This window comes from Tyto alba, unplaced genomic scaffold (assembly GCF_018691265.1).
Source record: "Tyto alba isolate M040663 unplaced genomic scaffold, T.alba_DEE_v4.0 Super-Scaffold_1000006, whole genome shotgun sequence".
Taxonomy (NCBI): Eukaryota; Metazoa; Chordata; class Aves; order Strigiformes; family Tytonidae; genus Tyto; species Tyto alba.
Genome location: NW_024881272.1, coordinates 3,810,137 through 4,939,316, shown reverse-complemented (window position 1 = coordinate 4,939,316; position 1,129,180 = coordinate 3,810,137). Strand labels below are relative to the sequence as shown.

Here is a 1,129,180-nt window from a genome sequence, read left to right as displayed (position 1 = left end):
CTTTTTCCCTCTGTTTGTTTTGTTTGAAACAGACCAGCGAGTTCAACGCTTCCTCAGGTTGTAGGAGGTGAGACACCAGATCAGGGGAAAAGAGAGATCCTGTGAGCTTGATGGTGCCAGCCTCAATTCTCTGGGAAATAAGGATTTTAAAATTACCCTTATAACCAAGAAAAGTTAAACCAGGATGAAATCTGGCGAGGATTCATCCCTCCATCACTGTGACAGGCACAGGGTGAATCTGCACAGTTCTGCACAGCAGCAGCGCAGCTGGGACACCCAGTAACCTCTCCTGGCTCCTTCCCACCCCAAAACATGCTCTGCATTCTGGTTGCCGAAGGACGGGGAGCTGAGGACAGGCGGACTACTCCTTCTAGAGCAGACATCTGCATAAACTGCCATAATAACACCATAAAGCAGGAGGAAAACCGATTTTTCCCTCCTACATACTCTCTACCGCTGCTCGTTCCCACTGCTGCTGATAATATAACGAGGTACATATTTCCCAAGCTTATCATTTAGTGGCCACAATCCAATAAACTCTTCAAAGTTTTCCCCTCCTACTCTCCCTGCAGCCCCCTTCTTGCCGTCGGCCTCCCAGAGACTTTGTCCCTCACACAAGCCTTAGGGGCTTTACCTGCTGCAGCTGCTGGGAGCTCACACGAGCCACTGCAGGGGGAAAGGGGCGACGAAGCCGCTTGGAGAAAGGGAGGAGGAGCTGGCGTGTTGCGAGGGAAGGATGTGGCTGCTGAGCTACTGCCAAAAGGGGAATAGTGGAGTTTTAAAAAGCTGCCACACGATCTTGGGACGACAATTAGGCAGGAGCGGCACAAGACACCAGGCAACCGGTTCCCATCAAGTGAGGACTGGTTGTATCTGCAAGTATGATCAAGCTATCCTAACAGCAAGGTCTGGAACGACTGGATAGTGAGGTTTCTGAAATTCACACAGTAGTAGGAAATGAAATCCATTCCCCTGCCTTTATTTGTGGGGTTTGGTGCAATATAAACAATAATAAAGAGCAGGGATGACTAAAATAGGAAGACGGGTTTTGCAGGCATGACAGTAGCAAAAATAGACATATTTTATAAATAAAGACGTCCTGGAAATCAGAGACTCCTGAGTTTTATGCTCAGCAGCTCAGCTGTTCTGTCTGGGGGTCTTCTCCACCAGTAGCGCCTGGGGGATTTGGGCAGGCATAAATGAGGAGTAATATAAGCACATACATGAAATTCCCTTCGTGTAAAACAGCCCCATTAGTTGATCTACTTGTGGCTGTCAGGTTAAACCATGGGCTCTAGTTAAATTAGGGCTGGACGTTTACTCAGAATAGGTTAAATCAAAGTGTTTGAAAAGAGCTGCGTATGTATTTCCATTAAGCCAAGAAATTGAACTACATCAGTCTGACTTGAGAAAATAAAGCTTTTGAGCTGACCTTCTTCCAGGAGAATGAATTTGTGTCTTCAGGAGCGAGCAAGTCTCACTTCAGTGACCTTATCTCAAAAAAAGGCGATAATAAAATGGTAAGAGACACGGAGGAGCGTGGTGAGGACAGTGGAAGTGACAGGACAGATACCATATGAGGAGGAAAGACTAGAAAAATGAAGAGACTCCCGTTTGAAAGAGCAAAGCCTTGAGGCGAGTGAAGACACAGAAGTCTGAAATGGTCAGGGAGGTCTGGTATGGACCTGGAATTATTTTCCCTGTTTCTCACAAGACGAGAGTGAAGGAGCATGGAGAGAAATGTTCAGGATCTGGGTCTAAAGCAGACAAAAGGAAGTACTTTTTCACACAACACATAATTACATTGTGGAACTTATTGCCACAGGATGTCATGGAGGCCAAAAGTATAAATGAATTAAAAAAAAAAAAGGATTAGACAAATTCATGCAACCTCCAGCTCAGGAAGTCCCTCAGCTGCTGATTACCGGGAGCCGGGAGGGTATGCCGGAGGAAGGATCACTTTATACTCTCCCTCTTCCGATATCCCTTCCTAAGCATCTGCAGCTGGCCACGGCCAGGCCCTGGTTATTGCCCAAGGTGAACGTTTATTCTGAGCCAGCCTGGCAATGCTTATATCCTCCTGGTAACTCCCTATGGATGGAGCCTTGGGGACCAGAGGCGTCTGCTGGGCAGATACGGCACTGACCCCTAATTTTGTTACCTCCCGCCTGACGTGGTCCCGGCGAAATCCATCGTGGCCACTCTTTGCTGGTTTAGGCTGGTGTAATTGAGGCCAGACTGAGCCCTGAAACCTTCAGAGAGACTCTCCCGCTTTCCCTGCCCCTGGGATTAAGCGCCGAAATCTCCGTGCTAAAACCCTCTTTGAACAGGGATGGCAGATAATGCGCAAACTGATTAAAAAAAACCCCAGCGCTGGGGAAAGTTAAATATTAAAGAGCCAAGGCCCAGTTTTAGCTGCTGCTGCCGTCCCTCCTTCATCTCATGCCAACTGCCTCCAGGATACATATGCTGACACTGAATTTCTACCTCACAAAAGCGGCCGCAGCATGGGCTTTAAACTTAGGCCATTAATGCCGGGATAGGAAGCAGAAAAATAGAACAAAGGCAGAGAGAGGCTCCTCCGGCTCCCGCCCGCTCCGCCTGTGCCTGATCCATCCCTGCAGCATCGCACGGTGGCTACCCCGGCACCCCCTTCCCCTGCTCCTCCGATGTTTCCTTTGACTTCCCAACATTAGTAGGTCTGAAATATTTTGCTGCCTGCTTAGCCCGGTTGTAACTAAACTATAATTTTCACTAGCGGAGGAGAGGGATTTCGGAGAAACATCTGGTCTCTTTTCATCAGGATAACAGCTCTGTCTCTATTTATACACACGCTGGGATCGCTGTAGCTCTCAGCTGTTCTTCACTCGACAGCCCCTTTCAAGCTGCCGTGTCCCACTCCGTCGGAGCAGGCGGCGGGTCGAGGCCAGCCCGCTGCGGCCCGAAACAGAAACCCGTCCTAAAAATGGGGACTTGTGAGAACTTGTCCTCTCAACACTTGGCGCTCGCTGTCTGCCGGGCTGGTGACAACGTGCCTCGATGGACGGGGTTGCTCCTCTCCTTCCATCCTGGTGGAGAGTAAATGGGGGAAACCCATCTGACCGGGAGAATAATAGCAATTTGCTCAGTAATCCTGGAGATTTCGCTGGTCGGAGATCAGGCCTGCAATGAGCCTACCTCATCGGTCTGAATAAACTGACCTCGATGGTCTGAATTTTCCACATTGTGGATTTCAGAGGAAAAATCAGACCATCAAGAAGAGACCGGCTGGCCCTGGCTTTTCTTTACAAGGTGTTAACAAATAAACTGTGACCCTGCAGAGACACAGGAGGGTCAGAGACTGCGCTTGGGAAGGCGGCATGTCCTGCTTAATTCACCACGGTGAGAAAAATCCACTCTGTTGCCTTCACTCCATCGCTCACACGACATCACATCTCATTCAGCGTGTTTTAAAAAAACCCTCAAGTCAAATGGCCGAGCACCTGGAAAATAACCAGACTGCACGTTCAGCAGCTCAAGTTGCTGTGTAAAAGGAACACTCATCTCCTCAATGATGATGGTGTGTTGGTCGGTATTAATTGTCTCAGGAAAGTCTACTTTTCCCTCAAACAGGCTGTTCCTCTGCTCCCATGCCGATCTGCTTCTAGCCCTGCATGCCCCCAAAATGTAGCTATTTTGGCATCACTCCCTCTCCTCATTTCAGCAGGTCTGCACTGTTTATTAATTATTTTCTGATACACGGCTACTAAAGGAGGAGCCACTCAGAGGCACAGATTTTTGTAACCCAGATGAGACCAACATTTTCAGATGTGTCTATTGATTGTGCTGAGGTTGCAAACTCCCCTGGAGCAGGATTGAATTTCACCCTGCGTTTGTACCTTCTGATAGCATCCTGCCCCTTCAATATACTACTTCAAAATACTATTCTCAGCAGTGACCTGAGATTGGGTAGATCAATATTTGTTTACTCAGCTTGGGTCTAATTTTCATATGCGCATGGTAATCCAAGTCCACCTGAATGCAACTGAAAGGGTCACTCCTGCTTCTTGCACGAGCTGGGCAGAAATGTGCACCCTTCTCGAAACACCACCGTATAGGAGCAACTCTTGAGGAAGGAAATATGACTCAGTCTTGGGAGAACATGGTCCAAATATAAACCATGGTGATTCCGTGGACACTTTGGGGTGGAGGGGTGACCGTTAGAACCCTTGTGAGCTCTTCATTTCCAGGTCTGGTCTGGTTGGGAAATGTTTGTTGTTTTCTTTTTTAATTTCCCTTACAAAGTCAGTCCCTTTGCAGCACATTGAGTACCTTTGCAAAATGTGTCAGAAGTACACCAAACTGGCCAATTTCTGCTGAATTGCTGGGAAACAGTCTCTCACTGAGCCAAACTGTGCAAAGGAGACTAAGGGAGCAGCCTGAGAGAACAGCACCTTATCCTGCCAACGAGATGCTCTTACAGTGAAATCTGTCTTCACCCCATCCCCTTTATGAAAAGCAAATGTGAAGGTATGCGCAGCACTGATCTTTTTTTCCCCTCCCATGGGGTTTGGGGAGGAGGGGAATGAAGAAAGGTCTGTGCAGGGCCTTTGTTAAAGAAGGTGGATGTTCCTCTCTGTCTGCTGGAGATGCTTGAGTCCTCTGCTCAGGCAATGGGTCCCCTCACTTTGCAGGTCAGGAATATCCAGATGCAAAAAGATCCTTCAGCTTGTCAAAAGCAGCCAGCTGGCTTTAAAGCCCAAATGATTCACTCTTTTTTTTTTTTTTTTTTTTTCCCTTAATTTCTTTTTAATAGTGTCTGCCTGTCTGCCGCTGCCCCTACTTTTAAAAAAAAATAACCAGCCTCCAGCAACCGTCAGCACAGATCTGTAAAACCCTCCAACTGACTCCAACAAGCAAAGGCAAGACTGTGACAAACTTGCTGGCTTTCTCTTCATGGATTGGATATTAAAAATATAGCCTTTGAACTGGTCCTTTTTTTTTCGTGACAAAGCTGGTCCCCAGGACATTGGGGGGGTGACGACAGCAGATGCTGCGATGAGTCAGTGCAGAGGAGGCGGTGGGATGGACACGGGGTCAGTGAAAGGGTACAGGTACTGCACTGTGCTCAGCCAAAAATGTTTGGGTTTTATCTTTGGGCAAGCAATGAGGTCAACAAGGAAGGAATGATTTATTTGTCTCTATTTTTCTTGTCAGACTCCAGGTTAGATGACTTGGCTTGAACTTTGAGAAAAGAATAATCACTAGATTTATCTACATCTTTAGGAACATGGGCTCCTTTTTCTGGGCTGCCTCTATTATTAATTTATCCCGTTTCTGTCTGCTGTATTTTTGTTCTGTGTTGCCCAAACAAATGGGTTCCCTTCCTTTGCTATTGTGAGCGGAGACAGATGCAAATAAATAGGCACTTGTGCTCTGTTGTGTCGTTACCTAGAGAGGCTGTTGTTTGCAAACAAAGGCTGTACCAGGACACAAATAACCTCCTTTGGTGTAGCCTGGAGATGCACTTCATTAAAAATACTGCTGTGGGGTCCCTCATGCTGCCCTTCAGTGTTTGTCATCGGAGCCGAGGGCGGCGGCAGTGGCAGCATCCACCAAAGCAGAACTGATCAAAAGCTTTTGTAAGATGCTGACATTTCAGAAGAAAGGAGGAGCAAAACATATAAGCTCTCCTCCTCTCCCCTCCCAATTCTCTAAGCTATTGTTCTCTTAGATGTTTGAATAAATAAAGGCAAAAACACTCCTCTGGAGTGCAAGGCAGCCATTTCATAATGGCTCACGTACACACCAAAGCAAGATCCACCTTTGTCCCGTGAGCGGGCCCAGACAGCTGATATACATTACCCTGCACCCCAAACAGTGGCTGCTCGTGGTTTTACAGGGGCCAGGTGCCAGTTTAGGGAATTTCCTCACGGACCACCTGGAAGCAGTGACTGTAGCTGCCAGCTCTCAAAGCCAAGTCCAGCCCTGCCTCCCACCGCGAAAGCACCTGCAAAGATGCTGGGATGGAGATGCATCCCTGCCTGTCACCCGTGACCCTCCTGGGAGCAGAGCCTGCCCCTGGGTTGATGGCTGTGGTGGGTCCTGGTCCAGGACTAGGCATCACGGTGACAAGAATAAAGATACCAGTGTAGCTGCTGCTGTAGATTCAGTCCCTCTTAAAAATGCAGAGAGATCATTAAAGCTACATGCCCATGCTTGACCTGGTTCAAGCTGCATTTAAAATAAAATGTAGGAATCCCAGTCATACAAAAGAAAACTGAGTCTGAGAGCAAGAACAGCCCTGTGGTGGAAAATGGTTGCGTGGTGCTGGTCACAGCAGCCCTTCAGCCCAAAGAGCACAACCAGGATTTAGGGTTGCAAGGAGGAGATTCGGGACATTAGAGTGGTACAGAGGCAGACTGTAAACCATAAAAACATCTCGGGCACTTCAGAAAAAATGCCCAAAGAGAAATGCCTCCACTGAATACAAGGTTATAACCACACGACAACAACAGCCTCAATCAGAGTAAAGATGTCACTTTGTGTTTCTGAGCAGCGTTTTCTCCTGAGGAGAAGGTCTAGGCTTCCCTGGTTACCATGTGAGCCTCAGGCCTCAATCCCTCTGCCTTTGTTTTGCCTGCCACAGTCTCTGCGTGGACTTTGGTGCTCTCTTCCACCGAGTGTTAGTACCTGGGTGTTTATTTTAAGAGATGGGCAGCAACATCCCTCCAGGAGTCATCCCTGCTGCTCATGCTGTGCCTGCATGGCATTTGGGGCATCAGATGTTCTACCTCAGTCAATTAGAAGTGTCCCAGGATAAAAATACTGCAATTTCCTTTCTGATTTTCCAGGAAGAAAGCATGCGTTTGGAGTGCAAATGACATCTGTGCCATCAGCACAAGAGGGCAGAGACTCCTGAAGGTGTTGAGCAGACAGGAGCAACGCTCAGCAGCTGCACCACAGGATCGTACCATTTTTACAGTCCCTATTCTGCCTTTAATTACAAGCTTAAGTGGTGGCTAATAAAGATGATCCAAAACAAATAAATTGAGCTGCTGCTCTAATTAAATGGCTTTTGCTGCATGCAAGGAGCCAGACCCATTTGTGTCACAGTTCAGCAGAAGCCAGAAGGGTTCCACGAGGGATTCATCTGAATGGCATCTGAACCGCTTCAAGGAGGAAAGCGCAGCGCTGACCGGCTTGTTTCCTACACTGCTAGCCAAGAAACACCAGTTCCTTCCCCAGATAGTCACCTTGGGCAGGGGCACAGTTGTTCACATACATTTCATTTGATTGCATCTGCCTTTACGGCAAGTACATTAACATGAGACCTTCCGTTGCTTATGGGAGGGAAGCTTGAAGCTGTTGGGAAGCAGCCATGGTTTTTCTAGCCAGATAATAATACAGCAATAATAATACAACAATAAACACTTCATGGCTGTGCCTCTGTTTTTTTTTTTTTTTTTTTTTTTAACCAGCCCAGTACAGCAGAGACAAGAAGCGATTACTGCTGGGTGTATGCCGATTTGACAGATGAAATGAGCTGACAAGACTCCCCGTGGCAAATTACAGCAAACGGCTCTTCAAGTCATCCACTTCATCTCACAGGTAGGAGCTGATGCCTGGGAAGGGCAGATGCGAAGGACAGCATATACGGAGAGAGCCCATCCTATGACTGCCCTGCAGATATACAGCTTTAATTTCAGGAGCCTGAACTCCCAAACTGCAGCTAACATTCCTGCAAGCCTCCTCTCTCCAGATGTGCGATGCCCAGTCATCTCTACAGGTACAGTCCAAAATGTTTAGGGCTCCCTGTGCACGAGTGCAAATTTTTGCCTGAGAAATACTGAGCGTCTGGGAGATACATAGGATATTTTTCCTCCCTCCTCTGTATTTTCTATGGAAGAGTGTCATCTCAGCGCTGTTTCTTCTGTGACCACAGCTGATGTATGAAAATCCACTTGTCCTGGAGAAGAGCCAGACTGCAATCCAGGTTGTGCACTGACATCTTGTAACAACATGCCCCAGCAAATCTGAAAACGGCACCAGCATTCAGCTTGAGCCTGATCCCTTCTCCTTCCTATCACCATAATCCACCAGAGCTAGCAGTCACGACCCTGGTAAGAAAGGCACTCTCTCCTTAGGATATTAAGATACCATTTGTTGGAGCTAATTCTAGAAGGAAAAAAAGGCATGGCATAGAAAATCCATTCAGATGCAGGGCACTCCAAGCTGTGCAGCATCAGCTGGACCTCTGATCGGGACACAGCACCCTGCACAGATCCCGCCTGCCTGTTCTATCACCAACACTTAGGTCTTTAGAGCTCTTGCAGGATTTTCTTAGAAGAAAATGCCTCTGTTCTTCATCCCAAGTGCCAAACGTGTGGCCACATGTAAACGTGCTGCTTCACTTGAAGATAAAGACAAGGGCGCGGAGGTGGTATGATCGCCGGTGCCAGGCAGGAGCTGCCTCTGATACAATTAGCCAGCAAAGTTCACCCCATGCCGAGGGATGTGCAGGGCATGACACGGGCTGGACAGCCACCTTGTACTTGCAGAACAGCCCTGTGCCTTCACAGGGTGACTGCTGTGTGGCCTGGTAACTGCTGGACGTACCATGGTCTTCCTCCCAGGGTCACTGCAGTAACAAATAGCCACACTGATTTCTCTAAACCCAAATTTATTGTCTCATACGCACTCCCCCACATGAATTCCCGTCCGCCTTCCAGACGGAGAGTTATTATAAGAAGTTTCAGCCCAAGCAGCACATTATTTTCTCTGAAAATACTTTTCTCCGAAAATCATGCGCAAACGGCAGCGCAGATTCAGAGCGGGAGATCCCCCGAGGGAAAAGGATGAGCTTGTGGTTAAACCATGGGATGGAGAGTCAGCAGATCAGGGTTTCTCATCCCCTGGCTCTGTGAGCTTTGACTCACCCCGTGGCCCCTGCGTGTTCAGTTTGCCCGTCTGGAAAAGCGACGTGATGACACGCTGTGACGGCAGCGCGCAGCCACTTATAGCTGCTGGGAACCACCCTGTGCTCCCGCAGAGGAGCGCCTTCTCCCACCGCAGGAATCGAGCCTTCACGACACACAATGCTCCTCTGCAAAGTTTTCCACTGGTACGGTTCACCGGAGCTGCAAAGAGCAACTTTGATATTTAAATATTTACCCAGCATTATAAATGTTTACCCAGTATTGAAAGCGTTAGCCAGCGCTCAGTGCCCAGTCCCCTGGGGATGCAGAGCCACGTGCACAGCCAGTGCCCCGGGGAACCTCGCTGCCTCCCCAGCCACCCCGAGGTGGGATGGGGTATGGGGTGGGGAGGGCCTGGAAGGCCCCGAGGCACCCTTTCTTTTTCCCCATCCATTCCTCTCTCCCCTGCAGCACCTGCTAGCTCCCCCAGGCCTGCCTGCAGCTCAGCCCCAGGGCAGGGCTTCCTTCGCTTCCCCCCCCAGGCCCAGCACTGAAGATCTTTGCTCCTGCACCACCCTGCTGGAGCATCCCCTAGATCCTCCTTGGCTTTATGAAACGCTGCCCTGGCGAGAAGATGGTAGAGTCTTACCTCCTGCAGGCTCTTGTGTTTCAGGGGGGGGGTATCCCGGGACAAGCCTCCTGGAGAGGAGGTGCTCAGGGCTACCAAACCACACTGTGCACCCAGCTGGCAAAGCCCCTGGTCAGGCGAGATGTCCCACCCCCTCCTCTGCACCCCCACCAGCTACAGTGATCGCTGCAAAAGCTTGTGGCTTTTGATGGATCCCCAAGAAGAATCTAATGCCCCTAAATTGTGGATGTACATCAAGCCACGTTCCTCAGGGGATCTCGTACCTGCCCTGCCTCGCCTGCTCTCATCTCCAAGGTCTTTTGTTCCTCCGCTCCCCTCTTGCAGCTCCAATCATCTCCTGCTTCAGCACCCTCTTCTCTTTGGGTGTCTCCTGCTGTCCTTGTCTGCTCTGCAAACGCTGCTGCCGGTGCAGGGACCACCAGCTTCGCACACAGGAGAAAGCCCTGCTCTGGGAATTTGACAGCACCTCCAGCCCCCTCTCCGCTTGCTTTGCCCTGAAACTCTCCACAACACGAGGCGCTGCCTCTTTTTGCAGCATTTGGGCAACACCTTACAAAAGCTCAAGCTCTGCTTTCAAACCCTCCCCTTAAATGCTAAATTAGCAAGAACAGTAGAGTCACCTCTCCTCACCGATACATTTCCAGGCTCTTTAAAGAGAAGAGGGTCTTTGCCTCCCTTTTACAGGTGTGGCCACTGAACTGAAACAAGCAACTTGTTCAAGATCTCCAGGCAGAGAAGCAGCAGCAGAGCCAGAAGGTCTCCTAAGTCCCATCCCAGTTAAACCGGCTAAGAACAGGACATAGAAACAGACAAAGGTTATGCACAGGTTGCAAAAGGTACAGAAGACAGAAGGAAAAAGGAAGGTTAAATTCAAGATGCCAGGCAGCGTGATATTCAGATGTTATCGCCCCCCCACACACATGCCACTTCCAGTATTTGCCAGCCCATCCCAGTGTGCACCCCCACCATGGTGCTGCAGTGTTCAGTACGTGTTTGCCATGTCCTTGGGAAGAGGAGAGCTCTGCAAAAGTGAGGTTTTCCTCCAGTTATTTGCACTGGAGAAAGGGGGATGACCGGCTTAAAATCCACAGGGCCTCGTGTACCTACACCAAGATCAAATCCACAGAAGTCTCCTGTAATGATCAGCATAGACTGAAAGAATAAACATCCCGATTAGAAGCGTAGCACAAAACTGTCCCAGCGTGATAGCTGCTCCTTCATCTATGTTGTCCATTTTCCACCAGGTCCCATGGGACAACGTCCCGAGGGAGAATCCACACAGTCACAGCAGAACCAGTTGCTGTCCCCAGTTTCATCTGCTTGAGACTGTGACCCCATGACTTAAAGAGCCTTTTGAGAGACAGGGCAGAACAGTGTGGCAATTGCAGAGGTCAGGATTTAGTTATTCGGACCTTGCTGCAGACTCAGGGCACTGTCTCTTCTGCCGCTGTGGGACAGGAGAGAGTTAATGTTTGCCCTCTTCTCTCTTGCAGGTCCCAGTGGGTGTCCATTACTGCGGGTTAAATTTTTCTGGTATCTTCGCTTGCCGGGGATTTTATCAGAAAAACCATGCTTTTCCCTTCACTCCTGGTGAGCTGGTGAGTGACCTGTGCAGAAAGTGTAGAGTGAATAAAATGGACTAAAGCATTAAGTTCTCATTGGGTTAAGAGCTGGGAAGTGAAGGCCACTGCAGGTAAAGCAGAGGCTCACTTAAGGCACCTTTTAGAGCCAACAAATCCACCACGTTTTAACATCCTCTCTGAAAATACCCAGTATAAAATATTTTGTATTTTCAAGGAAGCCTGCAAAGAGCACTCATGGTAGTTTGGGGAGAGCTACAGTAAATATTAAGCTTGCCTGAAAGTTAAGAAAGCCAAAGCAGAGAGAGGTTTTGGGTCAGGGCTGGGTTCTGCCCTAAGCCTGGAGTTCCTCTGTGCTGCAGCAATTCACATAAGCACCTGAGACAGCCCGGCATCGCGGGTAGGGCTGCCAGCCTGCCCCTGGGCAGACATGCCACCTTCAGCCTGGCAGGGACACAGGGACTGCTCCCCTGCTGAAGCCACATCCTCACCCCTTGCAAAAAGCCCCTCTGACCCTCAAGCCCTGCATTTTCCAACGCACAGGCGATGCTTACGCGGTCCTCCTTCTTGCACTAAGCCCATCAGGCTGAGCCATCTCCTTTGGCTTTCCAGTCTGGGAGCATTTTTTCTTGTGCCTCAATCACAATTCTGAAGTCCAAAGGTGTGAAAACACCTCCTTTCCTCTGGGAAAAAAAAAAAAAAAAAAAAACAACCAAAAACAAACCTATCTAGTGAAGGAAGCAGTTGCTGTCTTCTGGGCTGATGCTGCCATCTTCTGCCCACCTGGAGCTTTGCTGCTGAAAACTTCCCCAGCCCTTGGCCCACCGACCTGCCCAGGTCCAGGGTAAAGGAGATAAGAAAAATGTCGCTGTGAGTAGAGATGCAGATGTATGTGGCGGAGGCTGGCCTCTCCAAGCCTCTGCATCGTGGCTGTGGATGCGAGCGAAGGGTGCTGAGCTCTGCCGGATGGAGAAGGCACAGGCTCTACGTGAGGAATCGCGTTCAAAAGATGAGGGGGGTAAATGCATGCAGTTAATGCAATTGCTAAGTGGGCTGTTACTAGACACAGCTTGAGCTGTTCACAGTTTTTTCCAGAAAACTCAGGAAAATCTAGTATTTAATTCAGAGGGAGCAGCAGGACCGCATGATTTCTCTCCTGATGCCCATCCAGTAATTTTTTTTTTTTTTTTTTTTCAGGATGGATACAGAGTAATAGGTGTGACAGGTACTAAAGATATGGCAGCAGAGCGTGTCATTGATCAGAAGGTAAGGTTACAGAGCGTTTTTCTTCCAAAATTGCAAAAGACTTGTCTCTCCGTTCAGGGCTTTATTTCTTCCAGAACCGTTGCCTCACAACACTCCGGTTGCTTTTTCCCTTTCCCTGGCACCACTGGCAGAGTGGAAGGCTTGGGGGGAGTTTTTCCAAGCAATGGGCTGTTAAAAGATGTAAAAACTGTTAAAACAAACTCTTCTGCATCCCAGCCCCCCACAATGCTTCACCCTGGGTTCAGTTCTGCAGAACCTCAGCCCCATCCCTCCTTGGGATAATTTGTGTTGGAGGGTTTTGTAGGCAGATGCCGTGGCAGACCCCTGAAGGTATTTGCACGAGGACACAGTGACATTGCCAACACTTGTGGCACAGCCTTGCTGGTTCTTAACCACAGGGCACGGCTCCAGCCGGGGTCTGTGGCAGCAGCAGCAGCTCAGAGGGCAGCACATGAAGCAGAACCCTAAACCCGGGCATTTCAGCTGTCAAAAATGTTGCGGCATCTTGTCTCTGCTGCACACAACTGTGTAAGGTGGGGCAGATCATTTCAGGTTTGTGCCTTGATTTTCCCTTCCCTCTAAGCAGGGGGAAAGTGTGGAGATCCCATGGAGGTAAGGATTGCACAGCATCCAGGCGGGATGTAGCCAGGGAGAGATGTGGTCAGCAGCCCCAACCTGTTCAATTTGAACAGCATTAAATCGTCAGGGCCCGCAGGAAAGGCAACTCTTCTAAACTAAACCCACACAGATACAGCATGAGCTTTAAATTGGTTCAACATGAGCTTTCTACAAAGAACGGGATGTTCTGGGTGAACCTGCTCAGCACTGAGACACTTTATAAACCCCAGGCCACGTGTAGTGGTGAATTAATTCCTCATCCCCCTCGCCGGGAAGTGTCCTGAGTGGGCAACGTTGCAGAGCTGTCCACGCGCATCTCAGGCAGCAGGTCTGGTTGGGAGGAGGCAGGGCCTTACCGCTCCACCGTGGCCAGGGAGCTGTGGCGTGGATGGATTTTCACTGGATTTTCAGTAGCAGCTGAAATTGAGTTCTCCACTCCTCTGAAATACAGAAATGTCACGAGAAGCTGGAGAGATTAAGCAGCTTCCTGATGTTCATACAGAGAGGCAACAGCAGAGGTGGGGACAGCCTGCAGAAATCGCGTCTGCACCTTGATTCGCGCGATCCTCCTCCCCCCGGCCCCGCAGCGGAGGCAATTACACGGTCTGTCTGAACGGTACGGGAGTGACATTTTCTCTACAGCCTGGAGTTAATGTACTTCTGCTTGTAAAGTCAGCCGGCAAACGCAGATCCTTGCTTAGCAGATCATTTCATTTTGCAACATCAAAGCGTTGCGCAGGGGCAGAGCCAGTGCCTTGGGTTCGGCTGAGCCCGGGGAGGGGACAGGCCTCCCTTCCAGAGGTACCCCTCGAACGGCTGTGGTACCCAGCACATCCCTGATGGCAGGGGGGATTCCTGTGGCCTGGAAACATATTGTTCCTTCCTTTCTGAAAGCTTTGACTTTTTTTTTTTTTTTTTCTGCTGGGCTATATATATATATACACACACACACACACATTTTAAACATACACAGAGAAAGAGTTTGGTCACTGGCTCCAACTTTCCATTTGCTATAAATAAAAAAAAAAGAAACATTCCTTCCGCCTGCAGTGCGCTCTGCTTCTCTGAGCAGAGCAGCTTTTGCACTGGGTGGTGGGTTTTCCTTTGGTCCTAGGTGACAGCAATGCCTGGAAGTGACCCCAGATATGAGCTGGCTCTGAAGAGCAGCACAAGCCATGGCAAGAACTACAGCTGGAGCAGGCAGAGGAGGTGGAGCAGCTCACAAACAGCAGAGGGATCAGTGTGACTGTCGAGGCCATCAGCAGGGACATCCTCAAGGCAGCTCTGCAAAGATGCTCCGAAATAAAAGCCCTGCCTTGCTCTGCCTGATGACAAACCTGTGCAAGCACGGGTGATGCTGTTGATCTGTTTGAAGGCTTTGCTGCCCTTTGGGGGAAGGTTAAGCAAACCCCTTGGGCTCTGTTTGCAGAGATGCAGCCGAGGGGGAGGCTGTTTTAGGGTCCGGATGCAGTCAGCCACCTCCCACGGGCAATGCCTGTGCCTAAGCCCCCTGTGTTACTTTTTTGTTTTCTTTAGGTTTTTAAGTATATTCTCTGAAAACCATCACTAAAATGCAACAGCCTAGCCCAGAACTTTTCATACCTGAAAGCTCAGCATCCACAGCTCTTCAGCTTTCCTCAGCATGCAAGTACTGCCTCAAGACAAGGTGCAAGACTTCCACTAGATCCATCTTCTTTCCTCCTTCTCCTTGTAGGCTGGCATAGGAGGGCAGGATTGTGGAAATGAATATGGATTTTGGCAGAGGAAAATTTACCTCGATTCCTACTAATCTGCTGCTTCCAAAAAATGTTTCTGCCATGGGAGCATACCAAGCCCATACCAGGAAGATGATTTCCCCATTTTCTCCTCTACTACATCCTCCATTCCCTAATATTGCCAGGAAAGAAATATCCATCCCCATGTTGGAACACTCTTTGAACTGGAAGTGGTAAGCGTGGAGCAGTTTCCTCAGAATTATTTTAGCAAAGCTCTTTTTTTCTGTAGGTAGAAACAGTCTTTTGTGTGCAGTTAGTCCCCTGGCACAGAAGCCTACTGAGTCCTGCTTGTCTAAAACAAAAATATTAAATCAAGAAATCCCATTTTCCCCTCACCTTTTTTAGTCTTCTTTCATTGGATTTGAGCCAGAGAGCTGTTAACTCCTGGTTGGGTACTGCAGGGCCAGAATTGCTATGTGCTCAATGGCAAAGTCATATAAAAACCGCTTGCTCCCATACCAAAGAGTTTGTGTTCTTAAAGAATAATGTGCTGGGATAATATTCTGAAGAAGTGGATTAGTGGATCCTGATGTGCATTCATTTGCATCCCCCTCCCTCCCCAGCACCTCTGAAGGTGTTCAAAACCCTTCTTTCCTCATCTGATGGTACTTTAATCCTTAAGTAATGGCTCAACTCCTCAGAATTATTTGCATAGCTGCCATCCAGCACATTCAAGGATGTAAGACAGAGGAATACCCAGGAGCTGGTCTGATCCTGAGTTATTTCAAACCCAGCAGTGGATGCCAGGGATGGAAAGCCCAGGCTCGGATGCAGATTTCTCCCATGCATCCTCATTCCACCCCTTCCTTCCCTGCAAAGCCCTGCCCTGCAGATACCCAGGGCTCTGTGTTTGCAGGCAAACAAAGCCTTCGACCCTGTGCTCCAGTGTAATCCACAGGAAAGGCCATCACCTCCCTGAAGTAAATGAGCTGTTTCTCCAGGACTCAGCCTCCTGCTCTTTCCCTGCTCCGAAGAGGAGACTCTCCAATCTCCTACTGGAAAAGCAGATGAGCCAAATGAGTCAGCGACACAACTTGGTTCTAGTTGCTTAAGAAGTTGCTGCATGTCAGCAGGTGGCTGTTGATGGCTGTGTGCTTTTAGCCTGGCCCCTTTCTGGGCTTAACCACCAGCTGGAAAGGCTCCTGGCAAGGCTCAGAGCTCTGCAGCCCAAGCCAGAGGGGGGGAAACTTTCACAGCCACCACCCAGTCGTGTGTCTGATGCTTTGCTTCATGCTTTCACACAGCCCAGGGTTTCCCACAAAACTGTGAGGGATTTCTTCCTCTATGGCTAATCAGAGGATCCCTCAGCATCAAACATACCTTGTAAGTGTCCTGTATCACCGCAGCTACAGGAACAGTAATTTTGACCAGGTTGCCTGACCTCCCAAAATCTTGAATAAGTTCACACAGCACTCAAAATCCAACCCCGCAACATTTCTCTGTGGCAGAGAGTCACATAGATAGTCCAGGTGTAAGCTGACTTCTTGCACAACTTGTCCAACCTCATCAGCAGGCTATTGACAACAGCCTAATGGCACGTGTTAGCTGTGGACATTGGCTATAGGCGCTCACTTCCAGCTTCTGTACAAAGAGCAACTGAGGCTAACTGGGGTCCCACTGACCCCCATTTGGGAACTGCTGCTGTAGGACATGCGGGCAGTGCCCCACCAGGCATCCCGCTTGACAGAAAGGGCTGATCTGAAATGAAAACCAAAATGAGAAAGGCATGGCTGGATGGATAAAGGTTTGTGTGTGTGTTCTGAACCAGGAATGAAGTCACTGGCCAATCCTGCCTCCAGCAGTGACCAGCAAGGAAGGGAGATGGCTCTACTGCCTTCTCTCCACCTTGCTCGCTCGTGTCCCTAGGCATTTCTGCCTGGGGAGGAGGAGTGTGCTCTTGATCCTGCTTCAATCCAGCTTGGTCCCAGGAGGGGCAATTACAGATACCGTTACCTCCGTAAGCATCACTGCAAACAAAAGGATCCTGAAACTCTGGTAACAAGCTGGCTATGCTATTTGAAGCTTAACAAGAAACTTGAACTACAATGAACTGCGAAGACACAATAGTCAAACCATTTCACATGACAATACTTAGGTTTGTCTGTGCTGTGCCCTGCTGATCCAGCATTGCTTAGAACCTGGCTACACAAGCCACTTTGGCCTTGCCTCTGATTACAAAGTGCTTCCTCTGCTGCAATAGCCCTCCCGGCTTTCTTGGCATGCCTTTATTACAGTAGCAATGCCAGTCCTGCTTTGCAGTGCCTTAGACCCTGGAGGAAGTTATTTAACTCTCATCCATCCTCTAAAAGCTTTGCGAATTCATCACGTTATGCACAGCTTCTCATTGCAGAAGAAAAGAAGTAGTTTTTTAGCTTATTTCACTGGTAATAGTAGAAAATGGCCTATTGCAGCAAAGAATTTGTCCAAATAAGCTATGAGCCATAGCTGTCTTGTAGATAACATCCAGCTCATTTTAGTGTCTTGGAAGCACTCGACGAGTATCCACAATTGAAGCATCATTGTACTTAGGTAAATGTGCTGCTTAAAGATAACAGTCAGCATAGACCACTGAACAATGGTTTAATTTTATATATACGAGCTGCCCCCTAAGTTATAGGCAACACCTAAATTTGATAGTCTGATGATAGAAAAGTAGTTAGTGTGATGGTGAAAGAGCAGGACCCTTACCCTGTCGCACCCACTTGAGCTTCCATCCCTGTTTAAGGGCTTTAATACATTACACCTAGATTACTGCACTTATTCATCTTCAATTGTCATCCTTCCATCTGCTTTGTTGAAATCATATTTTTGGTGCCTTCGGGTCATGCTATAGGGGGTTCTACGTTTTAGTAATATACTACGCACACAGAAAACTTAAATAAGCAGATTTTAAGCCTACCTAACGCTATTTTCTTAATATATTATTACAATTACAACCAGTCCTTCACTAGTGAGTGCTACTTACCTGTCACATTGTCTCCTGATCTTCCTTCACTTAAGTAGAAGAGTTTTTAGGCCTTCAGAAACCCCCATACCTTACAACTTTATCTCTCTAAGAACAAGGAAGCCTTTTAAAGGCTTCTACTTCCTACTAATGTTTATTTTGGATGAAACAATAAGCATCTTGATGCTTTTAAAGCTCTGATTTACTTTTCATGTCGTAGTCTCTATTTCTTGCTCTAATACATAACTTCAAGTATGATTTCACTCTAGCTCCATCATCACCTTCAGCAGCCAGCCCTACATCAGACCCTTCCCCTACTCTACCTTCCAATATAAGGTCTTGGGCCTCTGAGTGCCTTAATAAGCCTCAGTGACCCTGATAGGTCTCACCTGAGCATCCCCACCCATGGGCCTGGGGCCCTATATAAGCTCAGCCTGGGAACTTTATCTTCTTTTGGAGTTATAGAGTAGAGATGCTAATCTTGAGCTCAGTCTAGCTAGCTGGGTTTTAGAGTCTATTACTCTAATCATAGCTAAGTATATTTGACTTGGGTACTTGCTCTGGATCTAATTCTGACTTGTTAGCTGGACTTCAGACCCACCTCATCCCTCCAGAAGTACTTAGGTCTCTCTATGCTTTCCTCTCTAGGTTCTCCAGCTCCTAGAAAAGGTAAAAACCTCCTTTACTACTTGTTTTTATATTCTAGTCTTAACACTTGTTTATATGCTGTTCTTTCTGAAGATCTTCTACTATCCAGGTGGGTCCTGCACGACAGTTTTTCTGGACCACCACTGCTTGGTTGTCCCAGTGTCTTCCCTTTGCCCCAGGAGCTGTGGTAGTGTTGGGCTTTCCCTTGCCTTGGCTCCTTGAGGCCTCCTGCCCCTCTGCACCCGTGTCTGGGTGGTGCGAGGCACCCTTGGGACTTATTTCCTATGTGACCTCCTGCAGCCTTGTCCTGGCACTCTATACCGAAGCTCCCAGGTGCTGCCAGAAGGTTGTGCATCCCACCCAGACTTCATTCAGCTGAGCTTATGGGTGTCAGTAAGCTGCTCAGGTGCAATGGTGGGTACCTGCTACTGCTTGCTGAGTAATTTATTATTGCTTTCTCCTGAATAGTTGCTTGTCAGCCTCATGCTGGGGTAGCTGAGCAACATGGGGAAGGACCATGCTGTTGGCCACGGTCTGTCACATCCTGCCAGGTAAAGTGAGGGGGAGAAAATTGTGGCTACCCACAGGGTGTTGCCTTTATCAGGAGCTGTGAAGGATTTCTTCAGCTCTTCAAAATGTCTGGAGTTTTAGTACTTACAATCAGCAAAAATTGGAGTGGAATATCAACGGAGTGCAGCTTTCAAAAACTAATTTTCTTTTTCCTTTCAAGCTGACAATAGGATTTTAAGAAAAACTTTGAATAATGGATACACTCTTGAATAATGGATGCTTCACAGCCGAAGTCCCTTGACTTTTCTGTCTGTGCCTGAATGAGGAGCCTTTTAATTGCACAACACGTGGAGAGGAGGTACAAAATGCTTTGTGTTTTGTGCTGCTGATTAACTGATGCATATGCTCTCATTAAGCATTCCGAGATGGGTAAGTGTATCCCAGCCCAAAGCTGTATGTTATGCACGTTGGGTTTTTATCAGCTAAGAATCTGGCACTAGATGTTTTGCATTTTTCCTTGTCTTTGTTGCGGCTGCTTGTAATTTTTCCTTTTTTTTTTTTTTTTTTCCTGGGTTTGGTCTTCCCTGCTTCTAGGGAGACTTCTTCCCCGTGAAGAGCTTGCACCTTACGCTCTGGGCTCATGCAATGTGGTGTGAGGTCACCTTGTGAAGAGGCATCCTTTATGGAATAAACTTTTAAACAGTTTTCCAAAATAGCAGTGCTTATTGCAAGGGTTTTGCTGAGATGATCATACATGGTGCAAGAGCTGCCCTGCTGCTGTGCCATGGAGCAATGGTGAATCTGCAATGCATGAAGCGATTTGAGACCCTTGCAAATGAGCTGTGTGGGATGCAGGGAGGGGAATTAGCAGAAACAGCAGTGGTATGGATCTTCCCTGTTCTTATTCTAGCTTGCTGCTGTCTGTCCCTGGAGCTGGCTCTTCTCCAAGTTAATTCAGCTGTCATGAAAGTTTAGCTCTGCTGCAGAAGGGAGAAGACAAGTCACTGTGCCCCTGAAAAATGTAAAGGGTGGGTTTGGGGTCAATGTTTTCTTGTGCTCTTTGTCCTCAGTCTCCCGAGTTCTTGGAGCAGTGCCCAGCATTTTGAGTGAACCCAGATGGGCTCAGCTGAGCAAAACCCTGCTCTGTTACCACTTCTTTAACTTTTGTCTGCACAAAAAAAAAAAAAAAGAAAACTTAAACCAAGCAGTTATGATCCCATCAGCCCCCCAGTTTTCTTTCCAAGCACCAGTCCAGCCCAGGGACCAAACTTCAATGAATAAATGCTGCTGGAGCCTGGCTCTGTCCTGTTCCCAGCCCTCTACATCCTGGCCTCGGGGGACTGGAGGCTCAGCCTCTATAGAGAAATCCTGGGAGTTTGGACTATTCTAACTCCTAACACTAGACCACAGAAGACCTATGGAGGCAGCTTGTTGGGGTGGCAGAGAGTCCTTTGGGCTCCCTGGTATTAGGATTTTGTCTTTCACATAGAGGTTTTTGGTGATCCTGCCCCCACACACTATGGGAGGCTGCTGACCCAGTTTCTGGCTGTAAGCAGGGATCGTTCTCTCTCAATTTTGTAGCTTTTTGCCTCAGAAGACAACTGCAATTTAGTTTTATTTCCCCAAATTTGACACGACTCGAGACTGTGATTTACTGGCCTTGAAGGATATAGTATATGTAACTGTGAAAGGTATAAGTGGCTTTTCATGGTAGAGGAGTCATAAATTGAGACAAAAAAAATGAGGGAAACATTACTGTCCAACTTTACAAGGTAGCACTAAGAACAGGATACAGCGAAGCCATCTGTAACTGTCAAGGGTCTTTATTGTCACTGATTGTGTGCAATAAAGCTCCTGATCAAGACCTGTGGTCTCAAATACGAAGGCAACCAATGTTCAAGTGTCTGAAAAGACACAAGATGGCAATCTTTTCAAAAGGACACCCTGGAATATCTCGGGGCTAAAGATTTCCAAGCTATCAGCCTTCCTTGCTCTGGCAGTTGCTGTAGACCCTGGGAAAGGCTCTGTGTCCAACTTGCTCCCTCTGTGGCCACCAGTAAAAGAGCCTGAAGGTGTGTGGGGGTGACATGGAAATCCCTGAGGGTGTCAGCAGAAGCAGGGCTGGCTGCGTGTCCCCATCCAGACAAGAGCTCTGCATCCCTCCCCTGCCCCTTCACGGCACACACGCTGTGAGGTGCAGCGGCTGTAGCTGCTGGTGTTTCTTCTGGGGCTTGTTTTGACATCTGCATCTTCCTCTCTGCCTTCTGTCCCCTTCATAGCTTTCAACAGACACAGATCCAGAGAGACATTTCATATAGCAAGGAGATTTTAGACGAGGAAAAATAACCTCCTCTTGTTTTGTGGTTTTTCTTTGTTTTGTTTTGTTTTGCTTAATGCCTTAAGAATAGCTTCAGAATTCATTTCACCTAAATTAATTTTCCCCAGTTGAGCAGGGGGATGGTGTGGGGCGGGTGGAAGAACTACCTCTGCTTGGTTTTCAGCATTTGCCCAGCAAATATTTCCAGGCCTCTTGGTTTTATATGATAATTTTCAGCTTAAAGGTTGTAACGCGTTGCAATGTGGCAAGGTAACAGGAGTGGTGTGATAGTTTCCAGGCTGCTCATCCTCATTTTATCTGCAAATGGTTGAATTTGCAATGTGTAATGATCTCTGTAAGGCAGTTAACAGGGAGATAAACATCAATTTTATGGCTGGGAAAACATAAGGGATGTTGCACAGAAAAATGAATACTGAAAGCTCTCTGACCACCTCAACACGGTTGGGTTTAGCTCTTCCATCTCTGTTGACACTTGTGCATCCCAGTCCCTTCCCCTGGTGGGTTGAGCCAGGTGAGGTGCTGTGGCAGAGCCTCCTGTGGTGGGATGCAGGAGCAGCACAGCCTTTCCTTTGGGGCAGGGGATGAAAGTAGCAAGGGCTTGGTATTCACAGCCAAGAGTTAAAAGGTTTTGCTAAAGTGGGAATCAAATAAGACAAATATTTTGAAGGTTTTTGGGGGGCTTGCTTTGTAATAGGAGCTCATGCAGGAGGTTGCAGTTACCTTTTTTTTTTTGCAGCCAGACCAGGGATGTGTATAGCACTCTGTACAGACATGCTTTGATTTTTTTCACCAATAGCTTTTTACATTTCTTTTCTTCATTGTATATAATGCAGGGTGTGAAATGCTTTTTCTTAATTTGCTGTATGCCTCTGGAATGCACTTAATATTCTTGCCTAAGTCTCAAAAAATTAATAAGCATATCTGGAAGCTGCTAAATGTGCCTGTGTATGTGCGGGGTGGTGGCAGGAGGGATGGCTTAGTCCCTCAAAGCTGGAAACAACCTAATGTGGGAAGAAAGGTGGAAAACCATCGGTGAAAACTTAAGCATGCAAATGGGCTACAGGAAAATGAAATGGTGCTGTGCTGACAGGATCAAATCCACAGGATGGTGCTAATGCAGGGGCTGCAGGGGGGAGCAGACATCATTTCAGCTGCTTTAGGAGCCATCACCTTCCTCTCGCTGGGGTGGTCCTGGCCTGGGAAGGCCCCAAATGCCACCCCCAGCTGGAGCAAGGGTTCTTCCCCCTCCTCCTCTCTAAGCCTGGCAGGAGTGATCAAGCTAATTAGTTAATTAGCTGCCATTGAGACTGATTGAGGATGAGGGCTCTCCCTGTGCAGGTGCTGTCTGGGAACCTGAGCTCCCGGGGTTCCTGGGTGGTTTTAGTTTTCTTGGTCTGTGTGTGACATGTAATACGCTGTCAAATGTCTCAAATGCTGGCAGCGTGTTCAGGGCTGATGTTTTTGCTCTAAAGAATATTTCAGATGAGCTTTCATGTTTTATGTAGCTCATTTACTACTTGCATTTCTGCCATGCAGATGTGATGAGAGACGATCTGGTTTAAATTTTTCTCTTGACTGTAGCCAGCCCTTTCAAACTCCTCTGCGCTGTGACATGATGCTTAAGACATCGCCACAAAAACAAGTGTGTGTGTATTCCTCACGTTCCTAGGGGACTAAAGCTCAGAGGTGAACAAAGCTTCCTATTGATGCCATTTAAAAAAAAAAAAAAAAAATCTAATTGCAGAACCAATTAGAAACAACATAAATCACCTAAAAATAGCTTCAGGTACTAAAGCCATGTGGATTTCTCCTCTTAGGTTACAAAGATTTCTGGTGAGGCTTGGCTAATTATCCTCACCCATTGCATTTGGTGTGGGGCGACTGGCCTGAGCATCTGGGGCTGGCTGCGAGTGGAGCCCCAAGGTGCTGTGCAAACACCCAGAGGGAATGAAGAAAAATGTTTTCCACCTAATCTTGTTACTGTGACAACAGCAGTGAAACCTTTTAAAGCGGAAAAATACAATTTTTTAAAGAGATTTTGCTGTCCCTTCAGCTCTCTGACAAATGCTATCTGTAGCATGTGCTGCCTGCCTTGCAATAGTGCTGTAAGCTTGATGGCAGTCCGATGGCACAGAGCTTGGATTTCCAAGAAAGCTATGAATACTTTTATAATAGAAATTTCTTGGCTAGAAGCAATGTAGTTAAAGGGTCACCCTTTTCTTTCCTGCTTTCTAGCCCATCTGGGCTAGTTGCTTTTATATCTGTTTTTATTTCCTTCACTTCCGACTTCCAAGCTCCTTCCCCTAGCACTCTCTTCCAACACACTTTTCTGCTTTTTCTTTTAAATTGGTGTTCCCCAGATGTCCACTTTAAGCCACTTTTGCTTGAAGCTTGATGTTGCTGGTAGTTTATTGCATCTCCTTCCCTAGTGTGGACTGGTACAGCATTTCCACTCATCTCAAACACAAGCATCACGAGTTGCATCTGCTTTTATGCGAGTCAAGCTCCCAAGTCTTCCTCGTGACCCAAATCCTGCAGGTTTGGCTGGCAACAGCGGTCTGAGAAGCTGGGGCTGCTCTCAGCCTCTTTGTGTGGTGCTGGATGAACCCTTGCAGGTTCCCAGTATAGAGTTATGTGGTTGCTAGAAAACAGGTTGGAAACATCTAGCAGTCACCTCTTGACTAGAAACCTAAAATTATTAGCCAGCAGCCAAATGGAAAGATGAGGAAAAGACTGAGGTACTTAATGCCTTCTTTGCCTCAGTCTTTAATAGTAAGAGCAGTTGTTCTCTGGGTACTCAGCCCCCTGAGCTGGAAGGCAGGGACAGGGAGCAGAATGAAGACCCCATAATTGAAGGGGAAATGGTTAGCAACCTGCTATGCCACTTAGACATACACAAGTCTATGGGGCTGCATGGGATCCCCCCAAGGGTACTAGGGGAGCTGATGGAAGTGCCCACCAAGCCACTTTCTATCATTTATCAGCAGTCCTGGCTAACTGGGGAGGTCCCAGCTGGCTAGAGGTTAGCAAATGTGACGCCCTTCTACAAGAAGGGTCAGAAGGAGGACCCAGGGAACTACAAGCCTGTCGGCCTGCCCTCGGTGCCAGGGAAGGTTATGGAGCAGATCATCTTCAGTGCCATTGTGTAGCACGTATGGGACAACCAGGTGCTTGAGTTTATGAAAGGCAGGTCCTACTTGACTAACCTGATCTCCTTCTATGACAAGGTGACCCACTTGGTGGATGAAGGAGAGGCTGTGGGGGTTGTCTACTTAGACTTTACTAAAGGCTTTGACAGAGTTTCCCACAGCATTCTCCTGGAGAAACCAGCTGCTCATGGCTTGGATGGGCATATTTTTTGCCGGGTAAAAAACTGGCTGGATGGCTGGGCCGGAAGAGCTGTGGTGAATGGAGTTAAATCCAGCTGGCAGCCAGTCACAAGTGTTCCCCAGGGCTCAGTACTGGGGCCAGTTGTTTCTTATCTTTATCAGTGATCTGGATGAGGGGATCAAGCGCACCCTCAGTAAGGTCACAGATGACACCAAATTGGGTGGGACTATTGATGTGCTTGAGGGTAGGAAGGATCTACAGAGGGGTCTGGGCAGGCTGGATGGGTGGGCCGAGGCCAGTTGTATGAGGTTCAACAAGACAAAGTGCTGGGTCCTGCAGTTGGGTCGCAACAACCCCCTGCAAGGCTCCAGACTTGGGGCAGAGTGGCTGGAAAGCTGCCTGGTGGAAAAGCATCTGGGGGCATTGGTTGACAGCTGGCTGAATATGAGCCAGCAGTGTGGCCAAGAAGGTCAAGGGCATCCTGGATTGTGTCAGAAATAGGGTGGCCAGCAGCACTAGGGCAGGGATCGTCCCCCTGTGCTCAGCACTGGTGAGGCTGCACCTCGAATACTGTGTCCAGTTTTGGGCCCCTCATTACACGAAAGACATTGAGGTGCTGGAGCGTGTCCAGAGAAGAGCGACGAAGCTGGCGAAGGGTCTGGAGCACGAGTCTTAGGAGGAGCAGCTGAGAGAACTGGGGTTGTTTAGCCTGGAGGAAAGGAGGCTGAGGGGGAACCTTATCGCTCTCTACAACCACCTGAAAGGAGGTTGTAGCAAGGTTGGGGTCAGTCACTTCTCCCAAGTAACAAGTGAAAGGACAAGAGGAAACAGCCTTAAGTTGTGCTAGGGGAGGTTTAGGTTGGATATTAGGAAAAATTTCTTCACCCAAAAGGTTGTCAAACACTGGAACAGGCTGCCCAGGGAAGTGGTGGAGTCACCACCCTTGGAGGTATTTAGAAGACACGTAGATGTGGCTCTTAGGGACAGGGTTTAGTGGTGGGCTTGGCAACGTGAGGTTAGCGGTTGGACTCTAGGATCTTAAAGATCTTTTTCCAACCTAAATGCTTCTGTGATTGGAGCCTTAGATGAGGCAGCGCTGAGGTGGACCCCAGCTCCATCCTGCCCAAATTCTGCCCCAGTCAGCGACCAGTGGGACAGATGATGTTTGAGCTGTGACTGGGTCTGGACTAAACCAACAGCTCAGCCAGCAAGTTTTATTTATTATTATTTAGGAAGTGCGAGGATGTATAGAGGAAGGTATGTATCTCATGGCGTTAAAAGAAAAAAAACAAAACAAAAAAAAAAACAACAAAACCCCAAACACCACAGGAGAAATACCTGGCTTTTTTTGATCTCGGAAGGCTGCACGCTCCATCTCTTGGGTGAGAAGAAGCAGGGGAGGTGGGGAAGGTGACCCTGGGGGATGAAAAGAGCAGCGCAAGCCCTCGCCGGGAGCCGAGGGAGTCGGCAGCGCGGGGCGGAGGAGCGGGGGCTGCCCTTTGCCCCCCGCGGCGGCTGGTGGCCCATGTGGCAGTGGACTTTGTCAGCGGCGCCCGGGGAGCGGCCGGAGGGCCCCGGCGGGCTCCGAGCAGGTGTGTGTGGCTGCCACGGAGGGTGGGGGGGAACCCCTGGCCGAAAATTAGGGGGGGGGGGCCCTTGGTGGGGATGGGTGCCTGGATTCTTGTGCCCCGGGGGGCTGTTTAAGGGCAAGGGTTTAACCCCGGTTTCACCCAGAAGGGGCACGAACTGAGCCGCCTCTGTCCAGACCTGAGTGCGTCCCCACTGCCAGCCCTGAAATGACCCCAAAATGCTTTAAACTTTGAGTGTGAGCGGGGCGACGAGGGGTTCGGGCAGCGGCTGGTTATCTGTCTGTCTCGGGGAGGTTTGTGAGCCTTTGTGGTGGAGGCAGTTTGGGTACTGATGCTGCAAGGGCCGGGGGGGGGGGAGGTTTAAGGGTGACATCCCACCTCCCCAGCAGCTGGAGCTTCACCTACATGTTGCCCTGAGTTCTCCTTAGGGTTTTGTCTTCGGTGTGGGACTTTATATTTAAATCTGGTGTCTGCCTGAACTGCTGTATTCCTGCTGGAGCTGAAAGGCAGGAGGAAATCCCTGTTTCCACCCCATAGCTCACATGAGCAAAGCTCCGTTTCTCCCTGCCTCTGTCCCTACTTGTTTTTTTTTGGAATTACTCTCCTTGTCCTGCTCATAGCTTTGCCAATATTCCTTCCCCTACCACATATGAAATTAGGTTTCACTGCCTTGTCACAAAGGTAAAGCTGATTTCCCACCTGCTAGGGGAGGCTGTGAGCGGTGGTGCTTTGCCAGAGTTGCAGGAGGATGCTACCTCTTGCTCTGGGAAGAGCCTGGATGCCTGTTGCTTTCACAAATGGACCATTTCATGCCAGTGTTTTAAGCTTAAGCAGATGTGGAGATGGCTTTCCCTTGCCTCTGGGCATTTTGGAAAGGATGCTGGGTTTCCAGCAGGCTCCCCAAGACAGAGTAGATGGCAACAGCCTTCATGGGGTGGGGGGGGGCCTGTGAGGGGGGTGAAAAGCTGCTGATCAAACGCGCTGTGACTTATTGCTTGCAGGCTACTAAAGCTGCTTGGGACTTAACCTCCCCTCCCACCCCCGAACTGGAGAAGATCTCGCTGGCAAGCTTGTGATGGACCCCTGGGCCCCGGCTCGGCTGCCCCAGCCCCGGGAAGGGCAGGCAGCCCGGGGGCCATGGGGAGAGGCTTACCGTGCCCCCCTGCCGCAGCCCAGGCGGCAGCTCCTCCGCGCGGGGCCCCCGCCTCGGCCCGGCTCCTGGGACGGGGGTCACCTCCCCGGCCACCCCCGGGATGAAGGCCACCAGCCCCGGAGGGATGCTGCCCGCAGCCCGGCTTCCCGGGCGGAGAACTATGAAAGCAGCCGCCCCAACAAGCCGTACGCCAGGTGAGAGCCACCCGACTTTGCGGTGCTTGCGCTGAGCTGCCTCCCTGTGAACACCCCTTAAAATAAGACTTGACCATTTCACTGCTCTCCCGGGCTTGCAACGCGGGTCCTGCCCTCATAACTGCGGAGGGGAAGCTGTGAGCAGCCTCGAGGAGGCAGTGCGTGATTAGGTGATGTCCTGCTATTAAAGCAGCCGGTGACTTCTATATTTAAGGCTGTGTAGCAATTGCAGGCTCCCATTTCTTCCTCCAGCTGCGACTTCTGCGGTTTTACAGGCTTTGTCTCAGTCCCGAGGTGCATTTTTTCCGGAGGGTTTGATTAAACGCAGTTCTTTTTTGCTAAGTGCAAGGTGAACCATAAAAATACAAATGGTAATACAGGAGCAAAGGGGAGCTTGCAAGCTCACCTGCTGCAACAGCGGAGGGTGGAGGGATAAAATGTGGGCTAGAGGATGCTCTCGGTGTCAAGAGCGAGATTTGAGCGCTCCAGCAAATTCGGGTTGATTTGCCTGAGTTATTGCCCTCTGTGAGTGACGGTGTGGACACGCAGGGTTTTGTGCCGAGGTGGTACGATGCCCGCAGTGGGAAGGGGGGGGTGTTGCGTGGGGCTGACCAAACTGCCATGTAAATTGTGAAGGGTTAAGGTACACGCGTGCCGGGTGGGTGGCTTGGGCTGGGGTTGGGCTCTGGCGCGGGGGGATACCTGCTGAGCTGTGTGGTGGACACGGCAGCTTTTGGGAAGGTGCTTTTGAGGGACCTTTCCTAAAATGTGGGTGAAATTTGATCCCCGTGAGAAGTCCACGCCATCGAGCTGAAACTGGGCACCACCTGAAACTGCAGCGCACAGCTTCCTCGTAGATGGGGATGGGAAAGTATCCAAACCTCCTGCTGCTTCTTTCAGGCACAATGCTGGACCAGTTGCTGTCCCTGCTGCTGAGCAGGGGACCTGAATTTATTTCCATCACCCTTTTGCCTTCAAAGGTCCCACCTGGGGCATGAGTCTAACCCTAGATGTGGTGCAGAACCTGCAGCGGTGCCTTTTCTTTCTCAGATTAAGGATGTTGTGTTGTGTTTCAGGCAAGGATATGAAGACCCCCACAGGCACTATCCATCAGCCAGCTACGGGGATGACTACACCTACCAAAGCCACCGGTGGCAGCCAGTGGCCTGGCAGGACGACAGAGGTACGGGCTTATCCTTTGGGTGTGGGGATGGAGGGAACTAGCTTGCAGGAGAAGCTTGCACATCTCCGGGCTGTTGGTGCTGTTTTCCCCGTGCCCTCAGTTTGGGCAAATCTGAGCAGGAACTAAGTGTACCCAAGAGAATGTCTGATCTTGAGCTCCATGGCTATAAATCCTGTGTCATACCCAGTTCCAGGCAGAACATGCTGCTGATGGTGCTGTGTGATCAGGGTGGCCGAGGCCCTGTTTTTGCTGTTTCTGGAGTCCCTGGCCTGGAGAAAAGGGGAGGGAGGAAAGAAAAGGGCATCAGCACTGTGTTGGCAAACGTGCACAGGGCTTTATCATCCCTCCAATGTGTCGGGCTAATTTGGAAGCAAATGGGGTGTGCATGGCAAATTGCCTGACTCATTGCTTTTCTTTTGCAACTTCATTATGGCTTGTTGCTCTGGAGGGGCAATGCTAAATCTTGATTCTCTCTCTAGACCTGAGACAGGGAGAGCCTTATGGCAAGGGTACCAATTACCGGGACCAGCACTACTACAGGGGTTACCACCCCAACCTGGCCATCACTACCCCAGGACAGGACAGGTAAGGGGTGGGGAGCCTGGGCATCACTTGGTACAACCACCTGCTGCAAAATTAGCAGGTTTGTGGCTAGTCCCAAAAGTCTCTGACCTTCAGGACGTCTCCTTTTGCTCCCTTCTGCAGGACACAGACCTACGACTCCTATGAGGAGAGACACATCTCAGCTGCCCGGACTGAATGGGCAGGGGGAGAAACCCCTGGCAGAGATTTGGGGGAGTCCAGTGGCCAGCCCCGAGAGGTAACCTCGAGATAGGCAAGAGTGGAGGACAAAAGGCTCGGGGCTTTCCCAGAGGTTTTGGGAGCAATCCATGTGTCCTTCCTCCAGCTGCAAAGGAGGCTGAGGAGAAAATGGCTGCTTTGCTAGGTTGTATTTGGTGTTTAGGAGACTCTGGGGATTATTATAGTGGGTTGTTAGTGTTTATGAGCTCTCCATCTGCTGTGCTGCTGTTCTCCCAGGCATGGGGCTCTACACTGCTCCTGCACGGGGCCAAGAGCAGGACAGAAATCCAGGCTAGGTGGGATGCTTGCCTGTATCCTCCCTAGCTATCCAAAAGCTGTGTGTCATTTTCAGCTCTGTCCACCACAATCTGCTCCACCGCACTAGTCCCGATCACTGGCTTCTGCCAAGAGCAAATGAAAAGATCAAATCAAAGCTGCTGGTGGTGGTTTTGCTCCCGGGTAATGTTTTGTTTTCTGGGTTCCCAAGCCCCCTTTGCTGGCTGTTTTGAGGAGTCCATGTTAGGGGTAGGAAGGCTGTTGGTCTAGACAGGGGGCTGATTTATTTTAAAAGCAAGTGAGTATGACCAGGGTATGTGCCATGACGAACTTAAGATGCTGAAGAGTGTGAGCTTCTTAAGAATCATCTGCGCTGTGTTTCTCCCCCTGGGCCCTTTGACGGAGCAACAGAGCCCGTCCCACTGCCCTGGGAGCAGAAAATCAGCGGTGTCCTTAGTTTCTCAGCCGGGTTTGTGTTGTGTCCTTCCCTCGGGCCAGCCCAGCCTGCTCCTGCAGTACCGTGAGTCGGGGCTCAGCTCCAGCGGCTACGAGCTCAGCCAGTACATCCGTGACGGTGCTGACCACCACGACCCTACGCTTTCGGGGACCTGGAGCCTGGCACAAGCAGGTGAGGTGTGATGGGGTCCTGGCCCCCCTCTGACGAGGGAGGGGCTGAGCAAGGAAAATAAATGGCTGGAGTTAGGAGATTTGCTGTCTTGCAGCTTGTCCTTTCCTGGAGGAGGTTGTGCAGGCACAAGGAATGACCTGGGGGGGGCTGTGGGGTGGGTGTGTGGTCCAGTGACTCTGCCCTAGTAGGTGCACGAGCTGCCATGCATGCCTTCTGCTTTAGGGGACAGTCCCTGCGTGGGGGGTGGGGATCAGTGGGGGGCTACTTAAATTGGGGGGGCCAGGATGAGACCTGGTCGTGTCCTCCATAGCGGAGGTGGCGTGGGGTCAGGGGACTCACGGTGGCCTGTGTGTCATTGCAGGGGGGCCCTTGGTGTCCACCCCAGCCCCAGTGGGACCCCTCAAATTCTCGCTGCCGCATGTGGCAGTGTGCTTTGGAGCGGGAGGGCAGCTGGTGCTGGTGTGTCCCCGCCACCCTGCCGAGGGGCAGCTAGCCCACGTCGAGCTACACAGCCTGGAGGTATGCCACCGCCCTCGGTCCCCTTGCTGGACTGGCTCCTTTTGCCCTGAGGGATGCAAACACCGTTTGTCCCCCCCTGTCTCCTTAGCAGCTTTCCCGTCCCCTGCTGCCCTCTTTTCTCCAGCCCACACAGACTCTTGAGTCTGCATCGTGCCAGCCTGCGCCTGGGCATTGCTTTCAGGCCCCGCACCCTGCTCCTTCAGCTCTGCAACCCTTGCCATCCGTGACCTGTTCACAGCGATCCCTTCTGATGGGGACAGATGTGCCCCACACCTCTCCGAAGGATAATTCCGCTCGCCTTTCTGAGGTGCTCCAATACAGAGGCTGCATCCATCCCTCGAATCTACCACAGCGTTTCAGTCTCCTATTTTGCCTCCCAAAGAGGCAGATGCCATCTCAACAGGCATTTCTTTCCTGGACCCCTTAGCACTGGGGTCCATGTGATGGTTTATGGTCCATGCTCTTGGGGTTACCTTAAGATAGCACAGAGAATGGGTTCACCAGCACCACTGAACCCTTGGCCAAGGCATTGACTTTCAGCTAGCCCAGCTGTGGCTGGCCTGATTGCTGGAGTCCAGCTGCTGAATTTGCTCTTGTTTTTTAGGTAATCCTTCATGACACTAAAGAGCTGGAGGAGCTACGAGCCTTCCCGGGGCCCCTGGCCAGGTATGCCACACCAGCAGGTCCAGGAGCTGTGTCCTCCTGGCTGTGCTGGCCTGGGAACACCTCTCCTTTGGGAGGAGACATGAGCTCAAGACAGACTTTAAGGGTCCCTGTGGTTTTGAGATCTGCAAAGGCCAAGTCTAGGCTCAGAGTGGGAGCCCAGGCCCTCTGCTGCGGTGTAGGTTGGCTTGGATTGTGGAAGGTGGTTTCTCTGAATGCTCATAGGGTGTGGGTTTAGTGTGGTTTGTATGTCTGACCTTATTTTGTACTCGTATCCCAGAAAACTGATTTTTAGGAGACCCCTTCAGATGTCTAAAGCCCTGGGTCAACCTGTGGTTTAGCCTTTCCTAAGGCTTTTGTCCCTGAGACCGTTGGGCCCACGGCAGTGTCGGACTCGGCACGCACCTTCATCCAGCGTGAGCCTGGGGATGAACGGTGGAATATTGCATCAGGTTGTCTCTGTATCGTTCTGGTTACACCAGCATGTCTTCTGGTCACTTGCAACCAAAGCGGGGAGAGACAAGGAGTGTGCAGGAGGAGAAAAACCACTTACTGAGCAAGAGAGCTGTGTGTGCCTAGAAGCTGGGTAGAAGACCAGGAGGTTGCCACTTGTGCTAAAGGGGATGTTGGGAATACCCATATGATATGTTGGTGTGATTGAGTCAGGATCTGCTGATTTATTTATTTATTTATTTATTTATTTATTTATTTTATTGTAAGACAGCAGTTCTGCCAGGTTTGCACATAGCTTAAAGGCTTCTGCTTCTCTTTCAGACCCAAAGGGTTTATGTGGTCATAAGCATGTCTTTCTCCCTTCACTGTCAAAGTTAATCAAAGATACTGCCTGTGTTGTGCCTGTTCCTACAGCCGTGGATATCCATGGCTGTAACAGCAGTGCAGCTAAGCAAAACTGAGGTTCTTTGCAAGTGGATGGATGAAAATGTTATCAGGAGGGCAGAGAAAGGGTTTGAGATGCCCTCTGCATGCCTGAAACACAGAAAAGTGCAGAGAGGCATAATAATGGTCAAATTTAAACATTTTTTGCTCTTGGTGTTGCGAGGGTGGTATGTGGTTGTTGACACTGCAGATCTTCTCTGTCTCTCACTTTGAATCTTCAGCATCCCCATCAGTGTACCTGGGGATGCTTCAAATCTGAATGATTGATGACCTAGATTGCTTTGCCTTGTGTTTTTTTGGTGTTTTTTTTTTTTTTGGTGACTTCCTCTGTTGCTGTAGGGAAGATCTGCACAAGGTAGATGTGATGACATTTTGCCAGCAGAAGATAGCCACGAGCTGTGATCTCTCAACACAGAGAGGCAGAGATTCAGCTCTTCTCTGGAAACTCCTGGTCCTCCTCTGCCAGCAGAATGGGGTAGGTGACCCATGGGAAGGGGCTGACCCTTTTGATCTTAGAAGTGAGACAACTTACATGTCCCTTATGTACCTCTTGATCTAGTTGCTATTTTTAGAGGGTTGCACCTTAAAAGCATCCCGCTCCCACAGTACCATCAGTCGGTTTGGTACTGCCTGAATATTTGGAGCAAACCCTTCTCCTGGATTGCTTTTCATCCTTGTGAACTACCAACAACCCAGTGCTTATAGTGGCTGTGAAAGGGACTGTTGCCACCTTCACCAGGGAGCCAGCATTTATGCTTAAAAGGGGATTATTCCCTTAACCCAGTGAAATCCACCCGATCTAATCCGTGGCTGCTTGCTGGAAGCAGATAAGATCTTCAGAACTAGTGCTGTGAAGGTCTTGCTAGTTGCGTTGAACCCTTTGCCCTCCAAAACTGTGTGCTGGTGGCCAAGGGTGGTCTTGGAAGGGAGATGTGCTGGGACAAGGGCAGGGGCGTAAAGGTGTTGGACTGGAAATGCCCTCAGCCTTCGCTCGTGGGGCAACCTCCCCTGGCCTTGCTCTTCACCTTCCCTTTCGCAGTCCATGGTGGGCTCAGACACGGCTGAGCTGCTGCTGAAAGACTGCAGGCGCCAGGAGAAGTACAAGAGGCAAAACCCTGCGGCAAACGTGATCGGCCTGACAGACGATGAGTGGATGTCGCGTCAGCCGGGGACGCTGGACCTCATCACGGGGGAGGTCCCTCCTGTTGTGGAGACGCAGGCACAGATAGTGGAGAAGTTCACCAAACTCCTCTACTACGGCAGGAAGAAAGTAAGTGGTGAGTGGGATCCAGGACACAGGGCTGATTTCTGTGGTGGTGGCATCAACCCTGCAAGCCGTTTGTACAACAGGGCTTACGGCAGCAATTTCCCACTGCTGGGATCTGGGATGGGGCCCTGAGTTGAAGTCTGAGATGCAGAGGCTTTTCCAGCACCGTGGTTTTATTTGCAGCTACGTGATCTCAAGGGATACCAAAGGCACAGGCAGAGAGAAGGGGGATGGATGCAGAGAAGCTGGGGTCCCACAGCAGTGGCATTGAGAGCCAACAGAGGCAACACAGACCTGGCACTCCAGGAAAGACAGTATTCCTGTGAAGGTCCCAGTTCTTGTCCTTGTGCAAGTTAGAAAGATAAAGGGGCCTTTGTGAACGTGGAAGTTGGTTTTGGAGGTTATTAGTTAAAGCCAGAGTAGTTGTCAGAGCTCATCTCTGAGCTGAGTGAGTGGAGGGCCCTGTGCCAGCAGAGGAGGGCAAGGAAGAACAGAATTAGTGCAAACCCTTTTTCTTTTCCACCGTGGCTGCAGGAGGCTCTGGTCTGGGCCATGAGAAACCAGCTGTGGGGCCATGCCCTCTTCCTCTCCAGCAAGATGGACCCTCGGACCTACAGCTGGGTGCTCACCGGGTAAGTTGGAGAAGGTAAAGCAAGGTACGATGCTCTGACTGGCTCTGCCAAGCCTGTGATCCCTCTGGGTGCCCTCAGCCCCAATGCACTGAAAAAAGAGCATCGATTTCAGCTGGACCCTTTCGGAGAGGGCAGAGGGGGAATCCATCCAGATAGACCTGAGTTCTTCGGGCTTCCTGAGAGACGGGAGAAACCAAGGGAGGGCTGGAAAGCAGAAGGAAAGCCATTTCCTGGGGATGTGGGGTGGATTTATTCCGAGTCACAGGCTTTGCTCATGCTGCCCTAGCAAAGGCAGCCTTTGGGGTAGAGGGAGCTGAGCCATCCTCACCACGATCCAGCCTGGTCTGAGCTGTTCATCCCACTTGTATGAAGGTTTTCTGGTGGGATTAACGTACTTAGTCTGGATTGAGTTGATCCCTTCAGGGATAGTTGAGCAGAAATGTTCTGTCTTGTGCAAGTGAAATCCTTTTAAGGAGGTTTTATCCCGCGTTGTCCTGGAGACTTGCCTGCTCTGGAGGTAATGCAGATCATCAGCCTGTGGTGGGCTGATGATCTTTTCTGGCTTCTCGTGGAAGCCCCTCAGGATTTCCTGGGGTGTTTGGAGGCGAACGAGGGTTTGGGGGTCCCGGCACGGCAGCCCCATCTCTGCTGTCTCCTCACAGGTTCACCAGCACGCTGGCCACCAATGACCCCCTGCAGACCCTCTTCCAGCTCATGTCGGGAAGGATCCCTCAGGCAGCGCTGGTCCGTGAGCAAGAGGCTGGCCCCGGCGTGTGTACCCCTGTGCTGTCACCTGCCTGTGACACCCACCCCGTGGTGACCATCTCTGCTCACCTTCGCTCTCCTCCTGTCTCCCTCCAGTGCTGCGGGGATGCCGCGTGGGGCGACTGGAGGCCCCACTTGGCCGTGATGTTGTCCAACAAGGTTGGAGACACGGAGCTGAACCATCGAGCCATCGTCACCATGGGAGACACTTTGGGTGAGCAGAGGCCGTTGCGAGCAGTTACGCTCCCGCCGCCTTGTAAAAGAGGGCGGACACCTGCAACGTCACCGTGCACGTCCACACTGGCGTGGATGGAGGCGCCGAGGTGGGGGGTGCATGCCCGTACCCCTGGAGCTGCGGTGCCTGTACGGGGTCAGGGATGAGGTATTGATGGATCCTGCTGTGCCCTTGGTGCTGGTGGATGAGTCGGGCTCAGGCGCATCCATTAGCTGCTCTCTTGGAGACACCTGGACCCGGAGAGCACGTACACAACTGCTGGGACTGAGACTTGCTCCCGACGGTGGGGGCTCTTGGGGCTTTCATGCCAATAAAGGCTGCAGAGTTGAAGCTGGACCCAGGCTCCCCTGGTCCTACCACTAAACTGAAACAGTCTCCTAGGTACAGAAAGCAGGAATCAGAAAATGAACAAAAAATAGAGAAGGGGAGGGATGGGGGCCTGCATGGACAAGGGAGAAAAGTGGAGCGGTTGGGTTTGGGTTTTCATGTGGGCTTGGGGGGCCTCCAATGCAATGCTGTGACCACACGGTGACCTCTCAGGACTAAATAATTGTCTTTTTTCCTCCTGTCCAGCTGGCAAGGGAGCAGTCGAAGCAGCTCATTTCTGCTACCTGATGGCAGATATTCCCTTCAGTTACTTTGGGGCGAAGGCAGACCGCATGGCTCTGCTGGGCAGCAGCCACCGGTGAGCGAGCTCAGGAGGCGGTGCTCTTGCCACAGCAACGTGTCCCACCTCCTCCCCATCCCCAGGATCTCACTTTTATGCAACAGCAATCCCCGTTTGTGGGTTTTTACTGCTCTTAAAGTGAGCTTTGCTCCAGGCCTCTCCGGCTCCGGGCTGGCACAGCGGTGGAGCTGTGAATCGGCGTGCGGGGGCTGTCTGGGGAGAGAGCTCCACTCCTGCTTGCTGACCCTGCCCCTCTCCTCTGCAGTCAGGGGTTTGCCCAGTTTGCCAGGACGGAGGCTGTCCAGCGGATGGAAGTCTTTGAGTACTGCCAGCAGCTACGACAGCGCGAATCCTTCCCGCTCCCCTTCCAGGTAGCGGAGGTGCAGAAGCACATCTGGTGCAGCAGCTCAGACCTGCCCCTAAACATGCATCCATCCCCCTTGAAGCCAGGGATTCAGGCTGCTCGCCAAGCCTTGTCCCCTCGCCGGGCTTTGGGAGCGACGGGAAGGCTGTCCCAGCTGAGGGGCTCCTCCAGGGCCAGGGCTTTGGGCAGATTTTTGGGGCGCGGTGTGTATGGTGAGTGCTTGCTCAGGTCTGGTTGCCTTTCCGCTCTCTGGGTTTCGGATAGGCTTTTCACACTGACAATCAGGCACTGCACTGATCGGGTGGATAAATGAAGGTGGTGGGCTGGCGTGCTCCCCCCACGGCCCGCCTGCCGGCGCTGGGATGGTCAGGCATTGCAACAGTGATGTGTTTTGGGGAGCGAGGCTGGCTGGCCCCATGGGGATGGGCAGGGGTGCCCCCGAGCTGCAGGTGACCTCTGGGTGATGAGACCCACGATCCAGGGTACTCTGAGTCGTGCTGGAATGATGCTTGTGTGTCCCCTCTGCCGTGGCACATCTCCTTGCTCACCTATGTCTGCTCTGCTTCCCTCTCCTCAGGCGTACAAGCTCCTTTATGCCTCTCGCTTGGCCGACTACGGGCTCCCAGCCCAAGCCCTGCAATACTGCGAGCAGATCGCCACCGCGCTCCTGGGCCAGGAGTTGGCCAGCCACCCTGTCCTGGCCCAGCAAGTGATGAGAGTGAGTCTTGTTACCCCCCTCCTGCCTCCTTGGCAGGGCATGATATCCATGCGGTGGGAAGCATCCTCAGGGTTTCCCCGTGGCTGGGGGTGCTTGGCAGCTCTGAGCAGCCCCCCCCCAGGGCTTGCTGCTTGATGTGTGAAGAGCATGGCAAAGCCAACACCTCTACAGGGTCTCATTCTCATGGATTTAGGGTAGGAAACAAAGGAACTGTGTTGACTGCCCAATGGGAGCAGAGTTATTTGGAAGCAAAGGATGTTTCTTTTTATTCTGGAGATGCTTTTTGAACATCTAAATGGCACTGACTTAAGCAGCACATCATCCCCTGATTTCGTTTACCTGCCAGGGGGTCTTCTGGGGGGACAGTGAGTAGGAGCGTGTCCCAGCTTGCAACACTGGGACACGCTCCACCACTTCATGAGCAGGGTGCTTGGGCAGGGAGGGGTGAAGCAAAGCGTCCGAGGTCCCCTGGACAGGTTGGGCTCTCCGGGAGAGTGGGTCTGCCCACTCCACACACATCACCGGGGCAGTGCTGAGCCTGCTCAAAGCCTTCCTCTGTTGGGAGCTGGGTAAAAGCCACGGTGCTGTGAGATGAGAGGCAATAAGGATGCCCGTCTGAAGCAGGTGTTGCAGAAAAAGCCCAAAATTTGGCTCACGCGATGCCCCCCACCCCGTCGTTGAAACCTATTTACTAACAGCCTCTCAGATCTGCTGTTCTGCTGGGGATAATGTTTCTCCTGGGGGAACACACTTTCATCTGAAAAACTAGTGCATTGGTAGACACTCTTGTCTTTGATGTTTTAGACTGTGTTACAAATTATGATACACATTAGTGTTTGATTAAGACTTCCCCTCTTTTGAAGCTGGGGACGATATACAACCAGGTGCTGGTTCATTAATATTGAATCAAAGTGCACATTAGCTTTTGGATTAAACATTCCCCCCGTTTAGGAGTAATCATGCTTATAATTTCCTCTTTCCTGCAATTGATTTAGGATGAACACATGTGTGTTTGCAAAAAGATGGGACTGTGGATCTGTAGGTAGTGTAAGCTCCCGGCTGGGTGCTGGGTTGTTCCACTCTCCATGGCCAGTCCCTGCCTTAAGGCTCTGGCTGCGTGGGTCATGTCTTGCTGTAACTGAACAGAGTTGGGAAGTGTGTTTTGTGCTGGTTTGGACTTTGTCTTTAAAAACTTCGGGAATAGGGAGAAATAGCCAGTGGGGACTGGTGCGGAAGGGATAGCTGAGATGTGTGGCTGAGCTGCAAAGTCACCTCTGAATGACTTTTGGTGGCCCTTGATGCAGCAGCCTCATGGCAAAGCGTAGAAGATAAATGAGTGTGAAGGAGAGGGGAGGGAATCTGATAAATACCCAAGTGGTGAGTTGATTCCAGCAAGAGGAAAATTTAGTAGAGGCTCAGGTGAAGAGCAGTGCTTTGAGTGTCATCTCCCCTCATCCAGCTGTCTTAAGTGGACTGTTTCCTAAGCAATTTCTCCAGACTGGGATTTATCTCTGCAGGGAGCCTTCCATCTCACCCTGGCCTGGTGGGATGGGTCACCCCAGAGGGCCTCTTGCACCACTGATGGTGGCTGGAGCCTGATGTTGTTGAGATGGCTGCAGCGGGGGTGGCACAAACCCCTTTCTTGCAGAAGAAATTAAATGTGCAGTAGCAATACTGCGGAGAGGGACCTGGGGGAGATAGTGGAGCATGGAAAAAATACTGAGCAGCAATATAACAGGATGCTCTTGCAAAAAAAAAAAAAAAAAAAAAGGAAAAAATAAATCCAATGTTATAATGTTATTTTGGGCTGTGAGAGCAAGAACAGCACGTGTGAGACAAGGAGGTGATAATCCCCCCCACCGCTCAGGTGTCGGGGGTCTTGGCTAGGGCACCGTGCCCTGTGCGGGATGCTGCTCTCAGACAGGGCCAAACTGGAGCAAGAGCAGAAGAGAAGAGCAGGGGTGATGAGAGATTGAGGAGAAATGACCTCTGAAGAAGGCCTTGGAGTTCTTTTTTTTTTTTTTTTTCCAGGCAAGATATGCTGGGGGAGGAAGGGGTACGGGGGATGTGATAACAGCCCTCTGGCACGCAGGAGGCTGCTTTTCAGGGGATGGTGCCTGACTGTCCCCGCAGCTTCTGTGGGAGCAGGAATTGAGAGGTTTGATTTGCAGCAGGGAAGATTTCACTTAGATTTTAAGAAAAAATGCTTTACCTCTAAGGACATTAAGCATCAGGACAGGCCTGGGAGGCTGTGAAATCTTCTCCTTGGAGATTTCTAAGAGCAAATCGGACAAACAGGGGCTGCACGGGCTGGTGTGGGCACACAGGATTTTCTCGAGCTTTGGCAGATGGCTCGGACAACCTCAGGAGGTCCCTCCCAGCTCTGCATTTCTGTTGTTTTCTGCGTGGCTATTAGTGATGGCAATGCTTGTTGCAAAGCCAGGTGAGGAGATGGCTAGGTGTGAGCCCTTAGGTCAAACCCTACCAGCTCCCATCCATCCTTGTCGGGGGTAGGTGAGGGGTTGGTGCACAGTGCTGGGAGCTGGGCTCTTTCCAGGGCTCCTGGTTGGGGTGTCCTGCAAAACTGCTGGTGCTCCGGGCTGGCTGTCAAGTGGGATTAAAGGCTCCCATTTCCCTCAGAGGAGAAAAGGATGCTAATAGTTACCTGCCTCTCCGATGCGAAGAGCATCTTTGACAATCGGCACTTTGACACCTCTGGGGGTGGCTGAGATGGCCCCGCTGGGAGGTTCTCTGCGGGGCACGGGGTGGGCCAGCACCTCTCTGTGGCAATGCAGGAGAGAGAATAAGTCTCGCAGGAGAGGCTGGTGTTACTTTTCCCCCTTTATTACGAAGAAGTGCAGCTCTGGTGCTATTTTCCCCTGGGCCTCGGTGCCCGGCCACGTGCAATTGCCAGGAGGGCCGGTCTCTTCCCCGAGGAGCTGAGGTGTGACGAGCCCTGTTGCCCTCCTGGCCCCGCAGCTAGCCGAGCGGCTGAAGTTCTCCGACCCTCTGCTCCTGGAGATGCCGGAGCAGGACCAGACTCTGGAGCCCGACTGGCTGGTACAGCTCCGAGCCTGCTGCCGGGAGTGGGAGGTAAGGAGGAGCGGGGATGTCTGTGCTGTGGTTTGCAGGAGCATCCTCTTCCTCTGCCCTGAGGGGATGGGTGTGGAGGTTCCACGGCCTTTGCTACCCGGGTGCCTTTCTCCCCTTGGCTTGTGAGCTCAGAGATGTGATCTCTGCCGTGGCATCTGCAGCTTCAGCAGGAGCAGGGGGGTTGCAGCACCCGAGGGTGTGAGCAGTGAGGGCTGCAGAGCCTTGCCCGGGGCAAAACACTCCTTGTCTTACCCCAGGGAAGGCTGTTGGGCCAGTGGGTGAATGATGATCTCGCAGTGAGGATGTTGCAGAGGATACTGGTGGGGCATCACCTTGCAGACGTGTGCTCTCAGGCCCCTTAACAGCGGTCTGGTCCTTGGATTAATGCTTTTCGTTCAGGTTTCATGGCTGCTTTTGGTTTTGTGCCCTTTCCTGTCTCCAGTTTCCCCTCCTGCTTGCTCTCAGCAGGGCAGCGGTGCTGCAGCCCCCTTCGCTTGCTGGGACAGAGCCATGAACGTGCTGGTTGGGGTCTCACCTGTAACCTGGGCTCCCACAGCCCAGGTTGGGTTGTGGTCACCGGACTCACCAGCACCATACTTTCCCTTGCACTGACTTTGTGGTTTTGTTGGTCTTTGCCCTGTGCCATCCCTTTTTTTCTCCATCTGTTTTACCACGTTTTCCCTCTGACTTGCTTACAGGTGGAAGATGACCTCCCTCCAGAGGTGGCACCCGCTCAGCCAGGGCTCTCCTGGGCTGATGCATCGAAGGCAGGTAAAGAAAATGAAGCAGCAGGTTGTGGTCACCGCAGTGGGCTTCTCCACACACGGAGCTGTGCTGCCGTGGGCCGGGAGGCAGCTCCTTGCTCCTCAGAGCATGTCTCAGCAGCTGCTCCTTGATCCTTACATCATCCCCCCCCGCCCAGAGCTCAAAATCTTGCTTCTGCCTGGGTGCATCCCTCTGGCATGGGGCTGCCAGGGATGGGCTGCAAACCGAGGGGTTGGTGCTCGTGCCCTCCCTACGAGGACTGAGTAATTTGGCCTAATTACCGCCGCTTCGGAAGTCCCTGTGGGCTCTGGGGGAGGAGAAGGGGGGGCCGGAGGCAGGATGAGGCACGTGCCTCTTGGCTGAGCCTTGGGGGACATGGCCCTGTTCCCAGGCAGTCCTCCAAGGACGCAAATTGGAGCTGAACTAAAGGGATTTCACACTTGCGGAGCAAAAGATTCAGGCAGGAGCTCATCCCTCTGCGTGCCGCGCTGCAGCCAGCATTTCCCCTTCCCCACCACCTCGCTCCTCCCCTTGCTTTGCCTCTTGGTGACCCCAAGAGTCCCCTCCAGTGTCAGTCAACGCAGAGGGTTAAGAGACATCAAGATGAGGGACACGAGCCTCCCCCGGGGGGCTGTCAAAGGAAGGGCTGGAGAGCCATCCTTTCCTGGCCAGGCAGCGTGTCCATCGGGATGTCCTACTGAGAAGAAGTCAGGGGCTGGTGACCCTTCAGCGTTGCTTCACGGCCACCTCCATCAGCAGGGTGCCCAGACACGGCCTGCTGCTCCGATCTAGCTTTCTGCTGGGAATGCCAGCACTGATGGGTGGAGAATAAAGGCTGATGCAGACAGGATAAAATGCCAAATTCCTCTTCAAAGAGCTCTCCCAGCCAGTGAAAAGGATCATCAATCCTGATTGCCTTCTGCTGCTATCAGGGCTGAGGCTATGATGGTCCTTCCCTGGAAACAAGTTGCAGGTATGACGGGATGGCTTCTCCCAGCAGCCAGCTCTGCTCCAATGTGGTCTCCACAGCTTGCTTTCCCCATGCTTGGCCCTTTTGTTCATTGAGAAGGCCGTCCAGAGTCACCACCTGAGGGACCTGCATGCAGAGAAAGCTGACTTGGTGCTGAATTCATCTACCTTGGAAAGACAAAGCTGGAATCAAGGTGCCAAGCTGGGATCCGTGTGGTCACAGCAACCTTCCTCTCCATCCTTACAGCCTGGGCTGTCCTCCCTGAATTTTTCTAGCTGAGTTTGCCCCGGCAGCGTGGAGTCGAGCATCCATCCTTCTCCCTGTGGATCTCAAGCGTCTCCAGGCTGTGTGGGAGCAGGAGCAGCTCGTGGTTGTGAAGGCAAACCCGAGCGGGCTGGAGGTGATGCTGGCAGGCAAAGCAAAGGGTTTTGTAGCACTGCATCCCAGAGGTGCCAAAGTCAGTCCCCAGACTGAGACCTACAGGGTCTGGATCCCATCTGGCCATGTCTCACGGCGATGGGAGAGAAATTTCCCAGTGCCCAACATGTTTCTGGCAGGAGGTTGAAGAGCTGGAAGGAGCAGGACATGCACTTGGGACCAAAGGCAGCGTGCTGCCTGCACTGTGTCTAACATCAGACAGAGCATCGTGTGTGTGTTAAATAAAACAAGCCCCACTTGCTCAACCTGCTTTTCAAATGAAAAAAAAAAAAAAACAAAACAACAACAAAAAAAAAACCCCAACCCTGAATAAATCTGCCTAAAGCAAGGAACTCATCTGTGGGCACTCCTGTGGAGCAGGAATGAAGGCTGCAGCTTCGTGGTGCTAGGGGTGTGCAGCAGGAGTGGAAGAAAAGGCTGGAGGCCCCGGGCTCCTTTGAACTGCCGGCGTGTGCTGCTCGTGCTCGGTCTCTTTGCTTCCATAACATTCCTCTCCTGAATTTGTTTGCAACCTCAGGCACGTTCCCAGGAGGTTTCTCCCCCGGTCTTTCACAGCCTCCCTTCCTCGAAGCCTCTGAGAGGTCCCCGTTGCCGCACGGTGCCCTGCCTCCTCCCTCACCCACGCGTGGTCCCCGGGGTCCCTCCTCACCCCCCAGCTCCTGCTGATGTATACTGGAAAAGGCAAAAATTCTGCCTAACAGCCTGATGAAATTATAAGCAGTGGAGTAAACTCCTGATGTGTGTGTTTTTGGTTTGGTGTTTTTTTTTTTTTTTTGGTGGTGTGTTTTGTTTGTTTGTTGTTTTTTTGGTTTGTTTGTTTTCTTTTTTTATTTTGCAGATGGAGAGCCTGGCTATGAGCTTCCCCAGAGCAAAGGCTACCGGTATGACCAGGGCTACCACCCTGTGGCACCCCAGGGACCCAGCTCCCACGAGGAAATGTCTCTCCATCCCCCAGTACCTGCTCAGGTTGCAGCGTCGCCCTTGCTCGGCGTTGAGCAGGACCTGCAGCCCCCCACATTCAACCCAGGAGTGGACACCCCTCCGGGAGGGGATTGTGCTGAGCCCCCTCCACAGGCTGTGCCACGGGCGGGTAAGTGCTCCAGCCTTGTTTCTCTGCAAAAATGCCTGTCCACAGTTCATAGCAGTGGGGTGGGGTTGTCCCTTTTGGGGGGGGGGGGGGAAGTGAGATCCCCCTACGGCTTTTGTGTCACTTCAAATGCTGCTCCCTGCCAGCGCTGCCTTCACCCAGTGCCTTGTTTCCTTCCAAGCTTGCCCCGGTGCCATGCACGCAAACTCGCTGCCCTGGGCAGGCAGGGCTTCGCTTTTTGGAAGACCTTGCCCCAAACAGCAAGGGAGGACAGCTGTGGGTTGGTGGCAGTGCTGTCCCTTCCCTGCCAGATGGGAAAACCGGCAGTGAAAGGCAGGCTTTTAAGATGCACCAGTGCAGTTCTTGTGTCCCTGGTGCTGACAGGGACCGAAATGGCCTTTTGCATCTCTTGGGGGGGGGTGGATATCTTAGCCACGCGGCCTTGCTTGATAGAAGCACTGACAATATCTCTGATAGACACGGCAGGAGCTCCTTGGGCCAAGCCCTGACTGTGTCCTTTCCTCCGCTCCACAGGAGAAGCTGGGGAGCCCCGGGGCACCCCACTGTCCCCTGAGGGGGTGCAGCCACCCCTCCCAGCAGAGCAGGTAAGTCAGAAGGCTCAGGGAGATCATCCCATTGGGGGTCCCAGAGGGAGTTGGGACTTGCTGGCTCATCTTTCCACTCACTTAACTTGCACAGAACCACCCCCCCCCTCCTCCATCACAGTGCCAGCTGTCCCCTCGGGGACCTGACAGCGTAGTCCTCTCCAGGCTCCTACTTCTGGGACCATGGGCTGCCCGCTGCACCCTGCTGTGGGTGCCATCCCCGGGGCTGCTATCTGTTAAGCCTGGCATGGAGGAGTCTGGGGACGTTCTGATCATCTTTGGTGGGGGGGTCCTCTGGGAATACCAAGTGACAGCTCTGCTCTCCAACGCCAGGAGGAGTTAACGGCGAGGCCGCGGACCATCTCGGAGAGCTCCACCGTCTCCTTGGAAGACGACAGCCGGCCTTCCTCGGAGAGCGCAGGCGAAGACACTGCTGAAGAGCCGGCGCGGGCAGAGGCGGTGAAGCCGGGTGAGGATAAGGTGAGCATCCCAGAGCCGATGTGAAGCCCCATGCTCCGAGCTTGCCTGTCCCTGACGCCCGCAGTGCCTGCCCTGACCTGGTCACTGCCGCTCCCGGCCAGTGTTGGGGACATCTGGGTGGCCGTGGCACCCTCCCCTTCTCACCCATTTCCACTGACTGTGGCAACTTCCATTTCCCAGACTGGATTCAGGTGGTTTGGCTGGTTTCGGTCGAAGCCCACTAAGGAAACATCTCCTAAAGCTGTGTCTGAGACAGCCCCAGACTCCCCCAGGCCGGGACCACAGGTAGGGGATGAAAGGCTGTCCTGTCCCCCGGTGACACCCAGGGTTATATCTCCCCCTTCACCCATCATTCATGGCCATAGTTGCTCTGTGTGGGGACAGAGTGGGACTGGGAGCCCTTTTGACCTGGAAGTGAATCCTTGATTAATAATAATTGTAAAATTTATAAAGCTTCTTTGATCCTGGAGGTCCGCCGAGCACTTGGCAAACTCCATGGGGATCTCTTGCCTTCTGCCGGAGCGGAAAGCAGCAGCAGCTGTGAGCGGCACTGCTCAGGAAGATTTTAGGAGCCAAAGGGAATGAAAAACCTCTTTAATCGGAAGCCCAGCAGAGAGGGGAGCAGTCCTGTGTGGTTACCCCAGTCCTGGCCGAGTCCTTGGGGTGTCACATCCCTATCTGCAGCTGGATGATGGGCTTGGGGGCAGATGTTAGAGCGAGATCTTCCTCTGGAAGCTTCCTTCTGGTTGAGAATGACCTACAGTCCCAGAGCAGGAAATTTTGGGATATTCTTCCAAAACCAGCAGGAGATGAGGAACAGAGGGGTCGGTGGAGCCTGGTGGCCCTTTACACTGTACACAGGCTTGGTGTCCAGCCTCATTCTGAGCGCTCGGGGTGATTTAGCTTTGCACCAGGGGCTGCTTGCCCTGACCCTGCAGCTCCCCCTTAGCTTGGGTCCCTGCGGCTCTTGGGGTCCCTGTCCAGCAGGTCGGGTGCAGAGCAGTACCCCAAAGGTGTGGTGCGGTACCTGGTGCAGAGCTCTTCTCGCCACGCAAGGATCTTCTGCTCTAAACGGGTGGCTGTGGTTTCAGGAATGGATGTTGCCATCCCCACCCAGCGCCCCTCTCACGGCTGGGACAAGCCCTTCGGCTCAGCATCCCTCAAGAAACTCTGGTAAATGCCACGCGGGTGCCCTCCCTGTCAGCCCTTTAGAAGCTGCTCCTCTTAATTTTCAAGAATTTTTTTTTTTTGTTTTCTTCCTTTGGTTGCATGCCTCAGGAGGAATGCAAAGCGAAAATACCTTTCGTGTTACGCCAGTGTCCTTTGAGGTGAAGAGCTCGTGGGATGCGGATGGGGGGGAGGCAGCAGGAGAGCAGGTGAGCAAAGGAGGGAGGTGTATGTGTGTGTGTGATTGAGGGGGGGGGGGGGGTCCAGGACACATCTCTAAGTTTATCTCCCTTCACCCCTCCCAGACTGGCTCCCCTGAATATCCCCCACCAGTGGGCACAGTCCCTCTCTTCAACCCTGTCCAGATGTCTCAGGTGAGAGCATCGCTCTGGGGGGTGTTGCTGGGTCGGGTTGGGGGTGGCTCCTGGGTTTGGGGGTGATGCTGGAATGCAGACAATCTGCTAAAGGGGGGGATACCAGCCCTGGGTTTGGTGTTTTTAAGGGAATGATTTGGGAGGACAGTGATGGGGGAGGTGGGGGATATGCTCGTGGCTGCATCCTGAGGACGGCAGGGTCGCGTTTTTGGGGGGTACCACCCTCCTTTATACCATCTCTTTCCGCTTCCCAGCTCGCCGCTGCCTCTCGACCCAACCAACCCAGGCTGCTTTCCCGGCGGCGGTACCCTAACCCGCTGTGAGCAGATAATCGCCGTCTGTGGTGTCAGAATTCACCATTTCGGTTAAAAAGCATTCTGCAAATGGTGTTTGTTTAATTTCTTTGGTGGGTGGGGAAAGGAAAAAAAAAAAAAAAAAAAAAAAAGGGTGTCCGGGGGAGAGTAGTCTGAATTGGGTTGTAGGGCGATGCCCCACCTCACCCATTGGACTCAGCGATCGCCGGCCGTGAGTCTGTCTCAAAGCGCCGCGGGGGCCACGAGCATCCACCGGGGCCCCGTGGGTTCCGGGTGGGGGGGGCGGCGCACGGTGGCCCCGCCCCCGCTCCGCCCCTTCCCGCCGCCGGGAACCAGCGCGGCTTCTCCTGCCCAGTGCCCGGCCCGAGAGCCGCGGCGCCCCCCCCTTGCTGGTGGCTCACCCGCCCCTCGCGGGCGGGGCCCTGCTGGAGCCGCGGGCGGCCCTTCCCTCAGACCTTCCCCGAGGCGGGGCGTGGGTGACGCGCACCCCGTGGGTGGCCTCGGCGGTGAGCTTCCCCCGGACGCTCAGAGTTCCCCCCGCTGCGGTATATATAGGCTCGTCCTTCCGGACCCTTTCGGTCAGGGTGAGCGCGGCCCAGCGTGCACTGCGCCGCATGCTAATTAGGAACCGCCCCCCCCGCCGGGGAAGGTAAAGCGCGGGCCGCTTCCCGCCCGCCGCTGGCAGGGCTGAGGGCTCACGCGTGACGGGCTGTGAGGTCGGGCTGCCCTGGTGACGCAGGTGGGGCCTGAAACCTTGCTGTGGGGCCGGGGCCCGCTCGTGATAGGCTGTGGGGGCCAAACCTGGGGTTGGGGCCCGATTCTGATGGCCTGTGGGGCTGAAACCTGCCTGTGGGGCTGGGGCCCGCTCATGACAAACTGTGGGGTTGAAGCCTGGGGCTGGGGCCCGCTTCTGATGGTCTGTGGGGCTGGTGTCCCATTGTGACAAGCCGTAGGGTTGGGACCCGCTCGTCACGGACTGTGGGGCCAAGACCTGCTCGTGACGGGTCCAGCCCACCCGGGGAGGTGCTGCGAGGGCTGGGGGCAGTGGGGGTGAGCTTGGGGGTTTAGTTTAAAACACCTCCGGCTGCTCAGGTGGAAGTCACGGGCTGAGCCTGGGCTGCCACGCTGGGGTGAGCCCGGCTCACGGCAGCACGTGATTCTGGGTGGATTTTTCTGGGAGTGGGGCTCCCAGTCCTGGGGTGTTTCTGTCTCGGCGTGGGGAGAGGGATGCTGGGGCTGCGGCCCTGCTGGGTGTCCTCGCAGCTCTGTGTGATCTAGCCCAAAACCGTGTGCCCCAAAACTTTCCTGTTCCTCAGTTGCAGGGCGTTGTGGGCAGCGGTGCTCGCGGGGCAGCGTGTTACCTTCTTGCCTTTGAAAGGGCTTTTTGCTGTCCTCCGGTCTTCTGAGTTGGTTTAAAGGGGCTGAGCAGTACAAAAAGCTCTCACCTTGGGCCTTAAAGCTCCTGCTTTTCTGAGGTTGAACATCCTGTTCCTCAGGCAAGCTCTTTTTTGGAGGAAAACGATAAACACAGGGGGCTTCTTCCTTGTATAAGCGTTCAGATCTGGCAAATATTTTTAGAAATAAATCTTGTGGTTTGGGGATCACTCCTCTGATACTTACTTTCTGATTCTACTCTTGATTCCTCCTGAGGTTTTAAGCAGTTGGGTAGCAAATTTTTTCTGAAGTAGCGTGCTGCAAATCCCTCTGGGAGAGGCTTTGCAGTCGTGCATGTGGGGGCACAGGAGTTTCCTTGCTTCCATGTGGCCTGTTGCACTTTCTAGTCTCGGTACCACGCGCATGTGGAAATAACGAGTCATAAAAGAGTGAAGAGGCACGTCTGGTGCGTGTCTGATACACACGAGTTGGGTGTCAGGCTTCAGTGAAGGAGCTAAAAAAAGGAGAGGCTGTGGGTGATGTTGGTGGCTTCTCGCAGCAGGGAGGGCATCTCGTTTTCAGTGAGATGTGATCTTCCATTAGCTTTTTTTTTTTTTTTTTTTTTTTCCTGTAGAAATGCAGAGGTAGGGCAGCTGTCTGCTTGGACTAGGAGGAGCTCATTTTTTTTCATGTGCTGCTTTGGGTGTTTCAGAGTTGATGAGAGTATCCTGGGAAAACTAGGTGCCTGCAAAGTTTTGCTTTCTTGTGGCCTACCAGTGATCTCGAGGTAAACTGCAACTAAGACTCTTTTTTCCTTTCCCATGGTCTCCGGAGAGCACTGGAAATGCATTAACCTGATGCTAATTGTTAGTCTGATTGATGGCAGCAATTAGGGTCTGTAATCTGAGATCAAGTCTCTGCTTTGTGGAGTGTAACTGCTGCCTGGGGGAAGCTCTCTGCTAAATACCCTGAGCTGGGACTCTTCGAGGAAGCCCTGAGATGCTCCTAAAGGCCACCAGCTTGTAGATGGAGGTGCTCGTGTTCCCACTGAGCTGGGCTAACTGTGCCCGAAGCACCGTGATTTACTTCCGAATTACACACCTGGAGGTGCTGGTGAGATGCTGCTCCCAGGCAGGGTTGCCGAGAGGAGGCACTGCTGTGCCCGGCTTTGCAGCTCGGGCATCTGCTGCCCAGATGCTTTCAGTGTCCTGAGGGTCCCGCTGGGCATGGCAAGGCCAGGCTCATTCAAAACTGTTATTTATTAAAAGAAGTGCTGGGTGATGACCTTGTCTCTGTCCCTTCAGCTCCTGGTGACATCTGTGATGCAGTTGGCCTTAAGAGGTCACTCATTTCCCCTCACTTAATGATCTGCTGTAGAAAGCAAGCTTTCATTGCTTGCTCAGAGTGTCAATGGGACATGAATATTAATGAAACCTCGGTGGTCTTGTGGCGGTAACTGTCACAGCCACGGAGGGCTCATTTGGAGCTGCCGGGCACTGCAGGGAAGTCGGTGATGGAGCGATAATAAAGTGTTCGTGAACTCTGCTCCGAGGTGCTGCTCGGGACTTTGAACTTGCAGGTTCCTGGCACAGCAGTGTGAGACTGGCTCGGTGCTTTCGAAAGCAGGCTCTTGCACAGCAGCGGGAGCATTAGCAGGGGAGGGACTCACGGGGATATTTTGGGTGCTGCAAGTAGGAGAGAGTTTGTTGGTTGCAATTTAAGGTGGTGAATGGTCTGGTTAACGGAACCTGATGTTCTCTGAGGCCCCGAGCTGGGAACAGGGCAAGGGAGATACAACGCAATATCTATTAAAATGGCCTCTTTGGGCTGCTGGTACTGGGTGGGTATCACCGTAAGGATGGGACGGTGGCTGCTCTGTAGGTACAAGGGAAGAGCATAATCTTGTCTGCGGGAAGCGGGCTTTTGCTGCATTAATCCAGGCAAATCCCTTCCAGCTTCTGCAACCCTGTGTAGAAAAGTTGGGGTAACAACTGAGGTCTTGTAAATAAAACAGTTGTCTTTGGAAAACCGAGGCTTTTACTAATCTGGAGTATATTACACAGGCCTTTTAACAGGGCACGTTCAGGATATGCTCTTGAATGGCAGCAAAATTTCTCACCAAAAGATTACATTGGAGAAAGAATGCCAGGTTTAGGTCTTTTGCTCTGAACCCCTGTGTGTCTCCTGAAATGAGAGCCCAGGGTCGAGCTATGTGGGGTAGATGGTTGGTGACTCTTGTTTTCTTAACTGTGGAGAAGAATCTGCTTCACTCCTGGGGTAAAGCAGACCTGACTCACCCTGCTTTCGCTTACAGCAGTATCTTCTTCGCCTCCATCTCAGGGTGTTCCCTGGCCATAGTGATTGCTGGGGCCCTTCTGCAGAGATTTCTGCTGGATTAGGGCTTTAGGATTTTGGCAGTATCTGGTTATAGTAATGGGCATCCTCCTTCAAAACTTCTGTATACCAGTCCCTGTAGGAATTGCCCCATTGCCGACCAGGCTTTTGCACCATGCTATATTGTTGTGTAGCCTCTTGTTACACAGAAGGACTGTTCCAATTTCTCTGACCAAAAGGAGTGTTAACTTTCCTGCAGATCCTGCCAGGTATGGCACAGCTGAGCTCATTTAAGTTTTTAAAAAAGCTGTAGGTGTTGTCTGTGTTTGTCTCCAAGCTATGGCCATTGCAGGCTGTCAGGTCTTAGCAGTGTAGAAAGCCTGCCCGCCTTCTGTGAAGTTTCTCGCTTCCTTCACTTAACACCCAAGGATAAAATGCAAAGGTGGGAGTCAACAGCTGTGTGCTAATTGTTATCACAATGTCCGGCAGCCTCCTTCAAACTGGCTTCCTTTTACGGTAAGTGAGGTACCAGCAGATCAGAAGGCTGATCCTTCCCTCCTGCTCCCCAGAAACTTGCGGAAGAGCTTGGCTGGTGTGGGAGCATCATGTGCCTGGGGAGCCGGCAATCAGTCCTGTGACCTGGTTAGTATGACCTGGGAGGGTTGTGGCAGAAGTAAGAGGAAAAGGGACATTTGCTGTGGTAGGAAGACTAACGGGCTGCCTTTAGGATGGATGCAGGATGGTTTCAGACCTCATATTTGCTCGGACACACTGGAGATCCTTAGCCCTGTAATGATGGTACGAAAGACTGACCTACAGAATCCTCTCTGAGCCTGTACCCATCCACCAGTGTTTCTGCAGTATAATCCACGTGAGTAAGAAGCAGGAGGGGCTGCTATACCTGCAAGCCCTGAGGGACCTATGCCACTGCTCTTGGAGATTTAAACTTCTGAATATTACCTCAAGGATGTGGATTATATTCATGGAGGCAAAAAAAGCAAAAAAAAAAAAAACTGTTATAAGCCTTTGGCAGCATAGGGTAAAAGCGTCACCTTTCTTGACATGTTTGTCTTGAGTGGAGATTGTATCTAGTGGTAGGATAAAGAGAAGTTGCATACTGTCTAGTGTTAATTACAAAGGGAAAAAACACATGAAAATCGAGTGAAATTGAATCCCACTGCATTTGATATTCCCAGAGTTGAAGGCCTCGGTGCATCTAATTAGTTTAAAAACCCTGATGGAGAGAGCTCAGCTTCAAACAGGAAATTGATATGACATTGAGACCTAGGAGAGGATTAGCTGCCTGCCTGTGAACTGGTCCAAAGGAGTTGAACATGTAAATGTTCCCATAGAGCAGCTCCCTGGGAGAAGGCATTGCTGGTTAATTAAGGCCCCCGGGACTGCACAGTTGCAGTGAAGGGAGGGATCAGGTCTGTGTGCGTGGAAAGTCCTGCCACTGTTTTATCTCCACAGTGGAAATGCTGCATGGGTTATATACACGGGCCCGAAGCTTTGGGCGTGTGTGCTGTCCTTGAAAGCTGGTAAAAGCCATTCCTTGGTATATTCCTCAGTGCGCTTTGCTGGCGCTGGGTTAGGACTGGACTAAGCAGGGTATGGTGTTCTGGGACTAATGTGTTGGCCCATCCTGGCAGAGGTGTTTAGGGAGGATGTATGGCTGAGCGGTGAATTTGGGTTTTGCCCACAGGCGACGTAGGGACTAGCTTTTGTGCCAAAGAACTTGGTTCTATTTTGAGACTCTGCAGAGGAGCTGAGGGCTTAGAGCTCTGCGGATTTCACATTTGGGTGAGAAATCCCATATGGTTGCAGTGACCCAGTGTCTTTGCTCTAATGGTATGAAAACTGCAACACTAAGGCAGTGGCCTCACTGTATATAGAAAGATGCAACTATTATTCTTTTTTTTTTTTTTACGGTGCTTGAGCTGATAGGAGATATTTGCCAGGGAATGAAGGCCATCAGATACACTGTGCCTGCCAATTTGTACCTGGGAGCCTATCTGCTTTGGGCCCTGCTGGGTTTAGCCTTCCAATGAAGTGTTTTGTGACAGCCATACGTGGGGAAAGGATATTTCCCATTTTCTCTTGCAAACACCAGCCGTGCTGTGTGCAGTCTTAAGGCGAGGTGCTAATGATGAAGAATCCACAACTCGGCAGCGCACCGGGGTTTTCAGCAGTACTTTGCTCCTTTTGAAAATGGAATGTATTTGTGGGCTGGCTGTGATCTCTGTGGCAGGTGGAGTTTGCAGACCATACCGACGTCGTTGTGCTTCTTGTGTACTCGGAGGACAGTTTCTAGCTGGAACATTGCAGTCCCCGAGGAAGGATTGCTGGAAGGAGGGCTGGCGGGGCCCTTGGCTTCCAGTGGGGTGATGGATGGAGGCTGTGGAAGCCTGTGAGGACCTGGCTGTCAGCATGCTGCCTCTGCTTTGGACAGAAAGCCCTCCCCAAGCAGCCAGGAGGTGACAATCTCTGCATCCCTCCAGCATGGGCTTCCTCAGGGGAAGATCTTGTCTCTTGTTGAAGCAGTGGGCTGTGGCAGGCTGTGCGGTCGTGTAGGGGGAGGGATGCTTCTCACCCATCTTCTGCCTGTGCATCTCTCAAGCTTTGCTTATAATAAACAAACCTTCAGGTTCTCCATTGGAAGTGAGGAGCCCCAGAGGAGAACCCTGGTCCCAGCACAGTGCATTGCTCACGCTGACGTTGCTGCTGGAGGTGATGTTGGCCAGAGCAGGGACCTGTGCTTTATCTAACTCGATGGTGTTGCATCTTCCATCTGAAGGTAGCCTAGATAGGGTTTCACCAGCTTGGCGAAGGTGGGAGGGAGGAGGACTTGTGACACACCTGTGAAATCACCCAAGAAGGTGATTAGGAGGGAATTGTTTGTTGTTTCTGGCAGGACAAGAAGCCAGGGTTCCCCACTGAAAATAACAGGCTGCATGTTTAAACCAAACATGCTCTGTGTTGGTGGGGGAAGTAATTCAGCCCTGGAAACTTGTTGTCCTGGGATGTTGTGGAAGCCAAAAAATACGAACCTTCAACAAGGAATTTGGTGATTTCATGGCAGATAACTCTTGACTATGGGCCCAAACACAGCCCTGGAGCTATTTACGGCTTGGGAGTTTGTGAGCACCGGGCTGTTCCGAGCTGGAGAAATGTCCTGGGAAAACACCTCCACGTTCTACCTTCTGTTCTGCTCTTTCCATTAGCATCAAGCTCGGTTGCTGTTGGAGACAGGAGGCTGAATGAGAGGGACTGATGGGTCCTGTTGTGAGTGGACAAAGGTGGACCCTACCACGCGCTGTCTGAAGGGAGGCTCCTTTTTGTGATCAAAATTGCCATTTCGGGTCTAACGCTGGTGATGGGTGTTCCTCAGTACAGGCAGATACTTGAGTGACTCCTCCAGTGCCCACGCCTGCCTGTGTAGAAGTTGAGTCTGTGTTTAGGGGGTTGCTTGGTGACAGTTCTTCTGGGCAGGTTTAGGAAATTAAACAGTAAGTAGGACTAATAAAAACATATCAAAATATGTAAACATATGCATCACATCTCTTTGATAATGAAAGAGCAGTTAATAAGTATTTGCAATCAACGTTCCTACCTGGAAGCTTTCTCTGAAAGCATTTCTGAGGCTGCTCAAACAACTCATTTATTTCCATCATTTTAACAACTTGTTTTCTCAAGGCAATTGAAATGACTTGCTTAAAGAGCTGTCTCCCCTCCTCTCCACCTACGACACGCTCCATTTTACTAAGCCTCTGCTCGGTGTCTGGCTCCTGGCTGTGTCCTGAGAGGCTGGGTTGGATCCTGGATCTAGTGCTGGCTGGATTCCTTCTCTGCTGGAGGTGTTGGCAGGGCAGGTGGACAGCCTAAGGTGACAGTAACTGGCTCATAATCGCTCACGTGGAGATCCCTACCCCAAAGCCAGCACAGATGGGGAGTCAGGAGCTGCCTTGATGCACGGCCTGGGTGTACGTGTGTCCCTTGGAAACACTTGTGCCCGTTGGAGGAGCTCTTGGTTTGGCAGCTTGGGGAGCAGGGCACTTCTTTTGCTATCTTACTGAAGCAACACTGAGCTGTGGGACACTGTTTCTCTTAGTCACCCAATCGCTAATGCCTTGTGCCTGTTTTTTTCAGTGCCTTGGTGAGCTGTTGTATACATCCTGGTGGTTCTCTGGTGTGGAGGGAGATGCAGGTCCCGAACTGCCGCTGCCGGGACATACAGGCACCACGTAGGTATGGATGACTTCTTCCTTTGGGCTGTCGGAGCAATATTTCTTCCTCTTCGTAGACAGCAGTATGTGTGTAGGTGGCTGGTTCCCAGAGCACTGCTGTACTGCCTTGAAGACTGTGTGATTAGTTGGGGGTGGTGCAGGAGCAGCGTACATCTCCCCAGTACCAGTCCAGAGAAGGCACAGCATTGTCTTGGTCCTAGTACACATGAGTTGGGCCTGTGCTGCTTTCTGGAAGAGCTCTGGAGCTACAATGTGTACTTTTAAAATGTTGCTGTCGCACCTCTGGGCCTGGGCACATCCCTGGACAGGGCTTGAAAGATCAGCCCAAAAAGTGGGGAGGATCTTTGCCCATTAGCAATGTCATCTTACTCTTGGCTAAGGGAAGATAGCAGATGAGCAAAAGCTTCAGCTTTCAGGGCTCTTCCCCAGGTACTTCTTGCAAGGATTTCAGTGCTCAGGCTGTGCTACTGCTTTGCCTTTCCCTGAGGCCTGGGGAGCTGGGAGCCCCGTGGCTTGTGATGTTCCCCCGTTCCCTGGGGTTATTCCCCGTCCCCTTCTCTGAGGATGTGTTTGGGCTCTGCTTTGTGGGATAACTAATAGGGCTGTCAGACCCCTCGTCCCAACAACCCGAGAAGACAAATACTCCAACATGTGCAGCCACCTTTGCGGGTCCTGAGGCCCCGGCAGGAACCAGCACCGTGACAGATGGGCTGACGAGCGGGGCTGACACAACTGGGTCGGCGTGAATGTCAAAGGGGCGGAAGCCACGTCTCCATCTCCCCTCCGTTTGGCACCCCAGCGCCTGCGGGCCAGACAGCGGCCACTTATCACCACCTCCTCCAGCGACTGCTGTAAGCTGGCAGCACGAGAGTCTCGTCTAGAAGACACTAGTCATGGTCCTAATGCTGCTCTGTGGAGCTGCCATCTGTCCTCTCCTCAGATGCTGCTGCCATGGCAGCCTGGGAACATAACCCAGCGCTGATGCTCTGTCAGATAAGCATCTGGTTAGACTGTGCTCTATGCCTCTACCTTCCCAGCACACCGTGGTGCTGCCTCCCCTCCAAAAGGTGAGCTTCATGTACCTGTACATATATATATATACATACACACTAATTTTTTTAGAGAGCTCTTTGTGCTTTGTGGCTTGACGCCTCTTCCCTTGCTTGGCCTCCTGCAGCCTCTCTCACCTGGAGCCAGCTTGTGTGCTGTGGGAAGGATTAGTTGTTTGGAGAGGACTGTGCAAATCATCGCATGAGCTTCTCCTTTGTGGGTGGCTGAGGAAAATTTGGCAAGGGGGCTGTGAGTGAGTCCTGTGAGCGTCCTGGAGCGGTGAGCGGAGAGCCCTGAGCCAGTCTCACTGTGCAAAATCCATTAGCCACAAGCAGTGCTGCTTCTGGGCTCATCATTCAGTACCTGTTACAGGCTGAATTAGTCCCTAATTTCTGTCCCTTACAGTTAAAATGACTCAGATGTTTCTTTTTGAGACGGTGTATTGCCTCTGACTAACTACCCTACAGTCATGGCTCTACTGACTATTAAATTGTTCTCAGACATGCAGTGATCGTCTTGTCTCTGGACCAGAGCAGGCTGGTGCTGTCCCGTGCGTCTTGCTGTGGGTCTAGAAGAGGTGCTTTGCTTTGCTGTAGGAAAGAAAATGCTGAGACACATCTGAGGACTCAATGGCTGCAGGTTTAATAAGATCAATACCACCTCTGCAAAAGATTACATGGTATACTAGGCAGCAAATAGACCACTTCTGCTGGATTTGGAAACCATTTATAGAGTCTGTTAGAGATGGTGAGGTAGAAGGGACATATCCGGAGTGAATTGCACAGACGTGGTAGTTGAGACTCCCACATTAAGGGTTTTGCAGTCTATTAAATAATGAAATTAAAAGCGAAATAAATGAGAAGGTTTTGTCCGAGAAGCTTTACCTGCAGCCACATCATCATCTGACATGGCAGAGCTGGGCTGTGGCACCCTTCTGGCTGCTTCTGCTGCCTGTGGAAGGGCTGAACCTCCTGAGGCCAAGGTGGTGGCTTGACTCTGCCTGAAGGGTGAAACTTCACCCTTGCAGAAAGAACAGAGGAGAAAATTACTGCCTAGATGATGAAGGTTTGCTGCCATACCCATTGGCCACTGCTGCCTCCCTGAAGCCTTGAAAGGTGACAGGAGGGGTTGTCTATCCAGCCCCCTGGCATGACAGAAGAGCCAGTCAGGGGGTGAGACCTGGGCAGGCTTTGATGATCCTTGTTGCTCCCACCCAGTGGGTTTTGGGTCTTGCACCCCACGGCTGGCAGGTCAAAAGGTGCCGTGGAGCACCCCCTTTCCCCTGATCTATGCCTCATCCCATGATCAGCGCTCTGCGGCCGGTGTTAATGCTACTGCCGTGCGTGCTCCGTGGTGGGTAGGCTTGAGTTGAGGAGCAGCTTTTAGGAACAGCCTCTCTGGGCCCAGGTTGCTCCGTTGACCTTGTTTGAGCTGCCCTTGTGCTGCCACCGCCTCTTGCGCGGTGACCTCGGAATAATTAACTCTAATAACACATGAGCAATAGCCTGCCTGGTCACCCCGCCCGCTCCCAGGGAGCGAGGTAGGGTGCTTGGCTCCTGTTATTTCTCCGGTGCTCTGTCCACTCTCGTTTGAAATGCCTTGCAGGATGAATTACAGTGCTCTAAGGGAATCTGCAAAATAGGATCACAGGCCAATTGAATCCATCTGCACAGTGCAGGAGGACGATATATTACCCTACAGATGGATTCCGCCCCCCTTTCTTTTTTTTTATTTTAAAAGATTCTTGGACCTAATAAGAACAACAGATACTTAGGGAACAAGCTCTATGGTATAACGAGGAGCTGGATCGGGCCCTGCTGACTGAAGGCGGGTGATGCGGAAGGGAAGTCAATGCTGAGGATGTACATGGGAGGAACTGGGCAGCAATGGATAAGGAAGCAAGGCAGGGATTTATGGCCATGGCACTGCTCAGCCTGGTCGCTCCAAAAGCAGAATAATGTTACGTGAGTCTCTGGGAATGTTCTACAGGGTAAAGTGTGCTAGGAGAGGTGGGAGCTGAAAATGTTTACCAGCCGTGGGAGGCTTTAGGGTCAAATAACAACCTGCCCAAGTCAGTAGGAGCCATGCAGATGCACGTGGAGGCCTCGGGTACCCTGGGTAGTCTCGGGCAGCTCTGCGTGCTGACACAGGGGCAGCTGAATGCAGCCCCTGGGGGCTGAATTAGCAATTCCTGCCTGGCTGGCCTGGCTGTGCTCCCCGGGGAGTTGCAGCTGAGGTCGCTCACCTCCACTCTTGGCCCTGGTGTGGGTGGACTGCCAAGGAAGGAGTTTAACCCCCTTGTACTTTGGGTGGATTGATCTTGGCCTGGTGTTAGCTACCAAGCCTCCGTTCTCCTCCAGCTGGGATGCTCCAGCCGTGGCCCAAGGGGGAAGGGAAATGAGTTAAACCCATCTTCAGACACGTTTGTATTGATTCTGTCACTTCCTTGCTGCTTGCTGACAGGTGATGGATGGCTCATAATGCAACCAGCACAGTACATTACGTTTCCCATCCAGGGACTCCTAAATCATTTCAGATTTTCAAATTCCCTAATCAATATTTTATCAGTAGCAGAAGAAAGCGGAACAGACCCATTTCTCAAGAGGTAGAAGAGTGAGTGTGTGCAGATGCGTGCCTGCACATATATAGGCATGTGAGTTTGTACATTTATAATGGCAACTAAAGCACTGTTAGTACAACAATTATAATACCTGCAACCATAAAAATAAATACAGAAGTAGGACCAGGACTGTTGCTTACATTTAAGTGACTTCAGGATGAGGCAAATTAGAAATCTGGGTTTCTGATTTGAACATGGATTAATGTTTAGTGGGGTTTGAACTGCCAGTCGCTCCATCCTTAGGCAGGGTGCATGGGGGGGTCAATGCAGATGGAAGCATGCCTAGTTTTTAGGGTAGGAAATCAGATTTGCAGCCTCCTATAATGCAGTGAGGCTCAGATCTGTCACCCGCTGCTGAAGCAGTAAGGGGGAAATGTCCCTAGTGAGCCTGTCCAGATTTGGGTTATGCAGCCCAGGCGGTTACTTGCGTGAAGGTGTAACTGGTCCAACGGAGCATGGTGCTGCTTTCTTGGGAGCGGGGTGCAGTGGGCAGGGAGGGCACAACCTGTCACTGCCGTGGTGAGCCGGCTCCCGGCGGGTGCTGGGACACTGGAGGACTTGTGGGAGTGTGCTTGTGATTGTGTGTGCTTCAGCTGGTCCTGAGCAAGCAGTGTGTGCCTTTTTACTCCCCTGCTGGCATTTGCTGTTGCTGTAGGATGTGGTCTGGGACGAGGTGTGGCGAGACCTGGTGTGGTGGGGCTGAATGAGGCGAAGGAAAGCAGTACTGGTGATTTTTGGAGGAGGTGCAGGAGGGCTCTGTGGTGGTAGGCTGCTGTAAGAAGTGGCTAGTGCCAGACAGAGGCCCTGGATTCAGTGACCGCGTATGTCCTCCTGTCCTGGTTTGGGCTGGAATAGAGTTAATGTTTCTTCTTGGTAGCTGGAATAGTGCTGTGTTTTGGATTCAGTATGGGGTTTGGTAGGAGAAGAATGCTGTTAGCACACAGATACTTTCAACTGTTGCTTGAGATTTCAAGGATTCTTCCAACTCCCCATCTCCTGCCCGTGGGCAGGTTCCCAAGGAAGCTGGGAGGGAGCACGGTCAGAGCACCAGACCCAAACTGGCCAGTGAAATATTCCATATCATGGAACATCATGCTCACTGTATAGAGGAGAGGTGGCTGGAAAGGGGCTCTTTCCTGCTTCCAGGATTGCTATTGCAGGATACTGGTATTTCAGGATCGCTAGCTGGGAACGGGCTGGGTATCGGTCAGCGGGTGGTGAGCAATTGCATTGTGCATTGCCTGTTTATACTTTTTATTATTGTCAGTGTTTTACTTTATTACCATTTTTAATCTGTTTTTATCTCAACCTGCGCCGTCTCCCTTTGCCTCTCCGATTCCCTCCCCCATTCCCAGGTTGGGGAGGGTGGGTGAGCAGCTGCGTGGGGTTTGGCTGCCGACCAGCTTCAAACCATGGCACCTCCACACTGGGCTACCTTCTCCAGTAACTCCCAGTTCCCGCCTGGCATCTGGCTTTCTGCCAGGCTTTGGGATGGAGGAGCTCAGGGCAGAATGGAGTTTGTTCCCCCTGCCATAGGAAGGGAGGCTGTGAGAAGCGGAGGTGGCACAGAGCTTCGTTCCTTCCCCTGCAAAATGATCCTGGTGAGACATCCAGGCAAGGGGAGCAGGAACATACCTGTCTGCCTCAAAAATGGCTGCTTTCCCCAATCATCCCTGCGCTAATGGTCCTGCATGTATACTCTGACCTCTTCTACTCAACAACCTCTCTCCATTTCCTATTCTCAAATTGTTTCGTTGAGGTTTTTTTTTATTTATTCCCAGGCTGGATGTTTTCCAAGTGAAAGATTTATTTTTAAGATGTTTCCTCCTCCCGAAGAGAGCCTCCGAACAGCACAGATGTGAGGCTAAACATAACCCTCCGTGTTACTGTCACCTCTCCTCAGCGTTTGCCTGGGTGATCCGGTGTTGTTTGTGCTTCTGAGTGTTGTTTCACAGCTCCGTTGTAGCTTGCTGCTGGAGTTTGCAACGCGGCGTAGCTTGCATTAGAGGGCAGGGTCACTGGTCTTGGGAGCGTGCGGCTGAAGCTCAAGGGTGGCATTTGCAAAACCTGTGCTGACTTTCTGTCCCTGTCCCAGGCTGCCTGGGGAGCTTTATCCCTTTCGACAAGTATGGTGGCATAGGCTGTGTAATAGGAGAGTCAGACTCTGCTGGTAGAGGTAATTTAAGTGAAAAGCTGTTATTTATAGAAAAAAAACTTCCTCTCTTTCTGTCCAAGTCTCTGCACAGCCTCCCTTAGGGGGAGAAACACATGCTTTCCCTAATGCAATAGCTGCCCCACCACCAGCGGGGAGGTATTATATAAGGCTACATTTTTGTATCAATATTTTTCTGTATATTCAGAGCTTTCTATGGACTTGGTCTCAGAGACTGGATCCCAGCTGTGCGCTGCTGGGTGCCCCTATGTAGGTGAAGTATGCTGCTATACCCTTTTCTCTCCCCGTCATCACGTGCTTTGTCCAATTTGGCAGCGATGGGGAAGGCCTTTGGTTTGTGCTGTCTGGACTGCTCCCTTCCCCAGAGGCACTATGTATAGTGGGAACCAGCCCTTGGATCCCTAGTTGATCATTGCAAAAAGATGCATGGACATAACAGATTTCCCTCTTCTGAAAGCCTGGGCCTGATCTGCTAGAGCAGGAATCCTTCTGAAGGGCTCCTGCATACTTCATGCCCATCTGTATACCGGTGGCAGGCTTTTCCTTTTTCCTTGGTTGAAGAAGGAAGACTTAATTGAGACAGGGACAAGTTACTCTTTCTGTAGTTTAATGGTCTTGTGGCTGTTTGGAGTTGGGTCTGAAAGGCCTGGGGTGAAGTGGAGCTCCTTCAGCCACGCTGCGCCGGGCAGTGTGTGCCTGCGGATTCCTGGAACAGAGCAGGAGAGAGGAAGGAAGCTACTGAGGTGCCTCCCAGAGGGGCAAGGTATTTGTAACGTAGCTGTCATCAGCCACTCTTCAAGGCAAACTTGGTCATTCAGGCTACCTGCTGCCTTTTCTCTTTAATGTGCAATAGCATGAATTGCCTTCCCCGCCTCCCCCCCCCCCCCCCCCCCCCCCCCCCCCCCCGGTTTGGTGTTAACCTCTGCTCGTTCTGATGCTTTTTGAGGACATGTCATGTGTTTCACTGAGCATGACAAGAGTCAGACTCGGACCCAGACCTTGGTTCTTCACAGTTGCCACCTTTGCCACACGTGTGAGTCCCTGTCAATAGCTGATCTAGACAACTGCTGCACTCAGCTGATAAACTCAGTCCTTCAGCAGAAGAGGTGAAGCCCATTGTTTGGGCACAGACGGCCTTAAATACTGTCTCCCCAGATGCGAGATGTTCTGAAAAACTGTGCACCTGAGAGGAAAATGTGCCCTTAGCGTCAGGAATTGTGTGTTGCAGTTCTTATCTTTACGGTTGCTGTGCCTGGGAATGAGGGGAGAAGCTGGGAAACTCTCTGCAAGCAGTACTGTGAGTTACAGCTCAAACAGGAGGGGAGGGAAAGGGGTTTAGTGGCTCCCCAAACGGCAGTGATTAACCCTCATTTGACCTTAGAATAAGGAACGTGTTCAACCCTGAAGCTCTGGGACACAGCTCTACCCTATATAGTGCATGCTTTCAAACATACTTGGGGATCTCAGATTAGGAGCGGGTTTTATGTCTCAGGATAAAACCCTGTTTCAGCCTGGCTCCCCATCTCCCTCGGCTGTCAGGGCCAGGGTATCTTGCCCCTTGCGCAGTGGGACAGAGCTGCTTGTGGTGACACAGCTGCTGTAAGGACAGAGGCATCTGTTTTTCTGAGCTAGCCCTGTTCTTTGCTGCACTTGAGCAAAGAAGACATGGGCTTAAAGATACCCAGGCAGTTCATGACAGAGCTGGCATTTGCCAGCCTGACCAAAATATCTTGTAAGGAAGTGAGTGTTGGGTAGCTTAGAAATGCAGCACAATGGTTCTCTGTGGCTTTCAAATCAGCTGTGGTGTCATGCAGGGAAAATGTCCAGCTGGTTTTAATAGCCAGTTTATGGGAAGTCCCTTTGTTCATTTAGTCTTTGTTTAAAGTAATCTGGGGAGGTGAACTTCTCCTGCTTCATCTGGGTCTATGCTGAGTGTTGATAAGCGAAGATCTGGTTTTCCCTGCCAGCCACTTTTGCCGAGCCAGAAATAACCTGCCGGAGTAAGCTCACCATAGTGGTGTTTCTTATTCAAAAGTTAATAAGCTTTGAAATTGGATTTTAATCAACTGATCTTTGATCCGAGGCACTAGGGCTCAATTAGGAGGATCCGGTAAACCAAGTTTTATTTTTCTTCTTTGCTGATTTTTTTTTTTTTTTTTTTTTTTTTTTTTTGCTTCAATCTAGCAAAGAAAGGGCTGGGAAATGTTTTAGCATTTGAGGACTTGTATGTTTTAGGGTTTATGTTGCCCCTGTTCTTTTGATCTGATCCATTCCATGGATGAACGGAAAAACTGATCTCCGGTGGACATCTGCTCTTCCAAGGCTGAAGCCTGTAAGTGTTTTTTAACAGCTCCTTTTGGGGAAGGTGCTGGAGCTCTTTGAATCCAAACCTTTGTTAGAAATCAGATGAGGTGGGACAAGGGATAGAAGATCTGCTGTGGCCCTGAAAATATTACTCCTATTCCCAGCCTCAAAATAGGGTGCCATGAATCCTGCATCTGACAGAATCATGAAATAGCTGAGGTTGGAGGGACCTCTGGAGATAGTCTAGTCCAACCTGCCTGCTGAAAGCAGGGTCAGCTGAAGCAGGCTGCCCAGGGCCACATCCAGTCAGCGTTTGAATACCTCCAAGTATGGACATGTCTTTGGGCAACTTGTTACGATGTCACATTGCCCTTACAGTACAAAAAAGGTCTTGTGTTCAAAAGGAATTTCTTGTATTTCAATTTATGCCTGTTACCACTGAGAAGAACCTGGCTCTGTTGTCTTTACTCCCTCCTGTGAGGTATTTATGCACATGGATAAGATCCCTCTGAGCCTTGTCTTCTCGGGACTAATCAGTCCGAGCTCTCTCAGCCTCTTCTTGTGTGTTGGATGCTCCAAGCCCTTCATCATCTTTGTGGCAACCATCGTCTATCGCCCTTTCCTCCCCATTTGGTACCATCTGAAAACTTGTTGAGAGTATGCTGTGTTGTGTCATGTACGTCACTGATGGAGGTCATAAGGGCCCTTTCCTCCTCTCTTCCTCTGGGGATTTTGCCAGGCAGCAAAGGAAACTATAGCTGGACTTCAGGGTGTTATAGTTACACTTCCACTCAAGGGGTAGATTCAGTTCAGACCTCTCCAACTTGTTATTCAGCCTCCCCATAAATCTGAGCAAACACTCCTGTCTTGGTTTACCCTCCAAAGACTTTTTGCTTGATCAGGTGGAGTAGAGGCTGTTTTTTGGGGTTTTTTGGTTTGTTTGTTTGTTTGTTTTTGTTTTTTTGTTTTGTTTTTTTGTTTTTTTTAAAGCTATATTTAGATTCTGGTGCACAGTCACCCATTTCCTACAGACACACTGGCCTAGCAAGCTCCCTAGGGACCAAACACACTGCCTCCCTGTGCTTGTGTAAAGATGGGCTTGCCAGAGATGGTTTGGGTTTGATAGTGTGCTGGGCAAGCCAGTCTGGCTCTCTCTGAGCGGAGTCCCTGCTCCCTAGTACTTCTGCTAGCTGTTACAGAGGATGTTGTATTTCCCTTGCCCTGGGCTATGAACAACCAGCTAGACATTTATCATCTTTCCTCTGAGGAAGAACAAGGGAAGGAGTGTAATGGTCCTTCCAAACACGCTTTACAACGTAAAATATTTCTATCCAATATAAAACTGCCCTAATAGCCAGCTTTTACTATTTCCAATACTTTTCAGGGGAGTTAAGCCCTGCAATGGTACTTGCCAGGAATATGAACTGTGATATGTTAGCTTTAGGGGACCGTCCAGCCTTTGCTAGGTTGACAGGTAGCTCGAAGGGAGGCTGGTCTACTGGACAGGACTTAGTTGGCCCTATGGAAAACAGTGTGCTTAGGGTGAGTCAGCTTCCCCTGGATGCTTCTAGCCAGCCGCGTGCTAAATTAAAAGTGACGTTAATCTAGCAAACCCCAGGCCAACACAGTTAGCAGAGCTGATCGTACCAAGTCATGGAGAGGAATGAAGTTACCCTGGTTACTGTCCTCTAAGGGCTCTAGATCTCACAAATCTGGGGGTTACTAATGCCCAGATCTCCCTAAACTGCAGGTGGATTTCAGCTGGGCTGATCCTCTGGGGAGCCCAGAGCAGGTTTGATGCCCTACAGCGTGGCAGGCAGAGTCCCAGAAACCTTTCCCAGGGTCCACTCAAAATAGAGAGCTCTTGCCTTACATAGCCCCTGTGGTGAAAAGGAGATGCCTTTGCATGAGGCAGCCTGCAGAGCCTTTCTCAGGTTTCCTCCTCATTTGCTTTTCCCTTCTTATTTGCTGTTTCTATCTAGGTTCTATGCTGCTTAAGTTCAGAGAGAGACCCCCTGACAAACATCAGTCCTTTCTTGTATTACCAAACGCCAAAGGGGTCTTGCTCTTGTGGCATTTGGTGGCTAATTATTTTGGGAAGCTTTTTGAAGAGAAGTGGCCCAATCCCCTAACAGAGCAGCAAGAAGTCAGTGTGGCTGAACGGTGTGGCAGGACTCAACTTGTCCTCCAGGCTCTGTGAAATGTGTGAACGAGCTGCCAACAGCTGTGGTGGTGGGTGCCAAGGCCAGATCCCCGCTGCTGCCCCATTTGGGGGCTGTGAATATCACTTTAGCCCACTTAGGGCTTCCCGTCGTGATGCTTTAGGGCCTGGTTTCTGATGGGACTCTGCAACTCCTGTCTTGTGCCCAGCTCTCCTGCCTGCTTGACCCCACCGGTGGTGGCTGAGCGTGGAGTCAGGACAGTTCTTCATGTGCTGTGACAATCGTCTGCTTGGGTGTAGAGAACGGACGTAACTCAGAATAACTAGGAGAGAGGACCTCTCCCTATCCCTTCTTCCTGATCCTCTTTTCCACATTCTCAGGGTCTTTCCTCCTCGTTACTGCCAGCCACTGGAAGGACTAGAATCACCAGAGATGCCCCTCGCTGGATATGTGCGTGTAGAAGAGGCACTGGCTTTAGGAGAAGCTGTGGAGTTCACCTGCCCTACCTGGCTAAGCTGCTCTCAGTTTATAATCCATGTACAGCAGTGATGTAAACCAGAGAGGTGGTATTTCATGTCTGCCCTTATGGCAAGTGGGGTGATGCAGGAGCTTGCTGACACAAACATGTTTTCTTCTGGAAAGAGACTCAAGTTGGAGCTGGCTAGTGAGCACGACCCCCTTTTGCTACAGCTTTCAGGGGGCTGAAATTTTTTAGATGGTGTTTGGATGGAAAGGCTTCACATACAGTGAACTGTGGAGGTTTTTGTGTGGTTTTTGTTTGGTTGGTTTGTTGGGGGGGGGGGGAGGGGAGGGCACTTGAGCAGAGGAGGAAGACTAAAGGAGTTGTGTTGTGCAGATAGAGGCAAGCAACTGACTATCATGAAAGTTAGAGGTCACTGAGGTCTGAGATATGAGCTCGGAATACAGGACACCTAATTTTGAGTCCTTGTTCTGCTTGATTCGGAGCACAATTCAGCTTTTTCTTCCTGCTCACAGCCTAGGGAACCTCAGATTTTGATCTGTGCTGTCAGTCCCGTAGTCTTCCTCACCTCACTTTATGGATACGTCTCCCTGAAAAAGGTTGGCAATATTGAAATAGCGCTTTTAACTGTTTTTTTCGTGGTTGTGTTGTATTGTGACAGGTTTGGATATGATTTTGGGAACTAGTAGGAGGATGCTATAGAAATGTTATATGCAGTGATCATGCAAGCTGGGGCAGGAGGGAGGAAGTAAGATGGAAAGCTATTGTAAAACCATTGCTCTGTGGGGAGAGGAGAGTGTTTGCCTGGGACTGTTCCGAAGGACGGGTGCTCAGTGTGCTGACAGAAGTCAGTCTGTCCTTGGCTGCGGTTTTGGAGTGGGTCCCAGGGGTCCAACTCTGATGAACCGCTTGAAAGGTTTGATTATGCTTAGAAGTTTAGACTGGGGACCCACCAGAGATGGGTGTCCTTTTTCTTCTTATTCTTTACATTTCCTTTTAATGGGGGCAGAATTTGTTGCCTGTATCATTAAGGAGAAGGACCAGACTCTGGATATACTTATTTATGGAGGGAAGTCCCCAACTCTTCCCTGGAGGGCTGGGGCTGGCCTGGGCATGCAGCTACTTTGAGGGGGTGATGTGGTCCAGCCAGAAATGGCCTTGTGTTGGCACAGTCCTGCTGCTCTTGCTGACACGACTCTTGCAGGGCACCACGTATATCTCTCTATCGGTCAGGAACCAGATGAGCTATTGAGTTTACTTGTCCACCTTTCTCCCTATTCCAGCACAGAATGTCACCACCAGCCCAGCCCAGGGCATGTGGCTCATCCTTAGTGAAGGACACAGTCTCCTCAGAAGGAAACCATGCTCAGGTGACAATCCCCAGGGACTGTTTTGCAAAGACGTGCCAGAGCTGTGGGGGCCACAGACTCCCTTAAATTCCAGCAGTGAGCTCCTTGGTGCCAAATCCCATTTGTATCACTGTGAAAAACGGTAAAATCATTGTTAGGTGTTCACTAAAATACTCTAAATTTTGCAGAACATGAGGCATGAGTCAGGCATTGAAACCAGCATCCGAAGGAGGGAGGGAGTGGGGAGAGGCGGCAGGAGTGCTTATGAAATATTTTGTTTCTTTGGCAAGAGGACAAGAAATAATTGGGCCCTAAATCAAGGAAATGGGAGAAAAGGAACAGCAAATCAAGGGAAATGGTGGAAAATTAGGTCTTAGAGTAGAGAAATGTGTACACATGATCACCTGGTGGTTCTGGCAGAGAGATATGCCTATAGATCTTCTCTTTCAACCTTTTCCCTCCTGCTTTAAGGGGAATAGTGTCAGATTTGCTGACCCTTGTCCATGTTTTCTAGAGTCTGATGGATTTGGCTTCAAACTGCCCGGTGCTGAGCACCCTCTGAACGGCCTGAACCCCCTTCAGAGCTAGGAGGGGAGCTCCTAGAAGCTGGACTCCTTGGGGCAGTCTGGAGACTGTTACCCCCAAGAGAGGATCCATCGTGCAGGACCCAGCCTGTGTCTGGGAATGGGGTTGGGTGGACGGGGTGAGCTACAGAGGACTCTCCTCTAGGGCTGTAGTGTGTGTATGTGAATATTTTGGGCTTTACATCAGCAGGAACGGCTGGTGTGGTCTGCAAATTGGTGCAGGTCTCGATTTCTAGAAGTTGAGGTGGACCTTAAGCAGCTGGGGAGAAGGTATCTGGCCCTTACTGCAGCCAGTCAAAGCTTCCCCTGTCTGGCTGTGAGTGCAGCTGCATCCCGAACAGGACCCACTAATACAGTATGAGGGATGTTTCCCTTCCCGACCTTCCTGAGACCTAAAAGAGAAAGGTAACTTGTAATGTCCTGCGTGGAGACCCAGGCACCTCCCTTCTATTTACCTCTGGGCACAGGACCTTCCACCAGGCTCTTCCAGCTGCAAACCTGTAATTCTGCTATTAAAAAAAAATAAAAAAAATAAAAAATTCCCCTTTATGCCTCCCTTAAGGTCCCTGGCTTATTTTTCTTATGAAAATAATGAAATACAAAAATAAAGCTTTCCCTGTTTGCTTTTTCCCAGCCCTCCCTCCCACTGCACAGTGCTCATTAACTCCCCTAACGCTCAAGTCAGACACGGCCTCTGGTTAAAAACAGCAACCGCCCTCATGCCTCGCCTGTTTCCCAGGAGCTGGCAGCCAGACAATAACACCGATGGGATCATCTTCATCAGAAGATGGCAGCCCCTCTGTGAAATTTAAGTAACTTGAATTTGGAGTCGAGGGGGGGTGGGCAGAATTAAAAAAAAAAAAAAAAAAAAAATGCTGGAAGAAGAAGCAGAAAGAGGAAAACTGCTGTTTGGGAGAGGCTGCTGGAGCAGTGGCCCCTCTGCCTGTCCCTGCTGGGGGATGCTTTGGGCAGGTAGGAGTTTCTGCTCCTGGGATCGCAGGTGATGTGAGTTTGAGTTATGTTGCTGCATTTCCCTGCCCCCTTCCTGCCCCCCTCCCCCGTCCCCCAGGTTTGTAAAATCAGCATAGCCTTTTTGAACTGCTCTGGGTGAAAGTACCCTGTGAGAGCGGGGTGTTAAATTATTCTGTTGGAAACAAAAGCCTCAGCTGAGCTTTCTTTTAAAATGGCCACGTGGTTGCATGGGGTTTGAAGAGCTCTGTTAAACAGCTAAAAACATTGTCTCCTTGCTTGATATTTAAGCGTAATGGGGCTTTCCAGAAATGTCTAACTCAAACACTGCTCCCGCCAAGCCTTTAACCTGATTTTGTGTGGCTGTTGGCCCATCCAGGTGGGAATCTGGTGTCAGCCCATCTCCGGCTGCCCGAGCCCAGCGTGGGAGGACTGAAGGAGTTAGGGTGACATTGCTCATCCCTAATTCCGTCTCAAAATGTCTGCGTGCCCAGAGCCAGGCTTCCCCAGGGCACCCTGCGGGGTGTCTCTGTGGGGGAGGAAAGCTCTCACCCACTGCTTTGGTGTGGGGAGGACTCGCATCCTCTTCGGGCACTTGGGGTGAGGGTCCTGAGCTGCCTGGAAGAAGGTTCTTCACCTCTGGCTGTCAGGGGAGCTCGGTCTGGTTTTACACAGCCCTGGGGCTCAGAGTGCTTAATGCTGCTTGTGGATCCCCTTTCAAGGTCTGTACTTTGGTCTTTTTATTTTTTTTTTTTTTTTTTTTTTTTTTTTTTTTTTTTTTAGCTATCATAGCTCCTAAGGCTGCAATGGAGCTAACATTTGTGCCAGCAGGAGCTGAGGATATTGGTAACTGTCTGGGGCCATTATGCAGAAGTTCAAGTCCTGGCCAGCATGCTGCGTTGTAACGATCCCTGGCTGAAGGCACGTCCAGGAGATGTCAGGCAAAACTTAGTCTTTATTGTTTTCTGCCTTTTTAAATGGGGAAGCTGCTGGAAGCTGCTGTTGTGTGGGATGTGTGTCCAGGCACAACAGCGTAGCTTTTTCTGCCTGCTTTTCCATCACCTCAGTCTCTGCTTGTTTGTTTGCTGTTGTGCCTGTATCATTTTTTTTTTTTTTTTTTTTCCCTCCCCCCACCCCTACTCCATTACTACCATAAAAAGTTATTTAGCCTGTGAGTGTGCGGGAGCCTATTGTGCATGGAGAGCCGCAGCACAAAGGATTCCAGAGACAATCTTGTTTCCTCTCGCCAGCGCGAGCCACCCAGCCAGATGATTCAGAACCACAACATCTGTGAGTCTTAAAAGGAGTTCTGCTCTGTTTGACTGCAGTTTAAAGCACCGGGAATGGGGGAGGGAGAAGCTGTTCAGGAGCCTGGTGGGTTTTATCAGACCACTCAAGGTCCTGTGTCACAGCTGCAGCCTAGCCTGCGGAGATATGTTAGTGGATGCCTGTGGATGAGCTGGGGCTTCAGTTTGCAGATGGGCAGACTTTCCCCACGGGAAGTCCTGGTTTGTGGGTCATGGAGATGCCTCACCAGGTAGGCTGCAACTTTAGCATGGGAGCAGCTGCCCTGGTGTTGTGCCGGCACTCGTTAGTCCTGATGTTCAGCAGGGCTCAGAAATCTGGATGCAGACCTCTGTAACGAAGCGGTTCTACGTTCCCACAGTGGCATCTCTGAATGGCACCATGCCGTAGGGACAGACCCGCTTTCTTGGCAGTATCTTCAGGTTTTCCAGTGCTCCCGTTGCCCAGAGAAGTGTGTGTAGGTCCTCTTGAGATGGCCTCTGCAGGGACCCCGGGGGCCGTGTTGCCAGCCCAGGCACGTGGTGGCTGTCAAGGGGGCTGAAGCACACGAGGTGAGTTCAGGAGACTCTTGGGTCTCCCAGTGCTGCTCCAGGTAAACCTGTCTGAATGCTGTCTTGGTGCTTGGTGTTCCCCAGCCTCCGTAGTGGGGATGGGAGAAGCTCTGAGCTTGGGTTCAGCAGATCAGTTTCGTCAGTGGTGGGTCCCAGAGGTTTGCTCTCCGGCTCAGTACAGCTCTGGTCAAACAGGGACATAATGAGGTGTTTCTGACCAGGGAAACCTCATTCTGATCTCATATCTGGATCTGCACAGAGGGTAGGTTTGGTTAACCCCACCCCACAAGCCATTCCCTCCAGTTTTGTGAGACAAAGCTTTTCTAAGCCCGGGGATCAACTTCCCCGCTGAGCCGTGCTCCGTGATATGTCAGGATTTGGGTGACCTCTTCCATCTTTCCTTGGGTGCTGTTGGAGTTCAGCACTGCACCAAGTGGGAGAAGAGGAGGCGTTCAAGCAAATGGCAGGGACAAGCAGCTTTAAAAAAATCCTGTGTTTGCAGAGTGCTGTTTCTTTTAACCTTTAAAGTCTCTGCTTTGCTTCCTTTCAAAGCCTCCTGCTTTGATTTCCCATTCACAGTTGTCGTTCTGGCAGCCCCTGGAAGAAAAGAGACATGCACTAGGGTTAAAGAACAGCTGCGGGAACATAATTAATGCTTTGCAACATTTCTGAAGGCCTTTAGCACCTTGCCGTGACCCAGGCTGTAACATCTGTGTGTTGGCAGCAGCCAAGCTGTAAAACTTCCCTCCTCCAAGTCCTGCACAAAGCAACTGTCGCCTGCCTGAGGCATGCAATCAGGGCAAAAACTTAACAAATCAATACAAAAGGCAGGCTGCAACGCAGATGGCAGGTCCTTGGGTGCTAGGATTGGCAATGGTAAGGGGCTTCCAGCTGCTGATCCTTGTAGGTGTCCAAGGAGGGAGGTGAAAACCCACTGCTTTTGCCAGGGATTTGATAGGAGAAATAGGACATATCCAAATCTGAGTGCAACGCCAGTCCCTTTGCTTGCTCATGTTCTTACCCACTGAATGGGTCTGGGCAGAAGCCAGTGCCCAAACCCTGCCCAGAGCTGTTGGGCTGATGGTCTGCGCAGCTGTCACATACCCCAAGGGATGCTGAATGTGTTCCCATTTGGATCGTGTTTTATGAAGTTCTATCTTTTGCAGCACTTTTCCCTTGATGTGGCTAAAAGGCACCTTCAGGACTTGCCACCCTCATTTTTATGTGAGCTGTGACTCGGTACAAAGAAGATGCGTAGGTGACTCCAATTCCCGAGAGCTCCAGCTAACGTTTTCCTTTCGGTCCCAGAATGCAAGTCACAGCTGGAGCTACCTTGGTGACCAAAGAGAAGATGAATGAAAACACTTTGTATTTGAAGATTAACTCTTTTCTTCTTCTGTATCTCCATTTTCCTCCCTGTTTCACTGCAGACAAACCCGCTGAGTTTCCAACCTTCAAAGCCCATCGTATCCAGCTGGACAGGAGTGAGCTTGCCAAGGGAAAGTGTTCATCCTTTGCTCTTTTTGGTTTTCTGAGAGGCCCATGACTGTAAAGGATGCCAGGCAGCCCTGACCTTCACCTGACTGGAGTCCCCAGCTGCTACTGTGTTATTATAGCATCTCTGCCTGATAGGAATTCAGCTTGGTTCCTCATACCTGGAAATTTTATATGACAAATGGGTCTCATTTCTGATTCTGGTCTCTCTTTGATGGACTAGACTGTCTGCTACGTGGGAGAGGTTTGTAGATCTGAAAGGCTGGAAGGAAGCATTACATTTCTCTCCTTTGCTTCCTATTAACAGTGTGCCGGAGACACTAATCCAGCATTTGAATTTCAGCCAGGTAGCTGGAAGGGACTGTATCTCGGCACCCTCCTCTAATGGACTATCCAGCATTGATTCTCTTCACACCTTCCCGTACTTCTCTCGCCTTTGGGCAGGAGGGAGGTGTTGCTGGAGAGAGGAACTTTCTTTAAAGAAATCTCTTGCTTCACAAGTCACATGAGGATGTTTTGCTGCATCTCTGAAATTTCTTCCCTTCAGAAGGAAATGTGGTTGAATTTGCAACTGGCTCCCTCCTGCTAATAAAAATGATGGGGTTACTTCAGGGACAGCATCTGGGGAGTTGGGACTGAGTAACAGTGTATTATAACATCTCAGGCATCTTTCTTTATGCAGCTTAAACAATGCATGAGCCACGATGTCCCTGTAGGCTTGATGAGCCCTACAAGCTGTATGGCTGTCTAGGGCACCTCTGAGATGTATCTCTGGTTTTGCAGACTGTGTTTGATTCTGTGTCTAATGCTACATGCTTCTGTGCTGCTTTCCTTGGTGAAGAGGAACATGGATTACTGCCTTGCTGTGACGCAGCTTGGCTATGCTTAGATTTCAGGTGCTGAATTACTTTTCCTTTGGTTGGTATTTGCAGGGAGGCATTGTTTTTTTTTTTTCTCATGGTAGTGCCTTAGGGTACTAATTCATGACCAGCTCCTCTTGCTGGGTGCTGTGTAGTTGCTTCTTCCTCACCGACAATCAGGTTTTTTTTTAGGGGACTGGAGGAAGCAATAGAGTATTATTTTAGTTTGGGAATTGCAGCTGAAATAGTGCCTTGCTCTGGTCACTTCAGTATCAGGCGTGTCAAAGCTACGCTGGTTGGAAAATGGTAAGCAAGTTGCTGCAGGCTGCATGAAGGTGAAAAGAAGAGAGCATGATCATGGGCGAGCGAAAGCTGAGATGACTCTGAGGATCTGGTATCAACAGTCAGGGGCACGGGGGGACCCTTTAGGCCCTGCAGCCATGCCAGAGCTGCAGTGGGTGAGAACAGGACCCAGGTGCATCACCACCACTTGCTTTGTCACCAGGGATCCCCGTAGCAGTTCATCCAGAAGCAATCTCTTCGCGCGCAGAGAAGGAAGCTGGTCACCCTGCTGGCTCTTGGCAGGAGTCCCCTGGGGCGGGTGGAAGCTGGAGGAGAGTGGGTTTGCTGCGGCAGCAGGCCGAGGACCAGAGCAGCTCTCGGCAAATACCTCTGCCTGGTGACCACAAACGCAGTGAGGAGCTGGGGATACGTGCCTGGAGCTGGCTGTGCTGCCCGGGCTGGCTGTCAACTGTGCCACAGGGCTGCTGCACCGTTTAATTCTCTCTGCAAATCTTGCTGGACACAGGGAAGCCTTCAGATCGCAGTGGAGGGCCCAGACTCCAATCCACTGGAGCAAACGCTGAAGTGTGGGCACAGAACAGACCCCGTACCCTGCTGTGAGGGGCTGCTGTGAGGACTGACCGGGCCTGCATCAGCTTTTTTCCAGGCGTGTGTTTTGTCTGGGACTGGGATTGTAGAGAGCCATTCTCTTTCCTTGTGTGTGAGCAAAGCTCTTCTCACAGATGCGTGGCTCTTTCTGCACGAGCTGTTCTCCATGACAAGTAAGGACAAGGCACGGTGACCGGGGCAGAAGTGCCAGCTCTGAAGGAAGGATGCTAGTCTAGGAGGTGTGGTGTGTGAGCTACCTGGGGGTCCCGGCACAGCCTGCTGCCTCCTTGGGCCCCCTGGCCCAGGAGGGAGCAACACCCAGCAAAAGCAACCTGCAGTACATAAACCATTGCAGTGGGACACAGCACGTGGCCTGGGAGCGGGAGAGCTCCCCAAGCAGCCGGGCTGGGTCTGCAGTGTCCAAGCGAAGAAGGGACTTGAATGAGGAAAGAAATGAGATGCAGGAGGAAAAAAGGCAGTGGATTAATAAGTTATACAAATTGGATGGCCATGGCTCCTGTTCTTGGTCTTATCCCCCTCCACTCCAAGACAATGATTTTTTTAAAAGAAAATAAATGCCAAGATTGTATGTGGAAAATACACAAAATCCCAAGTGTTTTGTTAAGAAGCTGCTCTGTTCTCCCAAGAATATTCTTTCTCTCTGTGCAAATGCATACAGTCTGGTCAAATCCCCTTAAAGTTATTTTGTGGTGAAGGCCCTTGAATGTTGGTGTTTGAAGGAGAACCTCTTTTGTGTTTGCACCAGAATTTCTGCTTGTATGGGGGGGAAAAAAGTATGTTTCCATCCAATTCTCCTGAAGCAAGGAAGCATTATATTCCTCTCCTTTGCCTCCTATTAACAGGGTTTCTAGAGGCACTGAGCTCCTGCGGTTCCCGGTGATGCAAGTAGGGCAAAGCAACTCTGGATCAGGTGCAAGAGCCCTCCGAAGAGCCCAGCCCTCTGTTTGCTTCCTTGCTATTCCAGTGCATCCTGTGAGACCCGAGGTGTGAGACCCGGCGCGGTTGCTGTGTGCTGGCTTGCCGTGGGTCCTCCTGTCTGCTTTATAGCCCTGTGCAGTTGGATACTGAAAGCAGCGAGTTGCTGATCAGGCCAGATGATGGGGACCTGACCTGAGCGCTGGTGGTGGTCATCTCCCTTTGATTACTGGGCATAAATCTCCCAGGGCTTGCAGGCGGAGATAAATACATCAGTGAGACCCTGGCTGTGGAGTCAGAGCGAGTGTCTGAGGCAGTGCTTGCGTGTTTGTTCACAGTCCTGTTGATGTGGCAGGGTGCAAAGGACTAGTTAATCAAACTGGAGAAATTAAGTGCCACCCGGCTGTTTTTCAGTTGTCACCTGGTGATCGGACGGAGCAGCTGCTCTGACAGCCCCAAGCGCTCAGGCAGTAGTATTTGACAGTGAATTAAACAGCAGGAACATGTTCTCTGCACCTTTGGTCTTACAAATTGGGACTGAGTCCTCACAACCACCATTTACCTGAGTGTGGGAGGAGGAAAAACCAGGGTTGTAAAATAAAATGAAACAGACCAGTCAAGTAATTTAATTCTTGAATCTTGTCTCCCTTGGGCTAATCTCCTCCAAGCCATTCTTTGCTCAGGTCAACTGCTTTTAATTAGCAAGCTTCATTGATCAGGGCAGGAGTGGGAGCTGGTGGGTTGCTGTCCAGGTCTTTTTAATTTAGAGTCTTTTCTTTCTTGCTGGAGGGATAGTATTACCCAGAGAGGAACCTGGCGAGAAGACCCTGGAATTGTTTGAAGGAAACTGACCTGCGATCACCTTTATTGCATCTCTTCTGGCAGTGTCACGGCTTGGCTAATTTTCAAGTGGAGAAAGAAGGGAGGGGGAAAAAAAGAGAATTAGCCTGAAAGTAGGTTGTAACAGTGGGAATTACTATGTGGCTACAGTTGCAGGCAGGGGTGTGCGTGTCTTTTGTCCTTCCTGGGGAAAGGCAAAAACCCCCAAGGATCGCTGCAGACAGCACCAGTCTCCCCAGCTTTGGAGGATGCTCTTCTCCAGTCTGCCTTCTCAAATAGGGCTGCCCAGCAACATGAGGAGTACCTTTGTGAGAAGGAGAGCGACCGGTACCTGCTCCCTGCCCTGGGCAGGGATTCCCTGCAGTCTAAGGTAGAGATTCCTGCCGCGGCTTTTCAGCCTCTTACAGTTGTTCTCTGGGGTGTTAATACTAGGGATGGGGCTCACCAGTAACTGTGCCTTTGGGTAGGGGTGGTGGTGGTGCTGACTGGTTTCTTTAGCTGGTGTTTCCTCAGTGTACTGAGGCTATAAAATGTATCCCTAGACTCTTCCACTCTCCTGGAGGAGGACACTTTACTCCTCTTCCCTGCAAATGGAAAACAGCTATACACCAGTTACCAGTCCTTCTTTACGCCATTACTAGAAGCAGTTGGACCCCTCTGCATTAAGTGTAGGTGCACACACTTAAAGGATGTGGATGCACTGGCCTCTCTGGTCTCTGCCAGGTCCCCTCGTGGTATGGTTGTCCTGCCTTTCAGGTGAATTCTAGCACCGTTGGCTGATTGCGTGATGACTGTAGATGCAAATCTATGAGCCGTCACTGGGTGATAGTGCGTTCTGCCTCCGGGCCTCTCGCAATTCATAGTTAAGGAAAATACATCTGATTAGTTAGCACAAACTTGCTATTTTATGTATTTGATCAACTAAGCCATGAAAATTCTGAAATGTAGTTAAATCAAACAGAAAGGAAGTGGCTTTGTATCAAACTATTGAATTAATATAATTATCTTATTGATTAAATCATCAAATAAACCTAGTGCTCCGTTATCTGCTCTACTTAGTCATTTGGGAAGGCAGCTGCCTTGTTCAGCTCAGCCCCTGAAGCACCAGTCTCAGTGCCAAAGGCTGCCTTTATATTCCGGTCAGACAGCTGATCCTGCGGAGGTGATCTCTGGCTGAATCTCCCGTGGAGAGCAAGGCTCTGATGTCCATTATAGCTGTCAGCCAAAATTATATGTATTTGGGCAAGAGGTGATCTCTTGCATACCCGCTCCATCGTGAATCACTGAGCCTGAGCTGGCATTACACAGCCTGTTATGTTTCAAATTATGGGAGGAAAATGCTGGTGAGTCATGGCTTTCCAGGGTTAAACATGCCACGGGAATATGGGCATCTGTCTTGAGGGCCAAGGGCTACATCAGAGGCTGCTTCAGAAGCTGGGGAGGTGCTCTTGAAATCTCCAAGATGTTGGGATGCTCTTTCTGGGTGATGGGCTTCCTATTCTTGCATCTTGAGGACAAAGAGTGTGTGTGGAAAGGTATTAATATCAGTATTATTAGGTATTAGTGATAGTAAATAACTAACATGGGCTGGCCCAGGGAAACACACACCCACCTACCCACCTAGAAGACTGATGATGTTCTGCAAGTAATTTGAACCCGTGGTTTTAGTTGCTTGGCTGTTTAATGCATCAGACTGGTTTGCTGGCTGGAACTTGCTTTCTTAGACCTGTCAGTTGTGAGATGCTGCCAATGGTCGTGCTTCTTGGTGGCAGGCCAGAAGAGGGAGAGGAAACAGCTATGTAAAAACGAAGGTACATAAGGTAGAGTCTAGCAGTTGCAATGCTAAGCTGTAAAATGTGGGCTTGACTTTAAATCAGGGTCAGCTTCCCACTGGAGTAATCCAGATCTTTAACCAGGCAGCCAGCCAAGAGCTGGGTGTGATTAGTCAGAGCCGTTATGATGTGTGAGTCCACCTCTGTTGACCCTGCAGGACTCCCAGCTTGAAAACATTAAGAACTTGCCAAAATTTGGTGCTAAAATTGTCATTGAGCCCCTCAAAAGTTTTCTCCTCTGTAGGCAGGTGGAAGAAGCAGTTCCTGTCTTTGCACACAGATGCTTAATTTGGTTTTAGGCTTTGGAACAATGCTGATCTTGCATAGGAATTGGGCTAGAGGTTGGGGCTTTTGAGAATGGCCCTGTTTCGGGCTCAGTTTCCTAAAGCAAACCTCAGCCCCTCTCGTGGGTCCTGCAGCCACCTCCCTGCTGGCTCGTTGTTGATAAGCAGTGCGGTTTCATCCTTATCATTCCAGCCGACAGCAGCGAAGATGACTCATCCCCAGCGCTGTTATTGGAGTGTGAGTTTAGCCTCCAATTGTGCTGTGAAAAGAGAATAAGCAGGACGGGTTCGTGAAGAGGGCTGTATTGTTCCTTCCAGTCTGGGGTTGCTGTCTGGTGGCTCAGACACTGACGACGTTGCTGGTCTCTCAGAAATCTCATTCCTAAAGTACCTCAGTGGGGGAGAAACAGTGAAAACCGAGAGGCATGATCCAGGTTTAGCTTTGTGCTCTGCTCAAACTTCTCCATGGTTCCTTCTTCAGGAAACGGTCACTCCGCAGGTGAGGCGTGAAATATGTCCAATGAACAAATTGAAAGAGACTGTCTCAGCAGGGGAGGGATTCGAATAACCTTGTGCTTCTGTCAGTTTTGGGGGGCAGTTTTCCAGCCTTCCTTGGATGCAGATTTCCCAGGGGTGTTGCTTTTGGTCCTGCATGTGATTTTTTGCTTTTGGCAAGCTGCCCTTGGCACTGTGTGTTGCTTGAGATGAAAAGCCAGAGTGAAACATGTTCTTAACACTTAAAAAAGCAGCTGCATCGTCAGATTCACCTTGAAATGCTGGCAAACAGCTTTGTGGGGGCCAGCACCCATGTTACCCTGCATTGTCAGGGCTGCTGTGCTGGCTGCAGTCCACAGAGGTGAGGAAGACTACAGCCTCCCTGGTGAAGACATCAGCAGGAGATAAGAGTTAATTGAGGACACAGAGGAGGCGGAACTGTTTGCTTCCAGCCTCAATTTCTGGAAGTCTGGTTCAGCGTTTGAGATTTGTACCCTGTGCTGACGTCCCCTCTGTGACATGCCAGTCATACCTGGGCTGTCCCCGAGCAACATGCTCCAGGTTCTCTCCTGGAGGGCTGTCATGGTCACCCATAGGTCTCATCTGGTGGGCCCTTCCTGTTGGGATTTGACTTTGTTGTTGTGACATGCTGGACGTGTCCCTGGGTCCTTCACCACTTCAAGTGGAGTGCCTAATCTCTAGGCACATGTGGGTGGGAATGGTTGAAGAAACATCTGGTTGAAAATGCAAGCAGGTCAGGCGCTGTCAGAGCATCCTTGGCCTGTGTAACTGGCATTAAGGTCAAAATTTCTGGCTCTGTACCAGCAAAGCAATGATGGGTTGTTTATTCCAAGCATCTGCAGGGTGAGGGAGACCTTTCTGCTGGAAAAGGTCTCTCCGTAGTGGGTGTATTTCACTGCTGGTGCCCGGTACGGTCCATTTGATCAGGCTGGTGCCAGCTCTCTGATTTATAACCCTGATGGTGCTATGGTACCCATGCTGCAGTGTCACGGGACCTCGCTGTATAGACCACCTCCCCTTCTCTGATGCCTTGCTTGCTTTGCACCGACAAGTTTTAAGAGCCATCCTGTAGATCTGCATAATGCCTACTCTTCCTCCTCCTCCTCCTTGCTTGCAGTATGTCTGAACAGCGTGTGTCTGACAGGTTGGTCTGCCCCAGGAAGACCTCCTGTCCATTCCCTGTTGGACAATAACAATCCTTCCCTCTTAGCTTGTATCAACCAGTCAGGGTATGCAACACGGGAAGGCTCTGGCCACTGGGCCGTGCTGGTGCTGGGGAGTTGCTGGGCTGTGTATTGTTTGGAGACAGGAGGGTGCCCCAGGGTGCTCGATGCCTCGACTTTCTCTGCACACCCAAATGAGGTATCTCAGGAGGACGCAACAGGACTTTGCTCCCCTTCCTCATCTGTATTCTCTCACCCGAAAGCAGACCCTCCAGCCCAGCCTTCGGCCTGCTTGCGCTATCGCACGTGGCAGCGGCTCTGAACCGTGTCACCCCTGCAGCATCTCCCCCCTCCTTCCCTTCCTAGCCCTCCTCGGGCTGCCCATGTGCCCGTACAGGGCCGTGGCCGTTCGCCCTGCGGAGGATGCTGAGCCTAGACTGCTCTTTTTTTGGCAGAACAACAATCTGTGCTTAGGTCAGCCGTAATTTAATCGAGTGGTACAAAGGATTTAGTGCACCTTGCAGATGGAAATTGCCTTGGGCTGGACAAAAGAAATATGCATGCCTTTCCCTTTCTCTTCTCCTGCGACAGCTTAGTCTGTGGTTGGTTTGTTTTTTTTTTTTTTTTCCTTCCTCTCCCTACTCCGTGACATACAACTCGGAGGTAGTTTGCATCTCAGTGTGTCTCAAAACGTTACGAGGCTTCTTCCCTAGCAATGATGAATTCAGTGTATAAAGCCCAGAACCGTGATTTCCCTCAGGGTCCCTTGTAACAATAATTTCTGTAAATAAAGGCTGGAATCAGGATCTCTGTTGTAATAGGATTTTGTTTGTGCAAGGTCTGGTAGCCGCGTCCCCCTGACGCTGCCCTGTAATAGGATTGTGGGCTGTGTCACGGCCTTGCGAGCGGGCTGGGGGGGCCGGGCCGGCACAGGACAGCCTTACAGGGAGGGAGAGGGGTAGGACTTGCATTTGGGATGCGTCGGGAAGTTTTGCAGGCCGTGAGCACAGGGCCGAGAGGCATTTCTGGTGTCTCTCAAATTGCCGGATCCTGCCAGGCTGGTGAAATGTCTGGTGATATTCGCGGTGGGTCGCAGGGCTCTCTGCAGACACCATGGCTGAGGCAGAGCCCCCCTTCCCTGTAAGATGCCAAAGCCTGCAAGCCTTGGAGGAGAGGGAAGAGCTTGGGAGGACGGGATCTGAACCAGCTACAGCGTGCTCTTGCTGCTGCTGCTGTAAGTGCATCGATCTGCACAGAGAAATGCTGCAACCTCTTCATTCTGGACTCGCAGAGCTTAGGGTGCTGTGCGCTGGCTACCACGGTGACCCGCACCCCGAAGCAGCTGCCATCCCGTGAAGCTCGCGCCTATAAAACATGCACCGTTGCTGGGAGAGCCATTTGGCAGCCCCCTTGAATGAAGGGCGCAAGAAAACGGTGCGCTTAATTACAGCTGCTTGGGGGAGAAGGGGCTGAGGAGGCATGTGTGATCGCAAACCTTTGGGGCTGTTATTTTTTCTCGCCTGTTCTAGCAGAAAGAAGCGCATGAGGGACGCATGTGTGTGTTCACACATTCACGCTGCTACCCCTGCTGGGTGCAATAATTCTTCCTCTGCTGGTGAACGGATGCTGACGGAAACTTTTCTTCATCAGGAGGACGGGTGGTTGTGCAGTGGAAGCAGTGGGGATTTTTGATTCCGGGCTGCTGCAGAGCATCATCGCCGGTAGGATCCTGAGCGGCTGTGGGTGAATGCAGCATGTTTTGGACATACACACTTCAAACACATTGGTAAATTAAGATTTCTAGTCTTGCACTGGCTGTGTCTCATACCCAAAGGCTCGCATCCTGAATTGATCCTGTACCCAGATCAGGCGGGCTCAGTACCACCTAGTGATGTGAAGAGAAGCCCAACCGTTTCGTTTCTACACTACGGAGGTGAGAGGCTTTTCCCCAGGCAATCGCGATGGCAAAGGGCTGGTGCTGAGTTCAGTGTCGGCAGCAGCAGCAGTGAGTTGTGTTGTTCTCAAAAATAACCAGGTGCCAAAACCGTTTGTCACTGCCGCTTTGTGAAAGGTGTGCTGGCACTTCACATCCCTCCCTGGTGTCACGGGGAAGGCTCAAGTTAGCTCTGAAAAAGCCTGCACACCATTCATGGTGTAATTAGCACCACAAGTCTTGCTAATTGCTGAGGGCTTTTTCTCTTCCCCCTCCTTTTCTCCAGCACAAAATTTCTCTAGTTATCTTGGGTTATCATCATGGTAGGCAGCGTGCTAAGCCTGGATGCTCCTTCTGAGGGCTGGTGTCAGGAATAATTACTGCCATAGTAAGCTGATCAGCCCTTCATTATTAGCCGCTGTTGTTGTTACCTGACATTGATTAGTAATTTGTAGCTGCCAGTGCTTTCCTCTGCCCTCAAAGCCAAGTGTTTGCTGGTACTGCGGGGCTGTTCTGCCAAGGACAAATGAACATGTCCCCCCTTTGCCACCCCCACCCTGGCGCTTTCCTATCTGCGCTTTGTTTTTTTAAATACACAGTTTGTGGCTAGGAGAGCAGCACCAGCCCTGTCTGAGTGGTGACTTTGCAGCTGAAAATTATGGAGGGTCCTAGCTGGCCGCGGTGAGGGACAATCTTGTGGTGAGTGACCCACTGGTGGGACAATGTTTGTAATTTCAGGTTGAGTGCCTCGTAGTGATGCCCTCACCCCTCCCCGTCATCCCTGGGTCCTGGCAGCTAGAGAGGGCAGAAGAGATGCCACCATAAATATTAACTGGCTCCGGAGAGGTCGGTGATGTTGGTAGGTGGCTGCTGATGTGTGTTCATGTCTGGGCTGGTGAGCAGTGGCAAAGGTGGGGTTTGGAGGGGAGGAAGGAGAAAACACAGCTGTAGACCCTGTCCTGTTACGAGATGTTCAGGGTCGTTTTAAAGCAACTTTAGTAACCCGAAACTGCAAATGCTGTCAGGAGGGCAGCTTCCTGGCCACGAGCAGGGATAGCTGGAGGTCCTTGCTCTGCAGAGCCGCTCCGTTTCACGGTGCTGACTCCCTCTGCGTTCTCCCTGCGGCTGGGTCTGTCACTTCTGTGTTTCAGCTGTTCCTCCCTGGCTCCGTGAGCCACGTGCCATCCCTTGTTTGTCTGATCTGCAGGTCTGCAGACCAGCTGCGCCTGTCAAAGCGGGGTCAGAGAGCAGAAGGCAGGCTTGCAAGCCTGTACCAGGGCAGGGAGGGAAATTTGGGAAGAGGGATGGTCGGGAGGCAAGTGCCTTCCACGTGACCTGTATCCTGGCTGTGCCTCTTGTGCCGGCGTGTTGCTGGCTTTCACGTTGTCTCAGGATCCCAGCAGCGAATCGTTCCAGAGGTTTGGGTTGTCCAACACGATCCCTTTGGCGTCCCAGGAGACGGTCGTCTGTTAGAAACATCCCCCGCGTGCAAACAGTAATCTACCCTGGGCAAGCCTGGCATCGCTGGCCGGGTGAGGGGGATTAGCTCTCCTCCGTGGAGGAGGGATGGAGGAGGGCACGTGCTGGCACAGTGCAGACCAGTCTCCCCACTCATCCCCATAGGCTGCGGCTGCCGCTGCTGGGAGGCAGCATGTGCAATTACGCCAACGTATGTAAATGCCCGTCTGACACAGCAGGTATAAATCGTGTCTGGGCAGCCAGAGGCGGCAGGGAACGCGCCTCCTGTAACCCCGGCTCTGACTAGCATCCTTGTGATGCTAAGGGGGTGGCAAGGGGCAAAGCTTGATGTCAGTTTTTGGCGCTCCGAGAGGACGTTATTCAAAGAGACGGTGACCTCTCCTGGTGCGCAGAGCACTGCCGGGGACCTCCAGCCCCGTGTCTGCGGCAAATCAAATGATGTGCTGCGGGAGAGGAGGGTTGGGACTCAGACATCCATCATCAACCTGCTGACCGCAGAGGAGAGGAAGAAAAAGCTGCCAGGAAGCTTCCCCTCCATCGGTCCTCAGAGGCGCCAGTAGCTTTAATCCCAGGGTGTCTTCTTACTCATCCATTAGTGGCTACTAACCGCGGCTCCCTCTGCAAGCACCTTAATGGCTGCCTGGCCTCGGCCAGCCCTAATTAAGACTGAAGAGTGGTTTCTTTTCAAAACCTCTGTTCAAATGTGTTTTTCTAGTCTCTCGCCTTCCCAGATGAGATTTCTGGGGCTCACGGTGGGTGTTTTTGTTTGTTTTTGTGTGTGTGTGTTTTTTTTGTTTTGTTTTTTTTTTTTTTCTCTTTAGTAGTTCTAGTGATTCACCAGTTCCAAAAGGTAAGAGGACGGCGGGACACCTGATCAGACTTTCTTTCTGATCAACACATTCAGGGGATTTTATTATCTTTTCTCTTCCTCTTTAGACAGCTCAAGCTCTGAGGTAGCTCAGGTAGAAAGCTGCAAACCGCAGAAATTAATCTTTGCTGACAAAAGCTTCCCAACTAAGCACTGGTCTGGATTTGAGGACGTGCCTGAAGTTGCAGGCAGTGGGTGAGAAGGGCGCTCCCAGGTGAGCTTGAAAAGCTGGAGATAGCACAGACATGTGTCCCACTGCTGTGGCTGTGGATCACAGCAGGGTGTGTACTCGCCGTGGGGGAGAATTAGGGGTGTCCAGGACACTTTTTGTGTGGGACACTTACTGTGACTGCGTAGTGGCCATGCCTTTGCTATTGCTGGGAGCTTTGGAGCCTGAGACCAGAAGCTACAGTGCCAGCCTGCAGAGATCTGCATCTTGCTTCCAGGCTGCTCTGTAGGGCTGAAGAAACTTCAGTTTGGAGGCTACGTGCTCCAGCTCCTGTTCTTCACTTGGTGCGAGCCGGTCTATGACCGCTGATTTCAGTGGGCCAGCCTCAGTTTACCCCAAATGAGAACGTTGCCTTTGACCTCAACTGAATTCCTCTACACATCCTCTCCCCTGTGGTCTATCCAAGCACCCGCGTTCCTTGCCTTGCTGAGCCCCAGCTTCATGCCCAGTTTGACCCTACTACCAGGGCCACCATCTCAACCGTGCTCTCCCTCTTCCTCGTGCTTGTTTCAGCTCCCCTCAGGGCTCGAGATGGCTCAAGATGGAGTGTTTTCTCTGTGCTTGCACTCCCACAGCCTGCGTGACCACCTGCAGACCTTCCTTAGCCCCCTCCAGACTCCTCTGCTGTCCCTCAGGTTTCCTGGGGCTGGGACTTGGATTTGCTGTCCCTCAGGATTTGTCCTTCAGGATTCCCAGGGCCTTTGGTGTAGGTGTGATCTCTGCGGCACTGAACATGCCAGTGGAGGACACTGTGGACAACCCTCAGGGGATACTTGTTTGCTGCCTGAACCATAGTCCTCTCTGGAGGACCTGCCTCTCTCTGCTGACCAGGAGGTGCTGGTTGATACGCCACTACCTGGCGTGACGTGCTTTCTGGTCTTGCATGATGGAAACAGAGCAGTGGGTGGGGGGCTGCTAACTCAGAGAGGAGCGTGGGCCAGAAAGGCTTCTGGAGAATGTCTCTGCTGTGGAGCAGGGGCCTGGTCCAAAGTGGGGGCTGCTGGGGTCAGAGCCCACCTTTACAGAGGACTTTGCTGGGTGGTTGGCACTTCCTTGGGTGCAGAAAAGGCTCGAGATCTATGGCTGAGCCAGGTGCTTTCACACCTGTCCCCATTTCACAGACTCTCCAGTAAGGCTCCACTGGTGTTGCCCCACAGGACAGCTGGGTCATCTCAGGATGGTCTGCCTGTGGATGTAGGGAAGATTCTCCAGTGGGTTGCTGAGGGCGAGTCAAGCCTTCCGACACACCAAAGCAGGAGGAACAGTTGCCCAAGCTCTGGCCAAGTTCTCTCAAGGAGAAAAGAAAGACCCAAGTTTTGCAACATCCCTTAAAGCTCTCTATCCAACGTTGATTAAAATTTCTTGGCATCTGGCCCATACTGCACTGTTAAACCTCAGGTCCCCTCACCTTCCTTCTTCAGTACAGGGGCATGTGGAGGGTGGACGTTCCTCCCAAGTTTTCCCAAGCCCTTCCACAAACAAGAGAAGGGGCCTCTAGATGGCAATGTTTCTGTTCAGGAGGCCAGCAACTGCTGTTCAGGCGAGCTGTACCTTTCCCTTTCGTGCTGAGCTTTGGAGAAGCTCTGAGATTTACACTGGGCTGAAGTGGACAGCTTAACACCCCACTGCCTCTTACCGCTTCCTCGTTGCAAGTGACTTGGATTTTGTGACCTCAGGGGACCAGGGGTTTTAGCAGGCTGGACAGTAGTTTTCTGGCTGTCCTTCCCTCCATGTGATGACATTGGCTCAGGCTCCATTGCTCAGACAACTGCCCGTCAGTTGGGGAGGTGTCGGGGGTTTTGGAGGTGACGGGAGTCCGTTGCTGTTACTGAGAGCTGCTGGTAAAGGGCTCGGTGTTAATAATGCTCAGCTCATTTCCCATGTGGGCTTGAGGATGCAGACGGAGGGCTCTGCTCCCTCTGATGCAGTCAGTGTTGTATGGAGGACGTGTGTGTGGAAATAGGGCCCTGCTGTTTGGCTAGAGAAGGAAAATGTGGCTGGAGAGAGGGTTGTAGTTGCTCCTGCATGCTTAGAGCCATTACTTGCTGTCTTGTCCCTCCCACTGGCTCTGCTCGGTGCCTGAGTGATGGGTATGCTGGGCTAAGTACACTCTGCTTTTCCCAGGGCTCCTGATGTGACTCTGGATGGAGACCACATTTCAGAGGCTGCGCCTGTGTTTATCATCTCTCCTGGATGCCAACGCAACAGGTACTTTCTTTATCCATCACTGTCGAGAGACAGGATGGAGGGAGGCTCGGGGGCCTACCAGAAGGCTCAAGTCCCTCACAGACAGTGTTAGTTCAAGCAAAATCTTTTTTTGTCTCACACTGCAGGACCCTCCAGAAGCAGTCTGGGTGGTGGGCTGCTCGAGGAGCCAGCTGCCACGTGGCTTTGGCCTCTCCCCAAAGTCCTCGCAGCTCCCAGGGGCGCTGAGCTCACGTGGTTTCTCCTGACTGTGTTTTATCATGGGCTCAATCCGCTTGTGGTCAAGAGGAGGAGAGGAAAGCTCACAGAGCCGAGGATGTCTTCCTGCCTCTGGGCACTGTGAAATGCAGCACATGTAGACTGAGGTCCTGTAACTCTTACCGTCCTCCTAGGAGCTGGCAAGAAAATACAGCTCCTTGCCAGGGTCCCCAGAAGAGCCGAGCAGGGTGGAAAGCCAGCACCATGATCAGCAAAGATCTGAGCAAGAAATCCGGTGACCCGTTTGTACGTGCGTGGGCTCCTTGGAGTTTTAGGAATCCAAGTAAACCAATCTTGGGAGGACTGGGTCTGTTTTACAGACCAGAAATAGAGGCTAGACCCAGATCTTGCTTGAACTTGTCTGGCGTGGTGATAACAGCTGGGGTCTGGGGCTGCTACCTCTTCAGTTTTTGGTGTTGGTTTGAGGAGCTAACTCCTGCTGCTTCCTCCGAGGAAAGCTTTGGGGGGTGTGTGGTGAGAGTGGAAGTAGCAAGCCCTGGTCCTGAAGCTCTCCCCTTGCTCTCCCTCCCTTCCCTCTCTCCTCTGCCAGCCCTGGCCCCTCACCCAGGGCTGCTCATGCTCTGCTTGGCCAGAGCTGCGGAGGAGCCCGGAGCCGATCCCGAGCAGTAGAACAACGCTGGTGTCACACAGTGTGGAGGAGGTGTGGGGTGTCAGGGGCTGCAGGAGATGCCGGTTGATTCCCAGCTCTGCCACAGCAGAGGAGAAATCCTTCCTGTCGCCCCGTGCATCGCTTCCCTCTGCGTAAAACAGACTGATCCTCTTCTTGCCTCGTTGAACTGACGCCAGAGGGGAGAGGCTGGCTCCTCCTTGACGTTTTTCGCCCCGCTGTCTCTTTGGAGCTGGCGTGCTCATGCCTGGGCTCTCCAACCCACCAAGAGACCTTGAACCCTGGCTCGACAGGAGCGTGGCAGCAGGGCTGGGGCTGGCTGCCTCCCAGCCTCTCCGTGCGCTCAAGGCCGCGTGGGAGCTCGCTCTGGTCTCTCGCCTGTGCAGCAGCTTTCTCTGCCAGTCCTGCACCTGCAGCCCCGGGAAGACGGCTCTAGTCACACTGCAGCGGGCATGGACAATTGATTATAAGCGGTCGTAGATTACCCGGAGCAATGCTATTAAATTTAATACAGTTCTCCGCTGGCTCTTGGGGTACAGCCTTGGGTTGTGTAGCTGACATCTTGTTGCAGAGCATTTTGGGGGCATCGCTAGGGGCGTGAGGCAAAGAGATTCGGCTGCAAAGCGGGAGAAGAAGATGAGTTTCTGTTGAGATTTATTTCCTGCCCAATAATTGCCCAGAAAAGCTGTGTAAACCTTCTCTGTTTGTGGAACAAATACTGCAAGAGTTACTGCTCTGACCTTTTTTTTCTCTTTCACTGGACAATTGTCTGTGCCCTTGCTATTCAGAAGCCTTGATATGCTGCTGGCAGATTTATACCACGTTGAAACCCACCTCTTATTGCCTCAGAGTTGATTGGAAGAAAGGAAATTTGCTCCCTGAAAAATAAACCCACTGCCACACGCCCTGCATGCCAAGCTAGGGTTGAAGTTTAAAAGAACAGTTTGGAGCACTGACCTCTTTTCCATGTCACCTCCTTGTCTTCTGTCAGTGTGTCATCTGTGAAAGGTGGGTGCCCAGCTCCGGACGGGATCACCACTGGATTTAGGTAGGAACGAGATATCTTACGATCAACCTGCGCTGTGATGGAGCGAGGCCACTGCTCGCTGTGGGCTTGATGCCTCTGGAGGGAAGGGCTGTTCAGTGTGCAAGTCCTGCCCTGGCTTAACAAAAGCTCGTGGCAAATCCCCATGTGAACACTCTCGCGTTGATTTGGCGGCTGCTAAATTTGGGAATAAATCCACCTTCCTTGGCAGCAGCGGTAAATCAGATGAGGCATGTCCAGCGAGGGTTTGGAGGCCGTTGCAAAATGCAGTTAGCTTGTGTGTGGTTTGGAGCTTGGTCGTGCTGAAGAGGAGCCTGGCGCTCAAGCTCTTTGGAACAAAGCTCTGAGTTGAAATCCTGTCCTGGGTGGGATCCCAGCAGTTTGTTAGAGCTTTTTGGGGTCTTCATCGCTCTGTGAGCCTCCGATAGTGGTGCTGAGTGGCTCTCTTCCCTCGGTATCAACACAGAGCTGATAAGCCAATGGGGGTTATACAGTAGCCAGACAGGCTGGAGAGGCTGTGGGAGGAAGGCTACTTAGAGTCATTGACCCTCCCCTTGGACGCTGCACAAGAGCAGATGCTGCTTGCAAACCCAGCTTCAGCTCCTCATACGTTCTGGGCGGCGGTGCGGTCGCTACGTTTTCCGCACGCCATCGCTGCTGGGACCGTTTGGAGCCTGCGCCCACCTCCACCCCGGCGGCTCGCTGCCGGAGAACAGCCCTGTCCAAGCAGAGATGGTTCTGCCTGTAAGTTTTATTCTTGGTAACGGAGGATCTGCGGCAGTTGGTAAATGTCAGCCCTCATTAAGAAGCGTATCTCGTGGGTGTGTTTCTCCTCGCGTACAAACCTGTTGGAGGCTGCTGGTATTTCACCAAGCGTTTGAGTGGAGAATCAGGCCCGTATGTGTGTGTATATGTATGTGTGTATGCGTGCGCTTCCTCCTGCAGGTGACAGGAGAGCGGAGGGTGTGGGTTTTAATCCGTGTGTGTGGGGGCAGCTCTGCTCATGCTGTTTGTCAGCTGGAATCCCAGCACAGGGCTCTGCGGCATCAGCCGTGTCTTCCTTTTTGCCTTCTGTCACATTTGGAGGGAGGGAAGATGTAGCTGAGTCTTGCAATAGTAGGTCAAAACATACTGCAGCACTAAAGATCAGAGCAAAAGCTTTCTTGTACAAGCACATGGGTTTATTCATCCTGTTATTTTCTTTATCAAATGCTTACTTGCCTTTACAGAGCAGCTTTCAGCCCCAGGGAAAGCAAGCATCTCTTGGAAGGGAAGCTGGGCTAGTGACTGGAGTGGGTCACAGTTATGGAAGATGGGCGATCTGGACTTTTATTCCTGGCTCTGCTCTGGCCCCTTGTCCTTCAGCTCTCTGCAAAGACCTTAAGAAATGAAGAACAGGGACTGTCGCTGCATGTGTATGCAGCATATGGCATGGTGGCACCCCCAGAGCATCCTGGGCACAGCAAGAAATGCTAGTGATGACAACTGTGCTACGAACAAGGGTTGTTACGCTACTGAAGTGCAGCTGTTTCGGGGTGGGGAGCAGTCTGGTTAGGGTACAACCTGGTTAGGGTGCTGGAGTGAGCTCTTTTATCCAGACAAAGCTCTGCCTGGGATTCTTCAACGTCCAGACATGCAGACAGCTTATTTTTAAGGTCTCGTTTGAAAGATGTCAGCTCCCCCTCCCTACTCTTCCCCAGGCAGCGAGAGCAGAAAACTAAATTTATCTGCATTGGGACAGAGAGAGCTGGAGTAAACCAGCCAGGAGCTGCTCCAGATCTGCTGGGTAGAACAACTGGCACAGACCTGTCTTCCGTCTGAGTCTGAGATGCTGGGGTGGCAGTGACAACTACACAGTGTTCTCCATTCCAGCCCCTGGGTTTCAGGATTTACTGGAAAGTTGTCCTTGTTGGGGTAGTGTCCTATCTGACTCGGTTCCTGGGTTGATTTATTTTTTTTTTTTTACATGTGAGGCAAAGCGGTCCCTCTGCTTTCTGGGAGAAAGGTGAGAAACTACACTCCTTGCCTTCCTTCCCAAGACCTTGTGAGGATGCCAGTGTGGAAACTGTGCTGGAGAAGATGTTGAAGCACAGCCTGCAAAGAGCCCTTGTTCCTCAGGGACTCTTGAATATCCTGTAGTAGTGCATAAGAATGGCAAATGTTTTCAGTTTGAGCGTAGCTGCTCACAGCTACCTTGTTGGGGTCGTTATTGACTGACTGACACAGATTGGTGGAATGGAACACAGGGCAGATGTTTGAATGGGTGTGTGCTACGCTGGCTGCTGTGTGCCTGAATTAAAGAGGAGGCTCTTCCATGGGAGTCCCTTCCTGGGGCTGTCTTGGGGATGCACTGCGTCCGGGGCTTGGGCAGGTGGAGATGGAGTGGGATCTGTTTTCCTTTTTTGCTGCCTTCTGAAACTAGAGCATCCGTCTCTGTCAGGCTGCTGCTAATGAGTTAGTTAAACAGCATCTCCTTACTGGAAACTCTTTTCAGTCCAATTAAGATTTTGCAACATGTCAGTTGTGACAATAAAAGTGAATTAAGTCTCATTTCTTCTTTTTTACGATGTTTATTAGAAGATGGGAGCGTTCATTTAGAGGAGCTAATCATGGTTATTTATTTGCCAGTGGTACCAAGAAGCCCCTGCTCAGGCTAGGGACCCGTTGTGCCAGATGCTGTGTGCACTTGTGGAAGGAATGGGAGCCGGCCCTGGAAAATGGATTGACCATGCAGGAAGAGCCCAGGCGAGGCAGGCAGACTCCCGTGGCTGTTCAGCCCCAGCTGCAGGACTTGCTGCTGCTTGGAGACACTGTGAGAGCTGCTGAAGCCAGTGCAGATCCATCTCCACCGTTCTGCTCAGCAAAGATTGCTCTGAGCAGCGGCAGAATCTCTCCTCTGACCACTTGGCCTTCTTGTTGCAATACCCCTGTCTTCATCAGCTGGTCCCAGAATTGCTGGGGAGCATGTGTTGGGGAGACAGGTGGGCAGGCATGTTGCGTGGCTGTGTAAAGCTCTTTTCCTGAGGAAGCCAGGGTGTAAGTGAAAACTAAAAGCTTTAACTCCAGAGTATGGCTTGATGGGAAGAGTAAATTGTGGCAAGAGTATCTGGCAGTCTTGTGGGTCCCTTTTGTTTCAGATGGCCTCTATTTCTCACCCCCAGGCCTTTGTAAGCAAAGAGGAGAATGCGTAATTAATCTCCCCTCTCAAGCTGTTTTGATTCAATGGCTTGGACAAGACTTAAAGCAAGCTTTTCCAGGGGCTTGGACTGCTAGTCAAGATGCTTTCCAGCACATCTAACAGGGCAGGAGACTTATTATTTTGTTGCCGTGAGGAACCCAAGCAGGAGGATGCAATAGTAAAGGCTTGTAGGAGGGTTCAGTGCACCAGCTTGTTTTCAAGCACAGTTTGGTTTGTGCTTCTCAAAACCAGTTTACTCCATCCTTAACCGATAAGCTTAAAGGACCCAGCAGCCAGGAGCAGGAGTCCAAGGACAGGGAGGCACAGGGGCTGAGAAGCAGGCCGGGAAGGAGAAAGCCATGAGCCAAATTGCTGATCTTCCCCTCCTGTCTGCCCTGCACAGACCCAAGACCAAAGTCAACCCTCCCAATGCCTCTCCCTGTGAGGGAGAGCCCACGCCATCGCTGGAGGAAGGGGTAAGGGTCTGGCCCCCCTTGGCCTGAGGTTTGGCGGGGTTGTTGTGGGGAGGAGTGTGCCACAAGCAGGCTTTACTGAAGGCAAAGGGGAAGCGTTGAGGCCAGTTGTCCTGTTGGGTCACTGCGGTGCCATGCAGGGATCGGTCGTGACTGAGCTGTTGGCTGTCGGGCTCTGAACCTAGCCTGTGTTTTGGACTTCCAGATGTCTGACTTTCAGCCTGTCCTCCTTGCCTGGCTCCTGGGCTCCTTCGTCGGGACTTTTTGCTTTGTGCTGTTGATTCTCCAGAGCGTCATCCGGACTCCAGATCCATCTTTGGCTCTAGCCTCGTGTAAACTGGGGTTTGGGTTGCCTGTGAAGGCCATCGTGTGGGGGACAGAAGCAGGGGGCTTTGAAGATCATACTGGAGGTGGGGATGGAGAATGCAGCAGGGGGATGGAGAATGCAGCAGGACTTGCTGACTGGCTCCCCGACTCCCTTGGCAGGATTGCCAAACTGGGGTGAGCTGATAACAGCCAGTCCACATGCAGGACCAAGACCTCCAGGCTGGGCTCCTGCTTACTGCCATGTGAGTACAACACACCAGGGCTCTTCTCTGTCCACCAGCCCACCGTGCCACCTTGCAGAGGGCTGAATCTCTGTCTGTCTTCTTCTTTCAGTCCCGCAGCTGTTGATGTTTGAAGTTAAGAAAACATTTAAATGATTAAGAAAAAAAACCCCAGCCTTGGCTTATCAAGGGAGCTTCTAATGAGCAGAAGGGGAGGGGGAACAGACACAGGAAGGGCAGCAGAGACTAACAGCCTGGCAGAGCACTTGTCATCCTGACAACACAATAAGTTTCAAACTGGGCTCACTCTTGACGTTTGCCTGAAGGTATATTTAACTAGTGCAGGAGACGCTGGAGCAGAAGTGTGCACCTTTGAGCCCCAGAAAGCCTCAGCGGGGGTTATCTGGGTTTTAGAAGTGGGGAGTTGGTCTCCAAATGGAAAACGTGCCTCCTTCCCTCCCTCTCTGTCTGTGTGTAGCCAGACTGAAAGGCAGTGCTCGCAGCTTGGTGAGAGAGGATGCTAATGAAGCATGAACCGGCTGCGCTCAGTGGCGGCTCCCGTGCTATCTGCCACCAGCCTGCCTGCCTGCCCACTTCTTCCTTTCGTTCTTTCTGTATTTGCATGTTGTGTTTGACAAATGGAAATGTGGGCTTCTCTTTGAAGCAGGGGGGATGGCAAGCAAGCAGATAAGATGGGAGCTCAAATTCTCCTTTCCCCAAGGCTGGGCTAAATTGTCGGGGGATGCACAAGCCACCTGTGGGGGATTTGCAGTCTTTAGGACCTTGGAGCTGATTGGAGACCCTGGGTTTTGTAGGTTCAGTGGGGTGCAAAGATGGGGTCTTTGGGTGGCTCCTAACTGCCCAGAAATCCTTACTGGTTTTTATTTTTCAGTCCCTGATCACAGGCCCTGACCTGGGGTGCTCTGTGCTCCAGGGCTGTTGCTGATCTGTACGGGGTCCTGAGTCCCCAACCCTTCTCACCCCAGAGGTTCCTAAACTCACCTCCCTCAAACTCCCTCCAGCTCTTCCAGATGGAGGAAGACCTGCTCCATCTCTCCTTGTCCAGGTACTTTTCTCCCTGGCAGCCCCTGGCACTTACCTCCCTTTCTTCTCCCAACTTTCAGTGCTTCAGCCAGGCCCTTGCTCACTTTCTGTCCTCATACCCCTGTGCTGTGGGATTTCAGAAGCTGAGATACAAACTGTGTTTCCAGAAATCCTAAAATGGTGCCAACAGACCACAGGCTTGTGTTGCATCCACTTTATTTGCACACAGGAGTGGAAGGCACCCTCTCCCCAAACTCTCCTGCTACCAAAATAGTCCACGACAGCAGGATGCTTTATGTTTGGTTCTGTGGCTGAGCTGAAGGCTGATGCATTGACATAGGGTGCTGCTGAAAATGGACATGTTTGTTTTTTTCATAGTGAGTGACTTGACATTTCTGAGAAGCAGACTCCCAAATAGGAGGCAGAACAAGCTGGGCACGTGAGATGGGGGTTGTGTGATGAGCCAGAGCATCTGCTGCCTTGGAGGGGTCTGAACTGTCCTCCTGTTGCTTTCATCATGTCCTCGGGCATCTCATGGGGATTTGATGTCACCTGCATGCAAAGAAACATCTGGAAGGGTACAAATGTGAATCTGTGTTTGTACTGGCCCTGCAGAACTAAGCCAGCCACCTTCCAACGTCAGTTATAGCAGGAGGAGATTGAAATACAGTGTTAGAAACCAGAGTGGGGCCCTGTCCAGGAGTCTTGCCTGGAAATGGGTGTCTGTGGCAGGGTGGGGAATAGGCTAAAATCAGGGATGTTAGTCCACGCTTGTCTCTTGCAGCAGTGTGGTTTTATCTTCCTTTCCAGGTTGGCTTTAAGATATGGGAAAGCGTTGACTTTCTTCCCACAGGAGAGATTTGCTGAGGTCCTAAGTCGGTACAAATCAATCAAGCTCTAACTCACAAAGCACCCTATGGGGACACAACTTCGATAGGAACCTTCCCTCTGAAGTTTGATATAATTTCCTTTTCTTCCAGCCACATATTTGCTTCTCTCCATCAGGAAAATGAAAGCTGTGACAAAGCCTGGTGTACCCCAGGAGCTGGTTCCCACCTCCCTTGTCCCAGCCTTTGTTCCCTCCGTCAGAAAACCATGAGTCATCACCTCTTGGCTCCACCAGCCCTGTTATTTTTTTTCTCCTCCTCATCCCCTCCATCCCAGTTGGGGTGAAGAAGCGAGAAAGCAAATAGGAATAAATACCTCCAGCCATAAAAGTGAAATAAATCAATACTACTTCTCTGAAGCTAGAGATGCTTAATAGGCAAGGATCACTGCCAGATTGTAAAAAATGTGTTTAGTGTGCGGCTGGGGCAAGTTTAACCCTTGGACATAAACAGCTGAGCAGCTTCTCTCACCTCTGAATTAAATAACTTTAACTGCAGAGGGCTGTGATTAATAGAGGTGCTGCTGGTTGGGGTGCACCAGGTATTTTGTGCCTGTGGGTCATCTGGGCAGTTGCCTGGGAGGGAGAAGTCATTGCCAGGTCCCTTCTGCAGGCACAGTGATGGTTTTTTCATGGAGGGACGGCTCTGTTTGCAGGTAAGGGAGCTCCTGGGTGCTGGACTGGGCTGGTGAGACCTCAGCTGCCCATCCCAGGGATTAAGGACCTTTCCAGCTCTCCACCCTGCCTTTCTGTGCTGGGAATGCAGAGGACCAAAGCTGGGGTGAGGCAACCCTGTCTAAACAGAGTCGGTATCAGCCATGCTGGGGAATAGCTGGGGGAAATTTGTGCCCCAGGTGTCTGGGGCTTTCTCAGCATGCAGTTGAGAGTGCCCGAGTGTCACTGTGCTGAGGGAACGGGAAGAACTGCCCTGGAAAGATAATTTGTTTCACGGGGTGTATGTGAAATTTTTTCTGTTTTCTTTGCAGGGTCAGTCTCCTTCAAACCCTGGAGAGAGTTTGGTTATCCTGCCCAGCTCTCCAGCATGTGTTTCCTCTCTGCCTGGACAGCGGAGATGGAAGACAGAGTAAATCTTGTGCTTCAAAGCTGTGGTGAGAAAGGGCTGGGACTCCAGCCCCAATCTCTAGGATTTAATTTTTGTTTGTTTGTTTGTTTTGCTTCCAGGAGAGTCTATCCTGGGACCTTCATAACTTTCTGGTCAGTGTTTTCTCCAAAGAGTATGAGGCACCAGATGCAGCCAAGGTTGGAGTAACGGGGATTGTAGGAAGCCCCAGTGGGATGTTCCTGGGGGGCGGGGGGAAGCGTTAGCACTGCCGTCAGCTGGTTTGGTGAGGCCACATCAGGGATAGTGGGGATGCTCTGGACACTCCTTCTGAAGACCAAAGAAGTCAAATGGGAGCAGGGATAAAGGAGCCCACGGAGAAATTCAGAGGCGTGAAGATCCCATCACACTTCAAATTTGGCTTCCCAAAATCAAGGCTGAGAGGTGATGCGCTGCGTGTATATCAGAACAGAAATAGTTGGTAGGGAGAAGAACTATTTAGAGCAAGCAGGTGCTGGCACAAGGACAGCTAGTTATGGGCTGGCCATGATCTTGGGAGCCTGGTGACAAGCAGAAGGCTCCTGCATGTTAGATCAGAAAGGTGCTGGTCTCTTAGAGCGGTCATGGAGTAGGGAAGCACTGGGACTGGTTTAAAGTGAAACTGAGCAGGAGTGATTATTTGATGTAACTCGGCACTGCTCAGAGGCTGGATGCAGGGATGTGTGGTTTCTTGCTAGTCTTATTTATGATGGTCTGTGTGCCTTTTGTTGGGGCTAAGAGCTCAAAGATAGCCAAGATATTTCAGAAGAGGATTAGGGATAGTTTCCCACAAAGCCTTCCTGCACCTCTATAAGCTATTTGTTCTCCTGGCACACAGACTCAGTTGTGTGCTGTCTGGCACACAAATGTTTTCCTGAACTACGGCAGAAGCCTTTTGCTGAGGAGAGCCATGTGATGAGTGTTAACTTTGTATTTAGGAGCTGGGGGTATCTGGCAGAGCTCTTAGGAAGCCAGCTGGTTTCTCTGCAAAAGCAAGGCAGGCTGTACTGGGAAAGGTGATCCTGGAAACACTTGTATTTGTTTTGATTTTTCCTTATGCGTAGAGGAAATTACATCTCTTGCTAACATACCTGTGTCAAGCAGAGCTTATGGGAGTTGCTAAAGTAGCAATGGAAAAGGCTGTTCTGAACAGATTTTGCTCTCTTCCCATGGAGAGAGTATTGACCTTGATCAGGACAGGACGAACAGGTTAAGGTCTTGGTTGTCATAAAATGGGCAGGATTTATCCCATCTCTTGTGCCAGGCGTTCTTTACGGGCAGGAGGGAAGAGCCTGGGTCTTAGGCTAAAAAAAAAAGAGCTCTTACTGACTCTTCGTACCTTGCCTCTTACCTTGCTCTGCTGTCTGTCAGGCAGCTCCGACTCCTCTCTGCCAGAAGCCAGGCTTTCCAGCTTGGAGCTGAAAGTCCTTGTAGTTAGAGCAGTTAGAGTCCCTGGTAGTTCTCCAGCCCTAAATCAACTTCTTGGTCTCAGTCTCTCAATCCCCTCAGACAGGTTCTAAGGGTGGACAATGTTGCCTGACCGAAGTCTGTAAGAGCCTACTGTCTCTAAGACCTCCGTTTTTCGGATGAGGGGTTGTCCTGTGGACATCAAACATCTGTGCAGTTTTGCGGGCGTCATTCCTTCCTTGCGCCCTCCTCCACGTCCAAATGTGGGAGAAAACACTCTTGGTGGTGCCTGGGGGAGCTGTCTGTGAAAGTCAGGCCACGGAAGAGCTGGTGAATTGCTTTTCTGCCCAAGGCAATGAAAGAGCTCCCGGTAGGGTAATCAATCTCCCTGAGAGCTCCCCCAGCTGAAGGCGATCGCCTTGACTTTATGGAGTGTGTTAGTTTGTCCCCTGTAATGGCCACGAGTCCCCCTCCCAGCCAGCAGCACGCAGCAGCTCACCTGTGGGATGGAGAGCTTATGTGTGTGTGTGTGTGTGTGTTTAAAGGTAGTAAAATGCTTTGTGGAAGAAAGCTCCGGCCATTACACGTGCCAACAGGAATGCTCCCAGCGCTTCAGCTTCCTTGGCATAAAATCACAGCGGCGGGTAAATCCTGGAGAAACAAAGTGAACCCAATTGAATTAGCCCAGGACCGTGTGCAGGAGGTGGGGAATGTTTTCGTGGTGTTTCATCCTCTCTTGCGGGTACCAAATGATTGCGGGAAGTTTTTCAGCTTGCCACGGTTCAAACCAGCAAGGGGTCCCTGTTGATTAGTCCTAATGAGGGAGAGAGGCCAGCTCTTTGCTGGTCTAGCAGTACTCTTGTGTATGGCGAGAAAAGGCACTGACTTTTTTTTTTTTTTTTTTTTTTACTGGGGGGAGTGCCCTTTAGCTTCCTCCCCAGACTTTCTGATGCTGTGTCTGAAGGCGTGTAGAGCGTGGGGGAAGGATGCTCAGCTGGCGTAGGGCTGGGTAGGCTCTGGCTTGACAGCTCCCCCGGGGGCAGGAGCCATCACCAGGACTGGGATTTCTCCAGGGGCTGGGAAGTAGCTGCCAGGCAGGATCTGGGATGGGGGAAGGGCAAGACTTAGTTTCTTTCAGCATCTGAGGGTGGATTAAGTGGAGCGTTCCTTGTTAGCTAATTGAAACAGTCAAAATGTCAAATGAGGCATTTCAATAATAGTGATGTAAGGAGCTTTACGTTTTTATTTCTTTCTCTCTCTCTTTTGTATTGCGCCTTCAAGACATGGGGACCGAAGTCCCTGCCTCGACAGAAACCCTCTTAAAGAGGGGCTTCAGGGGGGGATGGGGCAACGACAGAAGCCGTTTTAATCCCCTCCAATTCCAACATTATTGTGTTTCAGCAAATATTTTGCAAAAGGATTTTCAGGCTGAACTTCAAACAGGCAAATGCCTCACTCCAGTGACTCGGGGAGCTTTGCAAATTTAGAAAAGAAAATGAAGATTGTTTTAGCTGACATTTAAACCTCTTCTATTCTCTTTTCCCAGCCTGTCAGGAAGCTTCATACACTTCAGGTCAGACGTCCTTTCCCTGAAGAAGAGGAGGATATTTATAGCCAGGTAGGACTGTAACAGGGAAATCTCCAGGCTGCAGTACCTGTCAGATGAGGTTACTTACGGCCCCAATAGTAACAGCCAACCTGGAACTCAGTACAGGGAAGCAAAAAGGTGATGCTCCAGCCCTGAGCCACACAGGGGGATCTAGCCCAGGTAATTTGGCCTAATTCCTTGAGGGTGAAGGTCAGTTTGGCTGGAGCATGGTACTTTCTGGGCAAATGTTTCCCCTGTGGCTTGCTGTGCTTTGTTGCCTTTCTGCATCTTGGGGAGTGCTGATACAGAGAGATCTTGAAGTGTGGTCTGGATCCTTCCTGTCCCTGGGGGAGGTAGGGAAGGGGTTAACTGGACATGCCAAACCCAAAATAAAATAGTTTATCACACAGAGGGGCTGTGGCTTGCTTGCCCTGGGTGGTTAGGAGCCACTGAGGAGCATCTGGCTGCAGGTCTTGGTTCCTCCTTGCTCCCTCTTAGGCAGGGCTGAAGCCAGGCCAGCAACACAGCAATGAGCAGCTGTCTGGGCTGTGGTTGGAGCAGTTTACTCCCGGGGATTAGAGTGATTGGGATTTCTTAAGGTAAAGGCAGCTTGTAAAGAAAAAGCAGTTGGTCTGGGGACAGCAGAGCTCCGCCACAACCTGCTCTTACCCACGACTTGTTCTACACAAGGAGTTTTTGTTTGCACATCACTTCTGATCCGCCACCGGTCTGGAAGGAGGGGAAGGGGGTGGGCAGCTCTGCTGCAGCCTGTGGGGGGCTCACCGTGGCGGGTTGGGGTTGTCTTGCGTGGCTGGTGGGCCTGTGCAGGAGGTTTTGGCATAAGCATTTCTGCAGCCCGAGCCCTGGGGCTTGCTCTGAGGCCCCAGATAGGACACTGAGGACGTTCTGATGGAGCACAAGGTGGCTGGAAGCTGAATGAAGGTTGGTGTTAGGCTAATGTAGTCCCGGGACTGTTATTTCTGCGTGGTGTTGGCTCGTTGGACTGTAGTGTGGAAATCTCTGATGAGCTTAAACTGGACCTGGGAGCATCTCCCATAGCGTAGGTCCATGCCTTCTCATTTTGGCTGGCATGGGCTGATCTCTTTCTCTGTTTTCCCATGTCTCCCGAGATTTTAAAGGAAAGAAATCCAAGTGCAGTGCCTGGAGAGGGAGCTGTGATGTGGTCTGGCCGAGAGTCCTGCTTTAGCTGTAAGGGATCTCCGTGGAATGGGGGTACCACGCAGTGTGGGGTGCTGCAGGCACACCTCTCTTGTAAGAAAACCTCCTGGGGTGAAGGCATAACAAAACCCCTCTCACAGACCACGTCTCATGGAGGTGAGACTCAGAGAGATCTTCCCTGGCGATCACAGGTGACTCTTGGCTGCTGTTGCTCCCCTGGGCTGTGTAGAAGTGGGAGAGCCCAGGGCGCTGTGCAGGATGATGTTCTGGGGGACACCAGGCTTGCTCTGGCCGCGCCGCTGGCTCTGCTCCCGTGTCCCTCCCAATACCAGCCCCAGCAGTGCAGGCCTAGACCCGAGCTGCCCAGGTTTTCACGATCCCCAGAAAGGAAAACAACAAATCTTGTACGCGGCGAGCTCTCCATCATGGTTTTCCTGCCATCTGCCCACCCTGGTGGATGTTAACAAGCTAGTAGATCTAAACCTGCTGTGCCTTGATAGAAAGATTTATTTTTAGGACCTTGATATTTAAAATGATCTGTTATAATTTCATGCTTAAATAACATTAAATAATGTTCCCTGTTTGCACAGTGTAATTGGAAGAGGCGAATAAACCAAACAAACCAGCTATGACTGAGCTTCCTTAGTATTTTCAAACTGAAACAAACAGTAAAAACAAGGGCTTGGCCAATTTAACACTTTGGGGGTATTTTCTAGTTTGCATTCCACTTTTTCATTTTCACAGGCCAAGAAACACAAGAGCTTTAAAGAGCCGGTGGCTTCTTGCCAAAGAATACTCAGCTGGTCTTAGATTGAAAAGAAAGGAAAAAAAAAAAAAAAAAAGAACAAGAAAAAAAACTTAAAAGTGAACTTATTGTTCGTTTTTTAGGAACTGGCAGGGCTAATGACTCTGGAAGTGCCATGGGATTTTATGCGAGTGCAGAAAAGACTTGGAAAATATTCAGCGAGTTCATTTAGGCTCCTTTCATGCTTCTCAAATCCTGAGGTGGCTTTATTGCTGCTTTATGTCAATTTGACACTGCTTGATTTCACTGTTGCTCTCGATTTTACTGTGATGGCATCGCTGTGCTCGATGCAGAGCGGGTCCCGCACTGGTCACATCTGTAAGGTCCCAGGTAATCTGCGTGGGCTTTCAGGTGGTTGAATTAAAGCTTCCAGATTCAGATGTGACCCTGTTTGGGGATAGGAAGTTCAGGCCAAGCTGATGTTATCTATGTGCAGAGCCACGGGAGTATCGTTTAAGTGAAGAGATTTTGTGATTAGTCATGAATGTGTTGTGTTCCCTTCTGGAAAACTGCCATCGGAGAGGGAATAGAGCCCAGGCTTTTTGGAGCTGCTGCACGTCAGCTCATCAGTGCGTCTTTAGCTGGGAGAATCCCTCCTGTTGGAAGGGTGAGAGTAACTTTTCCCTCCGTGTCCCCGTGCTTAGGTGGCCCGTGGGGCAATATTCCTGCAGGTTCAGGCTGTGACAGCAATGGTGCCGAGACCCCCCCCCGGCAGCCCTGCGTCCTGCTCTCGGTTCTTCCCTTCCCCTCCAGGGCCCTGTCCTCCCTCCCTCCCGCCTGTCCTGGGGGGAGCTGGCTTCCCCCCCAGTGCCTCCCCTCCTTCCAGGGAGGCAAAGTCCTCCTCCGTCTTCCCCTCCCTCTGCTCCCCCCACCCGTCCGCTCCGCACAAGCCTCGGCTCTGTTTGTGCCCACATTAGCATTTCTGCTGACTGCAAGGATTGGTTTAATTTCATGGGTGTCATTTCCTTCAAGAAATCTCTCTCTGAGCAGCAGCCCGACGAATGCTTGATAAAACATACTTTCCTACGGTAATGATTTTATGGACCCATAAGTCATGAATTTATTATGATCTCAGCCCCTGCTGCTGATTGCTGTAAAATGCAAAGTAATTAACAGCAAGCGGTAGCAGCTATTCCCACCTGGTAGCGTGTTCTTGGGTACGCTGATGGGTTTGATTAAAGTAATGGCTAAAGTGTACAGCCCGGCTGTAAAATATTAGCATGATTAATGCAGTATCCTAAATAAGAAACAAAACTAATGGGCATGGTTTAAGGAATTAAATATATATATATATATTCCTCTCCCTCCCTCTAGCTATTGTTCTGGCTCATTTATGCTTTCTTTTCTATTAAATAATGTATGGGCTTGAGGGCCAGGGGGCAGGCTAGAGATGCATATTGCAGTTTCATAACATCTTAAGTGCTTGTGTTAATTTTTCACTCCTCCCTTCTCTTTCTCCTCAACCTGCCATCTCCTGTCGGATAGGGGGAGAAAGATAACCAAGTTTCCTGAACTTGGCCTGAAGTCAGATGTGATTTGATTTGGATTGCAGACAGCCCGGGGAAGTGACTCGGAGACAACTTGGAGAGGTGGACTCGGTTTCTGGCCTCCCAGAAGAGAAACCCTGACGCTGTGTTCGCGTTCCCATGGCTGGGGGTGATCTCCGGTCTGTCTCAGCAGCCCAGAGCCTCTAAGTTTTTTCACACATGAAGAATAACCACGCCTGTCCAGAAGCTGCAGGGCTTCTGCTGAGAAAAGAATGCATTTTCTTTTCTTTTTCTGAACAGCTTAAAAAAAGCAGTGGCTGGATTTGAGTGAAAAATTAGCGAAAATAAGACTCGAGATAAAGTAACCTATGTCAGATTTCTCCCCGCTTTCCCTCCCAGAACCATGATAAATTTAATTTCTGGCATTTTTCAGTGGGAAAGATCAGAAATTGCTTGGGTTCAGAGATGAGAAAAAAAATATAAAATAGAGATTTTTTTTTTTTTTTTTTTCCTGTCAAACACCTAGAAAAATTTATTTGGAAATGGAGAAAATACCTGATTGCAAAAAAAAAAAAAAGACTTTTTTTGGCCTACACGTTTTGATCAGCTCTTCTTTTCCGATTTCTAAAGATGTGTACACCAATGTCATCTAATTCCCTGTGATGTGCCTCTAACTTTTCAGGTGTATTGATCTGCTCTAGTTTATGAAGCTACTGACTATTGAAAAGAAGAGTTTATAAATAACTACAGAGAAACAGGCTTCCATATTACAGGAGTTCCAGCTGTGCTGTTTTTGTTTATCACACAACACACTTTTTTGGAACTTTTCTTAACCAGGAGATTGCAAAAGGATGCTCAGTGTGCCGATGTCACCGGGAACTGTTGTGTTGTATTGTACTCTGTGTGTTTTCCCTCTTGGGAGGGAGAGGTTTCTGGGCTTCTTTTTGTAGACAAGATATAAACTCGGTAGTGGTTCTGCTAGTAAATACAAGTAGCCCTAAGCTCCAGAATATGTCTTGTTGGTCCCTCCAGTAATTTGACAAAGTATCCTTCCAGCAACCTTCTGAAATGACAACATGAACAAGCTTGTTGATCCTTTGGTATCTGCAATAGTCATGGCAAGGGGATGCTGCTGGGCTCCGTCGATAACTCTGCATGGCAGCCAGCTCTCTGCCAACATCGGCGTGGGTTTTAGATGTCTTGCCCCTGCTCAGTGGGGGTCAAACCAGGAATTAGACGTGTTACTGGGAGGGCGAGAATTAAGTTCTCTCTCTAAAATTGCCACCGTTGGAGTTGTGACTGCCTTCTCTTGGGAAAGATATAGGAAACCTCAAAAAGATTCAGACCGTGACCAAAGGTATAGGGGAGCTCCCATGCAAGGAGAGATTAAGCAGGTTGAGATGTGTCGGCTGAGTAAAGCGGCGTCTGGGAGAGGGGTATGATCAAGCCACGTACAGTCTGGAGTGGGGTAGAAGAGGTTGCACAGATGATAGTTTGCAGCACCTTGTGATTCAAGTTCTGAGGGTTACCCGGTGAACTCATTAAGCAGAAGGTTTAAAGAAAATGAAGGGAAGTCCATTTTTCTGAAGTGCATAATTACATCTCTATTTCATCACCACGTGCTGCTGTGGAGTCCAAAAGAGGTAGAATAAATGTGAAGCGGGACTAGATCGTCATGGAAGGCAGATCCCCGGGGATGCCGAACATAACCGGAGGGTTTGCAGCAAGCAGAGGGCCATAGATATCCCATCACTCATTTGCTTCCTCCCTCCTCCCCTTGGCAAGACCGTGTCCGTGTTCTTACACCTGCTGTGTCCTCTTGTCTGGAAACAGGGGCTCAGGGGCTGAGCGCTTGGAGGATGTAGCTGCTGTGGTTCGACTGACAGCACTCTCTTTCCTCAGGGATGGGTCTTCCCAGAGTCTTCTCCCCCGCTGTGAGACCTTGTGTACTGGATGAGGAAGCACAGGGCAGGTGATGAAGGAAGGGCGATGATGCTGGGCTATGTCGTGGTTCTCACCAGAAGCATCTGGGCTCGGAGAGGTGGAGGACACCCCAAGCCCACGAGGCTGAGACCTGGCGGCGGACTCGAGAGGTAAGAGCCAAACGTGTGAATCTCATCCCAGCTCGTGACAGTGCCACAGCAAGCACTGGCGTGTGGGGATGGCGTGTGATGGCTGGGCAGGGGAAGGCAGAGCCTTTTCCTCTCTCGTTTAGGTACTGTTTGAGTCGGCTGCCGCAGTCAGGCAGCGTGGCTGCGGGGTCAGATTTGGAAGGCTTTCTCAGCAGTGCACCTATGTTAATGATGTTTGAGGAGTAGTTTCTGTGGGAGACCTGGGAGCCAGGCAGCTCTGCAAATCAGCCCATTAGTATTTTTAAAAGAAAACCTCCATCCTGTAGGAACTGCTTCGGCCTCTGGAGACGTGCCAGAACTGTATCCCAGACTGCACCGCATCTGCTTCGCCTATTAGATCTTTCCCTCTCTCCTTTTATCCACCCCTTTTCCTTCCCTCCTGGCTAAAGCTTTCTATTGCTATTCTATCCAGAACACTCTTCAGCTATTGCCTTCTGTGCTTCTCTTTCCTGGAAGTTTGCACAAGGATAGGTTGGCTTTTCCTTTTATTTTTTTGTTTTGTTTTTTTTTGTTTTGTTTTGTTTTGGTTTTTTTTGCTCCTTTTGGAGCTAATCACCCTGGTGAAATTGAGCTGTAATGCAGTTGGCAGTGGTCAGATTGAGCTGAATGTGTGTGCTCCAGCACATACCCAGATTCTTGCATCAATAAAAATGAACAGAGACAGCCGCAAAGCGAAAGAGATATCGCATGGCCTTGTTTAAAACACACTCCCGCAAAAGCGTGAGCAACCTGAACAAAAGCTGCCCGTCTCCTCTTTTGAGATGGGTGAAAGAAGAAGTTATTGGGCTTGATGTGCACAGCGAGAGGGGGAGACCGCGTTTCCCCACCTCCTCCCCCTGCCATCCGCAGCCGTGCGGCAGGTAGAGGAGATTGCGTTTCGTGGGGAGGATTTATAGCTATCGTGAGTCAGTCAGAGTGTCAGGGTAAATCAAGCCTGACGTTTTTAACATCTTCCCCACACAAAGGGGGGGGCCAAGGGGAACGGAGGAAGCAATTGTAATTTTATGTCTATATCCTGCTCAACTAATCAAGGTAAGCAAGAGGCATGCCAGCCGGAGGAGATTTCCCTCTTGTTAGCTTGATTGTTTCTTTGCTTTGGCTTTTCTCTTCCTTTCCTGGACTGCCATAGCAGTCTCCTCTGTGGGGAAAGAAAGAGCCAGCTGATCAGTGCTAGAGGCTTGTGGACAAATGGTTCTTGCTCTTCCGAACTGTCTCTTGTAGTATGTCTCTAATCAGGTAATTGAAAACTCATTGGAAAACCACATTCTAGCAGAGGTTTGACTACCTTTGGCCCTGTCTTCTCACTCCTATTCGGAGCCCAAACCTACTGCTAGCCCTGAGATGGCACTGCTGAGGTGTACCATATTCTCTCATGGTCCCCTCCTACCCCTCTCAGGAGCACCTCGCTCAGGTTGGACAGGCCTACAGGTGAGCTATGGAGTGAAGGAATATCTGCATCGTGAGGGGAAGTTAATTCGAGGAGATTTCCAGCAGCAGCATGGCTTAGGAGTTGTGCTTGGTATGCCTCTTGTCTTGCCTCAGGCACGTGCTGCTGCAAAGCCTCCCTGTGCCTTTCACCTTGCTGCCAGCGCAGGCTGCCTCCTCTTCTCCCAGGGGGGCTAATTCCCTCTGGTGAGGAAGGAGAGGCAGGGAGGCAAAATAAATACATAAATAGGTGCCCGTTCCTCACCCTTCCTACCCCACAGTCCGGAGTATTGGTGTAAGATATTGAGAGCATCTTGGTTTGAATGCTGGGATTAGCAGGGTGCTCTACCTTTTGCTGCAAGTGAAGATCCAGTAGGCTGGGATACCTCGTGGCAGTGGAAAGGCTTGTGCCCCAGGGGAAGGACCCTGGCAGCTTCAGTGCTGTCTTCCAGCCCGTGGCACGGGGTGTCAGGAAGGGGAATGGGGCAGAGCACCCACGGTCCTGAGCTGGAGCTGTTGAGCAGCGTTCAAAGCTGCACTCTGGGCCCGTGTGCCGCCAACGCAGGGCAGCGTCATTAAAATTCCTTGTGTGCACAGAAGTGGGCTAAGTCATCAGCAGAGGGCAGGGAGCCTCTGAGATCCGTGGGCTCGTGCTGATTTACACCAACTGGAGAACTGGGCCAAATCTGTCTCATTCAGTGAATGATCATTCAATTTTTCTCTCTGCTATCAAGCCCTTAAACAAAAGCCAATTGAAATCAATGGGAGACTTTAATCATTTTCAGGGTTATAGGCCTAAAAAATTGGATGCTCGGGGAAAAAGCAGGCAGGGGAAGAAAAAGGGAAGAAGGAATAAACGCTGCTGTAACGTTCTGGCTTACAACGTAAACAGATGTGGGTGAGAAATGCTTTAGTTACGATTCTCCAGCAGCCACAATTCAGTAAAGCTGGACATGGAAATGTATACTTTGAAGGAGCATCCGTCATTATATAAACTGCTCTGTGGGTGCAAAGGGAGCCCATCCCTCTGTGAATCCTTTCTCTGCGTGTCCTATTTCTTTCTATATGTGATTAAGTTCTCTGCTCTTCCATTGCAGTTAAGGTTCTTTATTAGCGGTAAGCACATGCTCTGCGGGATGGCTGTTACGCACAGAAATGCAGGAAGAAGCGCTGCCTTCTGCTCCCAGAAACCAGCAGGATTTTTTTGCAATAGCTGGAAGAGGGGGGAGTTTAATATCTCATCCAGCCTCTGGCTGTATTTTGATAAAATCCTTTGTCCAATGACTGCAAAGTATTTTGCAAGTACGGCAGGGTAAATCCCCTTCAGACAGGTATTATCTGGCCTATTTTTACAGCTGAGCATTTGCAGCCTTCAGAGCCATCTAGGTGATGTCTTCACCTTGTGATCTTCTCGGCTGAATGAATATGTCAGGATCAGCCCTTTCAAATCCAGCCCCAGTTCGAACACAGCCCTCCAGTACGTCTGGGTAGTTAGATCTTTCCTACCTCAGCCTCCCCATCCGTATAACAGGTATGACAATCATCCTTTCCCCGGGGTAAACATTTCATTATGCGATGCTGCTGAAATACCTCGGAGGGGAGAAGACCTACAGATAAGTCTGCATTCTCATTTTGGCTATATTTGTGTGCGTGTTTTCTGCTTTAACTGCCGTTCTCTTGCTTTGCCTGCTCATTAGTTCTGCCTGAGTGCAGGACCTCTCCAAAAAACGCAGCATTGGCAGTGGGCATGAATTCTTAACGACTCCTGTCTCTAATGACAGAATCCGGGGCCAGGCAGTCAGTTTGCTTGCCGAGGGAAGGAGAGGCAGGCTAGACTGTAGCTCGCTGCTGCTTTCTCTCGTGGTGGGGTGAGTTTGCAAAATCACTGGAATATCTGCAAAATATGCTCAGGTGTTGGCCTGCTTCTCCTCCTGCAAGGAGAATTGCTTGGGTTGACAGATGGAAAGAGATGCCTCTCAGTCTGTGGAAGGTGTGGAATTAGTTTTTAAAGCTCACTCTGGCCTCTCTCTGCTGTTCTACCCAAGAGATCAACAACAGATTTTGGCTTTTGAGCCAAAGCTGGAAATCCTGAGCCTGACTTGCCCCCTGCCCTGTTGTCCTGTCCAATTTAATCCAGAGGGAAAATATTAAACTGGCAAAAAAACCCCAAACAAAACAACACAACGATCTATTTAAAGAAAAAAATGCTGAGGGTTCCATTGTACCAAGCAGGAGAAGGACTTCTCTTAATGAGAAACTTAAAGCTTATTTTCAGTAATGTTTTTGTCGTCTTTCGTTTCTATTCTGTAGTTGTATTCAAGGATTCCTAGACTTTTTGCAAAGGCAGTTTTTAACATAAGTTAGCTTTTCCTTTCATAGACTCTTCATATTTAGTTTAAAAAAGAAGTCTTGAGGAGTTAGAATATGTGGGGAGGGAAGGGCAGGTGAATCCTGCCTGCATGCCATTCTTTCTGTTTCATTTAATGGCAGGAGTAAGAAGAAAGAGAGAATTCAAAATCTTGACAGTTCTTTGACTTTTGACTCTTAAAAACCAAACTAGAGAAAATAGAGAAAATTTTAAGTGGTGGTGGTGGTGAAATCCTGATTTTTTATTTTGGTGGATTCCTGCTGAAATGTCATTTGGTGGAATTGTCTTGTTTCTGAGGAAATCTCAGTATGCACTGAGAAAATTTCAAGTTGAATCTGGGCTGTCCACTCACTTTTAGAGCTCTGGCTATTTCTTTCTGCTCGTCTTTGCTTCTCCTTTCCACCTCCATCCTTGCTGATGCCCTTTTTCCACTCCTAATCCCGTTCCAGTAAAACTGCCACCACCAAGACAGTTAAAATGGCCGTGAGGCATTTCCCTCCTGCATGGACTAGTTGGGGTTGAGATCCCCAGAGCTGTTGTCTCGGGCTGAGTTGTCTCCATTTCACGCATTGTTGCTGGAAAGTTTTCATTGTTCGGCTCAGGGTACCTCCCCCCACTTCTGATAGAAGATTCTGAAAGGCAGATTCTGGCACTGGGGTGTTCCATGTGGCCCATGGAGGTCGGTCAGGTAGGCTGCATCTCTACCCGCGGTGACTGGAGAGTCATTCTGGTTTTGCAATAGGTTGAAATTCAGCTTCCTTGCTAGCTTTCTGTTCACTGTAGCTCAGATCAGTTAAATAAGTAGATAAATAAAAGTGTTGGAAGCCATTTGGGGAATCTTTGGAACCACAGGCTGATCTTTGATTTGGAGAAAAGGGAAGAGAAAGCCGGGTGGTATGTCTTGGCCAGGCGTGTACACTTTGGGCTTTGCTTTCTGTCTCAGTCCCTTCTGTGTCCATGGGCCCCAGGGAAATGAACTGGTGTTCAGCCTAGTTCTGGTAAATAGGTGCATGGTGGTCTTGGCAGAGCAGTCTGACAATCAGAAGGTCTCTGGAGTCTGTAGCTTTCTTCAGAGCTCTGGGGGAGCTTCTTCTACGTGAAGCGTGTGACACAGCCTCGGAGATGTGGCCTGCCCATCCCTGGACCCGGAACAGTCTGCAGAAACGTGGAGCTACCACCTTCTGTGGCGCCCTGGTGCTCTAGACGGTGGCTGAGGAAGGTGATGCCCAGCAGGGCTCTTTTGCTGTGTTTCACCGTGACTTTCCTTCTGCTTCGTGGGGCTGAGCCGCAGATGAAAGCACCGGGCTGTGCCTGTTCCTGGAGCCAGAGACTGGATTCGGCAGCGTGCCACCCAAACATCCGAGGTACGGCTGTAGCTCCCAGCGGGGCTTCCAGAGCTGCCTTGGCCCATAAACCCCATGGCTTCTTTAAGCACAGGCTGAAGTTCCCTTAGACCAGCTCCGCTCTGTGTCTGGTTAGTGTCAGCAGCAAAGAGGACAGCCTCCTGGGAGGAGAACAGGAAGACAGAAGGATTAGACCAGGCATTCAGCCACCCCTGGCTGAAATGTTCGAGATCGTACTGGAAGCGGCTGGGGTCTGGCGAGGGTGCAGCACATCCCTGACATGAGCCACAGGCCCAACTCTGGGGTGAAATATCCAATATCCGTTTGTAACGAGGGCTTTGGGGCGCTCTGCTCCGCGTCTTGCCAGCAGGCAGTTCCCTTCTGGTCCGTGTACTTCCAGCTCTGCGGGGAGGCATGTAGATTCCACATTCCACTTGTTCTCGAGGGCGGCTTTTGAAATCCTGTCGTAATTATTCACGAGCCGTGATTGGAGCCCACGCTCAGAAACACTATTTGCATCCAGGGAGGATCTGATTATAATTGTCGCAGGGAAGTTTGTTTGAGACAGATTCTGTGTCAGTTTGAAATTTCTTGATGATGCTTCTCGGGCAGGAGAACTGTGCAGGCACAAGGTCCAGAGAAGGGTTGTGGAAGGGACTGGGGGTGTCAGGCTTGGGTGTGGAAATTGCCTTTTTTTTTTTTTTTTTTTTTTTTTTTTCTTCAGAGAAGATAAATGTGGTAGGACTGCTTAGCTGGAGAAAGAGCAGAGCAGTAGAAACTAGAATTATCTGACTGATCTTCAGGGTACCACTCTCGTCTTCACCCTAAAGACTTGAGAAAGATGCATGTTTTGTTCAGGACGGTTGATTTAAATCACCCATTTTAATCATGATTTAAATCAACAAGCAAGAAATCTTGATTTAAAAAACACATTTTAATCTTGTATTTTAAAGTTCATTTCCTAATGAAACGTAGTTTCTCATTGGTTGGCATAATTTGGTACTATTTTTGGCACAGCAAAGGGGGACGTGACACCCATACATATTTATTGGGCTGTATAGCTTAACATATATCTGTTCTGATTTGGAACTTCTACATCTTTTTACTACATTGGAGAAATGAGAAACATGTAATTTCTGATTTATTAGACACAGCTTCTTTTTTTACACTTGTCTCAAGCTATATGAGGACAAAAATTAAAATGCAATTAAAAATGCATGAAAGTTTGTTGTTGGTATCACAGAGCAGAGGGCTGGAATGAGCCTCTGCAGATAATCTACTCCGTATGTTGGCACTGAGGCAAGATCAATTATACCTTTCCCCTCTGCACAGGTGTTTGCTTAACCTTTCCATAGATGTCTCCAGTGAAGAATTCTGCAACTTCCCTGATACCTGTTCTAGTGAGAAAGTTTGGGTTTGTTTTGTTTGGTTGGGTTTTTTTTGTTTTTTTTTTTTTAATGTCTAAACTTAAGCTTTCTTTGCTCCAAGTTAAATTATTTCTTCTTCCCCTGCCACTGTGAACACAGAGAACAATCAAATGCTGTCTCAATAACCTGCTAGCTACTGGAAGATTGTTAAGACTCTGTGCCTTAGTCTTCTCTTTTTTTTTTTCCCCTAGGCTGAATGAACCCAGTTCATTTAACCTTTCCTTGCCAGTTCTTCCTCCTAAAGCTGTGACTGTTTTATTTCTCCTCCTCCAGACTGCCTCCTCCTTTTCCATCTCGTTCTGCATCTGCAGTGAAATGACTTTGTGGATGCTTCAAAAGGAGAAATTGCTTGCCGCAACGTGTAGGCAAACTGCGGAACTCATCGCTACAGGATATTGTGGATGCTAAAGATTAAATGGGTTTGGAAAGCATTTAAACAAAGTCATGAAAGATGTTGCTGGAAGGCCTTGTGATACTGGGATAAGCGAGATGCAGAGGGAGGAGGGGTAAAATACTACTGCTCAGTCCCGTGGTTTTGTTGCTGGTTTTGGGGCGCCGCTAGCCCTGTGGGGGTCATTCTGCCACCGGTGCACTGCCCTGCGTCCGTGCCGTGCTGTTGCATTGTAACAGGAGCCCATCACATTGCTCTGTTTCAGAGAAGAGCCAAGATGTGCCCATGTCTTCCTCCCTGGAGCTCCTCTTTTACAGCCTTTCCAGCTTCTGCTGTGAAAGCGGGGGCCGTCTCCGACTCTAGCACATTGGGAGTCAGGGCTGCAGAAAAGTTGGGTGGCAGCAGGAGGTGTACGAGTTTGCTGGGATTTGCATGTTAACCAGAGGCTGTTGGAGTAACGTTCTTCTCTCTCCTGTGGCAAGTATGAATGCGGGGTGGTGATGGTAACTTTGCCGGAGTGCGACGGTGGTTGATGCTATCCCAGCCAGGGCTGGGCTAGCGCTGTAAACAGCCGTCGGGAAGCAAAATCTCTCTCTTCCCCAGAATAGACTGGATTCAACAGCTCTCCTTTTATCTACTCGGAAAGTGCTGAAGTGTTTCCAGCTGCTCTTCAAAAGCAATTCTGCACTGCCCAGAGGGGACTGTAATTCACGTGGGGAGCCAGGAGAAAATGATGTTACTCATCTCGGCGGAAGTGTGTAAACCACTTAACTTCTGGCTTCAGCTCTTGAGTAAGGTTTAAACGTAAGCGTGGGAATGTGGTTACAAGGACTCTGTGGGTCACCAGCAGGGTAAAGGTACACTGGGAAGCCATCACTTTTGGAAAGGCAAAGTTTGAGAAGATCACTGCTTAGTCCTGTAGCATCTTTAAGGGTGTTTAGAAAGGTAATTGCAGTCCTTGGCTTTCCTGTTTGCTGAGACCTCATGATGCTCTGTGGTTTTCATGAGAATGCCCTGTTACTGAAGGTCTTTTGAGAACACTCCTTCTTTGTTGCCATCCATTCTTGGGCTTCCAAATCCCCTTTTCCTTTTCAATTCACCTTGTGGAGGGGGGCACTCTCTAGAAGGACCCTGCCTGGGTTTAACTCTGCTGAGGTCACTGGGGTGCAGCATGGATAGGGTAGGTCCACCGTTCCTTGCATGAGAATGAGGCCCCTTCAGTGTCTGTGGGGCAATCTGGGATGTGGCTGCTGGTGGGATGAGGATGGGCAAAGCAAAAAGCTGCTCAGCAGCTTCCAAATGATGCTCCCAGGTGGACGATGGGTCCAGAACTGGCTCGTCACAGGTGTCGCATCTCTCGCACCTCTTGAAAAATCTTTGCACTAATTGATGCCTTTGTTTCAAGAAATAATAAAGCTGGGCAGCTTGCAAGCCACGGGCTTGTGCTCACCTTCTCCCTGGTGTTCATGCGCTTGGCCGTGGCTTTGCTTTCGCTGAAGGAGTGTGGATTTGCTTTTAACTCTTACTGCTTTGTGAAAGTAGAGACCGTGCAGAGAAAGAATAGGTTTGTATTTTGCAGGTAGGCAGGGGTAGGCACCAAAACCCACCGCTCCTCTTTAATCTTGGGTGCTGAAGGTGATTTTTATATACACCTTTATCTGTTGGCAGCTTAATTAACTAATGGTCTGAGAAAGCTCTTACAGAACAGTTGATTTTATCCACTTCAGTACTGTTATCTCTGTCCTATTGGCACCCAGGTGGCTGTGCAGCCAGTTTTTTGGGTGGTGAAAACTGGTCATGGCTTCCTTTCCCAACCCTGGTTTTCATCCGTAGGTTTTTGGATTAGAGATTTAGCTTTAGAGAGAAAATAAAATCCTCTCTGTCTGTAGCTGTGTGGGGAACACGTGGCTGCAGCTGTAACAGCCTTAGTGTATGAATGGCACAGGGCAAGGAAAACATGCTCAGCATTGTTTCATGGCTGCCTTGCCTCACTCTCTCTGCTCCACACCTGACCCGAGGACACACGTGAGAACAATACAAGATGTTCAGCCTCTTGTCATGCTGTGTCTTTTCTTTGCCTCTGGCCTGAACCTAGGTCTTTCGGTTGCTAGTTCTTGCAATTTTACTGGTAGCCCTCCTGGTGATACATGTCATGTTGAACTCCCGTGTCATGGGAGCATGTGACAGAGAGAATCACAGCCCTTATTTTAATAAAACTTAATTCTCCTGCCTCCGTAAAAATATCTGTGTAAGAAGACACAGCTGAGCCCTCAGGTCTAGATATAAGAAGGTAGAGGGAAGATCTTCCCCTGAGGGGGGTGTGTGTATTTAAGTGTTTTTGTGGTGTGGGGATGTGGACTCCGGGGGTCGTTGGATTCACTGAGGCCGCTGCACTGGGGATTGCTGGGGTGAACTGGGGTTTGAAGGGAATTGAAGCTGGCTGTGAAAAAAACCCAAATGACCCGAGTCATCCTCCAACTTCCTACCAGGTTGGATTTTGCATCTTCTTTGCCAAGGGTAGGAGAAAATCATAACGACAAGTAGGGCCAGAGCAAATGGCTTTAAAACTTGATACAGGTCCTCCCCCTCTCCCATCCCTCCAGCTTTCCCAGACGCCTGGTTGCCCCCCTTCCACCCACCCAGCACAGAGTGCACCATTAACCCATCAGCTCATTGCCTGGCCAGTTAAGCACATCCACCTCTGGTGCTGCTGTCTGTCCCCACGGCCTTCCTACAGCCTCCGTGACCCTATAGGCATCGTGGCAGTCTCCTGTCTGGAGCTGGGGGCGGTTGGGTCAGCCCCTCCTGCACATGGTGCTCTGCAGCAGAGGGATTTACTTCTCTTTTTATTAAAAAGTGATAAAATACACCAGCACATGTGGTAGCATCTCCATACAGCATACAGAGTTGAGGGTCCCTCAGGCCTGGGAAGTGAGCTGAACCCTCCCCTCTGCCCCCACAGACCCTGGGACAATCAAAGTTTACTGTGTCCCATGTTTTACACTGGCTTAGGACCTTAGTGGGCCCTTCCAGGCTTCTGGTGGTTAGGGAGATTATGTTGCTTGCTTTGAAACCCAGAAAGAGTCGTTCAGCCAGTTTGGCTTCTTCCATAGCTAAGTGAGCAAGCCCCAGAAATGTAACGGGCTGCTCTCATGGGCAATAGCTCACGTTTCTTATTTATAGAGAAATGGTGCTTTGAAAAGACCCCATTTTTTAGCCTCTCCAGCTGTTCCCTAGCTAGGGCTGATCTGTGCTGTTAATAAGGGAATTGCAGACATCTTTTCACAGTAAAGGCAAAAAATAAAACCCCTTTGCTTTCCTTCCCATCTTGTCAGGAGCACCCTGCTGTTCCCCTCCACTTTCTTCCCATCTCACAAAGGGAGTGGTTTCTCTCTCAGTTGTGCTCCTCACTACAGGACTGGTTGCTGAGCATGTCTCTTCAGCCATACTGTGTCCCTTCAGCTGGCTTTCAATAGCAAGCAGAAGGAAAAGTGCAATGGTTTGGGAGAAAAGGGGGAATTTGGAAGATCTGGGGTTAAGTCTCTGTTGTGCTTTGGATTTACTGTGTAGCCTTGGAAAAGTCACTTCTGTGCATCTGTTCTCTACCTGTAAGCGTAGCCTCTGTCTGCATCAATGCGGTCTGTGGTCCACTTCTTTAGTATTAAATGGCAGTCATGTGTTGCTTTTAACCATATTCCATCCATGGGGAAAAATATGCGGGTGTTGAAACAAGGGTCACTTTGAAGCTGAACCTCAGATGTTTGTGTTTCTCGGGTGCTTTCAGTAATATGACCCATGCTTTACGTTACAGGCTGGAAATACTGCAAAAGGCTATTTTGAGCCCTGCTAGCTTTAATTGAGATCCAGGCTCCTACCAGTCCTTGCAAAATGAGCCTGACACCCTGCACTGTGTTATTCTAGTGAAAATGTGTTTCTTAAGCTTTTTGGCTGTGCTTTGGATAGACGTTTGCGGTCTGAGGTGTGCATAATCTCTGTCATGGAAAGAACGGGTGCTCTGGCTCTGCAGGACTTGTCGGATATGTGTCAGAATTCTGCTTTCATTTTCTGCTCTGGAAAATCACTGGCCGTGAGAGGATCTCTGATGAGAAAATGCTTGGTTAAAAACTTGGAGGGACAATCCATTGTGAACCCATGGGAGATTCCTTTTCCCAAGTCTCCTCCTGTCTGCAGGGGCTATTTGGAGATTCATTTATTCTGCTCAAAGTCTGCAGGTTTATAAGCACGGGCTCTTCTTCACCCGAGTTGAAAGGAACAACTTCTATTTGATTTCCTTTGGGACTTGGCTGTCTATTCCTCAGTTCAGGACTGTAGCAGTGGGGAGAAGAGGGAAGAGGGGAAAGCTAAGAGAGCACCAAGAGCGTCTTGGTTTGTGCTGGACTAGGAAAACCTGCATCGTGGCGAGGATGGGTAGCAAATCTTGTGATTGCACACCCAGTAAAACTTGTGCTGCTGCAGTGGTGGTTTTCTGCCAGAAGGATTATCCCTGTTAGAGCTCTTGTTGCAGCATCCCTGGTGTAGGTGGGTGGATGAGGAAGGGACCGAGGACGTGATTTGGCTCTTAGTCTTAGGCTGAACTACTTGGCTTTGGAAGGTGGAGGCGAGGGGCAGCTTTACCTAGGCTGGTGCAACTCAGAAGAACACTCTGGCATTTCTGAGTCCTCCGACTGTCACCAGCATGCTGAAGATGCTTTTGGACTCATGGCTGAGAGATGCTATCGCAAGGAAACCCACAGTGTGAGAGTTTGCAGAACTGAGGCTGGAAGAAAACAGGTTGGCTGACTTGTCTCTCCAGTTTGTTTTTTTTTTTTTTTTTCCTGTGCCATACTCAGAAAGATTCAGATGCTCCTGGGGCCTGTTTAGATGTGAGGCTTCTCAGTCACTCTGTAGCTGGTGGGATCACATTCACCCTGCAGAATGGATTGAAAGGCTTTTCACTGGAGCTCCTCGCCTTCCTGCACGGGGATTGAAGGTTTGTGCTCCTTGAGTTGTGAGGCAGAATGACTGCAGGTGCTGTGAGAGAGCAGGAAATCATCTCTGTAAAGCTGTCCAGAAAGCCTTGAATTCAGGTACAAGCCTCACGTTTATAGGAACATAAAAGGAACCATGGAAACTAAATATGGGTCAGAGCACCCGCAAGTAGAAAAGTCGGAGGGATTGCAGAGTTACCCTGATTTCTCTGCCTTCGGATTTGCTCTGCTGGTTTCAAATCTGCCTGGAATCCTTGGCTCTGAAGCAGTCTTTGGGATCCTGATGAGGAAGGAGTTTTCTGGGGAAGGTGGCAGCAGACAGAAGACCTCATCTAAATGCCTGTTCCACAAGGGTTGTGCATGAGATGCTGTTGGCTCTGGTGTCCCTGCTGAGCCCCAAGGGACGTCAGGTACCTGGAGAGGAATGAAGAGTTTTACATGCATTATTGACCTGGACCTTAATCTTTGCTTTCCTCTGCTCCCTTGTCTAGAGGATTACCCCGTGCAGCTCTGCATGCCCGCCTGGGCCCTTAGCAAGGATTCAGCTGCTCTGCAGTCCCCACCTTCATCACGGGGAAACTTCTTCACCTAGCTGCTGTCAGCATGGTTTTGGCGACCCTGGGTGTCCCATCAGCTGTTATAGGCCATTAAAGGATTTGTTTCTCTGTGTATGAAAAGGCTTAATTCAATTCTCATTCTCTCCTGGCATTCCTCAGAGTTGAGTGCGTCCCCTCGGCATGAATCCTCCAATGCCGCTAATTGACTTGAAAGTAGCTCGTGTCTCCTTGGAAATGTCACCCAGCCCTTTTCAAGTGCAATTCCAGGCAATCAGGATCAATATGTTTCTTTAGCTAAGGGTATTAGCACATGACTGACAGCCCTGCAGCATTAGCTTATTCATATGGACTTCCAGATGCTCATTTTTCTTCCCTGTCTCAGCTCCGGTCCCAGTAAGGGGCGGACGGAGCTTGGAGTGGAGCCATCCCCTGAGCTGCAGTCATTCACAGAGCACTGGTGGGTATGGTGCCAGCTCTCCCACGCCTGCCCCAAATCTATAGGGTTCTCTCATCCCCCGTCTCCCAGGCATAATCAAACTGCATCGCCCAATCCACTTGTTCATCACATCATGGCCTCGAGGTGTTTCAGAAAGGCAGGGACTGGGTTTTTCTGCCTGTGTTAATCAGTGCGGTGCATCGTTTGATGTAAGAAAAGGTGTCAGCATTTTTTTGGCGGTACCTTTGCACAGGGAATACTGTCAGTGTAATTATCTCTCCGCAGATCCCTATCCGCTTGTGCTCCCGGGGAGGCTGCAGTCCACAGCAGAGGACTCCCCTTGCTTTCCTCATCGTGTGGTGATGCTGGGGTGGTGCTGGTGCCCAAAACATTTGGGTTTATCGTTACATCTTTCAGCAAGGATATATTCTCCTGCTTCCTTGCCTCAGAAATGTTTGTGAATTCGTCTTCCCTGCAGCCCTGTGAGGAAGGGGAGTGCTGCACTCTCCGCTTAGAGGTAGGGGGGTGAAAGTGCTGGGAAATGTATTTAGAGGAGCTTACAAAAGCACATGAGGCAGTGCTTCTGGGAGTGACTTCAATTTGGGCCCAGGTGCTCTCTGCTTTTCTTACCTCCCTCTCTAATAAGTCTGCCATGGCTGATGCACCCACACCGCTCCTGGAGAGACCTCACATCCCTTCTGCTCCCCAACTGTGCCTCTTTTCTTGGGAAGCAGAGAGGGGCCTCATCCCCCAGTTTGGGCAATGCTGACTCAGGGGACTTAGGAGCAACAATTCAGAAGCCGATTAAAGAATATTACAGTTTTTCAAAGGAAGAAACTGAGATGCTGAGGGAGCAGGAGTCGTGTCCTAAGCGAGATAATGTTTCTCAGACGCAATTCTTCTGGGTGCCTGCCACCCTGCCTTGCAGCTAGCAGTGCTCCCAGCTCTCGAGAAGAGCTGCTCCCTGGCATCGGTACACGTTAGAGCCGCAAGGAAAAAACCTGAAGTTAGCTCCCAAGTGGCAAAAGTTAACATACAGAGGAACGAGGTGTGCTGCACTGTGGTACTGGGAAACCTTTGAGGGCTACTCTGCCACGCTGTGAATTTGAGCGGGTCCCTTGCAGGGCTGGTGAAGGCACGTCATCTCCCGCCTCCTGGGATTTGTAACTGCTACTGAGGCAGAGGTGGGGAATCTGTGTCAGGGAGTTGCTGAGAGCGTGTTCCCAAAAGGCACATCAAGAGATAAACAAGAAAGCCTGGGTGTTTTAATCCGTGAGGCTGCTTGGATACCTGCAAGTCCTTGACTGAATTTTGTGTCCTCTGATATTAGCCAGGAAGGAGTTAACGTGCGTGCCCTGTGAGACAGCCAGAACAAGTGCATCCGAAACTCCGGCAATCAGAGGCAAGCAACAATTATTAACGCCTCGGCATTTAATGTGGCAGATCGCTTACGCCCCCAGTTATATTGTGTGTTCAATTCCAGAGCACTCGGAGTTGTCAGTCAGCAGGTCCATAGATCATGGTGACCTTAGCATCGTGTCAAGGGGCTTCGCTCCATCAGGGATAATGAACATCCCCCACCGGTTTCTTCCCATCATTCAACTGAGATCCAGAAGTTTATCATGCAAATGACAAACAATGTTAATTTTCTGCAAATAATTCCTCCAGATGTCCACGGGATTCCAGCACTCCTTGCCCAGAACAGTAAAATATGTTTGTCTTCCTCGCTATAATTCATCACCAGGCCCACAAATCTCCCCAAACTCTCTATAAACAAAGCAGGAGGTAGAGCACAGAGGATAATAGTTCACTGCAGATGAGTCTCGCGGCCTCACGGTGATGCACACAGGGAAGGGAGAGGTGGAAGAGGTCAGGAAGTTTCCTCTCAGGTGAGCTGACTTTGACTGCACTTAGTCTTGCAAATACAGTGTGTGTGATGGTCTGAGCCAAGCCTCACACAAACACAAGTCAACATGGAAGGAGAAACTCGAGAGGACTATTTCTGGGTTTAAAATTTAGGTCTGGCATGTAGGAATAGCTTGATCTGGAGTGAAACCTGCTGCAAACCTTGTCTACGTCACTAGGGGACTCTCCATCGGCCGGTTAGGATTTATCATGGATCTGTATCAAGCTGTATTTTCCAATGAGTACCAAGGCAAATAGGCAGAGTTTGGTTTCTCCAAGCATCTCTCAGCTCCCTGAGCTCCAGATCCAGCCAAAAATATATGAAAAGCTCAAATCCAGGGAGGTTTGAGCCATGGACCGCAAGAAGAAGTTTTGGCTTGGACAAATTTGAAGAGACGATGCAGGAATTAGCTCCAGCCAATGTATCTGGAATAGGGCAAGACCATGATGAGGCAGCCAACAAAATGGTTGTTTTTTTCACTCGCGCAAGAGGTCAGCAGGCAGCCAGGACAAAAATCCAAGGAGAATGGTGCAAATCCTGGGCTCCTGCCCCAGTTGCAAGGAAAGTAAACTTTGGGAGAGTTTGGGGGCACCCAGGTTTGCATCAGGCTTCGAGAGCTTCTGTAGTTGTGATTTATTTGGTTGGGTGTATAAAAGTATATGTTACATTTGCTTGGTTATGTATAAATATATGTATTGTTTTATTTGGTTGGACGTGGACAAAAGTATGGACATCTCAAAACTCCTTCTCCTCTGGCTGCTGAGAGCACCCAATCACGTTGGCACCCATGAAGTGCTAGAATCAGCCTGGGGGCTCAGTTCTGGGTTGTAGCATGGGAACAGCCTGACCTGGAGACAGGTCCTTCGCAGCGCAGGCGAACGATGGGAGCCACCAGCTAAGAGCAAGGCTCACACGTGCCGGAGGAGGGAGCACCACAGAGTCCACGGGAGGTCCTGTGAGGGCACGAGGCCCCTCTTGCCGTGGCACAGCTGAGCAGCGTGTGCTGGGTGAGTCACTTAACAGAATATGGCTTTGAAGGCTCGTGGAGCAGCCTCTTGACTTCAGCAGGGCGTTGCTTTGACAGCTGGGCATTGCTGCTCTGCTCTTCTCCGTCTGTTTGCCCCAACACTAGCAGGCTCAGCTTTGCTGTGGCTTTTTCCTCTCCATCCTCCCACTCCTGCCAGCCCTCAGAGCACCCACCCGCTCCCTCCCCTGCTAGCCTTTTCACACTGGAAGGGTTTTTAAAGGTCCCGCTAAGCAGCTGCTGCTGTGTGGCTTTTTGGTGTTTTTTTTTGGTGTTTTTTATGATGAGCTGGAAATTAATTTCTTTCTCACTGCTGTTGGACTATCTATTCTCTGCGTCACTGTGCTGAATGAGCTCATAACTCTCTTGACTGCCTCGTGGCTGAGTTATGGGATCTTCTGTAGCGTAGCCCAAAGGGTTTAATTTAACTGTGGATGTTTTGAAGAAAGCAGTGGAGGTCTGGCAACTGTCTAGTGCCTTTGCTGTCTGTAGACTTGGAAAGTTTTTCTTAGTGTTTGACTAAAAGCTTCCTTGTCTTAAATTGATCCTAGGATTTCTTGTTCTTTCCATAGGTGGGGAAAGGTGTTGTTTTTTTTTTTGTTTTTTTGTTTTTTGTTTTTTTTTATTTTTTTTTATTTTTCCCCTTTCCTTTTTGCTTGTCTGAAGACTGCAACTGTGTCTCGATCCTCTCTAGACTGAGCATCACAAATGCTTTCCACCTCTCCTTGCCAACTAACTCCTACAGATTTCCAGTCACTGGAGTCTGTCTCCTTTGGACCGTCTCCAATTGTTCATATCGTCTTGGAGATCATCATCCCAAACTGGACAACGTGTTCCAGCTGAGATCTTAACGGTGCAGAAGGCAGGTGAGGATAATTTGGACCGCTTATTGCATGACAACTTTTTTGCGCGTTGCCCTTGGCGTGATCTTGAACCCATCTTGGGGCAAGTGGGGTGAAGTGTTTCAGTTACTCTCTAGGCTACCTGTTGTTGTCTCCTTGTCGCTACACACAGACACTAATAAGACCATCTGTTGTAGGAACCTGCATCTCGAATCAGGGATGCTTGGGTGAGCTAATATGAAAGGACAAAAGATGAGGTCTGCTTGCAGGAACTGAAGCTTGTTAACCCCCCTGCAGGTGCTCCTCCATATAGGCTCCTTCATGAGACTACAGGGTGGTTTAATATGCCTATTAATATGCAACCTGTGTCGAGTCCCACCTTAGGTGACTTGCCATAGCTTTCCCGAGTGTCTGCTTGCAGCCGGATCGATGCCATGTGGGTTGCTTGTCTGGCAAGTTTAGAGGCTGGAGGAGCCACCAGTGACTTGGATTTAAACCCCCCGCAGGGTTTGGGGTCAGTGCCTGGGCATGACACCAGGAGCTTTGCTGCCTGTTTGGTGTTCCTCCCGTGTGGGAGGAAATTGGTGGGGCTGTGTCCACTGGAGCACTCTTCTGCTTACAGAGCTGTGGAGGAGCTGTGGGGAAAGAAACAAAGTCCTTGCTTCTTCCTCATCCTCAGCCTTTTCATATTTTCCCCTTACAACCGTCAACTGACTCTTTTTTTTATTTTTTAAATGTCCAGCCTGGTTTTGGTCCCCTTCATGAGTAATAACATCTTAATGACACTGTCCCATGGCTTTGTCCCTAGGCAGGACAGCATCTAATCCTGTAGTAGTTCGTCAGTTGAACGGGTCACTGGTTTTACTGGACTTGCATGAAGGACATGATATGGATCCAAGTGCAGTTCAGGAGCTGGGATATGTCTTGGGCTCTCGCAAAAGGGTGATTATATTTTCTCCAGCTTGACTTCGGGGTGTGGAGAGCACAACTGAGACATCTAGTTGAGAAGCAGGATGGCAGTAACTGTTATGAGCAGGAGAGGATTTGATCCCCGCCTGCCTCTTTGTAAACTAACCCAGCCAGAGTTAGAGGGTAGAGGGCAGGTCCAGCCAACAACTGGAAAAGGTGAGTAGGAGACCTCAACCTCCTGTGGGAAGGGAGGGACTGAGATCCTTAACTTGTTCTCCTCCTCCTGTTCGGGACTGGGCCTCAACTAGAGCGTGGTTCTGACAAACCCTGAAGACCTTACAACATTCTAGCAGTAAGGATGGAGTTGCAGATTTATTGTGATGCACTGCTGTAACTTCCCAGGGGATGCTTGTGTAAGCATGTCCTGCCTTTGATTTAACCTCTGTCTCTGTGGAAATGACCAAAGAGAACTTGCGAAACTCCTAGTGTTTCTCAGGAGTTTACCCCTGAATGTGAAATTAAATCAGTGTAACTGCCTTTACCAGCATGTTTTAGGCAGTCATCTATTTCTGGCTTCACTTGGATGCTGTTTGCAGTCCAAATACTGACAAATTCTGTGGGACAGCCCCCGTCACCTCAAACTTGTCTCCTGGACTCAGGCAATTAGATGAGGCTCTATTTCATCTAAGTGCTTTTTTTTTTTAATCTTTCTGATCAGTGGAGGGAAGCTGGCAGATATCACCTTTAAAGGTAAGGAAAATGGAGCCAACATTTTCTATTCCAGAAATCTCATTATTTTCCAACTAATATGCTGATTTTGGATGCTGGGGTTTGGCAGTGACACAAGGGTCATTGCTGAACAAAGCAGAAGCAGGTCCATCCTGGAGAAGCCTTCATGGATAAAATACACATTTTTCTATGGCTGAAAAATGTGAATTCTCTGGGTCATGTCAAGGAGTGATGCACTGTGGGTAATTTCCCTTTTCCCTGACTTGATGGTAGCTTTCGCAAGAGGAAAAAGTGTGTTTTAAGAAGTTATTTGATACTGATCTGTCCGGAGTGCTTTTCCCAGGATGGATTTGGGGAGGGATTATCTCAGATTTTCATTTAGTTCTGAAATCCTGGGTATTGGTTTTATAAACTAAAACCCCTTCGCAGCAGGTTGCTTGTTCTGTCTTGTTGTTTTAGCTTGATGCATAGGAAGGAATTTAAATTTTTTGAACGGATGGGGCCTGTGCCTCGCCAGGGTAAATCGGCATCGTTCAAATATTTAAAGGCAGATGCATCAATACTGGCAGCTGAGGATCTGGTTTACTTTGATTAAAATCTGATCAAGATTACTCAGCCTTACCAAGGGACTTGGATTACCAGTCTATAAAAAGAAGAGGAGGAGAGGACCGGACATTAAATACAAAGATAATCCAATGAAGGACGTGAAGCTAAACTCATTGCAAATTTAACAATAATGAAAACATCTTCCCTAAGCAGGTGAAGGGCAGCAGGACTTGCAGGTGAACACTGGGCTTGGAGCTAGGTCTGAGGTAGAAATATTGCTCTTGGGTTTCTCATGGCCTCGTCTTTTAAAGGCAGATTTTTTTCAATGAAGGGCTTTGCTCATGAGAAAATCCCCCATGGAGTGGTGCAGGAGGAGATGTGGGTGACAAATCCTTTGGAAAATCCTTGCCTCTGTTTCCTTAGGAGACCTGGGCTAGTGCCAAATCTCACTAGCAAAGAGGTGATTGAAGCTGAGGAACAGAAAATCAACTCTCTCACAGATTGCAAAATGTGAAATGTGTGTTTGTCTTTAGGGTTTCTTACGGTGGTTGAACTTCACCTCTCCCCTTCTATTGCAGTATTTTGTTTCCCCTAGCTTTTCATTCCTTTTTAAATGTAAAACTTATTTAAGGAATATTACTATGCCATGTGATTAGGCTTGATGGGCAGTGACTGATAAGGGACGCTGCACCAAGCCCTTTGCTTGCTGGGCCGTCAGCAGCAGTGGCCTTTTTCATGAGCCTGTCAAACTGCTCAGCACGTGTCTAGCTTTCCCAAGACTTCTCATGCATATGGCCCCTAAACTCAGTAAAATCTGGTCTTCCCTGTGCTCCTGTGAAATAGCGGTGTAGCTACAAGTAGGGCAGGCATCCTTGGGTCCTGAGCTAGCTGGCTTTTGGAGCCCCCCAAACTCTATTGGGGGGCAGAAGATTTATCTGTCTTCTTTATGGAGCACACCAGCTCGGTGAGCTTGCTTGGGTGGGTGACACATCCCTTGCTGATCTCAGCTGAAGACATGTGGAAGGGGATCTTCTATGGGGGTTTCAGGACTTGTGACTAGAGTGTCCTTTTGTATCCAAGACAGGCAACGGTGAACAAGATGCGTGGTGAGCTAGTGGGTCTGGGAGTCTGTCTGGCGTGACTGGAAGATGCTTTGGCTACGTCAGAGGACTCTGGGAGCCTGGAGAGTGGGGCTGAATGGCCTTAAAAATAGTGGTCACTTAAACTGACACATCTAAGATTGCCAGAGGAACGGCGAGGGGGTCATTGTGGGACCTCCTGGGCAATTACACACATGGATGGTCAACAATATCGCCTGAATGCCCCAGTAGCAATGCCAGTCTGTCTAGTTTTCTTTAATCGGAATTGGGGTCAGATGAGGATAAGGTTGTGTTTTAACAAGTATTTCTTAGCAATGCTTTCCCCCCTGCTCCCCCCAATATTGTTAATTTTCATTGCAGTAACACGTGCATCGTTCAGCTTCTGTTGCTCCATGTGTCGTGCTCTGTTACTCCATCTCGCTCGGAGCCACAGAGCAGAGGAAATGCTGCCAAGGCTTTTTCTGGGAATTTGCTCTGGTCCTGCTACTTCCCTGGGAGTGCTTAACTGATGCGTTTTGTTTGCAGGGGGGAATAAAATGCTCAAATGTCAGCTTCTGAATGGACTATTAGAGGCCAAGGCAAAGACCAACTGCTCCTTCGTCTCTGTGCGTGGGTGCCCGCATGCACATAACCACGGTGAGTTTTGGGCAATGACCTTTTGAGAGAGAAAAGTTGCTAAGCAGTAAATGTGACCTTTGTGCCCTATTTTAAAAGATGTGAGACTTTGCTTAAGGCAGCTGTAGGATAAAGGTGCTTCCCCTCTACCCAGTCCCTTCCCAGGTACAAAACCAGGGGCTACAAGTGGCTGTGTTACCCTATGGAAGGGCACCCGTTTCTCTGTCTGGGATGCAATTATATTTTCACTTGGGCTGGGTGTGAAATGGTGTTTAAAAACATTGTTAATTGAAATGCATTGCTGAACACATTTTTAAAGCTTTCTCATTGGAGACATGATTATACTTACCCAGACTAAACGGCTGCAGGGAAGGTGGAGATGCAGTGCTCTCTGCGGCTGGCTGGGCCACTTATTTGTTAGCGAGGGGTTGAATTTCTGATCACTCAGAAGGGAGCTCAGCTGCCCCTCGGCTATTTGCAGATCTGAAGATCAGTGGTACTGTGGTTATGAACCAGGGTTCTGAGCATTGCACTGAGCGGAGTTGGGACCAAAAGCTACCTCAGTCTCGAAGTATGTATGAAAACAAGCGGCTGAGGGTTCCCAAGTGTCAGGTTTGCACAGGGCATTCGCAGGCAAGTCCCAGGAAAATAATAAGGTGGATGCTTGGGAAGGGATTCTTGCTGCTTGCCTCAGTTTCTTTCAGGCCATGGGAGGGAGCAGGGCAATTAAAAATTTCAAGCCTCTGTTTGAACCATCTGAAGCAAATTAGGAATGAGAGATGAATGTTGTGCAAAAACAGGGAGTTGTGCAGGAGCTGGTGATACTCTGTATCTTATACTTTCAGATTTATAATTCCTTCTTGATCTGGAGTCTTCTATCAAATATCTTCATATACAAAGCCTGAGGAATACTTGATGGGAAAATCCCTTTTCTCATGGGACGTGCCTGCGAGCCTTCTCTACCGAGTAAGAGCAACTGCAAGGCTCTTGGCCACCAGAGCGGGCCAGAATTACACAGGCACGGGACTGGTGAGCCGTGGTCACTAGTTTCTGTAGCTCCATGACCCGCATCTATGCCTGCAGCACCCTGGATTGCAGAGCCTGTGTGCTCGCTCAGGGTGTTTAACCTCGGCCCTGGGTGCTGTAGGTATCTTCACGCTGTGCTCTGAGCTCCTGGGCTATGCTTGACCCTCTGTCCTACCTGGGTTTCCTCTTTCTGAGGTCTCTGCGTTGGACAGACCAGCTGCCCGCACCCAGTTGTAACACCCTTCCTTCTTGCCTTTCATTTGTGTCCCTGAGAAAAATGTGGTTTTGGCTCCTTTTTGCCCACCCCTAATAACTTTCCAGCCTGGTGGCTAATTGCAGCTGTTCATGCCAGAGATCTTAAAGATAACAAGTTCCTACCAGCTTGCTATAAATAGGTGGCCAAGGAGAAGACTTTATCTTCTCCCCTCTCTGCCAAGGGAATTCAGTTGTTATCAGTCCAAGAGCATCTGTGTGTGAGAAAATGAGGAAGAGAGAGATGTTATGAACACCCAGGGGGAAAACTGCGCTTGGAGCCGGTATCCTACTGCATCCTGGAGAATCCCCCCGTGATATGTAGCTTCGTGGAAAATGGAAGTATTGCTGGCCCTGCTACGGGCTGGGCACTGTGTGGGGCTTGCTGTTGCTTGCTTTCACCGCAGCCTTTCGTCAGAGGCTGGAAGCAGCGATGTGTGTGGAGTTGCTGGCCTGACTCGGAGCAGAGAACTCAGGAACAGGCGCCTGGCACTGGAGCAGAGGGTTGCAGCTTGCTTCCTGCGGGGGCGAGGCTGTTTTAGCCTCTGGCTAGCTGACAGGGCAGCTTTCCCCTCCAGCAGCACTTATTTTCCCTGGGCAATAGCCACTGTTTCTAGGATGGTCCTCTGACTCATCACCCAGCTCCTTTCCTGCCTTCTTTGCCTCCTGCAGAAAGCTGTTTAATCAAGGGCCTATCAAAATCCATCTGTCTACGCTGGTGTCAAAAACTTCGCTTCAGGGACATTTTAAATAATTTTCTTTCCACACTCTGTAATGGATTTCATTGCCGAGGGGCTGGAGAGCAGGGCAGCAAAGGTATTTTAATTACATCTGCTTGTGGCATCTGGCAGGCTTGCCCTGTCAGTTGCTCTGGCACAGCACCATTTAGAGCCTGCTTTTGCCAGCACAGGAATGTTAGCTGGGGCGTTACTGATCGCAGAAGAAAATACTGATGTTTCACTCCTGACATCTTGGGGGCTGCGTCTTCTTTCTCTACCTTGCTTCTGTGGCACCAGCTTCTTCCACAGTAGAGGATTCCAGCCCTTCCATATCATGTCACTTAAAACCAATAAAAACCACAGTCACCTGTCCTACTGTGTGGGCATCATATCTGTGTGGGCAGAGCAGAGGTAGGTTGCTTGCTCTTAAGAAAACCTGCCTTACTGCAGGGGAAACGTCCCTTTGAACCCTTTTTCCAGCTCGCATCTTGGTTTCACAGCCTGTCAACACAGAAAGGGCTTCCCTTTTTCTCGGTCAAGCAGGGGAAGATTGAAACGCTGTCTCCAGCAGGGCTATTGGAGGGAAGGAGGAGGGAAGGAGGTGAGGAAAGCTGCTGGTCTCGCTGTGCTGAAACATCCTGCTCAGACCCATGGGGCTGGATCAGCGAGTGGAGTAAGTCCTGGGACAGGCAGGAGTGCTGCAGGTGTGATAAAGCACATTTTCAGAAGAGCTTGCTCACTAAACAAGAGGAACTCCAGCCGGGTGTGTGTTGAAATACCAGTAGCTGTTGGGTCTTTGCATGGCTTGCTTTGGGTATCTTTTCACGAGCACTCAGGGCTAGTGGTATCTGCAGTGCTGCTCGGATGTTTTCTGGAGCATTCAGCAGGTTGCAGCTCCCAGTGCCCATACTTTGATTTGCCTTTTCAAAGGGTTTAGCGTGCAAAAGGCAGAAACTGTTTGAATCTGACCTGGGGTTTGGAGGAAGGAGAGTCTGAGGAGGAGGAGGGCAGAGTTAAGGTCATTTTTTTTGTATGACTGCTAATACGTATTTCCATTCTTGCCAAAGCTTTTGGTTCTGATTTAATAGGAAACTTAATCCTCAATATCCACACTTTTTCAATGTTGGAATGCGTTTGTGTTCCTAACAACACTCATCTGTCATTTCCTCCTCTTAATAGATATAACCTCAGCTGCAGATTAGAGAAGTGTTTTGTTTGTGATTCCTAGGTGCTCTACACTTCATGCATTGTCTTCCTACAGATGCAGGGCAAGCTCTGCTCCTCCCTTCTGGCCTGGGTTGCAATGATGGATTAAGTAGGTAAGTAATAGAGTGGTAATGAGATAACCACTGACATCAAGCATTAACGTGGGAATAAATGAAGTTACCAGCCAGAACTAATGGCCTGAACTATCACTGGGTTGTAATTAATGAATGTGGTGGCTGAGATTTACAAGGATATTTTAGGATGCTGCTTGCATGCAGCTTTGGGTTTTATGGCTTGGTTGGAGAGAAATCAATTAATGCCAGGAACTTAATGAATGGGCAGAAGCCGTTCTCTGTCAGTTTGTAATTCCCCTTTTGTGGAAGAGGCTAGACTGGCACATGTGGAATATCTGCCTTTACTTCAGGGTCTGGAAGAAGGTAGGATTGCGGTGGCCTCTGACTCTGGGTCGTTCTCTTTAGTGCCTAGTAGAGATGTTGCAAGGTATCTTGGAGGTCCTGTTTCTTCTGTTTTAGTCGGGCAGAGTAGCAGGAGTCTTGGTGGAATCAGTACATTTGAAGTGAACCCACGCAGCAGGCTGACAAGTTTGCTTGTTTGTAGAAGAGAGGTTGCTGGTGACGGGGAATCTCCAACCGGCATGTCTGAACTGAGCAATGACAAGCTGCCCTGTTTTGCCCCCTGAAGGCAGGACATCTAGCTCCTTCTTCAGGTCTTCTCCTCCCTGCAGCTGTGGCTCTGGCTCCTGCGTGTCACCCCCTCCCCTCGCCCTGGCTGTCCCGTGTGATCCGGTGACTACCTGCACCTACTGCGTGAGCCTCCCGGAGCAGGACTTGAGGTGTCCAAGCTGCATACATGCGGCGTGCCCATGCACAAGGGGCCTTGTCTGGAGAGCTCTCTCTCCCTGCTGTCATAGTTTACTAGGCCTGTGACCCTGCTAAACACTTCTCAGGTGTGTGAGTAACACTTTTGAGGTGGTTGCTAGGCTCTTGCAGAAAACACAGCAGAGCAGTCAAAATTCTTCATGTTAATTGGTAGGAATACTCCAGCCATCTCACTGCTGCCTCCCTTGTCTTTCCATGGCAACACTCTCTCTACAGCAGCCCAGGTGCTTGTGGTTGGATATAGTGGGATTTTTTGAGCCCTCTGTCTTCCAAATTGCCCCTTGGAGCATGGAGGGAACATCTGTACTTTTAAAGTATGGGTATCTTGTGCTACATCAAATAGCTTCCCTTGGTGTAACCATATTCCTTTTCTACACTGCCAGAGACAGAATACTTTGGAAATATGCCTGAATTGAACCCTTGCATTTCTTTGGTGGAAAGAGCTGCTGCCCTGTTTTTTTTAACAGGGAGAGCAAAGCACTGAAAGAGTCCTGAGAGTTTCTCTTCCCTCCCACAGCCTGAGCCATCGCACCTTTCTGTGAGCTGGAGAAAGGAGAGGGACCAGAGCTCATAGCACCCGGTGAGCAAAGGGAAGGACAATCTTTTTCTCTCCTGCAGAGCCCAGCCTGGATGGAGCTGTGATGTCTCCTTCAGGAAGCCAGGGTGGCTGGAAGGAGCCAGAGATGCAAAGGAGGAGAGTGGACTGGAGAGAGAAAGCTCAGGCCTGGCATCATCCTCGCCTCTGCTGCCTGCTGTGAATAAAGGCACGTGGGACACAGGCAGCACAAATAGGGGCATTGCAGAGCAGAGGGCTGCTGCAGAGGACAAGGCATCCTCTCTTCCTCTTTCCTACCTCTCTGAAACTTTCTCCACACGTATTCTAGCACTGTTATCTCTTTTGGGACCTGTTTTACAGTCATTTTTAATGATTCCAGGGGAAAATGAGACTCAGATGGCTAGTGACAAACCCAGCCCAAAGCTGCCCAGACTTGGAGAGGTTGCCACTTTGCCCGGAATCATTACGTTTCCTTGGTGCAGGCTCAGTAGTTCCCTTCCATGCTGAACAGGAAGAAGAAATTTCCACCTGCTAGACCAAGCAGGTGCAAGCCAAGTCCCAAACTGAACAAAGAACAGACAGCGTATTCAGGGATATGTAAATCCTCTTTCCCCAGCCTTGAGAAGTTTATTGCCCTCAACAAAGTACACAGTGTGGCTGTCATTCCTGAGGAGCCCAGGCAGGCTGTTATGTGACAAGGGAAAATTACCCAGCCTGTTCTCCAGAAAGCAAGTGAGCAAGAATTTGACCGGTTCAGGACAAAGTTAATGTAGGGAAAGCCATTAAAATTAATGCTGGTAAACAAGGATAAAAACCAGCAGGGTTGTAACAAAATTTGGACCAGATTGGGTTTCCCAGCTGTCATGCTGCATGCTGTCTTAAAGGCAGCAGGCGGAGGGAGGGGGTGAGCTGAGTTCAGAAGGCTCTTGTTGGAGGGGGCTGTGAGGTTGGGGGCAGCTGGGTTCCAGTGGCACCAGCTTTGTGGTCCAGCACTTTATAATCCACTCAGACCCACTGTTTTTTTCTCCTGGGAAGCAGTGATGCTGTTTTGTCTGGTGGTCGTTACATCTTGTATCTATTCATGTAATGGTTATCTGCTCTCCTCCAGAGGCTGCCCTCAGAATTCAAGCCCTGCTCTGGGAATGTGCCCACAAGTGCTCGCTGGCTGCGGGTGTTTTGTGTGAGCGTGTTGGGGCAGTGACTTGCTCCAAGAGGCTGATCCTGAGTTCAGCTGGGAAAAGTGCAAAGGGGCACAGCGATTCACCTCTCTGTTTTGTCTGCTCCAGTGTGAATGGGAGCGTGCTCTGGCTGGGCAGAGTGAGGATTACTGGGGACATGGGTCTGCTGTACTGGGAGGAAGGCTCAGGTTTGATGTGGTGGTGGGTACAGGCTAAATGGGGCCAGAGCATCCCAGGGAAACCACCCTGGATCAGGAGCTGTGCATTACTGCACTCTTCTAGGTAAACTTCTTTTTCCAGCCCCACAGCATACTAACATAAGCCAGCCAACTTCTCCAAAACTCCTGGCATCAGATATTCAACTGACTTGATGCTCTGGAATAGGTCAAACCAAGCCAAACTTTCTAGCCCCAGAATTGAAACAATGGCCCGTGTTTTCAAGTGACCTCTGATTTGATGGTAGTGGTGAGAAAGGGAGAGGTACAAAAGCAGTTAGCCGCTTTCTTGCAGTGCCTGAGAGACCTGGATAGTATGCTTGAAAAGAAAGAAGGTAACAGGTTCAGCTCTGAGCATAGATGAACAACACAGATGCCAACAGCCATAGAAAACTCCCCAGTCCACCAGTCAGTGCAAATAGCAGCAGAAAGGTCCTTTGGTTCCTCAAGAGGCATCATACACCTTGTGTCTCCCTAGTGAGGCCGTGTTTGCTCAGATTTCAGTGATTTTGATGGCCCTGTCCTGGACGGTCAGGTTTTGCAGGACGGGTTGGGTTCTGGTGGAATCTCCGTGGAGCAGCTGGCAGGGTGAAGCGAAGCTGCTGAGGGAAAGTGCTGCCATGTCTCCAGCTGAGTGCGGGGAGGTAGAGCTGGATGTCTGAAGTCATCCTCACCAAAGAGACGAAGGAAAGTCTGGGCAGGTGAAGTCTGATGCTGGAATGGAAAGCGGTGTGGTGAGAGGCCCAACACACGAGTCTTCTTTTGGAGCCCTCATCCCTGGGGGCATCCACAGGCTGCTTCTGTGGGGAGACATCAGCTCCTTTTCTCCAGTCAAAGCGCTGGCAGGTTGCTGTCTCGGGGTACTGTAGGTGAGGTGGGCAGAGGTGAAGAGCTTTCTTTTGTTTTTCACGAGACATCACCGACGAATCAGGGTGACAGAATTATTTTTGTGGAAGTGACTGTGTGAAGTATTTTTTCATTTTGATTATTTGAAACCAAAACTGTCCATGAGTTTTAAAATTCATGTCCCTTCCGGGTTGCTTTGTTTTATTTTCTTTCTTATTCTTTCTTCCTTATTCCTCAGAGAAAACCATCCAAACCTACACAGTGTGTTATTTCTTGAGGAAGTGCAGTCGTTTTCCAGTCAAACCCAGACTGGAAATGCTTCTGATGATTCATTTGTATGAGAAATTTTAAAAAGCTTGGAAGGAACAGAAACCGGCCTGGTTCAAGGAGAGCTTTCTTGTGTTTCAAGACCCACTTGTGTGCAGGAGTTGTTTCAAAAGCTTTTTATTGGAAAAATAATTTTTTTTTTAGGCTTTGTTTGGGAGTCTTGGGCTCCAGCCATTCTTCTGCTGCAGTTTCCTGTATGGTACCAAGATCTGGAGCCATCCTGGTCCCAGCTTCCCATGCCTGCTTCATTGCAGAGCTGTTCCACCTCTCACCAAGTCCTAAATCTTGAGCCCTTTGCTCTCTAGGGGCATCACTTCTGCAGGGTGGGATGGACGTGATGCCATCTTTGCCGTGACTATACTTTGTACCCAAAGTCTTTCCCAAGAACGAGGATCATATGGGTGCAGAGCTGTGTCTTGAGTGCAGCAGGGACCTCCTGCTATTGCACAGTGAAGGCTTCAGGTCCTACCTGCATCATTATAGTCTGCTCTGCTCAAGCTCCTCACCGCCAAGGACCACCAAGCTTCAGAGCCAGGCACCAGAAAAGCAGATTCAGTGGTAGTAACCACCACAAATCTCCCCCAGAGAATACCTCTCTTTGGCCTTCAGTTTCCCCACCTCTAAAGCAAGCATGTTTCGACGGTGTGCTCTTTGGGCCACGGCTTTCGGTTCCCTCGTACAACAAGGAGCTGTGGAAAACCACCAGGTGATGGCTGAAATCAGATGAGCTGATTTGTCGCGTCCCAAGAATCATCTTGGATTTTGGGGGGCTGTTCTTATCACCTCTGTGGGATGTCAAGCTGGCTTGATTGGAGGCAAGGTGCATCATGGAAATGGGACAGCGCTGGAGAGGCTTGGGCAATGGGGATGCTTCATGGGGGACAGGAGTGGTGGCAAGTGCCTGTATGTCTGGAAATATGGCGTGAAGTGGGCTGGATAGAGGAGACCACCAACTCCTGTTGCTGGCTGCTCTGCGAGCTGCCAGCTCTGCTGTCTAGCACTGGCCAGATCCACAGTGTAACTGCTCATCTCCAGTCCCTGCCTTCTCTGTGCCCCACATGCTGCTTTTCCTATAAATAGCCCGGTGAGAAGCGGAGCACAGAGCCACCGCAGATGGCCCCCAGTTCCACGTGCAGTCGCGTGTGAGATCCCAGATAAGGGCTGTCAATTCCTTGCCTCGAGCCACCCATGAAACCTCATTAAAAATGGTGTCCTCTTCCTTAACCCCCATCACCCCCTCCCTTCCCACTTCAACTTGCCTGCGTTCAAGCACCCTTATTAAACATGCACTTCTAAGCAAGGAGCGCTGACTTCCCCTTAATTGAGGCATAATAATTAGAGCATTAACACATTAGGAGGGTGAGACAGCATGTTTAGCTTTTGTGATTAATTATCTGAGGATTGTAATAAGTTGTTAAGACATTAATTACTCTGACATGTTTATTGCTCTTTATTGCAGAACAGACACTTGGTAGCAGCAAGTGCTGGTGTGTCTGGAAATCCAGCGACAAATGGGCTGGAGGGAGGGGACCACCTACTCATCCACAAAACAGAGCTGCTGGTGGTGGGGACAGGGTGGGTGACATCCTCCTGGGTGACCAAATAGATTTATTTCTCTTCCATCTCCAGGAGGCCAGAGATGGATAAAAATGGTATCTGAGTCCTTTAGGACATTCTAGGACCTGGAAGGTCTTTTCTGATCTTTTAATTTGGATTTTTCTCCTCTTTCAAATTAAGTGTTTCCTTCTTGATGGTTTGAGCTCCCCCTCATTTGGATCCTTTTGCTTCCTGGTTTGGTCAGTGGGGCTCTGTCTCTGCCTGGATCTTACCAGGAAGGTTGTCTGTATTAAAGAGAGGCTAAAGTTCAGAGTGTCAGTGGCGGTCAAGGAATGAACCAGGACTCCAGTACCCTCTCTCACCCCTCAGTTGGATAAATTTTCCTCTGGAGAATTGGGAAGTAGGTTAGGGAGGGGTGTTGCTCCAGCGGCAGGAGAGGTTTGGACTGCCATAGCCTGCTCTTCACACAACAAGCTGCTCTGTGGCCCCTAGCCAACTTCACACTGGTTGGTCAGGTCGGGTCTAATGGCAAGGAGGACGAGTAGGTCTTGTATGCTCCTGAAGCTCTGTCAAAAAGAAAAGGCAGCCAAAGCAGCAGGAAGACATGGTGGGCTAGTTCCCAGCCTTCTGTTCTTCCCATGAAATATTCCCGGTGCCGGACCCTCCCCACCCTAACCCCGCTCTGCAGTTGTCTGGGCTGGGGAGAACACGAGCGACATGGTGGCAGTGTCCCCACCAACACGGATAAAGAAACTTGGGAATATGATGAAAGACAAGAAGGTGGGGAAGCTGTGGGCGTGGTGTGTTGATACAGATTTCCTTTGGGACCCCCGGACCTGACGTTTCTGGTTTCTAGGCTGTTGCTGTGTCCTTGTGTTACTGCAACACACGCTTGTGTCTTGGGAGAGCAACTGATGGATGCAAGGGCTGGGAAGAGGGTCTTCCTCTGTTGCCTCTTGTTAGAGTTAAAACACGTGATGATCCTGACCAGTCTTTGTCCCCCCAGGGCTGACCCAGTGGTCTCTTTCCCTGTGGCTTCCACCACCCGAGCCAGTGTCGCTGTCACTCAGTTGTCCTGGTGGCTGGGGAGGACAAATCCCTTCCCTGTGTACAGGCTGGGATCCGTCTTGTGTCAGCTGCACGCAATCTGCTGCCTTCAGCCCCTTGGAGCCCCTGCCTGCCTCTTGCTAGCCCAGCCCGGATTTGGCATTCCCCGTCAGGTACCTGCTTTCTGCATTCCGAGTGTGGAAAGTGTTAGCTCGACATTTCCCACTCAGCTCCTAGGGACAAAGCAGGTCATGACTTACGCGTTTTATCATTAAAAAGATAATTTCTTCTAGATGTGTGCAATAAGACAATGGCACTGACCTGTGATCCTGACATTGCACAGCATTAATGATTTCCCTTTGCAGGTAATAAGCAGCAAATGTACACATTTTGGGGAGATCTGAATTCTTTTTTTCCTTTTAAGACTGCTGCCTTCCTAGGCCAGACTTAATTAGCAGACCTCATTATTTCCTCAAATGTAACTTGACTTCCATTGAATGAGAATTGTTCAGTGGATGGGGAGCAGCAGAGCGGTGCTGCAATATTCATATTGTTTTAATTGCAACATTAACATTTCATGCCGCTCCTGGCATACTTTCAGGTGCAGCCCTTTAGCTCAATGCAACGCTGTGAAAGGTTGGATCAGAACAATTAGGACAGAGTGACTGGATTTCTGGATTTTCCTCTTTTTTTTTTTTTTTTTGAAGTGAACGCAAGCCTGGATTCAATACCCAGCACTCCTCTTGTTGGGCAGAACAGGGAGTAAAGCACCCCTGAAGTGTAAATCCTTTTTTTTTTTTTTGAATAAAGGATATGTCGTAGTGCATGGTTAAATTCTCTTTTTGCAGAGCTGAAGCCACACAGGTACAAGTGATATGTGATCCACCAAGCTGATGAAACCTCCTGGGACTTGACCTTTACCAGGTGGTGAATCAGAGAACTCCCAAAATGTGTCCGGCCAGCTGGGTCAGCATCACATACAAGCTGGCAGGAAAAAGGCTATTTCCCACTTTTCAATTACTTCCAGGGCTCTGGAACTCCTGTGGCTGGAAACGACGCTGCGAACAAATAACGACTGGGTCAGTGCAGATCCTAAGTGAGCCCAGGGATTACCCTGCTCTGTCCCCAAATTGCATGTAGGGTTTGGCTTTTTAGCAGCAGGGGCAGAGAATACTGAAATGCTGGACTCAGCCTTAGCCAGCTCCGCTCACCTTCGCTGCCTTGTCATGTACTCATACGCTTGCCGCTAAGCTTTCCCGTACCAGCGAGCGGGGACAAGTGATGGGAGTTCCCAGCAAGAGCAACTGCAGGTTCGACCCTGGAACAGCCTAATGACGGTCTCCTAATTGGGTCACTGAAGGGAGGTGAGCAAGGAAGGCCAGCCAACAGCTCTAGTAAATGGCTTCTTGGTGTTGCTCTCCGGCTGTATCGCACCGCGCGCCGGGCAAACTGTTTAATTGACTTTAAAGGAGAACCAAGAGGCTGTCGTGCCCCCTTCGGCCTTCAGGAGGAAGAGGAAGGGTCGCTGGGGCTCCCTCTGCCCCGCCGAGGGAAGGCTGCTCTTTGCACCCACGCTGCTGCCTGCCAGCCCCGTGCTGGCACCAGCTTGCTGATCTGTACTGGGACTGGTGAGTGGGTCCGGTCTGCAGGAAGGACCTGTGTGTAGAGGAGCAGGCTCTCGCTCCCAGTAACAAGTACCACTAATCAGTCAACTTGCTAATGGGTAGCTTGATGTGTGAGACAGACGGCTGTGAGCTCCCCGGGTTGCTGCTCGGACCCTGGGGCTGCCTTCCCGGCCTTTGCTGGCAGCAGCCCGTGGATGAAACCCCTTGCTGGAAGGTGAAATCCCTGTCCGTGTGGCAGAGAAGCTCTGGGAGGGTTGCAGAGGTGAGGGAAACAGCTCATCAGCGTTTCTCCTTGGAGCTGGGCGTGTCTTTTCCATTTCAGGGAGCATCTGAACTCATCCATACGGCTGGGATGGCAATTTCAGCTGGAAATGCAACAAGACCTTGGTTTGGTCACTGGAAGAATGGTAAAGGAAGAGCACACAGCCCATTTCCAGAGGCTTTCCAAAGGCTAACGTGCCATTTTACCTGGCTCTCCTATCAGCCAGGCAGGCTTGAAACCTTCTCCCCTTAGTACTGTATGCAGTGGGATCCACGAAGTCTCATCTGCTGTGGGTATTTAGCTTGGGTTTGGATTCTCTGGTGTGTAGTAAGATGCTCATGCTGAATGGAGCATCTCCCCTTACCGGGATATTTATAGCATCTCTCTTCCGCCCACGCAGATTGTCTGATGTGTAATAAGGGATGATACACTACAGTTTGGAAGGTGCTAATAATGTCTCTCCTCTGTTTGACAGTCTGTTCCCATGAAATTTATAGACTCCGACTGTCTCAGAGACCTCTGTCTCTCTGTTAGATCAGGTTGAAATCTGTTTGCAGTGTCAGAAGTTGCTGGGGAGTGGGCAGAGGACAGAGCGATGCAGCAGGATTGCATATGCTTTGCACTTCTTAGGAAATCAGGCTGAAAATGTGCCCAGCTCTGTTCCCTGCAGATCTGGGGTGGGGGACAGCTGCGGCTCAGATCACGAAATTGCGAGTTTGGGAAAACAGGCTGGTTGTGTGGGAGGAAGGCGATGAGCTCAGAGGCTGCCCGGGAGAACTGCTCTGCCCCCAGCTATCTTGTGCGGGGTGCCGTGCCGTGCCGTGCTGTGCTGTGCCGTGGGCTCTTCAGGCACGTTCGAGCTGCCCAGGGCGACAAGCGCAAGTGCAGAGCACGGCCTCTTGTGGAAAACAGCCCTTGAGGATGGTAAACGAGCAAGCCCGGAGCTCCTGGCTGGTGTGAAGAATTGCCTGGCTAAAGGATAATAAATGCCACAGCAGGAGACAGAGCATTTCTCTGAGGCCATTCATCCCCTTTATCACCCCGCTAACAAGCCCCAGAGCGACTTTAGAGAGACTTCTCTGGAGCAGCACCATCCCTCAGCCATGCTGGTGGCTGGGTGCTGGGGGTCAGGAATACATCGTGTGGCAGGAGAGCTCAGCGGGAAGCCACAGAGCACCCACCTCCCCCCCCCTCCCCCCCCAAAAAATAACAGCCCCGAGTTTGGGTGTCAGCAGTAGGGACTGTGCAGTGGCTCTGGCTTTGCTGGCACGGAGACCGTGCCCTCCTTTGGGCCACACGTGGTGCCACCTGAGAGATCTGGATGCAAAAGCCAAGCATCCATCTTTTTTTAAGTACTTCTGGGCAGCAAGGGCCCTGCAGCACCTTTGGGAGGATTGCTTTATCCTAACTCCCAGCTTGTCTAAGGTTTAAGATTTATAAGATTTGTACAAGACCCAACAGGAGTTTGGGGCCGCCGGCACAGAGGTAAGTTGGTTCTGCTTCACTTGCAGCACAGCTGAGTCTGTGCGTGAGTCTTGTGCGAGGAGGAGAGGGCAGGACTGATGTGTTCCTCGTAAGAGCTAATAAAAGCTAATTCATCCCTTTGCTCCAAGACAGTAGGAGGCATTAGTGGCTGGCTGAGTGCCTCCTCCACTGCGGCAGCGTGCTGGGTGCCTCCGCCTTCCCCCTGCCTGGGAGCAAAGCATGTCCTCCCGTGGAGGGGAAGGCAGCTCTGTCAGCAAGAGCTGCGCGGTCTGCGACTGCGTCAACAGGCAGCCCGCCGTGCTGTCTGTCGCTGGCACCCCTCCTGGGAACTCAAAAAAACAGGCAGATAACCCAGTCAGAGGTGGGTCTTGGAAAGAGGGTGGATATCCCCCGGGCAATTTCCCATGCTGGGCTTCAGCTCCCAGCAAGCGCCTCCGCCCCAGGGCTTGGGCCACAGCTGGTGGGAGCAGAGAGAAGCACCAGTCCTGATTTGATTGAGCTACGGGATGACCCAAAAAGGGCTACGGCCGCCTGTGCCCCAGTAGGTGACCAAATAGGCTGGAATACCTTCAGCAAGGACCTCGAGTGCTCACCTGTGCACAGGGCGTGCAGGTACGTGGCATGCCACCCTGCGTGCTCACCTACCCAAGTGTCTGGGGCACTGCGCACAGTGGGTGAGCGTTAGGTAGAGCTAATTGCCAGTAATTGGAACTCTTCTCTTCTTCCTTCTGTCTGTTTTCTTAATTTCTCCTTTTCCTTCTCCTCCAGGTTTAGCTGTTGGAGGATACGTCTTGTGTAGTCCACGGTAAGCACCCCACAGCCAGTGCTAGTGGCAGGCAGGGTTGGGGAGGCAGCAAGGAGAAAGGAAAGCAAATAAGGAGACATTGTGTTGTGCTTGGGTGTCCTCAACAATGCTGGTGGTTTTGTAGGGGCAAAAAAGGAGGAGAAAACCTGCAAAGCCTTAGAGGTGGAGGGTGCAGAGAGCACCATGATGGGCAGCTGGGTTGTTCCAGTGAGGGCAGAGCAGGAGAGCAACAGTTGGCGGGGATGGGCTGGAGCATGTTTGCAGAGCTGTGGTTCTGGAGCAGAGGAGAAAGATTGGTGTGTCACGGAGCCAGGCGTCTCCTTGTGTGCGAGCGGCACACCAGCCAGAGGATTGTAATCCTAATTTTTTTCTCTCCATTCTTTATCGGTAGGTCTCCAAGCATTTTAAAAGGAAACTAACACAGCGTCTCTCCCAGGCCCCTGCGCTGACCAGACTGATGCTGGCGAGCAATTTGGAGGCCAGTCATGTCCCACAGGGTGGCTGCAGGACACGTTGCCTCGTGTGGCCGCCGTGATCAGCTGGACTGCTTCTGGGGAGGGGGGCACGCTGGCACGCGAGATGGCCCTTCAAAGTGGCGCTGAAGTTAGGGGGGTGCTCTCTGATCCCGGTCCGTGAGGCCCCCGTTCCTGCCCTGACCTCCCCGTGCGTTACGGGAGGAGTTTGCTTTCAATCTGGAAACATCTGGCGCTTTCTCTTCTTTTGCCAGCACCATTAAATGTCGCCTTGGAGGGAAACACAATACATCACCTTCCTCGTGGGCTGCCATTCAGCCAAGAGTAACAGAGATTAGCCTTCAATCACACGGGAGCTGGAGCTGAAGGAAACCTTCCCGAGGACACGTTGGAGAAACATTTTCATTAGCAGAGGAGAACTTGACAGAGACGAAGGGCCCCTTCACCTCGACTGCCGGACCTCTCCCCTGCCTGGCGTTAACAGGACAGGGAGATGCTAACGGAGGAGCTGGTGCCAGCTGCAACACTTTAAGTGCTGTTTGCATCCAGATGTGAGAAACAGCTGTGACACAGTGAGGCAGTGCTTTTATAGCCTGGTGGGGGTGGCTTTGGTTTTTTTCCTGCCTATCGATGAACACTCCCTGCTGGAAGCAAACTGGCTCTTTCTGTGCCATCAGTTGAACGGAGGAAATGGGTGCTAGGTTTTGAGCTGCGTACCTAAATGTGTACCCTAGCATGGGCCAGAAAAAGATGTCCTTGGGTGATAAGGACCAATAGGTCCAGGAGGTATTGTGCAAATTTAACAGGACTGCCTTTGTGGTAGTGGAGGCTTTCTCTGCTCTATGGAAAGCTGTTCCACAGCCCACTGTTGCAGGTATCTGCTCTTAGTCTGCATCCCCCCAGGGCAGTCAGGATGCCCAGGATTCGCTTCTGCTGTTGAACTCTCCCTTGTGTGGCAGAAACACACCCTGGGCCCCAGCTGGGTGCCTGGCACAGACCTGTCTGTCCTGGTTACTGGGAATTAGCCAGCAGGATCCCTGCGACCGGCGTCTGCCGTCCTCCCCCTCGCCTCCCTGGGGCTGGCGGGCTCCTGACAACCGCAGGTTCCCTCTCTTTCACTCACAGCTGAAGGATGCCTTGCCTGGTCCTGTCTTGCAGGTTGGAAGAAAATCGTTCTAATTTGTGTGGCACATTCCTTTCAGGGGGGAGGGAGGGAAGAAAAATAAAAAAAAACAACAGAAACTCTGGCCATTCTGGGTATTTTTAGCTCTTTGCAAAGGACCGTTAACATATCTCTCTCTTTTTTTTTCTTTTTTTTTTTGTTTGTTTGTTTTTTTTTTTTTTTTTAACTCCCTGAAGATCATTCTCCCTTTGGGGCTGCCTGCAATACTGCATTAACATCACATCTCTGTGGTGAAGGTAAGCTGGTGCTCAGCTCTCCCCAGGAGCTGTCATCTCTCCTTGCTCTCTGGGTGCCCACCACACACACAACCCTCTGAGAAGAGTCTCCCTGGCTGGGAGGGCGACAGGCTCAGAGATGTTCATGTCTTCTGGCATGGGTTTTATCAGGAATATGATTTGAGCTTCCTGAGAGGGAGGTGATGTAACCTGGCAGCTAGAGCATTGGTTTGGGACACAAAATCAGGTGGCTACTGGTTTTGGAGCATTCTCACATTAAGGTACCTCTCACTTCCCCCTCCTTCCTTTCAGAAGTGAGAGCAACCAAAATTAGAGGAAAACCTGGCTCCTGAGTATTTTTCCTCCCCGATCTCTTCACCTGGCTTATTTTCCTTTTTCTCCTACAATCTCAGCTGGCTGAGTTGCAGTGCCAGCCTATTGAAAGGAAAGGCACGTGCTGGCTTACGGAGGAAGAGAGACCTGAGACAGGATAAATCTGGAGGCAATGAGATTGGGGGAAGGCAAGTCAGCTGCTCTGACACTTTTATTATGGAGCCAGGCTGCTTGGGAATGAATCTTTCTTGAAGCATATGTTGCTGGATGACATTTCTACCAGGTCTCGGCAGTAACCTCCAGCAAGCCTCAGTGCCCAGCCCTGTGCTCGCCTGCTCCCAGGGCAAGGGGAGCAAATTTCAGCTGGAAATACCACAGGCAGCAGGGCTCAACGGTGCTCGATGCACCTCTGATGAGTCTGAAAGCACCTGGACTTTAGCACCAGGAATTCTTCAGGCTTTGGTGACTTTAGCTTACAGATGCACATATTGTTTTACAAGGGAGGTGTTGGCTTCTGCATGTGTTACTCATTTCAGATACAGCAGAGATCAAAACGAAATTCTCCTTGGAGTTGCCCAGAAGGACGGATAACTGCAAGGAAGGATTCCTCCATGGCTCTGGAAAAGGAAGGTCTACTTTCTTGGTAACCTGGTGATGAGGTACTGGCTCTGCTTCATGCAGAGGCTGGAAGCCAGGGGAGATTTGGGGTTACAAAGAGGGCTGGGCAGAATTTTCTACCCTCTCTGCTCCTTTCCTGTATCACTGTCAATTTAGATTTCACATTTAAAGGTGATGTTATGGCTGGCGGTGCCAAAACCAGAATGCCAGTGGCAGAGGTGAAATCTTTCCCTCTGCGAGGGTGCGTCTTCCTTTCTCTTTCCCTTGGCTTGCATCAAGAACGGCTGGCTCCCAGTGCCAAGTGGGGCATGCATACGTGCTGCCCACGGGTCAGTGTATACTGTGCTGAGCATCACTTTTCCTTGCTTTTTGCTAAGCAGCTCTTGTGTCACTGGTGCCTCTTTGCTGCGTGGTGACCGGGGACAGAGGGTGAGCCCTTGTCACTCTCTGAGACACATGGGGAGCTGCCGTGTTTGCCATCATGGGGAGCATTGTGAGGAGTGGTCCTTTGCTGTTCTGGCAAGAGATCTGCCAGGGATGTCCCTTCAGAGCCCTGGGGACCATCCGTGTTCTTCGGGGGCCAGGCCCCAGCTAAGTCAGGGTCTGAGGGGCAGGAAAACGTGTTAGTGGTTAACGTTCTCTGCAGGCTGTCTCTCACCTCCTCTAAAAGGGAGTTAATCTGGTAGAAAAGTGCCTGTGCCCACACTGCTCCAGCAGCCCCTCTGCCAGCCTCCTGTCCTCGAGGGCCAGTTCAGCAAAGCCTTAGTGCTGCTCTGGGTCCAGCTTTCATTTTCCAGCTGCTTACAGAAGAGAGAATGAAAGTAGCTGCTGCTGCCAGGCCATGCTAGAAAACAGAGGCAGGGGATGGGCCTCTTTGTGCACTTAAAGATCCAAGAGTTTAATCTGATTCTGGTTCTCTATTAGCCCTGATCCTGTCTTGCGTCTTTTCCAGCTGGTGCCTGAGCCTGTCTTTGTTTTGTGGGGTTTTTTTTCTTTTTCCCCTTTTCCCTCACCTTATGAAAAATGGCTTTGCCATCTGTGTCTGTCAGGAGTCCGCCGAGCTGGGTGTACGGCTCAGTGAATATACAAATGTGCGGTTGGATCGTGGCCCCCTCTGACAGGCCAGAGATGAATACCAAACGTGCAGGAAGACGAGCGCGTTCCCTTCCTCTGCTGCTGCTGCCTCTGATGGTTGTTTTTCTTATCCCAAGGAGGTGTGAGAATCGCCTTTGGGAGCAGTGCTTCCTTCTGCTCTGGTTCTGCCTTGCCAAGGTTCAGTTCTCTGCCATCCACCATCAGACGAGTCCTCTCCTCGCTCCCACATCTCAGCTGCTGATGGGAATGCTGGGGAAGGGGTAACTGTTTTACCCTGCTTTTTCCTACCATCCTTTTCCTTTTCCCTTTTGCATCTCACCTCCCAGGTCCATTATAAGCCAATTGCCAGGCTGGGGCTTGAGGACACTTGTCTTCGCTTGGTGGTCCAGGTACTTTTTGAGAGAGGTAAGGATGAGTTAGAGGGGAGGGGATTGTCTGACCTTACCCGAGTGGCTTAAAATGTAGTTTGCAATGGAGGTTTTCAGCAGTGTTGTGCAGGACTCCACGGACAAAGTGCTGAAGGCACTTAAGCGCTCCTACACATCTCAGCCTCACTGCATCCCCTTTCCCTGCCGTAGGTGACCAGAGCTAAGGGGGCTCTGGAAGGAGGAACACACCGGCTATGAGGTGCTCAGATGCCGTAACTCTGCAGCATCACCCAGGTACCCAAAGGGAGATGACAACTTGCCTTGACACCCGTGGATCTGCTCACCTCCTCCTGCCTCTCGGTTTCCTGCACTCTGGTGCACGAGCTGCTTCCCTGGCCTCAACGTACGAAGAAGCTTTCGGCCAGGTGGGCTCCGAGGAGCAGGCAGGCGGAAAATGAAATGAGTCTCTCCACGCTCTTGCCACAGCTATCTGGTCAAGGAGGGTAAGTTTCTGGGAGGGCAGACCCCTGCTTTGGCAGGAAGAGAGAGTAGGCAGCTTGAGATGAGCTGTTTTTTTGTTTTTTTTTTTTTGACAAGCAGATGGATGTTCAGCGGGGGCCCAAGAAAACCCTCTCGCTTCAGGCTAGCTGCGAGCCCTCCGAACTAAAGCGTTGTGCTGACGCGAGAAAAAGCATCGCTCCGTGGATGCTCAGCCTAAATTACCTCTTCCAGGCGCCTGATTCAGGACGCAGCGACCCTCCCCTCCTGCCACTAACTCCCGGGAGCAGCCAGCTGCGTGCTCACAACCGGGCAAGGATGCGGCAGGAGCCGCTGAGCGGCGAGGAGGGAGGAAGGCGAGCGAGATTCCTCTGGCGTCTCCGCACCGCGGGGCTCTTGGCGAGGCAGCGCTCGTCTGCTCTGAAAGCTCTTAGTGCTCCCGCAGGTGGGAGCCAATTTGTCTGCTTTCCTGCCCAGGTGCCATCTGTTTGTAGGATTGCCTGTGTGGTGGATGAGCACGGCGGGGATGGCGAAGGGAAGGGGGCTGCCGGGGTGGGAGAGACGAGCCTAAAACTTTCCCCGGGTAACTTCAGCGCTTCTGGCTGCCGTTGCTCCCTCTCCCCTGCATCGCAGCAGGGAAATCACAGCCTGTCATTTGCTGTTCCTAGAGCGTGATCGGGAGCTGAGGCACCACTAATAGCAAGCTATCATTTTAATGCTAATTTCTTACTGTTAGCTCAGGCCGGGGGAGGCTCAGCCTGGGTGGAGGGAAGCCACTAGCAGATGGAGAAGGGGGGGATGTGTGGGGACTGTTCTGCACCCCGAGAAGGAACTTCCAGACAGCAGATGATTAACCACCACTGGGAAAACGGGTAGCAGTCACTGGGGTCAGTCTCTGGTGGACGTGGGAGGAAGCGAGAGGGACGCTTTGTTCCAAGTCATCTTCCTGTAGGGATTTCTCAAGTGCTTCAGGCTTTGGCTTGAATTTGGTGTTTCCTGCTTGTTGCCAGCCCTCAGTGCATTGTGACCCAGGGGATGCTCAGAGAGCTGGCAGGACTGCAGCTGGTGGCATGGTTATCCTTTTAACAAAGGAGCCGAGCAGAGTTGGGTTTAGCTACTGTCTTTTTGTGAGGAGCTTCCCAGTTCAGGAGTCTGGACATCCGTGTTGGGCGGTGGGCTTCAAAGCAGGGAAATTTTGAAGCCATTCTTGAGATACCCAAGAGTGAAATAAAGAAACTTGCCCTTTCGCCATGGGAACAAGCTCAGCTGCCCCAAGCTGGAGAGCTGTCAGGAGAAACCAGGGGCTGAGTTTGGAGTAGTGAAGGGAACTGAACCATTTCCCTGCCCTTTCGAGAGGTGGGAGTTCCCACATCCAACCTCTTGGTCAGTCTCCTCTAGCCATGCTTACCAAGTGGAAGAGCCTGTGCTGCACCCCGGGCTGGTGTAGTTGCCTGGGGAGTTTGAAGAGAGGTGACTGGTTGCAGTAGGAGCGTAGGACCTGTTTGGGATTATGTTGGTGGCTCCTCTACTTTTTCTAGATCTGCTCGGAAACCTTGGGACTAAAGGGACATGAGCTCAGATGCTGTGCCTGGCTGGGAAGAAACTGGTTGCCTACTACTGAGGGAAAGCATTGTTTTAAGACAAAAGCCCAGTAGTCTCCTCATCTGTGGTGTGACACATCTCCTGAAGACTCACCAGCCTGTGCTGATCTAGACCATTGGCTTCATCATTTCATATGGATTTTTGAAAACCCCTTAAAGACCGTTTTAAAACTCTTTTGGCATCTAGCAGAGAGGCAATGGAAGGACAAAAGCAGCCATGATAAAGGGAAGGAAAACCAGGTTAAATGACAAAGGGATGGGAAGCCAGGAGGGGACCATCCTGCCAGGACGACACTAGCACAAGGCTACATTAGCAGAGCAGCATTGCTCGCTGTGGTTATCAACTGTCAGATCCATCCCGGGGTGGAGCGTGACTCACTATTTTTTTAGGGAGCTATTTCCATCTGAAAAAATGGCTCCTGTATTTTCTAAGAGCCTCTTCCCCACCGTGGGCGAGGAGAGAAAGACAAAAGTGAAGGGCTACTTTTTCCTAGCTTGAGGAGAATCAAACTTTCCCTCAGGTAGCTGAGTGAGGAAATCAGCGCCTTACGTATTCCCAGGAATAATACAGTCAAGAAGTTGAGGGGAAAAAAATAAAATAAAATAAAATAGCGTTGCTTTTTCCCAGTTCAGCACTCTGAATAATGAGCCTGCAAGCCGGAGGGAGAGCTCCCGGGAGAGGCGCCTGTGTACGGGAGATGGACACAACAAGTGTCTCGGACGGGCCGATATCTGAAGCGATCTCTCTCTAATTTTCTACATCAGTGAGAACCCGGCACGGCGCCATCAATCACAGTCAACCTCCCCTCGGAAAGCCACCTCCTGCCTCGCCGCACTGCCGCGTCCCCCCCCTCCGCCTCTGCCCCCGGCCGGGGACCGCGGGCGGCCCGGCCAGCAGCGCCCACGGGCACGTTCTCTCCCAGGGGGTTTCTTCTTCCTCGCCTTTGAGCCTGCTTGTGTTTCTGCCTTCCTCCACCTCCCCCAGCACCTGTTCCTTTATTTCCAGACTGCGGCCCCCCCCTTCCTGGAGTCAGAAAATCCCAAATATTCCTTTTATCCCCAGTGAGGAGAAGGTGTGGGGCTGCCTGTCGTGGGATAAAACCCCCGCACGCTGCCTGGAGGAGGGATGGGGGTGGTTTTGGTGCCTCCAGTGCTCATGTGGGGAGGGGGAGCTTGGACTGTACAGCGACCCTGAGGCTGCTCCTGCAGCAGCGGCACGTTCCGGGGATTGCTGGTGCCTGGGCTGGCTCCTTCACCCCAGCTCTGAGCACGGAGCACCTAAGGGAGGCATCTTTCATGCAATGCAGCAGCTCTTGGTCTCTCGGTTCCTCCTTTTGTGAAGTCCTCTGCTCCTGCCTGGCCGTGTGTCCGCCAGACCCAGGGGCACCCCTTTGGCAGGAGCACTGCTGGCGGGTGCCCTCCCGAGCAGGTCTAGGCCAGACACCCTCCTAAGCTGGCCAGAAGGCTGGTGGGACAGGGATCTGTGCTTGTGGCTGTTTCTTCTACTGGAGCGTGGGCACAGCTGATGGGTTTGATGGCTCTTGCTTCTTTCTCTCTCTCATGTGCTAGATTGTGTGCTCTCGTTCAATTGTGGTGGCTCTTGGGCCCACCAAGACCTGGCTAGCTGATGCCAGCTGTCGTGACACAAAAGTGGTTCACAGTCCCCTTTCTGGCTCTGTGGGCTCAGGCACCAGCTAGAACCAAAGACTCTGCTTTCTTGAGCACAGCCCTGGACAGAAGCATCTTCTGAATAAATCCATGTCATTGCCACCTGCCCCTCAGCCTCTTACGCTGGCTTCTGAGAGCTGCCAAGGATCCTTGACCTCTTTTTCAGGCATGGTTTCCTGCGTGTATCAGCCCTGCTCCGGTGTTGTGGAGCTGTTGCTGGCTTCTGTAATAGCTGCTTTGTTTACTTCCCAAATGCCTGCCCTTTCTGTAATGAGCTATAACTCATCCCGGTTTATACAGTGCTCGGAGATACCTGGAGCAAGGAAGGTATGCCATTAAACTACCTTCTAGGCTGCTCTCTGGACCCGGGGTGGCTGATCTCCTGGAGATGTAAAACAGGGAGGACAAGGGGAACTAGATTGAAATGGGGAATAATCACCTAGCAGGGTAAAAGGGGCTGACTGGGTTGGAAACTGGTGGGAGCTGACAGGCAGGTGCAGATAAATGGCTACGGCAGGCAGGCAGGGCGGAGGGATGAAAGATGGTTTTTTAAAGCATCTGCTTTCCTCTCTTCCTCTGCTTTATAACCTGTTTTTATAGAGACTGCATGAGGAACACATTTTTTTATTAGCAGCTTGGGAGTGGAGAGTAATAAAGATTAATTTTTTAAATAATTCCTTGCATTATCTTTTAATTTCCTGTGGCAGGGTTTGACTTTTAAATCCGCACACGGAGTTAACCTCTGAAGTGCTCACCAGTTTGGAAACGGCAGCCAAAGGAGCTGCAGGACTCGGTGAAGGTGGGAGAGGCCCCGAAGCAGAGTCTGGAGCCCCAACCTCTCCTGGGCTGGCCCCAGTCTGTCCCCTGGCCGAAAGGATCTGTTTGGGTCTGCAGCGCCGGGCCGTATGGCCGTCCCAGGAAAGCTCGGGGACGTCTTACCCGCACTGCAGCTCATGGTGTCCGTTTTGCTTCCTTCCGTTGAGGGCAATGATGAAGCTCCCCTGAGGAGGAAGGAGGGAAACCCGATGGCCCTGATGTGAGTGATGCATCCTTGCTGGCCCCCACCCAGGCCAGCATGTCCTGCTGGGACCTGGGATGACCAGCTGGGTCCCTTGGTGGTCTTGCCGGGAAGGGAGGATCGCAGGACTTGGCGGGGAGACAGTAGTAAGACAGTAAGGGAGTGAAGTGAGAGAGGGAAGTGACAACGCTGGGGATCTGATCGAAACAGGCTTTCCCAGCCCCCTGCATCCACACTCTCCATGAGCACAGAAGACCTGATGCTTTGCTGGGCTTTAACCTGCTTGGGAGACTGGCTTACACTGGAGCTGGGCTACCTTCACTGGCTTGGGTGAGCTCTCCCGTGCCCCGTAAGCGTGCCCAGAGCCAGGGTGGCACTGAAGCTGGGCAGATGAGATGCCCAGTGTGCAGCGACCCCAGCCCCAGCTTACTTTGACCACTGACCTTCTTTTCACAGCTTGTTTTTTATCATATGGCCGTGCTGGCCGCTCGGGTTTGCTCTGAATTTCTGGTCTCTCTGTAGAGCAAGTGGTGGAGGCAGAGAGCAGCTGTTATGGAGAAGCAGCCAGTGTGGACAGAAGCATTTTGGCTCACACGGGCGTGAAGGCAGCTGTAGCTCAAGTGCCTGGTGTGGGCTTTGGGAAGGCAGAGGGGAAGCTGAATGAAGTGGAGGGAGCACAGCGGGAGTGTTGACCGTGTCCTGAAAAGGCATTATACTGGATTACATTGCTGCTGCGTTGGAACCAGGACCGGGATGAGGGTTTTTGGAGATGGCTGAGGATGGGGAAGAGCCAAATTGTTCATGGGGAGCACTCTGACCCAGACAGCTCCTGGCTCCCCCTGACAGATGCCATCTGGAGCAGGCGTTGTGCAGGCCTGGGTGTCTGTGTGCTTTGGCAGCTCTCTGACGGCCAGCTCGGCTGGCCCGGCGCAGGAGGACTCTGCTCTCCCTCCTCAGGGTGCTTCTCTGCCTGGCTGGAAGATCAGCTCTGCCTCGCGGCTCCAGGCTCGAGCCGGCCTCGCTGCTGCTCCCACATCTCCCCAAGCTGCTGGGAGGAGGAGGAGGAGAACACCTCGGCCCATCCCCGGGCGCGAAGGTTGGTTGCCCCGTGCCTGGTCATCTGTGTTTGTTGGCGTTTTTCTGGGCAAAGCTGTCCCTGAGGAGGTCTGGGTCTGCGGGCACAGTGCAGGGGGATGCGGGTTGGTCTGCTTCCCGAGGCTGTGCGACTGCCTGGCACCAGGCACCCCGCTCGCAGCAATAAATGTGGTTTGGGTTCTGGGTTTGTACTTTGGCAGCAGGCTGAGGTCTCATCCTGCTGGCCAGGCTTCATCGGACTGGATCCTCTGGTATCCAAGGGAGTGACAAAAAGCTTTGCTGCACGTGGCTCGTGCATGTTTTGGGTGGGAAAATGCATTCCTCAGCCCTCTCTTTGGATTCTCCATTTATTCAAGGCTCGGACAAAAAAAGAGGGACCCTGCCTTCTGCCAGCAGAGGAAGACAGAAGTGCCTAATGGATGCTCCTGATCTCAGGAGGGAAACTGAGGCACGAAGGGGTGGCTTGATGGCTGTACCACGAGCGCCTCAGTCACACACACCATCCATCCCTTCATGTGTACGGCTGCCAACCCCGGTGCCCTGACGTGCTACGAATAACAGCAGCTTTGCGTTGTGTTTTTCAGCCAAAAGAAACATCATTTGCTAAAGTTAACGGGTGTCAGGAAAACCGGGGGGGCAGTTCCCAATTGTCAATATCTGTCCACAAGCAAAAACCTCTCCTGTTGTGGTGGGTTGTTCTTTTTTTTTTTTTTTTTCCCTTCTGAAGCCACAGAAAAGAAAAATGGAAATAAAAAGCAGCAGGGAGAGAGCTGTTAAAAAGCTTAAAGCTGTCACAAGGCATTGGTTAGTTTATGTGCAGTGAAGTATACAAACAAGTTTTCAGCTTGTTGGTTAGAGCCAAGGAGCAGGGATTTTTTTTGTGTGATAAATATGTTTTATAGGTCTTTTATGGGATTTTTTAAAATGGCTGTCCCAATAAATTATTTACCAGGGTAATAAAAGATCAAGGAAATTGTTCCAACCGTATCACTGAGCATCTAAATCCCAAACTTTTACTGGGGCGGAAGGACCCTCTGAATTCCTGTGGCCTTATAAAAGATGGTCTCGGTGTGCTGTTTGTCTACGGCGTTCTTCTGGAGGGCAGGTCCCCAGCCAGCCCCGGCACTCCGCGCATCTCCAGGAGGTCCCAGAGGCTTGACACAGGTTTTCAGCCCCTCGACATCTCCTCTTGGAGATGGATAGCATTTCCCTCCACCGCTGGCTCTTATGGCTGCAAATCTCTTGATAGTCTCTGACTCTTTATTTAAGTTTCCAAAAGGTCTCGGGAGCATAGCGGTCCTTTCTGGTGTGAAATGGGAGGTAGAAATCACTTGGAAAGCGGCAAGGAGTTTGGAGAGCAGCTTTAGCCCCTGCAGTACAGGCTGGAAAGACTGCCACGTAGTCCTGCAGGTAACGGGGACCTCCCACCCCAGATGTCTGGCTGGTCGCATTTCTCCTTGCTTGGTATCAACCCCCGTGCAAGGGAAGGGCCAGGTCCTGCTCACCGCTTGCCTGGCCTCCATGGCAAACAAGCCCAGAATAGCCTTTGCGGAGGTGAACTAAAAATTTATGGCGTTCCAGCCACAGAGTCTATAAATACATCTTTCGGGGCATTGGACCAGGCTTTGAGAAGTTCAGTCACTCTCCCTCCCTGCTCCTCCCAAGGGGACGGAGGAAGGAGAGGGCTGGGCCCCCTACCAGTGGTCCCCACCTCAGGACAGGGCAAATACCTTGGCTGCATCCCAGACTTTCTACTGTAAGTGGGATTAGATTTAACCCCTGGTAGGGTTTAAAAGACATCCAGCTGTTAACGCGGTGGCTTTTGTAAGGACCCTGGTTGAGAACGATGAATCCCTGTATGGTAAGCTGGTCATAAATAAATTTAGACGGGATTTTAGAAGCAATTTCTGAGGCTTGAAAGAGATCGTTCTGGAGTGGCCTTCAAAAGGGATGGTGGGTGGGAAGGGACAGCCGCTGTTTCAAGATAGCTCTCAATATGCATGGGAAGGATTATTCATTCAGAGCCTTTCCAGAGGGGAGAGTCCTTGGGTATCTGATGTGTTGAAATGAGGCTGGATTGATCTTTGTTCGTGCTGTCTTTAGCTTATATTAATCCCACGCCTCAGGGTGTCTGCTGTCCTCTGCGGGGCCCTGGGAGGATTCCTCATCTCCATTGAAGCCTAATTTGGCTCCTGGCTTTGGTGGTGGTCCTGTCTCTCTCTGAGGCGGTAGAGAGTGGCTGTAGCTGGAAACACATCTGGGGACAGGGAACAATTTTCTCTGGTCAGCCAACAGGGTGCACAGGGCTTTATTTGGCTTCCTTCTGGTGCCTGGAGGCTTCCTCAGGTCTTACAATTTCCTGAAATAATTCCTCTGCTGTTGTAAGACCCTTGGAAGTTCACAGAGCTGCTAATCTTCCTCATTTGCTTCCCGTGCCACGTTAAAGTGGTGGTTTGGGGACTTTCCTTGGGCTGGTCCTGCAGCCTGGGGCACGGCCATGTCTCCAGACCCTTTGGTCTAACAAGCACTGGGATGGAGATCCTGGGCAGCTTGTGGATGTCCTTGAGCTGCCCTTCTGGGCTGTATAAGCTGGGAGAGGAGAGAGGGCAGGCAGTAAGAAGAAGAGAGCTTGCTCCCCTAATCTGGGAGCTGGGCCGGTAGGAGCAGCCCCATAGCATCCATTCCGTTGGCTGGTGGCTGCCAAAAGTTTGGGCGGTGTTGGCTGCACCCCAGAGGATGTCAGGGCTGGTGCCCACTTCTGCGGTGTGTCCCCAACGAGTGGGCTAAGCCGGGCGGAGGGCTCAAAGCCCACGAATCATTAAGGCTCTAGCCTGGGAAAGGTTTAAACTAGAGCCGTGTGTTTTAACGGGTGATGTTTGCTGGGAGGCTTTGCTGTCAAGACTCTGTGGTTTGGCTTGTAGGCTGGCAGCTGGGGACTAGGTTTCATTGCAGGGAGCAGAGGCTGGTGCAGTGTCTGATATTTGGCTTTAAAGAAAAAAGGACACATCTCCCCACATCCCTCTTATTAATTGTAAAGACGTCCTGCCAGTTTGGGAATGGATGGTGTAAATTTACACGAGGATTGAGCCAGCACGGGGCAGGCGTAAGAAGCGCAGATGATGTGTGTAGGCCAGGCTTAGCATCTCCTCCTGCTCGCTCCAGACTATGCAGCACGACTCCGCTGACTTCGGTGGCATTTCCTCCTGGCTCACCTCCTTGCGATGGGAATTGGACTGCACGTAATTGAAAAGGATGGGGTGTCTGCCAGCAGACTGCGAGCCACGTTCTCCTTGGCAGCTTGAGCTTGTTGGTGGAGGACAGGGAAGGCAGGCTGGGGCAGACACCTTGCGTCGGGGGGAGGTGAGCCTTCAGCATCGCGGGGATCCCAAATCCGTCGCCATCCGAAGCTCTCTGGATGCGGCTCCCCGTTGCGCGGGGGTTGCCCGTGCCCGGAGGGGGACTGCTGTTGCACGTGCTGTAATTTGCTCTCACTCGTGTTCTCCCCCTCGCTGGCACCAGGACAGACATGTGAATAACTTGCTCCTCCGAGCAGCTTTCTGAAGCAAGGACTTGATCTTGAAAAGCGTCTTCTGATCTGGCCGGCTGTTGCTGACCCTGGGCTCCGCACCACCCTGCCTCCCTGCCCGAGCATCAGTCAGGAGAAGCTGAGGGAGGCAAAAGGCTCTGGGGGGCTCGCGGGGTCCCGAGCGCTAACGAGAGCTCGGTGTACACGCACGGTACAGCGGGCCTTGGTGTAAGGCCAGTGATCAAGGTTTGAGGGCGTTGTGAATCCGGCACCCACAAAGATGCGGGGGAACAAAGCGGGGCAGGATCTGCATTTCAAAGAGCGTTGTTTCTGTAACGGTGCGGGGAGCAGGCGTGCCTGCTGCCTGCTGCCAAGGCGGAGAGACGAAGCTGTTTGAACTACGGTCTCTGGGAGCCCATAACCACCGGCTTCCACATTCAGGGCACGGTTAAAAGAAAGCTTTGTAACCCCGCACTAATTGCACGGTGCTGAGCCTAGGAGGTGATAACCTGCTGGGCACGGCTCTGCCTAACACGGGCTGCATCAGATGATGAAGACTTGAAACCAGGCTTTGCTTTCAAGTGTACATGGCCCCTCACATGGCTACTAATGACAGAAATGTCCCTGCTGCTGAATCGAGGGTGGCCATGCCAGCTCTAGGACATCCTTCCTAGGGAGAGCCAAGTCCTACCTCAAAAAGCCTGCGGTCCAGGCAGGAGAGGCAGCCATGGGAGTAAGAGGTGAAAAAAAATCCAGTGGTGATGAAGTTGCTTGGGTTTTGTCTTCTAGTTATATCAGGGATTGAGTCAGGAATGACTGGTCACAGCCAGAGCTTCAGCGTGGCCACGGTCACTGGACAAAGTGGCCTCTTCCACTGCATATGGCTTCTTAAAAAAAAAAAAAAGAAAAAAAAAAAAAATTGGTGGTGTTTTTGGCTGTGATTTTTTTTTTACCCCCTGGTATTTTCTGGAAGGAGAAATTCTAGAGGGTGGTGTGTGGTTTCAGGTAGCATGGCATAATTTGCCTTTCTCTTGTGTTGGCCAAGTTGATGGGAGATGGAGCATCTTCTCCCCAGCGCTGCTGGCTGCCCTCGTGCTCCTGGGGCAACTGTTTTACTGGGGGAAAAAGGAGCATCAGCAAATCCCAACTTCTGAGTGACTCCAGCCTGCCCTGCCTGGCATGTGGTTGTGACAGGCTTGGTTTGTGGATGTCCCTGGGTGATGGACGAGCAGACTTCTGCATTCCTTGGCAGCCCTGCTGACATCCAGACCCTCCGAGCTGAGACTGGGAGCAGGATCCCGATGCCTGGTTTGTGTTGCAACCTTGCGTGCTCCAAAGGGGCTGGAAGGAAGGGGCAGTTACAGGGGGAGATGCTTCCTCTAGGAAGCAAAATAAAATAGAGCAAGGTGGTGGCTGGACATAGCAAATAGTACAGCTTAATGTCCCTCCCCATCACCAAATTGAGTGGGAAGCAAGGATGGTTTTTATGGAGAAAACTCTTCTGTGTTTGTCCAGGTCAGTCACCTGTCCGGGTCACTGGTGTGCAGTTATTTACATCCCAGAGGGCATCATCAGAGAAAAAAAACAAAAAACCAAAAAAACCCAAACAAAACAAAACAAAAAAAACAAAATAAAACAAAACAAAACAAAAACAAACACAAAAGAAAAAAAAACAAACACAAAAGAAAAAAAAAAAACAAACAAAAACAAACAAACAAAAAAAAAAAAAAAAAGAAGAAAAATCCCATCTGTGCCACTCAAAACACCTCAGTTCACTTGGGCTGTGGTCCAGAAAAGCACTTAAGTGTGCACCAACGCCTGCCCGGGCGGCAGCGTGTGGCATCCCTGCCTGGAGCAGGTCAGCGGGGGCTTTGCAGTCGATGTCGAGAGTCAGGGAGGACCTTGCTCTTGACCCCTGTCTGTGCAGCATCCTAATGAGATGCTCTGCAAGGTAGCACGTCTGGGCAATTCCCGATTTGATCACGGCTGAGCCTGGGCTGGGAAGTTATTATACTTTTATTTTCGTTCCTTAACTAGGTGACTCTGCCTGAGAGAAATTGTAAACGTTCCTGGAAACGAGGAATTATTCCTTCCTACTGGGGTGACTGGAGGCCTGTAGGATGTCAGCCTGAGGCAGGACATCCTTTCTCAGGCAAACAGGTACTTTGGGGCCACCAGGAGGTAAAAACAGAGTCTTTTGGTCCCAGGCCTGGCTTTAGGCCAGTCTCACTTTCAAGGCTGCATCTATGTAGTCTTGCTTCTGGACCCGTGGAGACCTCAGGCCCCCTCGCCAACACGGGTGTGGCTGTGGAGCCCGCACGTGGCTCTCCTGGCAGCGGCAGAGCCCTCTCTGGGTGTTCCTCGCCGTGAAACACCCGTGTCAGCACGAGGGTGGGAGTGGGACGGGCTTCTCCTCTGGCGTGGCGGACTCCTACAGCGAGCAGAAGGACGGTGAGCAGCCCCACGGCTGAGACCAGAGCTGGACCCGACGTGGTCACCACCACCGTGGCCAGGCTGTCCCGGTCTGCTGCGACGGGGCACGTGGCTGAGGACCTCTCTGGCCACCGCCACCCGCGTGGGGACAAGGCAGATGCCACCTCGCGCCGGCTGCCATCGGCGCGCGGTTGTGCGTTCGCTGTTTTACAAACCTTGGCTGGGTCATTAGCGGAGGAAGGAAATAAAAAAGCAAGGGCTCCAAATGGATCCCAAAGGGATTCCCTGAAGCAATTAGCTTTATGCTTGAAAACATATTTCCAATCTTTACTGCCTGCTCTCTGTATTTGAAATAATTTTCTACCCAATAAACCTTAGTAGCCCCCAAACATAATTTTAACCATGCATTAATTAACGAAAAGGCGACTCGATGGTTCAAAAGCTGAGCAAAGCCCAATGCATATATTAGGCAGCGAGGCAGTATTTCCGAGCTGCTCACCAGGGCAGCGTGTGGATGCAAATGCTTTATATAGGGCATTACCTAAGGCCCGGCTGGCCGGAGCGGAGAGCAGTCTGGGCTCTCGGTTGCTGACGGGCACCTTCTGCATCCGATAACCGTGCTGGGATTTGAGATGCACCTCTTCCTCTTGCAGAGCTCTTGTCACTTTTTTAATCCTTCATAAAGAATAATTTTGGCTATCTGTTAGGCTTGCGAAGGTCTCTAAACCTGAAAAAAACCCACCGAACATTCCTGGTGCCTTGTGGCAGGGCGTTTCAGGGGTTAGGCCTGTGCAGTATATCCCTTGAGCTGTCGTGCAATCGCCCGCCTTCCCTTCGCTTTGATTTATATTCCTGCGGGGGTATTAACCCACGGGGCTAACTGAAAATCCCTGGTGACTCCTTACCTGCAGCTCCCCTGGCAGTAATTCACGCTGGAGGGAAGCACAAGCCTTGAGGTGCCGGGTTGCTTTTGGGGCTGCAAGCCATTTGGTCAGAGCCTGCGAAGGCTCCTGGGCTGGGGAAGGCACCGGGTGCGGGGAATATGGACTCACAACGCCGTGCGGAGCTGATGAGCTTGGAGCCAGGCTCCCATCAAGCCCAGTTAAGCCAGTCCCAGGTCCCTCTGGGACCCGCTCCCGTCCTGCTTCTGCGGAGCGCGGGCGAGGAGGTTGGATCTGCTCCCTGTGGGGCTTTACCCAGGCAGGTCTGGAGCCCACTGCGGACTGGTGAAGAAGGGTGCACTGGTGTGATGCCTTCCTTCAGGTCTCAGCTGGCCACCTGGGAAGCGGCCAGCTAGTAGCTGGCGGTGACCAGGACGGTGGGGACCCTGCTGGTTGCCACCATCGTAGAGGCCAACCGGACTCTGTCTGCGAGGTAAGCTTGCAATCTTCTCCTACTTTGCAAAAGGTGGGGGGTAGCATTGCAGGCTGCTGCCGCTATCTGGGTTTTCAGCCATTGCGGGCTCATCCCGCTTTATCTGTTGCATGTGAAATATCCCATGTAAAGCCATGCAAAGCTGCAAAGCTACCGTAATCCTTCCTAAAGCCACCCTGCCCTTCCATGCGATTATTATATTAGATGATATGCTTATTAAACTCGCCCAACAGAAGTTTTACTTCCAGCTGGTGGTGATAGTCTTGAAATGCCATTAAGGTAATAATTATATCACGTTGTCCTCGATCCAGATTTTGGGTGGTAATTCTTCACACCCGTTGCCAGATATTTAAGTGGTAGTAGATGCAACGCAAGGGTTGTGGCGCAGTGGGTGGTGTGATCTGAGCCTGGGTAACGTGCTAGGCGTGGGTAGACCTGGGCTGGCTCCTCAGGGAAGCTTTGTCACCGTTCTTTGCCATTATGCTAGTCCCAGTCAGAGCACTGATCCCAGGCCACCCCAGAGCCCCTCCAACTTCTCTGCTGGGCTGGGCTGGAAAAAGGGCATAGAGCTGTGTGGAGGTGGGACCTGGGACACCCCCCTGGCACCTGCTTTCTGGTGGAGGATCCTCCTGGCCACGTGGGAATCAGTGCCTCTGTCGGGGGTTGGATGATGGGCTGGAGGTTCCCTGTCCTGCCCTCGCACATCTGGGTTGTCCCCAAGCCTGGGAAGCGGAGGTGGTGCCGTTGTAACACCTTCCTAAAGTGCCTTGAGTTCTGCTGGCAAACTGAGCGATGGAAGCCTCATGCTCAGAGGAGGAGAAGGCGAAGGGAAGTTTTTGAAATGGGGCTGCTGTGGCTCATTCTTCATATCCATGGTGTTGTTGGATGTGGGTCCCTCTGGTTTGCCCGGTCTCTGAAAAGCAGCTGGTTGGGCAAATCCCTGAGCTGGAGGTGAGGGACAGAGCCATGGACGTCACTGTGCTCCTGGATCCTCCACTCAAATGGAAGGCTGGATTAGCTTCAGTTATTTCTATGAAGCTTGTATGTTTTGTGGAACTCGCTCCTAGCAATTCCCCTTAAATCTTGCGAGGGGGGTGGGGGGGGTGGGGGGGTGTTGGGGGGAGAAGTTGCAATTTAAAATTTAGAAAAATTGCAATAGGTGGTTATTTTATGAGTCAGGTGAACTCTATTTATCCTCCAGTCAGATGTAAGCCCACTGCCTATCACTCATCCCACCCTACTCTGCCACAGCCCTACTGAGGTGATCTGTTTATCTGGAAGCCCCGAGAGCCTAGAGCGTATTGCTTCCTGGGTTATAATCGGATTTAGCAGAGATAAAAGCTTCCCCTCACTTTGTTGGTATCGAGTAAGAGCAGAGCACAACCTGACATCCTGGTCCAACGGGATTTTTAGGGCTGAAAACTCCGAAGACTTCTCGAGGTATCTCCCTGGACTGCAATGGCCTTTTATTTCTGGTGAAGAAATCGGTTCAGATTTTGCATGAAATGGGATTGCTCTGAGTGACTTTGGTTGCCAGCCAGAGCAGGAGGCATCCTCCTTCTGCTTTGGCCTCAGTGAGGTGCCGGGGAGTCTGCTAAGCTGCAGGGTAGCTTGGAGAGGGATCCCACCTCTCCTGAACACGTGTGGAGGGGAGGAAGCTGAGTGGTAGCACTTGGTGCTACGCAAAGAAGGTTGGGACTCCTGAATGTGAAGCAGGAGCCCCGGGAGGACATGGCAACCCAGCCTGGCTGTACCCCTCCTTTCAAAAATGGGTTTTCAGTCTTTTCCCAGAAGCCACAATGAGCTTGTTCAGAGCAGCACTCCACCATGGGTGGGTCTTGCTCTTGTGCTGTCTTGGAGCTGATGTCAAGAGTGTGGACGTGATCCCAAACACTATGAAGTCAGTGAGGATTGTTGTCTCCTTGCTGGGAACTGGATCAGGAAATGAGACACTGGTCAGGAGGTTTATTGCCCTCCTGGAGAGGTGTCGTGGTTTAGGCCGATGGGCTCAATTTCCCAAACAGAAGGGGAGCTGACGTGGAGCTGGGGGAGCTTCGAGAAGCTTCTCACAGGGGGCCGCCCCGATAGCCCCCTCCCCTGCCACCAAAAAACCCCACCACTCACTCAGCCCAGGACAAGAGGCTAAACCAGGAGTGACAACAAACCAGGAGACTTCCCTATGGCTGTGGGATGGGGTAGCACTTAATTCGGGAGGTCAGTGTGAGATGCTCCATGCCCATCAGCTAGATTGAGTCTCTCTAGACTGTAGCAGAAGAAAATGAGCTAGCAGTGAAGTCCTGGATGCAGCCGGCTGGATGGCCACCGAGATCACTTAGAGGGCAGTCAGGCCACCTTCCAGGTCCTCAAACCTCTCTAGCACTGGTGGCTGTGCAGCAGGGATGGATCTCTAGCCCCATCGTCCAGGCCAGGTGGAAATGGTGGCACGCGTCTCTCGGAACCTCTCTGGGTGGGCCCCAGCTCAGCTGAAAGAATTAGGGTTTTGGGCTTCATGCCTTTGCTACCGTGTCCTGCTGCCTCCGAGGCTGAACCACTGGCTGAAGGTGATTATGTACGCTGGCTGACACAGAGATAAACAGGTGGACATGCCATGGCCCCCAGCTCCAGTGTTGGGCATCCCACCCTCTTCCACCTTCAGCTTCCCACCTCTCTGAACCTCCAGAGAGCAAGCTGCTGGCAGACATCTACCATCGGTGGGGGGTGATCAGCTGGGTTAGCATGACACTGATGTCAGTTTAAATCCTTCTTTTGCTCTCTCCGCTAGCAGCCCTGTATTTTCAGGAAGAAAGAGAATGGGAAACAACTTTTTTAATGAAGTAGGGCATTTAAATTCTCTTTATATTTAGTCCTATCTGGAGCTCTTTACCCAAATGAAGCAGAAAACATTTACAGCTGTATTTTCCATCACACCAACCAAGGAATATATTCATTTGCACTAACATGGCACTCAATGAAGTGGAAAATAAGCTCCCAAAATTGCTCTCGCTGTGAAACGGTCTCAATGACTGGGAAAAGCCCGTTTGGATTCCACTGACCAGTCACTTTGGTTATGATAAAAATTAATTTGGTCCAACACCTGAGCTGCGGCAGAGTAAGACGCTTGGCCCCAAGATAGCTCTGCTGGGGGGCCGGGCTTGGGGTTTCCTCCTCCACCGCAGCTCCCACCGCTCCTGCTCTTGGCTTTGCTTGCCCGGGGGGACGTGGCTGAGAGCCCAGCGGGTCGGGGGGGGGTTGGTCACGGGGGGGCTCACGGATGCACGGCAGCGGATGCCCCGCGCCTCCCGCTCCGCATCTCCTGCCCGGCCGGAGGAGGGGAGGGTGCTGGTGCCGTGGCAGGGCCGGCCCGCGGTCGGTGGCCACCACGCAGAGGCTGGACCTGCAGGATTCCCCCCGTGAGCGAGCAGAGGAGATGTAAATGGGATCCTCCTTCCCGCTCCAGCAACCCGGGGAGGACGTGAGCAGAGCGTTAAGCAGGTACCGACCGAACACCAGCGGAGGGTTCTGCTAATTGCTTGCGATGTCTAGTCCAACTCCATCGGCACGAGCAACAATTGCTACTGGAAACGCAATTAATAATTAAGCACCCGGTGCTGGCAGGTGTCAGCAGGAATCCGCAGGGCCCGGCATCCCCCGCGTCGACACCCCCCTCTGCCTTGCACCGGAGCAGGCAGCGCCGGGCAGGATGCAGCCCTTGGCCGCCTGGATCGATGCTCGGTGAGATGCGGATTCACGCCTGGAGGAAGTAACTTGCTGGTGGGATTTCCACAGCACGGCCGCCGGCTGCCTGCTGCTGTGGGCAGTGGGACGGGAGCGGGGCCTGCGTGTAGCCCCCCCCCCCCCCATGAGCGTTGCAGCGGTGCTTCTCGGCTCAGCCGACCCCCCGCCAAGGATGTTCCGCGGGCCTTTTCCATTCTCGCCGTCCAGATGGAGTGATTGGGGGGGGAAATGGCTTAGCAGTGCTTCCCCTCGCTGCCAAAGCCCGGGGTGGCTGGGCTGCAGGCGGCTGAGCGACGGTGCCCTGTCCGTCCCAGCAAAGGAGGGGCTTCACTCTGTCCCCAGGCATACAGCGGAGCCATCCCAGCCCTGGCTGGCAGAAAGCAGCACCCCGATGCATGGAAACGTGGAAACGTCTTGCTGCGATGTCCTCCTGGCTTCCCGCAGCCTTGGGACCCCCCCTGCGTTCCCACTCGCAGACTCGGCCAGCATCCCTTTCGCTTGCAGCTTGGGCTGCTGCCCATGACAACTTACAGCCTTCTTCAAGCTGGCTTTTATTTTTAATTACATTTTGCCTCTGAAGATGGGCTGCATTGCTGGTTTGTTTTTTTTTTTTTTTTTGCCCCTGCTCTTTTTTTTCCCTTCTCCCTTTTAAACACCAACAGAGTTTAGTCTCCTTGAGAAATAGCTTCAGCTTTTAGGAAGGTGCAAAGCCTTTTCCCTGGGTAGCAAAGTGCTGATTTCCTACCACAGGGCTGAGTGATGGTGATTCCCTTATTAAACTGCACTTAGAGGCAGTGACTGTCAGGCAGGGATGGAGAGCTTCTCCGATAAGTTGGAGCTATTCATTATTAAATTATCTTCATTCACTTGAACATCTCATTTTCATTGAATTAGATGAAAAGTGCTCAAAGGCAGCTGCTGCGGCTGCTTGGAGGCTGCCAGGAGCCACATGCAAATGTCACTGCTGGCCTTTCCTCCCGCACCGGCCGCGTCTGGCCCTTTCCATAGGATGGACGGTCCTCGCAGCTGGTGTAAATCTCCTGGAGGTAGCTGGGGAGTTGCACCAGCTGATGGTCTGACCTTGGGCAGCTGGGCTGGCCAGCTCTGAAACCTGAAGCGAGCTGGGATCGGCTCCACTGGGGAATAAGGCGGTGTGGCCCCGGGGCTGATCTCTGCCAGTTTGGGGGTGGTGACCGAGGTGTGTCCCCAGTAACCGGGGGGGGGGGCTGGTGTGACCGCTGAGGGGGCCTGCCCCAGTGTTTCAAAGGCTGGATGCCCTGCTGGGAGGCTGCAGCTGGGCTTGGCTGAGATTTAAGCTTGGCTTAAAGGAGCCTGCAAGGCCTGTGAGCTCGCCCATGGTGCCTGGGGTGTTTTGCTGCTGGTGCAGGCAAGGAGCAGGCAGGCTGTAAAGGCATGGCTCGCACTTAAACACGAAGCCAGGTCTTGAGATGCTCTTGAGAAACACCAGCGATGGCACCGGCTCCCTGCAGATGGATTTACCCCTGTTCCCACTGCCCCCTCCCTGCCCTGTGTCCCCCCTCCCCGGGGGCTGCGTCAGGCCCAGATTTAGCCCTCAATCGCCGAGGAGCTGTTTTGAGTCCGGGTGGTTGTTTTTGTGGGAGGATGCCATCTGGCTGCCTGGTGTCTCTGCTTTCACCTTGGCACGAGTCGCTGGCTCAGCACCGAGCCAGGGGGCTGCTGGCTGGGCTTGCCAGCCCGCAGCTCTTCAGGGGGGTTTTGTGGAGCCTGGGCTGGTATAAAGCTGCCCTCTAGGAAATGGGAAGCTTTTGTCTCGAGGCAAAAAGACCTTGGACATGGCACACCGTGCCCAGGCACCACTGATCTCTGTCCCAGTCGTATGTAAAGCTGTGTCTTTCCCTAGGAGAGCTCAGAAGTAGGACACCCGGCTGCTGCTCAATCCCAAACGTTTCAGGAGCAGGAGGCATCCCTCTCACCTATACAGTTTACAGCCTCACCAGTCGGTGAAAATCCCTTTGCTTTGCTGCCCCGGGCACCATGAAGTCCTTTGCACTGCCTCCTCACAGCTACCATCTTGTTCCCAGCGAGGAACCGCCGGCCCCTCGGACCAGCTCCTTCAACAACTGTTGCTTTTCCTCACCAGTAAATCTCACCCGAAGAAGAAGCCGCTTTGATCAATGCGCTTGGAATTCAGCCTTCAGCCTTGATCAAGGCAGGGGGAGGGATGAGAGCGAGTACTCACAGGCTCTTTGGGGACGGTCTAGAAAACGAAGCTCATTCTCCAAGAAAAACCTGCTTCAAAGTAAGAGGCGGTGCTGTCAGAATAAGAGTGAACCGGGTGGGCAGAGGAGGAGGAGGAGGATGATGAAGGCTGCCGGGTTGCCAGGTTCCCAGCTGGGCTGGGCCCAGGTGTGGCTCCAGCGGGGATGGTGATGGTGGCATTGCTGTGGGGCTGGAGCTGGGTGAGGGCAGAAAACCATAGCTGGGGAGGTACGGTGGGGAGGGGGAACCTAGGCCTCCCCCCTGCACCGAATCCTGCTGCAAACCTGACTTTCTCTGCGTGTGAGCTTTTTGGCTCTCCCACCTTCCCCACCTCTGGGGTTGAGAAGGTTTTCTGAGCTGAGGAGGGGCTGTATTTGCTTCCTTGGGTCAGTGGTTTCCTCCCAGTCTTTAACTGGTGGGGCTGGTGCTGCGGGTCAGGTGTTAGGGACCTGAGGATGGCTCTGGGATGGGAGCGGAGCAGGGAACAGCATCCCCACCTTGCCAACCGTTGCCTGGCTGTTTCAGCCACAAGCTCTTTGTGGTGGATGGAGGGATGCACAGACACCGCTCTAGGTTTGCTCAGAGCGGAGCTTCTCGTTATGGGTAATTAACGGCCAGGAAACCTCACAGGAATACTGTGCCGGCGGGCCCTTCCTCTGCGGGTTGCGTTACCCAGGAGGGGAGCAAAGGACTGAGCCGAGATGCAGAACCTGGAGCTCCCCATGAGCAGGTGAAAACTCTGGGCAGCTATCACCCCCCAGCACCGACCTTCCCTGCTCGGGCAGTCCTCCTCTTCCTCAACTCCTGCTCCCTCTTCTCCCGCCGCTGCCGCCTTCCTCAGGTGCGCACACACACGCACTCTCGCCTTTCGTTTCGGCTACAGATGGCAGTCAGAAACCCAGCCAGCCAGATGTGTTTTTCATAGCTCCCAAGCCAGGCATAACTAAACATTTACATTTATTACCAATTAGACAGGAAACAGACTGTAGTTTTATGTAGTGTATGTGTCTGGATATATTTCGGTTTGCGACCTTACTTACGCTCCCCCCAGCAACTCAATCTCTCTTGGTTAGGAGCAAACCCCTGGAAAGCATCATCGGCACCGGATCCCACCCAGCATCCCACCTCCCTGCGATTAGAAGGTGACGTGGGCGCAGCAGCAGCCGCTGACACTCACTGGGCACCGGCCACTTTGCGAGTGGCTGCAGGAAGCTTTTGCTCTGGGAGGATGCTGAGCATCCCTGGGGACACCCGAGGGTCACGTCCCCCGGGGCAGGGACTGCCGTGGTGCCCAGCCTCCGGCAGGAGCTGTGCCCATTAACCCCGGGTACAGATTCCTACACCCCATGGCTGTCAGTTGACAGCTCGCGAGTGCCCGAAGCCCGTGGGTCCCGACACAACATCACAGCAGCTTTTTAGCAATGTTTGAGCCAACAGCGAAACGCGGATAAACCTATAACCAGACTTGGGGCCTCGCTGAGAGCAGGGGAAGGGGTGGAATAAAAAGCACATGGTGGTGGGGATGTCCCAAGCTGTTACCAGCATGGTCACTAAGGGAGTGATGCCCTAACGAAGACCGGATCCTGCCTAGCTGTCGTGGTTTAGGCCTGATTGACAGCCAACCACAATGCAGCAGCTCTCTCTCCCTTCCCCTCCGGCAATGAGAAGGGACAGAGAGCCAGGCTTGGGGTTCAAGATAGGACTGGGATGGGGGAAAATCCCCCTTTTATGATCACGAGCAAAAGGCAGACTCGTTAGGGGAAGAAAAAAAAAGAACATACATTTATTACAGACACTAACAACACATAACAGAGTAGGACAGTGAGAAGCATTGCCACATCTAGAGAACACCTTCCCCCCACCCCTCCCTTCTTCCCAGGCTCAGCTCTGCTCCCGATATCTCTACCTCCTCCCCCAGTGGCGCAGGGGCAGGGAATGGGGGGTGCAGTCAGGGCTGCCACTTTCTTCATCTTCGGTGAGGGGAGTGTCCAAAACTTGTTCCCTCCTGCTCCATCGTGGTCCCCCTCTCACAGCAGACAGTCCTCCACAAACTCTCTCCGACCTGAATCCCTCCCATGGGCCACAGCGTTCCCCACACTGCTCCGTCATGGGTCACCAACTTTCTCCGACTGGATTCCCTCCCACGGCTGCAGCCCTTCCCGAGCTGCTCCGGCGTGGGACTCCCCCGCATGCTGCAATCCTCCCAGCGCTGAATTACAGCAGCGGGGCTGCCTTTTCCCATGAGACCCCGGCCTTCTTCAGGCACAGAGCCTTGATCAGCCGAGCAGGAACAACAGGCTGTAAATCAATGTCTGCTCCACCGTAGATCTCCATGGGTGGCAGGGGGGGGCCGCCCTGCCGTCTCCCCACAGGATACAGGGGGGTCTCTGCTCCGGCACACCTCCCCCCTCCTTTCTTCCTCCGTTCCTCCACTGACCTTGGTGTTCACGCAGCTGCAGCAACTCCTCCTCACAAGCCCCACTGCACGTCACCACGTCCCTTCTTAAATACGTTATCGCAGAGGTGCAGCTGATTGGCTCAATTTCCCAAACAGAAGTGGAGCTGACGTGGAGCTGGGGGAGCTTCAAGAAGCTTCTCACAGGGGGCCGCCCTGATAGCCCCCTCCCCTGCCACCAAAAAACCCCACCACTCACTCAACCCAGGACACTAGCAATGGTCCGACCCCAAGGTGGTCACCACAGTACAGTGCCGTTGCACGGCCGCTTGCTCATCTCTGCAAGGCCGGTGGCTTAACCAGAGCTGGTCTGAGCCGCAGAAGCTCAGGGCAGGCTTTGCGTGTGACCAGCTAGCCTTGGACAGACTGACGGACTCCCAGTCGTATGCGGGTGGGGACTTACTGGTCCTGTAAGTTTGGGATTTGCCGTACTAGGTCACGATCTGCCTCCGGGCAATGGGTAAACTGGAAAGAAAAATAAAAAAAAAACCTCAGGCTCCTTCTTCAGGCCACCATCCCCTCGGCAAGAGAGGAAGGGAGAAATGTGCGGCGAGGCCGGGGCACGCTGGATGAGGCTGTTCTTTCAACGAGGTTGTCCCACATCCACCCTGATACTGGGAACGTGCCCGCCCATGGCCACCCCCGCAGCAGCCCAGCTGGGATGCAGGATGCCGCAGCCACCGACCCCTCACTCCGCCTGCCCGTGCCTCCCCCTTCCTCCCAGCGGGTACCGCAGCCACCGATTCAAGCTGCAACATCCCCATTCCATCCTCGCTTCCCCCCCCCCTTTTTCCCCCGAGGGTGACCTGAATCCTCTGGCAATCGTGTCGGAAGCTCACCTCTGGCTGCGCCGCGTGGATCCCCGTGCCCATCTCCGCCGTTGCTCAGGCAACAACCTCGGGGTTAGATGTGGGCTTTTATTTCCCTCCTCTCTCCAGGATGCTGCTGGGGAAGTAGCCCAGACACAGAGGGAAAGCCATGGGTGATGCCATACAGTGGTTGTGTGCATCCCTCCAGGGATGCCGGGGGGATTTGTTCCATCATGGTCGGGGGGGGGGGGGGGGGGGGCTTTAAAAATGTCATATTTTATTAGAAGCCTATTAAACTGTTCAAACAGGTGATGAAGAGAGGGGTGATGTGTGGCGTGCCAACTGATGCAAATCGAAGCAAGGGGTGGGTGGATTTCCCACCTGAGCAGGGAGAGCCGTGGCCTGGCCTGGCCGGAGAGCCAAGGCCGGCTCTGCGAGGCCAAGATAAGGAATAAATGAAAGCTGAGAGGCTGAAGCAGGCAGGTATGAAGGGCTACAGTGTTCTGGCAGAGCTATTGAAGAGCGGAAGGGACCAGACCTGGCGTGGAAGTAGTCCAACATGACCTCAGGCCAGAGAGGACCTGTTGCTTGTGCCCAACTCATGGGGGGCAGCACCCTGTCTTCATTTGGATGAGAAGCACCAGGCACGGACAGGACCGAGGGTGCCAAAAGTCTTGGCCACCAGCCTTTGGTCCCTTCTAGAAAAGAGCTGACGTGGGGAACCTTTATCCAACAAGGGCTGGAGAGGAGAAAGGTGGGAGGTGCAGCATCTACACATCATCCTGCAAATCCGCAAACACAAGTGGTGGTTTAGCTGGAGAGTCAGGTTTAAGATTAAAAAATAATAATAATTCTTTTTTTTTTTTTTTCTTCTCCTGTCTCCTTTAACTTTTCTGGAGTGTGACGGGGTGGGAGCTCTTGGCAGCTGGGATGTTAAATGTTTTTCCACATGGTCTCTTGATTATTAATGGATTTTAGTACTTGACAAAGTAGAAATTAGGAGATAAAAGCTATTAGAAACTAATTTGGGTAATCACTGATTCTGTTCCCCCAGGAGCCCTTCTGAGAGTGCTGCTCCCAACACCACTGTCGAGGCTCAGGAGAGAAGGAAATCTCTTTTTAACTGAGTTTCATGGGCTTCGGGGGAGCTCCCTGATTTATGGCCGTTGAGGAGATGGCTTGGATGGAGCAGGCACAATCTGAACATCGCTCATCTCCCAGCTGCCTCCTGGGATTTATAATATTTCTCATCCCTGGACACTATTTGACATGGTTTTATTTTTTTTTACTGTTATGTCAGTGAAACAACCATAGAAACTAGTTTGGGAAAACTACGTGGGAGATAAATCCTTGGTGACTCTCCCAGCAATGAAATGAGCTACAGGTGGAGAAATAGGTCCCTGAGATCCTTTTCTCCTCCAATTCCCATCTCCCTGAGCAGATTGATAATGCCAGGGGCAAGGAAAGGGTAAGGAACCGGCCTGGGGAATTGTATTAAAGGAAAAGCTGGAAGGTGGCGACTGATGTGGTAACCGCGGCTGATTTTGAAGCAGATTGGCTGGGAGGGTTTGCGTATCCTCATACAGAGCTGGGGCTGCCTGTAGGCTGGGAGAGCACTTTTAAAAATAATTTGACTGATCTCTCTCCTTCTTTCTTTCTATCCAGTCAGGCTCTGCTCCCAGCACGTGTAGTAGGAGCAAAAGATCTGTCTCGCAGCTTTGTCTGGAATTTTTTTTTTTTTTTTTTTTTCACAGAACTTTGCCCTCCAGGGAGATCCCTCCAAAATTCACCAGCCGTCTCAACCCCCAGTCGAGGAGCAGAGCCAAAATGTCCCCTGGGAGTGCTGTCCTGGGGGCAGCAGGGCTGGGGGGGCTCAGGGTCCAGCCCGATGAGGTAAGTCCTCCAGCCGGGCTCCTGGCCATGAATCAGCAATGCCCCTGGCCCAGGCACTGCTGATTTACACCAGCTGCGGTGTTACCCTGGAGCAGGGCACCCGTATTTAATGGATGGGGTGCCGCTGCCGGCAGCAGCGGCTCCCAGCCCTGAGCTTGAGGACGAGAAAGCAATTTGCCATCGGCGTCCCCTGCGAGTTTCTCTGCTTGTAGAGCGGGATGCTGTGAAGATTTGTTATTTGATGGTGTCTAAAGAGGTCTCCAGGTTCTCCCTGAGAGCTGGGAGCAGCTGGGGGGCACTCAAGGAGGTCAAGGGCTGGTGAGGTTATGCTTTTCCATCTCTGCTTAAGGAGGACTCATTGGTGAGGGAGGAAGGGAACTGAGGAACTGGGACCGGAGCCTCCCGAGGTCCCCACCAGCTTAAGTCATCCCAGGTCCTCACTAAGCGCCTGGGGGGAGGCAGAGGAGGGTGGCTGGGACCTCTCCCGCGTGCCTGGGCTGGCAGCAACCTCCTCCTGCCCCTTCCCTGCTTGCTCCTTGCAGCCTCCCCTGCCTTCTTCAGAGGCTGAGGAGGGAGGAAGAAGCCAAGGTCATCATCATTTCGAGAGCCTGTTAATTGTCTCCGCATGCTCCCTAAGAAGTGGCCATTTACCACAGGCCCTGTAAATCCTCTCTGGAGAGGGAACACCAGGGAGCGTGGCGTGGGAGGATGAGAGCCCTCAATGGCTTTGAAAGAAACAGCAGAGAGATGGAGCAGAGAGGAAAAACCCAGCCTACCGTCGGCGAACGGAGGAAAATAGACCGAAACAGAGAGAAACTGAAAATGTGCTGAAGCAGCTGATGACAACCCAAACAGCAGGAGAAAGCTCCTGCCTGCCAATTAACGAGGCTCTGGCGCTAATTTGCCACCTTGACTGCACTTCTGAGCTTGTCAGGAGAAGGGGGGGAAGAAAAAGAAAAAGGCTAGAAAAGAGACAGTGAGGTTTAGGCTTGCCTCTTCGCTACACAGATGTTGCTGGGCTTTGGAGAGGCAGGGGGAAGCAAGGGGGGAAGGAGTGGCAAACCCCCCACCCTCTCCAAGCCTGGAGTGGGAAGAGGATGCTGACAAGTCTCCGTGGCAGAGCAGCTCCAGGCCACGGCACTACCCAACCTGGGGATCTTGATTTCCCAGGGATGGCATCCCACGGTCTGCTTGATTAGTCGGGAGAGCAAAGGGCGATCCCCCGCGTGCCCAGGAGCGTCCCTGGTACCCGTGGCGAAACCGGGTTGTAAGAAAAAAGCTGGTGCAGCCCCATACTGGGGTGGAGAGATCTGCAGGCACCTTTCCATCACCTGCCTCCCCCAGAAATGCTGTCAGACAGCAAAACAGCTCCGCTGGCAGCTGCCTGGAGGTTCTGTGCAGCTAAAGAAGCCGGAGGAGCCCTGAGCGAAACACTCGGCGTGAAGCCTCCCACCAAGAAAAATGTCTGATTTCTACTTCTTGCCCATCCTGCAGCCCGAACCAAGAGGGCAGAGACCATGGATTTCAAGTGAAATCTGCACCTGTGTGCTGTTTGCATGTAAAGAAAAAGAGTATCTGCCAGAAAAGTGTGTTACCTGGAGCCTCTCCAGCCCTCCATCCTTCCCCTGGTGATGTTTTACCTGCTGTGCATCCCATGCTCTTCTCCTGGGCTGACGCTGCATCGGCTGGGAGCTATGAGGGGGGAAACTGAGGCAGGCTGGAGCAGGGATGCAGATTTAGCCCCACGGCCTCTCTCCATCCCGGATCTTCACGGCAAAACTGTCCTTGCTATTTCAGCACAGCCTGATGCGGCGATGCTCTTGGCAGTGAGGCCAAAGGCACAACGCCGTGGCACACAGGGCTGGAGGCTCAGCTGGTGCTGCGGGAAAGGAGTGAAAACACAGGAGGGGAAAAAGAGTGTAGGTTAGGTAGCTGGAGCTGTGAGCTATTTGGTTCCAGATGTAGCTGATCACAGCCCATCACCAGCTGTCTTGGGGCCGGGAGATGGGACCAACCCCTACCTGGGAGCTGTGAGCAGGGATGCTGGGGAAGAGCACTGGGGATAATCCTGTCCTGCTGCTGGAGCTGGGGGTGAAACAGCCTGACCTTTCCCTGGCCTCCTTTTCCCCGGCAGAGCTGCTAAATAAATGTGTCCAGAGGGAACCGGAGTGTCCGCAATCAAGTGGGTGAGGAGCTCGGCTCATTATTAAAAAAGGCAGCTTCCTGGCTTTCATGCTGCAGGGAATATTGTATAAATGCAGGGCCTTGCAAACCAGACCCCAGGTAAGGATAACCCCAAACGCACCAGTTTTTTTTAAAAAAAAAAAAACTAGTGGGTTTGGCACTGGCTTTTTGCATCCAGAGGCCAGATCCTGCCGGCGCTGCGCAGCAGTGACTCTCCGGCCAGCCCCGCTGGTGCCGGCGTCGTTCTTTGGAGGGGAAAGCGCTGCAAGGTAATCAAATGCTGACCTCCAGTTATTAACCTCTTCTTCTTAATCACCTCCACTGAGCGTCTTAATTGCTGAACAGGGATGGGAGGACCTGGCTGCTTCCACCCGAGATTAACATGCAGCCTGGCAGTCCCCTCCCCAGCGGGGACACGCTGCTGCTGCTGCTCTTCCTTCAACTCACCCGCTTACCCCAAAAAAAGGTGGAAGTGGTTCTCTCCCACAATTTAGCAGCAAAATTCAGGGATCCCCCCCATCTTTTCCTCCACTCAGTTAAAGAGGTGGTGCAGCCCCACAGCGTGGGGGGCCGGTGGCCAGGGATGTGCTCGTTGCTCTTCAGCCGCTGGCCCCTGCGGTGCCCGATGGGGCGTTCAGCCGAAAAGGCGCCGTGCGGGGCAGGGCAAGCCACGCGTGGCCTCGTTCCTGCTGGGAATCAGAGATTTGGGCCAAGACCCGGTGCTTTTGGGCAATACGTGATGGTATCTTGCTGGTGGGCTGCGGGGAGGGGAGGCTCCGGCGCCGCTCTGCCTGCCAGCCTGGGGGGCAACTGCCAAGGATGCGAAGAGTTGATGGTGCATCCCTCCAGCTGCCTGTCTGCCCCTTTTTGCCTTTTTTTTTTTTTTTTTTTTTTTTTTTTGCATTAAATTGAAAGTAAATAGTGGGGGACTCTCAGGGCATCACCTGCCTGCCTCTGGAGCCAGCACTGAGGCAGAGAAGCCTGGAGGTCAGTCCCCCCGCCGGGTAGAAGCTTCTCCACCATGTTTTGGCCAGCAGGTCCTCGAGATGCTGCCAGTCATCCCGACGGCTCTCGCATTCACATTCAGGTGGCTTTAGGATGTGTGGCTGGTTAAGGGTGCCAAAAAGCGTGGTAGGGAATGCTCTTTCCAGAAGAGACAGAGGATGGAGCCGAGGAACGTTAGCCCGACCCATGGCCCGCGTGATGGTGGGGAGAAGAAGCAATGTGACATACCCAGAAAGATGTGTAGTGGAAGTCAAAATGGTCTTTCTAGCCGGGAAGCCTCCGGGCAGCCCTGCCTGCTCAGGAGCAGGCAGCACTGCTGGCCGTCCCGCCTGTACCCTCCTCATCCCCAGGCAGATGTCTGCCAGCTTCCCCCAGGGAGCTGAGATGATGGCTTTGACTCCTCGTTTCCTTCTGGTGTGTTTAATTGCCTGATTTTTTTTTTTTTTTTTTTTTTTTCCCTCTAGGACTGGGAGACAGGGGAGGAGATGTGGGCAAAGGAAGACAGATGTATGGAGAAGAGAAGTCCAGGTGACAGATTGAGGGATGCTACAACCACAATAGCTGCCCTGATGGATTGATAGATTAGACAGGGAATATAAATAGTAAGCATGGTTTATCTACCCCCGTTTTATTTGCCTCTCGCCTATCTCTTTATCTCTCCTGGTGTTATTTTCCTCCCACTTATCTCTTTATCTGTCCAACCCAAGGATGGGTTGGGGGGGGGAGGGGATAGGGGGGTGACAGAAGCAGGATGGATGATTTTGGGTTACCACCGCTTTTGCAGCATCCAAGCAGGCAATTTTTGCCAGCCAGGGAAGATCAGGAAGCAGGCTCAGATCTCCACACTGATACATGTTTGGGGTTTTGTTTTGTTTTGTTTTGTTCTGTTTTTTTTTTCTCCTTTTCCGTGCGCCCTGCCCACCCCCTCTGCTCACACCCCTCGCTTGGGGGATGCTGCGGGTCGGGAGGTTGCCTCCTTTCTCTCTCTCTCTAGCCTGTCCTCAGCCAGGAAATCAGGGCAGCCGCCAAAGCGGTGAGCTCGGCTCGTCTGGATACCCAGCCTTTCCACCCAGCAGCCGGGCAGCGCCGCTGCTTGATATTCCGGTCAGGCCCCGAGCGCGGCAGCAGCGGGGAAGGAGGGAGGGGAGCCGGGCTCCACCGAGCTGCCGGCTGCCATCTCGCCTGTCCCCACCACCCTGCTCTTCACCCCGGCTCCCCGGGCCGAGCGGAGCAGGAACTGGAGGTGCCGCCGGCTCCCCGAGCAGCGAGATGCTGGCCTCCGGGAAACCTCCTGCCCCTTGATGCCTGCGCTGGGTGTAGCAGAGGGAGGTGTCCAGGGTGGGTTGTGCCTGGTTTGGGGCCCTTTCTAAGAGGGTAGTGAACGAGAAGGCTTTGAGGAGGTCAATGAAGGCAGCAGAAGTATGGACCAACCTACGTATACGGGGGCCAAGCACTAGAGCTGGGACATGGAGGTGACTGGCATGCCTGCCTGTACAGTTTGAACTGGTCGGAAAGTCTGGCTGGGGGTCAGATATCCCCCGTCCCTTCCCACGCCGGAGCTAAGGGTCATCCAGTGAAGCTCCCTGACAGGCCCAAAGAGGTGGCGTGTGTCGCAGCGGGCAGGCGAGCCGCAGCACTGCTCACCCTGAGGTCTGCTGGATGCTTACGTGGGACCAGGAGGAGATTGGGCGCGAGACGTGGCTGGTGCCACGTGGGTCCTTCCCACCAGCTTGGGGAGCTCCAGACACCCCGGTGGGAGCAAGGGCGAGAGCCCAGGGACGGCGGGCAGGAGCTGCTGGGTGCGGGCAGGATCCTTCCCTGGCTCCAGGCACAGCTGATAGACTTAATGGGCCACCTCGGAGCCCCGTCCCTCCGAGTTAATGAAGACATGGACAGGGGACAGATGGCCAGCCCATGTGGTGGCATCTCCCCTCCTTGGGAGGCTTGGCTAAAATCCAGAGAGCAGGATGGTGCGGAGACACGGGGGGGGAACACGGCAGCTGGACACGCACGGGAGCCTCCTCGCCATCCCCTCGTGCCGCACAGCAAGGGAAAAGCCAGGGCCAGAGATGACAGTAACTATTTTTTTTTTTTTTCTTTTTTTAATCTCAGTTGGTTTTGGTTGCTCTTATGCTCAAAAAAGGCATTTTTTAAAAAATATATTAAACAGATACATTTTACTAAGATGTCTCTTGGCTGGAGCCACCAACAAGAAATGACACTCCCCGAATAAATAAGCTTAAAAAAACCCTTCCCAAACAAAACAAATAAATAAATACATAAATAAAACCTTTTTTTTTTTCTTTCTTTCTTTCTTTTGTTTTAGGTTTCTTTTCTTTTTTTTTTTTTTTTTTTCCTGTAAGGAATTGCAGCCCAGAGGGTCTCCGCCAGTGTCTGTGATGGCAGTGTCCCCAAGGTGGGTGCCAGATCCTTCCCACGCGAGGTGTGACGATGCCTCGGTACTGCAGCAGGCGCGAGATGCTCGTGGAGAGGCCCCAGGGGAGATGATCTGGGTTCGGAGGAGGGGGCGGGGGGGGGGGGGGGGCCGCTATGGTGTGGTTCCCCCTCCCCACACCTTGTGTGAGGGCATGGCTGAAGGAAGGATCACGGGGGAATGCAAAAGCGAAGGTGCCGGTAGAAACCTCTCTTAAAAAGACTACAAAAGTTGGGATGCCGAGGAGGCTGCCGCTGGAGGATCCTCAAGGCGGGTTGGGCAGCTGCTCCGGCGGGACCAGCAGCTGCCTCTGGCCAGGCCACGTCCCCCCCGGCCACGGGTGCACCCCCCCCCCAGCCACCGACGGGGCGGCCGTGCCGGCATCGTCCCCGCGCTCGGAGCCCGTCTGCGCTGCGTGAGCCACCCCTGCTCCCACTGGTGTCCTCCGTCCGCTCGAGCGCTGCATCTCTTTGGCCAGTCTCTGGGTGTACCATGGAAGCACGCGGTTGGCACTAAGGTAAGGCCTTGATTTAATTTTTTAGGGTGGTTATTTATGCCCCCTCCCCACCCCCCCCCCCCCCCCCCCCCACCTCCAACCCTGGGGAGTCTTTTCTCCCAGCCCCCTCGCTCCGAGATCTGGGCGGCCCCGGCTGTTAGCTGCACAGCTTGCCCGTCTCCTGCTCCACCGCGTTGGGCAGCTTGGCGTTGAAGGCCCTCAAGGACGACTGGATCCTCACCACCTCGTTGTTGGCCAACTTGAGCCTGTGGCGGAGCAAGCACGTGAAGAGGTCGAGGCGGGTCTTGCCAGGGGGTGACAACCTGTTCACCCGGTCCCTGATCTCCAACAGCTGGAGCATGGCCGAGTCCTGGGAGCCCTGGGTGTAGGGGTAGTCCAGCTGAAGGATCAGGTCGCGAATAGCATCGGGTTCAAAGGGCAGGCTGTAGCCGAAGACTTGCAAGCTGTTGATTTTCATATACCCCAGGTTCTTGGAGGGATCTGCCATCTCCAAGGGTTCGTAGTAGATGGTCTCGTTGGAGCTGTCGTCCAGAGACTTGATGCGGCTCCGCAAGTAGACATGGACCGTTTCAAAGAAGGTCTTCCACTTGTTGCCCAAGGTGAGCGTCCAGTTTTGGCACTGGGCAGAGGCATCTACGTTAGTCCTTTCCCAGTCCGGGAAGCTGCCCTCGTTGACGGGCATGAACCAGCTCTCCGAGTGGCTTCCCCCAAAGGGGTTGACGTAGATGGCCATGACAGGCTCCAGCGTGCTGTTCTTGGTGAGGCAGATCTGCAAGGAGAGGGCCAACATCACGTGAACCAGCCCGGGCTTGTACTTGTTGCTCTTCAGGGTCAAGAGCATGCGTTTCCTCCAGGAGGGGTCAAACCAGCTCCCCAGGCGCATGTCGTTGCTGATGAAGATGGAGTGCACCTCGATGCGGCTGTCCCGTTTCTGCAGGAGGTACTTGAGCTCCAGGTCCTGCAGGTCGGTCTCCAGCCCCAGGTAGTGCTCCAGCGAGTCGGCCACCTCGGGGCGGCAGAAGCCCTGGGCCAGCACGTAGCCGTGGTTGCAGGTCCCGCAGCGGGTGCTGTTGTCCTCGGCACAGCTGGCGCAGGCTGACCCCTCGCCCAAGGCACACGGTACGGAGCCCTGGCAGGAGGGCTGGTCGGGGGGACACGTGCAGCTGTGGCTTTCTTCCAGGAAGGTCCCTGGCACAGAGGTCTCGCCGCAGTACAGGAGCGACTGTGCCCGGCTCCACCAGTAAGGGAGGGACCTGGTGGAGAAGGGACACAGGATGAGAGGTGCTTACAGGGCGTCTTTTGAGACGGGACCGAGGAGCTTCCCACCTTGTGTTCACTTGTGTCCCCACCCCCTCCGTGAACCCAGCCCCCCCTTTGCCACCCCCAGGCTGGGACCCAGCTTCTCAGGGCCACATCCCTGGGCGGCACGGCTGCCTGCTCACCCCTGGGCACCCCCCTCCAGCAAGGCGGGAGCTCCTCCAAGTTCCAGGCACGGGGAGGTGGGCCGTGGGGCTGAGCCCCTCTTGAGGCTCTGAGCAGCGTGGGACGGGGACGCCGTGGCACCCTACCTCTCCTTCGGCAGTTTGAAGCGAGGTTGCTGGTGGCAACGTTTGCTGAGGTTGAAGAGCCGCCGGATGAGTCGGTGGGTTTTCCTGGACAGCAGCTTCAGGCTGGTGCCCAACTGCTGGTAGCGATGCTGGACATCCAGGTCCATGGCCCAGAAGTGGGAGATGGCTGTCCTGTTCAGGAAACGGTCCCCGGGGAGCCTCTTCACCAGCGCCTGAAACTCCTCTGCGCGGGGAGAGGGGCGGCATCAGCAGACCCAGGAGAGCAAGCGGTGAAGGTAGGGCTGGAGGCAACCCCCCTCCACCCAGGCTCTCGGGTCTTCACGGCGAGATGACCACCTTAATCCCGCCCCGGAGCCCCACCGCGGGAGGGGTTGCAAGGGAAGGAGATGCTCGGTGGGGTCTCCCCAACCTCACCTGACTCCTCGAACTGGCCGTGGTGGCTCTCCCAGGCTCGCCGGAGCTGGGCCAGGCTGTTCTCCAGCGCTTGGACGTCGGCCTCGGGGCAGTTGCAGCGGGGGAAGGCGGGCTGGCACTGGCAGCGGCAGTCGCTCCGGCGGCACACCAGCTCCCCGGCCGAGCCGCAGGCGATGTAGCTGAGGGCGGCCGCCACGAACCTCTCCCGCAGGTAGGAAGGGAGAACCATCTGCAGCCCTGCGAGCGGGAGGCAGCCCCGAGAGCATCAGGGCGCGCGCAGGGCCCCTCCAAAACATCGCCCAGCTGAGGAGGGAGCAAGCCTTGCCCCTCCCCGGGCTCCCACCCTCGCGTGGTTTTCCTATCAATTTGCCATGGAGCCGCTTGTCTGGGCTCCGCATCGATCTTGGCTCCTCTTGGCAGACAAGCAACAACCTCATCCTGCCCAGCTTTGATTATTTTCATCCCCCTTCTTCCTCCCCGGCTCTTAAATTAAAAGCAGCATCTCCGAGCCACCATCCCCCCTGCGCACCCGCAAGCATCCCACGGTGGCACTTGTCCGTCCCCACGTCCCCACCAGCTCGGTCCTACCTTGGAGCTGCACTTTGTTCTCGGGGCTCTGCACCAGGACGGAGCTCACGGAGTCCAGGTTGTCGTAGTTGCTGCAGCCGAGTGGCCCCGTCCGTGTTTCGGTCACCTAAGAGGGGAGGGGGGGGGGACAGGGGATGGACCCAGGGGTGCTCAGGGACACGGGAGGGGACTCAGGGTGCGCGCCACCCCACCAGAAGTGCTGCAAATAACCCCTGGCCAGGCTGGCCGTGTGCCCCACTCCCTTTAACCAGGGGATGCTTGGAGAGGAGAACTAATTGCCTGCTAATTGGCTTCTTGACAGGCGGCAGCCCTGCCTGCAGCCTGCTGAAAAATGTGCCTTCCTTAGCGAGCGCGCCCGCCCAATTTCCCATAAATAAGGCAGATGTCCTAACTTTGCCTGCTCTCCCCTCCCCTGGGGGGGGGGACGGTGCTGCTGTAGGGTCTTGGCCACCTTTGAGGGGCTGCTGTCCCCCCTGCGCTGCCCTCTCCTACCTTGATGGCAGCCGTGGCTATCTGGATGTGGTGGAGCCGGCGCAGCGTGCTCTCCCGGTCGATGAAGTAGGAGGCTGCCAGCTGGTGCAGGGTCTCCAGCGAGACCCCCGAGCTGTTCCCAGCCCCCCCGGCGGGTTCTGCCCTCCGGCTCAGCTTGCGCTTGTCCACAAAAATAGTCAGGGACTCCTCTCCTGGAGGGGAACACATCAATGCTTTTGGGGGGCTGCTGGGCTCTCCCCATTCCCCTTCTTGGCCATATTTCTCCTGCCGTGCTTATTTTCCCACCCTCCCTCTTGCACACCACCTTGTGTGAGTGGGGGGGCGAGCACCCACCAACACTCACCTCCCAGCGTGGCGGCGAGCAAGAAGTGGGTCCCATATTTTTTGATGAGGCTGTCGGTGATCTGCTGGGGGCTGGGTCGGCGTCCCAGCAGACGGATGTTGCGGATGAACTCGGGGGCCAGGGGAAGCGGCAGGCTGAAGAAGTCTTTCCTCTCCAAGGCCAAATTATTCACCTTCCAACGAGCAAACTCTCTGCCGGGGGAGAGCGGCGGCGGGGAGAGGGTTCAAAGCCCGTTTGACCGTGCCACATGCATGCTGTCCCCAATTTCCACCTCGGGGCAGGGGATCCGTAGGTGGAAAAACTCCCGTGGGGACCATCCTGAGCTCCCCATCGCCATGGCAGAGGGGAAGGACCTGCTGTGTGCTCACCAGCTACACATCCAGCCAGGACAGAAGCATCATCCCTCCCTAAGCCATCGATGGGGATAACGAGCTACAAGCAGTGGAGACGCCTGATATTGATTAATCAGGCACCTCCAGCGGACATTAATCACAGCCCAGGGCAGGGCCAGAGCTTTTTCCAGCCCATCAGGCTGGACGGGCCTCATCCATCGCCCCATCCCCCTGCCTGCGGATCCCGGTGAAGATCTGACATCTGGGGGTTTTGTGGTTTTTAAGTATCGGCAGCGTTTTGTCGGAATCTGGAGGCGTTTGGGATGTGGTGGGGTGGGTGGTGAGTCCCCTCGTAGCCTGCGAACGTGCCCCACCAGCTCTCCCCCAGCATCACTTGGCACTGGGGGGGGGGGGGAGCTGCCAGCCTGCTGCTGCCTCGACCAACCAGCGGCCCATTTCAGCCTAATCTTTGGCATTTTGCTCTAATTAAAACCAGGTGGCAGCTTTCAGACACTTTAATTAGGGCTGGTTGGGAAAGGAGGGAAAGGGAAGAGGAGGGGGGGGTGGAAGGGTGCAAAGCAGGCGAGGGGCTCAATGGGTACCGGGCGGCCTCCCATTGTGATTTTTGGGCCCAGAAAGTGCGTTGTTTGGGCCAGGAGTGGAGCTGGGGGTGAGGGAGGGGAGGATGCTGCCTCTCCCCTCGCACTCACGCTCCCTGGGTGCAGGAGCACGCAGGGCCAGGAGCCCCTGTATCATTTCCACCCCCCTCATCCCCTCCCTTCAATTCCACCCCACGGGCAAAGCGAGCCCCCGTGCCAGCTGTTGCCCCTCCGGCTGCTCCTTCCCGTCCCACCACCGTCATCAGCAGCATCCCTGGAGGGTGCGGGTCCCTCGGCATGGCAGCGTCTAGGAAAGGGGTGAAGGGAGAAGGGGGGCTCTCTGGGGGTGCCGGGCTGTTTAACGAGGCTGCCATCCCGGCACCGATGTCAGCTCCCCCCCCCCGGGGAGGCAGCGGTCTGGCTTTGCTCTGCTGCTGGGAACCCCTGGGGGCTTGGCACCAGTGAGGACAGGAAAGGAAAAGGGGCTCGTTAGCAGGAGGTGACAGCCCCAATTAGCACCAGGAGGCGGTGGAGTGGATTTCCCACGGTGGCTGTCGTGGGGTGGTCCTTTGCTTGGACCCCACTGCTGCTGAACCTGGTTCTCTACTGGCAAGAAACTCCCCGCCAGCATTGGCCCCCAGGCGTGTAGCATCCCACTGCTGCAGTCTATGGGGTGACAGTACTAGGGGGTCGGTCAGGGTGGCCTTTTGTGAGCCCCAGCAGCAGCCCAGCCCCAGATGGCTGGCAGTCCAGGCAGGCTCAGTAATTTAGCACAGAGAATTCTCAGTAATTCAGCAAAAGGACGAAGGAGTGTCCCTCGCCCTGTAAGGGCTGATCCCATCTCATCCTGCGCTCCAAATCCCTCCTGGCTCAGGGCAAATCCTGCCTGGAGCCCATCCCGGCCGTGCCGTGAGCATCCAGAGGGGCTGCTCTTATACCCCCTGGGAAAGCAGCATCTCGCATCCACCCACCCGCCGTCTCTCCCGACGGGCAGCCTCCTCCCACGCGTGGGGGTCCGCTTGTGTGGATTAAAGCGGGGTGCACCTCCACACCGCTGCCCCCCCCCCCCCCCCCCCAAAGCCCACAGCTCCCTCCCGGGGCACCCGTGGCCTCTCACCTGTAGATCCTGTACCTGGTGGTAAAACCCTGCCGGTAGCGTTCCATGAAGTCCACGTACTCCTGGGCTCGGTAAAAGGGTCCCCGGTCGGTGAGGAGCCAGTCGAGGGGTGCCCGGCCGGAGGAAGAGGAGGAGGAGGAGGAAGAAGGGGTCGCGAGGGCGGCATGCTGCTGGGGCACCGTGCCACCCGCCCCGCCGGCCACCCCCCAGGGGCAGCACGAGCTCAGGGCCAGGAGGGCCAGTGGCCACGGGAGCATCAGTGGGGGCCCGTCAGCGCGCGGGAGGTCCTGCCGCCCCATCCTGCTGCCGCCCGACCGGCTTCTTCATTCTCTCGCCCCGCGGCGATCCTCCGGGACAGCCCTGCCCTGCAACGGCACCGTGGGAAGAGGGGGAGCCCGTGTGAGGTGCCACATATAAACCGGGTGCGACCCCAAGCTAAAGGCAAGTGGGGTGCTGGGATGCTGCTGAAGGGAAAGCGGTGCTCCGGGGAGAGCCACGCTCCGGTTGTGCCGCAGGAGGTAAGAGTTTCTGGGGTCAAGGGGTGCTGGCTGCTGCTGAAGTCAAATGAAAGCCTGGCTAGTGCCCGTTTGAGAAATTTCTGGCTTTTTCTTTTTGTTTTTCTCTGCCGTGCATCAGCCCGACGAGCCAAGCTTGCTGCTGTGGGGTGCCCGTGTGGCGGGGGCAGCGGGCTGTCTCTGCGCCCTGCCCTTTGGGGATGCCCATCATGAGCATGTGCAGCTTGTTGGTTTTTGGTTTGGTTTTTTTTTTTTTTGCGGGGGCAGGGGGAGGCCTAAAAAAAAATAAATGTAGGGAACTGGAAAAAATTAGTTTCTCTATGGACTGAGCTGTGTGTGGTTAATGTTAGACTTTCCTTTGCATCCCACCAGTGGCTGAGATGATGGATGGATGCATGGATCCACCCCAAGGCTGGCAGTGGTGTTTTGAATGCAACTGGTGTTTATGTCAAGCCAAGACCTTTCTGCTCTCATAGCCCAGCATGGCAGCACCTGTGGGATTAAAGCTGGAGCTTTGCTGGGGGGCAGCGGCCCCGGGGCCGGGGCCTGAATTTGCCAGCGAAGGGGAGCTACAAGGTCCAGCAGAGCCGAGAGGAGGTGAGGTGTCCTGCCGGACAGCAGGAGCTGTTTGCCTAAAAATAGGGACCCCATCACTGCCGTGCTTCCAGGGGAGGTGATTTTTATTCTGGGAAGGTGGCCAGTGGCAGCCCGGAGCCCAAACGCTCACCCCTGATGAGCACACACCAGCCCCGTGTTCTCCCAAACAGGGCTTTGCTGATGAATCATCGTGCTTTAACATGTATTATTATTTTTTCAATTTTTTTTTTTTTTTTTTCCCTCTTTTCTATTTTTAAACCCTTAAGGGTGCACTTTGATTACGCTTTCTCAGCTTCTCGCTCAGCCCTCGAGGCTGGGGCCCTGTTAATTTTAAACAAAAGCTGAAATTTTCGCATCACCAGATTGGGAGTGCCGGGGCAGCGGGGCGGGCAGGGGCGGACAGGAGCAGCAGGCAGGGTTTTTTCTGTCTCCCCCACCCCACACACACTATCTTTCTGCGTCTCACCCTGGTTTCTCCCAGCCTTGCAGGCAGCCACATAACACCTCATTCGTTGCCTCCAGCTCCTGGCGCGTGGAGTCCCCCATGGCCACAATGTGCCCAAATCCTGCCCCAAACAAACAGATCGGGGTGGGCAGAGGGATGGGAAATGTCAGGCTGGTGTCCTCACTCCGCACCTCGAGTGTTGGAGGGGGGTGTCTTCCCCCCCCCTCCCCTCCCACCCCGAATTGTGGCAGGACCCGATGCCGGCTGCTCCCGGAGCTGCTCATGCGCTGCCACGTGTGGGTGATGGCTGAGCAGCTGAGGCACCTCGGCTGCTCTGAAAATCCTCCCTGCCTGTAACCAAAGCTGGGCCAGGGGAAAGCAGGCAGCCTGGATGCAGCGGCTGCCCGAAGCAGGCAGGCGCTTTGCTCTCCTCCCCAGGAATATCTGGGGATGCAATTAAAATTGAGGTGGCCTGAAGACCGACGGAGCACGCAAGGCTCAGGATTGAACCCTCCCAGCTCACCCCCCCCCCGCTGCTCTGCGGCCGTGGGTCCTGCTGCTGGGGTGACCCGGGTAGCCGGGACAAGCTGTGGTGCCCGGGAGGGGTCCCTCTCCCCTACAGCAAGGAGGGAAGCAGCGTTTTGGCACCTGGCCGAGAAGAAAGATCCTTGAACAGCATCTTTCTAAACCCTGCTCATGGAAACACGCTGCTTGTAGCGTTAAATATGGCTGTGCCAGCAAAACACCTTGCTTAAATAACCAGTGTGCTAGGTAGCCTGCCTGTTGCACCCCAAACAGGCTCGGCACGGCCGATCTCCTTGTCCCTTGTCACCGTCTGTGGCTTTTAGGTGGTTCCTGACCACCTCCAGCTGAGGTGGGGCTGGCCCGGGGGGGGGGGGGGGGGGCAGGGGCTGCTCGCCCCCCTCCCTGCACCCCGGTCTGTACAGTCAAGGGGATGCTTTTTCCACGGGCGCTGTGGGAGACTGGCCTCCTCCCCTGCCACTTCACACCACCACGGACTGGTACAGCTGGTCTCGCACCAGTCACCCCGCTGCCCTCCCCGAGCCTTTCCTGGTGTAAATCAGGAGGCTGTGGAAACATCCTTCCTTTGATTCAAAGCAAGGAGGGGACTTTTTTTTTTTTTTTTTTTTTTTTTTGGAGGAGGGGAGCACCAAGCAGAGCACTGTCTCTTCCAGCAAACCATCCCGGGTGCTAACAGCTTCCCACCAGCACTGACTGGTCCCTTGCTGCCACCACCACGGGGGACACCCCCACGTGCCTTCCCCAAGAGGGGCTCCCCATGCTGTCCTTCCCTTCCAAACGCCCTCCCCCACCTCCCCTCCCAGCACCGCAGCTCAAGGCAGCAAACTTCTTCTGAAAGACCACCATGGGGACAGATATTAGGGACGAAGCTACCCTGGGCCACCTCTTCCCTTGGGCTGGAGCCCCCAGACCAGCGAGAAATCATTTCCACCCGCTCTGCTGCTTTCCCTGGGGAAGCTTATTCTGAGATTCGCGGCTGAACGCGAGACATTTCTTTGAGGCCACCTCATATTTTACTACCGAGCAGTGAAAACAGTCAGAATCGAGTATTTCCAAGGGCTTAGCTGGTGCAAATCCAAAAGGTCCCCTCCCGCTGTGCGGAGTCCCTTAAAGCAGCAGTTGCCAACCTTGCTAAACGAGCTCTTATTTACACCTGCCTCTTCTTGACGCCCTGAGCAGCGGCACCTCCGAGGCGGGCCCGTGCTTGGGGACGGCGCTGACGCACGCCAGCGTCCTTGCCAACAGCGACTTGAAGCCCCAAGCCCGGCAGGAACGGGCAAGCCACGGCGGGCAGGAGAGCCGGCGCGGAGTTCGGCGGCAAGCTTGTCCCCGAGGAGCAGCTTCCCAGCGCCGCCGGCAGCTCGGCTGATTTATTTGCTCCTCTCGAGCAGGGGTGGTAGAAAAATAAGTACGTGCAGAAGTTGCTATAGTTCTGTACAGTCCTCAGTTCATATCGATGGCGGGGGGGGGGGGGGGGGGGGGGGGAAGTTCTGATTTTGCAGGGTTGGGGGCAATGCTTATCGGGGTGCACCTCTCTGCTCACACCAGCATCCTCCTGGATGCCGAGGAGAGCAAAGCTCTTTGGAAACAAGGAACCCCCTTGACTCTACTACTAGAGCTGAAAATAACTTTCTAATCACTTTTCCTTGATCCAAAAGGATGAAGATTTGATGAGAAGCATCTGACTACTCTTTTTCCTTTTTTTCTTTTTTTGATTTAGAATTTAGTATCACAAAAGTTGGAAAACTTCCAGCTTGGTTTTTTTTTTTCCCCCCAGTTCTCTTTCTATAAAAACCTTAAGGCAAAAGGAAGAAGAGCGCCAATGCAAATTTCTTGGCAAACTTTCCTAGGACCACAACCTCCTTCCTGATCTTGTTGCAGCCCTCCTTGTCCCCGTCGCCTGCAGCAGAACGCCCCGGTGTCCCTCCGGTGATGGCCGCTGCATGGCCCAGACTGTCACTCGTCGCGAGCTGCATCTTAAAAACAGCCTGTTGCGATTTCTAGAGGTGCCCCTCCCACCCTTGAGATGGCAACGGGGGATTGCTTCTGCGGTGGGTGTCTGCATCCAAAATGGCTCGAGGGAGGCCGAGGCGGGGTGGTGCAAGGTGTGGACGGGGATGCTCGAGTGCTGGGTGAGCAGCAAAAGCCTTTCTGTACTGCCCTTGGAGCCGACGGCGACAGCAGCCACATCCTGCTGAGTTATGCCACGGTCCTGCTTGCTTCCATGCCGACGGCGTCTCCCGAGCCATGCATTCCACCACTAATCAGGCTGAGTTCGATAATTAAGACGTTAGCTAATTGTCAGGGACATTAACATTGATTTCTGCCCTTTCGTGCTGCAGGAGCGGATCTAGAGACACATAAACTGCGAAGCGTGCGGTGGGGGAGAGGCTGCGGTGGCGTTTGCCGGGTGCCGTGGGGGGAGCACGGGACTCGGGACGAGCACTCGGGCACTACCCCCTGTAAATGCTGAGCCGAAACCTGGCCCAAAAGCAGCACCCCACCTCTGTGCCAGGCAGCAGGGGCTGCTCCCCAGGGCACGGCAGGAGCGGAGGTGCACCCGTGCGGGAGCAGGGAGCGATGGGGACGGGTCTCGAGCTGCCTGTTAGTGGGAATGAACGTCAAACTTAGCGACTGAGTCACCTTCTCATTAAATGCGGGAAAGCTTTATCAAATTAAGGCCACTTAAAAGAATCTGGGCAGAGGCTAAGTGCAGTTTAGTCTCTGAAGTGGCTTGCCTCAGCGCAGCCCTGCCTATATGCATTCACGTGGGCACCCAGGGCACCTTTTGCTCTGCCGCCTGCACCCCCAAGGGACAGACAAAGGGCTCAATCCCGCAGGATGCTCAGCCCCTTGGCTCCAAAGCCACCAACCTCTCGTGGGGCTTGGTGGGCCCCAGCTCCCTCGCAGCCAGCCCTGCCCGCGCCGCTGCCCCCCCCCCCCCCCGCCTCCCGTCGCGGTTTGCAACGAGCGGCGGCCGCCCGGGCTCGCAGCCGCACGCTGCCGAGGAAGCGCCAGGGCCTCCATTGATCCGTCGGGGTAATTAAGAGGCTGAGCCAGGCCCGGCCGGAGCGACAGCAGCACGGTAATGGCTGGCAAAGCGGGCACGGCGGGGTGCTGTCAGCCGCCTGGCACCCGGCCTGCGGAGCCGCGGCTCCAGGCGGTGAGCGCGGGGACAGCCACCCCGGAGCCCACCATCCCTGCCCCAGCAGCCGCCTTGAAGATGACGGTGGTGGCTGTGAACCCCTTTTTGCTAGGCTCCCGCAGAGACCCCCAACCCCCCCCCCCCCCCCCCAAAAAAGCCGTTCAGTCACTATGGCTAGGTGACTTTAATTCACCGCCTCCACCCCCCCCAGCTCGTGAGACTGGTTTAAAAGAGCCACAAGACTTGATGAATCGGGTTCCTTTTATCAGCTTTCCTGCACATCCTGAAAAGCGAGACGCTTGGAGACGAGAGCTAAAGAAAACAGCAGAAAATCCCAGGACTCGGGGAGCTGAGGATTTGCATAAGCCGTCAAATGAGATGAAGCCCGAGCTGCCAGCAGGGGAGACAGCAGTTGCGTGCAGCGTGTCGCACCAGCGCCATGTGTTCTGCCCTCTGGCTTTGCCCACCCGAGGCTTTCACACCCACGGGCAGAAAGCCTCTTAAAAGAGCAATGTGCAAAATACAACTCCCCCCCTCCACACCCAGCGCAGCAGCGTTGGCTTCCCCTGTTCTTGTGCTGAGCTCTCACCCGAAGCATCCCTGCGGACACATCTCCGGGGCCAGGGAAGATCATCCCTGGACACGAGATTGGGGATGGAGCATCTCGAAGCCCCTTCCCCCGAGAGGATGGCTCCTTCCCGGGACGGAGCATCCTGCAGCCCCCCTCCCCAGAAAGGATGGCTCCCCCCGCCTCCAGTGGACCCCAAAGTCGAGTACCAGCCTCAATGCCGGAGCTGGAGGCAGTGCAAGGTGAGGACCTCTCCCTCCCCTCCCTCCACACAGGTGATGGGCGTCACGGGTGGGCAGTGATGCGTGGTGGTAGCAGCACAGGGTAAATAAGGTGGTGGGTGGCTGGTGCTGGGGAGAGCGAGGGAGGAGATACGGGGTGTCAGAGGGGGGGCCACCCCCCTCTCCCCAGCACCCCGCTGCTCCCCCACGCCTCAGAACTGTCACTGAATCCCCACCAAAACCAGCTCCGCTTGGGGAAAAAAAAAAAAAAAAAAGTGCAGAGGGGGCCCCCTTGCAACATCCCCGGGGCTGGTACCGACCCTCCCGGCTGCTGCTGGAGAGGGGACACTGACATCTGCCGGCAGGTCCCACCCGGCCCCACGGCACCCAGGATCACCCTGCCCGGCCCCGGGACCACCGTGGGGGGCGACTCCGGGACCCGTGAGCCCTGCCCCACGGCAGCCACCCCACCGCACCCCCCCTCCGGCTCCCTCCCCGAGAAGGGGCAGATCAGGGTGGACATCCCTGCGCTGAGAGCTGATGCTCGGTGCTTTAAAAAGCCAGAGTTTTGTTTCCTACTTTTAAAAAAAAATAGTGAAGGGAATTGAGGGTCGCCGCCGGGGACAACACACACACACACGCACGTCATTCCCCCCCCTCACCCCTCCCCGAGTTACCGGGGGCTGCTGTCACCGGCCCCGCGCTGATAACCCCACGCAGCGTTGGAGGTGAGCAAACATCATCCCGCAGGTCACCCACTCCTCCCCACGGCCCGCTGCTCCCACGGGAGAGCTGGTGGCAGCCGGGATTTTAAGGGGGCACCTCCCGCAGCCGCCCCCCACCCCCCCCCCCCACCCCCGGGGCACCCTGCACAAGGAGCAGCAGCAGCAGTTTTCCTGCCTCCCGGGCATCTCGCTTTCCCCACCGGCACCCGGTGTCACCGGGCCGGTCGCGGCCTCCCGGTCCCCGCACCGGAGCGGCTCCCACCCGGGAAGGGCTCGTTGTTTTTCTCTCCCCTCCATCCTCAGCGGGGGATGCCGAGAAGCCAAACCGGAGCCGGGCAGCAACTTGGCCAAGGTCACCGAGCGAGGCGGCGGCCGAGTCGCCTCCACGGCGGCACCGGGGATCCGCCACCGCTCCTTCCCCATCCCACCCACCGGCGGGGTCCCCACGCTCCCCGCCCCCGCTTCAAACCTTTCCCTCCCACTCCCGACCCCCGCAAGACTTACCCCAGGCTGCCGCTCAGCGCCGGCGGGGCACCGGCCGCTTCTCCGGCCCGTCCCGTCCCGCTCCGCTCCGCCTCAGCGGCCCCGGGCCCGGGCCCGCCGCCGCCTGCCCCCCGCCCCTCCCCGCCCCATGGCCGGGCGGGCAGGCGGCCCCCGGGGGCCCTGCCACCATCCCGCGATCGCGACCGCCGATCGCGACCGGGCTCCCGCCACCGGCCCCGCACCGGGTCCCGCCGCGCCGCGCTCCGCCGCCGCCCGATAATATATGCAGGGGCGGCAGCCAATGAAAGGCGCCGCCGGCCTCCCCGCGCCTTCCCATTGGCGGTGCCGATTCGGGGCGGGGCGGAAGGGAGGGGAAAGGGGGGGGGGGTGGGACACGCGTGAACCGGCGCGGAGGGTCGCGGCCCGTGGGCGCTCCGCCCGTTCCGCCGCCCGCACGGCTTCCGAGCCCCGCCGGCCATTCCCTTCCCTCCTTCCCGCGTGTCCCCGCAGAAAACCCCGCGTGGGTGCCCCCACGGCGGCTCTGTGTGTGTGCGTGGGTGGGTGGGTGGGTGGGGGTGTGTGTGCTGACTTGAGGCCCCCGGGACACGCGGGGGTGCGGCGGCACCGGCTTTAAAGGGATCCAGGTTGTGCCAAATTACACCATCAACACCAGTGAGGCTCAAGGTGTGTCACGAGTGGGGCGTTACCCGAGATTTACCATTTTCTGCTGTTTTCTTTTAAAACGTTTTATTTATCTGTATGTCTTATTCACGCCTCCTACCAAGCCCCGTTTTGCTCCTCTGGGTGCAGCGTAAGGCCCCTCTTGGGGACACACCCCGTTTCCAAACGGGGGCTGAGGGGACCTTCGTGGGGACACCTGCAGAAGAATGCAGCTGCACTTTTTTTTTTTTTTTTTTCAGGAAAAAAAAAAAAAAAGTCCTTTTAGTGAATTTGTGTCCCCTGGTGAAAGAAGAGCAGCGAAGGGGCCCAGCAGTATCCCTCCAAAGGGGTTTCCCTGTGACCCCCAAAAGGAGGGCTGTGCCCCATCCTCAAAACACCACTGCTTTTTTTTTTTTTGATTTTTTTTTTTACTGCTTCTGCCAGCAGCTGCAGCCAACCAGTGTTGCTGAAACACCTTCCCAACTAGCTGACTTCTGAAAACCCCCTCACTGTTACATATTTAGCGCTCAGCTCTGATTGTTAATGAGACTGCAAATGAAAACGGGTAATTTCTGGTGAGAGTGGCTTTTTCTCCCCAAAATGGAGTGGGTAACTGGGAGGTTATTATAAATCAGAAACAGGTCTGGGGGAAAGCACCCACTGTGGCTCTGCCACAGCGTTGCCTCCTTGTGATGCCCACGCTAGGGCATGTTAAGATCCCTGGTTGGCAGCAGTGGAGGAGGAATTTGGGGAAATCCCTGCAGGTGCTGTAAGGTGAGGAGGAAAGATTTGCAAAAAGGAAAAAAAAAAAATGCAAGGTTTTTAAAAATGAATGGGTATCTGCTGTGTGTGGTTTTCTTCGGAGGTGCCAGGCGAGGTGGATCCGTGGTCCCACACACAAGGAGCTGGCGTGGAGCTGGTGGGGTGGGATCTCTGCTTCCAGGTCCCCTCTCTGCTCCATGGGGAAAACCAAACCGGCGTGGGTGCGTGTCCCTGCTGGGGTGGGGCCTGGGCCTTTCGCCCCGTGCTGGGCGAGGAGAACATTTACCGTCAGGACATTTTGGCTGCAGGAAGCTTTGGCAGCCGGGCAAGTCATCAGTGCTGCTCTGAGCTCACTTAAAGACAAGGAGAATACAAAAGCATCCGCTGCAAAATGAACCAGCAGGTTTGGGACTGGCCCTTACGCTCCCAATTTTTTTTTTTTTTTTTTTTTTTTTTTTTTTTCCCCCCAAAACACAGAGGCTTGCGGGCTTTGGAGGTCTGTGGCTTCTCCTGGGGCTTTGGGGGTCCATGATTTCTGCTGGGGTTTTGGCAATCTGGGACTTCAGAGGTCTGGGGCTTTTCCTGGGACTTTGCAGTCCGTGAGTTCTCCTGGGATTTTGGAGGTCTGGGGCTTCTCCTGGGACTTTGCGGTCCGTGAGTTCTCCTGGGATTTTGGAGGTCTGGGAATTCTCCTGGGACTTTGCGGTCCGCGAGTTCTCCTGGGATTTTGGAGGCCTGGGACTTGGGAGGCCCGTAATTTCTTCTGGGGCTTTGGAGGACCATGGCTTCTGCTGAGATTCTGGAGGTCTGTGACTTCTGGGATTTTGGAGGTCCATGACTTCTCCTGCGGGCTTTGGAGTCCCTGACTTTTCCTGGGATTTTGGAGGTCTGTGATTTCTCCCGGAGGAGCACCTCTAGATTATTCTCAGTGCAGAAAGAGGCAAAAGCCGGGCCGGGCAGCACCAGCACCCCTCCCGCCACCGCATCGCTCCGCAGCCCTCCCGGTTTGCCAGGGATGCGGGTAAAAACGGGGCGGGGGACGGGGACGGGAGAGCCGAGCCTCCCGGTGCCGAGCCGAGCCGGGAGAGCCGAGCCTCCCGGTGCCGAGCCGAGCCGAGCCGGGAGAGCCGAGCCTCCCGGTGCCGAGCCGAGCCGGGAGAGCCGAGCCTCCCGGTGCCGTGCGGGGCCCCGCCGCACGGGGAGGTGCCGGGCCCCGCGTCCCCGCCCCTCGCCGCCGCCGCCCCCCCGCCCGGCCGGCGCTGGGAGAGCGGAGCGGGGGCTCCAAGATGGCTTTGGCCGGGCTGTGCGCCCTGCTCGCCGGTTGCTGCCTGGCAGCGGGCAGCGGCCCCGCCGAGGCGGCGGCGGAGGCGGCGGCCAAGGAGCTGGAGTGCAAGCTGAAGAGCATCACGGTGTCGGCGCTGCCTTTCCTGCGGGAGAACGACCTCAGCATCATGCACGGCCCCTCGGCCGCCGAGCCCAAGCTGCTTTTCTCCGTCCGCAACGATTTCCCCGGCGAGATGGTGGTGGTGGATGACCTGGAGAATACGGAGCTGCCTTATTTCGTGCTGGGTGAGCCTCCGGGCGGGCCTGCGGGCAGCACCGGGACGCGGCGGGTCCCTTCCCCTCCCGGCGGCGGGGACCCGAGCATCCCCGGCGGCGGGGACCCGAGCATCCCCGGCGGCGGGGCTCCTCCCTGCGGCACCGGCCTGCGGGAACCCTGCGGCTTCTCGGCCCCGGTTTACCCCTCTGCAGCATTTACGGCCCGGCCGTGGCATCGGTCACCCCGCCGCAGCATCTCGGCTCCCCCGGGGCCGGTTCATCCTGCTGCAGCATCGCCGCACCGGTTGCAGCACCGGGCTGGCCGCCGTGGAGATGCTGCAGGCCTGGGGGGAGCTCGGCATGTCCCTGGGTTGTCATCCGCGGGGTTTGTCTCCAGCTCGGTGCACGGCTCATGCTGGCAGGAGGCCCACAGTCTGCTTCCAGCGTGCCCGGCTGGAGGTGAGGGTTTCTGCTTTGTCTGCCCCCAAGCAGAGTCACCTTTCCTGCAGCCGGGTGGAAAAATATCTTCGGGGCCCAGCACTTCCCACCCCACCTGTGTGTGCTGTCTCTAGTGCCCCTGCCCCCAGGTTTTTGGCTTTGGCCTGCTCACGCGGTCCAGGTGGTTCCCACCCGCTCTAGCCAGGCCTCTGCGCTTCACCCACTGCGTGTGAGGCTCAACTGCCCAGATTTGGTGGGCTGCTTCAGCTTTCCTCTCCTCCAAAAGCCAGTGATTTGCTCCTTTGTTCATGCTGGGATCAGAGCAAGGCCTCTGCCGCTTGTGTGCAGGGACCTGCTTCCCTCCACATCACCTGGAACAAGTTGCGGAGATTTTTAATTTTTAGTGATATTTGTGCAGAATACCAGTTTCTGACCACTGCCTGCACGTAACCCCCCCGCCCCAAGCAAGGATGCTCACACCTCCCGCAAGCCTCACCCATCCATCGCTGCTCCCACAGCACCTTGGGTGCCCTGTGAAGTTTTTAAAACACCACCCTTGTCTGGATGTTGGCCCAAAAATGAAGCACAGGCACATTACTTTGTGTGGCACTGCCCCTCCGTGCCACTCTTGTGTGCGGGCAGAGCGGTGACCCCAACCTGGGTTTTCTCTCCAGCCCTCCGTCACCTCTGTGGCATCCAGACCCCTCTGTTTGCAAATAAAAAACAAAACAAAAAAAAACCAAAAAACACCCCAGTCCTGGGTGCTGCGTGGGCACGGGGCAACGCTTGCTGCTGCGTGGGCATCCCCCTTCTCCTGTGAGAAAGGCAGAGGCAGGCGGGGGAGGGTGTTGATGGTGGGGAGGAGGGGAGGGCATGTGGGGACACCCAGGGACGGTTTGCTTGAGGCTGGGGGGGGCCGTGTGGGGTGGGGAAAATGGGCTGTGCTGCCCCCCCCGGTCCAAGCCCTGTGCTGCGGGATGCTGCGGCGGAGGCCGGAGAACGTTGCTGTGGCAACGGGGCGGCAGCTCGGCGGATGCAGGGGGGACGCGCAGGCATGGCCGCCAGCCCCGCGCCACCTTGACGCCCCGAAGGTGACACGGGCGCTTGTCCCCTGCCCCTCTTTTGGACCCGCTCCCGGGGAGCCGGACCCCGATGGGCCCCCGGGGCCTGGGATGCTGCCCGGGGACACTGCTCACCCGAGAGCTGCACCAGCCCCCCGCCACGCAGGGGGTTGTGGGGACACAGAGGTGACCCCAGCACAAGTGTCCCTGCCCAGGGTGGTGGGGCTGGGCTGGCAGGACGGGGCACACCGCTGGCCCCCTGTCTGCCAGGGTTTTGGCTTGGTGACTCCTGCGAAATGCCATGTTAGATCTCCCTCCCTCCCGGGAGAGAAGGGCTTGCTTGAAAGTGGCATGGCCACTTTGCCATGTGTGGGTATTTATTATTATTATTATTATTATTATTATTATTATTATTATTATTATTATTATTATTATGGTGCTGCTTTGACATGTATGGGTGGTGGTGATATTATTATTATTATTATTATTATTATTACTATTATTACTGCTATTATTACTATTATTACTATTATTACTATTATTATTACTGTTAGCCTGAGCACTGCTTTTGCATGCCAGAAGCCCAAAAGTTTCATAGAGGTCTTGCAAGACCCCGACTTGATAACTCAGAGGCCGCATCCTCTGGAGCCAGAGAGCCCCCAGCCCAGGAAACCCGTGGGGCACAGAGTGTCACTGCTGGTGCGGCTCACTCGGCGGGGACGCGGCCACGGCGGGTCGATGCGTGGAACTGGTGTCGTCTGTATTTCCACGAGCCCTTGTGCGTGGGCTGGAGGGTGCGTTTGAACATCCTTCTGGGATCCTGGCTTCATGCAATGCTGGTTTCATCGTCCCTGGAAAACCCCAGACCCATTAATTGCGCCCACCTTGTTGCGTTTTGAACGGACAATAACGTGTTGGAGCAGCGGATAATCCCCCCACACCCACCTCTGTGCCACTGAGACAGGTCTGGTTTGAGGTATCGCTACTGGGGAGGGAGCTGGGTGACTGCTCCTTCTCTTCTTGATGGTTTTCAGATCCGAGGAGGATCCAGGGAAGAGGTTCCGGAGGGGTTGTTCCGTGCCTCAGTTTCCCCACAAAGGTGGAAGGAGCGTGCGGGGAAGGCGGCTGCGGCAGGGGGAAGGGGTGGGGTGAGCAGTCAGCAAAGGAACAGGAATGGAGACCCCAGGGGTATCCGGGTGTCATCCCCTTCTGTGGCTGGCTGTGCCCCTCAAAACCCCTGGGCACCCCACCGATGGGCACCTGGGTCAAGGTTTCTCCCCCAGCTGGAGACACACCGGGGTCTTTGGAACGCCACGTACGTTGTGTGCTAAAAATGGGGTGCCAGGGGTGTGTGTTGAACTGGGCACTCCAAAATTAGCTATCACTCCCCAACCCTGACAAAATGCTCCGGGAACATAATCAACTTAACGATGAGTGCGGGGGTTGTGGGACCCCACACCCCCCCACACACCCCCCCAAGACAAGGTCTGCTGGGGTTCGCCTGCGCCAGCGGGGATGATGGGGACCCGGGGGCCGTCTGCCCGACCTCGGGGTCTGCGGGGGGACGGTGGGACAGTCATGTGTGGGGACTGGCATCCAGCCCCTTCACGTGTTTGCTCCTCCACACTGTGGGTAGCGGTGAGCTGTGGGGGGCTCAGCCAGGAGCCCCGGGGGACGCGCTGGCTTTGGCTCACCTTGATCCCCTTGCCCTGCGACTTCAGCTTTGTGTTTATCTTTAACTGAGAAGGGTGAGGCGTTGCTTGCTGCTTGCTCTGCGCACACCATTTTTGGGTCTCATCCCCCCTCGTGGCCATCCCAGTGCCGGAGTTGGATGTGTCGAGTGGCGTCGGTGCTCAGCCCTCCCAAACCCGGGGACCCTCTGGCTGCTCCCACCTTCCTCTGAAAGCAGAGGGTTAGTTTTGGGGGATTATTACCGCTGGCTTGTGGTGAGGGGAGATGCTTGGGCAGGGCTTTCAGCTGCTTCGCAGCTCCTTTTGCTAACGAATGGAGCATGTTTTAATTGCGTGCTGGCCGCCTTCCTGTGCCTGTGCTGCCTCACTGCCCGCGTTTGCTCAGGAGCAGCTCAGAGCACACTTTCCCCACGTGCATCGCCTTTTGTGCTCATACCCATAAAAACCCACTTTTTTTTTTTTTTTTTTTTTTTTAATGCATGTCCTCAAAGGGCCTCCAACACCATCCCCCCATTTTGCTGCAGGGTTTTTTCCCACCTCCTGAATTTTTGGGAAGCGGCGAGGGTGTGGAAGCAGGGATGGGGCTGCTCGCTGGTGCGCGCCAGGCTGCCTGCGTTTAAAATCACCCAGTTTCATCCTGCTTTAAATCAAGGAAACGTCCATTGGAAATGGTCACCTTTCATCTCGTTTTGTGTTTGTGGCGTTAGTTGTATTTTTTCCTGAAGGGAGGCTGAGTCTCGCTGGTCAGTGGCCATTAAGAAATGCTAATTAGCAGCTCAATATTCCCTGTCCGCTAACCTTCACACCCCCTTCTTCTTCTCTGCTTGGCTCGGCAACATCCAGCTACATTTGATATGTCATTAACCGGATTCACACTCCTGCGGGCTGCTAATTTTTTTTGGGCCCCATCCTTCACAGGTTATAAACCGGTGAGCGGGGTATTTATTAGCATCCTGGCTTCCCACGGCCCCTGGGTTTGGCTGAGATTTGCGATGCAATTAAAAAACACGTGAAAGACGGCGCCTTTGACTCCTTCACCCAAGTAATGCACTAGAACTTTGAAAAGCGAGGTCTTGAAATGTGGTTTTGTGCATAAAATGGACTTGGGGAATGAGGCAGTGGAGCTGATGGGTCAAACCCACGCTTTCTGGGCGCTGGGTAATTCAAGATCTTGAAATACCGGATGGTTTCTCATGTCCTGTTTTTTGTTTTTTTTTTTTTTTACTCTGAGTGTGGAAGAGCCAAAGGAGTTTTTTATGCCTCGCCAGACTCCAGCCCAACAGCCATGCCTGGAAAGGGGGACAGTGCAGCCCCTCGCCCCTCCACTTCCCCTAGTTCCTATCACCTTCATAGGAGCCTTGGCAGCAGGGGATGGGAGAAGGTTCTTAACTTCAATTACTTTAATAGATTATCATAAACTTGGGTCTTAATACAAGCTGTCATGATTTCAAATTATCTTACTTTTAAATTAAATAGATTCCTTTTTAAATACAAAATCAATTCTAATTTTTTAAAGGGGTGAGATTTTTCAAAGGCGCCGATGAGTTGGGCATATTTAACTGCTCTTGAATATCTCCCCAAAATATCTAATAATTTTTTTTGGTTGTTGTTGTTAAATCTCAGCTAAGCTCTCAGCTCTGCTGGCGGATGCTCTGGCCGTGACTCCCCTGGGTTAAGAACGGGATAGCACGGGGGGTTTGTGGGGATGCGAGACTGACCGCCGCGGGGATGCGGGCTGCTGCTAATCGGGGTGAGGGGCCTGCCCGCCCCGGCTCTCCTTCCAGGCTGCGTGGGGAGGCGGCGAGATGTGACACCCGTCGGCTCTCATCCACGTCCCGCGTGTCTCTCCGCCACTGCAGACTGTGGGAGGTGGTTCCCCCCACAACCTACCCTCGTCCCCGGCTCCTAAACGGCCCAGGAGGAGGGAAGCAGGAGCCAAGAGGCTGCAGGGTTGTGATATCCCTATTTTATTTTTTTTTTTTTTTTTCCCGCATCAAATGGGAAGAGCATCCCGTTGGGTTTTGGTTGGAGGTTGCTTGGCCCTGCTTCTCTCGCCCAGGTCTGGGAGCTGGCAATGGCTCCCAAAGCTGGTGGCTCACAGCACAGCTCTTTGGTCCCATTGGTGGGAAAGGGAGTCTTGGGGTGTTGCAGTGCTGGTTGCCAGCAAAACTTCATTTCCAAGGGAGGCAAGGGCACCCCAGCATCACCACCGGAGCCCCCCTTCCCCGTCACGCGTCCCCATACTGCGAGGCCAGGGCATGGCAGCGGGCTGCAGCAGGGCTGGTCCCACCGTGGGACCCACAGCATCGCCCCGGTGCGAACCTTGCACCTGGAAATAGGTGTAATGGCAAAATAATGGAGCAAATATTAAGAAATTCTTAAGTACCTAGAGAATAACTGAGTTAAATTATACCAGAGGAGCTCAATTGCTTTGCTTAGATTGATTGAATTACTAAATGAGCCTGACTAATGGAATGGAGTGGATATATCGGACTTTTACTCAAGATCCTGAAATAATTTCTCTAATAAGATTGTGAGCCATTAATTGAACTTGGCTTTGATCCTGGACACTGTCGCAGGCACTGAAACCCGGTGGTATGATCTATGCTCCCGTGTGCCTAGCCGAGGGGGGCGGCTGCCGGCACCTCCCCGCCGGGCGCTTGGAGGGCGGCCAGGGGGGCTCGCTGGGGGGGGTCCCAAAACACCCACACCATGACCTGTGATGGGGAAGGGACCCCAAAACAATCCCATCCCATCCAGCCCTCCTGCCCACTGGCAAAGCCCGCCCTGGAAGCCGAGTGTGCTTAATTCCCTTCTGCTGCCAACAGCCAACCGCTTGGCCGGGGCCCTAACCCCGCTTCTCATCCCTGCGGGGTGAATTTGAGATGGATGCTTTGGGGTTTACACCTCCTGCAAATCCAGGGGTGCCACCTTCTTCCAGTGCCCTCCTGGAGTGGTTGGTGCTGGTGGTGGGACGTTGCCCGTAGCATCCAGAGCGCTGCCGGCTGCCCAGGCTGCCACGTGAGATGTTTCCCTCCCCATCGCTCGCCTCTTCCTTTTTTCTTCATCAAATCCAGCCCATCGCTGAGACCTCGGTGCTGCTGCACCTCCTTCCCCCCTTGGATGCTTTGGTGCTTGCTTTTCACACTGGAGGTGTCCTCTTGGGTACCTCTGGCAGAAGCCAGAGTGCCCCAAAGGATGCCACCGGGGCCCGGGAGCTTGAAAGAACTTCCAGAAAAGCAGGGAGGGACCTGCCGAGGGGACCCATCCTGCCCTGGAGCCTCCCTGGAGCACCTGCTGGGACAGGACAGGCTCCTCTCATAGGATTTGGAAGCAAACCGCTGGTGGGACCCCATTCCTGCCCTCCCTCTTGGCCGTGCAGTGTGAACCTGACCTCTCCACATCCTTTTCCAGCTGAAGGATGGGGCAGGAGTGGGGTGAGGTGACCCGCTCGGAGCCACCAAAGCACCAAGCTCACCCCCCCCCCCGTGGGTGCACCTTCCTCCTGGAGATGGAGCCCAGCTCCAGCCCCGGCCACGAGCAGGGGCTTAAAACCCGACAGCCGGGGTGGAAAATGCTGCAGGGAACCGGGCAGCAGCCCTGGGAGGAATACAGGGTCCCCCCATGGCCAAACCGGGGGGTGACCGAGGCTCAGCCCCCGTGCTGTGCCCATCGTCAACCCGCTCTCTTACTGGGAGCGGAGGTTTCGGTGGCACGGTGGATGTAGAGGGCCTCTTGTATATTTTTTTCTTAACCAAGGGGATAAAAAAAAAAAAAAAAAAAAAAGAAATAGGGATTTCGTCTCTGGGAACCCGTTGCCATGGCAACTGTGCATCCAGCTGGCTCCAGCGGCAGCGGGGCTGGGAGGGGATCTCGCTGACCCAGAAAGTGACGGAGGGGAGGGGGCTCTGGGGCCGCTTGGTGCGTTGGGCGGGGGGTACCAGGGTCTGGCAGTGCCTGGCAGGACGGGCAGGGGACCGGGGGGGCTGCGGGGGGGCCTGGCCCCCTGGTTTGGCTGGACGTGCAAAGCGATGCTCCGGCCTCCTTTTAAGCACTCCCAGACTTAATTTCTCAGCCCCCATCCTGGCAGAGACGCTCAGGCTCACTCCTGTTTCCACCCTGAGACCTGTCCCAGTGTGCAGGTGCTCCTCAGAGACCCCCAAAGCTTTGCAAACATGTTTTGCCCACCGGAATTGGCTCTGGTCCCAGCGGTGGAGGGGACCCTCGGGCAGCCACACGCCTCCCTGACACTGCTATCTCACCTCTGCCCCTCTCTCCCTGTGTCGACAACATTTGCTCCGGGGCTGTATCCCATTTCTTACCATTTTATTTTATTTTATTTTATTTTATTTTATTTTATTTTATTTTATTTTATTTTATTTTATTTTATTTTATTTTATTTCATTTCATTTCATTTCATTTTATTTTATTTTATTTATTTTATTTTATTTTATTTTATTTTTAAATTTTATTTTTATTATTTTATTTTATTTTGTCTTATTTTATTGTCTTATTTTATTTATTTTATTTTAAAATTTTTATTATTTTTAGTATTTTTATTTCTTTTTTTATTTTTATTATTTTTATTATTCCTATTTTTATTTTTATTTTTTTTTAATGGTTGCTTAGCCAGCTAAACGGAGGCTCTGAAATCACCTCTCTTGGAGTCTCTCTGCAGAGCGGTCTTTCAAATGAAGGCACTTTTGCCTGGCAGGATCAAGGCAGCATCTGGATGGTGACGGCTCTGTCATTTAAGACTGGTCATCCTTTTACTTGCAAATTTCCAGGCTCTGTCTTCTCTGCAGCCAGCCTGGCTGCGCCCGGCGGCTCACCCCAAGCAGCAGCGCTCTGGAAGCTGCGGGATTTGTCCAGATAAGGGAAGATTTTTGATTGCCAGGTTCTGGCTGCCCAGCTACAGCTTAAGTGCCTGGAGGAGAGCATCCTCCCCTCCCACGTGCCGCGTTGGCATTTCTGATCCTGATTTGCTGCCCGGCAGCGGGGCGATGCTGGGGATGGATGCTCACCCCACGGCGCTGGGCCCTTTGTGGTCTGGTTTGGGATGTGGTCCAAGCTGACCCTACTCTTTGCTGTGTTGAGAGGCCTCGTTTGCTGGTGATGGGCTCAGGGAAAGGTCTGAGCCCACCCCTCCGCTGTGTCTTGTCTGCAGAGCCTGAGATCTGCTGGGGAACAGTCAGGGGGAATTTTCTTTCAGCATTTTTAATTAAAGCATCTTGAGGGACTCTGTAGCTGGCGGTGGCACGTTGGGCACAGAAGTTTGGGGTCCACAGCCCCGATACAAGAGGAGGCACGGTCTCTTTCCTGGCTGGCTCTGAGGCATTTCAGTAATTAGGATGACTAACGAGTGTAGCAGAGCAAGCGGCTACGGGGGATGCAGAGAGCTGGCTTTGCTCCCGCGGGGAGCTGATCCAGCTGAAAACTAAACTGGTAGAGGAAGGAAGTTGGAGAAGGTGGCAGGAGATATTAAGGAGACCTTGCCCATGCCCTTGCTTGGACACATCACTTCTGCTGGGCCAGGCGAGGGCTGTGCTGCCTCGGGAGTGCTCCCCAAATCGGGTCTGCAGTCCAAATGAAACCATCTCCTGGCTGCCAGAGCCCCTTGGGATGGAGGTCCGCCCGATGGGCAGGGGAAACTGGGTACAGGCAGGACTTTGACCTTGTTTTTTGGGGCAGCACCTCCCGTTCCTCTCTCCTGCATCCCTAGCCTCCTCCCCTGCCGAAAAGCCCGGCCGCGATGTCACCGTCACAACACAGTGGCTGCCTGGGAAAGTAGATATTAGCAACCCCAAAATATCCTGGGGACAGGCTCTTGTGTGATGGGAGACAGTTACCATGGAAACCTCCTTCAAATAAAAAAAAAAAAAAAAAAAAAGAAAAGAAAAAAACCCAAAATTTAAAGCAGCCCTTGTAGCTCAGAGGAACTGCAGACCTTATTATGGGTTTTGGCACCCCCTCTTTTTCTTTTATTTGTTCCAGCTAAAAGCTCCAGGAGACAAGGCAATTAAATTGAACATCCCAAGGGGAGCAAGAGAAGGAGGGCATGGTGCTGGGAACCAGCTGCCTGGGCGGTGGGCTCCCAGTACTTCCCAGTGTCACTGCACCACAACCACCAAATGCCCTCCTGTAATGGGGTTTCTCCACCATGGAGGAAGAAGCAGGGTGGGTTTTTATTAGAAGGAGTGCCTTAAGGCTTAAAAATCCCCTTTCCTAGCTCCTTAGGTGGAGGGTATTGGGGTGTGGGTTGGTGCGAGCAAAGGGTTCGGGGCGCTGCAGGAGATGACTACAGGGTACAGCTCCGGCGTGGGGGTGGGCAGCTCGGCGCAGGTCGGGGTGATTTGTCTTTATGTGTGTGGCATCAGGAGGTAGTGCCCTTTCTCCTGCCAAGAAGGGCAGCGGCGTGGCGGGGGGGTCCTGCGGGGATCGGTCGAGCTGGCCGGCTTCGGTGGGCAAGGGGAGATGCCTGGGAGAGGAGACATCGCGCTCCCGAATTTTCTTGGCAGGATCAACTTTGCAGCCGTGGCTGCGGGGTCCCGGAGGGGGTTAAGTCCGGCTCAGCACAGACTTTAAATTGCTGCTGTGCTCTCAGCCCATCCTCTCCCTTAATGAAGTCCCCAGTGTCTGCAGCTGCTGGGAAATCTGGAGCTGTCAGGTTTGGACTGGAGAGCCCGCCATGCCCCCCACCGCCCTGGGCTGGCCCCGAGCTCCTCTGGGCGCTGTTTTCCCGGTGGTGGTCACGCTGGTGCAGAGCTGTTTTCCCCTCCCAGAGCTGCATCTCTCCCACCTTTCCTCTGTTGCTCAGCCAGAAGTAGCTGGGCTCTGGCTTTCGCCACTTCAGGAGAGCTCTGGAGAGGAGCGGCGATGGGGCTCGAGAGCTGTCACACTGCCGTGGAGCTGCTGGCTGAAGGGACAAACCAGGGAGTTTGTCTTTGCAAACATGACACACGTGGCTTGGGAATTTGGGGGGAGATTAGAAAAGTCTCTGCTGACCCATGAGGTGGAAGCTGCAGGGGTTTCATCCCAGCTCACGCCAAAGCTCCGTTTTAACCAGACTGGGATGCACGTCTGAGCATCTGCAAGCAAGACGGTGCCTGATACATCCTTGCAGGGAAAAATCAAACTAATTTTATCAGCTTTTCAGCAGGAGCTGCTCTCTTTTCCTGGGTGTGTGATGCTCCTGCTGTGCTCAGACCTGGTGGGCAGGAGAAATAGCACAGCCCCCTTGGTGGGTGGTGAAAACACCTGTGAGCCGGGGAGGGGAGCACATCGCACGCTCCGAGCCCACTTAGTCAACCCTGGACCTGGGCTGCTGCCTTCCACAGCTTTCTCTTATCACGTTTTCCCCCTTTCTTGCTTGTCAAGTTAGGCACATTGCTGGTTAAGAGCTGGAGGACCCAGCCTCAAGATCGCCAACCCAAGCATCCCCCGGCCAACACAAACTGGGGTGAAGGGGTGTCCCACAGGCACCGGGGCTGGGGGCTGAACGAGGGATGCAGAAGGTCCTGGTATGGACATGGTGCACGTTGCCCCGCGGGATGGTGATGGCGTGGTCAGTCCAGGCTGCATCCAACCTCCTTGTAATTAAAGCTTGGTGCTGGGGAAAAAGGGCTTTTTGCGTGCTGTGGGCTGAAAGGTGGAACGAGTGTGAAACACCGTCACGCCAGCAGCAGGAAAACATCGGGGTGATCAAAGGAGGACAGGGAAGGAAGGGCCACGAGGTGCAAGGAGAGGTGTGATGGCAGGAGGTAGAAAATGACCGGAGGGACCACTCAAAATCCAAGGGGTGTTAGGAGCTGTGGTGGAGGGTACCGGCAGAGCCACGCGCCGTGGGTGTGAGCCACCCCATAGCTGGTGGCTTCTTGAAGCCACCGTGGACGGAGCCCAGTGAAGTGCCCTTGAGAGCAAATCACCACAGGAACTCATGGCTGTGTCTGCACTGAGTGGCAGCATCCGTGTCCTGGGAATAGCACTGCAGGGGCCACGGCTGTGTATTCTGTGGGTTTCTGGCCAAGAGAGGGAGGAGGTGGCCAGTTGGGTCACTGAGCCTCGGCCTCAGCAACAGCCAGAGCCCCCGGGGCTAAAGCAAAGATGTGGCTGTAAATGCAGGAGTTTGCAGTTACCTGGTGCTCAGAGTCCAGCGGGGCTCTTCGAGATAGCGAAAATGCAGCTCACTCCTCGCCTTGATTTAATTTTGTTTGCTTACAGAAATGTTTCTTATTTGCTAAAATGGGGTGCTGCTTCCTTTTGGAGCAGAAGGAGCAAGAGGCAGCAGCTTCTTGCTCAGAAACCCCCCCAGCCACGGTCACGGGGGTGCGGACCTGGCTGGGGGGACCCTCAGCACTTCGCTGGGCTGGAGCATCCCAACTCCATCCCCTATTTTCTGGCCATCTCAGATTTCAGCACTGGACTAAGAAAATCAGTAGATTTTTCTCCTTTTTTTTTTTTTTTTTTTTTTTTTCCAGGTGAATGAGAGCAAACTTTCTGCCCATGGTTATGACATTGGAGTTTCCTTTTCCCTACCAATGGTGCGAGCTCTGCCTGAAAAGACAGGCAGGGAAATACAGGCAGGGCCATGCTGCCGTGTGATCGCATTAAAGCTGATGGGTGCTGAAACCGAAGAGCAGCGTTACATAATTTGGACTGCAATGCAGAAGCGCTTGCTTAATTTTTAATTAGCCAATTGCCACACATATGTAGCGCTCGGCCGGGGAAGCTGGGTCGGCCCATGGGCACGTGCGAGGGGGTTTGGCTGGCAAAGATGATGGGAAAGCCTTCCCTCCTGTTCCTGTCCCTCCCGGCACAGTGGGAAAAAATGTGTCCCCGTGGCACAGACACGGGTGGGCAGGAGAGGGGCAGAGCTGTGGTGGTGGGGGAGGATGCTCTGCAGCCGCCCTGGGCACCGAGGGGATCCCACTGAGCAGTGGGAGAAGGCAGGCAGCTCCGCAAAGTTCTTTGAGGTTTCTCTGGGGTGTAGTGTTAGATAAATGGAAGACACCGTGGTTACTTTGCCTCTAGATTTCCCATAGCTGCTGGTAAAAGAGCCCCAAGTGCATCCTGGGGTGGGTTTGTTTGGATTCAGGAGAAACGGTGAAGGAGCTGTTGCAGACCTCGGCTGTGCAGCACCGCTTCTTCCTCTCCGTATTTCTCCCTCTCTTTCAAATCCCCGCTCTGCACTTTCTGTCCTTCCTGCAAAGGCAGCTGCCTCGGAGCAGCTTAGGCTTCAAAGTTCCCAAAATAGCAAAAGTTAAAATAAATTGTAAAAAAAAATATATTGCTACAAGATCAAGTCAGTGCCCTACTTGCACCCAGGCTTGGAGCTTCAAAGTGGCTACAAAGAGCCCCCCACAACATCCGCGGTTGGGCATCTCAGCGCTCGGGGTCCCATCTTCATCCTCCTGACATCACGGGAGATTTTGCAGTAGCCAGGATGGGGCTGCAGGTAGTTGCATCCGTTTGAAAGTGGCAGGGGGGTGTGTGGGGGGTGTGGGTTGGTTCTGCTGCTTTTGCTGCCCATGGGGGGCAATCCTGAGAAGGTCTCTCGTGGAGGAGAGGGTCATGGTGGCTGCGGCGATGGACAGGTCCGTGCGGGTGAGATGGGTGTCCCCAGGGCTGTGTCCTGCGCCCACCAGCCCCGTCCCCTGGCCAGGCAGGTGGGCAAACAGCTCCTTGCAGGGAGGCTCCGTGCTCAACGCGGTGCTTTGTGCCTCTGCCGGCTCCGCTGATTTATATAGATCATCAATATGACAATTATATACACCTGCAGATTTAATTACCTCCATTTTCGTCAGGCGGCGACAGATTTATGCCTCTATTCAGTTCCTGTAAATCTGAAACAAGCTTGACTAGACCCAAAAGTCCTCCCATTGATCACTACGCACTGGCTGGTCTCTGGCCCTCTTGACAAGCTCTTCTTTCATGAGTGATAAATTCAAGATGCACAGTTAACTTTTTCCCCTTCTACATCTTTCTTTCTTCCTTTTTTTTTTTTTTTTTTTCTTTTTTTCCTTCCTTCTCCTCATTATCTTTCAAAGCCTCTCCGTAAACTTAAAAATGGAGCTTGAAACTGCGTAAGAACTTCTAAGCACCGAAGAGTTTATGATATTAGGCTACAGTCTGCAGTAGCCAATGCCTGCCTTCTCCATCCCGGTATGGGGCCACTGGTGAGGATTTGTCCTGCCCCTGAGACCAGCATCTCTCCTTCCAGGGCAGGCAGGAGGAAGAGGAGGACCACCTCTTGGAAAAACACTTGGCCCCGCTGTTGGCAGGAGAGCGGACAGGGTTATTTCAGTCCTGTTTCACCCCCTGGGGGGGTGGGGGGGCACCTCATCCCTCCCATGTCCCAAAAGACTGGCAGGTCCTGGTTCTCCCCCTAGGAGACAAGGAATGAGCAGCCATGCTCGTTTCCTGTGCCGAGAACGGGAACGCCGAAATAACATCTAATTTTCCCGACCTCTTGGCCTCAGCACAATGAGCACTTAAACAAATTAGTCTGCAGAAGTGAGCTGAAGTTTACCCTTGAAGTGAAGTCCATGTCATCTCTGTAATGCATCCCCCCCCCCCCCCCCCCCCCCTCTCCTGTCCCACCACCGCCGCTGCCTGACCTCTCCTGTACGATATGCTCCGATGTCTTGCTAAGTGCCTGGCAGATGGGCTGCAGTGGCCGGCCATTACCTTCCCTGCCAGCCCACGATGGATATAAATAGCCCTTTGCCTCCCTGTGAAAATTGCTGGCGGGCTCGGAAAGCTGAAGGTAATCTTGGCAGGTGTTTTGGGTCTGTAGGGTTTGATGGCATGGAAGGGCTGGGGTTTGGAGAGGGGGAGTTGCCGGCTGGGACTTGAGAGACTATCTCAACAGGAGGAAGCTGCCTTGAGGTCTCCTTCCCCCAGCGAGGCAGTGCCTGGAGGAGCAGAGGGTCTCAGCTGCTGCTGAAGGGACATATGGATGCGGGATGCATCCTTCAAGGGTGGCTTGGGCAGCACCTAGCTGGCTTTGCGGCCACCCTCCAGCCCCAAGACACTAGGCAGTGCCAGGGGCAGCAGGTCTGTGGTTCCTTGGCATCTCCAGACAATGCAAGCAGCTGATAATTGGGGAAAAAAATGTTAAAAAATGCAGCATATGTAGTTGCTTCAGGGTTTTCTGGAGCTCAGATTTGCCTCCGGGCTCTCTGGCTCGATAGCTGTTGGTGGCTCTGTCTTCCTTGAATTCAGTTCCTTTCTCAGTGCTTTCATACTTTACGGTGGATGAAACAGAGCCTTTTGTTAGTTTTTACATGCCTCATTCTTGCAAAGTGAGAAATAGCGAATAATCATTGCCTTTCCCACTGCTCCACCGGCTTCATGATTTTATAGGCTTTTATAATGTCTCTGCTCAGTTGTTTGTTTTCCTTGCTGAGGAGTCCTAACGCAGTTGGTTTCTCCTGTCCACAAAGCCGTTTGCAACATCTCACTTTCCTTGCACCCCTCCTCCGAACCTTCCAAACTTTGCCTCCTCTGTTACGAGATGGCTGACCTGAATACCACTTGCAGGTTTCGAGGCTGGCTTGCTTTCACCAAAGTTGAATTTCACCTGCCCACTTCCTTGCCCACTTTCCTCCAGCACTTCGCAGCTTTAGCTTTGAGGAGTCTAAATTTAGCATTGGTGACCAACTTTGTCATTCGCCTCCTCTTCCAGAGTGTTTCTGAACAGCCGAGGTCCTGACAGTGATCTCTGCGGGGCTTCTTGGTAACCTCCTTTCATCATGAAAACTAACCTCTTATTCCTCCCACGCCTGGTGGGCTTCAAGAGGACTTTCCCTCTTCTGCCAACCTCGTTTTGGTGCCTTGGGAACCTTTGAGGGTGTATTTTGACAAGAATTTGAAATGAGTCCATCAAACTGGATCACCCTTATCTACTCTCTTACAGTGTTGAATCACCCATATTTACCCACACACCGACCGGTTCTTCTAACAAAATGTCCAGAGAAGAAGTGGAATTTGCTGGTCTGTAATTTCCATGATGCACAATAGCTTTTTTAAGGGATTGAGGTCTCCTCTGCCAAGTTTTACTTCTCTGGTTGCTCACCTTTTCTGAGCAATAGCTGTTGTGGTGGTGGAGTTCAGTAGATGTCCTCCTCCGTGGCTTGTAGGTGAGCACCATCTGGGCTAAGGGGTTCGTGCTCTCCATCTCTCTAATTTGCTGGGAGGCAATTTAACCAGGACAGTAGTTTTCCGTGGCTAACTGGGAGCTTCTCCATCATTTGGGCTCTTTCCGTGGAGACCTGGGTTTTCCTCTGGAAGAGGTGATGTGATGGCATTGCAGAATGGGTTATCAACTACAGATGTGATCCTTCCTGGGTTTTATATATCAACCCTGCATCTTGTAGTTGTTGTCACTCATTTTCTTTATTTTGCTTTTGCTCACTGTTGTGGTGTGGGGCTGTGGGGTTTTATTACATGATCGTGTTTCCCGAGTGTTGGTCCACAAGGTGGATTTGTCTCTCTTCCCACATCTCTGTGGTTCACGGTTACATCAGACAGGACCAAACTAACAAAACAGGAGTGAAAATCAAACACCAACGAATGTCACATTCTGCTCGTTGTTTTTCCCGGCTTTTGGTCAAAATCGACAAACGCAGTGGAAAAATAACCTCGGAGGGGGTGGCTCACAGGTGCGGTTGGGCACGTCCTTGGGTCCGCAGGGAAGAGTGGGGCAATGGGGCACATCATGTTGTGAGGTCAGCAGCTGCAGAGCAAACCCAGTCAACTCAGACCCATTAATGATGAATCGGTGTCCTTCGCTCTGGAAACGGCTGTGCGGCACAATGTCACTCCCAGAGTGATGGAGGGTTTTGTTGTTAAAGAAAGGGACGAATTAGGGCCGTGGCATATTCAGGACAAAAAAATTCCCAGTTCAAGGCTAAAGCGTGGCTACAGCTTTGAAATGTAAGTCCCTGATGACCTTCCTAAAAGCAAAGGCACCCTACGTTTCAAGGAGAAACCTGGTTAGCTGTCGGCCTTGCTATGACAGCTAATGGCTTCACGTGGACTGGCCCCATGTGCAGATGTTGTGGTGGGGTGATCTCTCTGACCTAGCCAGAGAGTGGCTCCAGATACAGTGGGTGGCTTTTCCTTGAGCCTTTAGGTTCTCCCATGGGCTGTGGGTCTTTTGGAAATTTTAACAGAGGTGCCCTGTCCCGTGAAGCAGGTTCCTAATAGATAAAGTGAGGTTTGTGTTTCCTGGTACTGAAAAGCTGGATTGTCTTGAAATGTAGAATGACCTACAGAATGAGCTGCTTTTCCTACATGAGACTGAAGACAGGAGAAAAAATGCAGATGAAATATGGATAGTCAGTGATGGATGTGATTTTTTCAAACGGGACCATAAAAACGTGATTATCCCATGAAAGATGTGCTGCTAAAAGCTTGGAAATAAAAACGAGTTAAATATCAGGATATGCTTTTTGACATCTGAATTGATAGGAATCAAGGCCTGAGGTCCCAGCAGAGAGTGCGAGTGGCTCGTGGTGGGAAGGTCTCCTGAGTTACTTCAGACATTGGAGACCCTTGGAAGAGTGCAAGGTCAGGGCTTGCTTTAACCCGGTTAGAGCTCTTTAAAGGATGTGTGAGGTTTAGACACGGAGCAAAAGCCTTAGTTAATGGGGAACAAATAAAAACACAGTCAGGTTCTGGATGGAAAATAAGCCAGGTTTAAATGTTAATGAGGAAATATAAGTCCAAGTCAAAATCTGCGCTCTGCTGAATGAAATGCATCCGCAGAGACTGGCGTTATGGCAGAGTTCATTTGACTAATCGGAGGCGTCTATTAATGCAAAACGCTTCCAAATGGAAAGGAAAATTGTTTTGCCATTTTTATTTTCCCATCAAGATGCTGGTGCGTGTTTTTAAGGAGAGTTGCTCTTCTTTGTGTGCCACAGTGCCGGGTCTCGACAGGGGGACGAGGACGCGGGAATGGGTCCACGTAGACATTGGGCTTGGGGGCCATGGTTTTGACGCTGCAGAATTGGGATGTGACGGAGGTGTTGCCTCCCTAAAAACCTGGGAGATTCAGAGGTGTTGCCTCCAGAAGGACTGGGCTAGCTTTGGGTGGGACAGCTGTCCCTAGGGAAATGAGGTTTTTTGGGATTATCAGTAATGAAGCAGGTATAAATCCACCCAATTCCAGCAACTTCATCTAGACTTTTGTCCTCTCCTCATTTTGCTTCTCTACAACCTTTCCTTCCCCCTTCCATTCCCTCGCAGATGGTCTGGGAGGGGAGCAGCCACGGCCGTTATGTTGAAAGCATCAGCCAGGGTCTTTGGCGGCTGCTGCTCCTGTAGATGCAAAGGACCCAGGCCACATTTGATACCAGGTGAACGCAGCACAGCCTAATTAGTGGTCTCCTACTGTTATTAACACCTGACTTAGGCAGGCTATTTTTTAACAGAGGTGCAAGAAGTTAATACTAGTGCTAATGGCTTTGTATGCAAGTCCTTAATGAAAGCCATGCAGGGACCAGGCCTATCATCAATATCTTTCAAACTTTGAACTTGAAATTATCCTCTCCTGCCTTTTTTTTTTTTTTTTTTTTTTTTTTTGGCTTTCTGTCCACTTTCCCACCTCCTCTGGGGTCTCCTGGCTCCGCGGTACAAGGTGGCTTGCAGGGTTGGCACCTGCCAGGCGCATGGCAAGGCTGAGCCCCTACGGCATCCAGATAAATGGCCCCAGTTGGCTACATGGGTCACTGTAGCATCTCCCACCACGTGTTGAGATGTCTGCTTGGAGAGCAAGACAAAGATACCAGTGGAATGCATTGGACTGGGAGAGGAGAGCAAGGGGATGCTGCGTTAGGGAAGAAGCATGGTCTTGGTCTTCATCTTGGTCTTTGTCTTGTCTTGGTCTTGCTTGAACCAAATTCCAGGAGAACTTCACAGGTGCAGGAAAGCATTTATATGTGTAATTTTTTAAAGTAGAAATGGAATGGGATAGGTTCAGCTGGCACATTGCTGAGACCCTCAAGGAGAGGAGGAGGAGGTCCAAGGTTGAAACTCACTCATCCAGGTGCTGCCTCGAGAGCCTTTGACCAGGGCAGGAGCAGAGATGGTGGAGCAGCCTTTTTCTGCGGTGTGATGGGGAGGTCAGAGCCTGCTGGTTTGGGGCAACAGCAGTTGATTTCTGGTGTGTTTTCCACTGTTTCTAGCATTTCTGACTTGTGTGTGATGCAGCCGCAGGGTTGTGTCATGATGTCTGGTGGGAGAGGATAATGCTCAGGCTCTGTGGTTGGATTGTGCTCTTTTCAAACAAGAATCCATTTTTTATTGAAATAGAATTTTCTTTTAAAAAATAAGCCTGTTTAAATAAATTTGGAATTATGACAACCTATTTCAAGGCTTAAATTTACTATAATCTATTAATCATTTAAATAACTTCCATCAAGGAGTCCTCCTCAAATATTAATGAGCTCAAGGGTGCTGCTTTTTCAATGATATGTCAGATCAGGAGGAAAACATCTTTAACTCTAGCTTTCTAAATGTCACAATGTCATCTACTTAGTATCTATTATTTTCACTCTTTACAATGGAGCAAATGCTGGTATTTACATTTTTCCAAATGTCAGTATGTTGAGTTCCTGTTGTGCATAAAAGCTCTTGCCTTAATTACTCCTAATTTCACGTTAGCAGGCAGGTGCGGGGAGAATATTTTCTTCCATTTGAGCTCGTTCATTTGAAGTTGAGAAGCTGTGGGGAGCTGGGGAAGCAGGAAAGCCTGTTTTCCCTTCTCAGCCCATGAATAAAGACCAGGTGGGAGAGGAGGAGATCTGCTTCTTCAAACCCTCCTGGCTCCCAGGACTGGCTTTTCAAAGAGGATCTGTGTGTCTAAACACACAGCTCAGTGGTTAGAGGGAATTTCAAAAGTGCTTCTGGCTTCCTTGATGCTTTAACTCCTCTCGGTTTTGCTTCCCGGTGGCATCGAGGAGAGCTCAGCATCTCTCTGCTTGGGACACTCAAAGCGCACTGATTACCACCAGAAATACGGCCCGTGCTGAGCAGAAACTATCTGCCAATTCACTCGCTGTGGCTAATGTTTCTTTTGATTAATCAAATCAGTTTGGGAGGATGAACCTAGTTCCTGATGCAGATTTCCCCCCCCCTCTCCCCGGTAGCTAGCTCACTTAAGGCAGCCTAATGAAATTAATTAACAGTGAATTTAAAATGTTGTTTTTTGGCACTGTAATTGAATTCCAGTTTTCATTTGAAGGCAGCATGAAACAAGCAAAATAAAGATGACAATTTGCAAAGCGAGCCGGGCTCTTTCCCACTGCTGTCAAAACGCACGGCTACAAATGGGATGGAGTGGATGGGTCTGGCCAGACCGGTCCCGTGGGGCACAGACAGGAGGGGAAGTTGCATCTCACTGGGAAGCTCATCCCATTTTTAACGGTCCTTCCAACAAGCTCAGCTGAAGGTTGTATTTTCAGGAAAAGTAAGGCAGGCTCGAGCTGATGGCTGAGATCAAGGTGGTCTGAGGTGGTGACTGAGGTGATCTCTCCTGAAATGGAGATGTTGGCTCATCTCTCCTAGGGATGTGCCAGTGTCACCCTCCCTTTTGCTAAGACCCAGCCATAAGATGTCTCTGAAATTTTGGAGTCAGCCAGGTGAATTTCTTTTAATTCAGCATTTAGTATCCTGCAGACTGTGTCATGTCCCTGTCCTCAGCTGCTCCTCCTGCTCGGGTGTCCTCTGCTGCTGTCACTCCTCAGCCCAGCTCTGTCCATCTGTCCCACTGCCCCCAAACCCTGAGGTTAAAGGTGCTTAGGGGAAAGTCAGGGTGTTTGGGCAGAAGGTGCAGGTACGTCTGCAGATCTCAGGGCTGAGTCCTGTGTGTGGAGCTGTAAAAAGTGGTTGAAGACTGAAAACCTCCAGATGCACCTCAGTCAGAGCCAGAGCTGCAGGTGTGATCACAGCCACGGGCATCTTTCTCCATTCAGAAAGGATGGGAAATATTTTCTGTCTGCAATAATTTGCGACATGGTCCCAATGATCCCATTAGTGCTGCTGAGAAGTTGTCCTATATCCTCTGCTCACCATGGCTAGAGCTGTGTTTAACATGAAGCACGTAGGTGAAACCCATCCAAATTAGGGCTGGAAGAATGCTGTCGGGCTCCCCGGCTCGGGGCCTGGGATGCTGTCAGTAAGTGCTCTGTCCCTGCACCACATCCAGATTTCTGGAGAGGCCCACATGTGGATTTTACCCAGAAGTTTGACTTTATTCCACTTTAATCTTTCAGGTCAGGTAGGGACAGCCATGGTGCTGGAGGGAGGTGACAGGAGGAAACTTGCTGTGTGTGTGTCCCTTGGTCCTTCCACCCATTTTTGGGGAGGAGGCAAAAGTCCCCCCCATCATTCCTCTCCTCCACGTTTCCTGCGTGACCGGTTTTGCTTTTGCAGAGATCTCGGGCAACACGGACGACATCCCACTGGTGCGCTGGCGGCAGCAGTGGCTGGAGAACGGCACGTTGCTCTTCCACATCCACCACCAAGATGGGGCCCCCAACCTGCCCGGCTTCGACCCCACAGACGAGCCCCAGACCGAGTCGGCAGAGGAGGAGCTGAGAATCCTCCACATCTCCGTCATGGTACGTGATGGGAAATAAACCCCCTTTCTGGTGTCCAGAAGCTTGTAGAAAATTCAGGGGCTTTTGAAAAGCTGTGTTTCCCCAGCTGGCTCCGGCTGTCCTAGGGTGGGCAGCTGAGCCCACCTTCTGGGGCTGGTTAAGATGCCCCGGGCACCTCTCCAAATGATGCTGCATGCAGGGTGCTTTAACATCGCGCTGCTTTCAACCCCTCTGTCCTGGTGTGAGCTGGAATAGAGTTAATGTTTCTTTTTGGTAGTTAGAATAGTGCTGTGTTTTGGGTTCAGTATGGGGTTTGGTAGGAGAAGAATGGTGATGGCACACTGATGTTTTCAATTGTCGTTGAGATTTCAAGGACTCTCCAACTCCCCACATCCTGCCCGTGGGCAGGTGCACAGGAGGCAGGGAGGGAGCACGGCCAGAGCACCGGGCCCAAACTGGCCAGTGAAATATTCCATATCATGGAACATCATGCTCACTGTATAGAGGAGAGGTGGCTGGAAAGGGGCTCTTTCCTGCTTCCAGGATTGCTATTGCAGGATACTGGTATTTCAGGATCGCTAGCTGGGAACGGGCTGGGTATCGGTCAGCGGGTGGTGAGCAATTGCATTGTGCATTGCCTGTTTATACTTTCTATTATTGTCAGTGTTTTACTTTATTACCATTTTTAAACTGTTTTTATCTCAACCTGCGCCGTTTCCCTTTGCCTCTCCGATTCCCTCCCCCATTCCCAGGTTGGGGAGGGTGGGCGAGCGGCCGCGTGGGGTTTGGCTGCCGACCAGCTTCAAACCACAACACACTCCCTTAGTTTGCATCGCTTTGCAAATATGTTTGCAGGGGTGCCTTTATCCCCAGCGGGGTGCTGGGCTTTGAAGGTCTCAACCTCCCTTAACCCAGGGTTCATTCCCATTGACTTTGTCCGGAGCCCTTTGCTCGGTGGATGGGTCCCGGTGCCACTGGGCACTGTCACCGCCGCTTTTTTCAGCGCGGCAGCCCTATGGCTGCTGTTCTGCAGCGTGCAATAAGCAAGAGCATCCCATGCGTGGAGGCTGCACCTCTCTCCTCCTCCCCCCAGGCACGCAGGGACAAGGTTTTGATGGCAGAGAAAGGAGGGCGAGACAGAGATCTGTGTGTTGGATGTGAACCTGTGGTTTGTTGGTCGGGGTTTGTTTTTTTTTTTTTTTTTTTGTTACGCTGGAAAAAATTTGAAGAATCCAACAATTTTTGTGCCACTGGAAGATAATTAGCCGGAGACAATGTGTTGCCGAGGCTGCAAACAGGCTGTTTAATGGTGCCTACTGTAATGAGAGTGACAATAGCTCTTCCAGATTGCAGCCCCAGGCCAGGTTTCTCCTCCATCATTTGTGCTTGATTAGTCTCGAGGAAAAAAATAATCACTGGCAAAGCTGCCCCCAAAACCATTTTGCACCATTATCTTCTTTTTATTGTCCGTTCCCAGCTGCTCCTGAGAGAGCGCATCACCTCGGGAGAGGCTAGCCCTGCTCTGCCACGGTGGTCTTGGTCTTCTTGGGTATTGCTGAATTCCAAGATCAAGACAGGAGTGCTTGAAAGAAGGCTAATCATCAACCTGATGTCTGCAATTCATTGCTCTCGTGGCAAAATGTGTATATTCAGATTGAATCCTGCCTCTCCCCCTTCCTCCCCATCACTCTCAGCTCTGCTCCAGTGGCACCCTTACACCCTGACAGAAAGAGGTTGGCTTTTGTGCCAGGAGACGGGATCACGTGGAGTTTTCAAGGCTGATTTTCTTTCTTTCCCGTGTGGTTGCCAAGAGAAGAAGTGTGAGCGAGGGGCTGTATCCATCGTGGCAGCAGCCGGCACGTGGCCTGTGCGAGAAGCCTTCCCGCGCCCCTCCAGCTCAGGGCTCCTCTCGCAGCCGTGGTACGAGTGCCGGGTTTGGGGGAGGATGAAGGCAGAACGGGGAGGTCCGTGGAGAAGAACCGGGGGGTCTGAGGTGGAGCCCTGCCCCCCCTCCAACAAGCGGTGGGTGGAGGGGACTCCGTCACTGGTTTCCATCCTCCCTTCGGAGCCTCTTGGAATCTCAAGCGGCCGCAGGCTGCCTTTCCTCAGGGATAGCCTGAGGTCTCAGACTGTCAGGGCAGAAGAAATTCGGTTTCAATTAAATACTTGGTCTTTTTTGAGAACCCACAGCTGCAGTCCTAAACAAATGGGCATCCGCCTGACTTCAGCTCCGGTTTGGTCTCCCTTCTTTACCAGCACAGGCGTATGGCAGAGCTCCCTGGTGTTTGGGGGATTCAGGGTACACGCCGAGGGCAGCAAAGGGATGCCAGGAATGCACCGGTGTTACTCCCACCTCCTTGTCCCCCTGCCTGCAGATGGGCCCTTCCCCAGGGTGATGGAGAGCCATTACATGGCCCATCTCCGGTGGGGTGGAGATAGCCTCCACTTATTTATGGATCAGAAGAACTCAAAGGAATTTGAACCTGATAGAGAACTGACTTTACCACTAAAATCTCAGTACGAGCATGGCCAGGCATGAATCCAGTGCCAGTTTTCAGCCCCAGTGAGAGATTTCCCGTCCTCCCAGCTGCAGGCTCCTGGCCAAAGAGACGCCGTGTGCCAGCCAGGCCCCCCTCCTCTCCTGGACTGCTTGTCTCCTTAATCACTGGAGTTTCTTTGTTTTTCTTCCTTTTTTTTTAAAGATAGTTTGGTAGGAATCTAGGGGGGTGCACTGCAGCAGCTCCATTATCCTGGGAATGAAAGAGGGTTAAACTGTAATAGCCATTAGAGCTTCTTTTCCAGCTGCCTCTCCTGCTTCTCATTCAATAATTCCTTTAATGTTTTATCTTAATGGAGCAGATTATTACTATTATTTTATTTTATCAAGATCACCTATTACATAGAAAAGAGGAGGAGGACTGGAGCCATGGAAAGACATGGATCTCGTAGCTGGCTGTGTGTTTTAAAAATAATATTATTATTACTATTATTATTATTATTGGTAGACTGGGCATAAAGGGCCAGCTTGGGCTTTCATCTCGCCGCCTCTATCTCTGCGCAGTGACGATGTCTCCGCAGGATGGTGACCCTGGGGACAGTGGTGAGGTGGCAGGGCTGGGTGCAGTTTTGGGGTCCATCCCTGCAAGGCAGGAGCTTGTTCAGTCTTTTCCCCCCAGGCCTTCCCCAAACAACGCTTCGGTCATCAGGCTGTCTCGAGCCTTGATCTCCTTTAATCCGTGCTGCAATTTTTGCGGGATGCCCTGGGAAAATCTCCCAAGATTGAGAGTGACAGCACTGAAACCGGCTGGAAACGGCTCAGAAAAAGTTGCCCATAGGAGCATTTGCCTGGAATAAATCTGATCTCTGCTTTCAAAGATGTGTTGAGGGAGAGTGAAACAAAACACTCTCTGCTTTAAATGCTGCTTTTTCATGCCTCGGTGGTGACTTCAAAGCTGGTCTAACTTGAGGCAGGCTTCATCTGGGTGCGCTTGGCCAACGCTGGGTGCTCCCTGGTGTGACCAGGCTCCTCTCACCGTTGCCTTTGCTTTGGCCACCCCGGAGCATCCCCGGGGTGTTTGCATCCCCAGGGGGATGGCTGGTGCTGGCCCCCCCGGCTGAGCCCTGCTCGTGTTTGTGCCCGCAGGGCGGGATGATCGCCCTGCTGCTCTCCATCCTCTGCCTGGTGATGATCCTCTACACCCGCCGGCGGTGGTGCAAGCGGCGCCGGGTGCCGCAGCCCCAGAAAAGCGCCAGCGCCGAGGCGGCCAACGAGATCCACTACATCCCCTCAGTGCTGATCGGGGGCCACGGGCGGGAGAGCCTGCGCAACGCCCGCGTGCAGGGCCACAACTCCAGCGGGACGCTCAGCATCCGTGAGACCCCCATCCTGGACGGCTACGAGTACGACATCACCGACCTGCGGCACCACCTCCAGCGCGAGTGCATGAACGGCGGGGAGGACTTCGCCAGCCAGGTCACCCGCACCCTGGACTCGTTGCAGGGCTGCAATGAGAAGGCCAGCATGGACCTCACACCAGGTGGGGACGGGACAGTGGGGCATGGGCTGAGCTGGGTCCTTTCCAACTTATCTTCTCTCCATCGCTCCATACCTGTGTTTTCCTGTGAGCATTTTCCCTGGGTTTTCATTGCCTGTGAGATGTTGCTGGCGCTCTGAAGGTGCTTCCATTCCTGGGAGACCTTGCAGCCAGTTGAAGGCACTCCCTGCTTAGTGGGACGTGACTGGGACAATGCAGGATGGAGCTTTGAGGGGAAGGGATGTGGTTCTTATGGCCTGATGGAGAACCAGAATGGTGTCCCCTCCAAGCTACCCCATGGTGGCCCCCAAAATTCCCTTCTATATCCCAGGATTTCCGGTGTCTTCTCCAGCTGAGGTTTTTTGTAGCAAAATTACACTTGCCATCAGTACAATTCAGAGTTAACGCTGTCTTCTGATCACCAGCAGAGATTCTTTGAGGCTTGTAACACACTTGCTCGTTGGCCGTATTACCAACTGTGCCATCCAGCTGGAGCCTTCTCAACTGAGACATGGTTTGGAAAGACCTTGGTGTGGTTTCTAAAGCTCTCCAGGGGTTTTCTTTATAGACCTGGGTATGCAGAATTACCCTGAGAGTCTGAATGTTAAATCTCAGCTGTTGGCTAGCTTGGTGGAGGTGCTGGTCCCCTTCAGGCTTTGAGGAACTCATGGGGTGCATTGGGGGCAGCTCCACCCATTGGCCACGGGACCCCAGTCTTCTCATGCAGATGCTGGAGATGGATCTAAGGAAAATCTCTTTCTCACCTCCCTCCTTTTTTAAAATCTTTATCCCTGAAAGATTTTACCTTCAATTCTTCCTGCTCAGGGAGTGACAATGCCAAGCTGTCCCTGATGAACAAGTACAAGGACAACATCATCGCCACCAGCCCTGTGGACTCAAACCATCAGCAGGCCACGCTGCTGTCCCACACCTCCAGCAGCCAGCGCAAGCGCATCAACAACAAGGCGCGAGGTAAGGGGGGTCCCCAGGGTGGATGGGGTGCTCTGGGCTTCCACCCACCCACGATCCAGCAACTCATCCTCTCCTGGGGTGGAGAAATAGGGCTGGTGTTGGGCAAGAGCATGGAAAGGAGGGTTTGGGTGGAAGGAAGCGGAAAAAGTGATGTCTACAAATATGCAGATGATGTTGGGTTGGTTGGTTGCAAAGATGCAGAGGATGTTGGCTGCAGTAAATATGTTGTGATATCGGCACGGCCACAAGGAAAAGTTGCAAGGTAATGGGAGCTGTGGCAGGGGGCACGGCTGTGCGTGGTGGGGAGAAGATACTGTCCCTGCTGTGCCCAGAAGACAGAGATCCTGGTCTTCAAGGCAAGGCTTGCCCCGACGGGGTGAGGTAGGACACAGTGGCTTGGGGTGGCATGGTGCCAGCCTCGCCGTGACCACGCTCGGTGTCCCCTGCAGCTGGCTCAGCATTTCTCAACCCCGAGGGGGACTCGGGGACGGAGGCAGACACCGATCCCCAGCTGACCTTCTACACGGACCCCTCACGGAGCCGGAGACGCAGCCGAGGTGGGTGCAGCTGCGGAGGCGGGCGGCGAGCCGTGGCCCCTCTTGCCTTGTTTGTCATCGCCTCTCTGTGTTTGGAGACTTTCCATGTGCAAAAGATGGAAACCCAGGAGCAATCTGGGCTGCCGTGGGCAGGTGCTGGTCCCTGCTCCCACAAGGGGCTGTTGCTGCTCTCCGGCGGAGTTTCTCAGTAGAGGATGAAATATATTCTGATTTTTTGCTGAAGGCTTCTGCCAGGCTCTGGTGTGTATTAATGAGTAACACACTTCAAAGGCTGGCCCATGAGCTCCCGTGCTGCTGCAGGTTTTCTCCAGCACCATGCACGTACGAGCTGTATGTGCAGCAGAGGATGGGGACAGGCTTGGTCCCCAGGCAGAAACCTCGCCCCACTGCCCTGCACCACCCCTTTGGGAGGTTTTCTTCTCCAAGGAGGAGAGTCTGTATCTGTTTTCCCTCGCTCCAGCCTTGTGTGCTGGATGGTGCCTTGTTTTTCTGGGAGTGGTGGGACTGGGAGCCATCTCCTTCACCCCCAGCACCCATGCTGCGTGCTGGGAGGCTGGTTCAGGCTTTGCCTCCACAGGGGATAGCTCAGCCCTCAGCCAGCTTTTTCTGCTCAGATTTTTCAGCTGAGAGATTAAAAGTCAAAGACCTGCATGCCCTGAGCAGTTAGGGCTCTCTGGTGCTTTTTCAAAGGCATCCAGGAGGCTGTTATGGCAAAATTAACTTAAGAGAAGTTCTGAGAAGGAAGGGGAAAAAAAAAAAATATTGCATTTAATTTTCTTCTCAATCTCTCTGCTCTGCTTTAAAGTCCTGCTGCTGCAAAGGTCTTGGCATGTTGCAGTGCAGGGGTGCGGGAGAGCCTGAGTTACGGGGGCTTGGGGAGACCCCAGCTGCAGCAGATGGGAGGGTGGGTCCCATGGCAAAAGCTGCTTCATGCTCTTGAAAATCCAAAGTGGCTCTGCTTGATTGGATTGATGCTGGATTTCCAGGGGGCTGGGCAGGGTCTCTGCACCCCAAGATCCCCTGGATGCACCCCAAGATCTTCCTAGTTCCCCCAGGTCTCAGGTTTGAGTGCGCTTTCATGTTTTGCAGTGGGGTCCCCCCGGAGCCCTGTGAACAAGACCACACTGACCCTCATCAGTGTGACGAGCTGCGTCATCAGCCTGGTGTGCTCGTCCCACATGAGCTGCCCCCTTGTCGTCAAGATCACCCTCCACGTTCCTGAGCACCTCATCGCTGACGGTGAGCACCCCATGGTCTTACCCACCCTCTCCTGCCCCATTCTGTAAGGGAGGGGAGGAGGGAATGATGGAGAGGAAGGGTGCAGGATGGGTGCAGGATGGAGGAGACAGGCTTGGGATGGAGAGTACCGGTGTGGGATACAGGAGATGGGTGCAGGATATGGGATGGAGGTGGTCATCGTGGGACGGAGGGGACAGGCACAGGATGGAGGGGACTGTCATGGGATGGAGGAGACAGACATGGGATTGGGGGGACTGTCATAGAGCAGAGGGGGTGGGCACAGGACAGAGGGATTCATGGTGGAACAGAGGGGGTTGTTGCAGGACTAAGGGCACCGTCACAGGATGGAGGGGATGCACAGGGGACCATCACCAGATAGACGGGACCATCACCAGGTGGAGGGGACCCTCATGGGTTGGAGGGGACAGCAGTGGGTCACCGCTGCTGACTCCCCTCTCGGCGGCAGGGAGCCGGTTCATCCTGCTGGAGGGGAGCCAGCTGGATGCCAGCGACTGGCTGAACCCGGCGCAGGTTGTCCTCTTCTCCCAGCAAAACTCCAGTGGGCCCTGGGCCCTGGACCTCTGCGCCCGGCGCCTCCTCGACCCCTGCGAGCACCAGTGTGACCCCGAGACTGGTAGGTGGTCAGGTGGTTGGGGTGGGTTTGGGAGCTCACCTCTGCCTGCTCAACCCAGCTTTGGTGGGAAGATGTTTTCTCGCTTTGCTCCATGTGTGAGAAGAGAGCTGCTGTGTGCAGGCTGGGTTTGGCAGGGAAGAACCTGGAAAACCTTGTCTTCCCATGTCCCTCATGTCCCCCCCTCTCTCCATAGGTGAGTGTCTCTGCTACGAAGGTTATATGAAGGATCCTGTGCATAAGCATCTCTGCATCCGGAATGAGTGGGGAACGAACCAGGGGTGAGTGTGCCTGCTGCTGCGTGCCCAGGCTTGGACCATCCTTGCACGAGCTGCTGGGCTTCAGCAGCAGTAGGGCTGTGGCAAATCTTCTTGGGTGAAAGAGAGTCATCTTGGTGAATTGTAAGGTCAGTGCACGGCTGGGCTCTGCAGCAGGTCTGTGGAAGGCGAGGATTTCTATTCTTCGAAATAATCAGGGATGATGTAGAAAAGGCCATTGCTAGGTTTCAGAGTAAACACAGCCTGGAGAAGATCGAGGCTGCTCCTCTTCCCCTTGTGGGCAACCTCCTTGGCATCCTGTGCTTTGTGAGGCTTTTGGTTTGGGTGTCCGAGGCGTCAGAGGAGGGTTGAGGTTGGGCTGTGGCCCCTGGTGGAGGGGGGAGGCTGCGGGATGGGGACACCCCATTGAAATTCGGGAAAATTAGATGCTTCAATGCCCGTGGCCTGCGGGAACAGAGCAGTCGCCCTCTGCGCCCCAGCTTTACAACCCTGGAAGTGCAAAGCTAAATTTTTCTGATCTTTTGGCAGCAATTGCGTGCGGGATTTCAAACATTCCCACCTCCCTGTGACCCTCGGGGGATGCTCCATCTGGTCATTAACACTTCTGGGTCTCTGACATGCAGATGGGGACTTCCAGGGGTGGCTGGAGGTAGTGTGCAGAAAGCCAAGACCCCCTCAAAAGCAGAGGCCCTACATACGCTGGCACCTCCAACCCCCTTTTTCCTCCCCTCCTTGTGCCGCAGCTGGATCTGCGGCAGCCCCGCGCGTGGCAGGACGCCCTCTCTGAAGTCATTAGTCTTCACAGCAGGAAGACAAATTCATCAAAGGCCGGGCTTGGCGGTGCCCCTGCTGTGCTGCCGCGGGAGGCTGCCCGCTCCGGCCAGCCCTGGCTGCATCCCTTTGAACTGGGGCCCGGGGAGAGCACTGCCACTCTGCCTCCAGCCCCCTCTCTGTGTATTTGTTTCATTTAAAAAATGATTTAGCGATTAAATCCAGTGCCGTGGGACATAAGGGCAGCCGCTGTTGTGGGTGCCCTGAGCCAGGCTGGGGACAGGGCGATGCTCATGAGACTGGTGGCCCTGTGATGGGGGGATGTGCTGAGTGGTGTGGTCCGGGTCCCCAAACCGCTGCGAGGTACCTCAGCTGGGGTGGGAAAACACAGGCAGAAATACAGCTCCCTGCCCTGGTCATCCCCAGGGGACAAATGTCCAACAGGGTTGTCCCCAGTTCCTCTGTGCCCATCTAATAACAGGCACCGAGTGATAGAGACCAAAGAATGTGAGGAGGTATTCCCCCTGCCAGGGGCTTGCCCATTTTGGGACGTGTTGGGTTTAGGAGTGTCCCACAGTGGGTTGGAAAGAGCCCACGGCCATGCATGGCTTTGGTGTCAGCCTGTGCCTCGGTCAGAGCTACCAGCAGTGTGCTGGATCCACCACCTTGCAAAAAGCAAGAAGGCAAATGACTTTGTTCACTGAGGCAGGTAGTAAAAATGACTTTGTTCATTGAGGCAGCTAGTAAAAATGGTTAAGCACAGGTGGAGAAGCATTTGTTTCCTTCCCCTCTGCTTTTCCTTTGCTTCTGGGCATGGGACTGCATTTTCACACTTTTCCTCCCATGCACATTGCTCTTCTCTAGCTTCTTCCAGATCTAGCTGCTCTATCTTCTAAAGGGAAAGTGGAGAAAAAGCTGCTTTCAGGTGAATTGGGAAAAAATATAGATGGTAACAAGCTGGAGAGAAACCAGGGTCAGGAAGGACAAATCCATTCCTGCAGCCCTCTGGACCTGCTCGCAGCTCTGGATCCAGGTTTTGTCTCATCAATGACAACCCGAAAGGTGCTCAGGACACACTCTGTTCCTCCGGGGGGATTTTGGGCCCCGTTTCAGACCCAGGCCCATCCCGATGCCCCCATGGGAGCCTTCTCCATTTTCATGCTTGAGCCTTTGCCTTTCCGCCTGCAACAGTGTTCACACCTGGCCAGGATACATGTTGTCTTGGGTTTCTTCCCACATACCAGAGTTGGCTATGATAAATCATACGCAGCATTTCCAACATACTTTCCTGTTTGAGGCAGAGAAGCCTAGTAGATCTCTTATTCCCCAAGGTGCAACACAGCCCTAGACCATGGTTTGGGGCCATCAAAGTCCTTCTGCCCTTCTTTGAGCTCTCGAGGAGGCTCTGATGCTGCAGTGTTGGGGCTTTTTCAGCACCACCCTTTGAAAACTCCTCTCTCGAGTTGTTTGAAACGAGGGTCACTTTGTGTTTCTACTTTGAACTTGTCAGATTTTTGTTTCAGAAAATGGTAGCAGCTGAAACCACACTTAACCACATTTAACCACCCCTGGCTGTGACTTCCTCTATTTATAGGGGCTCTTGAAAACGTGTCCACACTAAGCGTCGTGATGTTAGCTTGGTGTTTAATGAGGATATTTTTTTCTGTGCTGTGATCTGTTCCTGATGTCCGGATGCTGCTTGGTGCAGCTCTGCCTGCAAGGGCTTGTGATGATGGAGGTCTCTTCTAGCTGTCCAAGGTGTCCCCTGTGAACCCTTGGCCTCCATAGGGTCATGTCTGTGACGAACTCTCTTTGGTCCAGCAGAACCATCTTGCCAGAGCCCATTTAACTGAATAACTTGTAACTTTAACCTGGTATTTAGGTTTTATGGGGTGGAGGTTGAGCTGCCAGACCACTCTGCCTTTTGTTGCGCTCATCAACTCACTCCCAGCTCTAGCCTGACAAGGTTGCCCACAGGCTCACCTCAAAGAGATGTCTTCAAATCTTCCGCTCTCTCCCCCCATCCCAAGGTGAGATCAACTGTGCCTGAATTGTTTCTGACCACTGTTTGTCTAATATGCTCCTAACCCCTCCAATATTAGAATGATGTGCTACAGCCATGGGTAGCACAAGCCAGGCAGCAAGTCAGTCCCTGGAGAAGCCACGTCAGCTCTTAGCAAAGGGGAATTCAGCAAAGCAGGTCCTGGGGGCTCTGCCAAATCCCTTGGCACGCTTGGGAGCGACGTGGCCTGGCTACGACCTCTTCTGTTTTCCTAGGGTGGCAGTTTTATCTGAAAACTCATTTCAACCCTTTGATTTAGATAGGTTTGCCACTGGTTTGTTTTTATTTACAGTGATTACAGGTTGACTCGGTGTCTGTCACTCAGCAGCATCTAATTTTGCTCAGGAAGGTGAGCTCATCTTTGAACTTTATTGGCGACGGCAGCGAGGCTTTGTGTGTTGTGTGTATTTTGGGTACCATGCTGAGATCCATGTCTCTGCTGTACATCTTTTACCCAATGCATCCTGTCCCTAAATCTTCATCAGCTTTTAAAAAAAATAAGATCTTTTTGATCATGGGTAGCAGATACATTTGATCAGCTGCTTTTTTTTGTGCTGCTCTTCAGCTGTTTTAAACAAATCTGGCTGGTGCTGTTTGTACGTTAACAGTCTGTCTTCCTACTTTGATATGGGTTGTTAATTAGCTGCTCTTCGGCTCTTACTCTAACATTTCCTGGGCAGGATGCAGTTTCCAGCAATCCAACCAACCCTGCCTCATCTTTGCTCATCAAACAAAATTCCTGCGGTTACTTAGTGGTATGATGCGACCAAAAGTCAAAGCAGCTCATTCTGCCTTTAGTTAATAAACTCTTACCTGCCTGCATTTGTACTTCTTCATCTCAGCCCTCAGATCCATCATGCAATGGCCCATGGCTTTCCCATCCCTGTGTGCTATTCTTGAGTGGGTGCCCTTTCTGGACATCCCGATGAGATTTAAGACAGTCTGCATTTAAGGGGTCTTTATCAACGTGCCCTTTCAACTTGTAATGGGCTTCTCCCCGGCATGGGGACATTTTAGGCCAATTTAAGGCAATTTGGTGAATGTGTCTGGCTGGGCGCTCTCATCTTCTTCTAGCAGTTGGCAAGCAGGGGCCACCCCAGCCCCCTTCCCTTGCAGAGCAAGTTACCCCTTTCTCCACCCCGCAGCCCTGCAGCCGTTTTTTGCCAGCACAGGACCCAAATTAATGCAACAGCTCGTGCCCAGTGCACCCACCTCCCCTTCGCATGGTGCCTTTTCTCTTCTGCACCCAGATATCCCCCTCCCTGGAAGTACTCCTGTTCCTCCTATCCCATCCCCACCCACCAACCATTCCCCACCATGTTGTAGTGACAAGGGCAGCACTTTTTCTGCTGGAAGTATTTTTTTTTTCTCTTTTTCTCTTTTTTTTCCCCACCCCTTTTTCTTTTTTTTTTTTTTTTTTTTTTCCCCCTCTGCCTCTCTCCATCCCCTGCTGTGTGCCTTGGCTTTACGAGCTTGAAGGACGGCCAGATAAAAAGCTCCTCTTTCTTTCAGATCCTTTCACCAAACCACCATCCGCCTCCTCCTCCCGCCCCATTCTCCTCGCAGATTTACAGGCAGCCCAGGGAGAAAGTGCCAGCATTAGCATTTTTAATAAAGAGCTGCTTGGAAGGGATGGCAGGGGGTGGGGAGGTGGGAAGGGAAGAAGCACCAGAAGCTGAAGCCTGAGCAAAGCCATTGCAAAGCCAAGTGAAGTCGGAGGAGTCGGGATGGGCACTGCTGGTGGGAGAAGTCAGCAGCTCGGTGCTGATGTCACATCTACTGTCTGCCTGCCCCTCATCAAGATGGTGTTGGGTCTTCATGGGTCCCCGCTTTGGTCATCGTGGGGAGTGGGTCCTGGGGCTGCAGGAGGGGTACAGGTGCCACGGGGATGCTCCTGGTCCGTTCACCCCGGGCTTGAAATCCTGAGCTGTCAGTGAAGGGACGTGGTGAGTGCCTTTGTCCGCACTGCTGGCTCCCAGCACACACTTGTAGCTGGTGCTTTGATGCCATGATGAAGTTCGGCACGGCCATCCTCGTGCCGCTGGCTGGGTGGAAACCCCTGGGAGCACAGGGGGTCGGGGAAGTCACCTATTTCAGTGCGTAACAGCTGACCACCACTTCCTCCAAGTGGCATTTCAGCCATGCAGATGTGCAGCAACTTCTCAGCGCCTTCTGCAAAGAGCCTCTCCTGCAGCCCCTCCAACCTCCCTGCCAGCTCCCCTCAAACCAGCTGCTCCGGGTTAGCACATCGTGGTCGCATCCCACAGGCACTGGGCTTTGATTCCTCATCCCACCCATCTTGTCTAGAAGAGCTTTGCAGGGAGCGAGGACCAGCAGGAGCACAGTTCTCAACACTGGAAGTCAGTCTGGCCTCGTCCCCTTGGGGCTGCAATTCCAGCGTGGCCGGGGTCCTGTTGAGGTGGATCAGAGCATCACCAGTAGCACCAGGTCTGGAGGGCTTAGCAGATATTTCTGGAGCATCCACTCAAGCCCAGATCTGGAGCAAAGCTTAGCTGATGGTTCAGCTGGAAAAAGCAGAGGCCTGAAGATTGTCCTGGGGATGCATGGGCAGCTCTTTGGCTGCGGGAGCTTGTTGAGTGAGTGTGGGGAGTTTGCTGGATCTCAGCTGCCCTGGTGATCCCCTGTTTTGTTGTTTCACATGCCTAACTGGGTGCCAAGGCTTGCAGGGAGCCGAAAGCTGTCATTTCTGGCCCATTTAATCCAATCCGATCAGGCGCAGAGCTGCTTCTCATCAGTCTCGCTTTCTTTTGTCAGCTCTGAAGACCATGCGACCAAAATACCTGCCAAGAGCAACAAAAACCAGAGCAGAGAGGTGCCTCCAGTTATCACAGAAAGCAGGGGAGGAGACAGCCATGCGAGCACACGCTTGTGTGCATGGGAGAGGAAGGAGGGGGTGAAACAGCGGCAGAGGCACGGGGGGCAAAAGGCAGAGACAGGAGGTGGGGTGTGCCTGGGGGAGGAGATCTCGCCCTGTCCTCTGCAGCAGAACACACGAGTCAGCAAGGGTGTGTGGGTGGGAATGTTGCCGCTGAGCTCCTGGAGAGCTTCCTTGGAGATGAGGAGGGACGGTGCGTCTCTTGTTGAGCTGGAGGTTTTGTATGGAGATGGACTCAGGGCTTACCCACAGAAGGTACCACATCCTTGCAGACTCAGTGGTGTGTGGCAGGTTGTCCCCTGCCATGTAGGCACGTAGGTAAAGACTCAACATTCTTTCTAATGGGCCTTTTTTGACCCCGAGTATTGGCAAAGTGGGCCAGGCTGGGGAGATGCCACACCGTCCCTTCCTGGAGCACGGAAACCTCTTCAAATCCATCATCACACGAGTTTTAGCCACAGCTGGAAATTGCACCCTGCGGGGGGACACAACATGGCCTGGGTGCTGATTTCCACCTCCCAGGCAGGTCGAAGCTGCCCGGCTGCATGCCCTGGACGCGTTGGCATCCATGGGCTACCAGATGTGCCGCCTGGCAGAGGTCCGGTAGCCACTGCCTCGGCGCTGAGCTCCACGGCAAGCCCAGAGCGGCTCTTTATCACCGCTTGTCCACCCGAGTCGATGGGGAACAATACCTTGCCTCTGCTTTTATTCCCTGCCTGGCGTGCTCCTGAGAAGTAAGAATAAAACCCATCTGCCAGAGCGCTGGAAGGCGGAGGCGCGAAGCATTCAAGGCGTCAGGGAGATGCAGGGAGCACATCGCTTTCCAGCTGAAGCTGACCTCATTCGGGGCAATCCGATCTGCGGGCTGAATGTAATCCCCTGCTCCCAGCCAACCGGACAGGAAAATGGCATTGTATCCCAGCAAGGAAATGAGACAGCGCACTGTAATCCTGCAATCAGGATTTTTATTTATTTTTTTTGTCCTTGCTGAAATAACTTCAGATTAGAAATTAAAGTGCTTGTGCAGGAGAGCTGTAATTGCCTCTGGAGAAAATCCCCGGGCTTGTCGGCAGCACCTGATACTCTCACCCTGAATTTTAACAGCAGCGATGTGACGAGATGGAAAATCTCTTTCTTTCCCCGGCTCTTGCAAAGGGGATTTTGAGCTTTGAGGTTTGGGAGCGGGGTTCATGTGGTCTGATTCAAACCCCACGGCGGTCGGGTCTCTGACTGCCCTTGCTCTGCCTTGTCAGCCTTGCTCTGCGAGTGATGCTCTGCCAGAAGGGCTGTGCTGCTGGGGATGCGTGTCGCAAGGTGTCGTGGCCGTGGGTGTCCCACCAAAGGGCACTGGTCACCGAATCACGGTTACACATCACCCTGCGCTATCTAGGGCAGCAGGGGTGGAGGCGATGGGGCCATCAGCTCTCCAACATCCTGCTTGCCTCCAAGCTTCCAGCTTGCCTTCCAGAGCCCTTTGCAAAGTCTCACAGGGTCTGAGTCTGCCTCAGCTCCCCCCCTGAAACAGTGAATCCCAAGGGGAATAAGGCAGGTGGTGAAGCTGCGGCCCCGGACCTGATGTGCTCCCTCGCAAAAGCCACGCAGAGAGAGGGTTCAGCTGCATTTTGGTTTGCTTTTTGCAATTTGATGGCTGTGACACAAATCCCTAAAACAGGAGCTGGGCAGGTGGTACGTGAGCGTGCAGCAGCGTGAGGCTCACGGACGGCGGGGGGGACTGAGTGCACTGTACCCCAAAATAGAGGATGTGATACACCATGGACCTATTGTCAGGTTGAGGCTGGGGTGAGGATCTGATGTTGTGGGAACTCCAAAATTTGGACCTTGGATATGGGGCTATTTTATCACCTTGTCTTGGCTTGGTTTGAGCTGTCTCATCCCAGGGCCCCTTTGCACGAGAACTGGGGGCTAAGGAGGGGAAGCATTTTGGGCTGCAAGTGGCAGCAGGGACACGATGCTGGTGTTATGCTCCTGGGTTTCTCTTCCAGGCCTTGGCCGTACACCATCTTCCAGCGTGGCTTTGACTTGGTGCTAGGGGAACAACCATCCGACAAGATTTTTCGGTAAGCGGTAAAGGCAACCTGCTCAGCACGTTTTGGGGCTCAAAAATATGACTTGGGGTCATTTGGGCGGGCTGGTAGCCCAGCTGGCAGGGCTGAGCACGGCTGTCCTGTGCCACCTCCTGCGGATGTGCGAGCTGTCATGTGGGATGCTGGATGCCCAGCATCTTCATTTGTGATGAGAGTGAGGTTTAGGCTCCGAAGGAGGATTTCTACTGAAAAGGAAAGTTCCTTTTTTATTTTATCATTATTTTTATTTACCTAAGTTACATGTGCCTTTTGAGGGTCATTTGGGTACATCTGGAGGAGCCACCCCATTTTACTCTGCCCCATCTGCCTTTGCTCAGGCTAGCATCCCTGCAGGGCATGGGGGAGGTTCAAGGGCTTGGCTGTGGGTAGAAGCAGCCCTCCAGGCTCGGCATTTCCCTCTATTCCAGCCTTTGCTGCTTTCCCTGGCAGGTTCACCTACACCCTGGGGGAAGGCATGTGGCTGCCGCTGAGCAAGAGCTTCGTCATCCCACCAGCCGAGCTGGCCATCAACCCCTCGGCCAAGTGCAAGACCGACATGACAGTGATGGAGGACGCAGTGGAGGTCAGGTAGGTGTGCTGGTGGGGCGAAGGCATTTAGGAGGCATTTCAGCAAATAAACTGGTGGTGCGTCCCTGAAACGAGAGGACCAACCCGAAGTGCATGGGGCTTGATGAGAGCTGGGACCCCTGCCCCACGTTTTGCAGGTGGAGATTAGTATGGCCGTTAACCTGCCCCTCTCGAGTGCCTGCAAAGCTGAGCCTTCGGAGGTAGCTGTCATCATCTCAGCAGCTCCTGCACCCCTCTAAAAGCATGGCTGCCATTCAGTTTGCTGTCAGCCCAAGGGAAACCTGAGCTCCAGAAAAACCCACGCGGCAACCGCGGTCGTGCACGCATTTACAACGTCTCATCAGAGTAGTGACACACTTCCTCCTCCTCTTCCTCCTCCTCGCAGGGAAGAGCTGATGACCTCCTCCTCCTTCGACAGCCTGGAGGTCCTCCTTGACTCCTTCGGCCCCGTCCGCGACTGCACCCGGGACAACGGGGGTTGCAGCAAGAACTTCCGCTGCATCTCGGACCGCAAGCTGGACTCGACGGGCTGCGTGGTGTGTGGCCCCATGGGGACCTGCAAATCCTCTTTGGTCTGAGCGAGGAGGGGGAAGGCAGAGGGGGAAGGGCTGCACCCTTCCTCCCTTCCCGTCGCCTCGGGATGGATGTTTTGGGGTTGGTTTTGCAGTGGGAAGAGCTGTTTCGGGGCTGGCATCTCCTCCGTCCCTGCTCTTGCTGCACGCACACATGAGGGAGTGAGAACTCCTCTGCTTGCTGGTTCTCCGGGAGGTCCCATGTCACTCACGCATGTCCCCTGTCACTGCCACAGCTGCTTTGCTGTGCAGGGAAAGCGTGTGCCCAAAACAGAGGGGTGCGTGGGGCTGGGACGTTGCCACCAGAGCTAGACATCGAGGTGGGGAGGCTGTGAGCATGGGGCAGCCGGTGGGTTTGGAAAGGGCAGCATTGCTTTGGCAGTCACCGGAGCTGCGTGCCTCCCAGCATCCCCTTGAGCTGGGTTTGGGCCAGCACATTAATTCGTTGGGGGCAGCTTGGGGGGCTCCTACCCACCCCAGGGGCTGCACTTTCCGGGGGCAGAGGAGGCAGGAGGAATATCTGCCGCCGCCTGTCCCGCAGCCCCCAGGCATCGCTCAGGCTGCACTTTCCAATGGAGGGCAGCGCTAGATCCCTCTCCTCCATCTCACCCCCGGAGCCAGATTTCTTCCCTGGGGGCTTCACCTCTCACTTTCCCCCCACACCAGTGCCCGTCGGGACTGAGCCCCATGAAGGATGGCACGGGCTGCTATGACCGTCACGTTGGTGTGGACTGCTCGGATGGCTTCAACGGGGGCTGTGAGCAGCTGTGCCTGCAGCAGATGGTCCCCCTGCCCGAGGACCCCTTGCTCTACAACATCCTCATGTTCTGTGGGTGAGTGCCCCGTCACCGTCCCGGCCACAGGGACACCCCCGAGGTGCTGCTCTACCTTGCTGCTGCCACCCTGAGCTCATAGGGTTGGGTGGCTTGCGAGGGAGGTCTCCTCCACCCCTGGTGTTCCTGCTGGGCCTGGTGGCCCCTGTCCCCACTGGTGGGGGCTGCAGTTGATGGTGGACCCCGTGCTGGCTTCCCAGGTGCATTGAGGACTACAAGCTGGGCACGGATGGGCGGTCATGCCAGCTGATCTCAGAATCGTGCCCCGAGGCGGGGGACTGCGGCGAACCCCGTGAGCTGCCCATGAACCAGACGCTCTTCGGGGAGATCTTCTACGGTTATAACAACCACTCCAAGGAGGTGGCCGCGGGGCAGGTGCTCAAAGGGACATTCAGGTGAGTTGATGTGAGGGGGTGACCCCAGCAGGGCCAGACCTTGCTGTCCTCTCTAAGAATAAGGTGTTTGAAGCAGCCTGGGGCTGGACCTTAGCAGACTGCCTGGTCCATCGATGTCCAGCCAAGCTTTGAAGGAGATGGAGGGTCTGGTGGGGAGGGCACATCTGAAGCTTCCCATCGAGGGTAGACATTGTTGTAACCCATGTCCTAAGGAAAGGTTTGGTGCTGAGTGGCTTTTTGGGATGGATCACCGGCTGGTGGGGATGATCCCAGGCAGTTCCCCTGTCCTCCAGCCCTGCCCTCCTCTCTGCAATTAAATTCCAGGCAGAACAACTTTGCCCGAGGCCTGGAGCAGCAGCTGCCGGATGGGCTGGTGGTGGCCACGGTGCCCCTGGAGAACCAGTGCCAAGAGGAGCTCTCCGACCCTGCTCCCGATCCAGAGTTCCTCACTGGTGAGTGTGTCCGGCCGGACCAATACCTTTCCCAACGGGGCAGCTGCCATCATGCCCAGCTTTGGTACCTACCCCTCCCAGGGGATATATCTGCCCTGGCATATGTCTAGTCTGGCTTTAGCATTATGCACTCACCTGCAGCAGCAGCAGCAGCAGCAGCAGCAGTAAGAGAAACGCATTAAATATGAAGCAGAGGGAGAGGCTGAAAATTTATTGTGTGGTGTAAAAGCTCAAGCATCCATTGGATATTTGGATTATTTGCAAAAAGGTTTGGTTTTTTTTTTGTTTTTTTTTTTTTATTTTATTTTTATTCAAGGCAAAAAAGGTTTCCAAGCACCTTTCATTTGATTTCCAAATCAGAAACCCTTTGCTGCCATAATGAAGCATTCAAAACCTGCCCCAATGAAACCAAAATATTTTGGTTTGTCCAGCCAGAGCCTTGTGGGCCATAAGTGACAGGTCTATTCCTAGACAGCCTTCAAGGATTTACCTTTCTTCCACCCAGTTGCTAGTACCACTAAATAGCCTTTGTTTCCTCGGTGCTTGTTGCTGTTGACTGATATGGCCGAGGACACCGGGTAGTTGCTAAATATCGCTAAATATACTTACTACTACGTGGATAATGAGGTGTTTTGGGAGATGTTTGCAGGGTGGCCTCATACAGGACCTTGTGTAAACAATCTGTTTGGAAGAGCTGCCATGAGGGTTCTGGGGAGCACCCATGGGCTGCACCCAGGGCCCGATGGGTGCTGGTTGCCCCAGCGGGGTGCGTGGCAATGCAGGGGGGTGTGCAAGCAGATGCAGGTAGGGAGGAGGGTGCTGGCAGGTCCCAGGAGGGCTGAGGTTCCCTTGGGGAGCCACATCAGCGGGTCACCCCTGCAGCCACTGGGGACGCCTGGGGGTGCTGGAGGACACCTGCCTCCCAAGGGGGCTCTGCCTGTCCTCTCCGCTGCATTGACTTGGTTACGCGGATGTAACGACGGTGGCACCACCATGGCCTCAGCATCACGGTGGGGTCGGTGGGGCTGGGACTCTGCTGGCAATTATGCCAGGGAGACTGTAGCCAGTAAATTATCCTGTTCATTTTCCGCTGCTCTGCTGGCTCTCTGTGGCTGATTAAGGAAAAAAAAAAAAAAAAAGGAAAAAAAACCCCAAAACCACCAACAACAACAAAAAACACACAAAAAAAAACCCAAAACAAAACAAAAAAAAAACACAAAAAAAAAGGGAAAAGAAGTAAAATCTCTGCTTGTCAGTAAGCAGATCTGGATATTGCTGTGAATACACGAGAGGCAGGCAGAGCTGCTGAGTAAGGAAGGGCTGGTTTTGCATAAACACTTTGAAAGGAAGAGCGAGGCTTTGAAGCTGTTGGTAGCAGCAAGCATCGAAGGGAGAGGCACTGGAAGGCAAAGGATCTTATCCTCCTTATCCTCTGCCTCCATTTCTTGTTACAGAGAGGAGGATGCCCGTTGTTATCCTCCTGAACTCCTGCTGCGTGGCTGTTTGGCAGCAGAGCTTGCCGCTCCGCTGCCGAGCGGAGGCGTGCCGTGCTGGCTGTCGGGCAGCGGGGCTGCGAGGGAGCGGGAGGCTGCGTCCCGGCATCCTGCCGCAGCCAACCGAGGGATGCTCCGCTCGCCCAAATCAGAGCCATGAGCACCCTTCAATTCCCTTTTGGGGGCTTTCTCCAAGGCTCGGTGGCCTCTCTGTCCCTCTGTTCATGGAAGCTGAGCCGTCATGCTCCTTGGCTTGTGCCTCGGGCAGGATGAAGTGGCTGCCCAGCCCTCGTCTCCACGAATTTCTGCCTTCCATAATGTGCAGTTCAGTGGCTGGAGAATGGGATGCCTTCGCCTGGAGGATGAGAAACGCCACAACCTGCTCAGCCCCAGCATTGCCATAATGTCCCGAGGGAACATGAGCATTGACGGGCGTGCAATTTCCCCCTTATGCATGTATCTTGCTCTGCTCAGTCCTGGCCAAAGGGGACCTGGGGCCTCTTGGTTGGGCACGCACGGCGTGACGGTGACCGTTCCCAGGCCTGCAAACAGCTCATTAAAAAGCGCAGCTCTCATTAGTGAAATAATTAGCACACCTGGGTATGTCTTGCAAGCAGGCGCTGGGAAGGAAACAGGAGGGGATGCAGGAGGCTCATTATCTTCCGACGCAGAGTCCCGGATGGCAGGATGAAACGAGCCCATGTGTTTTCCTTCAAAGCCATGATTTTAATTGCTGGGGAGCAGCTGACCCTTGGCTCTGAATGCCTTGCTGACTCCCTGGGTGGTCATGGTGTGCGCACAGTCCTTTTCCCCCAGCTTCTTCCTGCCCCGCTGGCTGCATTGCCCCAGGGGCTGCAGCCATCCCCACGGCAAGGCATCCCTGGGCAGTGATGCTGAGCCCCCCTGTCCTTTCTCTGGCAGGGATGGTGAACTTCAGCGAGGTGTCTGGGTACCCCCTCTTGCAGCACTGGAAGGTCCAGTCCGTCATGTACCACGTCCGGCTCAACCAGCTGACCATCTCCCAGTGTAAGCGTGCGGGGCTGGGGGGGACGGAGGGAAAAAGGGGTGGTGAGAGGACCCAGAGCCTTCTTCTGGCAGGTGATGGGCTCAGAGCTTGGTTGCCCACTGTAAGTGTGTAGGGAGGTGACGAGGGCTTGGGGGTCCTCTGGAGCCTGAGCACCTCCTCCCATCTCATCCCCAGCTTTCAGCAATGCGCTCCACTCTCTGGATGGGGCCACCTCCCGTGGAGATTTCGTGGCACTGCTGGACCATTTTGGCAACCACTACATCCAGGAGGCAGTGTACGGCTTTGAGGAGTCCTGCTCCATCTGGTATCCCAACAGACAGGTTCAGCGGCAGCTCTGGTTGGAGTACGAGGACATCAGCAAAGGTAGGAGCCCTGCTCATCCCCAGAAAGGGTCCCCACAGCCACCCCATGGGAACAGGAATCTGTTTTTTTTTTTTTTTTGGTATAGCAGGGAAAGTGCCCAGCCTGTGTCAGGGCTGCATCCCATCTCACCCTCTTATTTACACCCCACTCTCTCACCCTTCTAAGCCAGCTGAAGGAGTCCTATGGATGGCAGCAGGCGTTAGTCCAGGCTAGAAAGGAAGATAAATACCCACATCCCCAGGGAGATGAAAGACGAATGCACTAATCCCACCAAGCCATCCTGCCTGATTCTGGACTTAACTGTTATTTGTCTTTAATCCTGCTCCTTCCTTCCTTTTGTCTCTGCCATATCTGCTCTCTTCCACTCACAACCCGCGGCCAGACTTTTCTCCCTCTAATGTGTTTTCTTCTGCCGGGCTGTCAACGCTGTGTTTTAATATCTGAAAACCAGTTATGAACTGGGAGGTTCACTATGGTGCAGAGGGCATCCAGCACTGCTGCATCCCCTCTGGTGCCCTCGCTGCAGAGAGTTGCGACAGATCCCTGGTGGAAGGGGTTTTGCAGGGAGGCGATGGCAGGTTTGGACGCGAGCTTTCCAAAAGCAGGGGCAGCCTAATGCCTGCCTGCTGCTGGCTGTCACCGGGACCACGGCCTCTCTTGTGCCTGGCCTTTGCAAAGCTGCCCGCAGGCATTTTGCTGACCGTGCTGGGGATGTTGGATTGCACCGCCCAGGCTTGGGCAGCGAGCAAGAGCCAGCTCCCAAGCTCGGAGGTGGGAGATGCCGAGCAGAGCTCCTGTTTTTTAGGTGACCTTGGTTTGCTGCCCTCTGCCCAGAAGCTCCCGGGCACAGGCAGCGTGAGCTTGGAGCTCACCGCCGCAGCGTTTCCGTCGTGAAGCTTCATAATTCTCAGTATTGGCACCAGCTCTACTGTGCTGCTCTTGCTGTGCCTCGGCCGTGAAGACATTTGTTTTCTCTCCAGGGCTCTTGTGTGGGAAAGGCTTCTCTGTGAGCCTGAGTCTGGATCCTGCGGGCTCAGACCTCCTGGAGCCTGGACTTCTTCCCGAGCCCACCTGCAAGAGTACAGACCAGTTGCTGTTTTGCTGTGGGCTGTCTCCAGATGTAGCATCTTTTGATTGCAAGTACTTTTTTTTTTTTTTTTTTTTTTTTTTTTCTGCTGCAATTTCCTCCTCTTTGATTTTTCTGCTTGGAGGCTTTTCAGGTCTGGCAGTCTCTTTCCACCCACAATATCACATTTCGGTTTCGCTCTGGCACCTGCCACTTTCCCTCCTTTGCGTTTTGTTTGCAAACGTCAGGAGCTGGATATCGATTGAGAAATTGCAAGAGACAAATCATTCCCTGGCTCCTCTGCTTCTCCTCAGCGCCTGCTAAGCTGCAATTCACAGCCAGCCCAAAGCGATCCATTTCCAGCTCGCTGGGGGAGCGGAGCAATGCTCTTGTATCCCGGGTCTTATTTAACAGCCTTGTTTTCTTTGCAGGAGTCTCGAGGATAGGCTAGCACTGGCCCATTTCTCAGCAAACCCTTGCAATAGCAAGATCTTCCCATTGAGCCGTGGACGTGCTCTCCGGCGGCTCCATGCAGCAGCCAGCCCCTACTAAACCACCGGCAGCGATGCCCTGAGCCTGCCCCAGGGGTGAGGCTTTGCCTGAGCATCTCTTGGCTGCCTCTGACCTCACCAGCCTGCCCTGACCATCATCAATTGTCCTTTTTGGGCCCCTCTCTTGGTGCAGAGCCAGGGACGTCCTTTAGTAGGACTTTTGGGTGAAAAACACCGTTCCCCTGCGTGGCAAGGCTCGCAGCGGCAGGGTGATGCTAGCCAGGGCACAGCAGCGACGGGCAGATTCTACCTTCTTGACTGCTGTGCCAAGACTTTTTTCCTTGTGTCAAAATATTTCCCGCTGTGGGAGCGCTGGAGCAAAGCTCACCAAGTGCAGAGTCTGGCTCAACACCCTGTGTGGTGGGGACACGGCGCACCCAGCACCAGGCACCTGTGCACACAGCTGGGAGAAATGTAGCCCATGGCAATGCTTTCCTGCTGAAAACCTTTTTTCCGAGCCTGTTGGGTTGCAGGGTTGCCTGAGGTTTGGTTGGGTACGACCTGCAATTATTCTCCCATGTGCACGTGGCAGAAGGAGCCTTCAGCCTCTTCACAGTCGTGTGGGGGGGGTCTGCAGTCTTGACGAACGTATCTGCCTCCATCTCATAATTTTCTTTTGCTTCGTGGCGGTGCTTTGTAAGCTAAGCCCTTAGGGAGAGACCCTACTTCCTTGCCCAGCTGCAACTTTGCCCACTTCCATCATGCCCCATGATAGCGTGAAGAGACAAGAGGAGCCAGACTTGAGCCAACTCCCAAAATGGAACTGCTCCCCACCTCCCTTCCTCTGTGTGGGGATGGAGTGCAGAAAGGGGTGGAGAGGCTGGAGAGGGCCTTGGTGGATTTGCAGCCATCTCGGGAGCTTTCTGGGCATCACAAGGCATTGGCAAGTCTTCCCTGCTCATTCTGAGCTCTTCGGTGCTGCTGGCTAAAGACCTTTGTGTGGGGGGTTGGTGGAGCACCAAGTCAGCATTGTTGCTGTGCACTCTGGTCTGACACTCCTCCTCTCTGGTCTCCAACATGCTCTGTCACATCAGCTTTGATGAGGGCCCTTGGGAACCGAGGGAGTCAAGCATAGAAATCAGCTGTTGGGCCAGGAGGGTTTTTGCAGTGGAGTGGCTTGGCAGGGGGCTTTGGTGGAACATGGGTGTGGGATGAAGGTGCCCAGGCAGGTCGGGTCCTTCATGAGTTTCCAGCCACATGACGGAGGCTCCCTCTCGTGGGGACCTGCTGCAAGGGTGGGCTGTCCCTGTGCCAGGCGAAGGGATGGGGCTGGGGAAACTGAGGCATGGGGAGACAAAAGGACCTGCGATGGTAGAGACCAGGGTAGGCTTTTCATTTCTGATTCCTCCTCCGGAGACCAGCGAGGATTTCATCCCTACAGAGCAAAGGGGGAGCTCTTAAGGATACAGAGGGGTCCCTGGACAGCACTGCCTCTCTCCTGGGTGGAAGGCAGGGCTCTACCCATCTTGCATCCCCCTTAATGATGGTTTGGAGCCCACCCTGGTGCCCCTCTTTTCCCCCTTCCCCAGGCAACTCCCCCTCAGACGAGTCAGAGGAGCGCGAGCGGGACCCCAAGGTGCTCACCTTCCCCGAGTACATCGCCAGCCTCTCCGAGTCAGGCACCAAGCGCATGGCCGCCGGCGTGCGGATGGAATGCCAGAGCCGTGGCCGCTGCCCCTCCTCCTGCCCACTCTGCCACATCGCCTCCAGTCCCGAAGTGCCGGCTGAGCCCATCCTGCTGGAGGTCACCAAAGCGGCCCCCATCTACGAGCTGGTCACCAACAACCAGACCCAGCGGGTGAGGAGCCGCTGTCTGGGAGTGGTGGGGTGGGCATGGAGGGGTGGCAGGACAGAATCGGGGTGGTCTTTGCAGGCAGCTTGTCCTAGTAGCATCATGTCAAGCCGCGGCAGCCCTTGCTTGTTGGCCAGCCCTGCTCTCCAGGGTGGGTGGACCATGCTGAACCCACTAAGGGATGGATGAGCGCCGACTCGAGTGGTGGCAGGATGGAAGCTCACCTGCCCAGTTCTCAACCCCTTTTCCCCTCTGTCAGCTCTTGCAGGAGGCCACCATGAGCTCACTGTGGTGCTCGGGTAGCGGGGACGTCATCGAGGACTGGTGCCGCTGCGACTCGAGTGCCTTCGGGGCTGATGGGCTGCCCACCTGCGCACCTCTCCCGCACCCCATGTAAGTCTCCGTGTGTGCCCAGCCTGTCCTCTTGATGTGATGGGTCTAGGAGGAGGTGGCGATGGCCAGTGGTGTGGTGGCAGGAGGTGGTGGGACTGGGATGGTTTTATGGGACAGATTTGTAAGTGGGTGGGGGACCTGGAAATCAGGCAGATAGTGCAGAGATACAGTATCTTTTCTAAATTCAGCTGAGGACGGGGGAGCTGGTTTTGCATCCATCCTGGTAGAGCAACCCCAGGGTAGGAGCCCTTTGGACCAGCATGCCCAGAGCCAGGAGGGGTAGGAAAAGGGGATTCACTTCTCTCCTGAGGTTGCTCTCTCCCATGGGTTAATGGCTTTGAAGCCCTTTTGCCTTGAGAGAGTAATGCAAAAACAGTCCCTTCATACTACCTTACAGAAACCAACTAACTTCTGGTGCATTTGCATGTGGCCTGCGCAGCAGAGCGAGTGACACTGTCAAATGCACTCGTGCTGCCTTTTGCACCAGCCACGGGGACTGGCTGGAGAGGTTGTCCTCAGCATCCCTCCCATACCGTGAGCCTCAGCGTGGTGGGTTTGATGCCTTTTTAAGGCACAGAGGAGCAGCAAGGCGGTGATAGACATGGGTGAGGGTGAGCGTGGGTGGGTGGTGGGGACGGCTGGCAGACCTCGCCCTCCTGAGATGCTGACCGGTCGGCATTTCCCTCCAGCCTGCGGCTCTCCACCATTCACGAGCCCAGCAGCACGCTGGTGGTGCTGGAGTGGGGGCACTCGGAGCCCCCCATCGGAGTGCAGATCGTCGACTACCTCCTCCGTCAAGAGAAAGTCACCGACAGAATGGACCACTCCAAGGTGGAGACAGGTGAGTGGGGATTCCACTGGTTCTCAGTGTGGGATGGAGATGTTAGAGGGGAGCCTCTGACTCTCTCTTTGCAAGGGGATGCTGGAACATATCCAGTAACCCGTGGTAGAGAAAGCAGCCCCTCTCCTGCCCACCATGCCACAGAAGTGGCAGCTCCACGCTATGGTGTTGAGCCTTGCTGGAAAAGCGATGAGTCCATCTCTGCACCAAACCCCTGCATGAGCCTCGGTCCCCCTCGGCACCAGGCAGCATGGTAGAGGGCGCAGACCTCGGCGGTTCTCCACATGCCTGGGGACGCCTGTGTCATCACCCGCAGTGCATCCTCCCCTCTCTCCCTAGAGACGGTGCTGAGCTTCGTGGATGATATCATCTCCGGCGCCAAGTCACCCTGTGCCATGCCGGCCCAAGTGCCCGACAGGCTCTCGTCCACCATCTCCCTCATCGTTCGCTGCCTGGAGCCCGACACAACCTATATGTGAGTTGCCTCCCCCAAACCGTGCCTGTGGGATCGTTGTTGCCCCGACCATGGTGCTCCTGCCTGATGTTGCCTGTGTTTGCATGAGGTCTCGGGAGTCCAGAGCTTCACCTTTTTCCTTCTCGGCCAGGTTCACACTCTGGGGAGTCGATAACACAGGAAGACGCTCCAGGTCCAGTGATGTGACAGTCAAGACCCCCTGCCCTGTGGTGGACGATGTGAAAGCTCAAGGTGAGATGGAGGACATTGCTGGACTGTGGTGCTTGGTACCAGAAGGAGTTCCCCCCTCCCAGCATGTCCCCATACACATCTCATGTCTTGGCTGCAACATCTCCTTCACCCATGGTCGCTCAGGTGCTGCCACATGGTGTTGAGGGTTGGTGTGGAGGGTGGCAGCAGGCACACATCCTTGCTGCAAAAAAAGTCAGAGGCACTCTGTGCTGATGGAGGAGTGGGAGGATGAGTGGAGGCACAGGCATTCAGGACATGCCAAAATAGCCAAGAAGACCTGCTTGTCCTGCCCAGAAAGCAACTGGTAGTGTAGGTGGTGGCTGTGCTCAAGAAATCCCAACTGTGTACTTTCTCGTAAATAAATAGTATTTCACTAACAGTACGTGATGATACCACATGCCTCTCCTCCTAATTGGACCAAATTACAGGAATCTAACCCAGAATGAGTCCAGGGAATGCCATCTACACTGTTGCTTCTCCACTGGGACCTTGTCTTGATATGATGTAAATCATAATTTGGGGAAACAAATCTTGTCTCTGGTCTTGCTTTACCGAGAGCTGAGCTTTAGCCTGGTCAGCTTTCTTCATGTCTTTCCTTGCACCCCACCGAATACCTTCTGTCCTTCTGCCCAGAAATAGCAGACAAGATCTACAACCTCTTCAACGGCTACACCAGTGGCAAGGAGCAACAAACAGCCTACAACACTCTGCTCGACCTGGGTTCCCCCAGCCTGCACCGAGTCCTCTACCACTACAACCAGCACTATGAGAGCTTTGGGGAGTTCACCTGGCGCTGTGAAGATGAGCTGGGTCCCAGGTAGGCTTGGGAGATGGGTTGGCTAGGCAGGCAGGCCTGCCCGCCATCAGGCTTATCCCTCGTTTGTCACCGGGAAGGTGGCTCTCTGGCAAATCTCATTATTTTGTTTGATGATAGAGCTTAGAGGCTCACAGAGGAGTTCCCGTTTTGCTGGATGCTGTGCATATATTTGGGGGTCCAACCATCTCTCTTGAAGGACTAGAAACATAGGACAAGGTGGAAGGCGGTAGACCATTGTCAACCCACCATCCTTGTCCATCCCACCAGCCCTGTACTGTCTCTGAAGTTTTGCCTAGTCTGTTCATGCTGTGCAGCGTGGGAAGGGGATGGGATTCTCTTTTTTTTCCCCTCATTAGCTGCTTCCACAGGCAAAAGGTCAGAAGGTCTTGGAAAAATAATGCACCTTTAAGGAACGGACATTGTTGCGGGTGAGAAGGAGGGGGAGTGTGGTCGAACATGTTCCTAGGGAAGGGAACCAGGCACTGACGGAGGGAAGAAGGTGTAAGGAGGTGGTTGTACCTTCAAGCCTGCTGGAGAAGGTGACACAGAAGAGCTTGGCTATGGAAGCTGCTGGATGACGTGTTCGTGCAAACACACATACATGTGCTGGGCCATGCAAAGGTCAGATTTGGCTTTCCTCCTTTTCCCGGGCTTTATCTTGAGTTGAATGCACCTCCGTGTGTTGAACTCACTGTCACTTGTGGTCCAAAGCAGGCAGTGGATTGACCTTGGGTCTGAATTGCATGTGTTCTCTCCCTTTTGATCCATGACTGTGGTCAAGTGGGGTGATTTCAGGGACACGAGTGTTTTTTGGTGCCCAGGTGGTGCTGAGCTGCCATGGCAGGGTCTGGAGGTGGTTGCCCTGAGCTCCTCCTGGCTGAAACAGTCCCTTCATGCCTGAATGAGCACCGTGTCCTCTCCTCAGGCTCCTCCAGGTCTCTGCAGCCCCTCTAGCTGCCTGGGGATGGGGTTCCCCATGCCCCGGGCTTGAGGAGGCAGCCAGATGTTCCCTTCTCCCCATGTCCACAACATCTGCTTTTGTCTGCGTGACTTCCCAGTAACGTGGATGTTTCCAGTCAGTTTAGCAAGCTGGGCTGGGAGACTGTGTGGGCTGCAGTGGTGTTTCACAGCATCTGGGCTCCAAAGAACTGGAGCCTTGACCCCGTCCGGAAATCGGGATTACTTCAAATGTACGTCAGCAACAGCTCCCACCTATGAAATGCATGACCTCCACCTTCCCCTCTGTTCCACATCTCCTTTTGCTGGTCTCACCAGCCCTGCTGCTCCAGGTAATCACTTGTGGATTTCTAGCAGAGGATTGGAGATCCTCTGCATACCTTCTGTGTCCTCCAAAATTCTGCTAGGTGGTCAGAAAGACTCACCAAATAACTGGCCGTTGTCTTGCACTTAGTGTCTTAGGCATGTCTCCTAGTTCAGTTTCAGTGGGAAACTCCTAAGAGATCCTTCACGCCCTAGGGAATAGCTGGGGTCTCTCCTCTTTCCTCTCTCCCCTTTTCCCAGTTATGTTCTGAGAAATGTGAGTTCTTTGAGGCACTGCCTCAAAGCTTAGTAGCGACATCCCAGTTCATGGAGTCTTGTTAAGGCTGAGGCTCCCACCGGCTCCTCTGCCCAGGGTTGCTTCATTCCCATGACACCGAGTGGGATCAGGATGCTTGGACTTATGTCTCACCTTCATCTTAAGCCCAGCTGTGGTGATGCCGCTCTGTCTCCATTTCCAGATGTGAAATCCAGCCCCGGTTTGTACAGACCATCTGACATCTGTTGTGATGATTTGCATGCAGAGTACATAAAATTTCTTACGTGACAGACCGGAGTCGTCACACAGCCACTGCCATCACCGAGGCTGAGCATTGCTGTTGCTGCTCGCTGCCTCAGTGAGGAGACCAAGGACTAGCCAGAACATGGGGTGGAAGCTGCCTCCTCGAGCCCCACGCAGCAGAGGTGAATTAGCATGGAACAGCCAGAAATGCCACTGAATTGCCCAAATGTTACCATTTGCTGCCTGTATCTATGAGCCAGAGGGTTAATTCCACCCTCTGGAAATGCTAGAGCGCTTAGGATGGGATGACGCAAGTTGCTGATGAAGTGTTTGCAGCTTGTGCTACTTGGAAAGAGACATTTAGGGCAGATGCAGCGGGTTCTGGTGATGACAAATCTTGGAAAGCAGACCTCCTGTTTGATCGTCTGCGAGGGCGAAGCATCCAGACTGGTGGTGACAGGACAAATCACTTGCAGATGACATTATTTAGCCAGCAGACAGAGTGTTTGTTTGACTGTTGCTGATGCTCCTTTGAAGTCCTGGATGTGGACCCATGCGACTGACTCTGCCGTGTCCCTCCTCCTCCACGCGGCCATGCCACCTTCCAGCTCCGCTCACGTGGGGTGCGCTCGCATCCCTTCGTCTTGGGGACACTGGCTGCTGGGCTGAAGGAAACAAGGGGGTGTGGAGTTACGAAAGCGAGTCGCTCCCTCCCAGTCCGAGAAGGACTGCAGAGAGCCCTGGGCTCTGCATAAGGAGAAGAAATGGAGGGGAAGGCAAGTCATTTTCTAGCAAGTAATAAGTCAGTATAGGATTTGGTGCGAGGCCTGGTGAAGTCTGGTGGTGGTTTTGAGCCAAAATCTGTGGGATCATATTCAACATTCCTGCTAGGGTACCTGTGATGCTGGAGGAAGGCAGGCAGTCACAGCACCTTGCCTACATGTCTAGATGTGGGGACCAAGACAAGGGAGAGGTCAGCTACCTTCTCACAGCTGGAAGACCTGGCCAGCTTGGGTGGCTATCTCCAGAGTCAGCACCATGCTAAGCGCCTTCACCTCTCTGCTGTGCTCTGGATGTGAGCCCTGGGGCTGCAGGTATCACTTGGCTGCAGAGCTGGACAACCTCTCGGTGGGTCCAGACTGGCCCCTGGGAGCTGCATCCACCTCCGTGATGGACCTCTCGAGGGTTTCCTCTGCAGGAAAGCCAAGGGTGGCTCTGCCTGGGCCTGGGGTAAATTAATTCCTCTCCAAGCAGCTCTCCTATGGCGCACTTGACCTGGAGGAAGGTGTGGAGCGGCTGTGGATGTTCCTCTGTGGTTGGTACACATACCCTTGAGCTGTCAAACTAGCCACAACACAGCCACGTGCTCCACACAAAACCTCTGCTTATCCAAGTAAGAATGTGACAAAGGGTTGTTTTTTTTTTTTTTCCCTAGCATCACAATTAGTGTCTCTGCTGCCTGTTCTCTGCTGAACAGATGCTGAGTTAAAGCTACCAAGGGGATGTATCTTTTCTTCCCTGTCTATACTAACCCACCAACTGCCCTTGAGGCTGGGTAGGGAACTTATCCCAGATCCTGAGACACTTAAACTTTTGTCTGGGTTTCCAGGCACATGTGATACTCACCTTCAAGATGTTTCATTTGAATCCGTTACCTTCACATTTGCCGGATTCCCTGGAGATCACCCAGAGTGCCAGACAAATCTAAAATGAACATAATGTGTTTTATCCGAGCAAACTGTTTTCTTGATAAAAGCATTAGGAGCACAATTTTAAGAGGAAAAATGTGAAAAGAAGAGAACACGCTTTAGGTCATGTTTGGCCAGGATCCTCTGTGCTCTTCCAATATCTCACCTAATACGAAGGGTTGGTAATTTAGCGCTCTCTCGCTACCAGAACAAGCCCCCACCAAATCAGTGTTGCCCTGGGGGGTGCTGCATGTCTGTCTTCTGCTGAAGATGGATTCTTCCTGCACCTCCTCTCCCTCTGTCACCCAATCTTCTCTCCTGGTTTCCTTGGCTGGGCTGTGGCACTTTACAAAGCACCACTGCTGTGACCTGCCTTTCCTTGTTTTGCTCTCTGCAACTGGAAGATGGAAAATGTACCTGCGAAGAACTGGGGAGCTCCGTTATGTCCCCAGCTCTCTGAGCTTTTTGGATCAGACCTGGGTTGCATGCCTCAGTATATTAATTCCTTCTAGTTTGCACACTGTCCTGTGGGACACGTTTCCTAAACTGTTACTAAATATTACAGGTCATGTACCAAGAGTGTCATTCATTGTACTTATATCTTGTGATATTACATCTTATGAGGATCATAATTTTTATCTCACCTTCAGCCATCCATACAGACCCCCACAGGCCAGACATGATATTTTGAGTGGGTTTTTTTCCCTAAATCTCCTTCATGCTCAGTGGTGTCCTGGCATGCTGGCTCCCAATACTGTGCATTTCTTCTCTATCACGTCCCCCTCAGCCACATGACAGCAAGGATGCTCCTGGCATGCCCACCTTTTCCCTGACATTCCTGCCCTGTCACTGGACGTGTCCTATACCAAGCCATGAATGACCACCACAGTTCCCAAACATACAACACATGCAATTCATGGAGAGCACACACATGGTGACACTGCCCTGGGCTGGTCACATGTGTCATGCCTGACACCTTTTAGCATTTCTTCCTGCTGCCTGCAGTGCTTTTGGCTCCCACTTTCCCATCCTGCTATATTTGGAGTCCAGTAGCTGCAGCAGTGACTAGTGCTGCCATTTGAGTTGTCGATGAGGTCCATCTCAAGGGGTGTTGGGGGTTTCACAGCTACACTCATGACTGTCCCCTCACTAAACCCTCAGCAAACCTAGCCTTGTTGTGGCGATGATGTGGGGTGGAAGAAGATGAGGACAGGGCAGGGAAGAGTAAGGTGAGTCCCAAGACCAGTGCAGCAGGTCCAGCACCACCGTGGTGGCATGGGCATCTCTGACCCAGGCAGGGGCAGGTCTTGCATGCATTTAGGCTTGTAGTGCTGCCACGGGGCTGGCATGTCCCCCAGCCCTGCCGCCCCTCTTCATCCTGGCAGCATCAGGCTCTGCTCAGCTGCTCTCCACACCGTCCAACTCTTGCCTTATCTCTTCTCCCTCCAGGATCTCCCGTGGTGTCCTTAACCATCTTTGCTTTTCTCTCCTCATACGCCCATCCTGCCATCCCCCCTGTGGTGTCTCCATCCCCTCCCGCCGCTCCCTCGCTGTCCGTGTCCCCCCTCCCGGCACCTCCCCATGCCCGCCCTCACTGCAGGAAGGCTGGCCTCATCCTCTCGCAGCTGGGGGACCTCAGCAGCTGGTGCAATGGCCTCCTGCAAGAGCCCAAGATCAGCCTCCAGCGCTCATCCCTCAAATACCTCGCCTGCCGCTACAGTGAGATCAAGCCCTATGGGCTCGACTGGTCGGACCTCAGCCGGGACCTCAAGAAGACGTGCGAAGAGCAGACACTGAGTGTCCTTTACAATGACTATGGTGACAAAGACTACTGAGGGTTGAGGGTGCCCGCTCTCACATTGGCCCTCCCACGGGCGTTTGTGAGGGTTTTATACACGGACCCATGGAGGGGGGGAGGGTGTCGCTGATGTTTCTGGAGGCAAAAATTTGGACCGGGGAGTGAAACCAGCTGCTCTGTGCAGGACTGACTCAGTATTAGTTTATTCTTTGACTTGGCCAAAAGCCTTTCTAGCTAGAAGTCTTGTGGGACCCAGTTTTCTTGGTTTTGTTTTATTCATTTTGCCAAGAGGTTCCTCAGCATCAGTGGAGAGGGCAGGTTGGGAGGTCACAGCCCTCTCCTCCTGCCCCATCCCTGCCCTGGCTGTGGGGACCGTCCCCAAGGGTGGGGGACACCAGTCACGAGAGAAACACTGTGACACAGCCGGGACGGGAGAGCAGGTGATGCAGGGTTGGGAAAATGGAGGCAGGGCATGCAGGTCAGGCCGAGATGCTAATGGTTATGGCTGAGCAAATGAGCAAAACAGCCACTGGATGGCCAAGAGGGTTGGGATTTTTTTATTTTATTTTATTTTTTTGTAATTCTAAAGCATAAGATCTGGATGAGACCTGGCCAAGCAGTGGTGCTGTTGCAGGGCAGAGCTGGCGTGGTGTCAGCAGCTGGGGTGAGGAGAGAGGGGCACTGGTGAGCCCATCTTCTCAGGTTCTTCTGTCACGGCCAAAGCCTGCATCTGCTCCAAGATGCAGAGTCCTCCAGAGCAAAGGTAGCTTGGCCTCAGGGCCAGTGGTCAGCTGGACATCATGAGCTTTCTTCTTGTGGGACCACATTCTTAGGAAGTCAACTTAAAAATCCCTTCTGTTATTCTTAATTTGTTTTTTTACCCACCATAATAAAGACTTTGAAGCAATGTCAAACCACCACTCAGGAGACCCCCAGCCAAGAGAGCAGCACCCAGACGGCACAGAGGAGGCTGCCTTCTGCACCAGCCACCCTGTAGCCCTGGCCCAGCCTGGGCTCCACATGGCAAGGGGAACGGGGTGTAGCGTACCCCAACGCGGCAGTGCAGGATGGTCCTGGAGGTCCTGGTCCCAGAGGGGGCTCGGTGACACGGCGTGGTGGGCAGGCTTCTGGAGGTGTTACTTGCCTGTGTTCAGGCTCACATCTGCAGCTCTCACCGGTGGTTTCTTTTTTTAAACCAGAAAACTGGGGTTGTCCTGGGACACTGGGCTTGGTTCAGAGCAAACTGTTCTCCAATACCCTGTTACCACTGACAGTGTTGGAGGCAGCAAACAGCTTCCTTTTAGCTTCAGCTTCCAGCCTGGTTTGCAGAGGAGGCATCTCTGGACTTGCCAGTTGTGCACCTTTGATCTGGACAAGCCAGGAGCCCTACAGTGGGATTTTTATGATACGTCTTCAGAGAGAAATTTCCTTTTCATTTTTTCAGCCTTGGCAGGAGCAATCTTCGGCCTGTCTCTTACAATTTTCTGCCTCATTCCTCCTTCTACCTGCCAAGGACACAGCTCGAATATTTGTGTGGTGCTGAGTGGGAAGCGGCTGTGGTCTGCAGCCAGTCACAGCCGACAGCGCTGCAATACAGTATTTGCTCTACAGCAGTTCAGTATTTTCCCACCAGATGACACAGTGCTTTGCTCTTCCCTTCTCGCAGGCAGAGCTCTCCTTTAGGGGCAGCTTCTCTGGTCTGGAGAGCTGCTGGGAGCAGCCACCATCAGTCAGTGTTACCTGGGCATCCCCGTGCCATTTCCGTGATGAATGTGTCTAGCAGGGGTCATCAGGCAAATGTCTTCTCATTGGAATAAGGAAGTCTACTGGATCCTTTTGGCTTTTTCTCATATGTTTTTCCTTATATTTTGATGTGCCTGATGCTGCCAAGGGCTTGGGGGTCAGAGCAAGACCATCCCCTTCTCCATGTGGAGGTATACGTGGGCAGGTAATCCGTACCGAGCCGTTGCTCCTTTTTGTTTCAGTCACCGGCAGTCTTGGCCAAGACACTTTGGTTTATCCTCTTGCTTTTCCCAGAGGATGCTGAGAAAACTTTTAACTTCCAGCCAGGCAGCCATCCAGGGATGGGCAAAGGGCACCTCTGCTCAAAGCCTCGGAGGGATGCTTGAACAAAGACTGCTCTGGCCCAGATGCAAGTTGGTTGCTCGCCAAGTAATACCGCTTACGTGGCCTTTATATGAAACGCAGACTGTTTTCCTTTGGGTAGCAGACTCCTCTCTTTTATTACTTACTAGGTGCAGCAGCAGGGATGGGAGCGGTTCAGTCTGCCAGCCACTCGCTACAATGCTGCCAGGAAAACCCTGGACATCCCATGCGTTCACACCTGCCTAGGTTACTTTTTCATCCAGCCCTGAGATTTGTGCGGAGGCTCTGCAAAAATTTCTGTTCTGCTTCTGCACTCCTATGTCAAAGCCCTTGCGTGGTCAACCAAAACCCCACAACATCATCAGCCAGCTGGGCCGGACTCTGCTCCTGCTCAGCCCCAGCTTCCCTGTGGGCTGGGGGATGGACCACCCTGGAGGGAGAGGGGAAAGCCACCCATCCAAGGTCCTTTGGCAGCGCCCTTTCACAGTTGGACAGGAGTTGGCATCCCCATCCCATGACGGACCACGAATTCTGCTGCTGGGGCTGTACTCCGCTTGGTTGACTGCCGCGGCGTTGCCATTTTCACAATGGCCCTGGCTTTGTGGAAGCTTCCTTCTTGGTTTCTTTGCTCTGGTTTTGCAACTCAGAATTTTGCCCAAACTTGGATTTTCTTGCCAAGATCCCTCAATGAACACCTGAGCCCCTCTCAAATACCAGCAGCCTGCCGTGGGGGCCCAGATTGGAGCGGGGGGGGGGGGTTGCACCATGGCTGCAGACCTGGCCTTGGTGAGATGTGTTGTATGGGGCTTGCTCACCCGTAACAGTTGTGGGCGAGCCCTGAGATGTGCCCTTCCCTGCAGAGCTGACACCATCCCCATCTGCTGCAGGGTCCTACTGTTGGGTCTGCACAGTATTTTCTCTCTTGGACTCCTGGTTCTTCCCATGCTTCCAACCACATGAAAGGTGAAGAAGACACTGTTTTATGTCCACTTCTGCAACCTCCCTCGCCCCCATGCCCTCTCTTCGTGTTTTATTTCTGAATTAATGAGCGGTCATTCACCTGAGATGAACCTCTGGGTAGTTATCTTTTCTTTGCTGCACCCCTACCCCTGTAATAGCGTTACTACCTTTTACTTGTCGTGGAGTTATTTAACATATAAAGATGGTTTGGTCCTTTTCTTTACAAAGATGGCGGCAATTCATGTTCCTTGATGTTCTATTAAAACTCTAATGTGACGTTTTACTACTGTAGATTGAAAGTAGGGTGCTTTAGGGTGAGATAGCCATGTGGCAAGAAACACAAAACCCTTCCGGATTACTTAAAAAAAAAAAAAAAAAACAAAAAACCAACAAAAACAACAAAACGTTTTAAATGACAGCAACAACAACAACAAATAATCATTGTAACACTATGTAAAACTCCAGATGATAATTTAACTGACTATTAAAAGGAGCTGTTAGTAATCCGTGGCTCTGGCAAAGCGAAGTGTTTGTTTATAGTTTTGGTCCAGTTGATGTCATCTTTTGGTAGCGGATGAAACACTCCCAGCCTTTGAACTCTGGTGCGTCTTCACACACGTTTAACATTAGTCTGTCTGCCCACTGGGTTAGCCAAGTCCCAAACCACGCGGTACACGCAGCCGGAGACGTGTCCTGTGCCTCACCTTGCCTACCTGCTCTGTCAGGCACAGGAAGGTGCGGATGCCTGCGGGCACCTTTGGATTTGGAGGGAAAGACAGCATTTACACATCCTCGGCAAGGGGCTCTCAGTTCTTGCTTTGAAAACCTCCACAGATGCCGGGAATTTGGAAGCAGGGTCCAAAAAAGCTCATTTTATCCTGTTTTTTTTGCTATAAAAACTGGATGGGATGGTGCTGTCTGGTGGCCAACCCTTGAGAACTTCCTGGTCCATCTGGCAGACTTTTTCCAGAGGACTAGCAGTGTCACGAATATTAATGTCCTACAAACGGTGCAAAAATCAGTGCCTGAACAGAGGTGAGAGCTGCAAAGGATGCCTTAAAAGTCACTTACAGTTCAATGTTGTGTCTAATGCTCAGACCATCAACCCTGGCAGGGGCTCGCCCTTTGGCCAAGCCCGGTGTGTTTTGCCACCCACCCTGCCAGATGGGTGGGAGACCTGGGGAGAGGTTGGGGTTACTGCAGGCAGGCAGTCAGGATGCCTGGGAGGACACGGGAGAGGGGGGAATCAGCGGCTGTAGCACATGAAGCCATAGGAAACCAGACTTCATTAAGTCTCATGGAACAACTTGATTTTTATTTTTTTTTTCTCTTCCCACTACTAAATTGCAGGAAAATAAGCTAAAAATACACCCGGTACTTTCCTTCTGCTATTTTCCATGCAGTTAAGTGCTGTGGCTGCCACCAGCTCATTGCACAATAACCTGTGGCTGTGGAACGAGACGTGAGGAAGAGGAGGAGGAGGAAGAGGAGGAGAAAGAGGAGGAGATGGGCCATGTGATAGCAGGGTGCACAGTCACAAGCCTGGCCTGTTGTGTAAGAAAGGCTCGGCACAGCCGGCTCATCACACCTTCACCAGAGAAAAAACCTCAGCGGTGATCTGGCTTGCAACCTATGGGGTTTGGAGAAAGCCACCCCCAAAAAGGTGAAGTGGACCGTAAGGGATGCATCACCAGCACAACAGCAGCTTTTTAGGAAGGTTTTGGTGATGTGTGTGTGTGTGTGTGATGGAAGGGTTGCTGTTGGCCAACGGTCCCTCTTCACCCTCGGAAAGCAGGTACTGGCAGGGATCGCTGCATTTCAGCACATGCATGAATGACAGGGCAGCGCTGGAGCCCACACACAAGGCACCATGTCCCCATGGCCCTGGTGGCTGCCCCATTTCTTAATGGCTGGCTGTGTGGACTCCTCCATCGTAACAGCTGACAAAGCTTTTCAAATCTAGTTTGTGTTGCTGAAAGAGCCACCACCCTGCTCAACTGTGTGTCTTCATTGTCTTGGGGACGCAGGGGTTGGCATCTCTTGCCTTGAGGCTGGGTGTCTGGCAGAAAGGAGGGGATGGGATGGGAAAACAGCTCTTCAATTGGCTACTGCCACGGACAGCTGCTTTTTATCTTTTAAATGCAAGACATACAACTGGGGTCCTAGTTGCCTGGGGCTGTGGAGTCCCTTAATATGTTGTCTGTTGTGAGAGCAAATCTGGCCTTGGTGGAAGTGCATGATTTAGGAGCTTTGCCCCAGAGAAGACATCTGATGCCACCAGGAGATGATGTCCCTTCTCTGGGAAGAGATGAGAGAGTCCGTGGAAAGACCAGAAGCGGAAAGGCTGGTGCAGAGCAAAGGGAGGCAGGTGGCCATCAGAGATGGCTGGAAGAAGAGTGAGTGGGGTTTAAAGACAGGACAAGGGAAATCAAAGATAACGAAGAGGGAGATGTTAAGGGCATGTTAGAGGTTTTACTTCCATTTTCTCAGCCCATTGCTCCTCTCTAGGGCCCTTAATGCACTCATGTCAGCCCCACAGGAGGAAATTTGGGATTTCATTGCTTTCCATAGCCTTGGTGTTGTCCCTCGGGATCCAGCATCTCCCCCCCCAGTGTCCAATCCACTGCAGGAACTTTTGTTTTTCAGCTCTGTCCAATCTTTCCTTTTGCTCACCTTCTCTGTGACCCACCTTCTCCACCAGTTGTAAGGGAGGTGAGTGGCAAAGGAAAGAGGAATAGGTCCCAGGACATCTTTGGCCTTTTCAAACCCTGTCCTGAGCTGCAAAACAGCAAAGGGGCTCCTTGATGGACCATCTTGCCCCCGTCTGATGGGAGGAGAGGTTTGAAATGTCCCCAAAACTGGCCCACCAGAAACGCACCCCAGATTTTCTTAGCTGTCATTCATGTTTGTTTGCTCTTGGAAACCAGCGCGGCTTTTTTTTTTCAGGGCCATTTTATTTGCTCAGTTGAAACTGTCTTAAAAAAGGAAAAGAAAAAAACCCATAACATGGACACCAAAACACCCAAACAGTGGAAAAGGTAACAGTGGGAAGAAGAAAAACCCTGTAATCCCCCTTCACTAAAGTCTTTTAAAAGTATTATTTCCTCCCAATAAACCACCCTGTGGGACCAAGGAAGCAACCACAGGGCAGACTGGTCCCATTGCACATGTAGCCATCAACTGTGGCCACCACAGGCCACTGTGGCTTAGTGACTCCATACCCAGCACCACAGGAGACCAAGCTGGCTAGGCCGGCCACTGGAAATCAGGAATTACAACAAGGAAAGCCTCTTTAAGGTGAGATGCTGACCCCCAGCCTCCTGTTGTCCCTCCTCGTGCCACTGGCAGGATAGCTTTCCAGCGTGGGGAATGGTGGGACTTTCAAACCTGGCCCAGATGCCTCTGGTCCAGAGGGGATGCTCCGATATGGCCAGGCACACACAGGGCTGTGGCTGCAGCAGGCTCCACGGGATGGGTTGCTTTATCAAATGCTGCAAATCCCCTTTTCCAGACCACCAGAAACACTGATTTGGCTGAGTGGGCAGAGCAGGGAATCTGTGGGCATCTTCAAAGCAAAATCCTAACCCACAGGGGCCCTGTGGATGTCCCCTGCCTTGGTGACACAGGATGTTTGTGGGATTTGGGGAGATGGTTCAGCTGGTGTTTTGGCATCACCTTGCCCTGGTCCTCGTCACACTTTGTACCGGTGGTGCACTGAAGGGAACGGCGATGGGCGCCTTGGGCTCACCACCATCAATGAGGAGGCTGGAGCTGGCTGCAGGGGGACCATGGCAGGGCCACCCACCTTGTGCAGGGCCTTTTGGTGTTTCCCAGTCTGTATGTACAAAGCTTATCTGGTCACTTAAAAAACAAAACAAAACAACTTTTGCAAGCTCTTTAAGCAACATTTTTGATTGTCTTTGGTCTTACCAGGGTGCCACATGGCATGTCTCTGGCTCCAGTGTGAGACACCCTCTGCTCCTTGTCCCCAGGGTGGTGGTGTGTGAACACACACACGCAAGGAAACTCACACATGTTTTCCCTCTCTTTAAGGTAGGTTAATTACAAAAATTGATTGGTAAGGGACCAGTTTGTGGAACAACCAGCAGAAGACCATCTGCAAAAGTGTTCTTGCAGCTGGTGACATAGCAAAAGCTGCCTGGGTGGCAGCCTTGAATGGGAAGAGCATAGGATGTGTGTGTCCCCCAACCCAAAACCCAAAGGAGCTCTCCCACTGGGCTGGGACATTGCTGGGAGAGTCCGTAGTTTGGGGCAGAGGAGGGCATGTGGGAATGAGGGTGCTGGGAGCAGCCAAACCACCTCCCTCACCTAACCCGGCCCCAATTCGGATAAAGCAAGGAGGCAAACACGGTGGAGGATGAGAAGATTATTTATTTTTCATAGATTTTTATAAAAAATAATTATCAAATACAAAAAAAATAAAAATAGCAGCAGCCTCCGTTGTGAATAAAACCCTAAAGGGGACAAAAACCGCTCAGTGTCGCTATAGAAGAACAATATTTCGGCACGTAGAAGCTATCCGTTCATGAGAAGCACAAACGTCTATCAGCCAAGTCAGCGCCTCCAGCCCCTGCCCCGGTTCCCTGTCCACGGGGCACGGTCCCTTCCTTACACCCACTGGTGAGCAGGGACAAGCCATTGCTGTGACCAGGATTTTCATGCCAAAACCATAAAAGGTTTGGCATCTACACACATAGGCATCCAGGTAATGTTGACACCAGGCAGGGAAAGATTTGGCATGGCAAGATGCTGGGATTTGAAATGCTCCCTCTGAGCGTCACCCTCAGCCCACGTCCCCACCATGCCCACAGGCTGGGGGTTGCCGTGCCCCCTGCTCCCGCTGTGCCAGGACCCCTGGATCTCCCCTACCCTGCGCTGGTGGAGCAGGATGGGCTGCCCAAGCTGCACCTCCTGGGGATATTGGGGTTAAAAGACTCTCACAGGGCTTTTTTAATTTGAATTTCCTTGGGTAGTTTGAGGCGGGGGGGTTGATTGAAAAGTGGATCTCTGTCAAAAAATTGCATCTCTCTGCCAAACTGACCGTGCGTTTGGGTGAAAACCCTGGGGTGTTGTCACTTGTACATGATGGGAACAGAAATGTCAGTGTGTCCCTGCTGCAAGAGGAGGTGGGGCCCATCGTTCCCTCCGTATCCCTGCCTAGGCCAGGGCAGGCAGGAGGTGACCTGCTATGGGGGACACTTGGGATCAGGAAACGGCTTGGAGAAGGACAACGCATCTCCTGTCTGGATGCTGGAGGGATGTCCAGGCACCTCTACCCCTAATCCTGTCCTCCAGTAAAACAAAACTTGCCTGACAAAAAAGGGTGGGGGGGAGCTAGTGGAAGCCAAAGGATGCCTTGAAAATCCCCGGTCTCTCCACACCGTGTCACCCTCTCTCCATCGCTCCTGCACCGGACAAGCCCTGGCTTGGAGCCTGGTTCCACAGCACAGGCTGTGCGGGGAGGACACAGCCAGACAGCCGTGGGTCTCCTGGTCCCATCCTGCAGCTGCACCCAGGGACACCGGGGTCTGTGCTCCTATTCCGTGGTCCCTGCTCTGCTCTCTTCTTTCTATTCTTTTTCTCTGCCTCTTTGCCACACAAAACCATCAGCGATAACCCCAGCTGGAGCCTCCTTCCCTACCCGCTGCCTCTGCGGGGCTGGGTCCAGGCTGCCAGGTTGAGCTTCTGGGAATCAGCTATGGGGGGGGCAAAGTTTCTAGCTGGGCTTCTTTGGGGCTAGAAGTGAATCTGAAGATTTTCACTTAGTGCCTACAGGAGCAAGAGGCTGTTGAAAGTCAGTGACTCTATGTCCATCATGATGGGCTCAGCCACAGAGACAGCAATAAGGAAAAGATGATGCTCAAAGTCTCCTGACAGATTGTTTAGGCCCTGTCTTTCCTTACATTACAGGGTCTGGTCTCCTCTGAGAACTGCTGACAACACTCGTGTTTGGAAAGGAGACATGGGGAAAGAAAAGAAGGACCACCTCATCATCCTGCATTCATACAGTTACTCTGGGTTGGCCGCTACATCCCCCATCTAGTTGGGTGTGCGGTGGCCAGGGGGATCGAGGCAGAGAGGGACCATTGCATGTCTTTGCTCCTACTGACCACGCAGCGATCCCCAGGGACACGTAACCCTTCCCAGAGCGCTCTGAAATAAGCGGTGATGGGTGTCTGTGGTGCCCTTCGGGGCAGCAGCGCTCGCCGAACCGGCCGTGCTTGCCGGGGGGGACGCAAGGCCACAGCAGCGTTTCTTCTCAGCTTCAAAACCCTGACCCAGGACCCTAAGCAGAGCAAGGCAAAGCACCGGCAAATCCCAAGGGCAAAACCTGGTGTCTGCAAGATGCCGAGAGCACCGTGAGGTCGCAGTCTCCACGCCACCTGCCTGGGGACCTCTCTCCTGGTGTGGCCTGGGTGTTTGGCTTCTCTCTCTGTCCCGCTTCCAGCTCCCTCTCAGCAAGGAAGGGGAAATCCCCCTCTCCTCCCACCCCGACCTGTGCTTTTCCCAATGGTTTGTACTTCACAGCAGCATGGGTGTGTGACAAAGGATATCCTTTCTCAGCTTCATCAAGAGCAAAGAAAATATAATATATATTTTTATATATATTATATATATGTATATATATATATATATAATTAAGTTTAAATATTTGTAGAGAGATCACAACTACCTCGACCTTGCTAAAAGAAGCCTGTACAGCAGAGAGGGGTGAATAGTGACACAGTCCAGAGCAAAGACAGCCACCCAGACGCCGGACCAGGACAAACGTCCGTGGCAGCGCCCAGGCTCTCGGCGTGGAGCCCAGCCCAGCCCACGGCTGAGGCGGCGCCGGACCCCTTGGCCGAGCCCCTCGAGCGCGCGCGCCGGGCCCCCGTGTCCCGGTGGGGTTCGGGAGGGAGCGGCGATGGGGAGGGCACCGCCACGCATGGCAGCCCGCTGGCTGCTCGGTGGCCTCCCCCCATCCCCTCCGTGGGCAGTGGCCACCCCCCTGCCCGGCTCTCCCTTACGCCTCCTGCACCCCGCCGTTCCCCAGCGGCCCCCGGTGCTCCTCCGGCGCTCGTCTGACCGAGAGAAGCCCTTCGAGGTGCCGCTACTGGTTCTCCTCGGCCGCCGGGTCGCGGCACGTGCATTCGTCCTCGTCACAGTCAGCAGCAAATGGGATCACCTAGGGGGGACCGGAGGGAGGTGTAAGCCTCTGCTTTGAGATCCCCAGCTCCTGTGTCCCTGCAAGCCCTCTCCACCCCGGTACGGACAGACAGATAGGCACTTCGGGCTGTGCCCTGGTGTTGCTGGCCTTGTGGAGACTGCCTGGCTCCACGCTTACTGAGAAATGGGCTCTGATACAAGCTGTCGCCAGCTGAGTTTTATTCTTAGCTTTTTCCTTTTTGTTAACTCGTGTTTCAAGTTTTGCAACCAAGGGTCAGCTTGAGTCCTGTGCCCCAAGTGTCAAACCCTGGGGAGAATTCTCCCCTGGTAAGTATGAGACATTTAGACTAGAGCTAGCAGTGGTGAGGCACCTCTAGATTTCAGCTTTACTCTGGCCCCTGTTAGTAAGCCCTCCTTGTCCGTGTCTGAGCCCACAGACCTGTCCTTCAAGCTACTCCTGGCTCTTCCAGGCTCAGCAAAACATGAAGGTAGCATAGCCTTGTTCTCTGCAACTCTCGAAGGAACTCAACCAAGCTTCCAGCTGCCAAAGTTGGCCTCCACACTACCCAATATAGGAGCCAGGGTAGATGCATACAGTTCTTGGGCATTATGGATTAAGAAAACCCATATAGGCTGGAGGCTGTGTGAGCGGAACGACCTCCAGTGGGGCAGCCAGTGAGTCCATCTACGGACACCCACAAGTCGTGCTGCTTTGAGACATCCCATGCAGGTAGAGAGACTCACTGTACATTGCTTTCTCTACAACAACTGTATGCGACCGAAGCCAGCTTATATCACCTCAACTGGTGGCAGCAGAGCAAGGTGGGAGGGCACCAGCAAAGCATCTGGCTCCTGGCTGACAGTTGCCCAGTCCTGGGCCATGGGAGCTGAGAAAACAGTTTCCTCCAAAGCTTTTATACACACCAGGCTCAGACCCAGGAGTTTTTCTTACTGTGGAAGCACATTTGATTTTTTACAGCCTGGGCCAGTGAGAAGCTGGAGTGTTTCTTTGCTGTTTAAGCCCCACATTCCTGCAGCTGCCTTAACAAAGACATGCTGGAGGACTGGGTTGCAGGAGATCTGGGACCTGTGGCAGATACGAGCTGGGGCTGGGTCTCCTGGGAGCCATGGGACTGAATCCCCCCACCTTCCACTGCGAACCCATCCTTTATTTTGGCCAGAGATCCAGATGTCTCAGACCTCCTGAGAGCCATGCCTTGCTCCAAGATGTCATGATATCGCTGTGGAGGTTTCACTCATCGCTTGGGTGTAAAGCCTTTTCTCTCCTATCTCAACTGGATCTTCCCAGGATTTTATTTTTCCTTTTCTCTGTGTGTGTTTGCGTGATGAAAGGAAAAATGATTCAAGCTCCACAACAAAGATGAGAAGATCCAAATACACATATTTTTGCAGTGAGAAATTATCTCATGCCCTATGATTTGTTTTGCTGTTGGATATGCTTAGGAAGGATGGGCTGTGAGTGCTGGATAGCAAGTTAGGTGGGAGGGGAGGTTGTGATGGGAGACAAAGAATGGTCTGTGCAACCCCAACGCCAAGTTGCTCCTTCCACACTATTCCTCCCTCCTTCACTTCCCAGGAGAACTGGGAGGGAAAGACAGCCCATAGCGGATGCCAATGGATCAGACCAAAAAATCCCCTGAGATTTCTCAATTATATGACAAGGTGACTTCTGACTCACCATGGCTAGCACTACATTCTATGGAAGCCATTTCTTTGGGACTCATTTCCCAAAACGAGAGGGAATCCCGTGAACCTCAGTGGGAGCTGGGCTGAGCTTTCAGTCCCACTGGCCTGAGTCCAAACCCTGCTGTTAATCAGTGGGATGATGTCTATCAGCTTCAGCTGGCTTTGGTTTAAAATCATGGGTTTGTTCTCCGTTCGTGGGAGAATTGCATTGCAGGCTCGGTTCCACAGCCAGCAAAGCCAAAAAGCATGGCTAGCCATCACGGCTTAATCCTAAATCCTGGCCAGTGCCGCAGAAGATGCTCACTTACCTTCCTAGAGGACAGTGTGGAGGAGCAGCAGTCGCCCCCGTCATACTGGCAGTAGGCCCGGTTGTTGATGGTGTCGCACCAGCCGTCTGCTTGGAAGGGCTAGGCAGAGAAACGAGCCTTTGATGAAAAGGTTATTCAAAACCATAAGGTTTCCCCCCAAAGCAGAGATCCCAGGTCCTCAGCAAGGCCCCTGTGCACCCCTGATAAGGGCCAAGGCTCAGTTCCACCATACACAGCGCCCTCTTCAAAGCCAAAGAGCACTGGAAGACTGGGATCCTGGCTGGTGTGTATGGAGGTGTGGGTGCCCAGAGGCCAAGGATCGGGGAATTGTGTCAGGAAATGAGAAAGCAAATCCACATCGCTAGAGAGGACCCCAACCTGATTGCCACAAGCCCCCGTTCCCATATCACTCAGCGCTTCCCCACGGAGTCCATTGCCACCCAACTAGGAGTCAGTTCATCACCCCATCTGCTCATCCACCTCTCGCACCACTCTCACGTCTCTCCACTGTAATCTAGCCCTCTGCACGTTCACAGGCGGGGCAGGGCTCTGTAAGAAGCTGACCCAACTCTTCTCTCCAGCATCCCTCCTCCCACAGGGCTTGGCTCTGAAGTCGAGCTTGGTGTCCTGGCTTGCGCAGCTGCGTGCAGAGAGGTTGTTACGAGGATCGACAGAGCATCTTGCTAGAGAATCAATCTCAGGAAGGCAGGTGCTTCATCTCCCCTGGACTACGAGAAAGGCTCGGCAAGGTCAGGAGTGTCCCAGAAGTACCTGCACTCAAGCCAAGCCAAGCATTGGCAAGGACTTTGCCTTTTCCAAAGGCTCTGACCCTGAGCAACATGTCCCCAAATTCCTCTAGACTCTCCAGTGGAGGCTCTAGCCCTGTCCACAGCACATGGCTCCACCAAACCTTGCCAGGTTGGACTACAGTGCTGCTTATCTGGTGGCCAGCTAGGATAAAAAGAAGGGATTGCCATTAAGCACTAGCTCCCTGCAGACAAAATCCAACTCTGGATTGAGCAGAGAGGGCACCATACTACTGGTAACCAGAAATATTGGCAACGTGGCCATCTTCCTCCTCATTTCTGTTCTTTGTGGCCCAAATCTCACCCTCGGCAAGGAAATTGTATGCTTGAGTGGTGGGGGATTTTTCATTGCCAAAACAATGGTGGCTTCTTTTTGCGTGGCACAGCCCAGTGCCCTTTGCTGCTCTCCTGTGAGTCGCTGTTGGGTCTGCCTGGAGTACTGGGGATTTGCAGAGCCCAGCTTGCCTTGGTGAAGCTCAGATACATGCTCTATCACTAACAAACCTTCCTTACTTTCAGCTCAAACACGGAAACAGAAAGCTGTTGCAGAATAGCTTTACTGTCCAGAAATGTTAAATGGCACAAGAAGCCATTCAGCAATCCATTTTATTGTTGTTTAGCTACATGAGTCATCTGATCAAAGAAAAACAAGCAACTGGGGCTGAGAAGCAGCCAGCTAGGGCTGAGAAACAATGCAGGGTGACTGGTGCAACCAAACAATGTGCATGTGAAGTGCTTGCAATGAACTGTCAGGAACTATCTGCAGCTGAGGTTTATTGATCACAGATACACATCAGCATTGCCAAGCAACAACCAAATGTGCTAACAGAGTGGAGAGGCCATTCATTAGCTGAGTGATTAGTAATGAAATGCTTCTCCCGCTCCAGGCTCTGTGATGGTAGCTACTGGCCCAGCATCCGTGGCCAACCTCCAGGAGGACTGCTGTCATCAGAAAGGGCTCTCGGTGGAAACCTGGCCACCCCTTTGCTCATGGAAGCAGCTGACCCGTTTCACTGGATCGGGTGGCCCCAAACAACAACTGGGTGTCAGAAAATACCTGCACCCGGCCTTTGATGGACACTGGCCCATAATATTCCTAAACTGAATGACAGCCATCTGTAACATGTCACCGCACCACGCTAGCTCTGCTTCCACTGAGCCGAAGCCAACATGTGGGACTGCTGATAATGCCAATAATTCACATGAAGAAGCCATGCCAAAACCAGAGAACCGATGTGGCTTTTTGTCATCATGATTCACAGGAACAGAAATTACCTCAACACAAGCTAATGTCACTTTAGGAAGTAGCAGTGGGGATTATGGCAAACCACCGTGTCTGTCTGTGCTATCAGTGCCACAGTCCCCGGGCCAAATCCAGGCAGCCTCAGAGAGATTGCATTTTCCTGGAAGACCTCATCAGAGAATAAGAAAAGCGCACCTTCCTACTGCTGGGAAATTAAGGCACAGCGGGGTTAGGATTGCTCACTCAAAAACAAGAAGGGTTTTGGTTCCCATCATTGCTGTTGCAAACCATGTCCGGAGGAGACCGGGGTGCAATTTCACCAATGCAACAGGATTAACACTCCTCTTCCATCAAAAAACATCAGTGAGTCTTAAATGGCAGTCATCAGAGAAGGTCTCAGAGCCACGAAGCAGCTTGGAGCCCCGGGAGGGCCAGGGCAGGGATGCTGGGGCTGGCCGGTGCGGGGATGCAGGCAGGGGACCGGCCAGGGCCACTGGCAGGGAAGAGCTCTTCTGGGTGTGATTTGCTTTTGCAGCCTTCCATGCGGTGGAGTTTTTCCTTGAGCTTTGCTCCATATGTCATGACTCACTGGCAAAACAACACCCGCCGCCTCAGTAGTTTCCATACAATTACAGGGAGGTTTGCCCATCCCGGCTGCACAGGTCTGAAACGATTTCCAGATCTTGTGTGCAAGGTGGGGGGAGGACAGAGGCAGGGGCAGGATGGGGAGTGAGAGGCTCTTAGTTTCTCTCTACACCTATTAGGGCTAATTGCCCCCTCCTCTCAACCCGCCGTACCCCACCCTAAACAAATAGAGGCTCCTATGGCAACACTTGTTGGGGAAACTTAACAACTCATGCTCCAAATTACATTGGAAAAACATATGACGGGAAAATAAAAAATGACTAATTGGACTCAAGGATCAAGGGAGCCAGGCGCAGGGTTCGGGGACTGCTGGCCCTGCTCCTCGCCCAGTGCCTGGAGAAGACAGTGACTCCCGTTGCTTCGCCTTGTCAAGAATCTCCAGCTAGTTTCAACTCTGCAAGCAGAAAGAGCAAAGTAAGGTGCTCCTGGGTCACCCTTGAGGGCACAGGCACCCATCAGTCTCATTTTGGTCTTGCAAGAGTGGACACAGGCAATGCAATGTGCTAAGAGCAGGTGATGTGAGAGGGGAAAACCCATACAGACCGTGTTCAGCCTGTGCTTGAGCCGTGTGACTCTACAGAAAGCAATGCCAGAGGTGGGAGAAAGGAGGTTTGCCCATGTTGGTGACCTGCAGAAACACCAACAATGTTTGAAGATGCTGGCAGGAAAAAAAAAAAAAAAATGTCAATGCCCAACCGTGCCATGCAAAGGCAACGGATGTGATCCAAGGAGACAGCCAGCTGGGTTTCAGTTGCCGGAATACGCATCCTCCAGCGAGTGGGGGAAAAGGGCTGGTTGAAACAGCTCATATAAACTGGGAAAAAATGAATAAGGTAATTGCTGCAACCGCTCCATGCCACGTTAAGTGATAGGGAGCTGCTCGGCTAGGCGGCGTGCCGCCGAGGCAGCCAGGGAACCAGGCTGCGTCAGCAAATCTCCCCGCTTGCACCATCCATCTTCCTTGTTTATTCAGACAGGAGCTTCAGTGGGGCATGTGTTAGCACGTGGAGGTGAAGCATCTGGCACCGCCGGACCCAAGCCCTCTGCTGACGGCATAAAAATAGTAACTGTGAATCAAGTGCTTGGCAATTTAAATAGGCTAAAAAAACACACGGTCTCAAAGCTGGGAATAGGCACAAATGAAAAGAGAAAAAAATAAAGAAAAAAAAAAAAAAAGAAGAGAAGAATAAGTATTGCAGGCAAAGGAGGGATGTAAGAAAGGACTGGCTAGATCCCTCTGTATCCCAAGCAGCAGCATCTCAGAGGGCTTGGCGGTGCGGTTTCTCTCGAGGTTGCTGGGAGATGCCGTGCAGGGAGCAGTGTCTGCGCAGTGTTTTTCCACCGTCCCTGCAGAGTCCCCGGGGCCAGGGCCAAGCTGGCTGGCTTCCTCCCCGGGGCTGGCGTCCTGCCTGGCGGGGAGCCCCCGGTGCCATCAAGGGAGGCGGGCAGGGTCCAGATGCTTTTCTTCAAATCCACCTTATTTGTAGGTTGATTCACTGTGAAAGAGCGTGAAAGGGTGTGACAGAGTGAAGGAAAGATGGAGCATGAACACTAAATCACAGATGCCATCGGTATCGTACATATTTTGGTGCTGCATCATGGGCGCTTGATGAACATTATTTCCGAGGAATGCAGGTTTTGCTCTGGTTGAGCAGACCTGAAGGCCCAATACCTTGCTTTTGGCAATGACCTGTTCCAGATGCTTTGGAGGAAGGTGGAAAAAAAGAAAAAAACATTCAGCGTGCACCTGGCCAGTTGTGTAACCGAAGAGCTGAAAGGCTCTTCTGCACTGCTGCTGGGATGGAAAGCGCTTGCAATTTCAATCTGTCCATAGCTAGAGAAAGCCCAGATCCCAGTTTCAGAGGATCAAGTCCAGGCTTAATAAGCAAAAAGTTTCCGCCCAGACTTCAAGAGGCTGTGCAAGTCCTGGGCTTTGTGACCGTGCTGTTCCCATACAAGGAGGGTGAGTAGTTTGCTTTTACGCTGTTTCTAAGTCAGCATGGACTTTGCTGTCCTTGCATTCTTCCCTTTGGGCATCAGTATTTTGGGCGTTGACCTTGGACCCTCTGTATGCTGAGATGGCCGCGCGTGACTCTGCAGCTGAGGAGGTGCAGGTGTCTTCATCCTTCTCAGCTGTAGCTTTCAAAGCAGCCTCAGAGGAACAGGGGAACCATCGTTTTGGCAGAGGAGACAGACCTCGAAAAGCTGCTGTGCTGTCAGACCCACGCCCGGTACATCAGCTTCACCGCTGTTAACTCTGCTTTTGTAATGGATGAGTCATTAGTGATGAAAAGAGCGGTTGGAGGAGACAGGAGGGAGATGGCCGGGCAGGGACAGGGCTGGGAGATAAACCTCTGCCAGGGAAACGTCTCCCTTCACTGTGCACATGGTCTCCCAAAAGCCACCGCCTGGCAAGGTCTTCAAGAGCAAGCCCCCCAAAGCAACAGCACGTGCTCAGCACCAGAAGCAAGGAAGCAGCAGTAGCCAGGGCCAGGCTCTCACCTAGCACAGCTGGAAGCCCCCGCCCATTTCACAGCAAAGGGATGGGTGTTGGGTTTGCACGGCAAGGTTTTGGTAGCAGGGGGGGCTACAGGGGGGGCTTTTGTGAAAAGCTGCTAGAAGCTTCCTCCGTGTCCGACAGAGCCAATGCCGAGCCCATCAGTGACGGTGGCAGCGCCTCTGGGATAACGTACTTAAAAAGGGGGAAAAAACCTGCACAACAGCAGCAGCAGCTGGAGAGAGGAATGAGAATATGTGAGAGAAACAATCCTGGAGACACTAAGGTCGGGGAAGTGGGAGGGGGAGGAGATGCTCCAGGCGCTGGAGCAGAGATTCCCCTGCAGCCCGTGGTGGAGACCATGGAGTGGCAGGCTGTGCCCTGCACCCAGGGAGGCCCACAGGGGAGCAGATCTCCACCTGCAGCCCATGGGGGACCCCACGCTGGAGCAGGGGGATGCCCGAAGGAGGCTGTGACCTCCTGGGAAGCCTGTGCTTGGAGCAGGATCCTGGCAGGACCTGTGGTCCCATGGGGGACTGCACGCTGGAGCAGTCTGTTCCTGAAGGACTGCACCCCGTGGGAGGGACACACGCTGGAGCAGTTTGTGAAGAACCCTGGCCTGTGGGAAGGATTCATGCTGGAGAAGTTCATGGAGAACTGTCTCCTGTGGGAGGGATGCCATGCTGGAGCAAGGGAAGAGAGTGAGTAGTCCTCCCCTTGGGGAGGAAGGAGAGCAGAAACAAGGGGTGACGAACTGACTGCAACCCTCATCCCCTGTCCCCCTGGCAGGGGAGGAGGTAGAGAAATCAGGAATAAAGTTAAGCCCGGGAAGAAGTGAGGGATAGGGAGAAAGTGTTTTAAGATTTGATTATATTTCTCATTATCCCACTCTGATTTGAGTGGTAATAAATTAAATTAATTTTTTCCCCCAAGTTGAATCCATTTTGTCCTTGATGGCAACTGATGAGTGAAGTCCCCATCCCTATCTTAACCCGCGAGCTTTTCACTATATTTTCTCTCCCCTGGCCAGCTGAGAAGGGGGAGTGACAGAGAAGCTTTGGCGGGCACCCAGTGTCCAGCCAGGGTCAACCCACCACAGGACGTCAGCCCAAACCAGCGTTTACAGAGCCACGGGATGTGTACGTTGAGCTGCCCCTGGGCTGCAGCATCAGCTGCCTAAGACACGGCAAGAGAAGCAGCATCCCAGTTGAAAGCTGCTGCATGTGGCAGGGATGCACGGGAGAAGGAAAGCACGAGGAGCCTGCAGCAGCCCTTGACCAGGGATAGGCAGAGGGCAGCTTCTCCCTGCCAGATGCCCTTCCTTCTTTTCCACCTCAACCACTAGCCAAGATATTTCAGAAAGTTCTGGGAGGAGTTGAAAGGTACCCAAAGCCTTGTTAAAAGGCTGGTTCACTTAAAGCCCCTATGCAACCCCCACCCCAGCTTAGGTCCCTGGAAATTTCCCCTCCCATCCCTGTCCACATCCCTCCAATATTACTCCAAACCACCGATTCCCTGTGGGAAACTCAGGCCAGTGTCAGTCCCTTCAGCCACAGACGTGGCAGGAGCTAGTTAAAGCGATGCTGTAGCACAGTGTCCCCAGGACACATCCCTTTCCTTGCACACACACACACTCACGCTGGTGAGGCAGAGAGCCCGGCCATTCTTGGCTCTCCCTGCTTGCCCAGGGAAGTTGACTGGGAATGCAGACTGTGGGAGGAAATGACAATGTTCATTGTTTGGATTAAATATTTTTCTTGGCCCTCTCTCTGTTGCAGTGTGTCTTTTATTTTATCCTTTTTTTTTTCCTCCCCCCCTCGACACCCCAAGCACATTCACTTTCCCTCTCTCCTTCCTGAGGCTCTCCGGCACGCAAGGAGGAAATCAGCTCTGAAAAACACAGAGAGGGACAGAGAGGGAACAGGGCTGACTTCTGCTCAAAAAGCTTTTTGGGATGCCTTACTGCCTTGGGCCACTCTGAGCAGCAAGCTCACTCTACCTGGCCCATTGCAGCGAAGCAGGCAGGGTGAGCACTTGCTCAGGGGAAGAGAGCTTTAGAAATTTGGCTAGAGACACCTGGTACCAAGTGACCTGAAGAAGAGAAAAGAGAAACAAATTCCTACAGAGCCAGCACTTCATCCACCACTTTTGTCTCCCTCAGTTTCTGTCCCCTGAGCTGTCCCTCTGCTCCTTTTGAACCATGGCAGCTGTCCCTTGGAGCCACATGCTCACAGGATGGCTTGCTTGGAGACATTGTGGACCTGCCCTGTCACCTCAGATGCAGCCAGAAAGCAAAACGGAGAAATGCCAATTGTTTCTGAGCTTGCTGGTGTCCCTGAACCACTCACTCATCAGCTCAGCGTGCAGACCGCTTTCATCACATCTCAGGTCTTCAGGAACATCTGCTCAGCTCTAACATCCTTCTCGCCAGGCCTCATTGAGAAAACAGAGACCTGTTGCTTGGGAAAATACTCCATATACTCGAAAGAACGCTTCAGGGAAGAGGTGACAGACTGGGAGACAGCATCCTGCTGTCTGGTTTCAGCCTATGTGCCATCACTTGTCCCGCCATGCCCAGGGCAAGCAACAGCCCAGCTCCCAGCAGTCTTGGTATGCAGCATTAGGTGTTCTTCAGGACCAAGGGGGCCCCTTGGACATGGGTTTCCTGCAAACAACTGGGGCCCATTTGAATCAGTCTGGATGGAGTTTGGACAAAGTCAGTGTCTGAGGCGGGGAGGTTAGATTGTTGCTTGGTCTCCAGCCTGAGTGTTGCTGTAGATGTCCGTACTGGGAGAGCAGGTCCTTGCCTTCATGGTGTCTGAAAGTACTTCAGTGTCCCAGGCCAGGATTTGGCTTAGACACACTTCTGCTGCTGGAATGGGGGTACATTACTTTATTCCTGTCCTGCTCTGGGCCTTGCTCCTCAGAGACCCCGCACGTCTCAGCAGACAGTGATCTGGAAAGGCCTTTGCATTGTCCACAGGAACAAAAGTGAAGAAAAGGATGGAAATCTGGTGTAGATGAACACATCAGAGCAGGTCTTTGCTTCCATAAAAGCATCCGTGTCCATGATCTATTCATGGTGGTGTCCTTAACCTTGTCCTTCCTACACTTTTCAGTGCTAACAGGAGAAAAATAACAGAAGCAGGAAAGAACAAGGGCAGGGGAGCAGCGGAAGATGTCATGTATCAATAGTGCTCCTGGCAAGCCTGGTGGCTCCCGCAGATGGGTCTCCAGCACTCATCATTCCCAGGGCTGATGCTGCACACGAGAGAAGCCAGGACTTCCCTTGCCACCAGCACCAGCCTGCAATCCTGCCCTCAGCGGCTCGCCTGCCGCCATGGATTGGATCTCCTGCCAAGCCATTTGTGCAAAATATGTTGCAGGATAGAACGGGTTATGGAAAACAAGCCCTGAAAACCACAAGGGCCTCCTGACCCACTTGTATCTGGTTTCTGCCAAGTTCTTGTTACAGATCTTAAACAGAAAGAAAAACAATGTACAAGGGATGAAGGAGCTGAAGGGGAATGAATATTCGTGTTGGAAGAGCGGTTGGCTGGGCTACACTTGGGGATGTTTGTTTATTATCAGAAGCGACTCATTGATTTTTATTTTAGGGGGGTGCTTTCAGTGGCTTTCCACTCCTCCCTCCCTCTGTGTCACCAGCTGCACGACCGTGACTGCTGGGAGAGGGGGAAGCGGGACGCGGACAGGGATGGAGGGATGGCACCTGGGCTGAATTGGGCAAAGAAGCAGCCATGGGTCAGGGCATCCCGAGGGCAGGCCGGGCTGCACAGCGTGGCTCAGGGACCGGGGGGGGGCTGGGGCTGCTTCCATCTCTTTAGGGCTCCACCACCACTGGTGGATGTTGTGGTTCTACCTGTGCCAAAAGGCCCCCATCTTTCAAAAGGCTCCTGTCCCTGCAGGCAGGAGAGCTGCGCCTGTCCCGTCCTTGCACCATGCTGCTGTGTGATCATTTTATTTCCCTCTCCTTTGTCTGTTAAGAAAATGAGGTTTCTATAATCACACTCTACACGTGCGCAAGGGGACAGAGACCTCACAGTTTAGGAAAAGTATGCTTCAGCTGAGATTTTTGGAAGAGGAGTAGATTTCTTTGGGTTCATCCTCTGGAAGGCTATGTCCCATGCTAAGCAGCCCGCGCCGCTCATGCCAAGAGCAGCATGAAAATGTACCCAGCAGGTACACAGAGAGCTCCCCGTCTTGCCTTCCACCTCCCCAGCGTGAAGGGCTTTGCTCTCACCAGTCAGGGGCCAGGTCTGATCCAGAAGTGACCACTACCTGCACTCCATGCTCCTCGTACTCCCCCACCATCTGCACTTGTTGCGTTAAGCACGGTGAAAAGTATAGCTCGCTCTACTTGGTCCTTTTGGTATCTATTTGTGGCCCTGATGTCCACCAATTTTTTTAATCCCTTTTTGAACTTAAAGCTACCACTCAGCTCTGCAGCCTCACGTGGCAGCCAGTTTCAGAGTCCAGTGCTCACTGTGTCCGAAGCACTTTCCTTTGCCTGTTTCAAACAAACCCCTTGACAGCCTTAGTGAGTGCTCCCCGGTTTTGCATCCATTTTACCCAGCACCTCTGTGACTTGGCAAACATTCAGCCGTCTTCTGCTCTCCAAACTGAACAGTCTCAGCTGATTTAGGGTCTTCTTGAAGGGCAGCTGTGGCAACCCCTTAATCATTTTGATTGCTTTTTCCAGCTCCGCTACATCCTCTTGAGATGTGGAGGCCAACAGGTACTATCCAAAACCAGAATGTACCAGAATCTAGGGTAACTCATCGAGTCCTGTTTGGTGACCTGGAACACATGGGCTTTGGTGACTTTGGCTTTGGTGAGACTTGTGAAGGAGCAGCAGTCACATGGTCTGCCTCTTGCCTGCTTACAAGAGCAGCAGTCACATCCAGTAGGATCTTCTCTGCATTTTCAAAGCCAGACAGCAGACAGAGAATGAGTGCAGGCTGGGTAAAGGTGTCTTGAAATTCTCCCACGGGGACAAGAGATGAGAGAGTGATGATGTGAGCATCACGAGAGGGTGACTAAATTCTGACCGCCCTGCGATACCTAGTTGCTCTACAGAATCTGCTTGGAGAAGCTGGGGTGCCTGTAGTCCTCATTGCCTTAAGCTCCAGGAAAGCAGAGAGGATCTCTTTGCTGGAGCAGAGCATCCTACCAGCATCATATTTCTGCCTGGTTTCCTGTGCTGAGCTTTGCCATGGTACAAAATCAGAGCCCCCCGAGGTCTGGGAGGAGGGACAACCAAGGGTCCCATGCCTCTGGCCCCCAGTTGAAGTGCTTTGCCCGGGGAGTGAGTTGCATCTTGTCCCCTGTCACATTGAAGCACAGCAGGACCCTGATTTTAGATAAAGCTTCCCACTGTCCCTATTGCATACACCCTTTAATGGGTTAATTTTGGCTGACAAATGCTGGACACAAGCCACAGACGTGCGGAGCGAGGGTTTTGTGCGTGCTGGTGGGAAGAGCCAAGGATTCATCGGGGTCCTTCACTACCTGTTGGATCGAAAGTTTAGAGAACACAAACACACTTCAATCCCTATCTCATCATTTCCATTGTAATAGCTCAGGAAAACCACAAAACAGGGAACGGATGAGTGTTTTACGATCATGATAACATGACCAGCAGCACGCACAAGGGCAGCAAGACCTTGTCCTCATGCAGGAAAGACCTGAGAAATTTCCCAGCAGCTCACAACAGCTTTCTGGTGTGGCTCATCTTCACCCAGGGTGTGAAGTGGAGACCTCAAGGCAAAGTGTCTGCACGTTCCCCCAGCACACAGGCAGGGCTGCTCACAGAAAGCAAGGCAAAGCCAACCCCAACCAGGGAAGGCACCGAGTTGCATCAGGAAGGAATTGCTACCCTACTAGGGCAGCCTACAGCTGTAGTAGCTTTTGTCCAGCTCCTACCATACCAGTATGAAGCTCTGCCCAGAGCATGCTGCATTAAATCCCTTGTAATTAACCCTTTGCCACCTGCAAGCAATGATGAAATAGAGCTGGAGGTGGAGATGAGGACAGCACGTTGCACAACATACTGGCTGCCCAAACAAGCCTGCCCACGGTCACTCTGATCACTGCAAGAGCAGCATGCCTTCCTCTGCGTGCATTTGAGCAGGACAGTGGTGGTTACTCCATCCTGTGAGTAACACTGGGTAAACATCATGATGATGAAATAAGTGAACTCTTTCATCTAAACCACAGCCACAACACTGAACCACAGGAGCCCCTGTGGTGGGACATCGTGGGGTGCAGAGCTAGTGAGTTGCACAATAGCAGCCACACGCATGCCTCGACTATTTTGGACCATGGCAGGAATAGTTCAAAGAAACAACCTGGATCACTGTACGTGCTTTCCCCTCTTCTGAAGTCAACAGCCTCATTTGCTCTTGGGCACAGGAGGAGCACAGCTGAGGGGCGGTCACGTTGGGGTGGCTTGGGAGAACCTGCCCCAGATGCTGCAGACACCTCCCTTGCAGGAACCGAGCACACCACCAGCACCTCGACTGCCTCCTCCCAAACCATGGCGAGGAGGAGGGGTTTCTCTCCCCCTCCACTTCCCTTTCGACCCAGCCCCAAGCCCCCCTTCCTCCACCCCCCGGTACTAACATCAGGGGATGAGGTGTTCTGCTGGCCCTCGAGAGGCGAAGCACACTCAGTGCTAACTTGTATTCCTGACAGGCTCCTGGAAGGGTTTGCATCCCTCCCTCCCTTGTCCACTGAGCTACGTGCCTCCCTGCTCTGGGGATGGGGAACTTGGCAAGGTGCAGCGAGAGACCGTGAGGCGGATGAATGTCCGCATTAATGGAAAGAGAAGGGAGGTGGGGAGAGGAGCGAGAGGGATGAGCAGGCAAGCTGATCCGCCGCCAGTGTACAATAAAGGTGAGCGAGACTCCATCTAATGCCATTGCATGGTGACCTGAACTTTCCAACTCAAGGCAAAGCTCCAGCTGGGACTGGGGAGGTTGAGACTTGGCTACTGCTGCCGTGTCCCAGCCTGGAGTAACTCCACCCGGGAGAGATGGTACAAGAAGTCAGGTGGCCTGGATTTCTCTTACCATAGGGTTGTTCCCCTTACTGAGGCATCTAGATGAGAAAGCTTCTTCATCCAACATGTGCTTGGCAGTCAATGGGGGGAGGCAACGGCATCTCCAAGGGGTGACTCGGACCTGAGGTGACTTCAGCAGCTCACTGGAACAGCATTTCACTGCCCAGTGGAGAGCAGAGACTGGGCTCCTAAAGGAGGTGTCTCCAGTGAGGGATTACTGTGAAATGAGGAGGAACCCGCGACTAAGATGTCCCATGAACATGACAAGTCAAGTTGACCCATGTCAGACCCAGCAGGGACTATGTTCTGCAGGGGCAGAACATTTCTTGTGCAGGTAAATGAAGGGGAGAAAATGAAAAGAAGGTGTAGTGGGCGACACCATGCAGCAAGGACAGATTACAGATTATATTCCATTTTTACCTGACTCTCGCTGTCTGATGTCCCCAGATCCCACAAGAAATTGGGTCCCAAGTGAAATGGCCTCCAAGAGCTGCAGTGCTTTTTGTCACAAGGACAGAGGCAGGAGATGAATAGGGATGAGGATGTAAACCAGCACTGATGTGGTGGAAACAACATTCAGTGCATTTTCTGTGGTCAGAGGGACTGGTATCACCTCCCTTCTTCCCAGTGTTGAGCAGCAGCTCCCAGAGCAATATATTGAATGAGACACTTTTGGTAAGAATTATTCTTTATGGCAAGACAATGACTACTATAAAACACAAGTGAAAAAAGTTACCTACAAAGACTTGGTTTATCAGCCTAACCTTAACAACCTGCAGCATCGTAGAAGAAAACTCAGTGAAAAGAATAATCAAAGACATACAGTGACAAGTGAGGAGGAGGAGAAGAAGGAGGAGGTGGCTGTGAGCTGTATCAAAAAGGAGATGATCAGGGTGAAAGAAATAATCTGAGGATGAATCTTCATTAGTATTACAGTGAGTGACTGTGACCTTAAAAATAGGTCTGTGCTAATAAAACTGCTAACAAGGAAGAGGGCACTGTTCCACAGAGGAGGATCAGGATATCTGACAAATAGTTAGATGACCTGAAGGACTAGAGAGAAACAGGATGACATTCACTTGTATAAAATCAAAGGGCAAACTCTTGTACTGATGGTAAAACATCTGCTGTTAGCTTGGAACTCATCAGTTGGAAACAAAGGAGCTAGAGAAAGATCTGGGTGTACTTGCTGACCTCAGGCTATTTCTGAGCTGCCAGACTGATGCAACTGCAGAAACAACAGACACAGTCCTGGGTCCTATCAAAAGAGACATTTCCAGCACAAAGCAGCTTTGTGCAGGGCTTTGGTGAGACCTCAGCTGGAAGAGTATGTACTGCTTGGTCATTCCTGATGAAAGATTAATTGAAAGCAGAAAAGGCATTAAAAAGCCTGCAAGGGTGATGAAGAGCATAGACTCTCTATCCTCTGGTAGAACACTGAAAGATTTTGGCTTGCTTAGCCTCCTAGAGAGCTGAGACTGCTCTCTAGGATCACTTTCTAAGAGTAAAAGAGGATGACAAGCATCCAGGAACAGAAAGAAACCGTGTTAGCCATGAGCATGTTTGAGTGGCGAAAGAGAAAACAGTGACTGTTACTGTGAGATGCTGGGCCTTCAGGCAGTCGATTCCCCTCTTTCTCTCTCTCTCTCACACACACACACGCTGGCATTTTTCATCGTTCCCTACAGGATCTCTTGCTGAAGACCCAGACCCGATGCGAGGTGTAGGAACCATAGAGGAGGAAAGGCTAGGGTCCGTCTGGTGTACCAGAGACTAACGGAGCATCCTCACACCTGTGGTGGGTTTCTCTCACCTGAGCTCTACAAAAAGGGACTAAGGACCACCCCACACCCCCTCTGTTTCTTTTTTGGGAGGATCAGCTCCCAGAGAGCACAAGGAGCAGTTCTCTCTTGCTAGCAGGAGAACCATACAGAGGATTACCACAACCACTCTTCCACATAAGCCCATCCAAACACATTTCCCTAGAGCTAAGCTAAAAGATGTGGTTTAGAAAGACCCAGAGCTCCCAAAACACTGGAAAATCCTTCACTAGGCTCTGGTGCTCAACCATCAAACACCTTTCTAGCACACAACACCTCATTCCCCTATGCTTGCAGCCCATGCCTCGCGGTAGAGACGCACAACACAGCCATCAAGTTTGGGAAATAACTGCTGCACCTTCTGTTGCCCATAACATTTCCTTCCTGGGGATGCGCCCCTGGCAACATTGCCCTTTCTCCCGCAGTTCAGTCAACAAAAAGCTGAGCTAGGCAGAATCAGTGAGCAAAAGCGATCATTTGCATTGAAATGAGCACATAAAAACAATAATCAGCACAACCCAAGGCTATTTTTGGTATGCAAACTTCATTTACATTTTCCTTTTTGGTAAAAATCCCAAATTTTCAGCATACAACATTCCAAAATACCCCCTCCTTTTTCCTTTTATCCTCAATCATAATAACAACTAGTCCTTGACAAAGACTGCCTACTTTTAATTTCCTTTGCGAACTGACTCCGGGCTGCCTGTGATTTTCTCCTGCCTGGTCATTATTCAAAGTGAAATGAGCGGCTAACCAATTTCTGCAAGGAATTCTTTGTCTGCAGATTCTTCAGGAGTGGTTTGTTTTGCATGTACGAGGCTGGAAATCCTAGTTGTTTTGGTTGGATGCGTGAGTCACGCAGGGCTTTTCTAGATCCGCGTTACTCTAGAATTACGGTTCTGGTTAAGGAAATATTCAGGCTTGGAGTCAACACAGGCTTTTTGGGGATACCCCTTGCCAGTGAAATCCTTTTGCTAGAACATTCTGCCCGGGCTGGCTAAGAAGCAGCAAGAAAGGAAGGAAATGGGTTATTCTGCAGCTCTCGTTCCCCAGCATCGCCCTGGCTGTGGGGGACCATACCCAAGGACGCTTGCTCTGGCCTCTCTGCTCAGCCAGCAAGCCCTGGCCCTGCTCAGAGCAAACATGAAGTTAAAACCATCTGGCTTTGTGCTGGAGTGAGTCTTCATTGCCAGGAGATCTCCTACAAGGAGCAGGCAACTCGTGCTGGGGGGCAGTGGGGGGGTCTTACCTCGCACGACTGGATGCAGTGGATGACGGAGGGGTCTGGATACCACCGCAGCCTGCCCGTGCACACAATATGCTGAGGAGGGAAGGAGAAAAGAGCTGTTAGGTGAGGTGGCAGAGGGATGGCACCAGCCACCGATGACTTTCTGGAGGTAGAGGGTCTGCCACAACCCTGCATTGCCCGTCGCGGTGGTGCAGAACGGCGGTGGCATTCCCAGGACCCTCCCTGCACCTCTGCACAGCGGGGAAACCCTTTGGAGCCCATCAAACCCAGGGCAGCCACACCTGGTTCACCCACAAAACCGATGCACAGTGTTCGAGGCAGAGGCTTGATAGACATGTGTGCATGGATATGTAGGTGTATATAGACACGCAACTGCAAGAGGACAGAGGGAGATAGCAGGGACCACCAGAGAAGTGGGTTTGGCTGGCAGTGCCACCTCACGGTGGCTGCCTTGGCCACAAGCTGGGATGAAGCCACCCGGGGCCACAGCAGGCTGAGTCTGCCATCACCTCTCTTCATGGTGCTAGATTCACCAGCTTCTCGCTCGTACGGGATGGGGGGCTCTGCCCATCATCACTCGGTGCCTGCATCAATTTGTTCACTGAGCCTTGCTCAGGCTCCGAGAACCGGGGCCCAGGAGGACTCACCTCCCCAGACCTGGCCTGAAGCAGATACTCCAGACTCATGTTCACTCGCAGGGCTCAGGTTATCACTGGTATTTACGAGGCACGAACTTAGCCGTTGCAGCCAACTGGACACAAGAGCAAGACGCGAAGGGCTCAGTTTCATCGTGCTGGAAAGAGTCATCCCGCTCATTCAGCAGGGGTTTGTGGGGAGCACTCATGATTATACAGGGGGAAGAAAAGCCCCACCGCACATGCAATTTCCTCCTTGTAAAGCTCAGGCAGACTTTGAAACCTGAGGCCCCAATAAAACGATGGCTGGCCTGTGAAAGTGTCCTAGGATGCCCTTCACAGCGCAGGAGCCGCACAGAGGGACACATATGTTTTCTCCTAGCCTCCCATCTGAAATGTGCGGCAGCAGGCAGACCGGCTCCAGCATTCCCGGGTGGCAGGGCAGCTGGGGATGAGGCAGGTCTGCCCACGCAGGCCTGCTGCAGGTCCTTCTGCTGCACGTTTGGTCGAGACCGTGATGGGCCTGGGGCAGGATGAGGTCCTGGTCATCCTCAGCCAGTGCAGGGAAGGCAGACCCGGAGGGAGCTGGGGATGCTTGCTGAGCTAGCCCATTCCTGCTCAGCCCGGAGCATGTTTGCATCCTAACCCCACTGGGGTGTATCACATGTGGTTGTTGTGCAACTTAAATGGCATTTTAGCATACTCTAGTATACACATACTCCAGGGCTGGGAAATAAGAGCAGAGGGACAAACCTGATCGGCTGCAGGATGCAGTGAATCAGAGCTGAAAGCAAAACAGGACCGTGCCATCCCCGAGTGGCCACTGCATCTCCTTGTGTGGTTTTCCCCATCCTCTCCATCACCTTGGGAGCACAGCAGCTCCTAGGAATGGCAAGCTGCTGGAGGCTTGGAGGAGCAAAGCGGGAAGCAGCGGCAGAAGCCAGGGCAGAGAGGAAAACAAGACAGTCCAGGGAGAGAGCTCCTGGCAAGGGGGAGCACCGCTTCTTAAAATAACGCCTCCCCTCCCTCCTCCTCCTCTCTGCAAAAAGCCTCCCTTGCACGAAAGCCCGCAGCGGCGGTGAAAGGGAAGCCGAACAACCACCACCTCGACGGGCCAAGCCATCTGATCCCTCAAAGGCGAGGACTCCTTCCAAGGCTCGTGCTTAACCATCCCACACGCCCCGGGCGTCCTCACCCCCCGGCAGCGATCCGTCGCGGGTCTGATTCAAGGCGACGTACAGTAGTATCCACAAGCACGATGCTGGGCCTCCTGTGGGTTCCCAGGAGGAGGGGAAAGCTTTTGGATGGGAGTGCTGGCTCCTGGGAAGATTGTTTGCTTTTCTTTGTTCCACCTCCTTCCTTATGCATCTCGGTTTTATTTTAAGAAATATTACCCCAGCGGAGCTGCTTTTTGGGAAAGTCGTGCCGTGAGGATCCAAAGTATTTGAGCTATTTGAGCTGTTTTGCCTACAAAATGAGTAAGAGATGGGGAGGGAAAGGCTACCCTGTTCCAGCACCAGAAGCAACCGGCTAGCCAGCGGGTCCTGGCAGCCAGAGACACCTTTCAGCTGACAGTGCCCTGCTTTCTCCCTGGCAGGGAGATGCCTGCCCGGGGTTGTGTCTCTGCTGCCAGGTAATCGGGGACCCAGCCTCACGCCGTGCCAGCGGCGGTTTTTGCTCTCCCAGCACACTGGCTGACAATAACAGGAGCTTAGGAGATTTAGGCATGCGGTGCGTCCTGAAAAATCAGCGGGATTCCTGCATTTAACTTCATTCGTTGTGGTATCCTGCGAGTCCTTGAAAGCTGGCTTGGGAGCTGATAACTTCTGCTGAATTCTGGTACGGGAGAGCAGGAGGCTGTGCAGTAGGGTCAGCAGAGGAGGGAAGAGGAGAAAGAAGGGGTGAGAGGGAAGAGGACCTCAGCACTGGAACCTGGTTATGGGGAGCAGCAGGCACCTCCAGAGCACGCAGCCTGGGCAGCAACTCGGAGAGGACCAGCCACCTCCAAGCTCACTTATGCTGCTTGTCTTTCCAAGCCTTACCCTTCTTCACCCGAAAGGCAAGGAGATTTTGGTTAAAAAACGCCAGATAGAGAGGAGGGGGGGCTCCCCTCTACACTGCCAGCAAACCTCCTGCTAGAAGAATCCACCTCCCCATTTACCTGGACTCTGGTGGGCTGCAGGCGGTGATCCATAGTCTCAGCAGTTACGTTTTCGGGCAGTATGACGGGGTCGCTGGGAGGTATGATGCAGGAGGGTATGCACACAGCACCTGCGGGAGGAGAGAGAGCCTGGAGGACCTCATCAGGAACCAGGCCATGATGTCTTACAGGAGGGCACCAGACCCAAATGTGTGGGGCTCCTCACCGAGGATAGAGGCAGACATAGAGGAGACCCTTTTTCTCCCAACCTAGGATGACATTTCCTTCCTCAAATCATGAATTATGAAAGAGCCTACAGGAGTTGTGGCCAGTTTGCTTCTCCCAGATGAGAGGAAAATTAAACACGCCCGAAGAGATAAATTCAAGCCCTGCTGGCAGCATGTGGGATCCAGCATGAAAATAAGTCTGGCCTGGATGCTCTAGGATGTTTGTTGACATGTTAGGAAGCATCTTTCATAGCTTTTCTACCACACTGAATTCCCACTGCCTTCCTATGACCCAGGAAGAAAAAAAAGCTGCGAAAACTACCTTGGAAAAACAGGTGGATGCCAGCCCTAACCCCAGACTCACATCAGGTCTGTCAAAAGCTTAACCTTAGCAGGCCCTGCCCTTAGTCTCAGCTCAGACAGTTTTGATCAGACCCAGGTGATTAGTGTGTTTGCTTCAGAGTGATACAGGCTTTGCTCAAACATCCTGTCCAGTGGGATGCTAGACGAGATGCAACAACTGTGACTGAGCATTGCAGCTTGTCCTGAAAGCACAAAGCAACCCAGTTCTGGAGAAAGAAGTGGATGATGTGGTCCCTCGTCTGGTGAAAGTGCCCTGTTACACATGATTGTCACTGCAGCTTTTATCTAGGATCTGCCACATTAACCCTGCAAACTTCAACAGTGTTAACAAGCAGAGAGACCTCAGCAGGCATGGATGGCAAGAGATTAGGAAAATTACTGCGAAGGGCTGGGTTTGCCTTAGAGACAAGTCCCTGCTCCTTCTGACAAGAGAGATGCTTACACTGGAGCCAGCTTTAGATTTGAATCTTGCCTATGAGTACAACGAGGGCACGCACAAGGATAAAACCACCCGCGGCTCTGTGTTTGGAACGAGGATGAAAGAGAAAACAGGATTTTTTTTCATAGGTTTAGTAGGGATTGGTACAAGAAGAGTCATCATGGCCTTCAGCTCTCTGGGAAGGCTGAGTCAACATAAGGTTTGGTTTCCTGTTTAACTTCCATATGCTCTCACCTATGCCGTGTCCCTGCTCGCACTTGTACTCCACAAAATTTAGCTCCGGGGGCGGTGGGCAGGTGCCCCGTAAGCTCTCGCACAGTTTGAACTCCTCCGTCCATAAGCCCTCCTTGGTGCAGACGATGGGAACCTGCAAAGCAGAGGGAGAGCAGCCGGCGTTACTACCAGCATCGGCAGAGCTCACCCTGCCTGCCCACAGCCCCAGGGGGAGCAAAATGCAGGGACCCCCCCCCCGCCAGTGAAGTCCGGAGGGAAGTCCTGGGGCCGGCTGGGTTGCAGCCATCTGGTCCAGCCTACGAGTGCTTCACAGTGCTGACCAGAAACCAGATTGTTTTCCAGCTGCTGCTGGACCCCACCAGAGGGAACTGACTTTGCTTTGTTTAACAAGACCCTTCCAGCAGGTTGGATGTGAAACCTGGGTGGAAGAGCCTGGCAGGCAGCAGCCTCCATCCCCACACAAGCCCCTTGGTTAGCAAGCCTGCTGCAGCAAGGTTGCCCATCATCCCAGGCGAATGCATTCGCAACAGCTCCCCAAACCCACTGGAAACCCTCTACTTTTTCTTTCTGACCCTTTTCACTCCAGGCAAGCAGGTTTGCTCAGGCCGGTTGTTTTTTGGAAGGGTCACCAGGGAGCAGCAGGGCATCCCCAGGCAGCAGTGCACCCTGTACCATGACTGGTATACAGCAAGAAAGGCTTTGGGTTTGTAGGGCAACTGCTGTTTGGTGGTACGAGGGCATTCGGCGTTAGGGATGGCCAAGCAGCCGCAGGACCCCTCTGCGCAACAGGGAGCAGCAAGCCCTGCTGGTTTTGGGTGCTCTAAGGCACAAGGCTTGGCTGATTTCTGCCTCCCACCCCAGTCACTCACCTGGTGTCCCTGCGACTCGCAGCTGAGGACACACTGGCTGTCCAGCTTGAAGCCCTGGGTGCAGTTGTACATGCCTTCGAAGACGGGCGGAGGTGGATCGCACACCACGGGGACGCAGCGCCCCGCTTCCCACTGCCCGTTCTCCAGGCACTGGACCTTCAGGAACTTCCTAGGGAAACACAGACACCAGGCTGGGCCACAGCACCCCAAACAAACCCCACCTTGGCTGTACCAAGCATCCCACAGAGGCAGGAGCAGCCTAGAGACATCTCTCCCGGAGCACAACCAAGCCCCCTGTGTGGGGCTTTCCCAGACCTCACCCCTCACCATGGGCAGATCCTCCTGAAGGGATAGCCCACACCCAACCACAACTTTTTTTTCCCCTCATGGGGAGGAAATCACACTGATTTAGGAGCACTGGATGTTTTCCCCTTGCATTCACCACCCCGTTGCTCCCTACCTCTCAGGGTGCCCCTAAACCATTCCCCTCTGCCCTGCAGCCCCTGGGCTGCTTTGTCCCACCGCCAGTAGCTACATACTTCACTGGATGGAGTGAACCTCCACCAGTAAATCCTACTGGCCTGCGCCCAGCTACTCCTGAGGCTCCTTTTTGTACTCCAGCCAGATCTGTCAATCCCGCTTTCTCCACAGCAGACCAATACCATCCTGTGCTGCTAAAACAGCCCAGGCGCAACCCACTTGCCAAAAAAATGAAAGGAAGAAAAAATCCAGGAGTGGAGCCCACCCGCTTTTCAGTCTCCTGCCTTTGGCAGCGATAGAGGGGCTGCATCTTTTACAGAGAAGCATCAAACCCCCATGAGACATCGGGCTGGCTGGGGACTGCTCTCCCAAAAGAGGACATGTCAGTCACCACAACTCCCGGCTTTGACAGCGCTGATGGACTTTATCCGAGGCAGTGCTGATTGCTCTGTCTTTAACGAGACTTCCCCCGCTCTGTTCCTGTCCTCCTTTACTAGACAGCCTGCTCCAGCTGCTTGCCCCTGCCCTCTCCCACCGCCAGTGCCAGCAGGCAGGGCTCCAGGTGCAGTGTTATGGGGTTTATAGCATGCTGCAGGTACGCGGAGAGGGGTTTAACTGGGTTAGAGAAACTCCCAGGAGGAGGCACTAAATTGCCCCTTGCCCTGAGCAGTAGCAGACATCGTGTGGGACTACCCCCCAACACACAACGCAGGGTCACACAGCCCAGAGCAGTGAGGGGACCTCATCTGCACCACACCATCAGACCGGGGGCAGGAGCTGATCTCCATCACATTTCTGCTGGGAACTCCTGGATGGGAAATTTGAGGGTTTTTCGAAACATTCGCATCTTTTCAAATATTTGCAGCTCTTAGAGTTTCCCCTTCTCTCTTCAGAAATCAGGGATCTGTTTTTCCTAAGGACTGTATAAGTGGGACGCTGGGTCGCTGCTGCAATGAATTCATCAGGTAAGGTGGAGGCAGGGAGGGGAGGGGAGGGGGTGGGACATGGCAGGTCCTCCAGCACAGAGCTCCACACAAACCTTCCCACCCAACCACACTGGGAGCGTGGGGGGCTGCGGTGTCAGCACCTGAGCAGCAAGTGGTGCTGCAAAGTCACGCCGAGAGCAGTAGCCTTGAATTGACTGAAGGAAACTGCAGCTACATAATATTTTGGAAGGGTGGTGAGGAGGAGCAACTCTGGATCCCACTGTGGACATCTGTGGTTTCAGCCCACCCCTAATCTAACTTTCTTGGCTGTACACCCTTTCCACTGGGATGATGGTCACTGCCTTTCAAAGATGTCCCCATCAGCCCTTGCCTCCTTCCATGTCTGTTTGAACCATTTGCTTTGCCCACCTTTAAAGTCAAGGCAAGTAGCATGCCGAGAGGTACTGATCCCGTGTTGGATGTCCAGGGCCTCAAGCATCACTTTCCCCCTTCTTGAATTGCCTGGCACACAGGGTGTGATCCAGCTGTACAACTTGCAAGGGGTAAATAGCTGGGGATTAAGCTGATGGCATTACAGCAATAGGAGCAAACTGGTGGTGCAAAGCTTCACTGCAACAGCGATGCCTCAGGCACTGAGCAAACTCTTTTACAAACCAGGAGCATCCCGGCCACATGCTACTTCTCACTCCCCCACAGGCCACCGGGATATAACTGATGAAGCCACAGCACATCCCCCTTGCTCCTCCGAATAGCAGCAGAGACCCTTTGCCTGGGAAGACCTGGGGAGAGGGGACAAGCGTGGGAAGGACACGCCATGGGAACTGCAGTTTTCACAGGCGCACTGTGGTTCAGAGCCCCATCATCTTCACCCAGGGCTCCTTGCCTTGACGTGGTGCAGGAGTGATCCCAGCAGGGTCCGGCACCATGCACAGCCTCTCCCACCTCTCCCCAGACCTGCACCCTGCCTAGATTTGGGGGGAGAAGCCTCCTGGCTCCAGAGGTTCACCCCAGTGCCAGCATCTGTGCTGGGCAACTTCAAACAGGGCTAGCCTGGGCTGACCCTGGGGTAGAAGGTGTCATGTGAACCACTGCTGCACATATGAATGAAGTGAGCGGTTTATATCAAGGCATAGATAAGGGAAGGGAGAGGCTTGTTTAAAAAAAAAAAAATAAAAAAAAATAATATATATATATATATATATATATATATATATATATATATGAAAACACAACTTCATAGCAGCTTGAAATTTCCAGACCCCTCGACTTCTTCTGATCTGGGTTAGCAGCATTTCTCGAGGATTAACAAGGAGGCCAGGAAAATCAGAGTCAAAGCTTCCCCCTCCAACCGGGCAAGCGGAGGCCTAATGGGTAGAGGAGGCAGGGGAGACGTCTGAGGCCAGCGAGGGCTGCGTCTGACGGGAAGGCACGAGCACTCACCCAGCTCCGGGAGCTGAGCACGCAGGAGCCTGGCTGGGATCCAGCCATGTGCTGGGGCGGCCAGCTTGGGGGGAAACGGGCCCACCGTAGAGGAATGGTGATAAATGAGCCTAAAGCCTCATCTGCTATGACAGGAGGCTTCAAAAAAAAAAAAAAAAAAAAAGAGGGGAAGGAGGGAGATTTGTCAATAAACTGGAAGAAAACAACACCAGCTTGTAGGGACTCCGCTGCTGTGCTGCAAACAGCCTGGGCAACCTGGGCTGTAAATCTTCATCAGAGACCTTAGAGGGGGAAGCGACACAGGAGTCCGGTTGACAGTCTGTGTTTTCTTTACCTGGGTGTTCGGCTCCCTCTGCCCCACGGGTGTTTGCCTTTTATCTGGAAGGGGCCAGATGTGGGCAGGAGCAGCGAGCACCCCACGCCTTTGCACCCACCACAAAAGTACCGCGGCCTGGCGCCGTGCTGCCCTCCGATGCTCCTGGGTTAGGCTGTCCAGATTTGCCCGCTGTGATATTTCTGATGCATTTCCAGCCCCTCAGTTTACTAACTCCTTCCAGTCCATTTTCTCCTCCACGTTCTCCCACCTCCTCTCCCCCTTTCGTGGTCTCTGAGGTCTTTGAACAGGGAGAGGATGTGGAGGGGCTGACACCTCCACAGAAGCTCAATCAGAGGTCTGCCTTGTGTTCCCTTGATCTTTGGTCAAAACGCAGGCTGAGACTTTCAAGGCTGCCTGAAAAGACCTGGGTGCCTCGTCCTTCTTTGCTCCATACCCTCAAGCTAGCAGAAGGGGCTCAAGCCCTCACAAAGGTGGCTTTGAGATCCTCAAATCTCTTCTCTCCAAGGAATCATCCTGCATAGTGCGAGTGAAACAACCCCTCTGCAGGGTCTGACCTTTTTGGTCCCCAAACTGAGAGCATCCTCTCAGCATTAGAGTGCTCCTCTGGGGGATGTCCTAAATATTGCTATTAAAGAGCTGCTTCAGATGGCACTTCACGGTGGAAAAAACATCAAGGACCACTGCAGAGGTGTTGTCCATATTCCCCAAAGTATCTGACCTCTGAGTTTCAGGCCAGCTCTTTTCTATGCTGCAACTCCAAACGATGCCAAATGTTGCTTCCTAACAGTTGATTTCTCTGTGTGATCCAGGTGGGTGGGTTGGTGCTGCCACTGGACAGATGCTGCCCAAAACCAGAGAGCTCCCAATCACAAAGCACAAATGCATACCTTAAGTTCCCCTTGTTACCGTTATTGTGGGGTTAGATGTGAAATAGCTTGGCAGCTGGAAACCAGGCTGTTACGTGGACTCTCCAGGCTGAAAACAGATTTCCTTCAGGAAGAGTCAAAAAAGCTTTACCATTCATGTCTGCATCATCAGTCAGATGATCCTGCCAGCCGAAAGGTGGCAAATCTCTGGCAAGATCTTGACTACACATTCAAGATTTCCTCAAGGATCCCTTGTTGACAAGCAGTGATTTCTGAAGGGCCTTTTCTCACCCAGGTTAATAGATAAAAGCATCTTCTCAGAGACAATGGATTTCTTCATCCCCTTTTTCTCTTTCATTTATGCTATGAGAAATTAATTTAAACTGAGATTGCAAGATTCTAAGCATCCTTACTGCCCTTGCAGTAAAATTCAACAAACAAAACAGAAGTGATGGAATCGCATGAACATCTGTGTCCAAGAGCATCTCAGCTTGGACAGAGACAGCCATGGCTCAGGCCTGCATAAGGTGGGCACCGTGGCCCTGCTGCATGAGGAGCAAGCCCCAGGGCTTGGTTCCCCAGTCCAGCTGTAGCAGCCGTGGTGTTTTACGAGGTACATGACAGAGAAAGGCACTGCAGAAGGCTGGTCACAAAAGCAGCTAGTCAGGAGGTGATGCTGAGCCCTGACGGGGTTGAGATCCCGCTCACTCATATTACAGATAAACTGTCCTAGACCCATCCCTGAAGGAAGGTGCCTACAAGCAGCCCTTGAAGGAAATGACCAAGCTTCTTGTAACAGTGCTGTGAGAAGTTGTGTGTGCCTTTGGCATAGTAGCAGAGTGGGCTGATCCCTTGGGATGAAATGGACACCCAAAGATGCCTCTGCACCTTCCCCGGGAAACAGTCAGAGCCCCATGGCTGTTGGCGAGGCCAGCTGGGGATCACACTCCCTCCACTGTTCCCCTCTAAAAGGGCACAATCGCTAGAGTTAGGGGAATAATTCAAAGGGAGCCTGACACTATTTCCAAGGTTGAGCTAGCTAGCTGCCATGAGAAGTCTTCAGTGCCAGCCGTGGATCATGCCTGACTTTGTTCAATATATAGTACACATCGAGAGCCTTGCTTTCTTACGCCATCAACACCTGTATGGCACTAAATCCTTTAGCAAGGTTGGTGCTTGCTGGGTTGATGGATGACAGGGAGATGACAGATCAAGAACTCAGTTTCCTGAACCCAGAAAGACTTCAGAAGACCCCAAAACCTGATGTCCAAATCCTCAGCTGAGACCCTGCTTGCACACCAGGAACCCACACCCCACCAGTGCCGGCCCCTTCCAGAGCTCTCCATCACCCTCAACAACTCGCTTTCTCCAAAGCTGGCCAGAAGAAAGCAAACAAGCTCTCACTCTGATAGCTCCCATCCTCTGCCAGCCGGGACTGAAACACCACAAGGATTTCCAGCAATCCAGCAACTGACTGGCCTGCTTACTGGCCGGTAAGCTGCGACTCACTACAGGTGCCATGGGGTTCGTACTCATGCTGAGTGTATACACAGAGCTCCAGATGAGGTGGCACACCAACATTTACACTTCCAAGGAAAGGCTTTTGCTTTGAATCAGGCTGCTCACATAGCGGTTAATCTGCATGATAAGAAAGCAATGAGTTTTCTTTCTGTTAATGCTTTTTTGCTTACCATGACAGGATCGTACTCTACCAAAGATGTTAGACAAATTAGTAGTAATCATAACAGCAAATGTGAAAATGCTATGTCAACATGCATTGCTATGAAAATGTAAACCACTTTGCATGATTTTCCTTGCCTTGCCTCACAGGCTGTTCAGACCCATATGGAAGTTATGCACACATCAGAGGAGCCTCAGGAACTCCCAGAGGGCATCCTTTTTACCAGCAGTTGCTGCAGCACGGCTGAGATGGCCTAACTTTGCAAGCTGAGTTGATCTGATTGCATGTCCAGTGCCTGAAATGCCACAGGCACGCAAGCTGCTCTGCAGTTTGCAAAGCAGCCCATGTGATCATAGCCATAATCATAATTTGCTCAGCTCCCCTTGGCCCAAGAAATGCTCCTAACACTGCGAAAAGCTGTTTACAGAAACCACTTCCTTCATTACGAGGCAAGAAATTTGGCAACTGCTTGCCAGTGCACAACAACCCTACCCCAGAGCAAAGTAGAGATGAAGTCTGCATCCAATTAAAACTGGAAGGGGGCATTAAACAATTAGCACATAATTACCTGATTTGGGCTAGTGTCAAGACTCTAGGGAGGACCCAGCCAGTGCCAGGGAATCTTTAGTGACCATACCCAACAGGGACTTCAGCTGGAGGCATCACAGACAAAATGCTGCTTTACCCCCCAGCATCACGATATTGGCTGAGCGCAGGGCTAGTGAATCACCAGGAATTTTTCCCCGAAGCATCGGGAAAAATCTTCTCCAATTGAAATACCAATGCTTGAGATTAAATTTAGCCAAGACGTGCAGGGGGGTAAAATGTTAACCCTGACAAAAGACAGTCATTCATTCTTACAATCCCCAGTGCCTTGGATCTACGTTTTATCGCTTTTAGGAAAGACAGCAGCTCCAGGAATCTTCCAGCATCTTGTTACATCTAATTACCTGAGAATCTGCAAACACTTATGTACATGCTTAATTTTCACCAAGTGATGAGTGCGTTGAGGTCCAGGGGAAAATTCGCATGCTTTAGGTTAAGGCACTTAACATACACTTGTGTGCAACAGCAGTTTACATCTTGCTCCAACCTGCTTCCACGTAAACCAGGGGAATGCCTCAAATATTTCAAGAAACCCGCACGACCCGAGCAAGCTGCTCTGCTTTGTACCTATCAAATCAGCTCTTCAAGACTGCCAACGTATCATCAGCTCTCCTCCTTGCTCACGCTGGGAGAAGAGGAAGGGAACGGTGATAAGAGACCTGCCAGAGACTTACTTTTTAGGCTTGCCCACTGCGTTCTCGGCCACATGGTATCCAGGCTTGCACTTGTAGCGACAGACAGAGCCCACGTCGTGGTTCCCTTGCAGGCACCGCAGGACCAGGAGCTTGGCGTTGGCCATGGCGGGGGGAGCGTCGCACTCCAGCTTGCAGTAGGCTTCGGGCAGCGACCAGAGGCCGTCCTCCAGGCAGGTCAGCCACTGGTTTGATCCTGAGCCCCGAAAGAGAAGCAGTGTGTTAGGGTTACAGCTGAGCCCGGGATGGAGTCCTGCTGAGGGAAGCTCAGAGCAACCAGCAGAAGTCCTCTTGTTAGAGTGGATACTGATGACAAAGGAGGCGACACATACAAAGACCATGGATTCCACTGCATGACTCCTCGGTCAGGATGGGGCAGAAATTCAAATTCCTTGAATGCAGACAGAGGCAGGAAAGGGACAACTTCTAGGGGATGGAGAAAGGATCTTGGTTCTGTAAATCTCCCCCAAAACTTCCCCTTGAAACCCGCCCCCCCCCCCCCCCTCTGGTGATGCCTCAGGATAGTCCTTCAGTAGGCTGGAGGCTTTTGTTTATGACACCTATCTGTCATATCCATTTCAGTCCATCTTCATTCTCCCCAGGTGCTTTTTGCAGCTTGTCATTACCTACCCTTACAAGATGTCATACCCTGTGCTACATGTGCAGCACAAGATGGGAAGTGCCAGGAGGACAGACATGGGAACCTTAACTGGTGTGACTGGGAATTCAAACCACCCATTACTAGAGGTTTGGGCTGAGTGTTACAGCCCAGCTCTTTGCTGTCCCTCTAGAAAAAAAGGGTTTTGGGTTCACTCAGTTAGTGGGTGGCCAAAACTGCACAGCTCTGTGTGCCTGTGGTAAGTGTCCAGGACTGCATCACCCACATGGTGTGGATGTAGGGTGGTTCACTGGGAACTGCTGAGCAAGAAAAAAAAAAAGCTGGACTGGAGCGAATGGGACTTTTCCTACTGAGAAGCCTGGATCAGCAGGTTCCCGGTGCAGCCAGACTTCTCCACACTCCCTTCGAGCATCGCTTTCTTTTTATAGGATCACTGCTCTGGCTACAACAGCTCTTGGACCAGGGGCAAGACCATGCCTCCGCTCAGCGCTTGCGTTCCTGACGGGCCGGCGCTGCCGAGGGTTGTCCCCCGCCTCTGAGCGCCACGCAGCCGTGTCATCCTGTCCCGGCCTATTCTTAGCATTTATTAGCCTTGAGAGCCTGCCCGTAAGGATGCGAGCCTTCGGGGAGAACAAGCGTCAAGCACGTCCCTGTCTCAACAGCTCCAGCCGTTGTCAGCTGGACCTCGAAGAGTTTACCCGCGCGGCTCGGCAGCCTCGGCCAAGCACCGCCAGCCGTCGTGTCAGCCCCTGGAAGTCACCCAGGGCACTCCACCGAGGGGACGCCTTCCCGCCGAGGGGAGCCCGTGGCAAACCTCCCGTTGACTTCAGCGGGAGCAAGAGGCGGCTGGGAGTGAGAGATCAGACTAAAGCCCTGCCCTCAACTGACCCGCCCAAGGCAACGGGCACCAGCTTGTGCAGAATTTGGGCTGTCAAGTCGGCGTTTGTGTGCTGCCCTTTGATCAGCTCACGCTGGGGATCTGCTGGCATCCCCCTGTCATGAAATGAGACCTTAATTCGCTGCATTTTTTGCTCCTTAGATTTAACTTAAAAAAAAAAAAAAAAAAAAAAGTAAATGATTTTCATACGTTTCAGCTATAAATGTCTCCATAAAATAGGGCACCCATTAAAATGATTTGTTGTATGTGATTGTTCAGAGCAAAGGCGCTGGTGGAAACTCACATAAAGTCCCAATGCTTGAAGCTGTCAAGGCAATTACCCCCGAAATCCCATCCAGCTCAGCCTTGCATAGACAGGAACAGTAGCTCTCTTTCTCCGACTTGGCTTAAAAACATTCCTGCGGCTATTGATGGAGTCGGCAGAATGAAAGCCAGGCCGTGGCGTGTCTGGGGGACTGCTGTGTGTCTGGGTGGTGAACATCTCCCAGGCTGCTCTGCAGCTGTGGGCATCAGTCTCTATGGCTTTATACAGCCCCAGGCCTCCTGAACCACAGGCTTTCCCACAGCCACCGGGCACCGAGCCATTTTTGGCTGTCTGAAGTCCTCTCTGTCCGCACTGGCTGCCTGCACACTTCTTGCCTCCCTCATCCCCATGATACTGGAGGCTGCCAGACCTCACCAGCTATCAGGAGAAGACCTCCCTCCACCCTGAGATGGACAGATAAGGGCTGTCAGGCAGGGGATGGGAGTCAGAAGGAATTATCCCCACACTATGGTGTCTCCGCTTAAGGGGGATGGATGCCCATCATTTCGGGAAGCCTCTCAAGAGCCAACCCGGTTGTCAGAAGCCAGAATAACTGGGAAATTCAAAGTAGCAATGCTCTGTTTGAACAGCTTGGGACAGGCATGGAAAGGTGGCACCGAAAAGGGTAGTTAAATCTCTCAGCAGTCCAGGTTGTACCTTGAAGCTTGGCTGGGTGGAGGCAGGAGAAGGAGCATTTCTGCAGGTAGGTGGTCCCCTTGGGGCAGGAGAACTCGGCGTAGTACACGTGGGACTGGTCAGGGACACCGCAGTCAACAGGGTCACAAGTCACAGTTCTGTCCCACCATCCCGAACTGCACGTCAGCACCACCTCCTGCTGCAAAGAAAGCAAGGCTCCATCAGACCCCTGCCACTGAGCTTTAATCCCCTGGTTTGCCACCACAGGACAAAGGGATAACCCAGGTTTCAGAGAGCTTTCCCCCATTTTTCCTCCCCCAATGTGCCTTTTCTCCCCACTCTGGACACTGAGTCATGAAGCTCTTACCTGTTCACAGGGTGACTTCTGAAGTATGTTGAAGTATGAAAACAGCAAATGGCCCTTGGGGTAACACACAAGTCACCTGCACAAGAGACCTTCTAACACTCGGTCTGTAATTCCGTGCCTCTAGAAAATGCCAGCTGCACGCATGCTGCCTGAGCAGCGCCAGAGCACGTCAAGGGGAAAAGGAAAATCCCTTCAAGATACACTACAACTTCTTGAGCTACAAGTTATTCCCAGCTCTGTGCACTGCAATTTTCTCCCCTAAGAGCTCAAGTCTTATTTCGGCTGTTGACAGGCAGCTCTGCTGTTGATTGTTTTTCCCTAAATGCACAGATTCTCTCTTGCCTCAGCCCTAGAGACCCCACCAAAATCAGAGGTTCATATAACCTCATTTACAAATCCTAATTACCTGGCCCCTCTTCCACAGCTGGGGACTTCATGAGAACCCCACAGTGGTCCCACCACTAAACTTGATCAACATGTGCCACGGGCTGCGTCAAAACAGTGGTGGATGACTGTGTGCCACGAGCAACCTGGCCTAGAGAAAGGTCTCCCTAGCCATGGCAGGGGGCTTGGGCTAGATGATCTTTTCAAGGTCCCTTCCAACCCCAGCTGTTCATTGATTTCTACTCCTAGACCACTAACCCCAGCCCAGCAGTCCTCAGGCAGGGGCTGCAGACCAAAGAGGTGTCTTTTAACTGTTCCTGATGTCCCTGCACTGGCTGAGTACAACCACACTGCTTGTACAGTCAAGTGTGTGACCTGTCCTCCCAGTCAACACATTTTGTTTGAACGTGGATGTGGTGGCTCTGAAGGACATCACTAAATTTGAGTCTGGTACTCTTGGGTGTGCAGCAGGATCATGGTGTAGCCAAACCAGGCGGAGAGGATACTCCAGGAGAACTGCATGCATTTTCCTCAAAAGCCTCAAGATGAGTAGGGTCACACAGCCAAACCAGTAACATCACTGGAGGGCTCAGGGCAGGGCACTTGCAAGCTGCCATCTGCTGTGACAGCCACACGGTGAAGCTCTGTCCAGAAGTTTCCCATCTTGCTGCCAAACTCAGGAAAACTGTCACCCGAGGCAGATTTATTTTGTGCGGTTTCATTTCAGAAAACGGGAACATTTTGTTTTCCCTGGGCATGCCTTGGCCCACAGAGCCGTGCGGCCGTGTAATTAATAACCTCCCTGGTATCAAGGGGCCAAGCAGTGCATCCCAGTCGCTCCACTGCACTTCCCAGTGCCCACATCTTCTTCGGTGAACACCGGTGGCTGCAGCATGGGAAACCTGCCTGCCAGGCACCATGAGTGTTTGCAATTCTCAGAGGAGAGGAAGGGTCCTCCCTGTCGCCGTGGCCTGACTCACCTCCATCTGTCTCCACTCCGTGAGAGTTCACGCTCTCCCTCAGGCTGACGTGGGGACCAGCGCAGCCCCAGAGGCTCCTGTTCCCCCTCCAGGAACAATCTAAGAACAGGACACGCTGTGCCCACGGCCCTGACAAGGTGACTGCCCGGACCCGAGGCAGCTCGGCTCCCAGGGACACGGTGATCCCAGGTCTCCTCCATCAACAGCTGAGAGCCATGCTGGCTTGTGACTTTTACGAGGCATCCCCCAGCACTCTGGAAAGTGGGATGAACTCGTTCATGGTGACCTCTGCGCTGCCCCGCTGGCATGGGCAGTGTTATTGCAATACAACACAAAGGAAGAAAAGCTCTCCGTGCTGTCGGCTGCCTCCAAATATAGTCGCTCTGCAATGACTTCATTTTTTCCTGAGCCACTAACTTCAGCTTTAAGAGAGAAAACATCCCAGGGATGTTTAACCCTCCCAGCAATGCCCATCTGAGGAACAGAAATGTCTACCTGTCCCTCTGCAGGAGTGCACCACCCTGGTGTGGGACATCCCCTGCAGTGGTTTTTAGCCTGACAGAGCTGTGTCTGCAGGCAGCACTGGGCTAGGAGAGCTAGGAGGACTGCAGCGAGGGAGGGAGAGGGGTGTCCAGAGCAGGACCACCGGCACCAGAGCCTCCACTGGGCTGAGGTTTGTTGGAAAAACATCGAGGAGGTTAGGGCTGGAGGAACAAGGTGTCCTGGGGTCACTCCAACCACCTCGGGGTGGTTAAACTTAACTGTCCCTCTGTCCAATGAGCCATGAGGTTACCCCCACCCTGAGGTCCACTCACCTGTGTGGAGCCCAGGATCTTCCCATTGCTGGAGCAGGGGACGAAGCCCTTTTCACAGGTGACGGTGCACACCATGTGCCTCGGGCCATCAGAGGAACAGTTGAGGGTGTCAGCGTGAGCAAGCGCCGGCCGCATGCAGCTCCCCGACCCCGCACAGGCACCATGGACACAGCTATGGAGGAGAAGAGGGAAGGGATCAACCAGCGGGTCCCAGGACTACTTCATCAAGGAGGGGCTCTCTCCGAGTGGCACCTGTGTGGGATGCTCAGCGGGTCACAGATGTGCACCTATCCATCAGCCCCAGCTTCTTCCAAGCTTGAAATCTCCTGACAATGATGCCAAGAGGGTATTTTTTTTTTTTTTTTCCCAGCTCTGCCTTGGCTAGACCTCAGCCTAACCCCAGCCCACACCTTCCCACAGCCCATCGTGTCCTTCCAAGCTGATAAAAGGATGTATGGCCCAACGATGCACCTTCCAAAATTCTGGCTGTCTGGTGGGGCTGCTCCAGCTTCTCTGCCCCAGGGTGTGCAGGTTGCACTGCACAGAGCTGGCACACAGCCTGGCACCAAAGGGGCTGGTGATCCTCGGTGTAGGTGGACCAAGAGAAGGGAAGGGACAGGGAGAGGGCAGGCAGATGGCATATCCAGCAAGGCCACAACCTTCCCATTATCAAAAGGGGAAAGTTGGCTTCAGATGGTCCTATCAAGCAGCACTCCTGAATGCCCAAGGAGTAAAGCCATAAACAGCAGTCATTGTAGTACCTTTCTGAGGGGGATGCAGCTTCTCCCGCAGCAAGGTGGTCTCTACCACGTGACAATTTCTCATCTCCAACATGCTCAAATCATACTGGACACCAGAGAACTTGTGGCAAGAGGCCTCCCAAAACTGTGCTCTGCAGTGCCACAGGAAGCACTCCGTTAGACTCGGGCATGATTTCAGCCACTGACGTGTGTCCTCCCATAAATACTCTGCTCACACGTGTGTCTCAGACACTACTGTTTGGGGATAGACAGAGGACAGGAAGGGATCTGCACTTTCCAAAGGCAATAAAGCCCAGACAGTAGCACTGGGTGTTTCTCCTTCCTGGTAACTTGAATCCACACCTCAATTTCAGTCAGACTTAGTGCAGAATAAGACAAGATTTGTTGCAACAGATGGTCAGGAAGAAAAGATCTTTTTAAAGCCTTTGCTGATAGAAGGGCAATGGGTATGTCAAACCCTGTATTAGACATCAGAGAACTCACAAAGGATTCTCCAACTGCAAGGAACGGCTTAGCTGGAGAATAAACCTCTGCAGATATTAGGTAACCATCCATGAGATGTTCTTCAAACTGTGCACAGTCCTCCCCTAGACCAGGCAGCAGAATTTCCTGAGCTTCATGTTCACACAGCTACACCTCAGCTTGTGGTGGAAGGGAGAAGCTGGACATGCCACAGCTGTCCCTCCACCCCACTGCTGTCCCCTTCCCACTCTGCTTTGATGGTCTTCAGCACCTCTGCTCTTCCCACAGACCCACACACCATTTCAAGTCTGTGCACGTTGATGCCAGGGTCTTTGGAATCAAGACCATCTCAATACATACCTGTCCAGCTCTGCAGACTCAGCTGTGGCCACCAAGGTGGATGCAGATAAGAGGAGGAATTACCCTCCCCCATGCACCACCTCAAGTTACAAGAGGTCCCAGGAAAGCTAGCACTGTGTCACCCATCCCTTGGAAATAAACAGCCCCCTCCTTATGGCAGCAGCTTCCCACCAAGGACCAGTCGTTAGGACTGATTAATTAAGCATCACAAATAATCCCATGGTGAGTAAGAGGAGTACTGGCCAGATGGCTACAGTCTCCATGAGTGAAATGCAGCCAATAGATTAATTACCTGGGATGGAAAGAGGCCAAGACATGGGGCTGACACAACAGGTCCCCCAGGAAAATGCCCTGGTTATCTGGGGGTCAAGTCTTCTCCTTTACCAAATGGTATAGGTGCAAAAACTGACATCAGCCCTTCTGAAGCAGGGGCAGAGGTGCTGCTGCTTCGGTGATAAATGGGGAGAGGAGGGGAGGGAGCTGCACCCGAATGCCTCCCCTCTGCTCCCTGGTTTGCACAGGGCTGCCGACAGTTTTTATGCACTGCATTTTGCCCAGCCTTTGCCTCTTGCCTTCACTCAACCTCTCCAGTCAAGGATGCATGGTTAGAAATCCCACAAACAACACCAAAAGAAAAAAATAAAATAAATAATAAAGAAAAATAAATCGGTGCCGACAGGGTCATTAAGGGAAGGCGATGTGCTGTTGACTCCGGACAAGTCCACCGAGCCAAAGACATGGTGGAAACCTGCAAGCCACAGCCCTGAAAGAGCCGGTGGGCACTGGAGGGGACCACAAAGGAGAATAAGAAGAAAGGGGCTGTTTTTTCAATGCAGACCTGTTTATGAAGTGAGAAATGGTTTCAGGGCAGCTGCTGCAAATTCTTTCACTAGCTTATATTTCCATTTGCTTCCTTTTTAAAGAATTTGTTTTATGAGCACAGCGTTTGTCAGGTCATTAGCTTCTGAGGGCATCTGGTACCAATTGTAGCCCTCTCCTCTCCCCTCCCCTCCCGCAGTCACCTTCTCCGGGCGGTTGCTTTGCTCCCTGCTTGTGCCCCCGGCGCACGCACGCACACTCCCATCCCCGACTCCACCTCCCCATGACGGAGCCACTGTCCCGAACCTCCTCGTCTGCATGCCTCTGCACACGCGTGTGCGGAAGGGGCTGAGCTTCTCCCCTTCCCAGCCTTGCTCTTGCATCCCATCCCCTTCCTTGACAGCCACGGGCACACGGAGAGAGGCGGCTGGTGCACAGCATCCCTCCTGTCATGGTTCTTGGTGCCACCACAAAGCCATTACCCCTAGGTGCCTTCCAGGCACATGGGGATCATCCAGCCAAATCACAGACCAAGCGTTGGGAAGCGGGTCTGGGAGATGAGCGGTGGGTACATCTCATGGTGGGTACATCTTGGTGTAGGCTTGGTGTAGCCTACACCAAGCAGCTGTAGGCTACAGGGCAGCTGGATGGCCCCACCAGGACCCCAAGACACCTAACTCCATCTGCTGATGAGGTTGACGTTGAGCTACGGAGCATACGCTCATCACAGCACTGGTTTCGGAGGGGGCAGGGGGTGGTGGCACCCTCCGGCCACATCCAGCCAGGCCCAGTGCTTGGTTGGAGCAGCTCTGCTGGTGCTGGCGGAGCGACAGCGTGGTGTCTGGGGGCAGCCTCGGCACTCGGGACAATGCTGTTAATTAAATAAGAAGTAACAAAGCACTGATCCTTTTCAGCACTACTGGTCACATTTTGGTTTTCCAGTAGTTTAGAAATGTAACCAGCAATGCTGGTATAAAGTGGATCTAGAGATCAGCAAGTTTCTTACTTTATTCTTATATATTTAAAAATGTTATATAGATTAGTTATAGAGATGGGATTGATAATTATAGGATATAATAGCAAAATACTTCTTTTCATATACACCATGCACACAAACTTTATGTGCATATAGATATATTTGAGAAATAATTAGCTTTCTCTTTGCCCCAAAAGATGACTAACTTATCGCTGTTTTCTCTGTGACTAGCAGCCTGCTCGTCCCACAAATATCCAGCAAGTTTTATTTTGAAAACGATACGAGACCTATAGACTCAAATTCTGAGAAGCTGTTCTCATTCTACACGTAGCTTTGAAGACTGGTGCCGCTAGTCCAGACCTGAAGAGGGAGTCACATCACTTAAAGCTGTCTGATTTTTTTCAAATATACTAGTAAGCCTAAAATATGTATCATCTCCACCTACAAACTTTGTCTTGGTCACTTCCTTTATCATCATTATTATCACCGTAATTATCACTGTGATATTCTGGGGCAGTACACCCTCGAGCCCGATGGTGTACAAGTACAGGACAAAAAAAAAAAAAAAAAAAAAAAAAAAGAGAGAGAAGCAAGCTATGTGGCCTGGCCCCATCACAATCCACATGCCTTACCAGGGTTCGCGTAAAGTGAGGGAATAAATCACTGCTCCCAGCCGCTGGAACACCCTAACGAAGGCTGGACGAGGAAATTGTGCAGTTAGCCCAGTTCTGATCTCAGCATGAAGGAGCTCTTTCTCCTTTTGATGATAAATGAAATTCCTGTATCGCAGCTGCAAACTCCTGACTTTTGCCCATTTCTGATTCAGGCCATATAAGATGTGGGACGAGCCAATATTTTTTTTTTTCTGTATGAAACATCCAAAAAAATTTCTATTTTTATCCATGCATCTTTTGAAGCTCAAACTAATGATTTGTCAACTACATTTTTACAAAATACCAAGGTTTTTCTCCTAACTTATTCCACATCAGCACCAGCCTGCATGATTTTCTGGGCTCACCAAGTCCCCTAACTCGTACATCAAAGAAAGTTTCAGATCTGGAAATTTGTGAAATTCAGCCTAGTAATGGCCCTAACTGCTCTGGAATGATAAGAGCTTTGCTCTGAAATGGGATCAATTCCATAAACTAGAGTAAAACTTTTCCTTTGGGATTCTTCATCTTTCTAAAATAAAAGCAGGAAGTAACTGCCAGCAGTGGAGCACATTGAGCCAGTGATGGCAACGCTGGTAGGAAGATATTGTTTTGTTGTGACAAAACAAATTCTGAAAAGCTGAAATTTTGCATTTTACAGAAATTATTTCATGGAACCCAGAAAATACTGATGGATTTACCCAAGTCAAGCTAAGCCAAGCCAAATATGGTGCAGCTGCCTAAAGTATAATAAATCATCCGTAAATTGGTGTAGTATCTACCCAAGCTTTCAACCCAAAGATTGATCCTAAAACAGCCCTTATCATCAAGGTCCAACTTTAACAGGAGAAAATTATTATAAGTTTATCTCATGGTGAAAATTTTGGGGGAGAGAGGGTTATAAGAGATGTTGATGGAAAGGTAAAGGCTTCAGCCAAATCTCCTGAAGTTAAAAGTAGTCACTGCATGTACTCTGGTGGAGTCTGGATTGTAGCACTGAACATCAATGAGATAAAGGGTGTTTACCCCAATGTGGTCTAGCAAAAGAGAATAGCTAGGAAATGAGAAAAGGTGTTTTGGAAACACTTGGGAATTTCTCCCTTCGGGCGTGTTTCTTGTGAAGGGGAAAGGTCTCACTTTTCCAGTAAATCTGATGGCAACCATCCTTGTGGGAGCAGGCTACGTGTACAGACCCAACGGTGGTGATGCTTCTTGATTACTATCTTCATTGAGGTTGCCATCTCAAGAAAAGATGTTTGCTTCTGTACATGAGTCCCAAAGAAACTTGGCAAAAATATAACAGCTCTGTGAGTAATCCGCTGCCACCTACCTCACAGATAGAGAAAAGGCACAAGCAAGATGGCAAATGACTTGTTGGCCTCTCCATAGCCATAGTGCCAAAGGAAGAAAAAAAAAAATCAAGAACAGGTCAATCTTAATATATTTCCAGACAGTTCCTTTCCATGGTTTTTTTTTGCTTTTTTGTTGTTGTTGTTGTTGTTTGCTACACCAAAGTAAATTTATAGAAGCACAGAAAATGAGTCTGAATGGGTTGTCAAGTTTGGTCTAGTCAGCTTCCCAGCCTGAGGCAGGACAGACCAAACCTTCCATCTCTCCTGGGAGGAGTTGGCCTGACTCCTTCTGGAGGGCAGATGGCCCACCTGCCCATGAGGCCAGGACACAGGCAGGATTTATCTGAAAATGCACCCTTGAGGAACACCGGCAGATATCTCAAACACCACACTTATCCATATCCAATCCCCAAAGCAACACACTGCACCTCATTTCTGTCACCTCCTATCTTGTCCAGAGAAATTCACTTCTGATCAACATCCACCACCAAGACATAGAAATAGCAAAGGCATTTCAAAAGGGAGCTGCAAGCAGAAACCATAGCTGGACTGCAAGACTTGTAAGGTTTAAGGAGGAAAAAAATATTTATCATGACAGAGAAGAGATAGTGAGAGGATCTGATCACTCTGCACAGACATACATACACAGAAAAGTAATCAGTAGCAGGAGGCATTTAGACATTTCTGACAAGGATGGAGCAAAAGCAACAACTTCCACCTTGAAATCAGAAGCAACTTCTCAGCAGAGAGGGCTACTGGATATAAGAATAGCTCATCAGGGGAGATGGTTGACTCATCACCTCCTACGGCCTATAACATAAGGGAGCCTCCTGAAGGACACGTTCTTCACAGAAGGTGGATTAAATGCTAATGCCTGTACATAACATTAGGGAAGGCAGGGCAGAACAGGGGCAGGAGGGCTGCAGCGGCACACCAAGGGCTCTGCAAGCAAACCTTGGCATCTCCCAGCACTTGCTTCCTTCTTCACTGGCCACGGAGAAGACAAAAGTCTTTGTGTGCTTCACGCAGTGTCCACACAGGTAAGAGAATAAGGAATCAAGATCAAGCTTCAGGGTTTCACAAGGACACTGGCTGGGAGGACAGAGTGGGGACAGAGGTACACCTTGACCTGAGAATGTCTCAGCCCATCGGGGGTGACCTTGAGATCCATCCACTTGGCGCATGGTCCCTGACCACGGGGCAGCCCAGGCCAGGGGAAGGAAATGAAACACCAGCATCTCTACCCAGGGCCCTCACAAATTTTCACACCAGCACAGATGCAGTTCATAAATTGACAGTGCATAAGTTTGGCACCTGGAAGGAAGAAAACAAACCAAATAAAACCTGCTTCAGAAATGGCCCTCTTTGCTGAACAAAGTTTAGCAATTGAAAATGTATAAACAGCTCCCTCCTCCATCTGATTTTCTCTCCCTGACATCCACTTTCCACATAAAAGGAATCCAAACCAGACGCCCCTTGATGCAGTAAACCCACTTTTGGGGGAACAGAGGAGGGCGCTCACACAGGAAATAAAAGCATAATGCAGATTGCATTTCGTAGCACCTTCCCTGTTAACTTGCCAAGGCATTTCCCAGCATATGCTAACATAAAATAAAAACACACTAAAAATAAAACCAAGCTAAAAATAAACATAACAGAGGAAATCAACAATGTTCCCCTGCTTCAGTATATAGCCTGTACACCAAGGGAAACAGGAGGGACTGTGGCTCAGTTTTAAAATACAAAGAAAAGGATGAAAGCTGGAGAGTTTGAGTTTCCTGGGTGGAAACTTGCTAAAAATCTGATTTCTGCTTGACCTCATAAGCTTGTGATTGGGTACAGAAAGCAAAGAGCCCCGAGCTGCTGACAGAGACAGTAGAGAGGGACTCTTAGTGCTGGTAGCAAAGTGAGAGGGAGAGACACCACACTGTTTTGGGCTGCAAGTGTTCTTCCAATCTTCAGTGCCTCAAGAGGGTCCGAAAACAGAAAGCAACTCTTTTTTCAAAACAAGGATGTACTTTGATAGCACCAAACCCCTGCTGCATCCTGACCTGGAGATGGATGCATTTCATCAGCAAAAACATGATCCCTTTGTTTTCCCCAGCCTGCAAAGCACTTTGAGATCCTTCAATATGAACAATGATACAGAACACCAAGCTGTCATGTATTTATTATTTTGGCAATGAGCAATTCTAGACTGAAGTTGGGAAATCTTTTTTTTTTTGTTGCTTTTGTTACTATCCCTTCCTTGGGTTATTTTAGGAAAGCGCTCACGTGCACGTACAGTGTATATAAGGCTGGGTGTGTGCAAATGGTCAATTCAATTCTTTACGGGAATAACACAACTTCTGTGATCTTTTACAGTCAAATGCCTCTAAACTTCTTAAGATTTTATATTCCTGTTTTTTTATAGGGAATTTTTTCCCCAGACTCCACCTGCCTTATATGAAATGGATTATTAGCCATAAAAATAAAAATACTGCTGTACTTTAGATTTTGAAATGAAATAGATTTTAAAAATATAATAAGGGGGGGATACTTGGATGTTTCCTGTCTTAGCAGCAGATCCTTTATTATTAATGAGGCTACTGGAGGCTGTAAGCCTAACCTCCTCTAAATATTCAAGCCTTTTATCCAGAAAAGAGACACTATAAAATAGCATTTCCTACTCTGAAAACTCTGGGGATCTGATTTCTTCCCAGTGTTTGCTAAGGGCATGTGTGTAACCTGCAATTCAGCATACAGCAGCTAAGCCAAGGCCACGGGGAGCCCGCAGGACAGTGGCAAGAGGAGGAGGAGGAGGAGAAGACATGAGGATCCTTCTGGGTCCCACTGTTCCCACGCAAAGGGGACAGCACACAGCTCTGGGAACTGGCTTGTGCTTCAGCTACAGTGAGACTCTTAAAGAGGAAAATAGATGTTTTTCTCTTATTTGTCCCTATATGAGCTTCTCCCCATCCATAGGCGATGGTCAGCTGCGTCCAATCTACTGCTCCTTGCAGTCACTTCTGAGGGGAAGGAGGAAGCTCCCAAGCAATGAGAACGCAAAATTATTTTAAAGGATGAGAAAATGTAATTGAAAAACCACATCAGTTGGCTGGGGTCTTAGAAGCATGTGTGTATATAGCTGTAATGGCTATCAGGAGGAAACAGACTGCATTTCAGGTGGACATTGATCCTTTAATGTAAGGCTGAGAATAATATTTATATGCTGACTCACTGAGATTTATGTCTCTGTGTAAATCACACATGTACTTGAAAAAAAAAATAAAGTAAAAAGCAACTGCAGAATATTCACGGCTTCTGGAACTCTACATAAATCAATTGTGCCATGATCACACAATCTTTTAAACAAACACACACACCCTTATTATCGAGGATGTTTGTCCAGTCAGGGCCATCAACAGAAGTAGAGTGACAGCAGCAGCGATGTGATGACCCTAGCCAAAGACCTTCACTCTTAACGGCCCCACAAATCCAGCAAAGCTTGCACCCAAAAATCAGTATTCCCAGTGGTATGGCTTGAGTAACTGGCTGAACCAGAGCCCTGGATTGGCACGCTTGGGACTTCAGGGAGCCTGGGATCCAAAAGCAAAGCCAGACTCGGCAGGTCTGGATGTTGTCAGTCCCACTACCCCCACCCAGGACAGAGCTGAGCACCATCCTTTCCTTTGGCACGCTCTTTCTGCCTTGTTTATTTTGTCTATTTTTGACAACAGTCCCTTCCCCATCCTTTTGCCAGCAGGACCTACTTGGAGAGCAGGGCCCGTGCTGCAAATGCTGCCGCTCGTTTGCTGCTTTATGAAGACAGGCAGATGCCTGCAAGCGCCGGACATCAATAAATTAAAGCGCCGTTGATACTATTATTGTTATTGCCGCATTACGATGAGGGCAGTGTGGGATTTGGCGAGGAGACTGGGATAGATGGGAGGCCAGCACGGAGAGGAGGAGGAGAGATTCATCCCGACCTCCTGCAGTGTGGGGAAGACTGGAATGGATGGACACGGAGTTTGTAAAGCACAGCATCAGCAGCACCCCTCGGTAATGACTCCTCAGCAGAGGGAGCTTGGTTTTCCCACCAGGGAACAGCCCTTTAATGCAGTTTTGTGCAGAAGCGTGGGCCACAGACAAAATCTATTTTCCTGCCTTCCCCCCTCACAGCGAGATAAGCAAATCAAGACTCATTCCACCGTTTTTTCCAATAACACCTCAAAAGCCACGCGAATAGCGATGGGACACTCGGTGAGTAGACGCAAACTCCAGAACCAAAGCACAAATCCCCAGAGGAGGTCGGTATTCTGGGTGCCGGTCAGGAAGTGCCCTGAGGGGACCATACCTGTAGCGCTGGTGGCCGTGTCCCTCCTGGTGTTGCAGGAGGCAGGTGGCGGGGCCAGAGGAACCAGGCTGAGCTGGGGTCCGCAACGCCACGGCCGCGATGCCCACGAGCGGGGAGGAGAAGTTGAGCAGCACCGAAGCAGCCCGGTGGGATGGAAACTCCTGGCTGTGGGTCACGTTGATGACGAGGGGGTTGTGCTGGCATGACAGCTCGTACATCCCTGCGAGATAGGGCAAAGAAAGAAGCCACTAGCTCAGCTCCAGGAGTATTTTTTCTGCTTTCAATTTCCTTCTTATTCTCCCCCCCCCCATCCCAACAGCCCAACTTGGGAAGTAAAAGATGTTGTGAGGGGGGACAAAGGACAGCAGCGCCCAATCCAGTGGGAGAACACAGCAGTGGTGAGGGCTCTTGGTGTCCCTGCTGCGACAGCACAGACTGGTGCCACAGCCCATAGGTTGCTTACCCAAAGAGCGGTTCAGCCCATCGACGTCGCTCAGCTGGACAGTGACCCTCGGCTTGCGCTGGTTGCTTGGGATGGTGCCGTCGGAGGCCAAGAAGACCAGGAGGGAGGTGGGCACTGCAGGTCTCTCAAAACACACCTGGGCAGGATGGCACGAGACCCCAAGAGCATACATACCAAGTACAGACTTTCTGATCCCATATATGCAAGAGGGAGAGAAAGAGGGAGCGTGGTGAGAGTGTAGGAGCAGGGTTAGAGGGTCAGAGACTGCAGATGTGCAGGGCAGAAAACAGGTGGAAAGAGAGCAAGGAGGGAGGGAAGGGTGCAGGAACACAGTTCTTTCCCTCCCTAATTCCCTTTATCCCTTTCACTAGCCTTCCCCACATGTATCGGTCCCGCCTTGCCATAAATTTATGGTGTCCTCCCAGCTTCCACATTTGCTGCTCTTAAAATTGAGCAACACCTGATCAAGATGTGGATAACCTGTTTTCTGCCCTCCCTTCACCAGGCTCCGACTCCCACTTCACACAGCGCCCATCCGGGCAAGCAAGGCACCCAGACATCACAGATACCAGCCCTTCCACCAAAACATTTCTATCGAGAAAAAAACCTCCAAAGAACAGCCACAGTACCCAGAGTGACTACAAACTGTCTGTCAGCCAGCACACGGAAAGATTTGTGGGAAGAAGTCCTGCCTGCTAGGAGAGCCGACAGCTCCCCACTTGTCTACAGCCCCGAAGGCTACAGGAGGCAGTCGGGAAACTTGTGGCATCAATCATAGCAGGGCAGATGTTCTTTGGAAGTAAGAAGATAGAAATGTTTTTCTCCCCCACCCTGTTGACCCCCACCTAATGCCGAGATGTGTTTTGATCAAGATCCACCCTATGGAGTGTTTTTGTTGAACGCTGGCGTGGAGGGAGCCCAGAAAATTCAAGGCGAAGGTGTATTTTGGAGGAGGACAAGTTCCAACTGGCCGGGCACAGCCCAAAGGAGCAGACTGCAGGAGCGGAGGGGACAACCACCCGATCTGTGATGGCAGCCCAGCCTCGGGGTGGTTTGTGCCACGCCAGGCATTGCGTGCATGGGAGCAGGAGGAAAACTTGGGCTTCAGCCCAGGGCTCCCACCCTGCAGGGAGGTGCTTGGCCGCAAACACCCCACAAGCAAGTCCTGCCGCTGCCTACAGGCTCCTTTAGCCAGGGTTTGCCCTCCTGCAGCGCTGGCCTGGCTGCAAGGAGTGGACCAGGAGGCTCAAACATAGTTATTTGGTCCATCCCCACTGTCTCCCTCGGTGAGAAAAGTAGGGGGAGAAAGGAAAAGAAACAGGAAAGCAAGAAAGGAGGAAAGTGAGAAGACAGACAAAGAAGAGCCAGCAGTGCTCACCACCTGCGCCAAGGAGCCCCAGGACAGAGCTGCAGCTGGGAAGCCCCAAGGAGCTGGCTGATTTTAACCCAGTTACCTGTTGCCCACTCCCCTCCAAGCATGGTTCCTCAGGGGAGGAGAAATGGCTGAAGCCAGTTGAGGCTTTTCCTGGACTATGCAGCTCAAGGTGGAGAGTTTAGTCTTTCCCTTCTTACAGTGCATCTACTTGGAGGTGAAGGACACTGGTCTCAAGTTAGACCAACAGCAGCTGACTTGACTAACATCCCAATTTTTTTTCTTTTTAATACATATTATGTGCTTGGCCACAGCAGGGTATCTTCTTAATTTTTCTCCCTCCCTCCTCCGTTTTTCTATTTAATTTCCTGCATGTTACACATCCTGACTTGTGAGCAAGTGATTTCAATTTCTCTCCTCATCAGATGTGTTAAAAACTGAGAACAAAGCATGGCTGGATATCTGCAAGTCATAATGATTCCCATCTGCAGACGGACCCAAGGTGCATGGTAGATGCTTCATTAGGTGACACAGACACACAGAACTCTTGCCCCCAGCCCACTTAACAGCATGACCCAGGCTTTCCCTTGCTCATTGGTGCCACCTCTTGAGAAATGCTGTAGAAAGTGATTCCTACCACCTGATGAGCTTTGTGGTGTGGCTCTAACCTGGGTGACACAGGTGCAGCAGCCTTAAAACAGCCATGAGAGTTGGTGGCCATGAAAAACCATGCACACGTGGGTACGCATGTGCATGAACAGCACCATTCCTCTCCAGGCAGGCGGGTGTGCTAGGCAAATTGTCAACAAGAAGCTGTCTTTCCTAACTCAATATGTTACCAATCAGGCAAACTCTATTAAAAAAAGGGAAAAAAGAAAAAAAGAAAAAGGGCATATTTATTACTAGTCCATAAATAATTTTACAGGCGGAAAATAATAGCACTCCTAGAGAGAGCACAGAGAACCAGTAATGAAAGTCTTTAATATAAACATCCATAGAGGAAGAGAACTGACCACAAGCTCCAATAAAACTGGAGCACTCTTTAACCCCTGGTGAGAAGTGCAAAGCAAGCTTTCATCTAGGTAGGGCAGAGGGGGAGATTGCTGCCTTCTCACTAGCAAGGGAAGAAAGGAGGTACACTTGTCATGGCTAGAGACTGAAGCTAGAAAGTAGGTTGTGAGCACACAGACAAGGAAGAAAGGAAAAAAAAAAAAAAAAAACCAAACAAAACACACTCTAGTTAAAGTTCTTTGGAGAGACAGAGGACCTCAGAGGCAACAGCCATGTTTATTGACTCAAGTTTAAAGATTCATTAAGTCATCTGAGCATCTTGGGAAGAAGTCCTCTCTAGACAACCTCGAGCAAAGCAGGGCAAGGTGCCCCTCAAACTGCAGAGGAAGAAGCATGCCAGAGCCCAGCTTTCCAGTAACACCAGGCAACAGCCACAAAACCTCTAAACCGTGTCTGTGGTCAGAAAATCAACGCTGTAAAAATCACACTGGTCTAACCCTCAGCTCTCTGTCCTGCTCCTCTGCCTGCCGGGACAGAGAGGTTTGACCCTTCAGGTACCCTCTCAAAAGCAGCCCCCGGTCGAGCCTCCCTTGGGCTGCAGGACCAGCATCTTGGGCACAAAAGTGCCTCCTTTGGTCTGGAGTCAGCAGGGCGCAGGAGGACCTGCGTGCCACAGCCGATTGCTGTGGGGTCAGGGTGCTCAGCAGCAACCTGGAGCACTCAGGACCCCTCACAGGGTGGCAGAGTACATCCAGCTACCCTCTGTTCGCTCTTCACAGCCACGAGGAACAAAGGCAACCGGGGACTTTAAACACAGCTTGTGCCCACCCTTTGCGGATGTAACGGCACAGCATGACTGCAGGGAATAGTCAGGAGCAAGTTGTTTCTCAGCCTCAACACATTTCTGTGGGCTTCTGGTTTTGGGCACAGCCCTTCTCCTGGCAATCTGCCCCAGGATGGGTTTGCTCTTCACAGCGGGAATGGGGCAACTACATAACCAACCACAGGCATTTGGGGTTTACAAAGAGTTCAGTAGAATATGAAGTCTTATCTGAGCAGTTTTTAAGACTGCTGTAGCTCTTACAGGACAGAGAAGGATGGGTCTTTGTCACCAAAGTGCTCAGGCAAAGACAGGCCAATCCTGTGCCTGACCACACACCCTCACTTACCTTGAGCCAAACTTCTCCATCACCCAAGGGCATCCTCTCCTCATCTGGATCCTGAGCGTTGTCTTGGCTGGGAGTGCAGGGGAACCAAGCAGCCAGGGAAAGATCCTTTGGCACATTGTGAAGGTGGGATTTACATACCTGAAAGGAGAGATTTATTTCAACCCAGAAAGAAGCAAGGAGGGTGAAAGAAAGAAACAGCACCTACAAAAACCTCAAGGAAGATTCAACAAATGTTGAGAAGGATCCCAAGTTGGTTCCTAGCATGAAGACAATTAGGATGTGAGTTCCTAAGCAGGAGCAACATCTCACCACCCACACATGTGCACAGGAGGGCTTTGCCATTTTGAGGTGATGTAGATATGCTGCCTAAGCACCCCACAGTGTCCGTGGGGCTGAGTAAGAAATGAGCTAAGCTGTGAGATGCTAGGTAAGATCACAGCCTCCTGATTTTTGGCTGGGCTGATGAGATCCTAAGGTGTGATTCATTTGCCTGAATACCGGTCTTCTGTGCCATTCAATGCCCTATGGTATCCCAGACATCCCCATAAGCCTGGAAGACAAAACCTGGAAGATGTGTGTCATTCTAGAGAAGCAGACACCTGAGCCCAAGGCATCTCATTAGACATGTACATCTCTGCAATTTAATCATGCTGTAGGTTTCAAGAAGATTATTCCTTATATCAGGTCAATAGAAACGCATATATAAAGGGCTGAATATAACCTCTCTACATATTTCTTGCCCTCCTTCAGCTTGCTGGGAGAGAACATACACATACCACGTTAACACCAATCAGGCGAAATCCCATCCTAGACCTCCAGGCCCTGCTCCAAAGCCCATGTGAAAGATGGGAATTCTACCATTGATTTTTCTTTGGCTTCAGATCAGAGAGTTGGAGAGCAGCACAGATGCTGATGTATGGCATGATTTTATCCTTTCAGGCCCTGACCTTATATGGTATTAGACTTATGGGATTTTTTTTTTTTTTTTAAAACAAAAAACTAACAGTGGGACTACTCACATGCCTGAAGTTGTGCATTTAGCTGATGGGATGGGGGTGGTCACTGTTTAGCAAACTGCATGGTCAGGGGAGGTGCTCCCTGTCTTGATGAAACACCCCTCCATGTACTGTAGTTCCTGGGCTTAGGGACTACTGAAAGAGGGATGTGAGAAATGCCCCGGTGTTCTACTGGCTCCCTGCATAGGAATATAGTAATCAACGGACACTTCCAAAACTGCTCTGAAAATTTTGTTTTTGCCTCAGTATGCTCTTGGCAGCAGTGACTTCCCCAGATTTACTGCATGGGCTTTGCTAGAAAAGCCTTTTTTTTGGCCATGCCTTCACTCACCTTCACAACAGGCTCTCCAGTGACCAAGGAAGCAGGGCAGGACTTCTCCTCCTGGTGGGAGGCGTAGGCTTTCACTGCCCACAGGTCCACGTATCCATCGGGCGTGTAGGGACCGCAGTCCAGGACACTGCTTGTCTTCTCAAACAGCTCACACACACCGTCCCCATCGTGCACATAGCACAGGCTTGGTTCCCCTGCAAGACCAGTAATGACCCATTTACAAACCAGGCTCCAGGCACATAGATCTCCTGCTGCCCCAGGAGGCGTGCTGGCCATTTAGCCCTGGGATTTCCCACCACAAAGGCCTGGGAAGCTTTATGGATCACTCCAGCTGCAGATCCACATTTTGTTGGATGAGGTGCATCACCCCCTGCTCTGAGCAACAGTGTGAATGATGTACAGTTTTAACTCCTTCCTCAAAAGGATGTCTCAATCCATTTGGACTCACCAACACAGTTGAAGCCTTTTTCCTTTCTACACTTCCTGGAACAGCCATCTCCATCCAGCAAGTCCCCATCATCACATTCCTCCTCCAGGCTCCTAAGAGGACAACAGCCAGACGTGTTAACACCACTCTTGACTCAACAGTCACGATTGGGCAGAAGCCCAGGTGTGAGGACCCCCATATCTTGGTTCCATTTCCACAGAAGCAGGGAGAAGAGGAAAAGCCACATGTGGAGTAAGGTAAAGGAGAGAAAACACCATAAAGAGGTTGAAAACACAGCATATGGGAGAAGGCATGACTTTACTGTGAGTTTCTTACAAGACCTGAGGCAAGAACTATAGAAGAAAATTAAGCTATATACAATGGAAGAAGTAGAGAACCAAGCATTAAGATGACTTGCTGCTGGAGAAAGCAAGTGTTGGAGAGGGCGGGAAGTTGTGAGATGGGGCTTGTGTTTCAGTGGGAGCTAGAGAAGGAGGAGAAGGGAGAGAGAGAAGGCTAGCTCAAGAGAGGACAAGAATCAGCCCCTAGATGACATACATGACATCTCATGAGGGAAAAAAAAGCCCATGTTGTTTCCTTGAAAAGGTTCTGCCCCCATACTGCAGAAAATTGAATGGGTAAAGCTGGCAAAAATGCCTCAATTTGTACTTCTTCCTTTGTGCACAGAGTTACATATCCCAAAACACGAAGAGCAAAAAAACTTCAGACGTACATCTTGTGAAGCTCACCCATTTCCACCCTCATCTAACACGAAAGATCCACTGTGTCCCATCTTCCCACCTTTGACTCACTGTTCCACACATGGTACAAAGATAAAAAAAACTTCCACAGATAAAGCTTCCTTCATGGCATTCCCCACAACAGCTCAGGAACAGGAAAGCCTGCCAGAAATCTCAGCTTCTATCTGCCCATTTCTGCTCCTCTCACTTTTCTACCAACTTTGGAAACGGAGCCTGATGTGGTCATTTTCTCTCTCTGAATCAAGTCTTCAACTAGTATGAATTCATGTTAAGACCATACTAGGTTACACTACTTCAGCAGCTAGCTCTGATGTATGTGTCTCTGCCTTGCTGAGTCTTGTTTGATACCACAATCCCTCCTGCACTTGCTTCAATTGTTCATTTTCCTTGCACTTAAGAAAATTGTTTTTCAAGGGAGAGTGATTCTGAGTGACCTGGAAGTTGAAGTCTGAAAAAGCTAAAATATGGAAATTTGGCATAATTGTCCCCAGATGGAGCAGGTGAACCACTGGAGTCTCTCGATGTAGAGGTGGTGCACCCCTCATCATTTGTGGTCTCTAAGCAGAGACCAGACAGCTCTCTAAAGACACCACACCATGTGGGACTGAGCTTGATGTGGAACCTATTCCTGCAGGGCCACCACCAGCCCTGCTTCTCAAGACGACCATCTCTATGTACATGGCATTTTACAAAACACAAGGTCTATAGTCCAGTCTGCTGGAGGGATTCAGTTCAGCATCTTCAGCCATGTACCCATGGGTGAAGGACCAACCCAGTGCTTCCCTTTGGGGTAGAATGACCTGACAGCTTAAAGAACCTCAGCTGACAGCTTGACTTACGTGGTCACCTTCCCGTCCCCACAGTAGGGTGCTCCATGGACATGGACAAGCGGTGGAGAGGCTTCTCCTGAGGTTGTCCCAGAGATTGCCTGCACCTGGTAGTGGTACACCTGCCCAGGCGTGACTTCCCTGCAGGAACAGAGAGGACTTGAAGAAAAAGCAGGAGAGAACAGCCCATACATCTGCAACAGATTTGTTCACCATAGCTACAGAAATCACATGTGTATGCCCACACAGGATCACAGTTTGACATATGTCTTCAAACTCTAAACTGCCAGAGGCAGAGGCTGTGGGAAGAGGTTCTCTGCCAGGTCGTTCAGAGGGGCCTGCTGCTTATTTCCCTAGGGTCTGAGCTGGGGAGAAGTGGCATTAACTCGAACAATCATTTTACTAGTTGTGTTGATGGGGAAAATGTTTCTGGGTTTAATAAGCTCCTTCTAGTTAGCCTGGGCTCACGGGCAAGGGTTGTGCTACAACGGTGGGTCTGCAGCAAGGTTCCTCAACGCCGAATAGGGAATCCGCTCGTGGCATTGAAAGTGGTAATTCCCAGGGCAGGGCAGGCAACAGAAGAAAAACCATCCAGGGATTCAAATACAGGACCTGAGATGATCATCAAAACTGTCCCAGCCACCCACTTAACCTGCAACAGAGCAGCCTCGTCACTCACGTGTCAACGAACTGGCGGTGCGGCTGTACCGGGGCGGCGGGGGATCCGTTTGCAAACGGGGGGTCACGGAGGACTCGGTACTGGATCAGCTTGCAGGCAGAGCAGAGTGGGCTGTGGGGCATGGAGGTCAGCAGGGCCGTGTCTATCTCCATCCTCTCGTCAAAGGTGTAGATTTTGACTCCAGATACCTTTTTAGGGATGTTGAGCTTTACGGTAAAGGGGACGTCACAGAAGGTGTCCAGGGGGCCCAGATGGATGGACTCCCCCTGCTCTGTCAAGATTTCAATGTTAGACAGTGCCTTGGGAGAGCCCGTGGAGAGGTACGTGGTCCAGAGGGTGAGGGAGTCAGGGTAGACAGGGTGCAGGAAGCGCAGCTCCAGGATGCAGCCGTCTGGCTGGGGGCACGGCACCGTCATGTTCATGTGGTACAGGTGGAGCTCCGGACTCCAGGCCTGCAGGCTGGGCTCACAGGGCTGATCCACGTCCGGGGGCCCTGGGCAGGAGGGAGGAGGAGGAGGCTGATGAGAACCAGGGCACAGCTGACCTCACAGGGGAGCCCAGAGGGGCAATCCTCCCTGCAGTACCCCATCGGTGCTTATACACCTCTGTGTTATAGCTGCACACCCGTGCAGTTCTGTACCCACTACAGGCACGTGCCAGAGCTGGTGGCATCTGCCTTAACATCCTAGAAAGGAACAAGCACCACTAGCCTCCCAGCCCCTGGCTTGGCAGATCTGGTGTCTCACAGCCCTCTAAAACAGGGACAGTGGTCATAGTGCCGAGCTCTAGAGATGGCCTGGACACATCTGGGGAACGCGAATCTTGCTCTGTAGCCTCACAGGCACAGAAGGCTTGACAAGGGCACCTCAATACTGAGTTCCTGTAGCTCCATGGGTTTGGACATAGGCTAAGCAGAGCAGAGACCAACACTTTCCATGTGTTGAAATAGCTCAAAGGCAGGAAGGGACCAGGTCCAAAGGAAGCAGCTCTGGAAGGCTGTTCTTCCACCAGGATGGTGCCCAGGCTGACCTCAGATCCACAACCTGCCTTCCCTGGGGGTGGATTCACACCCAGCAAGAGAAACATAGCGTTGGGCTTTCAGTCTCAGAAAGCATCGCTGGAATTCATCATCCTGAAGTAGAAGTATCCTTGTCTTCATCAACCACTGCAAGCACTTCTTAAAGCCCAGCACCAACTCAAAGCCTGCACCCATATAATATTACTCTTCTAAAAACTGTAAAACTTGTCTCTCACCACAGCAAACATGTACTTGTGCTATCTGCAAGTCATACACAGGAAAAAAAATCCTGAAGCAGTTTTAACATGCCAGTTAATCAGACAGGCAGGGGAAACAGGAACTACTGACAATAAACAAGCTAAGCTTTGATTTGTTTGGTGTCACTGAATAAACACAAATTTTATTATTTCTTTAAATCTATTTCCATCCCCCCCCCCCCCAACTTACAGTGCTAGAAAGAGATACTTAAATTAAGGAGGTTTCAGACAGAAAAATCTCAGCTACATCCTGACACTCCTATTCCCAAAGCATGATCTACATCCTAAAGGTGTAATAAGGTCCAAACTGCACTTTCTCTGCAACCACTCCATTACCTTTTCAGTGGATCTCAGTGGCTCAAACGTGCAGATGCACAGAATTAACAGATCCTCTGGCCTCACAGGGTTCAACAGCAGCATGTGCACCAGGTAGAGCTCGGGGTCATTTCACCTGGTCTCCTGCCTCCTCTGCTTTGCCCTTGGAGGAGCTGAGGCAGCATGAAAAGCCCAAGGGCTCCTATGGCAGCCGCATGACCCAGAAAGTCACCACCATGCCCACAAGGTTAGTCTCTCAAACAACATCTGGGTCTCAGCACAAGAGGAGTTGTAATACCCTACTGTTCCCTTTGCCAGGGAGGAATTCCATCCAACCCAGATTGCCCGGGACTTGGTACAGACTCAGAGGGACCAAGCAAAGATCAACTCTTGCTCCCTTTGGACAAGGCTGCATCAAATGTCCCTGAGGTTTTGGATGAGGTCCCAAGATTTATGGTGTTAAGACTTTTATTTCAAATAAATGTCTCTTCCTTTGACAAGTATCTCATTAACACCTGTCTGGGCTTTGGGGTTAATAGCAGGGTCTTGGCTTGTCCAAAGCCAGCTGGCAGTTACCAGGTATCTCCCTGGGCACCTGGAAGTCCTTCCTGCACTAAAGTACCTCCCCAAAGAGGAGACAACTCACACTAAAAGAAAAAAAAAATAAAAGCTTCTTTTTCTTTTCCCAACAAGATTTCATCTCTGTATGGGGGATTCACAGGCAGGGAAAGAGAGGAAACATTTACCTTCTGCTTCTTCTGGGGTCCAGTAGCCAGAGGAATCGCAGACCCGAGGGGAAGAGGCCTCGTGCACGTACTGACGGAAGGTCCCGTCCTCTGCACAGTCGTCACAGAGCGTGTCCTGCTCCCTGCAGACAGGAGACAAAGGCATTGGCATGTCTAGTCATGACCAGTTAATTTTCCATCCATATTTGTCCAGGCAGGATCAGATGAGAAGTTGGAAAAGCCGAGCTAAGCTCTTGGGAAGTCCCTGGGCATATCCTCCTGCTTGGAACAAGCTTTGTCAAAGACGGGAGAATAAGATTGACTGTGGGACAAGCCAGATTTAATCCCTCCTCTTCTACAGGCTGAGCAGTCTTGGATGAGCCATTGAATCTCCTGTTTGCTACCCACGAAAGCAGAGCTAACAGACTTCATGCTTCCTAGGGTAATGCCTCTGCAGTTGGGTGGGTACACTTTGGTTTATCTCTGCTAAACCCCAGAGTCAGGTTTTGGCTTTCATCACTAAAGTAATACAAAATGGTCACAATAATGTCAGTTAAAGGGCGTCCCATTGTGCTTTCCAGGAAAGAAAAAAGCACTGTTTTGTGATAAGGGACAGTCTCAGCCCCTTTCCTTGACCAGTTTATTTCAGCGGATGCAGAACCACCACCCTGGACCAGCTCCTGAGCCAGTTGTGAGCAAGAACTGGGGATAGATCTGAAGACCCAGCACCTGCCTTCTAGACCTATGTTTTCCTGTTCCCAAAGCACTCCATTCCCCATTAAAGTAATTTGTTTGGATGACTTGAGGCCACCCAGCGCTCAGAGGCTCTCATGTCTGGGGGGCAAAAAGCACATGCTCTTCTAAATCCCTGGGGAAAAGGCCCATCATAGAGAGCACAAGGTCTTTGAGAAAGAAGGAAACCCCAACCCAAGAGTGTCCCAGCCGGCCTCAGACAGCCTTTTCCTTTTAATTGCAAGACACAGCTTTGTGAAGCAGCTTTAAAACAAGTTGAAAAGCTTCTTAACATGTGCTTATGGTCCCATAATAAAAGCATAGACTTAAAATGTGGTGGAAACCCAAATGCTTTAGTAAGAGGGGCTTCTGAATAGATATTGTTGGTGTATCCAGCTTTTGGTAACTCCCCGGTATCGGGGAGAAGGAAGACAGCCACCCGGCGCTTGGGGCCATGCACTGCTCACCAGCCAAACAACTCTGGTTTCTCGGCATCGTTTCTCTGGCTTGAAAAGTTTCCTGACTTACCCCCAGTTAGTTACACCATGAGTCTGTGACAGCGCTGGGAACGAAACCCAGCTCTTGCGGTTCAAGCTCCCTGCCTTAACCACAAGGCTGCATTTCCTCCTAGTAAATAGCTACTTTATACAATAAGTGCTAAATGAAACTCATTTTTCATTCCGTGATTGTACTCTGGGGTTTAAGAATTGGCTTTGCCTCCTGATGCTCTTTGGCTTCCCCTCCCAGCACCCCAAGAGCTGAAAGCTTGAAGGAGAGCCCATGTGCCAGAGGGACCATTGCAGCAGCCCGGCTCTTGTGTCTGAGGGCTCTGCTGGAGACAAGCAAGGGGGAAGGGGATGGGGGAGTCTGGGCCATAGAGGACACCTTGTCCCTTCTAGCAGGCTCCTGCCCAAGACCATCACGACAGCAGACCCCTTACCTCTCGTGGATGACACCGCTGATGGGAGGCAGCCAGTAGATGCTGAGGGAGTCCTGTGTCTGCCCCGTGACCATGGGAGGGATCGGGATGGGCACGGGCTTCTTGCTCTGGCCCCAGCGCTGGTACACCAGGTCCAGGTAGCAATGCATCCGGGCCACTTGGTTGGGGGTGAAGGTGTTGGTGCAGTCGTCATCTGGGGGAAGAGAGGCGGCAGGGATCAACCAGCGGGGCACGACAATGTGCACCCTTCCTGACCTCCAAAACCCTGTTTTGGGGACCTCTGGGAAGACCTGGAGGACCCCGGCGTGTGGTTGCTCTCCTGCCAGGACCGTCTGGTGTCGTGTGTCCCCAAAGCCACAAGATGGCACTGCCTCAGCAGCTCCACGTCCCTGCACTTGCCACCAGCGCTCCAGACTGCCGTGGACTCCAGCGCCAGCTCGCAACCAGTTCTGACCACCTGGGCAGTGCCACCACCCTCGTGGGGCTCTCAGGGGATGATGAAATTGCTCTACAGGCTTTGGTCCTCTTGGGCTGCCACAGCCCTCCGCAGCACGCCTTTAGAAACCAAGCCAAAAAGGGTGCAACTCAAAGGTCCAAAATTGTAATAGTAGTAATGATAATGGTAATAATAAGTAGTAGCAATAATAAAGTGGTTGCAGGACTGGAGAACAAAAGGCACACCACCATGCAGACAAGAATGGCCTTGGTGCATCTGCAGTGATCCACAGACTGGCAGTGAGGGAGGGATGGAAAGAGCCTGCAGCAAGAAAGGGTCTGAGATGCTGCGAGCACAGGCTGCAGCCTGCTGCATCCCTGCCCACCATGAGGGACCACATCAGTTGGGGAACGAGAGAAGGCACCACCGAGGAAGGTGGAAGGGAGAGAAACCCAAGTTTCTAGGGAAGATGACCCTTTACAACTCCTAACAACTATTGCTCATTACCTGTGTAGCTCATGTAGTTGTTGAAGGGCGTTCCCATGAAATGCGTCTGGCCGCAGGTGTCGTTGGTAGGGTCTGGATCCCGACAGAGTTTACTCTTTGGGGTGGGGGCAGTGTCAGCACAGAGGTCTCCCGTCTCCATAGACGGAGTTGTCTCCCTGCAGGGATCGTCACAAGATTCCCGCTCACTCACTCCCTTAAAGACGTGGTACAGCCCCAAGACATGTCCCACTTCATGGATCATGGTGTTCGTGTGGCCGTGCATACCATAATAAGCAGGATTGAGGACAACTCCCCCTAGAATTGCAAGTACAGAGAACATCATCCAGAGAAAGAGACATCAGGCAGCTGCTGTGACTCAACAGTGCTGTGTAAAACTCCTCTCATTGTGCTTCCAGGTCACAGACAAGGTGAAGATGGATATATTGACTCTCTTGTAGGATGGGAAGAAGGACCCTTTGCCCTCTTAGGGTGAAATGGGGTGACTGGTTTTTCCTTCCCCTTCTGATCACACCACTCACCCTAACATCTTCAACCATTTCAGCTACCATTTCCCTCTGCACGTTTTTGCATGTTTATAATACAGCATCTGCTTTGGTTCACACTGACAATTCCAAATGAGCTTTGGTGACAGGGCACCAAGCTGAAACACGCTGTGAGTTTACATGGATAATCCTTTGAACCAGAGGATAGAAGACCTTCCCTAGCCTAGACAGGGGGCTAAAGTATGCCTGCTCCCAAGGTAGGAGGAAACAACAAGGTGCCTAGCGAAGTCTTGACACACTTGGCTGTGTCAGATAGAAGCCATCTTCAGCACAAGTCCATATGAAGATTCAAATGCACTGCCGTTGGCCCCTACTGAGAAAACGTCAACAGTCTATTGCTTCAACCTCCAAACCAGAACCTAAGAAGCAAACCAAAACTCTCATGAGTTGCTGTTGCAATCCACTAACCTTCTACGACAAACCTGTCCCAAAATCACTGCATATTTTAGAGGGGGATTTTCCAAAACACAGCTTCTGAAGATCCCTTCCTCCTCTTCAGAGGGGTTTATGTGTGGTCAAGGCGAGAACCCACCATCCATCACAGTCCTACTCCTCTTCACTGGGGCACCCCAGCCAGTTGACTTAAGGGTGCACAAAGGAGCACTTCATCTCCAAGCCAGTTCGGTGCAGGTTCAACTATCAAAGATGCTGGAACGTGGGTACAGACTAAGTCCCTCCCAACTTCAGAAAATGTCCAGAGCTGCCACCCTGTACTGACCGCAACAGCATGGAGATGGGTAGGACCCATGCTGATCCTGTCCTGAGCTGCCCCTTGGCTGCAGAACAAGGTGCTTTTCCTCTCCTGCCCACCTGCCAGCCATGGGAAGAGCAAGGACCAATGATGCTGAGGAAAACCAGGTGGAGCAGAGCCTTTCCTTCACTCACGGCCAGCAACTCCTGACCTGGGATGCACACCCTGTACCAGCAACTCTGTACCACATCTGCTTGGAAACTGCCCACAAAGGATTTTCAAGAACAACACTTACCTCTCCTTCCCTAGCCTCCTTTATTTTGCCCAAATTAAAATCCTTTTGGAAACTCTACATTTTTCTCCCTTCTTTGAGGCTTTCATTGGCCATTTCTTCCCCTTTCCTCTTCTTGTTTCCTTGTTCCATCCACTTTTCCATGCTGCCTTACGGTGGAGAAGCAAGGACTGGGGAATATCAGCAAGACAAGGGGACGACCCCACCATGCACCCAGGCTGACTCTAGGCAATACCTCCATGGTGCGGGAGGCTGTTTTTACCAAACTACTTTTAACCCAGACAGCTTGGATGACAGTGCTGTGAATAGTTGGCTCCGACACATCTTGCTCCCTCCTTTGCAGGGCCCTGAAGGATTTACTGTGCTAGTTACCTCACAGCAGCTTCTGCTACTGCATCTCTGCTGCTGATTGCTGCCCCTGCCAGCAAAGTTAAAATTGGCAGAGGGCCACAGTGTGATCCTGACTCCAGCCACATCATAGACAGCTTGAAATCTGCTCCTGGATCAGGTCCGTGTGCTACTGGACTACCTCATGTCCTCAAGTACAGGGCATTCCTTCCAAGAGAGGGCTTTCTTCAGATCACAGTGTCCCTGGCAGGACACCAGCAGGTCTGCAACTCCTCTGGTGGAGCCACGCTGGGTGAACACTGGGTTGAGGCTGGAAAGGGGCTTTCAGAGATGCCCTGAGCAATTTTCTTGAGCCCAACAGGGTTGCAAGCGTGTAAAGAAATAAGGGTGGCCTCTTCTATGGAGCATCCTGCCTGTGTGGCTCATGGAAGGGCTGACACACACCAGTGGCCTGTCAAGTAGCACTGTTTCTTAGCTAAAAATTAATGTTTGTTGTTCTTCCTCCCCACAGTGTGGATCTTCTGCCCAGGGCAGCTTGGCTTGAGGTAAAGGATGGGTCACAAAGTAGCTGCATTCCCTTTCTCCCCAGCTGTAAAATATGAGAGCAGAGGACCTTGCAACCCATCAGTCAGCTCTTGACCCTTCACTTGACTGGAGATGGGCCACAAAAAGGTAGAGGTTGAAGAATCCTTGTGGGACCTTCATGTTGTGTCCTGTCAATCATTAAGTTTATGGAAGACCTTCCCCTCTCAATTACTAGACTGGTAAATGCTATAGATAGAAAAGGGCATCCCGTTGATTGAGAACCCAGTGGGCACATTAAAAAAAAAAAAAAAAAAAAAAAAGCTGCTTCTCATTTTAATCAAAACAGAGCATGAGAGAAGAGAGAAGAGAAAGAAAAGGCATCTCTGCAGCCAAACCCCAGCCTGAACAAGGCAGGGGGCTGCCTGCCCAAAGGTCAAAGGAGGAATGAGCATGCAGAAAGAAAATAATGTTCATAAACAAATAAATGAGATGTGAAAGCCCTGCATGCATCCTGTGGCACTAACCACAAGGAACAGGGCTGAGCACCAGGGGCACGGGAGGCCCTGCGACCAAACAGCCCTCCTTCCAGCAGAAACCCAGCACTCTTCCCATGCGGGGACATAAATGGAATTCCAGTACAGGGAGGGAGAAAACTGTCACAGGGGAGGGATGCCAAGGCTGGGATACCCTGTCCCTCCCCCTCCTCTCTGCTGGCTTCCCCTATCCCATTCCTCCCACACACTCCACAAGGACGATCATATTTTTAGTACTTTTTTTTTCTTTTTTCTTTTTTTTTTTTTTTTTACAGCCAATTAGATGGCAGGATTAGAAACAGCATGAGAACTCTGCCTTCCTTCCAGAACATCCCTGTCCCCCCCATTCCCCATCCCCACAGCTCCCTGATGAGCTGGGAGAGCTCCCAGCTTTGGACCAGGAAGTTGTAGTTCCCCTCTGCAGGGTCCTGGCTGTGAAGGCAAGATGTGGAAGTGTTCATAACATCCCAACAAGACCAGCCTCCCCTCTCCCTCCTCTACGGACCACACTTCTCACCTCTGCCTCCTCCTGACCTAGGAGATGTGTTTAATCAGGCTTTAAGTGAACTTTCCCTCTCATACCTGAGAACCAGCTCAAGGAGGCCCCCAAGGTCAGCATTTACACAACCAACCCAAAACTTCAATGTCATGTTGCTGTGACATCAAGGGGGTTCATCACTCCAAGGCAGGTGAACCAGAGTCTTCTTTGGACTTGCTTACCCAACTGAGACCAGGCAGTTGGAAATCTTCAGGTTCTGGCCTCACAACATCCTTTCCTTCCAGACCAGACCTACCAGCTGCAGAGCTGGTAAAGTCTCCCAGGTCAAGCTTCAACTCCGCTCAAGCAACAGGGAGGTGCCCGTTCCATCAGCACCGTGAATGATTGCACTGGCGTGGACCTCACTTCATCTTCGCTCACACATCCCTTGGAGCCAGCCCCCAAGAAGCCAACCTGTTCCTGAGTCAGGGCTGTTGCAGAGAACGCATGCTCAAGCAAGCCCAGGATCTTTAAGGAGCAAACCACAAATCTGAACCTGTATCACGCGGCCAGTCTTCCCCAAACACTGAGTCACAGCAATTAATGGAACAAACGCATGACGGTTAGTCAGACAGGAAGATGGCCATTGCTTAAGGTACCTTTGATGGAACGGCTGGCCCTCCTTCAGGATCCACTGACTTCAGCCAGATATATGAGCTGGCCTCAGCTTATATAACTGCAGAAAGTATTTATAACATCAAATATTCACAATTCCCTTGCCTTTCTACCATGTTTATGCAAATACAGTTCACATGCAACTACACATGAAGTTTAAAGCGTCTGCATTATTACATTGCTAAGGTTTTTGAGGCAAGGCTTTCCACTGCGGAAAGCTAAGTTTTTTATAGAACAGAAGTCCAGCTCCTTGTGTTTTGTAGTTTAAAAGATTTACTTCTAAGTTCTCAGAAAATTCATTCCAGACTCCAAGCAAGAACTCTGAATTTGAGAGGAACTCACTGTGATTATGGTGAAAAGACTGAGACAGACTGCATGGTTAGAGGGAGCGGTACAGACAGACCTGAGATCTTCTGCCTTGCTGCTAGCTGACTGCAAGTTGTCTCTGTCTAGGAGCTCTACAAGCAGCTGAAATACTGCCTATAGAAGCATCACAGACCAGTTCACCCTCTCCAAGTCAGTAATTACCTCTTATGCTTCAATGAATGCAGTTGCTGTTGGTTGCTATTACTACTAGTCTAAAATGGTAAAACATCCTTAACCTTCAGAAAGGTTGCCTGAAATTCAAATTTTCTCAGGAAAATAATCTGGAGGAGAGCAGTAGATCTGTAAATCATCAGCATAGGAATGGACACTTAATTTCTGGTAGCCAGAAGCAAGCATAGGAGAAGAGAAAGGGATGGAAATCAAGGTTGACTGAAGACTTCCAGAAAGCAGACACCAGCAGGAAGGCGAGGAGGACCCTCTTGAAAGACACACTCAAAAGTCATGAAAGAAGGTTTCTAAGGAGTTGAAAGTCCAGATGGTAGATTAAAAAACATCTAGAGAAGAACCGATGAAGACCAGTTTGGAAACAGTATGTTCAGTGAACTTTGGGATGAGAGGAAGTGTTAAAATAGAAGGAAAGGCAGTTGAGAAGGGAAGAAGAGAAAGAGTCTCATAGTATTTCTCCTGAAAACATCCAAGTCTAGTTCAGAGAGACAAACAGAAAAATCTGACCAAGAATCTCTGGAGCCAAGAGGCAAGTTAGCTTCTTGGAGAAGTTAAGTCAAATTCAAGGAACCAGTTTGATTCAGGAAGAGCATCTGTATGTGTGTAAGAAAAAATCAGCATGCTCCATGGGAGCAGACAGTGGCACGAGGGGAGCAGGGCCTATGTGCTGACCTTAAAATATTAAGGTCAGGAGAGACAGGAGATTAGCATGTTTCAGCACAAGGGAAGGAGTCTGTCTTCTTGGAGATAGACCCTTTTCTTGTGTAAAGACCTGCCTCCACCCCGGTCCCTGTTAGTCCTTAAAGCTCAGGAATTTTTCTTAAACTACTATTCACTCCTCCCAAGGTTTTCATTGCTCTTTCCTCACATCTTTCCTTACTTTACCTTCACATCTACTCAAATTCTCCAGTAGCCTCTTGTGAGGTGTTGTCAAAAGCATGACCTGCTCAGTCCTAAGTTTATTCTGTGCTGGACAATCATATACATTGTGCGCGGTACAAAACACTTGATGATGTGGTAGAGCCTACTGTTTACCAGAGAGCAGAGTCCGTCACCCGCCCTCCCAAGCTCATTAAATCTAAAACCAAGGACAGTCTTGAACCAAAGTCTTCAGTCTGTGCCAGAACCTCAAAGAAGTTCAAATCCAGCTTCATACTTCACAGCTCTGGCAACAGAGCCAAGACAACACCCCTTTTCCCCTGAACCTCCGCGGTAAAACCGGATCCAACATTTCCAGATGGTGCCACCTCTTGTGTCCCTGGCTGGACACAAACTCTGAGACCGGAGCTAAATGCAAGCTTTTGATGACAGCAGTCACCCCGATTACCCCTCCGTACAGCTCCTTGTGAGCCATTGGGAGGGGTCTGAAGAGAACATGTGTGGCTGAAGCACTTGCTGTAGTAAGATGATTGTCAAGCTGAGCCTTGGAAGTGATTTCTGGAAGCTGAAGGAATAAATTTCATGGAGATTTGCCTTCCTCAACAACCAACTGTAGCAATACACTATTGAAAAAACAGTCCTGCAACTCATTGAGGGAGGGAAACTGGCAAAAAAGAACTTTAAAACAGGTCTTTAACAGCAGCGTAAAACTTTTAAGGGTTGAACATCACGCACTTGTAAAAGCAGAAGGTCTAGGTCTGCTGTGCAGGTGTCAGAAGTAATTATTTCCAGTTACTTATTGAGAAACACTTTAGATGTTTTGACTGCAAAGTGTTAAGGGCTTTGCCAGAAAACTCTGACATTGAAGAGGTGGAGGGAGAGGCAGGAAAAAGAGAGACAGCAGAAATAGGAGAAAACACACAATACATTTACATTTAGTGAAGCAGTTTCTGTTTTGACTGTTTTGTAGCCTGCCAGGGCTGATGACCTTAAGGGTCTGCCTTGAATTCACTGAAGCCAAGGAGAACCTTGCCTCCAGCGGGTAGTAAGCCAAGTTATAAAAACATGGTTTAATTTGATAGTCATCCTCGCATTTGCAGCTGGATTCGGAAGTGGCCAGTGCTCGTTGCCTGGTCAGCTCTGGAGTCGCTCAAATCTGGAGTCTCGGCTCTGAAATCACCAACACTCCTGGCTTATCTGTTTGTCATTATGCGCTGCTAAGTGAAGTTCCAGAATCCTGGAAAATAGACCTAGAAGGTCCTAGAGAAGCCAAAGGCTAGTCTAAAGCCCTCTCTAGAGCCTGCTCTGATGGTGAACCTGCAGCTTTCCCCAAGCTCTCTGTCCCACTGTCTCACTGCCTTCACCATTAAAAGTTTCTCATAACAACCTGGAAGTCCCTTGTCAGGGCGTAACCCCCCCCAAACTACCCCACCCCCCCTCATATCCACACAGACACAGGGAAGAGGCAGCTCCTTCCCTTACAGCAGCAGCTATTGGTACACCCAAAGCCTGTTATGACCGTCTCATTAAACATCCTCAATGTTGAGCCAAGTCATGGCTGCCTCTTTTTGCCAAGTCAACCAAGAGAGAGGAAAACCAACAACCCTGACACCTCATGAGTGGGGTAGATTACTTACCCAGGTGACTAAGGGCCTCTTTATCCCATGGCCAAGTGGCAGCACCAGCCAACTCTTCCCTCACCGAACTGGCGAAATAAACGTTGAGGAAGTGGGTGCTGTTCAGCTGAAGTGCCTCCTTCAGCTCCTTCACGCTCATGTATGCCCTGCAAGGACAAGGGAGAGGAGATAGTCAGCATAGACTTCAATGGAGCAAAGAAGAAAAGCAGGAGCCACCCGTAGATATCCTGGAAAGTGTGCAGCAGACCTGGAGACCCCATCCTCAACTCTCAGAAACCAACAGTGTTTGGTAAAGCATGGCAAAATTCAGCAAGTTTCAACAGGATGTCCCACGACGCAACTAATTCTACTCTAAGTTGCAAGTTCTGCTAGTGAGAGGTTTGGGTGGGAGGCAGTCATGTAAATCTAAAGTTTTGCAACTTACAGTAGCTTTGTTAATGGGTTCTACTCTTAGAGAAGGATTTCAAACAATGAGGACTGAAGAGATCCCAGAGAATAGGATAAAAGGAGACAAAATGAGAGGAGAAACAAAGAGAAGAAAGGAAATGCAGAGGTCAGTTCTGCTAGGGAAAAGAGAAGGGGTTTGACATCAGAAAACTGGAATTTGAGGGGAGGAGGAAAATGTAAGTTTTCCTCCATGTGTGAGGACAGAGAAAGGGATCCATAACTCCAGCTGGTTCCAACAAGGGTTTTCAGGGGTCATCCCTTATACAGGTTAGGGCAGGAGTGGACAACAAACCTTATTTTTGGAAGCAGAAAGCGTTAGCCAGCTGGGGCCAAGAAGTCTTTTCTCCAGCTTCTCTAGTCTGCCTGGAGAAGTTCATGACCATGGGTCTCCACTCTACCCTTTCCCTCAGGACAACCAGTATGTCAGAGGTGGCAGTGCATGGTAAGAACAAGGGGTCCCTGCAGAGCACAGGCACGTAACACATCAAGAAACATGTTACCTCACCCCCAACCCTGTATATTGTATAATGAAGAGAATGAGCAAAAGGTATCTTAAAATTTGTTCTAAGAAATCTCTCTTCCATCTCTGCTCAAAATGGACCATGGAGAAGAGCACTGGCTGTGTCCCACCAGCACTGAGCCAACAGCAGAGCCCTCCTCATGTGAATCCATCTCTCTGCACATGATCTGAATCCTCTCTGAGAGGGGGTCTGGGATGTCTGCAGGAGCCAGGGCAGGCAAGCACAGGAACTCCCAAAATAAGCTTAATATGGAGGGAGAGACATCTCTGGCGACAGATACATCAAAGGGCATGTTTAGTGGGAAAAGCCTCCTGACAACACTGCTCACTGTCCCTCCTCCCATCTCCAGAGCAGGGAATAAAGAGTTCCAAGAGCAGAAAAAGTACTGGAACGGGGATATCAAAGACATCTATTTCTGAAGGTCACAGGAAGGTAATGGGCTGGGAGAGGTGGGTAGGCAATTGGCATCAAAGCAGAGCTGTTACACCCATGAACATGTCTGGGTGTCCACAAAATGATCCTTACGATGTGGCATGTCTCTCAGAACTTGGAGAAAAAAAACTCGGCAGTCTGGAAATTTAGGTTTCACTCTCCCCTCTGTGTGGTTGCATCTGCACAGGTCAGAGGTCTGTATTACATTCACCCATAAACCAGCAGTCCAAGCGTTGATCTTTAGGGAGTTCATGTCCTCGGCTGTGTAAAATGATCAGGATCTAACTTAATAATAACAATAATAATTCCAATAATAATAGCAGTGGGATTGTAGAGCCTTGGGCTGTGCTGCAAATGCCAGATACTCTTTTAAATCAAGTACTACCATTTCCACCATTAGTGCCATCAACCTCATGGGCTGAGACAACATTGGGACAGGTAGCCCCAGAAGACATTGTCTCTAAGATTTGTCTCTAAGTCTTCAAAATCTGAGGACCCTGACCTGTGGTTTGTGAAGCCATTAATTTAAGAGATTCTAAACAGAGGAAAAAAAACTCATGGAAAGGCTTCAAATACATCACCATGGAATGATGATGGAAACGCACCATTGTGGAAATATGTCATAAGAATGACTAAACCTGCAGCATAAGGCCAACAGCAACATTAAGGTGGTGGAAAGCATTTCACTTATTCCCATGCTTCCAGGAGCAATTGGCATCTTTGAGCTGCGCGGAGAGCTTATGAAGGGAAAGCGGTCATTTCTTTACACTGGACTAACCATGAAGGCACACCAGCTACGTTTGAACAAGCAGCTTCTGTAAAAGTGGTGTCCATTAGTGCATTCCCCACCACGTTGAATTATGGAAGGAAGGACAAAAAGCCGAGCATGGCCTAATAGGAAAAAAGCATGTTCTCATCCAAAACGTGAAGTGAGAAGGGAAACCAACAAGAGACGTGCAAATACACTGTTTGAGATGGAGAGATCTCTAGTCAAGTTATTATACCAACAGACTTGTTTAGATAGAGAGAGGTTGATACAGCAAATGGAAGAGAAGGAGGAAAAAGTGAAGAAACAGAGGTACAGGATTCTAGAAGTGGACTGGAGCAGGATGGCATATTGAGCAGAGCTCAGTAAACCCAAGGGTGGCCACTTCCCCGGATCTGAAATAGCAGAGACTTTCAGAAGACACTGCTGATTTGGGAGGTGCCAGATAATCCAGATCTGCTGACTACCTCTCCCCTTCCAGTCAGCCCCAATAGGCCATCCTGGGCTGGAGGAATCTCACCCACCTTCCCAGTGACAAAGCAGTGCCAAAGCTTCAGTCACTTTAGAAAGGCCTGGCTGGACTATATGGCAGCATTAAATGGTGAGATGAGATGACCAGCTTGTCTTCACCAGGCCCCGAGATCTCCCACCACAAAGCAGCATTCCCAGAACACTTTCCCCAGCCACATCATCTTGCGGAGAGAAAACTCTCCGAACCGGAAATGGCAAATTAGGAGAACATGATCTCTTCTCTGTGATGTCTCGCCTGAGCATCCCAGACACGCGCCACGCTGACGCCATCCCTTCAACCCAACCAAGACGGGAGCAGGCCGAGAGGAATAGATAGGGAGAAGAATAAATAAACCTGAAGGACATATTTGTGGCATGACTCGGAAGGAAGAGAAGCAAAAATTTCATAGAAATAGAGCATAAGGGAGGGGGAAGGGGGAGAGAAAGTCTCCTTCATGCACCAGAGCTGCTCGGGGGACAGACTTAAAAATAACTTTGATTCCTGACCTATGATATCTTGGAAAAATAGCCCCAAACCCTTACAGGCTGTTCAAATTCCGAGAGCTGACGTCAGCCCTATGCAGAGGGATATTCCCGCCGTCCCTCTTCTGGAGACATGATGTTTTTCTGGCTGTCGCCTGCCATTCCCTTGACACTAGCAACATTTTTTGTCAACCCTTAATTATAAATAACTGTAATTTCCTCCATTGAGAGATTTGGAGCTGTGTCGGGGTAGGGGGAGCCATTCCAGCACTGAGAGATGTTAAGATGGATGGAGAAAGAAAGGGAAGAACCCCAATTTCACCCACTGCAGCATGGAAAGCACAAATATCCTCCTGATAGAGTCCCCAAAGACATGATCAAGACCAAGACAACTCTAGAATGGGCAACTTCGGTTCCCCTCAATCCACATTTTCCACTGGCATCCTTAGCTTAGACGAGGAGCATGCAACTGGCGTCTTCGCCTGTCAGTTACTGCCAAGGTCATGCTCTCCCTTTTCTTCAGCGCTTCTGTGATATTCCCAGGGGGAAGGCAGAGCAGCCTTTGGTCTCCACAAACAGCCCTCTCCTCTGCTTCCCAAATAGCTTCTCAGTGCCTAAAAGACTGGACTATTCCAAACCAGATGTATTTACAGCAGGGTGGGCACTGCAAGCCAACACACAAGCACAAGGAAGGCCAAGACATATGAAGGCACAGCTATCAGCTAAGCAGCAAAAGCACCCAAACAACCCCAAAGAATAAGGCAGAGAATAGAAGAGAGACAGAAGGGCCATAAGATTTTCCAGATTCAAAGCAAATTTTTTTTCCAAGAGCATCCAAAACTCATCGGTGAGCAGTTAGCTGCATGGTAATACCATCTTGAACTGGGGAGTATTTTCAACCTTGGGAGAGTGGAGCTTGAAAGAAGAGTATAGGCAACAGTAGAGAGAGATTAGGGTTGGAAGGGCCATGGATTGCCATTATTAGAAATGAGCATGGGCACAAACACCATCTGAAATTATGGTATTTGAGGGAATAAGTTCAGATATGAGGGCATCCCTCATGACGATGCTGACGTATTACTACCGACTTAAAATTCTGTTGAATGACACTAGCTGACAGTATGACTCTAAGCTAGGCTTAGGTACCACACCGCATGCTGTTTTACTTGTGGGACTCGTGGCTGGCAGAAAGCAAGACGGGGAAGAAGCCTGGACCTTGTATTGCTCTACAGCAGCTCAACGGAGCCCCACTGACACTTGTGTGGTCCTGGTGCTGGGTCAGGAGCACATGGTTCCATGTCAGGCTTGGTGATGTGCTGTCATTGTGTGGCATTTCAGGCTATCAAAAAAAGGAAAGGAAGATGAAGCGCAACAGCTTCAGTGACTGTGTCACCACAGAATCGTGGAATTGGAGACCCATAACTGCAGATGGAGAAGACCTCCACAGGTCATCTAGCCTGACTCCCTTGTTCAAAACAGGTCTAATTAAATCAGGTTGCTCAAGGCCATGTCCACTGGAGACGTGAACAGCTCTGATGACAGAAGTTTCACAATTTTTCTTGGCAGCCTATTCCAGTATTTAACCACCCTCATGGTAAAAAAAAATTCCTAATGTCTAATCCAAGTTTCTCATGTTTCAACTTGTGCCCATTGCTTCCTGTCCTATCATCACACATCTCTTCTCAAAGTCCTGCTCCATCTTCTCTGTGTCACCCCATCACATTGGAAAGCTGTCAAATGACTACAGTTTTGCATGGAAAGCTATTACTGCACTAGACCTCACCACACTAAGGTCTAAAGACTCAAACCTTCTTTTCTGATCAGTTGAAAAAAAAAAAAAAAAAAAAAAATGACAATTCACTCATGATCCCAGGCCCCCCTGGAAAACCCTCATAACCCTGTCTCATGCTTCTCCTCAGGCCATTCTGTCCTAGCCCATGGGGCAGACAGCATCTTTGTACTTGTAGGTGTAAGTCAAGCTCTGGGTTGGCCTGGTCAAAGGCAAAGACTCTGGGGAGATAGAGGTGTTGCTGCTTTTCCAGGCAGCCACTTCTGACAGCAACAACAGGACCACTGCTGTGCACAGGTGGGAGAGAGGAAAGGATCTGCTCATCTGTGGGGCAGTAGAATGGACAATCATGCTGTAACACAAGCCTGATGTGGTTTATGGTGGGAGAAGAGGAGCAAGAGTGGCACTATCGAGTGACAGCCATATCATAACAGGAAGCCTTGGGGCCACAAAAGTGGCTATTACCACTGAAAGGCAAAAGAGGGCACTTCCGAATGAAAAGCAAGGCCAGCACATACCCCATACAGTACATGAAATCAAACTGAATTCTCTGGGTACTGCAAAGGATGCAGTGTGTAATGCCACAGGAATTCCTCTGCAATTCAAAAATAGGAGTCTTTTCCCTGTAGACGTTTCAGAGGGGATGTGGGAGTGGGGTTGGGTGGAAGTTGTCCAAGTGCCCTCCATGGACAGCTGGAAAATACTTGAGAACCAGCCAGGTCCCGCTAACCATACAGCCTAATGAAGTCACAGGGGATTCCTGGCTCTGCTTTCATGTCCTTCACCCACCACAAGGAAATTCCTCTTCCTACTCCCCCCAAGCAGAGAGGCTCCCTTTTCCCCAAACCCCTGCTTGATAAACGAGGAATCCCTCAGACTTCCCAGGAACCAGCACCAGCCTGCCATTAACATTTTTAGTGTGCCGACAACACATTCCCTCCAGGCTGCAAAGGGTTAACGCAAGGTTGCTGTGTGTTGCTTCTGAGGCACCAGCCAAAAGCCCAAGAGCCACAACTCAGTCCATGAAGACAGGTGCTGAGACAAGTGGCATGGACGTTTTCAGAGGGCAGACTCTCTAAACTCTCCATCTCATCAGCGAAGAAAGATGCTCCTCCAGAGGGTGAGCCACAGCGAGCATCTTCCGATTCACCCCACCAAAGGATGCTTCTCCATGGTGACTCTTTAAGAGGTCCCTGCTTGCATATATGAATCCTCCTTGCTAGAATTTGTGAACCCTCATCCCTGTTCCCAGCACACATACTCCCAGCTGATGTTCAGCCTTGCCTCTCTTCTGCCCTACCCCGACGTAAGCAGGACATGGTACCATCTTGGCACAGCACACAAGCCAAGATGGGTCACCCGGTCTGCCTCCAGACTAGATGGTTGTTCTCATAACTGCAGCTGCCTCACACTCTGGGTTTACCTGCCCCAAAATTTCTGGCATTAATGCAGCTGTGGGGATGCTGTATTTTTAGGCAGAAGCTTAAGTCTTTCTGTACTTGTTAAGACTACTTGCATCCCCATGACCATAGTCTAAGAGCTCCGACACCAGTTCAGCACTATGCTGGTATGCCACAAACATCATTTCCAGCATCATGACAACTTGACAAGGCAGCAACATCCAAATGACTCATCTGGACAGGCTTTGGTAACACAGCCACATACAAAACATACACAAGAAGCGAAGGCAAGGCTGAGGAACGGCCAGACATTCCCCTGAAATCACAGGAGGCATAGCACTGCTGGAATAGTACCCCCTCTGTAGTCCACAGGAGTCTCATCAGCTTCACTGTGTGTTGGACTCCAGCCAAAGACTGTTTGGGTACACAAGGGATGAGGGCATCACACACCTCTTGGACATAGCTGGAGAAACCCACCTCTGAGGCACTGACAGCATGAGAACAGCAGCATGAGTGGATGAGTACCAGGATATCAAAGAAGGTAACAATGCAAAACAGTCCTACATGAGAGCCTGTGGGATCAGGGACTTCCCTTATGCAAGAGAAATCCCTGTTGGGTTCAGAGGTAACCCTCAGTCTCCATGTGGGAGGTAGATTTGGCTTTGGGATTGAAGCAGTAGCAGCTGCTGCAGGGTCAGAGAATTGCACTTGCAAAGCTGTGCTCAAAAAGACAAGTTGCGGTTCAAGTGTGTGACCTTTCCATATAGATTTACTGGGGAAAGGAACCAAGAAGGCTGCAGATCACTAGCACACAGCAGGCAAGTTCCTAGTTACATCAGGCAGTAGTACACAACTTCTTGAGGTCAGATTTGGGCAAGAAAGACCATAACATTAGTGTTAGACCAGAAAGCCTTGAAGGGCATTTTGCCCTGAGATAGGTTGAAGAATAAGTGCTGCTAACAATGGCACAGCCTAGCTATTCCTGGAAGTGTTTGCTAAAAAAGTTATTCACTAAATCATCACTGCGCCAGCCAAAGGCAATGCTAATTTAGATCTGGTTTTGGTAAGCAGTGTAGAAATTATGGAAGAGCTGATGAGAGAAAGAAAACTTGGCCTGAACTAGTAATGAGCTGATTCAAACTAACTGAAATGGCGGAGTGAACACATGTCTCAAAGTAGGAATTGAAAACCAGGACTGACCAGCAGACACCACTGCATTTGAGATGCTGGGGAGCAGGGGGTGAAATGGGAATTCCCTGAAATCAAGATGACTTCAGTGAAAACAAAGAATAAAAGACCCATTTAGAAATAAAAAGAGCAAAAGAAGGAAGGAGCAGATCTACTGAGGAGGGAAGGTGGAGCTGAAGTTCAGCGTAATTGAGATGCATCACTGGACAAAACTAATGTATGGTGTCCAACTTTATTCAGGATTGTGAGGCAGAGTTCAAGTTCGCTTCTACTGGGGTACAACAAGATTAAAGGCGTGGTGCTGGAGCAGAGCTCAAGATAAAGATTAAAAAATATGTGGCAGCAGTTGGATGGGGGCTGAAGTGCCATTTGGACTGGGTGGGAGGGAAGATGAACTGCTGGGGAGGGGGCAGCAAGTCCCAGCTCTGAAAAGGGCTGGATGTACAGATACAGAACAAAGGGCAGAAAGCAGGAGGGAAGAGTGCAGAAATAAAAATGGTCATAGATGAACGAAACTCAGTGGATGCAATACATTTGCAGCAGGAGCCTGGGGAAACACCACCCCAAATCCAGGACTGACTGCAGGGCATATGACTGGAGAACAGCTAATATGATACATTCAGTGATGTCTACAGGAGGGAACAAAGATCATAAGACAAGCTGATCTGGTTGTCCTCTCTGACTGACCTTAAATCCGTCTGCAAATTTCAGCAGGCTTTCAGGTATAAAGGTACCCACGTTACTACTTTCACTCTCCTACCACATTTTTCAAAAAAGATAATGGAAATGCTTGAACACAGGGACTGCTGTAGATATGATCACCTGAAGGTCAGTGGAGGACATGCAATGCCTTCTCTGTGCAAACTCGGAATACACCGCCAAGATTGCCAAATTTTTGACCAGCTGCCTGCACTGACAGATCTCAGACCCTGACCTTGTGGACGCAGGCAAGAGTACGCTGCACTTGCTGCCCTTTCTCTTGGGAAGCAACAACTGGGCATCAAGGACTCGTCTTTGCCTCTGGCAACATGCCAGGGCACCTGACTTCAGGAAACCCACATTAATTCCTCCCCACCAGTCTGCTCAGAGACTGTTTGCTTTTCTGCCACACGCTGGCTTCCTCTCTGCATCTTGTCACAGCTCCATTGACAGCTTACGTGCAGGGACCAGTTTTAAGGCCCCCTGCACGTGGCACGCTGCTACTCATGTTTTAGGGGTTGAACCAAGGATGGTCCCCCCACATTTGTGTTGAATACATGAGAATAAGCCTCAGGGGAGGTTCACCCCCAGCTGTGCTCTTGCAACATGGTGGGCACCCTCAGGACACCCATACTGGTGGGTGCACACACCCTAGCAGATCTTCTGACCTCCCCCCTTCCAACCCTGTCTTCAGATAGAGCCTCCTCTTGTGGCTTCTTGCTGGAGGCTTTGCCAAATTTGAGGCTTCTCTTGGAGCATGATAAAACATCTGGATCAACCCCCAGCCCTTGGGATTTCTGACCAGCACTGCAGGAGTGGGCAATTCCCTCCCCTGCTCCTCTAAAGGGACAGGGATGTTCAGTGGCTCTTTGTTCAGCCAGCCTAATCACGTGTGCATCAGATGTTTGGATCACTGAAAAACACAGGTTTCATGATGTTTGCACCCTCAGGATGAGGTTGGATTACTGCCTCGCTCAGCTACTAGCTGCCATGCATCTGATGGGCATCACAGCCTGTCTGAGGGCCTCTTGGGACGGCTCTGCTGGGAATCCCAGCACAACTCCGTGGGCCTGTGTAGGTTTCCTGGCTATAACTGAGGCACCACCAGCCCTTAGGACACCTTAGGAGGAGGTAAGGTTTTCGACAACCGCTCATTTGGACCCAGGCACCAGCATTTTGTCCAAGTTGCATTTCAGTTTCTAAAAAAATTCCGACGGTTGTGGCTACCTGATAGAACCATAGTCTCTCCTGAGTTCATGGAGAAGTCAGTCCTGCACTGCAGGAAGCACCAAGACCAACCATCAGTGATCCCAAAAGCTCAAATGGTCCTTGTGCCTGACACAGAAGCCATTACATTACGATTCCATGAAAATGCCCCACAACACTTGCTCTAGGGATGTCTACACTCTCCCCAGGGACAGGGACTCGCATGTTCCCCTTCACTTGCCTCAAATTATATTTTCTTAAGAAGCAAGTGGACCAGTTCACCACATTGCCTCCTCCTTTCCCATCACAAATACCATCCAACATCACCACGTTGCTGGAGGGGAAGGGGCATCTTTTCACAGTGGCCTCATGGAGGAGGCATCTAGAACCAGCCCCATAGCACAGACATCATCCCCCAGCAAGAAAGGGCTCGGAGAGGTGACATGGAAGCAGGAAGAGTAGTGCTGAGTCAGGATCAGGCACACACAGCGGAGAAATTCAGGGCTGCGGGAGGGAGCAGAGGGCTGCGGTGAAGCTGATCGAAGGAGGCGTGAAGGGAGAGAAACAAGGGAAGCGTGGCCTCCAGCTCAGCAGGGACTGCCCGACCTCTCCTCCAAGGGGGCACGGCAGCTTTCGGCTGACGCCGGCAGCCAGCCTGCGTCCCGAGAGTTGTTGCTGTCTGGCAGAGACGGCAAGCGGCAAAGCCCTAATCGGAAAGGACAGCTGGATCGCAAACCTCCCTCCCGCGCTTCTCTGCCAAGCCAAGACGTGGGAGCCAGGGCTGGGACCCTTTTCTCCTGCGCTGCTGTTTCCCCATCCTTGGTGCGTCCCCTGAAAACTGGAGGCTGCCCTCAGCGGGGAGAACAGCCACACCGACGGGTCCCAGCCCTTTGGGTCACCTCCTGAGGTGGACCTGCCAGAGCTGTAACCCTCCATCACTGGTCCTCAGCAGGGACACGCGTGGCCTCTCTGCTCTGCAGCATGGTTTAGGACTGGCACGTCTCCCATGCACAGGCAGAGCCACCAGCAATGCTGTGGTGGGGACACCTACTCTTTCCACCCCCTCTCCCCCACGTTGTCAAGCCCCTGGTCGCCAGCCTTCCATCTCTGGAGCTACTTCTCCACCCAGAGGCAACCTGCAGGAATCTCCCGCAGTCTCACCCCACCCACACCCCCCACAGCCTGCTTTAGGGTCCACCACAACACCAGCAGCCCCAAAGAGCTTCCTTCCCAGGACAGAGGCAAAGACCTCATCTTTGCAAGGTCATCTTCCTGTCAGCTTTCCTCACACAACCTCGGAGGTGTGAAATCCCTGTATAATTCATGCATGGAAAACCCTGTGCAACCAAGAACAGACCCACAAATTCAGCATTTCTTACAGTGCTTCAGCCCTAAAGCATCGTTTGGTTCTGCCAAATGACCAAAGCCTGTACACACTTGAAAGTTAATACAAAACAAGCCAAACGTTTCCCAAAAAGCCCCTGCAAGAGGCTGTCTTTGAGCTTGTGTTACCACTACTGATTCACCCCATGAGCCTTTCTTTTTACCTCCTCAGGGAGGACAAATCCATGCAAGTCCCATAAACTTCCTGGCTTGTGTGACAATTCTTGTGTTGCTTAAGCATAATGGACCATCAACTTTCCCCTGGGATAAATTTGTCCTGACAATCTGTGTTTTAGTGCTCTACATCTTGGGGGAGTTGATAGCATTTGGGGTTTATTTTAATGGGAGTCGGTAGCCATGATCAATTGTAAAAGCTCTATTTCCACGGAAATGGGTATTTAATAGATTTTTGAAAATGGTGGTTATTGACCCAATGGGTCTTAATGGCTTAAAAACTATCTGATTGTAGTATGTACGAGTAAATGCATATGATTTTCAAATGCATACTGGAATAGGTAGTAAAAACCCTTTTAAATCAAGGGACCTGGCCCAATAGGGAGTTGCCATTTGCCTCTTTGGCCTTTCTATTTCCGTCAGAGTGAATCACGGCCATCTCTTCTTCAGAGAGGCTTACCGTTTCCTCACGGGTGAGATCATCTTAGAACATGCGACCCATCTGAGACTCATCAAGGTATGGGGATGTCTTTCATTAGACCAGGCAGTGACAGAATCAGGCTTTCAGAGCAGATGGGCTCCCAGATGCTCTTGTGGGGGGAGCAGTGGACACATGGACCATCTCTCAACCTCCGTGGACCGTGCCCCCTCGGTGCTCCCAGGGAAAGCACCTTGGGAGCTGAAAAGCCACGTGAGCCTCAGACTCCTGGGTTTAAACTCAACCTACAGGCTCCCAGTTGATGATCCTACAGTGAAATCCCCGGGGAGAAATCTTGGTTTATCTAGGATTAACACATACCAAAAACATCAATAGGAGTGAACTCCAAAGGAATGTACTAATTACTAGGAAGTAATCCTGGAAGCAACAAACAGACTAAACCCTGATATTTGTTTCATGGTGTCTGCAAGTACTGACTGAAGCCCCCACCTCCCCTCTGCCCCCAGGCATGTATTTAGAGTCATCACCCCCACCAGCTCCCCGAGGTCTACAAAGGCTTAGCATGGGTTGCAGCTACTCCCCACCTTTGCCCATCACAGGGACAGCTCCTCTCTCCTGACTGCCTTTCCCCTGAGCCTTCAGGAACACAGATGCCCAAGATTTTTATCTGTTTGAAGCCAATCCACGAGTTCAGCCGTTGCAAAGAGGAGATCCCAAGCCTTATGTGTGCAGGACAGCAAGGCTGAGTACGCGTCACCTCTGTAGAATAAGCCAGACAAAAATCAAGGACCTGAAAACTCCCAAATTTCAAAGGGACATCTGTCCTCCTGCTCCCTCTTACGATCCCTTTCAAAAAAACAACAAAGCAGAAATTGGAGAGTTCAGAGCCACAGCCTGTTGCTTCTCCTTTCCATCAGTGGAATAAGGAAAGGAGACAAATATTGCAGGTCACCACCGACTTTGATCCCAGTAAGGTGTCTCCCACTCCCATCCCCGAGTAGGTGCCTAACACAGCATCCCATCTGCTTGCAGCAACACTCACCTCCAGCCCCTGAACCCCAGGAGCACGCAAGGAAGAAGCAATGCTGCTGGCCCAGCGCAGACTCTGGGTGCAAACCCCAAGGCTTCTGCGTGCCTGGGTGATAGGACCCTGCCGAGTTGGGCTTTCCACCCGCGTCCAACACTGACCCCTTGCTCTTGGTGGGCACAAAGGAGGCTCAGACCATCACCATGGCCTCTGAAAACACACTGCCATACCCCCAAAGCATGGATCTAATAGTGTACCTAGCAAGTCAGGAAGTTACCATGCATCTACAGGGGCTGTCAGCATGAGACAGCATCCCTGAAAACAGGGAAACGGCAGTGGCTGGGGGGAGTTAATTGGAAGAATTAAAAAAAAAAGGTAAAGATCCAGTTTTGAACCACTTAGGGGAACAAAAGGAGCCCTGTCAGGGAGAAAAGCAGCAAAGCAGCAGCTTGGGGAGGGAGGAGAGCCCGGCATTGCTGGGCTCCAAAGGCCGGGACAGGCAGCACCCCAGCTCCAGCGCACACCCAGACGTTTCGGAGAGGCTCGCTGCTACCCATGGCGCGGGGGGAGCGCTCGCCTGCGCTCGGCCGTGCTGAGGCTGGCTGGCCAGGCGCTGGCGTTGCACACAACATGTGTGAGAAGGCGAGCGAGAGGAGCTGGGGGGAAACGGAGAAACACGCTCGCAGGCCCTTGCGGGTTTCGCAAGGCAGAACTCAACAGTGGCAAGTTATTCTAGAGCAGGCTCCAAGCTAAACAAAGCCAGGTAGGGTTTATTTTCTGCCTGGATTGTTTGTTCCAAAGCAAAATAAAAAACTTCCCAGGCCAGGAACAAGCCTTAGAGCACTTTCTGCCTGTGGAAGTCGGAACAATTAAACACTGTCCCACCTAACTCACAAGAGAGCAGCAAACCCATTTTCTCTTGGTTTTTGCCAGCGGCAAAAATACAAAGCAACATGGCAGGTTTAGGGAGTTCTTAAGGTCATCGCAAACGAGTCAGTGTCCCCAGAAGCCTGAATTTCATTGCCAATTTTTATAGTTCAGTTTGCCATCTGCTGAGGGAAGGCAGAAGGGATAACACGGGTGAGTGCAATGTTCCTGGTCTCCCCCAGCACTTCATGGGCTTCTTGTGGCTGAGCGGAGTCTCAGGGCCAGGAGGCTCAGCAAAGCACTCCAGACAAAAGGGAACTGCACAAATGAGAGCTTTTTTTTTTTTTCTTTTTGCCTTGCATTTAGCCAAGACCGAGCAGCTTCATCTCCTTTAAGTGCCTCTCCCCCATCCAGGGACTAAGAGGCAGGAGGCCAGAGCCCCAGCATCAATGGCAGCACCTCATTGCTGCATGACTGGGGGGCAAGATGTCTAAAACTGCCATGCCTCAGTTTCCCCAGCTGAAGAGCTGGGATCACCCTTGCGTACAGCACAGGCAGGTATTTGCAAATATCTTATAAGACACGATTTTTGCTAGGCAAGGTATTCGGAGAAGCTTTGAGAAGTTAGGCACCCCACATCCCACTGCTCTTCAGCGGAAAGAGGGCGTCCAGCTTCTCATCACTCACCTCCTGCTTTCCCACCCATCTCCCAACAGCATCCTCCTTTGCAGGACAGATCTCAGAGAGCTGCTGGGGAAGAGGGAGGGCTGTGGCTTGGATAAGCATGGTAAAGGTGGCACATGTGCCACGCTACTGCCTAAAGCTTGTCTCCAGCCAAAGAGCTTGGACTGATGCAGATCACTACCAGCACCAGGTCTCAGGAGATGGAGGTATGTGGAGCTTTGTGCTAGGACCAGTTGAGGCTGGAGAGAAACATGGACTAAATCATAGCAGGAGGCAGCTCAGTCCCCTCCTGAAAGAAGGCATAGCGGGTGCAGAGGGGCCAGACCACAAACTGGTTTCTGCATGGATGGAGGAGGCAGAGCCCAAGGCTTGGGGTTATCTCCAAAAACCTCTCTGGTAAGCACCAGGTGATAACTAAAAGTCAGTCTCTCTTCTTCATCCAGCCTCCCTGACTAGTAGGGAAGCAGAAAAGGAAACACAGATGCAGCAAGGCTGGGGAAGGATTTTTTTTTTTTTTTTTTTCCCAATGATGCTCAAACCAGCCCACAGCAGGCTGCAATGCACATGCCCATCCATCAGTGGGACATTATGGCCCTGCAGCAGAAGTCAGTGAAAGGGTGGCAAAAGACCAGAGTACCACCCTTCCAGCCTCTGGTCTGCCTCTTCTGTTCAGACTGAAAGCTCCGGGGCACTGGCAGAAGAAGGACCCTTTAACAGGGCTGACAGCAGCAGATAAATTTGCTGAGCAGGGATGATGCTCCCAGGGACATTAAGCTAACAGCTCCTAGTTCCTCTGCAAGGGGAACCACACAGCCCTGTGGTCAATAAACGGCCCCTCAGGCACTCTTCACCATGATGGTAACATCCAGTCTTGCTAAAAGATCCCAAACTGTGCTATATTCACCCTAAACTTCTCACTGAAGGGCAAAAACTTGTAGCCTTCATATTGGTCAGGAAAGAGATCAAGACAGAAAAAGAAGAAAAGAAATCTATTCAAGCCAAACATTCCCCACTGCTTTTTAGATACATTTATATATATATATATATATATTTATTTTTTTCAAAAAGGGAAAAAAACCCCAAGTCCCAAGTCTCCAACTTATTTTTAGGTCCAGGCTATTGGGTGTCCCAGCCAGAGCACGGCGCACACAAGCCAGCATTCTAAAAATGCCTTCCTCGCAGATATAAAAAGGACGCGAGATAATTTATTGGGGAAGTTTTGTAATGTAATGATCATATGTTAACCACAAAAAAAAAAAAAAAAAAAAAAAAAAAAAAACACGGAGCTGCCTCTAGTCCCCAGCACAGCCCTTGGCAGGCGACAGTCACAAGAGCTCAGCATCCTCGCCCTCCCCAAAGCCCCCTCCTTGCGCCACCTTGGTGGGTTTGGGCTCCACCAGACCCGTTCCCTCTCGCCCCATCACCCTGGGCAAAGGGGCAATCCGATTTCCTAAATCACAGCGGCGGCTGGGCCAAGGAAAACTAAAAGCAGTGTGTTCCCTTAACGACTCCAATGGCCGCGGCTCAGCCTGCCAACCCAAACGCGAATTAAATCATCCCAGAGACCCTGTCAATGCCGAGCTGAGCCCCCCCTCCTCGCCGCCCTGCCGTTTCGGTTCCTGGGGTCTCGCTAGCCTGGCCAGGGTCTCTGTTGGCATCCTCCTCCTGTGGGCAAGGGTACGGTCATATGAGGAGGAGCCTTGGGGAGGGCTGAACATCAGGACAAAGAGTGACCCCCCTCCAGCCATCGGACACACGCTGTTCCTTCACAATTGCCATCCTGATACAATCAGCCCCCCTCAAATGAGCCCCGGAGACAGTGGTGTTCGCTAGAACAATAGCTCGCATCTGCGACAGCTGTTTTCCCCAAAAGCACCCAGGCTGCCTACAGCCACTGGGCAGGGGTCCTCTCCCCTCGCTCACACGCGGATCGTGTTCTCCCTCTCCCACGGAGTCACAGTCACCCCTGGGGGGACCTGGCAGGTTCCTGGAGGAACACGCAGCCTGGCAGCTGGCGGGAAGGCTTGCGGGAGCGAGCGAGGCTGTCCTCCAGCAGAAGCTTATTGCAAATTAACCCCCGAGCCTTCTACCTTGGGAAGGAGTACACTACTGCAGATTATATTCTCTATTTTTAAACAGCCCAAAACACATGGAAGAAGACTTGGGCACATCAGCAGCATGCTGCAGCTTGCTACACAGAGCAAGCTGTTTTGACTAGCGCCGAAGCCAGGGGCCCTTGGACCTGGACATCTCTACACCCTCGTGGTCCTCTTCCAGCCCCCTCCTCTGCTCCCCGGAGTAACGCAACAGAGCTCTGGTTCCATTATGAACCACCATGATATGGTGCCCTCTGCTCTTGACCGGTGTCCCCAAGACCTTGCACGGTCCCTTGAACAGCTGCATCTTGGTGCTATCTCCCCCCTCAGAAAGAAGTCATTCCCACAGTCCCACTGGTCTGACGCCACGGTGAAGTGGCCAAGTCAGACCCTGGTCTTGCCACACGTGCTTTTAGAGAATACTCCTCCATGCTGGAGCCCCCCCATCACCACCTTCTCTGCAACTCCTGACAGTCTCCTTATGGACCTCTCATCGTTCGAGGTTACAGCCCATAGCTACCCTTTCCTTTTGTCTATCAGCCCATGCAGGAGAGGTTATAATCTCCCTCTCTCACATCTCTGTGAGAGCAAAAACCCTAAAGAGGCCTTTGGGGTGCCCAACTCCTAGCATCATTTAGGATAAGGTTTTGGAGATACAAAAGGCACAAGAACAGACAAGTGCATCGCACTTGAAGCAGCCTTCACAGCAAACAAGAGACCAGAAAGAACAACTAGAAAGACTGAACAAACTAAACATATCTTGCCAGGACAGCAAAGGCAGCAGGTAGAGGCCAAGGCAGGCAGGTCCCCAGTGGCATAAATGTAAACACACTTCAGGGCCCACTAAGTCACACCAGCCGATCCCACGGCACATGAATTATCTCACCACGCCGAGTCCTTCCTCTTAGGAGCAAAATCCCACTGCTGGGCTCACCTTTGACACAACACACCAGGCACTTACTAAGGGGTAGTGACACACCAAATACTCTCCAATGTGCTTTGAGAAGGTCAAAGTCAAATTTGGGGTCTCCACCCCCAAACTCATGCTCTGGGCAAGCTGAGTCACCCAGAGACACGTTCACAGGGATATAGCCTCCAAGTACCATCATGAGCAGTTTGGTAGATATTCTACACTCCTGATATAATAGGCTCTACCAAGAACAATCCCTTCTATCTTTGCCAAGTTTTGAAATCAGTAATGAACGGGAAAACTCAGAGAGAGTGAGTTTTCCTACAAGGAAAGAATATATTTTTTTTGATGAGCTCAAATACAACCACCTTCATGAAACTTTAAAGCATCCACCAGGAAACCACTAGGCTGCAGCAAAAAGTCCTGCTTATTACTGCACCTCCCCAGTCCCAGCAGGTCTACTAGGGAGGAGAAGCAACAAGCTCAGAAGTCAGTGAACCCACCATTGCTACCTTTGGTGTCCCCAAAGCACCCATCTCCTCACCAACACACAAGCCCCGAGACCGGAGTCCAGCCCTTGAGGCTTGGTCTTTTGGGAACATCAGGCCAATAGGACTCCAAGAAGCATCAGAGGAAGCTAAAATGAAGCCAGAGCTCAGGTCCTCAGCAGGGGTACCTCCTAACCATGCTTTCCTCAGGAGAGCATCACAAGAAAAGAAAATAGTCTCTTCCACTCCACAGGCAGGGGGTTCAATAGTTTGCAGATAACACACCCTCTCCACCCATCCTTTAAGTGACAGACCACCACAAACAACAAATGAAGGTATCTGCAGACACCTACTATCTCCAACTGAATTTATACTCTAGAATAGGTGTGGTAACCTCAAGTTGTTCCCAAGACTTATAATTTTGAAGTAACATTGCGCATACTTGCCCTCTTTTGCTGTGAGAAAGATCTGCTGAGGTTTCCTGTAACAAGGGAAGATAGAGGGGAAGTGAGCTGCTAATTTGAATGTTGGTTTACCATCTGGTTGGGATGAAGGCCTGGGCAGGTCAGCTGTTGCCCCAAGATGCCATCCTTGCCTCACCTAGTCTTAATTTTACACCTTTTACGCTATCAGTCCAACCACATTCAGCTGAATATCTCCTCATGATGGGCTGCTCAAGTTCCAGAGAATAGCTCGGAGTGATTCATTCACCCTCGAGGGTTGTCCAGGAGAGAAATTCAGTAGGGTTAATCTGGATCAGCTTTTGAAGACACAATTTAAACAGCAGGAAGCTCCCAAGCAGCCTTAACCCAATTAAGCATCCTTCCCTTAGGACGGGAGGCCAGCTAAGCTTGCATTAAGGCCCATCAAGTGTCCTGTTAATCAGGTACATTTTAATATCACAGCTGTGGCCATCCCAGTGGAGGCCACCAAGAGGCTGGAGGTGCCTCATCATTTTTCGCCTCCTTTTGTCACTTTGGTTATTTCTGCCTTTACTTTGGGTGGCGAGGTGAAAGGCCCAGCAGCTCTGCCCTTATCCACTTTGCTCTCCAGACTGCCCTCCAGTTTTTCTTTTCACATTAACTGTGTCACACACCAGACTCTCATTGACTAACTGCCCGAGGGAGACCCTCACTGAGTGTTAATTGCTGTTAATGAACTGTTGCTGCTTTCCTTCCAAGAACACCAATTACAACAGCACTCAGGCACTGCAAGAAGATGCGTGTCTGCAGCAAATCAAGGCAAATTTTACTCCAGACCCTGGCATTGCACTGCCAGCAGCTCCTGGACAACACTTTAAACCAGGACGAGACTGGGTGAAAGATGACAGCAGGCAACTCTCCTGCCATGCCCTGTCCATATGAAGAACCATATGTGGGTCAGGGTGGATGAGAAGTCCCTGGCTTGGTGTCCTGTCGCTCCTGTTGCCGTGCCTTGCAGGGATGTCCACCCTCAGCTCTTGCCCTGAGCTCTCGCTCAAGTCTCCCTCCAGCCACACGCACGCAGTCCCACCAGTGGGTTTTCCACGCGGGTGGTGGCCCAGCTGGCTCAGAGCACAGCGGGACTTGTCTTGTCCCACGCACAGCTAGAGGAGGTGCAGGAAGGACTCGGCTGGATGGCCCGGCATCGTGTCGGCATCATCCCCTGCCCCAGAGCTGGGGGCAGCTCCTGCCTCACCTGCAGCTCGGTCCACCCCCATCCGAGCTTTATAACCCTTCTTTCCAAACCTCGTTTCCCTCCCCTGCTAAGCAGGGGCGAGGGTATATGTTAGCACCCAGCGTGGCTCTAGAAGTATACTGAGAAGTCCACCAGCCAAGAAGCACTAGAGCTACTACTTTTCCTAATATTTCTCCCCCTGATTTGCCTTTCTCAAAGCTGCAGCCCCAGGAAAGATTTTAAATGAGGGATGTACTAAGGTGGTAAAAGCTTTTGCATGAGTGCTTAAGATCGTGCAAGTTAAGACGAGGTATCAAGACCCTTCACTGAAATGAACTGAATCTGCCTACAATGCTAGCACGAAATCGTCCAGTGTCTCACTCTGACTTTCTCATTTGGGTTATTTTTGGCCGTTCTGAGAAACGTTCACATCCAAACCACTCTTTGTGAGAGCTTTGAAATGAAGTACAGCAGACCTGATTTACTCCATAAAAAAAAAAAAAAAAAAAATCCCAATATTTTTGTCTTGCCACCTTGGTCTGCAGTGAGATTTAGCGAGCACCACCTGCAGCGGGGTTTCCCTCTCCCCCCCACTCTCCCAAAGCCACAGCTCCCTCCTGGGCTCTGGCATGTGGTTCTCTAGCAGGTACGAAAAAGCACAGACGTCTCGGCAGGGCAGCAGCCAGCCCTCCTCCCGTTACAGCCCGAAAGCTGCTGTTCACATCGAAACACCTGGCTCCTATTGTGCTGCCTTTCCACAGTTTGTTAAATTTTATTTCGCGTTATTTCTCCCGTTTTGGCTTCCACCCTAAAAATCCTTCTGTAAGTTCCCCAGCTGCCCCGCTCCTCATAAATGTTCATTTAAATATAATACCTTAGGAGCAAACTCAGAGGTACTTGCTCAGCAGAAGCTCTGCCTGAACAAAACCCCTTGGGCTAAGGTCGCCCGCTGGTCTATCTTGGGAATCACCCACCAACTTTGGGGGAAAAACACCGACCTGGCCAAGCCCTTGAGCAAGCTCAAGTTCACCTGGGTTTTTTCCCAACCCCACGCTACCGACTTCCCAGAGGTTTTCCCACAAACTTAAATATTCTTCCCCAGGAGCCAGGGTACCCTCAGCAGGGATGAGCCCAGGGAGCGTGAGTGTCCACCAGCATCTCTGAAGAAGCCGGCCAAAGGCAGCAAAGCAGAGCTCAGCAGCAGCAGGATTCAACTCATGTCCCCACATTTCCCAAATGCCGGGCACACTGGATTTAATTTTTCAGAGCTTAGCCTACAAACAATCAATCTTGTCTTCTGCGCAGGCCAATGAGGTCTGCAGAAAGAAAATTGCAAAAGATTTGTTATTTCCCTAGTGTTCCCATTTTCCCATTCCTTTCCCACAGAAGCAAGGTTTTTGTTTTGTTTTGTTTTGTTTTGTTTTGTTTTTTGCTTTCCCAACTTTCAGGGGAAAATCCTGACAAATGGAAGCCCTGATTCATACCAGCAAAAATTTGGCCTTTTTTAATTTAAGGTGGAGCTCTTCTTGTCTGAGGATGAAAACATTTCTCTAACTGCACACAGAAGGCAAGAACCAAGCCTTTTGCCCTGCTGAAGCAAAGGCTGAGTGGTGTTGGATGCTCGTGGCCACCGCCAGCAGAGTTGTTGTGCAGGCAGGAGAGACTCTCATCTCCCCCACGCTCGGAAAAAAGCTCGGTCTGTGCTCACTCACAGGGATGGGAAACCAGGGGACAGGCAGGCAGAGGGTGGCGATGGTCACCCAAGAGACTTCCAGGGGTGGAGAAACATCTTCTGGGGGGATGCTCGGGCAGAGGTGGGGGGTGTGGCCCTGTGGCCAGAGGGTTGCACTGGCAGAAAGGCTCCCCACCTCCTCCTGTGTTGTCTCAGATGAGTGCAGGACATGTGAGAAAGGCTGAGGAAGGGCGGAGGGGAAGTGCTTTCCCTCTCCCATCACCACCACCTTCTTCCCTCCACCCTCCATGTCCCACCTGGGAAGCAGCAGGGAGAAGCTGGCTTGGGAAAAAGGGATTTATGGCCACAGCCTACCTGCTCCCACAGCTTAGGGTAAAAAAAAAAAAAAAAAAAAAAGGTGAATGAGAAAGAAAACAATCAAATGAGCAACGTGTCCCTAAACCCCTTCCTTGCACTTTTTCTCCCCAGATGCTGCCATCTGCTCTGCACCACTCCTGCTCCAGTGGGGCACCTCTGCCCGTCGCCGGGAGCCGGCAGCGGGGAATGAGCAATTTTCTCTGCCACCGAGACAGAAACGGCTTTAAAAAAAGAAAAAAGGAAAAGCCGTGACTTTTTTTTCCCTTCCCCATCCCTAGCCAGAAAGCACATTTGGCAGAGCCCCGAGCGCTGGAAGCCGTCAGCGGGGCTGCCGGCACTTCAGAGGCTCCGGGGAGGAGGGCAGGTGTGTGCGAGCCACTGACCGCACTGAGGACACTGTCCCCACCACCCCGGGGTCCCCCCTCACGCAGGAGGGGTCCCCCCCACTCCTTATCACCCCACCTGCTGCCTCCGAAGCGCTCCGGGGAGCACGAGGGTCCCCCAGTGCTGGGCGTTGATGCTCCACGGAGCAGTGTGGGGTTTGCAGGGCGTTTTGCGCCCGCGACGTGTGGTAAAGGCACACGACCTCCTCCAGCACCGAGCAGCCACCCCGTGCTTTTGCCTGAAGACAGGGATTTGCTCCCCAACCACAATTTGGCTTTGAGGTGCAGGCTCGGCTCGGCCCCTGCCTGTGCTCAGCCAAGGGTATCTCCCCATGGGCATCACTCCCCAGGGCGAGATTCGGGGAGGCTCATGCACAGCAACCCACACCTTACCAAATCCTGCCACTCACACCTAGCAGCGGCACCTCCTTCTCCCCATTCCAGCACTCGGGCAAAGGCATTTTGAATACAAATTAAGAAATCTGGCTTTTCGACACATTTGGGGAAGGTGGGGCAGCAATCCCCCACCTCTGCATCCCACTCCGGGGGGCCAGGAAGCAGCAGCCTATGCACGGGGAGGCTCTGCCCACCCCAGGGATGCCCACGGTCCCGCTGGCATGTCACCGGGGACCGGCAGCTCTGCACTGGGAATCCCCCCCTGTCCCGGGAGGGAGTTCCCCCATCACCCCCTGCTCATTTTGAGGGGGAAAACCACTTAACAGCAGGGCGTTGCAGAGGGGTAGGATTCAGTGCCATCCTGCACCGCGGGATTTACTTGCCCTCGACGGCACAGCACACCCGTCCCACGGGAAAACATTCCTCCAACTTCCCACGCTGGAAGGTGGCGGGGTCAGAGGCAACATCCAGGCGCAGAGCGGGTATCGGGGAGAGGGGGCACCCCATCCCATCGCCATGCCACCCCCTCCAACCCCCCCCCCCCCCCCCCCGTAAGCCCCGCACCTACCGCTGGGGCGAGTCGGGGTCAAAGCAAGTCCTGGCCACGTCGGTGGCCCGCGGGTCGCAGCAGTCGCCGTCGTCGAAGTCGTCCAACATGTTGTTGCATTCCATGTGGCAGATGCCATCGCGGCGCTTCCAGGAGAAGCAGCGGCCGGGCCGGCGGCAGTCCCCGCCGTCGTAGCCGGTCAGGGGGTGCTCGCACTCGGGGTCGCAGCGCTCGTTGCCCACCTTGCTGGGCTCGCAGCCCAGGAGGACGGCGCGGCGGCGCAGGGAGGAGTTGCGCACCTCCAGCAAGCTGAGCTGCCAGGAGATGTTGTAAGGCCGGAAAGCTTCGCTCAGCGCCCAGTGCTGCCGCCAAACCTGCTCCCGGCTGACCGTCGGCCGCCCGCCGTCGTCCTCGGCCAGGTTCACCACCCGGTACCGCACCACCTTCCCGCTCCGCAGCGGCCAGTGCCGGTTGTAGTGGGAGACCAGCTCCACGTTATCGCAGGCAGTCTGCCCGCAGGCGGGGGGGCCCAGCGGCCGCAGGACGGGGGACGGCGGTGACGGCAGCACCCGCTGCTGGGGGAAGTCACCCTCCCGAAAAGGCGCCCAGAGTTTCTCCAGGGTGACGAAGCCAGCGGCCAGAGCCAGCCCCGCCGCCCCGCCGGCTGCCCCCTCTAAGAAGGGACGCTGGAGGTGGGGTTGGGCCAGGGCCCCCTGCCACAGGGCCAGCCCGGCCAGGTGTCCCCGGAAAGCGTGCGCGGACCCCCAGGCGTCCCCCCCCAGCAGCAGCGTGCGGCAGGAGGCCATGAAGGCGCTGTGCAGGGGTCCCCCCTGCCCGCCGGCGCGGCCCACCCGCGCCCCGTCCACGTAGAGGGCCATCCACCGCCCGTCGTAAGTGGCGGCCAGGTGGGTCCACGCCTCGGGGCGGTAGCGGTGGTAGGAGGTCACCTCGGTGGCGGCGGCCGCCCGGTCCGTGCGGAGGGAGAAGAAGAAGCGGGCGTCTTTCTTGCCGCCCAGCTGCAGGGCGCGGATGCCCAGCGCCCAGCCCTTATCGCTGGCCGTGTGCGAGCAGTTGTCGAAGACGCCTGCAGAAGGGGAAGGGGATGGGGATGGAGAGAGAGGAGAGCTGGTGAGGACCGGAGAGCATCGCCGCTCCTTCCCGGAGCACGAGCCGGGTCCCCGGCGGCGGGACAGCCCTTGGGCAAGGCTGCGGGGAATTCTAAATGAAGGTGGCCAGGGGCTGGGCGCTGAGTGATGGGGACACCCCAGCCCCCATCCAAAATCATTTGGGTGAGCGGGTGGAGTAGCCAGAAGGGATGGCAGAGCCGGAGAGGTGGAATGAAGCGGGGAGGAAGAGCATGGACGGGAGGAGAGGCCGAAGAGCGAGGTGTTTCTGAGCTGCCCTCCGTAGGAGCGCTCCGGCGGGGTGGGATTAGAGGCTAAGCTTTTTATCTGCGGGCCAAAGCTTTTAAGAATTAGAGCACAGCAACCCAAAGCAAAACAGCCTCCTCCAGGGACTGCTTCCCCAGCAGCTTCCAGGCAGATTTACAGCTCTCCTTTACGCTCCAGTTTTCCTCCCAGTCATGCATCCAGCGCAGGCGGGCAAGGGTCGGAGAGGGATGCACTCCTCAGCCCCCAAGGTCTCCCGAGCATAAATCCATCCCCGGGAGTATCTCTGCGCTCAGCTTCTCCCTGAGCACCCGAGCATGTTGCAAACCTGTATTTTAGGCTGGGCAAGACCTGGAGCTTTGCTGACTTTCCCCAAAACTCAGGCTGCTGAGTGCCTGCGGTGGAGAACCAGAGGCTTCCAGGCACCGAATGCCCTTGGGAAGCAATGCCCGTAAGGCACTTAAACACTGGCAAGGGCGAACGGACCTGCTGCTTGAAATAAATGCTCCTGGGCTCCTAAATTACCACAGCCAGGATGTTCACGCAGGTCATCAGCTGGAGCGAGCGAGCTCACAGGCACGCTTTGAGCCCCACCAGTGGCACCTTCTGGGAGCTCCCCGCTCTCCCGTTCGCCGCCCCAGCAAATCGCTTCCAGATGCAACAGTGCCCCGATGCTGCTGAAACCTGCTGCCATGCCCGGAGGCCCTTTATTTTTTTTTTTTTTTTTAATTCCTGCTGCGGTATTTCTTATGCTCCAGCCTGCTTTTCCCTGCTGTGAGGGTTCTCCTTGCCCTTCACCCTGACACTCCCATTGCATGCGCTGCCTGCCCATCTCTGTGGCGTCAGGGCATCACAGGGCAAACCAAGGCACTCCCACGCTGTCCCGCTGCCTCGCCTGTCCCTGAGGATGCTCAGCATGACAATCTGGGGAAACCGTTCCTGCCACTGGGATTGCAAAGAGGCCAGCAGAGAGAGGCAGAGGTGTAGAGGAGCAGGAGGTGCAGGAGGAGCAGGATTTCATCCAGGGGATGTGACGGCAGCCAGGTTACCATGACCCCACCTCCCCGCTGCCAGCCCTCATAAATGTGGCCGACAAAGGTCATGTCAAGCCCCGTTGCACCCCAGGAAGCAGCACCCCTCCCTCCATCCATCTCTTTCACCGATGGGCGAGACGGGTGGTGGCCTCTTGGCCATCCCACGGTCGTCACCACCCCAGGCACGGATCCCTGTCACCGCTCACCACAAAGGCAGCCACGCACGAAGCCTCTGTGGGCGGATGGGGCTTTGGCCAACTCTTGTTTTCTGGTGGATTATGAAAGGGAAGCCGAAAGCGCCGAGGAAGCTGAGACGGGGAGAAGCCAAAAAGCAGGAGGCAGGCAAAGGAGACTTGAAGGCGTGAGGAGGCAAAGCCGGAGAGTACTTTTGGGCTGGGTGCTGGCTGAAAAGTGCTTAGACCTGCACGCTCGAAATCCGTCTTCTTTTATTTGGTCGTCAATGGGGTTGAGGAAACATGGCTTGATACCTCCTCTCTTAGGAAAAGGGCTGCATTTCACCTTGAAATGATTCAGAGTGCCCCACATTTGATTAAACACTAAGGAAAAACTGGAGCAAACAGTGTCAGGGGCGGAAGAGCCTTCTGGGATGAGTGTGAGCTAGCATCCTCACCAACCCATGCGGGAGCCAAGCCAAGCCGGGAAGTGCCCAACAAGTTCAAAAGCGGCCAAAAGAACCTTAAGTGTGCCTAGAACTCTCTGGAGCTTTAGGTCTGGAGACTTCATGAAAAGGAAGTGGAAAAACCACTACAGCAGCATCTGGTGCTCCCCGGGCACAGCCAGGGATGGCACCTCCAGTGCAGCGGCAGCCACGGAGAGTGCAGGCAGAGCAGCACATCCCACGGCCCGGAGCCGCTGCAGAACGGTGAAGCAGAGTGGTCCGGCACCAGGTCCTGACATCTCCCAAGGGCCTCGGCAAGAAATCACCAGGGGACCAGTTCTAAGACCCTGGAATTTGCCGAGGAACTTGGTATTTTGTCCTGGGGTCAACCCACCAGGAAGGGAAAGAGCTGTTTGCGGAGGAGGTGCGAGGTGATCTCCTCGGCACCTAGAAGTGCAACTCTGCCTCTGATCCGTCAGGTGGGAAAGGGGAGCTCTATCCTGGTTTGTGATGTTCATCAGCGCTTAGAGTGATAAGTTTGGGCTTTAAAACAAGAGTTGTTGGCAACAGTGCAAAAAAATGAAGAGATGAGTGTCTGCCGGGAAAGGTGTCTGGTGGAGAAAAGCCCTCCGAAGAGATGAAGTGTGCCACTTTGTAAGGACCACACTCAAAGCAGCATCTTCTCCTGCTGGGGCTAGGAGATTTGCTGCACAGGGAATAGTTCAGCCATGCTTTGAGACTCAGATACCAGAGGGAAAATTAGCTGCTAAAGCTCTGGAGGGTCTGACACAGGCCAGGAGCCCCTAGTTGTGCCGTGAGAGTCGCTGCCCTGGGATGGTGGTCACCCCTCGGGGCGTGCGGTGGTGAGCAGCTCGGGGACCGACGAGGACACCTGGGCTTAGACCCAGCAGAAGTTTGGGGCTGACTCTGGTGAGGGATCTTCTGACCCCACAAAGCCATCTTTGATCTGAGTAAAAACAAACCTCAGCCTGGCACAAAGGGAAATGCCCTTGGGGTTTACCAGAAGCGGAGCAAGCGTGGATGAAGGGGAGGCAAAAAAGGCAGAAAAAGAAATGGAATCGCACAAAAGGACTCTCATCTGCTGCCCAAAATGAGGAGGATGTGGAAGAGAGACCACTGTCCTTCCCTGGTGGTGGCTGTAGAAGGGTACTGGGGTTAAATCCCCACATGCGAAAGGGGCTAAGAGGCATGAACAGCCCCACGCAGGGTGGTCCTAAGGCAAAATGTGACATCCACAGGAGCAAAGCCCCAACTCCTGAGCCTTCAATCCAGGCAGCAGTCACACCAGCCGACGGGACAGCTAGCTTTGCCAGACAGAGCTGCTCAGCCTGGCCTGATTTCCCAGGCAGTGACGCCAGGAGATGCTCAGCTCTGCCCTGCTTTTCCTCCTGCCTTCCCTCGCACACGGACACCTGGAGCATCTCCAGTTCCTCCAAAGCCTTGGACCACCTCACGGCTCGGTCCCCCCACTACCGACACAGCAGGAGCAGCAGGTCAGAGGCAGGTTCAGCACCGACTGAAGGGCCGGCAGCTGCCTGCATCACCGGCTCACAGGAAACACCAGAGGTGCTGGCCTGACCCTCTTCTCCACCCGCACCCAGGCTGTCCCGGCTGCAGGGAGATGGTGGGAAGCAGACAGGGTGACTCAGACAGCCGGAGGTGCCTGGGGCTGACTCAAACCCTGGAGCACAGAGGCCGGGGGATATGACCCGAGTGAGTGCCAGCGCTCACGGGCGGCGCTTTCAGCTCTAAAAACCGTCCCGCCCTCCGCAAGGAAATTAAGAAAGAAAGAAAGAAAGAAAGAAAAAGAATAATAATAAAAAAAATAATAATAATAATAATAAAAAAACTTGCTGGCTAGCTGCAAAAAGTAAAACCCAACACCTGCAGACCAGACCTCCAGATGCAAACAGCTGTGGTGCCGATGCGATGGCTGGGAAGCGTGCTCCGCGCATCCCGAGCCGCTGCCTGCCGGGGGGAGGCAGCAAGGACCCTGGTGGGGAGGCGGGCAGCGAGGTGAACGCTAGGTAGTTTCCTTGTACACGGCTGCTTTTCCCCTCTGCCACCCAGCCTCTAGCGTGTCCCTTCTACCTCTCGTAGGCTGTCGCCCCGACGAGCCGCGGAGATGAGTTAATGAAAGGGGCCAAGCAGCGAGCAAAGCAGCGGCAGGTTCGGTGGCGCGGTCGCAAGTGGAGGGAGCATCAGGAGAGAGAGAGGGTTTCCCCAATTAGCTAACTTGGCTGGGGCAGCACGGAAAGGCGGCAGCCCCCGCTGTGGGGACCCCAGGTATCCCCTGGGAGCGGTCCATGTTGGCGCTGCCACCCCTTCCCAGCCCCGCCCGGCATCCCTGCGCTGCCCCGCCGTGCTGGTACCCTGCCACGAACGCCCACGCTGGCACGGCGTGGAGCCGCGCTGCAGGAGGTGACACCGTGTGTGCCAGTCTTCTGTGTCACCTCAGGCTCTCCATCACCTGCCTGGTTCTTTGATTGGAGGGGGGGGGGGGGGGGGAAGGTGAAGGGGTAATTCCCGGCAGAAAAAGCACCGGGGGGGTGGTGGTGGGGGGGGCACCCGATGGCATTCTGCAGAGCCCTCGGGGTAGGACCGGGGCCGTGCGTGCGGCGCGGCTGCCACCGTGCGGTGGCCAGGCCCGGGGACCGGCGGTAGCCCGGCCAGGGCGAGCGGGGAGCGCGGGCAGGACCCCCGGCAAACCCCCGGCGAGCCCACGGCCCCGGGGGAAAGAGGGATTGCGGAGGGGGAAGCCGGGTGGAGCGTGTCCCCCCAAAGGGACCCTCCAGCTCCCGGCGGGAGGAGAGGGAGAAACAACCTTGGAGGTGGGGGGGGCGGGCTGGAAGGACGGGGCGGGGGGGGGGGGGGTAAGAGAGGGGAGGGGATGTTTTAGGGTTTGGTCTCAAGGGAAGGCGGAGTATTGCACGCCTAGGGTGCAGACGGCGCGGGTGGGGGACGCGGGGTGTCACCTGCCACAGCAGAGACGGCAGGCGAGCCCCCCTCGGAGGTTTTGGGGAGCGGGGGGGGGGGGGGGGGGGCGGGGGGGGGGGGGGGTGGTCGGGTCCTCATCCTTCCCCTGCGTGCCCGTCGGCGGGATGGGATTTACCTGCGATGATGGCCGGGTTGCTCTGTCCGCCCTCCGCCTTCACCCACACCTCCAGGGTGAATTCCTCCCGCGGGATGTGGGGCAGCGCCTCCGGCCGCGCCGCCAGCTGCTCCCGGCCGCCGGAGAAGTACAGGGCGGGCAGCCGCCGGGCCCGGGGGGGGCTCGGCACCTGCGGCTCCCGGCCCCGCAGATTTTCCCTCCGACCCGGGCTGTCCGCCTCTCCCCACGGCTCCTCTCCGCCTCCCCCGGCTCCCCTCGGTCTCCGACCCCGCGGTCTGCCGGGGTCCGGCGGGGCTGCAGCTCCGAGCACCCCGTGGGCGCCGGGGTTTTGCGGGTACAGCCCGTAAGGGTGCTGAGGGGGGGTGGCACGGCGGTTCGGGGCCTCCATCCCGCAACTGGAGACAGCCGGGGGGTCGGGGGGCCGGGGGGGTCCGCGGGCCAGGCTGAGGGCTGCCAGCAGCAGCGCGGCAAGGGGAGCCCCGCAGCGCAGCATCCTCCTTGGGGGGGGTGGGGGCGTGGGGGATAAGGGGGGGGTGGTCGGGAGGAGAGGAGGGGACACGGCCCCGGGGGAGGGGGGCGCTCAGGGGGGCGGCGGGCGGCAGCGCCGGGGCATCCTCCCCCGGCCCCCGGCCGCAACCGCTGCCCCCAACTTTTCCCCGGCACCGCTCTCCTCCCCTCTGCTCCTGCGGGGAGGAGGAGGAGGAGAAGGAGGAGGAAGAGGAGGAGGAGGAGGAGAAGGAAGGCGAGGGAACCGCGGCGGGGACCCCCCACCTTCTGCCTGCAGCCGGGGCTCCCGGGGCACGGGCGGCCCCTGCGCGGTTCTGCGCCTGGTGGGAGCCCGGCTCTGCCTGCGGGAGCGGGGGATGCGTTAGACGCCCTTATCTAGAAAGCCCCGAGGCGCTCCGCTCCCCCCCCACCCCCACCCCCCCCTCCCTCAAGGAGGGGTGTGGAGGGGGGGGCTGCCTTATTTAAAGATGATTATGTCCAATCTAATAAACCCCGAGCGAAGCATCGCCCTCCCTTCCCTCCGCCCTCCCGGGCGCTGCCCAGGATGCTGGCGGGGAGGGGATGCGGAGGGGACCCAACGCCCGGAGGGTCCCCTCCGTGTCCCCCCCCCCGCCCCCGGGACTCCGGGGCAGCACCGGCAGCACCTGCCCTGTCCTTGCCGTTATCTGCAGTCGCAGCCTGGGCTGCTCTTGGCTTGGCCCAGCAGTTTTCCCCGCAGCCCCGCTCGCTGCCTCTCTCATTCCTCCGCTTGGCAGTCCGGCACTTGGTTTCTTTTCTTTTCCTTTTTTTTTTTTTTTTTTTTTAATTGTTGTTTGTTTATTTTTTTTTTTCTTTCTTTCTAAGTTGAAGCATGCTGGTGTTTCCTCCTGTTGTAGCTCAGGGTGCGATACCTGCCTGTCCACCTCACCTCTGTCCTCCATCTCCATCACCTAGGGGGGAGGAAAGGAAAGCAAAAGGAGGGGTCACCCCCCCCCCCCCAACCCTCCCCTGGTGAGTGGAGAGGTGATCTTCTGCTCAATGTGTACGGAGAGACTGAAGGTCCCCCCTCAGCCAGAGATTTTGTTGCTCTTTCTCTCTCTCTTTTTATTTTTTTTTTTTTTCCCTTCCTCAAACAACATTCCCATCTGTTTGACACGTGCAGAAAGGTGGGCTGGAGGCGCCTGATCTGAGCGAAAGGGAAAGAGCCACATCCAAATGCCAAAAAAACCCCCCATAGCTGCACCAAGGGAGAGGGCAGCGGTGGGAGATAGAGCTCCCCCACCACCCTGCCAGCGGGTACAGCCCCGGTGCTGCGAGCAGAGAGCTGTTCAAAGCATTTGGGTGAGAAAACAAGCCCCCAAAGTTTTCTCTTGGTTTCCAAGACGCCATCTCACCAGCACGCGGCGCGGGAGACTAGGAAACTTCAGCAAGGAGATTCGACAAGAAGAGATTTTTATTTTTTTTTCATTATTATTATTTTTTATATTTTTTATATTTTTTTTTTTCACTCCCAAAGACTATCTGTGGCGGTCAGTCTGAAGCAGAGTTGCCAGCGAAAGCTGGGAGGCCCCTTCCAGGGTACAGGCTTTCAAACCAGCGAGGCAGGAGGGAATGGATTTAAGAACAAACAGCAGGAGCTGGCCGCGTGGGGTTGGGTTTTTTTGCCTTCTCAAGGTGGGAGGGTGATGCAAGGAGGTGTGGGGGACACACACACTGGTGCTTCAGTGGGGGGGGAGATAGGGAAAAAAAGCGCTGGAAAAACTTGAGGGTTAGGAGGGGTGAGCACAGTGGAAGGAGGAAGGTAGGTGTAAGCACGTGGAGAGGTAAGGGCACGGTGAGGCTGGGCGGGAGGCGCGTGGAGGGGAAGGGAGAACACACAGAGGGCGAACAAGGCCAGGCAGAGCGGGGCTGGCTCGTGCAAAGGAGCTCGAGCAGCTCCCGAGGACCTTCGGGACGTGAGCCACATCCAAGCACCCCGCGAGGAGCCGTCGCTCACGGGGAGGTGGTGAGCGGGGGTCTGCAGCTCCCCCGCCTGCACCCAACGCCCCGGTGCCCGGCCGCCGGCGGTGGGGGTGTGGAGATAACCCAGCGCGGCGCTTGGCGCTGGCGAAGTGGCCCAGCAAGAGTGTTGTCCTGGGGCCAACGCCAGCAAGCGTTGCTTATAGTGCGTATTCATTCAGGAATGAACCGAGCTCCTGATAGCCCTGTCTACCAGGGCCTGATAAGAGAGGATCCCGCGGGACGGCTTATTTTGAATGGGGGTGACCTTATTAAGCGGTTATTAATCATCTTGCCACGCAACACCCTGCCCTACCCGGTCATCAGAGTGGCTACTCCAAAGTAGCAAGGCCACAAGTCCCTCGGCAGCGTGTGCTCCCATCTGAGAGGTTTGGCAGCGCTGCTTCCTCGGGGACAGCCCAGCTCGGATGAATCCAGCATCAGAGCAATAAAACCCTCCAAAAATGCACCCAAACGAGGCCTTTATATATAGGCTCTGGCCTGGACTAAGCAGCTCGCTTGACAAAATGACACCCACAAACAAACAGCTCTGCTGGCTGTTGGGCTGCTACGCAGCAGGAGCTGCAAAGGAGGAGTGAAAGCTCACCGAAGAGCCCCCTTTTTGGCGGGGAGGTGGGTGGGAGCAGAAGAAGGCTCCCCGCCACATCAAGCCCCCGGTTCCACCTGCCCTGTCTGTCTGGATTTAAGGCATCACCGGAGCAGGCAGCCGAGGGCATGACTCGTTACCCCACGCTGGCTCCAGGCAGCTCCCCATCCCCACGCAGGCAGGTTCCCCTGGCCACCACCACTGTCAAGGTGGGGCCCAGAGGAGGCTGGTGAGGATGAGGAGGGCAGGACCATGGGGGCCCGTCACCAGGCTGGGTCAGAGATGCCAGGATGCTGCTCCCATCCCAGTACCACTGCGGGCTACAGAGTCAACCCCTGTCATTTGGGTAGTTTTGCTTTGTTTTCCCCCCAAAAGGGGCGATTTGCTTGACCAACGTGATGATTTCACTGCATGTAAAGCGAAGACTGGCCCCGGGGATAAGGCAAGGGACTCGAAGACGGCCGAGTGGCGGCAATGCACCCTCAGCGTGTTTTCTGTCTCTCAGGGAGGCAAGGCAGGCATCTGTTAGAGGTCCCAGATCAGACCCAGGCTGCCTTGGCCGAGGGATGCAACAGCCTTTCATTTTCCAGGGATCCCTGCATGCAGCATCTGGATGGAGATGTTCATCCCAGGCAGGGTCCAGCTGCCATTCAAATCTGCCGATGCTCAGGAGTAAGAGAAAGGATGCTGGATGGAGAGGCAGGAGAAGGACAAAGTGATGACAAAGGGTAGTATTGGCTGGATATTCCTCGTCCCTTCCCCACACGTTGTGTCCTTCCTGGCACTCCCCTGCTCTTTGGACCCTCTGGGCTGCAGATCTTTGCAGACAGGGTTATTTGGGGCAGGGACTGAACCAGGCAGGCTGCTGGCGATGGGCAGGGGCTGGGGGCCCACATCGAACCCCCAGCCAGGAGCCTCTGGAAGGAGGCTGGGAGAAGGGGGGAGCCTTATCAAAGTGAGATGCTGAGCTGGGGCTGTGGGGTGACCCCAACACAGGAGTGGGGTACCCAACGCAGGATCAGTCCATGCCAGGGAAAGGTGAAGAGCAGCATTTTAGCCGGAGCAGGGGCCGAGCTTGTCTTTCCCCCACACCTGTCAAAAGCCATCAACAAAAGCCTTCCTCTCCTTACGCTCCTCCTCGGGAAACCACCAGCGATCTCGACATGGGAATAAAGGCTCTGGGAGAATCCAGCTTTTTTGTTCCTGGCCAGGCAGCTAAATCCCATGAGCCCGAGACAGCAAGCTTCAGCAATCAAAGCCACGAGCGACAGCTGACCCCGCTCAGGGCACAGCCCCAGCCCTCCCTCCTCTCCCTCCCGAGTTCCCCTGCTTTTCCCAAGCAGATTAGGAGCCTGTTCAAACATGCAGGACCCCCGGAGGTGAGGGATGCTGGCCTCCCGCGCCAGAGGTTTGCTTGGGAACTCGCTGAGTTTCCTGCTTCTGGTGGGTCTGGAGATAAGGTGGCCCTGGTGTGAGGCCACCGCCGGTGCCAGCGCCGGCAGGAGTCCACGGTCGTACACCAAAAGCCCAGCAGCGAAACCTCCAGAGCCCCATCTCTTGTGTGTTTGTGCCTCGCAGTTGGGCACATCTTGTAAGGGGTGAGAGACAAGCAGGGGGCCAGCCCACAGGTTCTCTCACCTGGATTCTCCAAGGTCTATAGGAAGGCTGGGCTCCTCTCACCCCATGACACCAAGTAGGGTTTCCCCGTGCTGTTCAGTCCCATGACTTTGGTGACAACACTTTCTCCAAGCCCTTCTGCTGAATCTGGCTATTCCCACCTCAAGAATTCAACGAGCCACGTGCACAACCTCAACTCCTTTAGCAACAGAGCCAAGGAATGAACTTTAAATAACAGCGAAGAACATCCAGCCAAGGATATGTCTGCTCCATCATCCTCACACCTCACCTCTGCCTCCTCACCTTTGCTCTGAGCCGTGCAGCCTGCAGACAGCGGTGGCAATCCCACAGCAGCAGGGCTGGTAAGAGCCCGTGGAGGAAGCCAACTAGCCAGGCACTCATCCGGGCATCAACCAAGGCGTTTTGAAGCTGGTTTTGTGTATCACCATCAGGTGCAGCTATTTTGGAGCAGCCTTGGATGTCACACCGGAGCCCTGAGCTGCAGCCTCCAGTAAAAACCATTTACTTCCAGTTGGGTGGTAATGCAGGTGCTCAGCAGCGCGCTCACATCTCTACGTAGGGAAGATGTTCCCTACACAATAATCTCCAAGGGTCTTTCTGCAACCCAGAGTTTTGAACCTCACCAAGAACTTGCAGGTGCTAAATTAATACCATCTAGAGAACAGAGCATGACCTTTGCCAGATGGGGTGTCTCAGATATTGAAAATTATTCCATCTGCTCACAAAAGGCAGGGACTTATCTGCTTTTATGTAGTGTAGCTCTTCCGGCAGGCACAGAGGAAAAGCATACATGAAAAAGCAGGGTGAGAAAGGGGATCAGCCTCTCACTTCCATTCTGCCACTGTCATTGGGGCGTTTCAGCCCCATTAAATCAGGATTGTTCAAGTGCATCTCCATATCCCGGCTGGGTGGGAAGTGTCTGTCAAAGAGAGGAGATGAGAGAGGCACAATGCTGCACGGGTGCTGTGCCAGGAGCAGAGGCAGGATCCCGGAGGAGGCCGTGAGCTCCGCGGGCACCCACGGGAGGAGCATATTGGTACAAACACAGCAGGAACCAGCTCAGTCTTCCAAAATCCCACCCCAGGAGAGCCAAGGTCTGCTGGCAGGAGCTCCAGGAGACCACCACGCTCATGGCAGCTCTGGCATTAAATCCAGGTGGAATTTTCATCATCCCCATGCCCACACCAACACCTTGTTAGACCCCCTTGGATGTGCTGCTCACACGATAGCATCTCTTCCCTAGCTGAGCACGACTTTCCTTGCAGGTGTGTCAGAGCAATTACCTGTACAAAGATGCCTCGCCACCTCCAGATAGCCTTTGCGCTGCCTCTTGCATTTATATACACTTTCCATGTGTCGCCCAGGCAGAAAAGCCATTTGCTAGAGCCCGACAATAAGACACAGAGTGAACATTTAATCTGGCACAGGTATCTGAAGGATGAGGAGACGTGGGGAAAGGGCTTGTGCCACCCTGGCGCGGCGACTTTACAGATGCAAAGCTCAGCAGCTCCTCAAACTCCTGTTTTAACATCTCTCCATCTGACCCGAGCCAGGGAACAGCTGCTGCAAGAAGAAATGGAGCAGGAACAAACGAGCAAATTGGCTGGGGTGGAGGCAAAGGGGCTGTATTTGTTAACTTTGCTGCCTCTGTCCTCAAGGTAAAGCAGGATTTTTGGCACTCATCAGCATTGCGAATTAGAGATGCCTCCTGACTGCTGGTCCAAATCACACCATCATTGTGACATCCTGCTCCAGGGCCAGCAGGGAGAGCCTGCTTCATAATTTGGCAGCGAGCAATAAAAAGAAGCGTGAAAGAGTCAGACTCAGCTCTTAAAAGCTGGCTAGCAGGGCTTTAAGTATTTGGGGTTTGGACAAGTTCGTCACAACAAGGAAATACCTCTGCCCTCCCCGCTCATTTTTAGAAGAGACAAATAAAAATAGACTTGCCAGGAGAGCCACAGGCAGGGGAGCCAGGGGGTGGAAGCCACGTGCCCGCTGCCGAGGCAGCTCGCAGCCTCCAGCTCGCATCTTGAGCCGCGGACCCGCAGCACCCGGTTTGGTCGTGTCCCACCTCGGGGCGGGTCGGAGACCTGGTGAAAAGGTGGGAGGAAGGCTGAGCACGTGCACGCACACACACACACACACACACAGACACAGACACACGCTCTTCTCAGGCAAGAGGAAAAAGTGTTTATCCCAGGCTTGGGGAAAGTCACTGGACCGAGAGATGAACTCTGGCACCACCCGTTATGCAGAAGGTTTCCAGTTGCTTCTGAGTTTGGTTGCTGGACGCTGCCCGCGGGACTCTGTAACCAGTTGGGGTTTGCAGCTGCGTTGTTGGAGGTGAGGGCAGCTCCGGGTGTGCATCCCCAGGCGCACAAACACTCACACCACCAGCATCCTGGTACCCGAGAGTCTACACAACTAGTGGGAGCTGGAGGTACCGAGAGCGTTGGTTCCCCCAGCCTTTGCAACCAGAGTGGGTACCTCCATCTTATGGAGGACTGGCACTGGGATGTATCCTGACACGCTGTGCTTTCTGTGCCACTTAGCTGAAGCTCACATAAGCCCTTGAATCTTTGGCTTCATGCCCCTGAGGCCTTAGCTTCCAGTGTCTCTTTAACAACGGTGCCAGTGGTCATGGCACACCTCTCTGGCCCATCTCATAGCACAGAGATGTCTTCTGAGGCTATTTGGCACCCTTGCTCCTGAAATGTTTGTGGCATTTTCCACCTGATCCCAATGCCGGTGCCACCTCGAGACCATCTCAATCCAGAGCGTTCACGCTCACCGTGGCTGTTGAGCAGAGGAGGGCACGGCATGGGCCTGAAAGCCTGGGTCAGGACAAGGTCCTTGCTGTCAAGGACCACCCCTTCCAAATCAGTGCCTTCCTGGGTGTTAAAACCCACTGCACCTTTGGAGCCTGCTCTTGTAGTCTTGATCTTGACTAAGGCAGACCTAATGCGCTCTTCTAAGCCTCACCCCTAGGTCAGGTTTTCCCCTCAACCATTTCTGTGGCTTCTGTTGGAGCTGTGGATGCACGAGCGATCCCCGGTGTGCCGGGAGTTATTCAGAGCCATCTCTGAGCTCACTCCCACACTGCCATCGGAGCTGGCCAGCCGCACTTCCAGCTTCTGCCAGCCTCGCTGTGCTGGCAAGAAGCACAGGAGAAGAGTGGGAGTCGCGGTCCTGGGTGAGCCAGCAAAATCAGTAAGACCACGCTGGGTGGGTACAGACCCACCAGGCAAGGCTGTTCCAGTTAAGCGTGGAGATGGGAGGGTGTTTGCTGGCATGCCCTTCCCGTGCAAGCGTCCAGCTCCTGAACCTGCTGCTCGAGAGACCCTTGCACCTCAGTGTGCCCACCCAGCCCAGACCCCCACACTTCATCTCCTTCCTTCCTGCAGCCCACACCACTGCGCCCAACACCACAGAGCCACCAGTATAGATTGAGCTGTGCCCATCAGGGGCCATTTGGCAGCATCGTAGTCCCATGCCAATTTGACGGATTAAAATAAAAAGGCCCTTTTGCTGGTACAGAAGGTCTCCTGGGTCAGCTGCCTCGTTCCTGGGGAAGGTGGTTAAACCGTGCTGGGGAAAATGTGCGTTTCCACTTGCTGCTGCCCAGGGGCTGAGACAAGGTCCTGCCTAGATGGGTTTTTTTGGCTAACCCTCTACCCTTGCAGCACCGATTTCTCCTGCCAGGCTGCCAAAGCAACCTGGAGGCTGAGATGTGTCCCCACCCCACCGTGAGGCCACCGTGAGCCCCGTGGGAGCTGGGGAAACGCCGCAGTGAGGGAAATCCTGGGGTGCCTACGTCCGAGGCAGGCAGTGGTCCAGGCACATGGCAAGTACCCAAGCGTGCCAGCGCGGCGGGGACCCCGGCACCCACCCGATCCCCGGCGAAGGTGCTGCGGTTCTTGGTCTCCCCCCAGTGACCAGACCACATATAACAAAGCGGTAGGTCTGGCTCATGCCCGGGAGGTTTCCAGCCCCACGAGCAGAGCTCCTGGCTCCCAGAACAGGAATATTACAACTAGGTAATTATACTGGTAATTATTTCCCCGAATCCTTCCAACGAGAGAAGCCCTTTCGTTGGTGCAGTGGCTTGCTTTTGCATTTTTGGAAGCAAGACCCTATTTCCCCCCATATACACCAGCACTTGAAATGTATATATTCATTCATTAAGGAGCACCAACACCGCTGCGACAAATGACCTGTCAACAAATTTACAGCAGGAAGTAAGTCACTGCCTCCAAGCCTGTGCTCTTAATGTAATTAAAGTCCTCTGTTCGGAATTCGTTGCTAATTAATATTCATGCTCTGTTCCCCATCTGCCATTCCCGCGTTGCTGGTTCCTTCTGAGATTGATCAGAGGGTTATTAAGGCAACGAGCAGACAGAGAAGGGGGGGGAGGGTGACTGGTGGGAAGGGGTTGGATCAACTTTTGGTAAGGGAGCAGAATTGCATCCAGGACCCTGACTGCTCTGGGAGGGGATGGAACATCATCCTGGCTTGCTCCATCACTGGGGGGAAATTAAAGGGCTGGTAGGAGTGATGGATCAAGAGATAGGCAGCAGTGGTTGGCTCCCAAAGTCTCTCGGGGCTTGCTTCAGCCCTCAGAAGAAAGTGAGAAGCATCTCTGGAGCTGGGCTGCCAAGGACAAGCTGGCAGCTGGTGGTGTGAGCGAAACCTAATTGAGATAGAGCCTAATTGAGTTAGAGCCTAATAAGTGCCAGCTCTTGTGGCTCGCCATGGGGGACCAGCCATGGCAGCCCAGCACTGTGACCTGGACCCACCAGGGAAGTTATTGGGGGTGGAAACTCAGCAAGAGTTTTTGATGAAGCCATACTCACCTGGGCATATGTGGGGAGGCCACGGATGTATAGGGTGCTCATGAGCAGCAAGAACCTGCTCCAGCCCAGTACAGGGCACAAGAGGACATCAGTGGGGACACCTTGACCAGCTGCTTTGGGTGGGCACAGCACTTGCAGTGACAACACACCAGGTAGTCCCGTTAAAGCAGGTCGTGGGCTGCCCCTTGTTCCGGGTGGGCACTGAGAGCTTGCCCTGAGTGGGCACTGAGAGTGGAGGTCTTGTTCTCCGACCCACAGCTGCTGTGGCATTTCCACGCACCCTTAGCATGGATCTCAACAGGATCAGACGCCCGTGGGAACAGCCACAACTCCTGTGCCAAAAACGTTCTCAGCAGAAACCAGGCACACACTGTCTACCACTTTGGGTGAGAAAGATGTCCCCATGTCACAGGCTGAGAGCCTGGTGGGTGCCATCCTGCTAAGCACAGACTGCCGTGAGTAAATACAGTGCTCTGCAGCATGAGGAGGCCAGGCTGGAGATGTGTCCCCAATGGTGACCCTGTAACACCTCACCGCCCCATCTCCAGATGCTGGTGATGCCAGGGCTGAGCACCCTCTGAAATTAAGGGCACTGCACGCACTCCAAAGCTTCTTGAAGACCCTTTGCGCTCCCGGGATGCAACCCAGGATAACTGGTGGGCTGTGGTCAGTGCAGACATGTAGGCAGCTGGAAGGCAGGTCTTGCAGCCAGCCTCCCTTGGCAGGAGGACGTGGCCCCTCTCCCTTTCCGAGACACCTCCTTTTCCCTAGGAAAGGTGGCTTGGGGACATGGCACCTGAGGACAGAGGTTCCCAAGGGACCAGAGGTACTGGGGCTCTCAGACAAGCCCCAAGTGCAGAGTGACCCTGGCTCTGTCGCAGGAGCACTGAGTGGGGTTCCCTCAATTAACGAAGCCCATTTCAAACGGCTTTTAGATCCTTAAACACAATCATAGGGATCAAATTGGATGCACCCCGCTTTGAAAGCCCAGTCCCGCTGGCATCTCCTGTTTATATATGAACAATCAAAGTGATTTATTCATCTGCCTACAGCACGGTTGCTCTTTAACCGTCCATCCATTATCCTTATCTCTCTGTCCTAGTTAGGAGGCGAGCAATCCATCTTAGCCGACCTAATGTATGCCAAACGACTCCGCAAGCCGCCGCGCTCCGAGCGGGCTCTGCCGGGGCAGACGACACGGGCCTGGTTTTCAGCAGCGTTAACGCAATTGCATTGACGTCAACTGGAGCTGCCCGCCGTCACCCTCCTAGAAAATTAAAGCCTAGGATGGGCAGACCCGAGGCAGGCACTGAAGGGATCTGCGGCTGTAACCGGGACCGGATCTGCCGCCGGGCTCACCGGGCAACGCGCGGACCCTGCGCCATCAGCGTGCAGAGAGCCCGTTCAACTCAGCGAACTTCTTGTTTCTACTGATTAAATTGCGAAAGGGGGCAGGCAGTGTGGTCATGGGGCAGCACCTTCTCATTCATGATGAAGAGACCACGCCTGGGACGTTGCAGAGGGGCAGGACCTTCTGCAACCAGACCTCAGGGCGGGTCGCAGGCGAGAGCGGGCTGCAGCCCTCCTGTCTCCTAGGGCAGAGACATTCTCCGCCTTGTAGAAAAGGAGTAAGTGAAGCCCCTGGCAGGGTTCAAAGCCAGCTTGGACCTGGCTTTGAGCAACCTGGTCTAGTGGAAGCTGTCCCTGCCCATGGCAGGGGCATTGGAACTAGATGATCTTTAGGGTCCCTTCCAACCCAAACCAGTCTATGATTCTACAGTCTATGACCGTGAGAAATCAGTTCGGAAAATCTGTTGCCACCTTTCTTCTCATCTTTCATCAGGGACAAGAGGTTGTGACAGGTTGAAGGTGCCTGCAAGCCCCTTGTCGGCAACACGCAGGTGTCCAGCAAGGAGAAACGGGGTCCCTGCTCCCTGTCCCACTGTCTGTCCCCTTCCTGGGCTCTACAGGAGCTGTCCAATCCCGCAGCCATGGATGGGAGAGTGCTGAGGCTCAGTCCTGCAGGCACCATGGCTCAGGGAGGACGGCACTGGAGCTGCCCAGCGTGTGGACCACCACTTGCACCTCTCGGTCAGCAGGTTGGGTGATCACTGCTGAGATGTTAACTAAGAAAAACAAGTCTACAAGGTTAAACAAGCTGCAAAGGGCGTTGAGCCCCTCTAAGGAAACCAGGAGGGGTTTGCAGCTGAAGAAGGTTGAGAGTATGGTCCCAATAAGATAGACCTCCTTTGCCAAATTTCACCTCCTCACGTGAAGCACAGGGTGTGACAGCTTCCCAAAGGAGGTTCAGGAAGGGTGTTTGGCCACAAGAAAACCATATGGCTCTCTCCTGGCTTTTCTCTTGGAAAAAGCTGACCCAGTTTGGCTGAAATTTTCCAGAGAAGTCCAGGTTGAGGCAAATCCCTGGGAGACAATTTCTGCCTAAATGTCCACATTTTGGTGTTGTTCTAAGCAATGGGAAACACAGTCCTATAATAGGAATTATTGGGTAACCTCAGTAATAAGCAGTGTTACCTACCCTGTCTGCAGTAAAATAATTAATTCTCTTTAATTTGCCCTTTTTGCCTTTGAAGAGGATTTCCAGACTGGGGGGGGGGGGGGGGGGGGGGGGGGGGCAGGGGCGGGGAAGAGAGAGAGAACTAAAAAATTGAATTAGCCAACCCCCTCTGGACCCAAACCACTCCAGATCTGTGCAATGGCATCTGGCCGAGCAAGGAGAGGTGTTAAGTGCTGTGGTTATGAGACTTCTAAGCTCATCTAATAAACAAGAAGATTCTTGCCGCTGCCATCTCTGAGTGGGACCTTAGATGGTTGGGTAATATCAGAAGAAGCTCCTGGGTTGTGGAGCAAAAGCAGAGGGTGGTGGGAGTAGGGCACCAGCACTTGCAAAAACCACAGCCCTGGAGAGGGAAACCCAGCTATTTTCCTGGTATCTGAGGCCATTTTCATTTGTGCAGAGTGGGCAAACAATGCTCTTGCATCAGGATTTTCTGTAGCATTGGTGAATGGGGTTTACAGCCTGTCTGAAAGCAGGAGTTACCAAATTTTTGTGAAAGAGCCTGTTTTTGAAAGATTCCCAGCCTGAGAAACTCATGGTTTCGATTATCCAGAGAAGCTCCAGGTAAGCATCTGAAATTTGGGGAACCAAGCAGACACAGATCCTCAGGGCCAGTGCACACAACTGGGTACATGGACACATGGTTTGTATCCCCAGTTCTGCGGTCAACCAGGTAGGTTGAAGTGAGGTGAAATGACATTTAACAAATATAGTTTGCTGTAATGTTGAATGACTCTGTCCACAAGCCAGGGTGACTTCATAGCTGGTGTGAGTGCAGGGACAATCACCACGTGCTTGGTGAGAAGTCCACAAGCCAAAAAAGTGCTTCTGTGCAGTGAAACTATTTTCACCAAGCTTAAGTCAAGCAATTAAATATTCATAGGACACTAAAGCAGTGGGCTCACTGGCTGCCTTCTTATGGGAATTCAATAATACTGGAGACAGCCTTAATTCAATATTCAAAGAGCCTCTTTCTCTTTCCCTCTCTCTCCATCTCCCCGCTGTCTCTTTGGGTTCAGAGATCTTTTCAGAAACCTCACTTTTATGCAATGGATGCATTAGTGGAGAGAGAATGGTGGAGAGGAGAGAAGAAACGGGGGGAGAAGGAGTGGGAGCACAAGGATGGGGACCACGCGTAGGACAGTTGGGGATTTCTGGTCCCCATGCTGCCAGGTGATGCTTGGCTGGATGAGCTGAACCAGCTCTTCCTAAAGGCACGTCTGCATGGCTTTTCTGGGGCTGCACCCACACTTGTGCTCAGACATGGCTGGTTAGGAGTCAGCTCTGATCCAAGAGCTGTGTAGCTACGGGCATGTGGTCCTGTGCTCCCATCGATAGACCTACTGAGAAACAGCCTGCCTGGCTTGGCCGTGGTGTGAAGCTAGCAGGACTGAGGCCATTTTTAGCTCAGCTTCCATCCTGTGAAAAAAAAAAAAACAGTGGAGATGGAGCCTTTGTCCACCAGCATGGACTGGAAATTGGGAGAGTTGGGCTGAGATGCTCATGAGGGGTAAGGCCCTGTGCCTCCAGTGACATAGGTGCTGTTCACGTGGACATTCATCCTCACCTGGGGTGAGGACAGAGATGCTGGCAGGGCTCTAATGAGCCATTTCAGTGCTCCCAGCTTGCCCTGATTTTGCTACAACTCTTGATCCCTGTCCTGGATGACCAATACCAACATCTTCCTCCCCGTTTCAGAGAGAGCAAGGACCAAGCTGTGAACCTCTTCTTCCCAGAGGTCATGGCTTTGGGTGGAATTGTGCTGACCTAATCCCCAAAAGCCAATACTGACACACAGCTACCCCATGCCAGGAGATGGGCACTGCTTGGTGCTGCAGCCGGGTGGGAGGGAGCTGTAGCTCTGCTGGTAGGACATTTCTGTCCATCGTGGCGAGGGCCGATACTCAAGGATGTGACCAAAGCTCCTCCAGCCATTGAGGGGCCACGGGACTGCTTGCTGCCCCTCCAAATAAAAGAATGGGGGGGGGGGCACCAAAAGATACAAGCAGCAGGAGGTGGATTTCCACACTATCCATGGACGCTGAAGTTTCACATGGTTCAGACAAATTCAGGAAAGAAAGTCCCCGGCAGCAACCTACTCTTCACCTGTAGCTTTGGATGGCAATGCTCTGTACACATTGCAGTGAAGGGGAGATTTAGAAGAGCAACAGCTTTCGAAGCACTTAGCAGGGTTTTTTCCCCCCTCGTAGGATCCTTTCCCGGAGAGTATTTAAAATCAAATTATTTACTCCACAATGCACTGGTTATTTGGTTTCTTCTGGCATCTCCCTGTCACGAATGCCCTCAAGCAGATCAGTTTCAACCTTCAGAAAACCTCTCTATTAGCATTTGATCTTGTCAAGCTCTTTTTATAGCCACTCTTAAAGCTAAGTGGAAGCCGTTCGATGGCTATCTGCCGCACTGGGGCGTGCGGGCAGAATCCAGCTAGCAGAGGCAGAGCACAGTCCCCACGCAGGAGGCTCCAAGGCATGAACGATGGTACAGACGATGTACAAAAACTGGGAGAGATGCACAAAAATTGGGTCTATGTTCACATGCTGGGGTGAGGATGGGGAGCTCCATATTGCTCTGAGCTGCTCCCCATCTCCAAGGTTAGGTAGAAACCCTTTGGGGAAAAGCAAGATGCTCCATCCCGTTGCAGGGACGGTGTCTGGATGCCTCCCTTTCCTGCACTTTCCGTGGCAAAAAAAAAGATATTTCTTTCTTTCTTCTTTATTCTAGTATCTCCAGGCCTGGTGCTGATCATGTACATGCTGTGAAGATACTCTTTGTCCTTGCTGATCCTTTATGGATTCTGTTTCCAGCTGTACTTGGAATGATTTTATTTTTTTAAGACTTCCTGGCAAATCACCAGTCCCACAGATGACTGTTTTGGAGCAGATTTCCCTGTGCACTTGGAGCTGGTGCAGGTCTCCTGCTGGGGTCTCAGGAAGTTCTCCTTGTCCCTTGCCTCTCTGCTGTGCTCTAGGTGCATCCCAGCCATGTCACCCCATAACACCCACTTCCTACCCCATCTACCAACAGCTTGGGGCTTCCCTCTCCCCTTTGTGTCTTCAATCCAGGTGGAACAGTTGGACCATGACTTCCAAGGGGCTCAGGGACCTCCTGCTTCTGGAGTACCTGGAACTGCCTGGAGTCACCTGGTCCATGAAACGAGCAGAGGTACGGTGCACCCAAAGGAAGTTCCCAAAAGTCACTGCTGATTCATTGTCAAACAGGAATTTGACGGTGTCGGGCTCAAACTTTCCCTCGTCTGATGTAATATCTCAGACACAACATGGCAAACCACAACCTTACCATAGATACAACTATAGTGCCATAGCATTAATGTATGCCCAGGCTGGAAAGGGGAAGTAGGTATTTTATCCCACACCAACATGTCACTTGAGGTGCGTATTTAGCTGTTGGAAAACTAATTGTTTTGTGATGAACAGAGGTGATGAAGCTTGGTTTTCTCCAGATTTGAATCCTATACTTTGACTCCCACTTTTAGAGCTCAAAGCTAGGCTCTTTCTATATTTGTGGTGTTGACTTTCATGACAACACTTGGTGAACACAGTTGATGGATGTCACAGACTATGTTGGGAGCTGAAAGCAGAGCAATGCACTGATGTTTCAGGTGGGAAAGCAAGTTATAAGGCAGGTCTATACAAAGTTACACAGGAGGCGTGTGACAGAGCAGGGACGGGATACAAGGTCTACAGTAATGCCCCGCATACACCTCGTCTTGACCCCTTTTTTCTCAAGGACAGCTTGAAAAGTCTGACAGTCACCCTTCGCCCAGAGCACCTATTGCACCATGGCTCTTGGGCCACTGGTGGGTGAAGGACCAGCTCTGTCCCCATACAACAACACGTGCTGAGGTCTCCCCATGATCCCAGCTGCTCCCAGCTTCGCCATTGATGAACCCCTGCTAGGTGAAGCTACCCGCAGACCCATAAGCCTCCCAAGACGACCTCTGCAAGGAATAACGTCACTGATGGATGTTGCCTGTCTGCATGAATTGTCTGCCAGTAGGTCACGAATTACTCAGATGTGTCTGTTATCTGAATTATTCCCTGATTCACACAGCGGCTTACGCAGGAGCTCCTTGATTAGATTCCTCAATATCGAACGCCCTGGCTCATTGGTCTGACCTTCTCATCCACGTAAGACTCCAGGCCATAAACCATTCTTATCCAAAATCTTGACCTTATGTTTAATTTTATCTCCGTTGACGTTAATGGAGGTGACTTAGGCTTGAACACTCACTGGAAGTTAAGCTTTCCTGTACCAGGGCCTCCATGCATTTCACTGTGCTGACTGATGACCCGAATTCAAGGATGCCTTTTCCCTGGCTTCAACAGGCTTCAGCTTGGCCCACACATAATTCCTGGAATCAGTTCTCCACTGCCGACGATGATGAATCAATCATTTGCCTTCTGAACGTGTTCCACAGAATTCCCTCAGCCTTCAACGCGCTGGCAGGCATTCCCACCAGAAAATTAGTTGGCTCAACAGTTCTTGGGATAGCAAGCACCCTGAGCACGGTTCCTGCCTGGAAACAAATGGATTTAAATGTTCAAAGTGAACTTTTGTGGGATGGCCTTTTTCAGCAGTTCCCCAGCCTCGGTGAGAACCAGAGTCAACAAAAATGGGTTCGTGGGCAAAGAGTGGTTGAGGAGAAGGAAGTGTGCATGAGGGTTGGTGTATTGACATCAGTCAGCCTGGTAGAGTCTAGAGAAGGTTTTTACAGGTTCAGCAGACCCCTAGGCACCTGGCCTCACCTGGGCAGTTCCATGGAAAATTCCTGTAACTCAGGCTGAATTCACCTCACATCGGAGGTTGGTTGGTTTGCTTAGTTATCCAGAAAAAATCATCCAGGCTCCCTCTCTGAAGAGATGAGCAAGAATTCAGCCCAGAGGCTGATTTATCCCAGGTATTTGAAGCAACTGGCTTAGATGGGATGAATCATTCTCAGGCAGTTGCTCAGTCAGTTCTTTGGTCATTGAGGGATCTTGGACACCAGCTTTTTCTGCAATAACTAGCTTTTGAATGGCTGAAGCTAGCTAAAGTGAACCCTACCCCTCAGTGCCCACCTGCATCTTTGCAAGTCTCCCCCACTGTCCAAATACCCCAGTCTCCAGAGTCCACTTCCACGGGTTATCCTCCACTGTTGCTGTGTGAGGAAGGACAAAGGACCTTCAGCCAGCAGTGGGAGAGGAACTGGTGGGGCAAATCTCATTTGTCTTTTCCCCCATAATTGTTTCAGCAATAAGGTTGGATCCTCCTGCTAGCAACGGGGACTCCCCACAACATCTCCAAGTGCTTCACTACTTTTTCCTGGCAGAAAATAGTTTCCTCAGTTCTTCCTAAGTCTTTTACTGCAGTTTAAACCAATTGCTCTTTGCCTTTTTCTCAAGGGACAGTTTATTCCTTCTTTGGCAGTTTTGGGTGTATTTGAAGCCTGTTTCTGTACCTTCTCCTCAGTCTTCTCTGCTCTTGGTGAAACTGCTCCAGTTCCCCGGTCTTCCCATGCTGGCTAGCTTTTCCATACTCACACAGTAAGTTTTCAGCATTTCTGAGGCAGCTGAAACATTACGTTTCTTCCAACTCCACAAAATGATTGTCAGCATCCAAAACAGGAGCCCAAATTTAGATGAAGTGGTTGAGAGCAGCCCTGCAGAGGACTTGGGGATACTGGTGGATAACAAATTGGACATGAGCTGGCAACGTGTGCTGGCAACCCAGAAAGCCAATTGTGTCCTGAGTGCATCATCAGCAGGTCCAGGGATGTGATGCTCCCCCTTTACTCCCCTCTCCTAAGACCCCATCTGGAGTAGTGTGTACAGCTCTGGGGTCCCCAGTACAAGACAGACATGGACCTGTTAGAGGGCTCACCAAAACAACCCAAGGGCTGGAATACTTCTCCTCTGAAGAAAGGCTGAGAGAGTTGGGGTTATTCAGCCTGGAAAACATGATGCTCCATGGAAACGTTATTCAGGCCTTTCAATATCTAAAGGGGGCTTATAAGAAAGATCAAGACTTTTTACCAGGGTCTGTAGTGATAGGACAAGGGGCAACAGCTTTAAACTAAAGGAGGGTAAGTCTAGGATAGATACAAGGAAGAAATTTCTTACAAAGAGAGTGGAGAGACAGTGGAGCAGTTTTCCCAGAGATGCTGCGGTTGCCCCCTCCCTGGAAGGGTTCAAGGCCAGGTTGGACGGGTCTTTGGGCAACCTGGTCTGGTGGAAGGTGTCCCCACCGATGGCAGGGGGGTTGGACTAGATGATCTTTAAAGGTCCCTTCCCACCCAAACCATTTTATGATCCTCAGACCACAATTACATACTTTAATTTAGAGGGGAAAACCCTGCTTTCCTAAAGATGCCCATCTCCAGAGCCTGGCATTGAAGCTCAGTGGGGCAGGGGATCCCCAGCACCTCTGGTAATCACATCACCCCAGCCTCAGTGCCAAAACAGGGCTGGGGGAAGCTGAAATCTCAACACTGGGCCAGGTGTGTGTGTTTATGTATAATGCATAATGTAGAGCATGTTTGCAAAGAGGAATGAGTCATTTTTGCCTATCAGTTTAATTGTTGAACACTGCCTCTCTCTGCAAACTATTCAGGAATAGATGACAACTTTCTCTAATTTAGTCATTAGTCCTAATTATTCACTCCATCTCTCCTATTAATAACATGCACTCAGCAGACTGACAGTAAACAGCTCCATGCAATTATATTGCTCAGTGAAGTTTGAAACACGAGCTGTGCCAGGTATTTCAGATGGGGCACAGATTGCATGGCACATCTCTGTACCTACCGCGTGGCTATGAAATCCTAGAACCGCATTTCTGGTGTGAATGCCCCTGTTTGCAAAATGAACACGTGCCAAAAAGCTGCTGGTTCCCAGACTCAAAGGCATTTGTTTGAATATCTGTGAAGAGTGAATACAAAGAAGGACCAAAGCAAATATCTTAAATAGCTCAATAAATCACCAGTCTCAGCTTCACAGGAGACAACTTTCTTTAGGGTCACGGTGCATCCACATATAAAGTGACATTGGGAGAATTTGCCACCTGAAACCAAGAGTGATTTATTGCAAGGTTACATGAGGAGAACCCAATATTTAATTAGCATGATGTTAATTAGCTACATCACATTGCTTTCTTCCTTCCACACCATAATCTAAGCAGATTCAGGCTCCTGACCAGCGTATGCAGCCCTCGGCCATTCTTTCCCTCTGTTACCTGGGCAAGGATTCTGGACATCACCAAACCATCAGCAAGTTACTTATGGCTTAACAGTTTTAAGGCCATTTGCAGTTGTAGTCCTAAATTTCACCCTTAGCAGGGAATAGAGACAGGAATCTCCTTTATACATACAGAGAACTAAATTTAAAGCCCCATATCAGGCAAAAATCAACAGCTCGCAAGCATACCCTCATCCCCTGGAAGGGGTGGCTGAAGCATTAACTCCAGACAAAAATCCCTGTTGCAGAAAACTTATCGACTTCTGGTGGGGAGAGCTCCTGTCTCGGTTTTAAATTCACTTCAGATACAGACTTTATTCAATTATCGGCCATCTAGAGAATGAAATGTGGCTTCGATCCAAAGATCAACTGGGCAGGGGAGATGACAACCAGGTTAACCCTTTGGTTACCCTTCAGCTAGACAGAGGATGGGCAGCGGGATGGCACCAAGCAGTCCTACATACATGCATCATGCATCTCCAAGGTTAAAGCTATTGGCTCTGTCCCCTGTGTGCAGAAAGGGCTTTTACACTGGCTATGCCTAGGAGGGCAGGTGGAAAAAAAAAAAAAAAAAAAAAAATCAGTTTGATGTGGTACCCAATGGGAGGATGCTCTGTTCACAAGCCCCCTTTTATAAGGGGACCCCATGTAGTACAAAGGGCTCTCTGTCCTCAGGGGAGACCCACGGCTGTAAAAACAAAGAGAGACACCGGGAAAGCGTCTGGTTCATTATTCCCCTCTGAAAAGCTCTCCAGCGTCGGGCTTTTTAAAGGAAGACTCTGGGCAACGACGGGAGTGTGGATTAAAACTGAGATCCATTGGAAGAGGCAAAGGGGGGAGCTGGCAAGATGTAAATCCTCGCCAAATGCCTTGGGAAGCATGGAGGGTCTTGGGCTGGCAGCAGGGACCACATGCCAGCACACGGGGCTCCTGGGAGAGGTCAGAGCTGCAGTAGTATAAAGCAGTTCTCTTTGCTCCTCCAGGATGCACCTGGAGCACTTGAGGGGCACCAGTCCCATCGAGGTCACCTTAATGACACTGGTTTTACTGGGGCTGTGCAGCCACACTCAGTGGTGGCTCTGGAGAGCAGTAAGATGCTGGGTGGAAAGCAAGCACCAGCCAGCACAGCTTTTCCATGTGCTGCTCAAAGTCTATTCTCAGCCAGAAAACGATTTCTGCTGGAGGAGGAGAATGTGAGGAAGGTTATATTGTATTTGGGATGCTAAAGCACAAACCTGCTGCTTTCTGGGAATCTCTTCTGTATTAAACTGATCCAACTTGGATGTCTCAGCATCATCCTTGCCACTCGCTGCAGGCTGGGTGTTCCTGCAAAGCATGATTTGCTCTCGGGGGAAACGGAGAGCAGAGCCCTTCCTGGCAGCAGGCAGAGATGGGAAGCTGGATCTGTCCCCTGAGTGAGGGACGGTAAATGGCCTCACTTTCCTTTGTCATTACCTGGCAGCAGCAGCCCTGGCAGAGATGGGTCTAGGGAGCAGCAGGCGGCAGTAACCGGGTATGGAGCATCTTCGCCTGAGCTGAGCTTGCCCTCTGATGGTAAACGCTGGTAGTGACAAGAAGCAGGTCTCTCCCAAACCCATCCTCTCCCCGGGGGCCTGGGGGGTTTCCCCATGCCCAGCTGATTCCCCCTGATGCTAATAAAGCATTTCTGAGTGCTGCTTCCATGAAGACACTCCCAGCTCCTGGGCTGAAGTGAGGGCAGCTCCTCCAGGCCATGACAGTCCCAGTTGTGCCTCAAGCAGGGCTGGGGGGACTGGGGCTGGCAGAGGGCAAGCAAGGCAGGGCAGGGATGCTGCAGCAGCTCACAGGGGGCAACAAGGCCACAGACTGCTTTTTTAAACCGTAGTTTAGAAAAGGAACAAGGGAACATGAAGGAAAACAAGCAGCTTCTGCCAGCCATCCCCAATCCAGCAGACTTTTTTTTTTTTTTGGAAGGGGGTGGGGGGGATGTCCTTGCAGCACTAATCCCTGTGACCTTCCAGCCAGCCAGCTTAGCAAAGAGAAATCAGGCAGGGGAAGCAGCCAGGGCACAGCCCACATCTGCAGTTGCTAATGTCAGGGAGCAGAAGGCTGTCCCATGCAAGGGGATGAGCCAGAAAACCAAGGGTGACCCCCCCACAGCAGGACACTCACCTGCAAAGGTGCTGGTAATGGGGTGTCAGGGTTTGAGCTCTGAGGGCAACTGAGCACCACATAGAAACTCACCCCCCTTTCCCTCCCAGCGCTGGGAAGGAGAAAATAAACACTAGCTCCAGATTTGAGATAAGGACAGGGAGAGAAGACTCACCCATTACAGTCACAGGCAAAAGACTTGTTAGGGGAATAAAAAAGAACATAAATTTAATACAGACACTAACAACAGCAACACTTAGAGTAGGACAGTGAAAAGCATTGCCACATCTGGAAAACACCTTCCCCCACCCCTCCCTTCTTCCCAGGCTCAGCTCTGCTCCCAATATCTCTACCTCCTCCCCCAGCAGCACAGGGGCAGGGAATGGGGGGTGAAGCCAGTGCTGCTGCTTCTTCCATCTTCGGTGGGGGGAACCTTCTGGAACTTCTTCCCCCTGCTCCAGCATGGTCCCTCTCTCCCAGGAGACAGTCCTCCACAAACTTTCTCCAACTCAAGTCTCTCTCACAGGCTGCAGCTCTTCCTGAGCAGCTCCAGTGTGGGACACCCCCACATGCTGCAATCCTCCCAGTGCCTAACTACAACAGTGGGGACTGCTTCTTGTCACAGGATCCCAGCCTCCTTTAGGTACAGTCACCTTAAATATCAGTGCAGGGCCCTCCACAGACTATATATCAGCATCTGCTCTACCATAGACCTCCATGGGTAGTGGGAGGCACCCTGTCACCTCACCACAGGATACAGGGGGGGCTCTGCTCCAGCACACCTCCCCCCCTTGCCTCCTCTGTTCTTCCACTGACCTTGGTGTTCACACAGATGCCACAACTTCTCCTCCCACATCCCTTCTTAAGTACATTATCGCAGAGGCACAGCTAATTGGCTCAGCCTTGGTGCACAGGTGGGTCTGATTTGGAGCCAGGGGAGCTTTGAGAAGCTTCTTCCAGGTCTCACCACTGTAGCCTCTTCCCCTGCTACCAAAAACCTCACCACTTACTCAAGGGTTCACCAACACTCGCAAGATACAGTAACAGAGTCAGGTCTAAGGTGCACCTGGGAGCAGCAAAAGATGAGACAGGACTAAAAACAAGCTACCTACTGCAGAGGCCCCAGGTAAAAGACAGGACTAAAGACAGGCACCATTACAGTACATCCCAAACAAGGGAAGAAGCCCAGGCCTGACCTTAAATTCAGTGCCTGGGGCAATGGCTAGTGGATAGAGGTCCCAGGTGAGGCTACTCAAGGCAGTCAGGGCTTTTTTGTGCCCCCAGGGTTCTGGTAGCCAGCACGATGCTGCATGCAGGGGCAGAACTTAACACACACCACATCCCATACCCTTCTGCCTACCCTCCTTTTCTTGCCTCTCCCCTATTTCTCTGCTGAAAGTCAGTCCCTGGGGGCTACCTCTGCAGTGACAGAGCTGTTGGCTCCTTGCTCTTCATGGGAATCTGCTTCCAAAGCAGGCACTAAGCAAGGACTCTGTTCCCCTTTGTGCTAATTTGGGGGAGACATAGAGGATTTGACACCTGCTAAGCTTTCTCCCCTGTTTCAGACTGAAGGAGAAGAAAAGCAGCCATACGAGCATGGAGGTTGCACAGCCAGGAGAGAATAATACACACCACATGTCTGGGGACTCCAGGGTTGGACCTGGAGAAGAGGCAATGTAGAAGGGGTAGTAAAAATGAAAGGGACACCCAGCTGGGTTAGGGTGTCAGGAGTGCAGGTCCGTGGGTGAGGGCCCAGAGTGGTGAGGATTTCGGTGCTGAGTTTTGTGCGTAGTCCCTGGCATTCAGCCTGGGCATCACCCTGCATTTCCCTGGCCATGTGTGCAGGGAGGGATAAGAGGCAGGCACAACTCTCTGCCTTTCTTAATCACGACAAATCTGCATTGTATCTGGCCTGTGAGCAACAAGACAGCATCCCCGTGGGTCACCCTGGGCTGCAGGAGAGCAGAGCCCCCTCCAGCCAGGCAAAGCAGCGAGCGGAGGGCAGGAGCAGTGTGTCCCCATCAGCTCAAACACGGGTAGCCGGGTATGGATCTTGGGGCTGGTTCAGACAGCAACTTTTATTTGTCGACTCCAAAGGCCTTACGGTAATTTTTCTCACTGGATAACCAGCAGAGACATTGTTTTCCTTTCTACTTGAAGGAGGAGATGCACCAGACATTTCCTTGTGCCCAACACAGGTTTGATTTGGGCAATGAAGAATGGCACACGGGCTAGATGGAAAAGCTCACCAGTGCGGGCACAGTTCACATCTGGCAGAGGCAACAGGGAAACGTGAAATTTCCCAGGCTGGAAACCATCAGAAGGTCAGTGGATCACACACCGGAATGCCCTTGTTGGTAGCTGCCTTCTGTAGAAGGGTAAATTTTTCAAAACCCATTAGTCTGCACCAGGAGAATCAACCCCAATGCGTGAAAGTGGACTGAAAAATACTCAGGCTGGTCAATGCTAATACAGTCATCCAACAGGCTTAAAAATACTGAGATTTGAAATAGATTTCTCTGTATGTGTTTCACTTCCGGCTTTTTTAATCCTTACAGCTCACTTGTTTGAGACTGATCCTATAACCACACAGGCCAGGCACACACTGCCTGAAAAACGCTGCAGAGCAATGGGGGTTCAGGCTAACACCAGATCTCGGCACCCAGGGCTGCGAGAAAACATCAACTCTTGCCAGCCACGCAGTAAATCGTAACGGGTGACAACGCTAAAGACCGAAGACTTTTGCCATCCATAACATAATGGAGAGAGTTCGCAGGAGATAGCATCATGCCCTAAAAACCAATTGCAAGCCACAAAATAGATCTGTTCAAGGTGTTTTTTTCGTTTGTTTGTTGTTTTGTTTTGTTTGTTTTTTTTTTTTTTTTACCCCTGGAAAGGGAATTACATAATTTTGAGCAGTGAATCAGGTATTTCTGCTTGTGTAGGTCAGAAATGAAGTCAGGCTCCTCTGTAGCTTTGCTTCAGTGCACACACATTGAAATTGCAATTGCACGTGCGCTTCTTTTCAGGTCTCTGTAGTGCCTGGAAACTTTGGAGACAATATTTCAGTATTACAGAAGAATCGCCAAATTGTTTTAACCTCATTTTAGTTCAGTCAAGTCAAATGCCTTTTCAGAAGACCTGAGTGATGCAGTTTGCAGTGTAAAGATAACACTTCTCTCAGAAAAAAAAAGTTCTTTTTTTTTTTCTTTTGCTTTAAAGGGTCTGAGCTTTTTAAACACTGCAGTAAATGTTAATATTTTGTTTTGCTGATTCTTCATTTCTGAAAATGCTTAAACCATTTTTGTTCAAAATCTCTACACCAACATGGAGCTAGCCTGAGGCTGATGCAGAAAATTCCATCTGCGAGTGGCAAAGGTGTTGTTATAAAGCAATGAAAACATCCTTTTTTTAAATAACTCTGTATAATATTAACTCTAATAGGTGTCACTAAGCATCCTCCCTCCTAGCACTACTTGCTTCTGCACTATTGAACTAGAAAATAAATTAAAAAAACAACCAACCAACCCGGTCTCCCACAGCTCCTGCTGCACCCATATCCCAAGCAGCTTGAGTTAACCTAAATTATATATTTTAATAACCAAATATTCTTTCACAGTCAAGTTTCAGGTGATGACCAGACATGCCCCTGAGTTGCCATAAGAGCAATTTGTTCCTATCCCTCTGCCTCACTAAGTGCATCGTGGCCCTTGCTTGGGGGCTCTCCCCTGCGCAGGCACCGAGCGGGCGCTGCCGCGCTGCAGAGGAAAGGTCTGCTGCGGGCAGGGAGCACCGGCTGTGCTCTCCAGACCCCTACATCTCTCTGTCTGACTGTGGGAACTGAAATTCAGAGAGATGTGTCCAGGTTTCTCCCTGTAAACAGAGGAGGGAGTGTACCTGATGGGTAGGGACTGGGTCTCCTGGGTAGCTTTACTTCAGGTTAGCTTTAGAAGTTGCTGACAGCCTAATTTTCAGATTTATGGAGCATTAACAGTTCCCATTGACTCTGTAACCAGGTGATGAATCTGTCTACGCTTCATTTTTCTCAGCTATAAAATGGGAGAAATGGCATTTCTGTCACTGGGTAGCTGGGAGGTTAATGCAATGATTATTAATAAAGCTCTCTCATGACCTCTGGAGCAGCAATTCCCAAGCCAGGGTGGCAGTTCCTGGCAGGGGTTGCTGCGCTCCTGAACAGACTAACAGACCCAGTGGAAATTAGGTGGCAGCAACGGGCTCAGAAGCGGAAGCAAAAGTAACTTTCTCAATGAGTCACCAGCAGCCAGGAGCAAAACCCCAGGAGGTGACTGTGACTTCCCCCCCCCCCCCCCCCCCCCCCCCCCCCCCCCCCCCGAGACATGTGGCCCACCTGTCGCCCTCTGTGGAACAGGTCTCTGTCTCCCTGCATGGTGACCCTTGCAGAGTATTCTAAATTATTTCTGCCGCTGCACTACCACTGGGCATCACAGCTGCAACTGCCTGTAGTCAGAAAAGTCACAAGCTCAGGGCTTATAATAAGTAGGATTTGTGTACCCAGAAGAGCTTATATTGCTACTAAGGTTCACTCATCTATAGACAGCACTTGTCTGCTCCTTCCTTTAATGTCAGGGTTAGTGCTTCATCCCTCCACGCACAGGATCAGGGCTGGTACTTCATGACACGGTGAGAGTGGCTTTGGAAAAGGGAGAGCAGAGTCCTACAGCCAGTCTTCCAAAATGTGTCTGTCAGAAGTACCAGTTTTATTGTATAAATTAATCTCTAAGGGCTATAGATGGAGACATCTTATCCCAGAGTAACTGATTTGTTTTCAGCCTAAATTTCAGGCCAGTCAGGAACAGGTCGTGTTTACTGGCTGGGTAGGAGGTGCTTACCTTGCTGTGCTCCACATGCCTCTGAAGGCAAACAGTCATAATATCTCCTTTAAAAGGAGATACAAAGGTAATACCCAGATTAATCAAGGAAACACAAGCAATCCTTTGGGGGCAGTTTTGAACCTGAACAGGACCTTAGGAAGAGTGTGCTACACGAGGGTGCAGGTGTCCCCACACCAGAACTCTCCCCTCCGTCCCGAACCCCTCACAAGTTGTGCTTCAGCTCAGGATCCCAGCCCCGAGGCGGTGCAAGCACCTGGCACACTGCTGCCTGGAGGGGACAGAGAAAAACCTCTTACAGCCGATCTAGATCTACCGTGTTTCACTCTTGTACCCTTGCCACTGAGTCTAATAACAGTACTGTTGGTTCTCAGACAGTAGCAAATTAATTCTTAGTGCTCATTTCATGCTAACTGGAAGATAACTGATGCACTACTGCTCCAGCTGTGGTGAACTTTTAAAACCAGGGGGCTTTATCCATGTTCTTTATCCCAGTACAATACACAGGTATCTCTGGGAAGTAGCACCTGATCTTCCCTTAGGCTGCATCCATTGGTCTTGGAACTGGTAATGCAAGGTAACCCCAGGAAAGAAACATCTCCAGAAGCCAGAGGCAGCTCAGTATTCATCAGGGCAGTGAAGAGGAGGTCTTCACTTCACGGGCCTCCAAGAGCTTGTAATGATATCCTAAAATTTGGGTGTTAGGGAATCGGTCCTTTGGTGCTGAAGGTGTTGGGTGCCACACTCACTGCCAGGCCTGTGGGTTGTGGTGTTCCTGTGAAGACCAGTTACATATAGGCATAAGAGGGCATATATCTGATCTTTAACAGCTTTTGCCTGTGTCATTTTTCCTCCCTGGAGCACAGACAGTAATGGGATCAAAGGACAGCAAGACTTTTCAAGGACCCATCAGTATTTCTGTAGGCACGAACCATGTAGACGTGCTATTGCCAGTAATACTGCTTACTACTGCTTCATTCTTCCCTTGGAAACCTAAAAGCCCATTGCAGACAGTTATCCATAAAGTCCCTCTGGAAGACAAGGAAATTAGGTTTTTCTTTCTTAGAGCAATAGGAAATATGATGCACACAGACACCAACAGTCGAGCTCAAAGAAAGGTATTTAGGCTCTTTTCTTTTGCTCTCACTGAAAACAGAGGGAATTGCTGTGTTCCAATGTCTTTATTGAGTTAATCCTGAGACCTGCCACTCAGAAGGCTATTTATAGAAAGTGGGAGAACAGAAGGACTTAAAAACAAAACAAAACAAAACAAAACAACCAACCAACCAAACAAACAAAACATGACAAGACAAAACACCAAAAAGCACCCCCAAAACTGTAAGAAGGAAAGTTTGTAATAACAGCAACAAAGAGTTAAATCGCAGGAGTGACTATAATGTCAGATGTCAGCTTGCAAAGGTGAGACGACTGACCTGGATCTCAAAGAAGCTGCCTTTGAATTTCCTGGCTTGCACCCATCCACGTTTCCACGCCAACCTTCCTCAGAGTGTTTGGGTTCTGTTGACTGTCTTGGGGCTTTATTCCAACATTAGGGGTAAACGCACAGAGGCAAATACCCAACAGTATTCAAGCTGAGAGGGGAGGTCAGGAGGAGCACTCCACAGCTCTCCACCTGCAGCAGCACCTCCAGAGTAAATCAAGAGCTGTGCTTCGCGGGGCTCCCTTTGGGACATTGGTGATCCTGGGTCCCTGCCACCCTGCTGCGTGACAGAGGTCTCCCGACCCACACTGCCTACCTGAAGCCACATTTTTTTTCTTCCTCTCAGACCAGTTTTACCAGCTTATACTGGTTTTACAGCCCACTGAAGGCTTACTCTGCTGCCTGTACTGGGAGGAGTGCTGCAGACCTGATCTCTTTTGGGCGTTTTCCCATACCTGGGTTTAGGATTACCATCCTCAGGGAATGCCCCAGTGTTTCACCAGCTGCCTCTTTAACCCTAGACAGGTAAAGCTGACTGCAGACAATAGTTACTCAGCGCAAAGCAGGCAATGCGTTTCTATAGGTTGTCGGAAGAGAAATGAGAGGGAAGGACAGGTATCTATCTCTCTGCAGTACTTCTGGCCAAGCTGAGGAGCTGACAAGTACGGTGTTTCACAAACTCTTCGGTTTAGCTTGCAAAAGCCTGGCTCTGGGGGCAGCACCTCCCTGAACACCCAAACCATCTTTGAGGCATCTTTCATTAACACTTTATTCATTAGCTTGTGCGGAAGGCGGTCTGCCCTTGCTTCTGTCAACCCGTAGGCTACTGCAGGGAAACAGAAACACCCCGCGGGCCTCCTGAGTGGGATTCCCAGCGGCCCAGGGCAGCGAAGAGCTGGCTGAAGCCCGGCAGAAGCCGTTCCCTCAGCAGCGGGCGCCTTTTTGTGGGGCTGGATGGCGTTTGGCGCATCCAAGGCGAGAGCAGCCCGTGAGGCGCAGAGGTCCCTGGCGGGACCCCGCCGCGGCGCTGAGGGGCCGGGCCGGCCTCTGAGGGACCGCCTGGCAGCCTTCCCCCTCAGCCACGGACGCTCGGCGGCAGCGGGGAACGCCTCCTCGCTCCCCGGAGCGGGGCTCGCCCCACACGGCCGTGGCCGTGGCCGTGGGGGCAGCGCGGAGGAGGAGGCCGGGCCCGCCCGCAGCGTCCCCGCCCCGCGGGGAGCCCGGCCCCGCCCCGCGCATGCGCGGCGGGCTGTCCGCCTGTCAATAAAGCTTGAACAAGCGCCGGGCCGGGGACGCGCGGGCGGGCGTGTTTTGGGTTTCTATTTTCCCCCCCCCCATTTTTTTTTTTGTTTTTGTTGTTGTTGTTTGTGGTTGTTGCGCTCCGAGTGAACTTTATTGTTCCCGCGCGCGCGCGGGGATGCGCTGAGGCCGATCCGCCGTCGGCGCCCCCCCCCCTTCCCCCGGCCCCCCCTCCTCCCGCCCCCCCCCCCCCCCCCCCCGCTCCGGCCCGGCCTCGGCATGTCGGGCAGCCGCCCGCCGCCGCCGCACCCCGCCGCGCCGCCCGCCGCCGCCACCCCGGCCTCCTCCTCCTCCTCTTCTTCCTCCTCCTCCTCGTCGGCGGCCATGGCGCCGGGCTCGTCCTCCTCGGGCGGCGCGGCGGCGCGGCCTGTGCTGGTGGCGGCGGCCGTGTCGGGCTCGGGCGCGGGGCTGGCCCGGCTGGCGGCGGCGGCGCGGCCCGGCGGCGGCGGCTCCTCGGCGGGAGGCGGCGGCGGCAGCGCGGGCGGCGGCGGCGGCAGGAAGAGGCCGCTGCTCACGCCGCTCTGCAACGGGCTCATCAACTCCTACGAGGACAAGAGCAACGACTTCGTTTGGTGAGCGCGATATATCGCGATAACGGCCTTCCCCCCCCCCCCCCCCCCCGCTACTCCTGCGGAGGGAAGCCGGCGCGCCGCCATGCCGGAGGGAAGCCCGGAGGCTGGGAAATACCGGCGGGAGGAGGGAGCAGCCGCCGGCGGCTCCTCAGGGACTCTCTGAGGGGAAAGAGGCGTCGGTGCGCCCAGCTGCCCTCGAGCGATTATGGCCCTGGGTCTTCCCCCCGCCGCTCTTTGTGTCTGTCCGTTTGCTTTTTGGCCCTGCGTAGCAGCGTTGCTTTCACCCTCTCTGTTTTCAGGCAAAATCAGGTTGTTCCCAGCAGGTTCCTCCTTGGGTGCGCTCCGGAGCAGCCCAACTTATCGGAAAGGACCTGCCACCCGAGGTGTTTCCTCATAACGTGGTTGACATCGCAAGCGTCCGGTTCTCCTGGGCGCTGTGGCCTGGGCAGGGGCCGGTGGGGGTGAGGTGGCCCCTTCGGAGCCCTCTCACTACTCCACTCCAACCTCTGGGAGAGGAGCCAGTGGAGGATTTTGTGCTCCTGCGGATGGGGATCCAAGGAGCCTTGTGGCGGTTCATCCAGCAAAGCTGTCGTGGGTTTGCTTCCCTTCCTGGGAAAAGGTTGGCTGGTCTGAAACAGCCATACGGTTTGTGTCGGCTTGGCACCTAAAACCAGATGAGTGGGAAATTTTGGCGATGATGGGATAAAGATTTTTCTTGAAGCTGTTCAGATTCTGTCCTTCTAATGTTCGGCCAAAGCTGCAGCTTGTAGCTGGAAATAACCTTCCAGCAGAAGTGGTAGACCAAGGCCTGTGTGGTTTAGGAACTGTTGGTAATTTGCAGTTTTAAAGAGAGCCCATTGCTAATGGGTTTCAAACCTCCTGACATAAGGAGTAGGTTTGATTTTTATTGCTGGTTGGATGTACTAAAATGTGAGAACAGAAAGTAGGGGTAAGTGTTCGCATCTGAGAAAGGCAAACAATGAAGAGATACTGGAAAGAAGCTTGAGTTGTAGGAAAGCCATGTATTGGAAAGAAACTTCAGAAAAAAAAAAAAAGAGGAAGGGAAATGGGCCACAGCTTCCAAGATGACTCTGTCTGACAGCTCTGACTTCAGCTCTGACTTACAGGTGACAGCTGGATGTTTGGTGTCTCCATGGGACAGGCATTGTCTCAAAAACCTGTAGACTTCATTTTACAGCTTTGTAAGCTGTCTAGCAGAGTAGATAAGAAATATCTGTGTTGCTGAAGTGAGAACCTGAAGCTGCAAAGGAGCTGGTGACAGAAAAAAACAGTAAGTACTTGTTTCACTTGTAAATAAGTACTAATCAAAAATTACTGCTTATTACTGTAAGTAGTGGTTTGTTCAGTAGCAGGATTGGGAAGAGAGCAGCTGTAATCAGCTGATGTCCCACTCTGGCTGAAGGTTCTAGGCCGTGTTAGGTGGATTTAAGGGTACTAGGTGTGGGAGATGGCTGCACTGCTGTTGCTCACTGGTTTTGTGGTCTTGGGGGACAATGTGATTGTGAAGGCTGGTGCCCCTCTCTGTTCCTTCTACAGTTATACTCTGGCAATAGTGGTCTGCAACCATTGCTCCCTGTCCCTTTCTAGTTAGCTGTCGTTTCCCATTTCATTGTCTGTTGTAGAAATTAGGGTGTTTGAAGGGAAATTACACCCATAACAAGTTGGTAGGCCAGTTAAAGCGTTCTAAAACTGTTTGAAAAGCTGAGTTTTTTGATTCTTTTTTTTCTGCAGGTAAGTACTGTAAGTGCTTCAAGAACAGGTAATTAGCTGTTTTCTCCTCATGGAGGAGTGCTGCTGGCTGAACAGGTGAGAGGAAAAATAAAAGCAACTGAGTAGTAATCAGGGCAAAATGTCTTGACTCCCTTTTCTTGGTATTTGCAAGAGCCACATTGGGCATATGGAAGTGCAGGTCAGAAGCTTTGAGACAGTGATTATAGTTAACTTACTTGGGTTCTTCACTGCTGTGTATTTCTGTGGGCTTGTTCTTGCTTATTAACACTAGCTTCAAATTGTAGTATTGCCTTTTTTTTTTTTTTGAGTCAACGATACAGTTACGCAGTACAGAAATAATCTTAACTGGGCAACTCTGGGGTTTTGAGCCAGGTCCAAGATGACAGGTGTGTGTGTGTGCAGGTTTAAATAATTGATTTAAACAAGCTTTGGATATCTTGGTGTGAGAATCAGTTTTCCACATGCTGTTTTTTTTCTGTAAGGACACTTTCAAGATGCTGCTGGCTGCAGGGAACATTTGATAACTTTTCTGAACATGGGCTGTGAGTTGCTGTTGGCTACAGCTGTAAACTCAGTGGTAGATTCTGCCTGTACCAGACTGAAGGTGGGAAAGAGTAAAGAAGCTTGGGTGAGTTTTGAACATCAAGGTGCAAGTGGAAATCCCATAAACAGTGTTAATATGTGCAACCTCCCTGCCTGTCTCCTGAAAGTGCTGTCTCAGCAGTGTGAGGTCTAGGCTTTAACATAAATGTTGGTATACCTTGCTAGTCTGGGTTGTGAAATGTTTACCAAGCGTACAGTCAGGAGTTTGCAAGTGTGTACCCTTTGTGGTGTGTATCAGTTTCTGCCTGGAAATGTGTAACTCTAGTCAGGAAAGCAAATAGGTCTGACTTATTGGACAACTTTATTATGAAAGAGGAAACTTTGTTTCTCTTCATGCAGGATGTGAAATTTCAAGGTGGTTTGGGCTGTTCCTGCAACTAGGCCTCTTTCCACTTGCCTGGGGAGCATCTGAAAGGCAGTCTTTTAATCAGAGGAATTTCTCCTGTCCAGCAATGTAATTGCTTATAGTTTTCCCAGGCCTTACGTTAGCCCTCCCGATTAGCGGTTGACTAAACCTCTTTAAAATGAGTTACTATCTTCTTTCTTCCCTGGATGGAGGGGATCTTACTGTAGGCTGTCTCTTCAGCAGCTGCTTTGTATCAGTGCTTTTTTCTGAGCTCTGGCATAAATAAAAATATGGAAGAGGGGATGTTGCATACTGACTTGGAGAAGTACACCCAGCGAACTCAAGTGTGGGAAGGGCTGTGACACGTGTGAAGGTGGATTTGCAGGTTCAGGGGGTTTTTAAAAGCAGTTCTTTCCTTGGGTGGTTATCTGTTAATGTCAGGCCCGGGCTGAGTGTAGTTGTTCACTTGTTTGTGATCTGGCAAACCCCTTTGGTAATGAAAACTGCAAACTGACTGTGGAGGTGACAAACTAAAAACACAGTGAGCTGTCTGTGTACCAAGTACAATGATAGTTTTATAATCTATTGCTATATTGGAACTTCATACTGAGTAGATAGTAATGGCAGTGATCTTTAACCTGGCCACCTTCCACGTGAAGGACAGAGCCTGCAGCAAGTCCTGCTCTCGGCTTTGACCAAAGTTGAGTGGAACAGGAGGGAGAAACTGTAATGGGTCTTGCTTGCTGCAGAGCAGAAGGAAATCTGAAATGTGTTTAAATTTTATAGTGACCACTTCAGCCAGGTATTTGAGTAGCAGCAGGGTGGCAGTAGCACTCTTGAGAGGTGCCTTGAAAACAGCTGGCAAAATGTAGAGGCATGAACTTGGTTAAAATGATTTTTAAAATGTTTGAGGTCTACCACACAGTGCAAGAACGGTAAGCCTTTGCAATGCTGGATAAAAAACTGTTTAGTAAATAAGACATCATTATCTGGTAAGTATCAGTGACATTTTTGCCTTGCTGAAATAATTTGCATCCTTTTTACCTGTCTCTGCTGCTTAAGACACATAGAGAATAAGCTCTATCTCATGCAGAGAAGACTTGATTTCACCACACTTGTGCTTCTCAGTTTTGGTGTATGCTACAAGCTGGAGGGTGTCTCAAGTCCCCATCACTCCACTACTTTCTTAACCTTCCCTCTGTCTTAGATTAACTTAAAACAACTGGTGCATAGCAACTTTCATGTGTTGCAGACAGCTCGGCTTCGGTGAGTATTAAAAGACATCAATCTTGTTTCCACTTGTAAATCAGTGAGCATTTCAGGGGAAACAGTTCTTAATGGAAACTTCAGGCTCTGTTAACGATGACCCTGGCACTGAACGGCTATATTTGCTGGTTCTGGTTGCTTTTTCTCAACTATTTTGGCTCTGTCACTTTTCCAATCAAACTGGTAGTATGAGGAATCTGTTTGGGAACAGTGGTCTTGGGTGTCTGTCATGTTAGGAGGTAAACTTTCTATTTTAGTTCTAATTTGTGATGTCCCATTGCAGACAGAGGAGCATTAAAGCCTTGTTGATTGCTGCACTTTTTGGAGGCAGGACATTAGGAGTGTGCTGGAACAAACACATCTGGCCCTGTGGGGAATAGCAGTTTTTAGCAGGATAAAATGAGCAGGACTATGTTATATGGCATGACTAGAAGAAGACAAAGAAGTTAAGCTGTTCATCACCAGTGGGGAGAAACCAGCCCCAGACACTTATATAACAATAAGTCTTTGACTTTCTTTTTTTTAAAGGGCAGCTAATAGAATACAAAGATGCCTAAGTTTCCTTTTATTAATCCACCCTTGTTGACTAAATTTGGTTGTAATTTATTCTGACTGAACAGTGCCTTGAAACTAAATAACTTCTAACTTGGAAACAGTGACTAGCACTCCAGAAGTTGGTGCTACTCAAGACAAATGATGTGCAGAAAAGGGTCTGTCAGGGTGGAAGAGGGACAGGTACAGGTTCATTATTTTTGAAGCTTCTTTTGAGGTGACTCAGTCGAGTGAGAGCAGCATTCTAGTTTGATTCGTTTGCCTTTACATTGTGTTTATACAGACAAGTTGGTGGAATATTTAAGGCAACCTGCTTTCTGTTAGGTTGGACAAACCTTCCAAGGCATCCATGTTTTCTAGTTTGGTGATTCAGATGGGGATTGCATTGGCAGAGGCTGCAACTTCCCCTCTATGGGTTTAAAAAAAAAATAAGTATTTAAGAGGTTGTTTTTTTTTTTTTTTGTCCTTCCTGATTTTTAAATGCCTAATGGTGTAACAAATGTTAGTATCCTCTAAAATGGATGACAGAAAGGGGGAATTACTTCTGTGGAGTGCTAACAAGGGGAGAAATTGAGGTGTTTCCCTCCCCTGCTTAGCCAAGCTTTGCTTATTTCAGTCTGATCTGGGTTTTTGATCTTTGATTCAAAAAGATTCATGCTTTTGAAAAGTTGTTAACAGTTTATTAACAGCTCATTCTGTGGGAACTGCCTTGTTGGCAGGAGGTGGGAGGAGGCTGTTTCTGAAGAAAACAAATGCTGGTAGAAACCTCTCTGAACTGGGATTGGTGTGGACTTGTGGGAGTGAGCAGAGAGCATTTGGATCTCTGTAAGGCCTTGAAAGCAAAGGGGAAGCTAGTGACACAGCTGATAGGCGTGTTACGGGCAGAATTGTGACATTGCTGTCCACAGTGTCTCACTGGATAGCTGGCCAAGACCTGAAGATGAGTGTGTATGTGACAACATAACTTACCAGCTATCAGGGATAGCAGCCGTAGGAGTCACTGCAAGTAAGATGCAGCTCTCCTGATTTCATTTGTGTTTCATTTTCTCTTCAAACGTGTCACAGCCACTTCATGATGAGACTGATTTCTTCCACTACCCATCTCACTGAATTCCTGTCTCTTGTCTTGCTCAGGTTCCTGTGGAGCGCTGCTTGCTTGCACATCCTTCTCTTCAGCTCCCTGCTTGGTTCTTGGTGATCCCTCCTGGAGAGCTGGCCGTGCTTTGTCACTAACTAGTGCTGGAGAAAACTGAAGCCCTTGTTTCCATTTGAATTCCTCTGTCTTCCTTAGGAACAGTCCCATATTCTACCTTTCTTGTCTTCTCTGACTTCGTAACACTGGGCTTGACTGTTGGTTCCCTCGTTTGGTTGTGCTGAACCTTCAGCTGCAGCCCTGCTGCTGCCTGGCAGTGCTCTGCAGGCACACCCCCTCGTTGGCACCTTCTCCTCCTGTGTATTAGTTCTTGTTCTCATGACATCATTACTATTTCTGTTCTGCTCTGCCTCTTTGCATATTTTTTTAAAAATTATAGATAGCTATTGGCTGAAAAAAAAAAAAAGGAAGGATAAACTAATTTTGGTGTCACTTATAAATACCTTATGTCTGTTCATGTGAAAACCAGGTTTCTTACAATTTGTTTGAGACCCAGTACAGATAGTGAGGAGGTTCTGCAGCCTTTCTTGTTGAAGATACTCTGGCTTTGTTTGGGTGGTTTGCAACTGTGGAAAGCTTCAAGAGTGAACACGTACCTGTTTCTAACTGTAGCAAACACCAGTATCACTGTGAGCTGGAAGAACTGTTGACTGCCGTTCTGATCTTTATACTGCCTGGTTGCTCTTGCACTTGTGTGTTCTCTTTCATTTTACAAATAGAAAAGGCTACCTAAGCGTGATTAGGTGGCTGCTTTGAATTAATAATACTTTCCATCCCTTTTTAACATAAAAAGACATATTTTGATTTTTTTTTTTGCTTTGTTTTGTTTTCAGCCCCATCTGTTTTGATATGATTGAAGAAGCCTACATGACAAAATGTGGACACAGCTTCTGGTAAGACTTTTTTTTGTATTGCACAACGTCCATCTCTTACAGCCTTTGTGGACTGACATTGCTGTGAATCCTTTTGCTTCTGAGTTTTTGTTACTTTTCTGTCTTCTGTCCCTGCACTGAAGAAAGAGGTTGAAATAAAATTTTAATATGACTGGTACCCATCTTTTAAACACTAAGATGACTTTTTTAAAACAAAAAAATGTGACACTTTTTCCCTCTGTAAAGAAATAAAATGGTCATAAACTGCTGGTAGCATCCAGTATCTGGAGTCAGATCAGTGTTGTCAACTTATCTCTATTGGTCCTGCCTCTGTAGAGGTCCTGGAAGTGAGTGCTGGTATTGGGATGCTCTCCTTGCCTTTGTGCAACACCATGTACAGTTTGAAGTGGCTTGCACATCGTCTATTGCAATTCTTTTAAACTTTTTAAGACAATATATGCTTCAGGTTTGTTTCTGTTGTATCGAATTGGCCCAAGGTTCGCTTATTTTTCAGTGTGTTATCTCTGTCACAAGGAGCAAATGTTTCATGGAGAAGTAAAGGAACCCTCCCGGGGCAAGGTGTGGAAGCTTCTGCTCTGAACTAGGGATTGGAATACATGTTGAACCATGATGTTTTAATGTCCTGTGTACGTTATACTCTTACGGTGTCTGTTAGCTAGAAATAAATCACCTACCTTTTACAAGAAGTAATATTTTAGCAGCATAAAGCACTTCCTCAAGCAGCAGATTAGTTAACTTCCAGCAATGTTTTGACCTGCAACAGCTAAGGTAACAGCTAGGTTTGCACTCTATGGTAGCACCTTTTCTCTGAGAGCTGTAACTTTTGAAAGTCTTAGATGAGAAGAATTCTGGTATATTTAGAAAGAACAGAGCAATGTTGTCACACGTGTCTACCAGCAGTTTGACATTAAGCTGGGTTCTTAGTGAGATGCTTAAACCTGATGCTGAAGTGCATCTTGTAGTTCACTCTGTCCCTCAGATAGCTAACAGCTCAACAGAGCATGCCTCTGAAGTCACTTCTGGAGAGAACAACAGCCAGGGGGTGGGGAGAAATGTGAGGAGTTGAAGGTGTTTCCTCAATGCTCAATTACTCAAAATGCATAATAGCTTTTAATGTCACATGCTAAGTATTTGGTTAATCTGGAAGAGTTGCTTCTGAATAATGCAGTCTGTTAGCTCTGCCTGTGGAAGGGGGTCATGAATTTGAGATGGAAGCATGGCTGAAGTATCCACGTTGTCACAGTCCTCAGGGAAATAAGAGTGAAGTACTTAAATACTTCTTGTAATCCTTGCCAAGAAACTTTGCTGGTTTTCTGCTGTAGCATGCTCTGAGTTAATGCTGGAACATCTTGACTTCACTGTAGCATCTTGGCGACGCAGCTGTTAGCTGGCAACACAGAGTACGCATTATCTAAGGCTGATACTATTTACCTTGTGCTTATGTTTTGTTCCCTCATGTTTGCTCACTTGTTTTGTTTCTCATTTTTTATGTTTTTAAACAGCTATAAATGTATTCACCAGAGCTTGGAGGACAATAACAGATGTCCCAAATGCAACTATGTTGTGGACAACATAGATCATCTTTATCCCAACTTCTTAGGTAAGCTCTAGGCTTGCTTGCATGAGAAACATCATAGTTGTTAAGGAAGGCAGGCACTTGTAAAGTCATCCTATGGATAACCAGCTTTTGAATATTGAAAATAAAATCCAAACATCAGCCCTTTGGTCAACTGTGTTTTTTATATAAAAACAAGGCATTAATAATAGAAATCATTAATATTCCATGGCCTCCAGCAGTTCTGTATGCTGAGTTATAATAGTGAGACTGACTTGTTGCTGTTTGCACACTAAGAAAAGCAAAATGAAGATGTTTTTTTGATGGCTAAAGATTTGAATCTCTTTGTTTACTTTTGTTTTCTTGTATTGTTGTCTGTCTAATAATCAAGAACATGCCCTGTTTACAAAGCATGGACACTGAAGCAGGGGGGAGGCTGGATTACATTTTGGCTGCTGCAGTGAGATCCATGTGATGTGTGTATCTGTGTAAACCACATACAGAAAAAATATTCATACACACACATATATGCAATCCTAACTGATTGCTTCTTAAACTGAGGATAGAAAAGTTTCTAACTGGAAATAGAGTTTAAAACTTTGTCATGGGGAGAAAAGATCAAAGGAAACCCATTGCAGTGTGAAATGTCAAAATTAAATCAAATCTTGATTTCGTGTGCTGGGATACCTGTTTAATAGTAAATAGATAAAAGCCACAGTAGCCAAGGAATACTTCAGAAATGGGCATCCTGATTTAGACCAAGTATGTTGTGCTTGTGCCAAAGGTGGTGCTGAGGCAGGTCCCAAAGTATTATGTTAGGCCAAAGAACACTGCTTCATACACCTACATTCAGGGATTTGAGGTCTGTGAGTGGGAAAAGCTTATGTATGTGTGTGCAAAGGGCTGGGGTTATCTTCTGTCTTTGTACCATTAACTAAATTGGTGTGAAATAAGACTGTAGCAAAAATACATCTTTAAAAATGCACATAGTGATTAAAGGAAAAAGTTCTATTCAGCTGTGCTTGGTTTTAGCCTGTAGTATATCCATTAATGTTTCATCTGCTTCATTCTTCTGTGATGTACTCTGCCTTGGTGCTGAAAAACTTTGTCAAAGAACCGTGGGGGCTTAGAAGAACATAACTGAAGCAATTTGGGGAATATGTAGGCATTGTATTTGTTGATGATTTCTTGTTTTAATAGTCTTTATATACGTTACATAATCAAGGAATAAATTGGTGAGGAAAAGAAGTAGAGACATCTACAGTTTTAATTACTCAAACTTACTGTGGAATTAATAATTAAAAATATTGATGTGGAATATTTCACACTTGTTTAGTGAACTTTATAACCATCTCTTCTCTGACATCTTATGTTTTTTAGTCAATGAACTTATTCTTAAACAGAAGCAAAGATCTGAGGAGAAAAGACTCAAACTGGACCATTCAGTGAGTAGCACCGTATGTTCCAACTTTTTTACTTCTATATTTATTTAATGGTTCTGTACAGCAATTGTGTCATTACATGGCTTAATTTAGAAGGAATTATACTGTTGAGCTTCTGCTTTAACTAGCTTTATGAGGGAATAATACCAATATCAGTGTCAGTAGGATCCCTTCAACCTTGATAACTCTCGTTCTTCCTGCCAGCAGTATACGTGTAGAGACAAGCTGTGTTAACATAGCTGAGTGCCATAGGATGTATTGAATATAACCTGAATATAACCTACTTGTTTAAAGCTAGTAATTTTCATTCAGCTTTGGAAATTACACCTACAATGAGAGTAATGGATGATAAGTGCCACGGGCTTGTCTGATCATGTGTGAGAAGCTGTATTCTGCAGGGAGTTTGGTGGAAGGCACAAAAGCAGCCACAAGAGGGAGAAGGATGTGTTTGGAGTACTGGTGTTCTGGCTCTGATCTCAGATAAAACTGCCTAGATGTCTTCTAGGCTTGCTTCATGTTACAGAATCAGAGCATGATCTCTGTTCTCAGTTCATGAAAAGCCCTGTACAGCAGCAGTGGATGCTCTCTCACATTAAGATAAAAAAGAATATATGACATTAAGCAGGAAACTTGCATATTTGTCTTCCTGTGTCTGGCTTGCTTCCTTGGCTTCTGTAATTCATAAATAAGGTTACAAAGTAATATTAAAAATCATGAAGCCCCTGTTCTTGTCAGTTAAATCCTTTATTGAAGTGTTGTTAGTTTAAGGGCTGTGTTGCAAAACCCAATGCTTTCAGCAGTTGTACACTTTAGAAAAGAGGATTCATTGGTCTATTCACAATAAGTTTTTATAGTCGATACAAAATACATGTATACCATATTCAGTATAAAATATGCATAGACCATATCTAGTTTAAAATGCACAGAAATGACCTGAAGGTATGTACAGGAACTTTTTGGAAATTGGTTCTATTATTTCTCATAATGCCCCTTTAGAAACTGCGTCCGTAGCTACATCTATGCTAGATAACTATTAGTAAGTGGAAATCTACTGTGACTTCATGCTGGAAACAGTGTTGTGTCTACTTTTTGACAACAAATAAAAAATACCAACATCTCTAAAAAGAGGAACCTTGCTATTTTACTCCTTAATGTGCCTGTTCTCCTTTTGTATAACTTTTTGGTATTAAGAGAAGTCATTCAAGAGTTGTTACAGCAAATGCACCACTTCTTGGTCATGGATCTGTCTCACTAAGAAGTCATGTTCAGGCATCTTTGAAGGTTTCTGAGTAGTTTAGCAGTAGTACGTTTAACTAGTACATTAGTATGTTAAAATTTGCCTCAAATCTTGCTGACTTGCTAAAAAAATATATTTTTTTTCCAGTTGTTCCAGATCAAAATTGAGTTTTTGCCTGTGTGGTTTCCACAGGTTCTGTTGAGAGTTGTGTAAAAAGTTGTGTGTTCTATATGGATGTTGCACATTTTAGTTTTCTTAATCTGGTCAATACAAATAAGCTACAACCTCTGAGAAAATGTCTGATTTAGACTGGATAGATGGCATTTCCAGTTCTTGCAAATTTTAAATATCTCAATCTAGTGTCATAGCTTTTATAGGGCAGGGGTTTTTTTAATTCAGCTTTGTTTCTTAGAAGGCCTAAAGACCTTTCAACTGTTCCTGTTGGTTCCTGAGGCTTTCTGATGTAAGGCTATATTAGCATTAGCCTATCATTCAGGTTTTCCTGTGATAAAAGATACTTTTTTTTTTTTTTCCACTTTTTACTGACAAAGAGAAAAGCAAACAGCCTGTAGGGAAGAATGGGCTGTATGGGAGTATGCTGGCTCTCTGTGGAGTCCTTCTCGGCTCTAACAGGTGGAATGAGAAGATCACCCTGATGGGCTCCATCTTCCCTGCTCTCACACTTCTCATGAAAATACTCTTGAGTAGTGTGGGAGGTGAGAATAGGAAAAATAAGCTGATACTACCTTCTTCCATTTTAATTTAGCTCGAAGGCTTTACCTATTACTTGGTTTAAAAAATTAAAAGGTATTGCCACTTAACAGTATTTCAGATAGATGTAATCCAACTAAGCTTGGATAAACATATTTTTTTTCTTTCTCCCCATAGAAACATGTTCTCAGAAACTAGGGCACAAATCAGATAAAATTGTGGCTGTGAAATAATCTCTTCTCAGCAGCAGCAGCTATGCTCTCATAAAACTCAAATAGCTTCCAAATAAGCTAAGCAGTTACACAGTAGGATAGAAGAGCTATATCCTGTATGTGTGGGAGAATTGGGAATTCTGATTCCTGAAAATTTGTTTTGAAATTTTTACAGAGGGAAATATTGCAGTGTTGCTTTTAATATCTGTTGCTGGATATATGCCTGGATGGCTTGTGTTCACTGTCTCTCCAACATCTCGTGTTCTCTTTCTAGAATGGCCATAGGTGGCAGATAATTCAAGATTTGTTGGGGACTGATCAAGACAATCTTGACTTGGCCAATGTCAACCTGATGCTGGAGCTGCTGGTGCAAAAGAAGAAGCAGTTGGAAGCAGTAAGAAGTTTCTCTTGTCTTATTTAAATGAACACTGTTGTCTAGTTAGCAGTTTTTTCTTTTCATGCTTTTATCTTCTTGAAGTAAGATTCTATTGCTGAATTAATTGCTCAGAATTGTATCTTGCATTTTGGTGTTGAAATGTTGGCCATCTCACTGACATTTGTAGCAAACTGACATTTCAACTGTGATGCTATTAACATGCTTCTAGTGTGGCTGCTGGCAGAGTTGTATAAACAAGTAAGGAAAATGGGAAAGGATAAGAGAAAGTGGCTAGCAGAACAGAGAAAAGCACAAGACGTTTGCTCAATGACTGTTGCATGAGTAAATACCAGATCTTTCTTGGTAATAAGCATGAAAAAATCCAAAATAGAGGTTAAGGAATAAACTCAATGTACATGTGAAAAACATGACGCCTTTTAGTTTCTACCGAAACTGATAGAACCTGAATGACTGTCACCCCTGAAGACTTTTTAGCATTTAATGCTTGAATGAAAAGTTCAGACGTCTTACGAGGTTGGTTTGAAGATTTATACAATATGAAGCAAGCTGTTCCTATGAGTAACTGAAATGTAGTTGATTTAGGATATTTCTTATGTATTTGGCCATTCCATGATGTTGATCTCAAGTGACCATTTTCCAGCTATGAGAGCCAGACCTTTTAAACTGGATTATACCATTTGGTCTAGTGAACTTTGGGTAGGAGGGTGGATTTCCATGGTGCTTTAAAACAGGTAAGGAAAAGCTGTATTGGGAATGGCTTATTTTATCCACTCCTGCAGAATCAATATTTACACAACTCATGGTTCTGATGGAAGGAGAGTAACCCAAAAATACGTTTACTGACTACTAGCAAAACTGTGATGTTACCTTATTGCATGGGGATTTGTACATAACTTATTGTGGTTCAGTGAAGATAAGGTCGGAGTATGGTTTTTAACTTTAGACTAAAACCTCTTTTTTTCTCGAGCCTTTTTGTGGTGTTTGTGACAAATCTGAAACAAAGAAGGCACAGAACTGAGTATATGGGTGCTTCTGAGCAGGAGTATCTTTTAAGGATACTAAGCCTTAAAAAAAAAAAAAAAAAAAAAAAAAAAAAAAAACCTAAAACCACACCTGACACTTAAAGAACAATTTAAAAGCTTTTTTCCTTTCTACTTTTACTTGCTTCATTTTCATTATCATCACAGGGGTGAGGAGGAAGAAAATCTCAGAATAGTAGTCTTCCATCCTAATCTCTTTACTTCTCCTGTCTCATCTGCCTTTAATGGATTCTGCATGCTCCTATGTCTTGATCCTTTTGAGTGTATGTTCACAGTCCTTTAATAATAAATACTTCAGTTGGTTTTGAAAATAAGTCTCAGAGTGCTTGGACAGGATTAGGGCTCTATTAATGCTGGAATAGACATTTCCTTTTTCTTTCTTCTTGTGCTTCTCTTAACTTGCCCTGTCAAGATTTTGGCCAATTTAGGTGAAAATATTAAATGACCTGTTATAGAAAGGTTTGGAAAGGGATGTTTTAGTTACATCAGTGACTTTATTGTTGTCTTCTACTGTGGAGAAATCATCATCAGTAATCTCCTTTGCATAAACACAAACGTTAATTTTGTGGGGAGGTGTTTCTTATGTAAATACTTCATGCTTTAGTATGTTAATCACAAAGTAGACACTAATGATCTTCTAGGGTAGAAGATGAGTCTGTGAGGATCCTATATTCCAAAACCAATTTCAGATGCAGTAGCCAAAAAAACTCAAAAGCATTTCAGCTTATTAGTAAGTCTTTAGTAATGCACAAACAAGAGCTGTTACAATGATTTCTGCCTTCATGTAAAAACTTGTTGTGAGCCAAACAAAACCTTAAAATGTGTGAGGCAAAGAAAAACTACCATTCTTGAAACTGCCTTAATAAGCTATTTTCTCTTCCTCACCTCTAAATGAAAGCTGTTTCTGTGCTAAGTGTGGATTTCTGTGTATAAAATGAATGTTTGTTTCTCTTAATGTATATGGAAGAGTTACACTTCCTTATTTACTGTTTCACAGGAGTCCCATGCTGCCCAATTGCAGATCCTTATGGAATTTCTCAAAGTTGCCAGGAGAAACAAACGAGAGGTAACTTGCTTTGTGTTTCAGTGGGTGAGGTGTTGCCTGCTGCTTTCTACCAGTTAATTTCTATTTAAGTGATGTGTTAGCCTGGCATTATCTCTGCAAAGAAAAAGGCAAGGCGTGTTTGGGGAAATCTCAGGCAGAGGACATGTGGGTTTTAAGAAAAATTAATCTCTTTACATGTAACAGCTTCAATTTTTAATCACTTGCCTTTTTGTCTCTCACTGGAGAGGGATGTGGGAAGACAGAGATTCCTTACTGTGAATTTACATCAAATTCTTAAAGAAGATTTTTTTCTGTGACGGGAAAACTGAAAGATGGGGATAGAATGAAATTGTTGCTCTCAATTTTTTTTTTTTTTAGTGTATCAAATGACATGACTAATGCTGTGTCATAAAAGAATGAATATTCTGTTCTCTTCCCTTATTTTTCTCAGAATAAGTGTCTTGAGGAATTTGAGAGAGTTCCATAATCACATACACAGTCTTTCATGGTTTGGGTTTTACCATTTATAATGTTGTGCAATGCATAAACCTTAATACCAGCAATATCCCAGAAACCTAGAAAAATGATTGTGAAAACAGGAGGACAGGCTTGCTTTGGAGGTCATGGTTTCTGATAAAAGATGTGAAGAACGCAAGACCCAACAGTGTGACCGTAAGGTCAATCTTGAACCATGTAAAGGCAATGAGTGTAAGAAGCCCTGTCTAGAATGTGTTGAGGGTCTGGTTGTGGACTCATCCCCAAGCATGTTGTTTAGAGTCTGTCCACCATCAGATATCCATGGCCTTCTCACCCGAACCGACAAGGGTAATGGAAAGGAACCAAATTAGAAAACTGAGTCCAAGATAAAGTTGCATTTGTAGAATATAAGGCCTACTAGGCTAGGCATTGTATCTCATCAGAAGTGATGAAAATACTGTTAGTTAGGATACCTGAATGCCAAAAGAAAATGTGAGAGTCAAGATCTGCTCTAGTGTACTGAATGTATTAGTGAAGACAAAATGGCATGTTTCCACTTCTGATTCAGTTTGGTATGAAGCATACTATGTGTTTGATCCTTCAGGGTTAGAAAAACTGGAGGAGTATGTATTTCTGTTGTTTTTTCCTTAAATAGTAAAGACACAAGCATTGTTTAAAACCATTGAAGTATCTTTAGCTTCCTTTTTTTAAATGCTGGTAGAATTTATTTTATGGTGTCATAGTCTACAAAAACCTCTCAAATCTTCAGAATATCTACTTTCATGTTCTTGTATTCATAATATTTAGTATTATGCAGAGAATTTCAGAAGCTTGACCCATCTTCACTGCCGAACTAATGCAGGCTCTGGCCATTGTCCATCAGCATTTGTTAAACACCTTCTGTCAGGATTTGGTGCAGCTTGAGGGACCATTAAGATATTGGAGAAGTTTTCTGGTAATGCTGCCTTTGTCTAGGAGGTGAGTTGAGAAGTAGGTGCTTCGGGAGGTTCATGTACAGCTTATCTAGGGTGCTCTTTCTTGAGTAATCCTGTAGTGATTCAAGTGCAAGGCTGTTTGGGGCAGTACTGTAAAGTCAGTGGTGACTTGCTCCTCCCCTAGTTGAAACTGAGTTAGAAGAACTCTGACAGAAGGAGGAGCTGTTGATACTTTAGTTTGCATGTGCTGAGTGGGAGGGATGAAGAGAAGGGAAATTGCATGGCTTCTGTTTTTTAACATACTGTAGCACAGTGTTCCACTGCCGACTGTTATCAGCACCTGGGAAACCTTTCCCTACTCATCTGTATCTGCCCTTGGCTATAGTGATAATATACAAGGATAGCATCTCTTTTAAGGCTAAAGAAACTTAATTTTGGCTGCAGATCCTCTGAATATGGCCTTGGGAACATCCTGAAGCCTCCTGGGACACATAGCTTGTTTCATATCCTCTCTGTTCCTGCTTATGTGTTTCCCTCTGCCAAGACTTCCTCTGATGTTACTTCTTATTTCCTCTTTATATTCCAATGTGAAATGCAGACTGTTGCATCTCAAAAGGCTTTGGTGCAGGCCTGTCAGTTCTGTCCCTGCCATAGCAGTTAGTGTCTGGCCTTGCCATTTATTTTGAGGGAAATGAGGACTCGTTAGGCTTGATGCTAGTAGTCTTTCTTTTGACTTGATAAAGGTAAGAACCAGTGGATAGAAGCATGGAAAATACAGACCAGTCAGTAGGATAGTTTTAAAAAGATATGGAAATCTGTCCTCAGCGATCAAGCTATACCCATAGAGTAAATTAAGGCAGTTGATGCTTCCTTTCAAGTATGTGTCAGGGTCCTTCCGGTAGCTGGTGGACCTTGACAAGTATTCCTTTCTGGAGGGAGTTTTCTGTGTGGATAGTAGAGGAGCTACTGTTTGGGAAAGGGCATGGATTATGCTGGTGGTGAAGATACATCCAGATTGCAGAAAGCTCAGGATGCTAGTTTGGAAGCTGAGAAGGGGGGTTTAAGTGGCCTTAATAATGCAATAAAGCAGATGAAGGTTATCAGAGTTTCAAAGTTTACTGTAGTTTCTTTTGATGCTGTAATAGGTGACTTTAAGAAACAAGAATGGAACTCAAGGAACACGTGTAGACCCTGGAACGCTTCTACAGCATACTGCACATAGCTCTGAGTCATATGAGCAGGCTTTACTATGGGGAGGAACACTAGCTTTTTTTCTTTCCGAATTCAAACCTGGTGTCATGGTTTGAGCTCAGAGGGCAACTGATCACCATGATGCTGTTCCGTCACCCCTTCCCCTTAAGGCATGGGAAGAAGAAAATAAAGTAAAAAGCTTGGGAATTGAGATAAGGACAGGGATGGGTGACGCACCCGTTATGGTTACCACATCTTAAAAACATCTCCCCCCCACCCCTCCCTTTTTCCCATGCTCAGCTCTGCTCCTGATGTCTCTAACACCTCCTCCCAGTGGCGCAGGGGAAAGGGAATGGGGGTTACAGTCAGTCTCCTGCTTCTTCCTCAGAGGTGTGGAGGGGAACTCCTCGCAAGTCTTCCCCTGGTCCATGTGGCTCCCCTCTCATGGGAGACAGTCCTCCATGAACTTGCTCCAGTGTGGGTCACCCCCACATGTTGCAGTCTTCCCGGAGGTGAACTACAACAGTGGGGGGCTGCTTTTCTCCTCAAGAGTCTCAGCCTCCTTTGTGTGCAGCTGCCTGCTCCAGTGTGAGCTCCTCCACGGGCTTCAGGTCGGCCTCTGCTCCACTGGTGACTTCTGTGGGTGGTGGGGGGGTGGCCCTGCTGTCTCATCACAGAGTACAGGGGGTCTCTGCACTGGCACACCTCCCCTGCTTCCTCCTCCTTCCTTCCACTGACCTCGGTGTTCACATAGGTGTCTTCCTTGTAACTCTTCCTCACAGGTTCCCCATCTTAATTACGTTATCACAGAGGCACAGTCACTGTCACTAATTGGCTGGCTTTGGTACAGGTGTGGGTCTGACTTGGAGCTGGAGGAGCTTTGAGAACCTTCTCACAGGGGGCCACTGCAGTAGCCCTCTTGCTGCTACCAAAAACCCTGTCACGGAAACCCAGCAGGCCTGGTTCTGGTAAAGATGATTGCAGAGTAATTGCACTTTCATTCAGTTAAGCCATAGCTGTAACATGAAGTTCTTAATAAATAAAAAAAGTTCTTTTGCATATGACTGAGTGCTTCTTTCAAATTTTTTTGGCTTAAGTGTTTAAAGGAATCTAATAATTGCCTGGTAACTTTGTTTCCTAATATGCCTCTTCGAATATTTTGTATTGCATGATTTTATTAACAAGGTTTGTTTATTACATACTGCAAGTTCTTACATAGAGACTAGGTACTTAGTTAATATAGATACTGCTTTAGAGTTTAGTGTAGTTGTATAGTATTTCATAACGTGTTCAGAGCATATAGTTAACCACCTGTAACCCTCCTTGCTTACTTTACTCAAGCTATGTGGGCTTTCTTCTCTTGCCTTTGTGAAAGGGTGACTTCTGAGCTTATTGGAGGGGGTTCATAACTAGAAGAAAACTATATAGACATAAGAATTCAGAATATTGATGCAGTGAGGTATTTTGACAAATGCCTCTTTCTTGCACTTTCATAATTTCTCTAGAAGATAAATGTGAGGTTCAGCATATGCAGAAGTTTCTATTAGAAATCCTGTTTTGAAGTGTTCATAACTTTCAAAAACATTGATCTTTCAGGCTGAAATTTACTGCATGTTTTTTGCACAAAGGTATTTGCAAGTCCTTTTTCTTTTAAGCTTATATATTTTGTTTTCTTTTTGACGTATGGCAGTGTAGCAAAAAAGCAAATCCTTGGCAGTAGTAACAGGGAAAAAAAAACCTTTTCTTTGAAAAAATTGAAAACAAATGGCTAAAGCTTGAAAATACTTTTTAAGCAAAGTAATGGATAGTTTTGGAGGGGAGAAATGTATTGATCATCCACAATAGTTGGTTGTCTGTAAGGCAATCTTAGCATGGCTGTGTGCCTTTCCATATGTGTGCACAGTTAATTGAATGCTCTCTCTTTTTTTTTTGATCCAGCAGTCTCTTCCACTGAAATCAAGGATCCAAGGAGTCTGGAAGGTCAAGTTTAATGAAACACTTTTTTTTTTTTTAAATTCCCATTTTCAAGGGAAACAAAACGCAACAACCTGTGACTTTTTAAAATTCATATTTTCATGCCAGAGTTTTAATGCTGTTAGCTATGTTGCATACTTTTGCAAGTTTAGCTGTGTTTACTTTTACATGATCACTTTCTTTCATCTTAATCACTTTGAGAGAGCTGATAATATCAGTTAGTACAAAAAATTCTCCCCAGTTTTATACTCATCGCGTCAAAAACAGGCCTTACTGATTGTCTTGTCAGGATTTGAATGTTAACCAAAGTTAGACACCACCATATATGTTACATATATAATTTGTCCTAAAACATTATCAGCTTAGCCACCTGATGGAGAGCATTTGCTATTTCTGTGAAGTAACACCATTGCTTACTGAAGGAGAATACTGAGCTTGAAGGATTAGTATCACAAATCAAGTTCAACATACAGGTGATGTTCCCTAGATGCATTCATGTTTCTCTTGGTAGCTGTCACTTAATTTTTATGTTCCATGGGCTTTTTCTTTCTAATAATGTCACATTAAGTCTCATGTCTAACAAACAGGACCTCTTTCGTGTCTGCTAATGCACTGGGGCTCTTTTTAGCTGGTAAACATCCTGGGACAGATGTAATCCTGAAATGTCTCAGGTTTGTGGCACTGAGTGCCTGCTCAGCATTTCAGAATCATCACCGTTCTTTTTCAGCCTCAAATGCATGTATCTATCCAGCTGTCTTCACTTACTTCTTATTGTGAACATGTTAAATACTAAAAATAAGAGGAGTTAGTAGTTATTGTGGGATAATTGCAGGGAATTATAAGCATGAATTCTCCAGGGGTGTCATTACCTTGTGTTAATCACTTCATCTGTCAAGTCTTATTGTTCTGCACATACACACATGGATGAACTAATGAGTAAGCAAGAGGAGGTGACAGAACTAGAAATCAGTCATGCTCTTATGTTGTCATATAGTCTTGATTACATTCCAGGACTCCTGAGGTGAATTTATAGCTGTAGTAGTCTCTTTCCTATCCACTGCACTTAAATAACTGGTATTTTAAATCTATTTGCATTTCTGAGCTACTCAATGAGAGACGTGAGCTCTGACTGCAGTGATAATAAGCCAAAGATACAGCTAGTGTATGAGCAGCAAGCTAGAGATTATCGTATAAATATCAGTGTATAATAGCTGACTTTCCTTGCTGCAGTGGAGAGGTCTTCCCAAGGGAAAAAGAGGGGCTAACCTCGTACTAGGAGCTAAGTAGCATGTACAGTGGTTTATTAAACTCTAAGGCAATTAATCTAAATGTTTAGACAGCTTTGTACCCTGTCCCAGGTATCTTTCTCTTGTGATGTTTTTCTATCAGACCTTTTCTATTATAAGCCTTCAAAGCATTACTCCTGCAACCAAACTGAAGGATTGAAATGAGGGGGGGGGAAAATTCAGGACCTGAAACGTTTTTGATCAGCTAGGCATCTCCTTCCTCCTACCCTTAGGAATTCTGTGTGTTAACTCAACCAGGATGTTCTCAAACCTTTCCGTTAGTTCTTCCCCAGTTAAGAGGAAGCATCTACCAGTTGGAGGAAGTATTGATCAGAGAAGAAATATTCCCTACAAATAAATGGATTATAGATGGACTGCCCCTGTGTCTAAAAGGCTTGGATGCCTTGTTTCACTGATGAAAGTAACTTGCAGAGGCTCAGGTGTTCTTGTCTTCATACAGAAAGAAATCTTGCACCTTTTTCCACTTGTGCAAAGGTGATGTAACAGTGAAGTGTTATGTCAAAGTAAGTGAGAATTGCAATTAATTTAAAAGACTAAAATATCTCTAAACTCTGAAGATGACTTTCTTGCCATAGTTGCCCTGTTTGTTATAATAGGCTCTGTATCTGAAGCAATAGTGGAAGGTAAAACCAGAGGCAGACAGGACTTCCAACTGGTTTCCAGAGAGAAATTGATCTTACTCGCTGTAAAGTTGTTGAGGAATTGAGTTCTACAGGAAGAAATTAATTCCTCTGGGTACCTTTAGGAGATGTTCACCTCCTCATGCTTAAGTTTCCACTCTGTTAGAAGAGTAGTTGATGGAAGAACAAGAAGTAGGAAGAGGTCACGTTGGATGGATGAAGTTGTGGAATAGAACGAAGGGATTATCTACAGAGGCTACCCGATTTATCCTCCTCAGCTAGACAGATGATACTTTATACCCTGTCCTGGTTGGTGCAATAGATGTGCATGTCTGGGAAAAAAGATGCTCCTTCTGGTAGTAGTCTCATTTGTTTGTCTTGATGTATGGTGTATATTGTGATGAATGAATGAGGGGTTTGGATCGGAGCCTTGAAGGTGTGTGATTGAACATAACATGACTTGTGAGCTTTCAGAAGTGTGAATCCAGATGCTGTTTAAGCTGTCAGTGGAATAGCGTTGGCGATTTTGCAGTATTTCTGTAGGAAATAACTTCTGGTGTTCTTAGTTTCTGCTTTTTCTAGAACTGGAAAGACAGTTGGTCAGGGGTGTAAGACTCCTTCCCTCATGCATCTTTCTAGGCTGTCTCTGTGGCACTGGGAGGCTCTGCTGAGCTTTTAGTTTCTTGAAAACATTTAGAACTGGCACCAGGAGACCCGGTCAAGACTGCTTGTTGTCTGTGCTGTACAAACACAAAGGATGAAGTCACTGCCTCCTGAGCGGCCTTCAGTCCAGGAAAAACAGGAAGGCTGAGGATGAAACCTCAGTGCTGTGCCCAGCTAGGCTTGTTAGTAGATAGCCAACTGAGACCATGACCTGGTGTTTAGCATTGTGTAAGTTCAAATTAGTATTTCTGCCCAAGAGTCTTATGTGGAAATTCAGTACTCTGAGCTCTAACCAGAGGATTTTTCCTTCATCCACATAGTCTGGGGCTGAGAGTTGTCTTTGAAGAACTCTTTGTATGTGTGTCTAAGCTTCAGATTCAAACTGGAGCCTATGGGGGGGGGGGACTGCCTTGTGGATGTGAAAGGGGTTTGGATCTGAAAGGTTACCTAAAAAGAACAATACGAGAGCCTGCATTTCATACTCTGGTAGCTTCTTGACTTGAACGTCTGAAATCCCTTTTCCGGAGATTATAAGAAACACAGGCTATTTTGAGTCATTGTTTTTCTTTTGTATGTATGTGTTTGTGTGTAACGTGGGACCACAATGTTATACACCTACTTATTGTAGTTCATTCAGTGAAGTTGAAATGATGAGGTTTAGCTACTGAATTGAAGTCTTCTTGTCCACAGGGACCTTTTCAGTTCTGGGAAAGTGTCTGTGTCGGAGAAGAGAGTTTATAGTATATGCTTCTGTTTTAAATACATTTGAGTGTTCGTTCTAAGTGTTTTTGCTTACTGAATCTGAAGTTTGACAGACATGATTCTGCCCATCATTGGGACAGGACTTGTATTGCTTTCTGTGCCCAACATAGTGAAAATCAGATTAAGGGCCCATAAATCTGGATATACTGCAAGCACTATAATTCATTTAGCTTTCCTTAAATGTCCCTCAATGGCTGGCAATAATAAATCAGTAGTCTTATTTTTCAAAGTTTAATTGGAATGAGTGTGAACTGATTTAAGGTCTTTGATAGATTAAAGCTTAACCATGAAACACTTGAGCCAACCTACCAAAAAAAAAAGTCTCAATGTAGGCATTATTAGCTCATTTGATCCTGACAGTATTAGAATACTCTTCCTAAAATAAGAGTGAAACATGCTTACCTAGTTCTTAGACTTGATACTGTTGGGTAAGTTTATGGTGTGTTCAAATTGCTTGCCTTAATGTAACTAGAAGGAAGAATTAGTAAATTAAGCCCCAAATTGTGTACTTTTAGCTCTGTGCAATAGTTAATAGAAGCTGGCCAAGATTTCTTCTCTTGTTCCCATAAAAAGGTCTCCTGGTTATGTGATGATAACAACCGTCAATTATTTTTCAGTTGTCCAGTTTGGCTGTAAGCCAGTACACTGTAGAATAGCTAATTTCCTCACTGTAATTTTGGAACTTCTAAGTGCTTTTGTAACTTCTTTTAAAATGGGATTTATGGAAGTGGGGGACTAATGGTATTTGCCTGCTAGAGCTGAGTACAGGCAGGACCCATGCTGTGCAAGTGTCACTTAACTTTACCGCTAATCTTAGAGCTATAGCACCACCTGCTATTCTTGCTGTAGGTTTCGCAAGTGAAAATAGAATTATCTGTTACAGTGTAGTGGTTTGTAAATTATCTGTGGCAGTCTAGTTTTAAATCATTAAACTTGTGCTGTCTGTGACTCAAATGAAATATAAACTGAAACCTTCAGAGTGGAGAGATTAGGATATAAATACAATGTCATCTCATTCCAAGGAAGAAGCCATGTTAGAAATAGGTATGGACCCATCAGTCCTTTCTTCTCCTGTCTTCAGGGACAGAAGCTTTTTTTTTTTTAATGTTGAAAACATACATTTAAAATGGTGGATTATCTAATGCAGAGCACGTAGATAGTTGGAATGCTGATCAATAGTGGAGGTTTAAGTGGTGAGTGGTTTTGTTTAAGCAAAACTTTCTTCCACTTAAAGGATCAAGCTTAGACACTTGAGTAGCTCGCCAAATGTTCTTGGGAATATGTCATACTAAGAGTAATATGTCTTGCAATACTAGTAACTTTGGATTTTGGCAATTTGATATTCCCTTGTAAATTCAAAATGACAAAAATTTCTCTGGCCTTTAGAGAATGTGTTGTGCTTGATAAGCTTTCAGTAGACTTGCCAACTTGGTAACGGCTTCTGGTCACAGACCACAGTGCTTCTTGTCTGTAGATTTCTACTGAGTTGAGGAGAGTCTGGTGGACTTCCAGTTCTCAATTATACTTGTGTATCTTAGTGAATCTTAGACTTGTATTGGAGCTGAGTTTTGTCTGTTTAGGTCCAGACTTGGAGCTCTCACCTAGAGAAGTGTGTGTGTTTAAGTCTTCCAAGGCTGGATATAGGCTCTGTAGCTGTTTGGATGGGACATGAATGCTGAATGAAGGTAGAAATGAGAGCAGGCAAATAGATGATGCTCTTGATTAGAGGGGGGAAAAATTGTCAAGTTTGTGGCTTATACTTGCTAGAGACAAGTAAAGCCAGGTTGCTGACTAACTGAAAAATAATTGAAAAACCTGAAAAATACTGCGTGCGACACAAAGAAGGGAAAGGGGATGTTGCCTGGTGAGGGTGGAAGTAGCCTTCTGATCCTTTCAGGCATAACCCTCAAACTGGCTAGAGTTTGTGGAGTAATCCAAGGTAAGTATCACACCTTTGAAAGAAATGCCATGCAGCACTTGGTTGGTGCCAGGAGCAAATCTCTCCATAGTCATAATAGGTGGGTTTTTTGCCAATCCAAAAATTTTATCAGTCAGTTTAAATTGGCAAATGGCATATTAACTGCTAGCAAGAGAAATACTCTTAATACCTTTAAGCAAAACATTTTGTATTTTGTTGAAGGGTGAAATGATCACTGTCTTTCATGTTGTTTTTTTTTACCTATGTTCAGCATTTGTAAACCAGTTATAAATATCTTGCATTAAAGATGCTAGAGGAGCCTAACGGTATTACTGTGAATGATGTGGTCTTCTCTGTGATTGACATCAAAGTACCTCATGCTCTTGTTTTGTACAGTTTCACAATAACAGCTGTCTAGAGTGTAGTTTGTGTTCACACTTATGTTAATCTATGCGTATGAACTTCCTGCATAGTGACTTTTGAGTCATGTAGCATGCCAGTTAAGATAGTTCAGGTTTCTCTCCAAAAAGATTGTAATTTATCTTGTTGGTATGCAGTGCAAATTGATTTAGACTTCTCCCATTCTCTTATCCACAGCAATTGGAGCAGATCCAGAAGGAGCTAAGTGTTCTGGAAGAAGATATTAAACGAGTAGAGGTGAGGTGCCCAGACATTGTTCTGACTCTGGCAATTTTTCATTTTCATCAAGCTGTCTGCCTTGCTGTGGGGCTGCTGTGTTAAATTTATGGCATTTGAGTCAGTAATGGGAAAATGAACAGATGATGCTCTTTCTTTAATTTGTTCATTTAGCTGAATTGTGCAAGCTGCAGGTTGGTAAGAGGGGACTTTGCTGAAACCTAGCTCTTGTATCACTGTACCTTGCAATTTCTTTGTGTTGGTAGTAAGTATTTTAAAATAATTGCTAGAAATCAACAGCCAGTATATTGATCGTAACTTATGATTTTTCTATGTTGCAGTGTTCTAGCTATTTGCACAGGCTGTTTAAATCTTAGCAGCATGCCACTCTTAAAAGGGAGAAGTATTGGGGGGGCGGGTGGGGGGTGCATGAGAGCTGTAATGCAGAGACTGGGTAGGAACAGAACCAGCTCCTGCTGCATGTCAAAACAGAAACAGTCTGCTACCTCCTGATATAATTCTTTTAATTCCTTAATGATGGCAGTCTCTTGGGATTCTTGCTAAGAATTATTCTCCAAGTATTTGTAAACCCATCAGCTCAATCCTTCTGTCCTTACTGAGTCCTTCAGTTCCAACTTGGTCTTTTCCTCTAATCATTCTAGGGTTTTGATCTTGAAGTAGGGAACTGATGTTTCAGAAATGTATCAGACTGCCACCTCTCAAAATAGCATTCCCTTAAAGCTTCTTGAGAATCAGTTTGCAGGTCTGCTTCTCTCTGCTCAGCTTGAGCAGTCAGCACAAGCTCCCAACCACTGCCCAGAAGTCTTTTAGATTTCTTCACTTCCAATGTATATTTTGATAATTCATCAGCATGCATATAAATAGAACTGACAACTGCAGAAACTTCCCTTCAGCTGATAACTACACAAATTGTGACTTGGTAGATAACAGCATTTTTCAGACCTATTTCCCTAAATGTTTCTCAGCTCTTGGGAAATAAATATACCTTAGTGTGTTTCCCTGAGACTGGTAAAATAGGTCTTCAGATCTGGAAGAAGCTATTCCCAAAGCTGCGGGATCCCTCAGAGTATCTAGCTACCTGCTTTTCTGCTCTTTAATCAGGCACTTCAGTGGACTGCAGCTGGGGTACGTAACTGGTGTGCGATAGTGACCTTGGTTCTGACCTCTAAAGCCTGGGATCTCTGTCACAAATATCATACTTTCTACCTAACAACTAATGGGCACCTAGTGGGAATTTGAAAAGCACCAGTAATGTCCTGGAACACTTTACCCCCCTAACTAATGAGCTGCAGCATCCTGCATAGCTTCCCTTTTTCAAACAGATGAAAAGTACAGTGTCATACTGGGTACACAGCAGTGATTAGTCTGGCAGGGACAAAGCCAAGTTTATGTGCAAAGTTCATCTTCCGTGCACTTGCCCCACAGAAGACTGATAGATCCTCTTAAGTCTGGGGCACAATGCCACCTTTGCCCTGTTGTCTTGTGGTTGTTCTTGCCATGACCCATATCCAGCATTACTTTCCAGCTGTGAAGGCTGTTAGATAAGTTTGCATGTATCTCAGGAATGCAGTTACAACTTGCTTGTTCTGCCATGTTTAGGAGAGGTGCTGGGTTAGAGGCAATTGGGTGGTAACCAAATCCATCGATTTTTGTTGTATAAACTCCAGAACTGCCTCTTTGGGGGCAAAAAGCCCTGCAGTTGCAGGATTTCTGAAACACAGCTGGAAGGATAACTGGAAAAAAAAAAAAAAATCAAAGAAAATCAATGTTTCTTCAGGTAGTATAGTAAAGGCTTCTAGGTGAAAGTTGAATAAACATAGATACAGTTGGTTATCTGCTTTGAAAAACAAAAGATTACCATTGTACATTGGATGGTGCCTACTGTTCATGCTTTTGTCAGCTTTGCTGTAACGTGGCTTTCTGTTCCAGGAAATGAGCGGCTTGTACTCCCCAGTCAGTGAGGACAGTACGGTGCCGCAGTTTGAGGCTCCCTCACCTTCACACAGGTATGGAGCTTGCAACTCAGAACTTGGATTTCAGGCTGTACATATTGCACTGGACTTGCTAGTCCTCTCCACGCCATGCCCAACATACAAGGAAAACCAGTTTGAGTGCTCTACGATGTTTTCCTGTTCCGTTTTTGATTGGTATAAACTTCATGTGAACAAAGCGGTGAAGAAGAGTCTGCAGCTGGATGAAAAGTCTACTCTAAACCAGATGCCGTGGAAAGCTGGTGGTTTTAAATGTAGTGTGGATTAGTTAACTCAAGTCCTAAGCCTTTGCTCTGGTGTGAAATATTACTGTTAAATACATGCTACCTCTTAGGAACATTATGCAGTTCTGCTTGGCATATAAAAGGTCTTAATTTTGTGTGATGTTGGTGTCTTCTGGCTTCCCTATTCAGCATGAGTGGCTAAAGGTATGGGCTCACAGGATCAAAATTTAAAATATACAGCCCATTGATTCTGTTTATCTGCTGTCTATTCTGATTTAACAAAACGCCTTTCTAATAACATATTTTCAATGTGGATTTTTGTCTGCAATACTGCAGTCTGGTTTCTTGATGAATAAAATTGCAGGTGCTTCTTGTGGCCAAGTTGCATGTGCCAGGGTTTGAAGTGCTCTGCTTTATAGATTTGTGTTTTGGTTGTAAGAAAGCTCTGATTTCACAAGGCCGGGTTATGTTATTAAAGGATTGTCTCTCCTGCCTCTTAATAGTAGAGTTCTTTAAACTGTTGACTTCTGTTATAAAATTATACTGCTACCTTTTCTGCAATTAGCAGCTCCAAACCTAGTAGGCCAGAAGTAAGAAACAAAAAAGTTACCAGATTTCTTCCCCTACAGAGATTTAGATACAATGCTCTGATAATGGAACCTATCAATATTGGCTGGGATTTCTTACCAAGATGCTATTTCTGGGTATCACGACCAGAATCTCTCATACTTCTATGAAGCTCTGGCTGGTCCTGAGGGAAAAGACAGGAATATGGCCAGGATGGATGGGAACAGTGTTTGTTATTCCACTTTTCACTTCTTGTTTAGTTTTTTGGGTGCAGGTGCATTTTTTGAAGTGGGTTATTGTTGTTTTGCCAAGAAGCAGTTCTGTGAAGCTGATTAGATTCTTGTCAGGTTCTACTGGTTTTCTGGTTATTGGCTATTAAATAGATTGCTTGTTGCTTGCTTCGTAATACTGCTGCTTGGGGAGAACTTAAGCCCTGCTTGGGCTGCATCTGTTACATGTTGAACACCTTCAGGCCTAGAAACCTTTTTTTTACAGAGGATTGTACTTATAAGTAGAAATGAATCTCTTACTCAAGCCAAGCTAGCAAACAAGCTCCCAAAGAACTTTCTTCTGTTGAAAGCTGGACTAACATTTTAAGCCCAAGTGTTTTGGTGAAAGAGTTGGGGGGGAGGGAGGGAAATCTGCTCTGAGACTTACATTGGTTTTAATCTACTGAAAATTTTATTCCTTTCTGCCTGTTTATTTCCCATCTTATAGTCAATCATTCTCAGTTCTTGCTTTTGAACATATAAAATAGTGTCAAAAATATTTTAGTGACTTTGAATTGCCGTGCTTCACCGGGGGTCTGCTGGGAGATGGTGGTGGGTTAGACCATGGTAGGTGCAGAGACCATGGGCTCTTTTTCTTGCCCATCTTATGCTTGTCTGGTTCCATCTTGGCTGTGTCTTGAGCTTTTGTGGTTTTCCTCTGGTACAACATGACAGGTGTGATATAATAGGATGTTTAGGGGTTTCCTAGGGTATGTGGGGTTGCCTTTTTCTCTCATGTTGAAGCTTCCTTTTCTGTTTCTCAATTACATTCCTGCATTAAGAGGTAGTGTTGAGTGGCCAAGAGGAAATAGTGCTTGAAGAAAGTGTCTGACCAGGTGTTGGTTGTTGCCAGGCTCTTGTAACTTCTGTCCCCACCCTATCCTGACAGTTCAGTGTAATTAAAGTAATTGAATTGGTTTGAATTACCAGAACTCAGATTCCAGAAATGTCTACCACTTGAAATTCATTTTCTTTTCAATAATGTTAAATGTAAGTTTTGGGAAGTATCTCAAAAACTGTAACTTTGATTCTTCCTTGGAAAGAACTACAGAACAACTGATAGGAGCTTTAAAATATGCTGATTTTTTTTTTCCAGCTCTGTTAACTGAAATACTTAATCTCCAAAGTGCATTTTAGAGATGCTGTGAACCACTAAGAATGAAATACAAATATAGTTTGAGATGGTTTCACTTCCATGCTAAAATGTTATTAAACTTGCAGAGACTTTTTAACTTATCAGTGAATTTAAAATGGTATATTTAAATTGGAAAATAACTTGTTAACATGCTTAACACCCTGCTAATGAAATATAATAGTATAAAATTTTACTAATGTGTCTTAGAAATAGTACAAGGTTATCAGAGACCCGTGCTGAGATGAAGAAAATCTCTTTAGCCTTTGAATTTAAAGTTCAAGAAGATAGAGTTCTTTGGAATTTGGTTTTATCTGGTCTCTGGTGACTCGCCCTTATTCATCTGCTTCTTCTAAATCACAGGCTTGCTTCATTAATTCTCTGTTTCTTTGAATTGTTTGTATTTCCCCCCCACACACACACACACTCTTAACATCTTCAACATGTGAAATTACTGTGTCTCCCCCCCTCTTTCTTCATAAGTTCTTTAGCAAAAAACCAAGTGTGGCTATCGTGTTCAATACATCCTCAGCTTCAGGAAACACGTGTTTTCTCTTATGCTTGTACAGGGTATGATGAAACATTAAATTGGGTAATAGCACAGTTCTTGTTTACAGCGTTGCAGATTGCTGGGCTTGTATACTAATAGAGAACAAGAGGGGAGGAATAAGGGAAAAGAACAAATAGTTCTGTGTAGGGTTTTTCTGAACAGGCACGAGTGCTATTTTTGCTACCAGTAAATGGTGCAAACAGGAGGTACAAATAAGCAACTTCTCTGTGACTGCATATTCAGGATTAATAGCAATAACAAAACTATTGCTCTAATAGGAGTTTCTGGGGGAAGATTCTGATCTAAAAATTAGTTGCCTGGTAACTGATTCAGTTATTGAAATCCTGATCTTCTTCCCCTCCATTTGTTCTAATTACCCCCTCCCACCCCCGTAAGGGTATAACAAATGGGATTTATAGTCTGCAGGTTGCTGCATTTTTGTTGTTGTTCCAGGCTTTTAAATATGTTGTGTTAGTGTAGCTGAATTTCCTAACTGAACCTTTTGTTACAGCTTTTTAAAAAGAATTCAGAGGGAACTTTAGTAATTTTCTGATTATTTGCATCCTGTATTAAAAAAGGGAAAACATTCAAGCATATGCCAGTTAACTCAGCTACAGGCACCGCACAGAAATTACTTTGAATCTGTATTCTGGTTAGGGAGATGACGTCTGCACTCTTGAAGGCTTTACATCACCAGACAACCTGCAGCAAAACGAGACCAGACGCTCTAAGTCTGTGTGTTTTGTTGTTAATTGCCACTGTACCTGTCTCAGAGTACTTTCTCATCTTTTTCCAGCCGAGCGTCTTATGCTGTTCCTGGCAGGATCTGCTGTACGTGTTTCATTATTTCATGTGGCCACATTCTAATTTAAAGTTCATTGTCCCCGACCATGCCTGGTACAGCGCTGCTGTTTTCTGCCTTGCAATAGCCTGCAGCAAATAATGATTTTTATCCCTCAGATTTTCTTGTTTTGCAGCTTTTGTCTTGCCTGTTAACAGAAGCCAAATCAATCTCATCTTACAAGTTAACCACTAATGAGACTTTAAAATCATCTCTCATCTTCTGTTTCTACTTCTTTCTACCTCCAGGGGAGCTTTAAAACACTCAGAGAAATATTGTAAGTGCTAGCACCGCTGTTTTCATCCTGCTAGACTTACAGGTGTGTGTCATGGCCAGGACAAGGTGCCTTGACTGACATTTTGGCCAAACCACTTGTTTTATGACCAAGAATGTCAAGTCTCTGATCAGTTCTGGCAGCTGTTATATAAACGTCGATAGGTACAATCATCTTCCACAAAGCCAGGACCTATAGTGCAGTGTTCTGGCAGCTTTTTAGAGGAACTTTCAGCTTTGCCAAGCAATGCTTAAATCTAAGGTTACCTCGGAAGTAGGACTGAGAATAACAAACCCAGGTAGTTTCTTTTCTGTCCAAGCCAAACGACATAGAAGTGAGTTATAAAGATTTTTAGAAACAAATTGTGGTGATGTTTGTGTTCTTCATAACTAATAAAATGGTGTTCTTGTGTACTAATCTTTACTTGTCCTAAAAGTATTTTAAATTTGAGTGGTAATGGTGCTTTAATCTGGCTCTGGTGTGTCTTATTGTGAGAGCTAAATATTTTGCCCATATGTGCAAGAATACCGTTTTATGCTTATATCAGTAGATCCTTTTGCAGTTTTGAAAGTTAAGTCTCTTGAGTTTGCATATATATGCTATGTTTTGAAAACAGTGATTTAAGGTATCTTGTGTCATAGATACTTTGTAGTGATGTATGGTGTAGCATTCTCTAATAATAGTAATCCTGGCTGTCATTATTTTTTTATTGTTTATTTCTGTATTTCATTACTTGTGTCTGTTTTGTGTGTCTTCAGAGATGTTTGGAATTCTGGAATACTGGTGTCTGTCTTAAGCCGATTTCTCTAGCTTTTCTCTTCACAGTGATGTTTCAAATGCCATGGCATTAAACTCCCCTTTTTTTTTTTTTTGAAGGAACTGAAAACGAATGATAGCATGTTATTTTCAGAATGTCTTATCCTGCATATTTCATACAAGAGATATGATTTTACATTCTAATCAGAAATTATTAGATTGTACTACACATAATTGTGTGTGACAGCATTCTGCTCTATGAGATCCTTGTATTAAAAAAAAAAAAAAAATCCATCCCAAACCCCCAAACAAAAAATAACCTTGTGTTTGCTGTCAGTAAAATGAATTTCAAAGGCAAGGATGTTGCAGGATGTAAAGGGGGGGATAGCAAACAGATGAAAAATTATAAAGGATGGTTGCACGGTGATTTAAGCAGACTGTTTCTTTTGGTTTTGCAGTAGTATTATTGACTCCACGGAGTATAGCCAGCCTCCAGGCTTCAGTGGCAGTTCTCAGGTAAGGTAATACATGTGTCTGTGCACAGGGGGGATGGGAGAGTGAATGTGGAGGTTGGGCAGGGATTAGGCACAACTCTGCCCATCTCCAGGATACCGGTCAGCTCAGGTCTCGCAAATGCTTTAAACTGGTTATCTGGAGAAACTGGAGCCAACACTACAGCTGGAGGAATGACTGTGAATGTCCATGCTGACGCCATCAGAGAAATCTGGTGTAATATATTTAGATATCTGACTTTATTCCCAAAGCTGACTCTTTCAGGGAAGAGGGGATATTTTTTCCTCTTCATCTCTTCTCCCAAGTAGGCAGCATTTGGGAAAGAAGGTGAATCCCTGCCCTTTGCATTGTCTTAAATAACTTTGGATCAAGCTTGACTTCCAAAACAAGAAAGATTCGTTCTCCAAACATACAGCCATTTTCTAGTTTGTCCTTGTTTAGGTCCTTACAAAACTATATTATAAATTCACATAGAGGGTGAAAAGTTTCATATACAGTGATGCCATTTGGCAGGCAGTCTCCAAACCGCGTGATCCGCAGGGCCTCCCGAGTGCCAAACAGCACTGCCATAGTCCTGCAGCTCGGAGTGGTTCAGCTGGGCTGGGAAGAGGACACTGATATCCAGCTCACAGTTTCAAAAATGTCAAGCAGTTTTGATTTAGACCGAGGGACTTCTGGTTACATGCCAGCTTATGCCTTTGGTGCTCTCTGGTGGTGGTACGGGCTGTCTGTGGCACATGGCAGTATCAAATTGGGAAATTAACAGGTAAAAGTGCTGTTGGATCCTGTTTGATGGAGTAGCTGATGTAAAAAAATGTGAATTTTGAGCTGATGCACATATATGTGTGCATGCAGGGTTTTGGATTTGCAGCTGTACAACTAATTGGTAATTAGAAAATTCCATCTATTAGTCTGTGGGAAAAACCTTGTTCCTGCTGTTGTGGTCCTGGGAAGTTTTTGCTTGAACAACAGACTGTAGCTCTACCTCCCTTCAAAGGGCAAGTGAAATGTGGGTGCAGATTTTATGTTCAGGACTCTGATATGGTACAGTGTGTTTGTTCTCTACTGGCACTACTTGTCTCAGTACTTTCCTTCCTTTTCAAAGACAAAATTACTAGCATAGTTATACTGCTAGTAAGTGCACTAAACAACCTAGAGTTTTTAGTCATTCTGTGTGACAGCCATGTGTGAAAAGAATCTTTTTTGTCCTCAAATGTAATTTTTTGTCTGCAAGAGTACAAGATCTGTACTTTAGTACAAATTTTCAAATTAAACTTTAATATATGCTTGTATGGAAAGTCGAAAGAGAACTCTTGAAGTTAAACACTTCACTCCAAGGTGGTCTAATTTCAGCAAGACTTTACTGTAAAAATGGTTTCAAGAAAATAAACTCAATTGTCCTTTTTTTCTAATTGTCAGTCATGGCAAAAATCATATATTGGCCACTGCTGGTGGTAAGAAGCTATGCTAGGATGGAGATCATAGCCTGCTTTCACAATATAATTACTTTGTGCATTGCTCACGAACATGTTAGGGAAGACTTTATATACCACAAAGCTACAGGACAGTTTTCTTCCTGATGCTGAGCTTCAGAATTAAATAGTGGACAAGTCACATAGGCCCTGGGGAATTCTGCAGGTAGGATTTAGTGGCAGTACTTCTCTTTTCTGCTAGAAATAAGGAGCTTGTATGTAACTGTGAAGCTTTTCCAGTTATTAGCAGACTCTTTAGAGCACTTGTTGCAATTCAGACAGTAAAATCACTATTGATAACAGAGCAATCTGAACTCATGTCCTCAACTAGGACAACCATAGTAGTTTTAGTAGTTGAATAAAAATCACTTGGGTATGTTTTCTCTCTTTTCCCATTTTTTTTTTTACCCCTCCTGTTTCCCAGCACTGCTTAACAAGTAGCCAAGGAGCAGGCTTCATAGAAACTGAATAAATGTTTTGATAAAACATAAGCAGTTTTAAATGCTTCGCTGGGGAGGACCTGATGAAGACAGGTTAATGCAGACTGATTCCTAGCACAGCTGGGTCACCATGTGCCAGTCTGAGACCTGCTCTGGGGGGGATCTTCCTCTGGAGACCCAGAAGGTAATTGCACAGCAGGCAAATACTTACCATGATTATGATTCCATCTTGATGTGGACTGGGCTCATCTGGCAGATCAAACACAGGCTTGGGTTTTATCGCTCATTGTGTTGCAGGTGTCTTGTCTTGAGACTGAAGTGATTTCTCTGTGAGACTTGAAGTCACCTTGAGCCCTAATCACTCACCATGTGCTGAGAGAGGCTGAAGCCCTTCCAGGCTGGTGCACAACATTAATAGGAAGATGCTTTAAAGGTGTTCTGTTAAGCATTTCTTAAAGCTGTAAAATTTTAGAAAATTGTAGTTAAAAGGTGTTGCTGTAGAAGTACTTTCCAGTGTTCCAGTTCTGTGTTGAGTTTGGAGTTGCTTTCAAGATGAAACAAGCTGCGTAGCCCAGAGGTGCTGTCAACGTGCAAGTGTGAGTCCTGACGTCGGTGTATAGCCAGGGCCCTCGCGTGGGAAGCGGCGTCTGCAGGTTTCCTTGCTTGGGGTTTGCTTTTTTCCCTAAAATGTTAGACTACTGTTCATACAGGTATAAGCAGAATTTGAGTGGGCTGTAAACTTAGTTTGTTCTTGTTGGCTTGCTTGATGGCTGTAATGAGGGCAGCCCGTTCTCCTGTGTGGATTGAGGGGGAGTTGTACGCAGAGTGGGTTTTGTTAGTGGCATTATGGGCCTTGTACATGGTCAGGGATGTTGTTTATTAGGGAGCTTGCTGGTTCTCAAATCTTTCAAAATTTCCCCATTAGCTTTGAGTATGTGATACGTGAGTTCTTCAATACACACTATAGCAAGGTGCTCTTCAAGCTTCTTGTGTAGTAGAGGAATTTGTTTCTTTTTCTTACTAGTGATTAAAACAAGAAATACTGTATTTTCTGTTTTGCATCAGGAGAAGAGATTACTTAGTACTTTCAATCTTTCGCTTCTACTTCTCACTATTACTGGTTGGGTACGTTGGGAAGGAGCTTTAATGATGAGTTTCATGGACTTCTTTTCAATTAACCTTTAAACTTCATGGTGTCTTCTGTTTCTATCCTTATTGTGTCAACTTTACGGAGAGTTACTGAGTTGCTTCAAAAGAAATAATTCAGTAACTAACTCTTTAAAATAAACACCTCCTTCTCTTTTTAACAAGCTGTCTGCCAGGGATCTAGGAAGTATTCGTTGTACAGTCTGTTTGATTTGTGAAGCTGGAAGCCTGGTATCTTTGGCCTCTACCACCTATCTGTATAAATGCAAGACGTGACTCCCCAAGGGTTGGTGCCGTCTGTCCTGCTTGTGAGGCCAGTATCAATAAATTTGCAAAGGTTCAGGAAACAAGAACTTTCTAAAAGCAGCTTTTCTTGTTTGTCAAGTTAAAGGGTGCAACGTAGGACCCTAAGAATAACTGTTGACAGTGTCAAGATCTTAATTTATTGTCATTTTACACTTCTAACCCTTCACATATAACGTATAAATTGTTTATAATGTGGTAAAATCTACTGAAATGAAACCCAGGCCTGGCTTTACCCTTCTGAAGTGTTCTTTCTTTTCCACTCAGACCAAAAAGCAGCCGTGGTATAACAGCACACTAGCCTCGCGACGCAAGCGGCTCACAGCTCATTTTGAGGACCTGGAGCAGTGCTATTTTTCCACCAGGATGACACGTGTCTCAGGTGAGCTCCTTTTGTGTGATGTTCAGCTTCTGACATCAGTTACATCGTACAATGCCCAGTCCTCAGAAAAGACTTGCCTTTGAGAGAGCAGCATTCACTTCTTCCTTGCATGGGAATGTTGCCATACATGTTTGTGTTACTCAGATCATCCCACTTTGATTTTCTTGACCAATCTCTGAGGTTGCTAAATTTGGACAATCTAATCCTGTCGCTTTGGGGGCACATATGTATTGCTTTGTAATCCTGTACTGTGAAGGGCATAACCCACAATAAACAATTTCACTGATGCTTGTTCAGAAGATGCAAATGTTTGAAAGCAGTGGTTGGGTTGTCTTTCTACTAGATGTGGTGTAAAGACAGTAGTAGAATACATTGCTATTGAGATACTACAAAGGTATAAACATAAATTGATAAATTCTCCTGTATTTTAGCGTGCAATAGGACACTTGGAGGTTATCCTTTATGTTGTGTAGATTGAGTCTTGGTTATCAAATGACTTGGAGCATAGAAGCTGTGTGCAGCAGTGTTGTTGTCCCATGGGGCACACCTTAGATTTAAGGATTGTTTTGTAGCATTAGAAGCTGTTTTCACAATTGCCAAGATTGCCTCATTCATAATTGAGTAACAGTGTGACAGCGGCTAGAGTAATTGTTACCTAGTGGATGGATGGTTCTTAATTACGTGAGGAGATTCTCTTAAGAAACAAATGGGTCAAATATGTCTTGAGGGTGAGGAGGGTTGCTTGCAGTCCCTCTGGGGAAGAAACCAGCTTTGGGGAAAAAAGTTTCAGGCGATGGGCTGTGGCAGGCAAGAGATTTGCAGCACCGAACTGTGAGCTGCAGCTCATAGGAAGTGTGACAGACTGCAGCAAGGAGCAGGGAGCAGCCAGCCCTCAGGGGATGGGAGAGACCTTTTAGGGACAAGAGGGAACCAGGTAGAAGTTGCTGTGGCAAAATATCTTTACTTGTAGTCTTGGAAGGCAAGGACCAACCTCCCAGGTTCCCACAGAGATCAGCAAGAGAGCTGGAGTAGAAACCCCCGTGTTGTTTTTCTCTATCAATTCAGGGGTTTTTATTCACTTTAAATCAATAAAAATGAGGCTTGACTATTTTTTTTAATTTAAAAACAATAAACTGGCTTTAAGTTTAAAGGCTGCAACATGTTTTAAAGGAGCTCACTCTTCGATATGTCTACAGCTGCCAACTTCAGAGCAGTGACCGACTCTGTTCTCATCATGCACAGCAAAATAATTTTAACAAGGAATGCAGCACGTTGAGAGGGTGCTTCAGTAGCTGTAAGATCGGAGAAGCCGGTTGTATGTGACCAAGTCAGTTTGCTGTGAAGCACGAGCAAGTGCTTGGCAGAATACAGTATACTCTTCACAGACCACACCGAGATGTTTTCATGCGGTGCTATCTTGGTGATGCATAACTGTGTTTATGTTAAAATAATACTTATTAGCCAAGGATAACAAATAGGGCTCTTCCCAGCATCCCCTTCTAGAATACATTTTTCTTTATAATTGGAACTATAAATATGAATGTGGTGAAACTGTTTTTGTATTCGTACGTGTCAGCCACACCAGGAGCGGAGGATGTGCAGGTTTTTTCCTAAATGAAGGATAACCTGTTGTACTTGATTAAGTTTTCTTCTCTTAAGTCATTCTTGCTTTTTGACACATTTTAGATAGGGTTTAATGTGGATTTAAAGCTTTTTTCAAGAAGTGCCTATGACTGTTCTAGTAGGCAGTAGAGACATAATATAACTGTAATTATGAAATGGCCTTGCACTTTGACAGGGAAAATGTCTTGAGAAATAACATTCAGTTTTCCAGGCACAGATACAGAATAAATTACAGCAGGACTGTGTGCTTGATCTCTAAATGAGGGAAACAGAAGAGTAGCAGCTATTTGTTCCTATCATGGTGTAGGAGGAGGAAATAGTCTTTGACAAACACGTCTGATGTTTATGTGCTGCTTCTTGAGCTGTTTCCTGTAGTGGTCAGGTGCTGATGACTTTAATTTGGAGCAGTGCTTTGTTCATTTTGCCCCTTTTGATCCATCTGACATGGGTAATGTGTATGCTAGTACCCTTAAACATGCTAATTACTAGCCTTCACTGTTCCTTTATATGATCAAACAGTAAATAGCATAAGGGACACTTCAAAATGCCTTACAAGTGTAGAGCAAGATAATAATTTCTGATGGCAAGGAATTACCAGGGTGCAGAAAGTGATTATTCTCTCTGTGTTTTCCCACAAGAAATCACAGCTGTATTTTACTTTTATAGATCAATCTCTTCCTTCTTTTCACCCCCTTATTTCTAAAGCTTTCTAATAAGTGGAGCTTTGTCGTTTCCTTATGCTGCTGATAAAAACAAACAGATAAGGATAATTTAACTAGTGAGTGGAATTTGATCTCAGCCATGTGAGTCAGTCATGTGTATGGTTTCTCTGCTGCAGCAGTGGATGCTGTGGTTTAACAGGAGACAAGGTGTGCAGTACCTGTGAACCGAGGTGCTCTGTGTTACCGCAGCAATAGCTGTAGTTCCCTTACATTGCGTTGGCGCAAAAAGACAAAGCAAAGGTGGGAGCATCAGAGGAGGAAAGGGAGAATTGCTGCAAATTCAGGGGATTATTACAAAGCTTGAAGGCTCTACCTAACGTTTGCCTGTGAATGCGTGGTTGTATTAGGAGCCCTCGCTTGCCCACGTGGCATCACCATAAGTTGGGAATTTTTCCTTAATTAGGAAATACTAAATTTTAAAATGTTTGAAATAAAATTCTGATCCTACCAAGGAAAGTTGAGACTTCTGGGGAATCGGGGAATGACTTTCAACTACCTACATTGCAGTTTAGTTTTAACTTCTGTAGTAAACTGTTCCATTTCCCAGAGAATATTTATCATTATTCAAGCTGGCTCAATCTCACCTTGTCTGCTGAAGGTCATAATTTTCACCAAACAGGGAGTCCTCTGGTTTCATGCTTGTCTTCTCCAGCCATGAAACAATTCTCCCTTAGCTCTGTTGCTTTTGGAGTAACAAGACAAATATTTTTTACTGAAAGTATTTTGAATGTAATTGATACCAAACGTAGGCATATTGTAACAGAAGTATGGGGAAAGGAATATACTTTCACCTCCTTAGAAAACTAGGCGTATTCTTCACAGTGCATTTTGATATGCTTAAAGGTTTTCTGTTAATAATCTATATGACCCATGGGCTCTGAGTTTGAATAAAATAAATGAGTTTACCAGGAAAGCTGTACTTATGATCTCTAGGTGGATTCTCAGCACAGTGGGTTCACCTAGTGCTGCAGTGGAAAGACTTAATTTGTGCTCTGAAAAATTATACTGCCTTCAGGGAATGGTAGAGGTGAGAGAAAATCTGGGTTTGACCAAGAGTCCTCCCCACATAACAAGCAGAGGTAGTGTCACGTGAAGATACACATCTTGATTTTCTTTGTTTGCTGTTGAGTTTGTTTATCACCTTACTCTGTTTCTGTCCTCCCCAATGCTGGTGCCTCTCCCTAGATGACAGCAGAACCACGAGCCAGCTGGATGAGTTTCAGGAGTGTCTATCCAAGTTCACGCGCTACAATTCTGTCCGACCCCTGGCAACGCTGTCCTACGCTAGTGACCTCTACAATGGCTCCAGCATAGTATCCAGGTAAGACACACTGCAGCTCTGACAGTGCATCTCGTGCTGATGCAGCCTGCTGAGGCTGAGTTAATAACCCGTAGTAAACAAGTTATGGTCTGTACATACTTAACACTTTGCAGTCGCTTCCGCAAAATCGTTCTGCGAATGTGTGATGATCACTGAGCTGCGAAGGCATTCAGGTACCACAGTAGTACCTTTTATTCCCGTTGGTGTTGGCTGAGACCGAATGCAGAACCTTTGAGGTGCCAGTGAGTGTCTGCAGCTGTAGTGATAAAGCATAAAGCCTGTCGTAGGCTCGGTCCTCTTCATGCTAGTATAGTTGCGTTGTCAGTGATGCAGTTCTGGCATTTTAAGAAACATCCCTCTGGCATGGTGTTATATAGTTTTAAGAATCTGCGGTGGCTTTAAATATTTTTGGTAGATCCAGTTGTTAGGCAAATATTAAGAAGCCTGGTTGTTTTTAACTGCGAGTGCTTGAGCTCTTGAGAGTTGGAAGCTCTGGTTACAGTGCTAAACCCTGGTGAGGGGGTGGCTGTGGTAAAGCTAACTCAGCAGCTCCATTCTTGCCAACAATTCTGTATCCCCTGCTGTGTGGGGTGGTCATGCTTTGGGCACTGCTGCTGAAGCCCATCTGAGCCCCCTGTGGATCAGTTTGGACACTTAACTAGCGAAATGCTACTGGCTGTCTTTCAACAGAATTAGTTTCTTCTAGTTAAGCTTCATGAACCAGGTCTCTCAGGATCAGGCTTTAAGAGAGCACATGGGATAGGGAGAGGCTGGGACCTCCCAAAAAGGCCTAACCTTAAACTGGTTTCGGCAGCTGTGGAAACATACCCTGGGGGATTTAATTAGTGTATTAGCTTGTTTAGAGCTGGTTGTGGTGGAAAAAATGATGCAATATGTTAACTGGGAAATCTTTCCTGCATGGCGTGCATGCAGGACCCATTAGCTTCTTCCAGGCATGTTTCACAAATTTAAATGTGTTTGTTCACGGCAACCTTTTGAGGGAGAGTAGTACCACCAAAGTTTTATACGTGAGGGGAGCAGGAGATCCAAAGTGGCCATACCTGAGGTCTTAAAAGAAACATTACAATGACATGATGAATTGAACTTGGGTTTTCTGAGTCCTGATCTAATGCCTTACAAAGGGGCTGTGTGGACAGTGACAGGACAGCTTGAATGTTTATTGAAGGACCCCAAAAAATTTGCACCATGTAAAGAAACGGAAGCATGTGAATATACACAGTTCTTTAAAAGCAGCATTGATTCCTTAACTACTGCAATATGTAGCAGGTATGTATAATGTCCGGCTTAGCCACAGAGGTCAGTACACAGTAATCACTGATCTGACGTGTATTTAACCTGTACTGATTGGGTTCACACTAGCTGCAATGAAATGCAGATGGGAATCTCACTGCAACATAGACATACTTCCTCAGCTTCTGACTTCACCACGGATTGGATTTTGCTCCTTTGCCCTTTCTTTTCCTTGACATTCTGCAAGAGCAGCATTTTTGCGGTATTTGGTTAGAAAATGCTGGAAGGGCAGTAAATCTCGCTCCTGTTTTGAAGGCATTATAATTCTTGGGTGAAATATATGTTTGAAAAATGTGTGTTACTGTTTTTAAAATGAAGGTACTGTGGGGCTTCCCTCCAAGCCAGCACTAGAATCGGTAGTTAAATGCATTTAACTGAAAAATAACTTCGCTTCCAGCTCAATGTTCTTCCCTGCTGATGCTTTTTATTTATCAAAGCATTTAAGAAATTTTTAGGAGTTTTAAAATGTGGGCTGAGTAAGACTGTTCGCATCTGAGCGTGTCCTTAGGTGCTTTGGTAAAGCAGGGCTGCTGAATGTGCTGCTGCTGTAACTCCTGTTAGCCTCTGGCTATCCAAACAGTTCCTTTCAAGTTAGAATTTATTAATCAAGAATTTACATGTTGTGTGTGTTGGCCAACGCACTTCTGTTCACCATTGCTCTTCATCCAAATTAATAGACTCAAGTTCAGAGAGAGTCTGTGAAGCTAAATGAGGTGTGTGTCTTGGTGATGGCAGCTTAAGATAATAGCAGAACAGCTTTTAGGTATCCACGGATGGGCCAAATTATTTACTGGGGCACTTTAAAAGCTTTTAATTTTAATTTAAAAAAAATGCTGTGAAAAGTTTTTTATTTATTTGGTCCACTGCACTTATTTCTAAATGTATTTCTGGGCATGCAGTAGGAAACGCTGATGAAATAACAAAAAGTCTGGCTGCTTAGATAGTGCTATTGAGACAAATGCATTTAAATACAAAGCAAATATAAGGCTAATAAGAAATCCTCACAAATTTTTTAGAAAGTGTTTTAAAGTGATATTTTAAGGACACTTCAGAATAAAAGTTGAATTGACCAGAAGTTAAACTTTCTTGTGCTTAATTTCGTTTGTCTTTTTTTAAAATGAACTGCTGTTACAGATGGACAGAATACAAAAACGTTTGGTTTTCATTGCTTTAACCCTATATGAAGTTCACACGCTGGACTCCAAAAGTTCTGTTGGCTTAAATAAAGAGTTTAAGATGCATTAGCTTTATGTTTGTGAAAGAAGATGATGGACATATGTTCCTTATCTGCAAAACCTTGATGTTTATTTAGAAGGGAAATGGGGTTTAGGGTAACAGGATTAAAACTGTGATTAAAGACTGTATATAAACAGCAGCAACAGTATACTCCTGAGCGCCTTGCCACAAGCATATTTATGAATGTCTGGACTTCTTGAGGACTAATAAAAGACCATAAACAATACTATGTCGTTGTGTTACTATAAAAATTCTGATGAAATATTTAAGAAAGCTGCAGCTGCCTTTCGTGGCGAGGGGCCAAGCCAAGGCTCTGCTCTGCGGTTCTGGTACCCAAGCTGTGCATCTTCCCTCACGGGCTTATTTAGAAAGATGCATGCAGCGTGAGCTTAAGCCCAGGGAGAGAGAGCTTCCTTGCTTAGAAACATGCTTGCAAGCAAAATTTACAACCCTCAGTCCTCTTATTTGCTTCAAGAAAAACAGATCAACAGATAAAGATGCTCAGTGAAAACACATTCAAGGCTTTGCAATTCCTAGTCACTCAGTTTTGTCTTAACACTCGGGAGACTTTCAGCATGCTTGCAACGTGAATGTACATGTACCTCAGTATGCTAAATTTTTTTTTTTATACACAGCTCTCAAGTACAAAGTATTTACCCAGTTTTCACAAGTATATTAAGTTTTGTTAGAACTGGGCCAAGGAATAAATTTTCCATTTATTATGCCCCCAGACAGTGCAGTCGTCAGAGCTTAACTTTTCTTCTCTCTGCTTGCTGTGGCAGTAAATAGTAAAGGCTTTCTTCTAAAGTTGAGTCTGTAAACTGCAGCGTTAGCATTACAATGATTTATGTAGAAAATTGCTTTAGCACTGTCAGAGGCCTTCAGAGAATAATGTGGCAGTCTTTCATATTTAAAAAAAAAAAAAGACCAGAAAAATCCAAGAAACGGAATACAGCAAGATGTCTGTCTGAAACCTGGTTGTCAGAAAGCTTGATTCTTCCTGCCTGGTGCTTCCCAGGTCTGGTGGAAACGTAAGTACATCTCTCCAAGAGGCCCTGAGGTTTAGGGGCAAATGGTGCAGGTTTTTGTTGTTTGCACAGACTTTGGATTCTTCTAGGTTAGCTTATTATTTCTCTGGAAGGTCTTAAATCCTTTGGATGTCATTTAAGATAGCCAAGACTAACTATATTTATATAAATGTCTAACGATTTACAGAGAGGGAGAGAACTTGTTTTTTTGGCTGCTGAAATCTTATTCAACTCATCTGTTGACACAGTATTCAAAAACTGGAGCTCACCTTTGGGGTCCCTTATTACTTTTTCTTCTTCCTTTTTATCATTGCTTATTATTCCACTGCCTCTATGTAACGAACAAGACATGAAGAGGTTTCTCTTAGCATTCAAGCAGTACAATTAAGTTGGTTTCGAGATTGTATTTTTGTTTGTGTTCACCCTTTCCATAACATGACCTGAAATCCTTTCTTCAAAGGTGAGCTTAAAAGAAAAAACATCCATTACAAGTGTGTTTTCTATTCATTGAACCACTCTATTTTTTTGCTCCCCTTTTTACTCTGGACTACAATTACATGTCCATACAAATTCTCATATCTGGACTTCAAGAAGGTATCTTTTCTGTGTCTACCGTATTAAACCCCTGTTTTCCTTTTTTTTTTTTTTTTTCCCCTTTGTTAATGCACTGGGCAGACTAGGATTAGATGAACCATTTTATTAAGTTTGTGACTAGCAGCACTTCTGTCTTGGTGGTAGAGATAAATAAAATAAATGTAAGTGGGTTTATCCTTCACAGAATTATGTTTCAGAGTACAGTAGATGCTGCTCCTTGAAAAGATGAGAAATGAGGAGGGCTGAATTTTTCTTACAGTCTGTTAAATCGATCATTTTTAAAATGGACTCCTATTTACAAGTGGCAGCTCAAAACTGTGGATGGATCTGTCTTATGTGGACTGTTCCCACAGCTGGAAGGAAGAGAGAAATGCTTGGATAAAGGGACTTAAACTGCAGACTGGCCAAGGAAACTTGAAGTATAATACCCTGAACCTACCTGAAGTTGTGTTTCTCCTGTGGTTCTCTTACCTTACTTCATCTGAGGGTTTGGCCCATAGACCAGAGGTTGGTCTGGGGCTGAAATGGGATTTTGTTTAATTGGAGCTGAGTAAAGTACAGAGCTTTTCCCTTACTTTCTCTTCTTTTTCTCTGGACTGCAGAACTGATACGTTCCTAGTACATAATTGTGGTCTGGATCCCTTGAGCAGAAGCTAAACGTGGCTCGTACCCAGCGGAAGGGTTATACAGCTGGCAGTTCAGAGCCCTGAATTCAGAGTTCAGAGGCACCCTCAACTCTGTAACATAGCCCTCCGAGTCCCCGGGATGGGCTGCTAGTACCAAAAGGGACTCTGAAACCAGAAAAGAGCACATCTGCTCCTATCTCCAACCTGGAAAGTAAACGTTCTGGTGAACTGCAATGACACTGCAGAGAGAGAAGTCTGTTCTTCCATCAACAAACTTTCACTTTTAGGGGTAAAACTTACATAACTTGAAATTGTGAAGTTAATGAATAGAAGTTTTATGGCTACTAGTGGGACCTCATTTTTTTTCCTAGTAATTTCAGACTGTTTGGTAGTAGGAAGATTTTTTTCCCATTAAGCTCTCTTAGTACTTCAAACCTGTTGCCATCTGCAGATAATTAGATGAGTTTTTTTAGTTTGATTTAAACTTTGTGAATTTTTATAAATAGCCTGTGAAAAGTATTGAACACTCTGCTGAATTTGGGAATCGGCTTTTAAACCAAATGTGTTAAACAATGATTGTGCTTCGTTTTTTTTTTCTTTTTTTTTTTTTTCTTTTTTTTTTCTTTTTTTTTTTTCTTTTTTTGTATCTTGACAAAACTTTGTGCGGCTTAGGTAAGCAGTTTCCATTTCTTCACAAACGTTGTGTAGTGGTCACTGGCTGTGGTGTGGGGCAGTCCATTATTGGAGCAGGCTTCCCAAAGAGGTTGTGCAAGCTCCATCCTCGGAGATAGTCAAGAACTGACTGAAGAAAGCCCTGAGCAACCTGGTCTGACCAAAGAACTGCCCCTGCTCTGAGCAGGATTTCGGGGTAGAGGCCTCCAGGTCTTGGAGACGGTACTTTTGTGACAAAGGTACATGATCAGCTCGTTTAGAAACTTGAGGGTCTGTCCCTGACTTTCCGTCAAGAGTCTTCCTCTGGCCTTAGGTTTTAAGAAGCAAAGTCTTTATGTGGCTTTGTCATGTATAGTGGAAAGTGAAATTCACTTCCTATGAACTCTGTGATCACCCACTTAAAAATGAGGGTTCATTTAAACAGGATTGTATTTGTTAGAATACAACTGGGCTCTTTTGAAGAGAAGCTTTGTAAAAGTGCAAGAACTTAAAATGGATGCTGTAGTGTCAGGAATGTTCTCTGAGAGATTCATATTTAGGGTAGGAGGATGGTACAACATGGAAGTTGCATTGTACCATTGCATCCACCCCTTCCTGATTGATCAGGACAAAAATCTTTTCTGTGAGGCTGCAGGTAGTTGCCCTTCTGTTCCTCCTGATGTTCATATAATGGCTATCATCAGGCAGTACTGCTGTGTCTTGGCCTCAGGAGCTGTACTTGAAACCACAGCTTTCATCACTTGCGCAGCATCTTACATGCAGAACTTCCATGCCAACCCTGTTGGTAAAAGGCAAAGACAGATTTCCCTTGATTCCCCCCAAGGTGTATGACTCTTTCAATTTTGAGTGTTGGTAGAGTGAATTTTTGTATCTGCTTGAAGAAAAAAGGCTGTTATTAATAGAACATGAATTTCTGTAGCTTATTACAGTGTTCTTTTAATTCGCTAGCCATATTTGTGAGAAATGCCTGAATTTGCTAGGAGGTCGTTATCTGAAAAGCATTACTGTGCCTTTAGATTCTTTTGGCTTGTTCCTTCCTTGCTAACTGGAGGAGTTAGTTAAATGGTAAGTAGCTGAAAAAAAAAAATACATTGAGGTGGTATGCTAAGGCATGCAAATATGCATGGTGTGGGTTTAAACAGTTCTGAGAAAAAAACTTACAAGCAGCTCAGCCTGGAGAAGAGACTTGATTTAATGATTATTAATATTGTCTGTATTAATAAATACAGACTGTAAGACAGATGTTTGGGATTTATATGCTGCATAGGCATTTTGTAGAATAGGTTATGAAGTGACACATCTTCTTACAGGATGATATACAAGTGTCTGTATACATTTGTGCAAATGAAGGTGGAAGTCAGATCAAGTTTCTCTATATGAGACTGGATGAAATTAAGGGCATTCACAGTACCTTTATTTTTCCTAGTTTAAGGAAAACATACAAAATACTGACCAAAAAAAAAGATTCAAAACACCGTCAAAGCAGTCACCTGAAATGGATTTGGCAGTTGGATGAAAAATGTTTCAGATGGTATTTTAACCTTGTTCCAGCCTCACCGGGCAGCAGGACTGTCAGAGTTAATTGTCCCAGCCTATTCTTTGGCTCCTTGATGGCTCATGTGCGGCGTAGGGACTCGATACTTAGGAAGGCTGGTGCCCTGACTCTCGGTGCCTGCTGGATTGAGCTGAGGTGTCTAAAGAGGTTACTGTCTCCAGCTGTCCCTCCTGATGCTCTGCTGCGGGGTGTCTGGCAGAGGAGCTGGTGGTGGTGCTGGGCGAATTCAGAGGCTTGGGTTAATGATACGGCCGGCTGGGTGCTGGGGCGCTGGGCTGGGCGGTGGTTTGTTCTGAGAAATGGGACCACTGGCAACATGGTCAGCTGTAGGCAGAAATGTCTTCAGCTGCTGCAGATAAATCATGGAGGAATCCTGGAATCATGAATTGGAGCCTGTGGAGAGACTGCGTTGCTTACAGTCCCGGTATTGGTGGAGGTTTCCTGTGCTGAGCTCTTTCAGATACGTTTCATCCCCTACCTCTTCAGCTCTGTCGGCAGCTGCCGTGCTCAATTTTGAAGGAACAAAATCTTTCTTGGTGTAGTAATAGATGCGGAGGCTTGAAAACAAGCTTGCAAGCTTTTGAATGGCCTTATTTAGAAGGTATTTCAGTGTCTATCACAACTGATTGAGTTCCCACTTAATGGCATAATCCTGATAAGACACTATTGCTGTGCCGATAACCTTGCAAGTCGTTGTGGAGCAGGGTTTCCTACCTCAAACCTGCTCCTTAAACAGCTTGGGCTGAGGCTGCCGCCTTCCTTTCTGCAAGTGTCTACCAAGCTTGAATGCAGAAAGAAGGCAGCTGAGTATGTTTGGAGACTTAAAACCTCTTCCAGCTTAGGATTCTGTAGCACTGAGGCTGTGCTCCTGTTACTGTCAGAGCTGTTCGCAACCTACTGTGTATCAGCCCAGCTGGGAGAAATGACAGATCCTGGTTTTCAAATATAGATAGGTTACCCAAAATATTACAGCAGGCAGACTGATAATTTGGCTTGAATTTTAAATCGTGCCGTAAGAAACATTCTGCATTTAACTGTTGGCATTTTTAGTTAACATTTCCCTACTCTAGCTTATTTAAAATGGTGTTTGTGGAAAAACTGAATCTAATCCTCATTAACTTGCATGGTAGTTGTTTGCAACGGCTTTGGCTCATTGTACTTTTGTGTATCTGGCATATAAACCCTGGGATTGTCGTCATCTTCTCTTCAGCATGCAGAAGAGCATCGCCTAGCAGTAAAGTGGCTTTTTATCAATACACTTTATGTTTGGTTGCTTGCAAAACTCAGTAGTTCCCTATAGGTTTTCTCATCATTAGTGCTAATTAAGCCAGGTTCTCCTGAATACATGTATGAAAAAAATGTTGTGCAGTAAACCAGGATGTCTCTAGCTATAAAATCTTATAGACAAGGCTGGAAGTCTGCCGTGGCTTCCTGGGAGATTCAAGGTTGTATTTAGAGGAGATTGGGTTCAGGGTCACTTCCCCTTGCCTTCCCCCCCCCCCCCCCCCCAAGTAGAGGAGATCCTGGTTCTGAAAGTTGAGCTATTTATTGCAGGAAGCATAATTAATCTCTCGTAGCATAGTATATTCTCTCATTGGGTTTAAAAAAGGAATGACTGTTTTATCTAGTGATGACAAAGCATGAAAGTAGCTCTGTTTGGTTTTGATTTCAGAGCTGTGAGATGGAACTAAGCCCGCCAAACCTCCTCGATTCAGATTTAATATTCTCTTTTAAACAAGCTCTTTATGGAATGAGAGTATTGCTAAGTGGTCTCTGTTAGAACTGATGGCATTTCATTACATTTAAAAGGATTTTTCGAAGCATGAAGTGGGCCTGGAACTAGGTCCACTGACATTACTTTGTCAACGTGGTACCTTTTTAAGCCTTTCTTCAAACGGAGCAAAATAAAACTCCAGGCTACTGTGGCTGCCATAAAGCAGCTGAAAGTGTGACTGCAGCATGGCTGGTGCAATAATGTCTTCCCAGGAGAGCCTGGAGCTGAGGGCGGCCCTTCTGTGCATTGCAGACTTCTGTGAACTCTTATAACACCCTTCCCTGTCTGTTTGCCAGCTGTGGGAGGGGGGGAAAAAAGATAATTAACACACAGAGCTGACTTTTTAGGGTTGTCTTTTTCTGCTTTAAATAGAGGCTTGCTTAGGGGAAGTGTATTCCCATCGGATGTCTGAAGCCTGCAGGAGGTGTGATGGGCAGGAGAGGGTATCCAGGGTACATTCAACAGTTGCTGGTGCTGCTGAACCTGGGGCTAGAATATCCCAGACAACTCCAAGGAATGGGATTAAACTGAAATAGCTTGGGGTCCTCTGTCCTGTGATTTTCATTAGACTTCAATTAGACCTGAATCTGATTCATTGAGAGGCCATACTTACAGTAGCCAAGACAACTTTACCTTATTGGAGGACAAATCTGGCAATTTTCTGGTAATCTGGGGTCACATCTAACCCAAATTAATGTGCTGCTTAGGGTTGAAGGTGTTTACTTTCTAACAGGAAGCATTTAGATGAAGTCTTGTTTATACACAATTAATTTATCTATCCATATAGCAGTCTTGAGAATCAAAGGGTTTTTCTTTAAGTGGTCCTACCTCAGCAGAGATTGCAGTAACCTGTTGGGGATTGGTATGCTTGCTCAGTTTATATTTTGGAAAGTATTTAGCAGCACAGGGATTTGAATCAGGGAACATATTCAGCCCGCTGTGGTCTATCCCTGTCCCTGTGGCACAGGTTAAGCACTTCAGAATAGCAGCAGTGACCTTATTTAGGTGGTGCTTTGGAGTAAGGAGCAACTAATGCAACTGTTTTGGTTTTTTGTTTTTTTGTTTTTTTTTTTTTTTTGTTGTTTTGTGTTTTTTTTGTTTTTGTTTTTTTTTGTTTTTTTTTAATAAAAAATAAAAAAAAACACAAAAACAAAACAAAAAGAAAAACCACAAAAAACCTAACATTTTAATTTCAGCTGCTCACAGCTTTGGCAAAACAGTATTTTGATACTAAAACTTCCATTGCTTTGTCTCAGCCTTTGTTTTTATATGTGACAAAATACAGACTTTAAGCTGACGGAGCACAAAATCTGGGCACTGTAATAGCAGCCTCCTATGCCTGAATATGGCTTTGTTTTTAAAAACTGCAAATTAGTATGCTAGTGCATGCTTAGTGACACTAATTACATTGCCTTAAAATATCAGTCTGCTGTAAAAACAGTCTCTCAGGTATGTGATATTAATACCAATTTCTGTATTGGTCTCAGGTGCTGAACAGTCTGCAGTTGTGGTCATGGTGTTAGATTGTAACCTAAATTTCTAATCTTTGACTTCCATGCCTCAGAATGGGCACTGGAAATAAGCAGCCAGGCTATAAGATGGTGGGACTTGGGACTGTTGGAAGTGACAGGATATCCCTCAGAGGCCAGGGAGTGGAAGCATGAAGTGAGGAAGACTTCAAGGAAATTTAAGTGAAAAGCAAAAGCTGCTGTTCTCTCGCCTTCCTCCCAACAATTAATTTCCCCCCCAAAACTGAAAACAATATATTCGTGTTGCAATTGAGTACAGGGACCTGGCAAGATAGGGGCTGGGGTTAGAGATACAGAATAGAAACAGCACCATATTAGGTAGAAGTAAAATTGAAAGGTTTTGGTATATTCAGGGAGGAATATATAAATATACAGTCCCATGAGAGGGACTGAGTCATCTACTTTGTGGAAATGGCAACTCCTACGGTCACAGATCTCGTTACCAAGTCACAGCTGAGGCATTTATGATTATCGTAGCAATTGTACAGTGTGAGTGTGGAAAGGGGAGAGGAGCAGTTGGCTGCAGACCTTTAATTGTAACTAGTGATGCAGTTAAAGGCAAATGCAGTTAGATGCAACCTCCCCCGCTCTCATGATTTGAAGTAGATCTAGCACGTACACATTTCTCACAGAAACTTGCTGGGCTAGGTGCCCCTCCAGTCTGACCCCCTGGGTGTTTCAAACTGCAATTTCAAGTACAGCGTGAGCTGCCCTCTGGCTCGGTTTGGAAGGCACCTAGCCCCACGCTGTCCTTGAAGAAGACCACAGAGCATACCAACCTGGTCATTGCCTGTAGAGTTGTCTTCTTGTGGCCTTCCAACATCCACAATCGTTACGTCAGGGATACTAAAGGGTACATCCATATTTATTTCTGTTAATATCTGGTATGGACCAGTTGTTCATGTTGTCATATTCACTCTGCCACCATCACGTCTTGCAGGAGCAAGCAACTGGAATGTGTGTGTGAGTGTGTCTGAGCCTTTAAAGAGTGACTGGGGGGGGGGGGGGAACCCTCATCTGTCCCAAATCAATCTTCTGGTGAGTGCCTTCTAGTTCATAGTGACTTGTCGAACACCAGTCTTGCTGTTGCCTTATGGTAACCCTTATGGTAAAGCAGCTGCTCCATTCCTTTAATCGATTTAGTTGCCCATCTGTATGCGTTCTCTCATTCCAGTGTATCCCCCTGGGGTGTGGAGAACAACCGCAGACACCATCAGGATGCGAACACAGCAAGGCTTACACAGTGACAGAACTGGCAAATACTCATGCTTTACTCTTTCCCCCCTGGTCTACACTCAACACCATGCCAAGCTTCCAGGCATGTTTCAGAAGCAATTTATTTTGTAATTCCATTTGTTAGCTATGAGTGCTCTCCAAGGTTGTAGGTTTTAGCATTAAATAAAGCAATTGATTTATAATCTCACAGATTGAAAAATAAAGATAAGCTGCAGAGCAACCAGAACCCCTGAGAATGTGTTTACTTTCTAGCAGCTCTTATTGGTATTTCCATAGGGCGCTGGTCATTAACTTCTTAGGAAAAGGAAAACAGTGACGTGGGAGATGGAGATGTCTCTCTTTTCCCTAGAACAAAACAATCAGTTCCTTTCAATTAGATTTTTATAAGTAAATTCTGTTGCACAATTGTGTATCTCTTTCAAATATCCAAGAGCTTTTGTGTCCCCAAAAGATTCCTTATGAAAATTCAGCTAGTCTTTGTTGGTCAGAGGTGGGGAGTTTAACAGGAGGTTTTAAAAAAAAAAAAAGTAATTGCAAATTGTTTGTAACGTGCACATCTTTGAGGAGCAAGGACCACTGCTAGTCCAAAAGGGGATTTCACTGGCTGTTCAAACAATCTAAAATATGGCTTACCTCCAGTACTTGCTTTAAAAAAAAAAAAAAATGAAAATGTCTGAAGTGGTCTCCTACCTCTAGAGGAGGTTGCTTTATGCTGGAAGGGAGGTACGATTGTAGCACACACAGACAGTTGGTGCTCCATCTGCCCTCTGGGATGGTGAAAACATTCATTGTCAGTCCCATGTTAAGGCTCCTTAAAATAGTGCTACCAAAACACATTGCTCTTGTTTTAGCAGGATGTTAATAGCCGTTGCATGTGAGTTTTATGCCTTTTGCTTTGGCTGCTGGTAGCTCTGTGCCTCTCACCACGTGTGAAGTGGATGCTGTTGTCTAGCTGGTTTGTCTCAACTCGATGGCCTTTTTGACAAAAAGGATAAAGTATTTCTCTTTACTCTGTTGCATGTTATCATTGTGCTAATGGCTAATTCACTTTGACTGTAGAAATCCCTGCAAACCAGAATGTTGTTCTTCAGAGTTGGCCCTGTTCTGTCTTTTGACAAAATAAAACTAAGTTCTGTTGTGAGTTTTCAGACAGATAAGCCTGTGTATAAGCGAGCGCTTACATTGACACAAAGACTTCAAGCAGTGAGTGACAGGAATACCATCAAGCTAGTTAAATGCAAATAAGCCTTGCTTAATATTAAATGTATTCAGAAGACTTGTAGGAAAAAGCATGAAAAAAACTGTTGCTATGCAAGTGTGCTGTTTGTCTTAATCCCAATTAGTCCAGGAGAAAGTAGAGCTTTACAAATATTGGTAATAGTTTTATATGGTAAATAATCCACTTGATTAGCTACTTAGATCGTTCATATTTTTCTTTGTAAATCATTTACTGAAAGCTGACTGTCAGAAAGTAAGAACACTTGTTGTACCAGGACTGTGCGCAGGTGATGGAAGCCAAGGTGCAAATATGTGCAAAGCTTTGTGTGTTGGGTTTGCCTGCCTCTCTCACAGCCAGTGAACATCTGTACAGGTGGTGGTTTAGTTCTGCATCTGTTTTCTCCCTGCAGTGTCTTTGTTGCTGTTTGAAGGTCATGGGTCTGATAATCAATTTCATTTGTTGATGCTTTTTATTAATTTTTTAAATGATGTGTTAACTTTTATAGACGTATTGAAATACTCATTTGTTATGTCTACAGCATGTCTCTATTAATAAAAAATGGAATTAATGCTAGAGAAGCAAACCCACCCCAGGTGAGAAAGGTTCTATTCTGTTCTAATAACTTGGCTTTTTACCAGACATTGTAATACTTTTTTTTTTCCTTCAGCAGAAGGCTAAGGGTATAAATTGAAGCCAAGTAGATGAATCGCTGCCATCGGTTTAGTTGCGCTTTACCTGAATCCACAGGGCAGTGAACAGGAGCAGAGACAGTCATTTAATTAAGATTGTGGTACAGGTAAATCCATTGTATTGTTATAGAGGCTTTTGATTATAAAAGTCTTCCATAGAATAGGGTGAGCTGACAAGACAGGCCTGAACGGTGCTTTCATCCAGTTTGTATAAAAAATTATTAGACTAGGGTAGATTTGGGGGCGGGGGGAGCAGTCTGGCAGCTTGGATGACTTCTTTCCCTCTTCTGATTTATTTAAATAGGTGTACACTTCCTTGCTTTATTCCCTAGCCATAAGCATGTTCCTTTTCTTTGCCTTTTGGAGGCTTGCAGTTTTGCAGGCTGGACCCAGCTACCTCTTTTCTCCTCTAGCAAGCAAGTGATCGTGAGTGGGACCATCTCCTGCCACTGATTCGGAGAAGTTTTAGGTGCCTGAGTTAAAAGGCCAAGTTGGAAGCTGTTTCATTGAATCATTTTATACCATCAGACTGCATATCAACAATCCTTTCTCTCCATAGTTTAAAAATAACTTGATGATATCTCCTTTACAAGGACTTGAAAACTCTGCTGGCATTTAAATTTATTTTCCCTTGAAAGCACTGCAGTGCCTTTGACTTCTCAGCTACGTTGAGGGGTGGAAAATACTAGCTCTTACAGCTATAGTGGCAGCCTAGAGATCTCTCTATTCTTTTAGTTGTTTTAATGCTTTCTAATTGTAGAAAGGTATCTTAATACCCCTGCTTTCAGGATTTTTTCAAGCTATATGAATGTGAAATCAGTGTAAACTCAGTTTTCTCTGCTGCCATTCAGAACTTGCTGCCTGGTTCACAAACCTTCTGTCTTCTTGGGGGAAAAAGAAAAAAAAAAAAAAAAAATAGGGACAGCAGAGATTGAAACACATTACTGAGAGGAAGAACCCCAGAAGAGACCTCTCAAAGTAGTAGATTGATTACTTAGTCAAAAGACTTGAGAGCTGGTTAGTGATCATAGAAACCCGCAGACTGAAGGCAGATGCCACCCCCAAGCCCTTTCTGGGAGGGAGCAGCAAACTGATGCCTTGCTGAGGCTGGTGCTCCTGAAAGGAGGTGGGTGTATGTGCACATCCACCCTGCCCTGCCTGCGGGGACAGGAGCTGCAGGAGCTCCTAGGAAGCAGGTTTACTTCCCTCACGACTAGATGTCTAATAGATTTCTCTCGAGCCCTTCCGAGCTGCAAAGGTAGCAATGACATTAGCTGTTTATAACCTGCTGCCTGCCTTTCTCTCGGATGTATTTCATGTACAACCTCAGGCTTTTCTCATTTGCAGTTTAACTTTGTTATAAGGTGACTGCTTTTACTTCCAACTTCATTGATATCTATTACAAACTTGCCCTGCAGTTCAAGAAAGAAGGTGCCTCGGTTTCCACAAGCAACCCTAAGTGGAAGTCATAGAGTGCATGGTTTTTACAGTGCTAGTGATATATGTTTTGATCCTCTGTTCTTACTCAGGTAATTTAGGAGGAGTTTTTTTCACAAATAGTTTGCTCTGCATTAACACTTAAGAGTTGACCGATCTGCTGTATATGGGAGCTAAGGGATGCAGCAATGCAACTGAGGTAAATCGATGGACAGACATCCTGCAGCACATAGTTCTTAGAGTGTACAGCTGAATGTTAAGCACATTTCCAGGGTGAGCTGTCAGCTTTGGCGTTTGGGTACTGCATAATGTAGATGGTGAGTTGAACAGGAAAACCTCTGGAGCGTCTGAACAAAGATCCTGGCTGTGTGAGGGAGATTGTGCTACCACAGAAAGTCCACTTCAGTTAATGGAGATGTGGGTGTGTTTAGAGGGGATTAGAAAATGGTGCCTGAGAGCAAGAACTCCATGCTGTTGGTGTGTGTGCCAGATCTGACCAAGGTGCTCTGAACTTTTTGCTAACTGAAAATTGTGATTCTCAGTTCTGCCACACCACCATTTAGGTGGTAAAATGACCTTCTGGTAAGTACATTTGTTGCGTTACACAGTTTTCAACCTGTGCTTTTGTTCCTCAGTATCGAGTTCGACCGAGACTGTGACTACTTTGCCATCGCTGGGGTGACAAAGAAGATTAAAGTCTATGAGTATGGTACAGTCATTCAGGATGCGGTGGATATTCACTACCCTGAGAATGAAATGACCTGTAATTCCAAAATCAGGTAGGCATTGACTTTGCATTTGAACTCAGAGGGCCTTTTCAATTTGTTTACGTGCAGTAACTGTTTTGCTTTCCTTATCCATTGTGGGAATGGGAGGGGAAAGGCAAGCAGGAGCTGATGGAGAGCTTGCTTTGAACTCTGGGTGAGATCAGGTGCCACAAGCACTTTTACTTGTGTATGCTGGGCTCATCCAAGGTAAGAGCAGACTCACACGTCTGGAGGAGAAATGGATATAGGGTAGTGAACTGCTTTTGTTTTCTTGAAAATGCTGTTGGATACCTACTCAGTTAAAAGGAGAGTAAAAGCAGAGCGGTGGCTATGCTCCAGGTAGAGTCTTAGCTTGTCAAGGTAACTTCTCTGCCCAGTTCTTCATAATAGCCACTGATTCCTTCATGCTCTCTTCTCTTCATCAACCAAATCCTTTCAATTCTGCTGGGAGGCTGGTAGTCTGCAGTCAGTGTGCCTCATTTGCACCTTCTGCCTGTGAATTTGTCTGCCTGAAGTACTCTTCTGCTGGGCCTTGTAATATCAAGCTCTTGGGAAAAGACCTTGCTTGATTTCTGCTTCTGTGCTGCTGTCATTACTGTCATCTCTTTAGATTGCTTAAACCAGAGAAAAATAGACCACCATGTCAGAACTTCAATTGAAAGAATCCAGCTAACATAACTTACAAATCCTAATTCAAAAATTCTGTTAAAGCTCAGAGGTAAATAATACAGGCAATCAAACCAATTCAGTATTATAATACAAGTCACCAGCATCTGTGTTGAACTCATTTGTTTTTATTTGGTACTCTACATTTTAAAAACAGTAAAGCACCCACAAAAGTTTAAGTAATAAATTTATATAACCGTCCAGCTTTCATGAAAACACAATGTTGTGTAACAAGATTAATAATGTTTGCAAGCCTTCTTTATAGCGTAAAACTCACACTTAGTTTTGTAGTTGACACATTTCTTAAGATAGATCAGTCACTCCTGGATCACTCATGCTGATTATTCTCAGGAATTGTGTAACACTGTTTTATGAAGGAAAAGATGTAAATGCAACTGAGGCTGGGAGTGACTTTCAAGATGAGTAAAAACAGTTTGAGAGGGATTTTTTTCTTGATAAGCCACACTGGTTATGGAGCTTGTGTTTTGCTGGATTTGTGAAATGTTCAGCATTTTTGCCTGAGTGATAGCAGAGTTCATACTGTTCAGCTTCATTATTCTGGAGACAAGAGCAGAATAATAGGAGAACCATCTAGCAGTCAGTTAATACCTTTTGCCTTAATAAGAAGGGGAAAAGCAATGTGTGTTTGGAATTTCTCAGTCCGAGACAATTTCCAGACTTGCTACTTCAAATTTGACAGGAATCTACCCCGATGATCCTGCCAGGCATTAGGAAGTTGTTTGTTCTTCCTTCTCCAGCAGCCGCTGGTGAGAAGAGCCGCATTAATGCCTTCAGTGATGTTATTCTTGTCAGCTTTGTGCTCTAGACAAGACACTGCTTGCCTTCAAGATTTCTTATCTTTCTCAAATTTCATGCATAAATACATTATATATATATATATATGACAATGCTAAATGAATTGTCATCTGACACTCTGTGCCTCAGCAAAGGTGGACAGGGTCCTCTTCTTTCATTTTCTTGCCCTACTTTCTCTTATTCCTCCGAAGAAATGCATATATATATTATTTTTTTCCCCCCCGTGGCACCTCCAGGTTATATCAGCCTTCCTTCAGCATGTGGGTGCTTTTGGTTTTGACAAATAAAGTTAGGCTGTCAGTCGAATGCATCCTTGCTATATCCATTAGCTGTGCTGCCAGTCACTGGTGCTGGGGCTCGCTGGCGAAGCACTGAGCAGCATAATAACTTGGTATTCTGAAGTGGCATAGCTTGAGGGAGAAGTTATATACGAAAGCTGTAATTTCATTACAGAATATTGCAGGATGCTGAAAATGTGCCTGTATTATAATAAAATCCAAACAAGTGGAGCCTTCTTTTGGTAAAAAGCCTTGGCTTAAAGCTGTTGATCTTAATTTGGGTGGAGCAGCAGCTTCTTTCAGAGGTTTACTCTCCCTGCTAGTGTGCTTTCTGATGCTGAAGATGGATGCATTTCTGCTGTGACACGCGGGTGGTACCTCTTTTACCAGCACGGATGCAGGGGTCTGTGGGCAGATGGGATTTGGTGACGTTCCTTCTGCTGAAGCTGGCGCGCGACACTGGCACGGCTTATAACATCCCTTCAGTCCTCACGTGTCACCAGAGCTGTCTGTCCGCAGGCACTTTGTCTTTCCAAAGACACGTCAGGGGGAGCTCACCCTAAAATTGATCCCGGTTAACCTCGTTCGGAGGGATGATGCCGGAACATAAAAACGATGCCGGAGCATAAATTGTTGGCGGTTAGGTCGGTGACTCAGCTTTTGGAGGCGCAGCAGCTCTGATGGGCTTTTATAAAAGCAGGCAGGTGACAGGGTTTGTGAGGACTTGTGTCTGGCCAAGAGCAAGTCTGCTGGCCTGGAGCAGCTGCGGGAAGGGAAGCCCTTGCCTGGGATGGGGCTGGCCCCAGCCCAGCCCTGCTCTGCCTTGTGCCAGCTGGGCGCCTGCTGAAAGGTTGAGCTTCATGCCAGCAGTAATTGATTGTAGGCTTTTCTGGAGCAGAGCCGTGGTACCAGCTGTAGCTGAGTCTTTCTTCCTCTTTTTACACCCACCTGCTTCTTAAATACATTCTTTTTTCATCATCTGCGGAGCTTTCTCATCCCTGTTTTTAAGAGCGGGGAGGAAGTTGGTGTGTTGGGTTTCTGGTAAATGTGCATCGCGTCCCCCGGGAACGACAGTGGCATAAGCTTCCAGGAAAAACACAAGATGACACATAAATCCTCATAAAAATCCCATTTACAGATTCATAGCTTCGGTACAAGAAACAAATCCTGGCATTGTGTAGTAGCTATAAACAGCACCCTGTGAGCTAATTATGACTTGCTGTGTCCCTAGCTATGGCAGACAATAATCCGCGGCTCCCCCCGCGCAGGAGGAGATGGGAAAGGACGAGAAGAGAATGAACGGCTAGCAGCGAGCCACAGCTCTTCTCTGATTTATTCAAGAGGCAGATTTTTTTGTTTTGCCACAGGTTGCAGGGTGAGAAAAATAAGGAGATCTAGCGTTCAGGTAAAAGAAATTGGCTTTAGGCCTCGTTAATCTACAATAGGTGATGTGCAAGTGTGGTTAGGTAAACACGCTTTTGAAATCAATGTTTAGTATTCTGCATGCTCACCACTGTGTGTTTGCAGCATCTGTACTTCAGTGATAGATGTTACCACAAACCTCCAAAATCAGCTGCATCTGTTTAGTCAACCGCAGTAAAAGCTAAGCATCAGTAGGCTTTTTTTTTTTTTAGGGGGCTGCTGGTATTTTATTGTTTTCATTTTTCGGTGTCAGTAAATCAAATGTGTGATTGCTTGATCCTAATAGTAGTTCATGGGCATATTGCTGTCAGTTTTTGAAACGGCAGTCAGTTTTCACTATTAAGTTTAAATTAAGCAAGAACTTGCAGTATGGTGTTTTTCTTTGTAGAGTCTTTGCTATTTGGAGAGGTATGAGCTCTCTTCATGCTGAAAAACCTCACAGGTGGTTCTGTTGGATGCCCATATTTCCAGTGCAGAAAATGTTTGACACTAAGCAGGTTATAAGGAAATATACCTTCAACTTGCATTAATTCCAGTTTTCAGAGTAACTGTTCCACTTTGCAATAAGATGAAGTTTTTCTTTGGAAGTATTTGTCTCTTAACCCTACTAAAGGTTTTCTTTGGATTGATTTAAAAAAAAAAAAAAACAACAACTTTTTTCTAACATTCAGAATGGTAATGTAATTCTGTATGTCGCTGAAGTACTTGGTTAGCATTGTTATTCACGTGGATGTTCCTTGCAGTAAAAGATCACTCCTTTAAAAACGTTTCAGTCCTAAAACTACTGGGCATTGGTTGACTCATGGTAATAGACTGGATCTGAAGCATTTGGCACTCAGAAGCAGGTCAGACCACAGCAGTTTGTGCCTTATTAAAGGCTTTAACTCCGTTTAACTCACCGCCAGAGGGGTGGTTGACACCTGGTAACTTGATCCTGGATTTGAGACATTTCAGCCATAAAAATACTGGCTCATGAAAGAAACATCAGTGTGACTGACAACGCTAACCGAGCTGGCCCACTTGTATCTCTGAATAAAATGAAAGATGCACATAAATCTTTACGGGGTCAGGATTTCTGTGTGTCCAGATTGGATGCTGAGGTTAAGGAGAATGTCTCAGAGGTTGATGATTAGCTTTCAACTACAGTTTCTCCTGGCTAATCTCCTAGGAAGGAAAGCTATCACAACTTATGGCAAGATAAACCTCTGGGGTATAGCTGTCGCCTTGTTTCTGGATTTAAAGAATAAAGTAAAACCTGAAAAAGTAAAGCTACTAGTATTTAAAATAAAAGATGGCCTCACAAAACTCCTTTTAATTCAGCGCTGAATTATACATTATCTCAGCTTTAGGTACCTAATTTTTGTATCATACCTCAAAGCCTCCACATCTCAATTTCTCCCTAGTTGTGGCTGCAGGCCATCTAAAGGTTGTCTACAAAAGGTTATATTTATGAACTTCTGGGGTTTCGATGCTTAACCTGTTTGAGGACTGTGTAAGCTGCATTTTTGCTGCTGCACCTTTGCCCTTTCCCCTTCTCCAGCTTGCTCCCCCATGTGTTTTTTGAGTCTGTTACTCAGTTTGTCACCCATGATAACATCTCAAGGGAACCCAAAAAAGTAGATGTCTTTGAAGTTTCAACAAAATTGCCTGTGTTGGGCATGGAAGAAAGATCAGTGCTTCCCTTGAGGGGAGCATGGCAGTAGCTTCTCAACCCTTTGTAGGTCCCAGGGAAGCCCCATGGAAGAGAAACATCATATCCCAGCTCCGAGACAGCCTTCTTTCAGGCCTGTATCATCACAGGCACCAGAGAATACGATCAAAGGACAGTCAGCCCTTGGTAAAAAGCATCCTTTACCTGGAGAGCGAGCTCCCCTCCACCTGATCCAACCCTGAATTGTGTTCTACAAGGTTATTTTTGAGAATTTAAGTTCTATAGAAGCTCAGGTATTGCAGTGTTGGGGAGAAAGCTCTAGTTCCAAACTTTGTGAAGAGGGTTGGGTTGTGATAAGGGGAGAATTAAGGCAGAGAGCTGGAACAGAGTTGGTTTTGTCTTATTATGATCCTTTAATCATATTCCTTAAAAATGAAAGATTTATGGTATGTGTGACTTAAAAGGTGTTAATTGAACCACTTAGTGGCTGCAAATCCCTAAACATTTTTCACCTGTCAGTTCCTGGTTTCCCCTCTCAGTCTATCTACAAATGCTTTCTGAGTGAGTGTTAACCCCTCATTAACACCGTCAGACTTCAGTGGGACAAAATGCTTAGCTTGATCTTTGCTGTGCCAGACCTAATGGACATGCTTTCGGGCACTGAAACCCTTCATTTTTCTCCATCTATATTGATTGATCTGATAAAATATAACTTCTCCCTGCAAACCTGACACTTATATCCTTAGATCTATCACATCTCAAATAGAACTGTTAAATTCCGTCCTTTATATTTTTCTACCTACTCAGTAATTCCTAATTTTCATCGTCTGGGGTGATTTCTTTTTTTTACAAGATATAGTTATGTGATTATCCTCTTCATAGTTCAGCTTGCAATTCCTAGCTCTCTTTTGCCAGCCAGATGTGGATCTTGTGCTCCCCTAGACCGTTCATCCTCTAACCAGCCAAGGTGACACCAGCATGTCTGCCTTTCTCTAGGACCCTCTCCACCTGCTGATGCTGCCTGACATACTCTCAAAGCTATCCAGATCAAAGACTGCCTTCTCCAAGATTTGGCCCTGGCCTGTATTCTTCCTGCTTTTGTGTGATGGCTAAACTTACAAATTTTTTTTTTTTTTTCAAGCTCCTTGAAGCCCTGACTTGAGCAAAGATAAGATGGCAGGGGGGACAGGTTTGAACCAATAGAAGTCTATTCCAGTGTCTACCCCCCTGCCATTAGCTGGAGACTGCTCCCAGCCCAGAGCCTCACTGTATTATAGCTTTAGGGCTCTGAGCCACTTTTGCTTCCGTCAATGACTGACTGCTCCGCCTGGAAACAAGACTCCAGACGTCAGACATAGTTATCTCTGGACTGCTGCAACCTTCACCTCCAAGTCCTGGTGGGCAGTGCCTGCCAGCTTCATTTGGTCCTCAGGGAGCCACTTAAGCCTCTCTGAATGCGGCTTCTAGTAAATCATAGACTGTCAAGACCTGCTTTTCTGTGTGGGTACCTAATGGTAACAGAGCTGGTGTAATGATAGCTGCTTGATGATACATTGTGGACAGTCTTTGTACCTTCAAGGGCTGAGGACACTTAACATTCTCTAATTAATGATGTATCATGGAAGAGGGGAAACCAGGGATAGCATTCCCTGAGCTGTATCACCTCAACCATCCTCCTAGCAGCTGATTGTTAAAGACAAGGATTTACATAGGGTAAATAAAACTTTTTAAGTTTCTAAATGCAAGGTTTTCAAATCAAGGGATGCTGTTGTAAGAAGGAAACGTGCAAGTGCGAAAACAGATTGCAGGTAGACAGGTTAAAAGCAGTGTCATCAAATGTCCCTCTGTACTGGCCGTTCTAAAGAAAGCCCCCAGTGATCCATGGGGGGAGGGTATGTCCTGAAGGTTTTCTCCAAGCATCATGCAGGGGTGCAAGAGGCTTGCAGAAAGCTGCTGTGGTTGGACAACTGTCCTATTTCTGTAAGTTAGATTATCTTGTGCAAACAGAGGAAGTCAGAGCTGGAAGTCTTTTGGATCACTCGGTGAAGTTTTCTGCTGATGCAAGCACCAATAGGATGTTACTCCTTCCTCCTGTTTCTTCAAATTTTTGTTGAAAACCAGTTGAGTTTCTTGCCTTTTGTTGTTTGGCTGTTGCAGAACCTCAGATAAGCTTGTGGATTCCATGCAGCCAAGTAGTGGTGAACTATGATGGTATGCGTAGTCCCTCTGTAGTTATAAAACCCACACCCCAGTAAGTTAAGTTAGTCAAGAGCAGAACACCCGTGCTGCTTGATGCTATTTAACTAACTGAAAAATAAGTGTTTACATTTAACTACCTTAAAAAAGGAAGAGTGGTTTTCCCCTTCTGTGTATAAATTCCTAAGGAAAACATGGTGCAAGTGTATAGTGGAACCAAGGATTTGCCAAGGTATAATACTTCTAAGTCAATATTTATGTACCTATGTCATATTTCAATGTGTAGCTACACTGATCAGAGCAGTACTAAAAAGTTACAGAATCATGGCCTTCTACTTTATATTGTTGGTTAAAACTTGTCCCCAGGGCTACCATAATCTAGTTAACTGTGTCAGAGCTGTTTGACCTGCATGAGTTGGATCTGTCAGTTTAGCTTCTGCTGCATGCATCACAGTTGATACCAACTGGCATGCTTTTCTGCCAGATGGTGCAAAAATTGGTGAACAAGTATTACAAATTTTCTTACCTCTGTCACGTTTTTCAGGAGTCGGAGTGGAGGCATAGTGCCAGAATGCTACGGATGTGACTTGGCAGCGTCGCTGCTCTTGTTTTGTCTGCTGATGGTTAAAGTTTGTTGGTGGAATTGTCATTCAGTTTTGCAGGGCCACTCAATTCAGTTTAAAATTCAAACCCATGCGATCTATTTTGCAGTTCTGGATCAAAAACATCTCCTAAACTGCTGTTTCCTTTTGGATAGGAAGAGGAGGTCTTTCCGCATTTACAGAAAGCTGAAAGTAGTTTCCCCAAAGTCAAACTTTCATTTGCACATAGGTACATGTATAGAACATTACATATGTGCTGGAGAAGTTGATTTACCACCCATGCAGCTATATGTTTTACAGATATATAGCTTTTGTTAGGTTAGTTATCTTTATGGTAATAATAACAGTAGTAGCTATTGGCAAGAGGCTAAGAAGTCAAACCCTGAGCTCTTCATGAGAGTTTGTGTGGAAGTCAAATAGCAAAACAATTGCAGTGGTAGAGGTGAACGCGTTTTGAAAAAAAAAAAAAAAAAAAAAAAAAACAAACCAAACAAACAAAAAACGAAAACAAACCACAAACTCTAGCACTTCATTTTGAGGGGGGCAATGTCAATTAAGCCAATAGAGCTTTTCTTTTAGTTTTTGGAGGAAAGTTTGTTTTATTTCTGGTGGGTTTTGGTTTTGTCCTTTCCTGAGTATTTCAGTGGCGTGGCTTGATTGAATGCTGTGTCCTTTGCAAAGACACTAATTGCCTGATGAATTGCAAGAGTGATTTTTGTTGTGTTGGGTTAAGTTATGATTTAACCTAAGACTGATTGGGGCTGTTTTTCTTTTTAAGCTGTATCAGCTGGAGTAGTTACCACAAGAACCTGCTAGCCAGCAGTGACTATGAGGGCACCGTCATCCTTTGGGACGGATTCACGGGACAAAGATCCAAGGTCTACCAGGTAACATGCGATCAGTGAGCAACACTTTCCCACACCGGGGGAGCACACTTGGGGGAGCAGTGGTCGGTCTGAGGTTCTGCTTTCTAGTCCAGCAGCAGGCTTTTCCATTCCTCAGGGTGAAACGGATGCTCCTCCTGTTTGGTGAATGTCTCATCCACACAGCTTTATTGAGCTGCAGTCTTCCGAGGGAGGCAGCTATATCTTCTTGTCACAGTCATGAGGCATTTGACGTTTTCTTGTTGCTGCTTCCGGGCAGGGAATCTACACAGGGAGAAATGAGTTTCTGGAAGTTATTTCACCTTTCTTTAGAAACCTCTCTCTCTCCATACCTGTTCCACTTCAGTTTTTGTCAAAAGTCTTTTGGGAAATCCTGCAGTGATCACTGCTGCGGGCGCTCGTAAAGCAGGAGAGTGAAATGCAGATTTAAGTGGCGAGGCTGGGAGAACAGAAGGGTGGGCAGAACCCTTCCCGATGCAGTCCTGCGCTCAGCAGAGCAGCGTACACGTGCTCAACAGCGAGACCTGTTTCAGGAGAATTTTCTGGTATTTTGTCTTATCATGGTATTCGAACACTGCGTTTCTATATAATGGATTCAGGGAGGCTTGTGATTCAGAACGAGGAGGTTGGAAGAGTGGTGGCTCTGTCTGGGGAGAGGCTGGAAGTGCTGCAGGGTGTTGTGTAGGTACCATAGTGCCCCGAAACTGGTGAGTGATAATGAACTGCAGACTGGCCTTCAGTTCCCTCTTCTTGACAGTTCAGCCTAAGTTTTGGTTCCTATTTAAGCCTTTGTTTACTTTTTCATTGTGTTTTGTCCACTTTATAATGCTTTAAACTTATACTTTGCATATCTCAATTAAAAAGAAATTATACTGGACAAAATAAATCTTGTCTGTTTTCCTCTCAGATATATTTTGCATCTTGTTATGAGGCTGAATAATGAACCTAGAGAGGACCAGCTGTTGCTTGTGTTAAAACGAACTCATTTTGCTTCCTGTCAGACTACCTGAATTTTTTATTTGGATTTGCAGAGAGGCATGCATACTGACATCTGCTTTGCATGTATTAGAAATCCTTTAGTGACTTTGTCCTGGCGAGCTTTTCATGTCGTCGTCTTGCAAGCCTGTGTGAAGTCTTTAAACTTCAGGGTTTTAACTGAATTTCGGGTTTCAACGCAGTGTTGTGCTTCCATGTGGGATGTGCCAGCCTAGCAAATACAGCTCTTCTGTATTTTGGAGAAGAGTGTGCAGTCTTGTAAGAATATTTGTTTCAGTGGTAGGACAGGATTAGACACCAGAAGTTTTGTTTAATAACTCAATGGGAAGGTGGGATTTTCCTCCTGAAATTTCAGAGAGGAGGTGTTTGAAATGGCTTTGAACGGGCATCTTATTGGTATTGGGAGATACAACTGTGATCTACTAGAATAAGAAGCAGCACACAGTAGAACCACAGTCAGTCAAACTGTGCTGCAAAAAAACAAGTCTTTAAAGTATATTTCCTGAAGTCGTCATTTTTTTCTTTCAAGTAAAGGAAAAAAAAAAAAAAAAGAAAATCAGTTTTAGTTTTTAAAATTGCCATTCTACTGTGTTCTGCTTTTATGGCATGTCTAGCATACTACAAGCATTGGTCTAATTGGGAGAAAGGGTATTTTTTGATAAACTGCTAAACACAGTAAGTTTCTGTGTCCAGGACTCTTCTGACAATTCATACAAAACAGCATGTATTTTTTTCTTTTACTATTTTATCAGATTACAGCTCACTACCTCACATTATTTTTCTTGTTTTTCTAAACAGGAGCATGAGAAAAGGTGCTGGAGTGTTGACTTTAACCTGATGGATCCAAAGCTATTGGCCTCAGGCTCTGATGATGCCAAAGGTATTATTCTTTCTCAGTCCCTGTGCAGAAAGTTTACACTTTGCGTACTCCCTTTCAGGAACAAAAATGTGATATTTCAAATAGCTGATTCCTCAGCTACCTTCAGGATTGTAGTTGGCATGATAATGTGTGAAGATATTACTGAACTGTTTGGATCTTAGAAGAGGCTTTGTTTGGATTAAGATTTCTTGATACGATGCTCACATTTTTCAGGTGGTATGCTCTCTAGCTAGTGTTTTCCAGGACACTAAACCAAGTAAAATGGGTTTTAAACATTAGTTAAGCTTATTGAGTTAAAGGCTTGGTTGGGGCCTTTCAGAAGAACAGCATGTATTTATATTTCAGAAATAAGGTTGCTGGGGAAAAAGCAGAAGTTAAAAATGCCTGCTGCAGTTTTACCTGTAGCTCTGAATGTTAAAGACTGTGAACACCGGGAAGCCTCCCGCTTTCACGGTGTGCAGTGTGCTGCTTGGAGCTCAGCGGCCAGATGGTGGACTGAATGGGAGCACTGGGAGCAGCACTCAGTTTTGCACACTCCGGGGTCCATTTCACCAAGGGCTTTTGGAGAGCCCTTAAGATAAGCCCTTTCCCAACATACTGGTGGAAGAATGTGTCTCTTCTAAGAGGAAATAGGAAAGTTCTAAAGTAAAGGTTAGCACTGAGCAGCATGTAGTATTCTTCATTTCTAATGAACAAGATTTTATCTGTAATATATTTACAGTGTCAAAGTAGAGTTATTAAGCAGCAAAAGCTGTAGAGTTCCTTTCATATTCAGTGGGGATCACATCTCCCAGATGGGCTGATACAGCTTTGGACAAAGCTCTTCATGATTTGCTTTGAAATGATAAATTAATATTTCATAAAAATTAAACCTTTCAAACTCTAAAATGTTTTTAAATTCTGTTTCAAAAGAAAGCTGTATTAGTGTTCCTCAATTTCATTTGGCAGTCTTAATGTAGCTGGTAATTCCATTTACAAAATGCAACTTCAGTGATTGTATTTGAGGTGTTTTAAATGTTTTTGATACACTTCCCCCCCCCCCTTTTTTTTTTTGGAGGAAGTCAAAAGTATTTTCTGTGTGCTTAAATGCAGCAGGAGTGAACATTCACCTTGTAAATTATCAACCTCTTCATCACATTCCTCCCCACTCATGCTATGCATTTGAAAAAGCTTATCTGCCAGGTAGACATGCATTTATTAGCATGTTAACAAGTTGTCCAGTTTTGCAAAGCCAGCTGCAAGCAGAGCTCCTGTCTCTAGTTTAACAGTTCACTTCTTCACTAATAGTCTCTAAAAGTGTAGTGTTTACTTAGAAATTATTGTAATAACATTTGCAGATTTACATAGCTTGCATTTCAATTCACAAAGATCTTTTGGAAGCGTATTGAGATTTAGGTGAATAAAACCGGGCTGGAACACTTTATCCTTCTACCCTGATTTGCCTGATATGCATATGTAACAAGCCCACTAGAGCCAAATGGAGTCCTGTGTGGAAGTGTTAGAAATAAGCACAGATTTTAGAAGTGTTTAAGGTACAGAGCAATAATAGCAAACGTCCAAATTAATGTTATATAGCGTCCACCTTCTATTTCAGTGATCACATAGAAAGGTTTAAATGTGAGGAAAAGGTAACACCTATGACAAGTGTTTTAACTCAAACCTGCCTAACTTAAATTTTTGTCCTTCTGCTTATGTTCATGAGTGCTCGGTTGAGTTCTGGTCAGCTTTGGGTGTGTAGTAACATGTGTTTGGCCAGGTACAGAACCTGGGCCAAAAGCCAAGATCTGTGTACCCTTCCTGTCCTCTTTTACTACTCTGCTTGTGTGAGGACACACTAGGCTTTCTAACAAGAAATCTCAATGATGATAGATATTGGTGTAACCAGAGCAATTGGAGCTAATCTCGCCTCGCTTCCCTAGAAAGCACAAGTATAACATTTTCCTCTCAAATGATCAGGACAAGCTAGCAAAAAAGTGACAGCTTTGCCAGTTCTTCCTGCTTGCCTGTGTACCTGCCTGTCTCTCCTCCGTCTTTTCATGTTGGAAGCTAATTTTTAAAGCACTTGGTTATGCTCTGCGGGCATGTATTTGTGAAGGAGCTTTTAGATGAAAAATCCTATCATCAGTGCTTCACAGCTGTCTGTGCGAGGGCTCAGGCCCAGCAAAGGAGATGCTGAAGAATGGAGTGCTTTTAGGGGTAAAATGATTCTGATACAGTTAGAAACAACATCCTTGGGTCTCAGGTCCTGCGTTGTCCCCATCATAAGATGAAGATAATACAAGAATGCTCATTTGTAGAAGATCTTTCTACTTTAATGGCAGATAATGAAAGCTTAAAAGCATTATTGTATTTGAGGTAACTACTGTGTGCATAAAAAACCTCGCTTTTATCTATAGTTGCCATGCCCTTCCCTTTTAAAGGGGCAAAGGTAGTTGCGTATGTCTATAGGGACCTAAAGATAGACAGCAATGAGTAAAATTAGTGTTTACTTGTGCTACAAACAGCTTGGGGAAACGGCACAGTCTTAATTTCAGTTCTTTTATGGACATAAAAATAGCAGGAGCTATGATTCTCATATAAGTAAGAAAGGGTGAATTTCTACTTTTTGAGCAGAAAAGATTAATTTTTTGAAGGCAGAATGATGCTATCAAAGTGCAAGGATAGGGCTGGAGCTAGCGCACTTAGCTAATGATGTACAACTGCTTCTCAGACCAACATCCCTGTCTGTTCTGGATTGGGAAGGTAGTTTAATGGCTGTGGCAAAATGAGCAGATGAGAAAACAGAATATTTTGTGATGCCATGTGGGTAGGATTTAAGTCTCCACCGTGGTAGAGATCTGATGTGGAGTAATGAAGCATTTGTTCTGGGGTTGTTTTTGAAGCTCAAGGTGATACAAGCAGTACTGACAAATTCAGCCGAAGAAAGAGTCCTGGTTTTATGTCCTTTCTGTAAGCTGTAGTGCCTTGACTGTTTCCTGGCTCAAAATGGAGAGGTGGAACAGAACAGGAGCACCCGAGGGCTCTGAGTTTTAGTGAGAGGTTACTTTTCATGGTCTTATGCCAAGGAGGAATGCAAGCATCTCTTTCATTACATATAAGGAAAGTAATTTCCATGCTGCCTTGGTGAGACCATGGGTACGAATCATACAGCTATTTTTTGGTAGTGTCCCTGAATTCAGTGGGATAAAGCAGAATTGCAGGGTTGGCTTCATAAAAAAGAAGCATGGTCTTTTAGAGGGGGAGCTACCCTGAGAACTGCAGATCAATTTGCTCCCAGGCTTTGAGGACTTCCAGAGGATTGTTTGGGGTTTTATTTTCAGTGATACTTAGTTCCTTTAGCTTCTGCTGACTTTAACTGGAGGTATAGGTGTTTATTTCGCTTAAAATACCAGTTTGAACTTTCAGTTTGCTCATTTTCCTGGCTAAAAGAAGTTCGATAATTTCCTGGAGATTTGTGGGGTTGTTGGATTCAACTGGGAATATCTTGAAAGGTCAAGAAGATGTTGGTAGTTAAAATACCAACCAAAATATCTGTCTGGCTGTGTTTTATGCAAGGAAGAATACCCTGCGGTCATTGCCTGCTAACAGTCATCAGTTTCCATCATTCTCCTGACCTGCACAAGACAGTGGATCAAAAATTTTGCCTAGTGGGACAATTCAGCAGCTTCCTTCTTCCCTAGGGATTCCTCAGATCTGTGCAAACGAATTTTCTGGTACCAGTGTCTTACTCCTAGTTTACAACTTTTTTTGGAGTTACAGCAGCCAACTAGATCCATCACATGACTAGATAAGAGTTTCAAAAATGACAGGCTGGATGAAATATTCTTACTATCAGTGTACCAACTGTGTACGTCAACAGCTTCAGATATTGCAGTACAGGCTTCTGCCTCCTTTATTCAGTGTTTAGACATGGAACTGATATATAGAAAATTCATTTATAAACTTGCATATTTGGTGTAAAGTTCCAACCAAATAAAAAGTATCGTGAAAAGACCTGAACATTTTAAACTGAAAAAGCTGTTCTGGTGGCATCTTCTTACGTGTTTGGTGAGGGGTAGACGTTTGGCCACATAGAGATGTCTCTCAACAGCTGCAAAATTAGAAAACATACGCTTTGAGAAGGTATGATTTAGAAATAGTCGATCTCAGATGGTTGCTTGTCTCATCAACACAATTCTAGGTGTTAGCAAGACATCTGTACGTTGGATAATTACTGCCTCGACCTCAGCAAAATTGCTGAAAGCTACAGCAAATAAACCTTACTCTCATGAATTATGCTTTATTAACCTGTCAGTTCTTTTAAAAAAATAATGGGCAGTTCCAGGTAAAACTTGACATGTTTCATTATGTGTTGTTATATGTCACATATATCCTTTCTTTATGGCACTGACTAAGATATAATTGGAGCCCAGTGTATCCCACAGCAGTTAGATCACAGAAATTGCAGACTCTAATCTCTGTCTGTCAGCTGTAAAGAATATTATGATGGCTTTCAACACACAGGTTGACTCCTCACCAGATTAAATGGCTCAGCTTATGACCTGAAAACTTGAATGAAAAAAGGATCCAAGTTGAAACTGAGCCCTCAATTACCTTTTGCTACAAAACCGAGACCAGATGGCCATTTGTTTATTAGAGGTGGTGTCAAGGAGAGACTTGGCCGCTTTGGATGCAACTTTAAATATTGATACCTGGTTGGAAGACAAGCCTGTGTGGTGTTAGTACTAGATTTGGGCAGAACATTGCTCTGAACTGTGAGATCACGTAACCTTCCCACACGCCTCAAGTTGAAGCAGTGTTGTCTGCCAAGTGTCCTCCTGTAATCATGGTATGATTTGCTTCCTATACCATCTCATCCATGAACTTGATGTCCTCCACTGCCACTGTTGCTTGAACAAACACCAGGAGATGTATAGTCTATGAAAGCAAAATGCTAATATTTGATTGTTTTGCAAAATTGTCTTTCCTGGCTCCATTCATCTCCCTGCCCCCAAGCACACAATGGAGGACGTATGTTACCGAGTCTCACCCTCTAGAAGAGAGCATCTTAAGCCATGCATGCAAAGCTGTTGGTTTCATTTAGAAATGTAGCTAGATGTTCAGGATGACTACTACAGCTCTGGTAAACGAGAACGGATTTATTTCTGAAAGCCAGCAACAGGGTGGGTGCTGTTTTCATTGAATGTTACATAATGCTTATACGCAAATACAGTATGCATCAGTGATTGTATTTCTGGTGTGTGTGTGTGCTGCCTTACAATGGTTCCAGGCAGCTGTCAGATACCCACACAGTGCTGTATCTAAAATGATTCCTTGGTGTGCACCGAGCACTCATGTATTTCCCTCATTCCTGAAGCAGTTCTCCGAGGTATGGTCAGAAATAGCTCGCTCTTGTTTTTCATTGCTTGCCATACTATTAAAAAGTAGGTGCACTAGAACACCAGTGTTTCTCCTTTTCCTTGACCATCTGAAACATCCTTGGGTAATCCATGTGGAAGCTTTGCTTCTCCTTCAAAGCTCCTGGGAAAGACTGACCAAGAGGTGATACAGAGTGACCCTCAGAAGGTGGGGGGACACACCATAAGTCTGCTTTCCTCATGTACTGACCACAGCGGGTAACAAGATTCCTAGTCTTTTGCCATTTTTGCTCACTTCCCCTCCAAAGTGAGCTTTCTGTGAAAAGACAGGGGAAGACCTATTGGCCACAGATCTGAAGAAGCCCAGGCAGCTTGTGGGAGCTGTTTCAGGGATTAAGCCTTCACGTAGCTCCCGTGTGTTCAAACAGTGGCTTCAGCTTGCCCTGCTTCCTGCCTCGGCATGCTGATCGTGGTACTCAAGTGTAGTGCAACCCACTCTCCAAGCAAAGGGGGGAAGGGAGAAACACATAAATGTTATTTTCTGCCTTGTAGGCATCAGTGGGGGTTGATGCCAATGTGCTGCCCCTTCACCTGGACTGAGAGCAAAGTGTTTCATCTGTAGTTTTTAATAGTAAGGTCGGCTATGTAGGGAGCGCCTGGCACTCTTCATCTTTAAGGTTAACTGCTACTTGAGGTGTTTGTGGAGGATGGGGAAGGCTTTATTTTGAAAAGCCGCTGGTGTTTTCTGTTGGTCATCCTGTGAAGCACTGAAGTGAGTGCTTCAGGAAGAGCTCGTTCTGTACTACAAAGTTTAATCAATGTTCATACGGTAGTCTCGGAGAACAGTGGAGTTCCTTGTATCAAGGAAATATATCATCATAGGAAGCCAGCACATTTCTCCGCTGTCTGTGCCAGTTTCTCAAGAATAAAACAAGTTGTTCTCACTCACTGTGCTAAAGCATACAATTAAGTATATTTATTCTGTGCAAAGCAATTCTGCTGTGGAGTGTGGAGATCTTGCATCCCAGCTAAGGGACAAGGAACAAAAAGGATACAAGCCTTCCTGCTCTTGGTTATATGTATCTGCACTCTAGTAGCCTTAAACGCTGAGATTCTAGCATATGGTTAGTCACCTGCTCTGATCTCAGCCATGTGGGATGTGGACTTTCAGCATCTCCTGTGTGTATGGAGGTGGGCAGAATATTTACAGTGCACACTTGAGAATGTTCTCAAGCTTACCAGCCATCAGCAGCAATTGACCCCTTATAATCGCTAACATCTTGGCGTGAGGCTTTTCAGAATCTTATTTATGAAATAACTAGATTTTATGCCTTTCAGACGAGGTTGATTTTTTTTGTTTGTTTTTGTTTACTCATTTCTCTTTTTTCTGTTTCTCTAGTGAAGCTGTGGTCTACCAACTTGGACAATTCAGTAGCAAGCATCGAGGCCAAGGCCAATGTGTGTTGTGTCAAATTCAGCCCCTCTTCTAGGTATCACCTAGCTTTTGGCTGTGCAGGTAGGTAAAAGAGGTTTTGGTCAAAGAGATACTGTTTCTTCTTTCCTTTGTTTCTTATTCCCCTCAAAGATGTGAGGTTGGCTGCTGTGCCCAGGACTGAGGTGTCTTTGCAGTTAAAATGCCTCTGAGTAAAACTTTTCAAGTGTGCAGTCACCCAGAAGACATCACGATACCCGAGTGTCAACTTCATCCTGCAGCCTGACTTTTTAATTTGGGTGCCTCTACCAGAGGTAAAAGCTCAGGAAAACAAGTCGCCTGGTGTGTTTATTGAGATCACTAAGGCAACCAGGCAAAGCTCAGCTTTGAGAGTCTCATAGCAAAGTTAACGTGTTAGGGTGGTTGTTCTTTCTGATTTATAGCACGGCTCTATAAATACTACAAAGCCATACTGGGAATTTTAACTGGTTTTACCTGAGTTGTGCTGTAAAACAGTGGCTGTGCATGTTTCCCATAGCTGCAACTACAATCCCCGTGGCAGGGCTCGTGTTTTCCTAGGTTGGGCAAAGATCACTGTTAATGTTTTTTTCTGAAGCAGTCAGTGGGGAAGACACGATGAGCCTTTTATTCACTTAGATTAAATAGTTCTTGGTGATAATACAAAGAGTTGAGAGCGGAGTGGGTATCGCTTTGGGAGGAAACTGTATCGTGCTATGCATGCAGCAACTGAAACTCATAGGTACCTATAAATGTTTAACCAACTCTTCATTTTCTTTCTCCTCGGGGAGTTTTAATACACTTGTAACTAAATGTTCTGACGACTTTTGCTATCTCTGGACTTCAGGAGATACGTTGCTCATTCTTGCAACCACTGGTTTGCCATTTCGTTTAGGTGTTCCCATTTCCAGGCTGGTTCTACTTCGATTGTGACTCTTAGGAGGGAAAAAATAAATTTGCATTTTGATACACTGCAAAAAATGGATTCAAGTTGCAGTGTAAAATATTGACTTGCTTGACAAGCATCTCGCTGAACTTTAGTGAATTACATGCAAGAATAGAATTGAATTACAATACCTACCAGCAGCATTTGAATGAAAGGGGCTATCTGTGAGAGGCTCTAGGGAAGGATGACAACACCAGCTCCAAATGGATCAGCCACTGATTAAAATACATATGTAAAAGCACCATGAAATGGAATTCTTCCTGATAAATCAGTAACTGGGATTCCTTTCTACCTGAAAGGCAGAGAGGGGATAAGGTGCAGATAAATCTGTGAAGGCTTTCAGAGCTGTAGGGCATGTGGGATGGAAGTGGATAGGAATGTCTATCCCCACACTCACGTCTAACAAACCACAACGGGCTCCTCGTCCGTGGTGTTTTTGGAAAGAAGCATTAGTCAGCACTAAGAGTAATGTGGAGGTTTTATATAACTACATGCGCGTTTTTATGATTTATAGAATGCTGAGGGGTAAAATGGTATTTGTACTGGGGAAGAAGGCGTAGGAGGAAGAGAAGATAAAATTTTAAAAGTGTTTACATCTGCTTGATGCTTGGTAATTGAGTCTCTAAATAAAAATTAAAATGGATATTCAACTATGATTGCTGAAACAATTACAGGGAGTAATTGAACTGATGGGAATGACTTCCCACAAAGGAATTCTAATTGATCTTTCAGCCATAAATACATGTGAAAAAATGGCATATAAAATTAAAAGAAATACTGGGAGTCCTGAAATACGTTATTTCTGAACTCCTAAAAAAAGAAACCAGAGCAAATAGATTGGTTAGTGTCCACTTTCATAGTCCATATAGTAAAACAGTCCTATTTAATGTTTTATGATGGAGACAAAGGTATTTCTTCTCCATCGGTTTCAGCTAGTCTTGTTCAATAATTTCATTTAGTCTATGGTAAAAGCACTCTAACTTTTAAATAGTATAATTTGTCACGTGGGCTATAAATTTAATAAAAGAAGAGTCAAAGCTGATTTTCTTGAGTAGTAGTATTATAAAAAGAAAAAAAAAAGAGGTGGATTGGGCACACTGACTTGGCCATTCCTGTTTGTCCTTAGTAGGAATAAAGAGCAATGCAAAACACTGAACATTAATTCAGTGACCGGTGTAGTGGGCCAATTTAGAAAGCTGTCCCAGCCCTGCCTTGGCTCATTCGCATGCTAAGAGGATTTTCAGTTTTGAAAATTGTTTCAATTACTTATTCAGTGATTTAATCAATGGTAAAAGAGCCAAGACTTCCTAATATTGCGTGCCCAACAGTTTTGTACAGTATTTAGGCAGAAGTGCTGCTCCTGTGTATACATTCTTGTTTTATTTGTTGATTTGATGGAACTTAATGCTGTATATGTGTCTGTTTATGTGTGTACATATATTTATAGTTTAAAACTTGATGAGATAAGCAGTTGATGAAATGGTTGAGAGTAATTATTGGTACTTAATATTTGAGATATAAAAGGAGGAAGTAAATTGATTTATTTTACCATTATTACTAAACATATATGTTTCAATTCACCCCTTCTCTGTATGCAGAATAGCTTGCAAGCTAGCGTGACTTGCTTTAGCAATGTGATTTTGACTGCAGGTCTAAATTTCTTCAGTGTTGAGATTTTGAAATTATGATTATTTTTTCAATTTCAATTTTCTGGTTTTATTTTCTCTTATATGACCATCCATACAGCTGTGAAACACCTTTTCATAAGGTCTTGTTCTTTCCCACCTTGCTCAAGGAAACATTTTCCTCTGTCCTTGACAAAAGCATCTTGCCCACTCACATCCGTCTATTGAGAATGTCTCTTAGAAGTGGGTTTTCCTAATCAGATGCTCCAACTAGATCGGCGTCTCCAAATGTCTGTGCCGGTTCCTCCTTTGCATTCTCCACAGAAATAGGATGGCTATCTTAAGGTCCTTTCTAACCTGCCTCCAGTTTACATATGCCTTCTCATTTGTTAGTAATATCTTGACTGTTGGCTCACCTCTGCCCACGGTGCTATATTGTGCACAGGTAAGATACTCCAAGGTACCTCTGTATTTTCTCTCACTTTCTCCAATTTTAGAATAGTTCCCTTTTACAGAAAAATAGGAAGGAAGATAAAAGTCCCGTAGAGGTCTACCAACACGTGGCATGAATTACGTGAGCTGATGAGGCAGCATACTGAAATGGTCTTACTGCCTTTTGTTCCCGATGTGGCTCTACCTGCTGGGGACCTCTGGTCCTCAAACCAGGGGCTTTTTTTTGGGGTGGGGGGTGGGGGTGTGTGTCACTTCTGTATGTCCAGTGCTGAGTGAGATGGCAGCCTGGCCCTCATCTGGCTCCCTCAGCTGTACTGCAGGGTAGATAGCCACAGTCACATACCCACAGCTTCAGGGCTCTGTAGGGAACCCTGAACCCGAGATCTCCATTTAAAAGAGCATCTCCCCCTGCTCCCAGTTTTACATGCTGTATTGCCAAATCAGAGGAGTGAGCTGAAGGACTGTGGCGATGGCTTTTGAAGCAAGGTCAGGCTGTGAACCCTGTGGAAGGGTGAGGGAAATGGGGGTTATTGCTCCAGCAGCTTTGGCTGTGTTTTCCTCCCTGCTGAGACTTATGTCGACTCTGCTAGACTGCTTGCTGCTGTTTGTACCGTGTTGCTGCTCCTCTGTGGAGAACATCCCTTTCCTCCTTGTGCCGAGCTCCTCTGCAAGTCCCTGCCCATCATTTGGCAGCAGGAGAAGAACGTGACACAACTGCCCTGACTGATGCCTCCTGAAAAGCACATGATGTGAGTTGGAATTGGGATTTTTGTGGATTTCTTGGTCAAACCCTCTGCGCTTCAATATACCCGCTGGTAAACATGAGCAGTGATAATGGAAGGAATTGCTTTGATTTAGATGTAACCATGGTCAAATGTGGTGTTAAGACTGTGTATCTCCATATGGAGCACTCTCCTTTAGTAGACAGTACTGGGTTGACTTCAGATGCCATAGAAAACCATGCTTTAGTTGCCACTATAGAAACAAATCCCAGGCTTATCATCTAATATGGATGATGTATATGTTTCTTTTCTGGGCTTTTCACTCTGAAAGCTTTTAGATGACCAAAAGATCATTTTGGTAGCTTAAAACAGAACAGATGAACAATAAACTGGAAATAGAGCCTATACACGAGAGGAATGAGTATTTGGTTTGGGAAATAATTCTCTTAAAATCAGACAGGCACTTCAGGTGAGAGGGAAGCCAGTGAGTCTGGCTGCAGCCTGATAAAATCTGTTGTAGTGGAGAGGCACATAAAGAAGAAAAGATCCCTTTTGTCTGTTACTTTAATAAAATATTCTATTTGCATGCTTACTGAGTTGAAACATTGGGCAGTATAAACTGTAATCACTGTCGAATACAAAATCAGGTACTTTTGTGGTCTTTTCCTCTTTTTAAAAATAGATAGGGTTTTATCCTGAAATTAGCTATATAAATCATGACTGAAGTTATTATTGTTCTGCCTCAGCAATAGCACTGATGCCCTCAACCCATATATTTTCTAGCAGTACCGTTTCCCTGCTTGGGAAAAAAAAAAAAAAGGTTGAAGATGCATGCAGTTTGCAGCTCGAATGTCCAAGTTGTGCAGTCTGGGTGAGATCAGACTGTCTGCTAACTCTAGTGAGCTAAGCGTAGCTATTGATAGTAGCAATGCTTTATTCCCAGCATGCTGTAATACTGTCAGCAGCTACCACTGACCTTTTATTTCCCATATATTATGCAGAGATCGTGTCATCAAAACCTCAGATTCCTGAGTTCTTACATTAGATGCATCGTCTTCTCGCATGCTGTATTTTTTCAGTGTAGGACCCACAATTCTAGCAAGTTGGCTTGGGGGATAAGAGGGATTCCTCAGAGATGCAGAACAGAGACTACCTGCTCCCCAGGAGCTTCACAAAATATAAGTGGAAGCAGCGAACAAATACAGATGGATAGAGGAGAGCAACAGAACCAGCTGCAACGTGGTCAGAGCTTAAGGTTTTGCTGGGTTAGTTTTAACCTTGATCAGGTCTCTAAACCTCTTCACTGTGTGTTGTAACAAACTCCTGACAGTGTGGGTTCAGATGAAGTGCCCAGGGCAGGGAAAACATGGGGCAGTGCTAATTTATGATGGATTTACTACTTACAGCCTCAGAGTTTGAGGCTACCTGCACTGGGGGTGCAGTACTCCCATCTAAACGTTCCCAATTTTGCTCTTCTGTCTTTTTCGCCATACTGGCAATCGCGTGGCCAAAACTGAATTGCCTTTTTTCTGGATCAGCTCATGCCCTGATCATAGAGCACCAGTGCCAAACCCAGAGAGGCTTTTGGCAGACTGAATTGAGATCGGCATTAGCCAACAAGGGGCAAATCCTGAGTGAGCGTGAGGTCTTCCCCTAGTGCTGAGGTCTCTCCCTTTTCTTGCTCGCTCTTATCTATCCTCCTTATTCCCTTCCCCACTTGTACAGCGGCAAGAACACATCCGAAGATTTTTGGGATGTGTTCATCACATTCAGAGATGGTTTTGCCCTTCCCCAGCAGGCTTTGCATGCTATTTAAAGGTCTTTCCTGCACACCATCTTGAGCATTACAGAATGGCGTCGTATTCTAGCTTTGAATGCTGTTGCCTTTCATCGTTGAACAGCTACAAAACTAAAGACACTGCCCCACAGCATCCAGCGTGCTGAAGGACTCCTGTTGCTATGTCAACAGCTTTGTTTTCATTTGCAACTATTTACCCACCCCTTAAGGGTCTCTGCATTGCCCTGATGCACTTACAGTTAGTTCAAGGTCACATGTGGCTCCTTTATCACCTTTGTTCAATTTTGCTAATATACCTGGTATCCAAGCGGGACCACTTTGGAGACCATCCTTGTCCAGTGAAATATTGATTTTTCTGCTGCAGTAACTGGAGCCATGATTTTTCTTTTCCAAAGATCTCTCTGTAGAGCTAGCCTTTCACGCTGCCTTGGAATCTGGGTGACTTTCCTGACTTGTCACTCAGCTCAGAAGAATGATGTGATATTAATGACCAAGAAGGCAGTGTGCCTTTTTGGAAGAGAATTAATGTTTTCCAGCTGAAAGCAAGGTCTTACCTTAGTAGATTCTCATGGGTAAGTACTCTACTCTGTTGCAGGCTTGCAGTGACTCAGAAAAAATCTATTTGTGCGAATATGACATGTTTAGAGTGGAGTTAGGCAGCTTCTTTGGGCTTAAGCTACAAGATTACCTTTATCATTTGAATTGAGCGCAGTGTTCAAAGTCAGCAGACAAAGGTTAGGCATTTTTTTCAAGCCTGTGGAAAAACTTCACAGCAGCACTCACAATTCAGCCTTTAGGAAACTGATTTGGCATGGAGCAGTCCAGGACTCACCCATTACTTGTATTGGACTTTACCTTCAGGGTGTCGTTTCTTTTTGCGCCTATTCAGTAATCTTCCTCTAGTCCGTGATCTCTGAGGCTGTTGGCAGGGGAAGTAGGGGACAAGGTCCATGTTTTGGAAGTGCACACTTGTCCTTTTATAATTTAAACTCATTTCAGAATTCATTGCAAAGGTTTCATTGGGTGTAACCTTTGAAAGCATTCACAGCACTTGAGTCAATTGAGGGTTATTTGAAGGAATCTGTATTTTTGGCCAGTGTGGTTGTGATCATATTTCTGTCCCAACAGTACTTAGTGTGGGGGAAGCACTGAGCTTATTGGGATTGTTAAGGTTAGAACACCATCTTGAAGGTTTGACTGAAATGTTATCCCTCTTCATGGATGCTGGGATGTAAGTGAAAACGAAATACTGAACCACACCATCTGCTATCCTGGTGAAGACAATCTGTCTGGCACTGGTAGGTAGATCACATTCTGCTTCTGCTCAGGACTGACAGTCAGGAGAACGGCAGCTATGCCGTGTTATTTAAACCTACAATTTTTGCAGTTAAGCTGACTTGCCTGTATCTGCACATCAGAGGCACTACCAGATCAGCCAGGCACTGCACGGTGTCATCCTGCCTCCCTGCAGCTGCTTCCTAGGAAATCGTGGAGAGACATGAAATCACTCAGATGCGTGCAGGAGGCATTGCATGTGCAAATTTCACATAAGCTTTAGGGTTTGAAGGCTTGTAACTTCTTTTCATTGCACAGAAAAAGTAGTATCTGACTTGTGTTGGATAAAGAGTTTGCCATGAATAGTGAGTAACAATATAGAGACCTATTGGGAGTTTCCTAGCTTTATCCCAGAGGTCGTCACACTTCAGTAACAAGTAAACGAATAAAATGAACTTGAAAAGATCCATTTGATTCTCTGGAGAAAAGGATAAATCTGTCATTAGCAGAAATGAGCATGGTAATTGTTTGCTTAAATATTCTTTTCCTGAACATTTTGTCTTAGTACTGGTGTAGAAGTCATTTAGTCAATGATACAAAATTCAAATTAAAATTGAAATGAGCCTTGAAATTCAGGAACAGATAGGCAACTGCAAGATTCATGTTTTCCTCAGAATGCCAAATTGCTCTTGCTACTAGCTGTTGCGGTATTCCTTAGTTTAATCCTTTCCAACCTCGGCAGTTTCTGAAGCTGCAGTTTTTCTGGTGGCTCATTTAAAGGAATTGCTCACTGGAATGGCATCCTCTGTAATGGCTTCCTGTGTTATCTTCTGTTCAGACTGCTGCGTAGATTAACTGTTCTAGCCTTTTATTTAGGTACTGTGCACATTTAGACTTTTATAACATACACTACTCTTTCCATACAAGCTGGTGAAGATTGTCACATTGCATAGGAAAATCTGCAACCTGCAAATGTAGTGGGGGCTCTCATCTCAAAGGCATCTTTTCGCAGCATCTAAGCATTGCATGAGTTTTTAAGAGAAACGGTTTTGAACGTTTGGACTAGGTTCCTCTAAATTGGCCCTCTTAGCCCTTCCAATCTCAAGAAGATGACAAAAAGGAAGACTGTGGATGTGTGTAGAAATCTAGTCGTGCTTCACATGACTTATTTCATTGCCTAGCTAGCGTGTTCACTGCTTCTTCCCCACATTGGATACCTGCGCATCATCGTGTGTCTTCCTGTGCTTATTTCCTTGTCTGCATAATCCACCATGCCGTTGGTATTTTGGTTTAAGCATTCTTACCTGAAGCTTGAATATTAGCAATTGTGACACTATAATATTTAATACCCGTCATCTCTTCCAGCGGAGTCTGCTTTGAGGGCAGTTTAGGTAATGAATCAGATCACCCTCTCCAGAACCTAGTAAAAGAAGGCTTATATCTCCTCTGGCAAAATGTAATTCTGGACTGAAATCGGGTTTGACTGATAATTTGGCAAACTCAGGTCCTCAGCTGCATATTGTAATGCATATGGTAGCAGCCTGCACTTTCCCTAGAGCCAGTCTGACTGCTCTAAAGCCCGTTTGGTTCTTTGTGTGATGTTTGCTGATATGACAAAAACCTTAAAGTTGTTGCTTCATAAATGCACTCCTAAAATCTTAGGAAGGATGTTCCTTTTCATATCTACCTTTCTTAATGTCTCCAGCCCTTATCTACGTGATCTTGACCTCTTGAAGCGTGTGGTCAATGGGAGTCTGACTGTGCTGCCCTTTCCCTCCATCACAGCTCCATGACATGCACAATATTAAGTCAGTCAAGAACCAGAGCTGACGTGGGTTTGCAGAAAGAACAAATACCATGTGCACTAAGTATCTTGAATGGAGAGAGATCTAATCAGCAAATGAGGTAGTACTTTAGGCTTTGATAGATGTATCCAACACTCACTGTACAAATAAGACTCCTGGTGCTTATGTGAGAAGTTTCTGATCTTCAGAGATGTAGTCCATTTAGACAGCATGGGTTGAAGCACCTTCTACTACAAAATAACTGTTCTTCACGTGTTCTAGGTGTTGTAAAACTTACTTTGGACATAAGCCTACATACACTAGTGTATGTAGAGCCATACGTGTTACGTATTCAAAGAGAAAAGTTGGATTAAGAGTCTGAACAGCACACAATTCTTTTTTCTCTTTCAGACATAAAGAATTAATTCTTCCAAAAGCTGCAGGTTGTTACTGCTATTGTCTTCATTGGTTTTGTAGCATTAGTAAATCTTCCTTATGTGTACTGAATATTGTGTTTCTCCAACAGTCTGATAGAAGGCAATCTTTGAATTGCACAAAAACCATCTAGCCCTTATTCCTGTGAGAAATCTCTGTAGCTCTTTAAAACCATAAAGGTCAAAGTTTCAAAGGAGTTCTAGAGAAATCTGTTTTGCTTCCCCCTCCCATCAGAGCCCTTTTCTCAACTGATTAAGATCTCTTATGTTTTATGTCTCCTCCTTCTCTCCTTAATATGAGACAAGTTATTTAGGGTAGAGGTTTTATGGGCTGCTGTGTCAAAAGCTTTAGAGAAGTCAGTAAAAAAATGTCCCCAGTGTGTAAAGACCATTATCCATAACCCAGCAAATGTCATCTGTAACTTCAAGCCATTGGGAGTCTGCTGAATACAAAGGTTAAAAACCCAGTTGGCGGTTCCCATCAAGGCTGCTGTTCCCTTCATCTGTTCAGCAGAGGGAGATATAGATCTTTAGTGAAATGCTAGTGTTGATATACATTTAAAAAAAAAAAAAAAAAGTACATTTAGTGTTAGTAAGAGATAAAAATCACTAGCTGAAGCAGGGTATAGTCTTCCCTGTAGAGCTCTGTCAAAATATTTCAAGTGCGAACCGGAAACTCTCTGCTGTCACATCCCTAAGCCTTTATTTGGAAGAGGGAAAGGTAGAAGATGCTTATTGTGCTGTTGGTTTTGCCAGAGATTAAACTGAGGCCACCAGATGTGCTTAATGTAACCTCAGCTCTCTCTAATTCAGTTTTCATGGAGCAGACCTTTCTCATGTTGCTTCGTTTGTCATCCAGTCTGCTAAACAGAATGCTGTTAGGCATTTTCCTCCTTCTCAAAGCTGTGCCTTTCATTCATTTAAATGAAAACCTGGGCTGGATTTGTGTTGGATTCCCTAAATAAGATTTTTTGGAGGCTGGATTTGTATTGGATTCTCTAAATGTGATTTTTGGGAGGCTGCTGCCCATCACCTATATTGCAGTGTAGGAAAATGAGATTGAGTTGTCATCTCCAAATACCCATGTGCCTTTCTCTGCTTTAGAAACTTCCTTTCATCTCCTCACTAACATCACTGGCTCTGTGGCTTCCTCACTTAAGGTGGTTTGGGTTTTGTTTTTTGTTTGAGTGTTTTGTTTTTTTTTCTGTTGTTTTGGGGTTTGTTTTTTTAATATATTGCCACCAGTCAAATATATCATACAGACCTTGCTTAATCTTACATAGTCTTAGGGCATGCTGTAAGGAAGGAGCACAAAGGGGAGGCTTTGACCTGCAGGGAAAATATCTATGGAATGCTTTTCCAAAGTTCAGTCCCTTTTTGGGTGGCCACTGAATTTTTAACACCAATGAAGACAGGGTGTGAAGGAGCTCCCTGGGAATCTGATACAAGGGTGTATGAGACCACTTGTCTAGACAGAACTCCAGTAGCATGAATGAATGAAGTACTGCATCCCAAAGCATCTCGGGTACACACATGAAATACGAAATAAGGGCATTGTTCCAGTTCGCTGCTGTGGACCAGACCATTGCTTTTAGAAGAGATTGCCGAGACTCCCCCAGGGCAACAGAAAATGGTTATTCACAGAAAACGTCTTCTTTTACTGCAGAAGGAACTGCAGGTAAAAGAGGAGGAAAAAGCAAATGCATCAAATGAGTAATTTTGTCTTAATTATAGAAATAAAGTACTTGCAATTTCTGCTGGAACAGAAAATCGTGAATACAAAGCCATATCCAGCAAACATTTTAATGTGCCTGTAACAATGGCTGTTGTGGTAAAATCTTCTTGTTTTATTGGGGTATTTTTGAAGGGAAGGTACAGACAGGAAAAATAAAAAATACCAGTTAGCTTTACCTACGTGGCAGTGTTCTACAGGGAGATGTTGGGGTGAAATGAATTTATTTCTGCTCTCTCCTCCTCATGTGATTTGTCATGCTGCAAGTGGAAAACTGCACACTGCATTCTTCAGCAGAATGCTCCGGATAGTTTTGTCTGTCAAAGGTTCTTTGCTTCAGGCTGTACCAAACCCATTTTTAATCTTCCTTACAGTAGGGGAAATAGTTTGTAAAGAGGGCACCGATGTCAGCTCACTGTTGTTGATATTATCTAATTTCTTCTTCAGAAAATTCTTGTGTTGAATTTAAGCGAACAAAACCCTGCACTAAAAATTAAGTCCACTATGTTTCCCATCCCTAACACATTGTCATCTTTTCTCTTTTCCCAGAGCATCTATTTCCTTTATGTAGTGGAAACTACCACACTGTCTTCTCTCCCTGAAATGACTTGTGATAGGCCAAAGCCTGCGCTGATCATATCCCATCCCGGTATTACTCTGTCAAGTGAAATAAATCTCTTTATAGTGTTTTGCTGGCTGGAAGGCTTCCCACCGTTCTTTGTTGAATGTCCAGACACCACCCTGCGTTTCTTTTGCTACAATAACGACCCCTTTTTTCCTCCATATGCTCTTGTCTGCTCTGGAAGAGACCCAAGATTAAAAATAGTCTTTTTTTCGTGGCCCTTGCATGAAGGTTCACCTGTCTTGTTGAGCTGAATTATTCCCAAAGATGGAATGTTCAACTGTCCTATGTCCTCAGTCTTCTCACCAGAGCAATATGTGCATATGGATGTTCAAACTCCAGCCTGCCTCTCTGCCATAGGGGAGATTAAATATCCACCCTAAACTTTGCCACCTCGGTCACATGAAGATCTCTGTGCTGTTGTTTGGCATTACAGGCTTGGAAACAGTTAAAGTTCAGCAGTTCCCCATTTTCTTTTTTTGCTAGTAAGAAAAAAAGGTGAATTGAAGGAGAACTAAGGTTATATGGCAGTGCTTCGTGCCACCCCCGTCGTGTGGGAGTAGGTAGACAAAACCCAGAAGGTCCAAGAAGCCAGAAACTTGTGCAGCAAAACACAGCTTAAACATTAATGTTGTAATGTTGAGAGATGGGTTAATGCCTTTCTTATGTCAATAGCAAATATTTTAAGTAAATCTGGATTAAGAAAAATTTCTTCCCCACCTCCCAAATTCTCCCCAATCCTTTGACATAAGAGCACTTTTCAAGGCAGCTAACATGAGGGAAGAGTTTACAGATTCTCTGTCTTTGGAAAGGCTCAGAGCTTGACTGAGTAGGACCCTTGAACACAATTGATCAAGGACCCTTGAACTTTGAAATTGAATCCAACTTTGCAGCTGTCCCGTCCTTGAGTGGGAAGTCAGACTGGCTGGATTCCAGAGGTGCTTTCCAACCTATGTTATTTTACAACTTTCAGGGCCCTTGAGAAAAAACGGATTTCAAACAGAAATTGCACTCTGCGTAGCATTCAGTTTCAGTTTGGACTTCCTCATAATTAAATCCTGAGTTGTCTTGACCAGCCTTTGATATCATTGCCTTTGTGGGGAGGCTCTGTTACCTGCTGTGGAGGTACGTAGAAGAGCCACTGGAGAGGTTCCACATCCTTATTAATAGATTTTTGGTTAATCTCTAAGAAAATATGCGGCTTGTTAGATGACCTCAAAGTCAGAAGAGTGCCGAGGGTTTTGTAGGTGTCTCACATTCAAGGGAATCTATTTTAAAGCGTTTCATCTTCAGGGATTGGGTTCTGATAGCAGCTGTCGGTCTTTTCTCAGGTTTGAAAAAGAGCAGCACTTGTTTACCTGGCCCTTGTTCAGGTTTCTGTAAGAACCAAGGCATCTAATGTGCAAAGTCATCTTCAGGGTATTGCAGTACAATGCACTGTAGTACAGTGTACTACTGTTGAGTTGAGTTTATTTTTAAATCAGGATGTTGTGCCTATTTATCTCCTTCCCCTTTTCCTCACTAACAGAGGAAGAAACGTTTTTAACGGTGAAAACTGAGGTTGCATGTGAGCCTCCCGATTCTGTTTCCATTTTTAGTTTAGCCAAAGGCTTTACCGCTGAGGATGCAAGCTTCCTCTTTACAGCAAGAAATCACACTGAGCCTGGATGAAAAAAGAGACTTTTGGTTAACCCATCTGGATGTTAAAGTTCTGTTCTTCTTAGTGCTTGCTTGTCTATGTTCAACAAAAATTCATTCAGATGGCTTGCCCTCTCTGTCATGGTACACCACTTAGAATGACAACATGTACTCTTTCCTTTCACCCAGAAACACTTGAAACATAAGCTTTTGTCTGAACCACTGGGCTCTGGACACTTGAAGGCGTAAAGATATGATTATATTTTCCTGCTAAACAAGTTGCCTAGGTACAGTTGTAAGTAGCTCTGAAGACTTCATTCTGTCCACTGTGTGCTGAGTAATCTTGCTTACACTTAGTGTACAGAGGAGAAAAAGTGAAAGAAAAAGATGTATTTCCGTAGGTAGTTGTTTAAATATAAATAATTGGATTTAAGCTAACCCCTTCAATATGTATTGAGTAATGAAGGCTTCCTTCAGGATCTCTGAAATAATTTTTTAACCAATGAAAGTAAAAATGGAATCAAATACCACAAAATCATTCTCTTTTCTGATGCAGGACATTTTGTCAGCTTCTTTTTTTGTGCCCTTCTATTTTGTTGCTCTTTTGGTTTCTTCGGGATAATGTAATTGGAGGCAAACAGAGGTATCATGCACCAAATTTGCTCTGACTCACTTTAAATCTTGTTGAACGAGTCATTTAAATATACCCTCAGACTATAAATGTCTCTTATTCTTACTACTGATGTACAGAGTTTCACTGGTGAAAACAGCCTTGATCCAAGCTTGAAGCTCATATGGAGGAAAACAAATAGACGAAGCTGAGGGAATCATCAGCTGAGGACATGACTTACTCGATGCAACAAATCTGATCATCATGGTCAAAGCAGCACAAGAGAAACATTAATGGGCATGCTCTAGTCTGGGCTTCTCACCAGTTAAACGTCTGTAGCATGAGGCATGCAGGACTGCAGGCTGTAGCCAGAGCATTAATATATGAAATGAATTTGCCCCCTAAGTTTGAAGTTCTCTCATATTTAAAAAGTCCAAAAAGTGCTTTGATAACAGAAGACTTCTAACGGACTTCTTAATTAACATCTGGCTCCCTACCCTACAACTTTGGTTTTGAATATGGGCATCTTCTTGGCTGTAACATTTTTCTGATGGGTAGCAGTGAGTACCACTTCCATTCTCAAGTGTATAAGCACTGAAAAAATCCAAGTAATGTAAATTACTTTTTTGAATGGATCGATAATCTAAATATTGAACAGTTGAGAAGTATGCATTTCTAAATGATTGAAATAAGAAAAATGGTCATTGATTCTCCAGCAATTCAGTTTTCCAGAGGAAAGCCACAGAATCTTTGTATGCAGCTCTTGGGGCTTCCTAGTCATTACATCCATTGAATATAAAACTGTTGCATTGCAGGTAAATTCTTGTTTTGCTGTCCTTGGCTTGATATCCCTTCGAGTAAGTGGTTCTTGGTTGAAAAAAGCCTGGGGGGGAGTGTGTCTTGTGAGTTAGCTCGCGCTGGTTAGTGTTCGCAGTAAAGGTGGGTGAAGCACATGACCTGCAAGATGAATGTTACTTGGAATTGCAGGGTACCTGGAGAGGGGGAGAGCTCTGCTCTTCGGTTTCTGTGTGTCACTACACTGCAGGCACCAGCACTCAGGGAAAGGTAAACCACTGCTGCATGGTGCTCCTTCCTAACCCTGCCTACTCTTTCTGGAGCTGCTGCTTGTCAGTACACGTTAAGAGCTTTGCAATAGGTGATGTGAACCTAAAGCCTGATAGTAACAGCTCTTTTGTGAATTTTGTTAAGAAATCTAAGTGTAAGGAAAATAATTCTTGGCAGAAACAGACTTTGCCTTTTTTGCTTAAGCAACCAAAAATCCAAGAGCAGTTCCATCTTTCTGAAAAACTCTGAAATTATCTAAGATGCTGCTGGGTCCATTAGCAATTCCCAGCTCTCCTTTTTTTATTTTTTTTATTTTTTTTTTTTTTAACCTGATTTCCTAAGATCGTGTAACCACATCATCAGTAAGTTTGCTCCATCCCCACCCCTTCAACCAGGCAGAGTCCTAGGACTGAGATTGAGATGGTGCTGGTCACTTCACCTTGTACTTCACAAAAAACATCCTTCCCTTTCACCTTGTTCCTGCTGGCTGGAATTTTTGTGAATTTATGAGCTGCTGAGCAATGAGGGATGCCATCCTTTGCTGACGTGGGTTATATTTACGGAAGAGGCGGTGAGATCTTTTGGAATTTTGGAAAAGGCTGAATTCTTGATTAGATGTCACTAAACAGTTCAAAGGTGAAAGCGGCGGCGTCTTAAGGGAAATAAGCACTTCTTGAGTATTCTGGAAAAGCACTATTTAAAAACTCAGGCTGCTGGTCAGAGACCTCTCAGCAGCAGTGGCAGAGCTTAGCTGACCTCATTGCCTTTAGAGATCACTTAAAAAAAGTATATAGGTGTGTATATATATATAATAAAATACAGCCTGCCAGCAAACATTTGAATTCAGGAGGCACAGCAGCAGAATTCTGTCATGCTCAGCTCCTGCAGTGACATTGAACTAGATGAGAATTGCTTCGGAGTGTTTAATTTGTTATGGTATATATACATGTTCTTTCCCATTATCTCATATATATTTCAATTAAGCCTAAACGCCAAAGAAAAAGAAATGCAGGGAGCTGTTGCTGCCCAAGGGTTAGGCATGAGGCTTCTTAACTGTGGAAATGTCGTTTCCAAATTGAAATTGTTTTAAGTGAGTTTTCTGGTTGGGGTGGAAACTGTAGAGCTGCAAAAAAAATTGACAAATGACAATTTTAATGCTCATGTTTGAGGAGCCAAACAATAAATACCCCTGTGCATCACTGGTTAGAGGTGGAGTACAGTCCGTGGTTTTCCAGGAATGCCAAAGGCAGGAGCCAGCAGTGGGATGCCGGATGAGTTTACAGGCTCTTGCAGAGTTTGGGAAGTGTTTGATTCCCCTCAATGCCCACTCTGTTTTCCTTACCTTCAGCTGCCTCTTAGGACTCATTAATTTTCTGAGCTTTCCAGAGCTCCCTGCCACCTCACCTCTGACCAGCTGGCATGCCCGAGATGCTGCCCATCACGGGTAATTTCAGCTCATCAAATTCCACCAGGCGAGGCTGCTTCCGGGGTACCTGGGAGTTGTATTTTTCTCGTTTAGCTTCATTTTTGGACACTCTGCTTCCTCAGCAGATGGCATTTTTATCATGTTTTCGGAAAGTCCATATGGCCTACAAGAGAGAGTATCTCTTTAATTGTAAAACATGACCACCTGTTCTGATTTTAATGAATGCAGTGAGCATTTGTCTTCATATATCTACTTAAAAATAGCTGCTTCAATTGAATTAAAAAAAAAAAACCTCAATTGGGCACCAACACTTTGGCTGCTGAAATAATCAATTAATAATTAAGTGTCTAATTTTAGAACCCACTGGCCTTACCCATTCCCACAGACTCACTGTGATCAGAGCAGACAGTGATTGATTGCCCTGCTGATGCCGAGAGGCGCACGCAGTGCTGGGGCCAGATGCCGGCAGGCTTCGAGGTGTTTATTGCGATATTTAGAAGGTGAATGCAACTTCGTGTCTCTGCTCTGCAAATGGACTTGTCTCTCCTGCTATGGCTCGCTCTTCTCCGCATTGCCCCAGCTGCTCACACGCAGCCATCCGCAGGTACCCCTTTCCCTGCCACCCTCTGAAGGGTAAAATCTGGTGCTCTGAGGTGTCCTACTGACGGGCCAGCTGGAGAGGAGGTTGAAACTGTAAGCAAAAATAGACTTGAAAGGCTTATCCACTAACTGGCTCCTAATAGAAAGCCCTGCTAGAATCATTCTGCTCATTAAAATAACAATTGCTAGTTAACTGTTTCATAGCTCCTGTAGCAGGTCTGCTGGCCAGATGAGAAAATGTGGCGTTTTTTGGCTCAAGCTTTCAGAGAGGTGGAAGAGACCAGGATGCCCAAATCTTGCTAAAGGAGTGTTAATTTTCAAAGGGACTTTTAATTAAGCATTAACCCCTTTATCGAATAAGCCTGTTGCAACATGGTCTTGTTGCAAAGCTGATTGAAATACTCAAATGGTAGAAACACAGTGGGATTCTAGTTGATAAGTGTTGGCTCTTTGGAGGGTTAATATTTCAGAGGTGGGAAGGAACAGGAGTGTTTATAGAGTGCTTGGGGGGTACAGCACTTCCCAGGGGTTCAGTGCTAGCAGTAATGTGTACAGTAACTGCTGGGCTTCAATACAAGGGGGTAATTCAGCAGTTAAGTGTAAGCGGTGGAGAAAACTTGATGTGGCTGTGTGGAGCATCTGCTTTTACGTGGCAAGGAGGGAGAGAGCTAAGAACCTCTTACCAGAGAAGTCCCTGAACCCATCACATTATTCAGAGCAAGATGCTGGAAGCAGTTAGAGGGGGAAGGCAACTTGGCTGCTTGCCTCATTTTACTGAAGGTGCTTCTGACACAGCCCCCCCATCCTGCCACGGCCACCAATTAGCCTGTTAATACGGGGCAGAAGCTACCCTTGCTGGCCTGATGGCAGTTGCTGTAGCCTGATCGATGTAAATCCAGTTATCTCTCAAACCACATGGGATTTTGAGACAGCTGGGTGGTGTTTGTGCGGCTGAGAGCTTTGAAATGCTGTGCAAATACAAAAATAACTGGAGCTATTGGCATTTAAATTCATGTCTATGTAATCTTTGTGATAAACTTCCATTGGCTGGGTGTTACTTCAGTGGGAAGAGGGTCAGAGCAGTTTTCAGCTGACGTCTGGGTATCGCAAGTTGCTTGGTGAGAAAGGCGTCCGGCTCGGTTTCCTTACGTGTGTGTGGCCTTCCCTCCCTGCGCTTCCAGAATAGCAGGGGATAATTAAATGAATTTCAACATTAAAGGCTGAAAGTCAGGAAGGGAGAAGCTTATTAACCTTGCTGAGCTGGAAAGAGTACTGGGGGTGTTTGGGGCTTGGGTCTCGTGGGGTTTTCTATTTTTGTTTTTCTGTTTTTTGGGGGGGGGGAATTGACATTTAGTTGTGCAGAAAATAAAACGTTTCGCTAATTCTGTTGTGATCCCTTTTATGTGGTTGTGGCACATCTGTGAATTAAACCTTAAGAACTAGAATTTAGTCTGTTCTCTCATTAGCAGAAATGCTAATTCTGTCTTGATTGGTAAGAAAGCCAAAGGAGAGAATAAAAAAAAAAAAAAAAACAAACAAACAAAAAAAAAAAGTACAGTAAACATGAGAAATTTAATCTTTATTTTCCATGATCCAATTTAACTAGCAGACAGACTGAGTTTTTGGTCTCAAGTTCTCAAACAGTCTTCCAAGAGGGGACAGCTTGAGGAAGGAGAAGGGGGTGCAGGGGCTTGGAAATGGCACTTGGAGCCAGGCAAGGAGCCAAGGCGGCAGGCAGGAGAGGCAAGAGTCCTTTTAGCTGCTGGCTTGCACATGGGCCAAATGGGGCTTGTAGGAGGACACGTGTGTGTGCACACATGTGTAGATGCACCTTTTTCCCTCGCCAGCTCTTTGGAAGGCTGCTGGGACCCTCCCGGACTGGATTTTGGAGCCATTTTAAGAAACCTGCTTAAACACTCCTTTGCTATAGCGCAGACCGTTTATCCTAGATGAGGCTTTAAGTGAGATGTCAAAGCTGCAAGCAGGACTTGTATTGTGAGCTGACTATTGGAGGTCCCATGCACCCTTCTCAATTGATAAAATTTTGCCCCTTTCCTTTCTCATCATCAGATCACTGTGTTCACTACTACGATCTTCGCAACACTAAGCAGCCAATCATGGTGTTCAAAGGGCATCGCAAGGCAGTCTCCTACGCAAAATTTGTGAGCGGGGAAGAAATCGTCTCTGCGTAAGTATTGCCTTTTATGTAGGCTAAAAACTTTGTAGTCCTTGCTTTCTGGCACTCTTCAGGGCCGTCATGCAAGTTCACCTGTGTGGGTGGGTGCACTCGCTAGCTGCTGTGCTTTTGGGAAGCAGATTGTTGCTTTTTTCCAAGACAAAAATAGAAATTCATTCCACCCATTGGCTCTGCTCTATCTTGTGGAGTTAAAGTGCTTATGAGGAATACGAAGACAACTAGATGCAGCTCCTGACCACAAGCCCTGACTTTGGGATTGCTGCGGGTGGACTCTCATTTTACAGAGTGGTGTGTGTGCTGAGGATGGTCCTGACTAGAGCTCTGCTGTAGAGAAGGCTGCTGGCAGCTCCCTAATAATAATAATAATAATAATAATAATAATAATCAGTAAAACACAGCTGATGAGTGCCAGAAGTGATCAAATGCTGCTGCTATGTCTGAAGAGGAGGTTTAGCTGCAGCCTGAAAGCAACTCGAGTGGGACTGACTGATCTGTTCTCTGGTAATTTATTAATCTGCTCTGTGAAGGCCCTTTTTAGGATTATACTTGGGTTAGAAAGTAGATAAGGAGAAGTTGTGTTTTGTGGTCTTTTCAGGCAAGGTAGGCCATAAGATCTACTGTGGAGACCCTAAAGAGTGCTATTCTACAGCTTACGTTCAGTTATGTGGCCAGATGTATCTGTCCCAAAACCAGATGTGGCTGCCCCAGTTCTAGGTAGGTTTTCAGCTGTGTGGGAATGTCTGTTGGATCACGACGTGAAAGCTTTGAATGGCTACAAACTTCCTTCAGTAAAGCAGAGGTGAGCCCCTCTTACACAGTGAGGGAAATGCAGGCAACCTTGGGGCGTTGCAGGGGCATCTTTGAACTCAACACGCTCGTGTATAACACCCGAGGGCAGCAGGGATGGATCACAGGGGTTAATCTAGTCCCAGAAAGTATGCCTGCTGCTTTATACCAAGCCGATGATTACCCAGCTTGGCTCTGTCCCATGTGTTCACACTGCTCCAGAAGCCCAGAGCCAAAGCAGAGCACTTTAAGGTATATTCATTCAGTCTGCTAGTGAGTTACTCTGAGATGTGTGATTGAAGATTCCCTGGTGGCTTCTGGTACTGCTTATATTTTATCAGCTTCTCTCTTCTTATTGCCATTAACATTATAACTCTATACAGGTGCAAATTCATACCTAGAACACAGAGAAAATTAAATTTAATGCTTTGAACAAAATCTGGGTAAGAAGAAAGTTTTTAATAGGAGCAGAAGACCGGGAATGTTTTATAGTCGTGATCAGGTGGAGCATCATCTATGGGATGTTTCAAGACAGAATGGCCCTATCCTTCTTGAGCTGACCATCTGAGAAAGCTTATCACACAGTCCCAGGAGGAATGTCGATAAAACTGTCAGACTTGGACAGGCAACAACAGGGTGAGGGGACTAACTGGAGGGTTCACCTGTCTTTTTCTGCATGAACAGAAAGAAATGTCAGAGAGAGCAGATTATTTTTCATTACTGTCTTTTGCAAATTGAGGAGAGGAGACAGCAGTCATGATTCCCAAAAATCAAGCACTGATTTCTTTTAAGAAAAAATTATATGTATATTCAGATTCTCCAGATTTCTAGCTAAAGCTGTTTTATAGATTGCATTGATTTACTTTGCCTTGTAGAGTTAGGTTTTGACCTCAAGGGTGTTCAGAACTGCCTGGTGTTTAGCACAACACATTGATTGCAGTGCTGATTTACAGAGAGACAGATTTTTACAGAGCAGTGCATCCATGATATTTTTTTGGAGAGGGTGTGAAACCAGAAGAGCAGTGTAGCACCATCAGGATCAATGGCCTTTTCCTCTCCTTGAGGTCCAGTGGCAGATAACTTCTTTCTTTTACAGCATGCTTATCCTAAGCAATGCAAATACGGCTAGAGCTTGATAGGAATTTAACAGTAAAATCATGCCATTAGTAATAGACTTTAAGTGTTTTTATTTTAATGAAGAGAACGAAGACTGTATGCTACTAAAATAGAGAGGTTAAGTGCCTGTATATACAAGGTCTTCTTGATGGGTTAGCTAATAGCAGAAGCTGTCACAGGAATCTGACAGCTTGTAGACCAGGAATTAGTCTTTTGCTGCTTTACCCTGCCTGCAGAAAAGTTTAGTTTCCAGGCACCTCTGAAGCTCTTAAAAGCAGTGTTTTAAAAATACAGCTGCCCTAATGGCACAGAAGGCACCTCCCTGTAAGTGTGGACCAAAAAAGCAGTAGTGTATACCTTTTTCCCCCTTCTGTGAGCTCTGCTTGCTACTGTGGTGGTAAGGACAAGAGAAGGGATGAGAGTGAGCAGCAGCGTAGGCAGGGATGGATGTGGAACAAGCGTCAATCAGGGGAGCTGAATACTCTGTTTTAGGGCCCCCTGGTCAAGACCTGGGATGAGGAATGCACTCCTGCTTAAGTCACAGTATTACAGATAAAGTTCATACCTTCGTTCCGATCTGACCTCATACTATTATTACAAATGACTAACAAATCTTGCTGCAGCTCCCTTATCGCTCCTTTGTCATTCCAGCTGTCATTGAGGACTGAGATAAGGTTTTTGCAGTATAGCATGAGGTGCATCTCTCCTCTTTTGTGCTATATTTTTAGGAAAATGTGACATTGGTGCAAGGCTAATGTCTTATGTCATTGGTACTATTTGATGAATATTGGGTGGGGGCTTTTCCCTTCAACTCCAAATATTCAGAAAGCAGCAAGGTTGGGTGACACGACCTGCATGAGGGGAGCGTTGCCTGCCTCCCCTCCCTCCCACCCAGGAGGCTGACAAGTCCCGCTCCCGACCTCTTTCAAATTTAAGATGGGAACAGCACTACACCTTTCCTCAAAGATGGCTTCACGAGGCTTTGGTCCCACCACATCACCATTTGTTCCCCTACTGAGGAGCGTATCTCCATAAGTCAGTGAGTGCCAGAATAGCAGAGCCTGGTGACTGCTAGAGCATAACGCCTGTGAAGTGAGAGGCGCTCATGTCCTCTTGGGTTTGGGGGAAAAAATAATTTTCTATCTCCTGGAAACATGGGATTTTCCTGTTTCAGTTGAGCTCTGCCAGGCAGAGGAGACTACCTCCACCTCCTCTCTTTTGCCAAAGGGAGAATGTTTGCTCACAGTAAATAGAAAAACATTTTTAAGGCAGGTATGTTTTCATGTGGAGAAACAATGGAAAACATCAGGTTTAATCCCAACAGAGTTAGTATCTTTTTAATAGCAATATTTAGCTTCTCTGCCAAGCTGATAAAAGGAGAAGTTTGAGATCTGTATCCATGCAGTCTCAATTACACACGAGAAAACCACATCAATTTATTGCTAATAGCAACTCTGAGCTCCCAGAGGTTTTACGTGCTGCTGCTTGGTATTGGGCAGGAGGAGGAGAACATGCCTTCAGGATAGCTGGAGAGTGAAGAGACTGCTTTCTACCTGAGTCCCATAAAGGCATGAATGAGAGTTGCAGGTGGCATGGAGAAGGGAATAGATTTGGTCCATGCTGTAGAGGTTTAGGGGAAAAAAAAAAAAAAAAAAATAAGAATTCAGTGTGTTCAGGATGTGTGAGAATCTGAAAGAGGCAGTGATGGCCCAGAGGCTGTACAGTTCAGTGGAAAACTGCAATTGATAGGAGAAAGGATGAGTAATACTTTGGGGAAGTTTTTTATTCAAACATGTAATGCATTTTTACAGGTTTCTAAAATAACGTAGTACCTTTCCGAGCTCAAGCTGAGTTGCTTATGATTGAAAGTGGGATAAATCTCCTGGAGTGCACTAAGACTTCCTATGTTTACATTGCAAGCAGGGTGTTACGGAGCAGGGTTGCAAGCGAGGAGCTCTTGCCATACAGCAGCAGGGTAACTTGAAGTATTGTTTTCAGGTCAACAGACAGTCAGCTGAAGCTGTGGAACGTAGGGAAGCCTCACTGCTTGCGCTCCTTCAAGGGTCACATCAACGAGAAGAATTTCGTAGGGCTGGCGTCCAACGGAGACTACATCGCCTGTGGTGAGTAGAGCACCCATCCCAGCAAATGCTAATGGGACTCCTCGGAGCTGCTGGCTCTCCAGATGCAAAGCACACCAGCAGTTGTGCTGCGTAGCCTCATGGGCTTTTTAGTGGAGGATTACTCTGAACTTCCACCCTCCTTCACTTCCCAGGGGGTGGCATAAGGAACCCTGACCTAAGGGGGTCTGTGGTTGATTTCCTCCCATTTCAGATGCATTCTTTGTGTGTGATGATTCAGACTCGCTGTCACCAAAAATAAGCTACTAATGTAGTTGCTGCTGATATGACTTAGGTCTTTCAAGTTGATGAACTGGCACATCCTCCCGCATCTTTCTAAGGAAGAGCAGAAGCCTGGACCACACGAGGGTCCTGTACTTGACACTTAGTGCGGCATTCTGCATGGCAAAGCAATAACGCCCTCATTGTGAAAAACTTCCTAGAAGACCAAGTCATCCAGAAGCACTTACCCCTTAGCTGTTTTTGTCCTTTCACCGCTTACGTTGACCTGTTGAACCTCTGTAAATCCACCGGTCTTGGTGGGAAAGCAGTGACAGGCTGATAGCTGTGGGATGAGCAGAACAGCTGTGACAGCGCTGAAGGGAGGACCTTAGCTTGTGTATTCTCTGATCTCCGTACAGCTTGCAAGACAGAAATTAGGATAGATTTCTAAATAAAGCCTGCACACTGTCTAGCCTCTCTGCCTTAAACCTCCACAGACCAAACTGTCATCCCAGATTACGGCAAGCAGAACTGTGACAGTGCTACCTGCCTTAGAGCTGTAACGCCGCGCAGGCTGGGTGTGCTAGCGTAGATGCTCTGCTCTGCTCAGAATTCTCTGCCCTAAGGAGGTTAAGGGGAACGGTTGGGATCCTGTATGCTTTGCAAGTGCGCCGCATACTGCAGTTGTCTTATAATAAAACCTGATCCTGTTATTAAGCACCGGGAAAGTTTGCTGTGGAGCACTCTCAGTTGCCAGGGCAGCGTGAGCGTGATGATAAACTACAAGGAGAAAGTGTCTGGTTCTGTCTTAAACAATGAAAGAGCTAAGAAACCTTATTTCTTTTCCCACTACCAGAATCTGAACTTGTATATTTATTTTTTTATTTCTAGGAAGCGAAAATAATTCCCTTTACCTATACTATAAGGGCCTCTCAAAGACACTGCTGACATTCAAGTTTGATACAGTCAAAAGTGTCCTGGACAAGGACCGGAAAGAAGATGACACAAATGAGTTTGTGAGTGCTGTATGCTGGAGGGCACTACCAGATGGGGTAAGCTTTTTGCTCAGACACCCAGCCGGGTGCGAAAGGAATGCCTCCTGCTTTCTTATGAAATAACACTGTGCTTGGTATTTTCCTGTTTATGGGTTTTGCAGATCGGCATGAGAACATCAAGATCTGCGGGGTAACTGAAATGCTGAGGGAGAAAGGGCTGCTGTGCTCTTAACTATTCCACCTGGGTGTTTGAATTTCTCTACTTGGCATCTGAAATCCCAAAAGCAGCATTGTATTTCTGGCATTTAATATTTTTTTTGTGGATGCATTAGTGAGTTTTTTGTTGCTTTAATGAAGGCACCTGCAGATACTCTCTGTGGAGCTTTATCTCAATGTTACTGTGTCAATATGGGCTTGCTCATTGAAATACAGCCCCTGTGTTTCGATGAGTAGATATGTAAAGGAGGTGAGCCCAGGCTGCAGTCACCTCAATGACTGTTCCAGTGACACTTAATTCATATACATAGCATGTGTACTAATGCTGCAGGCAGACCTGACTGCAGCTTTTGTGTGAGTGGCCTTTCGGCACAGAGCTGCTCTGGAAAACAAAATGCTGCTTTTAAATTCAGAGTGCTCTTGAAATCCTTACATAAAAAAAAAAACTTGAGCAAGTAACTCTCTTGTATGTACAAGGGTTTGCAGATCAAATACTTAATGGGCTTGTTGGGAGGGGGAGGAAAGGAGCTCGTCCTAAATACAATCTTCCAAGTAGCTAAAGTGGAATGTTGCCTAATTGATATCCTGAGATGTTGCATTCACAAAGATAGCATTTTGGAAGGATAATGTCTACCAATCTGTTTCAGGATGAAGAAATTGCCCCCACAGCTGTGATTCAGTTGTCACTGGCATAAACTCACTTCAGATAGACGCTTATGAGTCAAAACAAAAATAAAACCCGGTCTGAAACTGGAGTTTGGATTTAAAAGTAAAAAGTGGGCTGTTGTGGTTTGAACGGTGGGCATGAGCCTTGGTGATGTAGCGTCCCCAACTGCTTTCCGGGTGGCGATTTAGGAGGGTTTGGTACACACAGATGTCGTGTCTCAGATGAAGAGTGGCTGTTAGAAGTTGTGTAATTCGTCTTTCTGCTGTCTAAGAACATGCTGTGGGAACCTGTGTGTCCAGAAAGGCCCTTCCCTGAACTGTTTTCACTGCAGCATTTCTGTGCTGGGCTGTCCTGCCCACTGACCTCCTGGGCAGCTTTTCTACAGGCAAGAGGCTAACTAGGGATGTCTCACCCCTGGTGTTATTTCTGTTGCCGTCTGCTCTTTATCAGTCCTTTCTCTGAATAACATGCTTTAGTATAATGGACCTTCTGCTTAAGTGACTGAGAAACTTTTGAGCAGTCACCAAGGGTTGTCAAGCAATTCTTTGCCACCAATATGAAAAATACTGAGCAAAAATGTAGTAGTTAAATCAGGCCCATCAAGATTGCACTGAATAACGTTCAGGCTTCACTCCATTAAGCAGCACTCAGAACCCGTCACTATTCTGATCATTTATTTTTTTTCCGTCATTCCTCTGCTTTTCCCTGAGCTTCTCCTAAATTAGCCTGTTTCTCCTGTGGCAGCCACAGTAACTGGCTCTCGTTTGTAAAGAAAGCAGCAAAAAGCTGCCAGTGATCTGAGAGCCACTGGCTGGGTGTTCTGCTTCCATGTTTGACCTCTGCCTGTGGTGCATGCCATCCTGCTTTACATACTGAACAAGTAGCCTCGCTTGCTTTTGCCAAGAGGCCTTAATGCTTCCTTGCACCACATGTCCAGTCCCCCCCCGAGACGAGAAGTGCTCTTCACCGATGCAGCCGCACATTTCTCTTCCCTCTTGTAGTGGCACAGCAGTCCTCTCCTACCTAATTGAAACTTTGCTCATGTTCTTAGGAAATTAAATTACTGCACAGCCAAAGGTCACTTATGTCCAAAAAGTCTTGCTCAAATGATGAAACTCTTTTATTCTCCATTTTGATAATGTTTCTTAAATTTGGCATGAGATTTTTTTTCAAATGAGCTTCATATATATATATATATATTATATATATATATATATATAGGCTTCCCTAAAAGCTGGCGTGGTTTTTAATGATGCTCAGATGAGCCAGAGAAGGCTTTTGCCTCACAGTGCTGTGGGAATTGGGAAACCCACAGCCTATTTCTGGCTTATTTGCAGACTTTGATCCCAGGTGAGTTACTCTGCCTTAGTTTCCTAATTATCAGAGTTACGGCACCTTCCTCTCACGGCTGGTGGTGATCACGCCTGCTCTGCTGAAGGGTGCCTGTATCGAAGCAGCTTCAGCCTACCAGCCAGGCTGAGAAACCTGCCCCAGCGCCACGGGGAGCAGGGCAAGTAAGCTTTGTACTGCCGTGGGCAAGCTGTTCCCGTGCCCGGGTGGGCTGGTTCAAAGCCACCTCGCTCGTCCCCGTGCCACGGTCCCTGGGCAGTAGCTTCAGCTGGTTACTTGGAGTGTTCCTGAGCGGGGAGATGTGGCCACTGTGTGCCAGCCGTTCCCCAGCGGAGCAGGCTTTCCTCGGTTTCCCTGGGGTGTTGCTCTCAAGGATTGTTCTTTAATTAACCTTTCGAGATGAGATGAGTAAGTTTCAGATCTGTCAGTTATCTTGGGAAGTATGAGCACATGTAGTCCTTCACTTCATGCACTTAAGTGCAAAATCTCAGATCCTAATTAAAACTTAGCTAAAACTTTCAGATGAAATGTCATTGATTCTTTCTTAAATCTATTTTTATGTAATTCAAGCTTTTACTTCCTCCTGAGCCAAAGTCAAGCTGTGCCAGCAGCCCTTGCCAGAACCCATCTTTTTTATTTTTTGTTCCCTCTGCGTTGGTTTTCCTTCACTCACAAAGATGCAGGGACACTTTTGCTAGAGCTGTCACCTTTCCAACTGCAAAGGTCCAGCCGGTTCCTGCCTTCCACCTGTGTCAAAGCCATAATGAGGGAGAGAAATTGTTCTCTGTAAGTGCTTATTAACATTTTGCATCGGGCTTACTCGCTTTTCAGCTCTTAGGTAATGTTTAGAAATAAGCACTAGCTTGTAGGCTAATAGTTTTGTTAGACTCTGGGCAAAAAAACAGGCAAACAAAAAAACCTCTCAGCAGGTACATCAGGAAGCAAACGTTTGTTCTGCTTCTTGCAGTGCTGTGTTTTGGACAAAAGTAAATAGGCTGTTTAATATTTTTTAAATAGCACTTATATCTTGTGGGGAACGCCATTTCTCACTTTTCATTTGACTCTAAAAATGGATCAATATTTGGAAGTAGAGGAAGCTTCGGGACACTTTCGGCCGAAGTGACCTGATGAACACGAGTCAGACACAGAGGGGCTTTTCAGAACCTCCCCTGAGCCAAATCCTTCTATTTCCCAAGTCAAGGATTTTATAATATACCTGTGCCATCCTTTGTTTCTGGCACCTTGGCAAGATTCAGCCAGCTTGATTTGAAATGTGAATCTGATCTTGAGATTAGGAAACACATTCTTCTATTTCATTAGCATGTAAGCAGACAATGCTTTTTCATGTAGGGATGCTCTTGCATGTAGAGAAAGGAAATTACAGTAGCTGTAGCAGCTCACTGCAGCTAGGTGGGTAGAGCTGCTGTATTTGTCTTGAGAGTGTCATTCCAGTTACATCTAGGTATGTGGATAGTAGCTGAAGGAGGTTGGTTTGTACTTCATTTTCCCTTATGTGTCCTATATGATGTTTTCCCCTTCCCTAAAGGGGACACCTTTTGTTTGGACCTGCTTTGCCATATTGCAGAGTTCAAGATGTGCCCCATACAGCTGTGTTAAGTAATCGCATCTCAAGTAGCCACTTTCCCAGTCATGGTTAGTGTTTCTCAGAAAGAAGCTGTCAAAAGAGAAACCAAGGCTGAACCTGCTCCCAGGACAGCAAAAAGGTATTACTGCTGAACACAGAAGCAATTTGATTATGTAGATTAAGCATGGCTCAATCTATCATAATCACTGTAAAGAAGCCATTTAATTTGGTACCTGTTTGCATGAGTATTCATTACTGCTGATAAGCAGGTTAGCTGGGGAAAGATTTCTCAAGCAGAAATGTCAAGGCTTTGATACCAGTAAGGAGATACAGATAAGAGCAGGAGAATGCCATGCAAATTAGCTTAGGTAAAACTTTGGTTGGTTGGTTTATTTTGGTTTTGGTTTTGTTTTGTTTTGTTTTTTTCCTTTTAGAGAGGTAAGGAAGGGAAATCCATTGAGAACAGTGCTTCAGACTTTAGCCAAGTCCCCTCGCTGCAGTGAGGGGGTGGGTGCAGGGACTCCTGGTACTTGGCTCTGGGAGCGGCGGCGTGGCAGTGCTGTGAAAGCATCCCCCTCTGCCTGAGGGGGGAGAGCAGAAACCCATGTATGCATTTTCTCACCTCGTGGCTCTCCAGAAGTCATTTTAATTTAGGGGAATCTCAAAACAATCATCTAGCCACGAGTGAGAGAAGCAGGCTCTGGGACTCTGGGCTTCAGGTTGCCTTTAGGCACTGTCGTATGATGGAATCATCTTCATAATTAGTCTTGCATCTCTAAACTTCTCTTTGTTAATCTAAGAGGATGGAAATATTCCCTTCAAATAGGTTTTTGGTGCATCTCTTCAGAAAATGAGCTTTTCTTCTGTTTATTTTTCCTTTCCTCTGAACATTCAGCTTTGTTTCTTAATGATGTCTGGCTTGAATTCTTTAAATAGAAACCTATAATTGTACCACAATAAGCTGGTCACTTAATGGAGCAGTAATCTTGTTCACTGATAAAAAGTAGCCATCTTTTGTTTCCCAGTAGCCTAATAAATGGTATACAGTGTACACAGGAGCTAGTCAGGGACTCTGATAATTTATAATCAGCAAATTGGCTCCCTTTGCTGGAATTAATTTAGCCAATACAAATTATTTTGGGAAGTGATTCATTGCCATTTTAAAGCGCTAATTAATTTGGATGACTTATGAACATTAAAAATGAAACCTCCTTTGTCATTCCCAAATAACTAAATGCTTATTCAGTGTCATTCTTAAATTATTTGTATCGACTGTAACTACATCTCTTGTAACTTGAAATATGAATTCCAGTGGGATTTTGGGGGGGAAAACAAGTGTAAGACTTTATATTTTTTGTTCCGCTTTGCTGCTGAAATTTTCCAGTCTCAAAATTGGTGAGAATTTTGACTTCCAGCTTCAACTCTGTGTTGTTTTATTTTTGCAGTATCCTCAACTAGCTGTTCAGATGTCAGTTAAGATATGCTTAGGTAGTAATCTAAATCTTAGGAGATAAATGCCTGCCTGGAGTGCTCAGACCCAAGCTGCCCCTTGCCTGCCCCTGGTACCAGCTGTGGCACAGGGAGCAGTGTGAGTAGCTCCAACCGCCGTATTTTTGGGGTTCTTCCTGTTTTCTGACTCATCCTTTCTTTCCTAGACCAGAGCAGGCTCATAGCATTCTGGTGCAGCATCTCCCAAACCGGCATTCTTGCAGGTTATTCTCTGGTCCAGTGCCAAACTGCTGCTTCATCCTGGAAAACACGGTGGTGGTCTTCTCTCTCATATTGAAATGCACAGCAGTTTATGGGAGGCTCAGAATCAACTTTTAAAAGAACAAGATGTGACTTTGATGGGGTTTATTCTACTGGATTTTCTCCCCCTTCTGAAAATCTTCAAAGATTTTCCTCCCTCCTGTGGAAGCTGTCTAAGCCCTGTAGCATGCGTGCTGTGAGGCTCGCAGCTGGCTGTGTGATGGCTTCCCACTCCTCCCGACATGCCCTCTGCTCTCTAGCCATTGGCAATGCTTTAAACAAGAAGTTTTCTTTGACTTTTTTTTTTTTTTTTACTTTCCTGCTTTACACTTTCATTGCGTAGTAAATGTATTTTATTTCTCTTCTACCCTTTGTCATGTCTGTTGCTCCCTTACTCATTTGAAAGTCTCAAATCTTCGTTAAAAACAAGTGGAACCCAGAATATCAAAAGATACATCATGCATGCTTGATTTTTTTCCCCCAAATTTTAGCATATTGCTTATGTGTACCAACACAGGCTGTATATATTGTTTTATATACTGCTTGAAAACTATTTTCATCTGCAGAATAATTTCTACCTTGCTGATAAAAGATGTTGCAAGTTCAGTATGTATGCTTCTTTGTGCGGAACATGCTCATATACTTTCATACCCATATTTTCAAGTGCTCGTTTTACTCTCTATTGTTTCTGTGGCTAAGGACAATTAATTAAAAAATACCCGGGTGAGTAACAATATTTTACTCCCCATCACAACCCTTGGAGTCCAACTGCAGAGAACTTTGTGGGAAAAAAAAAAAAATCATACTCTGTTATTAACAGTTCATGCCTTATGTTGAAATCTCAGTGTGTTGACACTTTGGTCCATAGGAAAGACCATCTTGATAATCTGATTATGCAAATGACAGGCTTCAGGAGAAAGTGTTTAATTTTGAGTCTTCTGTAGAAGAAAAATATTGGTAAACGTTCTTTTGTTACTGCCCTCTCCCCAGTTGCAGGACACCCTCTGAGCTCCCTCCCGGTGAGCGCGGTCACTTGCTGGACCGCACCGCTGCCGCAGTCGAGCGTGGGCAGGTGTGAAAGGAGCCAGGCAATTCCCTGATAACCCTGACCTCTGTCTGCTGTGCTGCTCCTGCCTAGTGTGTGCGGGGCGGGTGGAAAAAAAGTGTATTGCACCATTTATTTTGCCGTTTCAGGTCTCGAGGTGGCACGCCAGCGGGTAGCTGGTGCATCAGCGCCTGTGTTAACTCTTCTTTTTCTAGAGACAGAGCAGCTGGCCCTGTCACCGCTATGAACAGAGGGGACGAGTCTGTCGCTTCTGTTCGGATCTGGAAGTTCAGGTCCCCTGTGGTACTGCAGCATTCTGATATCATTCTAGCTTCTATTTTAAGAATAGCTTCTCTAAGAAATGTAGGTGGCTCGGGTTTTTCTTCTTTGTTGGTGTTAAGTTTACATTTGCAAACTCAATTTCTCTCTCCTTCTGCAAGGTGAGGCTTTTTTTTCTTCCCCCCTGCATAATGACAGGAAATTTCCAAGGGTTTGATTTTATTTTAAGTGAGATCAAAGTCGCACATGTTTCTTGAATGAAGGCAGCATTTACTCTTTCAGACTTTTACAGCTGATATTAGCTTACCAGTGCATCTCTTCTAATGCCAAGAGAAGTAGTCAGCGTGCTGTAGATAGGGCTGAGGTCCTCCTTATTAGAGTCATTGCTTTCCTAGAGCAAGTGAATGACATAGTGGTCGACATAACTCTGAGTGCTGTTGACATTACAGTTCCAGTAGCTGATCCCAATGGTGCAGCTGTAGAGATAATGGATTGCAGTTCATTGCCGGTGCAAGCAGAGGTCCGAACAGGCTCTTGTTGTTTTCTAGGCTTTAAAAAATAAGAGCATCCCAATGCAATCACAAATTGTATTGCTATGATACACACTGTGAACTGGGGATGCAAAGAAGTCTCTCTGCAGCTGTCATTAAACTTGTAAGTGGATGTTTCTCTCCTGTTGGGACTCTGCTGCTTTAGTAACCATCAATTCTTTATTCAAGTATGAGTTTTATAACAGATGAACCCGAGTCAGGAATTCACCTGGAACCTGGACTTCATTCCTGACTCCATCCCCAACTCCCTGATGAACTGTCATGTTACAAGGTACAAGCTGAAGTGCAGCAGCATCTATCATGTGGCCCTTTGTATAAGCTATGTCCCAAACAGTACAACTTCATAGAAAATTACTTGTATCAGAGTGATTCTCGGGGTCACCCTTATATTATATATTGAGGTAGAGAGAGAAAAGGCAGATTTGTATTCAGAGAGCATTTGCTTTTAGAATTAAATAATTGGACAACTGTTTTCCCTTCCCACCCAACCTCTGCACTGCTGCTGCTGGACCCCTTGGTCTGAACTCTGATACATACTCTGCTGGGTTCTAGAGACACTGATTGAATAATCAATTAGACTGTTGTAAGGTTTGGGGTTTTTTTTTTCAGACGATGCCTGGAAACCTCCTTATCACGAGTTGTAATCTCCAATCTTCCCATGTTTATTCCTAGTGTTACGCTTTTGTCTCACGGGCTTTTTACCCTCTATTACCCAGGGGATTAGAGGTGGCAGGCATGATCTCTCTTCGCCCACAACTCTTAGCCTTTGGGCAGGAGGGCCCAAAGTATTTTCTGGGGTTTTTATGATTTATATTATGTATAACGTCATGGAGCAGAGCCCCCTGAAAGCAGGAAGTCATTGTAGGATCCAAGCAAGTGTTTTGTAGGTACTGAGCCAACATCTGTTGCCTGATCTCATGCTCCAACCAAAGCTGGTCTCCTCCGAGTCACAGCATCTCCTGTGTGAGCAGCCTCTGCTATCCTATCCGCTGCTGGCTTTTTATTTTTCTTGAAGTGCTGTCTATTTCCTGAGGTCTCTGGTTGGCACCAGGTGCCAGTAAGATGAGGTCTGACTGCTCGGAGCTAATCTCAGCAAGTCGGGCAGTGTTCAGTGTTCTACGAAGCAGATGAAGGGGTTCATTTAAGATGGGAGCTGCAGGGGTAAAGCTGCATTTCTCAATACTCAGTCAGTGCTAAAGGAGGACTCTGGTTTCAGACCAGCAAGAGCAAAGCGAGAGAGAGTGAAGTAGGTTTTGAAAAGCCATTGGCGTTGGGCTAACCACCGCCTTTGAAGTCTGCTTCAATGCAGCGGCAGAATTCCCATACCGAGGGTGTTCGAAACCCTCGCTGCTGGTGGTCTGCTGTCACTGCTGTTTGAAGGTGGGTTTATAACCTCATTCCCTCTAACAAGTGGCACTGCTTCAATTACAGTCAAAGCAGCCTCGCAACATTGTTGGGTTTGGGTTTTTTTTTCTTTTTTTCCCCCCATTCTTCAGTGCAGCTACCCATGGCAAGGCCTGCCAGGCCACCACCATTCAGCAGTCACAGCTCATGAGCTGCATCAACCTTTCAATCTAGTGTTCCTAATTAAGCAGTTTTAATGGCAGGATTTAATGTTTTACAGAGTCTAAACGAAGTGGAAAAAATATGAACTGGTTTTTTTTTTTTTTTTTTTCTTTCCAGCATAAGATTTTGATCAGATAATTTAACCTCTGGGTGAAATGGAAGTAGGAGCATTTATGCACAGGTGGTTTTCTCTGCAAAAGCTTTACTTTGTGTAGATCCTAGCATTAATATATTAACTGCTTGGCTTTGGGAAACTGTTCTGAATGTTTTCATGTGCTTTCTGCCCTTCTGTTATCAATAACAAAACCCCAAAGCGTTTTGAAACCCGGTAACTTGTAACCAGCTTAATGCCAATTGCGTTGCATATTAGTAAAGCACCGATTAAGGCTTCTATGACACTCCCTGTAAAAACAACTGCTCAGACTGGTTTTCCAACAGCAACACAGATTTGTATCCTTTTAACCTATTTAAATAACACTCGGTTTCCTTTTGGTGGTGTACTGATCTAATTCTAGCTAGTGCTAGATGAGCTGGCTATGTGCACGGACTGGAAACTGTCATTCCTTTGAAAGCAATCGTGTGTCTGAATTGAAGCTACCTGGATATATAATTAGGTTATGTAATTATTTTATATAGGATACACACGGAGTTATAATAATCAGTCCTTCATAAGGAAGAGAAAGCCAGTATGGCAGGAAAGTTATGTTTAGTAATTTAATGAGTACCTTTTAGACGGGAAATTATACTGTTAAATTTGGGGTTGTGCAGCTGAATGGAGTTGCATTCACCCTTGCGCAAGGTGTTCTGAATTCTGCAAGGGAAGCACTGCTTCAAACAATTATGTCTCTTATATGTTACTGTATATCATAATCACTTCCGAAACTTATCTGCTTGCTAAAGCTGGAGAGAAGTGAGCTGTTTGGTGCAGTACTGGATTTTCTAGTTTTACTTTCCTGTGTCTGAAGTGAATATTAAGTTAAGCAGAGAGGTCTAGCTGAGGTAGCCTGGGGAGCTGGCAGATGAGACAGTGCATTGTTTCCCATTTACTTACAATAATGAGAGATGCTGGAGGGAAGATAAGCAATATTACATATACTGGGAACGAAGATTGGTTCAGATCCATTAAATAAATAAAAAAAAGTTCCTTTCACCTGTAATCTGTAGATAGCACATAAATTAACTGCAACAGGAGGAGAAGAAGCTACATCCTTCCTCACTACCTGTGCTGGCAGAGGCTCAGCGTCGCTAGCCAAGCCTCCCAGTGTAAATCAGGCATACGTGGTTTTTCTTTCCTAGTTTCTAGGTTGATCAGTTGAGACCTCGTTGCCTTTTTCTTCCAAGAAAGACCTTCTACAAAACAGACTGCTCTTGCCACATTTCTTCTGACCATCAAATAACAGCACGCTGGTCTAGTCTGGGGAGTATGTGCTTGGGGGAAGACTCTACTCGTTTAGAATGAAATACCCTTGATTAAAATAGGAGGTTAATAGTGCTTCTGTGTGTGCCTTGCTTTACAACTTGCACGTTAGCTCCAGCATTTGAAAAGATAAATTTGAGCCAGCAGGAATGAAAAAAAAATAAAGGAGAGAAAATGAGCTGGAAATGAAATACAAATGTCTTTATTTAGTACAAAAGGATTCTTTTCACTATTGGCTTTCTCGTTTTTTTAGGTTCACGCTTGCCTTGACAGTGCAAAAAAAAAAAAAAAAAAATTGTTGGGAAGTGCATGAAAATCTGAAGTAAAACAAGAGTTAACAGCTTGTGAAACTTTTTTTTTAGTGTTACAGCAGGCAGCAGCCTGCACTGGGAGCTTGGGAGTTTTTTGTTTCAAAACTTAAGAATATATATATTTACCTTGTGAAAAGTAAGCAAAGTTCCATGCTGTGAAAAATCACTCTGCTGATGCTCAGATGTTTGTATAAGAAAAATGCCGCTTTAGAGATTTCTTGTGGGTAAATGTTTGGCTAGATGCGCGGTTACAGGGTGAAGGGACGCAGATCGGCTCCTGCTTTTCCAGCGTACCCTTGAATCCAACCTCAGACCTTCTCGGGGTCTCCTGGCTGTCCTCCTTCTTCCCGTTGTAAGGCTCCTTGGCTTTCCCCCGAGAGCAGAGCTGTCTGAGCGTGGAAACGGGGACGAGGACAGTCTCCTCCTCGTAAACCCGCCACAATCATCACTAAGTCTTTGGCGTTTGCTATTCATTACCCATTCTGGAGTGGGGAGGGGAGCTATGAAAACTCATTTTTGGACAGATTTTTGAAGTTTCCATTGTTTTCCTTTGTGAGCAGGTTTGAGGTGGGTTTGTGATGCAGACAGGTGTATTCTCGGCTGGGTCTTCTGTCTTAATTTTGGATAACACATGAATGTGGAATTTGAGCTCAGCTCACTACAGGTCTGTTAATGAAGTAATGAATGTGACGGACACCAAGCCCCATTGTCCGTTTCTCCTTATCCAGACAAACCCATACTGTGTATGTGCCGTGTGTGTGGCTTTTTTAGAGGCCATTTCTTTAAACTATTATTTATTTCTTCCTTGGAAACTACAGCTAGGGGAGTAGATGATCATGAACTCTTCATGGGAGCTTTTCTGCTGATGATTGTAGCAGTACACACGAGTTTGCCGTGACAAGAAATAAGTCATGCGTAGTCCTGGCAGAGGAGTTATTTTTTATTTTCTTCTATCCACTGTATTTTGTCCTGTATTTCTCACCGTCTCTGCTCTGAAACATTTGAGGCATTGCCAGGCTAAGGAAGAAGCAGCAGGGGCCTGCCGTGCACTCCGGCTTTGGCTCTGTGGTGTCTGAGGAGTGAGTCAACATCAGCATCTCTTCAGAAAGAATATCTAAAATCAAGGGAGGATGAAGCAGATTAGCTAAAAAAATCAAATGCCAGAAGTGTTTGTTTGTCTTCCCTCACCCTTTGTCAGCAGAGCTTAGGTTTTTATTCTAATATTTATGTAGCTGAAAGATGTTATAAAATCAGAAGTACTGTGTCACAACACAAGGGGTTCTGTTCACTCCTATAATCCCAGTAGGAAAATAACACGATTTTTTTTTCTTTATATACTTAAGTATTTTGCTATTAGTGTCGTTGGTAGCTTAATGGATTTCTTGATTGTTGAGCTCCTCTTTTTGATACAGTATTGTTAGTCTTTGGATGCATTCAAAATGACAGGGAGCGATAAAAACAGTCATTTCAATTTGAGATATCTGGAGATAATTTTTTTTATACCTACTGTGTGAAAATAACTTGAACAGTAGCAGAATTATCCATTGTAAGAGAGATGATTTTACTTGTGAGTTGGTTTTAAAGATAAAATCTGCCTACTTCCCGAGATGTGGATTTCCTATTCATTGCTCTGTTAAGATTAATCGGGAGCAAGACTTAATCCAGAACAAGGATGATTGAATTGTCCTTAAACAGTGATGGAGAACATTACCCAGATCTCAAGTTGAGAGCCTCTCTTGGTCTCGCAGTGCTGAGAAATCACAAGCATTAGAGCACTGCTTGTGAGTACATCATATGAAGGGTGCTTTTTCCTCATTGTTGGGTCATTAAAAAGTAAAATACTTTCTGGTTTTCGGAATAAAGTTGTTAGGAGGTGTTGTATGGAATGGGTTAAATCCATGTAGCATGTTAGCTAGGGAATATTTTGGCGTACAATAAGAGAGAAGGCTCGCTCCACCTGCAGAAGCCTCTGATGGCTGGAAGGTCTGCCATTAACTAAGCCACTTCTGGGTTTGTGGAGTGGCCAGGATGGAAAATTAAGTACCTTAATGCAGCTTTGTTTCCTTTTTGGGAACCCAGAGAAGGACAAGCTTAGGCTCCAGCTACCTGAGCCCTCTGGGCAGTGTGGCCAGCAGAGCTGCAGCACGATCCACCGCTCCCCTTTGCTGTCGCCAGCCCCGAGTGCTTGCTGCCAATGTGGTGATGCTAACAACAAAACCGTGCTTTTTAGAATTAATGCCTTGTTTTAATCTTCTCTTTTCCAGCAGGAAGTGTGTACAGCCATCAGGTTGTCCAAAATCTCCAGTTACAGCCTCGAACAGAGTGAGGATGTAATCTGGTTCTTGCCCTTTTGGAGGGCCAAGGAGATAGCGTGGGGGGAAGCATCTAATTCAAGGATTTCCAGGCTGTGACGTGTGAGCTTGACAGCCCCTCAATTCATTTCAGGACTCCTACCTGACAGCAAGCTGTGATCAGTAACGTTTGGGAGCTGGCAATACTTATTTCAGATGCACATACCACATTTAAAATTTAAAAAAAAAAAAAAAAAAAAAAAAAAAAAAGGCAGCTTGCTGTTTAATGGCCTTGCTGTAGGGACGCTGGCAGGCAGCACACTGTTGGCAAGCTGTTCCCTGGAGTTTAGGAGCATATTCAAGGCCAGGAGATTTAGGGACTTAATGGCACTGCAGCTTCAGGCCCTGCTGTTAGCTGGCAATCACCAAGCAAGTAAGGAAGGAGCCGTCGGTGCTGCATTAAAGGCCGTTGGGCGTGCGTGTGTGCCCCATGCTGCATCTCTTTCTTCTGGCTAGAATGGTTTTGACCTTCCGAGTTCAACTTTCCCACTTAATTATATTTTCCTATTATTTGAATCCTCTTTTCTTCACCTTATTTGCATGCATTACCACGTGCTTCATTTAGGATTCGATACAGTCAGAAGCCTGGGATAAAAGACAGTGTAGTAAAAGGCTGTTTTAATCATGAGATTTTGTAGGACTGGAAGCTGCTGGGACCAGTTGGGGACCCGTCATGGGCAAAAGATACATGTTTTGTCCACCGTTGCAGTCTTCCTAGAGTAAAGTGGAGGTCTCTGTCTGCTTTAGAAGAGCCAACTAAACCAGATCGTTCCCCTCCATACATGTGTGTTATCCCATAATGTGCCAAGACAGCTCCTGCAGCGTCCTCGGCAGCGGCTGCTGCCCAGCCGCGATGTCCCACCACGTGAGGACAGCCCTTGGGCAGGGTTTTGTCTGCAGCATCCAGAGCTAGGTATAATTGCCAAGCGTGAATCCAGCTCGGTAGTTTAAAGCAAGACTGTAATCATATTTATTGGGTTTTATGTTAAAATGCCCTTTTTCAAAAAAATCTTCTTTAGGTTTAAGAAACTGGCTGTAGGGGTGATTACATTCTGCTTGGAGAGGTGTGTGTTGGTTGTCCTGAGGTTCCCCTTCCCTTTCAATTCTTCTTGCTGCTTCAAGAAACAGTCATTTGCTGTAAAGTCAGGTTTGCAGCTTTGATTGAAAATGACTGTGCAAAACCCCATCAAAGCTGTACGTGCCCCCGAGTCATTTAAAAAAAAAAAAAAATAATTAAAGGCACCTTGGAGTGTGTGAGCTCCCTGGGTTGTCAGGAGCCATCACCTGTGGTTTGCTGGTGTCCCCAGGTAGGCCCTAGTCAATCTTTATCCGCCCAAAGAGCCCAGGAAAAAAGGGAAGAAAGGGAGAAAGGATTAAATTGCTCTCCCTGAGATTTAGGATGATTATTAAGTGCTGGCCCACTGCCTGATGACTGTCCCTGGTTTGCAGAAGTGAGACAGATCTGAGAGGGGTGACTGCAGCTGTATAGCTGGGAAGTTGTGTTTTTAATTGCTAATTAAAGTTGCCATTTGCATTTGGGGTTTTCCTTTTTAAAGAATGACATCATATTACACAAGAAACTGCTAGCATTGTTTATTTATAGCACCACCAAACTGACTACTCGCTGCTTTGCTGGTACATCTGTATTTCACCTATTGCCTACTTTTGCTTTCCTATCTGTTTTTTTTATTACTTCTGTCCTGACAGCCCTTGTTCTTCTAGTCCTTGACTCCCCTCCCGTGCAGACATATGATCCCCTAACGTTTTCCTTTTTGTCTTTATAAACAATAGGCAGGCAGTCTAATAGCATAGTCCAAAGTCAAGGGAGCTTTGCAGATTCAGCTTGACAGCTCCTCTCTCTGAATTATTTAAAGACCATAAACAAAAGAAAGCCCATCTAGAGCTTCAGGTGACTTCTCATCTAGTGTTGTGGAGAGTGCCTGATAGTCCCACTAATTTTGCGCATTTAAATCTAAGGGATTTAGTAGAATAGCAAATGTAATTAGAATTCATGGGGAGCCTCCTGGCGTTCCTTGGGGGAGGGCAAGTTGCAGGGAGGTGAATGAGCAAGTCGAAGAGAGGGGAAGTGGAAGGTGAATGAAAGAATAGGGAATTTCTCTCTAGTAAGAATTGTGTGTCAAGTTTAGATTTTATTTTTTTTTTCCCCTCACACAATCAATGAACTTGTCTAAAGACATCGTACGTTTTTCTTCTGACTTTAATCTCAGTCCTTGGGGGTTTTCGGGTTTGGTTTTTTTTTTTTTACATGCTTTGTTTTTAAATCTAACATGCTTTTCAACAGCTGAATGACCCAGTGATTTCTGATTTCTCAGATGCATTTTTGTTGCTGGTTTCACTCATTCTTCTGGAGTCAGGAGTGTTTTAGATGGATGGGATTAGGGAAGCAGGCAGCAGAGCACAATTGAGTCCTCTAGGTGATGCAAAGTTCATTATTATCTTTTGAATAGTTCATTCTGCAGAACGAAGTAGGGAAGATGTCATGCTTTGCATTTATTCTACTAAAGCTATAAAGCTGTACTCTCATCATTCTTAATACCTAAGGCATCGCTGTCTTCTCTTCCCACTCCCTTCTCCCCCCAGATAAATACAATGAAGAAAGCATGAGTAGTGGGACATTAGAGAAGCAACCTCACATGTATCATCTGTACGGTTTTGTTTAATGAAGTTCTTCACCTTTTATGTACAGTCCGACCTTATTAAAATTCAATATACTGTACTGTCTTTTCACAAGCAACCATACAATTGGTAATCAAAGCTGGTATTTCGCGGTGTGGCCTTACTTTGAAAACTGACTTGCAAAAATGGCTTGTGGGCTTCAACATACCTTCTTTCAGTTTACAAATGAAAGATTGCTCTCTTCCAAACTGCCTTGACGACATGACCCAGCTCAAAGTCCAGTTCAGCTCCCTTTTGCTTATGGTCATAACAGATTTACAGGGAGCCAGACCAGCTCTAAACATGTTTCTGGCTGCAGGTGAAGAGGAGATGGTTCTGCTGGCTGGGAGAGGATGCTCAGCTCTGCTGCCCCATCCTTCCTTGTGCTTACCCTGTACCACAGGAACAGAAGACAGTAGACTTTTTTTAACACAACCTGAAGACTTGAATGTGTGCAGGGAGAAGATTGAAGTATAACTGGATTTTTACCTAGTTACTACTCAAGAGTAAACTTGTGCTTGTGACTTTAAACGCAGTTTTGGCTATCATCAGAACCTGCTGCCTGCAGTTGTAGGCTCTTGCCATTTTTCATTGTCAATCTCAAGTTTATCAACATCTCTTCTCCTTCATAATTTTCCTGCATGCCCTGGCTACTGAAAATACTTGCCCAGCACACTCTGCGCTTTTGAAGCAGTATTTTGAGGAGAGAAAGGTTCCTATTTCTCAAGACTAGAGAAGGCCACGTGGTTTGGTACAGCTTGCCCAGCCTTGTCTTCATTGCAGGAGGTTTTCAGGTACGTAGTGCTGCGCTTGATCCTGTTATAACATTAGCTGAATTGGATGTTGAAGGAGAGCAGCAGGTTCTGAATTCTTTCAAGATTAATGGAAACTTTTGTTTTACTTTAATTAAACTTCCATTCCTTAAATCAAAGTCCTCTTTCCCAAATAGGTGTATGTTATAAATAGCATTAGTGTAGGTATAATTTCATGAAGCTTATACATATGCTAATGTTAACGTTTGTGCCTTGATTTTTCTCTGCAAGAAACAATTTGTCCTTTCTTTTATCTCAGCGGGTCCTGGTGATTTCACTTCTGTGGCACACATATATATGTGTCGCATAGGAAATACAAGAAATGTATACATTTCCTTTATATATTTATATGTGGATAGTTCCTGTAGTGGCTTCTGCAGCTACAAGCTGGGCCACCTTGCAGGCAGGTACCCTTCCTTCTTCTGTTCCTACCACCAAGCAGCTTGTGGCCCTTTGGGTGGAAGCAGCCTCCAGGGATGAGGTGTTTTTGCTCTCCTGCTCGGCCTCACTCCCCTCCCCATGCCGCAGCTCTGCCCGCCACAGCAGGTGTGTAATCCCCCACCCTCCCTGCCTCCAGCCTCGCCTGGAGGTGCAGCATCTTGCGTATGCTGTCGTTTCCCCCCACACACACACACGCAGCATCCTCAGCACTGACACTCAGACCCATGACTCTGTTCCTGTTGTTATCAAATACACTATTCCTGGCTTAAAGAGAAATGAAGGCTTTGATTTCCATGGCTGCCAGACTTCTGGCCCATCCAGTAACACAATTAGAAGGCTTGCAGTTGCAGTGAAACCATCATCCTTCTTTTCCAGCTGGCATGAGCAAAACAGTCAGAATAGATGATGTTTCACAGATATTGAGCACACGAGTCCCCATGCAATGTTATTCCAAGACCCGTTAACAAAACGGTCAGGATTTTAACGTGTGTCCAGAGCTTTCAAAGTTGATTGGTTTGAGATACTGTAGCTTCAGGGTTTGGGGTTTGTTTCGTGGTAGGATCTCACTAACAAATGGATGGGTGTGTTCAAGGGATGTTATTACAGTTAAAGCATACAAATTAGATGTCAGAATTCAGGTTGCTTTCACATGACCCTTTTTTGCATCTCTGTGTCAGGCCAGTCTTAGAAGTAGAGGTGATTTTCATTAGGATGGTGCAAACAAGCTACAATCGGCAGGAGATCAAATTTACTAGGTGTTGTCCAAACAGACAGCAAGTGACAGCTTCCTGCCCCAAAGAGTTGACAGCCAAACTGTATAAAATGAACAGTAGCAGAGTATGAATCCATTATCTGTTTTTAATAAATTGGTTTCCTTGGTCCATCAGCCATTTCATGAGTTCCTGCCAAAGTGTTCCCCTCTTGCTGACCTAGCCAGCCTGACTCAGCTTGGCTCCCTTTGTCATTTGTGATGACATCTATGATTAACCCGTTCTTCTGTATTGATTGCCACCATCTGTGGTTGCAATGCATTAATTGTTCTTCCACTTATGCTTTGAGGGGGGACGGTGTTGTGTGAGGCATTTAGTAAAGTTGTTCTTTCCAGCCTGTCCCACCTAGCATTGGTCAGCACACGTTCCCACCAGTTACCAGTTGCAAGACCTCTTTCTCCAGAGGTTAGTTCGGGGCTTTATCCACCCTGTCTTAAGTCTATGGTAGTTTTAATACCTTAATAATAGTCAAGCCTTTCTCTTTCTTGCTTTGATTAGGAGAATTCTGTGTTATTTAATCTTCTGCACACCCTGTCTTAGACTGGGAGCCATGCAGGAAATGGTGACTTTGTGATTACTCATAAGCAACACTTAATACATTATTCTGCTGGGAGCAGGAAGGCTCTGCATCCTACCATCATGAGGCAGACTTCATATCGATACTCTTAATCTCTCTTAATCATACAGACCCAGCTGCCAAAGATGGTGAGGAGATGAGCTCCTCTCGGTTTCAGTGAGAACTTCTGAAAATCCATCCGGCTTTGCTGAGAGGCACACACTTGGGTTAAAGGGACTGACAATAGGCATCATTTGGGTGTGGAATGTTTCATCACATGATAATTGGGAAACCTAAAGCGTTTCCATAGTGTGTAATTTGCATACAGAGCAGGATTCATGATATTTGGAAAAAACAAGGCTGGACTTGCCCCAGTATGGGCTGTGGGACAATTCTAGATGGCTGCCAGGCAGTATCGAAAAGTCCATCCCTGATCCTTTGTGCAAATCAGTTTGGCCGTCAGCTATAGCCTCAGTCCCAGGAACCGCTGTTTTTCTGTACCAAATGGGGGAAGCAAACAAAACTGTTGGATCTTGAACTGTAGGTTGAGGACATAGAGGAACGTGTCCTCAAACAGAGCTGTCACAATTGTGTGGGTGCCACCGTTGTCTGGGACCACTGTGAGGGTCACCTCCTGGATGTGGGGAGGGAGGAGATGTCAGGCCAGGCTCTGTGTGGCCTGAAAAACTGGTTAAACTATGGGTTTGTAGAGAAGTGAAAATATTGGGACACCTGATAATGTTCCAAGGTTCATAACTGTTCAGCATGTTGCGAGCAGAGTCAGTGTCATGCAGGAATTTATTGTTCTTCTCCCATACTCATGGCAGGAGAGCCTGGTGTGAAACTCCCCAAGGCTTGGATGAGTTGTTGGAGCACTTGGTAGATACCAGACACTGATGTAGGTCTAGGACCTAGGACTGCTAGGTAAGTGTCCTGCATTCCATGAGCTCAGATGTGTACAGCAGTGGGAAGAATAGTGAAGCGTTCTTCACAACCCTTGGCTGGGTATCATGTTGGAGCCAGTGTGTTCAGCCACTCCTGGCAGGCTGTTGTGGTTTAGGGTTGATTTTTAGCATGCTTGATAGCCATGGTTTGTGCCCTTAGTCTCGTTTGGGAGAGGATTGCAGCTGGAATGGGATTTCTCATCAGCAAATAAGTAAATACTGCAGTTCAAAAAAGTAACGTTTATTAGGAGAGTTAAATCTCAGTGGTATTTCTCCCTGCTTTTTCTCTTCAGCGCCTCATTGTGAACATCTGGATTAACCTTGGGCAAATCCACTGAGTGTGTTGCCTCGGTTTCCCCACATGTCAAAGTAGGATAATACTTAGCTACCTCACCAGGGCATTTGTTACACTTAATTAACGTTGTAATGTGTCTTTGGTTCCTCTGATAAAATGCGCTGTGTGAATGCGAAGTTGTTTTTACTGATTGGATTGTTAATTAAATGTGCACATATAAATGATTTATTGGCATTAGAGAACTAAGACTTAATAATTCAAAATATTAACGTCAAGGTGGTTGAGTCAATTTTAAGCCTGTATAATTCGGCTATTTAGAGACTGAAACTAATGACACTGGGAGACGAGGGGGAAGCAGGAGCTGGACCAACTAACAGCTTATTTCGTGGTATTTTTATATGGGGACCGATTTAATAATGGGATCCCAACTCTTGTGCTTGGCCCAGGGAAGCCACTGGCAGCATCAGCAGTACGCTGAGCTTCACAGAGCGCAGGAGGTGTGATCTAGCAGTCATCCCTCTTGGCCCAACTTAGAAACCATTTGTCAGCCTTCAAAGGAGTGTGATGCAGTTCAGCACAGCAGCTGACGTGTGCAGTATTAGCTCTTGTGTATCAGGCAAAAGCATGAAAGAAAAGATAATCTGGGGTATGTGCGCATCTGCAAGGCCGCTGACGTGGATCACCTACTCCTGTTGAAAGCTCCTGGCCCAGCAGCAGTTTGTTCCCACAAAGCAACATGGTGTTTCAGTTTCTTACCATAAGGCTTCTGCCTCATATTCTTCTATCCTCTGTTTTTTATCTAGGCAGATGTTTCTGAGGTGGATGTGGGAATGAGCTGTAGTTGACAGCTAGAGGAACAGATCTGTCATCCTAGTGCAGTCATGAGTTCAGGAACCTAAAATTATAGAGCTAAGAAGGCAAGGTGGCCTCTGGGATCAGATACAGTTGGTTGATTGGCTAGTAGGACCAGAGCGGAAGGTTAACCATCATCTATTCCCTTTCTGAACCCAAGGAAGATGTGCACGTTGGTGTTTGTACGTTGGAGGCAAAAGGGTTGGAAAGAAAAGGAGACTTCTGTAAGCAGGATTTTCGAAGGTGGATTCACAAGGGGAGGGAGGGGATGGGAAGATGTACACATTGCTGTGGGAGAGACAGTTGAAACTCAAGAATTGGAGTGCTCAAAGTGGGGTTTTGATGAGAGATGCCATGCAAGGGACAATGATCTCACAAATACAAAAGCCCTGAAGGATATGGGACAGATGGTCTGGGAAAAATGAAAGCGTTCTTGCACAAACAAGGGAATTGCTGATTCAAGTGTGAAGAGGAATATTTGAAAGAGGGAACCGAGCAACTGAGGAGTGTTGGATACAGTTGAGCTGGAAGAGAAAGCACTGATTTGGCAAAAAGGAGAAGGAGGAAGAATAGGGAAGGTAAGAGGGATGGGAGGAACACAACATGAGTGTGAAAGAGGGATAAGAGAACCAAGTAAACATGAAGCAGGGCTTAAAGAAATTTAAGTTTTCCCTTCACAGTAAGGCAAGGAGTGCCTTATAAATTAAGGAAGACTGGGGAGCTGGGAGGCGTGGGAAAGGATGTCTTCTAGCATCTCTCGGGAGTTTTCCAGCAACATCCATTCCTTCCCAGTGCAGCAGCTGGGCGTGGTGGTCCTTACCGTGCTTCAGGACTGGGCTGTGCAGCGCTTGTGGCAGGCTGTGCCTGTAGGGTGGACTGCTTGTCCGTCCGATTCAGGGTAGCTTGGACTGAAAAGGCTTCTCACGTTCTACTGATTTCTGGTTACAGCTCTGATCCCTGGTGGTATTCCGCTGGTCTGCACAAAATGAAAATCTAAAACTACCAGATTTAGGTCCCGTTTCTGAATACTCTCATACAAATTGGTGACCATTTCTTCAGATCGCACATTTTGTTTCTGATGAGGGTTTGGAATGGAGGAATAAGCAGCAGCAATAGTAATGATAGCATTCCAGGGCTTGGTTTTGCCACGTACAGTGCCGATGGGCAGGACAGCGTGACCTTGGCTAGAGAGAGATTAAATTCATCACCTCCAGCATGATGTAATGACTGACTGCAACAGACAATAGAAGAGAAGGGAGGAAGATGTATCAGTGGTAGGAACACAAGTCTTGGACTGCACAGTTGTCAAGCGACGTATGGTATTGCATTGTGTAGAATTGCCAAATGAATATTTGGGAGCTTTTAAGTATTAAGAGAATAGATGCTAAAAGCTGTTTTCACTAAACTTATGCCTAGCCATTTCATGTGGTTTTGCAATATTGATGCTAATGTGCTGCATGTTTATGTATATGTTTTTTTGTAGGCTTATTGCAAGCTATATTTATATACTGCTGCTGCTATGTTGAAGGCCTTGAGCCTATTATTTATGGGGAGCATCTGAAATCCTAGAATATATGACCGTAGGAACAAGTAGCTTTAGAGACCTTGTCACAGATGGATGGGCAGTGGAGCTCAGCATTCCCACATAGAGGAGGAGAAGACTTGACCTTTGGGGGAGGGGGCATTAACACCAACATAATTTGGCTTTAACATATGTCTCCCTACCTTGCCTGATGGGGAGTGTGCAACAGCTGTTAGAGCTGTGTATTTCGCTTTGCAGTAGATGCAGAATAATAAGTGTCTGACAAGTTATTCTCTTCGTGATTTCTAAATAAATTAGGCGCTTATCAAAACCACTTTTGTTCCAGAACAACTAAATCACAGAGGCAGTTGCCTGTAATATAGCAACAGTTCCTGGGGTGGGCTTTGCTGGCTGGCTCTCCTGCCTTGGCAGAGCTTTCTTTGCCCTCTTCCCATTAGTCTCGTTGGCCTCAGTTTCCATCTTGAATTCAGAAGACAGTGTGGAAATGAGCAAATTGGTGCCTGTGTGCAGCATCGTACACATGCGTACTTCTATTTTCTTCTAGCCCGGTCTTCAGTTGCCTTGTTGATCTTGTTTTCTTGAGAGCTACATGCTGAAAAGAAAGGTCATGCTAAGAAAAAGTGATTTCTCACTTGGCTGAGAGAGAGCTTACTACTTATTTGAGTGTGTCATTGGAGCAAGCCTTGGACTGCTTTCCTCTGGGCACACATGTGCTGTGAATACAGAGACCTGGGTGTATATGATAGCAAATAAGCTTCCAGTTACACAGCATCTTCTTGTGCTAAGTTTGGCCTGAATAGGAGTAGAAAATTACATTAAGTGTGAAATCTAAAAATGAGAAGGCTGCTGCTTCAGGGAAGCAGGAAAGAGGGATATATTCATGTATTGAGAGTCACTGTTAAAAAATACCAGATGTGGAAGTGTCAAAAAACTTGATAAAAGCATCCCTGGTACAGAGGTTAAAGTCTGGAATTATTGAAAAACAAGGGGAGGGATTGAAGGAAATGTTGAGTTTCTACCTGCGCACGTTCCCTAGTGAGACGCAGTTCATCTTGTGCAGAAGCTGCAAACTCTGCGAGGTGTAGGATGATGAAAATACTAATTCGTTTGAAAGCTTTTTTCCCTTTTATAGCCTGTCCATGCATTCCTATGTGAGAAGAAATTATACGCGTGTGCATATGATTCTAGGCAAGTCTTTCTATAGAAAGTGAGCCAAAGGAGTGCCATCCTCTGTAAATCTGTGGGTTCATGTGTTAAGAAAATATCCTTACTGTGTTGTGCGGGTGTAATTGTGTAGCATTTATAAACTTAAAAACCCAAAAGATTGTGTATTTGCAGCTGGATCTAGAAAGAAGCACAGGCAAGACCTTTTTCAGATATATTGAGTTGTTGCTTCTTTCGGGGGGGTCCGGATAAGCCTGAGGAGGCTTTATCTCTGTGTGTACAAAGAAATTACCTTCAGAACGAGATAAAAATACAGTTTCTAAGGATTAAAAGACACGGTTTAGGCATGCGTGTTCTGTTCCAGTTTTAAAACCTAAAGAGTTGGGTGTTGCTGCTCATGAAATGTCTTGGTACAACATCTTTTGTACGTAAGACCTTGTTCTTTAAAGAACTGCTAGGTTTAAAGAAGTAATTAATTTCCGCTTGAACTTGATGTTCACAGTATAGATAATAAATATTCCTTTAAAATTGTTCAAAAGGGATTAATGTTAGGTGAGTGTGATGGCATATAAAGTAAATTGTGGCACACAGGGAGACAGGGGGTTGTGCACCCCTTTAACCATCCCACCATGCACCCCTTCATTGATAACGATTGTATCGCAACAATGGAAAAAAAGAAAATAAAATTCAGTGTGCAGCACATTGTCCTGCTGGGAAGAGATCTAATCTAGCAGTTTAACATTTAAAAGCCTCTTGATTTTTGTACACTGGAGGTTCATTGTGTTTTCTAGGTTAGAATTTTCTTTCAAAAACAAAAGCTGACTTGAGTCATACAACAAGAAAATAACCAGGTCTCAGGGGAATCAGAGTGAACAGCCATTAGAATCTGCTAATTACAAGATGAAGAGCAGTCAAGCAGTGGTGGTCTGTTGGGGAACTGCTTTCATATATTATGATGTATGAAAAGACTTTGTGCATGATGTTGATGGGGAAAGCTTCCGTGAAATATGTCTTGCAGATGGTCTGCAGCGCAGTCCTAAATGCCAGCACCTGAGTAATAGTTGCCATCTTCAGTAAGGGCTGAGAAGCCTTCTGTACAAACACCACTAGATTTAGTTCAACTATATAATTTTATTCTGCCTATAAATAATATAAGACAATGGCCACTTGAGTGCAAGCTTTCTCACCCAGTATATTTTCCCATTGTATCAACAACTTTGCTTAATTAGGCTCCAGTTCCTTTGAGTAAGCATTCAGGGTTCGCTGGCAGTGAGTCTGTCTGCTTGAAAGAGAAATGCTGATGAACCAGGCATTTGTTAGCAAAAATGTCTGCTGGGGTGGGAAGGTGAGAAGTTGTTAATTTAAAATAAGATCTTTAAGAATCCTAACTGTGAGTTCATAGAACAAACCTAGCTGAAGATCCAGAAAATTCATGCTTACCTCAGTGACAACGGCACAGGAAGTTTGAAGCGAATATGCTTTATTTGTGCGGAAAAGAGGGGATAACAAAGAGGGACAAACTGAATATTTATAACATGGTGAAAGTCCCAAATAAGATTTTTGAGTCCATCACATGAACACATGCACATATAACTTGGAGACACATCTCGCTTCGCCGTTGGCATCTTTAAGATACTAAGGAACAATTTCTTCAGCCCATTGTGTTATTGCTGGTATCCTGTAGAAGGTAGGGGAGAGTGCAAAAGTAGGAAGTAAGTCCACGTTGGATCATTTCTGCTTTAGCCAAGCTTTTTTTCCTTCCTCAGCATGGGTCTCGCAGGAAACAGTCAGTTAAGTTTGTTTAAGGGTTCATTTTGTCAGGCTAACGACACAGAGGAGTGCTGCTGTGTCTCTTACGTGTTGGCTTACAGGGTCAAAGCCACGGTTGTTAGCCACCCACTGCAGTTCCACACCTTTGAGTACTCCGATTCTGTTCCTGGCAAGACTAGCTTTCACAAAACTACTGCATTTACAAACTATAAAGCGTACGTTATGTCCATATATAAACGTTCTGGTTGACAGTTTCACTCCCAACAGGGGCACCCGAGATGTTTCAAAGTCGGCATCCAGGCTCCTTTGTACAGACCGTGCTCCAGCTTTTCCTTCAGTGTGAGCTTCTGAATTTACTTTAAGGATTGATATATGTGGGATAACAGATGAGGAATGGCCTCACAAAGGATTATACTAAGGGGGGGGAGGGGAAAAAAATGCAAGTGATTTGTGCTCATCTTGCCTATTTTGAGCCCCTTTAGGACAGGCTCCCTGTTTTGTGTCAGGAAAGGAAGACAATAAAATATCCAGCTGTGATTTTGCACAAGCCTGCTGGCAAGAGGGGTGCTTAACTCCTGGAGCATTGCAGCTGCAGGCACACATCCATGGTGGCTCTTTATTAGTGAAGAGGGATGGCTAGACCCAAGCCTCCCAGCTACTGGGAGGATGGATTTACAGCTTAGCTAGAGGGTCTGTCTGGAGCTTTCCCTTGCTCCGCAGAGTGGAGTCCTCTTGAGTATCAGTGTGTGTCCCTCCAAGGTGATGTGTCTGTGGTTTTAACAGCTGCCCATCTGAGATGATGTTCATTTAGTTCCACCCTCCTGCAATGTTTTCTTGCACAAAGATGTAAGGAAAGAGTGGAAGGGCTACAACCTCAGCTGAGTTTCCTCAAGCTTCACGAAACAGCCAGAGCATTTCCGATTATTTTAATGCCGACTGCTCTTGCATGAATACCAGCAGGCAGCCAGACTTTCCTTCTCCTCCCTTCCTTCCCTGTATAAATGGCTTCACCAGGGCCATCCAAATACAGGGCTCATCTAGGAGGGAGCAAAATCAGTGTGCTTCAAAACCCAGCTGTCACTGGGTGCATAATTCCTTCGAATGATGAATGTAGCAGGTATCCCATCTACCCAAGAAGGTCCTAAATTTGATTTTGTTTTTCCTTGCCATCAAGAATATGCTGCAGAAATTTCTTTTGGTTCAGTCAATGAAAGTCCCTTCAGATCCCAAGGGCAAATGCTTTAAGTTCCTGTGGGTCAACCAGTTGTGTTCATCCAGTGCCACATCCAGGAGAAGGGGACGTGTCAGGTTCAGGACAGAGGTGCTTCTCTCTGATCTGTCTTTGCTCTCAGAACTGACTTACAATTTGATTTTTGCATAATGCCTGCCTCTGTGGATATGCATCCAGTCTGTAGGCAATAACAAAGATTTATGGTGGAGTCAAGTCCTTCCCAATGTCAAGGAACTGTCCTTCAGACTTCCCATAATACTGTCACTGCAGTCAAGGAACAAGTTGGCATGTGTGGGAGGTTGTTTGTAAGTCTTAGCGCAGGACTTCAGCCCTGAAGCATCTTAGAGCAGTTCTGGACCTGCACCCTGTATTAAGATTAACATGACTCCTGTGATGCACCTGCATTTGTCAATCTTTCTGTATTCATATGTAATGCCAAGAGACAAGAAGATGCATACTTTTGACATCCCCAGAGCCTTGCTCTTTTCTGTTGACTTAGCTTCAGAGTTCTGGTCCTGTTATCTCCCGTCAAGCTGTCCCAGGCTTGTTGAGATGCCACGTTATCTCATCGCAGGGGACCCGAATGCACCGCACCACGTCTCCAACTGATCGCTCCTTATCTGCCTCGATGTGCAGAGGAGGGGTTGCCACATTTCATCATGTTACACAGCCGGTGGCTTTCCACCGGGGTGCCAGTAATACTTGAGATAAGCAGCCGCATGGAATAAAATGCTGTTGCTTGCCAGGTGGTAAAGCCTCATGATTTTGGGGGGGGGGTGTGTGTGTGTTCGTGTTCATTTTTTCCTTCAATCTTGTTTTAGCAAAGGCAGCTGGCACTTTCTGCCTCTCCTGTTTAGAAGGGATAGAGCTGCTAACCACTCATAGGAGGAAGTGCATGCATAGAAGAGCCATTTTAATAACTGATTTCTTGGAGGGACTCCCTCACCTCACCTTGGAAGGACTCGGTCAGGGTGGATCCCCCAACATACCCCTTACCTCTGCTTCGGTAGTTTCTGACTCCTGCAGACAACAAATTTGGGAGGGATAAGGAAAGCCAGCCTTTCAACCTTCTTGCCCTGAGTAGAAACTCTAAGTGTGATGATGGTAAAGTAGAACATGAAGCCACAATGGATGGTGATACCCTGTTTGTCATGCCTGAGATACATAGATGCTCGTAGTGCTGCAGCAGGGGAAATAGGTATTCTGCCAGTGAAGTGGTCGTGGTGGTGTTGTCTTTTGAGGACATGGTGACTCTACTCATACATGTCCTGGCAAAAGGACTGGTTCAACGTGCACACGGCTGTCACGAGTTACCAGCCTACAGACCTAAGCAACTTCACGACTTGCTTAGCTGTTTAATGTGTTGAATGTATTGGCTGTTTTACAGGCAGCACAAAAGGAAGAGAATTGTTTCTTTAGAGGATTCAAAACAAGTTACTTAGCTGTGTTCCCGCGGAAGCAGTGCTAGAATGCCTTAACAAGCAAGTCACTGTTTGTTCCATGACAGATTTGGTGCTAATTTTGCTGCTGTCTGCTCCCGTTTGCATCTCATGGTTGTGGATGAAAGCAGCAGAGCGGTGATTAGCTCAGACCCTGCTGGAAAAAAAAAAAAAAAAAAAAAAAACAATGGCTTCTGAAGAATAAGGGAGTGAGAGTATATTACCCTCTGGCATTTTTATTTTATTTAGCAGGTAAAACTGTTCATTGAACCAGAGTTCATTTACAGTGGTACCCCAGCAGACTGCAGCAGCAGGATGAATTACCAATCACTCACCATGCAAATAGGAATCATTCAAACCCAGGATCATCTGTACTCAGGAGTTCGTATCTCTTGCACTGCACACTAGATAGCTGCTGGTGCCCCTCCCTCACCTCCAAAATCCTATCGGGCATCTCTGTCCTTGTTTTAGTCCCCAAATCACATTTATATCTGCATTTCCCTTTGTGGGTTTTCATTTTAATGCTGTTAACCAGAAGCTGAGCGGTTCACAGGATTAGACTCTCTTAGCCACCAAATTAATGGAAATTGGAATATATGCTTCCTTTGAGGATATACTTTCTTTTCAGGAGCTGTGACTTGGAGGATCATTGGTGAGATAATATCAGGAGTCTTAACTAATCCCCTAATGATTTTACCAGGGGTGAACAAATCTATCTATAACAATTAGCCCAGTGGTCCACCACAAGGCTACTCTTACCCGATAACTGGGATCTTGTGTTGAAAAGGATTTTTCTCCCTTTGCTTCGAAGCTGGTGTCTGTGCAAAGTCCCGAACCTCATGGGAAGGCATCACACAACCCTGCTGGGGCTTGGTCGAGCTGCCTTTCCGTTCCCTGTGGCACGGGGCGTATTCTAGTCACTGAGATTATTAAAAATGCTTGCATTAAGCGATGGGATAATTGCAGCAAGTTTGTCTGGGGACGGATAGCAGCAGCAAGAGAAATTGAAAAATGTGTCTGAGAAAAGATATCAGCTGTTTTTAGAGGAAGAGGCTTCACGGCGGGCGGTTTGGCAGCCTACGCTACAGCTGCTGGCACAAGGGCAGACACGGGACACGGGTCTGGGAGCAGTGGTTCAACCTCGCCATCTCCAGCACTTACATCTTTTAGGTTTATTGACACCTAATCGTTCCTTTGGATTTCCCCCCTGTCTGAGCGATTGTGGTTTGGGAGGGTGCGTCTCTACTTGCTGATCGCCTCAGGAATACAGTCTGAAGAGCGAGGGCTGTCTCCCCCAGTTTTTGCCAGGGGGTTGCCTGACTGAGGCAGCAGGCTGTTAATTTGTAGACAGGCAGGATACCTCCAAAGGCAGCTCCTATCAGTTGGCAGGAGGTGAAGAGATGCTGCCTTTCTACATAAAGCAGGGCTGGAGTCCTCCCTGTTTATCTTCCCTCCCAAATTGGGTAGATGTGCTATTGCTCTCTAATCTCTTCTCCTCTTTGTTTCACTTGTCTGAAACCTCTTGGCTGTGGGAGAGGTTGCGTGGCCTCAGAGCCAGAGAGGTTTTGTCACGGTGATTAGTTGGTTTAGTTAGGGCACTGGAGACCTTTGTCCTTACACTGCCAAAAGATGAAAATGATTATTATTTGCCCACTTCACAGGGAGACTGCGAGGATTAATTCATGTTTGTAAATTGCTTTGGAGATTTAAAGCTCTGTACAAGCACCAAGGATTATTGCTTTTTAATTCTTCAAGGTAGTATAACTTTTATAAAGACTTTTAGGCTCGAAAGCATGTTGGAAATGGAAAGAGTTAAGTCCCTTTGAAATTAGATATACTTCTAATGCTTAATATAAAAAGAACTGTTTCTTCTCTGCTGCTTCTTCCAAAAAATAAGAAGGAAGGGGAAAAAAAAAAAAAAAAAAAAAAGCAGTGGCAGATTGTGATAGTGCCTCTTCTTTTTTTCCAGGAGTCCAATGTGCTGATTGCTGCTAACAGTCAGGGTACAATTAAGGTAAGTTATTTCATGCATCTCATCTTGAAACATTTGAATCTGTTAGTAAAGAGCAAGGTCAGAGAAACCGTACAGCCAGGAGAAGCCATTAGAGGAGGTCATCCCAGCTGTAGAAGTTTGTAATTTAAATGATCCATTTGCCTCTGGCGCACGGCGGAGCAAGCAGACAGCACACGGGCAATGAAACCCAGTTAAAGCAAGGTGTGGAAAAGCTGGTGGCAGCCATCCAGCACCCAACGTGCCTCCGGTGCTCCTTGGGGTGCTGGTAGCACAGAGAGTCTGGCACAGGCATCTCCCCAGGCTCACGCTGGTTCTCGTGGCAGCAGAGGCCGTGCGTTCACTACCAGAGCCCGTCCTCCAGCTGCTGCCGCTGCCGCGGGGTGCAGCAGAGATGAAAGCCTTGCTCCTGATGTGCAGCCGGCTGGAGCAATGTTTGAAATGAGTGAAATGAGCAGGGACGCTCCCTGGCTTTGCTTACTCCTGACGCCCGGGCTGGCTGTAACAGACAGCAGCTGCCAGCGCGGGGTTTTGTGGAAGCAACAGCCTTCCCCGTCCACCCAGGCACCAGCGTTTTGCCAGGTTTTCAGCACTTGAATTTAAAAGTCTTCCAGAGTGTCTGTTCAATGTATTTCTCTCCGTGAAATGCACGTAATAAGGAAAAGACTTTGTCCTTCTTTACATGTCTATCAGACAGCCAAGCAAAACCAGTACCCAAGCCCAAACTGGTGCTGATCCTCCAGAGAAGCCCAGCTCTGATGCCATCCCCAATTATACACAGCAGCATTGAGCTCCACCGTGCTTTTCAGGCTTGGTGGTTAACCCCATAAGCTTGTAGCCCAGAGCCCTGGCAGCGTTCTGTAGCTGCTGATAAAGGGGTTTACTTGCTGTTTGCAAAGTTACACGCCGGATTGGCACTCTCATGAAGCTGTTGTCTTCGTCCTGATTTCCCCTTGCATCCCTGTGACAATAGCAGCTCTCTGGAGCCAGACCAGAGTTGCTGGTCTGAAGAGTCCTGGAAAAATCACCAAAAAAGCAGGAAGGGGGAGAGACCCGAGTGGTCGGTGTTTGACTGCATGTCAAGATTTATTTTTTTTCTCCTTTTTAGGCCACAAGTGGCCTAGTTACTCCTGCTGTTGCTGCATGTGATGCTGTAGCCTCTCTTTCATTGGTGATTTATTTAGCAGATTTTGGAACTGGTTACTTATTACTTTGGTCAGATGGACAAAATGCACAGACGCTTTTGATATCTTGAAGCGGGTCCAGCAGCAACAGGAGACTGATTAGAGAGGAGACGTTTTGCTCATGCACTTTGCTTGTCAATGAGAGAAGGTAGAGAGAGAAATGCACAAACAGCCAGGGCTGTCAGAACTCTGGTATTTCCACTTGCCTTTGGCAGCACGCAGGAGGAAGGTGGGGAGGTCTGGGAAAGGACTGGCTTTGCACAAACCCACTCGATTCTGGGGGCAGGTGCCGTGCCAGGCTGCACCCATGAGCTAAAGCTCTAGAGTTTTCCCCAGTGAAACCAAACCAGGTTAATACAGGCTCTGACCACCCTCTTAGTCACTTTTCTTCTGCCGTCTCTAGACCGTGCCTTCAGCGGCTGCTGCACCATCTTAGCGTGGATGAGGGAAATGTGAGCACAGAGGACAAAATCTCTGATCTCCATTACAAGATTTCGAAGAGCTGGTTGATTGGGATGAGTGGAAATGAGGCAACTGTGGATGGTTTTGCTCCGTGCTGTAATCATCCTAGCACAAGCAAACATCAAAACCAGGATCCTTGCCAAGTGCTTATCCCATTTGCGTGATATTTTTGCATGCTGGTGAATAGAGGGCAAGGGGTGGAGACAGAAGGGTCAGTCCTCTCCTAGTGATGTATATGCTGATGTAGGAGGTAATGTCATAAATTCCCATTCTAAATGTCTCGTCTTCCCTACTAATCAGGTACTGGAGCTGGTATGAAGGGTTTTCTCTCAAGGCATGAGGTACTTGGTCCTGCTGATACGCTACAGTATTCATCTGGGATCCTCAGTGGGACAAGAAACCGAAACCACCTTGATGTTCCTCCCCAAAACCATCATGTTTGGGTTTTTTTCCATTTATGGATTTTCTAGGACATTTTGAGACACTGGAAACACCAGTGAACTGTCTGCCATCAACATTAACTCCACAGACTTTGCTGCTGCTGGTGGTGGTGGTATGGTTGTCTAATTTTTATGATAGGAAAACAAATTCTTTTAAATAAAAACAAAAAGGAATAATAAAATTTATTGAGCCACAAGCTGAAGCTGGAAGATTCTCTCTTGTTGCATACGGGAACAGATTTACTTGGGAAGGGAGCTTACAGGACCACGCAGGGCTGTCCTCAGTTGCACATCTCCGGTTACTTTCATCTGGACTGTTCTTCATCCCCATTGGAAAAAGAAAGTCTCTAAGCCTTACCTGGACGTGCAAGCAATTCACTTGCAATTCCATAACGATATGATCCGGTTGTTCCTTTGATTTATTAATTATTTTTTTCTAGATGCATTAAATGTTGAGAAATGCCACCCAGGTTGACACCTCTGGAGACTGACGTCCTCTGGTCATCAAGAAGAGAAGGGCAGCTTCCCCTTGCTCCTTTCCTTACGCCCCTGCCTCGACCCGAAGGGGCGGCTCCAAAGGAGAGGATTAAATTGTCCTCCCGTCTGCGTGAGCCTGGGCCTGTCTGCTGCCTGCCACCACCAACGTGCTGAGACGAGGTGACCCGCAGCTGCCTGGGACCTGGACTGACCTCACCAAGACGTCATGGGATGACGATCTCCCTCCCCCTGACCTGGCTGTGTTTGACCACCTCAGCTAGAGGAGGAACCTTCTAGATCCAGTTACCAAAGCCCTGCACCACTCAGTTGCCTGTGTGGTCCGGTTGTGTTTGCCCCTCTCCGCACACCGTGGAAGCCAAGCGTTTTGAATGTTGTAATAAGAGAGGGGATGGAGTTGGTTTGTAATGTGTTTCAGAGCCATGATATAAGTAGCCTTATTTTTAATGGTCATGCATACACTTAATTGTACATACGGAGGGGGAATAAACCATGATGCTAAGAGTTGTTGTTGCTTTGTTGGCAGGCTAGCGGGGGGAGTAAGAAGGTGCAGATGGTCTTCACAAGTAGCAGCTGCACTGAGCTGTCGAGATTGCTGCCAGAACTCTTTGAGCTTGGAAGTGGAACTGGTGGGCGTAGCATCTTTTCCTCGCTGTGGGTGGCAAAGGTGCAATGTATACAGTGATACCTGTGGGAAGCGTTCCGGTTTGCAAACAGAATCTCTCCGCCTTCGTTCAGGGCCGTGCGTGTCTCCCTCGCCCCTCCCAGGCTGGGATTGCCACAGGGCCTTCGCTCGCCGTGTCAGCAACGCAAGGCCCTGCCACAGGCTTGGGTTACCCATCAAGGAGCCCTAGCCCGTGGCATGTGAAAGGTGTCTCTGTCCTCCAGGTCTTAAAAGCCCAATTCTGATCCTCCCAGGAGGACTGTGTGGTCTTCCCACGTCGAAAAACAAGGATGTTCTTGGGGTTGTGAACAAAGGAATGGGGACGAAGCCTTACAGCAGAGTCAGGGACAGACCCTGTCCTCATTCAGTCTTGGTGCCTGTTTCGAGCAGGGATATAGATGCTCCTTCTAAGCTAGGAGGATGTGAGACACATCAAAATTAGTGTCGGCTTCTGGAGAGTCTTGTCCAGTGGGGAGGAACGTGATGCTCCGCTCCAAGAGAGGTGTGGATGGCCCTCAGATGCTGTGGGCTGGTTTTCTGCCAAGGTTTCTGGCATGCCAGAGCCTGGGAGAGGAGAGGAGAGGAGAGAGGGGGAGAGAAGAGAGCTTGCTAGCTTGTGTCTTGCTCTGAGGTGCTACCTGCAGGTCACCGTCATATGAATCACCTGAGTCACTGTGACAGAAGGAAACAAAATCAGTTCCTTCTGCCTGATGGCAGCTGTCTGACACATCCCGCTGAGCGTTAGCTAGAATTCTGGTTTGCTGTATTTCGAGAGAATTTGGTGCTGGCTGACTGGGCTGGGCTGTGCAAAGCATCCTTCCCAGCGAGCCACCTCCAAAGGCAGGGCCGGCGCAAGGAACAACGGAACAACGGCCCTCGCTCTTGCTGCATCCCCTGGTTCCAGGTGTGGGTTTCCCTCAGCCCCCTGGCTTGTTTATCGATTCCTGCTAATTTATTTTGCAAGCCGTCGTGGCTGCCATTGTACCCCGGCACCGTGCCACGCAGCTGCTGCTTGGCAGGGGACCTCGTTCCTTCTCTCCCCCCACTTGAAGGTCCTCTGTGCTTTAAATTGAAATCACTCCGATGAAGCCGAGATCTTAAAAACAGAAGAAAAAGAACAGCTATTTTGAATGCTGTAAGGTTACTCCTTGAATTAAACAGGGAAAACAGTTTAACATCGGCCGCCTTTACTTTTTCGGTTTTCATTCTGTTTCAATCAAGATAAAATGCAAATTTGGTGTCTGGACCTAATTAGAAACACGGCAGCTCATAAACACAAGTTAATGGCATTTTTTGTCTTTGTCTCTTTGTCACAAGTGGTATGCTCCTTATTTTAATCCCTTTAATTTTCTTTCCTTCAGGTAACTCTTTGCAATTGACATATTAAGTCGTGTATAATTACTGTAAGCTTCTTTTTTTTTTTTTAACATCATTTGGTCAGTATTTTTTTTTGTTGTTGTTGCCTCCCCAGTAAATGGTCCCTATCATGTTTTCAGCCTTTTTAGAGTCAGGGAGTTACTGATTTTGGAAGGGACCCCCGATTGTCTCTAGTCCAACCCCCTGCCCAGAGCAGAGCTTGCCTCAAAGTTGGATGAGGTTGCTCCAGGGCTTGGAGATGTTCACAACTCAACCGAGCAATGATCGAACATTCCTAGGTCCCTCTGGGAAACCTGTTCCATCACTTAAGTGCTCTCCCTGTGAAAATTAATTGCATATGGTGGGCACTTACAGTCTTTATTCTCATTTTCCTCTTTTGAAAGAACAGGATTACAAAGCCCTTGGCTGGAAGCTGCCCCAGAATGGTTTTGCCTCCAGCACTCGTGTTCCTGCGAGAGGTGTTGGGTGAGTCAGATTTTTCTTCGAGAAAGGGAATTTAAAACCCAGCCTGGCCAGCCAGCCTCTTTAATTAATTTTAAAGCATTTAGTAGAAGGGTAGGAGGAACATGCCTCAGTGCTAAAAAGAAGTTCAGCGCTGGAGGGAATCGAAAATGATGGTCAAGGGGAAATTTAAATTAATATCAATATGTCAGGGCTCTTCACAGTGAGCGCAGACGGCTGCTAATGCCAGTGTTCGACCCGGGCGCTGGAGCCTTGTTTGTGTAGGGTAATTTCATTTAACTGTGGAAGGTCATAATGACAGCAGTGGATAATTGGAAAGGCAAATCTAACTCCTTCCTTGTTCAAAAGTCCTCTTTCCTTTCTCGCTGCTTTTTGGAGGCCAGAATTACCCAGCAAGGACCTGCAGCAGCCCGGGGCTGCCGCGGAGCGCTCGCTGCAGCGCTTGCCTTGGAGGAATCGTCTTGTGTGCTGGCAGCATCCACGCGTGCAGGCAGCGGTGTTACCCCTGGCCTCCTGGCCAGCATCCAGCTGAGGGAATTGCATCTCACCTCCTGCCAGTCCCCGCCGCTGCCCACAGAGACTCTTTTTCTTGAGATCTTCCTCCCTTGCACTCCAGGAGGGGTTTCCCTTTCTCTCGGCAGCGCGGAGCCTGCGTGCTGCACTTGGCCGCGGGCGTCGGGTTCTTACAGAGCAGCTGTAGGAGGTCAGGGACTGTCACCGGCTTTAAAATCTAAAGCAAATCATGCTTTAAATGTTGAGGAGCCGAGGGATTTGGCTAGTGGGGAGGTGTGCTTGAGACCACGGGAAGCCATGAATTATAGCAGCGTCTGGCATGAAGACCAGATCTTCTATCTGCTGGCGAGGCCTCTGTAGCCCTCGTCCCCACAGCCTTCTGGTAACCTTCACCACATAGTTTACTTGAATTTTTGCTTTCAGAGTGAGCTGCAAATGGGTTCTTGAAGCGGGGGTCTTCTCATCCTTATTTCTGTTCAACTACAAGGCAGTATTTGGGTATTCTAAGTTTTTAACGTCTTCATAAATTAATTAAAATGGTTGGCTGGGTTAAAGCAAGCCTTCTTCCTCTGCTCCATGTGTTAACCAGCCACTTGAGTTGAGTGGGTCTTGCCAAAAAACTAATGGAAATCTTTCCGTCTTAACTTCCACACCTTAAATCTGGCTCTGGCTGACGGTCGGTCATCGCTACTCAGCAGAGGCAGGACAAGAATTCATCCTCTAACATCAAGCAGCAGAAAGAATTCTTGGGAGAGGAAAAAGTGGGCTTTTTGACATCTCTTAGGAATAAATGATAAGTAAACTACCTGTGGACCTTCCTTGGCCGGTCTGTGGTGCAAAGGGAGAAGGTGGTTCCAGCTCTTCCGTGACCACACCATCTCCGAGGGCTCCCTGCTTCATGGACCTTTCAGGTGAAGGAGGGCTCCGCACACCCATTGTAGCTTCTTTTAATCTGCCTGGAGTAGCAGGTGTGCACAACGTGCCTGCTACGGGCTGCGGTGGAAAACAGCTCATCAGGGAGTGGGGAGGAAGAACAACCTCGTCTGCCATAGCTGCTCGCCCAAAGCCTCTGATCCATGCAGCAGCGAAGGCTGAGAGGCAGGTTAATTGTTCCCTCTCCCAGTTTTGCCTTCTCTTAAAGGCGTTGCTGTCTCCCTGGTCTCTTTGAGGGAGATGAGGTAAACCTCGATCCGCTTGTTTGACTCCCAAAATGTGATGGTGGGGAGCACCGGGACTGGCTTTCTCCAGGAGCATCTCTAACCCCGTCATCCTCCCTGAAATCCCTCTGCCCCTCCGAGGGCTGGGGAGCACGCTGTCACTTAAGTCTCTTAAAATCCTTTCAGGCAGCCGAGGGAAATAATTTGGGGACTTTCAGAAAAAAAAATGGAAAAAGTAAAGGCCACCCTTAGGAGGCTTGAGGAATAGCGTGTGACAGCTGAAACCAAGCCAGCAGCACGAGCTCAGCGCGAATCCCAAACCAGCGAGCGCCGATGTGCCCTTCCAGCCCTCCCCGCCTTCCCATCGCCCCTCTCTGCGCCAGAAGCCTTGCCGGGAAGGAGAGCACCCCTAGGGCCTCCTAATTCCGGAATTAAATGGGTTCGTTTAAAGGTTACCTCGTCATAGCCCCTCCTTGGCATCACGAGCCTCCCTCCTGGAGAGGGCTGGCCAACGCCGTGGGGCTGCGGAGAGCCACGAGCGCGGTGTTGGGCTCGGATGGACCGAGCCCTGAAGGTGCTGGGCCATCCCATGTGTCTCCTTCTAACCAGACCCTGCGGCGAGGACGGTGACTGCCGGAGGGTGAGCAGCTCCTGCTGCAGGTGTGGCCCCTTCCACCCACCAGATGTGTGGGGTTGGGTGGGGAAAACGCGTAGCACCTCTGATTTCTCCTCAGGGGCCTTATTTAAACGACAAGTTGGTCTTGATTAAGGTGCTTAATCTGACTTGTCAAAATCCCCATAAAACCATTTAGGTGTTTATGAGGGAAAAGACACTCTGCTCGTCCTCCTAGACCCGAGCAGGAGCTGGGCTGAAGCCCCCAGCCCGGCTGCCCTTGTGCCATCGCCGGTGTCCTGGCTCAGAAGCACATGCTGGGGGTGCTGCTTCCCCCAGCCCAGGGCTCAGCTACCTATAAAATGTATAGAATTCTTTTATATGGAGTTATTTGATATAAAGGCGTTGGGTTTGGGGTTTTTTTAATTGTTATTAAAACCACTATGAAGAGCCAGTGGCTCTCCCCTGGTGCTGTGGCGACCAAAACCCATCCTGAAGCTGGCATTGATCTGCGGAGTGCGGAGCGACCGGTGACTTAATGAGGGTGGGAGGGGAGGGGGGTGGTTTGAAGGGAAGCGAAGCGAGGCCGACCCCTCAAAGTCATAAAAGCATCACGCTCGAGCTGGCGCCAGACGGGCGCCCGAGCCGGGCGAAGTGGGCCAAAGCCCAGCAGACCGCGATGGCACGGCCCCGGCGGGGGCCAGTCCCCGGGGAGACACGGGGCAGCCCTGCCCGGGGCTGGGGGGGAGCAATGGCTGCATCCGAACCCCCTGCCCTGCTCCCCAGCTCTGCCCGGGGGAGGAGGAGGAGGAGGAGGAGGAGGAGGAGGAGGAGGAGGAGGAGGAGGAGGAGGGGAGCTAATTTCCAAGCTCTTTAAATGCAATATGGTGGGTTTGCGTTGCTGGCGAAGGGCAGAGTGGCCGGCTCCATTTTGGGAGCTGTTAAGGAGCAGCTTGTGTCTGGGTGTCAGTGGACAAGACATCCCTGTGTGTCCCAGCTCACCCAAGAAAGGAGGAGGAGGAGGAGAGGGCAGCATTGATTTCAACCTGTGTCCCCCTCCTTTTCTCCTGTTCAGTTTTTTCCCGTAGGAGATTAACGGGGACTCTTTGTCTTCTAACATGACTGTACCTTATGAATTCTCTGTCTCACCCTCATCCTTTAAATTATCCACATAATAAAATATGTATTCAGTGATTTCAGGTCATAATTTGATCTGCTTAGGGAAGAAAAGGAATGATGGAGAAGGGTTGCCGGCATGTTCTGCTCTCCTCCATTTATCTTTATTTATCATCTTTTTTTTTTTTTTTTTCCTAACAACCTGTGCACAGCCCAGTGAGGGAATGCTGGTACCCGTGTGCTGATTCCTTGCAGAACAATTTCCCTGCCCACCCCCCCCCCCACTAACCCCCAACCTTGGCAGGACTCAGTGAGCCACCCTGGCTGGTCCCAACCCTGGTCTGTTGGCAAAGGTGACGTTCAGGTTGCTCAAAGGGCTGAGCCACCTCCATAATTCCTGCCTTCCTCTTATTACCTCTGGGCTCGGTTTTACCCAGCTGTAAAATGGGCACGAACTTGTCCTCATGCAAACCCCAGGTACGTGGTGGTTCCTGCAGGACAGCGGCTCTGCGTGGGCAAGCTGGGGGGGCAGGGGAAGCACCCGGGATGTGCCCAACCTGCTGGCAAAGGCGGGATGGCATGGCCTTATCCCAAGGCAGAGACGTGGGGTTAAAGATCCTCCCTTCATCTCATCTGTGGGGCAGCCGTGGGGCTGCTGTACAGCGCTGCAGCTGCCACAGTTTCCTTTTAAGACCCGATTTTAAGTCTAAATGTGGATTTCGGTTACTTTAGCGCACTCCTGTGACATCTAAAAGCCTGGTACATGGCGGCAGCGGCACAAAAGGCCATTTTGTATGTTAAAAAATGCCAGGAACGTGTAAGACCCAACATCGCGGGGGTGCTGCACTTCCCACCAGAGCCTTGAATCTGCCTCTGCCCCATGGGGCCGGGAGGAGGAGGAGGAGGAGGAGGAGGAAGGAGAGGGACCCCAGCACCGCGCAGCCAGCAAGGGGACGTCCCCAGCACCGCGGGACCCAGGCACAGGGCACCCCCCCATTGCCAGCCTCCCACCGCAGTAAGGAGACAACGTGGGGAGTTTTTGGCGGCTTCTACACAGTGGGGGAAGGAGACCCCCCTCGCTCAGCTGCGCCGCACGAGCGATTGCACCGAGAGCATGGTAACGCTCGTTAACCCCAGCAAAAATTGGGGTTTAAAATCCTTGTGTTTAGCACGGTCCTTGGACCGACGTCCTCCGGGTGCCTGTTTTCCCCGTGGCTGTTTACGTAGCTATTTGTCTGTCTGCAAGCCTGCAAAGCCTCTCATTTCAGTCGTGTAAAGCCATTGGTTTCCGCAGCGCTGGCTGGGAGGTCAGTGCTGCTGCCCGGGGAGGCAAAAGATTTAGGGGAAGGCTTCTAGAAAAGAGGTTTTAGGGGGCTTTGCTGCTGCACAGATGCTCCCAGCCCCTGGAGGCTGTTTGCCTCTTCCCTCCGCTTTTAAGGACTATTTATTCCAGCGATGGAGACGCTCTCTGCGTGGCTGGCACTGCTGACAGATGAGAAAGCAAGGGCTCGTGGCAGCGACAATGCTTTAATGATGATGAAGTGTTGGCATCAGCATCGCTTACCCCAGACAGGTGGAGAGAGGGAGAAAAACCAATTCGGCGCCACCCACCCGATGAGGGGACGCGGCTGCTCCGGGCATTTCTGAGCGCTTAGGGGAGCCTGGCTCCTGCACCTTCTGCTGTGAGCAGGGGCATGGAGCGGGAGAAAAAAAGTAAAGGCGATGCCCCAAAGCACCCAGGGTGATTTGCAAAGCTGGGAACACTCAAGCTTTGCCAAGATGAGAGCGGCTGGGCTTAAATAAACCCTCTTCTTGGCACCTCTGTGTTGATCCTGGGAGCAGGGAGAGAGCTCCAGCTTGCTTTGCATGGAAGAACCTCGTCACACCGAAGAGGTTGGGTTGTGTTTTGCCGGCAGAGGAGCTGCTCAGACCCTGTGGCAGCTCTCGGTCCCTGCTTGCCCCAAACCCCTGCCCGGCTGGTGTCCCCGTCCCTGTGAGCGCGGGTGCCGCCAGTTGCTTTCCAAGTTGGCAGCGTGTTTTGGGGCTGCGGGGTGACCGTGCTGTGGCGAAGCCCCCTGTCATCGGGCCCACGTGCTGCCCCAGAGCGCTGCCAGCCCAGCTCCGGCTTCCCGCTGGGGTCTGAGCTCCAAGAGGGACCCTCGGAGGAGTCCTTGTGGGATGGAACCTCTCCCCCCTCCTCTCCCGATGGCCCATGGACCCGGGTGCCAGCGCAAACGGAGTGGAGAGCTATTTGGGGATGGGTCTGAGCACAGGTCAGCAGCAAAGCGGCTCCTCCAACTGTGGATCTGGGTGAAATAAAGAGCGTGGCGGCTTCCAGAGCGGCAACGTCTCCATCCGAGGTGCTTTGCTGTCTTTAGGGGCCATTGAATATCCTGAGGCACAGCTGATGGTGGGAAGGAGCAGGGGGAATTGCTGCCAGCAGCGCCCTGGAACCCAAGGATGGGGCACGGCTTTCCAGCTGCTTCCCCCAAGCAGCGGCAACGAACCTCGGCGCTGCCCCGTGGGCGACTGTCTTCTCCTGGGGCTCTCCCAGGGATACTCAAGGGCGAACTGGGGGTGGAGAGGATGGACATGGCCAACACTCACGCCATGGCCATCCTCAGCACCTCTCGCAACGAGCGACATGTCTCCGTGCTCTCAGCTGCAAAGCTGTGTCCTTCCTTAAAATGTGAAAACAGTAAACCCGTTTGGTTTCTCATCTGCTCCTGGTGATCCCTAAGCACGGGTTTATTGGATGTTTTCCGAAAGGTCTCGTGTCCTAATGAGTGTTGTACATACAGCCATGTCGGCTCAACCCCCGCCTGCTGCAGCAGTTGGAGTTCACAGTGATGCCGTGCTATAATATTAATATTTATTGTTTGCATGTGAGGCGTTAGACAAACTGTTTTGTCATTAAAAAGACAAACTTCCCCCGGCTTCACCGCGCGGCTGTTTGCTTCTCACCAGCAAGGTCAAAGATGGAGACACCCTCATGGGCAACACAGGTTGTAGCTGCCAGCGCATCTCCCACCCAGGCTTGCCCGTGTTTCCCACTGGTGGGGCATCTCAAGGTAGTTCTCTTCTCCCTCAGAAACACAAACCCTGCACTAAGGGAGCTCTCTGCAGTGAGCTGGGACAGGCTTTCCCTGCCTGTCGCCGAGAGGATTGAAGTCTTGGTGCTACGGGCCGATCAAGCATCTGGGCTGCCTTGCCATAAAGCTCATGTTTATTTTGCAGGGCTGTTTTCTGGCTCCGCCGCCGTTCTCTGTGCCCCTGCCAGCGCTCACCTGCATTCAGCCACTGCACGATAGCAGACAATTCGGGGGCATTGCTTGTAGGGTAATAGATGGATCTGAAGATTTGGGTTTATTGCTTTCGCGATTACAGTCAAACCTTTTTAATATTGCTCCTGGTTTACGGTACTTTCTCTCCTATTACCCACAGCCCCACAGCCCTGGCTGTGCTGCAAGTTCCTGGGGGAGCATCTTGGGGTCCTGTCAGCCCCCCCATGGCCCCAAGCATCCCCACCATGGGGCTCACTGGGGCCGGGGTGGCCCCCTGCCCAGGAAAAGCCCTGCGGGCTGGAGACCTCTCCAGGGCTATTCAGGATTCCCAGCGTCTCTGCACGGGGAAGGCAGCGCCCGCCCTCGGCTGTAATTGAAATAGATGGAATCAGGACAGATCAACGTCTAATTCCTCGCCTGGGTGAGTGGAGACATATGTTTAATTTTCTGGTAATTCATGCTGGGAGCGCCGGCTTGTTCCTCTGCGCACACGTATGGATCGCTGCTGCCAGGAGGTTGTTTCACTTCATATACGTAGCTCTCCATAAGAGCTTCTCCCCGGGGCTGCCATCCCCAACATCAGTGATGGGAGAAGAAATAAAAGCCGTTTCCCACACGCCTTCCACAAAGGCAGAGTTCCCAACACTCTGCACATCCAGAGGAAATAGCGGGGATGCTCAAAGCGCAGGGGTGTGGGTGGGCACCGGTGATTCGAGGGCTGAGCTGGGAGAAGACAGGGATGGAAACAGCGGCAGCTCGCTGCTGGGCACCTCCCCAAATGGGACCACACAGGGAAGGGATCCTGGGCTTTTCAGGCCACTCCAGAAAGTCTTGTTTGCTGGAAGATGCTTTTCCCTAACGCCCCGTGTTATTGCAGGGATGGACACCCCTGGGGTGTCCAGCTGAATCTCGATTCCCGCTGGCATCAGCAAGGCAGGCTCGGGAAGTGTGAGGGTGCCCAGGCAACATGGATGGTTATGGCCCCAGAGCCCCAAAGAGTGGGAAACAGCACGAGCAAAATGGAGGAGGAAAAGGGATTTGAAATTATCTCCCCAAAGACTTCCTCTAAATGAAGATTGCTATTTTCCCCCAGAGCGGTCCCCGTTTCAGACCATCTATACCTTGTGCAAGCCACACACTCTCCCGTCCAGAGGTGTCCACTGGAAAAGGTCTTGTGTTGGCTACAAAACAAGAGCGTTTCTCATTTTGGGGGTGTATTTTGCTCTAAAGCACCTCTAAGAGTGACGGATTTTGTGTGTCACTTCTCAGCTTCACCATGGGTTTCATGAAGGTTCTTCTTAGGCAGGCAGTGGGTGACAGCTTTGGGCCCTGCTTGGCCCTGGTTTTTCCTTGCACCTTCACTACCACATAAATTAAAGCGCATCGGTTTTACACCAGAAACCTCTCTTTCATGCATGGCCATGGTCAAAACACCATGACTTTTGGGGACGTTGCCCTTGATGTTGACTTGTAAGCTTGCCATCATGGTAGGAAGGCAAAGGAGAGCATCAGCTATTCAATCTATTGTTTGCATATGGCTTCTTGGGGTTTTTTTGCCATCGGCATGGTCCAAGCAACATGGTTTCTGTCTTGCTGGGACATGGGTAAAACCAAAGACGGAGTTTTCTTGCAGTTGAAGTACCTCATTTCCAACTTGAGCTTTCACATTATAGACAAGAAAGTTGCATGCCACCTCACTGGTGGCACCCATTGGGTGTTGGTCAACCGGGTTTAGTTAGCTCTGGTGTCTGAGGCCACCAAAAATCACTCCCTATTCCCTCAGAGCTGTGGGTTTCACTCCACGTAGGGTGTCTGTGCACATAGGTACAGGTATATGGCTCTCTACACATCTAAGTGGGCACTTATTCACAGAGCTAAAGCTTCTCATTGTTATTAATGGGCTTCACATCTCTCAGTGAGCTCCCATTTTATGAAGGTAGGAAGTAGATTAGGCAATTTACCCAAAGGGATGTGGGGAAAATGGGAAATGAAACCATACCTCTGGCGTCACGGATACTTTTAGGGCCACCTTGTTACTGTGGCTAAGGAAGGTCTGGTTTAACTTACCAGGACAGGAGTCTGAGCTGATGGAACAGCTGGCCAGGAAAATGTTTGAGCCACCTCTGGAAACTGTGTCTAAAGCTGTATGCAGAATTCAACTGAATTGCTCTTTTCAAGTTTAGTTCACCAGCTCAGCTGGAAAAGAAACAAACTTCTACCATTAACAACACTACTTGCTGTTGAGCAAAAAGCTTTTGGAGGCTTATTACTTTGAATATTTAGGTACATTCTGATGTTAAAAGGAATTAGAACGCTCCAAATATGCTACAATATAACATTACAGCCTCTTCAGCATCTTTCCTGCATTATTTTGGCTGAGTGATGGTAATTGGGTGAATTTGTCAGGAATTCACAAATGGCTTCACTGGCTCTCAACCTGCAAGGAGAGAATTTGATTGAAAATTTCTCCTGGCTGTGTTTGAGGCAGCGACCACTGGGGACGGAGGCTTGTTTCTCATGTTCTTGGTGAGGCCGGTCTCTGGCTGCACAGAAGCAGCAGGGAGTGCTGAACTCGGGTCTTTTTAACCAAGTTAAGTAAGGATGGGTGTAAAAATACCTAACGCCAGCTTGAGCATTTATCCTTCCACTTCCCCGAGGTCTGACGGCTGGTTGGAGGCAACATATAATGCAACCTGGCTCTCTTTCTCCATCCTGCTTGGAGCTGGGTGTGACCCTCAAAGAGGGACCGGAGTGAGGAGGGTCCTCATCCCCCCTGACAAGACAGTGGTGTACAAAGTGATGCCCCAACCTCCCAGCTGGATGGGAAATCCTCCCACCCCAGCCAGTGGCTGTTAATTAACCTTTGGAAGTGGGGCAAGACCCAAACTTTGTTGTCTGGGGTTACGGAATGATGGAATGGTTTGGGTTGGAAGGGACCTTAAATCTAGTCCCACCCCCCTGCCCCGGGCAGGGCCCCCTTCCCCCAGCCCAGGGGGCTCCCAGCCCCGTCCAACCTGGCCTTGAACCCTTCCAGGGAGGGGGCAGCCACAGCTGCTCTGGGCACCCTGGGCCAGCGCCTCACCCCCCGCACAGGGAACAATTTCTGCCTTAGATCTCACCTAAATCTGCCCTCTGCCAGTTTAAAACCATCACCCCTCATCCTACCCCCACCCCCTGACCCAGAGTCCCTCCCCACCTTCCCTGTCCCCCCTTTAAGCCCTGGGAGGCCGCTCGAAGGGCTCCCCGGAGCCTTCTCTTCTCCAGGCTGAACCCCCCCAACTCTCTCAGCCCGGCCTCCCAGGGGAGCTGCTCCAGCCCCCCCAGCATCTTCGTGGCAGTAAGGCTGAGGCCAAACTCATTTGTCCCTCACTTCTTTTTTCACATCCCATTTTGTTGCGTGGCTCCTTTTCCCCCGCCACCCCCTCTCCAATCTTTTTCACTCTCTTCGCTCCGTGGGTGCCCGGCGGCGGGAGGTGCGTGGCCGTGGCGAGGCGGCGGGGGGGAGCCCCGCGGGGCAGCCCGTGGGCGGCGGGGCGGGCCGGGGGGGGGGTGGGTGGGTGGGTGGGGTGGGAGGCGATGCGGTGGTGCCGCGTGGGTTTGCGGGTGGGATTTTCCTCCCGCCTGTGCCCACTAGGTGGCTGCGTGCGGGGAGAGCCCGGAGCGGGGAGCGGCGGGAGGAGAGGGGGGGAAAAAAAAAAAAAAAAAAAAAAAAAAAATAATAAAACAAGGGGAAAAAAAAAAAAATAAATAAAACCCACCAAGCTGCTGAAATTTAAGCAGGGGAGGGAGCGGCAGCGAGGCAGTGCCGGGGTCGCCTCTCGCCGCCGCAGCAGCCAGCGGGGCTGCCGGCGCCAGGCCGAGCCCGGGGACCCCGCGCAGCGCAGCGCGGCCGCCCCGCGTCCCTCCGCGGCGGCGGCAGGAGGCGCCGGCCCGGCCCGGCCCGGTGAGTGTCCTCAGCACCGCGGACAGCTCCGCGCTCCGGGATCCGCGCTCCGGGCTCTGAGCTCCGCGCTCCGGTGATCCGCGTTCCGCGCTTCGGGCTCCCGGGTCGGGGCTCCGCGTTCCGCGTTCTGGGCTCCCGGGTGGGGGCTCCGCGTTCCGCGCTTCGGGCTCCCGGGTGGGGGCTCCGCGTTCCGCGCTTCGGGATCCCGGGTCGGGGCTCCGCTTTCCGCGCTCTGAGCTCCCGGCTCCGCGCTCTGAGCTCCCGGCTCCGCTCTCTGAGCTCCCGGCTCCGCTCTCTGAGCTCCCGGCTCCGCGCTCTGAGCTCCGGACTCCGCGCTCCGGGCTCTGAGTTCCGCGCTCCGGGTTCTGAGCTCCGCGCCCCGCTCTCCGCGCTTTGCCTTTCCGCGCTCCGGTCTCTGAGCTCCGCGCCCCGCGCTCTGCATTTCCGCGCCCCGGGCTCTCAGCTCCGCGCTCCGCATTTCCGCGCTCCCTCTTCTCCGCCCCTCCAGGCTCCGCGCTCCGCGGGTGGCCGCGCTCCGCTCCCCCGCGCGTCCCGGCCCCGCGGGCGGCCGCGCCCGCCCCGGCCCCCGGCCGTCTGTGCTCCGGGTGCTTGTGCGCGGCCCCCTCTCTCCACCCCCGCGGCCGCGCAGCCAGGCGCGGAGTTGGGCGCGGAGGGAAGGGACCCGCGGTTCCCCCCCCCCCCCCCCCCCCCCGCCGCGGTGCTGCGTCTCCCCGGAGCGGCCTCGGGGGGCTGTGCAGGGAAGTGTGTGGTGGGGTTGTTTTATTTGGGGCGGGGGGAGCAAAGGCTGCGTGCACTTTCTGCAAGTTCCTTTTGTTGCTGGAATGAGGTTCAAGAAATTTGGCTCTTGGCACCTGCGTCATACGGAGAGAGGAGACAGTTCGGGGAGGGGAGGCGGTTTCTTGCTGCATACTCGCAGGCAGTGCTTGAGGGGGGGTTGGGGGGTGGGGGGGGGGTGTCTCATTCACACCCTCTCCCCATCAAGCCCGTGCTTCATCTCGCCTTCTCACCCCGTCCCCTCCATCCTCCTCCTCCCGGCTCCCCTCTGCCAAGCGCTGGGCGCAGCCGCGTTCCCCGCAGGCCCGCGCTGGGGAGCAGCTTCCAGCCCTAACTCCAGGCTGGAAACAACCCTGCGCAGCCTCTTCCCTCCCGCTCCCGGCTGCCGCCTGCCCGCGGATGCCGCTGGTGGATGCGAAGACACACACACACACACACACACACACACACACACACACACCCCAGGCTCCCTGCTGAGCCTTAACCCCAGCTTTCTGCTTTCAATTCACCAAAGTTTGAACGGGATTACTGCCTCCTCTCCTGCCCGCTCAGGAATACCTTACGGGCAGCGACTGGTGCTTTTCTCTAGGAGAGGTTGACCCCTGGAAGGGGCCATCTGAGAGCTTTGGGCTGAAAGATGCTCCCTGAGCCTGCGCTGAGCTGCGATTTGGAAAGCTGGGGAGCGGAGCGCTCGTTTGGCCAGGTCACTGCTGAGCCGAGCATCGGCCGAGCAGCTGGAGGAAGGGGCCGTGAGGGTGTCTCTGAGGCACGTGTTAATTAGACGTGCTTCGTTAGCTGTTACCTGTTACAGCTTCTGGCAGAACCCATCTGTCCGGAGAGGAGGAGGCTGAGCCCGGTGCTGGGATGCTTCTTGGAGAGGCAAAGGGTTTGCCAAGGCGCTGCGGAGCCAAGGGGGGAGAGAAGCATCCCGGTATCCTGCCCTCCTGGCTGGAAATGGGGAACGCCTCGCTGCTGTAAGCTCGCTTCTCTTCCTTGAGACCCCTCTTGCCTTGGGGGTCTCAAGGAAGGGCCAGTTTTGGGGGGAGTCACTTTCTGCCAGCCACATCCCCGTGGGCCGGGTGTCTGCAGGCAGGGGAACTGAGGCGCGGGGAACGGGCAGGGGGGAGGAGGCCGGGCCGGCAGGCAGAGGGGTCACAGGAGGATTTTCCTGCCGCTTTGGTGGAGCATGAGCCCGGCTGTTGATGTGACTCTGAGGTCTGTGCTCACAGCGATGGGGTGCGAACCCCCCAGGACAGGGTGCTGGACAGGGAGGCTCGGTGGGAGAGAGGGGCCATGGAGCATCGCCGGCCCCGCTAGCCTGCTGGGAGGAGCAGGTCCCCCCCGGGGTACCTGGGCAGCAAGAGGTGGTGACTCCTTGGCTGCTGGGGCTTTTACTGGGGGCACAGGACAGAGCTGGGCCCCGTGGTGGTATGGATCCGTGTGCAGATCCATACTGCCAGGACTGGAAGATACAGTGCTGGTTGCCAGGGCTGATCGTGCTGGTGCTGTATTTGGGGAGAGGAGGGGGATTTGGCTGTAAATCCTGCCAAACCAAGGCTGAGGAGAAGGTCTGTTCTGGGCTGAGGTTGGGGTTTCCTCTGGGCTCAGCTCCTGGTGAGTGGAGGTGGCTCTGTGGGCAGGAACGGGCTGGGTTCCCCTTGTCTGCAGGGCTGCTCATGGGGTACAGCAGGGCTCAAGCCACCCACCCTGGGGAACTCTCTGCCCGGCCCTGCACCCCAAACCCACTCACAGGGACTCAGCAGGTGGCTTGGAGCATCAGTAGGGTGAGGACAGAAGGCTGCGGGGATGGTTTGTCACTGCAGGGTAGCAGCCATGGTGGGGGGACACACGGAGCTCTTGCTGGTGCCCCGACAGGGATGCTCCAGGCTCCCCAGTCCCCCTCAGATCAGCTCAAGCACCATGTCAGGAGGCAGAAATAATTCCCAGGGGAGAACACAACCACATCTCTGGCTGCCCACAGCTCGGGGCTGGGGGGGGGGGACAGGAACCCAAACCTGCTGGGCTGGGGTAGGCCGGGAGCTGCGGCTCCTGCCCCGGGCACAGGGTGTCTCTGGGGCTCCCAGCCCTCTCCCTGCTCCCCTTCGTCTTGCCAGAGCACGTAGCGAATGCAATAAAAGCCGAGAAAAATGCTAATTAGCGAGTGCAAGCGTGCAGGGTGTAAAGTAGATGTTTAACCATATTATATAAACAAACATAAAGGAGCCATAAATTAGGCGGGGGAAGAAGTCGATCCATCGACGGAACTGCCCAAGCAGAAGAGATAGAGGCAGCGTGCGGCAGCTGGGGGACAGGGACACGACACAGCCATCGCCTGTAATCCTCCCTCCTTTTAATTGCGCCTGTAATGAGAAACAAAATGTCAATGTTGTTAGATGCTGCTTCTCCCCGTAGGATGGTCCCAGCTGGGGTAGCAGCACCCTACGGCCAGGCCAGAGTGAAAACCCCAGCGAGGGCAAAGCCTGAGACCTCTTGGATCCTGCCAGCTCTCTGGAACTGGTCTCTAAACATGCCCAGTTTGCTGGCTGGAGCTACTACTGGTGGCTGCTAAGTTTGATGGCATGAAGTGCTTGAAGCTCAAGGTCTCAGTGGGACCTGCTCTGTGATTAGTTCCCAGTCTCCCCTAGCCCACATCTCTGCTCTTAGCCTGATGTCACCTTTGCCGTGCAAGAAATAAAATAAGGAAATAAGGAGGGATAAGGATAGGAAATAAAAAACTAAAGTAGAAAGTAAATTTGGTCCATCCCTTGGTCTGGAAACGATTTTCCCCCCCTGTGCTCTCTCACATGTCTCACAAGGCAGGTCGAAGCTTCCTTACAGGTGTGCCTGAAATGAATCCCAGGGTGCCCAACCCCGTTTTAGCTGACCTTTAGTTAAAGGTTGTCCCCATGGGCTGCCCCGGCTCCCACAGCCCTCGAGAGGAGCTGCTTCAACGGAGTGTCATGGGGCTTGAAAGGGCCTCCCCCCTCCATCCCTCCCTGCTATTCCCTGGCCGAAGGAGGGGGGGTCAGAGCATGGGCAAGCGAGCCCCTTCCCACTGGGGCAGCAGCATCCCTGAACTAATTAATTGATGGTGGTATTCCCTAAAATAGCCCCCAAAGTTTGGAGTAGTGGGACTGATCCAGCCCAGGCACGGGCAGCTGGAGCTGGCAGCCGGCTCGGTGCTGCCTGTTGAGACATCACGTCCCCACCTGCCTCCTGGCCTCTGGACCTGCTCGGGGAGTTTTCCGACTGAATTAATATTCAAAGGAGCATCCTTCCTTGCCAAAATCCCAGCAGCAAACCTCCCACCCACGGGCTGCCGCAGGGTGCTGGGACACCCTCTCCTCCTGCGCCTTCCTAGTCTCCCCAGATTGCCATCCTCATCTCGGAGCTTGATTTTATTTTCCCTTTTTAATTACCCATCGCAATCTCTCCTGGCAGCTTCTTGATGAGCCCCAGGTAATTGTTTTGGTCCTTTTTTTTTTTTTTTCCTCCCCTCTATTTTCCTTGATGCTTTGCAATGTCAGAGCCTTGTATTTCCATAAGCTGGCACGCTTCTCCCCGGTAGACCATCCGCAGGGCAGCAGCACTGGCAAGGTGCAGGCAGCGAAGCCAGCAGCTGCCTTGCTTATGTTTCCCGGCTTCAACCAGCCACCTTCAGTAATTAATTAATTCAGCTTTAATCAGCCAGCGTGGTGAGCTCGTCCTGCCGGCACATAAGCTTCCGAGTCGGCAGAGCTTTGGGAAAACACAGGGCGGGAGGAGGTGTCACGTCTGTGGGATGTCACACGTCCCCTCTCCTCCTCCCCATGCTGGCAACCCTCATGGGTTTGGGTGTTGATACCCCATGGCCAGTTGCTGACAGCTTTGCCAGCCGGGCGGAAATCCCAGGGACACTAAATTCTCTCTCCCCCCATGCTCCCTCGGGTGGCCGGGAGTGAGAAGGGGTCCAGGACCCCCCAAAACCCCCAGCAAAAGGACAGCAGAGGCAGCATGGGCTCGCTGAAGCCCTTGTCTCTAGGAGATCTGGTAGCAGAGATCTTCATCTGAACATTTTTCTTCTAAAAGCTCTCAGGTTTTGGGGGCAGCGTGTCCCAGGACAAGCTAGGACCCATCCTAGCTACCACCTACTGCCTTCTCCCTGCCCCTTTCTTGGCTTTTTTGCTAAATAAGGGCTTTTTGGCAGGCATTTCTGCTCCCCCATCTCTTCTCCCAGGGCCGGCAGAGCCCCAGCGCTTGTCCTCCACAGCAAGCCACCATGGGAGGACGAGATTTGAAGCCTCCTGCTAGCGTGTGGTCGTGTGGGTTGTTGTAAGAGGAATTATTCAGGGGTGTTTAATCGGTATCTGGGTGGGTGCGGGATGTTGCTAACTCGCCTTGCTTCCCTTGGCCCACCTGCAACTCCTTCTCCTTTTGGAGGAGATCTCAAAATCACCCACACTTTGGGGAAATGAAGTGCATGTAGCTACTACAAGTATAGAAAAGTCCTTTGGTAACGGCTGTTCTCCAGGGGAGGGGTCTGGCAGAGATGAGGGATGTCTCTCTCCTTCCCCTCTGCTCACGAGAGACATCGTGGGAGGGAGAAATTATTTCAGCTTTCTGTCCTTCACCCCCAGGGGATCTCCCTCTTCTTCCTCTCACTTGTTTGGGGAGAAGATCCCACTTGGGATCGCGTGGGGCTGAGGTCTGTGGATGGGGCTGGAGAGGTGCCTGGGGAGCAGAGATGCTCCAGTGCGTGCTGGCTCTCCCTCTGATGTGCAAATATCCTCCCCGGAGGAAGGGAAACGGCCTTAACTCTGCCCGCCCGGCACCGCTTTCCATTTCAGAGCCCTCCATCATGGGATGCGAAGCAACGTCCCCGGGGAAAGCTGCTCCGTTTGCATTAGCTGGAGCACATGGCTGGCCAGCGTAATTACTCTTCCTTGGCCCGGCTGCCTGGGATTTGAAAATTGATTGTCGAGTCGATACCGATGCGTTTGGACCATGCTGGGCTGCCCGCGGGCGCAGGCAGGGACGGCTGCCCCCGCCAATGGCTGGCGGGGGGAAAGGCTGGCCTTTGGCTTTCCAAGCTCACGGCTGGCCGGGGAGGTGATCCCCGAGGATGGGTGAGCTAGCAGGAGGAGCTGAGCGTGCCCTGGGTCACGCAGCCCCTCGTGGTCCCCGCCCTTGGGGCTCAAATCCCACCACTGCAGTCCTAGAGCATCATCGCCAACAGGGGAATGTTTCCTGGAGAAGCTCTCGAGCCATTCTCGAGCTGGCTTCCTTCGCTTCGGCTGAAATCGTGTCAGTCAGCAGAAATCGCTGAAAACGTGGATTCCTAAAGTGCAGTTTTTGTTTTCCATATTTTTCTGGTGGGTGAGTCCTCTAACCCCCGCGGGGTTTTGCAGCCTCACCTTGCCAAGCAGCGCATCCGGGAACAGGTCCTGTTGATGGAGCCCATCCATGTCCCCACTAAATAACGTGGGAGACAGGCGGGGAGCTCCACCGGCGGCAATTTCGGCTGCCGGCGGCCGAGCTCACACTGCAGACAGCTCAGCGTCCCCGTGGCGAGAGCACGGGCGGTAATTAAAATGCAGATTGATTTGGTTCGATCGGGTTGTTGTCCTTTGGGGGGGGCGAGGGGGGCGCTCCCCAAGGGGACACGCTAGCACTGATGGGACCCAACATTTCTCCGGGGGGGGTTGGGGCCCTGCCTGTCTCCGCCTGCAGCCACGGCGCAGGATTTGACCCCTCCTCGTGCGACACCCACGTGCGTGTGTTTTCAGAAGGGATGCTTGTACTCGCACGGAGACTTAAAAGAAAATCCCTCTGCAAAGCATCAGCATTAAACTTATCTTTAATTACACAGTTAATTTATTATGTAGCACTAGTAACAAAGTAAACCGGGCAAACAGCTCCGAGATAGCACGCTGAGAATTGCCTCATTTAGTAAATAATTTTAACTTAAGTAATTATTTCCTGCAAGGGGGGATGATGCAGGAGCGCCCCAGGGGGACTCTTCACTCCTGGCTGCAGGAGGGATGAACCCTCCGTGTAATTCCTCACTAATTACTCAATGCCATCATCTCCTCCTCCCCGCCTCTGGCTGACGTGCACCCATCGCCCCGTGCACCCCAGGATGACAGTCGGGGTGCCAGCGGCTGCTTTCAGTCCTGCCCGTCGGTGCTGGCAGAGGGTAGTTGGTTTTCCTTTGGGTTGAGTTTTTTTTTTTTCTTTTTCCCTCCCCAGTTTTAACCCACAGGCTTGTCATTTTGCTAAAGCATCATCTCCTTTCCCCAGCCTTGCATAACAAAGACGAGTTGCAGGGGGCACTGGTGAAGGTGCAGGGCGCTTCCCCGCTGGGGAAGAGGCGGTGGGCAAGGGCCGAGCTGGGGGCAGGCGACGTGACCGGCATCCCTGGTACCCGGCACTCGTGGCACTGCCGCCTGCATCCCGAGGTCCTCCAGCTGCCCTGTTTTCAGTAGGAAACATGGTTTATACGGAGCTGCTTCATGTCTGTTTTCCCCACCTCGTCTTCCTCCCCAGCTCATCCTGCTCCCTCCCTCCTCCCCTGGCTCCGTCCCTGTCCCCCCCACCCCTCTCCAGCATCGCCCACACGCTCTTCCCCGCTCCGGGCTTTTGTTTCCCCCTGGGGCTTCATTTAAAAGCGCTATTGATGCCGTTAGGCGCTAATATGAAGAGAGTCTCTCTCCAGCTGCCCGGCGCAGATGGGGACCTCGGCTCAATCCACGTCCTGTTCTCCGCTGGGGAATAACAATGAACTCCAGCGCCGCGGAGAGACGGAGAAAGAGCAGCTCTGTGCTCCGGGAGACAGCCCTGTTCCCGGGGCCAAAATAACTCCACTTGTTTTATTTATCAACTCCGGGGGGACGGGGAGTGAGTGGCATACAGATGTTGCCACAGCTGGCTCTGCCAGCCTGATGTGCCTGGGACTGGCCCTGCAGCGAGGTCTTGTGCGGAGAGGGGATGCTCTGAGGTGTCTGGGTCTCGGCATCCCATCCAGAGCTGGAAAACCAGCTGGGGGGAGGAGTGGGGGGGGGGGTGTGGGGGGTGTGTTTTAAAATAAAAAGCAAGGTTTAGGCCACGGACATCTCTAGGGCAGAGCTTTCAGCTGCCAGCATCTGACCTGCCACGGATTTCCACCCTGCCCCAGGCTGGCACCCCAGTGATGCTCGTTCAGAGCCTGAGACAGCTCAGCATTTACCCAGCAGCTCTGGCGCTTGCGAGGGGAAAACGGAGGAGAAAAGTCCTTCTTCATCGCTTATGTACGCACACAAAATGAAACGGAGGGTGATAGCAGCTGAGCCGATTTTTCCCCATCCCCTGCTCCCTCCCCGCTGTTGCCCCCCCGCACGCAGGCTCCCTTCCTCCCGCTCCTCTCTTCCTGCGCTCCCACGAGTGAATTGGATTAGTCACCTTCTTAATTAACTGTGCCGGTGTGAGCTCTATTAGGTATTAAATGTTTGTCACAATCCAATTAAAAAAAAATCCATCCCAGCAGGGCAGGGTTTCGGAGGCTCCGGGGGTTTGCAGCCCTCACACCGGGGGCTCAGAGGCGTGAAGCTGGGTGGGACTGGGGGGGCCTGGTGGGGTGTAACAACACCCCCCCCCTCAATTCCTGGATACCTCAGGGGCTTGTTTTGCCTTTGAGAAAGGTCATCCTCGCCCTCTCAGCAAGGGGTAGACCCAATGCTGGTGCCCTGAGGAGAGGCAGAGATGTCGCCCCGGCAGCTCCACAGCACCCCCCCGAGCCAACGCGGGTTGAAAATTGGGATGGAGCTGAGTGAAAATCCACGGTGGAGCTGTGGTACCCGGGCTCTGACCGGCAGCGGGGTGCCTGGCAGCATCGGTAAGGCTGAGCCGGGGTTAACGCAGCCTTTTGGGGTGTGGGGGGGTGGGCATTAAGGGCTGTGTTCTTAATGTGCAGGCTGGATGCTGTCGGGAAGGAGATGGCATCGGCATCTTCAGCATCAAAGGCAGCTTTTGTTTTGAATGAACGCCCACACCGGGGATGAATGAGGTTTCGCTTCTGCTTTAAAACCAGCCCAGCTCCTGAGGACGGGCACGGCGCAGCCTCCTGCAGCCCCCCCCCCCCCCCCCGCCGTGGGTCAGCTCCCTCTCTGGGGCACCTGCCCCACAGGAGATGTCCCGGGCTCTCCACCCCATCAGATGCCTTCATCACTGCTCGGCTGCTTTATCTTTTTCTCGGTTGTCTAGACCATTTCTGATCCATAGCAAACTTTCACCTCTCATCTTGGTTCCCTTAATAGCTTCTGCAGAAGGACTTTATTAAAGCCTGGTGGAAACTCTGAATTCATTACAGCTCCTTATGCTCTGCCACACAGCGCTCTGCTGGCTCCCTCGGGTCACGATTCCCGCGGTTTATGGAGGCCGTACAAAGCACTCGGTCTGGTTTCTTCCTAGCCCAAATTATTATTTATCATTTTTATGTATTTACTAATTATTTATCATCAATTATTTATTATTACAATTTAACTTGTTTTCTCCCCACATCAAACGGCAAGGCTCACTGGGCTCTGAGGCTTCCCAGCATCGTCCTGTGTGTGTTTTGCTGTAGAGGAGGTGAACCACTCACCGGACAGGTGGGTGAAGCGTCGTTTTGCACAGTAGGTTACATGTCAGTTGACCTTTTTAGTCTAAAAAAAAACCCGGAAAAACAAAACCAAACCTCCCAAGTGAACCCTGCAGCAACCTAGGGCTGTCTCGATGGGTACCCACGGCCACACATGCCACCCACGAGGCCCCACAACAGCACCCTCCGGGAGGGGAGACCCCCATGGGGAACATCTCGTTGGCAGCAGAGGCAGAAAGCTTAATCTCTTTAAATTTCTCTTTATTGATTGCGGCTTTACGGCTAAATCACTCGCTGTAGCGATGCGTGAGCTTCCCCATCACAAGTGCATCAGCGGCCCGCGGGACTCCAGCCATTGCACGGTGGTGCTTCGCCTGCTGTCCCCGTCCACGGGGCTCGGCGGCGGAGTGCCCGAGCATCCCTGATTTCCACATGAACTGGGAATGCTTGGGCAAGCCCAGGGAAGAGGAACGGGATGCGACGGTGTGCGAGCATCCCTGATTTCCACATGAATTGGGAATGCTTGGGCAAGCCCAGGGAAGAGGAACGGGATGCGACGGTGTGCGTGCGTGGACGTGGGTGCAGGTGCCGATGCGCTGGGGCGCTTCCCTGGGGAAGCAGCTGGAGGTGGTTTGTCACCCGTGGGTGCAGCACGAAAGGGGTCAGCCCTTCGGGCCCTGCTCTCAGTCTCCCAGGTGGATTTGCGGGCGCATTATGTCTTGTATCTGCCTCAGGTGTTGTATCTCCCATCCCGTACCTGCAGGACGGGGATCCCTCCCGCCTCCACTCTAAGGGGGTTCCCAAAACACATCCTCTTCACCAGGATGGAGGGCTGGGAGCAGGATAAGAGGGATCTTCAGGTGTTATTGATCCCTAGAGCAAAGAATCTGCTGCTCTGGAGGATTTTTCTTTCCAGCAATCAATGGAAATGTGTTTATCAGGAAACTGTGTTTGACCTGGACAAGTGTTTTACTGATGTAAACAAAGCTGGCGAGGGGGACAGAAGGAGGAGAGATAAGGAGGGTTGGGAGAGGAGAGACAGCCGTGGAAATGACCGGGAGGGAGGAGAGGAGATGAAAGGGGCGGAAATAAGGAGGGATCCGGCTTTTCCCTGCCCAAGCTGCCAGAGAGCAGAAATAGGGGTATGTACCCACCCCAAACTTTGCACAGACCACGGTTAGTGGTGGGCAGGGGCTGCCAGGTACCACGGGCACGGGGGCACCGCTGCCTGCCCCGGTGGGATGTCTCCAGCCGGTCCAGGCAACTCCTCGGGGAGCAGAAAGCAACTGGTTTCCTTAAATTAGCGGGAGTGCAGTCAGGGGAAGGAGTGAGGAGGGCAGGTTTCCATGGAAATGAGAGCTGGCAGGAGAAGGTGGCGAAGGCAGAGCAGGCGGCCGTGAGCCCTGGCAGAGGTGATGCTCTGCCCGCCGGCCCCTCGCTGCCCGAGGGAGGGCTTCTCCCTGCAGTGTTGGGGTATTAAGTGGAGCAAAAAATTAATCTCTTTGTGATGGAGACATGCTTATGCCCGGTGCTTTGATAACGGGTCTTTTCTTCTTCCTCGGTAACATCATATATACCATAAGATCCTCAGGAAAGACACAAAGCAAACGCCCAGCCTTGAAATGTTGGCTTGGGGAGCGAGAGTAGGCAGCGGGTTTGGAAAAAAGAGAAGTTTCAAATGTCAGGGGAATTTGTGTGATGAGGATGCGGTTAGCGGAGGGCGGCCGGGCCAGCAGGTTAATGTGCCTACCCTTTGCAGAATGAACTGGGGAACATTTAATGACTGTAAATAGCGAGGGCTTGGCTTTTACATCTGGTCTTAAAAATACCCGTTAAGTCCCAGGTGAACTCTCACTTATCTGTATTTCGGCCTCAGTCCATATTTTGTCTCCCAGGTAGGAGTAGTGCTGTCTTTCAGTCCTGCCCCTGCACATCCCCTTCGGGTCCCAGCATAACTGGACAAGAAATCCTCATGTGGGATCCCGTAGAGCTGATGACAGAGCAAGATCCAGCTGGGAAAAATGGATTTCTAATGTCACTGGGGCATTGCGCACGAGGGTCCTGTGCAAGGAGCAGGACGGGCATCCTGATAAACATCACTTGGGGGCTGGGGAAGGCTTGTGCCTCCCTTCAGCTGGCAAAGAACCTCTTCTCCTCTGCCCCGGGCTGGATAAAGCAGAGCAGAGATGGAGCTGGTTGTGCAGCAGAGAAGAATAAGGCACTATCTTGGTTTTTAGATACAGCTGGAGGAGGGGACGTATGCGCCGTCGCTGCATCCCGCGCATACGCGTGCCGCTGGCTGGCTCACTCGTACCCCAGTCCTGTGCAGCCCGGCTGGGCGCGGGGGGAATTTAGGAGCCCGTTCAGCAGCCCGTGGATGATGAGCCTTGCATGTGCAAACCCCAGCCCAGCACCAGTGAAATGCTCTTCTCCCAAGTTCAGAGGGATTTGAGGCAGGGTGAGGATGCCACCGCCTCGTGTAGTCAGGGACCGTGCTGCAGAGCAGTCCAGCGTCGGCTCCCTTCCTCCTAAAATAAGTGTATTTGAGGAACACCCCACCTCAGAAACCAGTGGGATTCATTATTTACCTGGTCAGTGCAAATTCTCGGTGTCATATTAAACAGGACACCAAGGAAATTAGAACAGATCTAATTCTTTGGGACATAAATTGAACGATTAACCAATGGCAAGCTGGGGATGCTTTCTTCAAACTTACCTACAAGTACTTTTTGCACACCAACCTCCACACCTTTCTACCCAAATCGGGGAAAATCTCAGCTTTGCTTCTAGGGAATGGCTCTGGCTGCTGGCTGCGGCCACACCAATTTGCCAGCGTGCCCGGCCCCGGTGCGGCAGCATCCTGCCCACGGTCATAAATCACCCTCCCTGCGCAAAACTGCCTCCCTGACCCCAGGCAATTAGTATTTGCCTCACGCCCTGATGCGCCGGGGGCTTTTATCCCCCCTAATATTTTATCCTCTCTTGTTATCCCCTTTGGTGTCTAATCCTCCCTCGATTCCCACTAAGCTGCTGACGTGGCTGTGCCCAGATCCTTACAGCCATCCAGGGATAATTCCTGCATCCGAGAGTGGGATGCTTTGGGATGCTCTGGACCAAAACCAAAGCAGACTCAGGAGGGAGCACCAGCCATCCTCATCAGGATAAAATATAAATTGGAGTGAAAAATCAGCTTTTTGGGGGGTGATTTCCTCCCAAATCCTGCCGATGGCTGCAGAAATACATTCCCTGCCACTTGTCCTTGATAAAAGCCCTCGCTCCAAACAAAATTGGAGGTGCAAATGCAGTTAATTGCTGGCTCAGCCTCCAGTCCCGAGTTGCGGGGATCCTTAGGGCTTGGTGGGTGAAGGCACGTGGGACACCCCAATTACGTGGCCAGTGCTGGGTTGCCCCTAGCAAAGCAGCTTCTCACCTTGCTCCAGGGTTTTGCAGAGGGCAAAGCTCTTGGCTCTCCCCTGGAGCTGCTGCCGCCCCAGCCCCGGGGCTCAGCCTGGCAGAGGCACTGCAAACTCATGACACCTGTAGGTACTACCAGCCCTTCCCAGACCATCATCTCTAAGGAGCTTCATCCCTTCTCCTCCCTTCCTTTTTTCCTCATGGTCACTTGGAAACAAATGTTTTCATTCAAAGAAGCAGGGAAGGGTAGGGGGGGGAAGGAACATTTCCATTTGTGCCCTGGTGTAGTTGGTATGAAAAATGGCACTTGGGACAAGTCCAGAGCCAGGTTGCCAGCAGGCACTGGTCCCAGTAAATAGCTCCTGCTCACATCAGGAAAAGCTTTATCATCTCGTCTGCTGGGGTGGAGGCAGCCTGGCAGCTGCCCGCACCCCCCTGTGCCACGGCCGGTCCCCAGGGTGGCCACGCTGGTGCCCCGCGGTGCCCCAAGCCCATGGCTGCAAGTGCCAACCCACTACATCACAGGCCAGCAGCGTTAATTGGCTCTCATTACTTTGTAATTACCCAGTAATTACTATATTCTCATTCCCCTGCCTGGCTCCCTGCACCCCGCAGCCTCGTCCCCCGTTAGGGCCACCTCTTGATTATCCCTAATGACGGTGATGCAGCTGAATGTCAAAATCCCCATTTCCCTGTAATTTGCACTGCGGCAGAGCAGCCGGAGCTAAAGCCACCCTGACTTTGTGACTGTGGGGCTCATTACTTGCTAATTATCCCCCGGGCTCGCCAGTGTGATTGGGGAAAGGGGTGCACCCCAGGATGGCCACGAGGACCACGGGGGACACTGAGCTGTGCAGGCAGCTCCGTGGGGTTTTTCTTGTCCCGGACTGAGCGGGCGGGCAGGGGACAGGCAGCCTTTCCCAGCAGGAGAGCAGCAGGGGAGCACACCAGCGTGGCTGAGACCTTCCAAACTCACTCCACCCCATGAGGTCTCCATGCTTATAGGGGTACACGAGGCGCGTCAGAGCCCCCCACCCCAGCCAGGAAGGGGTTCATCCAGGGCAGCTGCGCAGGTTTCTCCCGTTGCTGCAGCAAGTGGGAAGGCAAAGTCCCGCAGTGAAGAATTTAATTTTTCAGTCTACTTAGGGAATTCCTTCCTCTGTTTATTCCTCAGCCTGCTTAGGGAAACTGAGGCACGGGCACCCAGCCAGGTGCTGTGGTTGCAGGGTTGTGCCACCATCCCAGGGCAAGGCAGGGACGGGCCGCATCATGCTCCCCCCACCCAGGAGTGGGAGTTTGCCCACGGGCTGCTCCCTCAGCCCCATCCTGCAGGGAACCAGGTGCCCATCAGTCATTCCTCCACGATACGGGATTTGGAGAGACATTCTCTGGATGCCTGCAGGGAGCCTGCCCGAGCTGAGCGAGCAGCAGCACTCCTGAGCCGATCGCAAGGGTCGGTGCGCCCCTTTGCTGAGCAGGAATTGCTTAGAATTGTTTGGGATTGCCTGGGATTGCTTTCTGGGCAGCGAGGTCTTGCGTGGTCCCGCCATAGGTTGGTGGTGGGAGGTGGGGTTTACTGCTAGGGAAGGAGGAGTTGGTGGGGATGCTGAAATTAATGGATTTGGGAAGGAGGTAGCTTGGGTGGGATGCTTCTCGAGCATTTTTAATAGGAAAAAAAAAAAAAAAAAAAAAAAAAAAGACAACCTCCCAGGATAGAAAATAAATGGCAAAACCCATTGAAAGCTCCTGTCGTGGCATGAGATGCTCAGTTTGGCTGAGCATCCTTGGGTCACTGCTGGTCCCTCTGGGCAAGAGAATGGGTCCATCCCAGGCATGAGGTGGAGGGAGGTGGGAGGAAACAGAGGGGAGAGGGAAATCCCCAGAGGCAAGGAGGAATTAGCAGAGGCGAACACCCAGTCCAGATGTTTAATCTCCCAAAAAAAGATCTGCAGGGAGATCTGGATTCTCCCCCCTCCCCAAAACCCTTCCAGGGTTGCAAATGGCTCCATCCCACCAGGGATGCACGTGACGCCCGTGGGACCGTGACCAACCCCTTGACCTTTTTATTGCCACCTTAATGGCTCAGAGGGAAGAACCAGGGGATTTTTATACTAAAAAAAGGCTTTTTTTTTTAAGCTTGAGGTGTGCTGTTTCCATCATGGGGACTTGGTTCAGAGCACAGGGTTGGGGATAGAGTAGCAGGGAGAAAACGAACCCCTGAAGTTTCCCTTATGTGACCCCAGTGGTGGGAGAGGTTTGGGTTTGCTCAGCACAGGTGCAGGTTTTTGGCTGAGTCAGCAGCACGTGGCTGGCAAAGGGCCAGTCCCCAAAGCAGCAGCTTGGGGGTTTAACCTTTCCCTGGGGTGAGCACAGCCAGCGTCAGCGCTTAAAAAAAAAAAAAAAAAAAAAAAAAAAATAATGACGTGATGGAGGTGTGAATCAGCAAGAGGAAAATTCCCACTGACCAGGGAGGGAGAGGAGGCAGAAAAATTACAGGCAGAGCCATGCTGGACTCTGTGAGGCAACTTTATGGGATGCAGAGATGGGCTGAGAATAGGGAGGTCAAGGAAAGGCACAGAGCCATGGTGCCAGAGCAGCCAGCCCAGTGTAGGAACAGGGCAATGTACTGCAGATGTTCGGCTGGTGATCTTCTGGGCTTGCATTTTGTCTTCCAGGAAGCTTGGGAAAGCTGCCCCAGATGCAAAGTCACAGCCTCACTGAAATGTGAGCTTTCTCCCCAAACCAGCTGTCCTCTGCGGGGTGTCTGGGCCCTGAGCATCCCTGGGTGAAGGGATGCAGGAGGTTGGGAATCCCTGCACGTGTTCGCCAGCTTCAGGTTCCTCGATGCCCACGTGCAGGGCAAAGCCTAACCCCAAAAATAAGGGCAAAAAGCATGTTGGGGAGAGGAAGCATCCCCGGGGTGGGATGCTGAGCTTCTGCGCCTCATGCTCTTGCACCAACGCATCTTCTTCCACCACGCTTTTCTCTGTGGAGGAGCTAGAGCTGAGGAGAGAGGGCATGGAGATGGGGCCGTATTCGCTCACCAGTAATGCACCCGAGATAAACAGCGCGATGGAGGCCATAAACAAGATGGATGTGTGGATTAAAGATACAGAGGAAAGAGAGGCAAAGGTTAAGAATATGAATAGGTGAAGCTCTAACCAGGAGCACAAGGTAGAGGCTGGGAAGAAGACACAGTGAATAAAGCGGGGACTGAGTTGCTGAAGGGTTAGATAAACATGCTGGGGATGGGGGAATTGAGAGAAAAGCAAGGTGGATAAATAAGCAGTGAGATGAGATCAGTACCAGGAAGCTGGGGGTTAGGGAGAGCAGAGGGGTGCGGGGCAGAGGGATGAGGCTGTGGTACCCACCATGCCAGGGCACTTGACATCTCTGGAGGAGAAAGAAATACAATCAAAACCCAGCATCTCCCAAATGTAGCTCATCTCAATTCCCCTGCCAAGCACCGAGTTACTTTATACGGCTTCCTATTTTCTCAGCTATTTGCTCAGACATTAATTTTACAGCCCGAGTCGAAAGAGCTATTTGAAACAAAGCGAGTGGCACCGCGGTGCTAATTCCCAGCAGCAGCCAGGCACTGTAAACCGGCACCACGCTGCCTTCCTGCGACCCTTAATGAGCCCTCAACAGGGCTGCACTACTAATTGCATTGCCTTGCACCCCAAAAGGAAGCTCCAAAATACATACGCTTACATGCATAGCATGCCCACTGCTCCTATTAACACTCACAGGGGGGTTTCCTGCTGGTTTTAGGGTGTCAGCACTGTGGGGAAAATGCAAGGATGTCCCAGTGTTGGAAAGCTGGAAAGCAGCAGAGCAAAAAGCAGAAAATCTTGCCCGTACATGCAGGTGTTTTTGACAGCTATACATCTCATGGAGGAACAAGCGAGGATTAAATGCTTTTTTTTTACGGCATGGTTCTAAAAATGAGCTGGGGTGAAGAAAAAGCCCACCCTGGTGATGCTTCGCTCTCCCTCGCAGCCATCGGGTCCCCGTGCATCCCACGGGGTCAGATGCTGATGGGGATGGGGGATGGTCATCTTTTCCTGGGGACAGGACCCAACAGGGATGCTCGCACCCCGGGGTACCCTTCCGCAGTTGTGCTCCCCTCATCATTGGAGGCAAGTTTTTATGACTGCTCGGACAGAGAGCAGTTTTTACGACAGTTTTTACAACTTCTAGAACCGCTGAGTTGCAGTTCTGGTGTCTCAAAATAGGCTGTCGTTAAAGTGTCAGGATGGTAGGTCCCTTTGGTTGTCAATTATTCTTCTTGATTATATCAAAGACACTCAGCAAAGGCCAAAAAATAAAATAATCTAGGTGATTTACTCCTCTTCGTAATTAGAGTTAGTAATTAGACTCTCCTTTGCAGCATGGTGGGTTTGTGTCCAAGAAGCACTGGCAACGTGGATTTTGCCAGCAGCTCTACCCTAAGGCATGGAACTCTCTGTCCACCTCATGTGGGGCACCATGGGGACATCACAGGAGAGTCACCAGCACAGCTTTGGTGGAGGATGCACCCCCCAACCCCCAACATTTTGGGACCTTTCCCCTTCATTGCTTTATCTTAGGATGCCTCTTGTTTAACCCTAAAATGAGGAGGACCTTGGAGCCCCTCCACTGATGGGTCCTGATGGGACCCAACAATTGCTGTGCAGTTCTTGAGAAAATAATTTAGAGAAGGGAAACAACTGAAAAAATAAGTAGCAGGAGAAGGAATATTTGAGGCCTTTCCATTACTCGGAGGCTTTCCCCGGGAGTTTGTTTCAACGAGGAAGGAGGGTGCCTGTGCAGGGTACCAAACACAGGGTTTGTGTGCCGTTTCCCTCTCCTTGGCATTCATTCACCAGTGATGCTGCTGGGGATGTTTTCTCTGGAAACACGCTGGGATGGATTTTTTCTGCGTGAAAGAGAGCATCTCCTGTCGGCTTCCAGTGCTGGAGTGCACTCCTGTTGGGATGGATTTATCCAGCTGACACTTGAGATTTGTGACTTTGCACTTTCCTTCGGATACATTGACCACAAGGCTGGGCTTCCTAAAAATAAAACAAAAACAAGAAAGCGATGTTAAAAAGTCGCTTTAGCTGACTTCAACCCTTCAGAAAAAGGGTCTGTTCAAGAGGCAAAGGACTGGGTAGCTCATTAGGGTTATTTGAATTAAACCATATCATCATCCTCTTTAACCCTTATGACCCTTACACCCCGTCCTGCCACCTTTCTGTGGGGTAACTGTGGCCAAGCCCCCGAGCCCATCCTATCCCACCCCATCCCAACCCAGGTCCCATCACCTGCTTCATCCTCAGACTCCGGTGAGTTAGGGCTGCATTTGCTCTTGGGTGTGATAAGGTTTATTGTTATTATTATTTTGGTCCCGAATTGTAAAGGAGAGAGGATGTTTTGGGAATTGTTTTCCATTTGGTTTAATTCGTTTTTAATCAGCTGATGGTAATGATTTGATACAGACAATCTTCCCCAACTGAGGTTAATCAGGATAGAGCAAGCCTTTCGCTTGGCGTTATTTAGAGAGGCATTTTATAGAAATACTGTTAGAGAGGTTATTTAACCATATATTTGTTTTCATTGTGTACCCAGCTTTTTCATGGTCTTCCTGGCATTTAATGCTGAGAGATTTTATTTATTTTTGTCATTTGGAGGGAATTCAGGCCTGCCAAAGTGCCCGGGATGGATAGCCCCGGAGGCTGCAGTAATCTGTTCAGACCATCTGGGCTCCATCTCCCAGAGCAGCCCCAGGGAGGGGCTATAGAGCTTTAACAGGCCCCAGCCCCATCAGCCTGGAAAGCTGGGATTTTTTAGGAGATACGGTGATGGAGAGATACCCTGATGGGGATGTACTGGCTCCCGTCAGTCCCTGCAGTGCAACACCCAGGGAAGCGTCTCCTCGGGGTGAGCAAGGTTTAGTCCCTGGCAGGGCTGAGTTTTATTCTGGTGGGTTAGGGGCAAAATTAGACCAGGAGATGGTACCAACCCCCCAAAGCTTGAAATTTAAATCATCGAAGAGCTGAATGGTCCAGCAGCCAAGCTTTTCCAGCCGGTGGGGAGCAGCGAGCATCCGTGCCACCTCGAAAACCACCCTCGCCGGGAGGGGAGCAAACCCAACCCCTAGCTAGCAGCTGAGAAAATATTAATTTACTCCTACAGATAGGGCCATACATAAATATTCCTAGGCTAGGGCACATATGGAAACCTGCTTGCCAGCAATGCCCCCGGGGCTGATGATTTGCAGTGAAACACCAGTGCTATCAGCAGTGGTTCCTGACCCCTTGGAGATGTTCGGGGACCGGAGAGTCCCCCGGCATGGGCGGCGCCTGCGTGGGGCTGCGCTCGCTTTTGGTTTTATCCTGTTGCAAGGAGTAACGTATCTGTCTGGAGACGGTAAATTATCCCCTTGGCTGGCGTATAGCTAATGTAATTAAGCTGCATGTAAAGACTCCCCAAGGTGCTCCCTTCTCAGCTGGGCGGTTTGCAGCGTGCTTGCTCTTAACCGCAACCCAGCACATCCCTCTTGGGGGACCGGCATCCCCGGCTGCCTTTTGCAACTGGTTTGCAATGCCAGGGGGGGTGATAAAAGCCGTTCTTGCCCGGTCCAGGTCCCAGCCTGGAGGTGATGGTTTATTTGCAGGCCGCAGTCATCTGCTCATAGTGGAAATGGCCCACTGTTAGGGGATGTGGGCTGCCAAGCAGCAGGATCAGACCCTCGCCAGGGGCTCTGTGGAAAACAGGGCCACCCCAGTTCAACCCCAGAATTATTGACTGACCTCACCAAAAATTTCCAGCACCTCAAAGCTTGTAAAAACCTCCATGCTCCTCTGCCTATCGTAATTCTGTGTTTTACAGCCAGGAAACCTGTGTTTCCTTTTAATTTATAAAAACTCCCAGATATTTTGGCTCCAGATGTGCAGTGAGCAGCCTCAGCAGCACAAAACCACTAGCGAGGGTTTAATGGGGGTGTTATTTTAATCCTGAAGGTGTTTGCCACCACGCTGCCCACTTTCTGCCAGCTCCTTGCTTTTATCCAGTAAAAAAACAAGGTACAGGTTTGAGCTGGCAGCAGGTCATGGCAGCAAGGCAGCTTTCCAGATGCTCGCTCAGGCAATCCCAGTTTATGCTTTTTAAGAGGCAATCTGTGGCTATGGATTAAATCCGAAAGCCAGGAGAGCCGGTCTCCATCCTGGTGCTGCTTTAAATACACCTGTCTCTACCTTCCCAATTCCTCAGTCAAATCCTTCCCCCTGGCCCCAAAAGAGCTTAATTTTCCTGCTGCCCTGTGTTATATTCAGCTTTTCCCCACACAACCGTGGAGGTGTGGACAGGGCATCGCTGGGTGCTCAAGTGCTCTCCCAAAATCCCCACGGGAATGGCACGGCCAAGCAAGAGTGCCAGCTCTGCCCATATCCCTCAGGGAGGGCACTGCCCCGTGGTTTGCAGCAAGCTCAGCTCCATCAGGTGCCTTCACAAGCAGCGAAGCAAAGAAATAATAGGAGGGAGACGCTAACTGCTTCACCTCCCTTCCTTCAGTCTCCTTTCACCAAGCCAGAATTAGGAAAAACTCCCCCAAAATCTGCAGCAGGGTCACAGTGTGCTGCTGGGAGCTGTTATCCGCCCCGTCCATGGCGCGGCTGCACAGCAGCTCATACCCCCTTCATTAGCTCCTTCATTTTAATCAGCTTTCCCCTCCTTGTGCTCCCCATCTCAGGGCGGTTGCAGCGGCACGGGGCTACCCAGCCTGGGGCCCACGCTCCCAGGGCCACCCCCCCTCATCCCCTTACTTGTTTTTATCGTTTATTTTTTCCCTCTGAGCTGTATTCCCTCTTAGCGTTGCTAAACCAAACAGAGCACAAAATCTGATAAGCGCAAGGTAGCATTTTTTCCCCCCCTGCGGGACACATTATTTACAAAGCTTATCGATTGTGGGAAATAACCCAGGGGCGCTCGAACATGAGCTACATCCCCTCTTACACCAGAGATGTTAATTACCTGCAAGCTGTTACCGGCTTCTCTGCAGCCAAGCATCACCCGCAGACTGATAAGGTTTAGGGACAGGAGGAAATATCGCTCAGGAGCTGATGAATCCCACCCTTTCCAGCAGCCTCTTGGAGCTGCTGGGAATGGGCATCGCTCTCGCTTTAAGCCCCATGCGCTGCATCTGTCATCCAAATTTGCCTGCCTTAGCTCCCAGCCATCGCTCCCCCTCCGCCTTTCCCCACCGCCGCAAAGAGCTCTTTAGTAGCTTCTTTAGTATTTCCCTGCCTTGACAGTTCTTATAGGAAGTCATGAAGTCACCTCTCAATCTTTGTGATAAACTAAGCAGCCGGAGCTCTCTAACGCTGGCGGTTTCCCCCGCCTTGGGGAGTTTTGCAACTCTCTCTGTAACCACTCCAATCTCTCAAAGTCTTCTCGAGGAATGTGGGCACCAGACCCGCTGGCAGAGCGCTTGTCCTCGGCCACATCACTGCTACATAGGGGAAAAAACGGTACCCTGCTCCTCCGTGGCACCCTAAATGATGCAACCCACCCTACACCGGCCGAGAAGCTTTTTCCATCCTCCCAGCGCTGATGGAAGAGCTGAAAAAACGCTGCTCCTGAGTCACTGGGGTCGGTTTTGGAAGGTGGAGGTGGCGTGGGGGCAGTGCCTGGGGTGGGCACACAGCTGAAACTATGGGGAGAGAAACCCAAACGGGATGCAGAGCTCGGGGCCGTACCGTGAGAACTGATGGAAGTTGGTACCTTTGCAACAAAACCACTTCTACCAATACCACACAGATATTCTTTTGATTTAAAAGAATAAATGTTCCCTAGAACCAATGTCCAGCTCTGGGTATGGAAAATCGGAGAGGGTCAGGGACGCTTCTCCACCCAGGCAGGAGGAGAAGGGTCACCACAGGCTGGTCATGCCCATCATGGAAGCTGCAGTAGAGACGAGCTGAAGGATAATGGAAAGATATTGTCAATAATTAGGGCTGCAGCAGAGATTAAAAGCTGGAGTTGTAATGGAGGACAGCGATGGGGTGAAGGTACCTGCTCAGAACGGGTGCAAATCAGTATAATATCACTGACCTGAGTCTCAGCTCACACCCCAGAACCCATCCCAACTATGATACTTCAGGGAGAGCAGAATGGCTGATAAAGGAAGCACAAAGACTATAAAACCATAATGAAAAATAATTAAGATACAACCATTGGTATGGGGATAATTACAAATGCAGGGAAGGTGGGGGTGACTGTGCTTGGCGATGAAGGCGATGAGGAGAGCTGAGCGAGAAAGGCATGCTGCTGGTGATGGGGCTGATGGAGACACCGACTTGTCTGGATGGAGACGCAAATCTCAAAATTGTAATGGGAATAATTATGACTGTAATGGGGTGGTAATAAAGATAATGGAATCGTAATTGAGGAGGGGATGGCTGTAAAGGAGGAGGTGCAGATAACAGCCTTGTAAAGGAAATGATAAGAAAGATAATGGATGGTAATGGAGTTGTTGTTAAAGGTAATGGAGTTATAATGAGGTGACGACTGCGGCAGGTAGAAGGGATGGTTGGTTTAACGAGGACTATGATGCAGAGAGGACTCTATTTCTAATTCATCATGACAGGCAGTGCTGGAGGTGACCATGAGGCTAATAATAACTGAAGGGGTCAATCGTTAAGACAAATGCAGCCACGCAGCGAGCACGGCAGGACCGCAGTCCCAGGGGATGCAAGGTGGAGGTGCAGATCTTGGGGAGGGGGGATGCTGTGCTGCGGCATGAGGTACAAGGCAGAGGAGACAATAAAAAACACTGTGACAAATGGCCCCGGGCAAGTCCTGCGAGGTTTGCTTTAGGGCAAGGCTGCCCTTCAGAGGCTTGAACCTAGGGGACAGGGGGAAAGCAGCTAGTGGTGGCCACATGCCCCCAGGCGAGGGCAGCCCACAGTCAAGATGAGGATGATGGTGATGGGGACCGGCAGATGACCATGGCGGGAATTAGCAAGGACAGGGCTGGTCCTTGCAACAGTGAGCATATCAACTTGCAGCAACACAGGCACTACCATAGGGTGAGAATTCAGAAAGCATTTGATGGCATCATGCATTGAGGTTTTTGATTTAACTCCTGTGCAATGTATCTGCTCTTCAGCTCCCCCTGAAGCTCAGCCCAAGGTCCCCATCCCCTCCTGCAGAGCAGGTCACCCTCCCACAGCTGCTTGCCACACACCACCAGCCAAGCCCTAGCCTGTTTGCCACTGCTCCCCTATTCATGAGCCCAGTTTTCCTGTCAGAGGAGAAAATTAGATTGGTTTCACTTGACTTGTTCTTGACAAACCCATGTCAGTTGTTCCTTTCTAACCTCATTATCCTCCAGGTTCTTACAAATTGATTGCTTAATGACTTCTTCTTGCATTGCTCCCTATTTTGAAGCCTCTAACTCCTGGGGGTTGCCCTGCTGCAGCTCCCAGCCTGTCCACGGGCTCCTGCAGTGTTGGAGAAACTTTGAACACTTCCAAGGTTAGGTTAGGTTAGTGCTGGAAGTCCTCCCCGGGGGGGTTTCAGCAGGCCTTGCCAACACAAGCACACCTGACCGATCTAAATACCTCAGAAGGTCTTCTCCCTGATAGCTGAGTTGAGCTCCTGCCCAGTGTAATCATCCTGTCCTAAATAGCTGGGTGCAAAGAAAGGCTGAAGCAAAGCCCATGCTGAATCCCTTAGTTTTCCTCCTCTGCTTAAGCAACATGCTTGGGCTTTCCTCAGCTCTCCTTCCTGTTCATTTATCCAAGGTTTTTGCCCAGCCATAAAACAAAGAGCCCACCGGAGCTTGATCTGCATCTTTGTATCCCCAACCTGTGGTTGCGTGGCCGCTGCTCCATTGTCCCCATCGCTGGGTCTCTGGCCTCGGTTCCCCTTTTCTGCAACACCTCTTTGGGTCTGAGGTCCATCAGGTCTCTGCACCACCTTTCTCTTGTTCCTCTGCATCAGGATGGGTTGTTGTGGTGCCCCTAATGCAGTCGCTTTAGGTAACTGCTGGCCTCCATGAGCTCTTTAGCCTTTATGTCTTTCCCAGAGATGCTACCCATTGGTTCCCTGAGATTTTTTCAGCCCATTATCTTTACTCTGCTGTTCTCACATTGTGGGCTCCAGTATTTTGTGACTTATTTCCTGAAATTACCTTCCGCTTTTTTCAACCAATTCTGCTCTATTAGCCCAAACCGAGCCCAAAATAGCAGCTTTTACAGTAGCTTTCACCATCATTGGAAATAAGATGTTGCGCTAACACACCCAGGGAACCGAACAGCTCTGTCCTGCTGTGTCGCTCACCCAAGAGATGACAGTGGAGTTTAAGATACCATTACCACCAGGGATACCCATGGAGATACCCAGGGTTTGAAGAGTCCTTCACAGTCATCCACCTCCTCCTTCTAACTTGGGTGAGGTCTGACCCACCAGTTTCACCCCTTTTAGGTTACCCACATTGATGTAGACTGTTCCCAGCCCCTTGCTAACCTGCAGGGCAAACGTCCCCCATTCTTGGTGCACTCCTTTCCTTCGTTCCTTGCTTGCTCTTCCCCAGCAAGTCATGCTGGGACCTATTTATCCCACCAAGTCCCTGTAATGCTATTTAAGCCCTGGTCTGACTGAGGTACTAAGATGTCCACATGAGCCTTTTTATTTACCACGCTCAGCCACATTCACCCTGTTATTTGTTTTCTCAACCCTTTTCTGATCTCACCACCCATTTTTTCCCTGCCATTTATTGTCATTTCCTCTGTTCACCTATGGATATGTGGCACCTCCTTGCTTTGAGAGCAAGCTGGCCTTTCCTTACTAAGGGGATCCCAACCTCCTACCCGAGATGACCCTTCATGCGCATCAAGTGCCTCAGGTTCTCCCAATCCCCAGCTCAATGACAGATTAGAGTGTTTTTCCACTCCTCATCCATAAACCAACAAGACGGTGACCTTGTCTCCACCAGCCACCTCTCAGCTCATTTCACCCATTGCTCCCCAAAACCTTTGCGATTCTGCCCCTGCTTCCCAGGGAGACAGGGTTTAATGGGTTTAAAGTACCACCTGCACATGTTTGAGAAGAGAAGAAGTGTCCTTCAAATGCTCAAGCACCTGTGAAATAAATAAAAGACCTAACAAAAAAAAACCTCTATTAAGGGTGAAAAAAAACTGAAAAAAGAAGAGTGCAGGAGATTGCACCAGCCTCAGAGATAACCTAGGGACATTTTTTTTTATCACCAAAAGTCCATTTTCAGTCACAGATGGGACTTTTTCTTCTTAATCACTTTCCCAACAGAAAACCATGAAGTCACTATAACCTAACCCACCAAAGGACAAAGCAATTGCAAGTCCTTTTTCTCCTGGCCGGTTGCCAAATCAAACTCTGGTAGACACAGGGGGGAAAAAAAAAAAAAAAAAAAATACACTACAACAGGTCTCCCAAAGGGAAAACAGGGAAGGAGGGTGAAGGATAGGAGGGGAAATTGGAAGAGAGACTCTGCCCGACTTCAGGATGAACTTGTGCACAAAGTCCTTAATGACTAACCAGCCGTGGCTGCCTGGGGAAGTTGATAAAAAAACCTCCTATTTTTGTCATCATCAGAGGCTCCAATCCTGGTAAATAACAAGTTGGAAAATTTGTGAGCACTGTCACGTAACAGAAATCAAGAAAAGCAATGAAGCCTTGAAGAGAAACTGTAATAGTTGGCTTCCACATGCTGTTGCTTGGGAGGTTTGTACTGGGAAGATGTCCCTCATCCCCAGTATAGGGCTGGCCAGGAAGCTCAGGAGGAGTTTGCATGAGGATTTCACGAGATCAGGATACTGGCTGGTCACTTTGATACAGAGCTGCTTACAGCTGCCTGATGTAGAAGGAAAACCTGAAAAAATTCAGAGGAAAGGAAAAGGAAATGGTAGTGCGTAGGAGGACACCAGCAACATGGGGCTGGAAAGGATCAGTGCCTTGTCCACCAGCTTTAACATAAAGCACATAAGCTGTTTGGAGCCTGCTTTCCTGCAGACCTCTCAGCTCAGCTGGTCTTTAAGTGCTGCACCAATATTACCCACACTGAGAAATGCCCAGAGTTGAGGTCTCCCCCCAGCCCAGGCCCCCGCATTCGCAGATGAGTGACTATGATTTCCCTTTGGGGGTGGCAAGACAGAGGCAAAGAACAAAAGTAAAGGCTGGAGGGGTGGACGACAGAAAAATGAGGCACACCTGATGCTGGCTGCCAGAGGGAGACTCAGAACAAGACTTGCCTTCCTACTTAGGGGAAACCCCACAGAGTAAGGGCTGAACTCTCCTTTTGCTCTCTGCCACCTGCTTTTTCACTAAATTCAGAGTCTGGTGCTTTCAGAGCCTCTGGGCAGCAGCTAAAGCCCCTCCAGGCTCCATGGTAACCCAGGTGATTTTGGCCAGGGGCACAAATTTGGATGCTGGAGTGAATGCTGCAGCAAGGCTTGGTGCTATGGGGCAAGGGGTTGTGCTGGGACCCAAAGGCACTGGGGTTTCTGCAGCAAGGGGACCAGCTCCTGTTGCTAATGGCATCATCTGCATCCTCACACTTCATCACAGGGACATGTCCTGACACCACTGAGGGATTAGTCAGCTTTGAAGTGTGGCAGGAGGATAGAAAACCAGTAGTAAGTTTTTGGCGATCCCCCAAGGAGCTGGCTCCAGCCACAGCTGGCTGCCCCCAAGCTTCCACAGATCACGTTAGCACAGAAAGGCACAGCAAAAATATTAAAAACTAATAAAACAATCAAATTTTTCAGGCATCACATGCTTGCTTTTGATCATGCCCTGTGCTCAGCAGCTTTACCCCACGTAAGCCCAGCCACCCAGGTGAGCAGCCCCACTGCCGAAAGGGAAGGGCCACACACACGACCCGTTGCATCTCTCCAGTGTTTTCCCTCTGCCCAAGCATGTGGGCATAGCCTCAGGATGTTTCTGAAATAGCTGGAGAAAGAAGAAAATAAAAAGGGAGATAAAGCCCCCATTATGCAAGGGAAGAAATGGTGATATTTTGGCTTCTGTAGATGCCCAAGTGTTGGTATACGTGGTTCAAGCTCCCTGAGAAACAGTGCCCTGTGGGGAAATCCTACAGGATGCAATAGCAATGCAGCTAATGGAGTTACCCTGAAACCTGCAGGATTTAATAGCTCAGGATGCTCTTGCTAATAGTCATTTTAACCATCCAATGTGGGTTTTTTATGGCAGGGAAAATTATTCTTGCCCTTTCATGGAGCATGATCCACAAAAACCTGTAAGAAAGCCATTTTCTATTAAGCTCTGTATTGCTTTCAAGAGGGTAAAAAAAGCCAGTTTCTTCTTAATTCTCAGTTTAAGTCTTGCAAGGATTTGAGAGTTAGACTCTCCACTCTTGGCATCTGTGGTTGTTTAGTTTGGAATAAAATTCAGGTATGTCACAGCCAAGGAGCAAGAGCTCATTGGTCTCACTGGGACCCAGCTTTGGGCTGAACCCAAATGTGAACGTTCTAGTCCAGGGGTTGCCAGACAAACTAACAGAGGGGGTTCTCACGGCCATTGCTGTGGTGTCCAAGTAGTGAGAGATCATGACTGGGTGTTTTATAAAACAAGTTGTAAGCAGTGGGGAAAAAAAAAAAAAAAAAACAAACAACCTATTGGAATCCATGTAAAAATTGGGAGTCAAACCAGCTCATATGGGAACACGCTGTTGCAAGCTCTGGTTCTCCTTTCCCCTTACCTTCAGGGATGATTCCAATTTGTTGCTGATGTTGTAGAAATTAAAGATTTGCTCTTTTCGACCCAGAGGAGGTATGCTCAACCACTGTAGAGTTTCCATGACGGTCATTGCTCAGTCTGTGTCTGCAGGGATGCATGTGCATGCGCTTCTCTCCCGGGGCATAAGTATTCACTTCTTCTACACATCCAAAATATTGAAGTTTAAATCTCTTGTGGACTCTCAGGCTGCTCAGAGATAGGGGATCTGCCTGAGAATGCTGGGGTAAAGTGCTTGGAGGAAGAGAACGGGGGTCCTCTGATGCAAAGGAGTCATCCTGCAGAGAGGGGGCTGCCTCGTCCAGGTCCTGCAGCATCACAGGTTCCCTCAGGGGGGACGGTGTGGTGGCAGGCGTGGTGGGGCACACTTGGTTGTTGGGTTTGACATCTCTCCCATAGGAGCTACTCAGTGGGATTAATGCTGAGCAGCCACCCCCGCCACTCACATCCCTCCAGGGGATGGCTCCTTTGCAGCCTCCGCGTTTCGGAACATAAAATAGATGTTGCAGCGAGGTCCTGGGCGCCTGGCAGCCTCCCACCAGCACCACGACCAGCCTGCAGCACCGAGCAGTGCTGCCGGGGTGCAGGCAGCTGCACCAGCACCCTGCTCGCAGCCGGTGTGAGCAGGATGGAGACACCACAGAAGCTGGTTTGGGTGCAGACAAGGCACCCTTGCTGCCCTTGGCCACGCTTGCCTTCAGGGGACCAGTGAGACACAGGGGCTGCAGAGCACCTATCGCTGCCAGGATGGGGGAGGAGAGTGTCTTCTCCAAAAACTGCTGATGAGCCCAGGGCCATGACATCATCTCCCATGGCAAACAAACACCAGGATTGGATCCATGAGCTGTTTCATCTGGGCATCAGCCCAATCTGAGTCAGTCTTTGGGCAAGCGGCAGCAGCTCTGACATTGCACCATCAGAGTTGGGACTAAAAATAAAATTAGAAAGGAAAAAAATAAAATATTTTTAGCCCTAACTCTGTTCTAGAGCACCCCTGGAGAGACTGGGATTGAGGGGAGAGGAGATGTCAAAGTCCAGGAGGCTGGAAGCCCAGCTTTGGATTGAATGTGCTGGGTGTACAGCAACATCAGCTGCCTCCCACAGCAGGCAAGGAGCTCCCCATGATGCCTTCTCCCTCCCTCCCTCCTTTTTAGGGAGGAAAGAAAAAATAAACAAAGGAAGCATCCAGGTAGCCAGTGCGTTCGGCTGTGACCACCACGCCGTAAATCCTCACCCTCATCCCCCGGCTTTTGTGTTGTTGCTGCCTCCCTTGCAGGGTCAGCCGCACTCTCTGGAGCAGTCTATTCGGGTAATTCATTCTCCCCTGGCAAACTCAGCTCACGGGCATCATCTGGCTCTCTGCAAAGGTTGCTCTGCTTTCTTAGCATCAGCCCGCCAGCCAGGTTTGGCAACAGGATGCCAAGACCCAACAAAAACCTGGCTTTGCAGTAGTTTCTCCTCCCTCCCCTTAGACAATCCGAGTTTACTTGGAAAACAAGTTATCCTGAAACATGACGTGAGAGATTTCCTTTAAAATAGATATTTAGGCTTCAGGGCCATTTTCCAACTAAAACCATACAAAGTTTACCTTCATAGAGGTTTGTGAGCTGCTCTGATATGCCTCAACTTGCCTTCACCAGCCAACATGTTACTCCAGCAGCCAGAGCCAGACCAAAGCCAGGAGCTGGAGCAGAGCCCACGGGATGCTCCACCACCCCCAACGGCACTCGGGAGGGCTCACAGACCTGCTGCTCATGGGCAGATTTCCTCCCTTAGTGTCCCACGTCCTGTTTTTCTGTGTGTTTTGCAATACAAGGTGGTCCCTTCCAGCAGCCACGGTATTGCCTCCTGGCCCCAGGAAGCAGGGACTTCCACAACCAATACACTTTTATGCCTATTTAAGATTTGATTTAAGTTCCTGCTGTCACAGCAAATAGGAAAAACATTTTTTAACATGCCAAGAAAGGCTGACATGAGATGCAGGTGAGTTTCCGTCACCTAGCCCCAAAAAAAAACCTTGGACTAGTTATAAGGAAAAAATTTTTTTTACAATGAGAGTGGTAAAACATTGTCACAGGTTGCCCAGAGAGGTGATAGGCATCCCCTCCCTGGAAACATTCAGGGCCAGGTTGGACAGGGCTCTGAGCAGCCTGATCTGGTTGAAGATGTCCCTGCCCCTGGCAGAAGGGTTGGAACTAGATGACTTTTAAAGGTCCCTTCCCACTCAAAACATTCTATGATTCTGTGAAAACCTCACGCTAACAAGAATATAACTACAGACCTGAATCAGACAGAGCTGTGCAAGCCCAGCAAAGCCACCGGATAAGTGTCAGCTGAACAGACCCCATCAGCACTTTTTACTTAGGTATTTCAGGCTCCCCAAACTAAGAAAAATCCTTCTTTTTAAACTCAGCTCAACATTAACGTGCATTTTCTTATGGTGGAAAGTGCCCAGTGAGGCCATGAGCGGGTTTGCTGCAGGATGGACAGACCCACCATCGGTTGAAGCATTTCCAGAGTCAGGGAACAAGTCATCATCTCTCCCTTGTCTTCAAAGCCTGCACGTGTCTCACAGACACAAATCAATTCCCAGGCTTTTTCAGAATTGGATTCATAACATCGAAGCCTCAGGTCGCACGTACTCAAGTGCTTCACAGGAATTCAAAGGTTTCTGGAGTGCGTTGTGAAAAACATTACTTAAGCTCCTCAAAAAGGCAGGTACTTCAGTGGGGGCTCTATCAGGTTTATAATCACATACAGAAGCATTATCCTGTGGTTTAAGTGTAGCAAAAATGCAAAACATTACATCCAGCAAGGAAAAACCCCATCAGCAACTCAAACTCTGGTTTAAGTCAGTTCAGGGGAAGCAGTTCCCTGTCTGAGTGTCTGTTCCCTTCTCCCCATCCAGATGCACTGCATCAAGACCCCTCCTCCAACTTTAACAGCCACACTCACCATTTCCCAGGGCAATTATCCAGGCAAAACACCCTGAAGAAGCCCTAGGGCACATGGATTATGTTGGCCTAATTTAATCAGACCAGCGGTTTCCAGTGTCTCCAGTAACCCCAGCTGGGGACAGCACGGGGCACAGCGCGGGGACTGACTCCCCACAGGACACCCGCTGTCCCCGTCCCCACAGTTGCACTGCATCCTGAGCTGCTTTTCTGAGCTGCTCCCACCTTCCCTGTCTGGCCAGCTCTCATGGGAGGGGTTTTCACTCAAACCCAGCAAACGTGTAACAGAGCAGCTTTGTCGAAAAATAAATAGATTTTTAAAAAACCCTCAAAAGGCCATTATAAAAACCTTACACCTGCTGGATAACCCTGGCTGCAGTTGTGTTACCTCAGGACTGTGTGCTCTAGTGACTTTGAAAATCACCAATTTACCTGCAAATTCTCAAAACCAGAACAAGGAGTTTAGGGGTTTTTTTGTTTGTGGTTTTGTTTTGTTGTGTTTTTTGTTTGTTTGTTTGTTGTTTTGTTTTTGTGGTTGTTTGTGTTTTTTTGTTTTTTTTTTTGTTTTTTTTTTTTTTTTTTCAAAAAATATTGTGTCTCCTGGCTTTGGCAAACAAAGAGCATGTTACTGCAGTCAACTTTTCATCTACATTTTGTTTAGACCACGTCAAAGTCTGCATGCTCCAAAGCACCCATGTTTAGGGGGACAGGAAGACTCTCAGGTCACCCAGGAGGGGTAGAAAAGCCTGCGATAGGTACTGTCACGATCAGCACAGGGGAAATATAAAAGCACCTCAGAGACAGAGCAGCTGCTGGGCACACAGTGAAGTTCTGGCATGAATCAAACCGCCCTCAAAACCACCGATGGGAAGTAGAGGTGATGTGACCTTCTCACCCTGTCTTCTCCCATCCTGTGCTTGACAGCCAGCTCCGAGGAGCTTGAGATTAGGTTTTAAATGTCATTCTTCTCAGGGTGTGATGATTTAAAGACAATACTTGAATCCCCTCCAAGCACATAGCTTTCCTTACAACTAACTGCTATGCCCTTTCAGCATCCCAGCTTTGCACAGGACAGTGGTCTGCTACACGTCAAAAAAATAGAGCATATATATATATGCTTATATCTTGATATAAACGTGAGATAGAGGAGACCACACAGGGCAAAACATTGTAGAGAAGGAGGCACAGCGGAAAATCAACACAACTGCACCTGAACTGCAGGTCGCAGGACCCAGGTCACAGAAGATAGATGCATCTTCTCCTCCCAGACTCCCAGCAAGGCAATGTTCACATTTCACAGAGGCCATCAGGTGGCAGACCAGCAGCACGCTGATGCACATACTGGAACAACACAGAAATAGCACTCCAGGGTCCTCTGGCAATTCTTCTGCCCAGTAGCAAAGGGCAATGCTTCCATCGGCACCCCGCCAAACTTGAGGTGTTGCTCTTGGAAGCACAGTGCTTACAAAAAAAAAAAAAAAAAAAAAAAAAAAAATCAGATCTCTTTCTTCTCCCACTTACCCATATCTCCTATCCATCCAGAGACAGTCATTATTCCCCAAACCCCCAACCCTGCTTTTATAAATACTCTGCTCCTGATCTGATCTCAGCTGACATAGACAAGCACAGACATCAGTAGAGCCACATGTACTTAAAGGAGTTGATCAGCCAGCCTAATTACTTATGGCTGGTACCACCCCCTGTAATTGGCCATCTCACCTGTGAGAGCTGCAGCAGCTTTAGAAGGGAGAACAGTGTGAAGAAGATGGAATTTCAAAATGACTATTAGCAACGCTTGGCATTTCTTTGGTTTCTCCAGACCAGCCAAGGCAGGCGTGTATCTAGCAAACTAGATCCCCTGACAGGAAACCTAATCATATATGAGAATGATTATAATGACTTGCAATCAGAAAACCTTCCATCAGAGCATCTTGCGGCACCACACAAGCAGGAATGTCTGAAAGCCCCTTTGCAAAGCACACCAGGACACCACAGCTAAACACCAACTGTACCCTGGCTTTAGGGTGTCCATCTATTTGGGCAGGAGAAGGTTTGAGATGAGCACAGGCAATCCTGGCTCACTGCTTGCCCTGGCCACATGGTTTTGGGAGGCAATTTGCAATAAAAGCCCAGAACCTGGCAGCAGAGCTCGTCACATTCATGTACTGCACGAAAAGCAACATTTTGGTTTTTTTCCAAAGCCCTACAAAACCAAATATTAGACATGTGAAGCTGCTATTGATCTTCCAGCCAAGCTTTGTGTTAAAAGAACATTCTTTTCCACTTACTTCACTTATAAAAGAAGACGAGGTATCAGACACATCACAGCTCTAGTTTTATCTCCTAGAGACCAGGCAAACACCACATTAGAGGTGGGCGGCAAGGCCAGCCAAATAGGAAAAGAACTCACCCAAATTTCAGACCAGATTGTAAAATTTAATCTTTTCCATAGTTTCGGCAGTGGAGTCGTCCCTGTCACCCACCCAGCTAAGCATGTTTCTGAGGTGTCTGTAATAGGCTTTCTGTTTTCCTTTCTCACTTGCATTTTAGTAGAGTATTTTGGACTTTGTGGAAGGAAAGTGCTCCATAGATAATCCCACGGGAGTAAGAGGACTTTGGGTTATTAAATGTCTATCTAGAGTAGAAAATTAGATTGGCACCTCTGCACAGAAGTGAATTTCCACCAGCTTCTGGTACTATTAATTAGGCTGTCATCGCAGCATTTCATAGGGAGCTAGCCATATATTATCCCCATTTTTCAAAGGGAATAAGCAGCAGTGGCAGCAGTGAGAGGCACCCATGGTGAAACAGCACGGCCAGGGTCAGGGTGGGGGTTAAACACCTGACTGCTGCTGCCCACCTTACCCACTCAGCCACACCAAATGAACGTATCATATCCCAAAAGGTAAAACAATCGTTCCAAAATGGAAGTAGATATGCCAGAATATAAACCTGCTTGAAAGCCTCGTGGTGACCTCCTCCAGAAGGATCCCCTAACCCACTGTAAAATCCAACTGAACACGTCGTACTCCTGTGCAAGTGTTAGGATGTTAGCATGTCATTGTTCCTCTCTCAAGGAGGACTGCTCTGAAATGTCAGCGGATCTGTCCTGCGCAGCGAGGAACCACCCAAGGCTGTGCCCAGGTGGGATCCTGCCTTGCCAGTTAAGGTGAACAGAGTTTCTTCTGCCCTTTCCCACTCATTTTCCCATGCAGAGCTTCTTGCCCAAATATCCTGGAGGCTTCAGCCCCAGAGTCTTTCTCCTGCTGCAACACTTTGAACTTCATCAGAACCACGGCGGTCCAACCAGTCCTACCATGATGCATCTCAAGCCTCCCTCACTGGTGGCCTCACCAGCAGTTTTCCAGGGATGCCCATCTTCCAGAGCCGGCAAAACATCCCCATCCTCTGCAGTGCCATCCTCCCTGCCCTGCTCAGCAGCCGCAGCTCGGCATTACAGGTAGCACCACAGTGCCTAGTGCTTCTCGGTTTGAAGGGCAAATTGCCATTGTGCAGCCCTCACCGCATGGCCCGTTACAGGCTGGTGGTGGGTGGGAGAAGCCAGGGAGTGACCAGGAGCAGCCATATACCAACCCATCTCTCTGAACACTGCTCCGTTTAAGGTGCGTGAGAAGCAGCCCATATCCACCTCAATTAGCGGGTTGGGTTTGCCTAATTTGACAGGGCTGTCCTGGCTCCCAGCAGGCATCAAGAGGCGTTCTGCAAGAGTAGGATGCAGCCAATAATTCCTTGCTTTCAAACTGCTGCACTCCAACTGCAAATTTTTTTGGCTGTTTCTCGTCTTCCCAGAGTGCTGCAATTGCTGCCCAAATGATCTTGTTTCTCAGTTCAGCAAGCCCTACTCGGATGGCCACAGAGTGTTATTTATCATTATTTATCTATCCATTTGATCAGAAGTAAAGGAAGGCAGCAAAGGCAGGGAAGAAAGTGTGTTTCAACTGACTGTGGATAATTTTGGCTTAGAAATTATAAGTCTCAGAAATACAAGGTGCTGAGCCAGCCCTCTGGGACGCTGGGGACCACATGAGTCAGCCCAAAGATTAATTTTGAGCCGTTCATGAAAGGGGTTATACCACATCACTGTCTGTCAGAGGACTGAAGGGGTCTCCTTCATCCTGAGTCTTACATCTCCATGCAGTTCTTCAGCATAAAAACAGCCTTAAAATTGATTTTTAAGTGCTTGCTTGTGAACTGTCTAACCCCAACACTTACAATACTAGTGGGAGAACTAAAGTGAGCAAAACCAAGTTCTAGCTTAAAAAACAAAGCAGTGGGCTTGCTTCCAAGCTCCTGCGCCCTGCACCAGCTCCAGGCTCAATGAAATTATGTTAAGCATTTATATCCACTCCTTAATGAGGTACTTACCTATTACAGGGCAATAAAACCCCAACCTGACTCAGATCTTCAGCTGGTGCAAGCCCACATTGACTACTGCTATTTTCCCTTCCTAAGGATCTTGTTTTTCCCTGCAATAAAAGTGCAGAAGCTATTTCCAGTTCTTCCACTGGGATGTAGAATGGGGAGAGATATGGAGTTTCCCATTCACCTTCATTAACATGGTAGTCCAGGTCTTCCGCCAAAGTCCAACAGAAACAAATCTATTTTTAACCAAATTGCTCCAGTAGAAACCTTCAAAGCCTGCTATAAAAATGACTAAAGAGTATTATCTCTGGCATGCCTTGATTAAAGCCATTTTATATACCTCCAGTGGTACTGGGGGGTCTGTGCAGGCACCCAGCCAGCTCCTCAGACCCAGACGTGTCCGTGACGGCTGTTCCAGCTGGCAGGAAGGTGTAACCTAAGGAAATCTGGGATTTTGACTGCACACCCCAGCGTAATTTATTGTAGAGGACCCCCGCCCTAAAAGCCCAGGCCAGCTCTGTCCTACGCCTGTGAGCCCCTTTCACTACCTAGAGCTGGGCAGGCTCTATACCCCCCTTGCCCTTCTTCAGGAGCCCAAAAATGATCCCCCAAAACATTAAGGGATCTGGAGTCTCAGCTTGTTCTTTGGGAAGGTGCACATTTTTTCCTATTTGTTGTGAAAGCAGTTTTTAAGAGCAACAGGGCAGAGAGGCAGGGGGGAAATTCTCCCCTTTTTTCTGGCTTCCTGAAGAGACACTTTCAGCCCCCGTTTATCCACCTACAAGTCTTAAGATGTCAGAAGAGGGAGGGCAAGGGACAAACCCACCGGTCGGGTTGCCCCACTGCAGTGGCTGTTAGGGTCAAAGGGGTGGCAAATTGGGGAGGGGAGTCGATGCAACCGCCTCCCTTCACACGGCTGTACCAGCAGCATGGGATCGCAAAGGGAAATCCTTGCTGTGCAGGGGTGATTTAGCTTGTCATCTCCAAGGTCCCAGGTTTCCTCGGGATGCCCATGCTCTTTGGGAAGCATGCTTGAAGCCAAAAGAGAGTTTTCAGAAGAGGACACCCCCTCTTATTCAGGGGAGGGATGTGGTCCTGGGGTGGGGAAGCCACCTCTCCAGCATCGGGCTGGACCGGGGCTGGCGGGCAAGTCAGGGTTCAGCATCCTGGTGTTGTGGCAGCTGGTACTCGCGTGCAGACCCAGGGCTATACGCCTCCTCTCAGCCATATATCCGTGGCACGGGATCACCTCGGGAGCTCTCCTAAACCCTGTGCTCCCAGCACATCTCTTTCCTCCCGCGGTGCCTGGAAACGCCGCCTCCTCTCCATACACACACCCGTGGCTTGTCAGAAGTGAGAAAAGCCCCAGATTAACCTATCTGACACAAGGGAGCCTGTCACTGCCTGCTCTGCCTTCCCCACCGTGGGAGCGAGCGCCAGTCATCCCGTTCACTGTCCGGAAGGAGGAATACATCCAGGATGTGTCAAACCCAGCCCGGCTGACTGGGTCGGAAAAAAGCAGTTATTACTGCAAACTCTATATACATTATTTATCAAATGAAGTCTCTGCAGCAGGACTACAATTCATTTCTCTGCTCCGGCTTGCTCGCACTCTCTTCAGCTGTCTTTTCGATGGGAGATGATAGAAAACATTTGTAGGCTCCTTGTGGTCACTGCTGCAAGGCTGTGTCCCTCCTGAGGGGACCCTGCAGGTCCCCAAAAGGGACCTGGGACAAGCTTTGCCCAAGGAAATATACCCTGTAGCAACAGCCAGCTCCACCGTGGCAGCTTTGCTCCAGCCTCAAATCTATTGCACAAGTATCTGCTGCTGCGCTGAATATTCAGGGGGAAATTACAATGTGAAGGCGAGTAGAAAATATCAATTATTAGAGGGTTCAAACAGCGCAATCCCTGCTGCTACCAGCCAGGTTGCATATGCGTGTAAATCAGCCGTAACGCGTGGTTTAGTTTGAGCAATATATTAAAAAGGAAGGAAAATCTGATTTTTTTTTTCCACTATGGGGGGGTGGGGTTATAAAGCAGGTAGAGGAAAGCCACAGCATGCATGACCCTGGTCACATCAGCTCTGCTTCATCTCTGTGGTGTAAAAATACATGTGCGGGGGAGGGAAATGAATGCAAAAACGCACCAAATGAACGTTTCTTTTCCATTTCCTTGACTTCGGGTCAGGGTATAAATGACTAGGCAGACCAAGAAACAAGTTAAAAAAACTGTGCTCATTTGACTTCAGCGGGTGGTTTTGCTTTTTCTGAAAGCAAACCTAGTTCCTGGGTGCTTCTGCTCAGGGTTCCTAGGGGAAAATGCCACAATCCCCTAATTACGGTTACAAAAAAGCTGTGATAATAGCAGGGATTTTCCTCTCCTGGTCCACAGCACTGTTATCTATTTAAATGTGGTTGTGCTGGCAGCACGTGGTGATTATAGGGGGTGATGGAGGCCGTGGCACATCAGATTTCTTCAGCATGACTTTGCAATCCATCACACACTCCTTCATGTTCATGAAGTCGTACACTCGATCTGTGCTGGGGGTAGTGGGTGGCAGCATTTTGGCGACGGAGCATCCCAAGCTGGGTCGTTTGCATCTGCTTTGGCTAAGCCCCGAGGAGGTCCGGGTTGGCTCGTAGACTCTAATGCAACATGACAGCCAAGCATCAGCTACATGAGCACAAGGACTTGCTGCTGGTACCCGAGATGAGTGCTGGGAGCAAGCGGGGTCAAAAAAAAGCCTTGTGCCCATGGCTGGGAGCAATCCGAATCGCACCGGCTGGTTACGGGCTGTGGATTCACAGCATAATTGAGATGGGATGAATTAACCGTGGAGATTCTCATGCTTGGTTTTCCCTGTGCTGGAGGATAAGCGGGTACCCCACTGCCCAGTCCTGCCTTACCCTGAAGTCCACAAGTCTCTGCCTGAGGATGGACAGATAGAAAGAGGGATGATGCTGAAATGGGAATGGGAAGGTCTGGCAAAGCTGTGGCTGTTGGAGAGGGAGAAGAAGGGACATTTGACCGTCCTGGGCATCAGTGCCTCTGCAGTACTGTGCATGCAGGGTCCACACCATGCCCATGCATTCAGCTGGGTCTTACATTACCCTCCAAAATTAATTACCGGTGCCCCTGCTGAAGGTAAAACTGAAATCATATTTATTTTTGCACTTACATTCCCGTTTTCATGTAATTAAGTGCTACCACGTAATTAAAGAGGATTTAGAGGGTGTTTATGCCCTGCGATGCTCCATAATTATGGTTAATTCCTCCTTTACGGCTTCCGAGCATCTCCGGCAGAGCTTCGGGAGCCGCCGGGGCAGGCAGAGCAGCCAACGCAGGGCTCAGAAATGCAGCACACAGCTTCAACACTGAAGGGTAGCGCCTCAGAAAGGCCTGGCCCAGTCCCAAAACCTTTCCTTAGAAATTTAGTCTTTCCACAGGCATGGGGCAGGAGCAATACCCACAGGAGCATCTTTGTGGGCAAATGGTGATGCAGGGGAGAGCAGCGGGAGCTATGCCATGCCAGCCTCTGACCCCAGGCTCTCCCTGGTGAAACTGATTTAACTTCCAGAGATGTGGCATAAGGATAAAATAATCCCTTCTAGAACATACAGGCTCACTGAGAGGGGATTTATTTAATAACTGAGGGTAAAAAAAAAATATATGTTGTAAAGTGCAGGATGCAATGACCTTTCATGGTCAGAGAATCCTGAGGGACAGGCCTGTCCCAGCAGCGGGACAGCCAAGGCCATCTCCAACAGACATCAAATCTTAGCACTCGAAGGGCCAGGCTACCAAATGCCTGCCACAACTCAAATCACACATCCAGCCTCATAAGGAGGTATGGAAGAGCTCCGTTTTAGCAGCCAGTGACTCCCGGTAGGAGCTGGAAGTTCAGGCACTGCCAGATCAGTGTCACATGTGGACCCAAAGGGGAGTGGGTGACCCTCCTGCAGGGCACTGGGACATGGGCCTTTTTATTGGCATTAGAAGACGGAGGAAAGCATTTAACCACGAGTCACAACGTGCTGCACTGTGGGGGAGAATTTGATTGAAAATTTCTCCTGGCTGTATTTGAGGCAGCGACCACTGGGGACGGAGGCTTGTTTCTCATGTTCTTGGTGAGGCCGGTCTCTGGCTGCACAGAAGCAGCGGGGAGTGCTGAACTCAGGTCTTTTTAACCAAGTTAAGTAAGGATGGGTGTAAAAATACCTAACGCCAGCTTGAGCATTTATCCTCCCACTTCCCCAAGGTCTGACGGCTGGTTGGAGGCAACATATAATGCAACCTGGCTCTCTTTCTCCATCCTGCTTGGAGCTGGGTGTGACCCTCAAAGAGGGACCGGAGTGAGGAGGGTCCTCATCCCCCCTGACAAGACAGTGGTGTACAAAGTGATGCCCCAACCTCCCAGCTGGGTGGGAAATCCTCCCACCCCAGCCAGTGGCTGTTAATTAACCTTTGGAAGTGGGGCAAGACCCAAACTTTGTTGTCTGGGGCTACGGAATGATGGAGTGGTTTGGGTTGGAAGGGACCTTAAATCTAGTGCCAACCCCCCCTGCCCCGGGCAGGGCCCCCTTCCCCCAGCCCAGGGGGCTCCCAGCCCCGTCCAACCTGGCCTTGAACCCTTCCAAGGAGGGGGCAGCCACAGCTGCTCTGGGCACCCTGGGCCAGCGCCTCACCCCCCGCACAGGGAACAATTTCTGCCTCCTATCTAATCTAAATCTGCCCTCTGTCAGTTTAAAACCATCACCCCTCATTCTATCCCCACACCCCCTGACCCAGAGTCCCTCCCCACCTCTCCTGTCCCCCCTTTAAGCCCTGGGAGGCCGCTCGAAGGGCTCCCCAGAGCCTTCTCTTCTCCAGGCTGAACCCCCCCAACTCTCTCAGCCCGGCCCCCCAGGGGAGCTGCTCCAGCCCCCCCAGCATCTCCGTGGCCTCCTCTGGCCCCGCTCGAGCAGCTCCGTGTCCTTCTGCTGTTGGGGGCCCCCGAGCTGGCCCCAGCACTGCAGGGGGGTCTCCCCAGAGTGGAGCAGAGGGGGAGAATCCCCTCCCTGGCCCTGCTGCCCCCCCTGCTCTGGCTGCAGCCCGGCACATGGTTGGATTTCCGGGCTGCAAGCACACATAGCTGCCTCACAGTCAGTTTTTCAACCATCAATACCCTCAAAAGTCCTTCTCCGCAGGGCTGCTCTCAATCCACTCATCGTCCAGCCTGTAATTTGCTCAGTAAAATGTTGGGATGGGCTCAGATCTGAGCCAGCACCCTTGTAAAAATGAGACCTACCCCGGCAACTCCCTGTGCTTCACAGGAGGGAGGCAGAAGTCAAAAGAGACTACGTAAAGCCAGACATGCTGGATCCGGGCTTTACCTGTTAATGGGAAAATGAAAGGAGATTCCCCCAAAACCTTTGTGCTAAGCTGCTGCCTGCTTTCCTGTGGGAGCTTATAGAGGTTATTGATATATGCTGTGGCAATTCAATAAAAGAATATATAATGAAAGCAAGATATAACGTAGGCTGCAATCACAGAGGCGTGCATGAGTTATTAAGCTGGCAGCATTTGCAGTCAGTTGAGGGAACTATAGATTTCTTCTTCCACATGTATTTAGGAACACTGGTAAAAGCATGACTATTTCATCCTTAAATATGTATTTAGTCAGCGAGGCAAAAATTGTTCTCACTCTGAGGGCTGCTTGGTGGTGGCATGCAATGACTGGGTTGGGTTTCTCTGGTGTGGTGCAGGTATTAGTGCTGGTCCTCAGCTCCAGCCCCATGAGGCCGCAGGATCTGACCTTCAACTAACCAGCATTACAGGGGGACATGATGTTTTGCTTCTCTAAGGTTTCCATCTCCTTTAATTCCTCCACAAACCTGCAACAGGTTGTGTTTAGAGGGGAGACAAGGATTGCAATTAGGCAGAGGGTGTGGAAGGAGTTGATCAGGGAGAGGACTCTGTTTGCTTGCACATAGCAAGGACTTTCACTCCAACACGAAGCTCAGGGAACTAATGCAATGAAAACCTTTTAAAACAGACATACTACACATCAGTAGGTTAGTAATAACTGGGAGCCAGTGTTCTTCCCTCCTAGAAATCTGTGGGAGGGGATCAAGTCTGCAGGACATGCTGCAGCTCTACATCTGCTCCGACTGGTGCAAATCAGCCCCGCAACACCAAATTTGCAGCAGTTTCAAGCTGTGGAGGAGCCGACCCAATTATTTCCATTATTTCTCGGTTAGCGGCTGATGCAACGCAAGCGCTTTCCAGCGAGATGGGCAAATCACAAGAGTTCCTCGCCAGGTCACGAAGCAAAACAAAAGCAAGGCGTGCACCTTCCCGTGCACACATCCTCACCAGCCGTGGCTGGTGGCACCCAGGAGCAATTTCGGTGTTAGAGCTGACAACGGTGCTGATGCACAGGAGCGGTGGGTTGCTCTAAACCAGCGAGTGCTGCAGCCTGATTTGGGAGCTCTGGAAAAACAACTAGAGTTGGGCTTCAGAGCTTTCAATCCAACTCGGTTTCCCAGCGCTGTGGTCACCTTGGAATGGGAAGTGTGTGGCCAGGAAGCAGAACAAGGACACCACGGAGCCAAATCTCCTTCCCTATGAGCCTGGCAAGCAGGAGGAAAGCCTGCACGGGCTGCATCTCGCCGCAGCATGGAGCAGGCACCACCTGAGCTGAGCGCTTGGCTATCTCCAGGGTGGTTTGGGGAGTCCTTGAAAACCATCCAGAAGGGAGGGTTTGGTTTTCTTTTGAGTTATGGGAAACCTCCAGCACACTTTTCAACATAAAAGCCCAAATAATACACTCGGAGGCTTCCTGCCTGTTTCACGCACCGCTGTGCCCCGGGCTCGCTCCCGCTAATAGCAGCAGCCAGGAGCAAATCCATCGTGGTGGTCTGGCTGAGCTCTGTCAGGGAACACATCACAGCTCCGATCAGCCAGCCCCGACACGGCTCGGGGGCTGCTGGCTGTTAGCTCTCGTCTGCCTGCTCCTGCCGTGCCGAGGAAGCAGGCAGCCAGCTCCATTTCTTGATGGTTTTTTGGTCGGCGTTAAGGATGAGTGCCGGTCTGAACTCCAAATAGATCTAATTCCCCAGTTTGCCATCTGCACCAAAAAGCAAGGCTTGTGGTTTAGCCAGTGTTCAGGAAAAGAGAAGGCAATAAATGCGTATAAATATGTATATATACACATATATCTCTACAGGCTCTGGGTAGATTAGGAAGTTTCTCGTCCAAAACAAAACGTTCACTTCATTTTCACATCTTCAGTAACTTCAGAAATATTTTAGTACGCAATATCTGTCTGGAGAAACAACTGCTTTAATTTTTCAAGCATCTTTCCAGGCAGTATTGGGGAGTCTTTTTAACCAAAGCAATTCGCCAAAACTGGCATGAAAATAGAAATATTTTTAGACCATCCAAATATTAAATTATCTCCAGTATTTTTCTGGAGATAAAACTGTTGGCATTCATCCCTATTGTACAGATCTGTTGTCCCTGCGTCCATCCCACAGCAGCCTCTGGGGCACAGTTTGCATTTGCTACGTTCATATTGCTAAGCAACAATAAAAGGGGCTGCAGATGCTGCTGGGGGACACAGCGTTGCATTTCTGGGATGATGCTCCCCCCCAAAACCGCTGCCACTCCATTAATGACTTTCTCGGCGCAGCTGCTCTGAGCATCACCGCACACGGGTTCCCTTTTGCATTCCCAGCACCAAGCTGTTCACACAGATACAGCCCATCAGCAAAATGCAAAAATAGCTGAAAATATATAATTAGGGTGGATGCGCTGTAGATTTAATAGAGTTTTTCTATTTCTTCCTTCACTGGCCCATAAGACACAAATCCTGGATGGAGAGAGGCCGTTTGGGAGGGAAGGAGAGCACTTTGCTGGGGTACATGTTTGGCAAAAGCCCCTCAAATATTTTTCTCAGTTTTATATTGTGTGCATTTATTTTTATTGAGCACCACACAGAAATTGCAGCAGATTGATTCTTTCACAGCTCCCCAAAGTTTAAATGCTTTGGAGCCGAGAGCTCAGTGCCTGCCAAACTTCATAATTAACTTTAATAACTGTTTAATTTGAACTTTAATTCAAACACCCATGTTTCTGGGGGACTGTAGGGGGGGATAGAAAAAAAAAAAAAAAAAAAGGCAAATCAAACCAAGGGAAACCAGCTCTGGTAAAATAAAGCAGCAGCCCCAAGCCTGTGCTGTGCCAGGAGCAATTGGAGATCAACTGTCCTGTCCCGTGTGTGAGCAGACAGAGAGGCATTGCCCCAGCCTGGTGGAAAGTGAAGGAGAAGACATCACCACCAGATGCTGGGAAAGCACCCAGCTCAAAGCTGCCTTTGCTGCCCCAGCCAGGAGATTTTCCAAGGCTAACTCTGGGGACAGAGGGACTGAAGTCACCAGGAATGCCACCAGCTTGGAGTTTTATCTGACCTTAGTGACAATGAAAGCAAAATTTAAAAAAAAAAAAAAAAGTTTTAAAACCACCCCAGATAAATTTGCCCTAATGCAACCAATTTTACATGTGAAATGACAGCAGAAATTTGCTTCTTTTTCCTCGTACAGAGAGAAAGAAAAAATACATAGTCCCTGGATCCATTCACTCAGTCAATGGTTTCCAATGGTTCTGTCGCTGCCTATGGGAAGTGTTAGCTGGGCTGGGAAGCACTGGGAGGACAGGAGGATGAGGAACCTGAAGCAGGAATGTTAATGCGGCTTCTCTTCCCCGGTAGACAAGCCTAGAGCTGTCAGAACATGCACGCAGCCCCGGAGCTCTGCCAGCCAAATCCCTGCACTAACCCACCCCAGCTGAGCTCACGGTGATGGGGTCCTTTAGGGAAAAGCAAATAACTGACAGCTAGGAACAGGAGACACAGCAGGATCAGATAGGGAACAGAGACAACAGACCTTGGGAATGCAGCCACAGATTTGGCAGGGCTTCAGCACTGTCAACCCAAGCCTCCTGGAAGAAGCTGAGGATAAATATGGTTGTATGGCTCGGATGGTCTGCTGTGGGTTGGAGGACACCAAGGAACATCCTTATGCCCTCTGGGACCCCATGGATTCAGACTGGTTTGAGGCAGGGACAGCCCAAAACTGAGGTGACTTTTCACCATTTCACAGCAAAGACCCCGGCCGGTGGCATTAAGCCTGACCTAGCACTTAATCAATGCAGGATTATTTTTTCCTTTTTTTCTTTTTTTTTTTTTTTTTTTTTTTTTCCATCCATGATCCTGTTTCTAATACTAATAAAAAAAGAGAAAGCTCCCTCAGCATCGTGCCACAGGGATGCCACCACCCCTACAGCATCACCCCCTGCCCAAGGCCACCGCGTTGCGTGGGGCTGGGGGGGGATGCCGTGACTTGCCGCTCAGAAATGAGAGCTGGGCAGCATCCCACCAGTGTCCACTGTGATTAATAATGTGGATAAAGAGATTCAGATCAATGAGCCTGGCAGTTTCTACCAGCAAATGAATGGCTTTCGGTCTATGGGTTAGGGAGTTGTTAACCACCCAACCTGCTCGCTGTCATTAGCGAGCAATCTCTGCTGTGCATCTGCTCGCCCCGCTTTATCCACGGACCCATCTGCCACTTCCTCATCCCTGCATCCACCTGGACCCCTTCCCCCCCCGGTCCCTCAGCTCCAGTTGTGCTCACAAACAGGTTCTGGCGTCTCTGTTGAGCTAGGCTGGATCGGACGAGCAGGGAGGGGGAGGATATCATTTCCCCGTGTCTAAGCTGCTCCTGTAATCCTGCAAGAAGGCTTGCTTTTGAAGCTCTGGCCTGGCTCGGCGTAGCTGGCTCACAGCCACAATTACTTCCACTCCAAGCACACACAAAAAAGCTGAGCAAGAGGCCAAGGAGCGGGTAGTTAGCCTCGAACACCAACAAGTCAATCAAAGGCAGCTGGCACTAATTAGTCCCTGTGCCTTCCCCTGTCACGGCTGCCCCATTACACAGGGACAAGAAGTCTCTCCATGGGTCAGTCAGGGCCAGCCAGGACCTGCTGGAGAGTCCAGAAGGCAGAGGAGCATTTTGGCAGGGGGAGTGCAGCCCCAAATCACTGCTTATGGAACATCAATCCCACCTCTCTCACTCCCTCTCATTGTCATCTCCAGTGCCCTCCTTCTTTCTGTCTTTTGCAAGCATGGCCAGAGCCAACACAGGAGCCAGGGAGAAGGGGGAGATCACCCCACCACGGACTTATTTCAATTTTTCATGCTTTTCCTAAAACCAGGAAAAAAAGAGAGCTTACCAAAGGAGTCTCAGGTAACTGCTCACGAGAAGCAGGCATTAAGCAGAGAGTTGAGAAGTGCAGCAGAAACATTGCGGTAATATGGGATAATAACACTGCAAATGCTGTGAGGCAGTTGAATAGTGATATTTTCTGGAGTAGCGTGGTATTGTAGGAGAGAAACCAGTAAACAAATATTTTCATTCAGCAGCAGGGGAAGCGGGGAGGCACAGACTTTCCCCAGGGAGCTGGAGAGGAACTCCAGAGCAGGAGAGTCATTAGAAGTGAGGGAGGGAATTACTCAGGCTTATGGCACTGACACACACCGGCAAAGTCAGACACGATGAGCGGTCTGGAGTGTGGCTCAGCTGTGGATCACAGCCAAGCATCATGCCACCAGCCTCTCCTATTGCCCCCCCAAAAAACACCAAACTGAATCCTCTGGAGTATTGCACCCACCCTGCCAGGCCAGCTCCCATGGCTTGGAGAAGACCCCACATGAAGTAAACTGGAAGCATCCACCAAAAGCCATCAGGATATCATCCCCACCACCCTGCACCTCGTGCTCACCATGGCCAACATGCCCTAGTGTGGACCAGTTGTGAAACCCCAGGCCCAGACCCTACGGGGTCTGCACTAAATGCAGCTTTGGAGATTTGGCTATAAGCATCTCACTGGAAACACTCAGCCTGCCACTCCTTTGTACCTCCATTTCCCAGTTATAGGAACTGGTGTGAGAGCTACTGCAATAGGTGGCTGAGTCAGACCAGGTTGACGACCCATCTCCATTTGCCACCGAATGTGCCAAAAGAAGGATCGTGTTGCAGCTAGAAGATGTGGCAATTTGCACCTCTCCACGTAGTGGCCCTTCAAGGCAGGTCCCATCCAAATGGGTCACCACAATGCTTGGGGGTTTTAGGTCAAGTCCTGGAGGTTTTAAGTCCTTCTTAAATCATGTAGTCCCATGTGCTTATTTGTAGTCTTTGAAATTGTATGAACGGCTAAGCCCTCTTAGAGTCTAAATACAGAGTTATTAACGTTACTAAATACAGAATTATCGAAGTTCATTATAAGTTAAGGCTGGACACTGCAAGAGCCATGTCCTGGCTTTGAATAATACCTTAACCCCACAACTTCTTGGAGCTTTGGTAAAGTTTCTGGTGATGCAGCAAGGAGGTCCTCATCTCTCTGCATCTTTTTACCCGTTGACCAGATTTAATGTACCTGCTGCATCTCTTGCACTGCTGGTACAGAAAGAACCACAAAGCACATCTCCAGTGTTTATTAGCCCAGGTCCTACAAACCCAATATGGGTAGGGAGCCACAAAGACAGCTATTTACATTCCCTCTTAAAATGCTGCAAGAAATCCAATTGAGCATTTGCAGCTATTAGCTGGAAATCTTTAATTAGCTGTCCTGACACTGAAGCAGTGCTAGGTCTTGGCTGAGAGCCTCTAACCACAGCACAGCGTGCCCTCTGAGCAGCCACACTCTAACAATCCCACTAGGCCTGCACATAAACTACCTCCTGCAAAGAAAACACGAGGGATACGGTATTTTTGGGTGCAATGACATTGCAGACACAGCTTTTCCTGCCCGTTAGTGCTATCCTCTGATGGACCAGGCAGCAGTTCCTCATGGAAAACCAGTTGGAGTTAAGTACTGGTCAGCAAGACAACAATCCCAACAAGAGTAATGGGGGTGCATCCATCCCCGGCACAACTGGGCTGGCGCTGGTGGTTTTAGGCTGGAGATAAATGTGGTCCTCGGAGGCTGGATTACCACCCAGGGGCTTATGATCAATACTGGAACGAGGAGTTGTGTTGTTCCAAATCAAGGCAAGGTTAACCTGTAATCCCGAGCACGGGCAGGGGGTGAAGCCACTTTAACAGGAGAGATTTGTCTGCTCAGAGCATCGACTTGAGCAAGCTGGAGCTTGAGTGGTGTAATTTAACGGTGTTTAACATCAAGGCTGCCGTTCCTATAGCTACTGGAGGAAGCTTAGCAACCCTGGGCGCAACTCCTGGGGCACGGGGAGACGACCAAAGGAGAGCATGGGGATGCGTCACCGTCACCCATGTGTTAACCCTTTGAACCCTACGCGCCGTTCTGATGTGGCACTGAAAGCAGATCCCATACAAGGTGCTTCTGCTGACATCACGGGTATCTGGTGCTTTGTTGGTACCGGATAAAAAACAAACAAAAAAATAATAGCAACAAGAATATGCCTGTGTCACTGGTGGGGCTATGGCAAGGTCTCCCCACCAGCCATAGGCTCCACTCAGGGTTGATTTAGGCTCCACCAAAACCAGCAGGACTGTGTGCAGGTTGAGTTGGCCCCACATCTCTCTGGATGATTTTGCCCAGAAGGACTTGCCTCTCTACACTGAGCACAGTGTCAGGGCTAGCACCAACCATGTTCTTTTTCTTCTGTGTCCCCAGGTCCTCCCCGCACTTGGTTGACCAAGGCTGGCTTAGAAGACTCTTCCTTCTCCCATGAAAATGGGGACTGACAGTGAAAACCCAGTCCTGAGGAACGTGCTCATTGGCTTCAACTTGCTTCTGCTGGGCACCGTCCTCAAGCCTTTTGAGTGCCGGCTGGAGGTGACAACAGAGCCGGCCGAGGGGCCGGCGCTGGATGAGAAGGGTGGCCTTGCCAACTGCAGCCCACCCATCAAAGAGCAGCCCATGGTCTTCCACCACATCTACAACATCAACATCCCCCTGGACAGCTGCTGCTCATCCATGTTCAAGCCGTCAGCCGAGGAGGTGAGTTCAGAAGACGACCGGCTGGCAGAGTACGCGGAGCAGACCTCCGACAGCGAGAGCCAGGTCACCTTCACCCACAGGATAAACTTGCCCAAGCAGGCCTGCAAGTGCTCCACCTCCCTCCCGTCCCTGCAGGAGCTGCTGAGCAGGATTGAGATGCTGGAGAGGGAGGTCTCCATGCTCCGGGACCAATGCAACTCCAATTGCTGCCAAGAAAATGCAGCCACAGGTAGTAATGCCATCCTGTTAGCTCTTCCTGGGGACCGAGGGCTCAAGAGAAAGCCAGGAGAAATAAATACAAAACTGGTGATGCCACTCAGAGTGGCAACGGAGGAAAACCTATGTTCACCCATGACGTGGCTGTGGCTTTAGGGGGAAAGCTTGGCTTAGGTCCTCCAAGTCAGGAAAACCCCTGGGAGGGATTTGGTCACTTGAGTCCCCGCATCCTACTCACTGCAGAAACCCCGTAACAGCCAGAGCTAAAGCCCCATTTCAGATAAAATTACTGCTGATAAGGGGTGAGCAGAGTGATCTCCCAACCCTGAAGTCCTTGCAATGCTGTTAGAGATCTGCCACTGCTTGTGGGACAGGGAAGAGACATGTAGCTGCTGATCTCCTAAACTGTCCCTGGGCTGAAGACAGAACTGCAGGAGCTGTCAATACACTCCTTCATCTTCCTGTAGGAGGTCTGAATGCATACGAAACACTGAATTTAAGGAAAAAAAAAAAAAAAAAAAAGAGTAAAAAATACAGGGAATAACTTCAGTTACCATGAAGGATGCAAACAAAACCTAAACAAAGGCACAAACGCACCAACAGGATAATTCATCTGAATAAAAATAGGTGCGGTTTGTGAAGCTCCCCGAGAGCCCCCGTTAGGGTTACCCCATCAAAGACAGCCCCTTGTTTCACTGCAACCATTCCTCCGAGCCAGGGAAGCAGCATGTAGATGAAATGAGGTGGGTTAGGAAAGGTTTGGGCTAGAGGCTGAGTTTCAATAGCGCAGGAGCCAGCATACTGATGGTTTTCCTTACGTCTCGGGAAGGTCGGTAAGAGGGGCTGTCCCAAAGGGCATCCATCCCTCGCACAGCCCAGCCCTGCTCGGGGCTCCAATGCACCTGGGCTCCTTGCAGGAAAAAGCCACCAAGCAAAAAGAGCCACACAGGGCATCTTTTCAGCAGAAAACTGCTTTTCAGGCCAAGAACAACAACAGGGAGGAAGAAAAATTAAAAGCAACCCTTTTCCCCCAAGTGCCACCTGCCTGTTTTTTAAGTTTTGCAGCTATTAGTGTGATTTTTCCAGTGGTACCCAAACTCCTCTATATGTAGGACACATTAAAATGAAATGGGTGCAACCCACACTCAGGTCAACAGAGCTGGACCGAGGGTGTGTGGGTTGGGGGGGAAGAAACCCGGACGGCACAGGCAGCGGGGGGGCTCGGGCTGGCATCCCCTGTGCAGCCAATGGAAGTGAGCGTGTACATTCCTCCCCCCCTCAGCAATGCAACAGTCATCAGCTGCGTTAACAATTAAGACAAAACAGAAAACACACATACGTGCCACCAGTGTGTGCAAAGCAAGGGTTAAATTCACACGGGGAAACACAATGGGAAAAACCTGTTTTAAAGGAATTAATTTGAAACTCTGACAGGCCTATCTGGGTTGCTTGCCACATATGCAGACAGTCCCATTAAACATTCATCGCTTCCTGGAGTCTCCACTCTGATCACAGATGCGCTCAGCCAAAACTGGAGTATTTTCATTTATTTTTACCAGAGTTGCTTTCAATTCACTGCACAGCAAAGGAGATCAGGATCCCTACCCCACCACCCAAGGCATTTCCCCAAGGAAAGCCGCTCCCTTCCAGCACACTTACAAGCATCCTCTCTCCTCATTTGATAATTTAGCCAGAGGCTGAGATCTGAAGAGATCCTGATCGTCATTCCCAGTATTTGTAGTTTAGATGGGAAGCATCCTGCAAAGTAACCCAAACGGGGCTGACTGACACAGCGTGTAACTGACCCCTTCTACTTGAGCATCTGCTGCACCCCCCATAGGAAGAGCTGCTCAAATAACCCAGCTAGGGTGGAAAACTTAATTGGGGTAAAAAAAAGCTTGGGGTCTTTGTGGTACAGAGGTTTCCCAAGGGTCAGGTTGATACGAGGAAGAAAAGCAGGAAAAATCAGCAAGGGAATATTAACCTGGTTGGGATAAACCCTAAACTGGAGCAACGGATCCATGTTACAAGGCAAAACAGGGGAATGTTGGCAATGTCAGGGTGACTGGTGCCTTCGTCCCCGTGCATCCCTCCTCTCCCCAGAGCGTCCTTTATCTGTTGGGTAAAGAGGGGACATTAGAGGTGGTGGCCACAGGTGGCCATGTGCTTTCCCCAGCAACCCCACAACCCCAGCATGCCTGAAACCCTGCTACTTTGTGCAAAACCAACAGCTACATCTTAACTGGGCTCATTAAGATAGGGACAAAGACGATGTCTTTGGGTACATACCTGTAGGAAAGAGAGAGAGCACACTGTGATCTCTCACCTGTAAAAAGGAACAGCAGCTAGAGAGGAGTCATGGCTGGTGATGAGGGCTTGGCCAGGGAAGGCTTTTTTCCAGTAAGAGATCTAGGGAGGTTCCCATCAACTAAGCGGTATGCTGAAGGGAAACCAAAGGGAGCACTTGCACCCCAACAAGGCTGATGGCACCCATAGCCATGGAGGCCAGCGCTCCCAAGGGGACAGACAAACTCCTGGAGACCCACCCAAACCCCATCATGAGCCCTCATCACCAGTTCTGCCCCTGCCAGCCCTAAAGCCACCAGCTCCCCAGAGCTGGGCGTGCTCAATCACAGGGAGGACCATCCCTTGCTTGCCCCACATCTCTCCCCCCCTTCCCCACAGCCCATCGCCGGGCTGACCTGGGGCCAACGCTGACCTTTCCCCACCTCTCACCCGGGTGGGCTCTGACCCTCGGTCCTGCGTCCTTGCAGGGCAGCTGGATTACACCCCGCAGTGCAGCGGCCACGGGAACTTCAGCCTGGAGTCGTGCAGCTGCGTGTGCATGGAGGGCTGGGCGGGCAGCAACTGCTCCGAGCCCCGCTGCCCCCGGGGCTGCTCCAGCCGGGGCGTCTGCCTGGAGGGCCAGTGCATCTGCGACAACGACTACGGGGGCGAGGACTGCTCCCAGCTCCGCTGCCCCACCGGCTGCGGCTCCCGGGGGCTCTGCGTGGACGGCGAGTGCATCTGCGAGGAAGGTTTCGCCGGGGAGGATTGCTCCCAGCTGCGGTGCCCCCGCGACTGCTCGGGGAAAGGCCAGTGCGTTAACGGCACGTGCGTCTGCCGGGAGGGCTACGCCGGGGAGGACTGCGGGTGGCTGCACTGCCCCAACGCCTGCAGCGGCCGCGGGGTCTGCCAGGACGGTCTCTGCGTCTGCGAGGAAGGCTACGAAGGGCAGGACTGCTCGGCAGGTAGTGGGGGGCGTGGGTGGGGAGAGCTAGACCCTCATGTATGAGCAAGGGCTTCAGGGTGTCCAGAGCGTCATAGGAAAGCCTGGGAGAAACCCATACCTGGCAGAGCATGTCACATAGGACCTGCTCAGGCCCTGCAGTTTGCCTTCCTCCCTGTTGTCCCTGTCCCCAGCAAGGCAAAAGTTTGGGAGGTGAGCAAAAAGCCAGCGAGGTTCGTCCCAATATAGGTGGTAAACCCTTGGTGCTATGGCAGCGGCAGTCAGGTTCTCCTGAGCCTTTGCCTTGCTATAGCAGTTCGTGCAACCACAGACAGCACGTAACCCCCTCGCCCAAAGCCCATGCCCGTGTCCCACCAGCAGACCCACGCACCCTTCCGCACAGTGGGGTGGGAGGATGAGCCACGCACACCCTGACGCTCTCCTTACCTCTGCCCTTCCCATCAGTGGCTCCTCCCGAAAACCTGCGAGTGACAGGGATCAGCGACAGCTCCATTGAGCTGACATGGGACAGCCCCGGGGCAGCCACCGAGTACATCGTCTCATACCAGCCGGCGGGGCCGGGGGGCACCCAGCTCCAGCAGCGGGTGCCCGGGGACTGGAGCAGCATCACCATCACAGAGCTGGAGCCAGGTGTTGCCTACAATGTCAGCATCTACGCGGTCATCAGCGACGTCTTGAGCAACCCCGTTACCTCCAAGGTGATGACCAGTAAGTATCCTACTGCTCTTGTCACTTGGTAGCCAGGTAACCAGAAGTGATGCTCAAGCTGGCTTACATTTTCCATAAAAGCCTTCTAGCAGCAGAAAATTAAGCCTTCAAAAAAAAAAAAAAAAAAAGTATTGGGGATATTTTTATCCCCACTTATCTGTATGGGGATATAGGAAAGGGGGAAACGTGTCCGCTCTCTGCAGAAAGACTGTCTGGATGAAAACCCAAATGACTAAAAATCAAAGAAAACTGCAATGTTTGACTGAAGCCCCCAGAATACGGCCCCAAATATTACACTTTTTTTTCCTCACAGAAAATATTGTGATGTATCACAGAAGTCACAGGGTTCTCCTCCCACTGTTGGATGGGTTCCCATGATGAATCCCCGTGACATGGGTGACAGCACAGCAAGAGGGGATGATGCTGTGCATCAGGAGATATGTAGTCCTGACTGGGACCGTGTTGCACAGAGACAAAATGAGGATATCAAGCTGTAATGGCAACCTCCAGAAAGGATCCTCAGAAACTAAGGATACAGAGGGCAGGGGGAAAATGTAAACTATCCGGACACCCCTCCTGCAAACCCATCACTCACTCTGTTTGCACAGTAGTGTAGTGGGATGCTTCGGTGTCCAGCAGCCCAGGCATTCCCCTCTTCTCCCCCCAGCCCACCCGGAGGGGGGACAAAGGGACTCTGCTAACAGCTACCAAAAGGTTCCCCGTTTTCATTGCTCAGATAACAAAATAGCCACAGGGAGCAGGGTGGGAACCAGCAACACCTGCACACCCGTCCTGCTCTGCTCACCACCCCCTGCTCCCTTCCAGACCTCGCCACGCCGCAGGGGCTGAAGTTCAAGACCATCACAGAGACGACAGTGGAGGTGCAGTGGGAACCCTTCTCCTTCCCCTTCGATGGCTGGGAGATCAGCTTCATCCCCAAGGTACCGCTGCCTCACACACAGCATCGCAAGGTACACGCGGCCACCCTAAAAACACTGAGAGAACAGAACCTCAATTAGCTTCCAATTGCCCACCCCCCCCCCAAAAAAAAAAAAACAAAACAACAAAAAAACCCAGTATGATCTCTGTTTGCAAGTTGTGTGCTTCACAGCAGACAGCCCCAAACACCTCAACCTCCAATTGCCAGTTTGCATTTCCACAGTAGACTTTGGTGTCAAGTCATGCATGTCCTCAAAGAAATTCCCCAATAAAATCAAGAGACAAGCATGTCAATAAATAAACCTTCCAGCCTCTCTGCCTCTTGCTGTCACCCCTTCATCTTCCCTTCGATCTCCTTTGCCACAACCCTTCCTCCTCCTCCTCTTCCTCACCCCTGTTCTCTGCATGCTAAGCTACCCAAAGCAGCCCGGATCAAACCAAGCAGCCGCCGGCTCTCAGACAACAACCTTCAGCATCCTCCAGTCACACGCACAGCTAACGCCTGCCACAGAATTTTAATCACAGTGATGAACAGGTAGAAATTGTGCCAGAAAAGATGAAAGGATGGAAATGTTGCCCTAAATATCGCATATTTTCTATGCATGGCAACAAAAATTGTACATCAAGTATTTCATCTATATTCATAATTTCTACACCATTTAGCCATAAGTATTAGCTTCAATTGTATATGGAGCCTCTTTAGAAGAGCATTCAAGCCCCAGCAGTAAAAGAAATGCTGATTAAGAGCTCAATTATGATGTGTTCACTTGTACAAAACCCTCGCTGGAGTCAAAGGCAGCTCTGGGCAGCGGAGAACTGCAGAACTTGGCCCCAAAGTTTTAAATGCTCTTAGCTGTAAAGTATCATTATGCGGCATGAAGCAAGGGACTGATTGCTTTAAATAACTTGTTCCCTCCCTTCCAAAAAGGCTGGAAGGATCTGGGTGCAATTTTGGGTACATCCACACGCAAATTTTGTTAGAAGTTAAAGTTCAGGTACTGCAGGTATAAACCCTGGGATAATTTTCATTCACTATCAGGATAAAAGCCAAAACAATAACGCAACATCAGCAAAGAGCTTTTGGTAGCAAAAAAAATAGCTATCTTTCAAACATTTCACTGATACTCAGAAATTAAGCTCAACAGCATCCCCCTGAAATGGATAAATAGGGATATATCCATTTTAGGGTGAGGAATCACCGGCATAGAAACAAACTTCTCCCCTCAAGCACATCAACGGTAGGTTTTTCTTAGGCCAGCCCAAAAATACAAACCATTGGTCCTTCTTTCAATTTTTAAGCTTAAAACCACACAGAAACATTTCAGGATTTAAAGAAAGAGATGAGGTGCAAAAGGATGGCTGCTTCTGGATGCAGGTCTTTGGGGTGGGGAAGAGATGCAGCTTGGTGGGCTTTGAAGTTCTCACATCCATGCATCAAGCCATAAAGACACAGTTGTGCTTCTGCCCATTGACTGCCAAATTTGGACTCTCTCAAGTCCCCGTCACCAGCTTTTATCCTAAAATAAGGCAGAGGGTGCTGTCTCCTTCACTGCCTGGAAGCAACACTCTCGGGCAAACACTAAACCATTGCCACACCCCAAATAAAACCGAAACCTGGTCCCAGAGGCTAAAAACAAGAGTTAATAACTGCAGCATCACAAATAACCTCTATGAGCAAAATCAAGCTCACTCTGTCCTCGTGAAATCTGGGCGAGGGGCTGCTAATTTGGTCCTCAGCGTCCCCACGAGGATGCTCTCACCCTCTCACAGAGCAATCCTCTTTCCATGGTCCCTGCGGTGCTCTCACCCCCCGAAAGCTGGGTCAGGCGGGGATCGCCCGTCTGCCGCGTGCACTGGGGATGGGGGGAAGATGAAGCAAAGACGGATTTAGAAAAGAAAATTAGGAAAGGTAAGATGGCATTTTATGGCTAAAATGGAAGATTTCCTGTTTAATGAGAAAAGAGATGAATATGAAGTGAGAGCTATGTGCAAAGATTTGTTTAGCGTGTTATTAGTGAAGACAGCAGCAAGAAAAGATCCTTTGTCCAAACACTGGCAGGAAAGGTGACATTTGCAGTTGCTTAAAGCCTTACAGTTTTTCAGAGCAAAACCACGAAGTATAATGAGTTTAATAAAGATACTTAAAAAGCAGGGGCTGGCAAAATAAAGACCTTACGGTTTCATACTTATATCTGAACAATGGAAGGCTGCTGGCACCTGAGTAGCAGGGAAAAGGTGTCTAGCCCAGGCTCCAGTTTGATTATCTTTTCTCTTTTGGAGAACAGCAGACACGCAGATGGCAAAATACAGAAATTGGGGGGGTTGAGGAGGAGGAGAGAAGAGATGGGGGAGGATTTCTCAGCCCAGCAACATGGGTGCTCCACACTCGGTGGGTGACTTCACCCTGGGCTTCTGCATCCCCCATGGTGGGATGTGCCAGGGCGCGGATGCAACTTCGTGATGCAGGGCTGGGCCGGGGAGGATGCAATGTGGGGGGAACTTCCCCAAACAACTTTTTGTTTGGGGGGGGGGTTTAACGCTTATTTCCACTCCCTGGCAGAATAACGAGGGTGGCGTGATCGCCCAGCTCCCCAGCACCGTCACCACCTTCAACCAGACGGGGCTGAAGCCCGGGGAAGAAGTACACTGTCACCGTGGTGGCCCTGAAGGAACAAGCCAGGAGCCCTCCCACCTCCGACAGCGTCTCAACCCGTGAGTGAGCCTGACCCTGGGCAGCACGGCAGTGCCCAGGGATTGGTCCCCAAAATAAGGTCTCAGCATCAAGAGCAGCCCGGCACTGCACGGGCAGGGATAAAACTAACATCACCCAACTGTCCCACCTACAGGTGCATCGCAGAAACAGCTTCTTCATGTGGTATTTTGTCCCCCTCCCTCCCAAACTGCTGCAAGCGCAGAAACCATGGTGAGGTTAATGGGGTTGGGAGCAAAGGCTCAGGTCCACTTTCATTAAATAGCTGGATAAATTCTTCCTCTCCACTAATCTCACATTTCAGAGGCTGGACGCCCCCAAGAAACATATCTATAAATGTATTTCCTACTCATATATAACAGATGAAAACTCCCACCTGCTTTTAGTGACACTAAATACCCTCTAATCCCACCACCTCAGGCAAATCAGGTAGCAGGGCAGGGAGCCGGGAGCAACATCATGACCCTTCCTAACCGATTTATTTGGCCTGTTACGGGCCCATCCCATAGGCTTGAGGAAATTCAAGTGGGTCTTCTCTTCACCGAAGGAGACGTGGCGATGGGCAGAGCTCACTGGGATGACGAGGCTCTCCATACCAGATCTGCTGCAGTCTGCCTTGGCAGCCAGGCAGACGTCTACCTCCGTCCAAGCTGTTGCAAACGGAAACAGCATTTAAATAGCTGCCAGAGGGTTATAATGAGGTGATGCTTTCTCCAGGCTGATAATCTGAAGCGATGGTGAGAGCGAAGGGAGGGTCCCTCCATCGATAGCAGCTTGCTGCAGGTCTGATCTTCCTCAGCACAGTCCTCTCCTCCTGCTTTGCCTCCACACTCAGCTCGACGTGGCTTAACAGAGACATCTCCTGGTCAAGCCCAAATCTTCCTTTCCCTAGGAAGTTAGCAAAAAATAAAAAGAGAGGCTGGCACTTCAAGCTCAGTGGTTGACCTTTGCAGAGAAGCACAGATGGGGTGGTGGGCTCTCAGCTCTGCTCCGTGAAGGTGTCCCCGTGCTGGTGTGTCTGCCTTCCTCTGAGGCACCCCTGTTGCTTTGCCCCCATCATCCTCGTTCTGCCTCAACACCTTGTGCAAGGATCGAGCAACAAAGGCATGGTTTCATGCTGCACAGCTAAGTAGAACTTGATGTTTCCTAGCATTCCCTGGATGACCGGGCACCATGAGGTAGTTGAAGATTCAGGGTTTGGATGAGCATGACCTGGTCCTGGCCAAGCCGGACACCCAGCTTCTACCCAAACACTCTGCTTCCCAGCTGGCCTCCTCTCCCTGTTGCTGTTTTGCTTTCAGCCCTCACCCCACTGCTCCCAGTTCCCCTACATGTCTTTTTCGAACCCTCCCTGGTCTTTCCCACCCCTGCCCACCCACGTGGCCTCCCAAACTTCCCACCCTGGGGTGCAGCATTCAGCACATCCTTCCTATGTAGTGTCATTTCCTAATAGATGCAGTATATTAGATGCACTTGCATGCAGTATAGCCTGAATTACAGAACCAGCGTGGGTTTTTTTACCCACCTTGTGATCATGTAAGTAATAAAATGGGCTGCCCAGCAGGCTCCATGCATCGATGCCACTGTGACACGGGAGTGATGGCCAGGCTCAGCCCATCCGTCTGTCCGTGCACTGGTTAGGTCCTGCTGGACTCAAAGCATCCATCACCCGGGCTTGATCCCATGATTTCCAGAGGTCGAGTGCCGGGGGATGTGGAGGAGGGGAGGGTCCAATTATCTGCAAAAGAAAGCCGAAATGTCCAAAATGGTGTCCTGGTAGAGCCCCGCTATGAATTTAGCTAAAATCCCTTTATCTGAGAGGGTTTGGTGGACACCCACCATAGCCCCACACCCAGCTAGTTATGAAGACTTGCCAGAGCAGTTGCATTTTTCTCCTCTCTCCCCACCGCTAAGACATCAACAGCTTTATGAGCTGATCCCTCAGCCTGACGACAAATGAGGAGCTGGCACTGAAGCAGGAACATTTCTAGAGACGTTCCTCAGTTCTCAGTGCTTGGATCAGTCCTTGGCCCCACGTTATTTAACACATTGTCAACGCTTTTCAAAAGGACATAATATCATTTCTGATAAATTTTGCCAGTGATGGAAAAGCTTGGAAAAGAGTAAATTGAGTAGAAGGAGATCATCGATAAAAGCAGTTTGAATGGCTCGAAAAGCTGGACACAAAGGAAAACCGTTTGTTTTTCAAAGCCTCGCGAAGTATGGGCAGTTATCTAGGAGCAAAGAAAGTGGACCACAGTTAGACACAGGATGTTTTATCCTGGGAGATGCCACCTGTAAGAGCCAGGGAGGAATTGTTGCCGATAACCAGCTCGAGAGGAGGGCATGAGTTGCGTCACCGCTGTAACGGGCATCCATGGGAGACCTGCTGGGTCCCAGCTCTGGTGTCCACAGCTTGGGAGAGACATCGGTGAACTGGAGAGGGTTCAGGAAAGAGCCAGGAGATTGGGACAAGGGACTGTGAACCCACCAGGACCAAACACTCTGAGTATCTTGGGGCGGGGGGGGTCACGTCCCTTGCTAGTGCCACCTCTCTGCCTTGTCCCCAGCTGCTAATTCAGACCACTCTGAAGGCCAGGTTGAAGCACTCCCAGAGGCTTGGTGTCCCCAAAGCTGCCACCTTTCCTCATCCAACTCTCCCAAAATAACAGGTGCCCGTTTCCCCCCCTCCTCCGCAGTCATCGACGGCCCGACGCAGATCCTGGTGCGGGACGTCTCGGACACGGTGGCCTTCGTGGAGTGGACTCCGCCGCGCGCCAAGGTGGACGCCATCCTGCTGAAGTACGGGCTGGCGGACGGGGAGGGGGGGAGGACCACCTTCCGCCTGCAGCCCCCCCTCAGCCAGTACTCCCTGCAGGCCCTGCGCCCCGGCGCCCGCTACCGCCTCGCCGTCAGTGCCCTCCGGGGTGCCAACGAGAGCCGGCCAGCCTTCGCCCAGTTCACCACAGGTAGCTAGCTGGCTTCGCTGGGAGAACCGCCGTGAATTTTTAAGCCTCCAGCGAGCACGGGCAGATGGCTTGCTGCAATCTGCAGCTGGGCTGCCCTGCAACGGGCATGGGGTTTTGCATATCCGGAGCCAAATCAAGGGGGTTTTTGCATCTGGGATTTAGTGGTACGTGGTTTTCCCCCCACACAATTGAGCTGGGGTTTAATCCGGTGTACTGGGAGGAAGGAGTGCAATGAAAACACGGTAAGATGCAGATCTGAATGGAGACACCTTAATGCAGGTGCCCCGCCTCCTATCTCAGTTCTGGTGCAGAGCAAGGCAGAGCAAATGATTAAGCTCACCCTAAAAAACACACCGTAAAAACACCCTCTGAACCCCTCCACTAGTGCCTATGTTTCTGTTTACTCCCTAAACCTCCAGGCCTTCTTCATGCCCTGTGCCCCACAGGGATGCTCGCATGGTCCCTGTGGCAGCCCAGCTGATCCCAGATGCCAGTGACCAGGCAGATGACTCAAACCCCCACATTTAGATGACAACACCTGAGCAAACCCCACCTTGGCCTGCATCCTGCCGCAGGATCAAGGCTGAACCTGCTGCCTCCTGGGACACATCCCCCCCCACCAGCACCTGTGCCCATCCAGACCCACAGCTTAGCTGGAGTCCACAGCTAAAACTTTAAAACCCAGCAGTTTATGCCCTCAATAGCACCCATAGATCAACGTGCAATTCTCAAAAGCACCAAAACAGCAAGCACAGGTCTGAATTCAAGGCGATGCTCGCTCCCATTCAGCGCCAAGATGCCTTGCCTGAGGAATCAGCAGTCAAAGCGGCTGAAAGCAGCCCAGTCAGAAACATGGTTATCTTATTTTATATCTTCTCTGAATACTCTAACTGGACGGTAAAACTTTAATTAATGTTAAGCCTGCAGATAGCTAACAGGTTTAATTTACCGTGCCATGAAAGGAGGAGGTAGAGCGTGTATTTCAGTGCTGGTTTATGGTATATAAATTACTTGTCATGTACGTTACTGGCGGATACTAGGCTCCTGCTATAATAACTGCGGTGTGTGAATTGTATGTGTATATATCTCTATAGATAAATATTTCGGACGAGATGTTCACCCTGACTGATTTGCTGCGTTGGCCTTCCTTGCTTTATTTCTAAAAGGGAACATAAAAAATCCCCCCTCCTCTAAACGCAGATCCATCAAGGAGCAGTAACTACCCCACGTCTGCTGGCGCCCACCCCCTGCCCAGCACCAACCGGTCGCTCGCTGGAGAGGTTTATTGTGCAAACCACAGCAGATTCAGTGCACAGCCTCAGCAGCACTAATAAACAAAACCTTGGGGCAATGTTTGAGCGTGCACAAGCCTATAAAAATGCTCAAGGTTCTTCTAAGAGCAGTTCGGGCCAATGCGTGACTGCTACAGAGCCCTTTTTCTCTTCTGCACGCTGCCTCAGTTTCCTTTAATATAGGGGGGAAACACTTTTCTTTTTCAAATAACATGCAATTAGCTCCCGAAGCGACTAACTCAGGGATGCTGTGAACACCCCAGCACTTCTGTCGGGCTCGTGGGTGGCATCTCCCGGTCTGTGCTGAGCAGGAGCTGAGAGCAGATGCCCCAGCCCAGGGAGGGACCACACACGGAACCTCACAGACACCACACCCGGGTACCCCTCCACGGCCGTTTAGCCGTGCCAAGGCTACCGGGTACCTTCCCGGTGCCCGGCGGTGAGACGGTGCCTCTCTCCCTTGTGTCGCACAGAGATCGATGCCCCCAAGAACCTGCGGGTGGGCTCGCGGACCCCCGCCAGCCTCGAGCTCGCCTGGGACAACAGCGAGGCTGAGGCGCACAGCTACAGGGTGGTCTACAGCACCCTGGCCGGGGAGCACTACCACGAAGTCCTGGTGCCACGCGACACCGGACCCACCACCCGGGCCACCCTCGCAGGTATGCGTGCACCCACGCGCCCTTCCTCCCCGCCCCTCCTCCTCTCAAACAGGTAGGGCAATGGAGAGTCCAAATTGGCATCAGTTGACCTTATGCTGGCACATGATTTGGGGCTGTTTTGGAGTTTACTAGTTACCGGAGGGAAGGTTTTCCTTGGGATGAAACTTATTTTCTCCTCTGTGGCTCTGGATTTGGGTGCTGCTTATCCACAAGTTGAGTGATGCTCCTCCGAGTGATGCCCCTCCAAGTGATGCCCCTCCGAGTGATGCCCCTCCAAGTGATGCCCCTCCAAGTGATGCACCTCCAGCAAGGGTCTGTCCAGCTGCCAAATAGAGCTGGCAAGGAGCAAAGTGAGAACTGGGGAGAGGAAGCCTTTTTAAGCTGTTCTAGAGGAAAATATTTCACCCTTCTCATTTTTTCCTTGCTGGGAAAGATCCAGAGGTGCCAATGCCCCACAGGCAGTGATGGGCAGCCAAGCAGCCCAAGGTCATTGCCTTTTTTCCAAATTGGGCACAAAGCAGACCCAAATCCAGGGGTTCTATTTTTGAGAAAGTTCTGCAAGTGGCACGTTATTCAGGCCAGGCCAGGGGGTGCCACTGGGGGCTGCAAACACCACCCACTGCCAGGGAAGTCCCAAATACCTTTTTCAGCAACACAGCGAAACACTGTATGAGATCTCCTTTCCTTCTTTTCAACTACAACTGCTTGCCTGCCGGATTTGCAGCTCCAGCTGGCATTTTTTTGAGCAAAGAAAAGACTTACACACATACAAAAAAGATCACTCATTCAGCTTGAAGCTCTTCAGTATGGCAGGACACCAGGTTCTTCCACTGCTGACTCCCTTTGCTCTCCTGGGACCTCCACAGCCCAGAGAGCTCAGGGATCTCTGCCATATGGAACTGTAGGAGTAAGTTCAGTGGGAAAGTTGAATGCAAAGTTGCAGGCACAGTGGCACCGAGTCACGAGAAAGGCTGGAGGGCAGGAAAGCAATTAGAGCAGTTTAGCTTGAAAAAATGTGGTATGCGGAAAAAAGAATAATGTTCGGGATAGTTTCTGCTGCGGTTGTGATGAGGATGCGCGTGAAGAAGCGGGATGAGATCGGAGACTCAATGCTGGTCGCCTGCTAGCTTCCCTCTAGGACATTTATTGCCTTTCTAGGTGAGAAGGAGCATTGAAAATGGGCCAGGTCCCCCTCCCCGGAGCAGAAATGCCATACTACCCCCGTGATGCAAACTGCAATAACACCCATGGCAGAGCCCAAGCTTGCCTTGGAGGACGTGGCAGCCTGAAGGCTCTTGTTTTTCTCAATAAAAATAAAAAAAGCTGCCAAGTCTCTGCCAGACTCAGGCAGGGCTAAAAGAAACACACACCCCCCCGGAATAAGCTCCAGAGATGCAGAGGCTTAAGTCAATAGTGGTGAACGATTTTTATATAGTGCCTCCATCATCGCCTAAGTGCATTGCTTCTAGTTCCTAGGGTACTATGTAATAAACGAACACATTTTTTTTAAATCTAATCAGTAGCAGAAAATAACCTAAAAACCATTCTGCCAGGGAAAAAAAGCCATGATAGTAGGAGGCACATGAGGCTCTCCCGTAGCTCTGTTATGCACGTGGTAGTCCTGTCTTCCAAAGTCTTGTTGCACGTGGTGTAAAGCCCGTTGGGGTGGGTTTCCAACTACCCGGGACCTGGTAGGGATCCACAGCGTGACAGCACCCAGCGATTCCTTCAGCCGCCTTCATCTGCCTGCAGGAAAAGCAGTGAGGAATGGCGCTGAGCAGAGCTTATCAAAGATTTAAGCTCACAAATACAGCAAGCCTCACCCTGCCCCATATGTCTCTTTTCAAAATCAGCATTTGCACATAAATACCCATAATTTCACTCTACCCAAAAGAGCTGGGAAATAAGAGGCTTTCTTTTAAATTCCTTCTCCTCCCCCTTTCTCCCAGGCTCTTCTCCTCCTTTCCAGGATACTTCTGGCACTTATTGGGCAGGGGTGAAGGGGGTCTATCTCCCCACCACCACCACTTCTCCAGCACCAAGACTGCACCGTAGCAAAAGGAGAGGAGCAGGGGACGGGGGTTTCCCTCCCTGCTGGCCTCTCAGAAAAGGTTTTGGTGGCTTCAGGAGACGCTGCCCCTGGGCAAGATAGGGTGAGGCTGGGCTGGAGGATTTATGGCTTTCTCTAACCCCATGGGAAAGATCATGAAGTGCAGGGAGGAGGGGAATAAAGCCACCAGCAGCCAGGCAGAAGGGACAAGCAGAGGCAGGAGATGTCCCACGGACGTAAAACAGGTGATCAGCAAGAGGCGTAGAGGAAAGAAGCTGGATGAGCTCGATTCTCATGTCCCTTGAGAAAGGCAGCACAGGATACATCCACCTCAAGAAGTGGCACTTGATTCAGCTCCCAGAAAGACTGTGCCTTTCCTAATTAATGTGCATTTCATTTACTCTACATAATTTATTCCTCTTTGAGACACCCCTGTGACAATATTTGATGTTGAATCACTTCGGAAACAAATATAGCTACTTTATCGTTTCCATCTCAGCTCATACACACACAATTTCTGTCTTGATGACAGCAATTACAGCAGACCTCAGCAACAATATTTTTAAATTTCTTATTTCTGAGCTAGAATAATCCAAATTCCCTGTCCAAAGGCATTCACACGGCTTTCTAAAAATTCTCAGCTCTTCTGCAACATGCAGAGGAACTGCTGACCTGCGGGAGGGCTGCTCATCCCCAGGGATGCTCTGGAGGGTCCCCCGCTGTCCCCAGCCATGGGAGGTGGGGGGTGGCAACCCAAGGCCACCCAGCCAGGCGCTGCTCTCACACCCCTTTGTGTCCTTTGCACCCCTTGGCAGATCTGGTGCCGGGGACAGAGTACGGCATCGGGATTTCGGCCGTGATGGACAGCCAGCAGAGCGTGCCGGCGACCATGAACGCCAGGACCGGTGAGTTTGGCCCCATTGTGTGCTCCAAGCACAGCCGGTTCCTACGGCTCAGATGTCCCCATGGGACAGTCCGTGCACGGGGACGAAGGTCTGCACCAACCCTCTCCCACAGAGCTTGACAGCCCCCGGGACCTCCTGGTGACAGGCCTCCACGGAGACATCCATCTCGCTGGCCTGGACCAAAGCCACAGGTCCCATCGACCACTACCGTGTCACCTTCACCCCCGCCTCGGGGATGGCCTCCGAAGTGACGGTGCCCCGGGACAAGTCACAGCTCACCCTTTCAGAGCTGGAGCCCGGGACGGAGTACACCATCTCCATCATCGCCGAGAGGGGACGCCAGCAGAGCCTGGAGGCCACCGTGGATGCCTTCACAGGTAGCGAAAGACAAGTTGAGATGGGGCCAAAGGCACAGACAACCACCCCACCTTGGCACCTCCGCCAGCCCACCGCTTCCCCAGCATCGAAACTCTTCAGGTGTTGGTGGGGATGAGAGCTGGGGGCCATGCATCCACGTGGGTGCAGGTCCGTTGACCTCTGAAGGAGGATGGACCTACCAGTGTGGGGGCACTGTTCCCTTCACCAGCAGCACTGAGCATGCTGGCTTGGCTGGAGGCTCCCAGAAGAACATGTCAGGGTTGGAGGAATATACAGCCCATGCTGTCCTCTGTGGTCAAGGTGGCCTGTGTGTCCATAAGAAGGAGAAATGAAGCCTTGAGGGACCTGACAAGAACCTCTGGGTGAAAAGCCTGCAGTTGAGAAGCCCAGACAACACATACCAGCTGTAGTGGGACAGCCCCAACACCCGCCATATGTATCTGGGATGGATGGTGTTTGCAGGCAGAGCTGAGAACAGCACCATTTTTCCCCTCCCGGTTCTGCCTCGATCTCAGCAAAGTTTCAGATCAATGGAGATCCCAGAGCTCCAGCTTTGCCACATCTCTTGCATATTTCCCATGCAAGTGCTGGGAACGATGTGGAGGTTGGGATCTGCAGACGGTTAGGGTTGCATTTTCCCCTCTCCATCTCGCAGGGGTCCGGCCCATCACGCAGCTCCACTTCTCCCAACTGACGTCCTCCAGTGTGAATGTCACGTGGAGCGACCCATCCCCACCAGCAGACCGCCTCATCCTCACCTACAGCCCCCAGGACGAGGAGGAGGCACAGCAGGTCACACTCGATGGCACCCGCAGGCACGCCAGCCTGACAGGCTTGCAGCCATCCACCGAGTACCTGGTGTCACTGGTGGCCGTGCATGGTGCCATCAGCTCCGAGCCTGTCGTGGGCTCCATCACGACAGGTACCGCGGGACCCTCCCCTCGCTGGGCACGGGACCCCACCGGGAGGGCGGGCAGGGGGACAGGGAGAGGACCTGCCTCCCACAGCCTTGCTTTCTGCTCTGTCTCACCAGGGATTGATGCGCCGAAGGACCTCAGGGTGGGCAACGTCACCCAGGAGTCCATGATGGTCTACTGGAGCCCTCCCATCGCTGCCTTCGACCGCTATAGGCTATCCTACCGCGCCGCTGAAGGTAACGGGTCAGACCACTCTTGCTCATGCCCTGACCTTGCAGCTGCCAATCCTCTCTTCATCTGCCAGTGCGAGAAAGCCCCAGGGTCACCCCCTCCCCAGGCAGCAAACTAGTGCCCCGGGCAAAGCCACTGATAGCTGGGATGGACCAAGAGGCTGCAGGAATGGAGGACAGGGTGTCTGGGACAAGGATGGGAAGGGATCACTGTAGCTAAGGGCCAGCTTGGCACAGAGAGTCACAGGGAGTGACGCCCTGCAGTGTGCCCTCCAAGGGATGGTTAATTCAGAGCCCAATCCTGAAATCCCACCTCCCTCACCTATTTCCCCCAGCTCATCTCCCTTGGCCCTGGTTTTGCTATGATGCTGAAAAGGTTGGGCCAGCAGTGATGGTCAAGAAGATGTGTACCTGCAGGCACGAAACTCAGTTACCCCCAGTATCAGCCCTGGAGAGGGACTGTGGCATTGCCCTCCCCTCCCAAGCACCTCTTGTACCCCAGGGATGGGGCCAGCTGTGATGCCAAAACTCCATCCCTGCAGGGAGGACAGAGAGCACCAGCATAGCCAGCGATGTCTCCGAGTACGCCCTCCACCACCTGCAGCCCGCCACCAAGTACGAGATTGGGGTGAAGAGCATGCGGGGCCGGGAGGAGAGCGAAGTGGCCTCCATCACCGTGCACACAGGTGGGAAGGGGCTTCTGGTGGGCAGGTAGCAATCAAACAGTGCCAGGTCCAGCCCCAGGCAGGGCTGGCAGCCCCTGCTTGCACTAGAAATTGGGGAGCTGAAAGCAACCTGGACCTCAGACCAGCCTGATGCAAGCTCATGATGATAAGTGAGGCTCACAAGGGCCCAATGTGGACTTTTGAAGTATGTCTAAGGAAAGCTTTTCCCGAATATACATGGGCTAGTCATGGCGGGGAGTGATAAATCTGTGTACCAGGCACAAGGAAGCCAGAGATAGGATGTTGGGCAACCATGACAACCTTTCCTAAAGGGAGTACAGACTTCCAGAAATAATCCCTGGGGAAGCCCTGACACAAACAGCATCTGCTGCAAGAATAAAACCCTCTGCTATCCTCAGACTCTTCAAAACCTAAAAAAACCCCCTAACATTCCAGACTGTGCATCAGGAAAACAGTGGAAGAGCAGCCCCAGTAGCAGAGTAGCACAAGCTATGACATCTCTGTTCTCCAGCTAGGGCAGCAATAACTCCTCTGCAGGCACACGTGCCTGGGCAGCAAGAGGATCAGTGAGTGATGGGCCACAAAACGCCGTTCCAGTTCATCATAGCCCAGTCTCTTAGTGCTTTTGACTCTCTGAATCTGTCCCCCATGCAGCCATGGATGCCCCCTTGGGGGTCACAGCCACCAACATCACCCCCACTGAGGCACTGCTGCAGTGGAACCCACCGCTGTCGGAGGTGGAGAGCTACGTCCTTATCCTCACCCGCCGTGCAGGTACGCTGGGGGTCCGTTTCAGCTCACTTCCACCTCTCCCCCATCCCAAATCCCAAGGCTCGGTGGGCACCCCTCCACGGAGGGAGTAGGGAAGGAGCCCTGGCTTCAGGAGGGCAGGGCTGTGCCCCATCCCCAGATGCCAGCTCCTCCCGTGCAGGTCTGATGGCACGTGCTTTCCACAGCCCCCCCACCGATCCTTGGAGCACGGCAGTCCACACAGGAGAGGGCTGGGATCCTCCCGCTTTGCTAACTGACTCACCAGCAGCAGCCCAGGGGCAAGCAAGTACCCACCCCATAGAAACTCACTGTGTGGCAAACTCAATGAAACCCACTACTGAAGTGAATAAAAGTATCAGGCAAATATAGGGACTGTGGGAAAAATAAGACCAACCTTCAAACCAACTACAGCTCAGCTGCTGCGCAGCAGCTCATGGTGTTTCAGCAATATAAGTGCTTTTCTTCATGAGGTCATATCCATAGACGTATTTTGGAGAACGACCTTGAACGTTTACCCTAACTCATCTCTTTTGGCTTACAGTTGCAGGAGAAACAATTCTGGTGGACGGAGTCAACCAGGAGTACCAGCTGACCAACCTCCTGCCCAGTACCACCTACACAGTCTCTATGTATGCCACCAATGGGCCTCTCACCAGCCAGACCATCAGCACCAACTTCACGACTCGTACGTACAACCGCCTCCCCCACCGCCCTTAGCCATACATCCACCCCAGGAAAAGCTGCCAGCAAGGCCGAGCCAAAGCTCATCACATACGTGTGGCTGTAGAAGCACCACGTGCCAAAAGGACACCCAAATACCAGTGCTGGGCACAACAAAAGCACAGAATTTTAATCACAAGCAGCACCAACCATCATTTTCACTCTTTCAACATCCATTTGCCCCTTTCTTTGTTTTCTCCTGAATGCGTTCCCAAGAATACCCCTGACCAGGCCTTTTACTTGCCCAAGACCATAGTCCAGAAGAGCACTACAACCCATTTTGCTTACAAGAAGCTTGGCAGGCCCCATAGCACATGAATTTCAGACCCACTACCCTTCAGAGAGCATGCAGGTAGAGGAGGACTTCTAGAGGGTTTGCAGAGTTCTGTTCAGTGCTGGGGAGGGGTGATGAGTTCTGGAAACAGAAGGCGAGGAAGGACTTTGGGCTGTAGCTCAGGGTTGCAAGGCTGAAACCCAGTGCACTGAGTTGGGAAGCGGGGCTGGGGTGGTTGTGCGTGAGAATTTGCTCTTCCCTGGGTCTCTATCCCTTGCAGTTTTGGATCCTCCAACAAACCTGACTGCCAGTGAAGTCACTCGACGGAGCGCTCTGCTCTCGTGGGTGCCTCCCGTGGGAGAGATCGAGAACTACATCATGACCTACAGATCCACCGACGGCAGCCGGAAGGTGAGTCCTCCCCGAGAAAGAGGGTCAGTAAGTCAGGGAATAATGTGACCGTGAAGAAAAGAGCAGGAGAAACCCAACAAAGCAAAAGCAAGATGTTTGCTAGGTCAGGAAGAGACCAGAAGGGCAGGTGCTACTTTCTGCATAAGCAATACTTTAGATAAACAATCGGAAAAAAGCAGGAAAAGATTGCCTAAGGCAAAAGCTTTATGCACACCTGCAGGTCTGGGCAAAGAGGGCATACCTGGAAAGTTTGGAGGAAAGCGGGAAATTCACAACTTGTGAAACACAAGCAAGCTGAGGCAGGAGAAAATTACCCTACAAGCAGAGATGCTAAAAATGCCATTTGCCCTCCTTGCGAAAAGGAAGATAAGTAGAGACAGCTAATTAATCCCACAATACAATATATTTGATTATTTAATGAGTGTGTCCATATCTGCCTGTCTGGAAGAGCTGCTACAAATGCTATCAGAAACACGTCACAGCAAATAGTCTCGTTTTCTTTGCTGGTGTGACTGGCATGCAGCAGCCAGAGGATAATAGCTTTGCAGAAGGGGTTGGATATAATGTTATGTGGCATTGGCTGACGACCAGAAAAATTAACGTGAGAGGAATTGATGGAGTCAAAACTGACTGATAACGAAGTCTGGCCAGCTCTACTCCTTGCAATGCTTGGGCAGTCAGTCATGCCCCGTATTGAAGGCACGCAGATCCCAACAGAGTTGGTAAACAGAGCACACAAACTGCAAACATTTCAGTCTCCTGTGTCCAAATCAGCTAGCTCTCTCCCACCCAAACCATCCTGAAGGGTTGAATACGTTCATTGACCTCACACTGACTTACTCCACCGGTGTAAGCAGCCATGTAATGCTCCTCAGCCAGGCACCAAGGGCTGCGGTAGTTTGTGGCTTCCCTTCCCTCCTCGCTTGCTCTTTAGGCTCCCCATCGCTTTTCTCATCTGTTGCTCTTGGTGTCTACCTCATTCTGGGACCCATGTGCAGGAGCTGATTGTGGATGCTGAGGACACGTGGATCCGCCTGGAGGGGCTTTCTGAGACCACAGAGTACACCGTGCGCCTGCAAGCTGCCCACAACGCCATGCGGAGCGGCTTCATCTCCACCACCTTCACCACAGGTGAGGACTCGCACCACATCCCCCTGGCCAGGCAGGGCTTAGCCCACAAACCATTCTGGTAGACATGGGCTGCTTTTATGGGTTTTTCCTCCTCATGCAGCATTTCACCACCATCCACAGAGAGGTACATTCATTGCCATGACCCACAGTGCTGCTTTGCTACAAAATGTTAATGGCTGAAGGATCCATCATACAAACACAAGACCCAGTGCAGAGCAAGGGGATTTGAGCTTCAGACCAGGAACCATCTACCAGGCCCTTTGCCTTGCCCTTTCCCTTCCTCAAATGCATAAATAGAGGAAAAAAACAAAAAAAAAAAAATACAAAAGTCAACAAAAGGTATCAACAGGTATAGCTCTTGGAATGAGTGGGAAGAGACTCATCTGGTCTCTCCATGCTGTAGACATGGTCCAATCTCTCACAAATACCATAGAATCATAGAAGAATTTGGGTTGGAAAGGACCTTTAGTCATCTAGTTCAACCCCCCTGCAATGAGCAGGGACATCTTCAACCAGATCGGGTTGCTCAGAGTCCCATCCAACCTGACCTTGAATGTTTCTAGGGATGACGCATCCTTGGAAATATCATGCAGGTGTATTTCCACCACCACCAGTGTAGTCACAGATAGCAGAACCAGCATGCCCGCAGGACTGTGATCCCACTGATTTTATCTAATTGCATTATTCCTCCCCCCTCTAATGCTAGAGAAGTCACGATCCACTGTGGCAATATGAATGGTTTCCTTTCCAAATCACAGGGTGGGCATCTGCAGCCACCGCAACCCTCACAGAGTGCTTATGCTTGCAAGAACGAAGCTTGCATGAAAACGTCACCATTGCCCCCACCCTTTGCAACCATTCCCATTAGAAACCGTGCAGAGCGTATTGTCCCTCACCCTCTTTGAAAAACCTTGCTAGGCCAGGGCACAGACAAAGTGCATTTTGTTCAGGACTGAATCCAATTACATTTCTCCTGGGCTTCAAAAGCACTAAGAAGCCTGAAGACGATGTCCACCGAAATTCCTCCCAACTGCGCTGCCAGTTCAATTAGGAGAGTTTTCTTTGAAACTGCTGTGGATACACTTCCCCAACCCCGTTACATGCAAAGGTCCCTTCACCTGCTTTTAAGAGATAATAGAAACTATATACGTCAACAAAAAAAAAAAAAAAAAAAAAGTCTCTTCTCTAATGCATCTACAGATCAGGCTTCCCTGTTATTCTTGCCTATTACACGAACACAAAAAGCCAGTGCAACTCAGGCAGGTGATGGAAAAATGTGTGCAATCTTTGAGGCTGTTCAGGAGTCAGGGATAAAACTGCGTGGGGCTGGCTTCTCAGCTGGGATAAAGCACCAGAAATTCACTCACATCAGGCAAGGAGAGCACCGCTTCCATTAAACACAAATGTCAGACCTTAGCAGCATTAAAGACACCATTGCCAGCTGATGCAGCATCCAAACACGGGTTTAATTTGCTTTTAAGATGAAGATCAGGCATCAGCGAGACACCAGTTTCTCCCCACTTACCCCATATATCGATGAGACAGAAGCACCCAGGAACAATCACTGAGGTAATGAAATCCATGGGCAGCATCCCTCAGCAAAGAATCAGGGTCTGGGATTCAATATACTCTGGTAGTGTATCAGGGCACTTTGCAGAGAACAAGGACTTGTCCTTAAGGAGACAAAAGAAGAAAAGAAAAAACAAAACAAAACCAAACCAAACCAAACAGACTTAATTTAAATTGTTTTGCTTCCTTCTGCTCACAGTACACATCCCAGGGCTCTTCTATTCCCTCTGACATATTAATAGCTCAGCCTCTTTGTTTCATGTTTGCATAAGGTTCTTGGGGAATTGTATACAGATGGGACAAAAGGAAAAAACAGATACAGTATTTATAATTTATAGTGGTTTCAAATGTCTTTCAAGGTCTCCTTGGCTCTTAAAGTTATGAATATAAATTAAGAAACAAGTAATCTCTGCAGAGCTCAGGGGAGCCTGAAGTGGTTGTCTTTGAAGCAGTTTTCAGTGTTGGATACTATAAAATGCAAACACTGTCTCACCAGACCTTGTGCTACAGACCATGGACACGGGAAGAATAGGGGATCTTCAACATTTGGACAAAACAATGACCTCCGAGGCTTCAGGTCGCAAGGGTGGGGGAAATACACCCAAGTGGGAATTAGCAGACAAGGGTCTGTACCCTTGGGTCCCATGGGGTATCACACAGTTGTGAGGACCCACATGGCACATCCTTCACACCTTCTCAACGCATCGCCGAGACACCCTCGAAAGCCACACCAGCACTCTCAGCTCTGCACTCATTTACTCCATCATCCGTACACTCCAACAGCAAAGAAAAAGATGTATTTCCCCCTTCTGACTTAAACGAGGAAAAATTGAACCCAGAGTTGACAGCCCAATAATGCTGGAGTCTCATAGGTAAGACTCGCTTAAGCTCTGACCCCCAAATGAGATGTTTTGTCATGAAAGGACACCTGGAGCCACACAGCCCAGTCTTCCCATCTCTAGCATCTCTCACTAATTCCTACTCAGTTTGCAAGTGACAATCAGCCCAGTGTAAGTCCACCATCATTTCCAAGGGCATGGATCAGGAGAATTCCCCTGGCATCAGTAAAGTCATAAAACTTGTTTGGAGCTGGCAATCCTGAGAGGAGAACAGGTTTTGGTATTTTCGCAGCTGTCTAAATATTCTGATGACAGCTTAAACCCCAGGGTTTCAGACACAGTGCAGAAAGATGGTCCAAGAAGTGACATCTCTCATCATTCATAGTGATGTTATCGTGAAGCTTTCCAATATAGGACGTATGGGAGATTAATTAATATATGCACAGATTTTTTTCCCATTAAATCCCCTGACATCATTGGCAGATGTAAAGTCCCACTGCCTCACAGAGTAACTCGGGATGCAGAAGCCAAGTTAGACCTTCCCTGGATGATAACCAGTGGTGTCCAAGGTATGTGGAAAGGGTGTCGCTTTGCTTAACTTCAGCCTTTTTGTTTTTGTTTTTAATTTTGCAGGTGGCCGTGTCTTTGCTAACCCTCAGGACTGTGCCCAGCACCTGATGAACGGAGACACACTGAGCGGCATCTACACCATCTCCATCAACGGGGACCTCAGCCAGCGGGTGCAGGTCTACTGCGACATGACCACCGATGGAGGTGGCTGGATTGTGAGTAGCCCTGCAGTTGTCCTGCACGTCATCCCCATCACAAAGTAACCGAGGCTCGTCCTGCTACCAAAGCCAAGCACCACGCTGCGCGGGAACGACAGCAGGCTTTATATCGCACACTTCATTTCCCACGCCATAGGGAATGGCCCACGCTCCAGTAATAACAGTTACATTTGGAGAAAAGCCCTTTGATTTATTTGACACGTTTGCAGGGCCTCTGGAGAGCAAAATCTGAGAGTGAAGTTGATTTATTGTTCTAGAAATGAAATTAATGGCCGATAGCTTTCGTGGGGAATGATTCACACTGCCTGCAGTAGGAGGGTGTCAGGCATCAACCCAATTGAGTCCACACAGGAGCATTTTAGAGGAAAATGCCTGTTTGGCTTTTGAATTGCACAAACACTGCTTATCTTGGTGTAGATGGACTGACAGCTTAAGTAAATAATGCTCTGGTGCTTTGATTTTATTCATGTCAAATGCTTCCTTACACGCATTACACAAAACTCCACTAGATGTAGAGTTGAAACAAAAAAAAAAAAAAAAAAAGAGCTTCCTCAAATGCTGATATCTAGCATGGATGTTATTTTAGCCAGAAAATCTCCCTCCATCTCACTCTGCCTCAGAGCATCCCCTTGGATATCACAGAAAGAGACAGCCAAAAGGAGAATCACATGCTAGAAAACCAGAGGCACCACGTGTCAGGTAGAACAGAAAGCTTGAAGGCCGATTCCTTCCTATTATAACATTGACTTGTCTTGGACATCATCCAACAGCTCTTCAGTTTCTCCATCTGCACAGGAATTAATTGTGTGGCTGCAATTAACACTAACTGGTTGGGCATTGCAATTTTCTCCCCTGAAAGGCACAATGGAAAGACAAAGTATTGCCTTTATTTTGTGTGCTCCAGCGCCCGGAAAGGCCATCCTTCTTCACACTAATTTTCCTCTGGTCTTCCCACACCACAGGTCTTCCAGAGGCGGCAGAATGGGCTGACTGATTTCTTCCGGAAATGGGCAGATTACCGGGTTGGCTTCGGAAACCTGGAGGATGAGTTTTGGCTCGGTAAGACCTTATCCAATTGTCTTTCATCAGCGCATCAAACTCAAGCTCCCCGTACACTGTTCTGCTCACTCGTACCAACTGTTGGCTCCTCATCTTTCATCCCACTCCTCTACGCTCTCCCTTGGACAGTTTTCCTTCCATTGTTCGTTCCCTGCCCTGCACATTAGAAATTCACTCATGGACACATCACATAAAAGCACATTGTGAAGGCCAGCAGGTCCCAAATTTCCTCCTCCTAGGAGAGGAGGGTGTATGCTGGGGGTCTTCACGGACCGAAACCCATCATCCTCCTTTGGATGACTACAGGTTGCATTGATGGCATCTACAGCTCATGGATCTCACCTGGTCTTAGCCAGCAAGCCAGTTGTCCAAAGAAAGTAGGAAAGGGGTGAGTGGGAGACCCAGCACGGCTCTGAAACAGAGTGTGTTCCCACAAAACCTGAACATGAGCCAAGGCCAGCCCTGCAGCGTAAACGTGCTCTGTCTTGTACAGGAGCTTAACAGCAACATGAGAAGCACCAGGGCTCCACAGCTAAACGCCCCCAGCTTCAGCAGCACGGAGAAAGCTGAACCTGGGCCTTGAATCCACCTCTCATAGCCATGGGGAAGTGAAGCTTGAGTGGGGACAGAGAGCTTGGGCTCCACCTGTGCCAGAAGAGACGAAGACTTAATCAGGAGTGCTATTGTTTTTTGGTTCTTCTCACTCCCGTTTCCCGCAGCCATTTTATTTGCCTAGAGGGTGTTTTTGTTTGCTCACGGAGGGGATCCAAGCACAGGATCTCACCGGGTGTCTCGCTGCTTGTCTCACCAGGCTTGGACAACATCCACAAGATCACATCCCAAGGGCGCTATGAGTTGCGAATAGACATGAGGGATGGCCAGGAAGCAGCGTACGCCTACTATGACAAGTTCTCCATCGGCGACTCCCGGAGCTTGTACAAGCTGCGAATCGGGGACTACAACGGCACTTCGGGTACAACCTCATGGCTAGCAAGTAGTAGGGAAATCCTGGGACTGGTGGGTCTGAAACTGTAAAGGAAATCCCACTATCTAAGCTCACTTGTCTGGAGCATCAAGACACAAACCCATAGCCCCTTCTGCCTTCCTGAAGTCCATCATGTAAACCAGGCTAATAATTCCCACTAAGGACACAGGGAATTTTCCAATGGGATTGGATATTAAGTATCAGAGGCATTGCTGTTCAAATAACCAGGTCAATCGTCAGAGGTGTCATCTCACTTGGCAATCACCGCAGCTCGCAATTGATGCCATGCTGGAGGGTGTTTTTATCACCCTCCCACAGCAATGGAAAAATTTGAAATCTCTGCATTGTTTTCTCATGCAGAGGCCAAACACGATCTGGTTTTGCAAGGACACTGTCACACCTGCTTGCTCTGTTGATGCAGCAGCGCTGGGCTTTGCCCACCAGAAAATAGTGGGTGATGGGGGGGAAGGTACCACTTCCCTGAGAAGTGGTAAAGGGGTACAGATGCAGCCCCTCTACCTGGGATAGATATGCCCAGTGACTGCAAGCATCCATGATCCATACAAAGCTTCACCACCATGTACTTGGCAAGGAACCCCACACTGTATCTAAGATGCAGGAATTTTCTTATACAGTGTCTGGTAGTTGCCACTGGAAGAGAAGAGACAGGGGTCTTGGTTGCATGCAACACAACATTTGCTCTGAGCTTAAGTCCCAGGGCACAAGGCACCCAAACTGTTGCCAAAAATGCCAGTAACTGCCGTAGACACAACTCTCTCCCTTTTCTCACGCAAGCTCTTCTTCTAGTCGTCCAACCAAGGAGCTTCTGCTCCACCTTGAGCAAAGGGAGCCAAGACTCACCAAATGGTTCATTGCCAAGAGGTTTTCTAGCAAGCCTCTCAGTGGCTGGACTGCACACAGCTAGCATGGTTTCACTTCGTATTTTCTTAGGGATCACCAAGGAGCATATTAAGAATGTCTCCTGTAAGCACCTCACCCAATTGTAATAATAACCACGTTTCACTTTGCCTCTTCTTTCACCCAAAAGCAGCTTGCTTGTTCCTTAGTAAGGAGAGACAATGAGGTCAGTAGTTTTGGTGGAATAAGACATCATGCACCTTCCAAAAGGTTCTTCCCCTTATCCAAAGGGAGAAAAGAAGGCTAAGTATCTTGGTTCGAGAGGCAAATGCTTGGCCTCCTCTGGGAGAAAGAGTTCCCTTTGGCTAACAGGAGGGAAGGAGGCTGAAAGCATCCTAGAGTTATGTAGCAGAACTGGGCTTCGGGAAATCAGGGATGCCCAAATCTAGAATTTAATTCATTTCTGAAACACTGAAATTCAGATCTAAAACCATATAGCATTTTATCTGCCAAACCCAAGCAGCCTCTAAGATTTGCTATGGTCTGTACTGATCCTAAACGGACAGTAGAGGACCTCAGATGAACCAGTTGTGAGCAATTCCAGTTAATGTTATTCCCAGAACTTCAGCCACTTGAACTGTTGACCCACAGGCTACCACGTATACCAGAATATCCTCATTTTCTTGTGAAAAGACCAGATGATTCGGGCTCCTTCACCCTTAACGGCACCTCTTTCACAGGGGACTCCCTCACCTATCACCAGGGCCGCCCCTTCTCCACCAAGGACAGGGACAACGACGTCGCTGTGACCAACTGCGCCATGTCCTACAAAGGGGCCTGGTGGTATAAGAACTGCCATCGCACCAACCTCAATGGCAAGTACGGAGAGTCCCGGCACAGTCAGGTAAGGGCAGAGCTGGGCTGAAAGCCTTTGGCCTTTCTTCCAGCAGTGAGACAACAGCAAGCCCAAGCTAGGGCTGGGGTTGTGTGGTCGGTGCACCAGGGTCAGGAGCACTGCTGGCGTGACCCAACACGAGCTGGAGCAAAGAGAAACACCATCAAGCCATTTGGGCTGGTGCTTCGTGCCTCACGCTGGCTGCCATGGCCATTTACCGTGGCACCTTTGAAAAAATACATACATAAAATTTGATCAGAGGAGCCTTTGAGCAGTGGGAAAAATCCATCAAGCCAAAGCAGCAGACGAGTTTCTTTCTTCTGCTGTGGAAAGTTCTTTCTTCTGGCTCTTCCGTGGCAGTCAACCTCATTTCCTTTCTCTCCCACTCTAGTCTGTTAAGGTCTTTCTTTACACTGTGCCTTTCTTTCCCTCCTGCCAGGGGATTAACTGGTACCATTGGAAAGGCCACGAGTTCTCCATCCCCTTTGTGGAAATGAAGATGCGACCTTACAACCACCGTAACGTCTCCGGGAGGAAGCGACGGTCCCTACAGCTCTGAGCCAGTTGAACCCCCTCCCACCTCCCACCACCTGACCTTTTCTGTCATTTGTTTGTATTTTATAATATGAAAAGGGGGGGAAAAAAATACTACTCGTCTGAGATAGCGACCTGCCCCTCACGAGTGCTGGAGGGAACCACGGCACAAGCAAAGGCTGTGGGAAAGGAAAGATCTCATTGCTTTGCATCTGTCCCAGAGAAATACCAAATTTCCAGTCTCCCTACCCCAGTACTCTGGCCCTTAACCCAAGAAGAAAGAGAGAAAGAGACAGACAGATTTTTGATATTTTTTTAAAAGACTTAGAAATTCCCCACATACCCTGTTAGAAACATTTGTCACGGGGATCGTGGCAGAAACCTTCCCCGCAGGAACCTTGGTGCGGCCATTTCCACCCCAGCTACGGCCAGGGACACCCCTGTCTCCCTGTTCCCTCCTGGCAGGGAGGTCCCAAGCTTCATGCCATCCTGTAGACACCACCTTTCCCTGCAGGCAGAGGCCCATCTCTCCTTCTGCCAAGGGCACACAGCCTGGCCATCCCTCCCCTACGTGCAGGCACTGTACACAGGGAGACACAGCAAGGATAAGCAAACACAAGGCTCATCCCATCCCCAGTTTTCACAGATCACACCAGGAGGGCTTGGTGAATTTCTGCATGTGTAGGCAAACTCTAGAGAACCCACAGCTCACGTGTTGGGCCCATCACAGCCAAAGTCATCCCCTTGTACATGGCATGCAGGGGAACAAGAGCTGCTCCACCAGCCCCAACCTGCACCATCTACTCCTCTGAGCTGAACTCATCCCACTTCAGATGCATGACATCCGTCTGGGTTTTGTTGAGCTTGATGGAGAAGAAAGGATTCAAGTTAGAGGACTTGGGAGAAAAATCACTATTTGTGGTCTTGAAATCTAGGGCCCACTTCCTCTGCTATTTCTAAATTCCACCATGCTGTGTCTCACAGAGGTCATTGGTCCCAAACCAAAGAGTCTCCGAGAAGGACCAGCAACCAAAAAAGCTATCACACCACTGCAGCCCAGATGGCTGCCAGCGCAGCCCAGGTGCTCCTGTTCAGGGACCTCCACGCACTCGGGGAAGGATGAGGACGCAGCCAAGGGAAGACAAGTGTAAGCTGAGAAACGCCCGTTCCCTTCCTTCTCCTATACCACCCCTCTTCACCACCATCACAAGAGAGACTCAAATCTCAGTGCTTTGGTATCACCATCTCTCTAATGGCAAATCAACTCTTGCCTCTCCTGAAAGGAAGGCTTACTCCATTCAGATTTTGGAGAACTTCAAGACTCTTGGAAGAATAAATGGGTTCGCTCTTCCCAACCTTACCTTCTCCCATCTTCAGGACAATGGACTCTTCAGCTAGCTCTGGCTGCTTTTTGTTTTCATTGACACCACCTCCACGCAGCCCAAACGACCACCACACTGGAGTCACTCCTCTGCCAAGGACTCTGATCAATGCTGGGCATTGTTACTGGCCTGGTCTCAGAGAAGGGACTCATCCCCATGTCCAAGGACAATGCAGCTCATTGCTGGGTTCACAGCCAAGGGAGCATTACAAATGCTAAACACTGCTTTTTGATTTTATCGCACTGAAGCTGCTTTGTCTCAAGAAACATCTTCCAGATGGCAACATAAAGGCATCTTTGCAGTAGCTTATAATTCAGGACAGTGTCTCTTTCATGGTCACGCTCCTGGGTTTTCTGACGTTACTCATCATGGCTGCAGAGCTGAAGAAGGGCCGTAAATGGGAAACGCAGACTCCTTACCCATGCCACGTACTGGCACAAAAAATCACACCTAGCCCCAAGGTCAGGATTAGATACAGGGTCCAGCCCTTCAAGTGGACAGCTTACAAGCTGCAGTCTGACCCGGAGGATGCTCGGTAACATCCCATGTGTAAAATGAGGCATCTCTTCTTACTTCCCAACAGCAGCAAATCAGGCAACAAGCCAACCAGTTGAGGAGCAGGTCAGTCAGAGATGCTGCAGGTGATGGGATCTCTTGCAGGACATGGCCAGTGTCACAGATGGCAGCGTGTCACACCACCCAAGCAACATGCCCTGGTTTAGGTTCCAAAAGCCAACAAGAAGCAGCAGATAGAACTGAATAAGACCTAAGAAGCCTCCTAGTAGACCAGCAGAGCAATATTTTTGACAACATCTCCAAAAGTTTATAAGCAAGAAGTGTCCTAACAAAAGCACTATAGTGCAGTGGTATAACTAGGAGCAGAGGTTGTCAGTGGATGGCATTCATCACCTGTCCCAGATAGTGCTGTTTGCTTATCTACCCAGGTGAAAGAAAGAGACATCAGTGGAAACACAGGAGCTCATCATTCACAATCAAGCGGAAGGCAAGATACTTCTCTTTTCAAAAGTACAAGTCAAACAGAAAATCAAAACATGCCAAGCTTTTCCAGGAGGTTCAGAAGAAAATCCTCAAAAAGGCTGATTATTCTCTAAATAGATTTCCTGACGTATGTCTCTGTCTCCCTGCTTATGTCTGTCATCCCTTTTATAAGTCCTGTAACCGGGATGAAAGGGCCTGGTTTACTCAACTCCATCATCAAGTCTGAAGGGCACCCTTGGAGATAACATCGGACCTTCCAGTGCCACTATATACCAGTGCTGGTCCTTGATCTCAAACATGGTGCCCAGGCGTTGTGTTTCCCTCACCCTGGTGAAAAGCAGTTGCTAAAATCGTTTAAAGGAAAGGTATCTACATGTGGTGGTTTTGTTCAGGTGATAACCTAACCCAAGCCTAGGCAAACAATCAGCAATGATGACCCGGTCATTTCAGCCATTGTCCCTTGGTCACATTGTCCATCTACAAGATACAATTTTCCAGAAATTTATTTTTCAACATTGCCTGATGATTTTTTTTGGATAAAGCTCCTGCTAGTAGTTTCAAGCAAATTTGTGCTTAATGTTGATGCTGCAGAATGGCCAGAGGATTAAGTACAGTCCCCCTTTACTCTCCATCACTGGTTGGGCAAGCCCTTTTTCTGAATTCATTCTCCAACCAGAGCAACTTCAGCCCTGACCCTCATCAGCATAGCGTTGAGACTGAACAAAGTCTTGGCAACAGGCCTGAAATTCCCAGAAACCCAGCCTGGATCCTGCACAACGCTCATCTTGACAGATGCTGGCTCCACCACATGAACCATCCCTGGGCTCTGGTGGCTCTTCTGCCGCCCAGCTTATATGGTCCAGGCTTGCCCCAGACCCCAAAACAAACTTGAAGCTGTTACCCAAATCACACTAGCCACTGCAAGATGCCAACTCCTGTAACATCAAGCAAGGAGAAGCACATCAGGTCCTTCACCCAGCAGAGAACCATGCATGCCCAGGACCCCCACAGCCTTTCAAAGCTGCCTCTTAGTTCTAACCCCAAAATCCTGGAAGGAAACACCAAGGGACTTTCTCATTTCTCACCCAATTTTGATTTCCCTGTTTCCATTCCTACCAGACCTCCAAACCCACCTTTCCACCATGCACTGCACTAAAACATAACCAAAAAAAAAAGGCCTGAAAGGGAAAGCTGCTTTTAGTAAAGTGAACCTGAAGACAGCAGTTATAAATTAATAATTTGGGGAAAGAAAGAGGTCAGGCCTTCTCACAAGGTAGCTGGATTTTGGCAGAAGGATGCTGGAAGAGTGTCAGAGCCAAAGGTTGGGAAGAAGCCCTTGCTTCTACTCCCTATCTTTGCATTACCTTACCATCAGCATCTCAAAGCATCACACCAGCCTAAATGCCCTCTTGCCCCAACTTCTTACCTCCTTCCCAAAGTGATGCTTACCCCAGGTGAAGCGCTGGTGTGTGGAAAGCACAGCTCACACCACCTCGGTCCTCAGGTCAGGGCTTGGGTAGTGGTGTCCCCACGCTGGGTTGGCCCTGTGCCCACAACAGGCTTAGAGCGACCTGCCAAAATACAGCAGGAGCCAAAATATGCGCCCGGCGCATCGCTTCTGTACCAGCACGTGCCCTTCATCCAGACCCAGAGCCAGCCTCCTGGTATGTCCCTACCATCTCCCCTTGGGGTGACCGTGCACCCCCTGGCCTGTGCCCCCCAGCAACGCCCAAAAGCTTTGACCTTACCAGACACTGCCAGCAAAGAGGTCTCACCCCCAAAAAAACCCTGTAATTCACGCTTACACCCACTAACAAACTGGGGCCGAGCCAGAAACCCATCCCTGTTTCTGCCAACCAAGAACCCCGGGGTGGCCATCAAACCCAACCGAGCCCCTTGGGGAGCACTGGTACCCTCAAGGGTCACCTTCCCCCTTCCTTAAACCTGATGGTGCCCAGATGGTGGTGGCAGCTCCTTGCACCTCCCAGGGGGGAAGGTTTGTGGTAAGGGGGAAGGACAGACTTTTCCCTGGGGAGATGCTGATGCCCAGAGCCACCTCAGTACCCAGCCTGCAGCTCTCCAGGTGTCAGTGGTTTCTCAGAAGGATGGTGACACAAAGACCTAACAAACAAACAAGCATCCCCCTGTGTACAGGTGTGACCCTGGAATTGTGTTTACTACTTTTAAAAACCATAAATAAGGAGAAAGAACAGAGGCAACGAAATCCCTTGGACAGGTTCTGATGAACTCAAACACAAACCAACGCAACCAAATGAGGGGGAAGATAAAAGAAAATAAATGCATAAATAAAATAAATAATATAAATAAATAATATATTAAACAACCCTCCCCAGCCTGTAATGAAAATGTAGCTCGGAGAATGGGATTGACGCTTGTTAACCATTGTTAACTAGTATTTTTAGTCCTGACCGCTCTTAGGCTATGTATAGTTCCTTTTTTTAATGCATTTTCTATACATTAATAAAAGATACCGAAGGAGTGAGCTGTGTGCCTGTCCTGGGGCGGGGTGGGAGTGGGGTCTTGGTACATCCAAGCCCCGCAGCATCGCATCCCCGACCTCACGCCACGCGGGAATGTGCATCTCTTGTCCCTAATCCTCATTTATCCCATGGGAGAAGGAGCACAGGGGGGGCTCATCAGCAGGATTCACATGCTCTCACCCTCCTGCAAGGGCACGCCCTGGCCCAGCGGAGCTCAGATACTTCTGCATCCCAGGCAGCTGGCCACAGAGGCTCGGTTTTTCGCTCGGCGGTTTCCAGCTGGGCTGTAAGGTGTCACCCAGCCGAGACGGCCACCCCAGCGAGCCCAGGAGCAGCTGGAGGAAAGCACGCTCCTCGTTTGCACAGCCCGCCAAGAAACACAAAGCGGGAGGAAGAGAGCAGCTGAGAGACAAAGCACATGCAATGGGATTTGAAAGAAAAAAAAAAAATACAAAAACCCAACATACAAACAAAAAACCACAAACAAACAAGCAAACAAACAAAAAACAAAACCAAACAGACAAACAAAAACATACAAGGAGGAAATCTGGGGGGCATCCCAGCACTGGCTGGTGGTGCCACCTCCATCCTTGGAGGGGCTCAAGACCAGGCTGGAGAAAGCCCTGAGCAACCTCGTCCGACCCCAGGGCTGCCTTGGGCAGCAGGTTGGACTGGAGGCTCCCAACATCCCCCCTGCTCGAGTTATCCTCTTAAAGTAAATGATAATAAAGTGACCACAAAGTCGGACCAGCGCTGTTGGTCCTTTAACCCTGGTAAGGCAGGGAGCTGCGCTTTGGCCTCAGCCCAGCTCAAGATGTTTCGTTAATAAATTTAGCTGCTCCCAAGAGCTAGAGAGGCTCTGCAGTTTGCAGCCAGAGAAAGCAAAGCCATGGTGTAAATGCTCAGGAGCAGAGCGAAACAACCCTGAAGTCTTCAGTTAAAGTTGTTCTCCTGATTTAGACAGCAATCTGTTCCCAGCACGATGGAAACCCCACTGAAAACCAAATTGCAAAGCTATTTCCAGAAGAACATTCTCCCAGTGGAAAACAAAATAAAAACCAAAAAAAAAAAAAAAAAAAAAAAAAAAAAACAACTAACATTGAATTAGAAAAAATCTCTGGGACAAGCATGAATTTCAGAGAATTTTGAAAGTCTCTTCTTGTTTTGCATGCAGACTTTATTTAGACCTCCTTGTCTTAAGTCTTCATGTTTGACACGTAGCCAAGCAGGATGAAAAAGCCCAGAAGAAGCTATTCTGCCAGACCGCTTGAGCATTTTCTAAATTTAATTTCAGAGAGACAAAACAGGGGCTTTTGCTTTACAGCAGCTTACCAACTTCTCTTTCTTGCTCTTATTCAAGAGAAAGAAAAAAGGAAGTTGTAAGTGCGGGGATCCCCCACCTCAGCCACGGCCACTGGCACACCACTAAGCCAAGCCTGAAGCCTGACAGACACAACTCTCTGGGTTAACTGTCATGTCCCTTCATGTCTGAGGGACACAATGCCATGGAAGACCCTTCAGGCAAGCCCAGGGTCCGTCCTCTGCACGTGGAGGAGCCAAGGGGTGGACATGGGTTTGGGATGGAGAGGAAGGGTGGCCTGCGAGAGCACTTGTCATCCCAGTGTCACTCTGGCCACACAGTTGACCCAACACGGTGGGTGTCATTTGTGGTCCCTTAGAGAAGAGCAGTGCTCTCCGCTGTACCCTCCCTTCAGCATGTCTGGGGCCAACCGGGGCCCCCTCCCCAGGACACAAAATCCCTGCAGAGCGCCCCAAAACCAGCTCACCTGAAAGAAAGACAGGCTTCCCATTGCAACAACCAGATGCATGAGGTGGGCACCCACCACTCGGAGGTTGGTACCCCAAGAAGGCGGGTGCATGTGGAGCCACGGCATCTCTCTGGACCATAACCCACCTCCCAAAATCAGAGCCACGGCCCAGCTCCCGCTTCAGACAGGATGAGAAGGGGGCTGAGGGCTGGCACAAGCCCTTTCCTAAACGCCCCAAGTTTTGACTTAAGCCAGGGAGGTGTTTTGCCCCACCACACCAGCCCTTGGGGACCCTCCTGCCCCACCACCCATCGCAAGCGCCCACCACCCACATCTCTCTGCCCCCCCTCTGCCCTCGCACAGCTCAGAGCCATCTGCACACTCTAGGCACGGCCCTGCAGCATCGCACGTGGTGGGATCTCCCATTCCCACCCTCTCCGAGCAGCACAGCTCCCTGGGCAGCCCGAGTTTTGCGCAAGCAGCACCCGCAGAGCATCGCACTGACAGCCCCCCCCCCCCCCCCCCCCCATCTGCACTTTGTATGGAGATATTTCATCACAGCCCTCTTACCAAAGTCCCCTCCTTGCATGAGCGATGCTCGGGAACTTTGTTCGACCAGAAAACATCAGGAGGGTGTACAAAGGTCCTCAGCGAGGGTGTTGGGCATCCGTCCCAAACCTGGGGCTCGAGCAACGTGTTCCCAGCAACACACCCTGTAACCTCAGCCCCAAAAAAACCACAAGGGAAATGCTCACCCAGGAGCAAGGAGCACCACGGGAGGGGGTGCAATGCCTGCAGGAGCAAGGCTGGAGCAGGTCAATGAAGGGGCACCCTCAACCCATGAATTCACAACTGCTTTGTGCCTTGCGGGATGTGATTTTTATAGCACCACCTTTAACATTCTGGGGTTTTAATTCCCCCCATAAGCCTGGATGTGCTCATCATCCCTTTAAAACCCTCATTCCCACTTTTATATTTTCAACTCCTGTGCCTACAAGCTCTAAAGCTTAATTATGTAGAGCGTTAAAAAAAAAAAAAAATTATCTCTTTTAATCAAATATAAACGCAGGGCTTTTAGATTTCATTGATTTGTCCCCTCTCCCTGGGATGAGACGCGCTGTGAATAGCAACCCACAGGCTTATTCCCCCTTCCCTGTGCTACAGCCATGGCCTCAACACACAGCAATTTTTCTGCTTCTAACCTGTTTCAACAATCTTCCCTGTCACAAAAAAAAAAAAAAAAAAAAAAATCCATATTATATACATTATATTTGAGGCAAGATCCTAGCTGTGATTAGGGACTTTCTTATAGTGGCACTTCTCTCCCTCCCAGTATTTTGGACTGCTTCCTGCTGTCGGTAGGGATGCTGAAGGTGTGCAGCCCCCCTATAGCATGCTCTATGCAATGTATAAGCATGCTTATTCCCAGCAGCATGGGATGGGAATTGCTCCCACCCAGGTTATCTCCCCGGCATTACTCCTCTGTAGGCACCGGGGCCCGGTACAGCCGCTGGCCGGCCGAGCAGGCTGCACTGGGATGCTGGTGGGAGCACAAGCCGCCTCTGTTCGCCACAACGGCCCCTTGTCCCCGTGCTGTCCCCTGCCTTTGGTGACATCGCAACAGATGGAAGTAACTCTGAAGGAAGTAACTCTGCAAATGCTTCTGAGAAAAATCCTTCCCCCCAAAAAGCGAGGGAAGCGGGGGATGAAGTGGGAAGCCCTTCCTCTAAGAATTTCAGGGGAAGGCACTGGAAACAGGCAGCGGGGGGAGGAGCGGGAGAGGGGACGGGGCTGGAGAAGCCTCACTGGCTGCCGGCGTCCCCCCTTGCTCCTGGGGACAGGCACTGGCCCTCCTCCTGGTCTCATGAGCCCTGCTGCACTAAGCAGCTGGCATCTGCCCACTTGCCGTCTTGTATCGGTTCCTCACCCGTGACCCAACGCCACATCCCCCTCCAGCCTGAGGGGGACTTTGCCCCTCCAAATAAAGGAACCTACTCTCCCTCACAGGGGGGAAAAAAAGAGGCAAAACAGCCCCAGGAGAAAGAACTTTGGTGTGTTTTTTCCTCTTTCACCCACCCCAATTTGCATTTCACTCTCGGTTCCCTCCCTGGGGGTGACTGAGCCCCCACCAAACTGCCCTGTCCAAGCGCCGGCGCCCAGCTACATCCTCCCTGCAAAGCCCCTGTTGGTAAACAAGGAGAAGGAAGACTTTGAACTGTGAAAAGCAATGGTCAAGTAGTCCCCAACCCCAGGCAGGAGCTAAGCTCCAAGGGCAGCACAAAACATCCCGGCACAAGGGCACACCTTGGCAAAATGCTCTGGTGCCACCAGCCAAAATCCTCATGTGGTCCTGAGCTGAGGGACACCAGCTCACCAGAGATTTCCAGGAAGAGCTTCCCCCCGTGGAAATAACTTATGTAGAGGAAGGGATAATAATAATAATAACAACAACAGTGACAATAATTTGGCAGCTGCTTCTCATTAAAGAAATGGGATTGGATCTCCCTGCCCACCTCAGCTGGGCTCTGGGGGAAGCTGGCGCTGAGGGACGGCTGCTCCTTGGCATCACGGCACAACTGTTTTTTTCACCTAAAAGTCAACCTTGGCAGATCAGATCCAACACCCACCCAGCACGGGAAACCCCCGGGAGCAGCCGCTCCGGGAGGGGGCACGAGCCACCGCTTCCCACTGCCGGGGGCACACGCGGGTCCTGGGGGGCACTGGGGCTGTGCCCGAGCATCACTCGCTCCTCGGCCTTCGGTTCACACCTCCCACAGATCCAGCCCTTGGGAGGTGACAGCAAGATGCTGCCGGTGACCCCATTTCCATGCCGAGGGAAGGAGCACCCCCATTCATCGATGGGTTTGTTGTCCCCTGACCTTCACGTAACTGATCCTTGAGCCGTTCCTAAATGGGAAGGCACCACGTCACGCTGCCAGGACCCACCCAGTCCCGGGTGCTTTCCCCACCTCCTGACGTGTCTCCTCTCCCCCTTGCCCGCCGCCAGCGCTGCCCGTAGGATTTCCTCAGGAAGGAGTCCCTGAAGGCTCGCACACACAAAACAATCATCAGCTCTAAAATAACAAAAAGCCCTACCGATGAGGTTTGCTTTCCTTCCAAAGCCTGTGGCACATACTGAAACACACCCCGAGCAGAGACACACACCCTCCCCTCCTCCCTAAACACACTCAGGTCCCCGTACCCCATCTTTGCTCAATGCAAGAACCAAGTGGGACTTGAGGATGAACCCGAGGACCCCACCTCACTCCCCATCCCAACCCTTTCTTTCCCCTAAGTACCAGGGAGGAGTGCTTCAGCAAACCCAGACCCACCTCAGCAATCCCAGCTGCACCCAAAGCCTCCCAGGTGGGGAAGAGGCACCCCCAAAAAAACCTCACCAGTTCTGAGGCATTTCCTCTAAGAGCAGCCTTTCCCCCATCACTGCCCACGCAGGACTGAGCCCCAGGCACTTAAGGGCAGCCCCAAACCAGCACATCAGCACCAAGACAGGACCCATGTGGGGCTGGCACACCTGAGCCCAACCTGTCCCTGGGTCTCCCCTCTTCCCAGAGAGGACAGAGCCCGGCAGGCATCAGCCGAGGGAGAGAAAGGGGTGAAGCAGCTGCCAGGACCCTGCCAGTCCCAAAAACACCAGCTCAGCTTTTGTCCTCCATCCCCTCAAGGCTCACTGTCCCATTCCATCCCACTCCTGCCTCCCCCTTCTCCTCCAAAGCCGGAAAAACCATTGCTGCTGCTAAAGTAAATACCAAGGGTTGCTATTTTTATCCAGCCCACGACCAGCCGTGCTTTATTTTTGGTGTTTAAACTGCAGGCGTTTTTTTTTTTTGTTTTTTTTTTTTTTTTGTGGGAGGGGGAGAGGGAGGGGAAAAGGCAGAAGCATGGGGGAAAAATGAGAGGAATGTTTCTCCGGGAGCAGAGTTTTCCATTGCTTATGTTAAGCTGGGCTAGCATCTGCAAACAGAAATCGCAGCTGGAGAGCAGAGCAAGCAGCTGGGAGGAAAGGTGTGAGTGTGTCTGCAGTCACTTTGCATCTCCTCCCATCCCACCGGGGAGAAAAACCCAAACATACTGACCCTGGATGTCAGCTGGGCGGTACCAAGGCAGGCATGAAGCTCCCAGCTGTGTAATGGGGCAAACTGGTAAATAAATTAGTTGAATCCAATGAAACCAGAGGGGGAAAGAAGGGGGTGTTTCTATTTGCAGTGTAAAATTAGTAATGTTTTCCAAATGAAATTAGGGGTTGAGTGGACCTTGGAGGAAATTAAAAGTTATCAGGGGACCTTTTTGGCATGGGAAAGGCTCTGATCTCACGTGGAAGTAAGGACTTTGGGAATGAAGGGTGGAAAACAGAGGCTGGAGGTGGGATTTGATTTCCAGCTGGTCCCAGGCCTGGGCTCAGACTGACATCCCATGATGTGACAGGAGCTTGTCTGGCGTGGGCTTACTGGTTCCTGTGCTCGAGGGGCACCAGCGAGCAGGGAGAGGCGTCATCTGGAGCAGCAGTGATTCACCAGCGGCTGAGTCACGGCTTCCTCTCGCCCAGTCAACTTTCTGAAAAACAAAGCATGATCCCTTGGAGCCCAGATTTGCTGGAGGCCAAACAAAACTAAGAGGTGGCAGGTTCAGCACCCACCCCCCAAAATGTACTTTCTTCCCACACCTCATGTGAAGGAGCCGTGGAATTCCTCACTGCAGGAGACATCCACAGGGTCAAACATCAAATGGTGTTTAGATTCTCTCAAAGTATCTCCTGTGGACCACTGTTGGGAAGAGGATGCTGCGATAGACAGAGACGTGGTCTGACTGGTTATATGTGCATATTCTTGAATTATTTCTAAGTTTCTTTAAGTCTATCCGATACTTCCCAACTCAGCTTAATGGTATCGTGACACTCAATGGCATCAAGACTCTGCTTTACAGCTAGCAGCATCACGAGAGATTTAAGTGCTGAGATCAGCGTTATCAGTGCCCACCAGCTCCATCACTTCGTCACAATGCTCCTGCCTAAAGCCAAGTGGGTGCCGAAGCACCGTGGCTTGGAGAGGCCCCCGAAAAGCCGAGGAAGGTGCCCAGACCTCTGGCCCCTCCCTCCACGAGGCCTCTGCCAAATTAAATTAGCGACAAGAAAGCTCTGAGCCCCAGCCCAACTGTTTGCCCAGGGAACAAAGCAAACCTCCCGGCGACAGGCAGGGCTTTCATCTCCCTCAACCCCGGGGAGTGGGCAACCCCGAGCCCAATGCCTCTGGCCACGATCACCCTTGAGGACCTTTAATGATAAATATTTCCAGGAAATCCTATTCGGGTGGTGTCAAAGGTGACGTTACGCTACCTGGTGCTGCAGGGTGTCCCCTGGGTGACTGCCAGCACCCAGGTGGCTTTTTCTGCATGCCCTGGGAAGGGTGTTTTTGTAGGGGATTTGGTACCTGCAAACAAGGGAACTGCTGCAGCTCAGCGAGGGGGGAGAGCCGGGCTGGTGCGAAGCAGGACGGGGTGAGCCACGACTGTGGTGCAAAGCCCAGGGATCTCCATCCTGTAGCATAAAACCAAGGTAAAATTTCCTGGTGTTAACCGGCAGCAAATATTTAAGTGAAAAGGGTTTGGTACTTCCCGCAGCGCAAAGGCTACTCGGGGCCTCTCACCCTTCCAGCCCAGCGCTAGCATGGAGGCAGCAGGAGGGAGGGCAGCGGACCCTCCAACCCTCCTCTCTGCCCTTCTTTCCTCCCATTCCCACCACAGCTTTGCTCCCGGCGCTGCCCAGCCGCGGCACTGGGGGCACAGGGCTGTTTTCCGGCAGCCTCGAAGGGTCGGGCAGCCCCGGCTACCCCGGCCCGAGGAGTCAGCAGCAAGGCTGAGGAGGAAAAGCAAAGCTGCTGGGTCCGGAGCACGAAGGGGGGCGAGGAGGGCAAGCGCGAGGGTTTTGCAAGTCGGAAGGATTCGAGCCGGCCAGAAAAATTCCAGCAAAACATTTTTCTAGTCGCAGCTTGCCCGGCCGTCAACAGCGCAGTACAGCTCAGCACCGGGATGGAAAGCAAGTGGGATCCGGTGATTCCTGGATATCCCAAATACTGAGATAAAAAAAGAAATACGATGAAAAAGAAAGAGGATGGAGAGAAAGTAGTAAGTGAAAATTGGAAGTGGTGGGGAGGAGGATTTCCAAATTGACCTGAAATGGAATTTGGAAAATATCAAAGCCCTGCACAACCACCTGGAGGGCCTTCCTCGGGTCGAAACATCACTCTGTGGGTGCACAGCACCCTTAATGCTGCCGGGTGCTGCCCGCGGAGGAGAGCAGCCCCCGGGGTGTCCCCCCTCCCCTGGGGACGGTGGCTCCTCTCCCACTCGGCTGCACCGTCCCCTTTCCAGGGACAGAGCTTGAGCACCGGGGCAGCGCGGTGGTGTCGGGGGCAGGGGGGAGTGGGCAGGGTCCTGGCACCGTTTTTTGGGAGATGGAGCTCTGCCCTGTCCTTAAAAGACTCCCAACCTCAGGAGCGGCAACGCCACTCCTGCAAAACCCCCCTAAAAAAAAAAAAAAAAAAAAAAAAAAAAAAAAAAAATATATATATATATATATATATATATATATATATATATATATATATATAAAAGCTTCTGGGGGAATCTGAGACGCATCAAAGCCCGGGCCTCCTTCCCGGCGAGGGAAAACACTTTGTTCTCTCCCTTTTCCCAGCAACTTTTGGCATATTTCAAGCCCGCTTTTGTACCTCCCTCCCTCCGTGCCTCTTCCCTAGACTAAACAACCCCTCAGCTCTGCCAGCCCTTCCCCAGCGCCCGCGGCCGGCGAAACGCCGGGGTCCCCCCCCCCGTGACCGCCCTTCCCCACCCTTCGCAGGGATTTTTTTTTTTGGGGGGGGGTGGGGGGTGTTGGGTGTCCCCCCGGGGGGGCCGGGGCGCGGCGGGGCCGGGCCGGGGGCGGGGGCAGCCGGGCCGGGGCGGCCCATTTCCTCCGGCCGGCGGGAGCCTCCGCCGGGGCGGGCGGGAGGACGAGCGAGGGGCCGCGGGTGCGGAGGTACGTTCGGGTTTTGGGGGGGGGTTGGGGGGGGGTGTCCCGGGGGGAGCCGCTCCCCGCAGCCACCGGGCATCGCCCAGCCGCGCTGGGCATCATCCTTGGCTTGGAGTTAGCCAAACCTAGGGGATTTCTCTATTTTGTGTAATTTTTTTTTTTTTTTATTTTTTTTTTTTTCCCCCCCCCCCCGCAGTCCCGCGGGTGGGCAGCAGCCAGCCGCGGCGGGGCTGGCTCTGGGGCTGGGATTTGGGCCGGGGGCGTTGGGAACCCTGACACAGCCGGGTGGGGACGGTGGCACTTGAGGAAGGGCGACCGGGGCTCGGGGGACATTTGGCAGAAGAAGGGCTTGCCCAGCACCAGGGGTTTCGGGTGGCCAAAGCCAGAGGTAAAGGCTGCGCCAACAGATTTTGCTGTTACTTCTCCTCTGGGGAGCCGCAGGGCTGACCCCGAGCCTCCTGGAACCAAAAAAATCCCTTTGAGCCACCCCGGGGAGGGCCATGGGTGGGCTGGGGCGGGGGGGGGCTGCCTCTACCAGCATTTAGGGGAGACTCAGGGGAGCTCCCGGTGCTGTCAGGGGTGACAGCGGTGCTTTCCTAAAAGCAAAAGTGGTGTTTTGGGCAGGAGTTGCACCGATGCCGGGGCGGGTGGCAGCCGTCCGTGTGCAGATGGCGATGACGGAGCGGGTTCCAGGCAGCAGCTTGCAAAATAGTTTCACTTTAACCCGGTTATCCAACATTCATATCAGTAGTTTTCCAAACCGCTCCCTTTAGGGGATGAAAGCATCTACACGCAGCTTCTGGCCGGAATGCTTGATGGCGGTGGGAATAAGATGAAGCTTTGGTTGGTTTTGTTTGCTGGGTGGTCGCTTTTTGTATTTGTTTTTTAACGTTTGAGGAAGGTCTCTAGAGCCTGCTACGAGTTCAGGGAGACCGGCGGCAAAACTCTTCTTATTCACCATTTCCAAAACAGCAACGCGCAATCCCAGCTAAGGAAACCGCTCACCCTCAGTGTCAGGTTTCATCCAGTTTTCCTTCAAGTCTGCAGGTGCAAACGGGAAAAATAGATGTGCGTGCGTGCGTAGCTGTGTCTCTGCTAGTTGTATCAGAGAACTCGGAGGCTGAGAGAGAAGTTAGCCACACCCGTAGCTGTCACTGCCAGCGGAAGGGGGGTATGCAGCTGGTATAAAACCAGTAACAGAAGGAAACGGTCGAATTTAATGTTGTGATTCCTGCTTCGCACCACTGAGCATTAACCGCATGAAGCGAGGTCTCCCCAGAAGTGAGGTCTCGCCCGCATTAAGGAAATGGGGGGGGCTGCAGGTCGGACGTTTCCCCGTCCCCTCTGCCAGTCCCCAGTTGCTGCTGGACACCGAGCGCAGGCGGGTTCCAGTAACCTACAAGTCCTCTGGGGCCAAACAAACCCCCCCAGGTCATGGGCTGTAGGTCGGTCGTCCTCTGGGGCTGCCCCTGCTCTCAACGTGGGTGCAGGGAGAAGCACCTTAAGAGCGGCCCCGCTCCCGCCTGAGCCTGGGTGCAGCGGGTTGGGCTTTGCAAGGCTGGAGGGACCTTCATGCAGACGTGAGAGCCTGTTGAGGGCTGAGCCGAAAGGACTTCCCTTGCAAAACCAGCTCCTAAAATATCTCCAGCTCCCTCCCCTCTGCCACGGTGACCCCGCGTAGCGGTTTCCAGCCCTTTGCCCCCTATTTCCAGCAAACTGCAACTTTTCTGCAAACTCTACCTCCATCCCCAGCCTCGACGCTTGCTCTGCCGACACACAGGATGTGGGCAAGCCAGCATTGCCAAGGCAACCCCTGTTTTGATTTCCCCGTGCTCAGGCTGGCAGACTTCACCCCTCCAGCTCAGCCAGGCCTGCCGTGCGCGCCGATGGTTTGCGGTGCCATCCCAAGCCGGCCCTCAAAAGGAGCTTGTTTTCCACCCACGGCCGCCCATAACTCCGGAGGAGTGGCAGATGCTCCCCACCCTTGCAAAAAACCGGCTCCTTCGGGGTCACCGTGGATTAAAGAACCTCATGTTGGACGCCCAGCTTCGACTAAACCTTACACAAGCCACGCAAACCCCAGCCGTGCAGAGCTGCCATCCATCCCCGCCCGCAGGACCTCCCGAGCAAGTTACCCTGTCAGCTTTGCCCTGACTCACTGCCAGCACTGGCTACCCAAAAACAAAGAGCTTATTTAGCAGGGCGTTTAGCAGCCCTCCCTGAGACGCTGCCCTGTCTCCCAGTGCCTCCCCGGCCCCATTTTTCGGTCCCATACCTTGACTCAAAAAACCAGCCAACCTCCCAGCCGCAGCTCTGCAGGCGCTGGGCATCCAGTTTCTCACCCGTGGTGGAACCCGGCACAGATTTTTCCTAAATGCAGCTCCTTGCTTCGCACGCAGGCTTTCAGCTGGTGATGGGTGGCCGTGGGTGACCTCTCTGCCCTTGGCGTTACCGGCTCAAAAGGCACCGGTTTTTTACTTTCCCCTCCCCCACGCTTTTTTTTTTGTTTTTTTTTAATGTTAAACTGAAGAACCCCTTTATTTAGCGCACAAACATCCCTTCATCTCCAAAATAAAAAAAAAAAAAAAAAAGAAGACATTTGAAAACCAGCTGCGTAGCCGTGCTGAAAGGTGGCCCTGGGATTTCGGGGCTGCTGGCTCGGGGCGGTGGCAGGTACCTCTGCCTTCCCCTCGCAGGGGATGCTCAGCCGCTGCTCCGGGCTTGCCCAGGGTGGCCGCAGGTCCCCGGCTGGGCACTTCCCAGGAACGAGCAGCGAGAGCCTCTGCGGCGCATTCCACTCGGGTTTAAAGTGGAAACGTTTCAAAGGGCTCTGCTTTTTTTTTTTTTTTTTTTTTTTCTCTGCAAACAATTAATTACAAGTTTAAAAGGAAGTTCTGGCCCTCCTTCCCTCCCCAGAAGTTTAGAGGCAATACCTATAAAGCAGCTCAGCGCAGGAATAAAATTGTACATCCTGTTTTGTCTGCAATTAAGGCGGTTGTTGTTTTGGGGTTGTTTTTTTTTACTTCTTTTTGGAGTGAAGTGTATCATAGCCATCCAGTATTCCTGCCTGGATAATGAGCTGTAAGGATATTTATGGATAAATGGCAAACCTGCCTCACACAGATGATTCAGGCCAAGGAAAAACTGCTCTGTTTGCTTCTGTTGCAGTTTAGCCTTTATTTCAGCTGTCCCAGAAAAAGGCCTCGGTGAGGATGAAGGTTGCGACAGGGAGCAGTTTTAAGAAGTGGCTCTCACTGCTTGCCCCTCTGCCCTTTGCTTTTAATGCCTTCAGGCAGCAGATAGCAGAGACCAGCACCCAGAGAGCCCTTGCTTATCTCCCCCTGCGAGCAAAAGCAGATCCGCGGTGCTCACTGCCAGCTCCGGGCAGGAGGTAGGAAGAGAATGGACGGGATTTCAGTCTCTGAGCCCTCGGTGGTAGCCTGTGATTTCTCAGGTGGGGATGGCGGTGATCTCACCATCCTCTGCCGGGCAGGGGAATGAGGCAATGCAGGGAGCAGCCAGTTTCCTGAGGCTGGGAAGCTGCTTGGCAGCAGAGGTGGGGTGGATAAGGCTCTTCTGCCTGTTGCAGCACCGTCCCTCCCTCCTGCTTGTCTACATCCCCCCAAATACCCACCATATATATATATATATATTTTTAGTTCCCCTTCTAGCAAGCAGAAACCGGAAGATGCAGCAAAGCGGACAAAAATCCAGCAATTAAATATGAGCAACAAAAGTCTTCGTTTAGCCAAAGCCCAAACCACCTCCCAGAGCGCTGTGTTTCAGTTGGTAAATCTCAAATGAGAGTTTTTCAGAAAGGCACCCACAGAAATTCATGCGCTCATTTTCATCACATTTCCCACGCGTATGTTCAAAAGAGAAACCACTAGCTAATTGGGGCCAGCTCAGCTACTCTCTCGTGCAAATAGAAACAGTAAATTCACAGCGGTCAGTCTGTTTCTCTGAGGGACAGGGAGGATAGACCCCTTCTTTTTAATAGGATCTGAGCACTTGTGAAGTCCCAAATTGAGAGCTCAACATCTACGCTGAAGGATTTAGCTCTTGGGGTCCTGGCAATCGGGTCTGAAAGCCAGCAGCTGGGCTGGTGGGTGAAACAAGACCCAGTACAGCTTTTGTAGGTCCCAGGCCCGTGTTTCCAAAGACAGGTTTTCCCTTGGGATCCGCCTTTTTGGGGGCTGCCCACCACCCCCCACCTCGGCGGCAGCAGCAGCACAAGGGCTATGGTTAAGGTTGGGTGGGACTCACACTTTCTTTTTCAGGCGAGGCTGGTAGCTTTGCTGTTCATTAGGAGGTAGGGTGTAATTGCAGAGCGAGGCAGGAGGATGGGCAGAGTGGTGGCAGCTGGGTGAGCCGGAGCATCCCTGCGCGGGTGCCCAACAGCAATAAATGCGATTCAAAGCGAGGAAGGAGAGCACCCCAGGCAAGGAGGCTTTAGCCAAAATCAGCCTGGGTCCCCTTCCCATTCCTCCCTAGAGGTACCCGGGCTCTGCGAGAGCTGCCAGAGGGAAAGCCAAGGAGTCAGCGGTCGCAGGGGACAAGTGGAGCAACCCCCTCCGGGACACCTTTTAGAGTTCAGGCTGTACCTCATAAGTTTTTGTTATGTGGAAATACTGGCTCTCCTTTTACCGTGCCTCAGTTTCCCCTCTTGCGCATGTGGGGATTTTGGCACTCCCTCAAGAGGCTGTGGGGGTTGAATCCCAGAGGCTGGCAAAGACACGGGTGGGAAATGCCGAGCGAGGGTGAAACGTGGTATTAGAGCCTGCTGTTGCTCCTGCCAGCTCTTCAGCTGTACAACCCATAATTTAGTGACCCCCCGGGTTGAACCAGAACTGCGAACTCATGGCACAAAGCGCCCTGCCCTACTCAAAAACCCCCAGGAGCTTTGGCTGGCTACAGGAGAAGAGAGCTGTGAGGAGAGGCGGCAGCTCCCTGCCCCTGCAGGAGGGCTTTCCTGGGAGCCCTGCTGCTCAGCAGCACCTCTCCCTCCCAGGGGGAGAGGAAGACCTTACGTCAGGCTGCAGAAATGCTCCTCAGCCCTACCCAAACCCTTGGAGCAATTCCCAGGTGAGGCACAGCAGCGGTTCCTCCATCCCCAGCCAACCCTCGTCCTCCCCCACCACTTGCTTTGCGGCCAGCCCCAGGTGCCTTGACCGCCGCCTGCGAGTCTCACCGACCGTAGCCCCCATCAAAAATCCAGGTGGTTTAAGCTGCAGCCCCCACCCCCAAACCTGCCAGGCAGTGCCCCGGGTGCCAGAGCAGGAGGACCAGACCCCCAGCACGGTGCCTGGGACAGGCACCCCATGCCCACAGTGCCCTCTGCCCACAGTGGCTTGGCTGCCTGGCCCAGACTGGAGACCATGAAGAACAGTCTGTCCAAACCAGACACCCCGTCCCAGTTTAAGGATTGACCTGTGACATGTTGAGTCCCACTCCGATGGCAGCAGTACAGCTCCCTGTGGTGATCCCTTGCCAGGACCAGGCAAGTCCCTTCCTAAACAGGAAAGCTCCTCCTGCAGACATTATTTCCTCTGCTAAGAAATAAGCCCTTCAGAGGGCTAAGAAGAGCTCCATGCTGTGCAGGATTTGTGCTCGGTAGGGATGCTCAAAGCCCTCCTCGCCCATCCCCACCCCATTGGGAATGAACCCTAGGAGAGGTCAGTAGGTTGTTTCTCAGATGGGGACACCCAAAGGGACGTGGCCGGCAGCACAGCCCAGCCCCGGTGACCCCAGACCCCTCTGAGGCAGCAGACCTCACCCTGCTGAGGTTTTGGCTGTGCTGGAAGTTCCACGGGGAAAATTGCTGAGGGAGCAGGCACCTGATCCGTGTGGTTTTCTGTCTCTGCAGGCACTATCCGAGGACACTTGTGGAGCCCACGAGCTGTTTACAGGAGCTGAGCGTACCCCAAGGGGCCTCCAAAGCAGAGGGAGCGGCACAGGCAGCCCGCCCAGGAGCCGACATGGAGCAGAAGATCAGCTCTTTCTTTAATTCCATCTTGGAGCTCATCCGTACCAAGCATGAGGAAGGGGTCTTCAACACCGTCTGCCTGGCCGTGCTGATGGGTCTGCCCTTCGTCGTCCTCATTGCGTTCATTTTCATCTGCTGCCACTGCTGCTTCTGCAGCCGGAGGGGAGAAAGCAAGAAGAAAGATGGCCCCAGCAGCAACGGGCAGCTGCACGCCGAGAGGAACAAGAAGAAAAAGAAGAAGAAGAAGGATGAAGAGGACCTGTGGATCTCGGCTCAGCCCAAGCTGCTCTTGCTGGACAAGAGACCCTCCTTGCCCATCTAGCAGACAGGAGGGCGTTCAGGCCCTCCCCTCTGAGATGCCACCAGTCCTTTCAGCTGTGCACTACGAGGGGCGAGGAGATGCCAAAGCTGCTGCCGCTTTACGGTGACTTTCAAAAGAGGCTGAGCCCAGCGGCTAACCAATGCGTTGAAAGGCCATCAGAGAGCAAGGCAGTCGGGCACAGGTTTCTGCCAGCCCCTTCTTCCCGACCACAACAGCGTGCCCAAGGGCAGAAACCCCCCGCCAAGGACAGGCATGCACGTGCCCTGCCGAGCACGGCGTGGGCGACCTGCCACCGGGCCGTACGTACCTCCCGCCACGAGCACGCAGTGCGGCCGTGCCTCGTTTGCTTGCCCCGCCGCCGAGGTGGCACGACTTGACCGTCTAGGCTCCGTCCAAACCCAGCCCACGGTGGAGAGGCAAAGAAAGCAGCCGAGTGCAGAGCTGCCCCGCAGCTGTGCCATCTCCCTGGCCACCAAACCAAAGGCAACCGGGAGCATCTGGAGCCAGATGCCCTCAGCCCAACCGTAGGGACCTCAAGACACCATCTTAAGGCAGCACAGCGGGAGGACGTGTCGCCGCCCAGGCTAGAGGCAGGGAGGAGAGAGGAGGCTTCACGACTGGCCCTTTTGCACCAGCACTTAAATAAATAAACAAATAAATAAATAAATCTTCCTTGAAAGACTGTTTTATACAGACTTGCCTTGCCACCACGCTACTGCAAGAGCGGAAACGCAAGCTGAGGCTGTGTAAAAGCTTAGCTACGGGCATTAGAGTTATTTATTGAATGACTACTAAAGAAGAGCAGGACCAAAGGCCCCTCTCTTGTGGGGCTAGGCACACCGAAGCGGTATCGAAGCAGCAGATGCATTTTCCCAGCACACTCGGCTGTCCCCTTTCCCTGCAGACCTTGTGCCACGCGTTGGAGACACACAGACCCACAAACACATGCTGCCACCAGCTGCTGCCACGCGGGCAGCTCTGTAAATGCCATGCAGAGGGCTTCTGCACAGCTGTCAAGCCAGCCGGCTCTGGGATTTGGGATAAGCTTTAGGAGAAGAGGGGAGTAAAGTTCATGCCCGCAGTCATCCCTTACCCCGGGATGCATCGTACGGCTGGACCCTGCTCCCCCCTCCATCCTCATCTCCCTCGGACGTGTGACAGCTCAGCCGGGCACAGCAGCTAACAGGACCACACATGGCTCTCCCCTTTGTTCTGGTTTTGACCCTCTGCTCCCTCCAGGCCTGCGTGCCCAGCCTACCTCCCGAGAAGCTGGGGGGTCTCCTCTGCCCCCCACTCCCCACCCTGCCAGGCTCTGTCTTCCCCAACTTGTTTTGCCAGCGAGGGATGCGCACATGTGATGAGAAGCCCCATCGCGTCTGCTTTTTGCCCTACGTCTGTACAGGGGGGGGATGTTTTCCTCCCATTTTCTTCCAGTTCTCATGGAGCAGACCGGCGCTGCCAGCCGAAGCCAGACATCTTGGGGGACGAGCAACCAAACCCACGTGGGCAGGCCTGGATGGAGCCGCTGGACACAACTGCTTCCAGCCCAGGCCCGGGCGATGCTGCCTTCCCCCCGGCTCCCCGGCCACGCACCGGCAGCGGGCAAAGCCCCCGCTGAGAAGCGGCCGCTGGTGCCACCCGGTCCCAGCACAGCCTGTTTTGTCTGACACAGACAGGGCGGTGATGTTAACCTCACGTCATGGGGTTTGGCTGCATGCGTCTGTGCTGGTTACAGCTGGGAAGGCCAGGCTCCTCCTCACACAGCCCTTTAAATTGACCCCATATGTGCCTTATTCTCCAGCTCGCTTTGTTAGCGCTGAAATAAGGGACTCCCTTCCCCTCCAAAACAGGAAGCAACACATAATGCTATGAAAAATTAGGATTTGCCACACCTAATCCTAGAGAGAAGCATGCAGGAATAGCTCTGGTCTGTGCCCCAAACCCTCAGTCCCCCCAGGACCCTGGAGAATCAGCACTGCACTTGTATTATTCCTTCTTCCTTCTCTCCTTTCCACCCATCATCCAGGTATTTTCTACAGCCCTCCCGCCTCCACGCTCACCAGGTGGGCAAAGCAGCCTCCTGCGGTGGAGGAAAGCTGCCCACACAGGTGCTCCTGCTGCAATCCAGAGGCACCAGCAGCCCCGGAGGAAGGGTGGTGCTGCCTGGAGGAATCGAAAAAAATCAGAGCAAAGGGAAACGCGATGGGAGGCCAGAGGCTTACCGGAACAAGCAGGGGCACGGAGGCAGCCGGCTCTGGCAGAAAACAGCCTACTAAGCGTGGGGCTGCTGGGCTTTGCACGGCCTCCTGCAAGAAGGTCCTTCTCCAGAAGGGTTAGCGCGTAACGTTTCAGGTGAGGGCAACCAGTTTCTGCACGAATCAGAGAAGAAAGTTAAGAAAATGTCTGTGTTGTGTCACACGTAACATCTCCAAGCTTTGAAGAGTTCAGAGCCGGCCTGAATTTCAAGAACCCACCAAAATCATCACTGGAATCCACCCCTTGACTGGGCAGGGAGGCACCAGGATACAACCCTGCTCTGATCCATCCAACCAGTGGGTGGTCCGAGCCTCTGCACCCCACAAAGCACAGGGGCAGACCGGCTTGAGGGCTGCTGTTTAGCCAAACCACGCACCGAATCAGCCGCTTCTTGAGACAAAAGCAAAAGAACAGCACCAGCCCTGAAGTGTACCAGGAGCTGTCACCCATCAGCTGGGCAGCAGTGACCCTGCAGCACCCACATGAACAAGGAGGCAGGAGAAGCATGGTACAGAAACTCTCCAGACAGCTCTGCACTGCCTCCCCACCACTGCATTTCAGTATCAACCTTTTACTTCCCAAAAGAGTCCATGCAACAGGGGAGAACACCCAAATTTTTTGCCTTTTTTTTTTTTTTTTAAAGAACAAAAATAAATGACTCAAACTGCAAACAAATGCTGTGTCTCTAGCTCACAGTCGTGTTTATTTTCCTGGGGAAATCTTTCCTCTATCTGCATCCTGGCCCTAGATAAGACACAGGGAGAGCTCAGCGGGCAGAGCCTGTGCAGTCTCTGCCTGCAGCCAGCTGTGCAGCTCAGAGATGTTTTCTTAAAGAAACAGTTTAGCTTCATCAAGTTTAACGCCCCTGCCATGTTAATGAGCACAGCCAAGCTCCTCTCCCCAAGGGCAAAAAGCAGTGGGAAGAAGAAAAGCAGTGTTTGTGCGCTGCGGGAGGTGGGCTGCAGAGATTTGTTGGTTTGGTTTGTTTTTTTTTTTTTCTCTCCTAGCTGAGGGTCAGCAGCACAGACTAGTTAATCCCAGTTGGTTTTGATCAGGCAAGGATTTCACGGCGTCTGCAGCTTCTCGCCGCTGTCTGCGTTGGGCAAGGCGCAGGACCAGGCCCGTACCTCTGCAGGGCAGAGCCTTTCCAAATCAGGTACCATGGAGCTCTCCCTCCGCGAGGGCAAAAATAAATCTGCCTCAGGCAGACGATGCACCAAGGCTCACCTTGCCCACAGAGCCGAGGCTCTGGAAGAGCCTGGTGATAAAAGGCATGCAGGACCGTAGCACCGAGGGGCTAGAAAGGGCAGAGATGGGCTTTTGGGGGAAGGAATGAGCAGCACGCACCTTGTTTCTCTCTGGCCAGCAGCCCTGCACACCGTACTGGGGGCCTTGGGTAGCGTGAGGGAGGGGAGGCGCCTGGGTCCCAAGTTAGAAACAGGCAGGGGTTGAGGTCATGTTGAGCATCCCGGAGCAGTCCAGGCATCGAGTGGATGCAAAAATTGCCCCTGCAGGCCCCTGAAACCCCACTCAAGGGGAGAATGGGATCTTCACTGACTGATCCTGTATTTATTCAACCAACAAAGCCTAGAGCACTGACCAAAAGTAACACTGCTGCTCCCCAAGCACCTGCCTAGCGCAGTAAGACGCTTCTGTCTTCTCTCCAAATCCCGCCGCTCAGAGTGCAGTATCTTTGGGAAGAGGCATGCCTTCTCCCTCCCCCTCTGGGGTCTAGTGCTGGGGAGGCAGATGCACAATCAGGCACCGCTCCCCCCGCAGCAGCGTTTCGCTGGGGTCCCCCCGCAGCAGCACTGACCCCCCTGCACCCCAGGTGGATGACAACAGGCAGGTCCCGGCTCCTGGGGCCCAGCAGCGGGACAGTCCCCATCGAACCAGTAATGCCAAGGCAGAGAGGATCCTTCTGGGATCCAAATTCTGCCCCGGGCATGGTTGCAAATCGAGATTGAAAAGGTAAGTGATCTCAGGGCAAGGCAGAGGTTGCAAGAATCTGTTCTGGCCCTCCGGCATCACCGTTACAGGGCTGGGTATTGCAACAAAACAAGGGTAGTAAGAGGATGTGAAATTTTTATGGGACTACCCCAACCAGCCTGAGTCTTGAAACCAGAACAGCCAGTTCCTCAAGGCAAACAAACTGCATTATCTGAGCAGTCTCAGCTTCTGAAGCTGTAGCACAGACTCTGGTTAACCCCAAAAAGGTGCTTCTGCAGAGGCCAGTGGGATACAGGGAAGCTTCTCCTGCACTAGGATGAAGAGATGATGCCATCCTGCGGCTGTTTGGAAATACTGACTTCCCGCAGTGGTTTCCCAGCAGCAGCCACTTGGACTGCCCTCCCTGGTAAAAGAGGCCTGTAATTAGGAGGGGTAAAGTAAGCCCTTCTCAGAAACTGAAAATAAGGTATCTCATTTGCCTTTAACTCGAAATATAAAGCTCATACCACTGAAGAGAATATTGCCGGCTCTCAGGTAAGATTCAGCTTTAGAAGGGGGTCGTGTTTTGCCTCTGCACAGGAAAGAGCTGCTGGCAGCAATCACACCTGCTGCTTTTGAGAGCATATGCTTAACTTTTAGAGTGGCTACGTGTGAGGCTGGTCCTCCAGTGCCCCTCAGTCACCTTCCTGGGGCCTACACTGCGCCCTTTAACCGAACAACATCATGAAACCTGTCCTCACCTACAGACAAGTGGGCAACAGGGCGAAATCTCTTCACCGCAGTGAAGAACCCTCATCATTTTCCTGTGTCCTCCCCTCATTCTCTTAGCACAGAGCCTGCAAAACACTTCAAGTGCAATTTTCCTTTCCTGTCCTCCCTCTGTTAGTCTCCTCCTTTCCCCCAAACCGGGGCTTGGGTATCCTAACGCAGCTCAGGTGAGCCTTTGCCTGCCCACCCATGCAACAGGCACAGCCCTGGAAGTACCACGAAGAATTTAGTACTCACCTTTGAAAGATGAGTCTCTAGCTGGCCCTCCTCAGCCAGGTACCAACAACAGACTCCAAAGACCTAATTTTCACAGCCCTAGTCTGGGCCTGGGTGTTCCTCCATCTCCATAAAGAAGGCTTAGTTTAAATGGGAAGAAAAATAATTCTGCCACACAAAGCGAAGAAGACAGAAATATTTTAAGAGCTATCTGCAATTTTATTACTTCCCCCAAAGTCTGGGAAGGATTCTTTAAAATGTATTACTCCGCTTAGCAGGGATAAGAAAGGTCATTAAGACATAGGACAGTCATGTTCCAATCTGCTGAGACAAGGAAGCCTTTGAGCAAGCATCATTTGGTGAGTTCATACTTCTTCCCTGGCTGCAGCTGGTGGTCCAGAATGTTAATGTCTGCTCAGGGAAAGAAAATAAAACTCACCTTTGTGGCTGTGAGGAAAAAAAGCAGCCAAATGTGAAATCATGCACCGGGGCCTGAGGGAGAGCATGCAAGGTCGGTTTAACTCCGAGATGCTCGTTGTAGAGGTGGATGACAAGCGTTATCATTTCAGCATCACTAGCTACCACACTGCTAATGAAAAAGAAGAAGGCAGCAGATGGGACAGTTACGTAGAGAATTTTGTTCATGGTCTGTAAGCAGCCTCCTAGGCAAGCAGTATGCAAAGGCAGGTTTGGGATGGTGAGCGGAGCTCAGAGGGGTATAGCCCTTACCCTCACCCTGTTCTGGGCCGCACCTAGGAGTGTGAACATTATTTACTGCACGTCTCTTTAGGCTGGAAGACAAGAGAGCAGGATTTCAACCTGGAGAGATGGGATGCTGGAATTTGAGGAACACAGGCTACAAACCTCACCTGGTTTAACAAGCCTTGCCAGCAGCCTAACAACATTTCCCAAATTCCAGTTCTTTGACTGCAGGAAGAGTAGCGAATGTGCCCCAAATGACCAGAGGAAAGGAAAAGTGGACCACAGATCAAGACAGGGAGAAGGGATAGTCTCAGAAAAGCTCTCTCTGATGTAGATTAGAGAGCTATTAATTTTTAGTGGGTTCAAATTTAGGTTTTTTAAATCTGAAGTGGATGGCATCAGAAAAGGACAGAATTAAGAGAGGCGTCAGCAGCCCGGTTTTTCAGAAAGAACGGCGTGTGTTAGAGCTTTTTTTATGTAAAGTTCATGGAAGTTGCATATATTGGATCAAGCAGGTCCTTGTCATGTTTAGCCAACCAGGGGAGCTACAAGTGGGATGCTCCCCACAAGCCCCCTCCCAGTCTCTGGCAGATCACCCATCAGGAGCTCCAAAGGCTGGAAGCAGGCTGGGCTGTGGATCCCGAGCTCTCTGGGTGCACCTTGGTCAGCAATTGTCTCCAATGTATTGGAGACAGCTGTCTGGATGTAACTTTGTTAACAAACAGTGGATCATTATCTTTGGGTACTGTCCTGCACAGAGTTCAGTTTAAGCCCTGATCTTCTTCCTCTTCTCCAACAGAGACCTCTTCTTCCTCCCCAGGATTGGCTCATTACTGGAAGACTCAGGACGGATCTTCATCTCGGTAAAAGGGATGGAGAATTCATGGCCTTTCCACGGCTCCCAGTTCACACCCTGGGAAAAGACCAAGTAATTTCTTTTACTAAAGCACCCAGACCAAGTGTTAAGAGTCTACCACTGTCCCCCTCTAATACCATTTTGCCCTCCAATAAACGGAGACACACTACTGTTCACCAGATTTTGACTGTAATTATAATCAGTCTTCCAGACACTCCTAATATAAATCAAATCTCTCTCAAGTTTGGAACACCGCAGGACTGAGCCATCTTCAGGCCTGAAGTAAGCCTTTACAATGAGATGCACACCAAGGCATGCACTGAAAGCCAAGGTATAGGCTACATGAGACAGTGAGTCAGCATCCTACTGTGGCTCTGGTCAGTGTTTTTTCACATGTTCCCCTCAGAAATCAAGACAGCTCCACCTCAAGTGTCCCCACCCACCAGAATCAGGGGGCCATGAGCTCAATTCCTCTGGATCCAGAGAGGACAGAGTAAGAGCTGTAAATTTCCTTACGGATTATATTCCTTTCAAATTAAACGAGTTAGGATAGCCTGGGCAATCTCTCCTGCTCCAAGGAGAGACATTCCAGGCTAAGGAGAAGAGCCAACCACCACAGAGAGCTCTGCCACTCACCTCGCTGTGCTTGCTCTCCCCGTATTTCCCATTGAGGTTGGCCAAGTGGCAGTTCTTATACCACCACGCACCATGGTGTGTCAGAGCACAGTTGCTGAGAGCCACGTCATTGTCCCTGTCCCACGTTGTGAACTTCCAGCCGTTGTGGTAGGTCATCGCATCCCCTAAGGAAGGCATGAGACATGAACAGGAGTAAGATACAGTTGCTCAGCCTGGGGGCTTATACACCTTTCAGGCAGAACACAGCAGGCCTATCAGGGGAAAAGCAACAGCACAGGGTAGGGCTGGGCAATAATTTCTAAAAGGCTGCTACTACAGGGCATGTCCAAGGGCTGAATCCTCCCAGCTGACAATCTAAACCTTACAGCAAGAGGATATTAAAGGAAAAGTGGAAGACAGTGGCAACGGTAAGGATTTACCAGTGGCAGAAGCCAGCACCAGCAGAGCTGCTGCTGTTAAGCAAAATCCCATCCTGAACAAAAGCCACTCTGCACTTCTCAGCTGGGGGGCCCCAGAAGTTGCTCCCCCATCAGCACAGGTTGTCTCATGGAAATGCTTCCCAGTCTGCCTTTTCAGCTGGTGTTTCACTGGGTTACAGAGCCCTCTCTTCTCATGAAAAAGCAACTCTTTCTCCTGTCTTCAGCAGGAGACGGGCCTGCTGGCACACTCTCCTCAGCCTTCTGAGGAAGTACAGATATCTCCCTTCAAAGAGAATCACATCTGATCTACCCTGACCTAATAAGCTCCCACGCTACTGGCAAAAGAAATACACAGGTCCCAGCATTTGCTTCTCTGCACTAAGCAGAGACAACACAAGCACAAGGCACTCCTCACCAGCGTTGCCTCTGTAATTCCCCACTGATAGCCTGTATCTGTCCCTGCTCGAGGCGACCTGGAAGAAGTCATAGACAGCATAGACAGATTCACTGGCTGTCCTCAAATCCACTCGGAGCTCATAGCGGATGGGGCTGCTGCTTGTGAGATTGTGCAGCTTGTCAAGGCCTAGAAGGAAAAAAGAATTACTCTCAAAAGGGAAAACCTAGTTCACCTTTGCAGTCCTAGACTCTCACCCTGTGGCCATTTTGGTTAAATCAGCTATTTCCTGCCTCCCTCCTTTCCCGCTTGATGCTGTCATGACATTTTGCCAAGTTTATGCTGTTTTATCTCATTTTCTGGCAAGAGACAGCAGTATCAGATAAAACAAACAGCCTAAACCAGCACAAGACTGGCTGTAGTGCAACATTATTTTTCCCAGAACATTTAAAGACTCTTGCTCCAAAGACCTTGACCTATTTAGTGCTGGATGGAACATGGAGCTCACTAACAGAACACAACAGACAAAAAAATTAATGAGTACACCAAATTTTATGTAGTATCCCGGTCTTTGTATTTTCATAAATGCAATTTTATTTCTCCTCATAGGAGCACACAACCCTGAAATAAACCTTTCCAGGGTATGGCTTGTTCTGGGACTGCTCCAAAGCCCAAAGATGTCAGTGGAAATACTTAGTGGGCCTTTAGATATCCCTCAGTGCGTCATTGGCATTTCTAGGGAAGACACAAAAGCTGAGAGTTCAAGGCTACAAGCTTGGGGCATTGGCTATTTCAGCATTAAGGTACTTCTACAGAGCTCATTTTCAGCTCTTTGCTGGTCACACCCATGTACCGTACCAAGCCAAAATTCCCCAGTGGGATCTCCAAAGCCTTCCACATAATTTTTCCAGCGTCTGTAGAAATCCACCTCACCAGTGCTCCGCCTCTGAAACACCTGCAAAGCAAGGATTGCTGAGTGAGAGTTCATGACAGGTTGAGGAGAGACAAGGAGGATGGGGATGAGAAACGCTCATCCTGATTCAAACACAGACAAAAAGGTGAAGCATTCAGGAACAGACAACTCTAGCTGATGGCATGCTGCACCTGAGCAGGATACACACAGGAATCCATTGCTATTTTCTGACTGCACATAAGCACCAGGGTGAATACTTAGCTGTGCAAATTTTACAGTTTACTTTCCACAAATGCCTAAGGACAGCACAAATCTGAGTGTGATCTAAACACTCAAACAAAACAGGCTTAGAGATAAGATCCACAAGACACCTGGGTTTCTAAACTTCACCAAAAATCAGAGGGACTTTGGCAGTAACACATAACAAATTATTTCAGTGGAAAAAAAAAAAATCACTTATCACTGAATAGGAAAGGTAAAAAAGGGAATAAAGGTATTTTCATTTGGTTGTTTAGGGACACAGCCATCAGAAAACCTCAGAGTCACTCCTTCATGTTCATGCACATTCCCCACCTCAAAGCATCTGTGCTTCTGCCTCCAGGTTCCTTTGAGCCACTCAACAAGTATTGTCTGGTCAGGGTCCAGGTACGTGCTCACAGCACTAGCATTTAAAATACTAACAGGCATCAGCTGAACTGCATTAGTCATCCACACATATAACCTCATCCTGTGGTGAAGATGAGATAATACAGCTTAGTTAACTCATTATGAAAGGCAGTTAAGATAAGCTGTACTACCTCATGTTTATGAGGGCTGAATCCTTCCTCACAGACAACTCCCATGGCCCAATTGGCAAGAGGTAACACATTAAGCTGTCCTAACTCAGTCACTGCCCTCAATCAGCAATAATGTAAGCCTGTGTGGCATTCACAATCAAACAGTGAAAAAGCCTTTAAGCCATTCAGCCTCCCACAGCATTCCTACTGACAGTCTGAGGGGGTACACCAGCATCCACTATCCTTCCTGGAACGTGCCACTCCAAGGCAGGAGCTGAAATACAGTAGTGCAGTAGAGCAAAAGGAGCCTCAGCAAACACTGGTTCCAGGTCCAGTTGATCATTCTCATAAAGAAAAGCCAAAGAGGAGCAGAGAACCACTCACTATCCACCCGCCTCCATCAGTGGTCATGTCACAGTACACCTGCATGGGCCTGCTGCCATCCCCGTTCAGGTAAATGGTGTACGTGCCGCTGGGGGCGTTCCCGTTGCGCTGCGTCTGGCTGCAGTCCGCGGGGTACGGGTGGAGGAAGCCAACTGTGAGAAAGAACAGAGGGGGCAAAACTTCACATCAGCAAAGCAGGCCGTAGAGCTGGGGGAGGCATTTTACACCCTTAGAAATCTCCTAAGGACAGTGGTACTAGGAGAGAAGTAAAGAAAGCAGCAGCACTCACACAGTGCCTGGCTGCATCAGCATGCTGCTGCCGGTAGCCTTCCCCGCTCCCTGGGAGGTGGCTGGTGGACGGGACCCCCGGAGGCTGCAGTCTTGGGTCACAAGTGAGAGCGGGAAGAGGAGCCCTCGTTTGTGAAGGTGTGAGTGCCAGTAAACAAGAACTTTAATTCCTTTGCATTTCACAATTTGTCCACAACTGGCAACCCCTGTGGGCACCAGCACAGTATGAAAGGCTCCTACAGCAAGCTGGCATGAGATTTTATTTGACTTGCTGCCATTCCAGTGTGCATTTCCTGACCTCTGAAAACAACGCGGGCAGCTACCCAATGCCACGAGAGTACTTCAACAGCTGTGCCCTACCATTACTAGGATGGTGCAGAAGGATCTCTAGCATACCATCACCTCTCCTGCCCACTGGCAGCTCACCACCGGGCTCTGTCCCGCACTTGGCTAGCAAGGTTTGCCAGCAGCACTGACCAGCGTGGGCAATCTCCCCTCACACTATCCCCCGTGGTGCTTCCAAGCCTCCAGACAGTGTGCCTTACAATGGACGCCCAGCCAGGAGACACACTGATTTGCTAGATGGTTTCCTTATGATCACATAGTTTCCCAGTGCATCTGTAGAACATGAACTCCATCTCTGACCTCCACCATAAAGCACAACAGCAGCAGAGCAGAGAGAAAAGTGCAACACCTAAAGTCAATTCCTACCCGTTGAGAAGGTACCGTCTGTCTTTCTGCTCTGGAGATCTCCCTTATAGGCCATCACGAAGATGGTATAGCTCACTCCTTGTTCCAGTCCTTCCAGCACAAACCGTTGTTCGGTAGGACCCAGCTGTACTTCCTGTCAAATAAAACAGATCAAAGTTTAACACATCTCTGAAGAGCATTTAGCTTTTCTGGACCGTAGGACCTTATTCTCGATATGCGTTTATGGGCTTTTCTTGTAGAGTTCAGACAGGCATATTCATTGTATATCCCTGAAACAGAGAGTCCATCTCCTCAGAAGGAAGATTTGGGGCAAGGTTTCAAGAAACACTGCTAGGGCACTGAGGACACCCTAAACCTGGTGAGTGCTGCCCTTCCAGGAAAGAAGTTAGAAAAAGTGAAGAAACAAACATGTTCTCTGTAACCAGAGATCTGCCATTCCACTGTCAAAGTCCCTCCACAGCTTCTACTCATGACAGTAGCACATCTCCTTCCTTAAGCTCTCCCTCCCTCAACTGTGGATAACATAGATTCTCCCTCAAAATTGTCTTTCTGTGTTCCATATACCCACAAGATCCAAGCTGCAGAGCCCAAAATCATAGGGGTGATTTCAGTGGGGTCTCTGGGTCTGAAGAATTCACTGTACCTTGCTTGTGCCATCTTGACCTCGGTAGGTCAGAGCGTAGCCATCAATCTGTGCTGCAGGAGGAGTCCAGGTAACCACACCAGTAGAATGAGTCACATTTGATACACGGAGGTTCTTGGGAGGATCAATCTCTATTGAAAAATATAATTCAGGTCCCATTGCATAAATGAAAGACAGCAACTGCAGTGCAGGGCTTGGGCTGAGCTTTCAATGCCTGATCCTGTTAACTGGGAAGTACAGAAGTCACTCAGTGACCTTCGTAGCTAGCAAGCGGCAGAAGACTAGACCAAACATGTCAAGGTCTGCTACAGATCTGGTTCGAGATGTTCTGTGAGCCCTGCAATTGGCTCAACTGCACAGAGCCCAGGAGCTCCTGACACATCTGTCTGAAGGCTCATCTCTGAGGAGTGTTCACAGATAGGTCAGGTTTGGGCTCCCTGCCCCAATCCTGGAGCACAGCCCTAGTGTGGTGGCCTGCTGAGAGCCCCTACCCCTTGTTTCCCTGCTGCAGATGAAACGTGACTTCACAGGCTTTATTGTTGTCATGCTTCAGCCTTCTTTAGTAAACACAGGAATACAAAGAAAGCCACAGCTTTACAGTTTAGTCTGTATATGGGACACCAGCTCCCTCACCAACATCAAAGGCTTAGCCAGACTTTTCCTGTGCAGTCAGACTGCCCAAGTTCAGCATGAGAACGGAATTATTTTTAAGCAATGCCAGTTCACAGCAGTTGTCAAAAAGCATCTTATGAGATACCCACAACAGGGCTGCAGTGCTTCCCTCAGGATAAAAGCAATTTCCAAAGCTCAGCTGGAAATAACAAGAATGGAAACGGCCTCTCCCTAATTTTCATCCTGCTCTTGCTATATTCTATATATTTGGGGAACATCTTTAGGAAAACAATTGAAGAAACAAGGTTTGTCTGGCTTTTCAAGTTTTAGAGAGAAGGTCTGTGGTGGGCAGTGATGTCCTTCGGGGAAGAGTGCTCCAACCCTGAAGTATACCTGGATTTATAGCAAACTATAACTGAGTAATTCATCTCAGTTCCCTGCTCTTCCACAAACCTCCCTGGGGGACTATGGGCATGTCACTGTCAATTCAGTTCTTCTCCATATAGACCAGGCAACAAAGCTTCCTAGACCTTGAAGAGTGCTATGAGGGATGATAAGCATAACAACAATTATAATGCATCAGTGAAGTATTACAGTTGCGAAAAGGCCATGGAGAAAGACAAGGCCAAGCTATGTCTATATTAGATAAAGGAGAAGAGTGGAGCAGTGTGGCTTCTCCCATAAAATGCTGCACTCCTTGTGCCTAGGGTTACTGCTTAAAACAGACACAAAGGCAGAGAAGAAGAAATCAAAACACCAAATATATAAGGAGAACAACAGGGACAGTAACACCAAAGTTCACACAGCGTGTTGTTTAAAATGCTGGCTATTCGTTAAAACTGAGGGCCACCTTTCACCAGGGGCTGGAGTTGACCATTAGTTTGTTATCTAATGAGCTCATGCTTCATTTGGGAAACCACTAAAGAATTGCTTTAAAACGATCCAAACACTTTCTCAGTCGCTCACTACATGTATACCTCCCGCTGGACAGAAGAGGGAGCTAAAAGGCACCCAACCATCACCAGAAGCAAGGGATGGGAAGGGCAGCCTTAGAGGCTACATTTTCACAGCACTGCTCTTAAAGGCCAGCCAGCAGTTTCCACGGGCACAGGAGACCACTGCAGAACAGCCTCCTGCCACAGCCGGTTCTAATGCTAGGAAATAAGCAGCCGTCACCTTGCATAACAAAACGTTTTGTTTTTTTCCTTTGAAGTTATATTATTTTAGCAAAGGTATCATTACATGGCTTGTTTCGTGCAGGTATTTCAAAAATATCCCTACTAATGCTAAATGCATTCCTTCTCCCAGCAGTTTCACTTCATGCAAAATTTCCAGGTGTCTCCATTTTCAGTCCAGGTCAAAAAAACAACATTTTGCTGAAACTTTTCTTGCATTTCTAGTTCCAGATCAGTTCCGTTTGGTCTTTTGGCCTCAGGAGATCTCCACTTGTCGCCACCAGGTGCCCTTGACCTCTGTAAAGCACTGGGGAACTCTTTGGCATCTTGCCCTAAATCCAAGCTTCAACTGTTCTCTCTCACACCAGCTTGATTTATAAACTAAGAAAAAGTACATTAGCAAGGCCAATGGATAATGGAGTGACCCTGAAAATGTTCCCAGTACACCATAATCCTTATGGCTGACTGAACTGGACAGATTTAAGCTTGACTGGCAGTCTCCTAGGACCAGTCTAAGGCCATGACTCAAAGGGCAGGCCTTTATTTTTAATTGTCCCCGATTTAAAAATGGTTTAACTTTGGTTGTTAAACCTCTGTTATTGTTAGGCTTGATAGCAGCACAGGAAGTACTGCTTGCTTTTGATTAAGGACTAGCAAAATAAGGCAGGTACCACCCGCTGTCTTTACATCTGCCTCTTCTATAATCATCAGTCTCTGTTAGGGTAGTGTATACCTACACACTTATCTCCAGAATATGTTTACCACTGTACATCTTCATTACCCAGTAATGCAAAGAGAGATCATAAAATGTAAAAGAACAAGCAAGTAGGGTCCTTTTACCCCCTTTCTTTTCCCTTCTTGCCCACAGTTACCTGTCAGCATGTCAGTGCTTGCCCTCTTGCTCTGCTTGCTTCCCCGCTCTGCCCAGAGATGGATGGTGAACTTCATGCCTGGTTTCAGTCCTGTCAGGGTGGTAACGCTCCTGTCCTTCCCCACTTCGATGTCTTTGGTGTCCCCATCAGCAGAAGCGTAGCTCACCATATACCTGTCAATGGGAGCTTGGACACTATCCCAGGAAATGGTAGCCGAGTCCTCTGTCACTTGGTCAGTCACCAGATTCTTTGGGCTGTCCATTTCTAAGAAATAAAGCGCAGAGTAGAAAGTGTGGGTAACAAGTTCCCCTTAAAATTTTTGCTTTCTGAAGTCCTGTGATCCCATCCCACCTTCAGGAGGCGCAGGATGAGATGGACTAATCCATCTCTAGCTTTACTGGGTCTCAGTGGCTAACCACCATGTTTGCTATTGACAATGCAGAACTGGAGTAAGACAATTAAAATAGGGGTGTTTCCTTCCAAGTCTTGATTCAGTGATAAATACTATTCTTACCAGTGAAGCTAGTTGAACAATCCTAAATTTAGGCAGGATTTAAGAACAGGAGTGCATACTGTAGGGCAGAGCTCAGCCACACCTGCAAAATTAAGCATACCTGAAGACCAAAAAGAGCAGGCAAAGCTGCTAAGCGAGAACCGCAGTGTTTTAGCAAGGTGCTGTGAAGCTCACACTAGGCTGGTATTTTCTGAATTAACAGAGCAGTCCTAAAAGTTCTCTAGACCTGGCGCTATCTCTATCTGAAGCTTAAAGGTGTCTGTAGTGTGGATGTCCCCACATCAGTGATCATAAGACTAACCGGTGTCTAGTACATGCTCTGCAACAGGCCAGAAGAAAAGAGGACAGAAATTGAGATCACCTCCATGACACAGTGTCATGTAGAAGCACAAATATTCTTTGGAATACCTGTCACTGCCTCAGTGCTGATCCTCTTGCTCTGCCGGTTTCCCTTCTCTGCCCAGAGGAAGATGGCATATTCAATGCCAGGTTTCAGTCCTGTCAGAGTCGTGGTAGTCTCATTCTTTCCCACTTCCATCTCCTCTGTGTCACCATCAACAGAGGTGTAGTTCACCACGTACCTATCTATGAGAGCCTGGACCCTGTCCCAGGAGATGGTGGCTGTGTCCTCTGTCACTTGGTCAGTCACCAGGTGAGCTGGGCTGTCAATTTCTGCAGAGACAGTTAAAAGTGAAGAACACAAGCTGTCAGTCAGGCTGTACTGTGACACTCCCTCCCAAGGGCCTTGCCAGTTTCTTCCTTTTTCAAATCCTATTTCTGATCGCACAGTGATTGGACCCACAAAGCTGGGTGGTGTCAAGGTCTGAGGTGGTTTGACTGGGGTCTGTCTTTAATCCTTGCAGAAGCTTTCCCATGGAACAGCACAGCCAATCCTGACCTGGACAGAAGAGAGCCCTTGAAAAGCTAGATATTGTTACTTACTTCTTTTCTCATGGTCACAAGCCCCTGAAGCTCACATACATGTCACCTGTCCAAAAAGAGAAAACCACCAAAGCTCTTTTGTTAAGAGACCAGGATGACTCAGGTACATATTTACTCATCTCCTTTCAGCAAATCCCTAACCTAGAGCATGGGTCTTGTAAACACTTGCAACTGCTTGCAATTGATTCATTCAGTTTTACAATGTTGTTATTAACCAGTAACCCTCACACTGGGTGGATCACTGCACCTTCTTAACCAGGACTGGATGCACAGGGGAAAAAGTCCTGGTAAGAACAACTAAGAAAAAGTGATTAAGCATGCTGTTGCAAGAAAAGGGATCCTGCGTGCTATTTCTCTCTCTACTCTTCAGTTTCTTCATCTGCAAAAAGGAATTAAGCATTTCTCTATTCCATGATGAAGGATAAACAAATTAACCAATTAAAATAAAACATGATCATACAAATACATAAGAGACACTGCTGCAAAGGCTTCATTTTCCCTAATCCCTGTTAGTAATCACAACACAGCCCATTTGTACTACATACAGGTAATCAGAATCTCACTGTGATGATGCTGAATAGGTTTCACAGCAAGATGCACTAACCTGAAGACTTGATCACTTAAGCCTGAGTCTCCCTCTGCTGTGAAATGCCCTGGGATGGACTTATTCAGCGTTAAGGCAAAGCTGGGCTGTAACTTATGCTCTTAAAATCTATTGCCTGCTTACCTGTCAGAGCCTCAGTGCTGGCCCTCTTGCTCTGTTGCTCTCCCTTTTCTGCCCAGATATAAATGACATACTCCATGCCTGGCTTCAGTCCTACCAAGGCAGTGACATTCTTGTCTTTCTCCACCTCTCTCTCCTCTGTGTCCCCATTAGCGGAGGTGTAGCTCACTCTGTATCTGTCTATTGAAGCCTGGACTTTGTTCCAGGAAACAGTAATTGCATTCTCTGTCACTTGATCAGTCAGCAGCTGAGTCGGGCTGTCAATGTCTGTAAGCAAAAGTGATAATTATTGGAAGTTTTGGTATAGTGCCATAGCAATCACAGTGGTCTAAAGACAAAGACAACACAAGTTTTATAGGCAGAGGTATGTTTTATTAGAATACCAAATATATTTGGAAAAACAAATGAGCTCTGGGAAATGACTCTATGCCCAAAGACCTAAAAAGGCCTCGTGTGTCCAAAAGGTTGTTTTTTGTTTTGTTTTTTTTTTTTTTTTCTCCAGCTCAAACTGGTAAACCTAATAGAAGTTTTATCTTGAGCTATAAACTGTGTTTTGATCATTCAGTGTAAATAACTGACACTTAGGCAAGTCCCATTGGATATGACCATCTGTGGAGCCAAATCATTTCTTACTGTTGGATATAGTGTGAGGTAGGTAAAGCAAGAGTGATAATTGCTTGTAAACCCTGCCATTCTTGACACACTGGTAAACATATTTGCATACCAGTGCTGAGATGGCCCAGGCTTGGCAGGGCCAGTCAGCCCTCTGCATCTGTGCTGGGTGAGCTGGGCTGCTGATTTCTGAAGGACCACTTAGGAGTGAAGAATAGGGGTTGTCCCAACAAGGCTACACTTACTCCTTCCCCTCAAGGGCCCTGCCAATTTCTTCCACTTCTCATCCTTTATTTCTTATCAAGGGTGGGCCTGAAGTACAAAGCTGGGAGGTGCCCAATTCAGCTGGGGTCTAGGTCTCCTCCTCACAGCTGCAACAGCAGGGCTCTGTTGAGGAGCGACAAAAGCACAGCCAACCCTGCAAAAGCAGAGAGGAAAACCCATGCAGAATATGGTACTACTGTCTTTTGCTTTCTAAAGATCAGAGCCTCTTGCCTGGGTTGCTTTGGGAATTAACCCACAAAACAAGTCACCTGCTCAAAATCTCTGTCTGAAATGCAGCTCTCCTTGAAGAAGATTATTTCATACTACAGCAAAACTTCCTACTTGTCGCAGCTCTGATGGCTGCTGGGCTCCTCTCTCTGCCCAGAGGCCGGTGGCATAGGTTTTGCTTGGCTTCAGTCCTGTCAGAGCAGTGATGCTCTTGTCCTTCCTCAATTCCATGTCCCTTGTGTCTCCATCAGTTGTGCTGCATCTCACCAAGTACCTGTCTATCAGAGGCCAGACCCTGTCCCAAGAGGCTGTGACTGTCTTCTGTCAGCCACCTGGCCACTGCATGGCCACTAGACTGGTAATTTTTTTAAGAGAAGGTTTGAAGGTGAAGAACCAGGCAATGGCACTAGTGAGGACTATGAAAGTGGCTTTTTTTCTCGTGGAGAACGTGAACAATCTCCTCCCATTATTACAATAGTTCCCCTGCCCTTTTCCCAGATGGAAACACGACGCTAGATTTCACAGGCCGTAAAGTCACTATTACAACACAGCCTGCAGGAACGTGGCCCTCTGAGGCCAGCCCAACAGTCTATGACCTTCATGCAGAGTATTTTTTTTGTTGTTTTGTTTTGTTTGTTTGTTTGTTTTTCTCTTCTTCACTGAACTAGCAGCCTGAGCAATGAAGGACTTGCAGATGCCTCCCAAATTACTGGAACAGCATTTCTTATTCTGGCTTCTTCTGCTGCAGGCTCTAAACTCCAGGGCACAAATGCACAACCATCTGGCAGCCACATTGTAATTTACCACACACCAGTTTAGCTGCACTATGATTTACTATACATTAGCTGTGGTAAAAGTTGTGATTTTCCACCTGTGTGCTCTAATCTCACCTCTTTTGTGAGATGAAGATAATGTTACTTCTCATTTTAACGAAAGATGCTGAGGCTCATTTGTGTCACCCTAGAGCAGCACACACTGGGAATGTGTATTTGAATAATCCCAGCTCAGCTAGTTAGTCATGTAAAATGCTCACATGTGGCAAGAAAAAGCAAAGTGAATTATTTTCCTGTGTGATATGAAAATCAAGTTTGTTCTTTAGTTATAATTGCACTGCAGCTGAGTATGGCCTGTGCCTGTATGTATGTGCACTGTATGCAGTGCTTTTAACTATTTAATTCCCTGGGTCGTCCAGGAGCTTCCCAGCCAGTCACCTGTCTCAGTGAGAACATGGGCTGGCTTGAGACAACGGGCCAACCTGAAAGTAGGTGATCGACTAAGCTCCATAATTAAGCATTTGACTGATCCTTACTGATCCCCTGTGGGTGGGAACTTCAGACAGTCCTACAAATTTCCCAAGGCAACTCCTGTTGTGTCTAGCCCAATTTATGTGCTTAAATGTGTTGGTTAACATCCTGAGTGGAGCATCCCAAACATTCCCCTAGGTAACTTCTGCTGTAGAAATGCAGAGTGGACATAGAGAAGACAGTTGTAAATAGTCAATATAAACTGCTCCTGTACATACAGCCACATTGGACCACAGCTGGCTGGATTACAAGAATTGAGTTTCCTAATCCAACTGCAGACGCAGTTGCAAGCACCCCTCCCATGGAGACTCCCTGCCACCAAGGGTCAGCAACCAAATGTCCTGTTTGGGAGATTTGATTCCTCACGTGATTCTTAATTTATGCCACGATCCAAATAAATTTAGTTTTCCTTTTCAACAAACAGTCCGTCATGACTATCTATGCAAAAAGTGCATGAGGCCCCTGACCTCCTGGGGGACGCCACAACAGCCACCCAAAGGAAAACTTGGAGGTTTATGGCATTTTAAAGGCAGGGCACAAATTACATGTCCCAGTTATAAGGCTTTAGTTTTGGCTGTGTTTCACTGATCTCTGTACCGATAGTAACTGGTGCCTTGCCATAGGGCCTGTCCACAACAGGACTCAAAACAAATTGTTGTCAAGCTGAGCTGGAGACCTGTTTGGCCAGACTAGTAAGAACAACATGAATTTTTTGCCTCACTAAAAACCTGTGCAAAGCAGGAGAAGCTTTATTAAAACAAGTGAAATTGATAAAGGAGTTTGAAATTCAAACTCAGCCCCCTTTGCTGCTGCTGCAACAACTCACCTGTCACAGCTCTGGTGCTTGCCTTCTTGCTCCTCTGGGGGCCCTTCTCTGCCCAGATGTGGATGATATATTCCATGCCTGGCTTCAGATCCAGTAAGGTGATGACATCATTTTCACTCCCCACCTCTATTTCCTTGGTGTCCCCATCAGCTGAGGTGTATCTCACCATGTACCTGTCTACGGAAGCCTCAACTTTATTCCATGAGACAGTGGCTGTACCTTCTGTCACTCGGTCAGTAGCCACATTGGTTGGGCTATCAACTCCTGAGAGAACATTGCAAAGTGGAGGATTAGAAAACTCCAGCTGAATTAAATCACTACAATACCCGTCACAAACACGTGCACATTTCCTTCACTTTTGGCTTCCTGCTTTGTCCTGCTAAAACACAGAGTCACCTAGGTTCCCCGCTATAGCCCCTTGAGAAAGAAAGGCATCCATGAGAAACCATCATGCTCAGAGTGGTAGAACAGTCCTGCTTTTTCCCCACTTGGATGAAACTTCCCATTTTTTTTTCTGCAGGAAGAGCTTGCAGGCTACCTACCTCACCTTCCACGGGTACCAACTTAGGCATTACCTTCTCACTTGCTCTCCTCACAGCACCAAGTACAGGTCCCATCCTTTTTCTGCCTCCCATGTCAACCGTTTGTTGCTCCTCCCCTTCTGCCTACCCTGCAGACCTGTCTCAAGGCTTCTGCTATTTTAAGTGATGAATCAGAGTTTAGTGGTAGCTCTTGCAATAGCTGGTATTTGCCTTTGTCACAGCTCCTAAATTCCAGGGGTTACATAAGAGTATGAGCAGAATTACTCATTATGGATGTTTTTTTTTTTCTTTTTAGGAAGTTTTGCAGCCCCCATGTCTGCAAAGACCAGCTCAAAAACACAAGCCAGGGGTACTCCAAATACTCAGAATCTACACAGGGAAGAAGAGCAGCCTTACAATGGCGGTGTGGAGGTTGTAGGGCTTGCTTTAAAATCAATTTTCTTTTAATGGAATAATTTACATGACCACCTCAGGAATGACAGCCTGATCTGGGATTTTTCAGTCTTTTGATTCAACACGCCTACCCTTTTGGAAGCGAGCTGAATTTCAGAGTTTTTGGAATCTTATAGGGAGAATAAGAGTTCAAAATTCTGCAAGCTCTTTTGCAATATAATAGCTCAAAAATATTCTGCTTTTTTTTTTTTTTTTAAGAGCTTGAAGTATCAGCAAACCAACAGGATTTCCAGAACTGCTTTAACATTTATATCTGGAATGACTAGGCTGCCGTTTACAGGAAAAATAAGTCAAGTGACAGTGGAACCTGCCAGACCTTCTGAGCTGTACTGAACATACAGTTGGAGCAGAAGTCAGCCTAAAGATGCTTCTGTGCTTTCCTCACGCTGGAGATGACGTCTGACTCAGGCTCTGTTACAAGATGAAACAGTCCAAAGCTTCAGCCTCTAAGGGCCAGCAAGTAGCTGAAGCCTCTTCAGTCATTTCACATGAAAGAAGCAAAGACTCAAGCTACCACAGAAATGCCAGGGCTGTGCCTCTGTGCAGCCCACTAGGCACACAGATATAGTCCCCAGGGGAAATACAGGCTTGGTGATGGTGTGCTAATCTGCTCCTCAGTCCAACTGCTCTGTTCGGTCTGGTGAGCAGAAAAATAATGCTGGAGGAGTCAGGCAATACAGGGAGGGAGAAGAATTTGTCCTCCTCCTTATTGCTCCTGGGCTCAGAGACTGGACAAATGATCAGCAGCTAATAGCTGCGAGGCAGCCAGCAGCAGCTGCCCAGAGGATCCACGAGGAAGAGCCATACCCAGACAGCAAACTGTGTGTGCTAGGCTTAAGCAAGGTCATCCTCTCAGTGATCTAGTTAGGGAAGTCATGAACCAGCAAACTTCGAGTTACTGCTGGACCTAGCTCTGCGCTCATTTGAGGGTTGTTATTACATACCCAGGCCAGCTTACCATGTTTATCCTGTGTCTCGCTGGAGCTGTTAGTCAGGTTAAGGGTGGAGTTACTGTAGTTTTAACACCAAGGCAAAATACTGAGCTAGGGTTAGGTTTAGTGTTTAATATACAGTGTAGACAAGCTTAAACAAGACATAAGCAGACCTGGCTGCAGGTCATCCATGAAGCAGAAGACAACTGTGCACCTTTTGTGCTGCAATCTTGACAGATCTGTCCCCAAACCCTGCGGTATCGCTATCATAAAAGAAACTTTCCACGTACCAGTCCTACCACTCACTGAGGATGGTTTCCCCTCTGTATCATCTTTCACAGGTATGACAGTGACCTCGTACTCTGTGCCAGGTTTCAGGCCTATAAATAGCAAAAGGGAGCATTAGCAACAATTAGGGAAGACAGCAATTTTTCTTAAAGCTATTTTGTTTGCCTATTCAGTTCTAGGTTTGTAGCAGAGAGGAACTTAAAGTTCCTAACTTCCTTTTGTCTTGAGAATGAATGCCTTGAGAAGAGCACTTCTGGTCCAGGCTTGCCCTTAGAGCATACATTGACTATAGCCAGTTGGGATTTCCATAACATCAGTGTTACCAGCTCTGAAACAGAATAATAAACTTTATTCCTAACAAGGACAGAATTAAAGCTGAATTAATATATGCCTTGAAACTTGCTATCCACAAGGCAGAGAAGCTATCTCCCTGTGGAGACACTCATCATTATGGAAGAGGGGGATTCCAATAGACCTCACCCTGGCCTACAACATGCACGAGGTGAGGGAAAACTGGCCATCCACACATAAGAAGAATCATCTCAGGACTGTGGTCTGATTGTCAATCGCCCCTGCCCAGTTTGGAATACCCACAAGTACTCACCAGTCATGATGTGTCTGCTCTTAGGGTCATTGCTTTTGGGCACCATGACCTGCTTCTCATCCATCCCCATCAGGGATCTGAACTTCAGCTTGTAATAATCCACATCTGTTGGTGGGTTCTCCCACTCCACTTCCAGGGAGTGTTCCATCTCCTCCGTCACCCAGATGGCACTGAGTGCAGACAGGACTGGGAAGGACAGCAGAGGGCCATCAGGAAGCAACATCAGCACAAAAAAAGTAAATATAAAAGATAGGAAGTTGATAAACAGTCCTCTCTCCTGCCCAGTCGCCTGCTCTGAGACCCAAGACACTTTCCTCAGCCAAACTGAAGACATCAGTAAGTACAACACAATCATTATTTCAACAGGCTTAGTTTTATCCATGGTAACACTCCAACTCAAGAGTTTTCTGGTTCTTAGCTCCCACCTGTTATGCTAGAAGCAAGAAAAATCTCAAAGTAACCAAATTTCTGTTTTTGTTGAGTGCAGGCAGACAGCATAACATCAGCTGCTAACAAAACAGCATTTCAGTTCTCGAGAAACTCCTTTAAATATGCAGTCTTTCCACATTCAACATCCTAACTTCAGTAGCATAAGGCTCATTCAGTCCTGGGACAGAGACTATGAGGAAAACCTGCTGTTGCAGACATGTTTGGCAAATTAGTACCTAGGAATGAAATGCTGCCTACTTTAGAGTCCCTTCTACATCCAGTCAAAGAGTGCATTATTCTTAATAACATACTGGCTTTATCTTGCATGCTTCCATTCCTGCTTCTTTCAGCAGGCAATATTACAGATTCCCTGGAATTCAGGGGTGTCAATGCAAGTAGGATTTGAGCAACATAAAGGGAAAAAGAAGAAATCTGCAATACATTCATCCCTATTGAGACATATCTGGAAACAGATTCCCCAGAAAAAAAAACAATGACAGAAAACTAACACAGAGACTCAGAAGAGAAAATGCTCTCCAGAGCTCAGACAGGATGTTACAAACCTGTAAAGCCAAGAAATTTGGTCCACTTGTTTGACTCTAACTTTAAAGATCTAAAACTTCTGACTCTGAAGAAAAATACTGCCTGCTCCTACCTGTACTTGCTTCTAGATACTTGGGCTCACTGGCAATCCCCTTCTTCAGGTGATGAAGTGTGACATTGTAAGTGGTGCCAGGGCGGAGACCCACAATCTCACAGCTGAGCTGCTCTTTGGACACACGGACTTGTTTCACCAGCCCCTCATACCCTACTGGATAATAGCTAATGAAGTAATTATCCACATCAATCACTGGATCCCAGCTGACAGCCAGAGAGTTCTCTGTGGAGTTCATCAGCTGCAGGTTTTGAGGAGCAACCACTAGAAGAGAAACAAATTACAACACTGCAATGAGGATGATGTCTTGTCACATGGCCAAACAATAAATTTTTTCAAACCTATTTCAAATACAGAAAGAATGCAGAACTGAAACTCCCAGTCTTTGATTTGTCCAATTCTTTCTGCTCAGCAGCATATCATTAAATACAAACGAATACTGCAGTCAGAAACAATTACAATAATTTCCTGGACAACTCTTTCCAGCTTCTAAACCCACACTGGCATTAGGAAAACTCTCTCAAAGCTGGCCGTTACAAAGCCTCTAGGAAGACAAAGACAAGCCAAAAACCTTCTTTTTGTATAACTGTCAGAATTATTTCAAAATGTCAACTGGTCCCCAAAACTGGGAACACATTTTCTTTTGTACTAATGGAAACTTACACTTGGAACCTGGAAGAGACCTGCTGCAAATAATAAATTTCAGGACACCACCAGTGCCTTAACCATTTTGCCACAAGACAGACAGCTCATCAGTGTCTTGAAGAAGCCCTTGAAAGCAGTCAGTGTAGAACATCTGTCAGAAAGTTTACCTGATTTTAATTACAAATACATCAGAAACTGATCAAACCATCTACCAGCTGTATTTCATGAGCAAGGCACTAACCAACAGCAAAAAACAGATAGTAAGTGTCTGTAAAAAGGCATGTGTTAGCAACATTAGGTCAGATAACATCATGAGATTCTTCTCACTTAAAAGGCAGAATTCATTCCCTTGTGTAATTCACAGCTCTCACCAGATTCCACCTTCAATATGTGCATGACATTGCTTTTGATGAAAACTTTGTATACAATGTGAGAACATTCATCCTGTCTCTCCTTGTGACATAGAAGCTGGATTTGAATAATCCAGCTTTGCAGTAAAATAATAAAGAACCTAAATACATATGGTGTGTATATCCCTTGTCTAAGCATAGTTGAGAAGAGGATTGTATCTGCCTCTATGACAAGGAGAGATGTGGCATAACAAACCAGTATCATCTGTTTAGGACAAGGCCTAGGATAGTATGTGTTTCCGAGCAGGGCATTTTGATGAGGGTTTCTTGCAAAGGCAGTGACCCTCTAGCCCAAGGGAATCTGTTTTTACAAAGTGTTTTTTGCTCTGCCCTGAGCCATCTTCTCCAGCCGATGCCACAAACGCAAGCGCTTCAGGACTTGACCAAAACGCTCCTGGTCAGGGCCAGGGGTGCGGAGGGGAAGGAAGCGCTGTCTGGACTTGGTAACCCTGGAAAACCTCCTCCTCTTGCTCTCCGACAGCAGAGAGCCTCCTAGCCTGAAGTGAAAGGGCCCACCCCGGGTACAGCTCTGATTGCTGAGGTGAAGGAGCAGGACGGGCGGCTGTGGGCCGTGCCAGGGGCCGCCTGGCGTTCTGCTCGCTCTCAGCAATCTCTCTCCCTCAGGCAGCTTCTCCCCCGGCAGCCGGCTGAGGCCCTCACGGCCGAAGCAAGCAGGAAAGGAGCAGCACATCTACAGATCCAGCACGGCGGGGCTTCTTGGGCACCCCGGCTCCCCTGGGAACAGCAGAGAGTCCCTCTTCATGTTCTTTTCCAACTTCCTGATTACAGCATCAACACCAAGACATCCTGATTAAACTAATATTATACTGAGGTACCAAAAACCTGTCTTTTGTAGTTACTCTTGTTTTAAACTGGTGGTTTATTCATCTTCAGATATCCCACAGTGCTATTTTGGACTGCCAGTAAACAAAGCCCAGAAAGAGCACAGGCCAATAACCTGCTGCTCAATGTGTCCTTGTCCTCTATTTCTGCTTCAGAAGGAATTGCAAGACATTCATTATACTGTTGCATGCTTGATAGTAACTTCTAAATGTTCAGACATTCCAATTAACATGGCAATATACAACAATATATGTCATTTCACGATCTGAGACACGTTAAAAAAAAGAACATAATAATAAAGATAAATAAAAACAGTGGTCAGTATAAATCTCCCAGGATGCAGAAATCTAACCCAAATTGGAACAGAAAAGGCAATTTGACATCTATGGGAGACAAGCGCTTGGCTACAGATGCCGAGATAGGAAACATTTGCCTTTGAACTTAAAGTTTTCAAGCAGGAGTGGAGATTGCAGTGCTCAGAAACAGCAGCAAAATCGATTGTGCTATATGCATTAACTCTGTGGTGCTCCCTGACTCAGAAAACAGAGGCTGCTTTTGCAGCCTGTAAAGCAGCCACAGGTAGTGTGTAAAGAAGCAGATCCAAGGCCAGACCCAGCCAACCCTTTGGGAGAGGCTGTCTGGGCAACAGTTCTCTGGGACAGTTGTTTCCACTCTGGGAGAAACTCTTCTGCTTGCCACCTTTGTAAAAGTGCTGCTTCCTAAGCAGCAAATCTCAGTCTACTGACAGGAAAGAAGTGCTGGAGCCGCAGAGAAACATCTCTGGATAGTTTGGAATGGGTAGGAGGAATTAAGTTTTGACACAGAGCTCTTGTTTGGATGAAGAACTTGAGCTAATAATCTTTAAAATAAAAGGTGACTCTCTAAGCAGGCAGATCAAGCCTGAAAGGTGAGGGATGATCCGGAGCAGAGAAGACCTGCTGCTCAGCATGTGGCTGTTACCTGCTTCTCCTTCACGAGGAGACGAGAAAGATTAGACCAAGCAGTGATGTGCTGAGAAGGAAAGGCAGCTTCCAGCGTAAAAGGCTGAGTGCTGAAGCCTGGAATATCAACCTGTGGTTATAGAGAGATTATAGGTTTTTCAGAATGAAGCAGAAACTGCTGGACACACACCTCAAGGTCAGCTCAGTCAGGTTCCCCAAGCAAATCCTGCTGCCTTGTAACAAAGCAGGATAAGAGTGAACTTCTCAAAGACCTACCTTCAAAGGGAGGTTATTTAAAGGATTTATGCATCCCTTGTCTCACAGGTTTTATCAAACCAACTACCTTGTCAGCAAGCAGTGCACACTGCAGCAAACATGATTTTAACTTCTATTGCCTCATTTGTATTTCAAGAAACAGCCTCTGGCTCCCTCTTCAACTGCAGGCTCCATAGGCTCCATACTCAGTTTTGCTCTCTCCTTCAGCTGCTACGCACAGGCTTGTACTAGCACTACCTTTAACTGCGTTTCCTCATTTCCCCAATTCAGAACTGTTTTCCAGGCAACTCCTGAAGACAAGGACCAGTCAGCAACCCCTAGCCCAGCAGGAACTCTGACAGGAACATGGTGACCCCAGGCTTGGCTTACCTACAGGACTAACCAAATGTCTGTAGGAGGTAGAGAGGGAAACTCAAATTGAAAGAATGAAAGAAGAAATAACTCACGGGCACGTCTTACCCTGGGAGCAGTCAAGGCCAAAGAAGCCATCGTGGCAGTAGCACTCTCCTGTGTCACAGAACCCATTGCCACTGCAGTCCCCAGGACATCGTTTCTCGCTGCAGTCCTCTCCGATGAACTCCTCGTGGCACCGGCAGACCCCTTCAGCTGCGTCACAGACCCCGTTGCCGCTGCAGTTCTCAGGACAGAGCTGCTGGCTGCAGTCCTCACCAAAGTAAGGCTCATCACAGATACACTTCCCACCATCGCAGCGCCCGTGGCCGCTGCAGTGGCTGGGGCAGGTGGGGCGGGAGCAGTCACTGCCCTCCCAGCCCTCGGCACACTTACAGCTGCAAGTCTGGTGGACAGGAGTCCCGTGGCCGCTGCAATGCGAGACGCCTGGCCGGAGCAGCACCAGGATGCACAACAGCCAGAGTGACACACAGATGAGAGAAAATAAAATAAATAAATTAGGAACGTAGCAATCAGCAAGTAGCGCAAAGGTGTGTTCAAGGTCATTAAAGGGAAAGCATGGACATCACTGGAAAATATGGGCTGAAAAAGACCTGAAGACATCACCTTGTCCATCTGCCCCAGGTCCTAGGAGGGACCAGCTCCACCTTTGCCCTTCAAGGCATTTGTCCATAGGCAACAGGAATGCAGATTCCACAACCACCCCAGAGAGTCAATCAGAAAGCTTTTCACAGTCTCTAACCTGGATCTTCCTGGGTTTAATTTAAGCTCACCATTTCTCACCACAGTCATTATAAAGATGGTGAGCACATTATTCTCATCTGCTATACGCCTGTGTTTTTAATGTAAACAAAGACTGCACTTCTCCCTGTCTCCATTCCCCAAACAACATCATATTGTTAAATTTTTTCTTAGAGGCTATGCGGTATAAAACTTTGATCACAGGCAGAGCCAGTGGCCACCACAAAACATCATTCTCATAACAGACTAAAAGAGGAGCAGAGTTTACCAAAGAGGAAATAAAAAGATAAATTCTCAACAACTGAAAAATTCTGGAAGCAAAAATTAAAAAAGAAGAGAGCAATGAGAAGTTCCTCCCTCACCTTTCACCCTCCTTGTCCTCCAGAAATTCCTCCATTGATTTCTCTCACCTACAGGAAACTCAGAAGCTTTATCCCTTCCACATCTAGGAAATGCCTGGGGAGCCTTCCCCTGCACTGGTTCCAGAAGTAGTATGTACCACATTTTGGGACCTTCAGATTTCCTTTCAGATCACAGAAACCAGAGCACCATCTCATCTGTAGGACTCAAGAGTTTCGCTCACAGAGAACCCCCAATAACCTTAACAAATGGATTCCAGTCCCCAAATCTCTGCAGTATCTAGGATGTGAGAACAGATACTCCAATTGTTACTTACCCTGGCTTCCCCCACAGCACTTCTGGGGGCCTGCAAACTTCTCTCAGCTCTGCCACTTCTTTCTCAAGCTTCTCCATTCTTTCAAACAGACCCCTTATGTGGGTTAAAGTTTCACAGTCCCCTTTGGGTGCACGAATGTGGATGTTGTGCCTAAAGATTATATTCTGCTCTTCATTTTCCTCAGTCTCCCCAGGACCTAGCTGCACCCCACTGTTGTCTGCATGCTGTAATGGATCTGCTTCCACCTTAATCTGGGAGGACGTGGGCATGTCAATCTTGTAGGAGTGGCTGAAGGATATTCTTTGACCATTGTTGGTGCAGTTGTGAGATGCAGGATGTTGAACAGCAGATGTCTGAAGAGCACAGCACAGCAATACCCCCACTGGGAAGGCAAGCCAGCTCTGGAAATTCATCTGGCAGGTTTTCAGAGGAAGAACTAACCCCTCAAACAGCACAGTTGCTTTCAAGAAGAAAAATAAATAATTAAATAAATAAATAGGAAGTGTGATCATAGAGCTGGTTTTCAGTTTTCTAAAAGACAAATTATTTGCTTTGCCCTGATTCAGTATGAGGTTTGTAGGTACTTGGAAAAAAGTGTCACATTGGATGAGTGAGATACAAAAGAGCTTCTAGATCCCGCTGACTAGGTGTTTTAAGGTTACAATGGTCCACCACAATTATTAATTATGCCATGGCACTTCTCGTTCCCCTGCAATTACAACAGACATTGTATCAGTCTCCCAGCTGTGGTCTGGATTACCGATTGTCTTTTCAGCCATGGCAATCTCCAGCTGCTTGTGTGGTTTTCAACTAGGAGCACGGTAACTGTGCTGATGCTGTGTGCATGGAAAATTCAGAGAGCTGACATTGATCTTTTGGTACAAGAAGTTCAGGAGATAGCTTTGCTCACTTTACATGCATCACACCATGAGGTATATTTCCCAGGACAGCTGCATTTGAGGCATGTGAGGAAATGTTTTCAGGAAGGTGTTGAAGGGGATGCCAAGAGCCAGTTTCTACAGGGACAGTCAGTGTAGAACGCTTTATCACAGAGGGACATCAGCTAAGAGAAGTGGACCACAGAAGAGGTGTCACTGGGACTGACCAGACACGTCTGCATGCAGCTGGGAAACAACTCCCACCCTTCTGCAGCACACTTTTAAACGTCCCTTTCCCCCTCCCATCACTCACAGCCCGTGGTTCTGTAAGTGCCCCTCATGCACTGACCTGACCAAGTGTCAGCCCCAGTCCCCACCGCTGCCTCTGCCTGCTGGAGACAGAGGAGGGGAGCTGAGGACATCTGCTCTGTACTAGCAGGACTGAGATCCTCCCCTGGCTTCACGTGTGCTGTGGATTACATCTCACAAAACCCTCACTTTAGGTACAACTCTCCTAACAGAGCTGAACCAGCTGTCTTCAGCTTCAAGGTCTCAAGCTGACAATTTCTGATTTAGCCCACCACTTCAAAAAGGCCCTTTAGATTTAAATTACAGGTGTTTGCCACTGGACCCAAATGATATGTAAAATTAAACCCATCTTCTTTTTCTAATATAGCACATAGCCTACAGTGTTATCTGGATTGGAGAGAATTAAAACATTTCCTCCATTTCCAACCAATGCGTTGGCATTTTGTGTGCCTGAACACTGGACTCCCTTGAGAGATTTCATGTTTGTTTTGCTTTGACTCCATTTTCTGATTTGTTACCTCAGCATTGATGAGGTTCATTTAGAAGCTCCTAGAGCAAATCTATTACAGTGGAGAAAAAGGATGTGTTGTAGACACATTTGCTTTCCTGTACTTTTATTTCAAAAAATACTCCATCTTTCCTGTCCTGCATAAATAAATAGGTAGAACTTGTTTTCAGGCTGATTAAGCATCAAAACTAAGATTTAAAAATAAATAAAATATTAAATGTCAGTGCAGTTAAACAGTGGAAGTCAAAACTGAAGTCCAAATATTTAAAGTATTCAGATAAAGTCTTTAAGAGAAACAAAACTGTGTGCTGTGAAAGTTGTGCGCTGTGAATCAAGCAAGAATTTTGGACTTAAGAAATGAACACCTCATAGACAAGAATAACAGGAAGGAAGAAAATGAACAAACATGGGTGGAAGGATAAAATGTAAAGTTAGCAACCTAAATTTACCAGTTGGCTTATTCAACGTTACAAACTGAATTTTGGCATTAATGGTAGATGTCAATCTGTACAGGAGGTGATATATACTTGGTTAAATACTTAGAATTTCTTATCACAGGATGCAAATACAAAATGCCACCATATGTGACTTACTAAGCAGTCATCTTATTCATTGCACAATCAGAAGAAAAAAACATTACTTAAATACTAAATTAGGTAATGTGATAACTAGAAAACATTTGGCCAATATGTATCCATAGTAACAGCACATCTGAACCCAGATAATAGCACTGCCCCAGATAATACTCTCTGAAGTAAAAAGACTCTACTCCTAAAGAATCATACTAAGTTTTCAGCTCCTCTGCTATTTCCATTCTAATCTAATTTCTGAAAGTCATACAATCCTGAGTTATGATGAAAAATCAACTTTTTATGTGAAATATCCTTATATCTCCCCTGAATGTCTGCCAAAACTCTGGAAATATCCCTACCATTAGACTCATGCCCTACCACTAGCAGCACAGCTACAGGAAGGTGTCCTTCATGCTCAGAAATATGAGGCTTTGGTTGCTAAAAATCAGACAAAACACTCACCACCACTGGAAACACATTTTATACCTACCTATACTGCAAGCCGCTCTAGTGCGTCTCTCTCCAAGCAGAAGCATTACTGACATCAACCAACATAGGGCATTGATTTCAAAATTCAGTCTACAATTCTTTATCTGATATAAATAAAATAAGGGAATTATCTCTGCTGCTTATTCCCAAGTAGCTAGTTGTTTGGTTGGGCTTTTCCCCCCTTCATTCAGCACTTCTCTACATTTAACTTACAGTAGGAGAAATGGAGGGGGGGAAAGTATGTTGTTCTGCAAAGGCAGTGCTTCTTCCCTATCTCTGTCTCCTGAGGGTTTGCAGATATCTGTCTTGTGACCAAAGATGCAGCTTTCCCACCCCGACCCAGCTGCTATTCTGTTTCCCAAGACACCTCTCCTTCAAAGGGCCACAGAAACTAACTATACCTTTCTTTTTTATGCCATGCAGACATCTGAAACAAAGTTGTAAGAGATTGCTTCAAAACTCTGAACAAATGTAATGTCTAAACTCTACAGATTCTCATCACAGTCCATTGCAAGAAACCTCAAAAACTTTGTTCTGTGGGTTTATATTTCCAAAGCCCCTGGAGGTGAGTTCCCCAGACCATGCCACCACACCAGAGACACACATGCACAAAATCCCTTTGCTCAGCAGCAAGTGCTGAACAGCATTCTGGGTTGTAACATGATGTCATTACTAATTAGGCCTTCATGGGAACCACAAATTGATCTCAGATTTTCCTGGGCTTAGAGATCATTCAGGAGGAAAAAAGCCTGAACATAAGCATTTCTGTCAAGCATAATGAAAGAGGACAGCTTTTTTGGCTTCCTCATCATGTAATAAAGAGATTTTCCCCTGCTGTTAAAAAGAGTGGGTTTAACTGATTCTTCATGGAGAGTATCATGTCATACATATAACTGGCAATAACAGCAGATTAGGGAAACGACTAATTTAGGAAAGAATGCCTAACAGTCACATCTACTAGGCACAGAAGATTCTCCTAGGGATAGGGATGGAAGAAGCCTTGCTCACATCTTTCCAACCTTTGCAGAGGAAAACATGGGATGATCAAACCTGGAGAGAACCTACAGTATTAATGTGAAAGACTCCAATGATCCTAACTCTGTAAGTCTTTTTCCATCCCACAGGTCAGTGCTTGAAGATTTGAGGCAGAGGCCTTTGCAGTATTGTTTTCTGCTAGCACCCAGTCAGCCACCGGAGATGCATGACTGGAAGCTGCTTCAACCAAGGCAAGAGCTGATAAAGACATGGATGCAGAGGCAGAGGGTGCCACCCAGGTGATGTGGAGATGGGATTGAGGGGAAAAAAGAGGGGCTTGTAGTCATAGGAAGAAGGAAATGCAGGTCTAGGACAGCTCCAGGGTTGTGGAAAAAGAAGAGAGAATTGTAAGATCAAAGATTGAGAAATGGGGCAGGCGTAGGCTATGTACATATCCAAGCAGCAAGGGTTATACAACATAACACTAGAAGCAACAAAAGACTTTTAAGCTGAAGAAAAAATAGCCAGAAAAAAAGGAGATGCAGTGAAAGAAGCCATGGGCTGAGACCTGAGCTAAGTACCAAAGGAAAAGTACACTGTGCAATTTTTTTAAGCCTAGCGTTTTACACACTGGGGCTAGAACAGATGCCGCCAAGTTGTACCACAGTAATAGAGGCAGGAGAGTTTGCCATTTCCTAACTGCCAAGTTGGAAAAATTGATATGCTTAACCATCCTAAAGCCAGGGAAGGTTTCTTGAAGAACACAAGAGGAATAACAAATATTAGAAGACCTGTCAAAGTCCTTATCACAATCACAGAAGTGCTGCTGATAGCCAAACAACCATCACCTACTTGAGTAATTCGCGAGAAAAGCAGCAACTGACGTCTCTGACCAACACCAGGCAGGCTCAAGAGACACAAGCATTACCAGTGATGGGTATTTATCATGCGCTCTGCCCTCCAATGCATATCATCTGTAGAATGCCATGCTGTTTAAAGCACGTGGAGGACTACGTGGGAGCAGGGAAGTGTGTGGCAGCAGCCTGCGGGGAGAAACAAACTGCTCCTGCAGAGGCACATGGCAAAGCTGTGTTCTTAGATACAGGAGCAGATGTAACAGCACGGAAGTTGAAAAACCCTCTCATCTCTGAGTAAGTGGGAATAAAGTTGTGCTCCTTACATCTTGCAACACTTTTAGCAATAAAAAACGACACAAGTCAGTAACACCAAAGAGGAGAACTCGGGCATAGGGGCTACTATTTTTGTTGGCAGTCTGACAAAAATGAAGGGAGGGTCAAATTATGCACAAAATGGTGATACTACCACTAAGTTGCTAAGAAGCCTAAACCATTTTCCTTCTGCTTTACATATTTTTCTCTGTGAAGCATTTGGCTGAGACAAGCTACTAATTTTCCAGACTTTCCATAAGTGTAATTTAGCTTAACCAATTGGATTATTTGTCTTTATTTTCCATAGCAAAACTATTCTGCCGTTCCAAACCTCATTTGCTTTAGAAAGCTCTGCATCAGATTTTCTTTTCTCTGGCATTGGTGGTATGTAAAATATATCTGGGGGCTTCCAGAGGAATCGTTAAATGCAACTGCTGTAATAAGCTAGCCCGCATTCCGTTTTCAATATTATGCAATCTTTAACCACTAATTTAGCAGGATTTTTTCTTCTGCTAATATCTTTTTTTTCCTTCCAGACTGAATGAACCTTACCTAACACTACAGAAGTCTGGGATGATTTGAAATAATTAATAGAAAAACAGAATTCTTATCAGCCAGGTAGACACTGTGCTTCTAGATTCATCCTTGTATTTCCCTTTTCCTTCATGCTAATTCTTCTGCAATATAAGGAAGCTGTATTAAATGTTTATATGTGAATGAGAGATTGCTTCTGAAATCCTACATGCTCATTAGAAAGTGCAGAGAGCCTTAATAGTATTTGCACATTTGCCAGTTATTATAAATACACATTTTGTAACAAACGACCTAGCTCCTGTTAAATCACTAGTTTCCAGTGTAAGTCAGTCAGTGCTTCCTGAAGCAAATCTTTGTTCTGTTGCCTGTATAGCTCAAAAATGTTGTATCTCCTGATACTTGATCAATTTTATTTATCCATTGAATGACATTTTTATTATAACTAGTATAATCAATAAAGTAGTTTTATTGTGGAAATAGTTATATATTTCCTTTTATTTGGTAAAGAACTACTGTCTTCCACCATCAAGTCTGTGAAAAGGTGCACCGGAAGGCATAGGATGTGCTTTTGGATGCAAAAAATACTGAATGATTACTGAGAGCGTTTGCTGCAAGTATAAAACGTGTGATCAAATTCCAGAATGATCTTATGACAAAAGGAAGGGCTTTTAAAACTACTGTCATCACACAGAAATCAGAGCCTACAATGGAAATTATTAGCAACAAGCATTATAAAATAATTACCTTCCAGGTTAAACTCTAGGTCCATTAAAGCCAAAGGCAAAAGTCCCATTTATTTTACCAGATACATGGCTTTATATGGTTGGAGGAGACAACCTGGGAAAGCTTAAGCCCTTCAAAATGGAGTGACAGTTAAATACTACTATAACTTTTGCAGAAATAATACATGCCCATAATACAAGGTTGTTGATGTTTGTATAAGGCTTTCAAAGCCTTGGAGGGCACCTGCTATAGGAAGTCAGATAAAAATTGGCTGGGTTTTTCTTTCAGAACAAACAACAGGAATCTCAGAGGAAATAAAAATACTTTACTCTTACCTTTAAGTACTTTTAGTTCTCTACTTCAGAGCCCTTCTGATGCAGCCACCACTTGCAAAGGTAATTTCAGCAAGCTGAAAGGTCACCACATCCTCTCCTCTTCCCACTCCAGCTGCAAAGCAGCAGCAGCTCCTGCCATGAATTTAAGTCTCGTGGACCAGATGAAAGGAACCAATAGAGACATCAGGGTGTTGCCCTCCCACAAACCACCTAAGGCACATGCTGGTTTTGGGAGTGATTCCCCTACTCATTATCAGTCTCACACACCAGCAGAGAACCATTTCCTACTGGTTTTATGCTCCACTTCTAGTCAAAAGCCAGAAAGCCTTTCCAGCCCTGTAAATCTGGCAGCAGACATCCCAGAATTATCACCGGGACCCGTATATTGACAAGCACATTTGTAGTATTAATGATGTGAAATTCAGGTGGACTAACACAGAAAGTAAAAATAAAACACTTTTTAAAACCAGCAGTAGTTAAACACAACACTGCACTTATCCAGCACAATACTTAAAAAAAAAAAAAAAAAAAAAAAAAAAAGAAAAAACTTCAAGAACTTAAAAGCAAATTACGCATTGTAGGCATTGTTAAGGGAGCCACACCATTCTTTTAACCATGTGCATTATTGAGCCCAGTTTTCAGATAAACTGTCTCAGACTCTGACCAGTTGCTTTGCTTTACTGCAGCCAGAAGCTGTGCTGAGGGAGCTGAGCACAGCAGCAGCTGCAGGGCTATCAACATGAATCATTAGCCCTTGCCAATCTCAGTCGCTGCAACATGGGGGTGAAGTCAAATACAGCATGCTGAACTCTGCAAACACCACTTACTCACACTGGGGCTCCACAATTTATCATTTATTTTGTATTTTTTGAAGCTGTAAGCACCACTCTACCCTGGGCAACTTACTCACACTGGGGCTCCACAATTTATCATTTATTTTGTATTTTTTGAAGCTGTAAACACCACTCTACCCTGGGCAACCCTGCTACAGAAAGGGGAAGACAGTGCTGCAAGGCAACACGCAGTCACCCTCCACAGCTGGGAAAGTGCTGATTACAGAGGTGACTGCTACAGAGCAGGGGAGGGATTCAGCCCTGGCTGAAGAAATAGTTCTCCTTCCAATACTCACTGGTTCCTCACTCATCTGGACCATCTAACAAACATAAAGAGCAAGGAGAATTGGAACGAAATATTGTAGAAATGAATGCATGCCCTAACATCCAAAACCTCTTTGATCACATCCAGCTCCATGCTTTATTTTCTCTGCTGACAGTTTACAGATTGCTTTTATCAGCTTGAAAGCCAAAAAAGCCAGCAAGTTACAGACAATAACATCAGGGAACAAACAAAACTTGAAATTCTCTACCTGCACACACCAGAAACCTACTTCCAAGCCAGTCATGCATCAAGGCACCTCCTCACCAGGAAGCAGCGTCACAAACAACCTGAGTTTTGAACAGGATGCTCACAGAAGGGTTGCAGCCCGCAAGCTGTGCAGGCTGAGCCCTTTCTGCTGCTGTAGGTTCCCTCCATAGGCAGGCCCTCACCCCAATCAACAGCAGCCTTTCGGCTTCTCAGATCATGAGGGGAGCACTGAGAGATGGGAAACGAGGCCAGTGACAAGCATCTCACCTCCCCGTGGCTGAGACCCATCTAAAGCAAGGAGAAGTGAAAATCACTATCCCTCTATGTCACTTTAATGCTCTGTGTAATAGGTATTATAGTGGTTTCAGCTCAGCGTATCCACAGGACAAAAACCTGCAGGGTAGTTAACACCTGAGTTGGCAAGACAGCCAGAAACTGAATGGGCTGTGGAGAATTAACCACTGCATCAGCACCAAAAATGGCACCATTAGCCTAGGTGAGTATGATACCCTACAAACTAAGATTATTAGAAAATATATATTTGTGTAATAGAATCATTAAGATCAATTTAAGATGTTTTAATCATTTAACAATTGTGCTGCAGAACAAATACTGATCTTTTGAGGAATAGTTGGAATAACTGTAGGATAAGGAACTCATAAATAATCTTACTGGAGACAGTTTGGCCTTGTAGTGGCAGGTGCAAGGAAACATAAAGAAGCTGCAAATTAGCAACAAACCAGACCAGGCCAGACTTGAAGGACAAGATGTACGTGACTACAGGACTGAGTTTGTGCAGAAATAAGGGTCAACTGGTGAACACAGTGAAGAAGACTACGAGCCTTCATCTGAAGACCTCCAATGACCACCCGAAGACTCCAACTGACATGCGCAAGAGATATTAACATATGCTAAATGAGTTCCTGAAAAAGTTATGAATATGATAAAAATGCAATGAATGTGTATGATTAAGGTAGTATAAATGCTTGTTGATTTCATTCTCACACACACACATTAGGAGGAGCTCTCCCCTGTGTGTCTGGTGCTGTCATAAAGAACTGCCTGCTTTCTAAAACTCCAAAATTCAGTCTTAGAGAGTGAATTAATTACTGCTTTCCAGTAACAGGTAAGTTACTGTGGAAGCTGTCGCTGCTAACTGCAGCACAGATAATAACATTTGACTGCATTAGCCTGCCAAACTGGCCACTTCTTCCAGATTATACCAACATACTTCAGGACCGGTGTAATATTCCAGCATCCAAGTAAAACTCCTGGCACACAGACAACAAGCAGCATGACAAACTGACAGAGAATACAGCTTCTCACATGACTGTTTTTTGCTCGTAATTAACAAGCTGATACGAACAGAAAATTTAATCAGAATGATTAATTCAACTTCAAAAACTTAATGGATGTTCTCCCTGAAATCAGGACAATAAGACTAATTTTAAACACTGCCTAAGTGAAGTGACAGTCAGTAGCGCATTTTCCCTCACCAAACAGCAGGCCAGCTAAGAACAACAGAAGCAGAATTTCCCATATATTTTTCCCTGTTTGGGGTTATGATTATTCAGTGTTGTCTGTAAAGTGCTGTAACTTACCCAGTATTAATGAGTTGAAAAAACCCACTGATATAAATTTAGAAATAGTCCTAGGTGGTAAGCCGGCAGACAAAGAAACTCTTTAGAAACAAAACTGAAACTCCATTTAGGAGAGCAGCTGGTAGATGGCCTAATACACAGCAATGACAGGCGTACACAGCAAACGCGCTTTTGTGGCCAGGGACCCCACAACCCGGCCTGACGTCTCTGCATCACATTTTCCTGGTGGGACTCTTTTCCCTCTCATTTTTACAGATTTTCCTCTCCAACCCGGGATCCTTTCGGTCCACCCGCAGCCGGACCCTTGAGGTTTCTGCGGGAGATGGCAGGGCCCCCTCTCGTGACGCACGGTGCCAGCGACGGCTTGACATCAACACCGCGGCATACAGCACAGCCCTCTAAAGCGGTTTGGGTTCTCTTTTTTTTGACTTTTTTTTTTGTCATCCCCCCCACCCGCAAAGGCACTAAAAAGACAATTTCGCACCGGAAGGACGGCGCCTACCACGACACCCCCCACCCCCCCCCCCCACACACACACCCCCCCCGCCTTCCCGCCGCGCTTAGGCGCATGCGCAGTGCCGCCGCTGCGCATCGGGAAGATGGCGGCCGCCGCGCTAGGCTGGGCGCTGTGGGCAGCTCGGCAGGTCAGCCCGCCGACCATCCCTCCCTTCTTTCCCTCGCAGGGCCGCGTCCCGCGTCCCGCGTCCCGCCCGGGCGAGGCGCCGGGCAGCGGGCCCCGGGGCTCGTCAGACGGCTGGGCCCCGGCTTGGGCCCCGGGGCTCGTCAGACGGCTGGGCCCCGGCTTGGGCCCCGGGGCTCGTCAGGCGGCTGGGCCCCGGCTTGGGGCGCGGGGCCCTCCGGCGGCGGGAGCAGCGCGGGAGCGGCTCCGGGTTGTTTTGCGTCCCCGGGAGTATAAACTCCTTCGCGGGCTTCCGTGAACTGAGCTGGGTCGCACGGCACGGCTCTGGGGCAGGAGCTGCGCAGCATGGAAGTAACTTGAAAGTCTGGCAGAGAGGCGTTTAAGGGAATCGTCAGTCATACATTGAATTGGGCAAACTGTGTGCGCAACAGGTGGTAATTATAAACTTTGGGTTTTTTTTTTTTTTGATTAGGTTATCCCCTCACGCTGCACGGGGCAGGTGCGGAGCTACTATGTGGACTGGAGGATGCTGCGGGATGTCAAGAGAAGGAAGCTGGCGTACGAGTATGCGGACGAGAGGCTGCGGATCAACGCCATCCGGAAGAACACCATCCTTCCCAAGGAGCTGCAGGTACCGGGCAAACACCATCCTTCCTGAGGAGCTGCAGGTACCGGGCGGCCGTGCCCCAGCCACGGGCCCGTGACTGGCTCCCACTGCCGTGACCTGTGTCAGGCCACAGCAGCCGCTTCCCAGCTCACCGTCGCTGGCGTTTCCCTGACCCCGAGCCCAGAATCACACCGTATTGTATAGCTGCTGCTAGCGCCCGAGGTGTCTTCACAGCCTCTGCCTTTTGGGGGTGTTTACAACAGTGTATTCCTTTGAATACAAGTTGTTTTTTTTTTTTTTTTTAAACCAGTGCTTCTCATGTAAGCAGTACATATAACAGTTGCATACGCTGAAGTCTCATTTTTTTCCCTTACAGCTGTCACTAACATACTATCCAGAAAGCTATTTTCCATATTTCCAATAATATGAGAGAGGGTTAACTTTTATATATGAAATTTAGATTTTTTTTTTTTATTACTTAAAAACCTAGAAGTCTGATCCAGCCAAAACCCGCCAATTTGTTCAATTAGAAATACTTAATTTTATTCCTTGCCTGAGTTACAAGCATGGGAAAGCTGCATCAGATCTGGGTGTTAGATCCAGGTCTTAAAAATGCACATACTGACTGCCCTGCTCTCAGCCTTCAGTTACTAAGCATTAAACACTTGCAAGTACCAGAAACATTTCTGTACATGGTTGATCTGTTCGGTGCCTAGTTGTGGTGAGATCCTTTCACACTTAAACATCCTGGGAGAGAAAGTGTATGAATCTGCTTTTATATATTAGCATTACCATTCTCTTGGCAAGTATAGTCCATGTTGAATGTCCTTACAGAACAAAAAACAAACCAAACAAAAAAAAAGATTGCAACTGCCTTTGCTTTGGTATTTCTCAGGTGCTTTTGTCACATTTTGAAGTCACTAAGTCATAGCAGCAGTTAAAATGAAGAAAAAGATGCCAGGAAAGTAACTTTTTCCTTCCCTCCAAAATGCTATTTTGGCTCCAAATTGAAACTCTTAAAAGTTACAAATTTTCTCTGACAAAACATAGGCTATTTTCTAAATAAAATGCTATGATTTAAATAAGTGAAAAAAACTACTGCAAGTGCTTTGCTGTACTAGGTAGAGTGTGTAGGTAGAGCTGTATACATAGATAGGACACACAACTGGAGAGAACCAGTAAGTGAAATATGTTCTGAAGACAAGAAGTCCTACTGACCTTGGTGTTACTGAAGTTGAAAGTCATGTTGCAGCTGTCTTGATGCTGCCTTCCTTTGAAGGCAAACATCCCTGTAGAAGATAGCCTTACGCTATTGCTTGTCAGCACTCCTGCAACGTGATGGGGGTTTTTGTAGTCCTGCCTCAGACCTTCCTTTTGCCTCCAACTGTGATTTCCTCCCATGACTGAACACAGGATTCTTTTGAGCCCCTCTGTCCTTCAGAGAACAGCATATTAAGAATGCTGCAGTTAGGGACACTTACCTAGCCTCGAGTGACTTCCTCGAGGCTGCATTTCCTTGCTGAGCTCATTTCTTGTTCTGACATTTCAACTGCTGCTACCTGATCCTTCCTGAAAACTGTTGGGCTCTCTTATTGTATGTAGACCTCATTAGAACAGAGACACTTGTCTTCCTCTGCCTGTAGATGCTGCTGAAGTGTACTATGAGATCAAAGCATATTACCTGGCAAGGCAGTTAGGTAGGAACATATTTAAGTTCCGCTTATCTTAAAGAACTAGCCCACCCTGCAACATGGACAAAGCCAAGCAGATTTTTGACTAATGAGAATTACTGGCATGAGGTTGTTCAGTGTATGTAATAAAGTTAACTTTTGGGCCTCCCTTTAGATCATTTTACATTCACTGTTAGGATGCCCAGAAAGAAAGGGCCAGGTGAGGAAGACAGGCACAAGTTCCCCATCAAATAGCCAAGCAAATTCCTGAGGCAGGAGAGAAGCTTGTGGTGGTACCTACTCTACAGCTAGATCTTGAGGTCTGGCAGTAAGCCCCCTCAAAAGCCAGGGGAACACCCATAAACTTGATGCTGTGGTCATCTGTTTTAGGAAGTGGCTGATAAAGAGATTGCTGACTTGCCCCGGGACAGCTGCCCTACAAGGATCCGAAATAGGTGTGTCCTGACATCCCGTCCTCGAGGGGTGAGGCGGCGTTGGAGGCTCAGCAGAATCGTTTTCCGCCATTTTGCTGACCATGCTCAGATGTCTGGGATACAGAGGGCTATGTGGTAGATCACTGCATGGATATATATTCAAGCAGAAAACACAAAATGGGCTGTTTGTGTGTTTGAGTAATTAAAGCATGACTGTCCTGATTAGGAGTCCAGCATCAATATCAGACTAATAAGTGGAGGTTGAGAAGCCATGCTGATTCATTAAATTCTCCTGCTGGATGGCGATGGGTATTGGGTGACAAGAAGCAGCGTAACTGCACTGAAGCGGTCTGTTTCAGGGGCAGTTTTATTTTGAGGAAAAGTTGTCACTACCCGATAGTTGCAGAATTAAGCTGAGGTTTGTGATACAGGCAACATTAGAAATAAAGACATAGAGCACATGCCTCGTTTAAGCAGTTTTTTTGCCACCGTATGGTAAGTTCACCATGGTAATTTGGGTAAAAGCATAAATTAAATTACACAACAGGGCAAAGTGGTGTGGTATGCTGGCATGAACAAAGGTGAGCACAAACAAAATAAAAATGGCCTCAAGGTAAGTTACTCTTGCTATGCAAACGTAACATATCTCAATTAACAAGCAGACAAAGTGGATAAAGGACCTATTAGAAATGACACCATGCTAGTATTTATCTCCTGCTTGTAGTGCAGTGCTTGGTCCAATGCTTTAAGAACAAAGTAGCAATTAAGTCCTAGTCCAGACCATAATAGGAGAGTAATGGCTTAATTCTTAAGGTAACATCAAACAAATCTGTCCTTGGGAGACACATGAGAAGGAAGCAGGAAAAATAATAAGCCTGCTGCTAAGCTCACATTTGTCCTGTATTCTTCTTCAAAGCAGGGCAATAAAGGGGAAGTGGCTGCTCTGTCCTCTGGCTGAGGGGCTGCAAGAAACAGGCCAAGTAAAACTACTACCACCGGATGGAAGGCACACAGGCAGCAGACAGCAACCCATCAGCCCCAGTAGAGTCAAATTTTGGAGTATAAGGTATCTCAACATACTATTTACTCGTTACCTTAAACCACTTGAAAATTGATAGGGGAAAGTGGAGCTTGTCTCTCTTTTCCTTGTACACTGCTAGAGCCAGGGCAAACTCACTGTCTTCCCATGACTGATGCCACCTCAAAGACACCCCAAGATCACAGTTAGCATAGGCACTAAAGAGCTCAGTTCATTTTCAGAATTCCTAAGAGGTTAAACAGCCAGTAATTAATTTCTGAGAGTAATCATTAAATTTTAATACCACAGGATTAACACCGTGTTGTTTCTGCTCAGCTATCATGTGCTTGAGATAGAGTGGTTCTACTTAAGCATTTCTCCCTTTGGGACATGCTTTACAGCTCAACGTCTAATCAAAAAACCACACCCCATGTAGGGATCATGACATTAGCCCCAGCAACCAGATGGGTACAGCTGTCACTTGGAACAGAGAGGCCTTGACCCATCCTGGTTTAGGATTCCTTTTCTTTTACATTCTGTTCTCTGTTTCACAACACTCTCCACTTATCTGAGATGCTTTTTCAAGGAGGGTTAAGGATATACCTATGCTCCACTCTTCAGGAAATGGTGAACCACTTAACTGAAAGAAATGCTTAATAAGCTATTTTATTTAAATATTCTCTCCAACCCAAAATGGAAATTGACTGTCTTTTGCTTGGAAGAAGGTTGTGTAAACAATGATCTTTGCAGCACAGCATGTCTCGCATGGAAGATCAGTGTTAAGGCGGCCCTTAGAGTACGTTCAGATATCCATTGGTATGTCCCCTTTGGATTGCTTTTCTCTGCTTTCAACCCAGGCCTTGTTGATGGTACGCTTCATTTCATCATCCCCTTCTGCATACATCTTTTTTAAAAGGTTCATAAGCCCTTCACTGGGGTCTGCAGTGTCATAGGCAGCTTTCCTGCAAGACAGATACATATGAAAAGATCAGATATAGCCAAGCAATTCAGGGCAAAAAAATTAAACGCTAATACTTGGTTGAAACATCCGGGTAAGATGATTCTGCTTTGGCAAAGTCTTTAGACTGTGGCAGTCAGTCACACCTCACTCACTCAGCTTCCAAGTAGGGAGAACCCAAAAGAATATCCTTAAAGTAAGTGCAAGCTGAGTAGTCTACTGTAGAGCTGTCCCACTAAGAATGATGGGAAGCATTCTGCAGTAGACATGACCGTGTAAGCACCACCCAGAAGTAATTTCAGGAAGCAGAAGTGGAACGTAACAGACACAGAAAGTGCCAACATCTGTCTCTGCTGTCATGTGACAAGTGACTAAAAATAGAAAAACGACCACACTGAACTCTGCAAAGCGACTGCATTCACAACCCAGAAGGCATTTTCTGCTTCCCATTTTTCAGATTATCTCCAGAAGTTGACTCACTTTTTTTAACACCCTCCATTTCAAAGCAATTTTCTCAATTTAAGAAGCCAGATGACAGACAGCGCCATCCACGTGGTAAGCACCTGGGGCTGACACACCCTATGTTACCAGACAATACGTAATGCCTTCTCTGGTAAAACTGCCTCTATCCTGTTTTCTAAAAACCCCTAGGTAGCTCCTAGTGCAGCTGCAGGATATCTGAAAAACATGCAGATCAAAATAGATCAGCAGAGGGAGCAAGTTCCTCAAGCACGGGACAAACCACCAGTCCCACAGACCCCAGCACGAGCTGAAGCGACTCATTTTGCTGTGCTGCAAATCCTCAGCACTCTGAAGAAGGCGGCAGTACTCGTCGTGACAGGCTGGGCAGCGTGCAGGACTTCTCTGCACACAAGACACAGGTCTGTCTAAACGACTGCTGTCCCCCTCCAGCAACCTACAGTTAGTAGTCAAGTCACCTTCTCTTGATCACCAGTGACGTCATTTGAAAGGGGAAGGTAGTTTTGCTCTAAGTTCAGGTATGGTTAATTGGGACTAATCAGTTTTAGCAAGTCATCCTACAAACATACACAAAGTGAATAGTTGGCAGGCATAGCTTTCTCAAAAATGAGTGTTTCCATGCTTCAAGGTGGATATACACATTCTATTCTGGGTAAGGATGTGTGTGTGTTGTAAAATAATATGAAATTATTATATAGTGCATTTCACATATATATAAAGTCTCTTTTCCCAGATGTGTCCTCCTGTAATTTACTACCCTTACATATCCAGTGTCTACGCTGCTTGTAGGGTTGCTCCCAAGCACCTGAAGTGATACAAATTAGCTTGAGACTTTGTGTAATGATCTAGGTAAGCAAAGACGTGTCTTGCCAAAAGGACATTGGGATTTTTGTGCAGGCACCTCTCACACAGGTGACAAAATAATTATTTTGACCAACAGAGCTGCAGGGAATATATATGTACTTCTGTATAATATACACTAAAACAAATGAACCCCACTCAACATTTTTTGCAACGAATGCAGCCTTCAAGATACAAATAAATCTTTAATTGGTTGATTGCCTTCAGCACTCTCCCTGCAGGTCTCATCTATCGTATTTCCTACGATGCAACCTTCATCATTAGCAATAAAACGGTACAAGAGTGGCAAACAGCTACTCAAAGCATATCTCTTCCACTGCCAGTCCTACTAGTACCAAAAAAATCCCAACCTAATGCTTGTCTCCCAGAACAGCGATTCTCACAGCCTGACTGCACACTCAGTACAGTACAAATCTGCTCCCCTGGCAGTCCTAAGGCAATTTGGAAAAGAAGAAATGGAAAATGAGATGAAGCGTGGAAGAGTCACTTACTCTTTCTCCTTGCTTTCCTTTTCCACTTGAGTGAGACATTCCCATTTTTCCTCCCGCTTCTTCCTACACATCACAAGGACCATGTCTGTCTTCATCTGCACAGAGAACAGCAAGGCATGAATTTAGAATGCTTCGTAAAGGGATGCTTGTCACAACCACAATGAATAAGGTTAGCTTAAACTTCTTTCTGTACTCACACATTTATCTCAGCTATAGATTCTTATGTAGCAGATAGAAATTAGAGCACTGTACTCAGCTTCAGGGTACAAAGTATTAACCTTGTAGACATTTAAATGGTGTGATTAATATGACACTAGTGCAGAACTGTCGTACCAATACAGCAGAACATACGGTGCTGCAGAAACACCATTCAGTGATTCTCAGGATCCTAAAAGTCCCCAGGACTGTCTAGTAAAGGGTGGCTGCATTTCCTAGACTTCTCCGTGAATACCAAGTTCTGGTAGAGGCTCTCCCAGTTTATTTCTCCAAGGATAAGAAACTGTTTTTAGGGCACTGCTTAATCTTGCAGTATGTTTGCAAGTTACAAGCAAGGCTTATTTAATTGCAACCCTGACCTAAATTTCGTAAAGAACTCCTGCGTGCCACAGCATACAAGAGTCTGCTGGAACTTTAGCTTAGCTTAGCAAGTATGTGACCACTGCTCACTTTTACGCAGTGCTAAAAATCACCAGATCATCACCTTCATTTATTTCAGTAGTTTTAATTTTACACTGTCCTAGTTTTAGGACAACCTCAGATTGAACCATCATTTTTTCACATCTGATGTCGCCAAGTGTGGCACGCAATCGCACAGAACACACACAAGGTATCTGACACACCCCTAAGCCCAGAAAGGTGCGAAAAGTAGCACAATAAGGGCCCTATCACCAGCTGCAGTCATCAGCAGTGAAGTGTCATTGGTGTTCAATTCTGGAGCCACACACCCTTACAAAGGCAGAGCAGGTTTTAGACTTTGCTTTGGATATTAAACCTATTTAAGCTTCCTGAGATTTTGGTCTGCTGACAAGTCTCTCAAACTTTAAAATTGCAAAGAATTTCTCAGCGGTATTTAAAAGCACAAGGATGCAAATGGATTGCTTACTACAATTTTCTGCTTAATTATTTCTGAAATCCTGTTGGGAGAGCTATTAAAAAAAGCGTACAGTATCCAGACATGGTCTTTTGAAACAGAAGCCCATGGATTCCAGAGAATAATTTCACAGTTATGACAATTACAGATTAGTAAGAATCACCTTCACAGTGAAGAAACTCTACAGAAGGGAGGGACCGAAGAAAGGTTAGCATCCAGTCTCTTGAACTAGAGTCAGGCAACGAACATGGTACTTTGTGAGGGACCTAAAAATCTCTAACAACCGAAGTGCACTGACCTTTCTAGAGCTGCCTTCCACAGAGATGGGCTTCAGGAGGTTGTTGAAGGTCATGGTATAGTTCTTCCCATTCAAATTCTTCACTAGCAGATCAAACGACCTGGAACCAGAAAGTGGGGGAAGAAGAGCACAAATGTTCCAATCACTTGTAAAACTATTGTGCCCTTGCCACCAAAAACAATGTCTGAAAGCCCTTTGGCAGGCATATTTCATTGGAAAGCATGTCAACAGGCTTGAATTACTTGTTCCCCAGGGCTTTCAAATTTCCAGCTGGATTTAATACCGAGGACTTAAAAGGATCTGTCCAGACTTCACAATAAATCAAGATCTTTAGAGTTCTTTCTACTTCACTGATCTCCTACAACCTTGGAACAGTAGATTTACTTAATGTACGCTTCAGTTCCATCACTATCAAAAAACAGAGCTAACACTATGTGTCCTGTCAAGCGTGATGAGGTGCAACAAGCATTTGTAAAATGAAAGTGCTCTGACACCCTCTAAGGAGAACTATACTTCAGGGTATGTGGCAAGTGGTACTAAAGGTTAGTATCACTCAAATTTAAAAAGAGAAAAAAGGGAGTGTGGGGGGACAAGGGCCGATCCAGAAAGAACTCAACAACATATTCCTGCATTTCAAATAGTGTTCTGCATCCACACTGTCCCCCTGTGGCGCGGTGCAACAAGATGAACTCACCTCTCTGTGAAATTCACCTGAACATTCTCAGCTGGAAGCTTCTGGACTCCGTTTAAAGAGATGTAAATCTTAATAAACTTATCTGACTGATCCCAACCTGCAAGTGAAGAAAAAAAGATTAAATTCTAGCTCTCCTCCCTAAACTTCATGCATCCCATTCCAACTCCCCTTGCAAAGTCGCCTAGATCTCTGCCCTACTGAAACAGTCTTCAGAGGGATAAGGGGAAGACATGAAATATTCCGGAATAATTTGAGAGCAAAAGGAGGTTTTTACATGTTGCCCTCCTCCCGAAAATTCTGAGACAAAACACGTATCAGTTCAGGTGAAAGGGCAGCGACTCTGTGCAGGGGCAGCCAGAGGTAGCCGTCTGCTTTTGCTGCAGTTTCCTTGACCCACTTTTTCCCCTGCTCCCCGCCTGGCAAGTATCTCAAACAGTTCCCTCTCCTTTCACCTACATGGCGAGCAGAGAAGCAAAAGCTCACTCTTTCATTCCTGCTAAGTGCTAGGCAATGGAAAAATACTAGTTGGAACACCAGGCGATCATTAATGCCCCCCACCAGTATCGTCACACAAACAGAACTAATACACGCTGCAGTTCAGGACAGCACAGTAAGCACGTAGTAGCTTTTAAAGTGGGGTCTCTGGTATGAAATAAACACTTAGGAAGGCTTCTCTCTAATGCAAAGTAGCAACTGCAGCTCACACTAAAGCCACCCTGCCTTCTCTGAGAGATGCCGAGGCTCTAGGAAGCGTTCAGAAAAGGAATCCTACCGTAATTGTTTATTTTCACTGTGTACCCTCCCAGCGATGACTTGTCTTCCTCCGCCACATCTTTTGGCTTCGGTGGAGGCTGATTCTTGATTTCTACCTCTAGCTTGTGTTTCTCTGTCATCAGGACATCACGAAGGCGCTTCCTCGTGGCCTTCGCCAGCAATTCCTTAACCTCTTCCAAATCTTTCTGCAACTGGTCCAAAAATAAAATATCACTGGTAAATACCGCGGTTCTTTTTACTGAAGGTTCCCGGCCGAGCTCCCTCAGTTCGGACACAAAACTCCCCGTTCCCCCGATGCAGCAGTTCCAGGTTTACCGGGTCAGCCGTTTCCCTTCCCTCCACGCCCCGGAGGGCACGAACGCAGCGCCCCGGCCGCTCGCCTTCTCACTGCTGCCCCCCGTATCCACTGCCAAGCTTTAAGGTCTCACCGATTAACATAAAAAAAAATTAAAAAACCCAAACAAACCAAAACAGACGCCGATACCAGCCCGGCGCGTGGCAGGGCCTGGAGGAGGCCTCAGGGGCAGCCCCACGCCCGAGCCCCGGGACGCCCCCCCCCCCCCCCCCCCCCGCCACGGTTCCCGTCAGGACCCCCCGGGTGGGGTGTGGGGGGGAGGGGGGTAGTGTCTCACCTCCTCGCGCGCTGCGGCCATGGCGCGTGCAGCTCCCCCCCGCCCCCCTCCCCCGCTCCCGCAGGCAGCGGCAAGCTCCCGCGGCCCCTCTGGAACCTTCCGGCCTCCCCGCCCCGCCCACGCCGACGGCGGAAGTGACGCAAGCCCCCCCCCCCGTTGCCGTTATGCCGAGGGGCGGGGCCACGGCTCTTCCCGCCTCCGCGGGGCGCTGAGGGGCGCGGGGCGCGGCGGCATTTAGCGGGCGGTCCCCGCCGCCCTGAGGGAGTGAGGGACGGGGGGGCGGTGGCTGAGGGGCTGCGGCACCGGGAGGGTGTTCTCCGGCCTCTGGGAGCCGTCGGGAGCCTCGTCCGGGCGGCCGCTGCCGTTACTCTTTTAGAGGAGACTTGAAACGACCTTCCCGAGTGCTGCCGCGACCCCGGTTGTAGTTACCCGTGGGGGGGAAAAAAAAAAAAAAAAAGTACCGCGCGGCGTCTCTCACCGCCGTTACTAAATTAGTGTGCCGAACAGCAAAAAAGTTCCTGTATTCCCAGATCGCGGTCGGGCATTACAATTTCCCAGAGAGGAGGGGGGCAAAAAAAAAAAAAAAAAAAAATGCAGTGGCAGTCTTTCTGTAAGCAGGTAAGTGGAAGAGTCAGCTTTTGCCTCCAGATGTGTTTATAAACAATGGAACCCAGGGAGGGTACAGCCCTTCAGCGTTTAAAACATAGGTTTCTCTAAAAGAGGGCTCCAGTTATAACATCAGTTTTATCAAATTGAGGAATGCCAGCTCATTTGCTGATTTATGGACTTGGGCTTAGGCTTTTTTTCTCTTCTAAAGTGAACATCCAACAATTAATTAAATCTGTAAAGAGGGGGTGTTTTTTGCACAGATATGGAGAGAACAGATCAGGTGAAGGCAAATTCACAGACAACCTGAAGCCAAGGGTTTATGTTAAGTCTGTATTCCACACAGCAGTTTTAACAGACGTTGTACCCGAGTGTTCCAGTGCTTCAAGATAGGCCACTGAGAAAGGGTCAGGAAAGATCTGTGTAACTAACTCTGTGGTTATGTTTAATTTTCATAGGACTGGCCTTCAGCCTGTCCATCTTCAGGAACAGCATTTGAAGCTGGGCTAGCTGAATTTTATCTGGCAAATACAATATGGTCAACTGGAACTTACTTCTGTGGCACAGTTATTTGATTGGTTAAGGGCAGTTTCTTATTCAGGAACTGTTTCCTTACTGATCCTGTTGAGCAGCCACTGAGACAAGAAAATTTCTGTGGTTTTTTTTTTTACCTTATCTACTAATGTTTGAGTTTCTCCACTCTCAGTTGTGGTCTTGTATTAGGGCGTGCTCACAGTTCTAGAATTTAAATTGGTATTGCTTTATAATTTCTGGCTAGAGGAGGAAATGCTTTCACCAATATATAAATGCATTTGTAAGCGAGCCTGTAATTTGCTTTTTTTCTTGAGATTTTTTTAAAACCAGTGTTTCTTTTATTTCCTTAAATTTGGAATGTCTCAGTGCCCATGGCACTTCCAATTGAGTGGCAGCTTTCATGTGGAAGAGTTGTCACTCTTGTAAAAACAAGCTCCACGCAGCTCTCCTTTGCATAAAGCTGCAGCAGCACCTGGATGCCGCATCCTCCCCTGGCTGGAAACAGAAGAGACCCTGGTAGAGCCAAGTTTTCTTCTGCGCATCCTTACAAGGACCCAAGTAACAGGACTTCTCTCGTGGGAGAAGAATCAGAACAGTTCCTGCATCAGGAGGGGGAAAAGGAGCTAGCTTAGTTAGTAGGAGTACTGACACTCAGCTGAAGGATCCTGGTCTAGGCAGTGTGGCAGACAAAATACAACACAGTGCTCTTCAGTGCTCATCAGGTCTAGAGCTGTGGGGGAAAAGCATCTGAGGGAGCTTTGAAAGGATGTGGCCTCTTTAGCACATAGTAGCCATTCCTTCTGCTCGTCTGCAGGCATTGATAGCAACTGATGACGGTCCTTGGATAGTCATGTGGAGGTAAATCATTATAAAATGTTATGTCTGGTAAATTTAATCCTCAGCTTTTCTACTTCTTTGCCTTTTTATCTTCCCCTGAAGTGCTGTGTGCTTTTCCAGTTGTCTGGGAACAGTGGCCGCTCATCTCAATTAATAAGAAACCCTAGAGCAATTGCTCAAATGGAAAAATGGGTTCATAAAGCATTTTAATACTTTTGACTGCTGTAATTTCTGCTCTGTTCTGTTCTTGCTCAGCCTTGCTTCTCTGTCGTGAGTCAGTTTTCAGTTTCTTGCCATTTCCTTCTGCTCCCTCCCTCTCTTCCTCCAGGCACGCTGCCTCGGGGCTCACTTCATATTTCTCTTGTGTACTCCAGGGAAGCATGAAGACCTTAACAACAACTCCTGTTGCCCCACTGCTCTGTATCAACAACCTTTAAAAGCATTATTTACCAGTGCGTTCTCTGTGCTGGAAACCTCAGGCTGACGTTTGGAGCAGAGGACCAGGGTGACCTGTTCGCTCCCTAGCACAGCGCCTGCCCGACTCATACAGAAGAGGTTACCCCTTCTGAACACAGACATTGTCCTAACCAACGGGTTGGACTTAGCTATGCAGCTGCACTTTTCTAAGTAAACGGCTTCTGAAAATAAGCACCTCATTCCCATTTTGTTCGCATTTCCATTTATTTTACAAGGCATCGTTCACACAATGATAACAAGGTACTGATCCAAACAATTCTGTAACAATTAAAAAAGTAAACATTTGTTGTGACCATGTACATTGAATTGCACTTTTAATAACAAGCATTACACTTATATTTCCATATTATACTTTATATAATACATGGATTTGTTACATAAGTACTGGCAGTACTGAAGTGTTCTCCGTTAGAAGTCTGATATAGCTATGACGCTCTTTTTCCTAACTCTAGGATTTGCGAACTTGGGACACACACAGATAACAAATGCAACTCCAAACCTGGAAAACTGCGTTGTGATGGAGTCAGAGCTTTGAAGCTGCTCAGAATCCACCTGGAATGGCAGACACCGAGAGAGCCAGATCATGCTTGATTAGACCCTTTTCTGCATTCATGTGCCATCTTTTCCCAGTTCAGAGAAGTCAGAGAATCTTCTTCCATGGGAAAGCAACAGTTCCCAAAGCTCGAGGGAGCTCCTGGCACAGCTTTTGAAGGTGGTAGCAGCAGCAGCAGTGCAAACCGAGGGATTACTGGAAGGAGAGGGAGTGGGCATCTGGAGAAAAATCTGAAAACATCTGCTCTTGCGTGCATTGGTAGTACCATCCATGTATTATATAAAATACAAAAATAAGAGAAACTGAAAGGAAATGAGTACAGCCTAGGATTCTGGTGGTATCAAATCACAAATGAAATTTATGATACCAAATCCTTGTGATGTATTTATCCCCTTGTGATTCAGTTTCCTATATATTATTCTATATATAAGATATAGTCTTCCAAAGATACATATATATTCCTTTACAGGTTAAATAAAAGCAAGTCCCACTGAATAAGAAAATAAGAGGAAGTAATGTCCTAATTCTCTACCCATATCTTTTTTTTTTTTTCTTTTTCAGGTAAAAATAGCATGAAATACATTCAGTAGCAAAGCAGTTGGAATCCAGGAGAAATGGAGAGCCCTGTATTCCTAGAGGATTAACCTGTACGTGTTAAGTCACGATCCTGAAATAAATTATGTAGGCTTCTGACTTGGGAAAGATAGGATCTTGATCCATGCTATTACTTATCCAGTTGCAAATTCGTTGAATTTCCCCAAACCCATCTATGGATTAGCTCAGTCTTAAAGACCGCTGTGATGTGTACCTCACCAAACTGGAAAGGTCCAAACTTGAGTGCTTCACTGTGTCTCCTTAGTATTATTACTTGGAAGGAGGGAATGGGATGGCTCCCAGTAGGATATTAGCATAAGAGATGGGAAAAATAACTGAGTTTAAGCCTTTGTGTCTGTGCGAACGACGTGATGCCCGGCGCTGCGTGTGCTCGCCGCCCTGGGTATGCTCAGCACTACGGGCCTGGTGCAGCCAGCGGTTTGCACAGCAGGCCCTCGGCCTCGAGAGAAGAATCTCTGCCCTGATCTTCACATTCCCACAATAACACTGTACTAAGGTTTTCTCTCTAGCAGTTGGAAGAAAACCAGCACTGTCAGGTAAGAGTGTTTCTGTTGTCAATGCCAAAGGTATTTAGGCTTATTAGATTATGCAGAAGTATGCCAGTTATCCCTGAGTCTAACAGTAAATCAAGAGGTATAGTTCTCCCACACATACAAGTAGTTTTCATGGATTTCACTGCAACTACTTAATAGAAGGAAGGGAACAGCCCTACCTTTATACTGCGGAGAAGGCGTGACTTATGTAGCTTCCATGTTTTGATACTTCAGTTCCAGTAAATGCAGAATTTTATTTACTCCTAAATTGCCACATTCAGTCAGTGAGTGACATCGTGACTCTGAAGTCAATGGCATACTTCATGCTTTGTCAAGGGGATGAATTCTCACTGTTCTTGACTTTCTATCTCACTCTCCCCTTGTAAATGGCTGTTTTTATTTTGAGTTGTTTTTAACGCAATGGCACAGTTGAAAGCATCTATCTTAAAAGAAATTTCAAGGGCCAACCAAGAGAAATCTTTCAAAATGTCCTAACAAGGAAAAAGACAAAAAAAATTGCTTACCTATGTAAGCAATGTAATTTAGCTGTAGGAAATGATATCCTAATTAAAGGGCAGGACAAGTTTGTCAGCTGGCAGTACTGATTACATGGCTGACTACCTTTCCTGAGACTGGTTTTACTAAATATGAATGCATGTGGACTTGAGGGATTTTGCAGTTTCTTGGATTAACACCACACATGGTATTTTCTGTTGTACTGGTTTTAATTTTCTCTGTGTACATTTAGAATTTGTTAAACTAAGTGAAGTCCTATTACTTTAGAATATTAAGTTTGATTCACAAAGATAATACAAGACTAGTTCACAGATGTACCATGTAACTAAATCAGCCTTGCTTCATTTATCCTGTAAAGTGTTACAGTCAAAAGAAAAACAAAGTGAAAAAAATTACTTCTCCCCACCACACACCCCCCCCCCAGTAGTGGGGATCTCAGGAACAGATTAGAATCCAACAGGAAAAAGCACCTGTACTAAAAATATTCTTTGGAGGTTTGTCCCTAATCAAAGTAAAGGCTTTATTTCAGAACGGTGCATTCTCAGTAAAATTGAAAAGATTTAGTTCCACATATATATTTATAAAATTCAAATTACTTTTAATATAAGTTTGACGTGGACACAATTTAATACTGACTCCGGAATAAAATATTAATCGCTCCAGACTTAGGAGCTGTTAGCTGTTCCAGTGCCACAAGAAAATAAGTTTCAGTGAGACTGATGCTGTTTCCTGCTGAAAAGCTAAATGACAAGCCAGCTATCCCTGATGGATCAGTCAGTCTGGGATACCTGTGCATGTGGCTCTGTCACACGCTGCTGAAAGGGCTAATTAAAACCCACGATGATTTTCTCACAGGAGGTGAGTTTCATCAACAGCAGCGTACAGTCAGCAGGTAGAATTTTAGCTTGCCTGGTTTAATCCTGCAGTCTTGCTCTTTTCCTTGTTTCTGAATATAACTATGCTTATCAAGACAATGCCACAGAGCTATTCTCTTATTTCAGTATTTTTGAGAAGACACAGTTTCCACATAAATGTTACTCTTTCAAATGCCATTGCTACAAATGCTACCTTGAGCCTACAGACTGAAGGTGACAATTGTTTACTGCCTTTCTGTCATTGCCAAGAGTGATAATGCAGCCACTGCCATCTGAAACTTTTTTTTGCTGAATGTAAGCCAGCTTCCATCCTACAAGGTTTTGAAATCATCACGGCTAGCAGGTAACACATATGTTTTTGTCACAGAAACTCAACTTCTGAAGTCAGAGAGCTGCTATACTGAGGAAGATGTTGTTGTGTCAAAGCTAGTTCCACAAAATATAGTGAGTTTATTTAACAGGTCTTTTTGGATGAACTGGGGAAGTCCCACTCCCACAACCTGCTTGCACTCATTGGACCCTCTGAGATGATTTAACTTACTAACTTGGCAAAAGACTAACCGGGGAGGGGGGGGGAGGGGGAAATCCACCCATATCTTTTTCTTTGTTGTTTTTAATTGTCTCCAGTAAGTGCCATAACAAGAACAAAGGACATGACTGTACAACAGGGAGTTGGAGGGGTGAAATCTTTGAGCAGCAGTGAGCTGTTACATTAACTCAGCTGCTCGGGGAATCACAGTCCTAACAATTTTTTTTTTTTTTTTTTTTAATTATTACTGCATTTTTCCAAGCCAGGTTTTAAATCCGCTTCTAAGTATGATTTAAGATAAATGAAATGAGAAATTTGGACACTTGTCAAACCATCAGTGTCACTTATCGGCACAGTACTCTCAAATGTAACAATCATGTTCACTGGGTATTCTTAAATGTCACTGCAGATTTCTTACGCAGTTCATGTCGAGTGTGAAGTGGAACAGGTAAGTGAATGACTAATGCTAGGTTCAGAGTCAAGAGAATGGAAACATTTATGCAAATATTATTAGCAATAAAGTGACCTGGGAAAAAGATCTTTGTTAATATTTGCAAAAGAAATTCCTTCTGCTTTTTCCCCCATTTTTTCCTCACTGTATTAATATTTCCAGACAATCGCTGCTCTTGCAGGTACATTTTAAAATATTAAAATTTTGTAACCCCTTACTCTTCGAAGAATTTCACTGGAGGCTAGTTGTATCAGGATAGTGATTATATTTTGATCTCTACTTCAAACAGCTGACTGCCTTTCAGAATCATTCCTTTGGCACAGGTAACATTAAATCTGTACTACCCTGTTTGAAATAATTCACAATTATGCTTGACAACAAAGCACAAGATGGGTATCATTAAATTTTATTGTACAAAACTGACAAGATATGGCATTCCTTAGAATTAAAAAAAAATCAAAACAGAACTAATGTCCCTGGAACAATTTTGTAAATGGAACAATTAATACACAACCTTTAGTTCAACAGTGATATTTACCTGCAAGACCATCTTTAGACATGACAGTTATAATTAAAAAAATATTCCATCAGTTCAAGCAATAGTTTAATTTTCCATGAAATAAGTATTTCTATAAACACTTTTATGTTCAGCCAGAACAAATGCTTTCGAATTTTCTTACCTTAAGAGATATAAAACAACCAGACAGGTTTGGGAATCATCAGAGTAGTCTACCCCACGGGAAAGTCTAGGTTTTGTATTCCACTTGAAAATGTTTGTTTCTATAAAAATAAGTAATACCAACAGTAGCGTTTCCTAACCAAATACTTCTAGCAAATAGATCTTGTTTCTGTGATGTTTTATTCATCAGTGCAGCACAAGCTTTTGGGGTTTTTTGTTTGATACCTCATTTCTGTGTCAAATTCAGAACTCGACTATAGACCCAGGGAAAGGCTTTAATTACTTTTATTCATAAAACCTACCCTTTATTGCACAGGATTTACAAAAGGTCAAAACTATGCAAGGTCTTCACTCTGCTTCTCAGCAAAAACGTCAAATAAATGTTGAACAGTTTTCCAGTTTATCCCAGTGGAAGGAATTATTTCTTGGGAGTTCTTAGTATAAACACGAAATAAAAAAGGGAACTAGGCAACTTTATGTTAAATTCCAGTTCAGCTGACAAGAGCCTTTGAACAACAGTGCTACAAAGAACTGCACTAGTATTTCTGAAGAAAAAACAATCGAAACCAAGAAATTGTCAGGGAAGCTCATAAACAATTGTGCCAAGAGAGCACAAGACTATCTTTGCTATGGCCTAAGCTTTACAAAAAGTGCTTCTCTGCAGGACGCAGTCACTGCGATAAACTTCTGAGATGGTCCCAGGGCGTAAGTTATCCTAGACACCCGCACACACACTAGTACTTACTACACTGTGCTTTCTACGAAGAGATTATGCTTCAGTACTTTACATTTTCCATTCTCTCTCTTCCTCCAGAAGAAAAAAACCTTCTATGCAAGATAAAAATAACTTTGAGTAATTAGTCATGTATTAAAGACCTAGTTTTGTAGTATTTATTTAACATCTAGTCATATAAAATAAAGTGTAAAAGTATGAAGGTATCAGAACGTGGCTTTCAGCAAGGCAGTTTGGGAAGTAAGAATTCAACATAAAACAGGAATATTTTTTTTTTCCCCCCCTTTGCAAAGGTCACATCAGAATGAATGAAAAACACCGAAGAATTTCACTTCAAGCCTGCACTCCTGCCTTTTGTCCTTTCCCCGAGAGGACAGACCACTGGAAGAAGCCTCCAGGGTTTCAGGTGGGTTGTTCTTTGTGCTCTTGTGCCGGGGCTGGCGGGAACTATGTACTGCCCTCCCTGGGTGGCAGGGGCGGCTGCGGCTGCTGCGCCGGCTGCGTGCCCGCGGCCGTTTTGATAGAGTTCAGGGTTTTGCTAAACCAAGAGTTTTTGGCAGCTTGGATTTCGTTCATAAGGGCTCCTCTCTGGTGCTCCAGCTCCTACGAAAGCAGAATAGTCAGAATTGATCAAAAATCAATTAATTGACGAAAAAGCAGCCTCAAACTCAGGCCCTGCAATCCAGCGCTTTCCTTGCAACCTCCCAGGCGCTGGCAGGAGGGGACAAGATGGACATTGCAGAAACAGCACAAGATATTTAGATAGACAAATAAAAAACCCCTCTCAGTTTTCTTTTTTTTTTTTTTTTTTAAGACAAAGAACTGTCTTGAAGTTCACAGGTACACAGCAGTACAGGTATACGCTCCCTTCTGGAACATTTTTTTGCCCTGATTCAGAAACATTTTGGGCTGAGCACAACGAGGTTAAGGAGACTGCCCTGCTGCACCTGGATTCCACATACCTGAATTTTGCACTTGGCTTCCACAAGCTGCAGTTTGGTCTGTGCAAGTTCCAGCTCCATCTCTCTCAGCTGCTTCTTCAGTGCATCCTTCTCATCATCTGTTTCTATGCCTTTATTCTCCGTGCTTACAGCAGACAGCTTCAGTGTCCCCTCCTTACTGAAAATCTCACTGCAGTGTTTGCAGGCCATCACTTTACCCTGAAATACCCAGAAAGCTCATTTTTAATCCACGGTACAAGTGTTGCTGTGCTTCCCAAAGAACTGTTTTTATGTTAGACTGCCTTTCAGTCAGTCATCTTGAACTATGCAGTACTGCAGTTTTTGAATTTGACATTAAAAGAATTTGAGAAGTTCATGAACAATTTCCAGGGTGCATTAACCAGTATAAAAATTCCTAAAATCTACTTGGCATGCTCTAAGCACAGAGACTTTGCTCCTAGATTAGAATTGCTCAAGCTGTCTTTCTATCAAAGCTTTGCAATATTTTGCAGTATTTATGCCAGCACAATTCAGAAGAGTAAATTACACTCTAGGGACTTTTCATCTTCTATAAAATCACTTGGCCAAATTAATACAGATTGTGATATTTTAAAGAATGCCAGGTAGCGTTTCTGTATTTCCAGGAGCGAGGGAGCAGCCTGCTCTCCCCGCAGGGGCCGACACTGTCCTGCTGGTGTGTGTTCAGCTGCACAGGGGACGGCCCCTTCTGCCAGCAAGGCCTGACACACGGCTGGCAGGTTCTCCTGCTGCCTTGAGAGGTGAACTCACGGCCGAGAATGCGGCGCAGCTGGCCTGGCTCACACGAACTAAAATGGGATATTGAGCTATTTCAGCAGATTGTAAGGAACACCAATCCTAGAATTATTTTTTTTTTTTTTTATCAGTACCGTAAAAAAGGCACTAAAAAGCAACAAATCAGGTTCAGCTTGAGTTACTGCAAGCTTCTAGTTGTTTCCTCAACTAGAGCAGAGGGAAAACAATTCTGCCTACTCAGTAGTGACAAAGCAGAGGGATGGAATTGTTACTTCCAGAAATGTTTACCTCTAGTGCAAACGTTTTTGGTAAGGGGGTTTAGAGAAGGCAGAGGAACTGCTAGGGAAATTCTGGGGATGGCCCAAGCTGTGCGAAGTACTTAAACCAACTCTGCTTAAATTACAGAAACCCAGATATAAACATTGTCCAATTCAGCCAGTCCAACCCCTCCTACTATGCACACTGGAGAAGCAACACTGTTTCTTTTCTAGAAAGCCTTTTTTTTTTTTTCCATTTAATTAAAACATCCAGGCAAATACTACTCTCTCTACATTTTCTGTCAAAAGTATACATTTCAACAGGGAAAAAAAAGAAACACCAAGTACTATATATACGCCCTTCAGTTTGAGAGTTCCACCCTGTCTGATACAAGAAAAAGAACAGTGAAAGGAAATAAACCCTTTCATTGTTTACATCTGATGAAATGTGATGTAATGCCCAAATTCACATGTGGGGCTCTCAGTGCAGCTGGGTGGACACTGCTGTTCTTACATTAAACTTCAGTTCACATTTTGTGCTGCATCCCTGGCATTTAGCATTAGAAACATCCCATATGTTGAGGCATCATTCTCACCTTCACAACTTCCAGTTCATCTTTACTGGCAGCTTGTTGTTTTTCCAGCCTGGTGCTCAGCTGGGAACAAATCTGGAGCAGAGAAAGCAGTCTCTTAACTAAAGTTTACTATGCTAAAATATCACCTGTGCTTTTAACAATGATTTTTGTTAGAGTCAACATTTCTTAAATTCTGCCTCACTCAGGTATACGTGGCATAGGCATATACCTCACTCAAGTATATCCCCTTAAGATATCCACTGCTGCTGATAATAAGACTAAAAAAATGGCAGTATTCAATACTGAACACGGAGACCAGAACATTTTATGGATTAATTGGTTTATAATGTTTCTACCGCATGATGTCACAGAGTAAAGCAGCATTCACCCTAAGGCACTAAAATTAGCTGAAAGACAGGTTATTCCTGAGTCCCTAAATTAAGAGACTATTAGGAAAACCACAAAAAGATTTACAACAAATTGCAGTGCTTGCTCTCTGCAAGCCTGAAATGTAGTGTATCTTATTGAAAGGATGAGACCTGCAACTCTGAAAATTCAGCTCTCAGAACAGGATGAAAGAAGAAATATGAGAAAGTGTCTCTAGAACAGTACCTGTTTATACTCTGCAATAATGGCTGTGGTTTTCTTGATCTCAGATTCTGCCTTCTCTAGCTGCTTCCTGAAGACTTCCTTCAGCTAGGAATTGAAGGAGAGAAGTTACACAGTATGCTGAAAGAAGTTCTCAGAATGTGTCATCAGGTTGTCTCTAAGTCTTGCTGTGTTTACAACAGTTCTCACCAAATTCCAGCTCTTCAGACAACTGTCTGATTTACTCAGCAGACAAATAATTATTATATTCAGTTATAACCAAAATGTCTGTACTGTGATAGAGCGTATCCCTGCTTAGAGAATTCTCCTGTAGGGTAATCCTCTTTCTCTGCATGGAACTGGTGGTACAGCATGGTCCACAGAACACAAAACAAGAGCATTACTATTAATTGGGTTTTAGTGATTTTGTTTTTTTTCTGCAACATTATCCCAGCAGGTTTGGGCAGACAGACTGTTTGTTTGGAGATTGAACAGGAAGAAGAATCTCTCAGCACTATGATTCTCATCTCCGTAACAGGAGAAAAAAATCTGGTTCGGTCTGTGGTGCTGCATTAAAATACAGCTAAGTCATTCCTCTACCGTTCAGAACCACTAAATTTGGAGAGCCCTAACAGTAGGAGAAAGGTCTCCACTGCCTTCTTTGTAGCAACAGAGAACTTGGCCACCTCCATTTCAGAGAGACGTAAAGAATTGCCATTTGATTGCTGTAGTCACTACTGTCAAATGGCAAAAATAAAGATCAGAGTACCTCTTTTGAAACATACTTGCGTGCTTGTCAGTTTTCAGCACGTTAGATAGGTGGGATCAAAAAACTACAACTGAACATTTTGCAAACAATGTATAAGGCCAGGTGTAATCAGCAAAATTCTGCCAACTCTCAACTCTGTTCTGCTGTTGGTTGTAGCTTCAGACAGGAATGTTCACAGCTTTATTTCAGCGAACCAGCAGCTGAATCCAGAGTGGCCTCTTAGAAGGCAACCACTCCTCCAGCTCCTTGTTTAGATAATGAGAAGGTCTGATCATGCCTCCTTAGTTGCGATTGCTCACCACCAGTGAAAATGATTATTACAATACCGGGAAGAGGATTAGGTACGGAAAACTGAACGTTCAGAACTCAAGTAAAGGAAAACACTGAAAAAAATACTTTTTTAAAAAAACCCCAACATTTACCCTGGCACTGTACATTTTTAATTGAGACTGCATTTTGAAGACAAAATCCCTTTTTACAACTGCAACACATCCATGCTTTCCTGCATATCCTTTTGCTTGCATTTCCTTGCTAAAGGGGAAAAGTTGCAGAATGCCTTACCTGAGCAGTTTCCTCTTCCTGCTTCCGTTTCTCCTCCTCTGTCTCCACTAGCTTCTGTTTGGTCAGGAGAAGTTCTTTGTTCAAAACGTCTGCTTTGTCTTCAGCCTAGAATTAGAAACACTGGTGTAAATCAGATGTTGTCTGTGCCAATACAAATGCATCGGTATATACATCTCAGAAATACTCAGGTTCTAGCATTGCCTTTTCCTGCCCTTGGCTCACCTAACCTATTTCTTATAGGAAATTCCCTTTTCAAGTAGCTATTTTCTAAGTTATTCATTGTGTTTCAACAACAGTGCAAAAGGACCCTTTTGCCAAATGTTTACCTATGCCCAGATGGCAAGTAAGCATAGATATTATGTCCTAATACAAACATGATGTATAGAGTATTTTTGTTGGGAACAATATTAATCTAAGCAAGGGCGGCATGATTTAGCTCTTGTGTAACTTCAGATAACTCATTCCATTTTTGTATCTGTAAGCAGGGAAACCAGATATTGCAGAAAACGTGAGGTGCCTGCACTGTACCTTACAAAGTGTCTGGGCAAAGAGAAGAAAAAAAGAGACCAATAGGACCACCAGATGAAATAGTTTGTTTATCAGTACAAGATAGTATTACCTGGAGAAACCTGATACCATATGTGTCCCGGAGAATATGAATTTTCTCCTTTCTTTGAAGGGCCGAGCTTATGGTGAAACACACTGGGAATACTTTGTTTTTGTGAGCGCTATCCTCACCGATCACCAGGAGAGAAATGTATTTCTCACTGATGTGGATATATCCTGTTGACCTCCCCGGCTGGGAGATACACACTGCATCACACCACTCCTGTTCAGCAGCTGGGTGCTAGAACAGGCACAGGCTGTGGTCAAACAATACTTAGTTTGCTGAAAATACAAAGCTGGCATTGTAAACAACAACGTAAGCAAGTACAGAACTTGTCTCTGAGTTGCAGTTTGGTTTTCCACCACTGCTGGTGGTATTAGCTTATCTATCTGCCACGGTGTTAATTATTAATGAGGGTGATTAGTGGTGGTTGTGGATATCAGAAGCAGCTCCACCAGGGCCACAACTGAAGAGATGGATTGGGGATTCCTGCATTGCTTAGTCTGTGTACGGCTGTACGGAGAAAGGAAAACAGGCAGTGAAAGAACGGAAAATTGGTAAGATTGAACAAAAGAACTCAGGGACTACAGGGCTATTTTTGATGAAAGACCTGTTTAAGACACGCTTTGAAGGAACTACAAATCTCTCCCCCTTTTATGCGTTCATTCCAGGTTCCCCAGGCACCTGGAGTGGTGTATGGTACCACCTTCTCCTTGCAGATGAGGAGCGCAGTAGCACAAAGCTCTTTCCGGGCCAGTGAACTGAGGTGGGGTGTGGGAAAGCTTCGTGGAGCCACCCTCATCTATGGCAAGACTGCTCAAACGCAGGAGAGCACAGAATGGGACTGACAAAGGTATGTACTTGGCAGCCTTGTCACGATACCTGAGATAAATACAAGCGTGGGCAGCAGCAGACATAAAGCTGCTTTATGTACAGCTATTCCTGGGGAAGATCAAGCACCTCAGGCACACTGCTTTTGGCCTTCAAGTGAGATTGCCCACTCCATCACGCAAAGCACATCTCAGCCTGTGTTTGCTCACCAAGGTGGCTCAGATTTTTAGAATCGCATGGATCCAAATCAGCAGAGCCTAACCATCCAGGATCTGCCTGAACAGAAATACAAATTGCACTGCTGTGGTTTACAATTCTGAGGTTTGATAGAGCCAAATAACTACAGGAAATCAAACTGAGAGATCCTTGCAGGAAAAGATTTTACATTATAAAAGGCACTACAGACCTCACTGAGCAAGGGACTAATCACGAGGTGTGGTGGAGTATGGCCCTCTTGTGTTTAGTGCCTTAATAACAGCTGTTACAGCATTCATCAATACTACATAAAACACTCCAGAAAGAGGAGGGCTGTCTGAGATAAAGGGCTCTGAATTCTGCTGCCCTCCATATTCCAGTCTTCACAGGAAACAAAAGCAGTTATCAGAGGACACCCAGGGGCCCTTCTAATTCTTGGTGCTATGCCACTTCATTATCTGTGAATTTTGTTGGCTGTACTAAAACCATTGTGAAAAACAGATCCACATAAGGTGGTAGACACTCTGCAAGGCAACTTCCCTTGAAATTAGTCATTCAAGGAGTATGTGATACCTGTTTCGAGTAAATGTTCATTCTTTGGTATCTGCCTAAAGGTTATGGCTTATATTTGCTAAACCAATCCACAAGAGAGAAAGTGCAGTCAGTGTTGGCAAGACACCACTGTGAATGCCTACAAGTTGCATGCATGTGGAAATCCAGCTTTCTGACTGCAACTAGGAGCGAGGCTGCCAGGAAAATAAAGGCACAAATAATTATACTTTTAACGTTGTGTTCATGCTTTCACTTGAGTGAGCGCAAAGGAGGGCTCCTAAATTTGGTGTTGCCAAGCCTGAGCTGGGGCCTGTCTCTGTTAGCGTTACCTGGTCCAGGTCATTCCGTAAGGCAATTTTGCTTGTTACAAGCTCATGGGCAAGGTCATCGTTCTCCTGCTCCAGCCGCATGCTTGCTTCTTGGAGCCTGCGGTTCTCCCTCTGCAGAAAGAAAGGAACAACCAGAAAAGGAAGTTAATCCTTATCAATATTAAAGAGCAATAAGCGAGTATATTGTGTGTGTAAAACACCGAGAAGGCAAGAGTGCACATTAAAGACAGGACTGCTGCTCTGGGAAACAACAGTGAATTAAGCCAGCAGTGCAAATGCAGCGATTCCACTTACATCCCAAAGGTAATGTTTGTGTCGCCTAAGTGACACACTGATTGTAGGGTTTCTCTGTCAAAAGTAAACACAGTCCTCTCCACAAAAGCACTTGGTTTTTGCTTGCTCATCATCAAAAGAAATGAGGCAGATAAAATACCACCCAGCAGCAGTGAACAGGGACCAATTAAGAGATACTCATAGTAATGTTTCTGATCGAAAGTAGAAAGCCGGCCTGCTCCATTTTACAAAATTTTGTCTGCAGGAATCCATAAAAATAGTCCATTTTGTAGATGACGTGGTGCTGACTTCCCATTTTCTGTGGGACTGGTAAAGAACAGCATTTAGCAGGGAACTCCCTACAGCTCGTATAACCTGTATCGCCTTTGGTGCGGTTTCTTGCGCCTGTGAGAACAGTGTACGTGCTGAAAAAAGGTGTTGGAGGGAGAGGGGCCCTCGCTCCCCGAGCACAGGCCTGGAGCCCACTTGGCGGGCAGAGCACTAACTAGAGACAATAAGTACACAGGAGAAAGATGAACAGTAGTAATTCATGTTTGTTTTTTTTTTAAAAAAGTGTCAGTGACTGTTCTTCTAGGGATGAGAGACAGAATCATATTCAAAAGATGTCTGTGGGTCAGTGGACTTCAAGGAGTCCACATCAAATACACACCTTCACCTTCGGAAGAACGCAGCCAGGTGGGACAGAGAGGTGCCCTCCTCAAATGGATTTTAAGAGAGCAAAAAATGTGCTGGCCTTCAGTCACAGAATGACTGAGTATCTTTCGTACCAAAAGAGACTGCAAAGGGATCTGTGCGCTGTGGAAACTCGAGGGAGAATACCACGTTCATAAGGAAACTCATAGGTGGAGGAACAAGAACCTACATCCTGAAATTTCAAAAATGACCTGTGCTCACTTGGAAGGTAAGTTATGTTCTAGGAGTGAATATATATCAGCACTTAAGACAGCAAAAAACTTCCAAGAGTTGCTCAGTGATTGCCCTCCTACAAAATGGGATTTCTTTGCATAAGCACATTTTTTACCTGTCCTCACTTCCTCCTGCTCACCAGCTACACTGATACTCTCTTCTTTCCAAACTCACCACCATGAAACTGCATTTTTTTTTTTTTCCGTTGCAAGATTTTGCACGCTTGTCTTAAACAAAAAAGGCCAACTACAGCTCTAAGAGGATGCTAAAAAAGGTCTTTTATGTGTGGGAGCTTCCTCTGCGGCAGGAAACAGAACCTCTGCAAATAGTCTCTCCTTAATGTGACCCTGTTGTGCAATTAGACTGACTATGCACTGCCCTGTACAGGAAAGTAAGTTTGCTTCCTTTCCAAAAGATCGTACTTCAAATGACTTGTTTTGTTACAGAAACTGTAAGTAATTTTTTTTTTTTTAACACAGTTAAAATAACCACTGCTGGAAGATGCATAACTTTGGGGTTCTTTTTTATTTTAATTGCACTGGATTCTGTTTGAGACTAAGAATTTTTAAAAGTAAAATTCTTCTGTAAGGATAATTTAAAGTGTAACACCAAATTGCAGTCCATAATAATAATAGCTCCAGTGTGTCTTTATTTCTATATTTTGTTCAGACCATCTTAGAAACGGTGATTTTTATAGACACAGCTCTGCCAGCAAGCAGTTGTCAGAAGTGACTTGAGTTCACCTAAAAACTGGGACCAGACCAGGACGGCATCGCTGCCAGGTGCTGCAGCACCACTACCTTCTCACAGGGATGGTGCTTAGAGGGAAAAAATCAGCAAATTCTTAAGACTTCCACAACAAAACCCAGAAAGAAGTTTGCTTTAACGTTTTTGCTATGCTTTTGCCGAAAGCTTCCGTGTCCGCAAAGCAAGCTGCACAACGTGAAGTTCGAAGTTCCTGCTTTGCATTCGCAGACAAGTGGGTAAAGCAAGCTTCGTGGTTGGAAATGCGCTATCCTCCTCTTAAACTCGAATTTGCATGGCACGCTGTTAGTAAGTTAAAGATCTCTTACCTTGGGCATCCAGTCAATAGCTAAGAGATGTTTTTATCTGTTCACCATACTTTTAATTTCCAGCTGAAAGTCTCTTATAGGGCGACCTTTACTCTTCCTCCACACAGGGCAGTATGCACGATTAGATGGTTTGTCTTTTCCAGCTCCTCCCCCCAGATCTAGCAGTGAAAAACTGCCTCCTTCCTCAGGAGGAAACTCTTAATCTGTTTAAGTCTAAATAAAACCTAACGTTACACAGTAAAGACAAAAATAGCAAATAGTGCTTTTCATACGTAGGAAACTATTTTCAATGGCTCTGGAACATTTACAGGGTTTTATAAAATACCATTCGCAATGGCATAAAGTTCAAGAGATGGAGCTGGTTCGTTACAGCAGGACTCGCATCACACGGCATTTTCTAACCTGGCATAAGCCAACTGGTCAGACCTGCTAGTTGTCCTTGGTGCAAACAGACAGCTTCCTGCCTTTTCTCTCCACACCACTAACAATTTACTGACTATGACAACGATTTCCTTCTCTTCATCATTGCTCAGTTTCTGCAATCAGTAAAATAAGAGATTCTTCTTTCCCATATTCCTCCTTCGGGTTACAAAAGGCAGCTGGTGAACTCTGGTTAGCTTTTAAAAGGAGGATACTGCATTTCCAAAAGGGACAAACACCGCTGATACACACAAACACAAATAAACTTACCTCCTGCAAAGCCACAGACCAAATACTGCTTTCAACCATTGGTGTAAAGACAGTGAAAACAGGATATAAAATAATTTTTAATACCAACAAAGGCAGCCAGAAAAATAAAATGTTGCTGATTCTTCAGTGGGTTTTTGGTTCTGAGTTTGAAAGAGGATATACTCCAGCTTCCATCACACGCTGGATGGAAAGAGGAAGGCAAATTTGAAAGCAGTAGGCAAGCCTCAGCTCAGGAAGACTGGAAGGCTGAACTCCACCCTCTGCTCCCTTCCAGCCAGCACCAAGGAGCAATTCCTGACAAGATTAGTGGCAATGATGCATCATCCTCGCTGTGCTGCTGCTCAGGAGGGGTGTAACAAGTCACAAACCTTGTTAAGCAATTCAGCGTCACGTTTGCTGATGAGCAAACACCCCAGATCTTTGGGCATGAACAGATCCTCGACGGTGGGATGAAAACATTGGTTAAAATTCACTTTTCTGGCTGTGGGCAAACGGAAGTCTTTGTGGGGCCACTGGAAAGGGCTCTTGATTGAGGAGGAGCTCTGAAGGAAAACCCTGTGAACCTCCATCTAAAAACCCAGAAGGCTTTTACAGCAAACGACCCAGGAAAACCTCCCCTGGGAAGCAACACAGAGGCTCTTGGAGGTGGTTTGTGTTTTCTGTTTGTTGACTCTGAAGAAGCATTCCCAAAAGTGCCCCAGCACACTTTCTTTTTAAAAAAAAACACAAAGTAATCCACATCAAGAGTTATCTTACATTTTTACTCATGACGGTTACCATTCAGTTACCATGACTGAATAGAAGTGACCAGTTCCTCTCCCACTTCAAACACGCAGAAGGCTATTATGTCCAAATTACACATTTTATTCAGACAAACAACTTCTCCATTGCACAAGGTCCATAGAGGAAAAGGCGTTTCTACCCTCGGAACAGAACTGTGCGCACATGCAGGGTCTGCTGGCAAAACGCCAGCCCTTCTCTGTGTGGTGACATCCTCTTTATTTTAAATCAAGAAGTACCAAGCTCAACTCCGGCAATTTCTCATCAAGTCAACCAAAATACTGTTACATGAGGTATTCTCAAACGCAGGAAAAAACCATAATATATAGAAAAAATATCAATCTGAGCTATATAGCTATTTTTTTCTGCACATGCAACTCACTTTTCTTCCTGGCTTCTATAGGCAATTTGTAATTTACTTTAACCAGAAGTCATGAAATTTGGTGACAAACAGCAATTTAGAACATACTTACTTTTGCACCTTTTAAAAATCTATCTGACAAAAATGTGGTATTTTGTTCTAAGCAATGGACAATAAAGCGAAAAAGCGTCTACAAAAAAATACACTTTCCCTAAATAATACTTGTAAATACAGAAAGAAACAAACACCAAAAACGACGACACTCTTTAATAACTGTTCTTTTGGTAAGTCAGATCACAATCAAGACGTAAAATATGAGCCTGGCAGAAACTCCTGCGGCACGTAACCCTGCTCGTCGTCGCGCGTGAACTGAACCCGTCAGGTGGGAAAACGCGGCTGGTTAATGCCCGAGCCAGATGTTGCAAACCCAGCTCTTTCCTGGGGCCCGTGGGAGTGGGGGAGCACCCTGGCCGGTCACCCCAGGTGCCCCCCGGCAGGAGGGGTGTCAGCGGGGGCTGCCCAGCCCGGCCGCCCCCCGAGCTCGGGGACACCCCAGGGCCCGAGCGCTGTGGGCAGGGGAGGAAGGCTGCGGGGACGGCGCAGGAGGAGGCCCCGCCGCCGGCCCAGCGCCCGTGAAAACAGAGACAGTGATCCTTCACCACTGCAACTCCCGAGTGCCGGTGTCACCGCGGTCCTGACAAACCTCTCCTGGCAAGAAACACGGTAACATGCCGCTAACTAAAACTCTGTAACTACCAACAGACTGAAAGCCAGTTTCCTTCTTGACCTGTAAGAGGAACGCCCTGCAGGGATCTCCACTCCGGCGATCCCATCCAAGAAACATCCCCTTCCTGGGCAGCGAACCAAAACCTCATTTTGTTCTGGGAAGGGAAACCAAAAATTGCAATGATGTAGGCCTTCAGGGCACAGCCCACACAGGGAGCGCGCCAGGGCGGGGGGAGCTACCAGCAGCACCACGCTCAGAGGCAATACTGGCTTTTCAGCAGTGCAGACACGGTCCCTTCCCACAGCAAGCCCGGCTGGGCAAAGTCTGGCACTGATGCTGCCAAAACAAAATGCGTTTCTAAACACACGGGCTGCAGGGCGATTGTTTAAGGGAGAAGCAAAGTTGGCTCTCCACTTTCTGCTGCGAGGATCCACACAGCTTGCGTTTCCTGCTGCCCTTTGGAAAAACTCCTGAAATGTCAATTCCTACCAACCTCAGCTTGGCACATTAATAAAAACAAACAGGCAAGACAGGGAACAGAGAGCACTCACAAGCATTTCTCTGTGACTCCCATCAGCTGAAGAATGCGTCCGAACTTTGAACTTAATGTGCAACTAACCAGTTACGGGGACTCTCTCTAATCACATAATCACAGCATCGCTAAGAGGACCAGACCCAAACTGGCTTAATAAAAAAAACACACAGTGAGTTTCAAAAGTGCAAGCCAAAACCCCGGGCTGTCATTTTGGCCGTGACAGTGACTCACATAAACAGTGGCCAAAGAGTCACTTTCTATATCTTCATTTGCAGCTCGGGGATAATGTTCTTTACTGTCTGTTATCCAAGATTAAGTAGTTAATGTGCTTCCACAGAGCTTTAAAGAAGCCTTATTTGTTTTCTGAGTATTATTTTAATTCCACAGTCCTATAAGTGAACCACTGGGGAAATACTTAGAAGTCAATCAGCAGCAAGTTGTGTTTTTTTCTAAATAGGTCGTACTCACTATTGGCTCTCGGCTACTACAGCAGTCCCAGTTCTCACAAACAATAAAATCTACACCCTGTGACATCAAAAGAACTACACTCAAAATATAATTTTTCACAGGTAAAGACTTTTTTTTTTTTTTTTTTTTTTAAAAAAAAAGTCAGTTTTACTTTCTCCATACCTGTAACTCTATCTTGTCACATTTAGGAATTATGGCACAGTCTTTCACTACAAATTTTCATACTGTGGTTTTCTGAACATGGTGCACTTTTCTTATGTTCACAGACCATGTAAACCTGTTGCCCCCTGTATGATAATTTACTGCTCCACACTCCTGGTAGACTCCGTACCAACTGCAATGTCTCTTAATGTATTAAGGCACAATGAAGAACAGCAGGAAAACAGTACAGGTGTATGTAGGCAATGTTGCTTCCCAGCTAACCTGGGCAATGGGCAGTAAAGTGCTTCATCTCTGGCAGCTTCACCTAAAGAAAACTGAATTTTTCAAAGCAGGGTAAGCAATAAATGGATCCTGAACACTAAATGAAGTATATGCCTACAGGCAGAGCTTCATCACACAAAAATCTATGGCAACAGAATGTAGCAGTGACAATAAAAGCAAATACACTGGAAAGATAAGCAATGCTGATGCAAAATTAAAAGAACTATTCTTCTTTGGTGAACTATCATATTCAAAACTGAACCTTTATTTCTCTGCTGATTTAAAGCAGGATGTTTATTACTATTAATTCCATTGCAGTAGTACCTTGGGACGCCAGGATTGCTCTGGGTCCCACCGTACTAGGGCACCATATATATTAACAAAAAATTACTAACACTTGGAATAAACAGGTCAATAACAAGGATCATATCAGTCAAGGAAGAGTTCATCTTCCAAAAGTCTCTGTGGATGCCACTGCACACAGCTTGTGCTAGAACAATGTGTATTTTCTCCTTTCTGTGTCTGTAGCTGAATCACCCTTTGTTTCTGCGTCTCATGAAGATCTCCCGTAAAAGTGCAACAGCAGGAGAGTTACCTACAAACATATAAACTGAAAGAAGAAAAATATTATATGTGGCTACTTGCAGATGTCTTGAGAGTTACAAATTGCGATTGAAATATTCCTGGGAAAAATACTAAGTCCAAGTGTTCAAAGTGCTTGTTCGAGAAAGGGGATGAGTTTCACCTGCCACTTGACTTCCCTGCGGTGTGCACCGGCACAGCCCGAGAGGTGAGCGCGGGACCCGCAGCTCTGCTTAACCGCGGGAACCCCGCGGGATCAAGCAGCGAAACAGGTTCCCATCCAGCATCTCCCCTACCTTGTATCTGTCCATAGGATCTTCCTGCTGCAGCTGACTCTCTCGCATTGTTTGGTACTCTCTCTCATATTTCTTCAGCTTTTTTGTTGGCACCTGGGGAAAAGATTTGGAAAACCTGCGTTTAGAGATTAGAGGAACACCGGAAAGGCTGTCGGAAAGTTCTCCTTGCAAACAGGAAGCCAAGGAAGTGCTGGAAAGCTGCTGCTGAATAAAATCGCTCCCTGTTGCCCCCCCCCCCGCCTCACCACGCCGTGTCAAACACTTACCAGTACAGCTCACAACGACAGAAATCGTTCTGTGCTTACTGCTGTTCATTATTCAAATATTTAAAGGAAAACAAGAGTGAAGTAGAGACATTCTAGTAAGAGTTACAAGAAGAAAAAACGCAAGAACAGGAGTGAGAGAACAGGGAAGAGGAAAATATGCTTTGGTATGCATGATTCACCAAAACAACGCCTTAGCAAGAAAACTGTTAAAAACGAGATTAGAAGAAAGGAGTATTCATATAAAAGGACAATTCCCCGGGGAAGATCCAAGTAATGGTTTTTATTGCTGAAAGAGTATTAATGTCTAAATTATAGCTTGTGACCGATGCCCTCATAGAAGTCTGGCATCAGACTCCTCCCCAGCAAAGGTGGAGATGCTGCAGTGCTCGCTCCCAGCCGCAGCAGGGACACAGTGAGGCGGCCACACAGAAATCACAAACAGCCACGCAGAAAGGTCAAGTCCCAGCCAGCTCAGTTCTGGGAAAACAGAGCTTCAACTTAAGACAAGGTACGCAAACAACTCCTGTGTTCTTTTAAGCAAAGCGTGGAGATCCTTGGCTTTACTTTCACCTTTTAATTGGGTACACAGTGCTACACGAGCGATCCCGTCTCTCCCTGGAGACCTTTGAGAGCGTTGCTCTGGCCCTGCCACGCAACAAGCAGCCAGCCCTGCTAAGTGCTGGGTCATCTGCTGGCCACCGGAGAGGTCCCCGATGCCAGCTACCATCATGACTTGTGAACATACGCTTTTCCTGGATCTGTTATGGAGAGATCTGTTCCTCTTGCCTACAGTGATCACGTCTAGCTGCCTCCTGGTGTGAGAACATGCCACAGTCACCTTGCCTTAGGGCAAAAAACTACTCCAGATGAGCAGAGATAAGTGTTTACATGTATTTCTGGTGGTGTTTTGCCTTCACTGGTTGTCAGCCCAACAGCTCCTTCCTCTGCAGTGCAGGAGGGGACCAAGCAAGGGCTCAGTGTCGCTGCAGAGCCCTCTGCGAGGTACGGGTAGAAGATCTGAAACCCATAATCTGGAAAGCACGGTGCACAGGGAGCCCTAATAAAGCAGCACTAATGCCCACCAACTACTGCTGAAATCTTAAACCAACCCCCTCCCTAAAGAAAGCACAGAGAAAAGGCTAAGCATAAAAACATGAAGTGCTTTGGACAAACTTACAAGAGAATTTCGCTTTGATGACACTTAATAGTGCAAAACACAATGAAACGAAAAGGACTGGATCAGAGGTGCTTTTTTCACATTTCAACTGCGCAACATTCAAGATGCAAACCCAGCCCCTTTTGTCTTAGCTGCAACTTGGAACTATTGAGGCTACTTCATATTCAAGAAGAAGAAATCATTTCAAAGTAGTATTCGAAATGAAGCGAACCACACATCCAAAGCCTGATCTTTTCCTTCCTTCCACAGTGCTTACTGGGATCTTATTCAGAGAACCAGATCAAGGCTCCCGGGCCGGGGCGTTACAAGGACCCCCCTCCAAACCTAGTTCTCCTGTGCTGTTTGTGGGGTTTTGTGCTCCAATATGCAACCAGCAGAAAATAAAGATGAGGGAGACATTGTAGCACAGTATGGCAGAAACGTGCAACATAGGTGTAATTTAGAAGATCACTTCAACCACAGATTGTCCTCATTCCTGATGTTTTTCATTAAAGCCTTTAACGTACACATAAGTAGTAAGTCTTACTACACCAAGGGACAAGCCTCCCATCCGCACAGCTGCACGAGTACTTCAGGAAGAATCTGCTGTCTGAAGGAACGGGAGATGCAACACAGATATATATATATATATTTTTAATGTAAATCAAGAAAAAAGAGTGGAAAGCAAAGGTAAAAATTGCAGTGTCGCCAATCCTTTCCCTGCCAGCAGTTCCCCCGTGGGTAGGGGAGCTCCCCACATTTGAACAGGCGGTGCTGGGGACTGTCCCCACTGCAGCGACCCACCAACGCCTTCACCTTGACAGCTGCCGCAGCAGCACCCCCCTTTTCCCTTTGAGCACGAGGTTGGCTTAAGTTACTCATGAACGAAAATCTTAGTTCTCTCTATAAGCCAGGAGATGCAGGCAAAACGCAGCACGAAGGTAACGATCGGAGTAAGTAACTCTCACTGAGAGAGCCAATGGGATATAAAGGACCGCTGTGACCCAAATGCTGAGCACTGTGCCCCAGCTGTCCCTCCCCAGGCTGAGCCTGTGCCCATGCCCGAAGAGATGGCTGCTGCTTCTCAGTAACTCAACCTCACACACCACACACGGCCAGCAGCGTGCAGCTCTCCTTGCTCGTTTTTCAAATGTTCGGTTTTTGAAGCTGCCCGAGAGCAGCCTTATTTCTCTGGTTGCACGTTGTGTTCTGTACCGAGACGAGGCAGAACTTAACTTGCACAGAGTCTATCTGGCACTTAAATCACCCGTCTCAACACCACCAGAAACTAATCTGAAGAGGTCACATCAAAAACCCTACGATGAGCAGGGGACAACGAGAATCAGTTGTTTCGTTCAACTCTGCTCCTCCCCGTCTTCACCGTCCCAATTCACAACCGTTTCTTGATGTCTGGTAGCCCTTTCCCACCAGTTGTTCTTACCTCTGTGTTCTCCTTTCTTACATTTTAATTCACAGGTGTGAGCAGGGCCAGGCGCAGCCCCTGTGGCCGTGGGAGGGCTCAGGGCCCCCTCCCAGCCCTGCAGGAGGTACCCACGGGCGCTGAGGCCGTGGCCGGGGCCGCTCGCCAGCAAGCCGACAGCGGGGCAACACTTTCTGACCAATGTGAACAGCAAGTAAGACCTGGAACAGGGATCAAATCACAGAAGGTGTAAGTGTCAGGGTGTAAGGGAGCATGTTGGGACACAGAAAATGGCTTCTGTGCTCTCTGAAAGAATATCGTGACTCACGCATTTTCTTACGTATCTATGTCACAGCCTTGTCTTAACTGGAAAGTAGTATTTACATACAGTGAAAGTCTGTCTTAAGGGCTTGGGGGGGTGGGGAAGAAAATTCCTTTTAGAAAACCCATCCATACTAATGCTTATCCCATAAAATATAAACTTAAGCAGGTATGCTTAATAACTTTGGCAGGGACTGTGCTTCACTGTTATTGTTTATTCAGCCACATTACTCGAAGTCTGATAATTTATTACAGCACTTTCTTCGGGGTATACACTGATAAACAAACAAAAAATGTCAAAGCCCATTTCCATATTCCCCAATTTCATTCCCTGAAATAGTCTGTGAATTCAACAAGGGACTTCTCTTTTATAAGCAAGTGCATAGCGCTAGCTATGCTTCAATATTCATGGATTGGTCCTGAAGAAAGTATGCTCATACATTTTCTGTAAAAGCTCCTGCAATACTGCTTTCTTCTTTCTTTAGCACCATGGGGTATATTGGCTAGAACTGATGGTTATCAAATTTAGGAGACTCTTATGGCTTATAAACATTGCTCATCTGTTTATCCCAGTATCTTATCTCCTTGACTCGTTTTATTTTATTGTGCTCAAGCATAAAATCATGTCGCAACTAGTTGTACGCAGAGAAAAATCCATGCAGAGCATCTTAGTAAAACATCCACGCAGAAGAACTGAACAAGCAAAACCTCTTTCCAAAAAAACCCAACAGACTACTGCACCGCATGCCCGGAGGACTTGCTGCAGTGAGGTGATACATGGCAGGTGAAAAACAGAAATGCTTTGTTTCCAGCTGCCCCCCCCCGTTCCGACAGGGCTGGAAAGATCTGCTTCACCTTCCCTGGCAATCCTGCGCACTGGCAGCATCGGCATCCGCCCAGCTCCAGGAGACCTTCCCCTCATTCTGCAATTCCTTTAGCTGTTCACAGACAGTTCAGTCTGACCTTGCCGGATTAATAAATCACACAGCTATGACTCCTTCCTCCGAAATGTTTTATTGCTCTAATGAAGCACGAGCACTTAGAGGAGGTAGTTATCATTACGTTCATTTGACAGCCAAGGAAATGGAAGCAGAAATGTAAAGTGATTTCCTGAACATACTGAAGACAGCCAGAGGCTGATCCAGACAGAAAAATCCTATTACCCGATTCCTAATTTCCGGCACCACCACAATGCCAGACTGAGCAAAATATCTCTTTCCCAGATTCCCAGTTCTTTATCCAGCACTGCATAAACACTCCAAAAATACTGTCCCATCGCATTAACAAGGTAGCCAGTATTCTGTGATCTCTGCACTCTTAGTGTTTTTTTCCTTTCTGGTTCTCACCTCAATGTGGAAGAAGGAAGAAGAAAAAAAAAAAAAAAAAAAAAAAAAAAAAGAGAGAAGAAAAAAGCCAATTAACAAAACATGCAATGTTTTCCTTCCCCATTCTTTGAAGCAGGTGACAATTTTCTGTTTCGCTGGCGCTGGATTTGCTCGGTATTTCAAGACTGAGGCGAGGGACTTGCACCCCTCCGCAGGTGGGGTTACACTCGGTGCTTGTGACTGCTGGGGGGGACCCCCAGCTCGCTTCGGGCCAGCACTGACAGCAACGACAGGCGCTGGCTGCAGCCCAGCTTCCCTTTATCCCTCCCTCACGCCCATGCCAGGCTGCGATGCCTGGGAGCCCGGCTCAGAGGTGTCAGGACCAGCCTAAGCTCAGCCTGAGCTCACTCAGACTTGGCTCAGCCCTTGCGGGCAGCCGGGAGTACCGCCTGCAAGAGGCTCTCACAAACCACTGCTACGTGTGCCCCTCTTGAGCAGATCTGAGTTACGCTTGTGCATACTTAATTTTCTTCATGTAATTGTTTAAAACAATATTAAAAGCGAGTTCGTTTCAAAATGACGCTTGGTTCTGTGTGCCATATGAAGATACTGAGCTTTGAACAGAACCTCAGACAGCTGACTCGCAGCAACACCTTCCGGATCACACCCATCTTTAGTTCACGCTCAAAGTTGTTGTATTGATTTGTTCTAGTTAGTATTTGAGATTTAAAAGAGAACCAAATCAGGTTCAAGGAGGGATAATACAGCTCTGTTTAAACACTTTATTAGGCCAAATTAAGGCTTTAGTGTAACAAAAGTATACGAAGAATCTAACTCAGTGATCTACCGGTCTGCACAGTGTAACTGTGTAACTGCGCAGTATAACTGTATTGTCCGTTTCTTAAAATGCAGTTGCCAAAAGGCACAAATAAGTATCTTGAAATGTCACTGGGAGTAAGATTCAGAAGTAGAGAAGAATTATTTTTTGGGGGGGGGAGGGGAGGATGCAGTGATGGAAAAGAACAAAACCTGCAGTAACATGTTGATACAACGGACTCTTCTCTTGGATGAGACCTTAAAGGGGGTGAGTGGGATGTCTTATTTAGATATTATGCAATACAACCTGAACAACTGTATCTCCAATGAGATATTAGCCACAATCTGAGAGGAAAAAAGGCAAATCATAGTTTCGCACAAAACTCCATTTGCGCTGGGTAGTCTGCAGAGAAGAAAATCCCTATCGCTCATTTGCAGAAAAAAACGTAGGGATTAAAATCAGCTGTTATCTGAAGAAAATTCACAAGCCGGAACAGAGTTTGACGAATTCCCATTCCGCCTTTTGTCACCGTGCGGTGAAGGGCTCGCTGGTAACAAGCTGTTCCACCACAGGTTTGAAATCCAGTGCAACAGCCCCCCATCAGTGTTCCACCCAGCTACAGCATCGCATTCAGGACCCAGACACCCCCCCCACTCTAAACCACACCACAAATCTCATTAAACATCCTCTAACCCCTGGTTTGGGGGCAACACGATCAAAAAGTTTTTGTGAAGCAGCTTCTCAGACACCATCTGATTGTGGCATTCTCGTTGCAGCCTGGCCTTGGGCACGAAGCCTGCGGTGCTGGGGCTGATGAGCCGCCTCTCGTGGCAGTGGATAAAGGTGGGACCACGGTGCTGTTATGCCAACTCGAGCTCGCGTGCTGCACGCGGCGCAATAAAAGCCCAGAATGTCAGATGCTATTTTATCTCCGCCGGCAGGGAGGAGACGTTCCCTCGAATTCCTTGGAAATGTACAGTGTGTTGGAGAGATCGTCTGCTCAACGCGTGCCTGTCTGAATGCCTGCTGCAGAACAGCATCACTCTCCACCGCGCGTTTGGGAAAAAGAACGGACAGGAACGCTCTTTGTGTATCAGCAAAGCCGCCTGCTCCACACCCGCACACCCAAGCATCCCTTCCTTGCAGGGAGAGAGTTTCCCTCCTCCTGCAAGTCACCTCGTTGCCAGCTCTGTAGGCTGAAGACCTCCTGAAGAGAGTTTTCAGGATAACATAAATCCAATTTGCAAGCTGGCTGGAGGCAAAGGAAACCAGCTTTGCTGTGAATTTTTATTTTTATTTAATTCTTCCACATCAGTCCATTATCAAAATACCTCAACTGCAACTGAGACACCCACAGGAATATATAAAATGAAGGGAAAGGCAGGTTGCAAAATTTACAGACTACCTGCACAATTTACTATGATTCAAAATGGCAGCGGCCCCAGTCAGGGATGCTGGATGATTTCCAACACCAGATCCTTTTGTCAGATTTTAATCTCTGCAATGTATTTCCATTCATCAAAACCTGCTGAACCTGGCATAACGCATTATTCTTTCATAGCCCTGCTGTTTAAAGATCTGCTTAGTTAGGCTTGGTTAGCAATATAGTTAACTAAGTTAAAAGAGTAAGCTGAGGCCAAGAGGCATTCAATAATTGCCTCATTGTACATAAAACCAGCAGCAACACAGGAAAAGAGAACAAAATTCAGATTCCCTGATCTGTAGCTCTGAATACCGACATGTACTTTTGCACTCACCACAGTGCTTGAGTTTGAGGGGCACTTATATTGACTGCAGGGGAATCTGCATCAAAACAAGAAAATAAAGGAAAAAGAAAAAAAGAAAGAAAGAAAAAAAAAGGATGTTCTGCTTTGTGGCAGAGATTCGTCAAAACACTCCTTCAGATCCCCAAACTGGTTTTCAGCATTCAAAAATTCATTTTCACTTGGAGACAGTGAGGGCTTATTATCCACTTCAACTCTATTTGTTTTAGCAAAAAGGAGATACCCTGAGTGCCTTAAAAGCAGTGCTTGGAAATGGCTGATTATTTTATATACTTGCAGATGATGTCTAGCAGCTCACCCAGACAAAAAAAACGCTTCCTCTAGCGTACAGATAAGGGCTTTAGCATTGAGATGCACACCGTGAAAGGAAACAGCTATATCCACTTAGTCAGCAAGCACCCATTTTGCATTTAAATTGGCTCTGGTCAACAGGAATACTGTGGTTAAGGACAGCAATATTTGAAACATTCTAAATGGAAAGTACAGGTCATTTTCATTATCCGACATAACTTAAAGAATGCCTGAACAATGAGATCTCTTGCTACAAAAGACTATATAGGCTAAATGAAACTACCTATATATCCCAAGGCCACGGGTCAGGATCAGATAACCGGGGGAACCGACACTCTGACCAGCCGTCTGGGACGGGGCCCTGCTCTGTAAAACGCCGTTATTATGAACGGCAGCAGTTCCTTCCATGGTAGAATTCGTTCTTCATAACAGTTCCAAGTGGTTTTTGTGTGTCTTACGTACATACACCTCTTGGTATGTACAACGAAGTATCTTATGTCCATGCTGCAGCATTCGGTGCTAAAGGTTTCACATGTCTCCTCGGTGACTATGCAAAACCCAAGCCCCGTTTAGAGGTACGTTCTTCACTCTGATGGGGATCTAAGCCATGCCTACAACAGTTTTAGAACTTTGGTTGTATTTCTTGGTACATCACAGCAATAGAAGAGAAGGGTGGGCAGGAAGACAAGTGCAGTCTTCGCCACACTCCCTGTGACCACAGAATCAGAAATTCGGGAGAAAGCCCCCAGTGCTTTTCTTGCACCACTTAGCAAACTAGCTACACTGTGTTAGGGTTTGCTTTCCAACCTTGTTCATCCTGCAACCAGCACAGACCTATCTCATATCCCACTTAGGTGAAATTGCCGACACAAGGCTAGATCAGTACCCAGGTTCAAAACATTGGTGTTATCAAGGCTGTAAAACCTGTCACGTTGAACACATTTAGTCCGCAGAGCCCACAGCTTTCAGCTAATAAACCCCCAGCTGAATACATCTTCTGAAACCCACCACGAGACTGGTGAAGCCAGCTGTCAGACTAGATTCTGACTCTGCTGAGTTATCAAGCCACATCTTGTCTCTTGTCACGCTCCGTGCCCAGCACAAGATAGAAAAAAATTCTACCTCTTGAGATGGAGGATGGGTGCTAGATCACAACTCCGAACCATCTGCCCAGGTAAGCCATATTCATCAGTAAAGAACCTCGCAGTATTCTTTGAACACACATTCTGTGTGTTAATATTATTTTAGATCAATTCTGTGTCACGGTATCAAGAAAATTGTAATGCTGTCACACTTTAAATTTGCATCTTTAAAATCACCGTCAGGCTTCTCTGATGTGTGGGGCGGTCCTTGATGCTATAACACCTTTCATTACTTTTATAAAGATTTCAAACCCTCAAGTTACTAAGAGCAATTACTTTTTAGTGCATTACTCCACTAACAAAAAATACATCCTTTTTCTATATTAAAGCTGAACCATTATATACTTACATTCAGGGTTCCACAATTCCTTCTGTTATATCAAATACTTTTATCTATATTTCAGCAACACAACTTCTACCACATCTCCTCAAAAGCCTTGCCTTTTTTCTGCTTGCCCTGCTCCATAAACACAACTGCTAAAACAAAATTTAAAAAAAAAAAAAAAAATCTTTAAGACCGCCCATTAAATGATCAGCATTTTGAAAATACAAGGGAGACAGTGCCCAACTTCCAAGGTATCAGAAACTCTCCCCGAAGCATGGTACAACATTTTAGTGCAGCAACCAGTCCTCGCCCTGCTCTGTCATCTCTCTAACCCTACAGCTGCCGGGAAGGATTCCTCCATGCCTCCCGTGAGCCCTCAGGTTTGGCCACACTTGCCCCCCTCGGCCCCCGTGGCACCCGCCGAGCGCCTTGGCACGGAGCTGGCAGGAGTTTAGGAGCACCAGCCAGCCGTTCATGTAGCGAAAGCCGCGCTACCGGAGAGCATCCCTGGGGAGGGGAAGGCCCGGCAGCCCTGCAAGTCAGCCCCGAGGGACAGGGAGCAGCCTAGCCGTGCGCAAACCTGGCTATACAAGGCTGCTTGGGGGGGGGTTAAACTGCCCCAGCCACGGCTCCACCACCCCCCCAGGCACGACCGGCTGAGTTTGCCACTTCACCTGTGCGGAGACCTGAGCTCGTCCAGCACGGCTAGCTGAGACCCCGTCGGGCTAATCAGCTACCAGTGAACTCGAGACCTTCTACTTTATCATCTAGGAGGGAAAAATCCCAAGAGCATCTTGAGCACTGAGGAAAGCAAGAAGTTTGCATCAGGCAGGAGGGGCGGCAGGCGGCAGATGAGATGTGGCCGTGCTGCCAACTTTAGCTGGAAAGCCAAGCTGCTGCTGCCGCTGCAGGGAGCTCCCACAGCGGGAGAACGGCCACTTCTTGGGGAAAAGGAAGCCCGGTAATATTAGCACCAACCTCCGACTCCCACCATTTTCACCCTCTGGTATCAGCAGCAGCAGAGAGGCAGCAAGTCCCTGGTTTGTTTTTTTGTTTGTTTTTTTCTGAGCTCCCTGTCCCAGGTCTGTCTACCCCGTTTCCCATTCCTCTGGCCCTGGAAAGAACGAGATCCTCATTTTTGGGATACCCGAATTCCTGTTATCCTGTTCCAGCGATGCCTGACCTGCTCAGCGTTCAACCTGACTGTAGACAATCTCTGTGTGCTTGTTCTGGCCTATGCACTTAGCTTCTTTGATCTTCAACACAAAGGACAAACAAATACAGTATCTTACTTATACCATGATATTTTAACTTGGGATTACTTTGGTGACTCTACTTTGTAGCAGAAGTACAACGCTTTGTACACACGCTGAGCTTTGTCTTGGCATAGCTAACACGCTGCTCTGAAATTAAACCATCCGGATTTTTCTTAGCACAAAAGACAAACCCACAGCTTTAAAACATCAGCAACCAACATAAGCAGCGCTCCCATCAACCTAAGTGGCTTTTTTGTCACTTCGTGTGGACATCGCTAGAAGGAAGCAATAAAGAAAAAATATGCAAACTGGATAGTGCCTGAAAGCACAAACTGAACAAGATAAAAGCACTGAAATACATTTTTTCAACCTCAGCACCATCTTTATCCCAAATTCTTCTGAGAATTGGGTTCAAACACAATGAAAATAGTTGTAGACAATGCAGACAGAATATTTGTAACTAACACGTTCACCTACAAACTTTGTAACCCTTCTCCTGCTAATTAAGAAATTCGGCTCCTTTTCATCTGGTTTTAGTGCTCCTTTCAAAGTTGATGGAGAGACTGAAAGAAGACCAATAAATACTGGTACTTTGTATTTGCTATGATTACACGCAGAGCTTTTGAGTTTGTATATAGCTTTACTAAGGTGTGATGTATTACAGTAATGGCAATCAACAAGACAAGAGAAGTGAGGCAAGAAAGTTGAGGGCTCAGAATTCATGAGCTTCAGATCTTTCATTCGACCCGCTTCACTGTCTCGTCTTAATATGATGACTACTGTACCTAACAGATCTGAAGTGGCTGTACCAATCTCACCTGACCTACCTCATCTGTGGGGAGGGAAATAAATTAAATGCTGCTTTAATCTAATTTAATTCTTTCTAAGGAGGACATGAGGAAGCTCCAAAATACTGAAATGCCCCGCATGTGAATGTTTAATCACAAAGATTCCATTCTTATTTATAAAACGTCTATTTGAGACATTGCTTAAGTAATTTCTTCTTGATCCCATGACATTAAGAGGGCAGCAACAAAAAATGCTTTCAAACGAAGAAAAGAGAAAATAATCTGAAAATAAGATAGGTTATTAATTAGGAACAAACAAAACAATCATTCAAACTAAATTCAGAAGAAGAAAGTTCAAATTCTTTCCTGAGTTTCGTTAGGCTGGACTTGGTTCTAGAGCATATTGAAAACAAAAGGATTCCTAAGCGTTTGTATGCATTAATAATTAGAGCTCAAAAATAATTACGATTCTGACTAGTCGTAATTGTCCAGAAAATAGCTCAGCTCTGGTGGAAACCAGGCTGCAGGTTTTTTATGCAGAGCAGAAGTACTGACAGAACCGGCAGATGAGCTCTCTGGTCCACCAGCGTTCATTTTTAGTAAATCCTTAAAACAGTAGAGTTTCACTTACACCAGGAGAAAATCCTGTATTATCAATATTTGAGAACCACACATCAAACCGTCTGGATGACTCTGGTTGGCTAGCTGAAACCCAGAAACCCCCCACATGCTCTGCAGAGCTGGTACGGATCCAGCTGATAACTAGCGTAGGAATGTGACTGGTTCTACACCAACGTGACTTTATAAACTGCAGGTCCTGTTTTATTCTTTATTTACAGGTCTGACTGACGGAAGTAACTTTACAGTTCTAACAGTCTTCAGCACTGAATTCGCTATGACATGACAGATTTCTTTTTAAAAAAAAACACAAAACCCCCAGAAGAGTATCCGATAGCCATAAAGCATGAATTAAAAAGCTCAGGAAACAGGTCAAAAAGCCATTGTCAAAGGGAATCATTATTCAATGACATTTTTCATTTCTGGTTAATGACATTCTAAAGGGTGTCTTCTGGGACTCATAAAAGATCCAGCACTATCAAACATTACATCAGTGGCCTACAAGTGAAAAATACAGTGCTGCGGATGACACATGCCTAGAAAGGGCAGTAATAAGAAGAACCAGAAAACTGCACACGTGTATTTGAATTCCTGAAAATAGCTTACTCAAATGAAGCAGAGCACTCTGCCGACTCCAGACCAAATGCACGCAGGGCTTAACTACAGCACGGAGCAGCAGACCTCCAGCTGGGGTTGAATCCCACGAAGAGATGGGATCAGTCCCAAGAAAGTACCGTTTGGACTCTTCTAAAAGTTTGGAAACTTTTCTGCTCTCTGGGAAGAACAGGGGCTGGGGGAATGGGAGGCACACGCTGTGAAAGCAGCCTGCCATCGGCTGGGCGAGACCTAGCTCTTCCTCCACAGCCCTCTCCCTCTCGCCTCACTGCTCGATGGCAAGCTGACCGAAATAATGATGCAAAAATATGCTAATTTAATTTAAAAAAAAAATTAATTGCATCGGTACCATTCATAACACAGCCCCACAAGTTGCTGCACCAGCACCGCTCCGGAGGCTGTATATTGCGGTGTGGGACTGGGAACAAACACCGGCATAGGGAGAAGGGCAGGAAATAACAGACCACATTCACAGCGGGAAAAATAAAACTGCCCTCAGAGTCAGGCTGTGGAAGAAGGGCTGATGGGGGCCCCAAGGTGCACAAGGCTAGGAAAAAGCAAGATGACTAGGGAAGTTTTAACCCTGGATCGTCACCGAGACCAATACTGGAACATTCCTGGGAGATGCAGTTGGGGAAAAAAAAAAAAAAATAAAAATGAAGAGAATGCAGAGCAGAGCCACTGAACTGTTTTGTGCAGGGTGTAAATGCCTCGCAGCAGGAGGTTTAAAAGCTCAAGCTCCCCGGTTTGTACAAGAGAGCACACACGGCTGAGTTGGTCACAGCATGTAAGTACCTTCACAGGGATAAAATAAGTAGTAGTACAGAATGCTGTACTCTGGCACAAAAACACATGCCAGATCCTAGATGGGAAGCTGAAATCAGAACGAATCTAAATGAGAAGTTAGAAACATATTTTGAACAGCGAGAGATTAACAGATTACCATGGAAAACGGTACCTTGCCCACCTCCTGTAACGCTCTAATGAGAGCTGCATGCTTTTCCGGAAGAGCATCTAATAGAGTTTTTAATTTTCAAAAAACGCTACTGAAATGAAGTTGGATGAAAAAGATGAAGCTTAAATAACTGAAAGGTGAAGGTCTGCCTAGCCTTAACCTCTGTGAATCAGTGTGATTTTCACCCAACGTGCCGGCCGTGCTCTTGGTAACGCCGCCTCGGGCGCAGCCAGCCTTCGCCACCGCTGGGCCACGCTCCTCAATCGTGTTGCCACCCACGATTCCCAACACCCTTTTTTTTTTTATTGATGCTGTCCACACACTTGTCCCCAGCCTGCACACACGACGGAATTACTCCTACCCAGGGAGGAACCCAGCGTCTTGCATTTGCCTTTGCTGAACCTCAGGAGGTTCCTCTCAGCCCAGCTCTGCTGAGGTTCCTCTGACCGCCACGTGTCTGTCACCCTCCAGTTTTTGCCACCTGAAAACCAAGTTTTTGCCATTTCAAAAAACAGGGTAAAATCCTCTTCTGGTGTCTAGGCCTGAAGATATCAAACAGTATTAGCCCCAGTATCAACCCCCAAAAAACAGCATTTAGCCAGCTGCCGTTAGACTTCAACCCACCGACCGCTACGCCCTGCGCTCCTGCCAGGCCACCCAGTTTTTCACCCATCCGCTTTGAACCTCCTCAGTCTGGCTTCAGCAGGAAATTGAGAGCCTAGAAATCATTATGGCAGAGTCTGCTGGCACGTAACCACAAAAGGTTTCTATGAAATGGCTGATAATTCCCCTGAACAGAGAGCTAAACACAACGAGGCAGGCAGGCAAATGAAAATACAGTGAAGCTTTCCAGAAGAACGTCCTTCAACTCTGGATTAAGAGGATTATACCACTTAGTATACCATTTTTATAACCCCTTGCATCTACGTTTTCTGCAGATAAATTGAGAATTGAAATTCCCTAGAGTAAAGCTACTAAATTCTTGCAGAAACTACACAGCAGTCTGCTTTTGCATGCTGCTTTGCATGTCTGTGCGAGGTAGCTTCAGAATAACTTGAAATCTTGAAAGCAAGACCACACAGCAAAACAACCATGTGTCATGGTCACACTGCTATATGACTAATTTTATTAAAATATATGTTGGAGGATTGCTATCATACAGCGTTGCTTTAGAGCATGTTTAACAAAACCTTATCTCAGATTATCTGAGATTTAATTGCCTAGTATTTATGTGCATCAGAGCAGCGCTACAAAAAGACTACTATGCTTTCCACTAAAAAAAAAAAAAAAAAATCACATTTTCCATTGAAAAATACAATTAGAACTGATGGGATCTGGACAACAACAGATAATTCTGATTTTCTTCACGAAGTTCATTACCTGTGTGGCACTGGACACGTCAGAAGGTTATGGAGGGCTGGCCTCAAGCATCAGCAACCCACCACAGCCATCACCTGGGCCTGGTTTGGTTTCAGTATTAACCCTTTGCCACTTCACATCCTAACACGCGGCTCTCTCCCCTGTGCAAGAGACACTCCTGTGCGCCCTGACCTATTGCATAATCCAAAATAACTATAATGAGTTACTAGTTGCAAGATTTCTGGAACTACAACAAAGCCATCCTGGCATCCAAACTGTGGAACAGGATGAAAGCCTTTAAAGAACATTTTTTTTTTAAGCTTTTCTCTGCAACCAGAGCAGCATACTAGAAACTCCTTTAAAAATAAATGAAACGTGGATTTTGCAAACAAACAGATGAATCCCAGATTGCAAAAATACTGGTGCTATTAACATGAACTCTCAGAATAAACAAAAACTCTGCAAATTCTTTCTGCAGAACATTACTTTAGGTACAGTATGTACCTTTGTGCAATCTGGTAAAACGACCAGGACAGAGTTAATAGGATTTGCCCCAACTTATCCCAACTGGCAGCTTGTCCCACGATTAAACACAGCAGCAGAGAACTAAAAGAAATTTTCTGAGTCATCAGGTCCCATCCCTTAGTAGCGCTGGCTCCCACGCACCATCTAATCCCATCATAATCCTGTCGAGCTTCATCTTAAACCTCCTCAGGTTGCTCGCACCATTATTTGCTTAGTTAATATACTTCAAAACCATTTAAAAAAGTAGTCAAGTATTTCCTATGTAAACCCTGCAAAAAACACACTTATTTACTAGTACATAATGCACTGAAACATGTTAATACTCTGATTCAGGAAAGAAGAGTTGATAAGAACACATACTTACACTGAAGTCAATCATTTAGATCTTATAAAGAATAGTAACAATGACACTTTTCCTCCCAAGGTTGTTTCTCGTAAGTATTTCTGTTTATTAGGAGGTAAGTAGTTACTTGTGTCCTGGGTTTGAGTGAGTGGTGGGGTTTTTTGGGTAGCAGGGGAGGGGACTACAGCGGTGGCCTGCACAAATTGGTGCTCAAACCACGACAACTTCATAGAGAAGTTTTGTTTTGTTTTTTTTTTTTTAAATGTTATCTCACCTTATTTTCAGAGTGGCAAAAATCAGCTGGAGCTGTAATGTGGTGCTCTTGACACCAGTTACCCTCTGCTCCAGTCACTCGCAGCTGATCTGGGGGAGTCTAGAGATACGTAACGCGGTGACGGTTACTTTTGCTCTGAAGCTATACAAAACTCAAGAGGCCGTCACCGAGCCCATTTAAGCAGCACTTTTCCAAGATTTAAATTATAGGGTAAGGCATCCACGAAATGTTTTCTTACCACAAGGATTTTAATTTAAACAGCTGCAGTACTGGCCATAGGAGATGCAGGCGGTTCAGGACAGGAGGCACCCAGGAAACCCCGCTGTCATCGTTTGCCCAGAGAAATTTGAGAAGAGGGCCCCTCCCAGAGCCCAGGGCAGGAACCTTCCCCTCCTACTGCAACACAGGTACCTGTCTGAAGGATAATAAATGCTGCCATAGCCATCAGCTAAGGCAGAAAAAGAAGATGATGGAATATGGCTGGACGATGAAATAAGGTATGCCACATATTTAAAAATATCCAGCGCGGAAAAAGTATGCAGCTCCTAATATGCTGGTTAAGTTAAAACCTACTCGGAGCCCAATCTCCAAGCGGGGTCATGTTAAAGTACACAGTTTTGTTTATACAAATATCTTCATTTGTCTATATAAATATATGTCCATATTTATTATCTAACTATTCCAACAGGCCTTGTAAATTCTAGGCTGGAGGAGGCCAGAGACAGAAAAAGGCGTCATCATGAAAGGGACTGGGCAGAACTCTGGCTTAGATCCAGAGGTCTGTGGGAGATGCAGAGGATGAGTCCGTGCACCTGAAATTTCCTGAGCGTGGACAGGCAGAAACACCCAAGCAGGAAATAAAGAGTACAGAGGTTTTACACAAGATAGCAATATAGCATGTTCTTCCTCTTCTGAACACCTCCTTTTGTCAGAGCTTAGTGAACTACCTGGACACAAACACATATACAGACCAAAATCTGCCAACACAAATGCTTAACTGGGTTGCTAAATACTTCGCCTGATCTGTAGTTAGACTGAAATTTTAACTTTATCTGCTTTCAAGTTAAGCTCAACACCTATACATGCGTTTTTATTATCAAAGACTTCTTTCGACTGCTTCTAGGCAGACTGGCTCGCCCATGGGCTCAGCTGTAGAATTTGAGACCGAAGATGAACTGTGGCACCAAACCTCAGCCTTGAAACTACTGACTTGAATGCAGCTCCCCACAAGTGCTGGGATCGCCATGAGGGAGGAGGATGACCACACCATACCTGTCATTTACATAAAGATATACCCTATTAATGAAAAAAGGAAGTGGTCTTTTAACTAAAAACTTTTTACAGACATTTATGCTGATTTCAGAAGAACATATAGAAGCGTAACATCACCATTCCCACGCAAAGGACAGATTCTCTTAGATTTAGTGATGATGATGATGATGACCTACACCCCAGATCCTTGGCATACACTGAGCATCTAGCCTGAGCTTTTAACTGACATGGTAAGACACAGAAAGTATTTACATCCGTTAGTGCTGATTCCATGGTAGGATAAGTTCAGTCATTTTCTGGTTTAATTATTATTTCAATATTATTTTAATTACTATCCTACTAAGCCAATCACCTTCTTCTAAGCAGTAGCGCAGAAAGATAATATTTTAATAATCTTATCCCTTCTGAAAGAAATTAATTTTGTTGATGCATGACAGCAAATTTCTGGAAAAGTAATAAAAAGAGAAACTAAATAACACATAGCTTTCAGCAGAAGGACTTAACTACTGGACAGAGTATACCCTTAAGCAAAGGAGCAAGAGCAACACCTACCACAGATTTGGGTTTGCTGACTGCCACCAGATTGGCCAGAAAGTCTTCATCGCACAGCTGGCTAAAAACATGGGCATCGTAAGCCACCGTTATGGAGATTTCTTCCATCATTTTGCCAGCAAGCTGCCGTTAGCGGCCGGAGCAGGTTGACAATCCAAGGCTGAACCTTGGCTCAGTTCCGTGTCAGTTGTTCACACCCACCTGAAGAAGCTCACGAGGAAGGAGTGTCACGAGAGAAAATATGACCCAGCAAATCGGCTCCCGCGTGGGTTTTCCTCTCCAGGGTGCCTTTTCTTACCGTGGGGAGCTCATATGAAACACCTGCTCACGCTCCCAACACCCAACTTGCAAAAGGCTTTTGCTGAAGTCTGGTGAAAGCCAGGGAACCTGTTTTAATTCCAGTATTAGGCTGAAGATGAAAAAGCAGTAGCCAAACCAGATCAGTATTAAGCAAGAAAAGATCAGTCAGTGCTTGACAGCAGGACTGGAATCACTTCTCTTCTCGAACTTGGTAGCGATTGTTTATTCTTTGTATCTAGCTTTCTCCCACGAAAGCTGATATTCTTGTTAGCAGAGTCTCACTTTCCAATGAATTGCTCCTTCTGGCTTGTTTGTAAATTCACAGAGACCGGTCTCATGACGATTTCTTTCAGACGTTCCTTGGAATTTTCCACAAGTTTCTAAATCTCTCCTCTAAAATCTTTAAACACACTCACTTTCGCTTCTACACAGATCTGAACTGCATTTCGTGCCATGCAGATACTTTGATTTTATCAGGAAGATGATGACATCAAGTCACAACCCTCCAAAAAGAGTCCTTCGGTCTCCATTTGTAATACAGGGTTAAACAGCCATGAAAAATGCAGTGAAGTCTGTAAGCTCTTCCTTGAAGAAACTCCCACCTCCACAGGTGAAATAAAACCAAGTTATGCAACTGAAACTTTCCACAGTAGAAGGTTTTGAACCTGAATCTGGGACTGGTTTGCTTTTAATCAGGAAGTGCTATGGTATCTCTTCTCTGAGTCCTAAACAGCGTAGCTGCCTTCCAAATTGCTCATGACTTTTCAATTCATTTATCATAACATCTGACACAGGAAAAAAAAAAACAAAACAACTAAAAAAAAACAACAAAAAAGAAAACAAAAAAAAACAAAAACAGTGCAAGGAAAAAATTCAGAAAAATAATTAAAAATCAATATTTTTAATACTACAAAAGAAAATCTAGAAAATAGTATGTGATTTGAAGAAACAGACAAAATATCCCTAAAAGAAACTCATTTTGGGAGACTCGATCAAGGTAAAACTCCTAACCAAATCTGCAGTTCTTCTTAGACTCATCCACTATATTTTTGTCTTCTCTGGAAGCCTTTTCTTCTTCCTGGTGAAGAGTCACACCTGCTCAAGAAACAAATCATTTCAGCCGTGCATTTGTCTCCAAAAAGAGTATGTGCTGGATGCTGCAAATCTGGTAGAAATTTCCAGCTCAGGTTGCCGGTAGCATACAGTTACGCCCTGGCTTTCCAGAATAAATAGGGTCAGACCCACCTTGCTTTTCTCTTTTTCCTGTGCTCCTGGAGTATCTTTATCAAAGATTACACAAGTATCTAAATAGCACCAGGTGCTATTTGCATCTGAATAGGAAACTTGAGCAACAGCTGTAGCGTACAGGATTAAAAACCCAACATCTCTTTCACTTAAATAGGGGGGGAAATTACATGTTATTGCTAGGAAACAGGGAGAGTTCTAATAGGCTTATGGCAAACAAAAATGCAGCACTTGAGGTTAAATCCATGGCACTAAAGCAGATTCTGATCTTGCTTAACCCTTGCAGGAGGAAGAAAGGTATTTGTTCCTTGAAATGCACCTATAGAGAGTTTTTTTAAAAAAAAAAAATCTTCCTCAAAAGCTCGCAATTTTTTTTCCAATTAATTCTGACAGCAGAAATACTTTAGATTCCGATCCTGAAGCGATATCCAGCTCACGAGACCGCTCTCCGAGGCACCTACACCAAACCCCATACCTGGCTCCGCTAAATCCCGCTCGGGTTTTCCCGAAGCGCTCCAAATGACCGCTTCCTCCTCGCCTTCACTGCCTTGTGGGGTGGGTTTAGTTTTTCTTGTAGCAAAAGTTGAAAGCGTAGGGGTAGGAGTGGCTCCTCCCGGGCTGCCTCCGAGGTGTGCTGACAAAGGCACCTGTTGTAAGAGGTAAAGCAAATCCCTTCCCACAACCCTTCCCGCCCCGCTGGCACCCGCTCCCCAGGCTCCCAACAGGGCCTGACGTTACACTGGAACACTCGTGTAGGCGCAGGGGAGGGAGCAGGCGGTGCAACAACAAACATTCCCGTGTTAATGAGAGACCAATTTAATGCTGCAATAAGGGCAGGAGGTGGAGAATGCAAATTATCAGACGTACTCTGCAGCTGCAGCTACTCGAATCCCTCCCCTGATTTAGCCAACAGGCATTTCTATTTATAAGGAATTATGGACCAGAACATATATTCTTTTTTTTTTTTTTTCTCTTTCCCATCTTAAACAGAAAGGTTACAATGATTTAACAGCACTAATTCACCATGTTACTATTCGATTATTGGCCAAATAATTCTTCTCATATCTATTTTTAACAGAGAGCTTGTAATTCTGGCATGTTCCAACTAGCAATCGCAGGAACTAACCACTGATTTCTGATGTTGGCTAATGCATATCTTTACTTTTTAAAAGGATGTTTTTCAGCAGTTGCTTCAAGCTAACGGAGCTGATCTGCCCATAAATCCCTCCAAACCTGCATTTTACATCCGTGGTAACAGTCTGTGCTATTCTCTGAATCAGCACACAAGATTAAAAGTATCAAGCCAGTTAAACTAAATCTTCTGAATTAAACTGACTGAAGCAAATATATCCACCCCGACAGAGTGGTACCATGCTCACACCAGAGGAACTGGAAAGGAAAAGGCAAGCAGAGAGATGCCCTCGACCACCTCCTCAGGCCGCACTACTCACTCCTCCCAGCATTTCAATACAGAGCCTTCCTCTCAACCGGGCTTTTCTGAGTGCTGAAGTGATGAATAATCTATCAAAAGACAAAAAAACCCCACGTAATGCAGCTTGGTATTTCTTTAAAGTAAATAGCACTTCTCTGGATAACACCATGTCTACCCTTCAGCAGCCTTCCTCAAGGAACAGGAATGCAGTCCCCTCCACGACAGAGTTTTGAAAGCATACCTCCAAAGCAGGAATTTTTGGAGAAGCACTTCAACCAAGCAGTCGGGATGACAGAGGAGCCAGCAGAAGGACAGGTGAGCTGCAGAACACTGTTAACTAATTAAGGTAAGTAGCCCTAATTACAGTTGTTGGGATTTATATGCTGCTGGGTAACAGAGGTGAATGGAAAATTCCTGGATTGAGCAAACCAGCTAGCTTAGCAAAGCAAGATCCTGCTCACGCCCAAGATAAATTCACTCTCACTCCACCCCCAGGAATGTCTTGCTGCTATCTGACAGGGATAGGATCTTCTGATAGACGGGAAAGCGTTACGTATGTGAGGTATGTGCAGCTTCTTGCTAAGCGCTCCCTTCCTGCCACCAGGTTCTGAAACACAAAGGCTTTTCATGTATTAATGAATCTGGGAAGATCACAGCAGTCTTCAGATAAGGAAACATAAAACTCCTTTCAGAGCACTTGGAATGGCATTTGGCAGCCTTCGAGATAAGTTCACAGGGCTTTTTTCTCCCCCAAATGGAAACGAATAACAGCAGTATCACACTCTTTTCACAATTCCCTTATCCATTAACGACCTGTAAGGACTGTGTTGAACACAACCAGCAAGTGAAGAACACCAGTCAAACAGCCCGTTCTCTCCTCACCCACCCAGGGCTGGCAGACCACTGGAGAGCAGCAGGTGGCCCAGATCTTCTCTCTACACACCCCATCACCTACAGGACCCCAAACCTTCCACCCGCACACCCCGTCACCTGCAGCCGCCCCGCTGTGCCGGACCCTCGGCCACACCAAACGCCCGAGCTGGAGCGAAAGGCAGGGAGCATCTGCCCAGGTGGAGATCCCAGTGGAATAAGGAGCGAAGCATTTACTGCTGTGCCGGTGCAGCCTTCGAGAAGGCTGCGATTTTGTTTGTAATTCCATTCCAGTTTTAGACATCAGAAGGTAAATACCTCCCGGCGTGGTGCTGGATTCAAAGGGAGAACTGAAGGCTAAGCCATTGCTCGCAGGAATGCCCCGTCTCAGTAGAGAAGAAGCAGTTGCCAGGCTCAGGCTGATCTATAGTTCAGCAATTGTCTCTCCGAGTTTTATTTTTATTATTTAAAATGTCAAACACCATGGCCTATTTTTTTTTTTTTCCCCCAAAGAAGTGGGTGTATGCACCTGTGTTTCTCCTAAAATAATCCTCCGAATGTGTGGAAAAATCTGGGCTTGATGTGCTTTAGCATATGTACTTAGTCGGGTAAATCCTCCCAATTTGCAGCTACGCCACGTTCTCCTGATTTGAAAGCAGGCAAGGCTGTAAACTCATTTTCACAGATTAAAGCCAGCAAAGCCATCCTGCTGGAGAGAGCCAATGTTTCTCTCCCAGCGGTGGCAGAGGTCGGCGTGGCTGGAATTGCTGGGGCAGAGGCGTTCCGACAAACTGGTGACGCTGGCGTGCGCTCCCCCTCGAGGTAAACACGTAGCCCACCGCAGGGAGAAGCAGAGGACTTCTGAGTCTTCATTTTATGGTGCCAGCTCTGCCTCTTGAATTATTTACCGTAAGCACAAAAAATAGAAGAGGGCAGTACTACTGCCCTAATCTCCTTCAGTTTTACAGGAAAGCACCAACAGCAAAGCCACCGCAAAAGCAGGAGGAACCTTTACAAATGTACTCCGGGCTTCATTACGGATTAAAATAAACGTAGCAGAAACTACCCAAATTGCCCTCTCCCAGCCTCCCCACATCAGCTGGGAGCCACACACAAAGCGAGTCCTGCTCCCGTGCAACAACTGCTGTGTAAGGATTTTCTTCCACAAAGTTCCTAGATGATCTTTAAAGCTCATGAAAAGAAGTAAAATTATTTCTTAGCCTCAACTCTAAAACTACAGAGGGTGGAAGAGCAGGCCAGCTGATAGCCCCCCCAACCTGCTGAAGGTCACTCCTGTATTTTTAAAAGCATAGTCTCAATTAATTCTGTTCTGTGTATTTGTTCTGTTTCTTAAAGAGACGGTTATTAATGCCTGAAATTTTAAAGGGTTCGGGTCAAGTCCGCACTTCATTTCAGGTTTTCCATCAACTTGAAACTACAGCTAAACAGGGGCATGAAGCTGCCTAAAACAAATCCGCCCATTTTGATTTCTAAAAACCATACAAACCTGAAAAAGATTAAACAGCAGCATAGCTGGGATGCCAGACTAGAGGTACATACTCATTAACATTCAGCTCAGTCCATTTCAGATTATTTTGCAGCCTTTTAAGTTAACTCATGACTCTTGATTTCTAATCAATTAAATTCACGCTTCTACTTTATGTTTTGTTTGGTTTTTGTTCTGTTTTGTTTTTTTTTTCCATACTGCCACTATCATTTTCTAACGACACTAGAAGTTATGTCCTCTCTTCAGCTAAATTCCCTTCAGATGTCAACTGTCAGGCAGAAATCTCTCGCTTCATGAACTTTGTTCTTGTCTGCTGAGAATCTGTGATAGAGTTGGGACAACATTTTGCTCGTTTGTGTTTTTCCAGCAGCGAAGGCAACACGGGGGGCTCCGACCAGTCCAAACCACCGGTGTGATTTACTGCATGGCCCCACAAAGAGCTGGGTGTGACAGCTGATGGAGGCGCTGGGGCAGGGGAACGAGGAAAGAGCCAGAGTTGCTACCGAGGAAAAGGAGTATTGAATCTTACTGTGAGATTTTGGAAATCTTAGCCTTTGGCTGTTGAAAAAAAAGATTTTACAGCATGTTTGGGGCATATGTTGTATGTAGAAAACGATATGACTGACTGAGGTTTAAAACAGAGCTGAGCATGTTTCCTCCTTCCCCATCCTTTTATTTTAGCAAAGTAGGGGATTTTTTTTTTTTTTTTTTTTTTTTTCCTATTTGCAAAGGCAAGGCGTGGTACTGGTGAGCTCCCCAACACACAAACTCCAGCCTAATGGACTCTCAGAGGGGCCACATTAGTTTGTGCTGCAGACATCCCTACGGAAACCATCGAGAAGAAAAAGGCAGAAATTCCTAAACTGACTTAGAGCGTAATTTCCCGAAAAGCAGCAGGCTTCTGCCACCTCTTACGTGATTCACCCCTTCTCTCTGGGGACCCATTTTTTACCTCCTCCCAGTCCAGTGACACCCATTAACAACTCAACACCACAAGTGAGGGAGGCGGCAGCAGTTCAGGAGCCAGGACATAGCAGGGGCCTCTCTACACCCGCCACGGCCCGAGTCTCCTGAATCTATGCCCTCTGAGACAAATCAGTACAAACAGGTCCCTCCGGCTGCTAAAGGGACAAACATCAACAATCTGTCTGCAGCTGTAAATGTCTCTGATATATATTCCCCAGGGCTATTAATCCAACAACTGAATAATGTTTGTATGGCATTTAGACCATGCAAATGCCAGAGAGCTCAGTTCCATGATAAACTGATCCTAACCCAACACTACCGGTGAAATGTATTTTAAACTTGTTGCATTTTTCACTTCAACTGGTATGGAAAAGAAAAAAATGAGGTCAAGCACATTTTTCAAGAAAATTAGCATAAGAATGCTTTGCACTTACAATTATTTATATGGATTTCTGGCCTGGTTTCAGTGTGGCTTGATTCAGGGATTTTGCCCAAATAGCCCGCAAGTTAATGCAATCAGAGCTGAATTTGATCAACCAAAAGCTTCGTCAGAGAGCTAGGTGAGGCTTCATACAAACAATAATCATAGAGCAAGTATGTATCTGTATCACTCCCTTCACCCATTGTCTACTGTCTTTTCATTTACAGCATAAGATCAGCAAACAAAAGATATTCATTAACATCAGGTGGCACATTAATTAGTGACATCTCTCACATAGAGAGACTCGCACTGGGGCTCCTCATTCTAAACCCACACCTTCCTTTCTCAAGGTAGAGACATCCCTCCATATTTTTCTTTCCCTCCCCAAAGAGGGGTTAACAGTCCTTATGTACCTCCCAGAGGAAGATTAATAACGATAAAATTAATGAAAAATGCAAAACTGTAAGTATTATTATTATTGTTGTTGTTGCCATGTTGTCTGTCAAGTTTTCTCCAGACTGCTGTTAAGTGTCTTATGAACTAGCCATGTGGCACAGGGAGACTGCAATGACATATTTACCTGGATGACCTGTCTGAAGCGCCCTATATCACATCAGATTTTAGTATCTTTACTGACCATCACTTTGCACCTGACCTTTAGCCTGGAACAAGACAAAAAGGAGAAAGAACAACAGGCTGGAGAGCCAGGCACTATGAGAAATGTCTGTAGTTAAATAAAAGAAAGAAAAAGGCAGGATCACAGCACACCCTGTGTCCATCAAAACCCACTATAATGTACTCTGCTGTGCAATAATTAGGCAGGGGCTGCCGTGCTGGTACCCCCGGAGCACTACGGCAAAGCCCCAGAAAGGTCTGTGGCCACATCTTCCACGTGGACCCCCCTGACAGAGGCCTCGTGGAAAAGGTGAGAGACATTTCTATGTGTAAACAGCACAGTTGTGGTGGCATATTCCCAAAACAAATAATAAATCCGCAGTATGATTGCTTGGAAGATGAGGTTAAGAGTAATTAAGACCAAAATGATGTGGGTGAGCAGGGAATGACACGTGGTGTCAGCTAAACTGGACTAAACCAGACAGACTAGTCCAAGTATCTCAGCGGTGGAGGTACAGAAGTCAGACAGTTTGATTGTGAGACGCAGTCTAGACTGAGGCATGCTTGAAGACTCTGAAATGAGATTATTTCATGAATTATACATTAAAAGTACAAACTACCGATTCTTTCCAGGAGAGCAGCGTGTCCCACAATGCTGGAGTTAAAAATGAAAGCATTAACTTGGAGGTCAAAGGACTGAATGCAGCCAGAAAAGCCCAGAAAACAGCACTTGCTAGTATGTATTTACACCAAAAATTATTTACACCAACAGCAATCTGATACAGAAAGCATTTGACACGAGAGGCATTTGCTGGGAAAGACAGAAGGCAGCTGAGGTCTCAGTACTCCCCCGGACTAATTCCCCTGGAATTTGTACAGGTCAACCCTGGAGGAGGAAAGAGGCTCAGGACTGTGCAAGCTGATCAGCCGTATAAAACTACCAGTAGCATCCACTAATCTCAGCTTCGCATAATCCTTTGCTGCTAAACCCCTATTCATCATCATCCAGCACAGTGAAAGGGAAGGTCTGTTCCCAGAAGATGATTCAGGAGACAAACTATTTCAGTGCTTAAATGAGCTGATCTAGTCTCCCTACTGTGAAAATAGGCATCTACGTTTAATGCTTTAATATACCACAACGAGAAAAGCTTCTGTATTTACATATGATTTAAAGATTAACCTGTCTTGATTTGACTGTTAATAAGCTTATTTTAAGAGCTCAAATGGTATGTAAGAAGGGGGAGAGAAGGCAGGTTTTTCCACAAGTTATCGAAGAGCTCGCTACGTAATAATGAGGTATTTTTCTTCAGAAACCAGAGCCCAGAGATATTTCCATATATTCTCCTACGCTCCCCATTTGCCTTATTCCAAGTTTGTCTTTTATTTAAAATCTGAACCGTAGGCCTTGTATCACTACTACTGTTACACCCGTGCACCTCAAAGAAATGAGACACTCCCTGCAAAATAAATAAATAAATGAAACCAGGAATCGGTCCAGCTTAGCACAGGTGTCCGCAGGGCAAGAGAACATTTTCTCCTGGTATCCACGTGCTCAGGCTGGGCACAACGTAGAGCTCAAGCTGAGGTCAGTATTTCTGCCGTGCGTGCACGGGCTGTGCTCCCTCGGAAGCTCACTCGCTCCCAGCGCTCCTGTTGACTCCCCTCAGCAGCCAAGTAAAGGGCTATATTTAGAGAGAGAATTGAGCCATGACTTCTAATCTGTTCCTGATTTTTTTCACATGCCTTTTATACAGGAGAAGTGTTTACGCAAAAATCCTTCTGCAAGGAATGCGAGAGAAGTGCCTGGAATGAATGAGAACAAATTTTTGCTTGATTTGAAGAAAAAAAACCAAACAAACAAACCAAAAAAAGGCCCACAACAGCAAACAAAGAAAAACAGAGGATGCAATAAAATTTAGAATGATTTGCAAAAAGTTTTAAAACAGAGAATTCTACCATAAAATTCCTCAGTGTATTTCCGAATCATACTTTTTGTGTGATGAACATCATTATTTTCACTGTTTGGAAAGTCAATCCCCTAAGCAAAACAGGAAAAGCATGCTAAAAAATGGGAAAGTTGGGTTTCTAACCATGAAAAAGTAAGAGATAGCATTCTCTTGCTTCTGTCAGTTCTGATGTTGGTTACAAATCACAAGGCAGCAGCTTCAGCCTACCACCCATCAGTATTCAGAAAGGATGCCATCTCTCAAATTTCAAGTCTGTGTTTACAGTTCAAATTAATAAGGGGGGAAATCAGTGTTTGCATTTGTTCACTTGTTTGGAGACTGCAAGAATAAGCCCTAAGGGTTCGTTCTTTTGCCTACAACAATAGTGAACTGCACCATTTAATCTAATGGTGTAAACAAGATGCTGATCTGAAAATGAAGGGAAATAAACCCAATTACAATAAACTAATAACTAACATGAAAAAGAAAAGCTAGATGGCCGTCTCCATACAGACATTATGTGTAATGTAAACCTAGGTGACTTATGTAATAGTTTGAAAAGTTATAGAAGTCCTTTTCTGCTGCATTTGTGGGAGAATAAGTCAGCTTCTAATTACTCTTTAAAACTAGTTACTCTTTAAAAGTGGTGAAGGATTTGATCAGCTTTCTCAGCCGTATGATGGTTGTTTCTGGGAATGCCACACAGTATTTTTCTCCTCTCAGTAAGTCTCACTGCAGAACTTTGCAATAACCTGGAGAACTAAACACAGCCTTAGCAACACTCCTGGGACTGGAAGAGTTGCCTGGGGACTGGCAGTTGATTCAGCAGTACCTCAGCTGGGCTACCTGGGTTTTAAAGAGAGAGAAAGGAATGAGTCACGCTGGTGATACTGGTGATCCCTGTGAGACACTGCACAGTGTTGACATTGCTGAGATGGGCGGTATGGCTATTGAACTGTCCTGGGGAAAAAATAGAAACAAAAGGATAGGTTCCTTAATGCTACTTAAGACTATGGAATTGAGAAAGACCAGAAACACCTGAGTCAGATTTTTTTTTTTTTCTTCTCTCTCATAATGAAGTATAACAGCAGCAAGAGAAAAAGCTCACTGTGAGCTAAACGGAACACCCCAACTTGGTGTGTCTGCTCTCAGCCATCTGTTATCAGCAGTACACTGCAAAACATTCAGGGGATTTTATTGGGCAATACTACATTTTTATTCTCACTTATTTTTATAATTTTTCTATTAGGAACGTACGACCTGTGCTGTCTTTATCAGTATTGTTTGCATTCTTGTGCTGCTCTTGGATTTTTCAGGGGTATGGGATTTCAAGGTATAGACATCTGTCTGGGCACAACCCGGCTGAAGATGCAGCAAGAGGCAGCAGCACAAACCAGGGAAGAGACACAGCTGGGGGGCAGCTAGGTCTCCCTTAATGCCTTTATCAGCTCAGGTACGCTTTATCCTTTCTCAGCCTTACAGACCATGCTACATCCTGCCACAGCTCTGACAGTTCAAGAGCGAAAGCCGAGTACATCAGGTGGGATGAGCCATAAGAAACGCAGAGATCCCCACCCTCACCGGCCACTCGCCTGCTTCTGGGTGTAATTCAAGGTGTTCATCATCATCTGCTGCTCCCTGAACACCTGACGGCTTCCCATAGGAAAGATCCTGTTCTTCCTATCTTCAATTAATGCAATTAAGATCCGTTGGCTCAATGTTGTTAAAAATACCTGAAACAGCTTCTTGGGGCAGTAAAACTCATTCCTGGGCTTTTGAGCTGGTTCTAAGCCTTCTGTGTTTTGTTCACAACTCAGTTTAGGGAATACCTGACATAACTTACATTCTTGCCTGAGCACCTAGCACATTTCTGAGGTCTTTGTGAAGAACAGCACCAAAACCTGTACATGCTACCACAAACAGCAGAGCCTGGCTTGTGAAATCTCAGCTATATTAAAAAAATACACAGAGCCGCAGGTCAGCAAAGGTTTTACAACCAGCACTCCTCTGGATGTACTTAAGAAGCGGACATCCCAGTGGCAGATGTGTAATAAATGTCAAAAAGACCAAGAATTAATTTTGAAAAAAATCAAAATACAGAGGGAGCATGCCAAACCATTCTCAGAAATATTTTAGTTTTCCAAATGAGTAATTGAATGCTTAAAGCAAGTATGGGGAAAATTCAAGTTGGATTTAAAACGTCACCTTCCTCTTCTCACTTTGATGGAAAAAAAAAGACATTTGGCCTTGTGCAGAACCCCTGTTCTGCAGGACCGTGGGTGCAACACCAAGTGTTCATGTGCTTCTCTCTGTTCTTCTCCAGAGAGGGTCAGGTAATGGATGGCTCATCAACGCAGAAAAATTATTTTTCTACCAAAAAGAAGTCTACAACGAAAACTACAGCCAATAGACAAAACAGCTGTCAGTCAGTAGCCACCAAAGGCAGCAAGGAGAGGAACAAAAGGCAGCAGCCGTGGAAGAAGTATAGTCCAGAGACACAGCTCGTGAATAGTGTCTCTGCTCTCTGAAACAAAAAAGGGGGAAAAGGCAGTTTGGTACCTGCTTGTTCCAAATAATCTCTACAGGATTCATCCTCCTCTTTCTCAAGCTACAGGACTGTGCTGGAGAAAAGGTACAAAATAGTGGAACTTAGGAGAGCATGTGAATTGTTTCGGAAGCCTTTACTGAAGAGCGTGGCAGTTCTTTCATCAGTTATCATCGCAGCCTAACACCGATGCTGACGTGACCAACTCTCCCACAACAAACACAGCCAGGGTCTGTTGTAGTCTATCCACTTAGTGCTTTGCCGGGCATGAAAAGCGATTCCAATCAGATTTTTTGCTTGGCAAGGAGACTCTCTGGGCGACACATGATCTAGCAGTGCACACAAACCACTTCTGCCTCCCCCCATTTCGGGAGCACATCTAGAACGAATGACACAGTAACAGCTTCATTACTTGTCTGCTCTCCTCCTCCATCCACCTGCAGCCACTACAAACGCCCTGCCCCTTCAGCTCCACACCAGACACTCCATCAGCAACCTGCTCCTCTAGCTGCTACAATTTAAGGCAAATATGTGCACTGGCCAGGATCCCAACCCCACCCCACAAAAATGCAGTTGTTCCTGTAGAACTGCCTCCACAGCAGGGCTTTTCCCAGCCCTGCTGGGCAGGTGAAGGATAACGTCTTTTCATTTTTTGCAGATCTAGTTAGGCTACAAGAAGCCCGGAATGTGAACACAGCTGACGTTAGAGCAGCCAGAAATAAAGTAAGCAGAAAAATGGCTTAAAGCCGTCTTTGTTCTGACCCTTTTTCTCTTCCACCGAGGACTGTTAAGACCAAAGAGATTCCCAGCTGCTACCTCACACTGGTTACAGCAGTCTCTGGCCAGCCATGCCTTTAAAATATACCTCCAGTACACTCCTGGATGCCACTCCAGCTCGACAAATATCATGAGGAGTTTGCTCAGCTGATGAACAGGAACACCAGTAAAAATAGGGTAGAGACGACAAAGAGCGATGCAAGTACAGTCAACCTGCTGCAACTCAGAAGCTTACGGCTCTGCTTCCACGTTATGGAAGAAATCTGTTTCGCTCTATAAATATAGAAGATGTATAAGTAAATAAATAAGAATAAGGGGGGGCTGCAGAAAAGCAGCTAGACTGTGGCCCCTTCAGTATTTTGGAGGTTGCTTAGCAACAGGCTGGCTGCTGCAAGGGCTAAAGGAGCATGAAATTAGCAGGTTTTCAGCAAAAGACAAATTGAATGTAAAAACTGGGGAGGTGGCCTTTGAGCAGCAGCAAGGAGATAAGCATTAACTGGTGAAGCTGATATGGTGGGCATCTTCTAGGAGCGTTTCCTGAGTGTGGGGGATCTTTAATTAATGTGGCCAAGGGGCTTTGTCCTGCCTTTGGGTATTGATAAATTCCAAAGCGTGCCTGGCAAGTTAATAATTCAATCTTGAGTAAAATTATGTCTGTTACAGTCACTTCATGGGTTAATTACTTATTAATGATCTTGAAGAGCTCAAACCCAATTGTATCAGACTACCCTTGCTATGTTAGTAGTGTACACCACATCTTCAGACGCAGAGTTATCTAATATACCTCCCCATCATTTCAGGTCCAGGATCTGGACGCCATCTCTGCATTCACTTAAGGAATTTGGTCCCTGTGAATCCTTTGAGTAACTGAATCTCAACAGCACAGATCCACTTGTTCAGGCCAAATAAATTCTTCTAAATCATACGGCTTCTCCAGCCTTCTGGAACAACCCCGTGTGGACACGGAGATTCATTACATAGACAGCAGCTATTAGAGAGAACTGAGTAATGAGAACAGCAAGAACAACATGTGTACGTACACATTTCATGGAAGACTTCAATGGGAGTTTTGAATGAAAGATTTTTCTGGGTCACTTCAGCTGGGGTCAGATTGTATCAGTTAATTGTTTTCCACTGCTAAACGTGTGTGAAGCTGGTTCCTGGCAGCAAGACACAACCAGGGACCTGCAGGGCGTGCGCACCGTCCGTCGGAAGGTGCTGTAGGATGGCAGCCAGGTCTGGAGAGATGCTACGTGGCTTGTCCAGCCATTAAACTGGGGGAGGAAAGGGAAAACACAGTGGCCCTTTCTCCTGCTTTTTATACACACACAGAGCGGCAGTAACTTATTTTATTCCTTATCTACAGAGTCGTTTATATGCGTGTGGTACTTCAGAAGCAGAGTAAGACCTATCTGGGGGCCCAAGTGTGAGCCACATTTGCCTGGAGCAGGGAAACTTCTCACCTGCATTTCATCCTCTTTAGTGCCCCAACACAACACTTACTCGTTTCTGCGACTGGGGAGGAGCATATACAAGCCATCACCAGCTCCACAGGCAGTAAATTACGTACTGTAGTGCAGGTTGGCTGTTTTCAGTCCTTATAATTTTCAGAATGATTTCTGGGTCCTTGGGGGCTGTACACAGAAATGCCTTTGGCAATGTTTTGTTTTCCAATTTGTCTGGGGTTGAAAAAAAGGCAACTGAGGCTCACTGATGTGGCAAACACTTAGGAGAGATGCCCTCCATTTCCTTAATGAGCCTATTAAGTGCATCTATCAAACAAGTCTCAGAGGAAAGAAACACAGAGAGATAACTGGCTGTCCTGAAATACTGCTAGAACACATACACCAGAAAACAACTTATAGGCTACAGTAGTTAATTGGGAACAATATGATCCTGTTGCTAGAGAAGTACATCAACCTAAAACTCCTCGACACTCTTCGTTTTTGCACGGCCAGAGTTAGCTGTGCCTCAGCATACAGCTTCACTGTCTGCTTCAGCTTCTCCTCCTCCGAACCGGTGATGATAAAATCCTGTTTCATAGAGCTGCTGTGATACATTAATCTCTGGGGTATTTGGAGAGTCAAGCATCTGCTGAAACTGTTAGTGCCCCCTGAACTTGAGCAAAATGAGTGACTGAAGTGACAAGTCTTGTTTTAGGTCACAAGAACCAAAGACTGCATCAAAACTCAAAAGGAATTTTATTGTCCATTCTCCTAAATGAGTCCTTGCAGGTGTGCATCCCAGGATTTAACCTCCCCAAGGAGATTTAAAAATACTGCTATATTAATACAAACATCCTGGCTACCAGGCATACAGCAGCGGGCTCACATCGCTCAGGGTTTTATGTAACAGGTTAACTATGACCCAATACTGCCCATTTTCCAGCGCTTAGCCCCATTTTACAGGGAAGTGCTACTGCTTCCAGGGCTAGTATCCGTGCGCATCGCCCGTTGAAGCCGTCTCACCGGTAAATGCCGGGCTAAAGGCCCCGTGTAACACGGAGAGGCCGCAGGCTCCCTCGCCCTGGTGATGGGGAAGGCAGGTGCCAGGGGGCTGAGCACAGAAGCGCTTCCTTCCCTTCACTAGGGCGGACAGACTGGGGCAGCTGCTCAGCTGGGACACGATCCGAGCACGGAGGTAAGTACTGGAAATTATCTGGGAGGGGAGATTTGGTTAACAAAGGTACAGACAAGCCTGAATCTTGCATTCTGATCGTGTATTAAGAGTGGAAAAAGGGAAGCGGGAAGAGCAAGTAGCATCAGCAGTGCTTAGGGCTCTGAAAGAGAAGATGTACTAAAACACAGGCTTATTTCTGTTAAAATGTCACTCTCTGTCAACTGTCATGGTTTCCAGACTTTCAGAATTGAATTATACTGTAATTACTTCCTATTTGGACAAGGTCACAAAAATAAAAGCTCAATACTTTCCTACGTTACAGTCTGCTGTGTGTTCTTTACACTCCTCTAGTAGACAAGTCGTCTTTTCTGATGTCAACAAATTTGCCTTCAGAATAAAATGCTGTTTTAGGCCCATTAGTGTAGTGTAAGGCGCATTAAAAAGTTAAAAGCCATCATTACTGATCTTTCCGAGAAGCTTCCCAGAGTACAGACATCTTTATCCTCTTGCTAATCCTTACAATTAACCTGATATCATAAAAGCAACAAAAAGGAAACAAATACAAAACCCAGAGCCATGTAATCTTACGACAGGTGCTTGTTCTACACATGACTCATCATTGAGAAAGGACACGTGAAATCCCTTAGATCAGGGATTTCAAATGTCCAAAACATTTCTCAGTTTTTTCCCCACCTCTGCCCCCAAATTCCTGCGACAGTATATAATCTGGTATAACATTCCTGTATGATGGATCAAAGGTTGAAAATCTGCAAGGCATATAGGGAAACAGTTCCTTTGTTTAAACAGGCAGCCTGTACACACTGCTTGTGACAAAGTCCTTCTACAAGACATTATTGTTACTGACATTTTGTGGATGTTACGGTAAAGATGGAAGGAAAATGAAGAGGGACTCTCTGCTGTTCCCAGGGGAGCCGGGGTGCCCAAGAAGCCCCGCCGTGCTGGATCTCTAGATGTGCTGCTCCTTTCCTGCTTGCTTCAGGCCGTGAGGGCCTCAGCCGGCTGCCGGGGGAGAAGCTGCCTGAGGGAGAGAGATTGCTGAGAGCGAGCAGAACGCCAGGCGGCCCCTGGCACGGCCCACAGCCGCCCGTCCTGCTCCTTCACCTCAGCAATCAGAGCTGTACCCGGGGTGGGCCCTTTCACTTCAGGCTAGGAGGCTCTCTGCTGTCGGAGAGCAAGAGGAGGAGGTTTTCCAGGGTTACCAAGTCCAGACAGCGCTTCCTTCCCCTCCGCACCCCTGGCCCTGACCAGGAGCGTTTTGGTCAAGTCCTGAAGCGCTTGGGTTTGTGGCATCGGCTGGAGAAGATGGCTCAGGGCAGAGCAAAAAACACTTTGTAAAAACAGATTCCCTTGGGCTAGAGGGTCACTGCCTTTGCAAGAAACCCTCATCAAAATGCCCTGCTCGGAAACACAAACCGCCCCAAGCAAGATGCTGCTTTCTTACCCCGTGTCCTTCCTCCTCACAAAGGAACACACCCTGCATCACACTGTGCTTAGAAAAGGAAAAAACAAATTAAGTACTTTTGTAGGAAGTTCATTACAATACAAACCTAAATTTCACTTTGCGTTACAAGAGAAATGAGGGCCAAATTTGTCTCTGAGCTTCCTGCTGCTGTTAAAGGCAACAGGATTTGTGTTTATACAGGCCTATGTGAGTATGACGGTCAGGACAAGCTGCTGTAATGAAGAAAACCACTGTGCTGGGATCTATATTCTTCAGGCACGAAACTGCAGCTCCTTTCAGTGCAACAGCCCCTTTCATTTCTACCTCATGAAGAGAGAAATCACACTTACTGTTTTCAGGACTATTTAAAATTTGGAAGTAATGTGGCGGTGACAAGGTGATGAAATTTTTTTTTTTCCTCATTTCTGACATGTCAGGTAGATTGCAAAATCATCAAAACCAACAGCCTGACAATAAATTTTTCATGTGTCACTGGTGGTGGGAAAAGAAAAGAGGCCAAAGTGGGGAAAATAATAGTTTATCAGAAGGTGCAGGCATTGCTGAAGACAGCAGCTTGCAACAGGCTACCTCCGGGAGAGCAGGGAGTGTGTGAGCAAGCAGAACAAAGCATTCTCGTTAGGCAGTTAGGAATCAAAGCCCTGATCCGTTTCCAGTTTCTTCCACTGCTCTTGACTAGCTGAAGTATAATCAATATTCCCTACTGTGTAAAGATGGAGCATCCCAGGTGGCACAATCAGGTGGCTTACTCAGACTGCCATGAAATTGCTCCTCATGAGGATGTACGATAAGGTCATTGATCTGGTGCTCTAAGCTACGGGTTAGCAAAAGGATTTCTGAGATTAAAAAAGAGCTGTTCAGACAATCACTTGACTCTGCTAAGAACTTTAGCTATAGTTTAATTTTTTTTTTTTTCCTTCAGAGATCAAGGCCTTAACCTCTAAGCACCTCCAAGCTGTGTCAGACACAGTGTATTTCTGTTAGTGAAAGTAGACCTGTATTTCTCATTCGGAAAGGGGGGATGAGGACCCCCCCCCCAGGTTGGTGCAACGTGCAGATGCAGCTGGGCTGGAGGTCTGCTGGAGCTGAAGATTCTGCAGCTCTGCTGTCACAGTAACTAACTGGGTGACTCAACCTGACAGGCCGTCTTTGGGCTGAGCTGTGCATGCACACTGGATTTGTGCCTATTCTTCCAGATTCAAGGGATTATTTATTATGCTGATTAATTACTCAGAGATGAGATTTTTTGTTTTTTTCATGACTTTTCACTAATTTCACATGCAGAATCAAATTTTGGTTAAGAATTATTGTCAAGGAAATTGCATTAATTAAGCAAAGGAAGTTGAAAGAATAATAAACAGATACGATAACATAATGAGGACTTGATCTTCATCTGCTGCTTGAACAATTGAATAGAAGAAGGAGATACATGGCCAAGGCTTCCCAGTAAACAGACCCACAATAATGCTTTTCAGTTTTTTTCCTATCCTTTAAATTTTTGTTGCGGAGATAAGGAACTTGGGGAAGCAAGAGCAAAGAGGAGAAGGAACCTGTCACGCTCACACCCACCCCCGCTTTCACAACTCCTCAGTACACCTGTAGGGTTGTGGGTACACATCTGAAACAGCAACGAACGTAACAGCAATGAACCTCTGCAGACAGAGGCTGGCTGATGTGGCAACGGGCTGACAGTCTCTCTGCCCGGGTGTTCACAGTATTGCATGAAAAATTGTCATTTATAGAGGAATTATTTCAGGCTTAAGCCATATGAAACAGCCAAACACCACACCACCATTTAAAAATTTGTGATAAACAGGCACACTGTCATTCTTAAGTAAAATGAAACACCTCTACAAACGGAGATAAATATACTAGGATGTTTCTATTTAGCGCTTTAAAGGTATTCTCCAAAGCCACTGGCATATAGCTCTTCGCCTCTATTTACCAGCCTGATATAATTTATTTATGCCCAGACACAAACAAACAACATAAACAATTTAACCCTATGTTTGCTACACTACTAACTCTTCACAAGAGAAACAAAGTTATAATATGATAAAAACAAAAGCAATTAACTGCAGGGAACAAGAGAATCCTGAAGCAAAGAGATAGGAGATCCTAAAAATGCGAATATTGCCCTTATGAAGCATCCAGCTAAACTTCTACCCCAGTAGCTGCATATTGCTTAGATAATAGTCAAGTAACTCTCTAATTTAATTTAAAACAGTATCAATAATGGCAAAAATAATGCCTGGGGCTTGTAATGGAAAGTTATTAATAGGGACTTCAGTTCTAAAAGCTACTGTCACTGCAGAGCTCTGCATTTATAAAATGCATACGGCCATCTTCCTATACTTAGTTTTGTTTGCTGGCTTATTTTCAAAGCAGAGAAATTCAGCTGCAGGTGCCTGAGAAATCAAACACCAGCAAAAATGTGTAAAGACACTGTTCCCAATGTCTTCTCTTTGTTTATTTGCAAAAGCTCTGGGGGAAGAGTGTAGCTTTAGGTCTTAGTATAGCATGGTGCTTCAGAATTTGTCACCTCATTTCATCTGTCAAAAACCAAATGAAATGAAACAAATGTCTGGTCCCAGCTGTTCTCTGTGCTACACTGAGAATGAATCACTGTTTTTTGCCCCAAGTCACTGCATGCAGTAGCCACTGGCTCTGGATTACCTGAGCTTTCTGTAACATAGTCAAGACTTGCTGCCAATAATTTAAGATTTAAATTCTGTAACATCTGTAGAAATAAAATAACCATGGCATTTCTGAAAAAGACACATATCAGAAAGGCTGATAGAATATGACACAAGGCAGCTTGAAATTTTTTGCCCAAATGCAATCTCTTCCAAATGCACGTATTCTAAGGTTTCTAGGTATAGAAATAAAGGATGATTCTCTTTGTGGGCACTGATCTCCCAGCAGACAACAGAGCTTCTTCCCCCACTGTACAGAAGGGAAAATACAGAGTTTCTTTGGTCACAGGAACTGACTTCTGAAAAAAAAAAAACATAAAGACACAATATTTTTCAGGGTCTTGCAGTTTAAAAAGAGTTCTCGCAGACAACATAAAGACTTAGGCTTGGAAGGGTTGCAGCAGTGTTGGCCCCATGATCTTTTGTATGTGAAGAAATAGATTTCCTCTGAAATACCACTGTGCTACTTACTGCTGAGATGATACCTGTTTCCACAGATCTGACTGCTTGAAAGAGATCTGAAAGAAGCATAGATGAATTTTCACCTCCAGGGAGATCTCTCCATCTTAAGCCTGAACAGTTTTGTTGACGCTGAAGACAGTAGCAAAGAACACTTCTTGGCCAACATAAAGACGAGGCACAGAGCTCGTTTCTAGGCATTTCTGCATCTATACTTTTACCTACATGTCCTTCTGCATAAAATGTGAAAGCCTGTGGGTTTGTTCCTTTTAATTATGGTCATAAGTGCTGATCCTGGGATACATTAATTCTTCCTCTACATCCTATTTTGTATCACAGAAGTGTCTTCAAAAAGGCTGTCGTCTTACTCTGAGAACAAGAGGTACTGCAAACCTGCCAGGCACCATCATCACAGTCTTTCTCCATATTCAAACTCAATGCTTTAGTCAGAAAAATCAGTTACAAGCTACTGTGCTTGTTTGCTTCAAAGGGAGAGAGAGTTAAGGTTTTCTGTTCTAAAGAACTACTGAGACAACTACTATGCTGACAACAATAACTCTAGACACTGCTACCGCTTGCCATGCAGACTACTGGAGGTAGAAAACTTTATAGACAGCATTTTTTTAACGTGTCCCCTTATAGGAGGTTAGTCAACCCTCCAGCCAACCTGCATCTGAAATTCAGATGTGTCCAGTTCAGCTTGAGAAAAGTTTTCACTTCCTCTTACTCATAGAGCTGAGTTATTTTAGACAGATCGTGGCAAAGATGGCAGAAGACAGAACTGTCAAACAGTGCGACTCCCTGCCACCTTCATCTATTGCTCTCTGTACTATTTTCAGAATCAAGGATGGAAAGGATCTGTTATTCACCCAGGAGGAAAGAGAGGAAAGAGCCAGATTCAAGAACCTTAAGCCAAAAGACTTGTCTGAGTATGCTTTCCTTCTTCTGCTCTGAATGGGAAAACATTGGTCATCCTGGAAAGCCATGGCTCCTGAGGGCACGAAGGTGAACAAAACAAATTTAGGTGGCCTGCTGGACCATGGAACAATTTTCAGGTGTGTCCCCCACCTTACTGAATTCAACTGCTAATGCTTTGGGCCAACCTCTCCATGATATAAGCTGCAGTACAATTGCTGAGGATAGAATGAATATTTCTAATACTTCTATCCGCTTTTCCACCTCAAACTTCTTTAATTCTTTAAAGATCCTCACCTTCAGCACTGTTTTTGTTGATGACATTACTCATGGAAGCACAACTGCATATACCAACAAATGACTGACTACTACAAGGACACCAAAATAGTTGTACTCAGTCAGGTTGCAAAGCTACTTTAGGTGGTTAAAATGAGATTATATTTAACTATTAATAGTAAAATCCTCTTCCTTCCCTGTTGGTAAAAATTAACAATATACTTGATTTCATTTACAATGCCAAGTCAGCAAAAATAATAATAATAAAAAAAACCCCAAACAAACCAAAAACAAACAACCAAAACCAAAACACCAAACAACCAAAACCAAAACTACTGAACAGTTTTACTAATGCTTAAACACCATGAAAATATAGCCTCACTACTGGACAATGTGTCTACTCACTGGAAAGTCAGATATGCAGAGTTCAAATAAATATTTCATAGCCAAAACTGTTTTTTTTTTTTTTAAATGCATGACACTTTCTACATTGTTAACACTTATTACCAAGATTACAATAATATTTAACATCCAATTCCACTGTAGGCACTTTAATCTGATTTTCAGGTGCCAGTTCATTGCACTGCAGTATAGCACAAAGCCAAGCAGAAAGAAGGAAGCTGAAGCTAAAAACAGAGCAGGCATTAAAAAACATGACCCTCCTTACAACGAAAATTGGATCCTGCACTTCAGAGATAACAGCACAGACATAATAAGTGGAATTGATCATTGGCTTTTAATAAGAAACTGCATACATGCATGGCAGGGTTCTCTGTAGATCTAAACACAATTCTTTTCAATTTGGTTTGGCCTTTTCTTGAGAAGTTGATAAATGAGCAATTTTTTTCCTGTCTTTTATATTGGAAGATTAATTAGATACATCACTGGGAGAACCAAAGGAATAAAAGGCTTGTGCAGTTTCAGGGCCTTTCTGCAGTTATCTCCTTTGCTTTTCTGTTACATTTGTGTTGTCTTACCACCTCTCACAACAGCCAAGAACCCCAGCTATCTAGATAAATACACATATATACATATCAGCACAAAGAGAGAGAATGCACTAGAGAGAAGAGAGAGAGCAAGTGAGCTATTTTTACTCCTTTCCATTGAAATTCACATAAAGCAATATATAATTCCCTGTTAAACCATGCCTGCAAAAAATTACTTCCAGATAAAACAGCAACAGAGGTGTGAATAAAGTAATTCACCCTACATCAGTAAGGTGGGAGCCTCAAAGGACCGGTTTGAACTCAAAACTAAATAGCAACATTATTAAAGTAAATCTGTTTTAAAACTACACAAAGAACAATTCTGAAATGAGAAAAAGCTTGGCACAGTTCCTGCTACCTTAGCCTTTTCTTTCTGACTCCACTAGTAGAGTTGTGCTCCACAAGCCACACAAGGGTCCTGGTGGAAGTCACAACTGTGGGCGCAGCCAGGTGGGAGCAATAACCTTGTCAGTACAGTGGCAGGAGACAAAAATGTGTGTGTTTAGGTTTGCATTGAAAAAGGCACAATTTCTTCTCAAGGCCATTTGCTCCTCTCACCTAAGGTGCTGAGAGCAGCAACCCTGTAACACTGCTGGGTCTGCTGGGGAGCCTGACTTCCTCCAAGGAAGGGAGAGATTTACATAGTTGGGAAGAAGCTTCTCTTCAAATAACTTCAATATACCAGGTCTTTCCTGTCACTGATGATGGTGAAAGATGAGACAAGGAGTCACTGTAATCCCTGAGCCACGTAAAAGAAGATATCATTACAGAAGCTGCCCCATAAACAAAAAAAAAATCTCTCCTGCAGGTTCCTTTACTCAGTTCCTGTATAGCCCATCCCATGTGTTCCCCTCACCGTCACTGGGCACAAGGGGTGAAATCCCACAGTCAGCTTCCCAGAATCTCTTCACCTACCTGCTACACTCAACTTACGGCATTTCCAGATCTGCAGAGTAACACACGTGGAATGTTAGCTTTGCTCCATTTCCAAATATCACAGGACATATCACAGAGAAACAGGCACAACGCCCTGAATTCTCTCGAAAACTGTCAAACCAGGAAATTTTCGTACAGGGAAAATCTCCCAGTGAGACTTACTTTCTTCCATTCTGCAGCTCAACTGAGTGAAGCTGGGTGTAAGAATAGAGGTGATAGCCTTCCTATATTAAAATCAACGGACATTACAATTCCCCTAGGACATACACGGTTCTCTAGGAGAGAAATTGCACTACAGGATGCAAAAGGCAACTGAGGACAGATTTAGCAAGTATGCAGAATGTGTTAGCTGTTTTAATAAAATGGCACCATTAAACTCAACCTTCGTTAATCTAGAATAGGCTCTTTCTTCATTCATTCGTGTATCAAATTAGGCTTCCAGAGACATAGAAAAACCTCTGAAATCCCTTGAATAGAGAGAAAAATTAGGAAAAAAAAAAAAGCTCCCCTCCAAATGCACAAGTACAAAAGCACTGGTAATCATTCTATGAAGTAGGAAATTAGGGGTAATTCCTTCTTCTAGAGACATAATATGCAGCGTGCTCTGGTCAGGTAGAAAATTATCATCCCCAAACCTATTTTTACAACCATAATTGTTACTGACTACTCTAGGAGAGAGGTGCCCCTCCCTCTGTAAAGGCCATCTCAAAATTAAAGGTATGGGCACTATAGTTTAGAAAACTAACAGGAAACAAAGGAGGACAATCCTCCATTCACTATCTCTAAATTATCTCAAAACTTTCATCTTCTCTGTTTGACTGTTCCTAAGCTGGTAAATGGATGCAACATTGGGTTCTATCTGCATTAAGAGTCTCAGCAGATACTTTATAAATTCAGTCTCTTCCACCTGAATCTATCTTGAACTCGGCAAATGCTGGCTATAATCCATCAGCCAGGTATTAGCAGGCCCCTGCCATGCATATGCTGAAACCAAAGGGAAGTTCCTTAGGCTGTATTATTTCATAGTACAAATGAGTTCAGTATGTTCCTAAACCATAGAATATGACCCAGCAATTAACTGCTGGAAAATGCTACTAGTATTTCTGATTCCACTAGTAGGAGGACCGCTGGGAAGAAGGACTGAGAGTGCTGTACAGCTAGTGAATGATGAGGATATCTTGACCTTGGGGGGCCAGAAGCCTTGGGAACAGCAAACAGGAATGTAGAAGGAGGAACAAGATAAGAATGCTAAACTTTATCTAAAGGAAAACATGCAAGACTATGGTTAACAGAAAACATCTGGCCATTTCTTAAACAGTGGAAAGTTTTCTGCCTTGAGCTAGAAGTGTATAGGACGTTGTGCTTGTAAGATTTAACTAACCAATAGGCTTAGGATAGCAGTAACTAACTTGTAGCCAGTGAGTTGTCTGGTGTATTATGGGCAGAGGGTAAGGACCAATCAAATGCTGACAGGTATTGTTAGAGACTGTGTAACTGTAGAAGAGTTGCTGACAATAAATGACTTCGACTTGGACGTCTCAACCTCTCGTTTATACCCATCCGGAGTCCCGTCTCTCAATCACCGTCATCCACCGACCTTGTGCACTGTGATTTCCTCATTGGTGAAAGATCAAAATTCAGACCTGATGAGTAATCACCATGGATAATCCTTAACTGAACAAGACGTTCTCTACCACATTTTACATAAAATTTTCAATAGGAGCATTTTTCTTGATATTTGCAGAACTGTTCTCAAGGGAGAGACTGATGCTAATTCTTTTTGGTTTAAAAATAGGACAATAGAACTACTGCTATAAAATCCAAGGGTTAGGTCCAGAAATCATGAGTCAGACTTAAAAGTTGTGAAATTGAAGAGAAAAAACACCAAATATTTTTTCATTTGCCTTCTCTAGAACCATGTACAGCTAGAGCTCAAGAAAAAAAAATTAAAAAAGCAAGTAGAGGTGCATCATTCTATGTCAAAACTCATGTTTTGTTCTGCAGTAATGTGGAGGAAAAATAAAAAAGAAACACTGGAAAAGATATAGCAAGAGTATGAAACCTGGCCATACCATGATTCTCATTTCACATTTTTATGCCTCAGTAATTAGCTCAGAAACATCAAGAAAATACTCCCTGGCACTTACTGTGCAATACTTAGACTAAAAACATCTCATGTTTAGACTACAAATACTAATACAGAGTGAGAAGCAGCTGAAAGACACACAGTGTCTTATTCATACAGCAAAATAAAACATGTTTAAGGGTCTTGTGGTTTTGTTCTTTTTTTTTTCTTTAGCAGAAGTAGTTTTGCTGCATTTAACAAGACAGACAACTACTTTTCATATAACCTCTGCATTGCCTGGGACCTTTCTGAGTGATGATTACCAAGACTATAATTTCCTATTTGAACATTTCCTGCAATTATTAGCTCCTGTTTGTAAATAAGTACCGTGATTATAATATCTAATTATGGAATCGAGTAATAATTGAGGTTGAAGGGGGCCTCTGGCGAACATCTTGTCTAAACCACCCCCTCAAAGCAGAGTTACCTACAGCAGGTTGCTCAGGGCCAGTTGCGTTTTGAGTATCTCCATAGACAGAGATTCCCCAGCCTCCATGGGCAACCGGTTCCTGTGTCTGACCACCCCTGAAGTTAATAAATAAATAAATAGCTTTTAAATATCAATTCTTTTATTTCCTTTTGTGCCCACTGCTTCTCTTCTGTCCACTGGACACCACTGAGAAAAGCCTGGCTCCCCATTCTTTTGTCCCTCCCACCAGGCATCTATCTACACTGGTAACATCCCCACCCCGAGCCTTCTCTGCTCCAGACAGAGCAGCCCCAGCTCTCTCAGCCTTTCCTCACAACAGAGATGCTCTAGTCCTTTCATCACCTTCATGGCCCTTCACTGGACTCTCACCGCTGTAGCTATGTCTCTCTCCTCCTGGGGAGGCCAGGCCCGCACGCAGTGCTCCACACGTGTCTCACCAGTGCTGAGTAGAGAAGGATCACTTCCCTGAGCTGCTGGCAACACTCCTCCCAGTGCAGCCCAGGACACCCCTGGCCTCCCTTCCAGCAAGGGCTCACTGCTGGCTCTTTTTCATCCTGGTGTCCACCAGGACCCTTACGTCCTTTTCTGCCAAGCTACTTTCCAGCCAGCTGGCCCCAGCAGGTACTGGTGTATGTGGTTGTTCCTCCCCAGGTGCAGGATCTTGCACTTGCCTTTGTTGAACTTCATGAAGTTCCCGTGAGCTTGTTCCTCCAGCCTGTCAAGGTCCCTCTGGATGGCAGCACACCCATCCGGTCCATCAGCTGCTCCTCCCAGCTTTGTGTCATTTGCAAACTTGCTGAGGGTGCTCTCTGCCCGCCCGTTCAGGTTGTTACCAAAGAGGTACCGGTCCCAGTATCAACCTCTGAGGTTCAACAGTAATGACTGGTCTCCAGCTGGGTGTCCTGCTGCTGATCACAACCATGTGAAGCAATTCAGCCAGCTTTCAATCCACCTCACTGTCCACTTACCTAGTCCATATTCATCAGTTTGGCTATAATGCTGTTATGGGAGACAGCGTCTATACTTGCTATACTTGAGATAATCAATATTCTCAGCCTTCCCGTCATCCGCTAAGGCAGTCATCTCATCATAGAAAGCTACTAGGTTGGTTACGCATAACTTATCCTCCATAAAACCATGCTGATGATTCCTAATCACCTTCTTCATTATGAGGTGATTTTCTCTTCTGCCTATCGAACATTTAATGTGCCATTTCCAGTCAGAGGTTACGTTCCTGTGATTCAAATTTGGCTCTCTAAGGACATTCTAGTTGGCAAAAGTGAGAAAAGTTGATCCAAATAAATAAAAACTGTGAATGTGAAGTCAGTTCAACTCTTGTGTGTTTTAATTTAATGTGGGACATCGAGTTAACAGAGTCAAGGCATCACATAATCACTCAGTAGGGATGAGTAACACAAATGCTAGGATCAGTCTGAAAGAAGGATGAATGGAAGTGTCTGCATGCAAGAGCACCAGAAGAAACAATGCAGAGAATGGGTTATGAGAATGGCATGTAACGATAAGCAAGGACACGAGTGACAGCAGTCAAACTGGCAAACGATGAGAAAGGTCTTGCTACATCTGGACCAGAAGGCCAGCACAGTGGAGAGGCCTGACTGGAGATGACTGGAGCTACAGTACATCACCTCTGCCAGGCACAGGAATGGGCTGGAAGCCAGAACCCACCCGCAGTGAGGAAACAGAGACAAAGGACAGCAACGACAGGCTGAAGCCAGCAAGCTTCTGAGGGAAAAGACCACACCACGAGAACTGTTTGATTCCTGAAGAGTACAAAAAATTTGTCTAAAAGCCAGTTTACTGTTATCAATTAAGAGGAACTTGAGACATAGCGAGGACTTTCTAGTCACTGTCCCTCATCCTCATCACGCACAAGTGCTCCTGGCCAGACAGAAGCCTGGGTGTTGGGGAGCACCTGGCTACCAGTGTGAGTGGCACCTATGACAGAAGGAGTGCAAGTGAGTGAAAACAGATTCATTTAAAGTAAATATCACCCTCCCCTCCAATAAGGCCTTGCGCTGAGCTTCCTCACATTAAGTTCCTGAAGTCTTTCATATCTTCATTTTTAAATACATTGCCTGTGTTCAGAGTCTTCCCTATTTAGATTAACTTTCCTGACTGTGCCATTAATCCTGACAACAACCTTAACTAAAAAGCTGTGAGTTTCAGAACATTCCTTTCCCCGAGCTTAGTCGTTCCTAGCTCGTGGTTCCTATCAAAAGACCGTTCAGGACACAGTTCAGATCCCCTCTTGTGTCTTATATCTGAACAAGGAATGAGTGGCATGTCCAGTGAGTTAGTAGAACCCAGCTCCCAACTATTCTCCTTACAAGGGTGGGCTGCTACTAACAGCAGAAGGCAACGTGAATCTTCTACTTTTCCCCATCCCTGACAACCCGAGATCTCAGCCCTGAATTCTCCCTCCCTTCCCAATAAATTCCTACTAGTTCCCGTGTACTTCAACATTCAGGATTGCGCCTTGACTCCATGTCTGCTGTACTCATCTGTGCTTTTCTCTTACACACTGGAATACAGAATGTGTGAAATCCTGCGTATGCACTGGATTCGCTGTCAGATTCTTCAGCTGCCTTCCCATTCACGTTAACGAACAGTTCAGAAATTTATTCTCCGCTTTTAAAATGCGCCATGTGCTGAACCCGCATAATGCACTATGCACTGAACATCTGCCTCAAACGCATTTCAAAATACTTTCCCAACAAAACACATCATATACATATAGACCCAATAAAAATTGAAAAATTAATTAAAAAATAACATCACGTGGCATACAATATATTGCACAAGAAAATGAGAATATAGGCCCAAGAAAACCGACAAATATTTCTTCCAGAAAGTACCATGAGGATTTCTATTTTAACCTCTCATCAGAAAAATACACACTGAATAAACAATGTAACAATAATTTTATTGTACTAGGTAAATCCTTAAGTTACTACATTTCAAGAACTGAGCAAAGGACTAAACACTAAGTATCAAACTCTAGTCTTTTACTCCTAAATACTCTCTTTTGGTAGCAGAGCTCAAATCTCAAGTCCAATTTTAATAAAGCCTTTTCACAGGTCTTCTTTCTGGCTGGAATAAGCATTAGTACAGCAAACCCCACTCTTTCACAAGATCAGGGTTTTAACTGGTATGGAAAAAGCCCTTGCTTAATAAACTCTGAAATGAAGCAGCACAAAAGCAGATTAATACATATATTGAGAGAATTATAAAAAAGTTCGAGTGTTAGAGGCGCATTCTTTCTGACAGGATGTTCTCAGCCCATTTACTGGGCCACACCAAAAACACATTGCCCATCAGTGCTCCCACTCCAAGAAATGAAAAAAGCACTTTGTTTTTTTCAAGATCAAATGTTAAGCCCATCTATAGCTATACATATGTCAACACAAAGTCCCAGAAAAAATAGCAGACCTTTCAAGTGACAGCTTTATGAACCTCTGTGGCCATTTTTAACAGATTTCCATCCTCAAAAACTTAGAGTCAGGTTCCTCTAATTTGCCATCATTCATTACAAGCCCAATACTTGTGCTCCAGATGTTCAAAGAAGCTTGCCTTTTGACAGCACAGTCTTGGAAAGCATAGAATATAAAAATATATTCTGCCTTGGTAAGCTTAATAAACAAACAAGACTAAGTTTCTACCCCAATACAAATGTATTGTACAGCAGTGCTCAGCAAATGCGTATCTTCTGGTCAAAACAAATAATATCTGACCTTTGGTTGCATGATTATCATACATTTGATTAGCTGATTTAGTGTAATCACTGTTTTAAATCAATTAATGAATTATCAAGTTCTGATAACTCAGTTTGATCACACATCAGTTTTCTATTTTAATTATTAGCTTGTACTGAAGCTAACAAAGAGGGAAAAGCTAGGTGGTTTTCTTTAATAGAAAAAAATGTGCATATATAAATATACAACCAGAAATAAAAAGTAATAAACTAAGGATTTCATTACTTTACTTTCCACACACTACTGGCATTCTTAACATTGTACCTTACTTTTCCTGTAGAAACTCCGGGTGAATGAGAGGAAATGAAGACTGTCCTTACCTTAATGTTGCAAGCTTGTTCCATCAGTCTTCTGGCGTTCTCTTCAGCCCTGTACCGCTTGGGCAACTGAACCCTGAAGAACTTTAAAGCTCCTTCAAAATCAGCTTGTAGAAGGTCCTCTTTTGAGGTCTGCAATTAAACACAGGGAACTACAGTAAGCACTCAGAACATGCAGTCATGCTCTTTTACTGGATTTCTCATTTACCAGACGTATTCCAAACCACCAAAATTCACGTTAGCTCAAGAACATCCTCCATGAAATTATCTCTCTAACCCATATCTCGTAAAACAAACCAGAGACTACAGCATATCCAAGGAATCCCAGGCAGAGCAGCATGATCAGAGGACTGTAACACATTAATGTATTTTATCCTCCTATACCTGCAGGGTGAGAAAGGGATTCTGGCTCAGCCTGTCAAGATGTCACTCGGTGAGGAGAAAAACAAAACCCAAGCAAACAACAAAAACCTAGGAAAATTTACAGTATTTTCTAGAGAGCTTGTGCATTGGACCATTGCTGATTCTCATAATGCTGCCCTAAAAAGACAATGTATATATAGATATATATGGTTGCAGACATGAACAGCAGAAGCAGAAATGCATGACTCATAAGAGGCATCAGCAAGTCAATGTGCAGAAGTCTGTGACACAATTTCTCAAAGAACACTGTGCCAGAAAATCTTTTACATGCTTATTTCTACATCTCTCATAATACTGTACCTCTCAGCGTGGTATCAAGCCTAACAGGTCAGAAAATGTTAAACATTCAACATTAATTCAGCTCTGCTACTGACAGAGTAATATGATTCACAGGGACAAATGTATTCATTCGCAGATTTACCAAGAACTACACTGAGAGATTTAGCACACATGAAGTATCAGGCCTTGTGACAGTTCCTTCAAAAGGTTCACAGAAACTGTGTGTCCAGACAAGGCATTTAGGACGTCACCTCAAAAACGTGAAACTCAAGATCTTTAACCCAGAAAGAGCGAACAAAAATGTGTCAATGCACACACTAATATCATGGAGACAGGCGCTGTGTATCGCAGTATTACTACAAATACCTCGAGAGCAGCACAGGTACCTTTTGTTAAGTTTAACTGCTGAATTCATTGCTCAGGTACCACCACCACCATTTTCACGTGTGCATCCTCTGCTTTCTCATGAATAACCCCCTTCGTCATTTTTTGCCTTGTACGCACTAGGTATCTTACATACACATGGTTTCAGTGTTTGATTCTTAACTATATTGTCATCCACGCAAAATCCTTTGCTGGCTCCAATTTCAGATAACTTCTTTCCAGAAAACACACTTCACTCAAACACCAGAGACTGGCTCTACAGAAGGACAACTGAGAGATACTGTGCAGCCTTTGACATGCAAGAGGTGAGGCTTAATGATACCGTTATTTCTCTTGGGTGTTAAATTTGTTTTAAATAAAAATAAATATAATTATCACTATAATGCAGAGAAAATGTTCCTTTATTTACAGTTCCTCCCTATGCACCCTACAAACTAGCATGACTAGTTCATTTATGTGAAAATAATTACATCTACTATGTAAAAGCCCTTCTTAAAAGTACAAATATACTGTTTCCCGAAGCAAACTGAACTTCAGTATGGTGCTGCAGATACGTAGCAGTAACACTCAAACCTAGCTCAACATATTCCATGCTTCTGTTGAAAATGCTACAGGACCCTACCCAGAGGGTCCATCAAAAATAGCAATTTTCCCAAACTTCTCTGGGGGGTGTGAGGGGGGATATGTGTGCGTGAAGAGTTTTTGAAGGAATTTTCAACTCTATTCCCAACTTGGAACAGCAACAGAAGTTAAGGGGGTATTTTCATGGTTATCCAGTACCTCTGACAGTGGAGAGTGTGAGCTGACAACAGAGGTGTGCCACCCCAGTGCTGATAATCATCACTGCTGTGTCCAGTAGTTTCACTTTGGGAACTGGCATAGCAATATCTCTTTTGAAGTCCTCGATCAAGAGTCTACAAGGACAAAATCTACATTGTGCACGTTTACCTATCGACCTGTGCATTTCTGGAGATTATTACACCATGTACCCTAATGGGCACTGTTGCAGTAGTTTTTGCTGCGTTAATGGCAAGGAAAGCATGAGAAAACTCCAAATACAACTCAAGTAGCTTCCGTGTACCTGTTCCCCCAGGACTACAGGCATTTTTAAGGCAGGCAGCTTTCTGTCATCAAAACCCTCAGAGTCCTCCCAAGATCTATTTGCTCCTCCCTTCGTTCACAGCCAAGGAAGCTGCTGGGTCATCACTGCAGGGACACAAGAAAAGCTGCCTTCAGGATGCTGATGAGAAACGTTCAGCTTTACCAACTATCACATCTGCTTCTGTCCACAACGATTTGGCAGGAGGACCACTTGGCTGAGACTCAATCAGACAAGACCGATGTAGCGTTGACAGAAAGCTGATGCAGTTGGGTATCTAACGAATCAGACCCACTCACGAATGCAGCTATGGCCTATGCATCCCCTGCTTCTCCTGGACGAGTTTCACTGAGGTTAGATACGCTTTTGCCACACTTGAGGCTACATGACCGTTCCATACCCACGGCGGGCTGTATTTAAGACTATCTGCAAGTTGTAGAGCGTGGCGGGAGCGGCCTGTCACGCAGGCAGCACACGGCATCGCTGCCAAAACCCGCGCTGGCAACCAAGCGCTTCTGGGCCAAGTTCAGCTGCGCAGTGTCGACGGGAAAAGCAGTAAATGGTTTGATAACCAGCTGACCTGAAAGCTGATTTCTCCCCTTCCCCCTCAGTGATGTTGACAGCTGTGATCGCTACACAATTCAAACAGTTTTCCCTATTACACTGCAAAGTTGCCTTCTTGGGACACAAGCTCTCTTGCATTTCCAGTCCCCTCCTCTCCCACCCCGCCCCGAAACCTGGCCTCAAACACAGCTCTCACCCCGGGCGTAACACCAGCCAGCCCATAAACCCATTTTGCTGCTGGAGGTGGATTTCCACAGAGGGTGCTCAGATGCTGCAACACTCAAAGACGGGTAGCCCCTAAGACAGGCTGGCTGGGACGTGCTTCCAACAGAGTGGGAAGGGGTTTGCAATTAAGACTTCTGGACAGTTGCTCCCAGCACAAAGCAAACACCAAACACATTTTTTCGCCAAAGTTTTAGCATTTTTTTCAGGAGCTGAGCAATCCTAATTTGAAGCAAGTATTCTTCCTAGAGGTCCTGACTAGACATTTTTATTTTAATTTTGTATTTAATTTATTTTTCTCAACATAATGCACTGACAGGGTTTTAAATTAATTTTTTTTATTAATTGAGAGCAGGAAAAACCTAAGAAAAGTTAATAGTCAACAATTAAATTACCTGCCAACCTCTAGAAAAAGGACGGACATCTACCATTTATGTCCACAGCACTTCATTTAAAAATAAATACCAAAAAATACAAGAGAAAAATGCATCAGAAAACCAGCAATTACATGTAAAACATTTAAAGTCAGATTTAATTCACCTAGGCTTCTGCTTGAATCACTGTTACAATAATATTTTAACAGCCCCAAAAGAAATTACTCTTACAAAATTGTAGCTATTGAGAATTTTGAGGTCTCAACCCTGAAAAGTCTTTAGTCAGTGAAAATCCCATAAGAATAATGGCGAATCATGGAAGTAAGAACTTCTATGACGGAGTTTTCTGAAGTAAGATTATAGTTATGGAAAATCACAAACCATCACATTGTATAGTTTGATAAAATGAAGGGTAGAGCCTATACTGTTCAGCTCTTTCAACTTAGCTGAATATTTTAATTTCATTAAAGTAATTTTTTGATGAAAAAGTTAGTTTCACTATTAAAATCACAAGAAATGAAAGTAACATTTTGAGAGCAGTGTTAACTGGGGCATGTACTTTGAATATTTTCTGCAAATTAACTTCTTCAGGTACTGATTAAAAATAGGAAGCAACACAAACCCAGTGTGTGTGTGTATATATGCGGTACAAAAAAGTATATAGCACTGTTGGTACTCTAAGCCTAACATTTCTTTACATTTTGTGATTTTAATCAATAAATCATAAAGACATTTCAGGAACCTTTTGGCAGCTGTTTGACAGGCAGAGATTTGTAAAGTTGTTGGGTCACGTCACTCAGCTTGAGGAACTCATCAACAACTTACTTCACTAAACCATCTGTAAGTTTAATGAATTGATAATTAAAGTTTGGCAGGTGCGCTGCATTTCTATGCACTCGGGGTCCTCAGGGCATTTTATATTATTTTAGATGTAATTTTCAAATAATAATATTTTTGGTTAAAATATATTTTTAAAACCAGCCAAAAGAGGAAACTCACTGAGAACTATGACCAAAAGACTCAGCTTGCTTTTTAGGGATTGACTAAATATGCCCTCAATCCTTCCCACATCACCTTATTATTAACATATGTTCATAAGATTACCTTATATGGATCAGTTGAAACTAAGGGAAAGCCCTTTACCAGAAGTACTATGGAAGCTTTCAAATCCAAAGGTAACGTTCTAGAAAACTGTAAATGTTCAAAAAAGAGGAACGGAATCTGAGAGACTTAAACGATGCTACCTTTGATTATTGTTCTAAAAGTGAATGATGTTACTAATACTTTGCCCAAAATATTTAGGAAAATGTGATTAAGACAAAGGACAAGGCCTTGGCTTTTTTCTTTAATTTAATTTCTCTGTCTTCAATTACTAATTCTGCAGTCTCATTTATTACTGATTATATCAACTACAACTCCTAATGCCACCTGGGAACTAATACAGCAGAAGAAATTTCAGATCAACCACACTACAATTCCTTAATTTAATTCTTCCTCTTTCATACAAACAGAAAAAAATTACAAATGTCTATACAATTCTATGTATACAGTAAATATATTTAGAATTTCTATAGAATGCCAGTGGGCATAAACTGCCTTTTTTATACTGTAATGAACGCATGTTAGGAACAAGACCAAGTTAAAGGCTGAAAAGAATCTGGCCATACTCTACTCCATTATTTAATTTGCTACTGGTAAATCCAAAATGTTTACAAGTATTTTTCAGAACATAATATTTAATCTACGACACACAGAGATGGGGTTTTAAGTTCTTTTAAGAAGCTGTGCAATGCAAAATCAAGGTATGTGAGCTATTTTTTCTAACCTGACAGTTGTTCTTCGACTGGTAGCAACAAGACTGCAATGCTGCATGTTGCATGACTGTGCTGCCCTGAAGCATGAGCCACAGACCTGACATCAGTTCAGTGACTCTTCTTCAGTGACCCTCTGTGCTGCCAAGGAGCACGAGGGTGGATAAACTTCTGATCCAGGCCCGGAAAAGTTTGATGGATAAAGCCATGCTGCTAGTTACACCGGCACGCACTTCTAGCACAATGCATCAGCAGCTCCTTTTACCGGCATCGCTTATGTCCATGTCTTTACTGTGAAAGCTGTACTGTCAAAACCACTTTTTCCTAAATAAAACCTGTGCTGTCTGTAAAACACTGTTTGGTACAAAAGCTCTATAGAAAAAAAAATAGCTTTGATTTTGTGCACAATGAGTTGGCATCCACAAATATGGCAGTAATCCTGTGCACGCCCAGTAGTATCCTTCTGCTGAGAATGTCATCACTGCGTTTATCTGTAGCTCCAGATTTATAAAGGTAATGCTCATTCTGCCACATAAAATACTGATGACTGTGGATAAATGCAAACTCAAAATCTATTGGCTTCATCCACCCATAATCATCCCAAAGGGGATAAACCCACACAGAATTAGTGCTGTTTCACTTTGCCCATCATTGCAGTTAGCTGATGCAGTGAGTAGGTGATCTGAATTTTTCTAAGGCTGGCATAAAGGTTATAGATTATATTTCTCACATAACACTACATATGGCATATATTCTTCCCACCCTAGGCATTTATTCCCAAAACCACAGCAGAGGAAGAAGCCTATACACATAAAAAAGAATGTAGTTTTTCATTTTATGAACCACCGAGGTTTTGAAGTATTTTCAGTTCCAACTAAAGTACATATTCCTGGTCCTCAGGTTTCTCATTTTTTTAGAAAATCATCAGAAACATAGTCTCTCCTCCTTTATGGAAGGGGTACATGTCAAAAGGGATAGATATCAGAAGAGGTATATTTAGCTAACAAAACCTGACAGGAAATAACAGTGACTCCACAAGTCAAGCCTCTTTAATAACACAAGTATTATTTGTACTGGTTTGCCCTTTTCCCCCTCTTTTTTTCCTTTTCAATAAACAGTATTATAGCATTCAGCAAGGCTAAGCTGCCTGGGTGATGAAGTATACTAAATTTCCTGGTATTCTCCATCTGGAGGGCCAGGTACAAAGCCTGATTAAGTCAAGTGAAAAAGATCTTCGTGGTTTTGTCTCTGCTTTCCTTAGAGCTCATCACAAAACAATTCAGAATGATTTGGCAGTCCTTGCCCAAGAGACCTTCAGCACTGAAGCAGCAGGATGGGATGGAGGAGTGTTTAGGGTACACTTGGAGGTAAACTGCAATAATGCTTCCACATACAACAGATTCGTCTGTGCGTTATTAGCCACTATACTCAATTCTACAAGTGACTGTAGATACCCAAATTCATCCGTGCTTTACTAGCAACCACAGAGTTTGTGAATATTTTTATTTTTATCTAACAACTCACAGTGCTGCTTCAACCACCCACTTTTTTTTTTTTTTTTTTTACACTGAACATCTTACAATACGCAGAGCACATTCATTTATGTGAGAGTACTGCGGGGAACGGAGATAGGTTTCAGTACCACAATGAAAATGCTCGACAGGTCACTATATAGCTACAATATAGAGCTGCACAGGGTATAGAAATAAAGGAAAGGCACCATCTCACTAAAAAATGGGATGGGATCAGTAAAGAACTCTCTTCACATGCATCACATAAAAATGACATTCTGGTGTGCAAGGCCATGGACCAAGCGTACCCCTGAGGGCAGCCAGGTCTAGTTACAATACCCCAGGGCAGACTCAGCTAGGACGAGGTACTGACTTCTGGATTCACCACTGTCTGTGGTTTTGAGTCTGCCTTGTGCAGCACTAGGAATGAGAACAGCATGCTTCTCTATACCGTAACATGCCACGCCAATTTCAGGCCATTTCACATACAGACGTCATTTGCTATGATGGATAAAACCACCTATAACAATTTATTTCCCAGATAATTCTACAAATGTATTTTAAACTTTTTTACACACCGTCAACTGCCTTTTCAAAATCAAACACAGAAACCAAAATACATCAAATCAGTATAAAATTCAGAATGCTGAGTATTAATGCACTTTCCATCAGCATCTAGGAGTAGATTGGGCATGCTGCTTATGTGGAATCATGAGAGGACTGAGAACAAAAGCGCTTGTGGCTTTAGGAAAAATGTTTTTCTGTAACACAGCTCTGGATGTGAACCCTTCAAGCTAGTTAAGGAGTGGCACCGACCCCCATCAGCAGGACTAGTGTCCAGCCCTCCCGAGCTGACAGGAAAAAGAAAGACTCAATGCTTAGGAGGTGCATTATGAGAAGGAAGCCAAGAGCAAAAATTAAGAGACCTCTCACAACTCTATTCAGTGTCAAGAATGCTAGGGGAGGGGGGAAGCAGGTTTGGGAAGGAAGATGGCAAATTCGTAATGAATTAATTTCAAGAAAACGTGATCTCACCGCAAGCAGCCGAGGCACAAATAGGCGATGCCCCATTCCCAGAAGTTCCAGCACCCGACATGCATACTCATTCACCAGCTTGCTTCTCTCATCATGCATGTCCTGGGACTTTTTGACAGGTGGTGTGAGCTTGGCAGCTGGGGTTTTGCAAGGTACCCCTTCTTCCATGAGCAGTAAGTAGTAAGTATCCAGAGTGAGCAGAACAGGCTTTGAACCGCAATTTCGAAAAGTGCAAGATTAGGAGAGCCAGCCTCAGATCTCTGAAGTGGGCTCGGGTGGCCACCTACAGCAACGCCCGTCGGTCTCTCAGAAAGAGAAAAGCATCTTTGCTAAGAATCGAGGAAAAATATGATCCACTGCGCTGGCTCAGCCAGAGTCCAGAGTAGATTTGAAAAGCAAACCAGAGAAAACATGGATCTAAAAATGTACCTAAAAAGCAGGAAAATGGCAGAACCCGAGTGCAGGGAAGCTCGGGTGGGAGAAAAGCAATGCAGAGCTTCCAGGGCTCAGTGTCTGGGGATGTGTGTGCGAGCAGACAGCAGCAGCAATAAGAGCAATGAAGCCAGGGCAGTTCTGAAGCTGCAAAGAGAAAAGGATGAGCTCATTGCAATCTCTGATTCGTGACAAGCGTGGCGGCTGCCGCTGCTGCCTCTCGCTGTGAATCAGTAATGAAGGGGTAGGCAAGGAGGGGGCTGGGAGGGGGGGGAACGAGCGTGCAGAGAGCCTCTCGGGGGAGAATGCCGTAATAAGAAGCCAATAGTGAGCGGCTGGACAGCTGAGCTCCCCCTCCCTCCCCATCCACCTTTAATCCATTCAGCTGCGAGGGGTTTTTGCTGTTGAATCCCAGGCTTACGGTGTATGAACTGCACCCTCCAACATTCGGACGGTTAGAAAGGAACTGGCCTGCCAGCCGCTATAATGACTCGCGCTCGATCTGCTTCTGAATAATGCAAAGACAAGCTCGGTGCAACCCGGGGATGGGCAGGTAGGGCAGGAGACCCTCATCCCTCCCGGGTGGTGAACAGGAGAGGGGCAAGGACGTTGTGATGGGCTGCTGGGGAGGAGAGAGCAGCAGGCAGCCGCTGAGAAGCCGTAGCCCATCTTTGCGCAGCTTACGCAGGGTTGAATTAAATAATTTAAATAACGAGAATTTCCAGCGCCGTGTTCTCAGGAGGCATTTCTAAATCTGGAGATGATGGGCAGGGAGGGAATGATGTCAGCACATGCATTTGAATGGATTCGAGAAATTAAGCGCACATTTGTAAGGAAAATACTATGATGTCACACCTTGAATTGCCTCGCATCACTCCTATGCAGGGAACAGGCCAGGTGCCTCTGCCATCTGGGTAAAGACAGCCTAGCAGGTATCGCTACATTTCATGGATTTTAGAAAGCATGTTTTCATCCTGCTTCATTTTGGAATTGCCTTATTATAAAATGGGCTACATAACAGAACAATGCACATTTCCGATCGGAGCAGGCAGTAATATTCCATGCATATCTAACATACAGAAAGGTGGTAATTTAAAATATTGCGAGGAGCTCTACGGATCTAAAACACATCAGTTGCAAGCACTTCTGCAAATGTATATTTAAGCTCTAAAAATCATTCTGTCTAACATGTCAAGAAAAATCATATTTAGTTAAAATACTAATGCAAAGTAAAAATCCACAGCATGGGGTCATTGAATTGAAATAATAGACATGTTCCTGATGAGTTAAAATAGGAAAATAATTTTAAGTTACTGTGAACAAGCCTAGATAAGTACTGCAAAAAGCACAGAAAATTAGAATTAATTGCATTCAGTCTGATACACCACCCACAGTGGATGCCTTACAAATACAGGTAAATTCTCTGGGATGAGTTTTTTTAAATTTTTTTAAATAAAGGACATCATTACCAAAAGTAGCCCCAACCAAACAGGTCACCTTGGCTCTTGATCACACATGAAGCAGATGGGAAAATGGTCAAAGCAGAACCAGCAGAAGTCATAGGTCAAAGATGACAGATGACAACAATGAAGCCTCAACTATTTATCCTTTGGTGATACGGGATTTAAGTCAACTAAAGCACCTGCAAGTTCTGTGCAGTATTGCATAAGCTATTTAACACAGGCAGGCTTCTGAAAGCTAATTTAAGTATCTCAGGTTGTGAAACACTATTTTGCAGATGAAAATCTTCCGTATGGACTAGTCCAGGGAGCAGGGTTCTGACGAGGCGGAGGCTCCAGCATTTCTGCCTAGGCTGAGATTAGGGGCTTTTACTGAGGTCCTTTTCAAGAGAAGCCGTGACTCTCTTAAGAAAAGAGATACCACAACCAAACAGTCGTTTCATTCCAATTTAAGATTACAGTGAAGACTGCGATGGGAACTCTCCTATATTTTCCAAACTCCCTCCACATGCAGTTCCAGAGATTCTGGTTTATTATCTAGTTTGTTGTTATGCATACAGGTAAACACCCCACTGCTGATCAGTTATCCATCACAGGTTAAATTACCAGCTTACCAGACTGTATGTTTGTAGGGTGAAAGCATTTAAAGGAAAGGAAGTAGCTTTTCATATTTTTTTCTGCATTTTTAAAGTGTTTCCACCTAATTTAAACACACGCTGGCAAATGTGATATTCTAGAAACATTAGGTTCTATCTTCCACATGCAAATGAAAACATTGCTTCGAAACATTAAAAAGGAAGAAATAAGAGCGTTATACTGCATGTATTGGGGAGCGAGTTACAGAACTGACTGGAAGCACAGAGGTGAATGGGCAGAGTCCCTGGTGACTTGTGGGCAAAACAGGCAAGAGGATAGATAATTCAGAGCACTGTCCATCTAAAAAGCCTTACATTCTTCTTTGCATAAATTAGACTTTAATAAGCTAATAGCTAACCCTCATCCTTATAGAAATTCAGGTTTGGTTCATTTTGGGTAAGGTCTGGGCTTATAAAAATCAAATGAAGTGATTATTAAATAAAATCTTTAATTCTAGAAAGTTATAATAGGATCAAGTAGTTAGAGGCTAACACCAGATGAATTCAGGTTATAAATAAGGTACAAATTTTTAGGAATGAGGAACATTTATCTACAGGATTAGCTTCCCAAGAGATGTCGTCTACTACCATCATTACAATTTTTACATCAGGACTGGAATTCTTTTTTAAAAAGAGGTCTCTCAAATCCAAAAAATTCTAAGGCTTGACAAAACCTGCCCTTTAATTATCAGCTGAGATCCAATGCTTCATGTTTTCCAGGAACTCCTTTCATACAGCCTAACAGTGAACCATCATTCGGATTTGCAGTTTGAGACTTTTTACACTCCCTACCATTCTCAAATACTTCTACATCCTCACTGAACAGTACATCCTATTTTTATCCTTGTCTGACCAGGAATTGTGATTTTTTTCCTCATGTAAACTTCACTACTCTTATCCATGCTATTCGATTACTGTCCTGCATTCTTCAGAAGGGCTTGACTGAAGTGAACCTAAAAATTAAACATGACCCAAAAGGCAGTAACTTGCACAGTAAGTAGAATGCCTTAGGATAAACATGTATTACTCATGCTTTGATTTCCATATCGTAGACTATCTGGTCTCTAAGTCCAGTTAAATTCAGTTCCTGGCCTTCCTATCCATGAAATGTCTGTTTACTCACATGCTAGTGATGTAGTTCAGATCTGCTCAGACATGCACAGCTGAGATCACTGAACTCGGGAGTGGTTAATGGCCAAATATTCTCCAAGCAAATAAAACCATATAGAATATGACTTGAAATTATCTATATTTTCTGAATTCTGTAGCAAGATGCCGAGGATCTTGATGCGGAGTCCTTTATAAATCTCTGTACTTCACAATATACCAAATTAGAAGAACATATGGAACATTATGGAACGTAAATATATATGTGCGTATATACGCACACGTATACAAAAACTGAGAAAATATTTGGGAAGGGTTCATGGCAATCCAAGAAAAATGATGGGTTTCTATCTATCATTTTACAATGGTTAAAGTAGGTGCTTTGTGCTTCTTGTACAGTTTTCTGTGGGGAAAGAAGTATGTGCCATCGTGACTATCGCAGCTGCTATCTTTAATGTTTTGCCAAGAGTACACAAAGCCTGAACACAAATGTGTTAGTTTGGTGTTCATCCTGGTTTAGTTCCCAGATAACAGTGTTCCTACCTGCATGTTTAACAAGGCATGACAACTTGCTGTAAAAACTGGCAACTCGCCCACCTCGTATAATTTTAAATTTACGACTCTGTGTGAGCAGTGTGGATTTCTTACTTCCTCTCTGCATCCTCTGCCTGCCCACATTCTCCCCGTGCGAGCAGCCCAGCCTTCTGTGGGCTCCCTCTGCCCCAGTCCTGCTGGCAGAACCACCGCTCGCCTTGCCTCCTCCCCTGCGCTCTGTGTTGACAAGAATACCAAATTTTTTACGAGAATATACCGAAAGGTCAGTACGGAGATCAACTAAACATTTTCGCAATTGCTATATCAATTGCTAATTGATCAATGCTCATTTATGATTAGCATCTCTCTTTTTTATGTCAAGTGTTAAAACAAGAAGAAAAGGAATTGGATCGCCTTTAACATTTTAGCGGCAAAAATTACTGACTTTGAAAAACTAAATAGACTCTAAAACTGGAAGAACAAAGAAGAAAGTTCTCTTTCAAGTCTATTCCTATAAAAGGATAGAACAAGTTCTGCACCAGACCAGTTCTGAAAATCCATACAAATTACATCATGCCCACAGTAAGAACTTCACCTCTTATCAGGAATTACTTCATCCCTTCTGTTCTTCAGGTCTAATTCCAAGTGTGTAATCGGGATTTAGTGAAGTTTACATTTTATCATTATTAGAGACAACACAATAAACCAATTCATTTCCATAGTAGATTCCATCAGTGATCTGTGCAGGGGTCTGTGCTGGTTGGCCTGTTCTTAAAGGGCTTGGAAAAGAGGGTGAATCATGAGGTGACAATGTTTACAAATGCTACTAAATTATTCAGGGTTTTAAAGGCAGGGGCTTACAGTAAAGTATTTCAGGAGGACCATAAGAGACTGAACGAGTGGGCAACAGTACGGTAAGTGAAAGTCAAATGTAGATAAATGTAAATTGATGCATATGGAGAACAGTATCAATTTTACATATAAATGATAGACTCTGAGCTGACTATTGCTACTTGCGAATGAATTTTGGAGTCACTGTGGACAGTTCTATGAAAATATCAGCTCAGCACACAGCCGAGGTCAACAAAAGAAATCAAATGGTAGGAATTAATAAGGAAGGAATAGAGATCTAAACAGTGAATGCCATTTCTACAGTAACTCCATGATGCATTTTCATCTTTGATATTACGTATTACTCTGGTCCTCCCATCTCAGAAATGAGATAACAGAGGCAGAAAAGTATTTACAGAGAGAATAAAGCTCATCAGTAGCTTCCAAATGAGGAGACAAAAACCAGACTAAGATTACTAAGCCTGGAAGATAGACAGTTGATGAGGGATGTATAGACTTATAAAATCAGGAATGGTGTGGAGAAAGTGAAGAGGTACCAACTGTCCAAAATGCCTTCCAACACAGGAACCAGGAACATCACATGAAACGCATAGGTGACAGGTTCAAAGCAAAGAAAATGACAACTAAACTGAGAAAATCTCTGTGGCTATTAGCTTACTTGTGTTCAAAAAGACTCTGGACAAACCCATAGAATAACAATCCATACAGAGTTATTAGACACGAGACAGCACTTCTTTCTCAGAGCGTCTCCAAGATAAAACCTGCCAGAGGAAAAAAAGACGACTATTTATTGCCTTGCTCTTACAGCCTTTCCCAGGTATCCACTGCTGGCAACAAGATACTGAGGTAGATAAGCCTATTAGTCTGATCTGAAATTACTATTTTTACATTTTATTTACTTCAGTTACATACTTCAGAAAAAATTTTACCCACAGAATCACAAGGTTTTCTAGATACATCAGTCACACACGTGATATTGAAATAAAAATAAAATACAAATATATCAGAACTATATATAGCTCTAAAAACACCATCTCTGGTTTCCAATATCTAGAAATTATGAACAGACAGTATAACGGGGAAGTGCCATTAATATATAAATCAGGGTTCAGTGCTGCTAAAGAAATGCAGTCCAATGAATTTCATGCTTTCTTTGCTTTCGGTCTTCTGTTCCTTTAAAAAGAGAATGCCTCTTCTCCCTCAAACTTAAAAATTTATGATGAACATTCAGCTAATAGAAATTGAACTGATGTTAAGTGTGAGGAGGAGGCTAGATGGGCTAAGAAAGTAACTAGCCAGTAAAGGATGGATTTTTAGCATGCAAACAAAGGTGGACAGTTAAAAATAGAAAACTGGTTATGTTAGGGGTAGAAGATCAATAGTCTGGAAGTTGATCGATTCCAGACATTTTCAGGTACAAATTTCTGTTTCTAAAGATTCAATCTCCAACAAGTCACCAAGTACTGTTTTTTGTGGTAAGAGAAGTGGGTTGGGGGGCTGGAGGGGAGCGGAATTCTTCAGCAAAGCAAAACCTGCAGTTGAAGGATAATTAAACTGATTTGATCAAACTCCTCGATTTAGGAACTAGAAATACAAAAGCAGCGATCTGAGAGCCTCTTCAAAAGTGAACTCTCATCCTCTGCCTAATGGAGAAGATGACCTTGAAAAGAGAACAGTCAGTTCTGATCTCTAGCACCAAATAGCTAGGATCCACTTCTGTACCAGAAGCTTCAGCATTGATCTTGGGATCAGCTACATAAAGAAGCTATAAAAAATTTGGTATGAAGGGCAGCACCTATTTTGTCTTAGATTCTAATGTGGACACTTCTTTTTTTATCTTGAAAAGAACCTTTTGAGAATTTAATGCACTTACAGAATGGACTAAACCAGATCACCTAAAGTCAAAACCAGTTTAGGATGGAAAGGATCCCTGTACATCACTTCATTCAACCTCTGGCTTAAAGCAGTGCTGATTTAAAAATCAGTTCAGGCTCTTCAAGTCGCTGCAAATGCAAAGAGCGAGCATTTGTATGCAGAGAGAGAGAATGAAATAGCTGTTTTATCTCTTGGGAGACATGGCCTAAGCTCCGTTGCCTGCACAGTCAGTGCACTTTTCACATGATACCTCTCCAAATGTTACAGTAATTGTCACAAATTCATCCCCAACTGAAAGACAATTCACATTTTTTAATGATCTGCATAGACCATATGCAAGTTTTACCTAATATAAATACCCATCCAGTCTTCACTGACATCCTCAGATGTTTATCTAGCAAGATTATACAAAATATCAGTACCTTATTTCAGTAAGATATGGAAGAATTCAGTTATTCTACTTAACTATCCTCTTATACTGCTTGTTTTCATCTGATTGATAAAACTTACTTCACTACTTGCTGTTATGACTTGAACCCTTTGGCTTTTTCCTTGTTTTGTCGAAAGACTACACTACTTCTTAAACACTAAGGCCCCAGGCTAGATGGTGGCAAGTGATAATTTCAGAGCAGGCAATAAAGGGAGGCATAATCTCAAGGGAATGGCACACCTGCCGCTTGGGTTTACACTCCAAGCCACACAGATCCCTGAAAATTCATGGGTAGAACTTACCCATGAACAGCAGGACCTAAGGTGCACAGAAATGGATGGCTGCTCTGGCTATCTTTGGGTATGTCCACTTCTCATAAATTGTTGAGCTATGCCTTTAACACAGAACAAGATTTCAGATCTAATTTTAAAAGTTCTGGGTTGGTGAAAGTGGTAATTCAGGAGATAAATGATGGAGAGAATCCTAGACAGCTTAGGTCAGATGTCTATCTAAAGAAGATAATGTCTTGAAAATGAAAAAAGGAAACCTATAATTCACTAAGAATTCACTAAGTTCATTAAGAAGTGAAATGTATACAGAAGTACAGCATAATTTTATTCAAAATTTGTGCTCTTACACAAATCCACATCTAAGGTGGTGAAATAGTATTTGTGAAACCCTCTGATAAGTTATGAATACTATTTCATACAAACATAAGAGAACAGTACAATCCTCATACTTACCAGATAAAGCAGATTTTTTTAGAAATAAGGAAATAAAACATGAATACAGAAAACATAGAGTGACCTCTCTTAAAGATCCAGCCATTCACCTCTAAAAAGATTAATACAGAATTGAGGAGATGCAGAAGAGAACTACCAAGATGCTCCAAATTCAAGTACACTAAGAATATTGGTTTATTTGGTAAACAATATGAATGGTATCTATAAATACTTTCAGGTGATAAACACCAGTGTGAGTGTTGCTGGAAGGAGACTATTTAAGATAAAGAACCATGCTGATGTAAAAGTAGATGAGTGTAAAATGATCAGTAATAGATTTAAACTGGAAAAAGGGAAACGGCCTTCCACCAGTAATACTGTGGCTGTTACTGGTTTATGAAATGGATGCCATGTCACAAAATGGCATAATATAGCAGGGAAGCATTTCTTTGGCCCAGGAGGTCCTTCTCAGTCCAGATATAGAACGATATAAAGATAACAAATAACCGTCCTTTATCCAAAGTAATTTTGACACTTTTTTCTTTCTTTTTTTTTTTTTTAAATCTAGGGAGCCTGAATTAATCCCATCATCTGCTGTCCCTGCCACTGTAACTGGTTTGTGCCTCCCTAACCTGTGGGGCACAGCCTGACACAAACGGCATTGAGACTGAGAGGTGGCAGCAGAAATAACCAAGTACAACTGCCTTGTTTGTGTAACATACAGTTATCGCTTGATAACATGCAGTGAGGAGGAGTGTAGGAACTCTTAAGTACCATTAGAAATGCTGCTCACATTCGCCTGAGTTCAAGGAACGATATATAAAAGCACTGGTTTTAAGATAATATATGTACTGAAGCGAATCTCTAAGATAATAATGCACTGCCCGGGAAACACAAGCAGGAACAAATATGTTATTGTTTCTCACTATTTTCTACCTGTTTCAATTTGAATATTACAAACCTTCCTGATGAAAACTATGGCTTTCCTCCGGCCTTAAGCAACATGTTTTTAACAGTCACCCAGATGAAAGCTCAACGACCTAAGCGTTGACCTTAAGTGTTATGAATCACACTCCATGAGTAGACGAACACTCAAAAAGAAAGTGTGGATATGGACTTGTTTTAAAACCCTGTGGTTCACTGGTGCATTTCCAGTCAATGTGTATTCTTCCCTGCCTCTTCAATAGTTAGCAACTACAGCAGTAGTTAGGCTAGAGCCTGATTTCTCCACAATCACATATTTTTAATACCTGCCTCAGCTTGCTAATTTCAAAGTAAAGCATGCATTTACCTGGTTTTGCGAAGGTAGCAAGATCAGAAACAGAAGATTAAGGAAATAATTACTGAAATATTCAAATATGAAAGAAAGCTTATTATTGGTTTTTTTTTTTCCTTAGCATATGTGAAAATTTTAATGTTTACTTTGTGATTTCCAACAAAGAGACTAACTAGTTGATGACAAAAGGGACTGGAAAGTATGCTGGCACTGGAATGGTACATTTTGCTCTTTCATTCTCAAGTGATGGTCTTAACTAGGATTTTTAAAATGAAAATATCAATGTTGTTTGTTGAGTTGTTCTAAACCACAGTTTTCCACGCTGCCTTTTTCAACACTGGGGTTCTTTTCACACCCCAGTGCTTCACTGTATTTTCTGCTGCTCAGAAAATCAACGGTGAGGGATTTGATTTTCTATCAGCTCATCTTACTAAATGTTAATTCGGGTGCAGTCTCCACATGATGTAACAAAATGATTAATGTCAAACTGTAAAATACTGCCACCGGCTGGAGAGGTGTCAGATGAGCACACTGTGGAGTGCATGAAAAGCACTGGCACGCATTAGAAAGCGTAACATTTGGATGGTACAGGAAAAAAGACCGAGCTTTTCCTTTGATAAGAAATCAGATTAGTGCCCTATTACAAATTATGGCCTCCATAGCTAAAGAGCTTTATTCCTCTAGCTGTTCATTGCCACAATGATATTCAGAACGTGGGAGAAGGGAAAGGATTCCCCTTGTGTCTTAAATACATGCTTATTTTCCAAAGATTACTGCATCAAGGTGTCTCGGGCAATTGGTCACAGAAGTAGTAGTGTCATTTCAAAACTAACAAGCATTCATTTTGAATACGAGCAGCTGGTTGCAACAGTGAGAAACTGCATCGAGTAAACGGGAGTTCAAGATAAAAGCTTTTATTCTGTTGCTCTTTAATGAGGGACTGGGAGGTACACGCTTTGCGAGGAGTGAGGAAAGTGGCATTTGCACAGTAAAGACTCAGATATTCCACTGATGATGGATTCCCTAGTCCAAATTGAAAATAATCCAAAAGACTGTGGATGAGAGAACAATCACTCTGTTTTAACAAAGAACAAATCCTTAGGAGCTGTCTATATTCGCTTCGGAATCCAGAGAGAAACAAGACCTTAGAAGCACACAGTTTTTAACGTGGTTATTCTGCAGCACGCACATTCAGTTTCTGCAACATGAAAAGACTGGTATGCTAAACCATTTTGTTTCTCATGATTAGGATATATTAGGAACACGTTTGAACAGGAAAAAAAATACTTCAGGTCTCAGAGTACAAAATTATTTTCTTCCTTAACAGAACAGCAATTCCTGCTGAAAGCAAATCATATGCTAATTCAATTGTATATAATCACCAGCTCCATCTCTGTACCACTATGAAACTGTGCTCTTATGTGTTTCTGACTCAGAATCTTATTTTACTTACCTGCATTTTCTTTGTACTTGTTTTTGGCTGCAATATAGAAATACTTCCTCAGGATAATGCCTCCTTTACCATTTAGAGCCTATTACTGCCAGAATGGGCAGATACAGCATACTCCATATACATATATATATAAATGAACTACTGCTATAAGCAGAATTAAAACCAACTCTTAAAACTCTTAAACTTAGAAAATAGTTATAATTAGACTGACAAAATATTTCTTTGCATTTTCCTTCAAAAGAGAAACGTTCAACTGGATAAGCAGCATGTTGTGGGATATACATAGAATGAAAAGACTGAGCACTTTCTGTTAAAAGAAATTGGGCTACTTATTCAAAACAAGAAAAATCCCAATTTGCAGCATGACATCCGTGAGTTAAGGATTTTAGTCCTTTCCAACATTCTCACATTTTCTAAGCAGTTGTTCTGCTGCTAACCATGCCCACCAGCAGCAGCAGGAAACATAAGGGAAGCAGACCGCTGGGCGTACGCCCATGGTCTCAAAGCCGACCTTCATAACCAAATCAAACCAAGTTCTCCTTCCCCGAAAACCTTGCCGGTCATTTTCAGCTCAGTGCAAATACTCTTCCTATCACTTCTTCAGTTTTAAGACCCATAAGCTGGTGTATCTGCCTCTTTCCAGAACCTGTTCCTACTCCTATGGCAGCATACCTGCTGGGTGTTGCTTGAATGCTTGCTTTCACTTCTTTACTATCTATCATGCCATAACCTACTAGATTTCCCTTTATCCACACTGGCCTTAAAAAAAAAAAAAAAAAAAAAAGAAGTTTAACAAGCCCCCATAGTTGCAAATAAAACATGAAACAGGAAGAAAAGAGCACACACTTCCCTCCCCCATTTTTTACAAATTTAGATTCGTGTAGGAGCACTTCCCTGGAAACGTATGCTAAAGAAATTTCCTGTTTATAGGCGACTTCATTTAATACATATGCTCATGTAGAAAGTCACACCACCATTTGACACATTAACTGTGTTAGTGTAAAACACAAGTTATTTTGGACATTTCCTTACCATAATCCTACATACTATCTCATACCTACACTGCAGCACCTCACCAAAGCTACCCCACCTCAAGTGAAAATACTTTGCAATTTCCAATTGCTCTGTTCACAGCAGCAGCATATATATGTTCCTGGTGTGGAGCACTTTTGCTATAGGACTTTGTGCTGAACAAGTTGAATCTCTGAGAATTATTCTTCACTGAATAACCCAACTAGTAGCTGTTTGCCCTTTCTAGGTAAACGCTAAGGAAAACACACTGGAGGACTAGCAACAGCTGAATGATACTAGCCTGTGTCCACATTAGGGGGTGGTTGTGTTAGGAGTGACAGGCTGTTCTACCCTGAGCTTTAGCCTAAATTATTTGATGCATTTAAAAGTGGCATTTCAAATTCCACACCACGTGCCTGTACATGGCCTGCATTTGAACTAGTGCCAACTTGTGAAGGTCAACGTAAGTTAACTTTGAGCTAACTCACTGGCATCAAAAGGGCCAGTGCTTTACCTACAGGTTTACTTGTTTGCTTCTTTAGGTAAATTCTGTGTCCAAGCCAGAGATGGAAGTTCTCCATATTATAAAAGACCTTCATTCCTCTCTTGACATTACAAATACATTTGATACCAAATAATATTCGATCAATCATGTTTCTTGAATATTTATATAAAAGAACCCAGCCACAAAATAAATATGGTGTGAAATGAATCAGAATTGTTTTCTTAATAGTAATTACATGAGACAATCCCTTAAACTGCACTCCTTGTTCCAGGAACTTTATAGTATGATTAAATTTAATAAAGACAGATCTACTGTAAGTACAATTTTGAAGACATCTCTACCCAAATGGATGACATTTCTCCTCCGTTCCCTCCTCCAGAAGTCCCACTATTATTGTTCCCTTCCACATGATACATTAAGCTAAGAAAATATGCCACACAGTTTAATAAAAAGATTAAAACCCCCACCTTCTAATCAATGACTTACCTTTAAGAGAGCCAAGGCTACATGGAAGATTATGTTCATACCCTGAAAATGAGAAGAAAAAAGACTTCAATTAGTCTCAGCACACAAAGCTCTCTTCCCCATTACTTAGCATCATGTAGCATCGTAACTAGATGCTGCAAATCTCTAGGGAATGCTTCCCTTTTCCCTGCTACACTTCAAAGTTCATCATTAAAGCCCCAAGGCAGTTTCCAAACTCCCGGCTGGTGAAGATGACAGCTCTTCGGAGCTTTTGGAATCTCACTGTTCAATTTGTCAGGTGCGATGGAAGTGACAGAATATCGCTCTGTCGTTTTGGTACCTGTCAATGCTGGTTTTCACGAACAGTGCAGAATATTGTAACAAGCAGGGCATCAAGAAAATGTAATAAATGTTCTAGTTGATTGGATTTTTGCCAAGCAACTGAGCTGAGCTGTGATTAATCGTGTAGAATCTTGCATGCTCAAACTGTAAAAAAACCCCAGAATGACACAAAAAAGACCTCGCAAGTACACAGCACACCTTTTTTGCTATTAGCCGAAAGCTAAAATTGTTTCAAAGGTAAGCAAACTAATGTCTGTATCAAGTAGTTGCTTTCTGGTTTGCAAAAGCTGGAAAATAAAAGTGTACAGAAATCTATTCAGTGAGAAATACAATGACAATGTCCAATTATTTAAAAATAAAAGAAAATAAAAATCATTCCACTGACTGACTACGGAGGGCTGAAAAAGGCTACAGTTTCCACTTAGGTTGTATACAAAAATAAGAAAAACCACTCCTCTGCTTTTGTTCAGCACCTTTTTATTTTGACAATCAAGAGCTTGAGATGTTCCCCGGGGGAAGTGGAGCACGTACCCTGACTGAGGCTCCTTTGGGGCAGCCTAACTGAAACCACTCTTGGGGTCCCACTGGAAAACCAGCCAGGGGGGGCAGCTCAGGCCAGCGGACACAAGACGCCAGCCCTGCTGGCAGTGCACACACTGCCTCTGCTGATGGAAGAGACTCTCCTGCCTGTAGCCTACATATCTCGATTATTCAAGATTATAAATAGCTTTGTGTTCATCCAAATATGAAAAACACCATATGCAATTCGCATTTGCTGGACTATGTTCTTTGTGTTCAGACTGTTTTCCTAGATTATATTTTGCAAATCTTGTTTGCTTGTTTAATGGCATGGTAAATTTTCTCTTGTAACGTCTTTCAGAGTTGATATCTAAAAACGCCTCATCAGATTTGCACACAAGAAATACTGTCACTGCAACACATATTGTTGTGGGATAACAGGACTTTTTATAAGGGAACCTTCTCCAAGAAATATCTACTTCTGCAACTGAGTATTTTTCCAAGACTCTTCCTGAAAGCCTGATACCATATTTCTACAAAAAAATCTGCAGAGACTTTTCAAAGGCATTCTTGGGAAGAAATTGTATTTTTTTGCACAGATAGTATGGTGCCTTGAAGGGATTTTACCATTAATGAGTCTTGGAAATGCTACGACATTAGACATAATGAATATTGCAACACTCTGTGAATTACTTTGCAATCTGATGCATAATCATTATGACAGGAAACTGACTTTTTCCACTAGAGGTCACAATTGTAGCAGGACTGAACCTTGCTTCATTAACAGGAAACTTCTTCCACGTAGGATAATAAATACTTTAAATACAACAAAAGTTATTTTGCTTTTTATACTTTAATTTAATAGAAAAAAATGTCTGGCTGTGAATTTCAGTTACAAGACTGATAATAATACTAGAGCACCAGCAGCAGTAAATTAAATTCATAGTACTCTCCGTTTTATTCCAAATATCAATCTGAAGTCAACAACCCATTCCACACAGTCATGACATTAACAACTTTTATTTCCTACCAGAGAGGACTCGGTATGAATATACAAGCTATAAATGAGAGTCATAACTACAAGCCATTCCAAACACTGTGATTTCTTTTTAATTAACTGGTTGATCTGATTTTGTTATTTTATGACTAGGACTGTTACTTGTGCAGTTGTAGGGATTACTGAACAATAAGCGTTCTGTGTATTTTCTGGCACTACCAAAAAAAAAATAAAAAGAAAAACAAATCAGTTTTCATTTATCTTCTAAATTTTTTTTTTTTTTTTTTTTTTTGACCTGCCTGAAACTCACATTGTTTCTGAATTCAAACTAATCAAACTCTGTCCTGGTACTCCTTTTTATATGATCCCTCTTCACACGGATAGCAAATGCAGCAGAAAGAGGTTTCCTCCTGCTTTGAGGATCCCCAGCTCTTTTTCCAGCCCCACAGGGCCGGGGGCAGCTCACAGACTCCCTCACGTTACTTGAGATAACCCGTTCAACGCACAAGCACCCTAAAATCAGAACGCCAAAAGGACTTCAAACCTTCATACGCAGCTGTCCTCAGTGGCACTCCACTACTCCTGGCAACAGAAAACAACAAGCACCTTCCTCTTTCCTCAAAGGGAGAGCTAACTCCCAACCCAACGCAGTATTTTCAACCTGAGGCATCAACTGCTGCAGTTTCGTGCTGACCGACTTGGACTTGCTGGACCTGAGGGACTAATACACCCCTCGAGTGACTCGGGGGTGGCATCTGGCAACCTACAGCAAGGCTTCTACTCACGTCTGGAGGTACAGCAAGACGCTTTAGATTTCAAATGCGATGTCTTACCCACCCATTTTAACAACACATTTATAACCACTGATCTACATACTTGTGTTATTTTTTTCCTAATGCATGCAAGACTATTCTGACATAGCCAAGTTTAATGATTATGAAAAAGAAGGCGCAGCTCATTTTTCCACAGTCTTATTTAAAATCCTACTTCATTTACCACACACTGATTTATAAGATTCAGCTTAAACTTCTCCATCTATTTTAGAAGAAGGACCAAAAATACCAGTGTGCACCAGACATATAAATCATTGATAGCAATATCCCTCCAGCAATCTTATAATGGAAACATGAAAGTACATACAAATCATCCACAGGAGGGAAGAGAAGGAAGCCCATATTAAATAAGCTTTGGATAATTGCTTTTTAAAACCAAAGGTCATATGTTTAACTAGGCATTTGGAAATAAATGCTTTAATATCATGCAGATCTCAATATTTAAAAAATTTGCAAATGTGAAAGTTGTTCATAATTACCTAAACACTTGTGGGTTTTAATATACAACAGTCAAAACTAAAGATATACACTATTACCAAACACGAACTGTTACAAGGTCACAGGAATGGTTAGGGGGCTTATCATCATGTTATATCACTCCTCAATTATGCGGCCACTCTCTTGTTTTTCAACCCGAGACGCTTTGTTGCTAGTGAGTAAATGAAGGAGGAGTAGGCAGCCTGCACAGCTCGAAGACATGAAGCCCACAGGCAAGGATCCCAGAAATGAGGCATGTGGATATCCTCCTCCAGGGAGCTTTTAACTAGCCTTTTGCAGAAGGCCAACAGTTTCTATGACAGCCTGGCTTATCTGCCCAGTTAAGCATCTGCACAGTATCTTCTTTTTTCCCAACAGGTGTTATTTAAGAACCCTCTTAAGCTTGTGTAGAGGCACAGAGCATTTTAACAGATCTCATTAAGCTCAGGAGTTTTAGAGAAGGAACTAGCTCACTTCAAAGCAGACAACTCTTGACTATTCTGCAGTCGAGATGGTAAGATAAGGAGTAGGAAAGGAAAAATTTTAGAGTTTGTGCTATCATACAGTCTCTGTATGGCTCCTGCTGACTGCCATGCTGACTGTTTATGGGACAGGACTTAAGAAGAAAGAGCACAGTTCTACAGAAGAGCCCTTCATACCCACTGGGATGACAGTGCTGGGATGCACACTCACCATCTGGTAGGTCACCATTTAACTCATTATGATTGCCCTTCATGGAAGCATCCTTTTATTTGAATTATATGTCAGAAGACCTTAATTTCTGACAGAGATTGTAGGTAACATTCTCATGGGCAAAACAGTGAAACTATAGCTCATGACTGTAAAAATGAAACACTTCAACTGGAAATGGCACATGTGCACTGAAATTAAGGCTGGCTTAAAATACATGGCAATTCTTATTACATTAACTCTCTTCTAGTGAGAAATTTTCACAGTCCCTTAATCTGCTCTGAGGCCAAGATTCCTTCTGCAGATGGAAGAACTCTTTGAGGAGTCCTCACTTTGAGTACCTCCGCAGTTTGAAATACAATGACTTTCGAAAAGGCCTGAAAAAAACATTGGGAACAAAGAACAAACAGAGAACGGTAACGATCTGATTTTGTAGGATCCAGTTTGTACTCAGCGAGATCTCTGTGACAGAGAGGATGCTCATGACTTCCTTTAGAGGGAGGAGGCATATCTATCTGTTTGACCCAGAAAATCGATCCAGAATCCAGAAAAAAGGGAGTTCGGGGGGCAGCAAACCAGCACTTTCTAGTGGCAAAGCTCAACAGCATAGCATGGAGCTGGCAGAAGAGTTGGCCAAACAATTTAATCATGTAGTATCTGGACAACTTCAGAATTTATCTCCTGTTTTAAAGCTTTTCTTTAATGATAGAAGCCTTGGCAGAAGGTAGGCTACATTAAATACTAGTATCTCTCCCTCTCCAACCCACACCACCTGACAGACCTTCCTCTGGTTATAAGGCAATGCCCTCTGTATCATTTTCACAAATAAAAGTAAGTTAAACCCTTCAAAAATATATGGAAAATTCATTTAATATTAGTGTCCTTATCTGTGGTTTTGCTGCTAGATATGCATGACGTGTAGGAGGACACGGTGAAGATATTGAGACAATACTCTCTAAAGCTCAGCACCGGGTAAAGAAAATAGAAGTGAAGGTCAACCGAGCACCTCCTTAAGGTCTGAGAAGTCTCAAGCATCACATGTCATGCCATCAGGAGAACCAGTTAACCTGTTCCAGCTTTCTAATAACTGAATTTTCCTTTTTAAAAAGAGAGATTAGCTATTCAACTGAAGTTAATTTGACATTGTTTTGTAATTCAAAAGTGTTTCATAATTATGTGTTCAGCTGCACACTCTTTCAAAGGAGCCACAGAGGGTAACTGGGGTTACAAACTCTAAAGGAGAACTAAAATCCTATTTATGTTTTGGACTGCTTCCAGTAAAATATTTGTTTGGCAACTCTAATATGTTGAGAGTTCACAATAAACTTCAGAAATGTCACAAATGTATTTATTTCGCTGACAACATAAATATATGGTCTGAAGCTCAAATTTCTTTTTTTGTTAAGTAAGGCAGACTTGAAGCACACTCTGCAAAGATATGCACATTAATTAATGTCTCCTACTCACATATAGTTTATATGGCTTGTACATTTATTCTAGTTCAATGACAAGACAAGTAAGGAAAAGAAAGGTTAACTCGTATTCAAACAAGGCACAATATAAAATAGCAAGCTTTGTGTAAGCAACAGATACAGCTTTCTTAACAAACAGTTATATTAGAGAGACAAAAATAAAAAAGAAACTGCACAGAGATCTTACTGCTAACAATGAGGCATAGTCAACCTCTCAGACTGGGTTTCCCCCAGTGACTCCATATACATTGCCTACTACAATAACTCACAACAGGAAATGCTGTAACACAAGAAAGAAGAAAAGAAAATAGGGAAATCTCCATCCTAATACTATGATGCTGTGAATAATACATAAACCCAATTAAAACCAGTTGACTGAATTATTAGATAAGCAGGTACCATTGAGATGGTGAAAATGGCACCATGGGATTCAGTATTTACTGTGCCACTTTTCTGTATTTTGCAGCATGAAAAAGGCACATGATAAATACTACCAGGCAACCATGAACCTGTATTAGTATGATTTTGCATGTAATTTTGTTTGGTTGCTTGCTTTTAACAGAAATTAATAGGATTTAGGAGTGCCAGTAAATGTTTACATGTTTTGGGTGATTTTCATGTAATCTGCTGCTGAGATGTTGCTATGGCTGAATGAAGGTAAAGAGTGCTATGAGATTAACACTTTTTTCTCTCCAGCTTCTGTGACTGTTTTCAAAGAAGAAAAAATTATAGCCAGAGAATTTTAAGTCATTCCCACATCTCTCATGGCTCCGTGACACTGGGTATTTCTGCAGTGGCACGTTCTGAACTCACAGGCAGGTGGTTACGGGCTGGCAGCGTGCTTTCCCCATTGGCTTGACCGTGCCATACACTAACACTACTTTTCTGGTTTTCAGAGGTTTACATTAGAGGGGTTTTGGACATTCCTTTCTCTCGTTCCAAACCTGATTAATATGGGGACAAAGAAATGGACCTGAATCCACACTGAGCATCCAGAGCCTTATCACACACATACAGCCAGGACAGAAAAAGAGGCCTCATATCTCTGTAGATAAGAGAAGTCCTCCAGCTCTCATATGGAAATGGGGAATGGTTGTCAGACACTGCTCAGAAGGAGCAGGAATCATCCAGACCACAATTTTCTCGAGACAAGATGAGGGGTTCAGAACATCTCTTCTTGAGAGAGCTGTGCCTCCTTCTGCCTCTACACTGTGGTCACGTAACATGAAGGAAAACGCATGCCTATGTCAAATCAATGTCCTGCTTCCCTGCGCTCCGTCCAGTCTCCTTCCCTGTATTAATTCTTCACCTTCTCCCTTCCTCTGTCACCACACAGTCCTGGCTCCTGCCTCTCTGCACCTCGACATTAATTTTCCCCTTCCACCCATCACTCGAATGCAAAGCTCACGCTTTGATTTTACGTACTTAGATAATTCAGTACGGCCTCAGATTTCAAGCACGAAGTAATGGGAATCGTTTTGGCACAGACAGACTGCACTACCCTCTTTTTTAAAAACAGTCCCCAAATTAGCTTAAGTTTTCTGGATTTGTTCACAGAATATCTCTCACCCATTTGTGATACTTTCCTTCAGTTATTTTGGAAGCGTTTTTTGAGGACTGCCAAGACTGCTTAGAATATGCTGCTATTCAAATACAGCAGATGGCACTGGTGTTAAGTAAGCATTATGGAAATTTACTGTATTCCTAGAAAAATCAACCAAGTGAACATCAACTAGTAAGTGGCTAAAATATTTCGGCAGCAATGGGGAAAGTAATTCAGAGACATACTGTGACACTGGCATTAGATGCCTCTTCCCTCTGAGGCACAAACTAGGTCATCCTCATCTCTGGTAATTTTTCACCTGTATCTTGCAACAGTTTCTGAAACAGAAGCAACCTAAACTTTTTAGGACCACAATATTTATCAACATCACCAAAAAGATGTTGATGAACCTTCTGTTCACATAAGTTATTTCGAATTGCAGATTGTTGTGCGACTGTTTTCTTTTTGCTCATGCTGAGCATTTATCACCAGCCTCATTATTTTGGGGATAAACAAGCTGCAGCTATGAATAGAAGATACATAAATTATGGATGCTCACAGGAACAGCTGGACTACATAGTGTAAAGAGTTATGTTAAACCCTGTGACTCTCCAAGAACCTCTTAGATGTATTCTATTAAAATACTTTTCTCCTCAGTCCAAGCTTGAATTAGTATAAATTCTGTGTAGCTTTAGAAGTTAATAGAACGTTTCGTGTTTCCCCGTCCCTGTGGCAATACAGAACACAGTATTACATACCTCCAATATTTCTGTTGTTGATTAAAATTTTATATCCAAGCACCTATTACTTCTTCTGACCTTCTTTCTGAGAATAACTTAAATTTATCATTATAATCAGAATGTTTTAAATACACACACACAAAAGCTTTAAAGAGTTCCTCATGCATGAAATGCACAATCAAATACTACATAATTTTTAATTTCTTTTTAATTTCTGTTCTAGTACAGAAAACACCCCATGGTGGAATACAGCTGTAGTTATCAGATAAACTGATGCTAAAATTACTTTTAGCATGGATTTAAATAACTCGTCTAAATACATAAAAGCAAAACATCCAGGACCAGAAAACCTGAGATAACTCCATTGCAAACCTCAAGTTTTTGCATCAAAAAAGATTTTAATAGTTCAACAGCTGTTTGAATGTAGCAATCCAGCATTACCATTGGACATGTACATTCAAATTCTAGTCTTCCATCTAGTCTGAGAGACAACCCATTCTCTTTCTTCTTAAATTAATTAAAAGCTAGATATAGCAGTCTCAGAAAGAAATTTTTCCCAGTCTCTTTACATGAAACAGCAGTGGCTGATAAAGGCTTGAGAAAGGAGACTGCATTATGCCTGCTAGAGAGCTAAGAGCAACAGACAGGAAGAAGGACATAGTCTAAATGCCAAAGACTAATCGCCTCTATTCATAAGAAGGAAAACACACACACCCCCACACCCCCAGCCTTTTCCAACTCGCATGTATGACACTGACTTTACTTTTGTAAATAGTACTGAAATAATGCAGGCAGTTTCAGCACAGATCTATACCTACTTAAAATTTAAGTTTAGCTTTTAATATACTTTTACTAAAAGAAATTTTATTTCTACCAAGTCCAGTCTGCTGTATTGTAAGATTTATTAAAGCATTCGTAACGAATAGTTAACAAATGCACTGCAACGTGTCAACAACAGGTAATTCCAAAAAGTTCCATTTTTCTTCCCCTATAGATCTACAGAAGATAAAAACTGTACACAACCTTTTATTTAATTCACATTTCATCTGAGTGCAGATTTATAGAGGAAGTGGGCTTGTTCCTGATACAATTCCTGAGGAAGTTTAATAAATTAAAATGTTAATCTGTTCTTTCTCAACTCTGTTGAAGGCATCACAGAAGTATCTGACAGTGACAGATACAAAATAGCAGGCTATTATGGTATCTACTCCTCAGTTAGTACTAACACGCAGAGACAACTGGTCTCATTGTCTGAGTAATACCATACGGCATAGTGTTTCCTGGCACATCCATTCTTCAGCAAGACACACATAAGACAGAAATCAAATCTTCAGCATCAATAGTTACCATTCTTCTGAGATTTTAATTATTTCATTATGAAGCAGTGCTCCCAGGAACCACATCTACACAAAATGGCGCTACATCTTTACTATCTAAGTGCTCGTTTATCAGCACCAAGTCATTCACATTTTAGAAGATTTCTAAAAAAGATCCATCGGCCTTCATTATCACAGATAGTTTCTCAAAACTGATTATAAAAGTTTTTTTATACAAAGTTCTGAAAGCAATAGTTGATAAATAAAGGCCAAGGAATTACAGCATCTAGCTTTCAGTTCCCACTTCTTCCACTGTGCTGCTGTGTGGTCCTGCAAAAGGTAGTTTCACTTTGTTATTAGAAAACATTAAATTATTTCATATTAAAAATTGATAGATAATCAGTTGTACACCTTTCTATTCAGTCTTGATCACAGAATGGCACCTTAGTAGTCAAACTATCAATTTTTGTAACAAGACTATGTAATTACTGACACTAAAATAAACAAATATCTGTACCAGACCAGAAAAGGCAGCATGTAGTAGTGTTTTTTATATACTCCTTAAACGGAGAGAAGCACAGTCCTTAAGTATTTTATATTCCCAAGAATTGCACAGAATTGCACACAAAACCAGCCAGATTGTCTTAAAACAGAGGTTACCAAGAACGTCTCAAAATTCTAGGTTAATAATGGAACTGATGGTGTCAGCTCTGAACCTCCTTTAGTTTTGGCAGTATTGTATATTTCACAATCGGTTAAAGTATTTTCGTTTTTAAGCAGAAAAAAATAATGAAAATATTAAAAATGCTTATAAATTGTCTGCCAACTGGTTTGGGTTTGTTTCTCTTCTAATACCTAATTAATGTCGCTTATTTAGTGCTTTAAAAACACAGATTTTCATTTTAAATCGAACATTTTAAAATGCAGAATAAAGTTAAATGTCACCTCTTTGATATCCTATAGCATAACCCAGGTGCAGTTACACTGGGGACAGCTCTCTAAGCAACATGCACTTTACCTAGATGAGTCGCTATTTCTGAGCATGACTTTAAATAAATAACTCAAAATGGAACAAAAAGAAACAGCAAAACAGAGCAGGTTCACGAAGTGTTCAATAACATAATGTCATATTGATAGATAAGACTGACAAGTCCAAATACAACTCTGAATTTCATCAACAAAGTTGTTATTCAATGCAAACAGAAATAGCAAAAAGGGAAGAGACAAATGAAACAGTTGAAACAGGCAGCTAAAAGGAACATTGCAGAGGGATCTTCAGCTGATGCTGACGTTAAAATTTATCAATGTAGCCAGGCTCAGGAACAGGCAGTTTGCTGTAACCACGTGAAAACTTTCAACTGGATCAATAGGTCTCTGTTTATTATTACAAGCAGTCAAGCCTTATATAGGTACCATGGCACTGTGGAATACCAGCCTGCAAGCTCAAAATTCTCTTCAAGCTTCTGTTGTAGGCAAGACAAAGAATTCCAAAATACTTATTTTCTAGATAAGGATGGGTGATAGATTCTGTCCCAGAGTTATTGAGTCAGTATTCCAAGGCCACTGGAAATTTCGGTAATTTGGGGGTTGAATCCCATCCTCAACAGCCTGGGAAGAACTTTTTTAAAAAAAAAAGTCCTAGGAAGACAACAGGATGAAAGAATTCAACGACAGAGAGGCCATGGCAAGTCCCAAATTCATATGAATTTAAATAAAATTGTTCCTTCTATCAAGTCATATTTAATATGAGAATGATGGAAAGACCTTGACTGTAATGGCACTCACTTTGATGAGACTTTAAAAATCTCCCCATAAAACTTAATTCCCATCATAAAATTAGCGACCTTTTCATAAGATACGTTCCTGCCCAGGAGGTCCACTCCCCAGCTTGTGCTACTGTTCCACCGTGCAAGCAAGGGAAGGAAATGTGCCTCCCTGGCTAGCTGTGGAACTACAGCATTTCCAACAGGTAGTTTTTCTCTCTGGATTGAAAGTTAAAGAATATCTGTGAGGACCAATTTCACTCTTCCAGCAACCGTCAAAAACTAAAAAAAAAACCCACACCCCATACAAAAACTCTTGGTCAATGCAAATTGTTCATCCATAATTCGAGTATTTTCATGGGGACCAAAGAAGCTCCCTTGGAATGACTAGCTGGCAGCACCCATTCAGCAACAGTTTTAACAGTTTTTCTTCCCCTAATATTTTTCTTTCATGAAAGAGTTGCATAGAATGTAAACATTTTGTCAGCAACAGACAGGACAGGGATGTGGAGAAAGCAAAGTCAGGAAGGAAGTTGAAGGCTATTTAAAATTCATCTGTATCTATGACAAATTAATGAGAAGGCTGGAAGCTTGTTTTTAAAAACACAAGTCAGTTCACTTCAAAGGTTTCTTGATTTTTTGAGTTGTTTTTTTTTTTCAAAAGAGTATGTTCCACTTTTAGCAGCTGCAACTGTTTTTTCTCCTTCCAGTTGCTGGAATTACAGGCCTGCTGTTTGTTCAGAGATAAAGTAAAGAACAATTTAATGCAGACAAAAATTATTTTTGACCGCTCCGTTACTCTTTCTGGAGGCTGACTGGACAGACAGCTTCACAGTATGATTTCAGTCCTCCATTAAGAAATGGTTTCTTCCTTATTCTGTCTATGACCATGTGCCTTCAGATCTTACTTTCCTCCTATGATGAGGGCCAACTAGATTTTTAGTTCAATATGATTTTAGTCTACACTCTTCCCACAAATTCTCAGAAGTGCCTGTTACTTTAGACTGGTGGACCCACGAATCTTAGGAGCAGTTTTCTGATTGTCTACACTGTTGCCTCAATATGTTGTCTACACACTGTCCCACTGCTTCTCAAGATGTCTGTATTTATCTTCTCACTTGAAATCAATTTTCTTACAATTTCTGGTTTATTTTTAGCTGTCAGTAAAAGAGGCTCCTTTAGCTTTACATGATTACCCTCCACAAATGCTAACAAGTGTCCCTTTTGCTAGCAGACTCTAGTGTTGCACGCTCTCCTTGGATTCTTTCACCACCTTTCCCAGAGTAATTCCTTCAGCCATGCTGATATAAACACTGCCAGATGTGAGATGAATGCAAATTTTTTAAGAGTTGGGTTTTTTTCTCATTCTAAATATTAAATCTATATTCACCATGACTAAAAGACTTCTTCAGCATATTTTATCATCAAACTTGATAAAATAAAAAGTGCAGGAGCTTCAGACAGGATGTAACTATGGTGCTATCACAATAATCACCACTATGAAATTATGTGCTGTACTTCTTCACAAGCAATCTCTTAAATGGTCACCTCTGAATGAAGCTCTACATAAAGATCACAATGAAGCAATGAATTAAACTGACAAAGAATGATCAAATCCACACCAGAAGCTCATTCTGAAAATTAACTCACTAACAGTTCAAAAGTGATCAAGGGATTGTGTTCGCCTACTGCACAACCAAGGAGGAAGACAGGGAGCAGCTAAACGAGCAACCTTTCTGCTTCTTCTATTTGCTTACTTAAAATAATCAAGACATTGTGAAAGAAATAAAGCTCAGATATTTCAATGTATATGTGAAATCACCTCACCATTACTACCTCTTGCACTCACTTGGATACCTGGCAGTATTAACTTTCCTCTTTTTGATAACTGAGCCCCACTATTCAGAAGAAGCAATACTCTTCAGGAAGAAAATACTGAGTTAGAAGTGGTGGACACTATTTGTTTAACAATGAATGCTACCAAGGCATGTGCAGCAAAGCCTGAAAATTTGCAAGTAAAATATTTCACAATAAAAATTAACAGAGTGAACTACAGCCACCTGCATTGCATACTCATGAAGCCGTTTGCATTTAAAATTCTCAATTATTTTATTTATTCATATTTTTTTATGTTAGTGACCCATTTAAATTGGAGAGGAAATCAGTGGCAGTTTCAAAAACAAGCTTAATCCCACGGATGCCCTGACTTCCTGGTGACAAAAGGAAGTACTAGTATTTCACCAAAATAAACATTCCAGACTATCAATCTATTCTGTCTGTTTTTTTAGAGGAAGAGCAGATATATCTATAATACAGAAACATATCATTTTTTATCTGGTGTAATGCGTTCCTTAGTTGGAACAGGAGGGTAAAAAACAAAAGGAAAGAGCTTCATTCAGTTGTGCTGTTTGGCAGTTCTCACTATTTAATATCAGGCCATCAAAGCAACATGCAGTACCCTTACTGTCTGCGGGCACTCAGACAACTTGGAGAGCTTTCCCTCTAAAAGCCTGCTAGGCTTTTACTACTAGGTATCTTCAAGAAATTAGAATTCCTAACTTTGAATAAATTATTTAACAAATTAAATGAAGAACAGATGTGTGCATCAGATATTCTTAATTAGATCCCTTAGCAAAGAATGAGGCAATCCACAATTATAATTTTAAAACCAAACTAGCATTTCACTGAACATCTTCTTTTCAATATAACCATGGTTTCTACATAATTTAGTTACACACATTTTGAAATTAAACAGTAAATGACTCCAACAAAACGAAACAAAAAAAGATTTGTGGAGGAAGGGCTTTCTGATTCTGTTTTTTTTTTTTACCTCACAAAGTAGTAAGTCAATGATGTGGAAGACCATGCAGAGCGGAAACTTGGCAGTAAAAAGAGTGAGGAACCACTGGGATGCATACATATGAGCTTCCAAATTGAGGTCTGAGAAATGGCTGTACAAGTCTGGTAACTGCTCCTAGAATAAAGGGAAAAATAAATGCTTAAGTATTACTCATTAATTCGAGTTCTTCATGTACACTGCCAGCAAGTACCAGGTTGCTAAACACTGAAAAAACACAACAAAGTAAAATCCTGGCTTCTTTTGAGCAATGGAAATGTTGTTTCTTCATAAATTTCAGTGCCCATGGTTACAGTTTTTACTAAGATATCCACTGTGGATTCTATCACGGTATCAAATAATGTACTGAGATTATACTGAGAAACTACAAAATCTTCAGCAGTCTAAAGGCAGAGTGGTGTGAAATCTATGTCATGCATAGGGTATATTTTTAAGTTATTCCTTTGCTGTGTCTTGCTATAACTGCTTCTGCTATTGGATACTAGAACAAGGAGATCACCTTGCAGAGTTTGAAATCAAAGCCCACAACTCCATCAGACATTTTCTTTAACTAGGACCATACACAAGCAACACAAAATAAGCACTGATAATCCTAGGGTACACTGATGATATATTCATACTCAGTTAAGAAAGTAAAAATTTTTGTTAACATATGTAAATATTGAGAAGACCACATGCTGAAGTATCAAATTAATTAGTATGTAATTCTACTACATCAAGCAGGAAGAACGCACAATTTGACATCTGAAGAAAAAGGATCATTAAATTAACAGTGGTCTGTTTTGTTTGATTTTACTGTATCTCAGAGAGGTATATATAGTCATGTGTGATAACTGACTCCAGCAGTTATCTTTCACTATGCTAACAGAAGCACAGGTCAAAGCTTAATGAACTGTTAGTAACTCCTTAATAGTCAGAGAAACAATGTGTAAAACTTGCAGCCATTTATTTATCTTCGATTGCTCTGACTATGAAATAACTCCATCTGAAAAAAGAGCAACATATTGAAAACACAGTAAAAGCTACAAAATGATTCATATTTCATAAACATCAGGATGTCCTGATTTGCCTGACCTCTTAACCACCAACATAATTCCTAGAAAGTAGGACACTGATCATGGCAGTCCAAAAGATACTCTGGCCTTAATAGAACAGAGACATTCCCTCTAAGCAACACCATGAAATAGGGAAGAGAGAGAGTAAGCAAACAGAGAGAGGAATAAAAACAGATACCTACTCTCCTTGGATACAAAGATTAGCAGCAAGATTGCAATATGAAAGACAAAAGAAACTACAAATAAATCTGACTCATGATGTTTGGATCCAGATATTAAACTTCCCTGCTCTGGTTCTACCCCACCTCTAAAAGGAGAGGGGTTTTATTATCCAAAGCAAAGCATTAATTTCTTCTTTCACGCCAGTATTTCCATTTATGAAAGTAGAAGAATTTGTTACCCTGGCCCCACCTGCATTAACTTCTCGAGCTGGAAAAATTTGCAATGGAGATCTTCAAAGTTATTTCTGTAGAGGTCCCTCAAGCCATAGTCATACATTATTTTCACAAATACACAGAATGCCTGCTCCTCCGGCATCTGTTTGGAAAAATACACAAACATAATTTTAAAAACTGAACTGAGGCTGAAAATGCATTACACAAATACACACCCTTATGCATGATCAATTCAGAACCACGGATATGTTACAATTTTCAAAAAAGCACACTGAATGTAGAATTAAGCAACTAAAATCTCAAGGGGACTAGTCTCCTTGATGAGCACCTTGATTTGGTTCTGTAAGACATTCTTTGAAGAAAATGTGGGATCATATCATAGGTTCATGTAACTATACACACCTACAGCAGCACAACTGTCAGCAGTATTATATCTGCCAAACAGATATGAGAACAAGCAGTATACAAGCCTCATCTACAGAACAACAATTTTTAAGAAAGGGAGAGAGACAAAAAGAGAGAGAGAGGAAGAAAGTAGGAGAGGAAGAAAGTAGGAGAGGAAGAAAGAAGGAGAGGACAAAAGAAGGAGAGGAAGAAAAAAGGAGAGGAAGAAAGAAGGACAGGAAGAAAGAAGGAGAGGAAGAAAAAAGGAGAGGAAGAAAAAAGGAGAGGAAGAAAGAAAGAGAAAAACTGATAGTGATTTCTAATGAGAGAGACTTGGTTAAAAGGGAAAAACCCAGGAGAACTAAGGTATAGCCAACACTTAGTGAATATAATGCTTAATCTACTTTCATCCAAACCCCAGGACATCAAAATCTCTAAAGACAGGTTTCCATGATGAATAAGGAAATTACAAATTTTGCCTTCAGGACCTACTTCTGAGCTCAGGAGAGCTGATCCCATCTATTAGCATCATGATTTTTTCAGAAGCCCTATCTCCATAATTCCTATTTCATTTTGCCAAAAGTTCTCATCCAACTCAGTTTTAGAAGGTGGTACTAGAAGACAAGCTATGTGAGCCACTCTAAAGTTACATCTGTTGGCTTCAGCCCATGAACGTTGAATTTGTGGGAAGCCCCATGTCATGAAACCTCCACTGATAAGACATCTCCCCCACTGCCCCCATGCCTTCAGATAACACAATAATAAGACAGGCACAAGCAGAGTCACTGCAGACCCCCAACCAGGTTTTCAATCACATTAAAAACAACATTTCTTTTGTAGGCACCACGTTGTAGCAAATGAAAACAATTATTGAGTATCAAGAATGACAACTTTTGACCTTTTAGTATATTCACTCATTCAGCCTCTTGCCAACCCCTTATCAAATATCAGGAACAAATAAAAGCTCAGTATTTTCTTCAATGAGAATTTTAGTCTCTTGATATTTACCTCCAGGGTTTCATCTTTTATGTTCAGCCTATGATTATGGCCTGTCTCCAGGGCCATGGGCAGACACCTCCATTTTCATTTTCAGACATCATAAATGAAAGCAACTAGTTAGTATAAAGAACGGCCAGATCAGCTGCTAGCTACCTGTCCAGGCTAGATTCACCTAGGACAAGCTCTTAGGAAACAAAAAGCTCTTTATCACAATTTTATCTGGATGGAATGATCCCCTCTGACAGTGGAAAAAAGCTGCAGACAAAGTAAAGGGAAGAAATAGTTTTATCCTGACCAAAAGGCTTGAATCTGCTCTATAATAAGATGAATGTAAATTTCAGGTTTTTTGGTAGAGTAACAATTATTTCTAATAAACTGACAGATGCTCATGCACAAGCACACCTACCTTGCATGCAATCAGACACACGTGCATTGACAGTCATTCCTCCCCCGAGACAGGGAGAGGGAGCAGGAAGAGAGGTAAGTACTAGGCCAAAGTCATTTACAGGCAGAGGCCACAGAGTCCTCACTCTCCGTGGATAGAGGTTCTCCAATATTACCAACCCCAAGAATTCAAACTTATAAATCAGGTTTTCATTTCTTATTTACTTTAAGCAAAACATATAATTTTGGCATTTCCATTTTGATTTTCAGCATTTAGATATTTGCCTCTTATCATCTTTTCGTTGGAATCACAAAAGCCAGAAATTTGCCATTCTTTAAAATACATAGCAATGACTCTGAAAAGTTGACAACGACAAGAAAAAAAAAAAAAAAGTGAAATACTGTGAGACTTACAGTAAAATGATTAGAGTTGGCAACACTGTCCCCCTGTGATTAGAAGTTACCTGCTCGCCTTTGATGGGAATTTCATCAAAGCAGCAAAACCACAAAAATCCAGGATGGAGGTTCAGGCTACCCAACCATCCCTGAAAGATACCTACACTGAAGAGAAAGGATATCCTGTCCCAGAAAAAAAAAAGGGAAGGGAACGGGTCTAGAAATCCATGCAAAGACAGAAGAGTTAGAAAGGGTCTTGCAAGCATTCACAACATTGGTTGAAGAATTTGAGAAAAACAAGAGCTGGAGGACATCCTGGGAAGCTCCCAACTTACATGAGCTCATTGAGACAGCTTCCCTTCCCCCCTTTCTCTGATTATTTCAGTTTAATATCCTATTATGAAAGCAAATGTTATAAAGGGCATATTAAAATTAGTGTAATTGCCATTTAGTATTCCCTGTGTACAGGGCAATTTCTTCTAACTCCAGAAACACTAAAACCAGAGGTGATTCTCTATAGTAATGACAGCACACAACTCAGTGAGAGAAGCTGAAGTATTAGTCAAATGTTAAGAATGTGACACCCACTCATTTCTAAACAACTCTGGTATTGAAAATGGCTTATTCTTCCAGTGGAACTTAAAAATCCTTCTTTGGGCAAAAATTTAATTGCAAAATAACTGTTAGATAAGCTAATTTGCAGTATATGTGGGATTGTAACATGTGACTAATTCAGGTTTACCCTTAAAGAATCTACAGCTTCTCTGTAACACTGTCACTGTGTATCATGCTCCTTAAGTCTTCAAGGAGTCATAGATCTCACTAGGAATTACAACTTAAATTAATCCGAAGTTGAGTTCCAGGTGCCTTAGGAAGCGTACGTGTAACATATATACCACCAACAGCTGACTCAAAATCACAGTCTGAAATGTAGTTCGACCGTGATTAATAATTTATTAATTAAAGACTGACAGAAAAAGGAGGCAAGAGCCTGTTGTTGGGGGTTTGGGTGGTTTGTTCAGATATTCTTTACAATATCCACACTACTTGAATATGCTGCTTTTCCACTGATAGATCAAAGACAAAGCATCTTGCAAATATAAAAAATGCATATTTATCTATCTCTATAAATACACACATGTATATATAGGAAGCAACAGATCAAACTTTGTACAGTTTTTGGCTACAGGCTAAAATATCAAGGTTAAAATTCAGCCTTCATTCAAAAGATATTATAAAATGTCCCTAGGAGAAAAAAATCTCACTGAAAATTAATGAGACTGCTTGCTCTGGTTAGCTACTCTGAGAATATCTCCCAAAGTTAAATTCCCCATAAACACAAAGGGAGTTCACCTACGTGACAACTAAATGACAAGAAAATATTAACATGTAACAAACCAGTTTCAGCTTTTGTCACAGAAGTACTCAACGATTTAATGGATTTCCCCTAGATAAAGGAAATCCACATTCATAAAGATAGAAGCCATTAGTCACTATTTGCCAAAAAGCAACAAGAGGAAAATGAATACAGACAAATAAACAACAGTAAATATCTGTCAAATAGCATGTTACAGTACTACTGATTTTAAAGCTGCTTTGGTTTCAAATATCAAAGCTTTCATTTTGCAATTAACTCACATGAAGTAGAAGCACAGCTGCAAGGAAAGACTGTCCCTGGCAATAGCCAATGTCTTCATCATAGACAGAGTATGCCTAGAAAAAATAAAAGTCAACATAAATGCACACAGGCATTATCAAAATGCATTATAATCAATGAAGCTATTCAGAATATGTAATACTTTGCAGGCTAAAATAATAAAGGGAGTGAAATTGTGACCATTCTTGCACAGGCTTTCATGGCACTTAAGAAAACATCTACAGGTCACTCTCAGTTTTCCACAGATGCTGTATTTTTTCGAACAGCATGAAAAGAGTTGGATGCAATTTCCTTCATCTAAATCAAGGATAATTCTGCTGAGATCAGTAATGATATAGCTTTAATGATATAATAAATATGATATAAAAACCAGGTTAGTTTTTGTTGTGGGGAGAGTACTTGCTTGGTTTTGGAAAAGCAGGTTCCGACATCATGAAAGTATAGGACCTGAGGTTGGTTGTTAGAAAACTACCAAGAACTACTCTAGCCTGAAAATTTCATCAGAAACAGTTTTTTCATGTCCTTGTTATGCTGAAGAATGAGCAAGACTCATTTTCCTATGGTATGACTGACATAGTACTTTTTTTCTTACTCTTAAAAAAACAAAATTAAAATAACTAACCTTTCCTTCCCCCTTACTTTTCCAAGACAAGAAGACAGATACTGTTTTTAAAGAGATGTCAGAGGATGTTAAGATTTTGAAGACACTTGAGAAAGTATAAGCAGCAGCAGGATTGACATTGGAGAGAGAGCTATCCTGAGAGAATAAGGAAGGTACTAAGGTTACAGCCAGGCAAAACAAAAGCACAAGGTCAGAGCAACGGGGAGGAACAAGCCACGTGAATCAGAAAACCCGCCTTGCCCCCACACCGCCTCCAAGACTGTTTACAGATGAGAACCTCCCGAACTGGAACACCGTGCTTATCTTTTTTTAAGTCTTGAATGAGATCAAGATTGCTGATTCACTGAACGGAAGCAGGGAGAGACTGAATCAACCATGTCAGGTACGCGGGGGAACCAGACCCACCTGCATCGACCGCCCAGCACCGCAAAGGCGGCTAAGCTGCCTCTGCAAAAGGTAAGAAGAACTGGGACTCACGAAGAGATATGTCTCCTTTCCAGCCAACAGTATTAACATAAGTGCAAATACTTTCTGCCAGAGATGTTGAAATGAAGGTCAAACCATATTGGAAGCCTTTCAACCACCTTTCCTTTTTCATTCTGATGGGCAAAAACTAAGACCGAAATATTTATAAGGAACTCTTTAAAGAGTCCGGAAGAGATTTCTGTAAAGAATATAACCTGAGTTATATTCTTTACAGGTCATTGTTTATAAACAATTCATCCATCCATTTCCTAATACATTTGTAGCTTTGTGAAAAACTGAACTGTGACTTACAGCTCTTTGCCGTTTCTCTATATTGCTTACCATTTTGTTGAAGTACATTAGAGGGGATTAGTTAGAATCTGAGGGAAAATAATCCCAATCCATTGCTCAGTTTCACTGGTCAAGCAGATACAAGAAGACAACTCACGTAAGTTATTGAAAAAAATGAAATGAACCATTACAATCTGTCTTCTAGTTTAAATCAGCTCTAGCCACAAAAGTAAAACATAAAAAATAACTCTAGAAGTGTACAACAGCAGATACAAAACTCTGAATTGAAAATAAAAAAAGGACGCTTTCTTGGAAAGATATAATTTACAGTTACTCTTTAGCTACTAAGCACTGAATGAACAAAAATTGCTTGCAACACTTAAATTAATATTGTGTATGACTAATAAGAACCATCCACTGGTTAATCATCATCATAATGAGTCTTTATCTAATTGTTCCCAAAATCTAGCACTTTATGGATGCCTAATATTTTATGTCTGTAGCTTTCCTAAGAGATGTATTATTTCTGCTTCTGAAAGGCCAGCTCCACTTAGGAACAGATATCCAGAATTAAAAATATTAAATTTTATTTATGATTTCTTCAAACTATATAGCAACACCTTTACTTTAAAAAAAAAAAAAATCCAGGCTGAAAAATTAATAGCAAGTTATCAATGCATGGGCATGTTGTGAGAACCATTATTAGCGCAATAATTTGCAGAAAACAGCCATAAATTAATCCAAACACGTTTTAAAATAACTATTGTGAAACCAACACACTGGAACAAACAAACTGCCTCCAAAACTGAAATACATTAACAAGTAAAGAAAGTTATCAGAAATAAAAAGATATGCTTTTGAGATTGTGAAACAAGTCGAAACTACGTCAAAAGAGAGAAAATCGGGAGGCTGCAAAAAAATCCTTACTCTGTATGTTAAATACAAAAAAATATGAAGGAAGATCAAGAAACGTTCTCACAATCAACTTCCTAAACAAGTTAAAACTAGTAATAAATCTGTTTAAAACACTTTCAGAGCAAAAATGCAAAGCCTTTATACTTGGAAAATATATGGTCAAGGTAGAAAAGTTGTATTTAAACTATAGCAAAAAAACATGTGAACTTTCCTTGTGTCTGCTTTATTACAGAAGAATCGCAGGGGTTGTCATCCTGCTGGAACCATTTCTAACATGGGATGTGTTGAAGGATCTGTCTCCAACTGAGTATCAGAAAAGATTATAAATTAAAAGGAACAAAAATAATAAAAGAGGTATTAAGAACAGACAATATTCACCCAAAAATGGGGGGGGGGAAGTAAACTGGCAAACCATTACTTGGCTGATTAAATCAGAAGAATAGATGACAAATTTGAAATGTTTGTAAGAAGAAGTGATCCACAGAAATACAAATCTGTAAGTACTGGGTAATTTGATTAAAAAAAAAATTTCAAATTAATTAGTGGACACAGCTATATGATATATAAGAGAAAAACATCTGAGGATCCCAATAAAAGGATGTCATCATTACCAAATCCTTGAAGCAACCAACAAATATGAAAAAAAAAAAAATTAACTACTTGATCTGCTTGCTTTTTGAAATTCCTTTCCACTAGGTCCTTCCCCAAAATATGATCTTCACAAGCAGCTGCTATCAGATACCAACTTCAGTCCTGCATGAGAATTAGATCAAACTGAGAAAGATTCTGCTGTTATGTCAAAGCACCATAATCCTGGTAACTGAAGATTTATTTTTTAATGAAGTCTCCAAAATCTACGTGATTTCACTGTATTTGCCCAAAGCAGAGACGTTTTTGAAGTTTTATGCTTATTACATTTCCAAGTAATAATTTTTTTGGTTTAAATAACCTACGGGTCTTGATATTGCTGAAATACGATGTAATCAAGCAAAACAGCCTCAAAAATATTGATGCTACCTACAGATACCACTATAATAGATCTAAGATTAATTATTTAAGATTTATCCTTTTAAAGGACTGAGGAGCATTAATTTTGTCTTTGCATGTGAAATATGAAAACAGCAAAATCCCAAATCCCCTATTGCCATTGCAGTCATTGTAACTTTGTGATTTCAAGAGAACGGGTTTTTCCCATGACACTCTGTGACAATGTTGTAGACTTCTTTAGAGTTATTAAAGTTATTATTTGCTTAAGCTCTTGGGGAATGTCCCATCACAATACTCCAGTTAACTGAGATTTTAAATATTCTCTGTCTCATAAATGGGACTTAATGAAGATTCTGACTTGAAGCCTACTTTTATCCATTTTAACTAAATGAAGATCTCATAGAATTAAAACATCTTTTAAATAGTTATCTGTCTTCTGAAGAGAAGAACTGCTATGCAGTTATTAGTACGTCATTAGAAAGTGAATACCTTGGAAGTAACAGAGTCTCCTCAAATAAAGTTAATTGTAGAGAACCCATGTCGGGAAAGTGACTGAAGAATCTAGAGATGGACAGAAATTCTTCTCTAAAAGAATCAATGGAGGAAAATCTCCCAAGATCAGAATCTTCTGTAGACAGAAAAATTTCAAATAAGTACCACTTAAAAGATTAATGTAAAGGTTGTTGATTTGAATTTAAAATCTCAGATTTGGGACTTCTGCAACTACTGTGTATGAGCAGTTTTTAAAAAAGGAAGAGCAGAGAGTCCTCAAATTCTGGAATGAAATGTTTTTCATCATTTTTGCATCCTCATAAGCATAAAAATGATTGCTTATACTTGCTGAAGGTTCAAATGTACTTAAACCAACAAAATGAAAAACAGTATCTAGCAAATATCAGCTTAAAATCACATTGCCAATTCTCCTTTACCATAGTAACTCAATGACATTAGAAACCAGACATTACAATTACATTAGAAACTACAGAGAGCTCATGAAATGTATTTCTCTAGTGTCTGCCTCATACAAAGGTCTTACATTTCCAGAGCTTTCCTTCCCCCTCCACACACTTCACGGCAATGCAGAGGGAAAGGTATGAGCAGAGGCTCTACAGATCTCCATCTCTCATCTGCAATAACGATATCTCTCTTGTCAGTAATAATGTTTCCTGGCACAGGAAACACTCACTTCTCTGAAAAAGCAACAGGCACACTGGCACAGTGCTTGTTAACAGCCATACGAGATATCCAGCACCTGTGTCCCAGGAAAAAGGAAAATGTAACAGGAACTGAATGCAAGTTTTTTGGGGGAGAACGACACGCCCAATTTCCTCTCATTAAAATGATAGAAATTATCTAGGGAATCCAGTCAGTGTCTGATACAGACACAGCTCTGCACTGAAGTCCCTTTCAGTGGAGTTAAAAGACACGGTATCTGCAAAAGAGTCTGTCTCAAGAAAACACACATCCATACTTCGGACGCAGACTTCTCACACAACAAGGTATTTTATGATGTGCTTGGCTGCTGAATAATTGTAGTGATAGCATAATCTGAAACTCCATACCTAAATTTATTATAAAGCTAACAGTCTGAAAGTAATAATATTCCTGACTGCAGAATTTAGGGTGTATTGCATTATACAAGGAATTTCTGTGTTAACTGAAAACTGTACTTTTAGAAGTTAATTAATGATTTATTGGGTATTAGGAAGAGGCACGTGTTATGTTATACAATATGCATTCTTCAGAGCTGTAAGGGCTGAGAGAACGAAGAAATCTTCACATTTATCCAGGCAGGCCTCTGAACGTACTAAAGCCTTTACTCTCTTTCCAGCATTCAAGATTCACAATCCTGACCTTTTCTCTAGTACAGGCTCAGCAGAAACCCCATATGCAAGAACAGTACTCCTGCTTCCTTGCTGAGCACAGATGCACAGAGAAGGAACCTTATTAATATGTAAATGGAAGAAGACAAGATAACATTTAAAATCCTTTGCATGAAACAAGACAACAATATTTACTAAAATTGCTCTTCAACCCAGAAGCAAAGAAAATAAACAACTAAAAATAGGTGAAAAATAATTCTTAACTAATTCTGTTTATGCTCCTATGTTTATTCTAAAATCGGCAAATAGACTCCTATCGGAAAGAGAGAGATTTGCTCTCTGAGAAATAATTAAAGTGGACAAATACTGAAAACTCCCATTTGTAAATCTGAGGAGATACTAAGGATTGAAAAATGTGGAAGAATACGTGCATGCTGAGAAGAGGTGATCACCTGAAAAGAGATGCTGCAATGAAATGGAAATGAAAATATAAAAAAGGATGAAAGTTAGACAATCAGCTTACAGGACAGCACTGAGCAGCAGCTCTGCCATGCTGAAGGGTGAGCCAAAGAGTAATCCATCATTCACAGCTTATCACGGCATAGAAGCTACTGGTCACAGAAGAGCAACTCAAAGACATTTTCACATTTCAATTATACAGCAAAGAGAGCCAAAGAAACCATATTGGAGCCCATTCAGTATTAGCTTTGCTAGAAAAGCAGTTTATTATTCCCTCTGCTAATGTGGGTACCAACAAACAGGCATTGGAACGATGACTAAAACAGAGCGTTTTGTTTCACAGTAAACCAGCTATCACACCGATCCTGTGTATACAACCTTCACGCAAGTATGACTGGGGTTAAGAAAAAAAATACAAATTTGATCAAGTAAGGAGGTAAGTATTTAGTAACAAAATATGTCATGATACAAATGATTCATATCCTTCCATAATGCCTTTGTTTACTGGAAAACACTAACACCAACGCCGAATCTCTAAAAGTAATTCAACCATTTGCAGAAAAACAGGTAAGGGTTGTGCCTACTTTTCCAGTTTGCCCAGTAAGAACGCTCACCTAGCTAACCTGGCTGATTTCCCTGCAACGTGCTCCTTTCCCTCTATTAAAGTCACAGTGGTTGGTTCTCAAATAGGAGTTACTTTAATCAGGAAATTAGAGAAAACACATCTCACGTTAAATGCTGCACTGCATACACTCCAAACAGTTGAGAGGACTATTTCTGCCAAGTGCTTTGATTCCCTGGAGCATCGAGCTGTTAACTACATATGCACGCGTGGAAGTAGGTCGAGAGTACTATTCTGTTATGCATTGTAACGCAGAGAATGAGCTCTTCAAATAGAGCTAGAATTCACATAGTATTTAAACAGAAAGTGTGCAAGAAACAGAACTATTTTCCCAAAGATGTTTGCTCTGTGCAAATCTAGCTTATGCGATGTCCTCAAGTGAAATCTCCAATCTAGAATCTGGAACTCTTTTCATTCCTTATCACCATTGTCAGCCTTAAAGTTTATTTTTAGATACTTTGTCACATAAATGTTCTGTAACTGAAAAAGTTTCCATCTTTCCTGATTTCCTACTGTTCTGAAGAAGAGATTAAGAGACGGAACTAAAACTGACAGACCCGTTAACATGAGGCAGTGAGCTTTTAATGGTTTTCCTTTTTATCTGACAGCTCAGATCATCTCTCATTTCAGTGGGGAATGAAGAAAATGCTCTCCAGCTTTTTACCCTCCCACTTGAGGACAGACCTTTTCTAGCCTTATTCAATAATCCCACTCTTCAAATATCTTGCTTTCATATTAGAAGAAGGGCATGAGTGCACAGCACCTCTGTTAAAAGTTATTCTAGTGATATAAAGCAGCCACAACATTACTTTCAAGAGATTATTAAGTTTTTTCCCCAATGGAGTGACAAGTTTATAAGCAAATTAATTAGCTTTTAACAATATTTCTCTAAAACTTATCATATCAATCATAAACTCAAGGTCTAGTCAGACCCAGCCACAGACAGGTCATCTGTAGAACAGAGCCCCGGCCATTTAAGAAAACAGTGCAAGGATGAAGGAAAAGTTGCTGCCTAGAAATCTACACAGCAGTTGTGTCTGATCTCAATACTGGCAAGTAGGTAGAAACTGTCAAGTATAAAATCAGTAAATTTATGAATAATTCAATGTTGAAGATTGGATATAGTTGTTCTACCAGGAAGCAATGCTTCCCAAATCCTCCTCTGAACCAATGACAACATACAAAAATGAGGCAGTCAATAGAATCTCCTAGGATTTTTAGAAAACCTTCAACAAGATCCCTTCCCACAGTCTTTTCAGGGAACTGAGCTACCATAGAAGGTCCTCTTAGGCACTCAAATAATTGATTAAAGGAGAGAAAGCAAAAGGTAGGAATAAACAGGCAGCTCTCACCCACAAAATGAAGGTAAGGTCACTCACAGAACCTTACAGAAAGACGTGCTAGGGCTCATGCTGTTGAAAAGATTCACAAATCATACAGAACACATAAAAATAGCACAGTAACAAAGACTGCTGATGAGACAAAGCTGTTTGGAGCAGTAAATTGAAATCTGGCTGCAAAGATACTACGCGGAACGTGTTCATGTCAAGAGAAAGCGGCAAAGGTCATTCAGCTGTAGATAAATACAAAATGCTTCAGAAGCAAAGCCGTCCTCAACTTGATGTTCACACCGACAGGCCTCTGATCGAGATCCTGCAAGAAAAGGGGTCCAACATCTGCAGCAATTTTCTCTGCAGAAGCAGTAGAGGCCCTGAGAGCAGGGAAGGCTCCCAGCTTTGGAAGACGAGTAGAATTCTTCACTTTTGCTACAGAAAACCCGAGAAGGTCTGAGATCTCTGCCTCTGTGAAGCTGCCCGCTAGACAGGTAATTCCTCCAAATCACTTCTAGTTCAGACAGATCCATTCTTTTATCTCCTCTTTATTAAACAAAATAGACTGAGATACTCATTCCTGAAAAAGAGTTTTCCTTTCCAAATTCTATTCCCAAATCCTTTCAACATCCGCATGGATCTCTTATAGATTCTTTCCAATGTAGAAGAAGTTGTCTTTAATTCTGGACACAGAAATGAAAAGCATCTGCAGCAGCTGTAAAATACTGGTGCCATTCTATTCCTACACAAGATTAATCTATCTACACATTCTTTAACACCTCATTATTTACCATTCCCTTTTTCTCTGTGTCATCAAGGTATCTTTATCAGAAATTATTCTTCCGTTTTCGTTTACGTGACTAACCAGAGTACGTTGAATGAACAAGTGATTTTTCATGACACCTTGCTTGATATACATTTATTCAGTGCTGATGTTCAGTAACTTGCTAGCTAGCCAGTTTTAATTCTTTAATGTGTATCTTGCTCATGTTCTAACCTGTCCAGCATTTATACATTTTTTGCATGGCAGAATACACATTCTATGGAATTTCAACAAAATTATCTTCACCAATGAAACATGTGTTTTTAATTTTTTTGTATTAGCTTGTCAAGATCTATTTTCAGTAAATTCACAGGCGTTCATTATAACATACTCACATTTAATTCTTGGTAAGCTGAATGCTATTCCATCATTTTTCACTTAACTGATATCAAATTGACAAGCCCACAATTATCTGCATTGTCCTAGTTATTCTTTTCAAAGATTGGCACAGGAACTGTTTTCTTGTAGCCCTCTAGAGCCCTCCAAGATTAGCGAGAAACTAATATAATTGGTTCAAAGTTCTCTCTGCTCTTTTATATTTTCCTTTTTTTTTTTTTAATGTGAATTACTCATGACAGTGAACTTCAATATATGTAACCTAAGCAGCTATATTTAACACTCATCCAAATTATTGTTTGAATAGGAGTCTGTATCACCATGGAATTTATCTGGAGAACAGGAATATGAATCATTATACCTGAAAGGCAGGACACTCTTTTCTGCTTGTTATGACAACTCCATCATTTCTGTCTATTAATCAACTGGAGGTGGAAACAGAGTAACAAGGAAAAGGAAGGGAAGTGGAAATGGCTTTGTCTAAAGCAATAATTTATTCTACAAGTAGAAAAAAAAAAAAAGTAAAATGAAAACTGACTGCCAGAAACACAATAAAATCTGCAACTGACAGCCACAGAACTCCCTATTTAGCTGCAATATTCTATCTTCTGGATTTCTCCTGAGCACTAAAAGTCTCTCTGTACAAGCTGGACAAATCTGTTCATTTAGTACCTCAACTTACCTATGTGCAAATTGGAAAAAAATAGAATTTTCTCTGATCAGAGCTATGAGTGAAAAGCTATGCACACACATTGCTTGTGGAAAGGTCAGCTAACTTGTTCTCTAGATAATTATCCAGAGAGACTCTTGCTTAACCTCATAGCAGAGCTTGCTCTGAGGGTGTCTCTTCCTCTGCAAACCTCTCTACCAGCAGAGCAAAAGAAGTTCTACTACACCACGCTCCTACTGAAGCAGACCTCTGATATCAACCTGCCCATAGTAAAGCTAGCCTGAGTCTCGCTCTTCTCATATGCATCTTAGGAGACACAAATTGCAAGGTTATAAAAAGTACTTCAGGCTATCCAGTACTGCAAAAACACTAGACTCTCCACATGCAATCTAAATATAGCTTTAAAATCTTATTGATTAGTGACTTGGATCAGAAAAGGGTTAGCAGGGCACAATACAGTCATAGCAAAATATGGAACACACTTTAAAATTCAGAGTACTGACTGTACCTTACAGATTTTGTATAGAGATTCCTGACCGTCTCCTTCTGTATCTTTGAAATAATCATGTGCTGGAAATGTACGATGAATATCTCGTGTAATGACACTCTCTTGAGCAGAATCCTGTAAAAAAAAGAGAGAAAAATCCCAGCGTATTAGCCCAGTAACAGTGTAATTACACATACAGAATATAAAATTCAATGTGCAGTCAACGTGGATACATTAGATAACTGTTTTACTGACTCATCCTCCAAAAATGCTTTGAAAAGAAACCGAAAATCCTCTAGTCTCAGATGCAGTAATAATTTGACAGTTTAACAAGAGCAACGTGGCATGTTTTCTGTCCTTCAGGCTTACAGTTCAACTTTAAAAGTCATAGGAAATGACTAGTTATTTAATTGTAGGTGCATTTTTACCACAGAACATATGCTTACTGTATTTCTCTGGGAATAAAAAAAAAAAAAAGAGAAAAGAAAATTAGACTGTCTCTCTCTTGCAAGCTTAGAGGTATTAATTTAAAATGTGTATCACCCTACCATAAAACCAGTCTTAATTACAAATTGGAAATATTACTTAGAAACGTTCAAAGTTTACCATTGAATGGTCTTTAAAAGAATAAAAAAAAAAAAACAAACAAAACAAAACCAAAAATACCAGAAAATGTTATACTTTCTGATAAATCCCATATCTTTCCCTGATACTACCCCCAATTCAATTACATTTTTACACTGACCAACAACTAAGGATAAATTCAGGTGCCTAAACATTGGTGTCAGATGCCATTTTAGAAGCCTGAAGATAATCTTGCCTGGGAAGCAGCTGCTACTGCAGAAGGATACAAGTCTGCTGCAAGTGCTGCATCATCTCTGCAAGCTCCATGTGGATGATCTGCATTTACAAGGACAGCTAAAATGACACCAAATGCCCATGTTTAGGCAACCGAGTTATTCCCTAGACATACCTAGCTCTATTGATAAAGCAGCAATTGCTTATGATATGGGATTCCTATAAAAAGATGGAAATCATTGCAATCAGAGCTGAGGAATACCACTGTGTGTACGAAGAAGTGGTATCAAAATGTCAGAGCTGGAACTACAACAGTTAATCAATTATCTTCAGGTTCCAGTTACCCTCAGTGTGAGATAGTACATTTAGGTTGGTAAATATCAAACGGTGCTTTTTCTATTACCTTTGTAATCCTAAAGGAAAAACCAACAGAATCCTCACCTGTGACTTGAAAATGAATCCATTATAAATACTTCTACCTTGAAAACAAAATATCTCTGTTATAGACAAGCTCCTAAACCCTCAGATTGCAGTTTTTAATCCAGGAATCTCTATGAAAAAGCTGCTGGAGTCAGCAGCTGGGTGATCTCCTGAATTTAGGTGATTTCCTAAACCCAGGAAGCCTCTCCAGCGCGCCTGTGCCACCCAGCAGCACAGCTGCCTGTGGGGGTTTAGGCAGAAGCCCACAGCCATCCCCAACTGGAGTTTCCTTTTGGGCCCGTCCATACCCAGTACGCCCAAAGACACCACGCTGGGCTGTATCAGCCTATCCCCGAGATGAAAACCCATCACTGTATTTCTCCGTTCGCTTCAATGGTCGGTAAGAAAATAGCTGTAGTCACAGAGAGCGTAAGCATCACTTTAATATCTTTTCTAACAGCATTCAATTGAGTATCACAGGTAAGAAAGAAAAAAAACAGTTGTGGATTGCTTTGTTGTTTTGGTTTGGTTTGGTTTGGTTTTTTTTCCCCAAATCTAGTTATCATCTATTTTCATCTGTGTTCTCATTTCTTTCAATTCTCTAGACCCTCCATGTTAAACTATGGCTTCATCTTTCCTCCTCATCCCTCTCTGCACTTGGCACAAACTTCCAGTTCCTGCACATAGAAGCCTTCCTTTCTTCTCTCCTAAATCTCTCCCTGAACTTCACAGCTTCCCTGAACCTTTGCTATCATTAATTCATCCATTTACAATTTTCAGTGATCTCAGCTGTTGCTTTCTCTTTGCTTGACAATAACATCTCTAGTACAAGACAATAACATGATCCGTATTTTGTAAATATTGTCATGTGTTAAGAAAAGGAAAGCTTACAAAGAGAGGTGATGTTTTCATTATGCTAACTGGTACTGCTGGAGAAAATAAACACGCTTTTGTGCTTTCACCAGGTTACCAACATTTCACCAGCTTATCGTTATTCAGGACATCTAAGCATTGTGCAACTGTTAGCAACCAAAACTGACCACACTAAATCACATGCAGCAAAACACAGAACAACAATAAAAATTTAATAATAAGCAGTTCTCTACTCAGACTTCTTTAATGACTGTTTTCATTTACATGGCTCTCAAACACACAGAGGCTAAATATCTGCAGTCTTCCTCCCAGATTGATCTGACATTTTAGTTACACTGTGAGGAAATCCCTTAGACAGCAATTAAGATCTAACAGTACAGCACAGTTACTGAGTGCATTACAAAAATCTGTTATATTAATTCTTCAGCACAGATTTGAAAAGTTCCAGGCACTTTAAAGAAAGTTACAGGAAGGCCACCACATCCAGTACATACATCACTTCTCTGTCAAGCAGGGAAATTGTCTTTGACTTCCCTGCATTTCTATCTTTTCTTGAACTGAGAGGCCAACGTATAATTGAGCACATAGAAGTTGACAAGGTAGATGTCTGAAGTAGGACCAAAAAATATTTGTGTAAAGGCTCAAATGCAAATTCACTTTTACTGAATTAAAAGGAACCCGAAGCAGAGACTTTGTTGAGTATTATTAACAACAGATGCTTCTAAAAAAACAGAGCAAAACAATTAAATGGACCCCAAATAAAATTTAAGCTTTAAAACAAGAGAATTAACTCCTTCTCAAAAGACAACATCCACCTGAAATACAATAAACCCATAATCTAAGAGAAACAAGAAATTAGTCCGGAGTGAAGATCAGTGTAGAACTACTTCCTTAAAATACATAAAAAATATTTTGGTTAAGTTTCTACCTTGCTCCAGATAGAGTTGTTGATAGCACTGTTCTCAGGAGTACGACAGCAGATGATTTTACAGTTATCCTAATTTAGGTTTTCAGAGGATTTTTATTCCTCTGAAAGTCATGATTAGTTAATTTATTATGAAAAAAAAGCTAAGGTGGCTATCAAAGCATTCAGAGTTCTAATGATCTTTCTCACTTCTAATAATCATTTCTGTGCTGCCAACTCAGAGAAACAATATTCTACTGAGGAAAAGAATTATCTTCATATGTCAACTATTTGACAGCTGACATCCTACTGAACAAGCTCTACTTTGAGCCATCTCACTTTTAAAACAGCTAAACTTCTGCAACTGTGAAGCAACTGTACTGGAATATTGACTCCTTGACATTGCTGCCAGCTTAAACTATAAAGATGCTGCTGAATGTGGACATCTGATGCCAGAAGGCAGACTGACATAGGAATACAGAAAAGAACAGAAAACTGTTTATATTAAATAAATGTTAAAAGAAAATTAAGGGTACATAAGCACTCAAAAATAAGAAATATGGGACAATATTTATGCATGTACATCAGGAACTATTTTTAAATTAAGAACATTTCACACACACTCCAAAAAGGACGTCTACTCATTTGTTGCAATGAGTAGAAGAGACTCCTGTAGGTAGAGCCTTCATTCCTCTGTTGCAAGAACCAGAGGATAAGTATGGCATGAGCTAGAAGAACATATTAAGAAAGAAATATTTCAATGCTGTGTTAAGACTCAGATCCTTTCCCCAGTTCTGCCCAAAATTACTTAGGTAAAACCAGGAACATCACTGATACAAAAAATTCCACAAGTGGTCACCTAAGTTTCCCTTACTATACCTGTATTACAGCTGTTCACTCAATATGGAGAAATGCAGAATTACAGTTGCAATTAAAGGAATTAAAGAGTTTTATGTGAATACTAAAAAAACAATAAACCAGGTCATAGGTTTCTCAAACCTGGCATTCAAACTGAGCAGTACTTTTGACCTCAATCTCTTTGTGTTCCATTTCTCTGGTTAATAATAATTCCCCATCTCAGTAGGGTGTTATGAAAATCAATTAACATCTGAAGCACTGAGATACTATAGTGATGAGTCCTACAGAAATGCCAGAGAGGAAAGTAGTAATTTCGTCCTCAAATCCTTATCAGAATGGTATATAATAAGGCACAGGGTTATACAATGAAGACCAGTAAGGGGGAAGAAAGGAAAGAAGAAGGAGGAGAAAAAAAAAAGCACTGCTTGTTAGATAAGCACTACTGCTTCTGTACTCAACAAGGCAGAGATCCCAAGAAGTAGACAACCTAAAGCCACAGAATTATGTGTGATCAGGAACATATCATCATGCATATTAGCAGGCAATTTTCACATTGTCCTTAACTTCTAGAGGCTCATCTCTAATCTTAAAGACCTTCAAGTTTGGTTTGATCACATATGTTTACATACGAAAAGAACATGTTGTCTGTGTGCTGTAGATGCAGTACAAGTTCACCTGACTGGACCCCTTTAAAAGGTCTGCATCTCTGAGGAGGTTCAATCAGCTGATTTTGCATCAAATTGTCCTGCCCACGCTTCACCTTTTCACTAGCTAAAAATAGCCAGAATCCAGAGTACCAAGGAAAGTAAGAAAAGAAAAAAAAAATGAAAAAAATTAAAAGTGTGCTTTCAACATCTAAAATTACCATGCCCTGGAAATGTGGTATGTCATGGTCCTTCAAGATTAGATAATGAAACTTTTCTACACTTTGTACGGAAAGGAAAAACTTCCAGGCTGTCACAGGTGTTCATCACTCTTGTTCAGCCAGAGACGTACAATGTGGAAACACACAATATTTAAATATTGACTTGCCAAGTGTGCATTATTAGACATTACGACATTGTTTCAGTACCCTAAGAATTTTGCTGAAGGAATAGATTTTTTACATATTACTTATATTGTTCCTTAAAGTTCTTTGTGGTTCTGTACAGTTCCACACATGCACACATGGGAATATGAATAATAACTGTAAATTCTCTAGAACACAATCACAAATAGGCAGCAAATACAAAATACACTAAAAGGGTTGTTTTTTTTTTTTTTTTGTGGTCAGTCGGTATGGGTTTGAAATCATCTGTGTAACTGGCACATAGCTTTACCCCTCGTTATCAGTGACATCCTCCCAAACTCACGCTCTCAGCGAAACCTGACATTACCTTGTGGCAGCATATATATACACATCATCAACTCCTTTCCTCTCACCAGTTTCCATACACATTATAACCCTCCAAGTTGAATGTGTGATCCAAGAAAATCCCAGATTCCCTACCAATTAGTATTTGGAAAAAAAAATCAATAGCTCTTCCTTTCAAAAATGTTGAATAAAAGATGTTTGGCTTCTGCTCAGTTCTTCTGCAGCATTTTCATAATAGATACCTTGTAGTTCATCTCTTTTCTATAAATAGATTTTCTTTCAATCATCATCAGCTTTTATTCAGCTGAGAGCATATAATACTCAAAGAGTACTAATTAACAGAGAAACAGAAACAGGAAAAAGCAGGGGATTATTCTTTAGGGACTGTGGGTTTTTTAATAGTTACATATAAAGATATTTAAAGTGAACATAATATTTAGGTTAGTTCAGTAAATACACTTGGTCAGCTGAACTTTGCAAATTCATGCTTACTATCAGCTGTATTTATTGCCACTTGGACAAAACTGCTTTCTACAAGCAGAAACAAACAGCAGTCCTCCTGGACATTGGGGCCAAATCAGCAGTTCAAATCCTCAGCAGTCCTGGCCTTCTGGCAGGTCAAGCCAGGATCTAAATTTAGTGCCAAAGGCTCTCTTCTCTGGTCAGCCTCATATTTTGGATCACTAATATAGCTCTGCTCAAAGAAGTAGATATCTTCTTTTATCAAATTATCTCACATTCTTCTCAAGCTGTGTTTGATAAGGTAGTGGGCAGCTGCTTGTGCCTCAAACGTTGAGAATTCCCAAGAGAGGAATATCAGAAAAGCATCTACAACGTGCCCCTTTTTAGACTAGGAACACAAAATTACCGATCACTTCTAAATACTCAATTCTCTAACTGTTAAAAAGTTTGAGGGTTGGGACCCTCATCCTTTTAGATCCAGTACCACTGGGACTGGATCAGCCAAGAGCTTGTTATGAGCTCTTCTATTATTCATACGATCACCCATACAAGTGTCAAAGAAATGGGGAACAACTGCTCATTTTGAAAGGCTGTCATTATATTTCCTTTAACACTTAAGTCAATTTTAAAACTACTTGGGTGGAGGAGGAGCTCTGATGAAGACACACTGACCAACTGCCCAGCATGAGGTTGTTAACCCTCCCAGAAGCTGGTGCTGATAGTTTTCAGCTACAAGATGCTGAAGATGCTGGACAAGGTAGACTTGGACCACAGCGAATGACGATTCCAGAATTCTTAAAGACAGCACAGAAGAAAAAGGTAGTACTAGAATAATAAAGATACCTATGTAAATATTATTCTGTATGTAGCTGTAAAAAAGGAAGTGATATTGTAGCAGTCACAGAGGTAAGGCAGAAACAACTCAGATCTTAACAGGGTTGAGCAACAGATGAGATTACATTTTCCTGTAAAAAATCACAGCAAAACTAGATCAGATGCAAAATGATCAATTCTGCATACACTCTCTTGTTCTGAAAAACGAAAAATATCCATGACCTTTACTATCTTCATGTTTTGTTTTCCTTCTCCTCTCCTACTCTGTACACCCTCCCTCTCTGGTATGCTACCAATACATAATTCATTCTCCTACTCCGCCATATCCTTTCTGAAAGATGTCAAAAGAAAAACACTGTTTGTGCTACTGGGCAAGAGATCAACTTTTGAATGCACCAAGCTCATTTTTTTTTGCCATTGGCATGGCACGCTGTGAATTCAGTTACCCTTAAACACTTATCTCAAAAGCTCCCTGATGTCCCTGTAAGAGATAAGGTGCTCTGTACACTACCTGATGGAGTTTGAGGTGGGTTTTTTTTTCCATATGATATATAGCTGGCATAAAGGGACACGTGCATCTGCTGGTAGATATCACAGTATTTCAATTTCCATTTTATTATGTTTGGGGCTTTATTTGGGTCACGCAGTCATGAACAGATAGGATATCCAGCATTCTTTTCTTAAAGATTGGATAGAATTTTTTAAGCACTGGATTTTGCCTTAGGTTTGCCCTTGTTTTTAATAGCTATTGCTTATGAAGGTTGGCCTCTCCAGAGGACACGAAGATCTATTAGACCAAGTAAAAGGCATGTTATCCAGTTTACTCATCACCATTTCACCTTTGCTCTCTGAAATGTGTATAGGCACTATCCAATAAACAGACAAGTAAAAAGGTAACCCACAGGTTTATCCCTGCAGCAAGTTAATTTTGTCCATGTTCCCTCTGGTTTGCTAATTTTTAGATCAGGTTTCTGATTAAGTCTCCTCTGTTAGAGACACAACTGCATTTGTAAAGGTTGGAAAAATTGTTCTTGTGATTAATTTGAAATTATAATTTGAAATTCAAATATTTCTGACTCTACCACCAACTCATTGGGTTATTTCCAGAAAGCAGTTGGAAAAGTAAGACCTGCTTCTAACACACAATACTTAACTGCACCAATATCAGATGACTGTGGAAAACTCATAGTGAAACTGTTTACAGAAAATGGAAAAGGTGGCACATTTGAATCCTTGACTCATATTTATTTACCTTAATTGATGCTGCTACAAAACTTCCTTCAATTTTAAACAAGTGCCTAGAAATCTTCAGTACAAGAAGCACAAAAAAGAAAAATACAGTTACTGCTTAAAAAAAAAAAATCTTTAAAAAGCAAACTTTTCTAAAACCCTAGGTCTTAAAAGATTAGTTTTCTGTAGCATCACTGACCAAGTAGATGTCTGTCTAGTCAGTGTTTCTTTCAACACATTTTTACAAATTCTGAAATTAACCTATTTTGGCAATCAAAAGATGACATGATCAACATAACTGGTCAGTTTAAGATTTTAAAGAAAGTGTCGCTTCCCCGAGTTACTTGACTTCTCCGTTGCAAGCCAAGTTATTCCAGGTCTAAGAAAGAATTACAATAAAATTCATAGTTAAGTAGGGCTTCCTAGCACACCCTAACCTTTAGCATCTGTATTGCTTGCTGCTGGCAAAATGTCAATATAAAGAGAAAATGCTGTAATATCAAGTAAGTTTAGCTGGTTGAGTGATGCTGATTTTTAACCAGGAGGATATGCCTTGAAGAGCTATGCAGATAAAGATTTGCCAATACATTGATTTTCAGAAAGCTTCTTAAGCTTGTAGCTGTTGAAGTGCACAGACTGCTTCTTCAAAAAGGAAATGTCTGTCCCTCATTTTCTTAAACAATGGAGTTCTTCCAATAAGCCAGACAGGAGCACTTCAGCAAGACCTATGGCCAGCTGTTATGTTTACAAAAAGTAAAAACTATCAACTCTGTTACCTCCAAGATCAGCTGCCTGACAACAGCTACATAATTCAGGCAATCATTTGATATCTTGCATGCTTTCATTTTAATACTTGCTGTGACACCACCACCTTTACATTTTCCTTACTGTGAAGGCACGCTGTTATTTGGAAGTACGTACTTTTTTGAACCACCCATGCATCTTCCAGAACTATTAAGAACAACAAACCCATTATTTAAAGAATAAAAAAAGATTACTCTACAAGAAATCCAAAATCTGGTGGGTTTGTTGACTTGACAGCCCTCTATATATCAGCATTGACATCAGACTGTAAAACTGAAGAGACCGGCTCTTTGGGAGCATAAGAGATCAAAATCACTTTTTGACAAGATCTTAAAGTCTTTACTCCAGCCTCAGGAAACAGTACGTTGCAGAAGATGAAGGCTAGCCAGACAGTTAGGGAAAAGGACAGAAATACAAGCACGTGCTTTTCATGCCTGCCCCTGTCAGAACGCGATTCAGTTGTGGATATACTGAATAGTGTGTATTATTTCTGAGCATCGAGTCCTTCACTGGTAAATCTAGAGTGATAACATTCACAAATAAGCAATTAATGTGTGTCAAGCACTTTTATACCTAACATAGAAGTAATTATGGAGATGCCAGAACGTCGTACTAGAAGGGAAAGTTATATAAGGCTAGTATATCATCACCCATAGTGTTTGATCCTATTTTGTTGCTGTTTTTTAAATACATTTATGAAAAAAATGGTTCTATTCATCTATAATTTGGACAACACTTGATGTACATTTTCTCACCGGATCCTTCAGAATGTACAAGACATTGAAGACAGCTGTTGAAACTGCAGCCATCCAGGTCTCTGCTGAGCAACCACCACTGCCACTACAGGTGGCACATACTGCGAATGCAGCTCTGGAATGTGCTGCGAGATGAATCGTAGGCATAAGCAATTTAGAGATGCTGATACAGGCAGACTATAGATCTCTCTTAACCCTTTCCTCAAATCTTCTCCCAGTTGCAAGGAGAGGGAATGCAGCACAAAGGGACTTTCACCTCCTAACAGCACTACATATAGCTAAAAGTAGGTTTAAGCAGATGCTGCCCAGGCTCATAACGAGTTGTCAATATCTGAGCTGATCACTAGAAGTCTTTAATGCCATTTCAGATGAACTAATGAGGAAAAACACTGGAAGAGATTCACAAATGTTTGAGGTGGGAAGGGACCTCTGGAAGTCATCTGGTCCAGCCTGCCTGCTCAAGCGGGGCTACCTAGAGCTGGTTGCCCAGGACCACTGGTCCAGACGCCCTTTGAATGTCTCTAAGGGTGAAGACCCCGCAACCTCCCCGGGCAACCCCGTGCCAGGGCTTGCTCGCCCTCACTAGTAAAAAAGTTTCTCCTTACGCTCAGCTGGAGCGTCCCGTGTGCCCACTGCCTCTGCTTCTCTCACCGCGCCTCTAATTCTCAAGCAAAGCCAGCATTTCCAGGCTGCAGAGCTTTCTGAAGGCAGCACAGGCCCTGAAGCTGAGAGGCAGCGGTGTGACCACGGCGTCTGGCAAAGGAAGGGCCATGCTGTAGAGCTCTGCATGGAATGGGGACCTCTGGGGCTGTGTGTGAATCGTCAAAAGCAGCTCCATTTCTGCCTTTGTATATTGATCTAGTTTGTTCCGGTTGCTTGAAAACTGACATTCACTTTAGGCTCAGTGCCTCCTAAGATTCAGATCAATACAGTACGGACATTAGAAAGTATTTATCTGGTCACATATGGGTCGTAACAATGAAGGCCAGACAGTGCAAAGACAGCACAGTGCTCAGAAATAATACTGAGTTTCAAATGTTATCAGTTTTCTATATACTACTTTTCAGTGTATCTGAAGATTTCTCAAGCACTTTATATAGACACTGTATAGGAATAAGCAGATTTCAGGAATACTTCATCTGTTCTCTTGCCCTGTAAGAAACCAAGGGAGCTGATGTCCATCTCTTCCAATTATTCTGATTACGATGGGGAGGTTATCTGAGTTTACAGATAATACTGTTACTTCACAATGACCTCTTACCGAACTCCTTTATCTTCAGCCGCAACACACGAACAAAATTTCTGTCAATGTCTATGCATACACACTCCATGACAAAAGAAAAGTGAATTTGTTTAAGTATGCTAATTCGAAGTGAATCAACACTGACCTTCTTGGCACCTCTGACATTTATGCCAATGAGCAATACAAAATAAGAAAATCGATGATTTCCCATCCCGTAAGAAACAAGGAATAACCATGAGATACATGAAAACAGCTACTTTCATCATCATAAGATGCAATTAACTCAGTTCAGTATAAACCCTCCAGCATGGAAGCATAAAACAAAGTTATAATGATAAAATGAAAACAAACCACAAAGCGATGATGGGTATTTCTGAAAAAATACCATGAGACAGCAGTTGTTTTTAATGCTACAGAAGTACTTTCCATGCATTTGGAGTCATAACATGGCTCAGTTATGTTACTCAGTTATGTTAAGGTTTATATTAAAAGCCAGCAGGTGAAGTTTAAACACACACACACCCCCACCCACACCTCCACCCACCCCAAAAAAACCCCACAGCTGGATATAAGTCAAGTGTATTTTCTTACAATACTTTTCAAGGGTCACCCACCATCAATTAAACACAATTTTATAATTTGAAGGGTTTGTTTATGTGTTACCAGATCATTACATTTAACACAAAGAAAATCACTTCCCCATTTTTAAAATAAGGTTGTATACACAGACAGTTATTTCTCACGCACCAAGTTCTAATGCAAAGTCTGACAAAACCCAGAACCCACCTCCAAAAAAGCCAGAAAATTAAGCTGACTTCGTAACTTCCCTGTCACCATATCCTTTCCACCCCCAAGAATGTCTAAAAAGATGCTGGCAGAAGGAGTAACAAAACGTGCGTCCTGTAATCAGGTATGACAGAAAATTGGAAAGACACAAAAGGTATCTCCTGCAGGGCTCAGCAGGTCTGGCTGGGAAGGATGGTGCTTGGGACTTCTGAGGCCTTCTCAAAACTGCCAACAAAAAGGACTCCTCATAAATCAAGACAGATCAAGTCAAGCTGCTACCTGCAAAAGCACCCCCTGGAGCCGTGCAACTGCAAGCACATTTTTGCTGTAGAATGAAGGATAACATCTAGAGACAAGGTTACAGCGAAGGGGTAACCTTGATTTAGCTTTTCCTCCTGTTTTTTCCTCCTGGCTTTCCTCGTGACTTCCCATGAAATTTTGTTACTTCATCATATGTGTATGTGCCCCAGGTGAGGAAGAGGCTCCTACCTGTGGTTAAATGACATTGAGTACTTTACAAATGTGATTACAACACGTTGGTTAACAAAAAATGAGAAAAAAAGTTCTATCGAATTCACTGCAAAAAAGTCAATGGACAATCAGTAGCAAGCAGGGACTGAAATACAGGACAGAAAAAAATCTAAAGCAGGAGAGAGGGAAACAGAATTAAACTGGAAGCGACAGAAATAAAGACAAGAAGAGGTGGTGAAATGGAGAGGACCGAGGAGAAATAAAACAAGATAAAGGATGGGAGACAAGAGAGAAGTACCAAATAGATTGCATTTGGTTCTCATTGACTCATAAAAGGATGCTATAAATCAAATTTATCTTAATATAAATCAATGAAAATCAGTTTGAAAGAAAACCCAAATTAGTTTTTTACTATGCAGGCTGAGGGATTCTATAAAATCTAGTTATAGCTATTAGATAGATGAAAAGGGTTTTTTCCTTTTTGAGTATTAGAAGCATATACTAGAATATTAAAACGATCCTAATGTCTCAAGAATTCTTGAACCCCTACAAGACACAACTGATGTAGATCAAAATATAAACTTCTTAAAGTTGCTTATATACTTTGGGCTTCTTTAAGTGGATATTGGCTTTTTTGGACACCACTGCTCACTTCTTGTACTTGAAGTTCACAGCTATAACGTAAGACTGAAGAAAACACTGCACGTGCTGCAATCCTCTCTCTAATCTGGATACTTACACATCTTACTGAAAAGAACACAGTTTTGTTTTCATTACTCTTTCCGACAAGCATTACTGTATCTTGCATTATACTTCACCATCGTGTTTCTTAATAGACACTTTCAGATCTCATTTGGTTATACTGTGTGATTCCTTATCTATTTGACCTCAGCTCACTTATTCTTAACTACAAGTGATGTAATAGCGTATTTGCCACTTTTACACCATGTACAATCATTAACTTGCAAATGGAAGGAAATATTAATCGAAATATCTACTTTAAAGTGTATACATGTGTATCAGAGAACACTGCAAATAAAGATAGCTCTTACTACTTCTGAATCTACATTTCTGTAACACCACACATTCATTTATACATCAATTTCCATCCATTTATGTATAGCAACCATATTTCTATCCAGTCAATATGTGTGAGTCACATAACGCTTATATTCTTTTATATTTTCAGAGGGTGTTCCTCCTGGAATACTTAGTAGCCGTTAGGTTCCTATGGGTTTACAGATTAATAGCCTAGATTACTTCAGATCATTTGGCTCACAAAACCGAGATTCGTCCAAATTTTAGTGTGTTCAACATGGAACGTTTAATCGAGAAAGTAAAAACCAATTTATTATGCTCATTTTTTTGTAAACTGGTATTTAGTACTGTTTTAGAACTAAATGCCATGTATGTTGATAAGAATGTGTATATCATCACTTTCAAGGAACATATAGCATGGTCAGAAGACTAAAGTCCTGAAGAACATCACATGCTTCTCAGATACATTCTATTCCCAACTGCAAAGTCAAGACTAAACAATAAGATTAACAAATGTTAATCTTATTGCTGACAAATGTAAACGAGTTAATGTCAAAAAAAGAAGTAACAACAAACAGTACAGCTGATACCCTTTCCTTAAAATATGATGTGCATCTAAATTTAGACACAAACAACCCTGTGTACCAAGTCTGCAATATTTGAACTCTTCTCACATAGATTACAGCAGAGTATCTAAACCTTACTTTGAAAGTGCTGTTGCTTCAGGTCAGGCAAAAACTGCATAGCAGTTCAGTTCAGTGGAGGAAGAAATCTCTCCTCAAAAAAATCTTGTATTTAATACTGGCTTACTGAAAATCACATGTGCTGCTGGCAGTTGCTGAAACTTTAGTTCATGTAAAAGAAACTGTGGAAAAGAATTAGAAAAAACCCAAACAACTGCAATAAGGCATTGTAAGAGCTGTAACACAGCTATCCCACTGCATTACCCTAATAAAATCTTTGGAGCAGAAGGATGATAAACCTGCACAACCTATTGTGGATGGCATCTCATTTTGCTGCCTCACACAGGCATCTAATGCTTTGGGTGGTAAAAAGGGCATTTGGACAATGCCCTTAATAGTATCCATTACTTTTGGTCAGCCCTGAAGTATCCAGGCAGTTGGACCAGATGACTGTTGTAGGTCCCTTCCAAGAGAACGACTCTATTCCATTTTATTCTAAAACTTCAAAGATACAACCCTTGTACCTCCACTCACCCCTCCAATCTTACAATTCCTGTCTAACATCTTTAGTGCAGCACAGAGGGTTCCAAGTCACACAGAACTATGTGAAGGCACATAGCCCATACAAGCTCAGAGTACAGTCAGAGGGACATTTCTACCAGCTGAAGGACCAGCTTAGTGGAACATACACAGATCCTCATATAGGGGAAAAAAAAAAAATCACATTTATTTTGGGATATATTAACTAGAATGGGGAAGCATTATGATGAACATTCTCAATGTGGATTTTGGCATTGGAGAACTCCCCAAACTGCTTTATAACTATGATCCAAAAGGCAGGTGTACCTGATCTAGAATCCATCTTAATGAATTCACTCTTACAAAAACCAGACCAATTACCTTAACAGGCAGAACAAACGTTGATCGGGGCATTAGCAATATTGAGTCTTACCAGCACTTTCACCTTCTCAAGATCAAGACAGAAAACTAAATTTGCTGTTACAGAAAAGTGGGTTACAGCCTCTCATGGAGAGATTAAACAGAAGGAAAAGATTAATGTCTCACTATATAAATGTCTATCAAGATAGAATACAAAAGATGGAATACACCAAAAAATATATAAAAGCAGATCTGAGTCTAAACAGAACATGGTACAAAGTTTTCCATTAAGTACCTGCAGCTTTTTCTGCAAAGCTTCAGTAAGCGTAAACACAGATTGCTATTTATAGGCACAACAAAAACGTGTGTCCAGGAAACACCTGGAGTCTCTCACTCTTTGATTCCGCTTAGTACATGACATCTACCATTTTCCCAAGTTTGCTCTTTTTCAGAAAATATTTTATCTCCAAAGATTGCAGAAGTATTTGACTTGACACATAATTTCTTGCAAAGCTATCAGGAAACTGGTATGGTATCCTATTAATAGTGAAAATTTTAAAAAACAAATTACAATTTATGTCTCAGAGTAAGGTAAGAAGCTATTCATTTCACAGATAATGCTAGTTTTATAATTGAAAAACCTTTTATCTAACTTTTTTAAAGCCCATTAAATCTCTCTGGACATTGTTGGTCTTAAAAACACTCAGTGTGACAGTGGCTCAATCAGCAGTTAACATCATTAAAGTTCACAGCCGCCTATTTTTAGTTCAGCCTTGCTTTGTGTCATAGGAAAAAAGACAAAATATAGAAGTTCAGCCTGAAGAGAGATTTTAAAATTATCTCTACAGTTTTCCTGCAACTAAATTTGCTGTTTCAAAGAGAGTAGTAGAAAAATGACCTGACAGTTCTGCCTAAGCTGAGAAGCATTGTCAATTGCATATCAAAAAAAGGGAAATTTAAGTGATATGAGGAAAACAAAAAAAAGTGTGGGGAAGGTAAGGTTCCAGGTTTAAAACTCCAGGGATCTATCAAATCTAATATATCATGATTGTAATTTTGAAGTTACCCTACGTTACTTCACTCTGCTGTTGAAAAAGCTCATCAAAAATCAAAGCGGTGGGGAGAAAGAGAAGAAAGGGCAGACCACACATTGAGTGCTCCTGATTTCAGCCTCAAAGATGACTCAAACCCCGAAGAGGGCAGATGGTGTTTCCACTTTTGATAGCACACAGAAAAACTGCAGGTTCATGCTGTCCAGGTGACATGTTAACTCAGCATATTTCCCAGCTGACCTAAGGATTATCCCTTCCTCCATGAAGCACATTTTAGGTTGGGCTACAAACAGGAAAAAAAACAACCAGTGATGATAGTGCCATGAATCAAAACTTTGGCTTATAAGAAAAAGGATTGCAATCTGATTGTCCCTAATTCTCAGTCCCATCATATAACTAATCAATCCACATCTTAGACTGTAATTACATTAATGAAAAAATATTACTCTCTGAAGCAAAAATAAGTCAATCATAATTTAAAAAGTAAAAAAAAGGCACATTATCAAAATAAAGTATTTCCTTTTCAGACTATTGGTTAAACTAGGCTTTTTTTACTTCTAAGCATTGAATTTCTAGTAATTTTTCCTGTTCTACTTTCCCTTGTTTGTATGTCCTTTAACATATAAAAACAAAATACTAATACATAAAATACTAACTTAAAAGACATATTTGACATTCCATTTGCAAATCACACAATCACCTATTATTCGTAGCCATCCTAGATATGTCATGTATTGTAGCTTCATAGAAGACATACAGATAATGCATAAAACTTCAAACAAAATAGCTTTTGCTTTGGATTGTTTTTCCCAATGCACCATTCCAAGAAAGCAATATAACATGCTACAAAAGGGCAATACATTAAATTTGCAGAGGGTCTTTTATTTGTCTTTGAAATTATTCATTATGAACAAATGCTCCAAGAGCAGACCTCATCAATAATTGACAGAATGATAGGAGGAACCTTGCAAGAAAGAAATAAACAGTATTGGGAAACCTCTGAAGAAACATAAGGAAGAAAAAACTCACGAACTACACTGGTATGGGTTAAGATAACATTCATCGCTGGCACTGTGATGATCACCAAGTGAAGCAGGAAACCCGGCACGGTGTCTAGAGTTGGCAGAGGTCTCCATGAAATTATACCAAACTGACAACTGACACAAAAATGTTACATCCTGAACACATACTTTAAATACAGACAGGAGTGCACTATTGTCACTGCAGGTGTGAAGTAAATGCATTTTTCAAAGATATTCTTCACACTTATTTCCTAGTGGATTACCTAGAAATACATCAATGATGTTGTGGAGTTGTTTTTTTTTTTTTTGAGAAGATGAGCATGCACTTCTGGATCTTTGCAAAAACAAAAAAAAACCCCAAACCAAACAACAAAACCAAAACACCAACTCCAAACCCTGAAGTATTTAACTGTTCATTTGTAGGCCAATAATTCTTCATACTTCATTAGGCTTGCTACTTATTTTACAGCTGCCTCCCAGAGAGAGGAGGAGAGAATCTCTTACAAACAGACAGGCAACAATTACAGCTTGAGCACTGTGAACACATGAGACTGCATGGCAGTTACCACCCATCACCTCAAAGAGAAAGGGAGAAAGCCAAGTAGGGGATTTATTCCAACTAGCCAAAATAAAACGGAAGTAACAGCATTCTTTGAATCCAGGAATTGTCTAAAAATCACATTTTAAGACGTTTTTAACGCTACAGAAAGCACCAAGGGATGACTGAACTCACTAATGATAGCGCTCAGGTTCTGTCGCTACTTTTTTTCAGCAAAACTATTACATTATTTCAAGACCTAAAGGGGCACGTGTAACATGAATGACGAAAAGTAATCTTTTAATTTATAATGATATAATTGCCATTATGGAAAAGTGTGCATCTCCAACCTGCACGGCCACTCATAAAAACTAGGGTCAGTAACTTGCAGAAGCATGTTTTGTACTTCCGAACTAACTTTGTGAGGCCAAGCGATGTGGCCTCGTATTAATCCAACCTTAAAAAGAAATCATAATCCTGTCTGAAATTAAGGGGATCAAACATACTGAGCATCACTTCAAGTCAAAGGGCAAGTCAACCTCTGCCTCATCTACTTCTAAAATACTGTATCGCAGTGTTATAGCCCGTAGTAACCACACTGAACGTGGCTTAAGGCTTGTGCTGCTCCTCCCTTTCAGCTGCGCATCCCCACACACTCCCTTAAGCCACTACCAGCATTTATCTGATCATACGCTGAACTGATCTAGGCCACAGCTACCCCAGAGGAAAAGATATCATTAATTTCCATCCAGGTCAGCTCCCTGATGTCTCTTCCTGGCTGTTCACACGAGCTCCAGCGGCAGTGGAAAAGCGGAGGAGGTAGGAGCGGTCAGCCGGGGCAGGCGAGGGGTCAGGACTGCAGCCGCCCCCGTTTAGATCAGATTAAGCTATCAAGGAACTCTCTGTCTAGCAGCTGTTCAAAAAGCAGCAGCTCTGGGCCACACAGTATTTCGCATGGGACAAAGCTGAAAGATCCTTTGCAGCTGAAAGTACTGGAAAGAAGACTTAGCACAGACGCTGCTTCCCAGACGGAGTGCTCAGGCAGGACCTGGCACGATTCATGAGCAGGTTTGACACAGACCCTCCCCGATTACCCCTGTATCTGTTACATTCACTTCTACCGCTTAAAACAAAAAAATAATTCCGGAGAATTCCATCTTATGAAGCACTGCAGGAATGGTCATGTGTAAACAATAAAGCAACCAGGTTTGCCTGACTCTTTTATAGCTGATTGTATCTATTAAAAGTTGGTAATGAGTTTTTAGTGCCTCCTACCTTCACCCCGTGCTCCCCATAACAACTCTTCTTTCACTAGTTAGTTCTTTTTACTCGGAAAGTTGTCTGCAATTCTAGCAATTAATACTGGTTTATTTTCTTCCTTTAAGTATTTTTAAATGTATTTCAGTATTATCTCAGACAACAGTATTTCCAATGTATTTCTAAACGCAGAGATAACATACTTCAGGATTTCTTCATTTTGAAAATGCACTGAAAGCAACACACTTGGAGCTTTAAAAAAAATGGACATGGTAACCAGTCAGGCACATAAGATCAAAACTTGGACCAAAGACTCCACTGCCAGGTAACTGAAGCCAAAAATAAAAAGCTCAGCTACAAAGAAATGGATTCCAGCCAAGTTAATTTTGTACGAAACCACACAAAAGTAAGAGGGCAATACACCATGAGAAAATTGGATTTCAAATCTCGCATCTTTTCTGTGAAAGATGTACAATACTGACAGCACAGATGGCACCGACTCAGTCCTAATCAAAACTAATGAAGTTGAACTTGATACACAACCCTTTAATGAGCAGAATATATTTTTGTTTTCCCATCCATTTGAAAGCTACCACACAGCAATGAAATCATTAAGCCAGCACATTAAATCAACAGTGTATTGTAACAGAGGTAGTATTTTGTGATACCTGAGAAAGTTAGTAGCAAATGATGAAATACAGATCTATAATTGAATTGTAGGTGGCCTCCCTGTCCCAATATGAAGTTTAATTGGTATTATATACCATTAATCTTTAAAGGAAGAAGCCGTGTTCAGTTTTGTTATTTTTAAAAGAAACTTTACAAGGCAACACACTTTAAGAAAAAAATCCACTCATTAGCATTTAAATTCATATATTGCACATACCCAGAAAAAATCATGGTAATGAGTTAGATGACATTTCACTTTTCTAGCAGCTACAGCATTACAATCTTCATGCTAGAGGGTCAGAGAGGAATGAGGAAAACATGTGGAATAACTAAACAGACTTACCATGTCTAGATCACTATGTCAGTGCTGCATTTAATTCAAAACTAAGAAGCCTGTATTTTTATTGGGTTGTCTTTAATTCTTTATAAAATGAAAATATAAACTACTTCATAACAAACAATATTAGCTACTCACAAGACAGAATTTGTGCATGGCTTACAGTTAAAAAAAAAAAAAAAAATAATCAGTAACAAAACCATACAAGAGACTTTAATTGTCAATAAAATGAAGTAAGAAAATTCACCTCCAGCACAGATTACGCACAGTGCGTTACGCCTCCATTTCGAGTTGTCGACAGCACTGTGTCTCCAGTTCTGTGTTATTCTATGAAAACATGGCTGTCCTGCACGATGCTCCGAGGGGAGGCGAGGGAGGCTCTGCCACACAGCAGCACAGGCACCGCGCTGAGCACCTGGCTGACACTCACACGACACCAAAAAGGCAGCAGTAACTGGGAGGTAAGGTAAATTTGCTCAGCTAATACAAAACTTCAGATAATCTCTCCTTATTCTTCCTTTTCACAGACTCCTATGAGCCCGAAGCCTGGATTTTCAGGATTGCACGGATCCGACTGCACAAATTCCACTGCTTGGGTATGAAACATTGCTTACAGCTTTTGATACGAATGCCATCAAACCCCAAATCAACCATACATATTCTAGGTCAAACACTGGAAAAACTATGTTTCCTCTGATCCGATTTAAAAAACAAACAAAACACCCCCACAAACAAAAACCCCAAACTTCATGATGAAAACAGTAAAATTAGTTAATTGTAAAACCCCTGCCCCACAAATTGTTTTGTGCAAAGAAGCAAGAGTGAGAAACACAGTACAAAAGATACCGCTAACATAATCAAAACATAAACCACCCCTGTTAGCATTTTTATTAATTATTTTCATAAACATATATTGTGCCTTGCAATTAAAATTCCGTGTGCCTGAGTTGCCATGGCAGCACAACTTCCATGGAACAATAAATTCTTCCAGCTCAGGCACGACCAGTGCTACAACGCTGCGAGGAAGGCTGTATCTGGCAGGTTTGCGGGGAGACTGGTGGAGATAGGGCAGAAATCAAGAGGAAAAAAATCGCTGCCACTGTTTAGAAAATGCAGAAATCGATACTAAGCGAGGCTTTCGCATTTCCAGGGTGGCTCGTGAGGAATGCAAATTCTTCTTCCTTTTTATTTCCCCCCCCCCCCCTGAAATTGTCTTCTCGGTCCCCTAATAGCCGAGAACAATCCTGATAGACTCTCTGAGCAGCGCTCACCTCGGGCAGCTTGGCCAAAGCTATAAATAGTGCCTGCTGCCATCTGCCATTCTATTCCTGTGCCGCCGGCGCTGGGCTCGCGCCGCGCTGCCGGGCCCGCGGCTGGGGAGCCGGCAGCCGCGCAAAAGCCGAGTGCAAGACGGAGATAATGAGGTGAGGAGCAAAAATGGTACCGCTGTAATTAACTGCTGGTTTGATATTCGTTACTGTAAAGAAAGCGGATGAATGTGAAGAGAGCCTTAAAAAGTATAATTAGTAATACTGTGTACAGTCTGCAGGCACTTTTCTTACTGTAACATTCAGACACAATTCCTCACAATGACACCATTCTTGCTTTCGGTTTCATAGAAATTAGGAATAGATAAAAATAAACCTCAAATATCAACGGCAGTAGCCAAAAATAATCCAGTTGGGGAGCCAATTCGAACTTTCTGAATGAGTCAGCACCAAGAATTCGGAGCGAGTTAAGAGACCAGGGTTTGCCCTCTCTCCTCCCCAGACCCTCAGTCCTGCCCACCATCACCAGACCAGTGCACAGGCACCGGGGACGGACCCTGTGAGCGCTGTTTCAAGACAGAGGAATGACAAGAAAGCATCTTTTCACTTCCAGAGGAATCTGGGCAGCTCGGATTTTCAGAACCAAACCATTATCCTATTGGTACGGCTGCAGTTCAACATCTTTCAGGCAATGCCCACCCCATGGGATGATGTGACCCCTGTGAGCACACAGCACCACCAGCGTGGATAAATACCCAATTCTACTAAAAAATAGATCGCAATGAAGTGGACTACAAAACTATTGTCTGGTGCTGCCAAGTAATATGGCTAACTTGAGAAAAAGAAATGGTATTTGATTTTTGTTTTCCTTGATTAAGTACTTTGTGGCTTGCTTCTGCTTTCACTGTGGTCAGAAGCAGAACTGCTACTGATTTAGCAGTGCTATGGCTTCACTGTTCTAAAATAAAAGCTATCTCTACATAAAGATTTTCACATCACTATTCAGAAGTTATATAATATTCAGCAATGTTTCTCTTATATTTATAAACCTATGCTTGTAGAGTTGTTACCAATAGATTGAGCAAGCACATTTTGCTTATTTTTTAAAACTGTGTAGTTCTGAGTACATTTGTCATATCCCACATATTTGGTTCCCCAGTATTCTTAATGCTTTCAAAACGGATCTCTCATTTCCTGCTCGTTCATGTACACATTCTGTATGGCAGATCAAGGGAAGTGATTATTTTTCTGCACTCAGGATTTTTGATCCCGCATCTTGAACACTGCGTGGCCTGCCTCAAGCCTGTCAGTACAAGCGATGTGTCGACAAAGAGGAGAGAGTGCAGCAGAGACCCACCAGGACGGCTCGAGAGCGGAAGGACAGGACATGAGGAAAGGCCAGGGCTTGCCTGGTTTAACCTGAGAAAGAGAAGGCTAAAGAGCAAGCTAATTGCAGTCTATCAAGAGGGAGGGTACAGGGAGGAAGGAGGCAGATGCCCACATTTTTCTGTGATTCTCTATGTTCTGTACTTATAAATTCTCAAAGTCATTTACATCAAGAACCTTTTTTCCCCAACTAGGACATCAGTTGTTTGTATCGGTACACCGGTGTTTCCTTTAATATAGGAAATTTTCTTTTCCTATCATTTTTATACAAAAAAATGGTTTGACGTAAACCGTAACTGCCTAAAGCCTTTTCTTTTAGAAAAAGTAACAGTGATAACCTCGTTTTGTTTATTACGTCAAGACCTTTGAAGAGTTGGGTAATTTTATAGCCTGTACATAAATGTCCCCATCTGGACAAAAAAAACCCTACTTTTTAAGTGTTCCACCATCAAATTAAGCAAAATAGTTCCTAATATTTTCCTGAAAATTCATGCTAATTGCATCATTCTATCATAATGCACAATAAGCTCAATACAGGCTGCAGTCTTCCAGCTTTTTGGAATCTCTCTAGTTCTAAAGCAAATACGTATGTCCACTACCTATGAAACCTAACAGATGCAGAACGATACTGGGATTTGGAGCTTCAGACCTGTCCATGCTGGGACTTAAGTGCCAGGTAAGCTACAGTGAACTGCCAGCGCACGAGCTGTTCACGCTAACAGCTGCTTGGTCACGGTTACACTAACAGCACTGCCACTCGTCTTCATGAAAAAGATGTAAGAATAATGAAAGCTTACTTACCTCTGGCTATTCTTCTCTGAGATGTGTTCTATACACGTACGCTCACACTGTGGGACCCTAGAAAGGCAGTGTACCAGCACAGCAGGTTACCCAGGGCGGATTCAGAACCCCACCTTGGAGGTCTGTGAGACTTTGCCAGGCCAAGCTGCCACTGCCCTCGTTTAGTGATAGCAACAGTCCTGCTCCAAGAGAAAGGCTTGAGTAGGTGACCTCTAGACATCCCTTCCCCATCACTGGCTCTGCCTCCTGGATGGAGCCTTTAGACATACAATGTAGCTTGTCAAGTCTTTGCTTCCATTTAGGACCTCTGCTATAGGGATTAGAGTTCTCCAAGGAGACTTGGAGAAGGGGAAAAGAAATTGGTCAATGAAGATCCTGCTCAGGAACCAGGCTCCTAACTCTGAAAGTCACTTGCTGCGGTGAGAATTTGTCCCAGCTCAGCTGTCTGGTTCAGAAAGATGGCACCTGGTGATCAATATTTTTTTCCCCTAACAGCAGGCAGGATCTTCCAAAGCTTCTGTATTTCCATTTCGTGAGTGTACACAAAGCCTGCCTCTACTCAGAGGAACTTAGTTTGCAAGTGGAGTGAGGTACCTCGCAAGCAGTAGTCATTTCAGTATCTACAGAGCAAGTCAGTAAGAGGAGATAGCAAATATTCACATTTACTTTTTACAAGGTAATCTTTCTGACAAGGTAATCTCTAATGTACTTTAACCCACGTACTGTTAACTTGCACACTCTTGACACTTTAAATATCCACTTTTGCTTCACATGGGAATTCGCCTCAGCAGCAGAGCCAGTGAATCAGGAACATTCATTCCCTCTTTCTAGGCAGCTAGCAGAATTTTAGATTCTCATAAGTGACTCTATCAATGATTTGTTTCAATTATATGTTCAGACTGCCAAATTAGATAAAACACATCCTTTGCAAAATTTTCATCTCACCCCTGAAAAGATAAATTTGCCTGCCTGAACAAGCAAAAAAAGCACAGAAGATGTTTCGTATAAGCACAGAGAAATACCCATCCATGGAAAACTTGAGGTATAATCAATATAGCTTAAAAAAAATTCTTATCAGTACAGAAATATACAGCTAAATTCCTGCAATTTTAGAGTTCTTTGACTAAAACAGAGTCATGGAGCTCTGGAGGTTGGAATGGACCTCCTCTGGAAATTGTCTAGTCCAATCTGCTGCTCAAAGCAGAGACAGCTACAGCAGGCTGCTCAGGACCATGTTCGGTCAGTGTTTAAGTCTCTCCAGGGATGGAGACTCAGCAACCAGTATGGGCAGCCTGTTTCAGTGTTTCACAACGCTCACGGTAAAAAGTCCTTTCTCATCATTAAACAATTTTCCGTATTTCAGTTCAAGCCCATTGCCTTTGTCCTTTCACTGGATAACAATGCATCTCCCTCCGTTGTCTTCAACACCTCCTGCCACCAGGTATTTATACATATGGGTAAATTCCCTCTGAGACTTCTCCAGCGTAGACAATCCCAGCTCTCAACCTCTCCGTGGATGATGGATCATCTTCGTGGCCCTGTGCTGACCCACTTCAACATGGCCATGCCTCTCCTGTGCCTCACCAGGGCTGAGCAGAGCAGGAGGATCACCTCCCTTCACCTGCCCACAACGCTCTGCCTCACGCCCCGAGGAGGATGCCTTGGCTTACAGCACCTCTTGTAGACCTCCATAGCAACAGCTGGTTACCAACCCTTTCGAACAAGAACATCCATACAGTGAGCGATGGTCACCAGCATAATGCTCCTTTTGTATTTATTTGCCACCAATATTAAAACTATATACATGAGCAGTTAATAAAAGGTCACGTTTTAACACATCACTCACTCCGGACAGTATGTCTTCCAAAAACGCAACACTGCTATGAATGGTTAAAATATATCAAGCTCACAAACATGCACCTTTTGAAATAGTGTATTTCTTTAGTAATGTATATATTTAGAGGAAACCAGCAAAAGTTTTGTCATTTCCGCAGCAGACAAGTTTCCATCACAGTGAGGTTTCCATGCCAGAAACTAGTGTTTTGATAGTAAAACATTAAGCCTGAAGCACTACAGGAGAGCAGCAGAACAAAAGGTTTTTATCATTACTCTTCATGCTTTAATTACCTTTATCGAATACCATCTGAGACCAGCTATTTTTAAACCCTTCCACTGATTCTGTAATTATACTAACTTAACATGGATTTTCTTCTCCCCTACTTATACAGCTCTATCCTAAATAAAACTTAATATATTTGTGTAGAAAGTACCATAGGCTATTTACACACCAATCAATCAGAAAACAGCAACTTTCAGACACAACTCTAGGTTAAAGTCGTCAGTTAAACACAAACAAACTCTGTAAAAGGGAAACAGAAGTGATATACTGAAATGATTTAGCACTACAAAACACTTCAGTAGCAGAGGCAAGTGGTCATTAAAAGATTAGCTTTTATGAGGTGGAAATACAATTTGTGATAATTTAAATACAAATCAACATGGTGTCATCTATTATTACTTATGCGTTATCATCTTTTATGCATCTGTTGGGAAAATGAAAACCAAAACGGCCGTTTCTTTTTTATTTATCATCACTTTCAGCCTCTTACATTGCAGAGTTAATATCCATCACTAAAACCTGTAATACTTGCCAAAAAGAAATGAGATATTAATGAATACTTTTATTGGACCATAATTATTAATATTACAAACTTTCACTTCTACTTATCCTCAATTTCTTAATCAGGTTTCGTTATCTTAGCTAAATATAAATTCTGAGTTAGACAGCAGACAAGGTTTTCTAGAGGCCCTAGATAAGAGGTGTCCAACACTCAAGCCATCCTCATCACTAAGCTTTTGAAGGACACTTAGAAGAAAACAAAGCCACAAAACCCCCAAAAGCAGGGCAGATAGGCAGACTGTACGCCTGGAAACCGAGGAGAGGCAGGAGAACAGCCCACTGGAAAGGAGGGAAAAGTTGCCCACTGACAACTGTAAGGCGATGCAGCCCAGCACAAACTGACACACTGATAACATCAAACACGTCAAAAATTAAAGCAGAGTAACTAGGCACACCAGGGAAAAAATGAGTAAACTGTCATGGGACTAACACACACAAGCAGCACTCTGAGTTGGAACTGAAGGCAGAAACATCTTTCAAACACTTCCTTTCCCAGGAAAGGTCCTACATGACAAGGCTTCAGAGTCACGTTCACACTGGCTTCTCCTGGCCAAACAAACCTGATTTTTTTTTAATGCACAATGGCAGACCATACCACGAGAGGCAGAGCACACCCATCTCACATCTGCTGTTTACCTCAAAGCTGGGACCTTGAGACATGAGAGACATCTATTTAAATCCTTCTTAAAGCAAGGACAAAATCTAATCCAATTCTTCCATATCCTCCCCAGCGACCATTCAAAGGGAGCTCTCTATAAGCTCTTTCTCAAACATTCAGAGAAAGCCGACTATCATCACAAGAGGGGTCAAATGATTGACAAAGCAGGGAGCGCTCCTCAACAGAGAAAAAAAAAAAAAGATCGATATATTACCATGAAAAACTATTTGCAATAAATCAAAATCTTGTTAGAGAGTCTATTAACACAAGTTTAAAAGGTGAAGTATAGAAAGAAGGAGCAAAGATCCCAAAACATAAAAAATTCATGCTGTTTGATTTAAAAGGCTTCTCTCTCTTACACATTTTGAGCTGGATCAATAAATGCTTTTTAGGAATATTCTTAGTATTGTGTAACTTGCACATATGTGTTAACTCAAAATATAATGCAACTCTCCATTGTTCTGGAAAGCTAAAGGAGTGCTAAGTATAGCTCAAATCCTGACAATATTTTTTAAAATACCTCATTTGTTCATTCTGTGTTCTTCTGCTTTGATAATTATTTCTTTTCATCTCTCCCTGACTCACACACAGAGGCGACCAAAGGAGAATGAACAAATAGAGGTGGGAGGAGAGCTGAAAAGTGGCATGGACTTGAAAAGCTTTAAATGCCTTCAATCATCTGGAAAATCACAAGTACCAACCTTTTAACTTCTGTAATTAAAGACTCATGACATGTAGTACCGAGCAGCTTTTAGCAGTTCTCTACTAGGTACAATTACATTTTAAAGGCTTTTCCTCATTTTTATGCCGCTTTTAGTTTCTAACACAATATTTAAACAACTGTACTTTGAATTTCATACTGGAGAACAAAACCTGTCTCGAAGTTGTGAAGGACAAGAAAAAACTGAAGGGGAGGCACCAGAGAGGAGCCAGAGCTCTGCCATTCTTCAGCCATGCTGGCTTGAGACATTGCTACGTAGCTCCTGATGGAAAACCGCATCTTGATTTTATGGGAGAAAGAAATGACTGAAATAGCAATGCTGAAACCTTTCACCAAAAGAGAGTAGAAGTTGCATTTTAACCCACAGTGAAGCGTGAAGTATCAACAGTGCTGCTGCAGACCTTCTTCTCCACTGCCTCTGGGACTACCAATAGTTGGATTCTCCTTCTACAAAAATATTTTGAAAATATCGCAGCATTCACATGGAAATTATTCACCTTGAATATGCCTTTGAAGGTAGCATTTGCCTTTGAAGGTAGCATTGGACAACATCAGAATTTCTGTTTTTCTTTACATTTCAGAAAATAAGTCGTAACTTAAAAAAAAAATAAAATCTCTGAGTGTGTGTAGCCTTTAAAAACATTGCTAGAATGATATGGGTATAAACCAAGAGCAGACAGAATCTTAAAAATGGGGAAAAAATAATACGCATGATCATGTGCACCATATTAAGGTTTTAACTGATACTTATTTACAAATCTGTGGCAAGCAAGATTTTAAGATCTTGCTTTGAATATCTTCTCACTCTCAATTTTCTACCTAATTTTGGCATCTATTGTCGGCAAGTATTTTAGAAGTACAATGCATATTCCTCAAAAGGGAGATTACACGTCACCGCTTGCTGTGGCATATTCCATGCAAACCCACACCCACCAAGAATTGTATTAGGTAATTGGTCACATTTCAAGAATAAGAACCTGATTTTGTAAGAACTAAAAATTGTTCAGCACTCCCTACAATTAAAAGACAATGACATGTACAATATGCTGTATTTCAACCCTAAATTTAGATAAATATAAATCAGTATCTCCAAATCCAACACAGAAAGTCTTAAAGAAATTATATGTATCAAGCAGACAAATAACATTTTATTTTAAAGAGAAAGAAGTGAAATACAAATTGCAAAAAAATTGCATTTCAAATCAAGTTCAAACACATGAAAAGAACATCGTGTAGACAGAGTGCAAGGCTGTAAAATCAGGAGTGTGCAGGCTCCTTTTCTTCCAGGTTCTTCTTCTTCAAGGAGACAGAGCAGTAATTATATCACTGCTCAGGCCCAGGAGATGGGAATCAGGACAAAGAGAATGCATTTGAAAATAATCCATGTCAGACCTGTTAATACCACAACATACATCTCTTTGACATTAACAGAGAGCAACAGACACAAATAAAGTGCAGACAGTAGATAATCTGTTTATATTTCTACTCTGCTTTTCAGTTAAGAATGGATTTTGTGAAATGTAAGGGTTTCCTGAAAGCTATATGCTGAGTTCTTCTGCTATTTTTCAGTAATTATTTAAGAATTGTTGCAATTAAAGAGACAAAAATAGTGACTGATTATTTCTCCTGAATGAGACAGCATCCCTGTTGCTATGAGCAAGGTCCTCCATCATTAAATGTTTAATCCTGTTTATTCTATGCAGATGTGTTTAAGAAAATCAAATAACTATTAATTTTTAACTCCAAAAATGCAACTTTTATCAGGGCCTTATAAATAAAAGTGTTCTTAAATGCTGAGACCTTGTGGATTCCAGTTTCTCTGGTTTTTAATAATATAACCATATCCAGAATTGTTTTGGTGTGTAGATTCGGCAAAATAACACATTCAGAATCAGTTTTAAATGGGCATGTAAATAAATTTATCTTTTTTTCCCCCCAATATTTTTCAGCAGTGAGAATGCTTCTAAGTCCTGCAACTAAAAAAGCATTTCTATCTAAATACCTAATAGAAACAGCAAATAACACTGTCCAAAGGACTGCCACTAGTAAATACCTACCAATACAGACTTTTCCCACTCCCACACTAGAGATGGGGAAGGCAAGTTGGTTGAATTAATTTTTCACAACAGTGAAGAGGAGGAGAAAGGTATTTTTAGCCAAGCAAAGAAACAAACCCAAGGTTAGTTTTTTGTCTTCTCAACTGAAATCTTCCCCTCCTAATTTTTTTTTTTTTTTTAATTGATGTGGTTGCTTGGAGGTTTATAAACTTTAAGTTTCAAGAATTCCTACCAGTACTTCCTCTCAGCAAATAGACATTAAAGAAAATCTAAACCCCAAATAAAGGAACGGGAGTAAGGCAGGAGCCTGAGCTGGTAAAGAAGCTGCACAAAGTAAATTAATTGCATTGATTAGTACCTGTACATTTTGGGAACCACGATACATCTATCTGTCTATCTATATATATATTTAGATACACTCAGCCAGCAGAGTCTAAGTATGCAATGACTTGCACAGATGTAACTCCATTTATCTCTCACAAAAAATAGAACAAATGGTTGGGACTGAACAGAATTATCTAAGTTTGAACAGCAATGCTACAGCCCATGTTGGGTACTGTAACTGAGCAAATTAATGACCAACAACACATGGGTCTATGTTTAGAAAACTGAAAAAAACTATCTGAATTTTTTCAGAATAGAAAACACTACTCAACTCAATCACATTCATCGTTATTTAAAGATTTATTTTTTTGCATATACTTCTGCAAAGGTTCAAGACATCCCTTACCTTAAAGAGTAAGAGTAACCAAAGGAACGCCTTTTTATAATTTACTATATAATGTGATAACAGCATTTGCCTGTTTTTGTGCAACTACAGAAAAACATTCAGATTTTGGGAGTACCTTACTCAAAACCCACTTGCTTGCTATAGAAAGTCTCCTTCTTGTCTACTGAGCAGGCTCACTGAAATCTCCTCCTTTTGTTTGTGAATCCTCTGTCAGTAGTAAACGAACGCTGACATTAGTAAATACTACCTAGATCCCATCGTATGCACATTACTAACACACATACAACATCAAGTATACAAAACTTAAGAAAAAAAAACACCAGAACTTGCTGTATAAGCAGCCCTCATTCACACCTCCATCACACCATCCCTAGCTCAGCGTGAAGACCTAATTCCCACTTACTAAGCAATTAATTCAAAAGTTTCTACTCCTCGTTGTTCCATATGAAAATCACGTTGCAGAGCACCAGTCCCCCCTGAGCAGCATAAACCCCCCTGGCGCTGAGCCATGCCGCTGGGCAGGGCAGGCGAGAAGGCAGGCAATGAACAGCCTGGCCGTGGGATCTGCCTCCCGGTACCCGGCTCCGTGCGAGGAGCAGAGCTCCAGCTGAAGCTCTGACTCGTACATCCCCCTTTTTAGGGTCAGTATTCACAGCACAGTCAGCTCCAGCAGTGCTCTGAATCGTCATTACTCTTGGTTTTTACTTTCGGATTTTTGATTTTAACACAAAATATAATTATTTTGATGAGAACAAATACTGGTTTTCCCATGCATCCATCGTGAAGTATTCTCCTAGCTTCTTGCCATGATGGGAAATCAGAACTGTGAGAAGATCCATATATTACAGAACAAGATCAGCAGGCAACTCAATGAACTTAATAAGAAAGTTTTTAACATAAATGGGAAACATGACGTTAATAACTATTAAGATATGTGCAACGGTTGTAACATTTAATTTGTGTATGTGAACATATATAACTTTAGACACTAAAGGAATCTGTACAGCATAAAAATTAAAAAGCAAACTATATTAGCATTTCACTTCTAAGAAGAAAATGACTGACTACAAGTCAAATGACTACACTACATACCCATTTAGCATACAGAACATTATACATTGTCACTGGATTTGGAACACCTTATGCTAAAACCTTTCTTAAAGTAGACAGGTGTCATTTCCACTTAACTGTCGTTAAATCTCTTTGCAAAAAGTACATGCATTAAATACGACCAATGTTAACTAAAATATTATTTTTTAGTAGCTTTCTCTAATTCACTTTTGCCTACTAGCACCTACACTAGAGTAGGTGAAAATTAGAGGCAAAGAAACATTGCTGCCACGCGGTACGCTGGCAAACTAGACTGTTTATAACAAGAAATGAAGACAACAGGCATTTCAGAGTCTAGTGACACTCTTACAAGTGTAAACTGTAAACCAAATTCTGAGAAAACCCAAAGTTATTTTAAACAGTAACTGAAGTCATAAAATGAAGAGACATTGAAACTAATAGATTTTATTTTCCTGCACCCCCTTAAGAAAATTAACTCTACACTAAAGTTAAGTATTGCAATATGAAAACTACTCAGCATACTTCACTAAAGGAACCTCCTCTGGTTTCACCGAGCACACAGCCTCTCTTTCCCTTTGGCTTCTTAGTAGTGAACTGTTAGTATCCCAAGTGACACCTGCTCTACTTCTCTTAGTATTTTCTTGGCCAAACTGAACAACCACTCAGATGAAGGACAGCCATCTATAGCCATCATCATCCTTGTTAACCCCCCTCTCCCCGCAGCAGCGGCCAGTGAAGCACGGGAGCAGAGCGCCCGGCACAGCTTGGCAGCCTCCACCATTTGCCTTCTTTGTAAAAAAAGACAAGTACGTGACAAGTGCAACACGGGAGATAGGCTCAACCGAACGGTCTCACCACCTCCTTCAGATCAATGGTCTATCAGGTATTTCCCCTTAGTAGAAAGACAAAAACAGGCTTTGTCAACATGAGGAACTACCAGACTCTTCAGGCTGTGCCTGTGCTTTCTCTTCTGCCTTCAGTCCTGTGCTTTTTTAAAACTGTGAATGACATGAATAATATGATCTAAATTTCTGTTCTGTATACTGTAAACCATTGCATCTGAACTTAAGAAAGTAACGTTCAAAGGCCAAGAAAATCCTCACATACTGCTTCAGACAAAAGCAGTATTATACAAAAGCAGTATTCAGACAAAAGCTATTATACACTCCACTTTTAATATCATTATTATCCTTGCCTTTATTTTCTCAAGTATTATGTTGTTGAATCGGTGGAGCAGGCTTTACAAAACTTTGCCTACCTACTGAAAACATGTTCTGTTTCAATAACTTTAATACCGCTGACTAAACGTTAGCGCTGATAACATTCATATACCATCTTGTCATTAAAAGCGTTCATGTGTATTGTTTCTGGTTTAAATCTGTTTTTAAAAGCTTCAACACTATTCTGCAACCTCTTCTTTATCTTGTCATTTCTCCGGTATTTGTTGCAACAAATAACAAGACCTGCTTTCAGTACCCAATTACAGGAACAATGTTATCCTGTAACTGCGTAAGACAGCTTTTCATTAAACTTCCTCTCACCAATACATTACTATTAGTGATGCATTAAAATGTATTTTTAGCCTCGTTTCTTATGGAAATTAATCTTCCCCAACTACTCCCTGGGTTCCCTCAGTCAGTATCTCCTTTCAGTATCTACGGTGAGGGGCTGCAGGAGGGGATTTTCACTGACACATAAAGGAAAGGCGCTTGACACTTTTAATTGTTAAGCAGTTTATTATTTGTAGACAAACTGTTTATGACCAGTAGGTCAGAAATAGAAAATAAATTACTTCAAAACTTATATTTTCATTAAATCACGTTCTTCCTTGCCTCTACAAATTTCTACTGCCCAGCAGTGATTGCCATGGCATTAATTCATTTTATTTGTAAATAACTAGCTAGTTACTTAACAAAAGCCACCTTCATACTTCTTAAAGGCTAGAACATTTGTTGGCTGGTTTTGGTTTGGATTTTGGTTGGTTGGTTGTGTTTGTTTTTTTGTGGTTTTGTTTTGATTTTGGGGTTTTGTTTTTTTTTTTCTTTTGGTTGGTTGGCTGGTTGGGGGGGGGGGGGGAGGGGGGGAGTGGAGTCCTGAGGGCTCGAGTAGAGAGAGATTAATGTACTTCACAAAATCTCTCATTTTAAATTTTGGACAAAACATTCTTCTTCATTATTATAAAGACATTTTTGTTTGATATTTAGGTAACTCTGAACAAGTCCTTCTCATATTAATTTCTTCTATGTTGTCCACTTTCAGAGAAAAAGGATGTTATTTTCTAAGATTCAAATTAGTTACTGACATAGAGAATGCTTCAATTTCTTCCACAAAGAGGCCCACAATTGCACTTGCTCCCCTGTCCAAAGATTTGTACTTTTTCTTTACTTTTGGGGTCAGTTGCGTTTTAATCATTATTAAAACAAATCCATTCTGCTCTTTCCTTGATAACATCAAGCATTTAGTTATTCTTTCGGGTAGGGCAGGAGGGCTGAGACCTTTGCTTCCACATAGACACAGAGGAGAGTAAGAAGCATGTGATAACCAAGTGCAGTCAGGATCATCGGCAAAATTATGAGCCTGAGGAACATCACTACAGTACTTAGAGATATCTATTCACAGTAATAATATCTTTTCTCAGCTCCTTATTTTGAATAAAGCATCATGACTTACAGTAGTAACAGCACTTCAAAACAGTACATTTATTGACACAGTTAATATTTCATCCCCAACCATATTGTCCATAAATATAACATCAGTATCACTTATCACTCATATAACCTTCCCATAAGCAACGCTACAACAGTCCTATAAACTAGTGATTTAGGACTCCACACAGTCACATCCATGTAAGTATCGGAACTATCCTGCTATTTTATTCAGGCTTTAGAAAGCCAAATAGAGTGGAGAACCATTATTTTCTATGCATAGGGTTTTCTGTGCTAACAACCTAGACTCTTACTAGAATTTTAATGCTCTGTCCATACAGGTTGGGTATTATTCCTATCTTCTTATGCACTTAGAAATGGCATTAGCATGAATAACTAACTGTACTTGGAAGCACGGGAAGTGTGGCAAGGTAGGTATTAAAAAGTTGATGATTCTTCGCTGTACAGTATTTCTTATGTAATGGTAACAGAATGAAACTCAGTACAGACAGTGTATACAGTTACCTCTGCAAAAGGATACAGCATCCATCAGATGTCAGAATACTGACTGTAACAGAAGTAATTGCTAAACGCTCTTCTGCTTTATGCAAAAATTACAGAAGCACATTCTGAAGCATGCTGACTCTCTGGGATAAAGTCTTCTAAAATACTACACTACTCTTCTGATTCTTCAAACTATTTTTATGCAGACCAACTTGCCATTAATGTCAGTATAAGATTTTTCTTACTGTTTTTGTTGTAAGCTATATTTGGGTTTGATCTCTAGAAAATGCAGCCTCATCCGAAGCAGAAGTTGTCTTCACACCTTAACCAGCAAAATTTGCAGACTCTGGAAACTGTCCTGTCTAGCTATCCTGAGAAACACACTTATAGCTTTCCTGAAAAAGCCTTCAGTAAGCATTCAGCTTCAGCTCCATATGGGCTAGGAAAATAATCATTCCAATTCCAGCGAAGCCCTTCTTCACCTAGTGCCCCATTAAAGGAACCACATAACTCTGAGCACACATAAAAGTTTTGAATTGTGTAGCTGGTGGGGACAAGTTTAAGAATTGTAGTTCTAAAACTCCATTTTCTAAAAGGCATCATTCACCTCAAGAAAATCACATCGCTGGCCCACTAAAGGCATTACTTCATTCCTTAGACAAGGGATGCTGCTAATCACTCTGGTGCAATTTTGCCTCACACCAGGAATTACCAGGGGGCAAGCAAACAAGGTGTTCCCAAACAACTGTTTCAGCTCTTACTTTTCTAATCCCATTTTACAGTTATTAATGCTTAAATCAAGATAGCACATACAAATGTAACACTGCCAACTGCTAAGAAAACTCTTATTTCTAACATTATTATTTTGTTACACAAACTGTGGCATTGGAAAAAAACACAGCGAAGGAATGGATGCTGTCTACTTCTTGGCATTAACAAGAAGCTAAAAAAAAAAAAATTCTCTACTGGATGATGCAAAGAGATTGAAAAAACAAATGTTGTTGGTTCCAACAGAGCAGAAATGTGATTTATTCTTACCCACCTGCTACCACCTAGCAGTATTTTAAAACAACCTCATATATATTAGATGGAGAACAGCCTAAGTCACTCATCCTATCACCCATCCTGGACACTGGACAAAAGTGTGACTGCTGAGTTTAAGAGGGCAGCCCACTTCAAAAATAAATTTAACTGAAATGCAGCCCAGCAAGATCAAGCTCTCCAGTAAGCATGCAATGGATGCTACCCACTGTGAAAGCAATGAAAAACACAGATTGAAGCAAGTCATTGTTTCATTTGATTTCATTTTTCCACACACTGTCCAACCTCTCATCTAAGTAAAAATCTCCCTTTTAGAGTACAACTCTGCCGAATTTTTGAAATATGTTTTGATCAACAAAAGATTACTTGGTTTGCAACTGCTCTCTATTAAGTATCAATTGTTCTTGCTCTGGAGACTTTCAGTTCTCAATTTAAACTAAAAAAAGGAGTATAAAAGGTGATATTTGACACCAATATCATAACTCTAATCCATATTCAGAAAGGTTGCTTCACTTTTCTGCTCCTTTCTGATCCCAACTGGCACCAGATATGAAAGGCAAGGTGATCTTATCCTAACTCGTACGTGTGAGGTGCTTCCCTCATCAGCCAGGAGGAACCACCTAAACATGACTTTGAAAAGAATTCAAACTGTCCAGTTACTTTCAGTCCCTTCTTAAAACAGCTCTTGCTCTTCTCCTGTCCGGCTGCTTCCATTCATGACGCTCACGATACGACGCAGAGCACTGCTTGTTAGAAAAGCCTGCAAGCACTTGACTGCAACCACATGGAAAAGGGAGAATTGGAAAAAGACTGACAAAATAAATGGAATTAAAAAGAAAATAAAATATATATATGAGTGAAAAATAGGAGGAATGGAAACAATCCATTACACTGATGGATCCATTAAATTTAACCCATAACAGTATTTCCGTCAGCGGCATAACCATCAATTCCAGGAACACAACTCAATAATGAGAAACAAAGATGATCTAGGCTAAATAGCCACTATCCCTAACTTGGCTAAAAAAAAAAAAAAATCATTATATAATATGAGTTAGAAGAAAATTATCAAGTTTCAAATCTCAGTAAGTTTAGAGACTATCTGTGGAAATTACTTGTTTTCGTACTAAATCCACAGTTGTTGAGTTACTTGACTGAGATTTTGGGTTGCTCAGCAATCCTGAAAAATCAGGCCAAGTTTACTTAGTAGCCTCAAATGAGTATTTAGGAACTTAACTTTAAATCCCCAGGTTTCCAAGTGTCATTATATCTCTTTGTTACACCTCAAAAAAGATCACAATACGCAAAGCTCTAAAAGCCATGAGATATAATTTTTGCCTCAGAAAGTCCTGGATATCTTGATTATTTATCACCTCTCTAATAGCCATTTGAGAATGACCTTTAAATTTAAAGATCTTACCCTGTGGGTATCTACCGTATAATAATGAGATCTGGAAGACAGTGCAGATGACAAAGAAACACCGATTTGTGGCTGGGTGGGAGCCTGAGAGTTTCCATTCAGAACGCCATGGCTCCCTCTGACAACTTCTGAGAGCTGGTATGATCTTTTAAACTTTAATTCAGATCTCTACTTGAGATCTTTCTCTGTTTTGGACAGAATGCATTAGAGAGCAGTGTGGTTGCTGATCAGCCAGGAAGAGGGAACCTCAGAGAGACCAAGATAAACAAGAATTATCAAAAAAATGCAAAATTAGTTAGAACCCATCTGATCAGCTCTTGGTCGTTATCTTAATAACTCTGGGGTTTTGTTTTGTTTTAAACTGGATTTTAAATATTATAGGATATTATAGGATAGAGAATTTATACTTGGTGTCAGGATTGAAATAGTCTTACTTGAAGTTTAGGTAGTATAAACAAAACATAAATTTAGTGACAATGCACCAGAACAGATCAAATTTGGACCCACAGGGTTTTTTTTAAATAAAAAAGTAATGATGTGTAACTGTGTAACCCCAACAAAAAGTCGCTGTTTAAAACCATCCCCCCAGAAAAATTGAATAGAAAAATGGTTCTTGCTTTTCTAAGTAATCTTCATAGATTACATAGAAACACAGGACAGTTTGGGTTGGAAGGGGCCTTAAAGATCATCCCACCCCCCTGCCCCAGGCAGGGCCCCTTCCCCCAGCCCAGGGGGCTCCCAGCCCCGTCCAACCTGGCCTTGAACCCTTCCAGGGAGGGGGCAGCCACAGCTGCTCTGGGCACCCTGGGCCAGCACCTCACCCCCCGCACAGGGAACAATTTCTGCCTCCTATCTAATCTAAATCTGCCCTCTGTCAGTTTAAAACCATCACCCCTCATTCTATCCCCACACCCCCTGACCCAGAGTCCCTCCCCACCTCTCCTGTCCCCCCTTTAAGCCCTGGGAGGCCGCTCGAAGGGCTCCCCGGAGCCTTCTCTTCTCCAGGCTGAACCCCCCCAACTCTTTCAGCCCGGCCCCCCAGGGGAGCTGCTCCAGCCCCCCCAGCATCTCCGTGGCCTCCTCTGGCCCCGCTCGAGCAGCTCCGTGTCCTTCTGCTGTTGGGGGCCCCCGAGCTGGACACAGGACTCCATGTCCACTTCACAGGTCTAAGAAAATTACTTCATAGGAAAAAAAGAATAGTATAGTCAAAATTATAGAAATCAAAACTTGCAAAGGTAAGGATGGCTGTCTAAGCTGCTTCTCTTTTCTTTCACATTCAGTCCTACTGAGAGAAATAAATTAACTAATCAGAAGAGTAAAAAAACCATTGCTCCGGAAGCCAGTATTTGATAACAACACAAGAAGAAACACTCTGAAAAATAAGGCGTAAGGTTTCAGGCAAAACATTCTTAAAACACTTAAGAACTTACAGCTTTCCAAAACTTCCCACACTGACTGGAAGAAATTAAGGCTTTGTAGTATTACGCACATTAAAAATCATCATGTTGTTGAATTCATCACTGTTGATGAAAGGCTTCATTTGGTTATGTTTTGTTCTATTTGCTTCAAGGTTTCCGTAACATGTACTGCATCAGTTCCAAGCCTGACCTGGAGTTCATCCCATACACCCAGATGGTATCTCTGCATGTGACAGGGTGGGGAGGAAGGACGTCCTCCTTCAACCTCAGCCGAGGAGCAGCTCAGATTTTATATAAGCCCAACAACAACCCTACGTAGAATACTTTGTTCAAACAAACCAAAAAAATTCCAACAGAATTATAGTGCCTTCAGGCCAATCCTCTGAACCAGGAGGATCATTCAGGCCTATTTACAATCACATATCATAGCTCCAAAATATGTTTGGACCATAACACATGTAGTTTCTGCCTTGCTGGTATGAAATGTAGTGTATGTGCTCAAACACTTCAGAGTTCTCCAAGGGAATGTAACTCATAAGCATACGCAGCCTAAAGAAGTCATGACTCCAGGCATTAATTTTGTGAGTTGTGGATGAGCTTTAGATTTGAAATCTTTAAAACCAGCACTGCAGAATGTCAAGTCAAAAAGACCTCAGAATGGATTCATGCTTTTCCTATATATAATTTTATCTCCTCTGAATTATCTAACTAATAATGAAATGACTGTGAATTACAAGTTGCCCGTTTTACAGCCTGTAACTATATATTTGATCATAATCCAAGTCTTTAAAAATAAGAGACCAAAATAAAAATGTAAAGGAAAAAAAATTATCTTTTCTATCACTGTTGAAAGTGAGTTTACAATCAAGCTGGCTATCAAAACTACTAATCTATTCTAAGAAGTAAACAACTGGCTCTAAATATAGAGTTACATTTTTCTAAGTGTTAAGAATAAAATTATTATAAGTATTACAAACATGTATTTTTCTTAGGGTTCAGAGCCAAGATTTTGCTACCAATCTTCTGAACGACTTCTACAAGGTAGTAATGGTTTACCAAGACAGGATACAAATCCACTGGCACAAAATATTAAATTCACGTTCTAAATCTAACTGTGAATTCATGGAACTCCAAGAATAATGAAATCTAAATATAACACAATGTATGCTAATATTGCCCTAATTTTGAAAGAAAACGATTAATAAGAAAGCAGGTCAACTCAAACACTGCTAGAGATGATGTTGGAGAGAACCAGAAAGAGCTGAAGAGACTGAACCAAGATAAATCGTTTTGTCCAGTTATAGCAGCACAAGACATAACCTGAACTTGATTTATATGCATGAGATTATTTTCTTGTAGACAATAAAGGCAGTGTGAATAATAAACTGAAGCATGACCAACAACCTTCTGTTATATGGAAAGTTCTCACAGTATGAAAAAAGGGTTCTTGCAGCAGAAGTCAAGGAACCATGTTAAATATCTGACAAAAGTTCTATGCAACATTAAACAGTTATATAACAATTCTTGCATAAATAGAAAAATATGTTTTTAATTTAAAAAACAAAACCAAAGACAAACACAAACAAAAACCACACACTCCCTACAGCATTTGAGATTTCAACTTTAATTTTGAACATTCAATATTCCATCGGGCAAACTGGACAGTAACAGATGACAGCAACAAAAAGATAAGATTCAGTCTTGATTCAGTCTTAATCTTTAATCTAGTCATGTAATCTTTTAATGACTCTTATGTTCTTATGGTCATACTTCAAGGAAAAATGGCCGTTATGCTGTTAAATTAAAAAAATAAGAGCAATGCAACTGGAGGAAGGGGAGGGCTCGACAAAGAAATTGTAACAAATTTAGCTAAATTATTTGGAGTTCAGATACAGAAGTTCTAAAATAATATCCTAGAGTTATACTTTTTAAACTGTCACGTGTTTACCACAACAATCTATATTAAAGTTTTTTAATAATGTGAAATAATACAGCATAATATTCTTACAACTAGCATTTTTACATACTGTATTTAAATCTTGCCTGTCAATTTGCTTATTCAGAAAACAGACTGAAAACATGAAGTGCAATGTAGCAAACTGGAGCTAAGCATTCTCTCCCTTTTCTCTTCCATGGTCTACCCTTTTGTAGCAGTATTTCTTAACAGAGAAGAGAAATGTGTTTTTCTGACCATATGTTAACATATTGTCATCAGTTCAGCACACAAACACAGATGCACACTTGTTTCATGTGCGACTTCTGTCCTCATTAGTAATGCTTCTGCTGCATTCCCTTCTACTGTAATGGAGAGACTCGTGAGTCATGTTGTGTACTTGACGAAAAATCAGAAGTTTAGGGCTTTCCATATCACAGTTAGACTGAATATAGAAAACTGAGCCAAACTTCCTTAAAATTCCAAGGTTCCCCTGAAGTCAATGGGAATTCTGCTTGCAGCAGGGATGAAGGGTTGGACCAAAATGTATGTCATTAATAATACTAATAAGCTAATGCATTTAAAAGCTGCAAAAATGCTTTTTGATTAAAATATTGAGACGTTTTGATAACTTCTAGACTGAAAACATTGTTAGGAGGCATGTTAGAAATGCCTGCTTGTGCACACACTTTCATTTTTCAATATTTTAAATTATCAGTAACAAAAATGTTTCCAATAAGGTAACAGAAAAAACCCAAACCCACGGTATAAACCAAATATCCACCTGAAATTTTAAAATTTTCTGTACAAGCACATTGTTTTTCAAATAATAATTACTTTATAAAGAAGAAAAATTAAAATACCCATGGTCTTGCTGGGTTCTGCAAGTTCACTTAAATTCTACTATAAGAAAATGAACAAGACATACTCATTCATGAAAATAATTTAAATACTGATATCCAAAGGTACTATTTTGCCTGACATTTTCCCATCTTTTCCACATCTGGAATCCATGAGCAAGAGGAGGGTACTCAAGCTAGCCTGAGATGCAGTACTGCCTGGAACTGCAACACAGGAAAACAAATCTCAGCATGGAGAATCCACTCCATGATTCATCCCCTTAAACACAAGGCACAAGTACCTAGCAAAGGAAGGATCAAAATGCACCTTAAAAAACGCATTTTATGCACAGAACATAACTACTGATACTGGTTTTAAAAGATAATGAGAAAATGTTAAAGGGGCAAACCAGCGTTAACTGGTCTAACTGCAAGATGAAAGGAATAGGATGGAACAGCTTTCCTCTATAAAAAAAACTAACGAGAATATATAGTTGTGGAGATACATTGACAGGCAGAGCAAACTACACGCTGGTTCCAACTCTATAAATATATCAGCCCCAGTTATATGGAGATCTAGCTTGAATTCTGGTTTTATCTCTCAATGGATAACACATCATTTCAGAAAATGGATAACATGCTGCTTATTAGGAATGGAACAACGTGGCCATCCTCGATCCTCATCATGGCTCATTAATACACTTGCCTTGTTCACTATGGGACTTTAGAGTTAGCTTCACTGTCAACTTTGGTGGGTGCAGAAATACTTGAGAAAATACCAATTAGTTCTTGGGAACTGCTAACTATATATGTCATCAGCCTCAAGGGGCCGGTTGGAACGAGACGATCCTTAAAGTCCCTTCCAACCCAAACCATTCTATGAATTAGGCCCTGCTTGAATACAATATTGCAGCCTCTGCACCATTAGCCACCTCCGTATCATTTTTCCTATCAGTACGGTACTGCCCGTTTCCTAATGGCCCAATAAAGTGGAGGACTTGCTGGACCTCTGCTGAACCAGCTGCAGCTTGGGAGGGGTATCTGACAGCCATGTGTAGCCTAGGCATTGATTCATTTTTTAAAAAAAAATAATTTTAAAAGTTAATTTTTAAAAATCACTGTATTTAGATAGGGTTAAGAAGCCCTTGTTGCTGTGGACTACTTACAATAATAGCTTGGCTCTTAACTACTGTAATTATGGAAAAAAACAAGTTAAAGTTTATCCCCTAATCCTTGATATCAGAACTAGCAATACAGTCCCCCTCACGACTGCTTTGCTGGTGCTCTTCCAGAAGGTATTTTGTTTGTGTAGAAAGAAAAGATGGGGACAGTTGATCATACTGACACTTCTACTCTCACAGCCACCTTCCACACACACACACAAAGACGCACAGCCAGAGATGTTCATTTTTCACTCACAATTTTATTCAGAAAAAAACAGCTGAAGTAAATTGTGCATTCTTTCCCTGACAGACCAAATATGAAAAGAAATATCCAGAGTTAGTATATGAAAAGTAATAAAGATGTAACAACACGACAGAGCAGACGCTTCAGGTCGGCCCTTAGTTCCTCTAACATCGATCCCGTCTGCAACAGCAACTAGTAACAGGTGCCCAAGGACAAGCAGAAGAACAGGACAACCATACTGTGACAATTCCCCCATCGTAGTCTCCCAGCCTTGGGTAGTCTGCGGCATATGCACTCCCAAGCCAGATGCATGATGACAGCATTTAATACACTATTCCTCTTTGAATTTCTCTGAATTTTAAACCCGTGTCAGCTTTTGTCATCGCAGTGTTTTTTATCAGTGTATTCCATAACTCAATACATATGGCTACATTGATGTTCACTCTTTTACACTGGAAGAGAAACAATGAGTAATCATATCCAGCTCACCGCCATGACATTCACAGCCTTACAGACCTCTCATACTCCCCTGCACTTTAATCCTTTCTTTTCTAGGTTGGAAAATCCTAGAGACTTTAATTCTCTCTTTGAGAAGAGCAGTTCCTTTGTAATTCCTCAGAACTCCTTCCAACTGTGCTACCACTGACCACTTGCGCTCAGTATTCAAAGTCCAGACGCACTATGGTGATGGTAGGGATGCTTTCTAATAATCTTATTACTTATATAATTACTAATATCTCAATACTTTTTTGGCAAGCCATGGCTCATTAAACTATCATTTCCATAAGTCAATTTATAGTAACCCCAAATCTTCCTGGCAGGAAACAGACAGAATTCATTTTGTTATTGTATGAAAACTAAGGGCTGCTTTACTTCAGAATCAATATTTATATTTCTCTCTTGAATTTCATCTGTCACTTGAAATGCAAATCCTTCCCAAAATAAATTATCAACAGGTATTCCTCACCTACATCACATTTCAAATCTCTATCAATGTAAAACATTTTTGTCTTGCTATAAATTTATTTTTAAACAAAATCAATACCATTATTAAAAGATCACTTTGCTATGATTTTTATTTTTAAAATACAGGCATTACTAATGCAGTGAAATTCATAAGATGATCCTTGAAGCACAACTGTATCAATGACCAACCATCACAGACATCCTTTTACCGAAAAAAGCTTCTCAAGCCAGGATAAACCAGAAGAAAGGAGCTGCAAATGCACAGGGATAACATGGACAAAACCAGCTGCGCTTAAGCAATAACCCTCAGATACTGCCATCAGAACCAAAAGGGAATACAATAGAGAGATGAAGTATCTTCATAAAACCTATCCAAAATAGTGATTCACCACCAAAGCAGCTTCTTTAGTTAGCAGCATTTACAAATAAAATCAGTGGTAAAGAATATTCCATCCCAACAGAAGAGGTTGGAGAACCTGTCACCTGTTGTTGGGGCTTGTTGCCAAGACACCTGAAATCTAGCAAACAAGGCACTGCAACAGCTTCTTCTGGCTACAGTGACATGCAGCCTACATAGATTTAAGACTAGACGTAGTTCCCTTCAAGGACATCTTTCTAATACTCTCATAAAGGTTTTTACATGAGTCAAGAGAAGAGTGCATCTAGGTAACAGCAAAATTTAATTTCAAATTCCAACTGAACTTCAAAAAAAACAAAAACCAGAGATCAAGTAAAGCACAGCCAGCAAAGAAAAATAATGAATAGGCGGTGAGTTCCCATGGCAAGAGATTACAGAAAATATAGTCTCTGGAAGTCCTGAGTTGAAAAATTTAAAAAAATCTTAAAAAGAATTTGATTATGATAGCACGCAGTTATGCTTCTGCTTATTAGATTTCTTGCTTTTCTATATGTCATCTTTGTAAGTCAACATGAGATACTGTGTGGACAATATTAAGTAGCCAGCATCACAGAGAAAGTAGTTTTGAATAAAGGTGCTTCATTTATACCCTGTGTTTGCTGTTTTGGCTTTGGTAACTTTAGTACACACTTAGCACTTATCCAATTCTAGCCACAAAGTGGTCCCCAAAGCCCTTGAAATGAAGAAAAAGCTGCCACTGAAACCTTGCCATTATATGACTGTTTACAACCCTTATGTACATATAGTTGCATTAAACCTCACTATAAAAATTGTAGTGTCCAAAATCTACCTGATTACAACAGAATTCTTTCATGAAGATCGTGTTCACTTATTGAGGACAGATGAAAAACAGACTAATCTGTTCTTGACCTACTAATAGTTCATTACTCATAGTATATAGATCTCTCTTTTTTTAATTGCAACCAATTTCCTTACCATTAATAACCCCAGTAAACAAAGCTCTGCAAAAACCTTGTTGAGGCAGTTGAAGGCGTAACTGCCCTCAGCTGTCTATGCCACCTCTTCCATGGAGGATTAACTCCATATAGTAAAAGTACAAACAGTGGGCACACACACGTGTCAGCCCTGCCAGCATTCTCCGCTGGACAGCCCTACCCACTGCAAAAAACGGGTTTGTGCTAAGCTGCCAGACTGGCTCGAAACAACCAAGGGAAGAGGAGGCAAGGCGAGGCACAGGCAGGTTTCATTCTGTTGCTGGAAGGGTAAGAATTCCAACCCACCGCCCGTGTAGTCAGGGAGCATGGATCAGGCTGAAACGGCACATTGTACTGAGAGGCCTCCGTAAATCTCAGCAGGAAACAGGGGGTATACATATTCCAAAGCAACACAGGGGGTTTGTATTTGACAATCCTCATTTAAGCACAGATGTGAACATGGGGATAGAGTAACATAGTGGCATTAATGTAAACTACTGAAATAAAGAATGAAAGGTCACTCGCTCTCAGTGTCGGACCCCCCCGAAGTCACAACCTCACCTGGGCTCACTAGATGCAGTAATTTCATACAACAGATGAGGAGCAGTCCTTCTGAGGAACGGTCAGCTCTTCTGCCTCAACACACAGTTCCTGGATTTGCTTCCCCTCAATAAAACAGCTAATGAGAACCTGTATGCTATAATCACTAAACACACACCAAAAACCTGTGGATTCAGCAAGGTCCTTCCTAGGTCAGAACAAATTTGCCTGACCATGGAAAATATCATTTGCCCATTTACAATTCTAAATTTAGATGTCACACAAGAAGAACTTTTAAATAATACATGCACAAGCATAAATAACACTTGAGAGATCATACAAGGACTAGAAACCTTCACTGGGTAGAGGTGTTTGAAGACTTTCCTGCCTAAAGAGTACGAAATTCCAAGTAACACATGCTCCAAAAGTAACATACTTTGTTCTCACCTGAGGACACTGTTATTATACTTTCCCAAGCCACTATCCTAATCTTCATTTAAAGATCTCATAAAATGCACTTCTGTGATTAAGAGAATTGGTGCTTATTCAAATAACTTACAGAACGGGGCCAAAAAAAAAAAAAAAAAAAGACAACCACCATTCTGTCTTTCATTTAGAGAAAACAAAGAAAAAAAAGCAATGCTGGCAAGATGCAGAAATGCCCTTGCGTGATTAATGCTAACATCTTTGAGCTTCTCCTTCTCAAAACCTTTGTGGTTTGTCACTTTTTCTAATACCGCCAGTTATAAAATTTAGACGGTGAGCTTGGAGGCAGGGATGAACATCATGTACAAAAAGCGAAACCCTTTTCCCTGGTAATCACTGCACTTAGAAAAGTTTCATTTTGATCCGAATCACCTTTTCTTTGTTCAGACCGAGTCACACGATGATTAAAATGAAAAGCCTTCAGCATTGCTGTCACATTCTTCTCAAGAGGGTTAAGTTTGGCAGCAGTCGGCAGAAGACTGTGATAAAATCCCGAAGATCTCCAGGCGTTTTTACTGCCTGAAATTGCTTTCCCTAGCCTCCTGTCAGCACAGCTGAAAGCACTAAGGTTTCCTTAGATTCATCCTACTTTTCACCGTACACGGACAAAGGAAAAGTCCACAGAAATTATGGATGTAAAAGTGAGGGGGGTTTTAGTATTTTCTCAAGGCTGTGCTGGGGCACAGAGCCATTTACAGCTTCTTCTCCATTCACATACTGTTCCTTCAGCACTTAAAGCTCACGGAGCTCGGATCATATTCTCTAGAAGGATCTTCCTAATATCAGACGGTGAAAGGAGTCATTTTATTTAAGACTGACTAAAAAAAAATCTGTGAGAAGGAAACTACCCTTAAAGACCCTTCTATATTTCTTTCACCCCATTAATCTACAATTATGACGTGGTCTTTTGTTAACAAAAACGCTTAATGACCGCAGAGATCGATGTATAAATTTGGAAAATACTAAAAATAAATAAATAAACAAACGTGTATGTTAAATAGGAAAAAACCCCACAGTTCAACTTCATACTTGGTTTCGCAAAACTCATGTAATCTTTGGAAAACACTGTCTTGAAGCAATGTTCCAGGCGATACTGCAAGCAACAGGCAAACACTACCTCACAGGTGCTTCCATTTCTGGAAAGGCCTAAAAGTTAACAGGCGTCTAGTTAACAAAGTAATGTTTGGTTTTGCCATACATTCAAATGTCATGCGTAAAATATTTTAATCAAAAAAAAGCCAACCAAATAAATCTAATTCACTTCATTAGTAGAACGATGCACCACTCCATCCATAAATCAGCCTAAAGAGAGAGAGGTAACGAGCAGGGGGGGCGGGGCTGGAGTCAAAGGTTTAAACTTATCCTTTTGGTGACAGGGGCAATAAAACTAAAAGATCTGCAAACGAGCCGGTCCTGGCGGGTGGCTGGGGAGGCCACTGCCACCTCCCCTGCCATTCTCACCCCCGGGCACTGTTGGCCTCGCCAGCCGCTGGCGCTGCTCCTTGGCGAGGCCAGCTCCGGGAGCCTCACGCTGCGACCGAGGCGGAGAGCTGGTAAAGGGATCGTCCCGCCGCCAGCAGCGCCTGGGATCGAGAGATACAGATCCTCAGCATTCGAACACCAACATTTCAAAAAAATTAAAAAGAAAAGGACATTTATTTGGTTGGCCACAACCATAAAAAGGAAAGATAAAATACTTTCATGTTGAGAACCAACTGTGAGACAGTATTAAATCTGATGCATTTCCCATCAACTCAGGATCCTGTTGCAACAACTCTTTTGTTTAAATATAATTTTTCATACAGAAGATGAAATAGCTAATGAGGTAACTAATCATTGCATTGATATACTTTTCTCAATAGCCAATTTCTAATATTGACTGGTAAGTTATTTTATCCATAAAAGGGCATTTTAATAGCTTTGCTGAGTGGAAACACTAAGCGTGTTCATGGATATTTAGCTGTCAAACACTAATGAATAAAAAATAATTGTAAAAACAATATAGATGCCATTTTTAAAAGGTCTTCATAAACTGTATCTATGAAGGTTGGCTCAATAGAGCAAAACACTCCAAACTTGTCAGCAGAGGAAGCACAAAGATTCTGCACAAAAATAAACCTAGCGCAATACCTTATGCTTTACCAAGTACAATTACAAAATGGAGTCTTGAGCAGAAACAGGGGGAAAAATATCTTCCTGTAAGATAATAAGCAAGCTTTCAAAAGACGGTGTTGTGCATTTCATTACTACAGTTTTCTTTCCCTTTAAATAGTAGTATTTTAAGGGGAAATTCACTTTGTCATTCCAGAAAATAAGGAAGCACAGAGAATTCGGTGAAGGAAAAAAAAAAAAAAAAAAAAAAAAAAAATCACTTTTCTGGGTAGAACTTTTGCTGTCATTACAATTTTTTTTTAATTTTCCTTAGGCTGAAGACATGAGGTTCCAAACATGGTAAGGCAATGGACCTCGACACAGCCTCTGTTACACTACAAGAATAAGTAACGGCACAACATAATCTACCTGCACAAAGGAGCTTTAAATATATACAGATACATATTTGTTTTGTTTACCTATTAGGCCTATCTCTTCACTTTAACCTTTTTATTTAATATTTTATATATGTCTGCTCATGGCCACTTTTGTTTTGTTTGGTTTTTTTTTTTTTTTTAAGGAACCTACAGTTTTAGCAACTTCCTCAACATATCTGTATATGGAAAGACTTTATTATTACATATATTATCAACAATGATCTTTTTGTGTTGATTTCTTTAGTTAGTGTCTGGTCACCTATTTAAAAGTATTTCATAAATCATAAAAATCTTTACACACGTGAAGGTGGGATATGTACTCCAGATGCCAGCTTTAAAAGTCTCATTCTTTAATCAGATTTTCATACAAGAACATGAGACTTTATATAATGACAGAATGAAAATCAGAAGTGACAGATTGGGTGACTGGAATTTCTATTGGGCTTTTTTAATCCATTAAAACGTCCAGCCTCATAATTTTGGAAAAGAATTTAGCACCAGTTGGAATCCTCAGACAGCATTAGTAAAACAATAACAAACCTCCCTCAAATAAAATTTTAAATCATGAGTTTAGAAAACACTTTCAAAAAATGAAACACACTTACTAAATTTAAAAATTTGTGTGACTAACCACCAGGTCAAATCCTGTCATCTGGGAAACAGCAAGAAGAAATGCAGTATTTAACTCTGCTGAGGATTTTTAATTTGACAGATTTCAGAAGACTCAGATTTACAGAGAACAGGTTGAAATGTGACTTTACAGCAACTGAAATTCTGAGTCCAGGTAAGCAAATCAGTGTTCTTGCAGCAACATCAAGCCAATGTTAAGAAACAAACCCAAAACCCCAGTGTTAAGAAACGCCCCCCAAAAGAAAGGGCGAAGAACCTCGGAACCTGTGATTTGTTTGCAGGGTATTAGATTTCTACTATATCCTCTCCTTCCAACAACAGCCTGAGGAAAAAGGAAATCTTCAGTTCCGCCTGACAACTCCACAAGCTCAACACGATGGTAGAGAGAAAAGTATTGCTAACTCTGCCCTTTAGAGCAAGAAGCCGGTGGGCTGGCGTGTAAACGTTGTGCTGCAGCCTCTGAAGTGAAGCTCGCTTTCTGACCTACCGTTTGCAGGCAATAAAGCTTCGAGTTGCTGTACATCAGCTCCGCTTGCTCAGGATATACAAGCAGGGTTCAACTAAGGCACTACTGATACAAATGAGTTAGCTTGTGTATTTCTACATATTTGTAGTTACAGTACCATGCTAACAATGCATCTACTGCCTCCAGGCCGTGTTTCGTAAAAGGTTAGTTCAACTTCAAGCATCTTCTAGACCTTTTCTGGAATTTCAGGAGGTCCCATGAAATTTGTTACCAGGAACACCAACAAAAACCAGAAGTGGTAAGCAGCCAGCTCTGGAGCACAGATATAAAACTACTTTATTGGTATGAAACCAGCCCTGTGAGTTGTGAAAAATGAGATATTTCGTTGTTCCTTGTCTAAGTCTTGCTCACTGAGGACCTACTAAGCAGGAAACAATGACAAAATAATGACAAAACGAAATTAATCCAAGTCATGTTTGTAAGAAGAGACGGGGTTACACAACCTTAGAGAGCAGCAGTCAGCCAAAAAGAGCCTTCCGAAATAAACAGCAACTTCTCAAAAGAAGGCAGCAGACACATTCCTGTAGACGTGGAGCATTACGAGATATGTGCAAAGAATACTACTTATTTTTTCATATTAACTATCAGAGCTAATTGTCAGCAACAGCTCAGCTTAGCTAAAGGGATGTTTCAAGTCATATTTCAATCTGCTTTAAAGATTGTGCAGTGCTAGAAACTGGCATATAAACATTTAAGATGGTAAGTAAGCAGCTTTGAGGTTTGAATTTTCAATCGTTCAACTCTTGAGTCCTAACCCAAAAGAACTTTCACAGAGAACAGAGCATAACATCAGGGAACTAACGCCAAGGCTGGTTTTGATATACATAATACTACTTTATTCCATTGTTTCAACTTTCTTACAGGTTTAAAAAACGTACAGGGGTTCAGAACCACCTCAGCAGAACGAAGAATACATAATTAAGGGAGCTCTAGAGTCAAACCACAAGTGTGCAAGCGTGGTTAGCTTCCATTACAAAAAGTAATAGGCACGATCTTTACATATGCGTTTTGGTGAAAGAAGGAATAATAGTGCAGTGTTAAAAGGCACCAATAATCAATAATTGGGCCTTTTTAAAAAGCCAATAACCATCTAAGAAAATTACATTTGGTTCAAAATAATAATTTAAATATTTTATTGATTGGCATGCATCTGAACCCCTGGCAATTTATTACACAAATCTAATGTGCGCCCTTGCAACATAAAAAAGATTTCATCAGTGGACCTGAAAATCAGTTCAGTACAAAAGGAAATACTGAAGCTCTTTGCCTGTATTTAATACTAAACTGTCTTGTTCACCTCCTCCAAGAACACTTGTCTAACAAACAGCTATTCAACAACTGCACAGAAGTATTTCTCTTAAAGCAAGTGTAATTTTTTAATCCTGTAGCATTGACCTATTCCATGTGCTATGAAAACATTAGGCACAGACCACAATTTACGTTTTCTCTAAAAAAAAAATACAGTATGTGCAAGCTGGGTTCACACAACGGATTGACAGCTACAACAGTAAGCTATTTAGACTTCCCAAAGAAAAGGGTTAGTTAGTTTTAATTTTCTAAGCAGTGATGCACACTGCTGTGTGCAATTATCATATTTGCATTAGGATTATCTGTGTAGCCAATAAAGGAAAAGCTTTAGTACACCCTAAAGGACACTACATCAATACTGTGTGCTAATTTAACAGGATCAAGAGAATGAAAGATTGAAGAAGTCGTTGTACATGGGCAGCTGCAGTTACTCAGCCAGCCAGGAAGGGCTACTGCTTTCTGCAGGAAGAATGGTTTGCAACTCAGTTTACCTTGTAGGTGCCCTCAAACTAAACCGCTTGGACGTGATGGAATCTAGGGATGCACAATATGGGGAAAAAAAAGGGAAATGAGAGGGAGAGCTTCTGTGAAAGTTGTACCAAAATGTGCCATTCTATCCAAAAGCGTCATGCCCTGTGTAGGTTTTATGCATTGCGGATTGTTTGTACAACTGAAAATTGTACAAGACATGAGCAGAGATAGAGCTGATTATTAATCTGCAATATCTACTACAGTCCTCAGGTATATAATTTACGGATAGCCACTTACTGTGTTGTTGATTGTTTCGTCTTAAATATATTTAAATTCAGAAGGCTACAGTATATTCTGACACGAAGATAGTAAGACAACTTTCCTACATGTGGGAAAATATAAGGTAGTAACTAACTTATTTTATGAGGAACTTCCTCTGATGTGGTAGTTATTTCATGCCCTTTGGAAGATTTTTAGTTCTGACTTTCTTCATCGTCTCTGTCGAATTGCTCTCCTCACAGTTTCGCAAGAACTATATTCAAGTTCAGCGACCCCTCTTACAGCAGCCTTTTCCTTTTCCGCAATCCCTTTTAAACTCACTCTAACATCATAGCAAGCTAGATCAAGTAAACATTTCTCTTCTGGCAAGTTTCCAGATACAGCAAATACTAGCAAAACTCCACGTTTGATTACATGCGCCAGTTTTCTTTAAATGGAGCAGGAATTAGCCCGTTTTCTTGGTTTAGGGTCCCGTACATCCCTGTCTTTTAAACACATACAGGATGAACATATTGTCTCTGACAGTCTCCGCAGTCCCAGCCTGAAAACGCTGTTGGAGAGGCTATATATCACACAGTTGCAGAAACTATTGCTTATAGCAAGCCATGTCGTTAAGAAGGAAAGTGCTGGGTTTTCCAACACCCTAGAGCTCTCCAGCAGAAAGTATATGATATAGGGGAGCCACAGCATGTAGAACACACTGGTTATCCGAAACAAAACCATGGCATAGCGGCGATCAGGGCTGTGCCCAGTCTCCCCAGCAGCATCCACTTCGTGGCTAGGAAATCGAGCTCTCCGATCATTTATCTCTTTGGTGTGCTGCCGGCAAATTTTAAAGATGTGGAAATAGGTGAAACATATGACAAAGGCAGCGGGAGCGTATAGTAAGCACACGATAAAGCCAGTAAAATAGGCATTAGTTAGCCAGGAGGTAGCACACCATTCAAAAATATCTCCATGGTAACCAGGTTTTCCCCAACCAAAAAAGGAAGGCAAGAAGATCAGGCAAGAGTATATCCAGATCAAAATGATGCAGATTCTCAAGCGACAAGGTGTGACCAGTTGATTATAGGAGAGAGGCTTTGTGATAGCGAGATAGCGATCCACACTGATGCAAGCAAGACATGCCATAGATACGCTTTTCAGCACAGAGATGATATATCCAAAAACTTGACAAGTCAAGGACTCGTGGACACCTGTCGAGTAGTGGAGCAGTGACAAAGTAGGAACCAAGCAGCTAACTCCAACAAAAAGATCAGCATAGGCCATGGTCTGAATAAAATAGCTGGTGGTATAATGATGCAGAAGTGGAGCACAGTGAAAAACAAATATCACAGTTAAGTTACCCGCAATAATTAAGAATGTTAGCAAGACAATAACAACTGTCTCAAGGATACAGATGTCAACTGCATTGTAGTGACCAAATCCAAGAGGGCAGGAGAGATGCTCAGATATGTTCATAACACTACTGCTCATATTCAGAGTCCTCCATTCAATCCATCGGGACTGGTTCATGTTTTGTGATTAGGGAACACTGCAATCTGAGCCTTAGTGAGCAGATGACCTGCTTAAGAGCAGCTAAACTCTGCTTCAGCGTCTCACGATCTCTCTTTGTAGACACTGCCAGTGCTTACATTTGAGAGGATTACAGTCCCATAGCTGTTGATGCCTCCTCAGCATCAGTGCATCACCTCTGGCACACCTTAGCTTTAAGGAAAGAAAGAAAGAAACAAACAAACAAACAAAGAAAGAAAAGAAAAGGAAGGAGAAAAAAAAAAAAAAAAAAAAAAGCCAGAAAGAGAAAGGCCACCGATCAGCTCCTCCAGTGCTCTCGTCCAATCTTTAGCAAACACAAGGCACTTCAAAAACAAACAGGTACTGTGAAATACGGAAATAAAAACTGACAAAAAAAAGACACATTCATTTCCCAGGGAAGGAGTGGGGGAATCTTTGACTGCTTATTTTCCTGAGAAAGTCATTTACTTTGGAATATATTGGGGGTGAGGGGGAGGATGGGAAGGAGGAACCTCGGTACAGCTCAGGTTTCCTAGACCAGGAGTTACTGGAAATAATCTCTTTAATGTCTCAATTTAAATCACAGACTGACTGGAGAGTAAAGGAAAAAGTTCATCATCTAATGCTGTCTTTTCTGGCTCCATTCAGGAGATGGTACTCCGTCTGATCCATGCTATTCTTTGGAAAGGTAAGGAAAACATTTTTGTCAAGGTTAATTCCAATAGACTCACCACTGTTTGGGTATGAATAATGAATTTTATTTGGAGGGAGACGGGTGGGGGACAAGGCAGATTTGTCCTCTGACTCCCAAGAAAGAAAACATACATCTCACATACAATGAGGAAGATCGTGTCTATTCATTTAAAAATGAAACTGATTTCAGAATAGAATTTGGAGATTTATGTCAATATTCACAATTCCTTCAAACAGTTATAGTCCATTACAGTTATTAATGCCAGAAGCGTAATTCAAGGTCCCCACAGACAAAATAAATCCTCTTGAATTTAATATCAGCAATGGTTATTTAAAATAATCATCTTTGGAAACTCTGCCATATCTGCTACAGTGGATCAGTACCCTGGAGTTCATAGGTATATCCATGATATTGCTCACCTCTGTAGCAACACCTGAATCATTTCACAAACCCCCATACAACGAGAACAGAAACTTCCATCTGCATTCTGCTGTGAAGCTAATGAAATGCTGATTTGACTAGAAAAGCTGCCATTGTTTACTACTCCATTATTCTGTTACTCAGCTTCATCTTCTACATAGTTTTAGGGTTTCTATATTTATGAGATGATCAGTAAAATAAATAGTTGCTTTAAAAAAATGTTCTTCTAATTGCAGGACATTACCTTGTTCATTTTATTTGCAGTTATGGAGAAAGCAAACGATAAAAGAAAGCATCTTCTGTGTTCACTTTTAAGTAAATGCTTGATTAGTTCAGGAATCATTAGGCAGGTAATTAATTGTATACAATCTTGCTTTTTGAAAGGCCCCTAAAATGTTAAAACCATCTTTAATGCTAGAGTTCCTGAGACTAGAAGACAGGCAGTGAGAATTAATGAATCCACATAAAATGATCTCCAAGGTCATTCAGATATTATGCTGGCATTTGCTTTAAGTCTCTTTAAAAGTACCAGAATCTCTCCGATGTTTATGATGCTCCTTGCTGTGTCTTCAGGAGGAATTTCAGAGACTAGAAAAGAAAAATTCTCAATGCTGTTGCAGCAGTTTTTAGAGAAAACATTCTTTTTGGAGTTAATTTCCTGTCGTGCATCGCCACGCTGTACAAAGTCCTTCTGATTTTATAACATCCCCGAATATTTCCGGCTATTCATCCCCTTCGCCTATAAGCAACAGAGCACGTATAAAATTACTACTTTCTCTAATTCTTTGTTAAAGCAATATAGCAATCTCTCTCACCTACGCGCATCCTTATCGGCTGCTATGATGAACTGCTTGACAGGGGAGTCCTAGGGACTGTGGTGCGGCTGGAGCTTCTGTCGCTATTTCTCTCCTTCCCCCTTGAAATGATTGCTTGCACCTGAGTCCGCTCCTCCTCCTCCTCTTCTTCCTCCTCCTCCTCCCTCCCTCCTCCGCTCCCCCCCCCCCCCCCCCCCCAGCCGCCGCAGCCCAGCCGGCCGCTGGAAAGGTGACCGGCCCCCCCGCTGCGCGGCCGCGGAGCGAGGCGGAGCGCAGCGGGGAGCGGGCGCTCCCCCCGGCCAGGCCGGTAACGGGCGGCGGTGACCGGGGGGGGGGGGGGGGGCGGTTGCGCCCGGTTTCCGCACACCGCCGCGGAAACCCCGCGGAACGGCAAGGAATGAATTCAGCCGGGCCTGGAGTGCGCGGGGTATACACCCCCAAACCCCCCCACCTCGGGTCCACCCAGCTAATCGTCTCGAGCGAGGTAGAACGTGTAATTTTAGAAACCGCCATCATCGCCTCAGCTAAAAATGTTTAGTAAAAGTTATTCTCAGATTACTAATTTCACAGGCATCTTTTAGACGTCGTCTGCAAATGTTTAGCTCGGTAAAATATGTGCCATGGCTCAACACAAATTTTCTTGTCTTGCTCAAAAGACGAAATTACAGTCCCCTAAAAATTAATTCTTCTCCTACTTAAGGCAGATTTAGTTTAAAACTCATCTGCAACTGGTTTCGATACTGTACCAGCTTTTAATTGCTTCAACCGATTGCAAACGTCAGTTTAAATACAAATATTTGTGAGCAACACATTATTTTTCAAAGCACAGACTTTCTAACCCAATTAGCTGATCTCTCTATTCATGCAAATGGATGCTGCTATTCCCTGATTAAGGACTCAGAACTTTTGTTTACTTCATGCTCCCTAAAAATAAAGTCAGCGACAGAAATACAATCATCAAAGTTATCTAACATAGACACTCCATACGTCCTTAGACAGAGAGAAACAGCAAATTTAGATCCCAAAATACCAACCACAGAACCGTATTTTGGGCTATAGATCAACAAAAGACACGTGTCAAGAATGGCATTGGAGGCTTTAACTAAGTCATTAGAAACTACAGTGATTTAAATTCTTTTAGTTCCAAGGCAAACCACAGGCAAAATTTTAATAAGCTGCTCCTGGGTTAACATCTTGTATTTCGAGTATAGCCTGGAGGAAATATTCCAGGCTGAATGACAAGTCTGTGGAACTGTGAAGCAGCATAAAATGCAGCAGCGTGAGAGTGGTTTGCGATAACGGCGTGCGATAATTCCAAATTCTTCCATCGAAGGTTTTAAGACAAAATTAAAATCACTCCAATACCTCAGAACTCTACGTGGCTGTGACAACAGATTTAATGACTAAATTTAGTCCCCGAGTACAGCTTTAAGCCATAGCTATCCATACCACAGGCAGAACAATAGGAAGCAATTTTTATTCCTCCTCTTCCCACTCCTCCTGTGGGGGAGGAGGAGGAGGAGAACAAACAACGGTGTGCAGAGACATGGCAGCAACCAGGACCTCTCCCCTTCCTCCCTGGGCCAGTTCCTGGTGGGCACCGGAGAAACAAAGCGCCCAAACATCTTAAAATGGATGTTAGAAAGCCTCAAAGACACAAGGGCACGTTAGATAAGCAAAGGTAACGCCTAAAATTAAGCAGACCACAGAAACTATGTGCTGAGCCCATCCTGCTGGATACAGATCCGAGTACCGGTAACTACTGAGGCTTCCACCAAATGCTACGGCGACCACCGAGTCACCTTGCTCACAGGTCAGATCCAGCCGACGTGCAGAACCGCGGTGCCTCTTCCCGTGGGCTCCGAGTACCGAACTCTGATCGCAAGCACTCATGTCAGCCAAATGTTGCAGGTCTTGTACAAGAAATCCAGATACTGCTACGCAGGTAACAGAAAAATCAACGGCAGCCTCTGCTGGTTGGTTTTCCATGCAGGTAAAACACTTCCCTTTCATACGTTATAATTAAAGGGACAAACTGTTCCAAAAGTAAGGAAATTTGATTTCTTTCTTTGTGGAGATGTGAGCAGGCTTCCTTCACTACCACCAAAAGAAAAGTCATGCTGCAAGCTCCCAGTGGCTTTACCACCTCAGCTACTCCCAGGGCCCAACTCCCGGTGGCATTTTCTAAGAAGCAGCAATGCAAACTGCAACAGACTGACTGCACTAACGTGTACTGTATTTTACGTGTAATGGGGGGTGAGTGAAAATTAGAGCAGAAATCAGCTTGTCCTGATGAAACTATGCAGTCGCAGACAGCATTTTACAAGATGTGGCAGTACTGGAATGTTTTATCAGAGGCAGCACATTAAAAAGCTACGTGGGCAAAGTTTTCTATCTGTAGATTGAGACACGTTAGGGACTCTGTCACAGTTTTAAATGAAATGTGCTTCAGGATTTTCTTTTTATTTGCATGTAAATAAAAGAAAGAAAGAGAAAACAGTTATATTGGAAGAATTTAAGGGCTGTCACCAAGGCAGTATTTTACACGGTGCATAAATTCCATACTAGTTATGTCCAGTAGAAGGACTGAGCACCATTCTTAAAGCTGAATAGAAGGAGCAACTCCACACCTTCTTTATAAATTACATCAGCTAGGAACAACAGAAGTTACCATCCAAAACAGAAGACTCATACCACCTTATCCTACTGAAAACAGAGGTGTGGTAGGAGCTCGAGCTTTGTGCATGAAAAGAAGGCATGAGAAAGCAGTGGGGATGTGTGTGACCCTGTAAGGAAATGAGATAAACCTTCTCAGACAGACAAAGCCCATACAGAGGTAGATCTAGAAGCTCCAAGCAAGGAAACAATCTATTACTCATTTCTTCTATTCCGAAAGGAATATTTGTTTCCTAAATCTTTTTTTTTCGTAAGGCAACAGGACTGATAGAAGCAATTACTGCAATGCACAAAGCAGCATCTCGGTTGCACCACTCATACCTAGTTTGAAGGCTTTCAGGACTCTCTTTGTTAAAATATTGGATGGTCAGCTGGATTAAATGGACAACAACAATTTCCGTAGAACCTTTTAAAAAAGCATTGATTAGAGCAGGGAGATGCAGCTGAGAATGTGGGATGAGGAACATAATAGTTATTTACTTAGATGTAGACCTGAATGACAATGTTGATATACATACCAGCTCCTTATCTTCTTTTCATCTGCCCAACTCCTTTTTTCTTTTTTTTTTTTTTTTAAAGTATTATTTTCCTTTATCCAATTTCTCCTTAGCCTATAGAACAAAGGTGCTTCTTCAGTTTGTTTTATTTTTATCTGAACTACCTCTGGCCTTTACTTGTCCACCAAATCATATGGACACTTTGGTTTTGTTTTTAATGCCTCCAGAAAAATTCTGTTCTTTAAAGCTTGCAGCTTGTAGCACAGCTTAAAGAGGGAGAGGAGGAAGAAAAAAATCAGTAGTTGCCTTAAAAATTATGTGTGTGTGTACGTGGTTGTTTTTTTTACATCAGACTAGTGCTTGAAGTTGCTCTCTAAAGTCCTACTGGTGCTATATTTAAGGCAGAAATCCATTTTATTTGTTATTTGGAATATAAAGCGTCTTCCCAAAATCCACCCACTGCAGCTGTCTATTTAAAACACTACCATGAAGAACTCTAGCTTACACAGAACACACAGGGATTTTCACCTGAGTACAGGCACATAATATGAGATAAAAAAGGTATCCATATATATGTATGTATAAAAGCATTATTTTTTTCTCAGAATAATCTTAAACTTCTTAAACACTTTATGTTTGAGGGTGCCTCTGGATATCAACACCGTGCTAAAAAGCAAGGACAACTCCAAGATGGAGTTTTCACAGCTTGCATGGGCTCCTGTTCCGACACCTGACCCCTCTCACTGTGACTCCCATTATCAGCTCAGATTTTTTCTTGCTGCTGTTTGTCTTCATCATCACCAAGACTCAACACATTTGGGCCAGTGATAAAAATCATAAAGGACTTCCTTAAGGAAACTACAGTACCTTGTAGAAAGTTTAAACCCATGAAATATTTCTCCACCTTCTCATTTAGCAGTTTTGCTATCACGTATCAGTTCCCTTCTCCCTCCAACCCCACAATCATAAAGAAGGCCATAAATCATTCTCCGATGCTATGGCCCACATACCCCTGTGACTGCAAAAAAGATCAAGTGATACAAGTTACGCAGCTGCATTTTTGAAATGCAGATGCTCTTGTGGAGCACTTACCTCACTGTTACAGAGAAAAATTACCTCCCTAAAGCCTGCATAAGCCTTTTCAGCGTGAAACTGAGTTCGATGGCAGCAATTGAGTAAGTTCTATACAGTGGGGAAAAAAGCAAAGGGCCTGTATAATTTGGAGTGGAGGGTGGGGGGAGTTCAGGTAAGAGCTTGGAAGGAGACAGCAGCTTCCAAAAGGTCAAGGTATGTGAGGGATGTGCAAGGGAACTAACGCTCCCTTTGCCTTCTACTACTGCTCCAAGCAGGCTGTTTCAGCCTGCTCTTCTGCTGGAGTCGCAGCCCCAGTCTTTTTCCAATACTGTTTCTAATGAGACAAATATTAGCCAGTATCATACAAATGTTAGGTAATTAGGATGCTGTGATGCAGAACAAGAATTTTTTTTTTTTTCATGTGTTGTGGTGGGTCAGTAGAGAAAGATGGGCATTTACAGTTGCAAGTTTATTTGCAGTCTTAGTCTTTTCATGCTGTTATTTAACAATTACATCAAAGACTTCCAAGTCTGAAACTTTTAAATTAGCTACCAAAATTATTCATGTATTTAATAAATATTAGGCAAGTTCTCAGAGTTAATTTCCACAGTCTCCCTTTAAACATTACTACCTGTGATCTCATGGATTAGATGGTTACTTTTCTGAATTTTACATAAAGGAACATTTTTCTGCAGGAGGAGCTTCCCCCTCAAGATTATATTGATGATCCTATGACAAATGGAATTCACTTTACAAGCTCAATTTGGAGCGACAAATACCACCAAACTTCTGTGACTCAAATCAATAGAAATAAACCACCATGCAATAACCTATCTATCAAGAAGTGAATTTACTACAGGGAAATGCTCTGAAGTCTAATGCATGGTGATAATTAGCATTTTTCAGGAATTAAACACAGCACTTGCTTTAAACAAACAGCACTTAATCTACAGAAGGATGCTATTTACTGACTGACCACATATGATAAGAAAAGCTCCAAAATTAATGAAGATGGACATTGGAAAAACAAGAAAAACGTCTTAGGATGGTATGAAAAGCAAATAATTAAAGATGTGCCTTCAGACGGTTTCATGCATCTGCCACTAAAATAAATCCACCTGCTCTTAAATTAGAAGTAGTTTTCAAAAAAAAAAAAAAAAAATACTGGCAAAAGAATACAGGCTTACTACCTACCACTGCTGCAGGCACCCCAGTGGAGGGCCCTGTTATTTGCATTGCTTTTCCCCTAGCTCCTGCTTTTGATTACGTGACGACTAATGTTTAGTTGGTGGTTTGTGAAAGCATACTGACAGGCTGAAAGCACATGCATTTCATTCAAACTGTCCCTCTGCATTTCAAGTACCATAACAAACCCAGGTCCTATCCACGCAGCTGTCCTAATATAAAACATAGCCTCTATGCATGGAAGTACATTAGACTGATCAGAAATGAACTAGCTATTAATTACACTGCTTTCAAGAGATGATTAAAATTTTCACCTGTTAAATCATGGGACAAAATATAGCAATTAAGAGAAGAGTAAACGAAGACATTCTGAGATGCAGAGAACAGTCTGAGCAGTGCAGGTGGTATTACCCTTTCTTTTCCTGTGGGACCCATTTCTCATATTTTAAAATAATACCTAAAATACCATTTTAATACTGCATTCATTTAAACTTATTAGAGGCATGTTTTGACATAGCCGTGTTTTTATTAATACTTTTGTCTATGTCAAGTCAGGAATTGCATTCCACAGATAGTGGTATTCTAAAAACGTATCACAACTGGGCACCAAGAAAGTATACGTTCAAAAGGAGTCCTGCTGACTTGGCAGAAGCTTAAACTCAGTCAGTATTAATTACATTTCAGGAGAGCTAGAATGACAGATTTTAAGGCTACTAAAACCAAAAATGCCAAACACTACGATCACCTACTTTGATTTTTCCTATACTGTAAGCCAAATAGGTCTCTTAAACTACAGCATGACCTTTTAAAAATCAACAAATTTTGATTTAATGAGTTCAAATGATGAATAATTTATTGGAGCCTTGATTAGGAAGCCAAGTTCCAAGGCCTGTGCAAAAGCAACTACTAAGATACGAACACAAGGATCAAAACCATATACATCTGTCAGTCTTTCAAAATCACAAGTTTGGAGGCACCAAAGAACAAAGTTCAAGTCCACGCAAATGCGACTTCCATTCTTCATTGCCTTTTAAAAACAATCACACAAAACCAGCTGCAGCCAGTATTATTTCTTTAAATTCTCCCATGAGCATCACTTCCATTTCATCCTCAAAGCATTCCTCAGAACCCAAAGCCAAGGCCACACATCCATAAACTACTGTACGACCAACACTGCATGCGCTTCCAAATCCCTCTCCATCTCGGTACCGTACTTCTGAGCGTCACAACGGCAAATCTGTACAACAAAAACCTCCCCACCGTAACCTTTGGCAACTTACTTTTAATCTGTGCTGAAAGCTACAACACAGAGAACATTCGTGTGCATAATTTATCTTCTTCTCAAAAATAGCTTATCAGAATTATCCACTTCACTCCAATTGTCTTTTCTAAAAATTGTTAACTGGCGGCTACCATTCTATGACAAATTCCCGGACGCATGTCAGAAACAGATTCAAATCCACTTTTCATGGACGCGGCTTAGGTTAAATGGTCACCCAGTACATTCTCCCAGAGCATCTAGTCTAATCTAGAGGGGCTGGCTGGAAGTGCGTGCCTAGTCACATGGACAATTTACGTTTTGATTTGCGTACATAATTGACACATTCCACCCTAAACTTTTCTTTTAATAGATTTTTTAAAATAGTGCTTCCTCAAGGAGAAAAGAGGTGGCTCAGAAAAACACCGAACAACCAGGATCATTTAGGAGAAGAAGTCATAGCTTCAACCGTTGGTGTAGACAAAAATCAGTTAAGAACTGAAGATTCACTATTTGTTTTAGAGCAAGACCTACTGAGGAGCAGGTGGTACTGATCCCCAATTTGGACTAGTAAATCCAATTCCACTATTTCTTGAGAACAATAAAGCTGAAAACAATCAAAGTAAATTGTGAATTTTAGAAGACTATCTTTAAACAAAGTGTTACTCAGTATTACTATTCTACCATTTTTGTGAAGAAATGGAAAAGAAGAATGTGGAAAGGATATGGCATGAAAACTATTTATAAACTGAAGCGTGGCACAATTTCTTTTTACGGATTTTAAGCTCAGCTTCATTTAGACCAAATTTTCCTCCCAGCTGGAACTGTTGAAGAGGTATCACTTATATTCTCTTACAGCACGGTGTCTATATCAGCATATACTTGCATCAATACCCATGTATGAGAAAGGACCAGGAATAGCTTCCCACCAAGAGCAGTCCAGAAGGAAAATTTTGCAAACAGTAGCAGTTGAAGTAAGACTCACAGACATGGAACCTAGCAATGATAGATGTTTGCAAAATGCCGCTGAAAGCAAGAGTTACTAATTTATTTTTTTCCCAGAGTAAAAAATTAGCTAATTAAAATTTATAAAATCATCTCACACTATGTTTCAAGATTAATAACATCTAAATACATTTAACTTTCAGTAACTAGAAAATTTTGTCTTAATTTGATTGTATTAGATAATGAGGACATTTATATTTATAGCTAGAAATTGGCACATGTAAAATGTTATGCGAGCTGATAAATTATTTTTTTTTATTCAAAAAGAAATACCAAACCTGACATTATTTGCCATCCAAGAGGAAAAAAAAAAAAAAAAACATTTACTTTACTGGTACTAAAAACAGGTTAAATATAAAAATAAAATTTTTGAGAGAATCTACAAGTCCTTTTGGAAAGGACACTATCAGGGAATACAGAAGTCCATAGATTAAGTCCAGCTTCTTTCACCAATATTAAATTCATATGTAAACCCTTCCCCCTCTGCTTACTCTTATGGTTTTAGGCTAAATATCAGTCTCTTCATTCACATATTTTTAAGATATATCACATATAACTTCACAGAACTTGGCATATCAACACACTGAACTAAATACTGGCCTGTAGCTAACTGCCAATATGGGAAGGGCTGTATGGGAAGACACGGAAGCACTGGGCCCTACCTGCTCTATCTGTGTAGGACACCAGTGGCCATCATTTTTATATGGCCACTAGAATTAATTTGGCTTGAAAAGGCACTCAGCATGTTTCCTGAACACCCTTCTTCCCAGCACGTCTGTAATGTCTGCTTCAGGAACAAACTGAGCCTAATTTGCTCTCGTACTTTAATGAAAGATAAGATAAAGAATGACATGACAAAAATGGAGCTACTCTGCAAAACTTAAACAATAATATTTAAAGCAATCCTACAGTAAGGAAAAAGAAAACAAACCAGCAGAAAGAGGGACAGCTTTCAATAACATAAAGAAAAATGCTTCCCATATCAGTAGCAGTTGCCCATACCTTATTTATAGCCATTCCATATAATGAAATAAATATATTGGAAATTACTCTCTAACAGCTATGGTTTTCTAATACACTAACTACAACACATAAAAATGAAATCCCAACAGCAATTTTCTACAAAGGAAAGGCTCCATACTGTGATTTGCATTCATTTTTCTGCATAAGTTATGAAAACACTCAGTAGTCAAAAAACTGCCACAGAAATGGAATAAAGCTAGATTAAAAAAAAAAATTATTTTTCAGCTTATGTTCTAACCAAAGTGCTCACAGGGGAAGAGCTTTGCTACATTTCCTTCCCCCCACCCAAGAAGGTTCTTTATAAAACAAAGCAAAAAAAGTGAGGAAAAAATGGTTACATTCAAAAAGCTATATTTTATTGTTATGGCAACTGATGTGCTAAAAATAAAGAAATAAAGTTGTTATGGCAACTAGAATTTTAAAGGCAGTCAAAAGTAGAATAATCAAACATTCTGCTGGCTGAAAATGTAACGTCTATGACTCAATTTTCAGAAAGAGCTTCAGAGACAAGTAGTGGTTGGGTTTTTTTGGATTCTGCTTTGAAGATCACAATTAGTACAAGTTTCAGAGAACTGTATGGAGTAACAAGGGAGGAAATCAAGGTGAACAGAAGATTAATCATTTGAAGTTTTCAGGGTCAGTAGGAAGAAGCACACACCTTATGCCACTTATTTAATGTGCTGGCGACCTTACCTAGATCCATAAAACCTATCAACTTCTTATTAAAATAAACAGCAACAGGAGGTATTTATATCAGTCATCACAATCATCAAAAGACACTATATAACTAAAAGTTTCTTGATTTGAAATTAAGTGCTGAAAAGTTAGGGAATACCAAAATTCATCTGTGTGAAGCAGCAGAGTTCTGCCCCTTTATATGTATGGAATTATAAAGACGACTATAATTACAAGACATTAAGATATTTAGATTTCTGACACATGCTTGATCATCATTACAGGGCTCCTAGCTACAAAAGCACGTCCATGACAATCTCTGAGAACTCGCTGTCTCCCATCCAATACTTCTCAGATTGTCAAAATTGCTACTTTTATTTGAAAAGTAACAGAACTGTGTGCACTGTGAAATGTTCCAAAGCCCATACACTCGGATAAGCCTTAATTAATACTAAGCAAAGTAAATAACAGATACTTCAAAGAATTATGACTAGAAACAGTAACTTATACTGGAAATATCTGCAGGGGAACCATGTACCTAGCATGTGGTAGCATCCCAGTAGTCTAAGCGAATATTTTAGCACAGTATGTGCCTTGCATTTTGTCTTCACTGCAGTTAATCAAGGTTCCTACTAGCATTCCTCATAACTATTTTCTGACCCATCGGAAAAGTCTCTCAGCCCAGCCCACGAGCGCTTTCAGCATGCAGGAGTAGCACGGCCAAGAACACAGATCAAAGTCAGGTTCCTCCTTCACTTGTACAAAAGGGAAATGAATCAGATTAACTCCCTATTGCAGCACAAAAAAATGAAGAGATGAACACTGGAAATTCAAACAACACACAAGGGAGTGCAGCAAGGATAAACACAGACAAATTGAAGTATATTTTTGCAGTTTTGCTTCCCCAGCCTCAGTATTAATCCTTAAGGCCAGATACACAGTCATTCCTTCTAAAGCATCACATGAAACCACAGGTATTCCTAGAGATGCAAGTAATGTAGGATAATATGTTAACTGATGAATCTGTGACAGTGATCAGCTTCTGGAAAGGAAACGCCACGTAAAACAGTCACCATACATACATTTTCATCATTCAGGATAAATCTTAGACATATGAATATCAAGGCTTTAAATGAAAGTTTTAGAAGTATTCCAATGCTTAGGCTAAAGGAGCCAGGCTGCATATTTTCAAGGTTTGTTGCTGACTCAACCAGCTACTGAAGACAAAAGACATGCTGTTCTGAGCTTTCTATGAAATTAGTTTCCTCATTGTATAATATTCTAAACTTAATCAAGTGCATGGTTGCCTGAAATGTAAGTCTTCGAGTTCAAAGAAAATGTGCAGCAGTCCAAATATCACTTCACTTAACTGACAGCTATGTCAACCCACTGCTTGCATTCAGCATCCAGGGGTCACATTTCTTGTTATATCAGGTATAGGTATTCTGCTCTGAATATACATATATATATATATATATACATACATATATATATATATATATATAAAAAGCATCCCAAAAGATTATTTATTCTAACATTCGCAGACACATTTTATCCCTATCATGTGTTTCTGTATTTTGAGTTTTCCATTAGAGAAGAATTTGAGAGCAAGCATTTTTCATAGAAAGGCAAAGGAAATCCTGGAAGGTGTGACAACAAAGACCAAAAGTGCTTTCTGAAATTACATTTACAAATTCATGAAAGAAAGGGGGCACCGTTCCAAAAGGTACTTCTCATTCCTTTGCCATATAGGTAACAAGAAGCATACTTAATTAGACGGCACTGTTACATTAACCTAACTAAGGCTATCTGAAGGCTGCCTCAAAAATGGCCTTGCCTGTTCTTCCTGCCCTGCCCCAGCTATATGCTCCTGTCTCAGCCCTTACTCCACACCTACACAGCAAATCAATCTCATTGCTCTAACAGAGGAATGGGGGGAAGGAAGTTTTCTAAATAAAAATCTACAAATCACTGTGATCTCTCAGCCTGGCGGTGGCTAGATAGAATATACAGAAGAGACAGAACATGCAGTAAAAGAAACCTCTTCTGGCAAGCACACAGCCTGAATCCACACCCCCTGTATATGAAAATTTAGTTTCAGATTCAGGCTGTATATTGTACTACCTGGGCAAAGAAAGGTTGTATTTTGAAACTGGATTGCTTTTGAGCCAAACCAGCCGTATGAAGATGGCTTTGTCATACGCAGCATACGATTAAAAAATGTAAAGCTCCGTATCATCAATATTCAGCTGTCGGTTTAAAAAAACAACTGATGAAAAGTCACAAGAAAAAAAATATTCTTAGCTACCGAAATATTTGGGTATGTCCACAGAAACCTACATTAAAGAAAGAGCATATGCACTAGCAGACTGCAATTGATCTCCTTTTGGTTAGTTTACCTCAGCAGCTGCAAATTTGCTTGCTGATAGGGGAAATTACTCTTAATTGGTATGAGCATACTCATCACTACAAAGGGAAAAAACACGTTTAACAGATACAGGCTGTAAAGAAGATCTATAGGTCTCTCATCCCTCCTGAAGTGATTACTGTAAATTGTATTTAATACTAGCTCAGCCCCTTCGAAGAGTATCCTAAAGAACATATGAATAATATTGCCATTTGGGGGTTTTATCATAAAGAAGTCATACATAAATTAAGGTGGCAAAAGGTATCAGAATTCACCCCTGCATTAAATTCCAGTTTCAATTTAAGTGAGGTATTCATCACTTATGTGTGCCTTATTTTTTCTACACAGGCAGCTCAAGCCTTTCTGTTTTTTGTTACTGTTTCAATTATTGTGAATTGCCCATTACTAGCTGCACACTGCTAAGGTAAAACAGGCTTTAATAAAATGTTGACCACCAATACTGTTGTTAACAAAGGCATTTGAAGAGCCTTTAAACACCAACTGTGATTCTTTGGAGAAATGAAAAAAGCTGGATAGAAAAGTACTTTTGGATCCTTTGATTCTTAGTGTTCCTCTCTAAGCATTCAGAGCTCTCTGTTTAATTCTTATAGCATCAAAGAGTAACATATTGAAATCAGGAATTAACAGTCAGGAAAAGGTGGCTTACTCTCTTAAGTAAATTTATTTATGATTTCTGACACATTACCTTTCATAAAACAGTCACAGGAAATACTGTTTCTTTTAAAACCTGACTTTGGCATCTTTTTCTGTGTAAGCAAGTGCAGGACCCCAGACTGGGCTTTTAGAGAAAGCGGTTCCTGATGGTTTGAAACAATCTTTCAAAATCACACAACACAATCTACAAGGAAATTGCCCTCAGCTTTAATTCAAACACAAAGCCATTCCAAACACAAAATACAGCTAGTAATTCAGATTTTCAAGAGGCACGGTCATTTTTCGGTAGTCACTGCATTTGCATATGCAAGCCACTTGTACGTGCCAGCGTGGCAGTTCAGCAACCCAGTGACACACAAATGGCCGCCTTATTTCCAAGTCAGACTGAGGCTGGCCTGAAATGCTTTTGAAGACTAAAGTTACTGTTTATTTACATGTGCAGTAACAGAAATTAGCCTTACTTACAACAAGACAGTTAAAATCCAACTACTCTGATTTTGAGTGCAGTCTTCCGATTTCCAGAACGTGGATGCTAAATGGATAAAATCACCTAATTCCTCTCACACTAACTGCTCCATTACAGTCCTGTACAAAGTCTCTGTTTTGTCTCTTCCTCTCACCTTCCACTGCTCCAGCCCTTGAGTAAGGCAGCCTCCTGAATGCCAGTTATGCAGCCTTTGTTTGAAAGCAGAGGCCAGTTAGGGAGAAGTGAATTTTAGATGAAAGAGTAATACCAAGAGAAGGTTGATTGTTTTAAAAAAAATATGCTCTCGGGAATTGCTGCTCTCTTGCACTGGTCCACAGACATACCAATTTGCTTCCTCTAAGCAGTGCCCTACTGCTGCAAGAGAGAGATGCATACACACAGAATGAATATGCATTACATAAAACAACGCACACTGCAGAGAACTTCAGAAATCAGGCAGTTTTATTCTGTGGTGTAGAATACCATTGTTTAAAATGTCTTCTTACTATGTTTGCCTTTTCAGCATCATTACTGGTACAGGAGAACCGAACACCTATTAACAAACCAATATTCAAATTCAACTTTGATATCTATTAATGTTTAATCTAGGAAGGAGTATCTTGGATTTTAAAATGAGCTCTGAGGTGCCAACGTTTACCAGAACTACCAGCTATTACTGCACACTCTACTGTAAAGAAACAGCGAGACACTGAGACATCCCTGCTCCATCCTACCCAACAAAACACCTTTTATCTGCATCAATATACATATATCCGGAGGCTGTGAGACTATCAGTTTTAATATCAATTCTGCCAGTAACCATCATTTAAACCTATTCAGGCCATAATACTGATATTACCCAAGGTTTTATCATTCTGTTTGAAACAATGGACAACTCTGCTCCCCTGTTTTTGCAGATAACGGATTATAAATTCACAGACAAAACAGAACGCGTCTCCAAGAGCGTTCTCCAAGCAAATGCAAATCTGATTTGCACTCTACCCTTCAGAATAAATGTGTCAATTTACGTGACTTTTAGAGCTGGTAGGTCATACAGCACCCCAAGAGCCGGGACTTGTATTGTGAGTGTCATTTTAATGCTATCATAAGTGGTTATGGATAGAAAAGAAATTGCAGGAAAATTCTTAATGTGGCAGAACTTCTTATAATTTTATGCAGGCCCCCCCAAAAAAAACTACCAGCGTTATTTTCCACCTCGAATATCATACATAAAAGTTAAAATTAAGATGACATAAAAATAAAAATTACTAATGGATGCTACTCCTTTTTTTCCTGAAAAGAGCTGTCATTCAACTGAAGGATTTCTTTGAAGATGAAGAGTGAGCACAAGACTTTCCCTTTTGTGCAAACAAAATTGAAAGATTTTCTCCAGATGAGATCTAAATGAATCAAAACTTGGCAAATTAAATTCACCTTGGGGACATTTTATTCCTGAGTTTGTAAGAGTAACATTAACATTTACTACGAAACTAGGTACCCCAGTACATTCATAATAAACTAAACCTTTTATTTGAAGTCTGAATTTAAATGAAGCCATTTAAAGAATTAATATTCTGTCAAATTCTGCTCCTCACAGGCAATATTTTTTCACTAATTTCTAATAAGTATTTTCAGTTCATGTATACTTTATTTATATTCCACAGTATGCAACACCACTAAAATAACTGAAACAAGTGAAAGACTGTAACTGTCAGCACTAACAGCTCAACTTATACCAAAAATGAGGCATCTTATCAATTCAACCAGCATATGATCTGAGTTTTCTCCACACGTTAAATGATAAAAATATCAAGAATCTACTTGCCTTGAAATGAACAATCTCAGTTCAAGAGAAGAGTTAAGTAATAGTCATCCTATCCTTACCCTTTCAGAAAAGGTGGAGAAAAATAAAACTTAAGAAACCAATTGTAGATACTGAATTTAAAAGAAACATGAAACTGGAGAAGTTGCACATACATCTCAAAGTGATCTGCTCCTCTAGAATTATTTTGGTTAGTATCCAAGTATCTCGTTCAAAAGCAATAAAACAAGCACTAGTTATCTCTCTTTTTAGTTAAATTAAAAACCAATGTGGGTTTTTTCATTATAATTGATCATAATAGGATCTTTTATAATTGGTATATAGCTATGCCATTCTTGATATCTAATCTCTCTAAAAGTTAAAGGAGACCATTCCTAATTAGTAGAGAGAACAAAAAGATGCAAAGGAAAAAACAGAACAACAAAAATATAATAGATCAGCATTTCTGAAACCTCCTAACTTTTACAGCTGGGAAATGTGTTCAGTGCAAAAAGATGCGCATGCTGCTCAAATACTTGTAATCACAAACCAGGCAAGGCACCATCTTTGAATGCTTTCTTGCAAACGGGGGGGACCTTTCTAATTTTCAGTGGGCTATCTGCCATAAGCACACGGGTCAAAAGAAAAGATGGGGGTCGTACCAGTTTGGGCTGCAGTCCGGGACAGCAGTCTGCCTGGAAATAGCGGAATGCCTCACCGCCTAGACACAGTTTTGAAGACCTGCTGCAAGAAGAAACCACCACGTTACATAGCACTCTTGATGCTTTCGCATTGTCTGCGAGCAGAGTGCTCCACAGACTGAGCTCTGATGAAACGGGTCGCTCCCCACCCTCCTGGGCAGAGGACACACAAGTTATTCCTCGCTACATAAAAAGCACGAACTCCCTCATTTTCAGTTAGGACAAACAGATGCAGCATTCTGAACACAAATATTTGCTACAAAAATACTCTAATGTTTCAGTCCATTAACCAACCTGCTGCGGCAGCTGGTGAACAGTCATCTTTTTAATTAGACACCCTTACTGATTAATTAGTCTCAGAACACTGAGCAGTGGAACCCTGCACGATGCCATTGGGACAAAAAATATTCCTCTTCCTAGTGCTAACTTAATATCCTTTGGTATTGCTGCAAATAACAAGCTTGATTAATTTTCTACTTAAACTAAAATAGCCTTCCTATATAAGTAATTCTCTCAATCCACAGCTACACTGTTTCAATCCAACTGTTTCACACAAATAATTAAAAAAACCCAAACCCACAAACATGGCACCAAAGCACCAGTTTCAAAGTCAACTGCATTCAGTCCTATTTGCACAGACACAGTGGCTCATTTACATCTTCTCTACTTTCCATTTACTAACTATGTGAGCAAACTAGCAATAAAAATAAAAAAGCCAATTAAATATTAAGTATGAAGCAAAGAAGCAAGTACCTTTTCTCATTTGAACAGTTTGGGTAATTTCAAAGTTTAAAAAGTAAATACATTTCTACATTACGTTTACATGAAAGTTGATCTTTATTTCAGTCCTTTGAGATCAGTTTGTGGACAGATGCACCAAGGAAAACAGACAATTACAGTTAATTCATTGCATGGAAGACTGTGCTTAAGCAGATGATGAAACTTCAACAACAGTGTTTGCCGTTTTTAGCTATCCTATTTCTAACTTTTAATTTTGGACAAGAGACTACTACTACATTTTTGGGAGAAGAGATAGCGCAAACATCCATTTGTAGGATTTCTCATAGTCCTACTACTACGAAAAAGCTTCTGTTCTCAGAAGGTGCTTATAATAATGAAATACAGTTGTTACAGAATTGCAAAGATTTTTCTCTACTGTAGCTTTTCCTTTTCTGTAGAGGTTTGTAACTGCAGCGTTAAGATTGATCTGATACCAGCCAGCCGGAGACCCAGGGCAACGTCATCTCTGCTGACAGGAGAGCAGGCTGGAAGCCACAAACCCACCCACAATGAGGAAACAGGGACAAAGAGCAGCAACGTTGCCTAAGATTTAGTCAGGCTGAAGCCAGCAAGCTTCTGAGGGAAAGGACCACACCATGTTTGGCTCCTGCAGAGTACCAAAAACGTGTCAAAAAATCAGTCTGTTGTCACTAACAGAGAGAAACCCAAGAGACCTAGGGATGACTTTGTAGCCAGCATCCCTTGTCCTCCACATCACACACAACTGATCCTGGCTGAGGCAGCTGAACACATGCACTGTAGGGCTTGGAACTACATGGATACGCTAAAATTAATGTGAGTGATGTGTAACGTGTAACTCCATCAGTGTATACAGACTGCTTCCATTTGCCATCATTTACTGTTCTTTTTTCAGCAAACAAGTGTTGAAGTTGAATTTTGAATTTGGATCTGAAACACTTCTTAATCTGAGAAGTCTCCAGAAATCTGAAACCTTAACTTTTGCTTTTTATTTCTTGCTTTCTAATGAGAGGATTTGTTTTGTAGATATCAGAAATAATAATGGTCTAAACAGAACAGATAGACTACATATATTAGCTGTAAATAGATTAGATTTCATCCAGCCCAAAACCCAATACATTTGCTCCTATCTTCTGCAGCAATGGAATGTACCTTCATATGACCGGTCCCTACTGCATGAGAATTATCCCTCTGTGTGATTAGTGCCAATGTCAAATTACTGTATTACTGAGAGACATTATTTTCATGATATGGCAGTTATTTAATCCCCACATCAATGCCCCTCGTATTTCCTTCAGACTCTGGAAGAATTCTTAGGACTTTCAATTTTCTGTGGAGTGGCTTGCAATGTTATTGGCCCAGATGCAAAACACCATTACACAGTCAGCAGACAAAGCTATTTTTTGGCCAACTTCTGAAGCCTGACCCTTTAATTAGTTATTATCTCTAACTGTTCTGGGCACATGCTCACATTGCCAAAGGAAATTATGACAATAAACAAATAATATTATTTTTGGTTCTCTTACAAGTCACTTGGAAGGACAACTATTTAGTCTTTAAGACCTTTGACTCCAAAGTGGGCATTCACATTCATATGCAAACTTTCATTGCTTTTGAATAACATAATACTACCAGCCTCTACTTTATTTGAAACCGGTTTCCTTTCTCTGGTCGTACTTTAAAAAAATAATAGTAATAAATTTAAAACAAGTTTTGTTTCCTTAAACCAGAGCAGCAGCAGCATTTAAAAGGAGTCTATATATGTTGTTAGATGAACGTTATACATACAATCTGATTTCCATTAAGAAATGAGCTGTAAACTGAAAACCTTTTATAAAGAAATTACACATTTAACAATTATAAATTCTACCTTAAAATGGTCCATCCAAAAGTTCTCAAACTACAGAATATAACTGACTGCCTTCTTTTTCAGCTTTTGTTATTTTACTTATACAACTACATACACCCCTGACAGGTATTACTTTCTAAACTTAGGAAAAAGGACCTGGGTGTAGGTAACTTCAAGAGTAATCAGTAACAGCACCACAAAATGGGCACCCAGTCCATAACACTGAGAAGGATGGAAAGAAGTCTCGCCCTACAAATTCAGCAGTGAGAATGCATACAAGAATGAAACTATCCAAAACAGAAAAGCAAAATGTTAGTAATAGGCAGCATATGATGTAATAAATAAAACATTTGCCCCAAATCAGATGCAGCCAGTGTTCTACAGTAAGTTGCTGTATTACTGTCATCAAGTGACAGCAGATCTCTAATTATTTACACACTGACAGTGCCCGACACCTATTCTGAAAGGGACAGAGTGGGACAAGGTGGAGCATAATTATTGCTGAAGATGATTATCAGTCATCTCAGTTGTAAACGGGGTAAACTGTGGCTTGCCACTTGTCAGTTTGTCAGAGCTCAAAACATATCTTGTCATGGAAAAATTCACCTGCGTCTCTTGAGAGGAACCAGTGACGGTGAACGTGAAATAATGTCAAATGGGCAGGAGAAAAACCTCTAATCAGTGAAGTGATCCCAGCCGGTGCATGTTTTCCTACTTATATTCTTTTAACAAACGGATCTGACACGCTTGTAAAAAAGCTCTATATACAAGTACCAGTATGATCTCTTCATTATCATCACATAAGCAGAACTTTCTCATTCTGATTTGCGTTTGTCTTTTCCTTTAAATAAATAAATACAATATATAAGTAAAAATAAATACACAGTTATCTCTGCTGATGTATGTTTTGTTTTCCCCTTCATGTACTGTGCCACGTGCAGCAGGGTCAAAAGAACACATGCCAGAAAGGTAACCAAGACAGATTTTGATTGTCATACAGTACAGATTTACATATATGTCAGAAACGAAGCAGCTGCCAAATCACAACTCCTACTCTCTAAGATTGTATGCAAGACCTACTATTGTGCTTCAGTCAAAATTTCTGAGAGGCTCATGGTAATCACCATGCGGGAACTCAGTAGGAGATGTAAGATATGGCACGATAGTGCTTGTCATTAAGAAAGTATTTGTGAGAGCAGAATTATTGCTTTCTCCCCTTCCTTCTGGAACTCCAGACTCACCTAGAGAGGGGAAATGTACTGGCGTGTGGATGCTCTGATATGGAATTGGAAGCACAGTTCACTAGATCATTCTTGACAGACTGTTGACCTCCTCTGTGGAGGACTAGAGGACGTGCCTTTTGGAGAAAATAAGTACGGCATTGATTTTTCTAAATAAGACAGAGATTTTATTTTGCTTTCTGTGCTGAACTGAAACATGAAAACAAGCCCCAAATTACCCTCTCCTACAGAACACATTGAACACAACACTCCTCTAACTGAAAAATACTGCAGCAGATTTCAGAGCTCTGCATACGGATGGATATATATAGAGTAACATGCATACCAGATCTGTTAAGTGATGTGAATAATAGTTGGCCAATCTCACATACTACTTCTGCACAAAGTGCATGCAACTGGCATAGAATAACAAATGTGTCTGTATCACGGTCTCTAAAATGAATTTAAATGTTGAGAGTCTGCTATCATTCAGTTCATCCCAAGGAACACATTTTTGGCCTGCCACCAATACAGTTCTCCACTACCAAGGAGTTTCACCAGGAATTAACCAGCAACACCACAGTAGTTTTAAAGCACCAGTTTTTAATGTATTTATCTCTGTTTCCCAGAAGAGGTAGTTATAAATGAAGTATCATATGGTCAATACTAGTAATTTCAGCTATTGGGTTCACCTTTTAAGCTATGATAGTAAAATGACAGTTTTCAAGATCTGTTCCTCAAGTTAGGCCTCTGAAATTTTCTTTAGAAAAAAATTCACTTAGATCTCACATAACCAAAAAATCAAAGATGCTTTCAAAGCCAAGCCTCATTCACAAAAACTGGCCAGCATTCCTTACCTTACTGGTAAGTGCTGGCTAACATTATGTTACTCACTACGGTACTCTATAGCATTTTGCCACATAAACAGTTTAGCCATATTATTTTGATCACCAGACAAAAGAAGTCCCAGCTGCACCTATTTAAACTTACTTTCTTACAAATCCCTGGGTGCAGAGATTATTCCAGCGTGCCCTTTCTCACTGAGGAACTGCAACGGGCAATTTGGCTAACCGGTGCAGGTAAGGCTGAATTGTCAGGAAGGGGCAAGGGCTGAGGTGTTGGGAAAGCCAGCTCTCACGAAGGAGCTGCTCCAGTGAGCTGGGAAATAGAGCAGCACGGGACAGGGTATTATTAAAAAAAGTTCAAGGGAACCAGGAGTACCTGGGAGCTGTTGAAGGGAGACAGCTGTACCAGCGGGAGTTGTATGCAGATGTAATTAAGCAGTGGCTCAAGTTTGCAGATGTTACTACCACCTCCTGCTTACATCTCAGCACACTTTATTCTCAAGACTCCAAGTGCAGAATGCTGCCACCCCTTACCACCTAGGAATGTTTTACAGAAATACTCTCAGGAATGTACACGCTTATAGAATATACTCCTGAAGCATTCAAGACACCCACAGAAATATCCAGCTTCCAGAAGTGAGCCTAAACAAGAGAGAAATGTTAAGCAGAATGACCAAAATACAAGGAGACCATGAATCTGTGTAAACATATACGTGAACTGAACAAATCAAGACGAAAGCTGTGTATTTGATGAGCAGAATAAATAATTGTGGAAAAAATAAAGTACATGTTGTCGGTATATTGGGATGGTAGCATACGAACAATGCAGAAAAAAGAAATCAGTTCTGCTTTTTCATACCAGAAAAGCAAATGAACAATCATTGATACCCAAATAAATCTGAAGTTTAACATGCATATTATTAACACACATAACACTACAACAAAGCTTTTAGTAGGATTCAGAGAATAATACGTACATGCCTCTCTCTTACTCTCTCAGAAGTAGTTTAATTCTCATTACCAACACACCAAAATGAAAGAATTCTGTTCACAGACATAAAAATCAGATAAAAATTCATAAAAAAAATTAGCTGACAAGTTTCTCTGGAGCACCCAATATTAACTATTCCTAAAAATGGGCCTTAGCTTTGGTTTGGCACAGACTCTCTCCTGTTCATTTCTTCTCATGAATCTTTTCATACAAACTATGCCAAATGACATGATCAGACTATAGAAGAAAGTTTGTGATTTCAGAATAAAAGTGATTTACTTCAGAAAAAACCCTGAGTTTGCATAAATGCTTCAGTTCAGAATAGGATTTAATCTTCTAATCCATAACGCTATAATATTTCATATTAAATACTGTATGCAATATCATCTTCCAAAATATACGTCACTGAAATATTTCTATCATGACAAGGGCAAATGCAGCAAGGTATTTTTAAGGCACGAGGCCCTAGCGTCAAGATAAAGCTTGCATTTTATAAGTTTTCCACTCCCTCCTCCGCTGTGAAACAAACATCTTCCCCACTTTTGGAAAGCAAGAGCAAAATAATGGAGGTGGTTTTGATGCAACATACAGCTGACAGATGTCCCGTGAATGGTTTCTAAGGAAAATATAGCCCAACTACAACGTCAAAAAGAAAAATTTACAATATCAAAACATCCTTCTTTATTGGTAAAGGAAAAAGAAGCCTTGAGGACAGCTCTCACTCTGGGGATGCTTTTAAACTTTACAAACATACTGGGTAGGTCAAATTAAAAGGACAAGTATCAAAAAGATATAACATTATGAAAGGAAACTTTTACTAACAAAGTCTACACCAGAACTTTTGTACAGACAGATGATTCATCCCGCAGATAAGAAACCCAACACTTTCTATGAGCAACATAGAAAATTATCTTCATCCATTTCTGTCATTATTACCATTTTTGAGACCACTGTTTTTCTCAGAGCACGTAACTACCCTGCAGTGGCATGAATTTTAGAACACCAAACGGTGAGTTTACCTCCTGACACTGGACAGAGTTTTTGCTACTACAACCCTGTGGTTCTCAATCTTTCAGTCACAGCTGTATAAGCAGCCTGGAACATCTATGCAGACAACTTCTTACAGTGTTTACTGACTGCACTGATGATGTTAGGATACAGAATGGGAAGTGATTCCCAAATGGATTCTCCTCTCAAATTGCCCATACAGCAAGGAGACTTGTTTCCTGCTATGTAAAAATGTTTTTAACATTATTTTTGAAAATAAACAACAAAACAAGAAATACCCAACTTTGTAAGGTTTGGTTTGGTTTTTAAATAAAAACCAGAAAATTAAGGCATACAGAGAATAGAAACTGTTGAAAAAACAAAGTGATGAATCTGAGTTTATAAAATAAAACCCATAAACACCTGAACAACAAGCTGATGTGCTTCTTATCATCACAGCAAGTGAATAGAAAGCTAAATGTCAAGCATTACAACAGATATAGGTCAGCAATTTCTATTGTTAAGGCCATTCAGCAGCTACCCATGGCAGGAGTTAAAGTCACATAATCGCAATTTCAGTTGCTTAAAACAAGTCAAACTGTTTCACTCTTTTGCCACTCTGCCACTGAATAAAACTGCTGCCCAGCAGAATTCATTTCAACTGAAGGGGAAAAAAAAACAAAACAAAACAAAAAAATCACTTACCATTGTGATGAGAACTCTATATTTATCCAGCATTGCCTGGTTGTCATGGCATCCTGCCAGCAACTGCCAAACCTCTGCCCGTAGCGCTTCTGGAACACCACTTTTCACCAGAGTAGATAATCCATTTGGTCTCACAACAAGATTATTGTGCCTGAGAAACAGACAACCATTTGCCTATTATAACTTCAATTACAGGAGTAGAAATGAAGATTAAAAATATTAAAAAGTTTTTAAACTTTCCAATGCTATTCTGAAAAGTAGAGCCAACAACTGCCAAAGTAAACTTTTCTTCCACTAGTTACTCTAATTAGCATTTGTCAGATGGAAAGCAAAAATTCTACAAGGATTTACAGTGAGAACCAGTGGCAAAATGTATTGATATCCCAATTTTCTAGGTGTGGAGAAATTAATAAAAAAATAAATAATAAAACAATTGCAGAAATTGAACTAAACTGGCTAATGAAGAAGAATCTGAAAGAGAAATATATGCCATCTGTGCAGACAATTCAATTTAAATATTTGTTCAACATATACATTTAGCTTAGGTTAAGAAAAGGAAATTTAAAATAACCTAAGGTGTAAAGAGAAACAGATTTTAGGAAAGCAAACAAAATCTAGTTTTAAGAGTACTAGCATGAAGACTGAAGTTCCAGTTTTACACTTCATGCCAGCAGTATGCTGCAAGTCCCCCAGAGCAGTAACACCTGCACATACCCTGGTAAAATCCCACTATGCCAAATAAATCTGCCTATTAGTTTGGGCTGGTGTTTTACTGTCTGTCTGTACACACACCCCCCAAGAAATGTAGGAAGACAACTGCAGCATGACTTCTTTTATTTTCCAGCACTGTGTACTTAATCCTATAAAAGTTGGTATACAGAACTGTGAAAAGGCCACATGTTGAATACTAAAGATGTATTTTTCAAAAATAATCCAGCCCATATATTTAGGATAAAAATCACTGCACAGTGCACAGTATTGCAAAGCTTTCAGACACAGATGTTTAAAAATCCTTTTTGAGATAATAGTGTTTACTGATCTAGATTAAACCTCACTTTGACTTAATATGGCTATTTTCATAGCAATGCAGCAGGAAGACTGCATGAATTGACTCCTTATTCTTTCTAATGTAAGAAGTGCTTTGCTCTGTTATTGTTTTGACCATTGTTATGTTTTTCAACTCTGCTGGCAGGAGAATAGTGAGAGTGGCAGCTTAGCCAAATACTAGCAAGCCGCGATTAAATTAAATAACCTGCAATTTGACCCTCAATTTAAGTAAATGTTTAGAGTACTGATTCTTTGAAACAGGTCATTAAGATGTGAACAGCTTACCACTACCATTTACATTTAAAATGTGCTCTAAATAAATTTCTTTTTCCTATACTCCAAGGATGATATCCTCATTTTTCCAAATGACTTGAGAATTAAAAGGAGAGTGTGATTATATCGCGCTCTTATTCTTTTAAACACTGTAATTATTTTAAATGTGTAGTGTCATTTCAAACTTCCTCATTCAGTTAGCCAAATCAAAACCCAACCAGTCCCTTTCCTCTTTTTGAATATATCTTGCAGCAAGTCAGATTAGACTAACAGTCTTGTGATGGGAAAAGCTAGAAAGAAAAAACAATATTCACCAAACTATTAAAAGGACTAGACACTCTAAACGGTTACAAAATTATGAAATGCACATTCAGGAATAAATAAATAAAATACACCAGAAATTTAAAGCTCAAGTTGTGTGAAAATGCAGCATTCATAGCACAATTCAAATCCGATTAGTTTGGTTATTACATGGATTTGGTCATATGTGTTATATGAGAAATGCAGAAGGCCCTCTCTGAGGACTCAGCAAGCAGATAAAATAAAATGAACAGTTCAAAAGGTGCATTCCCACAGAAACATAACAGGGAATTTTTCAGTGATACCAAGAAAACAACAGCTTATGGCAACAACCAACAGAGATGCACATCCATGCTGTAATACCATCCTTACTACTGAACGTATTCACAATTGAGAATTAAGCATGCTACAGTACACCAGATTTTACTGGATTTGTCATATATTTAGTTAGGTTCATAGTAGAGGTAATACTTTAGCAACATCAATATATGCAGGAAAGCATAACTCTAATAGACAACTTCTCAGTTTCTGAATGTTTGTTTGGGAAACAGCTTAATCATTAATAATCCTTGCTCTGTATTCTACAATAATGAATGAATATGCATTTTTCTCTCCTTTGTGTAGAGGCCCAGGCACCTTACATTCCTAGACACTTTCTAACTCTGGATTGGCCAGACTATGGCAGTAACCAGCATGAAATAAAAGCTTGTCTTATTCTAGTCTTATCCTTTAGCACATGGGAAGAAAAAAAAATGGGTGATTCATGAATGCTGACGTCTTTAATTTGTTACAAAGTGACATAATTCTCCTGAGCAAAGTTCAAAGTCATAATTTTAAAACATCAAAGAGCAAGGGTACAGAACAGTGATGGATAGACTGTACTCCAACTTGACAAACAAATATTTCTGCTCAAAGACTGATATTGACCATTACTACTTAAAAAAAAAAAAAAAAAAACAAACCCAAACCATTACATCAGAAATAGTTAAGTACTCAGCTAACATAGCTCAGCTTGCAAGAACAACTTTAATGCTGAGGATGCACTAAATAGTAAAGTAAGTTAAAAGATACTCCATTACTTTGCAGCTGTATATTGTAACTTTTTGGTTAATTATCTTATTCCTGTTTATATGTTTGAAGGAGACTCTTGGAGCAGTGTTTCTGCTGAGTCAGTCCATTAGGTTACAGTGACATTTTAATGAAATGACAAGAAGCAATTAAAGTACGAGAAATTTTCCATCTAAGAGACAAATCAGCATGCCAGTTCTCCAAGTGGAAATGTTAATTTTTGTTTATTTACTTTTTTTTACAAGTGCACAGATACTCCACTAGCATATGCTGCAGTTTTCAACACACTAGAAAATTTTATTTCTATCTATTTTTAGTTTAAAAATTGTTAACATTTTTCATCTGTTACTCTTTCCAAGTTTTGTTCTTAAAATGTAACATAACACTATTCAAGAATTCCAGTATTTTATGCACTTGAATTTATCTCAAAAGGTAATATTGCTTGAGACACTCCTAAAGAAAATGTTTGGCACCTCTAATCTTCAAGCTGGCTGGGATGTCCCATTTCGCATCCCTTTAACTCATTTTAAATACTAAATGATTGTCTGAATTGAGTGTATAAGTTATATAGGGACTTCAAAATGGTCTACTCCAAAAGTGTTAAATGTTTTGTCTCAGTGAATAGTATACTTGAGTAACTTGAAGAAATAGTTGGTTACATGAATTTTGAGAGAATGAGCTGTGGGCAGTTATTTACTTCAGCATGCTTATCCACAGAGTCCAGATATTTGTCAAGGGCAAAAGTTAAAACTGAGAGAGTCAACGGACAGATCAATTTAAAATAAAATAAAAAAAAAAAAAAAAATTTCAAAGTAGCATCTTCCAATGTAAATGCAATGCAGATTGAAACAAACCTGCCACACAGTTCTTCAGGGTCTCAGGATGACCTTCCTCATTGGCCTTGGGGTGCCAGAAATAAAACTTGTAAGGAATTTATAAACTGTCTCTTGGGATGTCCTTTACAACAGGCTTTGGAAAGTTCTGAACAGCTCCAGAGCAAATCTGTTTACAGCCTTTTCAGGTGAGGAAAGCACACTTGTCTAGAGGGACCAACTGACTTCGACAATTTTACTCAGTATTTTCTTAACCATTCAGAGGGTCCATAGCCAGAATATTTGTACAATCATTCCATTAAATATTTGTGCTTCCCCAAAAAGATGTTTCATTAAGGGTCTTGGAGTCCTGGAGGGAAGGGTGCCATTAAACTCAACTAAATCTTGTGATGTCTCATTTAGTAAACTTTGCATGAGATGCCCATTAACGATGAGGTCAGCAGCAAGAGGCGGTGTTTCTCCAAACCTACAAAGTGGCCAAGTAAAGGGGAGGGTTGCCCAAAAAAAATCCTTAAAATGTTTTTCAGCTCTCTTTTTGGAGTTAGAAAAAAGAAACTTTGGCAACTGCAGATTAAGGGCCTCTGATTATTTTTGTCTCAGGCTGCAGGAGCTACTACTTACAAAGAGAAACCCAAGTAAGTGGTTCTGGCATTTACTAGCAGCGTAAGTTCTCTCAGAGGTAGCAAATACACAGACTTCCCCCTCTCTTGGCAAAGTGTATGCTGCTACTGAAGCGCTTAATTAAACCACCGAAATAATAGTGTTGTGAACATACTCCAGGCTTACAAATATTCTTCATTTTACTCTCCAACAGAAACATTTTCTGTTGGAGTGAGGATTACAGTCCTTCTAGAATTCCTTTTCAAGTGCTTACATACAGCACATTTTAAAAAAGGAAAAAAAAAAAAAAAGAGTGGTTCTAAACAAATCCATTAAATGCACAAATGGCTTAGGACAGACTGGAGTTGCTCCATCTTTTCTATCCTAGCACTAAGAGGCTCTGAATTTCACTAGAGCTTAAGATCCAGCCCCAAGGAATGCAGATGGCCCGAAAGTTCCTGCATTTGAAAACTCACACCTGCAGTGTGAGCATACACGGACATATTCTCAAACACTGAACGAAACAAGACTTACAGACTGTGGGAGAGATTTGTCAAATAACTGCAAGTTAAAATAAAAGGATTTACCAGTTCCTCTTAAACTAGGCTTAAAAAACACACTTCAATGTGGTTTGCTTTTCAGTTTTTAAACTGTGTAAGCTGAAGAATTCCAAGCCTCCTACTCAAGAGCATATAGCCTAGTCTCATAAAACAAAGAAAAGGTTAGTATTTTAAAACTAAATTTAAAAAAAATGAAGCATTACCATCTCCCCAGTAATTCTCCCCAGGAATACAATATCTTCTCTGGACAATCCTTTGACACATCACCAGTGCCACTGGAGAGTTCATTATCACTCTCTGGAAAAAAAAAAAAAAAAAAAAAAAAAAAAAAGACAAAACAAGAAAACAAAAGCATGCACAGATTTACCAAAGAGAACAGACATTAAAAATGCATACATATACATCTCAGACAATTTCTTCTCACATATCAGTTTTAAAACCACAAGAAGACATAGAAAATATTAGTGGAACCGTAAAGAATGTTGAGCAGACTTGACAAAACAAGTGTATTAATAAAGTTACCAAAAGTTTAAGAGAACAAGGCTAGGGAGTAATTCACAGCACTGTTACAGGAAAAAGGGCTGGGATCTAGAAAAGCATTATGTGAGAAAATGATTCAAGGCTGTCAACTATCCATTTAATGAAATCTCACAATGCTGTATTATCTAAAAGTCACATCCACTCCAGACTTCACATAAAGAGAACTCTCTTTTAAAGCACAGTAGATAACACTACTTCATTACACTGCATCCCTTAGGCTCCATTCTGCTCTCCCGTGGTACTCTGATCTCAAGGAGTCTACTCAGAGCCACAAAGCAATTTTTTTACTGAAACAAGTTCATGGACGAGCAGCAAAAACAACACTGTGACACTAAAGGTCGTACTGCAAGGAACAGAAAGGAATGCTTCAAATGGAAAAGAAACCTCATGAGTATTAAGAATAAATGATTTACAGAGGGATTAAATGACTAATACCCAAAACCAGAAGGGATAAGAGCCTAGTATAATGTGCTCAAATAACCATCCAATCCAAGTAACCATGCCATTTCCAAGTGTCTTATGGGTCTACGCAGCTGTCCACAGTAAGTTGAACAGTCTAACTCCTTAGATCAGCTCCTCACATGAACATGGTTTTGCAGTGATTTGGACTTTTTCCAGTTATATCTGAATAAATTACTTCTGAAAATTAAACATGAGTACAATTTCAATATCAAACATTGACAGGACTCCAATTCTCAGCATCTTTACTGTGAAACACAACCTATAAAGAGACACTGCAACAGCCCCATTATCCTCAGAGGCCTCTGAAGCTATGGACAGTCCCAAAAGTTGCTCTTCCCTATGAACTGAGCTGTCTCAAGAAGCTAAAATAAAACAAAAAAGGAGGACCAAAGCCACATCTGCTCCCCAAATCCCTTACTCTCTTCAACACAGCTCAGTCACATCTGCTTGCTGACCTAGTATCTTTAATTCCTCAGGTACATTAAACACTTCACCTCGAACTTTATATAGACAACAGCGGTAGTTCAGGTAGAGGAGGATCTTCAGGACTTACACAATTATCCTCTTAAGTCTACATCCTTGTCATTCTCACCTCAATTACACGTTTCTAATTTGTAGTCTCATCAATTGTCAAATACAAGTAATTAATAAAAATATCATCAGTGCTTGAATTTGACAATGAACCAGGAGGACAGACAGCATATACTATATTTCAAGGACAGTTAACAGCAAAAGTGCTGCCCTGAGAGAAGAAAGAAGCGTTTCAGTAATCTCTTTGCATTTCAAATCGAACATCAGATTAGTGAAACCCTTTAGCTCGGAACATGTTTGTACAATTTCACATGTCCCAAAATACAAGACAAACCTGCATTCATATTACATACTTCCCCTTGGAATTAAAAATAAAACACCAAAACAAAAAAAAACACCCTAACTCATCATAAATCTACAGGAAACTTGATTTTACAGTTTCCCAGTCTTTTGCATACATTCACTAGATCTAAAGATGGAAATATGAAGATCTAAAACCCCCAAATTTATAATTTTAACTAAAATTTGGTATCACTAGAAGAGGTTTCCCAGTAACCAAAGGAAACCATTGAGTTCCAGTAGAAGAAATATATCTGAAGATTCAACTTCCTTTTCATTTTAAAATTACTGAAAATATAGTAAAGACAAATCTCACTTACCACCCAAGCTTGGTAATAACTGAAAAAAATTAAGTTAAAGCAATTAAATGCATTACATGTTTTAATTCTCTCCTGTCCTGTTTTGCCTATCCGGATCAAAGAGATCAATTAAAAATACAGCCCTCCTACTTCCCATGGAAACCAAGGAAAAAAAGGTTTGAGGACACCTTCTCTAGATTGAGTACACTGGCCATTCAAAGACACAAGGTACATGATAATGACACTGGTAGCATACTAAAATCTCAGGAAACCCGGCTCACAACAGAAATTTATCATAAACTACAATTTCAAAAAGGTTTCACACATTCAAGGTAAAGGAAGACAATTTGTCACAAAATTCTGAAAGGAGGTATTTTAATTGCTTTGGAGATACTGAAAAACTACAGTGCATCTCTACAGGGTCACTGGTGAAAATACACACATACAAATCTTGCAATCTGAAACAAAATCTGAGAAAGATGCATAAAATCCCCAACCAGACCAAAACGTTTGAAAATGAATACTTTTAGGAACAACACACATTAGTTGTTCATCTGATCCAAACCTGAGCTTGCCAAGGAATACTAACATCAGACAAAAGAACCAAACCCCTTCTTTTCTCACTATGCTGGTATTCTATGGAAAATTCTTCGAAGTTCTTAAGGAGATCAGTGTTACATAGCATATGTATTCCAGCAAGATATATCACAAAGCTACAGTGCCTCATCCCTGAAAATTCTTTCATCTGGAAGGCTTAAGAGTATTTGGAATGTATTATTCAGTTATATGTCAGAAAATCACAGGCCTTAATTAGAAATGCCATATGCTCCCTTTCAAAAGACGCTAACGTCAAACTTCAAAATAGAACAGGGCAAAGGAGAGAGAATAAACAGCTTTAAAAATCTCTACTTTGTTTCCACTCTAAAGACTACTTACATATCCTAACCTGGGTAAGCACTTAGGTATAAATTAAAAAGGAAAAAAAAAAAAAAAGAGGCCGTGGGAGGGATATTTAACTATAGATGTTCCTATTTGAGGTGTACTTTCATACCTTTTTTTTCTTCCACATTCTATAGCACCTACAAGCCAGCAGCATTAGTTGGAGCATGATTTTATCCAGTCTGATTCTGCAGGGAAAGCCACAGATCCCTTCATGCTAAATGTATTTTGTATTTCTCCCTTCCTCCTTTATTTGCCCTGATCTCTGACAGCCTCTCAACTAGACAATAAAACTTATGCCTCATCAGAACAAGAGGAGGATAGGAGATGTCTTGAGGAAACCTAAGGGGCTGGGTTGTAAATGTGTGCATACGCAAAATAGCCTTTAACCATACTTAAAGATAACAGCAATCCTCTGAGATGTTTTGTTTGAATTGCAATGTGATTCACAAAATTCATCAAAGACTCACTTTGTGGATGCCTCATGAACCAACTCCCTGAATTCAGAGTCTGTTTGAAGGAAGGCTGAAGGATGGCACTTCCACACCAAGCATCACCCTGCATGGCATCAGCACAGAATCACAGAACGCTCTGGGTTGAAAAAGATCTCCGGAGATCACCTAGTCCAACCTCCTACTCCAAGCAGGCCTAGTTAGATCAGGTCACACTGGGACCTGAGTGGGAGGGTAGACTCTTGAACACCTTCAAGAAAGGAGACTGTAGAGTCTCTCTGGGCAACCTGTTCCACTACTTGACCATGCTCATGGTTGAAATACAAACAAACCAACACAGCAAAACCATCCTTTCATCTAGCCAGAATTTAACCATGTTCCAACTTGTGTCTGGTGTCTGTTGCCTCTCAGCCTGTGTGCCTCTGAGAAGAGCTTGGCTCCACCTTCTCCAAATCCTCTCATGTAGTAGTAGGCAGCAGTAAGATTCTCCTCTGCACATTTTCTTTTCCAGCCTGAACCAAACCCAGTTCCCTTAGCCCCTCGCAGCACGTCATGTGCTCCTGCCATCTGACCAGGCTGGTGGCCTCCACTGAACTCGCTCCAGTGTGTCAACATCTGTCTTGCAGTGGGGAGCCCCAGGCTGGTCCCCGTACTCCAAGCACAGTCTCACAGTTGCTGAGCGGAGGGGATGGATCCCTTCCCTGGCCCTGCTGGCTGGACTCCTCCTAATACAGCCCAGGGTGTGCTTGGCCTTCTTTCCTGCGACGCTACACCGCTCACTCATCCTCAGCTTTTTGCCTCCTGGGGTCTCCAGGTACTTTTCTGCAGTTACTCTATTGCAGACACAGGACTTTGCACCTCCCTTTGTTGAACCTCATGGGGTTTCTGCCAGTGCATTTCTCCAGCCTGTCCAGGTCCCTCTGAGTGGGAAGCTGGCCCTCCAGCATTACCAACCATTCCCCTCAGTTTGCTGTTGCCCACAAACCTGCTGAGGGTGCACTTGGTCTCATCAGGCAGGTGATTATTAAAAACATTTGACAGCACTGATCCCAAAACTGATCTCTGAAAGATACCACTGCTTACAGGCTGTCAGCAGGACTTTGCACCACTGATTGATTCTTTCATCCCAGCAGTCCAGCCAAACTTCCAACCATATTAATTTTCACTTATCCAGTCCCTATCTCATCGATTTAATGATAAGGACACTACAGAACATGATGCTGGAGTCCCTGCTAAAATCAAAGTATACAGCATCCACTGCCTGTCCCTTGTCTGTAGCACTGGTCACCTTGTCACAGGAAGCCATGAGCTTGGTCACAATGATTTGCCCTTCATAAATCTATGCTGGCTGTTCCCAAGGACCTTGTTTGTCCTTCACATGTTTAGAAATTCCTTTTGGGAGTATCTGCTCCATAACTGGTCCCATGGACTGAGGTCAGACTGACCTGGATGTTCCTTCTGGCCCAATGACATTTGCTTTTCTTCTTTGGAACATTTGCCATTTGCATGAGATAAATATGGAAGCCTGTACAGATACCACTCAAGTTGGGGGAGGATCTCTGGATGATGGATTTTGAATACAGTCTATTTTGTTAGCATACCTATAGACAAACATAATCATGTGTAAATAATGGTCTCTTTCAAAAATCTGTAGGGACATTCAAGAACAGACTAAATCTAACCATAATGAAGATTGGCAGCCTATTGGATATATATAATTTTGTGCCTACTCCATTTAGAAACACTCATTACATAAATTATTCATTATATGAGCAGACTATTCAGAATAGGGCCAAGGAGTTGTATTTTAAGTGGCCCAGCACTAACATTTATTACGTAACAATACTCTACTGAATAAGCTCAATTACAACTTTTCCTTCCCCTTCGAAAAACAGACTCCAACTTGCATAAGTAAGATTGTTGGTATGAAAGACCTCTCAGCACTTTAGCAGCACATTCAGCAAAACAAACTATGACTCATTATTCTTGTTAACAAATAATTTGGAAAATGCTTCCCAAAGTGGCCCATCTTCCACATAGCAGAGGCACCTCTTTGGATTTAGTCTCATCCAGAATAGACTGAAAGGCCATTTTTAGTGGAAAACAAATAAACTGTCAGAATTATAACAATTACCTTTGATATGAAATGACAATAAGATTATTTCGGGGTGGAGGGGGGTTCATTTGGGTCATTTGTTTGTTTTTTATAATAAAGTATTTGTAACTGATGAAGTGCCACAGAAGACCACCACATGAAGTAAACAGGCTGTACACATTTGGAGCACTGTAAAACCACGACAGGCTTTGACTGCCTCCCAAGATAGCAACAGAGTGATTAAGACGAGCCTTATGAGACAGCTCCACTAGGTTATCCAAGTTCTTACTTTTTAACTTGACTAAAGAGAATACAAGTCTCGATCAGACAGTCCACTGCAGATCTCTACAAAGCGCCAGCTAACTCCCCAAGCAGTTCATTCCAAGGGCTTCTTTACTCTTACTCTATGGACTGGATCTCTCAGTTCAAACCTAATTCTTTTTACCTACAATTTATGACAATTATCTTTTCCTCCTAAACAATTTTTGCACATCTCACTTCCAAAAAAAAAAAAAAAAAAATTTTTGTCTTTATTTTTTTTTCTCTAAAAAACTCTGCATCTTTCCTCAAAGGACACATTCTCCAGACTTACACTCAATTTTGATTTTTTCCTCCAGCTGGTCTATATTTTTTCTTGATGAGAGGTGTTCAAACAAAACACTGCAGCATCAAGTGTTCAAAGGAGAAGACTTATGCACACAGTAACTCCGTTATAAGCAAATACCCCACAGAAAAAACCCATATACACACAGACACAAAATCTTGGCCTCTTCTTCCCCCTCACTTGTTCTGATAGCACAAGGCTTCTGAGCCCACAAATATAGAACATGGAGCACCCTCAGAGGAGAACACCAGTATTCACAGCAGCACTGACAAGCTGTGCAAAAACTGTAAAGTGAAATAGAACAGATGTTCCCCTTTCCGATCAGGTACTTAACAGACTCTTTCAAACAAAAGTAGTAACTATGTTTATTGGCATTTTCCATTTTTGGCTTGAGGAAATAGATTCCAGTTAAGAACTCTTAATCATGTCAACAAAAATTGAGGTATTAAATATGCTTGAATGTTTTTAATCTTCCTGTTTTTACAGTGAAAGAGGTTTTTTTTGTTTTGTTTTGGGGTGGGGTTTTTTTGAACAGGCCTTTTTTTGCTTCTTTAAAAATTTTCCTTTAAACAATACTCCCCTCATTCACATTTAACACCAATTATTTAGCTACAGAGCTACTTTTCCAATAGATGCAGTTCTTAAAGAAATCTAGATCACCTGAAATATGACAATACCTTAGAAGTCAAACTCATTTGTTAGTTAACAAAAAAGGCAAATAAGGTGAAAAACTATACTGTTATTTCAGAGAGTTCAAGCATAGAAGTGAAGTACATTCTAAAATGTGTAGAAATTCATTAATACAGTAGATAAAAATGAACAGGTGGGATTTGAGCACTGATGTGAAGAAAAAAAGGATTTTTAATGAGTTTTAATTGAGAAGCTGTTACAAGTGAAATAAAGAGTAGGTGGAACTGAAAAATAGTTGGAGCAGCCTGAAGGAGAAGGAAATTAGGTCATGAAGATAGGTGGGAATAGAATTGGAATACTTCAAAAATGAGAAGTTTGATTTTTATGTAGGAGAAGAACAAAAATGAAGGGGGAGCTGAAGTTGGCAGCATATTATCAGGGCAACAAGATATAGACGTTACTGACACGGAATCATTCCATACATACTAGATAAAAGAGGATCGTGAGGAAGGCCGCAAAAAAAGCAAGTTTCCATTTATAAGGTAACAGGAAATTATAGGGCATGAACTGTAGTTTTACCAGGAAAGGCAAAAGAGAAGCAAAGTTTAAATCATGAAATACATTCTAGTATTAAGTAAGGTCGACTTTCAGAAAAGGTTCAACTTTTCAGAAGATTTCAAAATGTCTTCCAAATGATATATTTACAAAATTACAATCCTCAGTATTATTTTCTAATTTAGAGGGAAGAGCAATAATCAGGAGCAGAAAAATATGGATTTATGAATATGAACAAGGAAGACCTGCATTTAATTCTGCTCACAAGAACCTTCTGTTTTAAGTTACATAATTAACTTGAAGAAAAATTAACTTGGCAGCTAATGAAGTACACAGAGAGAGAAAAAAGCAAATAAGATACCTGCATTCTTCACTAAAAGCAAACCAGTAATAGAAAAAAATAATATTTCTTATGCCTCTTTATTAATTATATTTCACATTTTTCACTTAGAATCATTCAAGCAAAAGCTAATGCTGACAAATGTCAAAATTTTTATTACCTTGCAAACAGTTTGCAAACTTAATTGCTTCTCTATGTAACTGAAAATCTGGATCCCAAAAAAACCTACATTTGATAAACACTGAAAGAGGATGGAACAGCATGGGATTAGGTGATGTCTTTCACTCACTGCATACAATAATGGTTTTCACACCTGTTATTAGAAGCCTGTGCAAAATCTCTCAAAGGACCCACACTTCTACTTTGAAACAATCCTCTTGGTCGTGCGAAATGGCTAGCCAAACTGACAAAAAAAAGTTCTGCATTTAAAAACATATCTTAGTTCTATGCCCTATAGTTTCTACACAGGCCCTGAATTACTGTCATATTAAACAAGAATCATTAAAAAAAAAAAAGTCACAAGAATAAATCTTAACTGTGTGTCCAAATGTGAAACACACTGCGAAGAGATGATTCTACCCTTGTGTAGGGAATATACAAGTGAGCCACCATGACATATCTAAATTTGATGTACAAATGCTTAAAGCTGAATAAAAGAGTGGAGAAAAATTATCACTTCAGTTCGGTAGTTTTGCTCCCACACAGATGACAAAGCCAACTAAATGCTGCACAGTGGAGGTATTCTTGTAAATATAAACATCTTCCACATGTACTGTGCTGTCTGAAAACTGACATCTTTGAGAACACGCAAGAAAACCAAATTTGAGATGTTGTCACAATTCTAAGCCAATGCAATTCTTTACTCCGTATTAAAAATTTACAAATTTGTAGATTAGTATCTGCTGCCATATTTGATATAATCAAATGCCAAAAAAAAATAAAATTCGCATTATAAACACATAAAAATGATATATTGCCTGCCATTTACTTAAAGTGCCAGGGCAATACACAAGGCACTTTTATTATGAAATACTTGGACTTAACAAAATACTAGAAAGCTAATGACCAATACCAAAAAGACAGATAAGAATCTCACTTTGAGGTTAATAATTATTAGTAAAAAGTCGGGAGGAACTGTTTGTTGAGAAAAGACTCTCTAATAATATTCATATAACTGTGGTTAAATAAGATAATTTTTTAAATGATACTAAATGTGAAATTAAATGAGCACAGTAGTGGCAGCTTGAGGCCACACAAAACCATGTTACTAATGACTGAAACCTGAGAAGATCCTCTAGCAATAGAAAGCTCTAATTCCTAATAAGCCAACAGGATTGCAATTTTTTCAAATTACTTTTAAACTACCATACTGTTTATAGGCAAACACGGAAAAGACAACCGCTACCAAAATACAGCATCCAAAACAGACAAATTAATCTGTAATTGCTTCCAGACAAGATGAAAACACCAATTTATGCTCATTTATTACTGAAAAATGTCTATTTTGTACCACAAACTGAAGTGATTTTATGTAAGCTACAGAAAAAAAGACTCAAATCCAAGAAACAGATTTCACCTGTGTACCCATGGAACTGAATATTCCCTGAATTTGAATGTAATTTTCCCCACCATTCTGCAAGAATAAACCAAAGCCACTGACAGATTTCCCTGGAGTAGTGATGAATCGCAGGCCAGAATTATGGAATTATACTTTGCCTTGAACTTCACAAAGTCAGCGTGCACAACCAATTTTATTAAAGAAAGAATCCCTACCTACAACGTGTTCCCACGTGCACCTTGCAGGAGAGGAAGAGGGGAATATAACAGCTCAGAGTGAGTCACACTCATCTCTTGAGGGCCTGGCCTGCCAACCGAGCTTACAAAGTGACCTCCAGCAGCAACCTGGGCTACAGGACAGGAAAGAACCTGAGCCCCGGGGCAGGTGACCTCTCCTGTACTTCCAGCTCCCTACAAACCTGGAACAGAAGCAACCTTCAAATTCCCCAATTTTCTATTTCATTTACAACCCTGAAATTTCATTAAATACTTCTGTAACCCACAGAAGTGCTTCAAATACTTGCTTTTTTACAGAAAGGCCATACTTGCACGAACAAATTTAAATACAACTGTAACTATCAACAGGAACTGCCACCATTCAGGGCATATCAAAAAAATAGAGTCTTCTGCACCCTTTTTTTTTCTTTTTTTACATACTAAGGGAGGGATCATTTTCTTTCTGTCAACACGGTAATAGCTGCAGAAGTCAATTGAGAGCATTTACTCTATAATTTTAAATAACAGTTAACTTGTAAGGTATTAAAATAATTCGATAGTAAGTGAATGGGTAGTAGAGTCCTTAAAGTTCCATCACGCATATTTTCATCTGGAAGCTATAAATCTGCATTCTTCAGAAGCATTTGCATTTCAAAACATATCGCTTATGGAACTGCAGCAAAGGGCTCTCGTCTGAAGGCAGCCACTAGCCAAATGATCCCATGAATTTAGGATTTATAAACTTTTAGTTCATTTGTATGGAGAGAGCAAAAAGACTCCAGTACAGGTTTAATTGATCTTGCTCAGGACCCACCAACACTACTCTGTTGGCTTAACGTAACAAACGGTTCCTATGAATTACATAAGGCTATTTTTAATTTGGATAAAAATGCAGAGTTGACTATTTCCATACTACTAATGTCATTGTTCTCACTCAGTCATCCCCATTTGTTCACAATATCCCTCACCATAAATCCCTGTTTTATCACAAAATACTCTCAATAGCTCTACTGACTCCCAAACCACCACCACCTCTACTCCTTTGCTTTTTTGAATCCCGAAAGCAGCCTCTCCCCACCCACAACATTTGACACAGTATCCTAATTTAGTCTGGCTGATCATCTCCGATCTTTTAGTATTGCCCACTCCTGTTCTACCGTACGCACCATCTTTTTCTGCTGTCCAATACATCACCCTCAGATGTCTCTGAAGCTTTCAGGGTCCTCTAATCATTTATTTTCTATTTTCATTGTCAAATTTCACCATCTCCACACTGAATTTCCATATCTCTTACACTAACTTTTCTATCATGTAATATTTTTTGTTCTTAGAGTTAAGAGAGCTCAAGAGAACACACAGATAAAGTTTTTCTCTCAAGTTTGTAATTTCTTCTCTTTTGCTGCTCTTCCTTACTTCCACAACCTCATATTTATATATAGTTTCTTCTTAGAAAAGGCCAATAACTAATCACCAAACACATCTCAATAGAATTCTTTCTGGTTTAAGTCCATTGTTTATGGATCAGTATTCACTATGTTGTCAGCTGCATCCCTGCTCAGTTCCCGGCAGTCAGAAAAGCAACATCTAAACCATCAAGAAATCTATTGTTGAGGTAAATCAAAACGCAAACCCAAGCAGTACTGCATTCCTGGAAGTCACGTGAGAGTGTTCTAGAGGCAATCTACAACTCATGCTCAGGAACTTATTTTTGGAGACTTGACAGGCACATTATCTTTTACCTATCATGAATTACCTGTTTCAGGGTGTTGTCTAAACAACCTGTGTTTACTCTGCAGGTAATTTATGGATTGAACAAGAGCTAGTAACCAGACACTTGGAACCACGTAAAACTTGAGCAAAAAACCCCAAAACTTCAACTCAGTTCCAATCAGTGTAAGGACTATGTTCTGTTTTTAAACTGAATTGCTCCCACTTACAGTGATGTTTAACCTTCTAACAATTTTCCCATTCAAGAAGAAACTCAAAGGGAGTTATCTAGTGTTCTCCTGAAATGTTATATTATGGTTTAAAAAAAAAAATAAAAAAATAAAATATTAGAGCCAAAGGAATGTCATCATCTCATGTAGAGTCTAAGCAAGCACTGCTGCTAGAAGCAGCCCAGCTATTCTTCCCCTTCTCCTTTGTTATAGGTTTCTAGGACTACATGCTCCTTGCGAATGCTTCTGCTGAAAAGCAATTTTCTCCAATCCTCAGGCTCACACATGCAGCCAGGCACTTCATCCTGCCACAGAATGACACTCCAGTAAAAAAGTCCTGTGCAGTTTTGCCATTTTTGAATAATGCAATATACAAACCATCACTTCTGTACATGTTCTCACTTACACTTAATGCTCCAAAAAGGAGAAAGATTAGTTCAACCAATCGTGTTCTGCACCTTGTTACAAGGTTCTACTCAAAATTAAATATTAAGATTGAACTTTGCTGCTTATTGATAAAAATTTATACTTAAATCCACTTTATTTGAAAACTCTCCAGAAAGTGTAAGAATTTTCTCACTATATATTTTAATCTTCTAAAATTGTATTCTGAATTTAATTGAAAATTTGTCAAGGGGTGTACTTTACATTCTAGGTTTTGACAAGAAATCATTAATATTAATTATATTTTTTAAAATATTATCTCCAAAGCAAGAAACCTTAGATGACTGGGTTGCCAGAAATACCTATTACAATATTAATAATTAAAACAAAAAAAAAAAAAAAATGTGAGGTTGATCTGAAAGATCTCTCAGTAGCTATTGCACAGTCTTTGTAAAGATCTTCATTTTTTTAAATAGCCCTTCAGATGAAAAATAAAGCTAAAATGATAAAAGAATATTAAAAGCTAAGAATGTTATTTAGGGAATATATGTTCTCAATTTTCTATATGCAGTTGCCGCATGTTTGAAAGGGACTATGGCTAACACTAGTATAGTAATTATTTTAAATCCTTATTGGGGGTGGTAGGAATCACGTGTGGCCTTTCATTAAAACAAAAAGAACAAGAATATTGAAAAAATGCCTTCTTTCTTATTAACACTTTTATTCATATACTCATGACATAAGACATCTCACTGAGCTGTGTGTATGCACACACAGAGTACACAGAAATCAGGTAGGGTGCAAAGGAGGCATGCATTCTTATACAAATGAAATTGCAATGTATAGTGCTTCTGAAGTAAATTAAGTAATATTCTGTGGGCATGTAGGATACATGTGAGGATACAGAAAAAAAAATAAAATAAAGAGAAGAGGTAATAATCCTGAATATCTGTAATGGGAACACCAGTCTCTGGCCTATGAAATCGTAAAGTCCTTATAATGCACACCTGCCCTAGTCAGGTTGCAAGCAGACAAAAAAACTCTATGGCCAGGTAGCTACCATCCTTAACATTAAAGAAAAGAAAAAGCCTTCTTCCAAGGCTAAGACAAGACATTGTAAACTCAAGGGGTTTTTTTCCATCATCATAATTAGTACCCTGAAAAGAAAAAGAAAGAAAAAGAATGAAGAGATTTATTTAGAACAACTGCAAATGACTCATTTAACCTGCATATCCACTAGGATAGATAACTTCTAGGCAGATAACTCTAAATGCAGTTTCCATGAGAACAGAGTCACATCATGATATTTTTAATGTCTTCTCTTAGGAAGTAATCTACATTTAAAATATGAAAACTAGCATTAGGAAGCTAAACCAAAGTTAAACTTGGGTTCATACCCCAGTGGAATACTTTTACTCTATAATAAAATAAAGCCGTTCTAGAACACTACCAAGAGGACAATATCCACATTATTACTAATTGTGCTGCATTCATCAAATTCTGGAACAGTACTTTACTCTTCCCAGTAAGAAGCAATATTTAAAAAAGTATTCAAGTAATTCCTTAAACCCTATCCTATCAAACAAGCTCCAGAAAACAGTCTGACTACACAGCTCAAACACCCAGCGAGGAAAACAACACCCACAGATGTTGAACTACGCTACACTGAACTACCAGACTCAAAGGTCAAATCTGAAATAATTCTTGCTATGAACAGTAAAGCAACCCCAAATACCAATTAAATAGAAAAGCTCCTTTAGAAAAAATGGCATTTTTACTATTCAAATACAAAGGAGGGAATAACAGTGATAGCCAATGCCCAACCCACTCCCTCCCAGGAATCAGCAGAAGGTTTTCAATTCACCAAAGAGCACTTGGCTGTGGGGTTTTTTTGGCCTGGTGTCACGTGGGATAGTGGGGTTTTTGTTTGTAACTGGGAAAGAGTAACCATGTAACCATACTTGTCTGGTCCTGACTGTGGTAATCACCCGTTTCTGATTCACACTGCAAAAACTAATATTCAACTGCTTACCTATAAGTAAGATTCAAGAAGGAAATTTTCTGCTGTAGTAAGTGAGACTTTTTACAGTATGGACAGAACAGTGCCAGAAATCTGAATAATAACTTTGTAAAACTATCATGAGTTCTGGTAGGTCAGACATCCAGATCAAAAATGGCAGATTGGAGCCTATTCTGAATGCTATGGGCTAACCCTCAGAGTACAAAGAGACAACAGTAGGCCAAGGGCCTTCAAAAAAACAACAAACCAACCACCTAGTGGGAAAGACACTGAGGTCCTGTTAGCAGCAATCCCCAAGATGACCCCCAACTGAATCGGGAGATATGCTGATCAGCCCTAGTTATAAATGAGGGAGAGCAAATCAGATGCTAAGCAGAGTTTGGGAGTGGAGGAATTTCTCATGAGATTCTGGGGTTTTTTGTTTGTTTTTCTTTACAAACAGGCATTTAGAGCCCACCATTTCAAAGCCCATTTCAATACTGTCCTTTAGCAGCGCATTCAAGGCAAAATGGCTTCTGATCAGAAGAAAATCCTCTAGAAAAGGTTTTCTGTCCTGTACGCAAAGCACAAGTGCTTCAGTAACACATTTTGAAGCACACGGAAAAATGGACATGCGTTATCTGCTGCTGCTACTGGAAGAAAATGCCACTACTAAAGAACTGCCATTAACAGAAAATGATGTGTGATCTTTTTGTCCAAAACAGTTCTAACAGACACAAATAGGAAGAATTAAATTAGTAAATTAACATCAGAAGTATCATAGTACTGTCTACGGGAACTGTAAATGCTCATTTTTTTCTTACCTTCTTCTGCCTCATCCTCCTGGGATGACATAGGCCCTCCTCCACTTGTTGGGCTGACCAGTTCTTCCTCTCTTGCAGATTCTCTCTGTAGACTGACAACTTCATAAATTGCATCCCCAGCACTTGTGTGGCTTTTTCCTTCAGACTAAAACAAAATAGGTGTGTGTATTAGATCCCCAGTGTTGATAAATACAATTCTAAAAGTATACCAAAACCAAGCACATACAAATCTCCTATCAAGGTTGAACAATAGTTTGGGTAAGACTCCTTCAGGTTTCTCTGCAATGGCACATGTAGACTGGCAGTTATTGATAGCTCTGTTGCTCTAAGTTTTATAGTTAGAAAATATAAATAAAACTGCATTAATTCCAAAGATGCCTCTTAACAACCATTTTAAGTATTGTTCAGAATGATGATAAAACAAGCTTTCCAATTTAAATAGCTATAATAAGATGAGGTCAAAGAGAAACCACAGCAAAAGAAAAGAGGAGAGAACAAACAGGAAAAATATTGGAGTAACCGACATCACAAAGGCAGGAATCAAATGCCTGAGGCAGGGGAAAAAATTTTATGGTGAGAGTTTTTAGTAGATAAAGACAAGACCAAAGAAGAAACAAAACCTCATGCTTTTTGAAAGCCATAAATTGTGAAAAGCTCCTTGTAGTGTTTTATGCATTAAAAAAATAACAGAAAAAATGATGTTTTTCCAGTGAGTATAATTTGCAATATATTCCTTTCAATGGCAAAATGTATTGGCTGGACCTAGCTGTAAAATTCATGTTTGTAACCTATGTTTTACTATTTCTTACTTTTATATACGTGTGCATGTGTGTGCTTGTGTGTCAGTGTGTGCGCACATGTACAAATCATGAATATCTGTCAATCTAACACTTAAATTAACTTGGAAATTTGAATGTGGTATTTGTAATTGTGTTTGAGGTCAGAATATTTTCAGTGGAAATAATTTTGTTCTGTAAAAGCAGTTTTTCTTACAAATCTCTTTATGACTTTGATAATTTTCAAGGCAAACTCCCTCAAAGGTTGGGGGGTGGGGAGAAGCTGTTTGTTTTCTTCTTACTTCAAGCTGGAAAGTTCAGAGTTTAATCTAAGACTTTCATGTTCAATGGACTTTCAGGTGAAAACCTAGATACCTATACTTTAAGCACTGGATACAAGGTTGTAAGTTTTAAAATAAAAGGGGCATTAGTTTCTCCTCTGAGTTGCAGCTCTGAACACAATTATTATTCAGTGACATGCTATGATTTATGTATTTGTAGATAATTGTATAAAACTACAAACTAATGATTGTATTAAATGAACCAGCCCAAAACGTTGTGCTATTTCATTCTTTGTGCAGCTTGCTAATCAGTTAAAATAAGGTAATTTTTTGAACGTATTAAAACCATCAAATTAACCATGAAAAACAACACAATTTCAGTTAGAGAATATTCAATTTGTTTAAAAAACAAAATTATGACAAAGTTCGAAGACTCCATGACACCTTCACTGGAGATACACATGAACTTCTAACCAGCATTTGTAATTTCAACAAACTGGTGAAATTATGCAGATGGGTAGTTTAAACAGGGACTGCTTGGACTGACACAATATAAATTATTTCATACTGAGAAAACTTCCCTACTGTATTTTAGATTAATCATTCAGATCTGCTCCTTTTAAAGCTGATACTCCCTGGAAGCAGTGGCTCCAATTATCAGCCAGTTTTGCTGACTGAACTTCTCATTAAGTCAGCTTAATGAACTTTGGGGTGTAGGCATAAATAACCTGAATTCTGTAACATTTATCAGGATGATATTAGAGATGTTATCCCTGTTTTACTCTCACAGAACACTATTATCAAGTAATTACAAAGTACTTGGTTAAATCAATCAAGTATTGATGCTATCAATATTATTAACCATTGCTATCTGTAGCTTTTGTTTTTGAGAGAGTAAGGCATGAGGTGCTATGGATTTTGTTGTATGTTACAAGAATTACAAGTCTTCAGCTCCCTGAACATATTCTGGTTAACTGCAGGACCCATCACAAGGAAATGCAAATCATTTGGTTATTGTTTTTTTTCCTGAAGCACGAATTCGCTATCTACAGGAATCCATCGTTACACGGATCATGTTTTAATGATGAAAATGTGCATGAGTAATACAGTGAGATAGATAGATAGACAGACAGACAAACTGATAAAACAATCTTAAATCACACAGCAACCTGCATTTATGTCATTCTTCATATCTGACTGCACCTCACCAATCTTGGTTCAGACTGTTCAACCTACATGAATCCTTCCTCAGAAGAGTTCTGATTTCTCTCTGCCCATACAGACAAGTCCCATTTACCCCTTGCAGGAAAATGCCATTTCATTGCTTGCTTCCTTTCGGAACATCAGTAACGGATGCTTCCTTATTGGAATGGACACCTTGCTGAGACAGCCAAGGGTTCTGCACGCTAGAACTTATGACCGGGCAGACTGCATACATGAATTTCTCCCCCACAGTCAAACACGCTATGTTTGCACAATGACCAATAACGTGATTGTCACAATTTTAGTGACACGATCAGCAGAAAATTATACCACAGGATTCATTGTCCTGTGCATGAGAAGCCATCTATCTTTGGAGCTGAGGCATTTGATATTAATCCACTGTTGTGTTCCCTAGAATCTACTTATGCTCAACTGCTTTCCCAAAAAGTTCACAAACAGTCGATCCCAATGCCATCTGAAAAGTTATTTTCCAAGGAGTAAGGGTGTCCTGAAGTGCAGTGTCTTTCAGAGGTATCATCAGGAACAGCTATTGCAATACAAACGGTCCAACTGATAACTGGCTAAATAAAGACTTGTTACAGGTCAACCAGAGAGATCCTGTCATCAATAATCACGACCTGATCTTGTAGAAAGATTTGTAAAGATTAAAAGCATTAATTTCCCAAAGAAATGTAAAACAGCTCTTCAGAATTTTACAGCAGGAAGAAATCAGGTGTTTCTTCACAGAGGGGAGGCACGTGCATGTTTGTCACGTTGTAAAGGGTGAGAAAGAAAAAAGAAAGCATCCATATTACTCAATTAAATATGGTACAGTTAGTGATTTAAAAAGAAAGCTTAACTGATTCTAGAAAAGGATCAAAGAGCTGAGAATGTGATATTTTCAAATGTATTTTCTTTAGATTTAAAATGTAGACATTCTCAACATTTGCAAATAACAGTTGGTTTTCTCAGATTTTCTTAAATTCTAAGCTGCTATGCTCATCTCCAGAAGAAATATAGAAACAGCATTGCGTGAGATTTATTTACTCACTGTTAAACACAGTGGCACTTTTGCCATGTACTATCACCATAGCTTGTTTTTTCAGACCTATTACTGTACCCCACAAGAAGACGACAACTCAGATATTCCTATCAGGCTCAGTCAAATTAAACCACTCCTCTTTGGTTTCATTAGTCAAAGATGATGGACCACTATTCCAATGCAAATGGTACAGTCAGCCTCTGCTGTTCACTTTCTGAAGCAATACCACAACACAAGTCTTTAGAGAAAGCAGGTCAACAGTCTCTGTAAGAGGATGCAGTTAGGGCATCACCCTACAATGAGAATGGGCAGACATACATACTTCAGGTGTCTCACCCAGTGCCAAGAACAGAAGAGACTTTAGCATTCTACTCTACAGATAACTATTCAACAAACATTAGCAGATGGATGTATCATCTCTCAGTGCTTGAGTAAGAAATAAATGCACATTAACCACACAAGCACAGGACTGGGAAGGCTAACAGAGAGAGAATACACAACTGTACAGTAAGCTTCATCTTAACCACTTCCTCCCCTCTGAAGAATCAAGCAGCATTTGTACCACTTGACTTAAAAACCAAACTCCAAGAGACTGACAAACTGAAATAATTCAGAGAAGAGAATTTGCTAAAAATTATTTCTTTACTGTTATTTGAACATTTCATAAGGTTACAATTTAGTAGATTATTTTGCAGCAATAATGCCCTCAGCCTCACATTTCATAAAGCCCTGAGGCAGTGAAGGACAAGAACATAATTCACTTTATACCCTCACCAGCAACCATGAGGGTGAAAACGTGGCAAATTCTCCATGCAACAGAACTTACTTTTCCAGATAACCTTCTTCCAAACTTCTCTTTTTGAAAACATGGAAGAATCTACCTTCTCAGATACTTTGAAAAAACAGTAGTAACAGCCTAACTCTTTTAAACCTTTACATCAGGTTCCTTTGCCTTTAATGGATTCTATTCTTACAGCCACCTCCCTTCACATTTTGAACCTCAGTAGCCAGGATTTCCCCTTGTTACGTACTGGTTGATTTTACAGTGAACAATTAAAGAGTCATTTCCCAATTCTACCAGTCAAATGGACTTGCTTTAGACGTCTGCACACAGGTCAGATTGTATGAAATTACAGAGAATTAAATAGGTAGGTTCAAAATTGTTTAAGACCATAAGACTAATGACTCATTATAATTCAGTTTACAAAGGCACTGAACATTTATATATGATACTTATCCATTACGCATTTAAGCATCTCAAAAATAAATAGTTAAAAGACACTGAGGTGCAGGTGCCATGCTAACTTTTATGAAGGTCAAATTAAGACAGAGAAAACAAATGTTCCCAGCATCAGTTTTTCTTTAAAAAAACCCAAACATGAGTTACCTGTTTTAGCTTCATATAAAAAGTTTCTGTGAAGGTTTTTCTGCTGAAGTACCAGAAACGTTCATTGGCAGGATACACACGCACAACAGTTTCCAGCAAGAACCGGACTGGCTCTACTACTTCGGTAACTACCATATCCACTGCCACAGTCATGAATACACGCTTATCTGAAACACAAAAATAAGTAAAGAAGTTGCATACAGAAAAATTAGTCAAAGTTCAAATTTCTCAAAACTGTAAACTATGGAAGAGAACTGTTGTTCAAATTGAAAACCACTTCTATATAATTATTCATTCTATTGCACCCATTCTATTTATCTGAGTTTTACACCTTACATGCCTGCTGCATAGAACGAGAATATGCATTAAACAGTGTACCAAGTAACTCTGATAAAAACAGAAGCAAAACGTCATACAAAGAAAACCGCATTAAGATATGTGATTCCCATCAGACAAAAGGAACATGCACTAGATAAGGTCACATTTTAAAATGTAAACTTACTGCTGAGAGAATATATACATCTATAGTTTATCAGTGTCCCAGATCTCCTACAGCAGTGTTTGTCCTAAATCCTCTCATAACACTCAGAAACACTTCAAGTCGTTTTTTATGTTCGTGTTCCTACTCTACCAGTTAAAAGGACTCAAAACATTTTACCCCTCCCCGTCTCACTCTCTGGGTCAGACAGCCCTCGTAGCAGCAAAACATATTTCTAAAGCAAGGCATGGATCAGTAACCTTAATCTGCACAAGCTCCATCTTCCTGATACTGAAGCATAACTCCAACTTTTTCAAGTAGAGGAGAATGCAGGATCAACTGAGCAGAGAGCAAGACTGAAATAGTCCAAGTGTATCTTGCAGGTTTACAGGGCAAGAAAATGTTTGCTGCCTCTAGAAACATTCATCAGAGAGAGGTAGTAACCATCATGTTGCATCACAACTGATACCTTTCTTTCAAGGAGCACAGATTTTAAAAATAACATTTAGAATCAGACATTACAGATGCCTAGGTTCCCTTGTCTTATCAGACCGAAGAGGCAAGTGGGTATAAAAAACCAAAACAAAACAACCCAACAAAAAAACCCCACACCACAAAACCAAACCACACACACACAAAGTCATGTTGTAAAATGGAAACTGTGTCAAGCTGCACAGCAAGAGTTTTGCCTATACGCGACTAGAAATAATGTGGTTTGAAAATTCAGCATCAAGAACAGTGAGAATGGCTATAGGTACTAGGATGCCTTAAGCAACTGATGTGAGCTCTGCCTTGGAATAGGAAACAAACTCCAGATTTGCAGTCAAACCTTCTACATCACATCTGAGAACATAAATTCTAGCGATTAAAAACTGTGTTATATAATCAAGCACTTCAGTGCATCACTTCCAGCTGCCCCAAGACGAAGGGTATGTAATGCTGTTTGTAATCAACTCACCTCAGAAACTAAAAGAAGGAGAATAGCAGTGCCTAGTATTTATACTGCTTTACTCACTAGAGGATGGAAAACAACTTCTGCATGCTTAGGACCAAAAAGTCCATATAACCAGGGAACAGACATATAAGCCCCAAACACTAATATAACGTCTCCAAATCAGCAACGCACAGTTTTATGAACAGTTATTCACATTTCTGTATTACCTGTTTATACAGAAAAGGTCCTAGACACGGGCTCTTGGAAAATAATGGTATATGCACCATGATTCCCAGCAGAAAATACATGCACTAAACCCCTGTCAGTAAAACAAATTTACAAATGAGATTAAATTACCTTTAGGAGTTTCCTCATTAAGTACTAGAAACATAGGTGCATTAGGATTCCACATTCCAGTAATGACATAAGCCTTCCCATCAGAACTCTTTCCCATGGATTCCTAAAAATAAAGACATACAGGAGTCTATTAGAGTCGTGGTTCAATACCAAAGAGATTGAGCATGGGGAGGGGAAAGAGCAGTAGGAACTTCAGAGTAAGACTGTGTTAGCTCTAGAGGTCTATACAAAATAATGGATTGACAAAGGTTATAAGGAAATGCGACAGAAAGAAAAAACATTAGAAAAGACAAACATTATATAAAAAACTGAAGACAAGATAGTTTATCAACATATTTTTTTAATGCTTATTATAAGCATGAAAGCGTGGTGAGATGTCTGCCACTCTACTTTCTCAGCTGCTAAGGTGGTTGTTAGGAGGATGAGCTACAAGACACTTCATAAAATTAAACTAGTCCCACGGTATACACAGAAATGGTCCAGAAGGAAAAAAAAAAAAAAAAAAACAAAAAAAACCCAAACCAAACCAAAAAAAAAAAACCACACAACAAACCCCCCCACCACCAAACAAACAAACAAAAAAAACAACACAGCAGAAACTTAACAGAGTAAGACCTTAAAAACTCCAACCCAAAGGTCAGACTGATTTTTCCCAATCCATAATTATACCTCTGCCAGACTTTTCCCTGAGTTGCTCAGGCATGGACTTACATTGGTATGTACACCAATGGACTGGAACTCCAGTCCATAGGAACTTGATATTTAAAGAGCCAAATTTCAGGACAATATGCAAATAAAGTCAAACCAGCCACATATGATAAAGTTAATACTAACAGCAATGCTTCTATATCTAGTTAAAATAATCCTATCCTATACATCTGTTACTTCTACAAACATTTCTTACAGACCTGCTAGAAATAATCAGAGTACATGGCCTGCACATCCTGGGGCGGTTCCCGTGGATCCAACAGGCCCGTATGGTAGCCTCTTTATAGACAAAAAGAGACTGACATTCCTAGTCTGCAATCCAATCCGTGGTAGAGCAATAACAGTGACCGAATTCTCCAGATTTAAACAGGGAGAAAGGGGGTTGAAAGGAAACCACGAATTTATATGTATATGCTATAGCCAAGAAATTAACTAATAAGCCATTATATCCTGTGGTTATATGTACTTGGAATGTAAACAGAATTATAGGTGGAGTAAAGACAGGAATTCAAATATACAGTCCATACAGTAAAAAGCTGTTATATAGATTTACAGAAGCCAATTCATTACGTTCCGTATCTCACTATAATTTATTCAATTTTCTAATCAAATAATAAAAATGGAAAATAGGAACTACTGTCAGCAAATAAAACCAGAAAAAAAATGAGCTACTAGATACATATAGGCAAATAAGAGTCTGACAAGAACTAAAGAAGTGCACTAGGCAAAACTGGGATAACTGCATAGACACAAAATGTCTGATTGGTTTAATTCAAGCACTTCTTGACTTGAAAATGGTTGTATTCTTAACATCAATTTACTTTCACACTGTGGATATCTCAGAAAGTATCATATTATGTTGTAGTTCTCTTAGAAGCAACTCATAAAAAAATGAAGATTGTAGAATACAAGTGAATACTTCAAACTGAGCAAGAATTTAAATTCAAATGAAGCACAAAAAGGCCAAGTTTTCAGTTCCTTGGAAAAATAAGAACACTTCCCTGACACCCAAATATAGAAACAATTATTTGCTCTAAATTTTTAGGCAACATGCTTAACACAATACAGAAATCTTGGTTATTTGTAACAACCAGCTGTCAGCAGACCTAATCAGTGCTTCACCAATTGAACAAAAAACAGACGCCACAAGGTTTGACATAAATTTATATGTCTTGTCCATTGTATGTAACAAATTTGTCACTCATTTGAAGACATAAACCACAGGATTTAATAAGCAAAAACCAAACAAAATCTAACAGATGAGAGGGTTGTTTTGTTGTTTTTTGTTTGTCTTCTTAAATCACCTCCCTTACTAAACAGGTTATTAGAGATAAGTATTACCATGTCTAGTAAATGCATATCACTGTTCTTCACATTTCGTCCAGGGCTTAGTAGCATCCCAAAGCATCTGTGAAGTTTATTTTTTAAAAAAAAGAAAGAAAAAAAAAAAGACAGATATTAGCTTTTCAAAATACAAAAGTATTTTCTTGAACATAATGGCACAACCACCTACTGCTTCTAATTTAAAGAAAACCTTTCTTAGCATTTTTTTGTTAGTGTTATGGCAACGCTCAGGAAACATCACATTATATATTATAGAAATGACAATGAAGTTATTTTCCAGAATGAAGATGACAGAAATTAGTGTCTGACCTGTGAACAATCAATTATTCTTCAAGACAACCTAGAATATTAAGTTTAAAGATATCCAACAATTCCTCTCCATTACTGAAGGAGATCAGCAAGAAGAAATTCACTCTCTCCCCAATCCATTTTAAAAACTGGTTTCATACAATCATATGAAAAGTTACAAATTCACCAATTCTATCACCCATAATGTCACTGCTGTTAAACATCATGTAGCATCATGGGCCCTTAAAAAAAAAAGTTTGTTCACTTTTTAGACTTTCATTCTTTATCTTTTAAAACTGAACTTCTGTACTATACAGGGCCCTGAATTCCAGAATTTCCATCCATTTAACAAGAAACTGTTCTGGATATTTTCAAGAGTAAAACAAAACAAAACAATAATCTTAAAACATTCAGACTTTCAGAATATAAGGCACGAGTCCAGGTCTGACACTTCTGCAAATCATCTTTATCTTTCTCTCCTTTGAACATACTCCATTATATATTTAAAAACACTGAACAGAATTATGTACTTGTAACATAAGCTGCATGCCCAAACAACTTGAAAGCAATTGCATCAAGAAATGTTATGAAAAATTTGGGTTGTATTTCAGGGGTTCTGATTTGAGAATTTCTCTCCTGTACAGCTCCATTCTCTAATAATCAGACGTACCACTTTTTACAACCGACTCTCAGAACAATGTAAACTGGAAGCGATGTCTTCAAGCACTCTCACCCAAACCTCAACTCAAAGAGGACTAACTTGAATCGCCTTGCCCAGAGCTTTGTGAAGCCAAGTTCTGAGCATCTCTGAGAAGAGAGAATGAATGATCTCTTTTGGCAACAGTGTGGCAATGCTCTACTCCCTTCATATTGGCAACAACTGGCCTAAATCAACAGGAGGGATTGCCAGTGAAGTAACTTGTATCCATTGACTCTAATCCTACCACTCTGCACCTCCAAGAAGTGTCTGCCTCCTCTCCTCCACACCCTTCCAACAGGTACTCGAACGTACCAGGAAGAGCCTCCTATTCCCACTTTCCCTAAGTCTAACAAAAGCAGCTCTGTCATCTGGGCAACCTGCTTAGCCAAATGAAAATTTAGATTTTTCAGTGAACATAAATTGTAAGAGATTATTTGAACAGTTCATAGGTTAGCAATGAAGATAGAACAGTTTCACAGCTTTCAGGCAAGCACACTGTATCACAAGCAGAGATATAATAGCAACCATCATTTCAGTAACACTATTAACTGTGAAAGTCTTAAGATATGCAATTACTACACCATCTAGTAAATTTGCTCCTATTACATTTGGGTATATGATTTTCATTTTCTAGATCATTACACTTAAACAGTAACTTACATCCACAATTGTATTTTTTCTTTTCCATACTCTTTCACTACTAGAATCTTAAAAATCAAACTGGTAAATAAAACAGCAGATGAGTTTGATTTATCTATATAGCATAATGCAGCGCCATATAAAGCAAGCAAGGTAGCTAGGATGCTAGAGCATCTATTTAACCACACAAGCAGGATTCTCTGTGAGACTAATTAGACCAGGCAGAACATTACAGTAGACTGACTTACTACTTTTTGATCCTGGGGTAGAAATAGCTCTGAGAGGACTATAATTTATAATAGTAGAGAGGTACACTAGCTTCTGCTACATCTGCTAAAGAAAACTGTACGGCTAAGATTCAATGGCAGGCAAAATATCTGTGCTTTTCAAAGCCAACAGTTCACAGATCCTAGCTCTCGCTGTGCATCTCCCAGACGTACACAAGTTCTGATGGGTGCCAGCCAAAATTTTGGGGAAGTATGCTTCCAACAGAGTGGGAGTCAGGAAGAAGTAACCCCTGCCTCTCACAGAAGCACAGTACTCATGATGACTGGCAGCATCCTGCTACTAGAAGAGTCAGGGCTTCTCTTCCCACTAAGTTCAAAGAGCAAAATGAGTTCAAATGAGTTCAGAACTCTCACTTGCAGAGGAACTGGATTTTATGCAGACAGCTGCCAATACATTCAGCTTCTGATTTGAGGATTCAAAATGACCTGCATAGATTGTGAGCCTCAGTCTTGTCACTCCTGACATGTTAAGTTTTCTGAATCTACAGCTGGCTACCAAGTGGCTATGTGCAGGGGCACTACTCTACTTAAATTCAACTAGTTTCTAGACCTACAGAAAAGAAACTGAAATTATTCTTCACTAACATATATTTCCATTTATATAAATACAAATGCTACCCACAGATAAGGCTGATGGTATTAAGTTATCATGATAACATGATCTTTAAGAGTTTCCAGTACTCCTCAGCAACCAAGCAACATTCTGTACATCCGTTCTAAGGCCACCAGTCTAGACTTTAACGTAAGCTATACCTATGTAACTTGACATTAACCCTCCTGTATGACTGGTCACATACTATATTTAGACATCACTGTATTGAGAACAGAGTCGATCCTCCCATTTCTCAGAATTAAAGGCTATTTCACTCTTCAGAAGAACTTTCTTAAAGCCCCCGATCATTAAACAGAATTTTCTTATTGAGTCCTGTAAACAACTGAGCCTTGATATCCCACACTATGGGACTACACCTATGTAGTGCCACACCTGACTCAAACCTGGGAGACAGGAATGAACATCATTTATTTACCTGCTTTGACCTAGATAAAAACAGGAAAACACAGGTCAATCAGGCCACAAAGTCAGAAAGGGCCAAAGTAATTCAACTGAGAGTAACCTACTCTAACAGCCTAACCCAGCCACAGGTCCTGTCTGAACACCTGGAGGTGGCAGGATTCTCTCATACCAGGGTTTACTCTTGTGAGACCATGAAGAAAGGTTCTCAAACATTTTAGATCAGAGAACGACTGTTTTTTTAGCCATCATGTTTTACTGCATTATAATTTCCACTTAGAAATTGTCCTGGGTTGAGTGAGTGGTGGAGTTTTTTGGTGGCAGGGGAGGGGGCTATCAGGGCAGCCCCCTGTGAGAAGCTTCTCAAAGCTCCCCCAGCCCCAAGTCAGCTCTCTGTCCCTTCTCATTGCCGGAGGGGAAGGGAGAGAGAGCTGCTGCATTGTGGTTGGCTGCCAACCAGGCCCAAACCACGACAGAATACTTCTGAAGACACATTAAATTGCTCAGAAGCTCACTGTCTGATGTAACCTGAATTGATCTTTTATATTGGTTTTGAATTTTAATATTATGCAGGGTAAATATATAAAATTACTTACAAGCCTGTGTATGTCATGTCAACTAAGTAACTTTTTATCAGAAGAGCTTGTGGTGATAAAAATATCACCCTAATTGATATCCTAAACAACATCAAAATAAAAGCTCATTTCTAAGAAAGGTAGCTTTCCCAAATGGAGTAGCAAAAGCACAATTTTACAACACGAATTATGATAAAAAATTCTGCTGTATATTACTTGTCTAAAATTTTAGCTTCATTTTTGAAATAAGAGCTTGAAAGTAAGTCAAGAGATCAATCTTAGGTTTTGGGAGAGCTGTGGGGATTTTTCTTAATTCTCCTGTCATCTTCAATTCCCTTTTCACTAAAATTGAATTCTCCTATGTTACTCTTTTGATAAGACCGCCATCTGGTGGCGTTTGCTATTTTTAAATATTGAGTTATTGAGAAGGAATTTCCTAATTTAAATTAATACAATACCTACTACTACTGGAATAACAAGAGTCTACTGTTAATGAGCATGTTAACTAACAGTTATTCTTCACATGCACGATCCACTTCTTGTGCAAATGCTTTGCACGAAAGGTCAGATCATACTGTATAAAAGAGATCCTCCTCATATAATTTCCAGGAAATATAACACAAGTCATCAACTGTTCCTGAGCTCTTCACCACCACATGAAGATAAACATTAGAATCAGTAACAAAACTACAGACCTACTCATCCTGAAGATTCCACCAAAAGATTGTTTCTTCTAACCAGCAGGATGGTCCAAACTTGTAGCATTCCAGTATATTGATCTAGCAGATCAATATATTCCAAGGTTTAACATAGCTCAGACAACGTAACTTGGTTATTTTTACTAAATTGTGAGATGCTGGTAATGCAAGATTACAATAAATAAATGTTTTTACACTACTTAAAACCAACAGAAAGCAAAATCAAAAGGATTTGAATGTCATAATTACCCTAACACCACAATCAAAAAGACAATTAAAAGGCAAAAAAACAAGAACGTTTGAGTATTACAGGCTACGTTGCTTGTTTTCACCTAAAAAATCACACAAATACTTCAAAAGAAATTTAAAACTGAACTGTGCACCTATAAATTAATTATATCTGTGCTACTGTCTTATTTTTTTCTGTCATATAACTTGCAAAGCCAGGGAAAAGTACATTAAACACTATTCTCTCAAAAACTTAAGCTGCATTATTTTTGCAAGAATCTTACCTTTCAATGGCCAGTTCTTTGTTCGAGAGTTGCTGAACTGTAATCACCACTTTCTTCTCAATTCCCTGTTTAAGCTTGAAATATAATTTCTCTCTATCCTTTGGCACAGGACTAAGAGAATGAAGAAACAAGTTTCTTTAGCACAGGTATAGAACATCAGTTGCTAAACAGAGAAAAGAGTAGCAGCCCACTTAAACTGTTAATGGCTTAACTCATTTGAGGGAGCTCCTCTTCCTTTATTCACAAGTTAATAAACCAGCACAGAAAAAAAAAAAAAAAAAAAAAAAAAAAAAAAACAGACTATGGGCTCACATTTAGCGTGCTGTCTGGGGGATTTATCAGACAAATGTATCCAAAAATGCATGGAGTATTTTGGGTTTTAACATGACAGAAAATATGCTATATACTGGCTATGAAACAAAAAGCAAATAGGACATTTCACAGAATTAACTCTAATTATCAACTCTCTCTTCTACTCAAAAAAAGCTTGTAATTAACTGTTAGGCAAAGAATACCTTGCTCCCTTGTCCTCTTTTAATGCTTAGAGAAGCTTACATTTTCTGACTCTTCAATAGATTTGGAATTCTTTAGCTTACTTAAAAAAAAAAAAAAAAAAAAGACCACTAGACCGTATTTACTCAAGAAAACTGGTTTGACTAAAGTTTTTACTATCTTTCCCGTTTACACAGGCCTACCTTGAGCATCCCTACCAGGTATCAGGTATTTACAAAAAAACTAACTTGAAAAACATAACCTGATTTTTAATCTTTTTACAGAAAAGATACAGAGAAGAAAATTGTAAAGGCAAAGCAACAGCTTCCTTTTTACAACAAGCCTACTTACAAGAAGAGGCCAAATCAATTTTACTGCAACACAGTGGCTGTGCACTCTACAAGTAGCTACACGCTTTTTGCAAAGAGATTTCTACATTTCCCTTTCCATTCAGATTACCTAAAATTTCCTTTTCCATCATCTTCTTTGACTTCTAAGGAAACACTGAAAGTGTACACATCACTATCTGGAGTAGGAAGAACAAAGTCTTTAACATGATCAGATGCTTGTTTGGAAGACCGTTTGAATGCTGTTGAGAAACTATATAAAATTCGGCTGACCTGCAGGAAGCAAAAGAATTAATAGCATCATCGAAAATAGAAAGAGTATTTTTAATGGCCTATTGTGACGTGGTTTTGAAGGTCACAGAATTACTGTCACTCGCCTTTTATACTGAACACAAAGCATGCCTCATGTAACACAAAACATTCAGATTGGGTGTTAAATAACCAAGCAAATTCGGTAGCAGTGTCTCCTGTTTCCATTCATGTCATATTCACTGCTTATGTGATGCTCAGTAAGTTAATATATATTACAAGATTAGGAATGCAACTCATTAGTGGACCCGAATAATGTACTTTTCAGGTTGTGTATTTAACACCCCAACTTACAGCTTGCTCTTGCAGATGTCAAAAACAAGGAGATTTCTTCTTTTTCAAATTCTAGTTTTCCACCCTAGAAAATCCTTTTCTCCCAAACTATCACATAGTTCTTACTAAAACTATTTAGGGCAGAGTACTGTAAAATGATTCTGTGTAACTCATGAGGTCTACACTGCAACTTCAGTCTGAAACCTACCCAAATGAGGCCTGAAAAACAGAATACTTGTCTTAAACTTAGGCTTTCTAAAACCTCCCATTACAGTGCACTTTGGAATGTTATTACAATACTGAAAGAAAAAAAATGAATTATATTAATATTCACATATGACTAGCTACACATTCTGAGAAACTCTTTATATATGTGTTAACATACTTTTCAGGGCACTATATAACATTTCCACATCTGGAATAACTTCTTAAAATACCGCTTGTATTCCTTTTTACCAGTCACTGTACAACAGTTAATACTTACTGCCTCTTTAATCTCACAGGAGAAAACATGAATCTGGAACTCTTCTGTTCCACAGCTGCTTTCAGTAAATGCAAAACAGTCACTCTCTGAAGTCCCATTTTGTCCACGTACACAAAACAACACCTTATAGATTGGAAAAGAGGCTATTTCCACATTGTTTGATTGATCTATTATTCTGTCAAGGAAAGGAATAGGGAAGATCAAAGAAAAAGATCAGTAAGACAAACAGGCCTACCTAAAAGGCTTTTCTGCAATTAGATAAACAGAACAGAAATGTCAGGCTTTCCAGATTTAAGATGTAATTGTTTCTGGTTGTAACATTTGCCTTAACTTATTTTATACTCCATTATAGACAAAAATATAGTACCTCTATGCCATGCTATAACAATGATCATCATTGCTCTGCAATCGTTTGCGAAAAACACAAGACTAGAAATGTAGAAACCAGAGCAACTGTGAAAACGTGATTTGCATACAAACATCAAAGAAAATTCAACATTATAACAGAATTTTAATCTCTGTTTAAAAAAATATTATTTATTCAGAATCTACAGGACTATACAACTTAGCAAATGCTTGCTACCATGTTCAGGTAGATATTAATCACAGATCTAAGAGCTCATACAAAATTTTAAATTCCTCTCAAACTCAGAACCCAAAGAATATTTCAGTAGCTTTAAAGAAGACAACAGGGGTGGTAGTCTCAGAATGGACTACCAGACAGTGAGTTTCAAATAATAATAGTGAGAGCTACACAGTTCTTTGTCTTTTTCTTACTTGTTCATATGCACATTCACATCAAGGTTGAATAAATGTTATGTACCTGGAATAGAATCCCAAGTCTGTGACAAGAAAAATAAAGGACTTATCTTCTAAAGGCAAGAAAAGCCCAGAGAGGATTCAGGACACTAATATTGGTGGGACATGTTAAACAGAACCTCATGTGACAAGTGTTCAGATACCAGGAATGGAAACAGTCCTCAAAGATGATAGTGGTGTCACTTGAACTCTGAAGGAGTGTATTATGTCACACATGGATGCACCTGTGCAGATTCTCCAGCAGTCCTCTGCAATTAACAGTGAAAGGAACCTGCAGTTTCACTTGCAAAACAACTTTCCTGAATGGCTGCTATGGCTACAAAACCAGGTCCAAGCACAACAGATGTCTCATGTCTATGTGACAGCCACCATCATAAAATTATGCAGTGTCATTTCCTAATTCAAATGAAATGTTGCTTAAATTGGGTTCAAAGAGCAAAATGGAAGAAAATAATATATGTGCTCGAAGGTCCTTCTGTCTTTCTGTGCAAGATGACAGTATACACAGGCAGAGAACAAGAAAGGGAAGATATCTAACCATGTCCTTCAGATATCTTGGTATCAGAGTTTACACATAAAAATCTGGAATACTGAGATGCTCGCTATTTCTGGATGCAAGACTGCTATAGGTGTGCCTTTAGTGCACCCTGATTAAGAACCCTTAACTCATTTCATCACTAATTAAAAGACCCTATTCACAGGGGACTAGCGAACCTTCACTAGTGTCTATCAGCGTATGCATCATGAGGCAGACACGGCTGAGACGTGGCTCCCACATAGCAATGTCTGGAAATAGTGACTAGCATCTCAAGTCTTTGACATATAGGGACGAGTCTAAAACTGAAACTTCTTCAGCTAGCCCAAGGCCAGCCTTGGAGGTAAATATACACACTAGGGAGAGCTGATATTGCCTGTTTTCTCCCAACCTCCCTTTCCAGTACATCTGTTATCATATGTGAACACAGATGCAGGTAGGAAGACATGCTTTTGTTGACACTGTGTGGCAACTGCTACCACCAATTCTATGTACTGCATGTTACATTTGAGTATGCATTTTGTTGCTTCTGAGGAACTTCTCAAAAATAACTATCTTCAGCCAGAACTTTAGGCACAAATCCAGCAATTCTCCTTCACTATGAGAGTAACAAAATCAGAATCCACTTGTGATGTGTCTGTGCAAGTAACAAAAGAACCATTCGTACATTACCTTACAGAGCCTTCTGGAATGTTTGGAACATAAAGCGTTACAGGTAAAGGTGCTTGACTTGAGGATTTCATGTTTGCCATGGCATGTAGAGCTTCTGGCTCATTTCGAGGGGCAGACACCTTTGTGCAACCTAAATAAGTCAGTTTGTTAAACAGTACACTGTCCTCTTCCAGGGGTTCACTGGGAGAAGATGGCTTTGGTGCAGAGATTTCTGAAAATGAAGAAAACACTTCTTTAACCATTTGCTTTTATTTTTACACATTGTTTTCTGAATGAGTTCCATAGCAAAATCTCCCTCTTTTTCTGAAAATGGACATGGGGAGTTGAAAGTCCAGCTCCGACATTAAGAACTCCATTTGGTAGTTTAATATTAAAGTCACAAATTGCTTTTTTATTCTTTTAGCAGTGCTAGAGCACAATTTTTCTTTAAGCTCCATTCCCCAGATGTTCTTTTCTTTAGTTTGCTTACACCCACTTCTAACTCCTATTCACCGTTTTGCATAAAAATGCCTCTAATTCTCTTCTCTTCCATGTCTTTGCAACTTGCGTAGAATTATTAAATGTGGTTCACATGCCCATGATAGCTTTATTAACTGCATGAAACCATCAGGGAGCTGGAGGAAAGAAGAAGGATGTCTGTTTGATCCTTCTACTCAGCAGAAGAGAAACGTTCTTTTTCCACTATCATGCTACTATGGACAGGGGTGATCTTGAGGGAGCTTTTGGGAGTCTTATTGTTGTTTTCTGGTGAGTTTTTTAAGGCATTTTGACATTTGAGAAACAAGAGGAGAGGTGGAAGAAAGATTTGTTAAGCATGGAATCTGAGTAATCTAGGTTGGAAAAGTCCTCTAGAGGTCATCTAGCTTTATCTCCTGCACAAGGACAGGTTAGCTTGGGGCTAGTTTCAAAACTGAATCAGGTTACTCCAAGCCCCACCCAGCTGAATTTTGGTATCTCCAAAGAGGGACATTCCAAACCTCTCTACTCGATCTGCCCCGTTATTTCTATTTCTTATTACCATACCTAGTATTCCCATAATGCTTAAATCATAAAGGTTGCTAAACTGAACAATTGCTGGGCAGGGAGGAATGTATGTACAAGTATTTCTTTGTTCATTCATGCTAAGGGTTGTGTTCTTTTTGAAGCACGTCAAACAGGGAGCCAGTATGTTAAGTTTCTCAAAAATACAGCATACATGTAATTAAGAGAAGGGCGTTTCCATTATGCATAAACTGTCTATCTTATTCTACCACAAAAACTTTTTTTTTTTTTTATTTCCCAAACAGATGCTATGCAAATTATCTGACACAATGCCACAGAAGTGCACTGCATACTACTGAGGGAAAAAGAATTTTAATTACAAGGCCTACAGAGATGGCCACATCCTTGTATTCCTAATATATATCTATTATATTTTACATAATAGATATACAATATAGTTTATATAAAAGGCTTTCAGTCCCCCCTTTGTCACCGAAACTTCAAATACCAGAAGAGTACCACAATCATTGCTAGCAAACATCAAATCTAAAGCTGGTCGTACTGATACCTGGTGATAGAACCAGAGTTGAAAAGTTCATCACTTTGCTCAGGATATATTCCATTGCAGGTAGTACAGTCAACGAACACTGCCCTGAAACTTCTGACACTCCATCAAGTAGCAGCTCTACCTCACCTATAGTATATCCCACATACATGATATTTAGTCCTAATTCATCTAGGGCTGGAGACAAAATGAAAATTATCTTCACCAAACCAGAGCAGCACAGGGTATCAATCTGATGATAATATATTCCTGTCTATAACCCTTCAACTAATCAGAAAAGGAGAGGAGTCTCCCAGGTATTCTCCAGTATAGTTTTGGAGTGAAGCTCCAAAAAGCTTTATATTCATTTTAAGGTTAACTTGAAACTGCATAAATAAAAAAAACTGCCATATATGATTGAGGGGAGGAAACACTTTAGCAATACCTGTAGTAGAAGGGTCTAAAGCAAGGTGCAAAGATGGCTGATTTGTTTGACCTGCCGACCCATCTCCAGCTGCCTGGCCGCTTGCATCACTGGAACCTTCTTGCAGAGCAGTGAAATTGTTCTGGTCTTTTTCAGAATCCCTCAGTATCTCTTCCATTGCCTTCTCCAGCTGATCATCTCCATTTGAAAATACCTGCAATCAGGAGATGACGTTTTTTAAAGGTACTTGTAGTTTTACTTTCACTATTACTTTTCAAACATATAGTCTTACTCATTACAAAAGTTAAGAAACTTTGCTGAACAAGACAACACACTAAGAATTAAAAAAATTATATCAAATATAATCCAATGTCCCATCCTATGACATATAATGCACATATTCTCATTGCTAATCCAACAACTGTCCTTCTAAAAACTACAGACCTCTCTTAAAATAACAGGTTTGTGTGCTCAGATCTTCCATTCAGAACGAAGATCAACAGACATGGCTATAGATTAGTTTTAAAGAAAAATTTACTTTCTTAGTCATATCCTGATCCATTTCAGTTGTTTCACCAGTTGTCCCACACACAGGAGGGGTGCAAGTCTAAGGAAATAGCAAGAAAATGGCAAGACACATTTCCTAGGAAAATAAAAAAGATACAGCTTTTCACAAGTACTGGCTCTTCAGACCAAAAAAATCTCAGGGCCGACAATACAGTTGCATCGTGGATTCTACCTTCAGTTCACCTGCCTCTTCTCAGACATAGTTACTAAACAAGCAGCTAGTGTTTAATATAGACAGAAATCATGGGCTGTAAATAACTGCCAACAGTTATGCAAAGACTAACTAAGTACTTATTGTCATTTGAAGGGTAACAAATTCCTATTGTTCCAAGCAGACCAAAACCAGTAAATCAGCTACTGCAACTCAAGCGGGGAAATTTGTAATTAACCAATCAGCTGTCACACAAATGCTAAAATATTCAGCTATTTAGAGGTAGAAAGCTTCTAGAAAAGGTCTTAGTCATGCCTAAAGTAGCACTAAGCAGGAAAGCTAAATTAAAAACTAAGAACCAAGACCCTCTGTGGTCTATTCCTATGCAGCCTAATTATGTGCTTTTAAGATAAAAACATTCAGAGTCTCTGATCACTAAATAAAGGATATTTCCCCAGCTTTAATCTGAAGCTCATTCTTTGAAAATGTCTTTTTAGTCCTTTACTAATGTATAAATCCACAGAATACTAACAGAGTTGACCCCCGAAGAAGTTATTAAAAGAAAAACTGAACTGCCACTTTTGGACAGATTTGTTTAATCTGAGCTGTTAATTCCACTGGTAATAAGCAAGGACAAAATTTACAGTCTAAGAGTCTCCTCAAGCACACACAAGTATCTTTAATTAAATATTTAAAAGAAGTTGCAGTCTTTTCATCAATACAAATCTTACCTACACATTTAAAATAAAGCAATAGCAAACCTTTAGCTGAGGTTTTTCATCTTTTCCAGAGGTGTCCTCAGATTGCTGATGAACCAAGACAAATTCTTCATTAATTAATGTGGATACATTTTCAGGAATCCTACTGGCTTTGCTAAAAGATGTTTTGACTTCCATCTCAGGTCACTATTCTCTTCCTGCCACAAGAACCTAAGAAGTAAAAATATTAAATAATTAGTTTTGAAGCTGTAAACAGTATGTTAGTAGGTGTTATATGAAGTTGTGGTGGAATAATATAACATTTAAAGTTATGTGAATGTATACATTCCTCAAACTCTGATTTCATTGGTATAAGGAATCTTGATATTTTATAAATATCAAGTATGAATTTTAAGGTATGTGTTTAAAAAATCTCACAATTTAACAGCAGTAGCTGTTAACTATGTGCACAGATAACACATGAGCAAGTTCAGCTCGGTGCTTCTACTTCTCGGTTTTGAATCTTCCGGAGTCTGCTCCCTCTACCTCCCTAATTCCTGCCCTTTGTTCTCCCTCATACAGGTATAATTTCTTACCCAGCGTCATACAGGTTGTATGAAGATACAGATTTCCTGAAGACTAATTTTCCAAAAACTGCATATCAAAGTATATTCTCTCCACATGAAAACATATTTAGCGACCGGAAAACATATTTAACAATTGACTATGTTAGAGTTGTTTTTATTATTCTTTGTATCTATAGGTGATACTAAACCACAATCACATCCTTCTAAGCAAATTTCTCGGAAACCATCTGCATCAGAATTTAAATTAACCATGCCACTTAACAACAACAACAAAAAACAACCACCAAAAAAACCCCAACAAAACTATAAATATTACAGAAACCAAGAACAAGTTTTCCCTTGTCTGCAGAGCAAAAAATAAATCTAGGAAAAAAAAAGAGAGGGAAAAATTATGGTCAGCCTATACATTACAAGTTCATATAAAAATACAGAACCAAACCCATTCCTAGCACTTCAGAATGAGGACAGCTACTACAGATATCCATCAAATAAAAACAGTACCATCTATGTTAATTCAGGATGTCTTTCCTGATTCCTCAGGGAACGAAGAGCTAGAATGAAGAACAGTATATATTAGACTTTATATTTTAAATGGTTCTGCATTTTTATATTTTATGTGTCAAAAAAGAGAAAATATATTTTCAGACAGACTTTATAAATAGCATGCACTTCCAGATATGTCTATTTCCATTTCAGTTTCCTGAAAAGTACTACTCTGGCTGAGTGCTGGGATTTATTGTGCTAAAGACTCAGAGTTCAGAAAAGTCACATATAGCACAGGGGGAAACAAACTGCTACTGTCACCTCTGCAAGGCTGGCAAGTGCCCAAAGAGGGCTAGCTCAACCAGATGTCTGTTGCGAGCAGTGAACAAGGACTGGTTTGGCCTCAGATTGCCTTCCACAGCAGTACCAATGTGCAGACCTGTGCCACGCTTGCTTCTCAGTTACAATTCCAAAACACCAAGTGATCAAGAAAAGAATGCAAATTTAGGTCTAGCTATGGGAACCACAAAGACAGCACTTAAAGACATGTGTGTTCTCCATCATTCTGAACAGACATTACTTAACATGCTAGCCACAAGAGGCAGTTTAGCAACTTTCGATGAAAAAACAAGTGTGGGAACTAAACTACTTTCAATACAAAAAATATTTTGTATCACTTTTGAAACTACAGTCAACATGCTCTTGCTCTTTCAAAGACTGGGCTTGTCATAACCGCTTATAAACGCAACTCTGCAAAAAGATTTTCTCTCTCCCTAACCTAGCCACAATTTTACCCATCAACCCAGTGAGGGTAATACATGTAGAAATCCCAAAATAACTGAAGAACTCAGGGTCTTCAGATAAACAACTTCTATAGCATAAAAGAAGATATAGAAGATTCACATTATAAAAAAGCCACTAAACAACAGCTATAATATTCAGAGAGTGACTACAAATTTGGACTGGCAGTTTAGCACTCTTGGTTGTCTTTCATAGCTTTAGACTAAGCATGAACTCAGAAGCATGAATATTTTTCAGACAGATGATGTAACCTGAGCTCCACCCAAGCCTAGGTAATGTATCCACCTCTGGACTAAGTTTTGTTCCAGTTTTTTTAAAGCATCATTGCTTTAAAGATCTTTCTGGCAAAGAAAATAAAGTTTTAGTAGGCAAGATTTTAAGTATGTTATAGTTCATTAACTTCATGTATTTTTAACAAATGTCATGTTGTAAAAATATTGCTGAAGACCTTGTGTATTATTTGCAAGTCTAGCTCAAAACGAGTATGAATTTAAAAGTAAATCCTCAATAAAAAAGTGAAGGTCTACTATTATATAACTCTTTGAAGGCAATGAAAGGACATAAAATTATACTCCCCAAATACAGCATATACTGAGTAATCATTAGCTCTGCAGTTACACCACCATGGTAGAAAACAGCAGAGGATGACTGTCAGTCACATCAGGAGTAAAGATCTGGCCTACTAGAAGCCCCTCTCCCTCCCACCCTGTACCTACTGTTGCTGGACTTACTGAAGATGACAAAGATGAAGCCTCACCACTACTTCGAGCACATTTGCAGATCATGAGATATGCTATTTTGACTTTTTTTGTGTTTTAGTCTACTTAAGTTTACTTTTTGTGCTTACTTATGGGAGAATAACACAAGAACTCCAATATAACATGGTTCTACTGTATCAATTATCAAAAGACAAATGCAAGCTGCTAACATTAGCATATCAACAATTCTTTCTGCAACAAAGTAAGAACTGACAGGGACGCTGTGAACTATAAAAAGTTTTCTGTAGTAATATTTTAATAATAAAACCAAGGAAAATGTAACATTTGTAAAGCCAAAGAAAATTATGATACTACAACTAGAGAAGCATACCAATGCACAAAATATTTATTCTTGCCCTATGTGGATAAAGGCAGTTTAAGAGAATTCCTACTTCCTAAATTTTCATCTGAAAGACAAAGGAAATATTATAAACATTAGCTGACTGCAAGGACATTCTCATTCAGATTGGATAATTAAAAGCATTCCATACACATTCTTGCAATTACATCTGAGTTGCAAGGACTTTAATGTCCTTAACAGTATACTCCAAGCTTGTCTTTACAATCAGCTTAAACCACCACGTCGAGTGCAGACACATACCTTTTTCCATACATACCTGTGTTACCTGAACAAATCACCACCCCAGAACCCTTAATTCCGGACTTTCATTCCAGCCTACTCCAACCTGCCATCAGTGTTATTCACGTGAATGCCCTCTATCCCATTCCAGTCAAAACAAAAATCACATTAGTTTCAGTTTAGCAGTAAAGCACGAACATGAACAGGTCAGACATTCAGGAAGCAAATGCCTCAACCAGAAGAATGCAGTTCTACCCTCTTTAGCTCACACACAGTTACAAGAGCAAGTCTACAAACTGCTCAGGTCTGCTGCTATGACAACCTCTTGATGTCCATGATAGAGAACTTGCCATATGACAACAGCAGTGCTCCAGATCATTTGCAGAAAATGTGTGCACTAAAAATGAAAATCTCAGAGTGAGCAGACTTAATGTCTTCTTCCATTCTAGTCACATGCTATTTAGAAAGCTAAACCTTTATTTACAATATTTTACAATCAAGTCTTTGATGAAAAATAGTTTTTAATGCCAAACTAAGTACTAAAAATCACGATCAAGTCATTTTTCAAATTAAACAACTTGAGTAAAGTTCCTGACAGAGTTTAAGAATATAACTGTGAGTCTCATGAAGATTACTGAAATTTTTACCGTTTTAAGTAGTAAGCTACTTAGAAAGAAAAAGGTTCTATTTTTATGTTATAAAGGCACATATTCTAACACTTCAGCTAGACACTTTTGAGGAAAAACAGTAAAAAGAATAAAAGCCTCTCTGATAGAATCATGCATTAAAGTTATTTGGGCAGGGGAAGGATTAGAACATCTGAAGCTTTTTTTTTATTCTTTAGTAACAAGAAGAGACACGTGCATTCTGGACTTTCCAGTCACTCACAGGCAGCAGATGGTTATGTCATCTCCCTTTTGTCATCAGGTTTAGTCCTATTGAGGATTTATTCCTTTTTTACTGATGACTGAGTTACACACTTGACCTCCCCTTTTTCCACAGAAGGTAAAGAATAAATGACACTGTCACCTATTAGACACTTACAGAATCTAAGAGCAGACCCCTACCACTAAACTCATAAATAAGTCTCATTTTTTTGATTGTCCTTCCTGATGAGAAGCTGAAAGTTAAAGACCGTAAGAATTTTTGCTTGATTGCATTAGTCAGACTATATAGGCAGTTGTACCATCTACAATCATGTTAAATTTATTCCCTGAAGTTAGCAGCAGACAATCCTGGAGCTGAATACTGTCTCAGAATGCTGATGAAAGTGGTTTAGCATTTATCAGTTTAAAGTTACTGAGAGGGCAATAAGCATCAGAGAGGGGCTGGCAGTCAGGGAAAGGGAAGTCAGCAAACTTCTGCATGAAGTCCAGCGGCTTAGTTTAAGCCAACAGAGCAGTTTCATTCCAAAAGAACAAACGTGGCCAAGGTACAAATACACCTTCTGTTCTGCCAACACTGCCCCAAGGATTCACACCTCAGAGCAGATGGTAACTGCCCAAACCACCCCAGCCAAGAGTCAGAACTGCTCTTCCAGCAACGCCTTCAGAAAGACGACAACAAATTGTGCTTTCAAAGTTCTCTTCACAGTACGAAACACTGGGAATTATGTACTACTACTGCAAGGAAGTAATTTCTACAGAAGAAGTGTCTTGAACGGTCATGCTCTTTCCTATAGAGAAGAAAATTTTTCCTCCACGCTTTGATGAACCACACCACACAGAAAAAAAAAATCAGAAACCCAGAAACAAATACACAGGATGAAATTTTTCTAAATTTGGCTAAATAAAGCCTACTATGACAAAAGGATTAAAATTTTTTAAAGTAACAATTTCAGAAAAAGCTTTCTGACAAACTGCTTTTCAAACCAAAGGATTCTGGAGATTAATTCATCAGACTTACCTAGTTTTAAAGAAGGGGGCATGGGGAGTGGTGAATGTTGCTCAGAAAAAAATATCTTAAGCTGTAGGGATTCTACAACTGAAGAAAAGCTGTTGCTTTTCTCTGTGAGTTTACTGTGTAGTTTTGGTCAAACCACTTAATCTCCCTGCTGTACTTCAGCTCCCAGTGTTTCACTTATATAAAGTCCTGGATCAAAGCTAACTAAGCCATACTACTTGGAATATAGGTGTTTTGGGGCCAGAGACCCGAACTTACTACACCTATATATAGTAAATACTAAGCTTTAGGAGGCCCAAAACTAGCAGCTTCCCCACTTCATTCAATAAAGGTGTCCCAGGTTCACTGCAGCTCCCTTTCTAAAGTAGCCTAAGTGGCTGAAGAACAAGAGAAGCTGGAGAACAGCAATCCTGAAAGACCCAGGTGGATTCAGCACTGAATCAGAGTAAGGGACGCAGGACAGAAATGCTTCTAATTCCTTCCCTCCCTAACCCTTCCATGTATTTCATATTGAATCCAGACTTGCAAAAACAGATCACATACAGAAACACAAACACCTAGGCAGTGATGTATGTCCACGGGACTGCTGGGCAGAGTAGCTCAGGACAGGGCACTGCTGGCAACACACAGTCACTACCACGGGAAGTAAGGAATTAAAGGTAGAGCTGCTGACTTTCCAGAAAGGAGCTGCTTTGCAGACCTGATTAGATTCACAAAATTCCTCATCAAACTGGATGAATTACATGAAGCAGTCTCTGAAACATGTATCTTTGGTTTTACTTCCAGTTTGTGGTCAACAAATATTTCAAAGTTCACTGCTGGTTCGGGGTGAGGGCGGGGGGAGGGGGGAGAAAGGGGAATGCTTTTAATTTTGTTAAAGCATTATAATCAACAAAATAAATAAATAAATAAAATGTAGAGATATGAAAAGGCAACAAAAAAAAAGAAAAATGTTGATCTATATCTATTTTCAGTAAGCAACAAGAAGCATGTTTTAAACTGAACTTGAAATCACAGACCCTAGGTGACTCAGATTTTTCGTTTACTGAAGTGATGTGGTTACATTCTAACTTGCCGCTTAAGAAACAGGAAACTGGACCAACACTGACAGTTAAACACACGTGTTATACTCCACCACAGCATCTTACTTTTAAGAAATGTGTCAAAACTTTGTGTTACCATAGATCTCGCCCCATGAGCTGGCTAACTTTAATGAGAGGCAAACCCTCCTCAGAAAGCTAACAAATGCTTCAAATACACAAAGCTTTACCTTTGCAATGCTTTTTCACTGGAAGACTAAACAACCTTATAGAATTCCTTATTATATTGTATGTTGAAGCAATACAGCTAGCCATCTTCCCCGAAACCCTTTTCTCTGGACACATATGCAGAAGAAAATCCTAGGTGTCATAAAATCAATTTGTTTAAATCTCACTGACAACAGCATCACTGTAATTTTATCTTTAATCTCAATTTCTCCTTGTGTAATCTTTATATAAGAAGCTAAATCTCTATGTTCATACTAACTACTGTTTCATTACCCATAAATTGTTTGCCAGTGTCTTATCTCTGTCAGTGAAAGACTGTAAAGCACATACGGGAAAAACAAACAAACAAGCAAGCAATCATTTACTTGGCTTACTGATACTGTTTCCCAAGATTAAAATCAACCTAATACAGAGAGATGACTGCAGCAGCACTACTTTCTAAAATACATACACATCTATGTATATAAAAAGTCTTCTAACTTCTAGGAAAGCAATGTTAAGAACAAAAGTCTTTCCAAATAAAAAACAAAAACAAACAAACAAACAAAAACAAGCCACAATTAGGAAGTAACTACATAGCTTATTTTGGCAAGACTGTCTCCTCTGTGAAAGCAAACGTCTACTATGGAGGCAAGAGCAAATAATTAGTCTGTTCACGGACAGCAAACTGTTTTTAAATGGTGTACTGGGTGCCTAGATACAGAGGTTTTGCAGACTGTTTTTACATGTCAAGCTTATAGCCAAGGAATAACAATTTAAGGAAAACAGAATCAAAAGAGAACTACATAAATGAGAAAACGTCTGCTCTCCTTCAAAAAAATCCACATCTCCTCAAATAAATTCTAACCAGCACTTTTTAAACACACAGCATTATGAATACTGAGGACATTTACTATGAAGGAGAGAAAGAGCTTTCCTGATTTGAATCTGTGTATTACACATAAACCTCTGAATCATTTAAACATTACAAAGATTCCGTTTTGAGTTGCTCGGGGGGAAAATATGTTTTTATTTATCTTAGCTTTAAGTTCATCAGGGTGAAGAACCCTTCTAGAGGAACGGTAGGCAAGCAGTTGGTATTTAACTGGAACATGACTGAGGCAAGGAAGTGGCCGACATTTACAGCCAAACAGAGAAGCCCTGTCTCTTCTCTTCAGCAGAGATCATCAATCACTACAAGTCAAAGGCGTGAAGGAAGATAAGAAGCAAATCTAAAAACAAAATAAACCCACTGATCTGAACACCTAAAATTTACATATTGCATGGAAGAAGCATCATGAACACTAGATAAAATACCAGTCCAGATAAGTGCAAGAATATCAGGTAAACTGCTAGCTACGAAGGCAGCCTCCCATCAACTTGAGTACTTCCTTTTTTTTTTTTCTTTTATTTGTACAGTTTGAGCAAAAAAGAGTCATGGAGGACAAGCTACACCCTAGACAAAACAGAGTTAAGAAAAAGGTTGGGAGGATTCTTTTTAACAATTATTTAAACAATTATTCAGGCCTCAGGTTTGTCCACACAGAAGTTAGTGGCATTTGAGACATCAATTGAAAAACAGATTACACTAGTATACCTGTCTCTTGCTGACACATATTAATTTACGCTGTTTACAAGTATATTCATGCTAGCTAATCCAATTAGTGTTTAACCAATTTAAGGAAATACATTTTTAATTTCTGATAGGGAAGAGAAAAATCTTTCTTCTCCCTATCCCCTTCCAAAAAGTACAACTTAGAAATAAGAGTAAATAAGACTTCTGCTACTCTAGAGGTGTTCCTGTATATCTTATTAAAGCATAAAAATTTTAATAATCACACGCATCATTTTGGCAAACCGGTTTACTTGGTAGCCTACCAGAATTTCAAACACCTAGTTTAAGTGCAGTAGCTCATTCTCCCTCAACAATAAAGCAAACAATGCAAATAAAGCAACTCTAGCACACCTTTGCACTGTTTCCCTGTCATCAACTAAACACTTCAGCTTCATGAGCCAGTAATTAATTTTTAACTTCAGAAAATATGAAATAGCAACAAAGAGTATCTAATTTTTCATAGCTGGAGTTTGACAAATTTGGGTTTCCTATTTTTTTTCACTGCTACATGATTCTTGCAGGCAGAATTTAAATTGAAACTGAGTACCAGCCAATTTACTGAACTGTATGGCCACTTGCCCAAAAATATAATGACCTATATTGCAGAAGAAAGCAGTAGCATAAGATAATCATTGTTTTAAAGATATTATTTCATGGTTTATTCCTTAATAGTAAAAATAACAGTGTTGGTCTAATTTAGCTGATGAAACAACCACTCTCCATTAAATATATTGAATATTTCAACTAGGTATTTTCTCCACAAGCTATTTTTTCCAGTAAGAATTACATGATGTAAAGCAAAAGTCACCATACGGAACAGCAGTATGATACAATGCAGTAGCGACCCTGGGTGCCAACCTTTCTCCTTGCCAAACAAGTGCCTTACACAGAGTCACTTCGGCCACCACCGACACACAAGAAATCTTGATTCACTGCCTGTCACTGACTACCTTCAGAGTTAGTAAAATCCTTGTTCCTCAAAGCCAGAATTGTAAATTATGACAATTGTTATCTTGAGAATTGCAACATGCATTTTCAGAATATTAGGTTTTGTAGATTTAACTTGAAATCACAATGTTTTGTTCTGAACTACAAAAGCTATCTTCATCCTACCAAACACAGATAATAAGATTGCTATTTCTCATAATATTTCTCAAAACCTGTTAAACTGTAGTCAGTCCAGCACTGCACTGTGGGACAGACTAGACAATGTTTCATGCTCTCGTCTAATCTCATTTTCTTTACATATTTTTCTTAATATTAAATCTTTCATTCTAGTAGTTGTCAAATGCAATCATGAGTTGTAAGTGAATAACCACACCAGACTTTTTTTTTTTTATGTTATTCAGTTACAGATTTTCCAAAATCGCAAGAACTATGAGTTTTGATTTGACAACCATTTATACTCCTGTGGCTACTGTATCAAAACTGGACAGTTTCAACAGTGCACCCAATAACTTATAAGGAAGAGAAACATTTCCTTTATAATATGAAACAAAACCAAGCTTCCTGTTAAAATAATTACTTCTACATACATTGTACACTTAAAACCCTCCAGGATCCAAGCTATGATCTTAAATTGTCACTTAAAGACTTCAATATTTAGATATAACATGAAAAGATGGAGAGAAAAATCATAGTTATTTTGAAGACCAGGGTTAATTGAAAGTGAAACCCCCTGAAAGTCAAGATAATTCCTTGAAATTGAGAATTATATAAAGGTATACATGACAATTAAAAGCCACACCAAGTGGCTTTGGCTTTGTAACTATTGCCCCTCTGTCCCTTGCGTCATGAACTGTACTGGTTTAACCAGCATTCTAATTTTTATTTGATCAGTAAATTCTTAACACCCTCTGCATGACAGAACTAATCTGCTAGCATTCCACATTCCAAATGCAGCTCTATTGCTAATTTCAAAGGCCTCAATTGGTTTTAGAAAATGGAGAATGTAAATCAATAAAAGAGAATAAAACTGTTTCCTTAACAGAAAAATAATCTTCCATTGGTAAGAACTGGTAAGTATGCAATCAGATATACCTGGCACTTATATACCACCCTATCCCCCCAATAACATTAGAATTAAAAATTTTAAAAGGCTTTCCTTCACCTTTCGCTTTTTCCATTTAAAGTCTGAAGAATCAAAACAAATTGCTCATGTCATTAATCAAGAGAAGAAAAACAAGATTTGGCCTCAACATGCAGATCACTGTCAAAAGTTTTCCAAAGTATCCAAACTCTTCTGGGAACTGGTATGAGATGTGTATATAAATGTTTCTGAAAGACACATACCAAGGAATAATGAATATCTCCCTTAACTGAAACAGAACTTTTTTTTTTTTTTTTAAACGACTGTGTTCCTTGAGAAGATTTCTCTGTGTGATCCACTTTACTAATCAAATTATTCCAAATCCATTCTGTAATCCAAGGAAGAACTACTGCTTGGAAAGGTAATGTGGAAAAATCAACTAACCCTTATATAAAAGACTGTTCATTCAGTTAATAATCTATTAAGAACATTTTATAAATCTAATGAAAAAACTACTTGACCTGAAGGAAGTATCCTTCAGAGCTGTACAATCAAGTAGCTGGAAAAAGAAAACAAAAACAAAACAAAAAAAAACACACAAAGATGTTCCTGTTGCATTACCTGAAGTTACCTTCAAATTCTAACCCAAGGATGGCATATGCATGTGTATGTGCATATCAAATCTCACACTGGCAAACTGCATATGACCTTGATTTTCAAAAGCTGCTGTGCATAATGTTCCCTTTTAAAACATTTTTCACACCAAACCCTGGAAAGCTTAAGTACTACTTAAGCTCAGTATTTTCTCCAGACTATGTGAAAAGGGGAATGGCAAAGAAAGCACACATTCCCCTTTTTACAAGACACATTTTCTCTTCTTTATGTCCCAGACATCCATAATAATTAGAAATTATTTCTCCTCCTAAAGGATTACAGAAAAAAATAACTTTAAAAAAAAAAAAAAAAAAACTATTTAAACCCCATGTAATCAAAAGACAGGTATGATCTTTTGATCACTCTAATTTACATTCTTGTTTTAAAAATTCCTTGTAACAGCTAACAAGTCCATCTCAAGGTATTACAAAGAAGACTCATAAAAAGCCACCTTTAAGAAATGACAACGAGAAAGAAAGGTTTTCAGTAGGTAAATTAATCTGGGGCCACAAAAGAAAGTTTTCAGTTTGTCTTTGCAGCTTGTTTTCAATAGTCAAATCTGGTAAGTAGAATTGCTTTAAAGGATAAATTCTATGTTAAAAACATCATGACAAAAAGACCTTTTAGATCCCTCTTACAGTGAAATTATCACTGGACTCAAAGAAGAACAGCTCAAAATTTTTTTTATATAAATAAACTTAGCCTCTTGGCCAGATCACCACTATCTAGATCTTACACCTCATTTATTAGTTTGAATGACTCTCCGTGATCATAATTTGTGTAAACCTCAGGCTAATCTAGACCAGTCTATAAAAATCACAGAATAAGCTCCTGTTGGGATAAAGGTATTTAAAAATAATACAATATAGTTGCTCATATCATTACCAAGTGTAACTGCAAGAATCTTGCAAAAAGCTATGGCAGAACTCTCATTATTTTTCTTGATGCAATCACCTTGTCTAATATTACCCAACAACCAGGAACAAAACCAGTGTTTGTCTATTGAGACAGGTTATCCAGAGCAGCTTGAATTTTAAGTGTTATGTCATATTTCTAGTTTGATAAATTCACCTGCTTGCATGAAACAAGAAATCCTGAGAAGCCAAAAAGCTGTATCTGCAATTGCTATGACTTTTTTTAATCAGAGTCTCTCTCTCTCAAATCTCAGGATAGCTTTTCAAATACAAGCATGGTGTACTATTGGTCCCAACACAATCGATACATGGTTGTCATTAAATGCAGATATGAAAGCTTACTATAAATGTTTACATATTAAATACTTCCACAAAACATTTTTACTTCTGGAAATTAAGGGAGGAAGTCACAGACAACTAATCTAAAATATAAAATCCACAGAAATGTGAGTATGAAAGGTCATGTTCTATTAAGTAGTTACATAAGCATACCCTTTCCACAACAGAATTTTCAGCATATTACCCTGGTCTCCATACAGGGAGAGTGTTAAATTATGAAGTCCCTAAACACAGTACAAGCTACCAAAAAGACAAACAGGCAGTTGAGAGATATCAACTAATAACGCTGGGCTACCCCAAACCACCTCAGAGCCAAAAGCGTTAGAACAGGTGAAGCTGGCACCCCCAAGGACAGACCCATGGAATAAGGAAACCGATTATAATACAAGGAATCCAAACCCGAAATGCAAACCCAAAAATCCCAAGTACAACCTAGATAAGCAACAGCATTCCAGCACACATCCAAGGCAACGCTGAGTCTTCAACAAGCCCAACAAAGCACCCAAGCCCTTACTGTGCAAAATCAGAAGTCAGCTGTTCAGAAGCCCCAGCAAAACAGATGATATTAACTGCACATCTGCACAGTATTGCAATGTAATGTTATTGCGGCACCTCACATTCATTTTGTAGGAAATGCACAGAATAATGCAACTATTTTTTCCATACTCTACAATAAGACCGCAGGAGTTCACTTATGACCAGAAAGAACAAAAAGCAGAATCACAGAGGCCAGGGAGGGAAACTGGAGCTGCTGGAACAAGGACCACTTGTACTTGTCTTATTACATATCCTTTAATTTCTCTGGCTACTGTCAAAAGCGAGATACTAAACTACACTTCAGTCCTAACCCTTTACAGTCAGTCTCACTTTCTGATATCTCAATATGATCAAAGAAAAGAAGAATCAGAAAAGGGAAGCTATTTAGCACTCAAAACAGCTATGGTAAGCTTCCAACTTCATATTACTCTTTTGGGGCTTGACAAAGTCTTTTCTTGAAACTCTTTCCCCTCTACCCTCACAGTTTTTATACATCCCTCTAGCAATAAACAGAAATTATTAACATTTAAAACAATGTAAAAATCAGTTACTGACTTTTCTACAGTCACTTTCATTCCTTACTCGTTTCCTCAAAATTGTTCAACAGTTATCTCCAAGAAGAATTCTAGCCAGCAGTTCCCAATACCATGGAAGTTTATACTGCCAAGACTAATCATTAAAAATTAAGGTCAAGCATAACAGAAATAAAAATATCTTTTTACAAAGTGTACATCTATGAGCAAACACAAACTCTGTTTTTATATACAGAAAGGACTAACACCCCCAAGGGCTAGGCTTCACTGCATCACCTGATCTGAGTTGCAATTCAAGCCTTACCCCCAGACCAACTCCTGCACATACAAAAAGTTCTCTTTCAATTCCTTTGCTGTTTTGCATTCTAACACTCACAAACACTTAAATTCAAGCTGAAAATATTGATACTTACAAGCTCTGGGTACTTCAGTAAAATCTTGAAGATGCAGGAGGTGAAGAACTGCCTAAAAAAGCTGCAACTCTTTCCACCTCCTCTGCTAAGATTGCACAAGTATCCTGGCAGTCACACACTGAGAGAGACTGGTCAGCTTAAGTGACTGACAACTCACCCCAGAGAATGACAGAAGGATTAGAACATTTCTTCAGCCAGTTCAACACTTGACTACACAAGCACCTACGTTAGCACAATAACGCACAGAACAGAGGAAAACAAGCAGCTGGGACTGGGGACAGCTATTGCTTACACAGCACTGCCACCAAGAAGTTACTTGTGAGAGTTCTCTTCAAAATAGCAGGAAATAATGAAAGCATACACCAGTGGAACAAAACAAAACAAAGAGTTCACACAATTGGAAAAAAAAATAGCCTTTTTCTGCCACATGCATTTCAGATGGCTCAGTCTAAAGCACAGAATCTAGTATTTGTTACTCAGTAATATTTAGAAAAAAAAATAAATCAGGCTCCTATGAAAAAAAAAAGTATCCGTTTACAGCATTAAAACTCTTAATAAAAGGAAATATACCAGTACCTTATTTAAGTACAAAGAAAAAACTCCAAATTATTTTTGCAAGCTTATTTTCAAAGTTTAGACAGTTATTGAATTTCATAGAATGAATCACAGGACAGTTTGCATTGGAAGGGACCTTAAAGATCACCCAGTCCCACCCCCCTGCCCCGGGCAGGGCCCCCTTCCCCCAGCCCAGGGGGCTCCCAGCCCCGTCCAACCTGGCCTTGAACCCTTCCAGGGAGGGGGCAGCCACAGCTGCTCTGGGCACTCTGGGCCAGCGCCTCACCCCCCCACGGAAAAATTTCTTCCTTGGATGTTAAATCTCCCCTCTTTCAGTTTAAAACCATTACCCCTCGTCCCATCCCCACCCCCTGACCCAGAGTCCCTCCCCACCTCTCCTGTCCCCCCTTTAAGCCCTGGGAGGCCGCTCGAAGGTCTCCCCGGAGCCTTCTCTTCTCCAGGCTGAACCCCCCCAACTTTCTCATTTCTCCAATCTCTCAATTTCTCCACCTACTTCTAAATTAAAATTCTGGATCTTGTATTTGTATATAAATACACACACACAAAGCCAATGCATTAGATTGAGATTATTTGCATTTAATTTTCACACTGATTTGCCTGCAAAGCCCTGAGAACTGAAAAGGCATAGCACAGCCTTCATCCTAAATTGAAATTTTGGGATGGGAATAAAGAGCTAGACAAAGAGAAAAAAATTAACATATACACATTTTTTTTATTGTAACGTACTTGTCAGAAGTACAAATACGTGTATACAATATGTGTACATAACACGAATATCTGTATTGGAACAAATCTGTGGATCTCAGCAAAATCAGTTTGTCTAATTTCAGAAAAAACAATAATAGTTTGCATACACAATAGAAGCACAAGTTAGAACCATCTTATTTATTATGCTGAAATAGTAGATAAAAAGACTCTAGATCTCTGCAATGTGCAGTAATCAACTCAAAATTTATAAACTGAATTACTTTGAACTGTTTTCCACTGGATAAATTTCAGAAGGTGCATATTGCTACCAAGTTTACAATCAAAATATTCAAAAATACCTGGAGACATGCCACTATTATACCACTGTAAGATCATAACACTACATGAGTAATTGTACTGAATAGAAAAGTAGTTCATTTCAATGTAACTACTTCTTAAATAAAACATTGTGGGGGCTAGGGAGGGAGGTGCATTTCTAGTTAAGATAGAAACTAATTTACAGTAAAAGGATCTATTTCCCTAAATAGTAGTAAAGATTATCAAAATTAACTAAACAATTAGTTCACACTAAAAGTCAATCCTTAGAATGAGATTCTTGGACAAAGCCTTAATTCTTAATAAGGGTAGCCTATCAAATGCATGGAGAACTGCAACAGATCAGCATCTGCAATGTGTTCACTACCCAAAGAAGTCTGGTTGCATGTCTTAAGGTATATACAACTGCCTTGACCTAATCATAAAGGTCAGCTATACCTGAGTTGAAAGTACAACTACTTAACTAAGCTCAGCACCCTGAAAGTACAGAAGTTTAAGAATGTTTATCACTGAGAAGTGTAACTTCAAGACTATTCCGTAACTACCAAATAACCGTCCTCTGGAAATTCAGACAATCACATCTTGCAATACAAAGCTTGCTATATAGAAGTTTTGGTGAGGAAAGAATAAATATATATATATATACACACATATACACACACACATATATAAATATATATAAAATGTCAGTGACATGCTGACAACTGTATTTATCTGCCTGCAAGAAAACACCAGAGATTGGTCATGAATGGTAAGTTACTCAAAACTGATCCCTTACATTAAAAGGATTACTATTACACAGGTTTTATAGCAAGTATTGAGAAAGTACTTTGTTGTCACTTACCTTCACATTCATTACATTCCTCACCCATATCACTGACTTACTATATGACGTCAAGCAAGTTACTTCAAAGCCCAACAGTAACACACAAATCATACTCAGCCAGTTAGCGAACGGCTTTCAAGATCCACTCTTAGATTCAGCCATTGACTAAAATCCTGTTCTGACAGTTCACTGGTTCTTAAAAATACCTTGCAGTTTTATTTTTTCTGCCTTTGACCTTTTCTTTCCTACTTAGAAATCATATGGGAGATCCTAAGAAATTGAGCAATTAAGCCAGGGAGTTGTCTACCATTACTAGTGATGAGCTTCACTATTTAAGAGTTTGCTGGTAGCCTAATGTAAAACGAAATTTAAAATTTAAAATTGCTCAATCTCCAAAATTTTGGTTAATTCCAATAGTTTCTAAAATGGATTTTTGCATCGACAGAAAAACATTGGATTAATTGCAATTGAAAGCACCCATACACAGACTGCATTAAGTCAAATATTTATCCAACCGTCTTGCCGCTCAATATCAACATCTCCTTTTCACATGGTTCATTCTTCTCATTGTTTTGCCTCCTTGGCACCACAGTACAACTTGCAGTCTACATTTGAGACAGGACTCACCCCTTAACACGAGAGCTTAATAATGCTTACTGCTTGTCTAGGAGGAACTGATATCTTTCATTCAAACATTTCATGCTGAGGTTAGAATCATTTATGAAGCAAGACTTCAAAAAATTTCCCTTCAGAGTTTTACACATTTCTAGGTATGAAAGTGTAAAATAAAACAGTTTTGGTCTCTGCTTCAGAAGCACACAGCAGATAGATGCAGGGAGAGGCTACCCAAGAGGAACACAGAGACACAGGCTGTGCGTGCAAAGATGGCAGTAGGAAAAATCAACATCCAGCTGGAGCTAAAACTGACAAAGGATGATGGAGTTGTGTATCAGCAGCAAAAGGAAGGCTAAGGAAGAAGTGTTCCTTCTTCTCAGTGGGACAGGGGACCTGGTAACAAAGTACATGGAAAAGGTTGACACCCTCAGTACCTTTTTTGCCCCAGCTTTCACTGGTAAAGTGCACCTTTAAGACTCCCAGACCTCTGAGCCTAGCTAATAGCAAAGTCTGCTGGAGTAAAGAGTTATCTCCAAAAGGGAAGACTAGAGTTTGGAAGCACTTCAGGAAATTGGAAACACACAAGCCTGTGAGACCAGATGGGATACATCTGAGAGTCCTGCAGGAGCTGGCCAATGTCACCAAGATACCACAAACTACTTTTTGAGAGGCCATGAGACTGGGAGAGGTTCCTCATGACTGGGAAAAAAGCAAACATCACACCTAACTTCAAGAGGAGCAAGAAGGAGGATCCAGGCACCTACAGATCAGCTAGCCTAACCTAAATCCATGAGAGGATTATGGAGAAAATCCTCCTGGAAGCTATTCCTATGCCCAAGAGGGACAAGAAGGTGATGGGGAATAGCTAACATAGGTTTACCAAGGGCCACAGATGCCTGATGAACACAACAGCTTACTGCAAGGAGAAAACTGGCTTAGCAGATGATGGAAGAGCACTGAACACAGAAGGCCACAAACAAGAGCCTCCCACTGTATCCTTACAGCCAAACTGGTGACACTGAGGAAGCAGGCAATAAGGTGTTTGGGAAACTGTACTGATAGGCTGAAAGAACAGCAATCAGCAGTACCGAGCTGGGAACAAGTGGTTACAGTGACACCCCCTTGGGGATTACCACTGAAACCAGTACTATCTGATGTCTTTAACCTGGATGATGGGTCCTCAGCAAGCTTGCCAATGACACCAAACTGGGCAAAGTGCTCAGTGCTCTGCAGGTCAAGGCTCCTACTCAGAAGGATCTGGACAGGCTGGAGAAATGCACTGGCAAGACCTTGTGAAGCTCAACAAAGGCAAGTGCAAAGTCCTATCTGTATCCACAATACAACAACCCCGTGCGACAAGACAGGCTGGAAATCAAGCAGATACAAAGCAACTTTTGCAGAAAAGTACCTGGAGACCCCAGGAGGCAAAAAGCTGAGGATGAGTGAGCGGTGTAGCGTCGCAGGAAAGAAGGCCAAGCACACCCTGGGCTGTATTAGGAGGAGTCCAGCCAGCAGGGCCAGGGAAGGGATCCATCCCCTCCGCTCAGCAACTGTGAGACTGTGCTTGGAGTACGGGGACCAGCCTGGGGCTCCCCACTGCAAGACAGATGTTGACACACTGGAGCGAGTTCAGTGGAGGCCACCAGCCTGGTCAGATGGCAGGAGCACATGACGTGCATGCGAGGGGCTAAGGGAACTGGGTTTGCACAGCCTGGAAAAGAAAAACCTCAGAGGCATCCTTATTGCTGTCAACTATTTAACAGGATGCCAAAAAGACAGCACTGGACTCTTCTGGATGGTGTACAGTGACAGGATAAGAGGCAACAGACCTAAGTGGGAAAGTAAATTCCAGTTAGCTTAAAGGGAGGACTGTGGGGGGGAAATCACAATAAGGACAGTCAAGCGTGGAAACAGGCTACCCAGAAAGATGTTAGGGGCTGGAACAATCTTATCTAAAATTGTTCTTGCTTTAATTTAAACAAGGAGCTGGATTAGATGAAGCCCATTCCAACCTAAATGATTCTATTTATTTATAAATTTATTTCATTTCATCTGCCTGTGATTCTATTTCATAAACTTTCATTCAGGGATTTTTGCATCTACTTTATTACTTCTAACCACATATGAAAAAGTTTCAGCTGTCCTGTGCATATAGCAAGTATGCATTCAATGTGGTACACAAAAATGTAAACATCTCCTATCTACTTTCCCTTACAACTTCCCTTTGTACCACTGTGCTTCCGCCTATAACTAGGGAACGTAAGTTTTCAGCATCAGAACAATTTTGTACTTTTAGAGTTACTTGAACTAAAAAAACCCCACACCTCCTTCTGATATCCCGAATCATGTTTCAGGGGTGACAAGAGTAGAAAAGCAGAGGGCTGTGACCCATCTGACTTTATGGCAAAAACTTTAATTTTTCCTCTGTCCACTTAAAAACATTAGAAAGACCCTTGTCTCTGCTATTCTTTCCAAAGAAAAAGAAACATCCCACCAAAGAAACAAAGTAGTAGAGGTTTTCCACAAGAGCCTTACTCATCTTTCAGAGTAATGTAACTAAGGAGATTTTGGAAACCCATTTATTTATTTATGTATGTGCTGTTCACAAACAGTCACACATACACACCCACCAAACTAACTACTTTTTCTTTCAGTTTCACAAAGCCCCCTCTTGGAACATTTCTGATATCAAAATTAAGTAAACACCTTAAAAAACAGGGAGGTATTTTCTAATAATCTATACATAGGTTTTCTTTCTTTTTAAAATTAATTCAGAAGAAGGTGAAATAAATCATTTTCAAACATGTCAGGCTTTGCTTATGAACCAGGACTCTGCCAAAGAAAAAGGAATCCCTTTAGCAATCCAGGTTACAATAAAGGCTCCTTTAATAGCTGTACCAGTATAACAGAGTAAGATCGAGGCTGGAACAAACTGCTAAAAGTATGAATTTCAAAAAACACATCTCATGAAAATATTCTTGAAAATATCTTAATCTCCATTAAAAGGATACCTCTATGAAGCTCAGTGTTAATATCTGAAATGTGCATTTTAATTTTCACTTAGAAGGTCAAGATTAAAATTCATGGGGAGAAACCGAGAGCTATTACAGGAAAGATGAGTATATCTAGTGGTCAGAAGAGAAAAGAAATATTCCATGTTGCACTTTGACACATTTTTGCATCCATTTGTTTAAGAGTGCTTGCTGCTTTTGATACCAAGATCAAAAGTGCCAGTATAACCTATCAGTCCACTGGATATACAAAATGGGTATAGTCCAATGTCAAATCAATCTAGACTGAAAATCAGGTGTGTAATTACTAAGGTCAGTCAAGTCTGAAATAGCTTTCCTATTATAGCAGAGGTAATAACAATATACAACTGATTATTTTTATATTAGAGCTGAATAAATTTACAAAAGCCCCTATCTAACAATGCCTAGATCGTTCCTTGAAATTAATCAATCAATAAAAAGTTTCGAGAGAAGAAAGGATATGCAAAGGAGAGAGCAGGAAAAAAACACAGCTACTTCTGTGAGCACGTGGAAGAAAAATAGAGACACAGAGGTGGCTCTTAAAAATCAGTCATCTGTTTAACGTTGCTGAAAGTAAATAAAAAAGAGAAATGACACCATGGCTTCATAATCAAAGTAAGTCAGTATTGACAGAAAAAAAAAAAAGCACCTACCACCCTTACTGTCATTTGCTACCTTCACCACAAGTGGGATAAGCCAATCAAACACACAGGGTAGCTTCTTTTAGCAGTAGTGCCTTCTTCTATTAACTTGCTGATGACAAAACCATGACCCAGATAAGCGCATCACCTATCGCAATTTACGTGACCGTATCAGGACTGCAGGCAGGCCCTTCTCTCCATCAACACACTTCGTCCTCCTCTGGATTGGACAACGTCCATATGACCAGGCAAGGGAGCTGGTTCAGGATGTCATTCTAACCAAAAAGTAACTCGGGGAGGAAAAAAAAAGAAATAGAGGCACTAGTTTTTGAGCAGATTAGTTCTTTTAACTCACTTCCTGGCTGTGGAAGTCCCATTGACGACACAAGGAAAGGAGCAGCCACAACTCAGATTGTCTTCAAATGCTGGGGAGTACACACGAGAAACTTGGTTTCCACAGAATGTCACGTTATGCCCTCGATCTTTTTGCAGTGCCCTTACTAACATTACCAAATCTTAATCTGTGAATCACTTTTTAAAGGACTGAATGCTGTTTTTAACCAAGCTACACATTTCACTGTAACCATCAAAGAAAACACTGCAGAGTACTTTCAATAACACTCCAATTTAGCTTCAGTTTTTACAACACTGGAGTCAATTTGTGCGTACTGTGTGTAACTATATTTGTAGTCCCTTCAAGTTTAAACTGCAAACTAACCTCTTAATTAGTATCATTAATACCATATAACCCACATAAACAAACAGTATTGGCTACAATCCTACTTAAAACCTAGACACAGACAAAACCTGCAGAACTAATCTTATACTTCCAGTAAACGTTCAAAAGATCTGGAGTGTGAGTCAGTCTGACAGGCACTCAGGATTTTGGCCTAGATCACAGAGATTCAATCAAATAAAGCCAACGTACCTTTCCTGAATTTAAAGGGATAAAAAAATGTTGCCTGTAACATCACCAAGATCTCTCCTTTAAGACAGAAGAGAGTCGCCCTTCTCCAAAGTTTTATTTGAAAAGTCACCGACATGGTTGTGAGACTACAGCTTGACAGGGAAAGAGAAAAGCAATGCTTACCTAAGCAAGCTATTTCTTACTTGTTGCTGGATTTGTTTCTGTTTTGAAGAAGAGTTGACACTTTAAATATTTTTTTTTCCCTTCTTACACAAAAGAATGGATGTATACAGACATGCAGCTATGAAATGTGGTAAGACATGATTTACAAACTATAAAAACCAAGCAATCTTAACACAGCTCTGAAAGAATGACAGCAAGAGCAAAGTACGAGCCACACTTCAGCAACTTACAAACGAGCAGAGCTGCCAAGTCCGTTTCATTCTGAGTGCCATACCCACTTCAGATGGTTTCAGCAGGTTTTGAAGTGCTCTATCTAAAAAGTCAAGGATTTTTGTACCAGATCACAGTTAGGGAGGGCCTAACTGTGGAAAGGGGCTTGAAAAAATACATTTCAAAAAGTAAAATAAAAAAAAAAAAAAAAAACACGCACACACTAGGAAAAAAAAAAAAAAAAAAAAAAGATGGATGAATTTGAGCCATGTAGCCGGCACAGATTTAGGACAGTAGTTTGCTAGTTTTGGCTCTTGGGAAGTGACTTCACTTTTCCCAAGGAGGAGGTGGAGGAAGGGAGATGAACGCTTCCACAACCCTCTCTCGTCCCCCGCCACGAAAACAACTTTGTTTTTTAAATCCCCCACTTTCCTCAGGCTCCGCTGCTCCCGAAGCAGCGCTACCCCAGCGCCCCGCCGCGCGCACGGAACTGCCCCCCTCCACGCAAACGTCAGAAAACACGAAGAAGCGGCACCATCCCCCGCCCCAGCCCTGCACCTCATGCCTCCTCCTCCTCCTCCTCCTCCTCCCTCCGCCACCGCCGCCGTTCCGGGGGCCCGGGGCCGCGCAGCTCGGCCGGGCCCGCCGGAGGAGCGCACCTACCTCAGGGCAGCGGGCACTGTCACTCCGCCGCACGGAGCGGAGCAGCGCCTCTCCCCACACACACACGCGTCCCCCCCGCCGCTTCTCCTCAGGGACCGACCACGCTTCCCGCCGCCGCCCCTCAGGAGAGTCCCTCTCACCCCCGCCCCTCTCACCGGTGGCAGCCGGCTCTCTGCGCAGGGCAGGGGGGGGGGGCCGGCCGAGAAGGGCTCGGTCGGGCCGCGCAGCCGCCTCAGGGCCGGGCCAGCGCCGGCCACATTCCGGCGGCGGGTGGATGGCGGAGAGGCGGGCGGGGGCGCGCGCGCGCACCGCTCCCCCCCTCCTCTCCCCCCCCCTCCCTGGGGGCGGGGCGGGGCGGGGCGGGGCGGCCGTTCCGCCCCCAGTCCGGTCGCTGGGGCCGCTCCGGTCCCCACGGGAGAACCGAGGCGGATGGCCGAGAGGAACCGGGGGTGCGAGCTGCCCCGAGCGGGGCCGCCTGCGCCGCCTCCGGGCCCGCGGACGGGCCCCCGGGCTCGGCTGCGCCTCGGCGGGGGGTCCGCCCGCGCTGGAAACGGCTCCTCACCGACCAGCCTGCGGGCAGAAGGGCCGGCGACTAAACGTTACCCAAATTCGTGACTGTAACTGCAGAACAATGGAAGTGACCTACGCATCGTGGTACTCCTTAAAAAAACAAACCAAACCAAAACAAAACAAACTTTTTTAAGCTTGCCCTTTTATTTTGTACCCCAGTCTCACTACGGGGCGGATTGTGTTTGCTTATCAACGCTGGTTTTGTATGGTTAAACAAATATTTTATATTTAAATAGTAAATATATGTGTATGTTTAAGTAAATATTGGCATTGTTTATGTTTAAATAAAATGCGTTTAAATAACGAAACGTTGTCCTGTTGGTTTCTTTTTTTTGTCTTGTGTGTGAAACAAATTACATTTAAATTAACCACAAAATTTATACAGCTTGCCTGTGTTCTTTCCATTTCAGATGTGGATCAGCAAAACCTTAAGGAATGTCAGACCACAGCCTTAAGTAAAGTAACTGTGTTGTGTGAAAGGCTGTGTCCTGTCACCCTGGGACAGCCGGATTCCACGCGTGGGCACCTCAGTGTCGGTTGTTTTCTCGTCATGGGGGTGGCGAGCTGGGCACGCTGCGCTCCTCACGACGACGACAGCGGGACAGCAGGTCTGCTCCCACAGCTCATGTCCCAGGGACACGGGTAGCAAAAGGCCAGGAGGCTGGCTGCAGCGCTTCGAGCCTCCTTCTCCCGTGGCCGTTACCCGCTACAGGTTTTGTAGCAGCAAAACCACAGAAGTCTGATTTCGGAGATCTTTTTGATGCGCCGTCAGAACACGGCTACTGAAAAAGTTGATACGTCCAAGCGCTTAATTTTCCTCAGTGCTCGTTTGTATGCTGTAAGAAAAGCAAATACTGAATATGCAAACGGGCAGAGAGATGGTTTATTTGTTACACGGTCTTTTTGCATTGTAATGCTGTAACAAACCAGTCCCAAAGCTGGCAAGGCGAGCAGACAAAGGAGAGCATTTCCCTGAGAAAAGAAAGGCAGGACTATTTAGCCAGTTGCATGCTAGAGCAGTCCCCCACGTTGTTGTTGTTACTATAACACATCATTCGTAGCTGTCTGCAGCTGGAATAAATTAAATTATCTTCAGATTATTTTTATCACACCACAGGGTTCAGATAAAACCACAAAAGTGTGGGGAAAGAAGAAAAATTAAGGGGGAGGAGGGGAACTATTTACTGAATATTACAATAGGGGAATAATAAGAAAGAAATTCCCCTGGCATTGTACTCAGATGCTGCAAGCTTTTGTAAGAATATGAGTAATAAACAGGAGGAACTGAAAGTCATTATATTCATAACCAAAATTATGAATAAATTGTCATAACTGGTTATTGCTATGGAAATGTAGAGTTTGTTCTGGAAGCATAAATAGGAGAAAAGGAACATAAGGTACAGAGCTAGTGAAAATATTTGGATAATGGAAAAAAGGAAGGGAAAATAACACTGTCACAACAAAGACCCATTAGCAACCCACAAATGAAAAAGATCAAATGTATGGTACTTAAATTTGAATAAAATCATCCAAAGCATAGGAACTGGTGATAATGAGACTTGCAATAGCAAGATATCTACTCAGAAAGGAATTTGGGAGACTATGTGAGTGATGGTGGTCATTAAGGAAGTTAATGACTCTTCGAAAGTGAAGGAAGGAAAAATCAAACCAACAGACTTGAAGAAATTAAGTTTCAGTAAACTCACAGTTTGAATGCCAAACACCACTGCAGCAAATCTAAGGAAATACACTGTGGAAAGTTTTCCATTTCCTATAGAATCAACATGAAGGCCACAAACAGACCACTGCAATGAGAAAGAAAGCTAGCAAGAGAAGAGTCTGGCTACATCTAAACCATTCCAATAGCTTGCACCTTTTGAAAAAAAGCAGAATCTAGGTTAAATTAGTAAAATTGACAATGAAGTCACTATTGTAATATGTAGGGAAGATCCAGAAAGGTTAACATACCAAAGAAGCTAAAACTATCACAGAGTCATAGAGCATAACAAGCAGCTTACATGAAGAGTACCGGGGAAGAGCCAACTTGCTCTCAGGTGGGTGAGGAAACTATTATCAAGTCACGTGAGGAAGACCAAAGCCTTGGGGTTTTTTTGCTTTCTTCTTCTCCAAAATGTCAGCTGTAACCAGATGGCTTACACAGTTAACATCAGCAACGTAAAGCTATTAGCAACTACCTTCAAGAACTCCGAAAAGATCACTGGTGTGGGTTCCAGGAGACCAGGAAGCAGGAAACGGTGCCTACCTTAAAAAAGAAAGAAAAGGATGGGAACCAGAGTCCAGTCAGCTGTACTTTGTATCAGGCAAAACACTGGAACAAATTATTAAGCAAATGATTTGTAAGGCCTTGGATGATAAGATTAATAACAATCAACAACAACAGCTCAAAACCAAACCATGGAATCTTGACTTCAGCAAGGCTTCTGACACTGCAACACCTAATACTCTCCTAAGAAGGATAGAGCAGCATTGGCTACGTGAAACTTATGTGAAATGGTTAGAAAACAGCACCCAGAGGTAGTGTCAATCAAATAAGAAGTTGGTAGTAAATGAGATCTCCAGATGCTTACTTCCTGAGTCCTGAACTGCTTCAGTGGTGCAATAGGATAGGAAATATTTTTAATGTATTTGTGGAGGATATCCTGTTCAGGTAAGAGCTGCAAGCATTTTGGAAGATACAATTAGAATTAAACAAATCACGATGAGTTGGAACAAAGATCTGAAGTAAATAGGATGTAATTCAATAAGGTGAGAAAACTATTACGTATAGCTGGGAATAACTGACTGCAAAAATGTAAGCTGGAGACAAACTGACTAAGCAGTTACTTTACAGGAGTCTTGGTTCAGAGCAGCTCACAAATAGAAAATGAGTCGACAGTGATTTCGTGTTGTGAAAAATGTGATTGTTTTACTGAAACGTTAAAGAAGATTGTCAAACACAAGAGCAGCATAATAATTCTTCCACTCCACTGAGCTCAAAAAGACTTCAGGTGAAGAACAGTTCTCAGTTTTGGGAACCACCTTTCAATTAGAGACATCTCTCTGAAGAATGTAAAGAACTACCAGAAGTCTGAGCAACTTGACCTTGAGTCATACTCAAGTATGGCTGAAAGAAGTGCAGTAAGACATCTGAAAAGACAAAGACATGTGAATGTACAGACTATGAGAATTCGGCTGAGAGTCTGGTCATTTCTAGTATGAGAATTTGTGTAAAGAAAGCAGTCCGTATGTATACAAGACAACTGAATGCACATACCAGCCCATCTGTTTGATATTGGAAATAATTTTTTCCTGTATAATGAACTCTCAAGCTGAAACACTTAATAAGACTTTCTTTTTTAGCATACTTAAATCCTCGTATCCTTAATATCCTGTGAGGTGTAATAAAAATCCTGAAGATTTAAAACATCCATACGTTGAGAAAGAGAAAAAAAAAATTAAAAATCACTTCTTTTAAAATCTACCCAGAAAAAAAAATCAATGCCAGGCCTCTGCTGCATTATCCACTAAGGGCAGCTGAAGCGTAATATTGCTGGACAGATGGTGATAAAGGAATCCAGTTGCGCACTTAATTGGAGCTATACAGTCCATGTGTATTAATTTCCACAACCTGACCTCTACAGAGCTCACCTATAAATATTTGTCTTGATAGAGGGAATTCCATTTAACCTTCTCTGAAGGATAATGGAAAGCCAAGGTCGTGGCGTGTGCTCTGAATGGGCATCTCCCGCAACCAGTCCTTCTGCCACTGCCAGAGACGTGCCTGTGTCAGGCACCGGGGAGCTACGGGGTCTGTCTCTGGAGCTCTGAAAACAAGCCTGAAGAAGAATTGCCTATTTAGGAGGTAATTAAGCCTATCCCCAGACACAACAGGGAGAAAATATACAGTTCAGAATAAAAGCACCAGATTTGGGGGCAGGAGGGCTGGGAAAACATATTGACACATCTATTTTAGGATACAATACTGTGCAATTTGTATGGATGGAATGGTCCCAGCAACTTTTTGTATGTTTGTTTCATTCTTGTTAAATTGGAATTTCCAAAATAAAAATGGAACTTTAATGACCATTTATAACTGATTCTGCTGTGGTCTATTTCGCCCGCAACTTAGGCACAAGCATTATCCCAGGGACCTTGCCTCGGATCTTTACAGTATACGTTTGAGCACACAAGCCTGATCTTCCTGCTGGAGTAAATTTTAAAACCCAGAAAAGTGAGTAACTTCTTACAGCTTTAGAACTAATAGCATTGGAAGGAAATACTTAGGCATAGCTCCTGCAGTGATTTTTCTCTAGGGAGGTTTAATATCCTTAAAATCATAGGGCTGGTGCCAAACATCATATGCCAGGAGTAAAATAGAGTCAAATTCCCTTCAACAGGATACGTGAACTTCATGGGAAGCATTTCGCTATTTGGATACTTATTGAGACTTTCTAGATACAAACTGGAGAAGTTCAATGCATTAAAGATGTTCAGTACGTTTCAAATATTCTAATTAAACAGTGACAGAGCCCTAAACAAACACGCTGTCCACATAATCAATACCAGAACATAGATAATCTATTTCATAATGTGGTTGTTAGCTTCCCGTATTTGGTGGTTCAGTAGTACAGAACAGTTTCTGACAGAGCAAATCGATAAGGATCTGACAGTGGTTGCAACTGAAGCGACAGCTTATTTTCAGCAGTATTAAGTGGGAGAGAACACACACAAAATGTTGTTTCTGGAGTTTTTAAGATGAAAATGTGTCCTTTGTCTTAATTTACAGTTATAGACTGAATTTCCAAATTCTTTCACCTTTAGCTGCCTCAAAACCCAGTATTAATCTATGTTACAAAGAATAGTGATCTGCACTACCCACAGTCACTCACAACTGAGATGGAATGGAATTTAGTCCTGGATTTCTAATAAAGAACTAAGAAGTATTTTGACATTTTAATGAGATAGTGTATAAATGCATAACCACACAAATAAATTTTAATTAAAAGTGAGATCATGTCTACCGAGATATAAAAAATTACCAACCTTCTTTTTGTAGAAATCAAACAACTATTTGTTATTTTTACATATTAGTGCTATATTTTAATGAGATTTGTTATGATCTTTTAGCATCTTTCAGATTTACAAATTTAGGGCTTAATTTCCTTGTTACTTTTGCATGATTCATTTAGCAATGCAGTTATTTTTCAGAACAGTAATACCTTATAGACTTAGGATATCATAATAACAGAAATATAAAGACCTATGAGGAATTACTGGAAAAAGATGACTTGTGTAACTTTAATAAAATATTCATCCAGAGAAGCAATAGAAGGGAATGAGATGTCTTGAATGATAAAGAACATTATAACAATTTGGTGAATTAAGACACAATTCAGTAGTTGAGAACCATTTGAAAACTACATCCAGAATGACTCCTGTGGTGTAGAAATGCATAATTCTATAATATAATTTTAATTACAAACGCAAAATCCTTTTTGCTGAGATTCTAAACATCAAAAAAAGAGCAGCAACCCTTCTGTAGCTACACAGTTTTTAGAGCTGTGATCTGTAGTTTGCAAGACGTAGCTGAAGACATCTGCATAACACCATGAACATATAAAATCCTTTTTCTACCTGTCAACATGTCCTGTGCCTGTGTGATGAGAAACAATTTCCCCGTCTCTCAGCAGGCTCAACAGAAGACTTTTCTAGCTGTTAGGTTCCAGATGGGATATAAGGTTTTCTTTCACATTTACATTTCTCCTAATAAATTTATTTTTTTACTGACTTTCAGCCAATTATAACTATGTATGACTAGACATAGGACTGCAAGCATGCAAAGGCATTGTGCTTGTCCTTTCTGTGTGTCAGGAAAGAGTGGCCGCACTGTTTCTGCCCTTCTCAGCCCTGCCCTGTAACATCTGACGAGTGTCAGGCTTCAAATGGCATTGCTAAACTGAGGGGCTCAGCTCAGTAAATGGTCACTAGAATGAAAGGAGCATCCCTTCTTTTTTGGGGTGGGAAGGGGAACAGACTAGGTATCAAGGAAGCTGCCTCCTTCTGACAAATGTGCATTTGATGATTATAATTAGTATTGAGATCAGATTTGATGACAGAATCTAAGTGAAAGGGTCAGTTTTCCACTTTTAAGTATCTCAGGGTAGAATTTTTAACTGAAATGAGGCTAGAAAAATTATGTAATTTTTATGCAAAAGCTGGTAAGGATTATCTTGCTCTTCCATAGACCTGCTGTGCCACATAAACTATCACTTCACTGTGTATGTAATATAAATTCACTTGACAATGTAGGTTTTACAGAGGTCTTATCACTGTGACTTTAATCTTTCTCTTTCTTGTGTACGGCATTATGAAAAAGCAACAATAGAGTCTAAATCTGTATCAAAATTACCAAACTATTAAACAGAGTGTGGTGGTCAGATCGATTTTCCTTATATATTTTGCGACTGTTTTATGTGTTATAAATAGTGCACAACTTAACATCAGAGGTGCTCACTGACATGCTGTAGGCAATTATCTATCAGTCAATTAATGTAAACTATAATTGTGCTTTCCTTGAGTTGCTCAGGTGACTATAGCTCTCTCAAAAAACAAAGTAAAATCTTATTTCCTGCCACTTACGTAGTTCCAATGCTTACATTTCATGCTGCCGAGTTAGAAGATCTTTATCTTCTTTTACCTGTAAGAAACAAAATTACATAAGTGCAAAAACATGTGACAGGAAATGCTACCATCCCATCACCAAGTGCTTTGATGTTCATATACATACACTAAGTATATCTATACATATTTATATATGTATATATACAGCCATACCCACATAAATACTGTGTGTATTGCACACATTCTCTGAATTATCTAGAACTGTTCTGTTGCTACATCGATACCCATCTGCCTTTAAAGCCAGGTGTCCATAAATCCACGTGCTGACCTCCTTCAAAAACCTAAGACATGCCTAAAAGCTACCTGAAAACGCTGCTTCTGAACCTTAACATTCACAAAGCTTCTGTAACTTTAAGCCCTTCTTTGGTAAGATGCAATTGGTGGATTTCATTAGGGAAGCCCTAGAAAGGTGTAAGGACTAAGAAAGGAAGTTGTCGTGGTTTGAAGCTGGTCGTCAGCCAAACCCCACGCAGCCTCCCCCTCCTGGAAATGGGAGAGGCAAAGGGAGACTTGCAGGTTGAGATAAAAAAAGTTTAATAACCGTAATAAAATAAAACAATAATAGAAAATATAAACAAGCAATGCACAGTGCAATTGCTCACCACCCGCTGACCGATACCCAGCCCGTTCCCAGCTAGCGATCCTGAAATACCAGTATCCCACAATCGTAATCCTGGAAGCAGGAGAGAGCCCCTTCCTGGCCATCCCTCCCCTATATAGTGAGCATAATGTTCCATGATATGGAATATTTCACTGGCCGCTTTGGGCCCGGTGCTCTGGCTGTGCTCCCTCCCTGCCTCCTGTGCACCTGCCCACGGGCAGGAGATGGGGAGTTGGAGAGTCCTTGAAGTCTCAGCAACAGCTGAGAACATCAGCGTATTACCAACATTCTTCTCATACCAAATCCCATACTGCATCCAAAACACAGCACTATTCTAGCTACTAAGAAAAATTAACTCTATCCCTGGCCAAACCAGGACAGACATCTATCTTTACATGGTGCAAAAGGCAAGGGGCAAATAAAGCCTTCCCTACAACTCAACAGTGTGTCTATCTATTATGAGAACCCCTGACCTTCAAAGCAACCCTTTCATCTGCAATATCTGAATAAGAGAACTGGAAATTGTGTGAGAAACTGTTTTCTGAGGAAAATATCCATCACTTGGCAGTTGGTAAGATCTGATACCTAAATAGACAGCTGAGCAGCAATGGCTATGGGATTCAAGGTTAACAGAGCACAAATCTCTTTCAGGCTTCAGAGAGAAGTTGAAAAATGAAGAGCAACCAAGCAGTTCTAGTCTGATGAAACAGTAGATTCCTGTGACAGAGGACTTCCAAAAACTTGAGAAGCAATAATTTACTATGCTGTTCTGCAGCTCACCATTTAATAATCACAGAATTACAAAGACTGGTCACAGACTTCAGGCGGAAGCAGTGGATCCAACTCAATCTTCTTTCCATCTTTACTGCTGAGAAAGGTTAGTGATACCAAAAATGGTCCCTCCCACTGAGGAGGCAAGTTACCCTTTTGTGTACTTTTACCCAAACACAATGCCCTAGAATAAAGGAGTGCAGAGCCCCTTCTAGAGGTACTGGTTGTACAAGCTGTGCCTGGGCCCAACCAGCATTTTAATAATCTAAGAAGTTGTAAAATACACCAGGGTTATATTCTTATCTCTTGCTACTAAACTTACATGGGTGGATAACTCAGTTCCAGAGAGTTGCATTGGTCTTCCGGATCGTATTCCACAGTTCTGTTGTTTGTTGAGGTCTTTGCCAAGATTCATGAAGGCTAAAGGTAGTGTGTGCAAGACACGGTTATTTATTTGGCTGTGGCATAATTTCCTGGCGCAAACCAATTCTTTAACACTGTCTGGATAGTGCAGCATGCCCAAAATGCCCTGGATGATGTTGCATTTTTGCTATGGGATTCAGGCATTGCTTTGGTAAAATAGGAAGGTTTTTCCATACCTGCTCTCCATATTTCCTGTGAGTCTTTCGGTTGCTTAAATCTTCTGCCACGAGCCAGCTCCTTCAGCAGAAACAGTCAAACACAGCTCTTCAGGAACAAGCAACACCAGGTCAGACTGCTGCACTGCTTGTAAGCCCAGTGGCTCATAGGACGGTCGTGCTGGGCTTCAGCTGGAACATTTGCAATAGCTAGAACATTTGCTATTTGTGCTTTTGCTGGGGTGGGCTGGCTGATGAGTGATAGCTAGTTTCTTTGGCAGTTGTATGGCTTTTAACAGTCCAGTACTTTACTCACAATAAAAGTTATACACTCACACTGCTTCCATAGCTGCCCAGTGGCATGGCATGCTCCAAATCCATACCGAAATTCAGTGTAAATATTTACAGCCTTTTCTTTGAACGACTGGCAAGTCTTTGTTAATGGAATCCATCCTGCTGCTGTGTGCTCAGCTTTGGACTGAGTGGTGAAGCCCCCACTGCTTCATTCACAGGAGTTATGGAGTAATCCGTAGCCCAGTTGCTGTTCAAACAGTACGAGGACCCATCTACACGGAGCACCAGATCAGGATCTAGAAACAGCACATCTGAAATGCAAACGGGAAGGTCTGGGTGTCAGCTACGCAAGAGTCCTTAGAGGTACTGGCTATTAACAAATCATCAGCATATTGTATCAAAATGGATCCATTTTTAAAACACAACATCCTGGAAATCTTTTACTCAAATTCTAGAGAAGATAGCAGGGGTCCCAGGGCAGCCCTGGGGAAGCCTTGTCCATGTCTGCTGTATTTCTCCCTCAAGTAAACGCAAAAAGGTACCCAGGGCCTGGATGAATAGGTACACTGAAAAATGCGGCATATAAATTGATTACAGAGTGTCATTTCGCATTTGCTGGAATAAATGTAGTAGTTGTAGAAGGGTCTGGTACTTCTCAGTGAAGAGATACGACCCACTCCTTTACTGCCTGAAGATCTTGCACAAACCAGTAAACCTGTTGGCTGCCTGGTCCCGGTTTGGATTTTCTGATGGGCAGAACAGGAGTATTACAAGGGGACTGACATTCTACAAGCATTCCCTTTTTTTATACGTGTCTTTCTTAGTGGCACAGCACCAGCTATGGCTTTGGTAGGCAATGGATATTGTTGGATCAAGAGCAAGTTACTGCCTTCATTTTACACTGGTGTGGCTGCTTTGAGCAAGGCCCTGTCCATGGGTCCCATCCCCACAACAAAACTGATATGTCTTTTAACTCTCCCCCAGGAACCACCACCACCCTCTGACCAAAAACTGGGTCACCCCTGGGAACCCCCCCCCCCTCCCCCCGAAGCCTGTGTCCTCCTGGGAATCCACCTGGACCTGCCCAAGCTCCTGGGCCCTACTGGGAGCCCCAGTCCCTGCACGCCTGGGTCCCTTCACTGACCCCCATGTCCCTCCAGGTCTCATTCACCATAAACCTCTTCATGATCATGGCTGGAGCCACGTTCAGCCTGTAGCCACACCACACCTTCAGGGGCAACCTGGGTCCACTGAAGATGGGTTGGGGACAGGGGCGAGCAAGTCCCCGACCCCCTGTCATGTGTCCCCTCTATCTCCACAGCCAACACGTTCCTGCTATTTTTCATCCAGGCTGTGGTCTTCAGTGTGGGGCTGGGACTCTTCTGGCAAAACTAGAGGGGCACAAGGAATCCCAGCCCCTCCATGGGGGACTCAGGCACCTCCCTAATATATTATAAATTGTTATATATGGTTAGAAATTGCTTATTTGTATAAACTATTATGATGTATTTGTACATTATTAGAAAATTAATCTCTGTTTATTACAAAGGGATTTATTGACAGTTGCCATTTATTCTAAATTTCTCTACAGTTTGGTCCTGAGCCCTGCAGTAACTATTTACCCTGTGGCCCCCAGCTCTGCCCCTGGCTTCTGTCCCAGGAGCAGGATTTGCCCACCTCCCAGGCCAGGGAGGGGGCACTTGCCCTCCTCAGCTGCCCCATACAGAGTTCAGGGTGGTTATCTACCCCAGGGCAAGGGAATCTACACATGGGGAAAGGGTGTCTGCCCCTGGAGGTATATCTACTCGGGGGGGGGGGGGGGGGGGTGGTGTTGTTGCAGGCGGATTTACCTCTGGGGGATGAGCATCACCCCTCCTTCCTGCTCACACATTTGCCCCCCAAGCTCCTGATCTGCCCCATGTCCCCACCTGCCCCCAGCCCCACTTGTCCCAGCCTCATGGCAACCCTGGCACTGTCGGCAGGGACCTATGGAGACACCAGCCTCACAAAGCCTGGCCAGAACTGCCCCTCAAACCACTGTTACCCCCTCAGGAGTGCACTTACCCCCAGGATGATTCATTGCCCCAGAGGGGGCATTTCTCCCCCACCAGCCAGGAGGGGGCCACAAACCTAGTACAGATCCCCACCACCTCCAGGCCTGTGGAGGGGGTCTTCCCCAAACCAGAGTTTTGCCCCCCCCCCTCAGGGCCACGATTACCACCCCAGGCCCACTGTTGCCTCCTGCCCCCTCAATGGGGCTGTGGCTGGCGGGGAGGCAGCGCTTGAGCTCTGGGTGACCCTCATGGCTGCTGAAGGGCTGACTGCACCCCGCGCTGAGGGGGAAAAATCTTCTCTTCCCCTTCAGCCAAGTCACAGTGCACTCTTTCAGAGGAGATCACCAAGAGCTGGGAGGACGCAGCCGACAGACGGCTGGAAAAGACTGATGATCACACAGAAGGAAAGCAGAAAGTCAAAATCTCCTCCTAAAGTGCTGATCTTGATTCAGGACAACAGCTTTCCTTCAGGTTCTCCCTCACAGACCTGGACCTTATAGAAGCTATGAACGGTGTGTTTAGTAATCCCAACTCCACCATCAGACGGCCCTTCCCTGTCAAATCCTTGGTGCAAAGGGAGGTGGAGTACATGGAGGCCAGGAAACGCATACTGGGCAGCACGAGCCCCGAAGAGCAACGAGAGAAACCCATTCTAGATCGACCATCAAGGATCTCCCAGCTAGAAGGCACCAGACAGCCCAATCACATGATTGGGCAGACTTGATGACCTTAAGGGTTTTTTCCAACCTAGATGATTCTATGATATGGCTTGTATCTGGTTTTGTTAATTTAGCAGCTAATATTAAAAGGTAGACTGAGGGTCAGATTTTTAGAATTTAGATACTCCTTTAGATTTGTGAGCTTGAGAAGCACAAGACAAAGCCACTTTGTTTCAGTCTTCGCCTCCTGACACTTGCAAGTTGTAGCTCTTACACCTGAGAGATCAGTGAACGAATGTGCTCTCAACTGGTTTTCAATGTTTGACTCACCTATGTAGGGTAGAAACAGTTTTATCTTGTCTATTTAATATGCAAACAAGTGTATATATGCATATGTGCTTCCTGTGGAAGGAACTCTAAGAAGGTGGGTTTTGTGTATGAAAATAGAGGACACTTTTTCTTGTTTGTTTGTTTTCCTCTTTTTTTGCAGAGCAATGCATGTCAGTGGAAACACTGATAAGAGCAGCTGCTGCCTGGGAGAGACAGTGATAAACTGCAACATAAACAACCTTCCAACATCAAATTGTTGAACTGACATTCAACTACAGGCAAGTTGTAAAGACTGAGGATTTTACAAGGAAGACAAATAACTTACTTTGAGTCCTGTTTTTATGTGCAGGTAGCACATGTCTGCCCAGCAGAGTCACCGGAATACCAAAAACACTGGGGACAAATAGACTGGAAATACCAAGGCCTTATGTACAAGAGTGAGAAACTCCCCTAGTGGAACAGGAAGTGTGCTTCTCAAAATATTTTGGTTTTGTTAACAGGCTAAAACTTTTGCCCATACCATAACCTTCCATGTGCCTCAATGACAATGTAATAAATATCCATTAATCTCTGAGAAACTGAAGGTGCTCTTGCTAAAACTAAATTGTATGTCTTACAAATGTATACACAATGTAAGCTCCATCTGTGCTCACAGTATGTTCTGATCCTTTAACTGTTGTTTCTGTAGCAATCGTACCTTACATAGAAAAATAACATAAAAAGTAGTCAACTAGCCAAACCGCAAATACTATCTCGTCCTGTCTGGTAATGAGAGCTAATTCCACTTCTAGATACTATTTTTCATTCAACTTACTGATTCCCTGATGTGAATTTCCTTTTTCTTCTTCTGTAAATGCTGCCTCCTTCATCTGCTGGAATCAAAGAAGAGTGGGCAGCATCACATGGCATGTCAGATTACTATAGCCTTCAATCATCAAATCACCAAGTTTGAAAAAAAATCTTGTTATTTTACTAACAATAAGAGATAGCAACTTTTTACAAAACCTGTGTTCTTTTTAACCGAGTTAAAAATGCATTTAATAGTTGGAATGTTAAATTAAGGTTAGAATTAATGATGTAATTCTTGATGACAATTTAACAAAACCAAGATGAACATACACAACAGGAACAAATTATACTGTACCATTTACAACTTGGGAATTTCTGTGTTCCCTGATGAAACTGAATTGCTAGAATGGTATGTTACAGCTTTTTTACCAGTACAGTAATGAGAGAGAAGAAATTGAGAATACTGTACTGAAAAGAAATTTAGAAGTGAGGGAAGAAATCCTTAGCAAAAACGTAAGGGTTTATGTGTATGAAAAATTGCCTGTCAGAGTAGACATGATATGTAGAATCTAGTAAAAGAATAAAGGAAATTATCATACTGCTATGATCTCAGGAAAATAATCTCAGCCTACCTAAACAAATGTGATATGTTTCCACTGAAAAGAATCTTTTTTGTAAACTGCTTATCAAGCATGTACTGCAGCTACATGTTAGAAAATTGATTTTTGTTTATAGGCCTCATCTCAAAATCCACCGAGGGATGAAATGTAAAAATGTCCCTCTGCAATTGCCTCAACAATATACTTTTTTAAAACTGGCAGAATTGAGATCTGAGTAAGTAGTAGCTACTTGAAATCCACGCTAACATAAAAACATCTAAACTTACTTTATGCAGTTATTCATACTTCAGGATTAGCTAAGGTTTACGTGGTCCTTTATTTTCCTGTGGGAATTGATAGTCCCATTTGTTGGAAGATGCACAAGGCAAGTCTTGCATCAGGTGTTCTCAAGCCAAACTAGTACAAACCTTTGAATCTTTATGGGTGATACTAAGCAAGAATAACTCCTGGAAATCATGGGGTTTTTTACTGCAGAAATGTGATGTGACTAAAGAGATGTAAGGCAGTTCTACTTTTGACTTGTAGTAAGAGTGCTCTACCTGGGAAATTTGATTGGAAAAATTACTCAGCTAGCAGTTTAGTCATAATGTAACTTGCACAAGTGTTGAGGATGTGTAAGGTCTAGTGGTTAGAACAGGAGACCAGGCCATGGGGTTTATTCCTCATCTTGCCACTGCTTGCTATGTGAAGCTGAAAACTTGCTTAACCTCTACAATTTAGCTTCCTCTGCAAAGTGAGAGTAAGGCTGTGGTTTTACATGCAGCTAAACAAAGGTACTGACTTGCTGTAGAAAACCCGTTCTGACTGTATCGCTCTACCTGTCTTTCATTTTCCCTCAGTTTTATAGTACATGAAGAAATCTACCAGAAAGGAACAAAAATTACATTGCTAATTTAGGTGGTTCTTGGTTTTATACATAAGCACGAGCTGGAATTCATATAAAATGTAATTCTGTTAATTCTTTATCGTTTCAACTCATACATTACTATCCTAAGCTCAGTAAAAGGCTGTTGTAAGATGTGATGCAACACCATTATGAAGGAAAAGAACAAATTTCAACATAGGTACCACTGGAGGAAGGAAAGGAAACAAAGGGTCATACTTCTGCTTTTTGTTGAGATAGAAGAGGATGTAAATCAAGGAACTGAAGTGCAGGATAAAGAGGTGGCAGCATATGACACCTGGCAGAGGCTCCTGACCCTCCCCGTAGGGGGATTCAGAAGCCACACAGATGGCTATTTCGGCAGAGGGCACCAGAACAACAAGTATGTAGTACTGACTTGGCCCTGCTCTGCCCAGCAAACATTAAATCTGATATCCTCACAGCCTCCCAAGTGGGTCTCCATTCTTGTCACACTGCAAGTTCTTGTACTTTATAATGCTCCAAAATTTTGTCGTCTTAGGGAGAGATGTTGATGAATGACACTGGAAGGTCTGGGATTTAAGCAAACCAGGCAATTACATGTAAGCAGAATGGCTGTTAAGGAATACCATGAGAATCTGTGGCACATACTACTAAGTCAGCATACTGTATCTCTAAATGTCAGTGGAACCAAGAAGATAATGAGCTGAGGCAGTCAGGTGAAACTTCAAATGAGAAGTCATCAAAGGGAAGTTTCTTACCTTCCTTATAATTTCTTTGCTTTTCACAACAACTGAAGCCACAAGGTGTAATTATATAGACTTTTTTGCACTTCTAGTAGCGTGAAAACACACACGTTAATAATTGCACTGATATTCTGCAGATCTGTTACTGATAGCATCAAAGACCTCCAAAGACTTTTACAAAATTTTAAACAAATCTGATAATGATTGGTGGGTTATATAGTACTTTTTGCTTGTGCAAACTGAATGGCTGAGAAGCATTCATGGAAGAACATTAATTTTACACTTATGCCCTTCACAGTCCTTTACAACATTCAGGTTTCTGTTGTATAAAGGAAATCTAAACTTTACATGTTATGGCCAAGATACTGAGCATGTCCTTCCATAGTGGAAGGTGCTATTTTGCTATCATCTTGTTATTATTCTAAAATAAGCTAAGATAGCTAGTTCTAAAAATTGCATCTCAATTATGTGGGCTTGGACGATATTCAGCCTACTCCTTAATGAGTATTGGGGTTTTTTGCAATGATTATGTTGGGTGAATATGGTTTAGACTTCTACTTTTGTCAGTAGAATTTTATAAAAGTGCAGGAATTTTAGGTTTTGTTAACTTGATGGTCAAGCACACAAGAGGGCTAAAGATTTTCTTCTTTGTTATCTTTTGGTTTATATGATATATGCAAGAATGTTGGTTGTGTGAAGTAACAGGGACATTTTTTTAAATGCTTGCAGCTAGTTGGAAAAATATTTAATTCTTGCCTTTCATTCTAGTAAGACAGGTTTCAAAATGAGAAATTTTCCATTATTATCAGCTTTACAGGTCACGTAGATAACTAAAAATAGCAAACTGAAACATCGCCAACACATTAAAAAAAGATTTAATTTTATGGAGACAGCTATTCCGTTACCACAGTTTTATACGAGTTTTATATAGAAAGAATAATATAAAAATTGAATCATCAGACAATACCATTTGACAGTTCCACTGACATTTCACCTATTTTTCTCAGTTGTACAGGCTAATATAGGGATTAATTTCTAGTGCATAATCTGAAGAACATTACTAGGTTGTCCACAAATGTAAAATACTAGAAACATGCCTAAACATTATCCCCTTTAGGAAGGAAAAAAAAAGAAAAAGGAGAAATGGGAAATTGAGATATGTTGTAAAATCAAAACTAATTTATGTGGGTTTTTAAAAACATAAAAGAAAGAACAATGTGAATAACTGGAGATAAATTACAGCAGATGTAATAAGAAGCTGAAATGAGATATGAAAACTGTAATCCTGAAAGCAAATACTGTCTTTTGTTTCATATGCTAAAGCAGTGTGTCATGCAGGAAGAAATGCTGGATAACTGGAGAAAGCAGACATTAAAAATAATCTAGTTACCCAGTGGGATCAGTTCCCAAAGAGAGCAAGCTCATCTGCAAATTTCTGAACCTTTAAAATCCAGAATAAAGACTAGTCATTATAAAAGTTTTACTCAGATGTAGCTCTAAAATGGGCTTTGCGATTTAGAGTACTCATCCTTGAAATGTTACTTTGTAAGAACCGCAAGTAATTTCAAATCCCACTTCTTTAAATTTAAACAACGCAGTTCTGCGGTAAAGCTACATTGTAATACTGCAAATTGTTGTTAGCCTGTGAATACTGGTAACAGAATTTAGTAAGTGGTAACAGAATTAAATGCTGAGGGAAAACATAAACTACTTGAAAATGAAAACCTTTCAACAATATAGCAACCATATATAGGAATCAAGTATAAGAAGTGGTAAGAAGTCTCCAGATTGTAGTATTAAAAACCAGACTGAACAAAACACCAGAATGATGTATTGTGTATAATCACCTGCTTTAAACGTGGAAGTATGAGGATGTCTTCAGGCCTTGACCATTTCTAGTTTCTGTGACTTTAAACAAAGGTTGCAGAGAACACACACCCTTTTAGCTCCTAGTGCTGCCTTCTGCATCTGAACAGGATACTAACATCATCAATGAGGTTCACATTTCTAGTGAAACATTTGGGAGAGGAGTCTGAAAAAGATGACAATTGCTGATTGAAAACTTTCTGTGGTACATACAGTTTTAAATTAGAATAATAGGATTAAGAAGATAATTACATTGATCTAGAATAACATGCAGAGATACTACTTAGTAGTTAATTTCCAAGAGGGAGGAATAATTAGATAGGAGTATAATAATTCAGATTTTTTTTTTTAACTAACTATGCTGCAATTTGCCAATTGGTTATGTGAAATATTGTGCTTCAGGACAAGGACTCTTACATAATTTATACAGTCATTAAGAACAAGTGGCATCAATGTTTCATTGGGGCATTGTAGGAAGTATTACAATGCCAATGATAAAGATACAATAATGTACTAATCTGTGATCATCCCAGACTTCTGAATCTGGCTATGATACTCTTGATTAAATCATTCAGATATTTTATTATGTAATGATGGTACTAAGGATTCTGATGATTTCTGTTTGTAGACTTCTAAAACTTTATTGTTAATCTCCTTGAAATAACAATAAAACAGTGAGAATGCTGAAGATTCACACTTCCATGTTAAACTTCCCAATTTACACTACTTTTGTAACTCACAGTAAGTTAAATTTGGTCTTTGTAAAGATCTTAGCCTTCTGTGTTCATACGATCCCAAATGCCTGTGAATATGACAAGAAAACCCTGTTTTCAGAAATTCGTTTAATAGCTCGTTTTAATATTATTCAAGCACTAATCCTTGATAAGCATAAATTGTTTTGGTAGAAAAGACTAAATAATAGATACAATTTCTATAGTAAAACTGAGCAAAACAATACATTTAGCTGCTATCGCATTTCTTAACATGGAAATCTGTCTGCAATCAATACAAGAGTCGGAAATAGGAGCTGAAAATTAAATTCTCCCTATGCAGACTTTCCCTCATGTCCAGGAATGCAGCTCTGTTACTTGTTTCCATGTTTCTGTCTGCATGTCACAACCCAGCTTCGTTTTGCACGGTGCTGTCTCAAGACCCTGGCTCTGGGCCTGGTTATTTCTGACCTGACACTGCCCTGTTTTAACGGTGTGTCAAGGTCATGTAGTCCTCTGCAGTTGGGATTTGAACTGCTAATACAGTCCATATTCCTTATAAAGTGTTTAGAAATCCAGTGATTCCACGTGCAGCGTTTTGCACAATGACCTCACACCAGCACTGATCCCACACAGCCTCCAGCTGGCCATGTACATAATAAAAGATCTGGGGAACAGGATGGGACCACCAAATCCTATTAGTGTTGTTAAATTTATAAATAAATTTAATACAAAGCCCTTAGTAACTTACAGCATAGTTCATATTTTCACAAAATGAGAATCAATCCGATGCTACCTTGAAATATCCTGATGGTAATTAGTTCTCAAAACACTTTATCAGTATGTACTAACTAAATGCAGCAAGTCACCATGAACACCGTAAGATATTTCATAACTTCGTTTCAAAATTTCTCCAGTAGCCCAACTGTAGTTCAGATACTGTGTGATACAGGAAGGCTTGGCGGGGCCCCAACGCATCTTACCTGTGGTGCTGGCTGAGGCCGAGGATTAATTAAATGTGTTCTGCAGGCAAAGAAAGGTACAGAGGCCCTTCTCCAGAAGCAAGCCCAGCTCTGCGCCTTCCCACGGGCCTGGCAGGCAAGACAACAGGGCCTTTGCCCTGCACAGCGCGCCTGGATGCAGAACAGCATTCATGGCTTTTTCCCTCTGAGTAAGAAAACAAAACAGATCCCAAGCTTTAAGCCTCGATGGCATGAGGCCACCACAGTGGGGAAGAAGAGGGGACCCGCATCGTACCCACCACCAGAGGAAGCTTCCCCCCCGCTACTGTGGCGCTGAGAGAAAATGGCGGGCAAGGGGCTTTGGGAGGGCTCCGAACACGCAGAGCTCCTCATGCTACACTTCGCCTAGAAAGAGACACGACCCCGTAGCTCCGCTGCACCCACAGTAATCGCTGGCAGGAAGAAGACGAGGTAAAAAGAGCGAGAGGAAAAAAAAAAAAAAAAAAAAAAAAAAAAAAAAAGCTGAAAGGGAAAGCAGGGTAATGGGGAACACACACCAGCCCTGCCAGGAACCCAGGCCGCCCAGCCCAAAGGACTCTCCAAGCACCCTCAGCCCCCCCCGTTCTCCCACACCTCCAGCCCGTGACTCGGCTCTTTTCCCCCAGTCCCGCCCCACCTGCCCGAGGGGCGGGCGCAGGAAGGGGCGGTCGGCAGCGGCGAGGCGGTGCGGGCAGGGAAGGGAAGGGAAGGGAAGGAGGCGGTGGTGAGGGGAGGTAGCCGGTGCACAAGATGGCCGCCGCTGCTGCGGCGGCGGTGGTGGTGGCGGCGGCGGCGGTGGAGGGGCGGCGGGTGGCGGCGGCGGCGGCGGCGGCAGCAGCCGCGGAGGCGGGGGGACCCCGGGGCGAGGAGAAGCAGCAGAGCGCTGCGGCCGCCCCCGTGTGCCGTAGCTGAGGGGGGTCGGTGGCCGCTGCGGGGAGCCCGGCCCTTGTGGTGAGTACATTGTCTTCTCTGCAGCCCCGCTGCTGGGCTCGGCTGCGGGGAGCGGGAGAGCCTGGGGAACAACGAGGTTGGCCTCTGGGGCGCTCGGCGGGACCGGGAGGGCTCTGCCCCGCTTGCCGGAGGAAGGAGGCGGAGGGGTGGGCGCTGCGCTTGCCCCTGGGGTTTGTACCGCTGCCTGCCTCACTAGGCCTCAGGTTCCTGCCCGGCTCGATTTCTGAGCGCCCCGGGCGTGGAGGGAGGGAGCCGCGGAGGCCGCCGTCCCCGGTGCGGGGGAGGCGGAGGGAGGGCTCAGCGGTTGGGTCTGGCCTGGCGGGGGGGGGGGTGTGGGGGGTGGGGAGAGGCGGCATCGCCTCAGGCTACGGCGGCGAAGGGACAGGCGGCTTTTGTGTGTGGTCTGCGTCTGCTGGGGTTTTTTTTCAGGGGTTCTGCGTGCCTAGAAAGAAGAGAAAACTCATCCCCGTGTCGCACTCGGCACAGCTAAACGAGCAGCAGTAGGGGTGGGTAATAAGGCCAGAGCCCCCCTCATGCCGCTGTGGAGAGGGGGGGACACGGACACCTCCCCCTCTTCCCCGGGTTGTCGCTCTTTTGTCTGTGGCGCCTGAGGGAAGAGCGAGGTGGCCCCCGGCCTCCCTCTGTGTGGGGAGAAACCGTGATAAAGCCAAACAGAAACTCCGCTTACTTTCACTAGTTTTTCACCCTTGGCGTTGTTTTAGCTGTTGGATTAGCGCGGCGGGTATGGGTAAGGTTTCTTGCCGGGAGTGCGGTGTTGGTGTAGCTGCGTTTTAATGTGATTTGGTGGCTGGGAATGTCCTGGTGTCAGTTTTTGTCCTCAAAAGACATTGTGAGGCCTGTGTCGTTTTAAAACGGGGAGCTGATGGGTTTTTATTTCCCTAGGAAATGGGAATGTTTATTTTTTTCTATATGCATGTATGCCTTTTTCCTCAGAGTAGCTCTCATTTTGTTTAATTTCAGTCAAGTATGAATGAAAAATCTTCTGTTCCTCAGGTCATAGCTACTGTTTTCTGTGTGGCTTTACTATATTGAAAATGGCTGAAGTGGGGAAAAAAAATTGCAAGAATGATTAGAAGGTTCGAAGTAACCTAGGCTGTTTTGGAGCCACTTTAATCATTGTAACTGGTTTAGCAATACTATCTTCTAATGACTACTTGGAAGAGAAATGCAGTTGTTAAATTCTGCCTTTGTACTCTATTTGTGTCATATAGCTATAGAGCAATACTATGAAGAAGAAATTAATGTGTTCCTAAACTTACCTTTTTTTTACTCCCTTCAGGCTTATAAGGTGTTAATTTTATCAACTAGAAGTGTCTGTATTTCTGTGTTTGAAGTCAGTGAAGCTAATAAGAGACTTCATAATTGTATAAACAACAGTTCTAGGAGGAGTATGTACCTTATTGATGGTTCCAAAGCTTCACCAGTAGCACCATGGCTTTCTTCATTAATATACAATGTTGATAGGAAATTATGTCTTCCACTAATATAAATAGAAGCAGGCATTATCAGTTAGGCACCTTTTTCTTTTCCTCACAATAGCTTATCGCTTTACCTTCCTGTCCTAGAAAAGGTTCTGTCAAAGCAGACAGCTTGACAGGCTGCTTTGAGGGAAATTTAGAAATGCAGGTACCATCAGTGCAGTCTGTTTTGACAACCAGAGACTTGAGTGGTGTGCTTGTCAATCATTTTAGAGCAGCAGTAACCTTAATGGAGATGAGTGGGAAGCTATTTGCATGTTTTCTGGTGGTTTTTTTATCAGCTTTGTATCCAAACTAGCTCAAAGCAAATTATTTTAGAAATTTATTATAAGAACATTGTATGCTGACGATTTTAAAAACTAATATTCCCATGAACAGATGAATGTATGAATCCAGAAACTGCATATGTTAATAGGTCAGGGTTTAATTTACATGTATATTATTATATAATAAGTGGTCATGCTAAAGCAGATGAATAGAAATTAACAGGATTGCTTTTGGAAACTTCTGCCATGTTGCCAGTGATTCACCAGCAATCTCTGTGGAAACCATTATCAATCTTGTTAAGTATTACAGAAGCTGAGATTCAGTCAGTATATATATTAAAATATTGTCTTAATTTCTTTATATGTGGTTCAGAGGTCTCAGGTGATGCTGATGGTGGTCACCTTTCATAAAGATTGACATCCCATTTTATTTAGGGTCTATATCTCATAACTAACCAGTGCTGTAAAAGGATGTTTCATGATACTTAGGGAATTGACATTTCCCATTCTGTAATATGTAATAATATGAAGGATAATTGCCTCTTTTTTTTTTTTAATCCACCCAAGAAATCATATGGTTTACATGCTCGATGCTTGGAAAAAATATTTCATCCATTTGAAAGAACTTGTGGAATTATAGCTTTCAAACAGTATGAAGTGTAAAGCTGAACTAGAAGGAAATAACTCACCTGCATTTAACCTCCCAGGTGTCTCAAGCATCTCAAAATAGATATGTGGCAGCCACTATAAGGTACATTTTAAGCAGATGACCCTTTATAAAATTTTTAATTTTTTTGCAAAGCCTGCTCATTGTTTAAAATTCTTTTCCCTGGTGGATTCACTGAATCATTTTGCAGATGAAACCCTGTGTGGTTTTGTAGTGGTTCTTCCTGCACCGAGTAAATCAGGTGGTTGTTTGCTGGAGCATCCCAAGAAGTAATACTGGCCAAAAAATTTATGACTCTAAGTACATGAGAGATAAGCCATCAGGGAATTTGTAGTTTGAAGTTAATGCCTTGGACTATGCTTGGTAATGAATATGAAATTGTTATCATAGAGGAATGTGGAGATAGGATGCTTCTGTTTTGAAAAGATCATTACATAAACATCCTGCACCAGCTGAAATTTCAGTGTGACCTTCAGGATTCTGAGTAGGCTATATTACAGTAATGCAGTCTGAAGTCTATGGACTCATGATAACTGAGAAAAACCACAAATATTTACTTCAGTTGTGCTATTTTCCTTTCTGTACAGAGATATTCCACAGTGCGTGCTGATTTAGGTGCAGTTCCCATCACTTAGTTTGACCACTTGTTTTTCTCAAGAAGTGTCTCTGACGGTTATCTTTTGCATCAGTTTCATTTTCTTGGTTACCAGTACGGCAAAATTTGAAATGATATTACATTTCAAAGGGCTGACTGATTTCTAATGAGGTTTTTTTATTTGTGAAAATGCGTAACAGGCAAGGAGGTGCAGAAGTCCTGTCAGCTTATTTATTGTAAATAGATTTTTCTGATATAAAAAGACTTTCTGGTTAGAGTGCTTGAGGAAATAGCTTTCCTGTTACTGCATGGTAGCAACATGTTGTGTGCTACCAGCTGGAGAAGGAAGGGACTTTTGTGATATAAATATCAAGATTTCTAAATCATTTATTGCAAATTTATGTTGTCATAAGTAGTTCCAGTTGTGTACTGCTCTGTTGGAATTTGTGGAGGACTGTGTTTCATACAAGTGTGATGGATGTCCCTCTGTCTCCACTTTGATATCTATCTAATACAGGGAGAAGAATGGCAGCTACATGTGGTGTAGGGCAACTTTCGGCATGTAGAGATGGTTTACTATATACATCAGAAACATATTGCAGAAATTTTATGTAGGCAGACTTTCAATAATTTGCAGTAGCACTGGCAGAATAACAGTGAGCAAGACTGTTACATTTGAGAAGGTACCTCTTAGCTCTGGCTAAAGCCTGAACTTGGTGTGAGAAAGTTGTTGCATTATGTGGATAAAAAATGGCATATTGTCTAATTAGCAGCATCTTCTGAGCACTGGCCATTGATGTTTAGAAAAATCTAAAGAATTTAACATTAATTCACATTGAAAAAGGAGCCTGGACATCTTTTGCAGACTTTTACATGAAAGCTTCTGCTCAGCATGTTAGGTCTTTTTTAGTGTTGTTTGTTTGTCTGTTTGTTTTCCAAAAAACAAAAGGGAAGGAAAGGGGGGGGCGGGAGGGGAAGGCTCTTGGGAAGCACATGGAGAATAATACCGAAAATCTCTCTTTATCACCTGATTTGTGTGCATTTACCTATTTTGTACAAAGTTAGCTACACTGGCTAAAAAGAGGAATTATTAGGAGCATGGAGAAAAATCTTCATTTGGGAGGTGGAGAGGAGAGGCAAAAGAAGAGGATTTTTTTTTGACAGACAGAAGAATTAAATTTTTCCTGTTTTGCAGTGTAAGAAATGAAGGCTATGCAGTTAAACTGAAAAGTAGTACAAGTGTGGCGGAAGGAAGGAACAGATCTTTCATTTGCTTCACATAGATTGTGGCAGAGGTTGCTATGTAATTTGAGGCAAAGAGTATAGAGGAGTATTTGTCGGACAGGTAATCCTGTGTTAAGGTGTGTCTTGAGTTCAGCATTACAAAAGATGGAGGGTTTATTGACAATTATTTATTCCAACCTTGAAGTCGCTAAAACAGCCATAAGTGACATGTTCTTGTATAGATCCCTCTCACTACAGATTTCTTGCAAAAAGACTTGCAAAACCACTTTTGTTTAATCCTTCACATAAAGCATTATTTCTCAATTGCACAAACATTTGGAGTTTGGAGGGTGCATTTTATGTTAATTGAGACTTCTGTAGCAGGATTGTGTTTAAGCTACAAGAGAACTGAAGAAACAAAGTGTAAAGAAGCTGAAGTAACTGAAATGTGCTAAGTGGGAGAAACTAGATCTTGCAGGTGGTTCCTGATTTCTTTTTTTTTGTTTGTTTGTTTTAACAAGGAAAATCTGGTTTATCTCATCCCTCTACTATGCCAGTTTAATTAGGTGTTCTTAAAATGATCTAATTAACTACTGTTTAAAAGCAGGCTGTTCAGATTGTATGTTAATCTTGGCATTCCAAATGTCATTATTTTTCAGGATGGTTCTCTGTTTATTAGACCCAGTTAGCATAAGATTTGAAGGTTGAGGTATGGTCGGTTTTAGGCCTGTTGTTCGTAATAAAATTCCGGCTGATCATCTGGTGGAGGAGTAGTGCTTGTAGCCTGGTTCTAAAGGTCTTCTGAGAACTTCCTACTGAAATAATTCCTAGCAATTACTGCAGTTCAATTGGCGAGCAAGTTGGAAAGTTTTTTTAGTTACAACTTTCAACTTCCCTATTGTTTTGAACAGAGACTTAGAGGAGAGTAGCAGGAGTCTTGTCTCCTTATTATGCATTGAAGGTCTTCAGGGACCTGAAGCTAATTATTTTTGATAAATTGTGGCAGGCAGCGTTGGTCTCTAACTCAAATTTAAGAGTTATGTTTTGGGCAACAGGAGTGAGGTTTAGGAGAAGGTATTACAAAGTGAATGAATTGAAATTCATGCCGAGGGGGGTGGTTTCAATTACCTACTTATTAATAAACCAGCTTCTGTGGAACACTCCCAGTGTTCAGTAGCATTTAACTTTCTCTGTGCTTTGTTTTTAGAGTACACATTATTCATACTGACTTAGCACTCTTCACTTTTTGTAGCAGTTGTTCTTGAATGAGTAACTCTGCCATGTTTTACTACAGCAACTGTGTAATATAAATGCCCTTCAAAAATGAGTGAAATAAAACTTACTGTTGACTTACTTTCCTTGTAAGTCAGATTTTTTTCAGCTTGTTCTCTCCCCCCCCCCCCCCCCTTTCCCTTTGTTATCAGTTTAGAATGAAAGTCCTTCAGGTACTATTTGATGGTAGGAACTGTACAAACAAATGAAAGTGTTAAGACTTCCTTATCTAGTATTTGTATCTGATGAATCTGGTAGTCACAGTACAGCAAGACTAAAGTTGTTTGTGCCCTTTTTTTTTTATTCTGTGCCGAGATGCAAAAATCTTTGAAATTAACAGCCACTAGATTTGCAAGAAGTGGTAGAAAGTGAGTTTGATTAGCTTACATAGTGTTCTGAAATTGTGGCATACTGCACAAAACATGATTTTGTGACCATTAATAATTCTGGTGGTTATGCAGGCCTAATTGTAATTGTCTCATGTTTCTGAGTATAAGCTGTTCTCTGGGAGACTCAGTAGAAAACTTTCCCTTGGCTTTACAAGTGAACGTCATGCTAATTAAATCTTGAAAAATCTGCTTATGCATCCAGTGAAGCAATCATCTCTGTTCGTGATATTTCACAATTTAAAATTCCTATTTAATTTTACAAAAATCAAGCCTGGGTTTTGTGCCACAGCGGTTTGTGGAATTGATGAAACAGCAAAGCGCTGTCCTGCTTCACATAGGAGGTATGGAAAAAAGAGTAGGAATGCATGCGTACTGTGAAGCAAGTTTCAGCCTCTGCCCTCTATAAATGAAAAATCTTCTCAGTAATGTATGATATATTTTCTAGCTTGGTTATTTAGGTATTTCTTGAGGTCCTCTAGAGCAATTAAGAAGCTTATTCTACATAGCATTTGAACAACTGGTTTTAGACATGTGTGAGGATCTCAGGTGCTGCTTACATTGTATGGTACCAAACTGACAAAGTACCCTGTTGTAAGAGACAGAATCCATCAAATTCAGAAGATCTTGATAAATAGCTGTTTGTTATAATAATGAAGTTGTTATTGGTCACCTGCATGCGTACTAATTATTGTGTGGGTAGACATTAAAATTCAAAACTGTTTGGAAGCTGGAAAAATACTAGCTCTTAGCTCCAGAAGGACAGTAATTCTTAATCTTACTACTCTCTTTGTAGAGAGACCATTGATTTTGTTTCAACAATAGATCAGAACGGGGCAAAGTCTGAGAAATTACTAAAGCAATTACAAAAAAAATACAGTTCTCCCATCTGTCTTTCCAGACTTGAAATGACTTTTCTGTAAGGTGTTTTTATTTCTTTGCTTGCTAAAATGCTCTGTTTTCTTGTAGGATATTTTTTTCCTGGATCCATGGGTGTTTTCACCTCTCCCGTTTAATGATCTTTCATTCTCTGGTATTAGTTACATTCCTTGTAAGTGATTTCTTTTTGTGTGTGTTTATTTATTTATTTATTTATTTATTTTGTGGGGGGGGTTTTTTGTTTTTTTTTTTTTTTTAAACTTTGTTCTGATATGAGGTGGTATTCAATTCAGCCAGCTAATGCAGGTAACAGGGATGGCATATTGCCTTTTAATCTAATTGTTTTGACAATTCAGACTTGTAGGATGGACTGTTCGGGTAATGGAGCAACCGTGGGACTCTTTGTTCTTGGACTTTACTGGGGACTATCAAAATGTCACTGTTTCCTCTGGAACTGGTGAGAAGTTAGGGAGCATTGTTCATGGCGCACTCCCTTGTGACTACTTTGGCTGTTGCTGTAAATTTGAAGGGAGAAAGATAAAAATAAGTTGGGCTAAAATGTCTGGGTGGAATGGACTGGGTAAATTAAACCAGAGGCTATGTCTTGGGCTGTCCTTCCTGTTTATGAGTCATTCTCCTGTTTTAATTGCGTGAAAAGGCCTCCTGTAGAACTAATTAAAAGAGAGGTCTGCGTGCTGCAAAAAGCCTCAGTTAAAATGGTGAATTTCAATTTTAGTCTTCCTTGTTTAACCAGGCCTTAAGGATGGAAGCATGGACACTGTAACTTCTTTGTAGGCAGCTCATACAACAAGTGGAAAGAAAATGTTATTCAGGAAAGTGAGAACTAGTTAAACTTTAGTTGCTTGGAATAGTCCAGGCTATTTTAAATGTAACTGTTTTGTTGCCAGCTGTTGTTGGACTCTACAAAAAAGGTGTGAGGTGTCAGGGTTGTCTTCTGGACTTGCTAATGCTTGTGTACATTGTTAGTGTCTTGTGTTTGTGTTCTGTATTAAATCAAGTTTTGACTGCTATCTGAAGATGTTGCTGCTTTGATAACTTTTCATGTTGTTTATCTGCTGTGTTGTACTTTATACAGAGCCTTTTCCTGACTTGAAGACAGCTCACTTGATTATTCTGTTTTTCTCTTCTGAATCATCAATTTAATTTGTCAAACTTAAGGATGTATTTGTGTTAAGGATCTTCAGGGAGATTAATAATTTGTTTTGCATCGATAATTGTGATTTAGTGCACAGAAAAGTTGCTCAAAGTAAGGGTTGACTGTAGAAAACCTCTGAATCATCCCATCTCTTTGTTTTTTTTTTATAAGAGTAAGAAGCTGCCTATTGGTAACAGTAGGCAACTGGAGGTATTGGGAATAATCTTCTGACTTGTGTCAGAAAGCATTGGGAAACGTAGCTTTTTGGTTTTCCCATCAGTGATGCTGCTTAGCATTTTACTGGTGACTCTGGATGTAGTCATAAAAGTTCTACCAGTACAAGATAGTTCTTCACTTTATTATTTTAATAATAAAAATAAAGGCTAGGGACAAAGCTCTCTTAAACACTTTACCAGAACACAAAAAGGCACAACCAGGTTGGTACATTCCAGGCTAAGGACCTGTATTGTGATAAGTCACCTGTGATACCCTGCTTGGATTTTGAGAGTAGCATTTCCCTTTCAGCCTCCTGTTTTGAGGGTGGCTGGTAAAAAAGGACAGAATTCTGGTTAAAGCAAGAGAGATCTGGTAGGAAAGGCTTGACAGCTTTGTGACTCCAAAGCATAATAAACTCCATAGGTTATACTTGTACTAAATGTATCCCTTTCTCTAATTATTATCAGAGTTAAGAAGACTTCTCACGGAGTACTGTAATTTTTGCAGAATGCATTCCGGGGGGGGGATGAGGGGAAATACTTGGCAAAATTTTCATCTCTCCTTAATATGTGAAGTTCTGTCTCATTTCTGTAGCATTCAGGAAAAGGAAGGAATAAAAATAGGACTAATAAGATGACATAAAAACTGGCAAGTCACTTACAGGGGTTTTTCTTTAAGCATTTATTCCTGTACCAGGTGTATAAGAAGTTAGTCAGTTGAGTTATTCTACATAAAGTGTCAACGTCTCTGCACTGTAATTCATAGAAATTAAATATTTCCACCCTGGTTTTCTAAGTCTGAGGATTTACGCTGCTTCAGCAAGCAGAGGTCTGTAGTTAGCTTTTCTGGTCACTCCTTTCTCAGTGGAACTTCTCAGTCAAATGTTTCTAACAAAATAGCACAGAAGGACTGGGTGGAGATGTTTCTGGGTGTGTTTCTGAGGAGGAATTACATGATTGCAGCCATTTTTATGTGGGTTTTCAGCTTTGCTAGACAAGTTTAGAAAATAACAACTTGAGGCTTGTCATGCTGAAGCTTGGGCATGATGTAGATGATTTCAAGACACACCAGGAATAAAGGCGTTCACAGAAATACTTGGTATCAGTAAGATAGGTTATGCATCGGTATTTGAGGATGGAATGGTGTGGCTATCGCATTAGGCACTGCGCTGTGAGAATGGGGTGTGGTGTCAGTATTACTAACTAGGTATTAAAATGATCACAGGCATATTTTCTTTTATGTAAAATCTGAAGGGGGGGGGGGGGGGAAGAAAACACATTGCCATGTGTCTTCCTGTGAGTAATACATGAATTCACCTGATAAATAAAAATGTTAGTTGTCATTTCCCCCACCCCCCTTCCTCAGGATAGGGGAAAAAGAAAGCCTTAGAGAGCATTTCACTTGCCAGTTCATGTGACAGTAGTTGGGAGCTTTCAGGAAGGGGAGGTGAGTGACAGCAATCCTCTCCTTCAAGCACAACTGAAAAGTTCTGAAATTACCTTCATGAATTAGTATAGCTTTTGAGAAGCTGGAATAGTCAGTCGTGGTGATATGACAAGCTGGTATATGAGCTGTCATTACAGAATGAAAGTTGACAGTAAGACTGTGAAAATCCAGTGACTGCAATATGCTAATAAATACATTTAAATACTTTGTTCCTGTTAGGTTTTGTATATTAAAGAAGGTAATCCCCAGTGTAAATATGAGGGCTTCAGTAGTGCTCTTAAGTGGCTTTGGCTTACAGATTTTGCGAATTTTCTTTTTTGAATCGTTTGTCATGCAGTTATAGCTTGCTGTCACTGCTTTTATTCCCAAAACAGTGAGTAGCTAAAAACAGGAATGTGTAAAGGGATGTTCACTGCATGGGTGGCAAGATGCTTTCAATGCCCAGTTTTCTCCTCCTATGCCTGATGATATATTTAGATACCTGCAGTTTAGTCAGGGGCTCATACAATACAAGACGGAGGAAGTTTAAATGATCAAGTCCTGCAAATATTGTCTCTACAAGGCTTACTCATCACTCACCCTGGCTTGGTCAGCAGTAGTAGAGGTGTCATTGGCAGCGAAGTGCATCTGGTCTATTTTAAGACTCTAAAAGAAGAAAATTTTAAGAATAGAACTAGCTTTCTGTGTAGTCCATGTGTGCAGTAACTACTCTCAAGGTACTGGAACAGGTAGTAGTGCAGTCAGGGTGTGTGTGTGTGAAGGCTCAAGCACTTGTAGTCTCATAGCAGTCTGTAACAAAGTGTCTGTTAAAAGCTCTGGGTGGGCTGTGACTACTTCGAGGAGATTGTTCTTCATTTGGGTTTTTCAGCTGCCATTAACAAAGATGCTTGACTGCCAGCTACTGTTGTTTTCTCTCTGAGTGTCTTCTAGTCCTTAGTTTTCCATGAGTGAGGTCTAATCTTCTGTGAATAAGGTTCATTAACAGAAGTTTACCCTTTGCTTTTAAAAAGGTAAACTAGTTCAGCCTGCTGTGGAGAACTACACACTTTTTACTAATAGAACTCTAGCAATAGAGCCTGTGAGATTGTGTCTGATGAACTTTATTTTCCATCATTCCAGTTGCTGATACTGCTGTAATACAGTTGTAATATGTTTTCAGAGATGGATTACACCTTTTAAGATTTAGCATTATAAACTGGGAATGAAAAAATTGCTCTTCATGGACAGCTCCATTTAGAACAAGTTTCATGCAAAGTAATCAGTAAATAAGAGAACTGTATTTGAAAAGACAAAATTACATGTCTGGAGTAGAACTGTTTTTACAAGGCTGGAGCAGCAACATTCATCCAATTGGCAGTGGGTTTTTAATAGATAACTTCCTGGGATTATTATATTTTGCCCTTTTGCTTGGATGATTTTCAAGTTATGTAACTTGAAATTTTTAGGTTATAATTCAAAACCGTTTAAGAGAGATAGGATACTTCTTTTTCCCATTTGAATCCAGGCTCCTGCCAAAAATAAATATACCTCTTACCCGTTACTCATAGGAGAATCAGTAGGATGTTGAAGGTTTGGATTTTTTCTCTTATACACGACTGTCTTGCATTGTTTGCTATATTAAAAAAAAAAATAAAAAATCAGCTTTCATTTTTGTGGTTAAGCTCCAAGATGTTTGTTATTGGTTAAGAGTAGGTGCTTAATGGAAACCCTGAGACTTAAGCCTTTTGTTTCCACTCTCTAAAACCACAAGTACTGTTTTTAATGATCTTGTAAAGCTGCAAAGAAACGATGCTATTTTTATAAATCTGGAAGGTAAGCGAGACTAACAGCAAAGCAGCAAAATATTTCAGGTTTTGGGGTTTTTTTCCCCTTATAATTGAAGGTTACATGAAAAGTCTCATTCAAAAGGAGTACCTTGCCCCTGGCTATTTCTGGCCTCTGGAACTGCTCTTTTTAGCAGTGCTACAAATTGAATCACCGAGTGCCAGTAGCATTTAAAGCAAATGAGGTTCAATTACATTCTGAGTCAGAAGTACCTGAATTAACCTGCTTTTCAGCAACAGTTGTGACCTCTCCTGCTGATATTTAAAGACTTTAAGTCCTGTATGAATGGTAATTTAACACTACTTAAAAGTGATGAGCGGGTTTGTCTGTGCTAAATAGTGTTTGGATTTTTACAACAAAACTATGCTCAGAGGTGTGGAGAAAATCTTGAATACTGTGTTGACTGGTTTTGGAGGGTTTTTTATGCAACTGTTGTAACAGAGCTGAAACTCTCTCCGGGCTTGGTGCCATTTCTAAAACAAGCTGCCTCTTAACCTTGGGTGACTCCAGTGCTTTAGTGTAGACTAGGTTATGATACTAAAACACAGTTGCAGCCTGTGTACATGGAAACAGGCAGGGCAGTCACCTGTGAAACATACATTCTTTATCTTAATATTCCTACTGTTATTACCAGTGAAGCTACTACAGGGATCACCAAAGGAGGGTATCTGGCTTAGTTTGGTCCCTGTAAGCTATTTTTGTATCAGCTGTTGCAGCATTTACATGATGGCCTCTTTGTAACTGTTGGTTTTTGGAGCTGTAACAAAGGTAATTGAAATACAGGTAATTTTGGGGGTGGATTTAGTGTAAAGGAACAATTCCACGGGTTATCGCTTGAGTTACTTATTTCATTTCACCTACTCTCATCATTCCAAACTTAGTCTAGTCATCCTCATCATTATGATTGCTTAATAGCAATTAAATGAGTAGTTGAAATTTAGCCAATACTTCAGAGATGGCTTCCATTAATGAAAACGTACTTAAAAATCTGTGCTGCCCTGGTTGTGCCCGAATAAGCTGCTCATGAAACTACACCTGAAAACGTGACAAATCTGTGTTGATGCTAAAAGAGTTTCCCTCTTCTGTGCTTCCCCTACTCTTCCCTGATGTTTCCAGGACTGCTTGACCATTTAATAGGTCTGGACCAGCTTTTGGAGTCTGTTAGAAGCGAACGTGGGAAGGAAAGGGATTTGGTTTTGACAGGCTTAGGTCCCTGGTGTAGATGCCACGTGTCAGATCAGATCTAGAGCTGGCACAAGAGTCCTTTGAGAAGCAGTTCTGACTTCCCCACCGTAAGCTATGCATGTGATGGCACTGACTGTGCCAAATAATTGAACTTTACCTATCTGTCTTCTTTGGTGGTAGAATGAAAACCTGTCTGGTTGTTTCAGTCCTCACAAGGATAAGACTGGTTAACCCGTGTTAGCTTGTGTTAAGCGATGCAGGTTATTATCTGATGCCTTAGTAGAGATGAGATTCTGTTGCTGCGGTGTTAAATCTCATCTAGAGTATCACGCTTGTAGGTAGTGGCTATGATCTTTGTTTACAGCTTGGGTGTTTTCACTAATCTTTTAACAATTCTCTTTTTAGTTCTAGACATGATGAGTGCAGCTAGACTTAAGGTGGGAGAGAAATGGGGAAAACCTAGAATATCTTCTGTTAGCAACTCCTCAGTCTGCCTACCTCCACTTTTTGGAAGTGGTTGTTACAACTGCAGTGTTGTGGTAAGCAGAACAGTGTTTTGACAACTGTTTTCAAATGTGCATCTTTTCTCTGAAGTTGATGGTGCCATATGGTTTCTCATTAATGTAGAAATGCTATCACGTGCTTGATTGAACAGGTGCCTGAAGTAGACGAGCTGAATTCTTGAAGCTGATACAGTTTATTAATTCTGTCTCAAAATGTTTGAGAGAAGGGTGTAACAGGGTACAGAAAAGCTCGGGGGGTGAAAAAATTTTTGTTATTGTGAACTCCTGCTATGATGAAATGTATGTGCCAGCAAACTAGGTGCTCCACTGCCTTTTGAAATAACATCACAATAGTCCAGAGGTTGTTTTGTATACAACATATAATAAGAGATCCCTTCTTGCGATTATAATGTGTTTAAAATGAACTCATGAATTAAAAAACAAGCAGACGACCAACTACATCAGTAGCTTTGTTTAAAAATTCATTAGTTGTTTTCACTGCTCTTGGATGACTTTGTCCTTTTATTAAAAGATCTTTTAGATGTTTAAGTGCAGTCTTTCAAAATAAATTGCTTTGAAGGTAAATGGAATAACTTAAGCTTTATTAGAGACTACTGTTATGTAAACAGCTATTAACATGAAGCTGTTTGACATACATTTTTAAAATGGGACAGCATCTATTAAGTGATGAAAAACCGCCTTCAAATCAAAGAAAGGGACGGGGCTGGAACTAAAGAGGAAGTTCTGAAAGAGTTTTCAAATGGACACTTAATATATTTGTTTGCTGAATACCTGTGAAGTTCTATGTAAAATGGCATTTTACATTTACGTTTTACTTTCAATGACTTGTTGAAATAGAAGCTTCTTTCCTATTCTTGGCAGTAGAAGGTGTATTCACTTATTACCGCTCTGGCAATATACTTTAGAATTTTTTTACTATTGCACCTGGAATTCTGGACATGAGAAGCTTACAGTGTTTTTAAAACTGCTAGGTAGTTTGAAAACAAATAAAAAGATTTTTTGGAGGGTAAATAGTGTAATGTTAACCCTTGAAAATAATGGGAAGGATTTGAGGAGGGACTTCGGACTACCCCTCAGATCTAGCTGTGTAAGTCTGTTGAAGAAATGTTTTCAGTAATGTTTTCACAGTACACTACAAAAAATCATGCATGCAGAAGGCACATGAGAAGATCCAGCTTTAGCTATTTCTGGATTATTTTTTTTCCCTGAGAGAGTTCATTTTACAGAAATTTGCAGGGGGTGGGATGGAGATGGGAATTACTGAAGATTGTATTGTAGGTGGGAGGCTGGGGAGCTTTTATGGACAGTGTTTCACCAGTGTCTCTAGCCAGATTTTAATTCTTCCCTTCTCTGTCTCGTTTCACATTGCAATGATAGGGTTATTGTAGCTGTGGCGTCACCAACATCAAAGCAGAATTAGAGCTGCTGAATCAAGTTGGGAGGGAAGCTGTTACTGAAGAGTGGGTGGCAAGCAACACTTTATAATTTTTTGCTAGGTTGGGGGTTTTTTATGCTTTCTCTTTCATTGAATTGTGCTAGGTCTTAACTAAGTGATTCATATCTGCATATCTCAGTCTAAGAATTGATGAAGGCATTGCAGTGGCAACAGAATCTTCCCCCTCCTTTCCTAAATTTACTGTGCATCTACCAAATGCCTGTAGCAGTAGTTGGGTAACTGTAGATTATTCCTGCGTGGAAAAGAATGTTACTGCCCTTTGTGATTTTGATCTTTAATATGGTTTCGTGTTAACAGATGCCAATCTTATTACTGCTATGATGCTTTTGATACTTTAGATCACTAAAAGGTATATGTAAAAAAAAAAAAAAAAAAAGTTTTGCTTCAGTGGATTAGGACTCAAAGGTGCTTGTTCTTTCCCTTGTGCCTATGCAGCTGAATTATTTGCAGTCTCCAGAATGCTACCCACTTTCCATTGCTTTCTGTCCTTGAAGTTCACTACTTAGATTACATAAGGTGTTAGTGCTGCTGACTTGTTGAACTGTTTTGGTTAATATGATATATTGGTTGTATGACTGTCCACCCACATTTCTGCCTACCTGTGTTTATTAACGAGCTCCATTTAAAACCGTTGCCTTCAGCCAGGCAACAACTAGGCAAACAGTTCAGATGGAACATTGTAGAAAGAAATGAGTAAGGAAGAGTAGTGACTCCTCTGGCTGACACCAGGAGGTAATGTGTGTCTCTACCCTTGCATCTGAAGACATTTACAACCTTGTCCTGTTTATCTTTACTATGGCTTCTTTCATGAGTGATTTGCTGGCAAGCACTAGCAAATCTGGAAGTTGCATGTGGGGGTTTTTTAAACAAAACAAAAAACTTTCTTGCAATATAGGCTCTTGTATAAACTCTGAAAAACTGTCATAGTCCTCCTGGACACACAAACTTTAACCTTTTTTAGGTTTTTCTTGGTGTCGTGGTATGGATAAGGAAATGTCCTCTCTAACTTCCCCAATTACTCGGAAGAGGCGTTAGACTCAGTAATGTCAGGATATAATTCTTCAGGGGCACATTCATTGCTTGAACATTAGCTCTAGTTTTCAAATATGGGGTTGTTGCAATTCTTTTGATTATTTGGGTGTTCAGCTGTTCAAATGTGTATTTGTTTCTGGGAAAAGTAATTAATTTTCTTGCTTCCTCAAGAACAGCAATGATAGCTGTTGAGTATTTGACCAGTTGAGTCAAAGTCTCTTTTCTGAAAACTGTTGTGGATATTTTTAAGTGCTTTCTGCCTTTCTTCTTTTAATCTGTTTGGTTCTTCCTTGTTTTTTCTTTTTAATCCTGGTTTCATCATTGTGTTACTGTTAGTCATTTGCATTGACAAATGCAAGAACTCTTTAATTTGATACAAAAAAAAAAAATGTGTTCTAGACATGCTTGTCTGCTATTAACTCAGTAGACTTAATCATCAGTGGGCTTGGGAGTCCTTAGGATTGGTAGAAAAATTTTCCTAGGTAATAGATCATGAAACCATTTACTATTAAGAGTTGGTCACTTCCCCTTTCTTTTAAATAAGCTGTAAGGGATGTATAATATCAACTAGAAATGATGAAGTTAGTCATGTATATCTTCCCCAAAAATTTAATGTTCAAGCCATGCGCAGGTTGTATGTTTTGGGGGTGTGAGCAGGGATGTTTAAGCTTCTCTTCTCATGTTGATGACCATAATGGTGCAAGACTAGTGATTGAAAATTGAGTGAGAATAAGGGGTCAAGAAAATGATATATTTGGTTTCATTCCATTTTTTTCCCCTGTGAAACACTGGATAAATAACTTTATTCAGCAGCTTTCCGTTCTGTATCAAGACATTAGCTCTTGCCTCACAGGATGTTGTGAAACTTGAATCATTGTAAATTGATTTTTAGATCCTCTGTTGGGGAGGTGCTGTGGTAGAGTTGTGATGTCGGTGTTCTGTTGGGTGGTTTGTTTTATTTTTTTTTTTGTTTCCCCTGTGTTGTTACAAACCAGGAAGCTTCAAATGAGGGATAACATCTTGTCCTTAACTAGCCCCATTTTCCTAAGGTACCTTGCGGACTACCAACTAAGAGACTTCTGCATGAAAGTAGATAAAGTCCTTCCTTTGTTTTCACAATCGAAATAAAAATTACTGGGGATAAAAGAAAGTAAATCTTGAATCTGATTTAACTGAACTTCAGTGAGTTTGGGATAGAATTCTAACTTTTAAGAGACTTCTTATATGGCTGCTGAAGCCTGTTCATGTTTATGTAGCTTTGGAAGAAGGGTGGGAACATGTGCTACACACAAACTTCCAGGGTTTGCTGTTGGGTGGGAATTTCTTTTGTTAACAGAGCTCTGTTTTCTGGGCAAGTGTTCAGCAGTGTTGGGGAGCGTGCTTGGGAGCAGGCATGCGCGGAGGAGGAATGAGGAAGTGAAGTACTTGCCGTCAGTTGATGGTGTGCAGCAAAGTTTCAGAGAGCAAACTGAGGGGGGGAAATCTCAATGTATTGGAAATAGTATTCTGGGCTTATTGTATGTCTTGTTGATGGAGTTCCCTGGGCAGAGGTAAGAAGCTTTTTTTTCCTACCTACTCTTCTCTGATCACGCATGGCCTTTCTGTCTATTTTTTTCAGAGGTTTTTCTGTGGAACTGGTTGTAGAAAACACAGCTAGCATGATTTATCCTTTTCTGTGAACCGTGAAGTTGGCAGTATGGGGTGTTTTTGTGTGTGTGTGGCTTCAGCGTGCCTTTTGAGAACAAAGTCTATAAACAACCCATTACTTTTGACTGGTCAGAGTTTCCCATGGGTTGTCAGGTCAGTTTTTCCCTAAAATGATATTCAGGACTTTTTAAAGCATTAGGTCCCGCACTTCTCAGGAAAGAGCGGAAAGATACGTAAGTGATTTCAGAGATGCAGTTTATTACGTAGAGCACAGCGGAATAGAGAATTTATTTAAATATGGCTTGTGAAGCACTGGTGAAAATTGGTGATCTCTGTTTGGCTCTAGACAAGTATGGAAGCATCCAGTTGTTGGTTAGCATTGCCCTGTGGGTATCTAGTAATCCTTTTTGGTTAGGAATTGCTTTACAATTATCTGTTAATTCCATTTTGGTTGTTGATTTATTTTTAATCCTGAGTGCCAGAGAGGTTTTGAAGTAGTTACTGTATCACAGAACCAGTCTCACAGGAGAGAGAACTGAATCTTTGGCTAGGTTACTTTTTCTCAGAAATGTGTGTTAATATCAAGGAGTAAGAGTCCTTAAAAGAATTAATGATATTTTCTTTACTAGATTAAATTATAGATTAGCAGAGAGCTGCGTTTCCCTGAGCAGATTGGTTGGCAAGCCTGAGTTTGTTTTGGCAGTGAGGAGCTGCTATAGTGTTAAGCTTTGTAGTAAATAGGCTTACTTACGTGTTCACTGTTAACTGCTACAGGAAGTTCTGTTCGTTTTATTTCTGAGTAAGACTCAGCAAAAATTAAACAGCTTCAGGACTAAAAAGCAGACAATACAAATTACTATTATTCAGAGTTTTGATCTTCAAGTGTCAAGGAGACGATGATATTGCTTGGGTAAGAAAAGCTTAGTGAAATGCTATAGAGAGATCTGTACACACACAGGAGCAGGTAATGGTATGTACTGAAATGACAGAAACTGAGCAGAGGGTGCCCCGTAGGTGTGCTGAGTCATCTGCCTTAAACTGTAACATGACTTACTGTGGACTGCTGCTGGGAAAGATCAGGGCTAACTTGTGCATGACGAAGTGGCACATGATATGTCTGTGCTGGTACATGTTGGGTCCAAATAACACATTTGTGGGAGAAGTCAGTATATACTTGCTACCTGTACTGAAGGACTCGGAGAGTGTGGTTAATTTAAAGGGAGGTGAATTTTAACTGAAAGCTGAAGAGTTTTCCTGTATGTCATCATGTGTGAAACTTGATGCCAGTGGATATTGGTACAAAGTGTTCTGCATTTCAAAAACATCTTATTCTCAAGGGTTGAAACTGCAAAGCTTTCTAGCTACATGTGGAAGGCTCTGGCCATTGCAGACATTACGCAGCTTGGACAGGAGACTGTTACCCCTCTGAGCTGTAGTCTGGCAGAGTAAAGAATGTGATAAAGTGCTGAGCAGTTGTCCCGGTGGTTTATAGAAGGATCCTGTCTTTCTCTGAAGCACTGGCAGGGTCCCAGAGGAGACAGGTCACTGATCTGATTACAGCGTGACATTTCCAGTCTGGGTTGAAGGATGGAATTTCAAGGATTTTTTGGGGGGATGGGGGCGGGCCCAGAAGAGAGGAGAAATTTTTTCAGGTGGTTCTAGCTGTGGATAAAAACAGCTTATGCAGAGCTAAGCAGCAGGAGGAGACTTGCATGCAGGTATTTTATATTTTCAAACTTAGAAATAATGAAATATATCTGTCTCTGGTCCCAATGGTAGGGTCTGTGTCTTGGGGCATCTTCATTCTTAGTTGCATCTTCTTGTCAGTTTATGTACTGCAGATGTCATGTCTTAGTTTTTTGTCATGTCATAGTATTACTGGGGAGGGGGAATTTTATTTTAATGGGTATGTCTTTTATAAATGTTTGCATTCTTTGCATGTTGCTCACCTCTGGCATAATGCTGGAGAAACATTTAAAAAAAAAAAAACCAAAAAAAAAACCAAAAAAAAAAAAAACCAAACACAAACTTGTACCATGAAAGTGTGGATGTGCTTTTCCTACCTTATCTGTACAAGGAAGTGTTCTCTTTCTGTAGTGGTGATGGTTCCAGTAGCTGTCTGTGATAATTAAATTGTCTTGTTTCCATCGTTTTGTTGCCAACTGTAATCTCTCCTGTTTAAAGTAGCTCTTTGAAGTTAGAGAATATTTTGCTTCCAGTTACTTACAAGGTCATAGCAAGTCAGAAACCTTTCAAAAAGGCAGACGTCTTTCCCGGCTTCACTTCATATGTGTATACCCCATCTGTATGCTTTGTGCCTGGGAGAGATTTATGTTATATCTCAGCACTTGACTCTGCTTCCTTGTCTGAAGATTGAAGATCCAGCAGGAAAACTGGATCATATAGGTGGAAAGCTGTGGTGGCAGCAGTCCCTGCTTGGTTTGGTGCCAGCCTGTATGCATGTAGCTCGTGATCCGTCAGTCCCTGTGATGCCGTTCCCATTTTACTCAGGACCAGAGGAATTCCGCTGATCTGCTCGGGAGATTCACTAGCAGAGCAGGGTTTGTTGCTCAAACAGCTCTTCTTTTCTCCTGTGGGGAAAAGGTTGGCTGGATCAAGCCAGTTAGCCATCTGTTCCAGCAGTTAGACTGTGCTGAAATAGATGATTTCCTGACGTTTCTCCCAGCCATTTTTCTTTTGTGAGTGCTATCCATGGCCTTCCTCTGGCATTTAGGCAACAACACACATCCACAGGCACTGCTGAGTCTGGGGAAATGAGGGGTGGGAGAGAAGCCCACCGTGGGTAAGGGGTAACTGTCACCCCTGGTGTAACATGCCTCTCTGGTTGATTGCACATCCACAGTCAGGGCTGTGGTGTTTTGCATTCAGCTGAGTGCCCTTCTGTGGTGGCAGTTGGGTGCCAGGCTTGGGCTCATTAGGACCCTTCTGAGAGTTGTGCTAGTGTGGAAGCTTTGCCTCCATTGTTCTCCAGCCTTTTGGGACCTGCCTTGATAAGGGATCAGGGATACCACTAATTATTCCCTCCCTCCCCAGACTCCCCAAACTTCTCTTTCAACGGTTGAGACTGTAAATAAATATGACCCATTTCATTATGCCAGTTGTCTGGAGTGGCCAGAGGTACAGCTAGGAACAACATGTCTCTTGTTTGGTTTTGTGTTTTTGTTTTGTGTTTTTTTTTTTTGGTTTGTTTTTTTTTTTTTTTAATTATTTAACTTGTGTTTAAGTTGTGTTCAACTCCTTTTTTCCAGTTCAGAGCTTGGAATGGTGGAGTCTCCATATACACATCTACTTTCTAGTGTTGGTGGTATAGGTTCAACGTTAGCTTCTGGTTTTAGATTTCCTCAGTAAGAAACTGCTCTTTTCCTTAATGCTTGGTTAATAGTCTATGTTTCGAATAGACTGGTCAGATTGTTTCTGAATTGCAGATGAGTCTGGGAATTGTTGGTAGATATTTTAATACCACTGTGATAGAAAGGAAGCGTTATGATTCAGCTCTTAAATTTTAAACCTGAAATGCTGTTTCATGGCACAACAACACACACACTAGATTTATTAAGCTGTGTACTGCTCTTCGCGGCAGAATTTTTGTGGAATTTTGAGGTAATTTCTATTGTAGATTTGGTTTACAAAGAATTATTCTGGCTGGAATACTTGATACCAAGGTTTACTTAAATATATAAAGGGGTCAGGGAGGGTGGAAAGGCTTGTAAATAAATTTCCTGGCTGTTTTGGGAAGTCAACTCAGTCAAGTAATTTAGATGTATAAATGTTTTCTTTTGGGTTATGATGATACAGTAGTAATAGGAATGGGATTTGGCTGTCTGCTGAGAAGATGAAAAAAGTTATTGATTTGCTATTAAAGAGGTGATTTGGGGGGAACCCTGAACAACCTTGGCAGATCTTCTAGTTATGCAATGGTGGTGTTAAGGTTAACCACACTCAGTGCTGCTTTCTCAGTACCACCCTGTCTGGGTCATATTGATTTCTGATTGATTCCTTGTTGGCTGGTAAACAGTGGCTATGCGGCGATGTACGTTGTCTTTTGAAGATAGAAGTAATTTTTTTTCTTTAGGTTGAGAACTAAGCTTTAATGTTAAGTTGATGAAACATGGCTAAAAGCTTAACTAGTAACCCTTCATTGTTTGCCTTGGCAAAATGATGTTAACTCTGAACAACATTGCACTACATTCTGGAACAAAAGCCTGAGGCCTTTCAGAATATCTGTTTTAGCATTAGATTTTTGTTGCTGTTTTAAAATGCTTTGATTCTGAGTTGCACAAGTCCTAACTTGAAGTTTCTCTCTCTGCCTTTACTTAGAATTGAGATTTTAATTTTGAGGTTGTTTTTTAAGCTAAGATTTGATAAAACGTTGCTGTTTTGCTTATGTAAGAACTTTCTGAACAGATATTAACAAGCAAGTGCATGTTCCTTGTATGAAAGCTAAGCCAGTGGTGTGCGGAAAAGAGAAACTTAACACATCTGGATGGTTGGGGTGGTTTGGGTGTTTTTGTTGTTTTGCTGCTTGATATAGAAAAATCTGTGGTAGTAAATCTATGTGAGCTGCACTGTTTTTTTGCTAACTTCACTGGTAATAGAACGTAAGCCAGACATCAGAAATTTTTTTATTAGTGATTTTCCTTCTGATAATGATTCTTTTCATATCACTTTATCTGTCTATTCTTTTATATTCCTCCTCACATGAGGAGGTCTGCTTTTATTTATTTTGTCCCAAGGGGATGTCTTATCTTCTATTCCCTTATAATTAGTAACATTTGATCCACCTAGCATTTTGATTCAGAAGAGCCAAGTAATAAAGACCTTCCAGGTTCTCTATTGTAGTGTTTCAGTGTAATTTCTAAACCCATTAAGGATGTTACTTTCTCTGTCAATATAATCTCTAGGTTGGCAATGAATTATATGAATCAGGGTTAGAAAAAGGTCCTTGAGAAACAGCTGTCACTCTTCCAGTCCAAAATGACTTCTAGAAATTTTCTTCCTGCTCTTGAAGCATTGAGCTGCTTGATGGGCAGACTGAGGGCAAGTTATCAATGCTGAATTATACTTAGTAATGCATGGAGATTCCCAGGGTAACTGAGATGTGACCAGATAAGTCCATGTGGTCCTGTGTAGCTCTGTACAGATCAGCTTGTGTGAAGGTGCTGTAGTAGCAGTACTTAGTATTGCCTAGCGATCCGTGTGAACTGTATTGCATGCAGATGGTGTCTTATTGTACCCTGAGCCATTCATCCATTTTGTCTTGAGGCTATGGCAGCTCAGATGTTTCCTCGGAATCAATGTGTGCCAATCCAGAGCCCGCTGAACTCGGAAGAAAACTGGCTTATGATAGAGGTGGAGGATGAAGCAAATTTGTCTAAGCAAAATTATATAAAGCTCATGATGAACGCTGTAAAAAAGTATTTTAGTGGAATAAGCACAACAGCCCTTCAAAAATTGTATTTTTTTTTAATTCAAATCTAGTTGATGTTAATTGGCTCATTTGTAAAGAAAAAAAGAGAACATAAAACCTGAAAGCTAATTAGTTTTACAACTTCAATGAGATAGATAACTATCTTGATTTTTATTTTTTTTTTTGAGCTGCAAAACAGCAGAAACAGTTTTAAGTGTTTTTTCCAGTGCCAGAGACTAGCTGAAATTAAAGCAAGTCGTGACTCAGTCCTCTGCTTAATGTCAGAGCTGCACTCCTAGTTCAGCTATAGGGGTATTTAACTAGCACAAAGGATTTTGCATGCCTGTTCCAGTAGAGAATAGTAACTTTCTGTTTCTGTTTTCTTTTAGGTTATGTTTCACACTATGTGCTGACTGTACTTACAGAAGATATTTAAAAACAAACAGACTTTTTTTTTTTTTCAAAGATTTTGATTCCAGTGGAATCTGTGCTTTAGATTTTTGTCTCGTCAATTAACTCCTGAAGCAATGCCTGTACAAGCTCCACAATGGACGGATTTTCTCTCCTGCCCGATTTGCACACAGACTTTCGACGAAACAATTCGGAAGCCCATCAGCTTGGGTTGCGGCCACACTGTCTGCAAGATGTGCCTCAACAAGCTCCACCGTAAGGCATGCCCTTTTGACCAGACCACTATCAATACAGACATTGAACTCCTTCCTGTGAACTCAGCCTTGCTGCAGCTAGTGGGTGCTCAGGTATCTGTGCTTTATGTTTGTTTGTTTGTTTGTTTGTTTGTTTGTTTTTTAAATCTGTGTTGTTTTCCTTCTTAGGAGGACAACTTGTCAATAAAGGATATGACTGGGTGTTAGTGGTGTATAGAGACAACATCTACCGTTTTGTATACTGACTGACAAATACAGGTTTTTCAACCTTTGACATGCTGTAGTAGAGGTGCCTGGACCAACAGTTCAAATCATGATAATACCAGTTGCTGACTGTGATTTTGATGTCTAATTTAGTGTAACTGTGGGCTGTCACTAGAACGGGTTGGTTCTGTTCCCTTCCTTCTTCATTTACTTGTTACCTAGTCATGCTCTGCCAAAAGGTTTAACTGGATCAGTGAGCTTATCTGCTGGGAAGACATTCTTCTGTTGTAGGTTACTTGTTTTGCCATGTTCACCCTACAGGCGTGTCGGGTTGTTCGGAAAGCAGGAGGGGAGAGTAAGGGCTGTGGGACAGACCCCTCTGGTAGCAGCTGTTATGTTTAATTTTAAACTGCTCTGGACCAATAACTTCCTGAGCTGACATGTTGATATAAATCCATATAGGTGAATAGGGGGAGCCTGCCTGAGACTCCTCTTTCTGCTGGAACAGGTACTCACAAGGTGAGCTGAACCGGTGATCTGATGAAGGTGAATACTCCAGCGGCACTGGTACTGATAGCAGCCCGAGGAAAGGGGCAGGGATGTGTGGAAAGCAGGATTGCCCTGTTCAGTTGTGGCACAGGCTTAAATTGCATAATCTTATTATGGCTAAATCACTAGTGGTTTCCTGTGACCCATACCTCCCAAGGCTGTACAGGATTGTGAACTTGGGATGAGGAGGGACAGTCATGTTTAACATGTGGGTGAGGAACAAAAATGTAGATGGGAATGCAGTTATCGTAGAGGGGTTATTGTTTTCCTTAGTTCTCCTTCTGTGTCTGGGCTCGGCAGAGTTGGAGGCAGCAGAAAACTCCATGTGCTGTTTAGTTCAGGGAAAAGGGAACAGCTATGTTTTGGAGGAACTTTAAAAGATGTGGAAGAAAGAAAGATGCTCTTATGGTTTTTATTAGGTACTGGGACCTGGAGATCCAGATGTGCTTTTACCACTTCTTTTTTTTGTTTGGTTTCTCAAGTAATACAGTTAATTTGCTGTTCTTCTGCAGTATATGGCATAGAAGTTATACCAGAAGTTAAATATTGAGTTGTTCCTAAGTGACTCATCCTGCTCTGCAAGAGAGGGCCATGAGGCTGTGTGCCTCCATTTCTGTGATATGCGTATGCCACCATCTTTGAAGAGCTTCCAAGCAGTGTGAAATCTGTGGGTGATGCCATAAATAAATATTGTAATTCTTTTTCTCCCTTATAACTTTGTCCTTCTTCTCTGGAGTTTCTGGAATAGTTCCAACTGTATCCAAATGTCCACACTTATGATAAACATATTTTTCCTCTTGCATTTTTTTGGTGGTTTCATGTGCATTTGTTAAGCTTTGTAAGAAGCTATGCAATAGCTTTAATTTGATCTTTGTCTGAATTAAAATTTCCATAAAAACAAGATCATCTGGAATGAGATGGAAAATCACCCTGCTTCTGCAACAGATAATTGAGAATTTTATTCTGGTTTTGCTAGTTAGCCAACCAGAGTTTCCTCATCCATATGTGTGTGAGGTATGAAGAAGGAAGAGTGGCTTTATGATACAGAGTACTGTATTTGTCTTGAGAGTGCTCTGAACTCTAGGTTCTGATTTTGAACTAATAACATATTTTTTGTGCTTCTTTTTATATCTTGAATTTTTATGTGATCAAGATTCACAGGACCTTTTTTGATGGTGGCCTTAAAACTGCAAATGCCACCAAAAGAGACAGTATGTCTCTCCCCCTCATTTGCCACTCATTCCTGCATGTATGCTGCTCACTGTTACCTAAAGGGTAAGGGTAATCTGTGATTTTAGCTGGACTTCTATTACTGATTTATTTATTACTCCCTTTAAGAGAAATTTGCACCACTTCCCCCCCTGCCAGCTCTTAATTTCAATGGGCATGTGAATGAAATCAGTGTTCGATATAACTTGCTCTCCTTTCTCCTCCCTTTTCCCTTCCTGGCACCTGTTGTTGTGTTTACCAGACTAGGCAGTACTAGAAAATAAGTACACTACTTTGCTGTGAAGGACAGGCAAGCAGTTGCTATTTTTCACTAGTCTAAGGCCTTTTTTTTTTAACCTTTTACAGAAAAAGGCTTGGTTAAGTACAAAAAAAAAAGGGGGGAGGGAGGAGAAGTAATTTAGAGAAACTACTGTAATTTTGAACTCTGTCCTGTTCAGAAGGTGGGCTCTCTTTGGTACAGATCAACAAAAACGATTTGCAAGCAGCAAGCCAGTTTATGAAGCATGACTAATATCATCAACTTCAGTGAAAAAAGCCCGTTTGGTTTTTTGAGGTGTTTTTGTGGTTGGTTGTTTTTTTTTGTGTGTGTGTTTTTTTTGGGGGGGTGTGTTTTTGTTGTTTTGTTTTGTTGTTTGTTGTTGTTGTTTTGTTTTTGTTTGGTGTTGGTTTTTTTTGTTTGGTTTTGTTTTGTTTTGTTTTTTTCCCACTTCTTGGTTTAGTGACAGGAGGGGGGGTGTGTCCTTAACATCCCCTAATCTCAAACAAACCCCTGTACACCTTAACCTGAGTCCATGGATATGTGTAATACTTTATTTTTAAATGATACATTCCAAAAAACAGGTTTCATTTCAAAAGGAAATACAGTACAACACAATTAAAGCTTTTATCTGTGGGGGGGAAGAACAAACTGTTCTTTTCCCTTTGGGGAGGCTTCAGAGGAGTTCACACATATATAAGTGTGAAGCACTTTTCTGCTGGAGGCAGAGGAGGAGACCAGGCAGTTTGAAGAAACAAATCTATTCTGCTGTGACTGGCAGCTATGATAAGATTCCAGGGCAAGTCATGTTGGTTGGCTTTCACACAGGCACAACGGGTGAAATAAGCAGGACTGTACTTCTGGGGAAAATGTACTAAATTTATCACACAGTCACCCGGGAGAGCAGTAACCTATTTTTCTGACAATAGCATTCTCTCTCTGTGTAGGTTTTCTCACTTTATGGTGAAAAGAGTTGGTTTCTTACTTGAATTACAGGCTGTTTCTCAGTTTTCTCTCTCCACACCCCTTTCCAAAAATGAAACCTGTTGCCCAGGTTATAGCCACCCTTGATGTGAAAATTAACTGTTGCAGAGACTCAAATTTTTGCTCTTCCAGTGCAGCATGGTACACATCAGCAGTAGTTAGAGGGCCTATTCTGGAAGGTGGTGGTTGGGCAGATCAGCCCACATTTAAGATCAGCTGTGTAAGACGATGACTGAGGGGAGGAGGGATTGTAAAGGGAAGATGAGAATTATTATTCCTGGGGGAGCTGGAAATAGCTGAGCGCCTAAGCAGGAGCTAAGCGTATTGTGAGAAGGGAGGCACAATGGCCTTGAACACAAATCAAAAAGGCATTTGTGGGATACTTTTGCTTTTTAAACTTCTTGGGTAAAGAAATCCTTTAAGTCAGTTTCTGTGGGAATGAGGTTTTGAATTTTAACTATTTGAACATACACGTTTGCTCACTATATGCAACTATTTTAAACATTCACCAGGCCAGTGTTTTGAAGGTGCATAATCACTGATCTGTCATCTAAGCTCTTCCCTCCTGTTTTTTTAACAAATGAAACAGCACTGTGCACGTTCCAAACAGGTGACATTAAGTGGCAGAAATTCCTGTGGTACTTTAATTTCTTTCGTAGTCTCCTGCTGGACACAATAAATACAATTGTAGGCATTAGGCAATGGAATAATGTATGTGACGAGAGAATGGGTGGAGTGATCTTAACTTGCAGCCCTTTTAAAAGGGGAAGATTACAATTGCAGTGATGTTACCGACACATTTGATAGCTTTTTTTTTTTTTTTATTGTAACTTTTGGTGAGATGAGGTGCCACAGAAGAGGAATTATCTGTGAAGAAGTTGTCCTTAGTACAAACTCTTGAGGAACTGAAGACAGTAGGCTTTGAGTTTTGTTTGTGTTTTGGGGCTTTTTTTGGCAGGAAGCAAATCATCCGTTTCGTTTGCAGGGGTGGGGAGGGGGAAATTGGGGGAAACGGTTTTCAAACCAGACAAAATGGGGTTTGGTCTGTTTAACATGTTCTCATTCTGTGCAATTAGATGTCTAATGGTAATTAGTGACAACTCAAGCTGACATCCTTCATCAAATTATGCTTAATTCAAAATCACTGCCTGGTATGAGGTGATGCTTTAGCATTCTTTTCCGGTCCCCTTCCTCATGCCGTCATAACCTGCCTCTTCCCGCAGCCACCAGTAGTCATGCTGACGGGCAGCATTCCACTGCTGGGACACTTGCAGTCATTGCCAAGGCAGATGCATGCAAAATGATCACAGATTGAAAGTAATTAAACATCTGAGATTATTTTTCCTGTCTTGTTGGAGTCCCCCATGGGAGGTGTTTATTATATTATGTAAATATATTTGCAGTGAAAGCTGTGATAAGGGTGTGGTGTCTGGGAGAATGGAATATTGAATGAGGACTGAAAATTATGAACTCACTCTGCAGGGCATCTCTTTTGAGGCTCTCAAAAAGCGTTGTAAACAGAAGTGACCACAGGGTCCTCTATGCTCTTGAAAGGTACTTTGCAAAGGGGAAGTGAAAATACTTTGGAGATTAATTATTTCTCAGTTGTCCCTCAGCACTTCTGTGACAGAGCCAAAATTAAAATTCAGATCTCCTGTCACTCTTATGAATCATGTCATTACCATTTTTCTGTTGGTAGATGCTGTGTTTAGAATAATTCTAACCCTAAAATATGGGGGGGGGGGGGGGGGAAAGTCTTGGAAGTGCATATAATGGAATCAGAAAAAGGGCAAATTATTTGTAAGTTTTACTGTGAGATGCATCACATGAGTGAAGATAAAGTGTGTGTATGAAGAAATACAGTCTCTTCTCCTGAAGACTCCTGAAACCACAAGATAAGCATATTGGTTTACTGTTCAGTGCTACACTTGCTCCAGTTTAAGATGAAAGTTAAACTCTAATCATCTTTGGGGCTCATTTTGCAAGCAGTACAGTTGTGCAAGACTTTTAGATTTCTACACTGAAGCTTCCCTTGCAAAAAGAAGAAACAGGAATGATATGCAGATACACAGTGTTGAATAGCTTGATTAACTCTTGGAAGTTTTTCTATGCCAGCTTTTTCCTGGGGGAGGGGGAAGCTTTCTGTTAGTTGCCTAGACAGTCCTTGTGTCTCGCTGGTGGAGTTGTGCTGTGTATGGCATTCCAAACCGCTGCTGTGAATGTGTGCTAAACCTACCTTAATTCAAGATCGAAATCCAGGGCTGAACCCAGCTTCCTGTCCCAGGTCTGTTCCAGGCCCTCTTTGTCTGCTGGGAGTTGCGATGCTGTAGTTGTATTTCGGGTTGTTGCCAGTTCCAGACTGAATGCTTGCAGGAGTAAATAGGAATTTACACAAAATATATTACAGCAGTAAATAGGGCAGAGACTGTGTTGTCTCTGTCTCTGCACAAATGCATGAGACGCGCGTTGTTTGATCAATTAGCCAGTTCTGCTTGTATAACTTCCCAGACAGAAGCAGACTGCTAAAATGGCAGTGGCTTTGAAAAGGAGCTGGAGTGTTCTGTTAACATGAAAGCAAATATTGAAGGTGTTAATATTTGTTTCCCAAATCCAAAGAAACAGCCCGGTTGAGGCTGTTGATGTTGCAATAGTTATGGCTGACCACTGTAAGATATGGTTGCAAAATCTCCTTTTGCTGAAAGCTTTCTTGCTTACAGACACACAAAAAAGCCCCCAAACCACAACACCCAAAAAGCAAACCACCCCAAACAGCACTCCATCCCTAAAATTCAAACACAACCAAAAAACCTCCAAAACTTCACAAGGTATCTGCAGTCTGTGAAAAGCGTCCAGGGTAACCTTGTTGTCTTGGTGTGATTAAATTTGTTTTTGTTTTTCCCTTTAATAGGAGTAAAAGGGGCAGTGTCTGATCCAGACCATTTTGGATTTTGTTAGTTTTGGGGTGGTATCACCTTCTTAATTGCAGCTGATAGGTTAGTCAGAGATTTTTGTCACCTGCTGTAAAAGCAGGAGTTATGTAGCTAGTAACATTTTATTTTGCAATGTCAGATTACCAATTTAGCATGCATAATTATCTAAACCTGTAGAATTGTGATTGTATGATTGAAACAGATTAGTTTCTGTTAGAAGTCATTGGAAAGCTCCTGTTCACTTTGGTGGTGGCTACCATATATATATATATAGTATGTATGTATGTATGTGTGAATATATATATATACACTCATTGCTTTTATTTGCTGCTGCCATCATCATGCTACTCTGCATGGCTGGGTTGCACGTGAAGGTTAGCGGGTTTGTAGCTGTCTTTAACTCAAGCATTAAAGACTTGTGCTTTTAGATTGAGGGCCTGGGTTGGTCCCTGTAAGCAGCTATGTGGGATTAGCATGCCCTTACTGCCAGTGGGGTAGTGATTGACTTGGAAATAGAAGTTGAAGCCTGAGATCTGGTTACACTTCAATAGCATATGCAAAAAGTGCTTGTGTTTAGTCTTGTGAGAAATTCCAATTCTCTGTACTGTCATATGTTGAGTTGATTGCTGAATAGTGATGCTGAGAAACGTTAGTACAGTGCTACACTGAACCCCCAAATTTGTTTAAAGCTTTAAGAATTTAACAGGAGAAAGACAAAATTATAACTTGAGGGGAGGGGTGGTCCAACATTGCTTTGAAAAATCCTGATTTCTGGTGAATGTCTGGATGAAGAAATAAATGCTACAACCAAAAGAAAAAGAAAAGAAAACAAATAATAATAAAAAAAAAACAACACCAAACAAAAATGTAGCTGTCTGTGTTGTCAAATTAATACTTGCAGGTTGCGTTCATATGCACTGTGTAGAATAACTTGATCTTGCTGCTTGATAACTGGGTCTAGTCAGAGTATGTTCCAAGGGTGTCCTGGTATATTTGCTGCTAAATCTTACTCCCACTAATCCAAGAAGCTCCAATCACTTATCCCTGGATTATTTTAGAGCTGTGAGGCACCAGATATGAATCTGTACTTCACCTGCAAACCAGGGTTCATCTAATTTTGTGGGTGGAGCTTTTTTGCCCAGCCAGCTTTGAAGATGTCTCAATATGTGTGTTATTTCAGCCAAAGTTTTGTAGTTACGAGAAATGCCATGTTTCTCATGTAATACTTTATTTGTTATAGAATAGGTCTTCTGCTTTTAGTTTCTATCAGCCACTAAATAAAAGTAGTCTGGTAACCATAAATTCTTTACAGTTTTTTTGTCTTCATTTTGCCAATTTTTTTTTTTAAATGCAATTTGTTCCTTAAGCTGAAAAAATGCTTACTAATGTAAAAAAAAAAAACCACAGAAGGGGAACAAAACAGGAAATGCTTGATATTAACAAGCTTGATGTGGTGTTTGTAAGCATGATGGCCACTTATTTATGCATATTCATCATAGATATACATGTCCTCTCCTTTCAGGTTCCTGAGCAGCAGCCAATTACTTTATGTAGTGGAGCTGAAGATACCAAGCATTATGAGGAAGGCAAGAAATGTGTGGAAGAATTAGCGTTGTACCTCAAACCACTCAGCAGCGCAAGAGGTAGTTTCTGCATTGTTTCCTTTGAAACTGAAAGCTGGAAACAAATAAGATGCAAAACAAACTATCCAAATGATTAGTTAGTCTGTTTGAATATAAACCTAGTTTTAAAAACAAATTGAAATAAATTTCCGAAGCATTAAGTTATGTCATCGGGGGGGGGGATGAGGGGGAGATGTCAGTGGAGGCATTATGTCAAAAATAATACTGAGAAAAGGCCAAGGTGTTTGACCAAGGTATAGTAAGTTCAGACAAACTTTGTAAATTGAATTGACCTCTGCATATTAAGTAAAAATAGTTAATTCTGCCTTCCCCCTCCCCCCCCATCTCCCCTGCCACGAGTTCTGCTTTGCTTTGTGATAACTGTTGTAATGCAGCTTGTTTGTAGAGGAGGCATAAACTGAAATGAGAAAGTTACTGCATACAGGATATACAAGAGAAATTAGTACTCTGTTTATGCAAGGTCTTGTACAAGAACTAAGTCCATCTGAGTAATTCTAATTTAGAAAAACTGCACTGGGTTCAAGAGTATGGAGTTTATCTATATTGCATATGGTGTACTTGGAAAATCTGTTAATCCAAGCAGCAGAGGTGAGCGTCATGGGCATCAGATTTTCAAAACTGAAATTTTACAGAAAGCCGTCTCAAGCTTGTCCAACTAGTACAGTGTGATAGCAGTATTGCTCTGAGTAGTAGTGGCTTGATGAACAAGCTCAGTGCTGTGGAACGGGGTATATGGCAGCTGTATGTCTAGCAAGTCACTTGTTCCTTTGACCTGGTTTCAGTCACTCCCAGCACATCTGTGAATCACAGTTTTTGCATGTGATTAAACATCACAGTTCTGAACTCGTGCAAGTTCAGTTTGGCTAGGCCAAAGCAGTGGAGATAATAGATACAGGTAAAAAAACTGAATGTCTTACAGGCAAATGTCAAAGGAGGCAGTGATCCCTGAAGACCATGGATAAGGGAAGAACTGCAGTATGAGCCTGCCCTTGAGGAGACACCTGGGAAGTCTGTATGGGAGGGTGCAGGACAGACTTCCAATGTGGGGAGAGAATTCATTAGAGATTCCACCTTCTTAGAGAGCCAAGTCAGTCAGTCACAAGACTTATACCTGTGGGAAAGCAGACTGCCAGGAACTGTTTGCTTTTAAAGCTGAGTAAACCAAACTGACAAAAATGAACTTCTGATATGTTTTTGTTTAATGTTCTGTTTAACAAAGTGGACATCAGGAGAACTAGGTTTGTATTTCTGCAATGCAGTGGTTGAAGGCTGGCATAAGAGGAGAAAATATGAGGTAGTTTATTTCCTTTTTTTCTACTTCATTTTGTTTTGAAGGTGTAGGTCTTAACAGTACTACTCAGAGCGTGCTAAGTCGTCCCATGCAAAGGAAACTTGTGACATTAGTTCATTGCCAGCTAGTGGAGGAAGAAGGGCGGATCAGAGCCATGCGTGCAGCGCGGTCGCTTGGTGAAAGAACAGTCACAGAGCTCATTCTGCAGCATCAGAATCCTCAGCAGCTCTCTTCCAACCTCTGGGCTGCAGTGAGAGCCAGAGGGTGCCAGTTCCTTGGACCAGGTAGGTAACGTCAGTACTTCTGTACTAGAAGCTATTCAGAATTGAGGAAGATTGATCAATGGGTGTCAAATTGCCTGAGTTATTTTATTAGGTAGTGGCTTAATTTCTTAACCGTAGGTCTTCAGAATTAATAATATAATCTGGCGTGCCGTCGTGGACTTTCTCGCATTTTTAGTACTTTTGCAAGTCTTCCATAAAATTCGAAATAATGCGTGTTCTTTTGTTCTTGTGATAAAATGGGAGGTAGTTTCTCACTTGCTATTATTTGAAGAAGTAAGACCCTTCTAAGAAAAATAAGGTTACTAGAAGTGACAGGACATGGCTTCTTTTCCTTTTCTAGGGTAATAAACATACAAAACAGTTGTGGGGAGAGATTTGTTAGGTTGGGGGGGGGGGGTGGTGTATGCATTTTTTAAAAGTTACGTGCTTAGAAACTAAATTCCTTTTCATAGAATACTAAAACAGTAAATTTTGCCAAATTACTGAAAATGTTGACTTTGTTTATTGAGGACCAAAAAATTAATGCCTTGAAATATGAAGCCAATTTCTTAAAATAGACACTTTTCCTCACTGAAACAAATGAAGGAAGATTAATTTTGGGATGCTAACTGCATCACTACAGGGAAGAGAGGCTGGTTACCTAGCAAAATATGCGGTGCTACAGCACCTAATTTATTTGTGTGGGCATTATTTGCTCTTTTCCTGTATGGGAACCAACCTTGCCCTTCCTCAGCCTGTCAGCTATTTCTGCTGGGATAGGTGTGGTATGTAGATAATACACTTTGAGAACTTATATTCATAAGCAAGAGAGACACATACACAGGAACAAAGAAGTCTTCCTATCATCTGATACTTAATTTTTTAAAATTATCATTATTTGTTCTATTTTAACAATTCCTATTTTCCCCAGCCACAGTTGGGAAATCTGGAAGTGTTCCTTCCCTCTTTTCCCTGCCTTCTTGCTCAGCTCCCTTTCCTGCCTGTAGGTTTATGTGTGTGTTGGGGGGGTAGGATGTGGGGGCATGTTGTAGCTGGTCTGCTAATCATAGGAAAACAAACTACAGAAATCTTCCTTGTTCTATCATCCTTTGTTTCTTTTTTTTCCACATATTCTCCCCAACCCCGCCAGCAATGCAAGAGGAGGCTTTAAAGCTAGTTCTGCTGGCTCTGGAAGATGGATCTGCTTTGTCACGAAAGGTCTTGGTTCTCTTTGTGGTTCAGAGGCTGGAGCCGCGATTTCCTCAGGCTTCTAAAACTAGCATTGGGCATGTTGTCCAGCTTCTTTACAGAGCCTCATGCTTCAAGGTAGGAAGAAGATTCTGCTTGGAGATTCCATAATGCTGTGAAAACTATTGGGTTTTGCTTTCAATTTTTGTTGTCCTGTAACACTAAATGTGCCTAAAAATATGTAGTTAGAGAAAATACAATTCCTTAAGTCCCACATGTGTTTGGAGTACTCTTTGTCATACAGCTATGATGGCAGCGTAGGCTGAAATTGCAACTTTAAGCTGTAAAGCTAGGTTTTGACCCTGTCCAGGTTTAAAAGATGCACAGTAACAAAACCTGTATGTAAGCCATCATAATTTATCTCCTTAGGAGAGACTTAAAGCTGGAAAATCCCCAGTTCTGTTGAATGAGTGGTGTGGTTAGAAACAGAAATATGAGGCTCGCGGATATCCGAGTTCTATAAAGACAACTTAAGCTGCTTACTGTACTTTACAGTATTTAATGGTCCATTCTTAGGTGCCCAATTTAAATGTCATTCACTTTTGCTAAATGAGGAGAAAAATGCTTTATTGGTGCTAATTGTACCCTCAAACAAAATTCTGCAATACAAACAATGTACATTGATTGGAGAAGTGTGGATGCTGTCACGTTGTTTAGGAAGTGTGACACTTCCATCAGTGTCTGGGTCAGTCTGAATAAATTATGTTTGGTACCCATTTCATAGTGGTTACATTTTATGAATAGTGTTATTTTAGTAGGAACTAGATGTTAACTGCATAATATCATAGTGCAGTTTAGTTTGGGAGGGGAACTTCGTTGCTGACTGAAGATTTTGCTTGCCTTGGACTTGACATAATCTCTGGTTTATGCTGCTTAATTGTATTTGGCTCGCTTCTCCCCACTAGGTGACAAAGCGAGATGAGGATTCTTCTCTGATGCAACTGAAGGAGGAATTTCGGACTTACGAAGCTCTGAGAAGGGAACATGATTCCCAGATAGTTCAAATAGCTATGGAAGCAGGTTTACGCATTGCACCAGATCAATGGTCCTCACTGCTATACGGAGACCAGTCACACAAATCCCACATGCAGTCTATCATTGACAAGGTAAAGCCACCTAAAATCAGCCCGGTCTATCTTGTTTGTGACTGTAGTAGATGTAAATTCACGTTACAAGCATTGAAATATTGTGCCCATGTGTACTTCACCTATTAATAATTTCCCCTGTTATTTCAAAACCCTTTATGGCCTAAATGATTAGAATATATATTTGTAACCTAATGAATCTTGCCTCCTCTGCCGTCTCTTTCTACTGCAGCTCTTTCTGCAGGCAGGAAGCCCCAAAGATTAGCTACACAGCTGGGATGTGTCCTTTCTGAACTGCTGATAACTCTGAGTGTAGTCACAGGGGTTAATGGTTCATGTTTCCAGGCAGGAAGTTAGGGCATAAATTTGAAAGGAAATCAGTCCCCTAATCTATACCTGAAGTAAGTGAGGTGGAATCATGTTTCTTGAATAAAATTACTTGACCTCTGGAAATGCCCAGATCTCTTTTTGTTTAGAGGGAACATAGGATAAATGGGCTTTTAAATTATGGGACTCCCATGTAAGTAACTAAATTAGGTGGGAAGAACTGAACCTTCTTGGATGGTCAGAAAAACTGTGAAACGATTGCTTTGGCTGCAGTGCAGGAGGATTAGCTTCAAGGTGAGTCTGCTGTGTATTTATGCCTTTGCCCACCTTTTCACGGTTCCTGCCAGACACCTCCTGAAGGATCTAGGTAGATTTTAAATGATTTTGAACACTGAAATTGTGTGGTGTTAGTAAATGGAATGTTGCTAGCTATCTTCACCCTTCAACCACCTTGCTCCTTATTGTCTACTGTACTCATTTTAAAGCAGGGTACAAACCTCTTGGTTCAGAGACTGGAGATATTTGACTCTTCAGAAATCTAACTTAAGTGGTTTCTAATAGTCTGTATCTTTTTTTTCTGGGTGGCAGCACAGCATAGAAAAGAAATAGGTTACGTTGCTAGAAATACCACCAGCCTTTGTTTTGTCTATTTAGAGCTGTATTTTGACCTGCAGTGTCGAAGAACTGTGTGTTCTTTATGCCAGAGAAGGAATTTAATAGAAGGTGCTGACTGAAATGGGCTTGTGCAGAAAAACATTTTACTCCAGTTTTGGAAGACAGCTCTTGGGAGCTTGTGGAGCAACTTTCAGAAACCATGAAGATTGCTTTGCCTTTAGAAAGTTAATTATTATAATTTTTTTAAGTTGCAGACCCCAGCCTCATTTGCACAGAGTGTCCAGGAATTAACTATTGCTCTGCAGAGGACTGGAGATCCAGCTAACCTGAATCGTCTTCGACCTCACCTAGAGCTCCTGGCAAATATTGATCCCAGTCCAGGTAAGTCTAGGTGTTTTATAAAAAACCTTTAACTCATAGTTTAGCAAGAGGATGAATCCTGTTGAAGGATTGAAAGCTGTTCATGAAGTAGAAGGAAACATCATCTAACTCATAAACTTGATTCTTGAGTTGTATTCATAACCAGCCTGGAAAGAGCAGTAATCTTGTGTGAGGAACTGAACTATTCTGAAGCTAAAATAGATTCAAAAGGTTGGCAGGAATTATTTCCCCACTTCTTTGAAGAAAGCTTCCTTGTTTGGCAGCACTGGGTGAGCATGCATGAGGATGTTGAATACATATAATCCTCTGAGGTTACATGGTATACTTGATATTGGGCAATGCTAACTGGGAGGAGTGGCAGCAGTCTTGGTTTCCTCCTTTTCCCTTTTTTAGTACACAGGCTTCTATGTGAAACCAGATTTGCAAAGCAACAGGAAGATTGACTGTACTTAATGCAGAGCCTTAGCCAGTCACTCTGGGATATATTTTTCTCTCCAGTTCTGTACCAGCCCAAATAATTTCTTTACAAACTAAGGGAAGTCTTCAAGAAAACACTCATCAGATTAAGGATTTCCATTAATTTATCTAAAAATTGTATGTCCTTTTGTTTGTTTTAGAGATTCTGTGTATTAGTTTTTGACCCTGAGGTCTCTAGTTTTTGACCTGAGACACTGCACTCAGAAGGCTCTCTTAGAGGCATCTTAAAATCATAAGGCATCTTTTATGTAAACAATTTTGCATTCCCAAGTATAATTTTGAGAGATTGAATAGACAGAAGCTGGGCAAAAAGTCAGTCTAGACATGAAAGATTTGTTATCCTGAGCAATTTAGTACTTTTCTTGTTAATATGTAGTTCTGCAAAGGTGTGAAAGCCTGGGAAGGGGAAGTTAGTTGGAAAGAGTGTGACTGGGAAATAAAACCTAAGCCATTGACAGAGGAGAGAAAGATGAAAATTGTTGAAAAAGTCAACAGCACTTTGAAGATAAACTGCCTGAGGCAGAAGGGAAGGGACGGAATGGAGAGTGCTGTGGCTGAAGCTTTATTTTATACCTGTTAGTATTTGCAAAATCAATATTAATATCAAAATAGTGTGAAGGCCATAAACTATGACTTAAGGAGGTGAAAAGCTGTAGTTCTTGGTGTCTGTGTGTTTAAACAAATCCACTTACCTTTCAAATGAAGACCAGTTGTACTTTGCAGCTAAAGGAGATGTAGTGCTTTCTTCCCAAATCTTTCATACTGTAACAAGTCAAGGGCAAAGCTGTGTGTGTACTGGAAATACTGCAAAGGCTGATATGGAAAGTGGAGTCACTAATAGCCTCGCTCAGTTGCAGTAGCAGGGGCTGATCTTGACGTTTCTCTTGTGTGCTGTTGAGTTGCTCCCCTGCTGTTCTATAGGTACGCTGAAGTTCCTCTGGAAGAATTTAGTCCTTTTTAGTGGAATAGAATGTCATTGTGCTAAAGATTTTGAAGGGCGCTTAGTGAAGCACTTTGAAGCCCTGTGTTTTGCAGCAGGATATTTAGGTACGCGGTGGGAGCGTCATCTGCTGGAACAGATTAAACGATTAGAAAAGTAAATTGTCTGGAAAGAACAAGTGTCCCTATAGAATTAGGTCTGTACAATTTATTCACACTGCTGTGTGTTAGACGGAGGTCTGATACACTGATTTGCCTTGTGACATTTTTCCATGTGAGAAGCATCAATTTCTGTTGCTGTTCAGTGACTGTGCCTGCGTGGTCTAGGCCAGTGATGACGGTGTTTGTACAGAATCGTTTTACCTACAGGGGGTCTGAGTGGGAAGAGGAATTTTCAGTCTTTTGTTTGTTTTTCCGTTATGTGCAGTTTGTACAATGCATTTAGTCTGGAGTTCTTGTGGGATATGAAAGTTTTGGTAAAAGGAAATAATTCGACATGCTAATGATAGTCTTGCTGGCTCATTTGGTATTTTGTGTGGTACAATCTTGAGTCTATAGGTAGATTTATTCTTTAAGTGGTATATATCCCTGAATTAAGGTTCTGAACGCTTTTTATTTAATGACACACGTTTGCAATAAAATCTTTTGGGTTCTCTAGTGAAACTTTGTGATACTGATGGTTTCTTTGTACCTGGTTTTGGAAAACCTTCTGACTTTGCTTTTTCTTCTTATATTCTGCTTGCTGTCAATGCAATAGATGCTCCACCTCCAACATGGGAACAACTGGAAAATGGACTAGTTGCTGTAAGGACTGTGGTTCATGGCTTAGTTGATTATATCCAGAATCACAGCAAGAAAGGAGCAGATCAGCAACAGGTAAAAGCTAAATCATTTAGGAAATGCTTACCCCTAAATTGAATTGGCTGTGTCCAAAAGTAGAGGTTTACTAATGTTATCTGGAGAGATTTGGTTTGATGAGGAGCTGATTAAAAATATCACTGCTATGTCTTATTTATCAAAAAACAAAAAATGAAAAATGAAAAAACCCAAAACCCTGCACACCCCCTCAATACCTGTTGCAATAATTTGCACAGCTCACTAGGCTGAAACAGTCTGATCCAGCTGCACGCTTAGGGAAATGAATAAACAACCCTCCTGACTAGAGGGTGGGGAAGAAGCTGGGGTGCCTAGCACTGTGATCTTTGAGAATTTTCTTGGGTTTGTTTTCATGTGACACATTTCAGGCAGATGGCTCTGTGTTAATGAAATGATTCTTATTACCCGTGCTTAAAATGGTCTGTAAAGTTTAAAGATTTGGGAAGACTTCATGGAAAGGTACCATACGAGTTCCTGAAGCAAAACTTTCTGTATCAGAAACAGGATACATATAGTAGCTTATCTCAGTTATCACATGTTCCTTTGATCTCATTTCATTGTATAGCTAAGTTGATATAAATGCTAGCTGCTGCTGAAAGACAGAGCTGTCTCTCACACATTCCCACTCCCTCCCTTGCATTGGCTCTAATCCTCTTGGAGAGCTGATTCGGGGAGCTGAACTAGTAGAAAGGTTATCTCTGCCCAAAAAAGAAGGAAAAGAGGCAAAATTAGAGTGAATTACTTCTGCTGTTTTACCTTTTTGCATTCACTGGAACGCCTAATGAGCACTGTTACTAGCAAAAGGAAAAGCAGGAGGGATACACAAGTGAAAATCTGGGTGGGAAAAACAGTGATAGTTTTTACTCTGAGACCATCACCTAGGCCTGGTACATGCTGTGCTGCTTGGAAGGGAAACCCAAAGCCTTCCAAGTAGGAAACGGGACATGTGCTGAGTATTGGGCAGAGTTTTGCTGGCTGGCAGCAGTGGCTAGCAGAAGACCGTGCAGTTTATGTGCACCCTGCCTAAATCTTTTTTTCACTACAGTAGATGGCAAAAAAAAAAAATCAGTTTGCAGATGGCTTCTTACAGATTTACATCTTTTGGCTGAGTTTCTCAGAAAGCAAGAGTTTACTTTTACAGACCTTTCCCTCAGTGGGAACTCTAAGAGGGTATTTCTGATTTAATTCTGCCATAAAAACTGTAGGAACTTAAACATCTTTGAGACCACCTCTGGCCTTCTGTCAGAATGTATTTAGAGAGACTGGCAAATGGGTATTTATGCCGGCAGCAAGACTGCAGTAAGTTATTTCTTGGGAAACGTAAAAATACAGAAGACAACCCATACCCTGCTGCTCTGTGTAGGAATGAGATTGCATCCTCAACTATTGACAGAAATAATTATCATAAATAGTTAAGAGATTTTTTTAGTTCAGAGGGGGTAAAAGCAACTTGATGAAATTTAACTCTTGTAGAGATGAAAGGGATACTTAAGTGCCATTTTGAGCTAACAGAAAGCAAGGAGAAGGTAACTGACTAAATGGTATTTCTTTTCCCTCTACCACAAAGCTGGATGAAAATTTGGCAATTTCTGATTAAGCATGGTAACTTTTTTCAGCCTGTACCAGTTTTGTCTACTTAACCTGAACCATACAGCTGTTCTCCAGTCAAGCTCCAGTAAGGAATTTGGATAAAAATGTTTTAAAAACCTGGTAGCAACTTACTTGTCAAAATATCTACTCTTGAATTTGTTAGTTATGTTGAAGAATGAAACATGAATACTGCTCCAGTGATTTCTTTCACATTAGGTATTTCTGGAACGTTTAAATTGAAGGAATTATCAACAAACATCAGGCCTTTAATAAGAGGCTATGTTCTGCTCTTGGTTAAGTGATCTTATATTCATGTATCTCACCTGATTTCTCTAACCTTGTCAGCCTCCTCAGCACAGCAAGTACAAGACATACATGTGCCGAGACATGAAGCAGAGAGGAGGATGTCCCCGAGGGGCCAGCTGCACCTTTGCACATTCACAGGAGGAGCTAGAAAAGTAAGTGTACCTCTTATAGTAGAAATCAGTCCAATCTATTCTTCATCTTATGGATGAGAGTTATTTATCATATCTAGGAATGGGGAGAGGAGGCATAACTTGTCTGTTAAATTAGCAAGATGTTAAAAATTTTGTAAGTAATATCTTAAGTTTTGGAACTGTTCGTTGTTAAATACAGGTTATTTTGCTTTGTTCAGCAGTAATGCAGCTCGGGAAGTTTGATTTTTACACATGGGTTATTTGAGATTTTGGAGGTGGGCTATTTTTATTATTTCTTAAACGTGACTAAACATGCTGCTTGCCTGCATCCATTATTATTGTTTATTTCTGTGATTTTTCTCATCTTGCCTTTATATTCAGGTGTGAGAAGTAGGTTGCTGGCAGTTTTCCAGATGTAGGGGTACTCTTGTTCTTCTGTGCTGCTAGGCCTATCCAGAGAGCTAAAAAGGAGCATTGCAAGTTTTCTTCCTACAAAGTTGTTAAACTGTTGAAACTTTGACAGATTGCATGTGCAGTAACCTAGAAGTGGTTAAAGCTATTGTTGAAGAGTTAAATGGTGGTCATATGGAGTCTGTAGCAAATAAGCTACATTCATTACAGATATAGAGGGGGCACCCAAACATCCAAGAACAAGATGCTGCTGTTCTGAAGGTTGTTCTAAAATTTTTTTTTTAAGCTAAAAATGGATTGCTTAAGAGTTAAATAAATAAAATGTATTCTGTGCAGCGTATGTAGCTTGTGACTTGGGGTTTGGGCTGAAATAATTCACTTCTTTCAAAGAAAAGGTGCTTTTAATCAGAAAAAAACTCCAAAGATTTGGACATTATATGCAGTCTTGCTTTTTTATTTTCTTTCCTTAAAAATCTAAAACTTGAAGCATTAATACGGCAAGTTCACTGTGTAGCCAGCATACAGTGCATAGGCAAAACAGAAAGGAGAAGAGAGCAGCGCATGTGGTGTTAGAATGACAAAGTCAGTTATTCAAATGAACAGAGAATAGGACTTTGATACTTGTGTTCTGCAGAAATAGTTGGGGGTTTTCCCCTTTTGTCATGGTGTCAAGAAAATAGAGATTGGTAGTGCTGGTTTGGATGGTTAACAAAGGTGGTGAGTCAGTGTTAGTACCTCTGAACTAGTTGTTTGTATCAAAAAGGACTGTTTGTGAGCTTTGCAGGTGGAAGAGGCCTATTTTATCCAGACTGGCATGTGCGCCTTAGTAGTAATCTTGTTGTGGAGTGAGGTGAAGTGAATGATGCTTCTGTTCCAGGTTGCAGCCATTTCTGTAGGTGGTTGGGGAACTTTGAGTTCCAATTCTTCCTTGTAGCTTTCATCTTTGCTTAATTCCTTTGAGGAGATACTGCATTAGTGTTTCTCCTTTTAAAAATGTTTAGTATGAATAATATGCATCACTGTTGCTATGTAGTCCTTGTATCTCATATATAGCTTTAAGTTTGCAGGAAGGTTATGGGGAAATATGTGGTAATACCTCAGATAGCAAATTATAATCTAGACTTGCTTAAACAGCAGCTGATTTCCCTTTTGGCAAGGGACAAAGACCAGACTCAGTGTACATGGGCAAGTATTAAAGTTTTTAGATTATTTTTGTGTCCTGCACATGTGGAGACTGCAACAAAGATTCATAAAATTGTTCAGAATAACCCAGAGGACAGCACTGTGCAGCTTTTTTTTTTTTTTTTTTTTTTCCCCTTAAGTATTTTATCTTGGAGCGTGCTATATAAACTCTTCCTGTCACGTTTGAGTGGGTGTCTGTACACATGTACCTGTGCCTCTGGAGCGTACTGTGTGTTGTAGATGTCTGGGCAGGGATGGCCAGTCCTTCTCATCTTGCAAGCTGGGTACAAGCATTCAGAGAGTCAGGAGCCATCAGCCACTGCACCTCCAAGAGACCTGATGGGAGGCAGATATCCAGAAGTAATTGGCAGGGAGAACATGGCAATGGTTTCCCAGTGTCCTGCTGCTGCTTTGCAGGGAGAAACTGGTTTGGGTGTTGAACAGGGTGCCAAAGTAAAGCAGTAAGTTCAGCCTGGGTACCTTGCTTCCTCTGGCTTCCCTGTGTCCAGCGGACTTGCACGGCTGACGTGAGATGCCAGGAGGACTTCTGAGCAGCATGTGTTTAGAAAGCTGTGGTCTGTCCCTACTCAAGTGCTGCTGCTTGTGGTGATAGCCTAGTTTGTTTACTCCCTTTTAATGTATTCTGAATGATTCCCACTGTCAACACTGTAGCTTGAATTTATAGTTTGACTATGTGGGTAAAGATTAATCCAGCCAGGAAATTGGGGTGTTGATGGCGAGTTGGGAAGGTGACTAGAAGATAGTCAATGAACTCTTAGAGATACACAGCTGAATCGTATATAGCAAGATTACACTTTGTCTAACTCCATCCTCAGTCACATGTGAAAACCAAAACAACAAAAAGCCTATTTTTTGCCTCTGTTGCATTGCTGTTAATGCTGTACATGTGGGCAAACATAAAAGATTATTTTAAGATGGAGTAATAGAGTTTAACTGCCTCCTTTTTCTACAATAATGTGTGTACCTTCCTAGTTGTGTTACCATTTCACTTCACTTGTTAGATAGGATGCAAAATTGTTGGCTTCAACCCTGTCAAAACCTTCTTGCATAGGAAACGGCCTCTTACTCTGCAGTGTAAACAGCAGGAGCACTCAGGCCTACAAATATCTCCTCCCACTTGTATTCTGGTATTTAAGATAATGGCAGGATGTTTAGTGGAGGACCTTCAACTCTGGAATTTGCTCTCTTCATTGGTCTAGTACTATCAGTCTGCTGATTTTTGTGGAACATTAGTTAAAAGGCTCATGTTTGTTCAGGCACATCAGAAGCAGTTAGATTTTTGGAATTACACTATGTTCATAGAGGTTTTTATTGTGTGTTCATAGAGGTTTTTATTTCTGCAATCACTGCTGCATACTGGTATAGTAACATAAGTCTTAACAAACTGCTTTACAAGATATCACATGGCAATAAAGGCTTGACTTGGCTTACTGTTGGGCAAGTGGTGCAAAAGAGAATCCGTTAATCTTTTGTTGCTTTAATTTTCTGCTATTAGTTTCTTGTCTGAATAAAATATACTTGAATAGTCTGTGATTCTTGTTCTGAAGCCTTTGTTACTATAGGTAGTATTTTATGTGATGTTTGGTTATAGTTTTCTTCTGTACAGTTGAAATGCATATATGTACAGGAAATGAGATTTTAAACGTGCTATGGGAAGTTCAGCTGTGAATTCTTGGTGTACTTGTCATTAAAATTCATCCTTATTCTTCTCATTGCAACTGCTATTAACAGTTCAAAGAGCAGTGAAGTTCCAGTCTAACAGATATTTGTAATAGATTTCTCACAAGCCCCCGGAGAACTTGAGTTCTGACTTGAAGCTTTTGGTAGCATCTGTTTGAAAAATCCTGAAAGTGCAACTGCTTTTGGTTTTTTGTTTTGTTTTGTTTCAATTTTTGATGTGTGGTTTCTTTTTATGAAGATTCCGCAAAATGAACAAGCGTCTGGTTCCCAGAAGACCCCTGAGTGCCTCCCTGGGCCAGCTAAATGAGGTGGGCCTGCCTTCAGGAGCTATCCTCTCGGAGGAAGGGGGAGTGGACTTGCCCAATAGGAAAACTTCTGCTCTGCCAAATGGAATTGTGTCAACAGGCAGCACAGTGACGCAACTTATTTCTCGAGGGACTGACTCCGGTTACGAAACTGCTCTGAAGCCAGGGAAGATGGACCATCTGAGTAGCAGTGCCCCTGGATCCCCTCCTGACTTGTACGGGTCTTTCTAACTGTTTTTCAAAGTGTGGTGTGTAAATATGCAGTAAAAACAAAGTAAACTCATTCTCTGGGAAGGAAACAAACAGAACAGGGGTTTGGGGGTTGTTTTTGTGGTTTGTTTTATTTTTTTGGTTTTTTTTAAGTGATTAAATAATAGAGTAGAAAACTAAAGCTAAAACTCTAAACTGCTTTACTTCCCAGTTTGCTTGTATTTTAATTGGAGATGGTGATATATGTCTTCAGAAGGCAGAATATAGACAAAGAACTGCGTTGGCAAGTACAGTGTGCTATGTCAGGCTTTAATGAGCAGTCACATCTTTCTACTTTTTAGGCTGGAATCTGTCCCCAAAAGCTCTATTTCTGCCTTACCAGTGAACCCTCATCCTGTGCCCACTCGGGCACCGACAGATCTGCCTTCAGTATCTGTCACCAAGCAGTTGCAAATGGTACCACGAGGGTCTCAGTTGTATAATACTCAGCAAGCAGATATGTTTTATCAGGATCCTAGAGGAGCGGCCCCACCATTTGAGCCAGCACCCTACCAACAAGGTAAGTTTGAGACCAAGCTCTATATCTTTCATTTTCACAGTGATTTTCTTCCTGCTCTGGTGTTTACTTAAGCTCTTAAGTTCTCTTGCATATCACATGGACTGTAGGCACTAATGTGGTGCTGACAGAATAAAATGGAAGCTGGCAGGCTTTTTATGCTTTAATTGAGGACCTCTGTTTTTCACTTGCACTGAAGTTTGTATCCATCCAGTGCAGCAAATCTTTCAGTTCTTCCCAACTAGGCTAGATCAAGGATCTGGTAAGCCTTAATTCGATTTGACTCAGGGAAGACAGAAATAAAGTTTAATCGGCAAAGGGCTTTATGCTTGAGGGATGAAATCAGTTACGTCTTTAATGAAACGTGTATGAGTGTTTCAGAAATGTCTGCACATGCATGTGATGGTTAGAGACAAGTGAAATTGGAGAAGGGCTGGGCACAAAAAAAAAGAAAACATAAGAAAGGAGATGAAAGGAAAAGTTCTAAGTATAAAGAGACCAAGTGGAGAAACATAATACTGAAGGAAGTTAAAAAGAAAAGATATGGCTGTGTATAAAGACAGGGAATGATTGTTATGCAACATATGATTGGTGAGAGAAATGACATAAAGTGACATTAATATGAAAGAAAAATAAGGAATGAAAGACTGAAAGAAGAAAAAGCCCTAGAAAGGAAAGGTGGGGGACACACCATTTTTGAGGAAGTCACGGAGCATTTTGAAGGAAAAAAAAAAGGTTACATTTGATTACTGTGTGCAAATGAAGATCTGAGTTCTCCACAAAATTTGATGCACACATTGTTTATGTTGTGCATAATTCATGCACATTTTTAAATTATGCAGAGATACGAGAGATTACTGAAACGTGCACTTAACTAGGAGAGATCTCAGAAGTCTCTGGTGAATCACAGTAATGAAATTTCTTCCTACTATTCAAGATGTAGAACAAATCTTTAGATACCTTTAAATTCTAATTAATCCAAGTTTCTTTACACAGGTAGTGGCTCTGATATGTTGGGACAAATTGCATTTTAGTTGCATTGATAAGGATGTACAGGCTAATCTTCAGTTTATTTTTTAGGTCTTGTCTAGCTGTCCTCATTTCAGCTGGAATAGATTTAATTTTTATCCAAGTAGTTGGCACAGTGCTGTGTTTTGGATTCAGTGTGAGAATAATGTTGATAACACACTGATGTTTTAGTTGCTGCTGAGCAGTGCTTACCCTAAGTCAAGGATTTTTCAGTTTCCCGTGCTCTGCCGGCGAGGGGGTGCAGAAGAAGCTGGGAGGGAGCGTGGCTAGCAGAGCTGACCCGAGCTAGCCAAGGGGCTGTTCCATACCATAGGACATCCTGCTCAGTATAGAAACTGGGGGGAGGTGGCCGGGAGGGGCCGATGGCTGCTCGGGCATCGGACAGTGGTGCTGAGCGATTGTGTTGTGCATCACTTGTCTTTCCTTGGGTATTATTGCTTGCTCTCTTTGGTATATTCCTTTTCATTGTTTTTATTATTTTATTGTTGTTGTAGTTATTACTATATTTTAGTTATTAAACTGTTCTTATCTTAACCCACAAATTTTTTTTTTCGAATCTGTTACCCATCCCACTGGGAAGGGGAAGGAGTATGCGAGCGGCTGCGTGGTGCTTAATTGCTGGCTGGGGTCAAACCACAACACTAACGAAACGCATTCATGCCAATCCGCAGAGACACTCTAGTGAATTATTTCTGTTTGGTATGCTAGCAGAACTGCTGTGGCACCTGTGGTGAGCTCAGTCTCACTGCTTCTTCTCCAGCTACTGTAACCTTTATACCTTGCTGGTTTCTTATTTAGATAATTAAACTGTGTCTCTTGAGCTTTGGATCAATTTTTGCCTTTTCAAGGTTTTCTGTGGTTAATTTTTGAGTAGAAATACCAGTTAGACAGTATGGACAAACAACGAATGTGAAATAATTTATACATTTTCTTCATGAAACTTGCAGACTGGAGTATTTGAAACAATTTTTCTGGACAGTTGTGATGATCGCTTTCTGTATCTCGCTTGTTTTTTCCTCTTGCCTTATTCCAGGAGTTTACTACCCCACTCAGTCCATGTCTCGCTTTGTCCGACCTCCTCCATCAGCTCCCGAGCCCGGTCCACCTTATTTAGACCATTACCCACCCTACCTTCAGGATCGTGTGGTGAGCCCACAGTACACACAGCCACAGCAGTATCCCCCCATGGGACAGCCCATCTACCCACCGCACTACGACAGCCGTCGCGTATATCCCCCTGTCCAGCCATACCAGCGAGAGGAGATTGTCCGAGGGAGCCCTGTACCCATCGAGATCCCACAAGCAGCTGTACCTTCCTACGTACCCGAATCCAGAGACAGATACCAGCAAACAGAGGGTTATTGCCCAGTGGCTCCCCATATCAGTCAGATCAGACCTTCATGCCATAGGGTAGGTTGTTTATATTGCGTTTTTGTAGTTGTTGGAGAGAGAAAAGTACGAACTACTTAAGTTGAATATTTTTGCTGTAAGGTGATGGTTTCTGTGAGGAATTAGAAGTTTGAACTTTATGAAGGGGTACTGTTGACAAAGCTGATCAAAAACAGGAAGGCAGTTTAGTTACCGGTCAACCCTACAATGGTAATGATGTTAATATGTAAAGGAGTGGGCTGCTACTTAGTGCTGGAAGCAGAAAAGCGTTGTAGTTAAGTTTAAAAGTCTCATACAGCCCTGGCTTCTCCAACAAAGATTAGGCTGGAGAGGGCCATTCTCCTTCTAGCACAGATTAAATACAGTGTGTGCAAATGGTTGTGTGTGCATTCTGTGATCGCCCATCTCTGCGCCTAAATAAATAAATATGCAAACATATTTAAAGGAGCTCAAAATTCTGCCCTTCCAAATTTTTTTCTCTCTAAGATTGCAAACTAGAGGGTCTTCCTAGTAAAAAGTGTACAAACTTATTTTGGTAAATCACCAGCTGGAACTGAGTCCTGTAGAATAGTAGGATTTACGTAGCTGTCACTGAGATTAAAGGCTCTGAATCATATTGCAGAGTCGAGGAAGCATTTTTAATGTAGTTTACAGATTTTTCTGTTTTGAATTTAACACTGTTTATTGGATGTTTAGCTCTATTGCAAAATTAATAATAAATGCAAACTAACTGTGACTAGTTATCATCTGTAGGGTTCTAGCACTTTTCCCCCATGTGACTGAAATGGGGACTTGTCATGCTAGGATGTGTTCCAGTGGAAACTTTTCTGTGTTGAGCTACCTACCTGTGAGTTAAAAGATTAGTAGTTTTAAAGTTAAAAACACTGGGTTAGGTGAGAATCTAATCAGTTTTAGGCAAATAACATTCCTTGCCTTTAGAGTGTCTTGAACTAACACTCTGGCCAGTGTAGGAATGTGCATGTCCTATATTAAACATGAAAGTTGACAGGTAAGTAATAATCACTTTGTTAAAGTCTATTATTATAATGATACTGTCTATTCCCCTTATTTTTCTCTGCTTGCAATATGTGCTTGCCATATTTCATAACATATTTCTGTCTTCATTTCAGCCTCATCCTAGCCTAGACGAACTTCACCGGCGAAGAAAAGAGATCATGGCCCAGCTAGAGGAAAGGAAGGTGATTTCTCCACCTCCTTTTGCACCATCACCAACCTTGCCTCATCCGTTTCATTCAGAGGAGGTAAGCATATTTTGACAAAAAACATGACTTACTAGCATGTTTAGAAATACTATGGAGTTTGTGTGTCACGATAGGTGAAGACAGCAAGAAAATAGGAAGAGTACAGTGTTGGCAAGTGTTCGGGGGATAGATTTTATGTTCCAAGTGGGAAGCCCGTATAGTGCAGTCTACAGTCTCTCAACTGGCTGTTAATTCTCTGATCTACCACTGATCCTAAGCTATCTGCTTCTGGTGCAACCTAGAGAGTTGGTTTTGAGCCATTATTAATTGAGGCAATCAGCTTCATGGTTATTAGACTTTGCTTCATTTGCTCCTGATATGTTTAGAATTAAGTAACAGTTTGATAAAGGTTTATTTTTTTTTTAACCAAGGTCAAAATAAATATCACTTTCATACTGGCCAAGTGAAAGTCAGCACTGGGAGTGTAGCCAGCTGATCAGAATTTCACACATTTCATGCTTGCCATGGCCCAATTCCAAATGGTGATGTATCTGATAAAAAAATAATCCTGCTGGTGTTTTTCTTCAAGTTCACTGCTGTTGAACTGAGTAGTGGTGACTGTGAAGCTACTTCTTCCCTTCACTTACAGAACCAGATTTTTGTTTTTGTACAGTATTTGGATGAAGACCTGAAGGTAGCTGGGAAATACAAAGGAAATGACTACAGCCAGTACTCTCCCTGGTCCTGTGACACCATCGGCTCCTACATTGGAACCAAAGATGCAAAACCCAAAGATGTTGTGGCAGCAAGGAGCGTGGAGATGGCGGTATGTATGGGTTAGGGGAACACAGCAGAAAAGTTGATACTTCTGTGGGTTGGGACAGATGCTTTCGTTTGTTTTCCAGGATGATCGTAGTGCTTGTATTTAAGCTCAAAAGTGCATTGCAGTCAAAGAATGCATTTGCAAGTGCACAGAGTGCTTTGTTTTCTTAATTGTGAACAGTCTTACATCTGTGTAGCTGTTCTAAAATTGTGGATATAGATGCAGGCAAACCACTCTGCTCCAAAGCCATGGATAGCAAGAGATATTTTGCTATGATTCTTTACACTTGAAATCCAAAAATGACTCTGTACTGGCAGCTTGTTAATTAAACATGTCCATCTGTTGCTTCCTGTATTTCTTTGTCAGGGGGAGATGGTGTAACTTTGTGCTATTGTTTGTTAACAGCAGTAACAATCACCTTTAAACGTTACTAGTTTTCACTTGAACAACTCTTTGATTTGTGACCACGGGAATACCCCAAACTTGCATGAAGCTTTTGAAAATAGCATAGTCATAACATAATTACTAGGCTGATTCTTCCTGAGGGCAGTTTCTAACTCTGTGCTGTTCTTATGCAGTCCTTCACTGAAGCCGTGGGTGTCTGGCTGCAATTTTATTTTGTGCTGCTGCTTTTTTGCTAGGTCAGTGTTGCAAAAAGAAGGGGCTGTGAGGGTGTAACTATTGGGAGTCATGAATGGAGAAGAAAAGAAATAGGATTCTGAAATACCACCACTCTTATGTTTCTTCCTAACATTTAAGTGTCACTGAACAGCAAGGAGTAGGCTGGTAGCCCATGCAGGTAGAAGGGCATCCAGGTCTTCAAGAAAAAGGACTGTTTAGTCTGAGGGACTGTTTTGCAGAGGGGCATCTGGTTTCATTCCTTCATCTCCCACCTGCAAAAATGTTCTATCATCTTTTGTTTATATACCGTCACTGTCATGGTGACCTTTCTTTGGCCATTAAGAGGAGGGGGAATAAATTTTTATCCAGAATTTATTCTTCTGTTGGCAGGTGCTCACTTGTTGCAACCACTTAACAAAATTGTAGGGTCTTTCTGTCCAGCTTCTCCTGTTTGCCCACAGACAGACTTCCCTGTTTCCCCTCTGTCTCATTGGAATTGAATGTGTCTGGTTTCTGTTTGTTGAATTGCTTTACTGCAAGACCTCGAAGCCACTGTGAAATGGGAGCAAAAAGGCGTACTTTCTCCCAGAAAAAAGAGCAAGAAGAGACATTTCATCTGCAGCTTGGGTTTTTTACATGTCCTTTTGCTGTCTTTCCCACAGAATGTGTTTGCCTTGAGTCGTAACATTGTCACATTTGACCTGAGGAAGTACTGAGATTACTCAGAATTGGCTTGTTGCTGTCCAAGTGGCGGCATTCAGGAACCAACAAACAGCTCTTGTCTTTCATTCCTGCTGCTAGAAAACTGTGCAAAGAAACTAGAACACGATTAAGTAATAGGGTTCTAGAGAAGCAGCCTCCTTTCTTCATTGCTAAACAAAGCATTCTTCTGCCCCAGAGCTAGTTTTCATATAAGCAAAGAGGATCTCTGCTTTTCAGTTTTTGTCTCCTCACAAGAAAAAATTCTCAGGAGACCTTCACTGAAAGTGGCAAGTGAATTAATTCTTCCTTTTTTTTATTGTTCCTAAGAGATTCCTTTTTTCAAGGATAGCAATGGTATCATCTGAGAGTGCATAATGCTGGATTTTATGCAGATGGCATTGCAGTTTCATGATTTTATTATCCCACTCAGTAAATGGAAGTAAGTTAAAAGTGGTACTATCATCCTATGGACTCAAGATTAAATTGTCTTTTTTTTTTTTTTTTCCAGAATTCCAAAGTAGATGCTGTCTAATGCCTCTTCCAATTTCGACATGTTACATTTATCGAGTTTAGCTTCTAACACAGTTGTGACTGCTATTTTCACCCCTTTATTCCTGACTTAGCTATGTTATCTTGTCTGTTTCTCGCAATACTTATCCTCACTGAAAGATTGCTGAGTTTTCTTTTTAATTTTGGACCATACTTCTTTAATTTTAATTTTAATTTTCCTTTTTTTTTTTTTTTTTTTGTGGTGGTGGTTGGTGGGGTTTTTTTGTTTGGTGGTTTTTTTTTTTTTTTTAGTTTTGAACCAAACTGAAGTTTTTAGCCCTTAGACAGGCACCTCTTTGTATAGTAGCCCCACTTACTTTGTTCTTTTTGCTGCATACAGCACCGTGCTACAGTGTTATTTCTTCAGCAGAGTCTTAACTCAATTTTGGCAATTCTTGTTCTGTTACGCTTTCTGCCAGCCAACAGACAGCTTTACCATTTAACTAAGCACTTTTCCTAATTTTTTTTTAATTGAGTGTGTTTCTGTTACTGTTTTGTGTTTATCTGGATGGGGTGATTATTTGGGGGTAGTGTATTTTTTTTGTTTCTTTTGTGTTGAGGAAGCTTTTTAAAAAAATATTTTTATTCATGGAAACACCCTATTTCCTTGTGTTTTTAAGTTATTCCAGGTGACTTAACTTCACATAGGTGACCTAACTTTATCCCAGGAAAAGCTTTGTTAAAAATCTTTTATGGCGATCTGCTGTTTCTTCTTCTAAATAAGTTAAGTCAAATTGACTTACCCTGCTAAATCAAGCTTGTTTTCTGTGCACATCTTTTCCTTTGTGGCTGCTTGGCAAAGCTCTCTGAGTAGAGAGAGAACATTTTATCTGTTCATTTGCTGACCCATTAAGGTGTTTGAGTCTGAAACGGAGTTAGAAACTGGGATATTCCAAGCAGTACTACTGCATAATGAAAAATGTGCCTGAAAAGATGTGCTAGACATGTCCAGGTAAGCACTATACAGAATAATTCCCATTTGAGTCATCTGCAGGCTACTAGATGATATGATTCTTAACACTGGGCCTCGGAGAAATTTCTTTTGGCCTTTGAAAGGAGTTTGTGTTGTTCAGAGATGCCCACTGATCTTCTCTCTGACTTCGTTCTGGAGTCTTTCTCCCCTTCTGTTCCATTATGCTTTTTCTGTCTTAATTTCTTTATTCTGCTGTTCCCTTCTGGATTTGTAGCAATTAATCATGCAACTGCTTCAGAGAGGTTGTAGTCATGGTCATCTTAAGTTAGACCATTAAAGAGACATCAGCTCTGACAGGGGAGTTGTAAACTGAAGAATAGGAAGACTAGTTGTAGGATGAGATGGAATAGAGACTACAAAAGAGACTTACCTTTTACAACAGGCTGGTACCAGTATTGTATGTGGTTCAGTTCATTTCTGAATAAGTTTTTGACTGCCTTTTCCATATCTTGTCTAGAACGTAGATAGTAAGGCCATGCGTGACCAGCGATTAGACATGCAAGCGGAGAGCAGCAGAAACTGGTGATGATGACCTCATTCCATTTGGAGACCGACCAACTGTGTCGAGATTTGGGGCTATCTCTCGTACTTCCAAAGCGATGTACCAGAATTCTGGTCCCATGCAGGCCATGGCGGTTCAGGGAGCTACCACCAAATCAGTCATTTCAGGTAGGATGTGTGCTCCTGGATTTTGCTGGATGTTGCTGTTTTCTTTAGTGCTACAGTGTAGTACAAGTTGAAGACAGCCCCTGTAAGCTTGGTTTTTGTCTTAGAAATATAGATGAGATGTATGTTATGCCACTGAAAATAACTCTAGGTAGTGCTACACTGAGAAGCCTGAGGAAAAAGGCTGCTGCTATTTTGTGTGCTGTTGGACAGGTTTGTGCACACATGATGTATGTGTTGGTGGCTTGTTCTTGCTGTTTGGAAAAAGTTATTTTGTTCTGGCAATCTCTGAGATGAAGCTGCTTTTAAATCTGGTCTAATAGAATCCAGAAACATACTGCTTTCTCAAATACCTAATGCAAAACCATCATAACTGAAGTACTGTACTGCACTCCTACTTTATGTGAGTACTTGCTGCTGCAAGCTTAATGCAGCCAGCCATTGTTTTCTGTACTGTTAGGCAAAGCGAATAAGGTAGGAACAGTTCATTTTCTACGCCTCTATTTTCTAATCACACGTATAGTGTGGCTGTATATCTTACTCCAACAGATGATATCTATCTTGAGGTGCACTGAATAATCTTACGGAAAAGACTTAATTATATTCCCACAAACTTCCAGATTTTTTCAGGCGTTAACTGCTAGAAACAAACCAAGACCTTATTTGCTTAATTCAAACAGTAACTTTTTAGATTTTATCGCAGGTAGAACTCTGGCTTCCCTGGAAGCTTCATCCTCAAACTAGCTGTTAACTATGTATTTCAGCATTATTGATCAACTCGCAAATCTTTTAGGGACTTAAGTAGTAAAAACAATTGATCTCATAGTGGTTGTATGTTTGGCTTTATGTCCTCATCTCCCTGAGTGAAATCCTTTACAATCTCTGGAAGGCTGTCATAAATCTTGCTGGACGTGCAGGAAGAGTTATGCGTTACGCACATGAGACTAGTCACATGTAGTATTTCTGTCTTAATTTCAGCAGAAGAAACATTAGACTTCTTCCCTCTTAGAGGGCTGGACCTTTCTGGTTATTCACTAGTGTCTGTCCAGTTGTGTGTGTTGGCTGAACTACTTAAAGGGTAGTTTTGTAGTAATGCGACGTGGTTTCCTTTGTGTTCACTACCAGACTACAATCCTTATGGAACTCACGGTGGCTGGGGAGGCTCTCCATATTCTCCTCATCAAAATATACCTTCTCAGGGACGTTTCAATGACAGGTAGGATTACTTTGTATTTTCTTTGACTTTATCTAAATTTTCTTGATTTTTTTTTTTTCCTGTGCCAGCAGAGTAAAGCTTTTTTTGGAAATTCCTTATTTCTGCTTTTCTGATCCCAAAGGGAGAGACTGTCCATGTCAGATGTGGCTGGTCATGGGAAACAGTTGCCCTCAGCTGAACGAGAGCAGCAGCTGCGCATGGAGCTGCAGCAAGTAGACCATCAGATTAGCCAGCAGACACAAATGCGAGGACTAGAGGTTGGTACCAACATTTGGAAGAGTGGTGAGGGGCGGTATGGAGGGAGACACAAAGCTAGTAAAGCTGTGTTTCATGTGTTGATTTTTCTCTTGACTGTAATGATATTCATTAACAATATTTAAATCTGTGATGCCAGGCATCAGGACTGTGGTACAAGTGTAAACCTCTCTGCTTTGCAGCACAAACCTCCCTGCACTTCACATGCAAACCAACACCGTACTTGAATCTGCACTCTGTGCTCGCTCATACTTGCTTTCATTCTCTCTCACATACTCCCCCCTCTCTGTTCATCTGTCTACTCAGAGGCAAACTTGTGGTGTAGATACCTGTTCCTCTTGGCTTTACTGCCATTGAAAATGTCTGATGTTATGTACAGAAAGCTATGACCTTCATCTGTTTCATGTTTGGCTTTGTGTTGTACCTGTTTCTTCCTAAATAGCACAAGCCACAAGAGTCAATAAAATAAATATTAAAGATATTTAGCTTGAAAAATTAAAGCTTCATACTTTGTCTCCTTGCTTAGAAGAAATATATTCACTTGCAGCATGAGGAAAGAAGGAATCTGCATTTGTAAAAGAATTAATGAGCTGAAATCTTTGCTTGTGTTTCGTGAGACGCAGAAGGAGAAATGTCAAAGCATAATGAAAAAATAGGTTTAGCAAAGCTTTAGTTACATTTTTTTTTTTTTTTCCCCTCTTAGGAAAAAAAATCAGTAAATATTTACCAGAAAACTATTCTAGGTACCTCAGCAATTATTCATATTAACGTTTTCCCAGCAGGAATTGCTGGAAGTAGTGGATAGCAGCTTCTGCTGAAACTGTGGTTACCTAAGAACGCATGTTATAGAGGAGAGTCATTGCAGATTAGTTCAGAGAGCTCACAATTTCTGAGTCACAGCAGCAGTTACTAGTATGCATTTCTTAGTTAATTGAAATGTAACTTGTGTTCTTGTGCTCTTGTTTGGGAACATGAGGCAGAAATGTTTTAAATCTTGCATGTCTGCCTTTGCCATAATGGAAGAGTATTGGAAGGTTGCAAAACCTGGAAGTGGCCTGACTCTCCTGCTCGTTACTGTTGTGATTGTGTCAGTGTTATATCCTACATAGTTGAGTGTTGAGCCTTGATTTTACCATAACTTGAATTTGTCAGAACTGATCGCTTATTTTGAGTAATAACAGCTTTCGATTTGTTTCTTGTGTTCAAAGCTGCAAGCAGATACTTGAAATCCAGGAGGCTTTATTGATTTACTGTTATAAGGTTGTAGCAATCACTTACTTCAATCAGAGCATGAAGAACTAGATTCTTCTCCTTCTCAAATGAACGAGCATTTCTACTTGAAGACCAGCCAGATGTTCTAGTTGTGTAGAGTAGTAGATAGTGTGTGTAAATGCAGAGCACACTGCTTACAGAACTGATTCCGAAGTATTAGGAGATTTTTGGAGTGGCTGGCATGGCTACTGCTTTTACTTGGCTGCTAATAACTTGCAGCTCATGAATGACAGTAGTCACTTGCCCCTCTCTGTTCCTGTGTGTTCTCATCTGGATCAGTAGAGAGCTACAGGTTGACAACCACATCTCTCAAGATATTCTATATGCTTTTGTAATAATTCTGGCTCTACTGTAGAATTGGATAAATTCTACTACTGTAAAATAAAGCAGCAAATCTGCTTATCTGCTGTTATCTTTTGTTCAACAAATAGCTCGCAAAGAGTAGTGGTTTTATTCATGTGCTTAGCCTTAGTTTTGAGAAGGGAGTGGTATATGGAGAAAACCCATGCAAATTTATTACAGTAAAAGGTCTTTAGCACTGCTTGTTTAAAAGTGAGAAGACTTGTCCACATGTTAAAAAAAAAAAAAATGTTTAAACTTGCATTGGAGGTGATTTCAATTGGGACCTTGTTAAACATGGAGCGAAAAGGCCTCCGTTTTGCAAATCAGCAATACTCTGAGAGTTATGGCCTAGGGCTCTTTCTGTGCTTGGTGTGTTGTGTGCTCAGTTGTGTATGTGCTTGGCTTTATGCATTTAGGCTGTTAGTAACAGGCTGCTGTTGCAGAGGGAGGCGACTACCCTGGCAGGCCAACCACAGCCCCCACCCCCACCTCCCAAGTGGCCTGGGATGATCTCAAGTGAACAGCTGAGCTTGGAGCTACACCAGGTGGAAAGGGAAATTGGGAAGAGAACCCGGGAGCTGAGCATGGTGAGTGCCCTGGGGGTGGGAGGCAGAGAGGTGGGGTGGAGAGCTGTGTAGCTGGCTGCAGCCCTTTCACCCTGGCAAAAAGGCTCTCTGCTGGATGACCACAGCTGGAGTCATCCCTCTCCCTCTTCACCTCTTTGTTCTTCTAAACCACCTGAGAAGATTTTTTGGTGGTTCTTCATGAAGGCTTTTAATTTTAGCCACTTGAAAATACTCTGCTGTTACTTTGTCGCCATTTGAAAATAAGTGTGGCGCTGAATTTGGTGAAAACTATGAATTGTCTCCAAGGTCACTGTGCCATGAGTTCTGTAAAGTGCTTTAACACAGAAAACATCTGCAGGTACAGGCTAGCGTTCAGAGGTCTGTGTGCTGTTACAGTCTATGGTCTTTGCTTGTCGTTATGAGAATCATCCCTTCCTTCCAGGAAATACTGTGTCCTGAGAGGATGAGCGTATCTTACTGAGTGTTTTCTTGTCTCATGGCTTTTGTGATTTACACTGTAAGACTCCGGTTTACAGGCCTTCCTCATCGGTCCCAACGGATGAAGTCTCAGTTTCTTTTAACACAATGTTGAAGAGTTTTTCTTCTGTCCTTTTTTTAAAGGAGAGCCAGTCTTCGCTGGATATAAAAAACAAACTGGGCACCACTAAACAGACAGAAAATGGACAATTAGAACCGCAAAGCAAGGTTCCAGCTGAGGACCTCGCACTGACATTCAGGTAACATGGGTCTTCCCCCTTTATTTGTGTAACAGGACAACGACTTAATCAGATTCACTTTCTGGTATATGAAGAATACCCCTTGCCTCACATTGTCTCTATGGAAGCATCTACTAGGAAAAGATTATACAAATAAGTTTTTATAGTGCAAGCATTAATGAAGGGCCATTTCAGCTGATGAGTTGGTGAGTGGAACGAAGACCGTATTTCAGTTAACACAACAGAACTGAAACATTTAAGACCAAAAGTTCAGCTAGTCAATATTGGACGATTAGTAGGCAGAGCAGGAGATAAACAACCACCGTAAAAGAAATCTTTATCTGCTATTTTAAGTTTCAAAGAAAATAAATGTTCCAAATGTGAGAGGAAAGTTACTCCATCCTGCTAAGGTGTTTGTGATGTGGATGTTGTCTAGGAAGGTATGTAACTTTGAAAAAAGTTCTCTTTTATTTGTAGGCAGTAGTCTTTATCTGTATAGATGCTGGGATTGATTTCAATTCGTATTTGATAGTCAGTTGAAATAAAGTGTTGGCTGGGAATGCTGGAAATCTACACAGCAAGCATTTTCCGATGGCTGCAAGCATCTGCATGTATTCGGACTAATACTTTGAATATAAAAGCCCAGATGTTTCATTAAATTTACATAACTTGATGTGAGCAGTTTGGAATCTGGAAATTTATTCAGGAAGTGTATTTATTCAGAAAATGTATCCCTCTCAATTGCTTATGAAGTCTGTATTTTCTTATAATCAGTTCTTGAGTTCTGTGCTGCACCATTAGATTGAGGCCTCCAGAACAGAAGCTGATTTTCCATATAAAACTCTGGAAGTAATAAAATTGAAACAACTATTTCCTTTTTTTTTTTTTAATAATTAAGATCAATGACCCAGATAAATATTCTGGAATGTGTGCATTGTACAGATTGCTACTATACATCTTTTGGCATATACTGAAATACTTGCAAAACGTAACTGACCTAGAACCCTAAAAATGTGCAGCTTTGTCTTTTTTCAATTAGCCTTGTCTTAGTTCTTCCTTTTCTGGTAAGTAATTGCAGTATGCCAGACAACCTCTTTGTTATAGAAGGCAAGTCTTTGCATGTTTACATACATTTGCAACCATTCTTTGAGATGCTGCAGCAACAAATAGTGAAGTCCTTTTACGTAAATGAAGAATTTCTGTACTTACTTCTCTTCACCCCCTCCCCCCTTCTCCTCAACTTTCTTCCAGCAGTGATGTTCCAAACGGATCAGCCTTGACACAAGAGAACATTGGCCTCCTGTCAAACAAGACGGCTTCTCTCAGCCTGTCAGAGGACCCAGAGGGAGGAGGAGACAACCACGACTCCCAGAGAGCGGGAGTTACACCCACGTCTGCTCCGTGAAGTGAGGCCAGCACGCCCCAGAGTTTCTTTTGCTGGGGTGTCGGTAGCTTCCATCATGTTTTTTTTTCCAGGGGTGATTGGAGAAACCCAGGAGCAACAGCAGTAGCAGAGCAGCAGGTCCAGAGGCAATGTGCACAAACACAACTACTAGAAACAAATCCTGCACATAGTTCACATTAACGCATTTTTTAATTAAAAAAAATGAAAATTAGCAGTATCTGCAAGCAATTCAAATTAAATTTGTTTTTGTTCTGTGAATGAACTTTATTTTAGTAACTTCGGACGCCTTGGATCCCAGGGCTTAAAAAAAAAAAAGATATTATATATATACTCTGTTTGATTAATTGTATGATCTTAATGAAGTAGGTTTTTTCTTTTATTTTGGTATTATTACATACCCAGTGCATAATTCCTTACCACCTTAATTTCTCAACAATTAAAACAACCTGGCCACTTCCTTGTATGGTTTAAGGGTAAACAAGGGATGAGGGTTGGAGAGTAACTGTGAATTGCAGTGTCAAAAGATGTGCAGCAAGCTTTGTTCTTAAAACAATTCCTCCCATCATGGCTAGGAAAGGAACCCTAGCTTGTGTGAGACTTCTTGCTTAAATTATTTAAGTTTAAACTTCACGTGACAGAATCTTTGCAATGCATCGGGTGTGGTCCTTTACTGTATGTCCCAGCAGAGCATGTGTCGTTGAAGAGGGTAATGGAGTAAGGGATCCAACACATGCTATTATATTTGAAGGTTGCTGGCCTTTTATTTTCTGAATGCGGGCTGCCCTACTACAGCACGGGTATTTCTGGAGCTGGTTAGCTGGGGCTTGTGGTAGAGAGGCTTAACTAACCAGTGACGGTTGTGCAGCCGTGACCAAAGCAGAATCTCTAGAAATAGGAAGTAGAGAGAGCATAAGGTTGTGCAGTTGTTTGCTGGATGCTAACTGCCACTGACCTGGTGAACCATGTTAGTTCATCCAGTCTTTGCTGGTTTGTTTCCCACCCCCCCCTTCTCACTATGCCTTTAAAACAAGCTTACCCAAAGTCCATACAATTAAGTTGACGCAGAGGGACTTACTGACCTCTGCCTTTTGAAATAGGTCTTTCATGTATTCCTCCTCCTCAGTGACTCTTGTCTTTCGTTGTTTCTTCTCTGCTATTTTAGTATTATTATTATTAAAAACGTAATTTCCTCTATAACATGAGGGGTTTTTTTCTTCTTTTCCGTGATATATCAGTTATTTAATTGTAATGATGTTGTGAGGGCCTTGAGATGAACAACTTTGATTTGTGTGCATCAGTGATGGCAATCTTTAAGACAGAGGGGAATTTTTATTTCTCTTTTAAAATTGGCGTTAAGGTCTGTGTGGATTAGGATTTGACACCTGAGAATCAATCTGCAACCGTTTGCCACTGCTGCAGTGAATCCTTTTTGATAGGGGAATAGTTCTGTCAAAACGACCACTTATGGTGCGGCACGGATCCTGTCAGAAGTACTGAAAAGCAAATTTTGCCTGGTAGATCTAGTGTGCTGTTTCTCCGAGTAGATGCTTTGTAAGCATAAGTTGGAGAAATCGTAAGCCTTTCTATGTTTTCTTTAAAAGTTAAAGAAATTAAAGAGATTTTGTTCTTGCTGCCATTTTTTGACTCTCTTGACATGCACTGGGGTGAGACCCTGTACGCAAAGAACTCTGTGGAGAATGATTTTAAAGTGCTGCTCCCTCTGCACCTTCTTGGCCTGTTCGCGTTTTTTCTTTCTAGGTTAGACTACTAAATCGGAAAGCACTGGTTATGTAATAAGTTACTGCATTGCTTTGGTTGGGTAAAGCAAGAGTTAATAAATTTTCTTCGTTTTTAGTTTTTTTCCTTAACCTTAACTCCTGCTGAGGTCATAGCAACCTTGGGCTAAGCTTTGCATTCATCATACTGTTAAATAAAACAAAATGGGGGGTGGGAGGGGATACAGTCCCACTATTGCCTACCAGTAGGAGAGTCCAAACAGAAGACTCTTTTGAGTAGCAATTATTTAATTTGCCCAGTCAAGGCACCGCGTTTATATACTATTTCACATTGAATTTGATTATGCCCTACAGACCTGGCTGGTCAAGGATTTGATACACATATTGGCTTGGGATTCGAGCTTTCTTTTTTATTTAAATAAAAATTTATATATAAATATATATATACATATATACATAGTTATATCTGTATATATATTGGGTATGTTTTAAGAATTTTTTCGCATGAGCGCAGCTGTTGTGATCAAATGTCTGGGAGGTAGAAGCACTGAATGAAAATAAAGGCATTTTTCAGCGCACACGCCCACACTTTCCATACGTCTTCACACGGGTTTATTTCGCTTTTAGTTGAACTTTGGCCTCTTAATTGCCAAGAGTAGTTTCGAAGCTTGCTTTCTTTCTAACCCCTCTTAACGTTTGGCAAAGAACCATCTTTGCACTAGAATAGCTTCGTCTACACTTTGCCCCCACCCATCCGTATCTCCTACTTGAGGCCTAGCGTTGCAGCCGCTCCTCTTCGAGCCGAGCAGAACTAGGCTGATGCAGTTTTGAGCCCGTCAGGTCTGTTCCTCCCTCCTCTGCTCCGGGCACCACGATGATCAACGTGTTCCCCTGGCAGCCTGCTCGACAGTCAGCACAGGCACCGTGCCCTCTTCTCCCACCCTTTAGTGCAGAGCACTGCTGTCAGGTCAGCCTTCTCCTTGTTTTTAATTAGTTTACTTCTTCCTGCTGTGACTTTATTAACACAGGGAGCTCATTTTAGTTGAGATAAATTACTGCAATATTCTAATCTAGGAGGGCAAGCCCAGAATGTACCTTTTTTTTGACTGCAGTAATTCCTGACGTAAGATGAATTTTCAAAGACGGTTATTATATGTTCGAATCTACGGATTCATTTTAATACTAGGAAGAAGATCTGGAGGGGCAAAAAACTTTTTTATTAACTCTGTTTCCATGCCAGGTTAGGGATTATGGTTTGGTTTTGTTTTTTTTTTTTTTTTTCCTCCCAGGAGGAATTCTGCAGTAAGAGCTATTCAGATTGCTGGCCTACATACGGTAAATGCTTCCAAAACCTGTGGATTAAAAGGGAGACATTACTGTTTTGTTTCTCCTTGATCCAGCTCTCCGTGCTGTACTTTGTGCATAGTGTCCTTGCTGTGATCACGGTGTCCAGGTGAATGCCCTGTTTGCCCACTTTTATAGTTTGGCTTGTTAAATAGTTTGTTTAATATCTACTAACAGTATTGATTTTTAGCTTTGTTTTTTTTCTCCTCCTCATCCTTTCTCTGCTTTTTTGCAGAAGCTTAGTTGATTAAACAAGTCAAACAGCAAAATGCAGTGCGTGCTTTTAAGTCTTTTTCTGGAAGCTGCACCTAACATTTGTATTTTTTGTGGAAAAGCATGCTAGTGCAACTGGGAAGACAGACAGCTCTACATATAAGGGAAGCATTAATGGCTACAGCAAATAAACAGGGAATGAAAATTTCTGGAGTAACTCTGTATCCTCTTCCTTTAATTTCTGTGGCCCAGTGATTCTCCCAGTTGCACGGGAATGCTGTCCACTGCAGTGAAATTGGTCTGGGCTAGGAAGTGGTTTAGTTCCTTCTGCTTGGGCAAGAAGAAACAGTGTTAGGGCACTACTGCACCCTTTGATAGGTGGGTTAGATTTTCTACTGCAGTAGGCAACTTTGAACCCTCATTGATACCCGGGTTGCAGCCCCAGCACGGACAAACCCCCCCAGAATAGGAAGCTTCAAGTGTTAGGTTAAGCTTTAGGATGACAGTGATTCAGTCAGTGTAGGAAATTATTATGTTTGTTTATTCTGTAGTGCTGTTTTCTTCCTTCTTCTGTCAACATCTCTTCCTTTCCTATGACCTAGTTCTCTTTTCTCAATAGGAGAAACTTATGCTTGTTCTTCTGTCCCGCTTGTATGCTATTGTATCCTGTCCTATTTCAGAGTAGGACATTTTTTATTTGGATCAGAGCACCCTTCAAACCTACAGCACTGTTACAGCACTGTTATCCCCTTTCTCCTCAAGTTCTTCTCTGTCTAGCTGCTTCTAAGCCTTCTTCTCTCCCTGTTGTCCATACTTTCCTTCCTTTCCTTCTGTGGCTTTGCCCGTTCACCCTCCCTGATTGTCTAACAGTGACAGCTTGCTGCCTCAAAACAGAGCATTCAAATGAATTCGCTTAGCCAATAACTTCTGTGAAGTTGCCTTTTCTAATGGTGTTATTACTCAGTGATGCACAAATGTGATATTGCCCCTACTGGTAGGCAAACGGGGGATCTGTATAAACATGGTTAAACTGCTGTTTTTCTTTAAAGGAGAGCCAAAGACTTGTGCTTTACACTTTTTTTTTTTTTCCTGGTGTAACCATTTTGATTGTCAAATCTTTGTAGGGTTTTGTGAGTTGGCTGTATTATCCTAATAACAATTTACAAAAGTTAATGAATGTCAGGCCTTATCCATGCATTGAATTGTGGAAAAATCATTCCATTTAGTCATACAATTTGCAGTGTACTGAGATGTATCTGGGGTATTCTGACATGTTTTCAGTCTCTTATGCACTCTCTCAGCTGATGGAATGGCTTATTTAGAGAGGGAACATAGAAATTTTGTATGATCAAAGAAGCCTTGTCTTTAAGTGTTTAATTGAATACTGATTTTAAATTTCTTCAGTTAAAGATGAATCTGTGTTGCGAATGTGACTGACTTTTAAGCCCGTTGAAACTGAAAAGACATGTCAAACTGTAGCATTACATTAAATTAGATGTGGAAGAAGCAAACTTGTATGATGATATTGTCTCTTGACAGCACGAATTGAGTAAGGTGGGGCAAATTCCTTATTAGAAAGTACTAGGAGTGAGGCTGTTCGTCGATAATGCAAGAAGGCTGCTTGCATTTCCCTTCCTTGATCTAACTTTAACTCTTGCAGACTGTTATTAAGGTTTTTAGGTTCAGAGAGAAATCTGTGAGTCAGAATAGCATAAACCCTCATTTCCATTGTCACTTCCATTTATAAATCTGGAGTATCTTGAAGCAGACTTACAGGATAGTTATCCTGAAGAACCCCAGCATCTTTGGTTGACTAGCTATTTCAGACCCACTTTTATGGTCCAAAAAATTCAGTGCTAGTAATCAGGAGGTTCAAGAGCAGGAGTGCAATCTCATTTTCTTTGTTCTAAAATGGGGGAAGAAAAAACAAACGTATAAGCAGTGTGCAAGTTTTGTGCTTGTCTGTGTGTGAAGTTTTTTTTGTAGTCCTAGAATAGAGAGAAGGAACACAGAGCAAGATTGGGCCATGATGTTACCTTCGTGTTTTGTCATCGTTCGCTTTGCAAAACACACACTTCCTATTTTTCTCTCCTAATGTTGGTAGCACTGATTTAAAAGCAACCAAAAGAAGTCAGTGTGTCGGCAACTTAATTTTTTTATACCACAATCAGTTCCTCTGGATGGAAAAAAAGGAAGCACAAGTTCTTGAATTGTCTAAATGGTAATTTAAACATGAACTGGAAAAACATCTGCCTTGCTTGAGGAAATGTGAACTCTGAATTTGAGGAAAGGGAAACAGCTCTTCTGAGCCACCTTTTAGGTATAGCTTCGGTGCTAACAGTTGGGTGGTTGTTACTTGTAGTATACCAGCATACAGATTATGTAGCGCAAATGGATTTGTTCTCAGATCAAATACAATCTGAAATGCCAAAAACTTCATCGGGGATTCTCTTTTCCATGCTCAGCTGTTACCAACGGCGTTATCTTCTGTTGAAATGGGGTGAAAGAAGCTAGAGTAAGTTAGTTCAAGTTACACATTATAAGTAAGTGATTTTGGGGAATGTCATCCCAGCACAGTGTCCTTATACAGTGAACGTGGTCTTTATTCTTGTGTAGGAAGAATGTAACTGCTTAGTGTTGTCACAGTCTTCAAGGCACTTGTGATGCAGATAGAGCCTTGATTAGCAGGGAAAGGAGAACAAACTTAGTCTTGATTTTCTTTATAATTTTGTTTCCCAATTGCAAGTGTAATATCATCATACCTTGGAAACTCTTTGAACACTATGGTAAACAAAAAGCGTGCAGCTTTTTCTGAAGTTTCCCAATAAAAAAAAAGCATGTGGGAATGTGGATTTGTCTTCATTAGGAACATCCCAGTCATTTGAAGCTTAAAATATGCGATCGTAATAATCAACATTGGATGCCTATAGCTTAGTAACCTAAATAATTCACTGATCTTTCCCAGGCAATCTGCAGTTCCAGTGAGTTTGTGGATGGTTTTAATGCCAGTTGCCTGGTGTTGAGTATTTGGGGAAGTTTAGGTGCCTGGCTTCACCCAGCAAGGTGGGTGTCTTTGGATGATATACAGGTTGGATGTTTTCATGTTCCAGGAAGCAACTGATGCTAAGATCTGAAAGTTTTAGGAAAACACAGTTATCAACTTCAATTTGAAAAATACAGTCTTGGGAAGCAACAGGGTGGTACAGTGTCTCTGAGAATAAAAAGCATTAGAAATGTTGGAATTACGTATGAAATGTATATGGGAAAAAAACTATCTGTAAGCAAAACAGAAAATCTTGTGGAGTATTTGATGTTTAAGAAATTATTTGCTGCTTTGTAATGTTATAAAGATTTATTAATAGTTCTGTGGCAGACAGACAGTACTCACAAGTCTTTGGCATCCAAACCAGATTGTGTATTGGATGGATCCCACAACTGGATGTGTGCACTGACCTCTTTTATTTCTGTTTTTTTTTTTTTAAAAAAAAAAAAAAAAAAAAAAACTTGGTAGCAGCTGTTCATAAATGTATAAAGCGACCTGAGACGGAAGGAACCCTGCTCACATCACAGCTGCTGCACAGGTCACAATTGGTACCTTTAACCCGCAGCCTCTCTTAAGTGAAGCTGCTCTAACACGGGCAAATCTAGCACATCAAATGACTTTCAGTTTTTTTCTAATTTTAAGGAGTTCCCATTACCCCTTTGGCCTCTGCTTGCTGTGTAAGCAGCCTCTATGCGAAGAGGAGCTTTCCTTGAAGCCAGCTTAGCAACTGTGCTGTAGCTTGGTTTATTTTTCCCTGTTTTCTGTAACTGGTAGCATAGTGTCGAGCTCTTTCCCCATCGTATTTGTTGCTATGGGGAGGAAGAGGTGAGGCAAGGCTGTGCATGGGAGGAGGGAGGAAGAGTTGTGGGATCTTCTATATATGATGGCTCCCACCCCCTCTTTGAAATCATCTACTTCCAGTTGTGGGATTTCTCTATCGATGAATTTTTCCTGTTTTTTGTAAGCCTAGTTTTCTTTGATCTTGTTAGTTCCGTACAAGTCTCACCGAGACATTCTGCAGTCATTATCACCTTTTTGGGTGGAGTTTATTTTATTTTTTGGTTTGGTTTTTTAAATAACTTTTTAACATTGGTGCATATATGCTTGGGATAGAGCTCATGTAATTTTCCAATCGTATTGATTGTATGTGATTGTGCCCTGCAGAGGTATATTTAACAAAAAAATAAAATGAAAAGGATAGTCTAGGTAATAAAGGAGACCATGAGATTTGTTGAGTCAGGTTATGAACTATTTCTTGAATTTATTTAGGATCCTGGATAAGTGAAATTCCCTGTCTGTTATTCTCATAAATCAATGCTGAACGAAATGTCATCAGTTCTCTCTTTCTCTTTGGGCTGGTTCTTTCCTTGCTTTCCTTCTCGTTCTGCTGTTTTCTTCCTTTCCTGTTTTTCTTCCCCATCAAAAAAAAATTCTTGAGCCTTTATGGAAATGGCTGGCTCTGGGTTGATATTGTGAATATTTATTGTTTGTAACTACCAAAATATTTTTAATAGGAGTAGAGATTAAGTAGGACGTATGAGAAGAATTCCATAACTTGCAGAGAATTCAGTTTATGGGGAATTTTGAAGTCTTGTATGTACAGGCCTGGTCACAGGGGAGACATCCAGAGGCAGACAAGGCATTGATACCTCTTTCCTTGAAAGGTTAGATGGTTTACTACCTTTTGGAAAAACTGAGATGACAAAAGAAGCGGAAGAAAGAGTTCACTATATCCAACTCCCTGTGTCTTTACTCCTGCAGTATGCTTTCTAAACTCGAAAGAGAAGCTTTCTAGATGTTATGCTGAAGTGGGACAGAGTGGATTGAAGGAGGCAAAAGGCAAGAGGATCCAGAGATCTGAAAGTCAGGATTTGTCTCCTTGATTTCTTTGTTTAGAACTGTAGAGCCAACTGTCACTTTTGTATTAAAGAACAAGGAAGTGGAGACCTACTGTGTGTGCATGGTGGTTATATAGAAAAAGCCATATGTTGAAATGCTATTTCTTCTTCCCTCTTCACCTTGCTTTTCTCCCTCTCAAAGATGACTCAACCTCATCTTGCTTCCACATAGTGTCTAAGGGTCCTCTGAGTTGCAGATTCAACAAAAAAAAAAAAAATAACGAGTGGAAAGGTGGTGATTCACTATTTGGTTTGTAAATAGATGGAAGTGTCTACAAGGTCTTACCTGCTTTTCTGTCAGCATTTATATTAAATGATAAATTAATGGAGAACACCTTGAAATATCTCTCATTTTCTGTCTGGGATGAATGTGCATTCTTCTAAATTTTGTGTGAGGTGTAAGACTCTGTAAGACTGAGTGTGTAAGACTTTCTCCGGGTCAAGGGGGGGGGGTGTGTGTGTGGGTGTGTGTGTGCTCTGCCGGGCTGGAGCATGGGAGATGCCAAACAGCAGAGAAGCCGTGTGCCTCTGGAGGTCTGGTCTGCTCTCTTTTGACTCTGCCTGTAAACAAAGCAGCCTCTTCGTGTGCTCACGAAACCAGAGGTGGATGAGGAAGGATGCTCAATTAGTTAATTGCTCGCAGAGAGTCTGTGTATTAACAAACCAGAACAAACCAAACCCTTCAGAGCGAGGAGCAAGCAGTGTGCCTCTGACGTTGTGCCTGTGTTGGAACTTGCCTTAAAGTGAGAGTAAGGTTTGCTCCCCGGTCTGCTTTGTGGTTTTTAATCTCCTTTTCCTCATTTTTGTGGGCTTTAACAAGTCACTAGCTGGCTATAAATCTGAGACCAGCTGAACGTAGTCTGATGTGGAATAAGCTGCCGTTTCACTTGAAGAAGTGCTCCTCTTCCAGGGCGAGCAGAGCCTTCTGCCCTGGGAGTTAATGCGTAATGTTTATTACTTCTGTCTCTGCTTTTGAGCCCAGGCACTGTGGGTCCGGTCTGAGGTGTGTGCTTTGCTGGGCTGAAGCCCATCGCTGCTAATTGTTAAGCCCCCTCACACTCCCACACAGTCACACTTTCTCGCTGGATGACTTGAAGCATTCAGTTCCTATAAAGGGAATTTTTATTTAGCAGGCAATCCAGCAGAAAACTGGATGTCGCAGTTGGTGATGGTTTCCTTTCCCTTTTTCCTCACTAGTCTGAGGGTCTAAGGATGCTCAGGTACTCAGTCACTTAAAGGAAAAAACAAACAAAAAAAAAAAACACAAAAACTGTATTTCTGCAGCAGTTGGCTTTTACAGGAGCTCTGAAATGCTGTGGAGAGTCAGATCCCTTCGGAAGGGAGCGATGGCTGCTCTGCCCCAGGAGAGCTTGGGGGAAACTTGGAGGCTTTTGTATATGGAAAAGAGGGGAGACCTGGGTTCAGGTGGATGGCAGCTGCTGGTAATTTTTTTTTTTTTGCCCCTTTGGGTGTGGATGCCAGGAAGAGGAGGGGGCTGGAAGAGGCTTAGCCCAGTGCATGGGATTTCTTGATCCCATCTTGCTCTGTGTCTTCCTCCCTGCGCATCACCACAAAACTCAGCAGTAAGCACCCGGAGCACAAACCAAAACCCAAGCGCATCTCTGTCCCTGCTCACCACTCCGGGTATATCTGAGGGCTGTTTCTTTCCAGCTTCTCGAAAAAGGGGGCGATTCGGAGGGCAGCGTAAGCACGTTGAGAGAAAACACAGTCTCCCCTCTGCTGCTGTAAGCTGCTCCGAGCTCTTTTCTCCGAAAAGCAGAGAGCAGAGCTTGTGATCCCCTCCCGGGGCGGCGGCGGGGTGCGGCACCGCACGGCTCCGGCGCGTGGGACAGGACGTGGGCTCCCTCGTCCCCGCCGGGACACTCTGGAGTTGTCTGTCCCCTCCTGCCTTGCCCATAACTGTTAACTCCGGCTCCCCACCTTTGAGTGTGGGAGAGACTAAAACTGAGGCGTGATCTCTCTCGCCCCAGCCTGCCGGGCTTACAGCTTTGGTGCTGGATGGTTTTGAGCAGCTGATCCCTGCTTCGGGTCTCTGAACAGCAGCTTTGGGAGGAAAAATAGTCCTTCCCCTAGAAACAAGGCGGCTAATGATTTGTATTAACACACTTCTCATTTTTGGATGCTTCCTTAGGTGTAACTGCTCAGGCCCGAGTGCTGGGTTGTTGCTTTGAGCTGGACCAGTGATAAATTACCACTTACATGCTGCGCTCAAAAAATATATTTACCCAGCTACCCTGGAGGGTTGGGTTTGGCAGCTTACAGATGCCTTCGCCCTACCGGGTCAGTTCTGGAATTAATCTCCCTGCTTATATAGCCACCATCATTAAAGAAAGCATCGCCATGCTCAGTTTGGGGCGTTTGGCCTCTTTTTACAGTGAAGCGAGCCTGCAGTCGTGATACCAGCACACTTTGTCACGCTGGGAAGAGTTCATTCACGTTAGCTTAAGCTCTGTGGGATGCGCAAAACACAACAGGTGTTTGCTTTTGTTTTTTACTTCTTTAAACTACCTCTGAGCACTGGGCTTTTGTTTTTACTGCTTTTAAACTATCTCTGAGCATTGGGTGAATGGAAATGCACGCTTGGATGTCTGCCTCCTGCTTGCTCTGCTGGGTGTGGAGAATCTCTGATTGATTTCCCTCACGCAAAAAAAAAAAAAAAAAAAACAACAAAAAAAACCCTGGGACCTGCAAGCGTGTGAGTTACCCTTGAAAATTAAATCAGCAGCCACTTGGAGGAACAAGGAACGATGTGTGTGAGTCCTCCCTTTCTCCTCAGGGAGGTTTTACCTCCTGCAGCAGATGCAAATACCCTGAGCTGCGCGTCACTGGCCGACGGGCGCTGCAGGTCTGGCCCGCGCTGCGGGCAGAGCCCTCCCGAGGAGCCGGGGTCTGTGTGCCACTGCCCAGCGTTCGGAGTGGGGCGTGTGGCTTTTGTGCTTGCTTTTGATGAAGAAATCCCCCGGGGTTTAGAACTGATGAGAGAGCAGGAATGATGTCATGTTGGGCCGAAGCAATTTTTAAGAGTGGCCCCGGGCTACGGAGGGGAACCCACGAGAGCAAAGTCGGGTGAGAGCATGCCACCCTTTCATTTATTTCCACGTCTCTGTCCTGTTTAATTCTAGCCCTTTTTGGTACAGTAAGGTCTTTTATTTTCCCCAAACCACTTTGCAGATGCGTTTTCTGTGAAGGCCTGGGCTCTTACTGGAGGCTGGTAATGGCAGCTTTAGCGCTTGCTGAGCCAGCGAGCTCCTGCGTTTTGATGTCCAGGAGGCAATGCCGTGGAATTGGTAGAGCAACTGCATCCTAGACTGGAAACTGTGTTGCTCAGCCTTGCTCCTCACACAGCTAGGCATGGGGAAATGCTGTTAGTCCTCAGCTTTCCAGCCGTGGAAGTGAAGAGGTGGGTGTATTTGGAACTGCAGAATGTGGAGCAGTTTCTCCCAACTTGTGCCTGTTTATTTGGGAAATGGGGGGTGACGGGTCTTGGGGCAAAGGGAAACATTTTGCTGAGCTACAAGATACCAAAGTGGGATTTACAAATACCTTAGATTATCACACTTTTTTTTGAACTCTTGAAAGCTTTGATTTTTTTTTTTTTTTTTTTTTCATACTATGAGCAGTTAATCTTCTGTTGGCAAGAACTGAAGGCATCTGGCACTTGGCGTGGGGTAGGTGGTCGAACTTTCCCTTGTCAGATTGAACTTTAAAACCTCTTTCAAACTAAACATTGCTTTTTTCTGCTCTTTGCTTAACCTTCTGCAGCTGGTCATCAGCCTTTGGCCTCAGCATCCTACTCCCCTCCCACCCTCCCCTGCTTTCGTCTCAGCTCTCCTTAAGCACAGAAATCCAGTGGGGAAACTGCTTCGGACTGGTTTGGGTTCAAGCAAGACTGCCCGTCCTCTTAACAATTTGCATCCTAAAAGCAGAAGGCTGGAGGTACAGGGGCGGCAGGTAAGAGAAAGAGATTCCACTAATTTTTCATTGCTAATGAATTCCTTGTAGCAGGTTCTTTTCCCTTTGGAGGAGCCTGTGAATTGTAGCTGCTGCCAGAGCGGTTTTTCACTCTGGGCATGGGCCCAAGGAGCCGTTTCGAGAGGGTCCTCCCATCCCAGCTCTCACAAAGGTTCACTTCTGTACAGCTCGCTGAAGTGTCGTGCTCGACGCTTATCCCCAGCCTGTAGCAACTGCTTCACAATCCGTAAGGTCGGGTTGTCCTGAGTTAATCACAGATCTCTCGCCCGGCTGCCAAAGAGCCCTGCTGATTTTGCTGTGTGCCCCGTTTTTGGGATGTGGGGTGGGGGGACGGGGGGGGCCTGCCTTAGGAGCTGAAGGCAATCTCAAAACGGTTTGAGCTCCTTAACGTTCGCTGGGCTCCTGAGCGCAGCGCACGGGCGGTGGGCTGGGTGGGGCGGCTGCTGGAGGGCGAGCTGTGGGTCCTGCCAGCCCACGCAGTGCCGTCCTTCCACGCAGCCACAAAAAACTGCGGGGTGGCAGCAGCCGGCGTGGGCGGGGGCCCGGCTGTGGGGCACAGCAGGCGTGGGATGGGGGAGTTTCTCCACGCTTCCCCGGAGCCTTCTGATCTTCGAGCTGAATCAGCAACTTGTTTCTTGGCTTTCTACACTTCTTGCAGGGGGTGAAACAGGGGAAAAAAAAAAAAAAAAAAAAAGAGCCCTTTCTAATTTTGACACTCTTCCTTGCCAGTAACCCCTTGCGGTAATGCTTCTGGGATCCTTCCAGGATGCAAGCAGTTGACATATGGAGTGTGTGGCAGTGCTTCGGGGGAAAAGTGGGTGTTGAAGAGCCGTGGAGGGAGGACGTGTGTTTTTTTGGCTAAGTGCTACGGCGAAGAGCTGGCCTAAGAAATAGCAAGGGGTCTTGCCTGTCAGAGACAAGATCGGATGCGTCGGGGCCCGATTCAGCCTTAGTGGTTGATAAATTTGATTAAAGGCGTTCGTGTGAAATCCTGCATCTCCTCTAAGTCGACGGAGTCAGGACTGTACTGCCAAGTCCAAACGGGGGGGGGGGGGGGGGGGTGTGTCTTTCCCATCTGCCCGGGGTGGGATGAAGATGGGGCGCTCCCCCCCAGCTCGTGCGCTTCGGGTTTCAAACGATGAGACGAGCGGCGCGTTATGTCCCCACGACCTGGCTCTGCCTCGACAGGAGCGGGCAGGCCGGGACGGGCCGCGGGCGCCGCCGGAGCCCCGGGGGGAGCGGAGCGTGGGCGCGGGAGGGCTGCGGGCAGGCAGCGAGGGGCCGCGCTGCGCCGGGCCCAGAAGCGTGGCTGCCTCGCCGCTGGGCGACGCTTCCCGTCGGAGCAAAAGGCTCGGAAGAGCGGCGCTTCCTCGAGTACTTTCAATTGCCTGAATGGCTTTCCTTTCTCTTGCCCTCCCGCCCTGTGTGTTGGTTTTTTTGTTTCTATATTTGCTTTACTTCCCTCCCTTTTTTTTTTTTTTTTTTTTTTTTGCGCGCGCCCTCTGTGGTGTTGCGTCTGCCCTAAACCTTTTGAAAGATGATCTGTTCGTCGTTACCAGCAAGAGCGGTGGCCGTGGCCACAGCAAATACGTCTTGCTTCGCATGTTTTCCTGCAGTACTTGTTGCTATGCTATCGGGGTTTGCCAGAGGGGGGGCCCCTTGGGGCTCGAGAGAGTCTCGGTGCCAAGTGAGGTAATTTCTGCTTTTGTGGAGGAACTGGAGCCGGGATGAAGTCATTGCCCAAGAGCCCAGGGCGGGGGTTGGGAAAGAACCAGAGGTCTCCTGCATCCCAGATGGGCCCTCGAGCTGCTCCCGTTTCCCTCCCGCCAGCGCTGGCGAGGCCGCAGACACGGAGCTCGCCGGCGCTAAACGCGGCTGATCTGTAGTTTAATTGCAATCTGTAGTTTAATTGCTCCGGAGGCAGTGCTTGGGAGCTGTGGCAGTGAGTACGTGGGGGGGGCAGGCAGAGACCTACCCAAGTTAGACGTATCTTTTGAAAAACCCTTCCACGGCAGGCAAGTCCTGGGCGGGCTGCCAGCCCCTTTCCAGTAGTTGTTTCCCAAGCTGTTGTGGCTGCGGTCCGCGAGCTTCCTCCCACGGGGTGTGTGAGCAAACCCAGCACGGAGTCACGCAAAGGGCATCTCCACACCACGGTGCGCAGGAGATGGCTGATGAGACCTTGCTGCCAGAGCTGGTGGGATGTGCAGATGCCCTGCTTCAGCAACGGTGGAAAATACAAATTCTCTCTGCCTTGCTGGGAGATTTTGAGAGCTGCTTTGGCTGGAACGTGGTTATTAACGTTAGAGCCTACCCTCCTCGGGTACCAGGGACAGTCAGGTTGCCTTGAGGTGTTGTGAACTTTGGACAGGAACAGCTGTGGTGCACTAGCTATACCATACGTGCTTATAAAATACACTTTTTGAGATGAAAGATGCTCAGTGCATGGAGGGATGTGCTCCTCTGGAGACCTCTTTTCCTTGTCGACTCCCTTCTCTGCTGTAGCCTTTCCTGCATCGGGAACTTAAATAGTGTAAAGCTGAGGTGAGCCTGAAAGCACAGACAGTAATCGAAAGGGACAGGGATGCTCGGGTGAAGGGAGAAGAGAGACCAGGAAATCTAGGAGATTCCCCCAGGAAAAAGGGGAAGTAAACAGTCAAAACCGTTTTGTCTCAGGCCAAAACGGAGCTTGGGGTGCACCCGGCGTGAGGAAGACGGGCAGGATCCGTACAGAAGCATCAACGCCCTTGGGCTGTGGATCGGGGCAGCCGGGTGGCTTTGGTGGCTCTGTGCTGGCTCCTGTCACGGGCAGGGTCCTCCCGAGGTAGCCACCTTGGCTGGCTAACATGGGGGGGGGGGGGGGGGGGCTTGAGTTCAAACTCGTCAGGGCTGAGCCTGCTGCTTAAAAAAAGAGGGCACGCAGGGCTCCGGGAAAGCCCCGTTTTCGGTGTGGTGTTTCTAAAGGCTCAGAGGCACGCTTGTCCTGCCGGCGGTGTCTGTCTGTCCTGGCTTATCCTGCAGCCACAGGACACAAGGACAATTGGAGTGGAGCGTGGGGATCCTGTCGCTCTGGTGTTGGCTGGGACGGGGCCCCGCGGGCCGCGGCGGCGTGGGTTTTCTGGGCAGGCGAGCGGGTATAAGCTCTCTCTTTCTGGTTCCAGGACAATGCGTCTTCTTGTGGTGTGTCTCTTCAGTGTCTGGGGTCTGGCTGCCCCTGAGCACTACGTCGTGGAAGACGTCTGCACTGCGAAGCCACGCGACATCCCGGTGAATCCCATCTGCATCTATCGCAACCCCGAGAAGAAGCCCCAGGAGGGCGAGGGGCAGGAGCCAGGGAAGGGCAAGCTCCCGGAGTCTACTAACCCCCGGGTCTGGGAGCTGTCGAAGGCCAACTCGCGCTTTGCCATTGTCTTCTACAAGTACCTGGCTGACTCCAAGGACAATGGGGAAAACATCTTCATGTCACCCCTCAGCATTTCTACAGCCTTCGCCATGACCAAGCTGGGAGCTTGCGGTAGCACCCTCCAGCAGCTCATGGAGGTCGGTGGCATTTCCTCAGCCTTTTTCCCCGTAGCTGTCACCAGGGTCTGAAGGACGGCAAAGGTGATAGTGGCCGACTGCTGTTAAAAAGCCCTCTGGGTCAGGATGGCTCCCTGGCTTGGGAAAGGGGACCTTTATTTAAACAAGCCCCCGGGCAGCACATACACAGGCCGCTTGTCTCTGGATTTGCTTAGATCCCAGCTCTTTCCTCTGACTCCCTGTTTGGATCCAGCGTTCAGGGTGGATTTCCTGGGTTTGAGAGGTTAGTTTTCACCTGGAGGAGAGGAAGCCTGTCTGGGAGATGAGGGAAGGGAACGGGAACAGTTTGTTTCTTACAGATAGGGCAGGCGCTTAGCTGAGCAGGTAGCCAAGCTCCTCCTGATGTGAAAAGCGAGGAAAGCCATATCGAGTCCCATCGGGAGAGGCTCTTTTGTCTCTTGGGACAAAAAAAAAGACACCCTGCAGCTCACCCGGCTGCCAGGGCTGTGCCACCCTGCAGGAGCACAACAAATCCATTTCTTCTTGAGGGCCTCCTTGTAGCAAGCTGAAGAGTGGTTTGAGGGCTCAGCTGGGACTAAATAGCTTCTCCCTGCCCGCGCTGCTCAGGGCCTGAGCCTCCCCCTCCGGCCGCCGCCCAGCTCGGCGTGGGGAGCTCTGGTCCTGGACTGGGAGGTAATCCTGAGTTCCGGCGCTTCCGTGGGACGGCTTGAATTTCCCTGCCTGTCCGAGCACCTTCTCCCCGCCAAACCCGCTCGCCTGCCCCGTGGGGTTTGGGGTTGGGTACTGCCCCTACCTCCCCCCCCCGGTGGGGCCTTTCTCCCTGCGACGAGGAGGTGGGAATCAAACGGCTCCGCTCGGCCTCGCTGCCCTTTCAGATCCTGCCTCCGGGCTAAGTAATGTTGGGGTCTCCTGCCATTACCCACACGCTCTGGGCAGTGGACGACGTCTCCAAAACCTCCACTCGTGCCTTCCCCTCCGGGAAGCCCACCCCACTGGAAGGGGGGGGACCCTTCTCTTGCTGAGCCACCCAGGATGCAGAGCTGCACCCCCAGTCCCCGCTTTGCCCTACAACAGGGCCAGTAACACCGTCTGTGCCTGGTAGGAGACGGTGCCGGAGATCCTGGATGGGTGGAGCAACGTGCTGTGGGATTTTCTGTGCCTTAAAGCCCTGAGGTTGGATAGTAGTAGGCAAATTTTAACTCTCCTTCTGGCTGGCGGCTAGGAACGGCTAAGAAAAAATTCACTGTGCTGCAGAAATCTACCCTCAAAATGACTGCTCCGTGTTCCCATTCCCTGCAAAAGTAAGACTGTACCGGGATTGCTCAACAGGCCATGAGAATTGCCCCTGGGAAGGAGCAGCTTTCGGCGTTGTCGGCGAGGGGGTTTAACACAAAGCCTGAGAGTCCTCCTGCGGCGTGGGCCGGGGGGGGGGGGGGGGGGGGGGTTGGTGAACGCTGTGCGTGAAGTCTGTCCGTTTTCACAGCACGGGGGGGGGGAAGCCTGGTGGTTCGTACGCCAAGCTGGAAGCTGTTCTCTGGCAGGGGTCAGAGTGCCCAGAGGAAAACATCGCCGAGGCTTTAGTGGGTCTTCTGCAGGGCCACCTAAAGGGTTTAGCTAAGCCGTGCCCGCGTTGGAGATAGACACATATAAAATGATGCGTTTTCCTCTGACAGCTGGGGCAACCAACGTGGGTGGGGAACAGAGCAGATCCAGGCGGGCGTCCTGCCGATAGCTCTAGGGAAGGAACCTCAGTGAGCAAGAGCTGGAGTCTCCTCTCGGGTGAGATGGTGGGTCAAAGACAGTCCGAAGCTGGGACCGGCCAGAGGCAGAGTACGGAGAGCAAGGAAAGCAGAGAAAGGGGAGCAGCAGCTCTTCATGCTGAGCAGCGCTTAATCCTTCGTTAAGGACTCTCCAAAGCGAGGTTTCGGGGTGGTGATGTGTTGCTCTTGGGTAGATTTGGGTTCCGAATTAAACACGGAGGGTGAAGCGCTGTGGGGCTGCAGTTTCCTTGGCTCCGTGACGGAGGCTGCCGAGCGGCAGGCAAAGGCTGCGTCCGTCCCCACGCGCTGCGGGGCCGGGGGGGCAGCGAGAGCCCGCTCATCGGTTCCTTCTCACCGTCTGGCTCCTCCAGGTCTTTCGGTTTGACACCATTTCGGAGAAGACATCTGATCAGATCCACTTCTTCTTTGCCAAGCTGAACTGCCGGCTTTACAAGAAAGCCAACAAATCCTCAGAGCTGGTATCAGCCAATCGCCTCTTCGGGGAGAAATCTTTGGTCTTTAACGAGACTTACCAGAACATCAGCGAAATAGTTTACGGAGCAAAACTCTGGCCCTTGAACTTCAAAGTGAGTTTGAACTACGCGGGCTTTTTTCCTTTTTGTTTGTTTCCCCTCCCCTGTCCTTCTGCTTTTGCCCCGTCCCTATCTTTTGCCCCCAGGGAGCGTCCTGCTCTGGGGGTGTGGGACACCAGAGGGGACTCTGAGCGGTGCTTAAAAACCCTCGACTTAACCTTTTCTGGTCCCTTCCTTCAGGAGAAGCCAGAATTTTCCAGAAAGATCATTAATGAGTGGGTGGCTAATAAGACAGAGAAGCGCATTACAGAAGTGATCCCAGAAAATGGTATTGATGACCTCACTGTCTTGGTCCTGGTCAACACCATTTACTTTAAGGTATGGCTAATGAAACTGGGGGAGCGACCGATTTCCCTGGGGGAAGCACCGTGCTCATGTTTTCCTTCCCCCTCTCCCTTTTAGGGGCACTGGAAGTCGCAGTTCCCAGCTCCAAACACAAAACTGGATTTATTTCATAAAGCCAACGGCGACACCTGCAAAATCCCAATTATGTACCAAGAATCCAAATTCCACCACGCGTCCATCCCCCAGGACAAAGTCCAGGTGCTGGAGCTGCCTTACAAGGGGGACGATATCACGATGGTGCTGGTCCTGCCCAATGCTGGGACGCCCTTGGTGGAGGTGGAGCGAGACCTGACGTCGGAGAAGCTGCAGGACTGGATAGACTCCATGACGGAGGTCTCGCTCTTCGTCTACCTCCCTCGCTTCCGCATCGAGGACAGCTTCAGCGTCAAGGAGAAGCTGAGAAAAATGGGGCTGGAAGATCTCTTCAGTCCAGAAAACGCCAGACTCCCAGGTCAGATGAGGAGAGGGGGATGTGGCGCAGGGTGGAGGTGGGGGGTAAAGCCATTCCTCCGGCAGGTGCTGGGGCTGCAAGTGCAGCAGCAGGCGAGGAACGAGGACCTGGAGGTGTTTAGATGTCGCTGCAGTCAATGATGGACTCGGTGGCCGGGTCCCATCAAGGACACGCAGCCCTGCTCTGCGCTAAGGACGCGGGAGATACGCAGTCAGCTGCAGTTGGTGGAGGATGCTTTGGGTTTAGGGCAGACGTGCCTGCTGCTTGAACACAGGACACGAAGGCTGGAAGCGTGTTCTCTCGTGAGCTGTTGTCTAAAAACCCACAGTTTTAACTTTCTCCGTTTTGGGTTTCAGGTATCATTGCAGAGGGCCGTACAGACCTGTACGTATCTGAGGCTTTCCACAAAGCCTTCCTCGAGGTGAGCCGCGTTTTGTTCCTCTTTGTTTTTAAAAACATGAAGCATTTTTTTAAAAAAAAAAAAAAAAAAAGCTCTGAACCCATGGCCTTCACTTCCCCGGTGATGTGGGGCTTTGGTGGGAGGTGGGAGCTTGGCACCCACCTCCTGTGGCAAAGGAGGGCGAGCCCTGTACACGCTGCACGATGCCCATATTTTAATCCCATCTTCTCCCGTGGTTGGTAGGTGAATGAAGAAGGCAGCGAGGCATCAGCTGCTACAGCCGTCACCGTCTCCGGCCGTTCCTTCCCCATGAACAGAGTAATCTTCAACGCCAACAGGCCTTTCCTGCTTTTCATCCGGGAAGCCGCCCTCAACACCATTATCTTCATGGGCAGAATAGCTGATCCTTGCTCCTAAGGGGGCCCCCGGGGCCTCGCTTCTCCCTCCTCTGCCTCTGGGAAAGGGGCAGTAGGCTGTTGCCACCGAGGCCCGGCCGCTGCCGGCCTGGTTGGTCTTACTGTTTGGTGCCGGCCGCAGGGAGGGACGGCGTCCGGCCGGGCTGCTACTGCTCCCCCTGCTCTGTCAGGGGAGGGGGGCTCGGGGGGCCCCTTGCCTGCTCCACCCTTCGTTCAAAGGGGACCCGAATTTTTTTCCAGCACCGCTTTTTTTTTTGCGGCACCCAAACCTCAGTCCGGCATCGCCGTCATAGCCAACCTTCCCCCCTCCCCGTCAGGCCTCAAACTGTAACGCCGATCCCCTGGTTCATTAAAAAAACCTATACGTCTGTACATAACGAAGTGATCTCTGAATGGACCGTTTTCACTAAGTCACTTCCTAGGCTTATTTAAACTTTCCCTCTTCCAACCTTTTCCCCCTGCCCTCCCCGCAGAACGTCCCCACGCTCCAGATCTCGGCCAGTGGAACAGCAGCAGCCGCGTGGCGGGCGCTGGCTGGGCCAGAACAGCTTTCCACAGCTCTGCCCGGACCCCCTGGTAGGGGGAAGAGCTGCCGACCCCCGGAGCCCTCCTCGCCAGCGGCGTGCCTGAGCGGTCACAAGGCCAAGCCTTGCGTCGCCGGGGCTCCGAATCTCTCTTTTTGAGCAGTAAGGTTTGAACTAGCTCCCTGCTAAAAGTCACGGGGGCAGGGGTGTCTGTCAACCGTGGCAAGGCCCGGGTGAGGTAACCAAGGTCACTAATCCTCCTAAAAAAAAAAAAAAAAGAAAAAAAATGTCTGTTATTTCACCTCAAGTTTACTCGTAGAGCTTGAGGTGTTGCCATGTGTGCGATCGGGCCTCTGGTCCTGCGCAGGGTGGCCGTGCTGCTGCGGCACCTCTGACAGGCTTCTTGTCTTCCCAGAGGAGGGGTGAGGGTTCCTCCTGTTTGAAAGAAAAAAAAAAAAAAAAAAAAAAAAAAAAAAAGGGGGGGGGGGCATCGAGGCCTAGCCCTGCCCGCAGGACGTGTGGCAGCTGCTCAAACAGCAGCAGGCGGCCACTCCCCAGCACGCAGCTGGCTCTGGATTTTGTAGAACCGGCGCAACATCCTGCCTTCATCGAGGGTTCCTCGTGGCAGCCGTGGCCCCGGCGAGCCGGGCTCTGAGCGGGGGGGCGGCTTCGCCGTGCCAGGCTGTGCAAGAGTTGGCGTGAAGAGATGGTTGGTCGCTCCCGTCTCTGGGTTTCGGAAGCAGCTTTGGGTTTCGGAAGCAGCTCTGGGTTTCGTGGGAGGCCCTCCCGTCCCCCCCGGGAGGAAGGTTTGAGCGTTTGTGTTGCCAAGCGTGTGGCTTGGAGGGGGCGAGCCGCCTCCTCCCTCGTACCACGTGGCCGGAGCGTCGCTCCCCTACACACGTACGGGACCTAGAAAAAGCAGTTACCCCTTTTGTGGCGACGCAGCCCGCCCGCGGTAACGCCTCGGGAGGGAGCTGGGGAGCATGTGGGCAATCACTGAGACTCCACCGAGCAGCTGCTCTTCCTCTCCCTGCCCTGCTCTGGCTTTTTCGTGCTGGCTCCTACCCTCTGCTTGCTCGCCTCCCGGTGCAGCTCCAGAAGCAGCCTCCTGTAACCTCCTGCTCCGCGGTGGCTGAGCTCCGGAGGGCCGAGGCGGTGCCTGGGTTTCCCTCGCGCGGCGCCCGACCAAAATGCTTTTGACCAGCCCCGGGGGGGGCAGCTGGGAACGGGGCGCTGAGCCCGCAGCCACAGTCCTTCCGCCACCTGCTGTGAGACCAAGGAGGGCTGAGCCTGCAGAATTAGTGAGACAAACCTCCTTGGAGAAAAAAAAAAAAAAAAAAAAAAATAAAAGAAGGAAAACCAAAACCGAACCAGGACAGAAGTCATCCGAGGTGCCAGGAAGAGCAGCCTGGCCCTGGCCAGCCTCCCCCGCGCTGATCAGAGCAGTCGGCTACAAGACACAGACGAGGATCTGAGTATTAAACCATTTAATTCTCAAACCACTCACATGCATAATGTTCTTTTACACAGTGTTAAAAGAAAGAAGAAAATGCGATTTATTATTTTTTTTTTTTTAATACAAACAGAATTTCAAGTATACATTTATAGAATTTTCAAAGATTCCTACCCAAGTTGCTAAGTTTTTCATTCACATTGTTCTTAAAGCTGTCCAACGAGAGCGCTTTTTGCTAAACTGCTTTCAATGCAATTGTCCAGTCCCCTCTACCTCGGTTTGATTTCCCCCTTCCCTGCCTCTGGTTCTCTTACCGCCCTTGCCTGCCCCCTCCTCCAGCAGCACTGGCCATCCCCCTACACCAGCGACTTTCCCCAAAACGTTTCTGTTGGCCAACTCCTGCTGGGAGAGGAAAAGGAAAGCGAGGGTGGGGGGACCAGCTGGGGACCAGCTTCGAAAATCATTGAACAACAGTCTGAGAGCCACAAGTTTCACGCAGAGGATCACGCTTCAACCTACTGCAGGCTAGTGTGAACACTGACTTTTTTTTTTTTTTTTTTTTTTCCCCCCCTTGAAATAAGGATTGCAACCGAAAATAAAAGTATTTAAAAAAAAAAAAAAAGAGAGAATGATTAGTACAGCAGGAAATTTCTTAACTGTGGAAGTAAGTTTTGAGTGTTAGGACACCTGTCCTAAAAAGTTTTGATTTATAGGTCAACAGTTGAAGGTGACAGCGTAATTTTTCTTACAAATGGTTACTCTGCAAACCAGCTCAGAGCAGAATCAATGTGGGACAGGCAAACTTGGATTCCAAAAAAAAATAAAATAATAATAATAATAAAAAAAAAAAAATACTGAACTGCCTAGGGCTCCATATCCATGTTACGGAGAAAAAAAAAAAAAAAAAATCAAACCCACAACCCCAGCAACACCTTCGTTGTGGTTTTGCTTGTTCAACTCAGCCCAGCCCCGGGCAGGCGCCCCGGCCGCCCGCTGCGGCGTAGGCGGGTGGGAGGTCTGACCTATTTTAAATGGGGTTTAAATCCTCTTTACAGGCAAGGGTGGGTTTTTCTTAACCGAGTAGGAAAGTATCCTGACAGGCCGCTGGGCTCCAGCAGGTGGGAAGCCCTGCCCGCGGTGCCGGGGGCTGCGGGAGCGGGAGGTAGAGCTGGGGTAGTTTTGGGGGCTGCCGGGGGGGCAGCCGAGGGGCTGGCAACATCGCTCCCTCCCGGGCTCTGGCTGACAAGAAGCCTCTGACCCGTACAGCTGTGTTAAAAACCAGCAACAGCCATACTCATCCTAGGATTAAAGTGCATTTCTTCAGTAAAGGGTTTTGCTTTTTTTTCTTTTTTTTCTTTTTTTTTTTTTTCCTATTTTTTCTTTTTTTTTTTTTTAATTTCTTAAGATGAACCTATTTAAAGTGCTGTTCTAGTTTGGAAAGGGACTCTGTTTAGAAAAAAAAAAATGGCACCTTTTCACATGAGAGATCTGCTCTCTGTATGTATGTGTTATATATATATATATAAATATGCAGAGTCAGATCTGCTGACTAATGAACAACATATAAAAGGATTTCGTGGTTTATTTTATTGCTTTTTTTTTTTTTTTTTTTTTTTTTACCGCTGCCTGCTCCCTGGGAGGCAGGAGGGAGATGGATTCTCCTCTTCCCTTCCACCCCATTAACTGATTTCCCGGCGGGGGAAGCCCAGGCCTTCAGCCCACGGGGCCACTTTGTGGTCGGTTACGCAGAATACTGCGAAATAACACGCCCACCCCCCCTCTGCCCCGGCCCCAGCACGAACCAGCAAGGGGCACGGCCAGAAACTGGGGGCAGAGGGGGACGACGGACCCCAAAAGGCTTCCCCCTGCTCCTGCCAGATGCCATTTTCCTAGAGTCACTTTACAGAGCAGACCTGCATTTCTGAAACACCAGAGGTAAGGAAAACAAACCCATGTGTTGTACGGGAAAGCTTCGCTGATAGAGTCTGTAGTGTGGTAACCTCAGCACTCCGAGAGAGAGAGGTAGTTACTGTCCTATGAATCTGCTGCTGCTTAATGCAACGCAATTTCTGGAGTGATTGCTCAAAAAAAAAAAAAAAAAGGAAAGGAAAAAAAAAATCCTGTGCTCGTTCTTAAAAGTTACCCCAGCTAAATCTTTCTGTTGAAGACGTACTTGCCCATTCCCTCTAGGAGGCTTTTATATTTTAGAAACTGATTGTCGCTTTAGTTCATTACGAAATCAAATTTGATCAGCAAATTGCTACGAAAAGCCACTGGCTTCGTTAACTCGTGTTCCAGTACTCTTCCCCCTGCTTGGCAAGGAGGCGCTCGATGCCCGGCGGCGGCCCTGGGCCGGGGGGGGTTAGTGTTCAGCTGAACAGGGCTCCCGGGCATCGCCACGCAGGACAGCCGTCCACGCGCCGAGCAGCTTGGAGGGGAACGGGAGAAAGAGCCACCGGTGTCTTATTCACAGTGTTGTACAGGAGAGACTGGGGGGGGGGGCTGGGGAAAGGAGGGGGGCAGCTGGCGGGAGCTTCAGCTAGTGTTTAAAATACCAGAAGGCTTAGGGGGGGAACCGCAGCCGTTCCACCTCCCGACAAAAGCAGTACTCTGCACCGCTTGCTTGTTCTTTCTGTGACCTCTGATAGAGTCGTCTCTTGTCCTTTGCTAACCCTCCCCGCAGGCGTGGGGCAGGAGGTGAGGAGTAAGTTACTGCGAGAACATGCCAGCTGCATATTCTTTTCTCCCCAGCTCAGCTTTTAAAAGAGCTTATTTAGAAAAGTCCCTGTTTTGCCAGCGAGGAGGATTACTCTCGCAGCCCTTGACCTGACTGTCAGCAATTTAACATGCACGAACACGAAAGAAACGTGCCTTATTTGAATGACAACGCTCCCCTTTCACTTCAAAATGTTTCGCCTTTGCCCCGTGCCAAGGGGTGCTCCCGAAGCTGCCGCGCGCCGGCCTTCTGCCCGGGCACGTGCTTCAGAGGAGCCAAAAGGACTCAGTGTTATGCCCAACGGTCTGACAAAATTCCGCTCTCCGTCCCAAATCCACCCGCCGTCCCGTGGGGCTGCTTCCCCCTGAACCAGCTAACGGGAGAAAAAAAAAAAAAAAAAAAATCATTCCCTGCCTCTCCACCAGAGACGGGGGCTCCCTCCGCCGATGCCAGCCTCTGCGAACACGCGTGTCCCCCCCTGTTTTTACGGTGCAAACCAGGGGACTAACTCGCCTGGAGCCTGGCACGGGTGCAGCCACAGGGCGGACGAGGCTCCACGCCCCTTCCCAAAATCAAGGCTGTCACCAGAAGCGCCCCGTCCACCTTCCGTCGGTGTAAGCCCGCAGCTGCCAGCCGCCGCGACAAAACGGCACCTTCCTCCTCCTCCCCCCCCCCCACCGGCCCTCGCCTCTTCAAGCCAAGAGCTGGGGTCAGTTACCAATTCACGTGCACTGAAGTCTTAAATAAAAGCTTCACAGTAATCCACAGAGTTTCCTTTAGACGTGTAAACCCTTAAGAACGGGAGCGCCAACCCCCCCAGCAGACCAACGCCCCAGACACGGCGCTGAGCGAACGGAGCCCAGACAAACCTCTCGGTCTCAAGCAACAGCTTTTAAACGTGACCAAAGGGGGAACCGGTGAAGAAACATCATCAGGTTAAAACTCATTTCCAAGAAGTTTTTCAGCTGTAGTTTTGTGATTCCTCCCCCCGCCCCAGACTGAGTAACTTCTATTGTATTTTTCTCCTTTTATGCTGCTACGTTTTGTATTTTACAACCAGCAGTAAAACTAACCAAATCAGCTTCATTTTCCACTTCTAATTAGTTTCACGGTTCCCTAGCCAATGGTATTGGGTCTGACTGCAAAGATAACAGGAAGGTTTAAATAAATAAGCCTCACTGCAATATAAAAATAATGAAGACGTTTAACCGTAGATCTGAGGGAGCGGGAGTTGAGTACATTGACAAAAACTAAGGAAAGCTGGAGGCTTAACATAGCTGACAGCCTGCAAAAAATTAATGCACTGATTTTTTTTTTTTTTTTTTAAGTACTGCCTTGGATAACTGCAGTAAAATATAAATCAGAATATGTCAGATTAAACAAGGAACTTAACACAGCAGTATTTAAAAGATACCTGAATATGTTTCAAAAGCTTAACTGATATGAACTAGGAAGCCTATTAAAGCTGCCCGTTTTTACATGATAATACTAAAAAAAAAAAAAGGTAACAAAAACACAGCTTGGCATAGTCTAATGGAACCGGGAACCTGGAGGCTTCACTCGTGCATGGGGGGCAGCTGGACTTCTCCACAGACCCTGGCAGACCAGAAGCTACTTCCGTGGGTTAATCATTGACACTTGAAAAAAAAATCGCAACTGGAAATACACTGGGAGAGGATAAAACTCTCCATCCCTTGTTTTGTACTAGTGCTGGGGTGGATATTTTATACTCCAGGGGAGTGATGGAGGGAGGTGGGGAGGGAGGCGGTTGGGTCCCAGCCCTGCCACCCCCCAGGCAGGGAAAACTTCCAGCAGGTCCCTCCGGGCCGGTGCCCAGCCCTGCCTGGTGGATCTCCCTGGGGAGGATTTCACAGCCTCCCTGGGCAACCCGTTCCGATACTGTTTGGCTCTACTCAACGGTGGAAAAATGTCTTGTAATACCTAACCTGACTCGCCCTCGTATAAAATTCTGCCTACCGCCGCTCCTCCTTCCACCGGGCACCTCTCAGAAGAGTTTGGCTCCGTCTTCTCCGCGCCCTCCCCTCGGCTGCTGAGTTTCAATAAAAGAAACGACACAACGTAAAAGGAGAGACTACTGAAACGGAAGCAAATTTCAACAGCTTAAACACATGCTGGAAAACCTCACATTCAGGAGATGGCACTTTCAAATCTGTCTGGCACTGCTCACTTCCAACCTCCGCTTGCCACCCTGCCAGTTCCTGCCAGCGGAGTTGCGGAAATCCGCACGGCAAATTTCCCTCCGCCAAGGCCCGGCTCCTTCTCCCCCCGTTACCATTCACAGCCCCAGGCTGGAAAACACGGGGGGGGGGGGGGAGGGGGCCGCTCAGCCCTGGCGTTGGGGGACAGGGGGAGAGGTGGCTTCGCACACCCGTCTCCCGAGGCAGCGGGGCTTCCTGGTGCCCCCGAGCCCGCGCGGGTCCTCAGCCCGGCGCCTCCCTGCCCGCAGCGCCCGCGCTGCGCCACGCGCCCGCTCCCCTTCCCCATGACCCTCGGCCGCTGTTGGCCCCCGGTGCCAACAGCCAGCGCTGAAAACGGACGAGCCCTCCTCGTATTTCGGACGCCTCCCTCCCTCTTTGCCAAGCCAACCTCCTTTCCTGGTCGCAGATCTCTCCTCCCTGCTACAACAAACGGCTCAGGCTAGGAAGAAACCGAAAGAAACCCTTGGGCTAATGTAGGCAAACCACCTGCACGCTGGAAGCGCTGCCGTTGCCGTCAAGCGCGTTGAGGGCTGAATCCTCCGCAGCGCCCAGCGGCACGCGGGGAAAGGGCCTCTCCCCCTCTGCAGGCTGCAATGAGCCTGCGGCTGTAGGGAGGTATCGGGGAGATAAAAACAGCTCTGTAAGAGGTGGGATGTGAATCGCGCGCTAGAGGATGTAAGCAGGTCACAGTCACCAGCTCAGAACGAACGCTGGGGTTATTAAACATAAAGAATCGTTCTGTTAATTATTCCGCTGCTGGAACACAACTGGTCATGTAACTGGTTTCCTAGCAAAAATCACCCCGGACTCCCACATGCAGGTTTTTCTCCAGCAGACGCGATAGCTCCCCTCTAGCAAAGAGGAAAACCGCCCGAGTCACCTCCCCTGGTGATAAGCAAGAGGTCTTGAGCCCAAAGGCCTGGGCTCTAGCTGGGACACAAACCCCCCTCCCCTTCCTGCGCCACGTTCTGCGGAGAAACCCCCTCCTACGCCACTCGCCGGCTCACCTGAAAACTCTGAGCTTGCCACTCAACATATAAAGACAAACATCCACGACACACGACGCTGTGTGACTCCCCCTCCACCCCCTCGATGGCATCGACGTACCTGGTGCGGCTCTCGCTGGAAACCCGGAATGAGAACGCGGGGTTCAAACGCTACCTCTTTTCCTTGCCCAGATTCCTGAAAGGGCCCAGCTCACCCTGCAAAAACAAGGATCTGAATAGACGTTAACAGCCCCAAACCCCCAGGCCTACTCCACCGCCCTGCCAAGCGCAGGTTTCTCTCCCCCTCGTTCCGAAAAGCCTTTGACAAGTTCAACTTTTTGGTTCGGCCGGCGCGCAGTTCCCCTCCTAGGACGGCCCCGCAGGCTCCCGACAGACAGCCTCAGTCCCGAGAAGCGTTCCCGAAGCTGAAGGCAGCAGGGTCGCTCCTTCGCTCCCGAAGCGGGGAGCTGAAGCGCTCACGCCAGGGGAAGCCACGAGGAAAATCTCTGAAGAAAATCCCACCTGCGCCTCTAACCTGGAAGACCCCCCGGACGCAGGCACCGGTGCCCAGTGACTCGAGCCACACCGCGACAGAAACCCTTCCTCAGCCCTCCCAACCTCTACGGCAGTGTAAAAAAAAACACGGTACAAACATCACCTCCTACAGCGACGGGTTTTAAACCTTCTGTGATCTCCAAAGTCCTCCAAAGTCCTACTCGTGGGTGATACAGAAATTGTTCTTCGATCGCAAACCGATGCCGGAGGAGGATTTAACTAAACAGAACATAAAAGTGATTGGGGAGGGAGCTAAGATTTTTCACCGTTTCCACGAAAAGAATTAAAGCTTTAAAACAAAGAAAGAGAATAATTTTTTGGCCCGTGTCCCGAAGCCATCAGAATGATTCTAGGGACGGAGAGCCAGCAGCGCGCACGCACAAACCCCGCACCCAAAGCCTCCGGCTTACACATCGTCACCCACCCGCTAAACACGGAGCCCAGGAGCCACTGGACGCAGCGCACTGACACTGGTGCTGCTTAATAATCACCCTGGGAAATTCTCAGTGGAAAGGGCTACGTTTTTGTGGGGGAAAAAAAAAAAAAAAAAATAGCAGAAGAGCGAGAGAAAGCAGAGCCGCTGCCAAGCCTGGGGGAGATTGTTAGAGGTGAATTTGTTCTTAGCATTTGGTAATTAATTCCTTGGAAAGGCAAATTACTTCCCAGCACAGAAGAATCAGCAAGATTTTATCTCTGAACCCATTTTTTTCTTCCCATTAGTGACAGGAGAGCGCGCATCTCCACAGAAGTTACTAAAAAAAAACCAACCCCCAACCACCTCTAAACATCAGTAAACAGCAACGGCTGGTTTTCTAAAACTGTAAATTAGACACTAAATACATCAGCAGCTGTGTCTGTGGCTCCTTCTCTCTAGCTCCCAGTTGTGTCAGATTACAGTCTGATTTGCTGTCTTCTCCCTTTTTACTTCTAGGTTTGCCAGAACATGCTTATTCTCCTACAAAACCGTTAAGTACCATGAAAAACGCCGCAATTTCCAAGCCCTCAGAGGGCCCTGACCCCCACCCCGTGGGTCGCCTTAATCGCTCTGAGGGCACAGAGGAGCCCCCGGCCGGGTGCCAGCTGCGCTCCACCTCAACCAGCACCTCTCAGCTCCCCGACCCTTGGCAGCCACCACCCCAAGCCAAGAGCGAGCTGGAGGGGCACGCAGGCAGAAGCGGCGCCGAGACCGCCTGTCCCGTCTTTTCTACGTGCGTTTACAAAAATTCAACCAAACCCTGCGTTTATAAGGAAGGGGGCAGGCAGAGAACCCTATGGAGTCACTTTAGAGCCACGTTACAGCCCCTACAGCAAACCCGCGCCCTTGCCGGCGATTTCCCCGAGGCATTCTAGCAGGCGAGTCCTCCTGTTTCCTTAAAGCACCCCTGCCGAAGAGGCAGGGCAGAAGCCCCTGGTTTTGTGACCAGCAGGCACAGCAGGCGGGCAGAGACTCCGAAAGGACTTTGCTGGAAAAATCCGGCAGCGGCAACGCCCCGGCCATCCCCGCCGGCACCCCCGTCAGCTCTGACCGCCACCAGCCTGCCCCGCCCTTGCAGCGAGTGCCCCCCGGTGCCAACCGACACCCGGCGAGAAATAAAAAACCAACGGCGTTTTAAAAAGGCCCACACGGCCTCCCCACCATCCAACTTCACCCAGCCAGGCTTCCAAGGCTGCACATCTCGAGCATTCTGCAGCCCAAGTTCTTAAGTCTTATTCGCATCGGCGGGTTTTGTCAGCGAAGGTCTTTTCAGAGCTCTCATCTAAAAAGGTTCCTCCCATTTCCGAGACACATCATTTCACAAGCTGTAATACTTTGGTTTACAACTGGATTAAAATATAAATTAAATAAGAATAATGCTAAATGAGTTTATATTGAAACACTTTATATACGTATACATATATATGTATATACAGGTATGTGTGTGTGCACTCCCTAACGACAGCTAGAGGAAGCAAAAGTCATTCTCCAAAGGCTTCTACTCTTCCAACTAGCATGGTCAACTTATCCATTGCAACAATTCCCTGTGCATAAAAGCTAACGAAGCACTGGAAGGTGGTGCTGGTGAATGGCTGGATCACACAGACATTCAGGAACAGAAAGACAATAAATTATAAGAAGCAGTAGTAACTTGTTCACAGTTGGGATGAGGATAATGTTATAGGAAACCTGAATTTTCTACAGTCCCCGGGAATAAAAAGTGAAAGGTCACTGAAGATTACAGTTGGATGTACTGTAGTTAATCCAAAAAGCCAAGACTGGATCTGACACAAAGAAACGGTAGAAACCCCGTGAAGTTTCTCCCAGCAGACTAAACTCCGGTACCATCGGATTCAGCGGGAAGGTTTCTGATACCTCCACTGGGACCAGAGTTCAGCCCGGTGCTGCTTCGGTCTCTGCTCTCCGTCCCAGCGACGGACATTTTCACAAGCAGGAAGATTCCTTCAAGCCAACGCAATCCTGTGTCCAAAAGAAAATGCTCCCAGTCCTTCCTTGATTCTGCTTCTCTCCTACCACCCCAACCATCCCACCCAATCTCTCCCAGGCCCAGCCTCTGTGTTTTCCCATGTTTCGCAAAAGAAAGCCTTTCAGCAATAATACCAAGGCAGATGGAAATATTTTAGAGATGGTAGGACTTCTCAGATAATTTTACAACCCACTCGAGTGGGTTCCAGATTAGAAATAACCGAAGTTTCTAACCTAAGTAAGACTTACCGCAGCAAAACTCTGGTCTGCTGCATTTTATTTAAAAACAAAAAAACCCAACAAACCTACTCCAAATCTACTCGATTCCAAAATGTTCTGGTAGACGTTAGTTTCAAGCAGCAGCCAGTAGTGTTTGCATAGTTCTAGCTTTTGGTTACAAATATATATATATATATATATATAAATGTACATACACATACATGTATGTATTGTATATTAAAATAGCCTTTGAATGACAACGACTAAAATAAAGATATTTAGCTCCTCTTTAGGACCTTCCACTGACGGCGTCAGAGCTCTGCGCGTGGATCTCACCTTGCCACAGGAGTAACGTGCGTCTCCGAGAGTTTCGTTACCCCCAGATAACGCCGGCTATGCCGGATCCAAACACCCCGGGACTTTCTGCCTGCAGCCCGGGCCACGGGCTCAGCTCCCAGGGCAAACTCAGAGCCCAAACCTTGACAAAAACGAGAAGTTTCCTGAATTACAGCTCCTTGACTTCTCCCATCCCCAAAATATTTCCGGCAGAGCAAGAACAGCATTTGGTGTCGCTAATCCGCAGAACCGCTTGGATGCTGGTACGGCTAAATCGGCAGGCGTGTCACGGATCGAAGAGGAGAATTTGATAAAGTTTAAATCATAAGTTTCATTTCTGCTGGTTTTAAAGATGCACGACTCGGTCTACCTCACAAGCTACCTTCCACCCAAATAAACTGCACCTTTTCAGCTGTCTTTCTACTTACTTACATCGAGTTCTGCAGGGGAGATGAAGTCAGCAGCGAATAAAAGCTACAACTCCGCTCTTGCAAATGCATCGATAGGGTTCAATCACCCAAAGGCAGCAGAAGGACTCTGCTCCAAGACCGGACTGCTTAAAATCATTGACCGACCTGGGCGTCACACTTTTAAGCGAAATGACTACCGCGTATGGGCGTGGGATGGCCCGTCCCGGACTCCAAAGTCACCTAGCTGTCGCAAAACAAGAGCGGGACAAGAGCAGGGAGATCTGTCCTGTTGATTTATTTCAGGCCCGATCTGGCAGAGGGCTGAAATTCTGGCTCCGTGCCCTCCCCACCAAGCCCCCCCCGCCACGCTTCTCAGCAAGGCCGCAGCTCGTTCCGAATGCGATTCCAGCTCTGAATAGCTGTCAGGTGGGAACGGCCAGCCCTGCCGACCTCAGCCGGGTTTAAAACAGCACCAGAGACACAAAACGCTTTCTGTTCTTCCTGCCCTTCAGCCACCCCAACTTCTGGAAGTTAAATTATACAGATCACAGCTTGAAAATATCGTAGAGAAGACGTAGGTAAGTCAAAGGACTGGACCTGATGGCCGGAGAACACTGGGAGGACAAACGAGGGATTGCCCATCTGCGTCAGCTGCTCTGACTCCTGCCGGGCTGCTAGCCCTGCCTCTTCTTAAGCAGCTCTAAGCGTGTTCTCAGCCTCCTGTTATAAATTCACATTTCATAAAGCCTCCTCGTTCCTCCCTCTCTATCGAGCTGCCGGAAATAAGAAGCACGGCTTGCTTTCACATACTCCTATTGCAAGAGTGCGAAAAGACCTTCTGCTTTTTCCTTCCCCCAGCTTCACAGCGGTCATCCTCCCGCGAGGAAGAGTTTTAGCTTTTCCCCAAAGCAGCAGCACAGTATTAACACAATTCTCGTTATTTTCACAGCTATTCACAGGGAACCTGGCAGCAGCAGGGAACGGCCACGGCAACCGGCACGTCACTCTGCTGGGACGTGGCACCGGGCCCTTCTGCAGGCTCAAGGAGATAACCGCAACACTTCACATTTGGAAGGTTTCTCTGCCTCAGCAAAGAACAAAGAAATGTGTTCCCCCCCTCCGAGAAAGAAAACCGCAGAAATAGAGTGTGTTCTCCCTGTTGCCTGAGGCAAGCAAACAAATGGGTTAGTAAGCCTTCACTCTGAAGCAGATAGAAATGTTACGTACAGAGGTATTAAATATGACAGAGTTCTCTTCACATCCTCCTTAAATCACAGTTGAAATCACAGTTTTGGCAGAGGGGAAAAAGCTGCAGCTAGACGTGGAAATGCAAAGCCGTGCCTCAACCCATCACAGAAGCATTCGCACTTGGAAAGTTGGCATCTGATTCTCCACAGCTTCGGTGCAACCGTAAAGAGCTACACGGTTTGCCAGCGGAGAGGCAACGAAAAATGGTATCGCTCTGCTACAGAAAGCAGCTCCGAGTAGCTACACCACTGTCAGAAAACTCACTGTGAGGTTTTTCCATACCGTATACGAACTCCCACCCCTTTTTTCTCGAACCTTGGCCTTATCTGCACTGAGGAAGTCAACCACTGAAAGAAAAGTTTAATAAACGATTCCTTCTGAATGGTTCCATCTTCTAGTGCGGATGGGCCTGAACTGCTTTCAGCACTGTTCAAGAAAACATTAGAGACACCATGATTCCCACACATACATACACATACACATCCATTAAATGCACAGAAATAATATTAAAATGATTCCCACTACCATACCTTATACTGACTCTAGCTACAAGCTATAAACTTCACCTCAGCGAGGCCCGGGCAAGAATATTGGCTCTTTTGCATGCAATCAGAAATGATCGTTTATACAGTGGCAACCTCTGCACCAAAAGAAAAAAACAAAACAAAACAAAACCAAAACCCAAACAAAACAAAACACGAAAAAAAAAAAAACAAAAAACAAAAAAACAACAAACAAACAAAACAACAAACCCATAAAAGAGTTAAAAATAAAAACCTTTCACAAGCTTTGTTTTCAGACTAGCCTAGAACGACACGAAGGACCAATTTCATGGTTTTCACCAGGCCGATTGCAAGTAGTGAATCAGCAAAACAGGACGCGCTGCTGGGCGTCCTGGGGTGTTAGGGTGCTCCTCCGTTCACAGTATCGATACAGTAAAACAAAAACCTGCTCAGGAAACTCACAGTTATGCCATACGAACAAAGGCATTCACCATTTTATGTCAGCCCTTCATCACTACGCTTTGATGGATCGGTTGCCATCTGTTTCAGAAAAATGTTGCTTGTATAGCAGTTACTGCACCTTCACCCTTCTCTTCACAGCAAGCTTAGCAGGGAAACTTTCCCACTATAATTATATATAATATATGTATATAAATAACTTTATGTTTTTATAGTTTGGTAGTATTCTTTTAAAAGTTCTATTTTAAAACACTTAAAAATCTTTTAAGCAACTAAAAGTAACTTTTGATGCTCTCTAGTGTGAACAGGATAGGATTTCAAAGTTTTTAACTTTTTTTCTTTTTGATTTTTGGTAACTTCAAAAGCTATGACTAAAGCAGCATACTCTGCACATCTCCGCTCCTCCCCGCACCTCGATTGCGACAAAACCTACCTTAGCCACTCTCTTATCTCTCATCTTCTGCGACTGCCCTCTGGCAACCTTACTGTTTCGGCACAATCCCGTTTGACCTTCGACAGGAAACCCGATGGGGCTGGTCCCTTGGGTGGCCGCTTAGAAAATCATTCACTGTGTGACGATGCACTTGACAGGAGAGGAGGAAGAAGGGACAGAAGGAAAACGGAGGTGAGACATCAGGTTTCCTGTTTGAAATGGTCAATGAAATTGCACTTTGCAGGCGCCCAGCTCCGAACACCTGCAAAGGTTCCTCTCTTAGGAGCACATCCCCGGCACACACGATCCTGGCACCAAGCCCTTCCCTTCCCCACGCGCACAAAACCATCAGAGCCACGTCTGCTTTTTGAGAGAGACATGGGAGGAACAGTGAGACCCCTCGCTTCTAAAAGAGAAAAATATCTGAAGCGAGGTGAGGATCCATCGCCCTTCTCCAAGCACATCCTTCCCTCGAAAGGGGCGGGAAAACGATCCCGAGTCCCAGCTTGCAGGTGGAAAAAGCTGGAGACGTTTCCACGTGCCCAAAACCGTGCAGTCAGACTGCAGGGCAAGCTTTATTTTCACTTGGCAAGCCTCCTGCCCGCCAAGCCCCTGCTCGAACCGCTCGCCCGGCTTGCTTTGCCAAAGCAAGACGAAGCGTATTTCTTTCTCGACTGTCTCCTTGTTCCTCCCATCGCCTTGAGGATCAGAACTTCATCCTTCCTTATCGCGCACGTTATACACCCTCAGGAGAACTCCTTCAACCAAACGTCCTCTCCCAAACCCCATCTGTGCAACCTGTCGTTCATTTTCCCCCTCCGTCATGAACAACTCGGCATCAGAACCAGAGAAAACTCTTATTAAAGTATTGCATATTTTTTAAAAAGACTTCTTCAAAAGATGTCAAGATATTTGCACTTATCTTCCTGTCCCATGCTTTTCCGTTTATGAAACACGTAAGCACGTGCAAACACCTACAATACACAACGCAGGCATGTCTCTCTGGGTTTGCTTAACTTGCTCTAAACATCAGAGCTGCTTAGAATACAAAAGTTTAAGTCCATGCAAGGGGACAGAGTTGTGATTGCTCTAGGAACCATTCACTTTTCAGTTTCCTGAACCGTTACGAGGGAATAAAGTAGGGTTTTCTTTTCTTTTTGCATTTCATTGATAAAAAAGTTATCAAACTAGCTTGTAGAAACACGTTTAAAAGCAACCACCCACGATTGCTCGGCTGGGACGATAGCATTTCAGTACACCATATTGCTGTTATAAAAGATCAAGTGCGTGTCGAGGGGGGAGCAGGGGGTGCAGGACGACTTTGGTAGCCAGCCTCTAACTCCGCAATTCGGCCAGTCCGTCAAAGCTCAGCTCCTAACGCTCGGCGACACCCGAAGCGCGGCGGCGCGCCGGCGGCGATGTCGGAGTGCTCTGAACTCTCCAGATGAGCGACGGCAAAGGCCCGCCTCAAACGCGAGACCCCCCCCTCCGCCCCTTCTCCCAGCGCACGGGAGGCGAAGGCCAACCTCCCCCGCTGCGAACCCCCGCCCGCGGTAGCCGAAGCGCTTCCAACGTCGCTGACCTCTAGAACACCGCCTGCTAGCCGGCGCCCGCTTCGAACGCGGGGCCTTGAGGCCGCACGCCTGGAACGGGCAAGCCAAAAGCCCTAAAATAATAGTGGAAGTAAAAAGGTAGAAAGAGACACAGCAAAAATAAGACAGGGATAAATACACTCGGGGCAAGGCAGGTTCCACCGGGACAGTCTTTTTGTTTTCTTGAACGTGTCGGCTACCTGGGGAAGGGGGGAAGGCAACGGCCCCTCGACCCCGCTCTCCCCGCGCGCTGGAGCCGCGGCTGCGGCCGGCGGGACCTAGCTGCTGGGCCGGAACGCCGCCCGGAAATACAAAGGACTGCTCGTCCCAGATCACTACGGAACATTAAAAAAAATTTAAAATCCTGTTGATCCCTGAATAAGAAGTTGATTGACACAGTTGTGTTGTTTTTCTCCAAGAGGAGGAGGAGTAAGGGAGAAAAACTCTACGTGTGTGTGTGTGGGGGTGTGTGAGAGGAAGAGAGAGAGAGAAAGATATTTCTTATTTTGGCAACATCTCGGGAGCTTCTTTCTGTCCAGTGGTGGCATTGCACTAATTACAGTACCAGCCTGCCAGGTTGGTGCTGACTCTTCAGAGCCGCAAACGGGAAGACGGTCCTTTCTCCCCAGACTCTGCAGCCGTGCCTCAATCTGGCCCAGTCGTGGACACAGATCCCTGTGCCGTCTCCCCCACAGCCACGGCCTCCTCCTGCGGAGGAGATTCCTCCTCCGCCTGCCCCCGAGACGTGACGGTGGTCTCGGGGGAGATGCTGTGAGGCCCCTCCAGAGGCATACAGCCGGGGTGGTTCTTGCGAAAGTGCTGGTTGAGGATGGCCTGGAAGGGGAAGCTTTTGCCGCAGACGTGGCAATGAAAAGGCTTGTTGCCCGTGTGCTTGCGGATGTGATACTCCAGCTGATCCTTGCGGGTGTACTTCTTCCCACACATGCGGCAGACAAAAGGCGTGATGCCCATGTGGAGACGCATGTGACGGTCCAGGCTGCCCTTCTGGTTGAAGGATTTGGCGCAGTAAATACAAGTGAGCCGGGGGTTGTACCGGAACCAGCGCTCTGAAACCTCTTGCTCCCGGAGATACTCCACGTAACCGCTCACTCCGAGCAGGGCCGATTCCTCCCCCTGCGAAGGAAGCGACGGAGATTTCAGTAACGAGCAGCTGAAAACCAACTGCAGGAAAGAAGATCGGGCCCCAGTCCAGCCAGTACAGCACGGAAGCACGTGCCAAACCTCGAAATCAGCAGCATTAATGTCTTCAACCTCAAGCACACATTTAAGCGCTTAACTGGAGCCTTGGGGCTGAAGACAAATGAGCAATCAATTAGAAACCTGCGCTATGGCAGCCCCTTCTGCCAAGTCATTCGCCAGATCCGGGGAGGAACAGACAGCCCTTGTCAGGAGGACACTGTACCACCGATTTCAGTGCTGGATCAGACGTGTCAATACACGCTACTTTTTTTTTTTAAAACCTGGGCCAATTTGATTAAAATACCGTATTACCACATTCTGCTTTACTTACTAAAGGTTTCAAAAAAAAAAAAAAAAGCCAATTGATGAGCTTGCGGTAATACGAAGGTGGAATAAACTACAGATCTGAAACTCTTCAGGTGTCATTTTACACAGGTATTTATGCAGGTGTCATTCAGGATTCATTTTATAACAGATCACATTTGCCTAAATGGCTGTGTAACCCATCCCAGCCCCGCAGCGTTGCAGGGGAGGATCTGCAGCACAGAGAGCTAGCGCGCCCGGCCCGAGTCACACAGCCAGGACTAGCTGGCTCCTCGTTATTTTCCGAAGCCAGAAAGACAAAGAGCCAAGGGTCACCCTGAACCCCAAGCTCGGGCTCTAGGACAGACATTTCTGGCTGTCGTACTCAGAACGAGCGCCAACAGGCCGTCTCCTGAAAGCCCCCGTGCTGGAGGACGCAGGATTTGCGCTCCCAAGCTTTACAGAGTTTCCCGCCGATGCCAAACGCGGACGAGCAAAAGGTGGAAAAAGAGCAGGAGGGCCCCTCCTCTGGCACCCAGGGCTGCGCGAGCAGCGGCGTAACTGGGCCAGGCGCTGCTCAATCCGGCTGGACAAGCACTGGGTAAGCTGCTCGGGAGATGCACAAAGCTCTGGTACTTTCTTTCCACTCTACCCCTGCCACTGGGCAGGGATCACGGGCAGAGTATTTTTAGCATCGATACGGCAATACCAGAAGAGTGGGAGGTGACGATACTTCCCCAGTCTGCGTGGTAGCCTAGGGTTTTACATTTGAGGCCACCTCACAATGTGGAAATCAGAGCGGCTCTTCTGCGCGTAGAGCTAAAATTGCTTTGTACGTCACATTTACCCTGGAGGGTTAGTTTGACCTGAAATTTTCTAGATGTATTCTGAGGACACAAACCAAAGTTTCGGCAAAATAGGAACCAAGAGGCATCTTTTGTGTTATGGAAGGGTATGACAAAGTTAGCAGACAGCAATCATGGTTTTTTTTTTTTCCCCCTTGCTTCACTTGGTCTTACTCAAGGGCAAAGCAGCCTGGTAACTCCTCACCTGCCTCCAGCAAAGTCATTTGATTATGAACTGACACACTGCGTATCTGCCAGGCACACAACGGTCGTTCTACACAGTGTCGGGGGACACACTCGCACTACAGTGGCACTGCGATACTGACTGCATGCAATAAAAAAATTAGATCAACATGATTAGGCACAGGTATTACCACCGTGTCCCACTCTGCTGCACCCTACGACCCGTTGCCCTCCTGCATTTCTGCGCATCTCACCCTCCTGCCCCAAAATTGTGCTCGTACCCCAAGAAAGCAAATTCAGAGCTACTTCACGTTGCCAATTCCGCTATGCAACACAGTCCCTTGGGGGACGAGACAGACCTCTGTCCAAATCCACAGCCCTTTGACACTCCACCCTTAAGGTTTACTGGTGTAGTCCCTAGAGGGCTTTTTGGAATGGTTTTTGGCACTAGCATGGAAAGGTTCAGCTGTTGTCACCCCTCAGTCTCCCACAGATGCCAGCTAACACCTCCTCCCTCAGCTCAGGCATCTGCTGCCAATGTTTTAGGGCAGATCCAACTCTGGAGGTTTCTCCTCAGGAGTTGGTGGCCTGCCCAGAGCGATGGTTGATATTTATGCCCTCAGACAACAAGAGAAACTCCTTGTGTTTTCCAGGTATCTGGCCGAAATCCCCAAATCAGTTTTAAATCATATACTGATGGCATACGTTCTCAGCGTCAGCAACTACACCCCTTGCAACAGTAAAAGGTCCTTGTTTCGCACACAGTATTGCTTGCAAATAGAAAATATTACACACTTCATCACAACACAGTCCCCTTCACCTTCAATGCCAACATTTACTTGCAAACTTCTTGATCTGCCTACCTGGGAACTGGGCTGCTTGGGCTCATCCATCCGCCCGGGAGACTCGCTTTTTGATCTGTACCGCTCAGTCACAGCAACCATGCTGCCAGAAGGGCTAAATCTGTGGGGTGGGGGAAGAGTGTAAACGGAGTTTTTAATGGGGATCAGGTCACTACGGTGTTTAGAACAACAGGTGAGCAATAGAGGCACCTGCGTAGCATCTCTTCATCCTCACCAGCTAACACACAGGAGGCGGAACAGCGCAAGTATAAAGGAAAAACCAAGTCATACTGGTCTGTGGTTTCAGTCTTAACATCTGAAAAATAAAACCGAGTCATTTGCCTTCCAGTTCAGTGACAGAGAGCTTTTTGGTTGCTGTCGCAAGTCAACCGACATAGGCCCAGTGACTCGGGAACTGTACCACAGGAGAACAAACCATTTCTCTACGGGCACCTCTCATTCACCACCCTCGCCCCCCTCTCCTTTTCAAGGGTGAAACAAAAGTGATGTGATGGACTCCAGGTGGGAAACACAGGGTATTGAGCGCAGTGCAAAAAGAGATGATCAAGGCTAGCTGATCCGTGGAAAAGAGTTAGGGAACCAGGAAAGGATCGCTCTCCCAAGGGCCAGCTCAAGATCATTCCCACTGACTGATTTATTAAGTGACAAGTGACAGAATATCCACTGCTTCCACGTAGCTGTTCCCCCATGGGACCAGAGGGATTGAGCTAGAGGAGGGGCACATGTCAAGGGAAACCCCACAAATACAACCCCCTTCCACCCCCCCCACCCCCCCCCCCCTAAAACCACAACAGATCTGCCCTTTATCAGATCCGTTCTTTGGTCTGAGCTAAGGGTGACAAAACAAGTGCTGGAGTGGAGGGGAAGCAGATGGATGGAGAATCAAAACGCAGCAGATTCCACCAGCCTATTTTCAATAAAGGCTTTCTGCTCTTTCAAATAAATCAAAACAACAGCGGAGGCTGATGGGCTCCCCACTTCAACTGCTTCAGAAGATGTAAACTCACGACCCTCCGCTGTCCCGGACCACGGGGAAGAAAATTTCCTCTTGACCTACAGCTGGCGACCGGCTTGTTTCTCAGGCAGAACTACCCCCAGATTTTCAGGCCAGAAGGCATCGCTGCAGTGACACTTTGCGTAACACATATGGTATGTGACCTGCTTCATTCTGATGCCGAGCCCGGTATCTGCTGAGGCTGAACTGAACATCTTCTTTAGACAGAAATCCCACCTCAGTTGAAACACCAAGAGGTAGAGCCTCCAACCCATGCACCTCTAAGTGCTAACAATTGATTTCCCGAGGTAGCCTGTACCCGGAGATCCTGGGCTGATCGCTACCCAGCCAAAATACTCTAACCCAAACAGGATTCACTTCCTAACACCAGGAAAAAAAATTCCTCCAGCGCCTGCGCTTAGGATGGCCCCAGGAAACAGAAGGGGGGAAACATTCCAAAGCGACCAACCCAGTCAAGTGAAAATCTTGCACAATCTCCTCTTACAGCCGAGGTCGGTAATTAAGTTAAAACTCACCTGTCAATCTCACTGCTGGTTGGCCTGACCACTTTGGCCCCGGAGGACCCTAACGCGTAAGCCTCTTGGCCCATCGATCCGTGGCCCGTGGTGTCGATCACCATAGCAGTGACCTCCTCGGCGCTGCTCCCGTCTTCTCCCGACGGCTGATGCTCTGCCCCCAGCCACTCCTCCAGGTTCTCCGTTTTAATGTGCACTCCTCCCAGCACCCGGACGTCGTCGTCGTTCCGTCCCCCGCGGTCGCCCATTCCCGTCTCGACGTACCACTGTCCTGCTCGGTTAATCCGTAGTATGGGCTCCCTGCTTTCCACGTCCGAACTCTGCTCGATGATCTGGGGGCTGGTGGACTCCTCGGGCGGGCTGAGCTCCCGGATGTCCAGCACCGTGCTGACCTGGCCCAGGCGACTGCCCTTCAGGGTGTTGTGACGTGGGCTCAGAGAACGGTTTAGGTTTGGCGTCACCCGGTGAGACTCCGGCGGTCTCTCCTGATGCTTTGTCCTGGTCTGGCTCAATTCCGCTTCCACCTCTGCCACGTTAATTTTGAAATGGATTCCCTCAAGAATCTGCGTGCACTTGTCTATGATGTGCTGCATCTGCAAGAAACTGGCGGCCGTTAGGTAACTGATGATGTCAGCCAGCTGCAGGCATATCCTACCGGTGTAACAAAAGGAAAGGAGCTGCTCGAAAACAGAAGGGTTCTTGATGACAGAAATGGAAACGGTGCTCATTTCGTTCAAGGGACATGTGGTCGCGGAAGTAGGGCGAGCTGGCAGCCAGGACCACCTTGTGAGCGCGGAAAGCTTGCCCCTGCACGTTGACCACGATGTCACACAGGCGACCCTGCATGCGTAGCTGATTCAGGTGGCTCAGGACAGAGTTACTGAAGTCAGGAATCTCCAGCTGAATGTTCCCACCCTTCTCCATGGCTGTCCCAGTTGCAGGTGCACGACCCTACTGGAAAGCGGGGAACAAAAACGCCATCGTTAGCAGAGCTAGTCTATCATTTGCATTTAAAACATTTTTCACCTACTTTCATGCAGTTTGAAATACCAGGATTTTTAGAGAACTCTCTCACCGTTTAATCTACAAGCGCCTCGCAGCAGTTCGCCGATCTTTATGTGCTGTACACCACCTTTCACAAGAACTACGTTAAACCAGACCCCGATAGATCCCTGTGGCTTAAGTGCTCGAAACGCTTCATTCTGTCAGCCTCAATAAAAGCACATTTGCATTGTAAAAAGAGCATTAAAAATGGTTCAGGTACTAAAAATAGGTAACTGATTGCGTAATGGATTAAAATACTTAGCCCTTGTACCTTCTAAGCACTGTGAAAAGGGAAAGTAATATTGTTATCCCTCCTTTGTAGAGCAGGAATCAGGAAGGAGACACCGGGACCTAAATCCTCCTGAGAGACTTTTTCAAATGCTGACCGGCACACAGTTTGACCTCAAGGCATCTTAAGTACATCGTTACAACCAAGATATTCATCATAGGTGGCGTTTCTGAGACATGGCAGAAAATATATAAGAGCACGGTGAAAGAAAAAGAACAGAATTCAGTTCTAAACCCCAACTTATCGGACCATCCGCCGGGCACAAGCGACTCCCTGGCAAAAGAAGGTGGAGTGTGTGTAGTTTGAGATACTGCAAACAGCAACAGACAACTTGCGAACAATGGGGATTAACAAACTAGCTCTCCTAGTTTCCCTTCCATAATTCATTTTTCTATAATCATCACATTTCATTTTGGCAAAGTTTGAAAAGGAGCCCTGACCATATATGGTAAAAATTCAGAACGATCCAAAATTAGACGTAAACTCGCCCAAAAAGAAAAAAAAAAAAAAAAAAAAAGGAGAAGTAATAAATTTATTAAAGACCACCACCCGTGGCACGAACAGCTTCCAAGCTGGATGGCATCTGAAGCGTCAATTAAGCAGAGTGCTGCAGAAATCCAAACAATTTCAGGCGGGCCGGGAACACTGAGGCTCATAGTGCTTACTCTGAGAAATCTCAGAATCGAAAGGACTAGCACACAGGAAAGCACGTGTGCTTTTGAAGGACTTTTTTTTTTTTTTTTCAATTTACGAACGCTGCAGGTTCATATGCCCAAGCGGACTTTGTGCAAACTTGGCAAAATATGTTACTAAACCTGAAGCTGCAGGACAGCCTGTCAATCTTGTGAAGTCGTGCAAAGGGATTACTAAATGGCCGGACGGCTGCGTGTCTCCGGGGCAGGTGAGATCAGGGGTGCACAAAATTTCACAAGGTGCAGCTTAAACAGTGCCACGTCTTCAGGCTTCTTCTCCCCTTCCCCTGCTTTTAGAAGAAAGCAGTAAAACCCACCAAAATCAAGGAACTATAGCGCTCAGGTTAAGTTACGCAGTGTTAAGAACAGAACTTCAAACACACAAAATGAGGGGAAACAGAAAATCCGACATCTTACCTGCAATGTTACGAGTGACATACAAAGGGGAGGAAATGGGGGTGGTGTCTTGTTGTTTTCCTTTTTTCTTCTGATGTAGTAAGGTCTGAAGCTTTTCACCCCCTTCCCCTTTAGAAGGAGAAAAGAAAAAGAAAAAATGCAGCATGGAGGAATTGGGTTCTCCTGAGCACAATCAAGAACGTCAAGCTTCGTCGTTCTTTGTTTTGCTGGCGGATACAGCAGCAGGATTAGCTAACCATTACACCACGTCCCACCCCAAACCACAGAGAAACACTGAATCTTATCAAATTGATCTTCCCCCAGCTGTCTGAGCAGTGTTTGTGTCATAGGGATGATCATTAAAATAAAAAATGGAAGCGCAAGTAACCTGAACAAGTCATTTCCTCTCTTAAGGGGTTGGCATCTCTGGCACTAACCCTGCACGGTTTAAACACAGGCAGGTTTTTCCTCAAATGAGCAGTCTCACTCACACCATCAGGAACACTCACGCAGCCAAAATCACACCAAGCATGTGCAAATGTTTACAGGACTGGGGAGCCCGTAATCTCATCATCTTCCCAACCCAGCAGCTTCCAAAGCCATAAACCCCAAAGCATCCTCTTAAGGCAGGCAAGCAGAGGGAAGGCAGGAGTGAAACACAGCGGCTGAGGCAGCCAGCCCCCAGGTAGGCTGGTGCAGGGGGGGGAGCCTGGGGCAGAGGCCGACCGTCCGTTTCTCAGGGGATCAGCTCAGGATATACAGAAAGAGGAGGGAAAAAAAATAATAATCCGATCCTAACTGTCAGCTGCCCCCAGGGGAGACCCAAAAACTATTTGCGACCTTCTGCTCCCAAGGCAGGGAAAAATCCGTGTGCTGCTGACAGCAGGAAAAGGACCCATGGAGCTTCATTTACCTCAGAATCGAGGGAGCAGCATTTTACGATACGCTCTGGGGACAACCTCAGACAGAGGCTGGCGAGGGGGACTCTCTTTTCGGTTCAAACTGCCCTTGTCTCCAGATGATTTCTGTCCTCCCGGGTGAGGGGTCTGGAGTAAACTGGTGCAGCTCAGCCGGCGGCTAAATGACATCTCAATTTTTGTCTTTTCTGGCGGCGGACTGCAAATTCATCGTCTCAGCCCTTACCCGCAGGATGAGGGGGGTTTCCCGCGGAGCAGTGCTCTTCACAGAGAACGTCCTGAGACACTTAGCTGTTTTTAAGACAACTTAAAGTGTCCCCGGCCGAGACTCGGACTGACTTATCCCTGAAAACGCCTTCCCCCTGCGAGGCCAGCGCAAATACCGAGACCTGGGGAAATTTCCCATCCGTCAGGCCCTTGTAAAAAGCTGGGACAGACCATCTTGCAGCGGACGATGCTAGCTCTGAGTGTATCCTTTGTCAGAAAACTGTCAAGCTGGCGAGCTGTTTCGGGGAGGTGGGACTGAAAAGTCTCGGCTATCGGGGCTGAGGTTCACCACGGCTGGCTAACCTGACTACTTTCAAAATATGATGGGACCTGAATAAAGGTAAAAACGAGAGTAAGCCTGGATTGAGATGGGAGACACCGCCTTCCTCACCCTTCCCCGCCTCAGCTGAAAGAGCAAACCGAGCGGTTTGGGGGGGGTGGTTTTTCCCCCACTAAATCGCCGACAAGCGACGACCCCAGGCCTGCCGCTCCCCCCCTGAGGCGATGACGGTTAATTTTTAGCCCTGACAGCTTGGGGAGAGGCGCCTGACGACCCGGACCCGGGGGTGCGGGGCGAGGGCGGACCCAAACCCACCTTCCCCTCACCCCGCCGGCGAAATCAACCCCACGCCGCCCCGCCCGTGGGGGTGCCGGGGGCGAGGGGGTGTCCGGGGAGGCGGGGGGGGGTACCGGGGCCGACGGTCCCCCTGAGGGGTGGAGAAGGGGCGGCGGGGCGCGGTCGCGCACCCCCGGCCCCCTGCGCCGGCCCCCGCGGGCGTGACGGCACCTCACGGGTGGGGCGGGAACCGAGGCCCCGCCCCGCCCCGCCCGGCCCCGCCCCGCCCGGCCCGCCGGGCCCGCGCCGCGCCGGTACCTACCTGCCGGGGGGTGGGAAGGGCCCGCAGCGCCGTCCCGGAAGCGAAACCCCCCGAGCGGGCCGCACCCCGGAAGAAAATTCCCGCCCGTGAGGCCGCGGCGCGCATCGCTCCCCCGGCCACGCCCCTCCCTACGCCCCGTGGCCACGCCCACCTCGACACGCCCCGGCGCGCCGCCGGGGTGGGCGGGGCCGCGCCGAGCCCACGTGACCGCCGCCGGTCGTATATAGCGGGCGCGCAGGCCCCGTGTCGGTCTTTTCGGCCCGCGGTGGCGGTTGAGGGGCGCTCGAGCGGCGCCCTCCACGCGGGTGGGTAAGTGAGTGGGGAGGTTTTCCGCTCCCGATGTGGCCCCATGCGGCTGCGGAGGGGCGGAGTGGAGCCGCCGCGAGTGGGGTTCGGCCCCCGATGGGCGCTGGCTGGGGAGGATGGAGGCGGATTGTGTCGCCGGGGCCCGGCCTGCGGCCTAGGCCGCTGCGGCCTTCTGAGGGGACTCCGCCTCGCGGTGGCCCTGGAGCGGGGTAGGGGAGACCCCACGCGCGAGTCGTGTGGGAGAGGAAGGCCTGTGGAGCCCCCACGCTGGCTGCGGGAAGGAAGCGGCCAGCGCAGGCCCCTCGGAGGTGGCGGGGTTCAGCCTTGAGGCCCGTCCCCCCGCGGCGCTGGGGGATGGGGAGGGTCGGGGGGGGCCTGCGTGCCGGCGGCCTGGGCTCGGCTTTGGTGGGGTGACAGCTCGGGGGTGCCCGGGGAGGAGTAGGGCGCTGTTTGCTCTGCGGGGTCTCGCCCGGGAGCCCTTTTCCCGTGGGAAATGATCCTGGGAGGTGGCGAGGCGGCATGCGCCTGCTGCAGGGAGAAGCGTTAGGTTTCCTTTATTTTTTTTTTTTTTCTTGGTATTGGGCTTTAAGGAGCTGGCTTGGACCCATAAATGGGAAGTGTTGTGCAGAACGTGATAGTGGTGTTGAGATAGGGTTAAGGGTTGCTCGCTCCTCTGTATTAATGCTTGAAAGCAGATGCCAGGCTGGGGAGAGCCCTTTCGTGGTGGGGAAGGAGGAAGCTCTCCCCTAGCTTATTGGTGAAGGAGTAGACAGCGAGTGCTCAGAGCAAAGGCCCCGTCTTAACAAAATAGTGTGATGGCTCGCTTAGGCTTCCACGTGCCTGCACATGATGAAAACTATGTTGGTAGGGACATCTGAGAGGGTGATGAATACCAACATATCTGAGCTGGGCATGGAGTAGTGTACAGATGAAACACCAGGCTGCTCCTTGAGCAGCCAAGCGAAGTGAATTGCTGCAGGATTCACCTGGTGCTTATACACTGGAATTGAAGCTGTAGAAAATGAGGAAGTTTAGTGGTCCTGTCCTGCGTAAAAATACAGGCTGGCAATTATTTTTGTGGCCTTCTCTGTTCGAAGAGCTGAAGTGTACATTGCATCAGGGGAGAGCTTTAGTCTTGAATTTTACTTGAATTTTTCAAAGAGTATGTGTGAACATCTTCATTCTTAGAAGAAAGCAAGCTAACGAATACTTTCTTGTTTTCAGTTTAAGATGCATCAACTACACTCTTCCCTATTCTGGCTGCAAAACAGGTGAGAAATAATGTGTAAGTACACTTAGAGCGACTGTCCTGGGGTACTCTTGTACCTTAAGAAATTATAGAACCAGTGTTTGTAATCCACTAATGGCCTGTGGTGTGTCCTTTGGACAGCCCTCACTCTCCTCCTGGGAAAAGTCACCTGTTTCTTTCTACTGGAAAGTAGATGTGAGGCTCCGTGTTTCTGTACCACTCGTTCGTCCTGTAACCAGACTAGCAGTAGTACCCTAGATGCCTTTTTTCCTTCATTACTGCTGCTTTACCATCCACAGCAATAAATAGTTTGTTGTTCAGATAAAAGCTCCTGATGCACGTTTCAAAAAAAAAAAAAATCCTATCAGGTTATGTTTGATGTTAACTAAATCAGAGAGCCTATGATGGTTTCGGTATAAGAGTAGTGGACAGAAGTGATTTCTGAAAACTCTTTGCTGAGGCTTTTTTCTGTGCTTAGTCACTGCCAGACATGTTCCCCATAGTTCTACAAGCGTCTGAAACTTGTGTCTCTTCCAGGTCTGCCACCAAATACAGAGACTTGATGCTACTTCACAAGGTAAAAAAATACTACTTGAAAATTCAAGATAAAATGGTGCTTAGTTTTTATCTAGATGGTATCTTTTAATCTGATAACACCAGTAGGCAGACTTCATTCCCAGAGCAAAGCTTTCCCTCTGGTGCCACAATGATGACACTTATTTGCTACTCTTGACTCAAGAGAGTGATGAGCACTTCTACCACCATAACATTCCTCTGAGGCACAGTGATTCAGAATTCCCTGTGATGATTTGACTTCCGAATATACTGTTCATAAGCTTTTTTTTAATTCTTTCAGGATTTGCATTGTGCCCTTGGAAGACTTGGAGAAGAAACATCACCTGGTGAGAAATGTGTAGTCTGTGTAGGGGTGTCTTCCATGGAGCTGCTGAGACACTACAGTGGGATGGCTGGGATGTGTAAAATGGGGGAAATACTTCAGGATTAATTTCCCCTCATAGGCAGAAACAACTTGATACTTGCTAGTATTCAGATACTCCTGAATATTTATTTGTTTTAGTTGGATAAGTTAAATTTTTCAAAGCTGTCACAACAGGCGATTGTTTAGTACTATTACTGCCAAGCAGATACAGTGATGATGGCATAGTTCAGCAGAATATCCTGTGACGAGCCGTTTTGTCTTTCGCTCCTATCTGATGTATCTAGCTCTTGTGATCTCTTGCTAGGAGGTGTAGGCTTGGCCACGAAGGGTGAAGGAATCTGATTTTTTTTTTTTGTTTTGTTTTGTTGCAGGCACTGGAGGATGAAGCTGTAAGCTGTGCAAGGTAAACATTAGATTGCCTGTGTCTGTAAAAACTATAACTCCGGTGTCAAAGGCTGTGTGTGATGACAGCATAGTTCAGCAGATGACCCATGGTGATCACGCTGTTACTGTCTTTCGCTCCTATCTGATGCAGCCTCCTCTACCTTAGGCTGTTAGACAAGTCATGTGCAAAGCTGAGGGTGAAACACTGCTCCATAAATGAATTTTGAAAATGTCTCAGAAGATCAGTAAATGAGCTAAACATTCAAAATGCAGTAGAATGAACAGAAGGATAAGATAGTAGGCTGTGCTTGCGAAATTAAGCACAAATGCAGAACAAATTTGCTATTTCAGTAATGTAAAATCGTGCCGGTAACACAAAATCTGGTGTTAGTGGGCCAGGTTCTGTAACTGTTTTGTTGCTTTGCAGGCTGCCCTGGGCAGAAGATACCTGTGCCTCTAGTGTGTCACAAGCTATTTCACCTCTTGATGATGATGCTGAAGATGAGGCCTTCCTAATTGAAGGTAATTAAAAAATATTTGGCTGTGCTGCATTTGAGCTTCAGAGTTTGCTTTTGGAGATAAGAGGGTCTGCAAATCCATTTAGTTTCTGGAAAATCTGAAGCAAAAATACTAGTAGCCCTAAATGTGCCTTCAGATCCCTTATGCATCACAGTAAAAGCATTAAGTAATTGTTATGTGGCTGTTGTGGTTTAAAGCTGGCTGGCAGCCAAAGGCCATGCAGCTGCTTGCTCTCCCTCCCCTGCCCTGGGAGATAGGGACAGAAATCTCTGCAGTTCAGAGGTTTGCTCCTTTCTGCAATTCCAACAGTCAATGGAGTTGAGGAATTGCCACCTCAAGGGTGTTGAGAGTGCTGGGAGATGGCTTTAGGCCCACCTTGTGGAAGGGGATGGAAGTGCTGCAGTCTACTGTAGATGATGTTGAATCAGGTCTCTGATCCCAATGAGGATAAAACTTGACTAAACGCTGATACAGTATTTCACTGGAACTGATCTTGTGCTAAAACTTTCTGCTGGACCCTACCTAATAGCAGTTTTTCCTTTGCAGGATTCCAAAGTTTCTCATTGCAACGTAAGTACTTGTTTTAACTTTCCAAGTATTAGCATAAAAAAATATGCCTAGAAGTGAAGCATTTAACTGAAGTTAAGCTGGGGGGGAGGTGAAAGGGGCCAGTGTTTGCTGCTGCTTGCATCTCAGCCAAAACAGGAGGGTGCTTAAGGGGAAAACCACTGGGCAAGGCTCAGCCTTGACAGGCTGGTTTGTGCTGTGCTCTTCACTGTGTGCCTGGGAGCTCGAGAGGTTGCCTCTGATCAGCACTCTTGGTGTATTTACCCTTTTCCCTGTAGCAGCTGTAGCCTAAAGCAGATAGCTGTCAGTCACTGACAAGGTGAGCTGCCTGTGTGATGAGATGTGACTACCTTGACTTCAGTAATGGAGGTCTGCAATTAGCTCTATCTGACTTCAGGCACCTGACAGGGTTTCATCCTTGTGTGCCTGCTTGTCTGCTGTCCTGATACTTTTCTTTGTTCCAGGTGCGGTACAGCTGTGAAGTGGTTTGGTTGGTAGCTGCTGCCAGCACAAGTAAGTTGCCAGCAAATACATATGAGAGGTCACAGCTGCATGATAGGTGTACTAGAAAATGTTGCCTGCTTTCTGTAATTGAAAAGAAATAGTATGGGCCAGTTGAAATATGTAACTGCTATGGGCTTAATTGCATCTCTAGTCTATAAGAAAGAACATGCGGTAACCTGGCAGTGCAGAACTTGTGCTGACCAAAGTCAGTACAATTACTTGCTATTTTAACTTTTTGCTGGTTAAATTAAGTAGTGGGATTTTGCTGGAAGCGTAGCATTAGCCTTCAGTAGTTGAAGTAATGGGGTAAACTCTTTGTCTCAATGGCTAGATTAGAGCTTTCACATGATGTGAATAAAGATGTGGTTGGGGGTAAGGTCTGAAATGCTGAGGTCAGCTCCTCTTCTAAGGAGAAGCAAAAGTAACAGAACATTAAGTGTCTCTAAGCATGTACTGTTTGTGATGATTAATTCTAAGCAATGGGAATCTCTCTGAAAGAGGCTGAGGAGGACTCTTGCACTGAAACAGTACCCACATTCAAACTGACTCTTGAAGCACTGCCAAGGAGAGTGTGCTAATAAAATTTCACTTGTTGCAGAGTGAAGCTTGTGGGGAGTTTGTGTGAGAAACAAGAATAACTTATGTCTGAGGTAAGTGTAGAGTACATGGGGTTTGATAATTACTGAAATATTGTCTTTGTGCTAAATGCCTAGCCTAGTGGTGCCTAAAATTAGTCCTATAATAGATCTAATTTGTCTCCTTTTATTGTATTCTGATTTTTCTTGGCTCCTGGGGAATAAACATGATGTGCTTGAAGCAAGAATGTAATTCTGAACCTGACTTGAAAAGGAAGGGCTTTTTCTGAGCAGAAACCTTGGCAATTCCTTAACTATAGTCAATGGTAAACTTGAAGCTTATGTAAACTGTGTAGAGTTCTGTTTGTGTGAACAGAAGATGTGGCCTCAATGACTAAAAGCTGGGGGTTTCTGCTGGATGTCTTCACACGGTGGAAATAGTAAAGGAGCTGAATTGGTGGAGACAGCCAAAACAGTGTTGATAATGTACATCAGACTGCACAGCAGCAAACATTATCATAACTTCTATCTGATCTATCTGGCTAGTCTGTGAACTGACACTGTACTGCACAGTTAAAGTTTAAGAAGAAAAGACAAAACACCAACCCTCTTTGTGGTGATTGCTACTCGGTAATTTTTGCTAATCTTGGTTATGTTGGCTGTACACAAATTTAGGATCAAGTTCTAGATGATTGCTGTAGTCCTCGGACTGGTTCTCGCTTTCAAGGATAGGTTTTCAAGGTGATTTCTGTGGGATTTGGATTTAAGGTATCAAAACTCACAGACTACAACTGTTGTGGGTTCAGCATCACAAAGCAAGTAGCAGCTTTGTACTTTTCCCCTTGTTCTTCCAATGTTAGTAACTCTGTATTTTCAATTCAGTTAGTATTTGTAAGCTTTGTATATCCTATTTGGGTGTTGCTAGTTGAAGTTCTTGTCAGTCGCCAGCTGAAATGCGGCCTCCTTGTAGGTAAAATTAGTTTGACTAGAATTTCATAGCTGGAGAAACTGAACTTGCATAATAGTGATGTCTATTCTGAAACAACCTCTCTTTTTCAGGAGAGGACTGCTGTCTGCAACCTCATTGGGTAAGACCACACAGCAAATTAATTGTTAGAAACTTCGGGGAATATTTGTAGCCACTGATGAAACTTGATTCTGCCAAATGAATTACTGTGATATTACAATTTCCGTTCCACTTTTCTCTGAGGTTACAAAGCTGCTGCGGAGCTTTCAGCAGCTGTGCTGCTGCATATGTTAATTGTGTTTTCTTGCTTTAGGTGAGGAGGCAACTTGGAAACTACTGTATGAAGAACTGAGAAGGTGAGTGTAATTGTAGTAATTAAATTTATTTGCTGGAACAAATGATGATAACCTTATCCTGAACTCTCTCTCTGAACAGAGATGAAAATCTAAGGTCTGAGTTGTTCCCAGCAAGCTGCTTCTGCTGGTTTTGGTGCCTTATAATGGTTTTTATGTCTGTCTTAATAGGTAGAAGATTGCAGAATAATGGGTTACACTGGCATGAACATCACTTACAAAAGCCAAGGTTTTCTTACCACACTGGTAATGTTTGCCTGGTACTGATTGGAACCAATAAATACTTGTAAACTCTACCTGTTGTTGTGAACTGCTTTCTGACTTGAACAGCTGGCTGGAAAACAGCTCTAGGCTACTTCATAAAAGCTTTAAATGCTTGATTTAGAGCAGGGACTAAACTAATTTAGATACACTAGTCCTGCAAGTGTCTTAAGTGTGACTTAAAGTTCGATAGTAAATGTGACAGTGGTTTAGCGAGACCTGAGGGCAAGGATCACTTGATATTTCATGCATAGAGAATGGGGTCAGGCAAAACTGTCAGAGACCCTCCTATTGAGTGACGAGGTTCAGAATGGACCCCCTTGTTTTGTGATCTTCTCAGAGGAGTCTAGGTGCAGCTGAATGCATTCCTAGTCCCAGATTTGGTCAATGGTTTGTGCCTAATAGGTACAAAAGGTAAGGAAAACCTTCAGCTGAGTTACTATGCCAATTTAATGCGGGGGCTTGCAACATTTACTTAGGTTATAACTTTAAAGGAAATTTACTCTACAAATCCTTTAATACTCTGACATTAGTAAACTGCAGGTTCCAGGTGCCAAGTGGAACCAAATACTATACAGCTGAATTAAGCTTAAGTTTTAGAAAGGAACTAATCCAAAATGCATTTCACTCACCAATCAAGATGAGGGCTCTCGACCTCAAGGAGTTAACTCGGGCAGCGTCCCCACCCAAGGGGAAGAGTCCCTGACTGCAAACCTCTGAGGATGATGGACTTGGTTTGTGCTCTGGCAGGACCCCATTTATACCATAGTTAAATCTGAACTGATGAAAATATGGCCAGTGTTGACCTTTGACCAAAAGGTGGGTGTATCAATAGCCAGTTGCGCAACCTCATTGTGACTGAAATCTGCAGGTGTTATGGTTACCTGAGTCAGCAGATCTTTGCCAAAACTAGCAGATATTTTTATGTCTTGCCAGAAATCAAAGTCAGATGCTTTTATATTTCATCAGAACGAGCAAATACTGTGGTGGAATGGTTTGTCAGGGTGGGTACAACTGCCAACCCTGACCAATACCAAGATTTGGACAAAGCTGAACAATTGTAGTAATTTGTGTGTTGTAGGTGAGAGCTGAACACTGCTATGTGTGTATTTGCTCATAAAATTGCAGGCTACCAGTAAATTTGGTATTGCAGGTTCAGGTGCAGATGATGTGCACAGAATAAGCATGCTGCTAATGCTCTTCCACTGGACTCTCAGTCTAATCTGGTCACTGGCATTAGTCTGGAGCAAGATGTGATCCGGCTTCCATGAGGAAAAGTAATAGTTGAGTGGAGAGGTGGGGGATTTTTAATACTGTTGAAAAAGTTATTGCTTATGAGCTGCTAGGGCCTGCTAAGGTACTGTTGCTTCCCAAAACTCATCAGTGGTAGGGTTTTTTTTCTCTGAAATTCATTTAACTTCCCCATCTTGTCTCAGGAGTGATCAATATGGGAAGAGTCAGCTCAATGAAGAACTTTCTCCATAACACTTGAGCTATTGCTGTAGCACTTCTCATTAGAAGTAAAACTAGACATTCAAGCTCTTCTGTGGGAATATTTTCAGATTATTAGTCTTCCTCTACAATCTTGAAATAAGAGGAATAGGTTTGTTGTGTCTACCTCCCCCTCGGGCTGGTGTAATCTACTTGAATTCAAATTACATCTTGTAGAAAGGGCTGAAATCTTTTTAGCCAGAATAGTATTTTGTCCCAGATAAAATGAATTAGACATGATCTTGTGTCCCTGTGCAAATTAAACCTCTTCTGCACTAAAGCAAAAGCCATTAATAAGGTCTGTTCATCCAGAGCTGATTAGTAGCCTCTTAAGTACTTCCCCTGGCCCCATATTACTTTTTAAAGTACCACACTTCATTGTGCCTCTTAAAGAGCTTGAAGGGACTGTCATAGCCTGCAGTATAGTAGAAGTCTTCATGGAATGGTTGGCCTCTGTTTCTCAAGATTCTGGCCAAGGCTTCAGCTTCTTCAGCATATTTCTCTGGGGAGGCAAATCCACCGAAGGACCTGGTAGAAGTGAAAAGGGAGAGATTTTTTTTAAGACTTCAAGCCTTGCTTTTTATTTTCACAGAAGGAAACTTCAGCATTGCAAAGCATGCAGTGTTTGTGCACTTCTGATGCGGTTTGTAGTTATTAGGTAAACTGCAGAACTAGCTGTCGGGGAGCACGTGGCCATGCGTGCTTGTGGTTTAACCCCAGCCAGCAACTACACTGGGCAGGCATTTGCTTATTCCTCCTCACTCTGTTTGCTGGGGAGGAGAATCAGAAAAGTAAAAACCTGTGGGTTTAGGTAAGAACATTTAATAAATATAATAAATATAATTGTAATGAAAAGGAATAGAGCAGAGACCTAAAACCCAAGAAGAAGTAGTGATGCATGATACAGTGGCTCACTCTCCCCACTGATGGATGTGTGAGCAGTGATTCCCTGTTCCTGGCCAACTCCCTTGGGTTGATATACTGAGCATGAAATTCTGTGGTATGGAATAGCCAGTTCAGGCCACCTGTCCTGGCCCTCCTTCTTCCCAGCTTTCTGTGCACACCTGAATGCTAGCAGGACAGGAGAAGTTGAAAAATCCCTGATTTCTTATCAGCAGCTAACACCAGCAGTGAATTGTCAACATTCTTATACCAAATCCCATACTGAATCAAACACAGCACTATTCTAGCTACTAAGAAGAAAATGAGCTCTATGCTAGCTGAAACTAGGACAATGCTATTTTAAAAGGTAGGGTTAAAGAAACCCCAAACTACTAAGTTGCTTGCAATTCTGAGAGTACTGCCTGTCACAGATTGTTACCTGTGGCCTTAATACTTGCAGAGAGGGCAGGTGTAGCTTTGAGTGCTTTTCTTGTAGTAAAGAACTGTCATGCAGGTTTGGTGGGAGTTTGGGACTGCAAATAAGGGGGGTTAGAAGCATGATTTAGATGTTCTGTAGCACAGTGTGTCCAAGAGGATTCTGTAGGCTGCATTTCCATCAAACCCACTAAGTCAATTTTCAAGAGCCTACTGAAAAATGAATGTTTTAAAAATTGGTCATTTCTCTTTGTTCTCCGTAAGATACCCAAGCACAGGAAAGATTTCCAGATGCTCAGGTTTAGCCGGTCAAGGCTCTTAAACAGCAGGATATATAAGAAAAGAGTAGTCCAGACTCTTAATAGATGAACCCCTGTCAGGAGCTGCCTTCGTTTGGCAGCTGTGCTGGTGCTGCTTACCGGACAAAGATGGGTGCAGCCTTCCGCTCTTCAACAAACACATCCGAGTCGGTGGGCTGCGGGGGGGAGTCCTGATGTTCAAATGGCACAAAGAAAGAGATCTTGAAGTCGGCACAGCCCGATTTTATCAGGCACGTCACTGGCACAGTCATCTCAATCTTCGTTTCTAGAGGAGAGGAAAAGCAGTTGTCTAAGCTGCGAGCAGAGACAGTGCCTGAATGCTGCTGTGAAGGGTGATGTGGACTTGTCCTAAAAGCAGCAGCCTTGTGGATGTCATGGCCTGATGGAGTCATAAGGGTGTTAGACCGGGAAAGGGGACCTGTTGTGCTCTGCAGCTCATCTACTATTTTATATTACTCATCTTCATCTCCTACTTATGCTTCTTGCAGTTCAAAGCCAGCACACTGTACCTTTCTCGTTCTTCCCTTGGATGTAGTGGAAGAGTTTCCAGAAGCCCTGGCGCATCGCCTCCTTCTGGGTCTCTCCCCTAATGACTGTGCTGACCCACTTGGCCGTCTCATACTGACGCAGTTCATAATCCTTTGCCTGAAAGGTAGCAAAAGTCACAGTAAGCATGAGATGACTATTAAAGATGACATAAATTAATAGCTACTTTTTCCAAATCAGCATGAAAATACTCTTGCAATGAGGTGGCACTGGGTAACCTCTTTGCTGCAGACTCTAGGCACATCCCCAATGTCAAACTGTTTGATGCCTCCCTCTCAAAACCATGCTGTTCTGCCTTAGGCTGAGCTCCTCAGAGCTTGCAAATAGATGTTTCCTCTCCCCCTTTGCAACCAGGTGAGAACAGTGGCTATAGTAACTTCCCAGCTCCTCCACGCTCTTCAGACTGAGAATCCCAAATCCATGTTAGTTCTGCAGCACCCTGATTGCAGAACTCTTTCCCAGGCCTTTAGCAGTTACCATTGTCTCTGCCGAGCTCCACCGGGGGGACTGCAGATCCAGGGACAGAAACGTTTGCTTGAAGGATTTGATCATCTTGCCAGAGCTGAAAGGCAGACACAGTTCATTGGCTTCTCTTCAATCAGTACGGTAGAAATGGGGCAGAAGAAATCACTAGGGAATTTCTGCCTAATGTTTCAGTTGTCCCTGAATTTGTGAAAGGTCTGGATTCCACTGTATATCCCCAATGATTCAACAAAAAGGGCTGAAATCCTTTTAGCCCTGAAGGAACCAACAGAGAACCAGAACCAGGAAACTACCTCTAGGCTTACAGGAGAGTGTTCATCTTTCAGGGTATGCTGCCTTTGCTTCTTCATGAAGTGAAGGCATTTCCTGGCTGTACAAACAGAAGGTTGAGATTCTGCAAGTGGCAGTTTTGTGGAAATCTGTAAGTAAAAGGGACTTGAGAAGTTCAACCACTTTGCTCCCAGATGAAAAGATACTAGTGATGATGGATACTCTGGTATTGACTGTGCCCATAATTTTATTTGGCATCTCATGATAACTGATACCTCTCTTAAGGCTTTTAGCCTCAGAGTCCTGCAGATAGATGAGATTATTTATGAAAATGTTGCTGCTTTCCTAGGTAACCTGCATATGGAAGGAAAAAGCTGAAAACATGAAAACTCTCACTGTCCCAAAATAAGGCAAGCGAAAGTAATCAAAATCACTCAAAATAATCGTATCTGGTTAAGTCTTGAGATTTTCGGAGCCTTAATTTCTGATTTTTGTCAATTCTGAGCAGATTGTAGTGCATAACCTACATCCTGAGAAAGTCTCTGCTTTCTATTACATTATGATGTCCTTAGCACTTCACGTTGCATAGACAGCATGTACTTAATTCAGCAATTATCTTGATTCTTAGATCATAGTACATCAGAGTATAACTCAATTGCACGATTCTTGGATAACAAACTCTGAGGTTATTTCTCATTTCTCTGCCTCAATTGTTTATAGCTGCCCGCACAAGAAGCCACTGCCCTGTCACTTGTGGCTCTACTTTTTTCATGGGATTTTAGTAGTAAATATACACTGATGTAATTCATAGCATGTCCCACCTCCAGTGGTAAAATCTTGAAGGTCCATCTTTAGCATGTTTCTGAATGACTATTTGTAAAGTCAAGAACTGCTTTGTGCTACCTGACTGCTTATCTGTTTCTATTTTCTTATGACACATAGACTACTGTTGAATAATATTAACCCCCTTCTGTACCCTGGTTTAGAGGTGACTACAAGGAGTTCTCTCTTTGGGATCTATGAGGTTGAAAATCTCTTACTGAAAAGAAAAAAACAAAATACCCAAAAAACCTGCTAGCACTGATTTCGGTTACAAAATAGTGCACAGAGCACTCACATGTTGAGCTTTTTCTAGCAGCTCCTTCAGTTGACACCACAGAGCAATGGAAGATCAGAGAACCACTCAACAGGAGATTGATGCCAGCAGCTCAAAGCAGGTGCTGTCCCCCTCCCTGTCCCAGCCTGAAGATACAGCATCTTCAGAAGCCTTTACTGGAGTGACTGGTCACCAGGGATTGCTGCACAGTCCCATGCTGGACAGCTGTACTCTAATACACTTTCTGTCAGTAGTAGTTACAAATCAACAAAGCAGGAATCCAGTCATTTTACTAGAAGCAAATGTGAGCAATTATACTGAAACTTCCTACAGTAATTTATTTTATCCATTGCCATTCCAAAGGCAAAGATGCTGCTGCTCTGCTACCACTTCAATTTCCATTTCTCCTTGCTACAGCTTGATAGAAAACACATTTTTCCTCTTCACGTGCTTCCTGAGTGCGTTAGAAAGCAGAGAAGTAAATGTTCCTCCATTTCAACACATGCTGTTGTAGCTGCTGTAGAAGCTGGCATGTCTCTGTACTTGCCAATTCTAACCCCTCTCTGACACGTCTTTTCTTAACTTCTGGTTAGATTCCTCACAGCTCTGTCTTTTGTAACTTTGTGGCCAGTACTGTTGGTACGAAATATTTTTGAATTACCTAGAACTATGCTTTTGGGGGTGCAAGACAAACTGAGAAGAATCTTCCAAATATTTACAGTTGAATTAATGTCTAGATCTACAGGAAAGCTTAGCTTTGAGATTTCCATTTGTTCATCTGAATATTGCTGCAGGGTGTCTAGGCTTTTTCTGCAGCTGTTGACCTACAGGCCAAAGGGACAGAGAGCATAACAGGCATCCTCAAAGGTTACATTGATTCTGTGAGTAAGCGTAGCGAAAACATCCCATTCCACAAGGCATTGATTATATTGAGAAAGTAGAGAAAGTTGACATACTTACATTTTAAGCTGTCCTTACCCTTCTAGCTATTGCAGTCTATCCTTCCGAGGCTGCACATACTCACAAGATGCTGCGTGTCAGTGTTTATTTTAGTTTCCTCAAACTCCGCCCATGCCTCAACCCTACTGGAGGGAGATGCTGTTATGAAAACCAGAAAGTTGTAGCCTTGTCCTCCTCCGGGTCTCACTGGGGAGCTCCCACGCAAATGCCGAAAGCCCCACCTACTGCCCACGAAGCAACATTGGGCCCAGTGTGTGATCTGGCTCCATAAACAGTTCTGTACCCTTGTGGAACTGCCCCTGGTTTCCATGGCTTTGTGCCTACTTAGTCAGGGTCAGTGGCAGGTTTTGTGCTCTAGGGAGAAAGAATTTCACATAATTAACGTTCCCCCCCTGACTCAGATTACATGAGAGGGAAGGTACAGAATGACAGCTTTTCCTTTTTATCCCTGGGGTAAAATGGTAGGTGGAAATCTGGCTGCAAATTAAGCTAAGGCCATCCTCATGAGATTTCTGCTGGCATGTTATGAAAGACAGTGTTCTATAATGGCTGTCTGTTCTGAGCGGTATTTGAGACTAATCAGCCCCCTTAGCCCTTGGATATCTGCACAAAGGGGTTATACAAAGCTATTGTGAAGTTCTGTCCCGCTCGTAATACACAAAGTGAGGCTGGATTCTTCATTTAACCAGCTGCAGCTCCAGACATATTTAGGTACCAGCACAATAGGGCAGATTAAACTTCACAGTTCGAGTTCAGCAAACACCTCCTGCTGTTGGTCATGGTTTGTGCAAACTCCTTGCAGCCAAATTCAGCTGAGCTGGAGATCTGAAATCAATAGCTGGGAATGACTTTTAACAGGAAACACCCCTTGCTTGAAGAGAACTTCATCAGGATGCTGTCTGATACACTCCTATTCTGAAAGAAAGACTAAAAAACCCCCAAACTATGCCAAATAGCAATTGCAAGCTTCTCTCTAAAGCCACAGAAGTGGTGTAAAGAGCAGTTTACTGACAGAGCCTATTAGAACATGGTAAGGCTTGAAATGCAGAACCAGTTCCCTGCATGCTTTCTGCTTTTATTTTATGGCGTAAACTTGCTGTTTTACCTCTGTTCTGTTTGGGTCAAACAGGAAGATCAGCAGGGCGGTTTGGAGAAGCAGAAGGTGCTACTTCATGGTCTTTGCTCTGGAGCTACGGGCATGCTAAAGGCACGTGCTTGTGTAAGGTTAGAAGTTCCATTACTCTGTCACCCTAAAATTCCTGTCAAGTGTGTACTAGTAATTATTTTCTCCAGAGTATAGAAGGCCATGTAAAAAACTATACCCAGCCACCATAGTTTGGCAAATCTCAACAAATTGACCCCAGTCACAAGCCACAGAGAAGTACTGCCTTGAAAGGGGGGGGCAATTAATCTGTAGATAAACACAAGCCCACTGTGGATTCTCGTTTTGTTTCTGAAGCAGAGAGGCCCAGAACAAATCCCCAGTCAGTTTGTGTGTGTCCAGCTGATGTCCCTGACAAAGAGCTAACTGTTCCTGGTGGAGTAGCCCGAGGCCAGAGAACAATCATCAGTGTTATCCAGAGAGGTTGTTTTCAAACACTCTTGTTTTTCACATATACATTGAGAGAACATGTCAACAGTTGGAAGAGACAGTAGGGCAGGCATGAGGACATGTATTCTGTACATAACTATATACATACCCAAACTATATAATTAAGGGAATGGGGAAGGGATTACGAAGGAAGCTGACACACAGTCTCACTGGTACCTCCAAATAGGGGAAAATCTGAGCACGCCAACTCTGTACCCCTTGCCCTTACACAGGAAAATAACGTGAAAGAACTGTTTTAGCACCTTGAGGTCACAGTAGTTTGCAGAACATGTGGCAGGGAAGTTCAAAAGCATACATATGCTGCTAGTTTGCTTAGATATCTCTGCTGCACAGGGGAAAAGCAAAAACAGGCAGTAAAACCGGCATATACTATACTTCTAATGCAAAGAGTTGCTGCCCACAGAGAAGCCCTAAATGTATGAATTAGGCAGTAATTCAGTCTTAAAGGTAGCCTATGTCACCTCTGTTTAATATCATATATATATGTATGTCAGGGACTTGGCTGGTATTTTCTAGAATAGCTGACAAAGCGATGTTTTCCTGTACTGTTGCCTTAAACTCAAGGAGTAGAGATGAGGGCACAAGCACATAAAAGCGTGCAATCTGTAGCTTAACTTGACTATTTTCATCAAGCACTTCTGTGCAGAACACTGTAATGAACTTGTACTCAAGTAATGGTTTTTCAGGCCAGCAGCTTCTGTTGGGTAAGGACAAGCCTGTGATACGATCACTTGTGAGTTCCATTTTCCTTCTCTACAGACCCTATCTAAAACAAGCCCAGACAAGATCTTAAGCCACATGCTATATAGCAAAAACACTTAGGTCTGCTCTGTGGCAACATTACAATAGCTGCTGTCAAATTCATGCAAGTGTGCTTTAAGTTGCCTTTGTCCCTAGAGGCAAGCACAGACTGCTTGCACAAAGAAGATGAACCTTTTCCACTCACCTAATTGTGTCAGGATTGCAGAAGCCCAGGAAAAAATGCTTTGTTACAGTATGGTTAATGATAACTTTGAGACACGTCCTTGTAACTGACAAATTTGTAGCCTAATATGAAAAAATCGCATGTGAGGGACAGAGAGGAACGTATGTGTCTCCAGTCTGGCCACTGCCATGTTCTAACAAGTGGTGTCAACCCAAAGGCTCCAGGCAGTTTTGCATTTCTGCCTAAGCCTGTCAGAGCATTAGTTAGCCTTGCATTTCATAATGATTTTGATTTAAAAGAACTGAGACTCTTCACCTATAAATGGCATTTGCTTTTGCAAACACACACTTAGCAGACGATGCAGAAGCCCTTACTTCACAACAAAGAAGTTGAGCATGTGATGTTACTGTAGTTAACTGCAAATAATAGTCCAGAGCAGCAAAAGTGTCTCTATATGTTGTTAGATGAATTGTGGTTTTCTGCAAATTCATCTCCCAAAAGAAGCCTCTTATCTCCTTGCTCTAAAAAAAGAGGATGCCTTCCTGCAAATTCCATTTAATATCAAAGCATAAGCATTACCATCTTCTAAAGAAGCAGTATACAGAAACAGTACTATCATACTGTTCCAAGGAGATTCCATATTATCCCTTGCAAACTGCAGAAATTAAATCTCTGCCATAACTCTAATCAGATGGTATTTAGACCTTATGCTCTTACCTACGCATTTCATGTCAGCATACCAATTTGTTACCATTGGGTTGGCCTTCAGTCGAAAATAATTTGCTTTCTGGAAATACGTATGTGGATTTTGTCTGTCTGCTTTTTGCCGGATTCCAACTAATTTGTTAGAAATGACACATGTAACTATTTCATCTCCCTGCTACCTTGAACAGCTGACTCAATGACAGCGTCACCTAAAATCCTGCTAAATGAGTGAATCCTTGCATGGAGCTGACTGCTCTTGACCAAATAAAAAGCTTCCTACACCCAGCACCACTTCACAGCACTCTTGGCTTGGCATTTCCCAAGATTTCTCTGATGAAGTTCACATTTTGGAGTCATTCTAGCTTTGGAGAATTAATCATAAATTAATCCTTTCTTCCAGCTGCCATGGAAAAATATTCCTAAAGCTTCCTGTCTTGTGTCTGTAGAGCCCAGATTGAAACTGGAAGCTTTCTCAGCTTTATATACTGCCTTACTTACTTGGGTTCTTCCCAAAATACGGGTTGTTTTTAATATGGATATGTTTAGGGATCTAGCTATCAGCTGAACCTCACAAGCAATTGTCTCAGTAACTTCTTTAGCCAGCATTAATACTTACCTAAATCCACAGAAAACTCGCAGTCTTCTCTGAGTACTGGAAGGAGAGGAAGTAAATTCATCTTCCCCTACCAATTTATCCACATTCTGCTATTGATAGATTCTTCTCAGGAAACAAGAACATGAAACAAGGTGAATTTTTACCTTCAAGACAAGAACATCTCATTCAGGGAAATGGGATTAAGGTCACGTAGGTAACAATGTTTGCTAGAAAAAAGCCTCGACAGGAATCTATTGTATTGCTATTTTTGCTTTTTTAAATGGTATTTAACAATGACTTAAGCTATAGCCTAAGGTGAGAGAGAATACACCTTTGCAAACACAACTCTGAAGAGGAAAGAGCCTCAATCATCTGAGAACATTACTCAGAGGGCTCAAAAAAGCAACCTTAAGGAGAACAGGCATTTTCTGATTGTTTCTTACCAATAGAAAAGTCCAGTATTTGAAGTCACCAACAATCCGTACCACAAATAATGCTCTCAAGCAATACCGAGGAAGAAGTAGTTAGTAACCACAGTGGCAGCCCAAGGCCTCTTGCATCTCACCTGCTAGACAGGCTGCTGCTCTGCCCAGGGCCTGGGTTAAGCTCCTGACTGCTGAAGGCTTATTTTGAGACGATGGGAACAGCCCCAATAGTCTGGAAAAGATCGAGGTATGTGGAAATTGCCCTAGAGAGGCCAGGGTTTCCCTATGGAGTCTCAACAACCTGAAAATGTCCAGAGATTATGGCAACAGGCCTGGAGCATAAGGACTAGTATCTTAGAAAAATGTTAAAGAAAATGTTCACCTAAAATAATAATATTTTCCATTTTCTCCAAAAAGACTTGAAAAGATAACAAAAAATTGGGACCTTCTTGCTAGGGGTGCGTCTATTGTGATAGCTCTTCAGCAGTACAGGTTGAGGACCTCTGTGGTACCTACTGGGTAATGTGCAGCAGAATGAGGAATCCATTACAAAGCCCTTGCAGTCGAAATGTGAATGTATCTGCCAGCACACAGGCGTTAGTGATGCATGGCTGTAGGGAAGTGTTCTCTTTCCAGCCTGTCGATCCAACTAACCACCTAAGCACAAATCGGCCAGTTATCCTAGCTGAGGGTTTGTTTCCTAAGCCTCTTCCTGATCTTAGTTGCACGAGTGCAGATCATATCAGAATTTCTCCCGTCTTCTAACAGTGGGGATTTTGGTAGTGGGTGCGGGGTTTCGGTGGGCATTTTTGTTATTTAGATTATGCAGTAAGGCCTCCAGAGGCAGATTCTTCAAGAACCTGGTCTCTCCCTCTCCATTCTCAAGATGAGCCAGTGCTGCGTTCTGCAGCAGATGGCACTGTTGTTTGTGTTCAGAGGTGAGTTTTACTTTAATACAACAGTTCCTCAAACTCTCCTGGTTGCCAGCGTTCACTTTAGCTCACTAGTGGATCCAGTGTACCGTGACGGCTCTTCTATTTCTAAAGCCTTACATTTGGATACACTGTAGTATCTATTAGTGAACTGTTAATGGGAAGATTAAACATATAAGTATCTTAACATCTAAACAATTAATGTAATGGCATGTTAAACATCTTTTATGCAGCAGACACACCAGTCTGAATGTCTGTGTTAGGCCAGTTAAGCAAATCCTAAATTAGGAAAATCCTCCAGGCTATGCTCAATTCTAGAAGAGTTAAACTGGCAAGCTTCCAGGCAGAATCGATACCCAACTTAACAGTATAAAAGTCAAATTTAAAATCTGAGAGGTCAGCATTTCTTTTAATTTTTGCAACCTTAGATTTAGAACAGAGAAAAGGAGGTAGATGCTCTACAGATAATGACATCACATCAATTTCTCAGATTATGCACTTCTGAATACCAGCCAGCCAAGACGGTATTTGACAGAATTTCATCACTTTCTCAGGTGGTGTCTTTTTTAATTTCTGCCATCGTTCAGGCTTGTGTGCTTCGTATATATTCTGAAAATAGACTTGGGTCTGTCTTTGAAAGAAAATTATATCTGGATACATTTATTTATTGCAGAGAGAAATAGGAGCAGAACCGTAGTTTAATTATGCACAACCAGAACTGCACTCATGGTAGCTTGAGAAATGGGGAGATCTGGATGTCAAAACTCTTTACAGGTAGAGAGAAGTGTGATTTGGGGAAAGCAGAAGTAAAGGACAGGGGTGGTAAATTGTAGTCAGTGTAGAAAATGTTGGAGGTGTTAGCACAGCAAGAGCAAAAAAGTCTCCAGGACACTTGCAGGGCCTTTGGCTTTAGCAGTTAGGCTGCCTCAGTAAATAAGTTACTTGAATAATGGATTTCTTAATAGATATGTGAATCCACTGTGTTGGCACATGGCAACAAAGCAGTGTTTATAACTTCACTATTTGAAATTACCTCGTGGAGTTATTTAGGTAAGCTTTTGAGATTCATGTGCATTTCTTTTCCTTATAGAAAAACTGCTTAAATCTCTGAAACCTTATTTTTATTCCTATACTTGTTTTAGAAAAATAGCAACCGATTTTTGTTGTTGTTTTCACTGGGGTCCTCATTATCCTCTGAGCTTTGGCACCAGTGACACTTCACTGCTTATTTCGGTGGGAAGTGGGAAGACACTTTTCCGGTCACTGTACAGCGTGCTGCAGCTGCAGACAGCCTAAACTCTTCTGCTGTGCCCAACATTTACAATGCAGATTTCGGAACCTGCATGTGAGTTCATGTATTCAGATTCTCCTGAATATAAATTCCCACAGCCATTTAAGCCTTCCTAAATGTTGGTTTGTTTGGATTTTTTTTCCATTGGAAGGATATATTTGGCATTAATCATGCACTTGAAATGAATATAAAGGAGAGGAAGTATTTTAAATGACAACAGTAAACTCACTTCTTCTTCTCATCCTTAAGACTCTGAACTCAGATGCACATCATTGGCACTGCTGATGGCATGTGGTACGAGACATCAGCATGAGGGGATGTGAAGGTATCCATTAGCTGATGACTGCAGGAGGAATGAAGAGAGTTAGTAAATACTTACTGTATGATGTAGTATTGCTGAACCAGACCTATGCTGTCCTTTAAACCTCTGTGGGGTAACTTGTGTACTGGTTTTGGATAAAGCACAGTTCTTTTTCCTTCTGGTAATTACATGGGGCTGTGTAAATATCAGAGAGTCTTAGAATCTTTATCATAATTTTCTTAATTGCATTCCTTCCAAAGATAAGCAAAGACTGCCCTGAAACACGGAACTCTTACCCGAGGACTGGGGGAGAGGGACAGAGGCAGTGAGGGGAGTCAGAATCAGCGATCGTTGCTTTGAAAGGTGTGGGAAGACAGCCCCAACCCTGAATCAGCAGTGAACTGGGGACATTATGGGCTGGGGCAACTCTAAAATTTTTCAAAATGTCTCTGAACTACTGTAAGATTTTAACCCGCTCTAGGCAGCTCTAAACTACTGTATACCTCTTCAAAACTGCTCTAAAAGCCCCTTAATCAGTATTTAAGAGCTGTAAGGACCTCTGTATTCCTTCAATGAGGCAATTGCCTCAAGACCTATGTAATTTACACAACTCTAAGTGGTCTCTAAACCACTCTAAAACTCTTCTGATCACCTCTAAACTGCCACTAAATGGCTCTAAACATCTCTAACAATTGATTGCCACCTTTATAATACCATTAAACTTCCTGTAAACAGCTTTAAAGATCTGAAAAATAACTCCAAATTCCTCCAAAACTCCCCAAAAGTACACTAAGCACTTTAAGGAGCTGTAATATCCCTTTAAAGAGTGCTAGGGTACTCTAAACTGCACTAATATCTTTCTAAACCTCCTCTAAGCAGCTTTCAGATTCATCTGATCTTATCTAAAACTTCTCTATATTGATCTGAAGATCCCTGAATTTCCTTTAGGCCTCTTAAACTCCTCTAAGGACCTGTAAAACTCCTTGAATATGCTCTGAGGTGCTCTAAACCCCTCTGAAATACCACCGGACAGCTACAAAACACCTCTGATGATCTCTTAAAGAGCTATTATTACAATCCCTAAAATACCCCTTTTTAAATAATTTAACTGATTCTAAAACACTCTAGGGAGTCACTAAACCGATCTGAACTTCTTTAAACAGCTCCAAATACCTCTAAAATGCACTACTGCTCTACAATCCATGTAAACAGCTCTGAAACTCTTCTAATCAGCTATAAACAACAGTGAGAAGCTATAAATTCCTCTAAGATCTCCACTCTACCTCTGGAAATCCTCTAAACAACACTAATACCTAAATTCCTCCACACTGCTTTAAGCAGCAGTAAAATGCTTCAAAATCGATATCAAACCCCTCTTGGTCTCTGTGCAACTGCTCTAGTTATAGAACCATAGAACTGTTTAGGTTGAAAAAGACCTTTAAGATCATAGAGTCCAACCGCTAACCTCGCGCTGCCAAGCCCACCACTAAACCCTGTCACTAAGAGCCACATACATCTACATGTCTTTTAAATACCTCCAAGGATAGTGACTCCACCACTTCCCTGGGCAGCCTGTTCCAGTGCTTGACAACCCTTTTGGTGTAGAAGTTTTTCCTAATACCGAATCTAAACCACCCCTGCTGCAACTTGAGGCTGTTTCCTCTTGTCCTATCGCTTGGGAGAAGTGACTGACCCCAACCTTGCTACAACCTCCTTTCAGATGGTTGTAGAGAGTGATAAGGTCTCCCCTCACTCTTCTTTTCTCCAGGCTAAAGAACCCCAGTTCTCTCAGCCACTCCCCATAAGACTTGTGCTCCAGACCCTTCACCAGCTTCGTTGCTCTTCTCTGGACACGCTCCAGCCCCTCAATGTCTTTCTTGTAGTGAGGGGCTCAAAACTGAACCCAGTATATGAGGTGCCAAGTACAGGGGGACGGTCACTTCCCTAGTCCTTCTGGCCACGCTATTTCTGATACAAGCCAGGAGGCTATTGGCCTTCTTGGCCACCATTCTTTGGGCCTGGCCATCCAGCCAGTTTTTTACCCAACAAAGAGTGCAGCTACCTAAGCCAGGAGCAGCCAGTTTCTCCGGGAGAATGCTGTGGGAAATGGTGTCAAAGGCTTTACTAAAGCCTAGGTAGACAACCCCCACAGCCTTTCCCTCACCCACTAAGTGGGTCACCTTGTCATAGGAGATCAGGTTAGTCAAGCAGGACCTGCCTTTCATAAACCCAGACTGCCTGGCCGGGATCACCTGGTTGCCCGGTATGTGCTGTGACAGCACTCAAGATGATCTGCTCCATAACCCTCCCAGCACCAAGCTCTAGTACTCTTTTCTGCAATTCTGAAACTCCTGTTTAGAGAAACAGCACTAAAAGTTCTCTGAAGCCCTCTAAAACTGCTCTGGACAGCACTAAGCAGCTCCACACCACTCTTAAATTGATCTCACTCCTCTAAAACCTCTATAAACAGTGAGCAGCAATAAAGTCCTGTAAAGTGTGCCAGAACTCCTGTAAAGCATTCTAAACAACTGTAAACTCCCTTACCTCTTCTAAACCTCTCGTAAAAACCTCAGAGCACCTCTAAACTGATCTAAAGCTCCTCAGTGTTGCTATAAGCAGCACTATTTTGTCTCTAAATACATCTAAAATGTCTCTAAATCTCTACTGTACAACTCTAAACTCCTCTACACAGCTCTGAAATTCCTCTAGAGAGCTTGAAGCAGCTCTAAACCCCTTCTAGACCAATCTGTAACTCCTACAAACTGTTCTAATCACCTCTAAACCACTTCAAGCTACTGTAAAATTTTTCTCATATGCTGTCAACAGCACGAAGTAGCTCTAAAACTCTCTTAAAATACTCAAAAATCTGCTGAGCTTTCTCTAAATGGCTCTGCAGAACACTGAATTGTCTCTGAACCTCCCAAAATACACTGTTCTCCTGGGCCAGTACTGTTTAACCTCTTCATTAATGACCTGAATGATGGAGCGGAGAGCACCATCAGCAAGTTTGTGGAAGGGACCTTGTCAGGCTGGAGAAACGGACTGACAGGAGCCTCATGAGCTCCCACAAAGGTAAGAAGGGAAGTGCAGTGTCCTGCAGCAGGGAGGAATAAGCCCATGCACCAGTACAGAGTGGGGGCCGCCCAGCTGGAAAGCAGCTTGGCTGAAGAGAACCTGAGGTTCCTGATGGACAAGGGGAGCATGAGCCAGCAGTGTGCCTCTGCCAGTAACCTGCATTAAAAAAAAGAGTTGTCAGCAGGTTGAGAGAGGTCATCCTTCCCCTCTGCTCAGCACTGGTGAGACACATCTGGAGTGTTGGGCTCCCCAGCAAAGGGAAGGTATGGACTTTCTTCAGTGAGTCCAGTGAAGGGCCTTGAAGATGATCATGGGATTGGAGAATCTGCATTACAAGGAGAGGCTGAGAGAGCTGGGACTGTTCAGCTTGGAGAAGGAAAAGTTATCCATAGGAATGAAAGAGCACAGAGAAGAGGGGATTTCTGGAAGAACAAGATGAGCCTCGAAGAAAAGAAAAATACATGTGCTTTGTGAGAACCTGTTAATAAAGCCAAACCCCGGAGAAAGTGATCTCTGCATGTGAACAGCCCACAGTGAACATATTTTGGAGTGGAGGAGGAATACCACAAACCCAGACTCCTGAAATTATTATGTGACTACATGAAAAATGTGCTCCCAGAGCACACAACAACAGGGGATTGTTCTCTCTACTGCAGGCACTGGATGCTCTCAAAACATGTTCTAATGGAAGTTCTGAAAGTACACACAGAAGGCAGATTGTGTTACCGCACCTCTTTTATGGATGGGTGTAGAAAACCCAAATGATTTTCCCCAGGCAGCAAATCAAGCCCACAGGGGAGCTGCAAGCTGCAGGCATTGGGGGTGTATTCCAGAAAGACCTACTGATGTCTTTTTGGTGGTCAGTCCGTATGCACTCTCTATGGCCTTTCGTAGCCTCTTCCAAGTCTGTTAAATATCAGCCACAAATCTGTGCAAGGCACTACCTTGTGGTAAGAGGTGCCGGTGGTCTGCTGGTCAGATCTGCTGGGAGAAGACTGGAATTCCAGACCAGCTGCGGTTCTGGTGGGACGGAGGAGGACTGTGCTGTGCACAGCTGCCTTTCTGCCACGGGGCCGAGACTCTGCCCTGCACGTGGTACACATCTGGTAAAACCACATGTCGGAGGAGAAAACAGCAGCCACATGGGCTGCATGCGGGGAGCCATTTTAGCTCCCAATGAGCCATTGTTTTCTGCTCGCTTGTCATAGCCTGACCTCCATTTGCCTTTTCCACACAGCAGCATGGATCCTCCCCACGCCGCGTGTCCCACAGCCAGGGTGCTGCACTGGTGCTGGGAGTGCTTCCAGCACCGCAGTGCAACCAGAAACTGGCAGATGAGGAAACAGGCAGCCGAAGCCTTTCCTGGTTGAAGTCCTCATGGTGTCCTGCAGCCCCCACAACGTGAGCTGCACCCAGGCCTTGGTGGTGTACATAGCAGGGCCAATATGAAGCAGATCTTCCCCTTCATTTCTCATTTCTGTAAATCTCGTGGCTTTTGGTTTATGGCATGGTTTTTCTGCTCACACATTGTATGTTTGTATGTTACTGGTTTGTGTTTCTCTGATCCCAAATAGTGATGATTTGTAAAAGAATCTGCAACTTAGAGGCACTGACTAGCAGGTCTCCACCACAGCGGACATCCCTCAGAGACAATTATTGTCTGTAGAACTTGCAGCTAGATAACTATGGCAAGGAATAGAAGAGATAAATCTGACCTCTACTTTACAAAGAGATCAATGGTTGGCTTATTTCTTCAATCCCCCAACTTTTAAATTTGATGCTGAGTACAGATGTGAGGTCCTGAGGGTGAAATATGCATGTTTGTCGCTTAAAAGAAATGCAGAGATGTAAGATGAGTTGGAATGATGCTGAATTTTTGGGGTTATGGGATTTTCTTTTGTGATAATGATAATATTTTGATGCTTACCCTTAAATTACTGCTCTGTACTTTTAGGTTTCATCTCCAGTTGCACCTTTGGTTTTGTCTGGGAACAGAGAAAAGATGAAATTTGACTAATTTGTTCAGGAAAAAATAATCTTTTAATCAGAGATGCTCTTTATTGCAGTTCCCAGGCCTCCGCAAGCTTTTGACATGCCCTTTGGTGCTTGTTCCCTTTACGACAAAGCAGTGTGGGTTTGCTTCCTCACTTAACACGACGAGCCTTTTGAAATCCTCCTTGTTCAGTGTCACTGAACTGCAGAAGATGTGTTTTTCCATTGCACCGTGCAGTGCACGTCTCTCTAGCAGACATCTCCGGGAGAGCATTTCGACACCGCTAATCACAGCAGTGCAGCTCCGGAGCGTGTGGAGAGACAACCAGAGGGGAGCTGAGCCCGAGTCGCTTCAGCCAAACACACTTCTAGTTTGCAGCCAGGCTTCCCTCATTATTTTCAGCTATCAACAAGAAGATACCCTCTTTTTTTTTTTTTTTTTTTTTTTTTTTTTTTTTTTTTTTTTTTTTCAACACTGACTCGTGCCTGGGCAGAAATCCCTGCTGAAATTCCGAGCTGTTAATCAAACCCCTCAAGGTTTCCTGCTGTGATGCTCTGCGGCGCTGACTACCACAGGTACCAGTTCCTCCAGTAAAGCCTGCGTCAGAGCCCGGCGTCTCCTCAGAAATGCCGCCAGCTCTCTTCCCTCTACACCCTGTTATGTATTTTTTAAAGTTTATTTGATTTTTAAACGCTTGCAGACAGTGATGAATAACCCAAGCAAGCCTTAGCTCTTCAACGTGACTTGCAGAGCGGGGGTTACGGGAGGCTGCTTTAGCGGCTCACCAGAGGAAGCCACGGGGGAAAGCGGCGGGCGAGGAGGCGCCGGTTCCTGTGGGGAGCTGTCCGGTGATGGCGGCTCCCTCCGGCCTCCCGCCTCCCTCAGATGGCGGCGCGGAAGCGCGGCGCGGGGCCGGGGCGGAGCCGGGCGGGCGGCGGGGCCGCCCCGCAGCCGCGGCGGGGCCGGGCGAGGCGGGCTGAGGTGAGGGGGCTGCGGGGAGGGTTGCGGGGCAGCCTGGCGGGTCCCCGGCCTCTGCCTTTTCTCCGGGGGAGGGTTCTGAGCCCCGGTTCTCGGCAAAACTGGCCTCCCTTCCAGGCTGTCGGGCGTTATGTGCCACACCACAACCGGTATGTGGAAAAGGAACGGTGAAACAGAGGATGTCTCTGAAATGTGACTGGACTCGGTGCTCCCAGTCCCGTCCTGGGATGGTGCTGGCTGCAATAAGCGGCTCTTTCAACAACAACAAAAAGACAAGTCATTCTCTCGAACTAAAAATAACACCCTTGCAAAGTCCGCTTCTTCAGAGCTTTGCCTGCCCGGTTTTGTTGTTAACAGAAATTAGTTCAAGCACCACATAAATAAAGATGGTAGTAATTTTTATCTCTTTCTTTTTCCAGACAGCTCAATGACACCCGGAAAGAAGTTGCAGGGTCTCGTAGCTGCCACGGTCACTCCAATGACTCCCGATGGGTGAGTATGACCCTGTATCACAGCATGGCATAGTGTCAGAGTTGCACTGCTTATCCTCCTGCCTTAAAACCCCATCTTCCTTCTTATCTAGAACTGTTGGTTTGGTTTTGTTTTTAAATCTGGTGGGATGGGGAAACTACTAGATCAGTGCCAGTAGCACTAGAGTGGGTTCCCATACTCTCTGCATCCTCCTGTTGCCCAGCAAGTGCTGTAGGACTGGGTTTGGAGGGTTTGGATCAGTCTCCCATCACTTTTTATATTGCTTTTGTAGGTGCAAATTAAATCATAGTAAGGTTACTTACATAGAGTATTGCAGTATTTTCCCATGTTAAGGCAAATCACAGTCCTACTTCAGAACAGCTCTTGAGAGCTAGGGACTAATTGTCAAAATCTGATGTCCTTTTAGACTTTTCTTTACCCTAGCTAAATGCATTCATGTGTATATATGTCTGCATGGAATTAGTCTAAACCAGATGAAAATATTGCAAGGACTGCACAGTTCTGAAAATAACATTGACTCAAAAGTTGAAATTTGGCCTTCCTCAAAGCAGTGTTGATAAACAGATGTCCTCCCTACTGCATCTTGATGTTGCAAGACAGAGTTGTTTGGAGTCAGCAAAGGACCCTGAGCTTCTCTGATGGGGGATGTGTCAGGATCTGTATGTGTTTCTGAGGGAGACGGTGGAGATTTGGTAGTATAGTCCTCTGAAAGTGATCCTTTACTTTTGAAAAGTGCTGTAAAGCATGGTTCTGGCTCAGTCAGGGAACTCATTTGCATTACAGTCACTGCTGCGTTCCTTGCTTTAAAGGAAAATTATTTCCGATTTCATTTTTTATTACTACTCAAATTCATTGCAACATGGTATTTGGAGAGTGATCTGGGCCCGCTGCCTGGAATGCGTGGCCTTTATAAGATGTGTTCTGTGAAAGCAATTATGAAATTTTAGGTGATGCATGAACCTAGACGAGGACCCAGAATGGACTTCCAGACTGTAGGGTTGGTCTGTATGTTTGACAAATGAAAACAATGGTAAAATATTACACACTGATAAACAAAATAAGTTTGTCCTGCAGAGCAGATAAACCTAGAATTCAATTCCCCTGTTTGTCAGGGAAGTCTGTTGCTGTCCTCATCCTTTAATGAGACAGAGAGAGGTCAAAGTCACATCCAGCAGATGCCATTTCACGGTCTGAGTCCAGCAGTTACCAGTATAGTTTAACTATTTGCCAGCACTTGCACAGATATCTTTGTGCTCTCAAGAGGATTCCTGTTTCCCTCAGTAGTCAAAAAATGTTTGAGTGCCTCTTGTTCTCTCATACCTCCCCATGAAAGTTCTTTGCTGTGATGAGCCTGCAACAATTAACAATTGAGATAAAAGGTTGGAACAGTGAACTACTTGTCAGGAGGAAGAGAAACTGGAAGAAATAATTCAGAACTGAACTGTTGCCTGAAATGTTAAACACATGCTGAGGGTATCATACGTAGGGGTAATTTCTGTGTGTACAAATGCACGGCTTCAAAAAGACATGTCATTTTTTAATTGTTTTCTTAGTCTCTAAGTTTAAGATAACTGTGGGTAGAGATGGCTGCTGAGGCTTGTAAGGTTGCTGCTGTTCCTTTCATTTCAGACAAATTAACCTTTCGGTGATTCATAAATATGTGGATTATCTGGTAAATGAGCAAAATGTGAAGAATGTCTTTGGTAAGTGTTTTTTTGAGAGAAACTTTGTTACATCCCTTTTGCCTGGATGACAATCCTATAATATCTTGCCTGATAAGAGCTGTAGCAGGAGGGACTGTGGATGTGGGATCATCCTAGACATTTATATTCATCAGTGGAGAGAGCGTAAGCAATACTTAAGGCATCTGCTTTTGCCTCCACCCCATGTCTGTGTGGGATAAAATAAGTGTTGCCTTCATACAGTGATGTTCCCAGAGATGAATGGATAATGCTGTGTTGGCAGAGAAGACTCAGCTGAATGAGTCTCCCATTTTCCTGGATGAGATACAATCACCTGGTTAAACAAAACAGCAGCTCAGGAGTCCAGAGAATTCAGTGAGCTCATCAAAACCAAATGGGCTTCTTTAGGAGACCTGTGGTGCGCTGGGTGATACCAGGGTGGTCACTGCTCCCATCTCTCTGTTCTGCCTCCACCTCAGGGACTGCTGCGGGGGCAGCAGGGGTGGCTGGGTGGAGAATACAGCATCTGCTAAACCACTTCTATTCATAGCTTGGCATAGTTAAGTAAGCTGCAGTCAGTGATAAGATTTTGGTTCAAAACTTCCGTCAAAAGAGTGCCAGGATGCAGAGCAGAGCGTGGCAGTGACTTCAGCAATCTCATTTTAATCTGTTTGTGACTGAACATAGCGACACCTCGTTGTTTTCCAGGGGTGCTTTAGCCCAGGTAACACACATGGTTCCGCTCATGACGGAGACACAAAATTTCAGGTCAGGCTGTTTCCTTGGGGTGGAGGACAGACAATCACGCTGCCTGGTTAGTTGGGCATCCCCTTGTGCACTTGTCATAGCCCAACTCACCCCTGGGAGAAGGAGGTAGTGTCTGCTGGAGAGGAGGTGCTGGGGGGACAGTTTCCCAGTTGCAGCAGCTGATTCTGCTTCCTCCCTTGCAAAGCTGCTGATCCTGAAACACCCAGGTTTCCGACACAAGCGTATAATGACGATAACACTGCAATCCCCTTGCAAATGCTGGTGCGGACCATTGCTATCTTAAAATAAGTTGGGGGAAAAATATTTATGTTTAATATCATAAAAAGTGTCAGTTCTTGCCTTCAGTAAAACCAATGCATGTAGGCCGGGCCGCAGCAAGTGTGTTGTGTTGTGTTGAAACAGTGAACGGCACAACAGGAGAAGGACTGTCCCTTAACAGCCAGGAGAGGAAGCAGTTGGCAGAAGAATGGGTGTGCCAAGGAAAAGACAAGTGAGTAGCTGAAAGTGAACAGGGGGTTCCAGCTCTCGTGATGTAGGCATGCCTGATTGCAAAGCCACATCTGCTGATGACTTTTTTTTTTTTTTGTGGAGTATTTTGTTGTTGGGCTTTGTTCCTCAGCTCCTTTATCACAGAAGTCAGTGGTTTTGTTACTGCCAGTTAGCTGGTGTCCATTTCTGCTGCTTAGAGAGCTTGTAAGAGTCCCTCTATTTGGTATGCTGAGAGGCAGAAGGACAAAAAAGGACTCTGGGGATAAAAAGGGCTGTGCCCTTTGCTTATTCCTGGGAAGGAATGAAAGTAAAGGGCAATCTCCCTATTCATGCCCTGTGAGCATTTCTGAAGCTTTTAATATATTAAATGATTTGGTAGGGGGGAAGCTGAGGTGTTTTGGTGCTTCCCTAAAGATACAAAGTCAGTGACAGAAGAAGGAATTCAATCCGGCTCTGCAGCTGTGTACCCAATTGCTGCTCCATTCTCCATCTCTTGTACCCTGTCATAGTCTCGTATCACTCACTGCTGCTACCTTCTTAGTTGCTGTGACTGAGGATGTGGAGAGGAGGAGGTGTTTTGGGTGAGAAGGATAATGAGCAGAAATAAACTGGTGTGAAGGCTCACAGTCTGTGGGAATATAAAGGAGAAACACAGCAAAGGGACTGATGGGCTGGAACCCAGGAGGTTGCCTTGGCAGGAGCAGACAAGCAGTCAAAGGTGCTGCTGTGAGGTTGAACTCTACTGTTCTGCAGAGCAATTGGTTTAGAAAGCACAGATGCTTTGATATTCTTTCCTTTTCCCAGCTTCCTCTTAAATCCTTAATGTTTTAATAAAATACTAAAATTTGTCCCTCCTGACAGCCTTGCAAATACAACAGCCAGGAGTCACACATGTTTCATATTTGCAAATGTATTTTTTTTTTCCGTCACGCCACTGTTGGCATTTTCTCTGTATGTCTGCTCATCAGGTCAACCCAGGTTCAAATCCCTTTAAGGTTTAATCTAGCTCAGTGAAGTTCTTGTTCTGTGGCTCCCTGATCTGAAGCAATTCATTTTAGCAGACTGGTGTTTTTCACCATCATTGAAAACCTCCCCAAACCTCTTGAATGTGTTCTTGTGCAGATTGGATCATGTGATCATTCATGTGGGAGCACTGAGTCTGCCCGAGTCCCAAGAGCTGGTGTGTATACGATACCATTCCTTTTCGCTATGTGTGTAATAAATATAAAGCAGATGTACCTTCAGGTGCTTTCCATTCTCTCTTTTATAGGCAAGACACGCAGCAGCCATAGGTGCTAGTGGTATTGCTGTAATAGCCCCCTTCTTCTTCAAACCCACAAACAAAGGTGAGTAGATGTGATTGCCAGACTTGCTGAGGCCTTTTATATTGCCCTCCAAACCTAAGATAACTTAAAGAATTAGAGATGTCTTCTTTCTTTGGAAAATATTCCAGTGATAATGTTTGCACACCTGTGCCACGCAAAAGCACAACCTTGCAGAAACATTTTTAAAGATGGGAGATATCAGAATTCTCCCAGTAAGAAGTGAGAAGGATGTCTTTTGGGTTGTATTCTGTTAGCCTCTTGAAAAAGAAGAGTTGCTTATGGAAAGAGTAGTTAACTAGTCTGACTTCTGAATAGACAGTATGGAGTTCATGCTTGATCAAAGCTGTTGGTTCCACGCTGACCCTTGCTGGACACCCACCAAGTTGATAAACACAGGCTACACTGATACTCAGTAACCTCTTGTTGCTGAGGTTGGTCCCCTTTGGTTTCGTGCACCTAAGGTTACCTCAGAACTGATAAATTGAGTGTTTTGCTTTTGATATAATGAACATAATATAAAAGAACCACATGAAGTGGAGGTTTGTAATAGAAATGGTAAAAGTTGTCTGAATGAATTATGAATGGAAATCTTCATATGAAAGCACCAAAAGAAACCAGAGTGGATTGCCAGAATGGCTGGTATTGACAGTCAAGGACACAATCAGTGGCAATCAAACTGGTATGCACAGAGGAACAGCACAGAGATCAACGCAAGACCTCGCTGATAGTAGTAGGATGGCAGTGAGGTTTCAGCACGTTGTTTTTTGCCATTCCTCTTCCTGCTATGCCAATGGAAAGATTGCCTAAGATCTATGAAGGATGAAGTGAACAAGATTCTCAGAAGAACGTCAACCTTTATAACTCTTTTGATTCCTAAAACAGTACAAAAAAGTGATCCAAAACCCTGTCGTCCATCATCACCATCGGGCAGTGCCTCAGGGGGGTGAATCTGAACTTGATCCCTTGTCCTCTGCATTGCATGCAAGTGATCCTGGTGAGACCGCTTTGGCACACAGGTCTTGCATGTGTGAGAGCATTCATGAGTTACATCTGTATGAGAATGAGTGTGAGTTACTGAAATCGGTTTGGTTTAAAATAAATATCTTTGCTTTCCTTAAGGTCTTCCACTGAGTTTTGATAGTTAGATTTCATTTTTTATGATGTGCGAAGGTTTTTGTATGACTTGCTGTGTATGGTTTGCAAACTGTAGGTGGCCTCTCCACAGACCCTGGCTGCTGTGAATCTGAGCTGTCTTTCACTACAGATAGTTTCCTTCTCATACGGGGGTACTTGCTTGTTTTCTTCCAGATGAGCTGATTGCTTTCTTACAGAAGGTTGCATCTGAAGCCCCTGCGGTTCCATTTTATTATTATCACATTCCTCCTCTGACGGGTGTGAAGAGTAAGTACTGCTTAGTCAGCTTCCTGAGCTTCCTAGGCTCATAGCAACCTGCGTAATCCCAGTGGCTGGTGCAATTAGTCTACCAGCAAAGTAGTCATCAGTGATTAATCTGCTGTACCAGGTATGTGGCCTCAGCTCTCGTCACATGCCAGATGTAGTGGAAAGGATCCTTTCCAAAAATGGGAGGTGAATACAAGACTGGAAAATAAATTGAATTCCTCTTCATTGGAAAAAAGTCACAGCTTATGAGTACTGAACAAGTGGGACAGAGGAGGCGATGCTGACTGTGGCCTTGCAATTAGTGTGGACCAGGATAGAGAATTGCCTTGGATAACCAGAGTGGAATCCTGATTTTTTGCAAGATAGTGACCACCATCTCTCTTTGTGTACTCTGACTGCGTAGTCCTGCCTGCTAGTAAATTATGTGTGAAACCACCTTCTCAAGCTTTATTATTTAGTAGAGGAATGATGAATAGAATACAGATCTTTGGTTACTTGCTCTAGACAGCAGGTTATGTGGTGCTTCTGTGCGTACGAATTTGTATTTATTCTTAAATGTGTTGTCAGTTCATTCCTAGACTTTCCAGAGTTTTTCCCTTCTGATCTGGTAAAAGGAATGCTTCAAGGAGGGTGGAAAGATGTCTGTTGTATAACTCTGGGAAATAATCACGCTGAAGTTGTCCTACTGGTTGTTTTAGAGCTACGTAGTTTACTAGGCTTAGGCCAGAAAATGCACAACTTGCAAAATAGTAAGTCTCCCTCTTGGGGACAAGATAGGAAAATCTCCCAGAACAGAGGTGTGTTTCTTCATATGAGATTGCTGTTCTGCACAGTTCGTGTTGAAGAGTTGCTGGATGGAATAAAAGAGCTGATCCCCACCTTCCAGGGTGTGAAGTTCAGTGACACAGACCTCTTGGACTTTGCACAGTGTATAAACAAGAATGAGAGAGAACAGTTCGCATTTCTTTACGGGGTGGATGAGGTAAGAGGCTCCTCTTAAAAATTATTTATTCTATGGCATTCTCTTGCTTCAGCCTTGGGGAAAAAAGTAACCCTGGACATTCAGTGCCAGGTAGCTTCGCTGCACCCTCCCACCACCTCTTGTTTTTGTTTATTTTGTTATGTGAAGTAAAAATATTTTTTTTTCTCCCCCTCCCCCCCCCCAAACTAGCATCTATTGAGTGCACTGGCAATAGGGGCAAGTGGAGCAGTTGGAAGGTCAGTATGGCTTGGACTGCTTCCCCTCGACACACACACTGTATTGTTGTATCTTCTACTATCTGCACAGAAATTCTCTATCTTTTGTCACCCCAGTGGAGGATTTTGCAGGGTAGGGCTGTACAGCAGCAAGCAGGCAGGTAAGCTAGCTCCACTGTTAGCCATGGGACAGTCTGTAACCTGGGATCTCAGACAATGTTCATTTGGGTGATTTTTGCTGCAGTCTGTAAACTGACCCAAAGGTTTCAACATATTCCTTTATCCTCCCAGCAACTTTCCTGAAGTAGAGAATCACTGTTGTCTTCATTATATGGGTAAGGAACCAAAACCAGAAAGGTTAGAATCATTAGTTCACATGAGAAGTCTGTGAGGAATTTAATTTTTGATTTGGCTTTTGCCCCTCCTACCAGGCTACTTAGATGAATTACAGTATGATATCTGTTCTTGTGTAGATGATCCATTAAGTGAACAAGCAACTGGAAAATTAAGTGATTGACCTTCCCTGTTGCCTAACTGTGTCCTTCTAATTTTGAAAAGCAGTACCATTTGGAGAGAACTGGGAAGAGAAATCTGCTCTCCAAACTCTTCCGTAGAGCTTGGCATACTTCAGATGCTTGACAGTATAAACCACACATAGATTGCATGAATCTCTGTCATAATAATGACATTCTTAGAATGACAACAGCAAAAGCCTGTGGCTACTTCTTTTGTTTCGGTAGTTCTAAGCTCCTCCTTCACATTTACCAATTCCAGTTTTGGTTTGGTTTTTTTTTGGCAGTACGTATAACTATTTGGGCCGAAAAACCAATCTGATGTTGCAAGCCTTTGCAAAGCCAGACCTTGTGTTAGCACGGAAGTATCAGGTACAGAATCTTCAATGTGCCCACCAGGAGCAGCCTTCTTTCTCCTCTAGCTTTACTAGGGCTGTTTTCCATGTGGTTTTGTCGTCCATACCCTGAGGTAGCTTTATTAAAGCAAACTTCTTTCAGCTCCAACCTTCCTGCTTGTTATTCATCTCTCCTCATCTTTCCAACCAGTCCTTATTAACTTCTAACCAAGATCTGCCTTAGTTACCCTTCAGCTCTCTAATTCATCTATGCAGAGTGAGCAACAGCCTGGCCCTTTTCCATGAACCAAGCCCCTTGACTAGGATATTCTGGGGATGCCTTACATGATGTAGGGCAGAAAGCTGTCCCAAATCAGCTCTGCCTTGACCCTTCTTGGGTCTTAGCGCAGCTTGAAGATTTGTGAGGAGTTCTGAGCAGTCAGTATACAATCTATATGCAATGTTTTTATGGGACACTTGAGGCATGCAGGATGAAAGTCTGAAAGATGTCTGAAAGGTGATCTCTTCTGGGAAGTCTCTTCACGAGGCAGTGGATATTCAGATTTGTAAACCTTTAGAGCCTGATACTGAGACTTACCAGTGTTCTCAGACTGCTTGCAGTGAGGGACAGCTTAAACATGAGTGACAGACTGAGAGGGAGTGATGGTTTTCTTCTATCCATCCCTCCCTCCCCTATTCCAATGGAATTCAATTAGTATTTCCCATAGACTGGCCAGGTGGCCAAAGGCTTTTCTCGAAGCTGTGCAACAATTGTCTAAGATGTAAATATCATAATAGCTCTAGATGCTTTTACATCTTAAAAATTAAAGGAGTTAATAAACCACTGTCTGTCTTTTCTAGTTTCTCACGGGGGAATTTCTTAACTTTGTCATCAAACTAGGTAAGTCCTACACTGCCTGTTTCCCTCATTATATCTAAAAATGCAGGCTTAGCGCTCCAGAAATTGTTGTAGTTGTACCCTCAGAACTTCCTTCTGAAAGATTCTGCAGTGAGAAAATGTTGCGTATGCCGTTTCCTGAGTTAGTAGCAGCTGGGAGCCCAACAAAGGGAGCTGACCAAGCATCCCCGCCAGATTCCACTCACTTCCTTCCTCCTTTCTGTGAAATCTCACAGCTATAAAGCTGTGATTTATCCTTTTTCTTATCCTGACTCTCTGTGGCCTGTTTTTTCTTTCTTTCTTTTTTTTTTTTTTTTTGTTCTGTCTCCAAAAGCTCATTTCTAGCTTTATTTCTACAGAGTCATTTTTCTAAAATGGTGGTGCTCCAGTACGAAAACCACTCTGATGCTTGTTTCTCCTGCCTTGCTATAATTTAAGAGTAACTGTTCAAGCCTCTACAAGGCCAAAAGATGTTACAGTGAATGATATTTAGAGACAAAACCAAGTTTTAATATAAAAATAAATTAAAAACAACCAAATCAGATTAGTGTAGAGAGACTGAATTGGATATTTCATGGTTTTCACTTCATGCAGAGAGCTGTTCACTGTGGTTTTGCTATACATATGCAAGCCCCAATGAATCTAGCTGAGCTTTAGTGCTTGATTGTATTTCTTGGGTTAAAAGTCAGAGGAAATGCATCATTATTTAGCCTTAAAGATGAAGAGGCAAACACTGAATTTTCAGAGGTACATAAGGAGTCTTGAGCTATGGACAGAGGCCCCCTGAAGTTTCCCATGGTGGTTTGAACTGGTACCCAATGTCATTGTCACATGCCAGCAAGACATTACTGCTCTCAGGGCTTGGCTTTATGTGAGTCTGCACCAGGGAATAGCTATGAGGCTGCCCACACCTGGGTCACTGTGATGACAAATTGGCTGGGACAGCTCAGCCTACCAGTGAAGGTAAGTTGGAAGTGGCCTGATTTCCACTTGCTTTAGCTGTGGAGGACTCACACCTTCTGTTGTCAGGGCTGCGTGGCAGTACATTTTGATGAGGAGAAAGGGACACACATACAGCCCTGGTTATCTGTAAAACTGGCACAGTTGTTTGTAAAGTGCATATCTAAGAATATACTCCTGCTCGGTATCTTTAGGAGGGAAGCTAATGGTATAATAAATAAATCTAACAAGTAGGCATAATTTTTACTGTAATGTCTTCCCTGTCTGCAAGCAAAATCATCTCTTCTTAGTTAAATGTTCTCACTCCCGAGAAATGCTTAAAACCTGGTTTATGCCTGATTACACAGGAGCTTTATGCTGCTGCTTTTTTGGGCACCTGTATGGAGACTGCTTTAAGCAAAATGATCTGTAAATGTCCTAATTTTGCTTTTGTCCACCCAGGTTTTGGTGTTGCACAGACTAAAGCTGTCATGACTTTTGTTTCTGGCATTCCCATGGGACCTCCGCGGCTTCCACTCATTGATGCCTCTGAGGAGTTCATCGTCAAGGCCAAAGCCAAGCTGGATAGCATTGTGTGGCCTGATGGCAACTGATGTTCATTTCCATGTTGATCTGGAAGTGGAGGCTCCTTTTCTGGGATTCACTGTCATGTGGCACGTTCCCCACATGATGGGCTGCAATTTCTTTCAGGGAATAGACAATATGCCTGAGCCCCTTCCTCTTAGGGCTGGTTTCTTTGGTGCACAAGTAGCTACCTTTTTGTGTAACTTTACTCTCCTCGCCCGGAACTTTGCACATTCCAGAACTAGCTGGTATCTTTTAATAAAAAAGGCAGATTTTTCCCAGATGGAGGATACTGACTTATCTAGAGAGGAGGAAGGTCTGTCTCCACCAGCTCTCTAGCCAGATCATGTTTTGTCCTCTCCCTTTGTAAGTTATCTCCAGCACTTTTTTAACACTGGCATGACACTGTTTGCTCAGATGGGTATTTTACTGTTTGTTGCAAAGTCATTGGGACACTGAATGTGCATATAAAATCCTGGGTTTGTCTGATCTCATTGTCTTTGTACGCTTTCACTTAATGCAAAATTAATTAAAACAACCTTTTGCAGCAGAAAGCTTTTGGCTCTCTCATGAGCAGATACTTCTTCATTTTTCCTTGGGACAAACATAAAGCCCCAATACATCTCTATATTGCAGTGCAGAATACCGTCTTTACATGTTAGAAAGTCACCTGCTGTCAAACCAGAAGGCCCTCTTTTGCACCCTGGACTTACCCCTCTCTGCCAGCTTGGGCTCTTACTGTCTGACAGTACTTCTGTCTGACAGTACTTCTGTCTGACAAACGTGAGGTCCCAAGCTCGCTACTGCTGAGCTAATACATCCTGACAGCACTCAGGTGCAAAAATGATTGCACTGGATGTTTGGAAAAAGGGGGGAAATGCAGAGGCATACTGTTGACTTTTTGTAACAGAAGAGCATAGAAAATCCTACAAACTTCCTCTCGCTGCATAACCACTGAACAAAGAACACACAGTAATAAAGGCTTCCTTCCCCCTGCCCTTGAATTTGTAAGAAATTTAGGAGAGGTCTTCTTTGAGAGGTAAGGGAGGGGAGAGGGAAGCCAGCCCCAGGTGCTGTGGGTAGTGCCGAGGCCGGCTAGGCCCCGGCTGTGGGACCGGGACAGCCAAGGCCCATGGGGCCCCATGTCCTCCGAAGACACAGGAATTGCTCGCTAGGCCCTCTTAAAAATAAGTATTAGCACTGCCCTGCAAATTGTGAGTTGCTGAGTAGCTCAGTGCAGGGCACAGGTAAATGGTGCGTAGGTAAGGAGTGAATTAACCTGGCGGGGCTCCATCGCTTTGCTCCAACACGGGCTCTGTGAAACCTGGGAGCGCTTCGCGCCGCTGAAGCCTTTCAGCAGCCCCGGGGGAACCGAGGGCAGCCACTCGCACCGCCATCTCCCTCAGCCGCCGCCGCGCATGCGCAGCCGCCACCCTGAGGCCGGCAGCGGGAGGAGCGGGCGGGCCGCGGCCTGGCCGGTGCCCTCGCTTCATCCCCCCACCCCGCTCCCCAACTCCGGCCGCAGCCATGGGGGACGTGAAGAATTACTTGTACGCCTGGTGCGGGAGGAGGAGGGTCACGCCGGCCTACGAGATCCGCGCCGGCGGCGGCCGCAGCCGACAAACCTTCCTCTGCGAGGTGCGGGCCCCGCCGCCTCGCCGGCGCCCCTGAGGAGGAGGGCGGGGGGTGCCCGGGGGCGGTCCGGGCTCTGGGGGGGCTGCCCGAGGGCGGTCCGGGCTCTGGGGGGCTGCCCGAGGGCGGTCCGGGCTCTGGGGGGGCTGCTTGAGGGCGGTCCGGGCTCTGGGGGGGCTGCCCGAGGGCGGTCCGGGCTCTGGGGGGGCTGCTTGAGGGCGGTCCGGGCTCTGGGGGGGCTGCCGGGCTTTGGGCGGGAAGCGCTTGGGGAGGGCAGGTGGCGGGGGCGGGGGGGGGGGGGGGGGGGGCGCTTGGTCATTTTGCAGCCGAAGCGTCCAAGGCATCTGGTGCGCGGTGCAAAACGCGCGTCGCGGCTTTGTGAGGATAAAGCACCCTGGTGCGACGCTCTGGCGATGGGAAGGAGTTGGTTTTACACTGCGTGCATGACCCTTCTTGCTGTTAAAATTGTCGGCGAGGCTACTGCGTGTCACCTCCATGGAGAGCTTTGGTCCTCTGTTGATCTTGAATTGGGACGTATTTAAAAATTCCTGTTGGATCGGCTGCTGGTCTGTGCGCGGCTGTGATATTACTGTGGTCCTGGCTCCAGATATTGTGTATGTGCCCACAGAGAGCTTTGAATACAGGTTGGCTCTGAGGAGGAGCTGAGGCTAAATGCAAGGCCACAGGCAGGATGGGTTAGTTTGTGAGCGATGCCATAAATTTGCACTAAATACCTTGAATTTGTTGTGACAACCTTCCTCCCCCATTCACTTTCCCCACCAATAACAAAACTGAGAAGCACAGTGGTATTAAACCAATTTTAAAGGTATTATATCTGAGATTGAGCATTGCTCAGGTGATGTTGTATGGATGCTTACGTTCTGGTTTTTGTGTGTTGATGTCCCATGGACATCCATAGAAACTTAATAGGTGAAAGGATAGAGCTCACTAAAGTATTCTCTATTGCTAATTTTCAGTCTGGTACAATGGTTGTAAATCCGGTATGGTTACTGTTTGTAGATTGATAGTCTGCTGAAAGTGGAAGCTAGTTGTTTGGAACCCGTTCAGCGAAATACTGGTGGAGTGTGTTACTTGATGAGAAAAAAGGTATTGATGACTGATGCGATTCAGCAGTCTGGCGTTAGTGGTGTACAAAACTCTGGATACCTAGCTGGAATGACATATGCGAAGTCATCTTACTTTTTTTTTAACAACGACTAACTATAGTAAAAAGCTGTTCACATGGCCAGCAGAGTGAAGAGTGGAAATCAGAAATGCATAAGTGGTCTACCTAAGTGAAGCTGAAATGAAATGGAGTTGCTGATGGTAAGTGTAAAAGAAGGACAGTAACTGTCTAAGATGAGAGGCAGCGTTGCAGAAGAGCAGGTGTAAAATATCTGGTTAGTCTGAATTTTGAATAAACTTCCTGTGAAAAAGTTTTGCAGCAGCCAGTTCAGGTAAGCTGGCAGGATGCTGCTCTAAAGCTTGGCTCGAAGTTTATGAAATACATTCAGTCTCGTTAGCTGTAATAACGTGGAGCTACGGTAGAGGACACACAAGCTCACTCCTATCCTTCTTGTCTGAGGGTTCGGTGTTAAGGCTGAGGAACAGTGAGCCTGGGCAGAGTTTGCTGCTGTGTGTTGGCACTATCCCTTCCTATGCCAACTCATTTTCTTCAACAAGGTTTTAGGAAACACTTCTGCTCTCTGAGGATGGATTGTGGGTGTTTTCTTTAATACATCTAAAGTATACATTCAGACTTTACAGAAATATTTCTAGATATGTATAATGTTCATGTAACAACACTTAGTAATAATATTTCTCCTGCACTTATTAGCAACTGTAGTGTGGTGTTTAAGCATTACTGGTTTTCAAGACGCTTTCACTTGTACGTGCCTCAGATCTGTATTTTTATTTGAAGGTTCGAGTGGAAGGCTTTAACTACATTGGCATGGGCAATTCCACCAACAAGAAAGATGCGCAGAGCAATGCTGCTCGAGACTTTATCAATTACTTGATTCGGGTGAATGAAATGAAGAGAGATGAAATTCCTGCTTTTGGAGTAAGCTACTCTTTCTCCTTAACAAAGGCTAATCTTTGATTGCAGTGCTGTGCACCTGGTTGCATTTCATCCCTGCAGTTTAGTCTGGCACCCGTGTGTGGTGAAGGAGAGTGAACGTGCAGGACTTCTGCTTGCAGTGCTGGAAAGCTGGAATACATAAAATGGATGTTGTAGGGTGATCTCTTAAAAACAGCAGCATGTTTGTCTGCAGAACTGTTGATAAGAATTCAGAGTTCCTGTAAGGTGCAGCCTGACTTTAAACGTGCCAAGTATTCACACCTGACAGTGGGAATTGTTTTAAATGTGTGTTATGGTATATAATAATGTGTCCTTTAAAAAAATAAAATAAAAAAATAGACATCTCAAACTAGTCATTGAAAATTTGGCATTTAATAACTGTAAAGGTTTTCTGCTATAGCTCCTCATGTGTGTTGCAGGATCACTGCTTTTATGGATCCTGTTTTATGAACCATGCAAGTATCAGCAATGACTATCACATAAAACTGAGGAGGAGGGTAACTATCTTTACAGCAGTTTTAGAGAACAGTAAATAAAGCATGAAGCTACATATTACACTGTTGGGAGGAAAGAGTCATCTTCTAGTGCCTCATTAAAGGCATAAGGTGCATAGTTTGATCAGTGGAAGGAGTGTCCCTGCGTCATTAGCCAAGGTGAAGCCCTACGGTAACAGAATGCATACTGTTTCTGATGTAGCAGTTAGTTTCATGGCATTGTGTTGTGCTGCATGGCTGGGTTCTAAATAGGGATAGCATGTTCTGTGTCTTTAATAAAGCAGGGGATGGTGTGATCAGTTAGCTAAACATACACATCTCAAAATGGGAAGCATTCAAATTGTAATGATTAACCATAATTTTGTCCTTTCCTAAATATATTAATGTTTTCTTACTGCCTTTTTTTTTCCTACATTCATAAAGTATATTTGAGTTCCCTTGGATATACAATAGGGACCAGCATCTGTTATTTTTCCCTGGGTTCTCAAACAGTTGATATTAATTGCTGAACTTCAGTAAGTCAGGGCTACTTGTTGGTTGCAAATCCTTTTATAGAACATGCACAGAAAGCCAAATATTCAGAAATAGTACTTTTTTTCAGTTTTTAAAAGGGTGTTACTGTTGGGGTTTACTACTGGGGGTAACTATTGCATAACTGATGCATGATCTCTTTAAACTGCCTGAACAGTTTCCTAGCTGAAGAGTAGAAAGACTTACTCTGTATGAATGGACTGATATTTCCCTTCATTCTCTCTCCTAGCCAGCAGCTGGTGATACCCCTGATGCACGTGAAGCAGCTAGAGAGGTTACTGGTTCCAGTTCTACTTTGGGTGGACCCCTTCCTCCACATTTGATTATAGAGTCTGAAATAGGTGAGTCTGTGAAAACTGTCATTTACCTGTATGTGGATGTAACATATGCATGTAGATTGGAGTGTGGCTTTTTTTCTTTCAAATAGCATAATTATACAGACAGAAGGCAGAACTTGCAGTGTTGAGGAAGAGGTCTGAATGACTGCATGAGATCTGAGGGACTGGTCGTGTCCTGTCAAGGTTGCCAGACAATACCGTCTCCATTGCTAAGAACATGTTTGGGGAGAATTATTTTATTGTGTTTTTTTTTTGTTGTTTTTGTTTTGTTTTTCCAGGTGCAGCACCTGGAAACTGTGGCAGTTGTGGAGTTCAGTGGGATCGGGGTGCAAGTTTGAAAGATTATTATTCAAAGAAGGAGGATCAAGAAGTGCAGGAAGTAAGTCATATTATGGAATTCTCCTTTAGTTCTAAAACAGGTATCTTTCACTCCCTTTAGTTTGTTATTAACACTTATAATCAAGCTTACGGTTTTCATTTGGTATTTTGCTGTTGGTTGTAATTTAAGCTGCAGATTTATTTGCTGACTTTCAACAAAGGTAATTTGTTTAAGCTAAGAACAATATAAATCACTCTGGAAATTGTGAATATCCAATTGTTTGTATAGATGTGAAAATAAGGAAATACCGAAGACTTTTTAGCATTTTCTGTAATGTCTTAATTATTTTATAGCGTCTAGACAAGTTATTTTAAAGATTTGTTTTAAGAATGTGTATAGCTGAAATCTAGTTAGAGACCGGTAAATGATACTTTTTTTTGAATATTAGACTGCAGAGTCAGAAGTGGATTTAAATGCTAATCTTCATGGGAATTGGACCTTGGAAAATGCCAAGGCACGTCTGAACCAGTTTTTCCAAAAGGAGAAGATTCAGGAAGAATATAAATACACGGAAATGGGGCCTGATCACAACAGGTTTGGTAGTTTTAGTCACTTTCTGTATATGAAGGGTTAGAAATATTTTCGGTGACAGTGGCTAATGACACTTATTTCCAGTGCTCCTTAGTGCCATTTGAGAAAGCAGTGTTCTTTACCAGGAACAACATCCCTAAATCTTGAAACGGGGGTGATGAGCCTCGGTGCCAAGATCTGAGTGTCTCTGAAGAAATTTCTGTCTAACTTTTTTTCATGGATGTGCAGTTTTTAAAACTATTGCTGCACGCTAGCTCACTGTTGAGGTGTCAGTTTGAATGGAAAGAGTGCTCAATTGCTGGCAGTAATTGTTTGTAGTACTGTAGTTGCCTTTGCACATTTTGAATAGATCTTAAATATGTTTACATCTGCTCATGTAGAAATGTGCTTTAAGGACATTTTATTTATATTTTTATTACAATTAGCATTTTTTGGCAGCAGAATCTTTTACTGGAAAAATTAGTTTGGCAGAATCTCCCTGAAGGAGTTTTAAGGGTCTTAAATTTCAGTTGAAACCAGCTGGGTATTACTCTTTTTTGACTTTCTGCCCGTTCCATCAGAAAATTCACATGTGCTTCTCCCAGATGAAAATAACACATAACAGATTGTGCATAAAGAATTGATGAGTTTGATTTTTTTACTCTTGTTTTGAATAGTCTTTATAAATCATCAAAACTTTAGGACGTTGTATTATTTGTTGTGAAATACAATTATTTTTTGTGGTCAGAAACAATGGCATGCTGCTGCTGCTGGATTCTTGTTGGGTTGGACGTTGGGGGTTTTTTGCATTATATAAATTTGTATTCTATGAGAATTTGGTAGTTTTGTTTTTTTTTTTTTTTTAAGATAGACAAGTGAATTTTCTTATTACAGTCTTTCATGAGAGTCTCACTTGCAGAACTTCTGGTATTCTTTTGTTTTTAAGTCTTGCAAGCATTTAGAACATCTAAAATATGTGCATTGGTGTCAGAAAGTTCTAAATTCTCATTTAAAACCTGTCTTCAAGTCACTCATCTCCATTTATGTTTTCAGGCAAGGACATTTCTTTCCCTTAAATGACTAACATAAAAAAATCAGTTTGTACAGTACTAGGAATTTTAAATAATGTAAAAATGTTGCTGACATAGTTCTTGAGCACTTCTTTTATTCTGTAACTTGCACATTATTTGTGCTGATCGTTTTGTTATGCCTTCTGCAGGTAAAAGCATTAAACCCGGTGTATTTAAATGCATATAGCCTTGAGCAGAATGAAATGGCCGTAGATGACAGTATGTTTCTCAGCCCATTTATTGTGCTTCGGGAGAGCATTTCAGAGTTTCCCATTTACTACATCCAGGAAAGCTTGTGTGAATTGCCCTGGATGGAATGGCAGAAGGGGGGGAACTAAGAGTCTGCTGCAAATGACTGGATAGGCGTGAAACAATCCTGATGTGTTCTAGCAGTCATTGAGAGTGGGCAAACTGTTAGATTTAATCCTTTTGGTATGTATAACAGGAGAGGAATAATTTCAGATGCTTTTGGAGTTTTGAGGACAGTAATATAGTTTGTTGTTTGAATGTTTATTTATTTATTTATTTTAAGAAATACCAGTTGCCATGTATCTTACCAATCCGATACTTTCTTTCTAAAGTAATGATGTTTATACCAGAAGTAACAGTCTTGCTCTCAGAGGCTTTTAAAGACAAAATGTATTTTTGTTGTCGGTTAATCATAGTCACATGGTATAAGAACCTGGTAATAGCTGGAAAATTTGAATTCAGAAGCTTTGCTTTAATTACAAGAGGAGGGTCTAAATTGTAAATATAAACATGGCTCTCCTCATACACGAAGTATGAACTAAATATTAAGGGATGGGATGTGGCTTTTCTCTTCTGGGATTCTATCGGGAGCGTGGGATGCCTTTGCCTCCTTGTGTTCCCGCTGAAGATGGTAGCAGCGAGCGACACCAAAGATCTGAGCGTGTTCACACATGGGCTGCTGAGGCTGTGCTAAACCATCACGTGGGATTCTGCTGCGAACTGATTTCTGGTGTTGCTGTTCTCCCCTTAGGTGGAGGAGAATGAGACTGAATGCTGACTGTAGGCCTGGCTGAGAAACATACTGTCATCGGTGCCTTAGTTGGCTGTTGTGTCCCTGAAAGCCAGTGGCCTTCCATCCATGAAGCCACTGTGCCTGAAGGTCAGTTCACTAGTAGTACAGGAAGGAGTTCTAATTTGAAATTTAAATCCCTCACTTAACCTTTGTTTGTTGTTTTGTTTACAGCAAGAAATGAAGGACACAGATGCAAGGCTCTGCCTGCAGCTGTGGAAGTGCCAAGGCATAGTTTTCAAAGAGGAGCTCAGTCTGATAAATCCCAGTATTACATCCTGAATCACATTTTCCAGTTTAAACCCTGTCTTATAAGAATTTGGCTTTAATTTTTAATCCGTGCAAATAGAGGCTTAGGTTTGTGATCCTTAAAAACATGGATCTTGGTTTCCATCATCCTCTGTTGACAAAAGGCTTTCTCATTTTTTTTAAGCCTAAATTAATATACCAGTTGACCTTTAAATGAATTGGTTAGATGCTTATTAGGCAAACTATTACATATGCTGTGCAGAGTTACTTTTGACAGTATGCTGTTCCGAGAGTTATGGCAGTAAGGGCTTCATGAAAATTCAGGTATTCGGTCTCCTTCTGTGCAGATATATTTAATGACCTTTGACAAAATGACCTGGTTTAGTTTTGTCTGTGCTCTGAGCTGGCCAAATGTGTGACAAAACCCAGGTTAGCTGTATTAAGTGTTGCATCTGAGTTAATAAACCCAGTCTACTGGTGGGTTATGTTAGTATACTGTGGGATACAGTTAATGGTACAGCGGGATGCACGATAATGTTACATTAACGTGCTGTCTACTTTATAATTGTTGCCTTCAACTTAGCACAGAGCATGGTTCCTAATAAAGTGGCTTGAGATTTCAGTGCTGCATGGTGGCATTTGCAGGACTCTTCTTAACAGATCTACTGGTTCTATTGATGGCAAATCTGTTACCTACTAACTTGGGGTTAAAGGGACTAAAAGCAGTAATATTTTGCCTTGGCCGTTGATGAGTTGAGGGTCCCTGACTGAGGGGACAGATCTTTGTGTAGAAAAATTGGTAAGCGTGGCTGTTTTTGCAGTGTCAGTGCCAGCTATTGGTAATTGTACCTTTGTGTTCTCTCTTTCTTTTACAGGAGCTTTATTGCAGAAATGAACATTTATGTGAAGCAGCTTGGCAGAAGTAAGTGTTCCTATTTATTTTTTTATCTTAGCAAGAGATGGGTGTTGGTACAGAGGAACAGGTCATACTTGTGGGTGCAGACTTCCATAGTCACGTGTTGGAGCCACTTCTAGAGGTGAAGGTTCATGTTTGTTTCCTGACATTAAATATTTTTTCTGCATGCTGTACTTGTTGTGTTCTAGTGCTTGTCTGTTACATGCATCCACTAGTCTTTTTTCTCAGCATGAAGAAATTCTTGTGATGTAGAATAGGTTTTGTTTGTCTTAATTACTTGTTCCTCACATATCTGAGAAATACAGGTGGTTAGTATGTTCCCAGGCAATGAGCGTGCTGTCCATACCATACCCATTTATGTAGAGTTTGCTGTGAAATTTGTATGCTGTGGCTGGGTGGTGTAGGATAATCATACTTCCTTGGGCACTAAATGCAGAAAAAACTTCACAGGAGTTTCCCAGAAAATTGCTAAGTAATGTTACACAGCTGCTGTGAGTCGGCTGAGGCAGGGGCCTGGCTGGGCTTTATGTTAGAACTCTGGATTTATCATGATTTGAGACTCTTTCCATGAAACCTGTCCTGTGTGAGCAGTCAGCCCACTTCAGAGTAGTATCTTCTGTGGAAGCTGTTTGACTCATTAGCTACTACAGCTCTGAACTTTGTGTGCTGCAGGGATTTTCAGTCGTGAGCATGGATCAAACAAAAAGCTGGCAGCACAGTCCTGTGCCCTTTCCTTGGTTAGACAGCTCTACCATCTTGGTGTCATAGAGCCTTATTCTGGACAGACAAAGAAAAAAGAAGGAGAATCGGTGAGTTTGGTAGAAGGGTCAGAAGTTGTTGCTTTCACTATAATAACACACAAGCACTCGCTTATAAAGATGGGTGAGTTAGAGTTTGCTTTCAATATTCAACAGATTATGACTTAATAACAATTTTGACTCTTTAGATCTGCAACTGTTTGTGTTCTGGCCAGTGATTTGGATCAGAAATATAGCTGTGTGTATGTGAATGGAGCAGTAAACTAGTTTTACAGTCTATTAAATGAGATAAGATTTGTAACAAATGCTTTTTTCAGTATAAATTTTTTGCAAACTTAAACATATCTGTTTATGCTATGTGCAATTCTTGACTGCTTGGTTTCATTCTCTGGCACATGAGTATTATTTTTGGTATTTGGTTAGAAGTTTGGGAATGTTTTCCTCTGAAATTAAATTCAGATATTTAAAAATATTCTACAGGAATTTCATTCTTGTTGGATGAAAAGTCAGCAAAATGTTTCAAGAATGTGAACTTTCTCTTTGGCCTTGTTTCATGTTTGATGGTTGAGCGTACTCTCTAGGTAGCCTTGCAGTTCTGGCTTCCATTGCCCATCTTTTTGCGTATATCAATGTGTAGTTTTTAAACATTTAATAGGTGGAACCCTATGAGGTGGTGCTGTCTCCTGACTTAGAGAATCAACTACAAAAGACTGTACGGGAACTGTCTCTGGAGATTGTGCCTTTGGTGAGTGTGTGGTTCATATACTCCAGTATTTATCATCAGGCCTCCTCATTTAATACATCTATCTCCCTTTGCCCACTTTGCCTTTGTATTTATAGCCTGAAGATCCCACTAATCCAGTTCAGATTAATGTTGGAAAGTTGGCCCATTTTGAACCATCGCAGAGGGAAAGTCATATGGGAGTTGTTCCATGGTCACCACCTCATTCCAACTGGAACCCCTGGACCGGCTGCAATATTGATGAAGGTCCTCTGGCAAATGTAAGATAGCTTAAAAAATGGATTTGTTGTTTTTTTTCCCTATGCTTCCAGAACTTTTAAATGCTTTTTTTACCCCAGGATTTAAAGTGTGAGCTATTCCAAAGGAGAAAACAGTCCACTGATAAAATTTCTTCCCTTCTTGACCTGGAGGAAGGGAGTCTTTTCATTGGTAGGAGATTCTTTGTATTTACTTCATATTTTATTAGGTTCTTGAGCAGCAGTGTCTTGGGGGTCCCAATTCTTTGCTTTGTTCTACTTTTTGTCTGCTATTGTGCAGCCCATACAAAGTTCTAATTGAAATTACAAGGTAAGCATATGGGCATGCCATTTAATTCGCTAGCCTCTTTCCCATATTTCCATGCTAGGACTTCCTTTTCTGGGAGGAGGAACTGCTCCAAGCCCGTGTCACTGCACAATCAGCCTGCTTGGGTTTTTTGTCATTTATAGTCCCATGCACCACAGAACAAATGAAAAGCAGCAATCTGGCATGATTAAATGAGGAGAAAGGGAAAAAGATTGCCAAGTCCAGAGGCATAATTTGGCCACTGGTATAACCTGGTTGGAAAAGATCTCGGGCCAGGAACTTCAGTTTCCTACAACAGGGAACCAGAATACTTATGACCAAAATAATAATTTAATACTAATTTTGACTACAGTTTTATCCATAAATTACATTAATTTAGCATTGATTGTTATATATTGATTTAAAAAATAAGGGAACTGATGTAAATTTGAATGTTGCTGCTTAAAACACATATCAGTATATTTATGGACATTGCAAATCGAGCTGGCTTCAAATCTCAGTAGGACTTCTGTGTGCCAGCTGTGGTGCAGCTAACTTCTTTTCAGTAAAACCAATTAGCCCTTTGGTAACAAAGTTGAATTTTTTTAGAATTATTTCTTAGTTAAAATACAAGAGTTGCCTGATATATTTCCCTCTCTGTCCATTTTTCCCTTTTCAGCTACCGTTCTGTGAGTGGTTACGTGCTTATGTTATTTCATTCCTTACGTTTAAAACTTCTGTCTGACTGATCATCTAAGTATCTCATTGGCTTACTGCTGAATAGAGTACATTTCTCAAGCAGTTGAAGTATTTTAACAGTCAGTCTGTTTGGGTATTTTGGATCTTTCTGAGAAACTTCTTTGCAGGATGGCCATTTAATTTTAACACACTGGAAAGAATGAAATAAATTAGCTTACAGGCATAACTGATTTCAGGGAGTTATGTAGGAAATGATCCTTTACTGGTATTTGGAATCATGTTGGTGTGACTGATTTTTTCATTTAAGTTATGCTATAGATAATCAGAGGGGCCAAAAAGCCTCCAAACAATGTCTTGCATTTACAGCTCACTCCAGAGCAAATAAGCGTGGATTTAAAAAGTGATTTCATGTACCGTTTGGAGCAGGATCAAGAACTACAAAGGGTAAGTGTGCTTCCTGTGACATGGTGTGCTTGTGCTAGTCTTTTTCCAGAAGAGGTTGAATATACTGTATACAAAGTGTGTAAGACTGGATTTCGGTAGTAACACACACCAAGTTTTCAGAAGTGCTGGGTGTTACACTGGGATGGACGTGGGGACGTGTTGCACTGTGTAAGGAAAAAATTCAAGCTGTGGTTTGTTCTTACACTGTTTTTCCTTTGCGTAAGCAAAACCTGTATAGAAGACTGAGACAAAGTATGGATGTGGAGCAGAATAGGTTGGTTTTTGGAAACATGCTGGATTTTTTTTCCAGATCCAGCGAGAGAGAGAGGCCTTACCTGTGAAGAATTTTGAAAATGAGATTCTGGATGCAATCCATCACAATTCTGTTGTTGTCATTCGTGGTGCCACTGGTTGTGGCAAAACCACGCAGGTACCACAGTACATCCTGGATGAATACATCAAAACCAACAGAGCTGCAGAGTGCAACATAGTAGTGACACAGGTGAGGAATACGTTACAAATGCAACCACTTATGTTTTGTGATCAGATGCTAGATATCACCTATTAGGATATGTTGAGAAATCTGATTATCCTTAGAGGACATTGTTCATAAAAGTATCTCCTTGGTACTACATGTAGGAGAAACCTCAGCATCATGTATATTTTTGAGTGTTATTCTTTCATGTGTCTACAGTTGGGATAATCTGGCTTGTACCTTGCCCAGGTGAAAACTTTTTGTCAGACCAAGGGGAAACAATTTGGCAAATGCCAGCTGGTAGTTCCCGTATCTCCTTATATCCCTCCTTGGTAATTTTCTGTGTAGAATTAACCATTTCAAAAGAAAAAAGCCTGCTGTTACAGATATCACTGTTTAATGACTACTCTGTAAAGAAATCTTAGGATGGGACACCTATAGCATTTACAATTTACTTTCTTGTTTTCAGTGGTGTTCTGATAAACTTATAAAACCTTATCATTAAGTCAGGGAAAACTTTTTCACTCCTCAGCCTCGGAGGATTAGTGCGGTTTCTGTAGCAGAGCGTGTGTCATACGAGAGAGGAGAACAACCTGGGCAAAGCTGCGGATACAGCGTGCGATTTGAGTCTGTGCTCCCTCGGCCCCATGCCAGTATGATGTTCTGCACTGTAGGTCTGTATTGTTTTGTCAATGTTTGGAGCTTATTACTTATGGGTCTGAATTTTTTGAATTAGCAGCAAAAGCAGAAATACGGTTAGATTAAAATGTTTAGAAAGTCTGTTTAAAAAGATTCAAAAGGTGGGGTTTGGTAGAAGTTTGCTGACATGCTGTTGTGCAAAGAAAGATTAAGATTGTTGTTCAGAAGTATGATAACACAGGTCTGATACCACACAGAAGTAATAGCTTGAAGAGGTAAAATTGCTATATATTGATTGACCTTAAAAGACAGAAGGGGAAGCAGTACTGGATGGGAAACAAGGAGTCTCTAGTAGTAATACTTCATACTCTTGCCATCACGTGTACAAATAAAAGCATGGCAAATGAAGATGGGTTTGTAAAAGGTGCTGAGCAGCCTGCACACCTGATTTTTTTTTTTTTTTTTTTTTTTTTAAACCAGTGCAACTTGTTGCTGAAATGGCAGGGGCTGGGGGGAAAAACTGAGCTGTTACTTACATGAACGTTTAACTATTTTGTCTGTTTAAGGTGTTCTTCTGAGAAAGGTGGAGGCTGGGATCCGTGGCATTAGTCATGTTATCGTTGATGAGATCCATGAGAGAGACATTAACGTGAGTTAGCTGGTGATTACAATCCTGTTTCTCTCTATGCTTCTGTTCTGTTTAACTTCTCTGTGTGTTCTTGTGTAATAGCTAACACGTGAAAGGAAACTCTGTATCTTACTAAATGCCATATATGTCAGTTTTCCGTCTTTGATAAGGTTTTTAGAAACTCTTCTCTTGATTACTTCTGACCTGGTTAGAAAAGCAAGGACCTGTGCTTCCTTGCTGCCCTATGTCTTTTTTCTGGTTAAGATCTCTTTCTATGTCCCAGGTCCTCTCTGGAAAATAGAACACCACAGTACAAGCACTTCTTGTCCAAATGTGAGAGTATGCTGAACGTCACTTTTACTTTGGAGTAATTTTTCAACTGACAATGTTGTATTACTGTAACAGAACAGCAGTGGTATTTACAGAAGTTGTGATCTTGATAGTGATATATTTAAATTTGGTTTTGACAGGAGGAAGAATACAACAAGTTGATAATAGCATTAGGGGAGGGATTGTATGTAATTTAAGAAATGAGAAACATTTTCTGTCCCTTTGATTCTTCCATATGGTTTTCAGCTTTGCCACACGAAGAATGAGAGAAACCACTATTTTTTGACATGATGTTTAAGCTTGTTTTGTCAGAATCTTGGGACTCATTTGGATGGAATTGCAATGCAGACTTTTCTGAAGCATCTCTTCGTCTATTAAGTTTATATTAATGATGTAAAATACAAGTTTGGAAGTATTAAATGAGATTGGAATTCTGTCTGTTGAACTAGGGACCTGCTGAACTGCATGGCAAAACTAAATAATTGTCATGTTTAAACAGAACTGTAAAACTTCGCATAGAACTCCACTGAGTCACTCCTATTTATTTAATTGAACTATGGCTACTTTATAGTTAAACCAAATTTAAAAAGACTTTAGGTCCTAATGTATTGTTAGGAAGGAAAGAAATGGTTTTTGAATGATTTTCTTTTGTTTGTTTCATTCTGATAAAAGAACAAACCTTCTTTACACTGGACATCCTAAAATTCACTTATCCCAGGAATTGCAGTATTTTCAGAATTAAACACTAACAGCTGTTGCTGGTTATAGAACATTTTTGTGATACTTGTTACTTCTCTTGTCCAGCAAAGCTCCTGCTCAGTAAATGTGCATGTCTGTGTAATTTCTTCTAGTCTCTTGGGAAGATGCTGCTTTTTATGGGTAGGAAATTAATAATGCTCTTATTCTCTTTATATGCAGACTGACTTTCTTTTGGTGGTGCTGAGAGATGTAGTCCAGGCATATCCTGAAATCAGGGTTATCCTCATGTCTGCCACCATCGATACTAGTATGTTTTGTGAATACTTCCTCAACTGTCCTATCGTTGAGGTCTTTGGTAGGACCTACCCTGTCCAAGGTAAATCATTGGTTACACTTTCAGGAACTGCTTTAGGTTTTTATCAGCCATATGCTTCAGGATTATGGGGACAGCAAGATACACATTTCTTTTGCATTGTTAAATTTTACAGATGTGGTTTACCCTGGGTAAATAAGTCCATAACAGTGAACCATTTCATAGCACCATTTGATTTAAAAACACAAACAAGCAAATAATACGACAACCACCACACTGCCCACCCCCCAACACCCCTCCCCAATTAAAAAAATCACAAACCCCTTCACCCCCCCACAGTAAAGTACCACCACTTGGGGATATTTTCCATTGCAGAATGAGATAGTAATCATCAAGCTGTGGTGTTTCAGATCAGTTGTCTGTGATATTAGGAATAATGGAAATAGCTTTAAATCAGCCAGTATTAAAACAAAACAAACCAGTAAAAAATTATGTGGAAGTATACCGAATAGAGGAATAGTCATTGGAATAGTGTGGGAATAATCCTCATATCCTAGCTGACAGCCAAGGAGTTTTCTCCAGTCTTGGCTTCATAGTCTGAAACATCACGATTCTATCAGGAGACTCTTGAGAGATGATAAAGAATTGTGTTCCCTTACGCAGACTTCTAGTGGTCCGTCCTGATAACCAATGCTTGTCTGTCCTTGCAGACTATTTTCTGGAAGATTGCATTCAAATGACTCAGTTCATTCCTCCACCAAAGGAAAAGAAGAAAAAAGAGAAGGATGAAGAAAGTGGTGAAGATGATGAGGTATGTTTGACTTTTTTAATATGAGAGATTAAACAAGTGCCACTTAGGACTCTAGCGCAAGTGTAATTCGTTTGGCATCATTGAACTTAAACATTTTTTTAGCAGTGTATGTATTTTTAATATCTGAGATTGCTGTTAACTTCAGATATAGAATTGAATTTTCTCACTGCCCTTGTAAACTGAAGAATTTATTTTTTTGTTGGAGCTAAAATTCTCATGTTTTATCAGGCTACTTCTTTTTAAAGATAGAACTGAAATTCTTTCAAAAGTGAAAAGATTGGTGACCTTTGAAGAAGAAATAGGTACAGAAATACGGGCTTGGTGATACCTTTTTCAGGGTGGAAATTTAGATTCCCTCCCTCCTTTTCTTGCAGTTGATATTGTTAGTGCTTACATACATTGTCAAGAAACTATCACTTTCATGATACAGCTTTTAATTTGTAGGTCTGAAAATACTGTTTAGGTCAGTTATTTGAAATTTAAAAAAAAGACCAGTTTTTCTTGGGAGAAGTGTTTTCTTCCCCTTATGACATTATCCTCATTCATTTAAATGGAAATTAGATTAGTTTGATAGCTTCCTATTGCAAATTTGTATTGAGTGATAGCTCAGTGCAATGGAATTATAATTAAATTCTTACATTAAAAAGCTGGGGAAGCAGGACTTGAACTGCTTATTGTGAGTTGTTCTGTGAGCTGTGCCTGAGATGGTCTTTGCTGTCAACCACCCACGTTTCTCATTTTCCTATTTGGCCAGCCAGTCTCCACAGTTTGAGTAAATTAATTTATATGATCTCTTCTGTATGTGTGTGGTTTTTTTTTGTAGGCCAATTGCAACCTTATTTGCAGTGATGAATATGGCCCAGAAACAAAGCACTCCATGGCTCAGCTGAATGAGAAAGAAACTTCTTTTGAACTCATTGAGGCCTTGCTGATTTATATCAAGACTCTGAATGTCCCGGGAGCTGTACTTGTTTTCTTGCCTGGCTGGAACTTGATATATACAATGCAGAAGCATCTAGAAATGAATCCACGCTTTGGTACAAGCAACTGTGTTCTATTATATTTCACCTTTTCCAAAGGAAACTATTGACTCTGTAAAGATGCGAGTTGGATGCGTGGCTTAGAGAGCTGGATTCAATTGTCATGAGAATGAATGGGTAGAAATTACTATGTTGTGCAAAGAAGAAACGAGATTCACGTAGTAGTAGTTACCGACCTTCTTGTATTCATGTTGTAGGAGGCTGCCAGTATAGGATTTTACCTCTGCATTCGCAAATTCCTCTGGAGGAGCAACGTCGCGTGTTTGATCCCGTGCCTCCTGGAGTAACGAAAGTATGAGAGCCTCCTCTGTGTGGAGTGTAACATGCTTTATTCTGCTGTGCTTTTGTGGAATGTATTGATGACTTTTTTTAATAAGTTATGTGGTTTATCTTGTGGTCATTTTCAGACCAAATATATTTCAATATGCATTTCCTGTTTTTTATAGGTTATTTTATCTACCAGCATTGCTGAGACTAGCATTACCATCAATGATGTGGTCTATGTTATAGACTCCTGCAAGTGAGTTCATGAAGTAGCTTTTTGTTTTGTAAATCCTGTTCTTTGGAATGCAGAAAAGGTTTTCTGAACACACAGAACTGCCTTGTGTTCCTGTAGTCACAGAACTGAGTTTGAGGACTCTAACTCACTCAAGACAAATTTGCATTGTCTTTAGCCATTCAAGACAGTTACAAACCGCACTGGCATTTCAGTGGGCTGGTTTTGGTCAGCTGCATTCACGCTGGCGCTATTCATCTGAGGTGTCACCAGGTCTCCATGCGTGTTTGAAGCATGTCGTCTGCCAAATGAGTATTACAAACGCTCAGTGTATAGCTGATGGAAAAGAGGAAGATTTTTGTTGTCTGTTACAGATTCTGTCTTGCTGTGCATGTTCTCTGAGCGAATTACACCTAGGGATCTCATTAGTTGCATGAGAATTTTAAGATTTTGAGACAGTTGTGAAGACTTCATTCTGTCTCTAGCTTGGGGCTCTGCTTTATAAAAAGTATCATACTTTAGCTTCCAGATAGATGCCTAAGCTTAGCTAGTCAAACAGGGGTAGTTTGCTTCTTGAAAACGGTGTGGCTACAAGGAATAAAACAAGAACTAATTTGGCACGACTTAAGATGGAGAACATCTGATCTTAAGTATTTTTTTTTTTTCTGTAACAGACAAAAAGTGAAGCTGTTCACTGCTCATAACAACATGACAAACTATGCCACAGTTTGGGCATCAAAAACTAATTTGGAGCAGCGGAAAGGAAGAGCTGGACGAGTGCGTGCTGGATTTTGTTTCCATTTGTGCAGCAGAGCTCGCTTTGAAAGGTGAGGCTGTGTTCCTTAGAAGCAAAACAACCTCAGAGGCTTCTTCCAGAACTGTTGTATGCAACTTCTGATCAGACCAGGGAAATGATTTCAGAAAGCACAGAGAGGAGATACATGAGCTCAGCTCACCCTGGAGTATCTCAGCAATTTTGCTTAAAAAAAGAATTTACGTATATTTATTTGCTTTTACACATAGCATGAGGTGGATAAATAGTTAATGATTTTATTATTAAGAACTTCACTGCAACCTACCGAACCTATCAGGAGAAAAATAATACTGCTTGGGAATTGAGGCAAGGAAGAAAAGAGCTTTGTAATGAGGATAAGGCTCTAAGTCTGCCTTCAAACATTGTTCATACCTGGCATCTTCACATAACAGGCAATTGTATTATGAAAGTGATAAAAAGCAGGGAAGACACATGCTACTTTTCCCTCCACCCCCCAAACTGAAAGTGTCTACCAAACTGTTTCTCACTTACTAGAGCCATGGAAATCTTTCTGCTGGTTGCAGAAGTCTACGCAGCTGTTCCATGAGAGAGATCAAACACCAAGTGTAAGTTTCAGTGCCCCTTTCTCAGGTAGCCGTTAGAGCACAGCTGTGTTTGAAAGCATCAGCTGATCAAAATCTTTCCTTAGGTTGCTCAAATTTATTTAGATCTGTCTAGTACAGTGGAGTGATTTTAATGAACAATTTTTGACAGTTGTCATGGTTTGAGTTCAGAGGGCAACTGAGCACCACACAACCGCTTACTCCCCCTTCCTCCCCACTGCTGAGAAGAAGAAAATAAGCCAGGCTTGGGATTTGATATAGGATGGGGAGGGACAAATGATCCATTATGGTCACGGGCAAAAGGCAGACTCGTTATGGGAAGAAAAAAAGAACATACATTTATTACAGACACTAACAACAACACTTAACAGAGTAGGACAGTGAGAAGCATTGCCACATCTGGAGAACACCTTCCCCCCACCCCTCCCTTCTTCCCGGGCTCAGCTCTGCTCCTGATATCTCTACCTCCTCCCCCAGCAGCGCAGGGGCAGGGAATGGGGGGGTGCAGTCAGTGCTGCTGCTTCTTCCATCTTCGGTGGGGGGAGCTTCCAGGACTTGTTCCCCCTGCTCCATCATGGTCATCCTCTCACAGGAGACAGTCCTCCACAAACTTTCTCTGATGTGAGTCCCTCCCACGGGCCGCAGCGTTCCCCACACTGCTCCGTCGTGGGTCACCAACTTCCTCCGACTGGAGTCCCTCCCACGGCTGCAGCCCTTCCCGAGCTGCTCCGGCGTGGGACTCCCCCGCATGCTGCAATCCTCCCAGCACTGAATTACAGCAGCGGGGCTGCCTTTTCCCATGAGACCCCGGCCTTCTTCGGGCACTGCACCTTGATCATCCAGGCGAAAAACACAGGCCATAAATCAGTGTCTGCTCCACCGTAGATCTTCATGGGTGGCAGGGGGGGGCAGCCCTGCTATCTCACCACGGGATACAGGGGGGTCTCTGCTCCGGCACACCTCCCCCCTCCTTTCTTCCTCCGTTCCCCCACTGACCTTGGTGTTCATGCAGCTGCAGCAACTCCTCCTCACAAGTCCCCCTGCATGTCACCACGTCCCTTCTTAAATACGTTATCGCAGAGGCGCAGCTGATGGGCTCAGCCTCGGTGCAGAGGTGGAGCTGGCTTGGAGCTGGGGGAGCTTCGAGAAGCTTCTCACAGGGGTCACTGCTGTAGTCCCCTCCCCTGCCACCAAAAAAAATCCCCACCACTCACTCAAACCCAGGACAACAGTGAACTGATTTTAGGCTACTGAAGTAATTGTGGGCTTCATGACTTTAGGGTTTCCTTCCTTCAAAGAATATTAAAATATAATAGCTTCATGGTGCTTGGGAAAGAAAGAGTGTTTGTGGACTTGTGCAGAGAATCTTTTGAGAAATACTGTCTAAATCTGGTTCCAGTTGAAGCTGAGTATCTGTTCGAGGTATTTTGAAACCTCTTCCAGCTGTCTGTCGCTCAGTGCAGTCATTCCTAGGAGTTCACATTTCAACCAGCAAGCTGAAGGATCACTAACGACATTTTGCTAAAGACCGAAGAGCTCCATCTGTTTCCATCAGGTCTTTCACCTACCAGAAAAACACCTTTGGAAAGCATCCAGCAAAAACACTTACTCTTCTTTGTGATCAAAGCAGAAGCGTGCAGGAAGAGTTGGGTGGTTTGGGGTTGATAGAAGGACAAGGGCATGTACGTAAGGCAGGCTGCAAGCAGGTTGTCTGCCTCCGGAGTGGAAGATCTTCCTCAGCAGCATAGGAGATGATTGGGAGGGGGCGAGTGTGGGGCTGGCTGCAGCCACGCTGCGAATCAGGCTTCAGCCACGCAGACGCTACGTGGTCAGCTCATGCTAGAAGCCACACCGGGTAGGGGTGATGTGAGGGCTATACTCTGTGCATTTCCATTTTAAATTTACCCCAAGGTGAGAATTGAGGAGCACAGGAGTTAAATACTGGTAGAAGAGCCTAAGTTACAGGAGCACAATGAGAGTTGGTGGGTTGGCTGGGAGGCAATATTTGCTTTGGAGGGCAGTAGTTTCTGCTGATGGAATGACCCGTGATGGTGATCAAAGCCTGCGTTCAGGGAAATGTGGGCTTTTTTGTTTTCTTCTCGTTCCAGACTTCAGACTCATATGACCCCCGAAATGTTTCGAACGCCACTTCATGAAATTGCTTTGAGCATCAAATTGCTGCGGCTGGGAGGAATTGGTCAATTTTTGGCCAAAGCAATAGAGCCACCACCTTTGGATGCAGTGATTGAAGCAGAACGCACGCTAAGAGGTATTGTTTGTCCACAAGATTGGATATTGAGGAAGCTGACTCCCAGTGATTTCCCCTTGTTTAATGATCGTTTACAAACTGCTTTAACATCTCTGCTTACATTGTTTGTGTAGTAGCACGCTGCCTGAAACAGCAAGGTGCTTCCTGGATGCATCGTGTGGGTGGCAGTGTCTTTTGCAGCTGAAGAAATACTTGAATTCCCAAGTGGAGTGTCATTCCTTTAAGAAACTTGAGCCTTCAAACTTAAGGCTTGTTTTGTTATTTTACCAGTAATTTATGCTAGCTTCCAGCTTCCTGTTTTCCAGCTGTGGCACTGCTGTGTATGACATAGTTCAGTGCCTAAGGCATTTACAGAACTACTATAAAAGTACTGAAAAAGAGGGTTTAGTAGTTTATTGTATAATTACCGCTTTGTACTGTTTGCTGACCCAAGATCTCAGTATTTTGTCATGTAATTAAATCTCCAGTTTATGAAGATGTTATGAAGATCAGTATCCTTCTAAAACAGGAGAAACTGAGGTGGGGGTTAAGCTGTCTCCCCAGTTTCTTCAAGGAACTAACTAGAATATGAGTAAAATGAAGCAGGGAGGAACCCTGAATTTATGCTTTAGATATAAAGGAGTGATCTCAAACCTCAGCATGCTTTGCAAATGTCACTAAATAAATACTTCTTAAAATTTCGAAGAACTGAAATATCTCTTTGATAAAAATCGTGTGTTGAGCCTACATTGCCTGTATACAGAAGGGAGACCAGAATGAAGAACACAGCTAGGGATGCATATTCAAGTTTAATGACTTTCTGATCTAGAAATTGTTTCCTAAAGTAGTCTGTAAATAGAGTACATGAACTATAAATTTGCGCTTTTCATTTATATCTTAGAGTTTTTAAAGCTCGCACTTGGATCGTTTCTCTTTGTCCTGCAGACTTAAAAAGAGTTTTATGAAGTAGAGTTAATGGTTATGGCCAAATGGCTGGAAAGAGGAGGGCACTCAGGAGACCCTTCAGTCTGTACGGCAAACGGCTGCAGACGCGTGTTTGACTTTATTACTGACAGCGGTTTAATAGCTTTGAGGGTGAGCTCAGGTGACACGTTTTAGGTAATGACAGGAGAGAAAGCCTTGGGAAGAGAGAGCTCGTGGTGTTCTCTTTTGATGAACTGAGGGTTCTGTGATTTGGCAATTGCAATTAAGACTCTACGGTTGGCTGTGATAGGGCTGCTTTGATTTTCACGAGGCAGAAATTAGGTTTGATTAATTCTGTCAAACGTAGGGACTTGAAAAAAGTTTGATAGTGTAATAGTGGTTTGTACAGAAGCGAACTAAAAAGGAATGGAAAAATATATATGTGAATTAAATAGTAATTATTTTAATTGTGGAGGAGGGATTAAAACATCTGCAAAGCTAAAGGAAAATTGGTTTATTTCACCTCAGACCAGTTTTGAAAATCAGGTTGGCAATATTGTAAACAACATTAAATTTAAATATAGGTGGAGTTCTATTTAAACACAATTATTACAATTCTGAATTTCTCATCTAAGTATTTCTGGGATTAGCTAACAGTCTTAGATAATAAGAGATCTTGTTTCAGAGCTTGATGCCCTGGATTCCAATGATGAGTTGACACCTCTTGGGAGAATCCTCGCCAAACTTCCCATTGAACCTCGGCTTGGCAAGATGATGATAATGGGCTGTATTTTTTAGTAAGTTTAATAGTCTCAGTGGTGTCTTTCTTGTTTCTCTGAGTTCCTGAGCCTCTAGACATGCATTCTACAAGAGAAGAAACCGTACATCTAGATGAGCAATAAATGCTTCAGCTGGGGATAGGAAACTGAATATTAATGAGAGCAGAGGACAACTAACTTACGTTACAGGGAGTAAAGTAGTCACGAGATTCAGAGGTAACTGCAAGGGATCAGTAGAGGCTGAATATTTACGAATTAAGAGTGGGACTCGAAACACTTAAGTATAGCAGTGAGCTAGAGGTGTGGAGGGGTGAAATTAGGCGCCTAGATAAGAAGAAAAATGAATCCACATGTTTTGCTTTAGCAGAAATCAAGATCTGTCATTTGTAATTGTGATGGCTCTAGGTTCCTTTTCACCAGAAAGATGATGGTGTATGGATGGGGGGAAGGGGAGGGAAGATAGGCAAAGGACTTGTGAGCGCTTGTTGTTGTGGAAGTACTGGAATTGGAGCTACTTTACCATCCACTGCCAGGGAAGTGTTTCTGTGAAGAACTCCAGTGGGTAAGGGCCAAATCACTAAGGTCTCTAGTGGAGAAATTTTTGCTAGTATCAACAGCCTGCAGCGACGCTGTGAATAAACCCGATCCTGATGCCTTTTGTGGTTTCTTTCAGTGTGGGAGATGCTCTCTGTACCATCTCCGCAGCCACCTGTTTCCCTGAACCTTTCATCAGCGAAGGCAAACGCCTGGGTTATGTCCATAGGAATTTTGCTGGGAACAGGTTTTCAGATCATGTTGCTTTGCTCTCCGTCTTCCGAGCCTGGGATGATGCAAGGTATATTTTCTTGGCGCAGAATTTGATGGGAAGTGATGGGTAACACAGGGTGAGCAGTTCTGTGTCCAGACTAGGCGTGTCAGTGGATGCTATGATCCCTAGGCTGTCGTGCTCTCTTCCTTTTCTTGAACAGGCTTCTAATTCACTCTGTTTGTTTTTTAGAATGGGAGGTGAAGAAGCAGAAAAAAGATTTTGTGAACGCAAAAGACTCAGCATGGCTACTCTCAGAATGACTTGGGAAGCGAAAGTCCAGCTGAAAGATATACTTATTAATTCTGGCTTCCCTGAAGGTGATTCTGCTTGGACATAGTAATTTAATTATTTCATCTTTCATTCTGAGACAAGAAGTAAATCAACCGGATAATCTATGACGAACACAAAAGCACAGAGGCCTGTAGTGGGTTTGCCATAAAGCTGTTCTGCTTTTACAGCTACGTTCAGATGAAATTTTAGTGCCATCTCATTCTCTTGTGGTTGTCTAAACCAGAGAAGTTGTGATGGCTGTTGTGCAACATAGGGAGATTTTGGAGGCTGTGAGGGCTTCAGGATTAAAAATCTATTAAAGAACTGCCCTTAGAGAATTACCCCTCTGATTTTCTTTCCCCTTCACTTGTTGCATCTCCAAAATGGGCTGTGCTGTGTTTTCCCCCTCCTTTTCATTAGCCTTAGGGGGGAGTCTGTGTGATCTAAACAGTGTGCTATGTGTCCTGTGATTTTCTGGGTATGTGCCACAGGAGGGACGTGCAGTAGTGTGGCATATTACTCAATTTTCTAAGGGGAAAAAACCCAAAATTCTGAATGTTGGTCAGGTTCTGAATTTGCCTGATGTTCCGAGGAGCTTACTCAGTTAATTGTCGTGGCAGGCTGCATTCAGCAGATGTTCATCTCCCCCTCCCATTTTTTTTTTTTTAATTCCTTTAATTATTTTCTACTCATGCTGCTAGGATCATTGCTGCATTTATCCTTAACTTTATTTCTGGGCAAGATGACCTGAAAACAAGCCACCAGAGCCTCTGGGGAGGTTTGTAACAAATAAACTAAGGAAAACATCCATTCTGACCTCCCCCAAAAGATCTGTCTACAAAACAAATGACAGTAAACACGCTGTGGTACAGCACATTCTGGGCAAGCTCCTCTTTCTTTCTTTTTGAAGAGCTCGGGAGAAAAAAAGTACCTCTTTGTCGTAGTATTTTTCAGCATTTTGCTCTCCATGAATAAATTGAAAATTGAATGTAGCAATGAAATGCTTTGAGTGCAGAGGTCATTTGAGAACAGATGCATATCTAGTAGTTGATTGAATCAGAAAATGCATTGGTCCAGGATCCTAAACAACTCTGCTGTGCTGTCCTGCATGACCTGCGGATACGAGCCAGTCTTCTGTTCTCTGTCAACAGAATGTTTGATGACTCAACCGTTTAACAACACTGGACCAGATAATAATCTGGATGTTGTTATATCCTTGCTTGCTTTTGGGGTCTACCCCAATGTCTGCTACCACAAGGAGAAGAGGAAGATTCTTACTACTGAGGGGCACAATGCGCTCATCCACAAATCATCTGTCAACTGCCCTTTCAGCAGCCAGGACATCAAATATCCATCACCTTTTTTCATTTTTGGAGAAAAGGTAAAGACTTTGAATTTGTTCTTGATCACGTGCTGCCAGGTTGTCTGAGAGGCTCTTTGTGGTAAAGAAGCCATAAGAAAAAAAACCTACACTGTGCAAGATTTAGCTTGGTTTTTGTTTTCTTAGGGGGTTTTTGTTTCTTTTTTTTTGTTGTTGTTGTTGGGGTTTTGTTTGTTTGTTTTTCCAACAGTGAACCTTACGTGGTCATGGTGTCACTCAGCCTTCCAGTAAGTTCCAGTCAACCAAATTCAGTAGTAGAGCTGCACAGAAAGCTCCTGTGAGGTTTGTGAAAACAGCCAGCTCATAAAGATCTAAATTATTAGCTTCTTTAAGAGATTGCTTTAGGAGCTCTTCCATACTAGTTGGACGCTAGAGAATTTTTGCCCTCATCATTTCTGCTACTGATGAATCCAGAGAGAAAACAGGAACATGTACTATGGCAGTGGGGTGCTCCCTTTCTGGCATGTAAGTAGTTTGTCATCTCCTGAGGACAGCTCCCATTTCCCAGGCATCTCATAAAAACCCCGAGATGCTTTTCCCAGGGTCCCCAGGACCTTTTCCTCCATCCCATTGATTTTATGTGCTCAGCACATACTGTAAATGTACACCTAAACCCCTGTGTGCTCTGATGGGCTCCAGTGAGTAATCATTGGTAATAAGTGGAGTTTTGTCTCCTTTGGGCACTGGCTGGGGGCTCGGCTCGATACTCTGGGTTTCCGCAGACACGGTTCAGAGCTGTGGTGAGGCTTTGCCTCTTCCTCACCCTTCATGTCAGGATCCCAAGTGGGTCAGACCTTGGATGTGCCTCAACCATCTCTGTAGAGCAAGCTCTCCTAAAAACACTACAAGACTTTTGAACTCAAAAGCTTTAGTAAATCAAAATACACATGGGAAACCCAAGGGTGACTAAGATGGTGGCTTTAGAGTGACTAAGGCAGCGACTGGGTGAGACTGAGGTGAGAGGAGGATTTATATGCAGCTCTTTCCCTACCCATTATTTGCCTGCTAAAAGACAGTTTCTCTCTGAGGACTGGTTGCCTGTTTCCTGCTGCACTTGGCAGTGTCCCTCTGACCTGCAAGCTCAACACTCCTTGTTGTGGCCATTTTTCTGCCACTATTTCCAGTTCCTGGCAGCTTCTCTCTTTTGAGTATGTGTGGCAGGAGCAAATCTTCCCCCTGAGGACAAGCAAGTACAGCAGATTTTGCCTGTCACGCTCCACCATGCTCCTGTGTGAAAGAAAGGAGGGAGAGGGGCAGCTCTCAGGGTGGGAGGCTGAAATCTTAAGTACAGCTCTTCAGTTCCTATTTAAAATGGAGGGCAGTAGCCTGTGTTGTCAGCGCTGACATCTCTGGCTTAGGTCAGATGGGTTGTTGTTGTCCAAGTGCTCACTTCAACTACAAGCTTAAGGTCTTGTTTCTCTAAAATGACAAGCGGGCTGGTTGCACGGATGTGTAGCAACTTCCCAATTTGCACGTGTAGGACCCTACTAAAGAAGCAACGTGAGCTTTTTGTCACAGCCCCAGCGATGCCAAAGGTGGGAAGATAATTCAGCTATGCCTTCGTCATTTTTAGGGTGATAAAACAGGAGATGGCTCTTGCAAGATGTTAGTTGCATAATTGCAGTCATGCAAAAACGAATAGTTTTAAATAATGGATAGTTTGGAGTGGTTTTTTTTTTTGTTACACCAGTCAGTACTGAATCCCTGTAAACATCTGCCTAGCATTCAGTTTTGTGTGTGCATGTGTGTGCTCTTGTCATTTCCTAACACACCTGGATTTTTTGTGTGGTGGTGCTTGGTTTTGGTTTGGCTTTTTTTTTTTTTTTTTTTTTCCCTTCAAAATTCTCTGGTTTCAGTGGCCAGAGGAAGGTGTAGGGATCTGTTTTCCCTTTCAAGAGTCATATCCCTCTTCCACCCGCAGATTCGAACACGAGCCATCTCTGCCAAAGCGATGACCCTGGTGAGCCCGCTGCAGCTGCTCCTCTTTGCCTCCAAGAAAGTCCTGTCAGATGGGGAGCTCGTTCTGGTGGATGACTGGTACGGGACCTCCTTGCTGCTCATAATATTCAGGTCTATGAAAGAGCGCAGGCTGAGGGGGAGCGGCTGCTAACACAGACATAAATCTCTATAGAGTAGGAACCCAAGAGCAAGCCATGCACCACAGGTTAATGGTGAGGGCGTTACCTTTGTTTCCTACGAGGAAGGGAGGGGTTTAGAGTGGTAGTACTGTTTCATGCAGATTATCTGCTTAAATTGAAAACATGATACCAGACATTTTCCATAAAAACTGCTGTTTTTTTCCCCTTTAACCTGGAACATGACTAGGAGGTACTATCTATTATGGACCTCCGAAACAGAGGCTGAAGAAACCTTGTTTTTAAGTCCCAGAAACACAGCTTGAGGAGAGAAATGCTAAGGACTTGTTGTTGCCTCTGGCAGCATACATTTTATTGCTATGACCAAATACCATCTGGATTCTTTTTTCTTTGGTTGGTTGGTTGGTTGTTTTTTTCCCCACTGGTCAGTGAAATGGAGGTGCAGAATTGCTTAAGCTTAATTCACTAATGTTTTCTGGGGGTGGTCTGGAGTTTTCAACGTCTTGAGGGAACCTCATGCTTTTAGCTTTCTTCATATTTTCGTATCTTTCTGTTTTGACACTTGGGGTTACATATTGCTATTATCTGAGTGTGTTAAATCTCAAGAGCAAATTTAATTTTAGGTAGTTACGTTTTAACAACGTCAAACTTCAGGGATCTCGAGAATTTTTCTTCTGAATTTCCCATCCCTTCATTGGCAAATTAGAACTTCAGAGATGAGAATATAGATTTTTTTTTTTGGCTCACGATGTGCAGCGCTCAGTGAAAAACCGCTCTACAGAACATCTTTTGTCACAGGTTCTCTCCTAGAAGTCACGATAGGTCTCAGAAAACCACTTTGTGCCCTAGGATCAAGCTGAAGATGCCCCACAGGGCGGCTGCCTGCATCACGGCTCTGCGCGCGGCGCTGGAGGCCCTGGTTGTGGCAGTGACTAAAGATCCCGAGCTCGTTCGGCAGCTGGACCCAGCGAACGAGCGGATGCTGAACGTGATCCGCCAGATCTCGAGGCCGTCAGCCGCGGGCGTCAGCCTCGTGGCTGCCAGCTCAAGGTTAGCTCGGCGCGGCCGGGGCTGCGGGGGCACCGCGAGCCCCAGCCGAGCGGGTCAGGGCGGGCTGGCGGGGGCACAGAGCCGAAACCGCCAGGAGAATCTTGGCCCCCGCGGACGGGAGCTTCAGGCTTTTGCTACAAAATCGGTAGTCCCGGCGTACGTAAAATGCTGGTGTGTCGACAGACCACCGCCCGTTCCCACAGGGAGGACAAGCAGCACTCAGGAGTAAAAGCTGTCATCGGCTCTTTCAACGCACAACGACTTTTAAAGGAAAGATTAATCCAGATTTCTTTTGGGCAAAACCTATTAATCTCTGTCTCTGGAAATAAAACAAATACTTGGCTGTGCTCGCACCCTTCTGCTGCCCCTTGTTTTCATGTCTTGCTCCTGAAGCAGAGAAAAATGAAAACACCTGTGAGCTGTTAGTAATTAAAGGAGCAAGACAAAGAACAGCTTCGACGTGCGCTTCACCGTGCTTTGCGAGGAGCAAACCGAAGAGCACTGCGCTCACCTAAACAGGAGCGGGGCTCCCTGCGCGTTTGTGGGAGCTGGGGAGGTGGGACTGAGGGGGGAGCTTTCGATCCCCGGTGCGGAGCTGGCTGAGATTCAGAGGAGGGCCTGCTTGTGTGGCCTGTCAGGCCATCCCCAGCTTTTCCTTACTGAAGTGGAACTGTAATTCAAAATAGAGACATCTTAGCGGAATATCTTGGCAATTGGCTATTCCTCTGAATGTTTAAAAAAAAAAAAAAAAACAAAAAACCAAACATGGGCTCTGTAAGATTACATCAACTACATCGTGTTTCTCTTTGCCAGGCTCGGCGATGGCCCTCGCCCCCCCAAAATGGCTCGCTACGACAACGGAGGTGGCTTCAGAGGCTGGGGAGGTTCCCCGCGCGGCGCTGGCTACAGAGGTAGAGGGTACGGAGGCTACAGCTCCTCCGGCAGGCACTCGGGAGGAAGAGGACACCAGGGTAGCCCGGGGGGAGGCTATCACCGAGGAGGAGGGTACCGAGGAGCGGGCGGCGGCTACAGGGGCGGCTGCAGGGACGCGGGGAGGCGCGGGTGGTAGTTCTGGGAGTTCAGTGACGTCTTTCCGCTTTGACAAAAGCCCGTTTCTCTCCCGAATCCTTCTCTTGCTCTTCGCAGTCGGTTTGCCATCTCAGTTCCTTCGTACAGCTTTGTAATATATTGTGCCCTTAGGGAGTTTCCTGCAAGTTGTGCGATTTCATTCTTAATAAACAGCTTGTTTTTAAAGACTTACGTGCTGTATGTTTAATTTTGTATTTGGGTTTAGATTTCGAAGCAGTCTGCTGTCAGTCTCGGTTGTAGGGGGTATGAGGTATTCCGAGGAAACCTTTTCATCGTCTAAAACCATTTTGTGCCGAGCGAATCTCGAAGTACAGAACTCAGGCTCAGCGGGGATTTTTCTTTGTGGGCCAGTAAAGCGTGCAAGTGGTTCATCTGCCCGTGCCAGGCAGCGCTCGGTTCCTCTGCCGGCCTCCTGCGCTCCGTGGCGCGGCGGCCGGCGAGCTCTGCTGCGGATCCGGATGGCGCGGGAACACGCAACGCCTTTCTGGAGCCTGACGCGACGCTGCTCGGCTCTGCAGAACCCGAAGCGATCTCGGGAGCGGCGCCCTTCCTCGGAGGCAGCGTCCCTTTACCTCGCTGCTCAACGCAGTTGCGCCTCCTTCTTCCAAGCAGCCGCCGAGGCGAGCGATTCTTTCCTGAGAGCTCGTTGGAGTTGCAGCCTGGGGATCGCGGGCGTTCGGAGCTCAGCGCGGCCGGGCGACGCGGGGTGCCCGCGGGTACACGTTGCTCAAGGCCGGGGGGGGGGGGGGTTCTGCCCAGGCGCTGCCCCTCGCGCGCACCGTGTGCCGCAGCAGCGGGGGAAGGTGTCTGTGGGCACAGCTCGGGAGGAACCCCCCTACGTCGTCGCCAAGCCAGACGAGATTAACCCTCTCCACCTCCCCACCAGCCCAGCTGGAACGCTTCGTCAGAACCTGTAATCGGTTGCGCTTCCTGCGGGGTGGGAGATGTTGGTGTTTGAAGTTTAACGTCCTATGATTTTTGTGTTTCGAATGAGTTCTTAAAATCTAGGAAAGGGCGAAGCGCTTAGTCAAAACTGCTAAAAGCCAGATGCCACCTAAAGCTTAGATATCCAGCCCTGAATGACAGAGGTGTCTGTGATACCATCAAGCCTATCAGTATCCATCTCCAAACGTAAATCCGGGATTACTTTGGAGCGCGTATCATCTCCTGCGTGGTCTGATGCAGTAAACTCCACAGTCCTGTACTGCTGATGTCAACTTTTCTGTCGACTGAAGAACGGTTGCTTGGTGCCATCGTTGCTGAAAATGTGATTAATTTTTTTTTTTTTTTTCCAGTTTGGGTCCAGGAACAACCTGTTAGGGAAGCAAGCGGAAGGGATGGCCACAGAAAGATGTAGCCACCTTCCCTCTCCACATCTGTATTTATTGCATCCAGACAAAACCTGCTTTCCTTGGCTGGCCCCTCAGACATTGTGTTACCTCAGTTGTGTTACTAACACAAAACTGGAAACACGAAGCAGATGTCCCATGGTTTTAAAGAGAACAGTAGTTAATAATTTCGGCATCAAGCCTACGAGCCTTAAGGATGATTTAATATCTGTTAAAGCTTTCTAATTTCCTCTAGCTATCACTGGTCTTCAAAAGAAGTCAGCATTTAAACAGGAGGCAGGAGGGACGGGTGCAAGGTGCGCACAGACCAGAGCTTAAGAGAGGGCCCTACAGCAATGGCTGTTCAGCACTGCCGCCGTCTGTACGTGTGCAGAAACGGAACTGGGGATACTGGGAGAAATTCAGGTGAGCTCCGGTGAGCTGGCCTCCCCTGGGGGAGCCACTTCACTGGTCATTCCGTGACCAAATCCTGCTACTTCTGTTAGGGTTTCCTTGTTCTGATCAGGTCTTGGTGTGTAGTGGGGCCCTTTGGGGCTGCTTTCAACGACAGAATTACCGCTAGCTTTTCTCTGCTTCTAATCTTGTACGTTTTAGGAGGTGGAAGAGGGTAGCAGGGATTATCAAGTGTATGTGCAATATTCTATGATACTGGCTAAAAATGCTTTTACTGGGGGTACTTTGATGTTAAGTCCTAGCTGAAGAAACTCCCTTTTTAGAGTAAAGTTGATGTTTCTCAGGTCCATTTACAAAAATTATTTTAATTTGTAACTGTCAAACTATTACTGGAAAAAAAAAAAAAAGCTACTGTTACTGGAAAAAGACCGTGAAATGTTATCTTAGCATTAATGGCACCCTGGCTGTGATGTGAGGTCTCCCTGGTTCCAGCAGTATTGCAGTGATGACGTCTGTAACTCGGAGATGGCCGTGCTCCTTGCGTGCAGCTCACCACCAGTGCCCTGTTCGTTAACAGAAAGGCTACATCTAACTCCATGCTGCTTGTAAGAATTGTTTAAAAAATGAATGGGCGTTTAAGGGTACAGCCGGGTGTGATAACGTCTGAAATTGCGCGGGTCAGGCGCCTGCATCGGGAGTCGCTGCCGGGACGGAGCTCGCAGGGAGCCCGGTGCTGAGGGCCGCTCAGGTCACGAGCTACTCGGCACCTACAAATTACAGCTCGGTTGGTTTTATTGATGTACTAGGGTTTTACATGTTAAGGAGTGTCAAGGATGAAGAAAACGCTGCTTAACAATACTCAGTCTGGTTTTTCATATCTAATCCATCAGGACCAGTTAAGTGGGAAAGCAGTAATCCTTGTCTCCACATCCCGTGCCAGAAATGAATAGTGCAATCTAAACAAGGACTGGCGTGCTACTAAGGAGCTTAAGCAGCCTGGGTACAGAAAACTGAAAATTAACCTGAAACGACAGGTACATTTTCCCAGTAAAAACTGAGCTTGCGAAGAGTTTACCCCGCCAGCAAATTGATCTGTGCTTTGTTTCAAAAAGCCAGCTTGTCAGAGCGCTCCCATCTCTTGTACAACAAATTTAATTATCTGAAAGTCAAGGACGAACTACCTGGGCTCCAGGAATCTCGCTCTCTGTGATGGTCAGAGAAGCCCCAGCGAGGGCAGGCGCCAGGTTCAGCAGCCACACCACCCCTGACTGTTCTCTGCTGAACCCACCTGAGGTGCGTCAGGTTTGTCCCTTGCGCTTTTGGTACCACAGAGCTCTTAGTAGGGGCTTCAGAAACAATCACTTCTGGTTTTCCAGTTCCAAGTGGAACGGGAGAAGAGTGAAAGTAATACTGGCAAGTCTCAAAGCCATAATACGACGGATAACGCTTGTCAGCTGGTTGCTTGAATTTTTATCTTGCTTGTTTTAAAACTTCGCGCATAAATATTAACAATTATACCAGCAGCTTACAGAGTTGCCACTAAAGGTACTTTTTAATCTTAATTTCTGGTCCCCGTGCTTGCCTGCTGGATTGCCCGCACCATGCTGGATTAAACCAGCCACGAACGCCGTTCGTGCAAGCTGACGGCTCGGTTTCAAAAGCCTGGCGAGCAGGACACGAACCCCAAAGGCACAGATTGTGTCTCCCCACACGCGAGATGGGAAATGCAGCACGTTCCCTTTTGCCTTTCGGGTGATATTTAGCCCGTCACAGAGGAAGGCTGAGAGGCTGCCTTTTACTGCTCTGTTAAAGATTCATCTCCTCTACGCATAGTGCTTGGGAAGGCCGACATACAAGAACTGAAAAACGTCTCTAACCGTAGGGAGATTTCCACCAATGGAGAGAAATTCAACAGAACTGCGCTATGATTTGTCACTTGGAGAAAGTTTGAAGGGGAACTAAGTGGCCAGTTGTGCCGTCGGCATCAACGCTGTCCCGCTGAGCTCAACACCACCATCTCCAAGGAGGATGAGTCCTCCCCTTGAAAGGAAATCTTTGTTCTTAAGCCATTTCATTATAGGAAGAGTCTTTCTATGGCGTTACTTAGAAGTGTTTGTGCTTGATCCGCAGAGCGCATGTTAAAAGTTTGGCCACACTGAATTTGGTCTAAGAAAACTGACCGAATCAGCCCTGCAATGGCCTCACTGATCTCTTTTCCTGCCTCCAAATCAAAAAGGGGATGAGGAGTGCCAGCTGGAGGAAAGCTAATGTCACAGATACCACTTACTCAAGGTGGGTGGCTTAGCACGCGAGATAGCGACGCCTCACCTGTCTCTGAAAAAGAGATGCAATAAGGATTTAAAAGCGGCAGAAAAAAGATGAAGAGATGAAGGCATCTGATCAGAAGCTCACCTGGAGCTTTGACAGGAGAAAGACCTGAAACTGCTTGCCTGAAAGCACTTTCTTGGCTCAAACATTGTGTGTTGAGAGCGCGTGGCCGTGCTGGGTGCGGCAGAGGGACACGCTCCCCTGGCACACCCCAGCTCCGAGCCTCACCGACATTTTCAATCGCCTCGTTCCGAATCTCCCTCGTTGCCTGCTCCCTGGCCGCCTCCTGCTTTGCTCCTGACACCAGCAAGAGCTCTGAAACCTGTTCGGTATTCCCTTGTTCTCACCAGTAACAGAAAGCTGCATTAAAGCACCCTTAAAGTAAGTGGCCACCGAATAAAAAAAAAATCCTCACCAGTAGCTTTGCACGAGGCACTGGTTTTCCCAAGCCAGCCCCAGGCAGGCTGGGGCTGGGAGGAGGAGGAGGAGGTCATTTAAAGAGGCAAGAGATGCTGCCTGAGTGCTGGTGAAGCGTATGTGTTGTCAGTGTGTCTGTGCGTGGATAGAAACGGGGGGAGCTAAAAGGCCGAGGAGCAAGCAATAACTTCCGTTTGCCCGTATTTCTGCGGGGAGCTTGGCTTTGCCGGTTGGCACAAGCCGCCGCGCGGCAGACGGGGTTTAGCGGGAGGCATTTCGGTGGCCGTTCTCCCCTGGGGATAACGTGCACCGGAACAGCCCGGCGGAGCTGAAGGAGCGCTTGTTTTCCGGGTGGGAGGAAGCAGAAAAAAAATCGGAGGAGTAAAAGGTAAACCGGGAAACCCGGCGCCGGGTTTTGCAAGGTGGGAGGGAATTTGGCGGCGCCGGCATCAGCCTGAGCCTGGAGACGCGCGCAGGTGAGCGCGGGGGCTTGGGTAATCCAATCGGCGTGGTGGGACTCGCCAGAGAGGGGCTGGAGCGTTTGCCGGCGCTGGCTTCTTGGTGAACCTGTGACCTTCTGGGAGTGTCAAATACAGGGCTGATGTTGATGTTCTTATTGAAAAAAAAAAAAAAAAAAAAAAAAGAGAAAAAACCAAATCGCACCTTTCAAGAGCCATCAGGGAAGAGGACCTGCCTACTTTAGAGCTGCTATTACTGTTTAACTTTAAAAAAAGTATGGGTTTATATATATATATATATATATATATATATATATATATATATATATATATATATGTCTTATGAAACTGATTTTTCACCAAATTCCTACTATACATTATATCAGCTGCACAGTATTTTACCCCCACGTGGTACCTAACAAATTATACCGTGCTCGCTCTTTTCACACTGCAAGTTTTGAATCCCATTAAAAGCTCTGGTAAATGTACTTTTCCCTACTGTTTGCTAAGAACCATCAATCAGGACCGCTTCTGAGCTATGGTTCGTAAAGGCAGAGGTGAATTATAAGAGAACACAGCACTAAGGTCCAATAATAATGGCTTTAGTTAACAGGGGTGAGTTTACAGCCTCGTGTTCTCCTGGGAAAACAACTGCGTGGTCTCCACTGTACCAACTTTCTAAAGCCACGTTCAAATTATCATCTTGCCGAAATGGAGCATCCCTAGAAAAATCTTTCACCCGTACAGGAAAAAGTGAGCACTGCTTCCTACATTTGAGCAAACTGAAAACAAAGCAAAAGTAAAGTTTCAAATTTAAGAGCATTTTGCAAATCGTCTGCCCTGTTCTCTTTCCTGCAGTCAGTTGCTTTTGCAAAGAGCTTTGCAGATGCCAGGGCTGGGGTTTGGAATTCCAAGTTTTCCTCCCACACTGCCGTCTGCAAACAGACATTCAGAAAAACTATTCTGGGAAATACATGATGAACTGGATTTGTTGTTTTGTTTTTTTTTTTTTTCTTGTCCTAGCTACTGTTTTCATGCACATCTAAGCTCCTGACCTATAGTCAGATCTGGTGTGTAATTCCCCACTATTCCTTTTACTTTCTACTAAAGGAATTAGTTGCTCAGTGTAGCCAACTGGTTTTGTTGGTGTTTTTTTTTGGTTGGTTGGTTGTTTTTTTTTGGGGGCGGGGTGGGGTGTGGTGGTGGTGTCAGAAAGGGGAGTAAGAGTTGTCTCAACTGCATTAGCGCAAAGAAATTGCAAGAGAAAGAAAATACTCAACTCTGGTGAGCAGAAAAAGTAACAATCTATTTGGCCATGTAGCTCTCTGCCATCTGCCACTGTTACTGTAACGACGGCCCAAAATTCTCACCTATGGACGAAGAACAAAAAGTTGCAGGTCGGGTCCTGAAAAGATACGTAGTAGGTGGTACCCAAGAGTTTAGGAAGGCTTCCAAGGAAGAATAGATACCTCAAGTGTTGGGGTTTTCTTGATGATGCTACTTATTGCATATCTTAAAAGGGAATTCCTCTGCTGCACGACGGACAATTCCAGCCCACTGACCACTTCAGCTGGTTATTCCTTTTGTGCTCAGGCCGCCTGCTTGCCACATCCAAATGCTCCAAATAGGCTCGAGCTTCGTGAAATGTCGCGGCTCCGGGCTTTGGCTTAGTGCTGAAGTCTCAACACGGCGTTTCCCTTCGCTGCCTTTGTAACGTTTGTCTGACAAACCAATACAGACAGGGCCAAAACCCCTTTGCTGAAGTTTAAGTATGGTATAACCTAGAGCGTGGTGGATTTATTGTTGTGTTAATTAGTTTTAATTCGATGCTTTCGTACATAGGAACTCCGCTTCATTCCATGCACTGATAAGGGACATTCCTGAAGAAGTTTTCTACATCTGTTTTCTACTTGTCCTCCACCTTTGCTCTGCAGGCCTGATCAGTTCAGGGGTTTGGTGGCAAGAAAGATTTTGAGGATTTAGGATGATCCAAACTGGGAACAGTATAAGCACTGCCTGCCGGATGCTCTCAGAGCAGAAATCTTGTGAGAAACTCCCGGTGATGTCATATTTTCCAAGGCACCATTCTAAACTTCAGTTTTTTTAAGATCTTCGAGTGACTCAGAAGTCTGGCACTGTCCGAAGTACGAGTTTTGCTGGTGGGATATGAGCATCTGTAGTGGGAGGAAGGGCAGGCTTTGATGTTAGGAGTTCTTTCGGTCCCACTGGGGATGAATTTAAGGAACCGAGGTGGAAGAAAGAATCTATAAATACCAGGTGCTGATCAGAGCTCAGAAGTCTCAGGATAACCAAAGACTGTGGGTTTAAAAGTTAGGATTAAAACGCCGTACGTTATCTAATACAAGGACCCATTATGGTAAAAAGCAAAAAAATCTTTATTATACCCAGCCAGATACCAAATAGAGTATTTTTTCCCAATATATTTCTGCCCCAATACCCCTCTTGAAATATAAAATATTTCTGGTCATGAGTATTTCTGGTACATAATCACTCAAGTCATAATTAAGGACTTCATATACTCATTTATATGAGAAAAGAGATTTTTCTCCCTGACACTGCCCAATTTCCCATCTAATTCCAGACAGAAGATTTAATCCAGTTCCACATTAACTCTACATTCTTTATATTCTGTGTGCCATGTGCAAGGTATCTGCGTGTGGGTATGCAGGCAGTGAAAACTGCAATTTCAAAGTACTTACAAATTGCTAAATAACCCGGAAAACAAGCCCCAGACTATTCAACCAAAACAAGCTTTTTTTCCCCACTGAACAATTTTTACCTTAATCGTCACCTCTAAAACAGTGACAGAAGCACCCTGCTTGCTGGAAGTGGTGGAATAATGCATTCAGTAGTTTTCACGGCGACCCAACGTACTTTCACCTGAAGACTATTAAGAGATCATGCTGGAAATGTTAAATATACGTAGTACGAGATTGAATGTAAACATTTATTTATAGTAAAATGGGTTAAGTGAGGATGGTAATAAATCAGTTGTGCATTTTTCAGTGGGTACCACGCGGTGCAGCCCTGCAGCTGCTAATTCGTTAGCACAGACCAGTCCTTCGCCAAACCTTGGCCAAGACAGGACTGCTGGAGATTTAAATTCTACCTATTTAGTAGTCCTATAGGAAAAAGGTAACATCAGGTGTTTTACTTCTTTGTAATAATGAAGGTGCTGTAAGCATCGGGCACAAAATTTTCAAATTTTTAAATTTACAACCATGGCACATTAACCAAAAATATTTTTTAAAAGATAACAAGCAAGAAACATACCTTGGAATAGTTATTTTTATTTTTTCCTGTTTTTTCCTAAATTCTCAGGCAGCTAATGACCCAGAGGGTTACCAGAGTCGTAAATTCTCCGTATCTTCAGCAGTTCCCATACCCTTACTAGCTCATTTTTTCCAGCATTTATCAGCTTCTCCAGCTGCTGGTTCTTCTTTAACACTACTTTGATAATGAATCAGTTCCAAACAGAAGATTTTATACATTTCCAGGTGGGTTTTTTTTAATGGTGACCTGCTGCAGCGCGAATCATTCCTCAACCAGAGCTGACTATTTCTCACAACTTTTATCATCATCCCAGCCCCTCCAAATGAAGTCACTGAAGAATGTAAAGGATAGCTTCACGTTACGGTGTGTGAGTGGATACAGCAGCAATAGAGAGCAGGAAAAAGTTGTCTTAAAAAACAAACAAACAAACAAACAAACAAACTGATGTAAAAGCTTGCAAATAATTTTCCTAATATAGAAAGACTGCAAAAAATATAATTAGATGACACAAAATTCTGGCATAACGCTCGTTTATGGAGGGGAAGGGGAAGAGTAGGAAGCATTCCAGGACAATAAAACTTATCTGTTCTTCTGCAGAATATAACGGGTAGCCTACAAAATAAGCAAAACTTTCTTGAAGACAGAAATTTGAGATTGGTAGCATTTTTAGATGTTTCAAAGCTTTTCCCGAATGCATCTCTGCAGACAGAGGAGGCTGAGGGAAATGAGGACGTGTAAACGCACTGCAAAAGCAACTGTAGAAGCAGGAGGAAAGGGCTAGTAAACTCCTAACAAAAACTAATCACAGCAACGGAAACAGCTCAGTTCTGTTAGGAGAAGCTGACTTAGAAGATTTCTAGCACATCCCTGACTGTGAAACATTAGACTTTTGGAGATTTATAATCCCTTGGAATGCCCCCTGTACTTATAAACATACAAACAAAGCCAAAAATCCCCAGATCTTCCACAGATGCGTGCAGGAAAGACAGGATGTGTTCTTTAAGACAAACATTTTCAAGTGTTACAGGTCTTGAGACCCATCTCAAGATTTGAACGACAGGTCTCAAACTAGATAGAACGAACCCAAATTAATCAACTAAGTTTTGCGAATTCTCTAGTTTGCAACCCGAATCTCGAAGTGCCAGGAGGGAGCCGTGCCCCGCTTGCTCGCGTGCGCCCCCCACGCACACCCCAACTCCCTGGGTCAGCTGGGACGAGAGACGAGCAGTAGCACTGGCATTTACTGTGTGCCCTTTTACAGCTGCCATAAAATGGTTCCTCCTCCTCCCTCGGGGCTAGCGCAGACATTTGGTTTGGCTAGCGGAGCGGGCAGGCTGCCCACGGGACTGGCCAGAGACTCGGCAATGCTTCTGGAACCGAGTTTGGCGTCGCTCGTCCTTTGGGCAAGGCAGCAGCCTGCCACAAAAGGAGAGAAAGAGAGGAGGGGTTAAAAGAATCTCCCACTTTTGGCTGTGGAGGCCAGTTGTCCTGGTGCACTTGGGTAGGAGAGATGCACTCGTATCAGCCCATCAGAAGCCGGGCGGCTCTGCTACGCTTGGTGAAGAAGAAGATGAGCAAGAGTGACAAAATACCAGAGGGGTTAAGCCACGCTGACCAGAAAGAACAGACCCAAAATAGACACCAGTGGGTCAGCACCTTCATCCCGCACCAATCCTTCCCACAGCAGAGAGAAAAAGTGCCTGGCGAAGAGCTCGCTGAGGAACTTCCAACTTTTGCAGCCCAGGAGAGGCACCGGCGGGGTCACCAGCCTTGGGGGCATCTCTGATGCAGCAGTTATCACAGAAATTGGCTCTGTGATAACGAGCTCTTCTTGCTTCTCAGGGGAGAGCCTGTGTTCCCATGATTACAGTGGTGACGGTTCACAAAGCATCCATAGGAGGACGTGGATATTGGGTAGAAGCTGACTGTGCAACACCCATTGATCTTGGGTTTATGTAAGTTAGGACAAACCACGCAGAACGATGTTCCTCTGCACACGCTAAAAAAAGGTTCACCATCATCACCAGCCAGTGGGAGAATTGGAGCTAGACTCTAGCTTTGATATCATTTTGCTCCCAAAACTCATAGTAAACAGCCCGTGAAACAGCAGCAACCGCCTCACTAACGTTAAACATATTAATGAAGCTGAAAGCGTCAGTCTTGTGTTGGCTGAAAAGCAAGCAGCTACTGCCTGTGTTTGGAAGCAGATCCTGCCTGCTCACTCTCGGCAGTAACACGATAATCTTTTAACATCCTGAAGACAATTTACACATGTGATACTTTTAATACCATTAGCAGGAAAGACTTGAACAGACACGAAGCCCACTGTGCGAATGAATGTTGCCGTTCTCTGCTGGGAACCACACGGTCGCGGGGTTCCTCTAATTGCATGCTCGCACAGCCCTCACCTACTCTGCTGTTAGGGGTCTTTGCAATTTTTGAAGCAAGCTGCACTATGGAAAGTGAGAAAAACCAAGTCAAACCATTAGGAGAAAAGTCTGCTTACAAATTACAGACTGCCATTTGATAATCTTTATTCTAAGGGTGAGGCACCAAAAATGAGGCAAAACAAATCAACAGCTAAATGTGGAAGCATTTTCATGTTTGCAGACTCTCAAGAGCTTCAGATCAAGATTACTTTTTCTTCCCTCACTCAGGACAAAGTCAAGTCCAAATTTTCCAAAACCCAGAAAGAGTTTTGTCTTTCAGTGCTCCAAATTGCACTTACTCGACACGGTTTTCAAACAATTTAGTCTTAAATTTTTCCCAAAGAAAAATCTCTGGGATTCAAACTGATTGCTTTAGAAGTGTCACTTGAAATTTATCACCAGGAACAAGGACAGTGTTTCAACAACTTATCTGTCCGAGTGGTCCTCAATCACAGGAGTCATCAGGATCCATACCAATGTTGCCTGCTTGACATTTTTGACCAGAAGGATGTTTTAAAATGTCCTGTCAGCCCTCGAGATAAATTGCTATAACCTTACAAATGCCGTGCACTGAGAACAGTAAAGCAACAGGGAACAAAGCCTGTGGAAGCCACCAGAGTAAGGTGGGAGGAGGACACTTGAGCTTGAGTGAGGAGATCAAGTCGCAGAGATTTCTGTAGAGCCAAGGATGGGGCAACTAGAAGCTGATAAACATTTCTACGCGAGGTCAACTTGGCCAGACGAGCTTCTTAGCAGTGTGACGTGGATTTACTCAAAACACACCTTCAGCCTTATTGCGTTTTAGATTCAAGTTTTCCTCTTATGCCATTACCAAAACAAAGTACACTTTAAAACATTTCTGCTATGGATATAGCTCCTCAGTTAATGTTGTATCATCTGTGAATGGCAAAATAGCCCAAAAAGCTAAATGTCTCACAACTGCCAACACCTGGGCGACTCAAACCCAGCATCACCCCTTCCCTCTCCGGGCCAGGCTTCCAGCACCGTCACACAAAGTTCCTGTTCCTCCAGAACATTCATCAACCAGTTCCCTTGGTATATTTTCAAAATGAGAGAAAAATGGTTCAGCAAAAGATACGGAGGCTTTGAGCTGACACCATGAACTCCGAGGTGGCCTGCAAGTAACCTAATTTAGCCAAAAGGCTACGCAGGTCAGTACCTCTATACATCAGCATCATACACGCAAAGAACTAGAGAGCTAGATGTAGCTGTGTGATCTTGTGATTCAGCTCACAAAGCTACTTAAATAAATGGTCTATAATATTAAACTAAAAATCAGTGTTTGTGAGAACAGCATCATGTCCTCCTGTAGTTCTTTCCAGGCAGAATATTTCTGGGTCTATGTGCAATATAGATTAAAAATAATGGCTACATCAGGTAGCTATAGTAACCAACATCTACAAGCGAGCCACCAAAGTGTATTTAAGCTGTCCCAAATGATGATTTCTGAATTTACATTTTAAAGGATAATTCCTTTCCTCATTGCCTCTGACTCATATATTCAAAGTTGTCCAAACAATGCATGTAGCTTACTTAGCTTTCCCACACTATATAACTTACTTTGAGTTGCTTCCAGCTTCGATGGAGCCTTCGTTTTCAGACTGAAGCTTTCCACGTTCAGCCTCGGTGAAGGTGACCTTCAAACTCTGAGTGGAGACTCTCCAAACGAGACCAACGGAAGAGGAGTTACTGTAAACTTAAATATGGACTCAGGCCTGGTTTGTTTTGTTCCAAGTAAATGATCTTTGTCGGGAAAGCAAGTTTAGTAAAACCAGACATGCACAGCTGACTATGTAGAAAGCTATCTCTGATGAGGACTTACAAATCACTGTAAATAAAGAAGTGAACAAAAAAATATGAACACATGGTGGCTGCAAAGACATGCGTGTATAAAAACATTTATATTATTTCTGCAAAAAGATTACTTCTAAAACGTACCCAATTCTCACATCTAGCATTTTTACAGTGTTAAAAATTTGGAGAGAGTTCAAAGTGATCACAAAGCATCCAAGGCCAAAAATAGGTCTAACGAAAAGACTTCAGCCTCGTTAGCTTATCCAAGAGAAAGCTGGGAACTTAATCTTGAGCTGAAAGTGTTTACATAACAGAATTCTTAAAAGAGAACATTAGTTGTCTTTCTAAAAAGAAAATAACTTTCTAATCACAACACACTGTGCTTAGTAATGTTAATTTTATCCCACAGAAAGATAACTTCCTTCGCTGAGAGAGACCTGTGGTGAGATTCTGTTATATTAAATGCACTAAATAGGTCATTAGCTGACTGATTTTAAGATGACTTCTCACGGATTGTCAGGATATCTATCATCACGGACAGCATCAAGGATACACAAGATAGATAGCCAGAGAAGTTACCTCAAGAAGTATTCCCACAGAAGGTGTAATTAAATCTTCTGAACTGGTGATGAAATGCTCTGGTTTAGTCTCACAGATCCCAAGCCACTTGGCTTCTTTCATCTTCAGTTCTTCTGAAAGGCATTTATCCACTGCATCACTGGCACCCTCTGCCTAGAGACCATCTATCCTCTGCTGCTCTGCTGTGGTCTTAACCAGTGGTATCGCACTATTTTCTGACTGGTACAAAGGTGTTTTCTGCCTCTTGATGGCTCCAGGACTGCGCATACCTAACAAGGGTGCTTGTTCTGTGCCATCCCTGGTAACCCTTCTTCAAACTAGCCATTTACGGGAGAATTCCAACTCCACGAGCTCCAGGAAATGTGAAAAATGCAGGAAGTTATGGTGTACAGCTACAGAAACCATAACATGCTTGGAAAAGTCTTGATGGCACTCTACAGCCCCATGGTTTGAAGGAGTGTTAAGGTTCAGGCTTGGACAACAACAAAATAGACAGCTGGCTGGCTGTCCTTGTCCTGAAGACTGGAAATCGTTCTGTCCGGTTCTAGACAGCACAGGGCTGGGTGGTAAGCACACCACCATTCTTGGCACAGCCCATCTGTCAGCCCATCTCTTTTTTCCCTTTTCTAAATTGCTGTGTTCTACAACACATACCGCGGTTTTGTTACTCAAGATATTCAGCTGAACAGTATCAGCTGTGATCAGCCGATAAAAAATGGATTTCATCAATTGTTCTTCTATTACAGCCCTATTAAAATTGTTTTGTAATGTCTCGGGATAAACCTGTATGTGTCTTATCTACCAAAGAACATTAAATTTGTTTGTTGTTGATCACACAAGTCAAGAACTAGCGTTGCTGAGGCCATAAATGTCCCAAGTACATAGCAAAAAATATTAACGGCATGTTAATGACCTAACAAGGAGTATGAAATGTTTTTCCCAGTGCCCTTCCAGCCAGGCAGGACAGCAGGAGACATCCTTACTGAGAGCAACTGCCAGCACCTCCTGCCCCGTGCCACCAGGTCTGCTCCTCGCCCCTTCGCATTCTGGCTCCCCTGAAGCAGGAATCCAAGAGAAGCCTGCAAAATGATCTCACGTCATTTGTAGTGGGGTGAACAATTGCTTCATTGAACTAACTTCTGTTTATACTCTGGAACCTGAAGAAATTGGCAATCCCGACCGCAGGATGCGAGGAGAATAACACACTGGGAGAACATCTGCCGTCCCAACTGCGACCTGGAAGGAAACGTGACCGTGAGTACTTGGGTTCAGTATGAGAAAAATGCTGACTGTCTGTTGTACACTTCAGGGGACTAATGAAGTTTTGTGCCAGCTGTTTCTGCAGCATTCCGCATTCTTTTTTCCTCTGTTTGGAAAGCCAGATGTTGCTAGATTGGGACCTGGCCGTGTGGCTTCCAGTGAGTGAATAGTTGTTACTGCCGCTTGTCCTGAGAGATGGAATTTGTTAAAAGTGTGGGCACCTGTACTCGTCCACAGTTGAGCTGGAGGTGAGGTGAATACGAGTAAAAGCTTTCAGGCCTGACTTCTTCTAGAGGTTAACAAACCAGCAAAGGCTCCTGCAGCTTGGCTCCCTTGGGACTTACGGCTGCACATCCAGGGAGGGCAAGGAATGACTGGAAGACATAAACACAAGGTGGGGAAAAAAAAAAAACAAACAACCAAACAAACCCACTTTAAATATTTTCCCAAATTAAGGCGAGCTGAAAAAACCTCTCAGTGATTATCTGGAAGCTTGCCACACTTTCAGGCACTGTGTGGGGAATTACGTTTATATTTGGATAAATTAATTGGAGGGGCGTGCCCTGCAGGGATACCCAGCTGGCAAAACTCATTAAATCCACTCCACCCATTATGCAACCAGCTGCATTGGAAGAGGAAGCAGAGATGGCTCGGCAAAATAAAAGAGAAGCTGAATACGTTTGTGGGTCTGTAGAGCCCTCAAACAAAGGTATAAAATTCAATAAAGTGGTACCTGGTGGTGTCTGATAATAACATTCATTAAGGCAGCCTTCCCTACTAATGTGCATATCCAGGGACACTTCTTCATGTTAAATACAGGAAAATGTGGGAGTGAACAAACACATATAAAATTTCAGATAAAATGTAGAGTTTTGGGAACTGCACTGAAGCGTTGATGAAAAAGGTATGCTAGGTATGTATTACTCCACAGAAATGTTTATGCTCTGGACCCCTTTTGTTTTGTTAACCTTTGAAGGTAAACAGTTTCAGTGGCAAAAACTCGGTTGCCACAAGCCAGTGGCTGAGGGGGAAGTGTGAAATGTGTTTGGAGAATGACTCAAGCCAAAAAGTGAACCAACAAAAACTACATTCTAGGTCAAAAAAAATACCAGGCGGTCACAGTGAGGTGCTATTTTCAAGAGCATCCCGTGATTTAAAATCAGAGAAGAAATAACTTCTGAGAAGCATGCTCTGGTATCTAAATCTCTAATGTCATTTCAGCGCTAATTAAAATACATTGGCTGACAGGCATCTGAGTCTTTGTGAGCAAACAGGAGCAGGAGGGATTGATGTTACCGTCACATAAAGATGAGCCTGTCCCCTGTCCCCTCTCCTGGTGCTTTCTGTAAGTTAACCCCATCGCAAACAATTACGATTCACTGCTCAAACGTGCTAAATCTTGATTTTAACTTCTTCGCATGATTTTAAAATGACGTGGTTAATTCTGGAGGTAAATTAACGTATCGAAAGTGAGTTGTCAGATAAATATTGCAGTTGATCTACTTGGATAAATGTTTTTAGTGTAATTAAATTCCCTGAGGTAATAGTTCTCCTGAGCTCCAAAATGGAAGAAGTGAGTAACAGCTGATAAGACTACAGATGTCCTATTCTTTAAAGATCTGACGAGTAAAAGAACAGGATGCAGGTCTTAGAATTTCCCATCCCTTCACATTCACTGCATTTTTCTGAACACTTGAATTTGTCTTTCTGATATTTCCATGAACGGAGTGTTAGGGACGAAAGGGTGGGTAGTACATTGAGGCTCCCAGCAAGCAAAACGTAGCTCACAGCTATGAAAACTATGTGTTTCCTTGCCTACTGAGTTCTTATTTTAATACATTTTCTAATCTCCTTCTTAGGTAGCTTGCTACTGGTACTTCAAACAGCAAAAAAGGGAGACATTTAGCAGGAACCAGTCTATTTATAAGGCATTTTAGACATTTTTCCATTGTTTATGGTATCCACTGATGAGTTTAAAAATGTCATTTCCTTCCCTAACAATCTTAATTTTTCTCTTTGCTTTGACAATCCATAAGTAGCAGTGTGAGTGTTTACACAGCATTTTGCATGCCTCAAACTAGGAGGATAAATACTCTTCTTTTTCAGAAAATTATGGACACGGAAGGAAACGGGAATTCAGTTACTCCCAGTGAAGGAGATTCCAACGCTCCGCCTTATGGATCAAGATTAATTCCTAGTCCCTGCAAAATTAAGGTATCTTCCAGTCCTGTAATACCTATGGATGACAGAACAACCAGGGAATGGTCTTGCACATTTATATTCTCCGACTGCAAGATCATAAGACTTCACACTCCCAAGAAACCATGACCTGCCCTCCTCTTTAGCTGAGGACTTGGTAGGGTAGACGCTGCACTGGCCGCAACCTCTAGCCCCCACAGACTGTATCCTCTTTCCCACAAGTCCCAGGCTTCTGCGTCTCTGGAGAATCTTCTGTTGACTCGAGGAAAAGGGAAGGAAGAATATCAGAGCGCTGGCATTTCTCCCAGCTCTTTGCAGCAGGAGATGCAGGTGCTCTTCAGAAGCTGACTAGACGCGTATCTACCCACTATTTATTTATTTACTACCAACAGAAGGTTCAGCAATTGTGTAAGAATCACAAATCCTGACAGTTCAGAGTAAGAGAAAGAAAAAGAAGAAACACAAGCAATATTAAGTCAGTAATGGTACTGCGTTATCCCACTGAGATGGCCCATCTCCCGACTACCACTACTCAAATGGATGTAGACACATCCTGGAAAAGTTCGGTCTCAACAGATGTGACAGACTACGGAGGATGACAAGTTTGATGTGATTTGCTCAAGAGCACGAAGCAGGCATAGTGATGTGCTAACGGATAGGTATTAGATGCTTTTATAGGCAGGAAGGAATGGGGTTACAGTGTGTGAGTGCTCTGCCAGGGAACATGAAAAACATCAGCATTCCAGTGGTGATGCTGGTAGGAAGGTCAAACTGCTAGACCATGCCCTCTTTTCTGCTAAAACAAAATGAGCATTCTTCATGTCACTGTGAAGAAAGCTGGTAGCATTGTCAAACATGTGGTGTTTTCAGCTTTGACTTTTCTGCTGTTTGTAATTTTGCAAAACTGGCTCTTTTTTTTTTTTTTTTTTTTTTTTTTTTTTTTTTTTTTTTTTCCCTGAAACTGCATGTGGCCCATGTTTCATTATCCTTACTATTGTTGAGGTTTTATGTTCATTTTCTGCTGAGAGTGCTTTGGATCAAACAAAAACATTAGGGAATACTACAGTGTGCAGTTTATATCAGAGCCAGGGTATGTATTTCCCGGTGACACTCTGTTCCTTCTCAACGGTAGATCAAGGGATTGATGTTTGATAGGGGAACCGTCTTGATGTCAAAAATAAGCTTTTAGCGTTCTTGCAAACATCTACCTAAATGTGGCTGAGTTACAAACCTCTGAAAATTGTGGTTCGTGTATGCTTTGTAGCTTTGCAGAGACATTGCAGAGCTTAATAGCTATATTTTCAGAAGATTCTGTTCATTCCAAGTATTTTTTTTTTTTTTTTTCCTTCTTGGCTACAGGGGCTGAACAGATTTTCCCTGAATTGCTTCTTTTGTCTATTTAGTCTTTGGTGACAGGGGGGCTTTGAGTACAGAGAATATCTCTTCTGCCCTCTCAACTGGTCGTCGCCTGCCCATCAGAGACACAGGCAATGCAGGGGAGAACGTAGTGAGCTGGGGGGTACCAAGACCAGAGACAGGGCACGCTGACAGAGGGCCAGGAGCAGGCGTGGGTATGTATCCCAAAGGCTGCTCTGTAGGTCAGACCCCTTGTAGCTGCTCACCATTCACCGTATGCTCCAAGGCATGCGCTGGGGAAGCAGCTCCGCCTCAACTCAGTTCCACGTGGGAGCAGAGACAAGTGCTGAGGAGCTTCAGGGGGAGGAACAAGCAGTTGGGGGTGAATCTTCATATCCCAAAATTACACGCTAGCGTTGCCATCCTCCAGCAGGGCATCCAGGCTTAACTCTTCTGGCGTAACAACAAACCCAACTGCAGCTTGCTTGACAAGACAAACTATTTATTTAGCTGGAGTAACAAGAGCTCTGCACATCCAAAATCTGTCATCCAAAAGACTAGCCTTTTCAATCGACTGTCATAGAATCATAGAATGGTTTGGGTTGGAAGGGACGTTTAAAGGGCATCTAGTCCAACGCCCCTGCAATGAGCAGGGACACCTTCCACTGGATCAGGTTGCTCAGAGCCCCGTCCAGTTTGACCTTGAATGTTTCCTTGAATGTCCCCTCCACAGATGGTTGATCCGACCTTGGATGATTTGGAATCATGTATTTCCTGTAAAATCCTGTATTTCCTTCTTGAAGCAGTCCAAGAGGATTCGAGTCAGCTAGGACAGGACTTTTGTTCACATTTATTTAAATAACCCTCTCCACTGCCTGGTGAGGCTTGCGGGCTAACAAGCCAGTATCCCCTTTGATTTCTTCCCAGTTATTTTCTGCATCTAACCTGTCAAGTTTGGGTTGTTATGGCTAGAAATGGTTAAAATAAGGCTAGCAATATACAGCAATCAGAGTGTAGAGCAGAGGGAAATCATTAGTTCCCTCTTTTATGTATGACCATACACAAATGCTACCTACACTACACCTGCAAACTACACACCAGCTTTTCTGCAAGTCTTAAAGCACGAGTCCAATGGCTAAAAAAGACCTTAGGCTTAAAGCATAGAGCATTCAAAGCATTACAGGTTTTTACAGGGAAAAAAAAAAAAAAAAAGATCTAAAAGAAGATTAAGTTTCTTAGAGACTGTGCTTTTTTGTTTTGTTTTTGAAAAGCAAAGGAAAGTTAAGGAGAACTATGCTTAAAGAACATTAAATTTAAAAGGTGAGCTCTTATAATCAGGGAGACATTTGAATTAAGGTTGCTTTCAAGAGCCATCTTGTATGAAGAAGGGTTTTACAAATTATAGGACAGCAACACAATTTACTATTAATAAAATAATGATCGTGGCAAGACTGTTTGGCAGACCATGCTAGGAAAACAGAGGTTGTGACCATAAACAGTAGTTAAGAGCTAACTGGGAAGAAAATGTCAACCCTGTTGGCACTGGGCAAAAGAAGTTATCCAACTTTCTGTTGAAAACAAACTTGGGAATTCTGCTGGAAGGTCAGGAAGAGTATTTGTTGAACAACTTTATTGTGGTCACATGGGTCAACAGCCTTCAT

The 1,129,180-nt window shown here is 46.2% G+C and overlaps 19 protein-coding genes, 6 long non-coding RNA genes and 8 other non-coding genes across 74 annotated transcripts; 21 read left to right on the top strand and 12 right to left on the bottom strand.

Annotated features, from left to right (window-relative positions):
- Nucleotides 1-27,219: 27,219 nt before the first annotated feature.
- On the top strand, nucleotides 27,220-46,408 carry LOC104368250 (protein transport protein Sec16B). Its single transcript, XM_032995551.2, has 25 exons — nucleotides 27,220-27,491; nucleotides 28,568-28,674; nucleotides 29,154-29,259; nucleotides 29,380-29,494; nucleotides 30,250-30,379; nucleotides 30,741-30,898; nucleotides 31,503-31,564; nucleotides 32,798-32,933; nucleotides 33,498-33,728; nucleotides 34,260-34,357; nucleotides 35,020-35,101; nucleotides 35,219-35,336; nucleotides 35,931-36,042; nucleotides 36,290-36,395; nucleotides 36,966-37,106; nucleotides 40,086-40,199; nucleotides 40,898-40,970; nucleotides 43,211-43,462; nucleotides 43,994-44,064; nucleotides 44,398-44,544; nucleotides 44,725-44,829; nucleotides 45,636-45,717; nucleotides 45,823-45,920; nucleotides 46,017-46,085; nucleotides 46,340-46,408. The coding sequence occupies exons 1-25, from the start codon at nucleotides 27,220-27,222 to the stop codon at nucleotides 46,406-46,408; spliced, it is 3,054 nt and encodes a 1,017-aa protein (XP_032851442.2).
- A 51,173-nt stretch (nucleotides 46,409-97,581) lies between these two features.
- Nucleotides 97,582-140,506, top strand: LOC116962272. Of its 3 annotated transcripts, XR_004407483.2 has the most exons (7): nucleotides 97,582-97,616; nucleotides 102,960-103,150; nucleotides 123,706-123,816; nucleotides 127,054-127,111; nucleotides 137,764-137,800; nucleotides 138,192-139,431; nucleotides 139,633-140,506. It is a non-coding gene; the product is annotated as an uncharacterized LOC116962272 (long non-coding RNA). The 3 variants fall into 3 exon arrangements; XR_004407481.2 differs by lacking the exon at nucleotides 139,633-140,506 and having other exon boundaries at nucleotides 138,192-139,515; XR_004407482.2 differs by lacking the exons at nucleotides 97,582-97,616; nucleotides 102,960-103,150; nucleotides 139,633-140,506 and adding an exon at nucleotides 119,772-119,920 and having other exon boundaries at nucleotides 138,192-139,515.
- Nucleotides 140,507-172,595: 32,089 nt separating this feature from the next.
- Nucleotides 172,596-185,509, bottom strand: BRINP2 (BMP/retinoic acid inducible neural specific 2). 4 transcript variants are annotated; one of them, XM_032995559.2, is made up of 8 exons: nucleotides 185,288-185,509; nucleotides 178,025-178,389; nucleotides 175,977-176,167; nucleotides 175,634-175,824; nucleotides 175,142-175,247; nucleotides 174,554-174,790; nucleotides 174,140-174,362; nucleotides 172,596-173,824 (listed from the first exon to the last, which is right to left on the bottom strand). In XM_032995559.2, exons 2-8 carry the CDS (start codon nucleotides 178,321-178,323, stop codon nucleotides 172,708-172,710), a joined length of 2,364 nt encoding a protein of 787 aa, XP_032851450.1. In that variant the 5' UTR covers nucleotides 178,324-178,389; nucleotides 185,288-185,509; the 3' UTR covers nucleotides 172,596-172,707. The 4 variants fall into 4 exon arrangements, with proteins under 4 accessions (XP_032851450.1, XP_042640397.1, XP_042640396.1 ...); XM_042784463.1 differs by having other exon boundaries at nucleotides 178,040-178,389; XM_042784462.1 differs by having other exon boundaries at nucleotides 178,025-178,384.
- A 2,343-nt stretch (nucleotides 185,510-187,852) lies between these two features.
- Nucleotides 187,853-245,272, top strand: ASTN1 (astrotactin 1). 2 transcript variants are annotated; one of them, XM_032995556.2, is made up of 23 exons: nucleotides 187,853-188,257; nucleotides 208,857-209,044; nucleotides 212,667-213,060; nucleotides 213,883-214,029; nucleotides 214,479-214,586; nucleotides 215,676-215,825; nucleotides 216,292-216,459; nucleotides 216,653-216,737; nucleotides 224,467-224,541; nucleotides 224,998-225,135; nucleotides 225,521-225,671; nucleotides 226,374-226,540; nucleotides 226,741-226,935; nucleotides 227,260-227,387; nucleotides 229,802-229,906; nucleotides 230,082-230,270; nucleotides 233,417-233,685; nucleotides 233,939-234,072; nucleotides 234,762-234,913; nucleotides 235,253-235,388; nucleotides 235,519-235,619; nucleotides 236,253-236,436; nucleotides 243,958-245,272. In XM_032995556.2, exons 1-23 carry the CDS (start codon nucleotides 187,975-187,977, stop codon nucleotides 244,052-244,054), a joined length of 3,744 nt encoding a protein of 1,247 aa, XP_032851447.2. In that variant the 5' UTR covers nucleotides 187,853-187,974; the 3' UTR covers nucleotides 244,055-245,272. The 2 variants fall into 2 exon arrangements, with proteins under 2 accessions (XP_032851447.2, XP_032851446.2); XM_032995555.2 differs by having other exon boundaries at nucleotides 187,854-188,257; nucleotides 241,505-244,071.
- Nucleotides 245,273-251,767: 6,495 nt separating this feature from the next.
- Nucleotides 251,768-345,315, bottom strand: PAPPA2 (pappalysin 2). Its single transcript, XM_042786352.1, has 22 exons — nucleotides 344,823-345,315; nucleotides 338,670-339,732; nucleotides 316,108-316,253; nucleotides 308,956-309,249; nucleotides 308,013-308,205; nucleotides 306,362-306,483; nucleotides 304,026-304,518; nucleotides 303,359-303,487; nucleotides 301,780-301,871; nucleotides 301,332-301,525; nucleotides 299,985-300,122; nucleotides 296,433-296,568; nucleotides 295,970-296,189; nucleotides 286,254-286,425; nucleotides 283,729-283,906; nucleotides 281,233-281,446; nucleotides 274,202-274,370; nucleotides 273,333-273,465; nucleotides 272,091-272,200; nucleotides 269,295-269,366; nucleotides 253,954-254,052; nucleotides 251,768-251,957 (listed from the first exon to the last, which is right to left on the bottom strand). The coding sequence occupies exons 1-22, from the start codon at nucleotides 345,313-345,315 to the stop codon at nucleotides 251,883-251,885; spliced, it is 4,935 nt and encodes a 1,644-aa protein (XP_042642286.1). The 3' UTR covers nucleotides 251,768-251,882.
- A 28,870-nt stretch (nucleotides 345,316-374,185) lies between these two features.
- COP1 (COP1 E3 ubiquitin ligase) lies at nucleotides 374,186-503,495 on the top strand. Of its 3 annotated transcripts, none has more exons than XM_042804750.1 (20): nucleotides 374,186-374,548; nucleotides 381,054-381,113; nucleotides 382,616-382,713; nucleotides 384,049-384,113; nucleotides 386,545-386,664; nucleotides 388,705-388,773; nucleotides 399,197-399,256; nucleotides 401,186-401,262; nucleotides 406,319-406,376; nucleotides 410,002-410,116; nucleotides 413,647-413,782; nucleotides 429,324-429,467; nucleotides 437,865-437,973; nucleotides 439,765-439,846; nucleotides 446,603-446,719; nucleotides 465,454-465,571; nucleotides 469,481-469,605; nucleotides 470,716-470,876; nucleotides 500,369-500,413; nucleotides 502,357-503,495. In XM_042804750.1, the coding sequence occupies exons 1-20, from the start codon at nucleotides 374,196-374,198 to the stop codon at nucleotides 502,372-502,374; spliced, it is 2,130 nt and encodes a 709-aa protein (XP_042660684.1). In that variant the 5' UTR covers nucleotides 374,186-374,195; the 3' UTR covers nucleotides 502,375-503,495. The 3 variants fall into 3 exon arrangements, with proteins under 3 accessions (XP_042660684.1, XP_042660678.1, XP_032851435.1); XM_042804744.1 differs by having other exon boundaries at nucleotides 384,049-384,125; XM_032995544.2 differs by lacking the exon at nucleotides 374,186-374,548 and adding an exon at nucleotides 376,783-376,928 and having other exon boundaries at nucleotides 384,049-384,125.
- On the top strand, nucleotides 484,556-484,691 carry LOC116962283. The gene has a single exon (XR_004407498.2).
- A 12,373-nt stretch (nucleotides 503,496-515,868) lies between the features above and the next one.
- On the top strand, nucleotides 515,869-597,687 carry TNR (tenascin R). The gene is given in 24 exon segments (XM_042804970.1): nucleotides 515,869-516,120; nucleotides 563,734-564,289; nucleotides 567,051-567,527; nucleotides 567,971-568,234; nucleotides 569,060-569,175; nucleotides 571,734-571,814; nucleotides 571,816-571,885; nucleotides 574,583-574,852; nucleotides 576,618-576,803; nucleotides 579,669-579,758; nucleotides 579,871-579,902; nucleotides 579,904-580,135; nucleotides 580,792-581,058; nucleotides 581,170-581,289; nucleotides 581,826-581,969; nucleotides 582,624-582,743; nucleotides 583,282-583,425; nucleotides 584,015-584,145; nucleotides 585,144-585,276; nucleotides 588,318-588,469; nucleotides 589,435-589,531; nucleotides 590,343-590,504; nucleotides 592,115-592,278; nucleotides 592,709-597,687. Coding segments are annotated over 23 exon segments (4,074 nt in total). The 5' UTR covers nucleotides 515,869-516,120; nucleotides 563,734-563,787; the 3' UTR covers nucleotides 592,829-597,687.
- Nucleotides 597,688-603,230: 5,543 nt separating this feature from the next.
- Nucleotides 603,231-609,439, bottom strand: LOC116962277. 3 transcript variants are annotated; one of them, XR_004407490.2, is made up of 5 exons: nucleotides 608,772-609,439; nucleotides 607,032-607,537; nucleotides 604,899-605,005; nucleotides 604,136-604,252; nucleotides 603,231-604,026 (listed from the first exon to the last, which is right to left on the bottom strand). It is a non-coding gene; the product is annotated as an uncharacterized LOC116962277 (long non-coding RNA). The 3 variants fall into 3 exon arrangements; XR_004407488.2 differs by having other exon boundaries at nucleotides 607,032-609,439; XR_004407491.2 differs by having other exon boundaries at nucleotides 607,130-609,439.
- On the top strand, nucleotides 606,434-615,735 carry KIAA0040 (KIAA0040 ortholog). 2 transcript variants are annotated; one of them, XM_042784824.1, is made up of 3 exons: nucleotides 606,453-606,502; nucleotides 609,789-609,887; nucleotides 612,363-615,735. In XM_042784824.1, the coding sequence occupies exon 3, from the start codon at nucleotides 612,475-612,477 to the stop codon at nucleotides 612,802-612,804; it is 330 nt and encodes a 109-aa protein (XP_042640758.1). In that variant the 5' UTR covers nucleotides 606,453-606,502; nucleotides 609,789-609,887; nucleotides 612,363-612,474; the 3' UTR covers nucleotides 612,805-615,735. The 2 variants fall into 2 exon arrangements, with proteins under 2 accessions (XP_042640765.1, XP_042640758.1); XM_042784831.1 differs by lacking the exon at nucleotides 609,789-609,887 and having other exon boundaries at nucleotides 606,434-606,502.
- A 2,457-nt stretch (nucleotides 615,736-618,192) lies between these two features.
- On the bottom strand, nucleotides 618,193-642,075 carry TNN (tenascin N). Its single transcript, XM_032995531.2, is given in 17 exon segments — nucleotides 618,193-619,609; nucleotides 620,189-620,352; nucleotides 621,023-621,190; nucleotides 621,860-621,956; nucleotides 623,075-623,226; nucleotides 624,074-624,206; nucleotides 624,717-624,847; nucleotides 627,376-627,639; nucleotides 628,298-628,561; nucleotides 629,559-629,822; nucleotides 632,790-633,053; nucleotides 635,007-635,096; nucleotides 635,609-635,794; nucleotides 636,693-636,956; nucleotides 640,267-640,644; nucleotides 641,636-641,666; nucleotides 641,668-642,075. Coding segments are annotated over 17 exon segments (3,378 nt in total). The 5' UTR covers nucleotides 642,049-642,075; the 3' UTR covers nucleotides 618,193-619,462.
- Nucleotides 642,076-651,627: 9,552 nt separating this feature from the next.
- Nucleotides 651,628-654,905, top strand: MRPS14 (mitochondrial ribosomal protein S14). The gene is made up of 3 exons (XM_042807560.1): nucleotides 651,628-651,737; nucleotides 652,206-652,364; nucleotides 654,401-654,905. The coding sequence occupies exons 1-3, from the start codon at nucleotides 651,693-651,695 to the stop codon at nucleotides 654,581-654,583; spliced, it is 387 nt and encodes a 128-aa protein (XP_042663494.1). The 5' UTR covers nucleotides 651,628-651,692; the 3' UTR covers nucleotides 654,584-654,905.
- A 1,207-nt stretch (nucleotides 654,906-656,112) lies between these two features.
- Nucleotides 656,113-661,855, bottom strand: LOC104357842 (calcyclin binding protein). Its single transcript, XM_042807551.1, has 6 exons — nucleotides 661,741-661,855; nucleotides 661,107-661,299; nucleotides 660,335-660,431; nucleotides 659,641-659,740; nucleotides 658,253-658,347; nucleotides 656,113-656,424 (listed from the first exon to the last, which is right to left on the bottom strand). The coding sequence occupies exons 1-6, from the start codon at nucleotides 661,759-661,761 to the stop codon at nucleotides 656,265-656,267; spliced, it is 666 nt and encodes a 221-aa protein (XP_042663485.1). The 5' UTR covers nucleotides 661,762-661,855; the 3' UTR covers nucleotides 656,113-656,264.
- Nucleotides 661,856-662,178: 323 nt separating this feature from the next.
- LOC116962273 lies at nucleotides 662,179-678,921 on the top strand. Of its 2 annotated transcripts, XR_004407484.2 has the most exons (5): nucleotides 662,179-662,358; nucleotides 663,695-663,738; nucleotides 664,092-670,084; nucleotides 675,422-675,603; nucleotides 677,505-678,921. It is a non-coding gene; the product is annotated as an uncharacterized LOC116962273 (long non-coding RNA). The 2 variants fall into 2 exon arrangements; XR_004407485.2 differs by lacking the exon at nucleotides 677,505-678,921 and having other exon boundaries at nucleotides 675,422-676,554.
- On the bottom strand, nucleotides 664,380-919,399 carry RABGAP1L (RAB GTPase activating protein 1 like). Of its 11 annotated transcripts, none has more exons than XM_042786396.1 (28): nucleotides 919,242-919,398; nucleotides 918,444-918,526; nucleotides 898,107-898,156; nucleotides 897,082-897,249; nucleotides 895,624-895,816; nucleotides 893,654-893,864; nucleotides 891,628-891,802; nucleotides 890,674-890,834; nucleotides 889,723-889,833; nucleotides 885,009-885,075; nucleotides 882,960-883,062; nucleotides 881,191-881,357; nucleotides 876,502-876,646; nucleotides 862,002-862,095; nucleotides 857,118-857,268; nucleotides 779,963-780,076; nucleotides 770,092-770,166; nucleotides 766,307-766,432; nucleotides 764,814-764,957; nucleotides 751,313-751,354; nucleotides 730,836-730,964; nucleotides 683,793-683,885; nucleotides 676,658-676,768; nucleotides 674,144-674,248; nucleotides 672,838-672,921; nucleotides 672,247-672,318; nucleotides 670,641-670,838; nucleotides 664,380-670,281 (listed from the first exon to the last, which is right to left on the bottom strand). In XM_042786396.1, the coding sequence occupies exons 4-28, from the start codon at nucleotides 897,214-897,216 to the stop codon at nucleotides 670,126-670,128; spliced, it is 3,162 nt and encodes a 1,053-aa protein (XP_042642330.1). In that variant the 5' UTR covers nucleotides 897,217-897,249; nucleotides 898,107-898,156; nucleotides 918,444-918,526; nucleotides 919,242-919,398; the 3' UTR covers nucleotides 664,380-670,125. The 11 variants fall into 11 exon arrangements, with proteins under 11 accessions (XP_042642330.1, XP_042642331.1, XP_042642334.1 ...); XM_042786397.1 differs by lacking the exon at nucleotides 919,242-919,398 and adding an exon at nucleotides 919,087-919,112; XM_042786400.1 differs by lacking the exon at nucleotides 898,107-898,156 and having other exon boundaries at nucleotides 919,227-919,398.
- GPR52 (G protein-coupled receptor 52) lies at nucleotides 831,044-832,488 on the bottom strand. Its single transcript, XM_009976211.3, has one exon. The coding sequence runs from the start codon at nucleotides 832,387-832,389 to the stop codon at nucleotides 831,304-831,306; it is 1,086 nt and encodes a 361-aa protein (XP_009974513.1). The 5' UTR covers nucleotides 832,390-832,488; the 3' UTR covers nucleotides 831,044-831,303.
- Nucleotides 833,126-834,438, bottom strand: LOC116962274. Its single transcript, XR_004407486.2, has 2 exons — nucleotides 834,319-834,438; nucleotides 833,126-834,242 (listed from the first exon to the last, which is right to left on the bottom strand). It is a non-coding gene; the product is annotated as an uncharacterized LOC116962274 (long non-coding RNA).
- A 579-nt stretch (nucleotides 919,400-919,978) lies between the features above and the next one.
- Nucleotides 919,979-938,866, bottom strand: LOC116964857. 9 transcript variants are annotated; one of them, XR_006164752.1, is made up of 8 exons: nucleotides 938,479-938,723; nucleotides 938,201-938,384; nucleotides 937,248-937,309; nucleotides 936,489-936,673; nucleotides 928,032-928,892; nucleotides 926,296-926,353; nucleotides 921,363-921,919; nucleotides 919,979-920,492 (listed from the first exon to the last, which is right to left on the bottom strand). It is a non-coding gene; the product is annotated as an uncharacterized LOC116964857 (long non-coding RNA). The 9 variants fall into 9 exon arrangements; XR_006164754.1 differs by having other exon boundaries at nucleotides 921,852-921,919; XR_006164750.1 differs by lacking the exon at nucleotides 919,979-920,492 and adding an exon at nucleotides 938,813-938,865 and having other exon boundaries at nucleotides 920,516-921,919; nucleotides 938,479-938,631.
- An 83-nt stretch (nucleotides 938,867-938,949) lies between these two features.
- On the top strand, nucleotides 938,950-1,006,518 carry RC3H1 (ring finger and CCCH-type domains 1). The gene is given in 21 exon segments (XM_042786395.1): nucleotides 938,950-939,169; nucleotides 962,261-962,629; nucleotides 970,212-970,332; nucleotides 971,668-971,907; nucleotides 973,037-973,212; nucleotides 974,040-974,240; nucleotides 975,410-975,542; nucleotides 977,716-977,834; nucleotides 979,770-979,882; nucleotides 983,394-983,675; nucleotides 984,012-984,229; nucleotides 986,289-986,665; nucleotides 987,775-987,906; nucleotides 988,520-988,672; nucleotides 991,972-992,016; nucleotides 992,018-992,183; nucleotides 993,306-993,396; nucleotides 993,518-993,653; nucleotides 995,682-995,852; nucleotides 996,453-996,568; nucleotides 997,799-1,006,518. Coding segments are annotated over 20 exon segments (3,375 nt in total). The 5' UTR covers nucleotides 938,950-939,169; nucleotides 962,261-962,398; the 3' UTR covers nucleotides 997,953-1,006,518.
- Nucleotides 1,006,519-1,013,138: 6,620 nt separating this feature from the next.
- On the top strand, nucleotides 1,013,139-1,018,053 carry SERPINC1 (serpin family C member 1). The gene is made up of 6 exons (XM_033005796.2): nucleotides 1,013,139-1,013,716; nucleotides 1,015,848-1,016,063; nucleotides 1,016,250-1,016,387; nucleotides 1,016,472-1,016,865; nucleotides 1,017,222-1,017,286; nucleotides 1,017,509-1,018,053. The coding sequence occupies exons 1-6, from the start codon at nucleotides 1,013,342-1,013,344 to the stop codon at nucleotides 1,017,680-1,017,682; spliced, it is 1,362 nt and encodes a 453-aa protein (XP_032861687.1). The 5' UTR covers nucleotides 1,013,139-1,013,341; the 3' UTR covers nucleotides 1,017,683-1,018,053.
- Nucleotides 1,018,054-1,033,752: 15,699 nt separating this feature from the next.
- ZBTB37 (zinc finger and BTB domain containing 37) lies at nucleotides 1,033,753-1,042,097 on the bottom strand. Its single transcript, XM_042807756.1, is given in 6 exon segments — nucleotides 1,033,753-1,034,929; nucleotides 1,037,190-1,037,289; nucleotides 1,038,720-1,039,456; nucleotides 1,039,458-1,039,670; nucleotides 1,041,162-1,041,269; nucleotides 1,042,054-1,042,097. Coding segments are annotated over 5 exon segments (1,560 nt in total). The 5' UTR covers nucleotides 1,041,183-1,041,269; nucleotides 1,042,054-1,042,097; the 3' UTR covers nucleotides 1,033,753-1,034,440.
- A 1,333-nt stretch (nucleotides 1,042,098-1,043,430) lies between these two features.
- LOC116964856 lies at nucleotides 1,043,431-1,049,862 on the top strand. 2 transcript variants are annotated; one of them, XR_006167011.1, is made up of 12 exons: nucleotides 1,043,431-1,043,511; nucleotides 1,044,733-1,044,779; nucleotides 1,045,295-1,045,334; nucleotides 1,045,614-1,045,659; nucleotides 1,046,069-1,046,100; nucleotides 1,046,509-1,046,603; nucleotides 1,047,147-1,047,170; nucleotides 1,047,632-1,047,680; nucleotides 1,048,270-1,048,321; nucleotides 1,049,306-1,049,334; nucleotides 1,049,527-1,049,569; nucleotides 1,049,738-1,049,862. It is a non-coding gene; the product is annotated as an uncharacterized LOC116964856 (long non-coding RNA). The 2 variants fall into 2 exon arrangements; XR_006167012.1 differs by having other exon boundaries at nucleotides 1,043,468-1,043,507.
- On the top strand, nucleotides 1,044,345-1,044,422 carry LOC116964864. The gene has a single exon (XR_004409007.1). It is a non-coding gene; the product is annotated as a small nucleolar RNA SNORD74 (small nucleolar RNA).
- On the top strand, nucleotides 1,045,154-1,045,220 carry LOC116964861. The gene has a single exon (XR_004409004.1). It is a non-coding gene; the product is annotated as a small nucleolar RNA SNORD75 (small nucleolar RNA).
- LOC116964858 lies at nucleotides 1,045,457-1,045,539 on the top strand. The gene has a single exon (XR_004409001.1). It is a non-coding gene; the product is annotated as a small nucleolar RNA SNORD24 (small nucleolar RNA).
- On the top strand, nucleotides 1,045,900-1,045,980 carry LOC116964865. Its single transcript, XR_004409008.1, has one exon. It is a non-coding gene; the product is annotated as a small nucleolar RNA snR60/Z15/Z230/Z193/J17 (small nucleolar RNA).
- On the top strand, nucleotides 1,046,150-1,046,235 carry LOC116964860. Its single transcript, XR_004409003.1, has one exon. It is a non-coding gene; the product is annotated as a small nucleolar RNA snR60/Z15/Z230/Z193/J17 (small nucleolar RNA).
- On the top strand, nucleotides 1,048,123-1,048,201 carry LOC116964862. Its single transcript, XR_004409005.1, has one exon. It is a non-coding gene; the product is annotated as a small nucleolar RNA SNORD79 (small nucleolar RNA).
- Nucleotides 1,049,384-1,049,459, top strand: LOC116964863. Its single transcript, XR_004409006.1, has one exon. It is a non-coding gene; the product is annotated as a small nucleolar RNA SNORD47 (small nucleolar RNA).
- HEBP2 (heme binding protein 2) lies at nucleotides 1,049,577-1,056,489 on the bottom strand. Of its 2 annotated transcripts, none has more exons than XM_033005807.2 (5): nucleotides 1,056,329-1,056,489; nucleotides 1,053,979-1,054,063; nucleotides 1,053,465-1,053,600; nucleotides 1,053,055-1,053,220; nucleotides 1,049,577-1,051,846 (listed from the first exon to the last, which is right to left on the bottom strand). In XM_033005807.2, exons 2-5 carry the CDS (start codon nucleotides 1,054,051-1,054,053, stop codon nucleotides 1,051,672-1,051,674), a joined length of 552 nt encoding a protein of 183 aa, XP_032861698.1. In that variant the 5' UTR covers nucleotides 1,054,054-1,054,063; nucleotides 1,056,329-1,056,489; the 3' UTR covers nucleotides 1,049,577-1,051,671. The 2 variants fall into 2 exon arrangements, with proteins under 2 accessions (XP_032861698.1, XP_009964562.1); XM_009966260.3 differs by having other exon boundaries at nucleotides 1,056,311-1,056,488.
- Nucleotides 1,056,490-1,068,155: 11,666 nt separating this feature from the next.
- NPL (N-acetylneuraminate pyruvate lyase) lies at nucleotides 1,068,156-1,080,319 on the top strand. 7 transcript variants are annotated; one of them, XM_033005801.2, is made up of 12 exons: nucleotides 1,068,156-1,068,739; nucleotides 1,069,562-1,069,634; nucleotides 1,071,264-1,071,337; nucleotides 1,072,487-1,072,574; nucleotides 1,073,696-1,073,753; nucleotides 1,073,844-1,073,919; nucleotides 1,075,207-1,075,299; nucleotides 1,076,133-1,076,281; nucleotides 1,076,471-1,076,517; nucleotides 1,077,296-1,077,380; nucleotides 1,078,205-1,078,244; nucleotides 1,079,643-1,080,319. In XM_033005801.2, the coding sequence occupies exons 2-12, from the start codon at nucleotides 1,069,570-1,069,572 to the stop codon at nucleotides 1,079,792-1,079,794; spliced, it is 927 nt and encodes a 308-aa protein (XP_032861692.1). In that variant the 5' UTR covers nucleotides 1,068,156-1,068,739; nucleotides 1,069,562-1,069,569; the 3' UTR covers nucleotides 1,079,795-1,080,319. The 7 variants fall into 7 exon arrangements, with proteins under 7 accessions (XP_032861692.1, XP_032861691.1, XP_032861696.1 ...); XM_033005800.2 differs by lacking the exon at nucleotides 1,068,156-1,068,739 and adding an exon at nucleotides 1,069,104-1,069,145; XM_033005798.2 differs by lacking the exon at nucleotides 1,068,156-1,068,739 and adding an exon at nucleotides 1,069,154-1,069,291.
- An 880-nt stretch (nucleotides 1,080,320-1,081,199) lies between these two features.
- Nucleotides 1,081,200-1,109,809, top strand: DHX9 (DExH-box helicase 9). 4 transcript variants are annotated; one of them, XM_042808473.1, is made up of 28 exons: nucleotides 1,081,303-1,081,403; nucleotides 1,082,625-1,082,723; nucleotides 1,083,319-1,083,459; nucleotides 1,084,732-1,084,843; nucleotides 1,085,119-1,085,219; nucleotides 1,085,608-1,085,753; nucleotides 1,088,963-1,089,009; nucleotides 1,089,676-1,089,812; nucleotides 1,090,417-1,090,506; nucleotides 1,090,602-1,090,763; nucleotides 1,092,112-1,092,189; nucleotides 1,092,500-1,092,691; nucleotides 1,093,197-1,093,338; nucleotides 1,093,870-1,093,952; nucleotides 1,095,180-1,095,336; nucleotides 1,095,984-1,096,084; nucleotides 1,096,908-1,097,121; nucleotides 1,097,322-1,097,416; nucleotides 1,097,571-1,097,644; nucleotides 1,098,295-1,098,447; nucleotides 1,101,106-1,101,266; nucleotides 1,102,855-1,102,966; nucleotides 1,103,622-1,103,783; nucleotides 1,103,946-1,104,073; nucleotides 1,105,178-1,105,407; nucleotides 1,107,329-1,107,444; nucleotides 1,108,302-1,108,553; nucleotides 1,109,367-1,109,809. In XM_042808473.1, exons 2-28 carry the CDS (start codon nucleotides 1,082,709-1,082,711, stop codon nucleotides 1,109,620-1,109,622), a joined length of 3,657 nt encoding a protein of 1,218 aa, XP_042664407.1. In that variant the 5' UTR covers nucleotides 1,081,303-1,081,403; nucleotides 1,082,625-1,082,708; the 3' UTR covers nucleotides 1,109,623-1,109,809. The 4 variants fall into 4 exon arrangements, with proteins under 4 accessions (XP_042664401.1, XP_042664392.1, XP_042664407.1 ...); XM_042808467.1 differs by lacking the exon at nucleotides 1,082,625-1,082,723 and having other exon boundaries at nucleotides 1,081,200-1,081,403; nucleotides 1,108,353-1,108,553; XM_042808458.1 differs by lacking the exon at nucleotides 1,082,625-1,082,723 and having other exon boundaries at nucleotides 1,081,200-1,081,403.
- A 5,238-nt stretch (nucleotides 1,109,810-1,115,047) lies between these two features.
- SHCBP1L (SHC binding and spindle associated 1 like) lies at nucleotides 1,115,048-1,122,806 on the bottom strand. Its single transcript, XM_042805783.1, is given in 6 exon segments — nucleotides 1,115,048-1,115,522; nucleotides 1,118,008-1,118,118; nucleotides 1,118,120-1,118,232; nucleotides 1,121,316-1,121,345; nucleotides 1,121,347-1,121,457; nucleotides 1,122,705-1,122,806. Coding segments are annotated over 6 exon segments (822 nt in total). The 3' UTR covers nucleotides 1,115,048-1,115,167.
- Nucleotides 1,122,807-1,129,180: the final 6,374 nt, after the last annotated feature.

Bases quoted from the DNA above. Each gene is read 5' to 3' on its own strand.
- SERPINC1 (XM_033005796.2), top strand. From the start codon at position 1,013,342: ATGCGTCTTCTTGTGGTGTGTCTCTTCAGTGTCTGGGGTCTGGCTGCC. The intron at 1,013,717-1,015,847 runs GTCGGTGGCATT...TGGCTCCTCCAG, and splicing joins CCCTCCAGCAGCTCATGGAG to GTCTTTCGGTTTGACACCAT. The intron at 1,016,866-1,017,221 runs GTCAGATGAGGA...TTTGGGTTTCAG, and splicing joins AGAAAACGCCAGACTCCCAG to GTATCATTGCAGAGGGCCGT.
- ASTN1 (XM_032995555.2), top strand. From the start codon at position 187,975: ATGGCTTTGGCCGGGCTGTGCGCCCTGCTCGCCGGTTGCTGCCTGGCA. The intron at 216,460-216,652 runs GTAGGTGGTCAG...CTCTCTCCATAG, and splicing joins CCAGTGTGACCCCGAGACTG to GTGAGTGTCTCTGCTACGAA. The intron at 227,388-229,801 runs GTGAGTGTGTCC...TTTCTCTGGCAG, and splicing joins CGATCCAGAGTTCCTCACTG to GGATGGTGAACTTCAGCGAG.
- HEBP2 (XM_033005807.2), bottom strand. From the start codon at position 1,054,053: ATGATCAAATCCTTCAAGCAAACGTTTCTGTCCCTGGATCTGCAGTCC. The intron at 1,053,601-1,053,978 runs GTAACTGCTAAA...GCTACCTTTCAG, and splicing joins GGAGCTCGGCAGAGACAATG to GCAAAGGATTATGAACTGCG. The intron at 1,053,221-1,053,464 runs GTACAGTGTGCT...CCTCTCCTCTAG, and splicing joins CCAAGGGAAGAACGAGAAAG to AAACGAAGATTGAGATGACT.
- COP1 (XM_042804744.1), top strand. From the start codon at position 374,196: ATGTCGGGCAGCCGCCCGCCGCCGCCGCACCCCGCCGCGCCGCCCGCC. The intron at 388,774-399,196 runs GTAACTTGCTTT...TCTTATCCACAG, and splicing joins CCAGGAGAAACAAACGAGAG to CAATTGGAGCAGATCCAGAA. The intron at 439,847-446,602 runs GTATTATTCTTT...CTGTTTCTCTAG, and splicing joins AGGCTCTGATGATGCCAAAG to TGAAGCTGTGGTCTACCAAC.
- RABGAP1L (XM_042786400.1), bottom strand. From the start codon at position 897,216: ATGGAAGTCAAAACATCTTTTAGCAAAGCCAGTAGGATTCCTGAAAAT. The intron at 683,886-730,835 runs GTAAGGACAGTC...TCTTTTCCCCAG, and splicing joins AACAAGCTTGCAACATTAAG to GTGCCAACAAAAAAGCTGAA. The intron at 670,282-670,640 runs GTATGTGGAATC...CTGCTTTCGTAG, and splicing joins AAGCCAAGTGCAAAATTCAG to GAGCTGGAGCACCAGAGAGG.
- MRPS14 (XM_042807560.1), top strand. From the start codon at position 651,693: ATGGCGGCCGCCGCGCTAGGCTGGGCGCTGTGGGCAGCTCGGCAG. The intron at 651,738-652,205 runs GTCAGCCCGCCG...TTTTTTGATTAG, and splicing joins CGCTGTGGGCAGCTCGGCAG to GTTATCCCCTCACGCTGCAC. The intron at 652,365-654,400 runs GTACCGGGCAAA...CATCTGTTTTAG, and splicing joins TCCTTCCCAAGGAGCTGCAG to GAAGTGGCTGATAAAGAGAT.
- KIAA0040 (XM_042784831.1), top strand. From the start codon at position 612,475: ATGGAGCAGAAGATCAGCTCTTTCTTTAATTCCATCTTGGAGCTCATC.
- PAPPA2 (XM_042786352.1), bottom strand. From the start codon at position 345,315: ATGCTGCGCTGCGGGGCTCCCCTTGCCGCGCTGCTGCTGGCAGCCCTC. The intron at 301,872-303,358 runs GTAAGTCAAGCT...TTGTCCTCTTAG, and splicing joins GGGGACGGGAAGGTGACCAC to GAGCCTGGAGGAGGAATGTG. The intron at 300,123-301,331 runs GTGAGTGAAGGC...CTCTCCTTTCAG, and splicing joins CTGGAGAGCCTGTTGTGAAG to GTATGTAAATCCCACCTTCA.
- LOC104368250 (XM_032995551.2), top strand. From the start codon at position 27,220: ATGGACCCCTGGGCCCCGGCTCGGCTGCCCCAGCCCCGGGAAGGGCAG. The intron at 35,102-35,218 runs GTCCGTGAGCAA...GTCTCCCTCCAG, and splicing joins GGATCCCTCAGGCAGCGCTG to TGCTGCGGGGATGCCGCGTG. The intron at 45,718-45,822 runs GTAAATGCCACG...TGCATGCCTCAG, and splicing joins GCATCCCTCAAGAAACTCTG to GAGGAATGCAAAGCGAAAAT.
- LOC104357842 (XM_042807551.1), bottom strand. From the start codon at position 661,761: ATGGCCGCAGCGCGCGAGGAG. The intron at 661,300-661,740 runs GTGAGACACTAC...TTTTTGGACCAG, and splicing joins TGGCCGCAGCGCGCGAGGAG to TTGCAGAAAGATTTGGAAGA. The intron at 659,741-660,334 runs GTGAGTTCATCT...TTCTGGTTCCAG, and splicing joins CAGGTGAATTTCACAGAGAG to GTCGTTTGATCTGCTAGTGA.
- NPL (XM_033005798.2), top strand. The intron at 1,075,300-1,076,132 runs GTAAGTACTGCT...TGTTCTGCACAG, and splicing joins TCCTCTGACGGGTGTGAAGA to TTCGTGTTGAAGAGTTGCTG. The intron at 1,076,282-1,076,470 runs GTAAGAGGCTCC...CCCCCAAACTAG, and splicing joins TTCTTTACGGGGTGGATGAG to CATCTATTGAGTGCACTGGC.
- GPR52 (XM_009976211.3), bottom strand. From the start codon at position 832,389: ATGAACCAGTCCCGATGGATTGAATGGAGGACTCTGAATATGAGCAGT.
- BRINP2 (XM_032995559.2), bottom strand. From the start codon at position 178,323: ATGGGGCGGCAGGACCTCCCGCGCGCTGACGGGCCCCCACTGATGCTC. The intron at 176,168-178,024 runs GTGAGAGGCCAC...CTCCCCCGGCAG, and splicing joins ACCAGGTACAGGATCTACAG to AGAGTTTGCTCGTTGGAAGG. The intron at 173,825-174,139 runs GTAGGGTGCCAC...CTTCTCCACCAG, and splicing joins TTCAAACTGCCGAAGGAGAG to GTCCCTCCCTTACTGGTGGA.
- DHX9 (XM_042808458.1), top strand. From the start codon at position 1,081,293: ATGGGGGACGTGAAGAATTACTTGTACGCCTGGTGCGGGAGGAGGAGG. The intron at 1,097,645-1,098,294 runs GTGAGTTCATGA...TTTCTGTAACAG, and splicing joins TATGTTATAGACTCCTGCAA to ACAAAAAGTGAAGCTGTTCA. The intron at 1,098,448-1,101,105 runs GTGAGGCTGTGT...TTCTCGTTCCAG, and splicing joins AGCAGAGCTCGCTTTGAAAG to ACTTCAGACTCATATGACCC.